General features: G+C 42.0%; 2 protein-coding genes, 1 non-coding gene and 1 pseudogene across 4 annotated transcripts; 1 reads left to right on the top strand and 3 right to left on the bottom strand.

Moving 5' to 3' along the window:
• Positions 1-128,955: 128,955 nt before the first annotated feature.
• On the bottom strand, positions 128,956-301,885 carry LOC126191437 (CDK5 and ABL1 enzyme substrate 2). Of its 2 annotated transcripts, XM_049932312.1 has the most exons (9): positions 301,183-301,885; positions 275,009-275,154; positions 248,464-248,665; positions 215,316-215,436; positions 198,918-199,048; positions 194,592-194,627; positions 154,903-155,113; positions 148,996-149,307; positions 128,956-130,018 (listed from the first exon to the last, which is right to left on the bottom strand). In XM_049932312.1, the coding sequence occupies exons 1-9, from the start codon at positions 301,575-301,577 to the stop codon at positions 129,878-129,880; spliced, it is 1,695 nt and encodes a 564-aa protein (XP_049788269.1). In that variant the 5' UTR covers positions 301,578-301,885; the 3' UTR covers positions 128,956-129,877. The 2 variants fall into 2 exon arrangements, with proteins under 2 accessions (XP_049788269.1, XP_049788270.1); XM_049932313.1 differs by lacking the exon at positions 194,592-194,627 and having other exon boundaries at positions 301,183-301,884.
• Positions 301,886-301,969: 84 nt separating this feature from the next.
• Positions 301,970-914,336, top strand: LOC126191485 (E3 ubiquitin-protein ligase mib1). Its single transcript, XM_049932370.1, has 12 exons — positions 301,970-302,160; positions 302,237-302,378; positions 305,467-305,638; positions 319,361-319,595; positions 327,719-327,838; positions 332,446-332,600; positions 356,644-356,818; positions 366,826-366,973; positions 368,088-368,329; positions 368,442-368,639; positions 714,100-714,251; positions 914,300-914,336. The coding sequence occupies exons 1-12, from the start codon at positions 302,059-302,061 to the stop codon at positions 914,319-914,321; spliced, it is 1,863 nt and encodes a 620-aa protein (XP_049788327.1). The 5' UTR covers positions 301,970-302,058; the 3' UTR covers positions 914,322-914,336.
• Positions 469,653-469,770, bottom strand: LOC126089622 (5S ribosomal RNA; annotated as a pseudogene).
• Trnat-ugu (transfer RNA threonine (anticodon UGU)) lies at positions 686,482-686,555 on the bottom strand. The gene has a single exon. It is a non-coding gene; the product is annotated as a tRNA-Thr (tRNA).
• Positions 914,337-1,081,059: the final 166,723 nt, after the last annotated feature.

Below are 1,081,059 nucleotides of genomic sequence, written 5' to 3'. Positions count from 1 at the left end.
ATAGGTGGGAGTAATTATTTTCTTATGTTTATTGATGATTACTCACGATATACTCATGTTTATTTTCTTAGTTCTAAAGACCAAGTGAGAGATATCTTTGAGGAATATTGCAATATGGTTGAAAGGTGGACGGGAAAGAAGATCAAGATCATCAGGTCTGATAATGGGAGAGAATATATTAACCAGAAATTGAAGAAACTTCTGACAGAAAAGGGAATCAGGCATCAAACTACCATAAGGTACAGCCCATCTCAAAATGGGGTTGCTGAGAGAGCTAATAGGACAGTTGTTGAGAAAGTAAGGAGCATGATGACTGACGCTGAATTATCCAAAGATTTTTGGGCAGAGGCAGTGTCAACAGCTGTATATTTGAACAATAGATCACCTACAAAAGCATTAAAGAATAGAACCCCTTATGAGATATGGATAGGAAAGAAACCTGATCTAAGCAATATAAGGGTTTTTGGGTGTGATGCAATGGCACATATTCCAAAACAGCTAAGAGGAAAATGGGATCCGAAAGCTAAAAAGTATATTTTTGTAGGCTATTGTGAAAATTCAAAGGGCTACCGATTAATGGATCCATTGACTAAAAAGATTGTCACAAGTAGAGATGTAATATTCTTTGAAAATAGAAAGGACTCAAAAGAGAGCAAAACTGCACCTAGTTCAGAAGGTGAAACCTTGTGTGAGGAAATAGAAAGTGTGAAGAGGAAGACGACAGCCAAGGACAAATGGATACAATTTATGATGAGAATGAGTTAGAGGATGAAAAAAATGAAGAAAAGAATGTAAGGCATTCTTCTCGTGTACCAAAACCGAAGGAATATCCGGATTCTGTGATGTATACAGCACAGTCTTTTAATGATGAGCCGTAGGGAGTCTGTTATATTTGTCTCAAATGTCATGACCTGACATTGCTTTTGCCGCCAATGCAGTGAGCAGATATTGCAGAGACCCAAAGGAAAAGCACTGGAAAGCTGTAAAGAGGATATTCCGATACCTAAGAGGAACCTCAAACTATGAGTTAAAATACCATAGAGATGGTAACGCAAAACTAGAGGGATATAGCAATGCGGACTGGGGAAGTGAATTGGGAGACAGATACTCCACCACTGGCTGCTGTTTTAATTTAATGGGAGGCCTCACGTCATGGTCCTGTCAAAAGCAAAAAACTGTTGCATTGAGCACCGTAGAGGCCGAGTATATGGCACTATCTTACACCACACAGGAAGCATTATGGCTATGAACATTAATAAGTGAAATAGAACCCAATTTAATTGAGGAACCTACAACCATCTTCTGTGACAATAAGGGAGCCATAAACCTTGCTGAAAATGATGTTACTAGTGCTAGGACAAAGCATATTGATATACGGCACCATTTCATTCGGGACCACATAGAGTGACAGAACATTGCCGTGGACTATCTGCGCACAGAAGACATGTTAGCTGACCTTTTGACCAAACCCCTGGAAAGGGAGAAGTTTGAGAAGATTGTGGGACTATTTGGTTTATCTTGTGGAAGCAACACACAAAATATAAGTTAAAGGAGGTGCGTTGGAATTGTGTGATCCATATATTTCGTGTGTGATGGCGCAAAGTGCACTGTGTAAAATATTATATATATATATATATATATATATATATATATATATATATATATATATATATAAAGAGAAAGATGATGAGACTTACCAAACAAAAGCGCTGGCAGGTCGATAGACACACAAACAAACACACAAAATTCTAGCTTTCGCAACCAACGGTTGCCTCGTCAGGAAAGAGGGAAAGACGAAAGGATTTGGGTTTTAAGGGAGAGGGTAAGGAGTCATTCCAATCCCGGGAGCGGAAAGACTTACCTTAGGGGGAAAAAAGGACAGGTATACACTCACACACACACACATATCCATCCACGCATATACAGGCACAAGCAGACATTTGTAAAGGCAAAGAGTATGGGCTGGGATGTCAGTCGAGGCGGAAGTACAGAGGCAAAGATGTTGTTGAAAGACAGGTGAGGTATGAGCGGCGGCAAATTGAAATTGGAAATTAGTGGAGATTGAGGCCTGGCGGATAGCGAGAAGAGAGGATATGCTGAAGGGCAAGTTCCCATCTCCGGAGTTCTGACAGGTTGGTGTTAGTGGGAAGTGTCCAGATAACCCGGACGGTGTAACACTGTGCCAAGATGTGCTGGCCGTGCCCCAAGGCATGTTTAGCCACAGGGTGATCCTCATTACCAACAAACACTGTCTGCCTGTGTCCACTCATGCGAATGGACAGTTTGTTGCTGGTCATTCCCACATAGAGGCTTCACAGTGTAGGCAGGTCAGTTGGTAAATCACGTGCGTGCTTTCACACGTGGCTCTGCCTTTGATCGTGTACACCTTCCAGGTTACAGGACTGGAGTAGGTGGTGGTGGGAGGGTGCATGGGACAGGTTTTACACCGGGGGCTGTTACAAGGGCAGGAGCCAGAGGGTAGGGAAGGTGGTTTGGGGATTTCATAGGGATGAACTAAGAGGTTACGAAGGTTAGGTGGACGGCGGAAAGACACTCTAGTTGGAGTGGGGAGGATTTCATGAAGGATGGATCTCATTTAAGGGCACGATTTGAGGAAGTCGTATCCCTGCTGGAGAGCCACATTCAGAATCTGATCCAGTCCCGGAAAGTATCCTGTCACAAGTGGGGCACTTTTGGGGTTCTTCTGTGGGAGATTCTGGGTTTGAGAGGATGAGGAAGTGGCTCTGGTTATTTGCTTCTGTACCAGGTCAGGAGGGTAGTTACGGGATGCGAAAGCTGTTTTCACGTTGTTGGTGTAATGGTTCAAGGATTCCAGACTGGAGCAGATTCGATACCACGAAGACCTAGGCTGTAGGGAAGGGACCGTTTGATGTGGAATGGGTGGCAGCTGTCATAATGGAGGTACTGTTGCTTGTTGGTGGGTTTGATGTGGACGGACGTGTGAAGCTGGCCATTGGACAGGTGGAGGTCAACGTCAAGGAAAGTGGCATGGGATTTAGAGTAGGACCAGGTGAATCTGATGGAACCAAAGGAGTTGAGGTTCGAGAGGAAATTCTGGAGTTCTTCTTCACTGTGAGTCCAGATCATGAAAATGTCATCAATAAATCTGTACCAAACTTTGGGTTGGCAGGCCTGGGTAACCAAGAAGGCTTCCTCTAAGCGACCCATGAATAGGTTGGCGTACGAGGGGGCCATCCTGGTACCCATGGCTGTTCCCTTTAATTGTTGGTATGTCTGGCCTTCGAAAGTGAAGAAGTTGTGGGTCAGGATGAAGCTGGCTAAGGTAATAAGGAAAGAGGTTTTAGGTAGAGTGGCAGGTGATCGGCGTGAAAGGAAGTGCTCCATCGCAGCGAGGCCCTGGACATGCGGAATATTTGTGTATAAGGAAGTGGCATCAATGGTTACAAGGATGGTTTCCGGGGGTAACAGACTGGGTAGGGATTCCAGGCGTTTGAGAAAGTGGTTGGTGTCTTTGATGAAGGATGGGAGACTGCATGTAATGGGTTGAAGGTGTTGATCTACAGGCTTGGTAACCAGCTACAATGGGACGGCCGGGATGATTGGGTTTGTGAATTTTAGGAAGAAGGTAGAAGGTAGGGGTGCGGGGTGTTGGTGGGGTCAGGAGGTTGATGGAGTCAGGTGAAAGGTTTTGTAGGGGGCCTAAGGTTCTGAGGATTCCTTGAAGCTCCGCCTGGACATCAGGAATGGGATTACCTTGGCAAACTTTGTAAGTAGTGTTGTCTGAAAGCTGACGCAGTCCCTCAGCCACATACTCCCGACGATCAAGTACCACAGTCGTGGAACCCTTGTCCGCCGAAAGAATGACGATGGATCGGTCAGCCTTCAGATCACAGATAGCCTTATATAGGTACGATGTAACACCCAATGTTGTGCCTTATTAGGTACAATGGTACATTTGTATCATGTATTTGTAATCTCATATGTATATATGACTGTACTAAACTTGTAAAAAATGCTATGACGTTTGCAAAAGACACCAGTCGGTGTTCTTTACGGCAATAAAAAGCAAGTTACCGTTAACAATGAGTGCAGCACAAATTCGAATATATTGGAATTTGCGCAGCTGAATAAGTATTAAGGAGAAAAAAAGGACATTTTACTAATAACTATATTTGCACATTCAACAACAACAAAAATTTACAGCGAACACAACATAATAATTAGCGCACACAAAGAGTGTTAGACAATGCCAAAGAGGTCTATTTTACACACACACACACACACACACACACACACACACACACACACACACACACACACACACACACACACACACACACATATATATATATATATATATATATATATAGTTGTGTAAAATCTGAATATTTGTAATAGGTACGATGTAACACCCAATGTCGTGCCTTATTAGGTAGAATGGTACATTTGTATCATGTATATGTAATCATATTTATATATGACGGTACTAAACATGTAAAAAATGCTATGACGTTTGCAAAAGACACCAGTTGGTGTCTCCATGCAAAAAAATACAACAAATAAATAAATAAAATAAATAAACAAAGAAAACTACTGCTTGGTTACAGTTAAACTTTCTATAGTTAACATGTTATAGCATGGAAACTAATAACCGTACAAGAACACAACTTGGTAGCATTAATGTCAAGGACATGGGAAAGAGAAATAATGCATAATCAATTCAATTGAAACACTTTTAATGTGCTGCTACACTACACTATAACATTACATACCAGTACCATTACTGGTGACGGTGATGGAGGCTGTTATGAAAAGCTTGCAATTTTATTCAAATCTGATGTGATAAGTTAACAGAACTTTTTATCCATGTGAGTAAAATTATTTTGTAAAATCGATAGCTCAGCTTCTTATAGAAGTCTCTTCAGGGCCCTTCGGAGTCTTTCACTTATATGTCAACATATTTACTCCCAAATAGTATTTGTTGTTCATAATAGGGGTAATTTTACTCTGTTCAGTGAAATGAACTTGCAAAATACTGAAAGTAAAAACAATGTCCATGTAGACTATGCGTCCCTGCCTACGAATCAGAATGGAATTTCACATTCTGATCGGAAGTCTTTAACAGGTTGCTGCTAGACATCAGGCAGAAAACTGAAAATCCTAAGGTATTAAAAAAATACGAAGTAAAAAAATTATTTTATTAGCCTCTCCTTCCATAATTATAATTAAACATAATGTTTTGACTTGCGGATGCACATACTAGTTAACACGAAGGTTCAAATTAACAGGATTTTAATGTTACCATTATATGTACGGCTGACAGTACTCATTGTAAAATTATGAAATGCTTTGTATGAAGTATGAGCGAAAAACAGCACTTGAATTTAAAAAAACCATTTCTAGCTTTCAGGGTCATTACTTCCTTCCTCTGGGAAGATGAATATGTTTTGTGACTGGAAATGAGGGGAAGATCACTTACACCACCCATATAGAACACTTGCGTGACACATTCATGAGTACTGGTCCAATATTTGAGATCCAGGTCAGATTGAAGAAATACATTGAAGAACTCAGAAGCTGGATGCTATATAGATTTCAAACTACGTGGGAGTATAATGAAGATGCTTGGCAAACTCGTGTGAGATTCCCTGAACGGAAAACAACGTTGTTTTTGTATAACACTATGGAGAAAATTTAGAAGGCATGAGAAATCAGGGCTCGGATGGTAGGCAGCCTTTCTTCCCTATCTCTATTTGCGAGTGGAACAGGAAAGAAAAGGATTTGTAGTGGTACAAGGTATCCTCCACCAGGTACCATTTGGTTGCTTGTGTAGTATGTATATTCATCAAAATATGGAAGAAAATTGTGACTGCCTACTACATTAAGAAGTAATAGTTGAACTAATCTAAAGCTTCGGGATTTACTTCAAATGTTTTGTCCACCTGATACACACTGACAATCAGTGACTTGCATCTATAGCAGTCTTACAATTTGGAGATGTCAGTATTGCTTAGATCTATCAATATTCCCTCATTGAGCTCTTTTTATCTTAAGATCACATAAACTGGATTTTTGAGAAACTACATACAGGAAGATGTGATTGGCATATAGCTCTTTGTTTACAGAAAAACAACGATCAAAATTTAAGCATACCGGTAACACACACCGGGCAAGAGCACACATCTGGTCTAGAACAATATACTGGATTTCGCCCCCTCCGCCTCTTTTCCCTTGGCTGGAGTAATAACTTTATTTGTAGCATAGTCTGAGGTCTATATTAGGTTGAAAACCGATAATTTCGTTGACAGTTGTGGAACACAGGGAATGAGAGATAAAGGTTATGGTAACAGACAGACGTGTGGCTTTGCCTAATATTTGTTTGCGGCGTATTTAAATGCGCTTCACCACATTTAACGCATTTCTCATAATAAAAGATAAAACTACTAGGTCATCCCCAAAAAAACATAATTAGAAAATGAACAATCATCCGACGTGTTTTGATGCATATTACGTACAGATATCGTACACAAACTGAAAAAATGCAATGAGGGTTCCACTACGTATCATTTACTATATTTGCTTCGTTTTTCTGCATTTGCTACTGACTGCTGGTATGGGTTCAAAGACAAATTCATGTTGCAAACGTCTCAGTGGTAGTTAGCCTACATTAGTAAGCTGCAGTTAATGCGTTAAAAACATTTAAACACAGTGTTCTCAATGTGTAATATGTGTTATGCTATAAATCACTCTGCCTTTCGACCAATAATTTGCAATCAGTTGGCTTCAATAAATCATGTAAGACTCTTATTGGAATTGTGTGAACAATATATTTCGTGTGTGACGGCCCAAAGTGCACTGTGTAAAATAGACCTCTTTGGCATTGTCTAACACTCTTTGTGTGCGCTAATTATTCTGTTGTGTTCGCTGTAAATTTTTTTTGTTCTTGAATGTGCAAATATAGTTATTTGAATAATTCTGATCTGTGGATTTCATTGTCCCATCTACCACGTCCCATAGGTTGTCTAAACGTAAATACGCTTCTACTGCGAACTTCCAGGTTGCATAGTTTTTGTGACCTATAAGTCTTTCAATCGGTGGAATTTGTGCTGCACTCATTCTTAACGGTAACTTGCTTTTTATTGACGTAAAGAACACCGAAAAATAATTCGGAAAAAAATTACAATCGTCTTGTAGGGATAACTCGCGCTTCACGTAAATTGGAACTTTTCCAATACTTTCTCCCTACTATTTTATTGATATACTTATTCCAAATGCAGCCTGGGATTATGGGCCCAGACTGCATTTGGAATAAGTATATCAATAAAATAGTAGGGAGAAAGTATTGGAAAAGTTCCAATTTACGTGAAGTGCGAGTTATCCAGTTGAATAAGTATTAAGGAGAAAAAAGGACATCTTACTAATAACTATATTTGCACATTCAAGAACAAACAAAATTACAGCGAACACAACAGAATAATTAGAGCACACAAAGAGTGATAGACAATGTCAAAGATGTCTATTTTACACAGTGCACTTTGCGCCGTCACACACGAAATATATTGTTCACACAATTCCATCAAGACGACCTATGGGACGTGGTAGATGGGACAATGAAATCCACAGATCAGAATTATTCAAATAAGGATAGGAAAGCAAAATCAAAATTGATATTACTGATTGATTCAGTGAATTATGTTCACGTTGAAAAAGCTGCTACAGCGAAAGAAATCTGGGACAATTTACGAAGTGCATTCGAGGATGGTGGTCTTACGAGAAAAGTAGGATTATTACGCGAGTTAATTACCACTCGTCTGGACAAATGTAAGAGTGTAGACGAATTCGTTAACAAAATAATAACCACGTCGAACCGACTGAGAAACATTAGATTCGATATTGCTGACAAATGGATAGGAACATTGCTGTTGGCAGGACTGCCCGAAAGGTATGCACCTGGAGGTAAGAATAAGGGGAGATGGCGCTACGTATCCCAGCCGTACTACGTTTTGAAGCAAACATTGCCAGTGTGCTATAGCGCTGCGTGTATTACAGTCGCTAATTGCACCATATACGCATGTAACGTCATCAGATTGGTTGTTTCAAAGTTTTTGTTTAAAATAAAATCTCATAAAGGCGAAATTCCCCGTTTCTTCTGATTAAAAATAGTTTTTAATGTAATATTACGAATAGCTAGTCTTCATTGTAAACGATACAATTTTGTTAATTCAGTAATAAACGTGTATCACGAACTAAATAATAGAAACTGAAAACTAAGTTAGCTATACCCTCCTTCCAAAGCCCCATAAATACATCTTGTTTGTAATACGTACTGGGACATTTCAGTTACGTTACACTACTGGGAAACACTGTTCATTACCACCAATATTTACCGAAATACGGTACACAGATTGGCAAATCTACACAGTGTCCTGTTTAGGCCTATACTTTACGCTAGTTAATGTAGTGTTAGCTTTTAATCTGGTACATGATGAAGACAAAGTGAGTTACTCAACACTTCGATTATCGACGATACGTACGTATTATACTGAAACGTGAACTTGAAAACTAAGAATTTAATTTGTTGAATTAACATACCTTTTGCAAATGTTTTGGGTGTGCAGGGAAAACTGATGGTACAGCATTTTCTCGGAGCCTTACTGTTGAAAGGGAAGTTCGATCTATGTCCTCTTCTCAGAAATGCTGAGAACATATAGTGCTCCATTTAGACGCACGCCAATTCTTCCTCCTCACGGCATTCTCCCACAGAGCTTTCCGACTTTCATTTTTAGGAAATCTAAAATCAAACAGGAGAAAAACACGCTATAGTACAAGTACCCATGTAGCACACGTTCATTCACAATGAAGTTGTAAAATCACACTTAACGAGACAACTTACACATGAAATGTTATTCCCTTCGATTTCGCATCACAATCAGAACGATTCGTACATCCGAACACCACACAAGTCACCATAATAGCGCAAAATCCTTCCAAAAGCGAGCGACAAGCCTATGCACACAAGCTTACAGCAGCAATGTTTTGGTCGGATTGAGATGGCTACCCTTGGCTTCACATAGCTTCACAGCTGTGACGTCAAGGCGTCTCCCTCTATTCTTACCTCCATGATATGCACCTATGATTATGGGACTTGAAAGCTGGGGTATACCAATCACAGGCGACAATGTTAAGGTGAAAATCCTGCAAGACATAAAGAGTGTTCCAAGCTGTTGTACATTGGAGAAGGAAGGTGCGTCTGCTCTCTACTCAAAAAACAAAAAGAAGAAATCGGTGAGGTGCTATAAATGTCAGAAGATGGGACATATTGCGTCTCAGTGCAAAGAAAACGCAAGCCCAAGATCAGACACTCAGCAAAAGAGGTATGTTACTGATAGCCCAAAGAGAAGCACCAATAACAACGGTAAGGCACTCTCATGTTTTTATTCTTTTGGTGGGATGAGTAATCGTGATATGGAATGGATTTTAGACTCAGGTGCATCTGTGCATATTGTTAAAGATAAATCACTTCTTCATGACATCAAAGATAAGACTCATATGGGAATATTTACTGTTGAAGGCAACAAGCTCCAGTGTCACCTGGGAAACTAGGAGGAGGATATTCGTGTTTAACGTCCCGTCGACAACGAGGTCATTAGAGATGGAGCTCAAGCTCAGGTTAGGGAAGGATGGGGAAGGAAGTCGGCCGTGCCATTTCAAAGGAACCATCCCGGTATTTGCCTGGAGTGATCTAGGGAAATCACGGAAAACCTAAATCAGGATGGCCGGACGCAGGATTGAACCGTCGTCCTCCCGAATGCGAGTCCAGAGTATTAGCCACTGCGCCACCTCGCTAGGTCTGGTTGGGAAACTAGATCTACATGTAAGTGTAAATAGTGAATCAGATATGGTTACAGCACACAATGTTCATTATGTGAAAAATGTGGCAACTAACCTGCTGTCTGTAGGGGAAATTGTAAAGAAAGGGAATACAGTCACTTTTGACATGCAGGGTGCAAGAGTAATCACTGAAAGTGGAGAAGTTATAGCTACAGCAAGTAACGAAAAGGGTATTTTTAAGTTGGATACCATTGACAGTAAACATAAAAACGTTAGTGATTCAGTATATTCAGCAGAAGGTTTTTTATGGCACCAGAGGCTTGGACATCTAAATAGAAAGAGTATGTCTATAATAAAGGATATGGTAAAGGGAATACAGAATTTTAGTGTGTCCAAGGATCCTTGTGAGACATGTATAAAGGGAAAACAAGCAAGGTTACCCTTCAAGACTAGTAAGAGTAAATCCACCGAAGTCTTACAGTTAATCCACACAGATGTATGTGGCCCGATGGAGTGTGAATCCATAGGTGGGAGTAATTATTTTCTTACGTTTATTGATGATTGCTCACGATATACTCATGTTTATTTTCTTAGTTCTAAAGACCAAGTGAGAGATATCTTTGAGGAATATTGGAATATGGTTGAAAGGTGGACGGGAAAGAAGATCAAGATCATCAGGTCTGATAATGTGAGAATATACTAACCAGAAATTGAAGAAACTTCTGACAGAATCGGCAATCAGGCATCAAACTACCATAAGGTACAGTCCATCTCAAAATGGGGTTGCTGAGAGAGCTAATAGGACAGTTGTTGAGAAAGCAAGGAGCATGATGACTGACTCTGAATTATCCCAAGATTTTTGGGCAGAGGCAGTGTCAATAGCTGTATATTTGAACAATAGATCACCTACAAAAGCATTAAAGGCTGCATTTGGAATAAGTATATCAATAAAATACTAGGGAGAAAGTATTGGAAAAGTTCCAATTTACGTGAAGTGCTGTTATCCTTACAAGACGATCGCAATTTTTTTTCCGCATAATTTTTCAGTGTTCTTTATGGCAATAAAAAGCAAGTTACCGTTAACAATGAGTGTGGCACAAATTCCAATATATTGGAATTTGCGCAGCTGAATAAGTATTAAGGAGAAAAAAGGACATTTTACTAATACCTATATTTGCACATTCAAGAACAAAAAAAAAAATTTACAGCGAACACAACAGCATAATTAGCGCACACAAAGAGTGTTAGACAATGCCAAAGAGGTCTATTTTACATACATACATACATACATACATACATATATATATATATATATATATATATATATATATATATATATATATATATATATATATATATATATATATATAGTGTTGTGTAAAATCTGAATATTTGTAATAGGTATGATGTAACACCCAATGTCGTGCCTTATTAGGTACAATGGTACATTTGTATCATGTATATGTAATCACATATGTATATATGACTGTACTAAACTTGCAAAAAATGCTATGACGTTTGCAAAACACACCAGTTGGTGTCTGTAGCAAACGAATCTGCTCCAGTCCGGAATCCCTGAACCATTACACCAACAACCGGAAAACAGCTTTCGCATCCCGCAACTACCCTCCCGATCTGGTACAGAAGCAAATAACCAGAGCCACTTCCTCAACCTCTCAAACCCAGAACCTCCCACAGAAGAACCACAAAAGTGCCTCACTTGTGACAGGATACTTTCCAGGACTGGATCAGACTCTGAATTTGGCTCTCCAGCAGGGATACGACTTCCTCAAATCCTGCCCCAAAATGAGATCCATCCATCATTAAATCCTCCCCACTCCACCAAGAGTGTCCTTCCGCCGTCCACCTAACCTTCGTAACCTCTTAGTTCATCCCTATGAAATCCCCAAACCACCTTCCCTACCCTCTGGCTCCTACCCTTGTAACCGCCCCCAGTGTAAAACCTGTTCCATGCACCCTCCCACCACCACCTACTCCAGTCCTGTAACCTGGAAGGTGTACACGATCAAAGGCAGAGCCACGTGTGAAAGCACCCACGTGATCTACCAACTGACCTGCCTACTCTGTGACGCATTCTATGTGGGAATGACCAGCAACAAACTGTCCATTCGCATGAATGGACACAGGCAGACAGTGTTTGTTGGTAATGAGGATCACCCTGTGGCTAAACATGCCTTGGTGCACGGCCAGCACATCTTGGCACAGTGTTACACCGTCCGGGTTATCTGGATACTTCCCACTAACACCAACCTATCCAAACTCCGGAGATGGGAACTTGCTCTTCAATATATCCTCTCTTCCCGTTATCCACCAGGCCTCAATCTCCGCTAATTTCAAGTTGCCGCCACTCATACCTCACCTGTCATTCAACAACATCTTTGCCTCTGCACTTCCGCCTCGAGTGACATCTCTGCCCAAACTCTTTGCCTCTGTATATGTCTGCTTGTGTCTGTATATGTGTGGATGGATATGTGTGTGTGTGCGAGTGTATAGCCGTCCTTTTTTCCCCCTAAGGTAAGTCTTTCCGCTCCCGGGATTGGAATGACTCCTTACCCTCTCCCTAAAACCCAAATCCTTTCATCTTTCGTCTTTCCCTCTCCTTCCCTCTTTCCTGACGAAGCAGCCATTGGTTGCGAAAGCTAGAATTTTGTGTGTATGTTTGTGTTTGTTTGTGTGTCTACCGACGTGCCAGCGCTTTCGTTTGGTAAGTCACATCATCTTTGAAAGAAACATTCCACATGGGAAAAATATATTAGAAACAAAGATTCCATGACTTACCAAACGGGAAAGCGCTGGTAGACAGACACAATAAAAAACACACAAATACACACACAGAATTTCAAGCTTTTGCAACCAACGGTTGCTTTGTCAGGAAAGAGGGAAGGAGAGGGAAAGACGAAAGACGAAAGGATTTGGGTTTTAGGGAGAGGGTAAGGAGTCATTCCAATCCCGGGAGCGGAAACACTTACCTTATGGGGAAAAAAGGACGGGTATACACTCGCACACACACACATATCCATCCACACATATACAGACATGTGGGAGGTTCTGGGTTTGAGGGGATGAGGAAGTGGCTCTGGTTATTCGCTTCTGTACCAGGTCGGGAGGGTAGTTGCGGGATGCGAAAGCTGTTTTCAGGTTGTTGGTGTAATGGTTCAGGGATTCCGGACTGGAGCAGAATCGTTTGCCCACAGAAGAACCCCAAAAGTGCCCCACTTGTGACAGGATACTTTCCGGGACTGGATCAGACTCAGAATGTGGCTCTTCAGCAGGGATACGACTTCCTCAAATCCTGCCCTGAAATGAGATCCATCCTTCATGAAATCCTCCCCACTCCACCAAGAGTGTCTTTCCACCATCCACCTAACCTTCGTAACCTCTTAGTGCATCCCTATGAAATCCCCAAACCACCTTCCCTACCCTCTGGCTCCGACCCTTGTAACTGCCCCTGGTGTAAAACCTGTACCATGCACCCTCCCAGCACCACCTACTCCAGTCCTGTAACCCGGAAGGTGTACACGATCAAAGGCAGAGCCATGTGTGAAAGCACCCACGTGATTTTCCAACACGGTTGGATATGGGTGTGTGTGTGAGTGTATATCTGTCCTTTTTTCCCCCTAAGGTAAGTCTTTCCGCTCCCGGGATTGGAATGACTCCTTACCCTCTCCCTTAAAACCCACATCCTTTCGTCTTTCCCTCCCCTTCCCTCTTTCCTGATGAAGCAACCGTTGGTTGCGAAAGCTTGAATTTTGTGTGTATGTTTGTGTTTGTTTGTGTATCTATCAACCTGCCAGCGCTTTCGTTTGGTAAGTCACATCATCTTTGTTTTTAGATATATTTTCCCACGTGGAATGTTTCCCTCTAGGAAAAATGCCTTCAGCTGATTCCAAAATCACAGAACAGACTAGTATGACAAAGACCATCATCCTACACCTAATGACTGCCAATATCAATCATTATAAGATGATATCCAAATTTACCTATTAGTGTTGACATTGATAGCCATCAAAACATAGAGAGTATTTTCTGGAGTGTAGTTCCACAATCAAACAAAGATATTCCTCTCTTCTGCTGTTATTTTGTACACCTCCATGCCCCAACCCTCCTTCCACTGACCCTTTAATCCGTGTTCTGCTTACATCTTTCCTTGATCATGAATGCTCATTTTACCATGTGCAGTCCACTCCCCCCATCCCAATGATCTGCCTCAATGTTGACCCTTTGCCTCAAGTGATGCAATGTATTACCGACTGCCACTCACCCTATGGTCAGGGCAGACCCACCACATCAGATACACTAGAAGGTGCCTCAACAGCAGAGCCTATGGTGAAACAAATAATACCTGAGCTGTTCCAAGCAATGCACCAGTATCTCTGCCACCATTACACCTGAATGCAGCAGCCTGAAGACAGCTGACCATAGGTAAAAGCACCTTCAGCCAATCATAAACTGCAGCCAGCTCCTATTGTGTCCAACACACACCCTATCCATCCTACCATTTCTAACTTAAGAATTAAACTATGAAAACAAACAAAAAAAGCTAAATATGTGACTTACTACTGTTTGACAGAGGCATATGGCTTCTCCCCACTCGAATAACATTATATTGAATATATCGTGTGTTCTTATCTAAGTGCTGGAATAATTTAAAAACCTGTTAATGCACTTTAAAGAACTTTCACCTTGAACTTATTATGTGTATGCCCAATACCTAATAGACTTAACAGTAAGCCTCTATTCCCTATTTTAAGTTTATTACTACCAGAGATTGCTGGTTTTCATTTACATAAGCTGAGATTAATTTGGAAGCCTCTCACCACATCCCCCTTGTCCCTTCCCTTCCCTCCGTAAGGGATGAACTCTCTCGGTCCAACCATTAACCTGCGGGTGTAACACGCTCGTTCTCAGTTTCTTTACATGCAACAACTTGCATAACTGTTTCATCAAATCGGACATAAAGTTTGTCCCTTGATCTGTAATTATAGTTTCAGGTGTTCCGAATTCCAATATCCATTGATATACTGTGGTGTGAGCCACTGTTTCGGCTCGCTGGTCCGGAATAGCTGTCATATAAGACACATAGCGCGAAAAATGATCTATTATTGTTAAAACATAGCGATTACCTGCTGGTGTTTCCACAAACTGTCCCAAGATGTCTAAGCCAAGTAATTGGAAAGGTCTATCCGCTTCCGGTAGTCGTTGCAACACAATTTTCTGATGACTCAATTCCGCCTGTCGAGCACACAGAAGCAATTCTCTACGTACTGATCGACATCTTGCCTAGCGTTGACCACCAGTAACTCTGTGCTACCCTCCTTTCCGTTGCTCTTCGACCCGAATGACCAGAAAACATTGAATCATGTGCCTGCCTTAAAATTTCGCTTAGGAATTTTTCTGATACGACCATGCGTGGACCGTTCCTATTTTTATTGTACAATATCCCGTCTTCCACGATGAACTATCGCTGTGAGGTAAACCGTTGACAATCTGTGTTGGCGGTTTGTGCCTCCTCCCATTCGTTCTCATTTATTCCTGTGCATTCCATGGCGCATACTTTATGACTCAGACCATCCGTGTTTCTGTGCGATTTACCTGGTCGATGAATCACTTCCAAATCGTACTCACTAAGACACAAAGCCCACTTAGTTAATCTACTCATTGGGGCTTTAAGCCCTAACAACCACTTAAGTGCTGCATGGTCAGTAATCACCTTGAAACGTCGTCCATACAAATAACACCGGAAATAGGTTATTCCGAAAATTAATGCCAATAACTCCTTCTCGGTTGTTGAGTAATTTTTTTCTGCATTGTTTAGCTGTCTGGAAGCATATGCTATCGGGTGTTCCTGCCCATCTATTTCCTGAGATAATACAATACCCAAAGCAAAATTGCTAGAGTCACAAGATAATATAAGCTGTTTATTAAAATCTGGAAAAGCCAAAACTGGACTAAATGTTAACAAATTTTTTAACTTTTGAAAAGCTTCTTTGCATTCTGCTGACCAGTAAAATGTTGCTCCCTTCTTCAACAACTGTGTGAGGGGCCTTGCAATTTCCGCAAATTTTGGGATATACCTCCTGTAAAAATTGGCAAGACCTAAATAAGACTGCAACTCTTTTACTTTTGTAGGTGTCGGAAAATTCATTACTGCCTCTACAAGTTTTGGATCCATGCGGACACCCTCCTGTCCTATAATATGACCTAAATAACGGACTTCTTGCAACAAAAAATGACATTTTTCCATATGAAGAGTTAACCACGCTGCTCTCAGACGATCGAAAACTTCGCGCAAATGGCGTACATGTTCTTGCTCGGCCTTTGAGAAAACAATTATGTCGTCCAAATATACCATACACTGATTAGGTTTTAGCCCTCGTAACACGCCATATAATAACCGTTGGAAGGTTGCCGGAGCATTTTTGAGTCCGAAAGGCATTCGCCGATACTGAAAATGACCTGTAGGTCTTCCGGGGCGACCTCCAACTAGTGGTAACCACTTCGAAGATCCAAGGTCGTGAAGTACCGACACTGACCCAAATTATCCAGAGTTTCAGTGATATGCATCTGATACAGATTTTTGATTCAGGAAAAGATAATCACAACAAAAACGTTATGCCTTGCCCCCATCAGGTGATTTTTTACCCACTATTGCGACAGGAGCGGACCAGGGAGTACTACTGGTTCTATTATCCCATCCCTAAGCTGTTTTTTTAATAAATTCTTCCATGACAGGCTGTAAACTTTTTGGAACACGATATGGACCTTTATACACCGGGGCTTATTCCCAGTGGGGATGTAATGCTGAACTAATGGCGTGGCAGGCACTAGACCATGAGAATTAAATAACTCTTTATATTCCGTCAAAAAGTTCTCCATGACTTCTCTGTCTTGCCCTTCTAAATGTGCTACTTTACCCCTCAGTGCGGACATGCTGACAGATTCTCCTGGCTTTGTGTAATCTGCTGCGATATCCTTATCCAGTTCATCTTCCCCTATATCTCCAGATTCGCTATTATGGTACCCCGTGCTAACTGCACCTCTTCAAGGCCAAAATTATCAATACTGACAGGCACAACCTTTTCTCCTTCTATCTCCCGCATGTAGAACACGCTACGGCGCGTAAAACACTTCATTTTATCCAGCAGCTCATTCTCAAAGGTTCAACGACACATAACGAATTTACCGGCACACTAGCTCCAACATCTGCCCGGATTATTTTTCCTGTACCCTTCAGTATAGTATCCCGTGAGTTAACCCTAAGGGACCCTGTATGCAGTTTAGGTGACCCACCCGACGTCTGGGCGGATCCTTGCGACAGTAATGGTTTTTCGGCCACAGAACCTAGGCGAAATTGTATTTTGCGTGATGTGCAACCATAAAATCCAGTCCGAGTATGACATCATAGCTGCTGTCAACAACTGGAAGAACTTCTACCTTCACCTGGAAGTTCCTCATTTCCACTCGGAAGTTTAACACCTCTGATCCGAGTGACTTCACCTGTCCCCAACTCACGCCACTTAAGGCCCAGCGTGATGGTTTTAATTCTACTTTAGCGAGTACATTTCTACTCGCCACGGATACCTGAGACCCGGTATCCAATAAAAATTTGCACGGTCTGCCCCTACCAAGCCGGTCAGAAAAAAGTCTGCCACTGATTCTGCACTAGCATTAATCCTTACAGACGGTGTTGCACAGTGGACACACCACCCCCTGCCCCGTTTTACTGAGGGGGGTGAGGCCCACCTTGCGGTTTGGTTCAAATGGTTCAAATGGCTCTGAGCACTATGGGACTTAACTTCTAAGGTCAAAAGTCCCCTAGAACTTAGAACTACTTAAACTTAACTAACCTAAGGAGACCACACACGTCCATGCCCGAGGCAGGATTCGAACCTGCGACCGTAGCGGTCGCGCGGTTCCAGACTGCAGCGCCTAGAACCGCTCGGCCACTCTGGCCGGCCCTTGCGGTTTCCTATCATGTTTCTGGCAGGACCCATTGCAATTACACTCCCAATGACCTCAACGTCTGCATTTCCTGCACTGCACTTCCTTGAAATCGCGTCTAATGTGTCCCAACCGACATCCGACATCTGAAACATTTTATTTCTGCATTAAACACTGCTTTCCTGGCATGTGTCTTTGTTACTGCTTCAACTTCCTCTAACGCCACAGCGATTCCGACTGAGTCTTAGGGAATTCCATCCTAACCTTGCGGGAGGTTTCGGGTTGTATTCCCCGCAAAAATGCGTCTAGTGCACTCTGCTCAGCCTCCTGCAGAATGGCTTCATTAACCCTATTGGAATTCGTTAGTTCATAGGTATTAACATTAATTTTTCGAATTCGATCTACAAAAGCTTCTATTGATTCCCTATTCCTTTGATACACTATTCAATTGTTCCTGATAATATCTAGACGTATTTTTCCTCTGATACCTTTCCAGCAATCCTTTTTTGAATACTTCAAATGTCCGAGGATCCCTTAATTCTTCGTGGCATGTAATGTACGCTCTGGCATCTCCAGTTACTTTCAACTTAGCCACATGCAAAAGTGTTTCTGCAACCCAATTTCCCAATTTAGAGGCCATGCTAAGGTTCTAAAAAAATCATAACATCCTCCGCAGGTTTTTCCGAGAAAGAGGTGACCAAAGACGCAGCGTTAGTGTCAAGAATTACTGCATTAACAGGAAACCGTTCCTTGCTCGCTTCTTTAGACCAAGCAAGCTCTATCTCTAATTCCGACACTCGCTCAAGTGGCTGACACAGACTCCTCCATCACTACCAGCTATCAAATCAAGACTACAGTAAGCCCAGAAAGATGAACAGGAAGGGAAGACAGACTATGCTACAGGTTCAGACAAACCACCAATCGAAAAATTGGCACTTACTTGTCATGTTGTAGGAGTTGTTGATCCATTGTTGCCCTTCTCAGGTGCCACATATCCTCATTGATTACCAGCCACAATTTCCTTCAAATCCAGGGAGAATACCACTACTGTCACCAATTGCAACAGGAGTGTGTGATGTGCAGGTTGCCCGACTGACACCACTTGTAATAGGATGACTGGAGCGGGTGATGTGGTCGGGGTTGTAGGGTGTGGCTGGGTAGAGCAATCTTCCTCTTTATTGTTGGTTCTTCCAATACATTTTCCGGCAGCACAGCCCCACCGCTCGTGTGTTGGTGGAGACATGCTGATGCGTGCAGCCCAGGGAACGCGACGCCATGCTCAGTCAGTGGCTGCGCGGGTGGTAAGAGGTTAGCAGCACGAGGCCCGGCCTACATCCCCTCCTGCAGACGCTGCGGCTCGTGACGACACCAGGAATCGCCAGTGCAGCAGTAGGCAACGCCCTCCGCTGGCCAGTACTTGGGGACAGCATCACTGATGACAATGACGTAACAGCAACCAAACGCCTAACCGGTCGAACCGATGCCGACACCCACCTCTGATGCCCTTAAGTAGTGCAGACCACTGCTGAATCCGCCGGTTACGCTGCGCCGTGTTCTTAGAATGTTCTCGATGAGTTGGGTAATGCAACCGCGCCTCACGCGGTCCGCGTCTGCGTAATTCTGCTAATGCTGTGTTCTGGCTGTTGATGGCTGCCGCGCACATACACACATACCGACGCTCGTTGCAAAAATGTGTCACCTGCATAGCACGCTGGCCAGCCTTCATCCCCGTCTGCTGTGAGGCTGGCGCGTCATGCACTCACAGATAAAAAATGTCTTTCATTATCTGGTTTTATAGTCTTGGGCCTAGCAAACTGAAATGTACTTTATTACATTTGAAATCTAGTTTTCCATAGCAAAAATGATTTCAATGATTGCTTTCTACAGCGACCAGTGATGTTAGGACGAATATTGGTTGATTATTGAACACTGCATTATCACTTAACATAATGTTCGCTACTTTAAAATATCAAGAAAAGCAATATCAGGTATTATCACTTCAACACTATTCACTGTCCATATACTTCATCTGTTAATAATTTCAGTCTCTTTAACTATCTCAGAAAAGAAGCTTTTCTATTTCTTTAACTGATTTATCGTACATGGGAAAAACTCTTGATCTTTGGAATCAGTGACAACCATAATGCTAATCCACTTTTTAGAATCAATCGTGTAAAAACCAATTTTAATAATATTGATAAATTGTTTGAACTTTCAATTCGCGATTACATATCACTTTGAAGCGATTAGTGTAAACAGACAAGGTTCTTACAGAACAGATTTGAACGTAGTAAGAATGAGACAGTATTTTCTCTATTACTTATAGATTAATACAAACAAATGAATTCTAATGTAGAGCATTCTTACTCCTTTACTATCTTAGCATTGTATTGTATTCCTCTTTTATAACCTATACATAATTATTTCAATTAAACTAATTAATGTTTTTAATTAAATTATGGCTGTAGGTCATCAAAGCATAGCTATAACTGGTTAATTGATAGTAAAACAGCTCTTAAGCGACTCAAAATAAGTTAGTATACTGCGAAGTTACTACAACTACATCCCACAATGATTACATGCAAAAGCAGAAGACAGGAAGACAGACAAGTGCAAACAACCAGGCTTCTTCTAGCTGCTATCGAAAAATTTGAAGGCTGTGTTTAATTTTACTACAGAAGTAATAAAAATATAAACATTGCCTCTTTGATCAGAAAATGTTTAGATAAATTTTTACATAAAATATAGGTTTTTCAAAACGGATATTAAAATGCCATCAAATGACTACAATACAATTCATTGCTTCATTGTGAGTAGCCATTCAATCTTTACACATCAGAAAGAAAAGTTAATATGTACATTTCTTTTTGTTGTTCAACAAAAACATTTTCATAAAATGTTCAGTTTAATCATAGTGAAGTCATTGGTGCAGTCTTCTCCTTTGTCAACATGACACATGAGTGACACGAAGTTCTGGGGGTCAGCAAACACTTGTCAGCTGGTGCACACGGTGCTATGCTGGCTATTAGTCTCACAACAGTCGAGAATGGTGACGTTAGATGAAGGCTACAGCATCAGATGCAGTTGCGTGACACCCATAGGCAGTGCCAGGCTGGCTATAGTGAAATCCCTATTTTACATTTTCGTGGGGTCTAGACCAAAAATTACGCAAAATTGAGGAATATGCAAAATCGAGGAAAATGTTAAAACCCCCCAATATATATATATACACTCCTGGAAATTGAAATAAGAACACCGTGAATTCATTGTCCCAGGAAGGGGAAACTTTATTGACACAATCCTGGGGTCAGATACATCACATGATCACACTGACAGAACCACAGGCACATAGACACAGGCAACAGAGCATGCACAATGTCGGCACTAGTACAGTGTATATCCACCTTTCGCAGCAATGCAGGCTGCTATTCTCCCATGGAGACGATCGTAGAGATGCTGGATGTAGTCCTGTGGAACGGCTTGCCATGCCATTTCCACCTGGCGCCTCAGTTGGACCAGCGTTCGTGCTGGACGTGCAGACCGCGTGAGACGACGCTTCATCCAGTCCCAAACATGCTCAATGGGGGACAGATCCGGAGATCTTGCTGGCCAGGGTAGTTGACTTACACCTTCTAGAGCACGTTGGGTGGCACGGGATACCTGCGGACGTGCATTGTCCTGTTGGAACAGCAAGTTCCCTTGCCGGTCTAGGAATGGTAGAACGATGGATTCGATGACGGTTTGGATGTACCGTGCACTATTCAGTGTCCCCTCGACGATCACCAGTGGTGTACGGCCAGTGTAGGAGATTGCTCCCCACACCATGATGCCGGGTGTTGGCCCTGTGTGCCTCGGTCGTATGCAGTCCTGATTGTGGCGCTCACCTGCACGGCGCCGAACACGCATACGACCATCATTGGCACCAAGGCAGAAGCGACTCTCATCGCTGAAGACGACACGTCTCCATTCGTCCCTCCATTCACGCCTGTCGCGACACCACTGGAGGCGGGCTGCACGATGTTGGGGCGTGAGCGGAAGACAGCCTAACGGTGTGCGGGACCGTAGCCCAGCTTCATGGAGACGGTTGCGAATGGTCCTCGCCGATACCCCAGGAGCAACAGTGTCCCTAATTTGCTGGGAAGTGGCGGTGCGGTCCCCTACGGCACTGCGTAGGATCCTACGGTCTTGGCGTGCATCCGTGCGTCGCTGCGGTCCGGTCCCAGGTCGACGGGCACGTGCACCTTCGCCGACCACTGGCGACAACATCGATGTACTGTGGAGACCTCACGCCCCACGTGTTGAGCAATTCGGCGGTACGTCCACCCGGCCTCCCGCATGCGCACCATACGCCCTCGCTCAAAGTCCGTCAACTGCACATACGGTTCACGTCCACGCTGTCGCGGCATGCTACCAGTGTTAAAGACTGCGATGGAGCTCCGTATGCCACGGCAAACTGGCTGACACTGACGGCGGCGGTGCACAAATGCTGCGCAGCTAGCGCCATTCGACGGCCAACACCGCGGTTCCTGGTGTGTCCGCTGTGCCGTGCGTGTGATCATTGCTTGTACAGCCCTCTCGCAGTGTCCGGAGCAAGTATGGTGGGTCTGACACACCGGTGTCAATGTGTTCTTTTTTCCATTTCCAGGAGTATATGTATATATGTGTGTGCAATTAGCGTATATGATTAAAAATTGCAGTCCTCTTCAACACATTGCATAAAATCTGTCTAAGTGAAGAAAATTAAATGTACAATACAATGTTTGTACAATAATTTGTGGTAATGAATTTCATCAGTTCTTAAAAAATCACAGATGTATAACAGCAAGTAAAAACTCCTCACAAAATTGAAATTGGTATCTCTGTATAAGGCAACTGAGCTGTTTTCCGAGATGCTACAACCACAAATTATACATTCAAAACACATCCTTTGTGCTCACCCAGAAAGGAACAATAATTGATGAACATGTTCAATTAAATCAAAAACATCACAGCAGCTAAGTGGTAAGTCATGAGCATAAATGCGGACATCTACTTAATGACATTGCTGTTATTGTTTAGTGCCACGCTTTACATGGTCACCACCGTTAAAAGTTTTATTTTAGGCAAGATGAGAGAAACAGAGACGTGAAAAAATTAGTTTACTTCCCCAACTGACGTTACAAGCTTATTAGAAATCGGCTCAGTGAATTTCTGTGGACTTTGTAAAATGTAAATTTGGAAGGAAGCTCAGATACTACAGTTTCGCTTCATGCCCTCTGTCACTGCTGCCAGCCTTTACGATCTACGGTGTAAGGTGGGTGCAGGACAAAGTATATACATGAGTAGTGTATGTAGTTGTTGCAACTGTATCATGTGAGATCTGAACATGAAAGTCTTTAAAATGTGCTATAGCAAAACCCTTGTTCCATTTCCATGTGAAATCTCTGTCATAGCACATCATCTGCATGAAAAGTATATTTTCAGCGCTTCACAAAATGCTTTCACCCCTACCAGCACTCTTGTCGCTGAAAAGCCATTTCCCTCTCCGTACATCCAGTAGGCGAGCACATTTTACGTTCGTGTGGTGTTCTGACTGTTGTTTGACTTAACAAGTCGCCAGCCAATCAGAGTTCACTAGCCTGAAATGGACAACGTTTCCTGGATTATGGCCGAGCATATTCTTCGAGGCTTTGTGTCTGAATTTGAAAGGTTGACGAGTTATATTGTTGCTGAATACAGTACATCTGAAAGACATGTAAAAAGATGAGATTCAGTGACACAAGAAAATGTGGTGGCTGCGCCCCTTCGTTGCATTACATATTGTCTCGGTCCAGAACACTTTGCATTGAATGTCTTGTTTTTCCATTACTACTGCAACCTAGCAGTAGCGGTATCATAATTATGCAGTGGAGCTAAATATTGCAAGTTGTGCTGGCAATACCTGTTGTGGATTACACCAGCATTTCCTCTCTCACATCTCCCCTCTCCACAGCGCCCTAAAATATTCACTTAACTCCACCACCTCCCATGGTGTGCACCATCTGTCTTTCATGCCACTTATAACTCATTCAGTCACATCAAATGTCAGTAGGAAGAAAACGCGACAAATTCAAGTGACATGTCGAGTAAGAACTTAGAATCTAGGTAAAGCTAACTAGGAAGAAATGTAAAATTAGGGAATTTTTAACATTGATCTTACAGGTTTTTCAAAGGGGCTACGAATTTATGGTGTAGAATCGCGAAAAACGTAAAATCGGAGAATGTAAAATCTAAGTTCCAATGTAGCATGATTTCTTTGAGAAGCCTGTAGAGCATGCACACATTGTTTGTTGTCTTCCTGTTCTTATCCTAGTGTCCGCTCACATACATGTAGCAGTGCCGAGGTTCAGTAATTCATGAAACATTTGTACACTTGCACTTCTATGGTGCCTACAGAATTACAATACATACAGAAATAAATTTTCAATAGATAAATAGCTCAACTTCATTTCTGTACATCAGGCAATAACATTGGATTATAATACACAACTATTCTTCTTTCATCATATTTTGTCAACGCGAAGGGCTTGGACATTCCTCGTGACATAGCAATGACACAATTTTATACAAATTGAGACAAAGCTGAAAGTTTGTGACGTTTCTTTGGAGAATAAATTGCTCATCTGCAAGAGTAAAACGTTGTTGAGTTCACTCGAATATCAAGAGTCCTTAAGTTTTTTGGTACGCGTATTAATGTGTACATTTTATATAGTCAATAATATGGACTGCATAGAAGTCTGGCAACAATTACATTTTGCTGCTGGCATGCTGTGGCTTAGTACAGTTGCGACATACCATGTTTATGTATCATGGAATGTTTTTAGTGAGGATTGGTGTTAGAGATGCATTTTGGGTTACTGTGTATGAGAGTCGACCCATTTCCTCTGGTAGCACACCCTCTAGAACTAAACAGTTTCAGTTCTTTCCCAAGATAAGTGTACACTTTATATCTGGCAGGAATGCTGTTTACTTGATCTAATGCTCATTTAAAACCCATGAGAGATTGGGATTACACATGAAGCATTCATTCTCTATTCCAACACACAGCTGGTCACTTTTTATCAGCCATACACCATTAGTTTGTTTTTCACCATAAGAAAACTCTAGATATCTCAGTATTTAATTTCTTTTTTACTGTGGTTTTTCATGTTTACAGTTTTTCTGACCAAGTCATTTTATCTGCTGATATTATTTTAACTACCCAGTTACATATTTTTGCAAAGTTGTAACACATTTTCAGCCTTCAAAGGACGCTTTGGAATCTGGGTTTAGTAGTCACACATCGCGAAATTGGAATTTCAAGCTATTATACGAGGGCCGTTCAGAAAGTAACCTCCGGTTGATTTAAAAAAATACACGAAGTTAAATAAAAATATTTTAATATATACATCTTACAACTACATCTTTGCACTATTTTTCTACATAGTCTCCATAGCGATTGAGGCACTTATCGTATCTCTTCACAAGCTCTGAAATTCCTTCTGCATAAAAACACCCGCTTGTGCCTGGAGCCAGCCTGTGACCGCATCTTTGAGCTCTTCGTCGTCATCAAACCGCTGTGACCCGAGCCATTTCTTCAAATGCATGAAGAGGTGATAATCACTTGGCGCCAGGTCTGGGCTGTAAGGTGGATGGTTGATAACGTCCCACTTGAAGGACTCAAGAAGGGCCATTGTTCTGCGAGCAGAGTGAGGACGGGCGTTATCGTGCAAAAAAACGATACCGGAAGTCAGCATACCACGGCGTTTGTTCTGTATAGCCCGTCGTAACTTTTTTATTGTTTCACAGTACACGTCTTGATTAATGGTCGTACCACGTTCCATGAATTCAACCAACAACACCCCTTTGGCATCCCAAAACACCGTTGCCATCAGTTTTCTGGCAGAAAAATCTTGCGAGGCTTTTCTTGGTTTGGTAGGCGAATTTGAATGTGCCCACATCTTTGATTGTTCTTTTGTCTCAGGGTTCACGTACTTAATCCAGGTTTCGTCACCGGTCACGATTCTGTTTAACAATGGTTCTCCTTCGTCACCATAACGTGACAGAAAGTCTAATGCAGAGGCCATTCTTTGAGTTTTGGGGTGGTCGGTAAGAATTTTGGGCACCCATCGTGCACAGAACTTACGGTAACCCAATCTTGCTGTCATTATCTCGTACAAGAGAGTCTTAGAAATCTGTGGAAAACCAGTAGACAACTCCGACATTGAGAAACGTCGATTTTCACGAACTTTTGCATCAACTGTCTGAACGAGTTCGTCAGTCACCAATGATGGTCTACCACTCCTCTCTTCATCATGAACGTTTTCTCGTCCACTTTTAAATAAACGTACCCATTCACGGACAACTCCTTCACTCATAACTCTTGGTCCGTACACGGCACAAAGCTCACGATGAATAGCTGCTGCAGAATATCCTTTGGCTGTAAAAAACCTTATGACAGCACGCACTTCACATTTGGCGGGGTTTTCTATTGCAGCACACATTTCAAACTGCCATAAAAACTAAACTAGCGCAGGTACGACGTTCACTCGACCACGGCTTGATGCCGACTGACCTGTTGAGTGCGTGAACGCACAGATCGCGTCGCTACTCCCCCCACAACCCGCACTGTGACCGATCGGAGGTTACTTTCTGAACCGCCCTCGTATGTAATAAATAGTCGTCACGGATTTGCCGCCAGATCACGTTGCGCAAATTCCACAATATTTTCTGGGAGAAACTGTCCGACATCTTCAGGTGGTTCAACCTTGCTCGTGGGTAGGTACGACTGACGGTATACGCACACCAACGCCCCATTTATAGAACACGTACGCGAAGAATGCGGAGCCGCGGAAATCGCGGAAGCGCAGTGATTTACCACATTCAAACTTCCTCTGCCGAAAATCGCAGAGCGGCTCTTCCGTGCGTGCGCTGTACGCTGCGTTTGTCAAGTGCGGCCAAACGTTACTCACCAACGGCCGTACTAGGCCAGTGTTATGACGGGCCTGTTAGCGAAGAATCTCTATTTTCGCGTCGTGCTTTAATAGCAGCCAATGCAGGGTTCCAGGCTGTGCTCAGTTGAAATCCGGTATCCTTGTTGATGAGATTATCGGCTGTAAGGATATATATTGCTTCCTTATTGACGCAGTCCCAGAAGGATGATGCCGGGGATAAAACTTCCATCTTTTCATAAATCATACGATGTCCTGTAATCAGGCAGTGTTCCGCAATTGCCGACTTCCCCGGTTGACGAAGGCGTGCATGACGCTGATGTTCATCGCAGCGTTCTTGTACTGTACGGAGGAATCTTGTACGCACCACATTTCCTCAGTCCAACGTCATCCTTAACCGAACCCAACCGGTTTCTCAGTTTTTCAAGATGGTTGAAAAACCCACTTAATTCCGTATCTCCCGAGGGCTCTTGCGACTCGTGACGACATGGCACCAATATACGGCAAAATTCCAAAGTGGTGGGTGTCTTCGTATCTTCATTCTGCTCCATAGATTGAACTCGCCTGGGCCTGAATGCATTACGTATCTGCCTCTCAGAATAACCGTTTTATCGGGCCACTGTCTTCAAATGTTGTAATTCACTCGACAGTCCCTCAGGATCAGATACCACATGTGCTCTATTAACTAACGTACGTAATGCACTACCGCATTGTGCAGCTTGTGGCCTGCAGATATAGATCTGTATGCGTAGACTTGCGGTAGACGCTGTGTCCCAATGTTCCATCTGGTTTCCTTCGTACCAAGACACCAAGAAAAGATGACGTACCATCTTTTTTCCACGTCCATTGTGAAGTTTATATTCGGATGGGGCTAATTCAGATGATGAAGAAACGTAGGTAGAGTATCAAGTCCATGTGGCCACACCACAAAGGTGTCATCCGCATACTGCAGAAAACAAGAGGGCTTGAGAGTGGCTGACTGTAGTGCTTTTTCTTCAAAAGTCCTCATAAAATAATTGGCCACCACAGAAGACACAGGGCTTTTCATGGCTACACCGTCCACATGTCCAAAATATTGGTCTTGAAATAAGAAGTATGTTGAAGTATGGATTATATGTACATAAAAGTCAAGTTACAGAAGCGTAAAAATAGCAACGTAACTACTCTGTAAAACGATTCAATTTCAAGACAAGTAAATGCTCATAAAAAAGAGCTGAGGAAAGAACGTCTAATTACAAGTTTCGCGCCATGCGGAGAAAATCTGCAGTACAGATATTCAGTTGTCTCTACGCGCTGCAACGTCAAGCTGCCCCTAGATGCGGAGTATTAGAAAAGGTTTGCGTCCTAACTTCTGTAAGCACTTGCTGAGGTGTGTACATTAGAACAAAAACTTATTCAAGTTTACTTCTTCAAGTCACTGGGACAAGTTAACTTCTTCAAGTTACTGGGACAAGTTTACTTCAGGAACTCGCCGCAAGTACTTTTCACAGAAGTGCAGTTATTCTTAAAAGCCAGAGCAGTCGCCACTGTTGTTGCATTACTCTGTGCACAATGCGCCATACCACAGTAGAAAGTTCGAAAGATTGCCTAATGAACATGATTTCAGGAGTGGTTGCAAGATGGTCAAAGAAATTGCAACGGCTCAATGAGTAAAGCTGAAATGTTATCTGCAATGAAAAAAAAATCATGAAAGTGTACATTATGGATAAAATCCATGGGAGCAGGAGCCACAAAGTAGTGCGTTTACCGTCCTACAACTGCGATCGAAATGCGATAGAATTGGCATAGGGCAAAATAAAACACAATTTCAGGGAGATCAGAGCCAAGACTGCAGATTCTTCTTAATGCTGCGTTTCTTTCAGTTGCTGCACAGGAGCCTGACACGGTTACTGCAGGGATGTGCAGCAGCTGGAGCTGGAGTACTGGACGCGAGATGGAATAATGGAAATGGCCATCGACGAAGTTATCATCCATACCACGCCCTCAAGCGATGACAATGATGATGATGACGATGACGACGATATCTTGAAACAAACACAAATGACAGTGACCTTAAGTGATCATCATTTTGACAGCTATTTGAGGCACAGTTAATAACACTTTATAGACATTATTGCTGTCTGCGTTTAATAAATGCAATGTGCAAAGAGATTCCAAAAATAAGTTTTTTTTTTACTTTGGATTGATAAAGTAAGTCGTACTTTCATCTACATTCATTTTCCATTGCTTTCGATGTACAAATAATACATAAGTTATAGGTAAAACTCTACAGCTTGAATATGTCAACAGATTAGGCGGTTTCTCATCCCACAGAAATGTCACTTTCGCGAGTACCGCCTGAGATTTTGTAGTAAGCGCAAAATACGAGTAGAGGTGCCAGCGCTGTTGCAAGAAGTGGACACTGCCTACCCCTAACCACTCCCCTCCCTTCGGCAGACGTAACGCGGAAGCACGGCCATCCCTGACCTGCACTGTACCAACCGTCAATTTATCGTAAACAAAGAGTACACTACCATCCACGTTGCTTAACTGCATTTTGTGTAAGTGTACAACTGATATTTGCTTTGTATATAGCCCACTGTATTACATATATGTGTGTGATCATATTGTGTTTAGATGATACGTATTACACAGTACAGTGTTTCTGTATAAACGCTTTCATTTATTGACAGGATGTCATTCTATGCCTTTTACTATTTGTGTAGCTTTTTATTAGTTCATGAACATCCTTTACTTCATTCACAAATTATCCATCATAACATTTACATGCGCTAAGATATGAAGCATTCAACAATGTGTCAATTTGAGCTGCACTCCCGTTCACACAGAGAAAAATCTGATACCTGTATGGGTGAAAACTACTTGACATTATAACGAATATAGAAAAAATCATAGATTTAAGTGACTTGCTAATACTGCACATCTTCTGAAATCAATACGAGTGAACGAATACAAACAGGAAAATAAAATACTGGGCTTGTGTAGATCGTGTATCACTGATACATAAGTGTGTTGCAAATTTAATACTTGTTCTAAAACAAAGTGAGGATCCATGACATCTGATGCTTTTTGCTTTATTCGGGTCTCAGTATGACAAATATCCTAGACATTAGTTCTCACATTTCGTATTGTTTATTTACTGGTTTTTTATACACTGAAACTTCCTGAAATATTTGTGTAGGTACAAACATTGAATCTTATTACTTCTAGGATCAGTGAGCAAATAACAAGCTGAGTGTGGAACGCGTGTGAGGACATAAAGTCCTTCTTGAAACAGCACCCACTTGCTGTTTTTTCACTTGAGTATTCTTTACACACAGTCAACAAGTGTGTAATTTTATGAAATTCTGGTGTGTCTATTCATGTTTCACATGCTGAGATACCATTGAGAGTTCAGTATGTGTGACCTCTCTTCACGTTCATTTCTTGAGGCAAGTTTCAGCAATAGTTTTTAGTACTGTGGCGAAAAAAGCGCTGAATCATTTGAGAGATACAGAGGTGAGAGTGTGTGTGCCGGGACTTACCCCAGTTCACTGCTAGTAGCGCCGCGTCACCATAACGCGTCTGTGCCTAGCACTAGCACACAAGTATTGCACCATAATTTAATAATGAAATTAAAAGTTAAAGTTGCTTTTCCTAATTTTGTCAGCATGTGCTTTCGTATATCAATGTTTAAACTGTCAAATCTCAAATTGATCAGATTAATATCTTTCCCTAGATACATGGTTTTAAGAAAAAAATAAATGGCGCTAAATAATAAAGATAGGAAGCCAAAAATTGTTCATATGTCCAGATGTATGTCAAAATTAACTAGTACAAGTCTCAAAAAAAATTGAAGGCGCTAAATATTAGACTTAGAAATATGAAAATTTGTATGATGCTTCAGTTCAACATAAAAATAGTAACTACGTGACCCCATTGAGCTACCTCTGATAGTTTTCGAGTTATTTACTGAAAACTAAATTTGGAAAAAAACGTCCTTATTTGTAGTATATTAAGTATCTGTTATATTAATGCTAGAAGGTTCTGATTACAGCACATGATGAAACCTGTTAAATAATAGAACTACAACAAGTTTCAAGGCCTGGATGTAAATAATAATAAAAAAAGGTCTCTTAAAGTTGTAGTTCAGAGGTCATGTTCTACTGTCTGTTCCGTTCTAAAAATAATGGACAACAAAGTTTAAATGCAGGCAAGCTAAATCTTTTCTGTGATTTTAACCAACATAACTACATATATACAAAAATTACATAGATTCTAAATTGATTCATTACATTGTTATAAAATATTGCACATCAGAGGAGGCAGCCGTTTAGAGGCTACTACCTTGGGCATAGAGCGGATAAAAGCAGATGCCCCCTTGGCCATCCACTGCGCCTGTACATAAATACGGCCTGAGAGGCAAGACTTCACTTCACATCCAGCTTCCATATGGTCTGCGTCAGTCAAACGCCAGAGTAAGCTCTGCCTGAGATGACAACATAAACAGGCTGTTACTAAACACATATTTTCGATAATAATGGAATGTGAACTCACGAGAACTGTACATCGTCCTAGATCACTTAGATTTCGCGGAAGTAACTGTTAGTGTGCCACCTGTAATGTTAACAAATCTGCATAGCATGTGATGATATTTATTTTACACTTCTGTGGCGAGCAATTATTTTGATTATCAGAAGTCAGGGAAAAAGATCATTTAATGATAACTGCTCATAGTGCTGTTTAGGGTAGAGACAGTTACTAGTAGTATAATTTTCAGGAATATTAATATGTTGTGTGTGTGAAAATTTATCAAATATATCTATCAATGAGAAATGAAGATCTTCATTTATATTCATAGTTCCTGATCCCACTGAGTAAATTGAGGATAGAATTATTTTTTCAGTGAGCTGCACAAGAATGTGGACTTGCAGACTGGAAACTATGGTCAGTAAGTTCTCCATCTCTTCCTGGCTGACCACAGAAATAGTTTCCAGGCTCTTGTAAAAGACAGCGGACAATATTCTAATATTTCCTATTACTTATGATTTATTATTATTAACCCACCGCCCCACCTTACGTGATAGTCACTGAAAGATTTCTTAGTCAATCTTAGTATAAGTGCTCATGGCTACAGTATTACTACCTCCATTATGATGGCACTTCGATTAATCGTTCTTTGTCATCGTTTGTGTAAACTTTGGGATGGAATGTGTCTCTTCATACAGTACACCACTGGAGGAATTAACTCTCACATAAAGTGTATTCTGGAATGACATTATTTTTTTTGCTTATGGAATACGTGCTAGTATAGCATTAGCTTGTGTTATTGCTTCCCCTAAGGTTTTTGACCAGCCGCAGTAGCCGAGCGGTTCTAGGCATTTCAGTCCGGAACCGTGCAACTGCTACGGTCGCAGGTTCGAATCCTGCCTCGGGCATGGATGTGTGTGATGTTCTTAGGTTAGTTAGGTTTAAGTAGTTCTGAGTTCTAGGAGACTGATGACCTCAGATGTTAAGTCCCATAGTGCTCAGAGCCATTTGAACCATTTTTTGAACTGATAGCAGAAGAAATGAGTGTAGTATTTAAATTCAGTTTCCATAGGTCAAGTTCAATGTTGTACGGAGATGAGCAATGATTGTATGAGCTTCACTTACAGGTGTTAATCATATACTTATGTTTTGTGTCAGCTTCTACCTTATTGTCTTGCTACCCGTGTTAGATATATTATAATCTCCTCACTATCGGCATCCAAGTAACATTTTCTTCTGAGGAGAAGTCGTCTGTTGCACCCTACCCTGGATTTGTACATCTGAAGAGTGGAATGCATGGTTATTTTATGCTTTCAATTCTGTCACTTTGTGGCCTGGCTTACTGCTATGCCCACGCACTAAGTCCAAGCTGTAGGCATGGGAGACTGTAATTAAATACATGTGGTTATGCAACAATATTTATCCTATTCGACCTTCCTGGCTAAAGTCTAATTTCTGTTTTAAAAATATTAATGTTTGTATGTAACTCAAAAAATATTATAGATCATTTTATAACTGCTTTTAAATCACCAATGTCATATGAGCTATGAGGTATTTCTATAATTTTGCCACTGCCTAGATAGAGTTTATTATTCACGTCAGTGATATCAGAAATGCTATTGTATGTTTCCAAACCAATCTATGATCTATTGGTGGAAAGTAAATCGCACTTAATACTGATGACCATTATTTTAGCATTAGAATGTACATCACACACAAAACCTCAACTGAAGCCTTGATGTGCATGCAGCTTGTTTTTATGCAGTTGTTAGGAGAAACATTAGGCAGAATTGTTCACACTGATTTGAATCTAAATATTGCTTGTGACGAAAATTGTATTAGATTAGATTAATACAAGTTCCATGGATCATGAATACGATATTTCGTAATGATGTGGAACGTGTCAAATTTTCGAATACATGACATAATTAAGTTAATTTAACAACATACTTAAGTTAATATAACAACTTTTTCATTTTTTGTGTTTTTTATTTTTATTTTTTTATTTTTATTTTTTTTATTATTTTTTTTTAAATTTATATCTAAAAATTCCTCTATGGAGTAGAAGGAGTTGTCATTCAGAAATTCTTTTAATTCCTTCTTAAATACTTGTTGGTTATCTGTCAGACTTTTGATACTATTTGGTAAGTGACCAAAGACTTTAGTGCCAGTATAATTCACCCCTTTCTGTGCTAAAGTTAGATTTAATCTTGAATATTGAAGATCATCCTTTCCCCTAGTATTGTAGTTATGCACACTGCTATTACTTTTGAATTGGGTTTGGTTGTTAATAACAAATTTCATAAGAGAGTATATATACTGAGAAGCTACTGTGAATATCCCTAGATCCTTAAATAAATGTCTGCAGGATGATCTTGGGTGGACTCCAGCTATTATTCTGATTACACGCTTTTGTGCAATAAATACTTTATTCCTCAGTGATGAATTACCCCAAAATATGATGCCATATGAAAGCAACGAGTGAAAATAGGCGTAGTAAGCTAATTTACTAAGATGTTTATCACCAAAATTTGCAATGACCCTTATTGCATAAGTAGCTGAACTCAAACGTTTCAGCAGATCATCAATGTGTTTTTTCCAATTTAATCTCTCACCAATGGCCACACCTAAAAATTTGGAATATTCTACCTTAGCTATATGCTTCTGATTAAGGTCTATATTTATTAATGGCATCATACCATTCACTGTACGGAACTGAATATACTGTGTCTTATCAAAATTCAGTGAGAGTCCGTTTACAAGGAACCACTTAGTAATTTTCTGAAAGACAGTATTGACAATTTCATCAGTTAATTCTTGTTTGTCAGGTGTGATTACTATACTTGTATCATCAGCAAAGAGAACTAACTTTGCCTCTTCATGAATATAGAATGGCAAGTCATTAATATATATTAAGAACAACAAAGGACCCAAGACTGACCCTTGTGGAACCCCATTCTTGATAGTTCCCCAATTTGAGGAATGTGCTGATCTTTGCATATTATGAGAACTACTTATTTCAACTTTCTGCGCTCTTCCAGTTAGGTACGAATTAAACCATTTGTGCACTGTCCCACTCATGCCACAATACTTGAGCTTGTCTAGCAGAATTTCATGATTTACACAATCAAAAGCCTTTGAGAGATCACAAAAAATCCCAATGGGTGGTGTTCGGTTATTCAGATCATTCCAAATTTGATTGGTGAAAGCATATATGGCATTTTCTGTTGAAAAACCTGTCTGGAAACCAAACTGACATTTTGTTAGTACTTCATTGATACAGATATGTAAAGCTACTCTTGAATACATTACTTTCTCAAAAATTTTGGATAAAGCTGTTAGAAGGGAGATTGGACGGTAATTGTTGACATCTGATCTATCCCCCTTTTTATGCAAAGGTATAACAATAGCATATTTCAGTCTATCAGGGAAAATGCCCTGTTCCAGAGAGCTATTACACAGGTGGCTGAGAATCTTACTTATCTGTTGAGAACAAGTTTTTAGTATTTTGCTGGAAATGCCATCAATTCCATGTGAGTTTTTGCTTTTAAGCAAGTTTATTATTTTCCTAATTTCAGAGGGAGAAGTGGGCGAGATTTCAATTGTATCAAATTGCATAGGTATGGCCTCTTCCATTAACAGCCTAGCATCTTCTAAAGAACACCTGGATCCTACTATATCCACAACATTTAGAAAATGATTATTAAAAATATTTTCAACTTCTGACTTTTTGTTCGTAAAGTTTTCATTCAATTTGATGGTAATACTGTGTTCCTGTGCTCTTGGTTGACCTGTTTCTCTTTTAATAATATTCCAAATTGTTTTAATTTTATTATCAGAGTTGCTGATTTCAGACATGATACACATACTTCTGGATTTTTTAATAACTTTTCTTAATATAACACAATAGTTTTTATAATGTTTGATAGTTTCTGGGTCACTACTCTTTCCTGCTGTCAGATACATTTCCTTTTTCCGGTTACAAGATATTTTTATACCCTTAGTAAGCCATGGTTTGTTACAAGATTTCTTACAAGTACATTTAACTATTTTCTTGGGGAAGCAGTTTTCAAATGCATTTACAAAAAGTCATGAAATAAATTATATTTTAAATTGGCATCAGGTTCACGATACACCTCATCCCAGTCTAACTGCTGTAGGCTTTCCCTGAAATTTGGAATTGTTAAATCGTTGACTGAACGTACTACTTTGGAGGACTGTTTAGTATTGCCGAATGGAGCTATGTCATATATTGTAACTAGTAACACTCAGTTGTTGGCAAAGTAACAGTGCAGTTCATTAGCCAGGTGTAAATCTCTTTTAGAGTCAAAGTAGAACACAGTATTCTAGTTTTAACAGCCTACAGCTTTTTTCTTGCGTTTCTTTAGTGTATAACGAATTGTGTTCATAGCTTGTTCGAAATTTATCCCAGTATCCAATTTAAGTTTGGCATACGTTGCATTATCAACTGCAAGTGCTAAGATATGTTGCTCTGTGTCCTTTCTTTGACATATTTGCTTGGCATTATCAGCTAAAATTCTGCAGTAGCATGAGATTCTGCCAAACCTTCATTTGCAGCATATGCTAAATGACATTCCTGGCAGGCCTCGTTTAATAGATTAATCCCCTTATCACCAAGAGCTAGTCAGTTCGTCAGTCTTGTTCCAGGTCCACAGTAGTTGTATCCAGGGATCTGCAATTCAACTGGTAACTTATTATGAATACTACCACCTTCTCGGATGCGCTTACTAGCATTTGTGTTATGTTACCACACTATCTGAGATTTGTGCATACTATTATAGACGCCAAATCATTAGTGTTCTCCCAGCTGTTGTGTGATGTTGGAAAACTGAACCATTTAACTATAACTTTGTTTCCTTGACATCTTAGAACATGCTATATGAGAAATATGTTGAGTTCAGAGCTTTATTTTAATTCCTCTATGTAAAAATTCCCAGCAGTTTCTGCACCTGTGCTGTCCTTTAAGATGTAAGTTCTCGGATTTGTCCTTTCATCTTTGGTAAGTTAATTATTTCCATTGACCAGTTTGGAAGGTGAGATTTCTCAACCACAGCTTTTTATTTGGAACTTTGCACTAAATCATCTACATTGAATTTCTATTTGTGTCGATCCACCATTTTAATACAATTGTACACAGTATTCAGAAGTTCATATTCACGAATATCAATAGGTGTCATTGTAATTGTAGGATGTTAATTTCAGTTATAATTTGTGGGAGAATATCTGGCCATTTCTGTCAACCATAAAGATTAAATCACATCCAGATAAGGTTTTTTGTTGTTATATTCAAACATCCACAATATTTGCTTTCACGGTGGAGAATGACACGTATTGATTTATTCTGTATTGATCTATTATCAACATAAAATATCTATTGTAAAATTCGACGCCATAATCGGTTTGTAGACTGCCAGGACACTAATTCATCCCAGTCTGTAGCAAGTGTTCAGAATCTGTGGAACTTCCTCCCCTCTCTTTGCTTTCACACATAGGCCCCAGGCGAATTTGTAATACAGACCTATGACAATTTAAATATACTTGAAACCTTTCTTCGCTCATGAATATTGCCTTATATCTGTGAAATCAGCCTGCTATAAATCATCCAAACCATGTATTATGATGCATCTGTACAGGAATGTTTTGTGCAGTGGCTTGCGCTGTTCTTGCACCACCAACTCCATGCAATAATACTATTTTTAATAATTATTATTATTATAATGCATCTTTCTTGAAGCTCTGAAGTAATTGCATTTACATGAGCTGTATTCCCTATGGCAGCTGACACGGTACACTGTGCAGACTGCTCCTCCCTCCCCTCCATCCTTCTCTTTTGTTCTTTCTTTTTCTGAAATATTTTTTCATCTTTCCATCATGTCCCTTTTTCTATTTCTTCAGACAACTTCACACGTGTTCTCATACTATTTCTGCCCTGGAATCCCTCTAAATTTAATTTCTGCTAATAATGCCTTCTTCTGCTCCTTCTTTTATATTTTGTGTATTTCTGATTTTTTTAACTTCCCAGTTACAGTTTGTTGTTGACCCATTGTCCCAGAGATACATGAAGATTTGTTTTGTCAGCCTAATGTATAAATATCTAAAAAAATATTATTCTTGTTTCCATGACTGTTTCTGTAGTTTTTTTCCATATTTAAAAATATTTCAACGTCGTTACTTAGTTTTCAGGCTTCTTTACTTCTTATTGGTCCAAAATGTTCTTCACAATTTTTCTAATATTTATCGTTTGTCTAATTGACAGTTCAGTGCTAATCATTCATTTGCCTCGAGGCATTTTGGTTTCACTACTATGTTTTAATGCAATATTTCTGCATTTATTGACATACACTTTTTAACTGTAAATATTTTTTGTTATTGCATATGCCTTTTTCAGTTTGTGTGTTCTATCAATTTTCTTGAATTGTCTCTCCTGGGTACTCTTACTTTTTTAACATTTTCTATTTGACCAACATCTGACTGTAAACATTTTGGTGCGCCTTATGTTATTAATAACTCTGGTTTACTGTGCACATATTCTTAAGTCTGCCCTCTGCTCTGCTGACTTAAGACTTAATTTATATTACTTTTTTCCAGAGATTATGGCCATTATGAACAGATAGGCTGATCATAAAAGCTGGCATCAGTTTTACCATACCTTCTGCTGGAGGTGACCATCTTTGATTTACAGCCAAAAGAAACATTCAGCTACAAAGATCACTGGCAGAATGTTTTCTATTTAGTTACTATGAACTACAACTATATTAACAATAGTTTATTCCATTTGAAAGAAAGTATTTGTATCTTTCTTGAATAGGTCTAGCATACTTACATCCCTGTTTTAGGTTAATTTCTATTGTAACCCTATACAGTGAGTGCACATAATTAAACCGAGTGTCAGCCTAAAGAATCTGTCTCACATCGGCACAGATGGTGCAGCAAGCGTTGTGTCATGTGCAAAACACCCTTACATATGCCAGTGCACTGGGTAATCACCCACTCTAATGTTTATGTGACAAATGTATACATCACTGTTAGCTGTTGCCTTACTGTACTCCTTCGTTATGTGAGTGTGTACTGATTATTACGTCATTCGGTGCCTTAGTGTATTCCTTCATGTGGAAACAGAATAAAACTTGTTTGGTGGGAATTCTGGTATTGTGTTTGTGCAACGTTTGGCGATGAGAGCGGTATTCTACTTCGTGTGTTTCGTTGTGAAGTTCACTATAGCCAATATGTCACTGGAAGAAGTTCTTCAGTCTCTTTTTGAACAGCAGCGAGCTCTCACCAACCAGCAACAGGCTCTCTCTGTGGCACTAAACAATTTGGCAGCCTGGTTGACTCACCAGATTCGCTGCCGTTGACATATCCCCCACTGTTTCCTCCATATGACGATTCTGTGGAAGACTGTGATGCATATGAGAAATGCCTTCACAACATCTCCAAGCTTTTGCTGTCATTAACCCCAAAGTGTGTAAGGTTTTCTTTCTGTGAAGAATTCCTGCTTGTGTTTACCACCTTTAGTGTTAGGTACCACCTCTCCAGGAACCTGCCAATATTTTTTTATGAAATGCGTCAGTTGCTCTCAATTTATCACTGCAAATGTACTCATGCTATTGCTACTAGCGTTGTGTTTCACCGTTGTCAAATCGACCGCAAGAGCCGTACAGAGCTTAGGCAGTGGAACTTCACGGGCTTAGTCATCACTGCCAGTTTGTTACTGAAGCTCACCAGGCCTCAAAAGCTAATTTGATGGTTCATGATGCTGTAATATGCTTGGCACCTGATACAAAAGTTTGTGAACGCACTTTACAATGTGAAATCCCTCTCTCACAGAGATTTTGAACATTGCCCAGTCTTTTGAAGTATCTTGGAAAGCAGGAAATCAGATATGAACTTGGTGTGAAGTAGCCGCCATTGCTTGTCCTCGTCAGCTGCCCTAAGTTAGCTTATCTGGGGAAGATCACATCACGGGCGTGCGGGAAGCACCGTACTAAACAGCAACAGCAGTCAGTATCACAACAGCAGCTGCGCGCTCCTCTCCTGGCATGCCCTTATTGTTTTGTTCCTCATGAGCAGGTCGCAAGAACAAACCATTGCGCGATGTGCAGCTACTGCAATTCTCAACCTACTTCATCAGACATTAATGTGGATGTGAACAGTTTTCCCAAGTGATAGCAGCCTCAGACAAACTTTATACTGAAGACATATTATGAAAAGTGTGCCAAAAATAGAAGTATAAATTGGTATGACAGTGGCTTGGTTAAATTCTCAAACATATGTTGATCTTGGATCACCAGAGTCCTCTGTCCCATCTCGCCATTTGATGAAGTACAACAAACAACATTACCCATCACAGGACAGTTTTTTGCTCCTGAAGTGTAAAAAGGACCTGTTCAGCCTTTGACCTTTGTAATGATGGATGATACAAACATTGAAAATTTATTTGGGTTAAATGTCTTCAAAATTTTTGGATTGTGTATTTTTGACAATGTGCATCTGGTATTGTATCAAGTTCCATATCAGCAATTGGATGCACTCTATTTGGAATATTCCTCACTTTTTTGGAAGGTTTAGGGTGTGGTGCCGATTTCAAGGTTCATATCACAATGTAACCGACAGCGCACCACCCTTCTTTTCGTGCCTGCCCCACCCAAACAGCTTTAAGGGTGTAAGTCAAATCGGAAATCGATCTATTTGTGTCTTTGGATGTTGTGACATACCTGCTCCATTGGTCATTGTTGCAAATCTTAACGACAACCTTTAGCCCTGTGGTGGTTTTTGAAATTTTGTAAATTCACAATGTCGATCCCTTACCCCCACCAGGACGAACTCTGAAGACAACTTTCTCAGACCAGTATTTTTCCAAAATAGACTTTTTAGAAGCCTTCTTGCAATTCCCTCTAAATTATGATTCCAGATGTATCCTCATACTGAATACTCATTCAGGTTATAACGATACCAGCGCCTGGCATTCAGAATAGCTAGTTCCCCTGCTATTTTCCAAAGATTTCTGGAGCAACTCATGACCGTCGTTTGGGGTGCATTAACTACTTGGATGATACTGTGGTCTCTAGTTCCTAAACAGATGAATGCTTTCAGAACCTTCAAGCCTTGAACATGGTGCTGCAGGCTATTCACAATTTTTTCAGCCACCTATTATCTCTCTTGTGTTTGAAGTCTCACGTCCTGGTGTCAAGAGTTACCACCAGCATGTCGACAGCATTGCCATATTCCACCAGTGTCTAAGAGTTGCAAGCCTTTCTTGGAAAGACAGCATGCCACCATAAATTTCTTCCTGATGCACTCACAGTGGCTCAGCCCCTTCATACTCTATTATGTAAAAATGTTCCTTTTCAATGGTCGCCTATCTACAAGCATGCTTTTACACTGTTGCAGTCAAACCTTTTAACATGTCAACATCTTGTTTTTGTCACAGACGCCTTCCAGTATGCCTCTGGGGCCGATTTTGTAGACAAATATGTGGATAGCTTGGAACACCCTTTTGCATGTGCATCCAAACCCCTGAATCAGGCACTGAACAGTGCTACTCACTTATGGAAAACGAAGCCCTTGCCACTGGATATGCACTAAAAATTTCATGTTTTCTTATATGGTTCTAAATTACACTTGATTATGGATCATAAACCTCTGGTTGCACTTTTCCGTCGTTTGGAATCTCTACCAGACAAAGCAGCTCAGACAAAGCAGCCTGCAATGCTGGGCTCTGTTTCTGTCATTCTATAACTATGGGAGTCATTTCCAACTCACAACACAATATGTTAATGTGGAAGCTCTTTCTTAGCTGCTAATTGGCCCTGATCCATGATTTGATCATGATGATCTGTTGTGTTTCCATTTAGAATCAAAGGCCAAAACACTGTGGATGGGTTTCCAATTAACAGTTCTCAGATTTTGGCAGCTGTCAAGGCCAATCCTGTCTTATGTCAGGTTGTTCAAATTGTCCAGTACAGCTGGCTGGATAAACCACCAGGCTGGGTGTCATATCCCTTGTGTAATTTTTGCTTTCTGCCACTGCCTCTCTGTTGTTGATGGTGTGTTAATGCTGGTTTCTGAGGAGTTGGCACCCAGGCTTGTGATCCTGTCTGCAGTGTGACGGGATGTCATGCACCTGCTCCTCCTAGACCATTGGGGTGCTTCTTGTACAAAATTGCTGGCCCACTGCCATGAGTTTTGGCTATGTATCAACAATGAGATCAGTGAGCCTGAACACAGTGTGACACCCATCACACAGCACCGTGAGCCTCTCCTCGGCCATGACGCATCCCACAGAGGCCCTGGGAGTGTATTCATGCTCATTTTAGGGACTCCTTCCTCAACTTCTTTTGGCTTGTAGTAGCTGACGCTTTCTCAAAATTTCCTTATGTGATTCATTGCCTGTTCTCATCCAAGGCAGCTAGAGTCACTGACCTAGGATTTTTTTCCCTGGAAGGCTTGCTGTATATGCTCATAATGGACTATGGTCCACAATTTGTGTCTCAGTATTTTGAAGATTATTGCACAACGATTGGCATCAGGCATGTTACTGTGGGGCGGCGAGTATTACTTGTGATAATTAAAAATTGCTGTATTAATGTTTGAATGTTGAATCAGTTTCAGGCTTTTAGAATGTTGTTAATGCTGTCTTTCGCCGTTCTCAACACTGGCTCTCTATTTACTTTTTAGCCCCCAGAAAGTGATTTCACAAAACGTGAAGCCTGTAATTAGAGTTCCTAGTGCCCACTTCATCTGAGAATACCATTATAGCTGCAGCTTATAGCTCTGAGGAATTAGGAGATTGTCCGGGATTTCTAATCAAAAACGATTTTCCAAAATAGTTGAGTATATTCTGAAATTCACTGATAACAAACACAAGTATCCCTACAACCTACCTAACAGAGCAGTTCAGAGTCTAATGCGCTGATGCAACTATAAATGTCCGAATTAAATGTTAAAAAGAATGCTCGCCAAAATTTGATGAGAATATTTCATCAAACGCCACGCTAAATAATTGGTAGAATGTCTGTCCCGCGACGGCACGTGAAAATACGACAATACGCAAACTGAAGCTAGATAATGAAAATCATCCCAGAATTAACCCTTCACTTGAAATGATTTCATGGTTCCGCGTATCTCTAGTAACTTAATATGGCACCCGAGGCTGTTTGTAGCAGTGATACCGAAGCGACGCGACTCCCGACACAGCTGACGTGCTATTCAGCGTCTGGAGAGAACTGGGGCCTTCCTTCCTCGCGCAGCGCTCTTTTATATATAGCCGCGGTGCGGACGGCTAAGGGAACGCCTGATCAAATCGGCTCTCCCGACTAGCCGCTGGGCTAGTAACGCACCACTTCAAGTTACATAATAATTTATAGCTTCTTTTGCTGATGGCCGATGAAGCTCTTAATATAAACGCGCATTCAGCACGCAGGTAAGTATTGATAATAAAATTTTGACGTGGCTAAGTTAAATATTTTAGGCGAGAGAATTAATTAAATTACACTGCACGCAGCAGATGAGCTCTGAACTGGCCCTTTTGAGATCCGCTATCGCTATAATTTTATAGGTATTCAAAAGGAACTTTTCACATCTTCATAGTCATAGCGGACCTCCAACCTATTTAAATCTAAACATCCTAGCCTTATTTATTAGCCTACTTAATCTATCTTGCTTCCTTCAGTTTTGAGATGAAAACCAGAAAATCATGAATTTCCACTAAAGTCTCAATTTGTGAAATCCAAAGTATTGTTTTTATTAAATCATTATGAAAGATGAATCTAAATATAAATTTTGAAGTCTCTAGCTCTTTTCTGTTGCGCCAATGATTTTTTTAGAAAAAGTCCAAATTTCGAAAATGGCTGAAGTTATCGAACTGATATTTAACACACATTAATTTAGTATTATTCCTGACATGCTAGAAAAGTTTTAGGTCATTTGCTTGATTTTTAAGGTATTGCGCAATATTTATGACGTCAGAGCTAGTTACAGCAGACTGGCTAGCACACAATGGAAACTGATGTGAATTTACTACAGCGTGAGTACGCTGCTTCCCTACATCACCCTCTACTTAAATTTTTTGTTTATGAATGTTAATGAATGAAAAAAAATTTAATTACAATAAGGGAAGCAAGAGTACAGTTTAACTCCCTATAAAAAATCAAAATTGAAATATAAACATGTAGAAACATTAAAGGAAACTAATTACCTACATTAATTATTTAAATTGAGGGCATGTTCACTGCCTTTTAAACAATGTCAATACTCAAAATTTTACGCAAAGTCAATGAAATATTTTGGCATACATATTGCCTTAGACAAACAAACACATACGAATTGAAAAATTATGAAAATCTTAGATCCATTAAATACATTTTTACTTACACAAATTCAAAAAAAATAACATGATACATAAACAGATGATTATCTCTTAGCAGTCTTTTCTAAACCTGAAAGAAAAGTTCACAAATTATTTTTACACACGTGGTTGTAGCCGCTTTGGCTGGCGTCCTACACTTCCATTCACAATGGTAGAGGAGGGGAAGTTGCTATGGTGTGCGTCCTTCACGTTCTCTCTAACTAATATGGGGGAAAGGGGAGGGGTCACTGTGAGTTGTGTCCAAGTCACTCCACACTTTCACGCAGCTACCAGGCTGCCATTACCTGATTTGTCCTGTAGAACAAACAAAAAGAGTGCCTCAGACTCTGTTCACTTAACATCTAAGGGTGGGTCACAATGAAATGGGGTTATATACATTTTATCCTTCAATATATTACTGGAACAAAGTTAACAGAACTTTTTCAATTTTACTCTCGTGGTTACTTAATTGTCATAAAATCGGTAAACAAATTGCTCAGAACGCCGTTAGTCACTTACTAGAGAACATTTATGCTCAAGGCATACAATCATGAATCCTATTTAATTTCAATTTATTATTTCTGGGCCGGAACACTGAACCAATGCTCGGTACATTCCTGACAAATCTGCATTTTATTTACTTAACTGACTCATCTTTGATTACCTTATGCTTAGAGATATTATGAGTATATTTGATTAGTGGTTGTTTTCTCAGCTTCTTTGTACATGTGAGTAACTTTTGGTAATAGTACAGTTCTGAGTGTTCAAAACACACTACGTTTAGTTGACTACAAAATCCACTTATTGGTCCTCTGCTGTTGTGTTAGTTCCACATCCGCAATTAGGTACTTACTTACTTTGAAGTGTATTTACGCTGCGCTAAAATTAATGTTTCACGTCTGCCATTATGTTACTTATTTATTTTGCTAGTGTATGTACTTATTTAACACTCACTCTATTAATATTTAAAGCATAGGATAGCACATTTACTTCATATCCATAGTGTATTGCAGCTGATAAGTTTGCTCACAAGGCAATCCATTTCCACTCGATCGGACGCTGAAACCACAGGTAGTCTCTCTCGACCTACCACTTAAGTGCATCAAGTAATTATGGACGAGCGTAATGCTAAATTCCTTAAACCTATAGGACACCATGAGCTGCTCTGTCTCATCTAAACATAAGGGTACCTATGGTCGCATTCACGCCTCCAACTCATAACCTCAATACGTGTAGGTGTGTCCTGTCACACACTACACCAAGTAACGGCCAGCTCCAACATTATAAATACATCAGTGACGTGTCCTTCACGTCTCAACCACAAGCACTGTTCAATTCTATTACACTGCTATTCCTTGCTACACAAGGTGAGTTCATTCTTACCACTTATCTGCATATTTTTCATAACACTAAGCAATATCTTTTACTGTTAATTAGTTAGCTCTGATGCATACAATAGTTTTCATTGCCACTTCAGATCCTGCTTGTATATGAATTCATATATCTTTTTAAATTACTGTTGGTGGACCATTTCCAATAAAACAACACTTTGTACTTACCATAGTACCAGGGTTCTATACATACTTGTTACTCAAATACATTGTATCTTAATTACATCATACTTCTCTATTGTTTGTCACTATTAGGTTTGTCACATTAGGTAATTTTCTTCACTAATCGGTGGATAGAATGGTTACAGAACTCATGGCTTGATAGCCATGACAGAAAAGTTTCATGTCTGGAAAGAAGAGGTCGAAATTTTTTTTTGTGGATAGGAAAGATGAAGAATGAGTGAGACCTGAAATGGAAAGAAGATCTCACACAGCTGGGACTGCACAGCTGCCACACTGTGTAGAGGTTACAGAACAACCTCCTCCCTACAGCATTCATTGGCTACCTATGACCACGCCACGTCGATCTGAAAATACCTTATGATGCCTTTTTAGAACCTGTCTCAGTTCCTCCTTTTGATTGTCTGAAATCTTATCGATTTCCTGCAATTTAGTCTCTATTTTGTCTAAAATAATTGCTTCTTCTTCTTCTTCTGTGTTCAGCTTAATGTTACTAAGATTAACACCTTCGTCCCAATACCTCCTATTTTTCAGAACTCGTATAGGCAGCTCCCAAGTTTCATGATCAGTTACTACATGTTTATCACTAAAAGGTACTATAATTACTCCGGTTATTGGCAAGACCATTTTTAACTGGCTTCTTTCAAAGTCAACAACACTCTGATATTTTGACAAGAAATCTATGCCAATTAAAACCTCAATACTGAGATTGTTTACAATTAAACATGGATGATCAATTAAATTACCATTAATGTTAAAGGGTAGTAAAGCTTCTTGCTTTACCGTTTTTGAAACCTTGCCAGTAGCACCAATTATTCTTAGTCCTGATACCCTCATTACTGTAAGCTTGTCTTTACCAGGTAATGCATGAAAGAAGGACTGAGATATTGCACTCACCTCACTTCCACTGTCTAAGAGACAACGTACATTGATACCCAACATATTCACTATTATTATAGGGTGGCTTATTCTAGGTTGTACAGGTGGTTCCTCAAATTCATCTAGTAGTTCCTTTTGGATTTGTCTCCAACTAAAGTGATCGACATCTGTCTTCATTACATTTAGGTCACAGTGTGTAGGGGTTTCCTGAATTACATTTTCAGCTGCCTTTTCCAGTCGGTCTATTAATTTTAAATCGAAACACCGCACGACTTCATTACATTTAGTTTGCTGAACATAACCCAAATTACTATAGTCTGAGCGATTCTGCGCCTCCAGACCGGGCATAACACTAGTCACAGCTAAACCACTTTTACCATTATCGTCGGTTTCCTTCTCAAGTGACAACTGGTCACAGCTACTGGGTTCATCGACCCTCAACAGCCTACCCTCTACATTCTCACTTATCTCCTGTCCTAAATCTATTAGTACATTATCAACATCCTGCACAGGCACTTTAGATAAGAGCACATCATCCTCATCGTAAATATAAGCATGAATTTCTTCTGCTTCTTCACCTGTCAATTCAGTATTTTGTAGCCCCTCCCTATCGTTATACTGCTGCGCCTTCTCTTTCTCTTCCCACTTAGAAAGCGTCTCTAACACGGTATCTATCAAATACTGTGAGTGATCTAATATTTCTGTTGTATCCTTAGTTGCTACCGACACTTCATCCACATGTTCAGTCTGAGTATTCTGATCTGTCTTACCAATTCCCGTAACTACTGGCTTAGGAAAAGTAACCGCCTGGTGAGCGCCAGTGTCCTCATAGACGGGAACTAGTTTTCCTGCCTCGACCTACTACTGTTTCCTTTATTTTCATTATAGTTAACTGGCACAGCATTACTTTCCGTACTGTTGTTTACATGCATATTTCTGTTTGGAACAAAATTATTATCCCTTGGACGCCATTGTTGGTTCTGATAATTATTTCCCCAATTCCTACCTCTCTTAGGATGGCGAACACCTACTGTTCTGATGTTTACATTGCCATTTTGCTCGTTCCTAATATTACTACTATTATTATAAGAGTTTCTGTTATTACGTGATTGCTCCTCATTGGCCGCAACACGTTCTACACGTTCCAGATACTCAATGAAACGATCCAGATTGTCTCTAGGGGCAGATATAATTCTAGTTTGCCAATACCATGGCAGTTTGGCTTCAAGACCTAGTATAATCATTTCTGGCTTTAACTTTTCCGCCAAATGAGACAAACGTGAAATCCATGACCTAGCAAACTCTTTAATTGATTCCTTGCCTGCATTGAAGCGTTTTCCACTCCAAAATTCTCTCAACACTTCATTTTGCTTATTGCTAGACCAATACTCATTAATGAAAGCTGTTTTAAACTCCGCTAATGTTTTACACTTCAACATAACATCAGCTGACCAACGCATGGCGTCACCTGCTAAATGGCTTCTAATAAATGAGATTTTCTCTCGTTCAGACCAAGTTGGTGGAATCACATCTTCAAAATCGTTCCAGAAATCTAGCGGGTGGATATTTTTATCTGGATCGAACCGCAAGAACTGCCGACACCCGATAAAAGCGGCGTTTGCAGCTACAACTTGTTATATATTACCATTACCAGAAGTTACTGAAGCTACTTTACTCTCAATGTTAGCAATGTTAGTACTGATATTTTCTACTCTCAATTCAACATTATCTACTCTTTGTACAATATGAGTAGTATCAGTTTTAATTGCATCTACGTCTGCTTGACATATGTTTACTTTAATATTAACATCTTTAAATCTATCTGAGCACAGTTCAGATTCCGCCTCGATCTTTTCTGTTAACTTGTGCTCCAGCTTCGCATCTTCCATTTGGAAGTCTTTGCGAACCTCAGCAACTTCGGATTTAACTGTTTTATACATTTCAGAAAATTGTTGAGCAACCTTTTTCTTAATATCCTCATGGTTGTAGTCAATTTTATAATTCAAACTGTCTAGATCCTCTTTCAACTTATTGCAACCAGCCTTGAAGGTATCGTCCATTACCTCCAATCGTTTATTAAAATTTGTTTGGCTGGCCACAATCTCAGACTTTAATTCAGCATTACTGTTTTTGACCTGTTCACTTATTTCAGACTTTAATTCAGCATTACTGGCAGCTATTTTTGCATTACTGGCAGCTATTGCTTGTAATATAACATTTAAATCAACAGCCCCAGCATCTTTGGGTTGCTCACGAGCTGGCTTTTTATCACACTCAGGTGACGAAAAACTAGCTCCAACACCAGAATCATCAAAACTAAATGAAACTTCTGATTGATTAGTCATATCTAACATCTCCTTCTTAAACTCTACCATCTCTGATGACTGTTTCATTTTTAATTCATCAGAGAAACTATCATCCAATAAATCAACAATTTCTAATTTCTGCTTTACTACAGGGGTCTCTATTATTGAATCATTGCCCCTTGGCACACTACTGTCAGGAGACAATACTTCATATTTCACTTTAACATTACTATTTTCATGCATATTTACACTTGAATCGTTGTCTGGATTTACAGTTCCCTCAACAGACATAGGTTCTAATTTAAGTTTAAACTCAGTTTCTTTTGGCGGTTCCATCGCAGACAGACTTTTAGTGCAGGTTAGTAAAATTTTTAACAGCTTTTCACTTAACTTAGTTCCTTCTGCACGACGTATGGCGTTGCCGGCGCGGCGTACCAGGATTCCTGATGCGACGTGGCACGTTGAACTGCAGACGGCTCTCCGACGGCTGTTGTGTGTTTGCGTGGCTCGCAATTGCAGGCGCCGCGCCGGCTGCTCCAGCGGACGACTGCGGTGCGGCAAAACTGGCTTCTCGCGATGCCGGCAGCACCGCTAGACTCAGTGCTAGCTCCGTCAATCCAGATGCGTTGTTAATCCAATTGTGTCGTCCACATGCACACGTAACACTTTCACTGTTCTACTCTCAGTTGCGTGTCGCATTTCACTCGCGAATCCGAATAGTTAAAATCACTTTCCCTTAGTTAATTTCCCGGCCGATGCACCATATGTGGGGTGGCGAGTATTACTTGTGATAATTAAAAATTGCTGTATAAATGTTTGAATGTTGAATCAGTTTCAGGCTTTTAGAATGTTGTTAATGCTGTCTTTCGCCGTTCTCAACACTGGCTCTCTATTTACTTTTTAGCCCCCAGAAAGTGATTTCACAAAACGTGAAGCCTGTAATTAGAGTTCCTAGTGCCCACTTCATCTGAGAATACCATTATAGCTGCAGCTTATAGCTCTGAGGAATTAGGAGATTGTCCGGGATTTCTAATCAAAAACGATTTTCCAAAATAGTTGAGTATATTCTGAAATTCACTGATAACAAACACAAGTATCCCTACAACCTACCTAACAGAGCAGTTCAGAGTCTAATGCGCTGATGCAACTATAAATGTCCGAATTAAATGTTAAAAAGAATGCTCGCCAAAATTTGATGAGAATATTTCATCAAACGCCACGCTAAATAATTGGTAGAATGTCTGTCCCGCGACGGCACGTGAAAATACGACAATACGCAAACTGAAGCTAGATAATGAAAATCATCCCAGAATTAACCCTTCACTTGAAATGATTTCATGGTTCCGCGTATCTCTAGTAACTTAATACGGCACCCGAGGCTGTTTGTAGCAGTGATACCGAAGCGACGCGACTCCCGACACAGCTGACGTGCTATTCAGCGTCTGGAGAGAACTGGGGCCTTCCTTCCTCGCGCAGCGCTCTTATATATATAGCCGCGGTGCGGACGGCTAAGGGAACGCCTGATCAAATTGGCTCTCCCGACTAGCCGCTGGGCTAGTAACGCACCACTTCAAGTTACATAATAATTTATAGCTTCTTTTGCTGATGGCCGATGAAGCTCTTAATATAAACGTGCATTCAGCACGCAGGTAAGTATTGATAATAAAATTTTGACGTGGCTAAGTTAAATATTTTAGGCGAGAGAATTAATTAAATTACACTGCACGCAGCAGATGAGCTCTGAACTGGCCCTTTTGAGATCCGCTATCGCTATAATTTTATAGGTATTCAAAAGAAACTTTTCACATCTTCATAGTCATAGCGGACCTCCAACCTATTTAAATCTAAACATCCTAGCCTTATTTATTAGCCTACTTAATCTATCTTGCTTCCTTCAGTTTTGAGATGAAAACCAGAAAATCATGAATTTCCACTAAAGTCTCAATTTGTGAAATCCAAAGTACTGTTTTTATTAAATCATTATGAAAGATGAATCTAAATATAAATTTTGAAGTCTCTAGCTCTTTTCTGTTGCGCCAATGATTTTTTTAGAAAAAGTCCAAATTTCGAAAATGGCTGAAGTTATCGAACTGATATTTAACACACATTAATTTAGTATTATTCCTGACATGCTAGAAAAGTTTTAGGTCATTTGCTTGATTTTTAAGGTATTGCGCAATATTTATGACGTCAGAGCTAGTTACAGCAGACTGGCTAGCACACAATGGAAACTGATGTGAATTTACTACAGCGTGAGTAGGCTGCTTCCCTACATTACAGCCCCTCCATTTCGTCCTCAGTCCAGTGGTGAGATACAGAGTGGCTAGTCTGTACTTTCAAAACTCAGATGAAAAAAAGTATCTCACACAATCTTCTCCTGAGGAAGCCCTCAAGGGTTCTTAAGCTCATACAGGTTCACACAAGTTGGTGACTGTAGTCTAGCAGAGCTACTTCATGGCTGCCAAACCTGTGCACCGCTTCCTCTGCTCCAGCCAATGCCTGGCCACTCACTGGCACCTGCCTCATGGCAGCTCCATCCACACTCCATCACCTGGGCCCGTGAGTTTGGCCAGTGCCCTAAGCGAATACCAGCTGTCATCCGTTACTGCCAGGGCCACTGCATCCTTGCGGGCATTTCCAATGGCTTGGCGTCATGACACTACAACCAGATCTGCCTATACATGACCAACCGTGTATAGGAGATCCGGCGCCCCTGTGGCTGCCTCCACTGTGCAATGCATAATCCACAATTAAGAATTACTTAGAGGGCTCAGAGGAGTGGTTATTAATGAAAGGGGACAACTACAACAACCTCTCACATTACACACATGAGTGCAACATATTCCTTCTACAAGAAAATTGTGTGTCAAGATGTATAGTGCATGATAGTAATGTCTTGTCATTCTCTCGAACTCAACATCTCACTCATGATGGGGTGGATGCTAACTTTTTCAGGTGGACTGAAGGGCGGACATAAAGACACGCATGGGGCATACAGTAAAGCCCCAACTTTACGTTTTCGTGGGGTCCAGACTTAAAACCGTAAAATTGAGAAAAATGCAGAATCGAAGAAAATGTTAAAAGCCCCCAAAATACGAGAAAAAACATATGTAATTGGCATATAAGATTAAATATCGTAATCCTCACCAACTGTATAAAATCTGTATAAGTGAAGGAAAGTAAATTTACGTTACAATGTTTATACAATAGTCTGTGGTAATGGATTTCATCAGTTCTTAAAAAAGTCAGGTGGACTGAAGGGAGGACATAAAGACACGCATGGGGCATACAGTAAAGCCCCAACTTTACGTTTTCGTGGGGTCCAGACTTAAAAACCGTAAAATTGAGAAAAATGCAGAATCGAAGAAAATGTTAAAAAATTGAAATTGCTTTCTGGGAACAAGGTAATCGAGCTATTTTCCGACAGTCTGCGACTCCAGAATTATATGTCAAAACACTCGTTTTTGAGTTATCTTTCCTTCGTGTTGATCCAGAAAAAAACAAAAATTGATGATTATGGTGAATTAAATCAAAAACTGTCGATGAAAGGCATCGGAATTTAACATGTGGGGGTGGGGTGTTTTCCTTCTGTAGCCACTGGCAGTTTAACTGGCTCCCACGTGCACACTAAGCTTGAAATCTGCCTCGATAGCTGAGTGGTCAGTGTGAAGGAAGGCGATGCAAAGATGCTTGAGTTCGATTTCCATCTGGGTTGGAGATTTTCTCCGCTCATGGATTGGGTGTTGTGTTGTCTTCGTCATCATTTCATCCCCATCGACACACAAGTCGCCGAAGTGGAGTCAACTAAAAAGACTTGCACCAGGCAACCGGTCTACCCGACACTAGGTCCTAGCCACACGACATTTCATTTCACTAAGCTTGAAACTTGTTTTCTAAACACGTTTCCAGCCACTTGATGGACGCCGTTTGGAAACATCTTTCGAAACATGGAAACATCTATCCATAGCAGTGTTGGTACAGATCAAAGGAAACAATGGTTCAGGCTAGCTACAGCATATCGCCACTGCACGATGCAAGTGTATATTTATATGTCACACTGTATCGTCCGTTGTATGGAGTTGTTAGGTATTTTGTTTTCTCTTGCTGTATTAAAATCCAGTGAAACGAGGCAGCAGACTGTCGAGTTGTTATCGTTGTATCAGGCTGACGGCTGTTTGTGGAATATATGAAGCAAGCAGTACTACAACAGCAATAAAACAATACTCTCTGCAGAAAACTGCGGCTACATTTGATAGAATACTGGGAAAGATTGCGTAGAAAACAAAATGAGGTCGTTTTCGTAGCTTCCTTTACTCATATGATTTTATCAATCATTACCAACTACTATACAAACTCTCCATCAAAGAATATCGTAGTTTTAAAACCAACTACGAAACTCTGATAAATGCAACCCTATTCTGTAAAACCATCTAACACTGGCAGATGCTTGTGGCCTTCAGGTCACAAGTCACATTAATAAAGAAAAAAGATTGAACGACGACGACGACGACGTCTTTCATCGTGTTTGCGTGAACCTATGGGTATTAATAATGCAGCAGCACATGCTACAGTTTCCTCGTCTTTAGACATGACGTGGTGGACGACATGAAAACAATGCAACAAATAGCGATGCAGACGATGCGAACGAATACACTGAGAAATGTTTACTCTCAGTGTGAACAGAAACAGAGACAAGAAACAAAGTCGTAAACAGATGCGACACACTGCAGGAAATGAGTGAGTTCAGTAGTAAACTGGAGGGACTACTCAAACCCATCTTCGCCTACAAAACAGTGAAGCTCCTTGGTGGAGTCGCTATATTGTAACGGTGCAGTAGTACTTCTTGTTCTTCTACTCGTGACTTTAAAGTGGTTCTGTTTCTTTTTATAACAAACATGGTTTTTTTACAAACATAGTCAAGAATAGTGTTGCACACATATGTAGTAACCGATGGCCAACCGGAAGTGGATTCAGTTCACCTCAAGTTCCATATGCTTTACTATACAGTAAAGCAAAGAGCGCTTGAGAAATTCAAATACTGCAAAAAAATATCCAAAATCTTTTCAGTTCTCCTCACTCGCGTCCAAATCTTTTAAAGAAGTTGGTACATGCAGTACGAAAGGAATGCTGGACCCCATCGAAACATAGCGTCATTGTGGGTGATAGGCTATAGTATGGAGTTTTGCTACACAGCACAGCTCGCACAGTTGAGCAAAAAGCGTGGACTCAAATTTTCGTCCCTGATCAGTAGTGAGTGAAACAGGGCAGCCAAATCTCGTGACTCACGTGGGTGAGAAAGCCAGGCTATGGTCTCTGCTGTTATGTCGACAAGAGTGACCGCCTAAGCCAAACGGGTTACGAGGTCGATCATAGATAAAATGTATTTGTACCCATTGGAAGGGGGCAGAGGACCGACCACATCAATGTGGACATGCCGAAGCCGACACCTTGGGATGTCGAACTGGCCTAAAGGAGACTGTGCGTTTCTACCTAGTTTACTACATTGGCAAGGGACACGCATGCGGGTCCAGGTGCGGCAATCACGACACATGCCGGGCCAGATGAAACATTCAGTGACTAGTCTCGTCATTGCCCGCATTCTGGGGTGGGCCAACTTGTGTAAAACATCGAAGATCCCGCGCCGAAGAACAGCACCAACGGGTGGCGGGCGCCTGTAAAAACGTCGCAAAGGACCAGGGTCGTCGATCCATGCAGGACAAGAACTTGGATAGTGAGCGAAGACTCATTGTCTGTGTATCAACGTCTTCCCTCTGGAATCAGGCGAGGTCATCTAAGTTCAAGGGTGTGGTAAGCACTGAAATACAAGACAGATAGTTAGCTACAACATTTTCTGCACGACGGGTGTAACAAGCATCCGGGGAATGTTGGCAAATATATTCCATGTGCCGGATGTGTTGCGGCGGAAGTTCCTTCGCCGGGTAGCATATCGCATCTACGAGAGGTTTGTGGTCTACGTAGATAGTGAAAGGGCGCCATCCACATAGCTACGGAAGTGTTTGATTTCCTCATAAACCGCCTGAAGCTCGTGGTCGAAGGCCGACAACTTGCTTTGACTCCTGGATAGTTTTTTTTTTTTTCAAAGCAAGCGGAGCGGCTGGGTGGAGTCGGCGGTGTGCTGTTGTAAAACAGCGGCCCACAGCTGACTCCCTTGCATCAGTTGTAATAGAAACACGAGCCTCAGGATTGGGCTGGGCGAGAGCCACGGCTTTTGCGATGGCAGTTTTCAGATTATCAAATGCATTGCGCATGTGTTTAGTCCAGTCCAACTTTCGTTTCCTTGTGGTATTTTTACTGGAGAGGTCGTCGGTAAGCACCGATTGGACGGAGGCAGCCCGAGGGATATGGCGTCGATAAAACGATGGAGTTGAGCATAATCTTCAGGAAGAGGCAGTGCGAGAATGGTTTCGACACGAGAATCCGTTGGTTGGAGGTCGTCGGCCGAGACAGTATGACCTAAGAATGCAACTGATGTAGAACAGAGTTGAGATTTATCGTGATTGGTCACGACACCGTTGGCCGTGACAGCCAAATGGACTGCATCAAGGTGAGACTGTTGGTCCTTGGCAGACGAGGAAAAAATTATGATGTCATCCAAATACGCAAAAGTGAAAGGCAGATGTAGCAAAAGGTAATCAATGAACCGTTGCCACGTCTGCACAGCAATTTAAATCCGTAAGGCATGTAACAGTATTTAAATAGGCTGGAGGGTGTGATGATGGCCGTCTTCGGAATATCCGGCGGGTGTGTGGGAATTTGGTAATATGCCTTCGAACACTCTAACACAGAGAAGAACTATAGCAAAAATTGCGTGAAATAGCTATCGATAATTGTCCGAGCATTCAGGGACCTGTAGTCCTCGCACATGTGTAAGGAGCCATCCTTCTTATGAACAAGATGGATAGGTGAAGACCAGTTGCTGTCTGATAGACTGAGCATGCCAGATGAAAATAAGTCCAGAATGATTTATTTTGTGTGCAGAAGTTTGGAAGCATTAAGGGCTGTCCATGGTGTGGATTCTAACGCAAGTGCATTGCTGATAGCCAATACCCATGAAGGGAGGCTGTCGGGAGAGGGGGGTGGGGCGAATGGTGTGCCAGGTGCGACGACAGTTCAGTGACCTTGCCGAGCCAGAACAGAGTGGGCGGAGCATCGGCAGCAGAGGACGACAGAGAGCATGGCACGGCAGCCACATGATGCAAGGGATCCCAGGAAGCAAGAACATGAGTGTCCTGTAGATTCACCTGCAATGGCCGGACACAGCAGCAGGCGGAGGGAAACTCGACAGAGGAGCTATGTAGTGCAAAGGTGCAGTAAATGTGGGTGATGGGTCCGTGCATTGTGACTCTGCAGACAGGCTGCGAATCATACTCCTTGCTTGTGATAATGTGGCTGCGTAGTGCCTTGTCATGTGTGTGGAGCTCGTCGATTTGTGTACACACATCTGATAAATCAGAGAGTCGTGCAGTACTAAACTCGAGCAGAGAAGCACATGTGGAAAGTGAAGTCTAGGAGGCAGAGAGTGGAGTTGTAGCTGAACTGGTTCGAGCGCGGAGTGGTAGAACCAGATGCGTGGGGGAGCGTGGCGGCCTGCAGGTCTGGCCATAGTTTTTGATGGTGTAGGAAGTCCAATGCAATCACAGGTTCATTCACGTCGGTGAAGTGGAAAGTCCAAGGGAAGGTAGCAACTGGTGATAGGCAAAGCGGCATCATGATGGAGCCAAGGACTGTGATAGGAGAGCGATTTGCAGCGATCAAAGCGAGGTTATCAGGAGAAAGCATGTTGCCCCTGTGCTTGGCCGGGATAACGCTGACATTGGCGCTGGTGTTGATGAGAAAGCGACAAGTCCGCGACGTAGAGGCGTCGCGGCGCTGGATCAAGTGGTGCGGCGTTGGGCTGTAGGTGCCATGGACAATTGTGGCAGAATGTGAAGCCTAAATGTGCCCGCCAGAATCGTTTGGATATGCACAAGGTGCGCGGCATTGGCGGGCGGTGTCCCCATAGTGCCAGGGTACCAGCACAGCGGGTAAACTTGCAGGCGAGGCGGAGTGGAGTGGAGGGGACACAACTGACTGTGTCATTGTCTAGGACCACTTGGGCTGCTGCTCGGGTGGGGTCGGCTACTGTCGGGAGGCCGCAGGCTGTACCTCCTGTAGGCCACAAGGTGGCAGCTCCTGACAGGCCGCTGAGGTGTTGAGGTGAGTGCGCTGGCCTCTGCCAGCAGAGCATGGAACTGAAGGTGTAGGCGTGCCAACTTATGGCGACGGGGATGTCATCCTTGACAGACGGTGTCAGTGACGAATTATTGCGTAGGCCTGATCGGCCATGCAGAGGCGAAGCTCTAGAGGGTCAGTGACGTGAGATAGCATGTGAAGGTGTAGTTCCGACGGAAGTTTGACCATCCACAAAGGCCAAAGTGCTGCGTCTGGTAGAGCTTGATCATCAATTAATGCATGAAGGCGCCGCCAAACCAGCGCAGGTGCGCGGTCGTCAAGGTGCTCGTCATGGATGATGTGATGAATAGCCTCCGCTGGTGGGCGAGAAAGGCGTTCAGTGAGCAATGTTACTGCTGTTAAATACTTGACAAGACAGGTGGTGAGACGAGCAGATCACTGATGAGATCTGGGGAGCATGGAGGTGGTTCGCCACGCAGACGAAACATGCGTCGTCGTCCAAAATCCCATGGATATCCAATAGGTGATCCACCAATGTGAACCAAGTCTTAGGGTTTCCTTTTGTAATGCAGGCAGCTTAGGAAACCTCCCAGTTAACACATGTTGATGCAGCACTGGGAGGTGAAGATCTGTATCAGCAGGGTAGGAAGCCCCTGACACCAGGAGTACAGTAGTTGTGGACAGTGCGTCGCCCGAGGTCTGCGTGGGGGAGCGGTCCATGTCATGATGTGTCCCAACTGCAGGCCTGATGGTGAACGCGGCGCATATGTAACAGCCAGTGCCTTGCAATAGCAGGTGGTCACGGTGCAGCCATGGGGGGACTGATCCGGTAAATGGCGCGGGTGGAACGGCCGGTGCCGTTGCAAAAGCAGGTGGAAGGCGATCGTGGTGTGACCACGGAGCGATGGTCATAGAAACCGACGCGGCCGAGGCGACCGGCGTCGCCAAGACGGTGTGCAGGTGAGGTGTTATGACGTCAGGCATATAAGAATGTGCAACCCCGTGCACTTGAACGTTCGAATTACAGTTCTCGAACTTCGTCGGCACATCAAACCAAACCAAAGGAGACTGCGTAGCTGAGGGTTGAACCACAATGTCCTTCACTCTATTATCAATCACAGTGTCACTAAGTGGCGTGCACCGTCCGTGTAGCAGCCGTTACCACGTAGTTTCACTCGACGGTAGTCATGTTGTGCTTGTTACGGTTAAGTGGCCGCCGGCATGACTGGGCGTGGGTAATTGTTCACTTTTAATCAAACCTACATTAGGTACACTTGTAAGTACACAAGCACAGTTAATAGGATGTGAGCACAGAAAGACACTGGTAGATCCATTGTTCTGAAGACAATGGGCCAGCATACGAGGTCCGTTACTGATGAAAAGAAGCACAAAATAATTCACAAAGTTGGGTTTACCACAGTGGATATTACGTATCGCAGAGCAGTAATAACACACTTTAGGTGTAGAATATACATTTATTTAAACACATAAGAAAGCGAATACAACATGGCTGTCCAAACATAGCGCGCCAAAGGAGAGCAAAGACAAAGATAAGTCAAAGATGATCGAGTCCAAAGATATGGCGCTTTATGCCAGAGGCGCCACAGGTGGAAACAATGGTAGAATTGATTACAATGCTAAAAAAAAGAAACCATGTAAAATGGCAACGTGGAAAATGTTGAGGAACATTTTAGAGGTTTTCCTTTAGAATTTTACCCAAATGAAAAACAGCTGTCCAGATGATACAGCGAACTAACCAAACAATTTGCCCTCATGTGGCATTTCTCTTCGCCTATGGCATGTACATTTGTACACTCTATGTTTCTTTGCCCCACCACCGTATTCTTTGTGGTTGGGTGTTATCAGTAAATTTTGAACTTGGCTATCTAAAAGAGGTTTTCAACTATAGGAAACGTGGATAAATTCTAGTGTCCGATTCCATTTGTGGGCTTTGAGCAATGATGTCACATTTATTGCAGAGATGCTACATACAGGCAATCTATGAAAGGAACCGATCATACTCGTAAACAAACGAATGTAGCACACGACAAAATTACACTCACGTTCACGCCAGTATTTACTTAGCCATGATTTATATAAAAACGAACTGAAGATAATGAAACTAATTAAGAGCAGGAATTAAAAACAAATTTTCATGTCTGTTAAGAAGTATTCTTGTTATTTATACGCCTAGAAAAGCACAAGAACCTTTAAATTGCATTTTAGTAAAGCGAATGGTGAAGTCATACTGTTATAACATAGCGTTAATTTTACTATAATTATTGAATTTAATGGGAGAAACGCAGTAAAGTTGGGGTTTTGGGCAGAGAGAAACCAAAATGTATCAGGAAATCAAGGAAATCAAATGAATGGCAACAAACACGAAACAGTAGCATAAAATGTGGAGAAACTGACACACTAAATTCTGAAAGAAAAGCCAGTGCCAGACTAACAAATATCTACAAAAAATAAAGAATACTGGAATCGATAACTAGAATTAACCTATATCGGCAAATTCCAGTTACAGTTTCCAACCACTCCATGATTCGTGTGTAAATTACTTTTCCAGTTGCATGCACTGAAACGTAAAAGCATTTCTATATTTGTGATTGCTCTCTAAAACTACTGCAGTGTATAGCGAAAATTGGAGTCGGTAACTAGAACAGACCTTCTACACTCCTGTAAATTGAAATAAGAACACCATGAATTCATTGTCCCAGGAAGGGGAAACTTTATTGACACATTCCTGGGGTCAGATACATCACATAATCACACTGACAGAACCACAGGCACATAGACACAGGCAACAGAGCATGCACAATGTCGGCACTAGTACAGTGTATATCCACCTTTCGCAGCAATGCAGGCTGCTATTCTCCCATGGAGACGATCGTAGAGATGCTGGATGTAGTTCTGTGGAACGGCTTGCCATGCCATTTCCACCTGGCGCCTCAGTTGGACCAGCGTTCGTGCTGGACGTGCAGACCGCGTGAGACGACGCTTCATCCAGTCCCAAACATGCTCAATGGGGGACAGATCCGGAGATCTTGCTGGCCAGGGTAGTTGACTTACACCTTCTAGAGCACGTTGGGTGGCACGGGATACATGCGGACGTGCATTGTCCTGTTGGAACAGCAGGTTCCCTTGCCGGTCTAGGAGTGGTAGAACGATGGGTTCGATGACGGTTTGGATGTACCGTGCACTATTCAGTGTCCCCTCGACGATCACCAGTGGTGTACGGCCAGTGTAGGAGATCGCTCCCCACACCATGATGCCGGGTGTTGGCCCTGTGTGCCTCGGTCGTATGCAGTCCTGATTGTGGCGCTCACCTGCACGGCGCCAAACACGCATAAGATCCTTAATTGGCACCAAGGCAGAAGCGACTCTCATCGCTGAAGACGACACGTCTCCATTCGTCCCTCCATTCACGCCTGTCGCGACACCACTGGAGGCGGGCTGCACGATGTTGGGGCGTGAGCGGAAGACGGCCTAACGGTGTGCGGGACCGTAGCCCAGCTTCATGGAGACGGTTGCGAATGGTCCTCGCCGATACCCCAGGAGCAACAGTGTCCCTAATTTGCTGGGAAGTGGCGGTGCGGTCCCCTACGGTACTGCGTAGGATCCTACGGTCTTGGCGTGCATCCGTGCGTCGCTGCGGTCCGGTCCCAGGTCGACGGGCACGTGCACCTTCCGCCGACCACTGGCGACAACATCGATGTACTGTGGAGACCTCACGCCCCACGTGTTGAGCAATTCGGCGGTACGTCCACCCGGCCTCCCGCATGCCCACTATACGCCCTCGCTCAAAGTCCGTCAACTGCACATACGGTTCACGTCCACGCTGTCGCGGCATGCTACCAGTGTTAAAGACTGTGATGGAGCTCCGTATGCCACGGCAAACTGGCTGACACTGACGGCGGCGGTGCACAAATGCTGCGCAGCTAGCGCCATTCGACGGCCAACACTGCGGTTCCTGGTGTGTCCGCTGTGCCGTGCGTGTCATCATTGCTTGTACAGCCCTCTCGCAGTGTCCGGAGCAAGTATGGTGGGTCTGACACACCGGTGTCAATGTGTTCTTTTTTCCATTTCCAGGAGTGTATATAGCTCAATTCTAGTTACCGATTCGAATATTAGCAACATTTTTGCAGTAATTCAGAGAGCAATTACAAGTGCAGAAATCATATTAGCCAACATTCCAGTGCACACACGTGCTGAAAAAACGATCTAACTAAAGAATCATCTAATGGCTGAAATCGGTAACTAGAATTTATCCCTATTGGTCATTGACCTAAGGGGGTCAGTTCTAGTTACCGACTGCAACTATTCGATGGTTCATAATTTTTCACATTTTTGCAATAAAACTGCAGTAAATTTTTGCTGTAAATCTGTGAACTATGTTTTTGTAGGATTTCTAGATTTCTTATCGATCTCAGAACTTCTATGAAAAACTAATAAATGTTGTAGGTTGTAATGGTCGCCTGGTCGTAGATATTGCTAATTGCTATAATCGCACTATTTCACTCCCATTTACGGAGCTTGTTAGCACTTGATGTTAGGTTGGCGCCATTACAATGCATTGTAGTAATCACTGCTGCTTGATGGATCGCTGCTGTGTCTCGGTGTTGATGCTGGCTCTAAATCTGGTTGTCTAGGGTTAAAAACATGAGGTCCCATGTTTTTTATGTGCTTTTGACGATAAAGAATGAACGAAACCAAGAAATATGTAAACTACAAATATTTATTTCTCTGGTGGCCATCTTAATTCCACTGCCCACCAAAGACTATGACACAACACAACTTCCTTTACATGTTCTTTGGATTGTTTATCCACCTCAAACAATAACACACAAACACACTGTACCAAAGTGACATTCCGACTGCCTCTTGACCCTTCTTGCTGCTCGTATTTATAACATTGTCAAAGAACTACTAAAAAGAGATATAGTTTACAAGTCACATGTACATCTGTTATCATAATTTGTGCAGAAAAGTTATTAATTTGCATCGAGTGACATAATTTAACATGTTATTAAAATGACAGACAGGTTTGTTGACTTGACAGAATAATTCTTTGTTACAAAAAGTCCGTTTTTTAGAAGTTTGTCAATTGACTTCTCTAATTTGCATAAATAAGTAATTAACATGAATTATTAAGAAATACATTGGTTTTCGTCTAAAACAGGATTGATTTCGTGAATACTAAGTGAAACCGCTCCTAGTGAACAAATAGGTTTCACTGGGTGATTTTTATTTAAGGAGATCCAAAATACCTAAGTTGTACACTATTTTTCGTACTTCATATTAATTATTTAAGATGAACTCAGTGTTTTTACATGATGACATTTGCTGTATCAGTGATCAAGTGATATTAACTTTTGTGTGGGTTAGTTATTCAGTATAATTTCATGGGTTGACTGTTTATGGAGACATGTTACGCAATCATTGTTAACATACACAATAACTTTTCTATAATCATAAATACTCGTTAAACTGGTTGAATTTGGAGGGTATCGCATACTTCGGTACAGTAAAGCCTTTAATATTTTCCGTTACAATACCCCCCTCGGGTAATATCATTTACAGAATGTTAATGATATTAGCCGACTAGGACAAATGTGTCAAATTGCTAAATTTGGAAAAGTACTACTTTAATAATTTTTTTGTTTTACTATGCATAATGTGTATGTATGCAATGACCGTTATACCGTTTCAAAATGATTTTTTCCTGCAAATATTTTAGTGGTGTTGTTTCAAATGCACTTTGTGTTATGTCATTCAGTATGACAGCATAATAAAAATAATTAGTAATATATGAAAGTAAAAAAAAATGTTAATCTTTGCTCCCAGTGAGCCACATGGAAAATGATTAAAAACAGACACAAATATATCACATGCGATTTTAAGATATATCAAAAATATATATAAATTATTTCAAAGTCAGTTCTCATTGAGTCACAGATTAATCAAGATAATGGAAGGAACATAAATATATTACATAGATGGACAGGTCATATGTCCATAAGAAAATATTGCAACTGTCTGCTCTTTTTGAGCCACATAAAAGAAAGGAAAACAAGGAACATAAATATAAGCATGGACATGATATATAAACACAAACACTAGAGAAGTCACATGTATGAATATAATATGCACTTGCAAAAAAAGGAAATATTTAAAAAACTTGTCTCCCATTGAGACGCATAGTCAAGACAGTTCAAGAACATATTAATACTAAAATTGGACACTTAAATTGGTCACAACATAACACAAACATCAAACTTGGTGAACATCTGATTAACTGTAGAAAATTGTACACAAATCTTATGCCTAAGAACACAATAGTCACAAAATGATGGGTCTTGCACAAAAATTTTTTCATTGTCTTTTATTTGGTGCAAGTATGTCCCATATTCAACAATACAAAAGGAAAGTAATAAATGTTTGTCACCTTCTTGCCCGTTGCAAGTAAAGAAGATGTCTCAAAATTTAATATTCAATAGTGACAATATAAATATAAAAACATTCTCTCAGAGATCTGGAACTTCTCCAGGGTCTGTAGGATGAGTGGTAGTTGCTATTAGACACGCCCAGTAAAAAACTTTGCTGATAACATGCTTTATGGAAAATGGGTAAGTAACTGTATTCAAACAGCGAAATGTGCTTAACCATGTTTATATGGTTTCAATTCAGTGATGTTTCTTAATCCAAATAACCTTCTTGATCTGGGAAAGGTAAGTCTATACGAATTAGGAAGTGGGCTTTCTTTTATTTCAAATGGACAAATGTCAATGTTTACTTTAACATATGGACAACCTAGCTCAACATCTTTGTCTATTTCAGTATTTTCAAACAATAGATCATTTTCAATTTCTTTAGTTCGTAAGTCTAATGTCTCTTTCCTACACTTAGACACATCCCTCTCTGTTTGCAAAGCATTGACATTTAAACTTAAACCTTTGTTTTCATCTGTTCCTTGTAACACTGTGTTGTTACTTAACCAACTACTGTTTTCACCCCCTTTTTTATAAAATCCACTACGGATTCTTGTCCACCATATAGGATACAAGGTTGCACTTACCTTTGCTAATTCTTTCCAAAAGGCATCTTTGTTTGTACGGTTTCCATAGTTGTTCCACAAAACTTCTAAAAACTTTTCCCCTTTCTCTTGAAAACACACATTTACATTCCATCCCTTTATATTTTCTTTGATATTATTATTATTATTACCATTCTCATGGATTAGTGTTTCATAGTTCCCAATAGGCAATAGCTTGTCCTCAGATGCACATTCCCTAGTCTGCATTTCACTTACATAAACCTCATTATTACCCATGTTTGTCACATCACTTACCTTTCCCTCATCATCACTTTTCAATTCTACAAATACTTTTATTTCTTCCTCCACACTCTCATCAACAACCTCACTTGATTTAGGATCATTATTTAAATGTCCCTCTATTACTTCTTCCTCCTCCTCCGCAACAACCCCATCTTCAGTTTCCCCCCTATGTATCTGAATCTCAGCAATTGAGTCTTTGCCTCCATTAAACACTTCGTCATCCCCCTTCTTATCAAATAAACCCCCCAAAATAGATTCTATTTGTGGTGTGTCTGACTTGATATTAACACCAGTATCTTTTTCAGCCCAACTATGGAACTCTGCAATACCTTCAACTTCTGCACTTTCACTAACTACCTGTGCTTGAACACTGTTTTTATTAACTGTATCACTTTTACTCATAGTATCCCAAAACCTTTTATTAAATTCTAATTTATTCATTCTAACAACATCAGAATTTTCATGGTACTTACTCTTTACATTGTATCCTCTCCTTTTCCAGTTTCGGTTATGTGTTGTCCTATCATAATATTCTCTAGCCCCAAAACTACGAACATCTAGTGGGACTGTCCACCGTTTCCCGGCTGGTTCCCTCGGTCTGTCCGTTTGTAGTTGTCGTTTTGTTCACTAGTTTCAGCAAACCCCCTTCTATCTTGTTCTCTTCCCCAATACCTACTTCTATCATTCCTGTTATCTCTCCTCCATCCTCCCTCCTGTGTATTGTTTCTGAAATCATTTTCATATCTCCTATCTCCCCTATTTGGAGCATTATTTCCAGAATTTTCAAAGTCTCTCCTCCCATAATAATCTCTATTTACATTCCTGTTCCACCCCCCATACTGGTTGTTGCCAGAGCCAAAACTTTGGTTATTTTCTCTTTCCAAGGCCCTATCTAATCTATCTACAAATTTCAGGAACTCTTCCATTGAATCGTCTGGTCCATGGACCAATTCCCACTGCAGTCTCTCTGGTAACCTTCTTTTTAAAACATCAATTTATGTCAACTTCAAATATTTATTTCTCTGGTGGCCATCTTAATTCCACTGCCCACCAAAGACTATGACACAACACAACTTCCTTTACATGTTCTTTGGATTGTTTATCCACCTCAAACAATAACACACAAACACACTGTACCAAAGTGACATTCCGACTGCCTCTCGACCCTTCTTGCTGCTCGTATTTATAGCATTGTCAAAGAACTACTAAAAAGAGATATAGTTTACAAGTCACATGTACATCTGTTATCATAATTTGTGCAGAAAAGTTATTAATTTGCATCGAGTGACATAATTTAACATGTTATTAAAATGACAGACAGATTTGTTGACTTGACAGAATAATTCTTTGTTACAAAAAGTCCGTTTTTTAGAAGTTTGTCAATTGACTTCTCTAATTTGCATAAATAAGTAATTAACATGAATTATTAAGAAATACATTGGTTTTCGTCTAAAACAGGATTGATTTCGTGAATACTAAGTGAAACCGCTCCTAGTGAACAAATAGGTTTCACTGGGTGATTTTTATTTAAGGAGATCCAAAATACCTAAGTTGTACACTATTTTTTGTACTTCATATTAATTATTTAAGATGAACTCAGTGTTTTTACATGATGACATTTGCTGTATCAGTGATCAAGTGATATTAACTTTTGTGTGGGTTAGTTATTCAGTATAATTTCATGGGTTGACTGTTTATGGAGACATGTTACGCAATCATTGTTAACATACACAATAACTTTTCTATAATCATAAATACTCGTTAAACTGGTTGAATTTGGAGGGTATCGCATACTTCGGTACAGTAAAGCCTTTAATATGTTCCGTTACAAGGTACAGCTTCCAAATTTTTATCTTTTTTATAGCAATGAAAAGAGTAATACCATATGTAGAAATCGTGTAACACTTTAGTGCACACGCTTGTTGTTAAAACGAACCATAGAATTAACCTATATAGGTCAGTTCCAGTTACTGATTCCAATACTTGTTAGACCCTATTTTTTGTCAGTTTTTGTTACTTGTTTAATCGTCCTGTTAAATTTAACAATTAGTATTAAAAGTTAATGCTGATTCATAATATTATGACTTCATATGCGCTATACTGTACTCGATTTAAAGGTTCTCTGTGCTTTCCTTAATCGAAAAAATTACGATAATAATTTATTTCAGACGTGTGTGTATTCTTCTCTTTTTCTGTTCTTATTTATTTTACTTACCTTTAATTCTTGTCGGTAGAATTTGTAGCTAAGTAATTAATCACGTGAACTCTGTTTGTAATTTGGTCGTGTGCTACATTTGTTTGTTTGCTTTCTAAGATTGTCTCTAAGTAGCGGCTCTGCCTTAGGCATGGCGTCATCGCTCAAAGCCGACGAGTGGAATCTGACACTAGAATTGATTCGGAAACGTAATACTAAAGTCCACGTCATGTAGCAAGGCAGCCCAATTTTCAGCCGTTCTGTGCATCCCCCTCCACTAGCCACTGATAGCCAATAATATTCATTCTCTTTCCCAGCGGCTGGCAGCTGGTTACGGCTAGACAGCGAGAATCCTACATGCTGCACTGTTGCTGCTCGCTGAGTAGCAGTCGAGGGTTGAGCATCGCTCCTCTCACTCGCATACTGTCAGCCATAGGCCCCCGCTTGCACGGGAGTAAAAACAGAAGTGTTCTCCGGCTCTGTTTTTATTAAAACATTGACGGGCACTTGCGCCTAGGTCTTAGCACGGACGACACTGGGAAAAACATTTGCATGGCGTCGTCTGGCAGAGTTGTCGTGTCTTCTCGTCGTTGTGGTATGCCGAGCTTGGGTGGCGCCTTGGGGTCGCGGCGGTCTATTTCCGCCGACGACGCAAGGTGTGCTTTCTTGTTGCCACGGGCCGCGCGGCCGGCCGTCTCTAGTACCTCAGCTGCCGCAGAGTCAGTCTCTGCCCCCCCCCCCCTCTCAAGTACAGGGAAAAAGTAGGCCAGGACCAGGAAGCGGGCCGCGGAACCACAGAAATGTTTCCCGCCGCCCCCGTTCAGAATTCCGCGTCTGCCATCGTTATAGTAGGGTCAGCAATGCCACCGGAAAACCCAACGGTGACAACAAAAGTGGCAACTGACGATAACCTGGCAGCAAGTCCCCTTTCCGCTACCGACATGGCAAAACTACACAAAACGCAGACAGACAAATACATCGTCAGGATTTGCGATCCCACCCCTCCCTCCCCTCTCCTCAGCCCTCTCCTGCTTGCCCACGGCTGTAACCGCCTTGCCGACCACATCCGCAGCCTGAATGGCAAGCAGAAGCCCAGTCAACCGACTAAAATCCTACCCAAACCCGCAACTGCCACCCAACCCCCTACCCGATCCCAGTTCCTCAAATCCCCCCCACTCAAGTCCACCACATCAAAGCAACGGCGTGTAAGGAAAGACAAAAAGGAGAAGCTCTCCAAGGGGAAAAAGCACTCCACCACCCCCACCCCAACCACTTCCACACCCTCTGAGGAGCCAGCGCCCCCGACAGCACCTGTCATCGCACTGGGAGGGGACCAGGAAACACCGGCACTGGAAGGGAACCGCGTAACCGGGCAGGACTCGGATGGTTTCGTGCTGGCGAGGAAAACCTTTCGCCAGCCGAGGCCCCCGCCGGCCCGGGGAGTGGAACCCACCCCGAACAGGTTCCAGGCGGTGGCCGATGAGCCAGAGGCACCTCAAGACACAACAACACAAACACAAAACCAGGTCACCCACCACCTCCCTCCGATCGTCGCTGAGTTCACTCAGAACTACGAGGAACTGTTCGAAATGTTAAAAACAGAAATCGGGGGAGGAAATTTCAAGGCAAAACCTGCTGGTGGTGACAAAATAAAAATAACATTACTGACACTCGAGCACTACACCACAATAAAAACACTTCTCAGCAACAAAAACATACCCCACTACACTTTCCCCACAACAAAAACACGTAATAAAAATATAGTTATCAGAGACCTACCAAGACGAGTGGCCCACCAGGCGATCAAAACAGACCTGACTGCCCAGGGGTACATCGTCAAGGCGGTCCAACAAATGGGACACATAGGGAGCAAATGGCCCTTGTATCAGGTCACACTACCGGACGTCCCACAAAATAAAAGGGACATTAAGATGATCCTGGCGGTCCCTGTGACCACTGAACCACTGCGCCGCAAAAACAAGACGGTGCAGTGCTTCAGATGCCAGGGCCTCAACCACACTGCGGCACACTGCTCCATGGCAGTGAGGTGCAGGAAATGCCCATGACACACGGACCCGCAAATAAGGTGCGCGCTGTGTGGGAAAAACCACACAGCGGGTTACCAAGGTTGTGAGGTCCATAAAAGACACTCACAGCAGGCAAAGGGCGCAAAGGCCGCCCCCCACACACGAAAAGTAAACACCAAGAACCCATTCAGACACACAAGAAACCAAAACATGACAACACACACAGACAAGGCCTGGGTAAAACCAAGGCCAGATACACCAAGGGCAACATATGCGGAAGTGGTTTCTCCCCAGAGGAATCATGAAAGCATTGCCCAACCACCACAACGCCAGACACTATCACAAGAACAACACCGGGAAATACACAGCAACAACGACCAGGTCCACCATGGCAGAGAAAGCCCTAGGGAACCCCACACACACTCCTCCCCCATGGATCAGTTGTCAGGCATAATGGTGCAGACCATGAACCTCGTCATGGAAATGATGAAGGAATTCAGGGAAGCCCAGAAGCAGAACACACAGATCCTCGCTGCCCTTCAGGCAACAGTCCAGCAGTCGCTCCCCTCTGCGACTTCCTCAGTAGTATCAAACCACCATCATGAATAGAAGACCAAACATCCAAAGCCTGACAATGTGCGTCTTTAACGCAGACGGCATTGTTAATCAAGAGGCCGAGTTCAGAGAACTCATGAAGGAGTTCTCCATCGACATATGCATGATGGGGGAAACCCACCTAAAACCGGGAATAAAAGCGACAGTCCCCAACTATGTTAGCTACCGCAAAGACAGGCCAACCCAAGGCGGAGGAGTGGCCATATACATAAAAAGAGGGATCCCCACCACCAGGGATTCCTACCAGCTACCAATAAAATCGAAGCAGTGGCAGTGGAGGTAACCACTGCCACTGGACCCCTAACAATTGTTGCAGTCTACCGACCCCCACATGACCAGATAGATGAGGGAGACATAGCTGCTCTAGGGCAAATTGAAGGCAAACTCGTAATAGGGGGAGACTTCAATGCCAAACACCCTGACTGGAATTCTAGAGTAACCTCCAGAGCAGGCGCCAAACTGCAACAACTAGCGCGCACCCACCACTTCGAAACATGGGGTCCAGTCGAGCCCACACATTTTCCGAAAAACGGAAGCAGGCCCGATGTGTTAGATATAGCTCTCACTAGGAGAATCGCAGGATTTGTGACCGCAAGGACAATCAACAGAATGTCCTCCGACCACAACCCAGTGATTCTAGAAGTCGATGTGGGAGAATGGGTAGCACTCCCACGGTACCAGGCGTCTTACAAACGCACAGACTGGGAGCGGTACCAAGAAACTGTCGCCTCAGATATCGCTCGCGCTACGCCACCTACTGCCGAAACAGTAGAACAAGCGCTACAAGACTTGACAGGCACCATCTTGCAGGCAGCGGAAGAGACCACCCCACCACAAAGGGATGGCCCTCCACTGCAAATACAGCTCCCGGAACACTTGCTAGCACAAATCCGACACAAGAACAGAGTGGCAAAAGAGTGGAAGATCACCAGAAATCAGGCCTCCAGGAAGCTGCTCAATCGTCTACAAAGAGAACTGAAGGTAGCGCTCAATGAGCACAGAAACCAGCAATGGCAAAACCGCCTCACAGCTCTCAAAGTAGATGATCACACACTATGGCAAGCGACCAAACAGTTTACAAAAAGACGCGCTAGGATGCCACCACTGCACGGCGAGCAAGGGTTGGTCTACAGCCATGCTCGAAAGGCCAACGCCCTCGCCGACTCCTTCGAGAAGCAGTTCCAAGCGGCAGAACCCGAGGATGACGAGCATGAAAGAGTGGTCCGTCGTCAGCTGGCTGTCTTCCTCAATGCCGAGGAGGACCCAGAGGACGAACCCATACATTTTGCCCCCGAGGACGTGGCAAGAGTAATCAGGTCCCTCCCTACAAAAAAGGCACCAGGGCACGATAGTGTCACCAATCAGTTAGTCAAAAAACTCCCACCCACAGCAATCACACACCTCGCGAACGTCCTCAACGAGATTACTCGATCCCGTGTTTTCCCAGCTTGCTGGAAACATGCGGCAGTGGTCGCGATACACAAACCAGGGAAAGACCCTCTATTCCCGCAGCACTACAGGCCGATTAGCCTCTTGCCAACTCTCAGCAAGATCTATGAGCGCCTCCTGCTAAGACCCATACAAGAACATATTACCAGAGAGCAAATTCTGCCGGATTTCCAATTTGGATTCCGGCAGAACCACTCTGCCCCACAGCAGGTCATGAGAATGGTTGAAGCAGCCACAGAGGGCTTCAACCACAGAGGCTACTGCGGGATAGTGCTACTAGACGTAGCCAAAGCCTTCGATTCAGTATGGCATAGAGGGCTACTCTACAAGTTGTACACACAAGGGTTTCCCGGGAGAATAGTTCAGCTAATCAAGAGCTACCTCTCGAATAGGACTTTCTCCGTCAAAGTAGAAACTGCCACCTCCACCAGAAGGCGTATTCGTGCCGGGGTGCCGCAGGGATCGGTCCTGGGGCTCGTATTGTACAGTTTGTACACTGCGGACACTCCAATGGCCCCCCTGGTGGACACCGCGCAGTACGCGGACGACACAGCCTTCTACACAAGAAATGCGAACAAGGACCTGGTCATTCGTAGGCTACAAAGGGTTTTAGACGACACAGAAACCTGGGCCCGTCGCTGGCGCATCACCATCAATTCTGAAAAGACGCAGGCAATGCTGATTACCCGAAGGCTCGGAAGGCGCGAACCTCCTCAACGTCCCCCCCTCCACCTCCACCTAAATGGAACCCGACTCCCCTGGCGCAGAACCGCCAAGTACCTTGGCGTAACCTTGGACTCTCGTCTTACGTGGAAACCCCACATAGACGAGGTCCACACGAAGGTCTGCGCCAGAATGTCCACCCTATACCCTATCCTGAACACAACCAGCTCCCTTCCCTGCCCAGTAGCAGTAAATGTATACCTGGCCCTGATCCGGCCGGTAATGGAGTATGCGTGCCCTGTCTGGGGATACGCGGCAAAGCAGCACCTGGACAAACTCCAGAGGCTGCAGAACCGCGCCCTCAGAAGGGCACTACATCTACCACTTGGATTCCCCACAGACGACCTGCACGCCGCAGCCGAAATCCCACTCCTGAGAGAGCGTTTCCAGGATCTGGCAAGGGCCTTCTATGAAGGTTCCTCCAGATCCGGAAATGCACTCATCCACTCCCTAGGTCGGTATGACATGTCCCGCAATAAGCACAAGCGCCCTATGACGATCTTCGACGATTAAGTCGAAGAGAAAATCCCAACACCCAATCCCTAATCCAGTTCCTTCCCATATAACACCAATCATCTCGCCTACCCCAGGCAAGCACCAGACACATTCACAACAATTCATCACATATCACAGCAGACATGCTGCACTGTTGCTGTACTTCGCGACAACCGAATTATTCATCCAGCTATCAGGTTTTTTTCCGTTTTCTTTTTTTTTCTTGTAGCAGTATAGCAGTGAATGTGTCTCTTCAGATTTTTAAGTGCGATTAAGAACAGTCAGGTGATGGCAATATACGTGAAGTGCTTCATAAGAATGCGAGAGTGATTAGTTGCCGCACGTAAAACTTTTTCAGACGTGAATTTGAAAGCAGGTCTCCTACTGTTGACATTTGAAGACACAAGAACGAACTCGAGAACCATGAGGTGTCACCAAGAGAACTGTAAAGAGAATTGTAAACGAAAGTGTCAGAGCTGTAGCCTGTAGGAACCGTAGAAAAATTTGGTTTCTTAGCGCCTGGAAAGCATCGAAATCGCAAGGCACTTGTAACACTAATGAATGGACTTAACAATGATGTTTTAAAGATCTCCATGTGAATGATGAATTCCCGACAAAACAAAACCGTGTTACAGTTCCGCAGGAGAAAATTCGCTTCGATGGTAAGCACTTCGTCAGCGTAAAGAATATTAAAAGACGGTGTTCCAGACATGTCAAGGCCAGAGTTTTTAGTTCAAAGAAGTGACATAGGTGCAGCAGAACTGTATCTCATATAAAGATTCACGATACAAGAGAAGTAGGTAGATCAACAGTCTATTAGCTTGATAAAACATAGGTCAATTACAATCATTCCAGAATGATATGCTGGAAAATGAGTGGTGGTACTGGCGGTTTTAAAGTTCTCATAGGAATAGGTTCTCGGATAATTATTCTGCATGCTGACTCTTCTTCTGCTTTTGTTTCTGAGAATAAACTTGGATTTACGTGTAAGGAAAACAGCAGTGACTACCATTCGGTAAATAACGCTGTCAGTTTCGTGTCGTGATGCACAATTCTTGTCATATGTTGCATTGAAGTCGGCCATTGACAGTTATAATTCTACTGTTGCAGAGAAAATACAACGCCTCGGTTTGAAAACAAAAATATTAAGCAGAGTGTAAACCAGACTCGAGCCGATTTCCTGCAGCCCGTTAATTTATACCAGTCACGCGACGATTTACAAACTTGACTTCCTTGCACGTGAATGGCGTCACACTGTTTTACGTTTACTCATGTGTCACTGGCAGTGTAGCCCCATAGAATTAATTTGGGTAAAGGGTGAAGGCTATGTGGAAGACACAAACAAAACATTCAAGATAACAATTTTTCAATGAATCGCTTGTGTATGAGGCAATAGACAATATCCCACACGTAGCTTGGGCACAGTCTTTGCGGTTTGCTGAAAAGCTTCAAAAGAAGAGTTTGACAGGGAAGCGATGATGGATATAAGCCTTGAACCTATCATCGTAAATTCACAATCAGATTGTTTGGAAACAGACCCAAATAGATGTGACGATAGTGTTACGATGTAAACTTAGGAACAATTGACAATATTTCGTAGTTTTAAAGACATATGATTTAAAAAAATGTGTTTGTCAACATATCAGTTGCATGTTGAAACGTCCCCTTAGAACAATTTATACAAGACTGTGCTCAAACTGACACACAATATTTTTAGCGCAACGCAATCTGACTATCAAAGATCCCTGCAAAAGAATGGCCCTGAGTAACGTTAAACTATACCTTTCAGAAATCACTTACCTCACAAAAATCTTCATTACTCGAACTACTGCAATACAGCGAGCGCCACTACTGCCAGCTAAATAAAAGATTCAAACTACGGAAGGCACTAACTACTGATAGGGATAGTTAGCAAATGAAAGATATTAATAGAGAACAAACAATGTATTTACCTTAATAGTCATAATATATATAGCAGTTCATGACAAATTACAAAACTCCGCCATCTCTCTCCCCACATCCACCACTGCTGGCGGCTCACCTCCAACTGCGCAACGCTACGCGCTGTTCACATCCAGCTGCTGCTGCCTAACACTACAATGGCAGACAACAATGCAAACTAGCCACAGGCTGCACACAGCACAGCCAGTGATTTTCATACAGAGCGCTACGTAACGTTGCCAATAAGAAAATATAAACAGCCTACTTACATAGCCCCCATGCTCCCCCAAAAAACTTTTACAATTTTTTTTTTTTTTGGCAGTGGCTAATACAGATTTGAAAATTTTTTTCATAATTACAGTAAGAAAGATATCAAATGCACACACTTATTAATACAATGTTGGTCAAAAGCTAAAATTTTCTCACAGTCCATAAAGACAGTCCAGGTTGTTCATCACAGTAAAATTTCAGTGGTTTTTTTTCAAAGTCTGAGCAGTAAAAGACAATGCACACGGAAGTAGTGGATTTCCATGCAGTCTTGAAGAAGTAGTGTTGTCCTTCCAACTGAAAGACAGTGCTGACTCTTGACATGCTGACAGGTAATGGGCCACAACAGAGCAAACCCACAGCAGAGTCATTCGACGTTTTGAAGAAGATTGGTAGGTAGGTCATCACAGAGCAGACCCACTGGAGTCCTGGTAGCGATTGTGGTATTGGTGGGCCATCAGAGATGCAGACCCACTGTAGTCTTTGTAGAAATAATGGTACTGGTGGGTCATCAAAGGTGTAGACCCACTGTAGTCCTTGTAGAGATGGCTAGCAACCATCCGTTGCGACTGTGCAGGTGCACAATCACCATTGAAGAGTTTTGTGGATAATAGAGCAAGTCCATAACCACCACTTGTGCACTCACAAAGTTTTTGGAATTGTCCTTAGAACCAGCAATGCTGTTATCCAGTCCCTTGCTGAATTATTAACACCCGTGCAAACACTAACAGTCCCTACTTCTCACATTTTGTGCATTACTGTGACCAACAGAAATGTGTGCAGTGAAATGAATGCTTACAAGTTACTTAATTTGATTAACTGGTGTCAATTACAATATTATAACATGAGAATACAATGACAAAGGTACAAAATACATAATTAAAAACATAACAATACAGATAACATTTGTAGTAATACAGGCTTTACAAAAGAATAGAAATAAACATGTACATCAGTGTTACAAAAATAATGACATAAGTAAATACATAAAAGATCAGAATAACTTTTGAAACATCAACATCACACATGAGCATTAAAACAAAACAGAATACATAATGTCTAAACATCTTTACAAAGAAAATAACATATTATCAATGCCAATTATATTTGAGGAGAACAGTATTCCTCATCATAGTGAATGTAGCTTAATATTAGAAGAAAAAATTCTATGAAACTACATAGAGACAGGAAGAAAACAAATACACAAGGGTACACAAACACATAGTGGGATAACACAAAAGGAAAGGACAGGGTTTGTTTTACTGCAGTATTTTGCATGGAGATCTCCCTTCGTTCATCATTATTCCCAAAAGTCCTATCTAAGCCTGCCTTCTGTATTCTGTTCACATCCTCTGTCAAAAATAGTTTTTCTCCACTGTACAGTGTCCTTTTTTTTTTTTGCCCAAACCATTTTCATATAGCTTCTCAATACATTTCTTCCAAGTCATCATAGTTAGTTTCTTATATAGTCTACCCCTCTTAAGCTAACTTAAATCTACTGAGCTCAGATATATATACCAAGGGACGAGGCAATGCAGCATCACATAAAACAATTAATATAAACAGCAATGAAAAAAACGCAGATTTGCGAAGCAAGCAGCATTAAGAAATTAGCAAAGCAATTGTAATATTACAACTAATATGAGCCAATGTGCAGCAACAAGAAAAAATAAATCAGTAGTAAAACTAGCTTAACAGAGTAATACAAACTGAAATTTAGTAGCACTATGCCTGGCAAACAGCAGCAACTTATACCTAAACATGACATAGCTCAAGCATAAAAAATATTACAGTAAAAACAACAATGCAGATAAGGGAAATGTCTATTCCCATCTTAATATCTATGTAATTAAAGTGGTGCACCACAACAACTTATTGTAAAAAAATATTACCATGTACCTGAAAAGAAAATTATGTGTCCAGTTACTGTTACTAGTCCCTTCTTATTGTTCTTTCCTTTCCAAGTGCTCCTTTTTTAAAGGATGTGGATTACAAAATTATTATTTAATAGATCTGTTGACAGAAAGTGTTCACATTAGCAAATGCATTTTATTTTATTTTATAAAACCAATGCTGCAACATAGCTGGAAACTAGATATCAAATGAAATAAGCAACTATAAAAGGCAAAGCATAAAAATATCATTCTGTAGTCATGAGGCATTTCATAAGTTAGTAGAAAAATCTCTCAACTAGAGAGACAGTAGTGATAATCAGGTGTATAGACATAAAAATATTTCTCATCATTTCATTAGGCATTTCAGTAAATATCATAAATTACGAGCTCCACAGTATGCTTTCAACAAGGAAATGTCAATAGCGAGGAGAATGGCCTCCCTTTTTTTGTACCTGTGCTTCCGAAAGGCACTAATGGCTTTTTTCCAGGCGACACACAGCTGGCCGCTCAAGACGCATTACGTCAAGGTCATTTGGCTTTCTTACCGAAATATTTACGACACCAGTTTGCTACAGTGACAGTCTCACATAAAAATATTTCACAGGTCAAGAATTTGGGTTACAAATCTGTAGAAACAAAATCCTATTGATATGACAGTGCCCAAAAAATTTTCGTCGGCATTGTAATACATTCACGCATTTACATACATTTCATAACTCTTAAAGTACGATTCTTGGTTTCCAACATCCTTATTCACAAATCAGCGTCCCTAACCACTACTCATTATTCCTTACCTTATTCGTCGACACTTCTTCAATATTTCATCATAACATACGTAGCATAATCAAATAACTCATATAGCATCAGCCTATTAATCATAAACATACCTCAGCAGCATAATACACATCATCGTCGTAATAATAACATCATAACACCTTAGTCAAATCTCACAATCGTCGTAGCTTCCTCCAATAATTAAAAAAATTCTCTGCTCATGTCAAAAGTGTCATCTGCCTGAAACGTACTTTAAAAATTGTGATCCCATACCAAATATATCATTCCAAGCTCTCATAATATCACAATGGGTCTGAAAAAATATGAACAGTTCACAAAGTACAGACAAAATACAATTTCGTAAGTGTGAAGTTATCCAACGGTGTAATTGCATAAACATGTGTCACTGATGTAGTAAAAAAGTTTGTCTCTCTCAGTTAAATGATCAGATAGCTGTGTAATTTATGTGTTAGAGAAATATGGTACCGATGTGTAAAGTGGTATAAGCAAATACCATATTAGCTAGGGCTCCTTGTGCTTGCCAAACACATGATACACAAAGTAAGCGTGTACCCTCCTGAGGTTTATTGTAATTATATCCTCAGGTGTTACAGATTACAGCAATGGAATGAAATGTATCACAGAAAACTTTCTTTGTAATTCAAAAATCTTTAAAAATAAATGTTTTAAGTACAAAATTAATCACTCAAATACGTGTCCTGTAGCGCTAAATGTGCGTCTTGCTGTAAGATCATCTCTGTGGGAGTGTCGTAGTTATCGTCCTCCGAAAGCTAAGTTCAGCAGAAGCCAATGTACTTACCTCATGATAAACAAAAGTGAAATGCTTTGCGTATAGATTTCTTAGTTATTACGCTTATTGTTGTGATGAAGAAATTACTGTGCTGTAACGTATTGTTGTGCTACAGAAAAGGCTGTCTCCTTGTAGCTATACCACAAAAGTTACTATTAAACATGTTTTACTTTCCAGAAGAATTCAGAAAAACCGTGCAGATATGAAACAGAAACACCGCAAAAGCAATAATATAAATTGTGTCACTCATTAGTAGCATCGTGGTATAATCGTGTAGCTGTCAAAGAAACCAAATACTAAGTCATCTTTAATCTCACAGAAAGTACTTCAAATAAAGAATGTCTTTTCAAGTAAACCAAAATGTTGCATTAAAATCTCATTAGCAGTACCAGATATGTTCTAAGTATGTGAGCCTTATAGTCGTTACGTAATCGTGCAACTAACAAGCAAGAATGTACACACACAATAACACTGTGTCGTCTGTTCGCAATAACAATGCATTCGTAATTTCTGTTTGAATAAGTTCTCTTGGTTCTTGACTGGATATTTAACTTTAAACATTGTTGCGTGGTAACAGTTTCTAAAGCATACTAGTAACGTGAAGTGAAACGTTTTATGGCAAAGACAAAGTTAAAAAGCAGATTATCTTTCAATAAACGGTTTTACATGTGAAATGTGGTGTAAACCTTTTGCTCTTCTCAGTACGCAGAGTTTCAACTTGAATGCAATTATCATGCGGTATTCGTCCGTCAAGAATACGGGAATGTTGCTCAAGGTTAGCGTCAATGTTATTTTTCCCTGAGCCAGCCGGCGCACTTGGCAGCCTGCGGTGCGAGTCATTGTCTGTTCCTTTGTTGGCGCGCATCGTTATTGGGATTTGGAGACCTAATTTCTACAAATTCACCGTGACGAGAATCCCGCCAGTTCTGATGCAGTTGAGGTCTGTCGTTACGATCATATCGTCTGTCGTCATGTCGGTAGATTCCATAGTTTCTTTCTTGTCGGTCACGTGGTGGAGAATTTCTCCCTGAGTCGTAACTGCGCGCTGGACCGTTGCGTCTGACGTTATTCTGTCTCCCGTGATAATAATAGTTCTGGTTGCCAAATTCTCTGTTTCTATGATTGTCTCTGTCATATTCATTACTATGGAAATGCGATCTTTCTCTGTAACTATTACTCTGCCAGTGGTTGTCATACGGGTGGTGTCTGTTTTGGTCACGATTTACGTTGTAAGAATAGGCTTGTCGTGGCCATTTATTGTTTCTGTCGTCACGGAATTGTGACGGATGTGACCTGTAGTGATTGTTTTCCTGTTTTCGCATCCCGCGACTGTCTGTGTCAATTTCTAGTTCTTGTAACAGTCCCTGAAAAGCTTCAATGTCGTCTTTGCAACGTCCTGCTAAAATAATATATCGTAAATGTTCAGGCAGTTTGATTAAGCAAATGCGGATGAGTTCTGAGGGGCTGTATGGGTTTGACAGGTACTGATTCTTGTGCAACATGTCTTCAAAATATTTCACAAGACTGGAAAATTCAGATTGTTCGAAATGTTTCATCATTATGATGCCATGTTTTACTCAGTCTTGTGTGGCTTGAGACCAATATGCTGAGAGGAAGGCATGGTAAAATTTTCCTTCACTGTGGCAATCGTGAATGACCGATCGCATTCTTACAGCTGGTTCATTCTCTAAGTAGCCACACACAAATTCTAACCTGTGCTCCAATGACCAGTTAGGAGCGGAACAATGAGAGAATTGATGGAGCCACGCTTGTGGATGAATGTCGTTGGCAGAATTCTTAAACGTTTTGAATTTACGTGTAGTAATGAACAGCTTATAGTCAAAATCATCGTGTCGGTGAGTAGCTTGTCGGTCATTGTTACGTCGTGTCGGCGGCTCGATCTCAAAATTCGGTGCACATTGCCAATTTCTTTCATAACTTCCGAAATGCCCTGTGTTATTATTTTGTGGCTTTTCCGTATTTCTAAATTCCTCTTCCCATATTGGGGCACGAGTGTCCTCTGAAATACGTAATTCTTGTCTTACCTGTGTCAGCTGATCTTGTACTTCCCGGATTTCTCTTTTGTACTGTGTATTGATTTGATTTTGATTTTGTTTGAATTTTCTTATTTGTTCATACTCTTCTGTGTCAGTGAAGGCTACGGGTCTTGTGTCATTCAGATCATCATCTACCTTTGTAGATAAGTTAGTGACCTGATCCGAAAGTTCGGCTACTTTCTCCGATAGTGTACTTATTTCCTCCATGTGTCTTTCTGAACCAATTTTCAGGATATCTACTGTGTCCTTTAAGTTTTCCTGAGTTTTTGCAAGTTGCGTAACCATATCGGTAGATGCAACTGAGTCCATTTTAGCTTGCAAGGTCTCATGATTTTCATGAACAATAGTTTGCAGTTCTTTTATGGCTGCTTCGTGATTCTGTAATGCATTTTCATGCCGCGAAAAAATAGGTTGAAAATGCTGACAAATTTGTGTTTTTACGTCATTATAGACTTTTTGACATTTCGAATCAATGTTATGTAACTCAGTAGTTAAATCTTCACGTGTTTGTTCAAGTGTGGTGTCTAAATTTTGAAGATTTTGTTCCATTGTGTCTAACTTTTGAAGATTTTGTTCCATTGTGTCTAACTTTTGAAGCTTTTGCTGTGTTTGTCTCTGATTTTGTTCCATTGTGTCTAACTTTTGAAGATTTTGTCCCATTTGTTGCATTAATTGTAATAACAATGCATTAGTGTCTGGAATCTGTTCCTCTACGCTTTTCGGCAGTGCATTTGCACCAGCAACATTCACATTTTGACAAGCAGAAAATGTGTCTTGACTTATTTGAGAAAACGGTGAGGACCCAAAACCTAAGTCTACAGTATTTGCAATATTGTGTTCTGTTATTTCGGATTCCTGAGGCGAGCTGTTGCCGACCGATCGATCGATAATGCTTCCCTGTTCACTAATTGTTTCACTGCCTACGCCATTGTTTGCAGCCCGCTCCATTTCCCTATGTACAGTTACCAAATTACTACTTTCAACATTAGTTAATTCATTACTCGGTGGCGCTAACACACTGCTTTCGTCTTCACTGTCATTTCTCAGTTTACTTTAGAGCCTAGTATTACGTTTTTCACACGCCATTATTGTCACAATATTTCACACGACAACACAAAAAAACACAATTTGAAGAGCAAAAATAAGAGAACACATTAACATAGAACTGAAAATAATATCTAGTTAATTGCAAGCGCAGCTGCGAAATACTTGGTGCAAATCTACATGCATGCCACAACTGTTTTACTGTGCAACAATGAAAAACCACAACTACAAAGGAAATTCTCTCTATAATTACGCGCTAGCAATAAACAAAAGCTACACTAATTACACAAACTACAAGAAAAAATCAGAAGATTCCAGTGAGGTATCCTAGGCTAAGGGTCGACATATGAAACGTCCCCTTAGAACAATTTATACAAGACTGTGCTTAAACTGACACACAATATTTTTAGCGCAACGCAATCTGACTATCAAAGATCCCTGCAAAAGAATGGCCCTGAGTAACATTAAACTATACCTTTCAGAAATCACTTACCTCACAAAAATCTTCATTACTCGAACTACTGCAATACAGCGAGCGCCACTACTGCCAGCTAAATAAAAGATTCAAACTACGGAAGGCACTAACTACTGATAGGGATAGTTAGCAAATGAAAGATATTAATAGAGAACAAACAATGTATTTACCTTAATAGTCATAATATATATAGCAGTTCATGACAAATTACAAAACTCCGCCATCTCTCTCCCCACATCCACCACTGCTGGCGGCTCACCTCCAACTGCGCAATGCTACGCGCTGTTCACATCCAGCTGCCACTGCCAAACACTACAATGGCAGACAACAATGCAAACTAGCCACAGGCTGCACACAGCACAGCCAGTGATTTTCATACAGAGCGCTACGTAACGTTGCCAATAAGAAAATATAAACAGCCTACTTACAATGTGTAATAGTGAGAACTTCCTAGCCTTTTTAATTAGGACTTTGTATCCTTTGAATTATGCAGATTATAATGTTCAACCTATTGCCCAAGGAGAAGTTAAGCTTTTCCCACCATATTGTATGCTCTAATAACACGCGAGAATACAGCTGGATGAATTCGTCGAAGTCCAATATTTCCACATGTAAACCCCTGTCATTTCCAAGGCATGAACTGGGTAAGGCCCTAAAATGACAGTAACTGTTACTTGTCGAGAAATCGGTGGTTTTCGATGTTATCGGTCAGCATTCCCTGGGGTTATCTGCGGATGTTAATTGTTTGCTTGTTAAATGGATTATAAATGCTGTCTCTCACTGTAATGTCGAACGTGTTAGTTTACTCTCATAATACCCATTAACAGCGAGAAATATGACAACTTACTGACGATTTTTACGATATTCTTTTACATTAGTCTTTTCTACCACTAATTCTTTTTTACGCTCAGTGATTATACTTAACTATAGTCAAACACATCCACACACACACACACACACACACACACACACACAAACATATGATTTTGGTTTTGCTTGAAGTTAATTTTGTTGTAAATTTGTACTTATAACACAGTTCAAATCGCAATAAATGATAATTATTGCAAGCAGTTAGACAACTGTCATTTTGAGAAGAATTGTACTTCACGTCTACACGAAGTTGTGTCAGCTGTTCTTGTCACCCGATGTCACGCATAGTAAATCTGTGGAGCAGTGGACGTAACGTCGTCAAGACGTGAATTAGTATTTCTCTCATGACAGTTGATCGAAATTGGTTTTAATATGTGCTATTCCCCTCATAGATTTGAACATATAATACGATGCACCAGAGGCAAATGAACCTGACTGTTGTTCGCAGTAACGCTGTTCGGCAACGTGGACTTTGTTTGTCCGCTCTCTGCTTCCGCTCATGTGCTGTTGTCATCCCTCCACGCTGTCTTACGGCTCCGCCTCTATGAGCGGAAATGCCGTCCTATGCGACGCGAACTATAGTGACAAACGATATTTCGAAGAGTATGCACTTATTTTTGATAGTATGTCAATTAAGAGTTAGCTTATATGGAACAACAACAAGAAAGTGTATTTAGATATGTTGATTTCGGCAACATTGTGAATGTAGATGCAGAAGAACGGGTTACTGAAGCTTTAGTTCCCCAGTTAGTGTCATTTACTGAAAAATTTAAATGTCCAATTGCATATTTCCTTGTGAATAAAATGTCGTCAGATGTAATGACTGAAATTGTGAGAGTTTGGATACAGAAACTGTTTTCTGTAGGTGTTCTTGTGAGGTCAGTGGTACTGCTGTCAACATTTAAACACTGAAGAATCTGGGGTGCTAGCTGAACCTGAAAAATTTTGCCCCTTACTTCAAGCATCCTACCAATGACAGTAATGTTCATGCAATTCTTGGGTCAACTAAAGAATGGGTCAGCTTTGGCCAATAATGTCATAGTTTACTCATAGACATTAATGTCTTTATTTTCGAGACACAGGTAATAAATCGTTTATCTGAGGTGGATAAGCGCCATCATTGTAAGTTGAAATGTTTTTAAAAGACAGGACTACACAATGTGTGAGATTTTTTTCGTTTGCATTGTCTTAAATAATTGGTTCTTTCGAGTTCATTCATACTAAATTTTATTCTTAGTGAGTCAAACAATTTGGAAAAATAGTTTTTCATTTAGAAGAATTTTTACTTTATGATTTTCGTTTGTAGGCATGGATTTATCTATTCCCATGAATATGGAATACTTAAAGCAGGCTTCGGGTGTAGAAATGATGGCAACCATTCGATTTTTGCAAATGTGTGGTCTTCTTGTTGATTACGTTCGATACTGTGAGTGCAACGAGCATATGCGCCTGATAAGTATGTCTACTCGTCGTACTCACGATTGATCCATATGGAGGTGTAGCGAGGATCGACTATGATGCTCAATTAGACCAGGAACATGGTTTGACAAATCGAAGATGGCCTTGAGGAATATAATAAAAATTATATACTGTTGGTGTTTGAGGTATCCTGTGTGGTTGTGTGTGCACGGATTTTGTATGAGTGGGCATACAGTTTACGCTAGTATTCGTTTTGTAGGGACGTTTGTGGGGAATATATAAAGTATAGGGGGCCTTTGGGAGGGGGAGGGAAGGTCTTATACTTGAAATCGATGAGTCTCATTACGGAAAAATCAAGTACAACAGGAGGGAACCTGTGGTGGTGTTATGGGTTTGGGGGCTGTAATTTCAGGTCCAGAATGTGATGATGTAGTTTTTAAAGTACTTCCTAATAGAATGATGAAACTGTTGGTGAAATTAATTGAAGATCTTGTGACAAAGGATTCTGTAGTTATTTCCGATGGTTTTTCTTCATGTAGGGGTTTGGAGAATAGAGGTTTTCAGCATCTTGTCGTCAATCATAATACTGAATTCGGATCTTCATCACCTGGGGCTTGTACCAGTAGTATAGAAGGTTACTGGTCAGCCATAAAATCTGTTGTAGGGAGGGGGAAACGATGCAATCGACACTACAGAGCTGTTTAGGTGAATATTCATGGAGGCATAGTGTACCTGATACATATTTCCTTTTTAAGTGTTTCCTTAAATGTGTAGGGCAAATGTATCCTTCAAAATTCGTTAGATAACTTCAGGTTGGGATGGGGCTGGGGGGTAAATGATAATTAAGGAAAAGGGTGGGTTTTATCTGTATGGTTAAAATATTGATTCGGATTTTTTGGGGTTGATCCATCATTCTTCATTTTCTTATGTTAGGTAATTTTCTTCTGTGGATATTTTTTTCATTATTTTAGTTCATTTCGTTGATGTGTACTTCTGAGTTTATATGTTTGTATGTATATGTATTTTTTGTGATGCTGTGTTTCTTGTGTATAAGGGTATGTGATCTTTCCTGACATGTTTCAAGGCAAACTTTGGTTTTTTGCGGAGGAGTTCACATATGGCAAGTTAAGTTTTGTTTATTTTTATGCTGTACTAAATCTGTCTATGTATTTTTGTCTTTTGATATTGTTCTGCGATAAGTATGTGTTCTTCAGCTGCAGTATGGTATACAAATTTTACAATTGCTCTTTTCCCCTTTCCGAGTACTGGTATCTCTATGATTTTTTCGAGTCTATAGTAGTACTACTGAAGGTGAAAAGACAGATGTACATAACATTTGTATCTGGTACTTCAGTTGACATATATAGGTCAAGTGAAGTTCGGGATACTGGTGCTAGCCAGACGAAAAAAAGCGACATTTCTAACATTGGTATCATCAACCTATATGAAGAACAGGATACAAATGTTACATAATTCGGTATTTTTCGCCTTCGCTACCACTAGTATCTTATTCTTCAGTTGACCTATACAGCTCAACTGAAGAATGGGATGCAAATTTTACTGTTGTCAGTTTTTTGTTGTCGCTAGAAAGGCTAAGACAATTTCCAGTCGATGTATTGGTGTCTGAGACGTAACAGTCCATTGAAACCGATTTAATAAAATATTTTCGGCTATAAACAGAAAAAATCTGACATAATTACTACCGGGGTGTAGATAAATATGTACTTGGGGATAGTTACTAATAAGATAATTAGTATAATGAAATTGAGTTGAAGAGTGTAGGTCCTGTAATTGGTAGGAATGTTCACTTCAGTATGAATCTTCTGTAATTAATAAAAACATCCAAAGTATTGTTAATATTTCATATTTGAGTATTTTCATATTTGTAAAATATTAAATGCTTGAAGTACAGAAAGCATGTAGCTTGTTGAGTAAGATTCATTTCATTATTGTAAGTATGTTACTAATATTTGAGTTTTGTAAAGATGCTTCGATTTATTTTTTGAGATCGCAATAAATATTTTGCTGAAACATTATACTTGACTAAATATTCATTTAACTTTATAGTTAAATTTTACAGTAGCTGTCTAAGAATCCAGGACTAAGCTTGGGCTGCGACAGATCGTCTGCAATGATGAGAAGCTGCAGGACCTTAAGTCAAAAACTAATTTATAGAAACGTTATATGTGGTGAATGGAGCTGGGATGCAGTGTAACTGTGTAAGCTAATCTTATATTTTGTTTCACAATTTATTTGTTAATGTAATGCAGAAATTCCTTTTGTGATGACTGGACAACAAAGAAAATGAACACTACAAAAAAGAACTTAATGATGCTTATTTAAAATGCAATGTGGAAAAAGAACTGTGAGTACGAAACTTATTTGAATTTTTACTTTTGGAAATTGTTTTTCATGTGCATTGTCAATATGGAGGACAATAGGGAGGTTAACGATAATAGGGAGGTTAACGACGACATTCATAATAATGTAAATGGTACTGATAATAATACAACTATTTGCTCATCAAGCCAGAAAAGTGATCACAGTAGTGTATGTTTACCCTTTCGTGGATTTGAATCAATGTATCTCTTGTGGATATGTTAATACAACTGATGGAAGAACAGAAAAAGTCATTTGAAAAATCGTTTGATGAACATAAAACTTTTTTTGATCAAAAGTTTGATTCTATCGATAAAAAATTAGACAAACATGGAAATTAAATTCGTGAGACAAAAGAGAGTTTAGAAAGATGCTGGGAAAAAGAAGACGGGAATACCAGAAATGTGTCGACAATAGACGGGGAAACGGTTACCTTAAAACAGGAACACCAATAATTTGAAAAGAGGTTAGATTCTGTGGATAGTTTCGAAAAAGTTGCCACTGCAGAAGTGCAACAATAAAAAGTATTTAGTAAAGAGGTCATAAAGAAATTTTCAGAAACCGAGAATAGTATACAAACTTTCACAAAAATCGCAAATGACAATTTTCCACAATTAAAAGAAGATGTAGGTACTTGTTAAGGCCAAATTTCAAACTTCAAATCAAAATTCCAAGAAATCAAAGATTCTGTTCTTATGAAAACAAGGTCAATGTTAAAACATTTTCAGGGGAAGGGAATATTCATCCAGTTAATTTCATATACTAGATAAAAGATAACTTGACTGATAAAATGAGCATAGATGAACTGCTAAATAAATTTGAAAATGTGAAATATATGACTACCCTTGACTTAACTTCTGGATTTCATCAGATCGAATTAGAAAGAGATTCTAGAAAGTACACTGCATTCTTGTTTAATGGGAAATGTTTTAAATATTGTGTTGTACCATCCGGTTTAAATGTATCTGTGGCAGAATTTATTAGGGGATTGGACTTTGTCTTGGGTAAAGAACTCTTAGAAAAGTTAATTATTTATATGGATGACATTTTGGTATCAAGTAAGACTTGGGAAGAACATATTCGAATTTTAAAGGGAACTGGAGAGAAAATGAGTATGGGAGTATGATTTTGAAATTAGAAAAATGTAAATTTGCAATGAATCAATTAAAATTTCTTGGCCATTGCCTAAGTGAAAAAGAGATTTTGCCTGATGGAGAAAACATTGAGGACATCACAAAATTCCCAAAACCTAGAAATAAAAAAGATTTAAAGTCTTATTTTGGATTAGTAAACTTCTATCAAAAATATGTGAAAACACAGGCACTTATTGCACCATGTTTAAACGACCTGTTAAGAAAAAATGCAGTGTGTGATTGGTCTTATGAATGCCAATTAGCTTTTGATGAAATTAAGAAAGAGTTGGTAGAAAGTGAAATCCTTTATAGACCTGATTTATCATTATGATTTTGTTTGATGACAGACAGTTGTGATTATGGGCTGGGGATAAATTTGTTCCATGAAAAGGAAGTTTATTGGGGAAATGGAACATCATTCTATAGCAGTTGCAAGTAGAACCTTACAAAATCATGGGAGAAATTATATGATAACTGAAAAGGAAATTTTGTCAATTGTTTGAGATTGAAAAATTTTAAAAATTATTTGTTTAGGCATGAAGTCAAAGTTTATACAGATCATAAAGCATTAACTTACTTACAAGAATGCAAATTATATCATGGGAGAATTACCAGGTGGTCAATGTTCTTACAGCAGTTCAAATATAAATTCATTTTATAAAGGGAAAGGAAAATGTGATTGCTGATGCCCTGTCAACAATGCCAGTGGGAAATGAAAATGATAGTGAAAACAATGGTCAAGGGAAAAAATTTAAAATACTGTATTTTAAAGATGTCAAAGAGGAAAGCGAAATTAGGAAAATCTGCAATCAATTGAGAAGATATCAAAATGGTGACGATCATTAGGAACTTGTTAAGGGTTATCTAGGGGAGAAAGGTCATAAGAAAGTAAAAATGTACTACCAGGTCTTCAAAGGTATTCTATTTTATAGACACATCCCAGACAGCGATGCTTGGAAAGTTTGCTGGCCAGATTCTCACATAAATATTTTGATAAAATACACACATGAAAGCTTCGGCCACTGTGGTGGCTTGAAATGTATTCAAAAGATACAAGAAAGTATATATTTTGATAACATGTCTAGGAGAGTTATGACCTTACTTTACTGCTGTGAGAGATGTCAAAGAACAAAAGTTAGCAACAAAACCAACAAGGGACTTTTACAAAGAGTAGTACCACATAAACAGCTGGATTTGGTAGGGATAGATTTGTATGGTCAACTTCCAAGAGCTAAAGGGTGATTTCAGTATATTTTTGTCATTGTGCACTTATTTTCTAAATATGTAAAATTTTATCCTTTAAAGAAAGCAACTAGCAAGAAAATAGCTACTATATTTGTAAAAGATTACTTTATTAAAATAAGTATACCAAAAGAAATTTTATCTAATAATGGGAGTCAATTTACTTCAAAATTTTGGAAGGAATTTGTAGAAGAATATGACATCAGATATATCTTAACATCATCCTATTCACCTAAATGTGTCCCACCTGAACGGTATATGAGGGAAATTGGTAGAATACGTAGAACTTACTGTCAGAAAGATCACACAAATAGGTTAAGTTATATTACTGAATTTGAAGACATTATGAATATTTGAAAGATTTCTGTATGCCGGGAAACCCTCAGATCACACACTTTATGAATAGCCTACATCATGGCACCACAGGATACTCTCCTTATGAGATCATGTTTGATCAAAATCCACCTTACCTAATCAAAGAACTTATAGTTCCCAGCTTGTAAAAGGATAACAACAGTGGAAAGATTATTATGAAACAAGAAAAAAATGGTATGACAAATAAATAAAAAACACAGAATTCAATGTTGGAGACCTAGTTTTGACAAAAATTTGCACCACATCTAAAGCACTAAACAGAGAAATAAAGATTTTTTTATATTTGTATAGGACCATTTGAAATTGTTGAAAACCCACACCCAAATGCATACAGAATTATATATCCTAAGTCCAAAAGATTATTTGGACTCAGGAATGTTACACAGCTGAAATTATACAGCTGAAATTATACAGACAACCTTGATCACTCACATAACATCACAAGAATAGTCGTTCCCCTGGAGATTGCAAGCTCTTTTTGCAAATTGGGGATGGTGATCCCAATGCTCCCAGCTGTTGTGACTCTTTCCTTTTCAAATCACATCCTCTCTTACTTTTCTGTCCAAACTGATCGTCCTTCTGCTATCCATATCCTCCAATAGTTAGTAAGTCAAGGATTATGTTGTTTAAATAAATGCAGGTGATAATGCAACATACATGATTTTTGAGGAGAGTTGATATGATATTTACTTATGATGTCTGTGCAGTTATAATGAAGTTCTGTTACTTTTCATTTTGGATAGGATGCTCTCATTGTGCTGATGATTTTGTGAAAAGTTGAGAAAACGTTTAGAGTTGGCGTAAAGTTTACTTTTGATGTTTGTGCAATTATAGTGCAATTCTATCACCTTACATCTTTGATGTGACTGCAATTAGGTTAGACTGTTTATAGTCTCCTATATATGTTCTGATTTAAACATTAAGACTGAATAGACATGCTAGATTGTCTGGCTATTCATTAGAACTACTCTGTACATGGCAAAGGATCAGTTTACAGAAAGAAATTTATTATGTTTGTATTACTTGAATGGCTGCATCTGTGGAGCATGAAGAAAATGGAAATTTATGTTCGAGATATTTATTGAAATAGAAGTGTTCTGATTACCAGGTATTGAGATTCATACAGTTTTTCTCTTCGTATTATTTCTACTGCCTCAATGAGCATTGTGGTCAACCATTGGTAGTCCTATTTAATAATCCTTTTGCCCTTTTAGTACTATAAGATAGGGATGATGTTTGCTACATGTCTGGTATCTGTATATATTATGCTATCTGTTTGTTATAGATATAAAGTGTTCTTTCTCATTACGTCTGCTCAAATCGGCAAACTGATCAGCTATAAATCTTATGTAATGCAGGATGTTTGAAATGAAAATTTGTAATGGTGAAGAAAGTAAATTAGGTGCTGTTCAACGTTGCTGTATGTTACAGCAAGCCAATGCTTTTCAATAATGTGATGTACTTAATGAAAACCAGTTCAATTTTGTTATTATATCATTTGTATTCTGATGGTCATAAACAATTGCTAAAATAATGTTTCAAAGATTAGATATTTGTCTGAAGCCCATGAGGATTTGTATCCATGGTAAAGCTGTAGTCTGTGCAGACATCTACTTTCAATTGGAGTCTAGATGATTCATTATTCCTTACCTGATAAGGAAAAGTATAGATCACACTTTTAGAATGGCTGAACTAACCATTTTTTTATAACGTTTAACCTGTTTAAATGCAACCTGTGATACTTCACCCTTTACCTTAACTTATCTTGGAATTTACCTTTATCTGTGCCAGTTTTATTTGCTGTCTAATCTGATGTTGTTACATCAGGTCTAATGTGGTGACAATCAATGAGAAGTCTGTCAACTGGTTATTGAGCAGTATACAGGGTGGTCCATTGTTCGTGACAGGGCCAAATATCTCACGAAATAAGCGTCAAACGAAAAAAGTACAAAAGAACGAAACTTGCCTAGCTTGAAAGGGGAAACCAGATGGCACTATGGTTGGCTCCCTAGATGGCGCTGCCATAGGTCAAACGGATATCAACTGCGTTTTTTTAAATAGGAACCCCCATTTTTTATTACATATTCGTGTAGTACGTAAAGAAATATGAATGTTTTAGCTGGACCACTTTTTTCACTTTGTGATAGATGGCGTTGTAATAGTCACAAACATATGGCTCGCAATTTTAGACGGTCAGTTGGTAACAGGTAGGTTTTTTAAATTAAAATACAAAAGATAGGTACGTTTGAACATTTTATTTCGGTTGTTCCAATGTGATACATGTACCTTTGTGAACTTATCATTTCTGAGAACGCATGCTGTTATCGCCTGATTACCTGTAAATACCACATTAATGAGATAAATGCTCAAAATGATGTCCGTCAACCTCAATGCGTTTGGCAATACGTGTAACGACATTCTCTCAACAGTGGGTAGTTCGCCTTCTGTAATGTTCGCAGATGCACTGACAATGCGCTGACGCATGTTGTCAGGCGTTGTCGGTGGATCACGATAGCAAATATCCGTCAACTTTCCCCATAGAAAGACATCCAGAGGCGTCAGATCCGGTGAACATGCGGGCCATGGTATGGTGCTTCGGCGACCAATCCACCTGTCATGAGATATGCTATTCAATACCGCTTCAACCGCACGCGAGCTACATGCCGGACATCCCTTATGTTGGAAGTATATCGTCATTCTGTCATCCATTGAAACATCTTGTAGTAACATCGGTAGAACATTACATAGGAAATCAGCATATATTGCACCATTTAGATTGCCATCGATAAAATGGGAGACAATTATCCTTCCTCCCATAATGCCACACCATACATTAACCCGCCAAGGTCGCTGATGTTCCACTTGTCGCAGCCATCGTGGATTTTCCGTTGCCCAATAGTGCATATTATGCCAGTTTACGTTACCGCTGTTGGTGAATGACGCTTCGTCGCTAAATAGAACGCGTGCAAAATATCTGTCATCGTCCCGTAATTTCTCTTGTGGCCAATGGCAGAACTCTACCCGACGTTCAAAGTCGTCGTCATGCAATTCCTGGCGCATAGAAATGTGGTACGTGTGCAATCGATGTTGTTGTAGCATTCTCGCGCAATTTGTCTGCTAGTGATGTACGGATTAGCCGCGACAGCAGCTAAAACACCTACTCGGGCCTCATAATTTGTTGCAGGTCGTGGTTGACGTTTCACATGTGGCTGAACACTTCCTGTTTCCTTAAATAAAATAACTAACAGGCGAACGGTCCGGACACTTGGATGATGTCGTCCAGGACACCGAGCAGCATACACAGCACACGCCCATTGGGCATTTTGATCACAATAGCCATATATCAACACGATATCGACCTTTTCCGCAATTGGTAAAAGGTTCATTTTAATACGGATAATGTATCACGAAGCAAATACCGTCCGCACTGGCGTAATGTTACGTGATACCACGTACTTGTACGTTTGTGACTATTACAGCGCCATCTATCACAAAGCGAAAAAACTGGTCCAACTAAAACATTCATATTTCTTTACATACTACACGAGTATGTAATGAAAAATGGGGGTTCCTATGTAATAAAACGCAGTTGATATCCGTTTGACCTATGGCAGCGCCATCTAGCGGGCCAACCATAGCGCCATCTGGTTTCCCCCTTCAAGCTAGACAAGTTTCGTTCTTTGTAGTTTTTTCGTTTGACGCTTATTTCGTGAGATATTTGGCCCAGTCACCATCAGTGGACCACCCTGTATATTCTGGAAGTACCATGCTGGTACTTAATTTTTCCAATGTAAATCTGATTCTATGGTGCCATGTGGCCATGGTGGCTCTCAGTCTTTACAAGAAGATGAAAAATTTGGGATGACGACATTTATACTACGAAAACAAGGTTGCCTTTGACAGTTATCGTGGGCAAATCCATCTATCCATCCTTTTGGTTTCCTGACCTGAAATGTTCAGGTCAGTTTACTTACTTTAAAGTTTGAGTTTGACTTGTAAAGAAATAAGAACGTTTGGTCCTACAAGCAGTACAGTTATTATGTCTTGTTGCATTTCAACAGTTGAAAACTGACATAATTTTTCCATGAAAATAGATGTCTGAAAGGCTAACAATTACTGTTTCTTGTAAGTTGCTTGACAACTACCTTTACATGATACGATGCACACCATCGTCATCTGTTTAATCTGGTCTATCTAGATTTAATACAATGATATACTGTTACATGCAAAATAATTCTTTATAACACCCATTGTCAATGTATTCTCAAACTTATGAGTGTTTCATTCATACGTGCTGCTGCTTGAAATTCTTCTACCTCCACTTAACACAATGATATACTGTCATGTGCAACATGGTTCTCAGTAACCACTCATTATCAGTGCTCTTTTCCCTTCAAAGGAAATTATTACTTTCATTAGATCTACAAGTTATGGGTACAAAGTTAGAACTAGCGATGTATTAGCATATATTATGTTGTTGTTGTTGCTGTCTTCAGTCCTGAGACTGGTTTGATGCAGCTGACCATGCTACACTATCCTGTGCAAGCTCCTTCATCTCCCAGTAGCTACTGCAACCTACATCCTTCTGAATCTGCTTAGTGTATTCATCTCTTGGTCTCCCTCTACTATTTTTAACCTCCACACTGCCCTCCAATGCTAAATTTGTCATCCCTTGACGCCTCAGAACATGTCCTACCAACCGATGCCTTCTTCTAGTCAAGTTGTGCCACAAACTTCTCTTCTCCCCAATCCTATTCAATACCGCCTCATTAGTTACGTGATCTACCCATCTAATCTTCGGCATTCTTCTGTAGCACCGCATTTCCAAAGCTTCTATTCTCTTCTTGTCCAAACTATTTATCGTCCACGTTCCACTTCCATACATGGCTACACTCCATACAAATACTTTCAGAAACGACTTCCTGACACTTAAATCTATACTCGATCTTAACAAATTTCTCTTCTTCAGAAACGCTTTCCTTGCCATTGCCAGCCTACATTTTATATCCTCTCTACTTCGACCATCATCAGTTATTTTGCTCCCCAAATAGCAAAACTCCTTTACTACTTTAAATGTCTCATTTCCTAATCTAATTCCTTCAGCATCACCTGACTTAATTCGAGTACATTCCATTATCCTCGTTTTGCTTTTGTTGATGTACATCTTATATCCATCTTTCAAGACACAGTCCATTCTGTTCAACTGCTCTTCCAAGTATTTTGCTGTCTCTGACAGAATTACAATGTCATCGGCGAACCTCAAAGTTTTTATTTCTTCTTGCTTGATTTTAATGCCTGCTCCGTACTTTTCTTTTGTTTCCTTTACTGCTTGCTCAATAAACAGATTGAATAACATAGGGGAGAGGCTACAAACCTGTCTCACTCCCTTCCCCACCACTGCTTCCCTTTCATGTCCCTCGACTCTTATAACCGCCATCTGGTTTCTGTACAAATTGTAAATAGCCTTTCGCTCCCTGTATTTTACCCCTGCCACCATCAGAATTTGAAAGAGAGTATTCCAGTCAACATTGTCAAAAGCTTTCTCTAAGTCTACAAATGCTAGAAACGTAGGTTTCCCTTTCCTTAATCTTTCTTCTAAGATAAGTCGTAGGGTCAGTATTGCCTCATGTGTTCCAACATTTCTACAGAATACAAACTGATCGGCTTCTGCCAGTTTTTCCATTCGTCTGTAAAGAATTCACGTTAGTATTTTGCAGCTGTGACTGATAGTACGGTAATTTTCACATCTGTTAACACTTGCTTTCTTTGGGATTGGAATTATTATATTCTTCCTGAAATCTGAGGGTATTTGACCTGTTTCATACAACTTTCTCACCAGATGGTAGAGTTTTGTCAGGATTGTCTCACCCAAGGCTTTCAGTAGTTCTAATGGAATGTTGTCTACTCCCGGGGTCTTGTTTCGACTTAGGTCTTTCAGTGCCCTGTCAAACTCTTCACGCAGTATCATATCTCCCATTTCATCTTCATCTACATCCTCTTCCATTTCCATAGTATTGTCCTCAAGTACATCGCCCTGGTATAGACCCTCTATGTACTCCTTCCACCTTTTTGCTTTCCCTTCTTTGCTTAGAACTGGGTTTCCACCTGAGCTCTTCATATTCATACAAGTGGCTCTCTTTTCTCCAAAGGTCTCTTTAATTTTCCTGTAGGCACTATCTATCTTACCCCTAGTGAGGTAAGCCTCTACATCCTTACATTTGTCCTTTAGCCATCCCTGCTTAGACATTTTGCACTTCCTGTCAATCTCATTTTTGAGACGTTTGTATTCCTTTTTGCATGCTTCATTTACTGCATTTTTGTATTTTCTCTTTTCATCAATCAAATTCAATATTTCTTCAGTTACCCAAGGATTTCTACTAGCCCTCGTCTTTTTACCTACTTGGTCCTCTGTTGCCTTCACTACTTCATCCCTCAGAGCTACCCATTCTTCTTCTACTTTATTTCTTTCCCCCATCCCTGTTAATTGTTCCCTTATGCTCTCCTGAAACTCTGTACTACCTCTGGTTCTTCCAATTTATCCAGGTCCCATCTCCTTAAATTCCCACCTTTTTGCAGTTTCTTCAGTTTTAACCTACAGTTCATAACCAATAGATTGTGGTCAGAGTCCACATCTGCCCCTGGAAATGTCTTACAATTTAAAACCTGGTTCCTAAATCTCTGTCGTACCATTATATAATCTATCTGATACCTTTTAGTATTTCCAGGATTCTTCCATGTATACAACCTTCTTTTATGATTCTTCAACCAAGTGTTAGCTATGATTAAGTTATGCTCTGTGCAAAATTCTACCAGGTGACCTCCTCTTTCAGTTCTTAGCCCCAATTCATATTCACCTACTATGTTTCCTTCTCTCCCTTTTCGTACTCTCGAATTCCAATCACCCATGACTATTAAATTTTCGTCTCCCTTCACTACCTGAATAATTTATTTTATCTCATCATACATTTCTTCAGTTTCTTCGTCATCTGCAGAACTAGTTGGCATATAAACTTGTACTAATGTAGTAGGCATGGGCTTCGTGTCTATCTTGGCCACAATAATACGTTCACTGTGCTGTTTGTAGTAGCTTACCCACACTCCTATTTTTTATTCATTATTAAACCTATTCCTGCATTACCCCTATTTTATTTTGTATTTATAGCCCTCTATTCACCTGACCAGACGTCTTGTTCCTCCTGCCACCAAACTTCACTAATTCCCACTATATCTAACTTTCACCTATCCATTTCCCTTTTTAAATTTTTTAACCTACCTGCCTGATTAAGGGATCTGACGTTCCACGCTCTGATCCGTAGAATGCCAGTTTTCTTTCTCCTGATATTATTGTTGTTGTTGTTGTGGTCTTCAGTCCTGAGACTGGTTTGATGCAGCTCTCCATGCTACTCTATCCTGTGCAAGCTTCTTCATCACCCAGTACCTACTGCAACCTACATCCTTCTGAATCTGCTTAGTGTATTCATCTCTTGGTCTCCCCCTACGATTTTTACCCTCCACACTGCCCTCCAATACTAAATTGGTGATCCCTTCATGCCTCAGGACATGTCCTACCAACCGATCCCTTCTTCTGGTCAAGTTGTGCCACAAACTTCTCTTCTCCCCAATCCTATTCAATACTTCCTCATTAGTTATGTGATCTACCCATCTAATCTTCAGCATTTTTCTGTAGCACCACATTTCGAAAGCTTCTATTTTCTTCTTGTCCAAACTGTTTACCGTCCATGTTTCACTTCCATACATGGCTACACTCCATACAAATACTTTCAGAAACGACTTCCTGACACTTAAATCTATACTCGATCTTAACAAATTTCTCTTCTTCAGAAACGCTTTCCTTGCCATTGCCAGTCTACATTTTATATCCTCTCTACTTCGACCGTCATCAGTTATTTTGCTCCCCAAATAGCAAAACTCCTTTACTACTTTAAATGTCTCATTTCCTAATCTAATTCCTTCAGCATCACCTGACTTAATTCGAGTACATTCCATTATCCTCGTTTTGCTTTTGTTGATGTACATCTTATATCCATCTTTCAAGACACAGTCCATTCTGTTCAACTGCTCTTCCAAGTATTTTGCTGTCTCTGACAGAATTACAATGTCATCGGCGAACCTCAAAGTTTTTATTTCTTCTTGCTTGATTTTAATGCCTGCTCCGTACTTTTCTTTTGTTTCCTTTACTGCTTGCTCAATAAACAGATTGAATAACATAGGGGAGAGGCTACAAACCTGTCTCACTCCCTTCCCCACCACTGCTTCCCTTTCATGTCCCTCGACTCTTATAACCGCCATCTGGTTTCTGTACAAATTGTAAATAGCCTTTCGCTCCCTGTATTTTACCCCTGCCACCATCAGAATTTGAAAGAGAGTATTCCAGTCAACATTGTCAAAAGCTTTCTCTAAGTCTACAAATGCTAGAAACGTAGGTTTCCCTTTCCTTAATCTTTCTTCTAAGATAAGTCGTAGGGTCAGTATTGCCTCATGTGTTCCAACATTTCTACAGAATACAAACTGATCGGCTTCTGCCAGTTTTTCCATTCGTCTGTAAAGAATTCACGTTAGTATTTTGCAGCTGTGACTGATAGTACGGTAATTTTCACATCTGTTAACACTTGCTTTCTTTGGGATTGGAATTATTATATTCTTCCTGAAATCTGAGGGTATTTGACCTGTTTCATACAACTTTCTCACCAGATGGTAGAGTTTTGTCAGGATTGTCTCACCCAAGGCTTTCAGTAGTTCTAATGGAATGTTGTCTACTCCCGGGGTCTTGTTTCGACTTAGGTCTTTCAGTGCCCTGTCAAACTCTTCACGCAGTATCATATCTCCCATTTCATCTTCATCTACATCCTCTTCCATTTCCATAGTATTGTCCTCAAGTACATCGCCCTGGTATAGACCCTCTATGTACTCCTTCCACCTTTTTGCTTTCCCTTCTTTGCTTAGAACTGGGTTTCCACCTGAGCTCTTCATATTCATACAAGTGGCTCTCTTTTCTCCAAAGGTCTCTTTAATTTTCCTGTAGGCACTATCTATCTTACCCCTAGTGAGGTAAGCCTCTACATCCTTACATTTGTCCTTTAGCCATCCCTGCTTAGACATTTTGCACTTCCTGTCAATCTCATTTTTGAGACGTTTGTATTCCTTTTTGCATGCTTCATTTACTGCATTTTTGTATTTTCTCTTTTCATCAATCAAATTCAATATTTCTTCAGTTACCCAAGGATTTCTACTAGCCCTCGTCTTTTTACCTACTTGGTCCTCTGTTGCCTTCACTACTTCATCCCTCAGAGCTACCCATTCTTCTTCTACTTTATTTCTTTCCCCCATCCCTGTTAATTGTTCCCTTATGCTCTCCTGAAACTCTGTACTACCTCTGGTTCTTCCAATTTATCCAGGTCCCATCTCCTTAAATTCCCACCTTTTTGCAGTTTCTTCAGTTTTAACCTACAGTTCATAACCAATAGATTGTGGTCAGAGTCCACATCTGCCCCTGGAAATGTCTTACAATTTAAAACCTGGTTCCTAAATCTCTGTCGTACCATTATATAATCTATCTGATACCTTTTAGTATTTCCAGGATTCTTCCATGTATACAACCTTCTTTTATGATTCTTCAACCAAGTGTTAGCTATGATTAAGTTATGCTCTGTGCAAAATTCTACCAGGTGACCTCCTCTTTCAGTTCTTAGCCCCAATTCATATTCACCTACTATGTTTCCTTCTCTCCCTTTTCGTACTCTCGAATTCCAATCACCCATGACTATTAAATTTTCGTCTCCCTTCACTACCTGAATAATTTATTTTATCTCATCATACATTTCTTCAGTTTCTTCGTCATCTGCAGAACTAGTTGGCATATAAACTTGTACTAATGTAGTAGGCATGGGCTTCGTGTCTATCTTGGCCACAATAATACGTTCACTGTGCTGTTTGTAGTAGCTTACCCACACTCCTATTTTTTATTCATTATTAAACCTATTCCTGCATTACCCCTATTTTATTTTGTATTTATAGCCCTCTATTCACCTGACCAGACGTCTTGTTCCTCCTGCCACCAAACTTCACTAATTCCCACTATATCTAACTTTCACCTATCCATTTCCCTTTTTAAATTTTTTAACCTACCTGCCTGATTAAGGGATCTGACGTTCCACGCTCTGATCCGTAGAATGCCAGTTTTCTTTCTCCTGATATTATTGTTGTTGTTGTTGTGGTCTTCAGTCCTGAGACTGGTTTGATGCAGCTCTCCATGCTACTCTATCCTGTGCAAGCTTCTTCATCACCCAGTACCTACTGCAACCTACATCCTTCTGAATCTGCTTAGTGTATTCATCTCTTGGTCTCCCCCTACGATTTTTACCCTCCACACTGCCCTCCAATACTAAATTGGTGATCCCTTCATGCCTCAGGACATGTCCTACCAACCGATCCCTTCTTCTGGTCAAGTTGTGCCACAAACTTCTCTTCTCCCCAATCCTATTCAATACTTCCTCATTAGTTATGTGATCTACCCATCTAATCTTCAGCATTTTTCTGTAGCACCACATTTCGAAAGCTTCTATTTTCTTCTTGTCCAAACTGTTTACCGTCCATGTTTCACTTCCATACATGGCTACACTCCATACAAATACTTTCAGAAATGACTTCCTGACACTTAAATCTATACTCGATGTTAACAAATTTCTCTTCTTCAGAAACGCTTTCCTTGCCATTGCCAGTCTACATTTTATATCCTCTCTACTTCGACCGTCATCAGTTATTTTGCTCCCCAAATAGCAAAACTCCTTTACTACTTTAAGTGTCTCATTTCCTAAACTAATACCCTCAGCATCACCCGACTTAATTCGACTACATTCCATTATTCTCGTTTTGTTTTTGTTGATGTTCATCTTATATCCTCCCTTCAAGACACCATCCATTCCGTTCAACTGCTCTTCCAAGTCCTTTGCTCTCTCTGACAGAATTACAATGTCTTCGGCGAACCTCAAAGTTTTTATTTCTTCTCCATGGATTTTAATACCTACCCCGAATTTTTCTTTTGTTTCCTTTACTGCTTGCCCAATATATAGATTGAATAACATCGGGGAGAGGCTACAACCCTGTCTTACAACCTTCCCAACCACTGCTTCCCTTTCATGTCCCTCGACTCTTATAACTGCCATCTGGTTTCTGTACAAATTGTAAATAGCCTTTCGCTCCCTGTATTTTACCCCTGCCACCTTTAGAATTTGAAAGAGAGTATTCCAGTCAACATTGTCAAAAGCTTTCTCCAAGTCTACAAATGCTAGAAACGTAGGTTTCCCTTTCCTTAATCTTTCTTCTAAGATAAGTCGTAAGGTCAGTATTGCCTCACGTGTTCCAGTATTTGTACGGAATCCAAACTGGTCTTCCCCGAGGTCGGCTTCTACTAGTTTTTCCATTCGTCTGTAAAGAATTCGCGTTAGTATTTTGCAGCTGTGGCTTATTAAACTGATTGTTCGGTAATTTTCACATCTGTCAACACCTGCTTTCTTTGGGACTGGAATTATTATATTCTTCTTGAAGTCTGAGGGTATTTCGCCTGTTTCATACATCTTGCTCACCAGATGGTAGAGTTTTGTCAGGACTGGCTCTCCCAAGACCGTCAGTAGTTCCAATGGAATGTTGTCTACTCCGGGGGCCTTGTTTCGACTCAGGGCTTTCAGTGCTCTGTCAAACTCTTCACGCAGTATCGTATCTCCCATTTCATCTTCATCTACATCTTCTTCCATTTCCATAATATTGTCCTCAAGTGCATCGCCCTTGTATAGACCCTCTATATACTCCTTCCACCTTTCTGCTTTCCCTTATTTGCTTAGAACTGGGTTTCCATCTGAGCTCTTGATGTTCATACAAGTGTTTCTCTTATCTCCAAAAGTCTCTTTAATTTTCCTGTATGCAGTATCTATCTTACCCCTAGTGAGGTAAGCCTCTACATCCTTACACTTGTCCTCTAGCCCTCCCTGCTTAGCCATTTTGCACTTCCTGTCGATCTCATTTTTGAGACGTTTGTATTCCTTTTTGCCTACTTCATTTACTGCATTTTTATAATTTCTCCTTTCATCAATTAAATTCAATATTTCTTCTGTTACCCAAGGATTTCTACTAGCCCTCGTCTATTTATCTACTTGATGCTCTGCTGCCTTCACTACTTCATCCCTCAAAGCTACCCATTCTTCTTCTACTGTATTTCTTTCCCCCATTTCTGTCAATTGTTCCCTTATGCTCTCCCTGAAACTCTGTACAACCTCTGGTTCCTTCAGTTTATCCAGGTCCCATCTCCTTAAGTTCCCACCTTTTTGCAGTTTCTTCAGTTTTAATCTACAGGTCATAACCAATAGATTGTGGTCAGAGTCCACATTTGCCCCTGGAAATGTCTTACAATTTAAAACCTGGTTCCTAAATCTCTGTCTTACCATTATATAATCTATCTGATACCTTTTAGTGTCTCCAGGGTTCTTCCATGTATACAACCTTCTATTATGATTCTTAAACCAAGTGTTAGCTATGATTATAGCTGATATTATACCATGATATAATGTCACATGCAACCTAATTCTCTGTAATCTTTCCTTGTCAAGGTAATCTCAAACTTACTTTTGTTTGTTTATATGAGCTGCTACTTGAAATAATTTTGTTACTTGCTCTACATGAAATAGTCCTTGGACTTTCACATGCCTTGTCATTTGAGAAGATAACATATATGATGTTTGAATGAGAATCCAGATGATCAAATCTTATATCTCAGACTTGCCTTCTGCTTAATTTTGAAAATGTGACTTAATTTTTTTTTTTATTATCACACTTGACTTTATGATGTTTAGCAAGTATACTGGTCCATGAGAAAGTATTTCTAATGTGAACATTATGATAGTTGGATGATCCGCCCAAAGAGGTATCTCACTTTGTTTATTTATCGACATGGGATATGCAGTAATTCAATATGATATTTGTGTACCTTATTTCTATATTTTCATGTTTATGTACTAATTTACGTTTGAGCTGCAACAGATATCAGAGGAACACAGTAATGCTGTACCTCGCTTTAGTTTTTCCATGTTTATGTATCAGATATGTCACAGGTTTCAATATTTTCATGTTAATGTAATTAACAATATTACTTGAAAATACAGCTCTTCGGTTGCACAGGTAAAAAATTTTCCAACTTTACCTAGGTTTCAACTGCTCTAAGGCAGCCTTCATCAGAAGTAAAAAATTTTTACATTACCTATAACAGAGTTTGGAATAATATAAAAATTATTAAATTAAACATATGTAATAAAATTACATCATAGCTACCTGTTACAGTACAGTAGACAAAGAAAGCATAGTTACATAGAGTAAATAGTTATGAAATGGTTTAGAGTAACAATGCTCACGTTAAAGATAAAAATATATTTGTACATTATAAAATTTTCCTAGGAATGCACAACTTGATTAAGACGCGCCGCTAAGGGTCGCGTGTGCGGCCGGCACTGTAAGCAGCATCAGACTGACAGGCGCACGCGCCGTCGATGTTAGCAAGTCGGCACCTTGTCTCACGCCATCTAGTATTGAATGCTTGTAATTTACAGTGACAACAGCTGTGAGAAGCGTTGGAACAGGAGTGCACGTAATGTGCTGATTACATTATGTCAGATAGTATGTAACAGATCGAAAGTTGAACAAAATATTATACTGTAAAACAGGGAGAGAGAGAACAATATTTAAGGCTACAGCACGGGAAGCATAATAGCAATATTCTGCGTTAAGTGATTTTAAGCAAGGGCTTCACATCATCAAACAAATTTTTATCACGTAATTGTAATTGCTCATTGAGGATTAAATGGTCGTTACGGGAAAAATGTTTGAAAATTTCCAACTGTTCAAGAATATCAAGTCTGAAGCCTTTCTTTTCCGTATGTAAGATACTAATATCATGAACATCTTTAGGTTTGTGTCCTGTGATAAGAAGGTGGTCAGCGAATGACGAATTATGTACGTTCGTACCTCCTTTCCCTAATAGATGCTCTTTGTATCTAATCGAAAAAGCTCGTCCAGTCTGTCCTATATAATAAGCTGAGCAAGTGTCACCGGTGATTTTATAAACGCCTGAGTTTTGCAGAGGCGACCGTCTTGGTTTTAAATTATGGATAAGATTATTTTTGAGAGAGCTGTTGGTAGAGAAAGCTATGTTGCAGTCATATTTATTTTTAAGGAGACGTTGCAATCTGTAGGTTATTGGCCCTACATACGGTAAAGAGAAATATTTCTTCAAATCGCTAGGCTCGTCAATAGTGGTCCCAAGTGTGGTAATTCTGTTATTGGTTTTCTGTCTGAAGACATCTTCTACTATATTTGGTTCGAAACCATTATTAACTGCAATGGTTTTAATTAGATTCAATTCGGTTTTTAAATTTTCAGAGGACAAAGAGGTAGAGATTGCTCTATGAACAGCAGTGTGTGCCGACTTGCTAACATCGACGGCGCGCGCGCCTGCTAGTCTGATACTGCTTACAGTGCCGGCCGTACACGCTACCCTTTGCGGCGCTTCTTAATCAAGTTGTGCATTCCTAGGAAAATTTTATAATGTTCAACTATATTTTTATCTTTAACATGAGCACTGTTGCTCTAAACCATTTCATAACTATTTACTCTATGTAAGTATGCTTTCTTTGTCTACTGTACCATAGCAGTTAGCTATGATGTAATTACATATTAAATATGTTTGATTTAATAATTTTTATATTATTCAAAACTGTTATAGGTAATGTAAATGTTTTTTACTTCTGATGAAGGTTGCCTTAGAGCAGTTGAAACCTAGGTAAAGTTGAAAAATTTTTTACCTGTGCAACCGAAGAGCTGTATTTTCAAGTAATATTATAAATTTCGTCTGCATATTATAAATTTCGTTTGCTGCATTATCGGCCATGTTCAAAATTGTAATTAATGTAATTAATTATGTCAAATCAAACCCAGATATTAGACGGACTGCTTGTATGTCAGCTGGTTATATCTAGCATTTGTTACTTGAATTAACCTACCCAGGGTTATATATATCATTTACTCTGTCCTGCAGAATGCTAATTGTTTGCCCTCTGATGATCAGTCAAAAGGGAGTGTTGGGGTTAATTTTTGGGGACTGGGAAGGTAAAGCTGTGGCAAGTCTGTTCTGTGGGGAATGCTGAACACACTTCTCCCTCCAGTGCCAGAGTGAAGTACTGGAACAGTAGGGGTCCTTTGGAGTGGAGTAGGAGGGTTTCCTGTCTTTGGGGTCTGTAATCTTTTCTTCTTCGACTCCAATACTCCGAATCTTCTGTTTCATTTCTTACTTCTCATCAGAGTACGAAGCTATCATTCCCTCTCTCCACATGCAAATGTCTTTATTGCTGAGATCCTTCTAATTTACCGTGTCAACACTTGTTGTTGTTAAATAAAGCCTATTATATAGGAAGATCCGGGAAACAAGCTAGTATTTCTGCACTATTGAAGATACTGAATTTACTTAAATATGTTGTATATATAATGCTCAAACCAACTTACCAATGTATAAAGCCTATTCATATTTTTATCGTGATGTACCAGTCACTTATGATTCATTTATTGTGTATTCACACCCAAGCCGTGAACACTTAACTTCGTATAAGGTCCAGCCACATAATTGTTGTGATGTTTCAATCACTTATAAAACACAAGCAATATGATATACTAGTCACTTATTAAATTTATTGTATATAGTCACTCAGAGTAAAATGTAATGGGAGTCTTACATATCATTCCATTATATACTAGCACTTACTGTGAAGGGAAGGGCAACAACTGCATTGCACATATATTCTTGAAGAAAAAATACATTAATTAATGATTGAATGATTGTAAAGGTGGGAAGGAGGCGTTGGAAGTGTCTGAACAAATGAAAAATAGTAAGACTGGTCGTTGGTCACACATTTCATTCAACAAAGCAGTCTGGGTACTGCAAACTTCAAGACTCTCTATAAAGCAAGCTGCGTACTGCAAACATCAAGACTACCTACCAACCAGTCAGTGTATTGAATTCTGAATATTTTATGTAAAGTACAGAGATCAGTGGATTTACACTTAGGAATTTTGTACTAGGTTTGAGACTCAAAGCTACTCATACAGCTAAGAAATAAGTTGTTCTTTCCTTGTACTATTGAGTAATAATTTTTACATAAAGCTTTATATTTAATTTACATATTTAATCAAATGCTGGATTTCTCTCATACCACAAGTAAAATGCTTGTTCTTCCAATTTATTGTAAAAATGTGTACTGCTACGTAGATCTGTCAGAAAAGGTTTTGTTCAACTTTTAGTTGCACAAATCCTTCTGGGGGTTGTTCAGATGTAACAGTCCATCAAAACCGATTTTTTAAAAAATATTTTCGACCATAAATAGAAAATATCTGACATAATTACTATTGGGGTGTAGATAAACATGTACTTGTGGTATAGCTACTAATATTGAAGAGTGTAGGAATGTTCACTTCAGTATGAATCTTCTGTAATTAATCAAAACATCCAAAGTATTGTTAATATTTTTTCACTCTGCATCAGAGTGTGCACTGATATGAAACTTTAATCTCATTCTCGAAACATCCCCCAGGCTGTGGCTAAGCCATGTCTCCGCAATATCCTTTCTTTCTGGAGTGCTAGTTCTGCAAGGTTCGCAGGAGAGCTTCTGTAAAGGTTGGAAGGTAGGAGACGAGGTACTGGCAGAAGTAAAGCTGTGAGTACCGGGCGTGAGTCGTGCTTCGGTAGCTCAGATGGTAGAGCACTTGCCCATGAAAGGCAAAGGTCCCGAGTTCGAGTCTCGGTCAGGCACACAGTTTTAATCTGCCAGGAAGTTTCATATCAGCGCACACTCCGCTCCAGAGTGAAAATCTCATTCTGGAATACTGAGGATTGTTGGGTTTTATATATAAAGGGGCAGCTGTATTGGCGAGTCAGTCAGTACTTTGTGTGTATTTGGACAGAAAGCATGTTGCTTGTTGAGTAAGATTCATTTCATTATTGTAAGTATGTTACTAATTATTTGAGTTTTGTAAAGATGCTTTGATTTATTTTTTGAGATCGTAATAAATATTTTGCTAATATTATACTTGATTAAATATTCATTTAACTATATAGTTAAATTTTGCAGTAGTTGTCTAAGAATCCAGGACTATGGCTGGGCTGCGACAGGTCGTCTGCAGTGATGAGTACACGACCTTAAGTCAAAAACTAAGTCATAGAAACGTTATATGTCGAAGGCAAACAAATTGTATCCCATACCACAGTTTTCCTACATAGCTCAATTGAAATATGGGCTACGAATTCTATGGGTGTCGCTTTTGTTTCACCATCGCTTAGTTCAACTGAGGTACAGGATGTCCATGTTCCATACATCGATTTCTTTGTTTCCGTTAGCACTAGTATCCTATTTTTCAGTTGATGTATATAGGTCAACTTAAGTACGGGATACAAAAATTATGTATGTAGGTCTTTCCACCTTCGCTAGTAATACCATCTACGTAAGAACGAAATGGTAGTAGTAGCGAGGAAAGAAGCGAAACCTGTAAAATTTGTATCTTGTACTTCAGCTGACATATACAGGGTGTTACAAAAAGGTACAGCCAGACTTTCAGGAAACATTCCTCACACACAAATAAAGAAAAGGTGTTATGTGGAAATGTGACCGGGAACGCTTGATTTCCATGTTAGAGCTCATTTTAGTTTCGTCAGTATGTACTGTACTTCCTCGATTCACCCCTATGATTTCATACAGGATACTCTACCTGTGCTGCTAGAACATGTGCCTTTACAAGTACGACACAACATGTGGTTCATGCACGATGGAGCTCCTGCACATTTCACTCAAAGTGTTCGTACGCTTCTCAACAACAGATTCGGTGACCGATGGATTGGTAGAGGCGGACCAATTCCATGGCCTCCACGCTCTCCTGACCTCAACCCTCTCGACTTTCATTTATGGGGGCATTTGAAAGCTCTTGTCTACGCAACCCCATTACCAAATGTAGCGACTCTACGTGGTCATATTGTGGACGGCTGTGATACAATACACCATTCTCCAGGGATGCATCAGCGCATCAGGGATTCCATGCGACGGAGGGTGGATGCATGTATCCTCGCTAACGGAGGACATTTTGAACATTTCCTGTAACAAAGTGATTGAAGTCACGCTGGTACGTTCTGTTGCTGTGTGTTTCCATTCCATTATTAATGTGATTTGAAGATAAGTAATAAAATGAGCTCTAACATGGAAAGTAAGCGTTTCCGGACACATCTCCACATAACATATTTTCTTTCTTTGTGTGTGAGGAATGTTTCCTGAAAGTTTGGCCATACCTTTTTGTAACACCCTGTAAAAGTCAACTGAAGAATAGGGTACTAATGCTAACGAAAAGGAAGAAATGGATATAAATTAATGTTGAGCATTTTTAATAAACTCGTGGAAGCTTTCCGAAACAACGTTTTATTAGTTAATCAGTTCGTGCATAACAACTACTATACATCCCAGAACACATAATAATCACAGAGTAATTATAACACAACGTAGTAAACAAAAATCTGTCGATATCAGTTTACATATCTTAACATGTCCCCTTAAATTGACATCGACACACAGTACGAAATCTAAATGTACAGTCTCTTCTTCACTTATTTCACAAGGCCACAGTTTCTTACAAATGTTTCATGTCTGTAATTGCTAAGTGGTTTTGTGTAAACATCGGCTAACATTTCTTCAGAAAGCAGATGTTTAACATTAATAACATATGACTCGATATGCATTCTTATAAAATGATACTTTATATCTATATGCTTTGATCTAGATTTTGTCACTAGATTTTTGGCTAACTGAATGGCTCATTTTTTTTTATCAAAGTACACTGTAAATGGCTTTATGACACTGCTTGGATCTACCTCAGATTCAAGTTGTTTTAACCACAGTAAATCTTGAACAGTCGATGCCAAGGCCATATATTCAGCTTCACAATTAAAAACTGCAATAGTTTTTTTGTTTTCTGCTAGACCAGGAAATTAAAGAGTTTTGCAATTTTATGCATGAACCAGTTACAGGGTGTCTGTTATTGATTTTGCTTCGCCAATTTGCATCACAGAAGACTATTACTTTTCTGTTACCACTTCTAGAAAATTCTAGCTTGTAGTCCATGGTTTCCTTTAAATATCTAAACACTCTTTTTACCAAAAACCAGTGAATCTTTTTAAAATAGTGATTATATCCGCTAAGGAGATTTACAGTGAAACACAGATCAGGTCTGGAGATTTGGGATGGATATAGACTTCGTATTGCTTCATGATATGGTACCTTGATATCACCTGATTCAACTGCTTCCAAGTCCAAAACAAGTTCAAGTGATGTTGACACCAGCTTGGCTTCACTCCTTCCAAATTTCTCCACACCTTTTTTTGCATAGGATTTCTGGGCGATCCAGATTTTTCCTTTGTCATACCTAGGCATTGATGTATCTGTCCTAAATCTTCTATCTCAAAAAATCTCTTCAAAGAACTTTTGAAATGATCAAAAACACTCTGTAGCGTCTCTGGTGTGGAGAGCCCTATCTTTGACTCTGGCCTCTTTGAACTGTTGTGTTCTATGTCTTCTCTCGGCTCTCGACTTGTGTACTGTCATGTTTGTTCTTCTTGCCTTGGTGTCTAATAAATGCATTTATGATATCTAAAGTGTGTTATTACCAACCAGCCTTACTTGATAACCACAATCGTGACCATGACATTGTCGTCTTGTAATCGCGAGTTATTTTGTGCTTGTTTTCGTGATCAACGAAATTCGTGTGGCAGCCCACATTGTTTTCGCCACAGTGGATCTACCAGTGTCTTTCAGTGCAAGTGTAACATACCTAATTAACTTTGCTTGCGATCATTTGTGTACCTACTTCGAACTTGGTTAAAAGTGAACAGTTATTTACACCCGGCTACACCAATGGCCACCTAACCAGTTCAACATGGCACCTGCCTAGCGTGGCAGCACAACAACAGCCACAACACGGACAATGCACGCCGCCTAACGACAATGTAGACGACCTTCCAGTTAAGGACTTTGTTGTTTAGCCTTCATGTAATTCATTAACTTTGGGACAGTTCCAGAACTGCGATCGAACGTTTCTATGCATGGAGTGGCACATTCTAATTTACATAGTGTTGCAGCACCCCCCTCCCCCCGCATGCTGTTTCAGCTGTGCTGGTCGCCTTGACCATGCTGTTTTCCGCGACCCGGGCCAGCCCCTCTGTGACTGTGCTGCGACTGCCTTCACCTGCTGTTGCAGTGGCACCAGCCATTACACATACGCCATGGTCCTTGTCCGTGGACACATTGTGCCGACTTTTGCACCCGCACACTCCACACTGAATGCTGCATGCGGCCGCCCTCCTTCCCCACGCAAACCTCAGGTGACTCACCGTTCACGACTACTGCACTCCAGGTGACGTAGGCGTCCTGCCCTGCTCGTACGGATCTTTGGCTGCTGGTGCTGCGTCAATGTGTGTTACACAGCAAATATCCTAAGTTACCTGCTTTGCAAAAAGATAGCCCAAAGGATTTCTGACGATAGCGTTCATTTTTTCTGCCTGATGAGCCATCTCCATGCACATACGGACCTCATCAGTGACTTGTTCCTCTCACTGCCTGCCTCACACAATTATTCGATGGCCAAATCACTGCTTATGTAGCGCCTTTCCCACTCTCCAGCAGAGGGTATTCATCAAATTATTCACAAGGAGCATCTCGATGACCACACCCCTTCTCAACTTTGGAGGCGCCTCCGTGCATTAATTGATGATCAAGCATTACCTGACACTGTGCTTTGGACATTGTGGATGGTCAAAATTCCTTCGGATCTACAACTCCACCTGCTGTCCCATGCTGCTGACCTACCTGAGGTTTGCTTACACACAGTTGATCGAGCTTACGCAATCATTCGTCACTGAGACTGCCTGTCAGGGTCGACTCCTCCATCACTGTGAGTTGACATGCCTGCACCTTCAATCCCACACCTTGGCACCTCAGCTGACAGTCGGGAGCTGCCACCTAGCTGCCTACAGGAGGTACTGCCTGCAGCCTCCCAACAGCAGCCGACCTCACCCAAGCAGCAACCCAAGTGGCTCCCAGCACCGACACAGCCATCGGCGGCCCCCTCCTTCTCCACATCGCCTCGCCTCCCAGCATACCCATTGTGCTTGTACCATTTAACTTACAGGGACGCTGCACACAACTGTCGCACACCTTGCGCCTACCCAAACGATTCTGGAAGGCACGTTTAGGCGCCACGTCCCACCATGTTCCTTCATGGCGCCTACTGTCTGACACCGCACCACTCGCTTCAGCTGCGCGACGCCACTGACTTGTCATCAAGCACTCACTTTCTCGTCGACACCAGCGCCAACGTCAGCGTTACGCCAGCCAAGCATGCAGGCACCATACTTTCACCTGCTAACCTCGCTCTGATCGCTGCAAATCATTCTCCTATTGTGGCCCTTGGCTCCACCAAGATATCGCTTCGCCTATTGCCAGTCCACACCTTCCCTTGGTCTTTCCACGTTGTTGACGTGGATGAACCTGTCATCGGGTGGGACTTTCTACACCATTACGAACTTTCACTGGACCTGCAGGCTGCCACACCTCTGGTTCTACTCTTTTGTGCTCAAACGAGTTCAGCACGACTCCACTCTCTGCTTACTTGGCTACACTCTCTACTTACTTGGCTACACTTTCCAATGTATTACTAAACGGCTCTCTGATTTGTCGGACGTGCACACACATATCGACAAACTCCATTCCCAGAATGATGCGTTTTGGGCTCACTTTGCCTGTGCCTCTGCTGGACTGTCAGACGCACAGCATACGATACATTGCCTATCTGAAGAACTTCAACAAGGTGACTCAACACACCCTCTACTGCGTGTTCTCCCGAATCCGTTCATGTGTCGAGCATTCCACCTCCTGCTGCCGTTTTCGCCTCGCCACGGACGAATCTCCAGAATGAACCTGCTTGCATTACTCCGGATTCCTCGCACCACGTAGCTGCTGCACCATGTCTTCCTTTGTCGACTACAGCCGATGTCCCACCTACAGTGCTCCAATCCGGCGTGTTCAGTGAACCGACATTCCTTCTGGACCCTCTCTCGACCTCCCTAGCCGGCCTCCTTTCAGGAGTATCAGCCATGAGTAATGACACTTGTCATAGGATTCACACCACAAACAGCCCACCTGTACATTATATAGCCAGGCACCTTAACGTTTCTAAACTTCTGAGTGCAAAAGACATCGTTCAAGATTTGTTGGCTTCGGGCATGCTCTGCCCCTCTGATAGCAACTGGTCTTCACCTATCCACCTTGTTCCTAAAACTGATGGCTCCTTACGCATGTGCAGGGACTACAGGTCTCTTAATGCTCGCAAAATTATCGATAACTACCCCATTCCCCAAATCCAGGATTTCACACAATTGCTACTTTGTTCTAAGTTTTTCTCTGTTTTAGATTGTCGAAGGGGTACCATCAAATTCCTATTCATCCTCAAGATATTCCGAAGATGGCCATCATGACATCCTTCAGCCTATTTGAATACTGTTACATGCCTTATGGACTGAAAAATGCTGCGCAGACATGGCAGCGGTTCATTGATTCCATTTTGCTACCTTCGCCATTTGCTCACGCTTACTCTGCTGAGGAGCATCAAGTTCACCTCGATACAGTCCGTTTGGCCCTTGCTGATAACAGTGTGGTGATCAACCATGATAAATCTCAACTCTGTTCGACATCTGTTATGTTCCTAGGCCATACTGTCTCTGCCGATGGCCTCCAACCAACGAGTTCTCATGTCGAAACTATACTTGATCTCCTTCCGGAAGATTACATTTAGCTCCGTCGTTTTCTGCGTGTGGCAGACTTTTACCACCGCCACATTCCTCAGGCTGCTTCTGTCCAATTGGCCCTCACCGATGCCCTCTCCAGCAAAAACATGATGAGGAAACGAAAGTTGGAGTGGACCAAACCCATGCTTGATGCATTTGGTAGCCTTAAAACTGACCTCGCCAAAGCTGTTACACTCGCCCACCCTGAACTTGAGGCACGTGTTTCGATCACGACTAATGCTAGTGACTCAGCTGTGGGTGCTGTTTTACAACAGCACACTGCCGACTCAAACTGACTGCTCCACTTCTTTTCCAAGAAACTGACTAAGAGCCAGTATAAGTGGTCGGTTTTCGATCGTGAGCTTCTTGCTGTGTACCAGGCAATTAAACACTTCCATAGTGCCCTTGAGGGACGACTATCACGCTCTACTCAGATCACAAGCCTCTCGTGGACGTTATTCGTAACCTGGCTAGAGACCTTCCGCCAACGGGTTTTCGCCATGTGGACTACATCTGTCAGCACTCTTCCGACGCATGCTATATCCGAGGCTCAGAGAATGTTGTGGCAGACTACTTGTACCACATCTGTGCAATAAGTGCACTGTTTAACTTGGGAGAGCTCGCCCGACTTCAGGCTGAAGACGACGATATACGCGATTAATTTCGGACAACTGCTATCTGTCCAACCCCACATCCTACAAGGGTCGACGACCCCGGCCTTTGCGACATCTCTATGGGAACTCCCTCCACCCTGGTCCCTATCACTCTTCAACATGGGGTCTTTACTGCTTTACTTGGTTGCCCACATGGGAATGTGGGCCACAATGAGGCTGGCTACTGAGCACTTCGTCTGGCCCTGTGTAAAGCATGACTGCTGCACTTGGACTCGACATCTGTCATTGTAGCAAGGTCGGGAGGCATGCTCAGCCTCCATTATACAAGTTTGACATTCCAAGAGGACGCCTTCAGCATGTCCACGTCGACATCATTGGCCCCCTTCCAAGGGATACACATACATCTTATCAATCGTCGACTGCGTAACCTTGTCGACATCACAGCTGCGACCATATCTCATTCTCTCGTATCCACATGAGTCTGCGATTTGGTTGTCCTCTTTACCCTCACAATTGACCAGATACAATAGTTCAAGTCTGTCTTCTTTGCACAGCTGCACAACCTCTGTGGTGTTGCTAAATTCCACACCATGGCCTACCACCCACAGGCGAACAGCCTGGTCAGATGGTGGCACCGAACCCTCAAGGCTGTGCTTATGCGCCACGGTGGCTTATGGTCCGAGGCCCTCCCTTAGGTCCTGCTGGGCATCCCCTTGGCACATAAAGAAAACTTGAACACATCGCTTGCTGACATTCTATACGGTGAGCTCCTCCTCCTTCCAGCAGAGTTCATGGAGGACTCACCATCAGCTGATACTATGGACCTTCTGGCTCAGGTTGAATGGGTTCATGTATGCATTGCATGTCTCCGTACCCCTGCCTCGCCCACATTCCACTCCACCTGTGTTCATCCATAAGGACCTTGCATTTTGTGAATCTGTGATGCTGCATGACGACTCTGTGTGAGCGGCCTTGCAACCACTTTATTTGGGGCCTCACTGAGTGTTACGTCAAGGTGTGAAGACGTTTGTAGATCATCTACTTGGACGACCACAGGCCTTGTCTGGTAATCGCCTGAAACCGGCGTGGTCACTCTACGACCTGTCTTCAGACGCTTCCGATCTGCCTTCTGTCACTATCACCCACCTCCTGATGCCGTCGACCTGCTGTGGACCTACGCCTCTCCACATATTCAGCAGTTGGCCACATGGGACTCTTGCAGAGCAGTTTCTGGCATGCCTACTTCTCTCGCCAGCCTCTGCCTACAACTGCTGCACTGCCATGAGGATTACAATTTCGAATGATGAAGCTTCCCTCCGCCGTGCTCTGCACTGCTTGAGGAGGGAGGGGGAGGGAGGGGAGTCCGTGGCGTCTCTGGCACAGAGTCCCCTATCTTTGACTCTGACCTCTTTGAACTGCTTTATTCTATGTCTTTTCTCGCCACGTAACATGTGTACTGCCACGTTTGTTCCTCTTGCCATGGTGTCTAATAAATGCATTTATGATATTTGAAGTGTTTTATTACCGACCAGCCTTACGTGATAACCACAACTCCTTTCACTTGAGAATAATATCATATCATCGACATATAAAGCTATGATGACTGGTTTGATGCTATCCCTGTGAAAATAGATTCATGGATCTGTGTTTGATCTCTTCACTTTCAGTTTTCTTAACACTCATCAATCTTTTGATTCCAATTCCTAGCAGCAAGTTTGAGTCCATAAACAGCTTTCTTCAGTTTTCATTCCTTTCCAGGTGTTGGCAAATTTTCTGGTGGAATGACATAAATTTCTTCATTTAAGTCTCCATAGAGATAAGTAGTAGCGATGCCGACATGGTCGATCTGTAGGGAAGCAGCCTACTCACGCTGTATAAAATTCACATCAGTCTTTCCATTGTGTGCCAGCCTAGTCCGCTGTAACTAGCTCTGACGTCATAAATGTTGTGCAATACTTTAAAAATCAAGTAAATAACCTGAAACGTTTCTAGCATGTCAGGAGTAATACTAAATCAATATGTGTTGAATATCAGTTCAATAACTTTAACCATTTTCGAAATTTAGACGTTTTTCTGTAAAAATCATTGGCGCAACAGAAAAGAGCTAGAAACTTAAAAATTTATATTTAGATTCCTTTCTCATAATAATTTAGTAGAAACAGTATTCTGGATCTCACAAATTAAAATTTTAGTTGAAATTCATGATTTTCTGGTTTTTGTCTTAAAAATTAAAGAAGCAAGATAGATTAAGTAGGCGAATAAATAAGTCTAGGATGTTTAAATTTAAGTAGAAGGGAGATCCATTATAATCATAAAGATGTGAGAAGTGTCAATTGAATAACTATAAAACTATAGCAATAGCGTATCTCCGAAGGGCAAGTTCAGAGCTCGTCTACTGCGTGTAGTGTAATTAAATTAATTCTCTCGCCCAAAACATTTGACTTAACCACGTCAGACTTTTATTATGATTACTTACCTGTGTGCTGAATGCACATTTAAATTGAGAGCTTCATCGGCCATCAGCAAAGGAAGTGATGATTTATTTAATAACTTAAAGTGGTGCATTACTAGCCCAGCGGCTAGTCGGGAGTGCAATTTTGATCAGGCGTTCCCTTAGCCGACCGCACCGCGGCTTTATATATAAGAACGCTGCGCGAGAGAAGGAAGGGCCCAGTTCTCTCCAGACGCTGATTAGCACACCACCTGTGCCGGGAGTCGCGTCGCGTTGGTATCATTGCTATAAACAGCCTTGGATGCCGTAATAAGTTACTTGGGATACGCGTAACCATGAAATCGTTTTCGAGTGAAGTGTTAATTCTGGGATGACTTTAATGATCTATCTTCAGTTTGCGTATGTCGTATTTTCATGTGCCGCCGCGGGACAGACATTCTACCATTATTTAGCGTGGCGTTTGATGAACATTATCATCAAATTCTGGCGAGCATTCACTTAAATATTTAATTTGAACAGTCTGACGACTCTGAACTGCTCTGTTAGTTGGATTGTGTGGATTCTTTTCGGTCTGTGACTTTCAGAATATAGTGAACATTTTTAGAGAATTGTTTTTGATTATGAATCCCAGACAATCTCCTAATTCCTCAGAGCTATAAGTTGTAGCTATAAGTGTATTTCTCAGATGAAGTGGGCACTAGGAATTCTAATTACAGGCTTCACGTTTTGGTAATTACTTTCTGGTTGCCAATACTGTAGTTAGAGAGCCAGTGTTGAGAACGGCAAAAGACTGCATAAATAATAGAAACATTTTTATAACAACAATAATTCCACCCGCCGCCTCACATATGGTTAATCGGCCGGGAAATGCATCTTTTCTACATTACATTTTACATTTATATAACAAATAATGCCACCCGCCACCCCACATATGGTTAATCGGCCGGGAAATGCATCTTTTCTACTTTACATTCTACATTTATAAACCAAACAATTCCACCCGCCACCCCACAGATCTCCAGGTTCTCTCGAGCTGCTACAGACAAGAAATATATAATGGATGCATGCTTGATCACTGGTAAAAAGGATCTCTAATAATCAACACGTTGAACTTGAGTGCATTCTTTTACCACTAGGTATGATTTAAACCTTTCTGGTGGACTGCTGGTCCCAGGTTTTTTTTATAATACCAACTTAGTCTTGAGTGCTTTGTGCCTTCTGGGTAGCTCTACTTCTTCAAATGTGTTATTACAAACTAGAGATGAGAATACTTTCTTCATTGCTTTTTTTCGTTCTTCATTACTGGTCCCTTCCAAAGCTTCCTTGTCATCAATATCTCCACTTGGAAGTCCTTCTTTCAAATAGTAAGTAACATGGTCAGGCCATGTTTTGAGTTTTGCTTCTCTGTTTCATCTTCGAGGTGTGACCTCTTGAACTATGTTTCGATCCTCATGACTCTCATCTTGAGCTTCAGTTTCTTTTGAATCACTGTCAAAGCCAAAAAAGGGTTCATTATCACTGTCTTCTGATTTAACTTTTTCTTTAGTTTGTGAAATACTGATGTCCTGAAGAACTGCTTCTTGTTCCAATCCTAAGGCATTTGGGGTCTTAGGTTTCTCTGTCTTTGAATTTGAAAAATTCCCATCTTCCAGGAATTTTATATCCCTGCTGACAATTATCTGGCCAGTCTCTCTATTGATGAATTGATAGCCTTTGGTTGCCTGGCAGTAGCCTACAAATGTCAAGTTCTGTGACTTCTTATCCCACTTCTTGTGATGTGGTTTTGAATGTGAACCATTGCACTGCAGCCAAAAATATTCAGGTGTGATAAACAAGGTTTTGTCCTATCCCAAAGTTCATATGGTGTCTAATCTCCAAGTGTGGTGGATGGTGAACGATTTGATAGGTACGAAGCTGTAGACACAGCTTCAGCCTGTACTCCTTTGGTAGGTTAGCATCAATCTTCATGGTACAACCCTTTTCACCCAGTGTTCTGTTTGCTCTCTCGGTAACACCATTTTGCTGTGTACAGTAATGTGCTGTAAGCTGATGGATGATACCCTCAGAAGCCAGAAATCCTTTTAGTTCATCGTTGATGTACTCCTTCCCATTGTCAGAATGCAACTTTTTGATGTTTCTGCCTATCTGCTTTTCCACCACGGCTTTGAATTTTTTAAAATATGTATGTTACTTCAGACTTTTTCTTCAAGAAATAGACAAACTTAAATCTTGAGAAATCATCCATAAATGTGAAAAAATAATAATTTCCTCCAATAGATTCTGTCTCCATTTTCCCACACAAATCAGAATGTACCAAGTCTAAGATGTGTTTAAAATACCTTTTACTCGGTTTAAATGAAAGACGTGACTGTTTTCCCATGATGCACAACTCACAAAGATCCTAACCACAATATCTTTAGTCCAGTCGAAACCTCAACATATTTTGTGATTCATATGTCCTAGCCTGCGATGCCATAAGATGTCAAAACCTTTTGTATAGCAGCACTGTTTCGTTTCACTTGTATTTAAACAGTAGATGCCATTCTTAATCAATGCTTTGGCAATTAGCTCCCTTTTGCATTGTAGATGAGTACACCTTTTTTTGTTAAAAGTCACTTCATGCCATTTGCTTACAATTTTACTGAGAGCAAATTTACAGCTGATTTTGAGATATGAATGATGTCAGATGCTTCTACTCTAATGTTTTCTTCCCAGTACAGAAGGTCAGATCAAGACCTCCAGTAGTCTCTGCTACTAAGCCATCACCTCCCACGATGGTCACCGAACTATTACATGGCTTGACATTATGAAGCTTCTTTCCATGATTAGTAATGTGAGTCGAGGCACAGGAATCTAAATACCACATATCCTTTACATGAGACTGTTTAACATCAGCAGCAAGAAAAGCTTTCTTTTGTTGTGTCTGTTTCCTAAACACATATCCATCATCGTTATTTTTTGACGAGCTGCTCTTTTCCGTCCTTGCTATAACAATATTTAGCAATATGATTCGGTTTACTGCACTTGTAGCATTTAATAATACGTTTTGTAGGCCTGTTGTTATTTGTATATAGAGCAGATTCTTCATTTCCATTTGCGTCTTCCAGTTTGACGTCTTGTAGCAGTTTTACTTTAATAGAATCTCTCGTGATACATATGCCATTGTTTTCAAGTGCCATGATCATAGGCTGATAATGATCAGGTAATCCAGCCAGGAGCAAAGTTCTTATCCACTCTTCACTTCACCGCAAACTTCATTTCGTTTAACTTAATTACGTACCTTATTATACGAAAGCAGCAGTCGTCTAACGACTTGAATTTATCTGATTTGATAGTGATTAATGATCTAACCAAACGCACTCTACGTATGAGTCCTTAGTCTTCAAATGCCTTTTCCAAGGCTGTCCATGTTTCTGTTGCCGTCTTTGTGTGCACTGCCCGCTTTTACATCTACAGGTCACAGAGGTCATGGATCACACTTTATTAATAAATATAGTACAGAGTAATGTCTCCAGTTGCAGTTACATTTTCTGCAAGTACACCAAGTCCTTTCATCCATACATATATTTTTTCATTATTGCTGATTTTTCTACATGATCGTGTATACAAAGTAAATGGCATATTACTATACAATACCTAGGTCTACTTTGGGTCTTCACGGCAATACCACAATGCCAGGTTTTGTAGGCGATAACATCTCGATCGGCGAAGGATTCCAGTCCAGGTAGAGATGCATTTTCACAACGAACGATAGCTAAAGTGCGCGTCATTTATGACGGCGGCCGACTTTAGGTTCGTTCTGCGCATCTGACGTCACAAAACACAGTCAGCCAATGAACAGAGAACGAAGTTGCCATAAATCGACTGCAGTGCAGAGCACGGACGAGTGTCTTCAGTTTTAGAAACATTCAGTCATAAATAAAGTAATTAACAAAAGCAATATCTTGATAGCAGACTCTTTTATAGAAAGTTTGGAAAAAGCATTCTTTATAGCAATTGCTTCATAATCTGTTAATTAATTAAACCAAACAAGCAATAAGCCTCCTAATTCAGGCGATAGCAAGGAAAGGTGTTTGTATCATTCTCACTAACCGCTTTTTCGCAATAAAGAACAGCGGTAATTGTTCATTTCCTATTGTACTTCGACGAAACGTGAGTAATTCCTAATCATACCAACAATGTTTGTCCGTATTTTGGTGATATGTGCGGGAGATATATTGAACCACGAGCTGCGTTAGCATAATGGTTAAAGTGTATGGCTACTAAGTGAAAGGTTCCGAGTTCAATCCTTGCTTGGTGCTTAATATTTTCGTTATTTAAAAACAATATCGAAGTGTCTTACTTCATGAATTTTATTTGCTTGAATGTAATTTTTTGAAATTTCTAGTGGCAACTAAAATTGACCATACGCTATGGACTTTTACCTCTGCAAACTCTTCAAAATTTCGTGCAATGGTTTACTACATCTAATGCTGCAAAATAACTGCGTTGAACATTGAAACAAAATTAAGTCATTTATGGGGGGAAGGTATCAGTCAAGAAGGTGTGTAAAAATCAAATTTTTGGGCCGAATAGTTTTTGTGAAATCGAATGATAAAGTGTGTCAAAGCAATCGAAACACCATGTGTCTGCACAGGCGAGCAGTGCAATGATGACAAAATCGTGCTCATCGTGGAATGCAGGGAGCACGTCTCTGTAGCAGCGAAAGGGTTAATGCGGCCGTGGTGGCTTTTCTTCATAAACTGCGCGCTCCCCCCTAAACGTAAGTTTGCGAACTATACTATGGCGCTGCTTCTCTTGGCGCGTACAACTGGCAACGCAGCAATCTCCCACGTCTGGGCGGGCTTGCGCGAACTGCTGAGATAAAAGAATTGAACTATAGTGTGAACCAACCATTACCAGATTTCCCATGGCGGCGTCTAGGGTGAAATTTACCCTACAGCCCCGGAAAAAAATTGGCCCATTCAATACGACACTTTGAGCTGTGCCATTTCCTCTCTTCTTCCAAGAATCGTCCCGTTTCGTGGGATATGAAGGAGCGTTTTCAACAACAACCCACAGTTCGTCATGGACCAAATAAGCCTTAATGGCGAATTTCCACATCGAGTAATTTTCACGCCCAGTCAACTTTTGGAAGTCCCTGTTGAGGCTGTACCACTTATTTTTAGCTTTGAGTAAGAGTGAAAAATATCGGCAGTCTGCACGCAAAAATGATCACTGGGCAAAATATGGGTGATCGACACATGCGTAACTTCCGAGCTGGCTCTGGATTTCCGCGCACAAGTTCGATTTTAACATTTATAAAACCTTACTTTCACGCCTGTGCCTGGGTCCGTACTGCAGTTAAACTATACAGATCGACTGAAGTTTGGGATACACGTAATGTATACGTTTACAGAAGTACTAGGACACAAGCAAGAGATATACTTAACATATGTTCGAAATATTAATGGTCGTGATACAAGTGTACCATCTGTTCTTTCTCTCCTGCATTTCTTTGTTTCTGAACACTCGTCTTTGTTGTTAAATCCATGGAGGTAACTATTCTTACCTCCATGGTTAAATCTGTGAAATAAATCATCTCTGGCAAATTCTGACATCATTGGACAAAGCCTAGTCAAAGCCCATGGGTTGCATCCCACTCTTCAGCAGTCCTTAATTCTTGATTTATGCCATATGGTGAAATTAGTTCTGTGAAGTTGCACTTTATTTTGAAGTTAAATTATCTGCAAGAGTGTGAATCTTTAAAATTTGCCAATTCACTCTCTGGTTCACATATGAATTTCTATAATAAGTAAATGAATGTCTCTTTAGCAGTCCAGTCAATGAGCTCTAGTGTTGCTGTTATCGTTGAATTTCTAGGGAGTTCCCAGCACCTGCCACTACAGAATTCATCAGAATTACTGGTAAACTGTTTGATGTGTGCAACTCTAGGAATGTTCATAATAAGGGCTTCAAATGACCATTGAGAACTAAAAATGTAAATTATTGGACTGAATTTCTTTTTAGTGTAGTACATCCACGAAAAATATTTGTGCTGGGATTTTTGACTTGAATAAATTATATTAGAAGCCTCTCACAGGAGTTTCTGTTTCAGGATACAGAACCTCTGAAGTATTATTTTGACATACAAACCCTCACAAGATCATTTGGAACACTTTTTTTCTTACATCAGCTCTAGGTTTGGTAGTAACAATAATCCCATCGTATTAGTTCCAGTCTGTCGTGAGAACATGTTAATGCAAGTGACAAGAGTAATGTAGATGACGATGAGAATGTGAGCTCTTCCAGTGTTGATGAATTCATGTGCCATAAAAAGCAAAGTGATAAGTTCACTGATGATAGTGAAAATACTAGTTCACTTTAAGGTTCTTGATTCAAACACTACTCAGTGGTTACCAGATTATTATTTATTGCACAAAAGAATATGGTGTGAGAAGAGTTGTGCAAATGTTAAGATATGTTGAGTGCACAGAATGTTTTGCTGTTCCCTACATGTGCCCAGATGATCACACTTACTGTAAGACTCTTGTGGCAAATCCAGCTGCATTTACTATGAACGTTAAAAGAGGTGACTTGCTTCGTCCATCTGTAGCAGTGTTAAAATAGTGCAACAAACAGAAAAATGCTTTCGTTTTGCTCTAGTGATATTTACTTTAAACTCAGACTTACTTTAAACTCAGACTTATGAACTCTGCTTATTGTTTACTTAGTGTATAAGTTGATGTATTTGACAAAAGTGCATATGATAGTCTCTGCCATTGACTGTAAAGATATGCATGAGTCACAGTTAATAAAAACATCGATATAATGAATTTCGTGGGACCATGAAAACTAAATTGTTGTAACAGGATTATTGTTATAATGAGGTTGTGTTATTGTGACTCAGAGCAAGGAGATATGTTTTCGTGGCTGAGAAGTACATTACTGTCTTACTTTTCTGATGAAAAATAACATTGAAAAACAAATAATAAAACACATTTTGTTCACTTTATTTATTAATGCTGTACTTGTAGAATATCTTACTTTTGTGTTCAGAAAAATTGACTTATTTTCGTTTGTTTCTTTTTTCTTAAAGACTCTCTTGTGAATATAGTCGTTATCTCCTGCAACACAATCATTTGCTGTGCTGAAACACTGGGGATTGATGATGCTACTTGCTGAATGGTTTCAAACTGACCTATTAGCTCCATCAGAGGAGGGGAAATCGCACTTATCACATCACTGTCATCGTCAGAATCTTTTTCGTCAGTATATGCTTCAAACACCAACACCTTATTATCCACTGACAAGTATTCCACTGCTGAAACATCTATGGTTTTACCAGTAACTGCTCAATAAATCTCCATATCACTTTGAATATCATCCTGTGTTATTTAATCCATCACAACATTTGCACCAACATCTTGACTTTCGGAAATTCTTGCATTTTTCCAGCAGTTCACAATCACATTCGGCTGTACACTGTTCCAGAGACTAGCAATCATGTGACAAGCCTGCTTCACATCGAAACTGTAGTGATTGCTCAGCTTTCTTTCAATGTTTACGATCACATGTTGAACTAAACGTGAACGGTATATTGTCTTAAAGTTCTTAATTATCCTCATACCTTGTGGCAAACAGTTTTTTTTTTGGGGGGGGGGAGTAGCATAGTTCAACTTCTTCAATGCTGGCATGTTGTTATGCGCACTACAGTTATCCACCAGCAATGCAGTTTTCTTATTCTTTATCTAGCGAACGCAGCCACTCACTAAAAAGAGTAGATGTCATCCATGCTTTTCGATTTGGCTTGTAATTGACTGCAATAAAAGAAATCACGTTTACAATACGACTGTAACAAAACATTACAGCTGAAGCTATACTGAATTAACTTATAAATTAAAGGAACGTAAAACAAAATGTATGTACCCCCTTACCTGGTAAGCTGCTTACATTTTTGAAACACCGTAGGTTTTGCTGATCGTCCGATCATCAGTGGTGTCAATTTGAGTGTCCCTGACGCATTGCTGCAGAGAACAGTTATGCATACTTTAGACTCCTTCCCTCCTTTACACTTTTCTCCTCTAAAGGCCATCGTCTTCTCTGGCATCAGTTGATAAAATAATCTCTTCTCATCTACGTTGTACAAGTTTTCAGGACTGTATTTTTCTAGCCGTTTACAGATGGTGTTTCCTCGAAAACTCTGCATCACCTAAAGGTGCTCATTTTTCTTCTCCTGAAATCACTTTCAAAATGATCCGCTAAATCTTTTCAGTCATCCGTTACTTGCCTTAAAATTAGAATCGCCAAGCAACATTGCAAAATCTAAAGCTTTTTGAAATATCAATGGACCATTAATTGGTACATCTGCGCATGCATCTCATTAAACCACCGCAGTGAAGCACCGTCTACATCGGCAGCAGCAGCCGTCTTCATTTTTTCCTTGAAGGGTAAATTGGCCACCTACAAAACTTTCTTCAATTTATTTTCGTCTTTTAAGGAATGTAGCTAACGTAGATTGTGCAAGTCCATACTTCCCCACCACGTCTACTTGTTTCATTCCGTTATCAATGTCTTTGAAAACCTAAAGTTTTGTCTCCAACCTTATTTGCTTCCGAGTTCCAGCCATTGTCCAAATCTTGGCGAAGTTAAAAGCGTTTACATCAAATAAACATTCACAGATTCCAAAAATCACAGAGATAAGCTGCGTATGAGCCCAACTAAACACTTCTGCGTGCTACTGAAGCTCAACAATGGACACACTAAACACTCGTTCAAACAAAGGAGCTCTTTGACGTTTGCCGCTCAGCACAACTCGCCCGCGGCTGTAAGCTATTCTCTCTACCGCTAGAATAAATACAATACTGTAGTATGTAGCGAAGCTCCTGGAAATAAAGCGCCCAAAGTCTAGTAGCTAAATAAAGAATACTAAATAAACAATACATTTGCTGTGCTGAAACACTGGGGATTGATGATGCTACTTGCTGAATGGTTTCAAACTGACCTATTAGCTCCATCAGAGGAGGGGAAATCGCACTTATCACATCACTGTCATCGTCAGAATCTTTTTCGTCAGTATATGCTTCAAACACCAACACCTTATTATCCACTGACAAGTATTCCACTGCTGAAACATCTATGGTTTTACCAGTAACTGCTCAATAAATCTCCAGATCACTTTGAATATCATTCTGTGTTATTTCATCCATCACAACATTTGCACCAACATCTTGACTTTCGGAAATTCTTGCATTTTTCCAGCAGTTCACAATCACATTCGGCTGTACACTGTTCCAGAGACTAGCAATCATGTGACAAGCCTGCTTCACATCGAAACTGTAGTGATTGCTCAGCTTTCTTTCAATGTTTACGATCACATGTTGAACTAAACGTGAACGGTATATTGTCTTAAAGTTCTTAATTATCCTCATACCTTGTGGCAAACAGTTTTTTTTTTTGGGGGGGGGGGGGGAGTAGCATAGTTCAACTTCTTCAATGCTGGCATGTTGTTATGCGCACTACAGTTATCCACCAGCAATGCAGTTTTCTTATTCTTTATCTAGCGAACGCAGCCACTCACTAAAAAGAGTAGATGTCATCCATGCTTTTCGATTTGGCTTGTAATTGACTGCAATAAAAGAAATCACGTTTACAATACGACTGTAACAAAACATTACAGCTGACGCTATACTGAATTAACTTATAAATTAAAGGAACGTAAAACAAAATGTATGTACCCTCTTACCTGGTAAGCTGCTTACATTTTTGAAACACCGTAGGTTTTGCTGATCGTCCGATCATCAGTGGTGTCAATTTGAGTGTCCCTGACGCACTACTGCAGAGAACAGTTATGCATACTTTAGACTCCTTCCCTCCTTTACACTTTTCTCCTCTAAAGGCCATCGTCTTCTCTGGCATCAGTTGATAAAATAATCTCTTCTCATCTACGTTGTACAAGTTTTCAGGACTGTATTTTTCTAGCCGTTTACAGATGGTGTTTCCTCGAAAACTCTGCATCACCTAAAGGTGCTCATTTTTCTTCTCCTGAAATCACTTTCAAAATGATCCGTTAAATCTTTTCAGTCCTCCGTTACTTGCCTTAAAATTAGAATCGCCAAGCAACATTGCAAAATCTAAAGCTTTTTGAAATATCAATGGACCATTAATTGGTACATCTGCGCATGCATCTCATTAAACCACCGCAGTGAAGCACCGTCTACATCGGCAGCAGCAGCCGTCTTCATTTTTTCCTTGAAGGGTAAATTGGCCACCTACAAAACTTTCTTCAATTTATTTTCGTCTTTTAAGGAATGTAGCTAACGTAGATTGTGCAAGTCCATACTTCCCCACCACGTCTACTTGTTTCATTCCGTTATCAATGTCTTTGAAAACCTAAAGTTTTGTCTCCAACCTTATTTGCTTCCGAGTTCCAGCCATTGTCCAAATCTTGGCGAAGTTAAAAGCGTTTACATCAAATAAACATTCACAGATTCTAAAAATCACAGAGATAAGCTGCGTATGAGCCCAACTAAACACTTCTGCGTGCTACTGAAGCTCAACAATGGACACACTAAACACTCGTTCAAACAAAGGAGCTCTTTGACGTTTGCCGCTCAGCACAACTCGCCCGCAGCTGTAAGCTATTCTCTCTACCGCTAGAATAAATACAATACTGTAGTATGTAGCGAAGCTCCTGGAAATAAAGCGCCCAAAGTCTAGTAGCTAAATAAAGAATACTAAATAAACAATACCTACCGCTATGGTGAGCTTCTTAAAAGTTGGAAATAATAAATTCCTCGAAATTTTTGTCTTCGTTATAACAGGGTGTTGCTAAATTTACTTCATCGTTGTAATGGAGTAATTAACACAGTACATATAGTAAATTAGCCAGAGCCGTAAAAAATTATCGCTGTACTCGGGTTTATCGTTTTATTGGTAATCGTTATACGGGGGTTTGACTATATAACGTATTGTTACCGTCTACCTTCAGTTTAAAGACAAACACCAAAAAAAGCAACAGGTGCTGCACAGGGTTAAGTGTTGTTGGCATGAGGCAGAGGTTGGGGAAGCTAATAACATTTGCAAATGTATGACGTGTGAATATATATTGAATGAAAAACAATAAATAAAAATTAAAATTTTATGTTTACATGTTACTAATTTGACCTTTTCCAAATAACGTAAAAACCTATAGTGATTCATATTAACATTAAAATATTTTTTCCCTTGTTAGCAGCTGAAATTAGCAAGAAGATAATTGTTTAGTAGTTTTGTTGCCTAATGGTGTGTACAGAACTTTTATCGTTAGGTGTAATGACAACATGCACGTTCCATTAAATGTGTTTGTGTGTGAAATTTCGGCACATAAATGAAGCTGTAATTGTAATGAGAAATTTTTCGTGTCAATGTTTTGGTCATTGTGTATCACTATATACTTTCATCATTCAGGAAATAAAATGCGAAAAGTGAAGGCAAAAAATCTGTTGCACAGAGGTAATGTTTTTGAGAAGCATAGTTTGGCCTTAGCGACAGTACGGAAATTACGTATGTAAACATAGCAGAATAATTGCAAAACTGACATTGCAGGAAAAGGTTAGAAGGTAAAACGCAACAGCTAACAGTAAACTATAAACACACACACATAGCTTCATATAGTGTACATAAATGCTAAGCGTATTTGTTCTATGTAGAAGAACAATTTTACACCTTGTCCTGGTTTAACATGGCAACTGTGACGTCATGCCCAACGGCTTTGTTTCGTGTAGTAGTCTCTCCACTTTACTATTGAGCTCACTGCAGGAAATTAAGAGGCTCTCGCGTTCAGAAATATTGTGAAACTATCAATAAATTGACCGTCTAAGGGCGCGTATTGACGTATTGTCAATACTAGAAATACTGACGAGCAGTACTGATGGACCTCAAAATATTTTCAGTATTGTCAATACATACTGAACGTGTGGGGTCAAGTAATGACGGTTTGACGATATTCTCCGTTCAGATGTTGACAGAGCTTCAGTAACCAGCCAAACGGCGTTAGTGTGCACCGTTTAATCTTTAAAACGCAATCCTGTGTATCATACCTCAGATGTAATTTTTAAAGAATCTTTTACACTAAAATAATTTTGATAGGTCTATGCATGGATAATCATTGTATATAGCACTTAAGGATGTTTAACGGAGGATGCCCTATGAGAGTGCATCCTTCATTAATATGAAAATAGAATACAGATTGGAGCATTACATAGCAGTTCGGAAAAATGCTCCGATTTCGAAAAATGTGACCTATATCTTCAACTACTAGTAAGAGACGAGCGAAATGCAAGCCAATTTCACCAAATTATCACAAACCGTAAAAAATAATCTGTTTAATATTAATTGCATGAACAGGTCCTTGCCAGGCAGATATAATTTCTTCCGTTTTCCATATACGATGCAGATCCTTCGGAAGATAATTTATGAAATCTTTTGGGTCCATGGTTCTGATCTCAGTCAGTAAATGAACACATGACAAGCTGCTCCTTTTTTTCAACTATTCTCGGGCCCATTTCGTCTTTTTCTGTTGCTAATACAGCGTCTACATTAAGTCCGGTAATACTTTCAATTATTTATTGCAGAAGAACTAAACACTGTAAATATGTCATACATATTGTATTTTGAGGAGAAACTCTAAGTTTTTTTTTTTTCGATGTGCGGAATATGAGTGACCCGGCATACATCAATACTGTAATCGAATTCTTGCAACGTGTGCAGGCCCCTTAATGTTTAGAATGGCAGTGTCGACGCAACTTCGCACTACTATTTGCAGTTGTGACGTCACAAGTGGGCTTTCAATGATCGAGTTTTGCGGGCCCTTGTGAACGACCCTTACGTGAACTGTGTGCATTTCGATTATTTATTTCCTTCGTAGTGTGACGTGTTAATTTTATAACTAATGCACAATATAAACATCAGACGAGTAACCTGTAACATAATGAATAACGTCACGGTTTACAGACTCAGATGTTATAAGTTCACAACTTGCTGCATGCCAGTTTTTTTTTCCCCCATACTTAGCGTCATCATCACGTTCTTTATGATCGTAATACGATATATTCTGCAATATATAATGATGTTAAAAGTTTTTGTCTGATTAGAGAACGAAGTTCGAGATAAATATTTGCCCGTTTTTCTCCGAATGTGTGATGATTCCCGAGTGTGTGGTGCACAAAAACGTAAGAAGACATCTTACATTCCTGCGAGTGAAACGAGCAGCTATAAAATTCATATAGTTCCTTGCCACAAATATTTCGCTGTTCATTTCCGAATATGTGGGGATTACCGAGTGTGTGGTTAGACAGGAACCTAAGAGAGGCACTTAAAGTGCTACAAATGAAACGATGAGCAGTAACATTCATATTCTTCCATGTCAAAAAATATTTGACATATTGCGCAACCACAAACATATTTCCCAAAAGAGTTGTTGCTTCAATTGAGATTCTCCAAACACATCCATAAACATCAACTTGACACTATGGCTTTCGACAAATCGATAGCCTCATTCCTGTTCGCCTTCACAATGCCACCACGTTGTGATCACGTAAGTTCCTGGAAAAACTAGTGTGAAACATACTAGACCCGTTACCATTGTGCGGTGAAGCTAAATGTTGCAAGTTATGTTGGCAACGACGATAGTGAATTACGTCAGCATTTCCTCACTCACATCTCCCCTCTCCGCAATGGCCAAAATATTCCCTTAACTCTGGCGTCACCCGTGGTGAGAACCGTCTGTCTTCTGTGAGACATAACTCATTTAGTCATATCAAATGTCAATAGGAAGAAAATGGGACAAAGTCAAGCAAGACATCAAATAAGAACGTAGAATCGAGTAAATCTTACTAGGAAGAAACGTAAAAAACGGAATTTGTAGCACTGACGTTGAGGGTTTTCACAGGGGCTGCGAATTTTTGGGGCAGAATCAAGAAAGACGAAAAATATCAAGAAAGACGAAAAATCGGGGAATGTAAAATAGAAGTTCCACTTCCGCCTCCACCATGTAATGCATAATCCACAATTAAGAATTACTCAGAGTTGTTATTAATGAAAGGGGACAACTACAGCAACCTCCCACATTACAACACATTATCACAACATAATCCTTCTACAAGGTGTATAGTGATAGTAATGTCCTGTCATTCTCCTGAATTCAACATCTCACTAATGATGGGGGGGGATGCTGACTATTTCAGGTGGACTGAAGACATGCATGGGGCATATTCGTATGTTTATAGTGCTGGAGTGTTTTCTGAACATACTGGAAGGAATACAAAGAGGCATAACAGCATGTTCATGGTTCAGGAGGGGCCAGTGGGTGTCCTTAGTGTGTGCAGTGCAAGCTATATTTTATATGATAAATGCTGTGATGCGCATTGTGTAGAATTAAAGAAAACTTTACAATGGGGACCAACCAAATGAGGCAAAGCAGTTGCTAAGACAATCATGTCATATTTAAGAAGATGTAGATTGCTCTGTTCAGCCATCTTGATTTTGGTTTTCCAGAATAATTCCAGATAAATACTGGAATAGTTTATCATGACCATCTGTCCTAAACTCATAAAAACATACTTTAAAAAAAATCATAACTGTAAAGCTTTAATTTTTTCTGTGATGGGGGTGAATTAAAAATTTAATTTTAATTGAATTGCAGGTGGCCACAATGAAAAGAATGACTGACACACACACACACACACACACACACAACTACCTCAGCAGCCAGAGACTGTGGACTTGTGAGCTGTGTTTGCACCACTATATGGTAAGCGGCAATCTATCCTTTTCATAATACATCATTACTCCATCCTGGATTTTCCATTGTTTAATTTTAATTGATGTATTATATATTTATTCAGTAGATTAATCAACAGAAACAAGTATGTGAAGGGACAAATAATAATCTTTCAATCATTTTTAATAGTTATTACACCATACCAGGTACAATTAATATAACATACTTAAAACTACTGACTAGAACCTCTCTTCTCTATTCATGAAATCACTTTTATAGAAAAGGTCACTCAAACAAAATGAATGCACCACTATGGGATATCTTAACTAAAAAAAACTTCTTAAAATATAATACTATACCATTATTTCCCTTTGATCCTACCAATTCCATACTTAAAACACAGGAACCAAAGATTAAATAATACGTCAAGATGAGTGATAAGAGTACAATGGACATATAAAAAACAAATGCAAAACTGACTGGTACTTAAGTGAACTAAAAATAAAAAAAAGTAAAAAATGAACATTACAAATACATAAAACATTAGGATATCACTCACTTATTACTCAATGGATCTGAAACAACTCAAGCAAGGCTAAGAGGTTGGCACAAGAAAACACAATATTTCTTTTGGAACTGCCAACTTTGTCACCTTTTCTTGTTTGTCTGCTAGCCCTGTGTAATTATACAGTTGTGATAAGTAGATATCATCCTTCTGTCTTATATTGTGAATGATTCAATTACTCTTAACAAAACATGTATTTAATTGCAGATAATTTAAAGGAAAAACAAAATATATATCGATATACCAAATATATGTAGTTATCACTTCCTAAAAGGAAAACTTTTGTTCTTACAGAGTTCTGGTAAAATGAAATTTTCCATTTCCTTTGTGTATATTATTCAGCATGAATGTATTTGGTGCTCTTTTTTGTCACACTAATATAGTCTAAGTATTCAAACATCCCTGCACTTTCATCCTGTTGAAAAATGACTGCCACTAAACAACTCCTCTGTAGCACAGATTTTCTTGAATTGCTGAAGTTGTAGGTACTGAAGATTCCAGCAACTGTCAGGATTCATAAACAAGGCGTTGGTAATGTGGGAAGACTTCCCATGTTGGCAGGTGCAGAGCAAATTCCAGTGCAACTAGAACAGCAAATTCTGACGCCAACAAATCCTTGCGATTCAGTCGGAACACGCTTTCTGTTTTCTGAAACGTAATAAATTACACAGGTCAAATAGCATAATATTCCAGCAAAACCATTAACAGGGAAAACCAATAATTAAAGATTTAAAGAGGAAACATTCATAGCCATTGTGTATCTATGATGAGAGTATCAAATCATGGAAGATTACATCAAATGTTAGTGTGAATTGGTATCTTGCCTACAAGCAAATATATCACATACATAAAAGAAAGGAAACTTACAAAACTGATCAAAAATAAACACTGAGAATATCAAAAGAATGAAGAAGAAAAGTGAATCACCATATGGGCCATAGTACCAACAATCTTTTCTCACAAAATTTTCACTTAGGAATTCAAAGTTATACTATAGATGCTCTGAGAATCTCTCTAGTCTCAAAGAATGTATGTTTCATTCATAACCTGGGTAACCCAAGTTCTATTTCTCAAGAATAATTCCACAAATGTCTAAGGCAGTGAATTAAAAAATTATGATGCAAATCAAATAATTATCATCAGAAGTGTTATTTACAATTGATGAGAGCAGCAGCACATTAAGAAAGGAATATGGTTCAAGTTCAGAGAAAATGGGTAGAATGGATGAAATGCTGACTGTATGAACTATGAACACACTTCTCTCTCTCTCTCTCTCTCTCTCTCTCTCTCTCTCTCTCTCTCTGTGTGTGTGTGTGTGTGTGTGTGTGTGTGTGTGTGTGTGTGTGTGTGTGTGTGTGCGCGCGCGCGTGTAAACAGACAGAAAATTTGAAGACGTTTCCTTTCATGTTTTTCTGTTATTGTGTCTATCCCTTGCCCGTCAGGTATAAGAAGAGTGATATTCTTTACTTGTTCCACTATTTGTATTCCAACCAGGATTATCCATTAATATTACTATTTAAAAGATTGGTTGGTAGTGATTAACAGCTGGGGGGGGAAAAAAAATCTGAAGCTGTACAATGTGTGTTCTCAAACGTGAGGACACCAAATGAAGGAAACTGTTGTATCTCCATTCTACTGTGGGTGCGTAAAAAGGTATCTACAAATAGCAGATCTACAAAGTTTAAAAGAATCATATTTCATTCCTAAGTGGAACTGTTCAAGCAATATATTCTTTTGTATACATGAATTATGCTTGCACTCTTCCCACCAACAATTATTCATTGTTCACATTTTCTCCCTCTTTAATTAAAAAATATTCTGGCTAGAACAGAAGTTTTTGGCTAAAAATGTTTATAAATAACCTTTTTGTTGTGCCTGCCTGCTGCTCGGTGTGTGAGTAGCAATCTATCCATTTCACAGTACAGTTATTCCCTCATGAAGTTAGTTGTAAATAATCCACTGCATTTCATTTCAACAAGAACATGTTGCAGATAATTACAATACCAGAAGAAAGAAGTGACACTCATTACACCACAGTAAGACTGCCTGTAGCTCAAACAAGGGTTCACAATGCTACAACCAAAAGTTTTGATCATTTACCCAGTGATATAAAATGCATGAAACGCAGCAAAAGTAAAATATGAAACTGAACTGAAAACATTTCACACCGATAACTCCTCCTGCTTTGCAGGAGACTGTCTACAAACATCAAAAAAAAGTTTTGCATCACATCGGTTCCAAGAGTTCCAGAACCTGTACAGAAGAGAATTGGAATGAGATCAACATAATCATCATTTCCGCCCTTTTTATTGTTCATGAAAACCACACATTGCACGTTGTACCACCATACAGCGAGACCTTCAGATGTGGTGGTCCAGATTGCTGTACACACCGGTGTCTCTAATACCCTGTAGCACATCCTCTTGCTTCATGCACACCTGTATTCGTCATGGCATACTATCCGCAAATTCATCAAGGCAATGTTGGTAAAGATTGTCCCACTCCTCAACAGTGATTGGGCATAGATCCCTCAGGGTGGTTGGTGGGTCACGATGTCCATAGGCAGTCCTTCTCAATCTACCCCAGACATGTTTGATAGGGTTCATGTCTGGAGAACATGCTGGCCACTCTGGTCGAGTGATGCCGTTACCCTGAAGAAAGTCATTCACAAGACGTGCACGATGGGGGTGCGAACTGTCGTCCATGAAAATGAATGCCACGCCAATATGCTGCCGATATGGTTGCACTATTGGTCGAAGGATGGCATTCACGTATCGTACAGCCATTACAGCACCTTCCATGACCACCAGTGGCGTACGTCGGCGCCACATAATGCCATTCCAAAACAACAGGGAACCTCCACCTTGCTGCACTCGCTGGACAGTGTGTCTAAGGTGTTCAGCCTGACTGGGTTGCCTCCAAAAACGTCTCCGACGATTGTCTGGTCAAAAGCATATGCGACACTCATTGGCGAAGAGAACATGATGCCAATCCTGAGCGGTCCATTCGGCATGTTGTTGGGCCAATCTGTACAGCGTTGCATGGTGTCATGGTTGCAAAGATGGACCTCGCCATGGATGTCAGGAGTGAATCATGCAACCTATTGCGCACAGTTTGAGCCATAACACGAAGTCCTGTGGCTGCATGAAAAGCATTATGCAACATGGTGGTGTTGCTGTCAGGATTCCTCCGAGCCATGACCTGTAGGTAGCTGTCATCCACTGCTCAAGTAGCCCTTGGGTGGCCTGAATGAGGCATGTAATCGATGGTTCCTGTCGCTCTGTATCTCCTTCATGTCCAAACAACATCGCTTTGGTTCACTCTGAGACACCTGGACAATTCCCTTGTTGAGAACCCTGCCTGGCACAAAGTAACAATGCGGACGCGATCGAACTGCGGTATTGACCGTCTAGGTGTGGTTGAACTACAGACAACACGAGCTGTGTACCTCCTTCCTGGTGGAATGACTGGAACTGATCAGCTGTCGGACCCCCTGTCTAATAGGCACTGCTCATGCATGGTTATTTATTTCTTTTGGCGGGTTTAGTGACATCTCTGAACAGTCAAAGGGATTAAGGGATTGTGTCTGTGATACAATATCCACAGTCAACGTCTATCTTCAAGAGTTCTGGGTACTGGGGTGATCCAAAACTTATTTTGATGTGTGTATTGTTGTAATGTGTAAATGGTGATGGGTAGAAATTACTGATTAACATGTTTGTCTTTAATCAACAAACAAAAAGCTAATAAATTATCAGCTTGGAGGCATGTTTTTTTTTAAAGGAAGGACGCTAATATCAAATGACTCATTCTACATAATTACAATTCATCATGAAAATGATACATGGAACATGAAACTAACTATGTATTTGTATATGAAAAAGCATGGTACAGGCTTACACACTTTGAAAACCTCAAAATGAAATTCAAACATAAAATGATGCTGATGATCAAAAGTAGACATACATTTCAACTGTGAATGTCACATATTGTGCCCCTGTGGGTGAGGTTTATTGTATGTGGGCACAATAAACTAGGACTCATGAACTTTGACAGTGAACTAGAGTGATTTACAGTGATTTAAGTGGAGGAGATGCTACAGCCAATCAACGTTGGGGTTTCATGGCCACAGTATGAAAGCAGCCAATCATCAGCGAGTGGGTTCTATGGAAGTAGCCATTGAGTACAGGAACAGCCAATTTGTGGACACATCCAAACAAGACACCTCACCGAGAGAATTACAACTTGTAGCAGACGTGCAGATGACGCATCGAGATGACAGCCGAAGCAGCAGTAGCAGCAGCAGCAGCAGCAGCAGCAGGAGCAGCAGGAAAAGAAGAAGAAGAAGAAGAAGAAGAAGAGTGAATAAAGATAAGGTAATTTCACAGCAAAAGCTATTTCATATTAAGTGATACATAATGAGTGGCCTTAATGAACAAGACTGTGTGAATGGACAACAGGGGACTGGTTCTGTAGACGATAGTGTTTATAAATTAGACATGAGTGTAACTTTGAATGATGGAGACAAAAGTTCTATAGTTGATGAAATGATAAAGCATCATCTGCAATGTATGGTGAGGGGAGCAAAATGGTCAAAAACAGTACTGAAGTGGATGAAGCCATTAAGGTTAAGTGGGAGGAACCTAGTAGCAAAAGTCAGCAAGGGCAAAAGTTTATGGCAGATGAAAAATTGAAAGCGATGTCAAGGCAAATTACGAGTAGTCTGAGTAGTATGAAGGAAGACATTAGTAGGGTGGAAAATAGTATGAAAGAAGACATAAGTAGTAAAAAAAACGTACATGACTAGCTTAAAGGATGAACTGAAGAAAGAAATTAAGGTAGTCAGCTCAAGAAGTTCAGCAAGCGACTCATCATAGAAAAAGTTACACCAGAAGCTTCAAAGAAAAAAGAGAAAGAAAATACAAACCAATTCCAGACTCTACTGAAACCTCTGTTAACACATATCATTGTTTTAAGTAGCTTACTGTAAATACAAACCATGCTTATGTTGTAACAAAGTGTTTCATTAATTTCCCTGTTTACCGTATAGCATAGGATTTTTATACTATACAGTATAAAAAAAAGCATATTGCTCAAAAACTATGGGTGATACAAGTGAACTAAGGCTAGTTTGGATTCAGCTCAAAAATCTATAAAGATCAGCTATCAAAGCAAAAAAGTTTTTCAAAAAAAAAAAATTTGCTTGGCCTGTGAATCATTTTGGTAAGCAAGATAATAGTTTTTCCACGGAAATGATTAATGAGGATCTGTTGTCTGGAGAAGATCACATGGTAAGTAAAAAGGAAGTGTGACACACTGTAATAACAGCAAGAGTACATGGTAAACATGTTAAGCGTTTACTGGACAGTGGTAGTGATTTGAATGGCATTTCACAAGCATTTTTTGAATCTATTAAGAATACAGACAGTATAGCAGTGATGCATGTTTCTGGAATAAAAATTAATGGCACTACTGGTAAGCTATCAAATAGTGTGAAACAAGAGGTACTATTAACTGTGGAATTGGCAGGACAGCTGTTGGAGTGCAATTTATTGGTGATTCAAAATCTCGGCACTGATGTAATATTTGAGTCTAATTTCTTGTGCAATTAGCAAGTAGGGGGTTCAACATTCTGTGTTGGATTAATTATGTAGCGATAATGCTTACCCCAGCTGTCAGTCTCATTTTTCATGTTTCCTGAGGCAGTCAAACTCTTCTCCTATCCTATCTGTAGTTTATAAGTGAGTCAGAAACATTACTTCTTTGACTGTCGTGATTTGGTGCAGCAGCATACTTTAGTAAAGGAATATTTTAGAAAAGGTTTCTCCAGTATTATTTATGTATATATTATATTAGGTTATAATAGAGGGAAACATTCCACGTGGGAAAAATATATCTAAAAACAAAGATGATGAGACTTACCAAACAAAAGTGCTGGCAGGTCGATATACACACAAACATACACACAAAATTCGAGCTTTCGCAACCCCCGGTTGCTTCGTCAGGAAAGAGGGAAGGAGAGGGAAAGACGAAAGGATGTGGGTTTTAAGGGAGAGGGTAAGGAGTCATTCCAATCCCGGGAGCGGAAAGACTTACCTTAGGGGGGAAAAAAGGACAGGTATACACTCGCGCGCACACACACACATATCCATCCGCACATACACAGACACAAGCAGACATTTGTAAAGGCAAAGAGTTTGGGCAGAGATGTCAGTCGAGCAGAATTAAAGAGGCAAAGATGTTGTTGAAAGACAGGTGGTATGAGTGGCGGCAACTTGAAATTAGCGGAGGTTGAGGCCTGGCGGATAACGAGAAGAGAGGATATACAGAAGGGCAAGTTCCCATCTCCGGAGTTCTGACAGGTTGGTGTAACACTGTGCCAAGATGTGCTGGCCGTGCACCAAGGCATGTTTAGCCACAGGGTGATCCTCATTACCAACAAACACTGTCTGCCTGTGTCCATTCATGCCAATGGACAGTTTGTTGCTGGTCATTACCACATAGAAAGCTTCACAGTGTAGGCAGGTCAGTTGGTAAATCACGTGGGTGCTTTCACACGTGGCTCTGCCTTTGATCGTGTACACCTTCCGGGTTACAGGACTGGAGTAGGTGGTGGTGGGAGGGTGCATGGGACAGATTTTACACCGGGGGCAGTTACAAGGGTAGGAGCCAGAGGGTAGGGAAGGTGGTTTGGGGATTTCATAGGGATGAACTAAGAGGTCACGAAGGTTAGGTGGACGGCGGAAAGACACTCTTGGTGGAGTGGGGAGGATTTCATGAAGGATGGATCTCATTTCAGGGCAGGATTTGAGGAAGTCGTATCTTTGCTGGAGAGCCACATTCAGAGTCTGATCCAGTCCCGGAAAGTATCCTGTCACAAGTGGGGCACTTTTGGGGTTCTTCTGCGGGAGGTTCTGGGTTTGAAGGGATGAGGAAGTGGCTCTGGTTATTTGCTTCTGTACCAGGTCGGGAGGGTAGTTGCGGGATGCGAAAGCCGTTTTCAGGTTGTTGGTGTAATGGTTCAGGGATTCCGGACTGGAGCAGATTCGTTTGCCATGAAGACCTAGGCTGTAGGAAAGGGACCGTTTGATGTGGAATGGGTTATCTGGATACTTCCCACTAACACCAACCTGTCAGAACTCCTGAGATGGGAACTTGCCCTTCAGTACATCCTCTCTTCTCGTTATCCGCCAGGCCTCAACCTCCGCTAATTTCAAGTTGCCGCCACTCATACCACCTATCTTTCAACAACATCTTTGCCTCTTTACTTCCGCCTCGACTGACATCTCTGCCCAAACTCTTTGCCTTTACAAATGTCTGCTTGTGTCTGTGTATGTGCGGATGGATATGTGTGTGTGTGCGTGCGAGTGTATACCTGTCCTTTTTTCCCCCTAAGGTAAGTCTTTCCGCTCCCGGGATTGGAATGACCCCTTACCCTCTCCCTTAAAACCCACATCCTTTCGTCTTTCCCTCTCCTTCCCTCTTTCCTGACGAAGCAACCGGGGGTTGCGAAAGCTCGAATTTTGTGTGTCTATCGACCTGCCAGCGCTTTTGTTTTTAGTTATATTAGGTTATGTTAGTTATAAGTAATAGAATCATAAGAGGATGGAAGAAAGTAAATTGGTACCATGATTAAAGAATTTATGTCAAACAATGAGGTAAGGTAAACAGAAAATGAAAGGTGTCAGCATATATGGAGCAGAAGGTGCAGAGTACCTGAAAACTATAATTAACATCTGAAGTAATCAGCTCATGGGTGTAGCATCAAAGGCAATGTGCTGCAAATATCATCTTGAATACCAGATCTTAATATTAATTGTGGTACAATAGGAGTGTTTGTATTCACTGCCATCAGTATATGGAGATAGCTATCTACGTACAGAAGTGTGTCATGGTACAGCCTCTTCTAACATTAAGGAAATAGAACTTTATAGTTTCCTGAGGTAATGTGTGGAAAGAGTAAGCAAGATTTGTATGTATATCAGGCTAGGATATTAAGAAATTTGATGGAATACAGTGAAATAATAAATTTTCTAAGTGATAATTTTGTCTGATCGGTAACGAGGGTTAAGTTTGCCTTAGCATAAGGACCTGTTACTGTGGAGTGATTTTCAGAAGAATCAATTTTGCATTGGATAAGCAGAGCAGGTGTTCATTTATTTGATAATGAAGCAATAAGGAAATAATAAAATAATGAATAATGTTAGGGTCTTAATGGCTAGGGAGCCTGTCTCTGCAGTAGGGATATTTTTTGAGAACGCACTCCACTAGCTAACAAGGTAAGAAATGTAAGTAAAATAATGGAGCTGACAGACATGATTAATGAAAAAGATGAATGTATACAGACAAATGTGGTTTAACTATCTCGGTGATATATGCAGCTGGGAAAGAGAGCTTAAGAGAAAGACCAATATTTTAGTGAGGTACAAGTCATATAACACTGCATTATCAGATCTGTAGGTTATCTGAAAACTTCTATTAGTGTTCTGAGGAATTATGAGCTTAAAGTGATAATACTGGGATGAAGAAAAGTAGTTTTGCCGATTAAATGATAACTGTGATACTAGACTGATGCTAATATTCTGACAGGTCAACTACTTGGTAACATTTAGTGATTTTTGTGAGGCGAATGAGAGTAGTACTCAGAGTTGAGTGGAGAAGTAGGGCAATAATTTGGTACAACTTCCATTCCCATAATTTTCATTTGAGTAGTAATTAAGCTATGTGATGGTGAATATTCTTTTTCATAAAGTAATGATTAGTAAATCTATGCTACTGCACATCTTGAGTTTTTGCTGTTTTGAAAAAGGGGAAAGAGATTGAAATCTTTCAAGTTTAACCAGTTTCAGACAGTCATGACTTAGAGCAATGCTTTGTAGTGTAATGTGGACTTGATTTAAAATTTTTACTAGTCCAAACCTTTCGTACTATAGTCAGCTTTAGTGTTAATTATTGTTATGTTATGAGAACTATATAATGTATCTATTTATGAAGTAATGACTATCAGCCAGTGTGAAACATTTTTTTCTTTGTACATAAGTTAGAAGAAGAAGTAAATGTACTAAATTAGGATATTTTGTCTAATTTTTTCATGTACTGTGGTGGAGGAGAACACCTCCAAGTGAACTGATAGCAGTGCATTTCCTTACTAACTGCCATTTGGGCCTGTTGCAGGTGTGGACAACTTATAACACTTATATCAATTAGTACCACGTTTATATTAAGTAACTGTGTATCTACGATTATGGAGTGTGTGTTCTTTGTTAGTTAAGGTCAATGATTGGTGACAGGAAATTTAAAGTTTGTGATGTTTGTATCGAAAAAGATAAATGATTGTCAAAAATAATGAAATTTTATAATATATGTATATCTATAAGAGAAACAATATGTATCGGAAGCTAGTTCTTGCTTAGGGCACTTGTATTGTAAAATGTAAAAGATGTAGAGATGTCCCTCCACAATAGAAGTGGCATGGCGCAATGTAATAGGTGGTTTTGGTGGTCGAACTGGGCGGATCCTTGGTGTGAACAGTACACAGCCAGTGTCTAGCTATCGCATGGAACACATCAATGATGCCAAGGGAGCAATTGGAAGCTGCTTTGCAAGGAATTGTGCCTCGGATGTGGATTTGGCTGTTGCTTGGTACTCTGGGCAATAACGACTGGCTCTAACACATTAAAAATCCATTGCCCAGAAGAAATTTTATAGAGCATTCAAACATCAAGAGCCGTGAGTACAGTTAATCACCATGTTGCTTGCCACCACAACTTCACCACTGCTCCACTAACTTCATGCATACAGATATGTATCAGAGCATGTTGTTGTTGTTGGGGTCTTCAGTCCTGAGACTCGTTTGATGCAGCTCTCCATGCTACCCTATACTGTGCAAGCTTCTTCATCTCCCAGTACCTACTGCAGCCTACATCCTTCTGAATCTGCTTAGTGTATTCATCTCTTGTTCTCCCTCTACGATTTTTACCCTCCACGCTGCCCTCCAGTACTAAATTGCTAATCCCTTGAAGCCTCAGATCATGTCCTACCAATTGATCCCTTCTTCTAGTCAAGTTGAGCCACAAACTCCTCCCAAATTCTATTCAATACCTCCTCATTAGTTATGTGATCTATCCAGCTAATGATCAGCATTCTTCTGTAGCACCACATTTTGAAAGCTTCTATTCTCTTCTTGTCTAAACTATTTATCATCCATGTTTCACTTCCATACATGGCTACACTCCATACAAATACTTTCAGAAACGACTTCATGACACTTAAATCTATACTCGATGTTAACAAATTTCTCTTCCTCAGAAATGCTTTCCTTGCAATTGCCAGTCTACATTTTATATCCTCTCTACTTCGACCATCATCAGTTATTTTGCTCCCCAAATAGCAAAACTCCTTTACTATTTTAAGTGTCTCATTTCCTAATCTAATTCCATCAGCATCACCCGACTTAATTCTACTACATTCCATTATCCTCATTTTGCTTTTGTTGATGTTCATCTTATACCCTCCTTTCAAGACAGAGTCCATTCCGCTCAACTGCTCTTGCAAGTCATCTGCTGTCTGACAGAATTACAATGCCATCGGCGAACCTCAAAGTTTTTATTTCTTCTCCATGGATTTTAATGCCTACTATGAACTTTTCTTTTGTTTCCTTTACTGCTTGCTCAATATACAGGTTGAATAGCATCGGGGAGAGGCTACAACCCTATCACACTCCCTTCCCAACCGCTTCTTCCCTTTCATGTCCCTCGACTCTTGTAACTGCCATCTGGCTTCTGTACAAATTGTAAATAGCCTTTCGCTCCCTGTATTTTACACTGCCACCTTCAGAATTTGAAAGAGAGTATTCCAGTCAACATTGTCAAAAGCTTTCTCTAAGTCTACAAATGCTAGAAACGTATGTTTGCCTTTCCTTAATCTTTCTTCTAAGATAAGTCGTAAGGTCAGTATTGCCTCACGTGTTCCAACATTTCTACGGAATCCAAACCGATCTTCCCTGAGGTCGGCTCCTACCAGGCTTTCCATTCGTCTGTAAAGAATTCACGTTAGTATTTTGCAGCTGTGACTTATTAAACTGATAGTTCGGTAATTTTCACATCTGTCAACACTTGCTTTCTTTGGGATTCGAATTATTATATTCTTCTTGAAATCTGAGGGTATTTGACCTGTTTCATACAACTTCCTCACCAGATGGTAGAGTTTTGTCAGGACTGGCTCACCCAAGGCTTTCAGTAGTTCTAATGGAATGTTGTCTACTCCCGGGGCCTTGTTTCGACTTAGGTCTTTCAGTGCCCTGTCAAACTCTTCACGCAGTATCATATCTCCCATTTCATCTTCATCTACATCTTCTTCCATTTCCATAATATTGTCCTCAAGAACTTCGTCCCTGTATAGACCCTCTATATACTACTTCCATCTTTCTGCTTTCCCTTCTTTGCTTAGAACTGGGTTTCCACCTGAGCTCTTTATATTCATGCAAGTGGTTCTCCTTTCTCCAAAGGTCTCTCTAATTTTCCTGTAGGCAGTATCTATCTTACCCCTCGTGAGATAAGCCTCTACATCCTTACATTTGTCCTCTAGCCATCCCTGCTTAGCCATTTTGCACTTCCTGTCAATCTCATTTTTGAGGCGTTTGTATTCCTTTTTGCCTGCTTTATTTACTGCATTTTTGTAATTTCTCCTTTCATCAATTAAATTCAGTATCTCTTCTGTTACCCAAGGATTTCTACTAGCCCTTGTCTTTTTACCTACTTGATCCTGTGCTGCCTTCACTACTTCATCTCTCAAAGCTACCCATTCTTCTTCTACTGTATTTCTTTCCCTCATTCCTGTAAATTGTTCCATTGTGCTCTCCCTGAAACTCTGTACAACCTCTGGTTTAGTCAGTTTATCCAGGTGCCATCTCCTTAAATTCCCACCCTTTTGCAGTTTCTTCAGTTTTAATCTCCAGTTCATAACCAATTGTGGTCGCAGTCCACATCTCCCCCTGGAAATGTCTTACAATTTAAAATCTGGTTCCTAAATCTCTGTCTTACCATTATATAATCTATTTGAAACCTTCTAGCATCTCCAGGGTTCTTCCATGTATACAACCTTCTTTCATGATTCTTGAACCAAGTGTTAGCTATGATTAAGTTATGCTCTGTGCAAAATTCTACCAGGTGGCTTCCTCTTGCATTTCTTAGCCCCAATCCATATTCCGTTTCCTTCTCTTCCTTTTCCTACTGTCGAATTCGTCATCCATGACTATTAAATTTTCATCTCCCTTCACTACCTGAATAATTTATTTTATCTCATCATACATTTCATCACTTTCTTCATCATTTTGCAGAGCTAGTTGGCATATCAACTTGTACTGCTGTGGTAGGCGTGGGCTTCGTGTCTATCTTGGCCACAATAATGCATTCACTATGCTGTTTGTAGTAGCTTACCCACACTCCTATTTTTTTTATTCATTATTAAACCTACTCCTGCATTACCCCTATTTGATTTTGTATTTATAACTCTATATTCACCTGACCAAAAATCTTGTTCCTCCTGCCACCGAACTCCACTAATTCCCACTATACCTAACTTTAACCTATCCATTTCCCTTTTTAAATTTTCTAACCTACCTGCCCACTTAAGGGATCTGAAATTCCACGCTCCGATGCATAGAACGCCAGTTTTCTTTCTCCTGATAACGACGTCCTCTTGAGTAGTCCCCGCCCGGAGATCCGAATGGGGGACTATTTTACCTCCGGAATATTTTATCCAAGAGGATGCCATCGTCATTTAACCATACAGTAAAGCTGCATGCCCTCGGGAAAAATTACGGCTGTAGTTTCCCCTTGCTTTCAGCCGTTCGCAGTACCACAACAGCAAGGCAGTTTTGGTTAGTGTTACAAGGCCAGATCAGTCAATCATCCAGACTGTTGCCCCTGCAACTACTGGAAAGTCTGTTGCCCCTCTTCAGGAACCGCACGTTTGTCTGGCCTCTCAACAGATACCCCTCCGTTGTGGTTGCACCTACGGTACGGCTATCTATATCGTTGAGGCACGCAAGCCTCCCCACCAACGGCAAGGTCTATGGTCATGGGGGGAGGTATCAGAGCATGGACCAGTTAATTTGTGCGAGTGATTTTAATAATAATCCAAATGCTATAAATCTGTGTTTCGAACCGTAACTTCTATCTTGATCATGAACATATGCAGGGTTTTCTCCTAAGTGTGTATAAAACTGAGTATCCTGTTTCAAATGAACTAGTGATTTATTTATGTTGGTCAAATGTGCAAAGATTAGCAAAAGTTGAAGTTAAAACCACAAAAGTGAAGTTAGTTAGAAATTTGCTAAAGTACTCTCAGTTTAGTGTAAACTATCATTTTTGCAAAAATATAGTGCTAGATAGTGTGAATGTTACTGTGTAAAATACCTGCTTCACAGGCGATAAAAAAGGTAAATAAGTTAAACTAATTTGAAACATAATTTAGCCTCGATTACTAACATGAATGATTTTTTTTAAGTTAATTGAGCTCAGTGTTGATCAATATAAACTATTCCAATTGAAGCTCTGAATTAACTTTGGTTGAATTAATTTTTGCTACTGAAATAATCAGAGTTTGACTAGTGATACTATACCAGTTTATGGGCCCCACCATATTATTCTCATATTAGAAAGGTAATTGGAATATTATTGGTACTAAGGAAATCTGACATATTTCTTTAAATGGGAGTATAAACAGTGTAATTGTGGTATTTTTTAAAATTAGATGTTGTTACATATCAGTTATGTTAGAAGCTCTCCATGTACAACTTTAGTTCTGTACTTCCTGCAGTAACATCTCAGTACTGAGTCAAATAATGATCTTGATTGTAGCTGTTATTAGTATAAGTTTGGTACACTTTTGCTTTCTATGATTATTGGTTTGTGCATTATTGGTAACTACTGTAACCCACAGCTCAGAGTGCCCTGTGTCCGTTTGTATCCTGTGTGCTATTCAAAGGGAATACTAATGAAAATAACTTCAATAACTGATATTCAATTTTCTTAAACTTATATTTCCAAACTAATGTGCCTAATTAGGCTGGCGACCATTTGTTTTTTTCATTCACATAAGATTTTACTACTCTCACTAAATCCAAAGGTTAAAGCCTGTTTAGTTTTCCTGTTAATTGCAATACAGTATAACCCCGCTTTTACATTCCCGGAATTAACATTTTCCCGCCGTTTACGACATTTTTTTTTATTGGTCCCGTTAAATTTCCTATGCCCACAATTTTAATTTGCACCTGATTCTGCATCAACATATTTATAATTTTCCTGCAATTTGCGCATTACGAAAAAATGTTTGTGGGGAAAATGTGATGCTGGCAGTCCAGTACGGTTTACAAATATTATGTGGTTAATTTTCTTGACACCAGGATGCATTCCGTGGATTTGAATGGGTAAATGAGTAAAAGTTGCAACAATTTGCGCTGTATCTCCCGCCGATGCCAAGCTCTACTTGGCTTGGGTGGCTAATGGGAGTAACTTGGTTCGTTCAAATGAAGATATCATGACCAATCAAACCATTTCCAAACTGTCTCTACTGAGCAAATGCAGTTCCATCATTGTCGTTATCATTGTGACGCCTTTGTCAAACCATATTTAGAACATTTCACCGTATGGCCATGGGGAGCGCTAGTTGACACCGTCATTCACTTTGCGTTGCTCAAATGTGTTTAGTGCAAACACAGCGTTGGTTATGTATTGTATTCATGCTGAGCAAAACGTGTTTCGAGAATTTATTCTCGTTGTCAAGTGCAGTATTTACGTATGTATTTTTGTGATGTTAAACAAACAAACAATGTGAGTGATAGTTTGCCCGTGTGTGTGGTTTTCTACATAACTGATGAGGCACAGTACCTGATAACCTCAAAGAAGATCAATAAATTGCAAGAGACGCAGAATAACACACATCCAAACACCATACAAAATACTTATTTACATATTTGCACTTGACAATGAGAAAAATTTCTCGAAATGCGTCATGCTCAGCATGAAAAAATACATAACTAGCACAGTATTTCATTATTTAAATAATGAATGACAGCTGCAGGCTTTCCAAAAACATCGACTATGACATTTGAAATTAAGTCAAATGTTTTCACTTCCCAGACAGTTATCAATCCCAGTTACATTGTCGGTTTTTATTAGATAATAAACCTTTATTAGAGAATAACAAATTCCCTGACAAGTCTTTTGATGCCTGTTATGTACATATATCATATATAAAGTGCAAGGGGGTATCCTATATGTAGCTTTCACAGCTTAAAACACTATTTCCCACATTTTACATTTTACCGCGTTTTACACAATTTTTTTGAAGTCCCTTGAAAAGTGTAAAAGTGGGGTTTCACTGTATATATTCAAAATTACAGTCTGATACTTTTATCTGTTTGACATACATGCACGGTCAAAACTATAAATCCTCTCAGAGGGTAACATTAGCTTGTGTCACAGCAGGTTAGTGATAAACTTGGCGAAAAAATGTGTAACAGCTCATTGAAAAATAGTGAAAGTGCTTGTGAAACATAATAAACACTGAGCAAGTGAAGTTTTCTGTCTAAAAATGTGAAGTGCAATGCGCAGTGTAATTTAACTTTTTGCAACCAATGAGGATTTATTGTTTTTTCACAAGACAGGACTTGTACAAAGTAATATGTATCTTAAAATGTAATCCTTGTTTATCCAAGAAGGACATCACTTATGATGAAGATGCCTAATTTTTATTAGAAGTATAACTTGTGGATATTTTGTGCAAATGTACAATACACTGTATGTAAATATTTTGTATGGGGATTTTCATATGGCCACTTCATGTAAGTATAAATTTGAAAAAAAAAAAAAAATATATATATATGTACTGTGGTTTCTGATAAGATTTCTTATTTAATATTTTTTTGTGTAGATTGTTAAGCCCAATTTCTGGGGTCAGCTGTGGTCACTGAATCACCCAGTTAGCTATTTGCAATATCTATCTGGTCAATCCAATGAGGGGGTGATGTGATGAAGCAAGCTGGTATATTTTTACCTCCCCTCTTGTGTTTTGCCATCTGCCTCATTAAAATTCATTTTTGACTAATTACCATTAACATACGTGAGTATAATCTGCATTTTCATAAAAGAGAAAGGTTGGTCCTCAGTTTTAAACAATGTAACACTAGATCTAATTTTATGCTTAGTTTTATGTATGTAACTGATTTCCTAATTTATTTCAGCTATTATTAGTTAGTACCTTTTGTTATATAGTGAAATCAGTAACTGTTTTGTAACTTAAATTCTATTGTTGACTTATAAACAATTATCAATTATGTACTAATTATAAACATTTGGAGGAACAACTAATAGCATTCTTGAAGTATTCATTTGGCTCTATTCAAAAACATGTTAGCAAAGCCAGCTCTTAATTAACTCCACAGTAATTTCCAGTTTTGTCAAAAATATTGTTTGCATAACTGTATCTGTTAATTTCATGATTTAAACAAATAATACAGCTTGACCCTTGTAGTAGAAGAAACTGTTAAAAAGACGCAATTTTTCAATGCATTTAGTTAATTTAATGAGTTAAGTTTTAATTGTGATTTATGTAAATTAAACATCAAACAATGTGTAGTTTCAGTGCCTATTGCTGTCATAATGTATAAGGGCCCGATTTTTGGTCCCGACAAAGTCAGTCCATGGCCGAGTTTCAGACAAGAAACCTGTGTTGGTTAGATCAACAACAATGCATCAACTTAACTGTGAAATAAGTGTTACACCAATAGGCCGTGTGCTGAAGCAATGACAGTGTCTGTTCAATTTATTTGAAAGACTGTGAAATGTGTGGTTAGGTTTCTACTGCTCATAGGTGTACTACCGTAAACTATTGTAGCAGTATGTGGCTGTTTGCCTGCAACCTATTAATGAGGCTTATCAAAAGTTCAACTATAGTTAACTGGCCATATTAAATTTGTATACTGGGAGGCTGGTTTGTGAACAGTGAAAGTAAAGAACTGTGAAATGCAAATGTGCTCCTGTCAGCTACATCTTCTACAGCAGTCAGTGTTGAACTTCCACCCCCACTTTTGAGCCAGTATAGCAACACAGTATGTTGACACCGAGGACAATCCATGGGGAAATAAAGCAGGCGAACGTCACAATGGTAATGCATGAGGCCACCTCATTCAATGTGCAAGTGTTACTACAGTTTGTGCCTGCTATAAATACCGAAAGATATTTGAGTCAACTAACAAGCCTCTGTGAAAATTCATTTACAGATTCATTTAAACGTTCGGTATTCCTCAAAACTAACTGTGCTTTATTCATTCCTTAAACTATGGTTCATCCACATCTTCCCATTTGGTTCATACACACCTTTCACCAGCATTGGGCAAGAGTTCAAATCGAGCACATGGGTGATATAAGGGGCAATCAAAAAGTTTCCATTTGGAAGACACACTAGGCCTTTCTCTACATCTTGGTGCTATATACCAGCATCGAAGTCACACTGGCTTGCGTACAGGGTGATCAGACATCTGGATTATTGGCACAGCCTTCGTGATAAACACGCACGAAGGCACTGTTAGTAGGTGGCACCAGGATTGAGAATATTTTATCTAATTACCACACAGTGGATTGATGAGAGGAATAGATTAAACCTTGAATCAGTGAAAGGTCTGTTGATGGTCCAATATAATTTAAAAGAATTTTCGTGTGTGTCATTTTACAATAATCTGTAAAGTAAGCCTAAACTTCTGCAAAAAATTGTTTCCTCCGAGAAGTATCAATAATTGTTAAGGAATGTATGTATGTTATGTCCATAAATAATAAACTCATTTATTAAAATTGAATGTATGTTTGATGGACAATACTACAAATGAGGATACAACCAGTCAGCTTTGGACAAGCCACATGAAAGTAGCCAATCAGGAGTGGCGTTTAGGCTGCCGTCTTTGTTAAATCTTAAAACTACACGTAAATATAAAAACAATTGATGCTACACTGTCACAACAATCAATATTTTTAATTTAAAATAAAAAAATATTGCTCTGGGAATCACCACCTGACCATCAGTAACAATTAACTACTAGTTTTACCGGTAATTCCCGGCAGTCACGTGACTTGTCCAAAGCTGACGGGTGGTATCCTCATCTGCAGTTGACCCGTTTGAAGTGTCCTCTTTTTTCTTCCTTTGTCCTCCTTTTTGAAGCTGTTTGTCCTCCTTTTTAAACAATTGCATCTGGTCACCCTACTTGCGTATATGCTTCGCATCATCCTCAAATGGAAATTTTTTGATTGTTCCTTACAGAAGATGTAAATGGCAGTCTTACTGGTGACCAGAAAGAAGCAACAGTTAGATGGTAACAACACTTATTACAAAGGAAATAACACTGAGAAATAGTGAACATTTGTGTGGAATCAGAAACAGAACCTGACATTCTATTCAGTGAAACAGAGAATGCCATGATGGGAGAGAAGCACACGTGTGCTATGAGTGTAATATGTTAAAACTTTTTCAGCTGTTGGGCTGTAACGTTAGTACCACATGCTAGCAAAGTTCTCCTGTACATAATGAATCAAGCAGAATTTGTGACAGGTACAGGTACTCGAGAGGCTATCACGAATTTGAGATAGATTAATGAAAAAGTTACGAGTTCTGATTCCTCGCCTTAATTGTTTCAGAGATTATAAAAAGGCTTTCGATTGTGTCCCATTGGACAATTTGTGGCATGTCCTCAATCAGTTTAGGGTTCTAAAAAACCTAGTATCATTACTAAAATGTCTTTATAACCATCATATTGCGACCATAACAGTGGATGATAAATAACTGGTGTCAAATGGGGTAAGACAAGGTTGTATACTGTCACCTCAGCTCTATAACATCTATGCAGAATATGTCATGAGCGGCACACTGAATGACTTGGATGGTGGAATTTCAATTGTTGTCACGAAAATCAACAATCACTGCTTTGGTGATGATACTACCGTCACTGTAGGAAATGAGGAAGAACTTAATGATCTGTTCTCCAGGGTGAAGACTATTAGTTTAAATTTTGGGCTAAAGATAAACATGAAGAAGACCAAACTAATGGTTAACTAATCAACACAATTTAGATCAAATTCCACTTATAAGTTAGATCAAATTCCACTTATAGGCTAAAGGATCTGGAGGTAGTGAATGACTGTATGTCTAGAATATCTCTGATCAATGACACAGGAAATTGTGATATAGGAAGAAAACAACTAATTTTCCTTGGTTGAGCTGTGATGGTTAAACTTTCTACTATCTGGTAGAATTAATGTGGAATTAATTCTTTTGTTATCTTAAAACTCTTCATATTTCATACATTCTATTTTAGTTACACTTCAATCTACTTTTCAAGTCAATTAAAAAGGAGGACATATGAAATAAAATCAGATAAGATAGGTAGCAAGTCTTTATGAGCTCATATTCAATGGTGAATTTCTTTCATTTCTGCCAAAGTTTTCATAAATTTAATTGAAAGAATGAAATGTGTCCCCAGAAATAATGATACAGTTGTAAGTATATTTTAGCTATGTTATACAAAATATGTGTGAACAGAGAAAGACAAACATCAATTATCTGAAATATCTCACCTCAATCAACATCTTCAGAACATCTCCTTTCACATCATTTAGTTTTGCTGAGAGGAGGAGACATGCTCCTGCACATAGTTTACGATTTTCTTTATTTATAACATTTCGTAAGATCAATTTTTCAAAGTAAACATATGCCTGTGCAACAGTTAGTAAGTCAATGCCACATTCCTGTTTTGCAATCTTCCTAATTTCCCTTTTCAGACTTCTGAGTTTACTTAATGTTAATTTTATGTGAGGAAATTTTTCCTTAAATTTATCATTTAATTCCTTCTTGAGATCAGATGGGCGCACATAGTCAATCACTGATGTCTGAAACATATTAAATTTTTCTTCAGTTAACTATTGCACACATAACATAAATTTAATATTAATGCTAATAATAATTATGATTAACTTTTCTTTTCTATAAGCTTGTTTCTTAATAGTACTGCAATATTAACACAAAACTTAGACCAGTCTTCTGCGATCTTGCTGAAAAATCACGTACATCATCACCGTACCTGCTACAACAATAACAAAATTAGCATGATCAAAAACAGACAAAATACATTTCAAAACTGCTTGAAAGTAGTATACTCATTTTAAACAAAACTTGCCATCAATCTTTCTGACTAATGGGTACTGTCCTTTTACAAATGATGTTTACAAAATGAGATCAATTAGTAATTTGTTGAGAAAAATCAACCAAGGGAAGAGAAATCTGTCATTAGTCTTTCGTTGCTAATTTCTCCCTGTTCTAATATCTCTCTCTCTCTTAAAACCTGTCCTCTATGTAACTTTTTGTCACAGATGCAGTAAACTAGAGATGCTGTTAAAAGCAAGTTAGGAATTAGGTAACCATTTATTGATGCAGATTTATAAATAGTATGGCAGTATGACTCGAGTTTTTTTATAAAATTCGGAGTATAAACAAACCCTGTTCTATATTTTATAAGAATAGTGACAGTTTCTCATTTCAACTTGACACTGTTTACCGAGTACCTATCACCAAAATTCCACACAGATGGAATTATAATCCTGTAAAACAATTCTGCCTTATTGTAACTATCTCTTTCTTCTTTTGTTATGGGCACTGTGTGAAAACAGGCAAGCTCTTCATGGTCTGGACTTCCCCAGGACCTCTTTATCCTTTTTCCTCCATCTCGTCCTCTTCTGAATTCTTGTATTTTCATCTTGCCTGTTCCATTGGTGACCTTTTAGTCAGTCATAGATCATTACTTGTTTTTATCATTTAGTTATCCTTGTTCTTCCCTTTTACCATTATTACTCTCTCAGACCATTCATTCCTAAGTACAATTAGTTCCTATCCTTTGCTTTGATCCAACACACTGTTTCCCATACTCAACTATTAATTCTACCAAGGTCTCTCTTGATTACATTCCCAGCAAATATTGCCCACATGAGTCCAGTTCCTTGTGACACTGTGCTCACATTTTGGTACATTCCTTCTCTTAATCCTCCGCCCATCTTTCACCACCGCTTTTTAGGCATAGCATCTTCCCAAGAATTTTGGTATCTTCTTTTTCTAAACCATTTCTTCCTTATATTATCATCCCCGCCATTAGTAATGCCATGTTACCCACTGTTATGTCATAGTGTCTGATGTGTGTTTCTACTGGTGTATTATTTCTATTTAAAACTTCTCTTTCCATATGGTAAACTACTCTCAATATTGTTCACTGTCCATTCCGCCCCTCACTACACTTAATTCTTCTAGTTCTATATTTCCAAGCTAATTGAACTTGTCAATATTTTCATTGGTGCCTTCTGGTGTTTCCCTGTTTTTGGTAGTATTAAGTGTCTTTGTCCTTCTGTCTTTAGGCTATTGTTAATGTTGCCCCTCTTACTACTTTGCTCGATCTGCTACATCATTTCTTATCATTTCCTTTTATCTCAACATCTGCATAAGCAAAGCAATCAAACTGTGCATTTTTATCCTTCTCGTCCGCATGTGTGTCTTATATACCCCAATTTCACTGTTTGTTACTCTTCAATGATTGTTCCACCCAGTGCTACATTCAACAACATTGGTGGCAGTCCATCTCCCTGTTTCACTCTCATAATGATTTATATTAAAGTGTGATCTGCAGGAATTGCATTTCTAGATCACTACAGTCAAAAAATGGTTCAAATGGCTATAAGCACTATGGGACTTAACATCTGAGGTCATCAGCCCCTCGACTTAGAACTACTTAAACCTAATGACAGCTCACAAATCCATGCCCAAGGCAGGATTCAAATCTGCGATCGTAGCAGCAGCGTGGTTCCAGACTGAAGCGCCTAGAACCACTTGACCACAGCGGCTGGCTCACTACAGGCAACTCTATTTTCCATTAACCTAATATTTTTAAGAAATATAGTCACAAGAACTAGTTACCTACTAATGAGGAATTCTTGTCTTATTTCTTTCTCTTTAACATTACGAAATACGTTGTATTAACATTACTCAGTGTCAAATAGGAAAACTGTTGTGTCTGCTACAGCTACCTGCCAAAACTAACCCAGCACTAAAGATTATGTTACAAACCATGGTTTGTTACAATTCACACATAAGGTAATTACATTCAGAATCTTCAATGCGAGAACTAAAGGTGAGTTAGCTCATTTTTCAGCTTCATAGAAGAAAATGTAACTATACAAGTATCAAATAGTGCCCTAAAGTACACAGTACAGGACTACCTTGCCAACACAAACAGATGTGTATTTAATTTTCCTTTATAATAGGCACTGTTCTGTTTTTTTTGGACATATTATAACCAAAATTTATAATTCTGAGAATAAACTTGAAACATGTCACTGATATCCAAAAAGGAAACAGCAGCATGAAATAGATCATTCTAAAAATTATTTCTTTAAGTGAGGAAATTGGTGCAATGAACTCAAACGAAAAATCATTTAGTTATACCTGGGCGGCAGTATCAATCTAACTACTTCACAACATTTATGAGACTAATTAATTCTCTGAAAACAAACTCTCTCATGGATATTAACAATGTAGGAAAAGAAAGATGCTACTTACCTGTAAAGAAGACATGTTAAGTTGCAGACAGGTGCAATTAAAAGACACTTACATAAAGCTTTATGCCACAGCCTTAATCAGCAAAACGGAAACACACATCATTCATACACATAAGCAAGCACACCTCATGCACACATGACTGCAAACTCTCAGGCTGGAAAGCAGCTATCACATGGGATGAAAGCAACAACCTGGAGGGGGCAGGAAATGGGAAGGGGTGTAGTGTATGGGTGGGGCGAGAGACAAACAATGTCTGGCAGAGTGTGCAAGGATTAGAATGCCAACAGGTGCAGTGTCATGAGGTTGTGGGGCAGTGCCTGCATTCTGACTGCTATCATCCCTTTCACACCGAAAAATCCCTCCCCACAGCTTGGCCACCCAGGATCGAAGGTGTTGAGGTTGTGAAGGAACAAAGAAGACAGGATGTCTTGGCCCTGAGTCCAGATCATGAAGATATTGTTAATGAACCTGATCCCGACTAGGGGTTTGGTGTTTTGGAAGTCTAGGAAGGTCTCCTCTAGACAGCCCATAAAAAGTTTGGCACAGGAGGGTGCCATGTGTTGCGCCCATAGCTGTGCCGCAGATTTATTTATATATCTCTGCTTCAAATGAGAAGTAATAATTGTGGGTTAGAATAAAGTTAGTAAGGCGTATGAGGAATAAGGTAGTGAGTTTGGAGTCTGAAGGCCGTTGGGAAAGGTAGCGTTCAATAGTTGTAAGACCATGGGCATAAGGGATATTGGTGTATAAGGAGGTAGCGTCAACAGTGATGAGTAGGGATCCAGGAGGATCCTTCTGACAGAAGGCCTCCACCAATTATCTGACTCCAATCCCTACTTAAAGCCTTATTAGGCCTTTCCCAGAACATCTTCCCTGAATCCATTTCCCTCTTTACCCCAATAACATCATGCACACCCACCTTCTATTTTCCCCACACAATCTACAAACCCAACAGTCCTGGGCACCCCATTGTGGCTGGTTACTGTGTGCCTACTAAGAGAATTTCGGCCCTCACTGATCAACAGCTCCAACCAACTGTCTGTTATCTAGCCTCCAATGTCAAAGACACCAACCACTTCTTTTGCAGACATTCCACCATCTCTACCCCTTTATCTCCCACATCCCTACCCATTATTGTTGACACCAACTCCCTGTACACCAACATCCCTCATGCCCATGGTCTTATGACTACTGAATACTTTCTTCCCCAACATCCTTCAGACTCCAAACTCACCCCTCATTCCTCATACACCATACTAACTTTATCCTAACCCACAGCTACTTCTCATTTGAAGGGAAGATATATAAAGAAATTCGCGGCACAGCCATGGGCAACCGCATGGCACCTTCTTTTGCCAACCTTTTTATGGGCCATCTAGAGGAGACCTCCTTGCCTCCCAAAACACCAAACATCTAGCCTGGTTCAGGTACATTGATGATATCTTCATGATCTGGACTCAGGGCCAAGGTACCCTACTTTGTTCCTTTACAACCTCAACACCACTTCTCCCATCCACTCCACGTGGTCGTCCTCAACCCAGCGTGCCACTTCCCTAGAAGTTGACCACCTCCTCTATGATGGCTCCATCCACAACTCTGTCCACATTAAACCCACCAACCATCAACCCTTTCACACCAAAAACCTCCTCTCACACAGCCTGGCCACCTGGGGTAGGCATCTCTCCAATGCTGAGGGTCTCACCAAGGCCTTCAAAGACAGGCACTATTCTCCAGACCTAGTCTGCAAACAAATATCCTGTGTCATTTCCTGCAGCACCCCCAAATCCCCCCCACCACCTAGCCACAATGGAGTGCACTGTCATCGAACAGTACCACCCTGGAGTGGAACAACTGAACCACATACTTCACCAGGGCTTTGATTACCTATCATCATGTCCTGAAATGAGGGACATCCTACCTGAGTACCTCCCACCCCTCCAATAGTGGTGATCTGTCACCCACCCAACCACCACATTCTAGTCCATCCCTATGCCACTCCCAATCCCTTGCTACAAGGATCATATCCCTGTGGAAGACCCATGTGCAAAACCTGCAGTCCTGTTACAGGTTCATCCTACCCCATCACGGGCCAGGCCACTGGTGAAAGCAGCTGTATCATTTACCAGCTCTGCTGCAATCACTGAACATCTTTTTATATTGGTATGACTACCAACCAGCTGTCCACCAGGATGAGCGGCCACTGCCAAACTCTGACCCAAGTGCAAAGTAGGCCACCGTGTGGCATAACAAGCAGCTGAACATAACTCACTTTATTTCAATGGCTGCTTCACTACCTGAGCTATCTGGATCCTTCCCTCCACCACCAGCTTTTCTGATGGGAGTTATCCTTACAAAATATTCTCTGCTCCTGTAATCATCCCAGCCTTAACCTAGGATAACATACTGTCCCTACACACTCCACCCAACTGTTTCTGCCCCGTCCATCCTATCATCTACTCATCATTCTCATCTCTCACTCTATTTGCAGACCTCTGCCACTGTATCCTCCTGCCTTTCCCTGCTCCTCTCCTTTTTTGTTCCTTTTTTCCCCCATCTCCCTGCCCCACAACTTCCTGAAACTGCACCTCTTGGCAGGCTAGATTCTGCGCACTCCACTAGACAGCGTTCATCTCTCTCCCCACCCATACACTACTATCCCTTACCCACCCCTTCCAGACAGCTGCTTGCACCCCGGTGGTGTGTGTGTGTGTGTTTTTTTCCCAATGATATATTAGTTAAATTAAATACTAATATCATAATGTTATATATACTGGGCAAAAATACAAGTCTCAGATCAGCCATTCATGTAGTAACGGAAATAAAATCTTTTCTTGTATGTTTTCCTTGAAACTGTGCTTATATAAAATTCCATATGTATGACATACCATATAAGAGGTGAATGTGAGAAGTGTTCGATGTTTGCCTGCAATTAGTTCTGGATCATCCAATACATTTGGCGAATAATGAACCAAAGACGAGTGCACTTGATGAGTCTCATCCCAGTCAAATGTTTTATTGTCAGCAAAGAGCAAAGGTGGTGAACCAGGAGCTGTATGATATGATGGTCTGTGCCCACTGGCATCATATGAAAAGTACCTGCACATAAAACATTTAGAGATAATGAAGGCACTGTAGTAGTAGTAGTAGTAGTAGTAGTAGTAATTTTAAACATATGGCTGCTTACTGCCACTAGAAATATAAATTTCAACACAGTGTAACTTCAAAATTATAAAAAGTGAAATTTTCAAATTAAAACTGCTACACAGATCTTTATCAAATTGTATTAACTGTTCATAGAATGATATATATGAATCTGCACCATTGTCATCACAGTATTCAAGATAAGAACTGTATTCCAGAAATTAAACACACTTCCTGCCCCATACAACATATACCTTCACAACATATAACTTCATCTGTACTTTAAACCATTATTTTTCTTCCTTGCAGCTATATCTACACAAGTTTCTAGTTAATTCATGTATAGCTGAGGTAAAAGAAAAAACAGTTCTACTAATTTTAGAACCACACAGACAAAAAACTGAGGACACATGGGTAGGTTACAATCTAACACCACAGCAGCCAGGTGATTGGAATAAGGACCATAGAAGGATTAGACCATAAATTCATTTAAGGAACTATACTAATGTACATTTATACCTTCTATAGAAACTACTCATAGAAGGATTAGACCATAAATTCATTTAAGGAACTATACTAATGTACATTTATACCTTCTATAGAAACTACTGAAAATCTTATTCAGGATGACCACATAAGAATTGAAACATCATTCCTGAATATGAGTTCAGTACCAAACATTGTGCCAGAACATACAATAGAAAGGCAGACAGTCTAATAATGAGTTATTACATACCAGTATACTCTTTTCTTATTACTACCATTATTATTTTACAAAATTAGTGTATGATAACAACAAACCCACTTTTCCAATAACTGTTTCAGGACTACTAAACACAGTTCTCAAAGTATCTTTTCTACAATAGTGTCATCATATTTGATCTCACTAATGAAGTTAGGCACAGATAAAGAAGAAAAATTAAACAGTGAGCATTTTCTGTGATCTAAACAAACACCTCCATAAAGAGGTTGCTTGTGGCTTGGTACTTCCTGATTCCTAGCAATACCACCAGTATCACCAATGCAATGATTAAAAATGGCCTACTGACAAACAGAAATTGAAGGGCAGTTAGATGCTGAAGTTCCAGAAATCCAAACAAATGGAAGTATAATTGAAACCACTACAGCAGTACCGTGTTTACAGGGACTAATTCAGACAAGAATATGGTATAAAATGAAAAATAAATTTCCCATTTTTCTTAGAAAAGAAAGAAAACCAGGATTTTATGCAATAATATTAATGATAATCTTCATGCATCATAAAATTCAAATGGGCTCTTCTGATGTACAAAATGATGCTCATAACATTGTGGGACAGAAAGGGAATTTTGCTTTTTGGTTTTTAATGCAGAGATGACACAGCAAATTTTGGCTCTTATACTAAAACTCTGTTCAAACTGTAAAACCAATCACAAGGAAGGATGAAGGATCCATCCAGCAGAAACTTTACTGACTGATAAGAATAATAGTACACTTAAGACTTTGTGCACAACATGTTCCCTACACAAGTTATACTGGCCAATATTTCACTATACATACTATAGTCCAGGTCCTACCAGTATTGTTTACCATCATTCCTCTTATCTGAGGCCATTACAATTGAACCAATATTTTCACAGAAAAGTCAGTCCTTCCAAGCAGACTTCTGTTACCCATGAACACTGAAGTTGATCCAATGATATTAAAAACATATTTTGAGGCTAATATGTTAAAAAGAATTCGCCTTCATAGCCAAGTGGTCAGCAAGTCTGACTTCCATGTGGATGGCCTGGGTTCAATTCCTGGTACTGCCAGGGATTTTCTTGGTGGTAGAACTGGAACAGAGTTCACTTAGAATGGGACGTCAATAGAAGAGCTACTTGAATGAGAATTTGTGGCTCCAAGACATGACAAGGTGAAAATGGCTGGGAGAGATGTGTGCTGACCCTGTGCCCCTTCATACTGTATTCAAATGATGCCACATGACAGAGGATGACTCAGCAGTTGGTCATCAAGGCCTGATTGTGGAGGGATCTCTCTCTCTCTCTCTCTCTCTCTCTCTCTCTCTCTCTCGCCCCTCCTCCCCCCTTTTCTCTCTCACACATATGTTGAAAAGTAGTGAACAGTTGCTGTATCTTTTTCAATAATTGTTTACCAGTAACAACAACTTCATTTTGTTTCCAGCCCTGAGGAAACTTAACTTTCCTGTTAGGTTTTGTATCATTTGGATGTGAAATATTCACGTGTGTCAAAGTTTTTGAATGGAATTTGGTACTTGAATGCAAATTTCTTTATACAGCCGCTCACAAACAGTAAAATGAGAAATCATGAAAAATTAAGACATGCCATTTCTTTTCTTTTTCGTCTTTATTTATTTATTTATTTATTTATTTTTTTGCATTGTTTGAAAATTCAAAACTTGGAACCACAGAATCCTCTCAGCAGAGAAGGAAATAATGATCTCAGTAAAGTAAATTATACGATTTTTTTCTGAATCAGGACGAAGATATACAAATACGAAATGGCTGATGAATGTCAATCCAATAGTATTAATAGGAAAACAGCAGCCTATTACTCAAGCTAAGTATTGCTGATATTTTAAGAATAAACAGAGTAAATAAAATTTCCATCCTTAATATCTACTATTGATCTATTAGTAACAACAGTAACTGGTGCAACATATAAAGTCATTTGCTGAAGGTTCTGATTTATTCCCAATCCCTAATGGATTTGCTTCAAACTGTGATGAATGATTGAAAGGGAATTTTCAAACAGATGAAAGGATATTTCCCTGTATATAGATAAAATGTTTTTTTCGTATACACTTTTTAACAAAAAAGAAAATTTATGAATTTAAGAAATGCCATTGAGGAACTGATGTTTACCGAAGAAAATATATAAAGAAGTAAAAAATTTAGTTTGGGCCAGGGCCAGAGATTTTCTCTTGAAAATGTTGAGATAAAATCTTAGCATGTGTTTGATATTAATATGTTATTTAATTATAAACCTCTTTAATACAAAGTACTGCTTATACAATAGAGAAATCACAAGTTTATCACATGTAGTATTGATCTGTGTGCTCAAAGTTGAACAAGTGCATTGAGGGAATTTTAACAATGAGGTCAGCATAATCAGCAGTGGCATCTTTTTACACAACTGCCTGAAGTAGATCACAGGCATACATGACATGAGCTCTGGTGGGCACGATGTAATACAGTGTAGTGATATGCCTCGTGGGCCAGTTACGTAATAATTTTGTGTCATTTCTGTTTTCCTTTTCGATGCTGCTGTAGCTCTCGCATTAACTTGGCAGTGAACTTCTCAGGCTTCTTTGACTCCTTTCGAGACAACCTTCCCTCTAATTTGGTTTTCTATAATTTTGAGCATGTTTATAAGTCACAAAGTGACCTCTTATATCATTTTGTTATTTTTTAATTTGCTTTTTGACATTGCCGTAGCTTTTGCATTCACACAACACTAGCCTTTTGGACACCTTTTAACATGAACTGTCCTGTGATTTGTGTTCTCTACACTTTTGGCATATTTACGAGTCACATGAAATGACATTTTTTGCATTATTCTGGGATTTTAAATTGAATCCAATTTTCCTTGTATTTTGGATATAATTTTTATTGGTCACTTTGAGTCCTCATAGTAATTTGCAAGCTCTATACAATGACATCTGAATCAACGTTCTAAGCTAAATCTGTTTCTATGCTGCGCCAATTTATAACTTTACACAGAGCTAATTTGTAGTAATCATGTGCAAGTGGCTCCACTGTTACGATGATGTAACAGGCAAAACAAATAATGTGCAACAAACACAGTCATGATCTATCTTTTCTGGGCTCAACCACTGTTTACCCATTATCAGTCTTGCAGTTATTAGGGCTTCAAATCTAAAAGTATTTTGTACTACAATAAACTTCACTGATGAGAAAATGACTTTTCATGTCACTAACGGGCGAGGGGGGAATCAAGCTGTAGCAGACTCTTCTTCATAATACCACACCTATACACAAACTGGGTGCATCTACATCCACACACTGCAAATCACTGTGAAGTGAACAGAAGAAAATAGTTTCCATTAATTTCTAAACCAGGTTTTTTTCCTGTTACAGTCACATATGGAGAACAAGAAGAATGACTGCTTAAATGCCAGTGTGCATGATATATTTAGTCTAATTTTGTATTTGCTATCTTCACAGGGGTGGTATGTGAGGGCCTGTTCTTGAAACTTTGTAAGTAGGCCACAGCACATTTTTCCCTATTTTCATGAAGCTCTCCATTAAGCCAAACAAATTTACACACCTTTCTTGCTACCCTTCTTTGTGTATGTTCAGTGGCCCCGCTCCACTAGTTATTTGATATAGCTCCCACATTCTTCAGTAATTATCTAAGATGAGCCACACAAGTGCTTCATAAGCAATCTCCTTTGTAGAATGAGAACATTTTCTTGGTACTGCACCAATGAACCAAGGCCTGCCAACTGAGCCTATGTAATTATTTCTTTTCATACTTCCACAAACTGCCACACCCAGGTATTAATAAGAGTTGACCGATTTCAGTTGTGATTCACTGACATTGTGAACATAAGATATTGTATTATAGCATTTTGTAAAGTAACAATTGTACATTTCTTGACATTTAAAGAAAGTTTCATGTCTTTGTGCAACATTGAAAACACACAAAGACTTGACCCGATGTGTGTGTGTGTAGTCATTTTTCAGGTTGCACTTCATTAAAGATAACTGCAGTCCACAGATCACGGTCTTGTGGTAGTGTTCTCGCTTCCCGAGTCTGGAGTCCCGGGTTTGATTCCTGGCAGGGTTAGGGATTTTCACCTGCCCCAAGATGACGGGGGTTGATTGTTTCATTTTCATCATCATCATTCATCCCCATTATGGTTGGAGGCATCGTTCCCCTACGCGCTGTCAAGAAGCATGGGACTTCACTTCCATTCTCCAAAGATAACTGCATCACCTGCAATGAGTCAGATATCTATTAATAATGCCAACCAGGTCAATAATATACGACACACCTCCCTGGGACAAGTCTGGAGTTACTTGTATATCTATCAGTGTCGGTTGGCATGGAGGAGGTAATTCTGTTTGAGATACCACATTATGTTTGAGATCAGAATATTTTCTATGATTCCACAAGAGATTGATTTCAATGGTGCTAGATGGTAGTTTCGTGAATCACCCCTGCTGTCTTTCTTATAGGTAGGTGCTTCTTGTAGTTGTCTTTTCTTCCAGCCACTAGGTCCAGTTTTTTTTATTTGAGAGATCTACCGTATATTATTATTGTGAGGTGGCTGATTCGGCAGCAAATTCTGTAGTGATATAACAGTAATTCAATTGGGCTATGGAGCATTTTAGTGATTTTGGCTGTTTCCTATCGCCACAGACATAAATATCTCTATCAGTCATCTCTGCAATGCTAGAGTTAAAACTGTGGCAGTATTCATGGATCTACCTTTGTAAAGGAAGGTCACTTACTTTGGTGTCATTAACACCTTAACATATAACCATAGGTCTTTAAGCCATTATGACAGAAAACATGTTTAGCACGTCAATATCTATACTCCTATGCTTTGTTTTCTAATGTTGTATAGTAGTCACTGTTTCTTAAAAAGTTTCTTTACAGTGACTGTATACCATGGAGGATCCCTCCCATCATGAAATATTCTACTGGGTATGAGTTGTCTAGGAATTGAGAGTATTCAATTGAAAAATTGGACAAGCATTATACTTATGAAAAATGTACAAATACACAGATGTACATCGAGCACTATTTTCTGACAGTCAGCTTCATTCTCAGTACACTTTCTGACCTGAGAGATTAGCTTCCCAATATCATCATCGGAAAAGTCTCCTGCTGCCTCTTTGGCCTAGTGTTAAGTGGCACTCTGGACCCCATCATAGGTACGAAACCTTTTTTCAATCATGAACAACTTCAAAGAGGTGAAAAGATGAAAATCTGATGTTCCAGATCAGGTCTATTAGTGGGGTGGTTGTTAATATCCCAACTGAATGAATCCAAGAGTTGCTTTGTGGTGACACACACTGTCATGCAACAAGCACAGTCACTTTAACATTCCCCTTCTTTTGTTCTGTATCACACTACAACACTTTTTTAAGCTTTCACAGTACCACACAGTGTGGTAAAAATTCAATCCTGTTACAGTCCCAAAAGACAGAATCCATGATTTCCCAGGCTTTGAAATTTTTGGCTGATGGTCTGGAGGAATGTCACCAATGCACTGACTCTCCTTTTGCCTCAAGGGTGCGATGGGCAACCCACACATTTTGTCACCAGTCACAACAGAGTTATGGAATTGTTAATCTTCCAGTTTGAAGTGCTCAAGTAATTCCTGGGAAGTTTTGATTCTGTCAACTTTGTGTTGATCTGTGAGCTATTCTGCTACCCCACTCGCTCATAATTTTTGAAAACTAAGGGTTTCAGTAATGATTTCATGTGGAATATATCAGGATATTTCTGGAAACAGTGTGTTCAACTGGGCCAAAGTTAATAAAAGGTCACAATGAATCATTTTTTTCAATCTCATTCAACATCCCATCAGTCATTATTGAGGGACAAAGATTCACTTATTCACCACAAACATCCATTCTGCCAATCCCCATAAACAATTCTGATTTCGTTAAAAATCTGGAACAGCTCATTTCCCTTTGCAAGAAGAAACCAGATTAGGTTCCCCACCTCACCACTGGTGGAATTTGGAACATACACACTCATTTCGACACAGCACAACAAGCAAGAGGTTTCAGCCAATTGAGACAAATAAGTATGTTTTCTGCTACCAACACCATGTCCTTCAGTGCAATGCTGCCAACTGTGTAAAAAAAAAACCCTTTGAATGTCAGAGGCTCAGTGCTCTTATTTTCTGGTCATACCTGGCACACATCCATCCAAAGCTTGGTCAACCATTCTTTTCAACATCAGCTACAGTTACTCTGCATGCTCATGCCCAGAGATAAACGGTTCTAGTTTCTTCTTGAGATATGATACTAATGTCTTTTTTGTTTTACAAGACATGCAAAACTTTTTATTTATTTCAGTTTCCCTCCGTATTTTGGCAATTATCGCTGATTCAACTGCTTCATTATCACTGTTTCACAGGATATCATGTCAACTGACCATTTACAGAACTGTAATTATTTTTATAATTGTTATATGGTTTAAGTCTCATCCAATGGTGATAGTTTGGGGAACACTGTACCAATGAGTTGAGGTTTCCTCTGTAAGATTTTCTGTTACACCTGGGGATGAGTCTGGTGTTCAATAGAAGGCCCCAAATACATGTTTTTGCCTGCTCTTGATACTGCCTCATGCCCAAATAATCTAGCTTGGAGCTTCAATTTCTTTTTCAGTGTATTTAAGTTTCTTGTGTACTTCAACAAGTGGGGCCTATCCTTTTTTATATGTACTTAGATTCAAAAATCTCACCACTGCCAATTTTGGGTTTTAAATAGCTTACTGTACACAGTATTATGGGGGGCACCCTTTTTTTTTTTTAGATTTATTTCATACTCTGGCAAGTTGCTATGAATGCTTCAACAGTTCTGCACTAAGATTTTAACTCGTCATCTGGAAGGGGATGACATGTCTTGTGGTCTTGTATGAATGCTGTGGGGTAATCTACAGCTATCATTATCTGACTTATATGCCTCTTGTGTTGCACATGAGTAATATAGGCAAACAATACAGTTCTCAATCTCTTGACACAAATATAGGAAGTCACAGCCTAGTCTGTCACAGAGCTTTCTATGCTCTTAATTCAAACCTTCCACTCGCTCAGAACCACAGGCTTATTCTCAGTTCTCAGTAAAGTACTGCAGGTTGCGTACTGCACTGAAATTCCATGAGACACATTGGTCTTTTGCATCTTCTTTGGCAGTTGCTGGAATGATTGATGTATGATCTCAGAGCCCACATAACAAACTTAATTTGTTCCGATTTTGCCACACCATGGTTGCACCATGTTTCCTCATTGGCCGACGGAACAGCCTCTTCAACATGTTGAACGAGATCCATACTGAATGATAAAACTGAGACACAGACATCACATATACTTAAATATCTCATGAAAATGCCTTCTCTGAGTTGTTGGTAGTTCCCATGATGAGCCAGAAACTGCTACATCATTCGCAACAGATAAACTTATTGACAGTACAACACAACAGCAACTGTGATCTATGTACCAGCTACCACATTGCTGTAATTCCCAAACAGTATTATTATTATTATTATTATTATTATTATTATTATTATTATTAGTAGTAGTAGTAGTAGTAGTAGTAGTAGTAGTAGTAATGGTAGTAGTGGTGGCCAGACACAAAGTACTGGTAAGCTGAAATCTTCCAATTTCTTGCACTGAAATAGTAAGGAGTCCAGCAATCAGGTGATTTAGAAACAGTAAGTATAGAGGAAAGGGTGAAGTATGTGTCACTAGGGAGAGGAGTGCTGCAGAGGAAGTATATTTTGTAACAAGCATCTTACCACAATCTGATTTTTTTTTTTTGAATTGTAGGTAGCACCTGTGATGCAATGAAAACTGCTTCATCAATCTACAAAAAAAGGGTTGTTAGAAATAAGCATTACCAATTGTCTCACTGTAATATCTGATTGCACTCAGGGGTAATGGCCTCAGAAAGGTTGGGAACCACTACCAAAGAAGTAGCACTATTCACGGTATTTTTAATCTACCCCAATCAACAGAAACTATTCCTTTTGCACTTGCTTTCCACTGACAAGAGTAGAGCAAGCATTCCACCAGGTGACATGTGTTACACTGGTTCAATTTCAGTTCCTGTGGGTGACACCATGCCAAATTAGTTGGCAAGGTGCATGAGTGTAGAAGCCTAAGTTCTGCCTGATTTCTGTGCCCTCTGTGCAAAGTCCCTAGTTTAAACATTAACATGCCAGACACAGTCAAGTTGACAAGTAGTGACAGGATTTGTATTCTCCGGAAGGAAATCTTATCATGTGAGAAGAAAGTAACTGAGGTACCTTCCAAATCTCAGGTTGTTAACTCGCAGTAGTTTGACCAACACACTATTCACAGTGGATTCTAATCACTTGACAGTAGTCAGTGCAATTTTCTCCTCTGTCTGTGTAAATGAGAAGGAATGCCAAAACTTGACATTTTGTTTTACTGATTGTAGCTTGGTATCTATCACTTTCAATCATTCTTTCTCATGCCACAATTCAATCATTCTTTCTCATGCCACACAACCTTATGACTTAACAGAGACATAACATCTCTCACAGGACTGCACATTTCACTACAGTATGTACAAAGTTGGTTTTCGTGGCTGTTGTCTTTGCCTGGGTTTCAATGTGCCCCAGTGTTGAGCAGAATGTTACAATCATCTCCTGTGTTTCTAGCAGCTGAAGTCAGTAGAACAACATCAGCATAATTTTCTATGTTGCATATATCTATATGATTGCTTGGAGGGCACTTAGAGAATCAGGGGAGACAAGAAACTCCTCCCTCAGTCATGCCTCTTCTGCTTCAGTCCCCTAAGGTTCTGTATTATTAAATCGCTAAAACGGTTATGCAATACCAGTTGGAGGTTGCCTATTTAATGCCTTCCAGATGCAACAAAGATTTGATTTTCAGTATTTTATAAAAATATTGACTAACTTTAAAATGATGTTATAACCTACTTATTCAGCACTATAATCTTACATTTAAGGTTTAACATAATATGACAAGTATTAAGATTAGTAACTGTACTTGTATTAAGACAGTGTAGAACATGATGTGCAAATTACCCACATTATTTAAATCCAGTATTTGAGAATGTAAACACTTAGCGACTTCCTACAAACTGCACAAATAATTTTAAACCATTAAAAACCTTTATCTCAAAGACACCCCTCACATAAAAATGAAAGGAAAAAAGTTTATCGTTTACCACATTTTCGCTATTGATGCTCCCAAACTTCAGCATCAGGATTGACTTTTTAATTTATTACTTCTTAGCCACTAGCTTTATTCACAACACATTTTGTAGACAGCATTGTCATTTATCACTGAATGTACATGCAAAATTATTTCATTGTACAATGCACAGTTCAGGAGATATTATGTCATAAACATTGAGATACATGTAAAACTTGCTTTTCTTAAAACAGATTGCAAAACTGTGCAAATTACCAAGTTTCGGTTCTGACTTTTTCTTTAGTCCATGGGCGAAAAATCAAAAATTAATAAAATGAACATTACTAGAGCTTTCAACCACAAAGGTTTTACATACTTAACATCAAATATTTAACACATTACCTCATTTATAAAATAATGACACATTTGAAGCTGTTTTATACATGGGACTTCAATTCTTTAAAGAATTAGTGGTGGTGGTGGTGGCGGCAGCAGATGCATATAATTCTGCACTGCAGACCATAAGTGCACCACCAGAAATTGTCACCTAATGGACTGTAGCAGGTTATAAGTGTTTGCATAAATACTAGGAATGGAGGTGATCATAGAAGCCCCAGTACGCAGTGTAACTCTTATATGGTTGACTGTATTGAGAGTGTTCACGTTAGATGGCTGAAAAAACCAAACATTGTGCAACAATAACTGAGTGGGGACATTATGAAGGATTTATAAAGCTAAAGCAGCTGGTTTTGGTTGCTCCACATGTCTTGTGATCAAAGCACTGTATAATGTTCAACTGTCTGAGGGACCATGCTTTCAAGATTCCTCGGCTATAGCAACTAGGAAAACTCATTATTGATAACGGTGCCCAAAAATCACTATGATCCATTAAAATTTAGTATCAAGTCCTTCATTTAATTTACAAAAAATTGAAAACATGATCTTAACAGTTTTAAAAATAATACATACAAATTTATCAGCAGAGGGTTAAATTTCAGTATTTTGTGCCTGTAACTTCAACCTGAAAGAAGACTGCAAGGTTCTCTGCAATCGGTTGTCAATTGAACCTATCCAGGGCCATGTACCTATCTTTTACACCAGAGATGAGATCCTCATGCTACCAAGGTACACGTGTTCCATGTACTTACCCTGTAAACTTCAGAATTAATACATGGGTGATGTGATGGATTCCGTTTATGATGCAGTTCACCCACTGCTGGATCTGGTCTCAACATTTAAGGGGATGTAGAATGCCCTATAGTGGTGGCAATATTAAATTTTGTGACTTGGGTTCCCTGTATTTCTGAAAACACTTGACACAAGACTTTTATAGGACATTATGCACTTTGGGCACTGAACTAAAATAATTTTATTTCAGCCAGTGGATGAGAAATACAATTTTTTATCTATACATTTCAAATTTTGTTGAGACAAATGGAAAAAAAAAAATTGCCAGGTGCAAGTAGCACTCTGAAGGTTTCATACAAACTTAATTACTTATACAGGGTGGTCCATTGATCGTGATCGGGCCAAATATCTCACAAAATAAGCGTTAAACAAAAAAACTACAAAAGATGAAACTTGTATAGCTTGAAAAGGGAGAGGAGATGGCGCTATGGTTGGCCCCTAAACATAGACAAATGTAATGTATTGTGAATACATAGAAAAAAGGATCCTTTATTGTATGATTATATGATAGCGGAACAAACACTGGTAGCAGTTTCTTCTGTAAAATACCTGGGAGTGTGCATGCAGAACGATTTGAAGTGGAATGATCATATAAAATTAATTGTTGGTAAGGCGGCTGCCAGGTTGAGATTAATTGGGAGAGTCCTTAGAAAATGTAGTCCACCACCAAAGGAGATGGCTTACAAAACACTCGTTTGACCTATACTTGAGTATTGCTCATCAGTGTGGGATCTATACCAGGTCGGGTTGACAGAAGAGATAGAGAAGATCCAGAGAAGAGCGGTGCATTTCGTCACAGGGCTGTTTGGTGAGCGTGATAGCATTACAGAGACGTTTAGCAAACTCAAGTGGCAGACTCTGCAAGAGAGACGCTCTGCATCGCGGTGTAGCTTGCTGTCCAGGTTTCGAGAGGTGTGTTTCTGGATGAGGTATCGATTATATTGCTTCCTCCTACTTATACCTCCCGAGGAGATCACGATGTAAAATTAAAGCGATTCGAGCGTGCACAGAGGCTTTCCGGCAGTCGTTCCTCCCGCGAACCATACGCGACTGGAACAGGAAAGGGAGGTAATGACAGTGGCCCGTAAAGTGCCCTCCACCACACACCATAGGTCAAACGGATATCAATTGCATTATTTAAAATAGGAACCCCCATTTTTTATTACATATTCGTGTAGTAGTAGTAGTAGTAGTAGTAGTAGTAGTAGTTGTTGTTGTTGTTGTCTTCAGTCCCGAGACTGGTTTGATGCAGCTCTCCAAGCTACTCTATCCTGTGCAAGCTTCTTCATCTCCCAGTACCTACTGCAACCTACATCCTTCTGAATCTGCTTAGTGTATTCATCTCTTGGTCTCCCCCTACGATTTTTACCCTTCACGCTGCCCTCCAATACTAAATTGGTGATCCCTTGATGCCTCAGAACATATCCTACCAACCGATCCCTTCTTCTGGTCAAGTTGTGCCACAAACTTCTCTTCTCCCCAATCCTATTCAATACTTCCTCATTAGTTATGTGATCTACCCATCTAATCTTCAGCATTCTTCTGTAGCACCACATTTCGAAAGCTTCTATTCTCTTCTTGTCCAAAGTATTTACCGTCCATGTTTCACTTCCATACATGACTACACTCCATACAAATACTTTCAGAAATGACTTCCTGACACTTAAATCTATACTCGATGTTAACAAATTTCTCTTCTTCAGAAACGCTTTCCTTGCCATTGCCAGTCTACATTTTATATCCTCTCTACTTCGACCATCATCAGTTATTTTGCCCCCCAAATAGCAAAAAAACTTTACTACTTTAAGTGTCTCATTTCCTAAACTAATACCCTCAACATCACCCGACTTAATTCGACTACATTCCATTATCCTCGTATTGCTTTTGTTGATGTTCATCTTCTATCCTCCTTTCAAGACGCTATCCATTCCATTCAACTGCTCTTCCAAGTCCTTTGCTGTCTCTGACAGAATTACAATGTCATCGGCGAACCTCAAAGTTATTATTTTTTCTCCATGGATTTTAATACCTACTACGAATTTTTCTTTTGTTTCCTTCACTGCTTGCTCAATATACAGATTGAATAACATCGGGGAGAGGCTACAACCCTGTCTTACTCCCTTCCCAACCACTGCTTCCCTTTCATATCCCTCGACTCTTATAACTGCCATCTGGTTTCTGTACAAATTGTAAATAGCCTTTCGCTCCCTGTATTTTACCCCTGCCACCTTTAGTAGTGTAGTACGTAAAGAAATATGAATGTTTTAGTTAGACCTCTTTTTACGCTTTGTGATAGATGGCGCTGTAATAGTCACAAACATATGGCTCACAATTTTAGATGAACAGTAGGTAACAGGTAGGTTTTTTAAATTAAAATACAGAACATAGGTACGTTTGAACATTTTATTTTGGTTGTTCCAATGTGACACATGTACCTTACTGAACTTATCAATTCTGAGAACGCAAGCAATAAATGCTCAAAATTATGTCTATCAACCTCAATGCACTTGGCAATATTTGTAAAGACCTTCTTCTCAACAGCGAGTAGTTCGCCTTCCGTAATGTTCGCACATGCTGATGCATGTTGTCAGGCATTGTCGGTGGATCACGATAGCAAATATCCTTCAAGTTTCCCCATAGAAAGAAATCCAGGGACGTCAGATCCGGTGAACGTGCGGGCCATGGTATGGTGCTTTGACGACCAATCCACCTGTCATGAAAGATGCTATTCAACCGCACGCAAGCTATGCGCCGGACATCCATCATGTTGGAAGTACATCGCCATTCTGTCATGCAGTGAAACATCTTGTAGTAACATCGGTAGAACATTAAGTATGAAATCAGCACACATTGTACCATTTAGATTGGCATTGATAAAATGGGGGCCAATTATCCTTTCTCCCACAATGCCGCACCATTCATTAACCTGCCAAGGTCTCTGATGTTCCACTTGCCGCAGCCATCGTGGATTTTCCGTTGCCCAACAGTGCATATTATGCCAGTTTTCGTTACCGCTGTTGGTGAATGACGCTTCATCGCTAAATAGAATGCGTGCAAAAAATCTGTCATCGTCCCATAATTTCTCTTGTGCCCAGTGGCAGAACTGTACACGAGGTTAAAAGTTTGCACCATGCAATTCCTGGTGCATAGAAATATGGTACGGATGCAATCGATGTTGATGTAGCATTCTCAACACCGACATTTTTGAGATTCCCGATTCTCGTGCAATTTGTCTGCTACTGATGTGCAGATTAGCCACGACAGCAGTTAAAACACCTACTTGGGCATCATAATTTGTTGCAGGTCACGGTTGACGCTTCACGTGGCAGAACACTTCCCGCTTCCTTAAATAACTTAATTATCTGGCGAACGGTCCGGACACTTAGATGATGTCATCCAGGATACCGAGCAGCATACATAGCACATGCCCATTGAGCATTTTGATCACAATAGCCATATATCAACATGATATCTACCTTTTCCGCAATTGGTAAATGGTCTATTTTAACATGGGTAATGTATCACTAAGCAAATAACGTCCGCATTAGCAGAATGTTACATGATACCACGTACTTATATGTTTGTGACTATTACAGTGCCATCTATCACAAAGCAAAAAAAAGTGGTCCAACTAAAACATTCCTATTTCTTTACGTACTACACAAATATGTAATAAAAACTGGGGGTTCCTATTTTAAAAAATGTAGTCGATGTCCGTTTGACCTATGGCAGCGCCATCAAGCAGGCCAACCATAGCGCCATCTGGTTTTCTTTCCCCTTCAAGCTAGGCAAGTTTCGTTCTTTGTAGTTTTTTCGTTTGATGCTTATTTCGTGAGATATTTGGCCCACTCATGATCAATGGACCACCCTGTATAGTCAGTTCATCCATCGTGGGAATCGAGAACCTCTCTCTCTCTCTCTCTCTCTCTCTCTCTCTCACACACACACACACACACACACACACACACACACACACGACCAACATCTCTAGCAGCTCTCAGACTGGAATACCATTCCAATATGAGTTGCCGGAGATGGTGGTCGTGTGTGCAAGAGTTGTGCTTGCTTATGTGAATGAATATCTGTGTGTGTGTGTGTGTTGCGTGTTTCTTTTTTGAAGAAGACTTTGGCCAAAAGTTAAATGTGTGAAGGTATTTTTGTTCTGCCTGTCTGCAACTCAGCATGTTCCTTATATTGATGATATGTCAACCTGGAATTTTCATTGTTTCAAGTGAGAAAAGAAATATTTTTCTGTGAGATGAAATTCCAAATTAACAATTTTTAGATTTTTTTTTTTTACCTTTTATTATGCTATGAAACTACACTTCTTCCAAATTTCATGATTCTAGGGTAATGGGAAATACCCTGTAAGCCTTAATGAATGAGTTTGCGAGTGTCAAAATATGTGACATAAATGGCCATATCTTTGGATTATAACAATATTATGAAAAGGAAAGTTGCTACTCACCATGCAGTGAGATGCTGAGTCGCAGATAGGCACAACAAAAAGATTGTCACAAATAAAGCTTACGGCCTGTAAGGCCTTCGTCAGACAAACAACAAAGTGGGGGTTTCATTTTTACTGACTGAGGTGCGGAACCCTAAAAGGTAAGTAAACTGTTTATTATTTCAAAAGTAACCACTACAACTATTAATACCTGTACCCTGCTGTGAGGCAAGAGGGTCCATGCCTTTACAGAAAAATGTCTGCGATTGTCTACTGAACCACGATTGTACCAAGGTGGGCACCTCTTCATCCGAAAAAAATTGAAAAGCCACAAACATCTTTCTTCAGGGCTCCAAAAATATGGAAATTGCATGGGTGGAGATCGGGATGGTGTGGAGGATTTCTATGTACTTCCCAGAAAAGCTTCTTCAGCATAGTCAAACCAAGCATGGCAACATGTGGGACAGTTGATTTGCTTCGGATGTAAATGTGCTCGCCTGAGAACAATCGTGGTTCAACAGTCAATCACAAACATTTTTCAACGACGGCATTGACCATCATCTTGTCTCACAGTGGGTTAAATGTATTTATGGCAATTATTTTTGCAACTGCTTGAAAATTTCAATACCCCACTCCACTTGGTTTCTGAGATTTGAGCAATAATTTAAGCGAAAATATGAATTTTGCAGAACAGTTTTTAAAGCTATAAATGACTAATACTTACTTAATGTATGCTTTATTTTTTTTTCACTCAAAGCATTAAACATGCTGTGTATCATCCTCTAGAACATTTTTCATAGATATCATTCTTCTCTTCCTTTGGACTTCTTACTGCTCATTTCTGCTGCATACTGTGCTTTATCAATGTGAACCTTGTCCATCCAGGAAAAATTTTCATATGCTGTAGCACTTTCGCCCTACCAATATTGCCATCATTAAAAGCAATACCAACTTCACAGACCCTCTATTTTAGTGTCTTCCTCCCAACAAAAACATTTCTTGGTGAGCAAACCCATGTAAGATTGTTGAAATAACTCATTTGGATTCTGTGTCTTCCCATATAAACACTCATTCAACAAGTCAGGTAGTGCCAGGTCTCTGTAAATTGACATTATGACTTCCATAATGTTGCTGGGATGGAATGTTTTTGGCTGTATTAGTGTTCAAATATTGGACATTGATTTACTTGCACCACAAATCTGGTCCAGAAGGTCAAAGTTGATGTACTGGTTTGTTGACATCTGTTGACAGTTTGTAGGAGGAGGTGGCCCATACTGCCTGCTGCATTCTGAACAAATCATCAATGTTATTCTTAATGGCCGTCCCATGGCATCAATAGTTTTGTCTGCCAGTCTAACCCTTACAGTTTTACCACCAGAAAGTTTCTTGTTTCTCAAACTTAGTTTCGACTTCCTCAGTTTGGTGCCCATCATCTTCTGGACATGCTCCTCACAGTCCAGTTTTGTGATAATCTTACTTCCACAGACTGAGCAGCTACTACACTTCTACACTCCTGGAAATGGAAAAAAGAACACATTGACACCGGTGTGTCAGACCCACCATACTTGCTCCGGACACTGCGAGAGGGCTGTACAAGCAATGATCACACGCACGGCACAGCGGACACACCAGGAACCGCGGTGTTGGCAGTCGAATGGCGCTAGCTGCGCAGCATTTGTGCACCGCCGCTGTCAGTGTCAGCCAGTTTGCCATGGCATACGGAGCTCCATCGCAGTCTTTAACACTGGTAGCATGCCACGACAGCGTGGATGTGAACCGTATGTGCAGTTGACGGACTTTGAGCGAGGGCGTATAGTGGGCATGCGGGAGGCCGGGTGGACGTACCGCCGAATTGCTCAACACGTGGGGCGTGAGGTCTCCACAGTACATCGATGTTGTCGCCAGTGGTTGGCGGAAGGTGCACGTGCCCGTCGACCTGCGACCGGACCGCAGCGACGCACGGATGCACGCCAAGACCGTAGGATCCTACGCAGTGCCGTAGGGGACCGCACCGCCACTTCCCAGCAAATTAGGGACACTGTTGCTCCTGGGGTATCGGCGAGGACCATTCGCAACCGTCTCCATGAAGCTGGGCTACGGTCCCGCACACCGTTAGGCCGTCTTCCGCTCACGCCCCAACATCGTGCAGCCCGCCTCCAGTGGTGTCGCGACAGGCGTGAATAGAGGGACGAATGGAGACGTGTCGTCTTCAGCGATGAGAGTCGCTTCTGCCTTGGTGCCAATGATGGTCGTATGCGTGTTTGGCGCCGTGCAGGTGAGCGCCACAATCAGGACTGCATACGACCGTGGCACACAGGGCCAACACCCGGCATCATGGTGTGAGGAGCGATCTCCTACACTGGCCGTACACCACTGGTGATCGTCGAGGGGACACTGAATAGTGCACGGTACATCCAAACCGTCATCGAACCCATCGTTCTACCATTCCTAGACCAGCAAGGGAACTTGCTGTTCCAACAGGACAATGCACGTCCGCATGTATCCCGTGCCACCCAACGTGCTCTAGAAGGTGTAAGTCAACTACCCTGGCCAGCAAGATCTCCGGATTTGTCCCCCATTGAGCATGTTTGGGACTGGATGAAGCGTCGTCTCACGCGGTCTGCACGTCCAGCACGAACGCTGGTCCAACTGAGGCGCCAGGTGGAAATGGCATGGCAAGCCGTTCCACAGGACTACATCCAGCATCTCTACGATCGTCTCCATGGGAGAATAGCAGCCTGCATTGCTGCGAAAGGTGGATATACACTGTACTAGTGCCGACATTGTGCATGCTCTGTTGCCTGTGTCTATGTGCCTGTGGTGCTGTCAGTGTGATCATGTGATGTATCTGACCCCAGGAATGTGTCAATAAAGTTTCCCCTTCCTGGGACAATGAATTCACGGTGTTCTTATTTCAATTTCCAGGAGTGTATATGTTTTTGAGTCCTCATCACCTAATAAGTTAGAATAACAAATACCCATTTCATTTATGGGTTGACTAAATATTTCAATAGCTGAATAGACCTCCATTTCACCACTTGTTCCCTCATAGTTCCTATCAAAATATGTGCTGCTTGGTTCACTGATTTGTGTTTATAACAATGTTTTGTCAGGACCAGGAAGTCTATTACCTTTCCAGTATCCATACTGGTCACCACGCCAACAGAGAACTTTTACATACTACATGAGTTTATATTAGGAAAAGCTACTACAGTAAAGATTGCTCAAATCGGCACAGGTATTAATTCGGAAATTTGCCCAAACCCTACAAGTATTTCAGTCCCAGCGCATTCTGTGCACTTTTATATGCCGATTTTTTGTATAAAGCAAAATGTGCCTAACGTGGAAATGGAAAGCGAATCTTAGAACATACTTAATAAGTCATTGTATAATGTGGAAAAGAGCCTATACAATACTACTGTATTACAGTTCATTAATTATTCAAGACTCTATAAGGATGATACTTTTAACACTTCCGTTAAGCAGCGCAGAACCAGGGAAAGAGATCCAGCGCAGTGCGCCACTGCTGGTGTGGACCTAAAACTTCACTGCTCTGTGCAACGACAAGTAAGTTACGCTCAGTGTCAGTACAGTACATCAAAGGAAATGGTTCATTCGTCAACGCTCTGTTTGTGGGCTTTCTCATACACACTGGTGCATACAGGAACATTGCTGGGCATCCACCAACGCTCTGTTGCAACGTGCTCAGTGAAAGAGGTGAGTATTGTTGTGTTAAATGGTGGTTTTACCCAGCAAAGTCATTATTTTCTGCCAGTTTCAGTTGACTAGTAGCAATTTAAGAGATACAGTAACATGATGTCCAACAAACAGTAAGTGTCACTGACACTTAACAAAAAGATTAATGTAATTGAGGTGAGTGAGAAAGACAAATTCTCTGTGCATGACATTATGTTGCGTTTGAAGTGCGGTAAAACACAAATTTATGAGACTTTAAGATAAAAGGAAAAGATTTGGGACGAATGGATGAAAGCGAACAATCAGATGAGAAGAAAGGCGAAGAAGACCAGAAATGAAGAAATTAAAGAAATAGTGAGGGAATGGTTCGTAAGTGTGCGGGCAAAATCTTATCTTTATCTGGACCCATGTCGCAGAGTGAGGCTCTGAAAGTCACTGAAGAGCTTAGAATTACGAAGTTTAAGGCATCCACAGGATGGCTGGACAGTTTCAAAGCTAGGCATAACATTGTGTGGAATGACGTGTGTGGGGAAGCTAAGGATGTGCAGGAAAGTGTAGTAACAGAATGAAAGTACTATCCACCTTGATTGTGAATTGTGGTGAGAACACAACTGTTTATTCACAAAAAGCCCCATTCATTGGAAAACCTCATTATCCAAGTAATTATCCACAACTAAATTTTTGCACATCCAGATATATTTTCTTTACTTGAGCCCGTAAGCTTATTTGCTTCCCTGGTATGAAGCTATACTTTTGTTACCATAATTTTTCTGAATTGGGTAATGCATTTGTTTATTCAAATAAGTCACCAATTAAAATTTTCATAACAATAATGCTTTTTTAACTGTCTGATAACACAGTTAAACAAGATAACTGTTGAGCTATATATTTTGACAGCACTGCTACATAAACCTGACATTACATTACTATACTCTGAAATATAGTTACAGAATTCTCAAAATATTCACATGCACATCTTAATATGCAACCCACAGAAAGGTCCAGCAGTCCATGAGCAGCATCCGATATGAGCACATCATATAGAAATGTGTATGAATGTCCACGAGTGAATACCATCACAATAACATGAACTGTGATCTATGGAAGACTAACGTATCTGTAGACAAGAATGCTGAGTGTGTTACAGAACTGTTTACGAAATATGCTGCCACTGATATGACTACAAAGTGTATGTGTTAGCCCAGTAATTGTGAAAAATAAACAGAAGAGTAAGAAGAAGATGAGAGATGGCAAAATCTCACCATGCGTAGAATGGCTTTTTGTCACCCTCCTAATCTCTGCAATATCCTTGTCAGACCCTATGCTCCTTCTGCGCCAATTTCCCTATCCTATGGCTCCTACCCCTATGACCACACCCACTGCAAGACTTGCCCCATGCACCCTCCTACCACCACCTATTCCAGCCCTGTAATTGGAAAAACAATACTATCGCAGGAAGAGCCACCTGTGAAACGACACATCATATACCAGGTGCTATGCAAACACTGTTCAGCCTTTTACATCGGCATGACTACCACACAGTTATCAGTCAAGATGAATGGGCGTAGGCAGATGGTGCGTACAGGCAATAAACAATATCCTGTTGCACAGCGTGCTGTACAACATGACACTCATTACTTCCATGCCTGTTTCACCACACGCACCATCTGGATTCTCCCTCCACACATCAGTTTCTCAGAACTCTGCAGGTGGGAACTAGCACTATAACATGGCCTTGGTTCTTGCCACCCACCTGGCTTTAATTTATGTTACTTCCTTCCGTCTCAGCATTTATTCACACTAACTACTCCTTTCTTCATTTCATTTGCTGACTTGTCTATTTTTCATCATCCCCCTTCCCATCTCTGTTACATACAATGCACTTAGCTTTTCACTCTTATTAACTTGTGCACAACGTTTTAGTAGTAATCTCTGTCTTGCATTTCACCCTGTCTCCCATTTTTAAGCTCTCAGGTTTTCAAATCTCATCTGTCCAACAGTCAGTCTTTCCTTCTCATACCGTCCGGTAAGTCTCCTCTGACCTTGTGCAAACTCTTTGCCTTTACAAATGTCTGCTTGTGTCTGTGTATATGCGGATGGATGTGTGTGTGTGTGTGTGCGCGCGAGTGTATACCCGTCCTTTTTTCCCCCTAAGGTAAGTCTTTCCGCTCCCGGGACTGGAATGACTCCTTACCCTCTCCCTTAAAACCCACATCCTTTCGTCTTTCCCTCTCCTTCCCTCTTTCCTGATGAGGCAACAGTTTGTTGCGAAAGCTTGAATTTTGTGTGTATGTTTGTGTTCGTTTGTGTGTCTGTCAACCTGCCAGCACCTTCATTTGGTAAGTCACATCATCTTTGTTTTTAGGTATATTTTCCTATGTGGAATGTTTCCTTCTATTATAACCATATATATATATATATATATATATATATATATATGCGCTTGTGTCTGTGTATATGCAGATGGATGTGTGGATGTGTGTGTGTGTGTGTGTGTGTGTGTGTGTGTGTGTGTGTGTGTGTGCGCACGCGAGTGTATACCTGTCCTTTTTTCCCCCCTAAGGTAAGTCTTTCCACTCCCGGGATTGGAATGACTCCTTACCCTCTCCCTTAAAACCCAAATCCTTTTGTCTTTCCCTCTCCTTCCCTCTCTCCTGATGAGGCAACCGTTGGTTGCGAAAGCTAGAATTTTGTGTGTTTGTTTGTATGTCTATCGACCTGCCAGCGCTTTTGTTTGGTAAGTCTCATCATCTTTCTTTTTAAATATATTTTTTCCACGTGGAATGTTTCCCTCTATTATATATATATATATATATATATATATATATATATTTAAAAAGAAAGATGATGAGACTTACCAAACAAAAGCGCTGGCAGGTCGATAGACACACAAACACAAACATACACACAAAATTCTAGCTTTCGCAACCAACGGTTGCCTCGTCAGGAAAGAGGGAAGGAGAAGGAAAGACAAAAGGATATGGGTTTTAAGGGAGAGGGTAAGGAGTCATTCCAATCCCAGGAGCGGAAAGACTTACCTTAGGGGGAAAAAAGGACAGGTATACACTTGCGCACACACACACATATCCATCCACACATACACAGACACAAGCAGACATTTGTAAAGGCAAAGAGTTTGGGCAGAGATCTATATATATATATATATATATAAAAATTTTTTTGGGGGGTGGGGGGGTGGGGGTGCTATTCAGAGCCAAGAGAATCTTCTACTATGAGTCATCAGTGTAGATTTATGTAGAAGTGGTGTTCACTTGAAAACCTAGGAAAAGTTAGTCTGAAATAGTGTACTGAAGTATGGTTTCTACTGTATTTCATTAGGTCCAAAATTACTACTCGGTATCTAAAAATCACCTAATGTAGAAAATAACTCAATCTTTCTGTAGCTACATTAATTAGATTCAAACCAAGCCTTACTAAAGCCTGTCTCATAAACCATAAGTGTTCATATACAACTTATTAAATTCTGTCTCATTTATGGAGAGCAAAGAAATGATTATGCTAATTATTTTCGGAAAAACCACAGCGCTGCCATGGCTAAAGTACATTGTGCATGGCGAAATGGCCGAATCCAAACAGGCGCCGTGGCAATCGTGGCGTACTACAAGCCGTAGGCCATAATTGACAGGGGTGAATGACGGTTTTGCAGATGAATACATGTATACTGACCAACCAGATGAACCAAAGGGCTACCAACAATGCCTCCACAATGACCAATCAGCGAACACTGCTGCATATGGGCCTCCACAAACAGCGCCTCGTTCACGCACCCCTGCTCACTGTTGTCATCGACGACGAAAGCTGGAATTTGCATGTCAATACTGCAACTGCAGTCCACTAAGTGGAGACAGACATACTTTTCAGATGAATCATGTTTTATGCTCCACTGGACAGTGTTGGAGGATATGGCCTGAAATGTCAAAAATCAAGCGCCCTACAACGTTTGCTGGAAGGGTTCAGGCCAGAGGACATTCCCTGAGTGATCCTGTCATTCTGGAAGGAAAAATTGGTCAACACAAGTATGCATCTACCCTTTGGGACCATGTCCACCCCTACATGCAGTTTGTTTTTCCACAGCACAATGGCATCTACTGGCAAAACAATGCAACATGTCACACAGTTCACAATGTATGCACATGGTTTAAGAGCTGACTGTACACCTTTGGCCACCAAGCTTCCCAGATTTAAATCCAACTGAGAATCCATGGGACCATCTTGATTGACTGTATTATGTGCCATGGATCATCAACTGAGAAATCTAGCAGAGCTGGCCATGGCAATTTAGTTAGCATGCTTCCACGTTCCTGTCAGTACCTTCCGGAAGCTCACTGACATTCTTCCGGCATGTCTCACAGCAGTCCACATTGTAAAATGTGGTTATTCAGGCTTTTGACAGGTGGGCAAGCACATTAATGTGACAGGACACTAGTCTCCTCATGGCAAAAAATATCATCATCCTGAGGTATGACTGCCTTGGTGATCCGTACATTGTGCATCTACAACCAAAGCATGATCTAACAAAGATTTTATACATAATAAACAGATGTTCACTGTTACCTGAGACTGAAGTATTTTAAGATGTTTAACATTTGAGACCTTGTTTCCACCATATAGGAAACCAGAATTCAATGAAAAGTTATAGTTATTTTCATTTCATGAAAGTTATAACACAAAAAACATTTTCTAACTTAACGCATATGAGTACCTTCAGTCAAAAGGCTTATGGAATGATAAATATACTGAATATACTGTCACCCTAAGATATATAAGGAACATGTACTGTCACAAAAATTACCTCTAAATTGATGGTGGGAGCAAGAGTGTGGAGTACCCCACTAAAAATTAATGTCATCCTACAGCCTCTTATCACAAGGGAGCCAAACGGCTAAAATTTGTGTACAAAAACAAATACTTCTGCAAACCAATACAGAAAAGTTCAATTACCTGTCAACTCAAAAAGCTGATTCACATGTGTTCTGAAACTGCTTATGTTTCACTTGAGTACGGGATCCATTTCAAAGCTGACAATTTTCTGATTCCCTTGCTTCCACTATTCCTGAAGAACTGGACAAATTGTTTCTTATGGCTCTGAGCACTATGGGACTCAACTGCTGTGGTCATAAGTCCCCTAGACCTTAGAACTACTTAAACCGAACTAACCTAAGGACATCACACACATCCATGCCCGAGGCAGGATTCGAACCTGCGACCGTAGCGGTCGTGCGGTTCCAGACTGTAGCGCCTTTAACCGCTCGGCCACTCCGGCCGGCAATTGTTTCTTACAAATAGATCTCAGGATTCAAAGTTTTTCATCATTGTCAGATGAAACAAATGTTCTGTTGCTTGGATGGTTCATGTGTGGTGCAGGTGCAAATGTTTATGCAACACTAGTTTGAGCATCACATACTCTATGTACACAGAGGGGTCATCCAATTCAGAAGCCACTTTCTTCAGAGACGCACAAAAAGATGTGGAAAAGTTGGGAGACAGTATGAATTTCTAAATTTCTTGGATGCAGTACAATTTGTGTTCTATCACTATAAATTCAGAAAGTACTTTTCTTCCTGAAAAACTAGGAATGTACTACTCAATACAGGAGAGCTTCCAAAAAAGAAAAAGGTGTGATGTACTGAGATACAACATAAGAAGAGTTTGTGACAATTGGCACCAAAAGTACAGTGGACGTCTGTCCACAGCAGGAACATCGCTGCGTGCAAACCAATCATACTGCCCACGAGAATCACGCCCCCAGGAGTGGCAGCATCACCAAGTAGAGAGACCCACACCTAAGTAACCATGCACCAGCAGAAGTTGTGAATTGCAAGTTGTAAGCTGGTCCGAGTCTTACTACGAAGTTCCTGCAGAATATTCGTCGTGTCAGCAAAAAAAGTCATCAAGAGAGATTGAAATAGTGCTGATAGACAGACATTGGTTAGTCTTCAGTAGAAATTATGAATTGAATTATTGCATATGGACAGAGACTGCATGCCTACAGATTTAACTGAAAACAATATTTTTTAAAAGCTACTTATTTTTCAAGCTGTTTACAAAACAACCCTATCCCCTTCAAAATACGCTCCGTTACAATAAATATATTTGTCCCACCGATGCTTCCACTGTTTGAAACATTTTTTGTAGTCATCTTTAGAAATGGTTGACAGTTTCCCCCCTCGTTTTTTATTCACTTCTTCAATGTTGTCAAATCGGTGTCCTTTCATGCCCCTTTTCAAGTGTGGGAATAAGAAAAAATTGCATGGAGACAGGTCGGGCAAGTAAAGTGTGTGGGGCAGCAGAACCATGCCATTTTTAGCCAAAATATGTAACAGAGATGGCTGTGTGTGCAGGTGTGATGTCATGGTGGAAGAACCAGTCTCCTGTCGGCCACAATTTGGGTTTTCTTTGACAAACACTATTGTGCAATCTTCTTAAAACTATCAAATAAAAGGTTTGATTGACGGATCTGAACTGAGGAACAAACACTAAATCGACTACGCCCTTGGCATCAAAAAAGTAAATCATCATTTTACATTTGATTTGACTTGATGGCATTTTTGGACAGGGTGATGATGTCTTCTATTGGCTAGACTGTTGCTTCGTCATTGGATTGTAACCACAGCACCATTACTCATCAACCAGTCATGACATCTGACACAAAATCTGGATCAGTTTCCGGCTGTTGTTGCAAGGCATGACATGTTTCAACTCAATGTTCCTTTTGATTGTCAGTCAGAACCTGAGGAACAAACTTGACAGAAATGCTTTTCATTCCCAAAACTTTTGTTAAAATTCATTGAACCAAGCTCCAAGATAACCCACTAATCTCTGATAGTTGATCAATTGTCTATCGATAGTCTGTGAGCACAAGCTCTTAAATTTTTTCAATATGCAAAGGGTGTTCAAAAAGTTTTGCACAGTCATCTCTAATTTTTTTTATTTTTTGTAGGAGGAACGTGAAATTTTTTGTAAACATACTTTGAACATTTAGCTATACATTGAGCCTACCCAATGTAGCCTCCATCAGCTGTGATGCATCTGGCCCAACGTTCTTTCCATGATGTAGATGCACTTTGGTAAAATTCCAGGGATTGACTTTTACAGCATTGCTTGACACAGGATGGGAGGTCTTTCAAATGTTTTACTGCCCAGGTGGGCCTTCAGACAACCAAAGAGATAAAAATCAGATGGAGCCAAGTCTGGACCGGAACAATTTTCCAACCCATTTTCCTGATTTTCTCCTGCGTCATAAGGGTTGTATGTGGTTTGGCATTGTCATGGTATAGCCGGATGAGCTGACCCTGAACCTGTGGTCTGATGGCACGTTGCAGCTTGTTCAATGACAAACAGTTACAGTCCCAGTTAATTGTGGAGCTAGGTTCCAAACAGTCAATGAAAATGACACTCCACTGATCCCAGAAGAAGGAGGCCATCACCTTTCAGTCTGTTGTTCGTGAAAGTCTCGGTTTCTTCTTCCTAGGGGTACCTGAATGACGCCACTCTGTGGATTGGGTTTTGATCTCAGTTCGGACAAAAACAACCACGTTTCATCCTGGGTAATGACACCATTAAAACACTGTCTGCACTCTTTTGTAAAGGTCTTCATGAGACTCTTTGCACACATTCTTCTTCATCGTCTTCATTTCTCTTGTCAATAATCTACGCACCCAACATGCACAGATTTTGCTGTACCCAGGTGAGTGTGCCAGTGATACCACACTACCCAATGACAATTAAGTCATTTCAGCAAGCTGTCATGTTATCACACATCTGTCATTTTGGATGATTTGATCAATGGTCTCCTTATTTACATCACTCACTGCCATCGATGGTCTACTGCATCGTGGATTGTCCAGTAGAGAGAAATAAACTTCTTTAAACCCCTGCAATCGCCACTGGATACTGCTGCGATCCACTGTGTCCTCCTCATAAACAGGGAGCTACTTCCTGAGAATCGATGTGGCAGAATCATCGTCGGTCTTAAAGAGGAACTCCATCACCAACCGTTGTCGCAAACTGACATCTACTTCATGGTCCATTATGGCTCACATGTAAATAAATGAAAATACTTTTATATGCCAACTTATAGCTAAATGTTCCAAGTATGTTAACATAATATTTCATTCTCCTCCTGCAAAAAATATTAAAATTAGAGATGACTGTCCATAACTTTTTGAATGACCTTTGTATTTGTTTATTTAGGCAGCTGGTGGATGTCCAGAATAAGGTCTGTCATTAAATGACATGTTGCCATTTTTACATTGAGCCAACCACTTGAACTTTAGTTTTTCCCATAGCAGCATTTTGGTAAGCTGTTTCAATGTTAAAACAGCTTCAACAGGATTTTTACCAAGCAGAAAACGAAATTTCACAGCTGCATGCTGTTCACTTAAACTTGCAATCATAAAAACACTAACAAACCAGTGCTAGCATAAACAATCACTGGAGACGAACAGAACATGCCAGGTCAACAACACAGACTGCACTGAACTGTCAATGAGTTGCTCTATACACGTCTACCAGCAGGAAGGCGTACTACATAAGCTCTGCTCACAGCAATGTCTATTCGAGCTGCCTTTTTTTTTTTTTTTTTTTTTTTTTTTTTTTTTTTTTTTTTTTGGGTGGGGGTGGGGGTGGTAATGCCACCATACTGTTAGTTTGGAACTGTTCTTCAAACAGTATCAAGACAAAAGATTTATTTTCTTCTGACTTTAGTTCCAAGAACATTATTTAGTTTGGGTTCATGAAACAGTAGTTAATGCAGGACAGATAGGCTAAACTTGCATTCTAAAACTGCTGTAACCAATGTTACCAAAGTTCAGTGATATTTTTTACTATTCACTATTCTGTGTTACTTTTATTGTGTGTGTACCGTCCTAGAACCCATGCATACATCCTACCATGACACCTTTACTAGTCTTTCTCAGTGTCAGCGAGATTTTCATCAAAGTGGATGCCGCCAGACCACAACAAAAGGAAATGAAGGTTTAACAACCTTCTGTAAGTGACTAGATTCAGCTCAGATTGGGAAAAACTTTTTGGGTAGGAAACTGGTCATGACCCCCCCCCCCCCCCCACTACTTTTTCAGAAAAAAAAAAGAAATTAAAAAGACAATATGGCATTTGCTTTAAACAGTTTAGGGATACCTTGGAAAACTGAAATCTGTGAACTGTCCATTAGAATGCTCCACCCTGCTCGGTGGGATGATCTCCATAATTATTAATGTAGATTTATACAGTTGAGCACAATCTGTTTTGATCGCATAAAACAATACTTTACATTCCGCATGTTTGCTTACCCTTTATTAAAATGTGTGGTGTAGTTTAAATTCGCAGCAAATGTGAATTCCTTCAGTTTCCCATTTTTCATGTGGTTATTACACAAATGCTAGTGGAAGTTTGGAGAAAGAGGGTCCTACAACAAAGCCAATTGAACTGAATACTACACCTTCCCATCTTTCTTTTCACTACAATAAATACATCCTGACATTCCAATGTCTTACCACTGCACACATCACTAGATGCAGTGAAATCCGATTTTTTCACTTTTCAATGGAGTTAAAAAAATGGTGTAAACTGTGGGAAAATGTAAAAGGTGAGAAATCACATCATAGTTTATACATGATATACCCTGTCAGTCCAAGAAGTTTCAAGGCTACATTTAAAAAGAGAGAGAGAGAGAGAGAGAGAGGAAATGGTGTTTTTAAGGCTTCAGGTATTCTATGCCCCCCCCACTAGAGTACAACAAACAAAAATTCATACAATCATGTGAAATTGTCAGGATAGCCTTCCTTGGGATATTGTTCAACTTGTGCATTGCATTGGCTTGAATTTCGCTTATGTCATCAAAGTGTTGACTCTTCATGTGAGTTTCTGCAGTATGTCATTTTGTAATAGGTTCATATTGACAATACCTAATCTTGTTACCCAGTATGGTTTTTGCCAGAAAAGAAGTGTCTGTATTTTGTAGTTCACTTACATCATGGCAGGTGTCCTAATGTTTTAACTTTTGTTTGTGAGTCAAGGTGTGTCGGACAAACTTTGCACATTTTCTATTCTTCTTCTTCAAAACATGCTGGCAAATGTCTTTAACACTTGATTTAGAGGCCCCACTCCACTGCTATTTGTGACAACCATGTTGACACACTACAGACACATATCCACTACTTAAATACTGCCTGCTCAGAGCTGACTGCTCGAATGCACATCCGTTGTTTACAGTTGTTAGTTCAAGCTGTCACGTAGCTACTGTGCTGATGTCACTTATATACTAGGAATAAAATCAGTCTCGATACTTTCTGGACAGATGATGTATGTACATAATATGCATCAAAATACTGTTGGAGAGTTGTTTATTACCTAACAGACGTTTTCTAAATTTGGTCCCACGTTTAGTTTCCAATGAAATATTCAACAACACTTTAGCACAAGAAATCCCACTACAAATGATGTGTTCTGGAGAGAGACAGATAGTAACAAACTGAGCCACGTTCATATTAATTGTTTGTGAAGCTAAGGCACTGTATTTGACAGTGTTCTAATTTATACTTGCATACAATGAAAATATGCAGTTTAAGTGTTACACTGCATTACAGATCTCTCCAAAATGTGTGATCTTTAGCACAATTTGTTGTTCTAATGTGTTGGGAAAAGTGACATCGGCAGGTAGACAAAGTACCCAAACTTATTTGGCCATTTTAGATTTTATAATGAATAATGTGCAAATAACTGCAAAATGCTTTAAATATGGTGTGTGAACAGGTCAAGCTGTCACCACAGCCTTTATTACACATTTGTATTTGTTGGCTTCACAGGCTTGTAACCAAATTGTCACCTTCCCTTGACATAGACCTTGGACTACGCTACAATTCAGTCTGTCACTACAACAAGGATTTCACAGTGGGAGGGTTTCACACTTTAGTCTTTCAAGCTCACACGTTATGAAACATTAATAAGCCATTTTATTTATAATAAATAAATTTAATTTGGATGGTGCTGCATAAACGTGACTTAATGAACAAATAGATACATCTGTTCATACTTCTTAACAAAAATATCCAAAATAGTAGGTTGTTTTAATTTTTTGGTGAATTTTTTTCAATATGGGTTTCCAGTTCATAAACACAATAAAAAGATTTGACAGCTATATCTGCAGTAGGAATATAATTTTTATTGTCTTCATTGCTGCATTTACATCTGCAATATAAGGAACTAAGTCACAGTCATTATCACTTCTTGCACTGTCATTGTTTTCCTGTGTATGAATGTCAATTAGACCTTCAACATATATGTTTTCAACAGAGACAGCATGTCGTCAACGTGTAGGAAACCTTTTAGTGGATGCTCCAATTGCATCTTCTCCCACGATGAAGCAAGAAGGCTTTCAGTGTAATCATTGTTGCTGATCTAGTATGTTGGATGCATTTCCTTTTTCTGAATAAATCCCACTTTTAGAAAGCAGTGGAGATGGTAGACTCCTTAATCTATGTCCATGTGTTGGTAAAATAGTAGAAATCACCTAAAACTGACACTTTAAAGCAGGCTGGGTCTCTTATAGCTTCCATCAAACTTGAGGCCTTCTGCACAATGGCTTTCCTGTAATAAGTTTTGAAGGCCAACATAATGCCTTATTCCAAGGGCTGCAATTTGCTCGTGCAATCTTGAGGCAGGAACGCTTAACTGCACATTGCAAAAATTTCTATTTTTTGGATGTGCAGGGCAACATTCCACTAACAGGAGAATTTTCTGTTATTCATTACCATTCTTGCATCAAGACTACAGCATTGCTTCTCAAGTAGTTCCAATGTCATCTACAGTTTTTTATTGGAACTGTAGTTCGTGGGTAATGTTTTCACAATTTTAAAGCTCTGTGGCGTTTTTTATTTGGCAAACACAAAGAGTTTAATTTTTCCAAGTCATCACCGCTCCTGCCTAGCATTACTGCAAGCCTGCAAGGTGAACTTTACAGTGTTTCCCACCATGGTAATTTTTGGCTTTGGAGGAAAGTGTTTTGTTTGAATGGATGCTGAAAGGGAGAACAGTTTCACCTATGTTGAAGATGTCTTTCAGTTTATACTAAGTTCTTGTAATCTACCAGTCTGCCATTCACTAACAGTTGTTATGTTTACACTGTTTCCTTCACCACACACAGTTTTGTTTAAAACCTTATACTGCTTCTTGCACCTAATGATCCAACTGTTAGTTGTGAAAAGTCCTCGACTCCAAGCATAATGGCCACATTCAGCACATTTTCGTGCAATGCTACACCTTTCATGAGGATGTTGGAAGCACATACTGTCTGAAAGTAGTTCTTTGTACGAGGGTCACGCCAAAAGAAATGCACACTATTTTTTTTTAAATCCGTCTTTTATTCTACATGTTTGAAAGTTTCACAGTGTGTAGATACATCCTTTAGGAACAATATTTTCATTTATCCACATAATTTCCATCCTTCTCAACTGCCTTAACCATCTTGGAACCAGCACCTGTAAACCCGCACACTAAAATTCTGGAGCAACCTGTTGGAGCCACTGTTTGGCAGCATGCACAAGCGAGTCATCATCTTCAAACCTTGTTCCAAGAAAAGTGTCTTTCAGTTTCCCAAAGAGATGATAGTCACATGGAGCCAGGTCAGGACTGTAAGGCGGGTGTTTCAGTGTTGTCGATCAGAGTTTTGTGATCGCTTCCATAGTTTTTTGGCTGACATGTGGCCATGCATTGTCGTGCAACAGCAAAACATCCTGCTTTTGCGATGTGGTTGAACATTACTCAGTTGAATTTGAAGTTTCTTCAGTGTTGTCACATATACCTCAGAATTTATGGTGGTTCCACTTGGCATGATGTCCACAAGCAAGAGTCCTTCGGAATCGGAAAACACCGCAGCCATAACTTTTCCAGCAGAACGTGTGGTTTTGAATTTTTTTTTCTTGGATGAATTTGCATGATGCCACACCATTCATTGCCTCTTTGTCTCTGGTGAAAAATGATGGAGCCATGTTTCATCACCTGTCACAATTCTTCCAAGAAATGCATCTCCACCATTCTCGTACTGTTCCAAAAGTTCACTGCACACCATGTTTCTTGTTTCTTTGTGAGCCACTGTCAACATCCTGGGAACCCATCTGGCACAAACCTTTTTTACCGCCAACACTTTCAGTATTCTGCAAAAACTTCCTTCCCCTATCCCAACATAGCGTGACAATTCGTTCACTGTGATGAGTCTGTCAGCAGTCACCAATTCGTGAACTCCCTGCACATTGTCTGGGGTGTGTGCAGTACGAGGCCTGCTGCTGCGAGGACATTCCTCAATATAGCCGTGCCTGCTTTCATCATGTAACCTCCTTGCCCACCGACTAACTGTACTGCGATTGACAGCAGCAACTCCATAAACCTTTTTCAACCTCTTGTGGATGTTTCCCACTGTCTCGTTTTCACAGCACAGGAATTCTATGACAGCACGTTGCTTCTGACGAATGTCAGGTGTAGCAGCCATCTTGAAGACATGCTGTGATGGCGCCACTCATGGGAACAGGTTGAACTAAGTCTGAAAACATGTGGGAAGGATGTATCTACACACTGTAAAACTTTCACACATGCAGAACGAAAACTGTATTTTTACAAAAATAGTGCGCATTTTTTTTTTTGAGTGACCCTCATATTTCTTCCAGGTCCACATATTTAGAGTAACTGGCATATTTCAAATTTTTTTTCTAACCAGGTTCACTGTTAATGATGCTCAGCATAGATACAGGTATCCCTAAACATTGTGCAAATGCAACACGTGTTCTGTGTTAAACTACATCTCTTTTGGGGATTTATGATTTCTATTGCATCATCTCTTTCTTTTAGTAATACAAAGGGCATTCAAAAACTTTTGCACAATAGTCTCTAATTTTTTTTTAATTTTTTGCAAGAGGAGAATGAATTTTTTTGTGAACATACTTCAAACATTTAGCTATAAGTTGTCATATAAAAGTATTTTCTTTTATTTACAGGTGAGCCACAATGGACCATGAAATAGCTGTCAAGTTGTGACAATGGTCGGTGATGGAGTTCCTCTTCAAGACCAGTGATGATTCTGCCACATTGATTCACATGAAGCAGTTCCCTGTTTATGAGGACACAGTGGATAGCAGCAGTATCCAGTGGTTGTTGCAGAGGTTTAAAGAAGGTGATTTCTCTCTACTGGACAATCCATGATGCAGTAGACTATCGATGGCAGTGAGTTATGTAAATAAGGAGACCATTGATAAAATCATCCAAAATGACAGATGTGTGATGATACAACAGCTTGCTGAAATAACTCATTTGTCATTCAGTAGTGTGGTATCACTGGAATAGTCACTAGGGTACAGAAAAATCTGTGCACGTTGGGTGCCTAGATTACTGATAAGAGAAATGAAGACAATGAAGAATGTGTGCAAGGGTCTCATAAAGACCTTTACTGAAGAGTGGAAACAGTGTTTCGATGGTGTCATTACCCAGGATGAAAAACGGTTGTTTTTGTCCGAACCTGAGAGCAAAATCAAGTCCACGGAGTGGTGTCATCCGGTTTCCCCTCGGAACAAGAAACCGAGACTTTCACGAACAGCAGGTCAAAAGTTGATGACATCCTCCTTCTGGGATAAGTGTGGTGTCATTTTCATTGACTGTTTGTAACCTGGCTCCACAATTAAATGGGACCATTACTGTTTGTCACTGGACAAGCTACAGCATGCCATCAAGAACCACAGACCATAGCTTCAGGGTCAGTTCAGTTCATCAGACTACAGCATGACAATTCCAAAACCCATACAGCACTTATGATGCAGGAGAAAATCAGGAAAATAGGTTGGAAAATTGTTCCTCATCCTCCATACAGTCCAGACTTGGCTCCATCTGATTTTTACCTCTTTGGTCATCCAAAGGCCCACCTGCACGGTAAAACATTTGATAGTGAGAAAGACCGTATTTCCTGTGTCAAGTGATGCTGTAAAAGTCAATCCCCAGAATTTTACCAAATTGCATTTACATCATGGAAAGAACGTTGGGCCAGAGGTGTCACAGCTGATGGAGGCTACATTGAGTAGGCTCAATGTATAGCTAAATGTTCAAAGTACGTTTACAAAAAATTTCATTCTCCTCCTGCAAAAAATAAAAACATTAGAGAGACTATGCAAAACTTTTTGAACGCCCTCTGTGTTTTACATCCCAAAATTGAGGCCAAAAACACTAAACTTATAACTGAAATAAATGGCTAACAACAAAGCACAATTAATGCTTTGGCATGGTGGTTGATTGGAGTAGCTGTGTTGACTGATATCCACTGATCTTGATCTGCAGTGACCTCTTTGTCGGCACAGCCAATGTAATCAACCTTAGCTACCAGATGATATGAGTTCAATACATATATAAACCATAAATGAAACTATACTATTATATTTAAAAAGAAAGATGATGAGACTTACCAAACAAAAGCGCTGGCAGGTCGATAGACACACAAACAAACACAAACATACACACAAAAATCTAGCTTTTGCAACCAACGGTTGCCTCGTCAGGAAAGAGGGAAGGAGAAGGAAAGACAAAAGGATATGGGTTTTAAGGGAGAGGGTAAGGAGTCATTCCAATCCCGGGAGCGGAAAGACTTACCTTAGGGGGAAAAAAGGACAGGTATACACTCGCACACACACACACACACACACACACACACACACACACACACACACACACACACACATATCCATCCGCATATACACAGACACAAGCAGACATTATGTCTGCTTGTCTGTGTATATGCGGATGGATATGTGTGTGTGTGCGAGTGTATACCTGTCCTTTTTTCCCCCTAAGGTAAGTCTTTCCGCTCCCGGGATTGGAATGACTCCTTACCCTCTCCCTTAAAACCCATATCCTTTTGTCTTTCCTTCTCCTTCCCTCTTTCCTGACGAGGCAACCGTTGGTTGCAAAAGCTAGATTTTTGTGTGTATGTTTGTGTTTGTTTGTGTGTCTATCGACCTGCCAGCGGTTTTGTTTGGTAAGTCTCATCATCTTTCTTTTTAAATATATTTTTCCCACGTGGAATGTTTCCCTCTATTATAAACTATACTATTAGTTACAGATATTGGGAAGTGGATGTCCTCTGCATACAATTATAGCAACAGAGCAAAGGTAACACCGAAACAATATGGCTACAATAATTTTAGCATATAATTTCTTGTATATTGTACAGTACTGAAAGCTAAGGCTGGCAGTAACAACAAACAAGTTAATGTAGGCCTGAAGTCACACTATCTTCTGACTTCTACTGAAACAGTTACTCCCATCAACACCAAGCTGAGCAGAGTTTGGCACCACCAAGAGAAAATCACTAATTCCGCAAATTGTTTTGACTTTTACTGATCCAGATTTAGAGTGCCCACACTCAAGAAAATTAACAATGTGTCACCTGTAAACACTGTTTTAAGGCAAATGTCATGTCAGCTTCATTTTATATGAATTATATCAGTTTTTTTCGCCACAAACAATTATCCATAAAATGCAAATTGTTTGAAAATTATAAGTACATTAATGGAAAAATTGGTGCAAATTAACATTGTGAACATTAAAGCTAGGTTAAACTATAAGTAATAAGAGGTTAGACTACACACTACAGAAGCAGGACTCAAATCAACAGAATATAGGATTTCTGAGCAAGGGTGTAACAGGTGCCCCAGATGTTGTCCCCAGCTCATAGTGAGTTTGAGTTTTTTCTGCCATCATTTTGATGTGCGCAGTTAAATTTGAGTCACACTATCTTCCATCATCATATCTCATGAACATTGTTAAAGCTCACACGGAGCATATGGTAACAGAGGACAGAGTCCACTGACCTGTTTCCGGTTTAGAAACACTGGGTTTTGCCAAACAAAACAAAGCCACTACTAACTCAGTTCTCTGAGTAATACTCAATTTTATAATCCAGAGGGTTATGAGTTATGTAATGCTACAGGTTTAAGCATTCATATTCTGCTAGCAGTAAGTAACAAAGAGTAATAACATCACTCACAGTGAAGTAGATAGAACTTTAGTTGAAAGCTGCACTCTTGTTTCTGACCAATGTTTCCTTATCTTTAAACAATCTGACAGTACAGAAAAACATTTTAAGTATACCAGAACAAGAATGAAATATAGACAATGTTTCAAGATTTACTGGTGTTGGGCCTAAATATCAGCACTTAGTGCTGCAAGTATCAGAAAAAGGTTTGGAAAATATATGAACTACATCTAGTTAATGTGTAAACATTGCCACTACATCCACTTCCAAAATCTGCAATCATATGGTATTTACTTAACTTATACATCTATTTAATATACACTGTCCAACAAAAAAGTTACGAAATTGATTTTATTCTTGGCGTGTAAGCAACATCAATGCAGTAACTATGGCGTTGGTTCCAATTAACGACTGTAAACAACAGATGTGCATGCAGCCAATCAGTTGTGAGCAGGTGATGTTAAGTAGTGGACGTGTGGCTGTAGTGAGTCAAAGTAGTTGTGTCACACATCACAATTGAGCACTCCATCTCTAAATCAACTGTTCAAGACATTCTCTAGAATGTTTGGAAAAAGAGAAAAATTGTGTTCAAAGTTTGACCTGCACATTTTGAATCCAGAACAAAAGCAATGTGTAGTCATTTGCTGTGACTTGATTTAAATGCAAAAGACTGATAATTATTTTGTGGAAAGAATCATTACAGGTAAAAGTACTTGGTGTTATCAATGCAAACCTACCACAAAATAACAAAGTGCAGAAGTACACACAATGGGTCAATTCTCTGACAATATAACCAACATTCAAGCCAATGTGATATGCAAACTGAACAGCATCTCAAAGAATGATTTTTCTGATAGTTCCACATCACTGTATGAATGTTACCGGCACTTTACTTACACGGGGAAAGATTGTGTACAGCATCTCAGGCATTAAAATCACCATCTTCACTTTTCTCTATTATTTATTAATAGAGTCTTGAAAGTTTTTGGGCCTGGTAAGTTTGTATTGTCCGAGTTTTTCACAGCTGCAAACTGAACCTGTTTTATCGTACAAATGTACACATACTATATTTCACATCTATATAACTGCGTTCAAATTCTGCAAATGTCAGCTCTTTCTCTATATGTCACTAGAATTACTGCAGATTTTCCAATAAATATTGTTATGCATCTTCAGCATTAGCAGACTGAACCAACTATCTTACATCATGCGTCCCACTTTTTTTGCATAGCAACAAAAAACAAATAACATTAATACACTACCTGATAAAAAAAGTGAAGTGCCCAGAAGACACAGGCAGACGTCATTGTAACTTTGTACTGCACACACCGTTGGTGGGTATGTAGGTTATTAGAGTCAAAATTAAAATTCTCTATGGCAGGCAGAATGGCCACCAAAGAGCACGAATGTTTTCCACGTTTAGTGTTGTTAGCAGGTCTAGTAGGGTCTATGAGGGATGCAAGCAGCATCAGATACAGAGTGATCACTCTGAAAGACATGTAGATGCCATATACTTGTGTGGGACGAAGTTATCAGCACCTAACAGTACGAAAGGGGCCTCACTGTGGGTCTCGATCTGGCCGGGTGGTCAGATTGTACAATATAAAAGTTTGTGGCGCATTTAGATGTGACAGTAGCCAAACTTTGGACAGCACAGGAACTTGAAGGCAGGCGTACTTGTCATCAAGGTTCTAGTCAAGCACTTCTAACTACTGTAAGGGAGATTCACCGTAATGTGCATCTAGCACTTTGTAACACCTTCACATCAGTGCCTGCCATCTGAGAACAAGTAGACTCCCTGCAACATTCTGTGTCACCCTGCCCATTGGTTGGAGATTAAAAGCAGATGGACTGAAGAACTACCATCTCATGCATAGGCTGCCACTGACCACCACAGCACAAATGGCTGTGTTTCCATTGGTGTTGTGGCCAGATAGCATGGATTGCCGACGAGTGGTGACTGACTGCCTTTAGTGATGAGAATTGCATTTCTGCACTGCCCTGGGCAATCACTGTCGTCGAGTACAGCGGCAACCTGGGGAGAGGTCCAAATCTTCTGGTGATTTGGAGAGAAATAGCAGTGTCACTCCTGGTGTCACGGTGCCTCAGAAGGATATACAATAGTTTTATGACATCCTGCCCAGCCAAATCAATGTATGCATTCAGGTCAGAGGGAGTGCAGTGTCATAGTGTCACACTCTTTTCAAATTTGACCCAGTTATGTAATCTCTGAAATTACATCACATACCCTCTTCAAACCGGAAATTTTCACTATTTCCTCCTCTCCATCTGGGTGCTTCACTTTTTTTTTTGTCAGGGAGTGTATTTTACCAGTACTATGCGTACTAGGGTACGGCAACCACATTGCTGAGAGCATGATCACAAAGGTTGTAAGCATGTACACCCAGTTTTGTGTGCATGCAACATACATTTTCTCCCAGACACACACTTCTATCTGGATGTGTGCTACAAAATAAAATAACCACAAAATAATAATTTTCTGCACACCATGCACCAACAGTACAATACTTCGCTACTTTTCTTTTCACTGGATCATGAATGGTGATGAACTATTAAGGAACAACAATACAATACTTTATATGACACGCATTGTGCTTATTTTACTTGACAATATTAAACATATGCTGACAATCTGAAACACCTACAGTAATCTAATGAAATTATTATTCAAAATAACACTGAAGTACTTCTTTCAAGCTTGCAATTCGAGCAGTATGCCAACAATACTATTGTTGTATGGTCGGTATGGAAGATATCATTTCAATTATTTGTTGTGTGTGATGAGCTTTTTTCATCTCTGGCAAAATACTGTTCACCATACAGAAGAGCATTTGAAGCAAGCAACTGAAAGAGAGGGCTGCATCAAAACTTATTCAAGACAGGGTTAGTCAAGAGAGATTCTTTTAAGAAAGCAAGCACTGAATCTGTGGTGATCAACAGCTATATAAATACTTTAATATGTTTAGATAAATGAAGGTCAAAGTTCCAGAATATCCATGTATTAGTGTTATGTGCATTGACTTTCCTTCACCATAAAGTACAGATAGTGAAACCCCAGAACATTCACTGGACAGCATTTTTCTACAAATAAAACTACATAATCAACTACTACAACAGCAAGATTTTCTACAAAATACAGAAGTTATTATACATATGCATTTTTTACCATTTGTGATCCATATGCCACGTTAAGACTTTTGTCCTGCAATAAAAATGTAAAACAATTGAAAAAATAAAAATAGGGGTTCAAATTATTTCATTAAAAAAATTTGGTACAAGTTCAGACCATGTTCTATGTATTTACCATGCATGCGCGCACTGTGTTTAGCTCAGATAATGTACTGATAGTGATACTTTTCAGGCCTGTTGAATGTAACGGTACATGAGCATCAGAGCGATGTTACCACAAGGCAAAATGTTCAAAATCAAATATGGAGGAACCAATAAGGGTAACACAGATGAAAAATCTGCTTTGACATATACTGCATCATTGTTGTGTTTCTCATTTCTTACTTTCTTTTTTCATCATTTGTTTAGAATGAAGTATTCTATTATTAGAGGTGACTGTATTATTATAGTTTACAACTAACAATAAAGTAGCCAACTCTTATTAGAAGTTAATAATGCACAAATTTTTTGAATAGAAGGTTGTGTACTATTAATATCTGCCACGAAACAGAAGTGCAACTGAATGAGAGGTAATTCATCCAATATACTGAAGGTTATTGGTGCATTTTTAAAACATGTAGATGTTCCGAGGCCGTAGACAGTTTAATGTAGGGACAAAAACTCCCGACAGCATAATGTATGGCCTACAATAGTAAAAAGTACTGAGAATACATACTACCGTGTTCATTAATTAGGTGGTTTATAGCTGACAGAATCAGAATAAACAGATTTAATTTTGCTGTAACACAAAAAGAAAACTAGCACATTATAAAGCCAGCAAAATACCCTGCTCTTCCATAAACATAATACAAGAATGGTTTTCATGTTACTAGGCTTTTAGAGTGTTATAAACATTGCCCTGAAACATTTCACTGCAACAAATAAACCATAAGATGTTTTTGTTGCTTTGAGGAATTTTTCAAATGCAAATAATTCCATAAAATTGGTTTTCTCCAGTATCCCAATAAATTGCAATTGTATTTGTTGTAGAATCACAGTATCAAAAGAATTTTGAAATGACTTCAGTTCAACCACCGACGGCTTTATCAAAATAGCAAATGAATGGTAACTTCGCAATAAAATTGTTTTAAACAGCTGTAACACCAAAGCCAAATCTAATGCCAAACATAATGGCATAGTGCATGATAAATACTTGGTCAATGATCTGAACCTTTACCAAATAATTTGATTAAAATTTATAAAAGCTTTCCAAAAAGAGAAGCACAAAATTTCATCAAACAACAAGAGAAATGGTACACATTAATTATTAAGAAAACTACAGGAAATCACCCTATAACTTATGCTTTGGTAATGTTAAACCAAATCCTCAGGTATTTGAAACACACCATTTCTTGTTTCCATGTCCTTCCCAACCACATTAACTTCCAAAAGGAAGAACCAATTCTTCTTCCATGGATCATTAAAATTCCTTTACATGCGGAAGGGGGTAATATACTCTAGACATCATTGATGCAGTTGTTACTACTTCTGTGGAATCACCAAGAGTGATTACCAATACAAAGAAATTACTTCTGGTGTTTCACCTGCAAGTTGGAAAATATTGACAAACAACTATTGGCTCCTCTTTCTATGATGATACAACACGAAGCGACTTCCCCTGACAGGATATATTACAGACAAACAGGGAAGAGGAGGAAACAGAGGGGTACTTATGACGGTGGTGGGAATGGAGGAAAAATTTAAAGTGATTTATGTTTCCACTTCCATCAGCATCCATTTACTACCACAGTTGCCCCACTATATATTATTACAAAAATTTGTAGGTTTTTCACCTTAAAAAACTACCCCTTCCTTCTTGTTCTCATTTTGTCTAGCATTGTATGTTGTGCTTATAATTTCTAATTAGAATTTTTTGTGATTCATTTTCTTCACACATCCAGCTGATACCATTTTAATGTGTTTGTTTGTGTAGCCGTAACCTATAATAACAGATGATACCATTTTTATTTGTCTTACTGTCTCATTTTGACCACATATTAGAAACAACCATTAGTAGCTTTCCTCTCCATTTCAAATGTTCTCATAATTACCACTATTTTTGTAAAATTCTATTAAACTGAGTTTCATTTTCTGCTCTCATTTTCATTCTAAGAGGATGGTTGTTTCAGAATGAAGGTAATATTTAACCCTCTTTTTACAGTTTAGAATTTCCTCTTCAATAATCTTTGGTGTGTGCTTGTAATACTTTAATGATTTCACTACGTGTTCTTGGGTTTTCTTGTCTATACTTACTTACATTTTGTTGCTTATCTTACACCTTTGATCAGTCACCAATATGAAAGCATATTTATGATTTCCGACATCATCATCCAAAGGGCTCCATAAATTCAGGAGTAACAGTAAGTCTTCCCTTAAGACAATTTTTGATTTGCCGTTTGACCACAGCAGGAAGACCAATCATGCTGCTACTGACAGTAATGGAGAATGTGATGCCAGTCGATTTCCACTTATTTCTATTTATGTCAACGTTAACCAGCAAAAACACTGTGTGCATTATAACTGAAACAATCATTAATTGTATACTGTGCACTGTTTTATCTTTTCTCTTCAAGGTTTCTTCATCATCAGGTTTTAACATGAGTGGAGGCACCATTTATTCTTGACTCACCATAAGGTTTATCCACCTCGCCAACTCCAAAATGGAGGATACCTGTAATCTGCATTGGTGACGAAGAAAATGATGCAGAATGTATTGGATTTCTGCAATGGAGAGAGAGAAAGAGAGAGAGAGAGAGAGAGAGAGAATGAATACGCTACTACTTACGCAGTGAGACATGGCCTGAAGTGGCAATTTCACATGTTCATGACCTGTACATGTACACAGATGGGATTAGTGATCTTGAATGAAGTGATTATTTCTTGAAAGTTTTATTTCATTTTTTCTACTGTATGTTTCAATAAATAAATAAATAAAAGAACAGTCATTGGCCTTTGATTCATGGTGTTACAAGCTTCACCTGTCCCCCAGCCCTCCCCTCCCCCCTCCTCTCTCTAAATAATACACAATTTGTAGCTGTATCTTCATTCAACATATTAATTAATAAGTTGATTTCAGTCACGACCAGTGGAAACATTTAGAAAGTGACTGTTGCTTCCATGTGTCACTTGTGTTTTCAGAAAAGTACATAACAAAGAATATGATGCCAGTATTACATGACGAAATCATTGTTACTACCCTACACACTGCTAACCTCCCCACAGCAGTCTATTTGCAGGATGAGGTATGCTTGTTTCTTGTGGTGGGAGCCATCATGCAGAGAGTATTACATCTTGTACACATTGTACTTAATGCCTGCGAATTGCGACTCTTTTTGCACTGGTTGACCAATTACATTAATTTCCTTCATCCTGTGATCACAATGGTTTCCACGACTGCTTCCTCTGTTATTATTCATCACCCCAATTCACACAATCTACATCTTGTGATACTGAAGTCATCTTTTGATTTGTTTATCAACACTGCAGAGAATGTGCGTTTCATTGGGCAGTGTAATATAGTGAGCTGTGAATGTATGCAATGAATAAACTTTTTTCATGCAAGTAATTAAACTGTGCGATGCAACTATGACAAATACATCAGTCTACAATTTTCATTGTAACTTCAACATCAGGTTAGTACATTCATATTTTCCGAGGAGTCACGCACAATGACTATGAGTCAAGTAATAAGTGGACTGCATGGCACGAATGATTAGGAGTCGCAAATACAAAGAAGTTGTCAATCACACAGTAGAAACAATCCCTCGACAGTTTCATTTGTGATTACAGATGGATTTACGTCTTAAAACAACCCATGTGAGTAAATGTGGATAAGAATGTTATAATAGAATTCATCGAGAACCAGAACGTTACATATTGTTAGGAGAAGCAATGAATTATTCGACAAGAAAACCATCACACAATTAATAGTAACTCACTTTAGTGCACAGCCTTCTTGGGAAATATCTCAACCGTTACCAAACACAACACACTCAGCTGCCATGCCAGCATAGATTACAACCTCTTTGATTCATAGACTCCAGATCAACTTTGCACTGCAGTCCAATCACTGCTAGACATTTAGCAAAAGTGGAGAGATGATAAAAATTGTCTCTACTATCCAAGTTTTGTTAGTTTTAGCCAAACAATACAGAACAGTGATGAAACACACTTAACACATCAACAACACAGGCCAGTGTGTCTCTGAACATCCAATAAGAATATGATCTAAATACATATATATGGCTGTGTAATATTGTCCACTTCCATAATTCTCTTTTGAAGAATTTAATTTTTATGCTTCCATATAATGTGGTATTCATACCGTGCAATAACATGTCTGGAACTTCCATGAGGACCATGAGTCAAATCTGCCATCTCACCATCCATCCCCAAATGTTTACGGTCACGAAAGGAGTGTCTAGATGGAACCAGCAAAGCACCGTATGATATTTCCTATAAACAGTACATATAAAACGTCTCAGTCATCATACACAAAATATGAAACAGCAACAAGAAAACTCTTTTACTAACAAGAAACTGAAACTAACATTTTTGAAGAAATATAGGTGGCATTTCATATAAAAAACATTATTACAAATTAATTTACATCTACATTTACACACATACTCTGCAAGGAACCATATGGTTTGTGCGTAATGTACCTTGTACTACTGTCAGTCATTCTCTTTCCTGTTCCAGGTGAAAAGAAGCAAGGGAAAAACAACTGTCTATAGCCATATGAGCCCCAGTTTCAGTTACCTTGTTTTTGCTGCCCTTACACGAGACATGTGCTGGCTGCAGTACGATCATTCTGCAGTATACTGGAAATGGAGGTTGTCTAAACTTTCTTAATAGCATTTTATGAAAAGAATATCTTCGCCCTGCAGGGACTTCCAACTAAGTTAACCCACAATTTTTGTAATATGCACTTTGGCTGAACTTCCTGGTAACAAATCAAGCAGCACGCTTCTGAATCACTTCAATGTCGTACTTTAATTTGATCTGGTGGGAATCTCATACACTCGAGATGCATCCAGGAACGGAGCTCATAAACATTCTTTGCACTACACTTTCCTAGAATTCTCTCAATAAACCAAAATCGACCATTCACCTTCCCTACAACTGACCTGACATGTTCGTTCGCTTCAAGTCACTTTGCAGCATTATGCCCAGATACTTAACCTACAAGACTGAATTGAGAAGTACTATATCCAAACATTTTTTTCTACTAACCTACATCAGTATACATTTTTCCACATTTCGTGGCAGCTTCCATTGATCACACCAAAAAGAAATTCTGCCCAAGTCTTTCTGTATCCTCTCCAAAACTCACTGAATGGTGACTCTTTCCCATACTCCATAGTGTGTTCAGCAAACAGTCACAGATTGCTGCTCGTGGTGTCCAACAGATAGTTTATGTATACAGAGAATAAGACCAGTCCTATAATTCTTCCCTGAGATACTCCTACAGATACATTTTTCTCTGATGAGCACGTGCCAAGCAGGACAAATACTGGGTTCTGGCAAAGCGTCAAAGGCTTTCCAGAAATATAAGAATATGGGATCTGCCTGTCGACGCTCACTCACGGTATCCAGGGTACTGTGTGAGAAAGTGGCAAACTGAATTTTGCAAGAGCAATGATTTCTAAATCTGTGTTGTTTTGTGAACAGTAGCTTCTCTCTCTCAAGTAAATTTATTATAGTGGAACTAAGAATATGCTCAAACCTTCTGCTGCATACTGTTATTGAGGATACTGGTCTGTAATTTTGTAGGCCTGTTCTTTTTCCTTTCTTTTATACATGAGTCACCCGCACTTTTTTCTTGTCTGTTGGGACTTTTCGCTGGATGAGATACTTGCAACAGATAAATGCAAGCTAAGTATGGGACCAAAGTCAAAGAGTATTCTCTGTATAATCGCATGAGGACTCCATTTGAAACTGGCAACTTATTTGTTTTCATCTCTTTCATTATTTTTCAGTCTCAGGAATATCTGATTCTATGTCCTCCATATGGGAGTGTATGTAGCAGTCATATGGTGGCATGTCTGTACGACCCTTCCGTGCAAGTAAATTTTTCAATGTGAATCCATAGCAGAATTGCTTACAAGTGAATTGAACAGAAGCCTTCAACCCTTTTAGCGATTGTACATAGGACCAGAATTTTCTGAGGCAAGATATTTAGATAATGAATGGAGGAGGAACTTGTAAGCTCTGTGCATCCAACCTTTGTGTCAGCATCTCTGTGTTCTATTTTAAACCAAGTGTGCAACAATCTCTGTTTTCACAGTATTTTCACAATGTTGTTATAAAAATAGTGGGTTGTTCCTGCCCTTAATTCACTTGCTTGGCACATATTTCTCCAGTGTGACTTTACAATCAGTTTAAACTCTGCCCATAATTTCTCAAAGTCCTTTCATTGACTAAGTAGGATTATAACTGCTTTTCTGCTCTTTCCAACATAAAGAAACTCTTAGCCTTCTTGAAAGTTTTAATGACTTTAGTAACCATCGGGCAAGATAACATTGTGATCACTAATCATTGTTTCTATACAGATACTGTCGATAAGGTCAGGCCTGTCTGTAGTTATGAGGTCTAAAATGTTTCCATTACATGTGGGAGACAGTTTTTGGAGAAATCTTACAGACCTTTCTTGTAAGACTGTCTTGTCCATACAACCAGCAACAAATTAACAGGCGTCCCAATCTTTAGTACGTTGGTTTAAAATTGCCTATGATACAATTTTCATGATAAAGATACATCCACACTACTAAGCATATATTTTTTTTGAACAATTCCACAACTGTTAAAGTGGAATCAGGTAGGTGGTAAAAACATGTGATGATTAATTTGAGTTCACCGAGACTGGTTATTTTCATCCAGATAAAGTAAAACCCCTCGTAGCCAAACTTGGTTTTACAAACTCCCAGGTTATCCAAAATGCTTCCAAAAGTTGCAGATCCAAACATAACACTGTACTCCACAGAAGTAATTCGAGGGTGAGAGTGAGTTGGGCTATTGTTAGCAAAGAGACACGAATGGCTGACATACTTGTTTCCCCAGCAACCAACTCACCAGTCCAAATATAGCTACATTGCCAACAACAGAGCATTCAAGCAGTTGATTCCTCCCGTGTGTGTATTTTAATGCTATTGCAATTGAACTGTGCGGAAGTGTACTTTTGCTAATATATTAACTGTTGTCAAAGAAGTTGAAAAATAAATAAATAAATAAATAAATAAAGAAGAAGATGTAGTTTTCAATAACCTATTGTACCTAATTACAGAGGTGGTATTTCTACATTTCAGAATGAGTTGAGACTAAATCTAAATTTGAAAAGGCCTCATAGATATTGCTGAAAACATCCAACTTTGATAAAGTAGGGGAAGCTCTTTCGTTCATCCATCAATGAGAAGAAGGCACGCCTTTAACCTGACCGATACTGTCAGAAAAAACTAAAATGTTAACTGACTAGCTAGGTGAGGAAGGAAAGGGTGTTTCTTTTCCATGGAGAAAAGTTATTTGTAGACCAAGACAGCGTTTAAGTTCACACTCAAAGCTATACTAATGGCTGAACTTCCTAATCAAATTAAACTGGTATTAATTTCATAATATTACCTACAAAACCTTTAGCTTCCTCATAAAAAAAAAAAAAAAAAAAAAAAAAAAAACTGTCCCAGGACACAAAATGAAAAAAAGAAAAGATAACTGTTAGTTTGGCATCAGGAGCTCCTTGAACACACAGAATAGAGGGCTCCAACATGTATTACGAAGTTGAAAAAAATCTTGAGCCTTTGAGGATGTTGCCAAAATGTGCTACCAGTTTTTTATGGATCCCCAAAAAGTTCTTGGAGTCTAGGGAACTGTCACCTAAATTAAGAATTTGTTATCTTTCAGAGATCTACTGGGTACAGAATAACACAGATATTAGATCACATGTGTTGTTAGTTTACGTCACCCTAAGATCTGTTGAACAATGCAGTGAGTCAATGCTCGCTGGTATCCTTCTAATGAAAAAGATTGGGAGGGGGAACATTAGTGCTTGAAAACATTTGAAGGGACACAAGAACAAACAAAAATTACTAAGTTTTTTGAATGAGTGATTCATATGCAACAAACTACTAAGTACAGTATTGTATTTATACTATGTGTTGAGATACTGCAATACTAAAAATGAAATTTTTACTTTAATACAGATCTTAAGTGTACCCTCCAGAGGTTTCTGAATTTGTTAGACCTTCAAAAGCTTTCAAAAGTACACTACTGGCCATTACAATTGCTACACCAAGAAGATGACATGCTACAGACACGAAATTTAACCGACAGGAAGAAAATGCTGTGGTATGCAAATGATTAGCTTTTCAGAGCATTCACACAACGTTGGCGCCAGTGGTGACACCTACAACATGCTGACATGAGGAAAGTTTCCAACCGATTTCTCATACACAAACAGCAGTTGACCGGCGTTGCCTGGTGAAATGTTGTTGTGATGCCTCGTGTAAGGAGGAGAAATGCGTACCATCATGTTTCTGACTTTGATAAAGGTCGGATCGTAGCCTATTGCGATTGCGATTTATCGTATCGCGACATTGCTGCTCGCATTGGTCGAGATCCAATGACTGTTCGCATAATATGGAATCGGTGGGGTAATACGGAATGCCGTGCTGGAACCCAACGGCCTCGTATCACTAGCAGTTGAGATGACAGGCATCTTATCCGCATGACTGTAACGGATCGTGCAGCCACATCTCGATCCCTGAGTCAACAGATGGGGATGTTTGCAAACAACCACCATCTGCATGAACAATTCGATGATGTTTGCAGCAACATGGACTATCAGCTCGGAGACCATGGCAGCGGTTACCCTTGACGCTGCATCACAGACAGGAGCATCTGTGATGGTGTACCCAAAGATGAACCTGGGTGCACGAATGGCAAAATGTCATTTTTTCGGATGAATCCAGATTCTGTTTACAGCATCATGACGGTTTGCATTCGTGTTTGCCGACATCGTGGTAAACGCATATTGGAAGCGTGTATTCGTCATCGCCATACTGGTGTATCACCCGTTGTGATGGTATGGGGTGTCATTGGTTAAACGTCTCGGTCACCTCTTGTTCACATTGACGGCAATTTGAACAGTGGACGTTACATTTCAGATGTGTTATGACCCGTGGCTCTATCCTTCATTCGATCCCTGCGAAACCGTTCGTTTCAGCAGGATAATGCACGGCCGCATGTTGCAGGTCCTGTACGGGCCTTTCTGGATACAGAAAATGTTCGACTGCTGCCCAGGCCAGCACATTCTCCGGATCTCTCACCAATTGAAAACATCTGGTCAATGGTGGCTGAGCAACTGGCTCGTCACAATACACCAGTCACTACTCTTGATGAACTGTGGTATCGTGTTGAAGCTGCATGGGCAGCTGTACCTGTACATGCCATCCAAGCTCTGTTTGACTCAATGCCCAGGCGTATCAAGGCCGTTATTACGGCCAGAGGTGGTGGTTTTGGGTACTGATTTCTCAGGATCTATGCACCCAAATTGCGTGAAAATGTAATCACATGTCAGTTCTAGTATAATATAATTGTCCAATGAATACTCGTTTATCATCTGCATTTCTTCTTGGTGTAGCAATTTTAATGGCCAGTAGTGTACGTACTGTAACTGCAATACAAAATTCTGTAGTGCACATTAGTGGGTCATGGGTTAACCAACAAATTTGTTATTCAAAACTGGTTCCCATCCTTCGCTCTGCTAACTGAGGTTGGACTGTAACTTCACAGTCATCTTCACAGGCAATGGGATTGGTAAAAGTGTAGACTAACAGAAACCAGCCATTCAAACAAATTTGTATCTACGATTACTGGCCATTATAACAACAGTAACCAAAGTACAAAGGAGAACAAAAACCAAAATGTAATGTGAAATGTCTAATAAAAAATATTATATGGTACAACAGGTTTCATTTAACTGCTATGGAAATGTATTCCAGATCTGCAGCATACCTGACAAAATATTGTATACAGCATTGTAAATAACTGATACAAAATTTTAAACCAGTGTTTAATTGTTGTTTTAATGACAAAATGACCCAATATACAGCTGTTTTACATCCACACCTATATTGTGAGAGCCAGCAGTTATCCTGTCAAATCACACTGTTATGAGTATATGCGATAATTCAGAGAAACCTTCATTTCGAACACACAAATAAGATAGGTAAGCTGTAAGTGCATTGACAGGTCACCAAGCACCACTGTGGTTATTCTCATTCACCTTGGAAATCAAAGCACTTGGGGAATCACAATTTAAAGGTACCATTAGTCCACTTAAGACTTTTGACCATAAAGGCAAACACACAGTTTTCCATTTCAGAAATATTGCTTTTCTTGGATCAAAATATGATCACTGGAAGCTTTATGATCTAGATAAACCTTTCAAATCACCCATGAAAGTGAATGGAATGGGTGTAGTGCAAATCAATGGCATACATAATTAACTATAGTGGTTTGTGATGTTGTTCACTTACAAAAACACCAAGAGAAGCAACTATGTGCAAGCTGAGTATTGCAAACAGTGGTGAGATACAGTATCTTAAAGTTGGAAGACATCATGTAAAACTCCTTGCGTGGAGTCGTCTGAGGATATTATGTCTCCTAGTGGTATTGTGAACCTTCAAGGAGAAACCAGGGTAGTACAATTTATACGATCCCTATACAGCAGGGTCATTTGCCCTTAGAGGGACGCAGAATAACTTCTGACGAATGCTTTTCTACGACAAATATTTCTGACGTTGGGAAAACAGTTTATTTTATTCAACATCCAACACTGCAAACAGAATGTTAATGCCAAGTTTAACAGCTGATGTGTGTGTTGCCGAATCCTTCTTCTCAAATGTTATTTAGGTAACTGAATTGAATGAAGACATGCAAATGAGTGGGTTTTCACTATCTTCTTCATGTTTTGTTTTTAACATCTTTCACACCATTTTTTTTTTACACTATTCCTTTATTTCCTCTACATCAATATTTATCAAGTTTGTGCATGATATAACACCAATGGCAGTGTTAAGGATGTTGTGCAGTTCCACCATGGATGGGTAGTTACCACAAATTTCCACTATTTTAACTCTTTTAGTGACACTGGTACATATAAATATATAGTAGACATAAAATGTATAATTTTTTATACATTTGTATGAAATACACAATAAATTGAGCAGTTTTATTCCAAAGAGTGCATGCTGGTGTGTATTCCATTCTTATGCTGGAAAAAATTTTGTCACTTAAAGAGTTAATCTGCTCATCAGCCTGCCTCAACTTTGGTTCTTCAAGTGGCTGATAAATTTAAGCATATGCTACGCATGACAAGCTTTTATAAATATAAAATGGTGCCTACTTTCCAAGCAATCCCTAAGGACTTTTAAGTAAAAAAATCTGTCACATGTTCTGCACCTGTTACTAAAACATGTTCTTTTTGAGATGATTATCTTGACATATGCAAAGCCCTGTTCTGTTAAATTGGTGTTGTTGCTCCTACGTGGTATACCTGTGCCATGGAAGTATTCTTATGGTAATTTTCATGTTATCATTACGCACTCAAGCTTCCTTCTTAAAATTGAATATACGCATACAGTAAAACAAAGTCCTTCTTCACACTCATTCTTACTGTGATATGTTACATGGACACAGGTTAACAGCTTTTTAGATAAATTCTGGCACTGTCAACATTAAGTCTACTCCTCCAGACCAGACCTGCAGGGACAGTCAACTTGATCAGTTTCTGGGGAGAGAAAACTTGCATTCGGTAATTGTTGGATCTCTTAGTCTGAATTGATCTGGAATTATCCGTAGATTTTTTCAAACATGGACTCTTCTTCTTCTTCTTCTTCTTCTTCTTCTTGTCACTGTCTTCAATCTGGAGACTGGTTTGATGCAGCTCTCCATGTTACTCTATCCCGAGCAAGCCTCTTCACCTTTGATAACCATGGTGACCTGCATCCTTTTGTATTCCCTCATGGTCTCCCTCTACGATTTTCAGCACCCCCCTCACAATTACACACACTTCCCTCCAATACCAAAGTGATGGTCCTTTGGTGTCTCCTGTCAATCAATCCCCTCTTTTAGTCAAGTTGGCCACAAATTTCTTCTCTCTTCATTTCCATTCAGTATCTTCTCATTAGTTACTTGAGCTACCCACCTAACCTTAAGTATTCTACTGTAGCACCATATTTCAAAAGCCTCTATTCTCTTCTTGTCTGAACTGTTTATCATCAATGTTTCACTCGCACACAAGACTAATAACATCTTTAGAAAAGATTTCCTGACACTTAAGCCTACATTCAATATTAACAACTCTCTCTTCTTCAGAAACATTTTTCTTGCCATTGCCAGTTTATATCTTATATCCTCTGTACTTTAACCATCATCAGTTGTTTCACTGTCCAAACAGCAAAACTAATCTACTACTTTTAGTGTCTCATTTCCTAATCTATTTCCTTGCCCAATTTAATTTGCCTACATTTCATTACCCTCGTTCTCCTCCTGTTGATGTTCATCTTATATCCTTCTTTCAAGACACTTTCCATTCATTCAACTGCTTCCCTTTCATGGTAGAGACAAATGCCTTCTGGTTTTTGTACAAGTTGTAAATAGCCTTTTGCTCCCTGTATTTTACACCTGCTACCTTCAGAATTTCAAAGAGTATTCCAGTCAACAGTGTCGAAAGCTTTCTGTTTAAGTCCACAGATACTGTAAACATGGTTTGCCTTCCTGTAACCTATCTTCTACGAATATGAGAAGTTCTAGGGTCAATGTAGCCCTGCATGTTCCTACATTTCTCTGGAATCCAATCTGATCCTCCCCAAGGTTGGCTTTTGCCACATTTTCCATTCTCCTGTAAGAATTTCTGTTAGTATTCTGCAACCACGACTCATTAAACTGATAGTTCTGTAATTTTCGCACCTGTCACCAACTGCTTTCTTCAGAATTGGAATTTCTTCCTGCAGTCAGAGTATTTCACATGTCTCATACATCTTTTATGCCAGAGTTTTGTCATGGCTGCCTTTCCAAAGGCTATCAGTAGTTCTGACAGAATGTTATCTACTCCAGGGGCCAGGTTTCCACTTAGGTCTTGCAGTGTTCTGTCATATTCTTCTTGCAGTATCATATCTCCCATCACACCTTCATCAATGTCCTCTTCCCTTTCTATAACACTGCCTTCAAGTTCATCTTCCTTGTATAGTCCCTCTATATACTCCTTCTACCTTTCACCTTTAGGACCGGTTTTTGATTTGAGCTCTTGATATTCACAAAGCTCTTTCTCTTTTTTCCAAAAGTCTCTCTAATTTTCCTGTAAGCAGAATATATCTTTTCCCTAGAAATACTCTTCTAAATCCTTACATTTATCCTCTACCCATTCTTGCTTAGCCATTTTGCACTTCCTCTCAATCTCATTTTTTAGACATTTGTATTCCCTTTTGCCTGCTTCATTTGCAGCATTTTATGTTTTCTCCTTTCATCAATTAAATTCAATATATCCTGTGTCATCTAAGGATTTCTACTAGGCCCTGTCTTTTTACCTTTTTGAACCTCTGCTGCTTCACTGTATGATCTCTTAAAACTACATATTCACTAATGCACCCTCAAACAATCTCAATTACCTGCCATTCTTTGAAGTTATCCAAGACCCATCTCCTTAACTACTTACCTTTATGCAATTTATTAAGTTTTAATCTACAGTTTATGACCAGTACATTGCGGTCAGAATCCATATCTGCCACTGGAAATGTCTTAAAATTTAAAATATGATTCTGAAATCTCTCTCTTAACATTATACACTCCTGGAAATTGAAATAAGAACACCGTGAATTCATTGTCCCAGGAATGGGAAACTTTATTGACACATTCCTGGGGTCAGATACATCACATGATCACACTGACAGAACCACAGGCACATAGACACAGGCAACAGAGCATGCACAATGTCGGCACTAGTACAGTGTATATCCACCTTTCGCACCAATGCAGGCTGCTATTCTCCCATGGAGACGATCATAGAGATGCTGGATGTAGTCCTGTGGAACGGCTTGCCATGCCATTTCCACCTGGCGCCTCAGTTGGACCAGCGTTCGTGCTGGACGTGCAGACCGCGTGAGACGACGCTTCATCCAGTCCCAAACATGCTCAATGGGGGACAGATCCGGAGATCTTGCTGGCCAGGGTAGTTGACTTACACCTTCTAGAGCACGTTGGGTGGCACGGGATACATGCGGACGTGCATTGTCCTGTTGGAACAGCAAGTTCCCTTGCCGGTCTAGGAATGGTAGATCGATGGGTTCGATGATGGTTTGGATGTCCCCTCGACGATCACCAGTGGTGTACGGCCAGTGTAGGAGATCACTCCCCACACCATGATGCCGGGTGTTGGCCCTGTGTGCCTCGGTCGTATGCAGTCCTGATTGTGGCGCTCACCTGCACGGCGCCAAACACGCATACGACCATCATTGGCACCAAGGCAGAAGCGACTCTCATCGCTGAAGACGACACGTCTCCATTCGTCCCTCCATTCACGCCTGTCGCGACACCACTGGAGGCGGGCTGCACGATGTTGGGGCGTGAGCGGAAGACGGCCTAACGGTGTGCGGGACCGTAGCCCAGCTTCATGGAGACGGTTGCGAATGGTCCTCGCCGATACCCCAGGAGCAACAGTGTCCCTAATTTGCTGGGAAGTGGCGGTGTGGTCCCCTACGGCACTGCGTAGGATCCTACGGTCTTGGCGTGCATCCGTGCGTCGCTGCGGTCCGGTCCCAGGTCGACGGGCACGTGCACCTTCCACCGACCACTGGCGACAACATCGATGTACTGTGGAGACCTCACGCCCCACGTGTTGAGCAATTCGGCGGTACGGCCACCCGGCCTCCCGCATGCCCACTATACGCCCTCGCTCAAAGTCCGTCAACTGCACATACGGTTCACGTCCATGCTGTCGCGGCATGCTACCAGTGTTAAAGACTGCGATGGAGCTCCGTATGCCACGGCAAACTGGCTGACACTGACGGCGGCGGTGCACAAATGCTGCGCAGCTAGCGCCATTCAACGGCCAACACCGCGGTTCCTGGTGTGTCCGCTGTGCCGTGCGTGTGATCATTGCTTGTACAGCCCTCTCGCAGTGTCCGGAGCAAGTATGGTGGGTCTGACACACCGGTGTCAATGTGTTCTTTTTTCCATTTCCAGGAGTGTATAATCAATCAGAAACCTTCGTGTCCCCAAGTCTCTTCCGTATATATAAATTTCCTTCATTACTCTTAAACCAAGTGTTAATGATGATTAAATTCTGCCCAGTGCAAAATTCTAACTAACAGCTTCCCCTTTCACTGCCTTCCCCCAGTCCTTATACACTTAAGACTTATTATTACATGTTGCATAACATTTGAATCCAAATGTAGTTTGCTGAAATCTCTGATGGTACGGTCAAACCTTAGGATAAAAGTTTTAGTTTTAGTCAACTATAACATTATAATGCAACAGGTCAGTGACACTTATCTCTAGTACACAATTTGAGAAATTCAATGAAGTCCCCATCCAATCCAATAACATTTTTCACACACCACAAAATTTTGATTTTCGTGTATGTTTAAACAAATGGTAAAGTATCATTTGTTCATATTAAAATTTAAAGCCATGTAATGAAAATTCATCTCGGACTGAGGATGTATTGTTATTTTAAGTTGCTCTAATACCTGTTTAACCATGTACTGTGTCAATGCTGGCTGACGCCTTCGTAATGAAAAGATGGGGAGCGACGACGACAACAGTATAAAAACAACCAGGTCAAGCCAAACTCAATGAGAAACAGAAGTATTTTACATCTGAGGAATAGGGATGCAAAGAGATGTTCTAAATCTTTTCTGGGATGGAACAACACTAGAATACAACGTAGCTCGATAATAAAGAACACCAAGATGAAAGTGGCTGCCAGCAATAATATCGTGCACAAACTGATGGGAACAACTTGGGGAGAACAACAAAAAACTATGAGAACTTCTGCACTTTTTTTCTGTCACTCTATAGCTATGTTTGTATGCCCTGTGTGGTACAGATCACATCATATAAAAGCATTGAATGTACGAGGGTCATTCAATAATTAGAGAGACAAATTGGTCTGGAGAAAAAAAGCATTTATTTTTACCAAACAATACTTTTTCTAGAATGAGATTTTCACTCTGCAGCGGAGTGTGCGCTGATATGAAACTTCCTGGCAGATTAAAACTGTGTGCCCGACCGAGACTCGAACTCGGAACCTTTGCCTTTCGCGGGCAAGTGCTCTACCATCTGAGGTAGGAGACGAGATACTGGCAGAAGTAAAGCTGTGAGGACCGGGCGTGAGTCGTGCTTCGGTAGCTCAGATGGTAGAGCACTTGCCCGCGAAAGGCAAAGGTCCCGAGTTCGAGTCTCGGTCGGGCACACAGTTTTAATCTGCCAGGAAGTTTCAATACTTTTTCCACTTTTCAACATAATCCTCTTGAACATTTATGCACTTGTTCCAATGGGCTACAACCTTTTTTATTCCAGCTGCAAAGAACTCTTTATCTTGATGTTGGAATCAATTCCCGACAAACTTTTTCAAGTCCTTGTTGTCCTGGAACCTCTTCTCACATTATGCCTCATTCAGTGCACCAAACAAATGGAAATCACTAGGTGCTAAATAAGGACTGTGAGGGGGATGAAGAGGTAGTTCCCAGCCCACTTTGTTGATGGTTTCATGGATTAGTTGAGCAATATGAGGAGTGCGTTGTCTTCCTGTAGAGTTACACCTCCCTCTGAAATTCACGATGTCTATCTCTCATGGCTGGCTTCACCTTGTTTAAAAGCAAATCCAAGAAGTATTCGCTGTTCACTATATGCTGTTCTTAGAGATAATTACAAAAACCTGGAACTTCAGCATCCCAAAACACCACTAACATGACTTTTCCTGCTGATGCTTGGGTTTTAATTTTTTTCTTGACAGGTGAGCTGGTGTGCTTCCACTCCATGCTTTGTCTTTATGATTCTGGCTCTTAATGGTGAACCCAAGTTTCATCACAAGTTAAAATTTGTTGAGGAAGTGCTCACTTTCTCTTTCACATATTTTGCGGTACTTCAGCTTGTTACAGATAATGTTGTGAACTGTACCAGTACTAATTTGAACCTTATCAACTATCATTTCCACAGTCACATGGCAGTCGGCATGAATAATGTCATCAATTCGACTTTCAAGTGAGGGAATTTAAACTGCAACTGGTTGGCCAGAACGGTGTTCGTCAGTCACTGAGTCGCTACAATTTTTGAACTGCTCTATCCACTTGTAAAAATCTGCACGATTCATACCACCTTCACCATAAACTTTAGACATTCAACAGTACATATTCACTGGTTTCTTGCCTTCAGCAATTAAAAAACAAATAACAGAACAATGTTCAACTAATGTGGATGTTTCAAGCAGACTTGCCATCTTGAAATGTATTTTTGAGGTTATAAATAAAAAGATGTTGATACATCAGCTGATCAGAGCTCATCCCAATGATGTGAAATTAAAACCACAGAAGTACCAAACTTGCCCTGCTGAACAGTTTTTTCCCCAGACCAATTTGTCTCTTTAATTACTTAATGACCCTCATAGTTATCAAAGCCAATTGCTGCATTGTTACAGTCTGTCTTCTGTCTTGCTGCACTTCTTGCTCCTCGACATTTGATGAGAAATAACAAAGGAAGGAAGGAGGAAGATTATGATTTAGTGTCCCATCGGTGATGAGAGAAGTAATACAAGAAAAGAAAAGACCAAATTAATAACATCAGTCTATTTATTTACCAGAAAGCACATTCTCAAGTAAAGTTGAGAAAGAGTTTCCTTAAAACAACTCAGTCATTCACCACAACAAACTAGACTACAAACACAGTGTGAAAATGAAATGACACCTGGACAACAGCAGGAACACACAGTATTTAAGAGTTGACCACCTGGAAGTCACTCAACTGAATCCAAGCTGGTGTTAAACGGATAAAACTAATATCCAAAGATGGGGTTCCAATGTGGAGTTGTCATTTTTGAATGCAAGGCTAAGCACCCTCAGCTTTTTTCTGGCAGTATTTCCTATGGCCATTATTAGATTTCTGATAATGCCATCCATGAAGTTGCATTTTTGTTGTGTGTTACGAAGAAGAAACATAGGAATTTAGAACAATGTTATGCCACCAAGTTTTATACTATGCTTGGAGAATCCGAGATGTCCTTGAAAGGCTCAGGGGAAGGGTGAATCAAGTGAGACTGGAAACTGCAGACAAGTGGATGCTCCAATAATGACAACACTCCATGTGACATGACCATTCCAATAACTGAATTTTTTTTTTTACCTCAAAAGGCACTCCTGTTGTTCCACAGCACCCCTATTCACCTGATCTGAGTCCTTGTGACCTTTTTTTCCCAAAATTGAAATATGTTCTAAAAGGTCGTCATTTTGGGACTCTGGAGAACATTTAAATGAATGTGACTGCTGTATTAAAAACCCTACCAGTTGAAGGCTTTCAGAGCTGCTACCACGTCTAGGAATGACTCAGCCGGTTTATAACTGCTGAAGGTAACTACTTTGAAGTCAACAATACTGTTGTTTGAAGAAAATAAAAACTTTGGTAGATAAACAGTCTCATTACTTTTCTCACACACCTCGTATTTAGATTCTAGTTAAGATGTGTATATTTGTGTTTCATACAGGAGCACACAACAAATAAATAAAGTTTCTAGTGAAAATTCAGTACAAAGAGCGTAATGAAAGCTGTTGCTATCAGATGTGGTGCCTCATGTTAATGCGCAAGCTTAAATGAAAGTGGCAACAGCAGCTTTTTAGGAGAAGTTTGAGTGTGAAAACATAGATCAACTTCCACGCAGCTTGACCTCACGTCCACTGACTTCCACGTGTTACCATGTTTAAAGTGGGAGCTGCCGAACTATTGCCACTGCAGCACTGTTTCCACTTTAGTATAGGTACATCATCAAGTTATACGAGGAGGGGGGTGGGGGTGGGAGGGGGGGGGGGTGGGGAACTGTATTAAGAGGTACTGTGTTTCAATGTTCATGCGAACAGTCAAAAGCAGAAGAGCTTCTATTGTAAATGTATTTTCATTTCCTGGAACGGGAGGTTCATATTTATCTTCCAAACTATTTGTAAATGATAGAAGGATAGAGGTTATGTGTAACAGCCTACAGGAGCACACTACACATGAAAACTGGCGAAGAAAAGTACACTTTGGGGGGTTTTGCTATTTAAGAGGCAAACATTTCCAATTCGACCAAAGCAGTTCGTAGGGAACACTGCTCTGGAAAAAAGGAAATGTTTTTAAGTATTCTTTTTGAGATCAAAATTACTTATACTTTACAAGTACATAATTAGAGAAAGGCACAAATTTCATGGTAAAATTTCTAAAGACTTTGGCACCGAAAGAAGTGTAGGACAATTACTTATTTGATATGACAGCAGTTAAAATTTTTCCTGTAGATTGATGATGACACTGTCAGCATGAAAAAACGAAGACTGAGGAAACACAGGACCACACCAAATCAGTTTATTGAGGTAAGCATCCTCCTCAATGATTATCTTAATGGAGTGATGGATACAGCATTCTGGCAAATGTAGCAAATATTAATATATATGAAATATTTAGTAGTGGCTCTGCATTGATAGTCCTAACTCTAGTAGTTCCCGAGTCAAAACTAGACTTGCAAAGGAAAGGATAGAATCATCAAGGTTTGAGTTGTATGTCTATGCCTAGGATGACACCTACTGATAGTAGGGGAGGGGATTAACTTATGTCTTCTCTATTCTCTCAAGAGGGATGTTATCTTTTACTCTCAGCATCATTTTATACAGTTTGGTCTTTCTTCTGCACCAGAATGGTATATAATGTTTTTGTTCTTAAATACCTTTCAGCTTTCTTGTACATTTAATTTTAAAGTTTCTTTAGCTTCTACAAAATAAGCTAATAACATGCCAAGTTAATCTGCCAACCTGAAACCTGGGGCAGTCCTCACCTTCTTCCCTGTCGCAATCATGTCAAGTTGACACTTCGGAATATCTTTCTATAATATGTAATGGTATCAAACAAAAGACATGGGATGGACTTCAATGAAAGAGGAAGGTAAGCATTTCTGACAAGTGTCAGAAGTTGCATGTGGAATAAAGATGTTCCACAGAAGACCAAAAGAATAATGTAGCAATCATATTCTGTTCCTATCCTGACCTATTCTTAAGAAATATGAACAATAAAGAAAGGGATTTAAGCAAGATATGTGCACATGAAATGAAATTTCACAGAAACAGAGTGGAAGTTACAAGGATGGACAGAATAAGCAATGAAGAGATCAGGGAGATGACAAAGGAAATGCCTTTACAGGATAGAATCATCAAGATTTCAGTTGTATGGGCTTGTAAAGAGAATGACAAGTGATAGAATACTGTCAAAGATAGAAAAACTGAGGCTCCTAGGCACATACCAAGAGGGAGATGAAGGGCTATTTGACTGAAAAGTTCAGCTAAAAATACAGCAAAAAATTCCTCACATTTTAATCACTAACCACTGCACAGTTTTTAAAAGAATATTATCTAAATTAATGGTGAAAGGTACAACCATTCCAATTTTAAACAGTAACTTGTGCATGTAGTACTGTTGGATAGAAATCGTAACCTACTTGCCCATCTTGACCTTTTTCCAGGCCTAGAAGATCAAATGGATCTCTGCCGTCATTGATTGATGATAATGGCCTTGTGCCTGATGCATGACGTCTCCGTCCTCCTTCTCTTCTTTCATTTCTGGAACAAGAATTCACAAAGTCACATACTGAGTACACAATTCAAAAATATGTGTAAGTATAGTATGGTACTCCAATTAATACAGATGACTTTTGAAAATGAACAATTTGGTCAAAAGCCGCAACACTTCACTATCAAAACATGTTACACAGCTGAGATGTTAAACTCAATGGGAGGAGATTTAGGAAAGGCTATCAGGAAGTGATAAGGTGGAAGACGACCAGTCACAGATGACACAAAACTGCTTGATCCAAAGTGCTTTTGGCTACATGTTGTACAGCAGATTGGGTGTTGACTAAATGCTCACACTCAGGGGAAAAGGAAATGAGGTTCCTATGCTAGCCCATGGTCTAACCTGATTTTGGGGTTAGGTTTTCTGAAGAAGGTTGATGAAAGTGTTGAGTCTGGAGAGGGTGTTTTCCAGGATGAAGGATTGTTGTGGGAGGCAGAGTATGTAAGCAAGGTAGTGTGTCTAGAGGCTGTAAGGGGTTGGGGGGGGGGGGGGGATAGATGTAAATGATAGCTTCCCTGTAGGGTAAACGTACTCCCAGATGAGACAGCTCTCAGATGCTGTTTGAATTGTCATTTTTAGATGTAAGACAACAACAACCTCAAACCTCAGTAACATGATGCAGGAAATTACTGTCACAGAGCAAAAAGATTTTGTGAAATGAGCACAAACAGTTAATTGTAGTCTATGCACTGTTGTGCTGTAGAGTAATTTTATTGCATGTTTGAATTCTGTAAAACGTTCCACCATATGAGCTAAGAACAGAGGCAGTTAACACTGGGCCAGTGTGTCAATCAGAATGTCAACGGGGCATACCACCAATGTAACAGGTGTAAGGGCATGAGACAAGCATTGCCACACAACCTCAGAGCATGGCAGACAGAAACACAAACAAATGGTTCAAATGACCCTGAGCACTATGGGACTTAACATCCGAGGTAATCAGTCCCCTAGAACTTAGAACTACTTAAACCTAACTAACCTAAGGACATCACACACATCCATGCCTGAGGCAGGATTTGAACCCGCGACTGCAGTAGTCGCGCGGTTTCAGACTGAAGTGCCTAGAACCGCTCGGCCACACTGGCTGGCGAACACAAACACTATTGCTTTACATAACAAGGCACTTTGAAGTAAGGCAATGTAACTTCATAGTCCAAGTGCCACTGTAAAATCAAACATAGGCAGAACTGATGTCAGTGACCTGGAATAGTTAATGAATTACAACACTGAGCCAAGGAATGCTGACGGCACTCCGTACTTAGCAATCATATACAGCAGCTCGCTAGTTGAAAGATCCACCCTTAAAGACTGGAAAATTGCACAGGTCACACCATGACTCACAAAAGGAAATAGGAATAATCCGATCAATTACAGACTCACGTCAATTTGCAATAGGATTTTGGAACATATACTGTGTTCTCCAATGTCAATTTGCGGTAGGATTTTGGAACATATACTGTATTCAGACATTATGAATTAACTAGAAGTAAACAACTTATTGACAAACAGCCAACACAAATTCAGAAAATATTGTTCTAGTGAAACACAGCTAGCTCTTTATTCTCATGAAGTATCAAGTACTATCGACAGGGAACGTCAAATTGATTCCATATTTTTAGAATTCCAGATGGCTTTTGACACCGTTCCTCAGAAGCCACTTCAAATCAAATTGCATGCCTATGAGTATCATCTCATGTGTGTTACTAGATCCATAATTTCCTGTCAAAAAGGTAATAGTTCATAATAACTGACAGAAAGTCATCAAGTTAAACTGAAGTAATATCTGTCATTTTCCAAATGTGTGTGTTATAGCCCCTCTGCTGTTCCTGATTCACATAAAGGATTTAGGAGACCTGAGCATACCTCTTTGATTGTTTGCAGATGATGCTGTCACTTACTGTCTTGTTAAGCCATCAGATGATCAAAACCAACTGCAAAATGATTTAGACAAGATATGTATATAGTGTGAAAAGTGGCAAGTCACTCTCAGTAATGAAAAGTGTGAAGTTATTAACATGAGTACTAAAAGGAATCCGCTATATTTCGGTTACACCATTAATCACACCTATCTAAAGGCTGTGAATTCAAATGAATATCTAAGGAGTACAATTACAAATAATTTAAATTGTAATGATTACACAGATAATATTGTGAGGAAAGTGAACCAAAGACAGCATTTTATTGGCAGAACACTTGGAAAATACAACAAGTCTGCTAAAGAGACTGCCTAAATTACACTTTCCTCCTCTTCTGGAGTACTGCTGTGTGGTTTGGGATCCACATCAGATAGGACTGATGTGGGACATTGAAAAAGTACAAAGAAGGGCAGCTTGTCCTGTATTATTGCGAAATGGGAGAGAGAGTGCCATGGATATGATATGTGAATTTGGATGGCAATATCATTAAAACAAGGTGTCTTTCGTTTGCCTCCTCATGAAATTTCAATCACCAACTTTCTCCTTCAAATACAAAAATATTTTGCTGGCGTCTAAAAACAAGGGAGAAATGATCATTGTAATAAAATAAGAGAAACCAGAGCTCAACGGAGAGTTTTAAGTGCTCATTTTTCCTGTGCGCTGTTCAAGAGTGGAATGGTAAAGAACCAGCTTGAAGGTGGTTAAGTGAACTCTCTGTCAAGAAAATAATTGTGAACTGTAGAGTAAACATGTAGATGTATGTGTAGATAAACGAGTACAAAAGTGCTCACACACCCAGAGCAACTGCTTCATAGATAGGGGGTCGACCATTTATGCTTCCATTCTGAGCATGTCGCTAGAATCAGAGAGAGCGACAATCTTTTGAGTTTCAGAGAAATCATAACGAGCTTATCAATCATGGGCAACCTGCTACTTGCTTGCTCACTTCAACATCAAGATGCAGCCATTTTGAGGCTCACCACAGTGGTGCCCTGTGTTACAGCCTACTGTGTTATCATGGATGGGAGGACTGGTGTGTGGCTAGCCCTCCTACACTACAGGTCATTGGGAATTATTTGCAAGTTGCCATCTCCACACCAAACAGGCAAGGAATATCTGCAAAGCCACTTGGTCAAATCATGAGCATGTGCTATTGTCTTGGTCAATCCACAGTGGCTGATAAGGGCATAGACTTCATGGCAACTGGCATCCTACACAACAGTCAGCAGTCTCCACTGGAGTGTGCGACAAGATGACTACAAGAGTGCTGAGGTGAAGCTGCACTTGGTTGAGGAACATCTGGGCAGGTGACACTTTTCTTGTACCTTTTCAACCACCACCACCACAGCATGTGGCCATAGCACTGACCTGCAGAAGCAGTGTCACAACTTGCTGACAAACTATCAGCACTTCTTCACAGCATGTGCATTCCAGCTCGGCTGCCAATGCCACTCTGAAGACACTTATAACTCTGTACATTTTGCACAATAAACAAATGTCATTGCAGATACCACTGCTTCACTGGTGCCTCTGTGCATGAACTGAGCCATTCATCCACACTCCATGTTCTATCTTCTGTTTGCAATGCAATCATAGCTCCCTGGATCACAACAGTACTAACAATATATTAAAAGTTAAAGAAATCCACCAGTGGGGATACCAAGTGCCAACAAGTTTTCAGGAAGATTACATGGGACTTTATTCTTGACAGGAGTAAGGCAATTTTCTTTATTGGCAGAGTGTTGGATTAGCACGACATTAGGTGCAGTGGAAGAGGAGCTGAAAAATAAGCTATAATAATAATAATAATAATAATAATAATAATAACAATAACAATAATAACAATATAATGAAAAGGGTAGATTGCTACTCAGCATAAAGACGACCTGTTCAGCAGCAGACAGGCACAAAGAAAAGACTGTTACACATTTTATACCTTTTGGTCAACGCCTTCTTCAGCAAAGAAAACACACAGATTCACACAAGCAAGCACACCTCATGCACACATGACCATAAACACCAGCAGCTCTGACTGGAGGAACACTTTGGCTGAAAGCTATTCCGTGTTAACAGTCGTTTCATGGTGCCCGTCTGCAACTCAACATGTCATCTTTACGGTGAGTGTCAATCTATCCTTTTCCTAATATTGTTGATATTCCCAACTGGAGTTTCCACTGTTTAATAATAATAATAATAACTTAAAGCAGTGTTTGTGGTAGTAAAAGGTAGAAAACAAATTTTAATGGTTACATGACAGAAAAAGTGGCAATGTACAAGTTTCAAAGAAGGAACTCAAGACCATGTTCAAAAATACATTCTCATGAAGCTGCAAATGTGAGCACAGTTCTGAAATGCCAACAGTAATTTTAACCAAACTTTGTGCACATATATGATACTGCCAGAAGAAAATACCATCACAAAGTAGAGAAGGAAGTGATGACAAGGAAAAACAAGCATCCAGGTATCACTGGAACAATGTCAGTGAAACTTAGTACATAGAAGACATATCATACAGTGAAAAAAATACTGTAAAGGTAGGAAGCCTCTAGTATGCCAATGAGTAGGCAGTGGGTGGGAATGGAGTCACATGTAAAAATAGTCAGACTAGCTGTCATAGGATTAAGTAAATCATCCCTTCATTTTGTTTCCATTACCGTAAAGTTAGAGGTTCTCTTATTTATTTATTTATTTTAGCTGTGGAAAACTAAAGTGTATTCCAGCCAAATATTTGAAAATGGCTTTACGGCTTTAAATATAACATGGAGCAAGAGCTTCACTTCCTCCGATATCACTCCTAACATTACTATTCGTCCCCCCCCCCCCCCCCCCCTTTTATCTATTCCACACACAGTATTTAACTGAAAACTCTAATTTCTGTTGTGAGAGGTATTTTTTAATCTTTATTATTTAAAGTTTACTGTAGACTTGACTGACTGTATGATGTAAGCTATAGATTATTTTTAAGGAAATATTCAAAATTTAGGATTCAGTAAAACCACGGGCACTCAAAATTCCAACCCCACTTGTGACAGTATGAAACCCAGCCTCCACTTAAATATAACAACATATGTGGTCAGACATATATTTTACAATGAATTCATGCAGTGGACACTCTCTCTATAACTGTCAGATGTGAAATCAGACGAGTGAGAGAGAAGGGGCCAAGAGCCAAGAGCAGGCACTCTGTTGCTGCCAGCCATGGAGAATGGCCAATGTCTTTAATATGTCTAACCTGCATATATACTTTGCAGGTCACTGTATGGTGCATGGTGGTGTAACATGTCACTTTGGTGAAGTGATATGTTGCATTATGTCTATATTATTGCTGAATGATGACCACCATCCTGAAAATATTGTTTAGTTTTAATAGTAAGTTGAGATCTATACATTGTTTGGGAATTTTATCTCATTTGTGCATGAAATCCGATGTGGATGGATACAGCATTTCTGCAAGGCAGGATGACAGTAGCTCCTTTACCTCAATTCACATTCCCACTTATTTGGACAGTTTCTTCCGTGCAGTCTCATCCCTGCTTGGAGATGTGCCACAGGGCATAGAGCAATGAGTATCATGACAATCGGCATGCTGTCATGGAAACAAAAGAAGAAGCTGAGCCACCATTAAGGTCTGAGAGATCTGTCATTCACATCATGTCGTACAGAGTATATTTTATAACAATGAAAATAATCAATTTTTGACAATATAATGTGATTGGATAGACAAAATCTACTCACTAAGTGGCAGTAGGAGAACACACTTATGGAAGGTACTATGTGAGCAAGCTTTCGGAGCCAGTGGGTCCTTCTTCTGGTAGAAGAGTTGAAGTGGAAAGAAGAGGGTTGAAGGAAAAGGGCTGGAGAGGTTTACAAATAGGGGTAGAGTTTGGAAAAGTCACCCAGAACCTCGAGTCAGGAGAGGTTTACTGGATAGGACTTACCTGTCCGGTAAGTCTCCCCTGCCCTGAGGTTCTAGATGGCTTTTCTGAACTCCACCCCTTTCCCTAAACCTCTCTAGTCCTTTTCCTTCACCCCTCTTCCTCCTACTTCAACCCTTCTACCAGAAGAAGCCACTGACTCTAAAAGCCAGCATACATAAAATCCTTTTTTTTATATATATTTGTTCTCCTGCGGCCACTTGTTGAGTAGATTTTTTATCTATACAATTACAGAGTACATGTTACGCTAGCACGCACTCTTACGAAGTGCTTCCTGCTTTTAAGCAAAAGTTAGTATTTGACTGTTTTTGGAAAAAGGGTTTAGATAATTTAGTAGAGCTCTAGAATTGAGAAAATATTTCAGCTATCTGACAGAAGAAGATGCAGAAATAAAGTAGTCTGCAACTATGGTGAAATACACATTATTGTCCAGATCATTGAAGCAAAAAGTTGAAGGTTAGAAGTAATAACTAATGGCAGTCGCAAAATTTTATCCAAGTAAGAAAACGTTTCATTTGACAGAAAACTTCATTATGGAGACCATGACAGGACTTGAAAATGTAAGCTTATCATATTGCCAGAGGTGTGAGATGCAAGTAATCTCTGGATGTAGTTAACACATGATGGAAATAAGGTTAATACTCATTTGACATTATACTAGTCAAAGAAGTGTCTAATACTCATCCTGAAGAATGGAAGTATTGATGATTAAAATAGTGATGTGTGTGTTTTATCAGCCTTACTTGCCGTTAGTCTACGCATACAAAGAAATGGAGATACGTAAACCTGGTTTATGATCAGAATTTGTCATGAATATAAGTTACTTTGAGAATCCATGTTAACTGAATGATTACTCTGTAGAGATGTGCATGTAATCTTGAACTAATTTATGCTATGTAATGTGTATGTTGATGATTACTGGTTAAGGATTTTGTGAGAAATCCATGTGTAATAAATATGGAATGGTATAAGGATTTCTTGATTAGAGCTTAGTGATTACTAGTTATCTGGAGTTAATCCACGTATGACAACTAGTCTATACTATGATTACTTCACTCTTTAAAGAGCTTAGATGGAATCATTTCTGCATTTGGAGTAGACAAATCTGGTATAGGGAATGATTGCAATTCCTTTCAATATATGTTTAGCCTTAGCATTATCAGCCGTGTGTGTACATTTCATAACAATCTTCACATCATTTGTCTAAGGGGATGGAACCTGTGGTGTGTAACATGCCACTTTGATGAAGTGATGTGTATGTGAATGTACTCTGCAGTGGGACTGATGTAGTGTATCTCCAATTTGAAATGATGATAGCACTCTTACAACGCTTTGCTGTAACTGCTAATTGGCTGGTTTATTCCATGTCGTCGGACCCTGTCCTGGAGGTATCGTATGCGCCATGGCAGAACAACTGCTGTGACAAACAGAATGACGTCATAACAGCAGTGGAAACGTTTTGGTTGTCATTCAGTTAGCTGCCACTCAGGAGAGAATGAACATCAATTACTATCAAATGAAAGTTTACCGAGTACATATATTGATACAGTTTGTCTGTCAAAGTACAAAGAGGTGTTTGATTATTATAATAAATCAGGCAATATATTGATATTAAAGAAGAAGGCCTCTACTTATTTGTTGGAAAGTTGAGATTTGTGAGAGAACTCTTTAATTTCCAGAACAGAAGTAGTGCAGGGGGAGATGAAGTCTACGTTAACGAAGACACACACTGTTAGTCAGACTCCGTACTTCAAACGGTAAATGATCAGAATTATTAATTAAATTTACTCACAAGAATAGCACATCACATACTGTACTAAATATCTCATCTTGGTGACCAACAGCACAATAAACATTTCTGTGTTGAAAATCAAACAAGAATTCGATGAGAAGCATAATTTAACAGATTTCATCAGAAGAATCCTCATTAAACAGGATGGCTGTCCTTAGCAATGAAGGTCAACAGCCAACATTATGCCGTAGTGCAAAAGCAATTGCCAGCACTACAGCTTAAGAATTTTCAGAAGATCTGACTAGTCGACAAACAATCAATATATCTGTTGACTATGTTTATACTGAAGAAGAAATTAATTGGTCCATGAGCTGGAAGTTCTTTGTCCACAGGAGGACTTCAGTTATGTTATAAGGTCCACAACAACTTCACAGTAGCAGTCACAGATCACATTCAAGGCTCATCCATCAACAGCATGTAATGGATCTGGGAGATGTAATTTTTTTACCGTATTTGTCGATACCGAATTGTAAATGTTTTCTTATATTTTTGTCAGGATTTATTATAATTTGTCTTATTATATGTTAATTTACTTCTGTTTTTGAGAGTAAAAGCATATTGATTACTATTAGAAAATGTATCGAAGAATAGCAAAGAGACTGATTACAACTGGAAGATTGTGTGTGGTGTAAAACATCTTTGACGCTAGAGTCGTCTTTGACTGTACTAAGTAGGCAGCTAACTCTTGGTGTGTGTTGACATGGTGTTGACGGAAGAACAATGTGAAGGTCACCGTCATATATAATTTTGAAGTATGTTACTATTATTTTTGTATTAACTAAAAAAGAAGAAACTACATTTGAAGAAACTGTATTTGAAACACCAAAATGAGAGAAACACGTTGAACCACGTCAATTCTGCAACCAACAAAGATGCATTGTGGAATCATACTTAGACAACTGAAGCCAAGACTATATCGCCGTGTAATCGTCTAATGGAAAAGGTACTGTCACGAAATATGGCAAATTTAAGCAAATAAAAAATAGTGAGCATATTTTCAACTTGTGTCTCGTCCGGGATAACATTTGCCGCATTTCAAGCATCAGCTTCAGCTGTGTCCCAGCATCCAGCCCTGAAGTACATTGCATCACCACCGTTTTCTATCAGAACCACAACCAGGCAAGCACGGCAAGAAATTCTTTAAGCTGTGTTCAGCACTCACTGAAGCGTCTTTGTGGTTGACTGGAGTGGTAGTGGTAGAGCTGTGCTGTTAACTACAAGTGGCCACAGTAAAGATGGTGGCCAGAACTGCTACCTTGGTAAGCTAAGTGTAATTGTAAAGGTAATGTTGGAGTTATAAACACTAATGTTACGAGAGCCTTGGAGGTGACTATGCTGGATTGCTTTAAACATTTTTATGCACACTTAAGTACTGATATGATGGAGCTAGGTGCTAGATTAGACAAGGGTAAAATAGAAAATGTGAATGATCCAAGGACAAGAAATGCACATACCTCAATAAGTGATGGCCTTGTGGTTAAGGGGTCATGGTGTTAGAATTCCAAGCGGGCAAGCCATATTCAAAACCTCCCCCATGTCAATTTTCTTCTTCTTCTTCTTCTTCTTCTTCTTCTTCACCACTGTTCACTGTATTCAAATTTGTGTCTGTTTCATGGTGTAACATCCATTTCTTTCGTGTAGACTGTGTAGTGAAAGCGCATTCTATGGTTTCAAATGATTTAAATGTGCTTCCTCACTGTGTACTATTTGGACATAGTAAAGTATAAAGTCTGTATCATATTGTCTTATGTATGTTTCGCACCATACCCTCATCATATGGATCTACACTGGTGATCTGCGTTGACTGCGAACTATGGCAAATATGGAGTGAACTGGATGTTAAACATCAACAACACAGCCATAGTGTAACCACTATCTATCGCAATTTGCAGATTACGCATATGAGTGAAGTGCCACAACATACAATGCTCTGCAACTGACTCTTCCAAGAAATTTATTTGTTAAAAGTAACAGTGGCACTAGCCAGTGCAGTGCATCAACAACTGTGGATCATGTTAAACAATGGTGTCCTATGACTGACTCACTGTGCTTTGTCACCAAAACTCCTGTTTGGCAAGTGACCCATTCTCAACTGCTACTACCTGACTGATCATACCCATGATCACCTGCTGTGAATGATGTCTCTTCAATACCACAAGAACTAATTTGTGACCTGGTGCTGACCCATCCAAACATACAGATGAACAGTCTGCCCATGCTATCAACCGCACCATGTACGGATTTGGCACCTTCACCTATTTTACTCTCACCAACACTTCCACGGCAAACGGCATGATCACACGCAGAGGTTGTTTCCAACTGGTTGAGTGCTCACCCCAAGATACCACCATTTCAATCCAATCAGCCCTCCATATGGTTCTCCATAGTGGACAGCATTCTAGCTGCTCATGTTATTGGTGACGCTGCAAAATTCATCACACTCTGCCATTCGGTGAAAATGCACATCCTTCCACCAATGGTGGGCAACAAATATTCTACAATGAATCAGCACTTCTGCAACGCCTTTCCAGGACTCCTTACGAGCAACTGCAGCAAGTGATCTACCACAAACAGATAACACAACAGTTACAAACATTAATCAACTATCAGTTGATGCTCTATCATAAGCTGTGGACATCTACCATCTCAACTGCAGCTTGCCATGCTCGCCAATCAGTGAGAACCATTGGACTACAGAATTTTTGCTGTTACTCAGTACCAGCAATGTATCAGTTCAGTTGACAACTACATCATAATGCACAGACAGCAGCACCAGCCTGTGTGCACTGCTCCCTGTGACAGCCAAGCCAGCTTAACCACATCTTACTGTCACTGACTGTCATGTCTCAGCTCCCACCAGGGACAATGACCTCCACGCAGTTGTGTCAACAAAATAAACTAATGGGAACTGCACCTCAGGCCACCACCTCATGTCTCTGCTGGTATCATGCACAGTTCGATGATGCCATGCACAACTGCCATCCGCCCTGCGTACTCAAAAGAGTCATGCAGCTGGCAACAAGTGCACCAGACGGATTATCAATAAAGCCAGCTCATCTCATGTAGCAATGGACCACCTCACATTTCAGCAACACAGGACAATGGTAGCCTCTTCATCTTGGATTATCTCTGACAGCAATACTATTTAGTTGATTCTAGCTCCAACATCAGTTCCGCAACTCTGACCTCGCCCGCCACAGCAAACGACAAGGCAGCCAGTTCTGTGCAACTATCAGTTCAGTTATCACCATTCATGACTCCAAACACTACACCTGGAGTTAGGAACAATGGTCACATGGAACTTTTTAATCACAAATGTCAGAAAATTAGTACTCAGTGCCTATTTTCTCTCCCATTCCCAGCTGCTACGGGATCTGTTCACAGCACACTGATTCCCTGCAACATTAGTTGTCAGTCACCGGGCTCTCTGGTCATGTCCTCCCCTTATTACATCTCCTCCAACTGACAAGCAGCAGAGCACTCTGATGGATGGTCATCATTGTCATCTACTCAACTGTGTCAACGTGCTTGCAAGAACTTAACAAAACCAGTTTCTTTGCTTCAAAACTTACCTGTAATCTCTACGCATCTAACAGTAGAACAAAAATATAAGACTGGCAACACAAAAAACAACTGATGAGCTGAAGACAGCATGATGTCACCTACAGAACTTTTGACCGACATCAACCGTCAACTACAATCTCACAGTACGAGCAAAATACTCTTCTGATGTACGTACAACTACCTCAGAGGAAGTGCCACTATCTACGCAGCCTTTATGTACCAATGAGGTTAATAATGCACCTCCTGCCTAAGTGCTTCCTGCTCCTAATCTGCACTCCCAGCCACTCACGAATTCTTCACGATTGTTATTCACCCAGTGCGCCTTCACAAATGGAATGGTGCAGAGAACAGGATCCCCATTATGACGGGCTTCCCGTTCAGACAGGCTACGTCAGCTCCTGCCAGATGAACTTAGTGTGGCCAAGGCAGCAGTTGAACTTTTAAAATCAGGAACAGTCAGACAGTTCATGGGCTTTACCCATTTAACCAGCAGCAAAGAAAAACAGTGCCTGACATTTATGTGGTGACTACAGAACTCTTAATGCACCAACTGTAATCAACAGTTACTTGATACCAAACACACTGAAATTTACTAATTATATCATGGGTAATTCTGTCTTAAGCATCCTGAATTGCAAATGAACTTATCACCAAATACCGACGAATGAGGAAGATTTGCAAAAGACAGCAGTCCTTACACCTTTTAGCCTTTTTGTGCTTACAGCCTCAAAAATGCAGCCCAATGTGGCAACATTTCTGGACGTATCCTATTTAAGGTACCTTTCTGCTTTGCTAACCTTGATGTCAACCTCATTTTTTCCCCAGATAATGACATGCTCGAGTCCCACCTTAAACAAGTTTATGATTTAGTTATGGCAAATGGCATCATTATTAATGATGGAAGAAAGCCAAATTCGACAACGTGACATTATCTTTCTCAGTCACATTGTCAATGCTATAGGCACCCACCCTGCACCACAATGAATGGAACTCATCTATCAACTACCATCTTCACAAGACTACCAGGAACTATGTCGACTTCTAGCGATGACCTGTTTCTACTGGTGCCACCTTTCATGGGCAGCCACCACTCAGGCCCCAATCACAGAAGTTCTAAGAGGAAAAAACACTAATGGTAAACGGGAGCTGAAGTGAACCAACCACCGCGATGCCTTCGGCAAGCTCAAAGGCTGTTTAACAATAATCGCCGATGTAAATGATTTTGCAATTGATACAGTTCTCCAACAGAAAACTGACTCCTTGCCAAACCAAATGCCCCATCTACGAACACAAACTCCTCGTAGTCTATGAGGCAATTCATCAGTTCAAAGGCGACATGGAAGGCAGACCGCTTGCCATCTATACTGATCACCATCTGCTAGTGGACTCTCTCTGGAACCCATTGTAAGTCTTGTGCCCCAGGCACTTCCGCCAACTGGATTACATCACAATTCACAATTGATGTGTGCCACCTGAAGGGCGCAATGTCTTTGCCGAGTACCTTTCATAGATCAATTCCATCTCCGCACAAAACAATAACTAAATATTTGTGGAAGCACAACAGTGGACTAAACAGCTCCAAGAGCTTCTCAAAGATGCGAAGCACAACAGTGGACTAAACAGCTCCAAGACCTTCTCAAAGATGCAACTACGAATCTCAAGACTGAACATTCCCTGATACTAGGCACCACAAGACAGATCTTGTGTGACCTCTCATCAAATAGAACTCGTCCCTTAGTACCTCAACTTGTTGCATCCTGGTATCTGACCAATGACACAATTTGTTACAGACCATTTTGTTTGGTCAAACATTAAAGAAGACTGCAGGAGTGGGCATGCATGTGCGTACCTTGTCAGTTAAGCAAAGTGGGATGCTATCACAACCACATCACTCAGACAGTTTACAATACCAAAGGACGTTTGCAACACACGCACCTTGATTTAGTGGGACTACTCTCTGAATATTAGGGTTTTAAATATACACTCTCAACAGTCAACTGTATAATGCAGTAGGGAGACGCCACGTCTCTATGAGGCATTCCAGCAGAATCAACAGCCACAATGTTCACACCTGATATTCCTGATATGGGTACCCAGTGTCCATAACCACTGACCAAGGCTGACAATTTGAAACCATCCCATTCAGTGAATTACGTAACCTCTGTGGTACCCACTGTTACTGAACTACTGCTGACCACCTGGCAAAACAATGGCCTTGTAGAGTGGTGGTATCACACATTAAAATCTGCTGTTCTGTGCCTCGGCACACACCAACAAAAGCTCTGCCATGGGTACTTTTAGGCATACACACTGTCCACACAACACTTCCCATGCTGAAGTCTTGTATGGTGATCCATTTACCCTTCCGCCAACTTCGTGCTCAGGCGCTGTCCCTGGAAACCACCAAAATTCCAATCCTTGTTACACAGGTGAAACAACACATTGCATGTTTTTAAATACTGTCTCCACAACCTCACAGAATTCCTAAAGTTTTCATCCGTATGGCACTCATGGACTGCACCCATACCATTCTTCATAACGATTCAATTTGATCCACCTTACAACCTCCTTATACAGCACCATACATTTCTCTAAAACATGATACACGTAAGTTCGATATAATCCTGAACATAAGACCCAGCACAGTATCCATAAACCTGTGTGGATATTCCATCCACTGATGACGCAACAACCTCTGCTACCCACCACTACGACGTGACCAGACACACTGTGACTGACATTGATTTTGTGGTAAAGCTTTATACCAAAGACTTTTGACCTCGTGACTTGAGCACCAAGCTGTTTGACGAGTTCCTGGTCACTGAAGGTCAGCATCCTGAATGTGAGGTTGGGAATGATTTCATCAGCCAGTACTTCACGTTCTTACGAACTGTTCATTGACGACATAGCAGTCGTCACATGGCGGCTATCTTCCAACAGTTTTCTCACCACCGTCATTCCTCAAACATCATACCCATCTACTGCCACAACAAAGGAACACCAAAACTATCCACCACAAGCCGTCCTAAATGCAGCATCCTCACCAACTGTTATTTCACAACAATCCTGCTACAGTCGCACTCTGTACCCTCCCGCATTCCTGCAAGATTACCATCTGAAAGCTGTCTAAGAAGAGGCACACTATCTTCCCTGTGGTCCACACTATAGGGTGGGTGAGAAGAAGGTTTGGGGGCAGATCTGGGGGTACCACACTGCGTAATCCCACTGGCAATCGATCTTGCATCATAGTGGATGATCTTTAGTGTAGACTGAGAGTGACCGTTCGTCCTATGGCTTCAAATGATTTATACGTGATTTCTCACTGTTTACCGTTTGAACAAAATAAAGTCTAAAGTCCACACCACATTGTGTTGTATATTTTCTGCACCATTCCTTCACTTTACTACTCTGCAACCACCCTCTATATTTTCATACACACACTGAAAGCCACTGTATGGTTTATGAGAGAGGGTACCCTGTACCACTACTAGTTATCTCCTTTCCTGTTCCACTCACAAACTGAAGGAAGAATGAATCTCTCTAATCTCTTCTTCACGGTCCTTACGCAAAATGTATGTTGACGGCAGTAGTATCATTCTGCAGTCAGCTCAAATGCTGGTTCTCTAAATTTTCTACATAGTGCTCCTCGGAAAGAACGCCGTCTTCCTTCCAATGACTCCCATTTGATTTCCCAAAACACTGCATGTTGTTCAAACCTATCAACAATAAATGTAGCAGCCTGCCTCTGAATTGCTTCTCAATGTATTCCTTTAATCCTACCTGGAGAGGATACCAAACACTTGAACACCAGATGCTGGCCGTTAATGAAGTCACATGGTATGGGGAATTAAAAGAACAGTACCCATACATGTAAAGTAATTGACATTCTAACACCCAACTTAAATCCTGATGAAATCTAAGTAAGGATATTTGAAGCTATAGCAGCATAGTACATCAGTAATAAATTTGGATGTTGATTTGCGGTCACATAAAGAGGCGTACACACAAGACTGTGGCTGGAGAAGCTCAGGAATCAGGAGTAAGTTACCTTAAAATACACGAGGAAAGGAGAGAGTAGAGCAGTAAATGATGATTATACAGGATACTGTACTCTTATGTACGAACTGTGTAATACATGGAGTACATGAACCAAAGGGAAAAGGATGACCTCTGTCTTGATGGAGAGATGTCTCAGGAGGAATGATCAATATTCTGGGACATGACAGGAATGATCATTCAAAGCAGAAGAGTCCAGTAAACACGAGTTCTAAATGCACACCTTAAGAGCTATGATCTCTACTTCATCTTCAATACTACGGAAAAAATCTCTTCTACTGCAAGCTATCTGCTTTCCATATTTTGGAAGGAGGTACTATGGACCAAAACAAGAAAAAATTGTCTTCCAAACATGGGTCCTAAAATGTTCACCTTAAGTGCTATGGGCACTTGTTCAGTAGAAGAGAAGTGTTTCACAGTAGTGAAGAGGAACAAGTGTCCACAGCTCCTCAGGTACTCATTTCAGAGCCCATGCTCACTAGACTTTTACTTCTAATGGCCACTCATGTTATGTCCCTGAATACTGACCATTCCTCCTGGGACATCCTGTACAAGAACACTATCACTGCGTAAACTGATAGTTTTTTCTAGGGAGTATCCTCCTGCAGATGGTGGTGTTCTTGAAGGTTCCTTTAGAAACAGAATACTATTGGAGGGTAGCGTGGTGGGTAAAAATCATAGAGGGAGACCAAGAGATGAATACACTAAGCAGATTCAGAAGGATGTAGGTTGCAGTAAGTACTGGGAGATGAAGAAGCTTGCACAGGATAGAGTAGCATGGAGAGCTGCATCAAACCAGTCTCAGGACTGAAGACAACAACAACAAACATTGGTTTTGAAGCTTACTTCAAGATTGCAAAGTAGGCGAGGGTTGGTTGGTTGGTTATTGGAATTAGAGGGACCAAAATGCGAGAACATCAGTCCTTTCGTCCTATATGTATCAAACCAGGAATAATCCCCAGAAGAAGAATAAAAAAGGCACGATACAACAAGACTAACAAAATGAAGAAGAAGCAGGAGGGAGTGATAGGGATTAAGGTGGGTGAGCCATTCTGCCCAAAACGTAATTGGAGATTCCCTAAGCACAGTATGCGGTGGGAGAGACACCCTCCGCTTCTCACCAGCACCACCTCACTGCCCCCTACTCCAAGAAAACAAGCAGTACAGACAAGACAACAAAATTTTAGAAAAGATAAAACCTTAAGAACAGCAAACACAAAGGAATAAGGAGAATAAAAAGGTGGGAAGGGTAGGGGTCAGGCCATGCCAGACCATCAAGCTAGTGCTGCTGTTGGTTCCCTGGTTGGAATCTTATAAACTAACAGGAAACAAAGGGTGTCACTGTGAAATACCTGTGCAGTAAATAGTCAATCTTCATCTGATAGGGAATTAATTACTTGTGGTGTTCCTCTAGGTTCCATCTTGAGTCCATTGCTTTTTCTTGTGTACACTAATGACCTCTCATCTGTTACATTGCCAGATGCTAAGTTTGTTTTGTTTTAAGGTGATACAAACATTGCAATCAGCAGCAAGTCAAGCACACATTTAGAAACAGCTGCCAATCAAACTTTCACTGACAATAATAAATGGTTTAAAGCTAATTCACTGTCAATAAACTTTGGAAAGATCCACTATATGCAGTTCAGAACCTGTAAGAGATTTCCTTCCAGCATGTATATAACATATGAAGATATGCACATCGAAGAGGTAGACAGTGTTAAATTTCTGGCAGTACAACTCGATAATAAATTCAGTTGGGAAGGACACGTCACAGAATTGCTTAAGCGCCTAAACAAATCTGTATTAGGGGTGAGAATGATGTCAGATGTAGGATATATAAATATAAAAAAACTTGCATACTTCGCTTACTTTCATTCTATTTGTCATGGAGGATCAAATTCTGGAGTAATTCATCAAACCGAGCATAAGGTTTAGCGTGCAAAAGCAAGTAATAAGAATCATTTTTAGTATAATTCAAGATCATGTAGAAACCTGTTCATGGAACTTTGTATTCTAACCACTGCTTCTCAGTATATTTATTCCTTAAAGAAATTTGTTGCAAGTAATATGTCTATTTCCAACAATTGTCTCAATACATAGTGTCAATACTAGGAATAAGAAAAATCTACATAAAGATCTAAAATCTTTTACCTTGGTCCAAAAAGGGGTCCAATATTCAGGAACACACATTTTCAATAAATTGCCAGCAACCATTAAAAACTTGGTTCAGACAAAGCACAGTTTAAAGAGAGTTTGAAAGACTTTCTGATTGGCAACTCCTCCTACTCTATAGATGACTACCTTAACAGAGACTGTCAGGCCAGCTTAAGTAAAAATGTCTGTTAGATTTCAGTTTTGACAGCACTTGGTCACATAAGTCAAGATTAGGTTTTTTGTGTATGATCAATTTATTAACAGTGCATAACAGTATTTCATTCTTACAGTGTATTAATTCTGTAAATATTAGCTGCTCCAGTTTATTGTATTGTATTCACCTATTTTGACAATCTCCTGTTTTTTTATGTTACACTTTCTGACTTATTCCACAACCACAAGAATCATCTCATTTTTTGGGTTTATGGAATGAAAACAGAATCTAATCAAATTTAATCTGGGCCAGAGCTGGCGAGGGTTGCCCTCCATTCCCTCAGGCAGTGAATGAGGGCAAAGTGCCCTAACCCACGAAGACGAGTAGATGGTTGGTTGGTTGGTTTGGGGAAGGAGACCAGACAGCGCGGTCATCGGTCTCATCATATTAGGGAAGGATTGGGAAGGAAGTCGGCCGTGCCCTTTCAGAGGAACCATCCCGGCATTTGCCTGGAGTGATTTAGGGAAATCACGGAAAACCTAAATCAGGATGGCCGGACGCGGGATTGAACCGTCGTCCTCCCGAATGCGAGTCCAGTGTCTAACCACTGCGCCACCCCGCTCGGTAGACGAGTAGAAACCACCTCTACGGCATCTACCACTAGCACCAGAGGCAGCATGTCAGGAAGGTTAAGATATTGCTGTAAAACAGCCAAATTTGCATAGTCTAGCAGAATGTGGGCCAACACCAGGCAGGCACCACATCGGCAGTAAAGTGGATCCTCACATCGGAGAATGTGATCGTGGGTTAGCCAACGCGGAGCCAACAAAGGACAGTGCATTCCATGCAAGAAGTGCAAAGCGAAGACTGTGTGTTGTCTCCTTTATTGCCCTTAGTTTTTTCGCTGAGTCCGGAATGGGCCATTCCAAGTTCCAGACTTCTAATAACTGATGGCGTAGAGTCTATCCAAGATCCAGTTCTGAGACCCTTATTTCCAAAAAGGGCATCCTGGCAGCCAACTTTGCCAAGCGGTCAGCATGTTCATTTCCCAAGATCCCTGTATGCCCAGGGGCCCAAACAAAGATGGCTGGCCATCCAGTTTGATGAAGATCAGAAAGAAGATCTTGGATAGTCATGACAAGGGTAGCACTGGTCTATAGCCTGAAGGCTACTCAGGGAGATACTGCACGTTAGACGCATCTTGCTTTTGCACACATGAGCCTGGTTAAGGGCTCATTTGATGGCCACCAATTCAACAGTGAAGACACAGCATACATTTGACAGGAAACAGTTTACTGCACCTTACATGTACGCATGCAAACCCAAATTCTCCATTGACCATTGCGCCATCAGTGTACACCACTTCCAAACCCAGAAATACATCAAGGTCAGTCAGGAACAGGTGGCAAAACACCATGCAATCAACTGAATCTTTCGGTTCAAAAGATAAATCAAGACAGATCTGAGAATAGGTTACACACAAGGGGCATACGCGATTTCTCCCCGACAAGAAGCGACAGTGAGAAAGTCAGGGTTCAGTGCAGAGACACTGTAGTCGAACTGTAATTCGACCACAGTTCTCAGTCTCTGCTGTGAAAGGTGGATCTCCCTATTACAGAAAAGAACATGGTAGTTTGGATGCTTTGGGGAGCTGCAAACATGTGCAGCATAACTGAGTAGCTGTTGTTGGTGCCTGATCCTTAGTGCAGGGATACCAGCCTCCACGAGTAGGTAGTTCATGGCTAGTTCAAATGGCTCCTGTTGCAGTGGTGTATCGGGTCCAGTGACCACAATTCCGAAGGCGATGATGAACCATACGCCAGACTCTCATAATCAAGACAGGACAAGAACAGGGCTTTACAGCTGCAGAAGGGTAGTGCAGTCTGCATCCCTGCTGGTGTTACTGAAGCAATGAAATGTATTATGGTGTAGCCAGCACCTTTTCTTATATTGGTGAACATGGGGAAGCAACATCAGTTTGATATCAAGGACCAGTCCCAAAATGTGATGCCTGCGAAACATTGAGTAACTGGTCATCAATATAAAGTTCTGGTTGTGGATGAACAGTACAATTGTGACAGAAGAGCATGACATGAGTCTTGGCAGCTGAAAACTGAAAGCTGTGGGTAAGAGCCCATGATTGTGCCTTTCAAATGGTGCCCTGCAACCAGTGTTCAGCAACACTAACCCTAGAGGAGCAATAATAAAAGAAAAAAATTATTGCCATACAGGGAGATATACTTTTAGCAGGGCACCGCATGACCCCATTCTCTTGGATGTCGGGGTACTGTGGGAAGTACGAACTCAAACCCAGATTGTATGGTGCAACACGAAGTTCTGGACAAAAATCAGAAGTGGGCCCCAGAGACCCCACATGCGTAAGGGTAGCGAGGCTGTCGTGTTGCCATGTGATGTCATCAGCCTTTTGAAGGTCAAAGATGACTGCAATTACGTGTTGATATTCGTCAAAAGCTGTCCAGATGGCACACTCCAGAAAAACCAAATTATCAGCAGTGGAACAGCTTTGGAAAAAACTGTCTTGAAACAGAGCCACAAAGCTCTGAGACTCCAGGAGCAAACACAGCCTTTGGCACACCATGCATGCAAGCAGCTTATAGAGAACATTGGTGAGACTAATTGGGCTATAGTTGTCCACCTCTAGGGGATGCTTACCAGGTTTCAGTACTGGGATGATGGTGCTTTCCCGCCACTGACATGGGAACTCATCTTCACTCCAGATAAGGTTGAAGATGGAAGGAGATGATGCTGACAATCCACTGATAGGTGTTTGCCCATTTGGATATGGATGCAGTCTGGCCCTGGCACTGAAGAATTCCCACTCACTGGATGGAGCATTATAGAGCTCCAGGTAGTGTTTAGTTAAAGATATGTGCAATTTCTCCATCTGCTCTTTAACAACATGAAAGGCAGTCTCATAGTTTTCAGATGCAGAGGCTCCAGCATAATGCAAAGCAAAATGTTCAGTTATGGTGTCTGGGCCAGTGAAAACAAGCTGTTTAAAGGCAATAAGGTGCTTTATTGATGGATGCTGCTTATGGTGTTGGAGAGCTTGCCTGCAATCTCTAATGGCTTCTGTGACTTCCAAGGTCTACCAAGGCACTATCTTCCCATGGGGGGAATTCCAAAGAATAAAGGATTGCTAAGTCGGTTGCTCATATAATGGCTCTGTTCACTCTGGACGGCCACGTCACTGCTTCCATGTTGTGGGTAGCTCAGAATAATAGTGAAAGCAAAAGCATCCCAGTTGGAATTGTGAAGAGCCCATCATGGCAGAGCCCAGAAGAGTGATGCTGATGGAGTGACAGAAAGACTGGGAAGTGGTCACTGCCACACAAGTTATTGTGAATCCTTCAGTCGATGGATGGGAGAACACCAGGGCTGCAAACAGAAAGATCAATGGCTGAGTAAGTTCCATATGCCACACTGAAGTGTGTGGAGGCACCAGCATTTAAAAGATAGAGGTGAATATCTACTGGTAAGTCTTTGATGTTTTCACCAAGGCAACTGATCGCGGTTCCACTCCATAAAGGGTTATGGGCATTGTAGTTGCCCAAGATGAGGAAAGGTTGGGGTTGTGAGAAACCAATGCAGACAATATTTCTGAGTCAATCCACCATCAGGAGGGAGATTATCAGTGTAGATTGTAAAGCACTCTAACGCCCTTATCCTAACAACCACATACTCCAAAGTCGTATCAAGAGGCACAAGTCTGCTATATATAGAGTCCAGAATACATGTGAAAACTTCATCTTACACCCTGTCATAATCAGCACAATTCTTAAAATATCCCCATCAAACACAAAAGGCAGAGGTCTGCACTGCTGGAAAGTTTCCTGAAGGGCAATGCAGAAAGCATTGGAGGAGCTTAAGAGATGTCACAGCTCAGTTAGGTGGTGGAAAAAGCCACTACAGTTCCATTAGAGGATCGTGCTGTCGGTATACTATTAGGCATGAAGGGAACAAGGAAGTAGCTTATATTTCAGGGTCACCTGCTGCCACTGGTTGAGAGGTGATGTTATCAGCACACATAGGATCTAAGAAATGTTGTGTGGTGCGATCTGGAGCCTCAGGGGCCACTGGAATCACTGCCACGATCACAAAGCAGAATATGTGAGACCCTGTGGCGTGGGGGCCACCAGAATTTCCTTCATCTAGGAAGACTACTTCTTGTCGCTCTTCTTTTTAGTGGGTTTACACGACTTCCCTGAATGAGATTCAGGAATTTAAGAAGAAAGTGAAGCTGTATGACCAGCAGCCTGTAGCTCCTTCAGCCACTGGCAGGTATGTGGTTGCAGACCGGCAGAAACCTTGGACGGGAGGGTCTCAAGGGTCCCCTTCCTGGCATGAGAAACCAGATGAGTGTGAAGCATCACCGGCTGGGGGATGGGCATTGGCAATCCTGGTCAGCAGGGAGCCACTGCTCCCAAAGTGGGTGTGGGGGAAGCAGCAGCAGTAGCAGCAGTCAAGCTCCCAACCATCAGCGGAGACAGGCACAGTCGAGCAGCCCTGAGGGCTCGCTGTAGGATGCGTGATGGGGAAAGAGTACCATTGGCAGAGAGGACAACATCATCATAGCTATATCACATGACATTGTCACGTGTGCAGGATGTAGACACACTTACTTTTTCTTGCCTCTTGGTATGTCAGTCTGTCCAGTCTTAAATTCCTGTATTTTTTTTTTCCTCTCTGATATATGGTGCAGTCTGTTGAGCAGGGAGAATGGTGCTCTCCCAAGTTGACACACACACAGAGTGGAAGAACACAAGGAATGTTCATGTGCATCAGTTGTCCACAACCCCTGCAGACTGGTCTGGTGTTGCAATGTGAAGACATGTGACTGAATTTCACACATTTGAAGCAGCGCATGTAGGGATTGGCGGGGGGGGGGGTGGGGGGGGGGGGTGTTATGGTTTCACATCACATCAGTATACTGTCACCTTGACCTTTCCAGCCAACAAATTCCATCAAAGATCAAGATGAAAGCTCCAGTAGCAACACTGTCCTTTGGTCCCCACAATGGACACAATGGACAAGTGGCGCTCTTCATTTTGGAGATGGCTGCAACTTCCTCAGACTTGTTCTCTATAGGCTCTACAAAGAATAAAGGCTTTGTGGCCAAAAAAGAATCCCCATTTTCTTTTGTACTAACTAGGTACTGGGGTGTGGGGAGTATTTCTTTGCTTGTCATTTAGCCCTATGTTCCTCTAATTGCGTAGCCAGGACTGGAAAAATTTTGATGTAGCATCCCTCTGGGTTAAATTAATTCTTTCCATTTGAAAAGACTGCTGGGGCTGTATCACCACCTGCAGGAGAAAACGTTATCCGCATCAAAGACAAGTCATTCGCCGTGATCCACCCACTCTGAATGGAGGCTCTCCCCATGAGTGCCACCCAGCCTCAGCAACAGCTACTTGTCCAGTAATCTGTTGCTCTGAGTCCCTGTGCCCCAGTCACAATGGGCACATACTCCTTGGCATACATTGGGAGGTTTCAGCTCATGTACCAACAGTGTGATCACTGCATGGTCCAGGGGCTACCACCATGCAGGCAGTTGATAACAACCCCGCATCCCCCCCTCCCTCCCCCACCCCCACGGATGGCTACCGTGCTGGGTTTTGGGTGCACTACCCTGCTGGAAAGAAAGAGTGTTAAGGTGTGACCTGCCCTGCATGATCTGCACTTCTAAAAATTTTCACAATGTTGTGGTAGATCAAACCCAACAATTTGCTTTGTTTTAGGGTGCAAAAACAACTAAGGTCACATACGCCCTTGTCAGAACTATAGAACACCAAGACGAAAAAGGAGTTAAAAGTGACTACCCATTAAGCCCAATTGACGGAAACAAAGACAGCTAAAAACAGGGACTCTCTCTTGGAGAGAGGTCCATAAAATATGCCATAGAGACAACGGAGGTCCTGAAACAAAGATTAAATGTCCTTCACCATATTGCTATGATGGATAAAAAGTAAAACATGGTTGACAGCCTGCACGTCATTCTCTAAATTGGCCAATGACTCAGATGTCAAACATAAATTAGAACATAAGCAGTTAAAAAAAAGAGAATCCAGTCAGAAAATGGTGAACTGTCAAAGGTTGATGACAATGAGTACAAAGTGGTGGAGCACCACTTAACAAATGGCGATACCTAAAACGACAGTGCTCAATATGCAACCTAGCTAAAATGATCTTCTCGTACCGAGAGGATGGAGATAAGGTCAGCCAAGCTGCTGAGACAGGTTTAATTCCCTGGAGCTTGCTCCCATAAAGGGAAGACCAGTGGTGATGCCAAAGTAACACCATCTGCTGACAGGTGGCAACACAGAGATCATCGGAGGGAACGGAAGAACTATGGGCCGATGTATGAGGATTGCAGCCTTGGCAGAGCATCAGCAGCTTCGTTTCCTGTCAGATCAATGTAACCAGTGACCCACATAAACATCACAGTGGCTCCATCAAGAGTGAGCAAGTGAAAGTTTCCCTGGACCCTTTGCAATATGAGACGGATGGTGTACAGCACACAAAGGCTCTGAAGGGCACTGAGAGAGTTAGAGCAAATGGCACAATGGAAAGGACTGTATCACCAGATATACTGTGTGGACTGATACAAGGTGAAGAGCTCCGCTGTAAATACTGAGCAATGTTCTGGAAGCTGATAATGAAAATCGTCAATGCCAATGATGAAGGCACACCCGACACCATGGTGAGTCCAAGAGCCATTAGTGTACACAAAGGTACTATCGTGAAGTTCTGTGTGAAAGTTGTGAAACTTATGGCAATAGAGCGAGTCTGAAGAAGTGTCCTTAGGAAGCTAATGAAGACCAAGGTGAACACAGGCCGCTACACAAAGCCATGGTGATGAAGGTTTCACACCCATTCGGAAAGTGGCAAGTGGCAGGTAGCATGAATTTAAGCTGTCAGAGCAATAGTCAAAAGCAAACTCTAGAAGGATACAGAGAAGAGGGACATGCCCCATACTGGCAGTCAAAGAAGTCATTGAAGAAGGAGGCACAAGATGGGTGGCCAGTGTAATGTAACGGACTACTGAAACTATCGATACCATTGGCTGGCGAGATATGCGGTGCTGTGAATCGACATAAAAGAACAATTATATTAATATAAAATTACAGTGAACTTAAACTGAAATATTATCATTTTATTATAAAAACACATAATTTGCAGGACAATCGTATTATGTATTGTTGCAGAACTATTTGAGAACTCTATTCAATTTTCGTACTGTTTTCATTTTAAGTGGATGCGTGTGATGTATAAAATATCTATGCTCAATTTATGTTGGCAGACCTGTTTACTTTGTAAGGTCTTTGATTGTTAATGCAGAAACAGTTTTGCCGAGTGAGGCTAAGGGACAGTCATGTTTTGGTGAGTCTAAGAGACAGTGAGTCTTGAGAAGTCATGAGAAATGGTCGATTTTGAGAAAGGTCATGTTGATGAACATTTTGAGACAACAACTTATATTGTAAAAGCTTATATTGGTGAAATACTGATTGTTATGAAGATGATATTACAAAAATATATAATATGGAAAGCTTTAAACAGTATCATTTCTTACGTAGCATATTACAAACCCAAGGACCCATTGTACTAACAATTACAGCAAATCCAGAAGTTACTCCTAGACAACGAGCAAGCAACGAGTATTCAAGGTAAGGTAATTAAATTATTTCGTATTCTTACTGTGAAGTTACCTTCTCTTGTGAAATATTTAAGTCTCTTATGCTCTGTTAATAGAGTAAACAGACTGACGGGGACGTGTGGCCCACTATTGAAACCAGGAAGACCACACAGGTTTTTAAACACGTGTCATAATTTGATATTAAATAATTGATGATATTTCATATTTGTTCCCTGGACGAGAGAGGTAACATTACACCAGGCACGGCAGACAAGCAGCATCCATATCCGTTGAGTAGAATATCACATCTGTATGACAATGGTAGTTAGGCAGCTTCTGCATACAGTCTCTCAACCGTGCTAGTGTCAAAGGCGCCAGTGGCCGAACGGGTGCCACAAAGGTGGATTGTATTGAGACAGCTTAAGATGGAAGGACATGCAGATGCATAAACGAAATACCTGTAGTCTAGTTTCGAATGGACAAGGGATCGGCACAAATGGAGGAGGGTAGAGGGTAGTCCGATCTGCTCCCCACGACGTACCACTGAGGACACTTAGGGCACTGAGGGACTGCATACAGTGGGCGACCAAGTAAGACTTTTGGGAGAACCAAGAAAGCTTCCTATCAAGCACGAGCCCCAGGAATTTTGTAGTTTCAAAAAACAAACATGTGGACACTGTATTTGTTAATGAAAAGCTGTAGAGAGTGCTGGAAAAGTGAGGTCCAAAATTATGTATCACATCCAAGCAGGGACTGCACCAGGAAGACCATCCAATAGAAAAGCAGAGGAGGAAAGGGATAATCCAACTACAGGGATACAGCACAGAAAGGCAAGTAGGAGGAAAGGGATAATCCAACTACAGGGATACAGCACAGAAAGGCAAGTAGCACAGCAAAGGCTGGGGCCCCGTGCTAGCCAAGCATGTACTCTCAAAAGAGTTGTGAGCCACCTGGCGGCAGCGGTGGCAGGGGTGGGAGGGTGGGGAGTAGATGAACCTATCCGAGTTCTGTATTATACTGCTTACACAAATTTAATAAATGATTGGTAAGGATGCAAGTGTCTGAGTTTTGAGGGCTGTTCTTAATACAGCTAATAAAAAGCAGATGAATATAATACAGTATGCAAGTAAAATTTTACCTGGGAATGAGGGCACTTCAGTTGGCTTACTGTGAGTTTTGTTCATGATATTTCAAGGGAACATGCTGAAGCACTGTTCTGAAATCATTCACAGTGCGAGGGTTTTCCTTAGTCACCAATGTACTTGTTGACATACCGTATTTACTCGAATCTAAGCCGCACTCGAATCTAAGCCGCACCTGAAAAATGAGACTCGAAATTCAAGGGGAGAGAAAAGTTTTAGGCTGCACCTCCAGATCGAAACAAAGTTGGTCCATTGTAATATGAGACACAATTTAGGTCGAATGAATGACGACACAGCTGCAGTAGTTTGGTTCGAGTCGTAAGCTTAGCAGTTAAGCTTTACCAGGTAGCCATTGCTATGCGTCAGGCGCTCCGTCCGTATTTATACGGGTGCCCTTCCTTTTTCACGTGCTTCGGCTGGTTTGATTTGATTGCTTATTTTTCTTTGATCTGATAAGTGCCGTTCTCTATGTTATAGGTGTTTACGTCACTCTAGGCTGAAAATGCATTACTGTACTGTGTCATGCATTGTTTGTCGCATTCTGATAATGAGTGTTTACGGCCTGCCGCCGCTCGCGGTATGGCTTGCTTTTGTGGGCGCTACCGCCGCTTACAATAAAAAAAGACAGGAATTGTCTCAGTAACGAGACAATGATAAGAGACTGCTATTTGTTGTTATTTACACTGCTGCTTTCTTTGATAATGCTCAACAAGAACCAAATAATAGACTGCGTATGATACAAGATGTTCTGAACGAGAGTTTTTCTCTGTTTGAAAATCTTTGCAGACGCCTTTTTAGTACATTACATTCTGCACAGAAATTAGTCATCTTTGATTTAAAAATCTAGTCAATTGCCGTGCTTCATTTCTGACTGTATCACTATTAGGCATAAGAATAATATGAATATAAACATGACATTATATGCATATTCTTCCGTGTTTGCGGTTGTCTCACTCTAGTTTCGTAGTTTATTAGGCAGATGGGATTTAAATGAGATAGCAGCAAACATGAAACAATACATGGCAAAATGTGTATATTTGTATTATTCTTATGGCGAAGAGAATACTGCATGTGATTGACAATTCATAAAAGTTCCTATTAGCAACCATCTCTTCTCACAGGTAGGAAAAAATTCAGAACGTAGAGTTGGCCATATTGACAAACATCCCGAATAGTCTTGCCAGTCGGATTTTCGAAGTAAATTGAAATGCTGCTACACTCGAAGATGAACAATACGGAATTTGTATTTACTTCGTTGGATAATGTATGAAAATGCAGTGGTCGAAACTTGAGGTGGAGAAAAAAGCTCGTCTTCCACCTTTTTTTAAAATTTATTTACTGACGCAGAGGTTTTGATGCCTATGTAGCGCTACATATATTTGACGGCAGAAGTTAGTTGTGGCGGCACCTACCAACATTTTTCAGAACTTCTGCTTACTTTGCACTCGATTCTAAGCCGCAGGTGGTTTTTTGGATTACAAAAACCGGAAAAAAAGTGCGGCTTAGATTCGAGTAACTACGGTAATGTCACCGTGTGTTTCCAATAATGGCCATGTGAGGCCAAGTGCAATAACATTGTGGACAGGTAGTATATCTTCCTGAATTTCGACATACATTTCTATTGATTAGTAGAAATCTGGTTGGTTAAGACATTTGTACAAGGGATATTTACACCTTTTTTGTGATTGGTTACATTTTATTGTTGAGTGTATATGGAATCTACTAGGAGATGTTAAGTTAGAGTAAGTACTAAATTTATATTCTGAACATGCGATAACTCTCACTCACTTTATGAATTTCAGTTCATGTTAAAAATGCAACTACTTTATACTTATGCTTAGAGAACTTTGAGTACAGTGATTCTAGGTTAGAAACATGATGAAACTTACACAATGAAATTATATGTAATAACGATTAATGTAAAAGCAATATGCTTTTTTTCTTTTTAGTTTCTAAAGTTCAAAAAGATGATTTTATGACATCACTTTGGTGAAGTGATGCATTGCACAATGTCTATAATACATACGAATGATGAGCAACACCTCAAAAATGGTTTTTAGTTTGAATAGTGATTTTAGACTTTTATGCTGTTGGTTTCTTTTAATTAATGCATGAAATCTGGTGGAGATGGATGCAGTATTCCTGCAAGGTGGGGCAACAACAGCCACTTTATACACTTCATGGTACCCGCTGATTCGGATGGTTTATTCCATGCTGCTTTGTCCCAGGTTGCACATGCTCCACATGCCATTGAGCAATGAGTACCATGACAATCAACATGACATGACAGGAATGAAAGAAGAAGCTGAACTATCATTAAGATTTGAGAGATCCATCATTAAGATTTGAGAGCTCCGTCATTCATGTCACGTCATACAGAGTTAGCACAAATTGTTACAAAGTGTTTCCTGGGTGTACAAAAAAGTCATTATATAAGTGTCCAGGAAGACAGTTTAAGATCATTTAGCAGAGCTCTAGAATTGGGAAAACATTAGCTACCCACACAGAAGAAGATGCAGAGGTAAGGGAGTCTGCAATGACAAAGAAATGCACCTGGTTATTCTGATCATTGGGCCAAAAATTTTTAAGGTCAGAAGTAATAATTAACAGAATAATGATATTTTATCCAAATACATACATATTTCATACAAAGAAATACCTCCATAGCCTGTGCCACTACTGGTGATTTCCGTTTTGTTCCACTTGCAAATAGAGTGAGGGAGAAATGACTGTCTATATGCCTCTGTACAAGCCGTAATTTCTCTTATCTTTGTGGTCCTTATGAGAAATGAATACAGGTGATTGTATGATTGCAGTGAAGTCAAGTTCAAAAGCACGTTCTCTAAACTTCTGCAATAGTGTTCCACAGAAAGAACATCATCTTGCCACCAGGGATTTCCGTTTCAGTTCAGGAAGTATCTCCGTAATACTTGCATGCTGACTGAACCTACCACTAACAAATCTAGTAGCCTTCTTCTGAACTGCTTCAATGTTTTCCTTTAATCTGATTTGGTGGGGATTCCAAACACTCAATAGTACTCGGAATGGGTCATGTGTACTTAAATGATTTAGGAAGTTGCATCATAGAACACTGGAAGCCATGGAGCACTTGGTGAGGATCAACTGCCAGCATAATCATTTGATGCTACAAAGCAGCAGCAGCAGTAGTAGTCCATGCCAGGAAGTGTGAAACATAATGAGTGGCAGCCGTTTGCACCGGAAGCGGGAACTGCAGCAAGTGGCAGCACTGGTCACAATGTGGCAGCAACAGCAGTGGCAGAGCAGAGGAATGGCTTCAAACATCTCGTGGGAAGTAGCAAAATTTAATATTGCAAGCTTTAGAGAAAATGAACAGCCAATTAGATGAAATTAAACAGAGTATAAAAGACCAAGAACCTGAAGTGAGGAAAAGCATCTGGGGCTAATGGCAAGTATTTTGTGTAAAAGAGAAAATGACATCTAAAACAGTCTGAAGATGGAGACAGAAAGTAGCTGAAGTGAATGTATAAGATTGAATGGAAGCTGAATATTTGTGGCAATCAAATAATATCAATGAATGTGAGAAAGTGAATGCAGCAGAGAGTAATGTGCCTATTGCTGTAGATCAAATTCTATGGTTTCATAAGTAAGAAATGTTTCTTGTATGTGGGATGCTGACTTTTGTGTCGATATTGCTGCTGACTACATTTCTGATAATGATGATGTAGATGCAATGAATGCATTATTGGTGAAGTTAATTTTTTTTAATTCCGATTTTGGCCGTCTAGGGACCGCGTTAAACAACTACAACTATTTTTCAATGTACATTTCTCCTATTGCGCTCCTCCTCTTTTCTCTTCTGCCAATATGTCTTCATCCTCTCTCTGTGCTGCTCCCTTCGGTCTTCTGTCCACACTCTTCCTCCAGTTCTTCTCTTCTTCACTTCAAATCCTTCAAAATGTTGAATTTTGTCTCTCATTAAGTCTCTGTTGGTTATATCATCCTCTCCTATACCCATCTCCTCTAAGTCTGCTTTGACTTCTTTGAACCAGGTGATATGGGTTCTGGGGTTCTTGTCAAAAAACATGAATATTTTCTTTGTCAGCCTTTCATCATTCATTCTTTTCAAATGGGCGTAAAAGCTTACTCTTCTCTTCCTCATAGTATCTCCCACTTTCTCAATTTTGTCATACACTTCTCTATTACTTCTAAGCTTCCAAGTCCCATTCTCAAACCTCGGCCCAAGTACTCTTCTAATGATTTTTCGCTCCTTTTTTGCTATAGCTTCCATTTCCTTGTTAGTGTTCATTGCTAAACATTCAGATGCATACAGACACTCTGGCTTAATCACAGTGTTGTAGTGCCTTATTTTTGCGTTAATTGATACTGACTTCTTGTTGTACACATTCTTTGTTAGCTGGAATGCCATTTCCATTTTTCTTGTTCTTGTTTTATTTCCTTCTTTATCTGAAGCATTGGGCTGGATGATTTCCCCTAAATATTTGAAATTAGAAACCTTCTTTATCTGGCCATACTTTGTAATCATATTGTTCGGTGCCTCTTTTACATTGGTTAGGTACTCTGTCTTTTCAAAGGAGATTTTCAGTCCTGCTTTTTCTGCTGTTTCATTCAGAATATTGATCTGTTTGACTGCTTCTTCCAAACTTCCTGCCAGAATCGCTAAGTCATCAGCAAAAGCGAGGCAATCTGCTTCTAATCTATCCTTTATTCTACCTAATCTGATTTTTTGTATTCCTTCTTCAGTCGTTTTCTTCCTCCACTCTCTAATAACTTTTTCTAACACACAGTTGAATAGGGTAGGTGACAACCCATCTCCTTGTCTTAATCCTGTTCTGATTTTGAATGGTCTGGATACCTCACCACGGAACTTTACTTTTGCATAGGTATCCGTAAGTGTCTCTTTGACGATTGCGACTGTTTTCTTGTCTGCTCCAAACTCCCTAAGGATGTTAACCAAGGTTGTTCTGTCAACGGAGTCGTACGTCTTCTTGAAGTCAACAAACGTGATAAAGATGTCTTTTCCTCTTAATCATCTATATTTAATAATTAACTTCAGGTTTAAAATTTGCTCCACACAAGATCTTCCCTTCCTAAAGCCTGCTTGGTATTCACCAATTTCTTGATCAAGTTGTTTCTCCAATCTGTTTTGTAGGGCCTTAGATAGAATTTTATACGTTACCGGAAGTAAAGATATCCCTCTGTAGTTATTTGCATCGGTTTTATCCCCTTTCTTGAAGATGGGGTGGATTAATGCAGTTTTCCATTCTTCCGGTATACGTTCCGTTCTCCAAATCTCATTGATTATTCCCAGTAGTTTTTCTTGAGTTGTATTATCCATACTTTTCCACATTTCTGCAATTATCATGTCTTCCCCTGGTGCTTTATTGTTCTTAAGGTTTTTAATGATTTCTCTGATTTCTATGAGGCATGGGGGTTCAGAATTATTGTTTACTGTGTTTAGGGTGTTGGCTGGTAATTTTTCTATAGGTTCCTGACAGTTGAGGAGTTGTTCAAAATATTTTGCTAGTATTTCACAAGTGAAGTTAATATTGATTCAGATAAAGATGTAGCTGATTTTTCTGGTAATGTAGAAAATGTTTACAAGGGAGAAGTTTTTCTTGTGATGAAATCGGATGCAACAGAATGAAAAAAGAATCTGATACTTACAAACTTAAGACAGTAGGATGAGTGCACTAATGGAGACTGTTACACAATGTAAAGTAGCTAAGGCTGCTGATGCTAATGAAGTGATGCAAGTGGGCAATTTATTTGAAGTTATTACGATGCTGCAGGATGCACATGATACCAAAGTAGGGGATTTACAAAGACTGCAATCAGAGGGACTGGAATGAATTTTTCTTTCTGTGCAAGCAAGTCTTACAAGTTGAAACTGAACAGTAATAATGAAAACAAAATAAAAGGATGTACTACTTCATCTAATAATTACCAGTGTGGTAAAATGTCATTTAGATTACTTGTAGTGGCTGCGATCATGGTAGCAAAATTAATAAATACAGTTCCCCGTTGAGTTTATTGTCTTTGTTATGATCGGTAACAGTCCACATCCTGTCAAAGAGATCAAACTGAACTCTGTGCAACCTGCTAGAAATAAATAACTACTTGCTGTGATACATCATTCATCATTCTAAAACCGAAGATACAAATACCAGTAATTACAAACGGCAATTGGAGAGACTGGAAGTTCTTGGCAGGAGGGGCTGTGCAACCCGTGCCATGGCGCCTCAAACCGCGCGGCCACTCCGTGCAGCAAAGAATGGTGGTCATATACTAAGACTAAAATTTTGTGTGTAGCAACACATGTAGAATATGGTTAACTTGACCACAGTTTTTTTAAAATAATTGTATTAAATACGGTTGTAAAAACATTTGCTATGAAAATACTGAAGTGTGTATTTATACAATACCGTGCCTAATTTGTAGCATTTATTCAATCTTCTTTCTTAAGGCAAATGAGACATTAAAACAAAATGCAAAAATTATACATATTAAAATGAAAGAAACTGATATTTTTAGTATATTAATTATTCATTTTCACAACTGCAGCGGTGTGCACAGGAATTAAAAAATGAAAAATGACTTAAAAAGATCTAGTTGACAATTGTAAATTACACAATGTTTTAACCAACCTTCCTGAACGAAGTCCCCTGTTGTAAGGAATTGAAGAAAATATCAGAAATGGGACTCTCTTTGATGACACCAACACCAGTCTGTTATCTTCTCTAAAAATAAGTTCCTTTCCAGGCCTTGTGAATCTAACCTCTTTACATGGCAATGGCTGTATAACCTCTGGAATTGTATTGCTTGGGTATTTCTGCCTTATTCCAGCTCCTTGAAATGCAATGAAGAATAGTTAATAAAGTAATATATCGCCAAGCTGCAATTTGTTTAAAATCCACTACTATATCAGCAACAAATAAGATGTTTTAAAACTAAGAAGTCAACACAGCTACTAAATGATCTTCATGTTAACTTACTGCATTGTTGAGATTGTGATATGTCTAGCATCTACACAAAAACAATCATAAAGCAACAATGGTTTTACACTCAACCAGTCTTAAGTTGATAAGTACAATGTAATACTTAACATTGAGACTATGAAAAGAGTGAATTCTCTTACTTTCATCTATTCTGCAAGAAAATATAAATTAAGTAAATCAATTTGGCATTAACAGAGCAAAGAGACCATCAAAGGTCTCAATATTCTGAAGCCATAGGTAATAATACAGCTCTGAAAGAGAAATCTACTTACAGATAAATTACATTTCTAATTACTCTTTTCCAAAATCAGGAAAGACATTAAAAAGAGGAAAAAAAACTACATAGGGGGTACACAATGACATAGTGAGGAAGACAAGGAAAAAAGAGCACTGCAATAAAGAGCAGTCACAGACAAAATGTAAATGAGTACACAATGTATGTGATCTGGTACTTAGTTCATATGAATAACAGTATTTTGCTGATATTACAACTATCACACCTCTAAATGTTCAAGAAAGGCTACCCATTATGTTCTTATACAATGACACCAGAGTTTATTACAGTTCTCCCTGGAGAATAGTAAACAGCTATTGCTGGGTTTTACGGTGAATTGATTTGGCATATGACTGACGTGTTAATATATCCTTGAGATATTTCATGAACTTGCAGATGTGGCTTTGAGTAAGCCAGTCCAGTAAATCTATCGTGGTTTGGTGGGAATGTACAATCTGATGCACGGAAAGGTTTAATTAAAAACTGCTGTCATTGCATGAGAAGTATGACATTATCTAATTTTTTTCTCAATACATGATCACTTCACTATCAAACAAAGCCAAGGCCCCCACATTAAAAAAAATCCACATATCACACTACCATGTCACATTATCACCTGCTATTTCCCTATTCTCACAGCACACTCAGGTAAATATTATCCTCCAACCCTAAATTTGTCTCTCTGAGTGCCATATTATGAATCACAATTTATTAACCTTGAAAATTCTTCCCACTGGTACAGACACTAATGGCTGGATTGTTGCATCACTCTGAATGTCACACAAGTTTTCTGATCAGTGACTACTAAGCACCTACACAACTATGAAAAGTGAATCCTATCACCTCTTGACAGATAGTTCTGTCACTGGCTGCTGTACTAGAGTGCAAGAGAAGTCCATTGAAACAGTTTGCAAAGACATCTGATAATTGACTCAAAATATTCTTTGGAATTCTGGGATTGCTACACATTAATTTCTTAGCTCAACAGATCAATGACCTGGTTTAGAGCTTCTCTGATGTTTTAACTACAAAATAATTTTGCTTACAGTGGAAATTTCTCTGATGGAATGCTTGAACTGAGAGCTATATACAATAATACATGGATGAATTCACTTAGATCTCTCTACTGAGTCATTCTAAGAGGAAACGTAAATGATTATATTCATGAGGTTGTTCATGACCGATGCTGCCATACAGAGGGAAGCCACAGTGATAGACTAACTGTAGTGAAAAGCAGGAAAACCCACAAAGGACTGATTCCTGGCCCAGGGACTGGCAGCTGACTTTCAACATAAAGAAACATAGTGTACTGTGCATATACACATAAGCCTATTATTGTTTGATTACATGGATGGTGACCAATCAACTGAAACATTCACAACCGTAACATTTCTTAGAGTATATTTCTAGCCTATCCCCAATGTTATTCAATCTGTTCATTGAGCATGTTGTAAAAGTAAGCAAAGAGAAATTTGGAAAGACGCTTGGCCATTTCAGTCCACATAATTTGCTGTCAAATGTACAGTTTGGTCCAAGAAGAGGCTTAACAACTGAAAGTGCTGTATTCTCTTTTCTTGCTGAGGCACTGAAAGAATTAAACAAAAAGTTGCAAACAATAGACGTCTTCTTTGATTTAACTAAGGCATTTCATAGTGTGGATCACAAAATATTACTGCAGATGTTTGATCATTATGGAATAAGAAAAACAGTTCACAATTAGTTCCTCTCATACTTCAAGAAAACACAGCAAAATATCACTCTCCACAGTAATGGAAACGGCTGTGAGATGGTGTCCGATTGGACCACAATTAAGTGGTGGTGGTGGTGGTGGTCGGGAAGGGACACCATGTGGTAAAGGATGCAACACACGCAATGTGTCAAATACTACAATTCAAGGCATAACATCATGGTTTGTAGAAAATAAAAATGGTGCTTAATCACAGTAAGACTCACTTTTTTATTGTTTACATACAATTCACCTAAAACTGACATTTTGATTACACAGAATGAGCATATGGTGAGTGAGTCTGAACAGTTCAAATTTCTAGGTGTTAAGATAGATGGTAAACTGTCATGAATGCTCATGTTTAGGATCTATATCAAAAACTGAATGCTGCTATATTTACCCCTAGAAAAGTATCTTCAATAAGTGAGTCCAAAACTTTGCTTATTTTCATTTGCTTCTGACATGCAACATTATATCTGAGGTAGCTCTTCCGATATTGGCCCCTCAATATTTATTTCCTTTATGTCATTTGTTGTTAGCAATTTGAGCTTATTCCCAAGAACTAGCAGCTTTCAACCAATTAATACTAGGCAGAAATACAATCTGCATTTGGATCGCACCTCCTTGATGCTTGTATAGAAAGGTGTGTAGTATTCTGCTGCTGCATTTTCAATGAGCTTAGAGTAATCCTTGCACATATAAGCCCAAACTGATGAATTGCCTCGTAGTTCACTTCTCCTATTCTGTAAGGGGGCTCCTGGAACAATTACGCTAATCCTGTGTTATATTTTGGATACATATATTGCCATACTTGCAGCTTGTCATTTGCTTAGGATTTGCCATATTTTATCTTATTTCATGTATGGACTTGTTCCATGAACATGGACATTCGGCCCTCAATGTGGTCCTATGAAACATACGTAAGATAAAATAAATAAATAAATAAAAATTAATTAAATTTTAAAAACTTCAGGAATAAAAAATAAGAGGTTGAAGTCTCCTGATGACATTGTAATCTTGTTCTAGACAGCAAGGGATTTGAAATGTCAGCTGCACAGATCGAGTAATATCCTGAAGAAAGATTTGTAAGATGAAAAATGTAAAAAAGGAAAATGAGGTTAATCAGATGATGCAAATGGGATTATATTAGCCTGACACATTAAAAGTAGTTGATGAGTTTTACTGTTTGGCCAGTAAAATAAGAGATGATAGCCAAAGTAGAGAAGATATACAAGTTGTCCATAAAATCCCTTTACAACTTCAAAATTTTATTACAACGGCAGTTGTTAAAATATTTTAACAACATTTTTTTATAGTAATCAGTGTTTATAAAAGTTTATTGACAGTATTTAACGGACCTCTACATGGGTGCCTTTAGTTGCACGAAGCACATCAAGACGGTACTCGATTTCTTGCCATATTTCCTGTAGCATAGTATCAGCAATGGTGGCAATGGCATTACGAATCCTTTGCTTCAAGTCAGCAATGTCCAGTATCTGTGTTTGATATGTGATATCTTTTACATACCGCCATAAAAAAAAAAGTCCAAGGGAGTGATATCTGGCAAACGCGGTGGCCAAGGAATTGGCCCATCCCTCCCAATCCACCTGCCTGGAAATGTTTTATTGAGGAACTGATGAACATCAGTCCCTAATGTGTTGGTGCATCATTTTGCTGGAAAATGATGGTTGGTTTTAAGTCAATCAATTGTGGTGCTACATATTCAGACAGAAGGTCAAGGTAAAAATCTGCAGTAATTATTGACTCGTTGAAGAAAAATGGACCTATTATTTGGTTGCACATGATTCCACACTACACATTCACTTTTGGACTATCCTGGTGAAGCTCCCTAGTCACATGGGGGTGTTCAGATCCCCAGATTCTCACACTGTGTCTGATTAATGTCCCAGAAACATGAAAAGTTGCCTCATCACTGAAATAAACTCGCTTGAGGAATGCTTCATTCTACAAAAGGCATTCCAGCATGTTGAGTGCAAACTCTGTCAGTTTTGGCTTAAGTGTCTGCAACAGTTCCACTTTGTAAGCGAACAACTGTAAAGTCTTGTGGAGGACCTTATGGACAGTTGAACATGGTAGTTGCAACTGTCTTGGAAGCAGTGCAGATGGACTTCGTAGGTGAATGAGTGCAGACGTTTAAAACGCGATTGATGTTTTTCTTGGATGTTCTTGGTCGCCCGCTCCTCCCTTTATCCAACACTGTCCCTGTCTCAAGAAGAGAGTAGAAGCTCTTAAAATGTAATGCACCAGGAGAGTGATGAAGACTGGATGGGCAGGATGAATAATTAAGCAAAGAGGTACTGAGTCAAATTGGGGAGAAAGAAAAACACAACTTGCGTTACAGAACAGGTCAGCTGATAGGGCACCAGCAGAGGCATCAAGAAAATGGGTAAGGGAGGAATGTGTGGAGGGTAAAAATTGTAGCAGGAGACCAATGTTTGACTACAGTAAGCAGATTTAAATGGAGGTAGGTAGCAATAGTTATGCAGAGATGAACAGACTTACACAGGATGGAACAGCATGAAGAGCTGTATCAAACCAGTCTTTGGATTGGACAAGTATGTCTGCCCTCACATTCCCATGTCATGCAACACTGGGCCAGTGTCACATCTGAATGGTCCACGAATCTGAATACAGTACGATTCGATCAGCCAGACAAATGAATACCCACAATGAGGCATCTTTCAAACTCTATCAGGTGTTGATACCATTGTCTAACATGGGTATGTGATATCTAAGTGTCCTTCACAGTGATCACTCAACATCTGATGCTACTAAGCCACAATGCTAAACATGAAAAACACCAAAGTCCTCCATTGGCCATTCTGCCTGTCAATGAAAATTTTAACTCTCCTCATTTACATATCCACCAATGGAGGGTACATATACAAAGTCATATTGACATTTGGCCATGACTTCTGGTTGCTTCGCCTTTTTGTGAGGCAGCGTAGATGCTCAAACAGTGGAAAACACTTCAAAAGAGCCATTGTGTGTAACAATGAAGTTAACTATTAAAATTCTGAAAACTCACATACCAAGAATTAACCAACATATTTCTTCCGACCACAAGCATGAAATTGGAGAAATTTGAGCCCATATGGTGACTGATCAACGGTGATTCTTCCTGTGCACCATTTGCAAATGGAATATGAAAGGGAGAAAGTCATAATGGTACCCAAAGTACTCTCTGCCATACACTGTAAGGTGATTTGTGGAGTATAGATGTACATGTAACTCAAAATTATATACTTGCATTGTAGAGCCAGACACCTGAAACTGCATTCAGTGAGATGTCTAGAAATTTTGGCCATATAATATATATCTTTACTCAATGTTTATGCAATTTGTAAAGCGAAAAGCAATGACAGGAGGAGATGGCACAAAATGGAGGAAAAATACACAAGAGGCCACAGAGAAGAGTGACAAAATAACTGGTGTGGAAAGGCTCAGAAAGTCATATACTGAATGTAGAAGGGCCAGGATCTGGCAGAAGATGGTAGCATAACTGATACTGTTACCAGGAAATCAAAGAATGCACTCTTTTTACCATTAGTCTTTTCATCTTAATTTCAATTAAAAGTTCAATAATGATGTTACTTAAGATGAAAAATGTGATAACATGTGGAAAACGTTGAGAAAGAATAACACTGGAAGGATTAACATAGTTATTTGTGCACTGTTGTTCTGCTCAACACCTTCTATTCCAGCTCTGCCACTGATATTTTCTACTTCATCACAGACACAACAACCAGTAATAGCAGCAACATCACCTTCAACTATTCTTCAACCACTATGCAGCATTATACATGAATGCACACCAACCCAACAATCCATCCAGCTGACATGCAAATGCTACACTCTGCACTATAATGTTGTCTACATCTGATTGCGTGCATGGATGGTTACAGCTGGACAAAACAAAGTTGACTTTCTTTTGCCAGTCTTACAGTAAGAAATGCTCACATAACACTACATTATTAATCTGACAAATAGATACTTTGATGACAGTACATGGAAAGCTCTAAGTAAAATGCTAGACAAAAAACTTTACTGATTTCAGCATTCATAAGAGCTAGAGGTGAGCCTGTCAACCACTTTACCAGTACTGAGCAGACCAACTATGAGAAACTTGTTGGGATATAGCAAAATCTTGATTACAATGTCTATCTCTTTGGCAGGGTGGACCACACTACAAAAAACCATGATAGTAATAAATTATCCTGCCAACTCATGCAGGCAATGTATGTGTTCTGTTGTGATGTGAGGCCTACAATGCAAAATTGTACAGCATGTTGTTTGATTTTACACAAGTTACTCAAGGAGCCCATCAACCCTGTCAGCCACAAGACAGCTGGGTTCCTGAAATCTTGCTCACTCCCTCAACAGATGTTTAGGTGTTTGAAGATTCAGGGCACAGTTCTCCTGTACCCAATATTCCCTCTCTCATACATTGCTCAACATGTAGTCTTAGTTTTATCACCACTTTCAGACAAATGTGTTCACTATATTTGCAACACAAACAAATTTGTAAACAGACTACAAACTCTTAAGCTTAACAATTCTAGCTCAATCTTCTCTTCTGATATAGTATTGTTTCTTACTGAAGTTCTCGCTGCAGAATTATCTTTCAATGATTCATTGTGTTCCACTGATGCTGTCAAGGAGGAAAATCTTAAGAGGATATGGAACAAATCAAGACATACATTAATAAAAGACAAGTAAATCGTAGAAAATCGATCTGTAAACTTTGTTAACAGTAAACTATCATTACATTGCTCGATGACAGCTAATTTTAATCAAGTAAATGAGGCAGAAGGTGCTACTCTGAATGCTCATATTGATAGCCAAACCTTTTTATACAAACATTGGAGCATGGTTTCAGCATATGATCATCTTCATCAATTTGTATTTAATAACGAATTTTATGAGCAAATTGAAAGCATCACTGATAGTTCACAGATGATCCTGGCTTCATGCACATCAATATTCTTTTTTTTTATGTCTTACTATTAGAGTCGACACAGTTGAATAAATAATAGTGAAAAAAAGACATTTAGTGCCAGTAACTATATTTGCACTTACAGGTAAAATACATCGAACACAACAAGCAAGGAAGACTATATTACACACATAAAACTTAGGGCGTATAATAGCACCAGAGAGGTCTATTAGATTTCACAGGTGAAACATATTGTTCACACAATTCCAACATCCTCCTCTTTGTACATTATTTCATGGTTTGCCTTCACAAGATAAACCAAATAGTCCTCACAATCTGTTGAAACTTCCGTTTGTCCAAGCGTTTTGTCAGAAGATCAGCCAATATGTCTTGTGTGTGCAGGTAGTCCACGGCGATGTTCTGTCACTCTGTGGTCCCAAATAAAATGGTGCCTTATATCAATATGTTTTGTCTTAGCACTGGTGACATCAATTTTGGCTAGGTTAATGGCTCCTTTATTGTCATAGAAGATCATTATAGGCTCCACGATTAAATTGGGTTCTGCTTCACATATTAATGTTCTTAGCCACAATACTTCCTGTGTGGTGTTAGATGCAACAGTTTTTTTGCTTTTGACAGTACCATGAAATGAGGTCCTCCATTAATTTAAAGCAGCAACCAGTAGTGGAATGCCTATCTCCCAATTCATTCCCCCAGTCCAAATCACTGTAGACTTCTAGTTTTGCATTACCTTCTCTATGGTATTTTAATTTGTGGTTTGAAGTTACTCTTAGATATCAGAATAAACTTTTCACAGCTTTCCAGTGATATTCCATTGGGTCTGTGCAATATCTGCTGACTGTGTTGGTGACAAAAGCAATGTCAGGTCATGACATTTGAGACAAATATAACAGACTCCCTACTGCTTCTAAATACAGAACATTCTTATCACATTCAATATCTGTCTCATTTATATTTGACTTCACTCCTACTTTCATTGGAGTAGTTATGGCTTTACAATCACTCGTGCCAAATTTCTTAACGATTGTTTTGGATATGATGATTGATTTTATGCTCAAGTCTTGTCTCTCTTCATCCTTAGTGATCTGCACCCATAAAAAAACATTTAACTTCTCCCAAATCACGCCCCTTAAACTTGGTATGCAGTTGTTTCTTAAAATTTCTCATTTGGCTTTCGTTTTCAGTCAGGATAAAGAAGACGTCCACCCACATTGACATTATTATTATTATTATTATTATTATTATTATTATTATTATTATTATTATTATTATTATTATTCCTACTCTTCCCCTTTTATAGTATATACTCAGATCTGCCTTAGATTGCTTCATATTCACATTTATTAGAGTTTTATGTAGACATCGATTCCTAATGTCCACTCTGTTTAAGCCCACAAATACTTTTTTGCGAACACCATATCTCTTCCCTTTCTGATCTGGTTTTCATGACTGCTCTTGGTGGAATGACATACATCGCCTCCTCCAACTTCCCATTTAAATATGCTGTTTTTACATCCACAAGATGAATTGTTAAATTTCACTGTGCTGCCAAGGCTAAAAGACTCAATGAGGCATACTTGACTACAGGTGAAAAAGTTTCATTGTAATGTACCCCTCATTTTTACGAATATCCTTTTATTACAAGTTGTGCTTTATATCTTGGTGTTGAATTTTCGGGGCTCTTCAAAGTGAATGCCCATCTTGCCTGTAATGATTTCTTATGTGCTGGTGTTTTTACTCATTCAAAGGTTTCATATTGAGATAAAGATTCCAATTCTCTCTCCATCACTTCTAACCATTCTTGAGATTTCGGGCTGCTCTTTGCTTCTTCTGCTGCTGCTGGCCCATCATTAAAAGACTGGCTTCCATCCATCTCAAAATCCTTTGACCTTGGAATAACTAAAACCGATAAAACCTCACACTATAAGAGGGAATTACAGTGGCCATAAAATTATAAACAACTGACAGAGAAGGAAGGAAAAAGGCAGAATAAGAGAGGAGGGAAAGAAAGCAAGGAATGACAGGAGCAGGAAGGAAGAAGCACAGGTAGACAAGACAGACACTCAAGATAAAACAGACCCCATAAGGAAAGGAGTGGGAAGGCAGAGGGCGGGGGTGAATAACCAAGCCCAATCCAAGCCAGTCCAATCAGGGTGAATGGGGGCGCAAGACGGCCTGCCAACCCCTCCACCCACCGATAAGGTTGAAGGACCCACCCTTATATAAAGTGATAAAAACCTCCATCACAAAGAAACCATTAAACGATATCAGCCGCTGAGGCATTGTCAGCTAATGCCAGGCATTGCGTGTCAGGAAAGCTACACATCCATTGCAGGGTGGTTAAGTTGGGACAGTCCAGTAAGAGGTGAACCACGGTCAACATTGATCCTCAACGACAGAGAGAGGGTCCTCACAATGGAGGAGATAACCGTGAGTCAGCCAAATATGGCCGATGCGAAGCCAGCAAAGAACGACAGAGGCCTTACAAGAGGCCTGTAAGGAGGACTGCCACATAGTTGTAGAATCCTTTATCACCCTGAGCTTGTTCGGCGAAGAAAGAGAGTGCCATTCTGCATTACAAAGTCCCAAAACCTGATGACATAATGCCGAGCGAAGGTCTATTTCTAGAATGCCAATAGCAAGAGATGGCCTGTTAGTAGCCAATTTAGCCAGTTGATCGGCAAGTTCATTTCCAGGGATCCCAACATGGCCTGGGGTCCAAATGATAACCACTGAGCATCCACGTTGATCAAGGAGAGAAAGGGAGACCCAGATAGCTATGACTAATGACTGGTGAGGGAAGCACTGGCCGATAGCTTGCAAACTGCTCAAGGAGTCACCACAGATAGTGAGGGACAGTCCTGAGCAGAAGCGGACATGGTCTCGTGCGCACAAGGCAGCTACCAATTCTGCAGTAAGAACACTACAGCCATCTGGCAATGAACGAATTTCCACACGTATCGCATACGTGTAAGCATAACCAGTGTAACCAGCAATCATGGAGCTATCAGTATAAATCACTTCTGAACCCTGGAATGAACTGAGGAGACAGTAGAATTGGTGGTGAAGGGCCTTCAGAGGGGCAGAATCCTTCAAATTGATGGAGAGATCGAGACAAAGCTGTGGCCGAGAGATGCATCTTGGAGGGGTACACGCGCGAGCAGAGAAAACAGGCGGTAAAGGGAAGTGCTGGAGCTCAGAAAAGAGCGACTGAATGCGGGCAGCCATGGTAAGCCCACATCGTGGCCACTGCACGGAAGGTTGATCTCCATGTCTGGATAAAGGAGATCACAATTAGGGTGCTTTGGGGTGCAGCGAATGCACAGCGTGTAATATATCAGTTGTTGTTGGCACAAAACTCACAGCAGTGGAAGGCTAATCATGAAGCTAGTCTGAAAGGCACCAGTCACAAGTAGTACCCCACAATGGTGGATGGGGTCTAATGTTTGCAATGTTGAAGGTGACGCAGAACCATAGACAGGACTCCCGTAGTCTAAATGAGACTGAACCAGCACTTTGTACAATCACAGTGGGATAGAGCGGTCTTCACCCCAGGTTATATTGTACAGACATCTAAGAACATTGAGATGTAACCAGCATGTCCTCTTCAGCTGGCATAGATGAGGGAGCCATGTCAACCAGGCATCGAAGACCAGACCCAAGAAGCGATGGGTGTCCACCATCTCAAGGGATTGGCCATCGAGGAACAGGTCCGGGTGGGGATAGACTGTACAGTGATGACAGAAATGCATAATACACGACTTGGCCACCGAAAACTGAAAACCATGGAAGAGAGCCCAAGATTGCGCCCGGTAGATTGCCCCCTGTAGATGGCATTCTGCAGCGTCCATGATGAAGGAAGCAATGTAGATACAGAAGTCAGCAGCATACAAAGAGGGAGACACTATCGGACCAGCAGCCTCCATAAGTCCATTAATGGCTATGAGAAAGAGAGGGATGCTCAGCACAGAACCCTGTGTAACCTCATTTTCTTGCCGATGGAAAATGCTGTAGGAGGAACCAACTTGCCCCAGAAAGAGTGACAAGAAAGAAAGTTAGGGATAAAAAGAGGCAGAGCGCCATGAAGGCCCCATTTGAGAAGGGTGGTGAGGATGTGGTGGTGCCAGGTGGTGTCGTAGGCTTTATGCAGGTCAAAGAAGACTGCAATGAAGTGCTGCCAATGGGCAAAAGCCAACCGGATAACAGACTCCAGGTGGACCTAGTTACTCACCATACAGCGGCCACAGCAAAAACCACCTTGAGTCGATGACAAAATGTCGCGGGATTCAAGGACCCTAAACAGCCGCCGACTCACCAGGCATTCAAGGAGCTTACAGAGTGTGTTGGCAAGGCTAATTGGACGGTAGCTATGTAACTGAAGAGGTGGCTTCCCAGGCTTCAAAACCGGAATAACAATGCTTTCCTGCCACTGGGTAGGAAATACCCCCTCACTCCACAGATGGTTGAAAATTGTCAGTATACGATGGTGGCCAGCCACCGATAAGAGTTGGAGCATTTGGTTGTGTATCCAATCCATGTCAGGACAAAGGGTGAGGGCTCTGGCAAATTCCCACTCGCTAAATGGGGCATTATAAGGCTCCAAGCAGCGAGAAACGAAAGACAAAGGCAGTCATACCGAGTGCTCTTTCAGGAGAAGGAACATGGGCAGATACTGAGTCGATGTAGAGGCTTGGGCAAAGTGTTGAGCGAAATGCTGTGCGATAAAGTCCGGATGGGTAAGGACAACATCACGCACAGAAATTCCTACTACGCCGGTGGGAGGATGATGGCCAAAAATCCGCCCGAGTTTAACCCAGACTTGTGAAGAGAGGCTGTACAATTGTATGGCAGCCACATATAATTCCAAGTAAATCCGATTCTGAAATTTGATTAGGTAATGGGCCCAGGTGCAAAATCATTTAAAGACCAAATGGAGAGCAGTAGAAGGGTGCCACCTGAAGTGTTGAAGAGCACAGTGGTGATCTTTAAGGGCCGCAGCAATTTCCAGAGTCCACCAAGGGACCATATTCCGCCGGGGGGGGGGGGGGGGGGGGGGGGGGGGGGGGGTACCCGACAAAGAAGGTATGGCTGAAACAGCTGTGGAAAGAATGACAGCAGTCATAGTCTGTGTAGATTCATTAATACTGCTGTGTTGTAGTACAGGGGGGATGGTAGCAGAGGAGATGGCACCCCAATCAGCTTTACAGAAGGTCCACCTGGGAGGGTGACTGAGCGAAATACACTGAAGGAAGGTCAAAACAATCGGCTAATGACCACTGTCACATAAGTCATCGTGGATACCCCACTGAATGGGGGGAAGAAGGACGGGACTGCAGATGGGGGAGGTCAATGGCAGAGATAGTGCCATGTGCACTCTAAAGTGTGTGGGAGTGCCGGTGTTTAGTAGACAGTGGTCAAGCCCTGCCCGAACAGCTTCAACTGTCCTGCCCAGGGCAGTAGTCGTGTGACTACTCCATAGAGGGTTGTGGGCATTAAAGTCCCCTAGAAGCAGGAAAGGAGAAGGGAGTTGTTGAAGAAGGGTGGTTAGGGCAAGGGATGTGGGTGGCCTGTCAGGCGGGAGGTAGAGATCACAGATTGTGATTGGAGTGGTCAGATGGACCCTGACAGCAATTGCTTCCAGAGTGGTATGGAGGGGAACCCATTTACTAACAATGTCCTTGTGGACCAAGGTGCAATCACCAACAGAAGCCCACAAGGGTTGAAGCACAAGTAGAAGTCATAGGCAGGGGATGGAGCTGATCATACTTACGACAAACCTTGGTGTAGGTAATAGATCTAAGGTCTTGTACTCTTTCACATACACCAGGCATGCTGGCGAGCATGGAGGATGCTGCGCATTACAATTTATGCACACTGGCGGGCTTTTGCCCATCGGCAGCACCTCACTGCAGTCTTCTTTGTCCAGAATAAAGCCTACGACACCACCTGGCACCACCACATCCTCACCATTCATGAATGGGGCCTTCATGGCACTCTGCCCCCTCATGGAGGGGGTGCCACAGTCACTGCAGAGGGGATCATGGGTGTAGCAGTAAGACGTGTCCAAACCGTAAGTATTTACAGCATCTCATTGGTGGTGGAATGTAAGGTTTTACATCACACTGATACACTATCACCTTGACCTCCTCTGGGAGGGTATCCCCCTCAAAGGCCAGGATAAAGGTGCCTGTATCACTGCAATTGTTTTTTAGGGCCTCGTCGTACAAGGCAGGTAAATCAAACTCCTTGCCGCTCGAGGTTTGCATGGAGCTCCTCGTCAGTTTGGAGAAGAGGATCCCAGTGGAAAATGATGCCCTGTACTGAGTTCAAAGATTAGTGGGGTGCAACGGAGATAGGGATGTCACCAAGATGGTCACAATCACCCAGGGCTTCAGATTGGGCATCAGAAGATGCCTTTATGAGCAAAGAACCGGTTCACATTTTACTCAAGGATTCCACTTCACCATACTTCTCTTCAATCGTCTCCATGAAAAACTAAGGCTTGATCGTGGCAATACTTTAGCCATCTGTCCAGGTACAAACCAGGTACTGAGGAAAGGTTTCAACCCAATCTAGTGAGCTTGACTCTCTTCCCAGGGGGTGGCCAGGGAGGGGAAAACTGAAGGATCAGGAGGAGGATTGTCATGTCTTCTATCACTCTTAGAGACAGCCACAGAATGGTCAGGATGTTGACGCTCCTGTCACTTCATGTGCAAGGTGTCTGCCCTAGTACAACTTACTCCAACCAGGGGCTCGCCCCTTGGGCGCCAACCAGCCACAGCAAGGGCCGTCTGGCATGGTGGCCATTTCCGGGAGTTCAGATGCACCACAGTGATGAGCAACATACACGAGGCATAACAGCTCAGGTAGTAGCCGTGTGATCCCTGTGTTGTCAGGGGGCTAAGCCAAGTGGGTACTGACTTGGTACTGAACAGCCCCACCACACGGACTGGCTACCATGCTGGTGACCTAGCAGGAAGCGGGCCACGGTGCAAGGGAGGGGAGGGGGAGAGGAGCCTGTACCATGGAAACTTGGTTGGGAGTTCATCCCCAAATGGCTCACACTGAACTGAAAACGTTGGAAATGGAGGTCAAACCCCAAGGGGACCAAAAACACCAAAAAGGAGATGGAAACACAAACTAAACAATAGTACATACCAAAAACAAAGCCGGGAGGATAGCCAGGTCGATATAAAGAAGTACACCATGAGGGAAGGGAGAGGGCAGGGAGAAAGGAGCAAGGACAGAGAAGGAGAGGAACAGGGATGGTAATGCAGTCTGGAAAAGGGAAGGAGACTGCAATAGCTTGGGAACCTGTCCACGCCACACACGTACCTACAACAGGGACCTCTGGGGGGATGTTCTTTCAGTTTTGGAATGCGAGGAGAATGCCTAACATTGTTTGGTTCATTTTGTTTGTCCTCAAACTCTTGTCATCATAAATAGTATCTGTTTGTCTTTAATAGTCCTCTTTCTGTTCTTCCTTACTCTTTCTTCACATAAGGTTTCACTCTTGGAACTAGGTGCAGTTAACTATTAAGTCTTGCGCTCTTCAGAGTCCTTTTTGTTTTCAACATCTCTGCTTGTAACTATCACTTTATCCAATGGATCCATTAATCGGTAGCCCTTTGAATTCCCACAATAGGCTATAAAAAAAAATACTTTTTAGTTTTTGGGTCCCGTTTTTCTTCCAGCTGTTTTGGAATGTGCTTACGTCAGGTTTCCTTCCTACCCATATCTCATAGGAACTTATATTCCCTGATGCTTTTGTAGGTGATCCATTGTTCAAATACATGGCTGTTGATACTGCCTCTGTCCAAAAATCTTTTGATAATCCTATTAGTCCACTCAGCAACCCCATTTTAAGATGGGCTGTACCTTATAGTAGTTTGATGCCCGATTCCGATTTTTGCCAGAAGTGTCTTCAATTTCTGGTTAAAATATTCTCTCCCGTTACCAGACCTGATAATCTTCTTTCCTGTCTACCTTTCGACCCTATTACGATATTCCTTAAAAGTGTCATTCACTTGGTCTTTGGATCTAAGAAAATAAATATGAGTATACTGTGAATAATCATCAATAAACATAAGAAAATAATAGTGCCCACCTATGGATTCACACTCCATCAGGCCGCATACACTATGTGATCAAAAGTATCTGGACACCCCTAAACACATGTTTTTCATATTAGGTGTACTGTGTTGCCACCTACAGCCAGGTACTCCATATTAGCGATCTCGTAAGCCATTAGACATTGCGAGAGAGCAGAATGGGGCACTCCAAAGAACTCACAGACTCCGAACGTGGTTAGGTGATTAGGTGTCACTTTGTCAGAACCGAATTGGCCCCTTGTGGGCTTCTGGTGGCGTCTGTAGCTTGGTCCGCAAGGACATTGTTAGTAAATGGGTTCCCCTCCATACCACTCTGGAAGCAATTGCTGTCAGGGTCCATATGACCACTCCAATCACAATCTGTAATCTCTACCTCCCGCCTGACAGGCCGTCCACATCCCTTGCCCTAACCACCCTTCTTCAACAACTCCATTCTCCCTTCCTGCTACTAGGGGACTTTAATGCCCACAACACTCTTTGGGGTAGTGACACGTCTACTGCCCTGGGCAGGACAGTTGAAGCTGTTCTGGCAGGGCCTGACCTCTGTCTACTAAACACCGGCATTCCCACACACTTTAGTGTGGCACACGGCACTTTATCTGCCATTGACCTCCCCCATCTGCAGTCCGGTCCTTCTTCCCCCCCCATTCAGTGGGGTATCCACGATGACTTATGTGACAGCGATCATTACGTGATTGTTTTGACCTTCCTTCAGAGTATTTCACTCTGCCACCCTCCCAGGCGGGCCTTCAGAAAAGATGACTGGGGTGCCATCTCCTCTGCTACCATCCCCCCTGTACTACAACACAGCAGTATTGATGAATGTACACAGACTTTGACTGCTGTCATTCTTTCCGCAGATGTTTCAGCCATACCTTCTTCCTCGGGTTTCCCCCATCAGAATATGGTCCCTTGGTGGACTCCATAAATTACTGCAGCCATTAAAGATCACCGCTGTGCTCTTGCACACTTCAAGCGGCACCCTTCTACTGCTCTCCTTCTAGTCTTTAAACGATTCCATTCCTGGGCCCGTTACCAAATCAAATTTCAGAAACGGATTTACTTGGAATGATACGTGGCTGCCATATGACCGCACACCCCCTCTTCACAAGTCTGGGTGAAACTCAGGCAAATTTTTGGTCATCATCCTCCCACCGGCGTAGCAGGAATTTCTGTGTGTGGCCTCTACTCCTCCTGAAAGAGCGCTCGAACGACTGCCTTTGTCTTTCATTTCTCACTGCTTTGAGCCCTATAATACCCCATTTAGCGAGTGGGAATTCGCCAGCACCCTTGCCCTTTGTCCTGACACGGATTGGATACACAACCAAATGCTCCAACACTTATCGGTGGTTGGGCACCATCGTATACTGACCCTTTTCAACTATCTGTGGAGTGAGGGGGGTATTTACTACCCAGTGGCAGGAAAGCATTGTTATTCTGGTTCTGAAGCCTGGGAAGCCACCTCTTCAGTTGGATATCTACCGTCCAATTAGCCTTACCAACACACTCTGTAAGCTCCTTGAATGCCTGGCGAGTCGGCAACTGTTTAGGATCCTTGAATCCCGCGACGTTTTGTCATCGATTCAAGGTGGTTTTTGCTGTAGCCGCTCTATGGTGAGTAACTAGGTCCACCTGGAGTCTGTTACCCGGATGGCTTTTGCCCATCGGCAGCACTTCATTGCAGTCTTCTTTGACCTGCATAAAGCCTACGACACCGCCTGGCACCACCACATCCTCACCACCCTTCATGAATGGGGCCTTCATGGTGCTCTGCCTCTTTTTATCTGTAACTATTTTCCTTGTCACTCTTTCTGGGTCAAGTTGGTTCCTCCCACAGCATTTCCCATCGGCAAGAAAATGAGGTTCCACAGGGTTCCGTGCAGAGCATACCTCTCTTTCTCATAGCCATTAATGGACTGGTGGCGACTGCTGGTCCGACAGTGTCCCCCTCTTTGTATGCTGAAGACTTTTGTATCTACATCGTTTCCTCCATCATGGGCACTGCAGAACACCATCTACAGGTGGCAATCTATCTGCGCAATCTTGGGCTCTCTTCCATGGTTTTCAGTTTTCGGTGGCTAAGTCGTGTGTCATGCATTTCTGTCATCACCGTACAGTCCATCCCCATCCGGACCTGTTCCTCGATGGCCAGTCCCTTGAGATGGTGGACACCCATCGCTTCTTGGGTCTGGTCTTCGATGCCTGGTTGACATGGCTCCCTCGTCTTTGCCAGCTGAAGAGGACATGCTGGTTACATCTCAATGTTCTTAGATGTCTGTACAATACCACCTGGGGTGAAGACCGCTCTATTCTACTGCGATTGTACAAAGTGCTGGTCCAGTCTCAATTAGACTACGGGAGTCCTGTCTATGGTTCTGCGTCACCTTCAACATTGCTAATATTAGACCCCATCCACCATTGTGGGGTACTACTTGTGACTGGTGCCTTCCGGACTAGCCCAGTGATTAGCCTTCTCGCAGAGGCGGGGATTCCACCGCTGCGAGTTTTGCGCCAACAAAAACTGGAATCTTACACGCTCTGCATTCGTTGCACCCCAAAGTACCCTAATTATGATCTCCTTTATCCAGACACGGAGATCAACCTTCAATGGCAGTGGCCACGATGTGGGCTTACCATGGTTGTCTGCATTCAGTCACTTTTTTCTGAGCTCCAGCACTTCCCTTTACCACGTCTTTTCTCTACTCACACATGTACCCCTCCATGGTGCGTCTCTCGGCCACAGCTCTGTCCTGATCTCTTCATCAATTCAAAGGATTCTGCCCCTCCAAAGGCCCTTCACCACCAATTCTACTGTCTCCTCAGTTCATTCCAAGGTTCAGAAGTGATGTATACTGATAGCTCCATGATTGCTGGTTACACTGGTTATGCTTACAGATACACGATACATATGGAAATTCGTTCCTTGCCAGATGGCTGTCCGCTTCTGCTCAGGACTGTCCTTCACTATCTGTGGTGACTCCTTGAGCAGTTTGCAAGCTATCGGCCAGTGATTCCCTCACGACCCGCTATTCATAGCTATCCAGGTCTCCCTTTCTCTCTTTGATCAATGTGGATGCTCAGTGGTTATCATTTGGACCCCAAGCCATGTTGGGATCCCTGGCAATGAACTTATCGGTCAACTGGCTAAAATGGCTACTAACAGACCATCTCTTGCTATTGGCATTCCAGAAATACCTACTGGACTGTCCCAACTTAATTGCCCTGTAATGGACTCTTAGCTTTCCTGGCATGCTACCCCTGCATTAGCTGACAATGCCTCAGCGGCTGATATCGTTTTATGGTTTCTTCTTGATAGGGGTTTTTATTGCTTTATATAAGAGTGGGTACTTCAAACTTATTAGTGGGTGGAGGGGTTGGCAGGCCGTCTTCTGCCCCCCTTCACCCTGATTGGACTGGCTTCCACTGGGCTTGGTGGTTCACCCCCACCCTCTGCCTTCCCACTCCTTTCCTTATGGGGTCTGTTTTATCTTGAGTGTCTGTCTTGTCTACCTGTACTTCTTCCTTCCTGCTCCTGTCATTCCTCGCTTTCTTTCTCTCCTCTCTTCTTCTGCATTCTTCCTTCCTTCTCTGTCAATTGTTTATAATTTTATGGCCACTGTAATTCCCTCTTATAGTGTGAGGTTTTATCGGGTTTAGTTATTTCAAGGTCGGAAGGACTGATGACTGCATAGTTGGGTCCCTTCTCCAATCCAACCACCAACGAACTGAAGGAACATCCGGATTTTGAGATGGATGGAAGCCAGTCTTTTAATGATGGGCCAGCAGCAGCAGAAGAAGCAAAGAGCAGCCCGAAATCTCAAGAATAGAAAGAAGTGATGGAGAGAGAATTGGAATCTTTATCTCAATATGAAACCTTTGAATGAGTAAAAACACCAGCACATAAGAAATCATTACAGGCAAGATGGGCATTCACTTTGAAGAGCCCCGAAAATTCAACACCAAGATATAAAGCACAACTTGTAATAAAAGGATATTCGTAAAAATGAGGGGTACATTACAATGAAACTTTTTCACCTGTAGTCAAGTATGCCTCATTGAGTCTTTTGGCCTTGGCAGCACAGCGAAATTTAACAATTCATCATATGGATGTTAAAACAGCATATTTAAATGGGAAATTGGAGGAGGCGATATATGTCATTTCTCCAAGAGAAGTCATGAAAAGCAGATCAGAAAGGGAAGAGATCTGGCGTTTGCGAAAAAGTATTTGTGGGCTTAAACAGAGTGGACATGAGGAATCGATGTCTACATAAAACTCTAATAAATGTGAATATGAAGCAATCTAAGGCAGATCTGAGTATATACTATAAAAGGGGAAGAGAAGGAATAGTAATAGTAATAATAATAATAATAATAATAATGTCAATATGGGTGAACATCTCTTTATCCTGACTGAAGACGAAAGCCAAATGAGAAATTTTAAGAAACAACTGCATACCAAGTTTAAGGGGCATGATTTGGAAGAAGTTAAATGTTTTTTTAGGGGTGCAGATCACTAAGGATGAAGAGAGACAAGACTTGAGCATAAAATCAATCATCATATCCAAAACAATCGTTAAGAAATTTGGCACGAGTGATTGTAAAACCATAACTACTCCAATGAAAGGAGGAGTGAAGTCAAATATAAATGAGACAGATACTGAATGTGATAAGAATGTTCCGTATTTAGAAGCAGTAGGGAGTCTGTTATATTTGTCTCAAATGTCATGACCTGACATTGCTGACTGTGTTGGTGACAAAAGCAGATATTGCACAGACCCAATGGAATATCACTGGAAAGCTGTGAAAAGTTTATTCCGATATCTAAGAGTAACTTCAAACCACAAATTAAAATACCATAGAGAAGGTAATGCATAACTAGAAGACTACAGTGATTTGGACTGGGGGAATGAATTGGGAGATAGGCATTCCACTACTGGTTGCTGCTTTAAATTAATGGAGGACCTCATTTCATGGTACTGTCAAAAGCAAAAAACTGTTGCATCTAACACCACACAGGAAGTATTGTGGCTAAGAACATTAATGTGTGAAGCAGAACCCAATTTAATCGTGGAGCCTATAATGATCTTCTATGACAATAAAGGAGCCATTAACCTAGCCAAAATTGATGTCACCAGTGCTAAGACAAAACATATTGATATAAGGCACCATTTTATTTGGGACCACAGAGTGACAGAACATCGCCGTGGACTACCTGCACACACAAGACATATTGGTTGATCTTCTGACAAAACGCTTGGACAAAGAGAAGTTTCAACAGGTTGTAGGACTATTTGGTTTATCTTGTGAAGGCAAACCACGAAATATATGTTCAAAGAGGGGGGTGTTAGAATTGTGTGAACAATATGTTTCTTGCTTCAAACTGTTGAAGAGAAATTTGGGGATGGTGATTGCATCTTTCAACATGATGATCACCTTTTCATAATGCATGGCCTGTGGCGGAGTGGTTGCGCAACAATAACATCCCTGTAATGGACTGGCCTGCACAGAGTTCTGACCTGAATCCTACAGAACACCTTTGGGATCTTTTGGAACGCTGACTTCGTGTCAGGTCTCACTGACTGACATCAACATCTCTCCTCAGTGCAGTACTCTGTGAAGAACAGGCTGCCATTCCCCAAGTAATGTTCCAACACCTGACTGAACGCATGCCTGCGAGAGTGGAAGCTGCCATCGAGGCTAAGGGTGGGCCAACACCATATTGTTTTCAGCTTCACCAATGGAGGGCACCATGAACTTGTAAGTCATTTTCAGCCAGGTGTCTGGATACTTTTGATCACATAGTTTACAGCTGTATGGATTAACCATAAGACCTCTGCAGATTTACTTTTACTAGTCTTAAAAGGTAGCCCCACTTGTTTTGCTTTTATGTATATCTCACAAGGGTCCTTGGATACACTATAATTTTGTATTCCCTTTACCATATCCCTTATTAAAGACACGCTCTTTCTATTTAGGTGTCCAAGTTTTCAGTGCCATAAAAAACCTTGCACTGACTATACTGAATGGCTAATATTTCTAAGTTTATTGTCAATGGTATCCAACTTAAAAATACCCCTTTCGTTACTTGCTGTAGTTATTATAACTTCACCATTTTCGTTGATTGCTCTTGCTCCGTGCATGTCAAAAGTGACAATTTCCCCTACAGACAGGAGGTTAGTCGCGACTGTTTTTACATAATGAACATCATGTGCCGTAACCGTTTCGGGTTCACCATTTACACTTACATGTAGGTCTAGCTTCCCAGCCAAATGACACTGGAGCTTGCTGCCATCAGCAGTAGATATTCCCATATGAGTCTTGTCTTTTATCATCATAAAGAAGAAATTTGCCTTTAACAATATGCACAGATGCAACCGAGTCTAAAATCCATTCCAGTTAACAATTACCCACATCTTCAAAAGAATACAAACACGAGTGTGCCTATTGGTCCCTCTCTCCGGGCTATCAGCAATATACCTCTTTTGCTGCATGTCTGACCTTGGGTTTACTTTTTCTCTGCACTGGGATGCAATATGCCCCTTCTTCTGACAGCTGTAGCACCCCACTGATTTCTTCCTTTTGTTTTCTGAATAAAGAGCAGATGCAGTTTCCTTCTCCAGTACATGACAGCTTGGAGTACTCTTTACATCCTGTAGAATTTTCACTAACAGTGTCGCCCGTGATCGCTATAACTGAGGTTTCCAGCTCCATGATCATAGGTGCATACCTTTCGCTCAGCCCTGTCAACAGCGGTGTCCCTATCCATTCGATAGCAAACCCAATGCTTCACATTCAGTTTGATGTGGCTATTATTTTTGTTGACGTATTCATCTACACTCTTGCATTTGTCCAGCTGAGTGGTAATGAACTCATGTGATAATCTTACTTTCCTTGTAAGACCTCCATCCTCAAATGCACTTTGTAATTTGTCCCAGACTTGTTTTGCTTTTTCAACGTGAACATAATTCACCGAGTCAACCAGTAATATCAACTTTGATTTTGCTTTCCTATTCTTACTTGAATAATTCTGTTCTGTGGATTTAATTTTCCCATCCACCACATCCCACGTATCTCCAAACGTAAATACACTTCTACTGCAAATTTCCACATTGGCTAGTTTTTGCAACTTGTAAGTCTTTCAATCTGCAGAATTTGTGCCATGCTCATTTTAACAGTAACTTTGATCTTTCTTAACGTAAAGAATAATATCGAAGAATAATACAAAATAGTTGCGTTCGTCTTGTAAGGATAACTCTTACTTCACACAAGTGCACTACTTGGAACTTTTCCCATACTTTCTCACTACTATATTATGGATATACTTATTCCAAATGCATTGCTGGACCTATAACCTATTAGGATCAAAACAGTTGAATAAGTAATAGTGAGGAAAAGACACTTAGTGCCATTAATTATATTTCCACATACAGGTAAAATACATCTAACACAACAACCAAGGAACATTATATTACACACATAAAACTCAGAGTGTACAACAGCACCAGAGAGGTGCATTTCACATGATGCACTTTGCCGCCGTCTCACACAAAATATATTGTTCATGCTATTCCAACAGTTACTTCACAGATAAAGTTGTCAGCTTCCTGGGACATGCTGTTTACCACTAGGTTGCACACATGTATTTGTACATGTAAGTGGGCAGTTATCGTACTTCACAGACAGACGGTGCCCTCGAAGACAATTACACACGTCACCCATTTTGTTTGTAAGGACCATCTGAAGAGAATGTTTGACCATCTAGCACATTAAATTTGTTTGTAAAGTGTTGAAATACAAATCAAAGGTGAAAATCCTAGTTCAAGAGGCTGATCAAAGGTTTCAATTAAGGATGTTTCTCCATTATGGTGGGGTGCTAATTTGTTGGATGCTAAGAAAAAAAAAAGCAAAAGTGATGTTTTGCCTGCCACAAACACACACAGCTGCTCTATTCAGTTTTATGAAGGATGATTTGATGCTTCACAAAGCAGATGCTGCAGCGTAGCAAATTACTACAAACTGTCATCTTGCATTGGAAACAGCCTGCTGTGGAGCCTGAAGGAGAGCAGATTTTGATTCTCATGCTGGCACAGCTGACACTGACTACGGGCCGGGTGTGCCAAGTACTTGACTAATGCTGCGTGCGGTATATTACACATACTCCCTATGAATCTGAAGAAGAACTACCAAATATTAATCGATATTTTTCATATTTAATATACAAATTCCATGGATAACACAATCATAATGTTAGAATTTCAAATCAACAACTTCAACACTTTCATAAATATAAATTTTTACCTAAAACAAATAATAACTGTGCTTGCATTCTGAAACTCCGTTAGGGACTGTAATGTATTCATCTATAGTATCAATTAAAACTATAACCAAGACAACAGGTCCATATAATCGATTTTTTTGGAATTGTCTTTAGTTTCATTACCACAGATTTCTGGAACAATTAAAAGTAATTTGGCAAATTATTGTTTCATTGTGTTTTGGTCGTGTCAGTGTCTTGGAGAGACAGATTGAATGGAGGGCATACATAAAGGGAGAATGTGATATTTTATTAGAACTATGAAAATGTATGCATGATAAAATTATTGTGCAATACAGGAATTTGTGACGTATGTCCAAGTGAACTTGATTCTGTTAAAGGCAACCAGAAGGGGTGTTGAGCATTACATTTATTTTTGTGAAAATATATCTAACTTTCTTTTCCTTAAATTTTATTTAGTTTTGGAATTATGAAATTTCTGGTCTACATTTCTTTCTGTAATCTGATTGCCTGACATCAGAAATGCCTCGAGTACAGAAGTGCTCAAGATGATCTGATTGGCTGCTTAACAAGCTAGCCTTAGGAATTCAGCATTTCCTGCATGTCTAAGTGGGTCTTTGTGCCTCAGATCTACAAGTCAATGCAGTCGCTTGGGAGCCATCTTCTGGTAAACATCTACGTTAAATCACACTAATCAAATTTGGATTAAAATGAAGTAATTAAAGTGTTTTACCAGTTCTTGTGTCGTTGATGGAAAGCGACAACAATACTGAGTATTTTGTGAAAGTTTGAGCTTGGTGCCTGGTGCATTTCAAGAGATACTCGTGTGTGAACCTTTCATGTTGTACATAAAATCTGCGAGGCGTGTTTCATGCAGATAACGAGGTTTTATGGTGAGAACTTCTTTACAAGAAGCCAACTGAATGACTGAATGTTTAACTTGCAAATAATTATGGGTCAATGATCATTCAGAATGTTCACAATATAGGTCGAACTTTTAACACAGGTAAACTTTTAACACTGTCAGTAACATTGTATAATTGATGCTGGGATATCAAATACAGACCAGATAGCCATTTTCCATCTTTTAAAGACAATAAACCAACTTAAGGAGAACTTTAGACATTTGTTTCTAATCAGTCGTGCAAGAATCCCAAATGCTTGACAGTTTAACTAACTTTCAGCTATCGCCCATGGACTGCAGTTATGTGGACTTTGTTTCGTCAATGGTGTTTTTGTCAGGTAAACCAGTATCTAACATCACAGAGTGAAGGATCAGACAACCTGAATCCCATCCAGGTAGGCAGATTGATTGTTTAATGGATAGTTAGGGACCAACCTGTCCTGCCGCAATGCGTGTAAGGTCCCACATTGTACAGCTTGCATACACCAGAAAATTATTTAAACAATACAAGAACTATGACTGGCAGGGTACCCCGTCACTGGACTGAGACTGTTCACCCTATGAACTATGACAACGTACAAATTCTGGTATCTACATCATTCTTCTTGGATTCAATCATCAAGAATGCTATGGGAATTTACCTGATGAAAGACATAATCACAATAATGTTTTCAGTTTGGATGCTGTGTGAAATCTGGTGTTTATGTTGATTAACTCTTGTAGACAAGAACAGTTTGTCCTTGTTACTATGGCCCAAAGTTTATGATCACAGTTTATAACTAACAATGCTCATAGTGAGGGATATGCAGCCAAGACATGTCTTTGCCACCCGAACAGCTTTTCTTCAGCTGATACTGTGACTAAATGTGAGTTGGTGTGACCCAAAGGGTCTATAAGGCAAACAGGAATCCTATACCATTATTACTAGGCCTCACACAGAAAGTTGCTAGATGTTTTGCAGCTGAAATATCACGCGAGTAGAACTAGTTACAGGTGCTGTCTCAGAACTTCTTGGTTATCAGGCTTCTCTGCATGCTAGTCACCTGTGCTGTGCCTAAACTACGTGGTGAGTGGTTACTTTTACTCATTACATTATTTTATTCCAGCCAGGACTTTCCAGTATCATTTCAATATTGCCACCCTTTTCTTCCTCTGATCTCTTCTTTTCACTCAAAATGCTTCACCTTCCACCTGCAGTGGAGGGAGCCACATGCTCCACACAATCAGTCTTATTAACAATCTCTATTGTTGATCTTCTCTTTCCCCTCTCCACACCCTTTTCACATAACCACCACCATCAGATAATTGCTCGCCCCAACTTGACTGTGGAGCATGCTCAAACTTTTCTACGTAGCTGTCTGTTACTCAAGACACGTTTGGCGATTAATGACCTATTACCAGACAGTCAGTCTTGCAATTTTCTTTCATTTTTGGAAAACTTTTATTTAAATTATTCAACATGTGTTAATATAAAGAAGGGTGTAAGGAAGGAGGGAAGGAATGGTGATGGAGGGGGGCAAGAGAGATTTTTAGAAACTTTTTCCACCGAACAATGTGTGCTTACACATTATGAACTTTACTATCTAAATATACTTACTTTTTAAGGGTAGAGCAGAACTTATGGAAAAAAAAAAAAAAAAAAAAAAAAAAAAAAAAAAAAAAAAAAAAAAAAAAAAAAAAACACACAACACAAAGAACATAACTGAAGGGTTTTAAAACAAACCAACTTCATACAGCAATTTAAGGATATTTAACAACTGTCCTGTAGTTGAATCATACTCAGCCTTTATAAAGTAAGAGATATAGTAGGAAACTGGCCTGTCCTTCAGATCTATTCAGTGATTTTATATCCAATAGTTTAGCACCCCAACTGTTTTAGTACAATGCTGAGACTACTAGAAGCAGATAGACAGATAAGAGTCACACCTAAATTGGAACCAAGGCTCTCACTGCTACTGAAATTATGTCGATATCTTTCATCACCGAGTGAAGTTTGATGGACAAGTCGCCTTCTGTAGTTAATAGATCCAAATTTTCTTTCAATTCCACAGTCACTGCCAGTGGTATTTGTCCTAAAAACAAGAACAAATAATAACGCTAATATTATGCTACAGAAAGCAAAAACAGAAAATATTGGGACACAAAAAATTATTAACACAATTTCTATTTAATGCACACAGTACAAAATGCAAGAATTCGTATTCAATCCACAGTTATAAAACTACATTCGTTATTACTATCCTATTATGTAGCACATGTAGTCCATTGTACTGTGTGTACACTGTGGTGAATAGTGAAAGAATTATATAGCATATAAAATGGAAAGATTACTATTTCTCCTATTACTCATGAAAGATTACGGAGTTCAAGTTTCTCACATTCATTCATAAACCATATCATTCATTTCTAATCAAATAAGTATATGGAATAATGTTCAAATAACTTAAATCACTGATGAACCTAAAAAATTTATCCTTTGAAAAAAATTTCCAATTTCCAGGCACTTATTTTAGGCACAGAGGGGAGCTGTCTACTTACCTGCAAAAAAAAAAAAAAAAAAGGTAGGGCTAAGGACAAACACTACATAAATTTAACAACTGCTAAATTACCAAGGGACATATTTTTTTGCCAGTGCTTACTTTTAGGAGTTGAAATTCCAAGTACTGCAAACAGGAACATTCAAAAATAGAAAAAAGTTATTTCTAGCTTAGACTTTTTATGTTCCCTCCTCAAACAAGAGAAAACAAGGATGAAGAGAAAGATGTCAAAGAGAGGCGGTGCGGCCTATGTGATGTACCAGGCTTCATGCCTCTTGAGGTGTTCTACAGAGCATGCTCAGTAACTGGGTATTTGGATGTTCATGAAAGGACATTTCTTCTAGATCCATTTCTGTGCTCGGTTTGTTTAATACTGGTCATTCTATATGAACTATCTGTGAAGTGGACACGTTTAATTTGTAAACAAAATGCATGGTTTCACATGTTGCTGTGCTTTTGATGTTGTTGGATTAACTGGAGTAAATAGCAATGGGTGGTTGCATGGAACAGTTTTTTCAGCAGTAATGATTGTACGGGTGGGTACAATGGAGTAGTGATGGTCATAATGTCTGGCAATGACATTACAAAGGTTAGGAAGGTGATGGCTCCAATGCCCCAACCAAACACATCTCAATTCTGGTAGACCAGCACCTCCAACCCACTACATGGAACCTCCCAATCTACATTAAAGATTTGAACCATTTCCTGGAATACCATTTCCTTCATCCTATATGGGACCTTGCTTGTCATCATTAATGTTATTTCATTATGCACAAATTTTCCACATACAAATGGCCACTCAGCTTTAGCATAATATAAACATTCACAAGGATCACCTATCATTTAAATAATGTGACCAACTACCAGGTCACAAGAAAAGCAAGTCTGGCCCTCATAAGGTAAAGCACCCAGTACACATATTGGTGACTGGACACAACATCTAAGGAATTGCTTGTACTCCACTTACAACAGGCTGTTTTCCTCTTGCCTGATTTTTGGGAGTGGATACATGTTGCCTATTGAACTCAAGCAGACCAATCTCAGTGCAGTACTACAACCAAACAATCCTCCCAAGTTTGAACATCTAGCAGCGAGAGAACAACAACCACAAGAAGAAAAACAATGAACCATACACAATTTCATGGTGAAAGAAATTGACACAATCAGTAAAATGTTCTGGGCTATTATGTGGTGGTCAAACAGATTCCACATTAAATCCCAACATTTTGTCCCCTTCTGTGGAGGGCATTTTCAAGAGAGATTGTAGCTTCTTTGAATGTCCTCCGATTCATACCCCAGTTCACTACTGACTGCAGCAAAATTCCATTTTTGCATGCTTCAGCGCATGGCGTGACATCACGTTTTGAATACCCAAGCACAACTGGCCATTGTTGACTGCTATCGTCCGCTGATGCTGTTCGAACCCCAGCGTGAGTTTTCAGTGAACCATCTTCTTTCTTGAAAACTTACGCACACAGACCGTTACCTAAACTAGGATTTGAACCAGCACCCACACCAAAAACGAAGCATCGTAAAAGCATTGGCAGATAGAACAAGGAACATCTGTGAACCATATTTGCTTGACACAGAATTCAAACATTTCACCAACACATTGCTCAAAAATGGTTGTTTGTTCACTGAGGTAAAAAGAGATTTAAGACCACCGTGTAGAAATCATAGCGATGCCCAAGTGCCGGTTACATCTAAAGTTTTCCTTCCTTTAATTACGGACATTAGTGGTTGCATAGGAAACATCTCAAAAAACTGGATCACCATTGTAATCCACAAACCCACCTGGAAGATACAAGATCACAATTTGGTCACAGTCTCACAGGTTATCGTGGATCCTTCAGTGGATAGATGGTAGAAGACCAGGACTGCAAAAGGAGAGATCAACAGCTGAATAAGATCTGTGTGCCATGATAAAGTTTGTGGGGGCACCAGAGTTCAAGAGGCAAAGATCAAGCTGTGCTAGTAACATTTTGGTGTTTTTACCACAGTCAGTAATCATTTTTCCACCTGACAAAGGTTTATGGGCATTGAAATCAGCCAAGACTAGGAGAGGTTGGAGGGGAGCTGAGGGAGTAATGTAGACACTACATCCTGGGACATGACGTCATCGGGAGGGAGATAAACATTACAGATGGTAAAATCCTGATGTAACCATATCCGAACAGCCACAGCCTCCAGTGATGCATCAAGAGGCACAAGGTCACTTTAACAGAGTCTGCCACATATGAACAGAAGCCACCCCATACCCTCTCATAGTCGGTATGATTCTTAAATAACCTTGGTAGCCATGAAGGGCAGGAGTCTGAGTTGCTGGAAACCATGTTTCCTGGATGGCAATACAGAATGCAAGGTATATGCTTAAAAGCTGCCATAGCTCAGCCAGGTGGTGGAAAAATCCGTTAGAATTCCACTGGAGGATGAGACTGTCTGAATACTGTGAGGGCATGAAGCAACCCAGGGGGTTGGAAGCGGTGGATGCGGTGGAAGCACCAGAAGGGGCCCCAACTGCCTGGCGGCAGGTATCAGCAGGTAGCTCTGATGGCCCACTGTAAGAGTCGCAACAAAGGAAGGCACCATCGACAGAGAAGATGATGACATTGCAGATGTAGCACATTGTGTCATTTGCCTTGGATTAAGAGGCTCCTAATTTTTTCAGGCTTCTTGATGTGAGCTTGTCCAGAGTCTTATTCTCCTGGATTTTCTTCTCATGTTTAAAAATGGTGCAATCTGGTGAGGAGGAGGAGGAGTGGAGCTCACAACAATTTACACAGATGAGGGAGGGCACAAGGAACGTTTGCCTGCAGCAGATGTTCACAATCCCTGCAGACAGGGGTAGCTTCCTACTACTGAAGCATTTCATAAGAAGAGTAACATAAGGTTTCACTTCACACCAACAGACAACCACCTTGACCTTTTCAGGCAATGTATCACCCTCAAAAGCCACGATGAAGGCCCCGATAGCAACTCTTCTCCCTTCGTCCTCTATGGTCATGACAGATGAAGTGCATTCCTGTACCCAGGTTATGATGGGCACATACTCCATGGAATACATGATGAGTGTACAGTGCAGGCACCAACAGTGTGATCACTGCATAGTCAGGAGACCACCATTGTGCAGGTACTTGACACCCCCCCCCCCCCCCCCACTCCCACCCCCGTCCCCCTAACAGGATGGTTACCATGCTGGGTTTTGGGCATACTACAACAGGAAGAAAGGGTGCCAGGTTGGAAAGGCACAGAGGCTGAGCATACACCTCAGTGGATAACCTTCCCTGCAGACACACATTTCTGTAAAATTTGGAAAATGTGGCACATCAGACCCAATAATGGGGAACATATAATAGTTAATGGAAGGTGAAGACAGCACAGCGAGTGAAACTAGAAATAAATACCAAAATTGTGAATCAAGTCCAAACAGGGTCTGCACCAAATGGACCATCCAACAGGAAGTCAGAGGAGGTAGGAGAGAGTAGCCGACCGAGACAGAAGCAGCAACAGGGAAGTAACTGCTTTTGTGACATTTATGAGTTCCTAACCAGGAGCGAATTTTATTACATCATCTGTGTGCTATAATAGTTTAGTTTCTTGAGTTTGTGTGAGTAAATTTAAGATCTAATAGCTACAGTTGTCGCGTTTTTGTTTCCAGTGGAAAGTAAACTGATTTTGTGACATATTACAAGTTTCTAATCCAGGGGAAAATTATTTAGTTTCACCTGAGTGCATCGGTAGTTAGGTTTCTGAATATCTGCGTATTATTAGATACATTTCATGCATTTTCCTCAGGGTCTACAGTAGAGCTTATCTGTATAGTTTAGTTTTCCACGGTCTTTAGTATGGACAGGGACTGCAATTATTGTGTGCGGATGCGAGCTGAGTTGGTGACACTATGCTCTCAGATTCAGGCTGTGATGGCTTTGGTTACACAGCTTGAGGCTGCAGTGGATGGGCACCACTGTTGTGGGCTGGCCGTGGGGATCCAACAGACGTCCAGCACGTCCGAGTCCTCTGATCAGTCCTCACCGATGGCCAGCCCAGTTATTGCTCACACTGAGGCTGACCCCTCACCTGTGGTCGAGTGGGAGGTCGCCAAGGGCAAAGCAGATGGCGAAAGACTTCCCAGGCAGCCGCTTGTAAGGCCTCCCCGGTTTGTCTGACAAATAAGTTCCAGGTGCTGTCTGTGGCTGACACTGTCGCTGAGCCAGATGCTGTCCTGTTTCAGAGGAAACCACTAAGCCTGCCAGATCCGGGCAATCACAGAGGGTGGGATTATTGGAAGTTGGGAGTTCCAATGGTAGGCATGTAACAGGGCCACTTAGGGATTTGGCTGACAAGAAGGGGAAGAAAACCAATGTGCACTCTGTGTGTATACCGAGTGGAGTCATTCCAAATGTGGAAAGGGGCCTCCCGGATACCATGAAGAGCACGGGGTGCAGCCAACTGCAGGTGGTTGCTCATGTCAGTACCAATGATGTGTATCACTTTGGATCGGAAGAGGTTCCCTCTGGTTTGAAGTGGCTAACAGAAGTGGTAAAGGCTGCCAGTCTTGCTTGCAAGATGAAAGCAGAACTGACCATTTGCAGCATAGTCAACAGGACTGATTGCGGACCTCTGGTACAGAGCTGAGTGGAGTGTCTGAATCAGAGGCTCAGATGGTTCTGCGACTGTGTAGGCTGCAGATTCCTCAACTTGCGCCATAGGGTGGTTGGGTTTCAGGTTTCGCTGAATAGGTCAGGTGTCCACTATACGCAGGAGGCGGCTACATGGGTAGCAGGGGCTGTTTGGCATGGACTGGGTGGTTTTTTAGGTTAGAGGATCTCGGGAAAAATGCAAGAAGGGCTTCAGTCACAAAGGGTGCAGACTGAACACAGAAAGAACGTAGATACAGGAACCATTGGTATAACAGTTCAAAATTGTCATAGCTGTGTTGGGAAAGTACCAGAGCACCAAGAGCTAATAGAAAGCACTGATGCTCAAATCGTTATAGGCACTGAAAGTTGGCTAAAGCCGATATAAGCTCAGCCGAAATTTTTGCGAAGAACCTAACGGTGTACCGAAAGGACAGGCTAAACACGGTTGGTGGTGGCATGTTTGTTGCTGTCAAAAGTAGTTTACACTGTTACAAAATTGAAGCAAATAATTCCTGTGAGTTAGTATGGGCAGAGGTCATTGTTGGCAACCGGAATAAAATAATAATTGGATCCTTTTACCGACCTCCCAATTCAGATGATACAGTTGCTGAAAGGTTCAAAGAACTTGAGTTTGATTTAAAACACGTACCCGACTCATACGATAATAGTTGGTGGTATCTTTAATTTACCCTCGATATGTTGGCGAAAATACATGTTTAATTCCGGAGGTTTGCATAAAACATCATCCAAAATTGTGCTGCATGCATTCTCTGAAAATTATTTTGAGCAGTTAGTTTGTGAGCCCACGCGAATAGTAAATGGTTGTGAACACACACTTGACCTCTTAGCAACAAATAATCCTGAGTTAATAACGAGCATCAAAACCGATTCAGGGATTAGTGAACACAGGGTTGCCATAACGAGACTGAATACTGTAATCCCCAAATCCTTGAAAAATAAGCCGAAAATATACCTATTCAAAAAAGCAGATAAAAATTCACTTGGCACCTTCCTGAGAGACAATCTCCACTCATTCCAAATTAATAATATAAGTGTAGACCAGATGTGGCTTAAATCCAAAGAAATAATATTGGCAGCAATTGAGAGATTTGTACCAAATAACATGCCAAATTTAAACAGACGCAAAATCCCCAAGATTGGTGATCTTTTACAGAAGCTCGAAATTTAGCACGGACTTCAATACAAGATACTTATAACAGTTTTCCTGACTTTGTCTCAAAATCTGGCAGAAAATCCAAAGAGATTCTGGTCGTATGTGAAATATGTTAGCGGCAAGAAATAATCAATGCCTTCTCTGTGCGATAACAATGGAGATACTATCGAAGACAGTGCTGCCAAACCAGAGTTACTAAACACAGCCTTCCGAATTGTCTTCACAAAAGAAGACGAAGTGAATATTCCAGAATTCAAATCGAGAACAGCTGCCAACATGAGTAACTTAGACGTAAATATCATCGGAGTAGTGATGCAACTTAAATCACTTAATAAAAGCAAGTCCTCTGGTCCAGAATGTATACCAATTAGGTTCCTTTTGGAGTATGCTGATGCATTAGCTCCATATAAACAATTTGCTCGAGAAAAGATCCATACCCAAAGACTGGAAAGTTGCACAGGTCACACCAATATTCAAGAAAGGTAGTAGGAGTAATCCACTAAGTTACCGGTCCATATCGTTAACGTCGATATGCAGCAGGATTTCAGAACATATATTGTGTTCGAATATTATGAATTACCTCGAAGAAAACTGTTTATTGACACACAGTCAACATGGGTTTAGAAAAAATCATTCCTGTGAAACACGATTAGCTCTTTATTCACATGAAGTGTTGAGTGCTATTGACAAGGGATTTCTGATCGATTCCGTATTTCTGGATTTCCGGAAGGCTTTTGACAGTGCACCACACAAGCCGCTCGCAGTGAAATTGCATGCTTATGGAATATCATCTCAGTTATGTAACTGGAGTTGTGGTTTCCTGTCAGAGGGGTCACAGTTCGTAGTAATTGATGGACAGTCATCGAGTAAAAAAGAAGCGATTTCTGGCATTCCCCAAGGTAGCGTTATAGGCCCTTTGCTGTTCCTTATCTATATAAACAATTTGGGAGACAATCTGAGCAGCCGTCTTGGTTTGTTTGCAGATGACGCTGTTGTTTATCGGCTAATAAAGTCATCAGAAGATCAAAACAAACTGCAAAACTATTTAGGAAAAAATGTCTGAATAGTGAGAAAAGTGGTAGTTGACCCTAAATAACGAAAAGTGAGGGTCATCCACATGAGTGCTAAAATGAACTCGTTAAACTTCACTTACACGATAAATCAGTCTAAACTAAAATCCGTAAATTCAACTAAATACCTAGGTATTATAATTACGAACAACTTAAATTGGCAGGAGACTTAGAAAATGTAACAGACCTACCAAGGAGACTGCCTACACTACGCCTATCCATCCTCTTTTAGAACACCGCTGCGCGGTGTGGGATCCTTACCATATAGGACTGACTGGGTGCATCGAAAAAGTTCAAAGAAAGGCACCACGTTTTGTATTATCGCGAAATATAGGAGAGAGAGTCACAGAAATGATACACGATTTGGGCTGGAAATCATTAAAAGAAAGGCGTTTTTCGTTGCGACGGAATCTTCTCATGAAATTCCAATCACCAACTTTCTCCTCCGAATGCGAAAATATTTTGTTGACACCGACCTACATAGGGAGGAACGATCACCACTATAAAATAATGGGAATCAGAGCTCGTACGGAAAGATATAGGTGTTCATTCTTTTCGCGCACTATACGAGATTGGAATAATAGAGAATTGTGAAGGTGGTTCGATGAACCCTCTGCTAGGCACTTAAATGTCATTTGCAGAGTATCCATGTAGATGTAGAAAGTGTATGTTTGCAGCACACAAAGATGAAGCACTGCTGCAAAGGCTGGGGCCCCATGATAGTCAAGCATGTACTCACCAAAGAATGGTAAGGCCCCTGGGTGGGGGACTTCAAAATCTGGAAGTGGATCTGATTGTCTCAGTGAATTATGAGGATACACTATAAATGGCACAGATAACTAATACTGCCTTGGAGAAATCCAGGGTCCACTGGAAATGGTCAGCCAAGTCCAATGAAATTTACTACTTGAAGGGCAAAAAGAGTCCAGCTGATTGATCCTGCCAAAGAATTTAGATGTTGGGACATTTACATAGTGACCAAATTAGGAGCTTATAATAAAATGTTGAGTTTTTAAAGCTATACAAGTTTGTGGTATTAACCTAATTATTACTAAAATGATCAAATAACTGTTCTAATACAGGGTGTATACACGGACAAGGAAAAGAAATTCCCGGATCTGTCAGTTAAAAATTCATTTTCTCCCAGGTGAAAATACACTTTTTCTGTGTTAAATGGCAGTATACTTTCCCTCGGAACTGAATGGATATTGTTTTATACAGCAGTGTAGAATTTCCCGGCACTTTAGAAATCGAAACTCAGGGCGAAAAACACGCTTTGGAAAGACCTTTGATGTGCAGCAACATGTACGTTGGCTGCATGTTTTCGTATTACGAAAGTATAAATTAAAATTCCACCAACAGGAAAATTTAATGGTTTAAATTAATATACATAGCATTGCTACAAGAAAAGAAAAGCTTTTGCATATAATATTTGTCTTGACTATTAATAAGCTACAAGAGAAGCTAAGCTTTCACATGTAATGTTGATTTGTTTAGAACATGTTACACTTTAAGATACATTACAAGAATACGTCAGTAAAATTTTTATTACCGTTATAAATTTCTGATCTTCTGGGCTAGAAATTCTTCTAAATGGCTTGTCATCAAAGAGTTGATTTTTAAAAGATATTTAGGAAATTCATCGTAAATTCTCTCACGTATTTCATCTTGCATAAAAGGAAATTTACTTTGAAAATATCGCTTTTCAAACAATTCGCAATATTTTCCTGTGACATGTTAGAAATAGATTCATTTCAGCAGTTGCCAGACAGCGCCAGACAGAGGCGTCACCGTGCTTGCGCAGCTATAGTGACGTAGGAAGCCTGTATGTTCATACGAGTAAAACATTAGAAGATCTTACATCTTGTCATAAAAGAAACAAGACATCAGAGGATACTCCAAGAGTGTCAGAATTTCGTGAACCATACTAAAATGCGTAGTTCGCCTTACAGGCCACATTCGTATGTCCAGATTCCCAATGACAAAGGCCTCGGCCTGATGATGAAACCATTCAGTGTGGTTTTTGGGACATAAATTTTCTTCGTGTACCAGTACTGTATTATCTCATGTTTGGTTCTTTGTTATGGCATAATGCCATACGTGCTAGAAGATGAAAACGTGCACTTGAAATGCAGTGAACAGTTGAAACCAGCCAATAGTGTGGAATAAAACACGTTGTTTCAAATAAATTCACTGCCTCCGCAGGAAACCCTAATAAAAGCCAAATTTCTTTAGCAAACCGACAAAAATAACTTTATTGTTCTGCAAGGCAATTAATGCTTGACTGTCAGAAAAAAATCTGAAACTACTAACATAACATACTTCAGCCTTCTGTAGTTATGTGAATATATTTTAATTCACTTGATAGCTCCCAGCCACAGAAATCCGTCTTGTTGGAGGAAACGGAAAAAATCACTAACTGTAAACACAAGTCACTTGGAGACTACCATCCCCCCCTCCCCCACTATAACTCAGACTTTTCAAAAATAAGTTCATTTTGTAGCACACATCTTTCTGAAGAGTCCAATACATAAAACATATATCTTCGAGGAAATGTAAGACATGTCATTCGGTGCCACGCCTCTTCGAACAACATTCTTATAGCACACATTACTGTATTTTGCTCTGTGGAACTCAAAGGTGTGGTGGTGGTGGTTAGTGTTTAACATCCCATCGACAACGAGGTCATTAGAGACGGAGCTCATGCTCGGGTTAGGGAAGGATTGGGAAGGAAATCGGCCGTACCCTTTCAAAGGAACCATCCCGGCATTTGCCTGAAGCGATTTAGGGAAATCACGGAAAACCTAAATCAGGATGGCTGGAGATGGGATTGAACCGTCGTCCTCCCGAATGCAAGTCCAGTAACTCAAAGGTGTATATTTTGTAATCGATGCCATCAAACTATAACAGGACAGTGGAAATTAATATGTCCTATAATGCCTATCCTGCTCCCAGTAGGCCGGTTTGACATTCTGCCCAACCCCTCACAATTAATACTGGATAGGATTGTTTGTAACCAGGAGAACAAGTATTCTTCAGAAAATGTGGACTCTTTATTGCCTACTAGCTAATAACTTGCTCTTCTGTGTAACATAAAATTAAATATAGGATACCTAAAACCAGTAAAGACAGGATACAGGTAAGACAGTACACATTTCTTCAATCCCTAGGTCCTAGCAATTTTTCTCTCTAATCTTGCTACACCTTTACATGGCGTTCTTACCTTTCTGTGAAAGAACTATTACCTTATCAAAGTTTGTCAAACGTTTTGCTAGGTGAAAAATGGAAATGTCATTGTCTAATACTGAAAAAGCTGTTAATACAATTAGTACCCAAGACTGGTGTGGTTTCTCGATCTGATTACGTTTATTTTGTCACTGTGTGCCGGATAAAACAAAAGAGGCCTTTCTAATATTGCAGCAATTGTAACACACATCATATAAGCAACACTGTTTTGGCAATAATGATCATTTTTATAATACGACAAAATAATTCACAAAGTACCAATATGAAATACCTATTTGGCCTACTACAAGCAAAAACCTTTACGTTAGGAAATAGTTTCACATTTCATTCATGTGCTCCTGTTTCTCATGCACAAGAGCGAAAAACAGAACGAAATATTTGTATAAATTTGGAATCGTCATTTTCTTCCATAATCTACATCTACATCTACATCTACATCCATACTCCGCAAGCCACCCGACGGTGTGTGGCGGAGGGTACCTTCGGTACCTCTATCGGTTCTCCCTTCTATTCCAGTCTCGTATTGTTCGTGGAAAGAAGGGTTGTCGGTATGCCTCTGTGTGGGCTCTAATCTCTCTGATTTTATACTCATGGTCTCTTCGCGAGATATACGTAGGAGGGAGCAATATACTGCTTGACTCTTCGGTGAAGGTATGTTCTCGAAACTTTGACAAAAGCCCGTACCGAGCTACTGAGCGTCTCTCCTGCAGAGTCTTCCACTGGAGTTTATCTATCATCTCCGTAACGCTTTCACGATTACTAAATGATCCTGTAACGAAGCGCGCTGCTCTCCATTGGATCTTCTCTATATCTTCTATCAACCCTATCTGGTACGGATCCCACACTGCTGAGCAGTATTCAAGCAGTGGGCGAACAAGCGTACTGTAACCTACTTCCTTTGTTTTCGGATTGCATTTCCTTAGGATTCTTCCAATGAATCTCAGTCTGGCATCTGCTTTACCGACAATCAACATTATATGATCATTCCATTTTAAATCACTCCTAATGCGTACTCCCAGATAATTTATGGTATTAACTGCTTCCAGTTGCTGACCTGCTATTTTGTAGCTAAATGATAAAGGATCTATCTTTCTGTGTATTCGCAGCACATTACACTTGTCTACATTGAGATTCAATTGCCATTCCCTGCACCATGCGTCAATTCGCTGCAGATCCTCCTGCATTTCAGTACAATTTTCCATTGTTACAACTTCTCGATACACCACAGCATCATCTGCAAAAAGCCTCAGTGAACTTCCAATGTCATCCACCAGGTCATTTATGTATATTGTGAATAGCAACGGTCCTATGACACTCCCCTGCGGCACACCTGAAATCACTCTTACTTCGGAAGACTTCTCTCCATTGAGAATAACATGCTGCGTCCTGTTATCTAGGAACTCTTCAATCCAATCACACAATTGGTCTGATAGTCCCCGTTTCTTCTCCTTCCACGTTCTAACAAACAGTCTTATCATCACTAATTCTGTAACTATTCCTATCACTGTCAAAACTCATTCTCCGGTTAACTTTACTACCCCTGTCACAATCACCGGTTTAGCTACCCAGAGATTATTTTCTGGTTAGCCGTCATTATGAGTTCGTAGAATGCATTTCCCGTGCTACTTCCAGAATCGAAGTTAAATGGTTGCTAGCTGGGGACTGCAACTGGCCCTGTCTAGTGTAGCGATAAGGCCAAAAATTTTCTGTCAAATTTCACTTTCTTGGATACACCGAGAAGATAATACGTAATCTTTCTTACCTGCTACTCCTGTTAGTTGTTTATTTCCACTCTGATAGTCTGAATCTATGGATTTTGCTAGTAATTGTAACAATGCTGAACATTCACAAACCCTCCCTCCCAAAATTGCCACCTGGTTCAGATACCCCGGTTTGTTCACACCCCCCCCCCCTCCCTCCCCCCTCCTTAGGTCCGGGCCTGCTGTGCACATGTGATCTGGCAGCTTGGGCGCGCCAGTAAAATTTTTCCGGGTACCATGTGGCTGGTTGATGCTACTGCTGTTTAAACAGCCAACAGCCACATTTCTGTAGCCAGAAGCGGGGAAAGGTACTAAAAAGCCTTTGACACATTCTGCTTCTAGCAGATGCTTGTACGAGCATTTTGTTATTTTATATGGCGCACTTCATTTGCAATTTAAGTTTTATTTTCTCGTTCATGTTTTAACGTTGCAGTATTACTCTGATCCTTTAGTTAGAGTATTGGTTTTTACCACTCAAAATTACAAAAAATTAACTGAAAACCTAATCAACGAAAAATTCCCAGGTTATTCCCGGTTTTCTTCCGGATGAAAAAATTCCCGGGTTATTCCCAGATCTCCTGGGTCGTAGACACCCTGTAATATTTCTGTACAGATTTTAAGATGATTAAGCACATAAAATTACAAGCAACCCAGCTTCCCCACTTAATCAGGTGACATTCAGACACCAACAGGCAGCACTTAATACAAAGTCATTGTCTGTAATATAAAACCATGCCCATATTTGGAAAAAGAAAGTCAATTTTGTGTACACTGGAAATCTCAGCAAAACGATTTGATGAGTATCGACAGAAGGAGTAAAAAGTTACCTGAAAAAATCTCCCAGAGGTTCTCTCTTTTACAAAACTCTTAACTGTGTCCTATTTTCTGCTATTATAAACAATTTAATATATCGCTCAATGTGCTTAACTTAGTAGACATCTATATGTCTGGCCCAAATATGTTTTGTACATAAATCGGAATCAGAAAACTAAAACCAGTAGTAGTAATTTGGTCCATCTGAAAGGTTGAGCCATGTACAAAAGAGAAAAAAATATATAATTTTAATTTCAATATCATTGTTTCACAACAATGAGCTCAATTCTACTTCCTTCTCAGAACAAAGCATGAAATAAAAATGTTCACGCCTCTTCGCATGTGTGTATAACAACAAAATACTTAACAATGTCTTCTGCAGCATTTCATGCAAACACCTGATAACATCAAGTTTTCCGAAACCAAACTAGAGAATACAGTAGTTCACAAACCAAATTAAATATAGGCCTAATCAAAAAATCAGTTTGAGACTTAAAATGACAACCGTACAACACCACAGAGTAAATGAGTGAGAGGCTTTACGAAAAAGATTGCTGAAGTAGGATTAATATGGAATGATTTTCTAACTTACTGAAAAATCGCTTTAGCCAATTACTGAAACGTTGGTGGACAATATAAGAGCCAACTGAACATACCTAACTGATAACAAAAGAAGTCAAAATGTGTAATGTGGAACATAAATTTATTTGATTTGGCAGCAGAGGCAAAACAGTCTGTCATAATCAGACCTAACAAAGTCACCAACTTTGGACACATCTCAAGAGTGCAAAAACTATTGATACACTTACGCCAACTTCAGGCTGTGGTCATGGCACTGAACAGAACTATTCTACTCAGCCACCCCACTCATTTATCATGAAGACCGTCCCAGGCAAATGAATTAGCAACTGTAACAGTTAACAAATCTCTCTAAAAGTTTGATAAACATGCTAAAATTTATAACAAACATTATAACTGCAAATAGGGGGTTGCCATTAAACTTTCATCATTGATTACTTTAGGGAAGGTGGGAGGGAGAGAGGGAGGGAGAGTTTTACCCACTACACATAAAACTAAAAATTCTGAGTAATATTTGAAGTTGTTAATGGCACAAAAAAGTAGTTATTTGCTTCCTGGTGAGCATTGCAAATCAAAATAATAAGAGTGCAATGTAGGAAACTATTTCAGAATCAATACTGTGGATTCTTTATGCATTAAAGACACATACACATCTCACAAAGTTTGTAATAGTTAAATATACTGTTACCCATGGACTTTTATTTTAATAGTGCATATGATTATAAGCGTATGTAGGGGGTTGAGGGGGAAAGAGGGGAGAGGCTAGGTCTGTCTTGGAAATTATTTACTTTATGTCCTGATGGTCAGTTTCGTCAGTGGCTAGTGAACAGCAGCAGCTATTGGCCTAGCTGTATTAGAATACTGACAATCAATATTGTGTTGATGATTACATTGGTTGCTAGATGAGTATTTCACTTTAGATGAAATAAGCTCTGTGGTGAAACTTGCCAATAGATCACTATTTTGTGCAGGATGATGAACTCCAGACCTTTCTCTATCTTTGTTAGATACTCCATTTAATGAACTAAACAGGGAAACAGCTTAACTTCTGTAAAAAATCTTTCTTGCTTCAAAAACTTTACAGCTCTCTTCCATACACAGCTAGGCTAGGACTGCTGGAAGAACTAGTGGAGAAATGACTGTCACGGTGCACAGAGAAAAACTGTTGCCATCCCTGTTCAAAATAATTTGTGATACCAAAGGTTGACATGGTTTCTGCTACGAGATTGTCCTGAAAACTCCACGTACGTGAATCACCTTTGCTGTCACTTTTTAACATAATATCTGTCGCGCTTGCTTACGTAACCTTTAACGTAACTATTGATTTCAGCAAAAACTTACACATTACTGAAACACATGGTATCAGCAGTTTTTAATGTATTTTTGGCTTTGTCAAAATTGCTTTGTATATTCCTTCCCACAGCATCATCTGTACTTAGAATGGTAGTGTTTACACAGCACTGCTTCTTAATGTAGGCCTGTATGTTTTTGTACACACATTTTGTGACATAGATATGACACCATCAGACATCAATTGCCTTTTAATTAATAACAGAATTCATTTTTATAGACTGTTTTCAAAGTATTTTTGTAAAATTTTGTCAAGTATTCCAGCAATAAATGGAACAAAAGTCTTTCTTTCAGCACCTCACTGCTCTGGATGTAGCCTAAACAGTCAAGAGTGGTTTGAGAACACAGCTTAGGTGTTCAAGATTTCAAATTCACACACATTCAGCATGAGTTATGAGACTGCCAATAATACTTCTTTTCTGGTACAGGTTGTTACCTAAATCTTACTCTGCAAACCACTTCCTCCTGTTCCATTCACGTATGGAACACAGGAAGAATGATTGTTTGAATTCCTCTATGCAGTAATTATTCTAATCTTATCCTCATGATTCATGTGTGAGCGATATATAGGGGACTGTAGTATACCCCTAAAGTAATCATTTAAAGCCGATTCTTGAAAGTCTGTTAATAGACTTTCTCAGGGTAGTTTACATCTGTCTCCAAGTTCAGTTCCTTCAGTATCTTTGTGATACTCTCCCACAGATTAAGCAAACCTGTGACCATTCATGCTGCGCTCCTCTGTATACATTCGATACCCTCTGTTAGTCTTATCTGGTACAGGTCCCACACACTTGAGGCATAATCCATATCACTTTAGGCAGGGTCGTTACCTTCATGGTATCGGATGTTATTGAATTTAGCATGTTGAAATTCATGAGCAGGTAAGAAACACGCGTTTTTTGTTTTCTCCAAAAAAACTCCTGCCCTGAGATACAGGCCTCCAAAGATGACACTGCGAACACCATTTTGAAGATGCGAATTTCGGAATTTTTTTTAAAACACTATCTCTGTAACAGTTCTTGATATTTTGTTAGTTTTTTTTTATTTCAAAGATAATTGCTTTATGATTACAATGGTGTCCTCGGTTTGGACATATCTGTCAAAGTTCTTTCACTGTTGCCTTTTGAATTTTTTTTATAATTTACAGATTTTTTTTTCTTTTTTTCGAAAATGCCAAATCATAAAAATTAGATATATTTTCTGTTGATTAGCACCTGTAGTACTATATTCTCTTGAAAGGAGGGCTTCCATTTTTACGTTAGACAGATTTTATTTAAAAAAAAAATTTTTTTCCCCAAGGGTAATGTATGTCTTCACTGAAGTTGTTTATCTTTGTTATAATGTTTATTTCTCTTGTCTTTCTTGCAGTTATTTCTTATCACATTCTTTGTTGCAGATATTTCTTACACTTTAATGTAGTTTCTTTGTCGTGGTTGATCATTGCAGTTTTCTGTATTGTAGTTGTTAAGTGGTCATTTGCTTACTAAAAAGGCTTCTAAGAATTTTTTTTTTTTTTTTTTTTTTGTTTTAGGGCGCAAAACTGCTATGGTCATTAGCGCTCGGTCCGTGACTTAGGAAACAGTAAAAAACCAAAAATGGAGACCAGCAGCAATGGGAACGAAAGTCATAAAATTGGAGAAACTAAAAGCAGAAGGAAGGCTTAAAAATCCACTACAGAAAGGGGTTGGTTGTCCCCAAAAAAAGCTTCAAATGACTGACGTCATTTCACTGGCACTAATAAACTTGAGAATGCGATCAGCTGAGCGTGTGTCATCTGCTAAAATCGACGATATATCAGGCGACAGCTGTAGACGGGAGCGTAACAGATTAAAATAGGGGCACTCAATTAAAAGGTGTCTTACCGTCCACAGCTGAGAGCAGTGGGGACAGAGTGGGGGAGGATCGCCACTTAAAAGATGTCGATGGCTAAAAAGACAGTGCCCTATCCGGAGTCTAGTTAAAATTACCTCCTCCCGACGACGCGTTCGGGAGGAAGAGGTCCAAGCACAAGGAAGAACTTTCACGTCCCGCAATTTATTATGGGGAAGTGTCAACCAATGTGCGTGCCATAAAAAAACAACACGACGACATAAAACGCTCCATAGATCGGCGAAGGGAATCGATTGAATAGCTGGCCGAAGAAGAGAGACTGCAGCCTTGGCTGCTATATCGGCCACCTCATTTCCACAGATACCAACATGTCCCGGGAGCCAGAGGAATGCCACCGAGACGCCCCCCAGCTGGAGCAAGCGCAGACAGTCCTGAATCCGGGGGACCAGAGGGTGCACAGGGTAAAGAGCTTGGAAACTGAGGAGAGAGCTGAGAGAATCTGAGCAGATAACGTACTGTATCCGCTGATGGCGGCGGATGTAGTGGACAGCCTGGAGAACAGCGTAAAGCTCCGCAGTATAAACCGAACACTGGTCGGGAAGCCGAAAGTGATTTCGGGTGTCGCCAACAATATAGGCACTCCCTACACCTAACGATGTTTTCGAGCCATCGGTGTAAATAAATGTGGCTTCCGTCATTTGTGCACATAGAGCAGCAAATGCCCGACGATAAACAAGTGAAGGGGTACCATCCTTGGGAAATAGACAAAGGTCACAGAGCAGGCAGATCCGGGGACGGAGCCAAGGCGGTGCTGTACCCCAAGTTGTCAAGAAGGTTTTAGGAAAGCGGAAGGAAAGAGAATGGAGCAGTTGACTGAAGCGGACTCCCAGTGGTAGTAGGGAGGAGGGGCGGCCTGCATACCCTACATCAAAGGAGCCGTCGAAAAAAATGTCATGGGCTGGATTAGCAGGCATGGAAGACAGAAGGACTGCTCGCCGATTGGACAGCGGAGGTTCGGCAGTCTCAGCATAAAGGCTTTCCACAGGGCTGGTGTAAAAAGCTCCAGACACTAAACGTAATCCACGGTGGTGGATAGAGTCAAGACGCCGAAGAATAGACGGCCGAGCAGAGGAGTAGACTATGCTTCCATAGTCCAATTTTGAGCGCACTAAGGCGCGATAGAGGCGGAGAAGGACCACTCGGTCCGCTCCCCAGGAGGTACCATTCAGGACACAGAGGGTGTTGAGGGATCGCAGACAGCGAGCCGAAAGATAGGAAACATGGGAGGACCAGCACAGTTTTCTGTCAAACATAAGACCCAAGAATTTAGCGACATCTGAAAACGGAAGGTTGACAGGTCCTAGATGTAAGGAGGGTGGAAGAAACTCCTTACGTCGCCAAAAATTAACAAAAATGGTCTTACTGGGAGAAAAACTGAAGCCGGTTTCAATGCTCCAAGAGTGGAGGCGATCGAGACATCCTTGAAGACGTCGTTCAAGAAGGCTGGTCTGTTGAGAGCTGTAGTAGATCGCAACCATCCACAAAGAGGGAGCCCGAGACATCAGGAAGGAGACAATCCATAATTGGATTTATGGCAATGGCAAACAGCACAACACTCAGCACGGAGCCCTGGGGTACCCCGTTTTCTTGGGAGAAAGTACAGGAGAGAGTAGTGTTCACCCGCACCCTAAATGTGCGCTCTGCCATAAATTCGCGAAGAAAAAGGGGCAGCTGACCTCCGAAAGCCCCAAGAGAACAGTGTGCTGCATTGGGCAGGTGTTAAAAGACTGCGGGATTCCAGCCACCAAGCTAAACGGTAATTCACCATACGCTCCAAAACCTTACAGACACTACTCGTGAGAGAAATGGGGCGATAGCTAGAGGGGAGATGTTTGTCCTTTCCAGGTTTCGGAACAGGAACGACGATAGCTTCCCGGCATCGTCTGGGAAAAGTACTGTCGGTCCAAATTCGATTATAAAGGCGAAGGAGGTAACGCAGACTATGGGTTGATAAATGCAGCAACATTTGGACGTGGATACCATCCGGTCCTGGGGCGGAGGAGCGAGAAGAAGAGAGTTCATGTTGGAGTTCCCGCATGGAGAAAACAGTATTGTAGCTTTCGCAATTTTGAGAGCAGAAAGCAAGATGTCGCACTTCCGCTGCACGTTTCTTTGGGAGAAACGCTGGCGGGAAATTTGAAGAGCTCGAAATCTCAGCAAAGTGCTGACCCAATGAGTTAGAAATTGCGACGGGGTCCACTAATGTATCATGCGCGACAGTGAGCCCAGAGACCGGGGAGAAACTAGGCGCGCCTGAGAACCGTCGAAGCCAACACTGAACTTCCGAGGAGGGGGTGAAGGTGTTAAATGAGCTAACAAAGAATTTCCAGCTTGCCTTCTTGCTAGCGCGGATGACACGACGGCATCGCGCACGGAACTGCTTATAGCGGATACAGTTGGCCAAAGTAGGATGGTGGCGGAAAACGCGAAGAGCACGTCGCCACTCACGTATTGCGTCACGGCATGCCTCGTTCCACCAAGGAACTGGGGGGCGCCGGGGCAATTCGGAGGTGCATGGTATTGAACGTTCCGCAGCTGTAAGAATAATGTCTGTAATATGTGTGACCTCATTGTCGAGGCTGGGAAAGTGACGGTCATCGAATGTCGCTAGAGATGAAAAAAGGGTCCAATCGGCTTGGGCAAACTTCCAGCATCGCGGGCGCATATATGGCAGGTGAGGCTGCAGTCTAACGACACATGGAAAGTGGTCACTCAAGTGTGTATCATCAAGGGCGAACCATTCGAAGCGCTGAGCTAGCGGAACAGTACTGACCGCAAGGTCCAAATGAGATAAATTTGTCGTGGAGCCAGACAAAAATGTAGGGACCCCAGTGTTGAAGCAAACTAGATCCGCTTGGTGGAAGACGTCTAGCAATAGTGAGCCACGTGGACAAGGATGTGGAGATCCCCAAAGCGGATGGTGGGCATTGAAGTCCCCAACCAGCAAATAGGGGGGTGGAAGCTGACCAAGAAGATGAAGGAGATCAGCTCATGCCATTGGTGTGGACGATGGAATGTATACAGTAGAAAGAAAAAAGGTATATCTAGAAAGGGAAAGACGGACAGCAACAGCTTGGAAGGAAGTGTTTAAGTGGATTGGGTGATAATGGAGAGTATCATGGAGAAGAATCATGAGGCCTCCATGGGCTGGAGTGCCTTCAACAGAGGGGAGATCATATCGGAGGGACTGAAAATGAGGGAGAACAAAGCGGTCATGGGGACGCAGCTTTGTTTCCTGAAGACAGAAGATGACCGGCGAGTAGGATCATAAGAGGATCGACAATTCATCCCGATTGGCGCAAATGCCGCGGATATTCCAGTGGACAATGGACATAGGGTGAACAGAAAATGGAGGAATGTGACCAAGGTTGCCGTCAACTCAACGACTGCTCAGAGCTTTCGACCGACAGCATGGAATGGCATTCAGCCGAAGGCAGAAGATCCTGATCCATAGGTTGTTCAGGAGCAGCTCCTGCCAACAGCGATCGGCCGGTTGATCGGCCACCAGCAGTGCGCCTCGGCGACATAGAAGACGGCCGAGGGCGATTTCCGCCAGGTGGTGCTGTAGATGGGACACGCCTTGGCGGAGAAGGAGATGAACTGGGTTTCTTTGTAGCCTTCTTGGAAATATGATGTTTAGAAGAAGGAGGAACCGATGGTTGTGAAGTTGGGGTACGTAAAAAATCTTCACGAGTATGCTCTTTTTTCGAAGTCTTGGTGTCTGACTTTTGGGCTCGAGATTTAGCAGAACCCGATGAACAGTGAGCCACAGAGTGGGCAGGCGAAAGTGGTGAGGTTGAACGGGCGATCTTTGCGCTGGCCGATCTGACGACCGTGGCACTAAAGGTGAGGTCGCAAGTCTGCGTGGCCGCCTCCTTTGTTGGCCAAGGAGAAGCAAGGACAGTGCTGTATTTTCCTGTCTGAGGCACGGTGGGCTGTCGACTGGCGAATAATTTTCGAACAGCAAAGGTCGACACATTTTCCTTCACTCTGATTTCCTGGATGAGCTTTTCGTCCTTACAAACGGGGCAATCTCGAGAGGAAGCAGCGTGGTCACCCATACAGTTGATGCAGCGAGGGGATGGAGGTGGACAAGCACCCTCATGGGCATCCTTGCCACACGTAACACATTTGACCGGATTGGAGCAGGACTGGCTGGTGTGATTGAACCGCTGACACCGATAGCAACGCGTAGGGTTTGGGACGTAAGGGCGAACGGAAATTATCTCATAGCCTGCTTTGATTTTCGATGGGAGTTGAACTTTGTCAAATGTCAAGAAGACAATGCGGGTTGGAATGATGTTCATGTCAACCCTTTTCATAACCCTATGAACAGCCGTTACACCCTGGTCAGACAGGTAGTGCTGAATTTCTTCGTCAGACAATCCATCGAGGGAGTGTGTATAAACGACTCCAAGCGAGGAATTTAAAGTTCGGTGCACTTCAACCCGGACAGGGAATGTGTAGAGCAGTGAAGTACGCAGCAATTTTTGTGCCTGGAGGGCACTGACTGTTTCTAACAACAAGGTGCCATTCCGTAATCTGGAACAAGACTTTACAGGACCTGCAACTGCGGCGACACCTTTCTGAATAATGAAAGGGTTGACCGTGGAGAAGTCGTGGCCTTCGTCAGACCGAGAAACAACAAGGAACTGTGGCAACGATGGAAGAACTGTCTGTGGCTGAGACTCAGTGAACTTACGCTTGTGAGCAGACATAGTGGAAGGTGAGGAAACCATTGCGGAAGAATCCCCCATGATTACCGGCGTCTCCGATGGCGCGCTCCTCCCTTGTGGGGGCCCTCTCTGAGGGCACTCCCGCCTTAGGTGATTGTTCACACCTCAGGTCACACCTCCCGACAAACGGACGGAGGGACCAATCGGCACTTTTGGAAGGTATCAGCTCGGGTAATCACCCCTCCCTGGGCCTGGCCGTTACCAGGGGGTACGTACGTGTCCTACCTGTCTACCCGGCGTGGGGAATTACGCGTTACACCGTCACCGGCTTCGCACAAAAATGCATGGGTCAGCCTTCAGACATGCACAGGGAGGAAGAAAGAGAAAGGGAAAAACAAAGAAAGAGAAAGGAAAGAGGAGAGGTCTCAAATGCCGCAGCAGAGAAAAGGGTAAAGAGAAGAGGTAAGGAAAAGAGAAGGACAAAGGAAGGATGAAGACAGACAAGCAGAGAAGGCGAAGAATGCGGTACATTTACGAGTGTCCGTCTCCAGACGTAGGCACAAACCATACTCCCAGAGGGAGAGAAAGGGAAGGAAAGAGCCAGAGGTGAGGGGAGGAGGGGCGAAGATGGGGGAGAGAGAAGGATGCGGAAAGGGAAGGTATGCAGCCCGGAAAGCAAGGAGGGCCACATTAGCTCGGGGTCCCGTGCTCGCTACGCACGTATCCACAAAAGAGTTGTGGACCCCCTGGGGGGTCTAAGAAATATGAGACCATCCAGCGAGTTCTGCGTTTTTGTGAGGCATTTGCCAGTTGACACAGTCGCAGTGTGTTTTGTGAAAAGGACTGTTTGAAATGTCTTCTGACTGGGGCCACAGGAGGATGAAGTGTGCTGACTACTTGCATAGCCATAAAAGAGCGATATATAAGACAAACATAAAAACATATTTTGTTCAGACTGCTGCTTGCATCCCACATGACAGTTGCATTCCGGCCCAAGAAGTTGGAGGTTGAGTGTGTGTGAGGTGTGCTTGCTCGTGTGTGTGAATGGTGTGTGTGTGTGTGTGTGTGTGTGTGTGTGTGTGTGTGTGTGTGTGTGTGTGTGTGTGTGTCTTTTACTGATGAAGCCTGTGGCCAAAAGTTCTGTGTAAGTATCTTTTAATTGTGCGTGTCTTTAACTTGACATGTCTTCTTTACAGTAAACAGCATTAATTAATTCACGACTTAATAATTTTATGTAATTTATATAATATGCAATATGGTCCTCAAGTTAACAAGGGGATCCACATTGTCTAAGAACTAGCATCCATGTATTTTTCTAACCAGTAACATTTTCTATAAACTAAAATGATGTTAATTCTGCTAGTTCATCGAAAACAATAAAATATGGCCTAGCCATTTTTAACGCATGATGTAGGTTACAAAATAACAGTTTATTCTTATGCTCATTTTTAAGTAGTCAGACATTAGCCTATCCAAAATTGGCAGTTCGTGACTCGAAAGCCCACAAGCAAGACGTGCACTTTCAGTGTTGGTTTATATCTCAGTTGTTCACATTTCAACTGTGAAAACCATGAGCAACATTAACATTAATGTTTAAAGACTTTTGGGTGATTACTGTACTGTATCTCAACTGTGTCATGATTAATAGGTAATGGGAATGTTTTTGTCACTGAAACAAACAATTGTAGGACACAGGGATGCTCATTATGGAGTGAATTAAATGAATTACTGAACTACTATCACAAATTACTACAGGATTGTGTCAAGTGTTAACTGTGACTTTTCAGTAAACGTAAAACGTGTCTTGTGCCACAACAGAACAATTAATGTTTCCACTATAATTGTAGGTGGTGATCTCAGTCAGTGCATTACTAAATTTATCTAGTTGACAAACTGGTCACCACTATTAATAATCAAACTCTGCAAGGAATGAATGTGTGTGTTAGTACAATCTAAATGGGGGTGTCATCTATATCTTTGAACAAGCACCACCCCATGTTCGTGCAGATTCTCAGCTTTGAACTGATCAAGGAGAGACTATGAGAATCAGGTCAGTATTGCTACCTTTGGTGCTGCAGATTGAGGATCATGCCGTAGAGGCACTATGAAAAAGTTAACTTACGAATTATTAAGGTGACATTGAACTACTCATTTGCAGTGGTGAAGTGACTGTTGTACAGTCAACCATATTTTCTTGTGGAACAAAGGAACTAAAACTCTGTTTAGACTGTAAACAAGACAGTGTGTAGACAGTGATCAGGACAGTGAGAATTATATTGCATTAAGTACGGTAAGAAGTGCACACCACTACGGGACGGACTTTGACCAGTGGGAGAAAGAGTTAAACTAACATTGACAACACCATTTTGAGTTGCAGACTATCAGAGCAGAGCCCAGCTGTTAACAAACCATCGTGGCACGGAACTACAAACTAGCTGGCACTGGTTTATAAGAATGAGCATTAACTACAAATGGCAACAACATTCAACATCTCAACAGCTCAAGGTAAAAGTATCTGTTATTTATTGTTTAGACAATACTGATGAAGTGAGCGACAAAAATAAAAAATTGTTTGTGGGTAGAATACAAGGAAGTTCCGTAAGTGCAAACCTTAAGCTGCTGTTGAAACTGGCCATCAAACCAGACAAACCTTACAGTGAATTGCATATAGAACTGGACAAATTCCATAGTGAGATTGAAAGTATTTGCAAAGAAACTTTTAAAGTTTAAAAGAAAGTTTTAATAACTTAAATTCAATAACAGAGCAGGCTAAAAGTAGCCTCACTGCAAAATCAGCTGCACAGAATATAAAAAAGAAATTAGATACTTGGTTTGTTGGTTAGTTTAAAGGAAGGGGGGAAGGGATCAAACTGTGAAGTCATCGATCCCTTGTGCCCAGTAAAATAATTACACAATGGAAAGAGGAAAAGAAAGGAGATGTACAGCACAATAACAGGAGAATGGAAGAACCAGAAGAACACTACTATGGATAAAACTGGAAAAGAAGACCACAGAGAAAAGCAAGAAACAGGCAGAAGGGATAAAAACAAGAGAGCACATGACCATGGCTGGCCGACAATGAGAACAAATAAGGAACAGCCAATAACTCTGTGACACGTTAAAACATCAGCCTAAAAGCATTAGAGTGAAGAACACAATGGGACAAAGGACATGCGCGAAAACTTATATAGAATGATAAAACTCACCATCACACATAAAATTAAATAAGCCGATGAGGCGTTGTCAGCTAAAATTAATGGCAATGAGTCTGGTAACTGAAGAGTCCACTGCAGGTCAGCCAAAGAAGGACAGCTCACCAAAATATGAGCCACTGTCAGCTGGGTGCCGCACCGTAGCTAAGGTGGGACATCACGGCGCAAGAGGTAACTGTGTGTCACACAAGTGTGGCCAATGCGGAGCTGACAGAACCACAGAGTCCCTGCGAGAGGCCCGCATGGAGGTCTTCCACACATTTGTAGTCTCCTTAAGGGTATGTACTGAGGTGATGCCATTCCGTCTCCCAATGCCGCAAAATCTTGCAACGTAGTACTGAACACAGGTCAGGGGCAGAAAAGACAATCTCCATAAGTGGTTACCGTGTAGCCTGTTTGGCCAGCCTGTCGGCAAGTTCACTGCCTGAGATTCCGACATGACCTGGGGTCCAGACAAACACCACTGAATGACTGGACCATTCCAGGGCATAGATGGACTCCTGGATGGTCGCTACCAAAGGATGACAGGGGTAGCACTGGTTGATAGCTTGTATACTGCTCAAGGAGTCAATAGACATAAGAAGCAACTCCCCAGGGCATGAATGGATGTGATCAAGAGCATGAGATATAGACACCAGCTCAGCAGTGAAAACACTGCAGCCAGTGGGCAAGGAATGCTGTTTAATATGTCCTACATGGACATACACAAAGCTGGCATGATCATCAGCCATCAAGCCATTGGTGTAAACCACTTCATGGCCTCAGTACATATCAAGAATCGAGATGAAGTGGCAGTAGAGAGCCGCGGAGTTAACTGAGTCCTTAAGGCCATGTGACAGGTCCAGGTTCTTCAGGAAAAGACTACTATTTTTTCTGCTGAACAACACATCTAAAATCGCTTTAAATTATGAGGGGCCCGGTAGTGCAACTTTGTAAATCAATAATTTAACTGTTATCCAATAAGCTATATACCTCTATCTGAAAGATTTTGCTTCATTATTAAGTACCTACACTTATTCCACAGATGTACTAAAAAGTTTTTGCATGTTTGAAACTAATTACAAAAAGACGTTTAGCTGCCAACACTTCTTGTACAAAGATGAAATCAGTGTTATGACATTATTTTGATTACATTGCATTAAGTTCGTCTCACCTGTCCCTGAAAGGGGTAGATGACTCATTTCTTGACAAAAGTTGACATTCATTATCTGTGCACTTGGAAGAAGTTAGTACATCACTTAGACTCGAATCCGGGCTTCCTGAGAGCTGCTCCTGTGATCTTCCGTGGTGGCCTGGAGGTTGATACACCTTCGTTTTCCTCTGCTCGCGTAGAGAATCGTACACATTATGTTTGTTCACATTTTGTAAATTAATCTCATCATCGTACTCGTTACCCTCCCTATCCAAACCGCATTTTTTTGTTTGATCATTTTTTGCGAACAGCCCTAAGTTTGTGTCTCTGTGTGTACCATCAAGAGAGATATTTGAGAGGAACGTCAATGCGGCTATCCTCCTACGCGACCTATTTCTTTTTAAAGAAGCCGCCATATCATCCTCATTCCACCACGTATTTTCGTCGAAATTTTGTCATTTTGTACCAAGTTTTATCACTACGCATCGCTAACACAAAAAAGAAACAGAAAACTATTGACACAAGAACTGTAATCTACGAAACACTCGTGGGACTGTTATGACACAAACGGTACATAGTAAAGTTACTACAGTTTATCGCGATTTCGCTGCAGTGTTGCATATTTATCTTCTCCATACGAAACTCCATTTTCGAATACACTAAACATCCACTCCATCAGCTCTTCTCCCACTACCCGCTTACATAGTACTTAGCTACTTACTCCAACGTTGACCAGTGATATTTTTGTTTTAGCACAGAAGTCAGAGATATGAGTAGCGGCAGATTGTTACTCCACAACGAATATCTCTGAGTGCGTTTTGTGTTTATGGTAGCCGAGAGTCGAGTGTGCGTTGGAAGAGTGGAGTAGTGTTTGGTGTGCCCACATGACATAAAAAAATGGATGCTGGTGCCGGGGCTGGGAGTCGAACAACAAGGTTTATGATGGAAGGCGTGGGTGCTAGAGTTATCAGAGGACCAGACTGGAAATGGGGAAAACAGGTCGGAATCACTACGTGTGAAATGTGTAAGTGGACGCTTGACTGTGTTAATATTATTTTTACATTTACTTTTGCAGGACGGTGGGGAAGGACACGTAGGAACTGTTAGAAACTTTGAATCACCAGAAGAAGTAGTTGTCGTGTGGGACAATGGAACAGCAGCGAATTACCGATGTTCAGGAGCGTATGATTTACGGATTCTGGATAGCGCCCCTACAGGTAAGTCTTAACCGACCCCTCTTTTTTACAGTACTAGCACGGCAAAATGTATCATTTCAGAAACCGACCATGCCAAGGTAACATCCAGTACCCCTGCATTTGCAAGAATTGTAGTAGCTTGGTATGAGATCCATGTTACTGAAGATTCTTTAGCCATGAAGTGATAGGCCCTAATACATTTATTTTGTTTACTTTCTTGTAGGTAGGTAGTATCACTCTAGTTGCACACGACCTACACATGACTTATTGTACTAAACATGTTGATTTCCCGTTCGGATTCATATTTTGTTGATTTTGGTGCATTGTGTTTATTGTGATATTTTCTGCTGATGTGTCATGTACACTCTTAACATAGTTTTTACATTTAACAGCATTTATCAGAAGTTCATTGCCATGCAGAGGGTGTAATACATAGTCATAACTGTAAGAAATGTAATTTGGTTTCCTATGTCCTTGCATCAGTCCCATTTATTGTGAATGAAAGGTTTCTAAGTACCTGATAAATGACATCAAAATTGCTAAAGCATTTAATGTAGCATGGATATCATTTACATGTATAATGCTGGGATGATGATTATGTTTGGTTTGTAGGGCGTTCAACTGGGCGGTCATCAGGGCACATACAAAGTCCAAATTTTTATGCGGTCCAATCTAGCCACTTGTCACAAATGATGATGATAATGAAATGATGAGGACAACACAAACACCCAGTCCCCACCTTGTAGGGAAAGTTAGTTATCAAAGTTAATTATTTACTTGTTACATGAATCATATCTCCTATCTCTTGTTACATTGTGGAATATATCAGTTAGATTACAAATGCAGTACATTGTCTAAGTGAAAAATATGGCAGTATTATGACCATTTACATGATTGATTGTCTTTTACATTAATATTTTATATTTTCTATATGATGATTTACAGGCCCACTTAAGGAATTGTCAAGCAGCCGTAATTTCTCTGTAGGTTTCAGGTTAATGTGTTCTCCACCTAATTGGCTAAATGGTTGGGGGTTTTCTGGTGTAATACTAAATGAAAAGAAATAAAAAATACTAACAGCTGTTTTGTGTTCTTTACTTTTTGTTACTTTAAAATTTTGGACAAAATGCTTGACGTCAGAGACAGTTGAATACATAAAGAAATTTATTAAAATTCTGCATCAGGCCAACATTAAAAATCTGTCGGAAACACTTATTGTTGTACTGGCCCGACTCTCAACTCTCAACCAACACTTCACAGTAGCTCTCCTGCAAACTTTGCAAGTTGTGTTTCCATTTATTTTTTTCTTTATTGCTCACTGTTTGCCCAGTGACTGTAAACAAGTACATAAGTGATCTTTCTACTGCACATTATATTTTCTTTCTGCATTAATAAATTTATTATTTTATTGTTATCAACTATAAATGTTGAATTCTCTCTCTCTCTCTCCCTCCCTCCCTCCCTCCCTCTCCCCCCCCCCCCCCCGCCCTCCTCTCTCTCTCTCTCTCTCTCTCTCTCTCTCTCTCTCTCTCTCTCTCCCTTTCTTACCTAGTTTATATTCTATTGATCCAATTTTCCTCCAGTCTACTGTTCTTCACTTATGAAGTGGTTTTATACAGGTGTTTATTTTTGACATTGTCGGATTTTTACTTCTAGGAGTTGTTTTTTTTTTCCTATTCTGTGCTGCACATTCTTTCTTATAACCAGATGTACATTTACCTTCCGTTTCTTGATCTGTTGCAACAATTCACTGGATCCTATACTCTCCCCCCCCCCCCCTTCCCCCAAAAGGAAATGAGGGAACTTAATACCTACTACTTGATATTGTCATTTGCTTTATTCAGTATAAAATCATGCTATGAACATATATTTTTTGCAACTATAACATAACTTCACTAAATGGCTCTCTTAATCAGAGATTTGTCATTTTAATTAGTGTTCAGGGCATTAGGGAAGCATCTGATTCAACCTGTATGCTTTGACTTTTGATGTCTTCAGTAGAGTGGAAACACCTACTTCCAGCATATACAAAATGGTGATGATGTCATCACTACATAAACATACAACAAACATGAACAAAAGTAAAATGACACAAGGACATCTCACTCCAACAATAAAATGAAACTAATGGGACAACTGCGGGACATAGGGGGTTTAGAGTGGGGACAAGCTAAATATGTAACAATACAAAACACCACATCATCCCAAAACAAATATTATTAAATAAAAAATTCTCAACTTCGACGTAACGCTACAGCCACAAAACCAGTAGGAATCGTATACTTCACTCTACCTGTATAGCTCAAAAAGGCCCCCGATCCCAAAAAACCAACATCTGCAATTCTGAAGAGTGGACTTCGACATTTTTCTTGACCTGCATAGCTCAAATGAAGCCCTTGGTAACAAAAAGCCAATGCCTACAACTCTGAAAAGTGGAATTGGACATTTCACATGACTTAAAAAGCTCAAACGCAGCCCTTGGTATCTTCTGGTAAATCACAAATAAAAAAAGCACAATCACAAACTTTACACACATACATAACTTGCTAGATCAATTAAAACACAACTTAAACACACAAAACGTCACAATTACTGTATAATAAAACCAAGACAAAAGTTATTTACTGACAAAAGCCTCTAGCGAAAATCATCTATGTTGATCAAAAATTAACACACACATGCACACACGATGACAAACACCAAATTATTCACACCTAACAAATATGCCAAACACATAAAGAGAACAGAAAATATCTTGTGACAACTCACTGAAAACAAAGCAAACACTTCCAAATCTATGTTTCAGGCACAAATAAACCCATGCTACCACAATGATAACCAAGATTCAAATGAACTCAATACCACACTTTAAACTTAACATGTCATCATCCACCACCAAAGGGTGCCATCAGATTCAACAGCACAACATATACAAATGTGAACCAACTCAAAAACAGTGTATCCTAGTGACATCACACATTGCAACACCATTACTTCATAGATCAAAGCAGATGGGTGGAATCGAGTGCTTCCAGTGACCCATCTTCAGGTAGATCTCATTGAGTAATTACTGATAACATCTTTTAATAAAAATACTATTCATTTAAAGGTGTAAAACATGATGGTACCATGTGTGATACTTGCCGCCAACAGCCAATTTTTGGAATTCGTTGGAAATGTGCGGAGTGTGGTAACTATGATTTGTGCTCGATATGTTATCATGGGGATAAACACCACCTACGCCATCGCTTTAATCGGATAACAACTCCAGGAAGTGAGAGGTAAGTATATTGTAGCTGTTGTTATCCACTTCGAAAAACTGTTATAATAAATTAACTTTGATGTTAAAATTATTTGTCTGTTTATTACTTACACATTAACTGCAGTCTGTATGTATGGTTACTTTCTGTTTTCCCCTTGAAATTGAAATATTCAGTGAAAAACACTTTAGATGAAATAAATAATTGCAAAACTGTGGATTTAATGCTCCAACTTTATAACTTTATATCAGTGCTTCTTCACCAAAGAGCTCAGTAACATCAAATATTTCTGCAATTAGCAATCATTGCATATGACTGCCATGTTGAAGAACCAGGTTAAATTTCCAATACTGTTAGGAATTTTTCCTTGATGGGAGGACCTGGACGGAGGCGCTCAGTCTCTTGAGGTGAATTGAGGAGCTAGTTGAAAGTAAGGTAATAGATATGAGAGCTGGAAAGCTGATAGCGTTTTACTGAACCTATGCCTTTCCATACAACATCTGAGTGGTACCATATGGTAGAGGGTGACACAGCAGTCAGCCAGCATGGTGTTGGTCTTTGGGCCTGATTGTAGAGCTATAATTTCTGTCAAAAGCCAGGGTGGCTTTTTCGAATGACCGAGGCCCATTTATCTCCCATTATTGTCCACCTGACTGCTTAACGAACTAGTTAATTCCTCTTTCAAATCTATTTTAAAATTCTCTACTGTAGTAGCTGCGTCAAATTCCGTCTTCAAATTTCCCATCCCTTCACATAAATTACTGAAGTCTTTACTTTGTGCATATACCTTTGCACTTAACAATCCTAAAATTTTATTCTGTACATCCAATTTATTACTTAATTGAGTATTAACTGTGTCTATTTCTTTACTTAAATTAGCACTCTGTGCATCCAGTTTTCCACTTAAAGTTGCATGTATTTCATTTCTCAAAGAAGCACCCTGGTCATCTATTTTATCATTTAATTGAGTATTTACTGAGTCTAATTTAAGACTTTGAGCATTTATAGTTGTATTTAGTTCTTTTCTTAAAGAAATATTTTGAGCAGTTAGTTCCTTTCTTAAAGCTACTGAATCTACCCTTTGGTCATCTATTTTATCACTTAAAGTTTTGATCAAATTCACTAATTCAGACCATTCTGGCATTTCTTTACTCACTGTCATAGCCATGGCTGGTTCTGAAGTTTCCCCACTTTTCTGAGTATTATCCAAAAAAATTCTACACTGAGTATAATAACTATACTAACTGTCTGTTATTCAACAGTTTCTTTAACTTTACACTGAAACAATTATTGTTTTGCGCTCACCTGGCGTAGAGTTCTAGCTGTGTTGGTGAGCGGATGTGTAAGCAGCACCGGTGGACAGCACTGGCGGAGCAACGTCGAATGTTGGTTTCAGCGTCAGTGAGCATATGTGGAATCAGCAGCGGTGATCAGTGACTGGTGCCGGTGTCGTCGGACTTAGGCTGGTGTCCACGTCTATGTCCCCACGATGTGTGTGACAGCTGCTTACTCCCCACACCCGGATCTTCTTTGATGAATTATTCTGGTCATAGTTCTTCTTAGTCTAATACGTCAGAAATCTTCTCTCTTTTCTTTTAACGTTATATCTTTCTTACGTCTTCTCTTTTATTGCATTTATTAATTTTCACCATTTGAACTTTTAGGCTGAATCCAATTCCATGAAACAGTTCTCTTGTCTTGTTATGCCTGGTTGCTATGGCAACACATTATATCTTCTACTTCGATTTCCTCTCAAAATTCCCATGTTTTTGAATCCTTTTCACTGGTCACCACGTTCTAACGATGTGTCACGATAAGACGTGTGGAGTAAAATACAAACTTTATGTTTTCACCAATTAACGATGTTTTGGACTATGCAGAATAACATTCTCGCATTCCACATGTAAATATCTCCGTTTTCTCATATTTCACTCATATTTCGAGCTTTAGAAACATGTTTAATTAACATTCATAAGTGAGTTGGTTTAAGAACTGCTCGTAATTTATTAACATGAACTATGTCTTGCTTCGTTCGGGGCTAAGGCATGAAGTATAGTTAACAATGTTTCAACTGTTTTTCTTTTTTCTCATTACAATAGACAACAATATAAAACACCATAAGATACATAAACACTTCTTGTTCTTCTGATACGGCTTCCGTGGCACAAGCGGCAAACACTTGTTGACGCCGTTCGATGTCTTGTCTACCTTGTGCTCATGACTCCTTTCCAGCCTGCGCACACAAACATGTGTTATGCAGTATGTATGTTCTCTCACACTTATTCTTAAATATCATGTGTTCGAGACAGTAGAAGGATGAGTGGTTCAGGAATTTCAGCAGAAATTCTTGAAGCACTACAACTCATCGGAACGTTAGAACGTAATGTTCCGATGACTTAAAGTGTGAGTGTGGTTCTGGGTTATAATGGCTTATTCCCCCAAACCACCTTCCACTTCTTTACGAGGTGACTCTTCTTTACTGAATAGCTGGCTGCTAGAAATCCTCTTGACTTCTTCTCCGTTGAATAACACTAGGTACAGGAATTTATAGACTCTTTCTACTTATGAAATAGGTAGACATACAAACTTTATTTTTCGTCAACTAACGATGTATTTGACCTCCATGTATTTGACATCTCTCGTATAGTCGGACGTTAGAAACAAATTGAGTTACAGTTACAAGAAAGTTGACTTAGACACCATGACCTTTCCTAACATGAATCATAAAATGAGTTTTGCCTCTAACAAGGTTGTGTCAAGAGTCTGCAAGAGTACTTTTTCAATGGTTCTTGTTTTAATAACAACAGTCACTGACACTATAAGCACAGAGCCTGCATATAAACTCCATGGTTCTTCCTTACACACTCACTAAAACGTCTATGGATTGCATGACAGGTACTTGTCGGTGCCGTCTGATTGCCTCGTCTACTTTCTTCCTGTGACTGATTTTAAACTTGCACATACAAATACGTGATGTGCAGTAGGTAGGGCTCTACCATCTCGCACTCATATCCAGAATATCATGTGTTCGAGTCAGTAGAAGGCTGATTGCTTCTAGAATTTACACAGAAATTTTCGAATCACTACATATCTCCACCCCCCCCCCCCCCCCCCCCCCCCCCCCTCAGATTGAGCACACGATATTTTATAAATAATCATTATGCAAATAATATCGCTCATAATAACATTTCATATCTTAACAGTATACATTTCTTACATATGTTTATATACGTATCTTTCCTTTCCATAACAATTCTCTGTCCTCTCTTGAATAATTTTTTGCTTACTATTTCTCTGCTGTTTTTTTTTATTTTACTTTTACTTAAGACATAAGCATTTTCTCGTGGTGTTTTAGTCAGCATTACTAATATTTAGGAATTGTGAGGACTCTTTCTCTTTTCTTTATTTCCTTTTTTTTTCGTTATTTGTCGGTGCCATCCAACTGCCATATCTACTTTCTTCCCGCGACTGATTTTAAACCTGCACACACAAACTTGTGACGCGCAGTAGGTAGGATTCTACCATCCCACACTCATATCCAGAATGTTGTGTGTTTGAGGCAGTAGAAGGTTGAGTGGTTCTAGAATTTACACAGAAATTATTGAATCACTACAATACTAGCATTAATAATTTGTTTGGTGTGGATTCTTTCAGTGCTTTTGGGTTTTTCCATTTCGGATACAATGCACTTCGTTTCAAATCAGGTTCCTACCTGTACTTAGATTTCCTATGTTCTGAGTTCTCATCGCTTTTGTTTTGGATGGGATAGGTTGTGCCACTATTTTCTGTGACCCAGATTACGTTGAAACTTGCGGCATGGCTGCTTGAGCTCAGAGATGTTCTTATGAGAGGTAAACAGCGTAGTATCATCTGTGTAACATATGACAGGATGTGGTATGTTGTAAGGCAGGTCATTGGTTGCAACAATGAAAAAGAAGGGTCCTAGGATATATCCTTGGGGAACACCTTTGTCTATCTTAAGCAAAGAAGAATGCATATTCCTAACTGAAACGAATTGTTTCCTGTTGTTCAAGTAAGAAGTGATGATGGCTAAAGTGTGCTCTTGCAAACCCATTGTATTCCAATTTCTTTAGTAGGATGTCAACAGGAATGCAATCAAATGTCTTGCTTAAGTCACATAATACAAGTGATACTTTTTTTTTTTTTTTTTTTCAATATCAGATAATGTTCAATCAATGATTTCTAAAACAGCAGCAGTTGTGTTTTTTTCCCTTGCGAAATCCAAACTGAAAGTTACAAAGTAAGCCATTCTCTTGAAAGAAGGTATTTAGCTGGTTGTGCATAAGTGCCTCATATCTTTTCCCCTATTTATGAACTGGGATGACTTTAGAAAACTTGAGTGTTTTAGGAAAAACTCCAAATTCTAAGCATTTATTGAAAATACTGGCTAATGGTGAGCATATTAAGTGTTATATATGAGTTATAAATTCTCTCTCTCTGCTCAGTCCTGTGAATACAGATGTGCTTGTAAATCTGGTGTATTGTGTGCAAGTTTTCCCTAATTTCAGAAAGTTCCTCGGTAAACCAGTTAAGCATTTTATTTTTAGGTTTCCTTGTAGCTCTAGCTTTTGTTAATGGAGAACAAGAATTCCATAGTTCTATAAATTTCTCAAAAAAAGTTATCAAAGGCTATTTCTGTTCCCAATTTCCCTGGTTGACATTTGTATACCTGATCCCACTTTTCCTTCCTTAACTTATCAATAAACAGTGTTATGTACTCCTCTTTTTGTCCTCTCACCAATACAGAGTTAGGTTCGGTAGTTTTAATTGGCTGTCTCTTATAAAATGTAAGGAGCAAAGGATCATGATCTGCAAAGTTTCCTCCTACAATTGTGACTCTAAAATATTCCTCAATGAAATTAACTATAATGTTGTCCAAGCATGCATCCATACGAGTAGAACACTTATTTGTACAGTATAAGTTTAATGATCTTAGTATTTTCAAAAATATTTTTGTGACTTGTTAGTCTGTGTTAGCCATTTCAATGTTGAAATCTCCACAGACAGCAATTCTTGTCTTAAATTTCAATTTTTTTTTTTTTTAAATTGATAATTCCAATTTCAAAATAAAGAGGGTAACATCACCATCTGGGGATCTATATAGGCTAACTACTATTATGTTTTCATCCAGCAGCTTAACACAACTGATCTCTGCATGTAATTCTGAGCTATAAGTTGTTACATCAATTTTAGAAAATTTCACTCCTTCTCTTACAAAAATACCTGCACCACCATTCTTTCTCTGCTTTCTACATATGATATCGGCCACAACATACCCCTGAGGGACAAATACGTCTACTTGCTCAATTGTTAGCTCGTGTTCAGATATACATATACCATCTACAACCAAATCATTAAAAAGATGTTCTAATTCTAAAATCTTATTTCTAATGCAACAGATATTGATTTGTAAAAAAGTTCATATTTTGTCTTTATCTGTATTTATTTGGGGACTCTTTGTCCTCACAAGTTGCTTGGAGTATTAAGCCTGGTCACTGTCTTTAATCCACTGATACCGCCTCCTTTGTTGTTTGTTTGTATCTCAGTCCTTCGACAGTTTCTGTGGCCGTCAATGCATATGCTATGTGACCACTCCTCTTTTCCACCCACAGTGTAATGATGCGGCAGAACATATCATTGGCATGGTCAAGGCTCAAATGATGAAGTATGTTGCGGACTGCTCCGGACACTATGCCTTGACATGCTTCTTGAGTTCTTGCAGGTTTATGCCAGCAAGCAGCGAGGGATTGGAGTCCAGCCGAGACGCTCCTTCGTCACTAGCTACGCATCCTCCTACATCTGTTCATGCTGCCCCACCAGCAGCCATCGGTGCAGCCCTCATCACAGTTCGCTCCTGGCTGTACAGTCTAGGCTTTGGGGTTTGGCTGCTGACTAAAAAAGATTCCATCCACGATCCACAGTTGCTGTCACTTCTGTATGGTGTGCACCAATGAGGGGATGGTGGTGTGCCATGGCGATCAGCTGCGTCTTTGTGGCATGCTGAGAGCCACGGATTCATCGCTGCTGCCCTCCCTCAGCACCTGTCCAGGTCTCACAGGGCATCCCCCCCCCCCCCCCCCCTTGTGTAGGTCGCTGCCTCTGGCCTCTCCTCTGTGGTCCATTGCCTCCCACATGCTGTGGGCTATTCTCGTAACACCTTGCTGCCACCAGCATTTCTTTTGCTGGCTTCCCAGATGCCATCGGGTCCTTCACCACCAGGTCCCTGGCACATCCGTGCGAGCTGCCGGCACCTTCACCATTGGTGCTGTTCCTCCAAGTCGATGTCCTGGACTTAAAGGATCAAGTTTTCAGACGTCAAGATGCTACCAGCAGCCTCTTCAACATATGTCCAGGGATGCGCCACTTCATCCCTTCTCACCCTTTTTGGCCCAGAACCTCTTTCTACCGCCACTATCATGGCCACAAATTTTGTTAATTGTGGCCCCTCTATTATTTGTGTCTTGCATTACAGCAATTCAAATCTGTAAAAGACAAGATGCATCATAATTTCATAAGGTCACTGCATATTTCAAATAGAGATTACTATTGCACATAGATACAATGTAGACTTATGTAGCAAGTGTGTGGCGTCCTCCAGACACTGTTGATTGACATGTAATATGTTTATGAGTATTTGATATACCTGTTAACTACGAAGTCACTGTAAATATAGTATATTAGAAGATCTAACAAGAGCTACGAAAGAAATCTCCAGAAACACAACAAAGGGATCAATTTGGCATCTGCCTGACATGTTTTAGGGAAACTATGGACAAGCTCTGTGATGCTGTGTGTTGTTCAGACCAGTTTTCAAACCTGTGTGGTATGCTTGATTTAATTTTTTGTGCACTTCACTTTGGGTGCAAGCAACATTCAGTGTTGAACTTAATTCCTCTAGCTCTTGTTGGCTTTTAGATTCACAGGTATATAGTGACCATTGTGGGATCATCATGGAGGGGCTTGCTGCTATTCATGAACCACTGTTGACCACCTTCATACTGTCAAGCTAGACTTGCACAGAGTGGTTACCAATGGTGGCTGCAAGTTGTGCCAGATCTAAAACTGTTTTTCAGGGTTGGTTGCAGGTGTTAGATGGCCAAAAGCCAGAGCCAAAGTTTCTGACAAATAAATTTGAGGCACTGCCTCCTGTGATAATGAGGTGAAACAAGTTGTCGCGTCCCAAGCGTGGGTATTGCGAGGGATTGAGCGACACAGTTCGTGGATGGGATTTTAGCCGGTTGACCGTAGTGAGAGGGAGACTTTGATCTGGCTAAGATGTAGAAATCCCTGGTTGTCACAAGGCTAGGAAGGCGGTGGAAATTAAAGTCGTGATAACTTTAACAATTTGCAGTTTATTCTATTTGAGTACAGCTCGCCCTAACTGCGCGGTGATTGCATTCACAGGAAGGCCAAGTCTAACACAGAGACGGTGACTAACTCCACCATTCCGACTGCCTACTAGAAGTTCTGCAACATTTCCCAACACCCTACGTTAGAGTCCCGCGGCTACACCCTGACGCACTCCAGCGACTATCTCCGGCTGCCTGCCTACAGCCCGTTCCCCAGCCCAAGTCGGCTGCTGCTATCACTCTCTAACTCTCCAGACAAGACCCGACACGACAAGACTTAGCTTAGCTGCTCAGAGCGGCGTGCTCTCGGGTTTTGTTAACGTTTCCCCTCCGACCCCGCCAGCGCTTCGCATGACGTAGCGTCGAAGGCAACTTGCCCTTATTTGGTCTCATTAAAACATTGTTGTTGCTATTGTTCTTCAGAGTCTGAGTGGAGGGGCAGAGACGCCTCTCCCTATATGGTCACACACTGCGTCCTGAGCCCTTCATTGGCTCCTCATGACATAGTGCTGTCCCCACCAAGGGCCCTCTTTCTTTCTCTCTCCACTCCCAGACCTCTCTCTCTAGCCAGGAGTGTTTACTGTTGCTCTTCTTAATTGATTGCTTATCATGAGTCCCTACACAGACCTTCGTTTGTATCTGCTGGCTGTTTGCTTTCTTATCGAGCACCCAGTTGCCCAGCGGTTTGAGTGCCGCCTCGGCTGGCCCTTCGGCCACGCCTGGCGTCCCACGCTACAACTTTTAACTTCTTCCTACGTGCTATTCTCAAAGTACTGCAATTAGACTTGGCTTGTTCCTGTGGTTACAACAAAGTAGGCCTTGCCTCTTCCGCTTTGTCGAGATCTAGGCATGTACAGAGATGAAAGAAGTGGCTGTTGATTGTAGGTAGTTCCAACATTAGGCACATAATGGGACTTCTTGAGAAAATAGTGTCATGTAAGAGAAACAAGTGAATTGTGCAGTCAGTGTGTGTTCTGGGACAAATCATCCACTTAGTGCAAGAGACTATTCCAGTATTAATTGAGAACACAGGTTGCAGTCAACTGCAGACACTGCTGATGTCAAAAGAAACAAAGTCTGTTACCTGAGATCCAAAACTATTATCTGCTCTTTCCAGAGACCTGTAGATGTGGTAGACAGTTAGCATCATTTTTGGGATCTCAGCATAGCTGTTGATTTGCAACATGATTCCTCATTACAAGCACAGATTGCAGCCCTCTGATCTGGAACCGAGTGGAGGGTATCATCCAGAGACATCTTTGGGCTTAAAATGAGCTTGGCTGCAGATTCCTTGATGTGTGCAGTACAGGGTGAAGATTTGGAAAGTTGCCCTGGAAAGACCAGGTATGCACAGTGCACTGGCAACAGTAACTCTGGTGCCAGAGCATGTGCACATAATTTTTCTTTCTTTCTTTCTTTCTTCCCAACATCAGATCAAGTACTACAACATGTAGAGAGCAAAAATTTAAAATGTTAGTTGTTGACTGCCAGAGCATGTGCAATAAAGTGCCGAACTTGCGTCTTATTAGAAAGCAGGAGCCCTCATGTCATATTAGGATCTGAGACTTGATGAAATCCAAACTAGAGCATAGGGAAGTTTTGACATCAGAAATAACACATTTTGGAACAATAACTGAGACTTCTTCAGAGGAAGTATGTATAGCAACAAGTGGGAACATTAGGTGTAGTGAGGTCCAAAGCGAATCCAACTGAGAACTAGTGAGAACAATAGTCACCTTAGTTGGTGTACTTAGATGCATGTCTATTGGTCACCTGATGGTCACAAAATCATAAAAAAAGCTTAAACTTAATAACATGGGAATACCCTGAGCGTATGATAGTAATAGATGGTGATTTTACAAGGGTTGGAACTTTAGAAGTGATAACTATTTATTTACAGCTCGTACAAAATAGATAAATGTTTCAAAGTTTTACTGACCTTCAAAGTAGTCGCCAGCAATATGGAAGTTGTAGGATGCTCTTAGCAGTGCCAGTTGTGTTGACAGTTTGAGCAGCACGGTCTATTGCCTGACGAATTTGTAGCAGTTCTGAAGCGAATGCCGTGAAGTGTTTCCTTCAGTTTAGAAATCGAGTTGAACTCACGAGGGCTTAAGTCAGGGGAGTGTAGTAGGTGGTATAGCGCTTAGCAGCCCCATCAGTCAAGCAAATCAGTAACAGCTTTCACTGTATGTGCTTGAGCATTGTCCTGCAAAATGATGGCCAGGTCCTGCAGAAAGTGTCATCACTTCTGTCTCTATGCTGTTCATTTTTGGAACACAACCTATGACCAGCAGACACACTGTTTGAAATAATTTTCGGGGAATGATCTCGAAAACCTGCTGGAAAATTAGAAATACGAAATCAATTTGAGATTCCCTGTTGATAGCACTCATTACTTCATGTGAACAAAGAGCTAGTTGTGATTCACAAGAATATTTTCTCAATTCGTGATGACTACTTGTGACTAAATTGTTTTGTTTGAGATAGTTCATAATGTTCAGTTACGGTATGTGTTCCAAATTCCTGTTGAAAATTGATGTCAGTGATATGGGTCTGTAATTCAGTGGATTACTCCTATTTCCTTTCTTAAGTTTTGGTGTGGTCTATGCAACTTTCCAGTCTTTATGTACGGATCTTTTGTCAAGCTAGAGGTTACATGTGATTGCTAAGTATGGAACTATTGTATCAGCATACTATCTGGACTGGAGGACTTGCATTATTAAGTGATTTAAGCTGCTGCACTACACTAAGGGTATCTATTTATGCAAGGATAGGCTGAAAAGTAATGCACACATGCTTGTAGAGTGCAACCTAAATGACCTTGAGAAACACTCCAAGTGGCATGTAAAAGATAATTTCCCCTTCCATACACAAGCACAGTTTGAGCATGTTGCATTCATACTACATATTTTGAATAGTGGAAGGATGGAGATGTGTTGTAGTGCTGTTCAACGAGAGATAACAGCATGCTGTTATTGAGTTTTTAACAGCTGAAAAAGTGCCTCTTAGTGAGGTTCATCATCATTTAGAGGCTGTTCATGATGACAATGCTGTTGATCGAATTGATGGGTAATAAAATTTCATGATTGTGAGCCTGAAAAAGCCATAATTGTTGATGAAGCACACAGCACACGTCCGATCACTGCCACAGACAATAAACATTGAAAAACATCAACGGTTTGATTTAAAGTGATGGAATGAAAAATCTTATTACGTATTGGGAAAAATGTGTTAGTCTTAACAATGACTATGTTGAAAAAAATGATTTTGAAGCTTAAGAATTTAACTTTAATTAACAATTTGCCCAATTTTACTAATTGATTTGATTCATGTTCCACAAGCCTGTGTGCATTACTTCTCAGCCACCTTCATAAGTTACTCATGCTGTCAGCTGTTCTTGAATCAAATACTGGAATATTTACTTTGTCTTCTTGGGTGAAGGAATTACTGAAAACTGTGTATGATAACTCTGCATTAGTGGCACTATTGTTGATAACATCACCATCACTATCACACTGTGAAGCTATTATTGAGTCTGGCCACTGATGTACTTTACACATGACCAGAATCTCTTTGGATTTCCTGCCAGATTTTGAGCTTCTTTAAAACTGTACCAATCTCATGAATTTTGTGTTCTTTTAAATTTGGCATGCTTATTTCATTGCTCCTGCAACAATTTTCTGATCTGTTTTGTGTACCGTGGGGGATCAGTACTGTCTCGTACTAACGTACTTGGTATATTTCTCACAATTGCCGTAGAAATTATTTCTCTGAATTTGAGCTACATATAGTCTTTGCCTACATCTTTAGTTTGGAAGGGGTGGAGGCTGTCTCTTAGGAATGTATGAAGCAAATTTTTGTGTGCTTTTGTAACTAGATATATTTTGCATTTATTTTTTTGTAGTTTTGGATGTTTTGGTATCCAGTCTCACTACAACAATCCTGTGATCACTAATCCCTTTACCCCTTGTGATGCTCCCTATTGTTTCAGGATTATTTGCTGCTAAGAGGTCAAGTATGTTTTTGCATTTGTTTACACTTTGAGTGGGCTCCTGAACTGATCGGCAAAAATAATTTTTGGAGAAAACATTCAGTGCAATTTCAGGTGATGTTTTATGCCTACCACCAACTTTAAATATGTATGTTTGGCATCATATTGAAGCTAGAATGAAGTCACCACTAACTATAATTGTATGATTGGGTTACCTATTCGAAGTGAGACTCAAATTTTCTTTTAAAAGTGTTCAGCAACTGTATCATTTGAGTCAAGTGTTCAGTAAAAGTAGACTTACTTACTTTACGCGATCAGACCCAATGGACTGCACACTGCTTTGAGAGATTGCCTCCACTTCAGCCTGTCTTCAGCTCCTTTCTGCCATCCTTCCAGCAGTCCCACTCTCTGAAGGTCTTTGGATACACACTCACTCAATCAAGTTCTAGGTCTTCCTATGGGCCTTCTGGTGGTTGGCTTGGTGTTGAGTACAGTTTTCGGCCATCAGTTGTCCTGCATTCCAAGCAACGTGGCCTGCCCATTGGAGTTGTCGTGGCATTATAGCCACAATGTTTGGCTCTTTAAATATCATGCAGCTATTTATTGTGACGAATCCTCCATTCTTCACTCTCGTTATCGTAAACTGGCCCAAAAATCTTCTGAAGGATTTTCCTTTCAAATATTATCAGTCTCTTCAGATCTTGCTTGGTTGTACTCCAGATGGCACATCCATATAGCACTCCTGGCTGTAGGAGTGTTTTGATGATGTTTATTTTGAAATGTCTTGACAATGGGTTTATAGGTTCTCCTCAGATAGTTGCCCTTTCCGTACATATTCTTGATCCTCCATCCCTGGAAGTATTCTTCTGCTTCTGTAATAATCCCACTCATGAAAAGTATACTATTATTAATTTATTCTGGTTGTCAAGTGTAAATTCTACCCATACTAACTCACACGCACTGTTTACTTCAATTTGATGCAAGTTTAACTACTTCAAACAGCAATAAACACTCCACCAATAACTGCATTTAATTTGTTCTTTCTCAACCTCGTTAATCCTTTATAAAAATTTCAGATGAACTTATCTCGAGCTTTAGACACCTTTCAGTACCTATAATGATTTGAGCTTTAGTGTTTTCTATAAGCTTGGGGCTGTGGTTCTTTCCCAGTACAGATACAAAAATTTAAAACTACAATACCGATTGTTGCTAAGTGTTATACATTAACAGACAGAAGCAGCCACTGCAAGGGTACGTCAGTAAAGTATACTACAAACAATTGTGACTCATGGTATTCTAGCCAGCTGATGTGGCCGAGCGGTTCTAGGCGCTTCAGTCCGGAAACGCATGACTGCTACGGTCGCAGGTTCGAATCCTGCCTCGGGCATGGATGTGTGTGATATCCTTAAATCAGTTAGGTTTAAGTACTTCTAAGTTTTAGGGGACTGATGACCTCAGATGTTAAGTCCCATAGTCCTCAGAACCATTTGAACCATTTTTGGTATTCTACCTACACTGTTAATAATATGACTAGAAAAGAAATGACATTGAAAAAGAGCCACTGCTTTTCCTCTTACACCAATCATCTGCTGTTCCTACCTATTAATTCATACAAAGCGTATGTGTTATTTTGCTGATTTCAGAGAAGGATATTTGCTGTGTAGGTGCTGGGCAGGTTAAAACCTGTACAATATGAATGTTAGTCTTAACTGAAATTTTCAGTCTTGAGTCTAAATATTCTGACATATTATAGGAGGAGTAGTTATTCTCACAGACATTCCCAGTGGTAGTGTGTCTTGATTTGTTGATTCTGTTTTCATATCTGAGAGTGTGGACGTAGCCTGTTCATTTCTCTAACCATTTTGAAATCCAAATCATTTTGCTCTGTAGAATGTTTTGCTTCTGATATGTATCATTAAATGTTCTTGAAATTGATTTGAAAATTTTTGCTACGTCTGGCACCTGTTAATTGGTTTAGTAGTTCTTTGCTGTTTTAAATCCATTTTACGAAGTGGCTTAACAATAATATACTTAAGTCTGTTTGAGGAACTACCACTGTAAAAAGGTTCATTGCATATTTAATTTAATATATTGGGTTTTATTTGAAGGACAAAGATTTGCTAGTCAGATTGAGGAAACCCTTTCAACTTTTAAAATCTAAAACATGAATTGTAACTCCATTGATCCCATGCAGCATTGAACTCCATGGTTATTTCAGCTTTATTCTTCATGACCTTGACCACTAGCCCCAATCACTTGAATATTGCAAGATTTTTATTGTTTGCATTTTCTTTTGTGTTTATGAAAAGCCTCTCCTGCTTTCCCTGAAGTAAAAGTTTGCATTACATAAGAAATCAAGAATCTACTGCTAATGTTTTCTAGGGTGTTGCTGGAACCAAGACGTAAAAGCAAGAAGGTTGGAATTCGTGGAATATTTCCAGGAGCACGAGTTGTACGTGGCGTAGACTGGCAATGGGAAGATCAGGATGGAGGCAATGGCAGACGAGGAAAAGTAAATGAAATACAAGATTGGTCAGCAGCCAGTCCTCGCTCTGCAGCCTATGTTATTTGGGACAATGGTGCAAAAAATTTGTACCGTGTCGGATTTGAGGGAATGGTAAACATAGATTTAATATGAATGAAAACTAATAATTATATGTAGTTGGTACATCTCTTCACAGTTGAGCTGTAGTTTTCAGACATAGTAATAAACTGTATTAAAATCTTTGTGAATAATTTAATATTTTGTTAGTATTCATTTTGCATCTTGATAACTTTTGACCACATTGTATGTTGTAAGGTCCCTCCTAATTATTTTTGTTACTTAGTCTCCCTTTTTCAAAAGAGTGACCAGCAGTCTATTAAGGAATGTCGGATGATCCTGTTAGTTCCTATACTGTTGGAGGCGGGGTGCACATTTGTACATCCTTGCCTTACAGCTTTTACAGTTAAAAATGCGAGAAGTTTCACAAGTGATAATGTGCTTGAAACAATAAGTAAAGCAGGTTTGCAGATTTACAGATTTATATAACAAATGAAACCAGGTTGCCAACACCAAAAATGTTTTAATACAATAAATGAAATTTTTATTTTCCATTCACACTGAAGAAACTTTTGAATAACAGGCTTACAATGGAACAAATAGCAGATATAAATAGAGAACTAATTAAACATGTGAAATATAACCATTACAATAAATGCTTGCATATATGGAACTCAGCAGATTTCAGTAAGCCCTTATTTATGTAACTAGTGTGTAAATCCAAAGTCTTGCAGCACCTTAACTTCACTAAAGTGTCTACAAAATACATTTTAATCTCTCACAGCACAGTCCTACAATCCACATGAGATGTTAAAGTCTTTAAATCTCTCCTGAGTCTGTCACCAAAAGCAGTACAAATAATCATAAGTTCCAACAGTCTCAGAATCTTAACACTGACATAAATATTTAAGTACCAGCTCATAGCCAAAGTACTACTTTTGTCACAAAAGTTCCAGGACAGGTTTTTAAAAAAATAGAAAATTGCATTTGCCAAGTAATGATCCTAGTGCCTATCGAAGTAGTCTCCTTGGCTGTCTATACACAGTTGCCAAGATCTTGGCAAGCAAGCTGGAAAATTTTGCCTTTTCACTTACGGAAATAAGAAAAAAATCTCAGGGTGAGAGGTTGCTTGAATATGGCGGATGTGGGGTGGAAATAACAGAATGTCTGGCCAGATATTCAATAAGAGATAAAGCAGTATGGGGGTCTCACATTCTCATGCATTAAAAACAGGTCCTGAGAGTGCCACAAATTAGGGCGGCGACGTTGAATTGGTTATCACAAACATAATGTTACCAGACTTTCCCATTACGTCCAATGGTGGGGTGCTGTTCCAATGCTGGAGAGCCCTGGCAGTAGTGACAATGTAAGGGAAAATAAGCAGAGGATATGAATTGGAGTTTATGTTGGGCAGGGGATTCAACTTGGGTAGTTCGTGCAGTAATGTGAACCATCGTGCTGTAGTGATATAACGGTTAGCATTTCTGCCTAGCAAGCAAGAAGACCCAGGTTTGAGTCCTGGCCACAGCACAAATTTTAATCCATTTCTTGTGCTTCAATCATTATCGCATTTAATTAAAATAATTAAAGGAAGTCATATTTAAGAACTACTAAAAGCTGCTGATGAAATGAACCTTTATTCATTACCAGTTTTGATGAGCCAGTTGCTATCAGGAGGCATAAAATTATTTTCATTAGACTGTGTTGTATAGTTTCTAACAGATGTGTTAAAAACACCATGCCTGTGTCACTGAAACTGCAATCAACAGTGAAATGTAGTAATACAGTTAAATAATCTTAGTTCACTGTCTGTATTCAAGTTCAGTGTTGACGTATGGGGTGCACTCTACATACTTAATTTCAGTGATACAGGAGTGTTTTTTATTTTATTTTTAAATGCCATAAAAGGAATGATACATTACTGGCAAAAATAATTTAATATTACCCAGTGAACAGTTGATCAAAGGTAGTATTGAATAAAATATACATAATTTCGTCAGCAGCTCTTAGTGGTTCTTAAATATAACTCCCTTCATATATTTACAATCTGTGGCTCAAGACCTGTACAAAATACAGTGTCAAACAATGCAAAATCCAGGATGAATATTGTTGCAAAATACAGTGTGATTAAAGTAAGCTATAATATTGATTGTACTTGAAATCTTGATACAAAATGATCAGTGGTGACACTGTTGGTTAACATCTGACATGGTGTTTTGTGAGTGTGTTTATATACATCAGCAAACTATTAATTTATATGTGTATCTGTTTTAAGACTAACAAGATGTTAACCTTATGTATATGGATGTATCTCAGCAGGAGAACACATTCGGTTGTTAAGCTATCTTACCTAATAGATTCTTTGAAGTTTGCTTCCTGGAATAGTTAACAAATTATGATTTTGAGGCACACATAGTTACGGAGACACTGGAGCATATAAGATGCCATCATAATAGGAAGCTTTTCATCTGGCCTGCAAATGGTATCACAAAACAATGTAAGTAGTACAAAAGATAATTCAGACAGTCTAAGATGGCTTACAGCACACTTACAATGAAGACAAAGGGGGGTGTTCTGCTGGGTACTGAGACATGTCAGGGTATGGAATACTATGTGGCTGGTGTTTTTTTTTTTAATTTTGTGTGCCATATGGTTGCATGCTATCATTGTGCTGTCAGACAGAAGGGTCATGTGACAGTGGGAAGATGAGTGGTTGGATGTGGTTAATAACAAATTGTAGCCAGTCAAATTGATCACATATGTGTGACGAACTTTGTCAGCCCAGGAATGAAATTATGCTTACCAGGTTACATAGAGGGCATTGTCTATTGACACACAGTTTCTTCCTTGGGCGAAATCACTCATCAGTATGTGACGCATGTGGAGTATCACTTTCAGTACAACATATTTGAACTATACAACATATTTGAACTATACAACATATTTGAACTACATGTGTTTCATATGCTATCATAAAGGCCACCTTCAGCTGGACATGAGACCTACCCACCAACAGTAACAGTGTAACACACAGTTTGAGATTCTGTTAAGTGTCGGGTCTCCTATCGGAAGTGTTAGGAAGGGAAAGTCACTAATCTCTGGAGTAGATAGCTTGACCTCTGTGCTATTATTAAGTGGTCAACCATTCACATACAGCAGGCAGCGTGTCAAAAGGACATTTTTTCCAAACAACTATTGGATTTAAATAGATGGAAATGTAACTGATAAATTGATTTTGTCAGTGATGATCCACATAGCAGAGGGAACATCCCACTGTACCATTTTTTTTTGGTCTTCTTCCCATTGCTATAATGCATGTAGTGCAAGAAGAATGGTTCCTTAAATGCCACTGTGCACGCTATAGCTATTCTAATCTTGTTTTCACAATTCCTGTGGGAATGATATGTAGGTGAAATTATTTAAAAACGGTCTTGAATGCAGCCGATGTTAACTTTTGACTGGTTTCGGCCTTTTAATTACGGGCAATCATCTGAGTTTGCGCCATCTGGATGATGGCGACGGTGGTGCAAACTCTGATGATGGCCCGTAATTAGAAGGCCAAAACCAGTCAGAAGTTAACATCGGCTGCAATCAAGACTGCTTTTAAATAATTTTATCACAATAAGATTGTTGTTCTCCGACAATGTTACATAAAATTATGAAACGTAGGTGATTGTATTATTGCCAGCTTCTTCACTTAAAGTTGATTCATCATACTTTGTGAACAGGTTTCTTGGGATGACTTGGTTCTATTTCACTTGTCTGCCAGTTCAGTTTAGACACTATATATCTGTTGCTCTCCCATGTGTCAAACAAACCTGTGACCATTCATGCAACCCTTCATTGTATATGGTCATTGTCCATAGTCAATCATATTTTGTATGGGTCCCACACACTTGAGCAATATTCTGTGATGAGTTGCTCGAATATTTTGCAAGTAATCATACAGTCAGCTATCTGTATAACAGCCTCTGATGTATACTGCACACTTGACCGGGGGGGCCCCTACAGTTCTCAACCCAGTGGCGCAACTCTAGGATTGTCACCTAGATTGTCACTGAATCCTTGAAGTCTCTTGTACAGCCATTCACTCGAATCTTAACCAGGGTACTGCAATCATTTCTGGGGACAATACTGCATATTGAGACTTTTGTTGAAATCCCTTGAACGAGGCAGAACTTCTCAAATTTCTCTGCCAGTTGCTGGAATAACCCATGTCCCAGCATTCCAGATGACAGTCATTGTTTCTTCCAGTGTGCATCATGGTCTGCAGTTGGTTGCACCCTGTTTTCTCAGTGATTGTCAGAACAGCCTCTGCAGCATGTATAATGAGGCCTCCAGTCATACACACTGAGTGCACAAGGTGATCTTTTCCATTCCTTTCTACCATTTCCCTAAGGGGTACCAGTATTTGCCATACATCTGAACTGCCAATGATTGATGAACCCCACACTTCTCTGTCTGCCTCCTCTTCACACGGGACACAGCAGGTTTCCCAGTAGTTGAAGTTAGTCTCACTGGTCTAGTTTCAGTTTTAGTGGAAGACAGTATATTGAATTTCTCGATTATAGAATTGGATAATATACCCTGAGTTCTTTGTGCTCTCTGCCTTCTCTCTACAGTACCTCTAGATGTAAAACTGATAAACCGCTCATAGTCAAGTGAACCAATTGGTATAGATCCTGTACTTCTTATAGAGGAGACAGTTACCCCAGGAGAAGATAGTAACTGTTGTATCCCTGATACATGTCATTCAGCAGTGCTCCAACACATCCATACAGAGTAGTGTGAGTTTGTCGCAATATTTTGGGGTGATTTCCAGCTGTTTATAAACAGCAGTTATAAGGAGCATTCAATAAGCAATGCAATGCCTTGTGTTTCTGAAATCAGGTTGATTTTTTTCAGGATTCCAATACACCATATTATTCCAACTCATTTAGCTAAAAAATCCTATTTTTAAACATAATCTCCGTTCAATGCGAAGGCCTGACACCACCATACTGGGAGGGCGTATTTGCTCGATTGGTACCACTCTACTGGTCAACATCAGAGCCAACGTCTTGCTGCATCAACATCCCCTTCATCCACACACTGGTTCCCATGGAGTGCATCCTCCATTGGGCCAAACAAATGGAAGTCAGAAGGTACAAGATCTGGGCTGTAGAGTGGATGAAGAAGAGCAATCTAATGAAGTTTTGTGAGCTCCTCTCAGGTACACAGAGTTCTGTGAGGCCTTGCATTCTCATGGAGAATGAGAAATTCGTTTGTATTTTTGTGGTGACGAACATGCTGAAGTCGTTTCTTCAGTTTCCTAAGTGCCACACAATACACTTCAGAGTTGATTGTTGCACCATGAGGAGGATGTCAAACGGAATAACCGCGTCAGTGTCCCAGAAGACCATTGCCGTGACTTTGCCAGGTGAGGGTGTGGCTTTGAACTTTTATCTTTGGATAAGAGGTGGTATGGCACCACTCCATGGATTGTTGTTTTGTTTCTGGTTTGAAGTGAGGAACCCATGTTCCATCGCCTGTGACAGTGTTTGATAAAAAAATTGTCACAATCAGCCTTGTAACAAGCAACTCTGCACAGATGGTCCTTTGTTGCTTTTTATGGTCTTCCATTGGGTGGCAAAGAACCCAGTGAGCACACACCTTTGAGTAGCCCAAATGGTGGAAGAGTGTGTCAGCACTACCAACAGGAGATGTCCAGTTGTGAAGTGAGGTGTTTCATTGTGATCTATTGATCACCTTGAATGAGAGTGTCTGCATGTTCCAACATTTCAGAAGTCACAGCTGTGAAAGGCCAGCTGGTACACAGGAGATTGGACATGTTTGCGCAACCTTGTTGCAGTGATGATGGATGCCTCACCAAATAACTCACCATGCCTTTGTTCACTGCCAAGTCTCTGTAGACACCTGCAAGTGCAGTGGGATTGCTTTGTGCTTGTGCAGTTGTTTACAGAACAATAAAAGAAAGAATTTTAAACTAAATTTATTATCTTTTAATTTCTGGATATGTTGAACAACGAGTTGTACCAGTTCCCTTTAACAAAGGGATCACTTAGTGCCAAATGAAGAGATGTCATAATATGATAGTTATTATATACAGTACAATAACTATAACCTACAAACAACTGTTTGCTACAGAAAATCTAATGCACAGCGGTAGTGAGTTCCATGGCTAGTGACTTTCAAAACTTCTCAAAAATATATGTCTGTTAATATAAATAACTCAGGAGAAAAGTTGACAACTCAACAGATAGTAGAAGCATTGAGTCGTCAACTGGTAGACAAAGAAGAATTGTAACTTTAATAACTTTTGTAAACCTGTAATGAGCTGGAATGCACATACATATGCTTGCACATGCGCGCGCATGCTCATACACACACACACACACACACACACACACACACACTTTTGCAACTACATTGTCATGGCTGAATGCACAATTCTGGGACTGCATTCCAAGTATGAAACACAGATATAGATTACAACTGATGCTGTAGCATGAAATTATTTTTTGTAGCACTCAGCATTCAAAAATCAATGATATATCACTACACATACTCAAGTTTTGACACAGTTCACATTAAAGACATGTTTAATTTTTGTGTGCAGTTTTAGTACCTAAGGTTTTGGACAAATCTGACACATGATTTAACTCAGACACTAGGGAAATACCAGAAATCGCTTATCTATGCAAACAAAAGTGCAGAAGACACAGATTGTGCACACCACTGGTTTGATGAAACCTCTTACAGTAGCATGCGAAAGATGAACACTGTAGCATCAATACATTCCCTTAAAACAACAATTGTATAAATTTATAAAAAGGCTGGCACTATACATGAAAATCAGCGCCTCTGGTGCTGGAGGGGAAATGGTACATCATTTCTAATTATTAAGGATAGTAAATGCCCTAAATTCGGGTTTTAGATACATAGTAATTAGCCCTCATATAAGCTGTGAAGAATTCTTTGTTTTTGTTATGTATTTCCACCTTCTGTTGCTAGCATAAAGATACTTCTTACACCATTTGTAGGCAACTCCTTGGATACCATAACATTATAATGTCATAAGAAATCGATTACTTTAGTGTGTGTCATTATGCAAGTCAAGCTTGAAAAATTAACAATTTTTCTATAATAGGATTTTGTTGCACAGTGCATAATCACAGTTGTGTATTAAAATCTACCACAGTGTTTAATGAACAGGTAGAATTTCTTGATAAGATGTTTTACAGTATTTTTTAAAATCTTTTATGGCCCTTAGCTGCTTCTCTTCAGTTAGTCCATTGCACATAGTTCATGCTCCATTTTGTAATGAATTGTGACTTTGCAATGTATAGTTCTCAAACTTTCACTTGAGCACTAGCAGAGGAAGGTATCAGGGGCAGAGGAAGAGATTTCCAACTAGCACAAGTTCATGCAGTGAGGACAGTTGTATAGAGGACGTAAGACACTCACTATATCTGCGACTTGTGCTTTATGCTGAGCCCATTGGATAGTGAGCCATATCTATGGCTCAGATAATATGTCATCATTCTTTCCAGGTCAAACAATGAAAACAAAAAGTGAAATAAAAGCTCAGTATTCATTAACTGCTAATACAGTGCTGTTGTGCACAGTAGTTGGTTGAAAGTGGCTGGACACAAATCACTAGCAGACAGATGTGTTCAGGCTTATACTTTAAGAACTGGGGAGCCAGGTTCTCAGGGAAGAGTTTGCAGATTTTATGTAGTTTTCTTCATGAACTGTGTTGTGCTTGTGAACTGTGCTTGTGGACTATGGTCAATAAGATGGTAGTTTTGAATGTCACTGAATGGAAATGACAAAGAGCTACATCAGACTGGTGTGGCAAAGTGCATAAACATGGGAGAATTTGTAATTGGTAGAACCAAGTGCAATTTGAGCATTCTACAAGAAAATATGGTTTCATCATATTTTACTTCTTGGGATGTATTGGTAATTGAATACAATTACAACAAAACTATTTCAGATCACAGAACATATGTCAAACTTGTGCCTGGAACATTTTATTTTTCATATACTTCTTATTGGTAGTTTTTCTTACTTACATCATAGTTTGTAGTTTTTAAGTAACATTAATTAAAGTAACCATTACTTGCAGTCAATGATTTCTCACATTGTTGGTTATCTGCTGAAACGGAACTGAATTTAAACAATTCTTATTTCAGGCTGACCTTAAAGTTGTAAATGATGCCAAAGGGCAAACAGTGTACAGAGACCATTTGCCACTGCTGGGAGAACAAGGTCCAGGACGTACTGGACCACATGGTCTGCAAATTGGTGATCAGGTATGCTTCTTTGGCACTTTACATCCCTTACAAATATACTTTGGCCTTTGTGGAAGCACACTCCGACACCACAAACATAGTATTTTTGATAACCTCTATTTTTAATTGTCTCTTGAGAAGTCTTATGCAGTTTCATAGCTGTAGTCTAATTCATTTCTATTCATTTTAGAAAGATAATCAGAAAGAATGTGTTACCTTGTTATAGCAGTTCATGTTTTTATAATAAGAGCTGTTTCCCGTCAAAGGTACTTCAAAAAAAGTCATATTTCATTGAAGCTAGACATATTGTACATCATTTGGGCTTCAATTCATACTTCAGTTCTTCATTGGTATTTCTAATAAGCTGTTGGTGTTTTGTTATGTGTTTCAGAAACCCATTTACTGTTTGTTTGATTAATTTGATTTCCTAATATAACAGCTTTTCACTACAAATATTTTGGGAAATGGTCAGTTAGCAACTTCCCTTTAGTTCTAAAATTGGTTAAATTTCTTCATCTTTGTGGTGGAACAGTGTGGGAAATACATTTTACACTTTTGTCACTGTCTTATTTGCTAGAACATCACTAGTTACGGAATGTAGGTGAACATAGCTATTCAAAAAATATTTTCCATCTAAAGTAAAGAAGTCCTCATCCCAAAGGTTGCTTTGAGTATCCCAGTGCTTTATTAGGCCTTGTCCTGTTAGAGGTAATATGATATACCCCTGCCTTCCTCTGCTGTTTGATCTGATTAACCCAGCCAGTTGCAGTTTGTCTTATAATTTAATGTGGATTCCAATCCACAATGTAACTTGGTGTTTTCCACACACAGTAATCATCTCAAGAGGTGAATGAAATTGCAGTGTTTTTAATTGATTTGTTGGTTTGGTGGTAATCTTTGTTATGACTGTGATGTAAAATTAAGTCACATTATTTTCCTGATAGATAAATATTATCATTTTTCAAAGAAATTGTTTATTTTCTGGAACAATCGCATACAATTTCAACAAGATCTTACCGGTTTTGGCCATAATCAGCCATCTTAAGATCTAAAAGATAAACAGTAATGATGATAAGTTAAAAGTGAAACTATACAGCTTTTGTCAAAATTAAAATGTACGAGTTGCAGTGATGTCATACCATAAGAAGAAAACAGTAGCTCACACCCGAGAACTTTGAGAAAACCACATTGTCAATAGATATGAGTGTCAAGTGTCATGCGTATAAAGGCTAATACTGTTGTGCACATGTAACTAACTATTCATATGCTGTTTCACATACGCTGACATATTGAAACAAAATTTAAAAATGCAGACATTAGTATTTGTAATTGAGATGCTATGCATCTGTGATAAGATAGTTTACAAAATTTGAATTTTAATACCATTTAAAATTTTGTGCACAACAAAAAAAAAATTATGTGACTAATATATCTACAGATGTGAAGAAGTATCGACAGTACCATATTGTACCAGAAGTCTGTAGTGTATGGCATTTCGTTTTTATTGTTTAATGTGTATAAATGTTACTATTAAAAGCATTGAACAAATTCAGTGACAGCTGAAACTGATAGTTTAATGCTGAAATTGTGTATATTTGTGCTGGAAAAATAGCCATTAGAGAGAGAGAGAGGGAGAGAGAGAGAGAGAGAGAGAGAGAGAGAGAGAGAGAGACTGACTGACACACACTTCAGTACTGAGTGGTATCCATCATGACCAAAATTTTTCTTTTCCGGAACAAAAATATTAACAAAAGCTACAGCTATGAAGCACAGGCTCACCATCATAAGATCTTTGACCAGAGTGACAGGCATAATAGTGGCCAGTTGACTGGTAGTAGATAGACTTCATTGACCACAGGGAAAAATAAAATAAATTAAAGACACCAAATCAGTATTTGTGTGAAAATAAATGTGTTAAAATTGTAGTGCATTAAAGTACAAAATGTATTAACTTCAGAACATACTGAGTTCAAAACACAACAAAATTTGACATTAGCTGTGATTGTACTAGCAGTAGGAGTATGATTGTCAGTGTCTATAATTTTGTGACACTATATGCCCCTCCCACCAGCTTCGCAACACAGGTAATGAAATCTGTTTAATATTTAAATGCAAACTGACAGTATATTCACTCTCTGATAACATGTTTATGTATTTATACAGTTACTTTTGATACATTCACATTACTTTTAAGAATCTACTTGCTGACATTTATTCTTTTTTTCTGGTTGATAGCATGCCAAAAGCCCAATATTTACTTATAAATATTTAATTTATTAACCTCAGTCTACATAATTTGTATTCACAGGTAAGGCTGTAATGCACAGTACTACAAAATTGTTCCTACGTAATGAAACCTTGTTACCCACTTTTATAGTAACATAGATCACAGAAACTGCTCATATTTCATGTGTGAGTGCTGTTCAGAAACAAGATTGTTCCTATGGAATGATTAGTGACATGACATGCAAACAGAGATACTTTACCATAGAAAATGCAACACATGAAATTTATTAAGCTGAGAGGGGAAATACTTTCGATTCAGGCAAGCTAATCACTTCAACCTTGTCAAGAAATCAGTTAGAGGTGTATGTGTTCCATTGGGGAACATAACTACATTACTGAAACAATTGCCAGACAAACATTCTTGCTGTAATTGGCACAATTGACTATGCCTGTGCAGGTATAAAACCAAATACATGGACCGAGCGAGGTGGCGCAGTGGTTAGCACACTGGACTCGCATTCGGGAGGACGATGGTTCAATCCCGTCTCCGGCCATCCTGATTTAGGTTTTCCGTGATTTCCCTAAATCGCTTCAGGCAAATGCCGGGATGGTTCCTTTGAAAGGGCACGGCCGATTTCCTTCCCCATCCTTCCCTCACCCGAGCTTGCGCTCCGTCTCTAATGACCTCGTTGTCGACAGGACGTTAAACGCTAATATCCTCCTCCTCCTCCAAATACATGGAGATGATTAGTGTATGTGAAAAACCAATACAAGATGTAACATCATTCAGTTTTCAACAGTATAAACCATATTTTTCCCAATAAAGTGTTTGTTTTAGATTTGAACACTTGGGCTTGCACAATAATGAAAAGTCCTAATGCTATATCCTTTAAATATTGTTAATTATATTTTGTACAAACTATTCAGAGTGTTATTTATGGGAATCAGTTCTGAAACTTTGAAGATTCAGTCCCTTCTTGTCATTTTGAGTAACAGCACTTTAGCTGCCTCTACTGCTAGATGTCCCAATAAAATTAAATTTCACGTTCAATAGGGAATCTTAAATAAGAAACAAGATGTACCAAAGGAAAATATGTTAAAGAGGAAATGAACTGCACCAAATAATGTCTTCACTAATGACTAACTGTTTAACCATCCTATTGGAAAAGTGAGAGTGATGATGCATTTCCCAAAAAAATTCATAAATCTGTATAGCCTTAAGTGGTCTCTCCCCCCCCCCCCCCCCCCCCCCCTTCAAAATAGCCATTATGTAGGCATCCCGTAGAATGTACATGGAAAAAATGAAACTGATTTGTGCTTGAGGTATCAGATGTTATGGAGAAATGTTTTAATAAAAATATAACATCTACTTGTTCTCAAAATATCACTACATTTGAATAAACTATTTACAGACTATTTGACTATTTGAATAAGCTATTTACAGACTTCTTTTTTCAGGTCAGATACTGCTGTCTGTATAACATATGACTTGTGAGAAAGTATTTTTGGTTAAACCTTTTACTGTTGGATGTTGGTATGAAACTTCCTGCTACATATGCAAGGCAGACACCTGAAAATTAGAAAAAGTGAAGCCATTCATATTACCAACAAAAGCTGCTTTCAGTGAATTCTTCATTGATGACTGGTTTCTATGATAAGTAACATTTTCAAGTACACTTAAAAATATATTATAATAAAATCTCTAGGCGGGATAAGTGAACACATAAAATGTCAAATCCATGTTGACAGTTGTCTTTGTCAAGAAAATTTACATTTCTTGTCTGTGCTGCTGTCATGTGTGTTCCATATCACATCTCAATAAAATTCTGTCACAGTTGTATGCCATACATAACTAAGATTGATTTACGTCATACAACTTTGACAGATATTTTCATGTGTGAAGTGCAGAAAATATGACAGCAGTACAGAAGATTTTTATGTAAATTTTCTTGACAAAGACAACTGTTAACATGAATTTGACATTTTATGTGTTGTGTGTCTTAACCTGTCCTGTCAAGATGTACTTTTTATAATGTATTTTATGTCAATATGAATATAGTACTTCCTACTGGAACTAGTCATTAATAAAGCATTCAGTAAAAACAGCTTAAGATGGTAATATGATTTTCTTCAAATATGTTAAAGCTGTGGAGCAAGTGTTAGAAAAAAAAATGACTTTGTTTACTTGTGTGATTTGTATTACATACTTGTTGAATGTATTGATGTTTTTAAGAACTCCATTATCTTCCATACATTTGTCATACTGGTATGTTTTCATTTGATGAAACTAACAGTTATAGGAAACCGTCAGTTTTTGATTATGTAATCTGCTGTGTTCATACAAATTCATTTTGTCATATTGATCATTGTGTAGGAACTAAACATAAGTTATGAATTTATAGGTAAATGTTGACTTGGAGTTGGAAATTGTCCAGTCATTGCAGCATGGGCATGGAGGCTGGACGGATGGAATGTTTGAGTGTCTCGGCACAACTGGAACAGTTGTTGGTATAGATGAAGATCATGATATTGTAGTATCCTATCCAAGTGGCAACAGGTATGTAAATATGAGAAAAATTGAATATAGTTGTAACAAATCAAAGTTGTAATTGTATGTGCCCACACACTCCCACTACATGAACTGGAAGCAAAATGCCAGATCATGATGGGTCTCCACAAGTATGTGAGCTATATTATTTGCTGTACTTACCCCACATTTTTAAATGTTGGTGGATGAGGTTTTAGACATCCCACACAACAATTAATCTGGTTCCACAAGTATTCAGATGAATTAAGATTTGAGAAAGTGGGGTACTAAGATGGACCTTCACGTCCTTATCGAGCATCTTCATCCTTGTACAGACACTTGTAGCTCTGTGGCGAGGTACCATACTCAGCTGTAATGAAATATATTATCCCGTCAGGGAAGGCAATCAACATGTATCTACAAATGTGACATCTGAGAGGTCATCCAAAACGAGTCCTGTCAATAATTCTTTCCACGTGGATTAATGGTCCTTTAAAAAGCCAGAAAAACATTTCCTGGAAAATAATGCAGCTCCCACTTCCCTATTTTCGCCCAGCATTGTTTGCCGACTGTTTATTCTTAAACAGCTATTGCCAGGTATTCCTAAATCCAACTGTCCTTTCAAATAAAAATGTGACTCATCAGATAAGACTACTGCCACTAATTAAGAGCTGCCTGGTTTCGATGATATCAAGCAAATTCTAATCTCTCTCTTTTGTGTACTGTTATTGCTATGGATGTGCGCATCATTTCTGTGTTTCAGAGCTACATACACAGCAGGATTCTTGGACCTGCTGTAATAGGTATTAGTTTTGTTGCCCCCAAATGGTTTAAACACTGAGCTGTTTGACTGTAGTATGTGGTTGCCTTCCATGCACTGTCACTACCTGTTCACCTCAAACATTTCTGACAGCTTGAGCTGCTCAGTTTCCGTGACTGTCATTCATACCCATGATATTGGTCCATTCATGATGCTCCCTTACCACACTAGCACACATATAGTTTACAATCTTTGCTATTTCTCAAATACTACCATCTCCTATCCCTTGGTTTAAAAATCGATGCTCATTCATTTCTGTGTAAGTATGACAACAAAGAGTAAAATGTGTGCAAATAACATTTCTGTTTCCTTGTATACCTTCCTTCTCATCCCATACAGTAAGTCTCCCCTGACCCGCAGTCCTGGGTGGCTTTCCTGAAATTCAACCCACTTCCTAGACCTCTCCAGTCCTTTTCCTTCAGCTTCCTTTGTTCCCTTTCAACCCTTCTATCTGAAGAAGGAGCCATTGGCTCCGAAAGCTTGCCAGTTACAACAGTCTTTTATGTGTGTGTTCTGCCACTGCTTGGTGAGTAGACCTTTTATCTATCCAATTAAATAATTTTGTCAATAATATGAAAGTTCATATCGTGTAATACAAATCGGGGTCTACCTACTAGAGAGGTCACACCTTGGATGGATCATGTATATTGTGGTAGAAAGTGGAAAAGAATGAAGGATGTTCTCAAAGTAAGTAAGTTTCATCAATGTTTTTCACTTGGAAACTTTATTGTCAAAAACAAATACACCATGGCATCATTAACTAAAAGTCTTGCACTATTTTTTGACAAAGTTGCCACCAATATTGAGATATTTGTCATAGCATGTAATCAGTTTGAAGAAAGCTCTCTGGTAAAACTCCATGTCCTGCAATTCAAGGAATTGTTGCACAGCCTGCTCCACATCAGCTTTGGCATTGCTTTGGAAGTGCTGTCCCGAGAGTGGATGTGGAGGGATGCCCACGCTTTATCTTCCTTCTCTGAACATGCAACACCAGCGACCAACCATTTGACGAGACATGTCGTGTGTAGCATCTTGTAAAGCAAGGGAGAGGATGTTGTTACAGGTGACCCAGTATCCTCTTTCTACAACACAAATGCACACATGGATTAACATGGTTCTTCATTTACATGAACTGAAAACTTTATTTAACTGAGTAGAATCCATGTGTTGTGGCACAAGCTCATCAGCAATAGTCCTGCTGCAGACTGATGTAAAGTACAGTTGTGGTTGAGGTAAACTAGTCCCACTATAGTCACTAATCTGGTTGCTATGTACTGTCATAGCCTCTGACGAACTACACCCGCTCTGTGAGTAAACTGATAGACACCAAACTGGATGATTGAGTGAGTGAGTGAGTGAGTGAGTGAGTGAGGCCCTCCAGTCAGTGGCAGTGGCCTAAATACATGTTGTCGAGAGAGCATTGACGGTGTGTTGCTTGTGAGTGTGCCTCTGGCCCCTCTCATGTTAGGCGCGCTTGATCCAGCACAGCACCTACTAATCGATCTTTGTGTTTCATCTTTGCCGACTGGTGTGCTAGTGACAGCTCACGCCAGCAACTTCCTCCCCCTCCCCCCAAACTGTCACACTATTGGCATGTAAAGAGGATGCAAACAACAGCGGGAGGGAGGGCGGGGGGGGGGGGGGGTAGGAATGTATGAGGCAGGAAACTGTACGTAGAGAAAAGCCAGGAGCCATGACAGTGGAGAACGGCATACTCCTGACTTATCCTGCCATCTAGCTTGTGAGGCAACAGGAGCATCCTCCAGAAAACTGCTGCCTGGGCACACGTCCAGTCCTGGGGGTATGTCCTGGGGCAATGACAGCGATGGTGACGACGACAATGAGTCGAAGTCCATTGGGGCGGCAAGCCGAGACGGCAGGGGAGAGTGCCAGTGCGCATCGCCCATCTGCTCCTCCTCAGGTGCCCTGGTGGCACCAGTGGGCAGATGTGAAGGCCATGTGGTCCAATGAGGAAGAAAAGCAACATAATCACGGTGCGAATGATATGCGTGAATTTGGTTCTGGTGGCAGTGCTGCAAACCATCGGGACATACAATCAGAGCAGTGTCATAAGTGAATGTCCTTCTTGGGTTAAAAAAGGATTATATTCAAAGATACATATCACTTTGGGCAAGTCCTGTCTTGCTAAACAAAATAAATCCTCATGGGTTGCAAAAAAACTAAATTACACTGCACATTACACTTAATTTTCAGGCAGAAGATTTCACTTCCTCAATGTTTAGTATTTTTTCATAAGCACTTTCACACTTTTTAAACAGCTTTAACAGGCCCAAGTGAGGAAATGCACTGCTATCAGCTCCCTTGGAGGTGGTTTTCCTCCACCACAGTACATTAAAAAAATTAGAAAAAATGTGGTACTTTAGTACACTTAATTTTTCTTCTGGCTTAAGTCAAAGAAAACAAAATGTTTAACACTAATGGCAAATGGTAGTCATTACATCGTAAATAAATACATTACATAGTTCTCGTAACATTACAGTAATTAGCACTAAAATTGACTATAGTACAAAAGGTGTGGCCTAGTAAAAATTTTAAATCAAGTCCACATTACACTACAAAGCATTGCTCTAAGTCATGACTGTCTGAAACTGGTTAAACTTGAAAGATTTGGGTCTCTTTCCCCTTTTTCAAAATAGCAAAAGCTCAAGATGTGCAGTAGCATAGATTTACTAAACATTACATAATGAATAAAGAATAGAGTCACCATCACATAACTTAATTACCAGTCAAATCAAAATCAAGGGGATGGAAGTTGTACCAAATCATTGCCATATTTCTTCACTCAATTCTGAGTGCTACTCTCATTCAACCAGAAAATTAAATCCTCACAAAAATCACTAAATGTTACCAAATTGTTGACCTGTCAGAATATTAACATCACTCTAGTACCACAGTTATCATTTAATCAGCAAAATTACTTTTCTTCATCCCAGTCTTACCACGTTAAGCTCATAATTCCTCAGAACGCAAGTAGAAGTTTTCAGATAACCTACAGATCTGATAATGCAGCATTGTATGACTTGTACGTCACCAAAATATTGATCTTTCCATTAAGCTTTCATTCCCAGCTGCAGTGTCATGAATTGCACAATACAAACAGTACCCAATGTTGCCTAGTTCAAAAAAATATATATCATCAAGATAGTTAAACCACAATTGTCTGTATACATTTATCTTTTTCATTAATCATGTCTGTCAGCTCCATTATTTTACTTACATTTCTTGCCTTGTTAGCTAGTTGAGTGCATTCTCAAAAAATAACCCTACTGCAGAGACAGGCTCACTAACTTTAAAGACCCTAACATTATTCATTGTTTTATTATTCCATTATTGTTTCATTATCTAATAAATGAACACCTGCTCTGCTTATGTAATGCAAAATTTATTCTACAGAAATACACTCCACAGTAACAGATCCTTATGCTAAGACTAACTTGACTCTCATTACCGATCAGACAAATTTATCACTTGGAAAAACCATTATTTCACTGTATTCCATCAAATTGTTGAAGGGCAATATACATACAAATCTTGCTTATTCTTTCCACATACATTATCCAGGCAACTATGTTTACTGTTGTAATTCCTTAATGTTCTTTGGGATTGGAATTATATTCTTCTTGAAGTCTGAGGGTATTTCGCCTGCCTCATACATCTTGCTCACCAGATGGTAGAGTTTTGTCAGGACTGGCTCTCCCAAGGCTGTCAGTAGTTCTAATGGAATGTTGTCTACTCCCAGGGCCTTGTTTTGACTTAGGTCTATCAGTGCTATGTCAAACTCTTCACGCAGTATCATATCTCCAATTTCATCTTCATTTACATCCTCTTCCATTTCCATAATATTGTCCTCAAGTACATCGCCCTTGTATAGACCCTCTATATACTCCTTCCACCTTTCTGGTTTCCCTCCTTTGCTTAGAACTGGTTTTCCATCTGAGCTTTTGATATTCATGCAAGTGGTTCTCTTTTCTCCAAAGGTCTCTTTGATTTTCCTGTAGGCAGTATCTATCTTACACTAGTGAGATATACCTCTACATCCTTACACTTGTCCTGGTTAGCCACTTTGCACTTCCTATCGATCTCATTTTTGAGACGTTTGTAATTTTTTTTTTTTTTTTTTTTTTTGCCTGCTTCATTTACTTCATTTTTATATTTTCTCCTTTCATCAATTAAATTCAACATTTCTTCAGTTACCCAAGGATTTCTACTAGCCCTTGTCTTTTTACCTACTTGATCCTGTGCTGCCTTCACTACTTCATCTCTCAAAGCTACCCATTCTTCTTCTACTGTATTTCTTTCCACGATTCTTGTCAATAGTTCCCTTATGCTCTCCCTGAAACTTTGTACAACCTCTGGTTCTTTCAGTTTATCCAGGTCCCATCTCCTTAAATTCCCACCTTTTTGCAGTTTCTTCAGTTTTAATCTACAGTTCATAACCAATAGATTGTGGTCGGAGTCCACATCTTCCCCTGGAAATGTTTTACAATTTAAAAGCTGGTTCCTAAATCTCTACACTGGACTCGCATTCAGGAGGATGACGGTTCAATCCTGCGTCCGGCCATCCTGATTTAGGTTTTCTGTGATTTCCCTAAATCACTCCAGGCAAATGCCAGGATGTTTCCTTTGAAAGGGCATGGCCGACTTCCTTCCCTATCCTTCCCTAATCCGATGAGACCGATGACCTTGCTGTCTGGTCTCCTTCCCCAAACAACCCAACCCTCCTCAATCTCTGTCTTACCATTACATAATCTATCTGATACCTTCTAGTATCTCCATGCTTCTCCTATGTATACAACCTTCTTTCATGATTCTTGAACCAAGTGTTAGCTATGATTAAGTTATGCTCTGTGCAAAATTCTACCAGGTGACTTCCTCTTTCATTTCTTACCCCCCCCCCCCCCTCCCCCCCCAATCCACATTCACCTACTACGTTTCCTTCTCTTCCTTTTCATACTATTGAATTCCAGTCACCCACGACTATTAAATTTTCGTCTCCCTTCACTATCTGAATAATTTCTTTTATCTCATCATACATTTCATCAATTTCTTCATCTGCAGAGCTAGTTGGCATATAAACTTGTACTACTGTAGTAGGCGTGGGCTTCGTGTCTATCTTGGCCACAATAATGCGTTCACTATGCTGTTGGTAGTAGCTTACCCGCACTCCTATTTTTTATTCATTATTAAACCTACTCCTGCATTACCCCTATTTGATTTTGTATTTATAATCCTGTATTCACCTGACCAAAAGTATTGTTCCTCCTGCCACCGAACTTCACTAATTCCCACTATATCTAACTTTAACCTATCCATTTCACTTTTTAAATTTTCTAAGCTACTTGCCTGATTAAGGGATGTGACATTCCATGCTCCGATCCATAGAACGCCAGTTTTCTTTCTCCTGATAACAACGTCCTCTTGAGTAGTCCCTGCCCGGAGATCCGAATGGGGGACTATTTTACCTCCGGAATATTTTACCCAAGAGGACGCCATCATCATTTAACCATTGAGCAAAGCTGGATGCCCTCAGAAAAAATTACAGCTGTAGTTTCCCTTTGCTTTCAGCCGTTCGCAGTACCAGCACAGCAAGGACGTTTTGGTTAGTGTTAAAAGGCCAGATCAATCATCCACACTGTTGCCCCTGCAACTAATGAAAAGGCTGCTGCCCCTCTTCAGGAACCACACGTTTGTCTAGCCTCTCAACAGATACCCTTCCGTTGTGGTTGCACCTACAGTACGGTTTCTGTATCGCTGAGGCATGCAAGCCTCCCCACCAATGGCAAGGTCCATGGTTCATTGGCGGTGGGGGTGGGGGGAGGGGGGGGGTTAGGGTAGATACCAATCTAAAATTATAAATAAGAATATAGACTATATTCTCCCCAGGGGACATAGGAGTTCCTGTGTGCCACACATGGGTCCCTAAGCTACTGTAGCCCATTTTTCCTTCGCAGGCTGCTTTTCCTTCCTGTACCTCGGTCCTCCTTTGGTGTTTGACCTCCATGTCAAAATTTTCTCTCGTTGTGTGAGCCATTTGTGGAAGAAGTCTCCCCTTCTTCCTTCCCCTCTTCCTTTCCCACTGTAGCCCCTCTCTACCCTGCCAGTCTGTGTAGCCAGTCTGTGTGGTGGGGCTGTTATGTACCCAACTGGCTGAGCTCCCTGGCAACACAGGGATCACGCTTCTGATAGCTGAGTTGTTACCTCCCCCTGTATGCCTAGGAACAGTTGCATGTCGTTCTGGAGCATCAGAACCAATGGCTGCCATGCCAGATGGCCCTTGTGGTGGCTGGGTGGTTCCCATGGGGAGAGCCCCTGATCAGAGTGGGTGGTATCAGGGCAGGTGCTTTGTGTATGAAACATATAAAGTTCCAAAAAACTGGCCATTCTTCTATGGCCATCTCTTCAGTTGGTCACGGCTCACTGAAAGCCGCTTCCTTTGACTGTGCAGCCTTCCCTTCCCTGGCTACACCATGGGTAGAGGGCCAGGCTCATTGACTTGGAATGAAACACTTTCTCCGCTCCCTGGTCTGCACTAGGATGGACAAGGACATTCACTGCCACAAAACCATTATTTTTTTGGAAAATGTTGAAGAAAAGTATGGTAAAGTGGAGTCTCTTGGTAAGATGCAGTTGGGTTCACTGTTCGTCAAAACCTCTTCTGTTGCCCAATCTGCAGCCCTTTGTGCTTGTGCTCATGTTGGCGACTGCCTGGTGTCCTCACCAGTCTTTGAATATGGTTCAGGGAATCATTTTTCATAGGGAACTCATCCTTCAAACTGATGAGGAACTCCAGGCCAGTCTGGAATGATGGGGCTTTCGTTTTGTTCGACGTGTGCAGATGGGTTGTAAGGACAATCACACTGATACTTGCATCTTTATTCTGGCTTTTGAGGCGGATACCCTCTTGCAGAAGGTCAAGCTCGTGTGTTATCCGTCCGATGTGAAACTATTCGTACCGCTACCCATGAGGGGCTTTCAGTGCTTGCATTTTGGACAAACGTCATCTCGATGTACAGCGGACCATCTATGTGGTGAATGCAGACACCCACTCCATGATGGGAGCCCCTGTTTTCCACCACTTGTGTATGTTAATTGTCATGAGTGTCACTCCTCATGCTCAGCTTATAAGAAAGAAAGGAAGATACGGGAGTGGAAGTCCCTTGATCGTTTATCTTACACTGAGGCTCATCAGAAATATGACTGTGTCAATGACTTCTATTTTTGCCTCTGTTATGTCCTTTCCCCACCTTCCCTCTTCCTTACTCCAGTTCCATCCCCATCTCCTCTTCCCCGCCGCTGCAGTTCTCATGTCCTGCCCTCCAGGTGCCACCCTTCCCCCCTGCTACCCAGCACCTGCTGATGATGGGGCTCCCTCCCAGGAGCCTTGCCTGCGGCATCTCTTAGGCGAGAGGCTTGTTACCACAACTCGGCTATGGTACACACAGTCACATACCCCAAGATTGCCCGCTCTGTTTCTTTTTCGGATCTTGTAAAAACCTGCTCTCCCTCCGTACCGCCTCTCCTCAACGTATGGAAGAGAAAAAGAAGAAACTTAAGTCTCAGGACAAGGTGCCCACAGAGATGCATCTCTCCCCTCACAACCTGAGTCTGACCTCATATTTTTGGATGTTGATCTAGAGGCTCTAGTCCATTCGCTTTCCATTTGGATATCCACTCTGTGCTTATTCAATGGAACTGTAATGGATATTACCTTCATCTCCCTGAGTTGCAATCCCATATTGCCTTTTGCTTGGCAGCTTGTGTCGTTCCCCAGGAATCTTATTTTACTAACACTCACTCACTGGTGCTTCGTGGGTTCCATGCTTTGTCAGAACCAGATCGACCCTTTGAGGTCTTCCGGTGATGGTTATGCATTGGTCTGTGTTGATATTATTAGTATGTGGATCTAATTTTGTACCACATTGGAAGCAGTTGCCATCTGGGTCCTCTTGGAATCAGCAGTCACAATTTGCCTGACAGAATATCTACATCTGCTGCCCTAATTGCCCTCCTTTAGTGTCTCCTCCCTCTCTTCCCTCCTCCTTGGGGATTTTAATGTCCATCACCCTTTGTGGGTCAGTGCTTTTATGTGTAGTTGGGGGCTCCTTGTTGACCAATTTCTTGTGGACCACAACCTGTGCCTTCTTAATGATGACTTCCCTATTCGTTTTAATGCCGCATATGGCACTTTCTCTGCCATTGATATTTTGCTCTCTTCCCTTCTCCTTCTTTCTTACACTGGTCACCTCATGATGACCTCTGTGATAGTGACCACTTCCTGTTGATTCTCTTTCCCTTCATGCCTTCCAATGACCATGTTACCCTGCTGGGCTTTCCAGCATGCTGTGATTGGCCTCTGTATACATTCCATGTCTTGTTCATGACTTCTTTGTCAGAGTGTAGTGATTAAGTTGTCTGTGGTCTGTCTATAGTATACTCTGCGCTGTGAGGCTTGCTGTTTCCTGCTTGACAGTCCCTGTTCACCATCTGCCAGTTCCGTGGTGGAGCACAGCCATTGCCACCACTATCCATGATCATCATTGTGCCTTGCCACATCTTAAGCAGCTTTTATCCTTTGCCGGTCTTATTACCTTTAAATATCTGCATGTCAATGAGATAGAACAAGTGGGTGTGTTGGGAACACTTTGTTTCCTCTCTAGGTTCTTCTGTCCCTTTGTCATTGGTGTGGACTACACTCCACACCCTTTAAGGTTGTCAGCGGCAGTCTTCCATTCTAGGCCTTGCCCTTCCAGGTGGCCATTGTCCAGACCTATCAATTCTCGTGAAACATTTGCAACCCATTTTGTGACACCATTAGCATCAACCTCCTATACAGCCGCCTTCCAGCTCTGGAAACAGCAGGCTGAAGCTTCAGAATTACCTTTACCTCTTGTCAGGCACAATCCTACAGTGAACCTTTTAGTGAATGGGAGCTTCTTCTGGCCCTCTTTTCTTCCCATTATTCCATCTTCCCGTTATTCCATCCATAACCAATTGCTTCAACACCTCAACCTCCATGATGACAATATCTCCTCCAGGTGTTACCCATATTTGGCTCAAAGACATTTTCCCCTCTCAATGGAGAGACAGTATTGTGGTTCCTGTTTGTAAGCCTGACAAGGATCTGTTGTCCCTTGATAGTTACTGGCCAATCAGCGTGACCAGTGTTCCATGCAAGTTAATAGAATGGATGGTGACTCTTCAGCTCAGTTGGGTCCTTGAATCTTGAGACCTTTTATCTCCTTACCTGTGTGGCCTTCAAGACGGCCGGTTTGTGATCGATCATCGACTTCGATTAGAAACCACAGTTCAACAGGCCTTTTTTTCAGCATTGCCATCTTATTGTATCTTTCTTCAATCTTTGTAAAGCCTATGACACAGCTTGGCACCATCACATCCTCCTTACCCTCGATGTCCCACAGGTCATTCAGAGTCTGGGTTGTCACTGTTTTGAGCTGTCGATGGATCAGGAGAATGGCATTCCACAGGCCTCTGTGTAAAGTGTCCTCCTTTTTCTCAATGCTGTTAATGTACTTGTGGCCTCTGTGGACTGTTGGATAACCTCTTTTCTGTAATAGTGAATGATTCCTGTATTCGGGCTAGCTCCCATTTGCTGGTCTCTGCTGAACAACAGCTCCAAGGTGCCATCCAGTGTGCTTCCGTGTGGACACAGTCAAACGGTTTTTGGTTCCCTCCCCTTAAGTCAAGGGTAGTGCATTTCTGTCACTATACTGCAATCTATCCTGATTCAGAGCTCTACCTTGATGCCCAACATCTGACTCTGGTCTCTCAGATCCATTTCTTGGGTCTTCTTCCTTACAACAAGCTTACTTGGTTGGCCCATATCCATTATCTGGAGGTTGGCTGTTCGTAAACACAAAGTCCTTTACTTCCTTGCCTGCACCTCTTGGAGAGCAGATTGTTCAACCTTTCCCAGTTCACCATTTTAGTTTCCATTTAGCCATTGGTGCCTTTCGTACTAGTCCAATCAGTAATAATGGAATCCCTCCCCTTTTTATTTGGCAGTCCCAGTTCCTAGTTTCCTATCCCATCACTATCCACTTTTCTCCTGGTCACCCACCTATTCTGTTCTTTTCATGGCTTTGGGCCATTGCATCACCTATCCGCTGCCCCCCCTCAAGTGGGTTTACCAGTTGGGCTCTGCCACCCTTCTCTCCAGCATGACTTCCATCTCCCCTCCTTGTCCCTTTCCCCACCTTCTCTCTTGCCCCCCCCCCCCCCCCCCCCTGTCCCCGGGATGGTGTTCCATTGTTTGTTTTAAATGCTCTTACTGGAGTTTCAGGATGCCGCTGTTTCTTTACGCCAATGGCCCTAAATCTGCTGATCATATGCCTTCACTTTCTCTGTTGGCATGGAACACCATCTCTTGCCTGCCACATGAGGGGTGTTTACTGTGGAATTGATGGCCATCTGCGGGGCCCTCTGCTTCGTTAAACTCACCTTAGTTTTGTTATGCATGGACTCAATGACTGGCCTTCATGCTATCGCTTGGAGTTTTTCCCACCACCCCTTGGTCTCTACAATCCACAACCTTCTCACTGATTTGGTGATGCTGCTTGTTCAGTTAATTTCCTTTGCGTTTCTGGCCACATAGGTATCCCGGTTTATGAATTTGCTGATTGTCTGGCTGGGGGAGCCGCCACCTACTCGCCGTTCTCTGTGACATCTCTGGGTATGGATTTCTTGCTTTACATAAAATCCCTTTCTGCTCAGTGGGCCAGCTCTTGGGAGGCTACACCCCCCACTCCCCCTCCCCACCCCCTCCCCCTGTCTAATAAACTTTGTGCAATCAATGAGGCTCTCACCCTGTGGCATTCTTCCCTCTGCCTCTCCTGGCAGCATTCTCTGTTCTCTTCGTATTGGTGATATTAGGTTGACCCATGGTTTTCTACTCTGTAGTGAGCTGCACCTCCTCCCCCGTCCTTTGTAGTTGTGGGGCTCTCATCACAGTGATCCATATTTTGCTGTATTGCCCCCCACCTTTTGGCCTTTTGCACTAAATATGCCCTCCCACCTTCCTAGTCTCGGGTGTTAGTGGACACATGGTTACATGTGTTCTTGGTTTTCTTCATGAAAATGGCTTTTCCTCTCAGGTTTAAGTCCCTGAATTTTTCTCTGGAATATGAGTCACTCAGTTAGCTTAGGCATTGGTTATGAGGCTTTGACATGGCGTCCACACCAGCCAGACCTTTCCTGCACTTTTTCCCTACATTTTTTCTGGTCTGTTGTGGAGTGCTATTTCCATTTTTCTTGTGTCTTCTTACCCTGGTGTTGTCCCCATTGTATCGTGATAATGGTATGGTGTAGGTGTCGGGACAGGTCAGTGGCAGTGCAAGTGCCCCACCGTGTAGCATTTCTGGGGCACCCGTACTACATTTACATCTACATCTACATTTATACTCCGCAAGCCACCCAACGGTGTGTGGCGGAGGGCACTTTACGTGCCACTGTCATTACCTCCCTTTCCTGTTCCAGTCGCGTATGGTTCGTGGGAAGAACGACTGTCTGAAAGCCTCTGTGCGCGCTCTAATCTCTCTAATTTTACATTCATGATCTCCTCGGGAGGTATAAGTAGGGGGAAGCAATATATTCGATACCTCATCCAGAAACGCACCCTCTCGAAACCTGGCGAGCAAGCTACACCGCGATGCAGAGCGCCTCTCTTGCAGAGTCTGCCACTTGAGTTTGTTAAACATCTCCATAACACTATCACGGTTTCCAAATAACCCTGTGACGAAACGCGCCGCTCTTCTTTGGATCTTCTCTATCTCCTCCGTCAACCCGATCTGGTGCGGATCCCACACTGATGAGCAATACTCAAGTATAGGTCAAATGAGTGTTTTGTAAGCCACCTCCTTTGTTGATGGACTACATTTTCTAAGGACTCTCCCAATGAATCTCAACCTGGTACCCGCCTTACCAACAATTAATTTTATATGATCATTCCACTTCAAATCGTTCCGCGCGCATACTCCCAGATATTTTACAGAAGTAACTGCTACCAGTGTTTGTTCCGCTATCATATAATCATACAATAAAGGATCCTTCTTTCTATGTATTCTCAATACATTACATTTGTCTATGTTAAGGGTCAGTTGCCACTCCCTGCACCAAGTGCCTATCCGCTGCAGATCTTCCTGCATTTCGCTACAATTTTCTAATGCTGCAACTTCTCTGTATAGTACAGCATCATCCGCGAAAAGCTGCATGGAACTTCCGACACTATCTACTAGGTCATTTATATATATTGTGAAAAGCAATGGTCCCATAACACTCCCCTGTGGCACGCCAGAGGTTACTTTAACGTCTGTAGACGTCTCTCCATTGATAACAACATGCTGTGTTCTGTTTGCTAAAAACTCTTCAATCCAGCCACACAGCTGGTCTGATATTCCGTAGGCTCTTACTTTGTTTATCAGGCGACAGTGCGGAACTGTATCGAATGCCTTCCAGAAGTCAAGAAAAATAGCATCTACCTGGGAGCCTGTATCTAATATTTTCTGGGTCTCATGAACAAATAGAGCGAGTTGGGTCTCACACGATCGCTGTTTCCAGAATCCATGTTGATTCCTACATAGTAGATTCTGAGTTTCCAAAAACGACATGATACTCGAGCAAAAAACATGTTCTAAAATTCTACAACAGATCGACGTCAGAGATATAGGTCTATAGTTTTGCGCATCTGCTCGACGACCCTTCTTGAAGACTGGGACTACCTGTGCTCTTTTCCAATCATTTGGAACCTTCCGTTCCTCTAGAGACTTGCGGTACACGGCTGTTAGAAGGGGGGCAAGTTCTTTCGCGTACTCTGTGTAGAATCGAATTGGTATCCCGTCAGGTCCAGTGGACTTTCCTCTGTTGAGTGATTCCAGTTGCTTTTCTATTCCTTGGACACTTATTTCGATGTCAGCCATTTTTCCGTTTGTGCGAGGATTTAGAGAAGGAACTGCAGTGCGGTCTTCCTCTGTGAAACAGCTTTGGAAAAAGTTGTTTAGTATTTCAGCTTTATGCTTGTCATCCTCTGTTTCAATGCCATCATCATCCCGGAGTGTCTGGACATGCTGTTTCGAGCCACTTACTGATTTAACGTAAGACCAGAACTTCCTAGGATTTTCTGTCAAGTCGGTACCTAGTATTTTACTTTCGAATTCACTAAACGCTTCACGCATAGCCCTCCTTACGCTAACTTTGACATCGTTTAGCTTCTGTTTGTCTGAGAGATTTTGGCTGCGTTTAAATTTGGAGTGAAGCTCTCTTTGCTTTCGCAGTAATTTCCTAACTTTGTTGTTGTACCACGGTGGGTTTTTCCCATCCCTCACAGTTTTACTCAGCACGTACCTGTCTAAAACGCATTTTACGATTGCCTTGAACTTTTTCCATAAACACTCAACATTGTCAGTGTCGGAACAGAAATTTTCGTTTTGATCTGTTAGGTAGCCTGAAATCTGCCTTCTATTACTCTTGCTAAACAGATAAACCTTCCTCCCTTTTTTATATTCCTATTAACTTCCATATTCAGGGATGCTGCAACGGCCTTATGATCACTGATTCCCTGTTCTGCGCTTACAGAGTCGAAAATTTCGGGTCTGTTTGTTATCAGTAGGTCCAAGATGTTATCTCCACGAGTCGGTTCTCTGTTTAATTGCTCGAGGTAATTTTCGGATAGTGCACTCAGTATAATGTCGCTCGATGCTCTGTCCCTACCACCCGTCCTAAACATCTGAGTGTCCCAGTCTATATCTGGTAAATTGAAATCTCCACCTAAGACTATAACATGCTGAGAAAATTTATGTGAAATGTATTCCAAATTTTCTCTCAGCTGTTCTGCCACTAATGCTGCTGAGTCGGGGGGTCGGTAAAAGGAGCCAATTATTAACCTAGCTCGGTTGTTGAGTGTAACCTCCACCCATAATAATTCACAGGAACTATCCACTTCTACTTCACTACAGGATAAACTACTACTAACAGCAACGAACACTCCACCACCGGTTGCATGCAATCTATCCTTTCTAAACACCGTCTGTACGTTTGTAAAAATTTCGGCAGAATTTATCTCTGGCTTCAGCCAGCTTTCTGTACCTATAACGATTTCAGCTTCTGTGCTTTCTATCAGCGCTTGAAGTTCCGGTACTTTACCAACGCAGCTTCGACAGTTTACAATTACAATACCGATTGCTGCTTGGTCCCCGCATGTCCTGACTTTGCCCCGCACCCGTTGAGGCTGTTGCCCTTTCTGTACTTGCCCGAGGCCATCTAACCTAAAAAACCGCCCAGCCCACGCCACACAACCCCTGCTACCCGTGTAGCTGCTTGTTGTGTGTAGTGGACTCCTGACCTATCCAGCGGAACCCGAAACCCCACCACCCTATGGCGCAAGTCGAGGAATCTGCAGCCCACACAGTCGCAGAACCGTCTCAGCCTCTGATTCAGACCCTCCACTCGGCTCTGTACCAAAGGTCCGCAGTCAGTCCTGTCGACGATGCTGCAGATGGTGAGCTCCGCTTTCATCCTGCTAGTGAGACTGGCAGTCTTCACCAAATCAGATAGCCGCTGGAAGCCAGAGAGGATTTCCTCCGATCCATAGCGACACACATCATTGGTGCCGACATGAGCGACCACCTGCAGATGGGTGCACCCTGTACCCTTCATGGCATCCGGAAGGACCCTTTGCACATCTGGAATGACTCCCCCCGGTATGCACACGGAGTGCACTTTGGTTTTCTTCCCCTCCCTTGCTGCCATATCCCTAAGGGGCCCCATTACGCGCCTGACGTTGGAGCTCCCAACTACCAGTAAGCCCACCATCTGCAACTGCCCGGATCTTGCAGACTGAGGGGCAACCTCTGGAACAGGACAAGCAGCCATGTCAGGCCGAAGATCAGTATCAGCCTGAGACAGAGCCTGAAACCGGTTTGTCAGACAAACTGGAGAGGCCTTCCACTCAGCCCTCCGGAATGTCTTTCGCCCCTTGCCACACCTTGAGACGACCTCCCACTCTACCACAGGTGAGGGATCAGCTTCAATGCGGGCAGTATCCCGGGCAACCACTGTCGTAGTCCGATCGGGGGATGCATGGGACGAGCTGGCTGTTCCCGACAAACCCCCATCCGGACCCCCACAGTGATGACCATTGGCAACAGCCCGAACACAGCAGTTGCAGTCCCTATCCATGCTAAAAACTGATGTGCAAAGAACGTCTGAACTAATCTACAGAGAGCGCAAACAAATCGACACAAAATTTAAACGGTTATTAAAATACAAGATTGCCTAGTAAATGCAGTAATGCTGCCACTTGTGCACTGCTGACACACTGCTCGGCAGCTGAAGGAGACTACGCGATTTTACACTATTCAGGTACTAAAACGCGATGCTACAACTCTCAAATACTATAATACGCCCGAAATTTATGAATTAAACAATGCAAGTACCAAAAACACGCAAAGAAAGTAAGAATTAAACTATGTAACAAATGAGTGAGCTAGGAGTATACGACTTGCTGCTGCAGCTGCTTATCCAACGGCGGCAGGGAGCACACTGACTGTGACCAACCGACACTGGCCGTTCAAAACAAAAACAGAAGACAGACGACTACGCGAATTTACACTATTCAGGTAGTAAAACGCGATGCTACAACTCTCAAATACTATAATACACCCGAAATTTATGATTTAAACAATGCAAGTACCAAAAACACGCAAAGAAATTAAGAATTAAACTATGTAACAAATGAGTGAGCTAGGAGTATACGACTTGCTGCTGCAGCTGCTTATCCAGCGGCGGCAGGGAGCACACTGACTGTGACCAACCGACACTGGCCGTTCAAAACAAAAACAGAAGACAGACGACTACGCGAATTTACACTATTCAGGTACTAAAACGCGATGCTACAACTCTCAAATACTATAATACACCCGAAATTTATGATTTAAACAATGCAAGTACCAAATACACGCAAAGAAATTAAGAATTAAACTATGTAACAAATGAGTGAGCTAGGAGTATACGACTTGCTGCTGCAGCTGCTTATCCAGCGGCGGCAGGGAGCACACTGACTGTGACCAACCGACACTGGCCGTTCAAAACAAAAACAGAAGACAGACGACTACGCGAATTTACACTATTCAGGTACTAAAACGCGATGCTACAACTCAAATACTATAATACGCCCAAAATTTATGATTTCAACAATGCAAGTACCAAAAACACGCAAAGAAATTAAGAATTAAACTATGTAACAAATGAGTGAGCTAGGAGTATACGACTTGCTGCTGCAGCTGCTTATCCAACGGCGGCAGGGAGCACACTGACTGTGACCAACCGACACTGGCCGTTCAAAACAAAAACAGAAGACAGACGACTACGCGAATTTACACTATTCAGGTACTAAAACACGATGCTACAACTCAAATACTATAATACACCCGAAATTTATGATTTAAACAATGCAAGTACCAGAAACACGCAAAGAAATTAAGAATTAAACTATGTAACAAATGAGTGAGCTAGGAGTATACGACTTGCTGCTGCAGCTGCTTATCCAACGGCGGCAGGGAGCACACTCGTGTACTAACGTGCACAGTGCACGACCTCATCCAAGATGGTGGCCATGATGTCAGTTGATAATGCAAGCGCCACTCTTCATATTTCTGCCAAACGTCCTCCTGTTCTTTTCCCTTCCCGCTGCCCTGATGTCCCTTTTCCCTCTTTGTTTGCCCATTATCGCTTCCCCTTGACTGTGCTGTTTGTGTTGTTCCTTCCTTGACTTCTGCCGTCCTAAATCATGTGACCGATGACCTTGCTGTTTGGCCCTCTCCACCCAATCAACCAATCAACCAGTAAACTTTTTTCTGAACCAGGCAAATTTTAAATATATTAAAGAAACAGAAGGTCAAAAAAACTAACCAATGGAAGTGTCCCTTGGAGGGAGAAGGCTTCAAGGAAGTGATGCTTCTGTCATTGATAATGATAGAATTGTTGAGGAGACGCAGGTTGTGGAGTGGTGGTGGTGCCGTCTTTTATAAGAGCCCGAAAACTATATTTGTGATGGAGAAAATACTGACCATAGTTTCCAGTCTGCAAGTCTACAATTTTTTTTTTTTTTTTTCCCCTGAAAGAACTGTTTCTGCTCTTTGTTTGCTCAGTGGGATCAGGAACTATGGTTATAAATGAAAGTTTTAAGCTCTAACTGAGAGAGATATTTGATAAACTTTCCACATGTGCAACATAGTAATATTCCTGATGATAATACTAATAATAAATCTGATGTCTCTATCATAATCAACAGTATGAGCTCTGAACTCAGAGGGGACCTCCATGGTTAAGTTCCCAATAACTGGTCTTTCGCTCTGACTTCCAATAATCTAACAATAAGTTAATTGCTTGCTACAAAAGTGGAAAATAATCTCACCACTTACCACCCGGTTTTGGTATCATTACCGGCGGCACACAAACAGTTCCTTCTGCAAAATCTAAGCAATTCAGGATGGTGTACAATCCTTGTGAGTTCACTTCCTATTTGTGCCTAAAACATGTGTCTAGTAACAGCATAGCTGTGACGTCACCTGAGGCATAGTGGACTTTATGGTAGCTGAATGCGAAATGAAGTGACACTGTTGCCTCTCAGGCTGTCTTTGTATACAGGCACAGTGCATGGCCAAGGTAGCACCTACTGTCATCCACTCTATGTCCTGGTAGTAGCCTCTAAATGGACACTTTCTCAGACACACAATATTTTATAACACTGTTGTGTATTAATTTAGAATCTTTGTAGTTTTTGTATGAATGTAATTAAGTTGGCTATAATCACAGAAAAAGATTTAGTTCGCCTACATATAAAATTTGCTGTGTAGAATTTTTAGAGCCGAACCAACAGTAGAAAATGACCTTGGAGCTATATCTTTAAGAGACCTTGTATTGTTTGGTATTTGCAGCAAGTTCTGGAGACTTGTTATAGCTCTGTTATTCAATGGGTTTCACCAGGTGCTGTAATCAAAACTTTCTATCATTAATATAAATGATACTTAATCTATTACAAATAAGGACTTTTTTCTCCAAGTTAAGTTTTCAGTAAATTACTCAAAAACTATTAGAGATAGCTTAAAGGGGTCACATACTTCAGGTTTTTATATCAAACTGAGGCTTCATACAAATTTTTGGCTCTTTAGTGTTATTATTTAGCACCACTTCTTTTTCGTAAAAATTTGGATTTTGACAAAGCTTCTGTTCTGATCAATTTGAAACTCATAACAGTTCTGATCTCCTGGCTAATTGTACATTGTATATCACAGATATCATATGGTGTGGCTACGCATGTGCGATCATCAATTGGAGATGTCCACTTGTGCTGGGCAACAGTGCATGGTGACAACATGAAGTTGTTGACAAGATAGGAGATCCATCAGTGAGCAATGTGTTCAAACCACCAACCATTCCCTGGCCTCGAGATGTCCTGCCATACCTGCCACACCCAGCAATACACGTGGGGAATTTTAATAGCCACCACCCTCTGTGGAAATACAGAACAGCTGATGGAAATGGCGAGGCTCTTGCTATCTGGGCAGAGAGTAACCACCTGTTCTTAGTTTCTGACCCAAAGGACCAAGGAAACATTTAGGTCAGCAGCTTGGAGAAAGGAATATAATCCAGATTTATGCTTTGTGACGACTGGCAATAACCATACACCACTAAGAACTACTAGACGTGTATTAACAGACTTCCCTCATAGCCAACACCGCCCAGTCTTGATTGAAATTGGAATCAATATCCCACCAATAACAACCATACAAAGGCCAAGGTGGAATTTCAGAAAAGCAAAGTGGTATATCTATGTGGAAAAATTGGATAAGTGCTTGGGATGGATTCACCCAACAGTGAGTAATTGTGACAGACTCATAGGTGCAGTTAAAAGTGCAGCAAAAGCTGCTGTTCCAAGGGGGTTCCATAAACAATATGTACCAGGATGGGACAAAGAGTGCGAAAATAAGTATCAGAGATTCCTTGAGACTGGAGACCCTGAGACTGCAGACGACCTGCTGCACAGCCTAGACAACGCATGGCAAGAGAAGTGGATTGAAACCGTTGAGTCGCTTGATTTCAAGACATCTGGTAGACAGGCCTCTGAAAACTAGGTGGAGCTAACAAACTACATCATAACTCATCAGATATTTCTTCAAATAGGATTTCAGCTCACATACAGGCAACATCTAGAGTGCCAAAGGAAAAGAAACATACAAGAATAATACACCGTGAACTTAGTGTTCTTAAGAAAAACAGCACACATTTGGACCAGTATTCCTTGAAATTTACTACCAGTGAAGTCAGAGAAGCGCTGAAGAGTGTCAAGGTGCGGAAGGCACATGGATTGGATGGAATACATCCAGAATTCCTTCTTCACTGTGGGGAATATTCCAAAAAATGGCTTGCAGAGCTTTACTCAAATATAATGGCAACAGGGAACATACTACAGAAAACGAAGAACTCAAAGATCTTTGCACTGCTTAAACCAGGAAAACCGTGTGATCAGCCAAAGAGTTATAGGCCAATCACATTGCTAAGTGTCATATACAAGCTGCTCGAGAGACTCCTATATAACAGACTGAGCCCAAAAATACTAGAATCAGTTCCAGATTAACAATCAGGATTTCGACGTAATAGAACCTGCACTGATCAAGTACTTTCCCTGACAGCACATATAGAGGCAGGCCACCAGAGAAAGCAAAAAAAAATCAGTTGCATTCATAGACCTGAATGCACCCTGTCTGGAGACAAGGCCTGATATACAGTCTAATACAAATAATCCCATGCAGCAATATCATCAGACTTGTCGATATCATGGTTGCCGGGAGAGCTTTTCAAATGATTACTGGAGAACAAATGAGCTCTACCAAAATTCTCAACAACAGGCTCAGTCCTTTCTCCATTGTTCTCCAATCTTTATACTTCTGACATCCCTAACACACAATCTAGGAAGTTTGGCTAGGCAGACAATTGGGCTATAGCCACGCAACATGAATCATTCGAGGCTACTGAACACACCTTGTGCTCCAGGTTTGAAGCTGCTGAGTGGTTATTTTTGCAAATAGAGACTGCAGCCGTATCCGACTAAGACCGAAGTATCATGCTTCCACCTTTGCACCTCAGCAAGAAGAGAGCTTAATTTCATCTTTGAAGGGAAACACCTTAGCCATAACAACTACCCCAAATACGTAGGAGTCATATTGGACAGGATGCTCTCTTACAAGGAGCATCCGACAAAGACTGTAGATAATACATCATCATCTATAAACTGTGCGGCACTACCTGGGACTCCACAGCAAGCACACTCGGCACATCAGCAGTTGGGCTTGTCTACTTGGTAGCAGAATACTGCACTCCTGTGTGGATTAACAGCCCACATACAAGCAGGATTGATGTGATAATAAATGACACCATGCACACTATCAGTGGCACAATAAAATCTATGCCCACTGTATGGCTGTCAACCCTGCGTCACATACCGCCCCCCAGATATGTGACGAAAAAATGCTCTTCGCAGTGAGTTCAGCAAGATAACTAATAACCCACAGCTGCTCATACACAGTGACATAGCTGACTTGGAGCGCAGAAGACTTAAATCAAGAAGACCAGCATTACTCTCTGCCAGAGAGATGACAAACTCCAACTCTGATGTCGACAATCTGTGGAAACAACACTGCCCACCAAAATGCCAAAGTTTCATTCTGGTTGAGAAACTGCCTGGCTTCAACTAGCCACGCAAAGTGTGGACAACTCATACGTACTAGCCACGGACGATGTCCTGAAGACATCTACAAATGGGGAACGATACCAACACCAAATTGCAACTGCGGCCCTGAAAAACAAACAGTCCAACACATAATGGAAGAAAGCTTGGTTGGAGCCTACAAGGGAACCTTCAACGATTTCCTTACTGCAACAGAAGAGGCAATAGATTATATTAAATGTCTTGATGTCAGTCATTAATTAACATATGTGCAAAATGTATAAAGATTGTGATGTACACCATACGATAAATAACAGTTGACTTTGTCATACATTTGCACATTCTGACCAGTTTTTGGCTTTCTAGCTTTATTATTTAACGCCACTTATTTTTTCCTCAAAGCGATGTATTTAGGAAAAGATATTCATCTGATTACTATAAGATTTGACAATTTGAACATTAATAAACTGAAGCATATGTTGACAAAGTTAGGAAAAGCTTCTTTAATTTTTATTTTCATCCCTAGATTACAGTGCAATACTTGTATGCTATGCACAGACATGTTATGGTGACGTGGCACTAGTAGCAGTGAACTGGGGTAAGTCCTGGCTCACGCGCTTGCCTCTCAAATGATACAGCGTTTGTTTCGCCACAAGGTGGAGTGTTGACAGTGCTAGCTGTCCATTGTGAGATGTGCGACCTAGGTCATAACAGACCCTTCATACAGTGGCCACCTTTTATTTTGGCCACCAGCAATGCAGTCCATCATGCAATCATCAGCCACCAGTATCGGTGGAACTTCAGCTGTCAGATGTGGGGACTCCTATCAGGAACATGAGAGAAATCTCCTTACAGCATACAGGCTGTACAGGGTAGTGGCCTTTCCATAAAGCTGTCAGCAATTTATTGCAATATATTTCTGAGGCATGAGAGGAGGAGTGGTAACTTCAGATATTTAAACATCAACTAGTAGCAGTCAGTAACAATGTAACACATTAGTTCAGAACTATTTTGTTAATGGGGAATGCAGCATACAGAATTGGTTTCATAAAATGCTGACTTTTATTTCATCAAAGCCGAATTCTTTCTTGTGTAACTGTCCTAGGGGAACAAGATAGAAGCAGGTAGGAAACAGCCCAAGATTGTCGCAGTGAGAGCTACATACTCAAACCTATGGAGAGTAAGTGGTCATTAACATTACCTATAACTATAACCATACCATTTCAGTGGGACCATTATGTTTTGAATGTGACTTGTTGCTAGAGGTTTTTTTTCTCTCTCTTTTCTTTTCTTTTTCTTCTTCCTCTTTTTTTCCCCCAGGGTTGATAGTCATGTAAAATCCAGTAGAATCTATGAGTAGTTTTGATTCTTAGCATATAATTCAAGCTTGAATTCTTCTGTGGAGTCAAGATTGTTATTCAAGCATTGGTATTCTGCCAGTTTCCCATGGTGATATTGTTGAGAATGAGAAGATAATGTTTTGTACGTAAGAACTTGTGTGTCAAAAGTTACCAGTGAGAAGACTGAAATATTTTGATGCAGTGAAAGAAACAGTGATCTCGCCAGGCATAAGTGGGCTTGCCGCGGGGTTGTGGTCCCTTTTTTTGCCTGTGTGCCTTATGGCCCAGAGCAAATAGGCAAGATATGCAACCAGACTGTATCGTCGGAGGCAGCAGCTGAGAATCATGATATATGTGGCGATCACACCAGGGGAGGAAAGTGAAAGTAGGTTTAAGTGTGTCTTAATATTTGGATTAAAGAACCAGGTCAGTAGGGGAAGCTGACAGGATCTGGTTGGTATGCCACTAAAGCCTCAACATGGGTCAAACATACAAAGTTTTGGTGGATAGAGTGATGGAACACTAACTACCAGAATAATGAAGTCAAATTGCAGTGATAGGAAACCTGGGAACCTATTGCAAACCCACTTCATAACCTTTCCTTATGTACAGAACATAGATGGCATTACTCATCTTTAATTTGTGTGGTTGTGCTGAAATGCTAATTACTTGCATCTAAAGGCAAGTAGTTCACTTTTTGGCAATTTTGTGTGTGCTGTATGCTACCCTCATGTCGTTGCAATTTTAATGGCAAGTAGTATATTGTCTTAAATGGGAAACAGGACATACTTTCTGGTGATAATGGGAAGTTCGTACAGAAACTGATCTGCATATTTTCAGAACTCCTTGTGACATTTAAATTCAAATGTGTTGCAAAGAAGTTAGTTCATTATAGATTTTACTCATTGTATTAGCCGAAGGTGTGTGTGTGTGTGTGTGTGTGTGTGTGTGTGTGTGTATTTCAGCTTGGATGTTGATATGACTCACTATTGAGTGAGATGAGATACCAATCAATCAACTCCTCTTGTAATGTTATAACACCTTACCTTAAGAAAAGTGAAATTCTTTGTTGCATTCAGTTCCACCTAATGTGTCCTAGTTTCTGATAACTAATGTTTTGTTGTAATACTTATGTAGTGCTGTTTTTTATTCCAGATGGACATTTAATCCAGCAGTTCTTACTAAAGTGTCTACATCAGTTCCAAGTTTAGGAACAAATGAAACCCATCAACAGTTCACTGTAGGTGATCTTGTTCAGATTTGCAGTGACCTTGAAAGAATCAAGATATTGCAACGTGGCCATGGAGAATGGGCAGAGGCAATGGCTCCGGTGAGTATCTGTTGTATACTGTATGTGGGATTTGGAGGGGGAATTTAAAGGTTTTCCTACTGACAAGGCAAGTGACACAGCAAGCTAAGGAAGATATTGCAGAGTACTTTTCGTGTCTTCATGGAAAACAGTTGCACTGTGCTGTTCATTTTTTTGTTTTGTTTTGTTGTGTTCATCATTAGAATGTGCAGTTGTTGTGATAATGAACAGTTTATGTGAGAATCTGAAACTTTTTCGTAGAAATTGTGGGGGCTCTGCTGTAATCAGCTGTACCAGTGATGACACAGTTTTGTCTGTCTGTCTATAATATTTATGCCAAATTTTTCTAACCAGTAATGTATTTATGATGATGTGGCAATGCGTGATTGTGTAGATTAGCAGTAGAATGGTCTAAGGAGGAATTTTAAATTTTATGACACAAGGAGAAATATCAAATGAACCAAAAATTTTTTGTCCATATCAATTTATAATCCTGTATGCCAAGATGGTAGTTGCAATGACAAATTTAACTGGTTATTAATACTGAGACAAAAGTCAAAAAAGAAAATGAAAATATTATCTGTGCTTTGGTTAAATCCTTTAACTCTTTCCATAAGTTAATTTTCAAAACAGTCCCCAATAATAGAAAAAAACTGAAATCTTGAGAGAATATTTTGGCATTGCTTTTCAACCAGCAGTTGACAAAATTGAAGCTAAGAAGGCATTTGTTGAACTGTCATTTTTAGAAGAGGAATGAGGTGTAGTCTGTAATATGCTGTGTATAGAATGGGGAAATAACTACTGTAATTTGTTATTATTTATCCGACACTGACCAACTTGCATTAAAGATTAACCACGACACAGACTGTGAAAAGAATAGTCTTGATGCTTATGATGATGATGATGATGATGATGATGAGGATGAAATTCAGACGGGTAGCAACAGAAGATAGAGTTCAGTGTACAAGAAGACAAAGAGAATCCGATTCAATGACAGGCAATAAAAGGCAAACACGTTTACACCACATTCATGGGATCAGTGTATATTTTTTATCACTTTGTAATGTTGAATGTATTCTAGTCATTTAGTGGCAGTGATGGATGTCCAGTTAAAAAAAATTGTTATTAGACTTGGAACCAATTGCTTACTCCTGTTTTTTAAATCTTTTGGAGGTTTGGATAAGCTTTTCACTTTGAGAAAGGAACTTGATATGAAGACAAGTACTGCAAAGCTGCTGTCTCAACAAAAGAAGAAACGGGAAAAGTCTCTTCAAGAATAGTTTCACATAAGGAAAGAGATTGCCAGCCGTGCTGACATTGATAGCAACTTTTTATTTCAGTCTATGATTAATGAGATAGAAGACAACTGTGGCACAAAAAGTCTATTTTATAGTGCTGGAAGTACAAAGTGAGGCATTATTGAAGAGTTATGAAGTCATTGGCAAAAATAAATAGCACAGGTTACAGCAGTGAAAATTTTAGAAACTCAGTATCATAGATAAAGAGACTCAAGTAACAGAAACACTGAAACTGTAGTTTCAGATCCAAACCATAATTGTTTTGCTGTGACAGAGATGCCTCTGTTGCAGTGAGTTTGTCCATGTCTCATCTGAGTGCATGAAGAAGAATAATAATTAAAAGATGATAAGGAATGCAAATACTGTTACGGGGAGTATTAACAATTGTTAAGCTAAAAATGTCCAACAAGTAACCAAGAGGTAAGGGTGCTAATTGACAGTGGCAGTCAATTTATTAACTACAAGAGAGAATGGATGTTTTAAGATTGCGGAATATACCTGCAGATGTAGTTCAAACAGGGTTTGGAAAAAACTTCATCTCTCCACAAGGGTATCTTACAGTTGCTGCTGAGATTGATTATTTGAAAACTGAAACTGTCGGGGTTTACAGTTACTAACACTTTTTGTTCCATATTCACTGGATAGACACATGGTGAATAAGTACAGAACTACACAGTCGAAGAGTAGTCTGGGTCCGAGATGGTAATTGTCATCACAAGGCAGCGGGCATACTTTGTAGATCATATGGAACACCATCGAGAACTCTTATTGTCAGCAGAGCACCTGCTTATGTGAGGCAGGTCAGCGATGAGATCCTGACAGGCAATGTGGCAATTGCTTTGAGGGCATGGCTTCTTTCCAGTGTTTGTTTTATGGTGGCAACTGTGGATCTCTTCAGGATAGTTGTGATAACTCCATCTTGCTGTCCGAGTTGTTTACATCAGAAACAGGTATTTATATGGTTTGTAGGGACACTTTGCATTTAAAAAAATTGAAATTTTAATAAACAAGAACAAAGATACTATTATCAAGACAGAAGGAGGAGTTCATATTGAGAACACTGCAAGTGATGGAACAAGGGAACAAATTGAAGGTTTAGTGACAAAGTACATTCCAACAAAAATGAAAACTGTTGATATCAGAATGAAGATTGTTGTGAAAGTACAACAAACAAAATATAGCATACCCAGAAGTTTAGCATCAGGAGAGAAAGATGATGTCAGCAACCAAGTCCAGTATCACTTGGTCAAGGAATTTTAGAATCAAGTTCATCAAAATATAGCTTTGAAATTAATGTAGCAAAATGCCATGTCTTGAAGGGAATGGTCAAGTTTCTTGGATGTTTTGCACAGTGTTGGCAAATTCAACCTTCTCCCAAAAAGGTGAAAGACTAAAAACTTTCAAAAATCAAAATTTGTTTCTGTGATACAGAGTTTCATAGGAGTTACAGGATGCTTTAGAAATTTGATATCACAGCCCTCTACAATTGAAAAACCTGTGGGTGATTTAATGAGGAGCAATCAGGAATACAAGTTCGAAGCAGAGTACTAGTGAACGTTCAAGAAGTTCAAAGGTATCCATTCATTGGATTTTTTAAAAAAAAATCTTCAATGAAAAATACACATAAGCAAACAAAAAAGATTCTGAAGTTGTGTTACTTCAAAATGTTCCTGATAATCTGTTACACACGGTGTCTTGTATGAATGAAGAAATAACCCCTCAAGAAGACCACCTTGCTAGCATCAAATGGTGTTCTAGCAAAGCTTTCCAGTACAAAGATGGTGGTCTTGTGGCAATAAAGCAAACATAAATTGGACCAAAATTAAGCTGTCTTTACTGAGTTTGAAAGTTAAAACTAATGATACATATGATGTTTACTGAAAAGGTGATAACCATAAGGGTCCCAGGACTACACAACAAGCACCAAATCTATGCTGTCCTGATCAAGTAACTACTCATCATCTGAGTCAGACGACTGTCAGGATGGCCAAATGTTGATTTCGGATGCATGTGCTCTCTGACATGCACACCTGCGGACCAGTTGGTGTTATCAAAGTGACCAAAGGTCAAATGAACACTATGTGATGTTGCCACAGATTGAGCACATAAAACAAACTGTTACATGCTCTATCTCCCCCCATGAACCATGGACCTTGCCATTGGTGCAGAGGCTTGCGTGCCTCAGCGATACAGAAAGCCGTACCGTAGGTGCAACTACAATCGAATCTGTTGAGAGGCCAGACTAATGTGTGGTTACTGAAGAGGGGCCGCAGCCTTTTCAATACTTGTCTGGATGATTGACTGATCTGGCCTTGTAACATTAACCAAAACGGCCTTGCTGTGCTGGTACTGCAAATGACTGAAAGCAAGGGGAAATTACAGCCGTAATTATTCCCAACGGTGTGCAACTTTACTGATGGTCAAATGATGATGGCATCCTCTTAGGTAAAATATTCTGGAGGTAAAATAGTCTCCCATTCAGATCTCCAGGTCGGGACTACTCAAGAGGATGTTGTTATCAGGAGAAAGAAAACTGGTGTTCTACGGATTGGAATGTGGAATGTCAGATCCCTTAATGGGGCACGTAGCTTAGAAAATTTAAAAAGTGAAATGGATAGGTTAAAGTTAGATATGGTGGGATTTAGTGAAGTTAGTGGCAGGAGGAACAAGACTTCTGGTCAGGTGAATACAGGATTACAATTTAAAAAATCAAATAGGGGTAATGCAGGAGTAGGTTTAGTAATGAATAAAAAAATAGGAGTGCAGGTAAGCTCCTGTGAACAGCACAGTGAACACATTATTGTGGCCAAGATAGACACGAAGCCTACGCCTACCACAGCAGTGCAAGTTTATATGCCAACTAGCTCCGCAGATGAGGAAGAGATTGAAGAAATCTATGATGAAATAAAAGAAATTATTCAGACATGGAAGAACCCTGGAGATACTAAAAGGTATCAGATAGATTATATAATGGTAAGACAGAGATTTAGGAACCAGGTTTTAAATTGTAAGACATTTCCAGGGGCAGATGTGGACTCTGACCACAATCTATTGGTAGATTAAAACTGAAGAAACTGCAAAAAGGTGGGAATTTAAGGAGATGGGACCTGGATAAACTGAAAGAACCAGAGGTTGTACAGAGTTTTAGGGAGAGCATAAGGGAACAATTGACAGGAATTGGGGAAACAAATACAGTAGAAGAAGAATGGGTAGCTTTGAGGGATGAAGTAGTAAAGGCAGCAGAGGATCAAGTAGGTAAAAAGACCAGGGCTCTTAGAAATCCTTGGGTAACAGAAGAAATATTGAATTTAATTGATGAAAGGAGAAAATATAAAAATGCAGTTCATGAAGCAGCCAAAAAGGAATACAAACGTCTCAAAAATGAGATCGACAGGAAGTGCAAAATGGCTAAGCAGGGATGGCTAGAGGACAAATGTAAGGATGTAGAGGCTTATCTCACTAGGGGTAAGATAGATACTGCCTACAGGAAAATTAAAGAGACCTTTGGAGATAAGAGAACCACTTGTATGAACATCAAGAGCTCAGATGGATACCCAGTTCTAAGCAAAGAAGGGAAAGTAGAAAGGTGGAAGGAGTATATAGAGGGTCTATACAAGGGCGATGTACTTGAGGACAATATTATGGAAATGGAAGATGATGTAGATGAAGATGAAATGGGAGATACGATACTGCGTAAAGAGTTTGACAGAGCACTGAAAGACCTGAGTCGAAACAAGGCCCCCGGAGTAGACAACATTCCATTGGAACTACTGACGGCCTTGGGAGAGCCAGTCCTGACAAAACTCTACCATCTGGTGAGCAAGATGTATGAAACAGGCGAAATACCCTCAGACTTCAAGAAGAATATAATAATTCCAGTCCCAAAGAAAGCAGGTGTTGACAGATGTGAAAATTACCGAACAATCAGTTTAATAAGTCACAGCTGCAAAATACTAACGCGAATTCTTTACAGACGAATGGAGAAACTAGTAGAAGCCGACCTTGGGGAAGATCAGTTTGGATTCCGTAGAAATGTTGGAACACGTGAGGCAATACTGACCTTACGACTTATCTTAGAAGAAAGATTAAGGAAAGGCAAACCTACGTTTCTAGCATTTGTAGACTTAGAGAAAGCTTTTGACAATGTTGACTGGAATACTCTCTTTCAAATTCTAAAGGTGGCAGGGGTAAAATACAGGGAGCGAAATGCTATTTACAATTTGTACAGAAACCAGATGGCAGTTATAAGAGTCGAGGGACATGAAAGGGAAGCAGTGGTTGGGAAGGGAGTGAGACAGGGTTGTAGCCTCTCCCCGATGTTATTCAATCTGTATATTGAGCAAGCAGTAAAGGAAACAAAAGAAAAATTCGGAGTAGGTATTAAAATCCATGGAGAAGAAATAAAAACCTTGAGGTTTGCCGATGACATTGTAATTATGTCAGAGACAGCAAAGGACCTGGAAGAGCAGTTGAACGGAATGGACAGTGTCTTGAAAGGAGGATATAAGATGAACATCAACAAAAGCAAAACGAGGATAATGGAATGTAGTTGAATTAAGTCGGGTGATGTTGAGGATATTAGATTAGGAAATGAGACACTTAAAGTAGTAAAGGAGTTTTGCTATTTGGGGAGCAAAATAACTGATGATGGTCGAAGTAGAGAGGATATAAAATGTAGACTGACAATGGCAAGGAAAGCGTTTCTGAAGAAGAGAAATTTGTTAACATCGAGTATAGATTTAAGTGTCAGGAAGTCATTTCTGAAAGTATTTGTATGGAGTGTAGCCATGTATGGAAGTGAAACATGGACAATAAATAGTTTGGACAAGAAGATAATAGAAGCTTTCGAAATGTGGTGCTACAGAAGAATGCTGAAGATTAGATGGGTAGATCACATAACTAATGAGGAAGTATTGAATAGGATTGGGGAGAAAAGAAGTTTGTGGCACAACTTGACCAGAAGAAGGGATAGGTTGGTAGGACATGTTCTGAGGCATCAAGGGATCACCAATTTAATATTGGAGGGCAGCGTGGAGGGTAAAAATCGTAGGGGGAGACCAAGAGATGAATACACTAAGCAGATTCAGAAGGATGTAGGTTGCAGTAGGTACTGGGAGATGAAGAAGCTTGCACAGGATAGAGTAGCATGGAGAGCTGCATCAAACCAGTCTCAGGACTGAAGACCACAACAACAACAACAACAACATGAAGGGAGACGAAAATTTAATAGTCATGGGGGACTGGAATTTGATAGTGGGTAAAGGAAGACTAGGAAAAGTAGTAGGTGAATTTGGAATGGGGATAAGAAATGAAAGAGGAAGCTGCCTGGTAGAATTTTCCACAGAGCATAACTTAATCATAGCCAACACTTGGTTTAAGGATCATGAAAGAAGGTTGTATACATGGAAGAGGCCTGGAGTCACTGGAAGGTTTCAGATAGATTATATAATGGTAGGAGACAGATGTCAACTCCGACCACAATCTATTTGTTATGAACTGTAGATTAAAACTGAAGAAACTGCAAAAAGGTGGGAATTTAAGGAGATGGGATGTGGATAAACTGAAAGGGCCAGAGGTTGTAGAGAGTTTCCGAGAGAGCATTTGGGACTGATTGACAAGAATGGGGGAAAGAAGTACAGTAGAAGAAGGAATGGGTAGCTTTGAGTAGTGAAGGCAGCAGAGGATCATGTAAGTAAAAAGATAAGGGCAAATAGAAGAGATATAAAAATGCAGAAAATGAAGCATGCAAAAGGAATACAAACGCCTCAAAAACGAGATCGACAGAAAATGCAAAATGGCTAAGCAGGGATGGCTAGAGGACAAATGTAAGGATGTAGAGGCATATATCACTTGGGGTAAGATAGATACTGTGTACAGGAACATTAAAGAGACCTTTGGAGAAAAGAGAACCACTTGTATGAATATCAAGAGCTCAGATGGAAAACCAGTTCTAAGTAAAGAAGTGAAAGCAGAAAGGTGGAAGAAGTATATAGAGGCTCTACACAAGGGCAATGTACTTGACGACAATATTATGGAAATGCAATAGGGTGTGGATGAAGATGAATTGGGGGATATGATACTGTGTAAAGAGTTTGACAGAGCCCTGAAAGACCCCAGAGTACACAACATTCCAAGTACTACTGACAACCTTGGGAGAGCCAGCCCTGACAAAACTCTACCATCTAGTGAGCAAGATGTATGAGACAGGTGAAATACCCTCAGTCTTCAAGAAGAATATAATAATTCCAATCCCAAAGAAAACAGATGTTGACAAATGTGAAAATTACTGAACTATCAGATTAATAAGTCACTGCTGCAAAATATTAACAAGAATTCCTTATAGACAAATGGAAAACCTGGTAGAAGCCAACCTCTGGGAAGATCAGTTTGGATTCCATAGAATTGTTGGAAGACGTGAGGCAATACTGACTCTACGACTTATCTTAGAAGATAGTTTACGGAAAGTCAAACCTATGTTTCTAGCATTTGTAGACTTAGAGAAAGCTTGTGACAGTGTTGAATAGAATACTCTCTTTCAATTCTGAAGGTGAAAGGAGTCAAATACAGGGAGTGTAAGGCTATTTACAATTTGTGCAGAAGCCAGATGGCAGTTATTAGAGTGGAGGGGCCATGAAAGGGAAGCAGTGTTGGGAAGGGAGTGAGGCAGGGTTGTAGCCTATCACCGATGTTATTCAATCTATGCATTGAGCAAGCAATAAAGGAAACAAAAGAAAAAATGGAGTTGGAATTAAAATCCATGGAGAAGAAGTAAAAACTTTGAGGTTTTCCAGTGACATTGTAATTCTGTCAAGGACGGCTGAGGATGTGGAAGAGCAGCTGAATGGAATGGCCAATGTCTTGAAAGGAGGAGGATATAAGATGAACATCAACAAAAGCAAAATGAGGATAATGGAACGTAGTGAAATTAAATCCAGTGATGCTGAGGGAATTAGATTTGGAAATGAGACATTTAAAGTAGTAGATGAGTTTTGATATTTGGGGAGCAAAATAATTGATGATGGTCGAAGTAGAGAGGATGTAAAATGTACACTGGCAATTGCGAGGAAAGTATTTCTGAAGAAGAGAAATTTGTTAATATCAAGTATAGATTTAAGTGTCAGGAAGTCTTTTCTGAAAGTATTTGTATGGAGTGTAGCCATGTATGGAAGTGCAACATGGCTGATAAATGGTTGAGACAATAAGAGAACTGAAGCTTTCGCAAAGTGGTGTTACAGAAGAATGCTGAAGATTAGATTGGTAGATCACGAAACTAATGAGGAGGTACTGAAGAAAAGAATTGTGGAGAAGAGGAATTTGTGGCACAACTTGACTAGTAGAAGGAATCGGTTGGTAGGACATGTTCTGAGACATCGAGGGATTACCAGTTTAGTATTGGAGGGAAACGTGGAGGATAAAACTTGTAGAGGGAGCCAAAGAGATGAATACACTAAGCAGATTCAGAAGGATGTAGGTTGCACTAGTTACTCGGAGATGAAGAGCCTTTCACAGGATATAGTAGCATGGAGAGTTGCATCAAACCAGTCGCTGGTCTGAAGACGACAACAACTACAACAACATACTCTATGGCAAATGCCCCATATAGCTTATGCCACATAAATGAGCTGATGCTACTGATTAGCAACTGGGGTGTTTCAGGATGCATCACTACCCATGGCACAATTAGAGACTTTTTATACACTTTATTTAATAACATCTGTACATTATATATTGGTATACAAAGTCATGTTACCTTCAAAATGGAACTTCATATTAGTGCTACATTATCTTCTAAACACAGGAGCAGTGTCTTCTTTAGACAATTTACACATGCAGCAAGTAAATTTGTGTGTGCAACTTCAGAGTGTGTTACCTTAAATGTGGTGTTCAAACCTCTCTTCAGGTCCATGAGAGATTACCTTTTTTAGTCTGTTTTGGATGCAGGATTTTTCATTATGTAACAGAGGGAATGATCAAAATTATCTATAAGACGTATTGGAAAATTTGTATCTACACAATAAAAAAGTTTCATGAATAATGCAATCCCCCACAGCAGGAATATAACATTTTGCCTTTTTTAACATGTTCTTTATATGCTCAGTTAATAATGTCAATATTTTTTTAAGGTTGCATAGAGATGCAAATGTGAATCTATGCATTTTGTCACCTTGTAAGTTAATTCCCATTTACTGGTGTTTAGCCCTCTAGATCACACTGATTTCAGGTTGCTGCATTTTATCGGCACAATCAATTTCTTGGTGATCAAAATCTTTATTTTAATTTCAATTTCCTGCACCTCATTGCTTGATGATTTCATCATTGGAAATGTCGTGTGGCTAGGGCCTCCCGTCGGGTAGACCGTTCGCCTGGTGCAGGTCTTTCGATTTGACGCCACTTCGGCGACCTGCGCGTCAATGGGAATGAAATGATGATGATTAGGACAACACAACACCCAGTCCCTGAGCGGAGAAAATTTCCGACCCAGCCGGGAATCGAACCCGGGCCCTTAGGATTGACAGTCTGTCACGCTGACCACTCAGCTACCGGGGCGGACATTTCATCATTGATTACTTATATTCACTGCTGATCTATAAATTTGACTCTTCAGCAAGACCATATGTGTTGTTATTGTAGGAGAATATGATAATTTCTTTCTGTGTTAACTCTTGAAGATTTTTCTAATTTTTTTTAGCAGCTGTTGTGCTCCAATAAGAGTTTGTGAATATGTTTCAGACTCTGGGAAAAATTGGTAGAGTGCAGCAGATATATCATGACAATGATCTGAAAGTTGAAGTTTGTGGCACCTCATGGACATATAATCCAGTTGCTGTCACAAAAGTGGCATCTTCAGATGGCAGTATTCCAGGAACATCTAGTGGAGGTATGGTAATAAAGTTATTATCTTTTATTCTGCATTTCTCCTAAGAGTCATTTTCTCTATTTGGCAGATATTTGCAATTTTTTTTCTGTGTGTTGTTGAAGCCAGTCTAAACAAATATGTTTAAATGGGGACAGCAAAACAACAGAATTGCAATTTCTCCAGCAGTGACTGAATAGCACTGCTGTACAGGAGTGGCAGACAGACATCATAGCATTGGCTGGCACATGAGATGGGACTAATCATATCAAGAAGATGTGATGAATGTTTGTGGATACTAGATTACTTTTTTTTCTTTTTTTAACCCCAAAACATAGTAAAATACAGTTGTTATCATAATGTCAGTGGCATGGAAAATGAAACACTAAGGCTATTCTGTAAAGTGGTAATGTCCAGGGGGTATTAGTTCTGTGACTTGATTAGTCTCTAATACACTCATTAAGAACAGTGGATGTGAAAATATCTTTAAACATTTGTTTACCACATCGTACTTGTCTCACTTGTTCCTTCTTGTGCTGGCTAGCCGTGTGCTGTCTCTCTGCTGCTGTCATGTAATGGTGTTACTTAGGTGTTGTTGGTCTACTAGGTACTTCCCATGTTTAACAGTCCATGCTAATACAGTTTGTTAAACAGAATATCACACTACATCATTCTATCAAATGGACACACAAAATTCTCCTTTAAAAATTGTTTGGAACAAAATACAAACTAACATTTTCTGTTGACTTGGTGACACGGGAAACACATGATGAACGGTATTTGTTTACATGGACTCTGTCTGCATGTTGCGGGAGGGGGAGGGAGGGGGGGGGGGAGTAGCAGAACACCAGAGATAATGTGCTTGGTGACTCCTTGGCAATACACCAGGTAAACTGACAAGAGTTGTTGTGTGGATCAATACATTAAATTTATGGCCTTCCAAAGCAGGGAAGCAAAGGAAGTATTTTTCTGAAGTTTATCAAATATCTTAAAATTATTTCGGTTGGCTTTGGTCAATTTGATACCAAAGCATTCTCTTTCATATCTGTGTCCTGTACAAGATGGGCATTTGAATTATTCTCTAGGAAGCATAATTTCTTGCTGCAACATTTGGGTTAAATGACCTTTTATGTTCCAGAGAGGCTGAGTGCACTGCTTAAAAAGTTATTTGAAACACATGTTTCTGGAGATGTGACAGAAGAGCTTGTCAAAACAGCAGCAAATGGAGACGCACAGAAGTGTGAAGATTCCCTTAAGAGACCTGATGCAGATGTAAATGGTGTATTTGGAGGTCATACAGCTCTGCAGGCTGCAAGCCAGAATGGCCATTTAGAAGTAATCAAAATCTTGCTACGACATAAGGCTGATGTGGAAATAGAGGTTAGTATATATTACGTGTGTCAAATTGAATGCTTACTGGTGCTCAGTGTTTAGTTAACAACTCACAGTCTGCTGGAAACATATTTACGTAGACTTTGATGTTGCTTTATAGGATAAAGATGGTGACAGAGCAGTACATCATGCAGCTTTTGGCGACGAACCAGGTGTAATGGAACTCCTTGCTCATGCTGGTGCAGATTTGAATGCTCGAAATAAGAGACGCCAGACTGCTCTACATATTGCTGTGAACAAAGGTCATGTTGGAGTAGTAAAAACACTTCTAGAGCTCGGATGTCATCCCAGCTTACAGGTATTTCTGAATATTCTGCTTCTGCTAATGATTGTTGAAAATAGTTGACCGTATTTATCTGACTATGGAAAGATTTTGTTCAAATCCATAATTCAAAAAATACAGGGTGGTTTTACATTTACAGATAAAGCTTTGGTAGTTGAGGTCACACGCAGATTTAATTTGACGTTTTCAAAAGGTTGGGAGGGGTACTAGCTTTGCCAAGCACTAGGATGAATGTTGCGAGGGAAGTGGTGGATGGCCAGCAAATTTCGTTGTATTACCTACAGTGCAAATGCATCCTCCACACCCTGCTTTTTGTGAACATTTACTGCGCTTAAACTGTAGCTTGCTAGAAGCTAATTATAATCGAAATTGAACTGGCTTTACAACAGAAAAATACTCAACAATAGTACACATTTCTACAGGAGACAAATTAATGCTATCATAAACATGTTCAGACAGAATACACAAGATGCTAGACGAAAAATGAAATACAAGGTACAACAACAGCACTATGGCTGCCATTGCTCAACAGTGATGTCGATTGTCAAGTTTGGAAAAAATAAGGACACACACTGTTAGCGAGAAGTGTTCGAATTTTTGCCGATTCAGCACAAGGGAACTGAAAAGACAACACATTGTTGATAAATGCGGATATATGTAGGTTGGAACTTAAATAGTGGCAACTATTTATTCACAACCAATACAAAAGAGTTCCATGTTTGCACCTGTTACTGTCCTTCAAAGTAGTCACCAGCGTTGTGTAGAACCCATTAACAGCTGTGTGGAAGGCGTAGTATACCGTTAGCAGAGCCTGTTCTGTTGATGGTGCGAATAGAGCAGTCTACTGGCTGTGGAATCTCTGGAACAGTTCTGAAGCGAATGCCATGAAGGGTTCCTTCATCTTTGGAATCAAATCAAAGTCACAAGGACTTAAGTCCATGGAGTATGGTGGATGGTACAGTACTTCCCAGTCCCATCGACCGAACAGAGCAGCCACAGCTTGCGCTGTTTGTGCCCATACATATTCGTGCAAAATAATGGGTGGGCTGCGTGGAAAGTGTCGCCACTTCTTTTGCAAAGCTGGTCACTGGTGATGCTCCATAAACGACCAGAACTGTTCCAGTGATTCGACTGGCAGTAGACCGCTCCATTCGCACCATCAACAGAACAGGCTCTGCTAATGGTATACTACGTCTTCCACATCACTGGCAACGGCTCTACACTACACTTGTGACTACTTTGAAGGACAGTAACAGGTGCAAACATGTAACTCCTTTGTATCGGTTGTGAATAAATAGTTGTCCTATTTAAGTTCCAACCCTCATACAAGTTCATGGTTGGTTCACGCAAACAGTACAACAATTATATTAAGTTATTGGTAATTCATGAAGCAGAAGGCACATACAACTGCAGAGTAAGAAGAAAATTTGAAGTCACAGAAGTGAATGTTCTTAGGGGGGCATCATATGAAGAATATATGAAGGAACACCTGTTCCACATGACAGACATCCAGGGGACTAAAGCAGGAAGTGTTTCATGAATTGTGGCAGCAGATTGTTTAGTTCACGTGAGAGAAGCATGATGAAAGCTTACATTAGTCATTCAAGAAACTACAGGCTGAGATAAGCTTCATTTCTTGCTCACAATATGCCGGAAAAGGCTATAGAATGCAACTCACTTGCAGCAAGCCTTGTAGCTGCAACAAGGTGCAGTCATCATACAGAAGGTAGCATCAGTGCTTTCACCCGCATGGTAGGCATCTCATCAACACATGACATCACACATTCATTCATTCATTCATTCATTCATTCATTCATTCATTCATTCATTCATTGTGTTCTGTGGAGCCTACCATGAAGGAGAAACTTCAAGGATGTAGAACAAGTCAATGTATACATTACCACTAGACAAAAACATCATAAAAACCTAATGTGTATACTACACCAACAATAAACTATTAATGTAATGCTTAGTGTTAGTCATGTTTGTTGTTGTTGTGGTCTTCAGTCCAGAGACTGGTTTGATGCAGCTATCCATGCTTCTCTATCCTGCGCAAGCTTCTTCATCTCCCAGTACCTACTGCAACCTACATCCTTCTGAATCTGCTTACTGTATTCATCTCTTGGTCTCCCTCTACGATTTTTACCATCAGTGCTGCCCTCCAGTGCTAATTTGGTGATCCCTTGATGCCTCAGAACATGTCCTACCAATCGATCCCTTCTTCTAGTCAAGTTGTGCCACAAGCTCCTCTTCTCCCCAATTCTGTTCAATACCTCCTCATTAGTTATGTGGTCTACCCATCTAGTCTTCAGCATTCTTTTGTAACACCACATTTCGAAGGCTTCTATTCTCTTCTTGTCCAACTGTTTATCGTCCATGTTTCACTTCCACTGGCTACACTCTGCAGAAATACTTTCAGAAAAGACTTCCTGACATTTAAATTTATACTCGATGTTAACAAATTTCTCTTTTTCAGAAATGCTTTCCTTGCCATTGCCAGTCTACATTTTATATCATCTCTACTTCGACCACCATCAGTTAGTTTGCTTCCCAAATAGCAAAATTCATTTCCTAATCAAATTACCTCAGCATCACCTGATTTGATTCGAGTACATTCCATTATTCTCGTTTTGCTTTTGTTGATATTCATCTTATATCCTCCTTTCAAGACACTGTCCATTCCATTCACATGCTCTTCCAGTTCCTTTGCTGTTTCTGACAGAATTACAATGCCATTGGCAAACCTCAAAGTTTTTATCTTCTCCATGGATTTTTACTCCTAATCTGAATTATTCTTTTGTTTCCTTTACTGCTTGCTCAATATACAGATTGAATAACATTGGGGATAGGCTACAACCCTGTCACACTCCCTTCCCAACCACTGCTTCCCTTTCATGCCCCTCGACTCTTATAACTGCCATCAGGATCCTGTACAAATTGTAAATAGCCTTTCGCTCTCTGTATTTTACCCCTGCCACCTTCAGAATTTGAAACAGAGTATTCCAGTCAACATTGTCAAAAGCTTTCTCTAAGTCTACAAATGCTAGAAACGTAGGTTTGCCTTTTCTTAATCTATCTTCAAAGGTAAGTATTGCCTCACGTGTTCCAACATTTCTACAGAATCCAGACTGATCTTCCCCAGCGTCAGCTTCTACCAGTTTTTCCATTCACCTGTAAAGAATTCATGTTAGTATTTTGCAACCGTGACTTATTAAACTGATAGTTCGGTAATTTTCACAACTGTCAACACCTGCTTTTTTGGGATTGCTATATTATATTCTTCTTGAAGTCTGTGGGTATTTTGCCTGTGTCATACATCTTGCTAACCATATGGTAGAGTTTTGTCAGGGCTGGCTCTCCTAAGGCTATCAGTAGTTCTAATGGAATGTTTGTCATACCTCCCATTTCATCATCATATACATGCTCTTCCATTTCCATAATATTGTCCTCAAGTACACTGCACTTGTATAGACCCTCTATATACTCCTTCCACCTTTCTGCTTTCCCTTCTTTGCTTAGAAGTGGGTTTCCATCTGAGCTCTTGATATTCATACAGGTGGTTCTCATTTCTCCAAAAGTTTCTTTAATTTTTCTGTAGGTATTATCTATCTTACGCCAAGTGATGTATGCCTCTACACCCTTACATTTGTCCTCTAGCCATCCCTGCTTAGCCATTTTGCACTTCCTGTCGATCTCATTTTTGAGACGTTTGTATTCCTTTTTGCCTGCTTAATTTACTGCATTTTTATATTTTCTCCTTTCATCAATTAAATTCAATATTTCTTCAGTTACCCAAGGATTTCTACTAGCCCTTGTCTTTTTACCTACTTGATCCTCTGCTGCATTCACTATTTCATCTCTCGAAGCTACCCATTCTTAATCTGCTGTATTTCTTTCCCCGATTCTTGTCAATCGTTCTCTTATGCTCTCCCTGAAACTCTGTACAACCTCTGGTTTAGTCAGTTTATCCAGGTGCCATCTCCTTAAATTCCCACCCTTTTGCAGTTTCTTCAGTTTTAATCTCCAGTTCATAACCAATTGTGGTCGCAGTCCACATCTTCCCCTGGAAATGTCTTACAATTTAAAACCTGGTTCCTAAATCTCTGTCTTACCATTATATAATCTATCTGAATTCTTCCAGTATCTCCAGGCCTCTTCCACTTCTGCCACTTAAATTTACTGAAAGCTACTGCTGTGAAAGAAAGCTGCTGTCTCCTCAGTTTTGTTACACAGCTGCTGTTTGTCTGCTGTTAGTAGCTTAAGAGTTATTTGATTTCAATGGTATTTTTCAAAGAAAACATTTTTACATTTATATGTATTGAATCCTATTTATAATTCATTATAACTTGCTGCACAGCATACAACAAATGCTTGTATTTGCTATGGAGCTAACAGAACTGTTCAGTCCCTGATTCTAAATATTCAGATAATTTTTTTGACTGCCTGTCTATTGATCTTATAATATAACATTAATATATATTCAGATCATTTGTAGAAACAGTGGATAGTGAGAAAGGCTTTTAAGTTCTATTGGAATTGGTAGATATTCTTAATTTCTTACTTTACATTAGATGGGTGCTTCTTGATTGTCATACCACCAGAGCACATAACTCCACTCTGATGCCTTTACAAGGAGGCAAAGTCTGCATGAAAATTATGTTTGTGTCCTGTGTTGTGACTTGTACATCACAGCTCAGTTGAAACTGATTTTTATTGTTGGCAACAGAGACTATTAATGACTCAGTGTATTGGGAAGCAAGTGTAAGAATTTCTAGATCCTTAAAAATGCTCATGCAGGGTGTACAATTATATATTTTAGACAATATTCTAATTGCTTTCTTCTCCTGAACAAACATCTCATTTATTTTGCGTGCTGCCCCAGAAGACAACAGGGAATGAAAACATGCATAATAAGGCAACACTTTTGCCTTCAGAGCAACACAGTGAGAGACACTTCTAAGGGCATAAGATGCTGCAGTGAGCTTCTTGACAAGGTTATCCATGTGTTAACTACATTTTAACTTGTTATCCGTGAGTTCTACACCCTGTGCTTCATTCTGTTAAATATCTACTTTTTTTAATGATTGAACATTGTTGACTGAGGAACTCACTGAATGGAGCAATATGTTTGTTCTCTGATGGATGATGATTTGGAATCAAGCTTCAGAGTAGTCAAGTTTCCATGTGGAGAGTGAGTGGAATGCAAAATATCTTGTTTTGCATGAAGTCGTCAAGTAACTTGGTAACTGATTATGTGAGCAGAATCAATGATGATAGACATAAGGTCTTCCATATCATCCAAAAATTTGACAGCTTGAAAATATACTGGAGGTCTTATCTGACCTTTTGTTCTACCAGGTGATGATTTGTTTTTCTATGTGTGCACTGCAGTTTGTGAAAATCACAAGAGAAACAATGGTAAATGTGGCTGAATGAGTTTTGTAACACAGTATCTAAACATAAGATTGTATAACTGATCTTGCTCTCTGCCTTTAAAAATTCTTTATTTTTATTATTTTGAGCTTTTCCTCATTACAGAGGCGTATCTCCAACATAATAATTTACTTGAAAATTACAATACAAACAATAAACTTTCTTAATCTATACTCTCAAAATATTTCTCCAGGTGTTTTGATCTTGTGTGTCCTCTTCCTCTGCGCCCATTCTCCTCATTGTGTGCTGTACATTTTGGAGCCAGGTTGTCATAGGTCGTCCTCTTCTTCTTCTCCCCTCCGGTTCCCACTCCAGTATCAATTTTGGTATTCTGGTTTTCTCCATTCGTCGTACATGCCCGTACCACTGTAATTTCTTCCTATCCATTACGTCATATATTCTTTCTTTTATTTCCATTCTCCTTATTACTTTGGTGTTCCTTATCTTTTCTTTCCTGGAGATTCTTGCCGATCTTCTCCAAAAGTCCATCTCTAGAGCTTGTAATTTTTTAATGTGCTTCATGTTAATTGTCCAGGTCTCCGTTCCATACAGAACCACACTCTCTAATATGGATTTGTATATTAGTTTTTTAGTTCTGCTCATTACATTCCTGCTCCATAAGACTGAGTTAAGCATCCCAATGACCCTCCGTCCGCTACTAATTCTTTTATTGATTTCTGACTCTGATTTTCCCTCGATTTCTAAAATGGATCCTAAATAACAGAAAGTGTTTATCTTTTTGATTTTCTTTCCTTCAATGTATAGCTCATCTGAATCATTAGTCAAGTATTCTGTTTTTTGGTAATTAATCTTCAAACCCCAAGTTTTGTATGCTACTGCTAGTTGATTGCACATATAGTTAGCATCCTCCTCATCTTGTGCTACAACTACTTGATCATCAGCAAATAATAAATGATGTAGGTAAACTCCATCTCTTATTTCTAATCCCATACTATTACATTTACGAGACCATGTTCTAAGGCTAATATCTATATAGATTTTAAATAATGACGGTGACATGAGACAGCCTTGTAAAAGGCCTTTGCTTGTTCTAAATTTCTGTGAAAGTTTATTACCAACTTTCACTTGGCAAATGTTATCTTTATACATCTGTTGTATTATTTTAATCAAGGGAGGGTTTATATTTACCATATGTAGTGCTCTCCAAAGTAATTTTCTTGGAACAGTATCATATGCTTTTTCTAGATCTATGAAAATTAATCCTATATTTTTTGATTTTTCGCTATGTTTCTCCAAAATCTGTCGTAATGTGAAAATATGGTCTACACATGATCTCCCAGCCGTGAATCCACATTGTTCTTCTTGGGTTCTAAAATTTTTTTCCAGTTTGTTTTTAATTACTTTCGCAAAAATTCTCGTTAATGTGTTTGTAACACAAATTCCTCGATAGTTTGAACAAATTTTGCGATCCCCTTTCTTAAATATTGTATTAATGTAACCTAGCTTCATCTCATTGGGTATTGAATCTCCATGTATCATTTTGTTGAAGAGCTGTGTTATCAGTTTCACAATTTTGTCACCACCATGTTTCAGACACTCCAGATTGATATTGCCAGGTCCCGGTGATTTACCATTCTTTCCTGTTCTCAACGCCTGAAGTACTTCACTTTCTAAAATCTGGATCTCATCATCTTCATGTCCTTTATCTTCCCCTGTTCCTTCTTCTAGATATTCTTCTCTGTCCTCATTTAATAATTTTTGGAAATACTCTTCCCATTCCTTTTGTGTTATCAGTTGGAGATTAGTTTTGCTGTTTGTATCCTGTCGAAGCCCTTTCAATACTGACCATGCTTCTTTTGCTCTCCCAAATCCTAATTTGCTATTCACCTTGGCACGTGTTCTTTCCCATGCTTCATTTTTTGCCATCCTTATTTTTTTCATCACTTCATTCTTCTTTTCCTTGTATATTGATCTTGTTTCTTCTGATTTATCATTCAACTACTGAAGGAACACATTTCGTTTTTCTCTAACGAGGACCTCTAGTTCCTCTGACCGCCACTCTGCTGCACGGTTGTGGTTGCTATCTTTTTTTACCCAACACCTCCATTGCTATGATTTTCACATTAGCTTTTATATAGTCATATATTTCCTCTGTACTTCCTTCAAATGATTCAACCAGTTTCCTTTCCATCCTGGCCGTAAAGAGTGTTCTGATACTTTCGTCTTGTAGGCTGTCAATATTAAAAGGTAAATTTTCATCTTTCTCAATCTGGTTTGTTTTATTTATGTTACTTGTATCACTCCTTGCATTCTTCCATGGCCAGAAAGACTTCATTTTAACTAGATAGTGGTCTGATCCACACTGGGCTCCCCTATAAGATCTGACGTCTACTGCTTTGAAACTACTTGTTTGCCTAATGATAATATAATCTATTATAGAACGAAGTTCTTTGGTGTTCTGTTGCCAAGTATATTTATGAATGTCCTTATGTTTGAAAAATGTGTTGGTAATTTTTAGATCAAATTGTTCACAAATTGCAATCAATCGTTCCCCATTGTCATTATATTCGTCCTCTCCATGTTTTCCTACTATTTTACAAGATTCTCTAGTTCCTACCCTTCCATTCAGATCTCCCATGATAATCAGTTCCTTTCTTCTCGGGATTTTTTCAATAGTTTCCCTGAGGGTGTCCCAAAATGTATCTTTCTCCTTATCTTTTGTGTCGTTCGTGGGTGCATATACGCCAATAATCACAACTTCCCTAGCAAATAATGTCATTTCAACAGTTATAATACGTTGATTGATGAATGTCCAATTTGTAATTCTTTCTTTCCATGATTTCTTTATCATAATGGAGACTCCTGCTTTGGCTCTTACTGCGTTTGATACCCCACTCCAGATATGCACATAATTATCCAGTTCTTCTTCTCCTTGGCCTTTCTTGTTTGTTTCAGAGAGTACGACAACATCCATGTTGAACATGTCAAGTTCTGCAGGTAGTAAATTTATTTTAGTGGAAACACCTTGCACATTCCAGCATCCAAACATAATTTTCCGTTTCTCATCACCAGTTCGTCGTCCAAAGTTCCAATTTTTCCGAGGCATATTATTAGGTTTTTTAGCATTTTTATGTTTTTATGTGAGTGAGGAGCTGGCCCACTGCACAACCCCCAACCCGGAGGACCAGGTAATTTTTACTCAAGATTTTCTTCCTTTAGCCTTTGATAAGCCAATATCATACTACAAGGCAGCAGTTGCTAGTTTTGGTCCACCCCAGGTATTTTATTTCCCCGGTACCCACCATATCTGGTGAGCATTCCCCTATCCGCCACCTGGGGAGGCGCCCGATGGGAGACCAGCAAACTCCACACGGGTTAAAAATTCTTTACCGTGTGAAATCCTAAGGTGCTACAATTAGAGCCTCTGTTTATCATGACCTTATGAAATTGGGCTGTAGAGGATGGAAAGCATGAATGTTGAATTATGTTGATTGACGTAGAATTTTTGAAGAAGTCGTGGCTCACAGTGAACTGTAGAGCTCAAGGAGAAGGAGAAGAAGAAGAAGTGTATTGGCACAGAATTGTAGAGGTCATTGATATGTCCATAGGAATCTTCTGCTAATGGTTTGTATGTAAGTTCACAAAGCATCAACAGTGGTTACCAAAGGACAGTGATGAATGAACTGCCAACCAGCCCTCTCTGAAACATGTTTTGTGGGTAGCATGATGGGCAGGAGACAGAATAGGTGAGCAGGGCTATCCCAAATTCTCTGAAAAAGGCTTGCATATTCCATACCCGAGAAGAATGAGCATTATCTTGCTGGAATATGACTTGGAGTTGGCTGAAGGAGGATTGATAATGTCAGTAAACTTTGAGTATGACGTAGGTTGCAAATAATAATAATAATAATAATAATAATAATAATAATAATATTGTACCATGAAAGGAGATTGGTAAATTGGTATCATTAGGAGAGAGTTGTGTACTCTGAATATGGCCAATTTCCATGTTTAGGAAATTGTACGTAGCATTAAAGCAAAGATCGTGTTCACAGCAATGGTTTTCTGTAGCTTAATATAGCATCATTTGTGTGCAATACAGTTTTCCTTGCGCCACAGGTTGAAGAGAATATATGTGTTTGAATGTTGATGCAATGCCAACTGAGGAAAACCTCACAGGAATATGAGCTGTTTCCTGCTCAGCACCACACAGTCATTAGCAGAGCACAATAAATATTTCAGCTGTTATTTCAGAGGTATACACTCAGTTACATGGATCAGACCCTTGAAATAAGCTTTTATCTGCATTCTCATTGTAAAAATGCAAGACTCAAATTTTGTAACAGTAGCATTGAAATCGATGTCTAGCCACAAAATTTACATTTTCTGTAACTGTCCTAAATCAGTCAAGGCAAATGCTGGGAAGATAACTGTGAAAAGTACACAGACAATGTATTTCCACAACTCTGTCCAGCTTCAGCTTGTGCTTAGTCACTAATGACGTCATAGCTGATTGTTTGCGAAACACTAATCATCCTTACTGTTTTATTTTTGTATGTGAGCTAAATGATATCCAATTACAGTATCATAAAATGTGTGAAAATTGGGAACCAAAATGTCTTACAAATGTGAGGAAACCTCACTGAATTGGACTAAGTTTGCTACATCTGATTCTCTGTGGACAGGGTTACAGAGGATGAAACATTGTGCAAGCACTATGAAGTACTGGTTTGTATTAAATATAACATGCATTGCCACATCCTCCAATGTATACTATAGTAATTATTGTTTTAAGCAATGTGATACTGACTCAGGGGGCCCATTATTATGCCACTTCATGAGAACCTATTTGCTCAGTTCATTACTCTGATACCTTTATACTGACTTGAGCCGTGCCATTAAGAAAAAGTAACCTTGACATTTTCATGAATACGTCAAATTGTTGCCAGAGAATGCACATTCAACTTGAAGGTTTGCATGCAAGAAATGGTCATATTCATGACTTGGTTGTGTAAGCTGCCACATTATTGTCCACAATCCTGATATATGGCTTTGTGGTATCTAGATTTTTGACAGATGGAAAAATTGTTGGAGAGAACACTAGTTTGAAATAGGTAGAGGAGTAATTCTGTCAGTGATTCAGTCTACAGACTAACCAAAATATTTTGAAGAACAAGGTGTGAGAATTGTTGTTCAACTGATTCCATATGAAGTGGACAACCAGCATCAGCAGTGTTTCTGCTCCAGAAATTTCAGACTGAACAAATAATGTTGTCGAATCAAGTCAAAGAGGAGACTGTGTGTGCAACTTTAGGTGTTGTGCTCTTTGGAGATGGAATATTACCTACAATAAATGTAGGAAACTTCGTACCTACCAAAACTGAAATTTCTCTTTGTATGTAGAGGCAAACTTTGCCAGTAGAAATGTTAGTTGAATTAGTGTATTAAGAAATGATTAGATTTTTTTCTGTCTTGAGGCCACATAATTACAGAATTTTGCATAAATGAAGTGTTTCAACTCGGATAGAAGCAGTTAAGGGCTACCTAATAAGAAATGGTTACTGTATGCTTCAGATTTAATTTAAATTAATTGTGAAGATTGTGGTAGGGCTGTTTGCTATTTTCAGTGAAATCCCTGATACAATAATTTTTTGTGGGAACCTTTTGGACTGGACTTTTTAATTCTCTCCTCTCTCCCTCTCTCTCTCTCTCTCTCTCTCTCTCTCTCTCTCTCTCTTATGGGAAACGTATTATGATATTTTGTAGTAATAAATATATCATGCTTTGTGAGGAAATTGACACACAGAAAAGCCGATAGTATGAACTATTCTCAAGAGAAAACATCATTTAAATATATCCTCTATTCTTCTTGTTTTGCAAGTCACAGCTGTTTGAAGTATTAGGAATGAAAAAAAAGGGGTGTTATTGTTGTGTATTATGTTAAGTTCTTGGTCTGAAATGCCACTGCCACCTTATATCCGTTTTATACTTCATGTACAATGCACTGGGTGAACAAGGTGGTCCAGTGGTTAAAGCACTAGAATGGCATTTGGAAATAGGTGCTCAGACTCTGCCTCTACTGATTACTGTCAGTGGGACATTAAGCCATAATCCTTCCTTCCTTCCTTCCTTCCTGATTCCAATGTATTAAAGTTGGGAGTGGCATTTTAAAACATGAATTGTAAAGGGAAATAGAGGATAGAAAAAGAGAACCAGAATAATTTACCATTACATGCACCATCCCCATTCTTGAGTCAGTTTTAGTTAGTTTCATGTTCCATGGATCATATGCTTGACAAAATGTGATGATGTGATATGGCTCATTTTACCATTCACATTGCAAATTAATTTGTAATTTTTTAAAAGGTATATACAGATATGAATTAGTAATACCTTCACACCATCTTTTACACATTACAGTAATAGAAATTCTTCTACAGAATAAGAGGAGTTGTCGAGAAGAAACTCTTTCAGATTGTTTTCAGATATTACTTTGCTGTCTGTCAGACACTTTATAATCACTGGGTAAGTGATCAAAAGTTGCAGTTGCAGCAATGTGCACCCCTTATTATGCTAAAGATAATCTTAAAGTTGAGTAATAAATGTTGTTTTTCGTTCTGGTATTGTATGTACGTCACTGTTCCTTTTGAACTGTAATGAGTTATATACAATAGATTTTATGAAGGAATAAGTATACTGTGAAGCAGTAGTCAGAATACCCACCTCCTTAAGCAGATGTCTACAAGATGATCCCGAGTGAGCACTGCATATTATTCAAACAGCGTGTCTTTTAGCAATGAAGGCTTACCCCAGAACATTATTCCGCAGTGTATTATTGAATGAAAATGTGCAGAATGTATCAACTTACTGATTTGTGTGTCCCCAAGCTTTGCAATGAGTCTAATGCAAATGCGGCTGAACTACGTTGTTTTAGAAGTTCAGAAATATGCTTTTTCCAGTTCAAATTCTCGGCAATACGGACACCTAAGAATTTTGAAACTTCCACCATATTTATTATTTTCTTGCTTGTGTTACACTAGTGGTGTAGTATGCTAGTTTGGAGAACTGAATATGGTGTGTCTTTTTAAAATTGAGAGTGAGGCCATTGTGTGCTGGATCCGAGTTCGAGTCTTGGTCTGGCACATGGTTTTAATCTTCCAGGAAGTTTCATATCAGTGCACACTCCGCTACTGAGTGAAAATCTCACTCTGGAAACATCCCCCAGGCTGTGGCTAAGCCATGTCTCTGCAATATCCTTTCTTCCAGGGTGTGCTAGTTGTGCAAGGTTCGCAGAAGAGCTTCTGTGTTGTTTGGAAGGTAGGAGATGAGGTACTGGCAGAATTGAAGCTATGAGGACGGGTTATGAGTCATGTTTGGATAGCTCAGTTGGTAGAGCACTTGCCCACGAAAGACATAGTTCTCGAGTTCGAGTCTCAGTCCAGCATACAATTTTAATTTGACAGGAAGTTTCATGTCAGCGCACACTGTGCTGCAGAGTGAAAATTCTCTCTCTGTAATCAACAACATTGGACTGTAATCACCATTGTTGGTTCACCTAAAAGGATGAGGTTATTGTACAACTGGCACTATTCGTGAGAACTGTCTGCCTAAAGAATGTCAACTTATAACCTCTAAGCCAATGTGCAAAAGGAATAAGAGAGGAGATTTTGATTATAAGAGAAGCAAAAAAAGTGGAATGATTATTACTAGATGGCTAGTTAATTCTGCAGTAACAATTGCTTCGACCAGCCATGTGATCAGTCCAGTAAACTCTGTGAGCCGATATTTAAGACAAGAGACAAAAAGAATACTTGTAACTTGGCAACATGTTATTGGAGAATACAGCAAAAATATTGGGGGGAACTGACCTAATGGACAAAGATACAGCAATGTATAGAGTGAACATCAGAGGAAAGAAATGGTAGTGGCCAATTTTTAGATGGGCACTGGATGTGTCTGTATGTAATGTGTGGCATCTCTGCAGGAAGACAGGTATGAATATATCACATCTGCAGTTTCAGCACCACATTGTGAAATGTTACCTAGCTTCCATTGCAACAATCCCTATAGGTCCTGGTCACCCTGCCAGTAATCGATATCAAGATAGAGTGCTGCATGACATCAAATACGATGAAAAAAAGTCATCTGGTAGGTATGGTACCACAGAAAAAAAGAAAATGGTGCAAAGGAACTCCAAGAATGTGATGTTGGTTTGTGCATAGAGTGTTTTGTACCATATCATAGAGAATGGATGCTCTTGCCCAAATATAATGTAACTCACATACACTGCTTTATTTTATTTGCTGTCATTTACTTTACTTGAAATGATGATCTGCCTAGTGTGACATATATGTTACACCATCTCTTTCTTAAATTTTTAATTACTTTCTTGTTTAGCTTGTTGTAGTATGTTTCTTTAATGACAATGAACAAATAAATATCTGATTTGTAAAAAAGAAGTGAAAATTAATTCAGGCTGAAATGGGTTAATACTTGTTTCATAGATATTGAATATGACACTTTGTTGTGATGTGGAACATGACAATTTAACAGAAGGTGTATTTATAAGACATTATTCAGTTTTTAAAAAAATTGTAAAGTACTGTTTTACATCTAAAAATTCGTCTATTGAGTAGACAGTGTTATCATTCAGAAATCCTTTTAATTTGTTTTTAAACTCTGGTTAGATGTCTGTAAGATGTTTGGTGCTATTCAGTAAGTCACCAAAGACTTTTGTGGCAACATAATTCACGTACTTCTGTGCCAAAGTTAGATTTAACTGAAAATTGTGAAGATCAAAATTTCTCCTAGTGTTCTAGCTTTGCACATTGCTCTTGATTTTGAATTGGAATGGGTTGTTCATAACAAATTTCATAAGTGAATATATATGTTGTGAAGATACAGCGAATATCCTTGGTTTCTTAAATAAATGTCTGCAAGATGTTCTTGGGCAGGCTCCAATTATTATTCTGATTACACACTTTTTACCTTAATAATCAATTACAGCAAAATATGATGCCAAACAAAAGCAGTGAAAGAATATAGGCAAAGCAAGCTAATTTAGTGGTACATTCATTACCGAAATATGCAGTTATCCTAATAGTAACTGAGCTCAGACATTTAGGCACATCATTAATTTGTTTCTTCCAGTTCGGTCTCTTATCAGTGCATGCACCTAAATTTTTGAGTATTCTTCCTTAGTTACAGACTTCTGTTCAAAGTCCACATTTATCAATGGTGTTATGTCATTTACTGTACAAAACTGTGTATACTGTGTTCTATCAAAATTTAATGGGAGTCCACAACATTATTTACAATTTCCTCATCTAATTCTCATATGCTGGGTGTGCTTGCTACTCTTGTATCGTCAGCAAAAAGAATTAGCTTTGCTTTTTCATGGATACAGAGTGGTAAGTCATTAATATATTGGGTGATTTGTTCTAACTTGAGACGACTAGATTTCCCAGAAATGATGCATTGTATGAATAAAAAAGTGTTCTAGGTGAAAAGTTAATATTAGCAAGGGAGATATCTGTCTGTGCCACAACTGGTCACCTCCTAACCACCATTGCTGCCTGGGTGGGGTCAGCTTTGTATTTTCAAATGTGAACCCCCCATTTTTATTGCATATTCAGATACTACACCAAAAAGCTGTTGTTTTTGTATTTGTGGTAGATGGTGCTGTCATTGACAGATACCAAGTGTGTGTGTTTTTGCAATTAGGAACCAAGCATTTGATTGTACATTTCATTTATGATGTAAATGTAAACCATTGTGTTCATCATTTGCTTTAGTGTTGCTGATTTGATTGTGCAGTACAATATGGTTAGCTATTTCAATGTCTGTGTAATGTAATTGGATAGATAAAAAATCTACTCACCAATTGGGGCAGGACAACATACACACAAAAAAAAGTTTTACTTACGCAAGCTCCTTCTGGCAGAAGGGTTGAAAGGGAAGGAAGAGAGGTTTACTTACGCAAGCTCCTTCTGGCAGAAGGGTTGAAAGGGGAGGAAGAGAGGTGAAGGGGAAAGAAACTGGAGAGATTTAGGAAAAGGGATAGAGTTTGGAAAAGTCACCCAGAACCCTGGGTTGGGGGAGACCTACCAGACGGGATGAGGAGGAAGGACTGATTGTTGTGGGCTACACAGGATGAGATTTGAAAACCTGAGAACTTGAAGGTAGAATACAGGGCAACATGCAACACAGAGAATTAACAAGGGTGAAGAGATAAGTAGCTTGTATGTAACAGAGAAGGGAGGGAGATGGTGAAAAATAGACAGATCAGAAAATAAAATATGTAGAAATGTAAAATAAAACTAAAATGGAGTGAAGAACAGAGTAGTTATTGTGTAGAAATGCTGAGACAATATCCTGCAACAGGATACTGTGTGTTGCCAATATATACCCTCTGCCTATGCCCATTGAAGCTAACTGATAACTTGGTGGTAATCATGCTGACGCAAAAGGCTAAACATTATTTACATAACAGCTGATGTATGACGTGTTGTTTCGCAGGTGGCTCTGTCTTTGATAGTATACGTTTTGCCAGTTGCATGGATGGCAAGAGAGTGCATAGGGCAAGTCTTGCAGCAGGGACGATCACAGGGGTAGGAACCACAGGGTAGGGAGATGGGTGCAAAAGAAGCATAGGGTCTGACAAGGATATTGCAGAGATTGGGAGGGCATTGAAACACTATTCTAGGTGCAGTTGGCAAAATCTCAGGCTGAATGGATCTCATTTCACTGCATGATTTTAGGAAATCATTGCCTTGTCAAAGTAGCTAATTAATACCTTCAAGACCAGGATAATACTGAGTGACTAGTGTGCTCCTATGTTGGTTTTTGGAAGGATCAGCAATACCAGGATTGGATGCGATAGCTCTGTGACCATCCCTGCTGCAAGACTTGCACTGTGCACTCATCTACCACCACTTATACCAGCGCCGTAAGTGGCAAAACATATACTATCAAAGTGAGAGCCACCTGTGAAACCTAACATCATAAACTAGCTGTTATGTAAGCACTGTTCAGCCTTTTACAGTGGCATGACTACCACAGAGTTATCAGTTTGTATGAATGAGAATAGGCAGAGGGTGTGTACCAGCAAGACACAATGTACTGTTGCAGAGCATGCTCTACAACATGACAGTCATGACCTCGGTGTCTGTTTCACCACACATGCCATCTGGATTCTTTCTCGAGACACCAGTTTCTCAGAAATCCACAAATGAGAACTAGCACTACAACATGTCCTTAATTTATGTTAGTTTCTTCTGTCTGAGCAGTTCTTCACCGTAACTACTCCTTTCTTCATTCCATTTTAATTTTCTACATCTTTCATTTTCTGACCTGTCCATTTTTTGCCATCCCCTACCCACCTCTGTTACGTACAATACAATTAGCTTTTCACTCTTTTTAACTCATGCATGATGTTTTAGCAGTAATCTCTGTCTTACATATTACCCTGTCTTTTACCTTTAAGCTCTCAGGTTTTCAAATCTATCATTAGTTCCTTCTCATCGTGTCCAGTAAGTAATCACTGACAAGGGTTGCTGGGTGACTTTCCCAAACTCTACCCCCTTTTCCTAAACCTCCCCAGTTCCTTTCCCTTCACCCCTGTTCCTTCCACTTCAGCCCTTCTGCCGGAAGAAGGAGCCAGTGGCTCTGAAAGCTTGCGTAAGTAAAACCGTTTTTTTTATAGGTGTGTTGTCCTGCTGCCGGTGTGATACATGAACGACGACATGGATGTGAATTTTTTGTTCCCAGCGTGATGCTTGCTAACAGTTAGTCCCCTTGCCTCTCACTACTGGGGTGTTCGATTTTGATGAATCCCCTTTCCTCTCACTACTGGGGTGTTTGATTTTGATGAATCCCCTTGCCTATTACCATTGGGGTGCTTGATTTCAGTGAATCTTGTTGCCTCTCACAGTAATTGTAATTCGTAATAAAAGCTCAAACTGATGACCTTCCATTTTGATTCATTTATTAATTTGTGCATGGAATATATGAACACAACTTGAAAGCGTGTGTGATGGAATGTTTCCCCAAGCACTTCTGAAACTTTCTATTATTTTCTATTGAGTAGTTGGTACTTCTGCATACATTTTGTTCTTCATATAACCCCACCAGAAAAACTCTGGTGATGCAAGGTGGCAGGTGACCTGGCAGGTCATGCTACCGGACCACCTCTACTGATCCAGTGACCATTGAAATTGCGTTTCAGTTGTTCTTTGGCTCTTGTAGAGTAATGTGTTCTACAACAGTCATATTGCAACCAAGTGCTATGTTTCTCTATGAAGGTACATATTCCAACAGAATGGGTAGCTCTTCTTGCAGTAACTCACAACGTTTTTCCCTGTCCAGTGTGTCTTTCACAACAAAGAGGCCAATTAATTTGTTGCCTATGATGCTTCACCAAACATTAACAGACCATGGATGTTGACAAGCAACCTAATATACCCTGTGCGGGTGATCCACATTCCAATAATAAGTTATACCGATTAATTTTGCCATTGATCTTAAATGTTGACGTGTAAGAGAACATTACCTGAAAAAATAATTGTGGGCCGTTCTGTATTTCCACGAGTGCCCAATTACAAAACCACATCAAGTTCTGAAAATCATTCCCATGAAGTTCTCGGTACATCGAGATTTGGTAGAGATGGTATTTCTGATGGTGTAAGATCTCCCAGATACTTGAGTGAACTAATCCAGACTGCCACAATATGTCTCGGATACTTCCATGTCGATTACAAGCCACTGCAGCTAGTACTGTAATTTCATTATTGATGTTTCTCTTTACAATTGCTCTACAAGTTTGCTTTTTAAGCATCACATGTCCTTCAGTAGTAAATTGTACAGCACGATTAATAGTTACACAGTATTGTGGCCTGTCAGCAAAATTTTCAGTACAGAGAGCAACAGCAGCATCGAATTGCTTGCAGCCTCACTGTAAAGTAAAATTATTGTAATCTACTCTGTGACAGCTACAAGATCCAGTATGCCAGCTGTGCCAGAAGAGGCTCCAGAGAGGAGTGGTGGCGAAACATTCAATGTTCATGCCTGTAAAGGCACTGTTGCTGCAGTGGGGCGCACTGCATGATGGGGTGCTGAGCGATGGTTGGTGTGTGTGTGTGTGTGTGTGTGTGTGTGTGTGTGTGTGTGTGTGTGTGTGTGTGCATGCGCTCGCATATGAATTTAAATGGTGCCAATGTTGGGCCATATTATGTGCACTATACAATCACATTTGCAATGCTCAAGTTCTGTTTGAATATCAGTATCAACTGTTAGGACACAGAGGTTTACATTTACTTTGTAAATGAAATGTAGTCTCAGATGCATTCGATCTTAATTGCAAAAATGGCCACACGTGATGTTTTTCCTTATTATAGTACCTTGATTGGGAAACAATGGCATGAGAAAACCCTAAATATTTTTTGGCATAGAATCTGAATATGCAGTAAAAATGGGGGAAGGTTCCCATTTGAAAATACATAGTTGACCCCGCACATGTAGGAGGGATGGTTAGGAGGTGGCCAGTTGTAACACAGACGAATGTCACCTTACTAATATTAACTTTTCACCTAAAACGTGTGTTTTTCCTTTTTTTTATTGCAATGCATCATTTTTTATATATTTAGTTGTCTTAAGTTAAAACAAACACCCTCTATACTAAGAACAATAAGGGGCTCAAGACTGAACCCTGTGAGACACCCATTCCTCATACCTCCCTAGATTAAGAAGTCTAACAGTTTGGCACAGTATGTGAACTGTTTACTTCAGCCTTCTGCACTTTTCCAGTTGAATATGAACTAAACCATTTGTGCACTGTCCCTCTCATTCTAGAATACTTAAACTTATCTAGAAAAATTACATGATTCATGCAGTCAAAAAATATCATTGAGTGATGTTCAATTATTCAAAGCATTTAATATTTGACCAATGAAAATGTTTTGTTGAAAAGCCTTTCTGAAAACCAAATTGACATTTTGTTAGTTATTACTTTTTTAACAGATATGTGAAGCTTCTCTTGAATATGTAACTTTTTCAACAGAGCTGTCAGGAGAGAGACTGGGTGGTAATTTTTGGCATGTGACGTATCCCCCTTTTCATGCAGTGGTTTAACAATATGTAGCATGTTTGCTGTCAGTGATCTATTACATATGCGGTTGAGAATCGTACTTATTTGGTGGGAACAAGCTTTTAGTACTCTGTTAAAATGCCATCAAGTCCATGTGGGCTTTTACTTTTGAGTGAGTTTATCATTTTCATAATTTCAGGAGGAGAGGTGGTTAGAATTTTAATTTTATCAAATTACACAAGTATTGCATTATCCATATATAGCCTTTATTTTCTAATACAGATCTTGAGCCTGTTTCCTCCATGACATTTAATGGTTATTTAAAATGTGAATGCATTATTGTGGCCAAGATAAATGTGAAGCCCATGCCTACCATGGTAGTACAATTTTATATGCCAATTAGCTCTGCAGATAATGAAGAGATTGATGAAATATATGATGAGATAAAAGAAATTATTCAGATAGCGAAGGGAGACGAAAATTTAATAGTCACAGGTGAATGGAATTTGATAGTAGGAAAAGGAAGAGAAGGATAAGTAGTAGGTGAATATGGAATGGAGGTAAGAAATGAAAGAGGAAGCTGCCTGATAGAATTTTGCACAGTGTGTACTTAATCATAGCTAACACTTGGTTCAAGAATCGTGAAAGAAGGTTGTATACATGGAAGAGACCTGGAGATACTGGAATTTTTCAGATAGATTATATAATGGTAAGAGAGAGATTTAGGAACCAGGTTTTAAATTGTAAGACGTTACCAGGGGGAGGTGTGGACTCTGACCACAATCTGTTGGTTATGAACTGTAGATTAAAACTGAAGAAACTGCAAAAAGGTGGGAATTTAAGGAGATGGCACCTGGATAAACTGACTAAACCAGAGGTTGTATAGAGTTTCAGGGAGAGCATAAGGGAATGATTGACAGGAATGGGGGAAAGAAATACAGTAGAAGAAGAATGGGTAGCTTTGAGAGATGAAGTAGTGAAGGCAGCAGAGGATCAAGTAGGTAAAAAGACAAGGGCTAGTAGAAATCCTTGGGTAACTGAAGAAATATTGAATTTAATTGATGAAAGGAGAAAATATAAAAATGCAGTAAAAGAAGCATGCAAAAAGGAATACAAATGTCTCAAAAATGAGATCGAAAGAAAGTGCAAAATGGCTAAGCGGGGATAGCTAAAGGACAAATATAAGGATGTAGAGGCATATCTCACTAGGGGTAAGATATATACTGCTTACAGGAAAATTAGAGAGACCTTTGGAGAAAAGAGAATCACTTGTATGAATATCAAGAGCTCAGATGGAAACCCAGTTCTAAGCAAAGAAGGGAAAGCAGAGAGGTGGAAGGAGTATATAGAGGCTGTATACAAGGGTGATGTACTTGAGGATAATATTATGGAAATGGAAGAGAATGAAGATGAGATGGGAGATATGATACTGTGTAAAGAGTTTGACAGAGCACTGATAGACCTAAGTCGAAACAAGGCCCCGGGAGTAGACAACATTCCATTAGAACTACTGACAGCCTTTGGAGAACCAGTCCTGACAAAACTCTACCATCTGGTGAGCAGGATGTATGAGACAGGTGAAATACCCTCAGACTTCAAGAAGAATATAATAATTCCAATCCCAAAGAAAGCAGGTGTTGACAAAAGAGAAAATTACCGAAATGTCAGCTTTATAAGTCGCGACTGCAAAATACAAACGCGAATTCTTTACAGACCAATGCAAAAACTGGTAGAGGCCGACGTCGGGAAAGATCAGTTTGGATTCCGTAGAAATATTGGAACACGGTGAGGCAATACTGACCCAACGACTTATCTTTGAAGATAGATTAAGGAAAGGCAAACCTACATTTCTAGCATTTGTAGACTTAGAGAAAGTTTTTGACAATGTTGACTGGAATACTCTCCTTCAAATTCTGAAGGTGGCAGGGGTAAAATACAGCGAGCGAAAGGCTATTTACAATTTGTACAGGAACCTGATGGCAGTTACAAGAGAAGAGGGGCATGAAAGGGAAGCAGTGGTTGGGAAGGGAGTGAGACAGGGTTGTAGCCTATCCCCGATGTTATTCACTCTGTATATTGAGCAAGCAGTAAAAGAAACAAAAGAATAATTCAGAGTAGGAATAAAAATCCATGGAGAAGATATAATAACTTTGAGGTTTGCCAATGAGATTGTAATTCTGTCAGAGATAGCTATGGACCTGGAAGAGCCTTTGGGAATGAACAGTGTCTTGGAAGGAGGATATAAGATGAACATCAACAAAAGCAAAATGAGGATAATTGAATGTAGTGAAATTAAGTCAGGTGATGCTGGGGGAATTAGATTAGGAAGTGACACACTTAAAGTAGTAAATGAGATTTGCTATTTGGGGAGCAAACTAACTGATGATGGTCGAAGTAGAGAGGATGTAAAATGTAGACTAGCAATTGCAAGGAAAGTGAAGTTTGTTAACATTGAGTATAGATTTAAGTGTCAGGAAGTTGTTTCTGAAAGTATTTGTATGGAGTGTAACCATGTATGTAAGTGATGAGGAGGTATTGAATAGAATTGGGGAGAAGAGGAGCTTGTGGTACAACTTGACTAGAAGAAGGGATCGGTTGGTAGGACATGTTCTGAGGCATCAAGGGATCACCAAATTAGTACTGGAGGGCAGCGTGAAGGGTAAAAATTGTAGAGGGAGACCAAGAGATGAATACACTAAGCAGATTCAGAAGGATGTAGGCTGCAGGAGGTACTGGGAGATGAAGAAGCTTGCGCAGGGTAGAGTAGCATGGAGAGCTGCATCAAACCAGTCTCAGGACTGAAGACCATAACAACAACAACAACAATATAATACAATAGTTTTTATAATATTTGACTGTTTCTGGGTTATTACAGTTTCTTGCTGTTAGATACATTTCTCTTTTCCATTTATAAGTTATTTTTATTTCTTTAGTAAGCCTTGGTTTCTTACAAGGTTTCTTACAAATACATTTCACTGTTTCCAAACAAACTGATAGTAAAGTCTGATTATGAGTAAACAGATAAGACAGATATTGGAAAAGGTTTTAGACTATTTTTCAATAGCTGTGCTGTGAACTGTACAGATGAAGCATTAGAAAAATGCATGCAGCATAATTGTAGAAGGAGGAGGCAGCAGGATAAAGACTATTATTTATGAAAATGATTAAGCAGTAATTACGCATTGTTGGCTAAATCAGGGGAAGAATTATAATTTATGTTGGATGAGATTGTGAAAATTGGGAAAGAGCATGACTTCTGGATAAATAAAGGAAAGATCAAGAATTGGCAAGTCTGCAGGTGCCGCCAACATGTCATTGGAAAGAAAGAAAAACCTTGGAACAAGTAAAATCTTTTAGGTACTTATGAAAATGGAAGCTGTGCCTAGGAAATAGAAATAGAATATATATGAGTAAAAAAACCTTTGAAATGGTGTAGGGCTTATTAACAATAAAATGAAGTCCAATAGAACTAAAAAGAGATTTTTTTTTATCTGGAGTGTAGGATTATAGTGGCAGTTGGTCATGGACAGTCAAAAAGACAAAGTTTCAAAATGTGGTTCTGTGGAAAAATGCTAAATATGTAATGAAATTTCTAAAACAGGAGAGGAAATAAAACTAGTGAAAATGATGAAAATGAGGAAAACTGCTTGGCTGGGACATCCAATATACTGAAAAGAGACTGTCTGCATTGATGACTCATCGAAGAAAAGAATTTCTCTGCCTTTTGATGACTGGGTGTTGTGTGATGTCCTTATGTTAGTTAGGTTTAAGTAGTTCTAAGTTCTAGCTGTTAAGTCCCATAGTGCTCAGAGCCATTTGAACCATTTTTGAAGAAAATAAGAAGAAGAAGAAGAAGAAGAAGAAGAAGATGATGATGATGATGATGATGATGATGATGATGATGATGATGACGACGACGACGACGACGACTTGGAATGCTACGTGACACTAAAAAAAGGATTAAGTTAGCAGCTGGTTAAGGAAGAAGCATAGTAAAAGTGATGGCATCCAGCCGATGCCTGTGTTAAAAAAGAAAGAAGTATGCGTTGTTCGTCACTGATGTGAAATATGCCTTACACGTGTAGTGAGCGCTTTTGTTGTGTTTCCACTTTGAATGATACTCTAGAGATGTGATGACCATGGAGTTGGTGTACGTTGTAGATATGAAAAGTTCGTGGAAGCAGTGAAATGTCCCAAGAGTGTGAACGGGAAAAGTTGCCTCCTCATAGCGCAGGAGATGCATCATTTTTCCTCACACGCTGTTGCTTGCTGTGCAAATCTTCTCGTGGTGTGCGTACCGTCGTAAAATAACATCGGACATTTAATTTATCCCGGTATCTCCCGCGCGACGTTCGCAGCGCAGAACACTAGGAGCACGCTGGTCGCGTCTCCAGCGACCTTTGTTTCCTGTGGATTTTGTGGTGTCAGTTACGCTGCTAACAGCGGCGCCAGCGCATCACTACCGCCGTTGTGATGTAACAGTCCGTTGGCTGTGTTTTGTCTGCCCCTTTTGTGAGCAGCGCGTCGTGTGAATAGTCCCTCTCGTTGCTTGCACACACACACACGCGCGCCGTGGCGTCTCGGCAGCTCGTTTGCGCACCTGGTAAATCTGCATTACTTCTTGCGCTGTCATTAAGCCGCGACATTGGAGCCAGTTATCTTTTCGGCTCTTTGTCAGGGCTGCTCTCCCTTCTCATCCGTTGTTATCACGGCCCGGCCGCCTTCGCTGTTTGCCGCGTCGCGCTCTGTGCCATTCATCTCTGACTCCTTTTGTGTGCGCGCTCGTGTTTAGTTAGCGTTTCTGCTCGGCAACCGGATTTGCAGCAGGCGCCGCCGGCTCTAAGGTCCTCGTATAAATCAAACGTGTGCTTCCGGGCAGGTGGGAGAGAAGCGAGAGGTAGTCAGCGCTGCAGCTCGAGGACGTTCTCGCGCGGCTTCGCAAGCCGCCGTCTCCTTTTGCAAGTGTAGCACCGCCGACCCTTGGCAATACTTCTCGTTGGTGAAACTTTTTGTTTTGACATCTACATATATATATTCTGCAAGCCCAGTGTACTGTGCATTGCTGAGACTACACTGTACTAATATTGTCGCTTTTCTCTCCCATTACATTCGCCTATTGAGCCAGGCAAAAATGACTGTTATTGTGCCCTGGTTCCTCCCAGCTTATTCTCACGATCCGCACGCCAGGTTACAATGGTTGCAGAAAAATTGTCACAGTCTTCTTCGAATACAGCTTCTCTAAATTTGCACAATGATGTTTCGCGAGAACTAAGACATGTTTCTTCCCAGGGTTCCCATTTAAGTTTACCGAGTGTTTCTGTTACAATTTGATATGGGGTATACCGACATGTCGTCATCCTAGCAGCGCTTGTCCTAATTCATTCAATTTCTATTGTCCTGTCTACCCAATAGTGTCTCTAAACATCTTAAGAACACACTAGAATTTGTCGCGCTATAATGTTGTATGCTATTTTCTTTACAGGTGCATTAAACATTCCCAGGACCTTTAAACTAAAGTCTTACATTCGTCACTTGTATTAAGCATTTTGTATAGTTTCGTAAAATTACCCGTAAATACTTGCATGATTTGATGTACTCGAGATATTCATCACTACGCTTGACACCAGATATTAATGGGCTTTTTGTATTTGGCATGGGTATTATATTTTTCTAGATTTTAAAGAGGACGCACCAAATGGAAATTTTGCCTCAGTCTTTCTGTAATTCCTTCTGATCATCCACCGACAGTACTTTGCTGTAAGCAACAGTCTTTCTGACCCTTCTGATAAATCATTTATGTACCTTGAAAGCATTGTAGGCCTTGTTACGTTTTCTTGTGACAAAGTCAACGTTATTGTCCTTTGTGTGCAACATTCTCCCTCCAGTATAACATATTGGATTTGTCTAGTGTTAAGCCTTCTTTCAAAAATTACACCCAGTGGGGATATATTCTTACAGTGGGGTAGGATGGATGGGGCTAGGTGATGCAGTAATGAATCAAAGTTGATGTTCCTGGTCTAGTATATAGAACAGCGATATTAATTTTCAATATAAAATATTTTATTTGTGTAGATTGCAGTTTTATACAATGGTTTGTCCGGTTTCGATTGTGCGTGGTAACTTATTGTTATCATGTGTAATTCGTTACATGTTGCACAATCAAGTACTGACATTGTGAGTCATTGAAACTCGGAACTAAATTGGACAATGTGTGATGACTTACACACGCTAACAATAGTTTTATGATGTGAAGATGATTACTAGCACAATCAAAACCGGTCTTATCTCTGTATATAGTAATTGGAAGTTCCAAATTCCCTGCTTACTTCTGTCTGTATGTACACACTAATCTTAGAAATCTCTTTAGGGATTTTGATTTGGTTTTGAGCAGTAGATAGGATTCACGAGGAAGCTTAGTGTATAATATTTACAAGCTTATCATGGAGACTGTCTGAGCTACGACGAGTTACAGTCTCCCACCCTGGGAAAACGGTGACATTACCATCTAGTGGTGAAGCCGCCGCACTCCAGAATCTAAGTCTGGCCTCGTGCTGTAGCGTGTGCTTAAAAACTGATAGGTCACGGAATAGAATCCCTGTAGCACCACGTATTTTCCACTGTCTTTTATGATAACATTCACATCTCAGTGATTGCAGATTTTCCAGAAGCGAAACGTGATTCAGATCCAAAGACGGTAGTTCAATCGTTTTCCATCAAGATATTCCTTACTGGTCTCCGTAGTGTAGGTATTTGAAGCCCTCGTGTAGGCTGTTTGATGCTATACTATTTCCTTGCCCGATTCTTCTTTCAATTCTTAATTTCGCTCCACCATGAATGACTCGACTGGAAGCTGTAATGTTGACATGTATATTCTTCATGGTATTAACATGGATTGAATCAATGCTCCAAGGGATGTTAGTAGAAATTGTATTAAGATTGAATCAAAAGCCTTGAATTACAAGCAATTTCACTCCGGCATTGCCTGTTTGTTTCGTTCACGACATGCAAGTGATCATTGCTGTACATATATATTTCTAAAGTGAAGTTTTTCGTTTTCTTCACTAAATTCGGATATTTCTTGTGCTGTTGGTATAATTGTAATGAATATCTTGTGCCTTAGAAACATCAGGATTATAGATTTGTGGTTCTTTACGTCTTGTCTGTCTCCTTTCTCGTGAAGTAGAGTAAGTGCAGAATTTTTCAAGCTTTTGCAAACTTTCTTTCTTTGCAAATATTCTTTAAATCAATTTGCAAGGCTTCTGCGACACTTCTCATCTAGCTTTAATCATGTCAATTGAAACACTGCCATCTCCCGGCTTCTTTCCTTCTTCGTACCTCGAATGGGTTTATGCACATCTGGCATTACGTCTGGAACACACCGTGACACACGTTTTCTTAGCCGCGCGAAGAGTCTCCGTTTTTTTTTTTTTTTTAATTTATTTATCACACTGATCTCTTCTAAAATCCGCCAGGCGCCGTTTCTGCGGTCTTTCAAAAGAAGTTTTCAGTTTTGTTTTTGTGATTTTTAGGTGGAGTTAGCCGATGCAAAAACTGTTCATTTCTCTTCTCATGCGTTGTTCAGTATCAGCGGGAAACGGCGTTTTGTATCTCTTACGTATAAAATCTTATCGAATTTGTAATCTTATGTGCCCAGTCGATAGAGACAGCTAAAATTACACTTGCGCAATATTCAGTACAATACTTGTTGGCGGTGATGGCAGAACCAGAACAATCAGTATTTCCAGCAGTAACTGAGGAAGGATTTTGTTCCGCCTCGCACTGAGTTCATAGTCTCGTCACAGAACTGTGTTTTTCTTTTTTCTTTAATGAAATACAAAATTCCGTTTTTGCTGGTTCTGTGCCGCGTGGCAGTGCATATTTTGACTGATTCCTCCCATTTATCACGCAAACAAAATTTATAAGTCTATTCAGAAACAGCAAGGATGAGGCATCTGACGATTATTTGTATATAATTACACCCATCCTCGCTATACATGAAAGTTATGCCCGCCATCATTAAATCACTTGTTCCTTTCTTGCGTTGAGCTGCTTAATTTTAAAATTGTATGTTAATGTCATTTAGTAAAAGTATGAAATGCTGGATTTAGTTTAGAACTCAGGGTACATTACACCGGAACTTATAATGTTAGCCAGTTTTATAGGACTGATAAAATATTTCAGAACTAATTAAGTTTGATGAAACTTAGTTCTGTTACTCATTGTACGAAAATTCTAACAATTTTATTAAAGTTTTAGTTGTGTACACGAACATTTTCAAGACATACAGCTGTATTGCGCTAATACACTACCAGTTACGTGAATGGATTCAAAATTCATTGAACTAAGAAAGAAAATTAGCTATAGAACAACATTGTCTTCTACTTTGGAGTTCTGATTTTTTTAAATTACAAGAAATTCGTGTTACGACCATAAGTTGCTTTTAGTGTATAATGCTTTTTCAGTGACTAGTTTTGGTAGGAAGCGTCATTTCAAGTAGATCCAGTTAACAGAAGGAATACCACAAAATAAGAAAGAAGTATATAATTATATTGTTGTAAATGACAGGCATAACAGTAATATACAGAAAATTGTGTGCATGTACTCACTTAGAAATACATTTTAATGAAAACATCTTGGTAGGATAGTTTAACACGTAAATCGTCATATAAAAGTTAACAGCTGGTTTAGGTAAGAAAATGTAACATCAAAACCTGAAAGAGTGCATCATGTGGAGGTCTACATGTGTACGCACAGCACCAGATTTTAGAGAAATATGGGTTGATTTTCCGTACATACGCCGACATCTGTACGCTACATTCTTTCAGGTTTTCGTGTTAAATCTTTTTTGGACTTTCCTGTTCTTCAGTTCCCGTGCCTGACGAGTGCACATGTATAAACTGGAAATGAGTTTTAAAATAATCATCAGCTAACGCAAATTATGTTTGGACTTAACATGTTCGTCCACCGAAATCCTCGGCTAAAATTCTGTTCACTGTCAATTCCGTAACTGTCTGGCCTGTGGAAAATTGTGAGATAGATTTGTTTGCGTGATCTGTCTGCTGCCTCCGCTCGCCCCCTTCTCCCCCCTCCCCGTCACTCTTCCTCGCGCCTTCGTGTTTTGTGTGGAAAACTGCTACCGTGCAACAATAGACATTTCTTTTCTTCGTTGGAACTAACACGCAATTGCAATTCACCAAAGTTGAACCTTCACGAATTCCGCGGTGCTGGTATTACTTCCTCATCGGCGGACACAGATGACAACAGCCCGCCGCAAGCGGTGACGTCACGTCGTGCTGGCAAGAAACCACACTCGTCCGCAGTGACCGCCCCTGCGCCCAGCGCCGCAGCAAATGTGCCGCACATCTTCCTTCGCTGCCGCGACCTTCTCTCTGCGGTAGTTTACTTTTCTGCTGAGCCGCTGCCTGTATTCATTCCAAATTGCGTGCAATATATTTACCCGCTACTGTTTCTCGGTATTGTGATTTGTGTTTGTATTGAACTGGGGACCTAGAAACGACGGAGAGGCTTCGTCCCCGCCGCAGCCCTCAGTGGTTCACGTCCCCACAGCAGGCTACAGCAGTCCACTAACCCCACCGCGGGCTACACCGAATCCAGGGTTATTGTGCGGTTCGGCCCCCCAGTGGACCTGCCCCGGAACGTCTTATACCAGACGAGTGTAACCCCAAATGTTTGCGTGGTAGAGTAAGTATGGTGTACGCGCACGTGGAGACAGTGTTTGCGCAGCAATCGCCGACATAGTGTAACTGAGGCGGAATAAGGGGAATCAGCGGGCATTCTCCGAGGTAGATTGAAAATTGCCTTAAAAACTTTCCACAGGCTGGCCAGCACACCGGACCCCGACACTAGTCCGCCGGGTGGATTCGTGCCGGGGACTGGCGCGCCTTCCCGCTCGGGAAGCCGAGCGTTACACCGCGCGGCTAGCCGGGGCGGGCTATTGTGTATTTACTGACAACTGGGCGAAAACTTAGTTTGACTGATGGTTTCGCTTATATTTTCTGTCTTCATAGGCAACACCTGAGTTGCCATGGACATTTGGTTCACTGCTGAAAACACTGTTGGGCCTTCTGAAACTTTTTTCCTGACATTACTGCAATGTGCCTTGGATATCATCGTCAATTTCACTACTATTAATTGTTCGTTGTCCTAACATCTTTTAATTCTGGGAATCTGTAAAACACAGAAGCATATTTTTCCTTCAATTAAACATGCTGAAATGAATGAATGGAGTCAGTGTGGATTAAATCAGTTAACTTGCAGAGATACGAAATTATATAGGCGAAACAATTCCAAAATGCTAAACCATTGTTATCCGTATATGGGGCTAAATTAAAAACTACTCCATGTCAGATCTGTTTCATCGGGACCAGTCCTCTTAACCATTAGTCTCTCTAAGGAGACCTCTAGACCTGATTCGGACTTCCATTGTTCACTGGTATTTCCTGTTATTACTAGCGAAAAAACGGAGGAGCTCGTGAAAAGCAGAAAATCCAGGTTCGATTTCAGATCTGGCACGGATATTCGTTTGTCACAACATACTCATTACTTCGCAAATTCAGCATTTTTTGAACAGTTGTCATTCATATCATTTCACTTAATTGTATCTTCATTAATTTTACGCTTTGACTCACTTAATTTCATTTCAACTCATTTAATTCCGGGAATAAGTATCTTTTATGACAAAATAAGCTGCACTCCTCTACCAGATTCGTTCCCTCAGTAGTCCTATTTCCACATACTTCGTTGCATTATCTTTGTTTACAATGTTCGGAAATAATAGGAGGAAACATTAGCGACAGTGAAAGTTTAAATCAGCCTTGATGGCGAGCTCAGACGGCCTAATGGCTAAGCCTACAGCTTATGAAAACCTGATGGTCTTAAGTTCAGTCCAGTCTGTCACAAATTTTCATTTGCCACAGTATATGTATTTCATGTTATTAGAGACATTTAGCAGACTGAATGGGAAGTGATACAATATTAAAGTTTCGCGGTTAAAGTGGAAAACCTGTAGTGTAATTCCCATATAAATTTTTTCCAGGATTAGCCAAGAAATATACAGATTCTTCGTACACATGTACGCCCTAAGGATCACAGCTGTGCTCTTATTAAATTAAATCATATTGTGGCCGTCTGCTGGCAGTTGCATTACGCTGTGGTCTGAGAGCAAGTGATACTGGTACTAGATCATAGCACACCACATTTCGGCTTTAGGACGGCAGGCGTTAAATGTCCCGAAACGTCATAAGACAGCTCGAATTGCCCGGAAAACGACAGGTACATGCCTAAGGACGCCAAGACAGCTTCCAAATCACACACATTAAATGCAGGAACGATACATTTATGTGTAAAACAATTCCTTTGCCATTACTGGACTCTGAGACGCAATCGCATGAATACGCCAGCTCTGGCGTAGTTGGAGCTCTTTCAAACCGATATGTCGGTGTCAAAAACCTGTAATTTCGATGTAATAACAAGTTATCGCCCGAGGGACATAACACATAACGCGTCACCCAAGATTCTGTCTTTCTGTGGTATATTGGAATACACGTATTCAATTCTTTTTAATATATATATATATATATATATATATATATATATATATGTCCGTAGCACATGAGAAAAATGGAATATTGCTAGATACTGCTCTACGTCTTGTGCAATGTGTGAATGACGAAATATCCAACTTTACCACTTGAGAATGAAGAAGCCTACGTTTGTGGTGTGCTGCTATTGTTAATCACTATTTCTTCCTGAAAAAGCGACGAAACATAGAGTGTTGAGAAGCAGTGCTACTTGTTGAATGGAAATAATACCTCAATAGCTTAGCAGCGTAGATAGGTAAACAGAAATTGGGTTTTACAGACTCATGGTATTGCGAAACCTCACATGGGTAGAACAATATTGACAAACCTATACAGTTTTCGTTAAGCAACTCCTCCGCATTCTCTCCTACCCCAACTATAATTTTAACCTGTAGAAACACTGTTCGGTAGAGAAAATATCCAACAGCGAAAAAGCTCAAAAACAATGGGGAAGAATTACCTCCATGATTTTTTAAAAAGAAAAACTTGTCATCAGTATTGTAATTCAGATAAAAGTTGTTATAAATTCTATCCACAAATAGCTTTATTTGGAGTCACGTTCACTGACCTTTCGTGGTCTGTATGTAAGGTTCGCATATACAGGGTTATTACAAATGATTGAAGCGATTTCACAGTTCTACAATAACTTTATTATTTGAGATATTTTCACAATGCTTTGCACACACATACAAAAACTAAAAAAGTTTTTTAGGCATTCACAAACGTTCGATATGTGCCCCTTTAGTGATTCTGCAGACATCAAGCCGATAATAAAGTTCCTCCCACACTCGGCGCACCATGTCCCCATCAATGAGTTCGAAAGCATCGTTGATGCGAGCTCGCAGTTCTGGCACGTTTCTTGGTAGAGGAGGTTTAAACACTGAATCTTTCACATAACCCCACAGAAAGAAATCGCATGGGGTTAAGTCAGGAGAGCGTGGAGGCCATGACATGAATTGCTGATCATGATCTCCACCACGACCGATCCATCGGTTTTCCAATCTCCTGTTTAAGAAATGCCGAACATCATGATGGAAGTGCGGTGGACCACCATCCTGTTGAAAGATGAAGTCGGCGCTGTCGGTCTCCAGTTCTGGCATGAGCCAATTTTCCGCGGGCTACGCATAAAACTTGCCCGCACGCGTGCAACCGTTCCTTCGCTCACTGCAGGCCGACCCGTTGATTTCCCCTTACAGAGGCATCCAGAAGCTTTAAACTGCGCATACCATCGCCGAATGGAGTTAGCAGTTGGTGGATCTTTGTTGAACTTCGTCTTGAAGTGTCGTTGCACTGTTATGACTGACTGATGTGAGTGCATTTCAAGCACGACATACGCTTTCTCGGCCCCTGTCGCCATTCTGTCTCACTGCACTCTCGAGCGCTCTGACAGCAGAAACCTGAAGTGCGGCTTCAGCCGAACAAAACTTTATGAGTTTTCCTACGTATCTGTAGTGTGTCGTGACCATATGTCAATGAATGGAGCTACAGTGAGTTTATGAAATCGCTTCAATCATTTGTAATAGCCCTGTAGTCTCCATACTGTGTTCTGCTTCAGCAGGTTAATGTCATAAAATCTAGTACAACACCTCGTGAGACTTTGTTAGCAGTGGCGCTTAATTCAAAGTTGCTGAACACCGTAAAAATAGCAATAGACTCAACCATAGTTTTGATGGTATGTTTCGGGATTTCTAGCCGAGTTGTCGATTCCATTTTGTACATTGAATTCCAAAGAATGGACTTACTTGTCTTCATAATGCAGTCCGAGCAGTGGTCTCGTGTTTGCTTGCTGCCTGGACTCAAGAACTAGGCGATGAGTCGCTGTTGGAGCCGGGCCCACCAAGGGAGGTGGCGCACTACTAAGGCACTGGACTCGCATTCGAGAGAATGGCGTTTCCGGTCCCTGGCCGGCCATCCAGCTTATGATTTCTTTGAAGAGGACAGGGCCTACTCACGACACCCTTGTTTCGATCGACTTTTCAACGACGCTGGTGGAAATACTTGGAAACTCCACCCCGTTAGTGGTCCTATATTTTATTTCGTGTTTTTAATCCTCCCATTGCTCGACGACAGTTAATTTGCGTAGCTGTTTTCGTCAGGTTTGTCTTTGATATTTCTTGGAGCATTTATGGTCTCATACGACATGCCACATTCGCGCTTAATGGTGTATACACTGAGTTTTCGCTGTTTTTGGCAAAAAAAAAACGTTTTAAATAACTCGCAGAACTATAATTCTATTTGTGAACGAAGGCGAAGTAATGTACATATTCCAGGCCACTGATGAAGCCTTGCAGAAAATAAAGGCGAAATACGCATGGCACTAAAATTGTGTTTTATTCAGTTGCTGTCAGACGGTCCATAAGTAAAAATTATCAATATAGCGAAGTAATGTGTTCATTACTTTAATTTGGGAGTTTCTTCGGTTCATCATCATCGAAATTGCCGCCGCCGCCGCCGCCGCCGCCGTCAAATAGTCTAAAGGCTAAGGCATATAATAGATACCTCTTTCTCCAGAGATCTGGTTCGCATTTCTTGCTTGTTAGCCTTTTGTTCTGGTCGTCGTAAAACGGTGTTTGAGGCTGCCTCGGTTCCTTTTATTCCGTATTTTGCCCTCAAAATGTTAGTTGTCTATTTTTTGTGCTTTAGTGTATGTCAATTTTTGGCCCTGTCGTTCTTTTCTAACTAATAATTACCTTCGTTTATTTCTGTAACTCTCTTCTTTTGTGTTGATTCGCCTCCAGTACACATTTCGATCGTTTGTACCTGTTCTCTTCCTTCGCCCGTTAATGATTTCTGTAGAGTTACGCATCACAGACAAAATATTCATGAAAGGCTCTGCTTGACTTGGTGTATATAGACCTTTGCTTAAGAGACTTGGCTTGTCCTTGAATTCACGATTAGCAAGGGCTACGCGCTTTGTATTTCCGGAATACATTTTTCGTTTTTGGAATTGATGCTTTTTAAGTAAAAAAACTGTTTTACCTGTTCAGTTTTTGACCTCACGAGTGTTACGTTTGGGGTTGTGTGCTGACGAATATTGACTTGAACTGACAGCTTCGTTTATCAGCTTTGATCTTCAGTGTACACTCTGTGAATGCGGACCATAGCATTTTGTTCGGTAAAGTCAGAAGTTTATGAATGTGAGTCCATCGCGCAGGGATAGAAATGTCGAATGAAGCAATTTTGGGTAAGAAAAAGTTCTACGCTCATGTGGTGTGTTTCACTATCGATGGATCTTTGAGATAAACGGAGAACGGAGGACGACAGTAAGACGCACCACGTTGCTTCTGTGTTGAGAATGCCGTAAAAATCTCATAAAGAAGTTTTTCAGTTAGCTCCGAATGTTGCCGAAAGGTGATTGCAGGCGATGTTGTCGCCACGAAAATTGTTGCTGTTTATTTAGCGTTAAACGAGGATGCACAAACGACGAACGGCATCCGAGTTCAATATGTAACCATACTGCCTAATACCCGTAGACACTTATTGTTGCCAGGGCATACGTGATCACAATTTATCTGGTGTTGGCTGCCCGCTGTTCATAAAATGAGCTCTGTTTTCACTAGGACACTTTTCGTGAACAGATAAAAAAAAACAGTTTTTTTGAGTAACAGGAGCCCGCATTTTTTAAAGCAGAATGGTTTTTTTTTTGCTGCAGTATGTACGTATAAAAACACGTCTGTGATCGGTTTGTTAAGCGAAGAACAATTACTATTGTCGCACCACTACAAGCTTGGAGGGGAAAAATAAAAAGGTTCAAATGTCTCTGATTTCTATGGGACGTAACATCTGAGGTCATCAGTCCCATAGAACTTAGAACTACTTAAACCTAACTAACCTAAGGACATCACACACATCCATGCCCGAGGCAGGATTCGAACCTGCGACCATAGCGGTCGCGCGGTTCCAGACTGAAGCGCCTAGAACCGCTCGGCCACACTGGCCGGCTTGGAGAACATACCAGGTAAGACGTGGTTCGCGCAAGATTGTGCCTGGCTACACACTACCAAAACAGTTTTTGCCTTTCTTAGCGATTTGGTTTGAAGTAGTCCGCATTTACTGGTACACGCATGGCCTGGTTTCCACACTTGGTCGATCTTTTCCAGTGCGACTAGTTTAGTGAAGCGCGTTGAAGGGGCCCCATATTCTGTGATGATCCCGCGATAGTAGGCCAGCCAGGCATGTGCGAACATCTCCGTATCACTTCAGCCGGTGATAGCCAGTTTCGTTTTGCTGTCCAGGATCTCAGTGCTGTGATAGTGTGCATGTCAGCATGCGCGGTACATGCGCAAGCACTTCCCCTTTTTATGAGTACTTACGACGACGACAGTACATTTCGTTACCTCTCGACATCATTTCAAACTACTCGTAACTGTGAGTCTTGTGTTTACAATTGTCACTGTATTTGGAACAAAGAGAGAACTTGTTTCAGCCTGCTGTCTTTCGGTATTACCGAGTTACCTCTTTTCAAAGTCTGAGTGTTTGATCGCTGAAACGGAAGTTAAGAATGTAAATAAGGTCGGAAACTCTATGTGGCTCTTCTCGCAGCACTAGAAAATTGCAGTGAAATATAGCAAGGCCCTCATATAATCTACGCTTGGTTCACGATTTGCAGTTAGCCCTCAGCGCAAACACGTGTATTGCGTATAAACACCCGTTACTATTTGATTACGCGATAGGTGAACAGTTACTGAAAACTATCACCTTTGTTAAATGTATGGGAGTATGCGTCCGGAGCGAGTTGAGGAGGAACGGCAACATAAACCAATTACTGAGAAAGCCAGATGCCAGCCCCTGGTTGATTCGAAATATCCACAGGAAGTGTAATCCACCTACGAAGGCGGTACGCTCACAAAACCATCATTAGACCGATACTAGGGCACTGCTCTTCAGTCTGGGAGAAAAGCAACAGAGAGCATGGCGAGAAAAGCGGTGCGTTTCCTCTGCGTGAAAATTTCGTGGAGACGATCATCCAACTCCAGGGGCAGACGTTACGCGAGACGAGTTGTGCATAACGGCGTGGTTTATAGCTACAATTGCGAGAAAGTACATTCCTAGAAGAGTCAGGCAATATATTAGTTCCACCGAGATACATCTCCCAAATAGAGCATGGATATAAAATTCCAGAGACGTGAGATCATATCGACGCATACCGACAGTAGTTCTTCGCACGCACCGTTGCCGCCTGCAACAGGAGAAAGGGGGCTAGGGGCGTAGCAGTGTCACACGAAGTATCTTTCGCCACAAAGCGGCTTGCAGAGTTTAGATGTGGATCTAACAGACTTGGTTGTAGCAATCACCCGCAACAAAATGTACTGTGCCTACAAGCCTGTGACTACAGATATCATCGTCCACTGATAGATACACCTACGATGGACTCATAGTGGCACTAGCGACTTGTGAAGGTGCTGCTTACTAGCGCAATATAACGGGAGCAAAATGGAAAGTGTCGCATGGCTAGGACATCGGTGTGTGTGTGTGGGGGGGGGGGGGGGGGCGGTTTCAGCCTCCTGATTGGAAAAGGGTTTTCTTCCACGACACACAAAGACCCATTTTCACACAATGTCGGAGAATTATGTCCAAGTTATATCTGTTGACTATTGTGACTGTAATGAGTATGTGCGTGTAGTTTGGTCTGTGTTTATGTTGGTGAGAGAAGTGAGAGAACAAAGCCTGCTCCCCTCGAATACCGCCAAGGGGGCCGCCGGGCTTAACGTCCCCTCGAACGGATCATCATCAAGTATCACATGTCCTCATTCCGTGAGACGGCGCGGGTGTTTGGATAGTTAATCCAGGACATTTGCGTCAAGTCTGGTGATCAGGGACTTGCCGCCACCAGATCTCGTCCCCTTGCCTGCCAGATACGGAAGGTGAAAATGTCATCCACAGACACGGTTCGAACTGGCTACCTCCGGGTGAAGCGCCGCCGGCTACGGAGGCTGGTCGGGTCGAGTAATATAACGTCTCCGCAGGGCTGCGCTCGCAGAGCGAGCCGGGCTGCGCCCGCAGCGCCCTCCGCTGTGCAATTAAAACAGTTTCCAGTCCTTGCGCAGGCAGTAAATTCGGGAATCCCATTCTCCGGCGCGAATTTATCTGGGCGCGCCGTAGCGTCCGACCGAGACCACGTCCTGCGCACAAACCCCGCCGCCTGTAATTCCGGCGCGTGCGCTCACGTCTCGATGGCTGCGCCGTTCGTCTGCAGCGCACCATCGCGTTTGGGGGCTTCGTGCCATCGCTCCTATGCCGCCTCCTGTACGTATTTCCCTAATTGCTACGAGCTCCGCTGCTAGCTATTACACTAACATGTCTCCAACAAGTCTTTTGGCTATTCGGAGCTCGTGTATATCGATAGATCGAGAATAAGTACTTGTAACCTTCCTGTTCATAGCTTTTGTACGTTTGAGAAGCAATTGGCAGTGTTGACCAGCATACACAATTTGAAATTTTCGAAATTAGCAGGGATAAAATACAGAGAGCGAAAGTTTGTGTACAACTTGTGCAGGAATCAGACTGCAGTTGTAAGAACTGAAGAACATGAAGAGAATCGATAGTTGACAAGGGGGTGAGACAGGATTGTAGCTTATTCCTAAAGTTATTGAAACTATATACCAAGCAAGATGTGAAGGAAACCAATCAGACATGGCAAAGGACTAGAAAGAGAAGCTAAACTGCATGGATAGTGTCTTAAAAAGAGGTTATATGATGAACACCAGGAAATTAAAACCAGGTTAATGGAACGTTGTCGAACTAAATCGGGCGATGTTGACCATATTACATTAGGAAAATGCATCAAAAATTAATAGATCAGATTTCTTATTTCAGCAGCAAAATAATTGATGATCGAAGCAAAGAGGATACAAAATTCAGCAAGGAAAGCGATTCTCAAAAAGAGAAATTTGTTAACATCGAATAAAAATGCGGTAGGAAGTCCTTACTGAAAGGTATTGGTCCGACGTGTTGCCTTGTATAGAAGTGAAGTGTGGACGATAAATAGTTCAGACAAGAAGCTTTTGAAATACTGTGATAGAAAATAATGTTGGAGATTAGAAGCGTGCATCGGGTAACTAGTGAGAAGATACAGAATACAATTGGAGAGATAAAAAATAGGTAGCACGACTTGATTAAAAGAAGAGATTGGTTGATGGGACATTTTCTGAGATGTCAAGGAATCGTCAATTTAGTACTGGAGGGAAGTGTGGGAGGTAAGAGTTGTAGACGGAGACGAAAGCTTAACTACGGTAAACAAGTTAAAATGCCTGGAGCTTACAGTAGTCATGCAAAAATGAAGAGACTTATGCAGGATAGACTAGCGTGGAGAGCTGCAACAAACCTGTCTACGGATTGAAGACAGCAGTAACTGCTACAACTCCACCCCCTTCCGCCTCGCGTGTAAAGCTATTAGTTTGTCAGATTTTGGCGTTGGAGGATTAACTGATAGAGGGGCTGATATTCATTGGTCGTATTTAACTCCAACGAAATCCCGTGACCCTAAGCAAGTACGATCACGTTTAAAAATCCCAGAACAAGTACTGTAATAAATCAATAGGAATTTTAAAAAATGGAAAACGTTGTAGAATTGTTTTTATTATTTTGAGTTCGTTCTTTGTAGCACAGCTTAATACTTCCAACGGGTTGGACTCTCACACGCTCGATTTGGAAATCATGGTTCTATCTTTCACACAAATTAGCACCTTACTTGGTATATTTAAATTTAGCTTTTCGTTGGGATTGATTGATAATAAGTTACAGTCTGCATATAATTTCGTCGGAGTCGCTAAATTTGATTGAAGATGTTCAAGCTATGTTCAACGATCAAGCGTGTTTTTGCGTACCCATGCCTCAGCCAACCCTTAGGTAATTCTTATAAATCTGCCTCTCCACAATAAACTGCGATACTTCGCCTTTCTGAAGAACGGTTCCCGTTAGTGGAAAACAAAAATTCACCAAATACAGTTTTCTACATAATATGTGGCTCTAACATTAAGCAAATGTATATTACGCCCACCGTAGAATTCTATCACAAATCACTGAGTAACCCTCCCAGCGCACACAGGCGCCAAATTTTCAGAAACCTCACTATCGTACCGCGAAACGACAAATCGCAACGCTCACACTGGGCGTGCAGCAGCACAAAGAGGACTACCGGCGAGAGAAAAAGAATCCACGGTACGCTTACACACTGAAGACGTTGAAATAACTAGTCGACAAACTGGATAATAGTTGTCTGATAATGACTTAAGATTACATTTCTCATTATCATGTTGAATGTGCTTTTACAAACAAAAAAAAAAAAACCTTCAAACCGATAATACAGAGCTTTGTAAAGCATGATGATGGCAGATTTCTGCGCTCACGCTTCATGCCTTTTAGAAACGGAACGCGTTCCTCATCCCCTGCAACAAAGCGATAATCTCCGTGGCATCCAGCGTGCGTTAAGAATTCATCAGTCATGCGAAACTCTACTTGCATTCTTCAGTCATGATATTCTGCGAGTTGGATAACCGAGCAAGTTAAGTTGGTGTCCATCCACAGACACGGAAGTAAATCAGGTGTGTCTCAGGGCAGTGAGATAGCGCCAGTACTCCTCGTTTTGTATATTACTTACTTAACGGGCCGTATTAGATATGTCCGACTTTCCGGAAACAGAGCGATTATCAACGAGGAAGTGTTATCTGGTATAAATTGTAGTAGTATTCACTCATAAAGCCGGTGAAAGACAAGAAACCAACTATCAGTGTAAAGAGCCGTTAAGTTGTGCGCTTAACCAAACTTATATATAGAAAATTTCACTATAGATTATCGAGTAACAATTGTGCAAATTATGTTCAGCGTATGGGGGACGTGAAGCAGAAGGATTACACAGGATCTACTGTAGGTAAAACAAATTGTAAGGCTTTAGAACATTAAAAAACCGCAGCATGTCTGCGGAAGAGCTTACGTGCAAAATACTTCTGAGGCAAATAGTAGAATGCTGCTAATGTATGTGGCATTCACTTAAGGTCGGACTACATGGAACATCAAGCACCTTGTAGAAAGTTCTCTGTGAATAGTCACAGGCCTGTATGCATAGTGGGAGAGTGTAACACAATGCTGAATATTTGAACTAGCTTACACAGAAAGTAATACGCTTTGTATCACCCAGAAATCTCATCAGAAAATTCCAAGACCCAACTGTCATCATTTACGAGGGGGTACCCGAAAAACCCGGAATTATTTTTAAAAAAGCTATATATTTTCAAATCGTTCACAAAACAACTTTATTCCCTTCAAAATATTATCCATTACAACTAACACTTTTGTCCCACCGATGCTGCCACTATTCGAAACTTTTTTGCAGTCATCTTTAGAAGTGGTTGACAGCTCCTACCTCAATTTCTTTCTTGGCCTCTTCAATGTTGTCAATCTGTGTTCTTTCATGCCCCTTTTAATATGTAGAAGTAAGAAAAAGTCGCACGGAGCCAGGTCAGGCGGGTAAGGTGCATGAGGCAGCGGAACCATGCCATTTTTAGCCAAAAACTGTCTAATAGAGATGGCTGCGTGTGCAGGTGCCATAAATCAGGTCTTTTTTGACGAACAGTGTTGCACAATCTTCTTAAAACTTCCAAATAAAAGGTCTGATTGACGGTCTGAGTTGGGGGAACAAACTGTGAATGAACTACGCCCTTGGCATCACAAAAGCAAATCAGCATTGTTTTGGTGTTTGATTTGACTTTTGACGACATTTATTTGGACGGGGTGACGATGACGTCTTCCATTAGCTTGACTATTTCTGGTTCGTAACCATAGCACCGTGACTCATAACCAGTAATGGTCTTTGACAGAAAATCTGAATCAGTTTCAAGCTGTTGCTTCAAAGCACGACATGTTTCAATTCGACGTTCCTTTTGATTGTCAGTCAGAACCCGTGTAACAAAGCAGCAACCCTTTTCATCCCCAAATCTTCCGTTAAAGTTCGCTGAACCGAGCTCCGAAATAAGCCCACCAATCTCCGACAGTTGAGCAGTGGTCTGTCGATGGTCTGTGAGCACGAGCTCTCGAATTTATTCGTCGATTCGGGCAGCTGATGCATGTCCAGAACGAGGTTTGTCGTCAGTCGTCATGTCGCCATTTTTAAACAGAGCGAAACACTCGTACACTTTTTCCCATAGCGCCGTCTTGGTAAGCTGTTTTCAATGTTAAAACTGTTTCAGCAGCATTTTTACCGAGTAGAAAACAAAATTTCACAGCTGCACATCGTTCACTTAAATCTGCCCTCATAAAAAGTGAAACAAGAAGAAAACCGCGCTAGCAAAAACAATCACTGCAGATGAACAGAACAAGCCAAGTCGACAACACAGTCAGCACCGAACTGGCAGTGAGTTGGGCTTGCACGCCCAGCTACAGAAATGCTTATTATACAAGCTCCGCCCACGGCAGTGTTTTTCCATTGCTTTCTTACCCCCCTCGTATCGGGCTATGATCGTACAATCGAAAGATTAAATGCAAAACTTCTCAAACAGAGCATCTAGGCAATCATTCTTTAGTTATGTTCCATTCATGAATTTCGGGGAGAAACCTCGACATACAAATCATGCAATAAAAAAATATCTCGGACATGCACTTTGTAGTGATTTGTAGAGTATTGCTGCAGAGTTCTCCACTTCCACCAACGTTGCTACGCAGTTGTTGACATTACATTAAGTCTTCATGCACCGTTTTTACCAAACAGTTGCAACGGTATCAGGAGATCATCTGGAAATAATCATTATCGTATGTACTAATGGAAATAAGGTATTTCAGGTCCGGGCTAACACAACTATGGCAATACACGCATAAGCTCAGTCCAAACAAACTTATGCTGAATAAACTAATCACAAAAAAATACATTAAAATTAGCTGTCCTTCGTTCTTTGAGCTACGTAGGCTGTTTTGCCAACATTTCTCTTCCACTATCAGACGACGTGCTCAGCAGTGGCTTTGATACATGCTTCAATATCGCCTATAAAGTTATCATTGCATCGTTGTCAGTTGAGGTGGTTAGAAAGTCTCGCCATAATAATTCAGTGCTATACGGAAGACAAGGTCTTATTAATGCCTTTCTTAACCACAAACGTTGTAACAGTTGTCCGAATGTGAGTCAGCCTTTGTGAAGCTTCCATTTGCGTACATCTGTGTCCATACTCTGTATACTATCATGAGGGGCATGGCAATGGATACTTCCTATTGTACAAGTTATTAACTCTTCTTTCCGAACCATCCATATACGGACCGCGGGAAGGAGGACAATTTAAACGGCTCTGCGCGCTCTGGAATTAATTCAGTCTTGTTCCCGCGATGCCCGCGGCAGTGATACAAAGGTGGTTGCAGTAAGCTTAGGTACATCTTCAAGTGCGTGCCAGTTCGGTTTGTTCAGTATCTCTGTGACCTCCTCCAACAGTCAGACAAACCTACGACCTACCCTGTATACGTTCAAAGTCCCCTGTTAGTACTATTCGGTACGGATCCCACATACCTGAGTAAAATCCTAGGATAGGCCGCACCAGTGTTTTATAAGCAATAGCCTTTGCAAGTTGACTACATTTACAGAGTATTCCACCAATGAACCGAAGCCTGCCACCTGCTTATTTACGACTGAGCCGATGTGATCATTCCATTTCATATCCCTACAAATTGTTACACCCATATATTTGTATGAGTTGACCGATTTATGTTGTGACTTGTTGATACTGTAGTCATATAGTATTGGGTTTATTATTAGGTTTTTTCTTTTTTTCCGTTTTGTGATGTGCACAATTGTACCTTTCTAGACATTTAAAGCAGCTTGTCAGTCTATGCAACACTTTGAAATCTTGTCAAGAAATGAATATTTGTGCCCTTTTTTTCAGGCAGTACGTCAGTGTTGTATAGATAACCGCTTTACTTGCGAAATGCCCGAGGTTACTATCAATATAGTCTGCAAGGTCATTAATACACAACATGAACAGCGAAGGTCCTAGCACACTTCCCTGGGACGCACCTGAAGTTATTTCGATGACTTTCCATTCACGATAACTGGCTGCGCCCATCCTACGAAAATAAATCCTAAACTTTGTAGCAAATTTCACTTGACACCCTATACGATCGTGCTTTTCATAATAAGCGTAGGTTCAAATGTAAATATGATGGCCCATACAAGATGGCAGGTATTTCCCATCCTAAAGCTGTATTTCTTGTGAATCCCTCCACAGGCCAAAACAAAAAAAAAAGGTTTGTGTAACATAAAATTGATAAAGATACACATTGCCTAAAAACAGATGACTAGGAGAGCGTATTGAGTGTATATAGAATGTGAATCCTTTTTGAATGTAACCCACTTGTAAAAACAGATGTGGTAAAAGTAATAGTAAAAATAGTATACTGACAATACTTCTTCAACCATGGTTACAAGAGCTAGCTGTTAGAATAAGAGGGAGGGGTGAATAGGGTAGATATTCACTTTGGGAATTAAGCGACGAGCTAACATCTAAGTATGCATATTAGCACAGTACGGGATAACGTACGAGTGTGAGTCTCTAACGCGCACTCTGGGAAGAGGAGAGCATGTGATTCAAATGTTTCAAATGTTTTTGTGCAAACAAGGAATGCTGTGTTTACCTGACTGCCTTGATCCATGGCTTTCAGAATATCGTGTGGGAAAAGTGCAAATTGAGTTTTCATAAGACCGGTGTTTTTCGAATCCGTGCTGGTTGGCGTATAGGATGTCGTTCTATTCGAGATACCTCATTAAGTTTAAACTCAGAATATGTTCTAAGATTCTACACCGAGTGGATGCCAAGAACATTGTACAGTAGTTTTGTGGATCACTTCTGCTGCCCTGCTTGCAGACTGGACTGATGTGTGCTTTCTTACAATTTCCAGACGTTGGTTTATTTCGAGGGATCTTCGGTAGATTATGGTTAAAAGAGCAGCTAACTCAGCCACAAATTAGGTATAGAAACTGATAGAGACTCCATTTGGAGCTGGAGTTTTGTTCAGTTAATGCGATTTCTGTTGGTTCTCAACACCACGGACACTAAACTGTATATCACTCGTTCTTGCAGTGGCGCGAGAGTCAAATTCTGGCAGTACTCCAGAATTTTTCATTCCTAGAGGAACATTTGAAAATGGAGCTCAACATTTCTGCGTTTGCTTTGCTAACCTCAATTTCAGTTCCTGCATCGTCCATGAGTGTGTGGACAGTAACTTTGGTATCACTAAACACCTGTACATATGATCAACATTTCTTTGGATTTTGTGAAAGACCCGTCAGTAATATTCTGCTAAGGTTGGTTGCCCACTTAAGAGCCAAACATGTTTCAGTCAGCATCTCACTATCTAAAGCCCTACGGTTTATTTTTGCACTACTTATGCAGAAATCGGTGTTTCTTTGTTTTTTTTTTTCTCACTGACTGTAGTCAGTGGAAGGTTCCTCCCATCATGAACTGTTCCACTAGATACGTATCTAGGGGACTGATGACCTCAGCTGTTAAGTCCCATGGTGCTTAGAGCCATTTGAGCCATTTGATACGTATCTGTGCAGTGCATGGTCAAGTCTTCTTTCAAACACTAGCCCCAATTCTGCACGCTCCTTACCAGTGTTAAATGTTCCTCATTTAGATATTACTCTGCTGCATCTGCAGGTATAAATCTTACTGCTTGTTTTAGTTGTCGTTTGTACATTGGTAGTCATGGTTGCTACTACTACTTCATTGACCGAGCGAGGTGGCGCAGTGGCTAGCACACTGGACTAACATTCGGGAGGACGACGATTCAATCCCGCGTCGGGCCATCCTGATTTAAGTTTTTCGTGATTTCCCTAAATCGCTGCTGGAAAATGCCGGGATGATTCCTTTGAAAGGGCACGGCCGACTCCCTTCCCCCTTCTTCCCTAATCCGATGAGACCGATGACTGCACTGTTCGGTCTTCTCCCCCAAACAACCCACCCCAACCCAACTACTTGATTAGCACTGATACTAATGCCTATCTGGACATCTTCAAAGAGGTCTGGTATACGTGTTGCTGTTAGATCTTATATACACTCCTGGAAATTGAAATAAGAACACCGTGAATTCATTGTCCCAGGAAGGGGAAACTTTATTGACACATTCCTGGGGTCAGATACATCACATGATCACACTGACAGAACCACAGGCACATAGACACAGGCAACAGAGCATGCACAATGTCGGCACTAGTACAGTGTATATCCACCTTTCGCAGCAATGCAGGCTGCTATTCTCCCATGGAGACGGTCGTAGAGATGCTGGATGTAGTCCTGTGGAACGGCTTGCCATGCCATTTCCACCTGGCGCCTCAGTTGGACCAGCGTTCGTGCTGGACGTGCAGACCGCGTGAGACGACGCTTCATCCAGTCCCAAACATGCTCAATGGGGGACAGATCCGGAGATCTTGCTGGCCAGGGTAGTTGACTTACACCTTCTAGAGCACGTTGGGTGGCACGGGATACATGCGGACGTGCATTGTCCTGTTGGAACAGCAAGTTCCCTTGCCGGTCTAGGAATGGTAGAACGATGGGTTCGATGACGGTTTGGATGTACCGTGCACTATTCAGTGTCCCCTCGACGATCACCAGTGGTGTACGGCCAGTGTAGGAGATCGCTCCCCACACCATGATGCCGGGTGTTGGCCCTGTGTGCCTCGGTCGTATGCAGTCCTGATTGTGGCGCTCACCTGCACGGCGCCAAACACGCATACGACCATCATTGGCACCAAGGCAGAAGCGACTCTCATCGCTGAAGACGACACGTCTCCATTCGTCCCTCCATTCACGCCTGTCGCGACACCACTGGAGGCGGGCTGCACGATGTTGGGGCGTGAGCGGAAGACGGCCTAACGGTGTGCGGGACCGTAGCCCAGCTTCATGGAGACGGTTGCGAATGGTCCTCGCCGATACCCCAGGAGCAACAGTGTCCCTAATTTGCTGGGAAGTGGCGGTGCGGTCCCCTACGGCACTGCGTAGGATCCTACGGTCTTGGCGTGCATCCGTGCGTCGCTGCGGTCCGGTCCCACGTCGACGGGCACGTGCACCTTCCGCCGACCACTGGCGACAACATCGATGTACTGTGGAGACCTCACGCCCCACGTGTTGAGCAATTCGGCGGTACGTCCACCCGGCCTCCCGCATGCCCACTATACGCCCTCGCTCAAAGTCCGTCAACTGCACATACGGTTCACGTCCACGCTGTCGCGGCATGCTACCAGTGTTAAAGACTGCGATGGAGATCTGTATGCCACGGCAAACTGGCTGACACTGACGGCGGCGGTGCACAAATGCTGCGCAGCTAGCGCCATTCGACGGCCAACACCGCGGTTCCTGGTGTGTCCGCTGTGCCGTGCGTGTGATCATTGCTTGTACAGCCCTCTCGCAGTGTCCGGAGCAAGTATGGTGGGTCTGACACACCGGTGTCAATGTGTTCTTTTTTCCATTTCCAGGAGTGTATTTCCACCATGAGTGGGCTTCCGAACAATCTGTTCTAGATTGTTGTCAGAAAAGACATTTAGTAATGTTTTGCCAGACGTCTTGACTCTCACCACTTACAAAAATTCATTTTCCCAACTGATGTTTGGACAATTGAAGTTTCCTCCAATGATGACAGTACATTTGGGTAATTTCTTACTAGAGAACTTAGGTATTACCAGTCCATTGCTTCCTTTTTGTTTTGGGGCTATTATCTTCCGCGGGCTTGTTGTAATTTGCTGAGGTGTGTGCACTGTGTCGCGATAACAAAATAGCTGTGAATTCTGCCAAACTATCGTTTTCAGGTATCCAGACACGTGCGTTCATCTACTGAGTGTTGTCCTTTTGAGTCAACACTACACTCTCTGTTTTCAGGTCGGAGGACGTGATAGCATGTCCATGTGTTGTCGGGGGCGACGATTTCCCACCAATGCCCCTGTTCATACTGGTCGTGATGCTTTCATTAATGCCGTACAAACTATTCTGTTGCATTACTATTATTTTGTTTATTTTAACTGGAGTCATCATCCTGTAAATCCAGTGAACACTGACCCGCAAATATGTTACAGGTATCCTTTGAAGTGCTGTGACCACTTGTTACTGTGGTGCAGCAGTATTCCTCGCGCATGTTTTTAACTGCACACCCTCTAGTTGACAGTGATCTCGGTAAGGACAGTGGTGCCCCCCCCCCCCCCCCCCCCCCGCCCCTCCCCTGCTTGCCGTTCTTTTTTGTCTGTAAAGCATTTATGGCCGCTGGAACATACATCACGAAACATATAGACTCGTGGCAAACTTTACACAGATATTTAGGCACTTTTGAAGCCATCTTCTTCAGTAGAACCTCAAATTGGACAGAATGAAGTTGCTTTCTCGTTACCACAACCATAAACAGTGGAGGCATTTTAAGCTGTAACTATATACAGCAGGACACTCATAGATCACTTCCTCTCAGACGCGTGTTTTTACATCAGGCAAGCCGAACGGAAAACCAATACTGTTTTGGAAGGAGACTGGAACTTTTCGTCCTACAACTTATGAGACGTAGCACTTGCTGTTGACATTTCTCGGGGAGCCGACATTTCGGATGACATGTATGATATACCAAATCACAATGTTTGCCAAAACATCATTCTTTACACGGGAGTTAAGTCACAAAATGCTTACATGAAGATAAGAAGCTTCTACGACAACTCGATTATTGAAGGGTCAGTGTGAGTGAAACTATGAAAATGTCAGTTGTAGACCAGCTGTAAAGTGGCGAAACTAGACCATATTTTTAAAATCGTTCCATGCTATCTAAAGTGCTTTGAGAATGATATTGTTTGTTATAAAGACGATCATAAATATTGTTTGCTCGACTCTCAGAGCACATTTTGATCAGCATATTCTGTGGTAAGAGTCAAGGGGCACGAAAGGGAAGCAGCAGTTGAGAAGGGAGTGAGACAGGGGTGTAGTCTATCTCCGATGTTATTCAATTTGTATATTGAGCAGGCAGTAAAGGAAACAAAGGAAAAATTTGGAGTAGGAATTTAAATCCAGGGAGAAAAAATAAAAACCTTGAGGTTTGCCGATGACATTGTGATTCTGTCAGACTTGGAAGAAAAGTTGAACGCAATTGACAGTGTGTAGTGGCAGCTTCTGCCACTGAATGTAGCAGAAACACCAGATGTAGTGAGAAGAGATAGAAGGCACCGTATTAAAACTCGCCCGAGATTTCCAAGCCTCGGGATGCCTCCGGCGTGTGTTGGAAGCCTGGACGACTGCCCGCGGTAGCGAGCCATGGAGTGGCCCACCGCTGGCTGGCTACAGATCCCGCGTCGGCCTCATAGGGTCGAACCAGCAACCCACCGTGGACTGGAACGCTGGCGCCCCATCTGCTGTAGCATGTAGCTGGTGGTGTGACACGCCAAGCCGTCCAGGAGAGCTGCCACACTTGAATGAATCTCATTAGAAACCCGCACCTATTTATAAACAGTTGCGCGCCTCTGTTTTGCCATACGCACCGCTTCGCGTCACGTACTCTTAACACGCTACGTTGGCCAGTGGTCCCCTTGTGCTGTGATTTACGACATACAAAACCGCTGCGTATACTCTTTCAGCAATTTGACGGCCCTGTGATCTCTATTCTACTTCTCAGCTGTTGGTATGTGTAACTCTCTGCAATCCTGCCCGCACCTGGCTGTAACTTGCGCTCAGAATATTGCACAAAACTAACTTTCCCTATCCTAAACTGTGGTGCCGCTACAAGTGGCTTGAAAGGAGGATATAAGATGAACATCAACAAAAGCTAAATGAGGATAATGGAACATAGTGGAATTAAATCCAGTGACACTGAGGGAATTCGATTAGGAAATGAGACACTTGAAGTAGTACATGAATTCTGCTATTTGGGGAGCAAAATAACTGATTATGCTCGAAATAGAGAGAGGTAAAATGTAGACTGGCGATGGCAAGGAAAGCTTTTTCTAGAGTAGAGAAATTTGTTAACATCCAGTACAGATTTAAGTGTGTGGATGTGAAACTTGGACGATAAACGGTTTAGACACGAAGAGAATATAAGCTTTTGAAATGTGGTGCTACAGAAGAATGCTGAAGATGAGATGGGTAGTTCACGTAACTAATGATGAGGTACTCAATAGAACTGGGGATAAGTGAAATTTGTGGCAAAACTTGACTACAAGAAGGGACTGGTTGGTAGGACACGTTCTGAGGCATCAAGGGATCACCAATTTAGTATTGGAGGGAAGCGAGGAGGGCAAAAATCTTAGAGGGAGGCCAGGAGATGAATACACTAAGCAGATTCAGAAGGATGCAGGTTGCAGTAGTTACCCGGAGATGAACAACACATTCTGTGATTCCAGTCTTCTTTTTCTTTCCAGGTACATTTATACTTTAGAACAATGGTGCGATGCCTAGCTTGTATTTGAAAAGTGTGCTGTAGTGTGGTCTTGCTAACAGCAATTACACAGGACATACAGCAATAGCGTAGGTTTTTATTTTGACTGCCGCATTGCTACGCGAAAGACGGCTGACAGCGAGATGTAGACAGTTCACGCAGCAGCAGTTGCGAACACAGAATTAATTGCTGTTCCTTTTGGTAATAAAGCAACACGTCACACGAAATAAAACGCACAGTTGTAAATAACTAATGCTTTATTTAACTTCCTCAGCTCTGCTTAAGAGAATTGGGGCAGGTACAACCTCACTGCCTATGCTGCGGACAAAGAAGTGGTCACTTTCAAAGGTTACTATCCGGGTAAGTAAATAGGTTTTTGCCACATAAAAGCGTTGTTGATATGAGTTAGTGGAAACGCTCCAGAACTCGTTGTATGTAGACATATCCTTCCAAAGTGGCCACCCTGGTTTGCTTTCCGTGTTGTATACTGCCGTCAGTTTCCATTTCATACAGACGAACTGTGTTATAAAAGACAAAGCTACCTTTAGAAACGCCATCTTTTCCGAAACAATACTTTTACGAACCGTTGGACTATTACTTGCGTTACAGAACTAGCGGATGTAATTACTAATAAAAGACTAAGCGAAGCCTGTGTGTCCGTTCAATGTCAAATCTGGAATCGTGCACCTTTTTTCTAATAATCTCGCAATATAGAAGCCATTTAACGTTTGAACAGAAGGAAACAAATTAGAACATGTGTAAACTTGTAGCATAACAAAATATTAAATAAATATATTCTACAGACGAATGCGTTGTCAGTGAAATGACTACACAATGAAACATTTGCGATGATGTCAGTATAAATCACGGCGATATGAATTTATGCATAAACTCAGTATGGAGTTATTGAAGGATAAGTGCTAGCCAAAAACAGCTGTACTATCTGTTGATTATGTTAACCCTTTACCTTTGCCATTCCCAATATTGTTAGCAGAGTGGTTATAAGCGTTAAGTCTGTGTCTGATTTAACACCCAACTTTACTGGAAGGACGCAGAGTGTTGAACTATCTGTAATATTTCTATTGAAAAAGTGCTCTTGTAAATGAACAAAAAAATGTTGACAGTGTCGGTAAAATGAAGCTATTAATGTAAACACGAAGTGCTGCAAGAAAATAATACTGTTCATGTTGTGTTTCTGGGATATGATTGGTGGGATAAAAACTGTTTCTTTGACTTCTCATCAAAAATAAATCGAGAACAATCTCACCCACTACATAGTACGAAAGCACTCAACCTGGAATGGAGCGAGACGATTAATTTACGTATATACTGGCAACATAATCACGCAGACGAGTGGCAGTTACAGTGTGACACAAGAAAACTGATCTCTATGCCACTCCAAGCGCATAGACAAGAATCAGCCGTCACTTTCAAAGAATTGTAGTATAATGAGCGAACGTATACTTCCTCAACCGTTGTCGTTCTCAGTAAAATTTTCGGGGATGTGTGACCGCATTGTCACGTTGTTATATAGATCAACATTTTGCTGGTGTTGCAAGTGGCCTCCATCTGGTAAGCGTGTTTTCTGCTTAATGTTGTATAAAAGCAAACTGTACGCGTAAATAACACTTATTGAAAATTCGCAGACGTGGGGTGGCGCACGCTTGGGGGCGTGAAACGATGGTGTAGATACCCATTGTTAATTTCTCAATGCTGAGAATGTCAAAATTTCAAGTGGAAATGAATAACAATAAAATGCACTCACAGACGCTAGCTAATCTGCTGCAGCACATATCATCCATCTCGCTCACATTGGTGATGACCTGTTACGCTTACTCGTGCCGGGTTAGAATAGAGGATTTCGTACTCTGGCGACAAAGCTAACATGTACGCGGTTACTTGTTTCAGCATAACTCGTTATGGCGGAAGTGCTGACGACAAGAGGTCTGTCCCTTACTTGGCTAGGAACATATCCCCTTGTTGCTGATAATGATCAGCTGTATTAAGCTTATGTGTGATATTTGAACTTCGCTGCATGTAATTATGGAAGGGATTCAAGGAAGTTGTCAGAGTTGATACCTGTTCCATTTTGAGAGTTACACATCACGCACGTTAACAAGACATACGGTCTGATATCTTCGTCCAGTTGTCGTAGTGTCTTACGCTGTGCACTAAGAAAATACACACTGCTTCAAGGCTTTTTCGCTTGCTTGTAGTAGTATACACTAGTGTTAGTTGAATATCCGTAACGAGTACTTTACTTAAGGTAAAGCCTATGCAACCTCATGATGATAAAGCTTTCGAATAAGAAAGCTGTTCTTTTTTCTGTATGTTAACCTATACCACTGGTGAAAATTGTAAATATGACCAATAGTTGTATATAAAGGGCGCAGTTTACTAATTATGTGGTACTAACTGATAATTTCTTGATGTTGTATACTTCCAATTGTAAGACAACACTCAGTACACTATTTTCACTCTCTCTGATAATTTTAGTTTGTGGAATCACACTATAAACCTTTCAGATTAATCTTCATTGCTGTAACTAGCACCTTTCTGTTCCATTCACGAGTGGTGCTACACTATACTCGCCTAATCAATTTTCGCTTGCTGCTATGGCTCTTGGGCACATATGCGTTGGGGATAGGATCATCGTCTTATATGAAATAAATAATGGTTCTTCAAATATGCCGCGGAGCATCTTGCGAAAGCAAAAGGTCACTCAGCTGCCTTCGATCTGTAGTTGGAAGATCCAGTTGTACCCTCCAGAAATGACACTTCTCTCTTAATGCCACCAACTGTGATACGGAGGAGAACACACCGTGGAACACCTACTGGCCTGTCGAGTGTGTTCTGCGTCTTGAATACAGGAAGATGACTGCTCGCCATTCTTGAGCGCACTTGATGTTGCAAGATTTTGGGCAACAGTGGTGTAGCTTAATCATTGTTTCTCTCTTTTCTTTTTATTGTTAATCATCATGAATTGTATTTGGTTCTGACTCGAATAAATACCTAGTATCAGCTGAGTACAAGGGTTTGTTTCTGAAGCCAGTACTAAGTAATTCTTCGTGATTTTCCGACTTTTTATATGCCTGCTCTTCCATTTCCTTGTGCTTGTGACGAGTTACCATTCACGGTCTGAAGTGTTTATTGGTGTCTGATGACTGCTGTATTGAGCTAGTGTGGTGATGTTTTGAGTGCTTGAGCAACGTCTGCTCGAGACCTGTTACTCCATGCAGGTACACGTAATACCGGCGCCTTAACACTCTTTTATTTGATTGGTCTAGATAATCAGAATTGCAACTCTATTGCTTTATCCCGGGGTCCAGCTATGCTGTGCCCTGTTCTTCCTCGGCATCGAACTTCTTTCTTCCGTGCAGATATCTATAAGCGAAGTGGCTATGAAACAAAATACTGCTTCTCTACTTAAATAAAGTGTAGACAGGGCCCAATTCTGTATATTGTCACAAACTTGCACAAACGTTTACACGTTACGTGGGAAACAACTAATATTATTCTTTCAAAAACTTCTTGTTAACATTTTGTGAATAGTATATAACAACATTCGCTTATATGCATCATATCCGTCTTCCTTGGTGCCGGAAATCATCCACGGTACCAGAGCTTCATCATTCCTCCTTGCCCCACGGAGATTACAAGTGCTCTCCAGCAGGTAGACCTCGCATCTGTTGAGTAATACTTTCCCACAGTATGTGGCCCGATGTTTCCAAACTAATTACGATCACGCACATCTTTACTCTGAGCTCTATCTGTGACGTTCGTGATAACAGGCCCTTCCATGAATGGCATGGATCACTACACGTTCTGCACACAAGTTATAAAATTAATGTTGTATGTATATATTTTTTATAATTGGTTTTAATAATTTCGGCTGCCTTGTGTTCATAGAACTACGGATCTCCTCACCCCCCCCCCCTCCACCTCCATCTTCCTCGCACCCTCCAAAGAACGTTTTGCTAAAAGCCTTTTATATTATTATGTATATAAATTTCCAAGTTTCTTAGATCATTTTCGGGGAGAGGAGTAGCATAAAAGAGTCTGAAGTGGTAAGTAATAATTTTAGAAAATTACAAGCTATGTTGAACACAGGACCTTTTCAGTTGCTCACATGAGGGCTAACCCACGTGGCTGGAAAGAGCATTCCAGCCAGGTAAGTTCGTAAATTCACAGGCCGATCGCATCTGCTGCCAACAACAAATCTCACACGGCTCGTAAGTTCTCAGGTACAACCGGCACAACACCGGAAGTCGAGAAAGGCGAGACAGAAAGGGGAAGACATTCTAGTAAGGGTGAAAAGGAAACAATTTCCTGACCGTTGGCAGAAGCGACTAAAACAAACAGCATTCCTCTCATTAATATGCTCGCATAGCCTCAGGCTTCACACCATTATTCGCAATTGTAGTGCTAAATAAAATACTGATAATAGTGGGTTCGCACTTCCATCTATGATGTGTTAATTATTATTCTTGTGAGTTCAGATAAAGCGATGTACTGCGCATTAATATAAGCAAGTTATTATTGTTGTTATTATTATTATTATTATTATTATTATTATTATTATTATTACTACCAGTATTATTTTAAAATTCCTTATATATTGTTATTATTAATTTTTAGGTACGCTAAAAGAGAAAGTGACAGCAGATTATACACTGATGGAAAAAAATCGCAATACGAAAATATAAATAATGTAGAGGTACCATACTTTAAATATTTAGGAGAGGTAATTTCTGAAAAATACTCACAACAAGAAAGAATATTAAAAGCTCGTAGGGGTCTAGGGCTGGTCCAAAACATTTACAATAAAAAATGTCTATCTATAAATACAAAAATTAAACATTATAAGTCGGTAATTAAACCAATAATGCTATATGCCAGCGAAACCTTGACACTTAAAAGAAAAACAGATATGGAAAACCTGAAGAAAGAGGAAAGGAAAATCATTAGGAAAATTCTGGGACCAAGATGGACCAAAGAGGGGTATAGATTACAGAAAAATTCTAAAATTGAAGAATATTCTAACATAGAGAGAGACATGAGGAAGAGGCGTCTAAAATTCTATGGCCACATAATGAGACTTCCCGATCACAGACTTACAAAAAGAATAGTAAGATACGTAGCATCCCTTGTTAATGGAGGAGAATGGATCAAAAATGTAAAGAAAGATCTGGAATTAGCCAACATTACTACTGAAGACATGAACAAAAGAAACAATTTCAAACTTAAAGTTGACAAATGGGAGGTCAAACCAGAGACAAAAGCGCCGAGAACTGGAACAAAATGGAGCGAAGAAAGAAAAGCTGAATTCTCGCAAAGAATGAAGACCTGGTGGGCAAACAAGAAGAATAAGAAGCCCCAGAAGTGAACCATCTTTACTTAGCGTCTTCCATGTTGGGAGCTTAACGACTAATAATAATAATAATAATAATAATAATGTAGAGTAGTGAAATTTCGGGAATTCATTTGTCTAGGTAACATCTAAGTGAATAGCATTGGAAGATCAAGGGTTAATGTAAGCGCGAGATAAGTCATTGCAAATGTGAAATGCTAGTACATTAACAAGCTCTGTAACCGCCTGAATGTAAACACAACCATGCAGGCGAGCGTACATTGTGTTGTACAAGTGCCGGATGTCGATGACGGAGTTCCATGCCTGTTGAAATTTGTCGGTCAATACAGGGACAGTTAATGCTGTTTGTGGATGACATTGGAGTTGTCGTGCGATGATATTCCATACGTGCTCGATTGGAGACAGATCTGGTGATCGAGCAGTCCAAGGCAACATGTCTACACTGTGTAGAACATGTTGGGTTACAACAGCGGTATGTGGACGAGCGTTATCCTGTTGGAGAGCCCCCTGGAATGCTATTCATAAATGGCGGCACAGCAGGACGAATCACCGGATTGAGTACAATTTTGCAGTCAGAGTGCTTGGGTTAAGAAATCGCACCCCAAACCATAATTCCTGGTAGAGGTACAGTGTGTCTAACACGCAGACAGGTTGGTTGCAGACTCTTAACTGGCCTCATCCTAACCAACACACTACCATCACTGACACACAGGGAGAACTAGCTTTCATAAAAAAAAAAACACAACATACTTCCACCCTGTCCTCCAGTGAGCTCTCGCCTGACACTACTAAAGTCGCAAACGGAATGCACGCTTCAGGGCGTCTGGCTGCTCGGAGCTGTCCATGAAGTCACTGTAGTGCCAACTGCTGCTCATATTGCTGCTGCAGATGCGGTACGATGCACCGCAACCATACGCCGAACAAGACGGTTTTCCCTCTCGGTAGTGCCACGTGGCCGTCCAGAGTCCGGTGTCTCGCGACCGTACATTCTCGTGACCACCGCTGCCGGCAGTCATGTACAGTGCTTACATTCCTGCCAAGCCATTTTGCAGTATCGCAGAAGGAACGTCCAGCTTCTCATAGCCCTATTACACGAACCCTTCAAACTCAGTGAGGTGGTTGGTGGTGATGGCGTTTTTATCACCTTAAAGGCATTCTTGACTAACATCAACTCACCACTTCCAGTCTCAAAGGTAACTAACGCTCACGACCGTTACAGCATGTATTTAAAGCAAACCTGATTTACATCCTCATAGTGGCGCCACTAAGGCCACTCTTATGCGACTGGTGCGAAATCTGCATAGATATCATCTTTCAGACGTACAAACATGTCTACCAACTTTCGTTTGTGTCGCATAACTCCTCTGTGACGCGATTTTTTTCCGTCATTGTCTTTGGGAGGAAGGAGGAGAAAGTCAGAAACTGTGTCCTCCCCCAAGAGCTCAAACTTTGATTCGTATCAGTGTGCATATCGAGCGAGCTTGTGCGTTAATTACGGCACTAGGTTTGTATCGAGGTCATATTGAATGTATTGCGTGAATCCCGGCATATTTCCTTCAGTGACACTACAGCCTGTACCCTGTTTCCATAATTGGCCGATTAAACGTACCTTTCGTCTGCAATAAATTTGACGTTGATTGAACATCATCTTTGATCATTCCTTTATTGTTGCTCCTAATACTTCAGTTTCGACGCCATTATAGCGCACTAAAACCGAGCGAATCGACGTGGAATGTTCGCAGCCTCTGCAGCAGCACAGGCTAGCGCTAGGAGAGTGGAGACGGAAACTACAGGCGTGTGGGGCTCACGAGCTCATCCAGCGGGTAATGCCGCCGTGGCGGGCGGGGCCGAGCCGCGTGATTGTATCCGCGCCGCAGCCATAACACCATTACTGCTGCTGTGGGGTGTAATTCCGCCGTTATGAATGAGGTGCGCTGCGGCGGCACGCTGCGATAATTTGTGATTTGCGGAATTGACCAATCTGCGCGCGCGGCCTGCCCTGGCCACCCGAGCGCTTCGTTCCCTTCTGCTGCTCCCTCCTCCCTCCTCGTCGTTCCAGTCCTCCCCGCCAACTCCGTTCCCCCACTCCGGGACGCCCATACTCGCAGGATCGTAAGCAGGCTGGTGTGTGCGTGTGTGTTTCGATTTAACGGCGCGCTTAATTGAACACGTGAGCTACGCACTGACCCAGCGGGCGACCTAGTAGAACTGGGGAAGGGGGGGGGGGAGGGGGGGAAAGAGTGTAATGCATGCCGACTCGCAGTGTCCAGTTTTATTTCCCAAGTCCCTACTGGTACTCTCGCGTAATGTACTGTACTGCCGATGCGGTGTAATAGAGAGACAGTGAGAGCCGTTATAAAAATTGCAGTTATGAGCAGGTGTCGTCAGTGTTAGACATCCACTTTCTGCCCGTAGGAAAATGGCCGTGGGAGGCGGGGAGTGGAGGGAGTTAGTAGTTCATCACGTCTCGTTGTGTACCAACACGATAACGCGTAGCCGTATAAGCGAGCGGTTAGGACATATGTTGCGGTGATCAGCGGGGTATTTGTGTTAATTTCCAGGTTATTGTCTCGTGGATCCGCTTGCCGAGTATGTTTAAATAAGGTACTGAGACAAAATTAGCTAATGCCCGTTGTTGTGTATAGTGCAACGATGATGCTGTTCGGTCGTTGATTTTGACGTTACCTGATCCTCTTTATGTTTTGTATAACACATTTTGTCAGCGGTTTGTACTAATTGGCCGTAATTCTCTCGACTGTGTATGTTTCGAATTTTTAGAATATTTCCGACATGATCCCCAGCTTCGGTTTGTAACGATATGCTAGTTAACGAGGCGTCTCTCTCATTTTGTTTTTTTGCTACACTGGTGGCAATAAAGAAAAATGGAACAACCCTTTTATCTGGGAATTTTTTTCAGAGGGTCCAGTAGATACTCCGAAGAGGCGAAAACTGTGTCGAGGTTTGCGTAACTGCCGGACTCTGTGGCGTTGCTAGATGAGCACTCCAGTTCTCTCGATCGTTTTCATTTCCTATTCCGATGAAGAAATAATTGTGGGGTGCTCTTGGAGAAAAGAAGAAGGAAGCAAGACTAGAATTTAACGCCCCATCGCTAGCGACGTCATTAGCCTTGGGTATTATGAGAACAAGCGGATCATTGGTACATGTATCTGGTATTCCTGGTGTTAACGGCATAAACGAGGAAACGCTCGGATAGAGTCGTAGCCACACATTCGGGAGGAGCTGGGAGCAAATTCCCGTCCTCCTTCCTGTATCAGACGTTTTTAATCGTTCAATGCAATTCAGTGATAATTGTTTCAATCTCAATCCTTCTCCTTGGTCAGACTGAGATGGCGGTGTTGTTACCTTCGTGTTGGAGGGATTCGTGGGTTCAGCACTGAGTAGAATAGTCCCAGGGTGACCTCTGTGGTGTATCTGTAACAGGTATAATGGTTCCCCTACTATAAATTGTAGACTTCACGTAGAAATATTGGAACTCTCAGGGTCGTTACCTTAGCTTGTAGAAAGAATCTCAGATTTTGCCGCTCACTTCCCCATTTTGACTATCCTTCTACCATTCATTCTCCGTCCCGTCATCTTCATTTCTGTTTTACGTGACGTGGCTGTTATTCCATGTGATTGCCTCGGTGATTCGTTACCAAAGAGATGGTTGATTTCTGTCTGTAAGCTTGTCTGATTTTAGGTTGTGCTGACCGCGCGGCCAACAGACGTACCATAATCTTGCTTACGTCTTCTGTTTGTCGAAAGCAGTAATCAAATTTGTAGGATTTTCCTAAAGATATTCGTCGGATATCATTTGTCAAGCGAGGTATCCAATTTCACAAGCAGTGATCGCTTGGAATGGAGCGAAAGTGTGTATAAAATATTTACTAGTTGCGATGCCAAAATGAGGAGCCAGTTGATAGAAAAAAGCGGAGCATCATGGATCTTTTACGGCATTTGCTTATAATGGCTTAAAAGAACCGACACGCTTTTTACTTTTCCTCAAAGCAGATGTCATCTAACGAAAAGTCGGGCTTACAGTATGTGATTAATGTACTGCAGCTTACCAGTGTCTAGCTCCTTGTGTAAACACTACATCTGACGATTTTCCTCGTGATTTCGCGCTTAAATATTAACTCCTAGAATTCCTCATCCTTAGGCACACGTAGAACTTGCTTATCTTCTTCTCAATGATTCAGTTCAAGCACATCTTTTGATAAGGGTTATTTTCGAAGTATCATATAATCTGCGTTGATTTTTGAGTGAATCTCACTAACACTATGCAGATTCAGTGCTGGTTCTTAAACCATCTTAAGAACGTTCTTCGTGTTTACCCACTCCGTAGCAGATAGCAGATGTCACTAACACAAGCTGTTGCAGTGCCGCTCGAGTTGCAGGTAGCCGCTTCTAACCCTGATACAAAAATATTCATTGGCGGTATATGGCAGTAAGGGGGGGGGGGGGCGAGGTGGTGTCCTAAAGCTCCTGATCGTCAGAATTTACGCCAGAGTCCTAGATTAAATTTCAAACCCCTCCGTCGTATGACCCTGTTGATGGGGTACTGTCCGTCTGCTGCTATTCGTTAGGAGTAGGCTATACGGCAGTATCGGATTTTAGCTTCTCCCTTCTGTACCACCACCACAAACAATAACAACATTATACTACACTGTGTATGCAGTCATCATATTGACACAGGAGAGGTACAGTTAAAGACGCCTAAGTGGCCTCAACGAAAGCATACACCACGGCGGGTTAAATATAATCCAGCGATGCTTCTGAAAATTATTTTTCATGTATTTATGTGTATAATCTGATTCTACCGTCTTTGTAGACGCTGCCGGACACTTTTCTCTTTAACTTTGTGAGGTGCAGGTACGCGCTCTGCGCCAGTCTACGTGATCAAAGACGGTAAACAATCTTGATTCGATGATCAAATACAGCAAACAACCTTGATTCTATGGTACATGTTGTGAGCGAGACAGCGCAGTGGTTAAGACACTGGAGAGGCTTGAGATCCTCTGCCCAACCAAGTTGTCCGTAATTTCCCTAAATCACATTAGGTGAATGTCTGGTTGGGATTGTGGACCTTGCTCTGTCTATAGTGACACTGACGTCGACATGACGTTGAACTCTATTTCGGAAACGCTCATTCCAGAATTAACAGATAAAATTCCAGAAGTTAAAAGAAATTTGTAACGTTTGTTTCAGCTGTATAACTACGAATAGCTCCCAGTATGCGACTCTCTGAGGCATTCTTTCTCAGAACCAACTATTCTTCGTTATCAATTCATGAGTCGCTGAAGTTCTTCTGAATCTTGAAATACCTGTTGTATCAGAGCAACGTAAAATGTTCTGAAGCGGTCAACGGAGAACGATCCGCTTCTGCACTTTCGCAAGGAATTTATTTGTACAGGGAAGTGGCTATGCAGACACTTCAACAGCGGAATGTCAATAATGATGATACCAACGTAAGGACACAACACCCAGTCCACGAGCGGAGAAAATCTCCGACCCAGCCGGGAAACTAACCCTTGCCCTGTATGTTAGCATTCTGCCGAGCTGACTGTGCAGCTACCGAGGCGGACAAACCAGCAAACTTCGAATCAATGTCTAGAAACAAAATCACACTGCCGTCGCTTGTACGCAAAGGCGAAGCTGTGGTGGAAGCTCATCTTTTGCTGACTCAACAACTGTGCATTTCAAGTGCAAGCTAACACTCCTCTTGAGAATCGATGTAACGAAGGATATAGTGAGAATGGAGAAGATACCTTACCAGTAGTTACATTAAAGAGATCTGCTTTAACACTTTTCCTCGTCTGAATCTGTCTGTGAAATTTCGTTCATGTAGCAACCATTCACAATCACATTAGCAATTAATGCCTTTCGTCGGAAGGTAGGAACTAAATGTCTCCTTGTGTCAGGGCTCTTTAGTATGGCATGCTGCGTTTAACTGGCAGACTCACGACTGTGGTGCCTGAGGCAGAATTTAGATACGAGTTTTCCCATGAAAGCCGCGGACCCGCATGCGGCGGCGACGTCCAGACGATATACGACGACATCAGCGAAGAAGTACGAGCCATTAAGTGCGGCGCTCCGCTGGCGAACGGCCACGAAGAATTTGTCTTAATCGAAAACAGTGTCTCCGGCGCTTTTCAACGCGCACTCGAATGGCGAGCTCTTGGAATTGTAAAGGATCTCACCAATGCTCTACTTCGATCTCAAGAAATTTGCTTTTTCCTAAGGTAGTTCCTAAACTTTACTGTCTTTCCCTGGGAGTGAGGCAGAGTGTATTCTTACAGATTAGTGAGTAATTAGACCATCTTAATCTTAATAGACCTGTTTCCTAAATATCACTACATATTGTAAATTGACGTCCTTCGCTGCGTTTTTGTCTCTGTACCTGGAGGCTAATTCTAGGAAGTATGTGGGGATTGTGCTACGGTTTCCACTAATAGAAATAGAATGATACACGAGGAAGCTTTGTGAATATAAATTTATCAACGCTGCGCCAGGCAAGTTGTGCGGCCGCAGGTAGTTGGTACGCCCGCGCGAAGCCGGCGCGGGACGGCCCTATACCGGTAGACAATAAGTTGAAAAGCTGTAGCGTTTAGCGGAAGTGCATTTTCTGATAGTTTTTTTTTTTTTGTAACGGGTAACAGAAGTGTCATATTGCAATATTCTTAAGATACAGATCGAACCTCTGCGAGGATTAGTCAAGGTAAGTACTGTAAGACGGCTATGGAGCTTATGCACCAAAACCAGAAAAAGCCACAGCGTGTTTAAACAAATACTACTCCGATGCCACCGGCAACGTACGTTGTTGGTCACAGCGAAAGTGGTCTGTCTCTCGGAGTGAATTTTGAACAGTGTTCCTAATGAGTTTCAGGTATTCGTCACTATTGACGCCATCTTGAAAGAGCATAGAATCAGTGGCGCCAGTTTGTCAGACCATCACGCACATTTTTTTTTATCATCGTACTCAGCCATCAAATATAGATTAAACATCCCGGCAGTAAACGCAGTTGCGACTGTTTACACCTGAAATTTGGACTTATCTATCAACAGAGCACTTTGTTACAACTGCGGTGAGAGCTTCTCTGAGAGCTGTTCTCCAATAATCAGCCAGAGCTGTTCTCCAATAATCAGCACGGATTCAGAAAAAAAATACTCGTGTGAAATACAGATTGCGTTATTTATACACGACATCTTGCCAGCAATACATGCAGGTGAAAAGGTAAGACTCCGTCTCCCTAGATTTCCCAAAAGTAGTCTACGCTGCACCACATTGGTGACTACTAACCAACATACAAGGAATATCGACGCAAATGTGTTACTGTCTCGAGGAATATTGGACTATTGGAACTTAGTACATTATACTGGAAGAGGAATGTTCCACAGAAAGGAAAATAATATCTGACGTTTTCCAGGTAAGCGTGATAGGACCTCTAATGTTCTCAACGTACATAAGGGAATTATTAGACAGGATCAGCGGCGCTGTAAGATTGGTGTTGTATACAGAAAACTATCGTCGTTGGACGATAGAAAGAAACTGCAGAAAGACTGGACAACATTTCCATTTGGTTTAATGAATGGCAGCTCTATTAAAATGTGGATAAATATAATTCCCATAACAAAGAGAAAGAACCCAATAGCATCCGATCACGAGATCAGTGGTGAGCGCCTTGAGCACGTCACGCCATGAAACTATTTCGGGAGAATACTAAGAAGCAATGTAAATTAAGACAATCATGTAAACTCAGTTTTAGGAAAGACGAATGAATATTTCGATTTGTTGAAAGGGTTGTCGGAAAGTGTACTGTATCTGTAAAAGTAATACATATGTCACGCTAGTGCGCCCAGTTCTAGTGTTGTTGCAGTGGTGGCACGCACGACAACGGCAGTCGAACGAATTCAGAGACAATCTGCTGGGGTCGAACAGCCCTGTACAGCCGTTACCAAAGTGTAACAGTAACGCTCGGGAAACTTAAATTGGAGAAAGATAGCGTGGCTCTCATGAGAAACTGTTGGGTAAATTAGGAGAACCTGTTTTGCAGAAAGACTGTGCACCATCGTGTGTCTCGCCTAGGGATCATGAGAGTAACATAAGAGAATTGAACGCGTACAGAGGCATGTGGACAATTATTTTTATTGCAAATTTAAAGATATCTTACCTGATATTTTAAAGCAGGTCATACATATTACAGCTTTCGTTTGTCATCTTTTTCGTAGTTTTTTGTTGGTTTTTATCTGCAACATTTTACACATAATAAATACTTTTTTAAAATAACATAATTTGATGTTGAATTATAAATAAAATTTTCTTTTTTGTAAGAAGAATGTAAAAAGATAAAATACAGGAGAGATTTGTTAATGTCACCACCGATAGTGGCTGGCGGTGAATACCCCGGAATGGTTTCGTTGAGCTGTTGGCCGCCGTTCATAACAAAATAGTTCATAGTTAGTAGCAGAGAAATGTTATTCCTAATCCTATGCATTAACATGTGGTGTTCATCCACGTACAACACTACGTGCTTTCTTGGCTAGATTGACAGCACTTTACACTTTACTGTAGTAGTCGCTATCCTTAACAATTATTTGGCTGATATGTACAATTTATCAGTGCATTTGGCATGTTATATCTAATACACAATAGAGTGTTTTATTTACTGTTACATCTCTTCTTCCTCCACCTCCTCATCCTTTTCTCTGTCACTGTGAATGTTGCTGTCCACCCTCTGGAGATTGTTGTTACATTCCATATGGGCATGTCCGTTATGTCGTGTCCGCAGGTACTCTTGATGTGTTGTGCTTGTAATACTGCCTGTTAATGTAGTTAATTGTGCCTGTTGTTCTTGGTCTCTTATTGTTATGTTTATATGTATTTCTGTTTCTTTGTAGTCTGTCTTGTGTATGTTCTTTGCGTATTTCCCGCAGAAGAAGGCAGTGTGTTGTGAGGAACCTCCTTCCTCGCATGTGAATAGAGCTTTGTGTCTTAGACTCACACGGTTTAAGTGCGTGGGATACGGTCTGTGTTCAATTAAGAAATGTACCATAACATGGCTGGGATAGATATCTTTCCCAACCGCTTCCGTATGTCAGGGAGGAAGTCGTACTCTCTGCGTCCCTTATCACTTAAATCCCATTGACCTTATGTATCCAAACGCTAACTTTTAAGGTGACGTGTCGTCTGTATCGGTTCACCAGTTATTGTGTGTGCCGTATCTAGTCTCCCCATCTTTAACTAGTACCTTTCAGCTCTGTATTTGATCGTGGTACCTGTCGACATATTCCGAGCACCACGCAGTGCATCCACTCAGGTGGTGCCGAAGGCTCCTAATAACCTAAGTAGGACATTTCTCTGTTGTAGTTTGACTGATACTTTATCTGTGTGCCCACGTGCTAGCTGCGAAGCTGATAAGAAGAGCGCACAGTCTGCATGACTGGTTGAGGCAGTCTGTACTGTTTTGAATTGAGTCTCAACAGTTTATTTAGCATTTTTTCTTCTCTGTCTGTTAGACTTACACTATGTGATCAAAAGTATCCGGACACCTGGCTGAAAATGACTTACAAGTTCGTGGAGCCGTCCATCGGTAATGCTGGAATTCAAAATGGTGGTGGCTCACCCTTAGCCTTGATGACAGCTTCCACTCTCGCTGGCATACCTTCAATCAGGTGCTGGAAGGTTTGTTGGGGAATGGCAGCCCATTCTTCGCGGAGTACTGCTTTGAGGAGAGGTATCGCTGTCGGTCGGTGAGGCCTGGTACGAAGTTGGCGGTCAAAAACATCCCAAAGGTGTTTTGTAGGATTCAGGTCAGGAATCTGTGCAGGCCAGTCCATTACGGGAATGTAATTGTCGTATAGCCACTCCGCCACAGGCCGTGCAGTGTGAACAGGTGCTCGATCGTTTTGAAAGATGCAGTCGCCATCCCCAAATTGCTCTTCAACAGTGGGAAGAAGAAGGTGCTTAAAACATCAATGTAGGCCTCTGTGGTGATAGTTCCACGCAAAACAACAATGGGTGCAAGGCCCCTCCATGAAAAACACGACCGCACCTTAACACCACCGCCTCCGAATTTTACTGTTGGAACTACACACGCTGGCAGATGACGTTCACCGGGCATTCGCCATAGCCACACCCCGCCATCTGATCGCACATTGTGTGCTGTTATTCGCCGCTCCGCACAACGTTTTTCCACTGGTCAATCGTCCAATGTTTGCGTTCCTTACACCAAGCGAGGTGTCGTTTGGCATTTACCTGCGTGATGTGTGACTGTTGAGTAGCTGCTCGAACATGAAATCCAAATTTTCTCACCTCCTGCCTAACTGCCATGGTACTTGCAGTTGACCCTGATGCAGTTTAGAATTTCTGTGTGATGGTCTGGATAGATGTCTGCCTATTGCGCATTACGACCCCCTTCAATTGTCGGCGGTCTCTGTCAGTCAACAAACGAGCTCAGCTTGTACGCTTTTGTGCTTTACGTATCCCTTCATGTTTGGACTTCACTATCATATCGGAAATAGTGGACCTAGGGATATTTAGGAGTGTGGAAATCTCGCTTGCAGACGTATGACACAAGTGACACCGAGTCATCTGACTACGTTCGAAGTCCGTGAGTTCCGCGGAGCGCCCCATTCTTCTCTCTCACGATGTATAATGACTAATGAGGTCGCTGATATGGAGTACCTGGCAGTAGGTGGCAGCACATTGCACCTAATATGAAAAATGTATGTTTTTGGGGATGTCCGGATACTTTCGATCACATAGTGTATGCGTTCATAAAAATTCAATTTCTCATCTATGTGAACCCCAAGGTAGCGTGTTACGCATGCTCCTTTGATGTTCGTGTTCCTTATTTTAACTGAGTAATTCATTAGTGGTTATCTTCTCAGTCATCTGTATTTTATTTTGTTTTCAGCTTCTTTTGAGTTTGTTGTGGTGACACCATTTTGTAACTGTTTGTAGTATTCCACTGGCTTCACTTCAAACTGAACTCTGTTGTTTTTTGCAGTGACTACAACTAATAGATCATCTGCGTAGGCAAAAATTCCATCTGACCTGTCATCCTTATCTAGAAGTTTTAGGAAGGGTTCAGTTGTTAAGACCCGGAAATAGGGCCGCAATTCGACCGTTGAGGACAGTCTGTGGTAATTGTTGTAACTATTTTTCCGGCCATCCATCTGCCATTCGCTACACGGTCTTTACAAAAGTCTAGAATACTGTTGTACAGTGATTGCTGTACCCCCAGATGTCTTAAACTTTGAAACACTGAGGATCACCAGAAGTTAACGAATTCCCCTGCAGTGTCAGTCATTATTGCCATAGAGTTCTTCTCTGTTATGTAGGGCCTGATTGGTGTGCATCATCTGTGGATTTGTCGCTTCTGAAGGCGAATAGGTGTTAGCTCATGCCCCTGAGAGCTCTGTGGGTTTGCAAACGCTTGCACAATAGCTTCTCCGGAATCTTTGCTAGGAAATTTATTAGTTATATAGGTCTGTAGGTCTTTGAATCTGAAGGATCCCTGCTTGCTGATTTATTAATAAAGACTGATTTGGAGGTTTACGGTATTGTAGGCACCCTGACCAACCGTAAGGCATCGTTCAGTGACGTTGTTGGGAACGGTCTGATGTATGGTGCTAGTTGTCTTCAGTCCAGTTGCTTGTTTTGTTTTTTGACCTCTGGGATTACTAGCGCAACCTCTTCTTGCGCAACAGGACAGGTGACAGTGGCAGTGTTGTAAGATGTGTGATTTTTTTTCGTAGTGTTTTGTGATGATGTATGTCTGTATCGAAGACATCGTCAGGGAGCGGTTTATACAACAGAAACTCCGCTGTATTCCTCCATCACCTCGTCATCGCCCTGTCATCCTGTCTTGGCGCTCCCAGAACTAGTGGGATTTTTATCTTCTCTGTTAGTGTTTTGTATGGTTCCCCCCATATATTTTACTCTGTGTTCCAGATTATTCCCATTTTTGTTCATGTGTGCTGTATAGGGTCTGTCTGTGTAAGTTTTGTGCGTGCCTACATGCCTCACGTTTTAAGCGTATATCTCTGTTGGCCTGTAATATACTTTTTGTTTGTGTCCAGCTTCTTGTGGGTACATTAGTCCACGTTATTGGTGAGCGTTTTGTGTCCTTTGCTGTCGGTGCTGATGTGCTTTATCTAAGTTACATCGCCTGTTTTGATTCGTGTTTTCTGTAATCCATCCCTCCATTTATGTTTTCTACATCATGTTGTATAATTTTTGTTAATTTGTTCTAGTTTGTTTTGTAGAACAAAAAGTGTCTGGTGTGTGTTTTGGTAGTTGCATTCTGAGATTGAGATAGTATGTTGTAACATAATGCTCAGGACTGGTTATGCTGTCGTGTATGGTCCAGTTTGTTATGTATGTCATTTTTGCATCATTTGCTAGCATAAAGTCGATATCACGGCTACTGCTCGTAACATCGAATGCTGTGTAGGTTGGTTTAGGTTCCTATTTGTTCATTACATGTAACTGTGACTTTTATTAGGTCGGTAATTTTGCATCTTATGTCATCTGTTCTGTCTTGAGGTTCAGAGGATAGATCTTGAATTAATGTCAGCGCTTCTCACTGTCTTCTTTTGTCTGTGGCATACATTGCTTGGCCTTTGATGTGGTCTGCTTTTTTGTTTGATGGCTGTGTTCGGCGTACATGAAAGCAATCACCCGTGTAACGTTCCCATTGGTAATCTCTATGGTAACTAAACATTGATTGCATAACTGTGTTATCTTAATTACGTTATAAGTTCTATTTACTATAGCAGCCATACGGTTATTGCTGCCTGTTATTATGGTAGCATATGTGGAGTAGACATATTAGTTTAAGCGCATGACGTCTGCCAGCAGTTCATTTGCAATTTTCGGAATTTACGCACTCACTGCAGTACTTTTTTTTGTATTATGTTGTAATAGATTCATTTTGTGTCTGTGCGTTTTGGGTGTTTTACTTGTACAAAGCGTTTACTGCCTGTGTGTAATCGAAATATGTTCGCCCATGTGCTCCTGCGTGATCTCTATACATTTTGTCCAAGTCGAATGGTCCCCCTTATTGGAAACCAGACAGAATCGTCGTTTGGATGGTGCAATCTCAGTAGCATCTGCTGCACTGTGTGCAATATATTTGTTTTCTTTAGTACACTTAGACGTAAGCTAAATTCCAAATTATCGTAAATAGTTGTAGCTGCTTCTTGTTGGTGCTGGTGTCTGTTGCAGTTTCTGCGATGGTGCTAGATGGAGTGTGGTTTAGTAATGGCCACTGATTTGCCTTCACACGTCTTTCACTGTTGTTAGTGGTGCTTGCTGGTATGGTGTTCACGATGTTGGTGATTTGTGGTTACTGGCTCTGTGTGTTGTGGTGTCCTTGTTGATGTCTGAAGTGCTGATTGTTTCTAGATACACGTTGACATCATTACAAATGTCTCATGTATCTTCCTAAAGTTCGTCGATTTCCAGTTTGTCTGCTGTTATAAACCTGGGTTCGGTAGTTCCGGGTTTCGTATTGGTTTGTAGTCTGATTGTTCCGGCGTCTATTGATTCAAGCTCTGTCTATGTGCCTGTTCCCTCTTTCTTTTGCCTGGGGTGGAGAGTGCTTCCCGAGACAGATTTTACTGGTTTGATGTCTTGTTCATGTTTACGTGTGTCGTAGGTTTTTCCATGTGGTCGTGGTGTTGGTTTGTGTGCGTCTTGTGTATGGGTGATGTGATGTACTTCGGTTGGCTGAAATTCTGTATGTGTGTGTCGGTTTCGTTTGTACATTTTCTTGTATGCAATACAAGTAAGCTCATCTTCCAACTCATCTATCTCTGCGTTAATGTTATTTGGAAGTCCATCCAGTGGTGTAGTTGTCTTTTGATTTGCTTTTCCACCTCGTAGTGGATGGAGCCACCGATTATCATGTCAGCTATATATTTTATCGTATTAATATCCCATAACGTTGTTGAGGATGTTAGGGGTGGAAGAGTTCGTTGTCGCCATAATTATCTGGCAGAAGACTAATTTGCCTTCTCCAGGAAATTGTTGTTTCTCTGTATTGTAGTTCCCCTGTATTGTTGATGATGATTTGTATCTGTGTTTTGGGTGATTGGCCTTGGATGTTCATGTCTGCTGCGTGTTGATTTTAACTGCCATAGTCTATCCTGTCCAAGAACCGGGGGTGCAGTTGTTTGTGGGTTTGACTGTGACCTCCTTTTATTTTTTTGCAGATTCAGCCTCTGTATTTGCAGGGGATGCAGACGAAAGTCTTGGTGGACGTGCACTCAGTGCGCTTGTGTTCTTGGTTGCCACACTTGGCACACGTAACATCGGTTCTTCTGCAGGTTTTAGTCGTATGACCAATGTCACGACACTTAAAACACAGATTTACTGCCGTATAGTCTTTTACAGATAGTGATTCAGATTTATGTATACTCTGTCTTTGTGTTAGGACTCTGTATAGGTGGTGGTGGTGGTGGTGGTGGTGGTGGTGGTGGTGGTGGTGGTGGTTGTGGTGGGAGGGGGGGAGGGTGACCTCCGTACCTGATGGTTGAAGCACTTTCCCTTAGGCCCTATTTTAAATATTCTTTTGAATTCTCTGTCGAAGTCTTCTTTCGTGGTCTCACCACCCAGATTCTGATCATAGAAGCTTTCTAGAAATTCCTCGTCGGTGAGTGTTTCCGCTTTCCGCTGCCATGAGTGGCTTGCGTTTTCGCGGACCTTCACAGATAATGGAGTGCAGGTCTTTTGTTTTTTCTGTTACTTTTCGACAGTCCTGTGATCCCGTTTCTACTATAACTGCTGTCTAAGAGGTTGTGGTTGACTTGATATTTAGGTTCTTTTTCCTGGGGTTCCGTTCTTGATAAATGGAAATGCCGTGTGGCTAGGGCCTCCCGTCGGGCAGACCGTTCGCCTGGTGCAAGTCTTTCGAGTTGACGCCACTTCGGAGACTTGCGTGTCGATGGGGATGAGATGATGATGAACACCCAGTCCCTCAGCGGAGAAAATCTCCGACCCAGCCGGGAATCGAACCCGGGCCATTAGGTATGACATTCTGTCGCGCTGACAACTCAGCTACCAGGGGCGGACTCTGTTCTTGGTAATAGTCAGTCGCACAGCTTTGGCGATTTGACTTACCATCGATTTTGTGTGTAGTGTTCTGGCCTGTTTTGTTTTAACCTGTTCTGTTCTCCGCGCCTCTTTGGTTTTGAGCTCTTTTTGTAAGGCGGGAGCATATGTCATTGTCCGTGCTTGTGTTTGGGCTTGTTCTGCGGATTTATCAGTTAATTTTCTTAATTTGTTTTTGCAAGTCTTGGTTGACTACACCAAGTTCCCTATTTTCGTCCTCTAATTTTTCTGCCTTTTCTTGTAGGTTTGTATTTGTATTTTTTGATTATCCGCTGTCGTCTGTTTTCATCATTTAGGCAGGCCAGTTCAGCTTCAAGGGTAGTTATTTGGAAAGCTAAGAGAAACACTCTTGTCTTTAATGACGGTTAGGAGGGTAGATGAAGCGCGCTTTACTTTCAGTTACGCTCCTGTTTCGCCCAGTATTTTGTTTATGGCTGCGATCTTTTGACTGGGAGATATGGGCACGAGTTCTTTCTCCACGTGTTCCATTCCGGGTGTGACATTGATGGCTTGAGGTAACGTCTTTTTCCGTCGGCCTGTAGTGTGATTGAGTCGCTGCTTGGTCTGCTTAGATCCAGGGCCGAATGCAGGGAGGCTGTTGTTTATCGACAGCAGAGAACACAGCTGGTGGCCGCTGCTACTGGCGTGCAGCAGCTGGAGGCGGCTGGCGGTGCAAGAACCGACACAGCTGACTCGTTCCACATCACTGTGCGACCGACTCGGAAGCCATGTTGGCACTCAAATCATTGTGTGTTTGTCCTGAAAAATCCAAATCTTGGACATTGCCGTGCGGAAAGAGTCACCACAACCTCATATAAGCACCCCTCCACCGAGAACAAACTGGAGGCAGCTGAAGGCAGCTGGTTAACGAAGCCTATTTGATTACCAGTTACCTTTCCTTTCAGTGCGACAATACATCCTACGAAAACTGCCATATAGTTCTAGGAGACCATTTCAAAGCCTCCATCAAACACCACAGTTAGATTCGGACAGCACTTCTCTGCAGTTCCCGTGTGGTAAACACTTCCTGCAAAAACATTCATAATAAAAGAAAAGGCATCAGATCACATTGTATAATCACTTCCGTTTCTAATCGTTGCTCATGCGAAACATCCGCTTGGCATTTGTCGAGTGGATTGACACTTGGTTGAGTCACTCACATTCGGCAGGATCAGGAGTCAAGATTCGATTTCGCCGATTCATATCTAGTTTTTGCGATTTTCCCGAAATCCCATCAGGGAGACGCTGGGTCGATTTCTTTGAAGAAGCCGCAGCCGATTTGCTTCCCCAGTACAACTAGTTCTCCGTCTCAAGTTAACTCATCGTCGAATGGCCGTTCAATTCTAAGGTCAACTTCGGGTGATAAAAAGCGAAATTTGTTGTGGGAAATCGTGGAATACTCCTCCTTCAACCGCTAGTTTCATGAAGTTCAGATAGGTGGCGCCAGCGCTCTAGGTAGCACTCAACATGGCGTCTATAACAGAGATGCGTTCCAAGCAGAGAGCTGTCATTGAGTTTCATTTGGCGGAAAACTAGCGTATCGAATATATTCATAGACGCTTGCAGAATGTCTACAGAGATCTCTGGCAGGAGTGAGGCGTCCGTCACAATCGTAACAAGTCGCGCAAAACTTTTCAATCAGCCTCTTGCCCGCCGGCCACACAAAGCTCTGAGTCCTACAACTATGATCGACGAATCGCAAACAAACACGTCGCTGAGCAACTGGACGTCTCTGTTGGTAGTACTGGCAAGACGCTGGCTCCGACGTCGCCCAGTAGAGTGGTCATGCGGGTGTACAGGCCTTCCCAGTAAGTTAGCGTAAGGTGTCGCATTGAACGGGGATTATGTAGAAAAACTGGGGCTTGTAGCCAAAAGAGTGGGGAGTACTATGATGTATTGGAATCCTGAATAAAACCAACCTGCTTTCAGAAAATAAAAGTATTGCGTTGCATATCGAACGCCTCTCATATTTTTTGCGGTTCTGTTTTCGTTTATACTGTTCTTAATAAGAAAGGTAACAACGTTTTGTTAGATCCACCTGTATCTAGTTTTATTTTTCGTTGTTGTTGTTTTTGTTGTTGTGGTCTTCAGTCCTGAGGCTGGTTTGATGCAGCTCTCCATGCTACTCTATCCTGTGTAAGCTTCTTCATCTCCCAGTACCTACTGTAACCTACATCCTTCTGAATCTGTTTAGTGTATTCATGTCTCGGTCTCCCTCTACGATTTATACCCTCCACTCTGCCCTCCAATACTAAATTGGTGAGCCCTTGATGCCTTAGAACATGTTCTATCAACCGATCCCTTCTTCTAGTCAAGTTGTGCCACAAACTCCTCTTCTCCCCAATTCTATTCAATACCTCCTCATTAGTTATGTGATCTACCCATCTAATCTTAAGCATTCTTCTGTAGCACCACATTTCGAAAGCTTCTATTCTCTTCTTGTCCAAAATATTTATCGTCTATGTTTGATTTCCATACATGGCCACACTCCATACAAATACTTTCAGAAACGACTTCCTGACACTTAAATCCATACTCGATGTTAACAAATTTCTCTTTTCCAGAAATGCTTTCCTTGCCATTGCCAATCTGCATTTTATATCCTCTCTTCTTCGACCATCATCAGTTATTTTGCTCCCCAAATAGCAAAACTCCTTTACTACTTTAAGTGTCTCATTTCCTTATCTAATTCCCTCAGCATCACCCGACTTAATTCGACTACATTCCATTATCCTCGTTTTGCTTTTGTTCACGTTCATCTTATATCCTCCTTTCAAGACACTGTCCATTCCGTTCAACTGTTCTTCCAAGTCCTTTGCTGTCTCTGACAGAATTACAATGTCATCGGCAATCCTCAAAGTTTTTATTTCTTCTCCGTGGATTTTAATACCTACTCCGAATTTTTCTTTTGTGTCCTTTACTGCACGCTCAATATACAGATTGAATAACATCGGGGAGAGGCTACACTCCTATCTCACTCCCTTCCCAACCACTGCTTCCCTTTCATGCCCCTCGGCTGTTATAACTGCCATCTGGTTTCTGTACAAATTGTAAATAGCCTTTCGCTCCCTGTGTTTTACCCCTGCCACCTTCAGAATTTGAGAGAGAGTATTCCAATCAACATTGTCAAAAGCTTTCTCTAAGTCTACAAATACTAGAAACGTAGGTTTGCCTTTCCTTAATCTGTCTTCTAAGATAAGTCGTAGGGTCAGTATTGCCTCACGTGTTCCAGTATTTCTACGGAATTCAAACTGATCTTCTCCGAGGTCGGCTTCTACCAGTGTTTCCATTCGTCTGTAAAGAATTCGCGTTAGTATTTTGCAGCTGTGACTTATTAAACTGATAGTTCGGTAATTTTCACATCTGTCAACACCTGTTTTCTTTGGGATTGTAATTATTATATTCTTCTTGAAGTCTGAGGGTATTTCGCCTGTCTCATACATCTTGCTCACCAGATGGTAGAGTTTTGTCAGGTCTGGCTCTCTCAAGGCTGTCAGTAGTTCTAATGGAATGTTGTCTACTCCCGGGGCCTTGTTTCGACTCAGGTCTTTCAGTGCTCTGTCAAACTCTTCACGCAGTATCATATCTCCCATTTCATCTTCATCTCAATCCTCTTCCATTTCCCCTTGTATAGACCCTCTATATACTCCTTCCACCTTTCTGCTTTCCCTTCTTTGCTTAGAACTGGGTTTCCATCTAAGCTCTTGATATTCATGGAAGTGGTTCTTTTTTCTCCAAAGGTCTCTTTAATTTTCCTGTAGGCAGTATCTATCTTGCCCCTACTGAGATAAGCCTCTACATCCTTACATTTGCCCTCTAGGCATTCCTGCTTAGCCATTTTGCACCTTCTGTCGATCTCATTTGTGAGACATTTGTATTCCTTTTGTGCCTGCTTCATTTACTGCATTTTTATATTTTCTCGTTTCATCAATTAAATTCAATATTTCTTCTGTTACCCAAGGATTTCTACTAGCCCTCGTCTTTTTACCTACTTGATCCTCTGCCGCCTTCACTACTTCATCCCTCAGAGCTACCCATTCTTCTTCTACTGTATTTCTTTCCCCCTTTCCTGTCAATTGTTCCCTTATGCTCCCCCTGAAACTTTGTACAACCTCTGGTTTAGTCAGTTTATCCAGGTCCCATCTCGTTAAATTCCCACCTTTTTGCAGTTTTTCAGTTTTAATCTACAGTTCATAACCAATAGATTGTGGTCAGAGTCCACATCTGCCCCTGGAAATGTCTTACAATTTAAAACCTGGTTCCTAAATCTCTGTCTTACCATTATATAATCTATGTGAAAGATTCCAGTATCTCCAGGCTTCTTCCATGTATACAGCCTTTTTCCATGATTCTTGAACCAAGTGGTAGCTATGATTAAGTTATGCTCTGTGCAAAATTCTTCCAGGCGGCTTCAACTTTAATTTCTTATCTCCAATCCATATTCACCTATTTCCTTCTCTCCCTTTTCCTACTATCGAATTCCAGTCACCCATGACTATTAAATTTTCGTCTCCCTTCGCTATCTGAATCATTTCTTTTATCTCATCATACATTTCATCAGTTTCTTCGTCATCTGCAGAGCTAGTTGGCATATAAACTTGTACTACTGCGGTAGGTTTTGGCTTCGTGTCTATCTTGGCTACAATAATGCGTTCACTATGCTGTTAATAGTAGCTTACCCGTGTTTCTATTTTTTTACTCATTATTAAACCTACTCCTGCATTACCCCTATTTGATTTTGTATTTATAAACCTGTATTCACCTGACCAAAAGTCTTGTTTCTCCTGCCACCGAACTTCACTAATTCCCACTATATCTAACTGTAACCTATCAATTTCCGTTTTTCAATTTTCTAACCTACCTGCCCGCTTAGGGATCTGAAATTCCACGCTCCGATCCGTAGAACGCCAGTTTTCTTTCTCCTGATAACGACGTCCTCTTGAGGAGTCCCCGCCCGGAGATCCGAATGGGGGACTATTTTACCTCCGGAATATTTTACCCAAGAGGACGCCATTATTGTTTAATCATGCAGTAAAGCTGCATGCCCTCGGGAAAAATTACGGCCTTAGTTTCCCATTGGTTTCAGCCGTTTGCAGTACCAGCACAGAAAGGCCGTTTTGGTTAGTGTTACAAGGCCAGATCAATCACCCAGACTGTTGCCCCTACAATTGCTGAAAAGGCTGCTGCTCCTCTTCAGGAACCACACGTTTGTCTGGCCTCTCAACAGATACCACTCAGTTGTGGTTGCACCTACGGTACGGCTATCTGTATCGCTGAGGCACGCAAACCTCCCCACCAACGGCAAAGTCCATGGTTTATGGAAGGGGGTTATTTTTCATACACCACTGTATTTAGAAGCCAATTTATCCCATGAATCCTATACTTTGCGGTGGCATTATATGTGGTGGCTTGAAAGTAGAAGTTACGAAGAAAGGCGGGGGGGGGGGGGGGGGGGAGAGGGTTACGTAGCAATGGGACGGTTTTCTGAGACAGAACAGAAACTCAGACGAGGAAGGAAATCCTCTGTATCCTTTCGAAAGGGACCATCCCCACATTAGACCTGAATTCCAGCCTCTGTGATTTAAACCGCCGCCCTCTCGGATACGAGTCCCCTGTCTTAGCAGATTTCCTAGTAGCTGCGGTTATTATGACGAAAGTACCAACTAAGCAGACAGCGACCATCTAATTAGTAGTGAAGTGTAAAATTCCACTATGATAGTTCCTGTGAGCACTACAACATGAGAATTCCTGTAAAACGTTGATGTGATTTTCGTATAGGCGGAGCTTTTGCCTTTCAGCCAATGTTTCGATTAATACATAGACTCTCGCATTTAACGAGGATTTCCCTTTCGATGTAATGTCACCACACTTGGGAGAAATCCGTTTAATTGCCTTTAGAGAAGGCTAAACACACGCGAAAATTTTTAGCTTCGTGTAAAATGTAGTGCACGACATATCAAGATCTTTAGGATATAACGATTTCGCGTATCTTCTTTCGGCAATAATTGTGCATTGTTGCCGCGATTTCTTTAGCTATATAGAATGCTGTACACCCGGAGTGCTCATCATCTTCAGTGGATGCACAATCAAACTTGAACTCATCAGTGCACTCCTTAACCATCGAAGTAGAATGGAAAAAATATGTCATTTAGCTCTTCTTTTATTTTCATTGATACTATAACTTTTAAAACTAAGTACTTGAACTGTCTTACAGGTATGCACCAAAGTTCTCAGATGGTTCAATAATGTCATCTTTGAACTGCCGAAAGCCACTTTATCAATAAATCTTTATTTAGTACTAACTTCAATGATAGATAATCATCATGATGTTGATCTAATAACGAAGTATGCGAAACCACACGACATATTTTATCGTATCTTCCTTCGCCGTCGGTGTTGTCGTTGTTACCGTGAGACACAGTTATACCAAGAGGAAAGGCGCGTCAATCTTATTAAAGCATGAGATATGATGACCTTAAGCCATTGACAACACACAACGGTCACGGTAGCACCTGATTCCAGAATAGCTGCAGTAGTTAGGATCTACGAACTATCCCCTCTTGACCAGGTCCCCAAAACTTAACTCGTAACGAGATCCCTTCAAAGCAAATTGTCATAACGATCGTCTATAAAGGCTTTGTACAACGAGAAGAAATGTTACAGTTTATGGAATAATAACAGATACGACCAAACTGTCTTGTCTCTTCTGCTTTATTTAACATAACTTCGTTCACAGTTTCATTTCGCATTCACCACTCATTCACCGAAACCCTTTGATGAACAGTTTTGGTTGCTTGACACCAACAGTCAATGATAATGATACAGCTTTTCTCCTTTTTATAAATTGAAGCCCGCTCTCCGCGATATAATAATAATAAAAAAAACGGTCTCAATACCCCGTCCCTCGTGAGATGCGAATAGACATATCCCGGAATTGACCGCATTGTAGGTGTATTCAGTTTAATGACCACACTTCGCTATCCGCGATTTCATGTAACTAAATGTCCATTTGTTAGTCTGATAATACACCTTAGCTATTTAAAATTCGCCCCTATATTTTTCACAGCGCACAATTAGGACTTCTTTACTTGTTTATCGTCGTCTTCGCTCCAGACTCCAAGCGTCCAGTATCAGTACCTTCTTTGGTTTCGGCTCTTGATGAAGAATAGGCTGCCATTTCTCCACAGATATTCAGAGACGATGCTGGAAGTGTCCCTAGCTGACTTCCAGCTGCCGTAAAGGCGAAGGGTCGACACATCCCAATTTAATGTTCAGAGGAACGAAGATGAGGTACTGCTACCACATGTTCGCTTTTCAGTGCTTTAGACTTCCTCTTTATGGACGATAACGAGTCAAGATAGCTGTAACGGAACTTGAATAGCGTAAAGTTATCGTTAGAAACGCACGCCGCGCGATTTGTTACGATTTGGTCGGTCATAATAGTAGTAACATTCTTTTGAATACAATTAAAATATAACGGGGATACCTGTTTAGTGTTATTGGAAATTAATGAGTAAGGTAGCTGATCTTATAAGAAGAGGTAAATTGGGCATATTAAGGTGTTTTGCTTTATATCGACTAAGCCGATGATACGGCGTCTTTTTTTCCGTTTACTCTTAGAAATAAACAAGTAAAGAAGTCCTAATTGTGCGCTGTGAAAAATATAGGGGCGAATTTTAAATAGCTACGGTGTATTATCAGACTAACAAATGGACATTTAGTTACATGAAATCGCGGATAGCGAAGTGTGGTCATTAAACTGAATACACCTACAATGCGGTCAATTCCGGGATATGTCTATTCGCATCTCACGAGGGACGCGGTATTGAGACCGTTTTTTTTATTATTATTATATCGCGGAGAGCGGGCTTCAATTTATAAAAAGGAGAAAAGCTGTATAATTATCATTGACTGTTGGTGTCAAGCAACCAAAACTGTTCATCGGTGAATGAGTGGTGAATGCGAAATGAAACTGTGAACGAAGTTATGTTAAATAAAGCAGAAGAGACAAGACAGTTTGGTCGTATCTGTTATTATTCCATAAACTGTAACATTTCTTCTCGTTGTACAAAGCCTTTATAGACGATTCCAGAATAGCTGCAGTAGTTAGGATCTACGAACTATCCCCTCTTGACCAGGTCCCCAAAACTTAACTCGTAACGAGATCCCTTCAAAGCAAATTGTCATAACGATCGTCTTATTCCACGATATTCCTGGGGTCGTATCAGCTACCAGGTTCTCTCCAGAGTAATGTGTGATGAGAATCATTTTGCAAACTGAAGCGAGATTCATCTATGAAAAGCACATTTCTTCATTCATTTATTCATGGTCCAATTTTGATGTTGCCGACTCCACAGTGTACGGGCCTGTCTCTGTGCTGGAAAGCAGAATGCACAGGTTATTGAAAATACCAACTCCAGAGGTAATTGCAAGTTCCACAGCCAGTTGTCTTGCACATTTACTCCGAATTCGTTGGCCAGTAGCGGCCAGATATCGGTCCTGCTGTAAGGTGGTAATTCTTTGTTGACCTTTGTAGTGACTTGCGACGAGCATCGTTTGCGTCACGATATCAGCGCCAAAGCCTCGAAATGACAATTTGTGGCACATCCAAGGATACCGAGACTTCGGTCTGTGTTTGATCTGCTTCCTGCCAGCTGGATATTCTGTCCTGTAAAACAGGGCCCAAATAGCGTCTATCTAACATTACATCGCAAACTTCACCAAGAGATTACCCTCTGCTCACTGTGAATGGAAAAGCAAGACTGAGACATGAGTGGCCTCGTGCACTGTTTGTGTTTACTTTCAAGCTATGCCGATATTCACAGCACGGTTTATCCTGAGTAGGATAGTAGTTGCCATTCTGGGCGAGATAGCGATTTTATCAGGTCCAGTATCGGGTTACCCGCTAGGGCTCCTTGGTGGCCCCACTCCCTCATCCTGGAAAAAACTCGGAGTTGACCAGGGCCACCAAGGGAAACCACCCAGGTAATTGTGCTGGTTGTGTGCAAGATCATGACATAACTCAATAATGGTCACGTGCTCCTACCCACACATCTAATGCAAATGGTCTCGATACTGGTTAGATGATATAAAATTTGCAGGAAATCCCTCTCAGCTAGTGAGAGCACAATAAAATGGGGGGATACATCTACCCTCCCCCCTAAACCAGGGGGGTTCAAGACCCTTTCTCCTTCTCTCCATCTTCACCTTTTATAAATGAGAAACTAGTGTCGATGTAATTCATTCAGCAGCTGGAAAGCATCAGGAGAGGACCAGGCTGTGTTTGTTAATTACGTTAAGTCACATAATTCGAGGTCTGTTTGTTAATAACAATTTAATATTACGCCATTTGAGGTACCAGCAGAGACCACACCCAGGCAGATATGTAAGTTGTCTCTTTCTTCCACAATTTTAGATATTTATCCATGTGTTCCATATTGTTTTGTATTTTCCCAGTTTTACGTATTTTTCATCCATATTCGCATTTTCCTGGTTTTCCACAATTGTACATATTTTTCCACATGTCTCGTATTTTATCCAATTTCGCAAAATCCTCCCCACTGTTCCTATCATCATGTCGATGTCGTAATGCTCTTAGGCAATCACAGTGCCGTATATCCACGACTTACTTATCACAGCTACTGAAGCACCTTTCTAGACCACCACCTTTTATCCACCTTTTATCAGCAGGACACATGAATGGGTACCACAGGAAGTGGCTGTGAGCTGTCAGTTTGTTAATAACAAATCGTCACTGAAGACCTGTTTTTAATAACAAATTAACATTTCATCATTCGATGCACCAGTGTCACGTTACGGTGTTGCGTCATCGTGTCATACGTCACACAAACGACACATCGCATTGAGTCGATGTCATGTACATCACATTGAGTCTTGTTGGGTTGACATCATGGTACTCTCAGCCAGCCACAGTGCAGGTTGGACACCGATTTATTTATCATTGCTAAGCCACCGCTCCAATACTAGTGTGTGTGTGTGTGTGTGTGTGTGTGTGTGTGTGTGTGTGTGTGTGTGTGTGTCTTAGAATTAGAAAAGAAACACATTGGTAAAAATAATGATGTCACACCATATAAATGATGCCATAGCAAACTCTATCAGTACTACCAATGTCTAACCAAAGATATTGTGTACATAAAAAATATCACACTGTGGCAGATAAAAACTCCTGCCAAACCACCACTAATGACAATATTGTGTCACATCATACTAAAATTCTGATGCTTCCAACTAAAGATAATGTATGTGTATCACTGGCGTACAGAATACACACCTAGAAATAGTCGACCACTAACTGTAACAACCCTCTGTGAAAAGCATGTCGCATGCAGATCTGTGGGTTGTAGCTGTGTACTCTGCACTAACAGTGGCTGAGAGAAAATGGATAATTATCGGGGTAATCAACACAGGTGTGGTGGCAGACATTGCTGCTATATCGATTCTGCCCGAGGAATCTCTCACCCGGAGTAATAATGACAAACAGAACACAACATACCAGTGGAAATATCAAAAAGTGATAGGTTGTGAATGTGAGAGCTCCATATCTCTGTCCAACGCTGTGCCGGACGTGGTAGACATGATGGAGAACATGTCATGTACGAAAGACAGTCATTCACGGAGAGGGCATACCACCTATGCATACCATTCGTAACTGCAGACACTTACATGCTCACCAGAGGAAATCAGTGAGTTCCTTTGCGTATAAATGTTGCTGACACTTTAATCCACAAGCACTTTTCTCCCCTTCACCCTTTCTGTCTGGACCAATCAGAGACATGTATCCCCTCATCCTCCAGCCATCATGCTTTTAAAACTAGTGTTGGCGACTCCATTTTCATCCAGACTACACTCTTAGGTTGAATGAAGACACACAATTATAATCATGATATGTAAACCAATTAAACGCTTCAGTGTTATTAGTGTACGTGACATCATTGTTAGTGTCTTATGTTAACTACAGGAAAATCCGAATATAGCCATCGCTATTAAAGTAATTTTGACTGATCCATAGAATTCCGAAGACACAGGCTGGACAGCTAGCACATTGCTGTATGTGACGATGGTGGAAGATACGTAAATACGATGGTCCAAGAATGCTGACTGTGGACAAGATCCGCCAGAGCTCTCAGGAAGAATATGAAGCTCTCTAACTCTCACAATATTAGTACTGTACAACTTCATTACAAGACTCTTACATAGATGCGGAAATAATGGGAAGTATTTACATCCTCGCCACACGCAAATGAGACAGAGCAGTATCCACAATGCAGCAAAAACAAACTCTTCATACAAACAAAGTCAGTGAATCACGGACGTCACAATACTTATCACACTACAGAGTAAAAAAGGCGACGTTATAGATCACCAGCATGATTCAAATTGCAGACAACACACTGCTGGAAAAACAGGCTACACATACCCGATAACAGTACAGTCACAACATATTTATGACGAGATAATGTGCGTCTCCATCGACGCTACTGACCCAGGGCCTGAGGAAGACAGAGCTGGAATGTAGGTTGACAGTGATGTTCACCACCCCTCTTGACAGTCCCGGAAGAAGAGCCATCTCATTGGCTCCAAGTAACGGCGTGAAGATCATCCAATACAAACTAATATGGAGGCGGGAATCACGGACTGTTAAGAAGCAGTATCTGAGCAATGCCCTCAACACACTAGCGATAATGTCTGGAATCGCCAGTGGCTATTTTGATAAGGCTACCATCGTATCACCTATCGAAATGCTAAGCAGCCAGAGGAACGTATATGAACAGAAACGTTCTAATATTATTTTTATTACATGTCTGTAAGCTTATGGATTTACGTGTAAAGTGTTATTAAGAAAAAATGTATTGTTTAGTAGGAAAAACACACACTACTGGTACCCAGTTACAATAATATTAACTAAGACGTATATTTTGATAAAACAATACACATAATCTAGACTTACGTCCTCAGTCCAGTGCTTATGCACTCTCCGTAATAGTTGCAAACGGCTCAGAATATATATATATATTCTTTTATACAGGCACATACTAACAACTTGAGTTTCCGTAATCGATTTCCCTGCTAAATAATTAAAATTGTAGATAGATAATATTTCGCAGTACACCCCTACAGGTCAAACAGGTATGATTTATATATAACATCTAGATAAATGCTCAGGATGACTGCACTTTCGGTTATATCTTCTAAGTGTTTATGTACGTAAATTTGGTTATTTTGCGTGTGTGGTGGTGCAAAGTGAATACCCAAAGCCAAGGGGTAGGGTGGTTCAAATGGCTCTAAGCACTATGGGACTTAACATCTGAGGTCATCAGTCCCCTAGGCTTAGAACTAGTTAAACCTAACTAACCTAAAGACATCACACGCATCCTTGTCCGAGGCAGGATTCAAACCTGTGACCGTAGCAGCCGCGTGGTTCCGGACTCAAGCGTCTAGAACCGCACGGCCACAGCGGCCGGCGGGGTAGGGTGGATGTGATTTCTTCCTGTACGCATGACGTTACTCAAAAGCCTACCAATGAAGGGAATTCACTTTGTAGACACCCAGAACACGTTCTAGCAAGAGAGTAATTGCTTATATTTTTGAATTATAATGACATATTATGGTAAAAAGTTAAACAGAGGATGGACACAGAAGATCGCAAACAGGCAGATATATAGCTATCTAGTTGCCCCTGACGATTCAGCAGAGAGTAACCTAGCACATAGTACCATAACGTGGAGATACAAAGCAGTATCTGCACTGATGACGTCTTACACAATCAATTGCCAATGTGTATTCACCTTCCGCCAGAACAGTCAATGTTTTGTGTGTTGAAATCAGTAAATTTCCCACAACTGACGCTGTCGGAGAGAACAATTGAAAAAAAAAAGTTTAAGGTACAGGATGAAGAGTGTTGAAAATTAGACAATTGCAACCAGTAGTACCAGGAGCTAATCTAAGTCATGTAGACAAAAATTATGCTATCCATGTCGCCCACAGAGTCCCGTTTTATCACCTATCAGCAACGTTATCGTGATTTCGTCTACAGTAATGTCAATATGTAATCAGTGTGTTTCGCTTCTGAAATCATACCGCTTTACGTAGCATCCAAATATCTTTTTACGATTCCAAATACATATGAATTGCAACTGTAATCCGTACCTCATAAGAATAAACCTGATGTAAACATTGCAGTATGTATTCTTCTTCCGCGTTTGCTGGAACCTCATTGGATTTCAGTTTCACGTGGGACTGCAGCCAAGCTGCCGCGAGTACTGCCAAGTACGATAATAAGGGTACGTTTTGAGCTATACGTTACGCACACATAGACTTAGCAGCGATAATACGGGACAGCAGCTTTACCGGTGCATTTAACTTAGCTCTGGCCGGTCAGCTGATGCAGCTAGCCTGCAGTGACGTCGCCAGTTGCAGTTGACACGTAAAACGAGACGAGCAGAGAGAAATACAGCTCCGAATGTTATTTAATTTTTAAGCATCATGAAATAATACACTGCAGATCTCCCACAATACGCTCCGTAGACGACTAGACGAAAACCGCAACAAGTCATCGTTTTTAGCTAACGTACTATTGTAAATAAAAACAAGAATGATGAAAATTCCTGACTTAACTACAGGGTAATTTTTCTGCATAAGCTGTGTGTAACGTAAGAGAATATTCAAGGATTTCGCCGTATAGTTAAATATTGAAGCCACTGAAGCTGTTACTTACAGTCAGTCGTCTGGTAAATTCTTAGTTCTTTTCTTGTCCGAATTCAAGAAATACATTTCAATTCTGGAAATCCGCGAAGCCAACCAGGCGCAGCATTTTCTCTTTTTCTTTTATGACGAGCCGTTCTGTATCCCGCCAGCATTAGGCAATGACGTATGAAAAAGCTGCGTGCGTTAGTTCCAGTACGTCTGACAGCTTAACAGTCTTGTTACTTCTCGCTCCAAATCCGGCAGCTTGGCTCCAGATCAGTTCTGTTGGGTTCATATTGTAATGGGACAGTCACCACCACCACCACCACCATCATCATGATCATCATCAGCCAGTTCTATCACTTAATGATGTGGCCTCTTTGAGTCGGCGTGTAACAAAGCATCCCAGTAAGATCTTCCATTTCATCCGATCCTGAACTAACCGCTGCCAATTGAATCCCACTGCAGCAAATGTAAAAATGCAGCATTTGTATGATGTGCTCGATGCTGTGAAAATTATGTTTTGTTCATATTTCTACGATACTTATCTACCTCTGTGTTATAAAACGATGGACGTAGTCCAAATAAAGAGGATTTGCCTTTTCAATTTTGCCTTAAAAATTAAATTATGTTTTCTTAATTTAAACAACTTCATAAAACATCGATAATTAAGAATTTGTATTTGAAATGGAAAAAGGAATTTCGCATCCATTATGGAATTAGAAATAAGACGACGTGCATTATTCATAAAAAATGATGATGAGTTTCATAATTACGAGATGTAGGTATTTCAAATTGAACGAGAAGAAAAAAAAATGACACTGGGGAAATTTGAACAAACGCACGAATAACCGCATTTGCTTTACATTCCATTGCGCTACCGACTGCGCTGTAGTTCAAATGGTTCAAATGGCTCTGAGCACTAATGGACTTAACTTCTGAGGTCATCAGTCCCCTAGAAGTTTGAACTCCTTAAACCTAACTAACCTAAGGACATCACACGCATCCATGCCCGAGGCAGGATTCGAACCTGCGACCGTAGCGGTCGCGCAGCTCCAGACTGTAGCGCCTAGAACCGCTTGGCCACTCCGGCAGGCGCGCTGTAGTTCAATGTGAGTTTGTTTATCAACTGCATTATATGCAACGCTGGGAAAGCTTCAAAGCCGATTATCTCCGTGTAAATTTATGAAAAACATTAAGAACAGCCTATTTCTTGGAACTTTTGAACCGTGTTCCACCTGCATGTTTCACTACGGAACAGAAAGCAGCCTCAGCCAATTTCATACTGCGCATTAACAGCGCGACAATCATAGCACAACGCTGCAGAGGTTGTGACTGCACACGATTTTTGAAATAAAACTACGTGGGTAAAGCGTGATTAAGGTAAACGTTGATGGCTGTTAATACATTTGAATATCTTAAAGTTTTGTTTAACATAATGTAGTAATAAGATATCTAATACATAAGTAGGACGTACTTCCAAGAGCGTAACAACACCAGTGTACGTTTTCTACGGCGTCTGGCCAATCATCGTGTTTGTGTTTGTTTACATCAGGTTTATTCTTATGATGAACGGATTGTAGCAGCATTCAGATTAAAATAACACATTCATTCCCTCACTCACACATAACAAGTTGGAGTATAACAATTTCGTCTTGTCTCTCAAGAATGCACCATTGTTCCACTATTACGGCATATATGATGTCTCTCCCTCTCCTATATCTGTTCATTACAGCTGCTCCTGACTGATTACCATCTGTCATCTGTATAATGATTTTGTTTTTTCTAAGTATGTCTCTTGTATCATGTCTCTGTTCCCTCGTCTGTATAAATAACTCTGTATTCCAAGGTGTCTCTCTCTCTCTCTCTCTCTCTCTCTCTCTCTCTCTCTCTCTCTCTCTCTCCCTCCCCCTCTCTCTCTCCCTCCCCCTTCCCACACACACACAATTCCATCAATTTGGAGCCACATAGTGTTATGATTCTAATAGATCACTCATCCGTATATTGTAGCTTTCTAGGAAAGTATCCAAGAAACACTTTGGTCTTGTTCTCAGATTTTTTACCGGATTTTTGACATTTTTCGATATTTGTCTATTTTTTCCATATTCCACATGTTAATGTACAAATATATACGTGCACATATTGCTTACATATCCAGGTGTAGCTTGCTATTTTTTGTATACCATCCAACTTTGATACAGAGTCCCAACCAAGCCAGAGTGTCTACTTATTGCTCCAAATGCTAACACTAAGTGCCAATACCAACTGTAAAACACACAAATGCATGTAGATAGGTTGCTGTAGGAGTAGTGTTGACGTTATTCTGTTGTAAACACATATACACTATTTCATGTGTTGACTTCCACTAAGGGTCCAACTTCCTCCCTCCGTCGACACCGGAGGTGATAGGTGATCCACACCGAACATTATCCCATTTTTTTGCATGGATGGATCCACCCCAAACATTACTCCGGGCTTTGTGCAGGTGGATCAGCCCCAAACAATGTCCCTGGATGCACTGCATGCTGGATCCAGCCCAACAATACTCCTCAATGTACTGCATGTAGGATCCAACCTGAACAGTATTACTGTATGTAGTGCTGGTTAATCTGCCTTTTGGGTGATACCTCATCTCATACAGGGGTGCAACCATTCAGAACTTTATCCAGGAATTTTTTGCACAACCATTATCCTGGCTTTTGCGCAGGTGGATCCTCTCAAACAATATTCCCAGGCTTAGTGCACGCTGGATGCAGACCTAATGTGCTGTGCTGTAGATCCACTATTAGCAACATCCTCGATCTAATGTAGGTGGATCCACCTTTCAAGTGCGACTCTGAACCTATCCATGGACGCTGCTGCCGCCTCCCTTATCGCTTCGCTATTCAGCAGGGCTCAATTCGAAGGAGACTCGTCGCTAAAGACAATTCTGCTCCAGTCAAAGAAATTCCAGGGTGAAAACGTCTCTGGAGACGCTCTGGACACGCCCTACCTCTCACCACAGGCAATGTAGTGGCCAGCGGATTCACTTAGCGACCGGTAGCAGCGGCGTTTGCGTAGGGCTATCAGTGCTAACAGACGAGCAACACTACCTAAAATCACCGCAAAAATTAATATGGGACGTAGGACGGACACAGTCATTAAGACAGTGCGGCGAAATTTCGCGTTAATGGGCTATTGCAGCAGACGGCCGACGCAAGTGCCTTTGCTAACAGCACTACATCGCCTATAGCGCCTTTCCTGGACTGGTGGCTACATCTGTTGGACTCTAGGCGACTGGAAAACCTTGACCTGGTCATATGAGTCCCGATTTCAGTTGGTAAGAGCTCATGGTAGGGTTGGAGTGGGCGCAGACTCCCACGAACCTATGGACCTAAGTTGTCAACGAGGCGCAACGCAAGCTGGTGGTGGCTCCATAATGATGTGGACTGTATTTACATGCAATGGACTGGGTCCTCTGTCTAACTGAACCAATTATTGACTGAAAATTGTTACGTTCTGCTACTTGGAAACCATTTGCAGCAATTCATGTACTGTACTTCCTGTTTCCAAACAACAATGGAATTTTTATGGATGACATTGAGCCATGCGGGTTTGGAGAACATTCCGGACAATTCGAGCGAATGACTTGATCACGCAGATGCGCGACATGAATCCCATCGAAAATTTGTGGGAGATGGTCGAGAGGTCAGTTCGTGCACAAAATCCTGCACTGGACGATTGTGGAGGTAGCATGGCTCAGTATTTCTGCAGGTAACTTCCAACGACTTGTTGAGTCCATGTCACATCGAGTTGCTGGAAGCGAGATAGCATTGATTAACCACCCAGATTACTTGACTTGGGACTGTAGCGCTGCCGGGTTGATGAGAAAAAGGAAGGAAGGCTGAGAGTGAGAGTGGAACATTTACAAAGAGAGAACGAGGTAGATATGGTCCGAACATACGAAGTATTGCCTTCTATTGCAGCAATGTTGACGGCAATGCTACTGCGGCCACACGTTGCCGTAAAATACGGCCCGTGTAAACGCATTCGGCGCGGAGTCGTACAGCCAGACGGTGTACGCCTGGGCAGTTCTCCGGGCTGCAGGCTGAAGTGGCGGTAAGCGGGGATCGCCCTCGGCTCTCGCCGCTGCGAGCAATTAGCCGCGCGGCAGCCTACTTTAATTGGTTGCGGGCGGCGCGGCGACGCTATCTCTGCGCCGACACTCCTGCCGAGGCTCGACGCTCGCGCGGATTACCGCCCCCCCCCCCCCCCCCCCGGACAAGCTCTGATTGTTTTTCACGTCCCGACGTTCCCAGCCTCTTTCCTTCTTTTACCTGCTGCTTCATTTCGGGAACGACGTTGACGGAACGCAGACGGTTTGAAATAACTGCATTCACATTAGGTTTGTAACGGAGCGTCTTCTCCGTCTCCGAGAGTTGCAGCGTTCGATGGAAATTGCACTTCCCATTCCGATACTTTGTAAATGGAGGTTTTACCTGAGGCGAAGCTTCAGCTATTGAACACCAAACTTCGAAAATCAAAACTTCAAATAGGAGCAGCAGTAGTGTTGCTAACAGAATACCTCACGCAGCCGAGGGATGTTGCTGTCTCCCGAGCTGACTCAGTGCACCCTAAAGAATTGCCGCTATTTGCAGATAGGCTCAGGAAGAGATCGCGCAGAATACCGTGTCACGCGCGCATAAACGCCTTCTCGTCTTGAGCGCTGGGCTTTTCCGTCCCACTGTTACGAAGCGGTGGTCCCTCGTTTTTTATAGCTCTCTTTTCACTACATAGCACGTTTCAGTAGTCATCGCGCACCATAGCTGCAGCGGAAGTTCTTCGTAATCAAACACGTCTGATTATATTTACTGCCATTAAATTCCAGTTAAAAGACGAAGCAAAAGGTTGCAGCAACTGCTGGCTATTCGAATAGCATGATGAACAGAATAAAGGAGGAGGAAGAAAATGTAGCTCCAAGTACTTCCTAAAACTTCACTTTATTGCAGAGACTTGATAAAAGAAGAAAGTAATTTTATTTTTGGTTGATATTGGCGAACATGTTGCCAGCGGACTGACACGCAGTCGATAGTCCGTGGTCGGCCGCGTTTTACTTTGGTCTGTCCTTTGTTCATGCGACTAATTTGTTTTTCGGTACTCTAGTGAGAAACTATTCACTTTGAACCTGTACATTTGTCGAATTATTGGTCCTACTGACATAACCTGTTAACAGTATCGTTAGCAGACGCGATAGCTGTACCTTACAAGTTACGCTAGATGTGCGTTTGTCCATAGCTTTCGACTGTCGAATTGCACCTCCACCCTACCCCTCCATCTGCACAGGTACGTCTCAAGTTATTTTGTGCGCACTCCGTGTCCACTGTGGGGAGCATTAGTAAAATTTCGTAAGTAGTTTCCGTAATAGAGCAGAGTATCTTTCAAGTGGAGAGTGAAAACAATACACAAGAGGCTTTCAGGTGATGAGGTCTGAACACTGTCTGGAGTCAGTCTAAATGTAGCCTTCTGTGTGTTCTTCAGTTACCCCTTTGTTTGAGACAATTTAGATTAACCCCCACTCCTGACCCTGAAGGATTAATCATAATGAAGGTAAAGAGAAATGAGAGTTGGAATTATTTCAGTGAAATACGCTGATATTGCGAAAAGTAAAATGAAGAGTTTATTGCAAATCAGTCACAGCTGCAGTACATACTGTATATTTTGGCGACAGGTTTCGAACCGACAAGCTCATTCTCAACCCTGTGGCTGCACTGAAAGTGCCTGATCGTAATGACAGCCATCTGAAATTGGCAATGCATGCATCACACAGTAAAGATAGACAAATCTTATAATATGCATATGATCAATATGCAAGTCAGAATCAAACTCTTCATGAAATAAAAAGGTTGCCGATCCTACGTCAACAAAATGTTGAAACTTCAGAAACGTAAAAAATGTCCGAGAAAAAGAGGTTCAGCTACTTATTTAAAACCACATACATAATATGAAGAATGCAGGGAATTCGAAAGAAGTACTATTTCGGTATCCTGCACTTTCTCTGCAAGAAAGCAAGAAATAGGTGACACCCTCACACTGTAACACGACATCCTCCGTACTTCACTCTTGGCATTACACGTGATGGCAGATAATGTCCTCCAGGCATTCGCCAAACCCAAACCCCTCCGTTGGTTTGCCACAGGGTATAGCGTGCTTCATCACTTCAAATAACTCGTTTCCAGTCATCCACTGTTCAGTGGCGTCCCCCTTTACTCAACTTCAAGCGGCTCCTTAGTACTGACTACAGAAATGTGTGGCTTATGAAGAGCTGCTATGCTCGATCATTGTAATCCATTGTTTCTCACTCCCTACACGCGGCCACTCTGCTAACTGGACTGCTCATAGCACTCTGGTAGCCACCTGTGATTCCTTGCACTGATTTCGTGCTATTTTTACAACCACCCTCCGCAAAACCCGACGGTCACCGTCAGTTGGTACACGAGGTCTGCCAGGTCTTGGTTTAGCGGCGGCTGTTCCTTCGCGTTTCAGCTTCACAGTCCCGTCACCAACAGTCGACTTGGGCAGCTTTAGAAGAGTTGAAATGTCCCTGGTGGGTTTGTTACTCATGGTACATCCAATGACTAACCACGTTCGAAGTCGCCGAGATCTCCATATCGACCATTTCTGTTAGGCCTACTGCTTCTTTACGGACAACGCAGCACTATTCGCCTCCTTTTATGCTGGCGGGTCCGCTCTCGTAACATCTAGTGGTCAGTTCCGCAATATACAGGGCTGTCTGGATGTTTTTGGTCAGATACAGTATACCTGAAGACATGTGAATAAGGCTATTGTCAGCTTGGAAGATGGATTTGTGAGTAGCACACTGATCGTGCAAAAGCAGAAGAAAGGGCAAAACTTAGTCACTTAGAATGTTGAAATAAATATCCTTGTTCACGTTGAAAATAATTAGAATGAGTGGCCGAAGTCACGGCATGAAAAACACTTTCGAAGTATTTCAGAAACAGATATGGCCTCAACAAACCCTCCACACACCGCAGGTTAAACACCTCATCAGGCTTTCGGTGCTCTCGACTTCTTGCATCATGTGAATACGGGCAAAATCGTGACTCGTACCACACTACATGTCTTCAGTTAGCAACTTTAGTTTCTGTGTTGCTTGGTCCATTGAATACTTCTATTTTTTTGTGCTGCTGCTGTGAGCAATGATGTTTTACGGAGTATCTGTCTCCTAATGTCAACTGCGTGCAGTTCCCTTCGCCGTCTTCATTCGTATATTGCTTGTGATGGATAAAATAGATGAAAGCCGCCATTCGTATCGGATTTGAAACAGATTGTCATTGGCAACGCTTGACAGTCGTGTCCAGTGGCCGTCGCTCAATATCTTTTTACGATCACTTTTTACATGTATTAGCTGGCACTGACTGACCAGCCCTGCCTCGTAGGCACATTGGAGAGGCCGCACTGTTGCCCCACCAAACTGAGCAACTTCATTGCCGATGTGGTCGTGGGAACCCCGCAACACGATATCTCTATTTTGGCACCCTGTCACGCCTTTACGTGTATGCATACTGCTGCGATGATGCCATACGAACGACTGGAACATACAAATCAATTCTCTGCAATTACTTGAGCGATGAAATGTCACACGGCCTGGTGGTACCAGTTCTATACTTTCACCATTCCAAAGTGACCAGTGAGCTCCGAATGCGGATTCCATACTTTTCACAGATCTTCTGGCAGCACCCTGGTGACGGTGGACGAAGTGTCTGAGCTGTAATACACGATGTCCTGATGAAGTCATTGTACACGGATAGGATAATATTCCCGTTCAGCAACGGTAGGGCATGCTTAAATGGCTCCTAGTCTTATTTCTTCGAATGCCTAACAGCAAATAATTGTCATTGGTGCGCTTCGAAACTTTTAACCGTCTTTTTCTAAACCTTGCGTTTACTGAACGTGCAGTTATATTAACAAAGGGAGGATGCCACATTTAGCCATCTGCTTACTTCGTATGAGTTTCACCTGAATCCATCGTTTTTCGTCCAATAAATAGTAGTTCGACGCAACTCGACGAAGTGGGACATTTCTGCCCTTTACTAGTTCTGCTACTCGCCAACATTCGTTCTACCCTCAACATGCAGTTGTCAGTTGTACATATATCATAAAAGTGAGTCATGTTATAGCGTACTTCGCGACGGTTTGGCACGTCTTTACCCTTATCGGTTATATTTTCCAGTCTTATTTCTGGATTTCTATTTTTCGCCAGGTTTATAAGAACCATTTTGTGTTGAATCTTGTACTACTACACGACATATAAAAGATATCGGCCTCTGAAGATATTGGAGGAGATACGGCACAACGACAAAAAACACTAAGGATATGACCTAGAAAATCGTCGCTCGACCAAACCTTGCGTATTGCTCCTCTGACTGGAACACATATTTGGTATGACTGATACAGAAAGTGTAGAAGATCGTGAGAAGAGCAGCACATATCGCAACGATTTCATTTGGTAAACCTGGAACCTTTCCAGAAATCCTAATGCATCTCACATTACAGATGGTAGAAGAGAGGGGCTGTAGCCATTGTGTGGTTTACTATTCAAATTCCGAAGTGTTCTCAGAAGAGTCAACGAACGTGTTGCTCTCTTCCTACATGTATCTTGTGATAAAACCAAGCACGTAAAATCCGCGAGTTTTCATCTGAAATATATGGTTACTAACAGTCGTTCTTCCTGGCCACAGTTCGTCGTTGGAACCGGAAGACGAGTGACAGTGAGTAGCACATGATTGCCAGGCATCCGGTGGGCTCTCCCTCTTGGCCGTTAGATATTCACGGCATCCTATGGATGTAGTCCTTGTCCGGTGTGGAGCAGGTGGGTTGGCTCTTCCACTAATCCGTATGAGTGGGTTTTAGTCGTGGTATAGTTAACAGGATTGAGCGCTAGTAAGTTTACTTTGAAGACAGGTGGAAGTAATGCAGTATTGCGTAAAGTTCTGGTAGAAAACATCACTTTCCAGAGGAGCATTATTAGCGGAAAAATACATCGAGTGGGAATGCTTGCTTGCATTCTACTTCTAGGAGAAGCATGGATATGAGAACAGTGTCGTGAACCGGCTCTGGTAGCTAGCGAAATCCGGGACCTGATCAGCACCTCGCCTGGCTGCTGGAGTCGTGGGATCTCTCCAGCTAGGCAGGTGTGTGTTTAGAGTGTGCGCACGTCGTTGGCGGGAAGACGCCGATATGAGGTCGTGTTGTCATTAGCTAGCTCAAGAAGAGACTTGATTGAAGAGAAAGACTTGGCGAGCTCTAATGTAGATCGTAAATTACATTTGTTTTGTCGTGTTCACAGAATCTTCCTTCGGTTCTTCGCAGAACAACATTATAATAAATGAAAAGCACCAGTTTGCTTTTGTTCTACAAATACAACTGTAGAACAAAAGAAAACTGATGCTATTCATTTATTACATTTTTTTGTGGGAACTTAAAGTGTGACGTTTTGTGTAGCTTCTCACCTCCACTTTGAGCCGTCATTATTGTTTTGTTCTTCGTGATTATAGTTGGGAGGTGCTGGGAGACAGTTGGGCCGCTGTATGAACTGCTAGCGGTGTACATTTTCAAGCCCAGTGGTCAAACCTCGGAATCTTCTTGAATGCACTCAAAAGGCATTGGTATGAATCATCGGCTTTGGGGGCAGTGCCAAGTTTAACTCTGTCTCGTGGGTCGAAGTGAGGCTGCCGATCCTTATGGAGACTCTTTTCTGAGATGTTGCTCTACTGAGAACTAATTCGGATCCTGATTAATCAACGACGCGGTCAGTCGCGTAATTTGTCTTGCGCGCCAAAGAGCGCTCGGGCTCCGGCCGCGGCGACGAGTGAAACTTTGTGCGACACCACTGTCATCACGAGGACGAGACGATGGAACGTTCCAAGCGGTAACCAACGACCCTCCGTCACACACCATAAGATGTAGATGTGAAAGATTGAAGAACTTACAGGAGACTGCCGATGAGGTTTTCCTAGAAATACTCTACAGTACACAATTATTTAGAGCTGTACAGGGCAACGAGAATGCCGTAGGCTTATTCTGGATTTGAAAAGCCCACAAACAAACGTGAACTTCAGAAAATGAGAGCGCGCCTTAACTGAGCAATTGCAACTCTGCTAGTTGGAAGATTTCTTTCGCGCGACTTTTTCGGCAGAGAAGAGTTGCAGCGTACGCGATATAAATGGCCAAGAATGGTCCGTCCTGTTTCGCGAAGGGCGATGCCTCAGCCAGCGAGGTGATGTTCACTTAGGAGAGACGTAAAGGCGGAGCGGCTTTGAGCGAGCCCTTAAATCTGTCAGGGGACGCAGGGAGTGGTGTGGGACGGTGCGGCTGTACGAGGGAGATGCATTTCCTGGCTGCCGGCGGCGGCGGAGTTATTCCTTCCGGCGCAGCCGAGGCTGCCGGGCTGGCTGGTCCGCCGAGGAAGCGGACGCGCTATTGTCTGCAGGCGCCCCCCCCCCCCCCCATCCTCCTCCCACCCTGGAGCCCGCTCCCTGTCCGGCTCTGGCGGCGCGCTACTCCTCCGGCCGCGCATCACGTTACACATACTCGTGCAGCAAGAAGCGAAGCGCTTCTGTACTCCCAGCCAGGTACCCGCTGTTAAAAGTAACCGTGGCCGCGTGCATTGATTTACTTATCTTGGTAAGGTACCGGTGTCATTCTAAAAGTAAAGAACACTTTGATCCGATGAGTCGCTGTGGCGTAGACCTTCCTAATCGTTGGCGCCAGTATGATGCTACAAGCGAGCCGTGACGGTCGTTTGCTATTTATTTGCTCGATTTTTAAATCTTTCACAGAATTGACGATCCCGCGAAGTGTAACGTTTGTAATGTAATATGTTTACTAAATGCAAAAGAAGTCCGTCCTATGGAAGTTTAGAAATAAATTGAAACAAGTTCATGGGAATTTGACGAATGAAACTCCAAGACAGCGCATCCTGTTTAATGGCGGTCAAATGAATATTCGCGATAAAGAACAATTAGATGAGACTGACTTATTGAAGAAAAAATTCAAAATGCTAGACGTTTGACTATTGATGGATTGAGCTCGTGCTTTCTGAAATTTCGCGTTCAGTGCTTTATCAAAATGTTATTGGTGAATTGGGCCATTGTGCTTCTTCAAGATAACGCTCGCTCGCAGTGACCCAGCATTTGCCTCGGCACTCGGAAATTTTTGAACATCCGCCGTATAGCCCGGACTTTGCCTCGTGCGATTATCATCGTTTTCCCATTTTGAATGATTATTTTGGGGAGAGCACTATGGAAATAACAACGAACTGAAAAACGAGCTTGTGGAGCGATACAATAAAGGTTTAAATTTGAACGGCGATATGATATCAAAATATGTTTTAAAATAAGTTTTCTTTAATTGTTTTCTATAAAAATGTCCAGAGAAACAAATTATCTTTACTTTTAGAATTACACGTTGTTATACATGAGACAACCCTTGACGCTTGTAAACGCAAATTTATTACAAAATGTGATATTTCAGAAATGTTGCCACTCTCACTAGCATCTGAGACAACGAATACTTATAAATCTATCACATAAATCATTCTGTAACCCCTAGACAAAACTTATTCTTTTTTCTGCATAAGAGATTTTGCAACAATATCTGGACATACAAAGTTCTATGGTAATTCGAAGTATTATCGTCTGTTACAGTTTCCCAACCACATATTAACCGTCGTTCGCTTTGTAATGATTTTACAATATCTATTGAATGAAATGACTTGTTAGAAACCGCTGTTAATAGCGCCAGACACCGTGGAAACGTCTACATTAACAACGTCTCACTAGTAATTTCAATGTACTGCGGTTCGAAGGTCTATGTGCATGTTTCGACTTTCAAGTACATGCTCATCTGTTTGTTTTGGATATTGATTCAAACTCAGCATCTATAGCCAATGCTCCAATTTGGAATTACACTACTAAAATATTAGTAATGCACTAGGACTCCAATCCAGCAACTACTATCGCCGTTCACTAACCATAAAAGATGTTAATTATGGTTTCAGTCTTAAGTAACAAAGTCCGCGTATGTTTAAACTTGAAATGAAGTCACAAAAAGTTTTGTATTGGACGGGGATTCGAACCTAACACGTAATCGGATTGGTAATTTAGCATACTCAGATGTCAGATACCGAATTTTTTTCACCGATGGCGATATGTTTGAAGCTGCACTGACGAGACGATTTTTTAAATTTTTTTATTTACTGTACCAGGGTTCGAAACCGGCACCTATCGCCGTTATTTTCTAACCACGAACAGATGACAGATATAGATTTATTTCACTAGTAGCGAGATGTACGCGTGTTTGAACTAGAAATAACATGACGAAAAGCTGACTGAGAGGCAAACTCCACATATATCGTCGTCAATGATTACACGCAAAGAGATGTTAGCTATCCAAGTCTTTGTCACCAGTAGCAAGGACTGATATGTTTGAACTGATAAGAAGTGATGAAAATTTCCTCGTTCTGCTAGAAATCGATACTGGCTTTTATATATATATATAACACGCGAGAAGACTTAAAAGTCAGAATTATATTTCATTAATATTGTGGTGTGTGCATGCTAGAGCTTGAAATGACATGATGAAAATGTTTGTGCCACACCAGGAACCAAACACAAAGACGAGACTTTTGTGGAGACTTCCAGGGGTGTGCAATCTTGGAGAAGCAACGAACTGGTGAAACTGTATCGTCCCGAAGGGGACAAATCCCGTGAAAGGGGAGATGCGAGTCCGAATTAAAGTTCAGCACTAACATTTTCAACATCTGAAGTTGAAATAAAATAAGTGCCCAGTGAGCTTCATGACGATTGACTCATTAAATGTTTAGTATAAGAAAGGTTGCAATCACCAGGCTTTCTACTTGGTGCTATTTTCGCCTCTTTCATGGCCCAACTTAAACTGACTCACCTCCAGCTAGTAGGGAAGGGATATTATGTTTAAAGGGACATTATGTTTAACGTGGATTTTTGACCATTGCGCAACCCTACGTTTTTGACTTGGCTGTACCAGAATGAAGAGGGGTCTGTTCGACCTGTAAAGATAGTCGCCTGGAATGGGAATCGAAACCAGATTGTAGGCATACCAGGCTTCCATCAATCCAACACACCACAGAACTCTACATTTGACCAGATTATGTTTTTCTCGTAACGGAGGATGCGCTGCACTGGGTGAGAATTCTAACTTCCTGGAGGTGGAATGCAGCTGTTCAATACATTCACCAGGAGTCTCGACTTCCTATTGCCTATTTGACTTCATTCTGTAATCACTGGAATAAAATCATATGAAGGCTATCTGCTCGAACTAGCAACACTGTTGGATGTGATAGTTTCTGCTGGAAGTGTTGCTTTCCGCTTGAGCTGTCACGGTGACGTATTGTTGGTGGTCCAGTGGTAAACATCGTGCAATTCAAACGAACAGCCGAGACATGGAGAGCACTGCTTCCTTAATTTTTTAAATGTATTTTCATCTGATGTAATTACGCAGGCATCAACGTTGTGACCATTGCTCGCACAGCATATGGCTTGATGAATGTAGTCCACTGTTGCGTGCTAAACTAACCTAAAATAAGTGGGTTGATGCAGAAGTTTGTGAGTATATTGTTTGGCTTGTTGTCACGCAGACTGCTATAAGTATATTTGCCTTTTGTCATTTTTACTTGAAGTTTTAGTATTGTTCTTGCAGTGACGTATTGAAAGTTACATTTTTGAAGGTGATGAGGAGCGTTGTTCAAGCGTTGGAAAAAGCAGCGTAAAACGAAAAATGTTTTAACATTTGTGACATTTCGCTCTCTTCGTATGTAATGGAGGGGCGAAGGAAGCAGAGGCAGCTTGAAAGATTTGTGCAGTCTGTGTGGTGAGTGCCATCGACGAAATAATCTCAGAAAATAGTTTTCTCATTTTAGGTAGGATCGTTTTGACGTGAATTATTCACCTCATTCACGAAAAAAGATGAGCTTTGTTGAGAACGATTTTACACCTCACCTCTACTGTGCACAACAGTATACACAATTTAAACTTTCTGTGAATCTTGGCAATGTAGATGATAAGGGAAATAAAGGGCGATAGGGGGTGAACTAATGTTCAATCGAGAACGAGATCATTAGAGATGAGGCAGCAGCTCGGACTGGCTAGGTTGGATAAGAATTGTTCACTGTGTGGCGTATGGCGATTTTGAGAAAAGCGTATAACTTTTTCTGAATAAGCTTTAAAGTTTGCAGTACGCTGAAGACAGAAAACCAAAAATAGTTACGGGAGCTGCAGAAAAGGAGGGGTCTCCAAATGATCCTCCATGCCCTCTATTTCTGGTGTTCAGGTTATAGTCAGTACATCAGGATATTATTTGTAACTATGTTTTACACCCAAATATTGATTACAGAAATGGGAATAAAGTTCACTGGTCTATACTGTAGGTACTTCAGTCAAGATTCAGTGTGTCAGCAACTGCAGGCGACTGGCGCCACCGTGTCTTTGAAGAGCGACCTTCCCAAGTGGGAGTCATCCTAAAAAAGTATCAGCTGTTGAAGCGTATTCTTCCTGCCGCTGTTACGACCGAGTGATCGCAGCACTGTAGATACATTTGGCAGTTAAATGATCATCTATCTACTTCATAGATTGACACAGAATTATTATTCTAAATGCAGTGGATATTTTATTGTTATTTCCATTAAATAATCGTAATGAGTCGGACTTAAGATATAACAGTGGGTTACCAGATTTATGATTTACATTGTAGGAAGCTCATTTCATGCAGAACATACTGTCGCATCGCATATTTTATGTTGTGAATTTTGTTGTGTTGGCAATCACTGTGGCAATGAGAGTGGAGAAAGTGCAGCAGTGGCTTGCGAGCTAAGCGTTAACTTGCTTGCTTTATGTTGTTGAGCTGCCGTTGCTGTCGGTTGCAATCTTCCTGGAGATCTGGATAGTTCGTCAGGTTTTTACCTCTTCCGTTATCGATCTACAAGCTGCCAGACCGCAAAACGGGAAATTTTAACTACTTCATCGTAAGTTTTCTTACAACCTCGACTTAGTAACCGCAGTTATAAAGCTGCAAAAATTAAGAAATTGCGATATTGCACCCTTACTGAAACTTGCAGTTGCCTTCTTACACTAACGTAAGTTTTCTTTTATATGATGCAAAATTTGATTGATTTATATGTAGCGTGGAATAATTTGTTGATTGGATTTCTTTATGTGTCTACTCCCACTGCCATATTCCCATACTTACATAGTAGTTCCTTAATATTACAATAATGCTTCAATATGCGAAAGGACGGAAGAGACCATTTTGAGATAAAAAATGTGTCATGTCAACTAATTCGTGACGATGTGAACACTGTCGAGTTACAGATAACTTTTCTTTTTTATTAAGATAGTCTTTCATCATATGTTGTAATTTATTTGTATTAGTGTAGTTCATATTTTGTATCGTTCTTTCGGTCGTTACAAAGCAGATAAAAAACAAGAGAGAAATTAACATACATATTACAGGCTCACATTTGCTTTTGCTTAAGAATTATTTTAATTACAGTTAAACTATTATTTTTTTATGAAATTACATACGGAGGTTCATTCCCGTCTGGCCATCTTGATTTAGATTTTCCATGATCGTCTTAAATCGATTAAGGAGAATACTAGGATCTTTCGTTTGAAAGGCATAGCCAGTTTCTTTATCCATCCTACGCAATCTGAGCTCTTACTTCGTCTCTAATGACCACGTCCTCGATGGGGCGTTTAACCGTGATCGACCTTCCTTTCTCTTTCCCCCATCGTTACCCACTTAGTGCAAGAGTCGCACGAAGTTGAAATGCTCACGGTTCCTTGCCTTTGCCAATTAAGTATACACTGTCGCGGACCATAGTGGTGTGGTGTAAAAAATGCCCTCAACAGAGCCCGTTCGTCATCTTGAATGTGAGGAATAATTCACGTTGAAATGCTCCTACGTGAAACGAGGAAACTGTTTTCTGGTGTAATTTCTTCGATGGCACTCACTCCATACACGACTTTTTGTTGACGAGAACTGGACGTCAAGGCTACCAAAGAAATTCTGGTAAAAACTGCTCTGTCAGTACTACCTAGTTTTAAAAGGTATCACGATAAACGAGTAGTCATCATGTGCGAACGAGACGAGATGCTTTCAATAAATAAGTAATACATTAGAAAATATGGAGCAGCAGAATTAAAACGGGTAATGGTTTATTCATACACACTACACTGTGGATAAATTTCGTCGCATTGAAAGTGTTGGAGGCGAGGAGATTTCTCAAACAAAAGTGCTTTTGAGTGTTTAATTGTTGCGTTATGCTGGGCGAAGGCGTATAGATGTGTAGCATGTGCTAGCTCTCCACATGGAAGGCAGCGCTGAGAGAGGCTTCGACAACGCTTGTCAGATGACAGTGTCAGAGGTCATCTGATAACATCGGCCGACAGCTTGATCACAGACTCCGATCTCCTTCGTCAGGTTTTGGCGGAATGGATGCCAAGACGCTTCTGTGTGTAGAGACGAGTCCTGCTTTGAGACTTTTGCTATTAAACGACGTGGGGAGCATGTGAATAAGCTACATCTGACTCGAGAAGAACGTGGCGAATACTACACTCTCTTTCCTCAATTATCGAAACAACCAGACAGTTTTACGAATATACGAGTACGAAAATGAAGAGAGGTGCTTTCTATTACATAAGCGAGATAATGTATGGTGATCCTGAAAGGGAGTCAGTCATATTTCAAAAAATGCCTTTGAGTGGGGGAGAGTCTACTCTTAGCGAACGTTTTGTTCTCTTTAATACTTTCATCAGAAAATTGTGGTTGCTCTACATCTGTTACTAGCGAATTCGACAGTGCTACGCAGCTGCTAAACATGTATGGTCGTAGATGGTGACTTAATTGTGTCGGAAAAAAGACTGAGAGAAATCCCTCTTTTTCTGAAATCGTGTGGGAGAAAAAGTTTGTCTAATTGTTGAAATGCCCTACTATCGGAGTAAAAACCGCGTCCGAGGAAGAAAACGAAACCATCATATTTTTACTGTAAATTGAGTACGTCCGAATGTTTATTTGAGTATCGTGTGAAAAACGGAAGCAAATCGGTCAAGAACTTTTCGAGATGTTTGCTGACAATGTTTTCGCTTTGTAGATTAGTATAGCTCTCCGTCCGAATAGACCTTGGAAGGCCCAACAGTACCGACCGGCCGCCGTGTTATCCTCAGCCCATAGGCGTCACCGGATGCATGTGGTCAGCACACCGCTCTTCCGGCCGTATGTCAGTTTACGAAGCCGGAACCACTACGTCTCAATCAAGTGGCTCCTTAGTTTGCCTCACAGGGGTTGAGGGCACCCCGCTTGCCAACAGCGCTCGGCAGACCGGATGGTCACCCATCCAAGTGCTAGCCCAGCCCAACAGCGCTTAACTTCGATGATCTGACGGGAACCGGTGTTAGCACAGCGGCAAGACTGTTGGCTATATATTGGCATTGATTAACTCCAATTCTACTAGTGTACAAGACAGCATTTTTAAGTTTTATGTATATGGTTATGATATTTGTCATCCTCTGGACGCTACAGATTACTTCGTTCTTGTACTAAATTTACAAGTTTCTCACAAGTAATGTTTTTCGTCTGTGAGCGTCGTTCGATTCGAAGAAAAAGCGACAAATCGATTTGAATTCCGCCCACCGTCATGCAAAGTCTATACTTTCGGGCGTTGAGATAGGTTGCGCTCAGATCAAGCAAGTACGAGTATACTGATTTGAAAAGACTGGCCGTCGGCGGCGAAATTTCCTCACGTAGATTTTACTGTGACTGCAGCCCAAGAGTATTGGAGTTATGGTACTAATTGCTTATCCTGTCCTCGAACCAGAAACGTGAAGTTAGTGGCACCCTGCCCAAGTCTTCGGCAGTGATTTAAAGTTTGCAAAAATAAAACAAACACACACACACACACACACACACACACACACACACACACACACACACCAGCCCATCGTTACTGTACATCAGGTACTGAGTATGTTGGCTTCCTGTTTAGATTAGAAATAAAAGAGAAGAGTGTACCTGTCCGAGTATAAAACGGTGCCCATAAGGAGGTATAATTAGAGTGCGCGCTTCTGAAATCTGCTTTTGCCCCAAGCATTTGATTGTCCGCGTCTTCAGCAGCCACGGAAGTTTGCTGATGCGTGAAACCAGTGCCCGTCAGCAGGTACCGCGGGCCCGCTGTTTGGGTGGATATATTCACATCTGGCGCACTAAAGGGGCACTAAAGATTCAGAGCCGCTTCCGCGGAGGCAGGAGGCGCGCCGGGCGAGCGCCAACTGTCGACTGGCTCCCCGCGCCGCCACATCAGTATTCGGCACGCCCTGGAGCGCCGCGTGCTTCTGGTCAAGGCAAACCAATTCCGCGCCGGGCCCGCCAGTAGTCACCAGGAATATGAAATAACGCGGCCAGCGCCCGCATGCATATTTCATCCGGCCCTTCCACCAACGGAGAGCACACTTGGCGCCTGTCTATTGTGGCCACCTGCCCTATCCTCGAGGAACGGCCAGATATTCTCAGGTTCCGGTCCTGCGTGTGCCATCTGCAGGATCGCACTGCCCCTACCTCGGAAGTCGAGTGCTTACTGAGAGAGATTTTTACGTTGCCCTCGTCCCATACCTTCAAATGGCTCATCTGTACTAACAGGTGAATCACTGATATGCACATATACAGATGGTGGTAGTATCGCGTACATACGGTATAAAAAGGCAGTGCTTTGGCGGAACAGTCATTTGTACTGATGATGTGATTCATGTGAAAAGGTTTCCGACGTGGCTATGGCCGCACGACGGGAATTAACAGACTTTCAACGCGGAATGGTCGTTGGAGCTAGAGGCTTTCCATTCCATTTTGGAAATCGTTAGAGAATTCAGTATTCCGAGATCCACTGTCTCAAGAGCGTGTAGAGAATACGAAATTTCAGGCATGAACTCTCACCACGGACAACGCAGATTCCGACGGCCTTCACCTAACGACCGAGAGCAGTGGCATTTACGTAAACTTGTCAGGTCAGTGCTAACGAACAAGCAACACTGCGTGAAATGAGCGCAGAAATCTATGTGGGGCGTACGACGAACGGATCTGTTTGCAACAAAATTTCGCCTAAATGGGCTGTGGCAGCAGACGGCCGACGCGAGTGCCTTTGCTAACAGTACAACATCCATTACAGCGCATTTCCTGGACACGTAACCACATTAATTGGACCATAGACGACTGAAAAACCGTGGCCTTGTCAGATGAGTCCCGATTTTAGGTGGTAAAAATGGTTCAAATGGGTCTGAGTACTATGGGACTTAACTGCTGAGGTCATCAGTCCCCTGGAACTTAGAACTACTTAAACCTAACTAACCTAAGGACATCACACACATCTTTGCCCGAGGCAGGATTCGAACCTGCGTCCGTAGCGGTCGCCAGGTTGCAGGCTGTAGCGCCTAGAACCGCTCGGTCATAGCGGCCGGCTTAAATGGTAAGAACTAATCGTAGCGTTCGAGTGTGGCGCAGACCCCCGAGCCATGAACCCAAGTTGGCAACAAGGCATTGTGCGAGCTGGTGATGGCTCCATAATGGCGTAGGCTGTGTTTATATGGTATAGATTGGGTCGTCTGGTCCAACTGAACCGATCATTGAGTGTAGATGGTCATGTTCGCTTACTTGGAGACCAATTGCATTCATGGACTTCATGTTCCCAAACACTGAAGTCACCGGCCGCAGTTGTTCGCGATTCGTTTGAGGAAAGTTTTGGACAGTTCAAGAGAGTATTTGGCCACACAGATTGCCTAACGTGACTCCCATTTGAAGTGCACTACATGAATCTCATCGAACATTTGTGGGACATGAGGGAATTAGATTAGGAAATGAGACACTTAAAGTAGTAAAGGAGTTTTGCTATTTTGGGAGCAAAATAACTGATGATGGTCGAAGTAGAGAGGATATAAAATGTAGACTGGCAATGGCAAGGAAAGCATTTCTGAAGAAAAGAAATTTGTTAACATCGAGTATAGATTTAAGTGTCTGGAAGTCGTTTCTGATAGTATTTGTATGGAGTGTAGCCATGTATGGAAGTGAAACATGGACGATAAATAGTTTTGACAAGAAGAGAATAGAAGCTTTCGAAATGTGGTGCTACAGAAAAATGCTGAAGATTGGATGGGTAGATCACATAACTAATGAGGAAGTACTGAATAGGATTGGGAAGAAGAGAAGTTTGTGGCACAACTTGACTAGAAGAAGGGATCGGTTGGTAGGACATGTTCTGAGGCATCGAGGGATCACCAATTTGCTATTGGAGGGCAGCGTGGAGGGTAAAAATCGTAGAGGGAGACCAAGAGATGAATACACTAAGCAGATTCAGAAGGATGTAGGTTGCAGTAGGTACTTGGAGATGAAGAAGCTTGCACAGGATAGAGTAGCATGGAGAGCTGCATCAAACCAGTCTCTGGACTGAAGACCACAACAACAACAATCGAGAGGTCCATTCGTGCACAACATCCTGAACCGGAAACACTTTCGCAGTTATGGACGGTTATAGAGGCATCAGGGCTCAGTATTTCTGCAGGGGACTTCCAACGACGTGGTGAGCCTATGCCACGTCGAGTTGCTGCACTACGCCGGGCTAAAGTAGATCCGACACGGTATTAGGGGGTATCCCATGACTCTTGTCACCTCAGTATATAACAGCGAAGAATATAGTACACGAGTTTTGACACTGGGGAATAATTGACGGTGGAAAATTTTGCAGTAATTATACGGTGAAGAAGAGACTTGTCTAGGATAGACTAGCTTGAACAGCTGCACCAAACCCTTCCGACTGAAGACCACAACAGCAATATGGAAAAGGCTTTTTATACGCGTGTAATCGCTGATCACTTCGTAATATACTGCGCAACTCCTTGATATTCGCTTCTGTGGTTTGGGACGTTCTTAATGTGGAAGATGTTGAACATAAAGGATCGGAATCGTTAGAAAGCTTCAAGTTTGAATGAATTTGTGCTAACAATAGACCGTAGAGCATTTTTATAACGGCTAGGTAGAGGAATATATCCGTTTGAAAGGAGCTCACGCTACAAGACTGTTGTTGAACATAATTCAGAGAGCAGTATTCCGCAAATGAAATTGATACTTGACTAAGGTTATCACCTAAGAAGTGTCCGAGTGGTGAGGGACCACACTATAACATGCGAAAATTTTGGTAACCAGAACAGTAGACGTTTATGTAATGTAGGAACAAACGGAAACTATTCTGCGTATTCGTTACGAGTGCAAAACTAGTAACAAAACGAAACTTCTTTAGTGTGTGACTCGGTGTCGGAATACTGCCCGTCACCGTATGATGGAAAGTCCTTGGAATAGTTGCAGTTGGTGTATTGCGAGATTGGCAGCTTGAGGGCGAAGTCGGTGGGCACGTCCCACTACGTAGTAAAGGGAGGCACTCGGCGAGGGCCAGCGGCTTGGACGAGCTGAGCGATGTGCTGCTTTGGCTGTGGACGTCAGTCAGGCGAGTCTGTTGTGCTCAGCGATGGGAACTCCATTCTGAGGAACGACGGCGAAATAGCTACGGCGTGGCTCCCGAGGAGTTACTGCTGCGCTCGGTCAGGAGAGCTCCGTACTGAAGAATCTCGAACGGTAAGCGCATGGCCACGGAGCTGCTCCGGTGTGCAAATGCCATAGACGGGCCGAGTGGTTACGTTTGCAGCTGGATCGCTGAAGGTACCAGCGCTTGGAGGCATGTGGCTGGCGGCGGTGATACAGTGGCAGCACTGGCAGCGACACACGCGGCCAAGGCTTGAGCGCCCATGCCGCCTGGCGACTGCTGGGGACTCGAAGGGAAACAGTCCTGCCTGTTTTTATATACGTCGGGCTGTTTTCCAATGCTCATCAGAGTCCATGAAGCAAGCAGGCAAAGAGGGCGGCGACGCGCTGTACATGGTTGTGTGAAGGGCAGTAGGAGTGTAGGCGATAAGCGTACGATACCAGAGTATAATATCTTGTTTCTTGGTCGCGCCCACGTATATCTGTGGCTATTGCCGAGCGAGGCTCGGGAGCCTTATTTTTACTGATTGATAGTGTAGCAGAGTAGAGACTAATAGATGACCGCGAATATATGTTTCCGATTGTACCCGCGGTGCAGCGCAAGTGTGCGTTTATTCCGCCCGTAGCTGCTGGTGTTGCGGGGCGACGCAGCGGGAGCTCCTGGTCGCGGTAGAAAGGAGCGTTTCACAAATAACAAATACAAAATTTCAATATCACCGCCAGTCTATCTGTTAAGCCGTGATTTTTTTTACTTTCATCTCGTTTGTTCGTGTGATGGATGGTTGTGTAACGGAAAGCAAATATAATAAAGAGGAAAAATATTGCGTACGTTTTTATACCAGCAAAACCGAAGTATTTAGAGGATGGAATGTAGGCGCTTAAACTTGATCGTCAGGTCCGTGTTTCCTTTACCGGACATTGTGCCATAGTGCCTGGGCTGTGTGTGTCGTTTTTCGTCGAGCACTTGTGAGCGCGGCCAATCATACACGTGGGCAGCTCTGCGTCTCTCTCTCTCTCTCTCTCTCTCTCTCTCTCCCTCTCCCTCTCCTCTCCCCCCTCCACCCCCCCCCCCCCCCCCCCCCGGGCAGTGCCAGCTGGGTTTTCCCAGCAGCCGATCGCTGCCGAGCGCTCTGGCTGCTCTACTCTACTCCACTGTGCCGCCAATGCGGCCAGCGAAGCTCCTTTCCGCTAATAGCTTCCCAATCCCTTTACCGCCAGGCGGCGTTAAGGCTTAGAAAACGGGGCGAGCCTTGTACCCGCATCCATGCCTGAGACGGTCGCCCTGTTCAGAAAGTGGGCTCCCTCTACTCCATGTTGCAGCCAGAAGGCAATTTTAAGTACTCGTGTTAAATCACTGGATGGTTGGTGCGACTGAATGCGGTAAAAGTAATAACATATCTTGTGCTATCAGGCTGAGCCTTAAGTACAGCGCACCCGAAATACATTTCTTTTGTTCGAAGCCACAGCAAGAATGTTGTACATTTCTATGTTATGTAGACTTTGTGATCGCCTTACCTACGAATACAGAATCAAAGATGCACCACCTCGTCTTCAGAATCCAAAAGCCATCTCGTTTCGTTGAAGGGTTCATTCTTGTGTTGAGTTGGAGCTATGATTAGCGTGTGCAGAAACTACATCTCTTACTAGATGATGATGCAACGTGTCAGTGATTCTGAGGCACTTGACTGTTATCCTGGTGACCTGAAATAGCAGTAGCGTTCATCAGATATCAGCTCGCTACAAAACTTTGAATAAAAGATAAAGGTAAATATTCGGACGACTCCTTAGGTGGCTGCTTTGAACATGTTTCTACATCCTCATCATCATTAAGTATTAGATATGATGGCCTATTGTCGCTCATCGTCATTTTTTGTTTACATTGGAGTTCTAATGACAAATTGCTCCAATTATTTTATTACGTGTGTTACTTACGTACTAATTTATGTCAGCCGTCGTACTTTTAGCTCCTCTCTGATATCAACTTTTATTGTACTCTTAAGACTGAGCATTCGCCTAAGTATAGCAGAACCCCTGTGCCAGACTATGATAATACGTGTGGCTAGACCAGAGCCGCACATGCAGGTAGCCTGGCCGCCTGGTGCAAGTCTCTTTAGTTGACGCCACTTCGGCGATTTGCGTGTCGTTGGGGGTGAAATGATGTTCAGGACAATACAACAGACACAACGGACACGGCCAGGAATCGAACCCGGGCCGCTCGCACGGCATTCTGCCGCGCTGAAGACTTAGCTACGGAGGCGGACATGCCAGTCTATGATTGCATTAGTTGCTTTCTACATCGCTTTGTGACAAAGAGTATGACGGCTCTGTAAAGGTTAACTGGAGTCTCCTATCCAAAACTAATATTTCAGTATATGTTTTATCACTAAAACAGAACAACTGTTGTACATGAATTCAATTTTCTGTGAACTTACACGTATCTCAGAGCGAAGGATCCATCTTCAGGTTCTGCGCATCTAAAAGAGATACTTCATCGTGACCTGGTATTGTGTCGAAGGAAAATTACGTATTTACTTATCTGGTCCTGTGGGACCATACGAGCCAAAGAATCATGGGAGGAATCTGTACATAGTTTATAAAATGCTCATTAGAAAATTTATAAACGAAAGAATTAAGGGGACTTGTATGTCCCATGCCGCCAATGTTAAATTATCGAATTTTGAGACCAATTATCCAGGAAACTCTTTCAGACACCAACTTACTATTTTCCATAATTATTGTATGCACCTTTCTAGATGCACTGCACTAGAATTATTACTAAAATTGTATTGTGGGGCATGCTATCTTTTTTTCACTCAATTTTTTGACAGAATTTTGTAAATACATGAACATAAAATCAAAACAACTCAGGATATTTTGATTAATCTAGTTCCATATGTGTTGAATCTCACAGTTGGCATGCTGTGAAAATTTCATGTCTCTACCATTAGTACTTTTTTAGAAAACGGGTCATTAACTGCAAAAAGTGTAGTTCAGAGATATTGAGGTTTGAAACTTCTTGTATTCCAAATTCTTAAACAGACTTACGTTTCTGCGTCTTTTATGCACTAGACTTGCCATGGTCCATAGTCTGTGTCTTCTTCAGTGTCACAACAGCCCAGTTCTTGCCCCTTCTCTTCTTTCTTGCATATTTTGTCATTTGCTGAGCAGCTAACTCTGCTTACGTACACGAAGATCATCCAGTTCCTGCAGTCCTTTAGCTGTGTTCTGACCAAATCTTACCCCTAACTTCCGGACGGAGTGGCCGAGCGGTTCTAGGCGCTACAGTCTGGAACAGCGCGACCGCTACGGTCGCAGGTTCGAATCCTGCCTTGGGCATGGATGTGTGTGATGGCCTTAGGTTAGTTAGGTTTAAGTAGTTCTGAGTTCTAGGGGACTGATGACCTCAGAAGTTAAGTCCCATAGTGCTCAGAGCCATCTGAACCATTTTTTACCCCTGACTACTCCAGAACCTTAAGTCGTTCATAGTTCCTACCATTAAAAGTTATTACAGCATCAGACACTGCTAACTTAAGGCCAACAAATTCAATTTTAGGCACACGGCACCACACAACATTATTGAAGGACTCATTCACATTCCGGGTCTTCCCCTGTACACACTTCTTTAGTAGCTCAGGATTTGCCAAATCTCTGTAAATAGGTTTGATTGCCTCCATTACTGCCAAGGGAAGAGAATGTTTATGTGTAAACTCATGCAGGGTGCCAGAAAATTCAGCTTGCCTATATTTACACCAAGTGTTTGGTGGAGGTGGACACACAGCATGAGATGGCGTTTCATCGGTTAATATTCTATGAAGGAGAGTGCTCCACACAGCTCTTTTCATCTTCTCTAAATTGTCACAATTATCTGTAATGGCCTTCCCATAATATTCCTGTAATTCATCAATTTCTTTGTCTGTCAGTCTTCCAGCACATTTATTGTCTTGCCATCAGGCTGTTACGTGTTCCCATCCTTTTCTTGACATGTCCTACACATTCAAGTTTTTGTATGGGAACATCATATGGTTTACTGTTTTGTATTGCAATGAACGCCTTGCTGTCTCCAACACCTAAGTAATTCACATATCTGACACCTCTCTCCTGCGAATGTTGAAAAATGTTAACTGCTCCTTTTACCTCCATTTCTCCACTTGTGCCATCATAATTTTTGTACACTGCTGCTTATGAAGTAAATTGTTCTTCTGGTTCACTGTACAACCTTGGCAGTACTTACTGATAACTTCAAAATCCATACTTTTCCACTGTCAGTACTTATTGGAGATGTAAAATCATTTTTGGAACTAAACTCACGCTTTTGCCAGGATCCATTGACAGCAATGCTAATGTCTGTGTCACCCTTATTTTGTTCAACAGCTTCTGATGTAGCAGAACCATTGAATCTTCAGCCACATAATTTACAGAGTCCTCAATTGCTGTTACATATTTCGTATACCTAGAAGGTGGTTTGGCAGGTTCAACACAGTGCAGAGAGCATTACCAGCCCCTGCACTTTTACCAACGCATTTAGGGCCGTAGAACAATCTCACATTAGTTTCATACAATTCATTACCTCAACACTTTGATGAAGTATGAAATGCTTTTTCATTTTTGCACTTCTGACATTTAATTATTAATTTAGACACAACACCTATTCTAGCTCCAATATCCTCATAAAGGTTAACTTCACCACCACAAAGACACCAAGAGACAGTTTCAGAAAGAACTTGTGCAAGGATTTGCAGATCAATAATGACGTTGTCCATAATTTCATTACTTTTACCGCTGTGACACGTTTCTAAAGTTACTGTCCATTTCGATGCACTAGGGGACGCGGTCACTTGAGAAACATTATTGTGGTTTGCTTCACTGCTAGCACACGTGTTTTGTTTTCAAGTACTTCAGACGACAATGCAGATCTCACACATCTGTTACCCGCAAATTTACGTTTCTTGAAGTTAGTTTTAAGCTTAGTCATTTTATTTACGTATGAAAAGCAATAGAAGTTAGCTTACTACAAAAATAGCTGATAATCATACTACTTTCAACGAAAACTAGTATCAGAAACAAAGGACTGATTTGTTTATTCGTAATGCCAACTTCTGACACGTAGCAGTAGGCACAAAACAAAGCAATTCACAGCCTTCTAGACTGTGTAGTTTCCAAGATATGACTGTTCAACTGTGGCAGTATAATGTGACAGTCACACATCAACAATCAAAATATTATTTGAAGGTCTCACAATTATCTGATTTTAATGTATTATATACCAAAATGTTCAGGAAAGTCCAAAGTACATTATGGAGTAGAAAGCAGAAAATGTCAAATTTCAGCGAATTTCATGTACAGTGTCCCCTAAATAAAAACAATTAGAATTGTTGGAGAGTACACAAATAAACGTTACACAGAGACGTGCTCAACTACAGCGAGGAACTCCTGTAGAGAATAGGAGTGTTGTGCCACAAAGGAACCTTTCAATTTAGATTGGAAAACTGTGGAGGGGGTTATCACACTTTTTTTCCAATTCTGCTGGAGATGCGTAAGGAAACGTTACCCAAGTGCTAATCATTTTTCCTTATAGCGTTCACTGAAAGAAAGTAGCCCTTCTCCATTTTGGACGTCGTGCAAGTACGACTATATATCTATTTAATACGTCAGTTTGAGTGAAATATAGGTTGGTGGAATCACCAGCCATTATCACAATCGGTTCGCCGTCCGCTAATTTCGATTATACGTGCGGCTACATGGGGCTTAGTGTAACAAAAAACTCGCAAATTCAGTGGTGGAAACCGAAAATTGATCTGATACGACACCTCGTAAAACCTACAAATGACAAGTGGATGTCGTGGTATAACGATGAACAGCCTGCGGACATTTGAATTAATGATTGTCCTCTGAGCTTACAGCCCAACCACTGCGCCCGCCATCCAAGTTAGGCGCAATCTGAAGATCACCGATGTGCTTAGTCTGTGTTTTAGTTTGACAGTTGTTTTATTACGCTGCTGGTTATTAATACTTGTGAAATAATGGAATCATAGCACGCCTCTGAGAGGTGATTTAATTTGAAATTCAAGTAAATACGCTGTTTAGTTTGTCTAATATTTATAACAGAAGATGACCATTTTGGCGCGCAGCTTCCGAACGCAGCAGCCAATCGCGGGGAAGGACGACAATTTAGGCGGTCTTTCTCACGATACCCTTACCTAAGAGACCATCTGTCATGGGTACCTCACACCGCATTACATCATCTTTCAACTACTGCCGTCTCAGCTGCTGTAAGAAGAGCTTCTTGTACCTCAGTATGATGGCTGCAAAGCCATAAATATTACAATTGCGTCGTGGGATCGTTTACTCCACGCGACAACGTTACGGCGATGCTTAACTAACTGCAGTGGCAGACACTACGAGAGAGCCATAGCGCATCACGCAGAGGGTTACTGTTGGAATTTCAAGAACCTTAAGTTCCGAGAAGAGTCGGCCACTATATTTATTCCTCTCGCGTACGTCTCGCAAACTGACCTAAAGGAGAAAAATCAGGAAAATTAGGTGATACAGAACTTTACCGACTTCATTCTTCCCACGCGCCATTCGTCAATGGAAGAGGAAAGAGGGGACAGACATTGGTATCAGAAGTACCCTCGCCACACGCCGGAAGGTGACTCGCGGAATGTAGATGTAGATATACAGTGGATAGATGTGAGCGACGTGGATCCAGTTCCGTACAACATTGTGAATACAGCCAACCAATGTGATTGCGTAGTAAAGCTGAGGCTGCAATTCCTTCACCACTTTCGGCATGTTCTTCAGTTGTAAATGTGCCAGAGGAACAATGTCGTAAACGAATGGTAATGATTTTGTTACTTATAATATGCGAATACAATATTCCAGTCTAGAGAAAATTTTGCGTGACTTTTATAATTGACGTTGAGGAACTTGAGATTACTTACAGCGGTACATATACAAGGAATTGTGGAAAGGAAGAAGTATGCACAGTTTTTGACAAGAAATTACGCTGGAAGCGTTCATTTCGTCGCTTTGTCTCCGGACATGTAAACTACTGAATTTCACTTTCTCGTGTCTGTCTGGTCTAAGTGTCAGTTGCTATTGTAAATGTTACGTTTGTAACGAACATACTAATAAACTAACAGTGCCCAAGGAGCAGACTAACGAACGACGAAGGGAAACGTTATAGAGCGACGCACCCTGGTATCCTGTCAATGCATTGATATATGAAGCACACGGTGTCGAGAGGTCATTATGCAACCGTTGCACGAATGAAATTCAATCATAGTCATTGTAAAAAAAATTGCATCACCTGAGTCTTGTCGACAACTTTCCTTGTACTTGTGGAGAAGGAAGAAGAAGAGGAAGACACGTATCATATAACATTAGGATCTCCTGAAAAGACAGACAGGATAGATGAGACGCCATATCAGCTGAGTGCTATGAGGTATAAAGGCTCCCACTGCGTTACCATTCTTTTGTAAACAATAGACGTTAGGATATACACAGGTCTCAAGGAATTAGGAGTGTCCATATGATCAACCACGTCAAAGTCTAGATCCTGTGAGTACAGCGAGGTGGAGACCGGCAACATGATACCATTCGTGAGAGCGGCCGGTCTGAGGGGTCAGAGCAGAAACGGAGAATTGCATTGCCTGGACTGTAATCGCCCATTTGTCTATTAGCAGTGGACATTAGGCCCACTTTATTGAGTTTGCTGTAGATGTACACATGTTTAGTCACAGAAAATTGGACCGCTGTTTCACTTAGCGGAAGCGATACAGTGTAATATAATATTTTTCATGTTTATTCCTGCAGCGGAGTTACTAAACACGACTTTTCGTGCAGTAAATATTACAGAGTTCTAAGCAAGAACAGCTGCCAACATGAGTAATTTGGAAGTAGCTGGTCACGACGTAGTGAAGCAACATGGGTCATTTATGCCGTCCGGTCCAGATTATATACTAAAAAGTTCATTTAAGAAGATGCTAATAAAATACCACCAGTTTTGGCAATTATACACAACCGATGGCTCGATAAAAGATCCGTACCTTAACAAATGGAAAACTGCGCAGGTTACGTCAGCACACAAGAAGGAAACAGATGTAATCTGTTGAATTATATACCCTTATCGTTGACATCGATTTATGGTAGGATTTTGTAACATGTGCTGTGTTCCAACGTTATGAATCACTTTGAAGAAAACGATCTGTTGACACATACACTGATCAGCTAGAACATTATGACCACCGACCTACTATCGATATAAACCCGTCCAGGATATAGCAGCGTCACCTGGCAAGAAATGACTGCTGGTCAGGCACACGCACTGTGCCTTTAGTACCAGTGCGTGCGCTGTCCGTGTATAAAATGGGGAAGGCACGCGATCTGTCTGTGTTTGGCCGAAGATAGATTGTGATGACCAGGAGGCTCGGCACGAGCATTTCGGAGACTGCACGACTTTTCGAGTATTTGAGGAGTGCTGTGGTGTCGTCAGTACGTGGCAAAACCAAGGTGAAACCACGTCCAGACGTCGTGGGTATGGGCGGCCATCTCTCATCGCAGGTGTCGGGACGCCGTAGACTGGGCAGACTGATAAAACAAGACAGGTGGCGAACTGTGGCGGAACTAGCATCAGACTTTTAATACTGGACAGAGTTAAAGTATGTCTGAACACACAGGGCACCGAACAATCTTAACGATGACCCTCTGCAGCCGACTACTCATTCATGTGCCAATGTGTTAACACCACGACATCGGCAACACCGACTCAAATGGGCACATGACCATCGACACTGGACGTTGGCGCAGTAGCAGAGCGTTGCATTGTCTGATGAATACCTATACCGTCTTCATCGTCTATATCTGGAGGACGCGAATCCGTCGTCTTCCAGGGGAACAGCTCTTTGACAGCTGTACTGCGGGACGGAGAAAAGCTGGCGGCGGCTTCATTACTCTTTGCGTAACATTAACATGGGCGTCCATGGGTCCCGTGGAACTCGTGCAAGGCACCGTGAATATCAAGAAGTATTGTACACTGGTTGCAGACCACGTACATCCCTTCACGACGATCATGTTTGTCGAAGGCAATGGCATATTTCAACAAAATAATGTTCCATGTCCACAAGGCCAGGTGTGTGGTGGAGAGGTTCGAGAAAAACAATGTCGAGTTCCAATAGACGTGCTGGCCACCCAACTCGCCAGATCTGAACCCAGTCGAAGACACCTGGCACGTGATTGGACGTGCGTTAGAGCTCATCGCTCCTCTCCCCGGAATTTACGGGAATTAGGTGACTTGTATGTGCAGATGTGCCAACTCCCTCCAGTGCCCCACCAAGGCCTCACTGTTTCCATGTCACGACGTGTCGCCGCTGTTATTCGTGCCAAAGGTGGACATATAGGCTGTTTAGCAGGTGCTCGTAATGTTCTGGCTGATCAGTGTAGTCAGCACGGATAATATCGTTCTGAACTCGCTCTTTATTCGCACAAAGGAATGCCTGCTATTGATGGACGATCACTTGTTGAACCCATATTTTTAAGTTTCCGGAAGGCTTTTGACACCATTTCAAGCGGCTTCTAACCATATTGCATGACTCTGGAGTATCGTCTCAGCTTTGCGACAGAATTCTGAGATTTACTGCCAGAAAGGACACACTTCGTAGTAATTGATGAAAAGTCGTCGAGTGAAACAAAAATGATATCTGGCGTTTCCCTATGAAATGTTACAGGCCCACAGCTGTTCCTGATCTATATAAGTGACTTAGGCTGCAATCTGAGCCGCTTTATTAGTTTGTTTGCAGATGATGCTGTCGTTTACCATCTAGTAAAGTCATCGGAAAATCAACACGAATTACGGAATGATTTAGACAACACATCAGCATGGTGCGAAAAGTGGCAGTGGACCCCGAACAAAAGAACTGAGAGTACCAAACAAATTCTGTTAAATTTTGGCGATACGATAAATAACAAAAATCTAAAGGTTCTTGATTCCTGTAAATAACTGGGGATTACAGTTAGAGACAACCTAAATTGGATCCATCACATCGCTGATGTGAGGAAGGGGAAACAAAGAATGCATTTTTTTTTTGGCAGAACGCTTAGAACGTACAACAGATTTACTACACATACTGCATACACTACAATTGTCCTTTCGTATGGCGACAGAAAAACAAAGGAAGAGGAGTTTAAATTGCTATTTATTTCAATAAGTATTGAACTTGAAGTGTTAAAATTGGAGTGAATATTACTTGAATGTCAAGCTAAATGTTAATGTGTACCTCAAAGAAGTTTTTCTCCGTAATTAAGAATGCCTTTAAATTGATCTGAGCTTTCAGGACTGTTCAACTACGCCTATGTTTAATTAGTTTACGTGTATGACGTAGTTTCGACAGTCGCCGTAATAATCAGATGGAAGCGATTCGAAGCTGTAAGTTTATTTCTCACGTTAGACATGCATGACCACTACAGTCCATCGTAAAACACAGTCAAAACAGCTGATCCATCTCAAAATTAGCACATTCCTCATCTCTTGAGTCGATTTGTGTCTTAACAGTCCGCTCTCTGCTGAGCTATTGCTGCGCGGTGGCTACCAAATACACTCCTGGAAATTGAAATAAGAACACCGTGAATTCATTGTCCCAGGAAGGGGAAACTTTATTGACACATTCCTGGGGTCAGATACATCACATGATCACACTGACAGAACCACAGGCACATAGACACAGGCAACAGAGCATGCACAATGTCGGCACTAGTACAGTGTATATCCACCTTTCGCAGCAATGCAGGCTGCTATTCTCCCATGGAGACGATCGTAGAGATGCTGGATGTAGTCCTGTGGAACGGTTTGCCATGCCATTTCCACCTGGCGCCTCAGTTGGACCAGCGTTCGTGCTGGACGTGCAGACCGCGTGAGACGACGCTTCATCCAGTCCCAAACATGCTCAATGGGGGACAGATCCGGAGATCTTGCTGGCCAGGGTAGTTGACTTACACCTTCTAGAGCACGTTGGGTGGCACGGGATACATGCGGACGTGCATTGTCCTGTTGGAACAGCAAGTTCCCTTGCCGGTCTAGGAATGGTAGAACGATGGGTTCGATGACGGTTTGGATGTACCGTGCACTATTCAGTGTCCCCTCGACGATCACCAGTGGTGTACGGCCAGTGTAGGAGATCGCTCCCCACACCATGATGCCGGGTGTTGGCCCTGTGTGCCTCGGTCGTATGCAGTCCTGATTGTGGCGCTCACCTGCACGGCGCCAAACACGCATACGACCATCATTGGCACCAAGGCAGAAGCGACTCTCATCGCTGAAGACGACACGTCTCCATTCGTCCCTCCATTCACGCCTGTCGCGACACCACTGGAGGCGGGCTGCACGATGTTGGGGCGTGAGCGGAAGACGGCCTAACGGTTTGCGGGACCGTAGCCCAGCTTCATGGAGACGGTTGCGAATGGTCCTCGCCGATACCCCAGGAGCAACAGTGTCCCTAATTTGCTGGGAAGTGGCGGTGCGGTCCCCTACGGCACTTCGTAGGATCCTACGGTCTTGGCGTGCATCCGTGCGTCGCTGCGGTCCGGTCCCAGGTCGACGGGCACGTGCACCTTCCGCCGACCACTGGCGACAACATCGATGTACTGTGGAGACCTCACGCCCCACGTGTTGAGCAATTCGGCGGTACGTCCACCCGGCCTCCCGCATGCCCACTATACGCCCTCGCTCAAAGTCCGTCAACTGCACATACGGTTCACGTCCACGCTGTCGCGGCATGCTACCAGTGTTAAAGACTGCGATGGAGCTCCGTATGCCACGGCAAACTGGCTGACACTGACGGCGGCGGTGCACAAATGCTGCGCAGCTAGCGCCATTCGACGGCCAACACCGCGGTTCCTGGTGTGTCCGCTGTGCCGTGCGTGTGATCATTGCTTGTACAGCCCTCTCGCAGTGTCCGGAGCAAGTATGGTGGGTCTGACACACCGGTGTCAATGTGTTCTTTTTTCCATTTCCAGGAGTGTAAGTTTGTAGGAGGACATCGAAGAAGTTCAAAGGAGAAATGTTTATTTTGTATTATTGCAAAGTGAAGTTAATTGCAGGGTAATCATATAAATTTTGTAGATATATGTCCCTCAACATGTGTTGCTACATAGCAACTCGGCACTCACTACTGGCTATTAAAGGGGGAATTTGTAATGGTATGCATGTCGAACCGAAAATTGTGTATATAGTATGGAAGTGCACCACCTACCACAGTACAGTGTAGAAGAACCACGAACAAACAGGTCATCGATTGATAACTGAAGTGAATATAATGCTGTGCTGCATTCCCCCGAATAACAAGTTCAGAAATCTGACTTATGAACTACTTTTAAAGTTAGGTGCTGCTATATTCCATAGTGTTATCAGTGTCGTACTCTTAATACGTAAAGCTATAATTAGGCGCCAGCTGTCTAATAATACCAGATTTATTTTCTATTTCGCAAGCAGTATAGTGGCGTACGATTAGATCGAAATAGCTCTATGCTTGAAGTTTCAGCGAGTCGAGTGGTTCGAATTAGCTATCAGCCAGTCGCAGTGCCTAGCTGTACGCAGGCAACATCGCCATCCGCCATTGAAATATGTCAATCGGAAAGTTATTTTATTCGGAGTAGAGAAAATGGTACCATTGTATCAGGAACAGTATTGCATGGAGGTAGCAACTGCGTCAACTACAGCTCTGAAATGCACAGAGCCTCTCTCTGCAACATCTGCGGTACGTTTAACAGTCGTCGGCGCTCACATTCCGTCCGAGAGCTGTTAATTCAAATGAAGTGGTCCGTAAAGAGACGATAGGGCCAGAGTCGGTGGGGATTGTCATTTCCTCGGAAAGATAATTAACATTATTACTATGAAGCGAAACTGAGGTTAACTTGTCGGTTTATGGTGGTTATTACTCTGGGTGGAATTTGGTTACATTAGAGCAGGGAGATAAGAGGTCCTCGCGTTCGAAGAAGTACTACCATTTCAGTAAAGTCAAATGCTACAACCGTGCTTTTAGTGAAACGTAATAACCGACAGTTGAGTTTAACTTACTTTCATAGCGAAGAAATTTGCTTTGACCCATTTAATTGGCATATCAAGATTAATAATTAAATGTTTGTGATTTTGTTGGCGAGATACATATGTGTCAAGGCTTGTTAAATATTATGGACGTGAGCCCGCGTTAACACACACATACAAACACACGAGTGAAAGTTTGAAAGTAGCGCTCTACGAAATTACAACGTGAACATTCGTAAACATAAAAGAAGTAACTGAAAGTATTTAAAATACAGTGCTGATGTTAACTGTCAGATTTAGAGACAAAGAAGCGCTAAATGAACATTTATCAGAATGTTAAAGAAATACACCTTGTCAGGTACCCATACCAGAAAAAGGATTTTGTTTAATGCATCGAAAGAGGATGGGGTGCAAGAAAATTGTGTATTTTTGTTTGTCTAATTCGGATAAAGAACCGAGCAATATAGCCACGGGCGAGTTACTCCCTCCAGTGTTTCAGATGTTGACAAGGCAGTAACTTCAAACGTACCCACGGATTTACTGCCAATGAAAAGTATAAACCTATGTCGCCATAACCTAAGCTGCAGTCACTTAAAAAAAAATCTGCCGTATAAAGTTTATCAAAAAGAAGGTGATGCATGGAGGTGGTATACACAGCATAGACATAGCTCCTGTAAACAGAACGGGTTTCTGTATCCATCACTTGCCGAAATCATATTTTGGAATTTGTCAGAAATGCCAAATATTTAGGGGTCATCATCTAAATCTTCTTAAGACGTAACGACTTCTTAATTATTTGTGAGGAAGGTAGAAGCCACATTGAGACTCCTAGTTTTTCTTCAGTTAAAGTGAAATTAGTTGATGAGGGATGTTACGAAGTTCTTCGAGTTTTTGTGTGGCTGGTTAGTCGCTTGGTGAATACAAAGGCTAATATTCAGGGGGAGGTATCTACGCCAACTGCACGTGGGCATTGAAATAACTGAGTGACAACAGTAAAAATTAGTGCCCGACCTGGACTGGAACCCGGATTTCCTCCTTTATGCGACGGGTCGCCTTAACTGCCAACCGGACAACCCAAATTCTCAGCTGTTCACAGACCACGAAGTAGCGTAACGACCATTTATCTCATTTGCTCCCCTGTCCTATCAACTGATTTTCTCGCAGCCTTTCGTGTATTCCCGTAAGAGGTCCGACGGAACAGAAACTCCATATAAGTGGTACAGATCTCACTTGCGATACCGAGGAAAATATTCTGTTAACAGTTACAAATAAAACGGTTTAAACATAATCGACGTGGTAAGTTTTTCCTCCGTCCCGTTTCTGTTTTCCTCCTTTTCTCGCTGGGATGGGTGACACGTTTATCAAAAAAATGGTTCAAATGGCTCTGAGCGCTATGGGACTTAACAGCTGAGGTCATCAGTCCCCTAGAACTTAGAACTACTTAAACCTAACTAACCTAAGGACATCACACACATCCATGCCCGAAGCAGGATTCGAACCTGTGACCGTAGCGGTCGCGCGGTTCCAGACTGAAGCGCCTAGAACCGCTCGGCCACAACGGCCGGCGACACGTTTATCAAATCAGTTGCTAGCCCCACTCCGATTAACTTCCTACATCCGGACCTGCCAATAGTAAAATTACATCTTACTGCTTTGATGCTCTCATTGTTACCTTTTCCAGCTGGGGAGGCAGAGCGTGAACCCCTTCAGGTGCTTTCGTAAGGTGGAATGGTTGTTTCAGGCAGACGTTTCTAATTTTCGGACTAGGGAGATATTAACTAGGCAGTTATCTTAAATCTGAGAATAAAGTAGTCGCGCGTATGCTTATTCGCTGTGAGAAAGGCGCGGACCTTGATTAGTTGGAGCTCGCCGCTTAAATCACGGCGACAGTGAGCGACTCTGGCTACATCTTTTTAAGACCGTGTCGGGCCCGCCTCGCTGATTTCACTTTTAAATATCGCGTTAATCCCCGTCGTGCGCCGCGCAGCCGACCCTGCCGAGGCACTCACGGCGCGCCGGCGGGAAAGGACCCGCTGAGTGGAGACATTAATTTTGCTCTCCGGTTTCTGTGCGCCGTTTAAATTTTAAATGTAATATCGCTTAGGCGCTTTACACAGAAATGTTGTTAATGCCAGAGTCGTTGTTTTCGAGGATTTTGCGCCCGCTGGCAATTTCCTTTCGGAACTGCGGCTTCTATTAATACTGAGAGTTTTGAATATTGAAAAAAAAAAACTCTTTTGAAGGGGAGATGTTGAAAGCGTGCTCCATCAGCTAAAATGTAACACACCGTTGTTTTCATGCGATTACTGAAGCAGACACCCACTTGACTTTCCATACTCATTCTACCGTCACCATGATAGCCTCGACTTTTTTTCTTTCTAATGCTAGCAAGGTATTATTCATAATTAAAGCATTAATAGTATAGACTTCTTCATTATTGTCGTCGCATTTTGATATACATTCTCAGTGAAAGTTTGGAAAATCGATGGACATAACGAATTCCATTCAGTAACAGTTAATTATGTAGGTCATAAATTATAGAGCGCAGCAATCAGTCGTCCTTTTTTAGATTTTATTACGCAAATCCAGATTTCGGCTAGTGGCTAGCCATTATCAGTGCACTATTTTCTGTTCTCGATGCAAGTAAGTCCCTGTTGTTCGGGCGTCAGTCACATTTCTTTGAATACTACTGTTGTTTCCGAACACAGATTTATTGCATTTGGATTATTATTGAAACCAATCACACACATTAACTGGTCCGTCCCCATATACATATCTGGATGTATGAAGCTAGCGAAGCAGTGGCGAAGGTTTGGTGGCAAGCGACACGGCGGCTAACTGTACTCACTGCTCTTGATGTTCGAATGCTCTACATACTTAATGCATCACGTAAAAAAAAAGTATGTAATGTAGTAGTCTGACTAATATATAAAGAGCCTGTAAGTGAGAGAAGAGTCTTCTCAGAATCCAAATCACAAGTGAACGTAATGGTGATCGCTGGGATGAGCTTCCAGGCACTGCGTTGTTGTTTTTCTTCTTATGCGCGTTTAAACTTGTTCACTAGAAAAAAATGAGTGTCTAAAAATTTAGAACAGAACGCTGCAGCGCTTAAGTTTCAAGTTTCGGTCTCGATTAGAACCATGCAGCGGGGGTGGGGGGGAGGTGGAGGGGATGAGACATGTAACTAACGGTTACTATTCTTTGGTACAGGACCCAATGCATCTATTTAACTGTCCCAGTTATGCATCGGTCCTAGTAATTTGTTATTAAGGCCATATCAAAATACAATTCTTCAATTGCAAATAATGCATCGCAAAGATAATGGTAGTTTATTTGTCTGTCCATCGCGGACCATTGCTTTAGTGCTCACTGCGAACGAGAAAACTGCTGTTCAAATTATCCCGGGCTGTCGTTTCCTGCCTGTCGACAAGAGGGCGTTAAAGTAAATTACTCGTATATTCGTAATTTGTGTACTGGGTTAGGCAGCCGTTTCCTGAATTGTTAGGTATGCTATTTCAAAGATACAGAACTTCATTTTTTATAACATCGAAGTAGTGTACTCCAGTAAAAAGTTGTATAACATCATGAGAGAATTATTACTGAGTTTTATATGCAAAAGTAAAAAATACATTACCTCCGTCGTCCCGGTAGGTGCTTCTGATAGTGACTCCAGCGCTAGGATTTAGTTCATCATCAACATCATCATCATTATTTAAGACTGATTATGCCTTTCAGCGTTCAGTCTGGAGCATAGTCCCCCGTATAAAATTCCTCCATGATCCCCTATTCAGTGTTAACATTGATGCCTCTTCTGATGTTATGCCTATTACTTCAATCATTCTTAAGTAACCGAATCCAGGTACCTTCTCCTTGGTCTACCCCGACTCCTCCTACCCTCTACTGCTGAACCCATGAGTCTCTTGGGTAACCTTGCTTCTCCCATACGTGTAACATGCCCCCACCATTAGGATTTAGTTACTGACAGGAAATCGAATCGAGGTCCGCAGCTGACCTTCCGTGTACCACTATGTGGCGAGTTTAACATACGCTCCACGTTACAGTAAACAATCAGTGTGTGTCTAATCTTTCGTATTTGCAGTTCGTAGAGTTTAAACGGAATCCATTAGATGAAACAACTTAATAATTGTAGATTTAGGATATATTATTCCATTTACTGTTCGCTTTACATTTCTAAATTCGTTGGCGCTGCTTATAAGCTACGTTAAATAAGTTAGGTGATTTTTATCGACAGCTTGTGTTAATCTGGGATTCTTTGCAAATTTTAAAATATCATAAAATTCTTATTACAAAGCTTAGCTGATCCGTGCTTTGTGACGTTGAAAGAAGTAGGATTTGCGAAACCCCACGTTTTTAACAACACACACACACACACACACACACACACACACACACACACAGCAATTTTTTGGTCATACAAAGACATCTATAAAGTCTTAACTTCAGCAATATTAAGACTACAAACTTACCTGACTTCTGTAGTAATTGTTCCGAAACTTGTAAAACAGGCCAGGATACAAGGTTCGGGTCCAAATGGGTGAAGAGCGGGCAGCTGGTTATTCAGTGTATTCCCCCCTCCCCCTAAAAAAAGGATTTCTCATCACCCCCATATTTAACATATTACAGATACCTAGAGATTTAATAATAAAAATACTAACAATAAAATTATATAATATCTAAATGTAATCATAACACCCGCCCTTGAATCCACGCATGTTTTAAGAAGAGTTAGTGTAATTTCCGATGCAAACAAACGCATGCCGCTGCATGAGCGCATCAATGAATCTGGCAGTATTAGCACTACACATATAAAGGCGAAAAAAAAAGAGCTCCAAGCCACTGAACAAAATGAAGTGTACCTAACTATTAATTAAACGCAGATATACTACTCGGAAAAGGTGGTAGCTAAACGTATTGTTATTTTGCAAAGGCTAGCTACTGCTTTCAAACTGCATTCTGTAAAAACTTTATACTGATAAGGATATAAATATACACCGAGGTGACAAAAGTCGTGAGATACCTCCTGATATCGTGTCGGACTTTCTTTCGCCTGGTCTAGTGCACCAGCTCCACGTGGTATGGAATCAAGATCCTTTCAAAAATATTGAGCCATTATAGCCGTCCATAATTGCCGGTGCAGGAGTTTATGACGTGCTGATCTCTCGATTATGTGCCATAAATGGTCGAGGGACTTCGTTTCGGTGATTTGGGTGACCATATCACAGGCTCGAATGGTCCAGAATGGTCTTCAAACCCGCATGGCGCAATGTCATCTACAAAAATTCCATCGTTGTTTGGGAACATGAATTGCTGTAACTAGTCTTCAGGTAGCCGAGCATAACCATTTCCAGTCAGTGATCGGCTGCCAGTCCATTGTATATAAACACAGCCCACACCATATGGAGCCATCGTCGGCTTGCACAATACCTTGCTGACAACTTGGGTCCATGGCTTCGTGGGTCTGCGCCACACTCGAATCCTAACATCAGCTGTTACCAACAATAATTGGGATTCATCTGACCAGGTCACGGGTTTCCAGTCGTCAAGGGTCCAACCAACATGCTCACGAGCCCACAGGAGGCGCTGCAGGCGATGTGGTGCCGCTAGCCGAGCCATTCGCATCGGTCGTCTGCTGCCATAGCCCATTAACGCGAAATTTCGCCGCACTGTCCTGACGGGAGCGACATTGACTTCTGCGGTTATTTCACGCAATGCTGCTTGTGTGTTAGCAATGACAACTCTACCCAAAAGCCGATGCTATCGGTCGTTAAGTGAAGGCCGTCGGCCACTGTGTTGTCTGTAGTGAGCGTTAATGGCCAAAATTTGTTATTCTTGGCACACTCTTGGCGCTCTGGATCTCGGAGTAATGAATTTCCTAACAACTTCCTAATAGAAACTACCATACTGCGTCGAAAGTCTGTTAATTCCCGTCGTGCGCTCATAATCGCGTCGGGAACCTTGCACGTGTATCACCTGAGTACAGATGACAGTTCCGCTAATGCACCGCCTTTTCATTTCTTGTGTACCCTGTACTACCGCCACTTGTATGTGGGAATATCGCCGTCCCACGACTTTTGTCACCTCAGTGTATTGCGCCAATTAAAGATGAGCGACAACCCGAAATGCTTCTTGGCATAAAAGAGTCATATAAAAGTGGTTAGTTGATGTGTTTATTAAGGTTATAATACAGGGTGGTCCATTGATAGTGACCGGGCCAAATATCTAACGAAATAAGCATCAAACGAAAAAACTACAAAGAACGAAACTCGCCTAGCTTGAAGGGGGAAACCAGATGGCGCTATGGTTGGCCCGCTAGATGGCGCTACCATAGGTCAAACGGATATCAACTGCGTTTTTTTTAAAGTAGGAACCCCCATTTTTTATTACATATTCGTGTAGTACGAAATACGAATGTTTTAGTTGGACCACTTTTTTCGCTTTGTGATAGATGGCGCTGTAATAGTCACAAATGTATCAGTACGTGGTATCACGCAACATTCCGCCAGTGCGGTCGGTATTTGCTTTGTGATACATTACCCGTGTTAAAATGGACCGTTTACCAATTGCGGAAAAGGTCGATATCGTGTTGATGTATGGCCATTGTGATCAAAATGCCCAGTGGGCGTGTGCTATGTATGCTGCTGGGTGTCCGGACCGTTCGCCGGATAGTTACATTATTTAAGGAAACAGGAAGTGTTCAGCCACATGTGAAACGCCAACCACGACCTGCAACAAAAAATGGTTCAAATGGTTCTGAGCACTATGGGACTTAACTGCTGTGGTCATCAGTCCCCTAGAACTTAGAACTACTTAAACCTAACTAACCTAAGGACATCACACACATCCATGTCCGAGGCAGGATTCGAACCTGCTACCGTAGCAGTCGCGCAGTTCCGGACTGCGCGCCTAGAACCGCTAGACCACCGTGGCCGGCCGACCTGCAACAAATGATGATGACCATGTAGGTGTTTTAGCTGCTGTCGCGGCTAATCCGCACATCAGTAGCAGAGAAATTGAGCGAGAACCGGGAATCTCAAAAACGTCGGTGTTGAGAATGCTACATCAACATCAATTGCACCCATACCATATTTCTATTCACCAGGAATTGCAAGCCGACGACTTTGAACGTCGTGTACAGATCTGCCACTGAGCACAAGAGAAATTACGGGACGATGACAGATTTTTTGCACGCGTTCTAGTTAGCGACGAAGCGTCATTCACCAACAGCAGTAACGTAAACCGGCATAATATGCACTATTGGGCAGCGGAAAATCCACGATGGCTGCGACAAGTCGAACATCAGCGACCTTGGCGGGTTAATGCATAGTGCGGCATTATGGGAGGAAGGATAATTGGCCTCCATTTTATCGATGGCAATCTAAATTGTGCAGTGTATGCTGATTTCCTACGTAATGTTCCACCGATGTTACTACAAGATGTTTCCCTGCATGACAGAATGGCGATGTACTTCCAACATAATGGATGTTCGGCACTTAGCTCGTGTGCGGTTGAAGCGGTATTGAATAGCATCTTTCATGACAAGTGGATTGGTCGTCGAAGCACCATACCATGGCCCGCACGTTCACCGGATCTGACGTCCCCAGATTTCTTTCTGTGGGGAAAGTTGAAGGATATTTGCTATCGTGATCCACCGACAACACCTGACAACATGCGTCAGCGCATTGTCATTGCATGTGCGAACGTTACGGAAGGCGAACTACTCGCTGTTGAGAGGAATGTCGTTACACGTATTGCCAAATGCATTGAGGTTGACGGACATCATTTTGAGCATTTATTGCATTAATATGGTATTTACAGGTAATCACGCTGTAACAGCATGCGTTCTCAGAAATGATAAGTTTACAAAGGTATATGTATCACATTGGAACAACCGAAATAAAATGTTCAAACGTACCTACGTTCTGTATTTTCATTCAGAAATGTACCTTTACCAACTGTTCGTCTAAAATTGTGAGCCATGTGTTTGTGACTATTACAGCGCCATCTATCACAAAGCGAAAAAAGTGGTCCAACTAAAACATTCATATTTCTTTACGTACTACACGAATATGTAATAAAAAATGGGGGTTCCTATTTTAAAAAAACGCAGTTGATATCCGTTTGACATACGGCAGCGCCATCTAGCGGGCCAACCATAGCGCCATCTAGTTTCCCCCCTTAAAGCTAGACAAGTTTCGTTCTTTGTAGTTTTTTCGTTTGACGCTTATTTCGTGAGATATTTGGCCCGGTCACGATCAGTGGACCACCCTGTGTACATAGCCACAGAGCTCAGTCTCCATTAACATGGGAAAATTAATTAAAAACTTGGAAATGTGGCAATGTTTTATAAGTGATGAGGTGCCTGAGTGCGGTGCCGAGTCGTGGTTTACGTCAGTAGCGACATAGTTTTTTGAAAGAGGATGTAAGGAAAGTATGCAGCCGCTAAATGAGAACTGCCTTAATATCGCAGAAAACTGTATTGAGAACTAGCTTAAAGTTGTAGATTAAATATGCAAACATTAAAAAGCCGTTTTTGAAATCCGTACCAAGAAGGATTAAAGGAAGACATCGAAGCAATTCTGAGCGGGCTGCAAGATTTGTTTCCAGTAGGTTAGAACGGAACGCAGGTATTACAGCGATGCTTCGCGAACTCCCTCCTTGGAGGGAAGGCGACGTTCTTTTCGAGGAGCACTATTGAGGAAATTTAGAGCACTGGCATTTGAGGCTGACCGTTGAACGGTTCGACGGCGACCAACGTACCTTTCCCTTAAGGACCAGAAGATAAGATTAGATATGTCAACGCTCGTATGGAGGCACGTAGATAATCGCTTTTCCCTCGCTCTATTTACCAGTGGAACAGAAAGGGAAGTGACTAGTAGCGGTACAGGAACCCTCCGCCACGCAACCTACGGTGGCTTGCGATGTTGACTGTAGATGTAAAATAGATGTGGATGCTCTCGCACAGCTGCTGGGGGGTAGCCGTAACCTACTGGATATAGAGCCTGCGACATCTAGCAAGTGGCCTGCTTGACGACAGGTCGAGTCCCACGTTAAACCCCTTTGTAGTTTTGGGAAATCCCTTAATTTACTGGCGAGCCCTAATCACTTAGGCTACGGTCGACGGTTCGTACTTTCAGAAAATGTTAAACGTTTGTGTGAGGACCATCGATATTCAGTGAGCAGCATAGAGTTTATTGACATTATTATTGCACGGTGGAAGATTTTGAAGATTCTCTACGCGATCCTTTGCAAGAACGAATATAAAGTGTCGATAATGCCAGTACTGATTACTTGAGAAATTCTTTCAAGTCTGTCATGCACTGGAAAAGTCTAGAAGTAACTGTATCTTCATCTAAACTAAAACTTCTGCTTGCCACACTTGCATAAAACCCCCACCATCACTCATTTCATTAAAATAAATGTGTTTTTAGTACTTTTATAGGCTGCAAATATTAGTTATTGGGCAAGTTTCAGACAGATCATTTATAGAATACGATTGGTACTATAAATGACTAACTAATGCATGTTACCATGTGCTGGTTTCACAGGTCTTAGACGCTGAAAATAATCTTTGTATTTAAAATAATGTCTGCGTTCATTGGGCACTTCTGTGTGACAGACTTGACACTGATTTCTTTAGTAACGCCCGGTGAACGGGTATCTATTACGGACGTCGAGCACGTTCATGGTTCATCATGTTCAACAAAAAATGAGCTGCTCGCCAGGCCTTGTAGGTACATCTACATCTACATCTACATCTATACTCCGCAAGCCACCCAACGGTGTGTGGCGGAGGGCACTTTACGTGCCACTGTCATTATCTCCCTTTCCTGTTCCAGTCGCGTATGGTTCGCGGGAAGAACGACTGTCTGAAAGCCTCTGTGCGCGCTCTAATCTCTCTAATTTTACATTCGTGATCTCCTCGGGAGGTATAAGTAGGGGGAAGCAATATATTCGATACCTCATCCAGAAACGCACCCTCTCGAAACCTGGCGAGCAAGCTACACCGCGATGCAGAGCGCCTCTCTTGCAGGGTCTGCCACTTGAGTTTGTTAAACATCTCCGTAACGCTATCACGGTTACCAAATAACCCTGTGACGAAACGCGCTGCTCTTCTTTGGATCTTCTCTATCTCCTCCGTCAACCCGATCTGGTACGGATCTCACACTGATGAGCAATACTCAAGTATAGGTCGAACGAGTGTTTTGTAAGCCAACTCCTTTGTTGATGGACTACATTTTCTAAGGACTCTCCCAATGAATCTCAACCTGGTACCCGCCTTACCAACAATTAATTTTATATGATCATTCCACTTCAAATCGTTCCGCACGCATACTCCCAGATATTTTACAGAAGTAACTGCTACCAGTGTTTGTTCCGCTATCATATAATCATACAATAAAGGATCCTTCTTTCTATGTATTCGCAATACATTACATTTGTCTATGTTAAGGGTCAGTTGCCACTCCCTGCACCAAGTGCCTATCCGCTGCAGATCTTCCTGCATTTCGCTACAATTTTCTAATGCTGCAACTTCTCTGTATACTACAGCATCATCCGCGAAAAGCCGCATGGAACTTCCGACACTATCTACTAGGTCATTTATATATATTGTGAAAAGCAATGGTCCCATAACACTCCCCTGTGGCACGCCAGAGGTTACTTTAACGTCTGTAGATGTCTCTCCATTGAGAACAACATGCTGCGTTCTGTTTGCTAAAAACTCTTCAATCCAGCCACACAGCTGGTCTGATATTCCGTAGGCTCTTACTTTGTTTATCAGGCGACAGTGCGGAACTGTATCGAACGCCTTCCGGAAGTCAAGGAAAATGGCATCTACCTGGGAGCCTGTATCTAATATTTTCTGGGTCTCATGAACAAATAAAGCGAGTTGGGTTTCACACGATCGCTGTTTCCGGAATCCATGTTGATTCCTACATAGTAGATTCTGAGTTTCCAAAAACGACATGATACTCGAGCATAAGACATGTTCTAAAATTCTACAACAGATCGACGTCAGAGAGGTAGGTCTATAGTTTTGCGCATCTGCTCGACGACCCTTCTTGAAGACTGGGACTACCTGTGCTCTTTTCCAATCATTTGGAACCTTCTGTTCCTCTAGAGACTTGCGGTACACGGCTGTTAGAAGGGGGGCAAGTTCTTTCGCGTACTCTGTGTAGAATCGAATTGGTATCCCGTCAGGTACAAGGGATGTTGGCTGGCCACCGTGTCATCCACTGCCTGCGGCATCGTGCGGATGCGGTATGGAGGGGCACGTGGTCAGCACACCGCTCTCCCGGCTCTCAAGTAGCTCCTCAGTCGGGACGCGTATTAGTCCTCACGCCAAGGAAAAATCCTTGGCAGTGCCAGGAATCGATCCGGTTGCTCCACATGGCAGGTATCTACACCGCTCAGTTACGGGGCGGACATTACAACAAAAACCTCTGAGGATAACTTCAGGCCGGCCATGGTGGCCGAGCGGTTCTAGGCGCTACAGTCTGGAACCGCGCGACCGCTACGGTCGCAGGTTCGAATCCTGCCTCGGGCATGGATGTGTGTGATGTCCTTAGGTTAGTTAGGTTTAAGTAGTTCTAAGTTCTACGGGACTGATGACCTCAGAAGTTGAGTCCCATTGTGCTCAGAGCCATTTGAACCATTTTGATAACTTCAGTGTACTGTTTTACATACGAGGTTATGTATGGAATTATTAAGCGTCATAACTGGGCGCAATAAATGTAAAGCACTTGTCGAGCTCGCTACACGTGTAATAAACAGTGGCATTTTCTCATGTTTACTCAACGTGTGCAGAGGCGCGTTAAAGCATCCAGCTGATTTGATATTTCAGATCGTGTTTAAAGATATCAGTTATTGTCGGCACGTACTACTGATGACATTGGAATTTCGTTCCTAAGCAGCGCAAATCATAGGGAAGTGGGCAGCTTCTAGAAATGACGTTTGCCTGTGTTCGCTTTTCTGAGAAATGTACTTGTGTTAGACAAAGAAATCACTTCAAAAACGCAATACTTTTTGGAAAATTATTTTCAGAAACTATTATTCCGCCATGTAAATGTGAATTATTCACCTTCCCAAAAAAAAAAAAAAAAAAAAAAAAAAAAAAAAAAAAAAAAAAAAAAAAAAAAAAAAAAAAAAGAGAGAGAGAGAGAGAGAGAGAGAAAATGCAGGTTTCTATGTAGCGAGCTTGTCTTTTCTTTACTATTTTCAGTCCCAAATGTATGTTTGTCTGTGCTACTTGATATATTGGACATTACATCAAGCTCCAAGGCCGCACATTCCACCAAAGTTCTAAAATGAAGGATGTAATAGGCTTGAAAGTTCGTTGTGTTTAAAGAAATGTTGCTGAATAGTGTAAACAGTTTCATTTATTCGTTTTATTTAGTCCAGATTATCAGGTACTCAACAGCGTAATGTAATTTGCATGAAATGAAGAACATGTATAATAGTTTACTCTTCATAACGGAAGTCACTCCGTCACCGCTAGCGCCGTCATACCTGTGCTTATGCATAGCAGTTGGGTTCTGACGTCAGTAGAGGCATTGCAGGCCTCGTTTCACGTAGTCCTCAATCCATTGCGTTCTCTTGTCCCAGACGAGAGAGCAGTTTTTCGCCGCGCGGGAAGCGGAGTCGGCAGGCGCTGGACCCGCTGCAGCGGCGGCCCCGGCGCGCAGACCCGCCCGGGCGGGCCACAATAAATCGCGCCGGCTCCTTGCCGTCCCGGCCGCCTTATCGTAGCGCAGCCTCTTGTCGACCGGCGGGCTCTGAATGTTATCAGTTAACGTGCCGGCGGTGATTAATGGCCGGGCCGCGGCCTTCGCCCGGCAGCCGCCGCCCCCGCCCATCCCCCCCAGACGCTGTTCTGCCCCCGCAGCTTCGCTTAGCGGGCCCGCCAACTTGCCGCCACCTGTAACGAGCCAGTCGCCTCCGAGCAACTTCCGCACCCGCTTAATGGGCAAGACACACAGATGCGATGTGGCGCGGGGCATTAGCTTCTCTTTGAGCTTACAGTCCTACATGCGTCCACAGTGAATCTTCCCCTAACGATATTTCCTGGTAGTTTCAAGCAGTGTACCAAAGCAGCATGCCTGTGTACTAACATATACACTACTGGCCATTAAAATTGCTACACCACGAAGATGACGTGCTACGGACGCGAAATTTAACCGACAGGAAGGAGATGCTGTGATATGCAAATGATTAGCTTTTCAGAGCATTTCCACAAGGTTGGCGCCGGTGGCGACACCTACAACGTGCTCACACGAGGAAAGTTTCCAACCTATTTCTCATACACAAACAGCAGTCGACCGGCGTTGCCTGGTGAAACGTTGTTGTGATGCCTTGTGTAAGGAGGAGAGATGCGAACCGTCATGTTTCTGACTAGGATTGTAGCCTATCGCGATTGCTGGTTATCGTATCGCGACACTGCTGCTCGCGTTGACCGAGATCCAATGACTGTTAGCAGAATATGGAATCGGTGGGTTCGGGACGGTAATACGGAACGCCGTGCTGGATCCCAACGCCCTCGTATCTCTAGCATTCGAGATGACAGGCATCTTATCCGCATGGCTGTAACGGATCGTGTAGTCACGTCTCGATCCCTGAGTCAACAGATGGGGACGTTTCCAGGACAACAACCATCTGCACGAACGTTTGCAGCAGCATGGACTATCAGCATGGACTATCAGCTCGGAGACCATGGCTGCGGTTACCGATGACGCTGCATCACAGACAGGAGCGCCTGCGATGGTGTACTCAACGACGAACCTGGGTGCACGAGTGGCAAAACGTCATTTTTTCGGATGAATCCAGGTTCTGTTTACAGCATCATGATGGTCGCATCCGTGTTTGGCGACATCGCGGTGAACGCACATTGGAAGCGTGTATTCGTCATCGCTATACTGGCGTATCACCCGGCGTGATGGTATGCGGTGCCATTGGTTACACGTCTCGGTCACCTCTTGCTCGAATTGACGGCACTTTGAACAGTGGACGTTACATTTCAGATGTGTTACGACCCGTGGCTCTACCCTTCATTCGATCCCTGCAAAACCGTACATTTCACCAGGATAGTGCAAGACCGCATATTACAGGTCCTGCACAGGCCTTTCTGGATACAGAAAATGTTCGACTGCTGCCCTGGCCAGCACATTCTCCTGATCTCTCGCCAATTGAAAACGTCTGGTCAGTGGTGGCCGAGCAACTGGCTCGTCACAATACACCACTCACTACTCCTGATGAACTGTGGTACCGTGTTGAAGCTGCATGGGCAGCTGTACCTGTACATGCCACCCAAGCTCTGTTTGACTCAATGCCAGCCAGAGGTGGTTGTTCTGGGTACTGATTTCTCAGGATCTATGCACCCAAATTGAGCGAAAATGTAATCACATGTCAGTTCTAGTGTAATATATTTGTCCAATGAATATCCGTTTATCATCTGCATTTCTTCTTGGTGTAGCAGTTTTAATGGCCAGTAGTGTATGAAGAGCCTCTGTGAAGTTCTCATAGAATTGTGTTGGTACATAAGATCGTAGCGGTTTTGTTTTGCATGTTGGTATTCCGGTTGCTATGAGTTTATTTATCGATTGTCATTTTTTATCTGTAGTTCACTGTGACTTTTTCAGTTTACGTATTGTCAGTTTGTAATTTGGAGGTGAGTGAGTGGAGCTGTGGACTCTAAAATATGGAGTGCCAAGTGCAGAAATTCTTCTGTTTGAATTTTTTGTAGAATGGTGACAGCAGCAGAGGGAGCCAGAAACATTTGCGCCATGGATGGCGATAATGGTATTGGACAGAGCACGGCAAGAAAATAGTTTTCTCTTTTTAAGGAGGATCGTTTTGACATTAGTGACTCAGATTTCGGAATTTGATGAAGATCATTCAAACGCATTAATTCACAAAGATTCACGCCAGTGTGTTCAAGAACCGGCAGATGTAATCAAGTGTGATCATTCCACCATCGTGCGACATTTGTATGCAGTGGGGAAGGTTCAAAAGTCGATTGTATGGGTACCGCGTGCACTAAAGCCAAAATCACAAAAATCATTGGGTGGCCAAGGTGCAGCTTTGCTTGCTCGTCATGAATTGGCTCGTGAACAACCTACCATTCTAATCCTGTATCATTAGTGGTGACGATAAATGGTGTCTTTATGCTAGGATGAAGAAAAGAAAAGAATGGTTGAGCCTCAACAAAGTGACAAGACCTGCGCGCATCCATGAAAGATAATGTTAAGCATTTAGCAAAACAGTGGCGGTGTGGTGTACTACGAATTGCTTCCCCGAATTGTGACGATCACTAAAACGTCTTCCAGACACAATCCAAGAACAACGACCGCCCGCATTCTGTTAGACTGATAGAAAACACTATACATGATTTGGCTTGGGAAGTAATTCCGCACCCACCTTATTCACCTGGTCTTGCGCCCTCAGATTTTCACCTTTTCCGCTCTCTATCGAACAACGTTCAAACAATTTCCTTTCCGGATGAATATGTCTTCCGGACGTGGATGGACGAATTCTTCGCCTAAAAACCACATTTGTACAGTCGTGGAATCGAAAAGTTACCCCAACATTGGCACACTGTTATAAATACTGAACGAGAAAATGTTATTGATGAGTAAAGTCTCTGTTATGTGTATCTGTTGTGTTTTTTATTAAACTTGTGGAAAAACGCTGCGAACGTGTGCTACCAGTACAAGACTGAAGAAAAACTTAGAGTATCTTGGCCTGACCTAACGTGGATGATTATGCAAAACATGACCCCGTCATAGGCTAAAACTCATCGTACGTGGCCTTTCAATTGAAACTGGTATTCGCACATTCACTGAGGACATGGAAAATATTACACCGTGAAGCACCAGACTGATGTTTATAAAAGTTCGTTGTGGTTTCCACTACATAAAGAGTAGTAAATCATAAAACTTTCATTCCATTCAGAATTGATGACCATCGTCAACAACCGGATGCGATGTGATCACAGCGGGCATGAATACACCCTTGTACGAGTACTAGTCGTAGCACGGAAGCAAGCAGCCTCCAAGTGTCAACTTGAGGAATTTCTTGCCATGTCTAATTCTGCAGCTTGAAACAAATATTGTGCCACTTCATGAAGAATGCTGCCTAGATGTTGGTGCGAAAGTTTATGTCCATTCATCACAGCTCAGATATAGTCTACAGATGACAATTCAGGGGACGAGACAGGCCAATCAATTATACGCACATTCCTCAAAGCGTTTTTTATGTGAACTCCAGTCTGTGTGTTGGAATATACTGCTGGGATATGCCATTTGATACAGAGCTCACGAAGCGTAAGACAACACGTTTTACCAGTCTAGCCACATACTAGCGACCATTCACTCTCCCTTCAACAATTTCCAAAACACTCCAGGTGTCACATCCACTGATTCCAGGACTTGGAGAGATATGAGTCTCCAGAATCGTTGCTTCCTGAGGTATTCCACCAGGTCGTCCACGGACACACTGGAGTCTATAAGACCGACGCGAAAAGAAGTAGGATTCTTCACTGAACCCCACTTGCTGCTACTCAATATCCCAGTTGATTTGTTACACTACACCATGTAAGCCTCTGCTGTCGTACTACGGCGACAGCGCTAAACGACGCGTGACATCTCGACATCACAACCTAACTTTCAGTAACCTGTTGCCGAGGGTTTCTGGTGGCACACTGCGTGTGGACTCTGCCCAAGTTTCAAATGTTGTCATCCATGAGAGGTAAGTCAATCCATCCTACGATGACTACATGTCGAAGAGTACTTACAGGTCCTCCTTGCCACACTATTGTCTTGAGTCCACCTCATCACGACTTCCTCAGTCATCGCAGTGCTGCCAATGTCGATCAGTATGATGCTCACTTGTCCCTCATATCGCTCATTCGATATTTCTTAAGTCCGAAAGAGGCGATAAAATGCATATGCACGTCCTCTGGGCATGCTGTGTTGCGATATGACGTGTAAAATTCCCGTAATGTTACACACACCCAATACCCATCATGAAATAACATTTTCCATTTTCTTAAAACCGTACTTACTTTTACTCTTAGTTTAAAATAGCAAACTTGAACAAAGCAGAGGAGAGATACTGGCAAACCGAAGACAGGATCGTGAAGTTTGCCTGTATGGTGCAGCTGGTAAGAGCATTTCTCCCGACAGGTACGAGTGTATGTTCGGATTACGGTCAGGCTGGAAGTTTTAATCTGACAGGAAATTTCACTCGTCCGTGTTTCAAATGTCGCGCAGAAGCAGTCGTGACTGATAAATGTGACTCTGTGTAGCACTGTTATTTACATGAAAATAGGACGACCACCTTTGTGTGAAGCTTTCCCTGCGAAAATGGAAGTGGAGTTTCGTCAGCAAGACTTCTTTTGCTTCAGAAATTGTCTGCAAGAGCGCCAACTATTGGCTACCTGGCTATGAAAATACCAAAAAGCAAATTAAATAAAAACGTCTTCCTTTACGAAGGCGAACGAAAACCAACGACAGACAGTGAATTTCCTATTATAGAACAGACGAAGACGAGTGAAAGATGACCATAAACAATAGTTAATACCATATTTGTGGCGATCCCTCTGTGTTTTAAAGGTGTTGCGCTTCTGTAAACCATAGTAAAGTGCTAGGCACTCCATCAAGTATATGCTCGATCTCTATCGTGCTGATCCCCAAATTGCACAATTACGTAACTTAAAGTAGTGCATTGACATAGAGGAGAGCATGACTTATCCTCTTTAAGTCCTGACGTGAGGCGTAAAGGTAGGCCACTCTGACTCTCCCTGTTGTTCAAGTAATTAAAATACTGAAGAAATCCAACAATGAATGCGATATTTTTTCAGGCGAATAGTGGAATTTTGAATGAAAAAACTCATGATATCTACATTACTTGGTTGTAGAAACTTTCAAAAAGTATCCAAGGGCAAGCATGGATAATGTGACTAATTGATCCTACAGGGACGATAAATTTTTATTTACTCAAAAGGGGTGCCTTCTCACAGTTCTCAGTCCAAAATTACATTCCTCTTACATTACAAAAGCACAGGATGATTTACTATAGATCAGACTGATTCCATATACACTATGTGATCAAAAGTATCCAGACACCTGGCTGAATATGACTTTCAAGTTCGTGGCGACCTGCATCTGTAATGCTGGAATTCAATATAGTTGGCCCACCCTTAGCCTTGATGACAGCCTCCATTCTCCCAGGAATACGTTCAATCAGGTGCTGGAAGGTTTCTTGGGGAATGGCAGCCCATTCTTCACGGAGTGCTGCACTGAGGAGAGGTATCGATGTCGGTCGGTGAGGCCTGGCACGAAGTCAGCATTCCGAAACATCCCAAAGGTGTTCTATAGGATTCAGGTCAGGACTCTATGCAGGTCAGTCCATTACAGGGGTGTTATTGTTGTTAACCACTCAGCCACAGGCCGTGCATTATGAAGAAGTGCTGGATCGTGTTGAAAGATGCAATCGCCATCCGCGAATTGCTCTTCAACAGTGGGAAGCAAGAAGGTGCTTGAACCATTTACATCTACATCTACATTTATACTCCGCAAGCCACCCAACGGTGTGTGGCGGAAAGCACTTTACGTGCCACTGTCATTATCTCCCTTTCCTATTCCAGTCGCGTATGGTTCGCGGGAAGAACGACTGTCTGAAAGCCTCCGTGCGCGCTCTAATCTCTCTAATTTTACATTCGTGATCTCCTCGGGAGGTATAAGTAGGGGGAAGCAATATATTCGATACCTCATCTAGAAACGCACCCTCTCGAAACCTGGCGAGCAAGCTACACCGCGATGCAGAGCGCCTCTCTTGCAGAGTCTGCCACTTGAGTTTGTTAAACATCTCCGTAACGCTATCACGGTTACCAAATAACCCTGTGACGAAACGCGCCGCTCTTCTTTGGATCTTCTCTATCTCCTCCGTCAACCCGGTCTGGTACGGATCCCACACTGATGAGCAATACTCAAGTATAGGTCGAACGAGTGTTTTGTAAGCCACCTCCTTTGTTGATGGACTACATTTTCTAAGGACTCTCCCAATGAATCTCAACCTGGCACCAGCCTTACCAACAATTAATTTTATATGATCATTCCACTTCAAATCGTTCCGCACGCATACTCCCAGATATTTTACAGAAGTAACTGCTACCAGTGTTTGTTCCGCTATCATATAATCATACAATAAAGGATCCTTCTTTCTATGTATTCGCAATACATTACATTTGTCTATGTTAAGGGTCAGTTGCCACTCCCTGCACCAAGTGCCTATCCGCTGCAGATCTTCCTGCATTTCGCTACAATTTTCTAATGCTGCAACTTCCCTGTATACTACAGCATCATCCGCGAAAAGCCGCATGGAACTTCCGACACTATCTACTAGGTCATTTACATATATTGTGAAAAGCAATGGTCCCATAACACTCCCCTGTGGCACGCCAGAGGTTACTTTAATGTCTGTAGACGTCTCTCCGTTGATAACAACATGCTGTGTTCTGTTTGCTAAAAACTCTTCAATCCAGCCACACAGCTGGTCTGATATTCCGTAGGCTCTTACTTTGTTTATCAGGCGACAGTGCGGAACTGTATCGAACGCCTTCCGGAAGTCAAGAAAAATAGCATCTACCTGGGAGCCTGTATCTAATATTTTCTGGGTCTCATGAACAAATAAAGCGAGTTGGGTTTCACACGATCGCTGTTTCCGGAATCCATGTTGATTCCTACATAGTAGATTCTGAGTTTCCAAAAACGACATGATACTCGAGCAAAAAACATGTTCTAAAATTCTACAACAGATCGACGTCGGAGATATAGGTCTATAGTTTTGCGCATCTGCTCGACGACCCTTCTTGAAGACTGGGACTACCAGTGCTCTTTTCCAATCATTTGGAAACTTCTGTTCCTCTAGAGACTTGCGGTACACGGCTGTTAGAAGGGGGGCAAGTTCTTTCGCGTACTCTGTGTAGAATCGAATTGGTATCCCGTCAGGTCCAGTGGACTTTCCTCTGTTAAGTGATTCCAGTTGCTTTTCTATTTCTTGGACACTTATTTCGATGTCAGCCATTTTTTCGTTTGTGCGAGGATTTAGAGAAGGAACTGCAGTGCGGTCTTCCTCTGTGAAACAGCTTTGGAAAAAGGTGTTTAGTATTTCAGCTTTACGCTTGTCATCCTCTGTTTCAATGCCATCATCATCCCGGAGTGTCTGGACATGATGTTTCGAGCCACTTACTGATTTAACGTAAGACCAGAACTTCCTAGGATTTTCTGTCAAGTCGGTACCTAGTATTTTACTTTCGAATTCACTGAACGCTTCACGCATAGCCCTCCTTACGCTAACTTTGACATCGTTTAGCTTCTGTTTGTCTGGGAGGTTTTGGCTGCGTTTAAACTTGGAGTGAAGCTCTCTTTGCTTTCGCAGTAGTTTCCTAACTTTGTTGTTGTACCACGGTGGGTTTTTCCCGTCCCTCACAGTTTTACTCGGCACGTACCTGTCTAAAACGCATTTTACGATTGCCTTGAACTTTTTCCATAAACACTCAACATTGTCAGTGTCGCAACAGAAATTTTCGTTTTGATCTGTTAGGTAGTCTGAAATCTGCCTTCTATTACTCTTGCTAAACAGATAAACCTTCCTCCCTTTTTTTATATTCCTATTAACTTCCATATTCAGGGATGCTGCAACGGCCTTATGATCACTGATTCCCTGTTCTGCACTTACAGAGTCGAAAAGTTCGGGTCTGTTTGTTATCAGTAGGTCCAAGATGTTATCTCCACGAGTCGGTTCTCTGTTTAATTGCTCGAGGTAATTTTCGGATAGTGCACTCAGTATAATGTCACTCGATGCTCTGTCCCTACCACCCGTCCTAAACATCTGAGTGTCCCAGTCTATATCTGGTAAATTGAAATCTCCACCTAAGACCATAACGTGCTGAGAAAATTTATGTGAAATGTATTCCAAATTTTCTCTCAGTTGTTCTGCCACTAATGCTGCTGAGTCGGGGGGTCGGTAAAAGGAGCCAATTATTAACCTAGCTCGGTTGTTGAGTGTAACCTCCACCCATAATAATTCACAGCAATGTAGGACTGCGCTATGATAGTGGCACGCAAAACAACAAGGGGAGTAAGTCCCCTCCATGAAAAACACGACCGCACCATAACACCACCGCCTCCGAATTTTACTCTTAACACTACACACGCTGGCAGATGACGTTCACCGAGCATTCGCCATACGCACACCCTGTCATCGGATCGCCACATTGTGTACCGTGATTCGCCACTCCCCACAACGTTTTTCACTGTTCAATCGTCCAATTTTTACGTTCTTTATTCCAAGCGAGGCGTCGTTTGGCATTTACCTGCGTGATGTGTGACTGTTGAGTAGCTGCTCGAACATGAAATGCAAGTTTTCTCACCTCCCGCCTAACAGTCATGGTACTTGCAATTGATCCTGATGCAGTTTGGAATTTCTGTGTGATGGTCTGGATAGATGTCTGCCTATTGCGCATTACGACCCCCTTCAATTGTCGGCGGTCTCTGTCAGTCAACAAACGAGGTCGGCTTGTAGGCTTTTCTGCTTTACGTATACCTTCATGTTTCCACTTCACTATCATATCGGAAATAGTGGACCTAGGGATATTTAGGAGTGTGTAAATCTCGCGTTCAGGCATATGACACAAGTGACAACCAATCGCCTGACCACGTTCGAAGTCTGTGAGCTCCGCGGAGCGCCCCATTCTGCTCTCTCACGATGTCTAATGACTACTGAGGTCGCTGATATAGAGTACCAGGCAGTAGGTGGCAGCACAATGCACCTAATATGAAAAACGTATGGTTTTGGGAGTGTCCGGACACTTTTGATCACATAGTGTACATGTCAAATCGAAGGGTCTAATCCATTCCTAATCATTATGTGGAAATTATGGTGATTTTGTGCAGTACATTGTTTTTTCTGTAGTAAATGGTAAATGTAATATTCATCCATAGAGAACTCTCAGCAAAGTACATGATTCAACAAAGAGTGTTATTGCTTGTCGATTTGAAGCGCAGTTCGTATTATAATCATGTCTGGAAGAACTCTTGCTTAAAAGTAGATTTTTTTTTAAAATCGTAATAGCTATCTAATCGAGTTGATGAAATTCTGGATAAATTTTTGTTTAATAAACACTTATAGATTATTAAAAAGAGCAGAGGAGTTCTTTTACTAAGTGGAAACTGTGGACAGATTCAATGTTACTTGTTTCTTCAATTGTCTCGGTGTCTGTAGATGGTTGGATAGAGCAAATTAAATTAAATTTCTGCCTGTGATAAGACACTATCTCGTAATTTGGGCGGCCTGCATCAAATCCCTCGCAATCCCCATCGAGAGCTGGCCGTTGTGGTCGAGCGGTTCTAGACGCTTCAGTCCGGAACCGCGCTACTGCTACGGTTTAGGTTCGAATCCTGCCTGGGGCATGGGTGTGTGTGATGTCCTTAGGTTAGTTAGATTTAAGTAGTTCTAGGGGACTGATGACCTCAAATGTTAAGTCCCATAGTGCTCAGAGCCCCCTCCCCATCGAGACTTGGCTTTTATTTGGGTGCTTGTCACACCAGGTGAACTGTAAGGTGAATCTTAGAGCAGGCCAACGGTTGATGCTTGCTTCAGTGCTTTTGCAGTTGTTACGTTGGTGCTTAGTGTTTCGTGTCTCTGCCGCCGGCGAACGCTTCATACCCAAGTAAAAGGAAACCGAGCGAGGTGGCGCAGTGGTTAGCACACTGGACTCGCATTCGGGAGGACGACGGTTCAATCCCGTCTCCAGCCATCCTGATTTAAGTTTTCCGTGATTTCCCTAAATCGTTTCAGGCAAATGCCGGGATGGTTCCTTTGAAAGGGCACGGCCGATTTCCTTCCCAATCCTTCCCTAACCCGAGCTTGCGCTCCGTCTCTAATGACCTCGTTGTCGACGGGACGTTAAACACTAACCACCACCACCACCACCAAGTAAAAGGAAAGTGTTTCCGTCGTCGTATCACAGATAAATGTTATACGTGATACAAGAGGGGGGCAGATAAAGTACAGTTTCCACTGTCTGCAGTTACAGGGTACAAACCTCTCTTCTTATTCCAAAAAACGAGCTACCCGAAACTACTCATTTTCGACTGATCCTCTCATGTTTAGGTAGTAATATAGATTGCTTCTTCATCAATCTTTTTGCAAAATAAGGACTCTTAAAAATCTCAACGAAAGATTATAATAATTCTATTTGATAAATTAATAAAAAAGTCGCTCTTTTGTGGATAAACGCTCAACCTAAGTTTTATGTCTGAAACTTGGTACATTAGCGTCGCAGTATCCTGATTATCACTGAAAGCTGTCGAACAACAGAGTTGCTGGAAATGTTGGTTGGTGTCACAGAGACTCGACAGGCGCATTTGTGCCATTTGTTTAATGTTTCTCGTATTTCAGTTTAAAACTGTCATAATGTGTTAGGGTAGAGCTCACTGCGTACCTCAGACAATGCACAGCTCTTTAGCACTATGATAGCAATACAGCTGACGTACGAAGATCAGTTGAATATTAAAAATACGCTTTTAGATTTGAGATGAACAAAGTTATTTCAACTGTTGGAAAATCCTGAGGCCTTTAATCTGCCAGTTAAAAAAAATAGTTTTATGTTAGTATTCACTGCCCACTCACTGAAAACTGTCTCCTTTAACAGCATATGGGCTCGATAACTGTAGAAAGAAGAAGCAATTTCTTCAGACAAGATGTACACAAAATATTACTTTCCCTGGAGTATTTGTATTTTACAAAAGGTGGAAACAGAGGGGTTTTCCATAAATTCAGAGACGAGGGCTCGCTGCCAGAATTCACAATATCCTGTACGTTGTTTTCTTCCTCATTCCTGGAGGCACTTGCCTAGGTTGTAGAGATCGATAGGGGGCGTTCCCCCATAAGAATGCAATTTAAGGCGGTCCGATTTTTTATTCCGCAGGAGCGCAAGATTGGCGCCGCGCATGAACGGGGATCTGGAACGAAGCCTGAGATACGAAAAATATATCGGTCGACATTCGTTACTGCCTGCGCCGTATCTCGCAATACCGTGCCGCTGTGTTGTAAAGTTCCGTGCGACGGAAGAGGATTGCCGTTGATGCATAGCCGGTGCGTCGAGGCGGCGTAGGAGGATCCGCAGCCGGAGAGAGCCGGAGGCGGCATTAATCCGGAGTCTGCGCTCGCCTGCCCTCGTGGAGACGCATGGCGGCCTCCGTCGCATCTTGCACGTCCCTGCGTGCCCTCTGCTTTTCTGCAATAAACCATTGCAGTTGCGTCGTGGGACGCGTCCTGGCGTCAGGAGCAAGTTCTGGTTACGTGCGCTAGAACACAGGAAACACGACGGAGCAAGCCCCTCAATCATAGGCAATTACTCTGGCATGGCTCGTGAATTCTGCAGCGTGAAGCCGAACAGTATACGGAAGTTATTTATATTTAACGAGTGTTTTGGTCTCCGACGGTTTGTTACAGAATAACTGCATATGGTTTACATCTAAATGTTCATACACTGAAGCGCCAAAGAAACTGTTATAGGCGTGCGTATTCATATACAGAGATATGTAAAGAAGCAGAATACGGCGTTACGGTCGGCAACGCCTATATACAACAATTATGTGGCGCAGTTGTTAGTTCGCTTACTGCTGTTACAGTGGCAGGTTATCAAGATTTAAGTTAGTGTTATAATCGGCGCTCGAGCGATGGGACACAACATCTCCTGCCGCGCGGGATTAGCCGAGCGGTCTCAGGCGCTGCAGTCATGAACTGTGTGGCTGATCCCGGTGGAGGTTCGAGTCCTCCCTCGGGCATGGGTGTGTTTTGTCCTTAGGATAATTCAGGTTAAGTAGTGTGTAAGCTTAGGGAGTGATGACCTTAGCAGTTAAGTCCCATAAGATTTCACACACACACACACACACACACACACACACACAACATCTCCGAGGTAGCGATGAAGTGGTGATTTTCCCGTACGCCCATTTCACGAGTGTACCGTGAATATTAGGAATCCGGTAAAACATCAATTCCAGACATCGCTGCGGCCAGAAAAAGATCCTGCAAGAACGAACCAACGACGGCTGAAGAGAATCGTTCAGAGTGACAGAAGTGCAACTCTTCCGCAAATTGCTGCACATTTCAATTCTGGGCCATCAACAAGTATCAGCGTGCGAACCATTCAACGAAACTTCATCAATATGGGCTTTCGGAGCCGAAGGCCCATTCGTGTATCCATGATCACTGCATGACACAAAGCTTTACGCCTCGCCTGAGCCCGTCAACATCGACATTGGACTGTTGTTGACTTTAAACATGTTGCCTGGTCGGACAAGTATCTTTCAAACTGTATCGAGCGGATTGACGTGTACGGGTATAGAGACAAGCTCATGAATCCATGGATACTGCATTTCGGGCGAGAACTGTGCAAGTTGGTGGAGGCTCTGTAATGGGGTGGGGCGTGTGCAGTTGAAGTGATATGGGACCCCTGATACGTCTAAATATGACTCTGAAAGGTGACACGTACGTAAGCATCGTGTCTGATGACCTGCATCCATTTATGCCCATTGTGCATTTCGACGGAGTTGCGACACCCCATACTTCCAGAATTGCTACAGAGTTGCTCCAGGAACGCACTTCTGAGTTTAAACACTTCCGCTGGCCACCAAATTCCCCAGACATGAACATTATTGAGCATATCTGGGATGCCTTTCAAAGTGTTGTTCAGAAGAGCCCTCCGCCCCCTCGTACTCTTACCCCTGCAGGATTCATGAAAGTCAGTTCTCTCCAGCACTACTTCAGACATTAGTCAAGTCCACGCCACGTCGTGTTGCGTGACTTCTGCGTGCTCGCGGGGGCCCTTCACGATATTAGGCAGGTGTACCAGTTGTCTTTCGTTCTTGAGTGTATATACTCCCTAAGTGATTCTACAGTGCATGGCGGAGCGTGTATTGTCCCAATATTATCGATTTCGTTTCCTATTCCATTCGCGCATTGAGCGAGGAAAAAGTGTCTGTCTCTATGCTGCTGTACGCGTCCTAATATCTCATAACTTATTCTTGATCACTACGGGAAATAATGTGTTGGTGCCAGTGTATGATCGCACAGTTTTCTTCGAATATAGGTACTCTAAATTTGCACAACAAAGTTCGCGAGAACTAGGTCGTCTTTAATTCGAAGATTTCCATTTTAGATCCCCAAGCATTTCTGTTACACTGCTGTATGGGCTAAACCGACCTTTTACTATTTTGGCAGCGCGTGTCTGAATTCATTCGGTGTTTGTCGTCATGCCTCCTTGATAACTTGTCCAAACACTGGAACAACACTCAAGAATTGTTCGCACTGACATCCTGTATGCGATTTCGTTTGCAGATACGTTCCATTTTCCCAGAAACCTTTTACATATTGCGCAGTTTGTCTTTGTACCCACCTTGCGCTGAAATTTTTGTTTATGGGAGCAAACATCGAGGGTATACTCTATGGGTCTTGTTTGGAAACAAACTTGTTGCACTCGCTCACGGTACTTGTTAATGACATCAGTAATAACCACTTTACTCCGTAATGGCTCGGTTCTGTCTCTAGTTTGTATTTTCGGCGGTGATAGTTGTACGTTAACAATGATACACAGAAGTATGAATAGATTTAGTTGGCCGATGTGCACTTCGTGTGTGGGTTCACGGAATGCAATCGGAAAGCACCATTACAATGCTACGCTTAATTGTCCGTACGGCTACGACACCCACACCCAGTACTTCTGCATCTGTACACAGACGCCCATTTTATATTTTGTATTGTACGTTTTGGTGATTGCTTAATACAGAACTATTAATTGTTGTGGAAGTATTTTTACAGAAACGAAGGTAATGCAGCTTGATGTTTTTGTTGTGGACACCACTCCGAAACTAGTTGGATGCAGCTCGCCGCGATAGTCTATCCTGTACATGCCTCTTCGTCTGTGCACCACTACTGTAGCCCACATCCATTTGAATCAGCGTACTACATCCGAGCTTTGGTCTCCCTCAACATTTTTCACTACTCATACTTACGACCACTAGTAAATTGTCTGTTGTATCATGCGTCAGGATTTGTCTTGTCAACGTGTGCCTTCTTTTGGTCAAGTTGTTCTCTAAATTACTTTTCTTCCCAACTCAGTACCTACTCATTAGTTATTCGATCTACTCATGTAATATCCAGCATTCGTTTGTGGCAACACGTTTCAAAAGCTTCGTAAATCTTCTTGTATAAACTGTTTATCAATCACGTTTAACTTGTGTACAACACTACTTCCTATAGAAATATCCTCAGAAAAGAGTTCGTAGTTGTATAATAGTGCGGGTTCTGGCCCGAAAACGATCTTATCTCAAAGTCATGCCAATGATTCTGGGCAATCCCCCTTCTGTCACCACCTGTCATTGCATTATTAGAGTCTGACGTTAATACAACGTTACCGTAGAGGAGAATAACACTGTAGGATTAGACTTATAAATAACGACGGAAAAAACCGGTATGTACACGTATTGCTTAACTTACAACTTACGCATTAAACGACTTTCCCAATCCGTCACAGGCGTAGGATATGAATGGTAGAGAAATGCACTACACTCATATTTAAAACAAACTAAAGAAAAACGCGAGGAGTAGTACCGCACACCTGTTCAGACGACCGGCTCAGCGCCAACAGCTACCACTGCTGCCTCAAGTACACCATATGGCAGGGGGAACAGCCGCCCGTCCTCGGCCGAAACGGTATGTCCTTACTTTTCCACTAGCAACAGGCGGAAGCATCCCCCACACAACAGAGAGAGAGAGAATTTCCTCTGTTTTTATCGCACACGGCACACCTGTCTGATACGGGCAACAGTCCTAGCATCCCACGCACAAATTGGAGAGAGGGCGACTGAGAAGGGGAGTGTCCTTTGTCATACAGCGCACCGACCGTCAAAAAATTCACCCACATACGGTAGGCCAGCGGGAAGTAGCTGGCAGAACCACACTGACCACAAGGCTCGGCCCGCGCTGGAGAATGGGGGCCCAGTCTCGATAAGCTGTTCCTCACCAGTATGCATTTCTTCTCTAGTACTTTATTATTACAAGTCTCTCTAAATACCGAGAATATTCCAGTAATGAGTCGTTATTAAAATCACCTCACCGCAAGTGGGCAGTCCTCCAGCAGTGTACTACTCCTTCTTTATTTTCTAAATCTCATTTCACAATTACAAAACGGCCTATGGATTCTGCATGACAGTGAAGAAAAGAATGTCCTGAACCCCGTGAGATCAATAACCCAAGTATTATGACGAAGAAGCGGATGCAAGGCCCAAACTTTTTAACGAATTCACACTTTTGTGCCTATCATTATTCGGGAGGTTGTTCAAGAACGCAATTGGGTTGTTCCTTCTGGCGGAGAGGGAGAACTAGTTTGTAGTTCAAATGGTTCAAATGGCTCTGAGCACTATGGGACTCAACATCTGAGGTCATCAGTCCCCTAGAACTTAGAACTACTTAAACCTGACTAACCGTGATGACTGGGTGTTGTGTGACGTCCTTAGGTTAGTTAGGTTTAAGTAGTTCTAAGTTCTAGGGGACTGATGACCATAGATGTTAAGTCCCATAGTGCTCAGAGCCAGCCAAACCTGACTAACCTAAGGATATCACACACGTCCATGCCCGAGGCAGGGTTCGAACCTGCGACCGTAGCGGTCGCGCGGTTCCGGACTGAAGCGCCTAGAACCGCTCAACCACACGGGCCGGCAACTAGTTTGTAGTAACCTGCTCAGATTTGTCTGGGCTTCCTAAGCTTTCAAGTGATGTGCTTGTTTCAACGCACCATGCAGCAACTTCGCGATCATAATCGGACCGTTGGTCGGCAGTAAATGGCAACAGGGACAGCAAGAGCTACTTGTAACTAACCCTACGGCTCAAAGTCTTAGCATTGCAGCTTTGTAGTAGAAATCTATCTGCTCAGAGACTTTATCTGGCGAACATTTCTCCATTACCTCGTAGAGAAAACAAAACGTAAGCAAAGAGTAGTTGTCACCGAGAGGACTGCATAAACGACACACGACGTCTTAAAAAGACACTACGTATTACTTAGGAACTATTTGTCGTAGTTGCGTATTTGTGACCACATTTCTGAGTTGAAATGTGTCCGTTCACCGAAAGAAGTATTAAAAGCAGATCAGCTCAATGGCAGAAAAGGAGCAGTTTACTGCAGATGTCTTCTTGCGCTGCGCCATATGGCAGAAATGGAGAAGTTCCCTCACATCTGTCTTGTTAATGACATAAAGGAAAGTTTATAACACTTTATAGACGTATATGGGTTCGCATGAGCCCAACTCCGAAGGCCACCAACCTTAATTGATCGTATTTGGTAGCTCAGAATTCTTGCATCAACAGCTTGCTTCTGTTGCGTCAGACTCGATACTTGACAGTTGTCGGCAGATGGTAAGGATACACCGTTGATTAACGCCTTCTCCACTGAAATTTGTCACAGTAGGAACACTCGCAAGCCAGTACATTGCGGCAGATAGCTCTGACCAGGTATACATCCGTACTTCTCCATTGTGACTGACAGCAGAGACTGGCCGCCGATTGTGTAGTCGAGCGGTATTGGCGTTTCTAGCTATTTACGCACAGCCTTTCTAATAAGAACTGATGATCATCAAGTCATCCCATGTTTCGTAACTATTTTCTGACCGTGGTCCGTATACAAATATCTTATCATCCGTTAATATTCACCGATAGCTGTGAATCTTATTTGCTAGGACATTATATATCGTGAACAATGACTGTCCTATCACACATTATTCATCTTGGCTGGACTGTACTTTAGGTTCTGCCGATGTATCCCCATTGACAACGAACGTTCTCTGTTTACTATGCAGATATCAATCCACCGTCATTATACTGGGGCTGTAGTGAAGAAGGCTTACACTAGTCAATAGGCTCAGCGTACACTGCAGATGCGAATGTGAGACTTCGCAGAATGCGCATCAACTACTTCGTTTCACTTTAACTTAGGTCGAATTTCTGTTTTATTCTGTCTGTAACCGAACACTATTTTCGAAAGGATATAAAATGGCTTTGACTCATAAGTCACGTATGTAGAATCTAACTGCACAAAATAGAAAATAATAAATGTTCCACGTGACTCATTGTGGTATTACGAAAGATAGTTTCTACTGTTGTCTTAGTGGCTAGTTATTACATTTGGCGGTCAGTTCTCTGAATTGTATTATGCGCTGTTAAATCTGTCCCCAGCTCTCTTCTAAAACGTTTCTTGGAGAACCTTATGCTTTACTCCTATTTTTCGAATTGCTGTAGAATTTGGGGAATAGTTACAACTAACTAGTATAATGGTCACTCTGTGTACAATATTCGCAGACATAAAGATCGCTCGTGATTGCGCTTTATCTACTGCAGTGTTATTTCTATATAATTTGTTATTTATAATCTTGTAATTCACCCAAGACATGGAACTTACAGCAGATCATATTTCTCGTTAGTAGCCTGATATCGACAATGATTGATTGTACGTCTCGAGGGCAAGCAAAGTGTCAGAGCAATTTTCTGGTTCACTGTTTATTCGCGCGCGCTCTGTCAAAATTTCAGCTACGTTAGAACTACAGATTGAATCGGTGCGTGATTTGTATCTACGCCTAGTACGCTGAAAGTGATCGGAGGGCACTAGAAGCCGCCCGATGTTTGCAATTTTTGTCTGTGCGGGTCGTTGGAATGGAGAACGCAGGCCGACGAATCGCTGTTAGTCAAAGTATACTGTAGGCGGGACTATGAACGTAGTGAAACACAGGCTAGCAGCTGCTCGATTGTTCACTACACGATGTTCTCCGTAGGAACCCAACTTCAGCGAGAATTGCAAAAGCAGGTTAGGGCAATTGCTGTTTAAACGCCTTGCTTGATTCTCATGACTAGAGCTCGGAACAGGAATGCAGCCCTCTCTGAAATGAAAGAAATAAATGTTTTTTTTTATTCTGTTCTGTTTGTCGGAAGAGCTTTTTAAACCAAAAGGAATATATTAATGTGGCGTCATAGCTGTTCCCTATTCCATCTGTAGTCTCGACTCTCTCTCTCTCTCTCTCTCTCTCTCTCTCTCTCTCTCTCTCTCTCTCTCTCTCCCCCCTTCCCTCTCTGTCCCTCTCCCCCTCCCCCCTATCTACAGAATGACACACAAAAATGGGAACATTTCCGCCATCCAATAAAACTAGAAGTGATAAAAGAAAGAAATTGCATTCATAGTAATTGAAACCTTGCAACTTTGACATTTACGAAACATTGATCGTATTTATCATTTTCTAAAAATTAAGTTCTTTAGTTGGGGCCCTCCTGTGCGAATATATTCGTGCAATCTGCTGTTGAGATTCCTCATTGACCGCTGCAACATCTCTGCTGGGTACTGTGAATTGCATCCCGAATTCTCTGTTTTAACTCATCCAGGGTTTTTGGTCGAGTCGTGTAGACTTTGCTCTCGAGGTAGCCCCACAAGAAAAAATCACAAACGGATAAATCTGGTGATCTGGGGGGCCAGGGAAAGTTACCGAATTGTGAGATCACATGGTTGCCTAAAAATTCTCTCACATATGCCATTGATTGCCGTGCAGTGTGTGATGTCGCTTCGTCCTGTTGGAAACCAGGCCTCTTGGACATTTGGAAAGTTGTTCAGTGCACGTGTAACGAAAGCTCGTAAGATCTCCACGTAACGATCGGCACTGACTGTTATTGTGTTTCCCTGTTCATTTGCGAAGAAATACGGTCCGAGAATCCCATGTGATGAAACACCACACCATACTGCCACTTGACTAGCGTGTAAAGGGCGCTCATGAACGTCATTTGGATTTGTGTTTGCCGAGTAACGGTAGTTCTGTTTATTCACATAACCTGTGAGATGAAAATGTGCCGTATCTGACACTCACAACTCGTTTATAAATTCCTCGTCACTGTTTATTTTTGTTATCATTTTTTGACAGAATCCTAATCGTAACCGGTAATCGTTGTCCTTCACGTGTTGCACCATCTGCAGTTTGTACCGATGAAATTTTAAATCAAGATGAAGATTTCTGCGAACACTCTCCCGGGCCATACCAACAACTATTGCTTGCTTACGAATTGCACTCCGTGGGCTCCGTACGACAGACTCGCGTACAACATCGATGTTCACTGGACAACGCACATTTCTTGGTCGTCCTGTTGGTTTCTTATTGAGGGCTGATCCAGTCTCTTCAAAGTTATTAATCCAACATTTTATCGCGTGTTTCCACGGAAAGGCATCATGACGTCCTAAATTATAAAAACGTCGAAACTCTCTCTGTGCCGCTTATGGCTAACGCACGCTGTTGTCCGTTCCACTGATCTATGATTACTAAAATGGCGGACTGTTTACTCGCTAACTGTCACGAATCCGCAGTGCTGCCACCTGCCCATGGCTGCCACTACTCATTTCAAACATTTCCGTTATTCTGTGTCACCCTGTATTTTAATAAGGTATATAATGAACCATCCTGAAGGGGAAACCAGCGTTGAAACATATGTTTCATTGTCCTTTGTTTCCGGTATGCAACTCTTTGAAATTCTCATACAAAGGTGCGCGTGATAGGAAATAGATAAACTATTTCTTGCATACTGTTGGCAATTCATGTTTACAACTTGCCTTCCAAGATTCCCCATCCTGCTTCACAGTTTGCAGTTCGTTTAGGCACAATGTTTTAATCGGGACTGGGTTTAAGTTTTTCCAAATGTACGCACTAGCATTTAAAGTGCGGACGAGCAATTGCTCCATGTTTTCACTTTTTGCCTGTATTTCTCAGTACTTAACCGATTTTAAAAACAATCGTCGACAAGTGCGGGAATGAATGTCGATGTGAATGTTTAAGTGACCGGCACAGTAGTCACCAATTCAAATAGCAGTGTTCTGAAATGGTTCATACTATAATACCTTAATTTATGTACCTTTGTTCTTGAAACTCTCTGCCTGTATACCCATCAACGATTGTATGGCAGAGGGAAAAGTCAGTCCACAGACTTATTAGCCTGTCCTACTTTTGCGTCCTTGAATTGTGCAAAGGGTTACATTTTCCTAAATTCTTCCATTCTACCTCTACCTAGTACTTGGTTTCCAGGTATGTAGATTTATGTAGTGTGGTATATGAGTGAGTGCAGATTGTGCCTTCTAGATACTTCACAGTTTAACGTATTCAAATGATCTCCTCCTCCTCCTCCTTACGGTTGTAGGCCTAGCTTTTTAAAGTAATCATAGTATTCAGGATTTGTTCACATTTTTCAGTTCTTATACGTTCTTGTTTTGAAAGGTAACCGTCACTGCATTTATGCGTAGTGTACTCACTTAATTTTAAAAAATATTATTGAGTATTGTTTTTTCATTTTATATGTTCATGTTTGATATCAGAGTTGTCATGCCTTAGCTACAACCTTTTACTCTTCTAAGAAATCCTGCTATCGGATATTGAATTGTGCGTGCCTCAGACACACAACTCGCAGAGAGATTTGGACACGGCACATGTGAGGCTAAAGTGTCGATGTTGTTACTCGAATGGCATCTGACCCCAGGAAACAATGCTACATCCTGGGTACCAAGTAGACTACCGCTAGGTAACAGTGTGTCAGTGCTCAGAATCAGGTAATTTGCTTGGGTCCATTGATTATCCGTACGTAGCCCACTTCTGACAGACAGACAGACAGACAGACACACACACACACACACACACACACACACACACACACACACAGCGACGAGGTTACAAGCGTCCATACGAAATTAATAGACACGAGTGTGCTTAAAACGGGGAAAATGCGAGAAGAGAGATTAAAAGAAAGAGGTAAAAATCACATTCACTCTGACACATGTCACCCGCACAATCACGCTATCTCATATCATGGAAGATAGCGTTAAAATTGTTCAGATGTTGTAAAACTGTTAAGAAAATCTTAAGTAACTAAGGGAGAAACTAAAAAAGATTCACAGGAATAGTCGGTGGCTGATCACTTAGAAAAAACACCGATGAACTCCCACACTCATAATACATTTAAAAAGTCACCTTGGAAATTGTAGGGAATTAGTCGGAGACTGCACAAAACTTAGAGACGTACCACATTCGCGTTACTGTCATTTAAAACTGATGGTAAATCGGTTGACGTAAGAACTGCTATCCTCATTTATGGGTACAAAACACAATCTATTAAAATTTGATGTACCATAATCTACACATCACAAGCACCATACATGGGAGAGTCATCTCGCCAGAGCAAGAAGCCGTGCGTCATAGGGCTGTGGCCTATGCGAAGACAAGGACGACCTCACCCCGCTTGTGTGGCTGGAAGGAAGTACGCCACGGCCGCATTGTGGACCGTGCTAGACGCAGCTAATTGTCTGACACTTCCATCCACTTTTCTGCCCATCGAGGCATGGCTCTGTACCTCAACGGCGAGGCGATAGCAGATAAGGGGATGTTGCACTGAAGTACCTGAGGATCACGGCACGCCCCCTTGGCTGCTACATTCGGCCTTTCGTTCCCCTAACACCCATATGCCCTTGCACGCAACGAAAAGACACCTTCTTCCCCACTCTTTGTAGGTGGAGGAGGGCGTCCTGGATATTCTGGACTTATTTAGCTACTGAATACAAGAGTTGTATAGAGTGAAGGAGTCGGAACGGACGAGGAATTCTGCACTCACAACACATCTCAGGTGCTCTGTTTCCCGTAAGATCGCGTACAATTCCGCATCGAAGACAGTAAAGTCATGAGGCCATCGGATCTTTATGACAATAACTGGGAAATGAACAGAGCAACCAACGAAATCCCCCTGTTTAGATCGCCTGTAAACACAACTGCACAAGTGTTGTATTCAGTTAAAATGGTATAAAATAGTGTATTAAAACATATACGGGAGTGCAGCCTCTCTTATATTGCAGTAAATCTAAAATTACTCGGGGCATTTTCGGTATCCAGGGTGGCAGTCGGTTAAAACCTTGATATGAGTTGGTACTTGATCCATAACAAGTGACTCCATCACAAGCTGAATACGGATCCTAAGTGGATTTGTTGCTCAGTATCAGTGTGATATGCGGATGAAATGAAATGGTAGCAGCCAGGAACATACATGCCTTGCGCACCGTGAGGAGTTGCCACCGGATGATGAGTGGCAGTTCCCCAGCCTCAGTACAGAGACTGGGTATGAGGGTAGTCCAGTAAGCTCCCGTGGCCAGCTTAAACCTCTCATGGTGGGTAGCGTTAATGATCTCCAGAAAGAAGACCTCGTTGATACAATGGACTGTTCGCCCATGCCTAGCCGCGAAAGCAGGAAAGCCCTTCAAAACTGGAGCAGACGCGCCCTGTCCGCTCCGCAAGACCTCTGGCTGAGGCACTTGAAGATGTTGAGCGCCTTCTGCGTCCTGGCTTTCAGATCTCTGGTATATGGTAACCGCATCAGTTTGGAGCAAAAAATGAGGTCCAGCAACTGCACCGAGTCTTTAAATAAATAGTAGAACGGTGTCCCTCATATGCAAGTCAGGTAAACTAAAAATACGACGAGGACGATTAAAATGAACGCATATACACTTAATTGCAGGAAACTGAAAACCGATCTTTGCAGCCCACTCCTCTAACCTCTGCCCTGTAAGTTGTAACTGACGATTATCTGTTGCAATACTGGAGGAGTAACAGGAAAATGCAAAATCGTCCACAAATAAGGAGCAGTGTACAGGACTCTGTATCGTAGACGTAGTACTGTTTGTGACTGTAGCAAAGAGGATAACACGTAAAACATTGCCCTGAGGAACACCATTCTCTGGCTGTAAAGGGCTCTGCTTCTAGTTTTAGGTATTTTCAGAAGCAGCAGTGAAAAGGTGCTGTCTTTATGTGAATCCATCCTGTCCAGAATTACAACTAGAAGACGCGAATTTGTCAGGTCGTGACCAATAAATTTACTCATAGTGTAAGCCTTGGATTAACTGACATGTGAAAATTGCTGACATGTATGTTGAACAAATGCTTTTTTAAACTGGTAGTTAACAAATATAATTTCTTTTCCAGGTGAGCCGAGAAAGATGTTCGACGACGTGTAAGTATTGTCTATCTGTAATGCTCGTAAGGCTGAATTACTGCGCAGCTTCATAGTCAGACGTGGTTGCCGCGTTGAAGTCCAGGAGTCTTCCGGGCTTCGGTGGTGCTTATGCAGCGACGTGCACAGTTGATGGGCACCCCTATAAGGAAGACAGGAACATAGCCTCGACTGGTTTATGAACACGATTTTTCCTGTTTTTCGGGCCTCGCCGATAATGCGGTACTTACGAGATGACGTCGGCAGTGAAAATAGGTAGCCGTGACGAATGCGTCGGTTGCCGGCGCTCGGTATGGCAATCATAAATAGCGTCGACGTCGGCGTCGGCAGCGCCGGCTGTGGAGTCACGCGCCGCCTCGTAATATACGGTTTCCAGTGCGGCTGACGCGAATGGCGCGAAACGGGGCGAGTTATGGCGCAGATAACTGCGGCGGCGGCCAGCCGGCGGCCCGCAGCCTGCGGCGCGCCCCGCCCCACCATGCCCACCTTCCTTCCTTTCGGGCCGCTATTGAGTTATACTTCCAGCCAGCTTGTTTGTGAGGAGTTCCTCTGCCCGTACATCTCTCTCCTCAAGTGTGGCGGTAAATCCCGCATTATAAGGACCTTCGCTTTCCTCGCTCGTCGCCGGCGTGCTCCATGGGGTGGGTGCTTGTCTCGTGCCCTGCAGGATAATCAGAGGCAGCTACAAGCTCGTCCGCATTAGTTAGCTCGTTATTCCGATAACGAGGCAGATGGTCGTGGCCATCCCATGCACATAACGCTCTTTGTCACCCAGCAGTTCTTTTCTGGGCAAGATAGAGAATTTCACGGTACACTAGCCGTAAAAACTGAAACTCGTGTTCAAGCAAAGTGCACCTAACGACGAGAAGAGCACTGTAAAGTATTGTGTTGCAAAGCACCTAACCCATTTTCAAGAACTACACAGGCTGGAACAATGTAATGCCGGTGATCGTCAATGTAGTGCTTGAAGATAGTTCTCGCCATTAAAACTGCAGCGCCTTAAAATGAGGCGGCATGCAACAAACGTCAAATTGGCATAATCCTTGAACAAGCAAATAATTAGCGTTTTAGCAATTGATAGGAGTAACTCCATATTCATGCCGTATATAAGGAAAGATTACAGAGCGGATTTTCTTATAAGGTCATCTCATCTCATTTCGCTTGTGAGAAGTTTGTGTAAGAACAGGAAACCTCTACCAACCAGTACGTGTCGCAAACAACAGCATCAGGGTCGTGGTCTCTCGAGTCTGCGATTTATTGTTCCGTGATATTGCTTCTCGCGTTGCTCCAGACCCCACCACTGACATGAAAATATGGAATCTATGGATTCAGGTGGGCCATAGTCAACACCAGGAAAAATCTCGACAGCCTCACGTGAATAGCACACGAGAGGTCAGACTTTTGTTCGGTCGACCGCGCAGGACCGTACAGTGAAGAGAGGTACCGTGAGTCAGGAAACGGGTTTATTTGCAGCGAGATACGTATCCACAGGGAAAGTGCGACGACGTGTGGAGCACCATAGCTGGTGAGCTTCCCTCGGCACGCCAGCGGAGAGCGGCAGACTGTGGTGCGCCCAATAACGCTGCACACACGTCTGGCACTACTTCACCTTTTCCGACGAGTCCCTGTTCCACAAACAGCATCACGGAGGACACTTAGCACTGATTGGAACTGGCTAGCGACACTAACCGCCACGCCACACTGCACGCAGCACAGATCGAGTCACTGTTGTCTTGGCCAGCACGTTCTCCGTACTGTTTCGGAGACCTACTGAAGCGAGCATGTAAGCGTGGGCATTGCTGAAGCCAAGACGGCAAAACTGACAACAACGAGAATATTGCCCTTGCTGTTCTGACCCACCTCGATTCATAGGCTGGTCTGCAGGTTCTTCAGATTTCTTACCAGCTGAAAACATCTGGATTCGAGTTTCCCGAGAGACGCACTCGCCATCATTCGCCAACCACTACGACTGATGGGCTCTGCCATAGAGGTGAAGCAGCGTGGAATTACATACTCGCATCTCTCATCCAATAACAGATCGACAAGATGCACAGGTGGGTTAGAACAATTGTTGCTGCCAGAAAAAAATGTTCAAATGTGTGTGAATTCGTATGGGACCAAACTACAAAGGTCATCGGTCCCTAAACTTACACACTACTTTAAACTAACTTAAACTAACGTATGCTAAGAACAGCAGACACATCCATGCCCGAGGGAGGACTCGAACCGGCGGGAGGGTCCGCGCAGTCCGTGACAAGCTGCCTTAAACCGCGCGGTTGTTGCTGCCAGAGGTGGCACCCCAGAGTACTAAACTTCGCCTCTTGTATACCCCTAGGAGCTCTTACAAATTTTATTAACATGTTTTTCCTGCTATACCGTATGTGCACATTATGTAAAATTTGGTTATTTGCCATTCTTTTTGGAGTTAACAGTTTTAATGGCTATCATGACTGGGGCGACGTGTTACTAGTGAAAATAATCTTTACGCCTTTCTCTCTGGACGACAGATGGCATCTGAAGTCAGATTGCATCGCTGATACTTCAGGATTGCTGAAAATAGAACTTGTTTGTAACTATCTTTCATGTACCAACTAAATTCACGATTTCCGTCAGTTACTCAAAGAGTATTCTGGGATGATTACTTAATATGACCATAGCCATTTTCTTCTCTATCCTGTTTAACTCTACCCGCCGGGAGGCCCTCTCCACAAGCCATTTTATTTCAACTGAACTAGTGCGCTTCAGTCTGGAACCGCGCGACCGCTATGGTCGCAGGTTCGAATCCAGCCTCGGGCATGGATGTGTGTGGTGTCCGTAGTTTCGTTAGGTTTAAGTAGTTCTGAGTTCTAGGGGACTGATGACCTCAGCTGTTAAGTCCCATAGCGCTCAGAGACATTTGAACCATTTGAACTAGTGCGCCATCTGTAGTAACTCCATGGTGAATAAGACGGTAAAACCTCCCTCCCTTCCTTAGTTGGATTTCTACTGTATTCTGATAATCTGTACTGTAAATTTTTCAAACATTTTTGCGTTAATGAAGTATTTTGCGTCATATTTAGCTACCTATAAAATTCCAGAATGACCCATGTTAGGCTTCATTAACTGTGTCAGTGAATACTTAATTGTGAACGCAGCTTGCTTTCAGTGTTCTGTGGTGATATGATGCAGAAATGATGTGATTGGAGCGTAACATCATCTCGTGGAAAGCTTGACAAATTCTGTTATGGCAATAAAGTGTGATTTTTGTTGTTGTCAGTTTTGATGTCTTTGTGTGAGCAATGTGCATCTTCAGATGCTCGCTACATTAGGTGTCTGTAACAGTACTGAAATAAAAGTCTGAAGAAATGTAGTGCGTAGAACAGGACGCGCGACTTTTTAACTGGGTAACGCTGTGTACCGGACTGGGACTCGGATTCGTAGGCTTGAGTACTCTGCACATTAGAACTACACTGTTGATGACAAATTGCTGGAAACAGTAACTAACGTAACATATTTAGCAGTGTCTGTCTGGAGAAACGTTACGAGGTATGACACCATGAAACAAACTGTAGGAATAGCAGATTCCAGACTGGGAGTCATAGGAAGAATCTTAACGTAATACATCCTCTAAAGAAGTAGCTAAGAAGGCGCTTGTTTGACCGATTCTTGAATATTGTTAATCAACTTTGTACCCTTACCAGGTAGGGCAGAGAGAGAGAGAGAGGGGGGGGGGGGTTCCAGTGAAGAGTAGCATGTTTCGTCACAGGATCGTTTAGTCGGTGCGAAAGTGGTATGGACATATTCAGCAGCCTTCAGTAGCAGCAGACACTACAGGACAGGCGTTGTGCACTGCGGAGAGATTTACTGTCGAAGTTTAGAGAGAGTACTTTCTGGGAAGAGTCGCACAACAGATCAACTTTCTCCCACATACATGTCGCGAAACGGGCATGTCGAGAAATTAGAGCTAGTACAGAGTCTTACAGACAGTCGCATCTTTCGCGAATGGAACAAGGAAGAGGGGGATCAGTTAGTGGTGCTAGAAGTACCCTCTATCAAGTACCATCAGGTGGCTTGCAGAGTACTGTCGGAGCGCCCCCACACGGGTCGTCTCTGTGCTTCAGTTTATGGGTAAGTTAAGGAGGCCCTGAAATAGGAGAGAAGTGCTGGCAAATTGAAGCATTGGATCGGAGCGTGATGGGCGGTTGGATAGCTCTGTCGATAAAGTCGACTCTCCAACCGTGTCGCAGATTTTGTATGGCGGAAAGTTTCTGTTGTTTTATTCTGAATGCCGATAACCTTAGGAGATAAAAGTACCGAAGGTTTTTTTTCGGTTACGGGCGTAGGTGCTGTAATGAAAGTCAATGGCGCTAAGCAATGTAATATGTCATTTAATAATAATGTTGTAATCACGCCTATGATTACCAGCTAAGTTCATTAATTAGTTATGTCACATGACTTATACTCGGAAGAAATGTGGTACCAATGCTCACTGTGACTGAAAATGGCTCTGAGCACTATGGGACTTAACACCTGTGGTCATCAGTCCCCCAGAACTTAGAAGTACCTAAACCTAACTAACCTAAGGACATCACACACATCCATGCCCGAGGCAGGATTCGAACCTGCGATCGTAGCAGTCGACTGTGACTGAAGTTTCCATATTTTCTTTAGATCATGTCTGTCGAGTAAAAGCAAGCTCTTTCGAGCAAGGCGAAAGGACTTTCCCCATTCGTCCTTCTACACAGTACAGAGTTTGTTGTGGACTTGATTTTAATTGTCGAAAGACACTAACTATCTCTTCCTTCCTCTATGAAATTAAACGTCAAAACTTTGTTATTTTAGATCAGGGGCTGCCAAGATTTAGGCTTGCGAGCCGTGCCGGGGCCCGTGCGACAAAGCGCTCAGCCTGGCCGGCGCGTTCCCCCAACGTCAGGAGGAGACCGCTGGGGGGTGGGGGGGGGGGGGAATATGCGAACGCGCCGCATTTAAATTGAAGTGCAGTCGCACTGCATACGACTTTGTTGTATATTTAACATTTGTCAACAACGTAAATCACAAACAAACAAATTTCCAGTGTGATTTAATTATTTTTGACGCGCTGAAAACATATTTTTTTTATTTGCTGCAAACTGTCGGCATACGAACAGACGCAGAAAATTTCACAGAGTTTCGCACTCAAGTTACCACATGTTCGTTACGTATTTAGACCCGTGATCAAAAACGATATTTCACACATATATTTGGATCAAAATATTGTAGGACTTATACAACCTCATTATGGAGACATAAAAAGATCAAATGGTTCAAATGGCTTTGAGCACTATGGGACTTAACTTCCAAGGTCATCAGTCCCCTAGAACTTAGAACTACTTAAACCTAACTAACCTAAGAACATCACACACATCCATGCCCGAGGCAGGATTCGAACCTGCAACCGTAGCGGTCGCGCGGTTCCAGACTGTAGCGCCCAGAACCGCTCGGCCAGATATAAAGGATTTGTTATTAAAACTAGAATTACCTTGCGGGTCAATCAGTTACATTTGCACGTGCACAGGGACGCTTTCAATTGAAATGGGAAACGGTCTCGGGAACAGCTTCGAACAGATGCTAATTTGAAAGTGTCCTTAAAACCTTTATAAAACTATCCTTGTAATTCTTTCAGAGGTACAATGAATTTGTGGATCCTCGCGTTTTCTGTCACACCAGTGAGCTTAGGGGACTGGGCTGTCTTTGTCAGACTGTGACACTTTAACAACGCGATTTTCTTTTTAAATGCGTTCTTGTCAAATCCGAAAGAAGTTACCTTGCATTGTCTTACTGTGGGCAGTGTTTTGTGAAATTCCACTTAGAATGAGAAGTCTCCAATCGATTATGTTCTAATTTTCGTTCCTGCTTTCATTTTTCCTCTTAAATTGAACAATTGATAGTTATAAATCGAAAAATCGTTCCAGGCATGCCCCTTGACTTAACCAACGTTCTCTGCAACGATGACACCACGATTCTGTCGAGCTCAGAGTTCTGCCGTCTTGAACATACCGCAACGCAATGCTGGATGAAATGTGCCGCTGTTTCGGGTACTTCCGAGAACGATCGGGCAAAGTCGCGAAACAGGCTGGGCCTTGGCCGGCACACATTGCACGTGTGAAATTTGGCACGCCGTAGTCGATCCTCCCTTAGATAATAGACCAGATTTATAACCTGTCTCATAACATAAACAGTGATGAGCATAGTTCATTAAATGCTATGTCTGGTGGAGAGTTACTAGTCCTTCATAATATGCGTCCCCCTGTCACAAGTTCTTTTGTACCTTTTACTGTTTGATTGTCGAGTGTTGTTTCCACTCGCAGGTTGGTGGTGGCTATCGAGTTATAAATTTTGAGTGAGTCATTTCAGAACCTAAGTTGCCTATCTTTTATTATTAGTTTTGTGAATCTCATAACTCCCTCGACATGGAAACACGTTACGAAGTACATACTGCCTGTCCAGATTGCAGTGTGGCTATGCATGTGTCATCAAAAGGCTAGAATTATGGCAAAGAAATAGTTCGATTTTTAGCCTACCGCTACCATCTACTGATAATGTGCAATGACGCTAAACACGAAATGTAGAATGTACAACTGACCAGAATCAAGAAGGTTAATCAGGCAAATATATGACGTAGTTTTAGGATTTTGCCGTGCGTAAGCTATTTCCACTAATTGATACCGATCTCTCTATACTCTGTTGGATTCGTCACCGAGTGACGTAAAGTGTTTAACGCATTATCTTCTTGTAATTCGACCCGGAGCGTTAGTTGAAAAAAGGGCGTGGTTTCGCCTTTTGCAAGTTTACAGGTGCAGAATTTTTTGTTTAGAACAGCCGGTATATGTAGCAGATTATAGCCAGTATCCGAGGCACAACGCGCCGTCACGCCTACTATATGTCCGCTATGGCGGGCCGTAATATATGCAGAATCGCAGCAGACAGGTACTGCATATTCAGCTGGCATTTGAACTCAAGATAAGCTAGACCTTCCAACAACTGTACCTGTTGCCAATCTGAAGGCCATTGACGATATCAGTGCGTGCATTTTGCAGCAAGGAATCCGCACTCCTGTGTCATGTTATAGCGTGAGACACGGGGAATAGTAAAAAGCTAAATGCAGATACGAGTGTTGGGGCTACCACCCTGTATCATGACTGCTGATAAGTCGTGCAACGAATGTCCTAGAGAGGCTGCAAACACGAAAGTGCTATCCTTTATTGAATGCTCTACATCAGTGGTTATTAGATGTGCTGGGTGGGTTCTGGCGTACTTAGGTCAGCAAAGACCTCATCGACGTCGTCATCGATGAGTTATGGGATTCCCCCACCTCTCCGGCCGCCTCTCCTATCTAACAAAGGCCTATTCCCTATGTACAAAATGACGGGAAATTGAAAAAGATTGGGCCAATTGCACTAGTGTGTTTCCCTCACGCTTGTGGAAGTAGGCCAGTTGTCTTCACCATACATTGGCGAGAAACTCAAAAGTCCAAGATGATGCATTGTCATACTGGTGGAAGTATGTCACTTTTGCCATGTACAGAATACAAAATGGCTGACCAGGTCATACTGGCACAGGTCCGTGACTCCAGAATCTAGGAAGCGAGTACAAAGGGAAGTAACTTGCTTGGAGAGACCAGCAGAGCTATTTTTATAACAACCAGACCACTTGTAAAATTCCTACATACTGCTTCTCCGTAGTCATGTTTGGATATCTTCACTTGCATCTCATTCAAACAAACACTGTGGGAGGAAAAGAGCTCTCCACCCCGCACCGTCATCCTCGCCAATCCCTGAGCTCCCAGTTCCATGGTAACCGTGCTAACACTCGCTGCGTGGAGTGAGACCTCTGCAGTGTAGGCAAAACGTTGTGTTGTGGCCCTGCAGCCTGGCTGGTGGTGTGCCACAAGATATAGGCATCAGACGTGAAGTGTGCATGCTAAGTGGAGTATAGAACTCCGATTCCTAATGTTAGTATTCTATTGTGGTGACACTGCAACCATAGCCTACATGAGCTGAGTAAAATTGATGGAAAAGTAGAAAAATGCAGGAAGCACAGTCATATATTAATGGAGATGACAGAGAGTCAAAATTCATCTAAGCTGAAAGTGTCCCATAACCCATACGTACATTCGGTACGGAAACTGAAAAATCACGAGATGTATATTCATCCTCACGATAGTGGACACTGCTGTGGTGGATCTGAAGTGAAAAATAAGATAGGATCAAGTACTATGCTAGTAAAAATTTCACCACAGAAATTTGTGTGTCTGAAATGGACGGTGACTATTTCGCCACCTGTACATAGCCAATAACAAAGAGCCGGCGAACATGCAAACTTACACGTAACAGGCTTGAACCAACAACATTTGAGACTGAAACTCCCTATATTTATTTACAAGTCGAATCAAAGCTATCAAAAACGCCTCAAATACATATGATGGGAAAGTACGATAATTTCTACGAGAGTAGTGTTCAATACCGTACTCGTGTACCACATTACAAGGTTTAGAACAGCCATTACTAGCAGAGCCACTTGCCACCCACTGGCCGTAAGATGTGGTCTGGAGCCTCCTGCACACTGCCCCAGTACGGACAAACTGGTGTGCTTCCATAAGTGCAATACATTGATCCGATTCACACGAGTCGCTGCGACCTGCAAGCTCTGGCGGCTCACAGCTGCCGAGAGCCGGCTTATCATGCGACTGCGCCGGCCAGCACTGGTAAACGGAGCGCCTGAACTCCTAAAGGCTTGTTGTTTTTCTAAGGCTTGCAGCTTAGCAGAAGCAACCTGAAAGCCTGTAGTTGGGATAACACGATAATTTCATATGTTCCTTAGACACACTGATTCTCAATGTAGATATGACTTTGGTATGATGGAAATTTGATTTCGATGTAGAGAAACGTAATGCCAACCAGGGTCGTCAAAAAACACGAGTTCGTTTCACAACTATTAAGAACAACATACTATTTCCTAGCAACTCATTCATTCAATCATAAGTCTCACTTAAATATTCCGCATTTTGCTCATGATGTGAAAACTCAAAACTGTGTTTAATTCCGATCAGAAGTCGGGAACACTAACCTTGTTTTCCAACACATGCTGACAACGTTATCATAGAACGATTGAAGGTATTTCCACAATTTCCGTTTCTGCCACAGATCCAAAACAACAACAACAACAACAACTAGAAAACAGGCTCCCGCAACTCTTTTTTTTTTAACGAATACTGGTGCTATGGATATACAGTAATGACTTTTTAATGTTTCCAAGAAATCTAAGTCTTCCATCCACTTCTCCTGTACTTTACGAATCAGAAGAATACTCAACTCTGTGCTGATGATAATCGTAACGGCTTGATGTCTTACTCGCAGTTTCACATGTATAGTGTCAAGTACATTGCGTTTACGAATTTAGCTATTGACACCCCTTTCAGTTCTCTGGAAGTATCTATATTTTACTTACGAAGTCAAAAATTCGTCGAAAGTAGTCAAAACATGTGTAGTCGAAAAAATAGTAGCCCTCTTTTACCGACCGAGGTGGCACACTGGACTCGCATTCAGGAGAACGACAGTTCAAACCGGCATCCAGCCATCCCGATTTAGGTTTTCCGTGATTTCTCTACATCTCTTCAGGCAAAGTACGGGATGATTCCTTTGAAAGGGCACGGCCGATTCCTTCCTCCATCCTTCCCTAATCCGATAGGACCGATGACCTCGCTGTTTGGTCTCTTCTCCCCGAATCAACAAACCAACCAACCCTCATTTCAAACGTATTTGAATCAGGCTGATGTTGAAAAAAAAAAAAGAATGACAATGTTTTTTAACGATGGTGATTTATTTCCCACAGTTCACAAAGTACAAAATATATACTGATAATGTATACACGATTTATAAAAGTATATAACCATGAATAATATTTTTACAATGTGTAATACGTTTTATTCCATCATAAATATGTATCATGAGGTTTAACGGTGGGGGAGAGGCTTTACGTTGAGTTGGTGCTGTGTCAATGTAGGTTTCGACTACTTTCCACCCAAGAGGTAATGTTACGCATTTGTCGTAAAAAGGTCAGAGTCTGGAAACAATTTTGTGTCCTGTTTCGATTTATCGGGCACTGCATCAGAGAGCCTATCTGCATCCTTACCAGATTTGCCGTGGGCCTACAGTTCGAATCTATTCAATCTACTACTACTTCTAAAACCGCTAGTTTGGTACTATACAAACTGATCCAATGCGAACCACAAGTTTGTATAGAATATTATAGTATATTTACCTGTACAGGCACCCTTACAATTCATCAGGAATGAGGTGTGCGATGTGCTGATTTTGTTGTTGTTGTGTGTGTGTGTGTGTGTGTGTGTGTGTGTGTGTGTGTGTGTGCGTGCGTGCGTGCGTGTGTGGTGTTAAAGACCTTAGAAGTACAGCTATGTATGCTCTACGAGCCTGCATATAGTACATTATGGAGAAAACCTTTATCACTGCGAGAACGAATATGTGTGTCTGTCAAGTAACTGTAATCGTTAACCTGCCTTGTACGCTGCAATATGGATTGCTATGGAGTAACTCATGTTAAACACAGGGTACACTGTGATCTGACATATGACACTGGTGGCTGTTTATCATGTTGAAATGTGAATAAGAAGGGAACAGATTATTGATGTCGTAAGACGTCACTCTCTCGTCACATACATTTACCGTAACTGATGATTATTTTATAAGAACGATGTGCGCTTACCATTAGTTCTTACGGTAATCGGATGTGAATTTCGTAAACGGTTGATGTTATATACCTCTGGAAACCGATAATTGTCTTGACATACAGAATCTATTTTGTATTTAATATACAAATTAGTAATTTCACCCTCTCAATATTTGCAACTACTTGCGTGGTGAATGTATGTTTGTGCACTGTTGGATGGCGTTAAATAATCACCAGCACGTTCGCTTTGTGTGTGTTCTGCACTTTCGTCTTGTGTACTCACGTCTCATTCAGTAGGAAGTCTTTCCATCTGAACACATTTCATTCAAGAAAGACGGGAAAATGGTCTACTGATTCACAATTGCACTGCTCGTCAGAAATGTGTATGGAACGTTCAGCTTTCAAGTTGTGGTCGTTTCGAGTCTGTGGTAGAAATGCAGATACTTTAACATGATAATTCAGTGAACAGTACGACCATAAATGAGAACTACACCTGTTCTGCAAGTACGAAATTATAGTATAAATTTAAAATGTACTGTGTAAACTAGTATCGAGTTCATGCACGTAACCAAAGGTCTGTATCACTAGTGTTGGTTGGCTGTTCAGTTTTGGACTGACGCTCTCGCTGAAACCGAATAACAACATATATTCCTTAAACATTGATTGTATGGCAATCGGCTCGCTCTCTTCGCCCACAAGACCCAGATGGTGGTAGGTACAACAATGCAGTACTGCTCTATTGATTTTACTTCAGCATATGGTCCTAAGGACTGTCTGATGGTGTCAGGTCATCATCAGCACGTTTGCATCCAGAAGTAATCTACCGGGTATGTAGGATGTCCTGTATACAAAGTAAAACACTTACAGTTCTGGTGAGATTTTGACAGTTCTAAGCATACATATCCCTTGAGAGAGATAGAGAGAGAGAGAGAGAGAGAGAAATTGTGTAGATCTAGTGTTCTGTTCACGATGTTAGTGCAGCATGCTGTTTTAGTTCGGACATAAAACATCGAGACTCGCAGAGAATTGAAAGGTTTATCAACAGCTAAATGTGTTAACATCTTGTACTTGAGAGATGTAGTACCACTTCACGTTTGAAGTTGCGTGAAGCATATTAAACTGCTACGGTTATGATTATCACAGAGTTGAGTCGTTGTTTCGCTTCATAAAGTAGAGGAGAATCAATGGAAGACTTAGCTTTGTGGTGTAGGACACCAGCACACTGTCCCAGTACGGAGAATATCACTAGCACCAATATTCGTGAAAAACATGTGTAGAACTCTGTTTCCTAGTTGTTGTTGTTGTATTTTCACCCAGATTCTGGTCGGTGCTAAACATAGTTCTCAGCTGTCACAACATGAGCGAAACAGAATATTTATGTGGCATTTATGACTGAATTGATGAGTTCCTAGGAAATAGCATGTTGTCCTTAACGGTGGCTAAACTAACTCTATTCGTTCATGCCCCTGGATGTCCGCCCCTGGTAGCTGAATGGTCAGCGAGACGGGTTGCCAATCCTCTGGGCCTGGGTTCGATTCCCGGCTGGATCGGGGATTTTCTCCGCCCAGGGACTGGGTGTTGTGCTGTCCTCATCATCGTCCTATCATCCTCATCGATTGCAGGTCGCCGAAGTGGCGTCAAATAGAAAGACCGGCACCCGCCGAACGGTCTGCCCGACGGGGGGCCCTAGCTATACGATTAAATAAATGCCTCTGGATGACTTAACTTTTTGTCTACGTCGATAACAAATTCCCCCTCACACCAAGGCAAATCAACTATGAAAATCTGTGTACCTAAGGAACATGTGGAATTACCGTGTTATTCCAAGCTACTGACTTTCACACTGCCTCTGCTAAGCTACGAGTCTTAGAAAAGCGACTATGTACACTTTGGAAGCCTTTATGCATTCCTGATGCTGGCTGGCTGGCTGACTGAGTTGCAGAAGGCACCGCTGCCGGCAGCTACGGACTGTCAGCGCGAATTGTGTGGTTGGTGTGGTTTTTACAGAAGCGCACAGCTTTCTCCGTACTGGGACAGTGTGCTGGTGTCTCTGCACTACATCTTACTGGTGGGTCCTCTGGTGATGGTAGTTCAGTGTTTCACCTTGAAATGTGGTGTATAAGTACCACTACTCTGGTAGAAGTTGTCACACCTTCCTATCATATGTATTTGCCGCGTTTCTGATGGCTACGACTGGGATAGTAAATAAGCATAGGCATGTTTCTTTCACAGATGATGATGTTACATGTCTGGGTCGTATAAGTTTGCATGTTTGACGGCTCTTTGGTGATTGGCTATGTTATTTTCAGGTGAATTAGCCACCGTCGATTCCACACACACTATTTTGCGGTAAATTTTTACAAACATAGTACCTGATTTTTTTTTTTTCCTTCTTCCAGAACCAGTACAGAAGTGTCCACCATCAGGACGACCAATATGCATCTCTTGGTTTTCCGGTTTTCACGCAAAATTTATGTGCATTTCGACTCCCTATCATGTGGGTTAAAGTACAATTGTACTTCCTTCATTTTTCTAGTTTTTCCTCATTTAACTCAGGTCATGCAGGCTGTGGTTGCAGTGCTGTCACAACAGCATACTAGCTTTGGGAATCGGAGCTTCTAGACTCCTCTTTGCGTGTGCACTTCACGTGTGATGCCTGTCGCTTGCGGTACACCACCAGCCGTGGTGCAGGTTATACCGCATCGTTTTGCCTACACTGTAGTGGTCTCTTTCCACACGGATCAGTGCGGTGCACTGCAGTGGCTGCTCACTACCTGACGCAGCCCTTGTGCGGGGACTGATGCACGCAGGCTGCTGCCAGGGGCGGTGGGGAGTCCGAGGGGCCTTTCCCTCCCAAACTTTTGGTTTTAAGGACATAAAATGGGAATTTACAAAACCCAGAGTTAAGAGTAGTATGTAGTAATTCTGTAAGTGGTATGACTATTACAAAAATAACCCTGCAGGTCTCTACAGGGTAGTTACTTCCCTTTGTCGTAGCGTCCCAGATTCTGATGTCATAGGTATGCGCCAGTATGGCCTGGTCAGCGCTCTTGCATTCTCCAGTTAGCACAAGTGACCTACTTCCACCAACGTGGCAATGCGTCATCTTGAAGTTCTGAATTTCCCGCCTGTTTATACTCAGTACAACAGCTCTACTTCCACAGGAGTGGAGGACTCACACTATTGCTACTGGGGTATTTCTCGCCAATTTTGAACATAGGGAAAGTCACAAACTATTACATTTTGTTCAAGTACTAATATTAACGTGTGACACCATATGGTGAAGGTTACCACTTGTGAAATGAACGTATCAACATTATTTTCCTCACATAATCCACGCACTTCGCAAATATTTTGTGTTTTATCCATGTATTTGTGATAGCAAAGTTAAGACGTATACATCACATATGCTCAAATACACTCCTGGAAATTGAAATAAGAACACCGTGAATTCATTGTCCGAGGAAGGGGAAACTTTATTGACACATTCCTGGGGTCACATACATCACATGATCACACTGACAGAACCACAGGCACATAGACACAGGCAACAGAGCATGCACAATGTCGGCACTAGTACAGTGTATATCCACCTTTCGCAGCAATGCAGGCTGCTATTCTCCCATGGAGACGATCGTAGAGATGCTGGATGTAGTCCTGTGGAACGGCTTGCCATGCCATTTCCACCTGGCGCCTCAGTTGAACCAGCGTTCGTGCTGGACGTGCAGACCGCGTGAGACGACGCTTCATCCAGTCCCAAACATGCTCAATGGGGGACAGATCCGGAGATCTTGATGGCCAGGGTAGTTGACTTACACCTTCTAGAGCACGTTGGGTGGCACGGGATACATGCGGACGTGCATTGTCCTGTTGGAACAGCAAGTTCCCTTGCCGGTCTAGGAATGGTAGAACGATGGGTTCGATGACGGTTTGGATGTAACGTGCACTATTCAGTGTCCGCTCGACGATCACCAGTGGTGTACGGCCAGTGTAGGAGATCGCTCCCCACACCATGATGCCGGGTGTTGGCCCTGTGTGCCTCGGTCGTATGCAGTCCTGATTGTGGCGCTCACCTGCACGGCGCCAAACACGCATACGACCATCATTGGCACCAAGGCAGAAGCGACTCTCATCGTTGAAGACGACACGTCTCCATTCGTCCCTCCATTCACGCCTGTCGCGACACCACTGGAGGTGGGCTGCACGATGTTGGGGCGTGAGCGGAAGACGGCCTAACGGTGTGCGGGACCGTAGCCCAGCTTCATGGAGACGGTTGCGAATGGTCCTCGCCGATACCCCAGGAGCAACAGTGTCCCTAATTTGCTGGGAAGTGGCGGTGCGGTCCCCTACGGCACTGCGTAGGATCCTACGGTCTTGGCGTGCATCTGTGCGTCGCTGCGGTCCGGTCCCAGGTCGACGGGCACGTGCACCTTCCGCCGACCACTGGCGACAACATCGATGTACTGTGGAGACCTCAGGCCCCACGTGTTGAGCAATTCGGCGGTACGTCCACCCGGCCTCCCGCATGCCCACTATACGCCCTCGCTCAAAGTCCGTCAACTGCACATACGGTTCACGTCCACGCTGTCGCGGCATGCTACCAGTGTTAAAGACTGCGATGGAGCTCCGTATGCCACGGCAAACTGGCTGACACTGACGGCGGCGGTGCACAAATGCTGCGCAGCTAGCGCCATTCGACGGCCAACACCGCGGTTCCTGGTGTGTCCGCTGTGCCGTGCGTGTGATCATTGCTTGTACAGCCCTCTCGCAGTGTCCGGAGCAAGTATGGCGGGTCTGACACACCGGTGTCAATGTGTTCTTTTTTCCATTTCCAGGAGTGTATCTCATGAAAATGCCCTCTCTGAGTTGTAGGTAGTTTCCTGCAATAAACAGGAAATTGCTCCATGATTCACTTAGCAACAATGAATGAGAGTTCAACCCCGCCATTAACTAAGTAATGGCTACTACACCGCTGCAGGGCTTACACGGTATTCCTCCTCCTCCTCTTCATCCTCCTCCTCCTCCTCTTCTTCTTCTTCTTCTTATTATTATTATTAGTGGCGGTGCTCAGACTCAAAGCTTTGACATCCTGTATTCTTCCTGTTTCAATCATTTCAGAAGTAAGGAGTTTAGCAATCAAGTTATTCGCAGACAATAAGTATTATGTACATATTTTAACCTAGTTGATTTTAAATGGGAATGCAGAAGAGGGCAGGCCGCTGTGGCCGAGTGGTTCTAGGCGCTTCTGTCCAGAAACGTGCGACCGTTACGGTCGCAGGTTCGAATCCTGCCTCGGGCGTGGCTGTGTGTGCCGTCCTTAGGTTAGTTGGGTTTAAGTAGTTCTAAGTTCTAGGGGACTGATGATCTCAGATGTTAAGTCCCATAGTGCTCAGACCCATTTGAACCATTTTTGCAGGAGAGGGTGATGCGAGTGTCGCTATTGAGAGGAGTGGCGCAGAGGAAACACGTTTTTCAACAAGTGTCTACCTGCTATGCGCATAGGTAGCTTTCTTCCCTGAGGAGGACTTGTGGGTTGGCACTTATAATTGCTTCGTCATTCTAGAAAAAAAGGTTGTTACAAATAAATAGTGCCAGTTGTGTCATTCACTCATTAGTGAGTAGTTTCATAAAACGTCTATAAAAAAACTAAATTCATTCATTCATTCATTTCGTATGGGCCGTCTTCTGAGCACGTTATTTCAGCTGTCTTGCTTTACGAGTTCTGATGTTTGCCCAGTGCTCCCGCATTCGTTCTCGGTGTTGCTCCTTCCTCTCCTGGGTCCAAGCTTTTCCTGTTTTTAGTTTTGGCTTTTCTTGGAAACCCTGCCACTCCGTAAGTTCCTCCTTGAGTGGGACACGCTCTAAGATATCGGCCGGCCGTTCTGGCCGTGCGGTTCTAGGCACTTCAGTCTGGATCCGCGTGACCGCTACGGTCGCAGGTTCGAATCCTGCCTCGGGCATGGATGTGTGTGATGTCCTTAGGTTAGTTGGGTTTAAGTACTACGTTCTAGGGGACTGATGACCACAGATGTTAAGTCCCATAGTGCTCAGAGCCATTTGAACCATTTTTTTCTAAGATACCATGGGTGTTCCCCACTTATTTAAGATCTTTCTCCACCTCTGTGAACGAGGCCCATTTTGTTTTCTTCTCCTGAAAGAAGGTGATCATACGATTGGGAAGTCTTCCAGGGCTCATTCGGGTCATATGTCCATAAAACTAGTCCTCCTTTTCCGGATGGTATCGGTTACCATCTCTATGTGGGAATACAGTTCATGATTATGACATCTTCTATATTCCCCATTCTCTTTGATGGAACCTAAAATCTGTCTCAAAATCTTCCTTTCCTTGGCCTCCAGTTTTTCGATTAGGCATTTTGTGTTCATTACTAGGCATTCAGAAGCGTACAAGACCTCCGGACAGATAAAACTTCAGTAATGCCTTAACTTGGCACTGAAAGATGCTGATCTTTTGTTGTAGATGATTTTGGTTAAATGGAATGCCATTTCCATTTTGTTCATGCTTGATATGAAGGCTTCTTTCTCTGATAAGGTGGCTGTTATCCATTCTCTGAGATATTTAAACTTTTCAAAATGGTTCAAATGGCTCTCAGCGTATGGGACTTAATTTCTGAGGTCATCAGTCCCGTAGAACTTAGAACTACTTAAACCTAACTAACCTAAGGACATCACACACGTTCATGCCCGAGGCAGGATTCGAACCTGCGACCGTAGCGGTCTCGCGGTTCCAGACTGTAGTGCGTAGAACCGCACGGCCAAACTTTTCAACACGCTTAATTTTGCGTTGACACACTACAAGTTCCCTTGATGGTGAATTAATGCTCGCTATAAACTCGGTTATCTCAAATGAAATGTGGAGGCCAGTCTTCTGTGCTCATTAATCTGCCTCTCAGAAAAAATTTCAAGATCACCTGCTAAAGTGAAACAATCGATTTCAAGATTTTGTTTCTTGTAACCCAGCCTGACACCATTCTTAATTCCTTGGTTTTCCAGTTCCGCGACCGCTACGGTCGCAGGTTCGAATCCTGCCTCGGACATGGATGTGTGTGATGTCCTTAGGTTAGTTAGGTTTAAGTAGTTCTAGGGGACTGATGACCTCAGATGTTAAGTTCCATAGTGCTCAGAGCCATTTGAACCATTTTTTTCCAGTTCTTTGCGCCTCTCACGAATCACTTTCTCGAGGGCATAGTTGAAGAGCAGAGGTGAGAGCCCATCTGCGTGCTTCACTCCAGACTTTATTTCAAAAGCTTCTCATGTTTCTCCTCTAAATTTCACTTTTGAGATTGTGTTGGTTAGTGTTTGCTGGATTATCGCTTTGGTCATCTTGTCTAGGCCAAGTTCTTCTAGAATTCTGGTCAGGGTTCTACGATCAATCGAGTCGTATGCCTTTTTGAATCCACAAAGGTCACAACACAATTTTTATTCCTGAGCTTCAGGCTACCCCCATGAACCATGGACCTTGCCGTTGGTGGGGAGGCTTGCGTGCCTCAGCGATACAGATGGCCGTACCGTAGGTGCAACAACAACGGAGGGGTATCTGTTGAGAGGCCAGACAAACGTGTGGCCACACAAACGTGTGGTTCCTGAAGAGGGGCAGCAGCCTTTTCAGTAGTTGCAGGGGCAACAGTCTGGATGATTGACTGATCTGGCCTTGCAACACTGACCAAAACGCCCTTGCTGTGATGGTACTGCGAACGGATGAAAGCAAGGGGAAACTACAGCCGTAATTTTTCCCGAGGGCATGCAGCTTTACTGTATGGTTAAATGATGATGGCGTCCTCTTGGGTAAAATATTCCGGAGGTAAAATAGTCCCCCATTCGGATCTCTGGGCGGGGACTACTCAAGAGGATGTCGTTATCAGGAGAAAGAAAACTGGCGTTCTACGGATCGGAGCGTGGAATGTCAGATCCCTTAATCTGGCAGGTAGGTTAGAAAATTTAAAAAGGGAAAGGATAGGTTGAAGTTAGATATAGTGGGAATTAGTGAAGCTCGGTGGCAGGAGGAACAAGACTTTTGGTCAGGTAAATACAGGGTTATAAATACAAAATCAAATAGGGGTAATGCAGGAGTAGGTTTAATAATGAATAAAAAATAGGAGAGAGGGTAAGCTACTACAAACAACATAGTGAACGCATTATTGTTGCCAAGATAGACACGAAGCCCACGCCTACTACAGTAGTACAAGTTTATATGCCAACTAACTCTGCAGATGACGAAGAAATTGAAGAAATGTATTACGAAATAAAATAAATTATTCAGGTAGTGAAGGGATACGAAAATTTAATAGCCATGGGTGACTGGAATTCGAGAGTAGGAAAAGGGAGAGAAGGAAATATAGTGGGTGAATATGGATTGGGGGAGAGAAATGGAAGAGGAAGCCGTCTGGTAGAGTTTTGCACAGAGCATAACTTAATCATAGCTAACACTTGGTTCAAGAATCATAAAAGAAGGTTGTATACATGGAAGAATCCTGGAGATACTAGAAGGTATCAGATAGATTATATAATGCTAAGACAGAGATTTAGGAACCAGGTTTTGAATTGTAAGACATTTCCAGGCGCAGATGTGGACTCCGACCACAATCTATTGGTTATGACCTGTAGATTAAAACTGAAGAAACTGCAAAAAGGTGGGAATTTAAGGAGATGGGACCTGGATAAACTGAAAGAACCAGAGGTTGTACAGAGTTTCAGGGAGAGCATAAGGGAACAATTGACAGGAATGGGGGAAAGAAATACAGTAGAAGAGGAATGGGTAGCTCTGAGGCATGAAGTAGTGAAGGCAGCAGAGGATCAAGTAGGTAAAAAGACGAGGGCTAGTAGAAATCCTTGGGTAAAAGAAGAAATATTGAATTTAATTGATGAAAGGAGAAAATATAAAAACGCAGTAAATGAAGCAGGCAACAGGGAATACACACGTCTCAAAAATGAGATCGACAGGAAGTGCAGAATGGCTAAGCAGGGATGGCTAAAGGACAAATGTAAGGATGTAGAGGCTTATCTTACTAGGGGTAAGATAGATACTGCCTACAGGAAAACTAAAGAGACCTTTGGAGAAAAGAGAACAACTTGTATGAATATCAAGAGCTCAGATGGAAAACCAGTCCTAAGCAAAGAAGGGAAAGCAGAAAGGTGGAAGGAGTATGTAGAGGGTCTATGCAAGGGCGATGTACTTGAGGACAATGTTATGGAAATGGAAGAGGATGTAGATGAAGATGAAATGGGAGATACGATACTGCGTGAAGAGTTTGACAGAGCACTGAAAGACCTGAGTCGAAACAAGGCCCCTGGAGTAGACAACATTCCATTGGAACTACTGACGGCCTTGGGAGAGCCAGTCCTGACAAAACTCTACCATCTGGTGAGCAAGATGTATGAGACAGGCGAAATACCCTCAGACTTCAAGAAGAATATAATAATTCCAATCCCAAAGAAATCAGGTGTTGACAGATGTGAAAATTACCGAACTATCAGTTTAATAAATCACAGCTGCAAAATACTAACGCGAATTCTTTAGAGACGAATGGAAAAACTGGTAGAAGCCGACCTCGGCGAAGATCAGTTTGGATTCCGCAGAAATGTTGGGACACGTGAGGCAATACTGACCCTACGACTTATCTTAGAAAATAGATTAAGGAAAGGCAAACCTACATTTCTAGCATTTGTGAACTTAGAGAAAGCTTTTGACAATGTTGACTGGAATATTCTCTTTCAAATTCTAAAGGTGGCAGGGGTAAAATACAGGGAGGAAAGGCTATTTACAATTTGTACAGAAACCAGATGGCAGTTGTAAGAGTCGAGGGGCATGAAAGGGAAGCAGCGGTTGGCAACGGAGTGAGACAGGGTTGTAGCCTGTCCCCGATGTTATTCAATCTGGTTGGTTGGTTGGTTGGTTTGGGGAAGGAGACCAGACAGCGTGGTCATCGGTCTCATCGGAGTAGAGAAGTATGGGGAAGGAAGTCGGCCGTGCCCTTTCGGAGGAACCATCCCGTCATTTGCCTGGAGTGATTTAGGGAAATCACGGAAAACCTAAATCAGGATGGCCGGACGCGGGATTGAACCGTCGTCCTTCCGAATGCGAGTCCAGTGTCTAACCACTGCGCCACCTCGCTCGGTTATTCAATCTGGATATTGAGCAAGCAGTAAAGGAAACTAAAGAAAAATTCGGAGTAGGTATTAAAGTCCATGGAGAAGAAATAAAAACTTTGAAGTTCGGCGATGACATTACATCTGTTATGTCGCCTTTCTTATGAAGAGGATGAAATAGAGCCGAGTTCCAGCCATTTGGGAGTCTTTCAGTCTCCCAAATCTGGCTGATAATTTCTGATAGTTTATCTACTGCCTTATTCTCTGTATACTTCCAAAGCTCAGCAATTGTAGAATGTTCCCCTGGCGCTTTGTTGTTTTTAAGCGAGTGAATAATTAGCTTGATTTCTTCTTTCGTGGGTGGTGATGATTTTGGGTATACTTCTACATAGTCGGTAAAGGGAAATGTGGAGTTTGGAGTTTCACAGTTCAGAAGAGCTGCAAAATAATTCGCTAATATCTGGCAGTTGGCTTTATCATTGTGAGCTAGCTTTCCATTTGGAGCTTTGAAGTTTAGACTTGGAGAATTGCACTTGGTAAGATTGGCCTTAAAAGTTCTATAGAAGTTTCGTGTATTTGTCTTCTGGAAGTCTTATTCAGTGTGTGCCAACTGCATTTTCTCAAATGTATGCTTCACTCCCCGTATGACCTTTGCAATGTTTTGTAGCATCAGGAAGATAGTTTCGTTAGCTTCATTTATCTTGGCATTCCGTTTCTGCCACGCATGCTTTTTTTCTTCACTGCTGCCTCACAATCATTGTTCCACCAAGCACGCTTCTTCGGTTTCAGAAGTGGAACAGTTTCCTTTTCTGTTCTGACCAGGGCTTGTTGCAATTCTTCCCAGCACTCTGGATCTAAGGATTCAAGTTTACGAGTGATATCTCGATTGGACGTCAGCTTTTCCCTGTCAAATCTATCTTCTTTGCCTGTGTTTTTCTGGAATTTCTCGGAATTAGCTTAATTTTAATCTTTGAAATATAGTGATCTGAATCCAGATTGACATTCCTCAGAACTTTAAAATTCTGGATCTCTCGTTGTGCTTTTCGGGTGATGGCAACGTGATCAATTTGATATTCTCCAAGATTCGGGTTTGGGCGTGACCAAGTTTTCTGTTTTCTTGACAGGTGTTTGAATGCTGTTGATTTCATGACTAGGTTTAAAGCTTTACACAATTCCACGAGTCTCTGGCCATTGTGGTTGGTTCTTTTATGTGCTGGGTAATTTCCAACAATGTCTTGGAATTTTGTCTCTTTGCCAAGTTGTGCAATAAAATCTCCGATCAGGATGATCCTGTGTTTGTCTGGGATCTTCCCAAAATTCATCTGTTCCTTTCGGATCTCTCTTATTTGCCTTGTTGGTAGATGCATGACTATTCACAATGCTGTAAATTTTGTTTGTGCTTCGGAAAGAAATAGTAGGTACTCGGCTATTTGGTGAGCTAAAATCTATGATGGAATCTGGAATTTTCTTGTTGACTATAAATCCTGTGCCATGATGAGGAATAGTTTTTACAACGCATTTGCCAGTTTTACCTTTGAATATTCTGTAGCCCTCTGACTCAAAGATATGTTCATCTGTGAATGTTTTTTCTTGAATCGCTGCAATTATTATCTCATGTTGCTGCGGGTATCTGTAAGTTGTTTTAGTTTATCAGCCTTCAGAAGTGAGTTGGCATTAAAGGAGGCATAGTAATTTGGGTGTTTGTGCTTAATCTTTGCAGGTGTCTCTTGATACCTCCAAGCACGTTCGTGCAGGCTCCCCAGACTTCGAAAGCGTGCATGCGTCGACCGAGACTACGGTGGATTTGGTACCACCTGGAGTAGTAGCATTTACTGGGATTTCCTCCATGCTTTTGTCAGCTGAAAAACTGGTTTTTGGGATCGACGATGTTTCGCACCGACCAAGATCCTGCCAAGGCTGTGAGCCTTGGAGGCCCCAGCACTGATCGGCTCGCTGACCCGGCTTCTCGCTGGGGGTTGGTTACCCAACCTTCCACTGGGTTGCTCGGCGTAACAGGGGTACCTCTTGTAGATTACGTGCTGGAGTTGGAGTGAAAGAGGCTAGTTGGATACTCTTGCTGAATCCAATATACTATGGTTGCAGGTGACAGGCAAAGACGCGTTTCACTCCCATTGGCCCAGAGTCACAAGGACTCCTCCCAGGTTGATTCCTGGGATCAAAAAAACTAAATATTAATTAACTTTCATCATGTTAGACGTGAAAATGTTAAAAGACAATTCTTTGGTTTAATTAAATGCTAACGTTGTTGTTGACAGTGATGGAACTGAGGGGGGGGGGGGGGTATTAGCTACTATTTGATTGCACTCGGGGGTAATGGCCTCAGAAAGGTTGGGGACCACTGTCTACACCGACTGACTTACAAAAGGGAGGCACAACCACACAGTGATCAGATCTTATAGGTGTTTTCCGCTGCAGACACAGAGCTCTTCTTCCTTGAACTCTTCATTTGTAAGAAGTGTCTTCCGGCTATGTAGGTTTCGAATACTCGTCAACTGGCGTCTCACCATCGCAGATGGAAGTGCGAATGAATGTTACTTTTATGAAACCACCCTGATGAGAGTACTTCACAGACACTCGAAACGCAACTTTAATTTGATGATATAGCCAGTAGATCCTCCTTCAGCTCATACTTGCTTCGCAGAAATATCGATTTTATAGTTTTGGGTAAAAGCGTTAGTAGTTTATTTCTATCACATAGATAAAATGAAGTGATCGTATGGCATTGTTGACCGGGAGGTCCCATTCGAGTTCGGCCGTCAAGTGCAAGTCTTATTTCATTCGGCGCCACACTGGGCGTCTTGCGGCCGATGATGAGGATTAAATGATGATGCGGACAACACAACACCCAGTCCACGAGCTGAGAAAATCTTCAACCCGGCCGGGAATCGAATTCGGGCCCATTGCATGGGAGGCAAGCACGTTACCACCTAGCTAAGCAGGTGGAATATCACATAGATCAGGCCTGGCTTTGGTTTCCGTATTGTCCTGCTGAATTCTCCGTAGTTCTTTGCGTGGGTGTTTCTTCCGTCCAAAACTGAATGATTACCACCTTAGTCCACAAAACAGGAAACTTGCTTCGACGTCGTTGTTGTGAGACTAATTGAGGTGCATCTTTTTAAAAGTTTATCAGCTAAGAAACGGTAAGTTTTGCACGTCTGAAATAATGTCCGCGCCGCAAACCCCAAGTTCCGACTAGTAACTATACTGTAGGTTTTATGAATATGTTCGGTGGAAGGGAAGTCTTGATGAGAGAAAAGTCCCCAGTGATTGAGATGGTATGAGACAATAACACTGCCCGTCTTACGCTGTTGGACACTCATTTGTGTCATTTTCTCCATATTGGGTCAGCAGAACTCTCTCGCTGTTTTTGGGCTTCATAAAATAATAACAACGAATTGTTCCCTATTTTAGTTTCTTGGAGCCATATCATTTTCGGGCACATTGACCAGAGTCAGTTTCTCAAATTGCAGTTGATTTCATATACGAGTAGTAGCACGAAACGCAGAGAGGAAATGTGTAATGATATCTCGTTATTTCCGTGATCATAATAAATCATGACACTTCAAATGTACGAGGGTCGTTCAATAAGTAATGCCCCACATTTTTTTTCTCAGAACATATTTATTGTTTAGAGTCAGAATTTGGTGACAATATACATCAGCATGTCTTGTCCATTTCCTATTTTTCTACGTAGTCTCCATCACGTTGTATGGCCATACGCTAACGTTGTGAAAGACCATGTATTCGGTGCTGGTAAAAGCTCTTATCCTGTAGGCGTAGCCATGTTTTCACTGCGTGACTGACACTCTCGTCATCTTCAAAGTGTGTTCCCCTTAGAGAATCTTTAAGCACGAATAATGGCATCCGCACGATTCAGCAAGTCTGGAGAAGTGGCTGTGGCAGGACGTCCCGAACGTCGCTGATCATGGAGCTTTGTTTCTGCATTTCCTGAGGCTGTAACTTTCTTTACCCGTCACCCAACTGTACTCCTATCAACTGCAGCATCGCCATATACTGCACACAAATGTTTATGGATGTTCACCACGGTTTCTTTTTCTGCACTCAAGAATTCAATAACAGCACGCTGCTTGTAAAGTGAGTCTTATGTATGCGCCATTTTGACACTGTATTACTGCTCTGCCCTCTGCCAGAACGGTTCGAAACTTCAGCGACGCACAGAAAAAGCATCAGATGTGAAGCACCAACAAGGACGTTTGTCTATGTATATTAATGACCCTTTTTTTTAATGTGGGGCATTATTTACTGAACGAGCCTCGTACTACGCTTGCAACTCCGTGTTTTGATCTCGAAGGCCATCATCATTATGAGGAAATGTGTTCAGGGTTGAGTTATCGTTCACGTAGCCATAAAATGGATCTTCTCTTCGGTGCTAAAGCTCTCCATTAATGTCCTTTTCATGTTACTAATGACAATCAGATTGTTTTCGCGAGGAGTATTGTAATTGTACGTCCGTGTACTTTGACAGTTCTTTTACGACATATGTACATCAATATCTGCGCAACGGAACTATAATTTCAATGCCGAAAAGCCCATTACGCTCGTAGATAATAAAGAAGAACTACAGAAAATAAAACTGAATGTCGTTTGATTAGCTTCGAAGAAAAAAAGTTCTGTGTCTTCGTAATGAATTATTGACGAATACGAACAATTGATACGGAAACTGTTCTGTACGTATCTGCAAAAACTGCTATAGTCAGGCATGTGAATCTGCCCCATTTGTATTATCACATTAACAACTACAATCAGCCAAGTCGTAATATCGGCATCCGAGTTAATTTCTTGGTACACTCCACATCTTAGCAATCTGCAAACTCATTTAATGCGATTTAAACAACAGCTTTGCCTTGCTGTTGAAATATGTAATACATGGTACTGTCCCATCATAACACGCGTTAGTGATGTACAGTTGAGATATTTAAGTGATAATTTGCCTGTATACCCGGAGATAACACCCCCCCCTCTCTCTCCCCCTCTCCCCCCTCCCCTCCCCTCCCCTCCCCCCCCTCACCACCACCACCAGCACCACCACCACCCACCCTATCGCGTAGAAGGAGGAATATCTGTTTCCAAAGATTATTCGTTAAAGTGCAAACTTCGGCCTACATTTATACAGCATACGATAATTCTATTTGAGAGCGACATTGTGGAGCGAACACTTTAATTGAGTTATGGTGTCTTGGCATTAATCACATCTATGGCATTCGTGAGGAAGAGGAAAGAGTCTTAAGCCATCTGTCCTATCTGATAATTTGATTTACAACTTTGCGAAGTTAGCAGAAAGCTGCATAGGGGCGTAACTCCCTTTGTGTCTTTTCATTTTTATTCGTTTCATACAGCTGGTAATAACGTTATTCCGATTCTCTTCTTCCCTCGTTTGTCACTAGTGTAATTGCTCTGTTTTCTCCTCTACCCTAGGCTTATCTGTATAAGCTTTAGTTTTCTCCTTCGAAAACCCTCGTGCTCTTGCAGTATATAAGAGGGACCACACTCCTAGCTGTTTTTTTATAATTGTGCTTAACTGTTGTAGGTCTCTCTTTACTTTGCTGGTCTAAGCTTCCTACGTTTTCTGATCCATCAGGTCAGTAACAGTCACTATTTTTCTTCAGTAAAATTTTCCTGCTATGGATCAGATCACTGAACTAAACGTTGGTCTTTTAAAACTAAACAACATAACGACGCGGTCACATAATCAGAAAATTGTAAATAAGTGATCCTTTTAATTTCGTATTCGTCAGAGGCTGCTCTGTGGTAGTATTTTATTTCATCTGACTAGTTTCTCGGGTTGTCCATTATCAGCGGTATCTGTATTGCACAAAAGACACATGTTTCTTATAATTTATTTGCAGTGTATAATGTAGCGTTTTATGTATCTGTGATTATTCAGTTCATTGAAATTCGACTTGCTTATGTGTAATGTTCTCTGTCGTGTCCCAGTGGCAGTATTTCGAAATGTTTATGTAATAATACGATTACATGATTTATATATTCATAAACGTAATAAGGATAAGGATTTTTTTTTACGAAATATATGTAGTTGTTATTGGCAATTACTGTACACGCAAAGATTATTTTTGGTATACATCATAGAATATAGATAATGTTATTTCTAATTTGTATTAACTGTATTAGCAGAACAAAGAATATGTCTTCATTAAAGTATATTAACGAAATTTTCGATGTTTTTTTTTTTTAGATCAATCTGTTCTTTTATAATAATGTCAGGATGTTTCATTATGTATGTGAAAATTTCTATTTCTTCCAAAATATTTAATAAACTACCTTTTTCGGCAATATGTATGACTGATAGGCACTGTCATGTTACTATGTTTGTGGTTTTGTTCTTATAAGAGTGTGCTAAGTGAAGACAGGTTCCTGCAGTTTGGTTCAGATATTCTTTGAACCTTGTTTTGAAATTTCGTCTCGTTAATCCTACGTTAATTTTCTCACAGTTACCGCATTTTAATTTATAAACACCCCCAACGTGTAAATTTACAAGACTGTTCTATGTTAACAGAAATTTGTCGCAATGTGTTCTACGTTCTGAAGCCTTTAGATTGCTTCTCTGGAGTGTAGCTGTGATTTTATGTGAAATGTTTCCTCAATATGGTATGACAGTGAATTGTGTATGCTTGCTATAATTTGCCCTTGTTAAGATAATACTGTCTTTTATTTTCTTTTCATTTGTGTGTAGTTTCCTGGTATAATTTATGTCGACATGGAGGGGTCTTAATCGTAATTTTCGTTATTCTTCTTAGTGTATTTTAATTGAAATGTTATGGTTTCTTTAGTCAGTAGATACTTCGTTTCTCTATAGAGGTTTGAAAATACGCTTCTTTGTACAAGACATAACCAGAAAAGTTTTATTGTAGATGACAACGGTCACATAAGTGTATGCTCGCACAGTAATTCGGATATTTAATCTTTCTGGATTCATTCCAGCCATGTGTCCGCAAGAGGATATTTTTGCCGTACTTCGCATCATTTATATTTTCCATGTAGATTATGATTGTGATGCATTCTTTGTTCGTCATTGTGCTAGACTGGCGCAAGGCCTTTCTTAAAATCTTTCTTTCTTTCGTATCCAGTTTCTCATTGATGCCTTTTGTGTTGCTTACGAGACACGCTGGGAACTGTGCGATTATTTTATATTAGGAGGAAAAACATTGTCGCATTTATCCCATTTCTTGCATTTTGACCCTTGTGTTTCTAGCTCATGTGATACTCTGCGTTCTTTGTTATTGTTGTTGTCTTGATTGGTCTTAATCCGAAGAATGGTTTTATGCCTTTCTCCATGCTAGTATATCCTGTGTAAGGGTCATCATCTCCGCATAACTACGGAAACCTCTGTCCTTTTGAACCTCTTTCTATCAAGCCTTGATCTTGCTCTGACTCTTATACCCCAGACATTCGTCCATTACCAGTTAAAATATTACTTGTGCGTCAGGATATGTCCTATCAACCGTTTTCTTCTTGTATTCAACATGTCCCATAAATACCTTTCTCCCTAATTCGATTCAGTACCTGGTGATTAGTTACCCGAACTAGGTACCTACTTAGCATTTTCTGTAGCACCACATTTGAAAATACAGGAAATATAGTCGCAGTTGCAAATATAGAAAACCATCAGCTGTATAAGGGAATGAAGACAATGAAAATTTGTGCCGGACCGGGACTCCAACCCGAATTTCCCGCTTATTGCTACCGATCGCCTTACCGTCTGGCTATCCGAGCACGACTTACGGCCAGACCCGAACCATGTGTCTACAATCCGTTCTCGCACATCCATTATGTGTATTCCCGTACAGGCGAGGCATTTTACTGGAAAGTCATTTGCCTGGTGTCGGTGAATAAGTACGATACTGCAGTGTTTGTGCTATTCCGAATTACGATGCAATGCCCTTTCGGACATGCAAGCATATCCGAAGAAACGTTGCATCGTAATTCGGAATAACACAGGCTTTGCAGTGCTGTACGTTTGAAAATCGTCTGTCCTCTTCTCATCGGACTGTTCTCCTAGTACATGAATTTATATTTAGTGTTAGCATATTTCTGTCTGTCAGAAACGCTTCTGATGCTGTTGCCAATTTGTATTTTGTATGCTGTCTACACCTTTAATCTTCTTTTTTTCTGACAAATAACAAAACTCGTCTACTTCTAGTGTATCGTTTCGTAATCTAATTCCCTCGTTATCTCCTGATTTAATTCAAGTACTGCCCATTACCCTTGTTTTACTTCTACTGACGTCCATTTTATAACCTGCGTTCGAGATACTGTCCATTTCGTTCAGCTGCTCTTCCAAGTTCTTTGTTGTCTCAGACCGAATTAGAGTGTCATCGCAAGCCTCGAGCAATTCATTGTGTGTGAACTTTGATTCCCTTTTCGAAATTACTCTTTGGTTTCCTTTACCGCGTAACTTGTTACGAAGGTTCACATTTTTCGTTAATAGTTTAAATTCTTTCTATCGGATCTGTACAGAACACCAGGAAACATTGCGAGATAGTCCCATAGTTCGTAAGTGCCAGTAACAGACCACTTTCGGAAGAATGTGGTTGAAGCAGTGGCGCTAGAGTTCCTGCCAAATGATTTTTCTTTCCATTTCTTCGAATTTTATCCATCCCCAAATTTTGAATCTTTCAGATTATTGCAGAATCATTTGGTGTGTTTTTATAACTATCGAATCACGTAGTCGCAGTATTATAAGTTCCAGGAAGCATCATTTAAAATCAGAATGATTTTAGAATTTTAAATTTGCTCTATGTTTGCTCCAGTGGTTCTTCTACCGCACTGTTGTATAGTAAACGTGTCGCTCCCAATGTTATAAGTAACGCAGAGAAGTTAAAGTTATTAGGCACGTGTTAAGACAGCACGTGCCTATGATGCGGCCCTGAGCACGCTTCTACAATTCTAGGAGTGACGCTCGTGATACGTTCGGTACAAATGGATGATTCCTCTTCCTGTTCTTCTTCTTCTTCTTAGACCCGTTTGCGGGGTCGGCATTGTCCTTGTCAATGTTAGTGACAGTCAGTGGCTGGATGCCGATTCCGACGCCAACCCTCCTCTCCTCCATCTCCCCCCCCCCCCTCTCCCTCCTCTTCCCCAATCCCTGTGACGGATTCTGTGTACCCCATTTGTCTGCGTCTAGAGTAAATCTCATGTTCCTCTGGGGTCGTATTCTAAATGTTTGGTAGTATCTCCCTATGGGAGACCCGTGGTCTAGGGGTAGCGTCTTTGATTCATAATCAAAACGTCTTCGGTCCCGGGTTCGATCCCCGTCACTGCCTAAATTTTGATAAATAATCAGCATTGGCGGCCGAAGACTTCCGGCATAAGAAGTCAGCCTCATTCTGCCAACGGCCTTTTCAAAGAGGGTGGAGGAGCGGATAGAGGTTCAGGGCACTCTCTTGTCCTAGGGGTGGGAAATTGCCCCTAAAGACGGAAGAATCAGCAATGATCAACGACATGAGGATGCAGAAGGCAATGGAAACCACTGCATTAAAGACACGTAACGTGTATCCACAGGACATGTGGCCTGTATTTGAAGAAGTGTCATGATGACCTCTCCATTGGCAAAAGATTCCGGAATAGTCCCCCATTCGGATCTCCGGTAGGGGTCTGCCAGGGGGGGGGGGGGGGTTACCATGAGAAAAAGATTGAATAATCAACGAAAGGATAACGTTCTACGAGTCGGGGCGTGGAATGTCAGAAGCTTGAACGTGGTAGGGAAACTAGAAAATCTGAAAAGGGAAATGCAAAGGCTCAATCTAGATATAGTAGGGGTCAGTGAAGTGAAGTGGAAGGGAGACAAGGATTTCTGGTCAGATGAGTATCGGGTAATATCAACAGCAGCAGAAAATGGTATAACAAGTGTAGGATTCGTTATGAATAGGAAGGTAGGGTAGAGGGTGCGTTATTGTGAACAGTTCAGTGACCGGGTTGTTCTAATCAGAATCGACAGCAGACCAACACCGACAACGATAGTTCAGGTATACATGCCGACGTCGCAAGCTGAAGATGAACAGATAGAGAAAGTGTATGAGGATACTGAAAGGGTAATGCAGTATGTAAAGGGGGACGAAAATCTAATAGTCATGGGCGACTGGAATGCAGTTGTAGGGGAAGGAATAGAAGAAAAGGTTACAGGAGAATATGGGCTTGGGACAAGGAATGAAAGAGGAGAAATACTAATTGAGTTCTTTAACAAGTTTCAGCTAGTAATAGCGAATACCCTGTTCAAGAATCACAAGAGGAGGAGGTATACTTGGAAAAGGCCGGGAGATACGGGAAGATTTCAATTAGATTACATCATGGTCAGACAGAGATTCCGAAATCAGATACTGGATTGTAAGGCGTACCCAGGAGCAGATATAGACTCAGATCACAATATAGTAGTGATGAAGAGTAGGCTGAAGTTCAAGACATTAGTCAGGAAGAATCAATACGCAAAGAAGTGGGATACGGAAGTACTAAGGAACGACGAGATACGTTTGAAGTTCTCTAACGCTATAGATACAGCAATAAGGAATAGCGCAGTAGGCAGTACAGTTGAAGAGGAATGGACATCTCTAAAAAGGTCCATCACAGAAGTTGGGAAGGAAAACATAGGTACAAAGAAGGTAGCTGCGAAGAAACCATGGGTAACAGAAGAAATACTTCAGTTGATTGATGAAAGGAGGAAGTACAAACATGTTCCGGGAAAATCAGGAATACAGAAATGCAAGTCGCTGAGGAATGAAATAAATAGGAAGTGCAGGGAAGCTAAGACGAAAGGGCTGCAGGAAAAATGTGAAGACATCGAAAAAGATATGATTGTCGGAAGGACAGACTCAGCATACAGGAAAGTCAAAACAACCTCTGGTGACATTAAAAGCAACGGTGGTAACATTACGAGTGCAACGGGAATTCCACTGTTAAATGCAGAGGAGAGAGCAGATAGGTGGAAAGAATACATTGAAAGCCTCTATGAGGGTGAAGATTTGTCTGATGTGATAGAAGAAGAAACAGGAGTTGATTTAGAAGAGATAGGGGATCCAGTATTAGTATCGGAATTTAAAAGAGCTTTGGAGGACTTACGGTCAAATAAGGCAGAAGGGATAGATAACATTCCATCAGAATTTCTAAAATCATTGGGGGAAGTGGCAACAAAACGACTATTCACGTTGGTGTGTAGAATATATGAGTCTGGCGATATACCATCTGACTTTCGGAAAAGCATCATCCACACAATTCCGAAGACGGCAAGAGCTGACAAGTGCGAGAATTATCGCACAATCAGCTTAACAGCTCATGCATCGAAGCTGCTTACAAGAATAATATACAGAAGAATGGAAAAGAAAATTGAGAATGCGCTAGGTGACGATCAGTTTGGCTTTAGGAAAAGTAAAGGGAAGAGAGAGGCAATTCTGACGTTACGGCTAATAATGGAAGCAAGGCTAAAGAAAAATCAAGACACTTTCATAGGATTTGTCGACCTGGAAAAAGCTTTCGACAATATAAAATGGTGCAAGCTGTTCGAGATTCTGGAAAAAGTAGGGGCAAGCTATAGGGAGAGACGGGTCATATACAATATGTACAACAACCAAGAGGGAATAATAAGAGTGGACGATCAAGAGCGATGTGCTCGTATTAAGAAGGGTGTAAGACAAGGCTGTAGCCTTTTGCCCCTACTCTTCAATCTGTACATCGAGGAAGCAATGATGGACATAAAAGAAAGGTTCAGGAGTGGAATTAAAATACAAGGTGAAAGGATATCAATGATACGATTCGCTGATGACATTGCTATCCTGAGTGAAAGTGAAGAAGAATTAAATGATCTGCTGAACGGAATGAACAGTCTAATGAGTACACAGTATGGTTTGAGAGTAAATCGGAGAAAGACGAAGGTAATGAGAAGTAGTAGAAATGAGAACAGCGAGAAACTTAACATCAGGATTGATGGTCACGAAGTCAATGAAGTTAAGGAATTCTGCTACCTAGGCAGTAAAATAACCAATGACGGACGGAGCAAGGAGGACATCAAAAGCAGACTCGCTATGGCAAAAAAGGCATTTCTGGCCAAGAGAAGTCTACTAATATCAAATACCGGCCTTAATTTGAGGAAGAAATTTCTGTGGATGTACGTCTGGAGTACAGCATTGTATAGTAGTGAAACATGTACTGTGGGAAAACCGGAACAGAAGAGAATCGAAGCATTTGAGATGTGGTGCTATAGACGAATGTTGAAAATTAGGTGGACTGATAAGGTAAGGAATGAGGAGGTTCTACGCAGAATCGGAGAGGAAAGGAATATGTGGAAAACACTGATAAGGAGAAGGGACAGGATGATAGGACATCTGCTAAGACATGAGGGAATGACTTCCATGGTACTAGAGGGAGCTGTAGAGGGCAAAAACTGTAGAGGAAGACAGAGATTGGAATACGTCAAGCAAATAATTGAGGACGTAGGTTGCAAGTGCTACTCTGAGATGAAGAGGTTAGCACAGGAAAGTAATTCGTGGCGGGCCGCATCAAACCAGTCAGTAGACTGATGACCAAAAAAAAAAAATATCCCCCTGTGGCGGGAGGTGGGTACCACCTAGTTGTATGTGGGAAACCCTCTAAAAATCGCATCCGGGCTGGACGGGTCAGCAGCCGTCGTCGTTAATCCCCGAGGTGGATTCGATCCGGGTGTGACTCGCCTCTCCGAAACCCGGAAGATATGAGAAACGCGTCCGGCTGTTCAAGCGGATAAAATAAATGCATAATTAACACTATATACTACCTTGCGCAGCCGGATTTTTCTTCATTCCATCAGATCGCTTTTCGATCGGCCCTCTGACTTCAGTAATAGGTAGATACGGTTGTCTGACAAACCAAACAGCCCTCGTGCCGTCTTATAAAATGAACGTTGGCGTTTGCAGGCGGTGGGCTTCACATTCGCCGGGAGCTGACTTTTAGTGTCGGCTGCCGCTTCTGAAACCTGTTCACGGGTGTCCGGAAATGGAGGTTCGGGGCGGCGGTGACGACTGGCGCCGGAGCAATTCAATCTCGAGCGATGGCAGGCGCCGCTGGTCGTGGCTCGCCCCGGCCCTGGCTGCTCTGGCTTTCGTTCTGCACAGTACCTGGCGCACGGCACTCACTTCGAGACGCAGTGCTTTTCTAGAGCCTTTCCCGACGTCATGCGTATCGTGCTTTCTCAAGGACATGCTTCGCTCCTCCACTGCCAGACATCTTAACAAGGACTAGTTTTTCAGTTTTCCACAGCGAGACCTGAAGTATCCCCAAGTACTGTGATTTAGAAACAAATCAAAAAGTCGTAATTATTTGACAATAACTAATGAAATAAAAAACGGGTGAAAATTCAGACTGTGACTGATATGATGCAACATCAAAAATATTAACTCTCAAAATTTATCGTACACACATCAAAAAACGTTTTGCATCACCCCGGTTCCCAGAACTCCTGAAGATAGACGTTGACTGTGGATAATGTATCAGAGACACCGTCCCTTGGACTGTTCAGAGATGTCACTAAACCCACCCAAAGATGTAAACAACCTTGCATGAGCAGCGCCTATTAGACGGAGGGGGTCCGACGGCCGATCAGTTCCAGTCATTCCACCAGGAAGGAGGTACACGGCTCGTGTTGTCTGTAGTTCAACCATGCCTAAGCGGTCAATACCGCGGTTCGATCGCGACCGCATTGTTACTTTGTGCCAGGAAGGGCTCTCAACAAGGGAAGTGTCCAGGCGTCTCGGAGTGAACCAAAGCGATGTTGTTCGGACATGGAGGAGATATAGAGAGACAGGAACTCTCGATGACATGCCATCCTCCGACCGATAGTGCAACCATATTCGCAGCATATTGGCGAGGCATTCGTCTTCATGGACGACAATTCTCGCCCCCATCGTGCAGATCTTTCGAATGATTTCCTTCAGGATCACGACATCGCCCGACTAGAGTGGCCACCTTGTTCTCCAGACAAGAACCCTATCGAACATGCCTGTGCTGTGTATGAACGACGTGACCAACCAACCGCTCTGAGGCATCTACGCCGAATCGCCGTTGAGAAGTGGGACAATCTGGACCAACAGTGCCTCGATGAACTTGTGGATAGTGTGCCACGACGAATACAGATATGCATCAATGCAAGAGGACGTGCTACTGGGTATTAGAGGTACCGGTGTGTACAGCAATCTGGACCACCACCTCAGAAGGTCTCGCTGTATGGTGGTACAAAATGTAATGAGTGGTTTTCATGAGCAATAAAAAGGGCGGAAATGATGTTTATGTTGATTTCTATTCCAATTTTCTGTACTTCACCGGTTTCGCAAATTAATTTATCATCTTCAGATGCCTACAAAATTAGGGATGTTATGAATCTTCAGACCTTGGCTATACATTTACGTGTAGCATAAAAAGGTATAATATCCCTAATTTTGTAAGCTTCTGTGGATGACAAATTAATTTGTCGAAGTCGGTGAAGCATAATAAAAATTTATCTTCTTTAACCAAATTTTATCCTGAAAAAAAAATATTACAATTACTAAAAATTGCAGCCGTTAATAAAATCTTAACCATGTCTTTCGATTCTACGTAATGCAAGGTCCATGACATTGACAGTGTGTCTACTACTATCCTTTAAAATCTTAATTTCAAATGGTTTGTCGTAAATATACATTACATACCTTCAATTAATTATAATTGGCAGTAAAATAATAAAATACACACATTTATGCTCCGCAAATAATATCGAGATTGCAGAAATAATGTGACAGTTATGAGGTACTGTGTTGTAGTGTTAGAATTCATCCAGCTGGAAGATGCCATCACTGTCGGAGAAGACGTCAGGCCTAAAAGGATGCAATATTGTCTTCGCAGTCCCCATACGTCATGCTGCCTTCGATTACTACCAAAGGTCCCACGGAGCACAGACAAAAGTCCCCAACAGCAAAAGTCTTTCCCTATCGTCCTGTGTTCGTGGTGTAGCGCATGAATCGAGTGTCGCAGAATGGTTAACCCTCCGATCTCCACGCTCTGTGACGAGGCGTGGACGTCCAATACCTTTTCGCATACTCCTGGTTTCAGCGTCCTTCTGCCACTATCTGTAGATGCTCACGAGAATAGCACGTGAACCATAGACCAGCGTCGCCGTTTTAACATGCCTGTTGCCAGAGCCGGGCCGTAACAATCAGACCGCTGTCAGCGTCGCCCATTTCAGTGGATTTCCCCATTTGCGACCTGGTATCGCCGCTAGAACGATTACCCGTTCGTCTCTTCTCCGCTTACATACTTTCATTTTCACCACCAGCCGACATTCAGTCCGGCGTTGGGAAGTGGTCATAATGTTTTGGCAGTGTGTACGTCGTTCGGTTCACATTTGTTTGTCATCTGGATATGTAGGCCTACAAGCGTTTCCGCATCATGATAGATCGCTGCTTGTACCTATTTGTAAAATTTTCAGAACAGATAAAATAGAGTTTTGCGTGATGTGCACTAGGTCATTAATAACTGCTACGATTTTCTTGAGACAGAGTAAAACCTGTGTCGAATTGCGCTATACATGAAGCCAGTCTCTCGCAGTTCGCTTACTTCGGTGTCATTTCAGTCAGATTTCCTGTTGCTACCTACCGGAAATTTAAATGTAGACAATGAATGCGATACAGGCCTTCTTTAGTGTTTTCCGTTACTATAAATCTCTGAGAGGTGATTGTATTCATCGTTTAGTGAACACGCTGTGCATTGCTTTCGGTCGTTACGTAGCTTCCATAAGTACTTAAAGCTGTAACTAATTTCCCCAGTACAGCATATGCTCCCAATTTGTGAACGTGTATGCAGCGTTTTAATTAAATTCGCTGTGACCTATGAAGCAGACTAAATAAACTTCACCTCTGCGGGAATGAAAAAAAAAAGTTCAGTACTTATGTTGACTCTTCTAATGTAGCTCCGTTAACAAACTTGAGGAAAATTAAATAATCGTTTGTGGACCATTTTTTTCCGGCATTAAATTTTCATATTACTTTAATTAAAATTTTGCGACCTCTTGGTTTTTATCGGCTGATTTAGAGATTTTAATTTAGAATTGTGTTCCTTTAAATTTGGGCTATACTTTTCATTGCCTATACACTTTAAAGTTGTAAGTCGTTTTATTTGTATTTTCATCATTTGCACTGCAGCACAGTTAATACATATTGTGGGTTGGTTTTCTTCTGCCATGACTTCTCTTTTTGCGATGGATGTACAAAACGTCGGTCCTGTTCCTTCGCTGTTTGCATTAATCTATTGAGAAACAACTTACCGTATCCAATATTCCATGTTTCACCACTCCCTCTCTTCTTTTTCTTTTTATCGCGGAAATAGTTTCGTTTTCAATACAAACATTAGATACGTTGGAGGCTAGTCGAAATTTGGACATATGAGTGCACCTTGGAAGATAATTGAAAACATCCGCCATTATTGGAGTATTTTCCCAAAGCAACGTATGTTTATACTGTCAGAATAGTCAGTGTTCAGAATGGATAAGTTAATGGTAAGAAGCTTATTCCGCTGACCAGTATAGAACAACCTATAGAATGTTTCAAAACTTGAAGAAACAGAGTAGCTTTCTGTCTTGACGATTAGTATTTTACGCACTGCTATCATGTTGGGTTTCAGCAATAGTATCGCTTTAACGGCCATGAATACGACTAAACAAGAAATTAAACGAAGATCACATGGCGCAGGATCATTAAATAAAAGCAGCACTTGCGAGGACAGTTAATACGCCCAGCCCAAGAAGAAATCAACCTGATGCATCCAGCAAACGGTTTTAGAATGTAATATTGAGTTTGACAGCTGTCTTGAAGAAGTCTGTACATGCTGTTCAATTTATCAGGTACTATGTAACGTGTTCAAATCATGTGATTATTACTTGGTATAAAAAAAAATACAAGACCGTCACTGCTTTTCCCTGAGACAGTATACCTATGCCTGTATCTATACGTTCAATTCAGAGCAACGGAATTAAAAATGCGCGATACCATATCATCAAGAGAAGTTGAGCACGAGTAACAGGGTAATCGTAGAAGTGTGTGCTACTCAAACATAAACCTTGCCTGAAAGCAGCCCGTTTCAGAGGTTAGTTAAAATCAAGTAAGCGACAGTGGTAATTAAATTTAGCACAACATCGAGGAAGGAAGTAATAAATAAGCACACTAGTCTAACGTAGACAATACGTCATACCAAATAGTTATTCTCACTTTCTGGAAGGACACAAATTTTCTTCGACGCATTTCCACAATTCATCATAACTTTTCGGGAACAGGTACAGTCTGTTCAAAGTGAACTTTTTCATTAATAAGTGGATGAAGAACTTAAAATATCGCTGAATGCAATTTATAATCGTGAGTTATTCAATAGGTTTTCTTACCGGCGCTATTTCGCTTAGATGCTAGTAGCGTTGAAGAGTTTGGAATGCATTTGGAATTTGAGGTGACTTCCCGAAATTCAAGATCGACGAACTTTAAAACATTATCGTACATATCGCCACCTTGTTATAGGTAACTATCTTTCCGTTAAGTTACCTCTATAGCATTATGTCCCCGTTTAAGTGGCGGTAATGTAATGTGCTTTTTATACAGCTGAACATTAGATAATGCTCTAAAAAACCGAAATTCGTTCTGTAACGAAGAAAGGTATCGGTAAACGCTCCCCAAATGGAAAAATAAATTCGTGGCTGTGGCACCCACTATGAAAATTATGATGGGACAGTCACGGCTCAAGTTCAAAGTTAAGTTACCATACAGGTATCATTGTAAGGGGCTGCTACGTAACAAGCAGTAGCAGCAGTATAACGGCTGTAGCCAGGATACCGATCCAAAACAAAAACGTGCATTTGAAGTAAAGACGAGTTTGCTGTTAGTAATGTAGTGATAGTGAAGTTAAGACCCGTGTTTACTAGAAATAGACTTAAAAATTTGTAGTGGCTTTAGGGTGTAAGAAGTGCAGGCTGCAGATTGCAGAAAAAATATGTATTCATATTTTTTAAAAATATATCATTGCATTTTCTGTCACACTGGGAGGCCTGAATTACTACAGATATACCACCACTCGCACAGTATCAATCACAATAACCACATCTCGTGATATCGTTTTATTTTTTATTTTTTGCTTATATTTGAAGATCAGACCTCGAGCTGCGTAGCTCTCTAAAAGGAAAGTCGTATTTGGCGACACGGAAGTGCAATATGGCGGCCCATTTAAAGAATTAATTCTTACAGCAAGAGCAAACTCCAGAAATTATTTTCTGCGTCGAGACTGCAACTGATTATAAGATCTTTAGAAAAAGGCAGCAGGCTCCAAGCTGGATAATGAAAAATAGATTTGTTGCCAATAACGTACACTGTATTCCAGTGTCAAACAGATTACAATATCTTTTTCGTTTTACATCATCAAAAATTCTTTTGTACATCCTACCTGCAGTCCGAATATCGCATGTGTTCTGTATAAATCAGCCTAGCAAAATGTGGGCCTTTTTGTAAGGGCAATATCGTGTTGTGTTTTGCTTGAGGAAAAGACTTCGACTTATTCGTGTTCTCAGAGCGGTATTATCCAATTCTGGGCACGAATATAACGATGTACTCATCTTTCTACAAGTAGACTTCATTTAGTTCCGTAATACACCGTGAAAATACTTTTATGAGTCGGAGTATACATAATTTTTCATGCAGACTTTTCTGTTTTCTCATACATAGGAAATATTCATCTGTGACTTGTGGTAACCCCATTCCGTTGTGGTGAGAGCTTAAGTAAGTCACGTTAAATTGTGTATTAATGCTTGAGGCAACTATAAGCGATTGCTTGACGACGGTAGTCAAGTATTTAAAATTGCAGATCGAACTAATATATCCCTTGTTTTGTATTAGCTGTGTTGTGAGACGAATAAAGCGAGTAATTTGTTGGTCCGGTCAAATTGTGGTTTGAAATATAGTGCCATTACGTTTAGGAGAGCACATGACTAAACGTATATCACTTGCAGAGGGGTAAAGTGGCGCATATCGTGTGTGATCTTTTGGGTGGGGGGGGGGAAGGATTTTCGGTGTGCGGCTGTGTATGTTGGGGGGGGGGGGGGGGGGGGACGCGATGTCGTGTGACGCAAAACTATGACAGGCATGAGTTCCAGCTGTCACGGCGATTCCAGTGAATGTGCCCGCCGCTAGCGCTGCCGGTCATTTGGGCAATTCGAGAGAGGTTTGCGCCTGCCGGCACTTGTTTCACCAACAGACCACGAAATCCCCGCTGGCGGAAGGGCTTAAGCCCTGCGGAAAGGCTGTCCGATATATTCCTCTGGTTAAACGGCCGCTCGGCGCTATTATCGCGACGGCAAATCATGGCTTATGTGCGACCAGATTAGCGAGGCCGTCAACCGAGGTTAGGACGGGGCTCAACAGCTGCGGGAACAAGCGAGAGCGCCCGCCGCCGCCACCGCCTTGTCTCTGCCCGGAAAGCGCGCCGTCGGACTAGCTAGGCCTACAGCTGCTGCACGCTGCTCCCCGCCCCACGGCAACCGCGAGCGCTGTATGAATGCCAGAAACGCGAATATTGTACAATAATTACTAGTGTTTTGCTAAATCAGAAACAGAAATCAATGAGTCATCTGTGGGTCACAGAAGTGATCTTGGAAACAAATGCTGTTTGGAGTTTCCCAGGATTCAGTCTTGGGGCCATTACTTTTCTGTGTGTACTTCAGTGATACTTCATGTGTGATACGTTTCTGTAGCTACCACTTACATTTTCACAACATCCAGTGGTGTTTAAATGCCAGCTCTAGCAACATCCCTGTTGCCGTACCAGATTTTTATGACGACATTTGCACAGAATTTCTCCCCCCCCCCTCTCTCTCTCTCTCTCTCTCTCTCTCTGTCTCTCTCTCTCTCTCTGTAGGTTGGTCGGCAGCGACTCTGTTCTCCAATTTCCCCTATCTTCCGCAAGTAACTTAATTTCACAGTATGTTTTCAATTTCAGATCGTGTTCCGTCTGTTTGATGTACTGAACTCTTTATCTTCCTTGTACATTCTTTCCAAGTAGTTTTCTTTCTATTAAATGCACAAGGAAGGGGCAATGTTTGTATTGGGACCCAACCCAACGATCCCTCCATTCCTTGATAATCGTCCATAGCGCTTTTTCACTCCTATGTTTTCGACAATTTCTTCGTCGATCATACTGTCTGGCCATCAGATCCTTAAGACTCTTCTCTACGCGTTTAGCCTGTAGTCTTTACCATTCCAGGCCCCTTACAGGCCACTTCTCCGAGCCACATAGGGCAACGCACCAAACAAAACGTATTTACATACTGTTTATTAGTGCTTAAGCTAATATTTTTGGATGGTGGTAGCTTTTTATACTATTACTTGTTCTTGAATGCTGGCTTATGTTGCGCAGCTCTGCACTTAATCTCCTGGTACGATATGCCATCCTCTTGTTATTCCAATACCCAGGTCAAGCTGGTGACTTCCTCCAGGCTCTCACAACTCAGACGTAGTTTTTTTGCGGCTGTTGGATCTTTACTACATACAAGGATTTCGTTTTTCTCGCTATTTTTATGTTACAAATTTCTGAAAATACGTAGTTCATGCCTTTTATGGCCACTTAGAGTCTTGTTTTTAGATTGGGGTAAGACTGCTACGTCGTCTGCATATCTAAGAATTTTTATTAGGAGTATTCCTTCGGTATATGTATCTTTGCATTCTTTTGTTACATTCTCAATGAATATGTTGAAGAGTAACAGGGAAAGACTGCATCCCTGCCGAACACCATTGTTTACTCTTTCTAGTTTTGCGTCATTATCTTTGATTTTGACTCTGCTGTCTGTTTTCTATAAAACTACAAGTTTATATTCCTGTTTTGGTGATCCAACACAATGGGGATTAAAATTATTCTCATTTTAGACTAGTCTACGTTCTTGAGAGCCTTCGCTATATCAGTGGAGCCTACTTACAAAAAGCCTTTTATTAACAAGTTTGTTTGCCTGGCCATCCTCCACGGCGAGCACAGAAATATTTGTTTTGTAAACAAAAACCGCCTTTTCTTGCTGTTCTCTTATTTATTTGTCCCAGACGCGTTTCGCATTTTTTTTGCACTCTAAGGTAACTTCAGTGGAATCAGACGCGTTTCGCATTTTTTTTTTCACTCTAAGGTAACTTCAGTGGAATCTAGAACGATTCGGTTTTGTTTTGATAGATTTTATTTGTAGATTATTAAACAGTTCACGTTCCGTTTTTTAGTAAATAAGTAATTACTTACAGTTAGCTGGCATCTGCGTTTCCTCTTATCTGGTCTGGAGGTCGCAATTCCAATTCATTTCCGAAACATAAACACATTTTTAGACTCCGAACTTTTTCCTTCAGACTGTTCACCATATTTACCCCTCTTTTGTGGTGCACTGTTGCTCTTTTGTTACTGGTTGTAGATATTTGTTCGAAAACTGTGCTTTTAATGACGAAAATGTTGTGACTTCACCAACATTTTCAAAAGACAGGGGATAAACAGGGCAAACACAACAGACAATTCTATGCACAAATACACCCAACAACTACAAAAAACAGAGACACATACTAGAAAGCAGGTATATATCTACTACTGTGTAACACTTGTGATGCAATATACATAGGACAAATAGGCAGAACATTTGATGTCAGGTACAAAGAACACATGAGAGCCTCGAAGTATAGGACAAACCACTCCACATTTGCAGAAGACCTAAGAGAACATTATCACAAACCAACCACTAGAGAAAAGACATGGAAAATAATTTGAATCTACAATAAAAAAACGCCTTCCAACCTTGCAAGAAAATTACCACATACAGAAAATAAAGTAGAAAAGAAAACCCTGTTAAATGATCAAGTACACATGCCAAACAATTCATTGTTTACGCTAATAGATAAACTAATAGAATAACACTCCAGAAAAGGATAATAATGATAATAATAATTATTATTATTATTATACCACCCAACACCTTTTCACTCACTTGTCCATGAATCCCTCCACAGAACGTTTGAACCAAAACTCAAATCAGCTGACCACCAAAGCTTTCAAACACACACACACACACACACACACACACACATACACACACACACACACACACACACACACAGAGAGAGAGAGAGAGAGAGAGAGAGAGAGAGAGAGAGAGAGAGAGAGATGTTAGTTTTCGACATATACTTCGTTAGGTTGGCAACATGTAGTTAAACAAACCAAACAAGAGGAAACACACAGTGAAGTCACAATATTTACGTCTTTAAAAGGACAGGTTTCGAACACGTATCTATAACTGTTGGCAAAAGAGTAACAGTGCACCACAAAAAGAAGGGTAAACATAATGAACAGTGTGAAGGAAAAAGTTCGGAGTATAAAAATGTGCTTATGTATGAAGTGGTAGTGCGACCTTGCCTACATGCAGTCCTAAAATTTAGAAATTTATTTCCGTCTCAGATTAAATAAAAATTGGTCCAGTTTTCCCTCCTGCCAAATCTTTACCACTATGATGTAGTGCAACTCGGCACAAATAATAAAAACTCAGACGACTCGAGCTAACCGTGAAGCCTTTCGTAAGATACATATGTAACTTGTTAGTACTGAGTGGTCACGTCAGTCATTGCTGAGCTCACTTAAAGTGCATGTGAGCTAATTCATCACGTGATTTGCGCACACACACACACACACACACACACACACGCACACACGCACACACACGCACACACACGCACACACACACACACACACACACACACACACACACACACACACACACACACTATTTTTATCCATTGGTTTATTAATCGCTGTTGTCCTCAATATCGCTCCGCTTGTATCAGAATTGCTCACCGTTATTGAAATTGGTAAGTAATGGACCCATTGCGTCGCAGACCACTCGCAGTGACCCGCATACCATGTATATGTTGAAAAATCTATGTTGGAGTCACGGGATGATCGACCAGTAACAGAATCATCGAAAATAAATGGTAAGGCAGGGTGGGACTGCCAGGTGGCGAAATCTGCCGTGGTGGAGCACGTGCTGTGTGAGAGCGACCACAAAAAATAAATTCACCGATAAGGAGGTTCTCGCTGTGGAGAAGAGCTATCTCCCCCGTTTGTTGGGGTTAGCTATTGAAATTCATGAGCATAGTAATTGTTTTAACAAGGGAGAAGAAAACGTGAAGGTAGACGGATGGCGGGACCCGTGCTGGAGCGAACGACTCTTGCTGGTCACATGGCGAGAAACACTGTGGTAATGACCAGGAAAAGCCTTCAGACGTTGTCGCGTCAAGAACATATAACTTCTGGTCGCGAGTTCGATTCCACTCTGCCACCATCTATGTAGGGTGAGTCTTTGTCAGTACCACTCATGCTGTCAAAACGTCTGAAAACTCATTGAACAAACGCCGGACGTAGGTCGCGGGGATGAAAGCGAGCAGATAATACGTCACCAAGTGGTCACAAAAGCCTCAACAATTTTGTGAGTCAAGATATTTTCGGCATCTCAGCGTCCGGCCATATTGATTTAGGTTTTCTGTGATTTCACTAAATCGCTGAAGGCTAATGCCGGGATGATTCTTTTGAAAGGGAATGGCCAATTTCCTTCCACATCCTTCATTAAACCGAGCTTGTACAACGTCTCTAATAACCTCGTCGTCGACGGGATGTTAAACCGTCATCTTCCTTTCCTTTTTTTTTCTCCACCTCTCGCTGTATTTCTGGCAGATGATTCAGGAACAAACTGCCCAGTGACATGCGTCTTATCCAAAACCACTTTGCTTCCAAGCCGAGATAGAAGCCATGTTTGTTATCGTCGGCGTAGCTTCCCTCTCTAAATACCCCAGCTATTTCCTTCTTTGCAGCCGAAAGTTAATAGTACTGTCAACACTGTCTATACTTTCTGAAACTTGGTGGTAGTCAAGGGAAGGCAGGATTCGCTTACGATTGTGGACGGGGCCGTGATCAGTTACTGTTGGTTGGCTTTTACAATTACACACAATTTATTTTCAACCAGTAATTCGAGACTCAAGAATAAATAAAAAATACCACACGTTATTGATGAATGAATAAACAACAGTGTAAATAATAGTGTTTTCAGTGAGTTACAATTTAGCAAATCACCATTAAATACAGATAAAACAGATAATGTTTTAAAAACAAGCCACTGTGATCTGGGCAGAAGGCCTTACACTCCAATGGTAATAAATTAAGAATTGTTTAAAACTCGCTGCATCTTACAAATTACAGGTATTGAAATATTAAAGGCAAGTCGCCACAAACACAGCAGAAGGCATCAGACCCCAGGAATGGCAATAAATAAGTTTTTAAGGCTTACTGCTAAACCAAATTAGAATTTTAAGGTGAATGACCACAATCACGGCTGAAGGCCTTACACGCCAGGAACGGCAAAAATATAAAAAAATTTTGAAACCTGCTGTAAAACAGCAAATACAATAGCAAAAGTTAATTTTAAAAAACAAGCAACTGATCCAGACGATGTTCCAGGAATCGACCTCTGAGAAGGTCCGGCAACAAACACTTTCGCGAGCGATGAGATAGGCAGCCAAAAGTTGCATTCACTTCACAATATGGTAACTCAGACTAGTGGCCGTCTAAAGAATGACTAATGATAATCTTGCTGAAGCTACCTGACGTCCGATAAACCAAATGCAACGATGGAACAATACGCCAAAGCCGGAACCGACAGTCTGTACTATGTCCAGAATACTGTGTTCAGAGCCCCCGAAACGAGAAAGGAATCATTTCTGTTGTGGGTTGGCAGGAGAGCCAACACCGTGATTATTAGAGGAAGCCGAAAGGCACGCGTTTTAGTTCACGCAAGCTGGCGTGAGGCTGGAACAGGACAAGGAAATTAGAATTTAGAAAAACGGACGTAGCTGGTGGAATACTTAACTATAATCCATTAATGATGAGCGTCGCTCGTGACTGTACATGATTCAGTATCAATAGTAACTGGTAATGGCGCCTTGCTAGGTCGTAGCAAATGACGTAGCTGAAGGCTATGCTAACTATCGTCTCGGCAAATGAGAGCGTATTTTGTCAGTGAACCATCGCTAGCAAAGTCGGTTGTACCACTGGGGCGAGTGCTAGGGAAGTCTCTCTAGACCTGCCGTGTGGCGGCTCTCGGTCTGCAATCACTGATAGTGGCGACACGCGGGTCCGACGTATACTAACGGACCGCGGCCGATTTAAAGGCTACCACCTAGCAAGTGTGGTGTCTGGCGGTGACACCACAATTTCCACCAGAGTAGAGGAATTACCAACCGGCCTACAATCAAGAAAGCTGTTAAAAACTACACGCCTTACCGGACAGCAGTGGCAAGCCGAGGAAATGTACACTGCCGATACATACACTAACCGCCAGGGAAGGGAACGGGGGCGTTAGCGGCCACCAGGCAAGAAACATTACCGCTGGTTGAACTTAACAAAAGGTAACAAGTTGAACGCAGTAAATAGTAATAAGAAGTCGAGAAAAAGCTAATCAGACCCGCGTTCCCTCAAGCACTCCACTCGCTGCTCTTCGCTTCGGCGACACTACGAGCAGCAACACGAACCCAAGTCACTGGGGAATCGCGGAATATCACAATGGTGGTTTCTTATTTGGATTGAAATGCACTCATCTTAAAGCTTGCTGGATCCGGTTTACGACGATGTCGTGCACCCTGGTGACCACAGCCCTTCCATCCGGCAGTCCATGCGTGCCACCAGCGGCCCCGGCGTGTTCGCGCACTGCGCGGACCTGGCTCTTCCTCAGTCCCCAACCGAACTCGCCGCTCACACGACCCGGTAAAACAACGACGTCGCCCCAACGATAGGGCAACTGTTACTATATATTGATAACCGCCGCTGCTGCCACTAGCGGACAGGCAATGCTTGCGAAACCGAGTGGCGCCAGTCGACACGAGAAGAAGACAAACAACCGCAATCATGCCAATTAAACGATACCATCTGCCCTCCAACAGAGGGCGGAAACCTACAAACAGCAACAACGCGAGCCGCAGCACGGCTCACTTTCCTCATCGCTGGCTTGTGTGTTTTGTTCTTTCAGTTTCATCTGCCAACTTTGCCCTGTTATTTCTCGTTGTTCCACTGACCAGTTGTGGGTGACCCTAACTGGCATGCAAATTAGGACCAGAGTGAAGCTCTGATACATACCACACTCATGATGTTGCACATTAGCTACGCGCAAGGAAAGATGCTGAATTAATTTTCCTAATGCAACATTTCATGAGGCGCTAAACTTCACATAAATTTAATTAAGAGATTGATTATTATTTCCCTTCCAAAACAATGACTGGTAGGAATGCAGGGGAATTTCTGTAGTTCCACAGAAAAAGTTCTGAACTAGAGTGTTACAATGAGTTTTATTGACTCAAACATGGGCATGAAATTCTAATGTGAGCTGCATGAGACTTATAAGCGCCGTGAATTATTGACAGTTTTTACCGACAAAAATCGATAGAGGCACTGGGAAAATCCAGTGGGGGACCTATCTGAACAAAGTGATGAGACCGACCTCTATGCGACTGAGGTCGGAATTAGATGTAAATTAATTGTAATCGCAGGTAAGGTGTCAGTGATCGAACACTTTGCCGCACTATTGCTACCGAAAGGAAAGTGGTACTAAGTGCATCCGCTGTGAAGAAAAGGGTGCTAGGTTGGGACGTAAAACCGATTGACGGATTCCTGTTAGCCAGAGCAGCGTGTGTTACCGCAAACAGCAAAGTTTTGCGTGTAGACGACTGGGGTGCGAGTCATGGCCTGGTGCGCTGCGCTGAGGCTGATGACATCCGAGGTAGATGGCTCCAAACACGACCACGAAAGTCTATTTGTCCGGGTGACCGGACAGCTAAGATTAACAAACTACTCTTCGATGAAGTGCGGAAGAGTAACTAACGTCCGACTCCTGCGACGATCAGGACGACTCTGTTGTGTTTTCCTCGCCACGGCTCCGCCAGAGCTTCTGCTCCGTTGTGGTAGTGAGAAGCCAGTCACGGCTAACAACTGTTTTTTCGGCAATAGTGGCTATTAAACAAAAACCGTAGCCACCAATGACAGCTTTTCCCGCCAATCTCTATGGCGGGCGTATTCATGAACTGACATAAGGGTCAGCCTTCCACTCGCAGCCTCCGCGGGAAGATTTCGGGTGTGGCAAATCAACGAATTCTCATAATTACATATTCTACATGAGGCGCCGCCGTGGCGCACAGCCCGTCGAGATGGACGGCCGCTCCCGCGAGGCCCCAGCAGACAATGCCATAGGCTGCAGCGTCTGTCCACCATTCTCTCTTTCAAATCAGGCCTCTTTGGACAACAACGTTCACCCTCGTAACACAGTGTCTGGGGCGTCCACTAGCCGCCTATTTCCAACATCAGAGGGCGAGCCGTGGACGTCGTCTTAAGCTGCCTGTCCTGCGGCCGGTAACCTCGCCCGTCCCCAGTCCAATCATCGCTGGGTCAGAGCGGCTATTGTATAAGCTGGCCGCATTTCTGGCAGCTGAAACCTCCACAGTGGTCTCAAGGTGGAAGGGGAAACGATTAAAAAAAATTACATTCGTCACTCATGCTAATTATTTCCCGTACATGTTGTTACAGAACATCCGATCACTGATTGGCATAACAAAGTATGTCCGTGGCATATTAAAGGCAATTTGCATATATGCAGAATCAAACCTAATAATGGAAGATGGACTGTGGTGTGTGTGGGAGGGCTAGAAGGCCTTCCATCTTACAAAGTCGATGTCTTCTCCACACTTAATTCCTTCTGTACTGTTGTTATGTGTTCCTGTTCGATGTCAGTACTCACTTTCGACAAGAACGTAATGGAACTGTTTAACACGATGATAATAAATCTTATCAGTATTATATACTGCTCATGAATTTTATGAACTCACTAAAGATGTTTGGCTGAAGCATGATCTTGCCAGACGAAAGAAATTCATGAGGAGATGAATTGAATACTCTAATAGTGTTACCATTTCTTTGAATGGACGATTTTATTTAGGAGTAATTAGTTTCTGCGCGAAATTAATCTCGAGGCAGTGGTATTAATTTTTTGTTCCGAGAAAGTATTCTTTTTCTGAATTAACGCGCTGTACAAACTAATGTATATCGCCATCTGAACGTCATGTAAGTTGTTCATTCTAGCGAATTGTACGACGTAATGCCCTCTTTTTTTATGAGTGCTTGTAACTGGTTGTAGTGTTTTGCCATCGTTGTAATCCTGAACGGTTTAAGTCTCTAGGTCAACAGGTTGGCTCCACGGCGGTCACAGCAGAGCATCACCCCCACCCCTCTCACCACTCCGGACGCCCAGGCCACGCGGTCAAACATCCATCACTGTGTGTGCAGCATTCGACGTGTTGGGGAATGAATAAAACAGTACTGCCGCCATTCTTCACTAACATGTTAATTACGACAGATCATTCAAATCTGACGACCCGACATTTTCGCAATAACTTCTATTAGGAGTCTGATTGTAACTGTATGCGTTTTACACTGCGGGTGCGAATTTTTAATTTAGTTCAAGGACATGTTGAGAGAGTAAAAACGCTCGCTCAGATATCACTTTTTCTCTGCAGTAAAACACGTCGAATATAGGGGATCTCAGAAAGTTTTTGTTTTGTTATTAGTACTTTGCCACTGACTATGTGGAACATTCTGTTGACTTTTCTGTATGTCCGTGGAGAAAGTAGAAGAGAAGCGAGTAAATGCTCATTTTTGTAAACTGCGCATGTGGATATTGTGGAAGGATAAGCGTGCGTCTAATGTATAACAATAGCTTCGGCGAAAGAAGCTACGTAGCAGTGGCTGTGGCCTTGGAGCAGCTGCTTCGCCCTTCTAACTCAACCAGCCACGTAACGCGATTTTGTACGCGTCTGTACACTGATCAGCCAGGACCTAATGACCACAGACCTACTATCATTATAAATCCGTCCAGGCGATAGCAGCGTTACCTGGCGAGGGATGACTGCTAATCTAGACAACGCACGGTGCACGTAGTATCAGTGAGCGAGCTGTCCGTGTTGTTTAGAATGGGGAAAGCGCGCAATCTATCTGAGTCGGACAGGCGGCGAACTGTGGCGGAACTAAAATAAGACTTTAATTCTGGGGTGTAAGTGTGTCTGAACACACAGTGCACCGAACACTCGTAATGATAGGCCTCCTTAACCGACAACCCAAAACACCACGACGTCGGCAACTACGACTGAAATGGGCACGTGACCATAGGTATTGGACGCCTGCGCAGTCTGCACGGTCTGATGAAACCCGATACCTTCATCATCAGGCCGATGGGAGGTCGCGAATTTGTCGTCTTCCTGGGGAACAGTTTCTTGACACCTGTACTGCGGGACGGAGACAAGCTGGCGGCGGCTCCGTTATGTTCTGGGAAGGATTCACGTGGACATCCATGGTCCATTAGAGCTCGTGCAAGGCACCATAATGACCATGGAGTACTGTACTTTGATTGTTGGTCACGTACACCCCTTCATGACAGTCATGTTTCCCGGCGGCATTTGCATTTTTCAACAAGATACTGCGCCAGGTCACGAGGCCAAGAGAGTGATGGAGTGGTTCGAGGAACACCGTGGCCAGTTCCAATTGATGTTCTGGCTCTCCAACTCACATGATCGAAAACATCTGGCTCATCTCCCCCCCCTCCCACCCCCGTCCCATCCTCTCCACCCTCTCCGGAATTTACGGGAATTTGAAGACTTGTGTATGTAGATGTGGTACCAGTTCCCTCCAGCGATCTACCAAGGGCTCATTGAATGCATGCTGTGACGTGTCACCGATGTTATCCGATCCAAATGTGGACATACGGGCTATTAGGTAGGCGGTCAATATGTTGTGGCTGATCTCGGACTGTCAGTGTCTTGGTGTCATGTCAGCTCTCTGGAGAGCTGACAACCGTCTTCGCGTGCAGCCATTTGCGCTGGCAACAGCACTGGCAGCTCTGAGAACCTTCTTTCGCTGACTGTGTTTTAAGGGATCAGATCAATGAAAATTGCTGCGATGCCATTTGTTGCAACATTGCGGTTAATTTTAATTTGATAGCCTGTTTTCGACGAGTTACGGAGGTTATTGCTAAACTGAATTTTTTGCTGCTCAGATGGAAACTGCATCATTTACCGAAATTGTGAAAATCAGAACATCCTTCGAAACGAAAGAGAAGTTAGCTCGGAACGAAAGAGAAGCTAGTAGTCATCGATAACAGTGAATCGAGCATGATAACCAATTGAATGAGACATTTTGTTTGCATTCGAGAGCAGCAGGTCCCAAAACCAAGCCTGACGATCCAGATTAAGTTTTCCACGGGGTTTCCTAATGTACATTTCAGAAAGAACGTGATTGATCCTTAGAAAGACCACGATCTATTTCCTGCCTTATATTTGCCAAATCCGACCTTGTACTTCGTCGTCGACTCGATATTAAACCCTTATCATTCCCCACTACTTTTCACTAGCGACGGTTGGAATAAATACTCTTAATTTAGAGATGATAATGCTCGGAGATTCTATGTGTCTTTGCTGAGAGTCTGTAAATGATTGGAAAAATAATACATAGCGCCTCGCTATCTTGTGACAGTGCAGAATAATGTGCATCGATAACAAATTCGTCTAGAATTCCCATAAATCCCCAAACAGAAATGAAAAGTTTCGTATTTTTATTCCATTGCAGATACATGTGTTTGGCTTTTAGACATCCATATACTTCCTTCAAGAATCACGTAATAGATTTAGTTCCCTTTTCTGTTCTTATCAGTTTTACTCCAACTTTCGAGTACCATAGAATTCAGTCAACTTCTTTAGTTGCTTAACGATCTATAGCACATAAAAACGGTTCGATTTAGAAAAATGGTTTGTAAATTTTCAGTGATTACGAAGTTTTCTAGAGGCGGATATTAGTTGAAACACCATGTGTAAAAGTATTTCTTGAAAACGATAGACCTGCTTGTCCTGTCGATTTTAGTTGCTTATTTCGGTTGGTATTTGATTCGAAGGATGCGTCAGATTTTAAAAAGCCGAAGGTGTCTGATTTCGGGTGGGTTATAGTGTTCGAATGTCACTTTCAGTTTGGACAATGATTTTTATATGTGAAAAAGACAAGATCCGTTGCCGTTGTGAATGCACGTTATGCCTGGTCCCTCTATAAATGACGGCGTGAGTCATTTAGCAGATGAAAGGAAAGCGCACAGGCACCACCTCTGATGAACCGTTCCTAGTAAAGGAACGTGGTGTTCCAAGCAGCCCCGTGGTGACGACAGCTTTCTGCTAATTATTTATACGATTTAAGTCATGGGGATAGCAGCGCAGTTTTTTATCTTTCGTATTTTATTAACTATATAGTGATAGGATGGTTAATATGGTTAGAATAAAGGTACCCGACTGGTAATATGTTTCTTAAAAGAAGATCTATTTCTACGTCTATATCCATACTCCGCAAGCCACCTGACGGTGTGTGGCGGAGGTTACCTTGAGTACCTCTATCTGTTCTCCCTTCTATTCCAATCTCGTATTGTTCGTGGAAAGAAAGATTGTCGGTATGCCTTTGTGTGGGATCTAATGTCTCTGATTTTATCCCCATGGTCTCTTCGCGAGATATACCTAGGAGGGAGCAATATACTGCTTGACTCCTCGGTGAAGGTACGTTCTCGAAACTTGAACAAAAGCCCGTACCGAGCTACTGATCGTCTCTCCTGCAGAGTCTTCCACTGGAGTTTTATCTATCATCTCCGTAACGCTTTCGCGATTACTAAATGATCCTGTAACGAAGCGCGCTTCTCTCCGTTGGATCTTCTCTATCAGCCCTATCTGGTACGGATCCCACACCGGTGAGCAGTATTCAAGCAGTGGGCGAACAAGTGTACTGTTGTTTTGGGACTACCTTTCCTTAGGATTCTTCCGATGAATCTCAGTCTGGCATCTGCTTTACCGACGATTAATTTTATATGGTCATTCCATTTTAAATCACTCCTAATGCCTACTCCCAGATAATTTAGGGAATTAACTGCTTTCAGTTGCTGACCTGCTATATTGTAGCTAAATGATGAAGGATCTTTCTTTCTGTGTATTCGCAGCACATTACACTTGTCTACATTGAGATTCAATTGCCATTCCCTGCACCATGCGTCAATTCGTTGCAGATCTTCCTGCATTTCAGTACAGTTTTCCATTGATACAACTTCTCGATATACTACAGCATCTTCCGCAAAAAGCATCAGTGAACTTCCGATGTTATCCACAAGGTCATTTATGTACATTGTGAATAGCAACGGTCCTACGACACTCTCCTGCAGCACACCTGAAATGACTCTTACTTCGGAAGACTTCTCTCCATTGAGAAATACATGCTGCGTTCTGTTATCTAGGAACTCTTCAATCCAATCACACAATTGGTCTGATAGTCCATATGCTCTTACTTTGTTCATTAAACGACTGTGGGGAACTGTATCAAACGCCTTGCGGAAGTCAAGAAACACGGTGTCTACCTGGGAATCCGTGTCCATGGCCCTCTGGGTCTCGTGGACGAACAGCGCGAGCTGGGTTTCATACGATCATCTTTTTCGATACTCATGCTTATTCCTACAGAGTAGATTTCTAGTCTCCAGAAAAGTCAATATACTCGAACATAATACGTGTTCCAAAATTCTACAACTGATCAACGTTAGAGATATAGTTCTATAGTTCTGCACATCTGTTCGACGTCTCTTCTTGAAAACGGGGATGACCTGTGCCCTTTCCCAATCTTGTTGGAACGCTACGCTCTTCTAGAGACCTACGGTACACCGCTGCAAGAAGGGGGGCAAGTTCCTTCGCGTACTCTGTGTAAAATCGAACTGGTATCCCATCAGGTCCAGCGGCCTTTCCTCTTTTGAGCGATTTTAATTGTTTCTCCATCCCTCTGTCGTCTATTTCGATATCTACCATTTTGTCATATGTGCGACAATCTAGAGAAGGAACTACAATGCAGTCTTCCTCTGTGAAACAGCTTTGGAAAAAGACATTTAGTATTTCGGCCTTTAGTCTGTCATCCTCTGTTTCAGTACCATGTTGGTCACAGAGTGTCTGGACATTTTGTTTTGATCCACCTACCGCTTTGACATAAGACCAAGATTTCTTAGGATTTTCTGCCAAGTCCGTACATAGAACTTTACTTTCGAATTCGTTGAACGCCTCTCTCATAGCCCTCCTCACACTACATTTCGCTTCGTGTAATTTTTGTTTGTCTGCAAGGCTTTGACTATGTTTATGTTTGTTGTGAAGTTCTCTTTGCTTCCGTAGCAGTTTTCTAACTCGGTTGTTGTGCCACGATGACTCTTTTCCATCTCTTACGATCTTGCTTACGATCTTGCTTGGCACACACTCATCTAATGCATATTGTACGATGGTTTTGAACTTTGTCCACTGATCCTCAACACTATCTGTACTTGAGATAAAACTTTTGTGTTGAGCAGTCAGGTACTCTGAAATCTGCTTTTTGTCACTTTTGCTAAACAGAAAAATCTTCCTACCTTTTTTAATATTTCTATTTACGGCTGAAATCACCGATGCTGTAACCGCTTTATGATCGCTGATTCCCTCTTCTGCGTTAACTGTTTCAAATAGTTCGGGTCTGTTTGTCTAATATGTTATCGCCGCGAGTAGGTTCTCTGTTTAACTGATCAAGGTAGTTTTCAGACAATGCACTCAAAAACTTTCACTGGATTCTTTGTCCCTGCCACCCGTTATAAACGTTTGAGTCTCCCAGTCTGTATCTGGTAAATTAAAATCTCCACCCAAAACTATAACATGGTCGATCTACTCGAAATATTTTCGAAATTTTCCTTCACGTGTTCTGCCACAACAGCTGCTGAGCCAGAGGGCCTATAGAGACATCCAGTTACCATGTTTGAGCCTGCTTTAATCGTGACCTTCACCCAAATTGTTTCAGATTTCGGATCTCCGTCAATTTCCTTCGATAGTACTGCACTTTTTATCGCTATAAACACGCCTACCCCTTCACTGTCCAGCTTGTCTCTGCGGTATACATTCCAATCTGAATTTAGAATTTAATTACTGTTTACATCTGGTTTCTGCCAACTTCCCGTCCCTAGTACTACGTGGGCAGTGTAACCGTTTATTAATGAGAGCAGTTCTGGGACCTTCCTATAGACGCTCCTGCAGTTTACTATTACCACATTAACATTGTCATTCGCTGCTGCGTTTTGCCTACTGCTACCTTGTCTTGTCTCAGAAGGCGTCTTGTGGGGCCTAGGGAGGGAATTCTCTAACCTAAGAAACCCCCATGTGCACTCCACACCTACTCCACTACCCTTGTAGCCGCTTCCGGCGTGTAGTGCACGCCTGACCTATTCAGGGGGACCCTACATTTCTCCACCCGATAGCGGAGGTCGAGAAATTTGTACCCCAGATCTCCGCAGAATCGTCTGAGCATCTGGTTTAAGCCTTCCACTCGGCTCCAAACCAGAGGACCGCGATCGGTTCTGGGAACGACACTACAAATAGTTAGCTGAGATTCCACCCCGCGAGCGAGGCTTTCCGCCTTCACTAACTCCGCCAACCGTCTGTTTGAACTGAGGATGACCTCTGAACCCAGACGGCAGGAGTCATTGGTGCCGACATGAGCTACTATTTGCAGTCGGGTGCACCCATTGCTCTGTATCGCCGCCGGCAGGGCCTCCTCCACATCTCGGATGAGCCCCTCCCCCCCCCCCTCCCCCGCAAGCAGACAGAGTGAACACTGGCCTTCTTCCCCGTCCTTTCCACTATTTACCTAAGGGGCTCCATCACCCGCCTAACACTAGAGCTCCCAATTACTAATAAACCCCTCCCCCCGTGTGCCTGCTCGGACCTTGCTGAAGAAGCAGCCACATGTCCACTCACAGGCAGAGCGGGCGATGCCACACGGCCAGCCTCCACATTGACCCTCCGCCTCGTGCGCCGCGAACGCCGTTGAACCCGCCACTCCCCTTGGGGAGAGGATGGCCCAACCGCGCCCGGTACCCGCGAAGATGTCTCGACAGCAGGGACTGTGGGTGAAGCATGTAACACCTGGGGTGTACCATGCGACGCACCAGATTCCCCTCTGCCGCTACACTCCGAGGCAGCAGCTTGAAGATGGCTGACCGTGGCCATCATCACGTTCAGCTGTTCGCGAACAGTGGCCAGCTCCTCCTGCGTCCGTACGCAGCAGTCACACATCCTATCCATCCTAAGAAATCAACAATTTACTGTAGAGAGTTAAGTAATCAACTTTTAACTAGACTGCTAATTCACTAAAGGCGGCTGATGGCTGACTAAACTATGGTTACTAGACACTTCATGTTGGAAACAATGAAAATAAACACTTATTGTCTCTGGACTGTATTCAAAACAAACACGAAATCTATGGAACACTATTACTAGTACTCGAAAATTAAAGCTTCCTAAAAGCAAAAACACACGGAAAAAGGAGTGACAAGTAAGAAAAACATAGTTAATACTTAAATTTACGTAGCTTGCTGCACAGGAGATGTGAAGCAGACGGCAGATACGACGATACTAGTTTTTTGTGTAAGTGGATTGTTTTCTCAGATTGTAACTGTAACCTGTTCGTGCAGAGTGAAGCATTCAGGGTTGTTCGCATGTGCGAGCTCAGTGAATCTGATTTAATGGTTACTATCAGTAACAATTCCACTGCTCCATTGGAGCCTCCCTTTCACTGAAAATGTACAGTTAACCTCCTTTAAATAACAAGGCTAAAAAGAAAACATGTACGGAGAGTACCATCCAAATCCTTGAGCTCGTATTTCCATGTTGTTCTAAAGCGAACTGCATCAGGCAAGAAAACTGTCAGCGCTGCCTGATTCAGAGTGTGACGGATCTGTTAAGCAGGGAACCATCTCGCTGCCGCCACGGCTTCATATTGTCAGAAAGCGGCGTGGCTGGTGCAGGCAGCGCGGCCGAGCCCCGCCGGACTGCACTGCGGCGGGGCACGCGTGCTCGCAAATCCCCGAAACGTCCTCTTTGCGCCACCGTCTGAATTTGCCGAATAAATTACGGCGCTGCAAAGTATAACATTCGTCGTTGGAAATTATATATCCAGCGCACCGAACCAGCCGCTTTGATTAAATTTCCGTGGGTAAATACGCCTCTCCACCGTGCGAGCTGAGTCCGTGTTTTCCTTTTTCCGCTTTCGGAATAACATTGAATAATGTGGCACTGGTAGGCTGGACGTGCGAGTCATTGAAATCTCTGCAATGTAAAGGGACGCTCAGACGCGTGCTTAGCAGTTATCTTCCCAGATTTAATTTATCCTCCTATGAAATGCGAATACGAATTAAAATTAACAGAGGAAGCAAATAAAATGTTTAAATAAACACCTCATAGTGCTATAAATGTCCATTGATAATGCAGTGCTTTGTCCTAACAAAATACTGAAGTTAGTCAAAATTTAGGAGAGACTGTCTCTTACAAGAAGTAATTTTTCCATTCGATGATATGTTTTCAGCGCATGATTTCCCGAAAGCAGTTGTTTGTGGACATTCCTCTTTGTTATTTGCTGTCAGACGCTTTAGAAATTTTATGTGACAGTGCCAAATATTGATACCTGATGGTGCAATAGAAGCCGCCAGATGACATGTATCAACCAAGCGCTATTATAAACTACCGAGAAACAAATCAGTAAACTAATGATCATATGCGTTTGGTCTTTATCCATACTATAGATTTCCTGTAGTGCAATATGCCACTGGTATTACACAAAAAACTCTTCGTGTAGACGGGATAGTGTTTCTACTCCATCTGTGTTGGAAAACGGTGTGCCTCAGGGTTATGTCCTAAGCGTCGTCCTTTTTGCTATCGCTATTAACCCTGTAATGGCCTGTCTCACACCAGGCATCTCCGGCTCCCTTTTTGTTGATGATTGTGATATCTGTTGCAACTCACCACGGACCTCTCTCATTGAGCGATGCCTCGATCGTCTTTACTCATGGAGCATCACCAATGGCTTTCGTTTTTCCACTCACAAAACGGTTTGTGTGAATTTCTGGCGGCGCAAATGGTTTCTCGCACCATCTTTACATCTTGGGCCTGTTGCCCTTTCGTTCGTTGAAACTACGAAATTCGTGGGGCTCATGCTCTATAGGAAACTCTCTTGGTCCTCCCATGTGTCTTATCTGGCAGTACGCTGTACACGGTCCCTCAATGCCCTACGTGTCATCAATGGTACTTCCTGTGGTGCAGCCGACCAGTGTGGCCGAGCGGTTCTAGGCGCTTCAGTTTGGAACCGCGCGGCCGCTACGGTCGCAGGTTCGAATCCTCCCTCGGGCATGGATGTGTGTGATGTCCTTAGGTTAGTTAGGTTTAAGTAGTTCTAAGTTATAGGGGACTGATGCCACAGCAGTTAAGTCCCATAGTGCTCAGAGCCATTTGAACCAGTCTCCTTGGCATGCAGTCAGCGACAAAGTGAAAACCGAGGCGACATTGAGCAGATGCACTCGACAGAGTTCAGGGATAAGACTACATCGGAACGACACTACCGTAACGCGCTTCCGGCTTGGTTACCCTTGACATCTTTGCAGGATGAAAGTTCGGACTATCCAACTGAAATTGCAGGCCTCAAGAATGTGAGATTGGGATGTTCGCGCTATGACAGACAACGCCGCAAGTTTCGTAATGCCATGCTCAGAGCAGGACATCCTCACCCTACATCTATGATGGATCTGTTCCACAGTTGACCACAATGGACTATGTCGGTGATGCCCAGTTTCCGCAAGAAGCGGATATCCAGTTATGAGCCATACTCAAAGTTCCAGCGTAAGAAATTGTGATATATGGACTGTGTCGAGTGCTTGAATGCACAGACTGTATCATGAAGTTTACCTGGAATTAATGTAATTTCTAATATGTATGTTGTATGAATGATATTGTGTACCAAATCTGTAATTACTCACTTCTCTGGCTAAATGGTTAACGCCAAAAGCCAATAAATTATATGAAAAGAACATCGGAACGATAGTAGGCGTAAAACGGCTCTGTAAATTTTCTGGAGCGGTATTTAATTCCTCGTTTTGGGTTTTAAGTGGTTTCCGTAGAACACGATTAGCGCGCATCGCAAGATGAGTTTTTCAACACCAAGGCATGTTTTCTTCCTTACACGTTGGGCAGTAAGTACTCATGCTCAGCCTCAGTTAACCTCAACGTCGATCGTACGTTGATCGCTAAGCTTCCATCGTAAAGCTTCCGAAAATCCTTGGGCCACATTGGTCGCCAGTGTAATCTATCTCCATGCATCATTCAGTACCTGTGGAAAGCTCAACAATTGTGACTTCTGATACCCGTAGATGGCGGTAATTGCTGAAACTCTCGATTTTCGGTTTTTTGTGCCAAATTAACCTGACTCATAAAATCACTCAAGACACCCGGTTTCTGAAATAATATGTTTTCGGTATTTTGTACCTATGATGTCCTGTAGTAAACGAAGAAATGGAAAAGAGATTGAAAAATTTTGACTCCCTCACTTTCGAGATAGAATCAAAACATTAAATTAAATAAGCAAAGAAAAGATAACGAAGTCTGTCCAACATTCGCTGCTGGTCTCGAAAAGTGATAAGTGGTTCAATACTACAAAAACATCACCAATGTAATGCATCTGATTCTAACTTTTTGAAACCCTGCTCAAAAATCATTTCGTAATCGAGGATCATCTCTGTATTTGGAATTTACGAATAGTCATTGCTAAAGGGTGAAGAACTATGTTTTTCGTGTTATTTTGTCCGTTTCTAAGGGCTAGAAGCAGATGAAGGCGTGTTATGTAGAACAGGCAGCAGATTAGGTATTTTTTATTTTTGCTGTAAACCGTGATTGAATTGTTAAGTTTTAAGTTTTCTCCTTATATGATGTCGCACGTTTGCTGTAGCTCCTCCTGTATTTAATCTTTTAAAGCAAATGGAAAGTTGTACTTCATTGATACCAGGTTTCAGACTAGGGATTCCGCCATTCTGTTATACAACTCATGTCCAATGGCGACAGCGAGAAATTCCCGTATGAACAAACAGGGCAAGTCTTGCACTGATCGCTTTTGCTATTTTCTACACTAACGCAATATTTCACAGCAACGTAAATTTTAAGAAAGGTTTATTTGAAAACCAAAAATTTACCACTGCCGCTACGCCTAACTGATATTTGGTTGGTTATTAGCAGAAATAAATAAAAAATAAAATAAAAAACACCTGTTCTTACTGAGTTCGATCAAATATATAAAAAAAACGGTTGTTCAGAACTAGAATGCCGGTGTCGGTTTTAACAGGTCGTTTTTTTCCATCACACGCAGAAATCTCATCGCCCGATGAGTCATTGACATCTTGTCCTGCTGACGATGATATAAAAATGTGACTCCCGAGAGATGTGTAAGCTGTGGCTACCGTTACAGCAACCATAGGAAATGGCATTAGACGTGAGTCGAAGCGCAGACAGCGGCGGGTTGGAGCGCAGCCCGTTGCGTACAGGCAGCCACCGTATGGCGCCGTTTGGAGGGCGCGAAACGTTTCGGTTGCCGTCCAGTGCGGGCGGAGCCGTTGTCGGGCGCCAAACGGCCACGGGCTGGGAGGCCGCAGGTGATTGAGCGCGGAGCGGCGTGGCGCGGCGCGGTGGCGCACCGCTAGTGTTATTGGCAGCCGGCGGCGCCGCAGTATTTTTAGCGGCGAAGGCGGGGCTGCCGCAGCGCCGGCCGCCGCGCCCACTGCGCCCTCTGCCTCTTCGCGGGCTCGCCTCGACCAGCGCCTTCCGTGCCTGTAGCAGCTCCCGACGAGAAGGTGCCATGGAGCCCGTACTTGCTGTTGTCATCCAACCGAACCATTTCACTTGTAATGTTACACCCCTGAAGCTCTCCGCTATACAGTTTACTCACCGTTACGATCAATTATCTGATAAACTCATCGGAAGAAATATTTGCCACTACTTTTAAAGGCTTAGGAGCACTGTAAATGTTGTAGAGGAGGTACCAGGTAGTCCTGTGCCCCATGACCGATAACGAAAGTCGTGGCAGAAAATTGGTGTGTACAGTGAGGTGAAAAACGTCACGTTATAGCGATATGCACATATACAGGTGGCGATAGTATCGCGCGCACGAGGCATAGAAGGGCAGTGAATCGGCGGAGCTGTACATTTGTTCACGCGATTTATGTGAAAAGGTTTCTGACGTCATTATGGTCCCACGACGGGAACAAGCAAACTTTGTTCGCGAAATGGTAATTGAAGCTAGACACATGGAACATTCCATTTCGGAAATCGTGAGGGAATTCAACATCCTGAGCTCCACAGTGTCAAGAGTGTGCACAGGATATTACTCGTAAATTTCAGACATTACCTATCATCCCGGATAACGCAGTGGCCGACGGCCTTCACGTAACGACCGAGAGCATTGGCATTTGCGTAGAGTTTCCAGTGCTAACAGAAGATCAGCACTCAGCGAAATAACGGCAGTAATCAATGTGGGACGTACGACGAACGTATCCGTAGCGTAGTGCGGCGAAATTTGGCGCTAATTGGCTGTGGCAACAGACGACCGACGCGAGTGTCTTTACTAACAACACGACATAATCTGCAGCGCCTCTCCTGGACTCGTGACCATATCGGTTGGAATCCAGACGACTGGAAAACCTTGGCGTGGTCAGATGAATTCCCACTTCAGTTGCTAAGAGCTGATGGAAGGCCTCTAGTGTGGCGTAGACCCCACGAAACCGTGGACCCAAGTTGTCAACAAGACAATGAGCAAACTGCTGGTGGCTCCGTAATGGAGTGGGATGTGTTTACGTGGCATAGACTGGGTCCTGTGGGCCAGCTCAACGGATCATTGGCTGGAAATACACACATTAAAAAAAGTTTTGCATCACCTCCGTTCCGATAGTTCCGGAACCTGTTCAGAAAGTTAGAACAGAGATCAAGAAAACCACACATTGCATGTTGTACCACCATACAGCGGGACCTTCAGAGGTGGTGATCCAGATTGCTGTACACACCGGTACCTCTAATACCCAGTAGCACGGCCTCCTGCATTAATGCAGCTCATCGAGGAACTGTTGGTACAGATTGTCCCACGCCTCAACGGCGTTTCGGCGTTGATGACTTAGAGTGGTTGGTGGGTCACGTCGTCCATAAACAGCCCTTTTCAATCTATCCCAGGCATTTTCGATAGGGCTTATGTCTGGAGAACATGTTGGCCACTCTAGTCGAGCGATGCCGTTATCCTGAAGGAAGTCATTCGTAAGATGTGCACGATGGGAGCGCGAATTGTCATCCATGAAGACGAATGCCTCGCAGATCGGCACCTTCCATGAACACCGGCCGCCGGCCGTCGGCCCAACATAATGCCACTCCAAAACAGCAGGGAACCTCCATCTTGCTGCGCTGGCTGGACAGTGTGACTATGGTGTTCAGCCTGATCGGGTTGTCTCCAAACACGTCTCCGACGATTGTCAGGTTGAAGGCATATGCGACACTCATCGGTTAAGAGATCATCATGCCAATCCTGAGCGGTCCATTTGCCATTTTGCTGAGCCCATCTGTACCCTGCTGCACGTTGTCGTGGTTGCAAAGATGGACCTCGCTATGGACGTCGGGAGTGAACCTGCGCATCATGCAGCCTACTGCGCACAATTTGAGTCGTAACATGTCCTGTGGTTGCACGAAAAGCATTATTCGACATGGTGGCATTGCTGTCAGGGTTCCTCCGAGCCATAATCCTTAGTTAGCGGTCATCCACTGCTGTATTAGACCTTGGGCGGCCCGAACGAGGCATATCATCGACAATTCCTGTCTCTCTGTATCTACTCCATGTCCGAACAACTTCGCTTTGGTTCACTCCGAGACGCCTGGACATTTCCCTTGTTGCGAGCCCTTCCTGGCACAAAGTAACAATGCGGACGCGATCGATCCGCGGTAATGACCGTCTAGACATGGTAGAACTACAGTCAACACGAGTCGTGTACCTCCATCCTGGTGGAATGACTGGAACTGATCGGATGTCGTACCTCCTCCGGCTAATAGGCGCTGCTCACGAATGCTTGTTTACATCTTAGGGCGGATTTAGTGATATCTCTGAACAGTCAAAGGGACTGTGTCTGTGATACAATGTCCACAGTCAACGTCTATCTTCAGGAGTTCTGGAAACCGGGGCGATACAAAACTTTTTTGATGTGTGTAGTTATGTTCGGCTACTTGGAAACCATTTGCGGCCACTCATGGACTTCGTCTTCCCTAACAACGTTGAAGATATTGGAAGGGTCAGTTCGTGCACAAAATCATGCAGCAACAACGCTTTCGCAATTATTATGGACGACTACAGAGGCAGCATATGCCAGTATTTCTGCAGGGGACTTCCATCGATTTGTTGATTCCATGCCACGTCGATTTGCTGCTCTATGCTGGGAAAAAGGAGGTTCGACACGATATTAGAAGGTATCCCATGATTTCTGTCACCTCAGTGTGTACACGAGTTGGTTGTTCTGAATTAGGGGAATAAGATGGTTCGACATAAAGACATGACAGAATGGCAGAGATCAGTATGTTTGGAAGTACCCTGAATAAAGTCGTATGATTTGTTCTGGAATCAACGGCGACAGTCCGATGCGGCTACAAGAAATGGCGTGCCGCCATTCATAGCCATTTAAAAGGGCGTGAGAACAGTGATGCTCCAAAGATCTTAACCGCCAGGGACCGGAGACGAGTGTCATGCGTTGTCAGTGACAGGCGGTTTCAGACCCGACTGGAAGTCTTTTGTTAGTCAATACAGATGAGTCACAAACAATATAACAGCGCACGCTGCGACGGGGATAACCTATAATGAACATTTGGAGTCGGGTACGTTGCAGAAGTCCATTGCTCACAGTGTTATGTAAATTGGCACCCCTACAGGGGGCAAAACTACGCAGAACAGTAGCTGACTGCTAGCGTGTAGAGTGTTTCGACGAATCGTTTTTGCCTCGTTTCAAGTGACTGAAGTCTTCGAGACTACCAACAGTCCAGTGAAACGTTTATCCTCATTATGTTAAAGATGTAGTACAGTGGGTGTTTTCCGTGCCATATAATTCGGATGTTCATCCGCTTCGTGCAAGTCGCTGCTGGCCTATCCCAGTTAATCCTACCTAGCAAAGGAGACCTAGCCGGCCGCGGTGGTCTAGCGGTTCTGGCGCTGCAGTCCGGAACCGCGGGACTGCTACGGTCGCAGGTTCGAATCCTGCCTCGGGCATGGATGTGTGTGATGTCCTTAGGTTAGTTAGGTTTAAGTAGTTCTAAGTTCTAGGGGACTGATGACCTCAGATGTTAAGTCCCATAGTGCTCAGAGCCATTTGAACCATTTTTTTGTTATCTACACTGAATAATTGCAAGGCCTGGCCGGGATTCGAACTTCAGAGTATACGGTTTCCAGGCGTACTCTTTACAATTAATCTTGATCATTCTGTGTCTTTACAGATGAATATGTAAATGATAACAAAAACCACAACAACTGTATTTCAGATACGCTTTTTGCGCCGCCGACAGGCTTCGTAACTAATTCGTGCAAAACATATATATCGGAGCTGTGATGTAAATATGTCTAGTCGCCATACATAATGCTAAGAGACACGTTATGGAGCATTACGAGCTCATTGAAGCAGTTCGTCGGCCGTCTGGCACAAGTTGAGCCCGCAGCACAAACAGGGAACATAACAACTTGCAGCAATGTGCCGGACTGTTGGTCTCTACTGCTTCTGTTGCTAAACAAACTGACGATGAGATTTTCTTTCCTTCAGGATGTGGTGTTGTTTTTCCTCGCTGTTGGCAAAATGGATGTGAGATCGCTAATTGGAAAATTTTTTCTTTTTTTTCGCAAAATATGACAGTTATACGTTACAGTGTGTCTGTTGAGCGTAGTAATTGTAATTAGTGCGTGTGTAGTGCGATGTCACATTGTTATGTGAGCAGGGAGAGGGTGGAACTCAGTGACTGCACATAGGATGTTCCTCTCGAATAGTACCAATGGGGCCGGCGATCTTAATGTTCCCACCCGAGGGATGAATCACCATCAACAGTGTGACATGCCCTCAGTTCATGAGACACTGCGGAGAGGCTTGAAATTTAATCCAGGATACAGATGTGTGGTCAGGAACTTTACGCCTCCACCTCTCCTCCCCCTACCGGCCAAATACTGGCGCTGAAAATTACTTCTATCACCAGGATTCGAACCGACTTACCTCCGAGTCGAGCACCACCGCACAGGCGTGCAATAGCGATCTCAGTTACTGAGGCGGTTTTTTTTAACATGATCATGTCATGTAATTAACAAACTAGCATGTGAAATTTTTGGAAAAAAGACAAAAGAGAAAGGAAAAACCTAACTGAGATTATTGTGCATCCCCTAGAAAATGACGACATCTGAAAAAGGTTTTATTGCAATTAGCTAAGAATTTAGACGGATTTGTGTAATTACGCGAGGTGTCAACCGGCATCGTCAGAAAGAAAATCTAAGATACCCCCTAAATAAAATTTTTCGTTTCTCATGTATTAAATTTGTGTTAACATATGCATTTTAAAACGAAGGCTATTCGGAAAGTAAGTTCCGATCGGCCGTGAAATGGAAACCACTGTAAAAATAAAAAATAAATGTTTTATTTGCAAGTTAGATACAACTCCCAGCTCCGAATCAAACTTTTGTCGTTGCGTTATGCCAACTTTCCAATACCGTCGACGTAGGACAGCCGCCAGTGGTTTTCGCCACTTCTCTACGCTGTTCTATATCTCGTTGTGTATGCCAGAATGTTGTCTTCATATTCAGCAGTTCATGTGAGCAGAGATGAAACTCGGAGGGAGCAAATAACGAGCTATATTGTAGGTAATCAAACACTTCCCATCGAAAACGCTCCAGGAGCATCCTCATTGCCCTTGCAGAGTGTGGCCGAGAATCGTCAATGAGGAGGAAACGCATGACAGTTATGGTATGTCAGGCGGAGTCTCTCACCAGTCCGTCGTACTTGGCGGGAGAATCTATTTTCCAGGAATCTTTACGTGCTCACTGTGCGCTCAGAACTGAAAAAAAAGTGACGTGACAAAAGAGTGACTTGACGCGATCGACGGGCGCACTGGAGACACTGCTCAATACAGCTGTGCAAAGCGTCATCGGATTTTCACAGTGGTTTCCATTTCGCGACCAGTCAGGACTTGCTTTTCGAGTAGCCCTCGTAATTTAAGAAGTAGTTCAAATGGTTCAAATGGCTCTGAGCACTATGGGACTTAACTTCTGAGGTCATCAGTCCCCTAGAACTTAGAAGTACTGAAACCTAACTAACCTAAAGACATCACACACATCCATGCCCGAGGCAGGATTCGAACTTGCGACCGTAGCGGTCGCGCGGTTCAAGACTGTAGCGCCTAGAACCGCTCGGCCACTCTGGCCGACTAAGTAGTAGTACTATGTAAATCGTAAACTGGTCAATATTTATGTTTTTATACTTCTCGGCTAAAATTTATTTTATATCTAATTTTTACTCCAGAAAACATTATACAAATTACTAGTATCGGCTATTTTATGGACTATTCCATGCCCTTGTGTATCGAGAGGAAAATGACTGCCAATATTTCCCCTCATCTTGCTTCCATAGTCCTTATACAGGATGTACGACTGAGACAACAAAACAGTATTCCTCGAATACCGGCCCTCTGCATTTATTCATCATAGTCGTCTTTCTTCCATAGATATTCATTTCCGCGCTGCTGCTACGGTCGCAGGTTCGAATCCTGCCTCGGGCATGGATTTGTGTGATGTCCTTAGGTTAGTTAGGTTTAAGTAGTTCTAAGTCTAGGGGCCTGATGACATCAGATGTTAAGTCCCATAGTGCGTAGAGCCATTTGAACCATTTTTATATTCATTTAAGTTATTTAAGCTGCTTCGTTGTACTGCCGTTTGAGGTGTGCTGACCTGTTATGTTCCTAGCAACACGGTTCTGGATTCATGCTGTTCTTGTTGTTAGATCTGCTTCATAACAACGCCAAACGCAGGAGCAGTACTCTACAATTGCTCGAGCTAGCGTCTTCGAGAACCCTTCCAACGAATCCAGCTCTTAGGCTGGGCTTTCGCATCATTGATTTTACTTGAGCGTCCCATATCATTTCACTTCGTAGTATTACATGCTTAAATTCTTTGTTAAACTTGTAAGTGAATATTGCTAGACTCCCTGTGTGTCTCGTTATACTTAGCTTGCTTTTACTAATATTTGAAGAGAACTGTGAGTGCATAAAGTATTAGGACGTTGAGAAAAGTTGTGTGACACACAGAATATATTTTTAGTTTGAATTCCAACGCTTTTTCCAGTACATTTTACCATCAGTGATCAGTGTTTTAGAATGAAGGATGTAGATCTTTCGTTATGGACTCGTTGCGGTTTAGTGACAAAAATTAGGATACCGGACTCGCATTTGGTTGACCTGGGTTCTAATCCCACTCCAGCAATCCAGATTTAGGTTCTCCATGGTTTTTCTGATTCAAAGGCAAATGTCACAATGGTTCCTTTGAAAAGAATTCCGTCGATTCCCTAGCCTTGCTCCCAGCAATTCTTTCTCCTGCTCAGTTTATGATGGCCGCCTGAAACCCCAGTCGTGTTTTCTTTCCTTTTCTCTTTCTTTACTGCCACAGAATTGTCCGTTTTTTAAATTGTTTTAGAAGTGCTGTCAGTTTTAGTGTAGAACACACATTGCAAAACGAACATAATATCGTAGGGAACAAAAATTCATGTAGTGTCATCATACCACGGGAATCCGACAGAGATTTAATTCCAATAAGACACTGTAGATTCAGTTATGGAAGCAAATCTTCTTCGTTGGCGGTGCGCTGGTATTACATAAGGAATAAGTTATAATCAGGAGGAAAAACTGAGAATATTGTTCATTATGGAAGGTGGAAACGTAATTTTGCTTATGTACTCACAAAGCTGCTTGGGGAGCGGTATTAGCATTACATCTGTCACAGGAAGAATAACTAGCTTTCTGTCACCCACGCGAGCAATGCTGATGACGTTCTGTGCCCTCCTTCGCTGATGTTAGATGTAATGGATCTGATGGCGAAATGAATAGATCGCCCTAACCACAAAACTAAGGTACGTGTTACTGTATATTACGTGGTTTGTGTTAGTAGTGGGGGTTTAGAAACTGAACACTTAGATCCAACGACATTGTCCGCAACAACTTCTCGGTTAGTTGATTTGCCAGTTAGCTAGAGTTCAAGATCGGCATTCGACCGCAACTGGTGGCTTAGCACATAGATACACTCTGTGATCAAAAGTCTCCAGTGTCCAGGGACTACGATAAATAGGCGGCGTTGGTTAAGGTGGTACAGACAACTCCGTCAGTGGCCTGCGGAATAGTAGTTTGGGCGCTCGACGGGATTATGAGTCATTATACGTAGTGTGAGCTTTTGATGGACGTAGGTGTGGTTGGTGCATGTCTACTGGAGTTTGTTCCAAAAATTTTACCCAATGCCAAAAGAAATGCAAATATTTAGACAATAGCGCGCCTGCAGCAGTGTGGCTATAGAACGTCTTGAGACGTCCTCCGATAACGTGCGATAATACAAGCACCCACGAAGCAAAGGCCTTTCTGTCATAGGTTGAAGAAAATCACGTGGTTTTTTTAATAGGCTTCAAGCTAAGCACAATCAGACATTATGTGATGGATTAATCGTATTATGTGTTTGATGGATAAAACACGGCAACAAAGATGTACCATTCTCCTCTGAAGATTAAATGCTGTAATAGTAGCAGCTGAAGGTTCTGCATCCTCTAGGCCTTGTTACATTGGCCGGAGTTCTTGGAACGAATAGCTGTAGGAAGCGTCTAGAGACTTGCGGCAGTGTAGAGCCGATTTTACTGATACTTTTATTCTGTACTTCCCTTCCTTACTCCTACATCAGTCAAAAGCAATAATAACAGTTAACCTTGCTGGATCTTCCCACTAGTGTGCAGTATTAAACAGCGCATGTTTCGTTGTCCCAAGAACAGCTGCAGCTTTAGAAGGGCGGTAGAGGCAACGTCATGAATCCACATTTCGTGACACTTTAATTCTTCTCTTAATTTTGCAGCATGTAGTCGTTTACCGATCGTATCTTAGATAACAATTTGGGTTGATACATTTAATCTGCATCTTTTGAATTAATTCATCGGGCTGGAAGTACAATCGATATGTCGTCGTAATAAGAGTTCTTAGAAACATAAGTTATTTTTGTGGCCGTTTTTTCTGTTTTTTTTTCCTCTCTGTTAACAGCAAATTTAAGACTGGGTTGTGATTGCAGCAGAGGTATTCATGGAGTAGCTCGATGCAGTGGCACGAAAGGTCAAAGGTTACTGTGACTACTAAGAGATAGGTTGCTTTCATTGGTACGCTTCTAGGTGGGGAACGTTTTTTACGCCGTTTTTAGAAAACCACGAGTCCAAAATAAGATTTAGAAGAAAAGGATTCATTTATCAGACGCTTTCTTTATCCCTATAAAACATTTGCTTTTTTGTGTCGCTTGGCTGTAATTGTACATACGACTATGCAAATAATTCCCTACTTACGGTTTTACGGAAGTTCAAGACAAAACAGAACGTTATGTTTACCTACTAGGTTTCCTGTACGTAAGACATAGAAAGTATCTGCAAGTAATAATAGTTTCATAAATAGGCCAAATTCCTAGTAATTATCTTTAAAGAAATATCGTAAGTGCTTCCGGATCGTTGATTAGTAAAGATTTTGATGGATTTTAATCATACATTTGGCTTACTAGTGGAGATGCGACGTGCTGAATACACTTTTACTTATCATGTTACCCTATGTTTTTTTCAAGAGTGGAACATTTGAATATTACCTGTTGTAAAAGCTTTTTGCAATATCTGAATTAACATCAGTTAGGAGTTGACGCGACTGCAGTGTTTAAGACACTACGTTCCTGTTCGGTACTTTTCCCTTTTCAGTCAGCCACCCTGATTTATATTTCCCTTCGTTTCCGTAAATAACTTTAATCGAATACAGCACCTGTTCCTTACGATTAGGTAAAGAAGTTATCTACATTGACCTAACAATCATTCGCATAATTTCCTCCTCCGGTATATTTAGCTTATATTAGCGATTAAAACGACTCTATGCCCTCTTATCTATCCATATACGAGGTGCGACAATAACGTAATAAGACTGATGTGAAAAAGAAATGTTGCTTACCGTTTTAGTCAAGTTTAGTGTTGTCTCCTTCAAAGTAGTTCCCTTCTGACTGCACACACTTTTTCCAGCGCTTCTGCCATTGATGGTAACATTTCTGGAACTCATCTTCTGTAATATCCTCCAAGACCCTCGTCACAGCTTTTTTTGACATCTTGTGTTGTTTGAAAATGGTGTCCCTTGACCGCCGTTTTGATTCTTGGAAATATAAAAAAGTCGCATGGAGCGATATCTGGTGAATAAGGTGGCCGCGGTAGTACTGAAATTTGTTTTGAGGTTAAAAATTGCTGTACTGACAGAGCAGTATGGGATGGTGCATTATCGTGATGCAGAATGCAACTATCAGCAATGTTAGCAAGGACACGAAGAACTCTTTTACGAAGTCTTTCTAAAATTTATTTGTGGTAATATTGGTTAACTGTTTGTCCAGGAGGCACCTACTCTTTATGAACAATTCCCTTGGAATCAAAGAAGCACACAAGCATACATTTCGCTTTTGACTTTGACATGCGAGCTTTTTTTGGTCTGGGTGATCCCTTTCAGCACCATTGCGAACTTTGGCGTTTTGTTTCTGGATCGTACTGAAAAAACCAACTTTCATCACCAGTGATAAAACGGCTCAACAGTTCTGGATTGATTTCCGTTTGTTCTAACAGATCGGCTGCCACATTTTTCCATGTTTCTCGCTGTTGTGGTGTGAGATTTTTGGGGACCAATTCTGCACAAATCTTTCTCATACCAAGATCTTAAGTTATTATTAGACGAACCGTTTCTCTATTGATGTTCAGTTCTTCTGCAATAATTTTCACGGATAATCTTCGATCAGATCGTACGAGTTGACGCACCCTGGCCAAATTGACATCCGTCCGTGAGGTTGATGTTCGTCCACTGCGGCCTTCATCTTCAAAGTTCGTTCTGCCTTCACTAAACATTTTATGCCAACGAAAAACATGAGCTCTTGACATAACCTCTTCTCCAAAAGCCTTCTGAAGCTTACCGTAAGTTGTCGTCGCGTTTTCATCCAATTTAACGCAAAAAGAAATGGCATACCATTGCACAATACTATGCGGTTCCATTTCCGTGACGAGAGACACAAACACGTGTTAACTTATTACAGCACAACTCACGACTGAGCAGTTGCATCGATGATCAGCTTGGACTAGTAGCAGCTTATAGACCAAGGTCAAAGATATTGTGCCTACGCAAGCCTGCAGGGTTGCCACATCTTGCAAAGAAAATCAGTCTCATTACTTTGTCGCACCTCGTATAATCTCGAATCGTCTTCTATTACGAGTGGCTGGTCATCCCTGTTAAGATGCATGACCGTGCTACGATTTTGCCTTCCATAGCGTTTAAGTTTGGACTTGCAAATAAAAACAATAAAAAAAACATCTTTGGCACTGCTTTAAAGTACACTGAACTCTCTGGCTAAAATTAACCGCGTGTGTACCTTGCGAAGTATTGATCTGTGTACCGCACTTCATTCGGAGTGTTAGTGGGCAGACTAGCGAGTCGTCGTATACAGAAACAAAATATTCAGTTTACTGTCGCCTGCAACTACCGTTTTTATAATTTTTTCCCACCAAAGCACAGTGACAGCATTTACCACTGGCCAGCAGCCAATACCGACTCACCCTGAGAGTTTTCCTCCTGAAAATAATTCTATTTGTTAGCACCTGTCGCTCGGCCGTCCTAATTTATTTAGCAGAATTTTATTCTTTTACTAATAATAAATTATAACATACTGAGGAAGAGCTGAGACTGTACAAAGTTATTTCTTTCACATTTATAATTATAAAACTATAAAGTAAATGAGCAGTTCCTAATCCAGCCATACTTTTACAGAGACTGGTTCACATCTCTCGCCATGCAGTCATCATTAGATAGTCATTAATGGGTGAAGTCAGATCTCGACAACACAGAACGTAAATGTAAAGGAACGTTGTTCCGTTCCACTGTGTGCTCGTTGTGTCGTGGACCTTCTGTATGGTCAGTGTATTCGGAGAAAGCGTTACTGTTAAAACCAGGCAGTAGGTGATGGTTCTTGCCAGACGCAGAACAATGTCGGAACTGCTTCGTCACAGATCATAGAAATACCTTTGTTCACATACCGGTATGTTTTTGTTAGGATGTAGAATACTTTGTTATATGCCATACGTAGATTAATCCATGACGGATTGTTTTACAGGAGTGCGAATACGGTATATCACCTCTCTTCCCTGTGTTAATTTTTATTTTCAGTTTCAAGTCGTGACCAATGGCCAGTCGGACTTATTGCGAAGAGGGGCTTAACAGAGATTACACAGGGCATAATTAAACTGACCTTGGTAGCGAACGCAAATGTGCCTGACATAATTTTCAACTTTTGCTATAAGTGAGGTAAGGACTTCACGAATAAAACAATTCATTGAGGTAAACCTTTGCTAGTTTACTAATATAAAGCAGACAGTACAAGTTTACCTGCTTTTGTACTTCTGTTTTCGGCCTGTCTGAAATTAATCGCCGGCCGAAGTGGCCGCGCGGTTCTGGCGCTGCAGTCTGGAACCGCGAGACCGCTACGGTCGCAGGTTGGAATCCTGCCTCGGGCATGGATGTGTGTGATGTCCTTAGGTTAGTTAGGTTTAACTAGTTCTAAGTTCTAGGGGACTAATGACCTCAGCAGTTGAGTCCCATAGTGCTCAGAGCCATTTGAACCATTTTGAAATTAATCATGTCTGCATTCTACACTGGAGTTCTCCCTTAATCCACTTTCCTAACAGTTCCAATTAAACAAACGATATTACAAATTCAAGGTCGCCATAATATTAAATGTATTATACGTAACCACTACAATGATACCCAGCACCGCTTCGTCCTATTGTTTTCTCACTGACTTCTAAGTGTGGTAATGTACTTGCCATGACACGTGTGATTATATTACTTTTACCCAAGTGGTCGGCGAATTGTCTTTCTGCGAATCAGTTTGGTAACTAAATATCGCAGTTCTCAGACACACGTCCATATGTGATCGCACACAGACGGCGGCGGCACTGAAACTTGAACCCCGCCAGCTAAGGGAATGTCGTCAGCAGCGCGACACCGACATATTCTTAAAATCCTGTGTCCAACAAGTGAAAATTAACATAAGCATTGTGGACAGTTTCTGATACCTCTTAGAGTACCTAAACATCTACGGAACAGCTATAATTTGAGGGAAGGACATCTTCTGTTTATGTTGTGATGTTTTGTGAGAGTGTAATGTGACAATTTTCTGTAAAGATCACATGTACGTTGACAGGTTATGTATAGTACAGCTGTGCTAAATAAAGCTTCGCCTAAAAACAAAGTGAAAACTGAGGCGACTTAAAAACGGTATAAAAATGTGCAACAAAACGAGGACAGATGCTTGACCATCGCAACAGCCAGAGTACGTAAATGCAGTAAGTCACCACTAAAATACCTCCAAAAAATATTTATGTATCATTACATTATTTAGGCAATAAATGTACTGTATGTATTTCCCATTTCTATCTAAGAATACACGCGATGTGAAAGTGATGAAGACCCTCGAAAATGGAAAACAAACGAGTAATAATTTAATTAATATCAGTCGTAATAGCGTAAGTAAGATATCGGGACAAAATATTATTCAATCCCTTCAAAGAGCACAGTGGTCGCCTTGGAGCGCAGCAGGTGGTGTAGAACGGCAACCAGGCGCTCATGTGACCTGCCGGCTCTAACGTAAATCATGGCAGTGAATTGGCGTGTATTTACCAGTATGTCGGATGGAATCAGCGCAGTAAGATTTGTCGACGTGAAGACACGACAAAATCGGGGAACGGAGCTGTCGTGTTTCGACGTGCCCATGACCACACCGTGGACGAAGTTGCCAGGCTTGGTAGTTATCAACGCGGACTGTTTAAAGTGTCTACAAAGAATGTGTCATTCGCAACCATGTAACACGACGTAACGATAGTACTCTTAAAAAGGACCCCAGTTGACATGAACTAGTTTCGAGTGTCCGCCCAGTCAGTGATGGTATCAAACCCGATAAAAATTGCTGCTGTTAATAGATGCAACCACTGCTAACAAACAGTGCGAAGGGAACTGCATACAGAGAGCATTTGGGAGTCTGATACTTACAAGGGAACCTCCCCCTCAGATTTAGTTATAAGTTGGCACAGTGGATAGGCCTTGAAAAACTGAACACAGATCAATCGAGAAAACAGGAAGAAGTTGTGTGGAACCATGAAAAAAATAAGCAAAATATACAAACTGAGTAGTCCATGCGCAATATAGGCAACATCATGGATTGGATAGCTCAGGAGCGCCGTGGTCCCGTGGTTAGCGTGAGCAGCTGCGAAACGTGAAGTCCTTGGTTCAAGTCTTCCCTCGAGTCAAAATTTTCATTTTTTATTTTTAGACAATTATCATCTGTCCGTCCGTCCGTCCGATGCGAGGTAACTGCGCGGTAGTGAATTGCAGTGCGTCAGGAAAAATGGAGAAAAGACTGGTGAAAGACTTTAATGAACGTGTGATTGCTCCTTATGCGGACAAAGATTTTGCCTTACTCCTTGACAGCTATACAGGGCAGAAGGATCAGGCATTGTACAATTTTAGTGTGGGAGTAGACGTGATTGCCATTCCTCCAGGTAGTACACCTCTTGTGCAACCGTTAGATATGCTTGGTTTTTGGCAAGTGAAATACTTTGTGAAAAGATTCTATGATTTTGCGAAGCAGCACAGGTACACAGAGCAGTATTGTTTACGTGATCGCGTTTCACACATAATCAACTTCGCTCTCCAAAATTCCAGGACAAGTTAAGATTTGCTTGGAAATATGCAGGATTCCCCCCCCTCCCCCCATGAACCATGGACCTTGCCGTTGGTGGGGAGGCTTGCGTGCCTGAGCGATACAGATAGCTGTACCGTAGGTACAACCACAACGGAGGGGTATCTGTTGAGAGGCCAGACAAACGTGTGGTTCCTGAAGGGGGGAAGCAGCCTTTTCAGTAGTTGCAAGGGCAACAGTCTGGATGATTGACTGATCTGGACTTGTAACAATAACCAAAACGGCCCTGCTGTGCTGGTACTGCGAACGGCTGAAAGCAAGGGGAAACTACGGCCGTAATTTTTCCCGAGGGCATGCAGCTTTACTGTATGATTAAATGATGATGGCATCCTCTTGGGTAAAATATTCCGGAGGTAATATAGTCCCCCATTCGGTTCTCCGGGCGGGGACTACTCAAGAGGATGTCATTATCAGGAGAAAGAAAACTGGCGTTCTACGGATCGGAGCGTGGAATGTCAGATCCCTTAATCGGGCAGGTAGGTTAGAAAATTTGAAAAGGGAAATGGATAGGTTAAAGTTAGATATAGTGGGAATTAGTGAAGTTCGGTGGCAGGAGGAACAAGACTTCTGGTCAGGTGACTACAGGGTTATAAACACAAAGTCAAATAGGGGTAATGCAGGAGTAAGTTTAATAATGAATAGGAAAATAGGAACGCGGGTAAGCTACTATAAACAGCATAGTGAACGCATTATTGTGGCCAAGATAGATACGAAGCCCACACCTGCTACAGTAGTACAAGTTTATATGCCAACTAGCTCTGCAGATGACGAAGAAATTGAAGAAATGTATGATGAAATAAAAGAAATTATTCAGATAGTGAAGGGAGACGAAAATCTGATAGTCATGGGTGACTGGAATTCGAGTGTAGGAAAAGGGAGAGAAGGAAACGTAGTAGGTGAATATGGATTGGGACTAAGAAATGAAAGAGGAAGCCGCCTGGTAGTCTTTTGCACAGAGCACAACTTAATCATAGCTAACACTTGGTTTAAGAATCATGATAGAAGGTTGTATACATGGAAGAACCCTGGAGATACTAAAAGGTATCAGTTAGATTATATAATGGTAAGACAGAGATTTAGGAACCAGGTTTTAAATTGTAAGACATTTCCAGGGGCAGATGTGGACTCTGACCACAATCTATTGGTTATGACCTGTAGATTAAAACTGAAGAAACTGCAAAAAGGTGGGAATTTAAGGAGATGGGACCTGGATAAACTGAAAGAACCAGAGGTTGTACAGAGTTTCAGGGAGAGCATAAGGGAACAATTGACAGGAATGGGGGAAAAAAATACAGTAGAAGAAGAGTGGGTAGCTTTGAGGGATGAAGTAGTGAAGGCAGCAGAGGATCAAGTAGGTAAAAAGACGAGGGCTAGTAGAAATCCTTGGGTAACAGAAGAAATATTGAATTTAATTGATGAAAGGAGAAAATATAAAAAATGCAGTAAATGAAGCAGGCAAAAAGGAATACAAACGTCTCAAAAATGAGATCGACAGGAAGTGCAAAATGGCTAAGCAGGAATGGATAGAGGACAAATGTAAGGATGTAGAGGCTTATCTCACTAGGGGTAAGATAGATACTGCCTACAGGAAAATTAAAGAGACCTTTGGAGATAAGAGAACCACTTGTATGAACATCAAGAGCTCAGATGGAAACCCAGTTCTAAGCAAAGAAGGGAAAGCAGAAAGGTGGAAGGAGTATATAGAGGGTCTATACAAGGGCGATGTTCTTGAGGACAATATTATGGAAATGGAAGAGGATGTAGATGAAGATGAAATGGGAGGTACGATACTGCGTGAAGAGTTTGACAGAGCACTGAAAGACCTGAGTCGAAACAAGGCCCCCGGAGTAGACAACATTCCATTGGAACTACTGACGGCCTTGGGAGAGCCAGTCCTGACAAAACTCTACCATCTGGTGAGCAAGATGTATGAAACAGGCGAAATACCCTCAGACTTCAAGAAGAATATAATAATTCCAATCCCAAAGAAAGCAGTTGTTGACAGATGTGAGAATTACCGAACAATCAGCTTAATAAGCCACAGCTGCAAAATACTAACACGAATTCTCTACAGACGAATGGAAAAACTGGTAGAAGCCGACCTCGGGGAAGATCAGTTTGGATTCCGTAGAAATACTGGAACACGTGAGGCAATACTGACCTTACGACTTATCTTAGAAGAAAGAATAAGAAAGGCAAACCTACGTTTCTAGCATTTGTAGACTTAGAGAAAGCTTTTGACAATGTTGACTGGAATACTCTCTTTCAAATTCTAAAGGTGGCAGGGGTAAAATACAGGGAGCGAAATGCTATTTACAATTTGTACAGAAACCAGATGGCAGTTATAAGAGTCGAGGGACATGAATGGGAACCAGTGGTTGGGAAGGGAGTGAGACAGGGTTGTAGCCTCTCCCCGATGTTATTCAATCTGTATATTGAGCAAGCAGTAAAGGAAACAAAAGAAAAATTCGGAGTAGGTATTAAAATCCATGGAGAAGAAATAAAAACGTTGAGGTTCGCCGATGACATTGTAATTCTGTCAGAGACAGCAAAGGACTTGGAAGAGCAGTTGAACGGAATGGATGGTGTCTTGAAGGGAGGATATAAGATGAACATCAACAAAAGCAAAACGAGGATAATGGAATGTAGTCGAATTAAGTCGGGTGATGTTGAGGGTATTAGATTAGGAAATGAGACACTTAAAGTAGTAAAGGAGTTTTGCTATTTGGGGAGCAAAATAACTGATGATGGTCGAAGTAGAGAGGATATAAAATGTAGACTGGCAATGGCAAGGAAAGCGTTTCTGAAGAAGAGAAATTTGTTAACATCGAGTATAGATTTAAGTGTCAGGAAGTCATTTCTGAAAGTATTTGTATGGAGTGTAGCCATGTATGGAAGTGAAACATGGACGATAAATAGTTTGGACAAGAAGAGAATAGAAGCTTTAGAAATGTGGTGCTACAGAAGAATGCTGAAGATTAGATGGGTAGATCGCATAACTAATGAGGAGGTACTGAATAGGATTGGGGAGAAGAGGAGTTTGTGGCACAACTTGACCAGAAGAAGGGATCGTTTGGTAGGACATGTTCTGAGGCATCAAGGGATCACCAATTTAGTATTGGAGGGCAGCGTGGAGGGTAAAAATCGTAGGGGGAGACCAAGAGATGAATACACTAAGCAGATTCAGAAGGATGTAGATTGCAGTAGGTACTGGGAGATGAAAAAGCTTGCACACGATAGAGTAGCATGGAGAGCTGCATCAAACCAGTCTCAGGACTGAAGACCACAACAACAACAACATGCAGGATTTGACGGTCTCACACGGAAAAATTTGAAAACGTTAAAAACATATGTTTTGACAGAGCACAGGGAAAACTGTGCGACTGTGAAACTGTTGCATTCATTTGTTGCAGTTTATGTGACAAACTCTTATGTTTTCATCACTTTCTTGGGAGTGATTATCACATCCTCAAGAAAACCTAAATCGGGCAAAGTAGAAGAATCTTTTCCCCCATTCGCCAAGTGCACAAGTTAGGTGCGTCGACAACATGTTCCTGTCATGTGACTCACATGCCGTCACCAGTGTCGTATAGAATATATCAGACGTGTTTTTCTGTGGAGGAATCGGTTGACCTATGACCTTGCGATCAAATGTTTTCGGTCCCCATTGGAGAGGCACGTCCTTTCGTCTACTAATCGCACGGTTTTGCGGTACGGTCGCAAAAGACAGACACTAAACTCCGAAAATAACACACAACTTTGCGAAAATAACGAAAGTAAAATTTTCGGTCAAGGACCTCTCGTTCCGCAGCTGCTCACGCTAACCACGTGACCACGGCGCTCCTGAGCTATACAATCCATGATGTTGCGTATCTTGCACATGCACTACTGAGTTTGTATATTTTGCTTATTTTTTTCACAGTTCGACACAACTTCTTCCTGTTTTCTCGATTGATCTGTGTTCAGTTTTTCAAGGCCTATCCACTTTGCCAACTTATAACTAAATCCGAGGGGGGTGCGATGGGGAGGTTCCCTTGTTAGCAAAAGCTATTTGCTTACAGCGGCACATAAACCAACACGTCTTCAGTGAATCAATCAACACAGCTATAGGGCTGTAACTGACTGGAAGCGTGTAGTATGGTCCGACAAATCGCAATTTTGCCTCTTCTCAAGGATGCAAGACGTAGAGTCCAGTAACGGCCAGTTGAAGCGTTTAACCCGCAGTTTGTGGAGAGAGTACTGCAGGTTCCAAGTGGTTATGTGACGTTTTGAAGGTGTTTCTCATACCTTGACCTGGGCCCACTCATTTCGGTTACCATGAACATGAGCAACGATGTTTATTTCAACATTGTAGGTGACCTAGTATTGCTCTTCTTTCTACAATTTCACGATGTGTGTGCTGTGGAGTCTCCCCTCTTCCAAGATGATAGCTTCCGTGCCCAAGGGGAGTCATTGCTAGTACTTGGAGCGGCAGGTGAAACGCAGTAACCAACATCCCCGTAATTTGCTTCTCTACGGGCTCTGACCATCAGTGGGTGGCTTCAGCTGAATACACCGTAACAGGAGAAACTAGAAAACTCCATTCCTCGTCGAATTCAGAATGCTGTCATTCCTAGAGGTATTGTACCATTGTACTGTATGATACCTCTTTGCGATGACTAATTCTTGGCGCCCTCTGCTTGCCCTTTATGTGTTTTGTTTGCCGTGTTGCATGGGGATGAGCACCAGTGGCCTTAAACAAATCGTAAGTAAATTTAAGTTATACACACAAATAACAGAGGCCATGGGATACCTTCTAATATCTTGTCGGGCCTCCTTTTCCCGGCGCAGTACAACAAGTCAGCGTGGCATGGAATCAACATGTCGGTGGAAATCCCTTTGCCGGCCGGTGTGGCCGTGCGGTTCTAGGCGCTTCAGTCTGGATCCGCGTGACCGCTACGGTCGCAGGTTCGTATCCTGCCTCGGGCATGGATGTGTGTGATGTCCTTAGGTTAGTTAGGTTTAATTAGTTCTGAGTTCTAGGTGACTGATGTCCTCAGAAGTTAAGTCGCATAGTGCTCAGAGCCGTTAGAACCATTTGGAAATCCCTTTCAGAAATATTGAGCCGTGCTGCCTCTTGAGCCGTCCATATTTGCGAAAATGTTGCCGGTGCAGGATTTTGTGCACGAACTGCTCTGTCGATTATGTTCCATAAGTACTCGATGGGTTTCATGTCGGGAGATCTGGGTGACCAAATCATTCGCTCGGATTGTTCAGAATGTTCTTCAAACCAGTCGCGAACAATTGTGGCGGTGACGTAGTCATCCATAAAAATTCCATCGTTGTTTGGAAACATGAAGTCCATGAATGGCTGCATATCGCCTCCAAGTAGCCGAACAGAACCAATTGCAGTCAGTGATCGGTTCAATTGGGCCAGAGGAGCGGTCTATTCCTCGTAAACACAGCACACACCATTATGGAGCCTCTACCAGCTTGCACAGTGCCTTGTTGACAACTTAGGTCCATAACTTCGTTTCTGCGCCACACTCGAACCCTACCATCACCTTTAACCAATTGAAACCGAGACCCGTCTGACGAGTCCACGGTTTTCCTGTTGTCTAGGGTCCAACCTATATGTTCACGAGCCCAGGAGAGGTGCTGTGTGCGATATCGTGCTGTTAGCAAAGGTACTTGCGTCGGTTGTTTTCTTCATAGCACCTTAACGCCGGATATCGCCACACTGTCCTAACAGATGAGTTCGTCGTACGTCCCACATTGATTTCTGCAGTTATTTCTCGCAGTGTTGCTTGTCTGTTACCACTGACAACGCTATGCAAACGCCACTTCTCTCGGTCGTTAATTGAAGGCCGTCGACCACTGCGTTATCCGTGGTGAGAGGTACATCCTGAAATTTGATATTCTCGGCACACTCTTGACGCTATGGATCTCGGAATATTTGCTGACGATTTCCGAAATGGAATGTCCCATCTGTTCAGCTCCACTACCATTCCGCTTTAAAAGTCTGTTGATTCCAGTCGTGCGGCCACAATCACGTTGGAAACCTTTTCACACGAATCACTTGAGTACAAATGACAATTCCGCCCGTGCACTGCCTTTTAAACGTTTAGTTCATGAACATGTCAACTAGTTGCAGCATCTTCGGTATAACGTCCTTATTCTAGCACCCGACATACGCGCAACAATGTTTGGTGCAACGCGGATGCGACAGCGCAAGCTGTTGCCCACTGCGCCCTCCTAGTCATATCCCCTCACCAAGGAGTGGCTCAGAAGCTGTGCTACGTTTACCTTTGTAATCTGTACCTTCACCCAACATGTTACCTTCCCGTGTGTGGTGGACAGTACTTGCGGTGCCATAACCGCTCTCCCCCTCCCTCCCCAAAATCCCCCATTCACGAATAGCACATGGGAAGAATACATTGGTTTCGCTTCACATAAATTGGGATTTTCGTAACCCCAGAATCGCCAGTTCTGCGTATTTACGACTCGATTCAGATAGAAGTATGCTTTATCTGTGAACCAGGTGCAGCCAACATCAAATCCTTCATTATCAATCGTTTTGAGAATCTGGTTCGCAAAGGTATGACCTTCGTACAGGTATGACCTTGTTGTCTTTGGATTATGAATGGAAACGCGTGTAGGCTGTGTGTCAGCATATTCTGCGTGCAGGAACACTTCAAACCAGCCAGCCTTCCTGCCTGTCTGGTGGAACTGGACGAAGAACTTGAGAAGAGTTTTCGCATCGGGTCCTTTTGGAACACTATATCGTGTTTGAAAACTGCGTCTTGTCCTCGTAGGACTGTGTTATAACCTGTGGTATTCCAGTAACAGAAAAACTTGTTTCTGAATGGAATACATGATTTCAACCTCTTTCTTCGGCACGCTAAGCTGCACTCACTTTCAAGATCATTCTGAGCTGCGAGACATCATTTATAGGCAGCACATATCGTGATTACAGCACCACTTCATTTCATGTACTGCACATTGAAAGACCTGCTGCCTTTTTTAAAAAAATGGCTCTGAGCACTATGGGGCTTAACTTCTAAGGTCATCAGTGCCCTAGAACTTAGAACTACTTAAACTTAACTAACCTAAGGACATCACATACATCCATGCCCGAGGCAGGATTCGATTCCGCGACCGTAGCGGTCGCGTGGTTCCAGACTGTAGCGCCTAGAACCGCTCGGCCACTACGGCCGGCTTATTTATTTATTTTTTTTTTAAAGCAGGTTGCACATTTTACAATTCTGCATATTAAAATACATTGTTCCATATTTCTAATATCTCTTTCTCTTTGTGAATAACAATGAGGAGTTGGTACTGGAAAAGAAAACAGAAACAGTTTAATAATTTAAGAATCTAATATATGATTGGAGAGGTTTTTAATGGAAGAAAGCGTCCCACTACCTGGCTTTCCAGGTGGGAGGGCATCGGAACAACTTCGAGCCAGTCCCAGATGGAACAGTAATTTGCGTAGATCTAAGTACAAATGATATTAATAAATTTTTTTATTAAATATAATAAATTAGTATATATTTCTGTTATTAATTTTACTATTGATTACTGGCAATGTCATGGCTTTTCCTGTGGGAGGGGAACCTCGGAAGTTGTTAGAGCCCCGCCTACCAAGAAGTTTCAGCTCAGTGTATTTCTGTAATGTACGCCGTTATGATGTTAAACTTAGCAATTATTTACATCAGGTTGCCCTCCATGGGGTGGGGTGCACGCAACGACTGTGGTTATATTGGGTTAGATAGAGCAGCAATCAGTCGTAGAATTAATTTGCTTTAATATGACATTTATAGTCTATGTAAACTGCGAGGCATCATTTATAGGCAGCACATATCGCGATTACAGCGCCGCTTCATTTCATTTACTGCACATTAAAAGACCTGTTGCCTTTTTTTTTTTTTTTAAAAAAAATGGCTCTGAGCACTATAGGACTTAATTTCTGAGGTCATCAGTCTCCTAGAACTTAGAACGACTTATAGTCTATATAAGACTACAGTCTATATAAGACTATAGTCTATATAGTCTACTATATAGTCTATATAGACTATAAATGTCATATTAAAACAACTTAATTCTACGACTGATTGCTGCTCTATCTAACCCAATTATTTGCATGTTACTTACCTATATAGTTCCAATCAATTATACACTTCTATACATTTTTATACATCTTCTATCGTTGGATAATGTTCAATATATGCTTTTTTCATTATTATTCTTATTTTGTATATTATTCTGTGATTCCATATTGCCTTATTCTTAGTTTGTTGAGGCATCCGAGTCAGTGGTTGTGTTGTTGTCGGAATCGTTCCATACGTTGTTGTCCTGTTGGGTGATTCCCTATTCTCCGTCTCATGTATGTTCGTTCCTGTCTATATGCTTTTCGATTTCTCCACATGTGCATATGTCTGAGTCACTTAGTCCAACACGAAGGAGGTGGTGTGTGTACGGTCCGTGTTCCGTAATAAAGTGGTACATACCACGTGTCGGATCTATATATTTCATGCACATTCGTTCTTGGATGTTCGGTATCAATGTGTGTACTCCGCGTCCTTATACTGTTACGTCCCATTCAGTCTGCCAAGTATCATTTCGTCATTGGTGAAGTTGTTTATTGTCAGTTAGATATTTTCCTGTAATTTCCTGTACTTTATCCTGTTGTCCATTTTTCACCCAGTATGTTGCAGCTCTGAAACGTGCTGTATTGTCTATTTCGTACACAACCAGGACGACGCATAATGCCTCTATATATGTTGGCCCAAAAGCTCCTGACATTCTTAAAAGTATGCTTCTCTGTCCGCGTCGTACAACGGTCTTGTGTGATGTGAGGCAGAGACGATGGGCCCATGTGCTGGCTGCAGAGTTCAGAATGGGCTCAAGACAAGTCGATATGGTAGGTTCGTATTATCTGCAGTGGTTGTCCAACCCGTGCAGTGTTGACTCTGGCTGGTTTATGCATCTGCTTCGTCGCTTTGTCAGTCGCGAGTTTTGCGTGGTCTTTCAGTGAAAGTTTTCCGTCAGCATATACTTCGAGGTGTCTAGTCGTAAGTTTTCGTTGTATGATGGTGTTGTAAAGTCCGATTGTCGAGTTTATTTGTAATGCAACGTTTAGCAGTAGGTAGACAGTTTTGTTGGCTGCTATTTGAATTTTGTTCGTGTTTCACCAGTTATTTACTTTTTGCAGTACCTTTGTTGCCTTTAGTTGTAGATTTGCTCCTGAGGTGGCCGATGTAATTACCATTTCGTCATCTGTATACATAATTACACATTTTACCCTGTTGTCCTCATCAAGAGTGTTTAAAAGATGTTCTATAGCGGTGTCCCAGAATATGGGACCGCATATAGACCCCTGTGGGCAGCCTTTTGTAATTCTTTTGACGAACTTTTGATCGCCTGCACGTCATTCTGCAACTCTATTGTTGCAGTAGTCTAGGAGACTGTAATATAACGGTTTGGGTATCCGCATTTCCTAAATCTTGCAAATAGTGCAGGCTACCAGAGGTTATCAAAGGGGCCGTCTATACTGATTAGGATCGCAACTACATATTTGTCTTGTGACCTTTGTTTTGTTTGCAATGCATTGTTAATGGCGTCATCTATAGGTTTTTGTGGTCTGAACCTGAACAGCTGGAGACTAAAGCCGAAGAGGTGCATGTGCGACTGGAGTCTGTCGCACAGCAGTCTCTCCTGGAACTTAACCAACGTGTTCATCAATAAAACTGATCTGTATGTCTTCGAATCCTCAGTCTTCTTGATGATTACTGCATCTACAGATTTCCAAGTTGTGAGTATTTGTATTGTTGTAAGACGCCATTCAGTAGTTAAGTAAGAAACTCTTTGGTCTGCGGTGCTGCATTCCTGACAGTTTCTGGATGAATTCCGTCGGGCCGTAGGGTTTTTTTTTTGGTTTGAGTTTGTTAATTACCGGGGCAACTTGCTCATGAGCGAAAGGGATGACTACTTGCTCAGTAGTGTAGTCGGCGGAGATTGATGTGGTGTTATTGGTCCTCAGTTTGGTCATCGTCCAGGAGAAACTTTTGAAGAATGTGTTCTGCAGAGCTTCTCCAGCGTCGCGTAGTGGAGCCGTCTGGACGTCTCTGTGTCGACAGTACGAGTGGTGTTTCGATTTTGTCAGACAGCAGTTCTCCCCACATACTGTTTTCCAGCGGAGTCCGCGCAAAGCCGCCCCAGTGGCCTTGTCTTGTCTTGTAAGTTCGGTTTTATACCTGTCTTTAGCGTCGCGCTACATTTGGTGTCTGATTTCCCCTTCTCGTGCCGTTTTTGACCTTCTATAGTGTCGTCTTTGGTCTCTTGAGTCTATCCGGAGTCTGGTCAGCCTTGTGGACCATCGTATTTCCGGTTTGCGTCCTTCGTTTGCTACTGATATGGCAGCCGATTGGGCTTTTCGTAATATATGTGTCAGTGTGTAAACTCTGAAATCAATGCTACCGTGTATGGAATAGAGGCATGAGTTATTGATCTCCTATCTCAGAGTTTGCCAGTTTGCTTTGTGTAGCAGCAATCGTGGGTGCTGTGTTGTATGTGTGTTTGTGTCAGTAGTGGTTGCCGTGTGTGTGACTATGCATTTCTCATGCAGTTTAGTTGGATAAGTAAGTTTCAGGTTGTTGGTGTGTGTTTTAGACATAGCTTTTTTGCCCTGTCTCTTCAGGGTCAAAGTGAACACGACCATGTGCCTCTACAAAACCCTTGTAAATTCGTTTCCAGTCTATTCCTTCACCCGTTATTGAGCATGCCTGTCCCAGGATACGTATTGCCATTCTTAGTGCTTTTTGGAAAATATCTTTATTTTGTAGTCTACTGAAAGATAGGTTACCTTCAAATTCTTTATACGAGGGCTATCCACAAAGTACATTACTTTTTGGAATTAAAAATAAATAAAGTATTGGAATTTTTTTATTATATACAGATGGAAGTCACACTTAGATACTACTTTTCTGCGTAGTTGCCATTTAAATTAAGGCACTTATCGTAGCGATAGACGAGCTTGGAAATTCCTTCGTCGTAAAATTCGGCCGCCTGCGCCTTCAACCTCGTGGTTACCTCTTCTTGAAGCTGTGCGTCGTCATCAAAACGCTGCATAGTCAACCACTTCTTCATTGCTGGGAATAAGTGGAAGTCGCTCGGTGCCAGGTCGGGACTGTACGGCGGATGAGGAAACATCTCCCACTTAAAAGATTCGAGAACTTCACGAGTAGCATTTGCCGTGTGGGCCCGGGCGTTGTCGCGAATCAGCAAGATCTTTGAGCCCAACTTTCCCCTGCGCTTGTTTTGTATTGCTCTTCTGAGGTTGTGCAGAGTTTGGCAATACCTTTGAGAGTTTATTGTAGTGCCTCTTTCCAGGAAATCCACAAAAATCACACCTTTTCTGTCCCAAAAGACAGTCGCCATCACCTTCCTTGCCGTTTTTGGTTTTTTGGGGGAATTTGTGTGCCCCCCACTGCATTGACTGCAATTTTGTCTCGCAGTTCACATTCTTAACCCATGTTTCGTCACCAGTAACGATGCGATCGAGTAATGAGTCGCCATCTTTCTCGTAAGCGTCCAAAAACGTTAACGCTGCAGCCATTCGCTGATTTTTGTGAATCTCTGTCAAGATTTTTGGTATCCATCTTGCACAAAACTTGTGGTAACCAAGCTTTTCGGTAATGATTTCGTGCAGCAAACTTCGTGAAATTTGTGGAAAACTCATAGAGAGTTCCGTTATTGCGAAATTACGGTTTTCACGGACCGCGGCATCGACTTTTTCGACAAGTTCGGCAGTCACTATGCTGGGTCTTCCACTTCGCTCTTCGTCATGAACGTTAGTTCGGCCATTTTTAAATTTTATGACCCATTGACGCACTCCACCTTCAGTGATTATGTTGTCCCCATACACTTCACAAAGCTGCCGATAGATTTCTATCGGTGTACAGTTTTTTGCAGTCAGAAACCTTATTACAGCACGCACTTCACACTTCGCGGCATTTTCAATTAACGCTGACATTTCAAACTGTCACAGTAACTCAACGGAGTACAGCACGAACCTCTCACTAGCACGGCAGGATGCCGACTGAGCGGCGGAATGCCATGACACCAAGATGGCCGCGCTAGCCCCGCTCCTAACGATCACAAACGAAAATGTAATGTACTTTGTGGATAGCCCTCGTATATTAACTCGCTGTTGTCTGTTGTACTTTGTTTATCGTCTTTATTAAGTGATGCATCGTTTCTTGTTGCGTTTCCGTCTCTTGTATGTGTGTCTTCATCTAGTTTCGTGTAAGTCGGGTATTTCTCCCTGCATTTGTGTGTATTTGATGTGGGTGATATGCTATCTGCTTGTATTTCTACAGTCCCTGTGTTTACCTTTCGTTCTTGTGTCAGGTTTGTTTTGCTGTTTGGTATTTTTGAGATCTTGTCGTCATTGATAGCATTTGTGTTTACTTTGAGTGTTGATGTATCTTGTGTGATGTTTATGTCGTTTTTGTTTTCTGTCTCTAGTGTAATTGGGCTGTGTATGCTGCCTCCTATATAAGTTGCTCGCGGGGCAGTTCCTTCTATTGCCAGAGAGTGCAAGACAAACAAACAAAAACAAAAAACAAAAGCTACCATCCGATCAGGCCTTGAAGGTCCAACGGTACCGGCAAGCCGCCATGTCATTGTCAGGATGCGGATAAGGAGGGGCATGAGGTCAGCTCACCCCTCTCCCGGACGTTGTCAGTTTTAGTGATCGGTGCTGCTGCTTCTCAGTCAGGTAGCTCCTCAGTTGGCCTCACAAGGACTGAGTGCCCTCGTCTTGCCAGTAGCACTGGGAATCGGTGTTACCATTGCGGCAAGGCCGGCCCAGAAGTGTAGCATAAAAAGGTTACATGTAATGATTACGGGTTTCAGATTTTCAAGTGGCTCTTACAAGCTGTGATTCTGGTCTTTAACGATGTGGTGCCCTAAGGTAAAAAATTTTTTGTTTAAAATCCAGTAAACATGGAAGAGGTTTTTAATTTGTGGAATCCTAAGGGAGAGGGTCTTGTAGTTGATTAATAATTTGGCGAAAACAGGAGTAGTGTATGTTCGTAAGCGCGGCATTCCACGAATATTTCTATTGTGGCTTCAGTAGTGTTATTCGTGCACTATGTACTGTACGTTTCATTATTTAAGCATTATTCTAAATTTTAGCGCACCGCACATGATGATCAACATTCCAAAGATGCTTATATAGCGAAAACATTAAATTACAGATCCTGTGTAAAGTACATTTGTGTAATAAAATATGTGTGTGGTAAACTGATGAAACTGATTTTAAATGATCAGGTAAGGAGTTGTATTACTCAGAATAAATAGTAAAATAACATTAGTTAGATTTTTTAAGACATCATAATTTATCTCTGAAATAATTCTTGGCTGTTTAACAGACAATTTTTATTAAATTTCAAACAAATATTGTTTTAGCTTATAGTGGCAACCAGTTAATGACCACAAAGCGAGGCCACCGCATGAAAGCTTGTAAGAGCTTTAAAAATCCTAAACTAGTATGTTTAAATGTAAATAAACTTTTTAAATTTACTTGTAGATGGTTTCTTTTTTAAACTTGTAAACCTGATGGTTTCTGTACGCCACATTTTGGAGGAATGCGCCATGTTTGCTCAGGAGGGGGCAGTGGAGGGCTTGTTTGTGGACTCCGTTATACTTTAGGTCATGGCTTTAAAAATGTTAAAAGCGTCATATACCATTTTGAGATACACATTGGCATCGATGAAACAGGGTTTTTTATTATTAATTTAAAAGTCTCTTAACACATACAAAAGAGCTTTCACAGACGTATTTACATCCCTGGTGGCAGTGGTTTTCTGGGCAATTAGGTCGCATTCGAAGGCCTGTTTCTGTATCCATCGTTTCGGTTCCGTCTGTGGAAAATGCCTGTCATCAGGAATCGAAACATTAGGGACAAAAGTTATGTTTTCCACCACAGCTTAATTACAGAAAACCGATGTCATCAGTCTCTGAATACACTTTTGCTTACGTTCGTAGTTTTTTCCAGTTTTTTTGTTGCTATAATTCATTGGCAAGATTGTTACTTTGTGAATACACTTTTGCTTACGTTCGTAGTTTTTTCCAGTTTTTTTGTTGCTCTAATTCATTGGCAAGATTGTTACTTTGGATTAAAATATTTTACTGTTGAGATGTCTGTGGAGTACTTTACATTTATTTAGAATTTGGGCTCTGACCTTCACGCTGCCGTGTGCCCTAACCCAAATAATAACAACAACAACAAAAAGTGAATTCGGAGCCCTTGTTGTCGTCGCTTACATATGTGAAAGCTTAAGAGGATGCTAGGGAGCAAGTCAGTGGGTGCCACTAGAGTCTGTTGAGAATTACTTTAGGATAGACAACTACGAGGGAAGTAGTGGGGTCAGGCTCAGGAGAAGGCACGAAACGTAGTCAGCCATTTCAACGAGAGATTACTCGCAGGAGCCACTCGCGATTAACACCACCCCCACCCACATACCTGCAACACTTACCCCCGCCTGGACTGTGAGCAGTTTCACCTGGCTCGTTGTCCTGGAGGACCGTTGACAGCCTTCTGAGATTTTGTTTGTTTTTCATTTTTTAGAGTTATGAGATTTTTATGTTATTACTGTTGTTTGTTTTGTGTTGAGTTGTTGTCATGCAGAGTCGGATTCAGGTGAATACGTAGCAAAATTGTATTTTCGTCTGTAGGTGAGGACCAGATATCAGCAGAGATGCTAAAAGAAGGTAGAAATAAACTACGCATAGAAATTTATAACCTTATCGCAATGATCTGGAAAAGTGAAACACTACCTGAAGATACAAGAACTGGAACAAAATGGAATGTGGAAATTACTAGGAATCAGTGTGCTGAACATAATATACAAAGTTCTGCCAATGATCATTGTCGACGAAATTAAGGCCTACACCGAAAACATTATTCGAGAGTACCAGGCTAGATTTCGACCAAAAAATGATAATCTGTTTATTCTGCGGCAGGTCTTTGGGAAGTACTGGGAATACAACAAAAACATTCTCTGTCTGTTCATTGATTTCCAGCGAGCCTATGACAACGTCTACAGAAGTAGCCTCTACTATACACTAAGAGAATTTAGGATACCGAGTAAAATAATTTGGATTATAGAACTGTGCTCGGATGGCTCACTGGCAGCAGTGAAGTTCAGAGGATCCATATCCCCCAACTTTCCTATCAAAACAGGCTTACGAGAAGGAGATGCTCTTTCATGTGTTCTCTTCAGTCTTGCACTAGAGAAAGTTGTTCGAGAGAGTAATTTACAGGTGTACAATTGTCTCCTATTCGAACACAGTGAAGTAAAACTCCTGACATACGCAGCTGATGTAGTGTTACTCACTGAAACAGAAGAAGAGCTGAAGGACATCTCTCAGGCACAGCGCCCCCAAAATGGTACTTTTGATAAACCAAGAGGAAACAGAATATATGGAAATAGGTCGAGTCATAAACCTAAACCCACACTTTGAAATTGACCACAAGTCTAGATTCAGAACATTTCATCGGTTTAAATACCGTGGATTGCGCTTCAGCAGTAAAAATATTGTAATACTGGATATTAATGAGAGAATAGCCTCAGGATCAAGATGTCTGTACGCTCTAAGCAGCCCACTCAAAGGTAAAGCTTTGTCAGTCACCACTAAAATGAACATATATATAACGCCATCATCTGCGCAGTAATACTATATGGTTCGGGAAGCTAGACGCTTACCAAGAAAGAAAGAGAAAAACTGAATATTTTCGAAAGGAAAGTGAGGAGAAAAATCTGGGGACCTGTGTAGGAGACTGGCATATGGAGAGTTCAAAAAAACTCTGAAATTTATCAGTTAATGAAGCAACCCACTGTGGTCCAGAAATTAAAAAGTGAAAGACAGCAATGGGCTGGCATGTGGCTAGGATGGAAACCAATAGAATTCCTAAGAAGGCACTTGTGGGCACTCTCCGAGCAACGAGACCATTGGGCCGTCCTCGCACACGGTGGAAAGATGACGGAGAGGAGGGCGTCGCAGCATTAGAAATCCGCGCATGGTGGAGAGAGGCAGCGAGAGATGGAAGATGATGGAAACAGATCGTTGGTGCAGCGCATGGTTTACTGGGCATGTGATCGCTGAAAAGAAGTAGTTTTTACTATTAATAATAAGGCTGTTTTAAAGCACAAAAAATGTTAATGGTTGCAATACTGAGTTAGTGTAATTTCCTCACCTTCCGTAACATCCATAATTTTGTTTGTTATTTTACTGATAAGTAGGGAATTTTATGAATGCATAATAACAGGTTAGTTATAGATCTGGCGCTCTGTTTCTCGCAGTGAAGCCGAACGGGCCTCCGCTGAGGTTTCTCTGCGCGAGTGTAGCATCATACGTCGCATTTAACCAAGATTATCTCGTGTTAAAGATCTCCGGCAGTTCCGGTTCGGCGAAAATGAAAATATTGCATATGTATGGTTGGAACATCTCTGCAAGTTTCGGTCCGTAAATCGCGCTGTGGCGGTATGGCAGGCGTGTCAGACATGTGGATAAATCATCCACTCCGTATTGTCGCCTTCTCGGGCGGTGGCGGTAGCAGCAGCAGCAGAAACTACTTCAGTGAACTGGATGTGTCTATTTTCTGCATTTCTTATAGTTTTCACGCAGCCGTCTTTTGAAAGGCTAGCAGTACTTGTAAATAACCCTCTACTCGTAGTTGGTTACCAAAATATTATTGACGTTTGTTACGCTAATGACTTCAGAAGGTTTCTCATTCGAAATCGGTAGATGTGACGTACAGATAAACAAGCGATTCCAGTTTCAGAAAAACTGGATGATTTATTCCAGAGAAAGAGCTTCACAAATTGAGCAACTCAGTGACACCTTGCTCCGTCTCTGGTCCTTGTGCTAGCATTTATTCGGCTTGGCACCGATTGATAGTGTTGCCGGATGTCTTCCTGGCGGATTCGTACCAAATTCTGTCCAACTGACGCGCTAGATCGTCAATATCCACAGCTGGTATGAGGGCCCTGCGCACAGTGCTCCACACGTTTTCAACTGTGGAGAGACCCGGCGAACTTGTTGGCCATGGTAGTGTTCGGCAAACACGACGACAAGTAGTAGGATCTCTCGGCGTGAGCAGGCGGGCATTATCTTGCTGAAATGTAAGGCCAGGATAGCTTGTGACTAAGGGCAACAAGTCGGCGCGTATCATTGACATACTTCTATGCTGCAAGGGTGTTCCGGATGACAACGGAAGGGTTCTGATATGAAATAAAATAGCACCCCAGACCATCACTCCTGGTTGTCGAGCCGTATGCGGGATACAGTCGGGTTCGCATCCCGCCTGTGTCCGGGACATCTCCAGACGCGCCCTCTGCCTTGAATCTCATATACTGGTGTATAATTGTCTTCAGTGATGAATCCTGCTTCGAACAGAGCCCCGATGACCTGCGGAGACGTGTCTGAAGACGCCCCGGACAGCGGTGAGATTCGAACCTGACAATCGCCCGCCATACGGCCCGACAACCAGGTGTCGTGGTCTGGTGTGCCATTTATTTTCATAGCGAGACCCCTTTGTTATCTGCGGCACCCTCACAGATCGGAGGTACGTCGACGATATTCTATGCCCCATTTTGTTGCCCTTCGTGACAAGCCATGTTGGGCTTGTATTTCAGCAAGATAATGCCCCTCCCCCGGACACGGTGAGATTTCTGCTGGTTGTCTTCGTGCTTCTCAAACCGTTCCTTGACCACCAAGGTCACCGAATCTCTCCAATTGAGAACGTTTGGAGCATTATGGACAGAACCCTCCAAAAAGCTCGGTATCTTGGCGATCTAACGCGCCAATTTGACAGAATTTGGGAAGATATTCTTGAGGAGGACATAAAACACCTGCAACAATCAGTGCCAAGCCGAATAACTGCCTGGATATCGGTCAGAGGTGGACCAACGCGTTATTGACTTGCTTAATTTGCAAAACCTCTTGAATAAATCACCTGGTTTTTCTGAAATTCCCGGCCTGTGTGGCCGTGCGGTTCTAGGCGCTTCAGTCCTGCCTCGGGCATGGATGTGTGTGATGTCCTTAGGTTAGTTAGGTTTAAGTAGTTCTAAGTTCTAGGGGACTGATGACCACAGACGTTAAGTCCCATAGTGCTCAGAGCCATTTTGTGAAAACTCTTACAGTTTTTTTGAATAAAAAAACGTTATTAACATTCTACATCTTTATTCTTCATGTCTACATATTTGCAACCTGAATTGTAGCGTGTAACAAGGTGGTGTATAACGTAGCTAAGTCTAAGCGTGATAAACGGCGTACTGTAACTGAGCTTCGAATTGGAAGAGCTCGTCCACACGTGGAGGAGCGTCTCCTGCAGCATCGCAATGCCAGACCACACACGAGCTCTGTGGCATCTGCAGCAATCCGATCCCGTGGGTTCACTGCCATCGATCATCGTCCCATACAGTGCCGATTTGGTCTCATTCAACGCTCTACCTTCGAGGACTTGTCTTTTGTAGTGATAAAGCGATGGAAGCAAAGGTGATGATGTGGCTCTGTCTACAAAGTCAAACATTCTGCTGTGACTGTATCAACGAACTGGTCTCTCGTTGGCACAAATGTCTTCGCGGCCAGGTTGACTACGTTGAGAATTAAATTGTGGACATGAAGAATATAAGCGTAGAATGTTAATAACGTTTGTTTTATTTTTAAAAAAACTGTAAGAGTTGTCATATAAAAAAATTCGGAGGCATTACTTTCCAGGCACACTCTCGTAAATGCGTACTTTTATAAACTTATGAATTATGAGCTTTTTGAAGCATCCTGGCAGATTAAAACTGTATGCCGGGCCGAGACTCGAACGCGGGACCTTTGCCTTTCTCGGGCAAGTGCTCTACCAACTGAGCTACCCAAGCACGACTCAGGCCCCGTCGTCGCAGCTTCAATTCTGCCAGTATCTCTTCTCCTACTTTCCAAATTTCACAGAAGTTCTTCGCAGGAGGAAGATGTGACGACGGGGCGTGAGTCGTGCTTGGGTTGCTCAGTTGGTAGAGCACTTGCCCGAGAAAGGCAAAGGTCCCGAGTTCGAGTCTCGGACCGGCACACAGTTTTAATCTGCCAGGATGTTTCATATCAGCGCACACTCCGCTGCAGAGTGAAAATTTCATTATGTAAATTTTGTTGTCAAAACGTGTAAATGGGGTATTAATAATTAAACTTTTTCAGGATGGTGACAAGTCACAGTCAGTATGTTTTATGAATGTCGACAGTTGCTGTTTCCCCTGCAGGTAATACCTGCTCTTGTTATGTTCATAATTTATTGTGCAAGTAAAAAGGGGGACAATGTTCCTAAAGTAAAGATACCTGATACATTTATTGGTCAGGAAGACTTGCTACCTATTGCAGTTGGCAAAATGTAATGATATGAATGGAATGTGTGCTAAGACCGTTTGTTGTTGTTCCTCAGTAGGTCTCTAGTGTAATATTAACTGCTTCTTCCATTATATGCGAGCATAGTACGTTGTTTGAAATGGACAAAACAAACTGGCTTAACAGTTATTTATTTTTTCACAGTGAAAGATGGTGATAAAGAATTTGTGTTGCGTATAAAGGTGAATTAATACAATGACAAAGTAGCTGATTTACTAGTATTGTTCAGAGTGGTCGTATATTTACGGACAGATGTTTGGCTGTTATATTAAATTTACTATGTTGCTAATAACAGTAAAGAATGATTCAGCAAGTTTTGTGTGGTGAGGAATTTTTATCATTGTAAAGCTCTGTGAAGAGCAAAATGTTTCGAAATGTAAGGTTGCTTGTTTAGGATCAGCTGTGCAGTAATGCTCTACCGTCAATCAAAAATCTTTCGAGATTGAATGAATAAAAAATATAGAGAACAGTTAAGATGGTGGTTTCAGTGTTTCAGGTATTCTGGATACTGGTGGATCGATACCTAAAAGGGTGAAGAGTATATTTTGAAGGATATACAGAGGAGGACGGGACGATTGATGACAGATTTGTTTGACCCCTAGGAAAGCGGCACAAAAATGCCGAAAAATCTGTACTAACGGACACTTGAAGATGACACCTACATTCCTGCTAAAAGCCTACTCAAGAAGAACCCGTTCACAGTGAAATGTACTGCAGCCTCTTACGTATCGATCTCATAGTGACCGTCAAGACAAGATTAGACTAATTACTGTGCGACATGAGGCATTCAAGCAGTCTTCTACTCGCGCTCCATACGCGACTGGAACACGAAGTAGTCCGCACAGGTAGTACAGTGGGAAGTACTTTCAGCCACGCACTTCCTTGGGTGTGCAGCGTACTGATGTAGATGTTTTTCAGTCTCACATGCTGAGGAAAAAAGCTAAGCTTAAATGTTTTATGTTTAGTGTCGAATTCAGTAGAATTTCATGAGCAGTATATCTGAACTCCTTACGGAGACGAGATACTTCCTCAAGCGGACGGGAGAAGTGCTTTTATGTTGCGTTTGTTAATACTTCCGGCCCGCGAAAATAAATGGTTTATTCCTCAGGCGAAGAGTGCAGCGACTGAAGAATATAGTTGTAATGCCCTTCTTGTTGGCTGAGCGGCTATAGGAAGAGAGCGCGGAACCCATTGGCGGCGTGCTTTTTGTACCGCCGCAGTATTCATTGATCGCCGCCGCCTCACCCCCGCGCCTTCCGCCCCCAACCCCACTCCGCCGCCTCAAAGGGCGCCCGGAGCGCGAAAACAATGAGAGACATTCCTGCAGCGGCGGATGCGGGGCCGTGCCAAACACATTGTCTTCCCTTGGCGCTCGCACGGCTCCCCGATCTGCCGCAGTCGCAGTCGCGATCCGCCGCTCTGCACTGCCATTTGGCAGCGCTTCCCAGTCCTGACGTATTCCCGACAATAGCGGAAACGCTACGCGAATGCTCGCCGTGCAGTAGTTATCGCCTAGTCACTGCCTTGTCGCCTGTTGAAGAACGCGGGTATAGGGTTATACACCGCACAGTTTTACATATTAAACGAATGAATGACCAGATCCGTGGGCATGGTATCGGTGAAGATAGAATGATAGCAAATGGTATCCAGGAAACCGATCAGATATTCTGGACTAGGAAGTGTAATGAATATATCTTGGAAATTGATAGTGTGTGTCACACCAGCATAGGAACTTGGATTTCGTGAGCAATAGCCTTAACCATTAATCTGTCTGAGCACTCATCCCGATCTGACTCGTTCTGTTACTGCCAAACGAACATAAATGCTTCTGAACTAGTTAATTTTTGACGCAATCATTTTTTATGGTACAATCATAACTCACATCGGCCCCCAGCGTCCATCTTCAGATCTTAGAATGGGGAGTAAGTAAAAATTCTCTATTAAGATCTTTTTCCCATTTTAACGTCTGAGGTAGCTATTTTGAGTCGACCAACGATCTCATTAAACGGAATGTCGAATCTTGCAATAAATCGTCCTCTCTTCGGGAATAGTACCATTAGAGGAAGGGATTCTGGACGACCGTCGCTTACACTTGAGTAGGTAATATTTGTGAAATGAATCAAATACATTAAAATGAACTGAATGGCTCAATGGCTGTGTAATCAATTATTACATCTCATGTTCAGACTGTCTCAACGGATTTCACTGACACTATACCACGTTATTGCACGTTCTCTGGTTTAATCTCCATCGATCCATTCATTTCATTTCAATGAATTTAATTCATATCATATGAACTGTGGTTGCGTCAGCCACAGTTCTTTATGGTTTTGTCCTCTTGGTGTTATTACCCCATATCCCCACGAAAACATTTTGTAGTAGTGTTCGGAAATCATAAATGGAAACTTCAATGACACCACGTGTCAGTCGGGCCTCTAGGCCATCTCATATTAACTAATGGTTAAGAGGACTGGTCACTAGAACCAGGCAATCTGAATTCACTTCCCTGTTTGGCAGAGATTTATCAAACAGTAGGAATTCTTCATCTATACGTGTACTTATCTCCTAGCGCGTCGTCGTCCTATCTAGAACCAGGCAATCTGAATTCACTTCCCTGTTTGGCAGAGATTTATCAAACAGTAGGAATTCTTCATCTATACGTGTACTTATCTCCTAGCGCGTCGTCGTCCTATCTGTAAGGCTGTGCAGAATCCACCTCATGCCCAAAACTCTGGGTTTGGCACAGGTTGGCGGTGCGGTGACTGAACCGTACGGCACCAATTTCCTGATATACAGCCTTGCAGTCTGAACCGTCTGCGAGTCGTTTCATTTGTAACGTAGAGCAGGTCGTCCGCCAGTGCAAAGCACGTTTCCTGGCGACTACCTTTTGCAGTCAGAGCGAGTTAATGGTCTTGTGTTGCGTGGGTCATAGGGGACGGCCTCCTTACTGAAACCACTGTCTGTGGAGCATCTCGAAAGCTTTCTCGCGTACAGCCCACGACACGTTTATGGACTCTGAACTCACCATTACTTATGCGTGGTTTTTCACATTTCTGACAGCAGCCAATGTCACAGAGATCCTGTACACGATTCATGCCTGGGATTTTTCTCACTTAAGTGACGCTCTACTGCTTCTGAAGTCAGACGAAACTACGACATTGTGAAAAGTTCGAGTGCACGTGCAACGATACACTTACTTTCCGATGTTATTCCATTTTAGGTCAAGCCGGCCGCGGTGGTCTCGCGGTTCTAGGCGCGCAGTCCGGAGCCGCGAGACTGCTACGGTCGCAGGTTCGAATCCTGCCTCGGGCATGGATGTGTGTGATGTCCTTAGGTTAGTTAGGTTTAAGTAGTCCTAAGTTCTAGGGGACTGATGACCACAGATGTTAAGTCCCATAGTGCTCAGAGCCATTTTGAACCATTTTAGGTCAGTGCACTCTGTCGAATCTTTACAGAATGTGAGCATATTCTACTGTTTTAACTGCAATTTTGTAAGGTATGCAGAAATCGCATTAGCATCTATCATAACCTCTTCGTTACTCTTAATTCTTTTTCCAGCCACAAATTTCTTTACCTATGGGAATACATAGTCGCAGAAGGTGCCAGATATGGTGAAAATTGTTTCACCAATTCATAATCTCCTTTTCTCCTTTGTCAGAATTCTTGTCGGCAGGTACATAATTCCTATGATTCTTTTTTTTTTCTTTGTTTCCCAACTGAGAGCCTCTACCTCTTCTCGTGTTTTTTTTTTTTTTTTTTGTATCCCGTTGGTACAGAGGAGTTCCATAATATTTGCCCGTTATTGTTTCACCCATTGCAAGTCAATAATACGAAGAATACTGTATATGCCCATGAAAAGATCTTTCCGTGGATTTTGTGGCGCAGAGCCAGTGGAATCCACACACTGCTTTGTATCTTGCGATTAGTAGTGCGCCCGCGTCTTATCAACATTGACAAACCGCCCCACGTAAGCGGCTGGAATCTTTTTGTAAAAGTTCGAACTTTGCGCAGAAAATTTGTTTGGAATTTGATTCTTGTCATCATTCTCCAACTACGGCACAACTTGGGCATTTGAAATGCATGACGCTCTTTATTCTAATATGCCTACGGCGTAAGCTTTTTCATGTACCCGTTACAGCCATTTGCCCAATGGAAAATTGTATCCTATCTTGATGTTTTCATCTGTGGCTGCTGTTTTAGGATGTCCTTACGCGGATAATCTCCGGAAAATATTTGCCCACGTTTGTATTCAATAAACAATTTCTTAACTGTTGGAAATGACAGGCCGAACGCCTTTTAAAATCGCACTGACTATGAATGAACATTTGTTGGTGATAAATCGTCCAAACCAAAACATCTTATTGTGGCACAGTATTGCAGTTTATCATTTTCAACTAAATACACACAAGTCGACCTTCAGGAATTCACAGTTACATTTAACTTACGTTGTTGCCCTTTACGTGCAATCATAACAAAAACAAAATCTCACTACTGTTGCCAAGCCGACTCCTCAGCTTCGCGTTTGTCAGTTGCACCGCACCCCACATGTGATACTATCGATGATAAGAATACCGCCCGCGCATTTTACAGGATACGGTCACTGTGTTTGTTCGTTTGTCTGCATGTCCGAATGTGTGTAGTGGACGCCAGTCCTCCTTTCGCCAAAGTTAAACATGCTTGCTTAAGCCCACGTTTCGAAAATAGTGTCAGTAAGTGAATGGAAAAGTACACTCCTGGAAATGGAAAAAAGAACACATTGACACCGGTGTGTCAGACCCACCATACCTGCTCCGGACACTGCGAGAGGGCTGTACAAGCAATGATCACACGCACGGCACAGCGGACACACCAGGAACCGCGGTGTTGGCCGTCGAATGGCGCTAGCTGCGCAGCATTTGTGCACCGCCGCCGTCAGTGTCAGCCAGTTTGCCGTGGCATACGGAGCTCCATCGCAGTCTTTAACATGGTAGCATGCCGCGACAGCGTGGACGTGAACCGTATGTGCAGTTGACGGACTTTGAGCGAGGGCGTATAGTGAGCATGCGGGAGGCCGGGTGGACGTACCGCCGAATTGCTCAACACGTGGGGCGTGAGGTCTCCACAGTACATCGATGTTGTCGCCAGTGGTCGGCGGAAGGTGCACGTGCCCGTCGACCTGGGACCGGACCGCAGCGACGCACGGATGCACGCCAAGACCGTAGGATCCTACGCAGTGCCGTAGGGGACCGCACCGCCACTTCCCAGCAAATTAGGGACACTGTTGCTCCTGGGGTATCGGCGAGGACCATTCGCAACCGTCTCCATGAAGCTGGGCTACGGTGCCGCACACCGTTAGGCCGTCTTCCGCTCACGCCCCAACATCGTGCAGCCCGCCTCCAGTGGTGTCGCGACAGGCGTGAATGGAGGGACGAATGGAGACGTGTCGTCTTCAGCGATGAGAGTCGCTTCTGCCTTGGTGCCAATGATGGTCGTATGCGTGTTTGGCGCCGTGCAGGTGAGCGCCACAATCAGGACTGTATACGACCGAGGCACACAGGGCCAACACCCGGCATCATTGTGTGGGGAGCGATCTCCTACACTGGCCGTACACCACTGGTGATCGTCGAGGGGACACTGAATAGTGCACGGTACATCCAAACCGTCGTCGAACCCATCGTTCTACCATTCCTAGACCGGCAAGGGAACTTGCTGTTCCAACAGGACAATGCACGTCCGCATGTATCCCGTGCCACCCAACGTGCTCTAGAAGGTGTAAGTCAACTACCCTGGCCAGCAAGATCTCCGGATCTGTCCCCCATTGAGCATGTTTGGGACTGGATGAAGCGTCGTCTCACGCGGTCTGCACGTCCAGCACGAACGCTGGTCCAACTGAGGCGCCAGGTGGAAATGGCATGGCAAGCCGTTCCACAGGACTACATCCAGCATCTCTACGATCGTCTCCATGGGAGAATAGCAGCCTGCATTGCTGCGAAAGGTGGATATACACTGTACTAGTGCCGACATTGTGCATGCTCTGTTGCCTGTGTCTATGTGCCTGTGGTTCTGTCAGTGTGATCATGTGATGTATCTGACCCCAGGAATGTGTCAATAAAGTTTCCCCTTCCTGGGACAATGAATTCACGGTGTTCTTATTTCAATTTCCAGGAGTGTATTTTAATTAAAAGATACATCCACCAAAAAACTTGTTTCAATCTTTATGCAACTGCAGACCATACCCAATTTCTAACCAAAAGTAGGCGGGTATTAAAGACTTAATTATTGAAGCCTTAATTTAATGTTGCAGCAGAGAATCGCTTGAACGTCGCTGTCTTTCTTATAATGAGACGCCCATCCGCTCAAAGACTTTCGTGTGTGCTTTGTTAACGATGGTGCGCAATCCATTTAAATCAAGTATAAGTGTCACAGAGGGCTTCGCGATATTTAAGAGATTCACAACATGTGCGTCAGCTAAGCGTTATGAAGTAATGATGTACATTCATTAGATTTTTACAATGATTTCCTTTTAACAGTCTGGTGAGATGAAAGAATTAGTTTCTACAACTGTCCTTATGTTACGTCAGCTTATAAGACAGTTCCCCAGTTCGGCTGATGCCGCAGATCCAGCCTTTGGCCACTAAATGTACGACGGTTATTTACCGCCAGCTTGAAGCTGACAGCTAAATATAAATTCCTGTGGACGTTGGACACGGTGCAGAGCGAGCTATAATTCAGATCCTGGCCATTGCAGCTGAAAGACCGATGTGCGGAGATCACTCCCAGGCTTGATTTATTCTGGTCTGAATAAGAGCTTATTTTAAATATTACGGAGCGTCGTTTAGCGTTACAGATGAGACGTCAGTCTTTGGCACGTAGGTAATTCTTCATAGGGGACAGCTTGGAACTGTCAGCCGTAACTGCCGTCCTGATTATTGCCCGAACACTATTTCGTCCCTCATACTAGTGAAGGTATATTATACAATCCCAAAGAAAATAAAAAGTCGGCATAGCGTTCTGTATGGAAACAGTTGCGTATCTATTGAACAGATGTCATTTTGTGAAAATATGCGTCTGTATTTTTGTTGTTGTATTTTTCTGTTATTCTAAACAAACATTTTCATTGGGCGTTAACGAGATTTTGGTAGTGAGCTAGCAACGTTCACAGAAAGTAAGTTTATTTCAAATAGCTGGATCTTATTTCGATGCTGCATGCTTCACTGCAATGAATATTCTTACAATGGACTACGTTGTCGTCGAAGTGTGTCGTTACTGGCATGTCATGATTGGTCACTGCCCCTGCGGCTAGTTAATACTTTTACTTGATAACATACATGTTACAAAGAGAACAACGGTTGCCAATTTTGGAATCGCAGAAGCAGATGTCAATACCGTAGTCTGATTGTAGCTGATAAGATATGACGAAAATAGTAAATAAAAGGTAAGGCGTGAAGACGGCGTTAGACAGAATAGAGTGCTACAGGAGGAAGCCACTTAACCCAATGATACTATCGGCTGTTGTTTTAGTTTGCCATTTAGACAGTAATTTAGTGCAAACCTGACAGTCGTATTCTTGCTGTATTTTGGTATGTTGAGTTGAATGTCCAACCTGGTTAACGATTCTGTTTGTCTGGACATTATTTCGGAATCTGAAATAATTTTGTCAGGTGCGTAAACGTACTGGATTGCAGCCCCGATGACGGGCAGATGTGGTGGGCAACCAAAGCCCTCCGTAAACATCGGAAAACATATGCTTATACGCACAGTAAAAAGCTGGCTGGTGACTAGAATTGAACTTCGATATAGAGGTTTGTAACATTTAGACCCAAACGCAATATACTGCTGTACATGCCGAGAAAATTAACTTTGCACAATTTGACCTATACTTACATACGTTAGGTCCACGAACTTTTGTTTGGGACAGTAATCAATTTAGATAAAATCCCCCATTTCCGAATAAGATTTGTCGGACTGTTTCCCTAGGTTGTAAGACAAATTCCAAAACCGGAAATCTGTCAGATGTTTCCACTTGTGCAGTGGGCTCAGGGAAAAAGGCGGTCGCTTTTTCATATTGTGGGGCCGTGGCAGTGTTTCGCGCATAACCATCGCCCGCAGCACCTAGTGGACACGACGAGACGACTCACCGAAATAGTGTTCAGCAAAATGGAATCTTCGATGGATACGAGGACTTATGTCTTTGAGCCGTTTTCTTTCTGTTTCTCTCTCTCTCTCTCTAAGCTCATTTATTAAAATGCTTTGTAATGAAAAATACAATGACAATTCAAGAATGCGGTGATTACGGTAATTGCAGTTAAAAAAGTTTTGAGATACTACGTAACCCCAAGAAGAGAGCCAGAGGCACGAAGACATTGGATTGGGAGGGCCGCGTTTCAAATCTCTATCAGGCCAGGAAACAAAAGAAAAGTTCCGAGTAGGTATTAAAATCCATGGAGAAGAGGTAAAAAGTTTGTGTTTCGCCGATGACATTGTAATTCTGTCAGGGCCAGCAAAGGACCTGGAAGAGCAGCTGAACGGAATGGACAGTGTCTTGAAAGGAGGATATAAGATGAACATCAACATAAGCAAAACGATGATAATGGAATGTAGTCGAATTAAGTCGGGTGATGCTAAGGGAATTAGATTAGGAAATGAGACACTTAAAGTAGTAAATGAGTTTTGCTATTTGGGGAGCAAAATAACTGATGATGGTCGAAGTAGAGAGGATATAAAATGTAGACTGGCAATGGCAAGGAAAGCGTTTCTGAAGAAGAGAAATTTGTTAACATCGAGTATAGATTTAAGTGTCAGGAAGTCGTTTCTGAAAGTATTTGTATGGAGTGTAGTCATGTATGGAAGTGAAACATGGACGATCAATAGTTTGGACAAGAAGAGAATAGAAGCTTTGGAAATGTGGTGCTACAGAAGAATGCTGAAGATTAGATGGGTAGATCACATAAGTAATTAGGAGGTATTGAATAGAATTGGGGAGAAGAGGAGTTTGTGGCACAACTTGACAACAAGAAGGGACCGGTTGGTAGGACATGTTCTGAGGCATCAAGGGATCACAAATTTAGCTTTGGAGGGCAGTGTGGAGGGTAAAAATCGTAGAGGGAGACCAAGAGATGAATACACTAAGCAGATTCAGAAGGATGTAGGTTGCAGTAAGTACTGTGAGATGATGAGGCTTGCACAGGGTGGAGTGGCATGGATAGCTGCATCAAACCAGTCTCTGGACTGAAGACCACAACAACAACATCGGGCCATCCGAATTTCCGCTTTCCATGTTTGCCCTAAACTGCTTTAGGTGAATATCGGATATTTCCTCAGAAAAGAACACGGACGATTTCCTTCCCCATCCTTGTCGTACCCTAGTTTGTGATCCCTTTGTAATGACAGGTTGCCAAACCGTAATGTTTCTTCCCTCCAAAGGAAAGTTGCGGTATCTAAGTGAAGTAGTGGGAACGGAGAAAAGTGAACGCAAAATAACATTATATTTCTGCAGTATAATGTAATTTTAAATGATATATACATGCTCAGCGAATACGTTTGTAATTTTTCGCCGGTTGTAGCTTCTATTAGGAACTGAAAGACAAAATATGTGTCAGTGTTTTACTGAGTCGTACTTAACATAATATCGTCTGCTTTGAAAATAAGACGTGAAAGGCTCACGGCTTAGCGAGACAACTCTTGTATTGTGCCGTGGCGCCGGTGCACTTGATTCGTCCCTGAAATTTCATCGTTCGACCTTCTTCGGTCGCTTTGTAGCACATTTCCAGCTCGCGTTCTGTAGCATGTTTCTTCCAAGGAATTTTTCCTGTTGTCATTTATCGCTTTTTCACCTCTGGAAATGATTTGTGTGTGTTGTTCAGAGTGCACGTTAAGATGTGACCTCTGTGGCTGCCCAAGCGTGTCAGTTCGAAGATCCTAGAATGGAAGGGCGATGCCACTTCCAATAGTACCATGCCTAGTAAGTCACAGCGGTCTTCCTATCACCAATCGTGGTGATGACAACTTTACTTTTGTGTACAAATGTATTCGTAGCGGACAAGCTAACGTGCAAACGGTTAACAAGGCATTGTATCCAAGTTGGATGTGAACGTGTCCATTAATTAGATTTTAAGAACGGCATTAGCAGCCCTTTAACGAAAATTCATTCTGTGTATCACCACAAGCAGACTATGCACTCGTAGAGTAGTCTCAAAGCTCTTTCACCCTGTCATGTCCGTAACTTAACAGACACAATAAATACTCCCAAAAAAATAAATAAAAGGGTAACAGTCAACTGATATGCTTCTGTTTGAATCTCTTCCGTGGCGCAAAAATGAACAGTAAGTAGCTGGTTGACTTGCTAGGTAGTGAACTACACCGGATGGGACAACGTTGAGACATTATGTACTTCTGTATGGATCAACAATTGAACGTACGAGGTGTGATCAAAAAGTAATGGGCATTTTTGATTTCTTAAAGAATCTGTATTCATTCATCATGAACTTTGTCCCGTTCAATGTAATCCCCCTCAGATGCAATGCACTTGTGCCAGCGCGTTTCCCAATCATGGAAGCACTTCTGAAACTCAATTTTCGTTGTTGTGTTCAGGTTCTTCAGCGATTCTGTTTTCATCTCATCAATGGTGGCAAGCCGACGTCTTTTCATGGTTCTCTTCAGCCTTGTGGTACAGAAAGAAGTCGCAGGGGGCCATGTCCGGCGAATACAGTGGCTGAGGCAATATAACGGTTTTGTTTCTTTGCCAAAAATATCACGAACAAGCATTGAGGTTTGAGCGGGAGCATTACCGTGATGCAATGTCCACGAGCGGTTTTTCCACAATTCTGGTCTTTTCTTGGGATTGCGTCACGCAAACGGCGCATAACTTCCAGGTAGTATTCTTTATTGACCTTACGACCATGATGCACTACCATTGTAATCGAAGAAAACAGTGAGAAGAATCTTCACATGTGATCGAACGTGTCAATTTTTTTTCGATCTTGGCTCTTCAGCCAGTTTCCATTGGGACGATTGGGCCTAGGTTTCGACGTCGTACCCGTGTATACCCATATTTTGTCACCTGTTATAACATTCTTCAGAAGTTTTGGATCGTTGTCGACTTTATTCGGCAATTCCTGAGCGATGCCTACACGACGTCGTTTTTGGTCGAAATAACAATTTCTGAACAAACTTTGCTGCTACATGTTTCATGCCCAAAACATCCGAAAAAGTTGGTTGGCACGAGCCAAAGGATATACCGACGTCATCAGCAATCTCTCTGATGACGATTCGGCGATTTTCCAGAACCATTTTCTTTACTTCTTCCACATTGTCGTCATAAAATTGATGTGCTAGGGCATCCAGGGCTGTCGTCCTCTTCAACCTCGTCTCGACGTTTATACCTCTCGTAAATTCGTGTCTTACTCATAGTAGATTCGCCAAAAGCCACAATCAACATTTCGAATGTGGTGCTGGACTTTACTCCATTTTTAAAGCAAAATTTAATGCAGATCATTGATCCATGTTTTTCGAAAGTAGAGATTCGCTGAGTTGTTGAAAACACACAAACCCTTTTCAACTGTCAACAATACACTTGATATTCAAAACAGCTGAAAATGTTAACAAAAATCAGCAGCTTGTGTACCAAAAAGATAAAAAATTTGAAAATCGTATGCATAAATCCTGCTAAGACTCGTAGACTTCCTTGTTGCTACAGGCACTATGAGCTGTTTCAGTCAGTCGTTGGCAGCGTTAGCAGAAATTAGAGTGAAGAAGAAAGTAAAAAATTATTTCAGTCCTAAAAGTCGTACATGATTAAAGCGAGTCACGGAAGTTTATGGGGCATCATGCGTGTATTAGTATCGACTTATAATATTCTTTTATTTAATCTTTCAGTAGTCCCAGTAAATGTGTACACAATAGCCTCAGAGAAATAAAGACCCACATGCCCACACGTGACTAACAAATACAATAGTTGTAATATGAAAAAGGTAGACATGAAGGCTGGAGAACGTACGAGGGTGGTTTGAAAAGTTCTCGGAATCACCACGAGAGGTCAGCGCTATCCCAACGAGTTGTTCACGCGATATTTATTGGACTGTTGCCTGTAAACACGTGCCACGTCAGTGCTCTTGGAAGAGGGCTCTGGCGGTGACATGGTTCTGTTGTTGTTCCCACGTAGTGATTTGCGAAGATGAAAAAAATCGAGATTCGAGCAGTGATTAAGTACTTCGTAAAGAAAGGTATTTCCAGAATACACTAGGGGACTCGGCTCCTTCATATTCAACTGTTGCCAAGTGGACAAATGAATTTAAATTTGGTCGGCAGAGCTTAGATGATGATCCACGCAGTGGTCAGCCAAGATATCACTCCAGAAATCATTGCAAAAGTGCACAAAATGGTCATAGAGGATCGTCGACTGAAAATGCGTGAAATTGCCCATGCTTGCCAGAGGTAATCTGAAAAGGTATATCAAATTTTAACCGAAGAATTAGAAATGAAAAAATTATCTACAAGATGGGTGCCGCGATTGTTGACGCCGGATCAAAAACACATGCCATCGCCACGGCAAAATGACACAAACTAAGGTATGAATTGTTACCACGTCCACCTTATTCACCTGCTATGGCTCCGTCAGACTTCCATCTCTTCTCAAAACTGAAAATTTTTCTCGGTGGACGATTGATAGCCGGAGCTGACAACTATTTTGCAGCCCTGAAGGAAACTCATTTTCCAGATGGGACCAAGTGCATTAATCTAGAAGGAGACTACATTGAAAAATAAAAAAGGTTCAGTGATGTAAATACATTTTTTCTATTCCGTTCCGAGAACTTTTCAAACCACCCTCGTACTTCCTCACCGATAGGTTGGAGGACGAGAATACATGACTGAATCGTATTACTCCATGTGCGATTTGTATGTATAGAAGTATTTTTGCATCTTCCATAATGATGCTAAACATGCAAGTGTGATTGCGTCCTCGCATTCTTCAAAACTGACGGCAGACTTCATGTCTTTACGATCTGTGATTTGACTTATATCACAAATTTGAGAATAGATAAGTATACGCCACAAGCATGATCCCGAGAGATAAAAATGTCAAAAATGTTTACTTTGCGTCACGTATGTACGCGCACTGATAAACTATGTTTAGAGTTACAGGGGTTCGACATAAATACGGGAACACCGCGAGAAATGCATTCTTGAATAGAAACGCAGACGCTAGTCAAGCTTGCAGGTTGCGTTGTTATGTTTGACGTTGAACGGTACCTGTGCAGTGCTTCCGCACAATAATTTCGATGTACTTACCTAAATTTTTTTATGTTTTACCCGGCGAGCTCAGAGCCAGGAGGCCAGTTAGTGGCCGATGCGCCAATCGGAATGTCAACACCAGCGTCCCGCCGATGTAGCTGAAGACAGGGAACCAGGCGAGCATGGCCACACAGCTAGGGAACCAGCAGCGCAAACTCCGCAATTCCACATAACAAGGCCGTATGAAGTAACACACGGGAACTTCGAACGTCAGAGCGACACTGAAGTAGTCAAACGTTACTCGGCGACTCAGAATAGTTACAGAGCCACCACAGCGAAGCAAGGGGCACTGACGAGGCCAATAAACAAGAGCCACACCATCGTAGGCGCAGTCTCGGCTGTGGAAATAACGAGACGTTTGGTGCCCAAAGACAGATCCAGTCGTGACGCCATTCTGTCTGTGTCACTAGAACCGGAGAGAAACTGCGACAAGCTGATCGATAATGGTCGACCTGCTACCCAATTGCTTACTACATTGAGAGCGAATCGTAGATCACCTGCAAGCTGTCATCCTCACACCATCCAGACGCGTCGCGTTCGCACAGCCGCCTGACTGACTCGTGAACATCTGCTGCAGTCGTGGTCAATCGTAGTCGGATGACAGTGCCCAGTCTTCAAGACAACCGAAAACATGGACCACACTGCACCGCAGAAACGTTCAGGGCGAGTGCCGCCTGCCCGTCTCCACAACACATGGCCGCCGCACACTGATCTGTGGCTTCGACGCCACGTTTCGTTGACGGGCCACGTCAGCACTTCCTCGTCACTTGGACTGATGCCCGGCCACTGTCCTACGCATAGAAACACTTTATAGCTCTGTAAACTCAGCCTGGCAAATTGTTATTACATATACCGCTGTGCCCTAACGCCTCGGGACGTACTCTGGACTACTATTCCCCCACACCCCGTACTGGGCCTCCTGCACAGAGAGCGACTCCATCTGCAGGGTCGCAGCAACACGTTGCGTCAGTCGTGGTCAGAACAGTGTTATGTGTATTGTGAGTGCAGCATGTTGGATCTATGAGACTTACAGCATGGGTAAATTATTATTGGTCGTACACTGGGTTCTTGCGTAACCAAGGAAATCAAACTGTTTGGTGTTTCAAGAGACACACTATCGAAGCTTTATATTGCTTACAGCGAATGCGGAAAAACATGGTCCGCTAATTTACAAGGCGGACGAATGTACTTCTTGAGTGATCGTGACGGTCACTGTCATACAACACCTACAAAAGTCACTGCAGAACCGAGTGTCGCCCTGCCGAACCTTGGCAGCATCAAAACAACACGAAGGTAATTCCATAAGCAGACAATTGCAGGGCGATTTGGAATTCCAAAACCACGCATCGGTGATGCAAATGCCGGTAAAGGGAAAACATGGACCCGAAGCCTTAAAACTTGGGGCCGAAAAGTCATAAAACCTGGGCTATGGAGCAATGGAAGAAAGTTATTTGGTCGGATGAATCTTGTTTCATACTGTTTCCAACTTCTGGTCGAGTTTACGTCCCGAGAATGAAACTTGCCGGGGGTTGGGTGGTGATTGTGGCAGCTGTAATGTGGTATTTCGTAGGCCCATGGTTAATCTGCTAGGTCGTATTTCTGGCATGGATTATGTGACCATTTTTGCTGATCAGGTCAATTCCATGGTACAATGTTTCTTCCCCAGTGGTGATGCTGTGTTCCTGTTCACGCAGCTCGCGTTGTCCAGGATTAGGTTCGTAAGCACAGGGATGAACTGTCGCATCTTTCCTGGCCATCACAGTCACCTGATATCAATATTATTGAGCCTTCGTCGTCTACTTTGGAGAGAAGGGTACGCGATCGCTATCCACATTCATCGTTACTCGAACTTGCAACCATTTTGCACGAAGAATGGGATAAGATTCCCTTGAAAACCATACAGGACCTGTATTTATCGATTTCGACAGGATGCTGTTTTGGATGCCAACGGGCTTCCCACTGTGTTAGGCATGGTAATGTGTTGTGTTTTTGGTTTTTCTCTATTTTTGTCCAACGCAATGATGCGCTGTAAGATAACCTGCGGTATGGTCTTTGTGGCATGGTCACAGACGGCCCAAGTGATTCAGATATCTAACCGGTTTCTAGTTTTTTTATCGTTTCCATTCTTTTTACTCCAAACGTCTTACAGTCTCTACTTGACATTTGAATATTCAGAACTTAATGGGCAAGCCTTAATTCTTTTATACAAACAGGCTACAATTACCTCCAATAATTTCAACGTTAGATTATTGCTGCATGGCGAACACTTTAACGAGTAACGTTGGTAGGAAGTGGCGTCACATGTCGCACCGCCTATTGCAGGGTGACGTACTCTGTCTTACCCACCTGGGCAGATTCTGCTCCGTGCCGGCACTCCTTGAGTAGCACATGCCTTACGATTCAAGAGCCGTTGTTCCTATAAAGAACCACTTACGGAAGTTGATGCACATACATTAGAATGTCTAATGCTCCCTCCACGTTTCCTTATCGTATGCATCTCAGTGTTATGAAGAAAATAGAAAACTAGTTAATTTTTTTGAGGTGGTTTATTGAAACTACTATCTATGATGCATTGCTAATCTTTCATTTTTTAGTCTTACGTTCGCCATTTGCAGTATCCTGTTGCTGTTCATACCTTCACACACATTTTTCGATATTCGTGAGTGCCATAGTTTAATCCATTTCGACGCAGCCCTGCTTTCTACCTATTATTTTCTTTTAACCAAGTGTGACACCTCTTAATGCACTTTCCATCTGCTACTATTTTTTGTGTAGGTAAGGCGATAAATAAAATGTGCCGCGGAAGTGTTGTCTATATTTTTCTTATGTTCGTAGTCCTTAGCTTCGTTTGTTCTTCAGTTTTTAGCAGGTGCATCGAACCTGAAGTAATCTTAAAGTTTTAGTTTTAAGTACTCACCATCTCTTCTCGAGAAATACTGTGACAGTATTAGAACCATTTTCATTTCTTTGCGTAAATTTAAAGAATCTGTGGCGCGTTTTCATATTATTTATTATTTTTTTCACGGATTATTCCCGAGTTCGTTTCTGAACTGCCTGAGAAATGTTTTCCCCCTTGTTTGCCCTTAAAAGTGTCTCTACCATACAAGCCTAACAAACTATTGTTGTTCAAGGATGTATTTGATGCTAAATTTGTCTTAGTGATGCACATTTTTGCCAGGCTGTGAAACAGCAAGAAATCAGTTTGTGATTTTCGTCTTACATCGAAGTTTTAACTTACTAGGATAGGTAACATTATACTTGTTTCTTTTTCTGTTGTTTTCTAGGACACAAACAATATTTATATTTTCTCGGTTTCTTTAACTCTGGCGTTCGTTCCATTCTAACCCCTTCACAGTCATCCAGAAATGGATCTTTCGCTTGAGCATTGAAGACGTCGTTGCTCCCGCCATGCGTGTTTTGTAGTTTAGAAGAGTACAGAATCCGTGTACACCAGGTGTAGAAGTGATCTACATAGAAATTTGTTGTGGATCAGTTATGGCCAATTTTAAATGCTGACTTACTATGTGCTTCGCATCAGTCAAATGAAAGAGATGATAGAACATATTTTGCTCTCGAGAACTTAGGTAATACAGGAGAACAGCATTGGTAGTTTAAAGTAAATAAGTGAAGTAGGTAGAAAGCAATTAAACACTTTTTGGAATGCCATATTTATTGTAAAATGACTTTTTTGTATCATCAGGATACAGGATCAGGTTTTTACGTCAATGAAAGTAAAGAATGGTGCTTTGTCACTGAAATTCCTTAAAACGATCGTGTATTTTGTTAAAACGGTCCAACTCGATACTTCTCACGCATCGTCGAATTTTGTTCTCCCTATATTGATCAGTAACTAATAAGTTATTTGCATGGCCTCCTGTTTGAGGTGCTTCGAAATGTTTGGTACTTTCAGCCAGTCATTTAACATCAGTTACCTTACATCATCGAAAGCAGGCAACAGGCCATTTGTAATTCCTAGTTCAGTCCTTATGAATGCATACTGTGGAGATATTATTTCTGTTTCTGGGAACTACACAGTTACGCCAGTGCAGTATTGCTGGTTTCGTACCGCAAGATGTAAGAGCACCTTTATGATAGTTGCTGTATAATTACCTAAAGTAATGAAACTGCAATAGTTTCATGCAAAGAATAAAATAGCCTACAGTCGAGTAGAATTTATCGTTAATTTTATGAAAGATGGTTCAAAAAATTTTGATGTGGAGGTAATTATAGAGTCTTCATTAATTCGTTCAGTAGGAGATAACATGAAGAACGAAGTTGTAAGGGTTTTGTGTAGGCTTACGGACAATAAAACAGGACGGTTAGAGAGAAGAGATCGAATAATGTTGGCTACGGTTGCATTTCGCCATGCACTAGACGTCTGATATGGAATAAAACTGTAAGTATAAAACGACAGCATTTAATTTGAGTGGTGATTTTCTCGGGAACAGATACTATCGACGAAGGGCAATATATAAAAACTGAAACATCTATTTTGAAGATGTTAATATTTTTAGAGTTGAAATTTAAAAAAAAATTTCATTCTGGATGTAACAAACGATTATATACCACGAGTTTACAGCTGGATGAAAATGGAAGCATTTTACGTTCCGTCGCTTTTCAACGGAGACAAAAATGGACATATGAAAATAACAAGTGCACAGTCGTCTGTAATTGAAAGAGGCTGTTGTAAGAGCTGCCTTCGAGAAAGTAGATTTGTTTCAGAGGAGATAAACGGCTTAGAAAGAAGTTTTGACGGGGCGAGAAAGAAATGGCCGATAAAATTAAGAAGGCGAAAGTAGGGGAACTTAACGTAATACGTTTCTGTGAAAAGTCTCAATAACATGTGAAGGAACGAATACTCTCTGTGGCATACTCAATTATTACTGCCGCGTTATTTTTGCAGTAGCCCTGCGATAAAATATACACACCCTATCGTGACGTAAGGAATGCTGTCCAAGGTTTCTGTAACGGGGTCGACAGGCAGAGAAAAATGATGGAGAAGTTGGTAACGTAACCTAAGACGATTATCTACACAGGGTGGTGATAAAATCGCTAACCCCTGTAGATGCGTGGAAGTTACATTTCTTTGAAGTTGTCGAACATGTAGGTGATGTGATTATGTATAATTCCTCAGCTTTAGAAAACAAGATTTTTTAAAAAAGGAATAAAAGAAAAAAAGCTCTTGCTAACTGTGTCACTTTTGAGAATGTCTGCAATAGTGAACTTGGACGTCCACATAAAACGTTGTTATAGTTTCTGATTTTATTGGAAATAAACAATTTTTGTAACATTGCACACACATGATTTCTCGGACTGTCATTTCCTCAGCAAGTAATCGGTAAAAAGTAACAAGGTTTCATTCAAAAACTATCAAGATACCGTTATCTTAAATATATGTTGGGCAACAAAGTCATTCAAGATGCTTTTAAATTAAAACTTATCGTGCCTAGAATAAGATCAATTACTACATCGTAGCAAGGAAAAAGTTGCGTTGTTTATATGATAACAGCTTATGAATATTCACATTTTTAACACCAGGTAATGTGCTCCTGCTGAATAGCTAAAAGACCAAGTGATTGTTGCTCTTCGCACGCAACGAGAACGCGTCTACTCCTGACTTCTACGAGTTTCTTAGCAATCTATTCTAATGCGAAAAAGGGTTCTTGTTGTATCCGGCTGAATCTCCAATGTTAGTGCATGGGAACTCTATAAAATAAGGCGATCTTACTCAAAATGAAATTCTGACGATGTTTATGGGCTGTAAATCGCGAAGTGGCTATAAGAAAGAGCCTGTTACGTTGCAGGGAACAACGGTGCTTCCGGAAGATTTAAAAGTGTAGAAGTAGGTAACAGAGCTAACGACACGGTCATTTCGACCCATCACAAGTTTTGCAGCTCTTGATGCTCTCCGGCTGATTTCTTGGAGTGTTTTGGGCTGGTACTTGATGGTGTCACGAACATTTTTTACATTGATTCAGGAAACACTATTTTACAGAAAAGGCACATTTTCGATGACCAGTATTTTGTATTTACAAATTACTCAACAAAAATTTAGTTGGACGTACTAAGAGCAGAAACTACAAAATTTCGAATAATACAAAGGAGTATCTTTTATTGTTTTACCCAAAGTGTCATAGGGTTGTTTAAAATTTTATATCTAGTGTTAACAGAAAGAATAGATTACGTAATTATGCGCGATTTAAGGGTTTTAAACAGCTACGCTACGAATGTGATAGGTCGGCTAAAATTTCTCAACTTATTCTTAAAACACAGAATTTTTAAAGTAAAAAATGCACTTTTTCCAGTGTTATTTCAGTGATCAGATTTGTGATCGTCAGAGGATGGGAGTGTACCAGTGGATGTTTGCTATAACATCTTCAATGAACTCCATACTTTTTCCAGTCTCTAATTTCTTGGACGTGCTAATAGCAGACAGTGCGAAATTTGTTAAGTGTCTAGATTTTCTAACCAGTACTTTAAATCCTTGAGAACTCTCATTTTCATAACAGCTTCATCGTAAGTGCGTTGACCAGATTAAAGATCCTCTTTAACTGTTTAAAACGAGACAGCAGGCTGTTTATAAGCCTTCACCAAATTTGAATGCACTTTCGTCAGCAGCAGACGATTCGAAGTAAGCAACCTTGAGAATGCGATGGTCTGCTTTATTCGTTTTAACGAATCACATGCAATACGATATTGAAAGAATACATAAAGAAAATTGTTTTGCAAACTACGTTAGCATGTAAGTTCTTGGAAAGCACGTACCAACACAACAAATAGAAAATTTTATTGCTAACAAAACCATCTGTCTCTCCAAGCAGACAACTTTTACCTTACTCTTGTGAAGATACGCAATACAAACAGTGGAACAATGCAAAAATCACGAAAAGGCATGAAATGATCATCTCACTCTCCACAACTGAAGTTTTTCATGGGTACTAGAGGCACGGTGGCGAAAGTTAATGAGTGGTAAATTTTGTCAGTGAAGAAAAGTTCTTAGAGCCCAGGGAACAAAAGGGGAAACAAGAAATACGGTAGCATTAATGACAAGAGTAATACCAAGAGGTATGAGCGCACTCGATGGATTCGACTTACCGACCTCTGCATTTTTTTAAGCGTGTCACGTTTTGTTTCTCGTTCTTGCCGATGTTACAGCGACTCACTCGGAGCTTTAGTGTTTAGTTTCGAAGGCTGTGAAGAGAACTCTCATCACCAGTAATTATCTTGTCAGAAAAGTTGACATCACTGTCAGGTATTGATAACAAGTCTCTATCGTTCATTTGCTTTCGTGTCGGAGGTTGTGGGACGAACTGTACACGTAGCTTCCGCTTTCCAAATCTATAGGCGAAAGCCACAAAAATACTGTTTTGCTGATATTTCACTTCTCACTTATCGTCTGACACATCATTTTCCAATCTTTTTTAATCAGTTCAGCGATAGCTGCGACGCACTCGTTGGTCCTACCCGTTGCTGCCAATCACTGCATTCGTCGATCTTTACCATTGCCAGGCCTCAGGCAAAATTTGCACCACTGAAAAACAGTTGATCGACCCAGTGCTGTTCCCTGTAAACCTTCTGAATCAATTCAGATATCTTTTTTGCAAAATCCAGCTTTGCAACAACGTAAAATTACTACTCGCTGCCCCACCTGCCCGCCCGCCTTCAGACTCTGACGACGTCGACGTCAACGTCAACTCACACCACCACCACCTAAAGGAAGGCCAGGGCACAGAGTATGAAGTATAAGGGGCGCTCAGAAAGAAACCAGCCGGAGACGTAATTACAGAAACCAGTACCTGTATGTTAGAGGTATTGACCCTGGCTGTTGAGACACTTGTCCCACTGTGACACAAGGCGGTGAATGGCTGTCTCATAAAATTCCCGGGGCTGCTGATGTTAACCAGTTCCGCACGTACAGCTGGACGACGTCGTCCGCGGTGAATCGTTTGCCCCTCAGAGCCTTTTTAAGGGGACCAAAAATGGCGTAATCACAGCGAGAGAGGTCCGGACTATATGGAGGGTGGCCGAGAATCTCTCATTTGAATTTCTGCAGGAGTACCGCGACTGTGTTGACCGGACGAGGCTTTGCATTGTCGTGGAGCAGAATGACCACACGGGTGAGAGTGCCTGGTCATTTTGATTTGATCGCTTGGCGAAGGGTGGTCAAGGTTTGCGAGTAACGCTGGGTATTCACTGTTGTCCCGTGCTGCAGGGAGTGAATCAGAAAGGGGCCGTCTTGGTCAAAGAAGAACACCAGCGTAACCTTCATCATGGCCGACGACATCCAGCTGCACGTGCGTAACTGATTAACATCGCAGACCTGGGAATTTTATGAGACAGCGCTTCACAGCCTCGTGTCACGTGGGATAAATGTCTCAACAGCCAGGGTCAATACCTCTAACATACAGGTACTGCTTTCTGTAATTATGCCTCCGGCTCGTTTCCTTTTGCACGCCCCCTTATAGATCATGCAGTCCCAGCAGTGGGCCGCCATGGTTGTGGTGGTGGTGGTGGTGGTGGTGGTGGTGGTGGTGGTGGTAAGTAGGGGTGATCTGACACACCACGTTGTATAAGACTTCCACACACTTCAACAATAAATTACCTCCTCTCAGCACGCCTGTTCGACAGGGTCCAAACTGTATTTTTTAGCAGTCACTTCGTTGTTCCCCAAGTTTATTATGAGCATAATTACCTAAATAACTATTATGTAAATCAAAGAGATAAAAGATACCAAAATTTATGAATCCGATGCAGAGGTAAGACGCACTTACACAAACTGATTTTGTGATATTTGTGAGTTCCAGCGTTTAAAAATTAGAAATTATGTTCTAGGATAGAAGGAAAATGACTTTTCGCTAGTTAATACTTCGAAATTCGGAAATTACTGTTTCCATTACTCCACGGTTAAGCTGTTTTGAATCTATGCCTGCAGTAGACTTGTTGCGACCTTTGGGAAAGAAGTGAAATTTGAAATTTTCTTGTCTAGGCCATTTGAACAAGCGTGATATAATAGCAAGTGACTATACGATTTGATTTTCTCGCCATTTTAACCTATTTTTATTTTGCCCCAAAATTAGAATTTTGTGACATCTTTAATGAACCCGTTTTGCTATTTTCAGATTAATTTTCTGTGGCCACTTTCTTAAAGCCATGTCTCATTGGAAGTTGACGTCCTTGTACGCTATCAGTATAACCGGATGAGACTTCTTCGATGCCGCCAAAACAGTGACATAACCTGACAGGACACACACAGACACACACACACACACACACTCCAACGATAGCACGCACCCTCTCTCTGGGTCAAACAGTTGCTGTTGACCGTATGAAGGGTGGAGAAGATTGGAAAGACAGGTGTTTTGTTGATTGCTGAACTTGAATTCCTGATGACTTTTGTGTCTTTGACCCTCAAATAAGAAATAATTGTTGGTCAGAAAGCCGTTGAGCTGGTTTCAATGAATTCTCTTGTTCATTTCACTTAGTGAAATCCGTTTTTCACCTGCAGCAGGTAGTTACACATTTTGGCGCCTCGTTATATTTTTGTGTGTTCTGTAGAAGTGTCTTTCATATTATACAGATCGCCATAGTAGGTTGTTTTACGACCTGTTATGCAATTAAGTGCATCCTTCTTACCCGAAGACGGTCGTCGTTGCTTTTGTTGGAATGTTTTGTGCCCTCCTTTACACTACGAGTACCCTGTGTTGTTACGGTCTAAGTGACATTTCTGCTTCGTCATTTTGATGCGATTAACGAGTATTGAGCGTATTGTTCGTCAGTTAGCTAGTCTTAAGAGATGGCTATAGATCTTTGTACAGTTACGACCATCTTTACGAAATTTTATCAAAATCCGGAACTCGCAATTTCCGGCAGCTACCTTTGTAAGTTAAATCTTGTGCAGCTACGTTAATCTCTTGATTACTATTGCGGCTGTTTAGATACACTCCTGAATGGGTGACTCACTCTCTTTGTGAACTGCCCCTGTGTCCTCGCAGAATATCTAGTAGAGAAGCTCGGTAGTAGATCGTTAGCTTTCATTATTGGCTGTTCGATAACGAACACGTATCACTGCTATCCCATTTCATGGCAATTTACACGGCGCTCGTTTTAAAAGCGAGTTAACCGTTGTCAAACAGTGACATTGTTTAGTATGATTATTTGAACGTGAGAGATTTATTTTGGATGTCAGGCAAAAAGTTCTGACGACACTGCTGATTGCAATTTGAAAAGAGTCGTTATTAATTTTCTATCTAATTATTAATGTTTGAATGCTGGCTAAACGTGACGTGCTAATGTGCTAACGATGCAAACAGTTGTTTGTGTACAGTTAATTTATCACGAGTGTGCCTTTTTTTCGCGTAGATTTAAACTTCGACTGTCCGCTGTATATTTCAGGCTTCTGAGGCAAAAGTGAATAATACGTGTCATGTGATTGTCTGTATCTTGTTGCTCATGTAGTACCCCTATGACTACAACCTTTGATTCAAGACACATGGTGAAATATTTACTGTTACCCTTCGTACTTTTATGTACTGAGAAAGACTAACATTTTATAGCTTTGTTACTAATTGTGTACTTGAAGCTGTAGTGGTTTTCTTCTTCTACTTTTTAGTAGCATATTCACCTAAATACAGCGATGTGACTTAATTTTTAGTCACTCCGACAAGGTGGCGCCTCAGAGATCATAACACCTGATACTTCCTTTTCTCCCTAAAGAAAAAAGCGGACTGATGTTGGACTTATGACTTATAAACACAGCTTCATGATTTTTGTCATCGAGTGATATCACAAAAGAGTTGTCTCACAATATGTTTTCATATCTCTCTCAACCATTCGCTGTGCATTAGGAATGAGAAAATAGAAAGATAAGAGTACTAAAAATTCAACTATTTGACGCATTCACTGTTCAGCCACACTTGGTAACTGGAAAAATGTTTCTGGCACTAGTTTGTATTTCGATGCGCATTAATGATGTCCTGTGACCCCTGGATTAGCTGTTTGAGTCAATTACGGTGTAAACTGGGTTAGATGTACTTTTCTTTCCAATTCATCTGTAATGAGGAGATCCTCTGGGATGTGTAATATATCAGAAAACAAGAATACACAATAAATATGTACAAAATAGGAGCAGATATGGTAATGTACCTTGCACAGATCCCAAATGAAATTGTCCTTGTGGATGTGGAATCGGTAAAAAAAAATTATTAACCATATTTACATTTAAAAGGCTTAAAACTTGTCACCAAATATTAAATGTTCAGTACACTTAGGTGCACTTGGGCTGTTACAGCAACGCATCATCAAATTAAAAAATTAAAAAAAGTTATTGTACCTATTACTGTGGTCGCATTACTGCACAAAATTTGTATGGAAGTCAGATTGTACACATTCTTATGCGATATTATTATTAATAATATACGTTTATCATTCGGTTCCGCTAAGAAATTCATTAGTGTAGTAGGACTTGACCCTCAGTAAATTCTTCAGACCCTTCTAAAACTGACCTTTATTGTTAGCTAAACTTTTTATGGGTGCTAGCATGTTATTGAAAATGTGTATTGCTGAATTGTGGACACCTTTCTAAACCAAAGTAAGCAACTTTAAATATTCGTGAAAGTTATTCTTATTTTAATATTGATTCCATGAACTGAGCTGTTGGTTTGAAAAAAAATATGTTTCTATTGAAGAAGTTTGTTAAGGAATAAATTCTATAAAGGAAATAAATTGGGAGCAGTGTTTAGTATACCGAGTTCTGTAAACCGCACTCTGCAGGATGTTCTTGAGTTCACACCACAAATAATTCGTACTGCACTTTTTTGGGCTCTGAGAACCTTAGCTTGCCTTGATGAGATACCCCAGAAAATAATCCCATATGACATTACAGAATGAAAGTAAGCATAGTACGCTAGATTTTTATTTTTATATGACCTATGGCTAACATTATTCCCAGAGCAAATAGAGATTTGTTTAGGCACTTCAGCAGCTTTGTGGTATGCTCCTTCCAGTTAAATTTGTCATCGAACTGTAATCCCAAGAATTAAGACTGTCAACTTCTTATATCTGCATATCGTCATATTTTAGGCATATACTGGCAGGAAACGTTTTACAATTCTGAACTGCATATGCTATGTTTTTTCAAGATAAAGAGCAGAAGATAAATGGATTAATTAATTTGTTGTTGCTGTTGTTGTTGTAGTCTTCAGTCTGAAGACTGATTTCATGCAGCTCTCCACGCCTGCCCATCCTGTGGATAACTACCAAAACCTAGACACATTTGAACCTGCTCACTGTGTTCAAGTCTGGTCGCTCTCTACAATTTTATCTCTCACACTTCTATTCAGTACTAAATTGGTGACCCGTCATGTCTCATGATCTGTCCTATCAACCGATGCCTTTTTTAGGCAAGTTGCGTCATAATTATATTTTTTCCCCATTTGATTTCAGAACCTCCTCATTACTTATTTGATCTACCAATCGAATCTTCAGCATTTTTCTGTAGAATCACCTTTAAAACGCTTGTATTCTCTTTTGTCTGAACCGCTGATATTCGACATTTAACTTCCATTCAAGGCTACACTCCAAACAAATACCTTTAGTAAACATTTCCTAACACTTACATTTATATTAGAGGTTAACAAGTTCCTCTTTTTCAGAAGTACTTTTCTTGCTGTTGCCTGTCTGCATTTTACGTCTCGTCTACTTGGGCCATCATCAGTTACTTGGCTGCCCAAATAGCAAAACTCATATGCTACTTTTGGTGTCTCGTTTCCTAATCTAATTCCCACAGCATCACATGTTTTAATTCGACTACATTCTATTACCTTTGTTTTGCTTTTGTTGATGTTGATCTTATCTCCTCCTTTCAATACACTGTCCATTCCAAGTCCTTTCCCGTATCTGACAGAATTACAGTGTCATAGGCAAACGTCAAGATTTTTATTTCTTGTATCTGAACTTAATTCTCTTTCCAAATTCCTCCTCCTTTTCATTTTCCCTCAATGCACGAACTGAATTACTTGGGAGATAGGTTTCAACCCTGTCTCACTCCTTTCTCAACTATTGCCTCCCATCTGCGTCCTTCGACTGTTGTAAGTACGGTATAATTTCTGTACATGTAGGAAGTAGCCTTCGCTCCCTGTATATTATCCCCCCTACATTCAAAGAGTGTACTCTAATCAACATTTCCAAAAGCGTTCTCAAAATCTGCAAGTGCTATAAACGTAGATTTGCCTTCCATTACACTATCTTCTAAGACAAGACTTAGCACTGCTTCACGTGTTCGTACATTTCTCCACAGCCCGTACTGATCTCCCTGAGGTCAGGTTGTACCAGAATTTCCGTTGCTCTGTAAAGCATTAGAGTTAGTATTTTGCAGACATGACTTATTAAACTGATGGTTCAATGATATACACACTTGTCAGCACCTTCCGTATTTGGAATAGGAATTGTTACAGTCCTGTTGAAGTCTCAAGGTATATCCACTGTCTCATATATCATGCACACCAGACAGCTAGTACGTTGGCGTCCTATGTTTTGGAGAGGCACAGCGATGTTGCTACCGGTTTCATGGTGTGTGGTGTCATCAGGTATGACATCAGGTCACTGCTGGTAGTGATTGAGGGAACTCGGAAGGCATAACGGTACATCGCGGACATTGTGCGTCCTCGTGTGTTACCTCTCGTGCGACAGCATCGTGGTGCCATTTTTCAACAGGACGAAGCTCGTCAATACATGGCACTTGTTTTTATGAATTGTCTGGGTGATGTTCCTCAGATATGTCCCCGATAGAAAGTGTACGACGAGCTCAGACGTCAACTCCGTACGAGTGCCAGTGACGTTAAAGACCAGTTACAATAGTTGTCGGATACCTTGCCACAAGAGAGGATAGAACGGCATTATGACACCCTTCCAATCCGAATCAGTCCACGCATCGAGGCTAGAGGGGATGCAACGTCTTACTGGTAAGTGGGCTCATACCGCCAAGTTATTTAAAAACTCGACTCGATTTTGTAATCACTGCAATAACCTCACATACCCTCTTAACCCGTGAAGCGTCATCTCATTTCCTCCTCGCCTTCTGGATGCTTCACTTTTTTCGTGCCAAAATTAACAGCTTTGTAGATCGAGCTTTGCTCTCTATGTTAGGTCTTCGTTGTCTCTGCTACTGCTGTCGCGCCTAGCAAAGTATTCCTTTTCGCAGTGCTCTGCAACTCGAGTCGCGCCAGTGAACCACGCAATACTGCTGCCGTCTTGGAGAAACTGTAGCACCCACCTACTCCCAAAAAACTGTAAAAATAAATTTAAACCTCTCCGAAACATTTTACCGCTTTCACTTTCGACAAAAAATGTAAAGGGAAGTGGTTTGTCGCTTATTAGATTTCAGATGTTGAGTTAATAGAAGTTCCGCTTCAAATGTGAGATTTTAATTTATTACTTTACTGTTACTGACTCTAATCGCTAGAAAGGTTGCACACGTTATCGACGTATACTACTGAAGACAACTATAAAATTATGTTACTGTAAGATACATAATTTCGAAAATATGTAATGATAAATATTGTGTTGCGCGAAAAATCAACTTCTCTTAAAAGCGTAAATATTTCTCTCTTTCAGTAAAACAAATTTTTTATTGATTTAAAAAAAGGCGTCAGAAGGAATCTCTCGTATCACTGTCATGTACGGTTGTCAAATTATATAAAACACCTCTTTCTTTATTACGTTCTGGTACGCACCGCCCCGCGCCTAGGAAAATGCCCGCATCGGACAACGGAAGACACATGCATATTCCACAGCACGCTGCGATAAATAGACCTATCCGCACCTAGGGAGACGTAGCTTTAACGTTTATAGATATTCTGTGACATTTCGAATCCAATGTTGGCTCAAAATGGTTCAAATGGCTCTGAGCACTATGGGACTTAACATCTCAGGTCATCAGTCCCCTAGACTTAGAACTACTTAAACCTGACTAACCTAAGGACATCACATACATCCATGCCCGAGGTAGGATTCGAACCTGCGACCGTAGCAGCAGCGCGGTTCCGGAATTAAGCGCTCGGAACCGCTCGGTCATCACGGCCGGCTCCAATCTTGGTATCCGCGCAGTTTATGATATTGAGTTCATACACCACCTGACGTGGTCGGGGAGTTTTGTGGAGACACAACAATAAATTCTCACAGTAAGCCCGAGAACTATGTTTAAAACTATTAAGATATGCCTCGAAAACGTAACTATGGTCTATGTCAAAGTAGAAGAGTGAACGATTGCCTTACATATAATTAATTCAAGCTGAGTTGAGATCAGGGAATTATATTCATCTTAGACATGCTGTGGCAGATGATGCTAAATCTGCCCTCTTCATTTCTGAATAATCCATTATACGTGGATGAATATACTCAAAGACGCATTCGCTTATGTGCGCATTTATGGTCGTCCTGATTTGTTCGTAACCTTCACATGTAACATACCACGGCAGGGAGTAGTCGATGAACTACACTAATGGCCATTAAAATTGCTACACACGAAGATGACTTGCTACAGACGCGAAATTTAACCGACAGGAAGATGATGCTGTGATATGCAAATGATAAGCTTTTCAGAGCATTCACACAAGGTTGGCGCCGGTGGCGACACCCACAACGTGCTGACATGAGGAAAATTTCCAACCGATTTCTCATACATAAACTGCAGTAGACCGGCGTTGCCTGGTGAAACGTTGTTGTGATGCCTCGTGTAAGGAGGAGAAATGCGTACCATCACGTTTCCGACTTTGATAAAGGTCAGATTGTAGACTATCGCGATTGCGGTTTATCGTATCGCGACACTGCTGCTCGCGTTGTGCAAGATCCAATGACTGTTAGCAGAATATGGAATCGGTCGGATCAGGAGGGTAATACAGAACGCCGTGCTGGATCCCAACGGCCTCGTATCACTAGTAGTCGAGATGACAGGCATCTTATCCGCATGGCTGTAACGGATCGTGCAACCACGTCTCGATCCCTGAGTCAACAGAAGGGGACGTTTGCAAGACATCAACCATCTGCACGAATAGTTCGACGACGTTTGCAGCAGCATGGAGACCATGGCTGCGGTTACCCTTGACGCTGCATCACAGACAGGAGCTGCGATGGTGTACTCAACAACGAACCTGGGTGCTCGAATGCCAAAACTTCATTTCTGATTAAAGCATCATGAAAGTCGCATCCGTGTTTGGCGACATCGCGGTGAACGCACATAGGAAGCGTGTATTCGTCACCGCCATACTGGCGTATCATCTGGAGTGATGGTATAGGGTGCCATTGGTTACACGTCTCTGTCACCTCTTGTTCGCCGGCCGGTGTGACCGAGCAGTTCTAGGCGCTTCAGTCTGGAGCCGCGCGACTGCTACGGTCGCAGGTTCGAATCATGCCTCGGGCATGTATGTGTGTGATGTCCTTAGGTTAGTTAGGTTTAAGTAGTTCTAAGTTCTGGAGGACTGATGACCTCAGAAGTAAAGTCCCATAGTGCTCAGAGCCATTTGAACCATTTGAACCTCTTGTTCGCATTGACGGCGCTTTAAACAGTGGACGTTACATTTCAGATGTGTTACGACCCGTGGCTCTATCCTTCATTCGATCCCTGCGAAACATTTCAGCAGGATAATGCACGACCGCAAGTTGCAGGTCCTGTACGGGCCTTTCTGGACACAGAAAGTGTTCGACTGCTGCCCTGGCCAGCACATTCTCCAGATCTCTCAACAATTGAAAACGTCTGGTCAGTGGTGGCCGACCAACTGGCTCGTCACAATACGCCAGTCACTACTCTTGATGAACTGTAGTACAGTGTTGAAGCTGCATGGGCACCTGTACCTGTACACGCCATCCAAGCTCTCTTTGACTCAATGCCCAGGCGTATCAAGGCCTTTATTACGGCCAGAGGTGGTTGTTCTGGGTATTGATTTCTCAGGATCTATGCACCCAAATTGCGTGAAAATGTAATCACATGTCAGTTCTTGTATAATATATTTGTCCAATGAATACCTGTTTATCATCTGCATTTTTTCTTGGTGTAGCAATTTTAATTGCCAGTAGTGTATTACCAGGTCAGGCTGCTTTTTATAGACATGATGTATTTGCAAGAAAGGAGGCTAATGTTAATTATAACTAAGGGGAAATATAGGGAGAAATCCTATGTTTTGTGTATTCCATTGATTGGCAAAAGCGCGGCTTCTCTTTTACTTAAGTTAAAAGACGAATGGACAACATCATCAGCGCAGAAATACATGATTCAACCGTTAGCAAGGCACTACACAAAATCATTGTAAAGAAAAACTTATGATCCACGGTCCGTGTACCTCTGACAATGCTCAATCACCTTGCGTGAAATATGGATAACATAAGAAAAAGTTCCCACGTAGGCTTCACAAGGAGGCCGTACACAGTGAAAACGGATATCCTTCGTACCTACGAAGAGTCAGGAGGAAGAGGGGGTCGGATGTCAATGATAAAGCTTCGAAACGCCAGTTACGTTAATGTCGATAATAGTTGTATGGTCTCCTGTTGCCCAATTTTGCTTATATTGTGTAATGCAAATATCTGTCTGGAGGCTTGCAGTTCCGTGCGTGCTATAAAATGTATCTGTGAATACATTAACGGAGGCACTAACCAAACTATTTTCTTCTTCAGAAACAAAGACCTCCTAAATCCTGTAAATGAAGTATCACATGTATCAATCCGGCCGTACGTTAGCAGCAACGAAGCTATATGGCGGCTTTTATGTTGTCTGCTACACAAAAGACATCCCATTGTAACACACCTCAATGTCCAATTAGAGAATGTCTAAATGTTGTATTTTCATGTAAATAATTTTCGTGAGCGAAACAGAAAATACAACACTATCCGCATTTTTTGTTCTCTGTGCAAGAGACGATTTCGCAAAAAATTCTGTACGTTGTGGTGCCGAGATCTTATACCTGGATTACATCAGGAGAAGAACGGAGACGTCGAGTTCAGGAAATTCCTATTCACAGTTGGCCAGATGTTGAATCCGGAGATGTTTTAGGTTAGGTCTGTACGGTGCACATCAGCAACATGGAATGCTTATGCGTGAGAGTGATGCTATCCATGCATGAGGGCCAGCCTGTTTCGAAAGTCTTAGGAAACACAATGGTCAGGATTTATTAACATTGAGATAGGCGGGTGAGACAAAATGATTATTAGGAAATGGTAATCATTGGGATCTAGCACTGGAGAAGGCCACACATTAAAAATTAGCGAACGAAGCGAGAGGACTTTTTGGAATGTTAACACCGTCCTGTGGGCGTTCAGACCCACAACAGATGTGGGAAAAATACAAAAATGACGTGGCGGAGGATATATTGCACAGATTGAAATCCCTTACTGCTTCGTACAATGGTTTTATCTTCAACGAAGCTCTCATGTTGGTTAAATACCACCTAATAACAATAACTGTAAAAGATTTCTCTGACTTCGGATTCAGTAAACCAATTAGAACTGAGGAAGTTAGTAGTTACGAGAAATTATCTCTGACACTGTTTCATTGCAACAGCAACGCAATTGAATCCAGAACAGACAACATTTTCCAACAATGTTACGCAACAAACTGAGAGTAGAGGTGGTGGTTTGCTGTTGTTAGAGGGACTAATAAATCTTTACTTTTAAATTTTCTCTTAGCCCAAATTCGGAAAAATAAAATAGTTGCTGTTGCAGTAGCCTCCTCTGGAGTACCGCAGGCGTATTAGTGGTGGCCGAACGGCGCGTTCGATACCTAAGCTTCCAATTAACTTAGCTCACGGATGAATATTCACTTGTAACATCAATAAAAATAGCAGCAACGTAAGCTGTTGATTTGGGGCGAATGTACAATGTCCCACAGATGAGGAACTGAAGCACCAAATCGTAACATGCAAGATATTAAAAATTTGGAAATTTGTGGTAAGGTCTTATGGGACCAAACTGCTGAGGTCATCGGTCCCTAAGCGCACACACACACACACACACACGCCCGATGGAGGACTCGAACCTCCGACGGGAGGAAATGCGCGAACCGTACGAGGCACCCGAGACCGCTCTGCTACCCCGCGCAGCATATATTAAAAGCAACCAGACTGTCGCAGGAGGGATCGTCGTGTTATTAGCTGGCGATTTTAGCCACACTCTGCCCATAATATCTAAAGGCACATCAACAGATAAAGTAAATGCATGTTTACATGTGTCAAACTTGAGGTAACAAGTTAGAAAATTTAGTTTAACAATACATACGCGCCTGGAACTTCACAGTGACAATTAATTTCAAGAGTATTCTGGTGCTCTTGTCAAAATCACCGAGATCATATTGCTACAGGAGCCTAGGGCATTATTACATTAAACCATTAATTCTGTAATGTTGTTCACAGTACAGAAGAGTTGATGAGCAAAACTTATCCTGAACTCCAAGAAAATATGGGAAATATAGAATGGTTGTGCGAAAGCCGACTAATGGATTTGTAAGACAGACAAGTGAAAAAATTATATCACAATTAGAAGGAAATGTCATAGTCTCTGTCGATAATATTACAAACACTGAACACGTCTTCTCTTATCCTATTGAGTTTCTTAACTCTTTGGAACTTTTAAAAGTGCCCTTTCATAAAGTGAAGTTAAAGGGTGGCGTTCCAGTCCTATTAATGAGAAATCTTGATGAAACCACAATGTATAACGATAACGCTTACAAATTACACACGTGTGCCACGATACGAGTATTGTTAGGGCTATTATAATTAGTGGCTCAGCTAAAAGAGAAAGTATTTTGATTCCACGGGTCTCAGTTATCCCGACGAATTTACCCTTTCAGTTGAAAAGATTGCAGTTCCCGCTGAAATTGCTTTTGGAATGACGTAAAAAAAAGCCCAAGAGCACACACTCAAAGTTGCCGTGTGCTTTTAGAAAAAATGTGTTTTTCTCATGCTCAGTTCTGTGGCGTGCTCATCTTTATCCAGCCCACAAAATCTGTACGTCCTTAAAAAAAAAAAAGGCAAGACAAAAGCCATTGTTTATACAATTGTGTTACGGTCTTGCAATAAATAATGGATATACCACAACTACATTCATTTATTCATACACGCATACGTATCTGCACAAACATATACCCAGACATTAATAAATTACTAGCGTAGTTCCCCACCACCACTCATCGTAACAAAACTACTGACAAGTGAGCGCAGCCCGGGTGACAGCTAGTATTTTGTACAGGGTGTAACAAAAAGGACTTTACAACTTTAAAAATTCATATAAATTTATTGAAAGAAGATACAGAGCTGGATTTAGTGTTATTTTGTAGGCACACACATAATTTTTCACCTTAAGCTAAAGCTCTTGTACGTGACTTCTGTTGGTTATCCTGCACGCATCCCATCGGAAGTTAATTTCTTCCCAAACTCGCTGTAGCATTACAGGTGTAACTTGCTCAGTAAATTGCGGTGTAAATTCTTGCTCTAAGTTCAGGTAGAGAAGCCGGCAGAGGAGGTACAAACACGATATCCTTGCTGAATTCCCATAAAAAAAAATCGAGTGGTATCAGGTCTGGGGAATATGGGGGCCATGCAGTTGGCGCATCACGGCCAATTCATTGACCTGGAAAGCGGTCACTGTGAAAATCCGGGACGTCGGCCAGGTAGTGGGGTGGTGCGCCATCTTGCATGACGTAAACTATTCGTCTTTGCTCATTCTCACCGATATGTGATATCAAAAATTGTTGTAACATATCCTTTGATGGTTATCTCACGGAAAAAAGTGGCCGTACACTTTGTTTTTGCTCAGTGCACAAAAAACGTTAAGTTTAGGGCTATCACGAACATGTTGCAATGTGTGATGTGGATTTTCACTGCCCCAAATCCTACAGTTATGCGCGTTAACCTTGCACTTATGTGAAAAGTCGACTCGTCAGAAAAGATGATTTTGTCCAAGAAATGTTCGTCCTCATGTAGTCGATTTAACATATCCGCACATAAGTTCTTGTGAGCAATTTTATCAGCGTCTTTTATTGCTTGTACGATCGTGAGTCTACGGTTTCATATGCAAACTGTTTCTCAACACACGCCAAACAGTCGTATGTGGGATTTGCAGTTCGCGAGGTGCACGACGGGTCGATTTCGTAGGGCTGTTGACAAAACGTAGTCTCACTCGCTCAACGACGTCGTCTGATGTATGTGGACGACGTCATGATTTCCCATGCCTCACAGAGCACGCAGTTTCTACAAGACATTTATGCCACTTATAAATTGTAGGCCTACTAGGAGGACCTGTAGCGTACTTGGTACGGGAATGACGCTGAACTGTTGTCGCCGACTTCGATTTTTCAAACCGAAACGCACAGCTAGCACGCTCGGGTCCAGTGAAGGCAGCCATCTTTAACGGAACATCCGCTAGCGCTCCTTACGTGCGATTCGGCACTAGCGAACTACACGAGACAGAACTTGGCTGTATTTCCGTACCAAGTGACACTACAATCACCTCTGTAGGTACTATGAATTAATTTATATGAATTTTCGAAGTTCTGAAGTCCTTTTTGAAACACCCTGTATATTCCAGAACGAAGGAAGTTGGAGTACCTACTGCAGGATGCCTGCCCACACACAGTTAGTTTGTAATGCTACGTAGATAAATTGTCTATTGAGTGTCGGCTCTGTATGCCACAAATATCAGGTCGTGTGAAAGTGTTGTAATCGGGCACCTACTCATGATCATTTTTGTCTTCGATTATAGACTAAGTGATCAAAGGTATCCGGGTACCTAGTCATTGACATTAATGTGATGTGTGTCTACCCTTACCTTTTTCACAGCTGGAAATATGCTGGGACAGTTTTAATTAGGTCGAAATCGGGGAGGCCAGTCCGTTTTATGAATGTCAGTGTCTGCAGACCATTGTCTCACACATGCTGCTTTACGACTAGGTGCATTGTGTGCTTGATACAAAGTACATGAGGCCTGCCTGGTTTTGCTTTAGCAAAGCTGCGGTTATTTCTTCGCCTTTCCACTTCAGTCACATCACTAATCGCCTTGAGCAGCTTTAGAAGGTTTGAAATGACTGTTGGATTTGTTTCTCACACCTAAACCTCTAGAAGTGAGACACTCAGATCGGCACCAGACGTTGTATGTCGACAGAATATCATCGAAAACACCGATTTAGTTCGCGCTATGTGATGTCGTTCAGTACAACATGCGTAAACGATAGTTAAAAATAACACCAGAACGACGGAGGACAGGAAAAGCGTATTTTATTTACACGTCAATTTCCAAAAATGGTTCAAATGGCTCTGAGCACTATGGGACTCAACTGCTGAGGTCATTAGTCCCCTAGAACTTAGAACTACTTAAACCTAACTAACCTAAGGACATCACAAACATCCATGCCCGAGGCAGGATTCGAACCTGCGACCGTAGCGGTCTTGCGGTTCCAGACTGCAGCGCCTTTAACCGCACGGCCACTTCGGCCGGCCGTCAAGTTCCGTAGAACCAAATTGAGGAGTAAATATCCAAGGTCATGGAACGTGTCAGTACATGAAATTACAACATAAAAGTAATAACAAATAAAATTAAAATGTTTATGAGCCCGAAAAAAGTCAATCCATAAGTTTAAGTAAAGGCAATCAACAATACAACAAGAATCAGCTCTCTTTTCCAAGGAACTCCTCGACAGAATAGAAGGAGTGACCCATGAGGAAACTCATCAGTTTCGATTTTAAAGCGCGTGGATTACTGCAAAGATTTTTGAATTCGAGTGGTAGCTTATTGAAACTGGATGCAGCATTATACTGCACATCTTTCTGCATACGAGTTAAAGAAGCCCGATGCAAATGCAGGTTTTCTGCCGAGTATTAACTGAGTGAAAGATGCTTATTCTTGGGAATAAGCTAATATTGTTAACAAGAAATGACAGTAGGTAATATATGTATTGAGAGGCCAGTGTCAAAATATCCAGACTCGTGAACAGGGGTTTCTGAGCCAAAAATATCCTTTTAGAGTGGGAAAAGTTACCCCAAAATATACGACATAAGCGAATGAAAATAAGCAAAGTAGACTAATTTTCGTGTCGAACGATCATTCACTTCAGATACCGTTCGAATAGTAAAAATGGCAGCATTAAGTCTTTGAACAAGATACTGAACGTGGGCTTTCCACGACAGTTTACTATCTACCTGAACACCTAGATATTTGAACTGTTCAGTTTCACTAATCATATGCCCATTCTGTGAAATTAAAGCGTCAGCTTTTGTTGAATTGTGTGTTAGAAATCGTAAAACTGAGTCTTACTGTGATTTAGCGTTACTTTATTTTCTACAAGCCATGAACTTAGGTCATGTACTGTACTAATTGAAATCGAGCGAATGTTGCACACAAAATCCTTTACTACCAAGCTAGTGTCATCAGCAAACAGAAATATTTTAGAGTTACCCATAATTCTAGAGGGCATATCATTTATATAAATAAGGAATAGGAGTGGCCCCAACACTGATCCCTCGGGCACCCCCACTTGACAGTATCCCACTCAGACCCCACATCACAGGCATTCTCAACATTGAGAATAATGACCTCTTGCTGCCTGTTGCTAAAGTAAGAGGTGAACCAGCTGTGAGCTGCTCCCCGTATTCCGTAATGGTCCAACTTCTTGAGCAATATTTTGCGACCAACACAATCAAATGCCTTAGTTAAATCAAAAAATATGCCAAGCGTTCGAAAGCTTTTGTGTATAGCCCATCCAGTACCTCAGAGAGACCATTCCTAAAGGAAAAATTACAATATGGCTAAGTACATGGTTAACATGTGCAGCGAAGTACTTTAATATTCTGCTAGGCACTCTATCATAACCATGAGAGTCCTTAGTTCTCTGTGACTTAATTATTGACTTAATCTACCCCTTGTCTGTATCACAGAAGAGTATTTCGGAGATCAATCTCGGAAAGGCATTTGCGAAGAAAGTTATGTGATTCCTTGCAGAAACTAAAATTTTATTTAATTCACCAGCAGTGCTCAGAAAATGATTGTTAAATACTGTACATATATCTGATTTATCATTGGCAGAAATATTTTTACTGCTTACTGACTTTATATCTTCGACCTTGTGCTGATGACCAGACACTTCCTTCACAACTGACCATATCGTTTTAATTTTATCCTGTGAATTAGCTATTCTATTTGCATACCACATACTCTTTGCCTTACTAATAGCATTTTTAAGCACCTTACAATACTGTTTGTAATGGGTTACTGCAGCTTGACTGTGATTACTTCTAACATTTTGTTATAACTCACGCTTTGTTCTACATGATATCATTATCCCACTAGTCAGCCGTCCCGGCTGCCTATTACTGCTAGTACCCCGTTTAGAACGTTCTAATGGAAAGCAACTCTGTGAATCATTGCGTTGGAGCAGTCGCGTGGGTAAATTCGTTGGGCGTGATATAGTCGTACCAAAGCTACTGCGCTCAAACACCACTAATACCAATTTTTTTTTAACTGTTCACGCGTGAAACTGTTATATGGGAGAACATTTTCCTGACATGTAAACGGACTTTTCGGAGTATGTAGAAATGGTTTTTTTTTTGGCAGCCTGCTTTCGCCTCGTTAGTTGAAAGTAGCAAATGTATTGAGTACATTTGCATAGGTAGGAGTGATGTTCTGTTGGACATGTGCGACAGAATAGAAACCACTCGTGATGAAGCAGCTAGTGCATTTATAGCGTCACAGAATAAACATAAACCATCGGAACAGTAGAATAAAGGAACAATTACATCACACGTGCGGAAGTATTATTAGTCTCATATAACACTTTCATTCATAGTACAGTAAAATAGAAATTGTCATCATTGGTGTTTGAACCTAGCACCCCTCGTACAAGGAATTGACACTCTACCAAGCTATGAGGATTACCTACTCACAGTTAACGCTTCTCCTGTGCTCCGTAGTTCTGGTGTTACTTTTAATTAAAGTTTAAGCCCGTTCTGCTGGACGACATCGCGTAGTACGAACTGAATCCGAGCTTCGGTTGATACTCCGTCGATATACAATGTTTGGCACCGATCTGAGTCTCTTGACACCTGGAGGTTTCAGTGTCAGTTAACATCAAACGACTAGTCCACGTTCGAAGTCAGTGAGCGGTCCTGACCGACACACCCTGCTGTTACTGCTGGTTTACTGACTACACAATTCTCTCGCGTCGTATTATATTTGTGCCAGTGTCGTCTACAGAGTAATGGGATTTACCACTGAAAAACTTATTCAGAAGGGTAATAAACAACTAGATTTTTTCTTGCGTTTAACAAAACCAATAGAATGTTATTTTTTAAGCATTGGGTATGTTGAGTAACCAAAAAATATGAGACAATTCAGTTCATCCCTTGTGTTTAAAGCTAGAACAGTGTTTTGAAATGTCTAACGGGAAAATTACCTAAGAGAAAATGAACAGTTCGGCATCATCATCGTCTTCCTCGACAGGAAATTCAACACCAGAGACAATTGTAGTAGCGGATGAAGTACATTTAGGAGCCTCATATGCCTTTTTGCTTCAGCACTTCTCTTCGCAGTACATATTTGTGACAACATTGTTTCTTCCTTCTCATTCCTGCTCGAATCGGCAAAAGCGAATTCATCATTTCGGATTCCATCGTATTTCTCGCTTTTTAATTAATGTTCATCTGGCTAAAAAGTCTTTCGACTTCCGCATTCTACCTTAGTAACACTACTCACGACAATGCAAACGTTGCCAATTCGTGAAATGGATTGATGTCACTTGCATCTCTATATTTAAACGCTTCACAGCAGAAATAAATAATGGTTTTGGTTTCGGACCTTTCGAGAAGAGAGACATTTTGCCATTTAAAATCAGTTTTTGTTATTGTGCGAGGGTCACTATTGCTTGATTCAAGGACAGGAATCGGTGGCTGTTTACGAGCCGAAGAGTTTTGGACATTGAAAGTAAAGAAATTCTTCTCAAAACTTCAGTGTTCTGAGGAAAACTTTCCAAAACTGCATTATTGACAACAAACTGGATACATGTCTGAAGTAGGACGTGCTCTGCGTGTAACTGAGATTTCTTCAATTCATTAGTCTTTTTTCGCATTCACATCCTATATATGGGTTGGGATCGAAGTGCTTTTCAAAGTCTTATTTAATTATTTTTGCACAGCATATGTGGGGACAACAACTTTTTTCATTAATGCCTTTATTAGCACTATGAAGTCATTTAATAGGTTGCGCGGATCCTCTTCGTTGAATTCAATCGTCTGCAAATCTGAAAGAATCGGCTTTAAAAATATTAAATACGCCCAATTGCATTCATCAGAAAACATTGTATAAATCATTTCCGCAGTGTTAACACTTGTTTTTATTGGCATTCGGGAGGACGACGATTCAAACCCGCGTCCGGAGATCCTAATTAAGTTTTTCGTGATGTCTCTAAATCGTTCAGGCAAGTGCCGTGATGGTTCCTTTGAAAGGACACGATCGATTTCCTACTAGATCCTTTCTTAATCCGAAATTTTGCCCCGTAATTTTGCTCCGTGTCTGGTTGTGAACGGGACGCTAGACACTAATCTCCTCCTCCTCCTCCTCTTTGATTCGCGTTATTTCATAGGGCATTCTAATCTTTAATGACTTTTATTTCTTGTTACCGCAGGCTCTGTTGGTAACCGTCCTGTATCCTCTGCTTATGGAATTTTGAGGGTTTCGCTCCTTCATTGATTGTCTGACAAATATCACGATACATCTGTTGGCGAGTTGAAGATTGCAAAAACCAGTTACCTATTTCTCTAACTTGCAAGCGTTTCACTCGCAGTAGGAATAGCAAGTGCAACATTATAACAACAATATGGTCATGCTAATGTCTATTAATTTATCAATTAGAATGCTGTACATGCTGTCATTGATAACTTGCCGCAAATTTTCCACTAAATAGCACCTTGGTACATGTTATATAACTACACTAAACTTTTTTCTATGTATTTGAAGTTTTCGGGCATCATTACTGCCTGTGAATTTATTTTAGCACAGATAACTTTGAAGATTCTTTCACGATTTAGAAAGGTATTTTTGTTTGTATTGCGCTAGAAAATGGTGCTGCAGTTATTTCGTGTTTGTTTTTTATGTTACTGTGACTTAATATGTCAGTATAACGCGCTATCGGAGTACTACAACATAGTTGGCAATATGGTCTTGTGTCATCGGCTTGAATTCTTTCTAGCGAGTGTGCAAATTTGCTATCGCGTAGCCATTCAGCACGAAATTTCTGGGTATACTGTACCTTTACTTTACCCACGTTAAACATAGAAACTATGTCGAGTGATGTAAAAAAACGCCACACTAACACCGGCATTACAGGTATGAGCTGTGCATGCAGTTACGGATCTATTAACACTACGAGATGTGTGAGAAACGTAATGAGATTGATTTTTTATCTACCAAAGTTTTTATTTTTTCAAACGACAATATTGTCCCATTCAGAGTTGTTCCTTTCAGCAGCTACACACCGGCGGACCCTTAGCAGGAGCGCTGAACGGCTTCAATTGGTAGTGCCTTTAAAATGTCGGTCACATTCTTTTGAATGTTCTCCAGAGCCCCCAAATGACGACCTTTTAATATCTTTCTCAATTTCGAGAAAATAAAAAAGTCACGAGGACGTACATCAGGTGATAAGGGGAGTTATGGAGCAACAGGAATACCTTTTGAGGTCAAAAATTCCGTGATGGAAGTGGCAGTGTGACATGGAGCGTTGTCATGATGCAACATCCACTTGTTTGCAAAGTCCGGTCTCTCGATTCACTCTTTTGCTGAGCCTTTCAAGGACATCTTCGTAAAACACGGGATTGACAGTTTGTCCTGGCGGGACTTCTGCACAGACCCCTACTGTATAAAAAAAGAAACAAATCTGAATTGTTTTGATCTTTGATCTGCTCATTCGAACTTTTTTCGGTCGAGAAGTCTCAGAGTGCCACTCCTTAGTTTCCCACGTTGTTTCAGGATCGTACTAAAAATCCAGAATTGATCACATGCGATCACGTGACTGAACCATTCGTGGTCATTGGCAGTCCTCTCAAGATAAGATGATCTACGTAAACGTTTCTTCGTTTGTCTTTCTCCCCACTTGCGAGGTTTTTCGGCACCATTTTGGCAGAGACCCTTCGCATGAGCAAATATTCGGTCAAAATTTGATGTACAGTGACAGTGTTTACCAGGTCCCCCATCATCATCATTATTTTGAACGTTGGTTTGATCTCCCAAAGCCGGCCGGGGTGGCCGAGCGGTTCTAGGCGCTACAGTCTGGAACCGCGCGACCGCTACGGTCGCAGGTTCGAATCCTGCCTCGGGCATGGATGTGTATGATGTCGTTAAGTTAGTTAGGTTTAAGTATTTCTAAGTTCTAGGGGACTGATGACCTCAGAAGTTAAATCCCATAGTGCTCAGAGCCATTTAACCATTTTTTGATCTCCAAAGAGCACGCACAAGTTCGACATTTTCGTCAGTTTTTTGAAGTTGAAAGTCGCTCTGAGCGAGGTTACCTTCAACGTGTTCTCGGTCTTTCAGCAATGATTTATGCCAGCAAAAAATTGTGATGTTGGTAAAGAATGTTACCCATAGTCCTGTTTCAACTTTTCAGAGGTCACGCTCGTGGATTCCCAAGTTAGACACAAAACTTGATGGTATAACGTTGCTGTAAATTCCGCTGTTCCATTGTCGTAACACACAACAAAAACACTACCTCACTGATGGCGCTCTCAAAAATCACGTGTTGGCTGTAGCGAGATGAAACTCGCACTGACCATCTGGCAAGAATGAACACATCGGTATACACAATTAGAAGAAAATGGCATTACAAGGTCGCTCGCCGTGTTGTCAGTCTCATTACTTTTCTCGCACACTTCGTAGAGCTCATAAAAATATGGGAAACACCTTGTATCATAAATACTTAGGTAATATAAACTTAAGAGCTACTAGACGGTAGCAAATTAGATAGTACTGTTTGCTGTATGATGAATGGATCAAGTGATTTTTAAAATCCACCGTAATTCCCTTTATACACTAGATGCCAAATTTGCACACTAGGCAGGTACGCAAAACCACCAAATCTGGTGGGAAAATCACTAACTTGGCAGCACTGAATTGTGGGTCCGCTTGTCATGACTTCTAGTGCTCAGTTCCGTTTCGAGTAGGGGTAGATAGTGTACCTTACGGCGTCGTGTAGAGAAACACCTAGGACATGGTTTGCAAACTGTGATGTAGAGTAGCGCATGTCTTAGTACAAGAGTGCAGGCGGACGGCGGCGGTTTAAGGTGCCGGGTGGAGGTTTTAGTGGGGTGGACCGACTTGACGGACGCCGCCTCCCATTACGCCGTGCCGAGGTGTGCCACGCCCCACTCGCCATTGTTTGCCCGCTGGTTAGCATAATAATCCACCCGCGGTCCAGCGCCACCCGGCAGCACATACTTTTTTTGTTGCTTCTACAAGCCCGTGCACAGTATAATACAGCCGTTGTAACTACCGGCTTATATATGTCTGTCACAAAAAGACGCTTCCCTGTTGCGGGTGGCGCGGTAAATTGCGCGCAGTTTATTTCTCACTGTGTTGTGCCCGCGGACGCTACGTTCTATAAGAGCTGCCTGGCCCCTCACCCACTGGTAGCGGTAAACTTCTGCCTTAATATCTTTGTAAATTACCTCAAAACGCGCATGCTGTAAACGTATTCTACAGTATAGTAGCGATAGATGTGCCTCTCATGTCTTTATTCGTTTCCGGCCAAAGAAGGTGCAATTAATTTCTTTAAAAAGCTACTTGAAACAGCCGTCTGATATTTAATAGCATTTTTGTGTGTCAGAAATTCATCTACTATTTAGACGAAGTGACTGCGAACAATTTCGCGTCGATGTCCTCACGGTATCATTAAGTTCCAAGGAATACTGCGGTGACTTAACCGATTACTAAGTAACCGATATCTTTTCGATAGTAAAAATGCGAACGATGTGCAAAATACAGCTCGCAAATGCTCTCAAACTATTCGCGAACTTATTGCCATATATTTTTTTAAAGAATCTGAAATGTGCTGTAAATTACTTGTAATAATAGTAATCCAGTGTCAGACGTAAAGATTTTTCCGTCTGTTCGTACGTCTACAAAGTTACGTCTGAGAGTCTCTTGGTTAAACAGGCTGTAAAGCGGGTCTCTGAAATGCATTAATTTAGTCAAATCTTAATTTTAGTTATTTTATAAATTAATACCTCCAAACACGAATGCAGTGCAACATCCTTCGTGGCTTCCGTGTCTCAGGAATCATAGCTTGATCACGATAATCGAATTAAATTGAAACCCTTGGATGCAGACGGCCTGGAAGTAATTGGCTCTCTTCTTGCTGCTGTTGTATCAGATACGCCGAAGATAAACACTTCGTGTACGTGTACGTAAATCAAAGCAGCGGACTGACAGCCGGATTACTTCAGAGTGACTTTCGCGGTGATAAACGCTTCCATTGCTGTTTCCAGTATGTATCCTTCCATCAGTAGCTGCAAATTGTTTGTCTGGATCTGTTTCCCAGCCCTTACGCCAGTGTCAATCATTTCGATGAAACAGAGGGTGTTAATCGTGATAGTAGGCCATTCTTTACAAACAAACAGAGCTGTTGTTCCGGTTCTTCCTTGCGGATACGGGTCTTTACCGCCAGTGTACCTTCGGGAACCTAGAATGAATGGTTGCGTTGGAGGCTGTACACAGTAGTGTTCGCTGATCCTTCATTTTATACACAGTGTTCTGAGTCTGTGGTTCTTTCTGACTGAGCTGCTTAACTGAAGAATTGCGATAGATCCTCGCATACTTTCGTTCCTAAATTCAGTTTTGACATCAACAGTGCGGTGGTCCAGAATTGCCAATTCGTTTATTACTTTAATGATATTGATTCATCCACAGCACTCTTTGAAAAAACGAAAATGCTATAAGCTATCAAGCTACACTGTCTGAAATTAACACTGCGGATATCGAAGGTACAAAGTGGCGGATAATTTAAAGCGATTGTGCAAGTTGTGAAGAGGAAATAGAAAGTATGATAACTCATGTAGCTGGGCCTTTCACGTAAACAAGGTTTTTAATTTTTTTAATGGTCAGGAAAGAGCATTGTTAGAAATTCATCTAGTAGCCTTTCCTTAGAAACAGTGTCATGCTTAACTTCGCTGCCGATCGTTTTGGCCGAGCGGTTCTAGGCGCTTCAGTCTGGAATCGCGCGACCGCTACGGTCGCAGGTTAGAATCCTGCCTCGGGCATGGGTGTGTGTGTTGTCCTTAGGTTAGTTAGGTTTAAGTAGTTCTAAGTTCTAGGGGACTGATGACCTCAGATGTTAAGTCCCATAGTGCTCAGAGCCATTTGAACCATTTTTGAACCTAACTTCTCTCGATAGTACTGCCTGGACGGGGGAGCGATTCAGACGAAGGTGGCGTCACGTGGACGGCCGCACATGAAGTATCGCCTCCAGACGTCCGCCGCTCGTGGTCTCGCGGTAGCGTTCTCGCTTCCCGAGCACGGGGTCCCGGGTTCGATTCCCGGCGGGGTCAGGGATTTTCACATGCCTCGAGATGACTGGGTGTTTGTGTTGTCCTCATCATTTCATCATCATCCAGGAAAGTGGCGGAATTGGACTGAGCAAAAGGTTGGGAAATTGTACGGGCGCTGATAACCACGCAGTTGAGCGCCCCACAAACCAAACATCATCATCGCCTCCAGAGGCTGCCTCTTGCGGTCTCGGCCTGGCCAATGAGCGCGTTCCTGTCGCGGGAATTTCTCTGGAGGCTGGAGGTTTCCTGGTGTTCACCTCACTGCCCTCCCGAGTTAATTTGTCTTCTGGTTGCGAGCACTCCTTTTCAAAACTATGCCAAAGGCACATTCGTACCATACTTATGTATATCGTGATATTTTATCCTGAAATATTCGTTTTTTCCCATATAATTTAGAGGAAACAAGTGTGTTTCTACTGTTTCTTCGCAAACTGGACGAACCACTCATTCTCTCGTAGTAACACGCGTTTTGTGAATTACTTTTATATCATAGTAATTTCAGGTAATTTACCTATCACCTGCTTAAATTATTCTACCACATGGAATAGGAACGCGAAAGGAATAACGAAATGAGATTAATGTTGTGCGCAGTATTGTTGACCCGAAGTTCAGAATTATTTCGAAAAGTGGAAGTCAGACCAATGATAAGGACATGCTTCACAAAACAATAAATGTCCAGGTGTCACTTAAAGTGACTTCAACCCAGTAAAATACATATAACGAAGTCTTTGTATGTGTGCAATAATTAAATAGAAAGAAGTTTTCATATTTGTCATTAGTATCCATTTCAAATGTGTGAACTACACTTCCTGACAAAAAAAGTGAGGCGCCCGGAAGGAGAAGACAAAACCTTCAGAGGGTCAGAGAATGTGTGCATGACGTTGTTTCAGTGATAACAAAATCGAGAGAAATTTACAAAAGTGGTTCAAATGGCTCTAAGCACTATGGGATTTAATATCTGAGGTCATCCCCTCAGTCCCCTAGAGTTAGAACTACTTAAACCCAACTAACCTAAGGACATCACACACATCCATGCCCGAGGCAAGATTCGAACCTGCGACCGTAGCAGCAGCGTGACTCCGGACTGAGGCACCTAGAACTGCTCGGCCACAGCGGCCGGCAGAAATTTACAAAATACATTACGAGCGCACATACCAGTATGAGACTGCACCACCTCTGGGCTGGACGCATGCACTGATTGGGTTGGGAAGGACGTCAGAGAGCCGTTGTATCCTCACATGAAGCAAGATGGCCCATTGTTGTTGTAACTGGTCTTTGACATCCTGGGTACCGACACTGGGACAGCGTGACGTCCGAGCTGGTCCCGCGTGTTATGTCGGAGATAAATCTGGTGATCTTGCGGGCCACGAGGGAATCTCAACATTCATAGAAATAAGTGGCATTTGTGACGAGCACTGTCCTGTTGAAAAATGGCCCCACGGTTCTGTCGCATGAGCGGTAACACTTCAGGACGCAAAATGTCTTTGATATACCATTGTGCCATACGAGTCTCTCAGTCACTACCAGCTGTGGCGTGAAATCATACCCGATAGCTTCAAATGGTTCAAATGGCTCTGAGCACTATGGGACTCAACATCTTAGGTCATAAGTCCCCTAGAACTTAGAACTACTTAAACCTAACTAACCTAAGGACATCACACACATCCATGCCCGAGGCAGGATTCGAACCTGCGATCGTAGCAGTCGTGCGGTTCCGGACTGCAGCGCCAATACCCGATAGCTCCCCACACCGTGACACCAGTAGTAACAGTGGTGTGCCTCTCCAAAACATAGGAAGAACAGAACATTTCCCAGGTCGCCTGCATATATTCCGACAATGGTCATCTGGGGTTGTGCAGCGCCGAAATGCATCGCCGAATACAAAGCGACGTCATTCATCAGCAGTCCATGGTTCCCGGTCACGTCACCACTCCAGACGCAGCCATTTGTGTTTTTGTGTTAGCGGCAGGCCACCCATGGTACGGTAATTCCCTTGTCTGACTGCTACTTGTCTCCGAACAGTAGTGTGGGATGACTCGAGATATTGTAGGGAGTCTATTACTTGTTCACGATGGCAGACGCAGATGTGGAAGGACTACAGTGTGATTGGTGCAGAACGCGGCGATCCTCGTTTGTGGTGATCAGACGTAGTCCAATGAAATCTTGACGAGTATGCCTCTCCTCGTTCCACTGTCACATCCGAATGCCCCACAAATCTGTATATTGCACGATTCGACTAGCCGGGCAAATACAGACTCATAGTGAGACCCCTTTCAAACTACCGGGTGGCTATAATTAAACTTCCCCTATTTAACGCGTTACAACAGGGAAAGTAATTACTGTACGAGTACCTTGGTAGCATTAATGTCCAGAGTATGAGGTGCATGATTTGTATGAGTCACAGCGCCACCGTCCAGTTCCAACTATGGCCAGCAGGTGCCGTGACTAGTCATCGTGATTCATATAGTCTCTCACACCTGACCAGCCGCGGTGCACTTGTTGACGTGTGAACATGAGCTTGGACAAAAGGATCAGGGCAAAATTGGTGAAGCTCTATTATCAAAACAACAGTAATGCTGCAGCTACAGTTCGATAATATAGCCGGGTGAAACTATATCGGAAGGGTTCTCTTTCTCCACCTGCTGTGCGGAGCATGATGAAGGTCGAATCAACTGGAGAACACGGCGTCGCTCTGGGAAGAGGCCGATACCCGGTTACAGCACAGATGGTCGATGAAATCGCTGTTGCAATGGCAGACAACGCTGGCCCAATTCCCGATCGTCAGGCTGTGCGCGTGCTGTGTCATGACAGTTGGATATCGCATGGTCCACTGTACGGAAGGCGCTATGTACCATTCTCAAATGGTATCCGTACAAGATCCATAACCGTACAGCTGCTTGCACCCAGGACGCAAAACGACGTGTTGACTTCGCTCTCCACTTCATCGCAAGGATTGAAGTTGACAAGGGCTGGCCCTGGACCATCCTATGGACAAACGAAGCTCATTTTTCTCTGAGGGGTCAGGTGAACACACAGAATTGCCGAGAGTGGGGATCTTCACCTCCAGCCAATGTGTATGAAGTTCCTCTGTATGGTGAACGTGTCACCGAACGGTGTGGCTTCACGGCTACGTTCATCATTGCCCCATTCTTTTTTGAACAGGTTGGCTCTCGAGGACCAAAGACGTGCAATCCAGCATACCTGTGATATGCTTTGCCAGCATGTCGTACCCGCCCGACAGGAGAGAGAGGCATTGAACTCAACAGTTTTCATGCAAGATGGGGCCCCACGGCACATCGCTTGTGACTTTCACTTGCTTCTCCGAAAATCATTTGGAACCGATCGCATTGTCGGTCGATCGTTTCCAAATCCTTGGCCGGCACGATCACCTGATCTCACTCCCTGTGATTTCTGGTTGTGGGGCTACCTGAAGGACAGGGTTTTTATCAGGGGAACGTTCACACATGTGCTGATCTGAAGCGCTGCTTATCATACCTACGAATGTGCTTAATTCTGCTCTCCGGGACACTGATGGGCTTCTTTTGTAGCAGTACTGATACTGGTATGTAATGCTGTGATGTACAGTAGCAGCACATTGAAAGTGTTTCAGTTGAATTGATTCTGCATTATTTCTCTTCCCCATGCCCTTGACATTGATGCTACGAAGTTGATACTCCCCCAGTAAATAGTTTCTGTGTTGTAGCGTTTCAAATAGGGAAAGTTTAACTATAATCACCGGGTTTATCAGGTGCTGATAACGCTGTCTCATACGAGTGCGCGACATCTCCATGTCCTCCACAGTGATAACTCAACATATGACTCTTTTCACGTCCCCCCCGTATATAACCTAGCACGCCTCGTAACAACACTAAGCACGAGGAACTGTGATGCCCTCTGGTGGCCACTGTAGCTGTAACATAGAATTTCCACTCGAATCGTGAACAGACCAGCCGTTAGTATGGTGTGCAAAAATTTACATTGACGTCCGATCATGTCTTCTGGGTGCTTCACTTTCTTTGTCGGGTAGTTAATTCAGTTTTACTTTCATTACGATTTTTTTCTCCCTTGATGCTTAATGTTTTATAATAAAGTTTAATGCTTTATTATAAAGTTATTGCAGCAAAATTCTTGTCGTACAAAGCATTTCCGTTTTTCTTGTTATTACGTTTGCTGATATTGTATTTTCCCAGGGACACATGATTGCATTAGATACTGTTGACTGCCTGGTTTCTTCGTTGCACGGTCAGTTCCAGTAAGCTGAATTATCAGCTTGGTCGCAGCACGCTGAGTCTTTTCGACGCGATGGCATCCAAAGATTACTTAATTTAAAGTGCTTAACGCTGACATTATGAGTCCGAGTTGTATGTCCAGTGTCTGGCAGCCACACAAAACTGCGATGTGGCAACATTTTCTTGTTAGACAAGTGGATGTTAAAATAACGGAGATTAAAATACAGGCTAATACCTCAAGGAGAAATAATTGATCACTAAGAAAGACGTCTGCTTCGAGCTCAGATAATGTAAATTACACACACATTACATGACTAAATCCATTTTAATTTCCTAACCCTTTCTGTACATTTTTACCATGCTGAATATTAGAAACGTTGTTCATTCCATTCGATGAAAGAAAAATCGAATATATAAATGCTACTGTGAGCTTTTGCGGAATGTGTTTCTCATGCGACAGCAAAAAGGACTTTGAAATTTACAAGAAAAAATATTTTTTTAAGAACATCAAATTTGAAAAAATTGCCGATTCATTCTCGGGAAATGTTTTTTTGTTAAATATTCTTATTTCTGCGATTAGTTGTTCGACGGGTTTGCGTCATGTTTAAGCCGTTCATGTAGAGCAGTAGTTACCAGCGTTTCTGTATGCTAGGAGATATTAGATGGTACGCTCCCCCAGCATCAACATTACAGCATATGTACACTTTAGAATGAAAAAGAATCTTTGTAAACGATTATTTTTAAAATAAAAGGTAAAGGTGAAGTTCTGCGCTCTGGCCCTAGACGGACTAATCGGGCCCGACCGACCGCCGTGTAATCCTCTGCCAGTGGCGTCATCGGATGCGATATTGACCGCTCTCCTAGTCACACCTTAATCTTTATGACATCACAGCTCCTCAACTGTGTATCTTATAATGATATAACGTATCATGTACATTCATTGATGTATGTAAATATTGCTTGCGAAGTGTGTTGCGAATAGAGGTAATAGTAAAGAAATGGTAAACTTAAACTTCATGCCTGCTGGTGACGTTTAACTGCATGAACAGCGGAAGTGTGTAGTAAACAATTACTTCTTTCTTTCCTTTCATCATCTTGTGTGGGCTGTCAGCGAGAAAAGGTTTCGCGAAGGTTTTAAATTATGTATAAAGTTTGTTGAAGGACGCTAACTGCTCACATTCTCAAATGCTGGATGAACAAAGTCCGGGTATATGGGCGCCGTCAGTTGCGCTGCGTCAAGACAAATACACTATTTCTAACTGTAATATTTGACTTACCGTGTTAAGTTTTTAGCGTAAGATTACACTTCTTAATGAGCAGATTACGGCAACTCTTAAAAATTTTAAATTCGGTCAATAAGTACACGGAATATTGAAATTCAAATTTTTGTTGCCCCGGAAGTCGTTACATAGGCAAACTGCAAATGTTTTAGGATTCCCGGGACAGCCGCTCATTAATATTGATTACCGACACATCTCTGGCTACCTTTGTAGTTACGAGAAGGTGAATATTAAGTTTAAACTTCGACTGTTTTCCCTGCTGTTCTCTATTTATTTTTTCGTAGCTGGTCAAACACTCCGATTTTAATGATCACGTTATTAATAGCACAATTAACTGCCCAAAAGAGACAGAAAATCAGAAATACTCAAGTTTTTCTCAGTACCTGAGGACTACTGCTTAACGTCGATGGAAATTAGACGAACATATAATAAATTCGTCTAGTTCAGTATCTGTGTTTACTCAACTTCTGCGTTTACCCAAATTCTGTGTTTAATACTTGTCACCAAACTGCATAGGTCGTATGTCATTTGCTGTTGGTCAGATACTTCCTTCAGCACTTAACTTGACAATGTGACACGTGATTATGCTGTCGTTCTTTAATTAAGCAGCATCTGGTTGAGGGTAACAACTCTTCGCAGACCTCACTATGAGTGAAAACCGCCTCGCCGTCTGTGTAGGAACACGCATCTCTAAAAAGACACGATAACCTGTCACTGACATCATCTGAGCCGCAGTTGCTTTTAAATTTCAGTATTCAGTTTTGCTGTCATATATAAGGTATTCGGTAAGTCATTTGTTTCTGTTGAAGACTGTCAGCAGATAAGCCAGAATGATCTGTTCGAGTAGTTTCAAAGTAAGCTTTAGTGTTATTCACTGTAAAAAGAAGAGCTTAAATGTACACACACCATTGATAAGCAAAGCTCTGTTATGTATTTTTAGATATGTGAAGTCATGACAAAAAACAGACGAGAGAGGAGGAGGTACGTAGGTAGGTAGGTAGGTAGGGAGAATCATATCCCTCTTTAAACGGCAGGATCGTTCGTAACATTTTACATAATGCCACCATTAATCACCTCTATTTGGGAATGACATTCACTTGTGACGGCAGCAATATTTGCTGCTGTAGGGAATATAAATGCAAATTCCTCCCTCCCGCGCTAATTTATCTGCTCACGGTATGGCACAGTCGGATCTGTTGTTTCACAAATAAAAATTCTCAATTCCTGATCGATGCAGTACATGTTCCTTAAAATTAAATGCGGAAAACTGAATAAAATACTCAGTCATATATCATTATTTTTCTTTAGTTAAAACTGGTGTTGGTAACAGCAAAGTAAATATTAGAAACTTTTACCGGCTCGTATTATCGCTAATAGGTGCATTTTCGAGAAAATTGTGCGTTTGTGATGGCAGAAATTACGAATGATTACTATGGGAAGCATCATATCAAAAATCAAGAAATTAGTGAGACAGTGCTAACTGAAATAAAGTTTACAAAATTAACAGAAAAAGTGTTCTCAGTGATCGAGTTTTAATGGTGCAGTGGAACCAAAGACGTATATAGAGACAAAAATTTAAATTGATCACACTCGTATAAAGCAGCAGCATATGTGGTACTGAAAATGCAATTAATTAGTTATTTTGATTTTCCATGGCTCATACGGAAGATATCTTTCTCTGTTACGTAGAGTGCCAACTGATGTACTCTTTAAATTAAAAAGAAACTAGTTTAACAAGTCGGTTTATGCGTTCCAAAAAGTCGGTTATTGAGATGTTACCAGTTTGTCATTATTACCAGAGAAGACACCCAGAACAAATCTAGCCGAAAATTATTTACAGTACTTTAATTTCTTCCTGCCTTTCCAAATAACTGCATAGTTCCTTCAAAAAGTTTAAGTGTTTCAAAGTAGGACATGGAAAAGGAGTAAAGATCAGATCTGAGACAGCAGTACGTAATGGATTTTAATTTGTATTTTATCTTAAAGAAGTGAGAAAGGATTTCTTATAATACTCAGCTGAGAGTGATATGCAGTCGGTGTATGAACAACGCTTGATGAAGCTCTGGCGCTGCTACGAACAAAGGTTACTAACAGTCCTTATTTTGTCATATAAATCTCGCCGCCTGTTTTCCTGTGCTGCTACTCAAAGTGAACTATGGGAACGTTATAATCAGACAGAATTTATTGCTATTCATTGCTCTTACTATTCTTCTTTGCCTTGAACTGGTTGCCCGTTGTTAGACACAATATTCCTTCATTAAGGTTACTTGTTCCACTCATCGGTGGCGCCATTATCTCGTCATAGTGTACCATTGATTTTATGTTGCGTAATCGGTTTGTGTAGACCATTTATTTTTGTAGAGCAGCTGTAAGCAAGGAATGAGTGACTGAGCATCATTTATGAATAAATGAGCTATAATTTGGAGCTCGGTTAATGCTGCTATAGATGTTGCGTGATGCCTTTGTTAATGCTGTTATACTTTTTAGAAGTCTCCGGGCTTTTACTTTTATTTTCTTTTTTTTTCGTTAATTGATGTTATGTTTGAGGCCCGTTAACTGAATAACTTTCATTTATTTTAATGTAACTTTCATTTATTTTAAATTGTTCTCACATGTTATCAGCTGAAATAGTTGCCCCGCGCCTGTTTAGTATAGCGCCATTCTTCCCTGCTCGATATACGTTAACCATGGCGGCTCGCGAACAGTTTATAAGCTTAGCCGTTTCGGAAATGATTCCAACGATGACGCGAAAGTCAATGATCATGCCCTTTTTGGACGTCAGATAAATCGCTCCGTTTCCGCATTACGACAACGAAATTGTGTAGTGCGTATGTCAGAAGGAATTGTACGCGTTAAATATAAGTGAATGTGTTAAGCATACCGTATACCGACATATGATACTCTTTAGTTCGAGTGGATGGTACACGCACATTATTGCTGCAGGAGTTTCTACGGGGTGTTGGGTGCCGTTTTCCAAGCATTGTCTTGTGTGCTTCGTCAGCGGTGATTTGGACGTTCGTTCTAACTGTAACGTACTCTGTAACCTACCTCCCATAAAAATTCCTGTTGTATTGCTGAAAACCAAACAAATATCTTTGCGCAGAGGGGATAAGGCCCGAAAGTATAAAACACCACCAAAAAATTTTGCGATTGCCGAAGCAGGCAACATAACAGTCACAGTTTACAAATTTGTGTCGCTCTTGAATACTGGAGAGTATTCCGGGAATCATAAATAAGTTGTATCGTTTAGTTCGTAGTTAGTGATAATCCAAAATTCACTTGTGGATTAATGGTGTGCTTCCGTATGTTCTGCCGAGTTGCTGTTACCAGTTTGTGTACAAAATGGAAAGAAGAATTCAGCAGAACGCTTGAAAGCACCAAGTTGATCAGTCACTTCGAGAAAACCTCAGAGATCATGTCCGTGGATTGTATATCTTAACTAAAATATTGGTACTGATGGTGACGTGCATTACGAGAAACAGTTTTCTTATTTTTATCATCACCGCTCGTCAGATAAATTTATAAGTAAATATAGGAAAGTAATGTTTTACTCAGATTGTGATGAGAATGATCACAGAATTTGATGACTGTCTCTCTCACATATTAAGCCTCATAGTAACCCCCCCCCCCTTCCCCCACTTTTATTGTTGTTCTAAATTGTTGTAAGATAATTCAATGCAGAGGTATAGGTTTTGACTCTTTGACAGATAGAGAATTTCTGAAGTATAATTACGGAAACAACGTCGTGTTGTCAGCAGCGCTCGTTTCCTTTGCCCGTAGAGGAGCAAATGGGGTGTACGAGATGAACAGCAGCAGCCTGTTTGCGTCAAGCGAAGTAATCGTGACTGCCGCACTGAACAAAACGTGGAATCTGCGCTTCCAAGAGAGTCTGTGAATTGTCGACAGTTACTGACTTGGCGATCGTTACGGATAGTGTGTCAGGATGCAAGAAGGACGCTGCCGTGACCTGTGTGAGAAGTCATTTTTCGACAGCGATTTAGGAAACCACATATAATTATAAGCAGGATGTCCCGACAAGAACTTGAGCGTCGCTGTTTCTCGATATTATCCCAGTGTCTTCAGTATTTCATCACCTTGTTCGGTGAAACTATCGAGTCTTCATTAGTTCCAGGTACTTCTTATTGTAATCAGTTATGAAGAAATTTTGCTGCACGTGGCCGTAGAAAACGGCTCCGGCATGGTCTGTCGTTGAATTTTGTAGCTACGGAATTTATTAAAGTTGTTATTCCTCTGTATTTGTTGTCAGTAAGCGAGGGACAAGTAGGTTCAAATGGCTCTGAGCACTATGGGACTTAACATCTGAGGTCATTAGTCCCCTAGAACTTAGAACTACTTAAACCTAACTAACCTAAGGACATCACACACATCCATGCCCGAGGCAGGATTCGAACCTGCGACCGTAGCAGTCACGCGGTTCCGGACTGTAGCGCCTAGAACCGCTCGGCCACTCCGGCCGGCGACAAGTAGAAACTTGTAATTAAGCAACAATCGGTGAGACAGGTGTACAAGCCTGTTTGAAGTGTGATGCCGGTGCTTCGCGCATCACGTTGGTATCTCGTCATTGCAAATGAAGCGTTTAATGCACAGGGGTATAGTCCAAGCTGTATGTAGTTTGTGACCGAGCCCCCACGATTTTACGTAAACTCAATCTGTTCTTTTAAGTGACGACAAACTACGTAAAATCACTTCAAGTTCTTTATTTAATAGTTATTATAAACTGCTATTTTTTGACTAGTTGGTCTTATAATTGTTTGCTGCATAAGTTAATATCGTTTAAATGCACCAACTATGGTGAAAAATTTTATACTAAGTAACGAAAGCATCCACGTCATCGGCCACTGCGCGCGTAATCGGCTGGCGTAGCAATTTTGCGCATAAAATGTTGCATTGCTGTGATATTTATCTGCCAAAAGGCTTCCTTCGAATCAAGCACCAAATTTTATACATTTCGAGAGAAAAAAAATTATATCCGGAAAAAGCATCTGCTTCAATACTTGAAAATAAAAGCAGTTTAAAAAAAAATCAAATGCTTTGTGAAATTATTTGTCTAAAAGTAAGAAATAAAATATATTAGAGTAACATTCGACGCACCATTGAATTATACTCGAATTCACGTATAGCAGATGAGGAGCCGATAGAGAATTTAAATCTCAATGTTTACCTTAGAATCTGAGAAGTTTCATGACTGTGCTGTCTACTGTTGTGTGGTCTTCACATATTTCTATCACCTATGCCTCAAGGTGGTGTTTTCTGTCTCAAAAATTTTTCCGTAGAGTATATTTCAAATATCAGGAAAAAGAATGCACACTCTCAATGCACACCGTATTTGCCTTGCGTCATTCAAAGGCATATCAAATGAATCTATAATCTATTTTATTTTATCACACTGGCAGTTAGTCACAAATTTTCATGCTTTATGGAATACACGATGCATTTAGGACCCTGTTGGTCCATCATCAGGTGCAGCTTGCCTTCATACATGATTTATTTTTTCTCTTTTTTGTTTATTACTTTTTGACGAATTATTTCACAAAGCACAACATTTTTTATCACATGTACAGAGTGGTCCACTGATCATGACCGGGCCAAATATCTCACGAAATAAGCGTCAAACGAAAAAACTACAAAGAACGTAACTTGTCTAGCTTGAAAGGGGAAACCAGATGGCGCTGTGGTTAGCAAGCTAGATGACGCTGCCATAGGTCAAACGGATATTAACTGCATTTTTTAAAAATAGGAACCCCCATTTTTATTACATATTCTTGTAGTACATAAAGAAATATCAATGTTTTAGTTGGACCACATTTTTGGCTTTGTGATAGACGGCGCTGTAATAGTCACAAACGTATAAGTAGGTGGTATCACGTAGCATTCTGCCAGTGCAGACGGTATTTGCTTCGTGATACATTACCCGTGTTAAAATGGACCGTTTACCAATTGCTGAAAGGGTCGATATCGTATTGATGTATGGCTGTTGTGATCAAAATGCCCAACGGGCGTGTGCTATGTATGCTGATCGGTATCCTGGACGATATCATCCAGGTGTCCGGACGGTTCGCAGGATAGTTACGTTATTTAAGGAAACAGGAAGTGTTCAGCCACATGTGAAACGTCAACCACGACCTGCAACAAATGATGATGCCCAAGTAGGTGTTTTAGCTGCTGCCGCGACTAATCCGCACATCAGTAGCAGACAAATTGCGCGAGAATCGGGAATCTCAAAAGGGTCGGTGTTGAAAATGCTACATCAACATCGATTGCCCCGTACCATATTTCTATGCACCAGGAATTGCATGGCGACGACTTTGAAGGTAGTACAGTTCTGCCACTGTGCACAAGAGAAGTTACGGGACGATGTCAGATTTTTTGCAGGCGTTCTATTTAGCAACGAAGCGCTATTCACCAACAGCGGTAACGTAAACTGGCATAATATACACTATTGGGCAACGGAAAATCCACGATGGCTGCGACAAGTGGAACATTAGCGACCTTGGCGGGTTAATGTATGTTGCGGCATTATGGGAGGAAGGATAATTTGCCCCCATTTTATCGATAGCAATCTAAATGGCGCAATGTATGCTGATTTCCTACGTAATGTTCTACCGATGTTACGACAAGATGTTTCACTGCATAACAGAATGGCAATGTATTTCCAACATGCTGGATGTCGGGCACATACAGGTAGCTCGTGTGCGGTTGAAGCGGTATTGAATAGCATATTTCATGACAGGTGGATTGGTCGTCGAAGCACCATACCATGGCCCGCACGTTCACCGGATCTGACGTCCCCAGATTTCTTTCTGTGGGGAAAGTTGAAGGATATTTGCTATCGTGATCCACCGACAACGCCTGACAACATGCGTCAGCGCATTGTCGATGCATGTGCGAACATTACGGAAGGCGAACTACTCGCTGTTGGGAGGAATGTCGTTACACGTATTGCCAAATGCATTGAGGTTGACGGACATAATTTTGAGCATTTATTGCATTAATGTGGTATTTACAGGTAATCACGCAGTAACAGAATGCGTCCTCAGAAACGATAAGTTCACAAAGGCATATGTATCACATTGGAACAACTGAAATAAAATGTTCAAACGTACCTACGTTCTGTATTCTAATTTGAAAAACCTACCTGTTACCAACTGTTCGTCTAAAATTGTTAGCCATGTGTTTGTGACTATTACAACGCCATCTATCACAAAGCGAAAAAAGTGGTCCAACTAAAACATTTATATTTCTTTACGTACTACACGAATATGTAATAAAAATGGTGGATTCTACTTAAAAAAACGCAGTGGATATCCTTTTGACCTATGGCAGCGCCATCTAGCTGGCCAACCATAGCGCCATCTGGTTTCCCACTTCAAGCTAGACAAATTTCATTCTTTGTAGTTTTTTTGTTTGACGCTTATTTCGTGAGATATTTGGCCCGGTCACGATCAATGGACCACCCTGTATATTAATTAATCCAACCTTAACGTTCAGTTAAGCTTAACTGTCTGATGACAACGAAGAAAACGTTTATTTTACTGAAATGAACTATGTTTGAATGCGAAGCGTCTAGCACTTGCCTTTTTTCTCAGATTGTCGGGTTTTTGTGAGTCGGGAAACTCTTAGCGCAATCAGAACTCAGAATTGTCTATCCTCAGCAGAGAGATCTGCACCCGTTGTAGTAATGTGGTACTAATTTAATTTAAGAATGTAACTGCTTCAAGTAGTTGCATTTGTCAAAATGTGTAGTAAATGAATCATAATGAGAAAAATAAAATAAACTAAATGGGAATATAATATTGCCTGCTATACCAGGGCGTGCTGGAAACCAATGCATCCGAAATTTTTATGTGAAAACTCTTAAAGCTTCTTAAATAATACAAACGTTATTAAGATTCTCCATATTTATTCTTCATGTCTACATATGTATTTCTCTACATAGCCACCCTGACGATGAACACATTTCTCCCAACGAGAGACCAGTTTGTTGATACCGTCACTGCAGAATCATTGACTTCGTTGACGGAACCACAGCTTCACTTCTACTTGCGCGACTTCATCACTACCAAAGTGAAGTCCTCGAAGGTGTTCTGTAAGGTTTGGAAACAGATGAAACTCTAATGGCGCAATTCGTAGCTGTATGGAAGATAATCGATGACGGTGAACCCAAGGCGTCGGACTGTTGCAGATTTCATAGCTCTCGCGAGTGGCCTGCCATTTTCATGCTGAAGGAGAGGATACTTCATGTATGGACGGAGATTTCTGCGATTATAAACTCGATTGCAGCTCTCTGATTTTCGGGCACCTTCATAGTTTAGTTACACATCGCCATGTTACACGGTACAATTCGGAGAACTCTAGAAGCAGAGGCTTGCAACATGGGTCAGCGAAAGGGGGGGGGGGGGGAAGTCGACAGAGTAATAGTCATGGCATGTAATACTATAACCGATACTGAGAACAGAATAAAATATTCGATGCCCTAACTTTCCAGCATACCCCCGTATTTAGGTTTGGTAATTGAGCGCTGTATGCAGAATGGCTAAACTCTCGGAAAATTGAGAGACTCTAATCTTGTAATAAATTATATATGGTCCTCTCACATTAATGTAACGACCCCCTATGCTCGACATCAACGTGCAATAACCACTCACAGACGCAAGTACACTACGTGATCAAAAATATCCAGACACCCCCAAAAACATACGTTTTTCATATTAGCGGCATTGTGCTGCCGCCTGCTGTCAGTTACTTCATAGTAGCGACCTCAGTAGTCATTACACATCGTGAGAGAGCAGAATGGGGCGCTCCGCGGAACTCACGGACTTCGAACGTGGTCAGGTGATTGGGTGCACTTGTGTCATACGTCTGTACACGAGATTTCCACACTTCTAAACATCCCTAGGTCCACTGTTTCCGATGTGATAGTGAAGTGGAAACGTGAAGGGACACGTACAGCACAAAAGCGTACAGGTCGACCTAGTCTGTTAACTGATAGAAACCGCCGACAGTTGAAGGTCGTAATGTGTAAACGGCAGGCATCTATCCAGACCATCACACAGGAATTCCGAACTGCATCAGGATCCACTGTAAATATTATGACAGTTAGGCGAGAGGTGAGAAAACTTGGATTTCATGGTCGCTCGGCTGCTCATAAGTCACACATCACGCCGGTAAATGCCAAACGACGCCTCTCTTGGTGTAAGGAGCGTAAACATTGGTCGATTTAACAGTGAAAAAACGTTGTGTGGAGAGACGAATCACGGTACGGAGACTGGCGATCCTATGATAGGGTGTGGGTATAGCAAATGCCCGGTGAACGTCATCTGTCAGCGTGTGTAGTGCCAACAGTAAAATTCGGAGGCGGTGCTGTTATGGAGTGATCGTGTTTTTCATGGAGGGGGCTTGCACCTCTTGTTGTTTTGCTTAGCACTATCACAGGACAGGCCTACATTGATGTTTTAAGCACCTTCTTGCTTCCCCCTGTTGAAGAGCAATTCGGGGATGGCGACTGCATCTTTCAACACGATCGAGCAGCTGTTGCTAATGCACGGGATGTGACGTAGTGGTTACACCACAATAACATCCCTGTAATGGACTGGCCTGCACAGAGTCCCGACCTGAATCCTGAACGCCGACTTCGTACCAGGCCTCACCGACTGATTTCGATACCTCTCCTCAGTGCAGCACTCTGTGAAGAATGGGTTGCCATTCCCCAAGAAACTTTCGAGCACCTGATTGAACGTATGCCTGCGAGAGTGGACGCTCTCATCAAGGCTAACGGTGGGCCAACGCCATATTGAATTCCAGAGTTACCGATGGAGGCCGCCACGATCTTGTAAGTCATTTTCAGCCAGGTGTCCAGATACTTTTGATCACATAGTGTAGAAGCACTAGCGGTGGAGAGTATAAAAGCTTGTTCAGGGGACGCAGAAAACAGATCAGTCGTTGTCGTAATGCGAAAACGAAGCGATTTATCTGACGTCCAAAAGGGCATGATTATTGGTTTTCGGGCCAAGGGTGGAAGAAACTCCGAAACGGCTAAGTTTGTAAACTGTTCGTGTTCCGCCTTGATAAAAGCATACCCTGCATGGCAAAAAGGGGCTATCCAAAACCGGCTCCGAGGCAACTGTGGTGCATCACGGGTGATATGTGACAGGGGGAACGTGACTGAGAAGATGTGTGCAAGCGAATAGAAGTACAAGTGTTAAACAACTGACCGCCCAGGTCGACCGAGGGGCCTTCAACAGTCTCCTCAACGACCGTTCAGCAAACGTTGTTACTTGTGGGCCTCCGCAATAGGCGCTTGGCTTACGCAACCATGATGACTGCGTTCATCAGCGAGGAAGGTTTGGAATCTGACGCCGATATCGCAACTGGACGTTCACTGTGGGGCAGCAGGTGGGCTTTTCAGATGAATCGCGTTTTATGTGCCATCGTACGCCATGTTGTGTACGGCCCTGCAACAGTTGACGGGAGGGTCCAGGCACGAGGAGGGAGCATTAGTGTCTGGGCAACGTTTTCGTGGCATTCCGTGGCTGATTTCTTCATTCTGAAAGGCACACTGGGTCAGCACAGGTATTTGTGTATCCTCGGAGACCGTGTCCACCTTTACATGCAGGTCTTTTTCGTCGGCACGATGGCGTCTGCCATCTGGACACTGTAACATGTCACATAGCTCGCAGTGTACTTACATTGTTCGAAGAGCACCAGCAAGAGTTTACTGTACTGCCCCGGCCAGCAGGCTTCCCGGATTTAAACCCCATCGAGAATCTGTGGGACCGCGTCGGTCGGGCTCTTTGTGCCACGGATCGTCAACCAAGAAGCCTAGCGCAGCTGGCCACGGCACTGGAGTCGGCGTGGCTCCACATCGCTGCCGGTACCTCCCAGAACCTCACTGACACTCTTTCTGCGCGTTATTCAGGCTTTTGACAGGTGGCCACTTTAATGGGACTCGACACTGTATATCATATTACCTCATACCTAAACTAAACCATACATAGAAACGAGATCTTAATTACTTTTTGCAACTTTTTTCTATTAAGAATAGCCGGCCGCGGTGGTCTAGCGGTTCTAGGCGCGCAGTCCGGAACCGCGCGACTGCTACGGTCGCAGGTTCGAATCCTGCCTCGGGCATGGATGTGTGTGATGTCCTTAGGTTAGTTAGGTTTAAGTAGTTCTAAGTTCTAGGGGACTGATGACCACAGATGTTAAGTCCCATAGTGCTCAGAGCCATTTGAACCATCTATTAAGAATAAACAATATTGCCGAAGTAGCGGATACTTGTACCAAACTGATACAGCATGACAGAATCCTCACGAAATATTAAAATGACTTTAAAGTAATTAATTGTGAGGTTAAATAGTGTTCGGACTCCAGATACGAGCATAATTACGATTCTGAGCATTTTCTAACTTTTTTTTAATGTAACAGACTCGAAATATTCGTAGATTTGTGGTCTGGTCTAAAAGCATTAAAATCAAAGCTATGTTGATCAACTATATTTACATGTAAAGCCAATAACAACAGATTGCACAAAACCCATAGTCGTAATCATCCTACCAGTATAGAGATTAAAATGTAATAATAACTGCACCATTGTCTCACAAAATGACTACGAGCACAGTGCGCATTACCTCTTAAGAAGCAGGTGAAATCAAATGTTGTAAAATTAAGCTTCCTCCTCTACGTATAAAATAATTCTTTTTGTTGTTCACGGTGATATAATCCGCATTACCAAAAATACATGGCAGAAACGTTATTTTCATTTTTATTTCATTCTTGTGCTTCCCTCTCCGCGCAACTCTTACGGAGATGATACAACCTGGCAGCTGTTATCCGTGTCTCGCGTCGCACACAAAGTCGACAGCAGAGAAAGGCGTATTTTTCGTAATGAGTAATTATGGATCATAGTACTGAGAAAGGAGAAAACGAAATGTTAGTATTTTTTCTTGTCAGCTAAGGTACACATCTCTTCCGAGAAAAGTGTCAGTCAGCACGCCATCGACCGTGTTCACTTCCCCATTGCATTCTTACGCGTTTATTATTTTTTGACAGTGGAAACAAATGTAACGGTGTGTATACCAACAGTCCAGTACGCAGTAGACGGCGTAGAACTTGAGACCAGATCCGTTGCAGAGCTCCAGCTTAGAGCCAGAGCAATACGTATGGGCGTGCAGACAAGACGGAGGTTGTTTCAGTGTCGCGACCACACTGCCCAGCATTGTCGCATCGCTCCATACGACGCTGTTGTATCCAAATATTTCGCTCAGGCATGACTGTCTTTGCAAGGTGAATCGCATTTTCGCTGCGTGCCAGACCTATTTCCCGAAAACCGATCATTTTGCCCCGTTCGAAGCTGCACACATGCATATTTTGGTTCCTCGGTCGCCGTGGAGATGTGCCGGCTGTTTCTTTGTCAGTGGCAGTACATGTGGTGGCTCGCCTGTTATTCTGCTTTTCCCATCACTCTTGTTGCGAATCGCTAAGAACAGTGGGGGGGTGCCCGGACTACGAGTACTTTACCTCTCTACAATTTCTTAATGTTGGTACATTGTGTACACACCCACCGGGTTTTGGATTCGTTTAGTACATTCGCTCCACAGGTCGAAATTTTCACAACCGTTAATATAATTATTTCTATTTCCGTCTATGATCACAAATTTGTTACGTCCTCGGACTACGCCGGCCGGAGTGGCCGAGCGGTTAAAGGCGCTACAGTCTGGAACCGCACGACCGCTACGGTCGCAGGTTCGAATCCTGCCTCGGGCATGGATGTGTGTGCTGTCCTTAGGTTAGTTAGGTTTAAGTAGTTCTAAGTTCTAGGGGACTTATGACCACAGCAGTTGAGTCCCATAGTGCTCAGAGCCATTTGAACCATTTTTTTCCTCGGACTACCGGTTTCGATCAGCAATGACCGTCTTCAGATCTGCAGCAAAATGTGGGAAAAACAAATACAACTAGTGGGTTGTCTACAGCCTAAAACAATAAAATATACCGTAATGAAAAGTGTTACTGACGCACATGCGAAAGTTACATGGTTTAAATATGAGGAAGCATACGTGTTTTAAAAATATGTCTTTATATAACGGAGCCGTTGCCGCATCGTTAATAGATAAACACAAAATCAATTTAACATCGTCGTACATATATAAAATATGGCATATATTAGAGTCAACTTGTTAACAGTGCTACTGTTCGTACCAAACTGCCGTAGGCTCTTCAGTAGTCACAAAATGCTTATGTCGTGAGCTCGTTAGATGTCGCTACTATAGGCGTACACAAATTCTTGTTCATATAACTGTACGATATGGAATAAAAAGAAGAATACAATCGGTAAAGTCTGTAGTGGGCTTACAGGGAGTATAAGTCATTACAGTAATAAAACGCGATAAATTGAAATCCGACCAACATTAGATTGTTAAAAAGCAAATAGTTGAAGAGACAATAATTTTGATACGCTCAAGTGACAATAATTCTGATGCGTTCTTGTGGCGAATTTTAGATAAAAATATAATGACATACATAAGAACAAGCTAGAGGAGTTCATAGAATAATATAAAATTGATAAAATAAATAGGGAAAGAAGCCAAATTAATGAAAACAGTTTGTAGTAAGTAACCAGCGCCCTCTGTTTGCATTTCCGCCACCGTGTCGCATACGCCAGAAGTGATCAGAGGAATCTAACCACCAGAGGGTCCCTCGTACGCAGCGACACGCACATGTGACGCAGCATGTGGTGTGGGTTGCTGTGTGTGGACGGGTTACTCCTGTAACCGAAATTGCAGATCTGAAGATTGTTCGAGAGGAACCGAAACCGGTCATGTGAATAAACAAGTTTGCAATCAAGACGGGTTATAACTAACATTGTATAACTAGTGATTGCGGTATCCCATCAGACATTATGTCTGTTTTTGCAAAGGCTAGGCAGTACACTTGAGCGCTGTTGTCCTTGTTGTCCCCCACATGGGTCTTTGGTATTCCCATTTCCTCGTTTATTGCTCTCCACTTCGTCCGATGCTACGTTGAACAACAGTGGTGACAATCCATCTCCCTGTTTAACACCAGTCTTGATTTCAAATTCTTCTGACAGTGCTCCTCTGAATCTCATCCTTGCTTTTGTGTCTGTCAGAACTTCTTTTAGCAGTTCTTGCGTAGTTCCATCAAGTCCTCTGTTCTTCAGCATCCTAACAAGAGTCTGTCTGTCGATAGAGTCATATGCCTTTGTGAAGTCCACAAAGGTTATTACTGGCTTTTTGTTTTTTAAGGCCCTATGTTCTATCAGTTTCTTCAAAATAAATATCTGTTCTATACATCCTCTTCCCTTCCTGAATCCCGCTTGGTAGTCGCCAACTGTACTGTCTACCTGTTCTTCTACTCTCTTGAGCAATAATTTTGACAGCACCTTGTATCCGACCTCTAGTAGCGACATTCCTCTGTAGTTGTTTGCATCTCTCTTGTCCCCCTTCTTATGTATTGGTACTACAATTGCTTTCTTCCCTCCTTCTGGCAACTTCTTTGTTATCCAGATTTGGTGGATTATATTGGTCATATTGTCTATTGCTTTGCTGCCTCCCCACTTTATCATCTCGGCTGCTATACCATCTTCTCTAGTTGTCTTATTGTTCTTTAGATCGCTTATGGCATGTGCGACTTCATCCCTGGTTGGAGGGCGTGGCTCTCTCTCATTTGTGTCAGTCCCCAGTTCCAGCTCGTCTTCAGGTGGTTCACAGTCCAGCAGGTCGTGAAGGTACTCTGCAAAAATGCTACAGTTCTCCTTCGCACTAACAGCCAGCTCCCCTTTCTTATCTCTTATAAACAGTTATCTAGCCTTGTATTCAATCAGACTCTTTTTGAATTTCTCGAAAAAGTGTCTGCTGTTGTTTTTCCTGAAGTTGGTCTCAATCTCATCCAGTTCCTGCTTAATCTTCTGCCTTCTGGCCCATTTTATTGTTGGGGCCGCTTCTTTTCTTGTTCCTAAGAAAACTTCCCATTTTTCCGGGGCCTTCTTGCTGCTCCAGGCTCTCCTGCGAGTCTCTACCGCTTGCTCACATTCCTTGCTCCACCACCAGTGCTTCCGTTTCTTTTCTTCCTTTCGCCATAGTACAGCTTGTTTTGCCATATTTCGCTTCATGTCCCCCCATTCATTGAATGATTAAATTCCTTCCTCATATCTGGATCGATTGTGTCTTAATTTGTCTCTGTCTGCATTTATGTTTTCGGTTCTTCTATTCGTCTATGGCAGTCTGTCCCTGTTTGGAATCCAAAGCCACGTAACTTCTGTAAGGTAATGATCCAATTCTATTCTTGTGTTCTTCCTGACCTTTGTGTTCATGATCTCTTTAGTATTTGTCCAGCTGATTGCTATGTAGTCAGTTTGGAATTCCCCAATGCGGGCGCATGTGTTTGTCCATGTCTTTTTCTTATTCGGTTTGGCCCTGAAGTTTGTTGTCATTAGTCTCATTTTGTGTTCTCGACATAGTTCAGTTAGCCTTTTTCCATTTTATTTTGTCCGCTGGTGTGCAGAGAGTACTCGCTCACTACTCCTTTATGTTGCTTCTCTCTTCCAGTCTGTGCATTATAATCTCCTACGAGTATCTTTACATGTCTATATGGTATGTTTTTCAGTGTATCGTCTAGCTCCTCCCAGAAGCTGTCTGCAACTTTCTTATCTTTCCTGTTCTTGTCATTTGTGGGTGCATCTCCATTTATTATTGTATACTTTTTGTTTCCTGCTTGAAATTTCAATGTTGATATCCTTTCTGACCTGCTCTTCATTTCAGTTATGCCATCCTCGCATCTCTTGTCTACTATGAACCCCGTACCAAAGCACCTAGGTGCATGTCTTTCCTTTCCCACTCTAACTCCTGGTTTCTCCTTCAGTATTACGAAGCCTTCTGACTCCATTGTATCTTCGTCATTGTTTCTTATCTTCTTCAAATACAAGATAGATATGGGAGAGACGTTCAGTGATTAAAGGAGAACATTGTCAGACAAAGCAAAGTAGCCATTGGGTACAAAATCACGCTACCCACTGAGCACGTTTGCTAGCTCTGGATAAGCTCTTCTAACAAGATCTGAAGACTGTCATTGCTGGCCGAAACCGGTAGTCGGAGGACCTAACAAATTTATGATCGTAGACAAAATTAAAGACTTTATTCTACACTTTCTGGATCACTTTTCTATTCGCGACCACGTCGCAGCTTGTTAATACTGTATAATTGCTGTCCAAATTGGCCCTAAAGAGCGACTTTTCACCTCTCCTGGTCGCTTAATACTGACTTCGGAAATCGCTGCAGAGGGACAGACTCTCTGCGTCTGCTAGTCTTGTGCTCCCTAATCGCTGCTGGTGACTGGAGTTTCTAGCTGACGTTGTATCCGTTGAAGGAAGGGAGCTGGTAGTCGTGATGGAGAGGTGTAGGACAGGACAGGAGGAGCGTGTCGCCCGGCCCCGCGGCCGCGCCGCCCACGACGTGACTGATTGCGTGGCAGGCGGCCCCGACGCCGCCGCCGGTTCGGCCCGGCTGAGCCCGCGTGGTCCAGCCGCCAATTACCAACTTGGCGGCAGGGAGGCGGCCGATTACCCCCGTGACGACCGGCGGCCGCGACTGACGGCGCTGCGGTCGCACTGCTCCCGATACGCACCAGGCAGCCGTTTCGTCGCGCAGCGTGCATACCGCCGAGGGGCGTGCGCAACCACATGGCCCGAACTCACCGCTAGCCTCAAGCCCCCATAGTTTTGTTTTCTGCAGTTTCCAACACTTTTCTTTCTTTGATGTACGCCTTAGTGTGACTAAGCACACCGAACAAAAAATCAGTCACCATAGGAGACAGCCTTTGGCCTCGGCAGTGGCCTCACCTCGGCCACAAAGAGAGTGCACAAGTCTCCAACTTAAGCCACTCGTAAATGATTAGATCCCTGACGTTACGTTGCTCGCTACTTGACACTTGCTCTTCCAAATAGTGCTTGACATTTTCTGTTGGCAAAAACATTGGGCGATTTACGGTCCAAGTCCAGATGCAATACGGTGCTTGAGTGCTCGTCAAGCCAGAAACGTATCTGTGTAGCCCCGTGAACCCGGCACCTGTCACCTTGGAGGACGCGAGCGTCCACAGCATTTTTACCATGAAGATGTAGAACAAACGGCGACACTTGAAATCACCGAGAATGTTGAAATAACCATCTTCGTTCACAATAACCTCAATAGTTGAGCTCAAGTCGTGGTACAAAAACAACCGCAAAACATGACAGAACCACCACCTCCAGCCAGAACTACTACCTTACACTTTTCGCTAGTTAATAGCCTCATTTAACCAATTAAAAGTTTAAGTAAAATTAAGGGGAAAAAACCTACGTAAAGTTTATGAGGACAGAATAGTAAACTGGACGACCGCTGAAGATGGACATGTAACCTTATACCGGCCAGGCCGAAATAAAAAAAATCAGTAAAACAATCATCCTTTTCTGTGTACGAATATATAAGTACATCATCATTCATCATCTTAAAGATTAGATGATTGGTAACAGATCCGTGCTTGGTCGCGAAGCTCTTTAACAACCATTTTATACCAATAATTTATTAGGTGTCATGCTTAATGGATCCTGTCCGAGAATACCTTTGAGCAGCCTTTGCTAATGACATCACCAACACGAGCATGACTCTCGGTACCATATGTAACATTAATCCATTCTAATGCTTGTGATAAAATATCAACAGATGTAATTAAAGACTGTGCTTCTGAGTTTCGCAATATCTTAAATTATTTGCGTAACCAATCATTTGTCTGTGGAACTTATTTTCACAGGCTGAAATATGCTTTTGTTTAGCCACTTCATATGGTGGGAATGTTCTTCATTGATTTGACAACAAATTGCAGGCTATACCGTTGTATTCTGTGATCTGTCAGAGGCATTTCACTGTACAAATTAGAATATTGTGATGTCGCAGGAAATTCTGCGAAATCGATCGTGTATTATCTATCGAATAGAAATCAGAGGTCTTCAGTAAGCACGAATGGTGTATTAATTTTTCACTCTTTATCGGAATGTTAACTAATTATATAAAGTGTCCCACAAGATTCCATCTTGGAACCCTACTTTTGGTCTGTATTAATGATCTGTCAACAATAATGTTACCGGAGACTGTGCTTATACAAACATTGTAGTAAATAGAAGACCAAATGTACTATTAGAAATTACATTTTAGTGTACATTAATAGTGTGCTGTAGCCAATTTACTGTCGTTAAACTGTGAAAAAACTCACTGTATGCGCAGGAAAACCTGGAAGAGACTTACACAGTGTATGTAAATGGAGACATGGAGACAGATAGTCTTGAAGTTCAGTAATAAATTTGGTTGGGAAGAGTATAGAGTAAAAATTCTGAAGCGCCTAATCAAATCATGGTTTTCAAAGCGAATATTGTAAGATAACGGTGATGTAAAAATAATAGATCCGGGACACTTTGGTTATTTTCATTCCATAATGTTAGCTGGTACCATATTTTGGGGTAATTCATCAAGCTAAGCTAAAGTTTTCTGGATCTAGAACTATGTAATACAAATTATTTGTGGTGTAAATTAGAGAAATTTTTGCACAAGGCTATTTGACTAACTTCGTGTACGAACTACCAGTTCTCAACACATTTTATTCGTTAACGAAATTTGTCGCATCAAATATTACAATGAAATAAACACCCTTAGCTGCTTACAGGCGTTGACATACGTCAACGGGGACAGATGAAAAGGTGTGCCCCGACCGGGACTCGAACCCGGGATCTCCTGCTTACATGGCAGACGCTCTATCCATCTGAACCACCGAGGACACAGAGGATAGCGCGACTGCAGGGATTTATCTCTGGCACACCTCCCGCGAAACCCACATTCTCAACGTATTGTCCCGCATACATTCGTAGTGCCCCCGCCCATTATACTCATTACTCGCGGCGCGTTGTCGACTCCCGTAAGAGTTCGGGCACTGTTTGTGCATTCGCACAGAAGAAGAAGAAGATGGTTAAGTGGACGCTGAGCCTTAACTATATATATAGTAAGATGGTATCTGTTCTTTCGGACATGTCCGAAAGAACATATGTCATCTTAGTATATAAATATATGTTTCCTACAAATCAAGAACTCAGTTAATACGATGGTAGGTGTAAGTGAAACGTTCATAAAATCTTAAAATGACTCAGTTTGGTCGAGAAAGATATCCATTATTCAGGAAGAAGCATTTCTAGTAGCTTTCCAGCAAGGTGTAGCTACTAAAAGAGCACTGTGTAAGAGGAGAGTAAAGGATTAACTGTGGCCAACTACTTCTATTCCCATGAATAAATTTATTGAAGAACCAATAGACATAATTAACTGCATCATGTAACTTAAATTTATCTAGCAACTGACGTAGGTTTAGCTTCACTGCAGTACTGCTACGTATGGAAATAACCCTTGAGAACGGTTCTTATTTTTGATGACGCTTTGTTACAGTTGCCTTGGAGTTACCTTGCGACCTTTAGTAAGATGCATTTAAACGTTTGTGGTAAGCTTTTTACCCGATATGTAAATGAGAAAGAGAATAAAATTTTGACTCTTTACACCTCAGTGTAGACCATTTTGTATAGAACCTACGGAGGAACATAGAACTGTCATTTCCTTTGCAAATATCTCTTACCTTTTTGTGACATGTCCTACATCCTCGGGGTGCTATTATATCTACGTAATGAACATTCTGTAATATAGTCCTAGACGAATGTGGAAAAAAGCAATTATTCAAATGATTGCGCCCATTTACGGAAATATTGTTGTTTCGTCTGCTCGTTATACCGTTCAAAATACAGGGTATATCAAAAAGAATCATCTGATTTGGCACGTCTATACTTCTGAAACTAATGAAGACATGCAACGAATTTTGTTTTTTGATGAACGGGAAACTCAAAAAGGTTATTCTTTTCCTCACCTTTTCGTAAATGTTCAGTACGCCCTTCAGATGCACGGCATATGTCAATGCGGTATTCAAATTATTCCCGCACTGCAGCGAGCATGTCTTGAGTTACAGCTTCCACAGCCGCTGTTATGCGATGTCTCAGTTCATTCATTGTTGTTGGTTACGTACGCACATAAACAAAGTGTTCCTTAAACCCCCCACAAGAAATAATCACATACATTCAGGTCCGATGACCTTGGAGGCCAGTAATGTGAGGTTGAATCATTTGGTCCAGTGCGCTGATCCGTCATTCTGTAATCCTTTGATTTAAAAATCCCCGCACTTCCAGATGCCAGTGTAGCGGTGCCGCATCCTGTTGGTAAATGAAGTCGTTCCAGTCAGTCTCCAACTGTGGGAAAAGAAAGTTTTCAAGCATATCGAGATATGCGGTTCCTGTAACAGTGTTCTCGGCAAAGAAAAATAGACCATACACCTTTTCCCATGATACTGCACAAAACGCATTAAATTTCGGAGAGTTCCTCTCATGTTGAACAACCATGTAAAACTCTAGAGTTTGCTCGTTCCAACAGTGCGTTGTTCACGCACATATCTCAAGTAACATAATAGTTATAATTTTTTTTTAAATCGGGTGATTCTTTTTGATAGACCCTGTATAGCTGTCACTCCATATTGTACACGGTGTGTAAGCTTGGATGCTTGCGGAGAATGGCGTATTTGCTGAAGGGAAACTTGGGTTTTAAATGCTCATTATTTTTCTTTCTGCCCTTTTTCTGCGAGCGTGTGGGTTGTCGTGTTATTGAGATCTCATTCCCTAGAAGGTAGATACGTTTTCCAATTATAGCCATTTTTGTTGTTAATGTGGAACTGCGAGAGCACTTTGTATATCCCATATTGTGACGGCACGCTATTTTCCACTCGACTGATGTATTTCCATTGCAGAAGGCAGTGAGGCGGGAAATAGAGGGGGGTTGGGCGGGTAACTGGAGATTGTACCAGGTGCCTTTTCCTGAACCGCTCTGTAGGTTACGGATTTATTGGTCGAACAGCCGCGCGAGGGAAAAAACGAGGTCCTCAGTAACGTAATTTGCCAGAATCAGTAGACTTATTCGCTGTACGATCCGAGCGAGATGTCGTGGTGATTAAGTAAATGGAGTCGTAGTTGGTAAGATGGTTGTTCTAGCCCTCACCTGGGCATCCTGAGTTTGGTAATCCATCGTTTCTCCAAATGGATTTGGCTGAATCCTGGGATGATTCGTTAAGTAAGATCGCGGACAACTTTTTTCCGATTCTTCTTCATTAGACCTAATGGTCCTTCTCTAATGCTGTCGATATCGGCTACACGTTAAACTTTGCTTTTTCTTTTGTGCTGCTACTGAAATCGAATCGATAATAAGTCACTATTCGTAAGAGCACTGCACCGCAAAATATATTTTGAGTGAGATGTTTAGGTAACCAGCTTTCGCTCCCAAATATGATCACCAGCTCTGGTGGGCAGTAAATCAGGTGCTTAACGTGTGCGTTGTTATTCGCAGAGGACTGTATGGCCTTAAGTATATTTTAGTTTCCCATTTGCTTTCTAGTGCGAAATAGTAATGACATCTTGATAGTGCGTAGATTCAAGAAGAAATATACCTCGTTACCGGAAGAACTGCTAAGCGACTCTTCAGCTGAAGAAAGAGTACTGAAATACTACGTTGTGATCACGCGTTTAATCAGATTTGTTGTTGATAAGGATATTACGGTGTATGTCGACGCAAATATTATTCTGCGTTACTGCTCTCTCTGATACATTAGCGAAGATAAAAGGTTGGTAGAATGGAACAAATCTCCGGGTCTTACGTCCCGTCGGCGTCGTTGTCATTAGAGGCAGAGCAAAAGTTCAAATTGGAGAAGAATAGTAATTAAAATTGCTTTTTCCTTTTCATGGGAACCATTCTTGCGTCCACCCTAAATAGTTTATCGAAACTTTATATATACATGCCTAAACAATAATTTTTGCACTTCTTACTCTCAAATGTGAATCCTGTGTTTTAATCACTCGGCCACCAAAGGGGAGGAGCAAGAGGAAGCGGAGGAGCAAGATGAAACTGCACACGCATTCAGCGTATGTGGATGACGCGACGTTTGTCCGTTAACATAATTAGTTTGACCGCATCGTCAAGAAGATAATCGCATTAAGGCAGTATAGCGTCCAAATGCTACTTTTGTCACTATTATTCCATATTCATCAGTTTAACGTCAGAGCTACGAAGTGCTATTTGCAGCTTAATTATTTAAACTCTTACCTCATGTGTTCACGGTTGCGTTTCAACAGCTAAATTTCTAGTAATCTATGTCATCTTGCAGCTTACATTTTAACAACCTTTTCTCGCGTTTCTCTTTGGCGCTTCTCCCTCACTCATTGCAATAATGACATGTAAGGTGGAGGAAGAACCAATTGTTTTCATCACACAGCGCTTAGAAACATCAAAGTAAATTGTGAAACAGTTTGTAAATGGGCGTCATGTAGAAATCGAAGCTCATTCCTTCGTAATGTTGCAGATTACAATACCTGTGTTGATGGGAAATTGCAGGAGAGAGAGAAAACCCCGGTCTGCTGGATTGTGGGGCCTCAAACTACAGATACGGGTACGCTCCACGAGGTGGCGCAGCGCCAGAATACTGGATTTGTGGTAGGAGAGAGTTCCACTCAGTTCCTGATCTGGCCGTCGTGATTTATTCTATTCATAGGTTTCCTATATCGCTTCAGGTGATTGTAAGTACTGTCGTTTCAACAAAGGCACGCCAAATTCTTCTCCGCCTCTCCGGTAAAATAGACCCAATTGATACAAGTGTTACCGGCACCCATAAATGGCCCGCGGAGCGAATTGTGTGCTTTCGCAACTTTACGTATATCTTCCAGTGACGTGAAACGACAGTAGACGTAATAGCCTGGGCATCATCTCAAAAGCTACAGTTTGGCGTGTACGAGCAAAATACATTAGAAGTGCACTGTTCATGCGACTGTTGATGTTGGTTACCATCTGTATATAAAACTGCGAAAGAAGTGTCGAGTGCTGAAGCCGATGTCATTGTATTTGCATTACAGTCCAACGACTGTTATTAAGAATTTCTTCTGTCGTTATATGTACAAAATCTCAGAGGAATCATTCAGCGTTCTAAACTGATGAGACAAGAATCGAGCCTTGTGAATGCGTTATGAGACTCCTGACAAATATTTGTCTATTTACTTTCGAACCTTATGCCTTCAAACAAATAACCGCTGTTTGTTACACTTCGAGCCAGAAAATAACGACAAACCACGAAAGAGTTATCCGACTGGGGTGAAATCGGTAGATGTGATGAACATGTACATACGAACAAATCACCACAGTTTCAGAAAAGTGGATGATTTATTTAAGAAAAAGAGCTTTACGAATTGAGCAACTCTGTGACACGTTGGTCCACCTCTAATCCTTATGCAAGTTGTTATTCGGCTTGGCATTAATTAATAGAGTTGTTGGTTGTCTTCCTGAGGGACTCTATGCCAAATTCAGTCCAACTGGCGCGTTAGGTCTTCAAAATCCCGAGATGTTTGGAGAGCCATACCCATAATGCTTCAAACGTTCTCAGTTTGGGAAAGATCCGGCGACCTTGCTGGCAAAGACAGGTTTGGCAATCATGAAGACAAGCAGTAGAAACTCTCGCCGAGTGCGGGCGGGCATTATCTCTCTGAAATATAAGTTTGGCTTGCCATGAAGGGCAACAAATTTGGGCGTAGAATTTCGTTGACTTATCGCTGTGTTGTAAGAGTGCCGCGGATGACAAACAAAGGGGTCCCGTTATGAAATGAAATAGTACCTAGACCATCACTCCTGGTTATCGGGTTTTATGGCAGACGCCACTCAGGTTACTACCCATCCCTGGCTGGGGCGTCGCCAGACATGTCTTTGCCGGTCATCGGAGCTCAGTTCGAAGCGGGACTCATCACTGAAAACAGTTCTATCCCACCCAACGAGACTCCAGGCCGAATGTGCCCAACAACACTGACACTGCAAATGGACTTGTTGGTGTACAGAGGTCAATGGTAGTCGGCGCAAGGAGCGCCACGAGTTGAGTCCCCTTTCTCTGAGCCGCATATTAATGGTCCTTGTTCTCACTGAAGCACCAGTTGCACGTCGTATAACTATAATGACGAATCCGGCGCTCTGAGTACCCTTCTGACGGTTGCTCGGTTCTCACGTTCTCTCGTCTCTCCAGGTTGACTACTTCCTTCTTGGCGGTGTGTGCGGCCATGGTTGACTCGTTCCTGTCAACAGCGCCGAAGAGTGGCATCGCTCCTATTCAAATGACAAGCTATTCGCCGATCACTCCAACCGGCGTCTTTGAGCCCAACTACACGTCCTTCCTCAAATGTTGACGTGTGCCTGTCTGCGAGGCTTAGTTACCACCCAACTGAGCACACGGGATGAAATTCACAAGGGTTTTATGCCCTGGTATTGACATGTTCCCTATTTGTTACCCTTGCCACATGCGCAATGAAATTGTGCTGCGGCGTCACACATTCATCTATCGGCCACCAAAGTGTACCATTCTGCATTTTCCGTCGATACCTTTATGAATATCAATTTGTAGACAATTTGCATAACTCATTTGCGTCGGAATGTACATTAGTAAATGTTAGTTTCTCCTGCTGTAGTCGACATTTCTTCTATTCCATGCTTTGTGAAAGTTACGAAGTTTCTTTCATATTCATTGAAGTTGGTGCACTGTGATAGAGGGAATAACAAAATTACGACTTTATATAAAATATGTGGAAGGCCGCAGGATCAGTTATTACGAACTTTTCGATTGTCTTACTTAGCTGCATTATATCGGAGAATTGAGCTGATCAGCGTGTTTCGCATTCATACTTTCTTGGAACTGGTTATTCTGAGGAAACCACGAAGAAATATAAAATTATAATACCTCAGTAACAAATTAGCTGTGAAATTTAAAAAAAGATCAATTTTGCGTAATGAGAGAACTGAAAGTCAGTTCTTCAATCGCATCTAAATAATTAAGTAATTGTTCTGGATGTCGTGAATTTGTAAGACGTCCGGTTTTCGTCTCTATTCGCTGCTCCCCTCCCAGCCCCTAACCCCACCTCCTAATTGAATGCTTCTGCGCACAAAGAAAGAAGACTAAGGCAGCGCCAGTAATTCAGGGGTTACGGGCGAATGGTTTTATTCATTCGGAAATGCGATGGCCGCCAGCGCTGTGCGGCTAATAGAATTGTCCCTCGCTGTAATCTCGGACACGAGCGGCGCGGGCATCGCATTCTTTACTTCATATTGGCTCGCTATATATTACACTGAGCGGAGGAATTTCTATCCCCTGGCCACCTTATTGCCTCTTACATGCTCGCTTTCAAACGCTCGTATAAAGGAAAATTAAACTAGCGAAACCTGCAGCCAGAAAACTCGTTTCCTTTTTTAAGAGGTGTAATGGCTATTAGATACCTTCGTTACCTTGCTTCTTACGATATCCGAGGGATGAACTCGTAATAAAATAATGCTTAGGAGATTTCCTTCGACAGGATTAAAAATCATTTTATTGCACACATCTGCTGAACGACATCGTTTCCACGATTTCACTGCCGGAACTGACCATTTTAATTTATTTTTATAGAGAAAAACGTGAAGTATATTTCAGCAAATTATTGTTGTCTCCTCTTTGCAGTACCAAACAGTGAAAAGATACGCTCACTCGTCATGTTATACTTACGGAGACATTAAAGACCTAGATATGAATGTGACCCTAAATCGATTCAGCCAAAAATCGAAATGGCTCCTTTGAAAGGGCACGGCCGTTTTCATTCCTCATCCTTTCCTAATCCGATGGTGTCGATGGCATCGCTGTTTGGTCTCCTCCCCCAGATCAACCAAACAATCAGTCGGACAATGAGTTCAACCGCAGGTACTCAAATACGAGTCTGGTATGTTGTGAAAGTGCATGAAGAATATCTCCGTTGGCAGTCGTGAGCATCCTTCATTCCCGTCATATTTACGTGGAGGCTGCATTAGCGAAAATCATTTCATCCGCTGTGTTCTATGTTTACAGTGGATTTATTGCCCAAAAGCATTATATACACGGTGCTAGGAAAAGTTCTTTGTTTGGACCTGTGGACCCTCAATAAAGAAAAAAGTAAAGTTATTCCCCTGAGTACTGAAAGAAATTCTCTAAATTCCGACTAAGCGAAAAGTCACACAAATCTGAAAGCTGTAAATTCAACTAAATATTCAGGGATTACAATTACAAATACCCTAAATTGGAACGATCACATAGATAATGTTGTGGGTAGAGCCAACCAAAGACTACGATTCATTGGCAGAACACTTAGAAGGTGCTACTGATCTACTAAAGAGACTGCTTACACCACGCTTGTCCACCCTATTCTGGAGTATTGCTGGAGTATTGCTGTGCGTTGTGGGATCCGCATCAGGTGGGACTGACAGATGACATCGAAAAAGTACAAAGAAGGGCAGCTCGTTTTGTATTATCGCGAAATAGGGGAGATAATGTCACAGACATGATACGTGAATTAGAGTGGCAATCATTAAAACAAAGGCATTTTTCGTTGCGACTGGATCTTCTCATGAAATTTCAATGACCAGTTTTCTCCTCAGATCGCGAAAACATTCTGTTGGTACCCACACACATAGGGAGAAATGATCATCACGATAAAATAAGAGAAATCAGGGCTCGCACAGAAAAATGTAAATGCTCGGTTTTTTTTCCGCGTGCCGGCCGAGAGTGGAACGGTAGGGAGACAGCTTGAAGGTCGTTCATTGAACCCTCTGCCAGGCACTTTATTGTGAATAGGCGAGTAATCACGTAGATGTAGATGTACTTATGTTCACGTGTGCGTCGTCGAGTACAGCACTAGTCGCGCATTATCAATGTTCCTGTAAATGTTGATCAGTCAGTTGTATCAAGAGGAAGAGAGAGGCGATTAATTTTTCGGTAAAGTTTTTCTCGGCGACTGACAGTGGCTGGAGAAGGGTGTCCGCATTGCTTTGCCACATTGTTTTTGCCATTTCGTAGGTAGAGTGTCGGCTGGGTAACTTCTTCCTCGAGGACTCCACTGCCAGTTCGACTGTGATAGCACAGTGTTAAGAAGGTTGCTGCAGTAGAGGAGAGGTGAGGAATTTGTCATTCCACCAAACAAAAGAAACATCGGATCTATCAACAACAACAATTCACATCGTTCTAATACAATGTATTGAACTGTGACCATATGTTCTTTATGAGAGCTATACGACCGACGGAGCATCTTTGCTAAGTTTTAACTGAAGAGAAATTAAAACGCACTCTCACTATGCACCTTCATCGTATAACTTCGGTAGTTACTGTGTCGCATTGTTAATGGGCCACACTCCAAGGAGTACATGTAACCCTTTCGTTGCCAGTGGGACATACACTGCCGGAAAAAAAAAATTAGTACACCCTTATAGAAGTTTCCAATGCATTCAAGATATAATGTTGCAACAGTGCACGTGGAGTACATCAAATGATTACATTTACATATCAATAGCACAAACGGTGCTGAGGTACCACGTATCGACCCATGCTGAAACACCCATAGTAGTTCATAGTGTAGCCTCCAAGGGCGGCAGTGCAGGCACTGATTCTGGCATCACGTCGATCGTACATATGGCGAATACTGTGGTCGTACAATTCATGCCACGCCTGCTAGACGTCTTCACATAGTTCTGTAAGAGTTGTTGGTCGACGAGTCGCGCAAGTCACTTATCGTTCCATCATATCCCACACGTGCTCGATTGGAGACAAGCCCGAACATCGTGCTGCGCAGGGAGTTAGCTGCACGTCTTGTAAAGGTTATTGAGCTTCACGGGCAGTGTATGGGCAAGCATTATTCTTCCTGTTGTGAAAACGGCAAATGAACGGCTCTAACAACATTCTGAGCATACCGAGCGCTAGCTAGCGCCCCCTTCAGAAACACTAAAGGTGAAAGAGGGTTGTAGTTTTTCGCACCCCAGACCATAAGGCTTGGGATGGGGCCAGCGTGTCTCGGACGAATGCACTCTACGAGACAGCGCTCACCAGGTCTCCGTCGTCCACGCGGACGACCATCACTTGCGTGCACGCAGAAACTGCTTTCTTCGCTGAAGACAACGGCGCGCCATTCCTTCTTCCGAGTGATCCTCTGACGGCAGCAGTCGAGCCGCGCACGTCGATTCTGTGGCTTGAGTGGAACATGGGTTAGAGGTGTGCGTGCTTAAAGTCCCGCTGCTAATAAACGGTTCGCAACATTTCGTATTGTCGCGTCTGGGCCCACAGGCCCTCTTATCTGTGTTGTGGTAACTTTACTATCTGCCACTGCTTCCCTTACAATACGACGATCCTGACGGGCGTCTGTGCTGTGTTGATGTCTAGAACCTCGTTTACGGGTGTGAGAATGTTCACGTGAACACTGATACCAGTATCGTTGACCACCTGACGCAGCACGTCCAACTTGGGTGACAGTTTCCCGAAAGAACAATCCCGCCGCTCGGAGACCGCAATTTGACCCCTTTCAAACTTGCTCAGTTGGCTGTAGGAAGCACGAGTGAGTCTTCGCGGCATGGTTGCCTGCTCGCTTCACACGTTTGCAGCACAATGAGCGTTTTGGCTGTAAGCATTTCCCTCTAAAGGCTAGAGACAGATGGCACTCTTGTAGCTACGCCACTACGCTATCTGTTGGCAGGCGATGTTGCAACCATTGTCACTACATCTACTATCCCCCAGGTGGCGTATGCCGTCATCAGACAAAAATCGACGTCGTCTTTTCAAGGTACTAATTTTTTTCCGGCAGTGTGTATGTCCCACGAATGTATTTCCCTGAGATCACAGGAATATGGAAGTCCATCATCTGTGTGGTGCTGCGATCTAGCGTTGAATGTATCGAACTGTTGGGAGCTACCAGACTCACTGTTTGACACATGATGCGCGTCGTATCGTTTAACTGTTTCAGTTGAGCATTGTGTTTTGGCGTTTCTATGTATTTTTTTCCTGTCTGTGCTAGATGAGTTTAGTAAAAGTATTTATTGTCTTTTTTTTACATTGTTTGTTAGAAATGTACATATTTATTGATAAAATGCTTTTATATTCGTTTAGTGGTTTTGCCTTATGCCCCGTATTTACGGATAATTTCTATTTAACCTTTTATTCAGATTTGTATCTATTTTTTTTACATTGTTGTATGTGATTCGGTGCTATAATCTTCTTTTATTTCTCTTGATTTGTTATGAAGCCGACAACTCCACAAACCCCTGGTTTGTTTTTGTAACGAATGCTGGCTTTCCTCTTCTCTTTATATTTGTCCCAGTCGAATGCTGACTTGGAAAATATTTTCCAGCAAGGAACACGAGGAGTTGATTCAAACAGTGCAGTACGCGGAAGCAAGAGATAAGGGCTAATTTCATATGTAGCTACTGCTAAGTACCACTAGATGTTCAGCCACGTTTGGAAAAATTTCATGAAAGTATTAACCTGTGAATAAATTTTGTTTGACGTAATAATGATACTTACTTGCTTACTTCTTTTTACAGATCCTAATCCCTAGTAAAAAGATTATTTTAAATGGGACGTATATGTCCCGCTGGACTCGAGGAGGAATAAATTTGGTGAAGGATTTATTCCTCCGCAAGTCCATTGGGACATGTACGTCCCATTTAAAATAATTAAAAAATTATAAACAACAATTGAAATTTAGAAACAAGACCGAGATAGGTGGCGCGGTGGCTAGCACACTGGACTTGCATTCGGGAGGACGACGGTTCAATCCCGCGTCCGGCCATCCTGATTTTGGTTTTCCGTGATTTCCCTAAATCGCTTCAGGCAAATGCTGGGATGGTTCCTTTGAAAGGGCACGGCCGACTTCCTTCCCCGTCCTTTCCTAATCCGATGTGACCGATGGCCTCGCTGTCTGGTCTCTTTCCCCAAACAACCCAACCCTAATCTAATTCCCTTAACCTCATCCGATTTAATTCGAATTTAGAAACAAGGCCTGACCCAGTGTCCATTCTAAACGAAGGCAATTTCTACAGCTCTATGCGAAATTTTAATTAGTTCGGTCACGAAAAGATCCAGGATACACGCTATACGTAAACGACTGAGCGTAGTTTGGTCTAAAAATGTGCGTCCATTTGTCGACTGAAAATCACTATAGTTGGATTTTTCGTTCAAACTCCGTAGCTTTCAACTATTGTGGTCCCAGTGACCTTAATATAACAGAATTTTTCCGTAGCTCCCTAATTCAAAACATTAGTCCGTCTCAGTTGAAGTGCGGAGTTGGTGCGGAAAGATTAATAAGTGAAACATATCTTTAAAATTCACTAACAACTTGTGAGTATTTATAGAGTTGTTAGAACAGTACCTTTTAACTTAATCACAACAGTGTTACACTGCGGACCATCGAATGGAGTGGCTACGAGGGAAACGCCAGTCTCTGTGCCGTCAGTGTTCCCTTCGTCTATAACCGTCGGTGAAAAGCTCCACCCTCGGCTCGAGACTGAAAGCACTCGCTGTCGTTTGAGCACCACTTCCGCTTCGGCCGCCGTACAAGTAGCATCGCAACTAAACAACGATTGCCAAACAAACGCCTATCCCTGGCTGGACTGGTTCACGTGGCTGGCAACACTGCGTTTCAGCTACGCAGCTGTCACCGTCACAGCTCGCTCACGTTCTTCAGCGGAGCCGCGGCTGCGTCGTCACTGATGGATCGCAAAGCCTGGGGGTCGCCTCTGTGTCCGCTAATGTTGCGGGAATACCGAACGTTGGAATACGTTCGCGCCGCTGCTGTAGCACTAGGCCCGAGACACCCATTCAAACGAGGTTTGGAAGGACGATGGGCGAGTGGAATGGCCATTTATCTCTTACTCTTGTACCGAACAAGATATCATAGCACGTCCTAGTTGTTCTGATCAGTGAAAAAGTAGATTTATGTTGCAATTGAAGATACATGCTGAAGGATGAAATATTAGGATGTGACGGTGATTGTCACCTGTGCTGAGAAAACGCACAACTCCTCCTGTAGGTAAATTTTTGGAGAATTAATAGACCTTTACAACTTGGAAAGCCCTTCCGTAGCTCTGACTTTTCGATGAAATATCTGTTTCAAAATAATTATTACGAATACATCAAGCTCCTGTGATCATTAGTGCTCTCTTGTTAAAGAGCAAGGTCAATATGATGTCATTGACAGGTGAAATAATGGTCATGGAAAGCTGCAAGCACAAATAATATGAAAGTTTTCTGCTAAAATATTATGTACTGTGCATCAAAAAATCTGTTATTCAGTTCATGGCAACTTTCAGAGAAACTCTGCACTTCGTTTTTAGACACAATTAGTATTGGAACTGTACATTAATTTTAAGATTCTTACTTTAAAATATTTAGTTGTTTTCGTTAATATTAACTTGTGACGAATAGCTGTGCTAACATGAATGAGGATTGAATGAGTACTTGGCTATTTTGTTTGTGGCATTTACGGCCAGCATTGTACTGTGTGGTTGCGATTTGATCGGTTTCGATTAACACCTCCATGCTTCTATTGACGATTGCATAACAGTATTCAGTGGGTTTAGTTTTCACTTATAAAGTTAAATAATTTTAGCTGGGTTGATGCGAACTAGTTCAACATTCCACTCTCTAGAGTGCTACATAATGACGTGATTTTTCAGAAGTACTAAATCTAAAAGAGGAAATTTGTTAGTAGAAAATTGAGTAAGGTTATTTTCATGTAGTATCTAATGCTCCATAGTGTTAATCGATATATACTGTTTTATCGGGGGTGGTTCATGTAGGTTATAATTATGTAGGTGAACAGACGCCGTTGATAACGTTTCGAGAATGCCGTTGTATAGACGAAATCATCCGAAATATTACGGTTTCTCACATTGTACTTAAGAACCAGTTATTTACTTTTCCCCTTACAAGGTCAGCAGTCGAAAGTTCTGCAAAGTGTGAAATTATTCCGCAATAGGCTTCATTGTTTGTAGTTCAACACGATAAACGTCTAAATGATGTCCGGAAAATTCGATAAGATGTGTAGAGATTGCACCCAACATGTAAATGGTATCAACCATATCTAAACATGTAACGCATGATGTTATGTGTAGTTTACATGGGAAAACTCTATAGACGGGAAATAACAACGCGTTAATATGTTGGGAGTTTAAAGTAGGCAAGTAGACTCCATACTAATGAAAAGTCGTTATGTTTTTGTGTGCAGTACTTTTTCGCCATTACGCATGATACAGCGCTAGGTTCATTATGATTCATGAAAACTATTGATGGAACGTTGAAAGATTAGCGAGTCTCATTTGGTGAAATAGAAACAAATAAATGCGTTTATTAGGTGCATTTTTCTTCATCTAGCTATATTTATAAATTGTGGCTTCGAATTGGGCCTCACTAACCAAGAGATTGGGTTTTTTGTAGTCATCCCTTCTTTCATTTCCAGAAGTCTCATGGATGTGTTTTGACTCCAAGCTCCTGTTCATTTTATTTGTACTAACATCGGTCAGAAACGCGTAGTTCTTTTCCAACAGCAATGCAACGTGCGTAATGCCGTCTGTTACGAGATTATTCTCGCGGCCATATTTCCGCCATACTTCCCACCTTGTGGAAGCTTTGGAATGAGCCTGTAACGCCGATTAGGAAACGCTGTTTGTCGTGGAACACCAGTTGCTTGCTCTTACTACGTTAGCTATTTCTTCCTTAAGCAAAACTTGACGCCTTTCGGCAGAAGCAGCTGTTGCAGAGGCAGCAGTCCAAACAACAGCGGCAGCCAAGTTTTGTGACGCTTCGCGGAAACTAAGATCGTAACAGAGAGCAAACAATCGGAGCGATGAGAGTCGGCCTACCCGCTAGAGCTGTTCTTCGTGCGATGGGTGCTTGTACGTTCTTCCCATCCCGCGACTGTTCACTGATTTGGCTCTCTGAAGTCTGCCAAAAGCACGCCCTGATAAAGAAAAGGGAGAGGGACGTGCGAGGTGATGCGAATTTGGAAAAGGAAAATAAAATACAAGTAAATGAATTAGGGCGCTCTATAGGACTTACCATCCCATTACCTAAACATCTCTGTGCGTGTACTGGTTTCCAAAGGTATTGCATCATTAACACAATAAAATTTAATTTCTTGCGTAAACCTGTTACAGCACCGAGCGTTGATGGGTGTGTAGCTGTTCGTAGTAGCGTAAAGCACTGATTATTCTTCGTACTTTATGGTCAAAGTCAATAATAATACCTTACATAACACCAGATTAATTTGAGGCTACTCTCTAAAAGGACACATAAATTACTATTCAGACAACATTTCTTTGTAATGGGAACAAAACCTTTGTTTTCTGTTCACGTTGGATCGCGTGTGAACCCCACCACTTTTATTTTGACAGACCCAAATTACACAATCCGAAAATAAAATTGAAAACACCATTAGACACACGAGAAAAATTATACCTGACGACTTTTTTGAAGTTTCTGTATCGGACAAAGTGTTGGGTTTGCTACAGGTCACTAATACGTATAAGAAATTAAAAAGAAAAAGAAATTTTCCTATCCACGATTACGTTACTCTAGTAAAATAAGTATGTTGTGACAGTACCCAAAGCATAATAAAACAATGACACAAAATCAGAAAAGTAGTTTTTGTGTTTCTCTGGTACTACGAGGCAGCTTTGGTAGTGGGAAAATTGACAGATCATAAGTACGAATTGGAAGACGATTTTTGGGTCTCTGGCTATCACGTTTTCTGACGATATCTTCGTGGATGTAAAATTTTTCTTGTCCAAAGAAAAGTATATTGTAGTTATAAATGGCCACTTTGCAGTTGATGATGTCTCGAATGCTGTGGTGTAAATACACAAATTCTGGTTGATCTTCAGCTCCTACATCCTGAGGAAACCTGCTGGAGCACCATCGGACACGCGTCTGATAAGTACTGAAACCAGTTCTCATTCTTTGATCGCGAGGAGGGAGTATACGTTAGGTTAGTTTGGAGAATGTGTAATCTTTCTCTCCCACACATCACCATTAAAGTTCTCATTCTTTGCAGAAATTTTGAAAACTTCGAGAGGAATAAGAACATTTTTACTTATCTTGATTATCTCGTTGTAGTTGTTGTTGTTGCTCCTGCTGGCTCAAAATCTTGTTGTGTCTAAGAGTACATTCTTGCTGCTGAAAATTTTGATTTAACGTCGCGGGTTCTTGAAGACGAAATAACTGATGAAGAGTTGCATGTTGCTATGAATATCTTTTTATTTTATCCCATTCTTCTAAATCACACCGACTTTATGATTTCCACATTCAAAAACTAGATAATTATATTGTTCATTGACAAACTTATAAAAAAGTCCATTTCCATCTGAGGCATGGCCACTACTACCTACATTATGTGGTACTCACGATTTCCAAAGAGTTTACAAAGCAAAAGTGTTTACAAACTTTCTCGACCGGAGAAGAATCCTTACCAAATTATATCGTTATTCCATAAATAAAACCAGAAACAAATTTAATAATTAGCGTTTGATTGCGCAATTAATAATATGAGTTTTAAGTATGCCAGAAATTTTGTAATTTCAATTATTTTTAAAAGAAGAGTAATTTTAACTGTTAGTATATATCGATTGTAGAACATTAAATTCTTTTTTTATTCATTTTAGCCTGAAATATAATCACATCACATACAAAATCATATGAATTCCTTTAGTGAAACGCTGAGATAATTTTAACCTGTGCAAGAATCGGTAGTATACGTGGTATCGGCTATTTCTACAAAAAATGAAGGTAATGTTAGAGGTGGATGATTTATTATAAAAGCCTCCTAAGCAGCGGTGTCCATAGTTAAGAGGTAAAAATGGAAGCAGTGGAGCACTGCGCTGTCTGTGGTGTGTGGATATGCTCCGAATCGATGACTCTACGCAATTTCACTTGCGGGTCTTTGGTGCGAGAGGATAAACTGTCCTCCCCTTATTTCCACTCCAGTGACAAGGTAGAACACAACTTGTACTTTCATTGACGTAAGGTTTCGCAAAGGCTGCTCGCTAAAGCTCTTGGATGTCTGAGAACGCGTCCGTTCGCTGCGGGGACCTTACGCTCCCTCATACTAACAGAAGGAAAACTGCAAATCATTCGTCTCACTGCGGCGCTTCCTGGCTAAGATGCAGATGTACTCGCTGCAGTGTCTCCATAGTAACTACCTGCAAGTCATTAACCAATGGAACGGTTGCTCCAGGTAGGCGCACTCAACACAGTTACAATGTTCCCAACGTCGAGCAGACGATATTGCAGAAGCTGACGTCTTCAGTTTGCAAGGTACCATTAGATGGCACTAGAAGTGGCTAAGTGAGTTACAGAATTCAACACTGGTAACAGTGTGGATAGAGTAAGATCGATCACCCGCCATACTTTGGATCCAGAAGATCATCTCTGTAAGGCCCTCACTATTCGTTGCGGGTCGGACGCAACTGCTTAGTTATAACCCTGAAAAAGTAAAGTTTCGTTTTTGATGTTTTGTTTGTTTGCTGTTATGTGTCTGCAGTCCTTGTACACACTGAAGTCCCCACACCACAGCACAACTAGCGGAGCCAAAAGAGAATGGCACAATTTGATTGAAATTTCTCGTTTTAAGAAGATAGAAGGAGCGATTTACTTGCTAAAAATATTCTAAAGCCAAGCTCACATAAATAGCGCTTTATCTAAAACAACCGGTTTCGGCTGACTTGGCTGTCATCTTCAGATCTTAAAAAATCTTTTGTTATGAAACGTGTTCATTTTAAGTTGGCCCTCAGCGCCAGGTTGTCATGTGGATAAAAAGACAGCACATTATAAAACGTTTATCATAACTAAAATATTTATTCCCTGTTTTTTAAATATTTTAATTATGACGAACATTTTATGATGTGCTGTCATTATCCACGAGACAACTTGGCGTGAAGTCCAACTTAAAATGAATACGTTTCGTAGAAAAAATATTTTTTAAGACCTGAAGATGACAACAAAATCTCTCGAAACTGGATGTTTCAAGTATAGAAATAAGTATTTGATCTTGGATTTAGAATGTTTTTTAGGAAATGGTACAGCCTGTCTTAACTTTACCAAGGGCTGCGACGTTTAGTTTTGCCTCCTCTAGTGGCGTGCTCCGTTGGTATGGCGCGGGGACTTCATTATGTACCAGGACTGGAGACACTTAATAGCAAAGAAACGGAAGATCAATAACGTAACTTTATTTTTTCGGTATGATAATTACGTTTTTATCACTACACTCGAAGTACGCCTCCGCAGAATATAAACAAACTGCGGACCCAGACGCATGCTTTAGCAAATGGTTTTTACGAAGGCCTCAGAGTTTTTTAGTCTGTTCTCAAGATCGGTTGAGGTATAACATGTCACGCATGTTACTCAGTCAACTTCCCCGCATCGCTGACGCAAGTTGCAGCCCTCTGCCGCTAGAGGGTTCCGAATTGTGGCGTGTAACATGGCAGTGTGTAACGTAACTATGGTGGTGCATGAAAAACCCTCAGAAAACTGAAAGCGCGAATCCGAAGGGTTCGTCCACGTATGGAACAACCTGTCCTTCAGTACGGCAATGCCACACCACACACGAGGGCTGCGACATTTGGAACAATCCGACGCCTTGTTTTCACCGTCATCGATCATCCTCCATACAGTCCCGACTTCTCTCCATCCGGTTTTCATCTGTTTCAAAAACTTGAAGAGCCTCTTCGAGAACTTCAGTTTGATAGTGATGAAGTGGTGCAGCAGAGGTGAGGTTGTGTCCCCGTCAACAAAGTCTGTCATTCTACAGTAACGGTATCAACAAAATGGTCCCTCGTTGGGAGAATTGTGTTCGTCGCCAGGCTGACTTGATTGAAAAGTAAATATGTAGACATGAAGAACAAAGATGCAGAATGTTAATAGTGTTTCTTTTATTTAAAAAAAACAACTTCAAGAGCTTTCACGTATAAATCCGGAGACATTACTTTTTAGCACGCCCACGTAGAACTGAAAGTCGCACTACACGTGAATTTTCCTGGCTTTGGTGTTTTGCTCTCATATATGCCATAGTTTCATTGAGCGATAGTGCACCGTTCGCGCGAACGGAAATGTATAGGAAATCGCTTAGAGGGAGGAGGAAAGAAGCAGTTGGCAGATAGTAGCAAGGCCACTGCAGAAACGCGTATAAATCGCGCATTTAGTAGAGCTCGTGGCCCCGGAGCTGAGCCGCTTCCACAATGGAGATAAATGCCGCGGCGCGGGCATAATTAGACAAACTACGCCGGGGCCCGGCCACTCGGCCCCATCGCGGCCTCCGCCAGGGATACGCCCGGGGTTACTGTGCCACTTCAAAACTTGCCGCCGCGCGCTAATGGCGCCAGCTCCTACAAGACGCCCCGCACTCCGAGGCCCATTAATCTGTGCGGAAACTGTGATAACTGGCTGCGGCCGCGGGAGGCAGTTATTCTGCGGGAATGGCCGTTGTTGCGCGCAGGGTGGCGCTCCGCGCCGTTACAACGGCGGCGGCGGCGGCGGCGGCGTGGGGTTGCGCCAGCGGCGGCGGCTCGGGTGCCGCAGGTCCTCCAGGTGTCCCACTCTTCACTGCCTTAACGCTGTGTAGTATCTGGAAAAGATTAGCTAGCATTGTGCACTTTGCCCGCGGAATCGGCAAAGGACTGATGCGAATCATATTCGCCTCTTTACGTAGTCTGACGGTATTGCTTGCGGTAACGATACGAGTAATGGAAACTTAAAAAATCATCTGTAGGGGATAGTGCGACCGTTACGAATTGATTTACAAATAAATTGCCCCAGGTCCCGTCGTATGTGCTTTATTACTATTTGCAGTCTACACACTAGAGCATCTTCGGATATTCATTGCCCTGGTGGCTAAACTTTAGAAAAGATTACGTCTGCCGATCAAGCTCCAGGGTCGATGCTTTCCGCGTGTTAGCCGCACTTGATGCAGTCTTCTCGGACCTCTTTAAGAAACGCGACCGTACTGCACCTATGTTTTAGATAATTGCTGAGGCCCATGAGCTTCTGCTGTCTTAGGACCAGTAAACCATTGTGAAAGCTTCATGTTTCTTTGGGTATTAAGCAGTAAGAAATACATCGTGATGCAATGACAGCTATTCTTCCTCTGGATTGCCGCACTCTGTGCCGTTTACTGAATCGACGAAGGGTAATTGTAAATTTGTGGGAAGCTGTCGAAGGAATACTCTTGGTCTCTGACAACGCCTCAACTTTTTCTTCATAGAACACTGTCACTTTGTTTTTTAAACAATAGTATTGTGCCCTTCAAAGTAGTACCCTTCGGCAGCTATACACCATCGGGTTCTTCTCAGTTTTGGTAGTAGCGCTGAAAGGCTTTAACTGGAAGGACCTTGAACATGTCGATCACATTCTTTTGAACGTTTTCCAGAGTACCACAATAAAGCCTTTCCAAGAAATTTTTCAATTTCGAGAAAGGAAAAATGTCACAAGGGCTCAGACCAGACCAGATGAATAGGGGACTGTGGAGCAACAAGAATACCTTTTGAGGTCAAAAAGTCCGTGATGGAAATGACTCTGTGACATGGGCCATTGCGTGATGTAGCATTCAATTGTATGCAATGACCGGTCTCACTTCATTAACCATTTTCCTGAGCCTTTCAAGGGCATCTTTGTAAAATATTTCGTTGACAGTTTGTCCAGGGGGAACAAAATCTTTATGCACGATACCCCTGCTGTAAGCCGGCCGAAGTGGCCGTGCGGTTAAAGGCGCTGCAGTCTGGAACCGCAAGACCGCTAGGGTCGCAGGTTCGAATCCTGCCTCGGGCTTGGATGTTTGTGATGTCCTTAGGTTAGTTAGGTTTAACTAGTTCTAAGTTCTAGGGGACTAATGACCTCAGAAGTTGAGTCCCATAGTGCTCAGAGCCATTTGAACCATTTGAACCCTGCTGTAAGAAAAACAAAGCAGCGTTGTTTTGATCTTTGATTTACTCATTTGAGCTTTTTTCGTTCGAGGAGATGCCTCAGTGTGCCACTTCTCACTTTGCTGCTTTGACTCAGGAGCGTATTAAAAATCCAGAATTGATCATATACGATCACGTGACTGAACCATTCGTGGTCATTGGCAATTCTCTCAACATGATCGCCGCGCGGGATTAGCCGAGTGGTCTGAGGCGCTGCAGTCATGGACTGTACGGCTGGTCCCGGCGGAGGTTCGAGTCCTCCCTCGGGCATGGTTGTGTGTGTTTGTCCTTAGGATAATTTAGGTTAAGTAGTGTGTAGGCTTAGGGATTGATGACCATAGCAGTTCAGTCCCATCAGATTTCACACACATTTGAACATTTTTTGAACTCAACATGATCAACGCACACATTTCTTCGACTTTCCTTCTTGTGCTCAGGTGTGTATTTTCGACGCCATTTTGGCATAAACCTTTCGCATGTGCAAAACTTCTGTCAAAGTTTGATGTATCGTGGAAGTGTTTAACATGTAACCCATCATCCTCATTGTTAAACGTCATTCTGATCTCGCAAGATCACGCACACATTCGACGTTTTCGTCGGTTTTTGAAGTTGAAGGCCCTGTCAAGTTTCATCTTCAGCGTGTTCTCGGCCTTCCAAAAATGATTTGTACCAGCGAAAAGTTTGCACTCTTGATAAGAAATGTTCCCCAGAGTCCTGTTTCAACTTTTCAAGGCCCACACTCGTGAATTTCCCAAGTTTTAACACAAAACGTGATGGTATAAGTTGCTCTAAAGTCCTCTGGTCCATTAAAAAAAATAATAGGAAGAAGAAGAAACTTTACCGATGGCGCTCTCAAAAATCACGTATTGGCTGTGCGGGGCTGAAACTCGTACTGAACACCTGGAAACGATGAACACACCGGTCTGCACAAGAACAACCACACAGCTTTGTCAGATCGTTCGCAGTATTGTCAGTCTCATTATTTTTCTCACGCACCTCGTACATGTATCTTGTGGACACCTACAGCGTACAGATACGGTGTGTCCACAGAGGAGAGTTGGTGGACGAGTTAATGTTTATAACCTTACTTCCTTCTCGACGGGGAACTAACTCCTACTTTTTCTCTAAATTTCAGGACGTCCATTCCTAATTACTGCAAACTCTCTTTGTTGTAATTGCGTTTGAAGTGCCTGGACGAAACTAACAACCCGAGCGCGACGTCCTCGCCGTTAATAAGCGTTAAAGTGTCCCTGGCAAGCATCGTAAAGGTAATTTGGAGGAAGCTCATGTATCATTGTTACTGTTATGCGAGGCGCCTTGTAAGTGGAACAGGCTTCTGTTTTCAGCGCATTAGCCAGGTTAATTAAATTTGTGGTGCATAAATTACACGGGCCTCTCTTTGCAATTTGGAGAGTGGATCGAAGGCGCCTGGCGCGTCTCAGTGGATTACCGGGAGGTGCAAAGTTATTTTGAGAGAATGAGCCGATAACGGGATCGAGTTATTGGCGCGTGTCGACAAAAATTTTATTTATTATTATTATTGGTATGAAACCGTATTTAAATTTCCGTTTGGCGTTGAAGCGCTTTGAAGCGATAGAGTTGAGTGTGCAACTTCCTTTACTTTTTCTTTATATATGGTTATTTTAAATTCTCATAGTTTTCGTGGTCCGTTTGCAATTTGGATACAGAACTTCTCTGTAGTTGTGTAAATGAAACGCCTGAAGTACGTCGACACACTTCGTCGCAAGTGTATATAAGCAGTAAATGCAAAAGTAACACCGTACGTGCCGTGTTGACTGTCAGTTTACTGTAATTTATTGGCTGCTACCTACGTAACTACTAATCGGCAGCTCAGTGCATTATCAAAGAACACAGGCGTGACGGTCTGCATGAATGTACAAAATAGGAGATAATTAACATTCATCTTGGTGGTGCCCTTTTAGTAATACCTAGGCTTTCTGTGCCAGTTCTCCTTGTAAAATCTTACAATACGTTCTAGTTCGTTTAAAGACCTCTCGGACTGTAGTACCAGAATGCTGAGGTTCAATAGTCACACTAAATTCAGTCAGTTTCTGCTTTTTCCACTCTATATCCACACAGACATGTTTTTTGATGATACATAGGCTTCAGTAGCGGGAAATGATTCTTAAATAGCGAAACAGTGCTAAGAATTAGGTACAACTATCATTCATTTGCTGCTGTAACTACCTCAAATATCTGTTTTCAGCAGTTTTGTAAACTAAAATACGCAGCCTTGTTGCAGGTTTTGTAGGTGTCTCACTAATAGTAATCATTGCAGCTCAACAACCTACAAATACTTCTTGACATTCTTATTATCTCAGCGTAATTGTTGAAGCTACGAGCAAAGAATTTTGTTTTCAGGACTAAATCTGCTATAATTTTCAAACACGTGAAAATTGTAGGAACCATGAAGATAAAATAATCAGAGGCGTATAAGGAGCCAAGGTTTTCTCTCTCCATTTGCGAATGAGAGGGGAGAAAACGTTAATCCATTGCACAATAAAAAGTACTATTCCATAGATTGATATTTGCTTGTGAATTACGTAGGAAAATAATTAGTCGTGATCTTACAACAGTTCCTAAACTCAAATCTGCTCGAACAACTGGGCACCTGTTTCTTGCCTCGAAAATGCGAATTGTGCAGTAGAGTCTAGCTCAAGAACCACATAGTAGCTATTTTTTTTTTATTTTACTCATGTCCCATCTTCCTAGATCAGGATTTCCAAAACTGTGTTCCGCGGAATACTGGTGTGCCGCGGGAAGTGAGTAAGTGCCACGCGAAAAACTATTAATAACTCGGCGTTTTTTTTTTCCGCCATTTTGACGATAATATTTTTAAAGTTTTTGTTATGATTCTTTGTTATTAGCTATTGATTTAAAAGTGAAGTAATCATTGAATGAAACAGATTTTACTCATTTTATAAAAAAATTATTAAACTTCAAAATAAACAAAGTGTTCCATCAAAGTACCGGGATTGTCAAAGTGTTCCGTCAAAGAAAAAGTTAGGGAACCCCTGTCCTAGACACATGCTTCCAGGAATCATGGTAAATTAGAAATTCTTGCCGCATGTGTCTGGGTAATAGCGTAATCGTTGTCTTTTACATTTCAGGTACAAGACATTCCTATCATGCTTTGCTCGCAGTCTGAAACACGGCTTCTTGTGGTATTGATGAGCTGGCGTTTTGCGTTATTATAGCAGGACTGTACTTCTGCCCTTCGCGACCTCATTTCTGGCTCGTCTTTTCCCTTGCGATTTTCCCGGAAATAGCTTTTAAATGGACTTGCTTCGTAGTGTGTTTCTGCGAGGACAAGGCTGCATATTGTACATTATGAGTGAAGTTCGAGTCCGTAATTGGGCCTCGTAAACGGCCGTTGGCTGCAGGAAGGCGGATCCCAGAGAGCTTGTTGACATCGACCGACCTGCTCTGCTCCGGCTGTGTGTGTGTGTGCGTGTGTGTGTGTGTGTGTGTGCGCGCTCTCCATCCCGCTCTCATGCTCTCCTCCGTACATGTAATTTCTCTTGCTTTCGTCTTACCTACGTTGCGCAGGCTTCGCTAACGGATTATTTTGATTTCTTGCACGCGGCACTGTCCCCTGCCGGCAACGAAAACTATGTCTGTCTGAAGCACAAGTGACTGCAATTTTCCACTCTGCCTCTACGGTGGAACCTGACGTGATTGTTCTTCGCTTTCACCTTCCGCTCTACTTTTTAAGCCAGAACTGTCTGTGCCAAATGTACATGGATACAAGCTGATAGTGTCTGTCTTTTAGTCCGAGGACTCCACAGTCTGCAGACGGCTACCACAGCGCTATGCGTTCCACGGAGATAGAAAATTGCTTTAGCGTCTGTCTCATACAAAAACCTGTAATTTACTTATAGTATCCATCTCTGTTAGTGTGTCTAATCATGTCAGATATCTGTTATTAACTTTCATGAAACGGGCCAAATTATCGCGCCTTGAAAAGTATCCTACTTGAGAACTGCAAAAATCAGCTTACACCTTTCTCGCGTGACGTCATGCGAACTATATATGGAGAGCAACAGGCGGATTCCATATTTCTAGATTTTCGGAAAGCATTTGACACGGTGCCCCGCTGCTGTCTGCTAACGAAGGTACGAGCATATGGAATAGGTTTCCAGATAAATGAATGGCTCGAAGATTTGGTAAGTAGTAGCGCCCAATATGTTGTCCTCGAAGGCAACTATTCATCATAGGCAAGGGTGTCGTCAGGAGTGCCCCAGGAAGTGTGAAAGGACTGCTATTATTATCTATATACATAAATGATTTGTCGGACAGGCTGGCCAGCAATGTGTGGTTGTTTGCTGATGATGCTGTTGTGTACGGTAAGGTGTCGAAGTTGAGTAACTGTAGGAGGATGCAAGATGACTTAGACAAATTTTCTAATTGATGAACGGCAGCTAGGTCTAAATGAAGAAAAATGTAAGTTAATGGAGATGAGTAGGAAAAACAAACCAGTAATATTCGGGTACAGCATTAGCTGTGCCCTGCTTGACACAGTTATGTCGTTTAAATATCTAGGTGTGACGTTGCAAAGCGATATGAAATCGAACGAGCACGTGAGGATTGTAGTAGGGAAGGCGAATAGTCGACTTCGGTTTATTGGGAGAATTTTTTGGTTCATCTGTAAAGGACACGGCATATAGGACCCCAGTGAGACCTATTCTTGAAGTCTGCTCGAGTGTTTGGGGTCCGCACCAGGTCGGATTAAAGGAAGGCATCGGAGCAATTCACAGGCGAGATGCTAGATGTTTTAGCGGTCAGTGCGAACAACGCGCAAGTATTACGGAAGTGTTTCGTGAACTCAAATGGGTATCCACTATTGAGAAAATGTAGAGAACCGGCATTTGAAGCTGACTGCAGAAAGATTATACTGCTATCGGTGTAGCTATATCTTGCGTAAAGGTCACGAAGCATAAGATACGAGAAATTAAGGCTTGTAAGAAGGTATGTAAAGTCGTTTTTTTTCCTCGCTCTATTTGCGAGGGAAACAGGAAAGAAAATGAGTAGTGGTAGTATAGGGTACCGTCCGCCACGCAACATACGGCGGCTTTCGGAGTATGTATGTAGATATAGATGTAGACGTATATGTAGAAATGCAAAGAGATGAACTGGAGCCTTGAACAAGTACATTGTTTCAGCCTATCAGTGAAATAAAAAAAGAGAACTGAAGCAAAAAATTGCATGCTGAGTACTTCTCGGTTCGGTAAAGTTGCCCTAGACGGGTACAAACCTAGTTTACTGTGAAATATTTCGTCATATCCGCAGAGCACTCCACGCAGCGCTTACTGTCGGTCGTACGGTGTCTAGTTGTAAGCAAATCTACATATATTCTCCAAAAGCAGTCGTTTAGTGCATAACAAATAATATCTTTTGCCAATATTTACGACTTCTCGTCCCGTTCCATTCGTTTATGGAAAAGCGGAAAAATTGCTTTGTGTATACTAGCTTTGTGCTCGCCAATACTTCTCCCGTGTTGTTGTCTTCATCCCTATGCGAGATATGCAGTGTGTTTCAAAAGTGCGGTAGCGTTCTCGCTTCCCACGCCCGGGTTCCCGGGTTCGATTCCCGGCGGGGTCAGGGATTTTCTCTGCCTCGTGATGGCTGGGTGTTGTGTGCTGTCCTTAGGTTAGTTAGGTTTAAGTAGTTCTAAGTTCTAGGGGACTGATGACCATAGATGTTAAGTCCCATAGTGCTCAGAGCCATTTGAACCATTTTTTGATTCAAAAAGATTCATTCGATTTCACAGTACTATATGATGAAGACGAGAACTTGGGCATAATTTTAACTTCGGAATAGGAATACAACGGTTTTATTTTCGGAAGAAGCGAAGTTTTCATTTACCTTTGAGATGTTCAATATGCCCTCCACCGAATCCACGAGAAACATCAAAATGTCTACAAACTTTTCGCTGGCATGTCTGCAGCTATTACGTTCACTGCTGTTGCTATGCAGTGCCACAGTTGACCCAAAGCTGTTGGAAGGGATGGCCTGTAACTGTAGCCTTTTACAACCACGCCCCGCCCCCTCCCTCCCCCCAGCCAAACCTAAAAATAAAATCACGTATTGTGGATTAGGTCGATCCATCGTTGAAGCACCTGATTGTTAAGGGCTGCTCTGACATTCAGGTGGTGCTGCATTGTGCTGAATAATTAAATAGTAGAAAAAGCCGGATCTCGAGCGTATCCAGTTTCTGGATGCCTACTGAATGTGCTAGCGAGCGTGCTAGCTGCATCAGAGGGGGCCCCTAACAGTAACCACAGGAACCGACGACTTACAGCTGGCGGCAAGGTAAACTTTTGGCCTGGCTGCCTGAGTTAAGATTTACCCAAAGTGTCTATATTCATTCTTTTTCTGCTTTGTGCCGCATCGGTGCAGGGTCGGCATGGTTAAATAACGATTTGACGTGCGTAATCTAAGAGATGGCCGGATGCCCTTTCTTTCGCCACCCCGTTACCAAATGGCTCTGAGCACTATGGGACTTAATATCTGAGGTCATCAGTCCCCTAGAACTTAGAACTACTTAAACCTAACTAACCTAAGGACATCACACACATCCATGCCCGAGGCAGGATTAGAACATGCGACCGTAGCAATCGCGCGGTTCCAGAGTGAAGCGCCTAGAACCTTTCTTTTACTTTGGTCATTGCTTTTTAGGTGTATAGATTGAACATTAGGGGCGAACGACTACATCCCTGTCGTACAATCTTTTTAATCCGAACACTTCTTGGTTTTCCAGCTGTGCTATTCCCTCTTGGTCCTTGTACATTCTGTGTATTACTCGTCTTTCCCTATAGCTTACTCCTATTTTTGTAAGAATTTCGGGCATCTTACGCTATTTGACATTGTCGAACACTTTTTCCAGGCCGACGAATCCAATGAATGTGACATGATTTTTCCTCAGTCCTGCTTCCATTGTCAACCGCAACTTAGAACTGCCTCTGTGGTTGCTGTACCGTTCCTAAAGACAAACTCATAGTGATCTAACAGATTATCTATTTCCTTCTCCACGCCATACGGCATTATTATAGACGCGCAAGTCGCCGAAGTGGCGACGACTCCAGTCGGCTCTCCTGGCCCGTAATACCATACGATCATTTCATTTCATTCGAAGAGAAAATGTAACTAATTATCTTCAGATATATATTACTGCTAGTAGAGTCCAATACGCATTGGAGACATGACACGCAGTCCAGGTAAGTGAGCATGTAGTCCGTAATTCAGTGCGTGAGTGTGACTTCTGGACAGGGAACAAACATTACATTTAAATACTGTAATTAAGATGTTCGGCAATTATTGATACTAACTGGTGAGGCACACCATTCGTAATTTTGTGCGAAGCAAGTACTCTCTTGGCTCGATTTGCGCTCCTGATTAAATCAGCTCATGGTAGGTTTTTCGGTATGTTTAAGGACTCGGAAGGCGATACGCCCCTACACGACGCAATATCGAAGAAGCGCGACGACATGCTGACGCTGCTGCTGGACCACAACGCCGACATCATGCTCACCAACAACAACGGCTTCAACGCCCTGCACCACGCTGCTCTCCGCGGGAATCCAAGGTATGCTTAAATATTCGTGTAGATGCTGAAAATATAGGAGTTAAGTGACTAACTATTAAGGCGAGCAACATTCGTAAAGGATACTGTTTTGCTGACGCCTACCTACGACCATCATAGTAAATTAAGGGAAATCAGAGCTCGCACGAAAGGATGTGTGTTCGTTTCTTACCGCACGTTGTTCGAGAGTGGAGTAATAGAGAATTATTGTGAAGGTGGTTCGATGAACCATCTGCCAGCCACTTAAAAGTGATTTACAGAGTATCCATGTAATTGTAGATGAAGATGAGTACTGCAAGAACTCGCTAAAATGCATCCGTAACTACTGCAAATGAAATTGCTATCAGCAATGAGTGGGAAGTACGAAATCGTAATCAAGCAAACATAGTCATCCAATTTGGAGCCTGATCGTAAACATTGCCCATTGCCAATTAATTATCGCCAGTCTTACTGATATTGCCTTATGTCATTTATTTATTTATTCATTCATAATAATCCAATTTCTCCCAAAGAATAACAGAACTGAACACATCAACTTTTAAATTGTGTAACATATTAATATTACATTTGCAATTTTATTTTTTTCTGCGCTAAATCTTAATTTAAAATTATTGTCCATACTCAGTGTGCTATATTTATGTACTTCTATGACTACCATTTTAACATTATATTAGCAACGTACACTCAAATCCCTGTACAGTTTCTATAGAATCAAATCCTGTTCCCGGTCAGGCATCCTTTTCCAATCGCATAGAATGTTCTATCGGTTCTTACTTGTTTTTAATTTGGCTATGATAAAAAGAATGTGGAATGCAGCTTCTTAGTCTACTGACACTGAAATTACTCGTATCTGACCCAGCTACTAAACCCTAAACCACCGTCGTGAATACATCAGTAGCTACTACTAACAGTAATATGATGCTGCTACTACAACCACTTTTATCTTATTAATGTTTATTGTAGATTTACACTGCTAGTACAATGAAATAATGTATTGCCTTACCTCCCTGCACTAATTTTCTGTTCACTTCAATGTATTTCACTTTAATGTATTTGCCATATGAGCAGTGTAGATAGACTCAGCTACATTTTTCTGTCTCCAGATCGCATGGCGACGAACCAGAAACTATTACTTCATTTTTCACGGCGTACCACCCATTTATTTTAGCCCTCTTGTACTAGTTCCTCTTCGCTGTTCCGTTGTTGGGCCAATTGATTGAATAGCTAATGGGTTTCTTCATAATTTCCTTGTTTCCTGTGCACTGTCTTTCAGGCTATGATCTACTGTGAGTATTTTGCCACAGTCACTGCTGGTTGTTGCCCTCCCGCCAGTTACGTTCAGATATGGTCCACGTCCGGACACAAAAGAGGGATTTACCTTTTGGGAACAGTCCTTTTGTCTGTGACTGTCATTTCTCCGCAATATACTTTCTTCCAGGAATGCTACTACTGTGGGGAAGTTAGTAGATGCGTACTAGCGGAAGTAAAACTGTGAACGCGAGTCATGACACGTACCCGTATAGCTCAGTCATTAAGAGCATTACCTGCTGAAGACAAGGTTCCGGGTTCGAGTCTTGAACCTATATGCAGTTTTAGTATGCCAGGTAATTTCATTAATTCATTATTTCTGTTGGTTTCATTAATGGAATATTCGATAAACTTACTGTGCTAGTTTTTGCTTCCTTAAATCAATAGAAAGCAGCCTATTTTTTATCATTTAGTCCGGGAAAGAAGGTTCCTTAATGTAGTCAAGATGTCGTGCTGAAAACCCCACAACAGCATAGTGTGTGCCCCATTGTCATCTGCGTGGCGTAGCAGTGTATTTGACTAGCGGTAACGAGTGTGCCCAAACACAGGCTGCAAACCCCGCAAGCAGCCATTACTAAGATCGTATTTAAATGTCAAAGAGTATTCTTCCTTATCAATCAGGTGGTCGATATATTTCCTCCAGATAGGATCCAGTACGTTCTTCCAGCGTATATCTTTGAGTATGTATACTAAATTTCCGATACTGAACGCAGCCTCTGGTATATCTTTCTCAAGCATTTATTTTCCTACTCAAGTTACATTTTTGTACGACGGTCTGCCTAGGGTGAGATGTGACTGAGGAAAATTTCTGGTGATCTTCGCCGCTCCAGAATTTCAGAAAATACGTCATTATTTGGAACACGGTCGTAAATCTGGAATTTCATCGATAAAAATTCCGTGGCCAGTAAACTGTATGCGTTGGAGAGCATCTTCGAAAATTTAAAACCAGTTTGAGCAAATAAGAGTATGATTTAATATTCAGTGTAAAAGTAATGCGAAGCTTACGATGGCTTACACACACACGGAAGCTGTCTCATTACAAAAAAGAGAAGTTTTTGTTTTCATTACTGACATCTGGGGTCATAAAAGGCCGAGAAATGACTGATACTGGAGATCGATAGTATATATCGCATCTCTATAGTAAACTTGTCAAAAAACTAGCGAATATGCCATGCTGAATCGTAGAAGAGTGTACACGCGAAGTGTCCTTTTATAGTTTATTTTATCGTTCAGTTGTTCGTTCGTGTAACGCGCGTTTTAAACAGAGACAAGCAGAAACTACATGCCAGCATCACGTAGGTCTGCGGGCATGTTAATCTCATCCTTTTTCCTCCCGAAAATCTCTCGTCCGAACACTATGATTGTTCATATTGTATACAAGCTTCTGACTGGAGTTTCTAATGTCATACATGGCCTCCAGACTAGTACTGCAATTTAACAGGCATAGACTAGGTGCCTCATTCAAATATATAGCGCTACACATTTCTTTGTAACTTGTTTGACGCTCTTCTTGCCCTTTTGAAACTTTCGTCCTCCCTTCCTCTTCATTATACTCTACCACTCTTGTCCGAAAGGTAGTAACAAATACATTTACAAAGGCGAACAACAGAAACTTGAAGTTGTAGTCCAATCCTTCTGCTCATGCATATATTTTATTTCTACTGCGCCTGTATAGATATTTGCTTGTTATTGAACTGCCGAAATGTTAGTAGCTCCTCGGAAAGCATAAACTCTGGGTCAGGACAACTGTAGCATATTCCGATTTGAAACAATGGCAACTGTTTCAGCGTTCGTGTTTTCTGCTTGTGAAGAGCAGAGCGTAACGAATCCGTAATCCGTGGTTTCTAATAGGAGATGCTAGTGTCTACATGGCTGTTCTAGTTCCTTGTTGTTTATTGCTAGTCAGTGACAATGGCAATATTCCCATACAAGCGAAAACCGAGCGAGGTGGCGCAGTGGTTAGACACTAGACTCGCATTCGGGAGGACGACGGTTCAATCCCGCGTCCGGCCATCCTGATTTAGGTTTTCCGTAATTTCCCTAAATCACTCCAGGCAAATGCCGGGATGGTTCCTCTGAAAGGGCACGGCCGACTTCCTTCCCTAATCCGATGAGACCGATGACCACGCTGTCTGGTCTCCTTCCCCAAACCAACCAACCAACCATACAAGCGAGGCGCTTTTGGAAGTATTTGGCCAGGAATTGATTGTAACACAACATCTCAGTTCTCAGACCCCCTCCAAAAGTTACAAATTTGGTTCTAAAACGAAAACTCTTAAAACCCTAGTGTAATTTTTGTACAAAAATGTGTTTAAGCTAAAACAGTAACGTGGAAAAGTTCAGAAACAGTTCATTTCATTACTCATCTAATACATATGCGTAAAAAGAAACAAAATGTGTATTATAGGTCGCTGAAGATGATTTGTAAATAAAGTAAGCAAAAAGCGTCTAACAACGGAGCAAATTGCCTTTTATGTAGTCACAGAAACAATATGTATATGCTAATGCCCGTTCCGCAGATCCAAAGTCAAATGGTCCCCAAGGATGTGGACTATGTTTAACATCTAAAACATATGTTTATTTAAAATGTTATATCAGGCTTAAACACAGAGATGTCCGTTGCGTATGCTCTGAAGTGAATAAGATAATTCTTCAGCTATTATAGTCACGTATCACCAAATAGAAAGCACTTTACAACTCTTGATTAAGGGGATCACATCACTGCATTGGAGATGAGCGGAAGTTAGTATTTACGTAAAACTCACGTTATTTGTCAAGTGTTTCAATGCATACAGAAGTTTGTGATATATGATCTGCGCTTGTTGAAAACTTGGAACACTTAATGTAGTACCAATGCTCGTAATCAATTAGAGGTTTGCGCTTTACATGTAACTTAACGTTTATTATCTTGTTTCTTGTGTCAGTTCGCTAAGTATAAGAGCATATACTCTTGACGAAATTTCCGAAGAATATCACTGTATTTCTTGTACCGATTCAGTCTTTATTTAATTGTAATTATAACTTTTCAGTCTTTTTATGCCATTGTCTGTTACGCTAAATTTAATACAAAGATATTTAGGTTAGTCCAAAACAGAATATTTGTTGCCATCGGTCTGACGGAGGCATTCTGGAGAGAAATGATTTTCGGTCACTATTTGTCGCCGTTCGGGAGCGAGAAATAACCTTGCTCGCACAGAAAAGTTCCCAAACCTGTTACAGTGTAATCAAAAACTTTTGCCGTTTTCCTGCCCAAGTATAGATCGGCGTCAAAGTTGGCGCGAATTTTGTTACATTTCTGTAGTCCCATAAGCATACTTCAAAACTTTTCACGTCCCTGTGCCATCATAAACTTGATAACGTCAAATTGATGATTGTGTTTACGGCAGAGTTAAAATTTAACACGAAAATCGAAGTGAATTTAAGATTCCGGATATCGGTTCACGTTCTGCCTTAGGAAGTAAACCACTTATAGTGTGCTCTTCTTGATTATGAACAGTGGCGCCTCGCTGTTACTTTTTGGCGAGTAAACTTCTGTAGGCCGCAGAGTCGTTTCTGATTAACGTTGCTTGAAATATAAGCAATGCTTACTCTCTCCTGTACTGTACTGTTAGTGTGCGAATGTGCTAAAAACTGTAGACTAAAGCTCAACGAAAGCTACACAAAGAACGTTTTTACTTCCTGGCTACATTATGTCTCTAATCGACCATTTCGTCTTTCTGTAGTAGTGCTTTCCGTCCCTGCTACTTCAGATGCAGATAAAACATTATTCCTGCTGCATGCTGTTTTCATTTTCAAGAATATACGATTACTTTCAAATCACGTTAGTTGTACTCCCGATAACGGGTATTTTGCAGGAGCGACATTCTTTCGGTAAGTCCCTATCAGGTGGGCAGAATATCCGGCTGCTACTGACACACATTTCTTTTCCCATAGTGTAATAATACTGCCTTGAAGCTTGTCTTATCTGAATAGGTTAACAGTCACCATACTTAAACTCCGATACTTGACGTAATACCTTGCAAGACACCATTTGACATCAACTAAAGAGGAAAATATTTCCGTGTGTGGAAGGGATGGTTTCATTCTCGCCCTGGCCAGATAGAGCAAACTGTTTTTAAAATTTTAATGAAAATGAAAAATGCGTTACGAGACATAAAAATCTTATCAGTTTGTTTATCAGTGTAGTGATAATATGTACTTAACGACATATGGAAAGGCTGAGTGGGTTTTCTTCTTTTTTTCTGCACCGTGCTATATGTTGCGACCGTTCCTCCCTCCCCACTCTCTACAACCTGGACTAAATAAAACTTTGTTTGATGTTCAGGAGCCTTTTACGTGTCTACGGGGTAGCCATACATCTATTGCATTGCCCAAAATACTGTATTAGTGCCGCTAAAATCAACTAAGTTACGGGCAGGAATATAAGGATGACGGGAAACAAGTGTCCTAACAAAGTACCTTTACAGTATTATAAATAAATCTGTGTAAGGTCTAGTGATGTGACGACAGATCTACTGACCTGTCTGGTTGTAAACAGTTCGATGCTCAAATTCAAGTTGCATTACTGTGTAAAATACGGTTCTGACCAAGCGTCGTTCACCGTGAAGTAATCGCAGGCAATTTTAGTCAGCTTAACGTCCTGCGGAAAATATTCACAGTGCGAAAACACGTGTGAAAGTAGGTCCTGATCGCATGTAACATTACACGAAATTTTTACAAGTACCAAGTAGCAACTGCAGTTCAGAACTAGAATCCGCGGCCGGCCGGAGTGGCCGAGCAGTTCTAGGCGCGTCAGTCTGGTTACGTTTAATTAGTTCTAAGTTTTAGGGGACTGATGACCTCAGATGTTAAGTCCCATAGTGCTCAGAGCCAACTAGAATCCGCGAAAATCTATTCGACAAGTATTACTAAATCCCCAAATTTAACATCGACCAAAAATTTCAGGGCACTTTGAGAAAGCAAATGCTAGGCTGCAGAGATGCAGAGTATTGCTGGCTGTCGTATTGTCCTTGTCGCTGATCAAAATACATATGTCATTACAACAGACGTTCCGCGCTTAAATGGTGACTCTTTGTAGTGTTAAAACATACCATTTTCATTGAGATTATTGACGAATGTTTGATTCAAAATCTCGTTCTTCACGCTCGGTCTTTCTAATGAGCAGATTTGTAATTAATAGGACTACGAATTACCACCGTGAACAAATATTCAATTTTGACGATTTATTTTGTGTAAGCTTTTGCATTCGTTGTGTAAGCTTTTGCATTCGTTTTAGCGACTCAAGCACGCAATAGTTTAAGCGTGAACAATATGACTAATATAGCCACAACGTCCTGCACACGGTCATTGAAAATTCTTCATATGAAGTGTAGTTTAAAGAACTACAGAGGTACAATAAATTTAAAACAACTTATACTTCTTTCATGAAAAGGTTATCATTATTATTGTAACACGCAGAAAACCTGAGAAACTGAAGGCACACGTTTACATACGTTGAGTAATGTAAAGCTGAAAAATACAACATGTTTGTATGTACTATATATCAGTATAATTATTATGTTGATTGAAACATTAGTCGCATTAATTGTAACATCTTTCTTACCTCCATAATAAAAAACGTGCCACCAGTCTGTCCAGCCATTTCATTCTAGAATCTTGCAGTTCCTCAGTTGAGGAATGTATCGGTTGCAACAATGGATACGGCTGCTTATCAGAGGACATTCCGATGGACGCGCCGATCCATTAAAAAAAAAGAGGTATGTTGTCGCCAGAGGCGCCTTCTCTTCGTCAGTGGCCGGCCGCGCATAATTGCATCAACCCAACTGCTACAACCATTCAAGTAGGATCTGGCACCAAGTGGCTTTGCGCCGCTTCCAGGATCGAAGAAATGATTAGCCAAACAACTTTTCTGTTGCAGTGAGGAACAACATGCCACCATGACAATATACTCGACAGTCAGACTGCAGTCGCTTTGCAGAAAGGATAACAAAGCTGGTATTTGATTACAACGTTTTAATCGACACGCTGATAATGTTCATAAGTAGTTAATTAATATATGTAATGTATCGGTGAATATCATGCTTTCACATATGAAATGTTAATTGTTAAGCACTTACAATCCAATTGAAAAAATTAAAAGATCGATGCATTCTGCACGTATCGATTACTGCTCTCTATCACCTCCTAGCGGGCTAAACCGTGGAATGTCTCGGTGGACCTCACTGAGTAAGTTGGGATGGTTTCTTTAAAAAGGTCACGTCTCAGACCCTTTTGCTGCCTTGTCAGATGCGAGCATGACTCCAGCTATAATGATTAATGTGAGGACGACCAATTCATTGCTTCAGTGCAAATGAACACGATGCTCCAATACTTACGGGAATTGGCGAAATGCCACGAGTGATAATGGGCAAGGATCACTACATTCGTAGTGTGTGGATAAGTTAAGAATTTTAAGTCTCACGGGAGGCGTGCTACGGTAGTCCGTGCAGTTGCGGTGACCACTGTGTCCGGATAACACAGGGTCAGCGCATCTGCCTGGTAAGCAGCAGACCTGGGTTCGATACACGGTCCAGCACAAATTTTCAACTTTCCCCATTGATTTAAATCAATGCTCCCTCGCAAACCGGGGTTCGATACACGGTCCAGCACAATTTTCAACTTTCCCCATTGATTTAAATCAATGCTTACTCGCAGCCAATGTCTGTAATTCCTTTTTGTTATGATGAGCTTGTTGAAGACACGTTAGAAAAAAGTTATCTTCTTTTTAGTATGGAGGTATATCTGTGGTTGTTCAACATAGTGAAAAGCGCACAGAATTAATGGAAGCAGTGTGTTTATAGCGTAGCCCAAAACTTCTGTATTGGCGTGATGGGAGTAACCCGACTATATAGTAGAACTTAAAATGGAACATTTGAAGAAAATAAAGTAGCACCAGAACACTAGATTGGTTGATACCCTCTTTTAAATAGTTAGATGTAATTTTTCTGTGTGTCAGGTTGAGTCTCAATGAGGAAAATATAAGTTTTGAAAAACTGGAAAAGTCTACCTTGAACCACCTACAGCGTCCGTTGAGATCGTCTTCATTATTATTTAACTATACTAATTCATAAAATGAACTGAATAAGAAATGAAACTTGTGTGCTATGTGTATTAACAACATTGTCTTCGTGTTTTCTATGTCTGTTAAACATTCTTGACGTGGGTGATCTATCTCACATCTAGTGACGGTAACCAGAATCGTTATTATATTACTTGTCGTCATTGAATTTCTTGTGACAGCGTTGGCTGTAGGGTTGAAATATCTAGGCCAGATAATGGTCACATGATCTAGGTTATTTTTACAATAGTCAAAATGTTTTTTATCCATAATGCATCTTTCGGAACTGCATGGTGGCGCTTTTGAAGTTCATTCATGCTGTAAAGCACTGCCTGCTTTAAAATTTAGTAAAAACTTCTAGTATCCAAAGTGGATATTGAGTCTTAAATGTCAAAATCTGAATTCCAAATTGATCTACGTAGAATTCACACGACAAGCTGAGAACCAAGGTTATTGCTGAATCCTCGTGGTGTAGTTTCATTATTCTGTTTAACCAAAGGTCAAGCGATTAATATTAAAATTATACTATTGATAAGACATTAAACAGTTCATGTACTGCAGTGCTGTAAGTAAAGATATCGACATCCCTTACTCTCGTTGCGTTTACCAGGGGTTTTCGATTTAAAATGCGTAGTCTTCTGCGGAGATGTTGTGTATGTTCTTGAATCGTATTATGGTAACGATAGGACGGTGAAAATAATTTTAAAAAAGGCGAGTTCTGTGGGTTTACAGGCACGTAGTGCTATGTTCGCAAACTACGGACAGAAAAATTTCCAAGCCGCTTGTAAGGATTTTGTTACCTCTAAACCGTTAACACAATGTCCCTCCTGACGTACAAAGCAACTGATCTACTGGCTGATTTTGAGTCCCACAATAAGGAATGAAAAACACCAGTGTCCCCGTTATACAACAAAATAGGATCTGTAGAGGTAAGTTCGTCATTGCTGGGAAAGTAAAACAACGCACAGTTACTCGGGTGCTTCTTGGATGAGCGGCGTCGAGAACCATGTAACCTTAATGGATGGCCGCGGACGTAAGCTGTTCCTGGGTCGGTCGACATCTCAGAGATGTGCTCACGGTGGACTGCCCCGTGGCTGCTACGGTGCCACCGGAATGACCACCTGACCGACGGTGAGCAGAAGCTCGCGGCTCCTGGCCCAGGCGGCTCACTCGGTGCGAACCCTTCTGAGCCTCGGCGCGGGGCTGCAGAGGACGACCGCTCCAGGGTACATCTCGATCTGTTTCCAGTCACGTGGCGTGTAGAAGAAATTAGGTCCGTGTACGAGGGGCGTTTGGAAAGTCCGTGCAAAGTCCGAGAGATGGCACCACCGGCGCGTATCGAGGTCATGTTTAATTAGTAGAATCTTTGGAAAGAACGGACACAAAGTTTCAGCCATATTGGTGTAATTCTTTGTGTTTGGAATTCATGTGAATCAAGGAAGTCGAGTGATTGCCAAAAAATGGACGAAAAAGAATTTCATGTTGTGATTAAACATTACTTTATGAAAGGCAAAACGACTCAGGAGACTAAAGAGAGGCTTGATAAACATTATGGTGACTCTGCACCTTCGATTAGAACAGTTTATAAGTGGTTTCAAATTTTTCGGAGTTGCCGTATGGGCACCAGTGATGCTGAGCGTTCTGGACGCCCTGTGGAGGTTACGACTACAGAAATCATTGATAAAATCGATGATATGGTGGTGGATGACAGAAGAGTTAACGTGCGTGAGATTGCTAGTGTTGTGGGCATCTTGAATGAATGGGTACATAATATTTTGCTAAACATTTGGACATGAGAAAGCTATCCGCAAGATGGATTCCGAGATTGCTCACGCTTGACCAAAAACGGAATCGTGTGAAGTGTTGCAAAGATGGTTTGCAGCTGTTTAGGAAGAATGCGCAGGACTTTAACCGTCATTTCGTCACTGTGGATTAAACCTCGTACTCCTGAGACCAAACAACAGCCTGAACAATGGGTTACCAGGGAGAATCAGCACCAAAAAAGGCGAAGACCATTCCTTCAGCCGGCCGCTGTGGCCGAGTGGTTCTAGGCGCTTCAGTCTGGAACCGCGCGACTGCTACGGTTGCAGGTTCGAATCCTGCCTCGGGCATGGATGTGTGTGATGTCCTTAGGTTAGTTAGGTTTAAGTAGTTCTAAGTTCTAGGGGACTGATGACCTCGGACGTTAAGTCCCATAGCGCTCAGAGCCATTTGAACCATTCCTTCGGCCGGAAAGGTTATTGCGACGGTCTTTTGGGATTCGCAAGGGATAATCCTCATCGACTATCTGAAAAAATGTAGAACTATTGCAGGTACATATTATTCATCGTTATTGGACCGTTTGAAAACCGAGCTGCAAGAAAAACGCCGGCAATTGGACCGCAAAAAAGTCCTTTTCCATCACAATGCACCAGCACACACCTCAGCAGTTGTGGTCGCAAACTTAATGGAAATACGATTCCAACTCGTTTCACATCCCCCCTGTTTTCCAGACTTGGCTCCCTCGGACTACTATTTGTTCCCCAATTTGAAGAAATGGCTGGCGGGACGAAGATTTTATTCAAACGAGGAGATGATTGCAGCAACTAATAGCTATTTTGCAGACTTGGACAATTCCTGTTATTCGGAATGGATCAACAAATTTCAACGGCGTTGGACTAAGTGTATAAGCTATGTCGAAAAATAAAAAAAGGTTTACCCCAAACAGGTAAGTAGTTTTTATTTTTGCACGGGCTTTTCAAACGCCCGTCGTACACCGCGACCCGGTGTTGCGCAGTTGAGGCGGTCTGATGGCCGACGAGAGTCCGCGTGTACAGTAAGACCGGCAAAGCTGACACCTGCTCGGCCCGGGGCCCCCTTGACAAGTCATTTTAACGGGTGGCCGGTGTCGCAGGCGCTCGGCCCAGTTGTATGTATTACGTAGCACCAATTAGTACAGTTCACAGTGGGCTAAATGGTTCAAATGGCTCTGAGCACTATGGGACTTAACTTCTAAGGTCATCAGTCCCCTAGAACTTAGAACTAGTTAAACCTAACTAACCTAAGGACATCACACACATCCATGCCCGAGGCAGGATTCGAATCTGCGACCGTAGCGGTTCCAGACTGCAGCGCCTAGAACCGCCCGGCCAGTCTGGCCGGCACAGTTCACGGTGTCTTAGACAGTTACGTTTGATAATGCAAACTTGACTCTGAAACCTATTACCGTACTTTGCTTAGAGCGTTGAAGTCGTATTCAGGAGGACAGTGGTTAACATCCGCATCTGGCTCTTCAAAGTTAAGGAATTTTTTTCATTTTTTATTTTTTTGAATTTTTTTTGCTGCCACAGGCTTCATTATACTAGTATTGTACAACAGATTTTTTAAAAATTAATATGATAAATTCTACGAAGCTCATTACGAATATTGAAAATGTTGAAATGAATTATGTGTCTGTTTGACTACTATGTTACATGCATTATCGCGTGGTTCGGTGAAGAAAAGACCATTTATGCAAAAGGGTATAAGATTATAAAATTTATAGTTTTGATGTAATTGATTCCAAGAGTTTGAAAATATGTAGTGTTAGAGGAATTACACAGAACGTGCGGTATTTTAAACGATGGATAGTTAATCACTCAGTGATTTTAATACCTGAACGGTAAGCATATTTCATTAGGGTGTGCCTAGTACATCTTTCTGTATCATAAGTATAAATACTACAATTTTGATTCAGCGATCTACAATTATATCCTTCTCATGATTAAGTCCAGTGTATTTATCGAGTTGTTCAAAAGAAATGTAGTTACTTATAAACCAGGAAACTTCGGTTGCTACTGACAATTAAAACTCTGAAACAGTAAACAAAACCATAACGATTTAGAAAATCCTGTTGAATAGAAACAAAAAATAATCAGGCAGAAATGCCAAATTAATACTTATCAGCGGCAGGGAACAGAAATTAACTGTAAAACACCACAGTATTCCTCACTAGCCATTGCTAAATCTTCGATTTAGTGGATTGGTAAACATTCAGAGCTAGAAATGCGAGAGGATTTTGTAATAAAGTCTACAAGCCCAGATCAGATTCCAGGGGGGGGGGGCAAATGCGGTACCTTCGCCTCCCCTCCCCCCCCCCCCTCCAGCTCTCGGCCCCCTTGCGCACACATATAGTCGCGAAAAGTAAGTTGTTCGGCATTAACAACGATATGTATTAACGTGACTTATCTCTAGAGCCGAGCAGGCATTTGTTGTAGTACTGAGTTACAGATCCTCAGTTACTTCGGCCCCTGAGTAAGCTGCATACAGTGCGCACATGCCCTTCTTGACATGAAGAGACATTGGATTGAGTTCAGTTTTGTAAGTGGATTGTTCACTGTGGTGACGCGACACAGCTCGCCGTTTTCTTTTAGCTGCGCGAAGGTGGAGTGCTCTTCTATTGTCTGTATGCCACTTTTCTGCGAGTATCTTCCGCGGGACGCCAAGTCTCCTAATCGTGCCTCATTTCGTTTAATGGTTCGTGCAGTTTTCATCGCAAGTTTGCGGGCCCGACTACGACAGAACCGTAGCCGGCCGGCGATTCCTGTTCAGGCGGTACGTATATCTCCGATGGAAAGACTCGAGAGTGCCTGGGGAAACTTTGCCGGGCGCCCGTTGTGGCTGCGGCAGAGAACGTGTGCTGGCGGTCTGCTCGTTTCCTCTCGCCATTTTTTCTCCGCTCGATTTGGCTGCGAAGCGCAGGGCCATACGTTTCGGGGCGCGCGGCGCGGCCGGGTCGTCGCGCATATCTCAGGCGCGGGCCGCGTTATGGTACATTTCACTTGCACAGGCTCACTCCACAAAACAGTTTGTTAGGCGGGAGGTGAGGTAAGGCCTTCCCGCGCCCGGAACTGCCGCTCCCCGTAAGCGTAAGGAGCGGAATGCTGCCGCCTCCTCCCTGAAATATTCCTGCTCCGTCGGCGCCGGCGGGCGTCGTCCCAACCCTCAGGGCCACGCCCCTGTTTATCGACGCACCGCCCAAAGGGACTATTTCCGTACAGCGAGAAAAAACTTGTTGGGGGAACGAGGGTATCAGAAGAATTAAGGTTAGTTGGCGTTTGCTCAGTGTCGAAGGTCATTTGCGAAATGAATAGAAACTAACGGGTATGGTATCAAAAGCTGTTGCTTCATCATCATCGATCTTTCGACTGGTTGGTAGCTGTCCACCTGGATCTATTTCTGCATAATCGAAGACTCCCGCATTGTGTACAGCTTGTTTTAAAAATGCCGGCGCGCGTGTTCTTCGGGCTATCTTCCTTTGTAGTATTGGCTCTGGGAACTGGTTGTGTCATATTACGTGACCGATTCTCTTGTGTCTTCTCTGTCTACTGTTCTTCTAAACGACCTCCCTTTCCGAACTCTTAGCAGAACTTCCTGGTTGGTGCTTTTATCTGTCTACTTTAACAAGCGTCTTCAGCAACATTTCGCAATTTCGCATAGAGATTCCATTTCATTTTTGCTTATGGTTCATGTTTCAAAACCGTACAGTACTATTTCCGAAAATTGTAATGTTTAAATGTAAATAAACTTTTATACCGTACTTGTGCCTGGTAGCTCTGTTACAGCCACGTCCTCCTAAAATGTTTTTGACAAGACAACTTGAAGAAAAAAAAAAAACTCCCCGACCACTTGTACAGCAAGTACTCGAAAGTGCTTGGTGTGATTATTAATCTTTCTCTTTTTTGTTCCATTTAAGCATGGTTCCCAGGGAAAGTACATTCTGAGGCGCGTATCTATTTTCTCACACCGTTTGTAAGCTATGCTTTTGTGTTGTAATATCGAGAGACTGTTGGAATTGTTACATTTAGCTAACAACGGATAATGGGAAGTACCCTCTGCCAAGCACTTCCCCGTGGTATGCAGAGTCCAGATGTACACAGATAATTTGCAGCTACATCTGGACGCGCCGATAGCACTGGCGCGTCTGAATACAGTCGTAAAGAGGCTCTGTAGAGAGCGTGCTTTCCCTGTAAATCACGATGACATCGGGAGTTTTTTTAACTAAATTGAGTAATATGTCATTGTGGCGTTTGTTTCTTCGTTATCACGTGAGACACACTCTTCAAACCAAGTGAGGTGGCGCTGTGGTAAGGCACTGGACTCCGATTTGGGAGGACAGCAGTTCATATTTGCTTCCTACGGTATAGACTTAGGTTTTCTGTGATTTCCGTAAGTCGCTTTCCGTAAGTCGCTTTAGGCAAATGTCTGAGTGGTTGCTTGAATGGACCGGCTGATCTCCCTATCCACTCTTCGCCATGGCGAGCTTGTGCTCCGTCTGTAATGACTAATGATCTCACCATCGATGGGACGTTAAACTCTAATCTTGCTTCGTTTCTTCCTCTATACTCGTAATGTTAAGGGGGAGACCGATGAGAAAACACACGGGTACATTTAAGCTTATGTAACTTTTACTGTTGGAAATATAATTGAACCAAATTTTGCACATGTTGTCATTATGTAATTGGCCATAATCGGGATTTACTTTCAACATTTTGTCAAATAATTTGAACAGGGCGTTGCTGGGTAGTTTTAGAACCCCTACTATCACGTGAGGAACATTTGCTCATAGATTAGTTTACTTATCACTTTCAAAATGTAGTAGGTTATTCTTAGTAATTATGTAAACAAATTTGTGTACCACGTTTTAAAAATCAGTCTTAGAAACTAGCAACATTTTTTTTAAATTTATGTATATAATAAACGGCAGTTTTAATTTCACAAAAATTTAAATAAATTTGACACTAATGCACATTGAACTATTTTGCACCACGTAAAGTTCTGTTATAGTATGTACAAGGTCTGTAGCGAATTTAACTTTTTTATCAGTAATGGCGCAGCATAAATGTTTCGTGTATACTGAAAAATGTAAGTTGCGGAAAATACAGAAAATGTATTTTATTGTTCCTTAATGTTGGTCATGACCATACATTTGGCCTTTTTGATCGTGATGTAGCTCTTTTCTTCTACTCTGGTCCTTCTGACGTGTCCCTTGGCAATAACCTTCACAACTAGCAATACGCACATCACAAGGCGTTTTCAGTAGGTTTTTCAGTGTGGTGTTATCGTCATCATCATCGACACGCAAGTCACCGAAGTGATGTCGAATGAAAGAACTTAAACTACGCCACACTAAAGCCACGCGATTACTCCAGTTCATTGAGGCAGCTTGCATCAAATTCTAGCCCCATGAGGATTCTGATTCTTCCAGTATTACTATCACTGAACACTAGACAAGCATCGTATGAAGAAATATTAACAGTAGCAGACGAGCAAAATGCTGTATTTGGGCGTCTCTTCTAAATGAGGCTATTAAAGCTCTCATTCGAGTTTCATTTTCCACAATGCCTCTATTTCTTTAATTGATCGTAATTATTCGCTTCGTAAATGACCTCTTAGCCTTCTTTACCCTACAGAAGTCTTCTGTTGTGGCAGGAAATAGTAAATTATCGCAAACAAGGACAGAGGCGTGCAGGAAAGGGGGCGTGACACCGCGTATTTGTTGATGGTTCAAATAGCTCTGAGCCCTATGGGACTTAACATCGAAGGCCTTCAGTCCTCTAGAACTTAGAACTATTTAAACCTAACTAACTAAGGACATCACACACATCTACTATGCCCGAGGCAGGATTCGAACCTGCGACCTTAGCGATCGCGCGGTTCCAGACTTAAGCGCTTAGAACCGCTCGGCCACAGCGGCCGGCCGCAGTGGTTCAAACAAGGTGGGTTTTACATCATTTGTAGAGCGAATTAAACTGTGAAAACTGCAGGCAATATTTCTAACATGCTACAAAACTACCTGGTGGCAAAAGAAATTTCAACTTTTTTTCTGATTTTACATACGTCTCCCCTTAAGACTGTCTCCTCGATAACAGCTTGGTCCTTCGATGGCGAGATAACTATTAAATTTGCTTCATAAAGTTGGCATTAGCAGTAGTACTGTCGGGCGTGGTGGTATAGGGGTAAAGAGCGTGCCTTCAACTGAGGCGTCGCGGTATCGAATTCCGGTCGGACCACAGATTATTTCAGTCTGCATTTTGACCTAGCACTCACCTCTCAATTACGTGGAGACTCTGATCCGTCAGTAACGACACACGGTTCGGATTCCACGTTAAACTGTAGGCCCCTTTTCCCCAGAAGGATAACTGGATTAGGTTAGGGACACACAAGTGGTCAGAATGGTGGCAAATTGAAATAATTGCACCAGGACAGTGAGCCCCACGAAATTATTATTATTATTATTATTATTATTATTATTATTATTATTATTGGTACACTAATTTTGTTTGCCAACTTCGGCCATCTTCCATGATGTAACTGCCATAAACTGTTTTGCACCAATCATCATCATGCATTAATATCAATTTGATTGAATTATTTGCATGCGTACTTTACAGATACTGCTGTCTGAAACAATTTATTGTTTCAAGCAATAAATGTCTATAGATTTCCACCTTTTTTTTTGCACATTATCTGCACGCCTTTCGTCGTCTGAAATGAACGAGAAGCGGTGGCAATGGACTGCCTTTAGTACTAAAGGGTACGCTAGGATTATGATTGTCTTTAATGCCAGGTATTCTGCTCCACGTTACACATTTGCAGCCGCTTGTTAGACAATCACACTGTTGCATTGAGTCGTCATTGCTGTAACTTTGATTCATGCTATAGCAGTCAGAACAGTAACTATATAATAATAAACAAAAATAATAGTAATAATAATGTTACTAAATTATATGTCAAAAATAGCCCTCTAAACTCTTTAATTCGCGAGGAAAAAACTTAACCTTTCTGCAATGATGCCACGACTGTAAAAGGCTTCATACTTTTTCTACACTCGCTAGTAGTAACGATACCAGTGACTCGATCAGTACTCACAAACAGGTCTCTAAAGATTCATTTATACTATGATGATGATGATTCCCATACTCCTTGACACAGCGTAGAGAACGATGCGCGAGACCCGCACCGCCGTACTAGGCAAGGTCCTAGCGGAGGTGGTTTGCCATTGCCTTCCACCGACCGTAATGGGGATGAATGATGATGATGAGGACGACACAACAACACCCAGTCATCTTGAGGCAGGCGAAAATCCCTGATCCCGCCGGGAATCGAACCCGGGACCCCATGCTCGGGAAGGGAGAATGCTACCGCGAGACCAAGAGCTGCGAACCATTTATACTATAGACTACATATACTCTGAATTCTCCCATTGAACGTTAGTTTTGCGCTCACGCACATTCCAAATGAATTTTGTTTGTTCGTTCCTATTTACATATCTTCTGAAACATTAAACTGATGTGGCTGAGTTCAGGAGCGATCCCTCTATGCCTTGGTTTCCGCAGAGGTGTTATGCATCTGCAGCTGCGCTGTAAAGTGTTTCGGGCAATGATGCTGTAGCAAAACCACAGTTCCAGGCAGAATTAATCTGTGTGGCCGTCGTAGACGATGAAAGAACTACTTCACGTAGCGTGTATTACGTGACTTTCCTGCAGGCGTAGTATTGTTGCAGAGCTTCTTGTGTTTGCAAGTTGCGGAGGAATATGTCTACCCACCACTTCGAATACAGCTATTTGATATTTCTGGCACCAATAAAACCGGTGATAGAACCGTATCGGAAGGATTTCAATATTATTTCCTGCGGTGAGGAGCTGGATATTACACGACTCTCGGTGAGAAAAGGGGGAAGGAGATGTGGCGAAGACAGAGAGGCATGATCCGAGGGAGAAGAACGCCGAGGAGTTTCAGTGGTGAGAATTGATTGAAATTCCTGCGAGGCAGATTCATGGATAAACGATGTTGAGAAGTAACGAATTTTCGAGAGGAGCGCGAAGGAGGGAAGATGTAACGGGAAAACGAACATAAATCAAACTTGTCTGTTTCATTTCTGAGCTCTTATAACTTCCACTCGACTTAACGACCGCCAGAGCCAGACGCTTGCGTCGATACAGGGAGCCGAGGCCACTCCGTCAGGCGTCTGCGGAAGGAAAGCTTGTAACTGCGGAAACTTGTCTCCAGCTGCAGACGGCGAATGGGTCCTTCTGAGGATATCTCCCCATCTCCAGAAGGTGGCCGGCTGCGCAATAATTTATTCTTCGAGCAACACTTGTTGCTAACCATATGTATGGAAGGAGATTCCTGTTCATTTTTTATTGCTGAAATAGCCTTACAATCTACGTACCGTATCATAGAAATTATTATTCAGTTATTAGTCACGTTTCCTGTCAAATGGATTCTGGTCTTACGATCTCAGATAATCAGTTTATGAGTGAATTTCTATCTTCACATTAATTTTACGGTTATGCTTCTTAAGGTTCGGTGAAGACTAAGGGTGACTGAGGAGAAGTCAGAAACCAAAGGACTGAAAACAATCTATTCAACAATCAACGCACCATTGATATAGCACGTAATACTACATAGAACACAGTAATGCTACAGCGTGTACACGTATCACATACATGGTAGACTTAATTTTGATAGTAAATTTACAGTTATGTGTTTCAGTGGCAGTGAGAGAGAAGTGTTGATAAAAACCACCACAGCTGGTTTCAGGTATGTTTATTACGACACAGCCGGTTTATGTGGCTTGAATGTCATTCGGAGAGTTGTCGTGCTGATGTACATGGATTTCTTGCTCTTCCGCGCCAGCCTCGACTGATTCTTCATTCAGTTCCTGTTGGATTTTAGCTGACGTCGGTTCAGTCAGCTCAGCTTCTGCACGCCCAGGCGATGTGTGCGGTCACGGCGGGTTGCCGGCCGGCAGGCGGCTTCCGTGCCCGGCGAAAGGTTCTGGTCTCGCGCCGGCGGTTGGAGTGTCCTCGGTCCCAATCCGAATTCTGCGATGATCCTTGATGACCCGTCAGCGATGTACCTGGTGTCGTTAGGCGTGTGGTCAGTAGAGATATGGATCCTAAGAGGCCCTACTGCTGGCTTCCGCACTGAAATTCACTGCTGACAGCACTCTGCGATATGCTGTTGTCGTAAGACAGTCAGTTTCTTCATCAGCAGATGATCGGCGGCGAGCAGTGTGAAGTTCAGTGGGTGAAGACCGTCATCTCGAGTACGTCTTCAGATGGTTCATAGACTGTGCTAGAGCATTTAGGACATAGATTCATTACAGTATCATAATCATAGAATCAAATGCTATTATGCAGTGGATGCCATCGACCCCAGTGATTAGCTACGGAGAGCTGGAGGGTGGAGTATTTAAAGGGAGCTAGCACGAGGCTATGACAGGAATCTCTGTTCGTAATGACTGCATGCGTCCTTATTCTGCCATATTCACTTAACAGCTCTATCATGCCCTCCCCATGTATTCTTGTGTAAGAGAGAGAGTTTTTTGCACCTTGTCTTACGAACTAACAGATAGTCTTGTCTCTCTTCCCTTGGTTTTCTGTCGCAGTCTTCTTTCTGCTAAATGTGTAGTTCTGACTCGGTGGACCAAGTTGTAATGTGTCGAAGGCCTTACCCACGTAGGACATACCGGCACGCTTCCTGCTTCACCCTCTGTCTCTGGCTTAACTTCGTATCGCCTGTGGCAGTGCGAATGAGTTTTTACAGAAACTCTTAATTTCTTGCCCCTCACTACTCTGTACTGCAACACTTCTGATTCACAGACATCACAGCAATGTTAATTTTTACTGTTACTCCTACATTTCTAACAGATATTTCCTAGTTCTTCCGTTATAAAAAGTGTTCGCTATTTGTTCAGGGCACGACTTCGCCCCAGATGCGCTTTATACATACACTGCTGTTCAAAGTGCGTCGGAAATTGGTGGAGAAAGTGCAGACATTTTATTACAGGTCTTAAAAGTAAAGCAGTCATCAAGGGAAAATTTAATTTGAAGACCATAATACGCGGATCGAGATGGCGCTATCCAGGGACACTATACTGCCATTCAAATCTTCGTCAGACCATTCATATTTAGGTTTTTATTTGGTGTCAATAAATCGCTTGAGGCAAATGTCGGGATGTTTCTTTGAACAGGACGCAACCGATTTCGTTCCATGATCCGAACGTATCCCCGTCTCTGATAATGTCGTCGTCGACCGCACGTTAAACCTTCATGATCCTTCCTTGCAAGACCATAATACCTTTATAACTATTTTCCTGTTGTTTTTGCATTTCCCCAGTGGGAGAACCAGGTCACTCCGTGTTTCTGGAGAAGACTACCAGCTTAATAGTGATCGCAATTAATGTGCATCAAGTACTGACAGAGACGTAAGTCATTAAATGTAAGGAGAACTTCCTGAGAATCAACGCGAAGCAAACATTCCGATCTTTTTAATTATTAATTTGTCTCCTAATCAAGTGATGTTTGTAAATATTACACAGTTTTCCGTGGAAGTACTGCGCAAAGCTGTTTAGTTAGTTGTCATGTCATAATTACGACCCCTCGTTATGGATTGTACTACAACGTATGGCAAAATGGCGGCAAATTACATAATTGCCTTAGGCTACATGTTTTTGCATACAGTTATTTATACTTACTTATGTTCAAAATACCTCTCAAAATAAAGTAATACATTATTACAAAGTCGGTATGTTGCCCTCAACGGCGAGTGTTCATCAGAGACAGGGGTAACGTCAGGAGTGTCCCAAGGAAGTGTGATAGGATCGCTATTATTCTCTGCATACATAAAAGATTTGGCACACCGGGTGGGCAGCAATTTGCGGTTGTTTGCTGATGATGCTGTTGCGTACAATAAGGTGCTGAAGTTGAGTGACCGTAGGAGGATACAAGATGACCTAGACAAAATTTCTAGTTCGTGTGATGAGTGGGAGCTAGCTATAAATTTAGAGAAATGTAAGTTAATGCGGGTGAGAAGGAGAAACGAACCCATATGTTCGGATACAACATTAGTAGTGTCCTGCTTGACATAGTCAAGTCGTTTAAATATCTGGGCGTAACGATGCGAAGTGATATGAAATGGAACAAGTATGTGAGGACTGTGATAGGGAAGGCCAATAGTCGAATTTGGTTTATTGCGAGAATTCTAGGAAAGTGTGGTTCATCTATAAAGGAGACCGCATATAGGACGCTTTTGCTACCTGTTCTTCAGTACTGCTCGAGTGTTAGGGATCCGTACCAGGTCGGATTAAAGGAAGACATCGAAGCAATTCAGATGCGGACTGCTAGATTTCTTACTGGTAGGTTTGAACAACGCTCAAGTATTACGGGCATGCTTCAGGAACTCAAATGGGAATCCCAGGGGGGGGGGGGGGGAGCGACATATTTTTCGAGGAATTGTATTGAGAAAATTTAGAAAACTAGCATTTGAAGCTGACTGCACAATGATTGTACAGCATTGCGCTTAAGGACCATGAAGATAAGACACGAGAAATTAGGGCAGATATGGAGGCGTGTTGACAGTCGTTTCTACCTCGCTCTATTTGCGAGTGGAACAGGGAAGGAAATGACTAATTGTGGCACGGGATACCCTCCGCCACGCGCCGTATGGTGGATTGCAGAATATCTTTGTAGATGTAGGTTCTTCTGTAGAGAGTAGGGAACTGTCAAACAGATATGATTATTTTGTGTCACACTAAACTGAGTGATGAATATAGTATGTCATTTCTCCTTCTAGTATTATGTATGCGAATTTTTTTATGTTTGTGGTAGTTTTGGACCACATTTTTACGTATGTAAGATATGGTGGCTGTATGTGACTGAAAGTGATTTGTTCTCACCGTCTTGAAAATAGTAATCATAAGACTGAAATTAATTACGTATTGTAAAATATTGTGACCTTTAACTAGAATAAAGAAATAAATGCATTCCTAGATCACTGTGAATTTTAAGAGATGTCGACAGGAGGCTCTGGAGCAGTGGCCGTCAAACAGCGGCCCGAATTAGGTGTTCTTGCGGCCCGCGGTTCTCAGCCGTATTTTATAATAAAATGTTTCTAGCGACTAACAGCCCAATCGAAAACATCAATTAACGTTAAGAGCTTCTTAATAGTGTATTTTTCTTGCTCAGTAACAAACAAAAATAATTATAAACACTGTAATATTTTAAGATGTATTTAGTTTTAATTGATGCTGGTAGTTCTGCCGTGAGCTGAGGGTAAGCTACCTTTGCCGCTTACATCACGAGCAGAGGGTTAACGTAGCGCGGCCACTGCGGGGTTAACAGGGACACGGGGCGTACTTCATTGTGTTTGTCTTCCAGTGGTAACAACTCATGAGCGCGCGCAACTCGCACCGATCAGCTGCTGTGGTATAAAATGTCAGACGGAAGTAACATAGATTCGTGACTGCGTATTCTACAGACGTTCATCTCCAAATGTGGCAAGCAGTAGCAAGTAATATGGAATCAAATTAAGTCTGCTGTACTGCAATGCAGTGATTAAAAAAACAGTAACATTCAGAACATTTAGTCATCGTGTGTTATATGCCAATAACAGTTATTTATTAATATAACGTACTAACTTATTTGGTTATCAATTAGATGTTTAATGGCTAGGGGAAAGTGTGATAATGTGGTCAGGACGGTAAAAGGGGACTTTTCATGTTCTTTTTTTCCCCCTGAGCAGCGCTGCTGCCTGCCGAAAAGTGGCCAGAGTAGTTCTAATAAACATCGCCATCCTTGTGAGACTAACAGAGGGAGCGCGTTCCTTCATTTTCTAGTAAAAACTTTTTGTTTTGTTTTGATGTTAGATAAGTCATTTATATTAATCGTGTTCCCTCATTTGTACTGAGAGCAATAATTTTTTACAATATCAATATTTAAACAAGTTCTTTTGGCTTACAAATGTAGTTCCTTGTTATGTAGTTCAGTTTGATAGTTTCTTTTGTACACCGCTAATGGCGACATGGTGTCCGATCGGGATAAGTAGCCAACGTGTTCGCCGCAATAGGAGTTAGTTATTTCCAAAAAACGCATATGATACAACTGATGAAACTGACTGTTACATCCTTTTATATACAAAGCTATCATGCACCATTCTATCCCTTTCTGTCAATTTCAAATTAATTTAGTTACAATATTTACAGCTGTGTCTGTTCTATTTGTCCCAGATAAAAAGTCGTATCGAAAAGGGCTGCAGCCGCTTGGTATTCGTTCAGATACTAGGGCGTGACGATTCATAGAAAATGCGCCCGGAAAAAAACAAACGTGAGATCCTGTTTTGTGGTAGTGGCCACAGTACCCGCTTAAATACGGAAAAATTTTTCACTGTGTAAGCCTTCAGAAAAATGGATGTAGTTCCAGTATATTATTTTCTTTTTCCTTAAAAATATTTGATTTTATACCATAGAATATCCTCTTATAGTACGTAGATTCAAAAGTAGCAATGGTAAGCGTCTATCACTAACCATGGTTTGGTGAAAACTGAATTTCTCTCTGAGTGGCCACATTACACCCGTGCCACCCACCCCACCCCCATTCCACCCCACCCCAACCCCCTCTTCCTCTGCGGTGGCGCTAGGTGTCGCCCTATAATATTAGTATTGGCTCTTCAGCATAAAAGATTCACGACCACTGCTCTAGAGTAGACACTACATATTGTCCTATGACACACTTCGGTGCAACAGACAAACATTTCGTTAATGAGGAGTTATCGTAGATTATGATGCCATAAGACATTTCTGTATGAAGTCAGGAAAAGTAAATGGTTCAAATGGCTCTAAGCAATATGGGACATCGGAGGTCATCAGTCCCCTAGACTTAGAACTACTTAAACCTAACTAACCTAAGGACATCACACACATCCATGCCCGAGGCAGGATTCGAACCTGCGACCGTAGCAACAGCGCGGTTCCGGACTGAAGCGCCTAAAACCGCTCTTCCACAGCGGCCGGCGAAAAGTAAATCAACTTTTTGACTTTTCCATCTGCAAACTGAAACACATGTTACAAAAGTAGACTACGTATTCACTAATCTGGAAACGTTTTGATACGGATGTCACAGCTGAGACGGTAACATCTGCGGGACAAAGAGAGGAGAGGCAGTAGTAGGAGGACGTATGAAAGAGCCCGGGCCGCCACCTGCTTGGGCCGGGGCAGCCCCCAGCTGTGAGGCCATCAGCCGGACGCGGCGTCTGAATCAAGATGGCGGGCCAGGCGGCGTGGCGTGGCGCGGCGCGGCGCGCGATAGAGGAAATTGCCTGCTGTCAGAGCCGAATGGTCAGGATTTCCTCGGCGTAGTTGATGGCGCGCGCAGCCCGGGGCCACCCGGCCTCGATCGACTGCCTGCTGCGGGACCGCTCCTCTCGCTCTGCTGACGCCGCTATTGTCATTCCGTCGCGCTGCTACTGTCGGCATTCCGCGTGGAGGATCGAGTGTTAACACTTTTAGTGTGATTACTTTTTTTTTTGTTATTTTCAGCTACCTGACTGCAGTCTTGGTACACAATGAAACCCACGTGCCGTAATTGCGTAGCACGCCGCTAGAGGAGCCAAAGCGAAATAGTGCAGCCGATAAAGAGGAGCATCGTGCGGGGATTCGTTTTCTGTTTATGGGGAGAAATAACGCTGCAACAACCCAAGCTGAGTTGGAAATGTACGGTAGAAATGCATCATCATTCAGTGAAGGGCCACTTGGTGCGGACGGTTCCAGTGGGATGAAACGAGTCGGAATGAGGAACAACGAAGCGGCCGACCACTGTCTGTGGACAACCGAGACAAGCGGAGGCTCCGATGCTCGAAGACCGACGTACCTCAAACGAAGCGATAGTGAAAAAAGTGTAAAATCAGCCGTGGATTAGTTTTCATCTTGAGCGACATTTTGAACATGACTGAGGTCGCCACCCCATTCAAAACATCTTACCGAACAGAGGTAATAGCGGAAATGTTGCATCTATATCCGGTCAATCCACGTGAATTCTTTAGCCACCTAATCAACTTGTTGCGTTTATCATTACGACCCCCAGACGAAACGGCGGAAACATATCGACTCACCACCGCCGTAAAAAGGCGAAGATCCACTCGTCAATGACTAAGGTGATGCTGTGAGTTTCTGGGACTGCCATGGTATGGTATTAACAGATTATGGTTGTAGCTGGCAATCCGTCGCAGGAGCATACTACGAAATCTCCTGACGAGGTTGTGGGAGGTTGTCTCGGGAACCTGTACGAGGAAATGTTTCTGTTCCACAACAATGGCCCAGGTCATTCTGCACGAGTCACAGTCACGCATGCTGCTTGTTTGGCGAATCAAATCTCGCCTCATTCACCATATTCTCCATCATTCACCATATTCTCCAAACTTGGCACCCACTGACTTCTTCCCGTCTCCTCGGATGAATAAATCATTGCATGGCAGGCATTTACTCATTGAAGAGGTGATTTTCGACGGTGAACTTTTCCTGAACAGACAAAATGCAGACTTTTACAATCAAGGCCTTCCCCATTTTGTCCATCGTTGGGTAAAATGTATCGCGTTGGAAGGTGAATATGTAAAAATGATCAACATGATGGCCATATTTTATGTCGACGTTGTAATTAAAACTTTATGACTACGTCTAGTAGTTACTGCAATGATTATGATCGATCATTTCTGATTCCGGTTCAGTTAAATCGGATTTTTAGCATACAATGTACATTAAAGTCTCCTTAATAATAGTATTTCGACTTTTTTATTCAACTTTGAATTCAGCAGAACTTAATTTTTAGTTGATAATTAAAACTTTCAAGACTGTGCTTCGTATGGAGGTACAAATCTGCTCACTTACCGAATTCAATTGCGTCAGTTTCCCCTTGTCCAAAAATTACGAATTCCCTTGTGTGCAGTGGGATCGTAAATTCCGTTGCTGGTGCAGGAAGCGGCAAAATGTGTTTTTCCATTTATCCCGCTGCACCCACCGCACGGTAGTGGCCTTAAACATGCTAGCCTGTTTTGTTGACTGCTCGGAGGATAAACGAGAGGTGTCAATAGAAGATGCGATATACACTTTTATGTCACTAGGGCAGTTGATACGGCAATGATAACATCAGAGCCTGAAGTACGGCCGTTTATCGAGGGAACAGTTCCGGGAATATGTGGCGCGGGACATCCAAGGTTTCTTCTGATGACTACGAGTACCGTTGCCTCCTTGGTCTGCACATTCGGAAACATTTCGGTCTTCAAACATCTCTGGCATGTTATTGGTTGACGGCTTGTTCGTCATTGGCCTCCAGCAACCACTCTAGGTGACTTTTGGACTCTTTATGTTCATGGCGGTATTCCCAGTAATGGCCTTTTTGATTCCTTGTCACTGCCTTCGCATAGTTCAAAAAATGGCTCTGAGCACTATGGGACTTAACTTCTGAGGTCATCAGTCCCCTAGAACTTAGAACTACTTAAACCTAACTAACCTAAGGACATCACACACATCCATACCCGAGACAAGATTCGAAACTGCGACCGTAGCGCTCGCGCGGTTCCAGAGTGTAGCGCCTGGAACCGCTCGGCCACCCCGGCCGGCCTTCGCATAGTAATATGTGGGGCTGAAGGGTATCTGTCAGTGAAAGATCTGTTTGGGGATCGGTGCTCGTAATGAAGGTGTCCATAATAATGAGGTATCTCTTAACATGGAAGGTGGGAAGACCGTATTTGGATGTACATGAAAGAAAAACCTTCGATGTTTAGCTGAATTAAGTTGCTAGATCAGCACGTTTGCGGTAGTTGAATAAATATTAAATAATTAACTTGGCCATATTTATCTGTTGCACAACGGATAGCAGTAAGACGTAAAATGTAAGTTCGCAAGGGAATACGTAAGCGTGTCCTCTGCAAAAAATCTCACCTTTATTCAAGAGCAGCTGAACAAACCAGTAGGGTAAACAACTGATATATTGGTGGTGGTTTCTGTTCTTCATAACACTCTTGGCTGAGTTACAGAGTGTCCGTAGCTCGTGGTCGTGCGGTAGCGTTCTCGCTTCCCGCGCCCAGGTGCCCGGGTTCTATTCCCGGCGGGGTCAGGAATTTTCTCTGCCTCGTGATGACTGGGTGTTGTGTGATGTCCTTAGGTTAGTTAGGTTTAAGTAGTTCTAAGTTGTAGGGGACTGATGACCATAGATGTTAAGTCCCATAGTGCTCAGAGCCATTTGAACCATTTGTGAGTTACAGAATAACATTTACAACTGCGTCTTGGGGAGCCCAGCGCGATTATCATTAATTGTTAATTATGGAAGGGTCAGACGAATCTTTCAGTGGCGACATTCACGCTATTATACACATATAATTGATATTCAGGACAAACATAAGAATAGGGAAAACTTCACCAGTATTCACGTGGTCGGTAAACGGTCGTTCCCTTGGGTTGAATGCACGAAGCAAGTAAACAAGCATTCATCAATTAGAATAAACTGCAAATATTTGCATCATAGAAGAATTTCTGGAACTAATTTGGAAGTTTTACCTCGAGAATCAGTAACTGTCACATGTAACGATTCCCACAATCCGCGAAGACGTGGTCGTAAGAAACAAAAGTTCTGCATAAAATGAGTGGTAAAACTCAGAATAGCTGACCAAATTGGACAGAATTCATGACTATGAGTCACGATCTGCGAACATAAGTCTCTCAGATCCTACTTAACACGTGCTAAGACAACAAAGACATGTGGAAACTAGATTCTGATCTGAAATCGAAACTAGCGACGTTTTAGAAATCTATTCAATTATACTAAACTCGTGAGATCACCAACGAACTAAATCAGACTGAACTGAGAAGATACATCAAGAGTCCACATGTTTGAACAGAGGTAGAACAGAACAATGGCTTGCATGCGTGGCCAAGTGAGCATGTTATAGTGTTCTTAAATTAACCAGAAAAATTTCGTATACCACTCAACTCATGCGTCCCGTTCCTATCGTGTGTTGCCAACATGTGCAAGAGATTCGTCCAAGGCGAATAGAAACCTCTTTGCTACCTGGTACGTGCTTTATAGGGTTGGCTATTCTGCCATAGTAGAAGACTACTACTACTACTACTACTACTACTACTACTACTACTATTACTCCCACAGATGTAGATATGAAATTTACTTTATACACACTCATTCATTTTTTTCATTCGTCATGTGAGAGGAGGACAGGAAGTATATACTGACGTACTGTACACATATGTATTGAATATGCGTGTGGGGCTCCGATAATTACCAAAAATCTTAGTAAAATGTGAGGTGAAATATAGGTAATATAACTTGTGGCCATTATAATAGACACACTCAGCTACTCAGTATTTTTTAAATGTAGTTTACAGTTTGCGCCTGGAATTGAGGTGCCAGAGGTGGATACATTACGTTAAATGTTAAACAAAATGATGACGAGGCTCATTTGGAGACCCTTCAGGGTGGTCTGAAAAGTTTTCTCCTTAGCCCATAGATCATAGCATTAGGTGTGTGATTATTTCTGAGAGACTGGTACAATTTTCAGCATGTTCTATGTGAAGCTGCAATTCATTCTGTACAGTAGTTGACTATAGGCAGCTATCTGAACGACTTACAGTGCGTGAATTATGGAAAAATGAAGGAGGTCGAGTGTCGAGCAGTGATAAATTTATTCGTAAAGTAGTGTTTTAGACTAACAGGAGTTCTGTCGTGGTTTATGTATGAGTATAGTGAATCTTTCCTTCAGCTATCCCCGTGAAGAAATAGCCTCCTGAATTTAAACTAGGCTATGGATCGAAGATGATCCACGTGGAGGTCGCTCGAAAAATCCAACCGCTCCAGGAGTCGTCGAAAAAGTGCATGATATGATCTTGAAACCTAAAACTTCCTGGCAGATTAAAACTGTGTGCCCGACCGAGACTCGAACTCGGGACCTTTGCCTTTCGCGGGCAAGTGCTCTACCATCTGAGCTACCGAAGCACGACTCACGTCCGGTGCTCACAGCTTTACTTCTGCCAGTACCTCGTCTCCTACCTTCCAAACTTTACAGAAGCTCTCCTGCGAACCTTGCAGAACTAGCACTCCTGAAAGAAAGGATACTGCGGAGACATGGCTTAGCCACAGCCTGGGGGATGTTTCCAGAATGAGATTTTCACTCTGCAGCGGAGTGTGCGCTGATATGAAACTTCCTGGCAGATTAAAACTGTGTGCCCGACCCAGACTCGAACTCGGGACCTTTGCCTTTCCCGGGCAAGTGCTCTACCATCTGAGCTACCGAAGCACGATTCACGTCCGGTGCTCACAGCTTTACTTCTGCCAGTACCTCGTCTCCTACCTTCCAAACTTTACAGAAGCTCTACTTAAACCTAACTAACCTAAGGACATCACACACATCCATGCCCAAAGCAGCATTCTAACTTGCGACCGTATCAGCAGCGTGGTTCCGGACTGAAACGCCTAAGACCGCTCGGCCACAGCGGCCGGCTCTTTGGGCGGGTTTAGTTACATCTCTGAGCAGTCAAAGGGACTGTGTCTGTGATACAGTATCCATAACCAACGTATGTCTTCGAGATTTCTGGGAACCGGGGTGATGCAACACTTTGTTTTTGATGTGTGTATTATCGATCGATATAGCCGGCCCCGCTCCGAAACACCAGCTCGAAACGATTGCGCGTTTATGGGAGGCATTCGATATAAAATGCTGAACATATCGTTCAGAAAGTTATTACCAGCTTTTAGAATCCATTTCCTATCTAGTAATGCATTTCAACGGCTACTGGAGGGTCTGCATTAGGCTATGTGCGTATTTTCTGAGTTGTAGCACTTAGCTGTATGCTCTCTGGAATGAGATGGAGTGACTGATTTCTGCATTACTGTTACGGCGTGGTAGAGTTTAGACCTTCAATAGAGAACGGACCAAACCAACCAATTATAGAAGGGTCTGCAGTTTTCGTCATGTGTGATAGTCACTTGCCCGGAAAAAAAAATAAAAAAAATCCTACGGCTAATGGTAGGTAATGCCTCAGGTGCGTGACTTTGCAGCCTGGCAACCTAGTCTCAGCTGTCTTCAGGAAACCCTAGAGAAAACACATAACAAAGGACGGATCTGTTCAGAACTGTACGCCTCTTTGCACCACGCTTTACAAATCGCTCTGCACTGACCATAGCAGCTTTACGTCGCGCTTAGCTGCTTACTAAGCATAATTACTATTTTAATAAATACTAATGTGTTTTTGTGTAGGATATTGTCAGAAGTTAAATGTACGCATTACGTAATATTCCATAGCTTTTCTGTTTGTAAACATGCGTCAAATGCGCAACCTAGTCATTGACAGCCTGGTCATCGGCAGCAGTTCGATCAGTTGTCTGTCTTTTTTTTTCGGTGACGTACTTCATATTCATATATCGCTTTACAGACACATAAAGCTGACGCCCGGTTTTTCTCCCCAATTGGTCTGGTTAGGCGGCAAAGGGGCTGTGACGCTTGACTCATTCCTCTTTTTCTTCTTATTCTTATTCTCCAAATCACTGCAGTAAATACCGGGGTTGGAAAGTCATTTACATTTCCTCTCCGTTTGTTAGTGTTCCACTTCTAATTACTAGATGTCACTGGATCATTGCTTCCTTCCTGCAAACACAGAGGCCGTTTCCTAGTTGGCGTCGTGGCGTTCTTAAATGTTTCAAATGGCTCTGAGCGCAATGGGACTTAACATCTGAGGTCATCAGTCCCCTAGAACTTAGAATGCCTTAAACCTAACTAACCTAAGGACAACACACACATCCATGCCCGAGGCAGGATTCGAACCTGCGACCGTAGCGGTCGCGCGGTTCTAGACTGAAGCGCCTAGAACCGTTCGGCCACAGCGGCCGGCGTGGCGTTCTTACTAACGCACGGTAACTTAGTCGGGGGATACGTTGTAAATAAAGAATTGCGTCTACTTTGGTGGCACAATGGTCCACAGGTCATTGGATTCCGGTTGCCGTCCACTTCTGTTAAGTGAGGACTTCTGGAGCAGTGTTTTCAACGGTAGTGTGCCTATTTCTCTCTTAACAAAAGATTCGTGTAGTGTTACTTCACTGTACAACTAACTAATGAAAGCTGTAATCACACTCACAAAATGCTCCAATGAACCCACATACTATTCGAGGCGGGGTTGTCATACATACGGGTACTATGTTCCCACTCATCATTTGCGTCGTACATTTTTGACATTTTGAAGAGTCAAATGTTTGGCAGGAACGTCTTCCGATACACATAGGTGACGTCAGACAGTACTGAATAGCATTAAGACAGATTACGTTTTTTTGTGAAACTTTAATACTTTCCGAATTCGGCATGAAGCGATGCAGTGCATAAACAGCTGACACAAAAGTCACTGAAAACAGCTGCCGTGAATTGTGCACAAAATCGTGTCCACACGCAGAGATTATGTTATAGTCATCGCGACTGCAGGTTACATGAGAGATAATCTTCCTTGAAAGGCACTTATCTCTTCTACCAGAATGTGTGTCTGGATAACTGCGAATCATTGCTGATCAGTGCGTTCACTGCTCTGCTATGTACGCGTGGTAATTCTAATTGAGAAAGAAAATGACGGCATTTCTTTTATTTGTACACTTCCATAGGGTCGTTTGAAGATTTAACAGTCTGATAAACTTTGTGAATGTCAAAAATCAAATGTCTGTGAAATCTTATGGGACTTAATTGCTACGGTCATCAGTTCCTAATCTTACACACTACTTAACCTAAATTATCCTAAGGACGAACACACACACTCATGCCCGAGGGAGGACTCGAACCTCCGCCGGGACCAGCCGATGTAAATGTCAGATGCTAAGAGATTGCTTGTGTAATTGTATGAGAAAATACGGCGTCTTACTATAATTTCTTCGTAGACACATATGAAAATTGAAACTTCCCAAAAGATAAAAATTGTGCAGCGGAAGATAACGGAAACTCGGATCCTTGTGTTCCCGTAGAAACTCTCCTAAAGACTGAGCTGTCACAACAGCTCCTCAAACCTCCCACAGGAGAAGACACAGCTGTTGAACCCCGAGCTGTTGCCAGAGCGGCCCACGAGAGGTGAGCGCCTGGTGGCGGCCGCCTGGCTGGCTGGCTTGCAGCACGAAGTCGCATTTGTCAGCAAGTTTAGTTGCAGCACGCAGTCCACTGGTGTGCCAAAGAGTTAGTCTCATTACGCATTTTAATTCTGTGTTTCTTGTTTCAGGTAAGCACCTGACCACCTTGTTACAGATAGACGAAGAACAGTTGGTAAGTGTTCATACGTATGTCAGAAATATTTGCTCCTATATTCGTTAATAGCTTACGTGTGTTCCTGTTGCACACACGTTTCGCAACACCTCATGAGATAAATTATAAAATTAACTAAATGATAAACAATACTAGATAATATCGCCGGCCGAGGTGGCCGAGCGGTTCTAGGCGCTACAGTCTGGAGCCGCGCGACCGCTACAGTCTGACTGATGACCTTAGAAGTTAAGTCCCATAGTGCTCAGAGCCATTTGAACCATTTTTAGATAATATCACTAGAGCGCAGAACCGATGTAAAAATCTCTCTGCTCAGTCCAAAGAATAACATACACATTCGTCGATAAAGTTTGGAAAACGGTTCCGAACAGGCAAGCACTTGAAGGTAAGTTAAAGCTAGGCGCTCTTGGTTTTGAGATATAGGGCCAAAAATGTGCTGATGCAAAGATGTTTGTTTATGAACTATAACGTTTTGACGTAGCGATCATCACTTATGGTGCTAGTAATTCCCAGTTACCGAACAACATTGGTCGCAGAAGGCAGCTGACACTTCTTCGTCTGGCACATTAAAATGTAGTAGTTTCTCTAGACGGTTTGTGATTATTTTTGGTGAATATTTTTGCATTACAGGCAGGACAAGTCTGTAGTTTTCTTTTTGGTCAGTCCTCTTTGTTCCGAAGTAGAATAGTTATAGCACTGTTCTGAGATTGAGAAATTGACTCCTTCTGCAAACATTCTGTCAATAATTTTCGAAGTTACTTACGCAGTACCTTGATTTCAGCGTTAATAATTTCGTTGAAAAAGCCCTGTTTACTGTCGTCTTCTTCCTTGTACCTCATCTGCAAACCTGTCATATTGTTACTCGCGCTTCTACTGACTAACCAACTGCAGATTTGGTTTTAGCTGTACCGCCGCTGCCATACGTTTCGTTTAGATGTCACATTTGAGAAGAAAATGGTTTTACACACCTTATCTGGCACTATTCTGAAATGTCATTATTAACTATGTTTCTGGTTCATCTCTTGAACTGTACAAAGTATTTAAAGAAATCTGTGAACTCGTGTACAGTTTCCCCACTGGTGTTCGTTACTGTACCCTGTGAGAAATTCCGCAGATTTTTTCATATTTCTGTTTAGTTTACTGAATCTTTCGGATTCTAGTTAAAGGTTGGCTTGTTCCAAATGAGATTTTCTTTTATTTTGCATTTTTCGTACTTGGAACGTCATTTTATATCTGCATGATTAGCTTTGTAAAATAATTGACCCTTTCGTTATTGTGTGCTTATTCTTCATTTCGTAAGGCACTGAACTTGATACTTCAATTTATGCGACTTGCCTTTACTGAGGGTATCACTTTCATCCAATGCCCTAAATTATTTGTTGGATATATTCCAATTACCGTCGTCCACTACAGTTTCTACTCTCCACAGCTCCATGTAGTATCTCGAAAGTTATTCCCTGAAGTCGTAACATATCCTACAATGTGTCCCTTTTCCTTGTAATGTTCTCCATATTTTCCTTTCTTCGCCGATTCTGTAAGGAGCCTCTTCCTTTCTTCATCCTTCTGTAGCGCCATATTCATCTGAAGCACCACATTTCACATCTCAAACGCGGTGTTCTCAGAGCCCATGACTCACTACCATACAATGCTACGCTTCAAACTTACATCCTCACAAATTTCTTCCTCATAAAGTGAGATGTTTGACATTAGTAAATTTATTTTGGTCGGGAACGCCCTCTTTGCGTGTGCTGGTCTACTTTGTATGCCCCCGTTGCTTCCTTCGTCACGTGTTATTTCGCTTTGAACGTAGCAGGACTCCTTCACTTCATCTACTTACTGGTTATCAATTTTGATTTTCAGGTTATCGCTGATCTCATTTCTGCAGCTTCTCACTACTTTCGTCTTTCTTCGGTTTAACCTCAATCCGTATTCCATATTCATTAGACCGTCGATTTCATTCAATATGACTTGTTATTCCTCTTCACTTTCACTGAGGGTAGCAATGTCATCTGTGAATGTATTATTTATATCCTTTCACCCTGAATTGTAATACCACTGTCATACGTTTATTGTATTGCCGTAATTGCTTCTTGGATGTGTAGATTGATCAGTAGGGTGAAAGACTACATCCCTGTCTTGTTATTGTACCCTTTTGGCATTTGTACATATTTTATATTACCGGTCTTCCCCTACAGCTTAGATCTACTATTTTGAGAATTCCGAACATTTTGCACCATTTTATGTTGTCGAAGGCTTCGTCTAGGTCGACAGATCGTATGAACGTAACTTGGTTTTTCTCCAGCCGTGCTTCAACGTCAGAACTGCTTCTCTCTCACCTCTCCCAAAGCCAAACTGATCCTCATCAAACAGATCACAGTTGTCGTTTCCATTCTTCTGTGTATTATTCTTGTCAGCAAGTTTGATACATTAGTTGGTAAAGTGATTGTAAGATACTTTTCGCAATTATCTGCCCTTGGTGTCTTCGTAATTGTGTGAATGATTTTTTTCCGAAAGTCTGATACTGTATTTCCAGTTTTCTAGACTGTACGAACCAACTTGAATAGTCATTTGGTTGCCACCTCCCCTAATGATTTTATAAATTCCGAACGAATGTTGTCTGTGTCTTCCACCTCATATGATGTCTAGTGCCCCAAAGCTCTGCTAAACTCTGATTTTAATGCTGAAGCTGCTACATCTTGTCTATCGACTGCCCTTTCTTCTTTTTCTATCACTTCATTAGACGGTTTTTTCCCCTCGTAGAGGCTTTCAAATGTACTCTCTCGTCTGTAGTTAATAGTGGAATTCCCGTTGCACACTTAACGCTTTTTATTTCACCGAAGGTTACTTTGACTTCTCTCTGGGCTGAATCTGTCCTTCCGACGACCATCTCTTTTTCGATTTCTTCACACTTTTCCTGCAGCCTGCCACTTTAGCTTTTCTCCACTTCATATTTATTTCATTCCTAAATGGCTTACATTTCTATGTACCCGAATTTCCGTGAACATTTTGCTCTTCCTTTTTACGCCAACAACTGAAGAACTTCTTCTGTAGCTCAAGATTTATTCGCTGCTGTACCTTCCTTACAGCTACATTTGTCTGTGCAACTCCCGTGACTGCCCGTCTTAGAGATGCACTAATAGCATACCAACAGCCGTTATATTAATAACGTTTTCGACTTTCCAGTCACGACACCTTCAGGACTGTCGCATGAATGACACCAAGTACCACTCTTGCATCTATAAGACAAGGCACCAATAGTAGTATCTGGTTCTGTAGATGTCCGAACTTCATGAGCAAGTGTGCTCTTCACAGATGTAAGGGCAACTGTCAAACGAACAACAATCCCTGTTGGCACTGCTGAGCGTCCTGTTGCGTGACCTTTATTTCGATCGTATCGCATATCGTAAGGCCTCAGTACGAACTGCGCCAGGTGTGGCCTTTTCTACTATGCTTTCCCGAAGAAAATGCTGCGGATGCTCCCGTTTTCAAAGATCAATAGAAACGTATTCACAGTGTTGCACGCATTCGTTTCTTATATGTAGAAAACACAGATATCTCATCGCACCTTGACTGGCCTACTGGATAACTCGATATTACACTACTGGCCATTAAAATTCCTACACCACGAAGATGACGTGTTACAGACGCGAAATTTACCCGACAGGAAGAAAATGCTGTGATATGCAAATGATTAGCTTTTCAGAGCATTTACACAAGGTTGGCGCCGGTGGCGACACCTACAACGTACTGACATGAGGAAGGTTTCCAACCGATTTCTCATACACAAACAGCAGTTGACCGACGTTGCCTGGTGAAACGTTGTTATGATGCCTCGTGTAAGGAGGAGAAATGCGTAACATGACGTTGCCGACTTTGATAAAGGTCGAATTATAGTCTATCTCGATTGCGGTTTATCGTATCGCGACATTGCTGCTCGCTTTGGTTCGAGATCCAATGACTGTTAGCAGAATATGGAATCGGTGAGTTCAGGAGGGTAATACGGAACGCCGTGCTGGATCCCAACGGCCTCGTATCACTAGCAGTCGAGATGACAGGCATCTTATCCGCATGGCTGTAACAGATCGTGCAGCCACGTCTCGATCCCTGAGTCAACAGATGGGGAGCTTTGCAAGACAACAACCATCTGCACGAACAGTTCGACGACGTTTGCAGCAGCATGGACTATGAGCTCGGAGACCATGGCTGCGGTTACCCTTGACGCTGTATCACAGACAGGAGCGCGTGCGATGGTGTACTCTACGACGAACCTGGGTGCACGAATGGCAAAACATCATTTTTTCGGATGAATCCAGGTTCTGTTTACAGCATCATCATGGTCGCATCCATGTTTGGCGACGTCGCGGTGAATGCACATTGGAAGCGTGTATTCGTCGTCACCATACTGGCGTATCACCCGGCGGGATGGTATGGGATACCACTGGTTACACGTCTCGGTCACCTCTTGTTCACATTTACGGCATTTTGAGCAGTGGACGTTACATTTCACATGTGTAACGACCCGTGGCTCTACCCTTCATTCGAGCCCTGCGAAAACCTACATTTCAGCAGGATAATGCACGACCGCATGTTGCAGGTCCTATGCGGGCCTTTCTGGATAGAGAAAATGTTCGACTGCTGCCCTGGCCAGCACATTCTCCAGATCTCTCACCAATTGAAAACGTCTGGCCAATGGTGGCCGAGCAACTGGCTCGTCACAAAACGCCAGTCACTACTCTTGATGAACTGTGGTATCATGTTGAAGCTGCATGGGCAGCTGTACCTGTACACGCCATCCAAGCTCTGTTTGACTCAATGCCCAGGCGTCTCAAGGCCTTTATTACGGCCAGAGGTGGTTGTTCTGGATACTGATTTCTCAGGATTTATGCACCCAAATTGCGTGAAAATGTAATCACATGTCTGTTCAAGTATAATATATTTGTCCAATGAATACCCGTTTATCATCTGGATTTCTTCCTGGTGTAGCAATTTTAATGGCCAGTATTGTAATCCCATAGTAACGACTGGGACTAAACAGAGCAGCGCTTGAAACGTAGCAATCAACGTCGTTGCAGATCGGTACCTCTACAAGATCTCGGCATTAATGAGTCCCTTCAGCTGAATGCGTCATACATCAGAAAAACTTGGATTCGCTTTGTCACCGAATTGAGGGCATTATCAAGGCAAGAGGCCGTGTCACACCGGGGTGTCTCCCGGGGGTGACTTTTTACCGAAGTGCTTATTGTAACTCAAAAGGTGGTTAACAAGTATGTTTTGCTCTCTGTAGTACTATTTACAGAAGCCGACTTTTCTGGATAGTTTGAAAACGTACGCAGGTTTCGCAAGCTTCCATTGGACGTCAGGGGAACAGTGGCCTTAGCTGCTGGTCACCGCCACAGAAGTATGACGGCTCCAAATTACTCGGCCGGGCTGGTGACGTGGGCGGCAGCCGGCCGGTCCGGCGCCGCCGCTGTGACTGACGGACTGAGTCAGCGGCCCGGCGCGTCCTGTCCCTCTGTCCGCCCGTCGCGTGGCGCAGGGCGACGGCCGGGCGCAGAATTTGCCCAATTTGTCCACTTAGTCCGTTCGGCATCTCTCTCTCTCTCTCTCTCTCTCTCTCTCTCTCTCTCTCTCTCTCTCGCTGTCCGTTAACACGCTTCCGCCTCTCTGTACGGCACTTTGACTTTTATGCGGAAAATGACATTTTGGTAGCCCCCTTTTGTGCTCATCATCCGACGAAAGTACACGTTCCCATAGCAGAACATTAATCTCATTTTTCACGGTATTAACCAACAGTAAATGCTTCAGAGTGAATTTATTGCCTTGTCGCAGTTTCTGGGTGACAGCGGGACCTTATGGACCGGTGCTCATTTGATTTCGTTCATACTTATTTTGTGAATAACACCGTCTAGATCGCTATTAAAACTTTATTTATTACGCTTTTTCGCTTGCTGCCATCGTCAGATATCTGCAATTATGATCAGAGGAACCTAAAGAGCAAAAGGCGTTGTTATACAACAAGATACAAAAAATGAAAAATTGAACAATTACAGAAGTTAAAAAAAAATGCTTTTAGAAGTACACTCAACAAGAAGCTTGTACATTGCAGAACAATGTTCAGTGCCATTATTAAAACGTATGCCGAATCGCGCGTAAACTAACAATCGGTCCAAAAATCTGTACAAAAATGTGAGCTCTAGCCCGTAGGTAGCGCTATTGTGGGGGACCTTGCTTTCGAATTCTGTTTTGTTATATGTATATTAGTTCTTTTGTGAAAAGACATACAGTCTTGTAAGTACAAACATCCAAAGTCAAATTATGAAACATTATTTAAACGAGTATAGCTGCATACTATCAAATTACCTTTTAGATGGCGGCAGTTAGCCGATGTAGAGTTCACTGAGCTACCAACAGGTAACCATTGAGTCTACTGCACAGTAACGTCTATATAACAGCTGCGTAAATTAGAGTGTTAAACAAATTTTGCGTTCACAAGATGATGTGATAATAAAGATAGAGCTTGCTGTTATAATTATGCGTATCTGATAAATAAAATCTGTGTCCTACGAACTAAAACATAGCCAAACATTACCTTAAAATAAGTTTGGGTGTAAAAACGTTTAAACAATAAAACAGTTACATTATTAAAATATTTTGGAAGGCAGCTCCATCTTGCGGAAACAGCATCAGCAAGACCTTTCATTTCCAGCCTGATAACTTTTTAACCCAAGAGTCTCCAAGCATCATTGTGGCAGGAAGAAAACAAGAGAATTCAAAAGAGGAAAAGAGGATAAACCATTACAATCACAACAAATTGTGTAAATCAAGTAATCTTTAGCATACAGCGGTCACATTTTACTACCTCATAATCATTCAGACTTTACCGAAATCACCTGAACGAACAGTTGAGCGAGAAGGCAAATTGCTTGCTCGATCCATAACCACTAGAAAATTATTAAAAATTTGCTCCTCACAGTCAATAGATGTTCTTTTACGTTCCCAAATCGCCCTATACCATCACACTAGCTGTTTCTTACTCGAATTTTGTCGCATGGTAACTGGTGTTTTGTATCAAAAGAGTTGTGGGTTACCAAGCAGTAACTGCTGAAATATTTAATGACATTTTATCACAAAATATTCACGACATATTGAAAACTGAAAATGCATAGTCACAGCAATACAGATTTTTCAGTGAAGGGAAACTGACGTCACTATTGTAGAATGTCAAAAGTGGAAACGAAACTACGGTGGAGAGTCAGTAACGCAATTTTATGTTGTTTAAAATCATCCAGTCTTACTATGTAAGTGTGGACCAGGCGTGGTTTAAATTCGAGGAAATAATATTGACGGCAGTTGAGAAATACATACCAAATAATGATCCCCGATGGTACACAAAACAGCTAAGGACGCTGTTTCAGAAGCAACGAAACAAGTATGCCAAATTTAAAAGAACGCAAAATCCACAAGATTGACGGAATTTTACAGAAGTTCGAAATTTAACGTTAACCTCGATGCGGTATCCTTTTAATAGTTTACACTATGAAACTCTCTGTAAGTCTGGCACAAAACCCAAAGAGATTCAGGTCATAAGTAAGGTACACTAGCGGCAAGACGAAATCATTAGCGCGATAGCAGTGGTGGTTTTGTTGATGACAGTGCCACGAAAACATAGTTACTGAACATGACTTTCCGAAATTCTTTCTCAAAAGGAGAAGAAGTAAATATTTCAGAATTCGAATCAAAAACGATTGTCAACATAAGTAATTTACAGGTAACAAAACACCTAATAAAGGCAAGGCTCCGGTCCAGACTCTATACCACATAAGTTCCTTTCATTGTATGCTGATCCAATAGCTCCATCATACTTAGCAATCGTATATAGCCGAACGCTATTAAGATCCCTAGGCTGGAAAGCTACACGAGTCACATTAATATCCAAGAAAGGAAATACGAGTGATCCGCTGAATTACGTACCCATACCACAAACGTCGATTTGAAGTAGGATTTTGGAGCATATACTGTGTTCGAACATTATGAATCACCTCGAAGAAAACAATTTATTGACAAATAGCCAACACGAATTTAAAAAATATCGTTATTGTGAAACAGATAGCTCTTTATTCTCATGAAGTAATGAGTGTTATCCCCAGGGGGCGTAAGATTAATTCCATGTGTTTAAATTTTCAGAAAGCCTCTGATACCGGTTCCTCATAAGCAATTCTAATCAAATTACATTCCTATGCAGTATCGTATCAGTTGTGTGATTGAATTTCTGATTTCCTGTCAGAAAGGTCACGCTTTTTAATAACTGGCGGAAAGTGTTCGAGCAATACAGAAGTAATTCTGGCGTTTCCCAACGAAGTCTTACAATCCCTCAGCTGTTCCTGATCTACATAAACGATTTAGGAGACAATCTGAGCAGCCCTCTTACATTGTATTCGGATGATGCTGTCATCTACCGTCTTGTAAAGTCGTCAGATGATCTAAAACAAATGCGTAATGACACAGACAAGCTATCTGTATGGTGCAAAAATTGGCAAGTTCTTCAAAATAATGAAAAGTGTGTAGTCATTCACTTGAATACTAAAAGAAATCCGCGAAATTTCGATTACACGATAAATCACACAAATCTAAAGGCTGTAAACTCAAATAAATACTTAGAGATCACAATTACGAATAACTCAGTTCGGAACTATCACATAGATGATGTTGTGGCGAAAGCAAACAGAGAACGCGGTTTATTGGCAGAACACAGAAAGAATGCAACAGCTCTACTAAAGGAACTGCTTACACTAAGATTGTCTGCCCCCTTATGAATTATTGCAGTGCGGTGTGGGATACGCATCAGATAGGATTGACGGAGGACGTCGAAAAAGTTCAAAGAAGGGCGGCTCGTTTTATATTATCGCGAAATAGGGGAGAGTGCCACGGATATGATACACTAATTGTGTGAATTGTGTGACATTCATTAAAACGAAAGCGTTTTTCGCTGCGGCAGAACTTTCTCATGAAATTTCTATCATCAATTGCAGAGTAATCGTGGAAATGTAGAGAATGCTATTTTCTGGTAGAAAAAATGCTGTCAGTTCATAATTAAAAGAATTTAGAAATTTGTCGAATTAAGGAAAACATGTAAGTTTTGATTCTCACATTACAGTACCATACCCAGCTATTACAATTTCTATTCCCTCTATTATTCAAATTAACATTACGTTGTACTCTCTGAATGTTACGAGTGCTTGAATGCAACTTTCAGGCTGCAGCAAAGTCCGTGTAGGCATTAATTACAGAGTCTGCTGTTATTGAATGGCCGTATCGAATGGCTCTGAGCACTATGAGACTTAACATCTGAGGTCATCAGTCCCTTAGAACTTAGAACTACTTAAACCTAAGGTCATCACACACATCCATGCCCGAGACAGGATTCGAACCTGCGACCGTAGCGGAAGTGCGATTCCAGACTGGAGCCCCTAGAACCGCTCCGCCACACCGACCGGCTGGCCGTATCGTGTAGGAAGTATAAAATATTAGAATTTGTCGCGACTTACATGTCTGCATAATCCTTCGCCCTCGGCAGTGTCCATGCTCTGCAATATGAAGGAAAATGCCTTTACATTATCAGAAAGGTGAACAATGGTTGCTGAAGAATCTGTGTCTCTGCTGAAACTGGTTGACCAACAAAAAGTAATGTTTCCTTGCTATTTTGTTTTCGACAGGAGTGTATCGGCGGTTTCTCCCCTACTGCCATTTATCAGTCTATGCTGGGAGGTTGCTCACTAAACAGTCAAAGGAAGGACTGGTTCACTCTCCGCCAGTAATTTAGGCCAGTGGCAGGTCTAAGTGTTTGCGACGAAAAATATTTAGTCGAGGTATTTGGTATAATTATTTAGCGGATTGGATTCAGTAGAATGTGGATTAGCTTACAGTATACACCGAACTCGCTTGCCAGTGGCGCGCAACTGAACAAGTATGCACACGAATGTTTAGTAGATCTTTCGTCTCCGTCTCGCAATGTCCTCTCTTCTTCTGTTTTTATTGACGATCGGCACCATGGCATACTGGACAGTCGACTATGTTCTGCTTACGCTATACAGAAGCGCTTGCGAAGTATACAGTGTCCTCCGTACACTTGAGTTGCGTAATCAAGAGACGCTTCAGGGTCCTTAACTCCACTGCCAATATAAAGGAAGTACAACACTTCCACCAAATTGTTTTTTCTTGCAGGCATACTGTCTAGTGGATTCAAGTGTGTACTTTCTTTAATAGAGGCTTGAAACATTGTTTTAACAGTCTTAGTGTGCAAAAGCACTTCTTTAGATGTTCAGCTCCAATTTATTTCTCTAAGAAGCACTTCGGAAGCTCCATGCGTACCTATTTGACCAATCGTCTTCCTACCATTATTCCCTTGTATTCATTTTAATGTCTTTACCATCTGTTTCAGGGTAAACATGGCATCAAGATTCAATTCTTAATTAACTCTCGCTTTGCGCTTCATACTTCATTGAACACTCGATGTCAGTCGTCCACTTTAACATGAACTGAACCATGCCTGAAGGCACACTCATTTAGCGAAGAAAATCACAAGCCTCTGAGCTAAATTAGTGGCTTAGTGCGAACGAAGTCTTGAATTTAAGTAGAAGTATTGTTTGTTACCGAGACAGACCACCACTTCACTATCACTTTGAAACCGCGTTATCCCCGTTGGCTAGAGAAGTGATCCTTCTTGATATTCCGATCGTTGTTCGTTCTTACAGAATCTGGAGCATGGTTTCCCGAACTGTGTTGCCAGTTTTTTAAAACTTGTATTATTTTTATTTTGTGTTATTAGTTATGATGTAAAATTGAAGTAATCTCTAAATAAAACAAATTTTTATCATTTTTAAAACAAATTTAATAACCTTCAAAATAAACAGAATGGCGATCAGATTACCAGGATTCTCAAGGTGTTCCGTCGAGGAAAAGTTTGGGAATCCCTGATCTAGATGATGAGCGCCCGAAGAAATTTGTCGAAGAGGGGATCAAGAGCCTAAACTGATTTTTGTACAGCTGGTTTGGTGAGAGATAAGGCGTTTTGTGACCCAAGATCAAATTTTGATAGAAAGGACACAAAACTATTTCTGTCTCTGAAGACTGATAAATATCCGTTCAACATTTATGAAGGTGTATTACTTTGAAGATTAAAAGGTAAACGTGATTTTGGATTATATTTGTTGGTATGGATGTCGACTTTTACGAGGTAATGTTCTGTAATTACATCCTCTGTCAGTAAATCTTGTTAGGTATCGACAAAAATAATTAGCAAATGTTGTTGTTGTTGTCTTCAGTCCTGAGACTGGTTTGACGCAGCTCTCCATGCTACTCTATCCTGTGCAAGCTTCTTCATCTCCCAGTACCTACTGCAACCTACATCCTTCTGAATCTGCGTAGTGTATTCATCTCTTGGTCTCCCCCTACGATTTTTACCCTCCACGCTACCTTCCAATACTAAATTGGTGATCCCTTGATGCCTCAGAACATGTCCTACCAACCGATCCCTTCTTCTGGTCAAGTTGTGCCACAAACTTCTCTTCTCCCCAATCCTATTCAATACTTCCTCATTAGTTAAGTGATCTACCCATCTAATCTTCAAAAAACAAAAAAAAAAACAGGAAACAAACTTTGAATATTGGTTATTCAATTTCGATGCCATTTGTAAAACTTTGCTTACGAAGCATCACACACAAACACTGTAATGAATGTTCTGTAGTATTTTCATGTCTTCTATATTTTTTTGTTCAGTGCATAATTAAAGTTGAATAAAATGCTGTATAAAACTTCATTTTTTGGGTTGTTTGTGTAAATTCTAACCAAGATCCAGTATTCGCCTCGATGGGCGTGGAAAAAAGGCCTGAGAAAAGGCGATACTCATCGCCCACTCTTGAGACGTTATGTGCAGAATGGCTACTGGACGGCGTATTTTGTAACGCTGTAATTGTACGTTGTGATGCGTTGCAACACGTAGAGATGGGGCGTAACGAGCTGTACGAGGAAGCTACAGAGAAAAATTTGGGGTCTCTCTCTCCGCAATGTTCTGTAAACGTTGCCATCCGCCTTGATAGCAAGACATCGCCTAAGACGTCATAGCGGGGGAGGCCGTTTGCTGCAGTCACAGTATTTCCCATCGCAGAATTGCTAAGTCTGCTAGTCTGCTGTTTAGTAGAATAGAAACACGTAATAAATTATAGCCTGTACAGAAAATTCCACGAGAAGTCAAGTGAACTTTCACGCAACTCCTACCGTAGCGGACGTCTATGGACGAAAGACTGACAAATATATTTCACGTGGACTTGCAGATAACTTTGAAATGTGAGACCCGTTTCTTGCTTTAGTTGTAGAAATGACACTTGTTCAAATGCAAGGACAAACAGTTTTCGTGTGCATCATCTACATGTACATGACTACTGTGCAGTGCATACTTCAATGCTAGACAGAGTGGTTATAGAATTCGTTTCAGATTATTCTCTCGTCCGTTTGAGTCTCGAATATCGACGGAAGAAATAAACACCTAAATGATTTGGTATGAGCTCAGATTTGTCTTGTGTTAATACGATAATCATTTCTCCTTATGTAGGTGGGAGTCATCAAACTATTTTCCCGTTCGAAGGAGAAAATTGGTGATTGAAATTTCGTGATAGATCTCGCCGCAACCAATGAGCCTTCATTACAATGACTGACAGACAAACTCGAGTATCATATCCGTGGCATTCTGTCCCCTACTTCGCGATAGTACAAAACAGTCTGCCCCTTTCTTTGAACTTTCGCCATGTCCTCCGTCAATCCTGTCTGGCAAGTATTCCATACCGCGCAGGAATACCGCAGAAACAGACGGACAAGTATACTGTAGGCAGTCTCTTTAGTATACTTGTTGCACTTTCTACGTGTTTTGCTAATAAAACACAGTCTTTGTTCGCCTTCGTACGTGAGGGTTCCAATTTAAGTTCTTCGTAGGTAACTGTAGTCCGCGGGTTTTCGATTGAACTGACAACCTTTAAATTTGTGATATCCACACTGTAGCTGAAAATTAAAGGATTTTCTATAGTACTCACGTTGTCGGCGTTAAACTTTTCATTGCTTAGGGCCAAATGCGGCTTTTCTCACACTACAGACATAGTGTCTAAATCACTTTGCAATTCGTTTTATTCTTCTCGCGTCTTCACTAGACGGTAAATGACATCATCATATGCAAACAATCTAAAAGAGATGCACAGGTTGTCTCCTAAGTCGTGGATATACACTGATGGAAAAAAGAAAAAAAAAAAAAAAACAGAAACGCCAAGGAGAGGAGTTGGCGATATAAACGAAAGTTGGTAAGGGCATTTCTACATCTGAAAGATGATGTCTATTCAAATTTCGCGCCAGTCGCATTGAAGTAGCGGTGGTAGCCCCGCTGTGAGGATGCAAATTAGGTTTGCTTTAAATACGCGCTGTAACGGTCGTGAGCGTTATTTACCTGTGAGATTCGACGTGGTGAGCTGATGTTAGTGAAGGCGACAAAAACGTCATTTCCAACACCTCACTGAGTTTGAACGAGTTCATCTAATTGGACTACGAGAAGCTATATGTTCCTTCTGTGGCACTGCAGAAAGACTTACCAGGAATTAGGCATTGTTCACGATCGTTGGCAGCGGTGGTCACGAGAATGTCCGGTCGCAAAAAGACTGCGCTCCAGACGGCCACTTGGTACTACCGAGAGGGAAGACCATCGTGTTCGGCGTGTGGCTCTGGCTTATCGTCCTGCATCTGCAGCAGCAATTTGAGCAGCAGTCGGCACCACATTGACACAAAGAACTGTTACAGATCGGTTACTTCAAGGGCAGCTCCGAGCCACATGTCCTGTAGCGCGCATTCCAGTGACCCAAACCAGCGCCATTTGCGACTTCAGTGGTGTCAAGCGAGTGCTCATTGGAAGGCAGGATGGAAGTCTGTTGTGTTTTCTGATGAAAGCTGCTTCTGACTCGCTGCCAGTGATGGCCGTGTGTAGCTTAGGAGGAGGCCAATTGAGAACCTGCCAACCTGTATGCATGCTAGACACACTGGACTTACACCTGGAATCTTGGTCTGGGGTGCGATTTCGTATGGCAGCAGGAGTACTCACGTAGATATACCACGCACCCTAACTGCAAATCTGCACATCTGCCATTCATGAACAGCATTCAAAATGTTCAAATGTGTGTGAATTCCTGAGGGACCAAACTGCTGAGGTCATCGGTCCCTAGACTTACACACTACTTTAAACTAACGTATGCTAAGAACAACACACACACCCGTGCCCGAGGGAGGACTCGAACCTCCGGTGTGAGAGGCCGCGCAACCCTTGACATGGTGCCTCTAACCGCGCGGCCACTCCGCCCGGCGAACAGCATTCCAGGGGTTGTTTTCCAACAGGATAACGCTCGCCCACGCACCGCTGTTGTAACCCAGCATGCTCTACCGAGTATCGACATGTTGCCTTGGCCTGTTCCATCACCAGATCTGCCTACCATCGAGCACATCTGGGACATCATTGGACGACAGCTCCAGCATGTTCCACAACTAGCGTTGACCGTCCCTGCATTGACTGACCAAGCGCAATAGGCACGGAACTACATCCCACAAACTGACGTCTGGAACTTGCATAATACCATACATGCACTTTACATGCTTGCATTCAACATTCTGGTCGTTACTCTGGTTATTGGTGCCTCAGTATTTCAAATTTGGAATGGCTTACCTCACACTTACGATAACTTATGATCTTGCAGTGTTAATCACTGAAATATCTACACAAATGTATTTCCGAAATTGCGTTACTCTCCGTTAATTATTTTTTAGTCTTGCAATTTTTTCCGTCAGTGTAGAGTAGGAACAGAAGGGTTGTGTAACAATAACACATATCAGAAGTGGAAGTCGTAAATGACCAATTGGAGGAAATTTTAATGAGTTTGGTTTAGGCCTAGGTTAGTAAGAAGTGCTTTGCGCGCGGTTTTCGAGTTGTGGAGTGCCCTTGTGACAGCCACGCAGGCGCCGGCAATTGATGCAACGGGGCGAACAGCCGCAGCCGCAGCGACAGCGACAGTGCAGGGGACGAGCCGTGCCGCAGCGCTGTCCGCCCGTGCCTCCTAATTAATTATCGGCGGTGGGCGATGCTCATTTGGCGACCGGCGGACGGGCATCAGCTCGTGAAGGGCGCGGGTAATTGGCCCCGGCCGGTAATAACCGGACGCAGTCGCCGACTGGTGGCTCGTGGCGCGTCCGCTGCCACGTCCCACGCATCCAACCGCCCCCCCCCCCCCCCCCCCAATGGATGGCGGGCGCCGACGCCACGCAAATCTTTGCTTATCTGCCGCCGCGCGCCGCGCATTGTATTGCCGTTCAGTGTGTAATTTCATGTGCTGCTGTTCATAAATCGAGATCGGCCGCGATATCGTGAAACACTGCGGCCGCGATACGCGCTGTGCGTGCTCATGGGCTCCTGGCCGCTGCCGCCGCGAGCGGCTTCGCTGTCGTCTCGTGCGAACGTGGCCTAAAATTTCGCCACCACTCAATCCAGTGTCCCACAAAGTAGGTTGCAACGCAACTACTATTAAAATTTGTGTTTTAATTACTCATTCAGATGTGTTTAGCAAACCAGGATAGATCACTTCACATATACATAAGTCGTATTAAAAAAGATTTACCAACGCCCCTGATGTAGATTCGAAGTGAAATGGTCCTCAAGCGCGTGAAATATGTCAAAAAATCTTAAACGTATTTTCATTTAAGAGGTACTAACGAACTTTTCACAAAAATTAAAAATGTACAACATACAGAGGTGAGGTGCATATGAACAATAGGCTGTCGCAGTCACACACCATCAAACAGAAAATCAGCTTAACACGCTGATTTACATTGATCAAATTACTTCACTGAAGATGTGCGTAAGTCAGATTTTAATTAAGCCTCGCGCGATTTGATGTTATTAAAAACATACACTTGACTTGATAGGTGCATTTTCTCCGGTGCTTCGGTAAATATTTGCAATTTTGTTTTCGCAATGCTTATCTCGAGTCAGCCCAGACACATACTGCTAATAACATCTTTCATACGACGTCCGGCGTCGAGGGAAAGAGTCTGTTTGCTTCCTTGTACAAACAAAATGATTTTATTAGTGTAATGCGATATTCGTTTTACCAATATCTGTTAACACGGACGGTAAAACATGAGCAGTAACGTGTTCTCCAGCAGTGACGGCACCTCCCTGGCCAGCGCTGACTGCTTTCGTCATGCAGAAGCGCTGCTCAGTCGCTGATGGCGTACTGGGTATTCATAGTGTTTTACTGCTCCTGTTAATACTATTGATAAATAGAAGATCGCACTAGAGTAGTCTGGGAGCGCTCTATCAAATGAGCACTTGAAATTCTGATTTAAAAATAATTTCGCTTGTAAATGGAAACAAACCGACGCTTTCCCTCGACGCTGGGCGCCGTATGAAAGAGCAGGATTTGTTTGGGCTGATACCACCTACACACTGCGAAACAGAAATTGTAAATATCTGCCGAAAAACGAAAGAAAGTGCGCCTGACGACCTGAAGCAGATACCCCCGTTATACATATCAATCGATTCTACTAAAAAATGGAGTTAAAGGAATCAAAGAAGTTGGGCAGCAATGAATCGTTTAGGCTCCTCTTAAGTTAAAGTTTTTTGGTAGTTATACCTGCTGGCAAGTTTTCCGAAATCTGTGTTCTTTAATAAGACACAACTTGCTGGACCAAAGAGAGTTTAAACTTGCATTAAGTTTATTCGTGTTTCTAGTGTTATTTATATCCATGAAGGAATAAATATGTTGGGAAGCAGTAATTGCATCCACATTACTCTCTCTGATCTGCATTGCCGCGTTGTCTGTAATGTTTTACGCATGTCACTCCGGGTGACTAACGGTCGCATATGTCCTGCTGTTGTTACTGATGTAAATAAGGGAAGGAAAGCAGATGCTGGAGGACAGCGCCGATATAATGTTCATTTCTGTCTAAGTACAGTGAGGAAGTGAGTATAATACTAAACTCCGTCCGAACAAGCCTCGGAATGCCCAACGATACCGTCTGCCGTCTCATCCTTAGGCGATATGCGTCACTGGATGCGAATATGGGGAAGGATGTGCTCAGTACGCCGCTCTCCGGCCGTCGCCAGTTTTAATCACCAGAGCCGCTACTTGTCAATCGAGTAGCTCCTCAGTTGGCCCCACAAGAGGGTCACCGACCCAAGTGTCAGCCGAGTCGGACAGCACTTCACTTCGGTGATGTGACGGCAACCGGTGTCACCATGCGGCAAAGCCGTTGCCTATTGAACTTCATGCGATCATCTAAAATGTCGTGATGCAGATATCGGAGCATAGTCCCGCAGTAATAAGGTGCTGTCATTGGATCTGTACTGCAAGCGCTGGCTACTTAACATTGACAATCATTTTCGATAGTCTCAAATGCCTATTTATTTTCCTCAGCCACAAAAACGACACTGGGCATATAGTGACATACTGCATGACCCTCAGAAGTTCGGAACATTGATGCTGTCGATGGCCTTCTGAATGATTGTTTCCTGCTCAGAAATGGTTTTGGACATACTGCTCTACACCTAGTCTTTAATATAGACACCGCAAAAAAGGAGTCGCATGTGTTCAGATCCGGAGAATATAGCGGCCAATCGAATCCCTGGCCTCTTGGTACCCCAGAGCCAGAATGCGGCCCCGAAAGTGCTCCCCCAGGACATTAAACACTCTCCTGCTTCGATGGGGTCGAGCTCAGTTATGCACCTTCATGTTCCGTTCGGAAGTCACTGTGCCATCAAGGAATATTGCACCGATTATTCCTTGACTGGACATTGCAGGCCACACAGTCACGGGCTCAGGGTTAAGAGACTTCTCGATAACGAAATGCGTATTCTCAGTCCCCCAAATGCGCCAATTTTGATTATTGACGAATCAATCCAAATGAAAGTGGCCTTCGTCGCTAAACCAAACTATACTGCGGCCGCATGCTCATACTACTTCCCATCATGCCCCGCGGCCAACCGTGTAGTTTGAACGTAGTAACGCAAACCGTTCAGAAGGTACGACGATTTTATTTCATATAGTTCAATACTTGTCACCCGGTTTTTGCAGTAACAAACTTTATAAAATTGGTATATTGTGTTTGCAACAAACACAAATAGAAATAATTATTTTCAGTTCCAATAATACTACAAACAAATTTAGTATATCAAATAAAAACGGCAAAAATTTATATGCCTTGGGTGTAGATGTTATTGTGTTGTATGTGTTGCGACTGTTTATATCCACTTTCTGTCTGCACTAAATTACATCCTAAAAATGAAATAAAGCCGCTTTGACCTTTGGAAGAGACGGATGGTATCAAAAAAGATTTAGAATTCACTATCTTTGTCACATTTCATTCTGTTTTAACTGATAACCTGTTTCGACTTTACAGACATCACGTGATCGTACGAGGCAGCGACACAGGGGATGTAAAGTCGTTAACAACTAGATTATGATGCCTGTAGAGCTGAAACCGGTTATCGGTTCAAACAAAATGGAATATGGTTAATACTGTGAAATCTTAAGATTTGGTTATGTACCCTGAAGTCCCTGGTGTGTGTGTGTGTGTGTGTGCGCGCGCACTTTGAACAAAGTGACTTAATATTACTCGATCGTCTATTTACCATATTTACTGGTAACCTTTTTAATTTGTAAAGAAAATGTTAGTCTTTAGCTGAAGGCTAAAATAAATTGCAAAGTGAATTCCCTTCAAGTTCCTGCGGCCAAAGAAATTTCCGAGAAACGGTTAGAAACTAGTACTGATATCGACACTTTTATTCGGATTCGTTTTGATCTTCCAGATTTTGCATCAGTTGATGACAGCGCATAGATGTCTCAGGAGTTTCCTGGGCTGACGTAGACAATAGTGCTGTATGAAATTGTATTAAGCAGCATCAAGACATTACAATTTTAAATATATATATATATATATATATATATATATATATATATATATATATATATACCCGAGAGGTAAATATAGTCTGATGTACTGCCTCACGCATTCCTATACAGCCCCATTATGTGAATCCAGCCATAAATTGACCTGTGCGCGTGACGCAGTCTTCTCTTCTCGAAATAGCACGACCGAGCTAGTTGGCGCAGTGGTAGGACAGGGTTCAGATCCCAATCTCGTCACCTAGTTTTACGCTTTCCAAGGTTTCTCTTAATCGCTTACGGTATAAACGGGGACTGTTGGTTTGATTCCTTCAACATTGTCGACTACTCCGAATTCTTTCTGGTACCACCAGATAATGTACGTATCTGGTGAACATATCACCCTGAAAAGTCTCACACGATCTGACTCCATAAGAAGGAGACTGTTACGCGGTCGGATGGAAGAAACTTTAGGCTGTTCTCTAGTATCATCTTGGCAGCGAAAGGCGATTATGAATACTTCTCTCGCTATCAGAATTTGAATTGGCTCCATCCGAATTTTGCAGTGTAAATTAGCGACCATAGCTACGAAAGTGGGTATAGAAATCCGTCAAATCTGTCGTTCCCAAACTGGAGAGGGGGGCATCTTCCCTCAACAGGGGGCGGCAGCAGATGGCGCAGAAGAAAGCAGAAGCGTGCGGCCCTACCAGTCAAAAATTATTGTTGGTACAACGCATTCTTCTGTCTGCGCTCTGCAGTCTTAACTATTACGCCTGTTGTGTTCTGTAGAAGTTATTGGTATTTTTTATTGATTTTGTACGTAGAGTGAAAATTTCTGCTAAAATAAGATTGTATAATGAAGAATATATTATGGATTCACGTTTGTTGTAAAGGACAGTGTCCAACTGTCACAGTGTGTTGTGTGTTATGTTGTCCCCAGTAACGATTGACTGCAGCCTGTGCGTCTGCCTGGAAAGTTATTGAAGCAGCATAGGAAATTACTTTCTTAACAGCAAAAACCAAAAAATCCTCATAGTATCGGTGAGACGTGAATCAAACCTTCCATTCTTAAAGAAAGCAGATTTCTGTATGGAGAAGATAGCGAAAGATGGACAAGATACCTTTTTCAAACAACTATGTGCAACGTAGGATCGAAGAAATGGCCCTGAATGTGAATGAACAGGTAGCGAGGGGACTTAAAAATATCCATTTTTTGCCTTGCCGTGTGTCGATTCCACTGATGTAGCTCAACATTGTCTCTTAATATCATACTGCCGATTTGTGGGTGAGAAGAAAATAACGGTAGAACGGTTGTTTTCTAACAACTTGGGAACGACAGAAAAAGGTTCTGGTGTATTTTCTATCGTTAGTGAGTATTTGGTTGAAAATGGTTTGTCTTGGGACAGAGTTCTGTGACGGAGCACCAGCTATGTTATGTTCACACTCGGGCTTTCTAAATACTGCCAAAGAAAAACTCCTAATCTTATTGGTTGCCAATGTTTGACCCACAGACGTACCTCAGCTTCTCTTACTTTACCGGAGAAACTGAACACTGCACTGAAAGTGGTTATCAGTGTAGTTACAGAAATAGAGTTAAGTGGTGTGAATACTCTTTTTTTTTCGAGTCCTATGTAACGATCTCAGTGGTGAACACTAATCTTTAGTCTTACATACGTAGGCCGGCCGGGGTGGCCGAGAGGCTCTAAGCGCTACAGTCTGGAGCCGCGCGACCGATAGGTCGCAGGTTCGAATCCTGCCTCGGGCGTGGATGTGTGTGATGTCCTTAAGTTAGTTAGGTTTAAGTAGTTCTAAGTTCTAGGGGACTGATGACCTTAGAAGTTAAGTCCCATAGCGCTCAGAGCCATTTGAACCATTTTGAATCTTACATACGTAGCCCGGTAACTTTCCAAGGGCAATATGCTTCGGAGACTGTATGATTGAAATCAGAGGTTGAAATCAGAGGTAGAACTGTTTTTGCTGAGTCAGGGCAAACCTGAGCTTTATCAGTCATTCACTGATGACAGCTTTATATTTTCCCTAGCATACCTTACAGACTTCCTACAGATCCTGCATAATCTGAATTTGAAACTGCAAGGTAGAAACACGAAAACAATGGATGCCACCAATGCCATAAGGACCTTCTTGGAAAGGACACAAACTATGGAAGCGTCGCCAGGATGCTCACATCACTTGCTTTTGATTATTCACTCGAGTCAGTGAACTTCTAGATAAACCACAGTGCGATGTTAACACGTGGAGAGTTATCAGTGAATACCTGGAATGGCTCGAAGAAGCGTTGAAACTTTGTTATCCTCATTTGTCTTGAGCAGGCTCTCAGTGCACGTTAACAAGATTGCCGTTCACAATTGATGTGCGTGCACTTCCTGATGAAACACAAAAGGATGCATTGAATTTAAATGTGATCCAAGTGCTAAAGAACAGTTTCAACAAATGGAGTTGGAAGAATATGGGGCCAGTCTCCTTGCTATTGATTCAGGAGTGATGAAGGAAGCCTTAAAAGTCTTCGTGCAGTTGTCATATACATACCTACGTGAGACCGGATTTTCGACGCCAGCCACCACGAAAACAAAACACCGCAGTGTTCTGAATGTGAGGAGTGCACGTAGATGCGCTTTAACTAGTTTGAAATCAGACTGTCAGGAGCTGCTTAAAGAAAACGAATTTTAACTGTCTCATTGATATTCTGAATTTTTCTTAGACCTCGTCACAAAAAGATTTTAGATTTCAGAAGTGTTATTCATGTGACGAGAGTGAATTGAAATAAGACATTTCTCTTTCGGCTACGAAGTCCTTCGAATCGTTATAGTTTTGTATTACTCAACCTTTACTATACGTCTTTTACTAAAGTGTGGATTTCAGATTATTGTCAAATAAAGTTTTTGGAAAGAAGCAAAAAATACTTAAATAAGGGAAATAAGTAAACATAGATGGGCGTGAGATAATATTGGGTGGCAAAGGGCGGCACCAGGTAGAAATAGATGGGAAGCACAGCGTTAGAATCTGCGCGGACGTAAACTTCATGTTTTCCATTCGAAAGTTTAGATGTCCAGAAGTTTGTAGCGGAGAACATGAGGCCCATTGGGTAATGCGAATTCATCTCTTAACGATGTCCTTGTCACAAGACAAGGACTGTGGTTCGTTCTCGAAGGAGCACCACCCCATTTTGGGAAACCATCCCATTTTGTATGGATTGTGTGACCGAATCCAATTGAAAAGTTTCATGGGCGATGGACTGATCGACGTTGTCATGTAGAATAGCTTCCCCGTTCACGGGACCTGAATCCGTAGCATTTATGGCTGTGGGGACATTCAAAGGCATTGGTGTATGTCTAACGCACGATAAGTGCAGATGTTACGGGATCGTGCGACCAAGACATGTGATGGAATCCGAGTGGAACCAGGTGAATGTGAGATTGCGTGTTTCACTGTGAAGGAGGACTGAATGATGTATCAGAATGCAAGGTAACAGCCGGCCGGTGTGGCCGAGCGGTTCTAGGCGCTACAGTCTGGAACCGTGCGACCGCTACGGACGCAGGTTCGAATCCTGCCGCGGGCATTTGAACCATTTTTTGCAAGGTAACAACATGAAACACAGCCTACAGTGTCTGCATAACAGACAGAAGGGAATGATAGGACGGAAATAAACGATTTAGGAGAAAATCTGAGCGGCCGTTTTAGGTTGTTTGCGGATGGAGCTATCGTTTATCGTTTAATGGTCCTAAGCAGATCAAAACAAATTGCAAACCGATTTAGAACATATCTGTCTGATGCTAAAATCGGCAGTTGACCCTAAATAATGAAAAGTTTGTGGTCATCCACTTGAATGCTAAAAGAAATCCGTTAAACTTCGGTTACACGATAAATCAGTCAAATCTAAAAGCAGTAAATTCAACTAAATGTCTAGGAATTACAACTACGAACAACTTAAATTGGAAAGGACACATAGAAAATGTTATGGGGAAGGCGAACCAAAGACTGCGATTCATTGGCAGAACACTTAGAAGCTGGAACAGATCTATTAAAAAGATTGCCGGCCGGTGTGGCCGTGCGGTTAAAGGAGCTTCAGTGTGGAACCGCGTGACCGCTACGGTCGCAGGTTCGAATCCTGCCTCGGGCATGGATGTGTGTGATGTCCTTAGGTTAGTTAGTTTTAAGTAGTTCTAAGTTCTAGGGGACTGATGACCACATATGTTAAGTCCCATAGTGCTCAGAGCCATTTATTAAAAAGATTGCCTACACTACGCTTGTCCGTCCTCTTAGGGAGTACTGCTGCGCGGTGTGGGATCCTTACCAAATAGCATTCGAGGACCAAATCGTGAAAGTTCAAAGAAGGACAGCACGTTTCGTGTTATCCCGAAATGGGGGAGAGAGTGTCACTGATATGATACAGGATTTGGGTGGACTTCACTAAAACAAAGATGTAGCTCATACGTCAACAGGTATTACTCCGGACATATTATTGTAGGAACTTTTCTCCTTGATTTGACCCGTACTACCACCTGTCGGAATATGTGATACTTTTTTTAAACACACTTTATGTATGTCACATACATTAAATCCCACTATTTCATGCAGACTTGTATTCATATGTATTATATTAAAGAACCACTAATTCTAACAGCACATAATACGTAATATGTATTCAAGCACAATAAGAAAAAGACTAAAACACACATTCCGCATATTCATTGCAAACATCAGTGCCACCTTGGTTAAACAGCAAACAGTACATCATTTATGTTTAACTAATATCATACTAACACACCTCAAATATGTTTGCTTAGTTTCTGCTGCTCATTGTGTCATATTTTTGCTCTAGCCGACTTCACATCGATTCTATTGTCATCTCTTTCGACCTGTAACCGCCACATAATGTAAATAATTCATTTCTTTACTTTGTGTTGCCTCTGTGTGCCATCAGTGCATGTTAAAACACGTGGTGCTGATGTGAAATCTAGCTGTTCGTTGTCAAAGCGCTAATGGTGATCCACTGTCCCGATATAATCGTGAATGTACTGATAAAAACACACAGTCTAGCGGTAAGCGAATCGGTGACTGGACGTGTTTCACACCTAGTACACGAAATATACAATGATTCTACTGTTGCGAGAGGAGTTATCCCACATTTTCATTTCCATTTCGACTATTTGCAAGCCGAAAATTTTTTTTACTGCAGAGCTTCGCGAAATTGTAAACACTAGAGAACTGCTTAATAGTTCGTCATTTAGGTAGCCGTCTGATGACGAACGAAATTTCGAAACTGGTAAAGGCAAGCATCAATAAAAATATTTTGGTTTAGGGGTTTTTTCGTTCCATGGATCCACATTGAGGAGATGCTCAATGATAAAGAACGCGTAAGAAAGTAAGAATAAAAATCAAGAAAGATACGCTAATGTACGTTCCACAGATCCCAAGTGAAACTGTCCTGGTGGACGTTGAGTATTTGTACAGAAGTCGACAGCCCGTAATATGTGCATTGTTTTATATTAATAATATTTTTAAGCGGTTCTCGTAATAAATTCGTCAATCGAATGAAAGGGGCTGGCCACCGGTAAATCCTTTAGACCCCTCTTTAGTTTACTGGTAGTTTTTATGCCGGATGGCAGGTTATTGCAAATTTGATTTGCTGAATAGTGGACACCTTTTTGGACCACAGTAAGCAACTTTCTTATATTATTCTTATTTCTAGTTTTAACTCCACGAACTGAGATGTTGGTTTCAAAAATAGATATACTAAATATGACAAATTTCTTAAGGAATAAATAAATTGCAAAGTAGTGTTTAGTACCCCTAGTTCCTTGAACAGAGTTCTACAGGACATTCTTGAGTTCACAAGAGAAATAACTTGTGTTAAACCATTTTGGACTCGGGAAATTTTAGCTTTGCTGGTGTTACCGCAAAAAATGATAACTTATGACATTATGCAATGAATGTAAGCGAGATACGCTGACTTTTTTTATTTTAATGCAGGTAAGCGAAGTATGCTGGTTTACTTTATTTTTCTACCAGCTATGTCTGACATCATGTGCATATGAGTCAATAAGTTAGTGGTTGGTAGTTGTTGTAAGACATGTCTAGCGTAACTTTTTTTATATGGTAATCACTGGGAATTTTTTTTCACTCAACATGAAATGACACAATGCTGTGCCTGATTTTTAAATGCCAGCTTGGTTTCACTACTGGCTGAATTTTGCAACCTTTATTTCTTGTAATGCAAATACGGCTGTTAAGGCATTTTCCAACGCTTAAACTGACGTAAGTTCAGTCGACACACAGATCTCAGTAAATTACACAGCATCCAATGTTTTTACCAAGATTTTAGGGAGATGGTCTTAATTTGTTCATAGGGTGACCGGCTCGCCCATTTTTTACGTAAGTGGCCATTTCTCGTGGCATCCTTGACGCGCCTTTCTCGTTTTCCTTACGTTTTATTTTCTTATACAGCATTTTTCATCCTTCCCCGCTTTCGTTGCGTGTATGCTTCCATTTTACTAAGTTTGTCCACATTCGTTTCTGTTAATGTGTGTCAGGGCGCTGATGACCTCGGCGTTGAGCGCCCGTAAGCCCAAACACACACACACACACACACACACACACACACACACACACAACACACAGTCCAAAAAGAAGAGTGTGCTTTCGCACAAATCTATGTGTTGACAGAACGTCCTTCAGTTCCAGTGTTTGAAAATGCTCTAACAGCCATATATGCATGCATACAAATTGAGGCAGTTGTGGAACCATGCTGTCGTTTAGAAAATTCACTGTCGTGGCTAAAGACTCACAAGCAAGTACGGCAAATTAAAATGGTTCAAATGGCTCTGAGCACTATGGGACTTAACATCTATGGTCATCAGTCCCCTAGAACTTAGAACTACTTAAACCTAACTAACCTAAGGACATCACACAACACCCAGTCATCACGAGGTAGTACGGCAACTGAATGGCTCTGGTTGTGTTGCACATCAGCGATGGAAAGCCACCACAAACTTAAACCCTTCTAGTACACTGGATGCAACACTGTAGTAACATGAGGGCAGCCTCCGCGCCTGTAAAACAAAATTGTCGTTACTTTAAGCATGGAGTAGCCATGCAAACGTAAGGTGGTGTAATTTCTAGCCTCTGTAAACAGGAACGAGCCTCTCTCTTACTTTTATACGTGGAGAGGGGCGCAGCAGGGCGATAGAAGGCGCTGGGCGAGGCCGCACTTGGCCGGATTAGCGGCTGCCGCTCCCGGCTCCCCTTTGGCCGGCTGGCCTGATTACCCTCGTGATACACTTCGGCTGCTAGCGGGCCTCTGCACGACTCACCGTGATAGCCTGCTATGTGAGCGGCTCATCCCTCCGACAGAGTAATTTCATTTCCTCGATAAAGAAAGTAGGAGCCGTTTTCACAAGCCTCGCAAGAGGCCTCCCAAAATCTTTCCGCGTCCGCGAAATTGCCTAACGAGATGCTGCCGCATACGCCCTGTGGCAACGACTAAATTACGATCAAAAAACTGCAAATGTACATTTTCAGCTTTGCCGTCTCGAATGGAACAGCTCTGAAGATGCCTAATAGTAATAGCCTATCCAAATCACCAGGATTTACAGTCATTGGTGCTTGAATTTCGTTCAATTATTAGCGATCTTAAAACCGACATACACCACTGGCCATTAAAATTGTTACACCAAGAAGAAATGCAGATGATAAAGGGTATTCATTGGACACATATATTATACTAGAACTGACATGTGATTACATTTTCACGTAATTTGTGTGCATAGATCCTGAGAAATCAGTACCCAGAATAACCACCTCTGGCTGTAATAACGGCCTTGATACGCCTGGGCATTGAGTCAAACAGAGCTTGGATGGCGTGTACAGGTACAGCTGCCCATGCAGCTTCAACACGATACCACAGTTCATCAAGAGTAGTGACTGGCGTATTGTGACGAGCCAGTTGCTCGGCCACCACTGACCAGACGTTTCAGTTGGTGAGAGATCTGGAACAAATGCTGACCAGGGCAGGAGTCGAACATTTTCTGTATCCAGAAAGGCCCGTACAGGACCTGCAACATGCGGTCGTACATTATCCTGCTGAAATGTAGGGTTTCGCAGGGATCGAATGAAGGGTAGACCCACGGGTCTTAACAAATCTGAAATGTAACGTCCACTGTTCAAAATGCCGTCAATGCGAACAAGAGGAGACCGAGACGTGTAACCAATGGCGCCCCATACAATCACGCCAGGTGATACGCCAGTATGGCGATGACGAATACACGCTTCCAATGAGCGTTCCCCGCGATGTCGCCAAACACGGATGCGACCATCATGATGCTGTAAACATAACCTGGATTCATCCGGAAAAAATGACGCTTTGCCGTTCGTGGAACCAGGTTCGTCGTTGAGTACACCATCGCACGCGCTCCTGTCTGTGATCCAGCGTCAAGGGTAACCGCAGCCATGGTCTCCGAGCTGATAGTCCATGCTGCTGCAAACGTCGTCGAACTGTTCGTGCAGATGGTTGTTGTCTTGCAAAGATCCCCATCTGTTGACTCAGGGATCAAGACGTGGCTGCACGATCCGTTACAGCCATGCGGATAAGATGCCAGTCATCTCGACTGCTAGTGATACGAGGCCGTTGGGATCCAGCACGGCGTTCCGTATTACCCTCCTGAACTCACCGATTCCATATTCTGCTAACAGTCATTGGATATCGAACCAAAGCGAGCAGCAATGTCGCGATACGATAAACCGCAATCGAGATAGACTATAATCCGACCTTTATCAAAGTCGGCAACGTCATGTTACACATTTCTCCTCCTTACACGAGGCATCATAACAACGTTTCAGCAGGCAACGCCGGTCAACTGCTGTTTGTGTATAAGAAATCGGTTGGAAACTTTCCTCATGTCAGCACGTTGTAGGTGTTGCCACCGGCGCCAACCTTGTGTAAATGCTCTGAAAAGCTAATCATTTACATATCACAGCATCTTCTTCCTGTCGTTTAAATTTCGAGTCTGTAGCACGTCATCTTCGTGGTGTAGCAATTTTAATGGCCAGTCGTGTATTTCCGTCACATCAAGAAATAAGTCCAAAATATGATTTAGAATTTCTTGAACGCCAGAAAACTTCGACATAGTAGCGACGAAGTTGTAAGGAAAAAACAGATAAAATGAGATACAAGGTTCACCTCCTCACAAAGTAGTCGCCCGAGAGGAAAACCATGAGTAACTTATGCCGATTTGGAGAGCACATCATGTAAAATTTCATCTCCGGCAACTGTTGTTCACTCCAACGACGCAGAAATATATTTAACAAAAGCGACACAGAGATTCTGCGTACTCTTCACAATACCTTTCTGCCGTAATATACAACTAAATACGTGGGAAGTGAAATCAGTACAATTTTTTTTATTTAATTTCACTGCCAGTTAAAAACAAGAATATCACTTCTCTCACAGACAAGAAAAATTTACTACAGGAATATGGACAGCAACAGATCTTCCGGAGACAATAAAGAAATTGAACGTCTTCAGACGGTACATCCCGGAAACGGCTATGAAAAACTTTAATAACAGACTCGGCCGTGCGCGCGCGTCCTGCTCTGACGTCAGCAGCCTGATCGCCGGGAGTTGTGACAGCCCCGTCAATACGTTTGAGGCGCGATCACTGGCAGAGTTTAAACTATGAGAAATCTTGAGTGCAGCGCAGTCAGCTGGTGGCTCTGATCACGCGGTGCGAAAAACCCGGCAGTTTAGGTGGACTTCCAAGCGTATCCACCATGGCTGACTTGACTCATTAAATACCAAATAAGGAAAACTCTGTTAAAAACTAAACCCAACCAGTGACAGAGAACTCAGTAACACAGTTTCAAAGACAAAAATTTGACGTGCACGTAACGTGAGTGATGGTGAGCTAAGATGCACCATCACTACGAGAGTTACGTAACATCAAATGTTTCTGATATAAAATCATATTTAAACATTGTTAACGCAATAACGTCGTAAACGATTCATACAAACATAGCGTCTATGGACAGGTCCTGGTCAGCAACATCGAACTGTTGTGATAGATTTTTTGTGAATATTACGTAGCGCTGGTAATTCACCGCGCAGAAATCGGTTAGACGAAGCACCTGTTAATCTGTTTGCTAGAGTATATGGCACTATGAGCTTGTCACAGACAATTACTACCCATACGTCGAATCTGAACACCATTGTTGTAAAGTTGAGCGTCCATATGGTAAATAGTTTACTGTCTGTACTGGCTCTAGTAGCGGGAGTTTAGTTATAACCATTCTGCATTTATTGAAACTAATTACCACACTGTTTGTGCTTGAGGACTGTAGTATCGATTTCTGTGCGACATAAAGGGTATCTTTTTGTAATTTTTTTAGCATTATTCGCCAGCTCCGTCTGTTCGTTGAGAATATTGTGTGATGGTGTGCTTGTATTTGTAATTATTCCTGTTTCTTCAGAGTTTTGCATAGTCTGTCACTCTTCAACAACGCGAGTGGAAATGGTGAACCCGCTTAAAGTGCTTAAACGAAGTAAACCGAGGTGCTCTTTAATTCTCATCTCAAAGTTTCTATCCGTTCGACATATTTCATGTTTGAGTGAGGATTCGCACTTAAGCTTGTATATTCCAGATTTCTTTTGCGAATGGGTGGAGTGACTATGTCATGAATGGCTATATTATTAATCTGCACCTCAACTCCGCAACCTATATACATTATAGTGTGTGATGGTAATACGAGGGGGTAGGCAAAAAGAAATGACGCAGTTCATCTCTACTTTATCAAGTTCTTCTCTATCTTATCGGTGGGCTACGACATATTTGTTTTGATTCTTCTAGCGGTGGCTTAGATACTGTGACGTAAGGGTTGCAATGTGTACCCAGAACTGAAGAATTGTAACTGCAAACAAACAAAAAACGAATGGATGGAGTGACTATGTCATGAATGGCTATATTATTAATCTGCACCTCAACTCCGCAACCTACACTCCTGGAAATGGAAAAAAGAACACATTGACACCGGTGTGTCAGACCCACCATACTTGCTCCGGACACTGCGAGAGGGCTGTACAAGCAATGATCACACGCACGGCACAGCGGACACACCAGGAACCGCGGTGTTGGCCGTCGAATGGCGCTAGCTGCGCAGCATTTGTGCATCGCCGCCGTCAGTGTCAGCCAGTTTGCCGTGGCATACGGAGCTCCATCGCAGTCTTTAACACTGGTAGCATGCCGCGACAGCGTGGACGTGAACCGTATGTGCAGTTGACGGACTTTGAGCGAGGGCGTATAGTGGCCATGCGGGAGGCCGGGTGGACGTACCGCCGAATTGCTCAACACGTGGGGCGTGAGGTCTCCACAGTACATCGATGTTGTCGCCAGTGGTCGGCGGAAGGTGCACGTGCCCGTCGACCTTGGACCGGACCGCAGCGACGCACGGATGCACGCCAAGACCGTAGGATCCTACGCAGTGCCGTAGGGGACCGCACCGCCACTTCCCAGCAAATTAGGGACACTGTTGCTCCTGGGGTATCGGCGAGGACCATTCGCAACCGTCTCCATGAAGCTGGGCTACGGTCCCGCACACCGTTAGGCCGTCTTCCGCTCACGCCCCAACATCGTGCAGCCCGCCTCCAGTGGTGTCGCGACAGGCGTGAATGGAGGGACGAATGGAGACGTGTCGTCTTCAGCGATGAGAGTCGCTTCTGCCTTGGTGCCAATGATGGTCGTATGCGTGTTTGGCGCCGTGCAGGTGAGCGCCACAATCAGGACTGCATACGACCGAGGCACACAGGGCCAACACCCGGCATCATGGTGTGGGGAGCGATCTCCTACACTGGCCGTACACCACTGGTGATCGTCGAGGGGACACTGAATAGTGCACGGTACATCCAAACCGTCATCGAACCCATCGTTCTACCATTCCTAGACCGGCAAGGGAACTTGCTGTTCCAACAGGACAATGCACGTCCGCATGTATCCCGTGCCACCCAACGTGCTCTAGAAGGTGTAAGTCAACTACCCTGGCCAGCAAGATCTCCGGATCTGTCCCCCATTGAGCATGTTTGGGACTGGATGAAGCGTCGTCTCACGCGGTCTGCACGTCCAGCACGAACGCTGGTCCAACTGAGGCGCCAGGTGGAAATGGCATGGCAAGCCGTTCCACAGGACTACATCCAGCATCTCTACGATCGTCTCCATGGGAGAATAGCAGCCTGCATTGCTGCGAAAGGTGGATATACACTGTACTAGTGCCGACATTGTGCATGCTCTGTTGCCTGTGTCTATGTGCCTGTGGTTCTGTCAGTGTGATCATGTGATGTATCTGACCCCAGGAATGTGTCAATAAAGTTTCCGCTTCCTGGGACAATGAATTCACGGTGTTCTTATTTCAATTTCCAGGAGTGTATATACATTATAGTGTGTGATGGTAATACGAGGGGTAGGCAAAAAGAAATGACGCAGTTCATCTCTACTTTATCAAGTTCTTCTCTATCTTACCGAGCAAGGTGGCGCAGTGGTTACACACTGGACTTGCATTCGGGAGGACGACGGTTCAATCCCGTCTCCAGCCATCCTGATTTAGGTTTTCCGTGATTTCCCTAAATCGTTTCAGGCAAATGCCGGGATGGTTCCTTTCAAAGGGCACGGCCGATTTCCTTCCCCATCCTTCCCTAACCCGAGCTAGCGCTCCGTCTCTAATGACCTCGTTGTCGACGGGACGTTAAACAACACTAACCTAACCTTCTCTATCTTATCGGTGGGCTACGACATATGTGTTTTGATTCTTCTAGCGGTGGCTTAGATACTGTGACGTAAGGGTCGCAATGTGTACCCAGAACTGAAGAATTGTAACTACAAACAAACAAAAAATTAATTACTAGTGACAATTGCTTTCGTTCCTGACCTGCGTGCTCGGGCCCTGAGCACATTCGTAATGGCGGAGCTCCCGACTGTATACGCTTGTCCGCGCCTTGAGGGAGAATGTCCCCCAGTCTCACTAGAAGGGACGTCCTGTTCTACGATCATTTTCTTTTGTTAAGAAATGGGGCGGACATGAAACAGGCTTTAAAGGTGTAAGTGGATGAAGTGGTGTTTATGGTTTCTTGTAATGATAATAATATCGAGGAAATGAGTGCTTTTGTTAGTTCCGAGGAGAATGTAATATTTTGATGTCAGCTACTTAGTTGATTTGCAAGAGTGTCAGTTTGATCACTGCGTTGTTGAAGAAAATGATTGTGCAATGCGCATATTTCTTATAATAGATAACGTTGGTATAAAGTTGATAATTTGTTGAGAAAAACGCTACTCTTAAGTTTTTGTAAATACCGGTCAAGAGTCCAGCTATGCTGCTGACCATTGCTAAGCCATTACGCTGTTTACAAAATTTATTATTAAAGCTGAATTCTAACAATACTATCAGTCTCTAAATTTCTGCCTAACTCAGTTTTTTATTTAATTTATGAATTTGGTCATCTTTGGCCTGCATACAATTTAAGACTTATGGTGATACTTTTTCTTCCGTTCTTCCCAGTACTTCTTCATTTTCTCGCCAACTGCTCGTCACTGCTCATCTGTCCACACTCTCTTGGGTCGAGGTTTTGTCTCGTCTTCTTCATAGTTTGCGTTTTCTATCAGTAGCCTTAAGTGATTCCTGTCACGTATTATTTCTTCTGCAACACCTATTTTGTTGGCGTCCTTCTTTACCGCTTCTGTCGATCCCACAGTTTTTTTCAGCTTACTAGCGTAATTAAATATTTTCTTTGTAATCCGTGTTTCTCCCATTCATTTTAAATGTACATAAAATTTTAGCCGTCTCTTCCTCATTGTACCTGTAATCTTTTCTGTATTTTTGTATAAGTCTTCATTTCTCCTTTTAATCCATCTATTTTCCTTGTTTTTCTCAGGACCTAAAGTTTTTCTTAGTATTTTTCTCTTTTTTTTCGAATTCTCTTAATTCGCCTTTCTTATTCAGTGTTAGGCACTCTGATCCATACGTTGCTTGTGTCCTAATTATTGAATTATTCTGTAAAGTTTGGAAGGTAGGAGACGTTATACTGGCAGAAGTGAAGCTGTGAGTACCGGGCGTGAGTCGTGCTTCGGTAGCTCAGGTGGTAGAGCACTTGCCCGCGAAAGGCAAAGGTCCCGAGTTCGAGTCTCGGTCGGGCACACAGTTTTAATCTGCCGGGAAGTTTTATAATTAAATATTTTTTTTTATTGCAACAGTTTTTGGAATCAGGAAGTTTCTGTATAGATTAACTATGTCAAAGGAGACAAATTTTGCGGTTGGCAGTGTGTAAATACTTTCATGTTTTATATAAGTTTGTTTTCTGTTTTTTATTATTTACTTTCAAAAATGCATTTGGCTGCTAGTAGATATTCCAGTTTTCTGACAATTTTGTAAACAAGATGCCTTCGCAGTTCACATATGACCTTATGTGGTACTGTGTAAGAGAATCCTTCAACCGGCTAATAATGGTTTAAGCGAAAGGCTTAGAAGACGAAATAAAAACGATGTGACGGACGAAGGATTATGTTTATGTCAACGCCTATGACTTTTGTTGCCCTGTGGTGTAAAGGAAGTAAGGGTACAGTTTTATCTTCCGTGGAAGACGAAGTCACTGTAGACGAACCAGTAGCTCCTGTTGAACAAATAGTGGAGAAGGAATCAGCTTAACCGCACTGGCATTCCCCTACGATGATTCAGGAAAACCACAGCAGTGTACTTATCAAATTGTTTGCAAGAGGGATGCAAGCGTGAAGAAGTACGACACAGCCCTTCGTCGAATTTTAGTGTTGTGCACCATTTGTAGTACCTATTATTACCAAGAATTCTTCCCCAAAATTTCTGTCGGTTTTTTCCTCACACCACCTCATTTCTCTGCACTTGCGGTAACTTAACACTTTTGAGTGTTTGAGCTAGCGACAGCTGTGGAGCGGTCCTCCGAATAGACTTGGGTTGTAATCAGAGCGTGCGGGACTCTCTTGTGTTGGGTTGCATCGCTGATAGCTAGCTGGAGAAAACTTCGACCGACACCTGCACAAGACTTTGTTTGTTTAAAGCAAATAGACAGTACTGTTTCTCAGGAAGCAAACATCGTTGTACTCGATCTTCTGGGCCGGTGGTCAAATCTTAAATTTCTCTGAGAGAATTCAGATAACAGGTCTGAAGTAATTAATGCAGGAGCTCGAGGGTCAAAGCGTGGCTGGCGATCCTCGTTAAAACCTTTAAGCATATCAGAAGTAAATGACGAAGATCAGGGTACCACGTGAAATAAAGAAACAGTGTTCATTGATCGCATCGTAATTGCGAGCGTCGCACGTCACCTTAACCATGCAGGCGGAGGCAATCGACGTGCTTCTTCGACACACGACGTATAGAGAACGTTCCATTGCTTTCAGTGTGTACCATCGAGAAATTTTAATCTAACTTCGTGTTCACAAGGAAGGTATAAAATGTTCTTTCTCAAAATTTAAATGATATTTTGTAAATGGTACTTGATCTGCTAACAACGCTAACAGGACCACAGGTATTTATATACTTTCTGCCCCGATATTTATTTGGAAGGTCCAGATATGGTATAGCTTCTGTAGCAGTATTTTTCAGTGATACAGAGTGCGTGTAACGTACAAACTTGTTAAGTAATTTTAATGTTCCCAGTGTCGAGAAAGGCCCTAACGGATGTCCTAGTAGGAGGTGGGTAGACGACGCAGCGGCACGCGCAGTTTATTTTTGCACATTGGTTTCGCAAATCCGCTACCTGGCCAGGGACGACGAAGAATGTAACTCATTCAAGACCAGTTGTAAAAAAAAATTGATTCTATTAGATGTGTCCGTACACTGTTCTTTGTTGCCTGCTTTTTCCCTTTTTTTCCTTTTTTTCCCACTGCAGTTCTAGATTCATTATGAAAATGAAATAAGCTCTTTGAAAGTTAACTGCTTTATATTTTCGTATCAAAAATTATCAAATACTGCCACTAAGTCCATACTAGATAGTAACTACACGTTCCTAATGCACATTTCTAGGTATAAATGTTAATTTTCATCTTCCCTTTAGCATTCGCTTCACTCAAACCACACACTTTCATTAACAATCAGAATCAATATCGAACCAACACTCTTCTAGTTCGACTGAAATCAGACTCCTGACAGTCAAATGTTCACAAGCTGTTCTCTGATTAGATTTTCATTTTAGCTCTCGAAACAGAAAAATAATCCAAACAAGATATTAATGATAGTGTCCGGTTTATAATGTCCTCTTTAACATATTGTTGCTCACCTAAATACATGATTCAACACTTAAGTCTTTTAGACTACAAAATTATGGTCACCAGAAGCCGGACAAAATGTACACTCTTTGACATAAAACTCGACCGGCGGCCGGCCGCTGCAGAGGCAAAGTCCGCGCCGATCGCGACATGGGACAAATAAACTGGCCAACTCGCTAATTCTCTAAGTCCGGCTATCTGCACAATCTGGCAACACTGCAGACTGCGGCACTTCCTGGAGGAAGGCTTGTGCCATGTTAGAGAAAAGGTAGACCATATACGCCCGTGGTCTAGGGGTAGCATCCGTTGTGTCTGTCTACAATGTTTGTGGATCGAGAGCAGATGGCGCAAAAAAATTTTATAGCCTCTTCTCTCTGAATGCTGAAGACGTGAATGTAATGGTAGCGCAGATTCTATTTCACTTTCTGACACACGGATAACAAAATTTGATCCAGTAACAATTTTGCAGCATATTTCTTGCAGACTGTCGTCCTCTGGTCGCCGTATGCGGCAAAGCTCCGGGATCCATTTGCTGGCTACCGGCAGCGGCCATGGCGACAGCACTAGGAACCACTAGTTTATAAGTAGGAATGTGTTGATTTACCATAATTCTTTTTAGTAATGGTCAATTTAAATTCATGATTTTGGTTAGTTTGTTTCAAAATCTGATGTGGAAGTGTAGGAAAATACTATCTCGTGGCTTTAACTGATCGAGCTGCTAACAGAAATTCATGGTAGAAAGTAATGCTCTTAATTTTGATCTGAAAGAATTAGTTTTCATAGAAGTCATTTGTAGCTTGCGTGTGTTTCAGCTTGTAATTTGACGAGTTTCTGAAATTCATGGATAAAGGCAAGGTTGCTAATTTAATATGAAAGATTAAGGAGTCACCTTCTGTGAAATGAGTCAGTAGAAATTTACGTGTCAAGCTGATTCTTAGAACAACGGGATTTGAAAGATACGTGGGAATCAGTGAGATCGCTTTCCTGAATTGAATAAAGTGGAAACAGCATAATAATAATTCGTGTAGCCATACTACGCACGCTATAGAAGAACTGTAAGTATTGTGAAATCGCCGGCCGGAGTGGCCGTGCGGTTCTGGGCGCTACAGTCTGGAACCGAGCGACTGCTACGGTCGCAGGTTCGAATCCTGCCTCGGGCATGGATGTGTGTGATGTCCTTAGGTTAGTTAGGTTTAATTAGTTCTAAGTTCTAGGCGACTGATGACCTCAGAAGTTAAGTCGCATAGTGCTCAGAGCCATTTGAACCATTTAGCCATATTGTGAAATGTTCTGTTTGTGTATTTAAGTATCTTTTGGACTGGAGGTTCTGGATGGTATATTATTTAATGGTGCAGAGGTATAATTAGGAAATCAGTTTAGGTAACTTGTGGAGGTTTTTTTTTTCAGGTAACGTAAATTTCGGAACGCGACCGCGCGAACTTTCCAACCACGCGAGAGTTAGTTAACGTCGAGGCACGTCAATAAATGAGAGGTGTTTTTGGGATCAGACAGTGATTGAAGAAGTTATAGAATTTTTCTAGTACTGGTCCTCTTGGAAATACCATCATTGCTTTGCCCAGTGGTAATAAGAGTTTGTGGGATATCCTTCATTCCTTCCCGTGGGTGAGGTTATCTTCGTAAGAGACCATACGAAGTAGAAATATATTTGTGTGCTGTTAAAAGATCAGCTGTTAGGCAATTTTATCCTGTATGTTACTGGTAATACCGTTAGTATGTTTTGAGAGATGAAAGTAATACAGAATGAAAAGAAAAGAAAAGAAATAGCTTACAGAATGGAGTAGGAGTTATTATGCAGGCCCAGTTACAATTCCGGCTACTTACGCATTTTCTTTAAACACAGTCGGGTGATTAGCAGTGTACGAAATTTGGGGTTAACATTTCAATATAAAACATTTATCCGTTGCGCATACATTTGTTTGTTTCTTTGAATAAAGAATTTAATTATTAGTTACTATGTGTAACAAACACGCAGTGACACATTTAATAAGAATACACAGGGACCATTTAGCTTTAGTAGGTTTCCGGAGCATTTTAGGACCTCACAACTGGTTTGGCCTTTATTTTTCTTTCTGTACCTTACCCATCCTCCCTCGTTTTCTATAATTGCTCGAAGGCGTCGGGGAAGTGATAAGGCTCAATTCCTCGAGAGATTGTGATGATCGTTTATCTCCCACCATGTATTCTCTATATTTTCCCACAGAGTTTCTGAATTCCTTGACCCAGGTGGTAACGACCCCGTAACCGCCGCCCACACATTTTCAATGGGGTTGAGGTCCGGAGATTTTGGCACGGAAGGAAGAAGTTTTATTCTCTGCTGACCTTGGAACCAGTTCTGGACGGCTCTGCTATTATAAATCGGGCTGTGGTCCTGTAAATAAATGATCATCCATTAACGCAGGAATTAAATACTTCCGACTAATACTATGAATACATAATTTCCATACAGTGAAAATATGGCTCTGTAGTCTAAGCTACAGATTTATAAATTATTCGGAGAATTCCACATTCCAAAATACTTTGCTAACAGCTGTTGACAAAAGCCTACATTGACAAGGGAAGGGTGCTGGGACAGAGATCAGAATACAGAGTGAATGGTAATATAGTTAAAGGTGCCAGTTATAACACGCAGGTAGGCCTTTCAGAATATGCCGTCCTCCTATGCTTTGGTAATGATGAAGTGGGGTGTAAGTTGTTCAATACAGTGCAGAAGTCTGTTGAACCGTTAGACTCTGTTGCATGGTTGTAAAGCTAATCTGCTTCGCTTATTCAAAACGATTGCTAGCCTTCACTATACAATTATTTTTTCTATCTTTCCACTGACAAAGATATATAGAAGAAACAAATCTGTTTTGTAGCGAGATATTCTCTATGGACTTCACACGTGCTCGTTCGCTCAATGTGTTGCATTTACCGAAGGCGACCGTGGCCGCCGACGTCGCCTGTTCATACCTCGTGTCAACGCGGCCCTGCGCTCGGAGTAAACGCCTACAATCGAGATAAATAGCTGATTTCAGGAATTTCAATGAAATAAGTCTTCCCTTCGTATTAGTGAGAACTAAATACCACTACGAGAACGTATCTTCATGTAATGCTCATTGATCAAGAACAATTCGTGTATGCAACGTTGCTGTTATGACTAAGATCATAAAATCTGTAAATCTTAACCAAATTCATATATTTGCATGCGCCTACGGAACATTAAACATGAAAACAATTTGTTTCTTTGTCATATAATTTTTAATCAAGGCAATGCAGGCAGTTGTCAGATGATATCAAAATTGAATGTAAAGGAGGAATAGAGAAAAAGATATACGAGAAACAAATCTCGAACCCATGAACAATTGTGTACTATCCTGGAAACGTGCTGATGCGGCTATCTCACAATTTCAAAGGATGAGAAAATCATCCTGTCCACTTTCCTAGGACGATATTTCCTGACAGAAACAACACCAGGGTGAACGGCTTTAGGTTGAGACACCAGGAACTTCAAAGTACGTCACCAGTGCGTTCATTCTCTGATTCCTAGCCCCGTCATCGCGCACTTCCCATGTCAAAGTAACTGGCAGAAACGAGCGCGAACGACCTGCGATTAGGTGATACAGACCTACATCCATTTAATATTTTCTTGTCATCTCGATCACATATTGAGAGTAATCACCACAGGAGGAGTGGTTTTGAGTTAGGAAACGTATTCCAGTTCAAAATGGTCGCTTCATGCAAAAAGTGGCCATACTCTCATGTTTCACATTGCGAGCTCTGTACGTCAGCTACGATTATGGTAAGGGCAGTATTTACTCCTGTGCGAACAAGGCACTGCTGCAGTAAAGTGCTCAATTTATATAACTATAGATGTTTTTTTCATTAGTTCCAGTTTTTCTGCAAAAGCTTTATCTTATCAATTCCTTCCGCTACTGCTCTTTTTAAGTTCTAATGCCTAAGGGACCAAACTGCTGCGGTCATCAGTTCCTAGACGTAGAAACTACTTACACTCACTTAAACTAACTTATTCTAAGGAAAACACACACATTCATGCCCGGGGGAGGACTAGAACCGGCGGAAGGAGCCGTGGAATCTGTGACACGGTGCCCCAGACCGCCCGTCCACCCCACGCGGCAACTGCTATTCTAAAGAACACGACTAAGAGACCATTCATACACCCTCCGTATCATATGTTTTCTGGAAACCTCTCAGGGTTTGTGGTTTCGCGAATACCAATTTACATCAACAACAAAACAAAACTAAGTTCTCGAAGAGACTAGAATTAACTGTCATCGACACGAATTTGTGTTGTTTACATCATCTAGGTGTCAAACAAGACGGTAACAATTACTGAAGCAATAAACGAGGCTATTATTGATGTATTAACTATGACAGCTATGAAGATAAAAACGTATGAAAATGCACATCAGCGCATTTTCCCATTGTTCCCTTCCTTCATCAGTAGTCTCACATTACATTCTCCTTTGTGACTCCACCATATGAGTTCCTTGTGTTGGACTATTATCCATAATAACACCTGATATTCTAGTCATGTATAACAAATTTCACTGAAGCTGATCAGTACAAGTACACGATTCATTCGTAGATTTCAGTAGTGTAATGTGCTATCGGGTTGGCGTCTGCCAGCGCAGCTCCACTAGAGCGGACACAAACAGGCTGTGGATAGCAGTGAGGCCTTTCTGATCTGTCCAATGCTCTCTTCATATTGCTACTGTTTTTGGTACTTGTCAGGCGTTTTGAAAATGTTTGGCATACCTGTGGTCATTCACTCTCTTTCAGTATTGGTGCCGAGGTACCATGCTCAATTACCATAACATTATCTTTTTACATTGACGAGTAATCTGGATAGTCGTCACGTTCATGTGCCATCTACATCGCAAATTTAATATTTCGGTCCTAGGAACTACCCTGCAATACGTTTTGTGTTTCATAATCGGAACTACCTGCATTAACGGTCATCAGAACAATGTCAGGGAACAGAATGCAGCAGTGCCTTGGTAGCTACTTGGGGACCTCCTTGAGTCGTGATCTAAGGAAATGGTAGTTACTGGTTCACATTATATTACACTAGCGAGAAGTACCGAATTTTCCTTTTTCTCTGCAAACTTCCAGAACTAAATTCAGTAGCAAAATGCTAAGAAGATATTTGCATTGTGCCAACTCAACGATCAATCTATTTTCATAGCCATTCTCGTTCTGCATGGCAATAAACTTCATTCAGTATTTGCTTGTTCTCGTTACGATTATAATTGTCATTCTCTCACTCACCAAGAGTTTTCACATCCGTATTTGGTATCAATGCACATGAAGAGTGCCTATGAAAGAAGGGAATACTGAATGTTACGTCATGCAGCATACACTCATTTACTTCGGCACCTCGTGATCAACGCTACAGGAGAAGTGAGATACATAAAGTTGACAATGGGAGGACAGATATGGTGGCACAACTCTGCAACTACTCCTGTTGATTTAACACAGTGTTACCAGATAAACTGGTGCTGCGGAATCGAAAATGTAGTACGGACTTCGCCACAGTAGCAGAGAGCTGCTAATTTCGGACCATGACAGCGGATTACCCTTGGGTCAGCTGCTGGTTAAAGTGTTGCAACTGTAAATGCAAGGCTTTGTTTGATAGTCTTGTGCTGATGCTGACTGAATAAATTACGCCAGTGGTTAAAAAACGGTTTAGTTTTGAGACCTAACCCTCGAAGGGGGGGGGGGGGGGGAGGAGGCACAGCGGTCTGCTTCGTGAATTCCAAGCAAAAATAACCACAAAAAACAACGCAGGAAGGGTTCGAACAACTACTTTCATGCAGAGACATGAAATTTGGAATCTGTTCATCGTTTAAGGGGCCAAACAAGAGGGTAACATTACGGTAACAATGATCAGGCTACTTAGTATATAATAGAGCATAGAGATTCCAAGGAGGAAACGTATGAAGACGCAGACTTCTTCATTATCCATATGTGCGGAATATCTTTCGTGTTAACGAAAGTAATATCCCGCTTTACCTCTTCTTAAATCTCAAATGAAATGAATGCCATAAGGAATCGAATATTTGTTGATTGCATCTCTTCTTGCTTCCATCCCTACCAACATATTTCTTCATTCTCGTGGTAATCATGACATTCTATATGTATGCTGCAAAAGATTGCACGTGGACACATTCAGCATCGATGTGGAAAGCGTTTGATATCTTACATTATATTCAATTCGAATAAGCTTTAGATGTATTTTTACTTCCTTTGTATTTTGAGATGATTATGAACATTACGGAAAATTATCTCATGTGCTTTATGCTGAATGAGAAACACTGAATCATCCGTTTTGCTTTCCCTACCTTGAAATGATATAATGTCGGCGTCACAGCCTTCTTCCACGCCAGAAGCTGAAACTTGGATCATTCTGTATTAATGATAATTGAATGCCTCAGATGTATACATAGCCGACAAGGCGACGTCAGAAACTATCAAGGGAGAACGCCGCAAAGAAATCAAACTTGCGTGCGCGTCTCCCCTCTGAAGAACCGTATCGGACAATCACGACAAGCATTTCGCTAAAGAGCTGCCTCGTAAGAAAGCTGAGAATTGGCAGCGTCGTAAGAAGTATTTGTCAACACAGTGGTAGTGCATTTACTTCCGGGTGTATCCCGGCTTGCCTCGTTAAATTTATTTGGCATTAGTTTTTCACATCAAAGACTCATACGATATAATTCACTGTAAGATGAGACACTTAGAAAATATATTTAATTTCTGGACTCTAAGAACGGCTTTCTTCACATAAGTAACACCTATTTGCGTGTTTAATGTTGCGTTTTGAGGCTCAGGCAATACCGCAGTGACCATAGTCCACCTATTGCCGCCAGTGTGTCGTTAACTCAGTGGTTCTCTTATGAGTTGCGGTGTTAGTGCTATATCAGATGGCAGTTCCAACCTCTGTGAAAGCTGCTGAACATAACCTTTTATTTTCCATTTTAATTAATGGAGTTGCAAACTGCTAGTAAAAATTCCTTATAAGAAATCTCAAGAATGACTTTACACATAAATCTTCGTGCAATTTCGAATTATTTTAATATCATGGATGTCTGCTTTATAAATGCCAAGGCGCTTCACTGTAAAATAGTTTCTGAAAAGATTCAAACCTACTGTCAACGATACGAATTTGAGCTTTGTTCGTCATATCAGGAGGTTGTTTATTAAGTGACATGTTGAGTAATATAGTTCATCTCTTCTAAATTTTTGCAATAGCATTTAACTGTAGACGTTTTATGACACCGGCGTTAGCAATTCCTTTCCGTTCTGTGAAACCTCAAAAACGATAAATTTTTCTGGTTTAAATATGATGACCTTAACTGTCACTTCTGATCAACGTTAAATACCTTTTGAATCCATACATGGAACTCCAAAGGTTCAGTGTTCCTGCATTGCTACAGAGCATTCATTGCAAGTTATTCACACAGTTTATCGCATGGACTTACCATAAGGAATGAAACAAAAACTGTAATACACTTTACACCACAGACTCTCACTCTGGCTTGACGAAAGCATCCGAATATTGGCCAAAAGTTGCACAAATAGTTGACTTTGAAAGGAAAAGAAGCGAGGTAGGAAGCATTTATAAATTCATTGAATGTAGTGAGGTGGTTTGATTTTGTCCCAGTCTGTAAAATTAGTTTCGGGCTATACTCAGCTTGTGCCGGATAATGTAATATAGTACCCACCTACTAATCAGGGCGTCTGTCTCCGTTGCTTTCGAGCGAGAATGGAAATCGTAGAAATTTTCTGTGGAGCAGCATTTAATAATAAAGCGTTGTAAATTATCAAAAGCTGCGAGCGGTAGCAGGCGCTTTCGATACAGAACGGGGGAGCGCAGCGCCGGTGCTGTCGCCACGGGCGCTGCCGGTAGCCAGCAATTGGATGCCGAAGCTTTGCCGCGTACAGCAACCAGAGGACGACAGTCTGCAAGAAATATGCTGCAAAATTGTTACTGGATAAAATTTTGTTATCCGTGTGTCAGAAAGTGAAATAGATTGAATCTGCGCTACCATTACATTCACGTCTTCAGCATTCAGAGAGAAGAGGCTATAAAAAAATTTTGCCCCAGCTGGTCTCGATTCATAGACATTGTAGACAGACACAACGTATGCTACCGCTGTTTTTTTTTTTAACTCTATGTTGATCTCATTTTGCTCTATTTTGTTCGTTGTATATGTTCGGCGTCTCATGACATCCGTTCAGGTAGTTTGTTGATCCGTTCACTCAGTTTTTTTTATTACAGAGGGTAACTAACCCTCTGACCGAACATGCTGAGCTACCGTGCCGGCAGCGCTAGACTACGGGCGTATATAGTCTACCTTTTCTCTAACATGGGACAAGACTTCGTCCAGGAAGTGCCGCAGTCTACAGTGTTGCCAGATTGTGCAGATAGCCGGACTTAGAGAATTAGGGAGTTGGCCAGTTTATTTGTCCCATGTCGCAATCGGCGCGGACTTTGCCTCTGCAGCGGCCGGCCGCCGGTCGAGTTTTATGTCAAAGAGTGTACATAACAGTGTTATTGAGCGTCCGTAGAAATGCAATAAGATACTACCGGCACTTCCTTGATATAAATAGTGGCTTTTTTTACAAAATGCTTGTAATACAGTGTACGTGATTTACTACATGATTGCACCACTTTACGCACACGATCATACATACTTCACCCTGCGGTGCGTGAATTTCACTGCAGTGGACGTTTTATAATGGTCAATTTTCTGGCGTTTTCAATCAGTCATGAGGCTGCAAATGCATGCAGGACACAACATCAGTAGGGAGTGCCGACTGCAGTGAACTGTGTACATTTGCAGCCTCAGGACTGATTGAAAATTCCAAAGAAGCAACCATTAACAGCTGTCCACTGTAGTGGACGCTATGCACACTCTTCAATCATTCCATCGCACATCCTGACAGCTTAACAATTGCAAATTATTAGCCAAACAGAACTTGAAATGGAAAAGAACGTTCCGGGATATTTGGGTTGCGCACCCTTCACTTTTGTGGTTAAAAGCACTTTTATGACTGCTTGACAAGAATGTGTTTAGCTGTGTCACTTCTGTGATAATTATCCAATGTCATACTAATGCATCAGAAAGTTTTTCCTATAACAAGACTGAACATTACGAGTTTTAAGTAAATTTCTAGATCTCAGCGGACATTACGTTATCAGATTGAGACTTGAATGGTGATCCACTTTTACTATTTGTAATGCTGGACAAAGTTTGTAGTGTAGTCGATGTACTGGAACCAACAAAATTGGCTCAAATGGCTCTGAGCACTATGGGACTTAACATCTATGGTCATCATTCCCCTAGGACATAGAACTACTTAAACCTAACTAACCTAAGGACAGCACACAACACCCAGCCATCACGAGGCAGAGAAAATCCCTGACCCCAACAAAATTGATTCACACGTTGGTATATCACTTACCGACTCGGTAAAGCGTCGCTTAGCGATACGTCGTACCGCTCACACTTAGTTTGGGAATAATTTCACTCGGGCTACATCTCAGGTCAGAGTACTGAAAGCCGATAACTAATGGCTCTTCATAGTGATTAGATATCGATGCGCTACAGCTGTAATATAAAACAAGCACTTGTACGGGAAAGTCCATATGTAGGAGTATGGAATATGATTTTACCCAGAAGACAGTCAGTCGAATGATAGGTTTCCTTACTGCAGCATCGTATCAGAGTACACTGTTTTCGTCTGTGAGTTGACACAGCTTCTCATAAGAAGCAGTTGCATGAGGGACAGTTGCACCAATGCTTATTATTCACAACACTGTAATAACTGCTATACTACTGCAAACAATGACCTGTTGATGCTTCTTGTAAGTTTTTACTTTATTTCCATAGTCCTGCGAGATTACAGTCTACAACCTGGCTTGCTCACGGTGATGTTTTTAAACTACATACTGTCACTGACTTCGGCATGCATGTCATTGGCTGACCACAGCTAATGATGCTCTCCAGTGCATATTCTGCGCTTGTTTACGTTTTGAACGATCTGAATGTGGTTATAGTTAGTAACAGAAACTACTAGTAGGGAAAATGCGGTGTAGGAATTAAAGATTTTTTTTACTTTAAAAATGTTTATGTAATAAATCACATTAGGATCGCCATCTCCTTCACTATTATGAATTACCTTCACTATTATGAATTACCTCGAAGAAAGCGATTTATTGACAAACAGCCAATGCAGATTCAGAAAATATCGTTCTTGTGAAACACAGTTAGCTCTTTATTCTCATGACGTAATGGGTGCAATCGACAGGTGATGTCACATTGATTCCATATTTTTAGACTTCCAAAAGGTAAACACCGTTCTTCATAAGCGACTTCTAATCAAATTGCGTGCTTATGGATTACCGGCTCAATTGTGCTACTTGATTCGTCATTTAATGTCAGAGAGGTCACACTTGGAGTAGTAACTGACGGTGAATAATCAGTAAAACAAAAATAATATCTGGCTTTCCGCAAATAAGTGTTATAAGCCCTCTGCTCTTCCAGATCTACGTGAACGATTCAGGGGACAATCTGAGCAGCCCCCTTAGACTATTCACAGATGATATTGTTCAAATGGCTCTGAGCACTTTGGGACTCAACTTCTGAGGTCATCAGTCCCCTAGAACTTAGAACTACTTAAACCTAACTAACCTAAGGACATCACACACATCCATGCCCGGGGCAGGATTCGAAGTGTGGGATCCGCATCACATGGGATTGACGGAGGACATCGAAAAAGTTCAACGAAGGGCAGCTTGTTATGTACTATCGCGAAATAGGAGGGTGCCACGGATATGATACGCGAATTGGGGTGGCAGTCATTGAAACAAAAGCAGGACCTTTTCGTGACGTTTCAGTCAACAACTTTCTCCTCAAAGTGTGAGAATATTTTGTCGGTGCTCGTCTAGATAGAGAGAGATGATCATCATTTTAATAAAACAAGAGAAATCAGAGCTCGCAGGAAAAGATGTAAGTGTTCGTTTTTCCTGCGCAATCTTCGAGAGTGGAAGGTACAGAAATAGCTTGAAGATGGTTCGATGGGCCCTCTGCCAGACACGTAATTGTGAATTGCAGACATCACGTAGATGCAGATGTAGAAGTGACAGTAAAGTTCCAAGTCGTATTGCTGATGCTAGGATAATCCATAAAATACTGTAGGTGAACTTGAAAAATGTAAATTGACTAAGAGTACTCTCACAGACTTTAAGAAAAACAGCAATGTTGAGTTTTGTATCTTCTTGATGAAAAACTGTCGGGTTTCCAATGGGACGTTGCAGTGCTGACATTTCGTCGCGCTTCATACCCGTCATCCTCTGTCGAAGTGTATTATTGTTGCTGTGAAGTTCGACCTGGCGTGTCTATAGGAGGGAAGTATTTTAATAAATACTTACCTCCTATAGACACGCCAGGTCGAACTTCACAGCAACAATAATACACTTGCTTTCTATGTGTGCGGGCTGTATCTCGGAATCATTGTACGGCAATATACCTAAAATCAAAAGAATGTTTGAAACCGAAGAAAATAGCGTGGTGCTAAATTCCCTGTTTGCCCTGCAGTCTCCATGTAAAATAAATAACTGTTTACCCTAATCTTTCACAAGATTTAGAGCGTGCCGCCGACTGCGAAGACAGGAGACGTTATGGATGGAGCACTATGTGCGACCGCATTTGAATACTCGCTGCAATCCGGCAGGAACTAATTAGAACTGCGTGCGAGTCCGCCCTCCCGCCGGTGGCGGTGGCGGCAAAGTTTTACCTGGCGCCGAGTTCTCGCGCCCGTACATCAAATGGCGGTCGCGGGTAATCCCCGCCTTGCGTTCGCTAACCTGCTCGTCCCCTCCCCTTTTCCTCCCCCTCCACCAGCTGTGTCGCCGCAGATGAAGTACCCGGCGACGACTGCACTCCAGCCGACACTCTGCTCCTAGATCGTCTCAGATCTACAAGGCAAACGATGTAAAAAATTGCAACTCTTAACAAAATTAAGTGGAGTTTGTACTTGCCCCGACGAATACAGTGCTCTGATGACTTGCGGGAACACAGCCGAGTAAATTCATCAAAACTGCCCATATTTCGAAATGAAACTAACTCTCTCTCTCTCTCTCTCTCTCTCTCTCTCTCTCTCTCTCTTCTTCCCCTCTGTCGTATGCAAGGCGTGAACTGCAGGCTAATCTGCTGGTTCTTCACAATATAACCACGCTTGGGTGGGCGGGGCGTTGTGAGGACCGAGCCACTGGTATCACCTTTTAGAACGTTCTTGCTTTTTTTTAATTACGTGAAAGATGGGTTGTCTACATATACATGATTACTCTACAGTTCACAGTTAAGTGACTGGCAGAGGGTTCATCGAGCCACCTTTACGCTACTTCTCTACCATTCCGCTGTCGAACAGCGCGCGGGAAAAACGAACACTTAAATTCTTCTGTGCGAACTCTGATTATTCCTGTTGTATTACGACGGTCATGGGCGCCAGCAAAATATTTTCACACTCTGAGGAGAAATTTCATGAGAAGGTCCTGCCGCGGCGGAAAACGCCTTTGTTTTAATGATAGCCACCCCAATTCACGTACCGTATCCGTGGCGCTCTCCCCCCTATTTCGCGATAATACAAAACGAACTGCCTTCTTTGAACTTTATCGATGTCCTCCGTGAATCCTATCTGCTGGGATTCTCACACTACACAGAAATATTCTAGAAGAGAGCTGACAAGCGTAGTGTAAAGAGTCTCTGTAGTACACCCGATGCATTTTTAAGTCTTCTCTCATTAAATCGCAGTCTTTGTTTACTTTCTCCACAACGTTGTCTGTGTGATCGTTCCAAATGAAGATATTTGTAATTGTAAACCTTAAGTACTTAGTTAAATTTACAGTGTTTAGATTTGTCTGTTGTATCCTGTAATCGAAGTTGCGCGGATTCCCTTCAGTACTCAAGTGGATGACTTCACACTTAAATATTTAGAGTCAATTGGCACTTTTTACACCATACAGATATCTTCTCTAAATCATTATGCAATTGGTTTTGATCATATGATGACTTTACAAGACGGTAAATGACAGTATCATCGGGAAACAATTCAGAGGGTTGCTCAGATAGACTCCTAAATCGTTTACGTAGAACAGGAACATCTGAGGGTCTATAAAGCTTCTTTGGCGAACGCCAGAATTTCTTCTGTATTATTCCATGACTTTCCGCCAGTTATTAAGAAATGTGACCTTTCTGACAGGAAATCATGAATCCAGTCACACAACTGAGACGATACTCTATAGGATCGCAATTCGATTAGAATCGCTTATGGAGGACCCGTGTCAGAGGCCTTCTGGAAATCTAAACATACGGAATCAATTTGACATCCCCCGGCGATAACATGCTTAACTGCATGAGAATAAAGAGCTAGTGTATCACAAGAGCGATATTTTCTTAATCCGTGATGGCGATTTGTCAATAAATTCTTCTCCTCGAGGTGATTCATCATGTTCACTAGATTTCGGAATACTTTAATTCCAACCGCTAAGCACACTCCGTGTGTGTGTGGGGGGAGGGGGGGGAGCAGGACTCCTACTCGACACCTTGCCTGTTGTAAATAATGCCATTGATGTATGACTTGTGATCTGTCCTCACAGTTTTACTTATGTAAGTACCACTCCCCAATTTTCCAGACTTCCGAGTGTGACGCACATCTTCAAACTACCAGGAAGATTATAAAAACAGTACACAATCTTCAGTACAGCGCAAGATTCCTTCTGTATTGATTTGTACCTTCATTCTGACAGCTACCACCATGTGGCTCAGAGTGAACGGTAGGTCGCTGGCTTCGCATGAGAGTTAACTAGTCGCCGTTTGTATATTACGGATTTGAGTCCTGCTGTTTCACTCAAAACGCCAAATCTGCAACTCATCGAGGTGACGCATTGGTTGAGAGTTTAGACTCGCATTCTCCGTCTTGCAGTCCAGATATAAATAGTCTCTGATTTCCGTAAATCGAGCCAGGCAAATACTGGGGTTGTTCGAGTCCGGCAGATTTCTAGTCCCGGCCAGTGCTCCTGTAACGTCTCTAACGGGCCTCGTCGTCGATGGTTCGTTAAACCGTAACTTCTCTCCTTCAGATAACAATGGGACCGGCCACTGTGTGAAGTAAAATTGCTTTACTCTCTGGGACGAAGAGAATCATGTTAGTAATTGAAAAGATCTCAGTTCAGAAACTTTACTTTCGATAGAAGTAGCACAGATCATTCACATTCGCCAAACTCCTATAATTTCCTGTTAACTATACGAGCTAACATACAGCTGCTGCCGAAAAGTCACCTATTCAGACTAAAACTGAATCATATCTCTCCAGTGGCTGCTCGTAAGGGAATCACAACCGTGAGTTCCTGCTCTACGCACTTCAGTTGTTAGGACACCCTGTCAACCGTTGTCACTGGGCCACAAAAAGCAGAACTGCTAAAAAACTGTCTTGTTAGTTCCGTGTCGCGCTGTACGTCAGCAGCTAGAACCGTCGACTCCCTCGCTCCTTCGACTCCAGACGAGCTCCTAACAGTTATTTGACATTTAGCCGTACAGATAAACCTTTCTGAATATACAGAGTGACTGATATTTCTCTCAGAAACGAACACTGTTAATAGTATTGCCACTCTTATTGGAATTATACATACGTATTTGCAGTTACATGCTTCTGGAATCTTTTGTCGTGTAACATCCAGGAATGTTTTCAGTGGCGTCACGGGGCAACATCTTAGCTGTTGACCAGCCCATACGTTTCTGCAAAAGCATTCTCCGTGCTGAGAAACCTTGCGTAAAGGTAAACAAGACACTACTCAACAAAAGTCTGGTCTCGAATAAATAGCTGTGTGAAAAGGAAGTATGTGGGGTCCTGCCCACACGTCTCATATAGGGTGCCTAAATGATGCTGCGTTCTCGGAATGCTATACAACAATTCAAGAAAATAACATTAGTAGTTTTATTTCAATAAAGCAGACTGACAATACTTAACTCTGAAATAACAATGGTGTCGCAAGCGATGGGCGACATGCAACATAAATCCGAGTCCTTCGCTATATACACTGTTGATGCAAGTTTGACACACTGTTTGTGGATCACCAATAACTTCTATAGTAGCATTCTCTCCTAGGCCGTGCTAATACTCTGCGAATACTGTCCACTAATGTCCGGCCGAGGCTGGCAGGAACGGCGCTTATATTCACTTCGGCTAGATGCCGCTCCTATCGTGGTGACGTCCTAATCAGCGCGCTATTGGCTGACGTCGCCTCACCGCCTTCTATGGTCTTGCGTTCTTCCTCTTCGTTCCGGCGCATGTGGTTACGCCAGAACAAAGTACGTGTTTCCTTGGGAACTCACGCAGCATATGTAACGGTGAATCCATTTTGCGTAGGTTGAAACACTAGACTCATTCAGGAGGACGGTTGTTCTATCCCGTGTGGCCATTCAGATTTAGATTGTCCTTGCTTGTTGCGCAACAAAATAAATCTCATAATGTGAGTAACTCTCGCCACAATCAGTGCTTACATGTTTTGTTTATACATCTTGCCACAGCTACGCAACTCCTATCCTGCTGCAAACAATTAATGAATATGTACATACATACATCATTAATCCTTGTTCCATAGATCATGAATACGACATTCGATAATGATGTGGAATGTGTCACTTTAACATAAGTTTTCTTTACCCTAATTAATTAATTAATTAATTAATTTTTTACAGTTACTACTTCATATCTAAGAATTCATCTATTGAGTAGAAGGAGTTGTCATTCATAAATTCTTTTAATTTGCTTTTAAATGTTGGTTAGCTATCTGTCAGACTTTTAATACTATTTGGCAAATGACCAAAGATTTTTGTGGCAGCATAATTCACCCCTTTCTGTGCCAATGTGAGATTTAATCCAGAATAGTGAATATCATCCTTTCTTCTAGTGTTGTAGCTAGCACTTCGCTGTTATTTTTGAATTGGGACAGGTTATTAATGACAAATTTCATAAGTGAATATATGTATTGCGAAGGAACTGTGAATATCCCGAGTTCCTTAAATAAATGTCTGCAAGATGATGTTGGGTGGGCTCCAGCTATTATTCTGATTACACGCTTTTGTGCAATGAATACTTTCTCTCTTAGTGACGAATTGCCCCAAAATATGATGCTATATGAAAGCAGTGAATGAAAATAGGCATAGTAGGCTAATTTACTTATATATTTATCACCAAAATTTGCAAAAACCCTAATAGCATAAGTAGCTGAACCTAACCGTTTGAGCAGATCATCGATGTGTTTCTTCCAATTCAATTTCTCATCAATGCACACACCCAGAAATTTATAGTATTCTACCTTAGCTACAGAATTCCGTTCAATAGTCTATATTTATCAATGGTGTTATGCCATTTACTGTACAGAATTGTATAAACTGTGTTTTCTCAAAATTTAGTGAGAGTATATTTGCAGAGAACCATTTAATAATTTTCAGAAAGACATTATTTGCAATTTCCTCAGCTGATTCTTGCTTCTTGGGTGTAATTACAATACTTGTATCATCAGCAAAAACAACTAATTTTGGATCTTCATGAATATAGAGTGGCAAGTCATAAATATATATTAAGAACAATAAGGGACCCAAGACTGAACCCTGTGGGACAGCATTCTTGATACCTCCCCAGTTAGAGGATTTTGCTGGTTTTTGTAGACTATCTGTACTGTTAATTTCAACCTTCTGCATTCTTCCAGTTAAGTATGAATTAAACCATTTGTGCACTGTCCCACTTATACCACAATACTTAAACTTATCTAGAAGAATTTAATGATTCACACAATCAAAAGCCTTTGAGAGATCACAAAATATCCCAATGGGTCATGTTCGGTTATTCATTGCATTTAATGTCTGATCAGTGAAAGCATATATAGCATTTTCTGTTTAAAAGCTTTTCTGAAAACCAAATTGACATTTTGTTAGTACTTCATTTTTACAAATATGTGATGCTACTCTTGAGTAGATTACTTGTTCAAGAATTTTGGATAAAGCTGCCAGAAGTGAGATTGGGCGGTAGTTGTTAGCATCAGATCTATCCCCTTTTTTATGCAATGGTTTAACAATAACATATTTCAGTTTATCTGGAAAAATTCCCTGTTTCAGTGAGCTACTACATATGTGGCTGAGAATCCTACTTATTTGTTGGAAATGCCATCAGTTCCATGTGAGCTTTTACTTTTGAATGAATTTATTATTTTCCTAATTTCAGTGGGAGAGGTGGATTGAATTTCAATTTTATCAAATTGCGTAGGTACTGCCTCTTCCATATACTTCCTTGCATTTTCTAATGAATGGCTGGAACCTATTTTCTCTACAACACTTAAAAAGTGATTATTGAAAATGTTTTCTAATTCTGACTTCTTGTTAACAAACTTTTCATTGTGTTTGATAGAAATACAGTCTTCCTGTGCTCTCGGTTACCCTGTTTCCCTTTTCACAATATTCCAAATTGTTTTAATTTTATCATCCTATGTGCTAATCTCAGACATAGTGCACATACATCTGGACTCTTTAATAACTTTTCTTAATACAGTGCAGTAATTTTTATAATGTTTCATTGCTTCGGGGCCGGCCGCGGTGGTCTAGCGGTTCTGGCGCTGCAGTCCGGAACCGCGGGACTGCTACGGTCGCAGGTTCGAATCCTGCCTCGGGCATGGGTGTGTGTGATGTCCTTAGGTTAGTTAGGTTTAAGTAGTTCTAAGTTCTAGGGGACTTATGACCTAAGATGTTGAGTCCCATAGTGCTCAGAGCCATTTGAACCATTGCTTCGGGATCATTACTCCTCCTAGCTATAAGATACATTTCCCTTTTCCGTTTACCATGTGATGATGAATCGCTAGGCGGTTCGAAACCGGTAATGGGATAATAAAAATTGAAGATCGAAACAAAAGGCTAGTGGTTGAAGTAATTTCAAGGAACCTTTGTCAAAGTCTTTTATCTCAATGGATTTGCCCATTTTCAGCCTGTTTCTTTGCTAGGGTGATACCCCATCCGTTCAGTGTCTGCTGCGCTTACATACTTTTGTTACCGCGTCACGAGCCCGCCACACCACCAGACGCCATCCAGCGTCGCGATGGGGTGTTGTCTTAATGTTTTGACTTAGTCAGTGTACATACACGGTACGGCGCGTGGCGGAGGGTATCCTTTACCACTACTAGTCGTTGTTGTTGGTTGTTGGTTGGTTTGGGGAAGGAGACCAGACAGCGTGGTCATCGGTCTCATCGGATTAGGGAAGGAAGTCGGCCGTGCCCTTTCAGAGGAACCATCCCGGCATTTGCCTGGAGTGATTTAGGGAAATCACGGAAAACCTAAATCAGGATGGCCGGACGCGGGATTGAACCGTCGTCCTCCCGAATGCGAGTCCAGTGTCTAACGACTGCGCCACCCCGCTCGGTACCACTACTAGTCGTTTCCTTTGCTGTTCGCTTACAGATAGAGCGAGGGAGAAACGTCTGTCTGCGTGCCTCCGTTTGAGCCCCAGTTTCTCGTATCTTATGTTCGCGGTCCTTACGCGAAATGAATGTAGGCGACAATAGGATAGTTCTGCAGTCAGCTTCAAATACCGGTTCTCTAATTTTCTCAATGGTGCTCCTTGAAAAGAACGTCGCCTCCCCTCCAGGGACTCCCATTTGAGTTTCCGAAATGTCTTCGTAACACTTGGACTTTGTTCGAACCTACAGCGGTTAGGATCGGAGACAGCCTTACTTATTTTAAAATAGATCAGAGTTATTTACGGCAAGGAAAAACAAGTTAATCTATCATGACATTCTATACTTCTACCAACAAATTGATGTAATAAGTGTAGAACGCTTCTAGAGATTAGAATTTTTATTAACACCATTATAATAGAATAGTTCTTTAGTTATGTTTATTGCTGACGCGGTTAGCTAAACATTGTGGAAGTAGCGGACAGTGGTTCCGCAGTTAGTAGACCGCCCACCTACTGTCGCACTGACGATTACTCTTCATTCTAGTGGCAAAGTGGCAGGATTTGTAGGGTATCATTGTAAAAATTATAATTAAATGTAAACTACGACTGTAATATTCAAGCAACTATGGTTTAGTGAGAAAGAGGCTCTTTTTCATCTGTAGACAAAATGTCTTTCTTATTGTACAAATAAATGTAAAAGTCTCAATAATTTAACTGCACCACTGGCAGGTCATCTAAACAGAAAGGTATGAATTCGCTCAAGGTGGAATGTTTTGCTGTTACCGATGAGAAAGTCCTTGTTCACATGACGCGGTATACAAGGGCACAGCTTATGTAAGGGACAACACCAGAACTACAGTTCTTGTGTGTGGCCACGGAAGCTGCTCACACTGCTTCACATCTTAACTACAAGGATTCAGCGATGTCGCAGACGAGTTATGGGGGTAACCCCGACATTCATACAAAAAGGCAAACTCCAACTCAGGAAAGCTCTATATGCAATTTTTCAAGGTCGACTTCGTTTGTCGAGCATATCCTATACGTTCTAAACGGAGTTTTAGCGTAACGAACAAGTTAACCATCAATATTTGGAGCGAGCATCGCCGTTTTAAAAAAGCAACCAAATCTTTTGATACCAATCATGTCACAGTGCACTGTCGATATTCTCGCCTCTGCTTAGCACCCGTTTTAAAAAACTGTTATAGACTATCTGGATGTTTGCATGTACACCGATACTTCTGGATAAATTTTACCAATACAGAAAAGAACGATCGTTTTGCATGTGTGGTAAGGACTGGGGCAACTTAATTATTGTGAAAGAAAGATGTAGTGATTTTTGTTTTCCGACTACGGCGCTACAACGCTGTTGAGTTGCGACCTCAGATTGTCTACCATGTCTGGTATGAGCTCTTTGATTATCGTTGGGTTCAAGTCACTTGAAAATTTCCAGTAGTTCGTCTGTTACTGGTTCCTTCTCAGTTCTCCTACGATGCAGCAGCTACATTTCAGCGTAACCAGCACTACCGCGTAGTCGATAATAACGAACTATTCAGACAGCTGGGATATGCCGCCACATCAACATTCAACTGATAAATCTTGAAGTATACTTTCAGTTTTAAATCATGGAAAAACCGGTGAATAACGCTTTCCAGTAATAAACTTGATGGGAATGTGTCTTCTTAATTTGTTAATTCGACTTAAATTTGTTATTCTGTGTGTAGATACACTTAGTGGGCTGAGTATGGACTGCGCAAAAATTTTACCGTAGTGTAACTTAATATGCCTTATATTCGTAAATACTCTAATGACTTCTGTACATACCATATATTTAGTGCTTCCCTGGTACCTGCATTTTTAACAGTTGTTGAAGAGTTAGAAACTAATAACCTGATCCTTTGTTGCCTACGGCAAATCCTATAACATTAGTTCCTGTTTTGCTTCTATGAAAATGGTGGTAGTTTGACAGATGCCATGATATTTTTCACCTTAACACAAATCAAAAATATGAAAAGACAGAAAGTAAAAGTTATACAATTATGTAGATATCTTCACAATGTGTGGAGAAATGTAGGAGAAACACTTATGTAGCTGTGGATGTCAAATGGCTGCTGGTGATGATTATTTGTGAGGCTCCGCGATTAGATAAATTAACTCTAAACCTACACTCGACATCATGGTTGACAGAAACCTACGAACTGATACAGAGGTCAGGTTCCTCGATTAGGACCCGTCGGAAGCGTGGTTCACAAACCCGGCCTGCCGTTCACTTTTAGTTCCCCTAAATTCAGCAGGTGACTGTTGGGATGAATCGTGCCTCGCCCACCCTCCTGAAACGGATCTAATGATCCATTTGTGTTGGTTAAAGACACATTGAAAAATTCTTCCTCCGACGACAGACAAATATAGTAATAGTAGTTGCCTTAGTATTACTATTCTAAGCAATAAGTAGACATTTGTGCATATTTTTCCGTCTTCTTCTTCATAACCCAAACAAGATTGGATAAAAAGAGACGATTCAGTTGTCTCTTATTCCTTAGTGTTTACAAAAGTAAGATCTGTAAAAAATTGTTCAAATGGCTCTGAGCACTATGGAACTTAACTTCTAAGGTCATCAGTCCCCTAGAACGTAGAACTACTTACACCTAACTAACCTAAGGACATCACACACATCCATGCCCGGTCATGGAACTTAACTTCTAAGGTCATCAGTCCCCTAGAACGTAGAACTACTTACACCTAACTAACCTAAGGACATCACACACATCCATGCCCGGTCACCCGGGCCGGCGATCTTCTGTAACATTCTATGTTAATATATATATATGTGGGTGTATCCTATCCAGTTTTCTCCCAGATACGACATACGTAGGTGAAAACTGCACAGATCGACCTGTGCTACAAGAATATTGTGATAAGAGCTGTGATAGTCATATAGGAACACTGGACAGACTTGAGTTTGTATTTTATTTTGCAGATTTTTCCGGATTTCGTACCGTTTGTAGATATGAAACGTTCATTTCCTCACGATTCTGTAATTCCCGGTTTGAGAGACCGTTTCGTTCTTTTTGTATCAGTGGATTGTTAGAATCTGCCGTTCTTTGTGCAGTATAATGATCTCACAGCATTGTTCTGGAACTATTTACAGGCATTTCTGTTGCTTCCGAGAGAAGGGAGTTACTGAGGGAGGAAAACATAGCTCCGAGGTAAATGCGCAGGCTTTTGTACTGCAGTCTGTCCAACAGTGCCAGATAATTTTATGCAGCGTTGTGGTAGGTCATGCATCTGTAATATTTACGGGAACGTATGAACGCGCGGTATAAAGTAAGCTGAGTGTTGGGGTGAGCTCTCCACCATACTCTCGTCTCCAATCTGATAAGGTTCAGTGCTCTTTTTTTGCCACCTGTACTGACTAATGAAATGAGGGAGTTCTAGCCTTAACGTACCAGTCAGCGGCTGGCAGAAAGCGACGGACTGGACTGGCTCTGGAGGCGCGCTGCTTGATGGGCGCCGTGGGACGCTGGGTGCGAAGCCCGCAGCGTTCCCACTGGAGCGCGAGTCGCCGAAGCGCGAACCGCTGTCAGCGCCGCAGCGCCAGCCCCGCGTGCGTGGGCGCGATGCGCTCGCTTCCGTTACTGCCATCGCGAAACAGTTCCCCGAGCGGAGTCACCGCCCTATCCGGAGATTTGGAAACCTCATTAATAGCTCACGAAACATTGGCTGTATTAACGCTTTAGTTCCGCTACATTAATTTCAGTTCAGAGCGTTCACGCGAATGCAGCAATTCGCAGCACTCGTGGCCTTGTTTCCTTCACTGCGGTTTGACAGCGCTGCTGTCGGTGCGAAAGTTATTTTGTTGACGTGTGGTCGTATCGTGCAGAGTGCATGCCGACAGAGGTGTTACGCTGGTGTCAGTTGCTGTACTGTTGTTAGAGTTGCGTTTTTCTCTGTCAGTTCCTTTCCTCCGGTAACACAGGTTTTAAGTGCAATCAGCCGCATGCTATCCTAACTGGACTATACTCTGATGTGTAATCACGAAAGCTCATTTCTCGAACAAGAATTACGCCAGTTCATGCTGACTGGGAGGATAAATAAATTCCTTTGTATCACAGTCATCAATTTTCGAATACATGCTGTCGTTCTAGATCACTTTGTCCTATCTCACCGTATACAAAACAACAGCTGCTTCGCTGTTATTGATTTCACTACTGATGGCACTTCGTTATTATTATTATTATTATTATTATTATTATTATTAAGTTGTTGTCTAATGACAAGTGAAAATATAGTAATACTCATGTTCCGTTGTAACTGATGAAGGCTGGGGGAATCTGGATAAAGTATGAGATACGAGAGTTGGAAATTTAATAGTGGCAACTATTTATTTACAGCTCGTACTAATAGATACGTCTTTCAAAGTTTTACTGACCTTCAAAGTAGTCACCAACATTGTGTATAACCCGTTGCCAGCGATGTGCAAGTCGTAGGATACTCTTAGCGGTGCCAGTTGTTTTGACAGTTCGAGCGGCGCGGTCTATTGCCCGAAGAATTTGTAGCAGCTCCGAAGCCAAAGCCGTGAAGTGTTTCCTTCAGTTTAGAAATCGAGTTGACTCACGAGGGCTTAATTCAGGGGAGTGCAGTAGGTGGTATAGCACTTAGCAGCCCCATCAGTCAAACAAATCAGTAACAGCTTGAACTGCACGTGCTTGAGTACTGTCCTGCAAAATGGTGGGCAGGTCCTGCAGAAAGTGTCATCACTTCTGTCTCTAAGCTTGTCGTAGGTTGTGTTCCAAAAACGACAGCATAGAGAAAAGGCATACGACTCGATTGATCGTAAAACCCTGATCAGAATTCTAGAAGAACTTGCCCTAGACAAGAAGTCCAAAGCGATAATCCAGCAAACACTAACCAACACAACCTCAAAAGTGAAATTTAGAGGAGAAACATCACAAACTTTTGAAATAAAGACTGGAGTGAGGCAAGGAGATGGGCCCTCGCCTCTGCTCTACAACTGTGACCTCGAGAAGGTGATTCGTGAGTGGCGCAATGAACTGGAAAACCAAGAAATTAAAAATGGTATCAGGCTGGGTTACAAGAAACAAAATCTTGAAATTGATTGTCTCGCTTTTGCAGATGATCTTGCAGTTTTTCTGATTCCATGCAAACAACTGAGAGACAGGTTAATGATCTTAACACATTTGAGGAAACCGAGAACAAGGGAGCTTGTAGTGGGTCATGGCAAAGTTAAGCGAGTTGAAATGTTTAAATATCTCGGAGAATGAATAACAGCCACATTATTAGAGAAAGAAGAATTCATATCACACATGAACAAAATGGGAAAGGCATTCCATTTAACCAAAAACATCTACACCAAAAGATCAGTATCGTTCAGTGCAAAGTTAAAGCATTGCTGCAGTGTTACGCGCCCGGAGGTCTTCTACGCCTCTGAATGCCTAATAATGAACTAAAAAGACCTAATCGAAAAACTGGAGGCCAGGGAAAGGGAGATTTTGAGAAAATTCTGAGGTCCCATCAAATAGAATGGGGACTACAGAAGACGTCACAATCATGAACTGCATTCCCACATAGAGAAGATAACCGATACCATCAGGAAAAAAAGGATTATGTTTTATGGACATGTGACCCGAATGAGCCCTGGAAGACTCACCAATCGTATCATCACCTAGTTTCAGGAGAAGAAAACAAAATGGGCCTGTTTCACAGAAGTGGAGAAAGATCTTAAAGAATTAGGGGTCACCCATGATAGCATCTTGGAGCGGGTCCCACTCACGGAGAAACTTATATCGTGGCAGGATTTCCAAGAAAAGCCAAAACTAAAAACAGGAAAGGCTTGGACCCAGGAGAGGAAGGAGCAACACCGAGAAAGAATGCGGGAGCACTGGGAAAGCATTAGAACACATAAAGCAAGACCGTTGAAATAACGTGGTCCAAAGATAGCCTACACGAAATGAATGAATAAATCAGAAAAATATTTTTTTATGATTCCTTTAGTTTTCTAGTTTTACTTTGATTTTACGTTATAATTTTGACAACACGATAGTAAGATACAGTATGTGATCGATGGTGTCAGCACACCTGGCTGAAAATGACTTACGTGTTCGTGGCGCCCTCCATCGGTAATGCTCGAATTCAGTATAGTGTTGGCCAATCCTTAGCCTTGATAACAGCTTCCACTCTCTCAGGCATACATTCAGTCAGGTGCTGGAAGGTTCCTTGGGGAATGGCAACCCATTCTTCACGGAGGAGAGATATCAATGTCGGTCGGTGAGGCCTGGCTCGAAGTCGGCGTTCCAAAACTTCCCAAAGGTGTTGTATAGGATTCAGGTCAGGACACTGTGCAGGCCAGTCCAAAACAGGAATGTTATTGTCGTGTAACCACTCCGGAAAAGACCGTGCATTATGAAGAGGTGATCGATCGTGTTGAAAGATGCAATCGCCATCCCCGAATTGTTCTTCAACAGTGGGAAGCATGAAGGTGCTTAACACATGAATGTAGGCCTGTCCTGTGATAGTGCCACGCAAAACAACAAGAGGTGCAAGCCCTGAAAAACACAACCACACCATAACACTACCGCCTCCGAATTTTACTGTTGGCACTACATATGCTGGCAGATGACGTTCACCGGGCATTCGCCATGCCATACCCCCACCCTGCCATCGGATCGCCAAATTGTGTACCATGAGTCGTCACTCCATACAACGCTTTGTCACTTCAATCGTCCAATGTTCACGTTCCTTACACCAAGCGAAGCGTCGTTTGGCATTTACCGGCGGGATGTGTGGCTTATGAGCAGCTGAGCGACCATGTATTCAAGAGTAGCTTCACATATCTGTATAAATGAAGTACTAACAAAATGTCAGTTTGGTTTCCAGAAAGGTTTTTCAACAGAAAATGCCATATATGCTTTCACCAATCAAATTTTGAATGATCTGAATAACCGAACACCACCCATTGGGATTTTTTGTGATCTCTCAAAGGCTTTTGATTGTGTAAATCATGAAATTCTGCTAGACAAGCTCAAGTATTGTGTCATGAGTGGGACAGTGCACAAATGGTTTAATTCGTACCTAACTGGAAGAGTGCAGAAAGTTGAAATAAGTAGTTCTCATAATATGCAAAGATCAGCGCATTGCTCAAACTGGGGAACTATCAAGAATGGGGTTCCACAAGGGTCAGTCTTGAGCCTTTTGTTGTTCTTAATATATATTAATGACTTGCCATTCTATATTCATGAAGAGGCAAAGTTAGTTCTCTTTGCTGATGATACAAGTATAGTAATCACACCTGACAAACAAGAATTAACTGATCAAACTGTCAATAATGTCATTCAGAAAATTACTAAGTGGTTCCTTGTGAACGGACTCTCACTGAATTTTGATAAGACACAGTACATACAGTTCCGTACAGTAAATGGGATGACGCCATTAATAAATATAGACCTTAATCAGAAGCATATAGCTAAAGTAGAATATTCAAAATTTTTAGGTGTGTCCATTGATGAGACATTAAATTGGAAGAAACACATTGATGATCTGCTGAAACGTTTGAGTTCAGCTACTTATGCAATAAGGGTCATTGCAAATTTTGGTGATAAACATGTTAGTAAATTGGCTTACTACGCCTATTTTCACTCACTGCTTGCATATGGCATCATATTTTGGGGTAATTCATCACTGAGGAATAAAGTATTTATTGCCCAAAAGCGTGTAATCAGAATAATAGTTGGAGTCCACCCAAGATCATACTGCAGACATTTATTTAAGGATCTAGGGATATTCACAGTAGCTTCTCAGTATATATACTCTCTTATGAAATTTGTTATTAACAACCAAACTCAATTCAAAAGTAATAACAGTGTGCATAACTACAATACTAGGAGAAAGGATGATCTTCACTATTCGAGATTAAATCTAACTTTGGCACAGAAAGGGGTGAATTATACTGCCACTAAAGTCTTTGGTCACTTACCAAATAGTATCAAAAGTCTGACAGATAACCAACAAGTATTTAAGAAGAAATTAAAAGAATTTCTGAATGAAAACTCCTTCTACTCTATAGAGGAATTTTTTGATATAAATTAAGAAAGAAAGAAAAAACCAAACAAAAAATTATTAAAAAATTAAAAAAAAAAATAAAGTTGTTATATTAACTTAATTATGTTGTTAAATTAACTTAATTATGTCATGTATTGGAAAATTTGACTCGTTCCACGTCATTACGAAATATCGTATTCATGATCCATGGAACTAGTATTAATCTAATCTAATCTAATCATGAAATCCAAGTTTTCTTACCTCCCGCCTTCCTGTAATAGTACTTGCAGTGGATCCTGATGTAGTTTGTGATGGTCTGGATAGATGTCTGCGTCTTACACATTACGACCCTCTTCAACTGTCAGCGGTCTCTGTCAGTCATAAATGGTTCAAATGGCTCTGAGCCCAGTCACGTGACCACGTTCGAAGTCCGTGAGTTCCGCGGAGCGCCCCACTCTGCTCTCTCGCTATGTCTAATGAGTACTGAGGTCGCTGATATGGAGTAACTGGAAGTAAGTGGCAGCAGAATGCACCTAATATGAAAAACGTATGTTTTTGGGGGTGTCCGGATACATTTGCTCACAGAGTGTAGCTCGTACCCCTCGAGCAGTTCACGTCAACGTCAGTTCAAACAAATTTAGGCTCTATATTACTCTATTTTCATTTCCTTTTTAGCAGAAAAGTAAAGTAATTATAGCATAAAAACATGCTTTTCTCTTCTGACATACACAGCCAAAACCAGAAGCAACATTATATTTATTTTTTATTGGGTGTTCGACTTTTCTGCATTAAATATATTTTTAAAATAAAATTCGTTTGTTAAGTGCCCACGTTATCTCACATATTATCGCACTTCAGTCGGACGACTTGTGTGAATCTTCCCTTCAAATTGACTTCCATTGTTTTGTGTCTACATAGAGCTTAGTGGTATCTAGATATCTGCTCAAATATTGAACATACAGCAGGGTTCCAGATCCAGGAAATGATAAACATGCACCGGAAAAACATTTTTTTTCTTAAATCATTATTCAATGTTTTTCGGTATCTAGTTTTGCATGTAATTGAGTCAGTTTTTTAGTTCGATTTTAGTACGATGATGCACAAGTTAACGCTGACATAATTTTCTGCTCTTTGATACCGCGTTGTTAGTAAATGAAGTGCAGAAACAAACCGTGAATTATTTGCTAGTAACAGAAATACTGGTATCGTATAGCCGAAAACATCGTTTCCCCAAATGATCGGAACTTCTTGTGAAACTGCATTCAACATCCAGGCATTGTGCTGTATGTCCTATAACATCGCTATTGGTATTTTTCCAGCATTAGCCATGAATGCCAAGCTGGAGTTATTAGCAGCAGCTGGAGAAGAACGTTTCGCTGAAGCAGTGAATCTTAATCTTTACGTCATCACCGACAATGTACGCAACGTTTTCCAAGCGCTTTCGTGTGCCATAATGTCGAAAGTTTTCGAAGACCTGAGCCGGCAACGCTGGCCGTGAATGCTCCATCTGCTTTCTCCTAAATAACGAGCAAAGTGCCCGCCTTCAGGCGGATAAATTTGTCTCAGCTGATAGTTTCAAAAAAGTTTTACGCTCCATAACATAAAGTAGTTGGCTCAGTTAATTATGCTATTTTAAGAGATATTTTAAATGTTACGTATGTTCTATTTCAGTGACTATTGTCTTAAAATTAGTACAGACATGTTTTTCAATTAGTGGTTGAAAATCATACATTCGGAAATTCTGTTGAATTACAGAATTTATTGAAGTCTTTTAGAGGAGTTTCTACCTTACGCCAGTACACTTTTCAGTAGCATGTTTCCCTGCCTGCCCAAGTTCCTACATTGGAGCAGCGAGTAGTACACTGTTTGATTGCTTACAGTGCATGAAAGTTTTCAAAAATGGTTCAAATGGCTCTGAGCACTATGGGATTTAACATCTGTGGTCATCAGTCCCCTAGAACTTAGAACTATTTAAACCTAACTAACCTAAGGACATCACACACATCCATACCCGAGGCAGGATTCGAACCTGCGACCGCAGCAGTCGCGCGGTTCCAGACTGAAGCGCCTAGAACCGGCTTTGAATTCGGGAGTGGTCGGTAAGTTAGTCGACAGTGTTGGTGCATCGTTGGAGTGTGTCAGTAGATTGTAAAACGTTTTACGGACAGTATGAAATTTCGAAAAAATTCTTCCTCCATCATTTACGTGTAGCATTTGTCAGAGTTGTGCAGGAAGACGACTGAAAATCTTTCTAGATGTTACAGTACGTCAGTAAACTATCGCTTATTATTGTTGTACATGTGTATCTAGTGTGTACAAACCATTTTGAAGTGCATGGCAGAGGGAACCTTCCAATGTACCGCTTATTAAGGCTTCTTCCCGTTCCTTTGGCGTGTGGAGAAAGAGAAGAATGATTAGTTCAGTGCTTCTGCGCGCGTTGTAATGTGTATAATCCTGCCATTGTGGTTCCTACAAGAGTGGTACGTGGAGGGTTGTAGTGTGTTCCTAAATCCCTCATTCAGTGCTGGTTCTTCAAACTTTGAAAGTATGATTTTCGCGAGATGGTTGGAGTCCATCTTCAGGCGTTGGTGACTTCAAGTTTTTCAGCATTTCCCTGATGCTCTCTCCTGGGTCAAACAAACATTAACCATTCGTACTGCCCTTTGAACTGTCAGCGATATGTTAAGATTCAAAGTTCACCGATTCTACTGCAGGGTGATAGACGGTCTGCTTCTACAGTGAAGATTTTTGGTATTCTGTAAGCACCTGGGGGTAGAATATCAAAATGGTTCAAATGGCTCTGAGCACTATGGGACTTAACATCTGTGGTCATCAGTCCCCTAGAACTTAGAACTGCTTAAACCTAACTAACCTAAGGACATCACACACATCCATGCCCGAGGCAGGATTCGAACCTGCGACCGTAGCAGTCGCGCGGTTCCGGACTGGTAGAATATCATTAGCAAGGTATGCATACATGATAGACAAGGAATGAATGAGACTTTCAGATAGTATTAAAGTCAGTGAAGCGTGATGCGATTCCAGTGTTTACTGTCGCCAGTATGAAAGCTGTCTTGGAGATACGCGTGCTTATTGTTCTTCTTTCTCCCCACTCCACGGAGTGAAAAGGGCTGTTTTGGATCCGACCTATTACGGGGTCGCGGCTATTTTCAGCCAATGGCACCAAGCTGGTAGTGGAACAGAGTGGGTTTCTAGTTGGAGAAAAATGGGCAAAATTTACAAGTTCAGATATTTGTCTCACGACCAGGGAAAATGTCGCGGAAACGTTGGTTAGAACTGGGCGGATTGTGGGGGATTGGAACTGTTGTTGTTGCTGTGGTCTTCAGTCCGAAGATTGGTTTGATGTAGCTCTCCATGCTACTCTATCCTGAGCGAATAAATACTGCAACCTACATCCTTCTGAATCTCCTTACTGTATTCATTTCTTAGTCTCCCTCTACGACCTCCCCCCCCCCCCCCAGTTCCCGTTAATCCCTTGAGAATGTCTCAAAATGTTTCCTATCAACCGATCCCTTTATTTTGACCACAACGTAATTTAAGGCCTTTGCCTACTGAGTGTCTGCACATTCGCTAAATGGTGTTTGTTTTTCCCGCGCGCTGTTCGTGAGTGGGATGGCAGAGAAATAGCTTGAAGGTGGTTCGATGATCCCTCTGCCAGGCACTTAATTGTAAATTGTACAGTAATCATGTAGAAGTATGGCAATATTCGGCTGGAAAACGAGACTGATTAAATCCGAAATGCGCGACCACGCTAGGGAACACAATTCTGGACTCTTCTCAGTTTCCCGAACTGCAAGATATAAGTCGGTTGCTGGCGAGGGATGACCTTTTCCCGACTTCCGAAATGCACTACGAAAACACCAGCTCCGTCGCAGGGCACACGACTTCTACATTGGACGAGTGCTACTCGTCGAATCCTCGTTTTCAGCACCTCCAGACCGCACTAGGAATTTTCTTTGCGTTCGCGTCTTTTGGCCAGGCAGACTCGGAAGCCGCATGTAGGCTACATCACTGGGCCTTTCGCGCTCGCGCTAATCATTCGAGGGTAAAATACTGCCTGCCGTCAGGGATTTCTAATCGTTGACCGACCGGAAAAATCACACACACACACACACACACACACACACACACACACACACACACACACACACACACACACTTTCTTTTCTTGGGACAATGGACACAATCGGCCTAGAAATACATTAAGAAGAAGTGCAGTCCCCGGTTCCGATCTAGGTTTTCGAAAAGTTTACCTTGATCAACGGGCAAACTCCGGAACTGGAAAATCTGTTCCCAATTATTCGGAATTGGGCACCCCTCAGCCCTACTCCTAGACTACTGTGAAATTTAGCGGCAAGGAGCAAAGTTTGACAAAAGCCAGCCTGTGTAGGCCTATATTGTAAAATTTCTTCCCAGGGGTTGACGGTTAACGTACTGCGCGGTAGGTGCTCACCGCCGCGTTCTCTGATGGAGGTTTTGACCTGCTGGCGGCGTTATCAGAGTAGCACAACCTCCTGGACGAGGAGGCAGCGGCGATGGTCGCGGCGGTGGCTCCTTCCCCTCTCGGGACTCCCCGTCCCGCCGCGCCGCCTCCACGTAATTGCAGCTCCAACAGTCCGATTATGACCACAGCTGACGTTAGGGCGCCATCGCCGCCGCCACCTCCTCCCCCTTCCCCCTCCTCCTCCTCCGCCACCACCCCTCCCCCCAGTGGCCGGCATCCCGGCAAATCCATTCGCGACGCAGCCGGATCCTCCGGCCTCAATGTTTACTTTCACTCAAGCCGCTCTCTGGATCCCGCCGCTGCCCACGGGACGCCGTCGGCTTTACTCGCCGAGGCAAATCCAATTTTGAGACTCCTTGTGGATACCGTGCACGGCAAATGCAAATTCTGTTACATTTCCCGAAGAAAATATGAAAACAAACCACACTGCCATGACGAAATAGCTTTTCGCTGCTATTGTCAACGAAGTGTGTGCCATTACTTAACATGAAATAATTTATTTTTACAGTTTGTTTCGGGTTCTACTCTTCTTAGAAATTTACCCGCCTTACTTTTGTATTTTTGATCCCCAGACTCAGTATATCAGCACGAACGTTGGAGTTTGGACTTTAGGTACCTGGTTTTAGTTCCCACAATGTCAACATTTGTCGTGCCAACATTATCCCTGGCGTTGGAGGAAAGATAGCGGTGTACCGCATCTTACCATTAACCCCTTAATGCCGAATGTCTTGAATTCACATCGTAACAGTGCTGTGCTAATAACTGGAAGGTTAACTGTTTTAGAGCGCCAGCGCTGGTAGGTGGTGATTTTCCATGAAGCTATCAACGCTTCTGCTAAATCGAAAATCACTTGATAATTAAATCAAATTACTGCGAAAAGAACATTTAGTTTAACGAAACTTACATATAATACAAAGAAAAAGCGAATAAACAAGCAAGAATAAAACTTTTCGAAACAAAAATAAGAAATTTGAAAATTTATAAAATTAAGAAAAAATAAAAGATTCAAATATTTAAAGAAAAAAAAAGAAAAAAATCACAAACATTGACAAAAAAAAAGAAACGCGGCCACGTGTTTCGAGTATTCGTAACGCGCCACGATTTATCTACGATTTTTTATTTTTGTTTTTCTTCTAGAAATTTATTTAGTATTAAGAAGTTAAACAGTGCGGCAGCACTGTGACTTACATTCCAAAGTTTTCCGATTTTTCTCTTTGCTGCGGGAACATATAACATTACAATGATTTATCCATCAGATTGTGTTGCTCATACCAGAAGTCGTCACAGCGCTTCTAAGAGCGGAGTGGATACTGTGTTTCGCATTTTCCATTCGTTCTGCATCCATCGAAAGCAACCCACGACAGCCCTTCGTTCCTCAAACACTTTGGTCACTGACACCAAACTGTTAGTCACCACTGGAAGGTGCGACTAAAGCAGTGCGGAAGCCTGCGCCTAGGCTCTTGCCGTGTCGTCAGTGGACGATAGCATGTATAGGCTCACCAAGGGCATAACACTGAACTCACTACGTGTCGTTTTCATTAACTGTCTCTTGGTTTCCCTGCTAGTAATCATGCTGCGCCCATCATTAGTATGAGTTAAATTGTTATGTGGAATGGTAATTATTATTATTAATATTATTATTTTGCTTTTCACATTTCACCTGTCAATGTTTTAACGTTTCTGACTGCAAAAACATGTACGTGTAATGATGTATCCTTTCCTCATGTAACTAATTTTCACACATAGATCCATCTAAATTGAAATAAATAAAAATTTGAACTTTTACATGTCGTGCAGTAACTGCGACGCTTTTGTAAAAATATTCTTTTTTAAAAATTATTATTAGCTCCATACCTTTTTTAGATTGTTAAGTATTTATTTTCATATTTGAACGCAAGTGGGTGTTTGTAACTAACAATGCTTGTGGTCTTGTTTTTTAATTAAATCGCATTCACCTGTCTCAGAGAGTGCACGTTTGTTAGTTCGTCTTATCATAATTTTTTATCAATCGTCGTTGCCCCCTGGCGACGCGACATAATTCCATTCCGGGTGCACGCAATAAATATCAGTGTCATTAGCGTCATAGGCACCACATTGCCGTTTATAAACCGCGACAATATTGTACAAATGACTTAATGAAGACAAGAGCGAATTTATTTGTCAGAAATCACACATGCGGTAAATGTCACAATCGGGTAACACAAATAACCTCACAGGATACAGTTATCGGAACAGTTGTCTACTTCGATGTTTTGAACACGTCTTTTGTAGATTGTCCATGTGGTGTCACCGCCAGACACCACACTTGCTAGGTGGTAGCCTTTAAATCGGCCGCGGTCCGTTAGTATACGTCGGACCCGCGTGTCGCCACTACCAGTGATTGCAGACCGAGCGCCGCCACACGGCAGGTCTAGAGACACTTCCTAGCACTCGCCCAGTTGTACAGCCGACTTTGCTAGCGATGGTTCACTGACAAATTACGCTCTCATTTGCCGAGACGATAGTTAGCATAGCCTTCAGCTACGTCATTTGCTACGACCTAGCAAGGCGCCATTACCAGTTACTATTGATGCTGTAAAACATGTACCGTCAAGAGCGATGTTCACCAATTATGAATTAAAGTTAAGTATTCCAGTAGTTACGTACGTTCTTTGCTACTATAAATTCCTTGTCCTGTTCCAGACCTCACGCCAGCCTGCGTGAGCTTAAACGCGTGCCTTTCGGCTTCCTGTCATAGTGGATTGGCTGTCTTGCCAGTCCACAACATATCGCAATACATTTAAAAAAAGACATATGTGTTAATTATTTTAGGGGCTATTTCCCCATTCCATAAGTACCATATTTTTAAAAGAGGGTGGAATTTTCAACTTTTATTCTATCAATTTTTTAATTGAGTTGAAATTTTTGGATTCTCTGTATTCTGTTGGCTAGGAAAATAAAGGTAACTGTTTTTTTGCGAGCTCTTAATTGCCTCATTATTGGCGAAGACAGCATTATCTTGGCTAATAGCCTATTACTTGAAAGTTACATTTTCTGTAAAATTATATTCTCTATGTGTTTGTAGACAGGCTTCGGAAAGCTCAGAGTTCGTGCGTCACAATTATAGAATTTCTCAGAAGAATAATTAATACATAAAAAAGGAAGGTTGCTGTATCTAGACTGAATGTCCGGACTTCTTCCGTACACCATTTCAGAATATAAAATTTGTACAAACTGAAAAAAAGAACAGTCATCTCGGCTCAAGAAGCAGTAGTGAAATGAATGTGTTTCTGGAGTAAATGCTTGGAAGATTTAGCTTTGGGACGTGATGTGACTCAACATTAAGTGAAACAATTTTTGCTTGTTTGTTTTGGAGTGACGCACTCAGGTCTTAGGACCTTATCAAGAACCGGGACACAGTGACCCACAACCGCACATGGGAGCCGAGAGAAATTTGGGAAACGATGTAGATGGCCGTGTGTCGCGCGCGGGATGTGCAGTATCGCTTTTCTTGATTTATAGACGCTGTTCAGTATGCATTGCAGAAGCGCTCTAGAATGTGCTGCATGACATAGTACCTGCGGGTGCACATTCGCGAAAGAATTAGATGTTAAGTTTTCCTCAAAGTAAAATAAGTAGTTCGATAAATAAAAAAATTATTAATTCAGATGGCATTGTTTTTTTAATTTTAATCGTAGTTACCTGTTTCGGTTATATGACAGTCATTATCAGACCAATTTCAAATCCATTTGAGGAGCCATTGCGTGGAACTATTGTGTGATTACCAAAATATATCCGTCACTGCCTGTAACCGAAACTGGTAACTACGAGTAAAATTATAATTACTCTAATACGATTTGGAGTTGCAGTTCTTTACATTAAGAACGATCGCTGACGTTCCAGCATGACGGTAAAAAGTTTAAAAACTTTCATAATGTTTTATTTGAGTAGAGCTTGTATGATTTACTTGCTGTAGTTCACATCAGACATTGTCAGTCCCATGACGAAATTTAAACCATCGCGATGAATGATGGAATGTTGTTTAGAAAACGAAATCTAATAAAAAAATTCGTATGAAGCTGCACACTTAGTCTACGGCAGTGATTTTCAAACTTTTTGGGTCCACATCTCCCTTGACCTCAACATGAAAACGCGCGGTCGCTTTCGCACATGACATGCGCCTCGATGTATGACGTCGATAAACTTAAATTTCTAAAAAAATGAATAAGAGTTGTTATTCATGTATTAACTGTTTACTTAACGCAATTTAATCAACTTTTAATGTAATTACACTGTGCAACAAAATTGAAGGATCGCTTTTCCAAAACCCCGTAATCGTCTTCCCATTTCAGTGCATGAGTTTGAAATTTGTTGTGTAATGTCGCAAAAAAAAACGGCGCCCTGCGACGTCGTCCTCGGGTTCGACGACGCTTCTAAGAGCTGGGTGTCGGCGAAGACAAAGGCAGGGCCCAGGAGTCCACGTGACTCGTGAGGTGGCTTAATGGTGTCACACTGACACCAAATTTCACCACAATTCTGCCCATCGCCATCGTGGATGTACCACAGGATGCGAACGTCTGTCACGCCGTGAAAATCATTTCAGGCACACAACCACTTTGAATCGACACGAAAGGCTTGGGGGGGGGGGGGGCATAATAATAGGCATAATTGAAATCACCCTTCCTTTGGGACTTCGACTCCGACACGTTTCACACTCGAAAACGAGTTTACAGTGCGATGAGCAACAGGAAGACGTAATTGACAATGTTTGATATTGCTGACGTCTCCTTGAAGCTTCGACACTTCTCTAGCAACCCCGTGAACGTGATCTAACCCCTTTGGAGTGCAGTGCGACCGCAGTTTTTAATCTGGTGTACGGGGTGGAATCTCTAGCGACCTTTGAAAACCATTTGACGAAATTTGAACGTTATCCAAAGCAGCAAAGGATCTTTATGGTTTTTCAGGGCTCCTTTTTCACGCCCTTCTGTGGCGTGATCACGGGGGGATGAGCCATTTCCACGTGCGTGAATAAAACAGCAAAGTGTCTCTCTAAGGCGCCCACATTTGCAAAACCCACGGTGACGACCACCTACCCACATTATTAAGAATTTTAAAAATGTGCCTTAGTGAGAGAACCTGCGAAGTAGCTCGCCCTCAGGTGGGCAACCACTTGACACATTGCCGAGGTCAGTGGCCCGCCTGCCCTTAATTATGTTGCGCTTTGTCTCGGCATAATTGCGACTAGCGTCTATTCCTCCAAATTCATTCGCGATCTGTATTTCATGTCGTTGACTGCCAATGCTGAAAAACCTACACCATATAAGTAAGATCTTGCAAAAGTGTCAAAGCTCGTGGGGCCTAGTTACTTACTTACTGACACTCTCGTTTCATTAAAATCAATGAAATTGCACTTGTTCTTCAGTGGCAAGTGTTGATGGAAGTTCTGCACTGAAAGGATCTTTGAGACTCAGTTGTGTTGATCAACTTGTTCTGGAAAGTACTTCAGAAAGTGATCACTCAGTCCAGTTAAATGATCCACAAACTCGGACCTCAGTTCATTACTCGGCTGAAAGAAATTGTCTTCTAAAACCGCGTGTAGAGCAGGAAAAACGTTCTGTGTGTCTTTGTCATCCAACTTTTCTTCCACAGTAGTAGTTCTTTGATGGCTGAAATTTTGTTTGACATTAAGAGGGTGCTGGTCTCATTGCCTTGAAGAGTTATATTCCATGAAGTGAGTTTTTTAAAGATGTCAAAAAGATATGTTAGCTTCCAAACAAAATTACTGTCTACTAACTTTCCGGATCTCAGATATTGCTCTAGAACAGCGTAATAGGAAAGTTCATTCTCGCGTGTATACATACTTTTCAAGACATTCTCACTTGAAAGCCAGCGGGAGTTACTGAAACAAATTAGGGAAATATGCTCAGCTTTCGTATGAACGCACATTTACTGAAAATATCTCGAGTTAGTGGCGACTTCTAATGAAGTTGAACACATTGATCACTGAACGAAGCGGCTCATGAAGTACAAGGCTAACGCTTTTTGAGGCCAGTGCCTGTTGTTGAATGAAACAGTTTGTTCAAATTGCATGAGCAGCCTGTTTACGATCAGAGCTTGCAGTGCGGCATAACAACCAGCCATATGCACGATTACACAGGTTTCCCAATTAATGTTATCAGTCATCCACTGTCTAGTGCCGTCGCTCTAGACACCGCCTCAAGCGTCGCTTAGCACTGATTACAGAAATTTTTATCTTATGAGTAACTACCCGACCATTGTATTCCATTCTTTCCAATTCCGTACGCACATTGTGCTAGCTGGACTACTTCTAGCACTTTCGAACGCATGAGTGATTCCTTCCTCTGATTTCATGTCACTTTTTACAGCCATAGTCCAAAGTGTTCGACGTTTCCTTTCCGTCAGTACGTATGGTCCGTCAGTACGTATGGTCGTGGTTTAGCTCTGGTTGTTCCTTCACGTTTCCATTTGAAAGTCACACCTACAACAGGCGATTTGGGAAATCTTAGAAGGGTTGAAACATCCCTGATGGATTTGTTACTCAGGTGACATCCACACTGCAAGTCACTGAGCTCTCCTGACCCACACATTCTCCTGTTACTGCATCTCTACTGACAGCACAACACAACTTATGAGTTGGCCTCTCATGACTGTAACGGTCACTTCAGTATTACACACGGGTATCTGCATGGAAACAACGTGTTGGAAATCCTATATGAATTATAATGAGTCAACACCCCTGAGAGACGCATGTAAATCCACTAAATATTCGATTACTTCGTAGTTCTTACCTTTATGAAACCAGATATTTCGCACTTACATTGTTCGAATTGTTCTCCCGGAGTGCGCACTGAGAGATGTAGCGCCATGGTAAAACATGGTACCTCATTCAGGAGGACGTTTCAAATTCCCGACCTCCATTCGATTTGTGGTTTCTCGTGATTTCCCAAAATCGGCGATAGGTTGTCTGGCTAGAACACGATCGATTTCCTTCCTAGTACTACTGCAGTCTGAGCTTCTGTTCTGCCTCTACTGAACTCCCCTGCCGGATTACGCAAACAGAAGAGTCAGCTGTCAACAAACTGCAAATCATGAATAATATCTGTGGCGTTTCTCCTGTTTGGGATGCCGGGATAAGTTTGATCTGTCTGTGTGTTCACTCACTCTCGATCACGAACGCAAAAAGAGTAACTCAACGCCGGCTCAGTTGAAGCTGACCACAACAGAGGTGTATTTTCAAGTCTCCGGAAAATTAATTTCTTCCTACACGAAATCTATAATATTCCAGCCGTCATAAATTCTATTACTTCTAGGGAAAGACGGTAACTTTCAGTTATTGTAACTAATTTTCAGATAAATTCAAAACTGCACTGATTACCAACAATCATTCAATTGTCACAGATCCTTACTGTCATACACATATCTTTCTACTACGAATAAAGATCAAGAAACGCTTAAACACATACTAAATCTATTCTCGTACAAATATTACACACGGTTTGACCTATCTTCTCCCTATCTATCCTCTTGACTTGAAGTATTCACTCAGTTTTAACATTAAGTTCGATAAAAGATTTGGTAATTCGCAACACAAGGGTGTTACGTGAGTCAGAAATTTAGACAAAACGACGACTGATCAATTTTTACAGTTTTGTAACTTCTTCAAGACAACAGTAGCGTCCCGACGCTTCTTGGTGGCCGGTGCACTGTAGCGCTGACATCGCGTGGTACTTCTGTTGCAAGCGCTACATACCACTGCATGGCGACGTAATAATTGTTTCTAGAACGTTTTCGGAACTAATTACTTTTCGATTTATTGCCTACTTGTGACTTAATCTTATCGCTCATCAAATTTTCTCTTTAATTTCTCCTACACTACGTGATAAAAAGTATCCGGACACCCCGAAAAACATACGTCCTCCTTATTAGATGCATTTTGCTGCCACTTTCTGCCAGGCACTCTATATCTGCGACCTCAATAGTTATTAGAGATCGTTAGAGAGCCGGATGAGACGCTCCGCGGAACTCACGCACTTCGAACTTGTTTATTTGATTGGATGATGATGATGATGATGATGATGATGATCTTTGGTTTGTGGATGTGTGTGATGTCCTTAGGTTAGTTAGGTTTAATTAGTATCCTATGTCTGTTAATATGTCTTTTATAGTGTTGTCCTTTTTAGTTGCTGTTTTAACCTTGTGCCTCGCAGTGCATTCCTAACTTAGTCTGGGCGCTAATGACCATTGTAGTTGTGCACCCTAAAACCACAAAAAAAAGGTTTAATTAGTTCTAAGTTCTAGGTGACTGATGACCTCAGAAGTTAAGTCGCATAGTGCTCAGAGCCATTTGAACCATTTTGTGGCGCGCTCAACTGCGCGGTCATCAGCGCCCGTACAAAGTCCCAATTTTTACACAGTCCAACTTCTTTACACAGTCTAACTAGCCGCTGTCACGAATGATGATGGTGATGATGATGATGAAATGATGAGTACAACACAAACACCCAGTACCCGAGCAGAGAAAATCCCCAACCCGGCCGGGAATCGAACCCGCGACCCCGTGATCCAGAGGCAGCAACGCTAGCCACTAGACGACGAGCTGCGGACAATTGGTGTCACTTGTGTGATATGTCTGTACGCGAGATTTCCACACTCCTGAACATGCCTAGGTTCACTGTTTCCGATGTGATGGTGAAGTGGAAACGTGAAGGGACACGTACAGCACAAAGCGTACAGGCCGACCTCGTGTCTTGATTGACGGAGACCGCCGACAGTTGAAGAGGATCGTAATGTGTAATAGGCAGACATCTATCCAGACCATCAGACAGGAATTACAAACTGCATCGGGATCCACTGCAAGTTATGACAGCTAAGCGGGAGGTGAGAAAACTTGGATTTCATGGTCGAGCGGCTGCTCATAAGCCACACATAACGCCGATAAATGCCAAACGACGCCTCGCTTGGTATAAGGAGCGTAAACATTGGATGACTGAAGAGTGGAAAAACGTTGTGTGGAGTGACGAATCACGGTACACAATGTGGCCATCCGATGGCAGGGTGTGGGTATGGCGAATGCCCGGTGAACGTCATCTGCCAGCGTGTGTAGTGCCAACAGTAAAATTCGGAGGCGGTGCTGTTATGGTGTGGTCGTGTTTTTGATGGAAGGGGCTTGCTTCCCTTGTTGTTTTCGTGGCACTATCACAGCACAGGCCTACATTGATGTTTCAAGCACCTTCTTGCTTCCCACTGTTGAAGACCAATTGAGGGATGGCGATTGCGTGTTTCAAGATGATGGAGCATCTGCTCATAATGCACGGCCTGTGGCAGAGTGGTTACACTACAATAACATCCCTGTAATGGACGGGTCTACTGATTGCACGTACTGCCTCGTGATGACTGGGTGTTGTGTGATGTTCTTAGGTTAGTTAGGTTTCAGTAGTTCTAAGTTCTAGGGGACTGATGACCATAGATGTTTAGTCCCATAGTGCTCAGAGCCATTTTTTGATTGAACGTATGCCTGCAATAGTAGAAGCTGTCATCAGTGCTAAGGATGGGCCACCACCATATTGAATTGCAGCATTACCGATGAACGGCGCCCCGAAATTGTAAGTCATTTTCAGCCACGTGTGCGGATACTTTTGATCACACAGTGTCACTTTATTGATTATATGAAGGAGTAAAGCAGGTATATGAACGGTCGACATACGTGAACCGTTACATTGCCTTGCCAAGTTGAAGAGGTACGGTTTTGTAGCGCATTATCAAGATTTCGATTGAGTTGAGAAGTAATACGTAAATAATTTTCATGAAATTATGATATGCGCACATGGGAAAACATACGTAGTGTTTGGAAATGGTTCAAATTCATTCACGTGCAGAACAGGTTGATAGCTAACGTCCTTCAGAGAATTCTTGCACGCATTCCGTGGTAATATCCCTTAGTAATAGATTTCTTTGTGAGCGTTTCAGTCACATAAATTGAAAAATATATCCGTTACTCCATCCGATCGTAGCGTTTTCTTTTATCCTCGTTTTGTCGTCATTTGTATTGACAGTTTATGCAGCTAAATGACAGTCGATATGTCTCCCTTGTTCGCGGTTTCGCTTATAACAAATGCTGTTCATTTTTGCATTTATGCCTGACAGATATTCGTGTGGTGCATTTATTGACAGTTCCGTTAATAGGGGAGCTTCGTCCGCTTCCAAAATTATATTTCATTTAAAGTTTATTCTGCTCTGCGGTAATAAAAAGCTGCCCTTCGTTTCGGTAAAGGGCGTTTTTTTCCCGCGCTCTGCGCCGATGATAAAACAACACTCTGGGCGCGGTGGCTTTCGAATCGGCGTTGTCGGCCCGAGGTCGGCGGGCGGCCGCAGGTTTTTCGAACAGCGCGCCGCTCTCCCTTTACGCGCGCTTTTTTGCCGCGGCCGGTGATTCAGATGCAAATTGCCGGTGATTTGGCGCAGCGATGCCTCGGCGCGCTCCTCTCGGCTTTAATAACTCCCGCTGTTACTCCACGGGGGCACAGCGTTCCGTGCCGTGCCTTGCCGCTCGCGAGCGGGCCTCGCTATTGCGGAAAGACGTCCCAGCGCCGACATTCCGGCAGCAGAAACTGGCGCCATTACGGCAGCGCGCGTGCCCTGGACGTCGCGACGCGCGCTCATTCCGCCTTCGCTCTGCGCGTCCTCCGCACGAGTTCGCCTTGTAGTTAACAGCATCAATTGGGATATTGCAGTTTCGCAAAAGCTACAGTTATCCGGTCGCGCTGCGAGTGGGGGGATGAAAATGAGAAGTACAAAACATGAGTCTTTCAGGCCGCTTGTTCGTGTTGCAGTCGACAACTAATTAGTACAGAAGTCATTCAAATGAAAACCTTAAGAGGGATGAAAATGAGATGTACAAACAAGCCTCTCGGAGGCTGCTTGTTAATATTTCAGTTAAAAACAAATTAATACGAGGGCGATTTTAAAGAAAAATTTTAAGTTCCATAAAATTTGGAAAAGTTGTGTGATTGAGTGGGTAGGTGACGATAGTGTTCCTAGAGATTCAGAATGTGTCCAACAGGTGGCAGAGTCATGCTACAACGCAGGAAAACGCAGCAGCGTCCACAACACGATGGCCGCCCCGCTGTCAACAATCACTACAACTGAGCAAGGATCTGTGATACGTTTTTTGTGTAGTAAAGTTGTCAAACCAATGAAACTTCATCACAGAATGACAGCACAGTATGGTGATTTGTGTTCGTCGTTGCAGCAAGTGTACGAGTGCTGTAGGAAGTTTAAAAGCGGTGTAACTTTGGTCGAGGATTCCCCAAGAGCGGGGCACGCTCTCCGCGTTGTGGCGGACGAGAACACTGCGTTGGTGGAGGAGCTTCTAAAGGAGAACAGACAGGTAACTCTGAATGAAATAGTCTCAAGTCTGACTGAAGATTAGTACTGGTTCATCGCAGAATATTATTCACAATGTACTGCACTTCAACAAGATGTCTGGAACTTGGTGCCACGTCAGTTGACTTCCGAATTGAAAGACCGTCGCGTCGAAGCCTGTGAATAACTTTTGCATCGGTTCCACGTCGAAGGTGATAAATTTCTGGGTAAATTGTTATAGGCGATGAGACTTGGGTTCACTATCACCGACCAGAAACGAAAAGACCAAGAAAGGAATGGCGCCCAGCTCATCGCCGGAAAAAAATCCCCACTTAACGGTCTGCTGGAAAAATCGTGCTCATTCTCTTCTGGGATGCAAATGGACTAATACTGGAGCATTACACGGGTAAGGGAGTGACGGCAATCAGTACTTCTTATTCAGATATGCTCAAAAATCACCTTTGCTCTGCAATCAGGATTAAACGAGAAGGACTTCTGACTTCAGGAGAATTGTTACAGCATGACAGCAGCCGACCGCATGCAGCCCGTAAGACAATTGTGACGATTCAGGAAATGAAATTTGAATGTCTGGTACATATTCCTTATTCACCAGACCTCGCTCCTACTGACCTTCAACTGTTACGTGCCCTCAAAGACGCAATGGGAGGCAGACATTTCAGAAGCGACGAAGAGGTGAAAACCGCGGTGGAAAACTGGCTACACATACGACCTGAAGAATTCTTTCATCGTGGTATCTATGCACTTTCGAAGTGGTCGAATACGTGCATTCAGCGTCAGAGAGACTACGTCGAAAAGTAGCCTGTAAGATGTCTGTCTGTTGTTGCAGTTAAAAATATTATAGCACTTTTAAGTTTTTCATTTGAATCACCCTCTTAAATCAACAACAGTAAAGCAAGGGTAGTGAAATGTAGTCGAACTAATTCGAGTGCTGCTGAGGAGATTAGCTCAGTAAATTTGGCACTGAAAGTAGTTGGCGGGTTCCGCTATTTAGGCTGCAAAGTAACTGATGATGGCCGAAGCAGAGAGGACATAAAGTGTACACTAGTTATAAAAAGAAACGTATTTCTGAAAACGAAGAATTTAGCACCACCTAATATAAATTTAAGAGTTAGAACGACTTTTTATGAAGCTGTTTCACCGGAGTACAACCTTTTACGGAAATTAAAGTGGACGATAATCATTTCAGACAAGAAGAGAACGGACTTTTGAAATGTGGTGCTACAGAATAATGCTAAAGATTAGATGGATAACTCAAAGAACTAATGACAAGGTAGTCAATCTAGTTAGGGGAAAAATGAAATTTACGGCAAAGGTTGGCTAAAAGAAGGTATGAGTTGGTACGGACCATCCAGAGGCATCAGGTACTGTCAGTTTAGTTATGGAGGGGAACGTTAGGGGCAAAAACTGTGAACTTCACTTCAGTCAATCAGTTCAAATAGATTTAAGTTGCAGTAGTTATGCAGAGATGAAGAATCGTGTGCACGGGATAGACCAGCGTGCAGAGCTGCATCAGGCCAGTCTTCTGACTTTCAGAACACAGGAAGAGATGTGCTAAATCTGGAAGGTGTATTTGCACGTCTGAAAGATGACGCCCTTTTAAATCAAGAGTAGCGCCACTATGATGTGGCAGACCAAGTTTGCTAAAAATACTCGATCTACACAGTTGTTTGTTAGTTATCGTCTGAATTTGACGTTGTGAGGTCGGTACAAATCAAACTTACACTTAAAGAGACAAAGAAAGCCGAATCATTAGATTATGGAGTTTAAAGGAGGCCGTGTAATAGAGCTACATGAGCGTGGATCTTCTGTCGATAGTGTTGGAGGACGACCAGAGGGAGATGTATCCACGGCTAGTGGACCAAAGCCATTTCTAGACGAATGGGCCCAATGTTCTCCTTATGTAAACAATGACACCACATCGTCTTGACCCTTGTGTAAACAAACCTCACACAAGTGGCTCGCAAGTTATGTTTATACAAATGTAATTTATGTCCCTAATGTAAATAGACTATGCACTAATGAAATTACTTCTTTAAGTGCAGTTGATATGTTTTACCTGCGAAAAAGAAAACTGGAAATAGAAGAGGTCAAACTCAATAAACCAAAACTCGAGTATATGGCGAAAACAACTGCCATGAAGGAAGAAACTGCTACTGTAAAAAAAAAAAGAGGCCGTTGCCGATGTGCACTGCAAGATGTATCACCATCACTAGCGGCCGTTTGTGGCCAAACTGAGAGGGACACCAGGAGAGCGAAAACTGACATAAGAGCGAAAGGGGTGGGTGGGGGGAGGAGGGGGGGGGGAGGGAGAGCGCCGCCAAACGAAAAGTCGCGTGCATGAAAAAATGTTCTCGAACGGGCCCCGAATATACTTCTCGATATCTCCCATCATCCCAACTCCATGCAGGTTTTATGTATACTTCTGTTTACATACTATTTATCTACATTACATATAATATTTTATCATGTATATGCTTGGGACTACTGTACGTTCTTTCAAAATGCCGAGTCATAAAAACTCAGTGGAGACATGACATCATGTTATAAGTTACCTACATATTTATGGTAAATTAAACGACGTTTGGATAAAAAGTGCTCGGCTAACTTTCCGGGTCAAATTTGGATAAAATACCAAGGTTTCGACGATAGCCCATGATGGCGATGACGGAGGCGAACTCCATGTAATCCCTGACGACTGTGATGGAGGCAGTAATTTAAATCTTGCTTGTGGTTATTTCCAGATTTTACCCGGCAAGTTAACAGAGAACTTTTATACCAAGATCTTCGTTGCATGTGTTGTCGTAACCATATACGTCAGCTGTTTGCTGCTGTTGTTAACATTTCATTGTTTTGGCGTTAATTTGTATTCAATTCAGAAGCGACGTAGATCCGAAGCATCTGACATCTTCGTGTGGGCGCCTGAATGCTTAGGGAGTATGCTTTCGCTGTGCTATGTGCCTTGGGAAGCGGAGCGTATCAGGCGCTTCCGCTGCAACCCGTCAACCCGGCAGGCAGCGGTATTGTCTGGAACTAGGGGCAGCGGAGTCTTTCTGACACAGGTCCCCCGTGGCCAACTTTTGCGCCTCGCCCTCCTGGCAACTGTTTGGGAAACTCGCCGCCGCCGTCGCCGGCCCGTTTCTTGCCTTTACTTTATTGTTGTCAGCGGGCGAAATGCTGCGTCCTTCAGACGGACTTCGGGCAGCCACCTCCTTCAGGCCCACAAACTAGTGTGCTAGGCTGTTTGGTCCTTATTCTTCCTCCCGAGCACTTCCACTCCTCCCTGCCTGAGCGTCGTTTCCAGTGTTTTCAACTGTTTGGTGCCGCTATGCTGGTGCTCCTATCTGCCCTTCGTGTACGACTCGTCGCAAACGGTATTCTTGGCCCTCTCACATTTCTGGTACACAAAGAGGTTACAGCAATTGTGCATGGACTGCAGTTTGGGGTTACATGAATGCTACAATATAAATTGTAACGCCGAACTAATAAACTTAGGCAGTTAATATTTTGTCTGTTTTCGTAGGTTCATTTCTACAGTCGTTGTACAGACTGAAATCCCTCCCCACAGGGAGACAGAACGAAATGGCGCATGCCATTGATAAAATAGTGGTGGCTGTGCCATTTCGTTTTGGTGCCTCTAACGGAGTGCGACGGCACTGTGACGTAGGGATTTCAGTATGTACCAGGACTGTAGAAGTGAACCTACGAAGACAAACAAAATATTAACTGCGCAACTTTAATTTTTCGAGATGATGATTACGAGTAATGACAACCCCTCGTACAATTATTACGCAGGAAATTAACTTTCTACATTGGCACACATGTCTTTTTACCAAATGAATTCACTCGTAACTGTACTCTCATTATCTGTTGTCAAGTTATTAATTTAACCTATGAGCATTTTCTTCTTAATATACTACCGTTATAAAATTCTTGTCCTGTAATACATATCATCTTCATGTGTTACAAAAATTTAGTTTTGTGATATGCATTTAAAAGAGAAAAGTGTATGATTGTATGCCGGTTTATGTGCTAATTGATACGAAACCATATGTTAACTGGGTTCGTATTGTACGTTTTGTCACTTATTGCATGACTTACGTAATTGTTTCTAGCTCCTTTCGAATCTGTCATCGCAGTGCTGCTGTATATGCTCCTAGCTTTAAAAAATATAAATTGTTGCATGGAACGTGGTAGTAAGAATTTCTTACAAGCATCTGTTTTGGAACCTACACAGTTCACAGCTTTCGTCACTGATCAGTACACTGCCACACACGACTGTAGACAAAACTCTTAATCCGACTACAGCTCCACAAAACGCTTCCGTGAAAATAAAAGATTTAACCATAACTGTCACGTTGTAGAGCCTACAGATGGACTGTTTAATTCAATCTTGAACTGTAGTTTCATTCTGTTTTTAAGCATGGTATTCTATAGCTTTCCGAAACTAAGATTTTTTGTCCTTCAGAGCATCATATAAAATATGGGTCTTTTATGTTGAAATATCGCTACAAATATTTTGTTGATTATGGTTTGGATTTTTAATGGTTCATTTGATAAATGACCGATACTTCTACATCTACATCTACATCTACATTTATACTCCGCAAGCCACCCAACGGTGTGTGGCGGAGGGCACTTTACGTGCCATGTCATTACCTCCCTTTTCTGTTCCAGTCGCGTATGGTTCGCGGGAAGAACGACTGTCTGAAAGCCTCCGTGCGCGCTCGAATCTCTCTAATTTTACATTCGTGATCTCCTCGGAAGGTATAAGTAGGGGGAAGCAATATATTCGATACCACATCCAGAAACGCACCCTCTCGAAACCTGGACAGCAAGCTACACCGCGATGCAGAGCGCCTCTCTTGCAGAGTCTGCCACTTGAGTTTGCTAAACATCTCCGTAACGCTATCACGCTTACCAAATAACCCTGCGACGAAACGCGCCGCTCTTTTTTGGATCTTCTCTATCTTCTCTATCTCCTCTGTCAGCCCGACCTGGTATTGATCCCCCACACTGATGAGCAATACTCAGGTATAGGTCGAACGTGTGTTTTGTAAGCCATCCCCTTTGTTGATGGACTACATTTTCTAAGGACTCTCCCAATGAATCTCAACCTGGCACCAGCCTTACCAACAATTAATTTTATATGATCATTCCACTTCAAATCGTTCCGTACACATACTCCCAGATATTTTACAGAAGTAACTGCTACCAGTGTTTGTTCCGCTATCATATAATCATACAATAAAGGATCCTTCTTTCTATATATTCGCAATACATTACATTTGTTTGTGTTAAGGGTCAGTTGCCACTCCCTGCACCAAGTGCCTATCCGCTGCAGGTCTTCCTGCATTTCGCTGCAATTTTCTAATGCTGCAACTTCTCTCTATACTACAGCATCATCCGCGAAAAGCCGCATGGAACTTCCGACACTATCTACTAGGTCATTTATATATATTGTGAAAAGCAATGGTCCCATAACACTCCCCTGTGGCACGCCTTACCTTAACGTCTGTAGACGTCTCTCCATTGATAACAAAATGCTGTGTTCTGTTTGCTAAAAACTCTTCAATCCAGCCACATAGCTGGTCTGATATTCCGTAGGCTCTTACTTTGTTTATCAGGCGACAGTGCGGAACTGTATCGAATGCCTTCCGGAAGTCAAGTAAAATAGCATCTACGTGGGAGCCTGTATCTAATATTTTCTGGGTCTCATGAACAAATAAAGCGAGTTGGGTCTCACACGATCGCTGTTTCCGGAATCCATGTTGATTCCTACAGAGTAGATTCTGGGTTTCCAAAAACGACATGATACGCGAGCAAAAAACGTGTTCTAAAATTCTACAACAGATCGACGTCAGAGATATAGGTCTATAGTTTTGCGCATCTGTTCGACGACCCTTCTTGAAGACTGGGACTACCTGTGCTCTTTTCCAATCATTTGGAACCTTCCTTTCCTCTAGAGACTTGCGGTACACGGCTGTTAGAAGGGGGGCAAGTTCTTTTGCGTACTCTGTGTAGAATCGAATTGGTATCCCGTCAGATCCAGTGGACTTTCCTCTGTTGAGTGATTCCAGTTGCTTTTCTATTCCATTTCTTCGTTTGTGCGAGGATTTAGAGAAGGAACTGCCGTGCGGTCTTCCTCTGTGAAACAGCTTTGGAAAAAGGTGTTTAGTATTTCAGCTTTACGCGTGTCATCCTCTGTTTCAATGCCATCATCATCCCGGAGTGTCTGGATATGCTGTTTCGAGCCACTTACTGATTTAACGTAAGACCAGAACTTCCTAGGATTTTCTGTCAAGTCGGTACATAGAATTTTACTTTCGAATTCACTGAACGCTTCACGCATAGCCCTCCTTACGCTAACTTTGACATCGTTTAGCTTCTGTTTGTCTGAGAGGTTTTGGCTGCGTTTAAACTTGGAGTGAAGCTCTCTCTGCTTTCGCAGTAGTTTCCTAACTTTGTTGTTGAACCAAGGTGGGTTTTTGCCGTCCCTCACAGTTTTACTTGGCACGTACCTGTCACTTAAACACATACCGAAATGGTTAATCCGGAATATGCGCCGGCTGGTGTGGCCGTGCGGTTCTAGGCGCTTCAGTCTGGAACCGAGTGACCGCTACGGTCGCAGGTTCGAATCCTGCCTCGGGCATGGGTGTGTGATGTCCTTAGGTTGGTTAGGTTTAAGTAGCTCTAAGTTCTAGCGGACTGATGACCTCAGATGTTAAGTCCCATAGTGCTTAGAGCCATTTGAACCATTTTTGAACCGGAATATGCGATTTAAATGTCAGTGTTTTTTCACTTTTCAACTCATCTTTCGCTTTGAAGAAATGTGCAAATTTTATGCCTGATATTACATGTATCTTTAACAGATTTTGGAGTCGTTTGACCTCTCAGAAATTATATTATTGTGTCTTGCAATTCCAAACGACGTTCTTTACGTAAATTGAGAACTTTTCAAGTTAGGAAGTTGAAAATAACGTTAGTATTTTCCAGTTTTCATTAGATTTACTATTCTTCCATTATTCGTAGAATGATGTCGGAGTTCGCGATTAATCCTGGAGTACATGCGTCTGCAATGTTTCTTCCCAGTTTCCTAAGTTACGACTTGGTGTAACGGAATGGCTTATTACTTTATGTAACTAGTGACGCGATCTTCTCATTGCCGCAATATTTTCAACTTATTATGAACAGTCTTATTCACTTAGTGTGCCTATTTTCTAAAATTGGATGCAGAGACACGCTAAGTACTGATCCTACCTCGATGATAAGTCTAACCCTAAGATGATGATGCAACATCAACAAGATTCAGAAAGTGGAGATCCGTAGTAGCTCAATAGAAATACATTTCAAACAGTGAGATCCGATCTCCGATTAATTTTTCGCTACCACTTTCACAACAACAGTATAATAGTAATTATTGCACACAGATAAAAAAGAAACAATCGTTTGATGCAGTATTCAAAATATGGGAATGACACCGCAGCTTAATTACAGACATGGAAACTGTAGTGAAAGACCATATTATTTCATATATTCATATCATCATACGTATTCTAGCAGTTATACTATGGCGATACGGTTAATCACGATATCACTTCACAGAAATACTACTTAATTAGCCACGTTCTTGTAATGTGGCAGCGTTAAATAAATTAAACTTTTAGTTGAGCTGCACAATTAAAATTAAAACATGCTGTCTTCGTAAAAACTAGTACCGCGCATTAATGAACAAAACTGAAAGCATAGTCATTAGCGGTTGCTGTAGTTAAATAACCGATGTTATGATGTAGCACAGAGGAACAGACACTAATTTGAAACAGTAGCGAGCTGTACACGTACAGTTGTAATTCAGCTAGATAAATTTTGACATTCAGATGTGAATCTAACTGGGTGTTTCATGTTCACTCAATTTTATTATGGCTTTATCTTCAACAAAGATAATGTGGTATTAGAAACTGGGATTTTGTAGCGATGTTCGTAGCCTTCGTGACGTGAATGTGCATACTTATCGGCCGTTTCCAGGGGATTCTTGGCCTCCTTTTATGCGACTGTGTCTAGAGAGCGTAAACAATGCTTTCCTTGTAGTTACCAGCAACAGCTGTCCGACCGTTCTTAATGAAAGATTAATGGATTTCTTTGCGTAGAGACTGTACATATTTCGTGTTGCGAAGTGGTTAAATTATGTTTGAACAACTTGCTTAGTCAAAGAAAAACTAATATTTAATACTGAACGTTACTTAGCTTTATGCATGTTGAGGTTAAAAACAGCTGACCTCACGTACTTAGTGTATAGGCGCCGTATCGTGGTGAATTTCGGCCTACTTGCAGCTATGGGGTAAGCGTAAAAAAAAAGATAAAGAAGCTTTGCGTTGTCACAGTGTACACTATTTCCTTTTGGAAGAGTATGCAATTAAGTTTTATTAACACCGTTTTACCGAGCTCTTACATCCCCAGTAATTATGAGGCGTTGTCCCGCAGCGCAGGGTGGGGATGTTTAAAAAACGCACACAAATGAGTCTATTTACTGGACGTACGCTTGTCGTGAAGGTTAAGGGGCTGTAGGATTTCTTCTAGCTGCTTGCGGCGATAATTTGACCTGTTGTTGTATGACTTGTCAAGCAAGAACAAGTAATTGTGACAATATCTGTCGTCTCTGTGTCGGTATGGATGAACAGGCACTATTGCGAATAACGAACGCGAAATGTACCTCAGTGTCGACTAATATTTCGTCGTTCGTCAGCAGCTCTAAAATCAAGTATCTACTGATGTGTTTGAAGAGTGATCATTGATACAATGACCAGAATAAAGATGATTGTTCGGAATGTATATTTGATGATATTTTTCTTAGTCTTAGGCCGTTCAGTTTCCAGCTGGTATAGTGTTCGTTTCAGCAGCTGGAGTCTTTTTCATGTCCAGTGTACGAATTCGCCATCATCCTTGTCGTAATCATTTTCGTTTTCTTCATGTTAGGTTACAGGCATATTCCTAAATTAGATGTCGTGTTAATGTAACATAAATTTTTAAACAATAGAAGTGATACTTCCTGAACTAGCTAAGCAAAACATTATGCTGCAATTCAAGTAACAACAGGGGAAAGTATGATAAATTTATAACATACTTTTCTTCCTATGCGACTGTTATCAAGGTTTGCAATTGCCACCATAAGCGAAGTCTTTGATGTCGTGGCAAATAAATAATATGCATCGGTTTAATGGTTTTCCAAACTCTACGTAGGTATCTACTTTCGTTTATAAGGCTGTGTAAATTTTCCTTCTTCTTTAGGAAAATTGATAATTTTTCTGCTGTTTCTTACGTCCTGGAAGTTAGATTCTTTTTAAAAATGTTGCTTGAATGACATTATCCGCGCATCTGTTAACAATAACTAATAAACTGTCACCATCTTCTTTCTGGAACTGATGGTAATGGCTCATAAACTATCAATGGTACGAAGTAACAAGGATTGGTTATCGAAGACAAAGATAATAATGAGGACTCTCTTTAGGTACTGAAAATTTTTAAATGTGATTTAGTGATTGATTGTGGGTAATGCAGGTTGGTCGCACAGCAACAACGAACTTCGGTTGGAGTACTGTGTGCGTGGGAGACATTTATATAGTTTGTATTTCAGCACTGAAGAATAATCCAAGTGTATTTTGTAAATTATTTATATTACTCATATAATCAGCAGGAATGTGAGCTTCTTGTTGTGCAAAATGATGTTACTCCCACGTAACCCACAAATAAGAAGCTCTGTTAGTCACATAGGAAATTCTTAAATTTCGGATGTTTAATCGTTTCGAGAGATTTGTTTCATAAGTAACACTGTAGCTTCCTATCTTATAAACTGCACCTAATTACCCAGTAGCCTTGTGCATTACGATAATTTTATGCGTGTTCTGTATTGTGCAGTCAAAGTTACTAATACTTCAAGGTACATGAGTCACACCTCAGCCGCTGTTATGAAATACTCCGACGTGCACTAACGGGTACATACCCTGACCGTCTTCGTGTGACCTGGTTTATAACGCCACAGAACCGTACGTTAGTAAAAGCAGCTATCGTTACAGGATAAGAACATTTAATCCTGCTGTTTTCTTCTGGTCAACGTGACCCGGAAAACAATTTGTTCTACCACGCTGTTCATATATTTTAAACTTGACGCTCCAAAATTGATGACTTCGAGGCTGAAGGCTAAAAAAAAAAAAAATTAGGTTTTTTCTCCCTTTTTGTAGCGCAATTTGTTACACTTGTGTCCCTTGGGTCCATGCGACCCTGGTGTTTAAATGCTCACAACATGTACTGAAATCGGTACCAAATGACAAATTAGAACGTGTAACGACGACATCGTCAATTATGATTGCAGTGACGCGGGACCATCGGGATTCGACCGTCGATCAATAGAAACGTGTCCGCTCTTCGGGTGAATCACATTTTTGCCACACTAGGTCGGTGGTCGTCTACACAAACGTCGTCATCGAGGTGAACGGCGGCCCGAAACGTGCAGCGCGCCACGGACGCAGGCTGGTAGAGACAGTATTATGCTATGAGAGACAGTCTCCTGCGCTTGCATGAGCCCTGTGGTAGTTATCGAAGACAAGCTGACAGCTTCGAACCAGCATCCCTCCATACTTGATGTCTTCCCCATAGCGATGTCGTCTTTTAGCAATATAATTGTCCGTGTCTTGGAGCCTGAACCGTACTACCGTCCTTTGAGGAGCATTATAGTGAACTCACGTTGACCTGTGCTTAGACATTTAATGCCACATACCTCCATAAAACTATCAACAAACTGTCGGATCCCTGGTACGCAGAATCAGTGACATATTTCGTTCCAAAGACGGACAAACAAGCTGTTAAGCAGGTGGTCATAACGTTTTGGCTCATCAATGTATCCTGAGTGAGCCTTGAAAATTGGTATAAAAATACGGATAGTGTGCCATAGTGCTCCTTCTTATGTTTCCAAAACACGAATCTACACGGGAAACTGACCTGACCAAAAACCTGGACACGTGATAGTACAGGACAAAATGTCACGTATGACAATTTTTTGAGATATTAGGCATTAGGTCATCGATTTTTTCATGGAATGGGTATAATCCTAGTCACTTCTTACTGCGAAGCTAGAAAAAATCAGCTACGAAATGAACAATCAGCGGCCATTGTTAGAAGAATATGAATTGGAAATTCTTCAACAAGAAGCTCTACTGCCGGACATAAAAATTCCAAACGTGCGAAATGCAAATTCTGTCCACCATGATGTGACAACAAAGCCCTATGAACTGCTTAAGTTGTAACAATTTTTTTTTGTAAAACTCACGTTAGGTACCACTGCCCAGATTTTGGAATGTAGTAAATAGTAAGTTGTCTGCACTGATGTTCAGCTGAGGCAGCCAAGAACTGTGATATTACAGATACTGCATTTTCCTTTCTATGAACAATTTCTGTTGTGTACAATTTCAAAATCGGGTGCAAGAAATATATCTTTTACGTGACAGATGTGATTGTTAGCTTCTAATACCGTAATACTTATTTTTTGCGTAATAATACCCGAATCAGTTTCAGTCTTGGCAAATTACTATTATTCTAATTCTCAATGTAAGTTAGTTGACAATTTTATTTGTTTTCCCTTCAGAAAATAAGAAGTCAATTACGTAACATCGCGTTGAAACCTAGGGCACTCCGGTTAAATTCATGACTTTTTTTGTGTCATGATGGTTCTAATACTGAAAATTTATGCATGAGGGGCGTTGAATCAGTAATGTAACATATTTTTTCTGGAAGCAAGTTAGATTTAGTCAGGATTCCAATATGTCATATTATTACCACTTTTGGCTATAATAACCTATTTCTCAACAAAAAAATAAAAAACCTCTTTTTTCCAGCATAATCTCCGTTCAATGCGACGGCCTTACGCCAAGTTACTGGGAGGCTCTGTATGCCCGCATGGTAGCACTCTACTGGTCGATGGCGGAGTCAATGTCTTGCTGCATCAATAACCTTCCAAACATCCACGTACTGCTTCCGTGGAGTGGATCCTTCGTTGCTCTTTAAAAGCTTTTGGTAGGCGGTGAGGAACATATTGGGCACTTCCCTTTGAGTACCCCAACTGGCGGACGAGTGTGTCTGCACTACGATGAGAGACGTCCAGCTGTGCCACTAGATGATCGTGATCTGTCGATCACCTCGAATGAGAGGTGCATTGCAGGAGTCGCAGCTGTGTGTGGCCAGTCGGCACGCGGGAGGTTGGACAGGTCTACACTGTTACGATGATGACAGACGCCTCGCTCAACGACTGGTCGTGCTTTTGTCTACTGCCACGTCTGCGTGGACATTCTGCAAGCGCTTGCGAATATCTTCGACGCTCCGGTTTTCCATCAAAAGAAACTAGGAAACAACTCCCTGCTTCGTACGCACCCTCGTTACAGACGCCGTTTTGAAGGCTACGTGTAGCAATTCCATGTATCGGAATATCATAAAACTATAGGATCTGAAGCGAGAATAATCCACGACGTCCCACAACAAATGCCGCATCTTTTTCAACCGAAATTGGCCGAGAAAAATGTATGCGATGCATCACTTGAACGCCCCTCATAGTTTGTTGCAAATGGAAACTAAAAATTACTTTTAAGAATTTCTTATTATGCCCTTCAATACGAACCGGGTCATTATGATCCGAAAGGGCACATCTATAAAGCTTTATTAGGTAAAGGAACAGGATTAATAAATAGTCACTTTAGAACACTCATTAGTATTTAGGACCTTGCCTTAAATTGGTATGTAGTTTCGTGGTAATCGTCATGATAGAATACTCACCAGTTCAATTGCCTTTGTAGCATAATAAAGATGTGCCAAACCAAATTGAGTCAGCTATACACATAGTACTTGTCCACAATCTGAACCGACGGTGCAATCAGCAGGAGTTGCAAACGACGACGTGCACACGCTTTATTCAATATGTAAACGTCACTAAAGATATTCGGATTTAGGTTATGACATGTTCGATATGCCTGCCATTATTAACGATGATGTGGAGCAGACGAATAGCGAAATCTGCACGATCTGCTAAAGTAACGGAACATCGATTCTGTCGATGACCTCTTGAATGGCTATTTTCAGTCCACCAACGGTTTTGGGTATATTGCTGAACACCTTGTCTTTAATATAGCTCCATAAAAAGGAGTCGCGTGTGTTCAGATTCCGCGAACATGGCAGCCAATCGAAGCCCATGCCAGCGGCCTCTCTGTACCCAAGAGCCAAAATGCGGTCCCCAAAGTGCTCCTACAGGACATTTGACACTCTCCTACTTCGATAGGGCCGAGGTCCGTCATGCATGAATCACATCTTGTCGAAATCAGGTTCACTTTGGATAATGGGGATGAAATAATCTTCCAATACCTCCACTTACCTCCTATGGTCACCGTGCTGTCGAGGAATATCGCACCGATTATTCCTTGACTGGACATTGCACACCACAGCTACCTGTTGAGGGTGAAGAGACTTCTCTATCGCGAAATGCGGATTCTCAGTCCCCCAAATGCGCCAATTTTGCTTATTGATGAATCGATCCACGTGAAAGCGGGCTTCATCGCTAAACCAAACCATATTCTCATACTAATTCCTATCATGCCCCGCGACCAATCGTGCAGTTTGAACATCCTAACGCAAACCGTTCAGAAGTTGTGACAATAACGCAAACCGTTCAGAAGTTGTGACAATTTTATTTCATATAGTCCAATACTTGTCACTCCGTAGAACGTAAAGGTAGGAATTGACACAGGTCTTATTACCGACTCAAAATACAGGGTGTAACCCCCCCCCCCCCAAAGAAAGAAAAGAAACCACGACAAACTTCAGCGCAAGGTACTTTATACGGAAATAAGTAAAAAGTGTCCAGTAAACATGAGCCTTAAGAGGCATAGGCACATGTTCATTTTCGATACTTTACAACAGATCTCCACTTCTGCAGGGATTTTGCGTTTCATGTTTTTGGAGGATGAAGTGTTGACCAAAAGGGAGGAAGTATTGACCAAAAGCAGAAAAAAATGTGTGGTAAACATGGGGACTAAAATGCATACTTTAAGAGCTATAAGCACTTGTTAGAAGAAGTGCTGGTAGCTCTTAAGCTATGCATTTTAGAGCCGTGTTTACTATACATTCTTTTCTTGTTTTGGTCCATACTACCTCCTCTCAAAACATGGAAACCAAAGAACTTGCAGTAGAAGAGACATGTTTCATAGTACCGTAGATGAACAAATACTGATGTCTGTTAAGGTACGCACTTTAGAGCCCTTGTTTACGAGACATATTTTCTTTTTTGGTTGTAAGGAACGTTTCCCTAAAGCATGTCTATACTTTTTTAAGGACACCCTGTACATAGATTTGCGAATAATTGTAACATACGATAGATAGCACACGGTAGTAGACGCTGCTTGCGATCTGCGTCGTACGGTGAGCAGGAAACGAGAAGAGCCGGCGTGGGCGCGGCTGGGCCGGGAAGTGCTCGGCTCGCTCCTGGCCCGCTCTCCGCGAGGCGGTCGCGACACTAATTATCAGTTGGTGGCGCTCGCGTGCGCCCTGTTTGTCGCACTGCCGGAGCCGGGAATTAATGGCCGAGGTGCCGCTGAACTCGCGCCTGTGTGCGCGTGACGCGGCTCCGGCGCCCGAGTCACGGTTTCAGAAAGTGCCAAGTAATTAAAGCGGCGCTGCAAGTGTTAGCCCGGCTTCGCCCCAGGTCGCCGGCTGTCGGGGACAAGATTAAAACTTGCGGAGGCGGCCTAATCCGGGGTCGTGCCGTGCCGTGCCGCGCCGGGCCAACTTCATCCCGGCCCGTAATCCCGGCCCGCACCAACTCGCTCGCTGGCGCGCGCGCAGACATTGTTGATATTTAGCTCAGATTACGACTGTGCAGCCTTCCTCCTGCGACTGCGGCAGCGCCTCCCTTCGAAAACGACAGCGGCACGCCGCTGCGGCTGTCGCGCCGTTATCTGCTGCCCGGCTACGAGGGCGCACTGGAACTGCTGCCTCCAGCGGCTTCTCCAGGTATAGCGGCAGTCGTATTAAAGGATGTCATTCAGTGTGTTTGAAATCTCCAGGAACATAGCTACACGCCATAGGGAAAGACAGAAGACGGGATGTCAATTTATCTTGAAGTACTGTAAACGGGAGTTACGTTGAATACTGCTGAAACACTGAACATTATTTCAGAAAATGATATTTAATACTAACTGTCGCTTCAGCGTTGATGAAGGTAGATGTCCTCTGGAAATGTGTATTCTGTGCTAGCTCATACTATGTTGGTTCTTTTGATACACAGTGTGTTGAGAAATTCCCGTTACAAAGTCTACAACTTCTAGGGGGAGTGAGTACATAATATTTTGAGTAGGAATCCATGTCCGGAAACGTACCGTTTTCGTTCTACGACGGTTTCAGTTCAGATGTTAACTCATCCACTTCTACCTGAAGAACTGAATTAGGCGCTACGCAGAACAGTTATTAGGTAACAATTCGAAAGGAAACATAAATGGATGTTTCGTTATCACTTAATTACATTTCTTTGTCTTAACACTTACACGTTACGTGTTTACATTATTCCAGAACAAAGAAAGAACCCAGCGTACTGTATGTACAGAACGTAATGTGTGTTAGCAGAGATAAACATGCTTAAGTGATTAAGGGGTCTTTAGTTTTGTTATTTTCGAATTGTTACCTAATAATTGTACTGCGTCACATCAATTCAATTCCAGAAGCAGAAGTCGATGGGTTAAACATCAAAATTGAAACCGTCGGAGAACGGAAACGGTACGTTTCCGGACATAGGTTCCGATTCAGAATATCATGTAGTCACTCCTCCCTACAAGTCCTAGAAGTTTGTAACGAGAATTTCCGAAATCGTGTATAAATTTACTCATTATATGCTCTCGTACTGCTTTTCAAAAGACAGCATCATTTTATTGAAGTTAACAGCCAAGACGACATTAGTGTTACAAAGGGCGGGATTTGAACCTTAACTGCTATTGCTGTTTTACATTTTCATAAGTTTCTATCATACACTGCATAAAAAAACATGGAACACCCTCAATAACTGTTTCCAACGGCACCAGGATAAAATATGTGCGTACTGAGGGTTGTAGCGCTCAGAAGGCCTATCTGTTGTGACCCTGCAGGCAGTAACTCTGCTGGGTTTAGAGGTGAACAGTGTCTGCAGCATTCATTACAGGCCACAATCATTCCGCACCAACTAGTACGTACTCCTGTTGAACAGCTTCGGCCAACTAAATGGGTTCTCATTGTGGGCGTGGTCCAGCCGTATGGACGGACTGCCGGGCATTTGGACACAGTGTATCGATGGCGTGTCGCTGCTTTCAACAGTGGTTCGAGGAACATTCCCAGATATGTAGACCACATTCTGGACACTCGCGTATGCTTACACACGCCAACATCGATGCACCGTGCGAGCAGCGGTGACCGACTGAACATCGTCTGAAGACGAAATCCGGCCACATGTTGCACCTACCGTGTTATCAGGGACCATTCGGAACCGCCTGCTTGCAGAAAGATTAAGATCACGCGTGCCTCTGGGCAGCCTATTATTGGCACCACGACGCCACCAAACATGGCTAGTCTGTTGTAGTTAAGTGTTGAATGGAGTGGCGCTCTGTTGTCTTCAGTGATGAGAGCGGGTTCTGTACGCACGTTAGTTATGAACGCAAACGTGTATGGCGTAGTCGTGGTCAGCTGCGTATCCCAGAGCACATTCGCCCACGACACAAGGTCCTATCCCACACTGCGTTCTGTAAGGTTCTACCAGTTACAACCCGCAGTCACATTTTGTGTTTGTGCAGCATAAAGTAACGAGTGCCCACTTTATTCCAATTGTTTCCATTTCATGTAACTGCTGGTTCTGTGATAGGTAGGTAACGTGGTTTTTCAGCAGAAATATGCATATGTGCCTTACGACTGCTGAGAGCCAGAATGTATTGCACGTGGTGTACGACTCCTCTGACAATTGAACTCTCGTCAAGTAGCCACGTATGGAATGTGATGTAGTCGGAAGTTACTCGTTCTCCAGAGCCTGCAAGAACTATCAGAATTGCAGCAAAAGGCGCAAGATGCTTGGGATAATCCATCGTAGGATGCCATTCGGCACCTTTATGATGATTTGTGAAGTGTTGTGGGCTCGGAATACTCCCACAAGAAAACATAAGAATAAAGTTCTGTCTTCATTTGTTTTCCACCACACAGGTGGTCTCAGTTGACCGGTACTGAAGTTCAACATAAAAAATGGCACTGAGCAATATGGGACTTAACATCTGAGGTCAACAGTCGCCTAGAACTTAGAACTACTTAAACCTAAGGACATCACACACATCCATGCCCAAGGCAGGATTCGAACCTGCGATCATAGCAGTCGCGCGGTTCCGGACTGAAGCGCCTAGAACCGCTCGGCCACAGCGGCCGGCGAAGCTCAACATAGATAAAGTAAAAAAATGTCAGTAGTCTAGTAGAAAATCTTAGACTAAAAGGGAAGTTCACTGAATACTTGATAACACAATCCCTGTTACTGAAATACCCAAAGATATTCTCTATGGTATGATACAGTGTCCTCACTTGATTAAACACTTTGAAAACTCATAAATCCAGGTTCCTCCTGGGAGGCAGAAGTCTGAATAGAATTGAAGTTAGTTTCGCAGTCCTTTCAATCTCGCCGAACGAGTCTGACAGTAATTACTTAGCGCTGTCCACTGGAGGCGAAGGCGGCGTGCGGTCGGCGGCGGTGCTGGTTGCGTGGCATCTGGCATTAAGTGGCTGGCTACGAGACAAACTGCCTGGATCGGGGTCTTAAGTAATCGCATGCATTCGACTGGCCACATGGATGCAGCGAAAGGTCCGCAGCGGAAGCGTCCCCTGTCACGTTTGTGTGCGCCCCCTGTTCTTCGTGTCTGGTGTACACGAAGGCGCTCGGCGGGCCGGACTGCAAATTTCTTGGCTCACTGGACTGTGCAATCGTTGAGTTGCAGGGGCTGTCGTAGCTGCAGCCCGCGTGGCACAGGTGTGCTGCAGGGTGACATCGGTGCCTGATGACTATCGCGACACGACAGTTTGCATGCGCGAATACACGCCTGTGTTGTCGCCAGAGGGGGGGGGGGGGGGGGGGAAGGGGGGGTACGCTGAGGTTTGATTCGACTGTTGCGGCTCTCTTCACTGTGACATCTGTTTTTGTTATCTGATGTTGTTATCATATACCACTAAGTACAATGATGAAACTAGTCGTCAAATAACGTATTACTAAAATGACCTTGTCCCGGAGGGGGCTGCATTTTTTTTTTTTCTCCTGGAGTGCATTTAGATCAAGAACGCTGCACTTTTTTCCATAATTCTCGGTTATATAATATTTTTATGAATGCCAGATTTTCTAGCCTAAAATGGGCTAATTTTGAGCACAGCTGATCGTCCCACAGTCCGTCACAATCAGTACCGAGATTTTGAGTTGCTGACTGCATTTAACAATTGAGGATTTTTTTCTCTGTTTCAAGCAAAGAAATCTTTAACACATTATGGTAGCGAAATTCTAAAAGCGACCTAAGTAGTTGAAGGTTGACTAACATATGACATCACTGCTAAGAGATAGTCAAAGAATTACTTTAAAATTTTTCGGACCTAATGTGGCTGACGAAGGAACTCTTAGTAGGCAAGATATTGTGAGGTCATTGAGTGCTACGGGATTTGATTGGAGAGGATTTCTAATATTCACCGCTAAGGAGCTTGAACTGTATCAGAAGACACTACTGTAGAAACAAAATTGTGATTACCAAAAGTTTTGTAGACTCTGGTTTCTGCAGGCTCAAGTCAATCTACCGTAGAAATATTTGTTGTAAATTTCCGAACGATTTAAATTATCTCTCATTTGTGTAATTATGTATTTGATGTATCTTTAATTGTTACCGAGTGATGTGGCGCAGTCGTTAGCTCATTGGACTCGCATTCGGGAGGACGACGGTTCAAACCTGCGTCGGACCATCCTGATTTCAGATGCCGAAATGGTTCCTTTGAAAGGAGACGGCCGATTTCCTTCCCCATCCTTCCCTAATCTGATGGGACCGTGACCTCGCTGGTTGGTTCGCACCTCCCCCCCCCCCCCCCGCCTCCTCCCCAACTTTGAATTGTTTTTAAAACATCGTTGATGTTTATAGTTATCCATTTCCAGTATAACTTTGAAAATCAATAAAAATTAATGTGTGTTCAAAGTTACCCTATGTCGCGGATCGATTGAACACTTCGTTTCCAATTTTTTTTATAAATTGACAATTGCTACATAAGAAATATTGAAGAGTATTATCATTTCACCTCCATAGCCCTCCTTTTTTGGTGAAAGAGGAGAAATGAATGCATTTATATGAGCGTGGAATTCTTGCTCGAAGTCTAAAAGTGTTCAAAGGGACCTGTGTATAAGGTAGCCTATTTCTTTAAAAAAATAGCACCGTACATTTTTATTCGCTAATCTACTATCTGTTCTGAAGACCTGTTGTAAACGTATCACATTATACCATTCACGTAAAGATGAAGCTATTGAAAACGCGACACAGACGTGAGTTTGACTGTCGTGTACTAGCACACAGTGCAGGCAACCGGGGGAACTTACCTCGCCCACGTGCTAGGGTTGACAGTACACAAGTCTAAGCACGAGCGAGATGAGCACTGTTCATTCAGTCAACTGGCTTTAGTTGAACTTTCGTGAGACTCCAATGAATACCGACAAAGGGAAGGTAAACATACAACTCAGAACTGACGCTTTACTCAATCAGCAGTGCGCATTTTTCTTGTTTTACCATTTGTTTACCGTCAGCTCCAGCAAATGGGTACGTAAGTGCAGTAAAAAAGTGAACTATGGAACAAAAATGAAAGGTACTATTTTTTTATTTTAGGAACGAACAAATTTAAAACAAAGGTAGTCATCCTGGTTAATGGCCCCCTAGTAGCTTAAGAACATTTGCTTGATAAGTTTTTATTCTGCTTCTGGATGAACAATTACTTCCGGTGCTTAAGAGAGAGAACAATAAGAGTGGAGGACAAAGAGAGAAGTGCTCGGATTGAAAAAGGCGTTAAGACAGGTATGCCATTTTTTCCTCGTTCTGTTCAATCGGTACATGGAAGATGCAATGAAGGTAATAAAAGAGATATTCAGGCGTGGCATTAAAATTCAAGATGAAAGCATATCTTTGATATATTTCGCTGACGACATTGCTATCCCCAGTAAAAGTGAGCAATAATTTATAGTGTATCGTTTAAGTTATGACTTTTGCTGTACGCTGATGTTTAAAACTATGGAATGCGCCATAACGAACACTGAAAGATACGTCAAATAAGAAGGACACCCAAGTAAAAACATTTTAACGTTTACTTTTATAAAATACAGTATTTGCTGTAAGTGCCTGTAGCATAAACGTTCCGTGTCAAGGGATAATTATTGTGAGACCGTATATTACATTACGTTGTAGACTGTTGCGCATTAAAAACGTGTTATTACATGGCGTCTTATGAACTGTATATTGCGTTATTTGAACTTTTTTTTGTGAGCACTTGTCAAGTTGCTACACCGAAAATTAATTCTGAATAACAAACAAAAGTTATTTTATCACGGAGCTGATAAATACGTCAACTGTAAAGTATCGCAGCTGAACATGTAGCAAAAATACAGTTGCAAATGAAGGAAAATTAGGTTTGGTCCTTCTGATCAAGCAGTATTGAGAAGAAAAGTTCATTATTTTAAAACGGAGGCGACACGGTCAAGAAAGAAGAGGTACAACGTCGTGGCTATAAAAAGACGTCGGAAGAATCTTCCTCGTGTGCGAAAGTAAAGTCACCGCGGAAGAACATGGTAAGAAAATACATGAAACTGTACAGATCCTTGAATGAAATACGCAGATTCCAGAATTGGCTTAGGGACCAATTTAACGATTTTTGTAACACTTTTGATGTCAGTTGCACTACTGTATCATTACCTGTACTGATAGTACAGTATAAATTACAGGACCTGTTGAACAAGATAAACAGTCTAATGAGGACGGGGTATGGACTGAGAGCAAACTAAAGAAAGACGAAAGTACTGAGGAACAGCAAAAAAAAAAAAAAAAATGATAGTAGTGGAAACTTCAGCATCTAAATTGCGGCCACATAGTACAAAAGGCGAAGGAATTCTGCTACCTTGGAAGCAAAGTAACGCAGGTGAACGGGGCAAGGATGATACAAGAAGTACAACACCACGGGAAAATAGCAATAACGTTTTGGCTGCTGCCAAAAACGAAGTTTCGTACTATACTCAACTTTTCCGGTGGGGTCCGGTGCTCGGTTTCGACGCGCTTGCGGTGCGCTATTCTACTGTGGCGCAGGGATTTCTGTGCATACCGGCAAAAAACAAATAATTATTTACGTAACGCTATTTTTTCGCGGTGATGATTAAAAACTTTATGATGCTTCTCATAATAATCTTTATTTGACGTATTATTTCTCCTCCTGTAGGATACAACATTGTAATTCAACTGTCCCAGCCTGTAACCAGCGTCAGAGGACGAAAAGATAATAAACACTGCATCAGTTTCTTTATGGAGACAGAGATAAGAGTGGTATCACATACACTTTCGTTTTTCCGTGCTGGTACACGTCAGGGGGGGGGGGGGCGCAACAGATAATTTTAGTAGCCATTTCGTTTGCAATTCCATTTATTTTAGGTTCAGAAAGAACTGTTTCAAAGCCCTAAAACAGTGACCAATTCAAAACTGTGATATTATGAGGCTGTTTCATGGCAAATCTCAAATTATTTTCACAAACTCACAGAGTCTCTGGTATAGTTAAGAAAAGATTTAAGAACGAACTTACACGACTGAGTTTTATGTCAGGTTGTTCAACTTCCGCTGTCATGCAAGGCTCGCATTTCCATAGATTTTCGAGCGATCTTCAGTCTTGCTTGCAAGACTCCCGGTTTCCGGCCAGAGATATGTCTCAGTACCTCAACTTTAGTCTTTTAGTCCATTATTGGATCAATCTGTGATCGTAACTCTTGCACGCAGTCAATAACGCCATTCCGAACAAGAGAATGGTGCTTCTTTCGGGAAGTATCGGAATGTCTTATGGCCGATGTTTGCAAGTGAGTCACCGCGCATGGAGCGCGGAAACGCTGGCTGGCGTTTCACGTACTCGGTCTCTTTGCAGTGTTAAAAAGAAAAGAAAGAAGGAAAGAAGCAAAGAAGCCCTAGTTGCGCCGAGATTTATGTATAAAAAGTTAACTAACAATAGTATAATATCTGATTAATAACTTTTTAGGTTTGCAGCGCTCCTGTCATTTTGTCTTATATGATAATTTGAAAACGTACTTAGTTGTCTACATGAAACCCTAAAGTTAATAAACCATCAGTTTTACCGAGGAAGCCTGTAGAATTGCGATTAGTTTCTGTTCCTTGTACAACCGTGTCAGTGATATATGCAATGTGTATACAGTGTGTTTCACAGTTCACGTTAGACGCTTCTAGAGAGCGTAAAAGGGACTTAGTAGCTCAAGTTTTACATAGGAACCCACGTCCGGAACCAGTTCATTTCCATGCTACGAGGAAAGCTAGATGTACATATTTCACTCCTATTTACTGTGATATTACAACAGCTGTTCGATATGAGGACCATCAAGTTCGGTTTACAAAGTGTATGTGCGTAATAAGTTCGCATAAACTCTGTCCAACATGCGTGGTGTATGGTTAATCATTTGTGCCGCACCAATGATCCGTGCAACCAGATCTTCCTCCAACTGGACAGGGGTCTCATAAACAAGACTCTTCATGTGGTTCCACAAGATAAAGTCCAATGGGCTTAAATATGAGGATCTTATTAGCCAAGCATGTGGTCCGCCGCGACCGATCCACCTGTCCCCTGTAGACTACGTTCAGATGTTTTCGGACGCGAACTGAAAAATGTACTGAGACGCCATCATGTTGGACTCACAATTCCAAAAACGCCGCCAGCGCTTGTTGCAGGGATATCAAATAAGTGGCACTCGTTAAGCGGGGAGGAAGGCTGTACGGCCCAATCACACGGCCGTCGCAGATACCTACCCAGACGTTGATGCTGAAGCTGTGCTGAAATCTTCGTGTACACACGGCTTTGGGATTTTCTGTCTTCCCTGCTGAAATGCGCTTCGTCGTGAACAAAATCGCCTTGGAAAAAGAGAAAATGTGTAACGGTGTAAAAACCAAATACAGAAATTGACACGCGGCACAGAATTCCCCGGGAGCATGTTGTGCACCTTCTGAGGGTAAGGATGATGTGGTTGGAGCTGCAGTTCGTGCAGAACACGGCAGACACACGAATGATACACATACAAGTCACGTGCAATGGCTCGAGTACTCGTCAGTGGGGTCTCCTCAATTCGATGAAGCACGTGAAAGCCCCAGTTTCAGTCCTAGTCCTGAAAGCGTGAAAGACTGTACGAGGAGAACGAACCTGAATGAGTTATGTCGGTGCTGGTTGAAGCCTTCAAACCAACCCTAGGAGATCCCGTGCAGCCAGTTCGACTGAGATCCGTATTCGAATTGCAGTCTGACACATATTTAATGAGTCAGAGAGGTTCATCTTGTTGACGCTCATGTAGAAAGGGGAGAAAATGGAGCCGTATTACGTTGGGTGATGGGTTACAGTTGCCTAATTGGAAATAATTTATTCTTTCGTACTCATTGACACACATCCTTCGCGACGTCTGAATGTTATGCATTGAGTGTGTCTGCAGTAAGGGGCACAAAACAAGGTAAACGTGAAGCTCGCGATTGGAATTTCTTCCAAGAGAAGAAAGCGAGGAGACAAAATGAAATGAAAAAATTGCTCAGATTTATTATTAATTCTTTTCATTATGAAGTTTTGCCAGTTTAGTACAACTCAGAAAGGCAGCAGTTGAAGGTATTCTCTCAACGAAATTGTAGTAAATACTAAGCACTTCTCTGTCTAGCCGATCCTGTTCCGGCTGACACTAGCGCAACTTCATAACATTTTGGCGGCGTGGTTATTTCCTTATTCGAATGATCTATTAGAAAGTTCTTTTAGCTGCACCTGCAGATGTAGACATTATTCTGATATCTTTTTCGATCGGAACGGAGCCGGTAACGATCACGTGACAGGCTTATTTAGTTAACTAACTGCACGCTTTGTAATGTAGTGCGTAGTAAGCAGGAGATCCGGGTTCCCCGTTGACTTAAGTCAATGCCTACTGGCAGCTAATGTCATTAATTCCTTTGTGTCTTGATGTACCGCGTTTCCGTCTTCGTGGTGGTTAATTTGCTGAACAGTCGCATAGTTACATCGGGTTGATATTGGGTGCTGCGATAGTTCTTTTGGTTTTGTTGTAAACTTCTCCACGGAAACATCTCATGATAACAACAGGTTACTGGAGTCTGTCTGTAGACTCAATTTTTCTTTGTTAATTAAGTAAATCTGTTGAAGATAGCGGGACGGTCACTGTACCGCTATGACTTTTGAGCTGTCGTACGTGGTAAAATCACACTGTCACAGAAATTGTTAATCCGCTGGGCCAAATATTAGACTCTGAAAATAATAAAGACAACTATGAAAGTCTGTACCAGGAGTCGAATATAGAAGCGGCCTTTACACTGTGTGTTTTTGGCAATGAAGTCACATACATATGTATGACTGGAGAACTGCGTTGTGTAATACGGCATTAGGGTGATACCCGGCGCTGCCGCAGCGGGCCGGGGTCGGCGATAGTGTACCGCTGTCTTGATTTATGGGACCGGCGAGGTTTGGTTAGGGGCCGGCTGAGGGGCAGGTGCAACCGCACCCGCTGCCATGGCTGAGCTCGAGATACGAGCCTCTACAATCTCTCTCTCTCTCTCTCTCTCTCTCTCTCTCCCTCTCTCTCTCTCACACACACACACACACGGTGTAATTCACTGTTACAATAACTCCGTGGTACCAGATCTTTTACATTCCGCCTTGTGAATTAAGAGGAACAGCAGGCTTATTTTCAGTACGCAAGCTATGTATTGAATAGCTATCCACAACAGAGATACGGTACTTGAAGATGTCAGTAGTGGATTCACTTTGCAATCACTTGTAACAAGCACAGCCGTACCAGGGTGATCTTGCTCCACTGGCAGTAATGTCATGCTGCCCTCCTCTCCGGAGAACTCTCTTTCTCAATTTTTTTTCTGTGCAGGTTTAGCAGGTTTTATAAGTTTGTAAGTGGTTTAACAAAAATCAAGAATTATTGAAAAGTATTATTTAAAAGAACTGTATTGATGAAAAATATCGCACGATACAAATTATATCTATAATCGTTGTAAATAATTTGCATTATGTATAAAGTTTTTAAACTGACTTCATAAGATATTGAGGTCACTGGAATTGTCATAAATATTCTCAGGTTCTTTTTGTTGCTTCGATCAGTGTTACTTAACCCATACAGTGGGGAAAAACCTCAAAATATGCAAATAGGAATCCGTATCAATGCTCTTCATCACCCCTTTCAGATGTAACTTGAAAGCAGCTATTTCAATAGTTATCAGTGCTGTGTTAATATCACTGTTATACTTCGCACAAAAATCATCGGCGCATTTTTCAAGATAAATTGCAAGGCTTTCATTTTAGTAATAGGAAATTATAGTCAGATCAGATGGTGTGATATATGCGACATCTGTTCTTCATTTCACACACGAGTGTTATTCTATCAAATATTTGTAGCTCTCTATCTTAAACATTGCCGCCCTGGTCCTTAGCCAGCTGAAAGCGGAAAAAAAAATTAAAAAAGTGTTTGCTTCAGCAGGTATTCACCGACCTTTGAGGTCTCACAATACTGTACTGAGGCAGCAACAATAGCATTGTTTAATATTAGGAACGTGTGTATACGCCAGGTATCCTAAAACAACGCGCTATTCGATAGTAACTGTTTCTTAATGATTCTGATTGGTCGAAATGACACTGGAGGAAAAATACTGTTAGAACAGTGTACGTACACACTGGTGGGTCAAGGGAAAGGCTTCTCGTACACATACACACTGGTAAGTCGAGGGAGAGGCTTCTCGTACGCATAAGGTAGTATCTATCCCGGTTAATTCTTAAACCAACTTAATTCATTTTTTTAATCAGTTTTTTCGTAGCCTCTCTGTACTTACACCCTTGGCGGTATGCTCCTAGTTATGATCTTGTGGGGTCCGTGTTGAGAATGGTGAAATGTTGGTGAAATGTACATACAGCTCATGGGATGGATGGTTGGTTGATTCGGTGGAAGAGACCAAACAGCTAGGTCATCGGTCTCATCGGGTTAGGGAAGGATGGGGAAGGAAGTCGGTCGTGCCCTGTCAAAGGAGCCATCGCGGCATTTGTCTAAAGCGATTTAGGGAAATCACGGAAAACCTAAATAATGATGGCCGGACGTAACCCACGAGACTGCACAATTAAAATACATAAACACAGTTCCAGACGGAAAAAGTATCTTAGAACTGAATACATGTTTGAAATGTATAAAACTTGCGTCGTTATGGACTTTGATTAATCCGGGCAGCAATACAGTACATACATCAACGTTTACTGCTCCACTGAAAGTGAATACAATCCTTCTTGCGAAGCCCGGTGCAAGAAGAGTGCAAACACCAACACGCCCCTCTGAACATCTCATACATGTTCTGTGGAATGGTCTGCTCTGACCAAACGCTGATGATGTTGGTTTCCACGTTTTTACAGAACCGCTAAAGAATAATTCCGAGACGTTTCCTTTGGAGATGACACGACCCATTTTCTTCCCCATCCTATCCCAGTTAGCGCTGCTACTCGGTTCCTGCTGATGTCGTCCTCGTCGGGGCGTCAAAATCTAGCGTACCTACCGCACGGGCGCTACCTATTTTCCGTTGACGTAATCCTTTTACGAATTCCCCATGCGTCAGTAGTACAATGGAGTCTCGATAGTCGAGGTGAATAGAACCGGGACCACCTCGAACTACTGAAAACTCGGACTTTCGAAATTTATTTGGGAAAAAGAAATAAAATGATGCTGAGAAGAATAAACCACATCACCACCACCTCACTTGTTTTTCCAAATAACGACTTTTTAATAGTTTTTCGGTTACGAGACCCTTCATAGCATTTCTGTCAAGGAAAATGTTCCAATTTAAGTCGGTTTCTTCGGCAGTCACCAATGGCAACTTCGTCGATACTGTACTCGAGGGCAACTTTTTTTTTTTAATTGCCTTTTCCTTCTGAAGTCTTTCAGTGCTCCATACTTAATATTAAAGTCACCGATTTCCTTTTCTTTGTTACAGCACTCATTTATAGGTATACAAACGAAAACAGTCAACAGAGAAACGAAACAACACTCTTCTGTATCGACAAGAAAAAACCGAAAACACCACTTCCAACAAAGCTTTGCTTGTGTACGCTATTAAGAACTCTGGGAGAAGCGCATGCGTGGGGCCATTGCCATCAACACAGCTAAGAGGATTGAGTTGTTCGACAAGAGTTGTTGTTTGAGCAGGTGGGGGAACGGATCTTGTACAGTAGCTTTTTTTAATTTTTTTACGAAGTTCGGATTTGTAGGAATCTCGTAATTCCGAGATTCGAAATATCAAGGCTCTGCTGTATTGTCCTTTTATCCCTACAGTGCTCGCGCTCTAATAGAAAAGTAAGTGGTTCTGTGGATTAAGGGATATTCCATTTTCTCACCTAAAAACAGAAGCCATTGAATTCTGAAAAAAGAGTTTTTTATGTGTTGCCCATAGTAATGTTTGTTAAGAAATATCAACTAAAAGTAAACACATTTACCCATATTTCAAAAAAAAAGAAAAAAAGAAAAAAAAGCAAAATTCTAATAAGAAAACATAATTTTAACTGAAACGACATATTGGTTTTGATTGAGTTAAAAGAAAAAAAAGAAAAAAATACATATTCTGATAAACGCTTCTCTCTTCATGGTTTCCAGAGTAAGAAACATGATCGAGGCAAATGAATTTATGACACGCTTTAGACACTTTTCGAGTACTTCTATTTCGTTTTCTTCCGCAGTCATAGCAGCGACCCACGGAACACCTCTGTATCATTCCTGATGTCGGCTGATTTTGCACCAGAGGAATGTCGGAATGCTGTTCCAGAACATGATCTTCATCGCTAGAACTCAGTCTCTTCCAGTCACACTAGAATTTGATCTTCTTGTCTGTGATGCACTGATACTGCTCACATTTAATGAAATTACACGATTACTTCACGTGTTTATACTTTCCAAAACAATAATTATCCAATATAACAAAATTATTTTAACAATCAAAGTGAAAGAAAGCACTAAGGAAAAAAGTTTGTTCCAAAAATACTTACGTAATTGTTCGCGCGGATTAGAGTGGTAGATCCGCGAAACTCCTGGGACCTAACCACACGTAAGCGGCACTCACGCAAAACTGAGAGTGTCCGCTAACAATTCATCTTAAAGTACGTAGAGGACGAAGCATCGTCGCTACCCCACCTTTAGATTTTTTTAAAAAAAAATTGGACAAATGGATTACGTATGTAATCCACGGGACCACTGCAGGATTAAACATAATCACCACCTGCTGCAAAGGCACCAGAATGTAAATAAGCTTCAAGAACTGCATAAAGTTACCTATTGGTTTCGAAAAAGACGATCGTGTGAAACCCAGTTCGCGCTATTCGCCCACGAGACTCGGAGGGCCATAGACAAGGGTTCCCAGGTAGATGCCTTGTTTCTTGACTTCCGCAAGGCGTTGGATACAGTTCCCCACAGTCGTTTAATGTACAAAGTGAGAGCATACGGGCTATCAGACCAATTGTGTGATTGGATTGAAGAGTTCCTAGATAACAGAAGGCAGCATGTCATTCTCAATGGAGAGAAGTCTTCCGAAGTAACAGTGATTTCAGGTGTGCCACAGGGGAGTGTCGTAGGACCGTTGCTATTCACAATATTCATAAATGACCTTGTGGATAACATCAGAAGTTCTCCGAGGCTTTTTGCGGATGATGCTGTGGTATATCGAGACGTTGTAACAATGGAAAATTGTACTGAAATGCAGGAGGATCTGCAGCGAATTGACGCATGGTGCAGGGAATGGCAATTGAATCTCAATGTAGACAAGTGTAATGTGCTGCGATTACATAGAAAGAAAGATCATTTAACTACAATATAGCAAGTCAGCAACTGGAAGCAGTTAATTCCATAAATTATGTGGGAGTACGCATTAGGAGTGATTTAAAATGGAATGATCATACAAAGTTGATCGTCGGTAAAGCAGATGCCAGACTGAAATTAATTGGAAGAATCCTAAGGAAATGCAATCCGAAAATAAAGGAAGTAGGTTACAGTGCACTTGTTCGCCCACTGCTTGAATACTGCTCACTGGTGTGGGATCCGTACCAGATAGGGTTGATAGAGAAGATCCAACGGAGAGAAGCGCGCTTCGTTACAGGATCATTTAGTAATCGCGAAAGCGTTACGGACATGATAGATAAACTCCAGTGGAAGACTCTGCAAGAGAGACGTTCAGTAGCTCGGAACGGGCTTTTGTTGAAGTTTCGAGAACATACCTTCACCGAGGAGTCAAGCAGTATATTGCTCCCTCCTATGTATATCTCGCGAAGAGACCATGAGGATAAAATCAGAGAGATTAGAGTCCACACAGAGGCATACCGACAATCTTTCTTTCCACGAACAATAAGAGACTGGAATAGAAGGGAGAACCGATTGGGGTACTCAAGGTACCCTCCGGAACACACCGTCAGGTGGCTTGCGGAGTATGGATGTAGATGTAGATATGTAAACTCGCACGTTCACAGTACTACATTCGGCCGTATCAATGGCTTCTCGACAGTAGCGTCATTCATTGATCTGCTGTACTATGTGCACATGCTTGTACGCTTTCTCCTGTGATAAACATACAGTGATGCACCCATAGATGATCATCTCGTACGTACATTGCCTTTTTCAGCTATCGAATGATACAGGATGTGGATGTGCCCAGCTACTCCTTGTCCAGTAATGAGAGCTTCGTTTCCATTTCGATAAAGTCTGAAACTCATTCTGACCTCTCCAAATCACACTGCTCCAACTCCCGTCCTACTTCAGAGTTGTTTCTTGCGGTTTTATTATTGATTTTTTTCCCCATTCGAGTTGTTTTGTGTAGGCCGATGTCGGTAGGGGATTGGATAACCACTAGCTGGCATGTGATAGCTTTGTACACATGAGACTTTTTCCTCTAGCAACGCCATTGTATAATTTGAAATTAGATCAATCATATTGTCTCACACTTTATTTTCGGTGTTAATGAGTCGTTTAAAAGTGAATACGTATCTCTCAAATTCCATGGCTGTAGTTCATGTTGTCCAGGGGATCAAGTATGTAATTTATGTACACCTGGATATCTAATACAGTATTTCAGGAAGTTATTGTTTGTAATCAAATGGCACGTTAGGTGTCACTCGATCTTTTGTTGATAACCTTTCACTGCACTATATGTTGTCAGCTGAACACATCCATTCCTGAGTTCTGAAATGTTGCTAGGTTAACATCGAATACTTGAGTCGCAATTATCATACAGTCTGTTCCCAGTCACAACTGACTCCCTCCACAAGTGGCTGTTCTTTGAGAGAGGAGAGAGAGATTTTGATAGCTCCTGGCTCCAGGAGCCAACCACTGACATTTCAGCATCGCGCAAAGTTTGTTTATATGAAGAATCAAGAATATGAACTTATATTTCGTTTATCGAGTTTGAGTACATAGTGATTTAAGTTTCTAAAAGGTATTTGTTTAGTTCTGAAGTTTGGCATATCCATACGACAAACTGCCTTGTAGAAGCTTTTCTCCTCAACTCTTATCATACTGTGCTTTATGAGTGCTTTATGCTGCCGGAATATGTGCTGTTACTTCTGAAGAAAATCTGGTAACTGGTATCAGCTGGTGAAAATCATAACGCATGCTACCGAAACTATTTGATACAATGAAACTATTTGCACGTAATGGTGTGTAAAAACGACCTGTGAGCCGTGTGGAAAGCTAGTGTATGTTAATCAGTGAGACAGAGCTGTGGCAGTTAGGTTGTCGGAACGCGATAGAAGCTGGAAACAGGGAAGACTGAGTCAACTTCAGCGGAACATCTTGTAACAGAAAAGCGTCCATACCATGTAGAGTGATGTTTGCCACGCCGTTAAGAAAATCATAAAGATGACACTACCGGAAGTGCCTGAAATTAATAAACGTTAGATACATACCCCGGCTTTGCACGCGTAAGCACCAAGTATCTACGGCCGGGTGAGTTGACTGGCTTAGTGGTAATTTTCCTGATGGGCCGCTGCATATAATCATGATTAAAAATCAAAGAACGACCTTAGCTAACTGAAAAATCTTCACTTTCATATAAATTAAGTGATAGGAAAGCAGATGCCACTTATGGGTGCACTGCAGCCCATAAAGATGTGAGCCGACTGCTCGACCGCAAACCGGCTAACTGTGCGAGGCGTGCATGAGGCGCCGCACAGTCGCTCGTTTGTTGCCTGGGAGGTCGCGCCAGTTCGCCACGAGTATGAAAATCCCTACAGCATGTCGTGAGAGTAGTCTGCACATGCAGACAGAAAAGCCGCGGCGGGGGGCTTTAATTATCATAGTTCAGCCATCTGAACCAAATATTTATAAATTACGTACACGAATCTTCCTCGTAAACCAGTGGTCGAGGGGCTTTCAATAAGTAATGCCACACGGTTTTTTTTTCTCAAAGCAGGTAGGTTTCATTCAGGATTCCAATCCACCACATTATTCCTCAGTCTTTTGGCTGCATTCTACTGGACCAAGTTGGAGCCTACGTCTTGCTGCATCAGTAACCTCCCATCGTCCGTGTACTGCTTCCCACGGAGTACATCCTTCCTTGGACCAAACAGATGGAAGTCGGAAGGTGCGAGATCCGGGATGTAGGGTGGATGAGGGAGAATAGTCCAATGAAGTTTTGTGAGCTCCTCTCGGGTGCGCAGAGTTGTATGAGGCACTGCGTTGTTATGGAGAAGAAATTCGTTTGCAGTTTTGTGGCGACGAACACGCTAAAGTCGTTTCTTCTGACGTTAGGACAATGCACTTCGGAGTTGATCGTTGCATTAAAAGAGGGGACGTGAAATAGAATAATCCCTTCAGAGTCCCAGAAGACCGTCGTCATGACTTTTCAGGCTGACAGTGCGGCTATGGACTTTTTCCTGGGAGGAGAGGTAGTGTGGGGCCACTCCATGGTTTGTCGATTTGTTTCCGGTTCGAAGTGATGATCTCATGTTTCATTGCCGGTGACGATGTTCGACAAAAGATTGTCATGATCAGCCCCGTAACGCGCAAGTAACTCGGCACAGGTGGTCCTTCGTTGCTCTTTACAGTCTTCTGCTAGGCGGCGAGAAACCCATCGAGCAGACACTTTTGAGTACTGCAACAGGTGGACGAGTGTGTCAGCGCTACCAACAGAGATGTCCAGTTGTGCAGCGAGGTGTTTGACTGTGATCCGTCAATCACATCGACTGAAAGCGTCCGCATGTTCCAACATTGTAGGGGTCACAGTTGTGTGCTGCAGCCGCCCGATACGCGGGAGATCGATCAGGTTTGCGCGACGTTGTCGCAGTGACGACAGACGCCTCGCCCAGCGACTCACCGTGCTAGTTTTCACTGTCAGTTCTCCGTAGGCATTCTCGAAGCGCCTATGAATATCTGTGACGCTCCGATTTTCCGCCAGAAGAAACTCAATCACACCTCTGTGCTTGGAACCTTCGTTACAGATCCCATTTGGAAGGCTACATACAGTGCTGCCATCAATCAGGACTTCATGAAAGTATAGGGGCTGAGTGTGAATATCCCACGATGTCCCACAATAAATTCCACATTTTTTCAACCGAGAAAAATGTGTTGCATTGCGTACTGAACGCCGCCTTGTATTAGTGAAAATGTCACCAAAAATCTCACAGTAGTTCCTGAGATGAGCCTTCACTTACACGCAGAAAAAAAGCATCGGGGCCTTTAATTTATAACACATACAGAAGGAGAATGTATTAATTATGTATAGATTCTAGCAATAACGATTTCGTGTGGCTCAGTGTTCTGATGGGAGTCATTAAATAGGACGTCACTTCGGCTGCTTGCGTCCCTCTAAACAGTTATTCAACAGGTAAAAGGCGACCTACACTTTAACATGGTATCGCTCAAGGGGCTGTCTGAAGTTACAGTGGGTGTACCGTTAAACGGCAATGGCACCTTTCCACATCGGTGACGGACTTTTATTCATCATAGTTCAGCCAGTATCCATGAAATATTTGTAAATTACATAAACAAACCTTCCTCGTGTAGCAGTCCATCTATTAGTCAAAACCAGATCAAAATCCCTGCTGTAATTCCCGAAATTACCGGTAAATACAGAGAGAAGCAAGCAGGAAGCTTCTGTTTATATATACAGTGATTCAGTTGTGTTTCATGCAGTTCACAAAGCTGTCACATACCACGTGCAAGATTTTCATTTTCTCGCTCGCTACGTGCAAACTATTAGTCTTACAGAAAGAATGATTTGGACCGTTTTGTAGGAAATTTAATGTAGTTAAATTTTGCACTGGGATACGTTTTCACGAGAGGCCCTAGTTTTCGAATTATTCAAGAAAAACGCACGAAAGTGAACTTTAAACGCGTTTTTCATGAATAACGCGGAAAACGTGGCCTCCAGGGAAAACCGATCGCCACTACAGAATTTAACTACATTAAATTTCCCACAAAAATGTACTACTCATTTTTTCTGTGAGTTTAATAGTGTGCTCGAAGCAAGCAAGAGAATATGAAAATCTCACGCTTGGTTTTTGAAGCTGTTGTGGACTGCATAAAACACATCAATAGGGGCAGCTGAATAAAGAAGAAGAGGAATGGCACAGACTGCAAGTTTAGTTTTACAGGATTAAAAACCATTTCCTCTTTTCTACACCTTTTAAATTAAGTTTTATTTAATCAAATGTTAGATTACAATGAATTTTATTCGCTTCTGTGGTAAGTGTAACGCTTTCCATATAACATAAAAAGATGTATCACTCTGTAGTCGTACGTCATTTTATCCATGGCTACGACAATCAGTTGGTACTGAGAATCCCAAAAGCTATTTGTGCTCAAATAAATAACAGTATAAAAAATCAGGAAAGTGTTTCACGGTGTTATATTCCATTTAATGTACCTTAATAGGGAAGCATTGTCTTACGATATTCTTGGACTGCTCTTAAAAATGACTAGAAACCTAGACGACACGAATACGAAGACTTCATTAGATAGGAGAGCAAGAGGTGTCTTGGGGAGTGCAATGGTAATTTCTGTGATTGTGTAGAATGTAGTTTTAGGTTTGTGTTTGTGCTTTTGATGCAGGGAGTGGACGAAAGCTGGGCCCAGCACATAACCTGCTACTCTCGGACTACCGATTTTCGCTTCTGTACCAGAAGGACGCACCATGATGATCAACCGTGTCATATGCTCACACTCTGAGGTGCTATGGGAGTTGAAAGGTATGTTCCAGGATATTCTGGAACGGGCTGGTGATTAAAAACTGTCCATTGCTGTTCCTTGTCCCTTACCATTAAAATTCAGACAGTGCATATTCCTTCCGTCCGTGAAATTGGAAAAGACTGTTTCGGAGCGAAGCGCCACCTCACTGAGCTGTATTATCCGAATTGGATACAGAAATGCCTGCAGAAAATCTCTAAAGAGTGCCTACAACAACATTTTTAGACAATAGGGGCATAGCGACTCTGAAATCTCTCTTAGGACAGCTTGTCTCTGGAACCATTTTGTGCCTTCGGGAATCTCAAAATACCACGATTTTTGAGAATTTTCAATTATATTGTTTCCTTTGCTGGCGGGTTTCGTAACTAGAAGCTTTCTTTCATTACTAGTAGACGCCATCGCGAGACAGTAGTATTCCCGGGATTTCATGTTAACTGCAGGTACACGGTTATCTTTCCGTGCTGCAAGGAAGCACGAAACAGCAGTAGCGGTCGTTGAAGCGATGTAGGACGTTTCAGTTGACCGCGTGCAGACTCGCACAATGGGGTTGGATGAGATGGGGTGGAGGCTGCCGCGGGCGGCGGCCACCGCATCACGGCCGGTTTGTCCTCGGAAACTTGCGCGAATCGAGTTAGAGTGCTGGTGCGGACCGCCCTGGCGCACCCCCCCCCCCCCCCCCCCCCCGCCCTCCCCGCGCCGGATGTAGGAAGCAAAACTCGCCGCCGACTGTTGGTGGCCAGCGACTCGTGTAAAGCGAATTAGGCGCTCGCCACAGCGCAACCACCGCCGCATCTGCACTCAGCTCCGTCGTTCCGCTCTAACCGGCTGCGAAACGCCGCCAGTTTCTTTCCTACGGATCTCTGGTTCGTGGGCGCTGAGGTAGCGCGTTGCGTATTACTATCTGCACATTTCTTCCCCGCTTGTTGACCAACTAGTCGTGCAACGTCAGAACTCGGCGGACTTGTGGTATTTTGTCTGCCAACTGCTCCAGAAAGCTGTACCAATGTCAGCGCCGCCGATTTTGACTCCCGGTTGGGCTCCCATCATGTCCACCTCCATGGAGAAGCAATTTTTACCATCGTTTAACCATTTGTAACCGTTTCTTCTTCGGCGCTTTCGAGTTCTGTAAGTCCAATGTCAACCCAATTTCCAAAGTTCTTCCCGTAGCTGTTGTAATGCTTACTCTCCTCGTCTCCATTCTCATTGAGAATCTCGTCTTCCACATTGCTGGCTCCAGCCCTGTGGTGCATCGCTGTTCTCTGTCGGTGACCGCAGGATACTTTATCCTCTAGGTCTTCATCTCTTCCATGCAGATTCTCTGCTCGTTCCAGACCTTTTCGAATTGAATAACACAATTGGTCACTTTTTTTACTTTCGAATTGGCCGTTGGTTACCACCCATCTCTGGCCGCCCTATATCCATTTATATTACATGAAACGTAAATATTACTATTTTTTGTTGTTTAATGTGATACTCTGGTACGCTTATGTCACAGCCTCGTGTAAGCCATTCCCCTGCGTGGACTTTAGAATATACTGTCTGTTCTTTCTGTCCAATGAGACATTGCGTTTATTGTATACCTTTCTGGTCATATACTGGAGCTATCCGTATGTTCTTCATTCTCTCGTTTGTTTTCTTATTAATACTTCTATTTCATCCTGTGACAGACATTCTCCCCTTTTATTTGTGACGTCTGCTAAGGTACTCGATATTGGTGGACTCCCCGATTTCGAGAGCTCCTACTGTACGCATCGTGCGTCCTCGCTGTGAAATTTGCTTCCTCCGCTTCCAGCGAACAATATGGCGTTGTTTCCAAGGCATAGTACTCACGTCCAGTCAGGCAGTAATAACGGACCCAGACAGACGCAGCAACAGGGAAGTAACCGCTTTTGTGACATTTACGAGTTCCTAACCAGGAGCGAATTTTATAATATCATCTGTGTGCTTTAATAGTTTAGTTTCTTGAGTTTCTGAGTGTAAATTTAATATCTAAGAACCACAGTTCTCGTTTTTTCGTTTGCCTCGGAAAGTAAACCGATTTTGTGACGTACTACAAGTTCCTAATCACGGGCGAATTATTTAGTTTCACCTGAGTGCGTCGGTAGTTAGGTTTTTGAATATCTGCGTATTACTAGACACAGTTCGTGCGTTTTCGTCAGGGTCTACAGTAGAGTTGCGCAGCACGTGCCGATAGTTAGTTTATCTGCTTAGTTTAGTTTTCCACAGTATTTAGTATGGACAGGGACTGCTGTTGTTGTGTGCGGATGCGAGCCGAGTTGGCGGCACTTCGCTCTCAGCTTCAGGCTGTGATGGCTTCGGTTACGCAGCTTGAGGCAGCATTGGATGGGCACCACTGTTATGGGCCGGCCGTGGGGATCCAGTGGACGTCCAGCACGTCAGAGTCCTCCGATCGGTCTTCACCGGTGGCCAACCCAGTTACTGCTCGCACTGAGGATGACCCCTCGCCTGTGGTCGAGTGGGAGGTCACCCCGGGGCGAAGCAGGCGGCGAAAGACTTCCTAGGCGGCCGCACGTAAGGCCTCCTCGGTTTGTCTGACAAACAGGTTCCAGGCGCTGTCTGTGGCTGCCACTGTCGCTGAGCCAGATGCTGTCGCCTGTTCTGTTTCAGAGCAAACCACTCAGCCTGCAAGATCCGGGCAATCACAGAGGATGGGATTATTGGTAGTTGGGAGCTCCAACTTTAGGCGCGTTATGGGGCCCCTTAGGGACTTGGGTACTATACAGAGGTACTAAGGAATGACGAGATATGGTTGAAATTCTCTAAGGCTATAGATAAGATACAGCAATAAGGAATAGCTCAGTAGGCAGTGTAGTTGAAGAGGAATGGACATCTCTAAAAAGGGCCATCACAGAAATTGGGAAGGAAAACATAGGTACAAAGGAGGTAACAGAGAGGAAACCATGGGTAACAGAAGAAATACTTCAAATATCAATGAAAGGTGGAAGTACAAAAATGTTCCGGTAAACGCAGGAATACAGAAATAAAAGTCGCTGAGGAATGAAATAAATAGGAAGTGCAGGGAAGCTTAGACGAAATGGCTGCAGCAAAAATGTGAAGAAATCCAAAAAGAAATAATTGTCGGAAGAACAGACTGAATATACAGGAAAGTCAAAACAGCCTTCGGTGACATTAAAAGCAAGGGTGGTAACATTAAGAGTGCAACGGGAATACCACTGTTAAATGCAAAGGACAGAGCGGATAGGTGGTAAGATTACATTGAAAGCCTCTATGAAGGGGAAGATTTGTCCGATGTGATAGAAGAAGAAACAGGAGTCGATTTAGAAGAGACAGGGGATCCTGTATTAGAATCAGTATTTAAAAGAGCTTTGGAGGACTTAAGATCAAATAACGCAGAAGGCATAGATAACATTCCATCAGAATTTCTAAAATCATTGGGGGAAATGGCAACAAAACGACCATTCACGTTGGTGTGTAGAATGTATGAGTCTGACGACATACCATCTTACTTTCGGAGAAGCATCATCCACACAATTCCGAAGACGGCAAGAGCTGACAAGTGCGAGAATTATCGCACAATCAGCTTAACAGCTCATGCATCCAAGTTGCTTACAAGACTATATACAGAAGAATGGAAAAGAAAGTTGAGGATGCGCTAGATGACGATCAGTTTGGCTTTAAGAAAGGTAAAGGCACGAGAGAGGCAATTCTGACGTTGTGGTTAATAATGGAAGCAAGACTAAAGAAAAATCAAGACACATTCATAGGTTTTGTCAACCTGGAAAAAGCGTTCGACAGTGTAAAATGGTGCAAGAGGTTCGAAATTCTGAGAAAAGTAGGGATAAGCTATAGGGAGAGACGAGTCTACAACATCCAAGAGGGAATAATAAGAGTGGGCGACCAAGAACGAAATGCTCGTATTAAAAAGTGTGTAAGACAAGGATGTAAATGTAACCTTTCGCCCCTACTGTTCAATCTATACATCGAGGAAGCAATGATGGAAATAAAAGAAAGGTTCAGGAGTGGAATTAAAATTCAAAGTGAAAGGATATCAATTATACGATTCGCTGATGACATTGCTATCTTGAGTGAAAGTGAAGAAGAATTGCATGATGTGCTGAACGGAATGAACAGTCTAACGAGAACAGAGTATGGATTGAAAGTAAATCGAAGAAAGACGAAGGTAATGAGAAGTAATAGAAATGGGAACAACGAGAAGCTTAACATCAGGACTGATGGTCACGTAGTAGATGAAGTTAAGGAATTCTCCTACCTAGGCAGTAAAATAACCAATGACGGACGGAGCAGACTAGCAATGGCAAAAGGACATTCCTGACCAAGAGAAGTCTACTAATATTAAATATCAGCCTTAAATTGAGGAGGAAATTTCTGAGAATGTACGTCTGCAGTACAGCATTGTATGGTAGTGAAACATGGACTGTGGGAAAACCGGAACAGAAGAGAATCGAAGGATTTGAGATGCGGTGCTACAGACGAATGTTGAAAATTAGGTGGACTGATAAGGTAAGGAATGAGGTTCTGCGCAGCATCGGAGAGGAAAGGAATATGTGGAAATCACCGATAAGTAGGAGGGACAGGATGCTAGGACATCTATTAAGACATGAGGGAATGACTTCCATGGTACTAGAGGGAGCTGTAGAGGGCAAAAACCGTAGAGGAATACATCCAGCAGATAATTGAGGACGTACGATGCAAGTGCTACTTTGAGATGAAGAGGTTGGCACACGAGAGGAAAGGAAATCATGGCGGGTCGTATCAAACCAGTCAGAAGAATGATGGCGGAAAAAAAAGTACATCGGTATTATAGTGTCAGTATACGACGTAATAGATGCATTTACCTGATATATCGTACTTTTATAATTCTGTTTTGTACATTCCTACGCTGGGTATTGGGCGTAAGTGATCACTATTTTCATGCATTTTGTCCAATAAACTAAATTAATCTTCGTTTTATTAAGTGTTTCTAGTGTCATGCTGATATGTCACACCTTAACTTTTCAGTATGATGAGTACTAAATTTTTTTAAGTGAACAAATTTTACCTGCTCAGCATTGAAAATAATTTTTCATGTATCACGCGTATTCATGTCTCTCATAACGATATAAAACATTGAACTACTAGCTTAATTCTGATATGTTTGAAACTGACCATTTGGTGAATCCCACAAACCATCAAGTAATTTCCTTCCTTGCTTGAAGCCAGAAATGCATCTTCATGTGTTAGGTCGGATCTTCAATCACGACCGTGTAGTGTAGCGTGTGTGAATTGTAGGTTTGCAGTTGCTGAAGTGACATATTTCATCTTTTAGTGATTTGGTACGGAGTGTGAGGCTGGTCATTAACATAGAGTAGAAAGGCGTAGTTAATAAAAAAAAATGAACAACTGATGCTATGTGTAACATAGTAATGGGAACTGAGGCTTCAGAGATAGGGTCACCCGTTACAAGCACCGGGCTCACTCATGAAAATGGGAGCGCGTTTGTCCTGTGTTGCCAAGCCTTGCCCCAGCTGAAGTATTTCTCTACTTTTTAACACATGCAGCTGTCAATCACATTTATAGATGTGTGAAAATTCGTAAGAATTGAAGCCTGACTGAATGGTTTAGTAAGACAAGTACCTGATTCTTGTTATGATTTTTGTCCCATTTGGAACGCTATTTCCGAAAGCTGACAACACGATCACCAAGAAACAAATTAAGACTATGTGGCATGCTTTATCAGATCTCCATTTTGTGAATGGACGTAATCAAAAACACCCTTTTACAATGGTTAGACCGTAAGAAATTCATAGTTTTTAAAGTTACTGTTGTATTCTTTTTGGTAGCTCTTAGTTTTTTTATTAGGACGAAGGTCATTCGGAAAGTAAAGAACGTTTACTTCTACTGAAATTTTTAATTGATATAATTAAATTAAAGCGTATTTTACTTGCAGTTTGATACCCAAACAACTTTTCTACATAGTCGTCGTTTTACCAGCTTTTCTATGCTTTCTGCATGATCAGTTGCCGGCAACGTGTTGAACCACTGATTAACGGTTTCTTTAAGTTCATCATCACTTCCATAGCGCTGTCCACTCAAAGCATCTTTCAGTGGGGGGAATAAGTGATAATCACTTGGGTCTAAGCCCGGACTGTACGGCGGTTGTTGAAAGATTTCCCACTGAAACAGCTGTAGCAAGTCCTGTCTCACTTCCGCTGGATGCGAACGTGCATTATCGTGTAGGAGGATGACTCCACTGGTTAGGATTCAGCACCTCTTGTCTTCAATGGCGCGGCGAAGTCGCTGAAGCGTCTGACAGTAGATCGCTGCATTTATGGTCTCACCTCCAGGCGAGTAGTCGATGAGAGGACACTCTTCCGATCACAAAACACCGTAGTCATAATCTTTCTGGTGCTCAAAATGTGGTTTGCTTTTTTCGGTTACATTGGGCATTATGAATGATGCCATTCCATTTATTGGCACTTTGTTACAGGTGTGAAATGTGATGTCCAAGTCTCATCACCAGTGACACTGTGATTCAAAAATTTAACATCATCTGTTTCAATGTGACTTAGAAATGTCATTACAGCTGCCATTGATTTTGGTTTGTGTTCGCCCGATAAAACTCGAGGAAGCAACTTTTTTATAGCACAGATCTGCACTAACAATCTCGTGCAACAGAGTCCTTGAAATGACTTGGACGAATGAACGCAGTCCACTAATGTGAAACGCCTGTCTTCTTTGTTTTTTGTTTCAATCCTTGCTTTGTGTCCGTCAGTCAGCACTGACGGCCTGCCCGAGCGATCTTCGTCGTGAACATTCTTCCGTCCACCATTAAACATGATGCATCTCTCCCGGATTGACGCTTTATTCATCACGTTGCACTAAACATCATTTATCTGTCTATAAATTTCGATGGGTCGAACTTTTTGCGCGTTTAAAAAGCGGATAACACTGCGCACCTCACACTTGGCGGGATTGTCGATTTTGTGCACGTTTGCAAGTCGCACCGTGAAGTAGTAAGCAACCGTATTGTATCGTGGGCGGATGAGTGCCAAGGTTTGTGGCTGGTATGCGGTGGTGGTGGGGGGAAGCGGTAATGTGGCAAAACAAAACATTCTTTACCTTCCGAATGACCCTCGTAGATAAGTTCACACCGCTTTTGAATGGCAGTCCTCTGAGCCATGCCTAACTAAGATAATAAACAGAATTTTAAACATATTAATTTTTCCGATTTCCAAATAGTATTTTAAGTTTAGAGGAACTGCTTACTATCTGATATTTTGTTGATATAGTTTTAGTGTTTATCAGCCCTAGGAATTTAATCTAAAAGCAGCGAAACTGTTCGAAGGTTCCATAATAATTTGAAAAAAGTGTGTTTTATGATAATTAAAGAAAATCTGTTGACTTCTATTGTACTCGTATATAAGTTAACGACAAATCTCTCATGAAAGAAATTTAAATTACGAGTTACCTATTTCAAATCTTTTTTTTATTTCTAAAGAATGTATAATTTACATCCAATATATCGCCTGCATCGATTTCACTGACGCAATTTATCCAAAAGTCGATAGAAATATTTCGGTATTTAAGAACATTTTGGCATCTCTATGTCTTATATTTACCGTAGCTATTGGAAAGTAATTTGTTCGCGTTTCAGCTTCGAAAATTTGTTGCATGTTTGCAAAAGAGACGAACGCCAAAAGGGATAAATCACACTTTTTTCTAAATGCACTTGAAGTTAAAGTCTTTCGTGCTTCTTGGGTTTTATTGATTGAACAGCGAGCACATTTTGAGTATTCTATAGACTGTACCTACTTAGATTTTGCGCGAACGTGTAATTCATTAAATTTTCTGACCAGAAAAATGCTGAAGAGCAGAATTAGTTTCCTTTAAATTCGCACACGGAAGGAGGTAATAAGTTTTTCCATGATGCCCAGTTTTTTCGACAAGTTTACGTGTAGTAAGTCAGTTCGTATTATAACATGAAACCCCTCTGACATCAACCCATCGATGATAGGAAATCCAACTATCCCGACCGACGGGTAGAATCGTAACGTTGACGTACAGGAAGGTCGTAACATGACATGTTCGTCTCGTCTTGGTGAGTGACAATTTTGTAAGAGATGTATTTTTAATTTCTCTGAATTACTGCAGCTAGTTTTTCAATGGTATTCGTATCGTTAGGTGAATCCGGTGTCAATCCAGACCGCTGTAGACCATGAATAACCAGAGTTACGCTAGATAGTTGACCCATAGTCCTCTGCATTAGAGGAAAGAAAGGGAGACTAGCGTCTGTCGCCTCAATGTCTGCAGTGGAATTCAGTTACTGCAATTGTATCCTATGAATGGTTACATCCGTGACGAAAACGCAATACTTGGTAATTGACGAAGAGATCTATACCGCTTTTTTTGCTCAGATTAAATTAGTGTAGCGAATAAGGTTTTATGACACTGTTCAGAAAACTCAGGCTGACATTTCTGCCTAGGGCAGTGAATCTTTGTAAGTCTGCGACACGCTTGATATGCTAGAGACAGATGATCCATAAGGTATAACTGCCCATATCAAACATTGAAAATATGAAAAAAAAGTGTTTCGAGAAATTCAGAGTGTGCGAATGATAGACTGCGAGAGTCTTGATTGCGCTGGCTCTTGCGCGAGCCTAGGGCTGCCCGCAGCCCAGGTGCATGAGAAAGTGCTGGAGATAAGAGCACTAACCGGTGAGTGTCCCGTTCCCTTCCAGGCCGATACAGCTTATCTGTTCAGGAACAGTGGGCGGCGCGGCGCTGCAACGGCGTGAAATAGTGACCCGCTGAGGAGCACGGTCGCTGTGGGACGCATAAACGTCCCCACCTGGGGACCATCGCGCTGCAGGCGCCGCTGTCGGCAATCGCTGGCACCGTGAGGGCGACTCCGCTGCTTAAACAGCCCTCCTCGAGCCATCTTACCGGCCCTGAGTGCGCTGTTTACACTCGCTGGAATGGCTGCTCCTCGAGGCAATGATGTCATGTACGTTCAGGTTAACGTAGCTTTTTCCCTCTTACTCTTATACCTCTCTCTCTTTCAAAAATGAAATACCGCCAAGAGAGATGTCACATTATGTCGAAAATTTTCCCACTGCTGTGCGCTCCAAGTGGCTTTCAGCGCCCAGCGGGGATTTGCGCTACTACAGCGGGGTCCCGGAATAGAGTCTTATCGTATTTTAACTGCCTGTGTATCATATTTTCCATTGTGAATAGAATCTCAAGGACGTGGAATATCTAAAAACAAATTGTACAGAGTGGTCAGAAATAGTATGAAAAGCTTTTAAGGGTGTTTCACAGTAGGTTGCGCTGAAAAATAATTACTAAGGAAAACATTCGGTACGTTGCACGGTTTGCCGGCCGGTGTGGCCGTGCGTTTCCAGGCGCTTCAGTCTGGAACCACGTGACCGCTACGATCGCAGGTTCGAATCCTGCCTCGGGCATGGATGTGTGTGATGTCCTTAGGTTAGTTAGGTTTAAGTAGTTCTAACTTCTCGGGGACTGATGACCTCAGATGTCAAGTCCCATAGTGCTCAGAGCCATTTTTTGAACCGTTGCACGGTTTACGAGTTAATTAGACCTGAAGTTAGCCAATCAGCCCGCCAGGTTCGCAGATTCAAGCGGCGCCCCAGACTGCAATTAGCATCAGTTGTTTTCATGACGTAGATGATAGCGCATAAGACTGCTCTGCCTTCGGTTCGGGTTCGAACCCTACTACCGTCCCATGTCCAATTTTTGTATTGCTGTCTTGTTCGGTTCTAGGGAACCAAAAGAAGAAAAAGTTCGATGACACCGTCTCTGTTTGATCGTAGGAATTTGCTCGCGCAACGATCTGATTGCCTAACTTCGATGCTAATTAACACGGGATCGGCGCAACATATCGAATTTTTCCCTAATAGTTATTTCAAACCGCAACCTATCCTACCACACCCTAACAAACTTTTATGACTGTTTCTGACCATCCTGTATACTCGCGTAATGTGTATTTACAAAAGAACTGATATGATTATATCCCTTCCACAGATTCTAATCGCTGGCCGTTGTGGCAGAACGGTTCTAGGCGTTTCAATGCGGAACCGCGCTGCTGCTACGGTCACAGGTTAGAATCCTGCTCGGGCATGGATGTGTGTGGTGTCCTTAGGTTAGTTAGGTTTAAGCAGTTCTAAGTCTAGGGGACTGATGACCTCAGATGTTAAGTCCCATAGGGGTTAGAGCCATTTGAATTTTTGAACAGATTCTAATTGAGGCAGTCTTCAGGGATAAAGTTATTATATATATATAAAACATTTCCACGTTCATGTTATTGGAAAGGTTTATCATTTCAGTGTATAAATAACTAAGTTCTTAAGATAATTCCAAGGAAGTTACAGCCAAGCACTGTTAAAAGCAAAATCAGTCATCAATCTGCAAGGCCGCACTACTTTGCGAAATCCCCTTGCTGTATTAAACCGATATAAAAGTTTCTCAGTTGAGCTGCTACTCCATAGGAAATAGGTAATGTACAGTATAACTGATCATGCCTTCCCAGCCGAGAATGCACTACTTAAACTAAACTTTTCGTGGATGATCGTGATGAATCAGCGGGTAGGATTTCTTCCAACGTGTTTCTGTGAATCTCTCGTAGATGTCTCTTGTAGCACACTAGATTCTTCAGAAGATGCAAGAAGGCTACCTGTGCTTATTTGTGGGCATGCGAATAGCTGATTTGCTTGAAATAAGTCCCCAGATGCCACTCCGATTTGTTTATTAGGAAACACCGTAAAATTGTAACAACTTAATAGCCTGAAATGATTCAACTCAAAAAATTAATGAATTTCGGAAGCATGGTAAAGTCGTCCATCACATAAGAACAGGCCTGAGTGCATCTTATGGCCGACCGGCAAGATTGGCGCGCGGCCGAAATTACTTGTTCATATCGTGAAACTTCTTAGCTCTTGGTGCATCTTCAGTAATTCAACCATATTAATTTGTCTACTGAAGTAACTGGTTTACTACATAACGATATTATCGTATTAAAGCCCTGACGACCCGTAGGCTGCTCCTAATATTGGCTAGGTCAAAAGTGGATTTTAATAACTTATATTTAATACTGAGTTGCACGCCAGAATACTTGCGGCCCCTTTAGGCATTGACTGTCTAGTAAGATTCGCTCTCAAGGCTCGCGTACTTCTCCCCATATTAATTAACTACCGTGCCTTATGGTCCATTCATCTCTACCTTCGCGGGAACTAGCTTCCTACTTGCAGTGCTGTTTAAGAGAACGAATTACTTCTGCTATCTGCCGAGTTCTAGTAAACGTCAAATTTGGAAAATGAAATATATTCCAAAACAGGAGGGAGCATCACAACTTGTAACACTGTAACACAGTTGAGATATGTTTTCGACATTTTCCATGAACATCACGTAATTTTGTACTATCATAACTTCGAAACTTCACTTTTGGGCGAAATTGGATGTGCATTTTGTAGAACGATTTTTAACAATCATTGTAAATTTATGAAAATTACTGTTATACTGTGTTACTGTCAGTAGTAGGGAAATGTTAAGTAAAGTTAAGTGTTTTTATACTTTTCACAGAGTAAAGTGTGACGGTAGCAACACTTGCTTTTTTTACGCTAGAGTGGCCGCGTTTGGCACTCTGGTACCCGCCGCGACGTATAGATGTGTGTATCTTGTGCTAGAAGAGAAGTTGGTCCATTTGAAGCTAAGTCGTATTTTACGAGACACAGTGGGCAGGTGATATAAGCTCCGAATCAAACAAAGAAACAGCCCCAAAATCGCTCACAATTAAACCAGAGAATGCATGTATTGACTGGAGCTAATAGAGCATTGTCGCAAGCATCGACACCGTCGTCTCACCAGCATCGACTTCCTCTCAGATTGTACACATCATATTAGCTTAGCAGCATGTTAAGGCATACCTCGTGAATTTAGTTAAGAAAACTACGTAAATTCCTACCTCCACCAATCTTGTCATTAACCTTAATAATTGTTACCTGAATTAGATCCTGCCCTTTCCTATTTTAATAGAACCGAGTATTGTTAATCTGTCAAAGAAACCATGTGTTTCAAAATAAATGCATGTTTTGTTTTGTTGAAAATGATCTAAATTGTTCAGAAGTAAGGCCAATCATTCAGTTACTTTGTTCAATATGACAATCAGTCATTGAGAACCAATGTAATTTGAATAAAAACGATATTATCCTATCAGTAAAATGAGTTGTACACATTAAGACTGGCAAACCAAAACTCCATTTTTTATTTTTTTTATTTTTTATTTTTATTTATTTATTTATTTATTTATTTTTACTTTCTATATCATGACTATTCGTGAAAGTATTCTCTGTTACTTGTTTGGTGGTGATTTATATTTAGGTGTTGCAACTGCGTTGAATGTTGATTACTTTTATTTCACACAATGATTATCAAATTATTTAAAATAAATAAATTCTGTAATTTTTGTTTCCAAAGTTAACCAATGTGTACCTGTAAGCCCGCCCGGCTAGCCACGCGGTCTAACGCGCTGCTTCCTGAGCGGGAAGGCGTGCCGGTCCCCGGCACGAATCCGTCCGGCGGATTAGTGTCGAGGTCCGGTGTGCTGGCCAGCCTGTGGATGGTTTTTAAGGCGATTTTCCACCTACCTCGGCGAATGCTGGCTGGTTCCCCTTATTCCGCCTCAGTTACACTATGTGGGCGATTGCTTCGCAAACACTGTCTCCATGTACGCGTACACCATAATTACACTACCACACAAACATTCGGGGTACACTCGTGTCTGCCGGCCGCGGTGGTCTCGCGGTTCTAGGCGCTCAGTCCGGAACCGCGTAACTGCTACGGTCGCAGGTTCGAATCCTGCCTCGGGCATGGATGTGTGTGATGTCCTTAGGTTAGTTAGGTTTAAGTAGTTCTAAGTTCTAGGGGGCTGATGACCACAGATGTTAAGTCCCATAGTGCTCAGAGCCATTTTGAACACTCGTGTCTGGAATGGGTCGTTCCTGAGGGGGGAGGGGGGGGGGGGTCCACTGGTGGGAACCGAACCGCGCAATAAACCTGGTTTCGGTGTGGGGCGGCGGTGGGGTGGGTGGCCTGTTGTGGGGTTGTGAACGACAGAGGGCCGAGGCTACGGCGGGACGAAGCCTCTCCGTCGTTTCTAGGTCCCCAGTTTAATACACAGTACACACACAGTGTGTACCTCTACAGACAAACGTTACTGGGACGTAACGCAGTTCTGACTATATTGGAGAACGCTTACCATTTAACTATTTCTTTAACTATAAGTAGTATTTGCATCTCTTTTCCAAATGATTGGATTTAATTTGCTTCAGTAATTTAAAAATCATAGCTAACATATGTCTTTGCTAATGTTTTCTGTTGATTTCGACGCTCGAGGGCATTGCTGTAGCGTATATGCAACGTAGCGCCTCTCGTATTTGCACCGACATGTAGGCAGGGGATTACTGTATCATCCGTGTCTTTCCAACGCGCATGCTGTAAATGCCGAAACGGGAACTATGGCTATGTAATTACCAAATGCGTCCAATCAGGACCAACGTGCTGTTATTCTTTTCTTGGCTGCTGAAGATCAAACGCCCGGTAGACATCCATCGGAGAATGAAGAATATGTATGGGGCAGCATATTTGTCGAAAGCCACTGTCGTAGAATGGTGCGCCAAGTTCCGTGCTGCTTCATGATAACGCACGTCCCCATACCGCAAATCCCGTGACGCAAAAGTTACACCTACTGAAACGGGAGACACTCAAGCACCTTCACTTTCCCAATAATCTTCATCTCTCTCTGTCTATGCGATTGTCACCTATATCGGTCTGTTAGAAAAGATCTTGGAGAATACACTAATCCCCTCGGATGGGGATGTGCCGCAGGCAGTTACGGTCTACTTCTCTCAGCGGGACAGTGTGAAAGGTTTCCCCCACTACCTCAGTTTAACACTACGCGCAACGGATTTATTTGCGGGACCTTTGCATAAATGCCCTAACCTGAAAGCTATGTCAATTCTGCCTGGCCCAATGATTGACATTCAAACATGTAGTAAAATCATTAAATAAAATTTCTTTTTTCAACAGATAATAAAATAATATAATGAAAGGTTTGTCTACTCTTATAGAAAGCATGTTCCGACTCAAATTTGAATTTTATATACAAATGGTTTATTCATTAAACATTTCAGGTAATTATAAGAACAAAAAAATCACTTCTTTAAACAAATCTTAACGCATCTGATCTTTACACAGCATGAAATTTGCATTAGATACCACAATGTTAATTAAACGCATCTGACTTTCTTATTAACAGTGTGAGATTTAACGCATCTGACTTTGTATCTTTATTTATCGTTAACGCATCTGACTTTTTTACTGAAACTATTTTCTCCTACAGAATGGTATCTCTTATTACCACCAATGTCCACTTTTGGATCGGAAGAAATGGATATTCCATAACTGTATCCATTAATCAACATGTACACACAATTAATGCACCAACATATGCACAGAAGAAACGTAAGGGTCGAGCCGTTAGCGGTTCCGATATTCACCATTCAGTAACTATCTCTACTAAAAATTATCCCACCCAAAACCAAAATTATCACATATAAATTCCGCGCCTGTTTGATCATTCATTTTAATAGCCGCTATTGCGCTGCTGCCTACTCCCGACATAAATTCACCCATTGAAATATGAAAAAACTTCGAGAATTACACATACAAAAGTTGAACTACTTACTTCGTTGCAGCCAAAGTTCATGGCTACGTTATCAGTTTACTAATTTCTTTCCCCACTCTGCAATATTAATTATTTAGAAAATTTCCCCATGTGACTCTACATTCCAATAAACATGAATAAGCAAGCATTATTTTCACTTGGTTTGCTAAAACTCGACACACGCTTTCACACGAGATACCACGTGTCCTTAACAAAGGATCGACGTTACTAAATCTTTAAAGATTGCAGATACGTAAGAAAATTGAAAAATTATAACAGTACTTAATTCCACACGCATATTTCATGTAATAGCGTACTTCCTACTTACATGCTGTAGTCCCTAGCACTCGTGCCTCCACTAGTTATAAGATTCTTAATCAGCCCCACGTGGTGAGAGCCAGCTGTAAAACTAAGTAAATTGCCGCACGCATTTAAATATTTCATTTTTCCTAATGAACTTGCTTGCTCAACAAATTAAGATTAAATTATTCACCGCTAAATTGTTATAAAACCCCAAAATTGCGAATTACTATCACAAAGCAAAGCAACATTTCTACATCACCTACTATTGCACATTACCTACCTAAATAAATTTCGTTCCCTTTAAATATTAATATTACTTTACGTCTAGCTGCAAAAAGAGGGTTGTTCACCTATTGTGAAGCCATTAATCATAAATATAGCACCTTTCCCACACTCAAATCGAGCATCACTCGACCCATATCAGAAAAGCGTCCTCTCTCGTCTAAGTCTGCAGCAGCAGTTCCGCGACTCGGACCCACGCTATTGTTCTGCTCGCCTGGCCGCTCATGGTGGGGACGGCTCCCAACCAATCATCAGCTCAGAATTTCCCCGGTTTAGAGTTGCCGGTCAAACCTCCCTTCTACACAATGGGAAAGATCCCGCACTTTGCCTCCCAAAGACTGAAACGTAAGTTTTGCTGACTATCCAACCTTCCTATACCTCGCTACGGCCAAAGGCTGAAGTTTACGAGCTTCCATAATCGCTGCCTATCGACTAGTTGTTCCCTATCGTACGCCCACAATCGGTAAAAGTCGTTCGAGCCTTATTCTCTCCCCAAACATTCTTCCTACAATTATTTTGATACATTCATTTCTTTCACCCTCCTGCTGTGGACTCAATAGGGTAAGGAAATATAGGCGACAGTGGGCATTCTTAACTTATTCAATGAATAACAACAGTTCGATTCCTCTGGTCATTCTTTTATAACTTGGTGTTGGTTTGCAGACACCTACAGTAAGTCTGTGCCAAGTAAATTAAATGGTATTATTGCGATCAAAAAATGATATTATTACGATCAAACTCGTGTTCTCAGAAGAACGCGACGATCAATTGCATTAAATATTATTACATTATTAGGAATACAAGTAAGAGTTGCCATTGCCGAAGGCAATGGCCACCTGTCAAGGGTGCTTTACCAAACGGGTATTTTCAACCTGGTGCGTCGGTAGGATGCTCACGGCCATTTTGCCTGATTGGTACACTGATTCTGGACTTTACGGCCTTCGAACGGAAACTTTTTGATCCCCCCTTATAATTACTTTTCTAGTAACTGACTGGTTAATGAACGGAGTTTGTCCAGTTGGACTGGTGACCTAATTTAGAAAAAACTTCGTTGATTTACTGTGGGCCGCTCAAAATTTCATAGTGCTTTTAGTTATCTTCGCTGTCCGTGATTCGGACTACTTTATAGCGATCATTCAAAATTTGTATGAGGAGGAGGGGTGCAACAATTTGTAAAAGTAATTTCTTGTACACTTTCTGCGCTAATCATTTATTATTTCCGACCTGATTGCTTGAAGTTATTGATTTGATCAAGTTCACATGATCATAGCTATTTGTATACCAGATTGGAATGGGAGGAAGGTTACTTAATGTGAAGCTGTGCCGTTGATCGGCAAGGTAGAAGTTGTCCATCAGTAAATACAGGGTTATTACAAATGATTGAAGCGATTTCACAGCTCTACAATAACTTTATTATTTGAGATATTTTCACAATGCTTTGTATACACATACAAAAACTCAAAAAGTTTTTTTAGGCATTCACAAATGTTCGATATGTGCCCCTTTAGTGATTCGGCAGACATCAAGCCGATAATCAAGTTCCTCCCACACTCGGCGCAGCATGTCCCCATCAATGAGTTCGAAAGCATCGTTGATGCGAGCTCGCAGTTCTGGCACGTTTCTTGGTAGAGGAGGTTTAAACACTGAATCTTTCACATAACCCCACAGAAAGAAATCGCATGGGGTTAAGTCGGGAGAGCGTGGAGGCCATGACATGAATTGCTGATCATGATCTCCACCACGACCGATCCATCAATTTTCCAATCTCCTGTTTAAGAAATGTCGAACATTATGATGGAAGTGCGGTGGAGCACCATCCTGTTGAAAGATGAAGTCGGCGCTGTCGGTCTCCAGTTGTGGCATGAGCCAGTTTTCCAGCATGTCCAGATACACGTGTTCTGTAACGTTTTTTTCGCAGAAGAAAAAGGGGCCGTAAACTTTAAACCGTGAGATTGCACAAAACACGTTAACTTTTGGTGAATTGCGAATTTGCTGCACGAATGCGTGAGGATTCTCTACCGCCCAGATCCGCACATTGTGTCTGTTCACTTCACCATTAAGAAAAAAATGTTGCTTCATCACTGAAAACAAGTTTCGCACTGAACGCATCCTCTTCCATGAGCTGTTGCAACCGCGCCGAAAATTCAAAGCGTTTGACTTTGTCATCGGGTGTCAGGGCTTGTAGCAATTGTAAACGGTAAGGCTTCTGCTTTAGCCTTTTCCGTAAGATTTTCCAAACCGTCGGCTGTGGTACGTTTAGCTTCCTGCTTGCTTTATTCGTCGACTTCCGCGGGCTACGCGTGAAACTTGCCCGCACGCGTTCAACCGTTTCTTCGCTCACTGCAGGCCGACCCGTTGATTTCCCCTTACAGAGGCATCCAGAAGCTTTAAACTGCGCATGCCATCGCCGAATGGAGTTAGCAGTTGGTGGATCTTTGTTGAACTTTGTCCTGAAGTGTCGTTGCACTGTTATGACTGACTGATGTGAGTGCATTTCAAGCACGACATACGCTTTCTCGGCTCCTGTCGCCGTTTTGTCTCACTGCGCTCTCGAGCGCTCTGGCGGCAGAAACCTGACGTGCGGCTTCAACCGAACAAAACTTTATGAGTTTTTCTACGTATCTGTAGTGTGTCGTGACCATATATCAATGAATGGAGCTACAGTGAATTTATGAAATCGCTTCAATCATTTGTAATAGCCCTGTACTTTAGGCTATTCTTAAATCTAATTTATCAGTAGCTAAACATTTATGGCTGTTAATAAGCTGTTGCCTCTCAAGCGATCTGGAGTGTGACGGTTTGCAGATGCTCATTCTGTCTACTGACCCACTTCATTCAGCTCTGTTATTTGGACGCAGTTACTGATATTCAGCCGGCCGCGGTGGTCTAGCGGTTCTGGCGCTGCAGTCCGGAACCGCGGGACTGCTACGGTCGCAGGTTCGAATCCTGCCTCGGGCATGGGTGTGTGTGATGTCCTTAGGTTAGTTAGGTTTAAGTAGTTCTAAGTTCTAGGGGACTTATGACCTAAGATGTTGAGTCCCATAGTGCTCAGAGCCATTTTGAACTGATATTCACGAAGTGCTAAACGATGCCTTTGTTCCTAAACACCTCTGGAGTGCCCGCTTGCAATTTACGTTTCTACAGTCGTTGCTTTCTTTTTTTGTAAAACAATCACGTAAGTTTTAGAGATCATATCGTATTAGCAAGAATATAAACAATTTAAGAATCCATACTAATGTTATAAATGCGAAAGTGTTTGTCTGTTACGTTTACACGACTAAAACGCTGAACCGATTTCGATGAAATGTGTTATGGAGTTAACTTGGATCCTGAGGAAGGAAAATAAATAAGTAAAATAAAAGAACAGTCGAGCTCTAAGAAGATAAAGTAAGAGAATGGAACATCTTTCCGTACATCTGTGAATAAAAATCATGTTAAAATGCCATTACATTTTTTACATAATGTGCATGTTTCATAATGCGTAATTACTTCGACAGGACGACACTTATCTGAATAGGCAGACACATGAGGGCAGCTGACGTTATTGCATGTGCAATAGCTTACTTACTCACCATAACAAAACTACTGGTATGTGAGTGCAGCCACGGGTAAAAGCTAATATAGAATATATCGAATATACTGTACAGGTATATAAAAATGTAGCCGCGCGGGATTAGCCGAGCGGTATGAGGGACTGCAGTCCTGGACTGTGCGGTTGGTCCCGGCGGAGGTTCGAGTCCTCCCTCGGGCATGGGTGTGTGTGTTTGTCCTTGGATAATTTAGGTTAAGTAGTGTGTAAGGGACTGATGACCTTAGCAGTTAAGTCCCATAAGATTTCACACATTTGAACATTTTTTTAAATAAAAATGTAGAATATTCTAAGTCAATAAATTTAATTCTTTTACCACACTTATTTAGGTCACATCTGTTTCTAGTAACTGTAAAGATAAATGAAAATTATATTACAAAACATAATAATCTCCAGTTATCTCGTTAATTCTTGGTGACAACGAGGATCAAGCTGAACGTTTATATTTGACTAAAATACGCCCAAAACACGATACTATTGCATTCGTCCAATCTGCTCAAGTAATAGCTCCATATTTATATACAGCTCCTCCATCGCCGAAAAGACTGGAAAGTTGCACAGGTCCTACCAATACACACAAAAGAAAATACTAGCAATGCGGTGAATTATAGACCAATATCACGGACGCCGATTTGCAGTGGTATTCAGAAACATATACTGCTTTCAAACATTAAGTATTACCTCGAAGAAAACGATCAGCTGACACACAGCCTGGATTCAGATTATTCACACGAATCAATGGGAGATTTCCCGTCGGAGTTTGCAGTAATTGACGGGAAGTCATCGTTGAAACGGAAGTGATATCTGGCGTCCTCGAATGAAGTATCACAGGTCCTCTGCTGTTCCTAATCTATATAAACGATTTACGGTACCTTTTGAGCAGCTCTCTTAGATTTATTGCAAATGTTGTCATCATTTGTCGTCTAGTAAAGTCATCAGAATAGCAAAACCAGTCGCACAATAATTTAGATAAGATATCTGTTTGGTGCGGAAAGTGCCACTTGACAGGAATCTGATTTCGGTTGCACGATAAAACACACGAATTTTAAAAGTTGTCGATTCATGTAAACAACTAGGGATTATAGTTACGAACAGCTTGAAGTGTTAAGGGGAAGGCAAACCAAAGACTGAATTATATTGGCAGAACACATAGAAGATCCACTAAAGCCACTAAAAATGTGCCTTGTCCGTGTTCTTGTGGAGTATTGTTGCGCGGAGTCAGACCCTTACCGGATATAACCGACGAAGGAAATCAAAAAAGTGTAAAGAAAAGCAACTCGTTTTGTATTATCGCGAAAAAGTGGAGTGAGTGCGTCACGGATGTGATACGCGGGTTGGAGTGGCAGTCGTTAAAACAAAGCCGATTTTCGTTGCGGCGAGATCCTTTCACGTAATATCAATTACCTTATGTTCCAAATGCGAAAATATTTTGTTGATTCTTACCTAGGCTGGGAAAAATGACTGTAGTAATTAAATGAGGGAAATCGAGACTCGCATGCAAAGATTACACTTTTAGTTTTTGCCCATGCAATTCGAGAGTGGAACTGTAGAGAAATAGTCTGAAAGCGGTTCGATGAACTTACTGCCAGGCTCTCAAATGTGAATTGCAAGGTAGTTATGTAGATGTAGAAGACTACATTTAAATTTGTGTTGTCCAAAGTCAGTTGAAATCCGCCATTTTCAGTCAGAGTTTATCAGGTAGATGTGCACTGAAAAATGTAAAAATAAATGAAATTTTAGGACCTGTGCTTTCATATTGAATTTTTCTATCTTCTTACGGGTTTTTACAATTCCGGGTTACGTACCTGTTTACAATGAAATGCCAAAGTTTACGAAATTATCAGTTTCATTTTCTAGGAATAAGAAACAGTAGATATTTTGGCCACAATGCCGAAGACGTATAATTTTTAGGAAGGAATTTTTCCGTAAACACAGCAGTGTATGTTGCCAATTGCTCATCGGAAAGGATTTGGAATAGTAGGTCGTATCAGTGTAACACTAGTTGTTCCCTAATGGTATGCTGAAAAGTGTGTGTGCACGGGCGCGCGCGCACGCGAGCGAGAGTCCGTATTTGATGAATAATTAGATGGTATTTGTCTTATACGATTAGAAAGGACAGAGAGCGAAATTATCTTAACGACGGGAGTTTCGGTAAAATCGACACAAACGATGATCCCTGGTTCGTTACTAATAGAGTGACGCATGAAAGTGGAAAGAAATATAAGTATTTCAACGCCAGTGTTTGCGTAGGGTAGCAGTACTTCTTTAGAAAGGACCAGAGTTCGTAAAATGAATGTTGAGTAAACGCAGGTTATTTGATTGATCATCCAGTATGCATTTAAGGCAGCAGCAATGATGGCAAATGAGTATCATCACTCTATTAATAACACCCAACTTCTTTAGGCGCTCACCGGTGTAAGGCCGTGAGAACATACAAAACAAAGTTAAGATGAGAAATATTAGTAATACAGCTTGTTTGTGTATTGTGTATTAAACCGGGGACCTATAAACGACGGAGAGGCTTCGTCCCGCCGTAGCCCTCAGCGGTTCACAGCCACACAACAGGCCACAGCAGTCCATCCACCCCTCCGCCGCCTCACACCGAACCCAGGGTTATTGTGTCGTTCGGCTCCCAGTGAACACCTCGTACCAGACGAGTGTGTAATCCCAAATGTTTGCTTGGTAAATTATGTCGTACGGGTACGTGGAGACAGTGTTTGCGCAGCAATCGTCGACATAGTGTAACTGAGGCAGAAGCAGGGGAACCAGCCCGCATTCGCCGAGGTAGATGGAAAACCGCCTTAAAAACCATCCACAGGCTGGCCGGCACACCTGACCTCTACACGAATCCGCCGGGCGATTGCAGAGAGACATTGACTTCTACGTCATCTCAGATCTTGGGAGCCTGTGGATCTTTTGTCAAAACATTCTATCGCAAAAGTACGTTTATTACGGATATTATGACCTACGACACGTTGCAGAACAAGAAACATTATGTTTTGTTAAGTCGTTAAAGAGTTGGATACCCGTAACAGATTAATTAATAATATGTGTCGGACGGGTCAGAAAGTTAGATGCCTGCCGTACTCGGACATTGGCTTTACAGTTAAAGAACTAGGGAACATTTGTGGACCGACTCACAGCCTCTACTTGAAACAGCTGCACTGACACCCTCCGAACTCTTCCCCCCACCCCCCCCCCCACCCTCATCTGCCCCCCTCACGTTCAATACTTGTACTAAAATTTTTAGGGATGCTCATATTCTGATTACGGCATATTCCATCCTCGTACTTTCTCCAGCAGGATCATTTGTATGTGTGCGAGCCGCTCCTCCTACGTCTGTATGGTTTCGAACAGCAACTTTAAATCTGATACACCAAATGTAAAATGCGATATCGAAGACAGACAATTAACTCTACGCGGGTTGTATCATGCCACGAGCTTATCTTTGATATATTATCTAAGGTAGCTAATTACAGCACAGATCTCAATTTGGAAGACATTTTACTTGCAACTTCCGAACCAGAACCAGAACTGGACTGGAACTGGACAAGTTGTCGTGTTCACCGATCTCTCTTGTAGTGATCCTGTGTATTATGATTTATGAAATTCCAAGAAACTGGGTAGCTAAATTACGAATATCTGCTAATTTAATATCACAGTCTCGTACTGCGAAAAAAAAGACTCTTGTCTTTGCCCCCTTGCACGTAGACCATCGATTTGTTAGTGTTATTATTTTTTTTTTTTAAGAAGCCAGTTTGGCAGTCACCGGTACTAACCTAGGGATATTCAAAGACAGCGCCAGCTATAGTAGAGTGTTGGAGAGCAGTGTCATAATTCCAGAGACTTTTACGTGTCCGTTTCTTGCGGAGTTTATCCCGCAAATCACGGCTCGGAATTGAATTATTAGCGGCGTGCGGTGCAAAATAAAAAGAAAGGAATGGAATGGAAAGGAAAGAGGAGGAGAGGAACGGCGCGTCGCAGAGAGGCCATTACGCGCGAGGAGAGAGAGAGAGAGAGAGAGACACGGGATTCTTCGCGCTTGGCGGGGCGGGGCGGGACTCTGCAGACCCAGCGGCCTGCCTGCCGGCCGGCCGGAGCACTTTGGGGAAATATACGAGCGCCCGCGAGCGAGTTCAAAAAAAGTTCTCTCTTTTGTGAGTGGAAAAAAGTTTAGTGTCGTGGACAGTTTTACAAACGACTTCTGGCTCCTTGCGCCTACGTTTGCCCTCCGGTAGGAATTAACTTAGGGCGCCACGTCCCGGCCGTTTGCGCCACCGGCTCTGCCCGCCTCCGCTGGCGATAGCCGGAAGCGTCGTCTTGCGCGTGCACCCTCCGGCGCCAGCCGAAAGCGCTTATTGCCGCCCTAGACCAGCGTGCTCAGCCTGGTTTAAGGAACTTACTGATTTAAATCGCATCTTAAGGGCTCGTTACATGAAACTGTCGGAGTTGCGTACCTACCGGCTCGAGATAAAAATCACTTGGAGTACGTTACGTGTGAAAATAGTGCGGGACAGTCTATCGGAGCGCCGCAAATAGCGCCAGCGAAACTGAGGTATTTAATAACCGGTACCACGAGATCGTTGCGGCGATCTAAAAGCGACCACAGTCGCGAGTGAAAGTAATGGTTGGGGAATGAGGAAGGAAAATGTAATATAAATAGGAAATTCGTTGAAGCAGTGCAAAAACACTTGCTGCTGTATAGTAAGAAGCCAACAATTAACCCCTAGCTGAGAAAGCGTAGTGTAAACTGTCAGATGTAGTTAAAATTTGATTGAGTGCCTACATGTACATCTTTACTCCACAAGTCACCTTGGTGTGTGGCGGAGGGCACTTTGCGTTACGCTGTCGCTTCCCCCTTTCCTGTTCCATCCGCGCATGGTCCGCAGTATGAGCGATTGTTGGTAAGACTCCACGGGAACTCGACTCTCTCTAATATTACTGTACTGATATTTTCGTGAGATACATCTGCAAGGAACCAATGGATTGGTCGACTCTTCTAGGAACGTACGCTGCGGGAATTTTAACACTAAACTAATACAGAAACCCTCTCCTGTAATGTATGCCACCGGTGTTGGCTCAGCGTCTCCGTGATGCTTTCGCGCTTACTGAATGAACAATCGAAGCAGTGGTCGAACGAGGGTTTTGTAAGTCACGTCCTTTGTTGATAGACTACATTTCCTGATTAGTCTTCCAATCAATCTCCGTCTACCAGACCTGTGAGTAGTTTTAGTTTTATGTTGTCGGTCCACTTAAATCGCTCCGTATGCGTATTCTCAGATATTAAATGAATGTGAATGCTTCCAATGTCTCTTTTACAATCGTCTCATTGTATAATACTGGGTCGTTCTGCCTGTTTATGCGCAGTACAATACGTTTCTTTATGATGGAAGTCAGCTCCCAATCCCTGCACCAAGCGTTTTTTTCACTACAGGTCTCCTTACATTTCACTACAATTTTTTAATATACCGACTTCTCTGTATACACCAGCATCACCCACGGACGACGTCCGACGTTATCCAGTAGGTCACTTACACATTTTGTGAGAAGTAATGGATCTTTAACATTCTTTTGGGGAGCGACAGAAGTTATTTTTATGTGTGAAAATTTTTCTGTGTTAAAAATGACGTGCTGTGTTCTGTTTTAGAAGAACTCTTCAGTCAGTCACACATCTGAGAGAAACTGTAAATGTGAGACTTCTTATTTACTTATTTTAGCACAGAAATTATCGCGATGAACGTGCAAGACGCACCCTTTCACTATTTCAAATGCTACAGAAATCCAAATAGCTACGTCTCTTCCTATATCAAGGTAAATTTGATATCTAATGTATCAATTTGAATAGCACGATTCTTTATCATATTTTCATGAATATTTTTTTCACAAAACATTAAAATCAGCAATAACGTAAAATATGACGTTATAAATTCCAAAAATTTCAGATATTTAATGTACTCCTTTCACGTTATTGCTTGCTCCATTTCTAATTTAAAATAGACGTGATCTTTCTACATTTTGCAACTAGTCCGATTTACAAATGTTGCACTGTTGTGTGCTGTTGTTCGTAAATTCACTTTTGCTGGTTTGCATTATTACATCACGAAGAAGCTGGAGACAATTCTTTACGTTTTCCAAGAGTGCTGTGGAAGATATTACTTTTGAAAAGGTCAGTACAATCCTGAGCAGGGTCAATCGATCAACGGCTTTCGAATTTTCGATATTGAATTACCTAGATTTGTTTCAAAAATTCTTCGTCTACAATGTCAGTAAATGATTCGTTAGCGTATTTAGCTAATAGTAATGGGTCACTAAAATATCACATGCCAATATTGTTCAAATTGCAGAAATTACCGTAAGAGAACTCAGAGTGATAAAGACATCGCCCAAACTCATTCCTTGAATGTGAACAGGTCTCTCCTCACTATGTTAACTTTTGATACTTGACCTTTTGACTTTTTTTTTTGTTCTAATATGCCACTTCATTGTTGTCTGTGTTCAGAGAGCATCTTTTGTGATGTTTCCAATTTTGCCAATTCTGTGGAATGTTTGTAATTGTTATAGGGAAATGACAGAGTATGCGTCACTCTCTGTTCTCTTTTTGTGGTAATTATATGATAGTCGCACTACACGTCTAACATTATTTTCTTCTTCTTCTTCTTCTTCTTCTGCAGTCATTTAACAGAAATATAATGCAAAAAGTTAACGAAATAACTAACTTGGAGTTTTTGGAAGACGAATTTATTTCTCAAAAAATCTTTTCTTAGCTTGTAACTTCGGTTTTTCACCTTAAAGGGGTGAGTCATCAGAACCTTCATGCTGTAGGGACACCCGTACTTATAGCTTTATGGTGTCCCTACAGCCCGAACCGTACATAACTTAATTGATTTGGGGGTAGAATTTCTTTTTTAATCTGAAGGAACAGTGGGTATATACTATGTCGTATCCTGTTCACGTAGTGGTAAATAAACTTCCGTGATGGTTCAAATGGCTCTGAGCACTATGGGACTTAACTTCTGAGGTCATCAGTCCCCTAGAACTTAGAACTACTTAAACCTAACTAACCTAAGGCCATCACACACATCCATGCCCGAGACAGGATTCGAACCTGCGACCGTAGTGGTGGCGCGGTTCCAGACTGTAGCACCTAGAACCGCTCGGCCACTTCGGCCGGCAAACTTCCCTGATCATGAAGGTATTCCTTTAAGGTGAAAAACAGAAGTTACAAGCTAAGAAAAGATTTTTTGAGAAATAAATTCGCCTTCCAGAAACTCCAAGTTAGTTATTTCATTAAATTTTTGCATTATATTTCTGTTAAATGACTGCAGAAGAAGAAGAAGAAGAAGAAGAAGAAGGAGGAGGAGGAGAATAAAAGAATGTTAGGCGTGTAGTTCGACTATCATATAATTACCACAAATTCGGAAAAATAGAGACAGCCTCAGACTGCAAATAAATACTCCTTTATTTCATTATACCATGATTTCGTCGCTTCTGGTCTGATCATCAGATGTACATATCGGGGAAAGTGTCCTATTATTGGGAAGCGTTTTTAAATTTAAGATTACCAGTGAATTAGCGGTCTTTAAATCGTGGAAAATTACTAGGAAATATTTAAGTGGTACACTTGCAAAAAGTCTTTCAAATATTTTCTCATTCTGTAATAACGGAACAAAGAATTAAAACGTGCAATTTTTACCTCCGGTAAATATGGTTCCTAATTCTCTGAAGTTGTAAACAAACTCTAAAATTTAATTAATCAGTAACGTAGCCTTTATTCGCACCAAATGTTTCTTTCAGAATTAAAGAGTGACAAAAAAAATGTTCAGTCTTGGAGCTTTCTGATACAGATGTCACATTTACAAATTTTCCAACAACAAACTCTTAACACCAGGGAAACCAACCTTAACCCAAGTCTCTTTAGAAATATCAGTTGGTCGCAGTAAATGCATTCCTCTTCAAATTCAGATGACGAGTCTTTCAACGTATGTTCATCAACGCTTCGCTCGGAGCCTTCCTTACCATGCTTCTCCTACGTAGTGACTCCCTGATTCTTTCTTAACGAAGAGCTTTCTTTTCGTAGTCCCACAGGTTGAAGGTCCATCATATGAATCATATGAAGCTCCTGGAGTAAGTTTTGTTGAATTTGGTGTCTTTCCTGTAGCCTTGGTACCTTCTTTCTTTTTTTCCTTTAGCTAGGGTCTGCTCCAAAGCCTTTTTAAAAGGAGATTGCGTCAAAACTGCTGCTTTAAGTGGTGTTTGATGATGGAAGAGGAGGAGGTGAATTGTTTCGAAAAGTAGAAACCGATGTTTCTTCCTTTCCAGTAACTACAGTCGCCAGTGGCCCTGCTGTAGCTTAAGAGGTTTTACCAGCATATGCTGCAGATTACTGAGGAGGAAAATCCGTAAGTGAAAAAAGAACGGGTTCACAAGGGCAGATCCACATCTTTTGAACCCATTTGCAGCCACTTCTGTTGTTGCGCTTCTGCAATATGCCCATCCGTCAGTAGCCCAACGTCTTTGTCTCTCAAACACAGGGAAGGTGGCAGAGATTGAAGTTCAGAGTATCGTTTTGTATCAACTCGTCCCGAATTTCGGGTACCCGAAATAGTGTATCCTTTTACTATCCTATATTAGGGGCCATCCCTTACTTCTATTTTGGCACAATGCAACCTTTAAGTGAGCGGTGGACGTCACTTTTATCGATTAGGTAAGAAAGAGCCTGCTTCAAACTGGCGCCTCATATGAAACACTCTGAAAGTGCGTCTTCGCTGGCTTGAGGAACAAGTACCAACTGAACTCTGTAGAAAATATTTATCTTGACCACAATGCAAAAACAACTGTGGAGAAACGAACCATTAACTGCTCAGGCACCAGACTCACATTGGCGTATCAGAATGACCTTCGCAACTGGTTGTCGGAGCGAACTAGAAGTGCAGCACCAAGAAAGGGAGAAATACATCTACCTGGAATTAGGAACCCATCCGAAATATGGCCACTTTCCCCGACATATACGTCGAAGTGATGTACGGTATCGGGATGGCGATTCGTCTGGAAAACCTGGAATTCTCAGGGAATTGCATTATACACGGAAAAATCAGGAAAATCTCACGTAATTTCAGGAATTTCATAAAAACTTATGGAATTCTGCGTTTTTAACCTAGTATTGAAATTTGATCTTAGTGAATTTTATAAATCATAAATTTGAAAATACTTAATATTTGAAAGTGTGTTAATTATTTGAATATTATTACACATAAGTTATCGATGTTTTAAAAACTGCTGCTAAACTGCTGCTTATGGTTAGTATAGCTCAGCTGACAGGAAAGAAAAGTCGTTATTGCTGTATGTCCCCCCAGTCCCCCCACCCCGCGATCATCGTTAATTTATCAAGAGCTTCTAACTACACCATTTTCGTTCCCATGTCTGGAATACTCAGGGACTTTTCTTAGTTTGTGGAGCCACTCTGGATATGTTCAGGTTGGAACCATGTTTCACTGACGTCAGTTGTCGTTCATAAAATGTACTGTCAAACCAAGGGTCCCCAGTGCGATTCATAAATTGGCAGCCTCAGTAGACAGTTGCAGAATACTCATTCTGAAACTGGTACCCCACCGGCCGGTGACATTTTACGAGTGGCACGGTGAGTAGCTGGTTTGGTGGTGCACGTTGTTGAAGGAGAACTGATGTCCATAAGACACGGTCCTAAGACGATCACACTGCATGACCGTTCGATGTGTATGAATCAAGTACATCTGATGAGGAGTCCAGAAACCTCGAAATAGATCATGATGTAATAAAATGAAGAGCCTTAATTGCAGTCTGAGGCAGTCCCTTTTCTTCCCCTAATTAATCATACGACCGCATTACCCACGGCGCCATCAACGATGGAAAATTTAAATATGTACGCTACTTTTACTTCCTGGCAATCAGCGTATGTAGTCGATTCGCGTGTTTGAATTGTTGTCCTGTCAGTTAATAGTAAATGTATAAACCGCAAAAGATGTTTCGAAGAGTCATTTACGCGCTAGCGTAACTCGAACGCCGTAACAAGCAGCGCTGGCAAGGAACGATTTCCCTCGCGAACGCTGGTGTTTTATGAGAAGGCGGGCATTGAGTCTGCTGATAAGACGCGCCATTTATCTTCGTCAGTATTCGAGCCTCGCGGGAGATGCAGGGGCGTATTGTTAGCTCGTTAGCCCCATTCTGACTGTATTGCTTTTCAGCCCGTCTCTGCCTCGCTTCTTAGCGCGCGCTGGAGCTGCCGCCGGCCCGGCTTTACACTTCTCAAACCAATGTCGCCGCTACGGTTTCATTTTGCGGAAGCCGCTCTTCCTCCATTTCTCGGCGGCCGTTTTTCAGTTCCTACCGCGGCGTCCGTCCTAGCGCGCCACCGCGGCGACGCCGCCGCCGCCCGTCCACCTCTCTAGCCGTCCTCCACCTACTCCCCTCTCTAGTCCTCCCTCCCTCCGACCCTCCCTCACCCACCCCCCCCTCCACAACCCCACCGGCCGCGCCGCACCCTGCGCAAAGTTGGCTCTTTCACGACGGTGAGCCACCCGCTACCTCATTCTCTGAACTTTTCCCGCGAGGCGACGGGAAAAAAGGGGAAAGCCCGTAAGGAAACACGGGAGGAAGAGAGGAGGCGGAGAGCGGAGAGGCGGCGCGGCGGTGTCGCCTCGCCGTAATGCCTGCCGTACACCGGGGCTCAGTTTTTCCGCGCCGCGCGACGCGCCAAAGTTTATGAGTCGTCGCTAATAAGAAAAGTGGAATGCAGTAATTGCGCTGCTCGACCGCTGTCACCGGCCCGGATGTTTGCCTCGTTAAGGCGCCTTTCTCCCTGCCACCCTGCCCGCCGCCATTCTTTCTTCCTGTGGCACGAGGCGGTGCCGCGTCTGATTAATAGTCATTCGTTGCTAATTTTTACGCGTTACATTAATCACGCATAGGAATTCTTTTGTCAGTGCCCTTTCCGTAGACGCAACTCGTGCGAGGCGAACTATTACTTATCAACGCTCCATCGCGTCCTTTGCTAGCAAAAATGCACTATTGTCTCACACGTTAGAAAAAGGTTATTCTACGTTTTAACTGTATTTATTCTAGTCTTTCGTTAGTATGTGTTTCACACTAACGTTTGGACCTCAGACGCATGGAATATCTAATTTAAAAAAATACGCGTGCACGTTACTGTTATGATTTACCAATTATTTTCTTACCATTCTGTAACACATGCAAGTTGTACCGGTATGCTACCGAGAGTACAAGGTGAGTCAAAAAGATCTTTACAACATTGGAACGCTAAAGAAATTTATTGAGATAGCTCATACAATCGGTAGATCTGTCATTTCGTTGCGAATAACGTCAAGTTTCACATAAAAGTGTTAAGTGCTATTTTGGTCGGAAGTGACTATCGATGTGGTGGGACAAGCCCACCGGTAATCAATTTCTTCCCACACTCATTGCAGCAAATCAGACGGAGCTTTGGCAACAGCAGTGTAGATTCGATTTTTCAGGTGGGCGTAATTGTTTGGTAGCGGTTCTTTGACGTATTCGGTGTGAAATTACCGCCGATTAGTTGTTACAGACTTCGTTTCATGAAACCAAAACACAGCGAGCACTCTCTACACCACTGAAAGCAGTCTGTTTAACTGTCCACTACACTGGCGCTCCTGGTGGCGAAACGGTGTACTGATGCACTACGTGTATCAAACTTGAGGTTGTTTGCTACACCCGCCTACCGATTCTGGTAGTTATCTCAAAAAGTTTCTATATCATTCCAAAGTTGTTAAGTCCTTTTTGACTCACCTTGTGTGTCAACTGTTTAAGTAACGACATACATAAAACACGTTTTTCATTTTGCATATCTGCTGTTGGTTACTTAATACTGCCTGTCATACACGTTCCGGTTGTTTTTGTTTCTGAAGGCACTGCAGATGTCTGAAAAATAGTGATACGTGTTACAACTACGAAAAACACTGCAATAAATTCCATACATTTTAAACATCACTGACAGACTATAGTAATTCCGAGTATCAACCAAAATGAACAAGATCGATTTAAAGGTCAGAAAAAAATCCCCAGGACAAAGTATTGACATAGATTTATCACGGGAAATGGTGAGATTGAATTACTCCATCTGGAAAATTTATCTTAAAAGTAAAAAGATACGTAGATTACTTGGATAATCATCATCACCACCACCATCGTCATCTGTCTCCCCCCCACCCCCCAGACAAGTCTACACATGTAGCTCTCCAAGCGGTTCTGTCATTTGCTACCCTCTTTGTTTTCTCATAACTATTTCCTGTGCTTATGCTATTCACCATGTGATATCTTCTGCATCATCATCTTCTTCTTCTTTTCCTTCTCAGCCTCCTCCCGTTCACCATCCTTCCGTAGCATCCATCTGTAAACAATCTATTCTTATGCAATGTCCAAGCCAATTGTGTTTCGTTTTCCTGATTACCTTTAAAACTTCTCTCTCTTCCCCCCGCTCTTCTCAACATCTCCTGATTTCTCACTTTGTCTACTCATTTTATCCCTTCCAACCTCCTCCAAATTCATATCTCAAATACTTCTATTCTCCTTTCTTCCTCTTTCCTCAGTGATTCAAAAAATGGCTCTGAGCACAATGGAACTTAACATCTGAGGTCATCAGTCCCCTAGAACGTAGAACTACTTAAACCTAACTAACCTAAGGACATCACACATATCCATGCTCGAGGCAGGATTCGACCCTGCGACCGTGGCGGTCGCACGGTTCCAGACTGAAGCGCCTAGAACCGCTCTGTCACAGGGGGCTGCTCTGTGTCCATGACTCAACTGCGTATAGTGCCACGCTCCTTATGAAGCATTTCGCCAGTCTTCCTCAGGTCCCTGTCGATGCCTCCACATGCATAGAAGCCTCGTCTTTTCATTAAATGCCTCCTTGTCAATTACTGTATGTGTTTTCACCTCCTTTTTACATCTCATGTCGTGCGTAATGATGCTTCTCAGATGTTTTAAGGCACTAACTTGTTTTACATCTTCTCGTCCTAACTTTATAGTTGTTCTTACTTTTCTTGTATTTGTCACCATAATTGTGTCTCTTTCTTATTAATTCTCATTCGGAATTCCTCACAAGTCTTATTTGATTCTTTTCATCTGCAAGTCGAACACAGTTTGTACTCCTACCACCAATTCGCACTCCTCGTTTTATTTTAAACATTTCTGAGTGATACACTCCAGATATACATTAAACAACATTGGGGAGAGACAGCAGCCTTCCCTCACTCCGCTTCCAATTGTGCTTTCTTCCGTCACCTCATTCCCAATCCGACTCGAATTTCGTGCTGTAGGTACAGGTTTCTAATCGGCCTTCTATCCATCCAGTCGACACCAGAAATGAATGATAAGCATAATTAAACCCCTGGAAGAAATCAGAGACAGCTGATTAGAACTATATCATCTAAAATAAATAAAATCGAATTCCAAAGTCGCTCTTCTGTTTTATTCTTTTTTGAAAGGGGTCTACATATGTCCTAGGAAATGCTGGCAGTGCAGATACGGAAAATTGTCAATGAAGTCGATAGGAAAGTAGGTTGTACAAAAAGTCAACTATAAAAGGAAAAATTAAACGCTGGTAATAAAACAATTCTAGAAATGTTGATACGGGAACAAAATTTCCACCCTAGTTTTACACTACAGTGTGTGATTGTGCGTAGTGTTCAGAGCAGCATTTTGCGTCTTGTCCATATTTACTCCTAAATTTGTGATTCTATAATGTAATGAACTTGTTTATGTGTAAATTATTATTAACCGCCCTTGCAGTAGTCACTCGTAAGTGTAAATCACCTTTTGAGAAAAATTTCACTGGTACTATAAAGGTTATTAAGACAGGGCGTCTTCCGACATAGGCCTTAAATGTAGTTGAGCTTGTTTAATTTTTCCTTCGGTCAGCAGTTACTGACGAGTTACAAAAACGAGTTATTACACATTTTCATCCACGACAATTTCTGTTTTTGTTCTTTCATTCTATTGGTTGCGTTGCACATATGGTGTCATGATAGTAATTTGATTATCTTTTTTAATAGGGAGAGTAAGGACGAGATTATCAGAGTATTAAGTTCCTTCTGCATATTGTTATTAATGCGCTTAAATAAAATGTCAAAAATAACTTAGTAATTTTGGAGGAACAATTAAAAATACTTACTTTAATTCTAACCGCACTAATATTGTAGTTTTAATTATAATGACTACGGTTCACGTGTTCGGTCGTTCATAAGAGTGTCCGCCATCTTGTAATAAGCGGTTAGAGATGCGTCACGCGTACTATCACTTCTGTGATGTCGCACTAAAAGAAATATCAGACTGTAATGCTCCTTCATTTCATTTCATTACATACCCTTTCGTAAATAACCCGTAATTGCCGCGCATTATATTCTGTGCATTCGCACGTATCAGTGTCCTTATTGAGAGCGTGCTTCAGTTTTTTGGAGAAAGTACATGATGGTCACTTTTATGGCAAAAAATTAAGCCGTAGGCATAAGAGAGAGGGAAGACACAGGCAGGCGCGCTGCGTTCAGTGGCGCCAGTTACACAAACAATTACTTTCACGACCGCTGGAGGGTCGTTAGGACGGCAGATCACGCCTCCCGAATGGTCCCGGCAGGCGGTGAAGTGCTATCACGCGCGGGGAATTTGTCATCAGTCGACTTTTATGCGGGCGTCGCAGGCACCGTGTCACCGCCACTTGTCACCGGCACGGCCGCCTAATGTGGCGCCATTACTGCCCGGGCCTCTCCCAGGAACGCCGCGATCCTGCGCTCTCCACTGACAAATCGGATTTCGATCGCGTCAGAATCACGTTTCCAGGACATTATCCTGCCCGCCCGTATCGTCGCAGTAGGATTATGCAGTGGCGCTGCAGATATCTTCGCGGACCTTGCGAGAAAACTGCAAGAGTAATTTCCCGAATACTAGGCTTTTTTACTACTCGGATACTTGAGTGGGAGAGATTTACTCTGTAGCTGAACAGCTTAGGAAGAGCGTCACACTCAGTCTACTTGTTTAAAAACAAATTATGTTAAGTCGCACCAGTTGAATTCTGTTTGTTAGTACCAATTTAGTATTACATCATTTGAGGTTGGGTGGTTGGACCTAACTTAGGAACTTCAAGCTTTCACGTGTGGGTGGATCCATACATCTACATCTACATCATACTCGGCAAGCCACCTAATGATGTTTGGCGGAAGGTACTTTCGGTACCACTATCTGATCCCTCCAACCCTGTTCCACTCGCGAATAGCGCGTGGGAAGTATGATTGTCGGTGAGCCACTGCATTGGCTCTAGTTTCTCCAGTTTTCTCCTCGTGGTCAATACGCGAGATGTATGTGGGGGAAAGTAATATATTGTCTGACTCCTCCTGAAAAGTGCTGTCCCGAAATTTCAGTAGTAAATCTCACCGTGATGCACAACGCCTCTCTTGTAACGTCTGCTAGTGGAGTTTGTTTAGAATCTACATAACGCTCTCTCGCCAGCTAAACCATCCCGTGACGAAACACGCCGCTCTTCGAAGGTTCTTCTCTATCTCCTCTGTCATTCCTACCTGATAGGGGTTCCAGATAGCTGAACAACACTCAGAAATCGGGCGAACAAGCGTCTTATAAGCCACTTCTTTCGTGGATTAGTTACATTTCCTTAAGATTCTTCCGATGAATCTGAGTCTTGTGTCTGCTTTTCCCACTATTTATTTTATATGGTCATGCCACTTAAGATCGTTCTGGATAGTTACACCTAGATATTTTACGGCAGACGCTGTCTCCAGCTGTTTGTCATCAATAGTGTAGCTGTACAGTAGTGGATATCTTTTCCTATGAATGCACAATATGTTACATTTATTTACGTTCAGGGTCAACTGCCAGAGTCTGCACCATTCATCAATTCTCTGCAGGTCGTTCTGCAAATTCTTACTATCTTCTAACGTTTCTACTTTGATATAAACAACTGCATCATCTGCGAATAGCCTTAAAGAGCATCCGACGCTGTCTACTAGATCATTTATTTATATTGTGAACAGCAACGGTGGTACTCCGGATATCACCTTTGCGTCTGTCGATTTAGTTTCCTTAAGAGCGACGTGTTGAGTCCTATATGCAAGAAAGTCTTAAATACAATCACAGGTCTGCTCCAATACTCAGTAAGCTCGTATTTTTTTCGTTGAAGGGCAGGGCGGGACGGTGTCGAATGCCTTACTGAAATCAAGGAACACGGCATCAGCCCGAGCGCCTTTGTCCACTGCGCTGTGGATCTCATGGAGGAACAGAGCGAGCTGAGTCCACAGGATCTCTGTTTGCGGAATCCATGTTGGTTTTTATAGATGAGCTGTTCATTTTCCAAGAACGTCATAATTCTCGAGCATAAAACATGTTACATAATTCTACAACAGATTGACGTCAACGATATAGGTCTACAATTGAGCGGATCTGTCTTACGGCCTTTCTTAAAAACTGGAATGACCTGCGCTTTTTTCCAGTTGTTAGATACCTTACGTTACTCAAGCGATCTACGATAAATTACTGCTAGAAGAGGAGCAAGTTCTTTCGCATAATCTTTATAGAATCTTATAGGTATCTCATCTGATCCTGAAGCCTTTCCACTACTAAGTGACTGTAGCTGCTTTTCAATTCCTCGATCGGTTATCTCAATATCTGCCATTTCGACGTTCGCACGACGATTGAAAGGAAGGACAGTGTTACAATTTTCCGCGGTGAAACAGCTTCGGAAGACCGAATTCAGTATTTCGGCTTTCTCTCTGTTATCTTCCGTTTCGGTGCTGGTGTGGTCGCTAAGAGAGTGAATAGATGATTTTGACCTACTTACTGATTTTACATACGACAAAAATCTCTTAGGGTTTTTACTCAGGTCGGTTGACAACGTCTTACTTTCAAAATCACTGAACGCTTCTCTCATTGCTCTCTTTACGCTCATTTTCCCTTCGTTCCGATTTCACCCTTGCTGAAAATTATCTCAGAATATTTTTGCGTAGGTGCATCCCCTCCAAGAATTACCCTAGGCTTTATGCAGGGTTCGGCCAGAGCTGATATAGCAGTACTATCAGCCACCAGGATGGAGAGAACTAGTCTGCAACTTTCTCGGCCATTGGTTTTTTGTGCGTGTGTGTGTGTGTGTGTGTGTGTGTGTGTGTGTGTGTGTGTGTGTGCGCAGATATACCCTACACATTGGATTCACAAGCTGCGCCATGGTCGCGAATACAACAGTGACCCGAATGTAGAATAAATTTCTTTTATTTTACCTCTATTGTCACAAATTTTTTGCCATCAGGCTACCGGTTTCGGTCTATAATGACCATTTTCGGATCCATTTTATAAAACATGTCCTAATGTATTGCAGCCATTTGACGATGCCACTATGGCTGCAGTATTTCAGAACTTGTTTTATGAAACAGATCTGATGATGGTCATTATGGACCGAAACGGTGATCTAATGACAAAAAAAATTTGTGATCATAGACGTAAAGTAAAGGAAATTTATACTACACATTGCATCCCAAGGGGTGGGTGATACTGCAGGCGACATGTTTTTCGTCGAGGGTGGTTGTAGTTACTAGTCGACTCTCTCTCTCTCAGTGCGCATTTTGTTGCACTGTGCTACACATCCAATAGCTTTGGTTGGAAGCATGAGACTATGACGTCACACAGTCTAGTAACGTAGTAGTGGTTTGTCAGAGGTTTATCTATCGCTATCTAGTGTTTGTTACACATATAACCTCTTTTGTTGGGAGTTGGTAGTGCTCATAGAATTTGTTGTGACATCATTTACATGATGTGACGTCTTTATTTGTACCGATCCGTTAGTTTCTAACACACAGACTGTGACCCTCCACCCCCACACTAGTGATGGAGTGGTGACGTAGCAATGATAAATAAAGCTGCATTGTGATCAGCTGAGAGCATCATGTCGTTGTTGTGATGCGATGCAATGTTGATCTGACACGACATCACCATGAGCATTCTAACATATCTGCCTGTGTATGGTATCTGCTGGTGTCTCGAATGCCGAAATGTTGAATTGTTATTGACAAAGTGACACACCCTACAACCTCTCCCTACGTTGCCAAGATTCAGAGTGTCGCAGTTATAATAATGTGGTTCGGAAGGTGTGCTTCAGTATCAATGATAACTAATTCGGACTTGATGCGATGTTGGGAACAGTGAGCTGGATCTTTCATTTTTGGGCTAAATACGTATATTTGTGGAAGAACCCTGTAAAAATACTCTAAATGGACGAAAACACTCAAAATTAGGGAAAATATGAAAAATGGAAAAACATGTGAAATTGTGGAAGACTGTGAGTACTTACTTATCTTCCTGGGTGTGCTTTCTGTTGGTGTCTCGAATGATGTAATAATTGGTATTAACAAACAGAACTCAAGTGATATGACTTAACGGAATTTATTATTGTGTCCATTATAATTATCCGGGCTGTTATGCCGTGGTCGGTTGATGAATTCTGTGGTGAATTTATTATTAAACAAATAGATTCAGTGTGATCCTATCTCTATGCTGTTGAGCTGCAGAGTGAATACCCCGCACTCAGGTATCCGAGTTTTATAAATGATGATGGTTGGGGAGAGGAAGGAAGGGGTGTTTGATCATCGTTGGTCTATAGGGGTGGGGAGGGGAGGGGGAGAGGGGAAGGAGATGCTGAATCCTCACTGGTCCCATTGGGGCTGAGAGAGGTTTCCCGCCAATTTTATATCACGTGCATATGGTGTGTGGGTAGGACTACGTGATCAGTATCGAGTAACATCATGACATTGAATATAGCTGTCACTATTCCCTGGGGGAAGGAGGTAGCCCTGGGTGACGTTGATCAATTCATGGTTGTTCTCCGGGGGAGCCCAAGTGGGTAACGTGACGCCACCAGATGTCCTTTTCAGTGTAAACTCTTACACGAGGTCAAGGGCAGCACATTTCCACAGAAATAACTTTCTGGTACCCACTCGAAAGTAATACTCATGAAAGTGTTTAAGGTCTCTACACTCTTGTTTTCGAACGAAATAGAGGCCAATGATGTTGACGCAGTATCTGTTTCAGACCATATTGTATTGTTGAAACACATGTAAATAAGGAAATTCCATTTATGCATATCAGGCCCGCAATCTAATGCTCTCCAAGAAAGTGAAGAATTAATAGTTTCTAATCGTTGCTGATATAATCAAGGAGAAAATCCTTTGCTTGCTGCTGAGGTTATGAAATGACCAAGTATTGTAAGATCTGGGGTCAAGCCATAGTCAACTTCCGAGTGCACGAGTCTGAACGGCGCTTCAGCTAAATTTCGTTACTCTTTGTGAAGATGAAGAAACATCAAATGAAACAATTAGTTTATTGTCATCCGTCACTGTTTATTTATACCGCAATGTGTTTCCAAGGCTTAAATCTCCATCATCGGTTGGATTTATGTGGGTTAGTATGAGATGTATGTGCTGTGGTGTGGCTTTGGCGTAACCTGTGGCTCTGTGTAGCAGAGGAAAACAAACCACTGTTTCAGAATTCGGTTCACAGTTTTATGGTTGTGGCTAAAGCTTTGATTGCTGTGGAAAGGACGTGACCAATTTCGTTCTCTGCCTTCTCTAATCCGAGATTGTGCTCCGTACCTAATCACCTCTCGTCAACTGGACGTTAAAACACTAATCTTCCTTTTCCCTTCAAGCAACGGACAGTACTCCAAAAAGATTAGGACAAGGACGTCCACGAACAATTACTGCTTGAGTAGATAATTACGTCTAGCTCGCTCCCTCTGTCGACAACGTGGCGGAACTCAAGTTAGCTACAACGACCTCTGAAGTAGCAAACAGGATAACATCTCATTCTGCGTATAGTCGTTGTCGCGAAAGAGGCCTCTAAGCACAAAGGCGAGTGTTTTTTGCTGATGACAGTGAGGAATCTTCCAAATTCACGATGTAACGTCGTGGATCGGACGTACTGGGCAGAATCGTTATTTGTTATTTGATGACCCGCTATTTAATTTAAAAAAGATGCGACATGTTTACACCTGAAAAAAGAACAGACTAGAACAATACTGATATTCATGGAGAAATATCCCATTATCGTTATGCAGAGCCGATAGTTCACTCTGATATCATACTTAACTGGATAAACTTTCAGATACAACGGAGTCCCTTGCGTAGGAATGCTCTAAAATACACATCTTTTTGGTTTAGTAAATACAACGATATCGGTAACGTAATTCTGAAGTAGGCGAAGAGCGTGTGGTTTCCACAAACATAGCTACGCTTCTGCTTAGCAGGGATATCATGAGGACACTGATGAGCTCCTGAAGGGAGCAGCTTTCAGCTGTGTACCATTGTGTTTTTATTATCTATTACGATTGCTTCGCAGAATACTCCAAACTCCACAATTTGATCTGATAATCCTAATTCGGTTTTATAGCAGTCCGTTCTGTGGGCATTGTATTGGCGTTCACAACCTTATTGGAAACTGAGTAAGCCCCTTGAGCGGATCGCCAAAGAGACGGTTTGTTGTGTCGTTGCGGCAACTGCTGAAGTCTTTACTCAATACAAAGTCCGTAAAATGGGCGCCCTCTGGCAACAGAATCGGCGAAACTGCCGCAATAAAAATGGTTTTCCGGGGACTTTAGCGACCATAAAAAGCCGATCGTTCTTAGCCTTTTACAGCGGGTCCGTGGTGTGGGTAGCACGGCACGACAGTGGGAAGGTAGCCTTGTGGGTGGGACGGAGAATTTCCTGTGTTAAACAAGCAGCTACTCAGATGTTTCTACAGTAGAGATGCTGACGAATGCCAAATCGTATCGAGCACTCCATGTCTTATAAAGTTGTAGAAATGAAGATACTACTACAATGCGCCCACCGTTTTGTAAAGATAATTATGCCGGGATACTTCTAACGGAATTCGAATCTTTAATAATGCTAATATTTTCCTGTTACCTGTATTTAATCCTCTTCTCAGCCCTAATAACGTGGTGTCCCTTAAAGGTAATCTTCTCGCTCGGTTCTTTAGACGTAAGCAATTTAATCAATACCTTCCATAAACATCTTATACTCCAGCGACATTGCGCTTATCTGAACTTTCCTGAGCTATTAAAACTGTATTTCGGGCTGGGTCGCGAATCAGGATTTTTGCTTCCCATGGGCAACGTTCATAATCATTGGCTCTTGAGGGGCCACAGCGCTTTAAGGGCCACGAGTCACAGCTCGGACCAGAGATTCAGTCTGACAACATTTCTTCCCTACCAGTAGAAGAAAGAAGTAGATGGGTCCGTGTAGAGACTTATCTTTTCCGCTGAAGCGATATTCGGCGTCTATGAGAAGATGAACAAATTATTGTCCCTGATTGGAGAAACGACCAACCACTTGCGATAGCGATTGTGCTTCACCAGAAGACAAGATTAAAAGTTTTCTTCCTTCAGAATCTTTTTCTTAGATTTACACTGTGAGCGGAGCGGAGGAACGTCTGCTACTGTACCACATTTTAACAGAGAGAGTTTTATGTTGTAATGAGAGGACGTAAACAAATTTAAATTAGATATGCCCTCTGTTTCATTGATAACTGGTTGAGCGTAATAAAATTTCCGCCGGCAGCTGTGGCCGAGCGGTTCTAGGCACTTCAGTGCGGATCCGCGCTGCTGCTGCGGTCGCAGGTTCGAATCCTGCCTCGGGCATGGATGTGTGTGATGCCCTTGGGTTAGTTAGGTTTAAGTAGTTCTAAGTCTAGGGGACTGATGACCTCAGATGTTAAGTCCCATAGTGCTTAGAGCCATGTGAACCAATTCAATAAAATTTCCGAAACGTTTGCCATCTCTGGAGCCCATTGTGAGCTCTTAAACTGGTGGTTGAAGTGTTTTACGGAGTGGCTGTTCCATCGCCCACCTGCTCGTAGCTTTTTAGGGTATTTTACACCTAGTATGCATTGTCTACAATTAATTGACTGGATACATATGCAAGCTGACATTCTGCGCTGCATATGAAAAGACTCTAGTGACAGTTGTTTGCAGCGTGGCACGCACAAGAGACACATTAGGCTTCTACGACGGTTGACTACTACTCGAGGGTTGACTGAAAAGTAATGCCTCCACCTTCATAACTCTTCGGCAGTCTGCAACATTGGTATGCGGCAGCTACTGGCTTGTTCCGTAGCTTCTTCTCTACAGCTCCAATTGTCGGGAAGCCTTGCATAGAACGGTTGTGTTGTTACAGTGTAAAGTATGGAACCCTGCGCAGACGGTCGGTTAATGCGATTTAAGCAACGTGCAGTCATTGAATTCTTGACAGCAGAAGGGGTCAACGCAAAGGAGATTCATCAGAGAATGAAAGCAGTTTATGGTGATTGTGTTGATGTGAGTACAGCTGAATGGAGAAAGGCGTCACCTTCATTCACGAAACGCGAGAGGAGTTCATGGCAAATTTCAAGTCTGTGCGCTTTCATTTCAGGAGTAAGCATCCGGGGTAGCCATCGTGCGCAGATCTTCCGATAACCAAGTAAAATAAATAATGTGACCCATAAGTTTTTGTGAAGTGCCGATTGTGCTTGCATTTTCTCTCTGAGTGATACGACGATCGTTCTGAATGAATCTGCGTACATGTTGCTTGTGAAACTCGGTGGTTGATGTCACAGGACGTCCAACTCTTTGTTTGTCACACAGGTCAGATGTTCCCGCCTCAACATCTTTAAACTTACTCGCCCAACGACGCACAGTACTCACATCAACACAATCACCATTAACTGCTTTCATTCTCTGATGGATCTCCTTTAGGGTGACACCTTCTGCTGTCAAGAATTCAATGACTGCACGTTGCTTAAATCGCATTGACCGACCGTCTGCGCAGGTTTCCATACTTTGTAACAACACAACCGTTCAATGCTAAGGCTTACCGCCAACTGGAGCTGTAGAGAAGAGGCTACGGAACAAGGCACTACCTGCCGCATACCAGTGCTGCCAACTGTTGAAGAGTTACGAAGGTGGAAGCATTACTTTTCAGTCAACCCTCGTACTTTTACAACTCTCAATCTGAAACCGGGACTAATAACGCTGTAGTTACCATATGGTTTAAACTATTAAATGGTAAATAAAGTTTTTATTAACTTTTGCAGTCATGCTTTTATCTTCTCTGCTAAGGACAACTTAAGATGCAAAATAAGCAGCTATCGATGATTATTGTGCTCATGTGTCGTGCAATAGTCCAGTTACATACGATTTTTTTTAATTTCACACATAAAAGAGGAAAAATACATTCTAAATTGTTGTTGAGTGATGAGAGAAACGGTGGGCGTCAAATGAGGGAAAACTCTTTTTTTTATACATTTGTGGGAAAATCTGTTTCATAGCGTCGTCAAAGAGCTTTCGAGCCGCCACCCAGCTTCGAGTTGTGTGGAATGCAGTGCCCGGAAGGGTTGTGAACATGAGATGGGGGAACGGTACATGGAGCCCGACAACGCGGAGACCACAAATTGCTGTTGCCGTGCTGAAACGTGAAAAATGTTGAAAATATATTCGCCAGTAGATTTGCATCCAGCCTGGACTGACGAATTTGCGCTTGCGCCAGGCGGGGGCTCACTGCCTGTATTTTTATTCAAAGAATACGCGATTTTTTTTGGTCCTCAGCATTTGTTATACAGACTCCAAGTCATTTTTAGCGTTCATATTGCGTGAAAATAGTTGTAAACCTATCTTTTTTTAAGTCCGAAACTGTCCAAAACATGGTACACGATTTGTTTATGAAGCACATCATGAAAACAGACTGTATTCGTATCAAGCTGTAGGATTTTGTAAACGCGCGATTTGTGTATGTAACGAAGTAGTTTCCAACTGCATCAAATGACTAAAGTTATACGAATATCCAGTCTGTAAGCTTTTGAATTTCAAAACGGCTTGAATCATCGAAGAGGTGGGTGCAGGTCTATCATGAACTGAGGTCGGTGAGGTTTTCTAAATATTGTTCTCTGTAATAATGGAGCAATGCAGACAGCCATTAGTTTAAAAAAAAATTCAAATCTGGTGATGGAGAAGGCTAAGGAAGACTTTCACTTTCATCCTCATCAAACTAACTTCGGCCATTGACAGAGGTGTGCGTGATGACAGTATCATGTTTGAAGACATGTACTCGTGTAGAGATCAATGTGTAAGCCGCTGAATGAGGAAGGGCATCTACATAATTTCATAGGCCTTATCACTAACCTTTCCTTTTAACATTTGTCGTCAAAAAAAACTATACAACCGCCAAATAATTACAAAATCACCACAGTTCAGCACAACTGAAGAAGTCAGTGTGCACTGAAGGTTTCTCCATGAGGTGACCACACGTAAACACATCCCTTGTAGTGAACAGAGAAAAAAGTGGACTCGTTAAATCGCAGTATACGTTTCTGTTGATCTGAAGTTCACGATCGTCAGCCTTCTTCGCAGAACTCTTTACATTCACGTGATTTATAAAAGATTTGGTAAAAAGCAGCTTTACCATGAATTTCATGGAGACGGAATTGACTGTGTACCTTACGTCTCACTGTTGTCGTTGACAGCGTCTTCAGTTCTTTTTCTTCTTCTTCTTTTGCTGATACGTGTTAAGATCAGCAGCCACTTCCGTGACACTGCTCGTCTCATTAGAGGGCTCAGTCCTATTTAGTACCCCTCGGTGGCTCACTGGGTAAATGCCAGACTACGAAACCATGGTCCAGTGTTTGATCACTAGTCAGTCCAATGATTTTTCTGTCTTTTATCACCTCTGGCATTGACGTGTTAATTGAAAAACCCCACGTCGCACCGTTGTTCGGAGTGTACGATAAATTGCAGATGCACCATTAACCGGCTAAGTCAGTTCAAAGGTCGATTATGACCAAGTCTACTGCAGCATTAAGATTTCAAACTAGCCGTCGGGTTGATGGCAGCTTCATCTTTACACCAGTTTTATTTAATACTTTTCTGTCTATAGCCGTTGGCTTAGTTTTGCTTCAAGTATTATACACTCCTGGAAATGGAAAAAAGAACACATTGACACCGGTGTGTCAGACCCACCATACTTGCTCCGGACACTGCGAGAGGGCTGTACAAGCAATGATCACACGCACGGCACAGCGGACACACCAGGAACCGCGGTGTCGGCCGTCGAATGGCGCTAGCTGCGCAGCATTTGTGCACCGCCGCCGTCAGTGTCAGCCAGTTTGCCGTGGCATACGGAGCTCCATCGCAGTCTTTAACACTGGTAGCATGCCGCGACAGCGTGGACGTGAACCGTATGTGCAGTTGACGGACTTTGAGCGAGGGCGTATAGTGGGCATGCGGGAGGCCGGGTGGACGTACCGCCGAATTGCTCAACACGTGGGGCGTGAGGTCTCCACAGTACATCGATGTTGTCGCCAGTGGTCGGCGGAAGGTGCACGTGCCCGTCGACCTGGGACCGGACCGCAGCGACGCACGGATGCACGCCAAGACCGTAGGATCCTACGCAGTGCCGTAGGGGACCGCACCGCCACTTCCCAGCAAATTAGGGACACTGTTGCTCCTGGGGTATCGGCGAGGACCATTCGCAACCGTCTCCATGAAGCTGGGCTACGGTCCCGCACACCGTTAGGCCGTCTTCCGCTCACGCCCCAACATCGTGCAGCCCGCCTCCAGTGGTGTCGCGACAGGCGTGAATGGAGGGACGAATGGAGACGTGTCGTCTTCAGCGATGAGAGTCGCTTCTGCCTTGGTGCCAATGATGGTCGTATGCGTGTTTGGCGCCATGCAGGTGAGCGCCACAATCAGGACTGCATACGACCGAGGCACACAGGGCCAACACCCGACATCTTGGTGTGGGGAGCGATCTCCTACACTGGCCGTACACCACTGGTGATCGTCGAGGGGACACTGAATAGTGCACGGTACATCCAAACCGTCATCGAACCCATCGTTCTACCATTCATAGACCGGCAAGGGAACTTGCTGTTCCAACAGGACAATGCACGTCCGCATGTATCCCGTGCCACCCAACGTGCTCTAGAAGGTGTAAGTCAACTACCCTGGCCAGCAAGATCTCCGGATCTGTCCCCCATTGAGCATGTTTGGGACTGGATGAAGCGTCGTCTCACGCGGTCTGCACGCCCAGCACGAACGCTGGTCCAACTGAGGCGCCAGGTGGAAATGGCATGGCAAGCCGTTCCACAGGACTACATCCAGCATCTGTACGATCGTCTCCATGGGAGAATAGCAGCCTGCATTGCTGCGAAAAGTGGATATACACTGTACTAGTGCCGACATTGTGCATGCTCTGTTGCCTGTGTCTATGTGCCTGTGGTTCTGTCAGTGTGATCATGTGATGTATCTGACCCCAGGAATGTGTCAATAAAGTTTCCCCTTCCTGGGACAATGAATTCACAGTGTTCTTATTTCAATTTCCAGGAGTGTATTTAGCAGAGATTTCTTTCCGTTAGATTGTGTGTGTTGATATGATAACACGCGCAGCAGTTCCAATTAGCTGTTATAGATTTGGGACGGTAGTAGCACATGCACCAAAAGTGCGCGAGCGTTGAAAATTTGCCTTTAATGCATGCCTTCAAGCTCCATCATGACGGTAGGTTGAAGGAATTGATGATGTTCGTAACAAGCTGGCGGGTCAGAAGTCTTTCAGATACCTGCAACTGGACAATAGTACAACCCCAGTGTGTTACAGGTATCAGAAAACAGACCCGAGAAATTAGACATCTCTACCAATCAGTTACCAGTATTCTGTCCTAACTCTGTAGTTCGACGAACGATTACTGCAGAACTCAAACTTTGGCGATAATAAATCATTGAAGTACGAGGAGGACTCTAGTAAAAGGGAGAGAAAGTCATGCCTACAATTTAACATCAGCATAGATATTCCGAGGTATATTCCGAAAGTAAGGTTCGATGACCAATATTTAACAGATGGTGGGCCTGAATGAAGTTTTAAACTTTAAGTGCTGTCTACTGACTGTTGAGGAAACTACTGCAGTGTTAGTCTGATTTATTAGTTGTTCGTCGGTGTGAGCAGACCGCAATGGCCGAGACAATCATAGATCCCGCCAGTTGTGAAATGCGCGGTGTGATTAGATTTTTGCTGACAAAAGGACCTTCAGCTGCTGAAATCTGTCGTGAGTTACGCCTAGTGTATGGACCTCAAGTAATGAGTGACAAGCAAGTTAGAAAATGGTGTCGATAATTTCAAAGTGGCTACGCACATGTTCACGATGAAAAGCGGAGAGGCAGGTCCAGTATTCGAACCGACGACAGCGTTGACCAAGTGAACCAGAAACTTCGAAGAGATCAGCAACTGACGATTAGTTGCGTGGCTATTGAAGTCCAGTTTACAGGACTGTCTCTGAACAGCTCGGATACCACAAATTTTGTGCGAGGTGGGTTCCAAAAAATCTCACTGATCAGCACAAAGAGCAAAGACTGCGCGATATACGATACTGTAGACGGATATGGATTCCGTACATCAACGCAGAATCGAAACAGCAGCAAATGCAGTGGCGCTATTCAAGTTCACCCAAACCAAAAATGTTTAAGGAAACTCCGTTCTCGATCTGAAAAATGATGGGTACCTATTTTGGGACGAAAAGGGCGTCCTTGTGACTGATTTCATGCACCGTAGTTCAACAGTTTTCTTTTTCTACATCAGTCTACTGACTGGTTTGGTGCGGCCCGCCACGAATTCCTTTCCTGTGCTAACCTCTTCATCTCAGAATAGCACTTGCAACCTACGTCCTCAATTATTTGCTTGACGTATTCCAATCTGTCTTCCTCTACAGTTTTTGCCCTCTACAGCTCCCTCTAGTACCATGGAAGGCATTCCCTCATGTCTTAGCAGATGTCCTATCATCCTGTCCCTTCTCCTTATCAGTGTTTTCCACATATTCCTTTCCTCTCCGATTCTGCGTAGAACCTCCTCATTCCTTACCTTATCAGTCCACCTAATTTTCAACATTCGTCTATAGCACCACATCTCAAATGCTTCGATTCTCTTCTGTTCCGGTTTTCCCACAGTCCATGTTTCACTACCGTACAATGCTGTACTCCAGACGTACATCCTCAGAAATTTCTTCCTCAAATTAAGGCCGGTATTTGATATTAGTAGACTTCTCTTGGCCAGAAATGCCTTTTTTGCCATAGCGAGTCTGCTTTTGATGTCCTCCTTGCTCCGTTCGTCCTTGGTTATTTTACTGCCTAGGTAGCAGAATTTCTTAACTTCATTGACTTCGTGACCATCAATCCTGATGTTAAGTTGCTCGCTGTTCTCATTTCTACTACTTCTCATTACCTTCGTCTTTCTCCGATTTACTCGCAAACCATACTGTGTACTCATTAGACTGTTCATTCCGTTCAGCAGATCATTTAATTCTTCTTCACTTTCACTCAGGATAGCAATGTCATCAGCGAATCGTATCATTGATATCCTTTTACCTTGTGTTTTAATTCCATTCCTGAACCTTTCTTTTATTTCCGTCATTGCTTCCTCGATGTACAGATTGAAGACTAGGGGCGAAAGGCTACAGCCTTGTCTTACACCCTTCTTAATACGAGCACTTCGTTCTTGATCGTCCACTCTTATTATTCCCTCTTGGTTGTTGTACATATTGTATATGACCCGTCTCTCCCTATAGCTTACCCCTACTTTTTTCAAGTTCAACAGTTACAGCTGACGTTTCACAGTATATATACAGCTTACGTATACTGTGAAACGCTAACCAAACTGAGGCGTGCGATCCATAATGGACGCCACGGGAAGGTGTTCTCTGGCGTAATCCTCCTTCAGGACAACGCACACCCTCACACCGCTGCCAAAACCAAGGAGAAAAATCAAAATTTTCGCGAGGGAACTTGTTGAGAACCCTCTGTACAGTCCCGACCTTGCACCAAGCGACTATTTCCTCTTTTGCATTTTAAAATACGACTGGATGACAACGATTTCAAAACGACGACGAACCCAAGACTGGCGTTATCAACTGGGTCTATCCGTGCCGGCAGACTTCTTTGCAGAGAGGTTTAAGAAGCTTGTGCAGCGTTACAGAAAGTGTGCAGGTATGAACGGCGATTATGTGTAAAAGTAGACATGTAGTAAAATATTACTGTCAATAAAACTTTTTCTCGTGAGCCTATTTTTTTTTTTATGAAGAAACAGACCTTAGTTTTGCAATACGCCTCGTAGTTTGAAATGCTGATGACGTACCTTACGGATCAGCCCAACCTCGAATAAACTTCGCTCTCCCGAGTGCAATTCTTATTTGGCTCAAAGGTAAACGATATTTTCGTATCGCGGCAGAGCGTACGACGTCTCTTGTGCGTTACAGCACGCCATAAACGTCGTTATACTCTCCATACGCTAAATAATTGCAAGGAACTGAAAGGAGTAATGGTGTACAGTCAGTCTGATGCATAAAATTACAGCGTTTCTGCTTGTAGATATTAGCAATGAAATTAATCAGAAACGCTGATCAACAATAATTGTAACTCATCCATCTCTCTATTGCACTTAGAAAAAGTTGGTTTACGTTCCGTCACTATAAATATATAGATAATTTTTTGCGTAATGTAAATTAGTAGCGAAGGATGGGATCGCAAAATTTCTTTCAGCAGTAAATGGAAGAATTTTTATCGTTTTAGTAAGTAAGTTACTCTTAAACTTATTTACATGCAGCTTTTGAATGTTGTTTGTTTTCTGCAAAAACCTGATGTAACTTAGAACATATGTTAACATCACATTCCGCTCGTTGTTCGCACGGATATTTTTTAATTTTTTTTCGATTGAGTAATATTGTAGTCTTCTAACGAGCTGTTTCCGAATAATCCTTTTAGACAGAAATGGTGTGCAACAATTAGCGAAATTCTTTTGAATCGCTGAGCAGCGGGTTAAATGTGAAATGTGTACAGTTGACACACTTACTGCTGCGTGAATGTGATTTCATTGTATACAGACGCAAAGAATGCACAGCGTATTGGTCCGTGATTCTCGCTCATCTCTGTTTCCTGTAGCGTATACGTAGCAAATGTTTGTTATTAGATATCCTGTTTATTCAATTCTCAGTCTTGTGTTTTCCGTGCCCTATTCCGTAAAATACGTAACAACCTACCTTTAAGTATGTTGTTAAGTACTGTGATACTGGTTGTGGTTCCATAACTTAGGAACAATTATTGGAGCACATTCAGCATCCATTGAATCGGAATGAAACAGAACAACCTTATAAAATCGTATATCCAATTCGTGACCAGATCTGGTTTCCTGTGAAATCTCCTATCTCTGTGTAAAAGTCTCTGTTAGTACATTATTGCACGATTTACGCTATCGTATTGGAGGAAGGCTAAATATCTGAGCGAGAACACTAATGGTATAGCAGATAATACTTTGGATGAAATCAGTACCGAGGGAGCGAGAAATTTGATGAGTAGTTGGTGCAGGGGTAAAGGACAGAATGGAAATAAGAGTTCAGCGTTTTGTCGACATCGAGTTCATTAGACACGGTGTAGTGTCTCAGTTGAGAGAAGAATATACATTGAATTCGGCCACTTCTTTTTAAGGGATCGTTGCGGTATTCCCATGTTACGGCTTTAACGGTAACGGAATCATAAAATACACTGTCAGATATGATATGACTGGCTGTAAATGCGAATCATTGTTAGTTTATTCGAACCTAATTATATGTTTACATTTCATGAAGTGCATAACTTTACGCTTCGCTACATAAAAGTCTGGTGTCTGACCCAGTCCCTGTGCTGAAGTTTTTTTAAAACCTCAACGGATACTACAGGAAAACAGATATCAGGGCGTTGTCGGGGCATCGTATAATTCGTCGTTGAAACGTGTGCTCTCTGGATTGCCATAGCGTCTAGTTTTTGATCCATTGCGTTTCGTGGTACATATTAATGATATTTCATCTGTGCTTCATTTTGTGACTACCACTTGGACGCCAAGTCATCTACCTTTATCTATGGGACAGTCTTAGAAAATTTGCGCTGCTGTTCCACGGTTGATAAACGACCTCTGTCAAGTATCACGATTAACACATAAAATTGGTCTCGAAATAGAGACTAAGAAGTCACAGGTCAGCCTATATCAGACCGAAAATAGATCAGCGGACATTGTTGTGAAACATTTCCTGCGGTACTGTTTGTTAATATTCAATTACCCTTTTTTTGGTAGAAAAACCGCTGTAAAAGACCTCGGCATAATCTTGACTGAGCTTCTAAGGGGGAAGAACAAACTGTCACAGCATGCAGGAAATTTCACTCTTGTTTGCATGCTATCCAAAAATTTAGAAAAAAATTCCCACGTTGTATAAAACAAATATTAGTCCAGTATCTTTAGTTGTGTCATATCTTTACTACTGTGATGTAGTTTGTATTTAACATTTGACGATGCCACTTCGGCACGCTGTTTTTATAAAACACAGATCTGAAGATGGTCATTATAGACCGAAACCGGTAATCTGTGAACAAAACGTTTGTGACCATAGACGCAAATTAAACGAAATTTATCTAATTACTAATAACTGTTTCAGATGTCCTGTGTCCAAAGAAACATGTTGGACAGATTAACAATTACTCCCTGTATTTCGCGTCAACTACCTTTGTGGTAGGGATACAGAGATCCGGCAAGTGCTCTAAAAGTACAGGTGACGGTGCGAGATAGACCACCGGCTGGATGAAACACACAGCATGTGCAGAGGCTAAATTTCTTTATTTCCGCATGTGATCACAAACTTGTTAGGTTCCGAGACTATCGGTTTCTGTCAGTAATGATCATCTTGGGATCTGCAGCAAAACATGGGAAAACACAACTAATGGATTGTCTACAGCTTAAAACAATAAAATAGGCTATAACGAAAAGTAGTACTGACATACATGTGAAAATTATGCGCTTTGAATATGACGACGCGTATCCGTTTTAAAAACATATCCTAATACAATGGAGGCATGGTGGTATCATCATAAGATAAATACAAAATTAGCTCAGCATCTTCGCACATACATAAAAATATGATATACAGTAGATTCATCTTGTTAACATCTCTACTGTTCAAAACGATTGACGTACAGTAGCCACAAAATGTTTGCCTCCCAAGTTCGCCATATGTCGCTACTGTAGGCGGACACATACTCTTCAATCTACGATATGGAATAGAAAGAGGAATGCAATCGATAAAGTCTGTAGTGGACTAACAAGGTGTGTAAGTCATTAAAGTAATAAATGCAATAAATTAAAAACACGACCAAAATTAGATTGTTAAGAAGGAAATAGTTAGATGACGATAATTCTGATACGCTCTTGTGGCGTATTTTAGGTGAAAATATAATGACATACACAAGGACAAGCTTACGGAGTTCACAGAATAATATAAAAATGATAAAGTACTGCATTTTATTACTGTGATGGCTTAAACAGCAGGTAACCCCACTACAGACTTCACAGATTGTATTCTTCTTTTTAATCCATATCGTACAATTATATGACTGAAGACTGTGTGTACCCCTACAGTAGTGACATCTGGCGAGCTTGCGACACAAACATTTTGTGGCTACTGTACGGCAGTTTGTTTTTAACAGTAGCGCTGTTGTCTAGATGACTCTAATATATACAAAAATTTTTTATACGCCGTGATTCAAAAGCAGCTGTAGGCCTACACCATTCGTGTGTGTCATATATGCATCAAAAAACTGTAAAATGTTAAATAAAACGTTGTCTGAAATTGCTTTATTCTCGAATTATGATATATTATGTCACTTGTGATAGGCATTACATTATGGACCAGTACAGGCTTTTAGCGTGCTGTGTTCGCCAGCATATCAACTGATGGTGCTTTGTACACGCCTCTACACTGCTCGGTTGGTTCTGGTACGAAATGCCGTTGTTTACTTGACTTCGGTGTAGTCTGTTGTACTCTATGGCGCTGTGGGGCTCGGCGAACGTATGAGAAACGTCGCGTAACCACAGTACGGGGATATCAACATCGTTGTGCAGTGAACATTTAGTTTATTATAGCGGACAATCGGTTACTCGGACCGCATGTTATTCCAGAGCTCCTGAGTGATAGAGTGTATCGACAGTTTTTGGAACATGAGTTGGGTGGTCTGCTTCATGATGTCATACTCTCTTCACGAACCAACTTACGGTTTATGCACATTTCAGTCTAGAGGCAAGAGAGTATCTCAGCGTTGCTTATACCGATAAGCAGCCGACCGAAACTCGTAGTGTGAGGACTTGTGATCAAAGACGGAAATAAAGAAATCTATTCTACACATTCTGGATCACTGTTCTATCCGCGACCATGTCGCAGCTTGCGAAATGTGCAGAGGCCTATTTCTGGAGACCACCTATTAGGAGTTAGGTTTAATAGCGACGCGTGGAGGGGAGGCAGCGTTTAGTGCGGAAGACGGCGGCAAGAAGCGGCGACACCCGCGGCGCCGTTAATACAGCGCCGCCACGCGCAGCCGGCTGCCCGTCGCTCCGACAGCCGCTGGAGAGAGCGTCCGCCGTCCGCTAGCGTAGCGGCAGGCGCGCAAGAAGCGCCATTACTGCCGGCGGCGGCGCCTGCAAATGAGGCCGAGGCCGACCCGCAGCGCACAGCGCGCCGGAAAAACGGATCGCCGCTAATGGCACCAAGTTCGCTAATTAAAATTAATAATTACGCAATTAAGCGCACTTAAATTTCCCTTCGTCTTTATTCCCGCCACCATCTTCAGTTTTTGGAATCGCGGGAAACTGTCACAGCTGTGTGCAGTTTCGGTGATCTGTAGTCACTGAACTTCCTTCTTCGAGAGTCCTAGATAGAGAACTGTCCTAGACTGGACTTTGTATCGGCACCTCATTTATTTGTTGTTAGTCGGCAAGGTTTCGTCTGTGAATAATTTGCCTACTCCGAATGAGATGTGGTGGCCGCCGTTTGTACATCCGTTCTGATCCCTCTTCGACCATTGAGTAAAACGTTGCTGCCGACTCTAGCGGCCGGAATGACGATGGTCAGGAACTTCAGTTTTGATCGGTGCCTGGAAAAAAAATTTTGCCACTCTACAAAACTGTTGACCAATTTTCGTAGTTTTGCAAGTGTGTATATTTTAACATACGAATCGTCTTCTGTGAAATGCTGTTGAAAATGAGCTTGTGACTCACTACGGATAATAAATTTAAATTGAATACTATGCAGCCTTTTTCAACATTTTTGCTATCAAACATGAAGCTCCTGAGGTCCGTACGAGCTGTAGAGCATCGAGGCAGAAAACAATGGTGATGTTGTAATTAGACCAATAGTGACTTCGCCAGTTATGGTCCATAGATATAAAGCAGCTCCGTTTCACTTGCTCAGTCACATACTCCAAATGATTTATTTCTGTGATTTTAAATGAATCTCTATGCTTTGCTTGGTTCCCAGTAATGGTTCTCTCTGTGTTTACATTCTTACGAGAAGAACACGACAAGCGCCATAACCTGATTTCCCAGAAACTTCACTCAGCGATAGAGTGCTCAAAATAAGCGAAGATCTATATCGGTTTATGTGTAGATACTCGACCATTTCTGACAAAACTACGGTCCAAGTTTTTGGCGTAATTTATGCGCCTTTTGGCGCACGATAGTTTCAGCTGAAATCGTGGCACACTAGCTAGCGTCACGGTCTCCCACTACTGCGCGCTGAGTTCGAAACCAAATTATTGCTTTTATTTCATCATCTATTTCATTTATGTACCCATGACCCTAGAAGGTTACCCCACACGAATATTTCTTAACAAGCTGGTGGCTGCAATGGCATTGTATTAATGCTAACATTAAAACAAGGTTTCACTATAAGTGTCACACATTTATTACGTAATGTATGTGTGTATGGTGTTTTCAGGGGCTACAATCTTTTTTAGATTTCCATTCTTATATTAATTTCTTATAATAATTTTTATATTAATTCTTATATTTTATTCTTAGGATAATTCTTCAGGAAGATTTGATGCACTCCCTTTCATGATACCGATCGTAGGAACATTCTAAACATCAAATTCGGAACACCTCGAGAATCGCGCGAAGACATGTTTGCCACAGTGGCATTTCTTCGTGTGAATGTCACCCGGGAAAGAAAAGTCATTAACGTTGCTGAAGATTTCACACGTTCGCGACAATTTTGTGGCAAACCACGCATAACGGATAACTCTACGGAAAAGTGGTGCTTGCAATTGATTATGAATCAAAGTACATTAAAGGAAATGCGCTGAACACAATTTCAAATAACGTTCTCGCACTTTTTCTTTTTTTAAGTTCATTCACCAGACATACATTTACTCGACGAATAAGGACAACGTTATTTCAGTATACATTGGAAAGCATCCGTGCAGTATTCTTCTACGGAAAAATGAAAAACAGAAATAAAAATAATAATCGGGTTTCGAACGCGGGGTGCAAAACTGTTCAGCCGCGATGCTAGCCACCCCGCCACCGCTTCGGTTAAACTATTTACTCGCAAAAAGTTACATAAAGTACGTCGAAAACTTGGACCGTAATTTCTTCAGAAACGCTCGTGTATCTACGTATAAGCCGAGAATCTGTTCACTTATTTTGAGCGCTCTTCCACTGAGAGAAGTTTCTAATAAATCGAATTATGGCACTTGCCGTGTTCTTCTCGTTGGTACATATACATGTCGCCGTAGCTATCTATGTTGGTCAAATATATAAAAAAATGTATGAAATCAATTAAATGCACCTAAATTAAATGAACTGATTCACGGGTATAATAAATGGAGATGCAGTGTCACGAAGATATTACTGCAAACCGTTCAAATATCGTGAACCTGCAATGTGATGAACTGGGTTAAGCCAGGTTAGTCCAGCGACTCTGTTCCCGTAATGGTGAGGTATTTCGGAGAACTGGGGGAGACATCAGGGCAGTGACAAGGACAGTGTCAGTTTCAGTCGGGCCTGGAGGCGTGCTCAGGTAGCGCGGTGGGTAAGGAGGCCGCTCACGATAAGCGGGAGATCGGGTTCGAGTGCAGGTGTGGCACAAGTCTTCAGTACTATCTACGAACAAGTACAGTGTGACAACACGTTACTAAATCAGCTTTAAGGTAATGGTAAAAATTTTTTTATTAGTAGATTCTGCTTCCGAGCTGACATTGTTTTAATTCTCACAGCAACTTTCGGCCAAAGTGTTTATGGTAGTTACATGTGGGTTTTCAAGAGAAATGGTAAATATTTGAGGAGGTGGTAATACCTATATTGACTTATCCGACTGGAACATTACATGTGGAGAATAGAAAGTTATTGGCATTTTGTTTCTAGCTTATCGTTGTAAAGCAGCGAAACAAGAATATTCTCTCTTTCATGAATACTTTTGTGACATTTAAGGCGGAAGAATGTGGATAATATTTGTAACGATCTTGTGTTTTGTTGCAGGTACGTTTTCAACGAAAGATGATGCTTCAGCGGAGAAGGTAAATATTTATGTTTTCATACATCAGGAGAAGAAAAGCTGTATTGCGGAAGGGCATTGTCACCCCAGCGGATACTGAAACGGGCGCTCATTTTGAATTCTCTTATCTGCAGATCTTTAGGAAGAACTCTGTGTTTAGTGACGTCCGGGAATAACGCATGGCACATGAAGTGCGTTTGTAGCTCTAGCAGCACTTTCAGATCTGTAATACTCCCTTACCTGTGGCGATGTATGCACAAACGGGTTTTTATAATTTTATACAGTTGCCGTTTGTAAGAGTTATATTACCACCTAATAAAAAGTGAATTAACGGAAAGTAGTAAATTATAGCAAACATAATTCTCTTAAATTGGTAATTTGTGAGTAAGAATTTATTCGCAACTGTTGACTATATGATAATTGAATAAATGCTGTAGACAGAAAATCATTCCACTCTCGTGTAAGTTCCTCAATCTGGCTAATAACTGTATCCGCGTTTCACTTGCCTTTTAGCCCATTCACTCCGATATCAGACGAGTTTTTTTTTTTTTTTAACATACGGGTTTTTAATATCAGAATTTTAAACTAACAGTCGACCGTTATGTTTCCTACAGCTACAAAGGCGTGTTAGACAGTACGCTAAGACCATTCAATGATTACTTCTACACGTGAAAGAGTTTAATACCTGACCTCTATCTGGAGCCACCACAACGAAAATAAGTTCAGAAACTTAGCCGCTGTATACATATGCTTTAAAAATCAATGGTCTGTTACTACTTGAAAAAACTAGCAAGATAAGTTTTAAGTTCTGTTGAGAACTACCTGTGTTGTAATTTGTGAAATGGAGTTAAAATTTTATAGCGTTTGGTTGTAATTGGAGGAAGCTGACTTGCTGTTTCATTTAAATGTAAATCCAGTTTCTCGTATGTGAGTACTTGCTATCGAGGGTCCATTCCAAAGCCTCCATTGGATTGCGAGTTTGTTATTCTCATAGTTTTCATTTAATTTCTCTTGTCAATTAAGCTGTGGGTCGTATCAGAAAAATCCGTTTGTTAGTCTTGCGCGTAGCTGGTAACAACTTGACCGCCTCGCATTTTGCCGGCGAAAGAGGAATTGTACATTTAATAATTGGTCCCCTCGTCAATTTGCTCATGTGTTCCTAGCTCCAGTCGATTGCTAGCGCTACATTTAGCGCTAGCGTATTCCTCTGTTTAGTAGTGCAGCAAATGGTTCAAATGGCTCTGAGCAAAAATGGTTCAACTGGCTCTGAGCACTATGGGACTTAACATCTGTGGTCATCAGTCCCCTAGAACTTAGAACTACTTAAACCTAACTAACCTAAGGGTATCACACACATCCATGCCTGAGGTCGGATTCGAACCTGCGACCGTAGCAGTCGCGCGGTTCCGGAGTGAAGCGCCTAGAACCGCTCGGCCACCGTGACCGGCAGCAGTACAACAGTTTTGATAAACATTTGTAGTTGGTAACGAAACTTTTTTTTTATCTATTGAGCCTGGTGATGAGAATCCGTGTTTTTGACCTAATACACGGTCCAGTTACATTAATGTCACCACTGCCTAAGTTCGACGTCAACGTACAATAACCACTCACAAGCGGCGGGTGGCAGCATTAGGAGTTGAGAGTACACGAAGCGTGTCCTGGGAACGCGGAAAACAATGCAGTCGTTGACATAATGCAGAAACTAAGCGTTTTATTGCCGTCCAAAACTGCACGATCATTGGTTTTCGGGCCAAGGGTGGCAGCATTTCCGAAACGGCTAAGTTTGTGAACTGTCCGCGTGCCGCTGTGGTTAAAGTATACCATGCATGGTATAACGGCGGTATCCAAAACAGGCGTGAAGGCAACTATGGTGCACCACGGGCCTAGGTGACAGGGGTAAAAGACAATTGTGGAGATGTGTACGAGCGAATAGACGTCCGACTGTTGGATAAACCAAGGGCCTATCAACAGTGTCTCCTCAACGACCGTTCAGCGACCGTGTGGGCTGCAGATTCCTCGACTTGCGCCATAGGGTGGTGGGGTTTCGGGTTCGGCTGGATAGATCAGGAGTCCACTACACACAGCAGGCGGCTACACGGGTAGCAGGGCTTGTGTGGCGTGGACTGGCCGGTTTTTTAGGTTAGATGGCCTCGGGCAAGTACAGAAAGGGCAACAGCCTCAAAGGGTGCGGGGCAAAGTCAGGACATGCGGGGACCAAGCAGCAATCGGTATTGTAATAGTAAACTGTCGAAGCTGCGTTGGTAAACTACCGGAACTTCAAGCGCTGGTAGAAAGCACCGAAACTGAAATCGTTATAGGAGCGGAAAGCTGGCTGAAGCCAGAGATAAATTCTGCCGAAGTTTTTACAAAGGCACAGACGGTGTTTAGAAAGGATAGAGTGCATGCAACCGGTGGTGGCGTGTTTGTCGCTGTTAGTAGTAGTTTATCCTGTAGTGAAGTAGAAGTGGATAGTTACTGTGAATTATTATGGGTGGAGGTAACACTCAACAACCGAGCTAGGTTAAGAATTGGCTCCTTTTACCGACCTCCCGACTCAGCAGCACTAGTGGCAGAACAACTGAGAAAAAATCTGGAATACATTTCACATAAATTTCCTCAGCATGTTATAGTCTTAGGTGGAGATTTCAATTTACCAGATATAGACTGGGACACTCAGATGTTTAGGACGGCAGGTAGGGAAAGAGCATCGAGTGACATTACACTGAGTGCATTATCCGAAAATTACCTCGAGTAATTAAACAGAGAACCGACTCGTGGAGATAACATCTTGGACCTACTGATAACAAACAGACCCGAACTTTTCGACTCTGTAAGCGCAGAACAGGGAATCAGTGATCATAAGGCCGTTGCAGCATCCCTAAATTGGAAGTAAATAGGAATATAAAAAAAGGGAGGAAGGTTTATCTGTTTAGCAAGAGTAATAGAAGGAAGATTTCAGACTACCTAACAGATCAAAACGAAAATTTCTGTTCCGACACTGACAATGTTGAGTGTTTATGGAAAAAGTTCAAGGCAATCATAAAATGCGTTTTAGACCGGTACGTGTCGAGTAAAACTGTGAGGGACGGTAAAAATCCACCGTGGTTCAACAACAAATGTAGATGTACATGTTGCTGTGTATGGACCTCCACTACAATTAATGCGCCCATGATAACTGCTGTTCCTCGGCGATGAGGGCTGGAATTTGCACGCCTGTACGGCAACTGGGTGTCCTCTGAGAGGCGACTGGCATCCCTTTTAAGGTGCTCCATCGGATAGATGTCCGTTGGCTTCAACAGCCCTGCAACATCCCTGGAAGCATCTAGACTGGAGGAGGGAGCGTTACAGTCCGGGAAATGTTTCGTGTAATCCCCTGGGTGATCTCGTTATTCTGGACAAAGGGTCAAGACAAATTTGCATCTGTCTTTGTGGGACCGTGTCTACTCCTACAAGTATTTTATTTTTTCCTTCTCACGATGGCATCTATCAGCAGGACAATGCAACGCAGCTCGCAGTGTACGTGCGTGGTTCGAAGAACACCCGGATGAGTTTAGCGTACTCCCCTGACCACCAAACAAGGCGGATTTAAACTCAAGAGAATCTGGGTGATCATGTCAAACGGGCCGTTCGCGCCATGGATCCTCAGCCGAGGAACATAGTGCAGATGGCCATGGAACTGGAATCGTCATGGCTACACATCCTTGCCAGTACCTTAGAGAAATTATCAATATACCGTAATATTAGAGAACCCCATTTACTCTCTTCGTGCACGTCTCGCAGCGGTCCACGCTTGGGTAAGTGGTTATTCAGGGTTTTGGTTGGTGATGACATTAATGTGAGTGGGCTAGGATAAGTCAAATTCATAGTATGCTATGTACATTAATATTATTTTGAAAATGTGTATTAGTGAAACAGAAGAAAATTTTCTTTGCTCAAGGCAGCATCCAGTTCCAAAACACAATCATGTGAAAGCAAACGCGGACAAAAAATAACCTTCAAAATCACGATGATCATAACGTAAGCATTTTATCAAATGTTTTGCTAATTGTACACCGCACATGACTATTAGATTACTTCCACCAGTATCCGTAGCGAGATTACGTGCATAATGCTTGCGTAGAATAAAATTACTAGCTGAATTTTTTTTTATAAAATAGGCAGTAAGACATTTTTGAACTTAGTTTCGACTGTGTCGTGTTTCCACTTTTCCCACCTTTGGCTGTCTTCCGTGCTGGAGTGAATAGCTTAATTTCCAGTAGTAAATTAGATCGAAATTGCAGAGCAAGTTCCCGAAATGACGCTCGGGCATGGGTGTGTGGTCCTTAGCGTAAATTAGTATAAGTTAGATTAAGTAGTGTGTAAGCTTAGGGACCGATGACCATAGCAGTTTGGTCCCATAAAACCTTACCACAAATTTCCCAAAATGACCCGAATGGATCACGTTGACTGTTGACGTGTTATGTAATAGCAGAGCCGGCCGCGGTGGCTAGCGGTTCTAGGCGCTGCAGTCCGGAACCGCGCTGCTGCTACGGTCGCAGGTTCGAATCCTGCCTCGGGCATGGATGCGGGTGATGTCCTTAGGTTTAAGTAGTTCTAAGTCTAGGGGGACTGATGACCTAAGATGGTGAGTCCCATAGTGCTCAGAGCCATTTTGTAGTAACAGAGTGTCATAACAGCTAAATGAAAACGTCCTTTCGAATGCCGTCGCCCAGTTCATGAGCCGAATCTGCTACGCCGCCGTCTTGGGCGTGATATTCGGTCTCTTCCTCATGTCCATCGAGAGACATTCTGAACTGACTGCCACTTGGATACAGTCACAAGTAAGCCAAATGTATAGAATAGGGTAAATGAACCGAACAAAGGTCACAGGATATGCTGACAGAGGCAGTGCAAGTGCGGATTGTACTTTACTGTGGACGGTCTGCGACTAGCGCCGGAGACGGGGCGAGGCGACAGTAAACAGTGGACAGTTGGAATAGTAGGTAAAGCAGCGAGCAACGGAGGCAGTCGAAAGAGGACACGGCCAGAAAGGAGGAGAAGTGGGGCGAGCGCGGCTGCGGCGCAGCAGAGGAGTAGAGGAGTATGCGCGCCCGGTCCCGCACTTGTTAACAAAGGAGGCGGCGCGGGCGGCGCTCGTTAGTGGGGCGGCCGGCTCGGGCTACGTGTGGCCGCTGCTAATTCCAGCCGGGGCAAGGTGCGAGCCAGCGCGGTGGCGGCGGGCCGGCGCTGCGGCCGTAATTTCATTAGGGATGTTTTACATTAGCGTCACGGGGGCCGGCACCGGCCATATATCACACAGCGGCCTGCTGCCGCTTCTGTGGGCGCCCGCCGTTGCTTCGCCCTGCCAAACTGGCAAACAATTGCGTTTGTACCAGTCCTCTGCGTCGTTCTTTCCTGTACGGAATTACGCTGACGCACCCAAAAAAGAATCACCGTTATGATACCGGTCTCGGGTAAATGTAGAACAGAACACCATCAAGTGATACTGTTTACAGAGAGATGACACACGCTGTCCTGGCTCAGCACGGCTGCCCTTTGGGTCACTTTAGGCTGTGGAGAACCGCCGGACTACATGCAGTCGTGAGGCACCGAGAACCAAATGAGGAAGGCCAGAGTCAGAGGGATGGTTTTGTGCTGTTCAAATTCCTTTATTACAGCTCTCTGCCATCTACATGTACGTGTACATCTATATGGCTGCTCTGCAGATCACATTAAATGCCTGGCACAGGGTTCATCGAACCATCTCTACAATAATTCTCTATTATCTCTCTCTCACAGCGCGCGGAAGAAACGAACACCTATATCTTTTTGTGCGTGCTCTGATTTTCCTTATTTTATTGTGATGTTGGTTTCTCCGTATGTAGGCAGGGGCCAACAAAATATTTTCGAATTCGGATGAGGAAGTTCGTTATTGAAATTTAGTGGGAAGATCTCGCCGCAGCGAGAGAGCCTTTGTTCTAATGATGTCCACCACAAATCCTATATCATGTCCGTGACACTCTCTCACCCATTTCACGATAGTACAAAAAGTACTGCCCACCTTTGAACATTCACGATGTACTCCGTTAATCCCATCTCGTAAGGATCGCACACTGCACAGCAGTACCCAAAAGAGGACGGACAAGTATAGTGGAGGCAATCTCTTTAGTAGATCTGTTGCGTCTTCTAAAGTTTTTTCTGTTTGTTCTTCCCAATTTAAGTTTCTTCATTTCTATCAGCAGCAGTGTGGCTGAGGCATCCATTTGATTAATTATGTACACAAAAACATTAAATCATATAGGAAATTTTTTGGTCGAACAACTTGCTGTAAAGCACACAATAAAAAACGAGAACATTTGTCCACGAACCTATTAACAATTGACATCAATTAAACAACATGAGCCGTCACTAATTAAAAATGATCAAGTAAGTTTCACACAGCATTTGTAACATCTGTGTCAACATAAAATTTATAGCTCTCGTAAACTAAACATCAAGAGTAGTTATTACTCAAAAGTGATCCAAAAATTATTTTTCACGCAGCATTTACATTATCAGTACCTACGTAAGAAACATTTCAATTAATATTTACATTTTTTGCACCATACTGTTCAAATATGTACTGCCTACTCATAAGCATTTCTTGTATAAACCTCCTTTTCCTGCAAAGTAGAAACAGATTACTGGTGCACCGCCTCATGCACGCCCTCATCAGCTTTCATTTTTGTGTGGGAGCCTGCATGTATTCCACGTCCGTAGGCACCTCCTTCGTGTTATGTTATATAGACGGAATGACGCCTTGTGGAGTGATTTGGAAGTGGTACAAGCCCTGTCATGGGAAGGAAGTGTAATGAAATCGAAGCGATGTGATCATTAGTGTATATGGAATGGAAGGCTTTCCATTCGAAGAACTTTGGCGATGTAGGAACATTTGCAGCGTGAACATTTACCTACGCCAACTCAGATAATTTGGAAGAAAATTGCTGTTCGTTACTGGGTTCTATGGTAACTCAGACGGAAAGCACATCAGAGTTAAAGCTCCTTCGAAAACTGGATCGGCATTTTATAGTTACAGAGTTTCCCTTTCCGTAGGGTTATTACCTTTTTCAGAAGTAGATGTATTATTTGTATCAACTGACGTTGGGGAATAAAGCAACAACAGTGACGGGAGAACATCAAGAGAGAGTTCTCTCAGTAGCGCATTGTTTGGAAGGGAGCTCCCGCTTTCGAAATCTACAACAGGAAACTGTAAATTTCATTTTTATAAGCTTTTCCTTTTCACAAAACACAAAGAGAAATCGTATCATCGCAGACACGCAACTAATGAAAAGACCACCCTATTTAAGTATTAATTATCTAGATAAAGGTGGTCTGTGAAACGTCTTTTTGGTATGTTAGCGGCGAAGTTTCGGGTGTTGAATACCTCAAGAAAATGTAACGTGAGCAAAATCGATGTGATAGTTCAAGATATTTGTGTGTTACGTAAGTTGATACAGGTTCAAGTTGTGTATATTCTAACTTCAGCACAGTGTAGACTACTCTACTCAGAACTTACATTAAAACCCAGGAGACCAACAGCGGCGTACAAACAACACCGCGGAGGCAAGAAATCGGCACAGTAGTGATTCTTAGCCCAAATAGTGCAATGACTTGGCAGAACAAAGCGTGTACTACATACCGCTAGGATCTGGTATTAGATTACCTCCAACGAATCAGTAAAAAGATTTGCAAATATGTTATGTAATTAATCACATTACCTGTTTCTATCTAGTTCTTTCATGTCCATAAATAAATTACATGGATTTCGGTATCTCTGATATTTCACTTGTAATCCTTTCCATCTCTTTTTATCTTGACTTTTAGTGTTAATATATTTAGCACTGCTGTGATCACAAATGTACGGATATATCTTCCCACGACCCTCGAAATATATAATGAGTTCTGGATCGTCCCAAATTTTCCTGGATGAAGAGGCAGTCACTCAACCAAAGAAGACATGGTGCGCGGCAAAATCAGAGCACGCTGCATCCATCTGGGTGTGGCGTGGCGTGCCACATGTGGCACACTTACGTCGCATCAGTCAGGTAGGCGCTGCTCCGTTAGACTTGCTGTACCATCTCAAGTTGCACTCCAGATGCAAGCCTTGGACCACGCCACGCGCCACGTCACTTGCCACTTCACTGCGGTGGACGTCCTGCATTCCATGTTCCCGTGCTGAGGTAACGTACAGTTGCCGTACACACGGGATGATTAGATTGGGCAGTGGTTCAGTGCAAACGTGTCGCTTGATCGGACGAGTCCAGAAATTACAAATTTTCCTTCCAGCCCGTCTCCCCCGATCTTCGCCGCGACCATTTCAGCAGCTCTACGAGCCGCAACGAAGACACAAGAGTACATGTGCACTGTAGCACAGTGGTTGAAGCAGCTCAACTTCGGTTTCCGCAAGCCTAGCAAGCTCCACGGGACCCGGGCAGCCTGCCGCACCTGGCAACAGGTTGCGCTATCAGTTCAACGTCACTACAGACTAGCCAGGTATATGTCTGCCTAGATAGTTTCACCGCAGCTCATTTTTTATCTTAACGATCGGAGCAAGAAACTGAACGAACCAGACGTACAGGAGACTGAGGACAAATAAAGAATTGGGGACTGTGTACATCTCACTAAGCAGAGCCCAAGTCAAGCAGGAGAAAAGTTGTCGTGTGTATGTGACACAGCTTCTGATAAATCGTTAGGTGTCTCGGAATGCAAACTTTATAAAAAGTTACTAAACACTCATTCGGGAACCTCGAGTGTTTTGTGACATGTTTGTAAATTTGACCAGCAGATTCTTCACTTCGTAAATATTTTGAAAGAAGACAAAGACTTATTGGCTGGCGAGTATGTGGAAGTGTTTGCTAAGAACTTGAGGCCGTTTAGCACTATATAGGCTTTCTAAATTTACGATAAACATTGAGTGAAACAGGAAAAAAATATGGCTAACTCGATATTAAATTCCACATTCTGGTGGTTTACAACCTAGTGCGAGGAAAGCTTAGTATGATAGAAAAGGTTTTTCTTTCAGACATATACTTCTTATATTAACGTAATATATAAAACGAACTTCGTGTTTACTGAATCGCATTTTCTGAATTTAGAATGAACTGAATTTAGAATGAATTCATAGAACCCGAAAAAAGTGATTGAAACTAGTATAATGTACGTCATATTCGGCTAGAACACACTAAGGTTACAGAAACTGCTGCTAACGTGCGGCAGCTTGCCTGCCGGACCAACTGGCAAGCGTGGGCGGGTTAAAAGCGTGATGTGTACACCTCTGGGTGAATCACGTTTCTTGTTAAGCCAGGTCGATGCTCGTGTCTGGATTGGATACGCTGTCACACAGGCGAACGGCTTCACGAAACATTCAGCGCACCACAGTCGTAGGCCGGTAAGGACAGTATTATGCTATGGGAGACATGCGTCTGTGCTTCTATAGGACCTTTGTTAGCAATTGAAGGAACCGTGAGAGCTGTCGACTCCGCGCATATTATTGCGGACCACCAGGATCCCTTCAGTTGTGATGTCTTCTCCAGCGCGGAGACATCTTCCAGAATCTTAGCTGCCCGCGGCACAAGGCCAGAATCGTACTAGAGGGGTCTGAGGAACATGATAGTGAACTCACGTTGACCATTAAATTAACCTGATCTGAACATGATGGAACATATCTGGGAAATTATCAGCCACCAGTTACTCGTCCACAAACGACCGCGTTGTAATTTACGAGTTGTGTGACCTATCATATCTGCGTGACTCTTGTTAATGACGGTGTGGTCAAAATTGGCCGATAGTCATGTCTAATACTCGTATATTTTACTCAGGTAACACACTTCCTCAATGGAACCGTAACTTCTTGTAATTGATATTTGATGGCTAAAACTTAGTGGTAGAGGGTGATCGGATGTCCTTCCTGTCACCATCCTCTCCTGCCCGCAACCCCGGGACAGAATACATGTACCACAAATGTTTGAGTTAAGTGTATTCCGCACGAAAGTATGAGAACGGTTTCGAAATGTTTGCGAACAAGTAACGTGGGCGGGATGTGGATAAGATCACAGTATTCACATACATTATGTGGTCAAAATTATTCGGACACCCCCAAAATCATACTTTTTTTTCATATTAGGTGCTTTGTGCTGCCACCTACTGCCAAGTACTCCATGCCAGCGACCTCAGTATTCATTAGACATCGTGAGATAGCTGAATGGGGCGCTCCGCGGAACTCACGGACTTCGAACGTGATCAGCTGATTGGGTGTCACTTGTGTCATACGTCTGTACGCGAGATTTCCACACTCCTAAACGTCCCTAGGTCCACTTTTTGCGATGTGATGGTGAAGTGGAACGTGAAGAGACACGTACAGCACAAAAACGTACAGGCCGACCTCGTCTGTTAACTGGCAGAGACCGCCGACAGTTGCGCCGGCCAGAGTGGCCGAGCGGCTCTAGGTGCTACAGTCTGGAACCGCGCGACCGCTACGGTCGCAGGTTCGAATCCTGCCTCGGGCATGGATGTGTGTGATGTCCTTAGGTTAGTTAGGTTTAAGTAGTTCTAAGTTCTAGGGGACTGATGACTTCAGAAGTTAAGTCCCATAGTGCTCAGAGCTATTTGAACCATTTTTGAACCGCCGACAGTTGAAGAGGGTCGTACTGTGTAATAGGCAGGCGACTATCCAGACCATCACACAGGAATTCCAAACTGCGTCAAGTTCCACTGCAAATGCTATGACAGTTAGGCGAGTGGTGAGAAAACTTGGATTTCACGGTCGCTCGGCTGCTCGTAAGCCACACATCACGCCGGTAAATGTCAAACGACGCTTCGCTTGGTGTAAGGAGCGTAAACATTGGATGACTGAACAGTGGAAAAACGTTGTATGGAGTGACGAATCACGGTACACAATGTGGCGATCCGATGGCAGGGTGTGGGTATGGGGAATGCCCGGTGAACGTCATCTGCCAGCGTGTGCAGTGCCAACAGTAAAATTCGTACGAAGTGGTGTTATGGTGTGGTCGTGTTTTTCATGGAGGGGGCTTGCACCATTTTTTGTTTTGCGTGGCACTATCACAGCACAGGCCTACCTTGTTGTATCCCACTGTTGAAGAGTAATTCGGGGATGGCGATTGCATCTTTCAACACGATTGAGCACCTCTTCATAATGCACGGCCTGTAGCGGAGTGGTTACACTAAAATAACATCCCTGAAATGGACTGACCTGCACAGAGTCCTGACCTGAATCCTAAAGAACACCTTTGGGATGTTTTGGAACGCCTACTTCATGCCAGGTTCGCCGACCGACATCTATAGCTCTGACGGAATTACGAACGTACATGCTGGAAACTAAGTAAGAATGTCGTGACAAGAGATAAATGTAAAAGAAACCCTTATTAATGGACAAATTAAATTTCTGAGAGCAGCTTAGTAACGATTTTTCTGTCTTAATGATGGCAACCGTCGGACGTGAAATGGAACCACAGTACAACAGTAAGAATATTTTGCAACATTTTAAGGTGTGGTTAGTTAGCCCACTCGATTCGTTTGGAAGCTAAATTGAATTAAACACTTCATTCTCTGGATGAGATTATCACCACAAGAACACTGGATGAAATAAGGCGGGCTAAAGCAATTCATGACCTCTACATCTATATTTATACTCTAAAAGCCACCACATAGTGCATCCAGAGCGGAATTTTTACCAATATTTGCCAGTTTTTGTCCTGACGAAGTCGTTTGTACTCACAATATTTCTTTTTAGTTTTCCGTGCATTTCAGACTTAACTTTTTTGTTCCGGAGGATTCTAACGCTGAATTTTTAAACTAAGTTTCCACCTCTTCATTCCTTGGATGTTTAGTGCCTGTACCACGGTAAAAAGTCTCCATGGGCCCAAACATTTTCGTCATTTGACTTGAAATCACCTGGTGGAAAGTCCGAACAGGAAGTTTGTTGATATGGTAGAGTAAATGTATTCTTACCGTTCTAAGTGTTGGGGAACTTCTGTAAATACGCATTCATGTGCACTGCTCTCGGTGCTGTTTTCTGGGAGCTCCAGGGGAAACTTTCGTGCAGTTTCCCAACTTATGTTTAATTCTGTTGATATTAAACCCTTATGAAGTCGTCAGATAATTTGGAAATACTTCGTATTACATATTATTGTTTATACATAATTTAAATTGGACCCAGCTCTGGAGGTCTTGTGCTCAGTCCCGCACAGCAGCGGAGACGTTTCCTCTTTCCAGTCCTTCCAGGACGGCCCCAGGCCCATTGAGCCTCCTATTAAATTGAGTACCAGAGATCTTTCCCAGGGTGCAAGGCGTCCGGGGAGATGTGCCCGCCAACCTGCCCTCCTAGTGCCACGGCGAAGCAAGGCTGCACTGTACCTCGCGCAACAAGACTTTGCCATTACTGAATCTCAAGTAACGCATTCCAATCTGTGTAACGTAGCGCCCTGGGCAGAGTCGCGTGTTGACCGTCTCCAGATAGGCCTACTGGTCTGATGGTATACAATCCTATATATTCCAAACCTGTCACCTCCTTGTGATATTGAGACTTCTTCTTCTTTCTGCTTAATCGTCGCCTTGTCTCACGTCACGAAGGGTCGGCGTTGCTCTTCTGGGTCCATCTCCTCCATAGTACTCTATCCATTGCCTCTTCCTTCTTCCATCTTTTCTCCCTTAGGTCCCCGGATGTCTTGTCCTTCCACCTCATCTTCGGTCTTCCTCTACTTCACGCTCCTTCAATCTTTATATCTTCAACTCTGTTTCCGATATACTCTTCCCCTTTTCTCTGTAAGTGTCCGTACCACGTTAGTCTGCTCTCTTGTATCTTTTTCCCCATGGGTCCCACTTTCACAGCTCCTCTATCAAATTCATTTCTAATCCTGTCCTTCCTTGTTACCCCACACATCCACCTCAGCATCCTCATTTCCGCCACTTCCATCTTCCTTTCCCGGGCTACTGTGATTGGCCATGTCTCTGCCCCATATATCATAGCAGGCCTTACCACCGACTTGTACAATTTCCCTTTCAACCCAATGCTCACCTTCTTGTCACACAACACTCCACTCATTTTCCTCCAGTTGTTCCAACCGCAATTTATTCGGTGTTGTATCTCGCTTTCCAGTCCTCCATTCCTCTGTATGTATGACCCCCAGGTATTTAAATTTGCAGACCGATTTCAGTTCATCATCCTGGATCTTGCAAGACCTCAACTGCACGTCCCTTAGTGCTAAATATTCTGACTTTGTCCTGCTAATTTTCATCCCTCTTTCTTCTAGTGCCTTCCTCCAATCCTCCAGCTTTTCCTTAGGTCTGTCGATGCTCTGTTCACAAAGAACCACATCATCCGGAAACATCATATTCCACGGCGCTTCCTTCTTCACATCTTTCACCAGCACATCCATAATCAGGTCAAAGAGGCAGGGACTAAGCGCAGACCCTCGATGTAACCCTACTTTTACTGTCATGCCTACACTGCTTCTCACCTGTGTCATTGCTCCTCTGTACATTTCCTTCACTAACCTCACATACTTCTCTGGCACGCACTGCTCTCTCATGCTTCTCCATATTTCGTCCCTTGGGACTCTGTCATATGCTTTCTCCAAATCAATGAAAGCCATATGTAGATCGGCTTGTAGCTCCCCGTGTCTCTCCACTATCCGCCTTGTATTGCATCAGTCGTTCGTCTTCCAGGCATGAACCCAAACTGTTCTTCACACACCACAGTCTCCTTGCGTAATCTTGCTTCTATAACTCTTTCCCAAATTTTCATTGTGTGTGCCATCAGTTTAATACCTCTATAGTTACTGCAGTCCTGCACATCACCTTTCGCCTTAAATATTTGGATCACTGCACTAGTTCTCCACTCGTATGGCATCTCCTCCTGTCGCCAAATCTTCTTCATTAAATCCCAAAGGAGCTCAATTTCCTTTTTACCGAGACACTTCCATACCTCAACGGGGATCTGGTCTGGGCCAACTGCCTTCCCATTTTTCATCTTTTCAACTGCCCTTTCGACTTCATCTCATATCCATCGTTAATCCTTCGTTTGTCCCTCCTTCCTCAGTTTTCACTCTTACATTTTATTAATTCAGAAATTTCTCAAAATAATTCAACCATCTTTGGATTATTTTTCCATGGTCATGCAGAATTATTCCTGTTTCATCTTTCATTTGTTTTATGGCTGTTAGATCCTTAGAAACTTTATCTCTTGATTTGCCTATCCGTATCAGTTGTCTCATATCCTGATTTTTCTGTAGTTGTTCTTATGCCTCCCTTACTGATTCAGCTTTAGCTTTAGCCACGGCTCGTTTTGCTCCCTTCTTTGCACTTTTGTATGCTTACCCATCCTCAGCACTTCCGGTCATATCCCACTTCCTCATAGCCTCTTTCTTTTCCTTCACAACCTTCTGCACCTCTTCATTCCACCACCATGCTTCCTTATCTTTTGGCACCCCTCTCCCAGATGTTAACCCAAACACTTCCTCCCCGGTCTTCCTTATAACAGCACTTTATTTTCCACCACTCCTACACACTCTCTGCCAATTTTTATCCTTTAATCTCCACCACTTAATTTTCCTTTCACATTGATTTATGTGCCTCTGTGTTTTACGTACTTTCATCTCACAATCTGCTACAATCAACTTGTGTTGTGTTGCTATTCCTTCGCCGTATATGACCTTAGTATTTCGCACCTCCCCACTATTTTTCCTTCTACATAATATGTAATCAATTTGGCTTTTATTTTAACCACTCCTGTATGTTATTAGTTTTTCTCTTTTTATTTGGAAGTAGGTATTCGTAATCACCAGATCAAAAGCCACTGCAAACTCCACTATCTTTTTTCCTTCCTCATTTCTCTCGCCATACCTCCATCCTCCATGCCACCTCTCCTCGCCACCTTTCCTTCCGCCCACATGACCATTTAGATCCCCTCCGACTATCACTCTTTTATTCTCTGGTATTCCGATCATTACTCCATCCAAATCTCTCAAAAATTTTTCCTTCTCGTCCTCCGAACATCCCGCTTTGGGGTGCATAGGCTGATATTGAGACCTATACTACGGATAAATGTCTGTTCCGCTACTATTATTTGACTTTTGTACGAGCGCCGTTCAATAGATAATGCAACATTTTTTTTCTGAAAGCAGGTTAGTTTTATTCAGGATTTCAATGCACCATGTTATCCCAGCTCTTTTAACCACGAAACCCTGTTTTCCAACGTAATCTCCGTTCAGCTAGAGGCCTTGCGACATGTTATGGGGAGGGTCTCTACGCCCACAATTTCCACTCTGCTGGTCGACGTCGAAGTCAACCTTCTGCTGCTTCCCACAGAGTGCATCCTTCGTTGGGCCAAAAAAATGGAAGTCGGAAGGTGCGAGATCCGGGCTGTACGGTGAATGAGGAAGAACAGTCCCGTAAAGTTTCGTGAGCTCCTCGGACTTTGTGAGGCCTTGCGTTGTCGTGGAGGGGGAGGAGTTCGTTTACATCCGTCAAACACCTCTAATCAAAGTGTCCGCACGTTCCAACATTGCAGGAGTCACAGGTTTGTGCGGCAGGCCGGCATGCTGCTTTGCGCGATTTTGTTGTGATGCTGACAGACTCCTCGCCCGTGTACTCACCGCGCTTTTGTTCACTGCCAGGTCTCCGTAGACATTCTGCAAGCGGCTGTAAATATCTGCGATGCTCTGATTTTCCTCCAAAAGAAACAGCTCTCCGCTTGAAAGACATCTCCGTTCCAGATGCCATTTTGAAAGCTACATTTAGCGGCTCAATCTATCGGAACTAATTAAAGAGGCTGAAGCGGGGAAATTCTATGTCCACACAGCAAAGTTTGAATTTTTTCAACCGAAATTGACCGTGAAAGCAAAGTGTTGCATTCCTTTTTTAACATCCCAGGTATTATCTCATTGCATGGAAAACGGTCTTAACTTTTCTTAATTCACTATCAGAAATATCGATAATGATGGATCCTCGAGCTTCATCTCATGATTTCATTTACAGCAGACAGCGATGTCTGACAGGTTTACCCGTTTTACGAGAAGTGGATTACGTGCGGCCCGGCTCACTCGTCTGGTTGTCGCGGGCTTATAAAACAACTGATTATGCAAAGAGCGGCGGCAGCCTGTCGCAAGTCTATTTAATAAGGGAAGTCGCGGGACGGGAGATGACGCTTCTTGCCGGCGTATCCGTCCTGCAGTATGCGCCGTGCACTGCTTGATTAACTGCGCGAAAAACGGCCAAAGTGCGCCGCCTGGCGCAAAAACCCTGTCGTCGCCGCCGCCACTGTTCTCGGCAGCCTCGCTCCGTCTGAGCACACGCGTCTGCGTGCCCTGCAGTAGCCGGCAGCGCGCCACACACTGCAACTCACTTGGGGGTCAGAATCAGTTTTCGCAATTATGTCGCTTTGAAAATTACTCCTTGTAGAAGATGCCTTTCTGTTGAAAAAGTAACGGCAGTTGCAAAATTTCATGTGGTGTAGTCAGTCCTATTCGCGCGATTTTTTAGCTGTCGTGTTGGTAAGCATGTATCGAAAGTATCTGTTCGGTGTTGTTGTTGGCCATTTCGGATATTTAGTCTGTTGTCAGCTACCAAATGAATTACATATGTTTTGGTAGTATCTGTAGTTACTTATTTAATATAAATGTATCAAAGTATTTGTCTTGAATATTGCTATGAGAACAGAATAGCGCTCAGCAAACTCTTAGAAATTTTAAATATCGCCTTGGTGAGTCTGCTACGGGTTAAACAAGGTTTTACGAAAAGGGTCATATTGATGTTGAAGGTGATTAGCGCCCTGGACGCTCCAGAAATCATCAGCCTTGAAATCGTGGAAAAAGTGAAGCAAATGAATGGGGTCGATCACCGAATCATAATCACAGAAGTCCCTGATGGCGTTTCAGTTGACTCATACCATGAATTTTCTTCGGTTAAACGTTCATCAACCAGAACATCATGACCGCCGTCCAGCGGTTAGCAGCGTTACCTGACGAGGAGTTACTGCTAGTGAGACACACGCACGGTGATGTATCAGAGAGCGTGCTGTTCGTGTGTAGAATGAGTAGGCGCGCGATCTGTCTGAGTTTGATCGAGGGCAGGTTGCTGCGATGGCCCGTAGGCACGGCACAAGCATTTCGGAAACTGCGTGACTTGTTGGGTGTTCGAGGAGTGCTATGGTCAGTGTCTCCAACACGTGGCAAAACCAAGGTAAAACCACGTCCAGACGTCGTGGGGATGGGCGGCCACCCCTCATTACAACTGTCGGACGTTGTAGGCTGGGCAGACCGGTAAAGCAGGACAGGCCGTGAACTGTGCTGAAACTAACATCAGACTTTAATGCTGGGTAGAGTGCAAGTGTGTCTGAACACGCAGTGCACCGAACACTCCTAACGAGGGACCTCCGCAGCAGACGACCCATGTATGTGCCAATGTTGACACTACGACATCGGCAATTACGATGAAATTGGCACTTGACCATCGGCACTAGACATTGGCGCATTGACAGAGCGTTACATGGTCTGATGAATCCCGATACCTTCTTCATCATGCCGATGGGAGGGCGCGAATCCGTCAACTTCCAGGGGAACGGCTCCTTGACACCTGTACTGCGGGAAGAAGACAAACTGGTGGCGGCTCCATTGAGGGAACATTCACGACGGCTTCAGTGGGTCCAGTGGAGCTCGTGGAGGGTACCATGACGCCCAAGGAGTTGCAGATCCCCTATTAACGACCATGCTCCCTCCAGCAATCTACCAAGGGCTCATTCCTTCTATGCCACGGCGCGTTGCTGCTGTTATTCGTACTAAAGCTGCACATACCGACTATTAGGTAGGTTGTCATAATTTCTGGCTGATCGTTGTATTTGGAAATGAAATTTGTGACGGCAACATTTGATCCACAATTGTTCGATTTCGAGCGAAAACTACGGCGAATGCAAATTGCTCAGTAGTCGATAGATGCCAACAATGCTGCAGATGTACTGACACTGTTAGGCCCTATAACAGATGATGAAACATGGATTTATGGGTACCAAGTAGAAATTAAGGCTCCATCGTCCTAATGACAGCATTATCGATCGTCAAGACCGAAAAAAGCTCGACTGGTACGGTGAAATGTAAAGGTTATGCTCATTTGTGTTCTTCGATTATAAAAACATATTGCACCAGGGATTCTTGCCACAAGGTCGAATGATCAAGAAGTAGGATTTTGTACAATTTTAACACGATTTCGGAAAAAAATCAGCCGGATTTTTGCTGAAACGATTGATGACTTATAAAAACATAAGATTTTTCATAGCGTACAAAATATTCAGACAACTTAGGGACTGCAACCGCATAACTTCTTCGACAACCGCTAGTATTTCGACATGTGACAGGGTGTTCAGCTGTTGACATATCGGCAATTTTCGAAGACATCACTCGGCTGAATTCCCGTATGTTGTTTGAAGAACCCATGGCTTTTGGACCTCGGTAATGCACCTGCTCACATTTTGTTTGCTTTTTCGTAATTTTTGGCCAAAACCATATTGTAATGTTGCCCTATCCTCCATTTTCGCTAGATATGGCCCCGTCTGAGGTTCTTCTGTTCCCAAAAATAAAGAAAACCTTAAAGGATCGGTGTAGTAGAACCGTAAATTAAACTAAACGCGCGTCACTGAGAGACCTGAAAACTATCCCAAAGATTGCGTTCCAGAAGTGTGTCTGACGTTGGGGAAAGAGCCTGCGAAAGTGAATAATATCTGATCTGATGGAGACTGGGTGCCTAAAGGATGCTGCCTTCTCAGAATTCTGTACAACAATTCAAGCAAATGACATTAATAGTTTTTATTGCAAATAAGAAGATTGGCAATACTTAACTTTTAATTTGCAACGGTGTCGCAAGCAGTCCAAGTCCTTTACTGTTTAGAAGGTCCATGTAAGCAATTGGTATGGATCACACGTCATTGCTATTGTAGTGCTGTGCGAATACTATCGAGCCGAGGCTGGCAGGAGCGGCGCTTATGTTGCCTTCGGTTAGAGGGCGCTCCTGACTTGGTGCGGTCCTGATCAGCGCACTATTGGCCGACGCCGTCTCATCGCCTTCTCTGCTCTCGCGTTCTTCATCTTTGCTCCGGCGCTTATGGTTACGCCAGAACAAGATGATAGCATTGATGTAGACGAATAAACAAAATTATTTCCGAAAAAATGAATTCCCGTAATTTTTTGTAATAGACTTCATATGAGTGTGTTCAAAGGCTGATTGAAGTTTGCCATTGCTTGTTGTAGCATTTTAACAAGGACAACTCAGATATCGTCTTGAATTAGTTATTGATCTCTCGTCTGTGGCCGAGTGGTGTTAACGTGACTCTTACAGTAGCTGCACGAAAATATCGAAAAATTCCCGAAATGTCATTGAAACTTAAGGTTACACTGTCACCAAACTATCTCCATGCTGCTGCCATTGATTGCGTACTAATGTGAGGTGTCGTACCAACTTCCTGAAATGTTGACGGTTAACGATCCACGTATTCTAATATATCTGTTATACTGATCTTCCGTTAAGAAAAGCGTAATTCAACAAAAGTTTTACTTTGATTATTCTCATTAGAGCATGAACCTGTCACCACTTCGCTAAATTTGACGCCCTAGTGTTTAATGCATCTTTACTCCCAGGAACATCCACAACAACCCTGTCTATCTCTCAGTCCTTGACTGCTGCTGTAAACCACAATGCCACAGTTACCTCGTCAGTGTTGTAGTTAATTTCGGCAGGACTGTCGTTGACGATTGTCATATACCGCCAACGACGCACACTGCGTTTGGTGCAGTTACAATTCACGGATTCTGTATTGTTTTTCAACAAATAGGAACAGCAGCTGTAAATTCAAAAAACGGACCCTCAGACTCGGTACCAGTTCCACGCCCAGGCTAACTGTACGCGACGTAATTCGACTTGGAACAATATCGCCCACTTAGCTCACTGGAGCGAACCCAGCGCTTATGACTGCTTCCACTGGTTAATAATGTAAGTAAACCAGTGTTGTCCTTCCATCATTCAGTAGCGGGAGAGTGGGACACATTCATTTACATGTGAGTACCTCTGTTCCGAATACGATTTTGTATGCAAAAATGCACTTAACCGGTCCCTTCAACAATCCTTCAGAATGTGTAATGGGAATTTCTGGAAACTCTGTACGTATTATGCAGTATCTTTCGAAATACCAATAAGTTTTTGATAAAGTTATTCTCTAATGTAGTGTAAATATCTTAATTAGAGAATTTTTTCTTAAAACATTTGTTACCTTCGCAATGTGAAACTGAAATTACTTTTCTATACATCACTTAAAATCAGAAATTAATATGCTTCAGTGTACTTTATAAAATATTGTAGTCTGAAAATACTAAAATATGATTCATCAGATACTCCTCTTTTGTGTAGATGCGACAGTTCTCCAGATATGTGTACGTCTCAACATGGATCTGTGTTGATAAAAATCGTTTTAAAAACGTTTTTATACATTTATTTACGTTACACTGTAGGGTGTTCCTAGTATTCTTCAATACGCTATACTTGGGTGGGTATGTCTGCAGTTGAAGAGGTCGAAGAGAGAACACGATACTACACGAGAGCATAATTTTGAGTTCTTGTGTGACTTATACTGATAAAATTCAGGGACAAGAACTTAAATACAATAAGGAAAAACAGTTCAAATAATAGACAATACTTGCAAGCGGTACAGATGGAACTACGAGTATTTATTGCTAACGCTTGTTTCCGCTGATGATGCAGTTATATGTTTTTATTCGTTGTTACTTAAATAATAACGACACTACAGTTAAAAAATGCAGTCAGAATAATTTTTAGTATTGCTAATACCACCATCACCCTATGGAATATAGTTACTTCGTCTGTGTAGCGCTACCTCTGTCATTGTAGTACTATGGTGACGTGTAACAGTAGAGCACTGTGTGTCTATTTAACAGACTTTCAGGCACATATCGAATGCGAAGGAGCAATAAGGAGCAGTTTTTAAGGTACGGACACTGTAATCCCCCAAGAGCTGAATTAAAATCCCCGTGCAGCTATCATTGTTCAGGATTTTCATCATTTCTGTAAATCGCTTAAGGCAACTGTTGGGATACTTCCTTAGCAATAACGCAGACAGTTCCATTCCGCTAGCTCGTCCAGTCCGTGATGTGACCAAATTTACAATATAAAAGTGAAATTACTTTTCTCTCTGTCACTTAAAATTGGTATGACGTCGTCAGGATTGAACTGTAAAGATCCTTTCCCCGTCAGATGTTGAGTTATAATGTTGTCGATTATGGGTTAAAAAATCTGATTTTCATTCCAGTTCTTTGATCGTCTAGTGCACTGAGTTATCCGCTGTGAGTTTGCTCGTGTACACAGCACACAGCTGCGGGAGACACAGGAAGAACCTATCCAGAGAACTAGAAATCTGGCGAGATGTAACTCTTGTTCGATTTGTCATGGCTGTAATTCACACGAACATTTCGAAACGTGGCCGTTGCTCGGTGTGCATCTGAAATGTTGTTTCCTGTCTCAAAATTTTATGGAAATGTTCCAAGGGATATAGCAGTGCGCCAGCTGAAACCGGCTTAGCAAAAAAGGAAAAGCTATTATTCTCCCAAAAATAAATATCCGTTTGTTTATGGGACGCCGTAAAGTGAAAAGTACAAAAGCGAGTGGTGACAAAACTCTGCCGTATAGCGGCGGCGCTCGCACGTAAGCCCGCAGCAGACAATGGGCTCTGCAGCGGCCAGCAGGCGGGGAAGCCGCTTCGCCGACCGGGACAACTTTATAGCTGGCACGGCGTGTCCCCCGCCGCCGGTACCGCTGCCCAGCTACACGCGTCCCCGTGTCATTAACGCCGTCCCTGTGCCAGCTCGTAAATCTGAGGCGGCACTTTTCCAATATCTTAATAGACGTCCGAACGGCGTGCCCTCAGCTCCTGCTCGTCACCGTCTTTCCGTACCTCATCCATCCCGTTTACTACAGTCGTTTGGCTTGCATATTCCACACTCCAGTTTCGTTACCAGAACAAAACATATTGCTTGTACTTTTCTCAGTGTCATGGGCAACTGAATGTAGTCGTCGGGTAATTCTTTCGAGTATTATGATAAAATCATATGCAAGTTAAGCCTAGCAACGAACTGTTGCAGCAATTAGCAAATGAATTAGACTGGTGCATAAGTTCGTAGGGTTTTTGTTTTGGTTGTTAGTATTGCGCATGCTAAGGGTTTGTGTATCGATTGCCATTTTTTGTTTGTAGTTCACTGTTGCTATTTGAGTTTACATATTGTTATTTTGTCATTTGGGGAGAGTGAGTAGCTGTGAACGTTAGAAAATGGGGTCTCGTGAGGAGAAATCTGAACATTTCCGCCATATTCTTCTGTTTGAGTTCGCTAGGGAAAGGGGGGGGGGGGTGACAGCAGCGGAAACAGCCAGAATCATTTGCATCAAGGAAACGGCTTTCTAGTTTTAAGGAGGATCGTTCTGACATTCGTGACTCTTCACGTTCAGGAAGACCTTCGGGGTTTGCTGAAGACTGTTTAAACGGTTTAATCTACAGTGATCCACATCATTATAGTCGAGAAATGGTCAGTGATCCACATCACTATAGTCGAGAAATGGTCAGTGTGATAAATTGCTATCATTCAACCGTCGTGCGACATTTTCATGCAGTGGGGAAGGTTCAAAAATCGGGTGTATTCGTACCGCATGCTCCAAGCCAAGTTCACAAAAATCAGCTGTGGCCGTATGTACGTCTCTGCTTACTCGTCATCAGTTGGCTCGTGAATGACCATTCCTATCCTGCATCGCTGCTGGTGACAAGAAATGCTGACATTTATTGTCAACAACTGAGGTGTCTTCCAGACTCAATCCAAGAACAACGACCAGGAAGACTGAGTGCAGTAATGCAGCTTCACGATAGCTTCCGTCCGCATTCTGCTAGACTGTCAGAAAACATTATACAAGAGTTAGACTGGGAAGTCTTTCCGCAACCACCCTTTTCATCTGATGTTGCGCCCTCAGATTTTCACTTTTTCCACTTTCTATCGGACAATTGTTCAAGGGATGCAAATGCGCTCCTAATGTGGCTTGACGAGTTCTTAGGCTCCAAAGCACGTCGCAGAATCGAAAAGTCTCCCCAGCATAGGCAGACTGTTATAAAAAGTGAAGGAGAATATGTTACTGATTACTAAAGTCTCTGTTATATTTAGCTGTTGAGTTTATTAAGCTTATGGAAAACCGCTACGAACTTATGCATGCACCAGCCTATTAATATATGGGAGAGTCGCAAAGTTTTTAACTATTACCTCTGAAAAAAAAAACAATCATGCTACGACAATGATAGCTGGTGATGGCGTTAGTCCTTTGCTTATTCATTCTTCAGTGCAACACATTTATTTCACAACGACGGATGACTTAGTGGAGACCAAGCTTGCGGAAGTATTCATTTAGGCTGCTACGCCATGATTTCTTGATCCGAAGAACGAGGAATAAGACAGTGGACGCCGCAGCGGGAATATACGAGATCTGAGTCAAAATTTGATACCGCACGGAAACAGCACGTACGACTGTTACTTGTGCGGAATGAGCTGACGCTTTGTCGTGGAGCAAAAACACTTCGGGAGACAGTCTCCCGCAACGCTTCGTCTTGACAGCCATGCATAGAGTCGTCAGCATATGTCGACAGCATGTTCCAATGACGGTTTGCCCGTACGAGCATCATCTGTTAGCATCACACCGTCGCAGTCATTAAAAGACACTCTAATGTCACACTACTACTTCCTTCGTCGTCATTCTGTCTAGTCTTACCACACTGGAAGCGTCTGCGTCAGCTGACGAGTATGTCCTGAGGGTGCATCTTTGCCGTATTCTCATACCAACTCAGCATAGATTTTTCCAGCGTTCTTCGCCTTAAAATGCAGAAAACTAGCTACCTCACGATACTCCATTTCATCAGTCGGCTCCGCCATTCTATTTCAGTTCCTCTAGCGGCATACTACGGTACTGTGTCACGGGGATATCACTGTAGACAAGGACTGTAAGATATGCGGCTACAAACAAACAAACTATTAAGTAATTAACTTCAATTTTGGAGTGGTAATTAAAACTAACCCTCGTACTGTGCATAAATAGGTGAATGTATCCTACATTGTTAGTTCACATCATCGTCGAGAAATCACTGGAATCTGCCACTACCGTGAAATATCAGAGGGTATCTATTCGTTGCGATTTATTGTAGAACGTCCATGTGAATAACTGTGGAGAACTTGTAGATGCCAAAAAAAGATATATTGGTAAAATCCTGTGGAACTGCAATTCATCCACAAACGAAGGCCTAAATATAATTATTGACTGGTCAAAATTATGCTAGAGAGAGAGGGAGGGGGGGAGGGGGGGGGGAGAGAATGAATTCAGAGATGATCTGCGCCAAGTAACTATATATACGAATCGGTTAGTTAAAGCTCAAGTTCTGCGTTCTGGCCAATCGGACCCGACCGACCTCCCTGTAACCCTCTGCCAGTGGTGTCATTAGATGCGGTATGGAGGGACACGTGCTGAGCACTCCGCTCTCCGGGTCGCTGTCTTTGGAGCCGCTACTAATCGACCGAGTAGCTCCTCCAGTTGCCCTCACGAGGCTGTGCGCGCCCCGTACCAGTCAGTCCTCCCACCGAGGGAAAAGCCCTGGCAGTACTGAGTATCGAAGCCGGGTCCTCTGCATGGCGCCAGCCGAGCTCACCACTCAGCTGCGGATGCGGACTCCAATCGTCTAAGCACATCAAAATTAAACTGATAATTACTGCGGAAACATTTGTGTCCACGACCGTGGAGCAGTATCTAGTCAGAACGTCCCATTTACCAAGAAAGGAAAGGGATAAGGAAGTGCAATAAATGTATCGGGGATGATAAAGAAATTATTAAAACAAACTTATTTAGAAAATAAAATAATAATAGGAATAATAAGAACAATAATAATTTCATACAACACTTGTGAGGCAAAATGTTTTTTTTTTTTTTTTACTCTAAAACTTTAGTGCCAAACCAGTGCATTGCATAGTACTAACACCTTATCATCCTTATGAGGTCAACATCGCACTCGCAATAGAGGGATGGTGACTCAGTTTTCCAGGTTAGTAAGTGGAAGTTGCGGAACCCATGACGAAAACCAATCGTCGCCGTTACGGTCCTGACGGTAGCTGGTAGTGAGTGTAGTGCAATGTTATTATGAAACAGTGTCAGTTTAGCGATCGATAGTGACAAATGATTGAACAGACTAGCACTAGCTTTTACATTATTAAATAAGACCTTCGCAATCCAGTATTGTGCACGAGCGGTAAACCGAATGAGGTTGCGCTGTTTCAAACAGATTGGCCTTGTATCTGGAAGGACGGGGGCTTCAATCTCAACTAGGCCATTCTGATTTTAGGGTTTCCATGGTTTCCCCAAATTATGTCAATGATTCCTACGATAAGGCCACGGCTAACTACCATCCCAAATTTTTTTTACTTATTCTTAAATTGTAATACCATGACGTGTCAAATTTCGTTGTAAAAGTGATCCATAGACGAATAAAACTACTACTATTACTACTACTACTACTACTACTACTACTACTATAGTATTTGAAAATACGCCCTTAATAAGATTTCCATTTCTGTGGTAGGTACGTTACTGATTAGGAAGTTACTGTCGCACTCTTTGCCGTAAACTTCACTATCAAAATTGAAGGAGCTGTCAAAGTACAGCGTCAGTTGCGTGCAGTGCATATATTAGTGAACAAATATGTTTTCGTGACTGTGCTGAACGTTAGTAGTAGGTGAAGGTAGGTTCTCGAACAAAGTGGCCATTGTTCTCTTAGTATGTAAAAAAACGTGCCATTTGCCCTGGCTCCTCATATGTAAACAAACTGCTCACTTGTGCTCGTGTTTATTTTTTACTGTGTAGTTTAATTGGCAATGTGCGGCGTGATAATCATCAGTAATGGCCAGTAACTGTCATGATAATTGCCGTAATTTATAGGCAAGATGACCGCCGGGTAGGGCACTTCCATTAATGTTTAGCCAGGTGTTAGTGGTTAAATGCGTTCAGCGTTAATTGATAGCTGTCATTTTAATGATAAAAATCTGTGAGCCAAAGAATGGCTTCTCCCCTCCACCACCGGTGGAGTGTGCCCCTTCCCACACAAAGCTCCTATTTCCGCTTGCACCCCTACTACCGACCTCAGTACCCCATAGTGTCCCCAATACCCTGAACGTCATTCATAGCACGGACCTACATCTACATCTACATCTATACTCCGCGAGCCACCTTACGGTGTGTGGCGGAGGGTACTTATTGTACCACTATCTGATCCCCCCTTCCCTGTTCCATTCACGAATTGTGCGTGGGAAGAACGACTGCTTGTAAGTCTCCGTATTTGCTCTAATTTCTCGGATCTTTTCGTTGTGATCATTACGCGAGATATATGTGGGCGGTAGTAATATGTTGCCCATCTCTTCCCGGAATGTGCTCTCTCGTAATTTCGATAATAAACCTCTCCGTATTGCGTAACGCCTTTCTTGAAGTGTCCGCCACTGGAGCTTGTTCAGCATCTCCGTAACGCTCTCGCGCTGACTAAATGTCCCCATGACGAATCGCGCTGCTTTTCGCTGGATCATGTCTATCTCTTCTATTAATCCAACCTGGTAAGGGTCCCATACTGATGAGCAATACTCAAGAATCGGACGAACAAGCGTTTTGTAAGCTACTTCTTTCGTCGATGAGTCACATTTTCTTAGAATTCTTCCTATGAATCTCAACCTGGCGCCTGCTTTTCCCACTATTTGTTTTATGTGATCATTCCACTTCAGATCGCTCCGGATAGTAACTCCTAAGTATTTTACGGTCGTTACCGCTTCCAATGATTTACCACCTATGGCATAATCGTACTGGAATGGATTTCTGCCCCTATGTATGCGCATTATATTACATTTATCTACGTTTAGGGAAAGCTGCCAGCTGTCGCACCATGCATTAATCCTCTGCAGGTCTTCCTGGAGTACGTACGAGTCTTCTGATGTTGCTACTTTCTTGTAGACAACCGTGTCATCTGCAAATAGCCTCACGGAGCTACCGATGTTGTCAACTAAGTCATTTATGTATATTGTAAACAATAAAGGTCCTATCACGCTTCCTTGCGGTACTCCCGAAATTACCTCTACATCTGCAGATTTTGAACCGTTAAGAATGACATGTTGTGTTCTTTCTTCTAGGAAATCCTGAATCCAATCACAAACCTGGTCCGATATTCCGTAAGCTCGTATTTTTTTCACTAAACGTAAGTGCGGAACCGTATCAAATGCCTTCCTGAAGTCCAGGAATACGGCATCAATCTGCTCGCCAGTGTCTACGGCACTGTGAATTTCTTGGGCAAATAGGGCGAGCTGAGTTTCACATGATCTCTGTTTGCGGAATCCATGTTGGTTATGATGAAGGAGATTTGTATTATCTAAGAACGTCATAATACGAGAACACAAAACATGTTCCATTATTCTACAACAGATTGACGTAAGCGAAATAGGCCTATAATTATTCGCATCTGATTTATGACCCTTCTTGAAAATGGGAACGACCTGCGCTTTCTTCCAGTCGCTAGGTACTTTACGTTCTTCCAGCGATCTACGATAAATTGCTGATAGAAAGGGGGCAAGTTCTTTAGCATAATCACTGTAGAATCTTAAGGGTATCTCGTCTGGTCCGGATGCTTTTCCGCTACTAAGTGATAGCAGTTGTTTTTCAATTCCGATATCGTTTATTTCAATATTTTCCATTTTGGCGTCCGTGCGACGGCTGAAGTCAGGGACCGTGTTACGATTTTCCGCAGTGAAACAGTTTCGGAACACTGAATTCAGTATTTCTGCCTTTCTTCGGTCGTCCTCTGTTTCGGTGCCATCGTGGTCAACGAGTGACTGAATAGGGGATTTAGATCCGCTTACCGATTTTACATATGACCAAAACTTTTTAGGGTTCTTGTTTAGATTGTTTGCCAATGTTTTATGTTCGAATTCGTTGAATGCTTCTCTCATTGCTCTCTTTACGCTCTTTTTCGCTTCGTTCAGCTTTTCCTTATCAGCTATGATTCGACTACTCTTAAACCTATGATGAAGCTTTCTTTGTTTCCGTAGTACCTTTCGTACATGATTGTTATACCACGGTGGATCTTTCCCCTCGCTTTGGACCTTAGTCGGTACGAACTTATCTAAGGCGTACTGGACGATGTTTCTGAATTTTTTCCATTTTTGTTCCACATCCTCTTCCTCAGAAATGAACGTTTGATGGTGGTCACTCAGATATTCTGCGATTTGTGCCCTATCACTCTTGTTAAGCAAATATATTTTCCTTCCTTTCTTGGCATTTCTTATTACACTTGTAGTCATTGATGCAACTACTGACTTATGATCACTGATACCCTCTTCTACATTCACGGAGTCGAAAAGTTCCGGTCTATTTGTTGCTATGAGGTCTAAAACGTTAGCTTCACGAGTTGGTTCTCTAACTATCTGCTCGAAGTAATTCTCGGACAAGGCAGTCAGGATAATGTCACAAGAGTCTCTGTCCCTGGCTCCAGTTCTGATTGTGTGACTATCCCATTCTATACCTGGTAGATTGAAGTCTCCCCCTATTACAATAGTATGATCACGAAACTTCTTCACGACGTTCTGCAGGTTCTCTCTGAGGCGCTCAACTACTACGGTTGCTGATGCAGGTGGTCTTGCTCAAGCAGCAGCAGCACAAGAGCATCACGTGTTATTGCAGATTTTCAGCATAGTATAGCACCCAGCGGTATTGGCCCACTTTTCTCGTATGTTGAACAGGTATTATACGCAACGCTATTTTGTGCAACGAACGACATTATTTATGGTTTTGTGGTTAATTTCCCGGTTTTTTAGGAAGACATACTTTTCATTGTTATTTCATGGATTTCTCCACTTTTTAAGATGATTCGTGTAAATATGGGTATAGTGTATTTGAATTAAAAACAGTTTTGACTGTAACTTCGTCTTTTATTAACAGCGCGTTTCGCCTTCATATGGTATCTTCAGACTATCTTAAAACTTTCCTTTTACAGCATATTAAAAACAATAAAACGAGTCTGTGCTAGACTGAAGCTTGCGTCGATCAGATGGATTCGCTGAGTTCTTTTCATTTTCCAACATTTTAAAAGCTAAAAAACGGATCTATGCTAGGTTGAAGCATGCGTTTAATCAGATGTACCTGCCGAGACCTTTTCCTTGTTCAACATTTTAAAAACCATGGAACAGGTGTGTGCTGGATTGAGATACGCGCCGAATCAGATGAAAGCGCAGAGCGTTTTATGGTTTTTTAAAACGGTGGAAAAGGAAAGTTTAAGATAATCTGAAAATGCCCCATAGCCCCAAAGTGAAACGCATTGTTAATAAAAGATCAGTTTGCAACCAAGACTGTTTTTAATTCAAATATCCCAAATACGGCGTCTGGACCGGACGATGTAATTAATGGATTGGAAGAAATTTTATGAGTTTAGTTGCCGCCCCGACTTTTTAAGAAGATACACATAAATACTGGTTTCATGGCTTATTTCACCGATTTTTTTCGAAAATACTCACGTAAATACTTTGCTATAAAGGTTAAAAATTTCCGCAACGTACCTTCTGTAAGCACTGTGCTACTATGCACGGCTCTACCGATTTTAGCCTACTACTACACAACTTGCCACTTTTTTTTCAGGAAGACACGTAAAGAAATGATTACACAACACCACTAGGCCTAAGTTTTGTTTAAACGAACTCATCCACTGAAATTTTAAAGCACGACAAAACTACCAGGTCCCCCTAACATTACATGATTACACAGGACCTACAGAAAAATGGCTACGAAGACGCTTATACAGAGAAAGAAAGGCATACACTCCACACGCAAAGCCTTCACTAGGCTAGGGGAAGACACACGTGTGTCTGCAAGTACCTAGTGTACGGAAGTCACTCCCTGTTCGCAACTGCCGCCGTCAGTGCTTCGCATTTTAGTATCGCCGTGAGATAATTAGTAGGATAGCATGCAGTTAATTACCAAGCCAGTATTTAAACAAACACCCGACAGTGCAGTGACCCATTAAAAACTTGCAAAACATTAGCTTCTGTACTTCACACAGTGATTCCTATCACACTGCAGAACACTCTGTGTTCACCGCACCAAAGCACTTTTGATTATGAGAGATTGTCTGCGCCGAGGGCTGCCTCGTGTAAAATAACGTCAGCTGCCCCGGGCTGCAGTAGGTGCTGCGACCGGTAGGCGCCAGCTGCCCACAGAGCTCCCCCCTGCCTCGTGCGAGAGACAGCGCACCAAATTTCTGACACCCTTCCGCACGTATCACGATTAATAAAGGGTAATGACATTTCACCAAATTCCCCTCCCGTAGCCTTATATATTCCAGCAGACTGCATGTGTGAATTTATGTCCCACCTGGTACCTTTTGGTGCATTTTGTATTACCCTGGAATGTCGTTGGACAAATAAAACGATTTCAAAAACGTTGTTTAACTCAAAGGTTTCACTGTATTGCACTCGAAATATCTACATACAGCGCAAAATGTCGATTGTATATTAGTATGTCTTCACTGGAATTAAACATTTTCGATTCACTTATGATACTTCCTGTGTACTACAATTACGTACACTTCACTCTTCACCCGCAAGCCTCGTTATACATGCTGGTTGAGACCTTCTCTCACTGATTGAACATATTTTCATTTGCTCTGCCTAAGTGTCGATGGAGTTATTTTTATAAATAATTGCATTTATCGACAATTTATGTCTCTAACAAAGTCCTCCCTCTCATGTATGTTTTAGCGCAATCGTATTCTTTGTTACACATTATTTAATCGCTTGACCCGATGCTTTTTTATGTAGATATGATTCCCCCTCAGTATGACAACTGCTTTTCCTGTATTTGCTATATGTTGGCATAGCTATTTAGAACGTCGTATGTGCTTATTTCCAGACCTTTTTGCGTCTGTCAAGTACATAATAGAATAGCAGCGGGCCCCTTAATCTGCCGGATGTCACTGGCTGCATGATTTGCACCTCTTTTAAAGTGCTTAAAGAAGTGCAGCTGGTTCAGCACTGTCAGTATGGTAGTCGCAAACAGAGAAACGGGAGTGAGTCCCCATTACCATCTGGTTGTGGTAGACATACACTTTGTGATCAAAAGTATCCCGACACCCCGAAAAACATACTACTTTCATATTAGGTGCATTGTGTTGCCACCTAGTGCCAGGTACTCCATATCAGTGACTTCAGTAGTCATTAGACATCGTGAGAGAGCAGAATAGGGCGCTCCACGGAACGTGGTCAGGTGATTGGGTTTCACTTGTGTCATACGTCTGTACTCGAAATTTCCACACTCCTATCCATCCCTTGGTCCACTGTTTCCGATGTGATAGTGAAGTGTAAACGTGAAGGGACACCTACTGCATAAAAGTGTACAGGTCAATCTCATCCGTTGACTGACAGAGACCGCCGACAGTTGAAGGGGGTCGTAGTGTGTAATAGGCAGACATCTATCCAGACCATCACACAGAAATTCCAAACTGCATCAGGATCCACTGCAAGTACTATGACAGTTAGGCGGGAGATGAGAAAACTTGGATTTCATGGTCGCTCGGCTGCTCATAAGCCACACATCACGACGGTAAATGTCAAACGACGCCTCTCTTGGTGCAAGGAGCGTAAACATTGGACGATTGAACAGTGAAAAAATGTTGTGTGGAGAGACGAATCCTGGTACACAATGTGGCGATCCGATGGCATTGTGTGGGTATGGCGAATGCCCGGTGAAGGTCATTTGCCAGCGTGTGCAATGCCAACAGTAAAATTCGGAGGCGGTGGTGTTATGGTGTGGTCTTGTATTTCATGGAGGAGGCTTGCACCCGTTGTTGTTTTGCGTGGCACAGCACAGGCCTAAATTGATGTTGTAAGCACCGTCTTGCTCTCCACTGTTGAAGAGTAATTCGGTGATGCCGATTGCATCTTTCAACACGATCAAGCACCTGTTCATAATTCACGGTCTGTGGCGGAGTGGTTACGTTACAATAACATCCCTGTAATGTACTGGTCTGCACAGAGTCCTGGCCTGAATCCTATAGAACACCTTTGGGATGTTTTGAAACGCCAACTTCGTGCCACGCCTCGCCGACCGACATCAATACCTCTCCTCAGTGCAGCACTCCGTGAAGAATGGGCTGCTACTCCCCAAGAAACGTTCCAGCACCTGCGAGAGTGGTAGCTGTCATCAAGGCCAACGGTGGGCCAACACCATATTGCATTCCAGCATTACCGATGGTCGCCACGAACTTGTAAGTCATTTTCAGCCATAGTGTATGTAGGTGGAATTAATGTTTCCTCACAACACACAGAAGAAGCGGTAAAGACATCGCCTCTCAGCCGCCTTCCCATTTTGTCAGACTATTGCTTAACTCCCCCCCCCCCCCCTCCCTCTTCCTCTCCTCATATACTCACCATTCACAAATCGTAATGTTCGATGCATAGAATTTGCACTAACCTCATTTTGACGAGTAAGGTTCAGTCGAGGTGTCCCCAGCCAAGTCACAGAGCCCTGGTAACTTTCTCGAAATCTCATAATCTGGCGACAGCACTGTTCCACGAGCTAGGAGGCTTTATAGACATCTACCTGTCACTAGATATTTATAGAGCTATCACAGTGAGAAAAAATAGCGCATTAACGTACAGGAATAAATTCACCACAATGTGTATGCTTACATCCTGGTACTATCTGTTGGGTTTGTAGTCATTGGCTCGACAGAGCGGCAGCTATTTAGATTCTAAAGTTAGCGTTACTTACATACAACTCCAACTCTCACCGACCGTCAATACTCTCCAAATAACGTACCTCTACTGGCTGCAACAAACGTTCAATAATTGATGTTACGTCCATATTGTTCTGAAAGACGTGTTGTTTCGTAGCAGATGCAGGCGCGATCTTTGTAGACGTCCAGTAGAGGACGAAATGCAGCGGAAAAAGATCATTCGTTAGTGAAGGAGAAGATTGTCGGCTTTTAAGTCAGCAGCGCCGTGTCCACTGCAGGAGAGATAGTGCGGCGAGTCGGGGCTCCGCCGTCCCGCTAAATGAAACCGGTCGCTATCGGCTGCCGGCGGGGCACGTTCTCAGGCGAGAGATGCAATTTAGATCGCGGCCCGGGTCCGCCTCGGATTCATTGTCCGCGTCACGTGTGCCGAAGCGGACCGGGGCGCCGGTCATCCACACACACACACACACACACACACACACACACACACACACCAGAAAGTTAAAGCTCTGCTGCCATAGGTCGTGCGAACGAAAGCAGACAGGTGCATTCGGCTGCCTTTTGACACACCCATTGCTGTTGATCTCGCTTTTAAGGTGCAGGAAGCCTTAACGTATTAGGAATTTAGATCTCTTATGGGGCCACGGTATGTGGGAGATTTGGGACCGAAATAAGGCTGTCCTTCCTTGGTGTTGGTGGGAGGTCAGTGTCGGAGATGAGGTGCCGGGTGAAAATCTTTATGGGTTACAAGATTTGAATAAAGAAGAGTTTTAATAGAATCAATTTTCAAGTGTATCTGAGAGATGGCATTGCAGGAGTACTACATTATTTACCTAGTCCTTTGTTCTGTGCAACTGACCAGGCCACAATGATCCCCCTCTGCGTTTTCCGAACGTTAACCGCTGCAGAGTGAAGAGGCAAAATGGTGGAAAGGAATAGTAGCAAGGAGCGCTAAACTTTGCAACTGTGTCAGGCCAATTCAGACAGCTAAAGAAGTCATCTGCTGCCGCAAAACCAATTACCGCACGATAGCTCACTTTATGAATGTTCTGCTCTATGTTGTCTTGGTCCCTTTAGTGGCATTGTACTTTAATGCGGTTCGGGTAATTCATTGTGTACCAAGATTGTACATATGTACCTCAAAGAAAAATAATTTCCTATCTTTATTTATTCGAGGTGACAAAACTTTGTGACCACCTATCTTACAGATGACGTTTGTAAAAATCTATAAAATTTACTCGCGTTTCTCGTAAATAATTTGATTTTGGCCGCTAATTTTGCCGGGATCCACACTCCGGAATGTGTAAAGGGACCGACACACGAGCGACGAATCGCAGCTATCCGTCGCATGGGCGGCCGACCGCTTCACACATCGCATGCGTGTGGTCAGATCGCAGCGATCGGTCTCCGATCACTCGTCGCATGGAAATCTCAGGCAGTCTGATGGATCGCATTCGATTCGTGCATGGAATATGGCCGCCTGGCTGCTTAGCAGCGGTGTGTGGCAATATGACTCCGATGATGATGGTGATGGTAATGTTTGGTTTGTGGGGCACTGAACTGCGCGGTTATCAGCGCCCGTGCAAATTCTCAACCTTTGCTCAGTCCAATCTCTCCACTTTCAGGAGTGACGATGAAATGATGTGGACAACAAAAACACCCAGTTATCTCGAGGCAGGTGAAAATCCCTGACTCCGCCGGGAATCTAACCCGGGACCCGGTGCTCGTGAAGCGAGTACGCGATAGCGAGACCACGACTCCGACTCGCCTGTGTTTACTAAGCGTGGTTGTGCTATTTAGTTTCGCTTTGCCCACGTTGAGAGAGGAATTCACGTTAGAACTGGTAGTTATCCATGGACTATGAACTCCCCTGAGAAGAGAAATGGAAGGTGGAGTTGTCATTTATATGAAGAAGTCCTAGAGAATACACCCTCCAATTTTGTAGAGATTAGCATTTGGAAGCCTGTGCTATAGAAGTTAAATTTATGGAAAGTTCACATTAATAATCGTGATATAATGTGCAGCCTCTTACGATTTTGAGTTATTTATGAAATAATTATAATATTATTAAAGATTTCAACTTCTGAACAGAATGGCGTACATAGCTACTGAAGTGTTAAGAGGACATTCTGAATTAAATTTTCAGGGCACATCTCTTATACTTCTACAAACAAGTCCCTTGTCATTTCATCCACATTTCACACAATTAATGGCAACAGTTACGGTAATTAGTAGTGCTGCTGTTAACAATGTCTCTACTGACACATCGAGGAAATAGTGTAAATATGTGCATTTTAATTATAAAACCAGCCCGCATCTCGTGGTCGTGCGGTAGCGTTCTCGCTTCCCACGCGCGGGTTCCCGGGTTCGATTCCCGGCGGGGTCAGGGATTTTCTCTGCCTCGTGATGGCTGGGTGTTGTGTGCTGTCCTTAGGTTAGTTAGGTTTAAGTAGTTCTAAGTTCTAGGGGACTGATGACCATAGATGTTAAGTCCCATAGTGCTCAGAGCCATTTGAACCATTTTTGAATTATAAAACTAATGAATACGAATGAATTGAGGACTAATAAACGTAAAACAAATTGTATTGGCACACTGGAATGATAAACACACTCCATTTGACGTCAGCGAAAAATGTAATTGTATATTTAAAGTGACCTACATTTTCCAAGAAATGGCTAGCACATGTGTCTAGTAAACAGAAGACCCAGGGTCAAGCCCCGGCCGTGGCACAAATTTTAATTCATTTCTTCAGCTTGTTTAATTGTCGAAGATTAAGTTGCCTAATATACATGCAGGATTTCCCTATTACTGACAAAGCTGGGGAGCTATTCCAATACCGGATAACCTCGGCAATACTGACGATTTAAGAAGGGTAAAATAGACTGTAAGAGTAAATTGAAGTTTGTGCGCAAGAAAAGCGTTTCAAAATAGGTTTAATAAATTATAATTCTCGCTTATTTTACATTTCTTTTGCAAGTATTCGTGGAGATACGCAAATCAGCTGCGACTGCTGCTAAACATAAGTTCATTATCCATAACACAACTTCTCAATACAGTGATCAATAATACTGGTTGATATTGCTTGACAAATTGTTCGTGTGCGGGATGTCGAGGCGAGCGGCAGATTGCTGCGACCCGTCGCCCGTGTTTGGGCCCTTAAGACGCTGAGAGTGTTCCTGCCATGTTCGCGCTGTGGTTAAGTAGGTGGCGAGGGCACTGCAGACGAAGCTGCAGCTCAGTTGAACAACAAATCTCCCTTGACGTTGTTCTAAACGGCAGAAACTGGAGGACAGACAGGAGGTACGGGACGGAGCTGTGCCCGTGGGGCGTCTTGCAGCAGTACGTGCCGTTAATTACTGTGCGAAAGGCGAGTCAGTTATTAATTTGGGAAGACGCACCTCGTCGCGGGCGCCTCATATGAGGGCTGGCGGCTCGCGTGCCTCGTTACCGGCTGCTGGGCGCGCCCGCCGGGGTTTAATCAAGCGTAACTAGACAAATTTGTGTGATCTGTAGCGGCGCTGCCACCGCCGCCTCCGCCAGCACCCGAGCCGTCTGGGGGCGAGGCGCGCGGCCGCCTTGTTAGCGCCTCGCCGCTGCGTGGCTGGCTGCCTACCTTCCTGATGAGCTGCCGGCTGCGCCCTGCTCCTGCAGAGCGTACGGCACCGGTTGTGACAGGCGCGGGCGCCACGTCCCCGCAAGTAGCACAGCAGGCGGTTTGACCTCCCGATAAACACCACGTAGACTTTTGGAGTCGTCGCCTCTGCAGTTGAAAGGATTGGCCTCCAGGAAGTGTTCAGTCATTTCTGCCGTTGTCCGGGGTACGCTTTCGGGGAGGCACGGGACAATTAGCCGACTTAACCGATAATCCTCCCGCACTCTTCGGTACGTTTAATGACACGTCTGACCTAATGTTCTGCGTAACACTCTTTTCACATGACGTCAGTTTGACGCCACGCGCAATATCGATGACCGCAGGAACCGCTATCGACTTTGCGACAAGGAAGAATATGGATGTTGCTTTAATTCGCAGCAATTTAAGCTGTCCACTTAGGTTTCGGAAATCGCCACATATTCGGAAGTATAGAACCAAACATTTGTAAAAATTAAGAATATGAATTTAATAGGTGCTCGTTTCAGTCGCAGAAATTAAAGCTGCCCAACCACACACTCGGAAATCGCAAAATATTTCCTTCATTTTTCGTTCTCTAATCGAAAGGAAATGTAAACAACATCGAATATTGCAGAACATACTTGTACTAAGTTCATGAGAGAGTTGAAGAACGTGTCAAAAATGGTAACATGAAAAAAAATTTGCGTATGTCGAAATACAAACCTATGTCTTACGATTCCAGAAATCATTACGTTATCCACTACACTGGCACTTTGGTATGTGAAATCGTCTCTTGATTATCATAGTATTTCTTAAATGCTTATATGGTTAATGCATTATTAACTGACGTTTAATTATAATGGTGATGTGCTGGTGATAAATTTTCAGTGTTCCGTTACCTTGAAACGGCGTACTGCAAATTATATTAGAAGCGTGTTTCATGCTTAATTTGTAAATTATTGACGATAACAACTCACTCCTGAGAGAGTTCTCTTATACGAAGGCATTAATCGTCGATAAACCATTATCTGAAGTTTAGTTATACCAATAATTATAATAAATAATTCAGGGAATTATGTGTTTTATAAATATCCGGTATGCATACATGAAGTCTTCTGAGAGGCCTTTACTGATCGCTAACGAAATTCGATAGCAGTTCCTGCTGTCATTCTATATTGCGCTTGGCGTCAAAATGACGTCATGTATGCGGAAAATGTTGTGAATAGAGTGTTGCCCAAATGTTCTGTGCTTCACAGAAAAGACATAGATTCCAAAGAATAAACTTCGGCAGAAAGACTGCCAACAAGATTGTCATTGGTCGTTATCGAACAATTGAGTATACTGTACAACAACGATCGGAAATAAACTTTGTAATCAAATTAATTAATTAATTCGTTGTAGTTAGCTGAAGTTATTACGTTAGTGACATTTACTGAAATATTAAATACTGAATCGTACCATCAGTAGCCAGCTAACGCTGGACAAATAGTTAGCAGTTTGTATCGTTTGGTTGGAATACGTAGCAGTTACTGATTTGTGTTTAGGTGGTGATGGTAAATGAACACGAGAAAGCTCAAATAAAATGCCGTTTGCTGAAACCTGTGACAATCCCTTTAAAAAAAATGGCTCTAAGCACTATGGGACTCAACATCTTAGGTCATAAGTCCCCTAGAACTTAGAACTACTTAAACCTAACTAACCTAAGGACATCACACACACCCATGCCCGAGGCAGGATTCGAACCTGCGACCGTAGCAGTTCCGCGGTTCCGGACTGCAGCGCCGGAACCGCTAAACCATCGCGGCCGGCAATCCATTTAAAAGCAGATGCCTTAACACAATGAAGGCACGTAGAATAACACGAATGAAAGCTAACTTTAGAAACACGGGCCGGCCGTGGTGGCCGAGCGGTTCTAAGCGCTACAGTCTGGAACCGCGCGATCGCTACGGTCGCAGGTTCGAATCCTGCCTCGGGCATGGATGTGTGTGCTGTCCTTGGGTTAGTTATGTTTAAGTAAGTAGTTTTAAGTTCTAGGGGACTGATGACCTCAGGAGTTAAGTTCCATAATGCTCAGAGCCATTTGAACCATTTAGAAACACGGGAAAACAGTCCTGATTAGCTTCTAGCACCACGGAACGTAGTATAGACCCAGCAACGTCACACTCTATTAATGTTGACTGTCAGTAGGTTTTGTGAAACAATACGTACGATTAATCAATATTCCGTACCATATTTTACAGCAGTTACGTTGAACATAATTTTACAAGTAGCAGCAATCACTATACACAACACCGAAATTACGAGAGCCAAGATACATATCACGTATACAGAAAACGGAAAATATAATCCCTTTTGTTGAAATATAGAAATTCACTACGCTTTTCCAGTTATTGTTAATATGCACTAAATATTTTTCAAATAATTACGAAATGCAGTTAACATACTACAATGAAATATGAAGTTCAGTTAATTATTACCGCTTCCAGTTTCAGAAGTAATCAGTTTAAGTTTTAGTGTCGAGTGCATTCAAGACCTTTCAAGTCATATAATATGTCTTTTAATAATATTTCACTTGGTAGTATTGATGACAGGAAAGGATCGTACTAATGGTTGATGACCTGGTAAAATACTTAACACTCAGTGCTATTTGCATTTTACCACAAAAGCACTACAATTGCAAATACTGAATCTGTTCACTAGCGCGTCTGTTACAGTCCCACAGTCTTACTTTGTGATGAATGGCAGATGGTGCGACGTAATGCATTATGTGTTAAGAGTAATTGGCTGTAGGATCATCCTTCAGTTGCAAGCAGTTTGTATTAACTTTGGCTATACAGTTCACGTCTTCCGATAATCTACTTTGCCAACGCACCTTGATTAAACGTAGTACTGTGAACCAGAAATACGTTCGCTCGTTGAACATTTACAGCGCCTTGCCGCACTTCGGGTATTTTTATTTATTTATTTATTGCCAAATTATAGACCTGTTACCTGACGTTTAAAACAGGTCGTACATCTTACAATTTTCGTTTTTCATCTTTTTACAGTTTTCTTTCCTTTTGTTTTATACACAACATTTACAAAGAATGATACTTTTCAAAATAAAAATAATTTAAGGTTGAAATATAAATAAAATTTTGTTGTTTTTTAAGAAGAATATAAAAAGAAGATAGGATAGATGAGAGATTTGTTAGTATCATCACCGAGTGTGACCGACGGTAAATACCTCGGAATGGTTTCTTCGAGCCGTTAACCGCCAGTCACACACACACACACACACACACACACACACACACACACACACAAAAATGGTTATTAGTAGAGAAATAATGTTGCTTATCCTATTTGTTACTAATCCTATGTATGAACTACTTTAGGTGCGCATCCATGTACAGCATTTGGTGTTTTCTTGGCTAGATTGCCAGCAATTTGCTTATTTACTTTCACATCTCAGCTTCCTCCTCCTGTTCCTCCTCATTGTCACTATTTTCGTTGTCACTGTGGGTATCGCTGTCCATCCTCTGAAGGCTTCTGTTACGCTGCACATAGGCATGTCTGTGATGTCATGTCCGCATATACTCTTCATGTGTTGTTTTTGAAATACTGTTTGTCAGTGCGTTTAATTGTGCCCATTGTTCTTCGTCTCTTATTGCTGTGTATATATCTATGTCTGTATCTGTGCAATCTAAGTGTAGTGTATGTCTATTGTTCGCGTATTGCCCACAGAAAAAGACAGTGTGTTCTGGGGAAGCTTCTTCCCCGCATGTGCATGTAGGTGTCTGCCTCAGACTCACGCGGTTTAAGTGCGTGGGATAAGGTCCGTGCCCGGTTAAGAAATGTACCATACCGCGGCTGGGATCGATATGTCTCATTCTCAACCGCTCCCTTATGTCAGGGAGGAAGTCGTGCAGTCTACGTCCCTTATCACTTACATCCCACTCACCTTGCCATGTATCCAAACGCCAACTTTTAAGGTGACGTATCGTCTCTATGGGCACACCGGTTATTGTGTGTACCTTATCTAGTCTCCCCACCTTTAACCAGTACCTTGCAGCTCTGTATGTGATCGTGATATCTATGGGGCATATTCCGAGCACCACACACAGTGCATCCGCAGATGTGGTACCGAAGGCTCCAGATAGCCTAAGTAGGACACTTCTCTGCCCTCGTCTGACGGATGCTTTGTTGGTGACCACGTTCAGTCAATGTGCCCACGTGCTAGCTGCAAAGCTGAGTACTGATTCGAAGAGCGCACAGTGGTATGTACGTATGACTGGTAGAGGTAGTCTGTACTGTTTTGAATTTAGCCTCACCAGTTTGTGGAGTATTTTTTCTGCTTTGTCTGTTGTTAGCCTTATGTGTTCGTGGAAATTCAATTTTTCATCTATGTGTACCCCAAGATAGCGCGTAATGCGTGCTCGTTTGATGTTTGTGTCCTCAATTTTAACCGAAGGATTCCTTTGGAGTGATCCTTTCAGTAAAGTGTGTGTTGTTTCCACTGAGTAATTGTTTGTAGTAATCCACTGGCTTTCTCTTCTAACTGGGCTCTGTTGTTTGCAGTGACTACAACTAATAGGTCATCTGCGTAGGCGACAATTCCGTCTGACCTGTCATCCCCATCCAGAAGCTGTTGGAGGGGTTCGATTGTTATGTCCCAGAAGATGGGGCCGCAGATCGACCCTTGAGGACAGCCTTTGGTAATTCTTTTAATTACTTTCCGGCTATCCATCTGCCATTCGACTACTCGGTCTTTACAGTAGTCTAGAAAACTGTTGTACAGTGATTGCGGTACCTCCAGATGTCTTAGCCTCTGAAACAGTGCTGGCCACCAAAGATTATCAAATGCTCCAGCAATGTCAATTATTATTGCCATGGCGTATTTCTGTTTTGTGGTGTTAACTATGTGCAGGGCCTGGTTGATGGCATCATCTATTGATCTGCCAGATTTGAAGCCGAACTGGTGTTGGCTCATACCCCTGAGAGCTCTGTGTGTTTGCAGGCGCTTACACAGTAGCTTCTCCCGAATCTTTGCTAGGGGGTTTATTAGGCATATTGACCTGTAAGTCTTTAGCTCTGAAGGATCCCTGTCCGCTGATTTGTTAATAATGACTGCTTTGGAGGTTTTCCATCCTGTAGGTACCCTGCCCAGCCGTAAGGCATCGTTCAGTAACGTTGTTAGGAACGGGGTGATCTGCGGTGCTAGTTTTTTCAGTGTTTCCGAGTGGATACCATCTGGTCCAGGTACTTTTTTGTTTTTGAGCTCTGAGATTGCTAGCGCAACCTCTTCTTGCGCAAAAGGACAGGTGACGGTCGCAGTGTTGTATGGTGTGTGTAGGTTTTCTCTTAGTGTTGCATGATATTGTGTGTCTGTATCGATAACGTCGTCAGGGAGCAGTTTATACAGCAGAAACTCCGCTGTATTCCTCCATCCCCTCGTCATCGTGCCGTCATCCTGCCTTAGCGTTCCTAGAACTAGTGGGGTTTTTATCTTCTCTGTCAGTATTTTGTAAGGTTCCCCCCATATATTTTGCTCTGTTTGTGTTGTTACAAATAGCTACCATTGTTGTCTGCGCGTGTTGTATAGGGTCTGTCTATATAAGTCTTGTGCATGCCTATATGCTTCAAGTCTTATTCATCTGTCCCTATCTGCTATCGCCCTTTGATATAATTTTCGTTTGCGTCTTGCGTCTTGTTTGAGTCTCGTTAAGTTCGTTGGTCCATGGTACTGGTGAGCAATTTGTGTTCTTTGCTGTCGTTATTGAAGTGTTTTGTGCATGTTTTATCACCTGTGTTAACTTGTGTGCTCTATAATCGATACTTCCATTGATGTTTTCTAGATCGTGTCGTTGGATAATTTCCGTTAATTTGTTCCAGTCTGCCTTGTGCAACAGCAAGTGTCTGGTGTGTGATTTGGTCATTGTGTTCTGAGTGTGAGTTAGTGTGTATGTTATGACATTGTGATCACTACTGGTTATGTTGTCGTGTACAGTCCAGTTTGTTACGTATGCCATTGCTGCATTATTTGCTAGCGTGAAGTCGATATTACTGCTCGTACCATCAAACCCTGCATATGTTGGTATAGGTCCTTCCGTATTCATTACATGTAATTGTGTATCTTGTATTAGATCGGTGATTATGCGTCCTCTGTCATCTGTTCTGTCTGAGTTCCGGAGGGTCGATCTGGAAGTAATGTTAGCACTTATCACTAATATTTTGCTTCTGGCATACATTACTAGGTCTCTGATGTAGTGTGCATACGGCTGTATTTGATGGCTGTATTGGGCGTACATGGATGCAATAACCCATGTGACGTTCCCGTTAGTTATCTCTATGGTAACCAAGTGTTGATTACATGACTGTGTTACCTTAATTATGTTATAAGTTCTATTTAGAATTACTATTGCAGTCTTACAGTAATTTCTGCCTGTTATTATGGTAGCATGTTTTGGTAGACATATCAGTTGCCCGTTTCTATAATAAGGTTCTTGTAAGCACATGATGTCTGCCTGCAGGTCTTGTGCTATTTTAGGGATTTCCGCGCTGACTGTCGTACTGTTTTTTGTATTACGTTGTAAGATATTCATTTTTTGTCTGTGTGTTCTGGGTGTTTTACGTGTACAAAACATTTACTGCCAGTCTGTGAGTAATCAAAATATGTTCGTCCGTGTGCTCTTACATGATCTATATATATTTTGTCCAAGTCGAAAGATTCTGACCTGTGCAGGCAGACCTGGAGCATGAGATCGAGCAGCGGCTCTGCTGATGTAGGAATATTTTCTGTCTATAGGATGATTCTGTCTGTTTGCTCAGTTACTGGAAAACAGAGAGAATCTCCCTTTGGATGGCACAATCTAAGTAGCATCCGCTGCGCTGTCTGCAGTATCTCTTTTTTCTGTAGCCTACTTAAAAGTAAGTTAAGTTCTAAATTATGATAATTAGGTGCAGCTGGCTTGCTGTTGGTACTGGTTTCTGTTGCGGTCTCTGAGGTGGTACTAGACGGATTGTGGCTTGGTGTTGGCTGCTGACTGGGGGACATTTTAAGTCCTCTTTGGGATGTCACACGGTTACTTTTCGTTTTGTCACACGCCTCTTCAATGCTGTTTGCCTTCACACGTTTTTCACTGATGTTGGTGGTGCTTGCTGGCATGGTGTCAGCGATGGTGGTGATTTGTATGGGACTGACTGTATGTGTTATGTTGTCTTTGTTTGTGTTTGGAGTGGAGGTTGTTGCTAGACGCACGTTGACATCGTTGCAAATGTCACATGTCTCTGCCTCAGATTTGTCCTCATCTAATTGGTCTACTTTTATAAGTCTGGGTCCGGTAGTTTTGAGTTTTGTGTTGGTCTGTGGCCTGAGTGTTTCGATGTGTTTTGATTCAGGGACTGCGTGCCTGTCTGTTCCTTGTTCCTTTTTCCCGGTGTGAAGAGTGCCTCCCGAGACAAATTTGACTGGTTTGATGTACTGTTCACATTTACGTGTGTCATAGGGTTTTCCATGTGATGATGATTCTGCTTTGTGTTCATCTTGTGTATGTGTGGTGTGATGTACTTCGACTGGGAGAAATTGTGAGGGAGTATGTCGGTTTTGTTTGTACATTTTCTTGTGCACAATATATGTATACTCATCTTCCAACTCATCTATCCTGTGCATTAATGTTATTTGAAAGTTTATCCAGTGGTGTAATTGTCTTTTAATTTGCTTTGCCACCTCGTAGTGGATGGAGCCACAGATTGTCATGTCATCTATATATTCTATCGTATTAATGCAGCTATCCTGTAACGTCGTTGAGTGTGTTAGGGGCGGGATGGGTTCATTATCGACGTAATTCTCCGGCAGAAGATTCATTTGTCTTCTCCAGGAAATTGCTCTTTGGTAGCTTCTCTGTAATGTTGACGGTGATTTGTATTTATGTGTTTTGGGTGATTGGCTTTGGGCGTTCGCGTTTCTTGTGTGTGTGCTGATTTTAGCTGCCATAGTCTATACTGTCCAGGAGCCGGTCATGCAGCTGTTTATAGGTCTGACAATCACCTCCTTTTGTTTTATTGCAGACACGGCCTCTGTATTTGCAGCGGATACAGACGCAAAGCGCGGACCTGCACTCACTGCGCTTGTGTCCTTGGTTGCCGCACTTGGCACACGTGACGTCGGCTTTTCTGCAGGTTTTAGTCGTATGTCCTAGGTCGCAACACTTAAAACACTTGTTTACTACTGTATAGTCTTTCACAGAAAGTGATTCGAAGTCTATGTAGACTCTCTGTCTTCTTGTAAGGACTCTGTACAGGTGTGGGCTGACCTCCAGTATCTGGTGACTGAAACCCCTTCCCTAAGGCCCTGTTTTGAATCTTATTTTGACCTCTCTGTCGAAGTCTTCTTTCGTGGTGTCACCGCTTAGATTCTGCTCGTAAAGGCTTTCTAGAAACACTTCGTCGCTAAGTGTATCTGGCACGTGATATACTGCCACGAGTGTCTTGCGTTTTCGCGGTCCTTCACAGACAATGGTGTGCAGGTCTTTAGTCTTTTCTATTATTTTTCGACAGTCCTCCTGTGTTTCCGTTTCTACTATAACTGCAGTCTGTGTGGTTCTGATTGATTTTATATGTATATTCTCTTTCCTGGGATTTATATTCTTGGTGATGGTCTGTCGAACAGCTTTGGGGTCTTGATTTTCTGTCGATTTGATATAGAGGGTTGTGGCCTGTTTTGTTTTAGCCTGTTCTATTCTTCGAGCCTCTTTGGTTTTGGGCTCTATTGTTAAGGCGGCAGCATATGTCAGTGTCTGTGGTTGTTGTGTGACTTTATTAGTTAGTTCTCTTATTTGTTGCTGCAAGTCTTGGTTCGCTACACACAATTCCCTATTTTCGTTCTCTAATTTCTCAGCCTTCTCTTGCAAAGTTTGTATTTGTAAGTCTTTGACTGGATTCGAGGCTCTCTGTAGTTCTAGTCTTAGTCGCCTATTTTCATCGTTTAGGCAGGACAGTTTAGCTTCAAGGCTAGTTATTTCGAAAGCCAAGGGAAACACTTTGTCTCTAATGACGGTTAACAGGGCAGATGAAACATGCTTAGCTTTTAACTCTGCTCCTATTTCACTCAATATTTTGTCTATGGCTGCTATCGTTTGACTGGGGGACATGGGCACAAGTTGTTCCTCCGTGTGTTCCATACCGGGTGTGACGTTGGTTGCTCGAGCTAGCGTCTTACCCCATGCTTTCCTTCTTCTTCCGACGGGCTCTGGTGTGATGGTGTCGCTGCTTCATCGGCTGGAATCCAGGGCCGAAGGTAGGCAGGCTGTTGTTTACCAACAGCAGGGAGCACAGCTGGTGGCCGCTACTGCTGACGTCGACGGCCGGGCGCGGGCAGCCGGTGGCCGCTGCCGACGCGTCGGAATCCGCTGCGGCTGGTGAGGAGTCGCAGCGCGCGGCACGGAGTGCTGACACGCGAGAACCGACGCGGCTGACTGGCGAAACCGACACGCGCTCGGCCAAGCGGGAGGGCGACGGCCTCTCCGTTGACGCGTTGCACACGACGAACGCACTAGAAGCACTTTAATCACTCTCTGTTTTATTTACAGTATTTAAAGAGAACGGACTGTGTAAGATAACACTCCCGGTACACGATAACTAAAAATCAGTGTCCACAATCAAATTTTTACCGACAAAATCTGCATCTGAATGCGGGGCCACATCACACTGCAACCTACTCGGCCGCCATCTTGCCACTTCGGGTACCACGTCGACAATGCACTTAATTACGCCCGCTAGCACAGCAACTTCGCGTCCATTCTCTGGCACACTGTATGCTTGCAACTCTCTGCCTGTCCTTGCGCGCTCGCGCATCAACCGTGTTACTGCCATACTCTTAACAATGTCTTTGGATTCTACACATTACACGGTCCCTGTCTTTGCCAGTGTTTCTACTACAGTATTTTACAATACTAATTCTGAGCAATTTGTCACAAATGTACATCTACACCTTAGTCCGCAAGCCACCTAATGGTGCGTGGCGGAGGGTACTTTTTGTACCACTAACTAAGCGCTCCAATGCTTTTCACTTGCGAACAACGCGTGGGGAGATTGTGATCATTGCCAATAAAATAATAAAATACGTACATTTATTTTCGAAAAATAATGTCAGGATTGCAAAGTATATGAAGTGATAACTATGAGGCACTATGTTGTGGCCGGCCGCGGTGGCCGAGCGGTTCTAGGCGCTTCAGTCCGGAACCGCGCAGCTACTACGGTCGCGGGTTCGAATTCTGCCTCGGGAATGGATGTGTGTGGTGTCCTTAGGTTAGTTAGGTTTAAGTAGTTCGAAGTCTTCCCATAGTGCTTAGCACCATTTGGACCATATTTCCGGCTGTACATAATTTTTGAAGTGACTTAGCTGGTACCAGCCAGGTAACTTCTACACATATACTAAAATATTTGTTACAAAACTTCAATAACTGTTCAGCTTATGTGCGCAATTGTGTATAGATTTATGTTGAAACGCGAAAAGAGAATAGGAGACTCCATAGGGTTATTGATATTTTCTACAGGAACATAAAATGTACATAAAAATAAATTAATATTGACACTTCCAGTCAGGACACAGCGCCATTACATCTCATTTACATAAATAATTAAAAAAATATAACATTTTAGTTTCCCTACAAACACAGCAAGCAAGGGAACGTGAATTGTTTTTTTGGAACATAACTGATGTTACAGATTTATGTGTTTGAGTTAAATTTATCCATATTGTGTGGAATTTGTTGAGGTCAGCGACTTTATCACAAATTTTGTCAAATAATGTTTCTTCTTCAGTCACTTTTTACTAATATTTATTGTCGCTAATAAATATTTGTAAAAAGTGACTGAAGCAGAATAAAATTATTTTGTAAATAACAGATGTTTTGTGAAAGGTCTCTCTTTTCCTGACATTTCTCGTTAACAAGCAGTTTCTATAGTTGATTTGTCATTAAGTCGAATGTTGCGGACATCACATAGTGTCATATCCAGGTGCTTGCAGTTTTACGTTGTCAGGGCTATGACGATGATCACATGCTGAGAAACTGTGAACATGACTTGACCCATCACGGTTTTCACTACGACAGGATAACTTAAGTCGTTTCTGCTGGTCATTGTGCTCTCTAATACTGTATGCAAATGCTAAACATTCAAGAGACACCAATTTTCTGGGGGGAATATTTTAAAGCTTTTACATTGCCGTACATTTTAGACAATATCAGTAGTTTTGCAACAGTGGTCAAATTCGTTTAACGTTTTCCAACTGTGTAATAACCTAACACCGAAATACACAGATGGATGACGAGGACGTATATTACCGTGTGTCGCACGGCTGTACAGCGGTGTATTTTTCGCTCGATGCCACGTCGTTACGTTGATTGCTTTGTTAGGCGGCTCAAAATTGCAGCGCATCAGTCACACGTGGATGCCATCATTTGTTTTAACAGCTTTCCGCCATCGTGTCACACACATTTCTGTACTGGTTTGTCGGGACCCATCAGCGGAAGGCGCTTCCGAGCAGACCACACTCTGGCGCCGGTTTTACAGATTGGCTGCGTGTTTCACACGCTGATTCGATATAAAGATTACTCTGGTGTTCGAAGTAAGCCAAATTTCTCTTCAGGACACAGAGGCGAGTGGCAAAATTAGCGCAGTATGTGACAAAACTGTTCTTTATTCTGAACAACACGATATTTACTTCTCGTCGTGGAACTACGCCTCTTTGTCATTTTTCCTATTGTTTTATATCCGTATGTACGTTTATAATACGCAAAATTCTGCGTACGTTGTACTTGTCTTTTTATAAGCGGCGTTCAAAAAGAAACGAGCCGAAGGCGTAATTACAGAAACTGGTACCTGTGTGTTAGAAGTATTGACCCTGACTTGAGACACTTGTCCCACTGTGTATGATTGTCTCATAAAATTCCCGGGTCTGCGATGTTAACCAGTTGCGTATGTGCAGCTTGACGTCGTCGTCCGAGGTGAAGGTTATGCTGGCATTCTTCTTTGACCAAGACGGCCCCTTTCTGATTCACTCCCTGCAGCACGGGACAACAGTGACTGCCCAGCGTTACCCGCAAACCCTCCATACAGTCCAGAACTCTCTCTCTCTCTGTGATTAACGCCATTTTTGGTTCCCTTAAAAAATCTCTGAGGGCAAACGGTCCACCTCGGACGACGACGTCCAACTGGTTAACATCGCAACTCCGGGAATTTTATGAGACAGCCATTCACCGCCATGTGTTACAGTGGGACAAGTGTCTCAACAGCCAGGGTCAATACTTCTAACATACAGGTACTGGTTTCTGTGGTTACGCCTCCGGCTCGTTTCTTTTTTAATGCCTCTTATAATATTTCTTTTTTATTCACTTAGCCAATATGTATAGGAAAAAAGAGACGTTAAAAATTTTACATCCCCTCCTAGTTCCACAAACTTTGCAGTTAAGTTTCTTTGCGGTAAGATTTGTTTCAAAAAGCAGAACCAGTCTTAAATCGCGAACAGTGGAGTAGTAATCAAGAACGGGATGCTTGACAGTTTCATTTCATGCATATATTTCTTAGACTGTGTCACAAATCTTCGTAAGAAACAGAGAATTCTACACCCGCACCTACACACATATTCCGCAAGTCAGTGCTAAGTGCATGGCAGGCAATACTTCTTACATGACTGTGCATTGTTTTCGCGGTCCCTTTGGGAGCGGAATGCAGGGGATTCAAGTATATCTGTAGAATTTTCACTGGTTATTGAGACTATATTCAAACGTCTGCCAGTTCAGGTTCTTCAGCACTTCTATGATGTTTTCCCAGGGCCAAACAAACCTCTGACCATTCGTGCTGCCATTCTTTGTATACCTTCAGTATCCTCTGTTAGTTCCAGCCAGTTCTCTCCTCTGCAGACTGACGTATTTTCCCACTCTGTTCATCTTGCCAGTGAACCATAGTCTGTCACCTGGATTATCTACTACTGAGCCCTTGCGAACATTCCATTTCATATCCACACAGCCGGCCGCTGTGGCCGAGCGGTTCTAGGCGCTTCAGTCCGGAACCGTGGTGCTACTACGGTCGCAGGTTCGAATCCTGCCTCGGGGATGGATGTGTGTGATGTCCTTAGGTTAGTTAGGTTTAAGTAGGTCTAACGCTAGGGGACTAATGACCTCAGATGGTAAGTGAAATAGGTCCAGAGGTAAATTGTTACACCTAAATGTTTGTATGAACTGACTGATTCCTTCGGTTTTCCCGAAAGTTAGCTCTTGGTTTTCCATTTCCTGTTACTAAGAGGGGTATAGACGACGTTCGGATCACGAATTTACCTCAAACTTTGTACACTTTTAATAGTTGATTATTAACATGATGTGGAAGTAGTAAGGCATACTACTTAGGCGGTTTCGAGAAAACGCAACAGAAGTTCCCCGCGTCAGTGATGTTTCGGTGCGTTGGGACCCTGAGCACGAGCTGGCAGCGGCCATGTGGTTAGCGTTCAAGCTCCGTAATCAGGGAGTCGCTGGATCGCGTCCCGCCCACCTTTTTTTTAATTTACGCGTTTTTCAACACTAGTTATGTCTGAACGGTAATATGATGAAAAGACACGTGTATTTGCGTGAACTTATATTGAATTTCCAATGTTAATTGGCTGTTTACTAATTTTTGTAATTGCAACAAATATTAGCCCACTTTTATTTCTACACGCATTTCTACTTTATCAAGCGCCTTCATACTTGTTTATATTTGATTAACAACGAACGAGAAATTGCTTCTGTAGAAGATGATGTACATTCTATCGTACATCGTCAACTTTCAGCACTATATTTACGAAAATATTGCGTTACGCATGGTTGGCATTCAAACTATCGGAAGAAAGAGAATTTTTTTCAATATGTCAAAGAGCTTTTTTTTCGTAGAAATTCTGAAGATTCTTTTACATTCTGAAAAACTAAATTCATTCGATGTAGTAGCTGCCGTTTGAATTTATGTCTGTAATTATCGTCCTGCAAATTGTAATATCGAAACAGCTTCCAGCAGATAATCGTGCCCTCATATTCTGACATATTGTAACAAGTTGTATTGTCGAATATAGTTATTTACACCTTTATTTATTGATATATGACGTGGGCTTTCCAAACCTGCCCTCGTACTTGAAACCTGTGCCTGCAGATCGAAGCGTGCAGGTGCAAAGTAGTTCTCGGTACCTTAAACAATCGCAGGTGTAAGGAATTTCGGAAATGACGACAAGCACACATTTTCAGGAAAACTTTGTGAATTTGGTCGTCTACTTGACGTTGATTATAAATATAATATTTGTTCTGATAATAAAAATTAGCGAACAACCAAATAACAATGGAAATTCAAGAAAAGTTCTTGCGAATACACACGTCTTTTCATCATATTCCTTTTCGAAGTTAATATGCATGAAATAATGTGACTAATGTTTGAAAAATATAAATTAAAAACAAAACATGAATGGGACTCGATCCAGCGATTCACTAATTACGGTACTCTAACGGTAACCACATGACCGCCGCCATCTCGTGCTCAACGTCACTACTCACCGGTACATCACTGACGCGTAAAACTTTTCTTGCCATTTTATCGAAATCGCCTAATTAGAGCGCCTTACTGGTTGACCATCATTCTGTCCTGATGGGCTAATATAAAAGTGTACAAAGTTTCAAGTAAATCCGTGGTCCGAACGTCGTGGACACCCTCAGTAGTATCTTAACGTCAAGTACCGCTGTGACAGTTCTCACAAAAATTTGCCCGTGCTGCAGCCGACAGCAGTTGGAGTCTGATTATGAATCATCGCCTGCGTTATCTACATTAAGGCCGTGATTTCTGTCTCTTAAAGAAATTCAGTCTTTTTTATTTTCTTTGCAGTTATTTATGCGGCAAGGCATCTTTGTGAAGTAAATCAGCAGTATATCATCTGGAAAACAATTAAAGCGATTTCTGAAATAAGGAGTGTGTTATGCTCGCTTAGAGACATAGGTAATGTGAAGTATAATCATCTGTAAGTGTACGTGCTTGGTAGTTTTCATTGAGAAATACTACGCCTGACAAAAAAAAGTGTAGCACTCAGACGGCGAAGAGGAAGTGATAGGAAACTTAACGAGTTCAGAGGGTGTATCTCAGCGACTGCAAAATCGAGTCACTTGTACAAAGAGCTAGTCACTAGGAGCTGGACGAGCATTGTCCTGTTGAAAAATGGCACCGCGATACTATTGAATGAGGGGTGACACATAAGGACATAGGACGATTCCCTCAGTCGCTACCAGCCGTGACCAGAAGTTACTCCTTATGGTTCCCCACACCGTGGCGCATGGAATAACGTAACACTCCTGTGCCTGTCTAAAACATTGGAAGAATGGTACTTCTCTCCAGGTCGCGGACATATTCGATGACGATGATCATCTGGGACAATGCAGAGGTGCTGCTCATCGCTGAACACAGTGTAACGTCATCCATCAGCAGTCCATGTTTCCTTGTAACGGCACCAGTCCAGCACTTTGTGTGGTGCTGCTAACGGCAGCGTACACATGGGACGGTAATTCACCTACATCTCCATAAATCTCGGCATTTTGAAAATCTAGTGATATGGAATCTACCTGTCGCCCTTCATCCGCGGTTCACAGTATATCGTGTAAGAAAAGGAGCAAGCTCTTTCACACGAACGATGCTTTATTAATTCGTGTTAATTTGTGGACAGAAGATTTTTTTGTCACAAGAATTTTTTTTAAATTTAGAACTCAGAATATGTTCAAGAATTCTGCAGCAAAGTGACGTTAAGGATACCGGTCTGTTATTTTGCAGGTCCATTCTTTTACCCTTCTTATATACTGGAGTCACTTGCGCTTTTTCTTTTTCAGTCGCTTGGGACATTGCGCTGGGCGAGAGATTCGTGAGAAGTGCAAGCTGAGTAAGGTACAGGTGCAGTAGAGAACACTGTGAAACCGAATTGGGATTCCATCGGCACCTTTGTTTGTTTTTAACTCTTTTCAGTTGCTTCTCTACGCCAGGGATCCCTGTAACTATCTCCTCCATATGGAACTTGTGCGACGGTCAAACGACGCTATGTTTGTACGATCCTCTCGCGTGGATGATCTCGTATACGCGAAATTTAATACTTCAGCTTTCTATTGCCACATCAGACTGATCGATGAGTGAGCGGATAGAAGCCTTCCACCCGTTAAGCGATATTTCGTAGGACTAGAATTTTCTCGGGTTATCTTCCTCCAAGATACGATTGTGGACGTTGTATGCTTCGTGCATGAATATTTTCTACTAACTTTTGCTTGTCGAATTTTTCTTTTTTTCCGTGGAAAGGGCAACAATTTCTGCTTCCTCAGCAGTTTCCGAATTTCATTAATACCTCGCGGTGGGTCTTTTCTGCCCCTAATCCATGCATTCGGCACATCCTTGTTGTCCAGTCAGGCTGCTGCTAGTCCCTGAACAGTGCTGCGGATGATAAAGAGTGTTTCGGAGAGTCTGTTAGTAGTTCTCAGTTAACAGGCGCAGATCTGAAGGGGTTACGATGTGCTTAGTGCCCAGTATGGCGATCGCCCATTCTAGAGCTCAGACGTGGTCGACCGGAACTTCGAACGCAAATACCTGTCCTCACAGTGCCATTCAGTGCAACATCGGGCCACTGTCACATCAAAATACCCTAAAAATGTGCATATTGCATGATTCGACCAATCAGCCAAATGGAGACCCGCAATGATGTCCCTTTCAAACTCTGTCAGATGCTGATAACGCTGCCTAACATGAGTACGTGGCGTTTACGTGTCCTTCACAGTGATCACTCAACATCAGATGCTAAACACACATGTCAGATGCCCTACCAACACTGGTGACAACATTGAACATGAAGATTAATGCGCTCTGGTGACCGCTCTAGTCACAGAGAATTGTAACTCTACACATCCGCCGATAGTGTATACGTGTACGAAGTTACGTTGACATCCGACCACATCTTCTGCATGTTTCCCTTTTTCTTATCAGGTAGTGCATTTGGTCCAGTCTCATATTTTTTATATTATTTATTTTATTTTACACGTTTAGTTCCCAAGGACCAAATTGAAAATCCAGTCTCTGTGGTCATGGAATGAGTGAGTACATGTAATTGCATGTTTATGTTGTCGTCTTCAGTCCACAGACTGGCTTGATGCAGCTCTCCATGGTACTTATCCTGTACAAGCTTCTTCATCTCCTAGTAACTACAGCAACCTTCTCGTACATCCTTCTTAATCTGCTTAGTGTATTCATCTTTTGGTCTACCTCTAAGATCTTTACCCTCCACAATTCCCTCGAGTACTAAATGGGTGATCCCTTGATGTCTCAGTGCGTGTCCTGCTAACCGGTCCCTTCTTTTAGTCAGATTGTGCCACAATTTCTTCTTCTTCTTCTACCCAGTTCTATTCATTACCTCCTCATTAGTTACGTGATCTACCCATTTACTCTTCAGCATTCTTCTGTAGCACCACATTTCGAAAGCTTCTATTCTCTTCTCGTCTAAACTATTTAGAGTCCCTGTTTCACTTCCATATGCCGGCCGGTGTGGCCGAGCTGTTCTAGGCGCTTCAGTCTGGAACCGCGCGACCGCAACGGTCGCAGGTTCGAATTCTGCCTTTGGCATGGATGTGTGTGATGTCCTTAGGTTAGTTAGGTTTAAGTAGTTCTAAGTTCTAGGGGACTGATGACCTCAGATGTTAAGTCCCATAGTGCTCAGAGCCATTTGAACCATCACTTCAATACATGGCTACACTCCATACAAATACTTTCAGAAAAGACTTCCTGATCTGCACTCGATGTTAACAATTTATCATCTTCAGAAATGATTTTCTTGCCATCGCCAGTCTACATTTTATATCCTCTAGTTCGATCATCATCAGTTATTTAGCTCCCCAAATAGCAAAACTCATCAACTACTTTAAGTTTCTTATTTCCTAATGTAATTCCCTCAGCATCACCGGATTTAATTCGAGTACGTTCCATTATCCTCATTTTGCATTTGTTGATGTTCATCTTATATCCTCCTTTCAAGACATTGTCCATTCCATTCAGCTGCTCTCCCATGTCCTCTGTCGTCTCTGACAGAATTACAATATCATCGGCAAACCACAAAGTTTTTCTTTCTTCTCCATGGATTTTAATTCCTACTCTAAATTTTTCTTTTGTTTCCTTTACTGCTTGCTCATTATACAGATTGAATAACATCGGGGATGACCTACAACCCTGTCTCACTCCCTTCTCATCCACTGCTTCCCTGTCATGCCTCTCGACCATCTGGTTTCTGCACAAATTGTAAATAGATTTTCGTTCCCTGTATTTTGCTCCTGCCACCTTCAGAATTTGAAAGAAAATATTCCAGTCAACATTGTCAAAAGCTTTCTATAAGCCTACAAATGCTAGAAACGTAGGTTTGCCTTTCCTTAATCTAAGATAAGTCGTAGGGTCAGTATTGCCTGGCGTGGCCCAACATTCCTACGGAATCTAAACTGATCTTCTCAAAGTTCGGCTTCTACCAGTTTTTATATTCATCTGTCCGCCTCCGTAGCGCACCGACAACGTTACCGCCTACGACGCAAGAGGCCTGGGTTCGATTCCCGGCAGGGGACTGGATGTCGTGTGTCCTTCAGCGTCATTTTCATCATCATTGATACTCATGTCGCTGAAGTGGCGGCAACTAAAAAGACATGCAATACGGTGGCCGAACCCCGAAGGGGATATTCCGGGCAGTAAATGCCATACGATCATTTCATTTCCATTCATCTGTAAAGAATTCGTGTTAGTATTTTACAGCCAAGACTTATGAAACTGATAGTTGGTAATTTTCATACTTGTCGACACCTTCTTTCTTTGGGATTGGAATTATATCCATTTCCATAATACTGCCCTCGAGTACATAGACCTTGTATAGACCCTCTATATACTCCTTCCAGCTTTCTGCTTTGCCGCGCGGTCTGGGGCGCCTTGTCACAGTCCGCGTGGCTCCGCCGTCGGAGGTTCGAGGCCCCCCTCGGGAGGACATACCCTGTGTCACTTCTTAGCTGCAAGAGTGTTTCCCCACACTTTAAGTAGTTTTACTGCAGTATAGCACACACGTACTGAGACTGAGTACCTACCGTTAGAATTTCCACCTGTTATACCGTATTATTTATACACTAATTGAAAACTTGGAATTTCGAAAAGTAGCCGTTTTTCAATAGAAACGACTTTTGCTTCTAAGAAATATCTGTTACGTTGATATTTTACGAGCAGAAGCACTGCAGATGACGTGTTATAAGACTTCGCAAGGATTGATTCTACTCAGTGAGATAATTTACTCTGTAAAAGCAAACCTCCAGAAAAACTTTAAGAATAATCATAGCAGAAGAGCCTCAGCATGTTTAAATCTTTGTAGCGGTATTGAATGAAGTGGCTTAAGACCATTCATTCTTCAGTGCTTTGAAGCAGCAGTTTATAACCTTAAAACTGTATATTTTTACGAACAAATACTTTTTTCACTTCCATTTAATAGCGCATGAAATTATATTGAGAAAATTATGGATATGGACAATCTTGGGTTCATTGAGAGTCAGATGATACATTTGACGCAATATTCCAGTGTTTCAGTTCACACCTCTAAATTGCTGCTTCCCCTGTTGTAAATTCAACTGAATAAATGAAGCGATGTTGTACGTTATTGTGGTGGAAGTAGAACAAATTCTAGGTGTACTGCGCAACACTGAATCGTGCAGGCACCACTCCATCTGGTTATCGATGCATGAGGCGATTCTGCCAGAATCCCATACTTACAGGCACCCATCCCTCCATCCCAGGCGAAAGTAAGTTGTATTACGAAGGATTAGAACCAGTTTCAATCGCTTGAACAATGCAGCTCCCCTCGCACACAACAGCTTAATCAGGGTGTCCCAAGCCTAGCACCGCCTGTTAGGGGCTGATTTCAAAGCGTGCGCATGCCTTAGCGCGACTTCTAAACGCGGTGTTTTCCCAATTTAGTTGTACATTACTAAGTTAAAAAATTTATTACTGGGTTGCCTCTTCTGGGCGCTGTCACAAATCTTATAATTATACTATCTTTGTTATACATATTTTTGACTTTTTACTCTTTGAAATTTAGCACACAGTGGCACAATTGCCACAAAAATTTCTCGGGTTCGCTCAAATAGTACGTATTATAGTGGTAACTACTTAAATGACAGTTGTAGGAATAAATATAAATCTTGTATTTGACACTATATTTGTATTTTTAGTTTTCTTACACACAGCGGTAAATCTATATCTAGAAACGTGAACAACTTGTAGTTTTTAGTAACATAATAAACATTCTAACTCGTTTTTGCCACACTACTCGAGAAAATCCGCCGTTGTTTCTGAACAGGTGTAGGACTGTTGATAAAAGTCAAGATTTTAAACCAGTCGTCAAATTCTTCCCTACTTCTGCTTCTTGTTGTCACGTCATTCCTCTAATTTCGCGTCTACATTAACGCAAATTCTTGCCAGTTGCGCCAAGAATATGCGTACGTCGGATTACGTGTACTTTCTCGCAGAATGTTGCATTTTCTTCGGACATACAATTTTCCTGCCTTTTAGGTATTATGTGAACAATTGTTTATTCTATTTGTTTTGATATCATTTTTCCTCTGTTTCGATGTAGAAAATTGCGAAATAGATTGAATAGATGTGGTTTCTGAGCTTTTCGCAAGTTGCTTTTTGTAAAATATGTATTTTCTGGTATCCCTGTGAACTGTTGGCTGACTAATGGAATAGGATATCACGTAGAATAAAGTAGGACTTAAATCAAAACATTAAGGATAGCAACAATCGAACGGCAACTGTCCTTTACAGACGGTACTATAAGGTCTTAAAAGTGTTATTAGGAAAGCAAAAAGCATGTGGTATGCGGATGGAATAGCTCATACTCAGGATAAAATTAAAGCCATATGGTGAGCCATGAAGGACATGTCTGACCTACAGCATAAGGTCGATAACACGAAACCAGAACGTAGTAAATATGTTTTTGCTACCTTTAAGTCAGATATATGTACAGTATTTGTCACTTCTGAATTTAACTGGTGAATTAAACAAACACTTAGTTTCTGCAGGGAACCGTATAACACTCTTAGAAAATGGTTTTCCAAGGCTGCCGTCTGAAATGCACCTCCGTGATAGTGTGACAAGGGAGATACAGGGTCACTGATTAAATCGCTGAAAACTGAGGACTCTTGTGGGTATGATGGGATTTCTAGTAGGATACTAAAGCAGTCTTCTGCATGCGTTACTCTTGTATTTAGTTACACTTCTTTCGGAATGGTCGCCTTCCAGAACGACTGAAATACTCAATAGTGAAACCTCTTAGGAAAAAAATAAAATAAAAAAAGGAGAACAGGAAAATATAGACATTTTCGACCGATTTCTACGCCATCGCCGGCCGCGGTGGCCAAGCGGTTCTAGGCGCGTCATCCGGAACTGCGCGACTGCTACGGTCGCAGGTTCGAATCCTGCCTCGGGTATGGATGTGTGTGATGTCCTTAGGTTGGTTAGGTTTAAGTAGTTCTAAGTTCTAGGGGACTGATGACCTCCGATGTTAAGTCCCATAGTGCTCAGAGCCATTTGAACAATTTTTTTTTTTCTACGCCATCGGTGTTTGCAAATGGCTCTGTGAGCACTATGGGACTTAACTTCTGAGGTCATCAGACCCCTAGAACTTAGAACTACTTAAACCTAACTAACCTAAGGACATCACACACATCCATGCCAAAGGCAGGATTCGAACCTGCGACCGGAGCGGTCACGCGGTTCCAGACTGAAGCGCCTAGAACCGCTCGGCCACTCCGGCCGGCTGTTTGCAAAAGTTATTGAAAAGCGTCTATATTATTCAAGCGTAACTGCTCATGTCAGTTGATGTAATTTGCTGTTATGTGTACAGTTTACTTTTAGAAGTGGTTTAACAACTCAAAATTCTATAGTCCCTTTTTTCTGTGAGGCACTGGATGTATTAAACAAAAAGACATTAGGCGTCTCCTCTGATTTAACTAAGGTGTCTGTTGTGTTGATCACTAAATGTTACTGCAGATGGTGAACTATTAAGCAATACGAGGAGGACACAGTATTTCGAAAATTAATCGAACCGTCTTGGTCAGGAGTGGTTGGGATTCAGGTAGTGAGTGCACCGTCACACCAACACAACTAGATGATTCGTCGTAGTGGTATCGTTAACTCGACTGAATGCTCCAAGATAAACGATCTACAACTGAAAAAAATAGAGACGGTAACGCATCAATCCAAACGTTCCGCTCATTGATGGCGTACTGTTCCACTGGCGGTAGCAAAAGATAATTGGTTAGCGATTTGAACTATGCTAGATGCATGTTTCCACGTAAAGGGTTCCGCTCCAGGGACCGGGTACATGGGCGCGATTTAACGGGAGCTGAAGATATTGGTTTGACAGGCCCCTCGCGCTCTCCGCGGTCGCGGCGCTCGCTTTTAATTTTAACGTCGCTGCCTGGCCGCGGATTGGGCAGCGCCGCATCGCGACGTAATGCGCCGCGCCCGCAGCCGCTTTAAGATGATTAAGGTCGTAAAGGCTGCTGCTGCCGCTGCCGAGGTAACGGCCGTCCGCCGCAGGACCACGCGCCGTCGGTATACGTGGCTCTATTCGTCGCTGGCTATCGGGCCTTCTTAGTTTCCGCAGCGGCATTCGTGTTGTGTTTACGCTGCCTCAGGTAAGGTTCACCCGCTCACGACGACTCTTTCAGTGTGGCAAACTCCGCATTATACACAGTGTGTCCCAGTTCAGTTAGGATTGTGGCCATGAAAAATAAAAGTCATAGCTTATGTTCACGACATTGGAACTGCATGTAGTACTGCAATACAATTTTCTTGGATATCGTGAATTATATCGTAATTCTGTCTTTTCATTGTCAACAACCAGAAGTCGACTGGGGCCAAATTTGGCGAATACGCCAGGTGATCCTTCACTGTGATCCCTTTGCCTGCCAAAAATTCCCACATAGTCTTCACTTTGGGTGACACATTGTCTTGGAGGAGTGACCATGGAGCCCACCTCCTTGTAATCGTGTAGTATTCGATGTATTCTAGCAGCTTAATGTTGCCTCCCTGCTCCACCGCCATTTTCCGACAAGTGTCAGACACATACTGTTACATTCATGGCCGGGACACCTGCTACAGCCGGCCGGTGTGGCCGTGCGGTCTAGGCGCTTCAGTCTGGAACCGCGTGACCGCTCCGGTCGCAGGTTCGAATCCTGCCTCGGGCATGGATATGTGTGACGTCCTTAGGTTAGTTAGGTTTAAGTAGTTCTAGGGGACTGATGACCACAGATGTTAAGTCCCATAATGCTCAGAGCGATTTGAACCATTTTTGACACCTGCTACAGTCAAGCTACACTTTGACCTTCTACACGGCTCTTGTTGAAACTTCAGTGATCGTAACGCCACAACTCGCCACGAGTAGCATACAGTTTCGAATTTCACACAAGCAGTTATAAAGGAACAGGGACACACTGTGTAATCAGACAGGATAAAAAATTAGTCACCCGGAGGAGCAGTCGCGCTAACAGCGTTTAAAACTGCCTGTAGCTTGGAATGGGTGCATTTCGGCCTGGTACACAGTCGAGAAGATTTTTTCGGTACGCCATAAAACTCTCGCAAATAGTCTTAACCATTTTCGATGCGATTATGATGAATGATTAGCTCGATAGTCGAGGTGTCATACGATACCTGATTGTTCGTCAAACCAGCAGCCCATGTGCGCCGTCCTGTGAATACGGTTCTTGTCGTCATGGGAGTCGAGAAGTCCTAATGAAGATGGGTCACCTATCGTTTCTAAATAAGTATCTTCCTTCATGTTCAGAGAAAATTGTGCGTTAGCCGGGAACGTCACAGGTCACATCCGACTTGAACTACACCCTGCACACACTAAAATAATGTTTCACGGGCCGTCATTGCACTGGACGCCTTCGATCATTTGAAAAGCGGCAAAACACGCCTGCAGACAGCTACCGTCCAGTTTCTGTGTTGTTTGGCCTATTGAAAACGTGAAGGTTCATGTACCCGTGTGCAAAGTACTCGCCTGCAAACGTCCACTGCATGATGCTCCCATCGCAGTGTTCATTCGAAAAATAATTGAGATGGATTTGTATTTGTTGAAAGCAGCAATTTAAAATCAGTTGTCATTGACAAAGTGTGACACTGTTCTCTGCTTCCCGTCAGCTGAGATCTTTCTGCGAATACCGTTCTTATATCTTGTTACAAGCGTGCGAGTCGTACACCATTTCTTTTGCACACTTTCGACAGTTATCGTTGATAGACGAAAAAATTTGGCAACTTAATTCACTGTGTGGTCGTGGGTGCGTGCAAACACCACTGCTCCTTGCTGTCACGTCCTTAAGTCGACACCTTTCTCTGCGCTGAGTCCATACAACCGACTAGCACGTACACACTGTGTCACTGCTGTCCGTATGGTACTGCCGCTCACCTGCAGATCTCTAATCCTTCAGCTGAACACAGTGCTCTGAATGACCGATGCGCATTTTACATGCTTTTCCATTTGTTCACTGTCAACTACAGCTGGTGGACGAATTACGTAACCCACGGTGACCTGCACTGTGTGTGAGTAGAGAAGAATGAAAGTCCGTTTTTTGTTACGTTTTCAGCAACGTCATGTTTACGTGACTCGGACACTCTCGTACATATTTGAACAGGTCGTGAAGAGAGGAACTGGGTTACCGAATAAAAATATGGGTTGCTATTTAAAAAAAAACACATACTGCATGCTGTTTAAATGTTGGATGGGAGTCATGTCGGCGATGTGGGTGGCCAAATCCTTCGCTCGAATTGTCCAGAATGTAGTTCAAACCAATCGCGACCAACTGTGGCCCTGTGATGTGTCGCACTAATAAAAGTTCCATCGTTGTCTGGGACCATGAAGCCCATGAATGGTTGCAACTGCTCTCCAAATAGCCGAAAATAACGATTTCCAGTCAGTGATCTGTTCATATGGACCACACGATCCAGCCCATTCCATGTAAACATAGACCACACGGTTATGGAGTCACCACTAGCCTGCACATTGCCTTGCTGACAACTTGTGTCATGGCTTCGTGGGTTCTGCTCCACACTCGAACCCTACCATCACCTCTTACTAGTTAAAATAGGGACGCATATGACCAGGGCACGGTTTTCCAGTCGTCGAGGTCGCAATCGATATGTCACAAGACTGGGAGAGCCACTGCGGGCGATAGCATCCTGTTAGCAAAAGCAGTCGCGTCGGTCGTCTCCTGGCACAACCCATTAACACCGAATTTCGCCGCACTGTCCTCCGGATACGTTCGTCGTACGTCTCACAATGATTTCCGCGGTTATTTCACGCAGTACTGATCGTCTGTTAGCACTGACAACTTATACGCAAACGCCGCTGGTCTGGGTCCATCGTTAAGTGAAAGCCGTCGGTCACTGGGTTGTCCGTGTGTAACACCATAGCTCTAATACTCTACTGATTTATTTTGCTTTCGTTTTATTTAATATTACATCGTTGAGCTTCTGTAAATGTGTTTGTTTGAATCGGTAACATAAAATTGTATACTCCTTTCTTTGTAAGAACTTTGATGTCTTGCTTTGATTCAATGCAATGTAGTATATCTGTCATTTAAATTCTTGGTCCCATTTGGAGGGAACAAAACTTCTATAGATAATTGTAATTTATGAATGAATAATTTTTTGTAGAAATGTCAATATGTGCAAATGTTCTGTCTTATTTAATGTATTTGGTAGTTGTTATGTAAACTGCTGATCCTCTCTTAGGGTTCTTAGTTATTGTGTATGTAAGTGGAGTAGTGGTTCCCCTCGGGGACGGAACTGTGTAGCGCGCGCAAATTGTGGTTGGCCTAGGTAGAAAAGGTGGAACAAGAGTCAGTCGGGGACGAGCTACGAGTCGGGGACGAGCTACAAGTCTGTGCACTGCCATGTAAAAGATGCATATTGTGCTGGTTCCGAGAGAGGCTTTTTCTGCTACTTTCCAATGCCTCGGATGGATGGATAAATAGCTGGAACTATTCTGGAATTATCTATCATCGCCACCAAGAACTGACAGAGTCCAGCAATTCTACCTGCAATTCCACCTACCAACATGCAGTTGCCACCACATTGCGCAATCATTGCATCGTAAAGCTACATTGATGTACAGTGAAGGATCAGCTTAATGGATGTGTTGGTGTGCTCAAATATAAGGTAATTTATATCTGAATTTAAGCACCTACCTTGATTTTTTCCTTATCATAACACCTCTCAGGTTCCTCTCCGTTTGAACTAAAGTGATTACCGAGTGTCCCTACTGAAAGAACATTAAAGACCAGTTTTTTTTAATTAATGCCTCTTGAACATAGTAAAGAGAAAGTTAATGTGGCAAGAGAGTGAGTTAAAGTTAATGATGCTTGCTCAAAATAATTTTCCTAGTAAAACTGCTTATTAATGTGTTGTTGCCAACTTCAAATTAAAAGTTCTTAAGACTGAGGCTTATACAGTTTTGCTTAGTAAATGATCACATTACTGCCTGTTGTAAATCTCAGGAGGTGAGTCAGTATCTTACATATATGTTAATTTTGTGTCTCACTGTAGTAAAAGTGGAAAACTGCAGTTGTGAAACGTTATATACTCGTGTTTGCTAAGTTTTTGTCTCTCTTGTGTATTAGAAGTGCATATTAATAGCATAAAAGGATCCACAGTTTGTCTACTGTGTTAATGCTCGGTAACAAGTAACGGAAAGACCACTAATTACAAAAACCATAATTTCTTTAAGCCCTGAAAGTAATAATGTGTTTCGGTATCTCTTATAATTTTGCAAATAGTTTCTGCTGCTCTAACTGTTAGTTTCAATCTTACCGTAAACATATGTTTGTGTCAGAGTTCACTGCACTCGCGTGTGACAAAGTATAGGTTGTGTTTATCCATTAATGTTACTAATAAGTATTTTCTTGAACGAGAATGTTAATCATTCTCTTGCCTAGTTAGGCTGGCGACCGTTTTCTTTATCCAGTGAACAGTGCAGATAGGCAACATTTTGTTTGTTACTGTTCGAATACTTACGTAATTCTGACTTTCATTTCCGATAAGCCATTCCCGTTAGGTACAACACGGTCAACCTAGTAAAATTCCTCTCAGAGGGTAACACTGTTCTGTTGCTTTATACCATTATTACTCTAACATAATAATTCTGTTTGCAAACTGCCTCCAGTTTCGAGGTTATGGTATAGCAGTAGCAGACAGGAGTGTTATACGTGGTGAGTGCTAATGCCTGAAATATGGTATTCTCACGGCACTCTCGGCACAATCTTGACACTGTGGATCTCAGCATATGGAGTTCCCTAACGATTCTGAAACGGAATGTCCCATGAGTCTAGTTCCAACTACCATTCCGTGTTCATAATCTGTTAATTCCCGTCAGGCGGCCATAATCACGTCGATACCGTTTCACATGAGTCACATAAGTACAAATGACGGCACCACCAACGCTTTGCATTTTTATACGTTGTGTACGCGATACTACCGCCGTCTGTATCTGTGCGTGTCGCTATCCGATGATTTTGAAGCCTGAGTTTATTTGCTCTCTCGGGACGGCGGCGGACTGGCGCCGGGGCGCGCGCCTACCACGCCATGCCACACGGCAGCTGCGTGTGCCGGCGATGACGCCGCACGGCGCGTAAACGAAGGCGTCCAGGCGCGCTCTGGGAGTGCTCGGGCCGAGAGCAACGAGCCAGCCACTTGTAGCCGGCGTTTCGGGGGCAGCTGAGCACGTAACGACCTCCCCGCCGCCCTCTACGTAATATTTTTTCCGTTTTTTCCCTCTAATGTTTTCCCTTCCTCGTTCGCCGCCGCGGCTTTAAAGTTCGCTAATTTGATTTACTGTCAGTAGGTCTACGTAAAGCATGCATTATGTTGTATGACGCTGCCAGAGCTGCCGCAGCGAGATTCATAATTATCACCGTAGTATACATCTCTTATTAAACGTAATTCCGACTCGGGTGCCGACGGCGGTAAAACTAAGAAATGTATTTTCAGTCAGATTTACAGTCCCTTTTAATTACAGTGCGGAATATCTGGAAATTAAGTTGTTCCCCCGTTCTCAGAGAATGCCCGGCCACGTTTGTTGACAATTAAATGGTGGCTGCAGAGAAACTTCTTCAAACTGCGGAAGATTAAGTACTACGAGGAAACGGGCCGGAAACTCTTGAACTCGGGCAGAAAGGAAAACGAGAAGAAATTAGCCAGATAAGAAGTTGCAGTAAGAAGGTGCGGAATCGGGACGCCATCTCGAGGAGAGGAAAAAATATTACCTTGAGGGCTGTCTTCTCAGGGTGACTACTATCTGCAACCAAAGGTTACCGGGGTTACATTTCTCTGAGTAGGCCCCTGAAATTAAACGGCACCGTACGACGGTAATGTGACAGCCTATTCTGTGAGGCCTGAGTTTCTCCAGGCGTACACAGTGTTCAAATAACTTATGGGGATGCAGCCGGGTGAGAACTGCCGATATTTCGACAGGAGCACACTCCACCGTTTTCACGCCATAACTGCAGCAATTAAACGTGGTGTAAGGGAATTTAAAACCTCGGTTTTCAGAAAAACTTCGAAAAGATAACAATCACACACACTGTAAACACTATCTCCATCACAGACCGTAGACGACCGGCGTCAGCAGTTATCGATGGTGAAATTAATAATCAACGCTTGAGGTAGCATTAACTCTCTACCTCTGTTTTATGACAAAAAAATGGCTCTGAGCACTATGGGACTTAACTTCTCAGGTCATCAGTCCCCTAGAACTTAGAACTACTTAAACCTAACTAACCTAAGGACATCACACACATCCATGCCCGAGGCAGGATTCGAACCTGCGACCGTAGCGGTCGCGCGGTTCCAGACTGTAGCGCCTAGAACCGCTCGGCCACCCCGGCCGGCTGTTTTATTACAAGTGAGTAGCAGGATTCCATGCGGAATTTAGACAAGCACCACAATTTCTATTTATAATTAAATTAGTAATTAATCTTATAAATGAAAATGGTGGTTTTTCTTTAAACTCTGCATGGATTCCTGCTCTGTCATTTGTTAAGAAAACAGAGTGAGTTAATGCTATCTCACCCGTAAATGTCACCATCGATAGCTTCTCACGTCGGTCATCTGTGGTTTTTGATGGCGATAGTGGTTACAGTGTGTGTGAGTGGTACCTTTCCGGAGCTTCTCTGAAAACGGAGGTTTCAAATTCTCTTGCACAGTTATGCTTTGAAAATGGCAGGGTGTGCTCCCGTTGAAATATCGGCGGTTGTCGACTGCGTCACCTGTCTGCATTCTCGTAAGATATTTGAGCCTATTCGGCATTTGACGATTTAGTGAGTGAGCGCTTTCCTGACCAACTGGTAGTTGCAGTGCGTTCTCTGAGTGTATGGCGGCGTTATAGTTTAAAATGTCATCCAGATGAACGACACTGGCGATAATGGTCGAAAAGTAGGTACAGTTTGCACCTAGCTCTACTCATACGCGCTCAGAAGTTTCATTAAAATTAATCGAATTTATTTGTAATCTGTTTTAATTAATCTGTTCAGTAACGCAACAACAGGCCTGTTTTGTTATTTATTGAATAAGTGTACTTTCAGTTAGTAATTTCGCAGCAGATTTGGCGTCCAGTTTACTCGGGTGGTAACTGTACTGATTTCGCTGCCTTGTGATTTCTGATGGTAATACGGACTAAAAGATGATACGCCTGGTGCCTTGGCTCTAAATTAAAAGGCTGTTCTCTTTCTTTATCAGCCGCGTACTGTGGAACGTACTAGCGAGCAAGATACCTCAAATCCAATTCGAAACTGCGTTCCTTTTTTTAATGCAATTTTAATAGTAAGGAGCAATTCTTAGGACATCTGGTTAGGCGCATAGATTAACATTTATCGTTAATTCAAGAAGCAATCAGTAAGGCTTTAAGGAAACATTGAGGTCTTTCTTTTAGAATCACGTAAATCAGGTATCCAGTAATGTTTCAGACGGTGTCCTTTTCTAAATAAATTACCTTTCGTACATTTCACTTGTTACGAAGCTACTGACCACTGCATCCGTAATTGATAGCAACAACTTTTCTCTGGTATTCAATTCATAAGAAGCGAAACAGTACCAGCTTGGGAAGAGCTCATGATACAAATTGCCTTGGGAGTACGTACTCATACTCATCACACGAAAGGATTTCGGAAAGCGAACATATTGAAGCGCTCTTACGTAGCTCATCACATGAGAAGATTTCGGAAAGAGAACGTCTTGGAGAGGCGCTGACGCTAAAGTGTGTGTGTGTGTGTGTGTGTGTGTGTGTGTGTGTGTGTGTGTGTGTGTGTCGTGACAGCGAGAGAGAGAGAGAGAGAGAGAGAGAGAGAGAGAGAACAGCAAACTCCCAGCGGACGGGTCCCGTTGAGCTGACGTAGCCGCGCCGGCGGGACGGATTCCGGGCTCGGTAGTTCAGCCTTTGATCCCGACATCTTGCTGGTCTGTGTTCTGGCCAAACCTGGCCCTAATCTTTGCTATCGATTTAATTCAGCCGTCCATTGGGCGGGGATTAGATGGGAACTTATGGAACGCCTGTCCCGGTATCAGAGTAAACGGGCGGGCGGCGGCGGCGGTCGGCGAGCGCCGGAGATAGAAGCGGACGTAACAGCCCAGCAGCCGTTGGCCGTAAGCCGGGCTATCTGTCCCCTCCCGCCGTGGCCGTAGCCGTAGCAGGGGCCGTAGCCGGGATTGAAACGCCGCGCACACCAAGTCAGGGGGCGCGCTTCTTCCCAGGTGCCCCTTACTGCCAGTAGACAGACACCTCTCACAACTGCGTGTCATTTTATACCAGATGTACAGCGAAACGATTCATCATATTGGATCAGCAGCACTATAACGTTGTTTGCTGACGGTGTCTTTGTCAACAGGATCGTATCGTCTTTCGATGATCCTGAGGACCTAGCAGAAAACCTTGGACGAAATTTCCATTTGAAGGGGTCGGAGAGATATAGTCATAAGCCACATCGAACTAGTTTTGAGATACAGCGAGTTTAAAGTTCCATAGAGGTCTGAAAATGTTTAATACAAAATAGAAGCCTTATTTCTATTGCAAACACTTGCTTAATACTTGCGAAGCATGTTGTTAAATAGTCAACTCTCTGCATGCTGTAAGATATTAATTTTAGAATGATTCTAATTAAGAATTAGTCAACGGTGGCTTATGACTATATCTCCCAAAAAATTGTTTAAAACATAATGTATGAATTTGTAAGGATTTATTTTAACTACTCTTACACAGCAAGCAGAATATATAATTTTTACACATTAATATATAAATATCAGGTATCTGAGATGTATAAATTACTTTTTCATGTATACAGTTACATCAAGGAAGTTCCTCTACCTCATTATTGTACACGTTATTTCCAGTACATGACCGAAAGAAATCTTGATTTGCTGCAGGTATGTATGGCGTACGAGACAGTACATTCATCAGTTTTTTTCTGGTTAATTGGTAGTGGCTTTCTGTACTTTATTGGCAGCTGATATGCATTTGGTTCAACTAGCCTTCCTTTCTTTTTGACACGAATATCCACTGACATGAAAGCTCCTATGTCTGAATAAGAGTGAAGGGATCTTCAGACTCAAACTTAAATTGAGTAGCTTCACTTAAATGTTGGGGATTTCTAGACGTGGATTCTGTACGTTTTGAGGTCAATGTCTTCAGGCTTTTCAAACTTCTGAAGTCTTCTCTTTCCATTTTAGTTACAATGAAATGTTTTGGACTCGCAGATTTTATTACTTCTGCCCATTATCTGGAGTGTACACTATTGGACGTCTTTTTCTTGCATACTGTTCAATGCAACCAAAATCACGATCGCAAGGTAGCATGGTGTGACCTACCACAGGGAAGTAATGCTGGACAGAATCAAATCTTTTGGTAGCAACAAGGGACCTTTCCAAAGCAATAATAGTCCAATTCTTTGTCTGATCCTTGCAGTTGTCTATGATTATGTGGAGATGTTTTGTCTGGGGATTAGTTATCTCCAAGTACTTCAGTAAGCAGCTCCCAACCTCATCTGAACCCCGTTCTCCATCTTCCTCGCTCCACAGAAACATATAATCCTTATTTGATCCACAGTCGTGGATACCATAGTTGTATGCCCGTATTTTCCTCTTGTAAAATGCTGGACGTACTGTTAGTTTATGTGTGGGGAATGTTTGCTGCATGTCCATTGCTATCACATGATGCTCTTTCGAATTTTCTTTAGCCAGAGCAGTTAAAGAAGCAATCATATTTTGTCCTCTGTCAGCCTTTTTGAGATGCAGTTCATATTGTTGTTTCTTTTCTGTGACTTCTTCTGCACATAATTCTGGGTTATTTATTGCAATTAGAAATCCATCACATTTTGAACAGGTGTCACTTTTTGGTAGTTTGAAGTCTACGTTAAATTCAGATACGAAAATTTCTCTGAATTTACTTTCAGATACTGCAGTAACCTGCTTTTCTTTGCGGTATTGTGAGTATTTAAGGAAGCAATTGTGAGATCACAATACAAATACACTTTATTGGGGTTCTGTTTCCTACTGTAATGACTGTTATAGTTCGGTATGGCGTTGAGAAGTTCTCTAACACTTTGTTCAGCTTCGTCTTGAAATTTATATGGGTAGTTTCCATGTTCTCGTGAAAGAAAAAAAGATAAGCTTATATCCTCTTCCTAATAGAAATATTTGTATAGTACTCAGTTTGAGTACATTCCTAACTTATAGCACAGAGTAACATACAAACCTCTCCCATCTTCTTTTGGCACTGCAAATCCCTGCTTCATTTGATGTTGCAAATTCCTCACTTTTCGTGCATGTAAGCCATGAACCCTTAGGAAAGCTTCCTTGCAGATCATGACTTCTATTCCGCATACCCCCACATTATAAGAAAATGTAACATCCCTGGATGATATTTTCTTGGAAGTCTTTTTTTGGATAGCTTGGAAAGAAATTATGACAAATATAACAAAATGAAATAAATGTACAAAATATTAAACCATTTGTATTCAAATAGTGAACAAACCTCCGCTTTTTCGGTTCCATTTTCATACAGCTCATCAGGTAAGTATTCGGGGCATTAAAGTTTCTTTTGTCCTAAAATGAATGAAAAATGTTTTCTTCCTCTGCAAGCAGTTTTGTGAAGCATTTATTTGAACAAGTACAGGGACTTCCTATAGTAGCAGCCTGAACAGTCTTGTGGGTTTTTAAAGACTTTTACTGCTGACCAGCATTTCGTCGACGTTCTGCATTATTTTTCTTCCACTGATCAATATTTCGCTTTCTTTTCCGTGAAGGCTTTGATTCTTCGGGTGATTCTTCATTTATTCTACTTATATCAAGGTATAATATGAAGAGCAAAATGGTCTAAGAATTTGCGTGAGATATAGTCATAAGACACACAAAACATTAAATTTCGCTAAAATCACATTAATGAGAAAATATTTTTTACGCATCTTTTGCATTTGAAACTACATTATTGCACCATTAAGCAGTAATATAAATGTGCCCATCAAGTTTCATCATTAATACACGAGATGGCTGTCAAATGCGTTGCCAATGTTGAGAGAAACAAAGTCACAAGCCACAGGAAATTAATCACCAGAAATTAACCGTTTTATTTCCTTACCGAAACATCATCTGAGCTGGAACTGCTGGTAAATGGATGCCAAGATTCATCACTGTCAGGAACCAGAGGGTAAAGCTCTTCACTTCCACTACTGTCTGTGTCAAATATTCGTTGAAGACCCGAAGACGCTTCAGACGTTCCTGACCCACCTGCCATTTTGCCGCGCCTTGTGATTATGTATCTTCTGAAACTACCACCAAATGGCACAGCATAGAACTGCACTCCGTCATAGTCTGCCATCTGTTGCAGTAACACGGAACTTTTTCAACTCATTGTGAAGAAGACATTGTTAAGAATGCCGCAACATGAAAAACTCAATTTCGTGAAAGTTGTGGCTTATGACTATATCTCTCCGAGCCCTTCATTTGTTTAATGAATGATAGCCGCCTTTAAATGAACATAAACGTAAGACGATACCTAGAAGGAAAGTGAAAGAACCAGATAGTATATGGTTACAAGATTAGTGGTGAGCATCTTGAGCGCACGACATTGTATAACTATTTAGGGGTATTATTATGAACCGATACTAAATTGGACTATCGCATAAAATCAGCATTAGGGAATGCGAAAGGAAGACTTGCATTTGTGGGAAGGGTTGTGGAAAAATGCATCCATCTGTAATGGAAATCGCCGGCCGCAGTGGCCATGCGGTTCTAGGCGCGTCAGTCTGGAACCGCGCGACCGCTACGGTCGCAGGTTCGAATCCTGCCTCGGGCATGGTTGTGTGTGATGTCCTTAGGTTAGTTAGGTTTAAGTAGTTCTAAGTTCTAGGGGACTGATTACCTCAGATGTTAAGTCCCATAGTGCTCAGAGCCATTTTGTAATGGAAATCGTGTAGCAGACGCTAGTGTGACTAATTTTAGATTATTCTTCCATTGTTTTGAGTGCTCAGCAAGTGCATGTGACAGTACACATCGAACCAATTGAGACGCAGGCCCCTAAGATCCTAACAGGTCGTTATAAATCATAGGAGTATACAACAGACCATTCGAATGCCTCAGCCGTGTATCTCAAGTAGGGGTCGTGAGGATAAGATCAAAGAGGTTAGGGTACGTAAGTAGGCGACCTAGTCAGCCGTCCCGAATTGGAACGAGGTAAGGTGAATTCGTTTGCGAAGCTGTGCGGCCCCAGAGTCAGACAGCACGACGCCGCCGCGCGGGCAGCCACAGGGCCTCCGGGCGAGCCAGGATGGGGGAAAATCCCTAAGCTGGGAATTTGCCCAGCTGTTACTCGCATGACTTTTGTACAGCAGATGCTCCAAGAAATGGCGGAGTGTCACTAATTTACAGCTCTTTGGGCTTCGACAGTGACTCACATCAAATATTCATGCAAATCTGAAAATTTGCTATCTCAGAAAATTGAAACACATCCAGTGACACAACAGTATTTCAATACCTTTAAAGCTACAGAAGTCAGTATCTCACACTGATTATACATTGTCACAATGAACCTCTGAATTAAAAGCTTCCAATCACTTCAAGCGATTTCAACGTAACGATATTTTAGATGATAGCATTGTACTATAGCTATAATCCGTGAAAGCTACGTATTTTTATCTATTTTATTTATTGATTTACGACGTCTCTTATATAGCTTTCATTCTGCAAATGTTTATCAGAACATCGTATTCTCCACATTTACACAGCAAATGAATACAGCATCAATACCTCATATTTTGTTATACTTGTACATTTATTTACTGAACAGTTTAGTATTTTGCCTATTGCTTTATTTAAATGTTGAGCGAAAGTGCTACTTAAAAAAAATATGCTAATTTAAAACTGGTCAATCACAGGTATTAGCGGACATCATAATTGAAAAGAGTACCAAAAGTTCCTTATGTAAAAAAACGCATAAATAATTGTTTAAATAATATTTAGAGATAATCTGTAGTCATTTAATGTGAGCGCACTGGCATAAAAATACTGGCATATTTACCTATGGACAAACCTTTCTTTGTAATTATTGTAAATTGTCTGAGTGTGAGAGAATTTTTATAAAATTTCTTTACTTAAAGATTGTTGTACTATGTTAGTTCAGCCGGGAAGTGATCATGTTAAATCAAAGCATGTCTCTATAGATTAAGGACGGTGAATTTTTGATAGGAACAGCACATAGTAGCGGAACACTATGGGAGTCAAGTGGAGACTGGGACTTTTCGAGGGATCGATTCTAAACACTATGTCGAGTGCTGGAAGAAGGCAGACCTGCCTGTGCTAACGAGCGTGATTCGATCGTGGAGGTGTTTGATTTTGAGCGGTGAACGGCCACTATCGTGCTTCTGAGGGGGCTTCACATTTCTAAAGGTCTGAATGTGCTCCAGAATAGGACTATGTTTTCGCTGGCAGTACGGAATTGCGCGTAGACAGAGCATGAGTTACTATTTTTTGTATAGCGATGTGTTAATTTGTCAATAATCGTGTTGAACTCTGAACTATTTTGAACTGGCGGATGTTTCGTATATTCTGATCGCGGAATAGGTTTAATTTTCGCAATCTTTGATGACTAGTTTCGGGGGTTTGCTACCATTCTCGTAATTCTTTGAACGTAACTTCACTGCATTTTATAAGGGTATTTTCTGTCTGTATTTCAGCTGAATATCGTAGGACCACTTCCCGTTTATTTGAGATGTCCGTTCTTGAATAAACAATATTCAACATAATTCTCTGTCGGCTACATCAGTTACGGACGTTAGAGTGGAACACTGGTTATTAAATTACTCGTTTAACTTTTACTTTATATTTCTGTGTATTTTGTTAACTTGCAACTGTACTGAATGCATAGACTATTTAACTGCAGGATGACAACTTCAGGTTACTGTTTACATTGGATTAGCTGTAGGTAGGTACTGTCAGAAGGCGTATACACAGTCGTTTTTCTCATTCAGTGCGCCGCTGAAGTGGGAAAGAAAATTAATAATACGGCTGCAATGTAGCCTCCGCCATACACTGCACAGTTCCATGCGGAGTGTACGTACGGTAGCTGTATAACGGTTCGCTGTGCTGATTTACTGTATTATAATGTTGTCTTTGTGTGCACAGATTTGTAACTTCTGCTGCGAATGGTAAGCTGGACAATCAGATCGATAGCTTTAAGAAATTTCCAATGAGAGCTAATAGATCGTGCACGTTTAGCTGTAGCACTTGTTATAAATGCAGTTACGGTGCTACGGAAGCCTCCACCATTTTAAGTAAATGTTGCCGATAAGTGTGCAGCAAACTCCTTTCGAAATGGCAGATCATTTGGTCCTGGATTACACAACCTATAGTGACAACGATTATCATTATACACATGTCCCAAAACACTGCTGTTAACACCTTCAACGACATTAATAGCGGAGCCGCTACTCGAGCGGCTACTATCGAATACTTGCAATATATGTACCCCCGAAACTTTATGAAGCTCCACGCTCCCATGCGGTCTACCATCGGGCCACTTCCACTTCTGGGTATTACACGATTCGCGCAGCCGGCTACAAGGAGCCTCGGTGAGGCTCCTCCGACACTCGTCAGGTGCTCATAACGCTGTCTCAAACGAGTACGTGGCGTTTTCGTGTCGTCACTGTGATCACTCAACATCTGACGTGGTAGCGCCCCTTTACACACCCTACTAGGCCTGGTAACAACACTAATGCACTCTGGGCCGTTCTACCTGTCTACCTGTCACAGATATTCCAACTCGAATCATTCACTTACATGCCGGTGATGTGTGGATGTACGATTCTGTATTGGCATCCGACTATGTGCTCTGGGTGCTCCATGGCTGTTTTTTTTTTTTTTTTTTTCAACCAGTGTATTTCTGGATGCCTTAGCGAATATTTCTATATAAACCTATCATATCAACACAACTATTTCATTGAAGGGAGCTTTCTTCGCCTGCATCGGTTTACTTCATTGCTTCCTGTATAAATTTGCCTCGCTACTGTTTCATTCCCAATACTGATCTTAAGCAAGTCGTTATCGTGCTTTCTAATACTCTTCATAACCAGTACCTTTGCCCTGTTTATAGTTAAGCTATGCAGTATTACATTTTTAGTGTGTTCTCCATTCCTTTGAACACATCTTTTAAGCTGCCCTTAGATCCGACCAGAAGAGCTATGTTGTATGAAAACCTTAGCATTGGGATCTTTCCATACGTAACCTTAAACTTCCTCTCTGTTCTTATCGGTGATCGAGCAATTGACATTGGACTGTTAATGATTTGTGAACAGTTTCGACTTCCAGACCTTTCAAAGATCTGCACTACAGTAAATTTATCGTAACTTACTCGACAAAAGAAGCTTGATTAAATTTATAACATCACTGCACCGGTATTTCATTTTTATCTTAAGTACAGTGCAACTAAATAGTTCTGATTACTGACACACTTTTGGAACATTCAAATATATGTTGTTGACAGTGTCAAGTGACTAATGCTATAAATGATGAACAACAGAAGTATTAACATAAATGCCGGGTGGCAAGTGGACGGGAAACACTCGGTTCAGGAGTCGTGGAACTCGGCGTCGGCTCGCGGCCGTGAGGTGAGGTGAGACGTGACGAGACGAGATGAGGCGCGGCTCGCTGACGCGGCGCGGCGTGGCGCAGGCCGGCTGTAGTTCTGTCATTGGGCGCGTCCGGCCGGCTTCCGCTCCGGCGTCTGCCACCGTGCGGTTTATGGCGGGCGACGGCAGCTGCCGACAATCGATGCGGCGCCACAAGAGGCGTTCTTCTTCCCTCCCGTCTCTCTCCCCACTTAACACGGAGGACCGCCGCGCCGCGCCGCAGGCACATCTGCTGTCGCCCGGAAGCTCCGGCCGCCACTCTCTTCTGCCGCACTTCCAGCGGGGAAGCCAGTGCGTCTGCTGCGGAATGGAAGACAGTCCTTCCAACGCCCGAGTGAAGTGGAAATATTCCTGCGCGTCATAGCTCATCGTTATTTCCTACCAGGGAGCCAAAAATTCGTGGAATTCAGAAGAGTCTTTGATCGGAGAATCTTTCCTTTATGTTAAGACGAGTTTCGATCCGTGAGATCGTCTGATGATGGTATGATAGATGGAAGTAGTAGTATTGCTATCAAATATGGTTCTGAAAACCACAATTATGTCACACGCCATTATCTTCTTTTTGGCTCATTTCACATCCCATCTCTTGACACATGTAAGACCCACTTAGAACTTGACAGTGGCATTCGATAAGCGACACCTACAAGTATGAGCCGTTTTAAATGACGATTACCTTGAGGGAACACGGCCAGTCCTGGCTGTACACTGGAGGAAATAGTTTTTTTAACTGGTATCTAAATATAACTGGTGTGTATTCTGTAGGACAGAATACACGAACAGAACACGGCAACTGCCATAACCTGATTTCCCAGAAACTTCGCGTTGTGGAACAGGGATCTAAATAATCGAACACGTGTCTCGGCTTATCCGTAGATGCACGACCGTTTCTGAAACACCGACGGTCAAAGTTTTCGAGGTAATTTGTAGGTACTTTAAGTGCCTTTTACAAGGGGATATCCTCAGACGAAATGGTGGCACAGTGGTTAGCGTCGCGGCTTCTTAATTTTGCACCCCGTGCTCGAGACACGAGTTTTACTTTTATTTTTGTTTTTCATTTATATACCCATGCACGAATGTTTTCCAGCGTGTGTCGATATAACGTTATTCTTATTCGTCTACTAATTGTACGTCAGATGAATGAGTTAAAACAAAAAGGAATGAGAAAATTATTTGAAATTGTTTTCGGTGAAATTTCAGCTGTGTATCTTGATTCATAAACAATTGCAAGCGCCAGTTTTCGAAAAAGTGATCCGTTATGCGTTGTTTACCGCGAAGTTACTGCCAACGCGCGAAATCTTCACAAATGTTAACGACGTTTCTTTCCTGACTGAGATTCGTACGGAGAAATGTCTCTGTGGCAAACGTGCCTTCGCGCGATACTCGTGCTGTTCGGACCATCGGTTTTCGAATATTTCTATGGTCGGTACCATCCAAAGGAATCAACCAAATCTTTCTGAAGAATAAACATATGAATAAAATTTAAAAATTAATATGAAAATCAAATATCGGAATATGATACAGACTGTATTCTTTCAAGCCAAAGTGCAGTAGCACAACTACAGACAACAACAAAAAAAAATGGTTCAAATGGCTCTGAGCACTATGGAACTTAACATGTGAGGTCATCAGTCCCCTAGAACTTAGAACTATTAAACCTATCCGATCTAAGGACATCATCACATACATGCCCGAGGCAGGATTCGAGTCTGCGACCGTAGCAGTCGCGCAGTTCCGGACTGAAGTGCCTAGAACCGCTCGGCCACCGCGGCCGGCTAATATGACGGTTTGAAAAGACTGTAACCCTCCAGATATCATACATACATACATATATATTGTAATAAATGTGTGGCATTTATTTTTGAATCCAGTTGTAATTTTACAATTAATATATCACCTTTGTGACCCCTAAATTGATAAAAAGAATTCGTGTAGTAACTTACGGATATGGGTAGATAAATGAAAACACTAAAAATAAAATAAAAGAAAAATTAAAAATCCACGATGCTAACCACTGAGCCACCACTTCGCCAGGATATTCTCTTCTAAAAGCCACATCAAGTCTCTCGAAAATACCTGGAAGACTTTGACCGTCGTTTTTTCAGAAACGAACGAGTATCTAAGGATAACCCGAGACACGTTTTCCATTATTTCGACTCCTCTACCGCTTAGCGAAGTTTCTGGGAAATCGGGTGATGGACTTTCCATGTTTTCCTCGTCTCTTCCCTTCGTTGACACATTTATGACAGTCGCAGGAGCATTCCGCTGGCACGTATATGTACCCTGCCTATAGAGTGCGTTCACTGTCGCGTTGGGAGACTTCGGTTATGTAGTGTTTACCAACTGCAATCGCGACAGCTTTTAAAGTCACTATAATGTTGCTGTTGTCAGATAAACTGACTGCTTCGCGGGAGTAGTCTTCGTATTTTAACGTCAATCCCCACTGCAGTTGCCTACCATACACAGTTCAGTCACATTAATATGACCACAGCCTAACCAATCACGGACGGCAGGTGGCGCCACTAGCAGTGGAGGATATATAAAGCGTCTCGAGAGAGGGGGGGGGGGGGGGGGGCGAGTGACGCGGAGAACAATGCAGTCCTTGTCGTAATGTGGAATCGGGGCGAATTATCTGATTTCCAAAAGGGCATGATCATTGGTTTAGGGGCAAGGGTGGAAGCGTTTCCGAAACGGCTAAGTTTGTAAACTGTTCGCGTGCTGGTTAAAGTATATCGTACAATTTACTCAGCAAAATGGCGATATCGAAAACCGGCGCCGAGGAAACAGTGGTGCACTATGGTCCATAGATGACAGAGGTGAACGATGGCTGGGGAGAAACGCATGACCGAGTAGACGTGCAACTGTTGAGCAACTGACCATCCAGATGAACCACAGGGCTACCAACAGTATCTCCTCACGAAAGTTTGCCGAATGTCGCAGTGTATAGGCCTCCGCAGCAGGCGCCTGGCTCATGCTCCCATGCTGGCTGCTGTTCATCGAGGGCGAAGGCTGGAATTTGCACTTCAGTACCGCGACTGGACGTCCACTGACAAGGAAACATTCCCAAGTGTAAATATACGATCGTGATGATACACGGCGGTTGTCTGGAGGTGGAAAAATAATGCAATACTTTTTTTGTGTGCCCAGTTCCATTTTTAATGAATAAAACACACTGTGACAGGTACGAGGGTGATTCAAAAAGTAACAGCGAACTGTTTTTGCGAAGCATGTATTTAACTTTCAGATGCAAATAACATGTATTTTTTCAACGTAACTGCCCTTCTTTTCGATACACTTCTCATACCGTTGCACCAACTTTTCTATTCCATTCGAATAAAAGGTTTTCGGTTGCACCCGCAACCAAGAGTACACCGCTTCGTTAACCTCGTCATCACTTTCAAATCGTCGTCCGCTGAGAGAGTCATTGACCGTTCCAAACACTTGGTAATCCAATCGAGCGAGATTAGGACTGTATGGAGGATGCAACCTCAATCTCTGAATGTCGGAAGGAGTTTTCAGCTGGTGTGGAGATGCGAGTTGTCCTGAAGGAGAAGAACTCCCCAGACAGAAGTCCTCTGCGATGGCTCCCTATTGCTAGCTTTAGCTCGTTCTCCAGCATGACGCTGTGCCGGGCACTGTTCACTGTTTCATTCCTTTGCTGGTGGTGTTCCAAAATAGGCCCATTCATATCCCAGAAGAGAGTGAAAAGGATCTTTCAGGCAGAAGGCTGAGATATTAACTTCTTTTTGGGTGGAGAAGTTGTGTGTCGCCATTCTGAAGGTTGTCTTGTGCTTTCTGGTTCATAGTGGTGCTCCCAGGTTTCGTCTCCTGTGAGACGATACGTGTCAGAAAGTTGTGTCCTTCAGCGTTTATATCGTGCCAGAAATGATGTGGCAACCTGAACACGCATCATCTTGTTTCAACAGCGAGCATCCTAGGCATCTACCGTGCTTACAAAAAATGGTACTTGAGTACCTCACTAATAATGGTATGAGCGACTACTCCGTTCCTTGGTTAAAACTTCTACAGAAATACGTCGGTTCTCACGAATCAAGGCGTCAACGCGTCCCATATTCTCGTCAGTAAAGACCGTGCTGGGATGACTAGAATCTTGATCATCTGTAAATGCCGTACGTCCTCTTTCCATGGCATCTGCCCACTCGTACACTCTTCTCTCACTAATACAGCTATCTCCATACTTTTCCAATATCCATCTATGGATTTGTAGAGGTTTTATGCCCTGCGACCACAAAAACTGTGTTACTGCTCGCTTTTCTTCTACGGTGCGCACAGCTGGGGACGCGGTCTTTATGTTTCAACTGCCTTTCCTATTCAGCTTGTCATGCCATTTGTCGGCGTGTGCCGGAACGTTCTCAAAGCATTCTTCTTCACTTCTGCAATTTCAAATGCCTGATGTGTGAATTGCATTTAATACTCATAGTTTACTGTTACTGTTTTAACTGCATTCTTTAATTTGGCATATAAGGTTTAGAGGGAATAGCTTCGAAACCACGATTCACAAAAAATGTTTCTCGCACAAAACATAAATTAAAGAAGCTTTCGGGACACACAAATCCATGTGTAATAAAACTGGTTTCTGAAATACCATTTTTGGAAAATGATCTGGACAAACTGTGTTCCGGAATATTTTCAACATATTTAATTAAAATATCTAAACCTTCATTATCCTCCTAATTACTTATTTTACTTACTTCTGTTTTACGTTTTACGTTCGTATTTTTATTTGTTTTTAACTTTACCGTTCCACACGCAAGTATGTTATTATTTGAAAATAGTAACTAACTCACTATTATGATTCAAAATCATTACAGTAATGATAATATGTGAAGAAATGCGTAAAACATAAAATGAACGAAATTTCTTCACAGAATACACAGATGGAGAGCACAGTCTAAAACCAAATTCAGCAGGATTTCAAGCTATCGTGGGTGATCCTCCAAATATCGTCATTTCTATCAGGCATGTATCAGCACATTGGTAAGCCTTGGCGAACAGAATTGATTACGTACTGCAGCTTGATTATATTGTTTCTAAAGTGGAGACTGACATCATAATTATTCAATAGAACTAGATCTGAAAATCTTGTCACAACGCACTTCTGGCTTCGAAAACCGTATACGTCCTATACAGCTATATCTGTGCCGTCGAGCCCTTTGGCTGAGTGTTTAGGTGTATGAAATAGGTTTGTTGAAAACACTCCGACTGCACATTCAATATAGCTTATTTTCCAAAATTGGTATTTGAGAAACCAGCTTTATTACACGTGGATGTATAGGGCTTGAAAGCTTCCTTAATTTATGTTGTAACTAAAGTTTTCATTTTTCAAAATTAATTGATGCTGGTGAGGCATAGTGAAAAATTTCTAATTACTACAGAAGTTGATCATGCAGTTTTCAAGAACGCTAATTACGTATCGACTTTTACGTGAAAAACATCTGAATTTGTCATTATTTGGTAGATATTCCCTCTAAACATAATACGCCAGTTTACGTTTCGGGATGCGTTTTACCCTTTAAAAGTGAAACTGGCCACAAGCAAAATAAATACGTATTACACAATTTTGCCCCCTCTACTCACCCGCCAAGCTTCATCAGGATTGGTTACTTATACTCAGGAATGTTCCCTTGTGAGTGGCGATATGTGGCCTTTTGAGATGAATCACTTTTTATGCTTCGTTGGACAGATGGCCGTTGGCGTGTAGGGCGTGAGACGTCTGAAAGCAAACATCCTGCAGTCAGGAGAGAGCGTTATGGTCTGGGGAATGTTTACGTGGCATTCCCTGCGTGACCTCGTCATTTTGGAAGGCACAGTGGATCAGTACTCTTCTATCCTTGGGGGCCATGCCCACCCCTACATGCAGTTTGTTTTTCCCCGGCACAGTGGCATTTGCCAGCAGAACAATGCAACGTGTAACACGGCTCATACTGTACGTCCGAGGTTCGAAGAGCACCAAGGTGAGTTTACTGTACTGGCCACAAAACTCCCCGTATTCAAACCGAATCGAGAATCTGTCGGACCACCGTGATCAGGCTGTTCGCGCCATGGACCCTCAACCGAGAAACCTAGCGCAGCTGGCCACGACACTGGAGTTAGTTACTCATCCCCGTCGGTACCTTCCGGATCCTCACTGACGTTCTTCCTGCACGTCTCGAGCTGCAAAATATCGTTATTCAGGCTTTTGGCAGATGGTCTCATTAATGTGAGTGGACAGTGTATAAACCCTAATGTTCATAAGTTAAGCATAGTAAGTAAGTGATACCGTATTTTCTGAACAGGATGTGGGAAGGGTCACAGAGAAAGGCAAATTTTGATCCAAAGACTTTTTTACACAACAGTGTCCAAAAATTATAATTGGAAAAGTTCCGATTTGGAAGATACTTATCCAACAAGTAACAAAATCGGAATATCTCGTCCACATCAACAGAACAGTTACTATGGGTTAGTGTTAGACCTATTTGCTACAAATGCTTGGAAACGACGTGGCGTGTTCTCCATGAAGTGGTCCTGTAGCAGTCGCTCCCATTAACGAGAGAGGGCTGTGTTCATCGGTGGTAGCCTATCGAATTTACTTCTGAGATTCAGATCCAGGGTAAATTCTTGCAATGGCCATCTTCAATTGCGAGGAATTCATACACCAGAGCAGTTCGTTACGGAAGGGCACTATCGCTCTGGATGAGAAAATCTGGGCCGTTTACACCTCTGAAGAGCCCCTACGAGCTTTTGCAGCACGCGTCGCTATTCCGTTGGTAGTTACAGATTTCCTCCAACCGAGAACGAATATGTGAAAGTCAGTTCCTGTAGCATCTGACCTGCTTCAAGGTGTCCGAGAATGCTGTCCTGAAAATCCGAACCCAAATGTCATCTTCCTGATTTAACATCGTACATTTGTTGAAAAATTTACATAACCCTCACAAGAGTAGTGCAAACTTGGCTTACATAGTACCGGCTGTAATAAAACGTTTTTCTTTATTTTTGAAATTAATACCTCTTAGAACCAGCGAACTTCGCAAACATCGCTATATTATGGTTATTGACAGTGACTGGTCACTATTTTTCTCTCAATTTAGTCTCTTTGTAATTAAAGTTATCTTTTGTGGATTAGTTTAGTTGATGACACAGTTGAAGTGCTCCCTGTACGGAACTATTGAACTCCACTTCTCTGTATTGTCAGTCGAAAGATGCGTTTTTTTTATAGTTGTACGAAGTATAAAGCGTGTCAGAACATCTGTAATATTTCGGTGATCGTCAGTCTTTAAAAATCTTCCGAAAATTCTATTAGGAAAATATGAATGTAGTTCCCGATTTATTCCGTTCGTTTGACTTTTGCTGCTTCGTACAAAAAAATTAACTAATCGTTTGGTATCTTTTTGCGTTGTATATGCGATCGTGTTGTACAGTAACAGAACACACCATCGTAACACTCAGAATCGACTTACCGTACAGGAATATCGATGTTTGTGGGATGTAGCATAACGAGAAGACGGACGGAAACAGTGCAGTCACGCCTTCTGGAAGGCAGGCTGCAGTACTTTAGATAATTTCATTTACTTCTCATCTTAGAAATAGTATGCCAACCGCGTCGATAAATGGTAATAATAATAATTGTACTGAATTATTATTCGAAAAAACAGGGATGATTTCATGTTTTGTATGTTAATGGCTCGAAGCACTATGGGACTTAACATCTGAGGTCATCAGTCCCCTAGACTTAGAACTACTTAAACCTAACTGACCTAAGGACATCACACACATCCATGCCTGAGGCAGGATTTGAACCTGCGACCGTAGCAGCAGCGCGGTTCTGGACTGAAGCGCCTAGAACCGCTCGGTCACAGCGGCCGGCTGTATGTTAATGGATGAGTTTGAAAGTTTCAGTTATTTGCTGCGTATCCGGTTAATTTCGAAGTTACTTATTCCGATTTATGTTGATTATGAATGAAGAACGCACCGTAATTACAGCCAAAGATCGAAGGTAACGTATGTAAAAAAGGCGTTGTGTATAGCTCATATTGACAATGTAATTTTACGGCTCTTATAAATTCATTTAATATTATCATATAAAATCAGTGCATAACAAGTGGAAATTGCCGAAACAATCTCTCTCTCTCTCTCTCTCTCTCTCTCTCTCTCTCTCTCTCTCTCTCTCTCCCCTCGTCCTCCTCCTCCCCCTCTCTTTCCTCATTCCCCTCACCACTTGTCGTGTCCACACGAATTATTTTTGCACGCGGTAGTGATATCAGTAATGTCTGCTGGTTCAATCTGTTTCACTTTAGGTACAGCATTTCATATTGTTTCCTCGTTTTCCAGGGTTTCATTTGCTTGGAAAAAAATCACAAAAACATTGGCGCTAATGAGAAACGTGTGGCGCGACCACGAGTCTTAAGAATAATTATCACCTTTATTATTATTATTATTATTATTATTATTACATTCAAATAAGGGCAGAATGTAAGGCATTGCAACCATCTGATAAATTTCGTGCTTTTTGGTAGCAGGACTCTTGTAACGTAGGAAATACGGCAAGAGAGTGTCTGTAACTACGGTTAATACCGCTAGTAAATTTATTGCTGCAACCGCAACGTTCCGTACCTTTTAGCGAAAGGATATCTCACGAGACTTGTGTGCCTATATATTATAATGCTTGTAGTCCACTCGACATCGATACCGATATAGAGGCGTACATGCACACTCAGCATCTGCCGCACGGCGTGTGAAGGATACTCAATAATACAAACGTGTCGCCTCCCTCCTTGCCCATTCGTTTCGCGTGTGATACGCAGAATGTACTACTGTTGGCGTCAGTCAGTATAAAGTCGAATGTCTCTAGTATTATAGGAAACTGTGCTTCGTTTGTAAAGGAAACCACACATAGGACACTACTGCGACCCATTCTAGTTTTATAGTCATCGTGATGGTTAAGTCCCAGGAAGTGAAGTTTGATGACAGATTTTGGAACTTTCACACTTGTAATTTTAAGAGTAAATCTCTCCATGATGGGAAACAAGTGTACGAACTTTCTTCTCGGAAGGAACGGTAGTCATTAACATTGACCTGACTTATTAGTAATAAGACAATCGCAAATACAAGTAGTTCCTCCAGTAAAGTTTTGACAAATGGTCGTAGAACATGGGGTACGTAATTGACCAGACGACAGAAACAAATCTATTGAGTCGATCTGGCTGCCAGCACCTTTGCCAGTGCGGGTATGTTTGCTGGCGCCATACGTGATCTTGCACCTCACGTTGTAGATGTCTGAGTGAAATTCGGATGCTGTCGTGATGACGTCCTCGGTTGTTTGAGAAGCGTCTCTAAACCCGTACGGTGTTATCCGAATCTGTTTCGAATACTAAAAATTGTTATATAGTGGCTTTGTCTCTTTTCGTGTGACGCTCTCTCCCTATGGGCTGGAGAGATGACGAACCACAGTTGTTTTCTCTCTTACTCTTTTCTCGTTGTACAGTGAATTGAATTTAGTAAGGACGGTAGGTCGACAAAGAATCGGTCAGCCCTCAGTTTTACGAGGAACCAATAGGTAGGTCACCATGGCGGTACACATTTCAATACATTATTCCACCGTCCACGGCTTTGGCGCGATACGTTTCCGCTCACGAATGTATTCTACCGACAATGAATGGTTCTGAAGTACAAACACGGACACAAGAAAACTGTCACATTAACCAATCATTGACCGACATTACAGTAGAATCGTCGGCCTCCTCGTGTGGACGATTTTGTGCTTCCAGAATGAGATTTTCACTGTGCAGTGCAGTGTGCGCTGATGTGAAACTTCGTGGCAGATTAAAACTGTGCGCCGGACCCAGAGTCGAACTCGGGTCCTTTGCCTTTCGTGGGTAAGTGCTGCACCATCTGAGCTACCCAAGCACGACTCACGACTCACCCTCACAACTTCAATTCCGCTAGTGCCTCGTCTCCTACCTTCCAGACTTCACAGAAACTCTTCTGCGAACCTAGCAGAACTAGCACTGGAGTGCTAGGAGGAAGTGCCAGGAGAAAGAAAGGTTATTGCGGAGACATGGCTTATCTCCTGTGGACGACAGAAAGAGCGATGAATAGGATTGCTGCCCTGAGGTAGGATATTAAGCCAGACGATGTGCTATAAACTCAAGTGGGTAGAAGATTTGACTGATAAGCGATATAAATAACAACCACGGTAATATCATAGGTGTGGAAGGATATCATGGAAGCGTAGGGGAGACAACAGTTTCGAGCGAGCGCGGCTGGATGTAGCCCCTACTTACCTCCATCCTATCCACGTAACCTTAGCGGATTCCCATAAATTATGCAGTCCTGTCTAGAGTACGCGATATCCGAAGCTTATCTTTTCATACTACCCACCCTCGGTGTCTGTCAGTATACGCTATGTGAGTATCGGAACGTATATCTCATGCCGGAGAACGATGCGCAAGTCTTCCTTTGTTACGAACCTGTGCCGAACCTTTATCAAAGAATGTTACTATGCACACAACACTCAACGTGCAGTGCGTCTATGTTCGTACTCCTACTTAATATATCGCCAGGCGGAACATTTAGATGCTCGGAAACACGCGTTTGGGAGCAGCCTATTAATTTATGATAAGCAGCATTAGCTAGAGTAGATATGTTTTGCATTCGTGACACAGACACTTTTGTGGAGATTTTTTTATGCCACGGCGTTTAGTAAATAACAAAACTACGTAAACAATTAAATTCTGTCAGAGATAAACTACGAATTCTGCTCCTGAAAGCTGAGTCCGAGGTCGGATAACGTTTCTTATTTGACATGTTTACATCGTCTGGGAAACAAGTACTGTGTTCACGACTGTTCTTCTCCTCTGTTCTGCTGATGATGGTAAATTCTAGGAGCTAAAAAATATTGGTTCTTGTTAATAACTATAGTTTACATATGGAGAAGTATATTAAACACGCTCTTCTTTGTGCTGCTTTCCTGTACGTCGTTAAATGGCAAGAAAACGAAAAACCAATGTAATAGACTGGTTGGTGAATTCTCGGCGTACTGAATTCTTGAAAACAAGTTAACTTACACCGTCGTTGACTTATATTCTTAATTTTTTCTATGGTAATATCACTGCACGCAGCACACCTATGCGAAGTGTGCCTGTGGAAAGATAAACTTATACTTGGGGTGTGCTTGCAAGTGGTACTCATAAAATTTTAATTAACACCTAGAAAAAGTTACATTGTTGATCTTTTGTCTGTTTGGAGGTACACGTCTGTAGTCCTGGAATGCGTTAATATGCCTGTCCCAAAGCACAGAACACGCTGCTGGAGGAGACAAAAAAAAAATTACACTCGTGAGGCTATTATTTGTCTGTGAAGGGGAACAACGTTGCAACAATCAGTGCACAGTAGATGGTAGTGTCCAGCAACAATGAACCATGGAATATGACTCAGTGGTTACGTTGCGCTGTGGCCAAATAAGACTGAATGACGAGAAACCGAGTGGCAGGCCATTTCTCCTTGAAAAACCGGAATCACCCGAGTCAGTGTCTGGTGTGTCATTCAAGGCGCTAGTAGAAAATTGAAAATCAGTCGTGGGGCAGTTTCCACATCTTTCACGATGTTTTGAATTTGAGAAAGGGCACTATCTGCTGGGTTCCGCGACTTCTAGCACCCACTCAAAATATCCACCGCATCGAGGCAGGAGCGGAATAGTTGCTACTGTGTGAGGCCAATGCAGGTGACTTCATTAGCGCCCTTATCAGCATGGAGGAGTGCTTCGTTTATCATTGTGGTTCCTAGACAAAGGAGGAACGCAAGCAGTGGAAACATGTGGATTGAAAGCTGAAAAAGAAAGCGAAAACCGAATCATTATCAGCCAACGTGGTGTTGACTTTTGTGGGAGGGACTTCCGTGGCGTGGTGCTTGCCGAGACGAAGCGTTGCAGGAAGCTGTCCATGGGGGGGGGGGGGGGGGGGGGGGGGGGAGCTTTTTTTTCTCCACGACAGCGCGTCTTATCTCATTCTGTACTGTACACAGTCACTCATGCTCCTTCGCCTCCCATTCTGTGTGCACCCAGTGACTCCTTTCTCTGTTGTCGGACGACGAAACTATTGCGTGGCAGATATTGCGAGAATGACGACCAGGTGATTTTGGGGATGCAGTGTTTCCTCAACTGCTAGAATGTAGACTTCTACATCCAAGATCTCCGTCAAGTCACGTATTTTTTGGAAAAATTGAAGGGTGAATATGTAGAGATGGACTAACACCAGGCCGGCCGGAGTGGCCGCGCGGTTAAAGGCGCTACAGTCTGGAACCGCACGACCGCTACGGTCGCAGGTTCGAATCCTGCCTCGGGCATGGATGTGTGTGATGTCCTTAGGTTAGTTAGGTTTAAGTAGTTCTAAGTTCTAGGGGACTTATGACCTAAGATGTTGAGTCCCATAATGCTCAGAGCCATTTGAACCATTTGACTAACGCCAGCAACAAATTTCATGCTCGCAGCTTGATCTTTTCGAAGTTGTACTTAAAACTTTGACTTCCCTTCGAAAGGCAAAATATCATGACGAGCTTTTTATCTTATCTGTCTTTATTCCTTATTAATAATGGAAAATAAAGATCTCTAAGAGGCTGCGCTTAGTGTTTCATGTTTCACCTGCCCTACCAACCACCAGCCTGCATTACGCCAACTCAGTGCTGCGCGTCCACTTCGGTTGTCAGGCTGTGCACGTGCTGGGTGGCGCAGTGGCTGGCACACTGGATTCGCATTAGGGGCGATACAAGTTCAAACCGTCGTGATAGAGGTTTTCCTTGATTCCTCTAAATCGATTACGGTGGCTGCAGAGAAAGGACGCAGGCGATTTACACCGACGGCCTTCCCTGTTCGATCTGTGCTCCTTCTCTAATTGCATCGTTGTCGTCGAGACTTTACAATCTGTTATTCCTCTTGAACTGATGTATTCAATGGTTTGGTGCTATTATTTGATGAGATATCACAGAAAGCTGATACTAAAACAGTTGTAAAATATATTGGATCTAGCGAGAAATTCGCAGATGACTGGAAATCAGCCGATAACTGAACAATGCGGCATAAAGGAAGCAAAACCGATCTCAGTAACTACAGAGGAATATCGTTCCTTGCAGTCACATAAAAAATCTCTTCCAGGATTCTCGAACGACGCGTAACAAGAGAGCTGGAAAATGATTTAGCAAAAGGTATTAGAGTATCGATATCTCTTTTGAACAAATACATAACCTCAAGACCATCTTCCAATACAGCAAGAAACAGGACAGACAGTGGGTTGCTATCTTCGTAAACTTACAAAAGACGTACGAGTCCGTAGATGGAACCACTCTCTTTGGAATATTAAGAGACTAGGACTCAACGAAAACCTCAGTAGGTTGGTGCATGCCACCCTGTACAACGCAATATAAAGGGGTGAGGCAAGTATTTATTTTTCATGTATATTATTTAGCTGTGTCCTAGAAAAAGTCGTCAGGGAATGGATCAGAGCTCTACCAGCGAACACCGAATTAAGGATGGGGATGACAGCAGACAACGTAAGCATCCCATGCCGGATTTCTGCTGGTGACCTGACTTTATTGGCAAACCACATTTAAGAGGCTTCTATACCGACCTGGTACTGATCCCAAACACTCGAGAAATACTCAAGAATAGGTCCCTCCAGCGTCCTACGTGCTGTCTCCTTTACAAGTGAATCACTCTTTCCTAAAATTCTCCCAGTAAAGCGAAGTCGACCATTCACCTTCCCTATCAGAGGTCTCACATACTCGTTCCATCTCATATCGCTTTGCAACGTTACGTCCAGATACGTAAACGACTTGACTGTGTCAAGCAGGACACTATTAATACTGTATCTGAACATTACAGGTTTGATCTTCCTACTCATCCGCATTAACTTATATTTTTTCACATTTAAGGCTAGCTGCCATTCATCACATCAACTGGAAATTTTGTCTAAGTCGTCTTGTATCTTCCTACAGTCACTCACTTTCGACCCCTTACCGTAGACCACGGCATCATCAGCAAAAAACCTCAGATTGCTGCCAACCCTGTCCGCCAAACCATTTATGTATATGGAGAACAACAGCGGTCCTATCTCACTATCATGGAGCACTCCTAACGGTACCCTTCTGTCTGATGGACACTCGCCGCCGAGGACAACTTACTGGGTTCTAGTTCTATTACTTAAGAAGCTTTCGAGCCACTCATATATCTGTGAAACAATTCCATATGCTCGTACCATCGTTAACAGGCTGCAATGGGGCAAATGCTTTCCGGAAATTCAAGTCCGCCTCCATAGCGCAGCGGTAGCGTTACCGCCTACCACGCAAGGGGGACCGGGCTCGATTCACGGCGGTGGACTGGGTGTTGTGTGTCCTTCATCACCATTTTCATCGTCATTGACACGCAAGCTGCCGAAATGGCGTCAACTAAAAAGACTTGCAATACGGCGGCCGATCCCCGAAGGTGATATCCCGGCCAATAAATGCCATACGATCATTTCGTTTCATTTCCGGAAACCCAGAAAAATACAATCTGCCTGTTGCCCTTCATCCATAGTTCGCAGTATATCATGTGAGAAAATTTAGTGCTCTCTCTCTCTCTCTCTCTCTCTCTCTCTCTCTCTCTCTCTCTCTCGTGTGTGTGTGTGTGTGTGTGTGTGTGTGTGTGTGTGTAAGTAGTAAAGTTGTATGTGGTGTTACATACCTCTTTTGACTAATATTAAGAAACTGTGAGCAACCTGTCCCACACATTTAACTTACAAATTTACATTCTTTCCCATCAGCTGTCGACAGTCTGGATTCTTGGCGGCTTTGGATTGAAAACGCCTTCCTCACCAGCGGTCGGTGGTGTCGAGAAGAGAGCGCGTGGCTGTCTGGGTAGTTAATAAACAGTAATTCACCGGTTTAAGATGCCATTAAGGAAGTTTCTTCCGTACAGTGGCACTTCGGCGTAGTAATCTCATTACGAGCCAGCCAGTTAGCTGTAAAACGGAATGACAGCATTCTTTCTGGCGCCGGCGCGTCGCGGCCCGCCGCTTTGCATATGATTCCTCCGTTCCTGCACCAGCTGGCGCCTCATTACGCGGACGTGAGGTCTGTTAGGAGTTCGTGGACGCAGATGGGGTCCGTTCAATTTCTAAAATCATAGTTCCTTTCATGCTTTGGTATCTAATGCTTTTGCAGAGCTTACATCCAACATACTCTTCGTATACACAAGGAAAATGTGATTCAACATCAGATTTAAAAATGCATTAAGAATAGGCAGCGTGTTGGAGTGGGAAAAGTTCTATAGAAATAAAAGAAAATGTTTTTACTCCTAACTCGGATGATTTAAAGTACTTACGTGACATCGCCGTAAAAAGTATATCTAACTCCAGATACACACATGTACCTTAAACTCGTACGCAGTGTCTTCAGAAAATCGAGCATTGTGTTGCACCATTACTGTCTTGGTTGCGGACTGTACTTAGTATAGCGTCATCCGAACAGTGGCCGTGATGACTCAGCAGGGTTCGCTAGTTCATGATGTTCTTGGTTCTGGGTAATGTTCGTGTGTATACTCCAGCTGGGCATTCGTAGGTGATTTTATCGATCTGCTTGTCGTTATTAATCGGTTTGATACAATGTTAACTTTATATTTACCTCTTCAAACTCGTTCTCTACCGCGCTGCAATAATTATACATCTTCATTTAATTTTCTTCCAGTAAAACTTTACCTGTAAGTACTCGTGAGATGCCGGCTGCGGTGGTCTAGCGGTTCTAGGCGCTCAGTCCGGAACCGCGGGACTGCTACGGTCGCAGGTTCGAATCCTGCCTCGGGCATGGATGTGTGTGATGTCCTTAGGTTAGTTAGGTTTAAGTAGTTCTAAGTTCTAGGGGACTGATGACCACAGATGTTAAGTCCTATAGTGCTCAGAGCCATTTGAACCATTACTCGTGAGATGATGCTTTTCATTACTTAGATAGTAATTCCGTTACCTAGACCCATAATTTCGTACCTCATTATAAAAAAAGTTGGAAAAATAGTCGCGTTATCTTCGAATACACAGCATTAGTAGTGTGCTGCATGACACAGTCACATCGATTAAACATCTGGGCGTAACGCTGCAAAGTGATACGGAATAGAAGGAGCACAGTAGGAGGACAGGCGAATCGTCGACTTTGGTTTATTGGGGTAATTTTAGGAAAAGTGCGACAGATACTGGGCTGCTGGATTTGTTACCGGTAAGCTCGATCAACACGCGAGAATTCCAGGGATGTTCCTGAAAAGAAATGAGAACCCTGCAGGGAAGATTATGTTCTTTTCACGAGGTCTGTTGAGAAGATTAAGAGAACCGTCATTTGAAGTTGACTGGAACGAACCTACTGCCGGCATCGCTAGTTTCACGTAAGAATCCCGAAGATCAGAAGAGAAATTAGACCTCGTACTGTGACACACAGACAGTCATTTTCCCCTCGCTCTATTTGCGTGGGGGACAGGAACGGAAGTGACTAATAGTGGTACAAGGTACCGCCCGCCATTCACCACACTGTGACTTGCGGACTATGTACGTAGATGAAGATAACGTTAAATCATAACAAAAAAAAAAAAAAACACTGGCAAGGAACAGAGAATAAACAGAATGGTTGAAAAGCTGGTCCATAAATGGTTGCTTGGCATGAAAGTTATGAACTAATGCTTTTGTGTTAAGCGACGCTGTTTGTATTTCTATTTATGTATTAACAATTTTTTGAACGTGAGTATGACGCGAAGTTTACTTGTATTGTTGATTTGAAAACCTCTCCCTTTTACAACACGTATATAGCCGTCAATGTCTTACAGTTGCCGTGGTTATTGTTTTTGATGCTTGCTCCGTAAGAAAGTGTTAGCTGTGTCCGACAAACATTAAATAATGATTCCAATAAAAGAAATGGGAAAACGTAATCGATATGTAATATGTATTGTCTCGTGCCTATAATGTATATTCACAGAGGAAGTACCTTTTGTTTCTCATCCATTAAATTTCGGGTATGCAACTGAATAAACCTTACTTAATCTGATAAGAAGTGGGGCTTGTGCGGTTGGACGATCGAAATTTAATGCTTCAGTCATTGCGCCGGGAAACATGAAGATGGTCACCTTTGATTCTGTTTGTTTCACCTACAAAATTGGCAATTTGTAAAGTTTCCGTGAATATATGTGAAGTAAATCCTTTGCTCCTCGTGGCACTTAGTTTTCCGTAGCCTGCTGTTACGAAACAGTTGCACTAATCTTGTTTTGACTTAAGAGAGAAGTAGTGTCACGCCCTAATCGTGTTGCGCCTCCCTTCCTACTACCCTCAGCAACCCCTCATCTTTTCCCCCATCCCCTTATCTCTCTCTCTCTCTCTCTCTCTCTCTCTCTCTCTCTCTCTCGTCTCCACACACACACACACACACACACACACACACACACACACACACACACACACACATCACATCACACACCGTTATTGTCCAGTCTATTATCCGTATTCATTATTAACGTTTGTCATTCAGACTGTCAATCATTTGACTTCGTACTATTAATTTCTGCCGCTTAAACTCATATTTGGTGTGTTGGTCCCTGCATATCTTGTTTTGGCATATCTCAAAATTGTATCTTACTCAAAGTAACAGGTGGCACGTAAACTGTGGACAGTTTTTGATTCGTGAGTTATGTATCATGTTCCAACATTTCGTATGTTACATTACAGTTGTCATACTTGTATCACATTGCACCACGAGGAGAGAGAAGAGGTTAACGTACCGTCTATATTGGGGTCATCATAAACAGGGCATTTATCCAAATGGCGAAGGGCTTTGGAAGGAATCCGTCGTCTTGATTAAAAAGCGGCCGCACCAGAATGAACGAGAATGGGAAAGGAAATTGACTGCTTTCTTTGAAGGGAACCATCCTGGTGTTTGCCTTAAGCAATTTAGGGTAGCCAAAGGAAAGTTAAAACCTGAATACGCAGAAACAGGATATGGACCCTAGCACAGGTTCAGTGTGCTAACCACAACGCCACCTCGCTGAATTGGAAGTGATACGCAAACATTTTAAATTTTTCTAGGGGATTGGTCTGCGTTTTTAGTAGAAGCGCAAGACGGAGGTGTGATGCGAGGCGGAATGTAAAGAAAGGGAGAGTGAGAGACTGAGCGGGAGGCGGCTTGTCTGCGCCGTCCAGCGACCGCAGCAGCGGCGGAGCGTCGTCTGTATTAGCGGAGACGGGTGCCAGGCACGGCCCACGGTCAGCCGAACGCTGCCTCCTCCTTGTCCCTTGACCGCCGGCAGCTCACGGAGGCGGCTGCGGCAGAGGACTCCAGCAGGGGGAAACGTGACCAGGCGCAAACCGTAAACGCACTCTGCCGAGTACCAGTAATCCCGCGTGTCGGATGCACAGCCGGCATACCCTCCAGAAGGTGACAAAGTGCTTTTGATAGTCCACATGTTGTATAGTTACGGAATACAAGTATACCTGCGGTGACTGTATGAAATACTGTGGACAGTCTGGTATAAACAGGCCAGTTGCGAAACAGGGATGTCGTCTTTCGTCTCCCACTCGTATTATAACACCCTGGAAGTTTTCAAAGCACCCAGTTTTAAAAAATAGTTGAGTCACATAATTTCATCAGTTGTTACGTAAGCTTGATAATCATCATTTGGCTACACTGAGACGACATAATACAAACGATTTCAAGAAAACAGCTGAGAAATATCGCATCTCCCAGACTGTTAGTACACCTTTTATCTCACTCTGCATACATGTATACAGGGTGAGTCACTAACTGTTGCCACCAAGAATAACTCCGAAAGTACGATAGGAGCTGAAAAATTTGTGGGACAAACGTTGCATGGGACAACGGGGCCATGTCATGACGTTGGTTTTTTGTTGCTAGGTGGGGTCGCTTCAGAGATATGAGATTACCTTTGTTCTTTTAAATGGTATGCTGTATGGAATGGACGTTCATACCATCTTTTCGACCTTCATTGACCTTCAAAAGCCTTACTATTACACATCATTGGATTCGCCACGATAGGCGCTCTCATAAAATGAGTACCAAATTACAGCATCCATTTAAAAAACAAAGTTGACCTTCACATCTCTGAAGCGACCCCACCTAGCAACAAATAACCAACGTCATATATGGTCCCCGTTGTCCCATGCAACTTTTGTCCCACGAACTTTTCAGCTTCTGTCATACTTTCGGAGCTATTCTAGGTGGCAATAGCTAGTGATTCACCCTGTATACTCCGCTAGTCACTATGGAGGGCAAGGCGGAGGATACTTCGTACCAATACTACCGATTTTTCGTCCTGTTTCATTCGCCGTTGAGCAAATGGAAAATGTTTCTCTCTCTGCGCATCCTAACATCTCTTATTTGCTTCTCAAGAATCTATATGAGATATACGTTCATGGAAATCTAATGGTCGCACATTCTTCTTCATATACTGGGTCTCTAGATTCACCCTTTGGGGTTCCGCGAGAACCACGTCGTCTTTCTTCCAAAGATTCCCATTTCCAGAGGAGTTTCTATTCCGCTTTGCTACTGGCTGCAACAATCTGTTACGATCCTAGCAGCATCTTGATGTCTGATTTCGTGCCTACTTGGTGAGCATTCCAAACAGGAACAATACTCTAGAATTGCGTGAACGTGATTTTGTCTACAAATGTACTGCACTATCCCAAATCCCTTTCAACAAATCTGATACCCATTTTACGAGGTCGCTCTATTTCATACAGATACACAGTATTACGCCCAAATTCTTATACGTTTTTCTTCACCTTGTCTGTATCTTTTGCAGTCCTCCCCCAGATATCCAATTGGAGAACTATTTTGCCTCCGGCAAATGTTACAGAAGGTATTGCTGATGATTGGGATATCCGTTAAAGTGGCGGTTTTTCTTTGACTTCCACATCCTGCGCCGTTGACCATCAGTTGATTCATCCGCCTTCAGAAATGGCTTCTCATTTCCACGACAAGCGGGTACCCTGCCCAGGACGCCATACATGCAGCAGATTATGAATGATGAGTGATGCACTACACATGCGGAAATGAAGAGGAAGGCAGACAGAAGAGGGAAATGGCGTACTGCTGCAAACCAGCCTCACGGCTGAGCACTCGTGCGTTGTCACGTGTTCAAGATAATCACGTCTCACCTTGTCAGCCGACACTGTTGACTTCGTTCTCTTTGTTATAGGCGTTATGTTGCACTTATGCACATTTAAAGAGAACTGCATCAGGTAAAAATTTAGGCCAAATGTTTTTCTGTTTTTTTCACGATCGTCGAACGGCTATACTTCCCTACAGACGACAGCACCGTCAGTGAACAGACTCATAGTGCTGCTGATCCTTTCTGATGAATCGTTTATCTACTGTATTGAGGACATTAAAACCCCCTACTACGCTTCCTTGCGGCGCTCCTTACAGTATTTTCGTTTCTGTAAAACATTTGGCGTGCAGTGTAACGTACTGGATTCTGTTAGCTAAGTACTCATCGAGGCAATCGCATGTTTGCGAAAAGTCTTCGTATGGTCATATCTTGGTTTCTCAAAACAAATTAGTCATCTCGAGATTTTGCTGTGCTGTGTTAATTTCATTCTGTTGCAGCGTAGAATGTTCTGTCTAGTGAAAATGTTCCTTTGGCATCACATGGCGCTTCATGTGTACCAGAAGAACAGTGCTGCTCTTCATTGCTAAATTTCTCTTCCGCGAAAGCTTATAGATATGCGACAGTTTTTTAAACGGAATTTCATGGTAAAACTTACCTGATATTTTGCTTTTATTTGGAACTTACGATTTTGCTATTCTTCAGTCCGCAGCGTGTGTTCCTAATGGCTGGTCGTGAAGTCAGTAGGGTAAATGTACCGAGTGCACAGTGCCAAAGAGAGTGCAGCTTGTGTTCCTGGCAGTCGACTAAACTCGTCAGCTCGCCACTGTCGTACTTGTGTTCAGAGTGGTATCAGAAACACCTTGCAGAAGTTGTGTGAAGAAATGGTGTGTTTCCATAGTGAAACAGGTAAGAATCACTTTTCAGCTTTCTTGATGTATTTCTGGTACTCTGCTGCATTATTTACACACAGAATGCACGAGCATTAGCCTTTAATTCCTGATTGCATTTTGAAAGGCTGCCTTATACTCTACGATTCTGCATCCACATATTTTGCAAATGCGACGTGTGCTGCAATCTGTTGACTTCACTTGGAACCGTTGTTTCTGTTCGAAAGAGCGTGCATATAACGTCCCAAAAGGGTGTGTGCGTTGTCTTTAGGGCCCAGCTGCAAATGTGTACCTCTTGAGTGTGTTGTTGAGTCCGAAGGAAAGGTTATGTTTCTGAGTGACTTCAAATTAGTTTGCCGGTGCTCCTGGTACGAAAGAGTCTGCTTTAAGGAAAAGGCTGAAAACTGTGAGTAGAGAACATAGATTTTTGTCGTTTCCAGAGGACTGGATCCAGTGCATTGAGTGTGGGAGATGGTGGCACGAACGGCGCTCTTCACTTGAGGATGATATTGCGTTTATTTGTGACATTTGCTAAATGCGTACTCTTTGTACATAATTTGCCTACTGTTAAGCGCAGGTGAACGAAAGAGTGCGCCTTTCATGTTTTTCTTTTTTTGGAAAAGTTCAACAACAGTATTACCTCTCGGCTGCAGTGGTTTTCTAAACATGTATATTTTGTATTAGTACATATAAACCTAAAATTATTTTGTTTCCCTGTTGATAATAACCCAGATATTTAAGGTTATTCCCTGACTGCGCATTTTTAGGTATGGTTCCCCTATTTAGGGTTTCAGTTATCGAGATTAAATGTATAGATGTACTCTGTTCGTTTTACTAAATCGTTCCTGGAAGGCACTGTTACCGACTGTTTGTACTGGATATAAGAAACCTAGCATTTCACTTCAATAGAATGCTCTGCTTAACATGACGCAGGCCGTAACCACAAACCCTACCGAGATAAAAGACGAAATTGGAAGGGTTTCACGAAATTGCTTAACTCTGTTCGGTAACTATACAAACAATTTTTCACTCTCAAGAATTTCTACAGTGCTCCGTTAGGAAAAGTCATTTCTAACCAAGCTATTACTTTCCCCGTGCAACATCAACAATATATAGAGAACCATCACCGAGAAGGAGCAACATTTATTGTATACCGTAAGCGTCTTGCGCCAACGGCCTTGCCGCAGTGGTAACACCGGTTCCCGTCGGGCTGGGATAGCACTTGGATGGGTGACCATCCGGTCTGCCGAGCGCTGTTGGCAAGCGGGGTGCATTCAGCCATTGTAAGGCAAACTGAGGAGCTACTTGATTGAGAAGTAGCGACTCCGGTCTCGGAAACTGACATACGGCCGGGAGAGCGGTGTGCTGACCACGTGCCCCTCCGTATCCGCATCCAGTGACGCCTGTGGGCTGAGGATGACACGGCGGCCAGTCGTTACCTTTGGGCCTTCATGGCTTGTGCGGGAAGAGGAGTACGCGTCTTGGCTACAAGAAAGCTAACGCAATTTTCAAACAGTGAGATCCGTTCCCAAGTCTGTTCTTGGGTTTATTAAGAAGAAATGGACTGGTTTCAAAGCACCAGCTTTAACGGTATACAGGCATTGTTCTGCTGTATCTGTGGCTGTATCAGTAGAAATCTGCAAGTATTTTATTTTCTAATTCCGTTCAAACAAATATTACGATGTAATTTTTCTGCGATATGCTACTGTACTCAATCCTTTTATTTCGTGTTTTTCGATAAACACTCAAGACTGTGTATATCTTACTTTCAACGAGAAATGTCTGCAACCGCAAACGGTAAAGATTAGTTTTCGTAAGATGTATCGCTTGAAATAAATAATGTCGGCACTGTTGTACTTAGTTACTGCTTTAAATAAAATTTGCTCGTTATCTATGTCTGCGTTCCATTGATATGCTAAATTCTATTTTTTTTCTGATTCTCAGAAACAATTCTTTTTTCTATACATTATCCGAAATAGCACTTAGCCGACCTCACTAAAATACGACTTTTCACATTTCCGTCAGTACTCGTGAAACATAGTCTTAGGGCAGTATTTGTGAATGAAATTTATGACGTTCAGTATAGCGTGGTTTACATCCAGTACACGATGGGGCAAAATTACCGCATTGTTCGTTCGGCAGCTAATTTCAAGCTTCTCTCTTAGTGTCAGCTACGAAAAATTATTTCGTATGTAGGTGCCTCGCTCGTCCACATGTGTACTCCGTGACTGCCTTCATAAACATTCAACTGAAGTTACATCTTAATGTGAGATAGGAAGTGAGACGCAGCACTATCGCAACTGTGAAAGTATTTAATGGGTGCTATAAATACTGAAAATTTCACAATATTTTGCTGTGTAATTTAATAGTGAAAGCAGATCGAAATCGATGATTCCTAATGCATAACCTTTAGAAACCACGAAACGCTACTGCTATCATTTTGTTTCAGAGTCATTTTATACGAACTATATTGCTTAATTTCGTGTAGATCTGAATTCTCATCTTGGGATTCGCCTGCACAAGTGCGGCGGTAGTTCTGCACTTGGAAACGGGTCTCTCTGTGGCCACGTTCCAAGTCGTCTTTCTTCTCCGACAGTCAATTTATCCCGGGGAAAACAAAGTTCTGGGGGAAAAACAGTGATTGTTCGGAGTCACTGGTTTGCAGGTCACAAACATCGCAGGCCACTCTTCTGGATATCACCAGTCGGAAGTGTCATAAGATAAAGGAGCTGTTTGTGTGACGTCTCTCTCGTTTCAGCAACTTCGTACCAAAAATATATCATTTTTGGAAAGTGACGACGAATTGTTTTACACTTGCTACAACGCTGTTGTCTCTTCTCTGTTGATATCTTTACGATTCGAAAATTCGCCAGTCTTGATCCAGTCTGTTGAAAAATCCTACTGTGGAAGGCATTTTCCGCACACGTTTAAGGAGGAGATAATATTTTTAATGAAGTACTTCCTTCGAGCGAAAAAAAATTCTAGTTTTACTTGAGAGGCAATTTATGTACCTCGAATTGTTCCCAAAGTTCTCTTTTAAAGTCTGAGTAAAATATATGAACACACATCTCCCAACGTTCGGCCGATGATAAGGCTCCTTTGATGGCAACTGCATTAATATTCGACAAGTTTTTATTGCTTCGTTTTATTGCTTCTGTTTTGGTATGTCTGATTTGCGCCTACAGTGAATAATACCTAATTTTGCTTGGGTATTACCTTTCTTCACGGTACCAGTTCACTTAGCAATTCACGTACCATTCTGATGTAGGCGAAAAAAATCGCTTCTCCTCAAACTGGGACAAGTAGTCCCCACTACCTTAAGTTTTCAGCATGCAGCAACGTTCAAAAGCAAAAACACGCCCAGTGATCCCTTGCCTAACAGGAATTCACCGCAGCGTAACCTGCTTTCGTCACTGATTGAACAATACAACAATAGCACTTTTTTTTTCTTTTTTCGCTGCTGAGAACTAATCGACCTTCGGCTGCGTAGATGTGGTACCGGGAGTTGCTATTGAGAACGTTTTGCAGTCGAAAAGTTTGCCGTACGTTTCCGATCAGCCCCCTCGCCATGTAGTTTCAGAAGCGTTCCGTCAGGCAAGTCCCCCCCCCCCCCCCTTTGCACTCGTAGTTTTCGCTTTGAAGCCGCCGTCTCCGCATCGTACCCAACACAGCCAGTCGTTCAAATAAAAATACTGATGTAATTAGTGATGATGCCTCACTACATAGATGGCTTTTAGATATAGTAGTTGTATTTAATACCAACATATTTCCAAAAACCGTTCCAATGTACCGAAGTACAGAGCTCCTTCTCAGTATCCGGAAATCGAAATATTTAAAAATTTTGGAAAGCGAAAGCAGTACCGTCGACTATGTCAACATTTAATTAGTTCTTTAAAGCCTAAACATAGCACCATCCTCGCTCTGCCTGTTCGGTAGCTTCTTTCCGTACTTATTTTCTGCGATTGAGACTGCCAGTCGCACATGGGAGGAGCAGGAAAGACAAGACATAAAAAGAAGGCAAATTTCGCTAGTCATTTTGAACGCTGCGTTTATGGCTATTTTAACTACTATGACTGAAAGTCCAAAAAATAATAAGGAAAGAAGAATTGGGGCTGTGAACCGTTGAAAAGAAGGACGACATGTTTCATGTTAATTTATTCACTAAAATCCGATATCCTTTACGGCCAAAAATTCATTAATAATGTGTTGCTGAACAACATTCAGAGAAAGAATATGTTTTAACTAAATAGTAAAGTACAGTTTAGAAAAAAAATAGACGTGACTTTAATTTCTGGTGACAGAGTGGTACTTGATGTTGGCTGCGTTAAGCCATATCCCACTGCTTATTGCTCAAACGCTAGTCAACTTAGCTGCAACCAGATATTTTCTTCATTAAGCTATTTAGGGATACTGTTGTGAGGCGTGAAACACAGTTCAGTTTTTATATGATTCCATCATATGGTCATTTACCATTTTGGCGTATATAAAACAAACTTAAGTAGTCTTCATCATTTTTATGCAAGGACTACTGTACACTTAATTTAAAACCTAATATTAACGCCGATAGAGCTCCTTCAATATACTTAATGATTTTAAGTAAATAATCTGCGAGGACTCTGTGGTTTTCATAGCTTTTCAATATATTACTTTTTAACATAATTTAGTCCAGTTTGTAAATATGGGCAATGGCTTTTAAGCAGGACCAAAATTTGCCAGTCTTTTCATAATTTTTTTGGTGCTTTTTATTTGTCGTCCACCTTCAAGTATTCCGTCTTCCTCTTCGTCTCTTCAACATTCATCTTCAACCTCATGTACATGCAGTCTGTAAGCTTGGCTTCTTTCTTCGAACACTCCACCAAATAGGTGATTCTAGGGTAAGGGTTTCCAATAATATTTTTTATTTTGTTGCACCACCGTTCAACAGCATTTGTAGTTCGGTTCTTTTTCCGTAGCACGGGGATAACCTCATTTTGTAGCCAGTTGTCCACGAAGTAGTCAAAAAATTGAGAGAGCCTTTCGCTGCCAGAAACCTGTGCATGAATCTCAACCCATCCGTTACTTACGTCCTCTGATTTTGCAAATGCCAGCGCTGCACACATGCTGACGCGTCTTGACTCTTCGTTCTGGCGATAATCCTCAGTTAGGCCGAGATCGTCAAGTCTTCTCCATAAACTCTTTTTCATGTGGAAATAACATCCATTTATTTCACTTCTGGGGGGGCCTTAACGAAGGGCCGATATCGTTGCTGCCTCAAAATCGACGTTCACTTTTGAACTGCTTGTTTGATCAGACGAAACAGGTGAACATGTGTGTCTTTATTCTTACCAGGGAACGGTGCAATACAAACGGAAAAATATTTATATCGTCAATCGGGCCTCCTATGTCTGTGTGTATGGTATAGAGTTGTGCAAATTGCTTGCTGCAGCTCTTAAATTAGCCATCCATAGAAAAATTGTGAACATTCTTTTAAGCTTTCTTTGATTTGTTTCCACTGAAAGTGATTATCCTCTCCTCTAATCTATCATCTTCTTAAAGAAAGCTCCTGCCATCTCCCATTTTTAGAGATCTTCGTGAAGATCAATTTCATAAGAGTTTTTGGGCTCTTGAGGCCTCCCCTGCACTTGATTCGCTGACGACTCAAAATCTTCATAGATTCTGAGTTAGGCATCATGGTAACAAAGTTCTAATCTTTATTAGAAGATTTCCCATTTAATCCACGTATATCTTGGATAACTTAGTAGTTTCTTCTCGAGCCCTCGTCTTCGCCCTCTCCACTTGCTTCTTCACTTCCAGAGCTGCATCGTCAGGTTGTCCAGATAGATGTTCTGATACATTAAGCATTTGTCCGTTCGTCGAATGCATCCTTCCCTTGCGACGATCCGTTATTTGACGTAAGCGCACTCACGTAACAATTCCTTCTTTAGATTTCTTCACTTTACGATAGGCTAACCACTGTAATGAGGGGAAGCCCTGCCTTTAGTCCTTGTAATAACTTTCATGCTGATGGTCACGCTAGGAACTGTACAGTCGTAGGAGAAAGCATTCAACTGCCTTTATTGGTTTCTTACGAATATGATCGTTTGAAGAATGTTTGTATCGCAGAATCTTTAGCGGGAACTGTAGCTCATAGGTCTCGTAGCTGCACTCAACGGTTCTGCGAACTTATTTACGAGAGCTCTGTTTGCAAATAAAGAAAAACAGAAGCACCGCCGAGGTAGAACCTCGTGCGTTGGTATGTGAACAGAACGATTCCACTGCTGCCTTTTATCAGGACAGTAACGTTCTACTGAAGTGAACCCCCCCCCCCCCCCCAAAAAAAAATATATATATTTGGAGTATTGTTTTAAGTGGTTCGAATTGCACCAGTTCCACCAGAAATTACATAGGAGCTCTGTTCCAAGACGAAAAGCAATCAATTCAATTTTATATAAGTTTATTCGAAATCGTGAGAGTAGTCTCTCAGGCACAACAAGGAAATTGCTTCCCCGATGGCTCGTTAAAGTAGTGTCATCACGCTGTACATTACTTGAGTTGTTCCCGCCATGTCATATAAATCTAAATTCAAATTTTGAGCAAGTATGTGTGTTAATCCCTGCAAAACGCTGTTTCAACGCCTAGAGACCGACGAACAATTCCACCGAGAAACAGCTATTGTACCGCGCTGCCTGTCGACTTCGTGGACTAACGTGTATCCCAACCGTGGGCTCGACTCCCCTCTGGTCCGGGATTAATACCGCCGGACCCCAGCGAGCGACGAAACCGGAACGGGGCGAGCAAAAAAGGAAACAGAGACTCCGGCGCAATAAAATACCTGTGCCGACGCCGTAAATACACTTCGCTCCGAGCCAATCTGGGGGACTTTTTAATTGCTTTCTCGGAGCTCCCGTAAGCCAGCGTAATATACACCGTTCCATTTTAATTGGTGAAATATGGCGACGATAGCTGTCTCTTTATCTCCTCGATTTACCTTTGAGCCACATTTATTTTAGCTTGAACTGTGCGAATCGGTTCTCTTTTTTGCTGCTTATTAGAAATGTTGTTATGGACGTTTTTATTTTTTCTGTACATCATATATGGTTTCACGCACTTTGTTAGTATGCTGGAATTCCTGTGATTGTTGTTTTCCCTTCGGAGCTTTTCCGAGTGTTTTGAGCGTCTTGCTGTTGTTATTACAGGGTATGATAGAGTAAAATTGGGATGGATGGCCTGATATACTTTTCAAATGCCAATATCAAATTCTAATACACAAAAAATTGGGAAATTTACGTATATTGATTTACATATTCATAAAAAATGACTTGGTTCACGAAGTTCGACCAAATTTAAAGTTAACGACGAATTTTTTTTTTTTTTTTAAATTGTGTAACACTTGGCCGTCTCCCTCGTGTATCAGGGTTAGATGGCCAGACAAGCAAGGGATTGGAAAACACTTCAAAACCAAAAAGTAAATCTCATTAAAAGAGTATCTAATAGTCTTAAGATATTTTTATTGAACTACTTGTTACAGGCAAGTTTTGTAGAGAAAATTATAGGAAATCAAACAAGTCGTTCCTCAATGGCTCAACCCAAACAGGAACCTGGATCCATAGGAGTTTTTGAATTGCAACTTGTTTTTTATTTTTCTCTTTAGAATTTTCCTTGGAATATTAAAGTCTGACTGAATAGCTAGCATTTTTTTTTACTTGATTAATAGCTATTTGAAGTCTTCTTCTCTCAATCTGGCTTTTGTAGAACCAATCTTGGGAATGTACTTAGTTGGCACCTGAAAAAAATACTGTCAGAACTAGAAAATAAAGTTTCACGCGGTGGCTAACTATCCCACGGCCATCTCCCCATCGGCAAGGAGAAATGGCCATAGCGCGTCATCAAACATGGTGGACAAGAACGAAAAGAGAAATAACACAATGGTATGCAGCTAAATTTATTCAGCCCTGAAATGTAGGTTTCCATAAGTACTCACAGTCTAATTTACGGAAAAGTGGAGAAGTATTGACGTACTATACAATATTAACGTGTATTAAAATCTAGAATGATGAAAAATACTTACGTTTCGTTGATATAAAGAGTCAGTAGAATCAAAGACTCACTATCAACCACGGGTAGTGCTGTATATCTCCCCCGTATGACTGTCTATCACTGGTTTACCCTAACGTAATAATAAAAGATATCAAATTTAAAAGAATTACATTTTGACCTAAACTACAAGATTATTAAGAATTTGCAAACGCTGCACGTTTCATTAATTTCAACTTCTTTAAGAAGTAATGCGTAGTTGATGCGAACACTATCATAAACTTTGCGCATGCAAACTGTAGATAAAAAATAATCTACCGTAATGCTGCTACGTCAATATTTACTGTACTGTGAATATGAACGAAGAATAGCTATAAATAGACTATATTGGACTGTGTGGTCGCCAGGGTACCAGTAGTCAATAGGCTTGCATTGTATTATCCAAGGTGAAGTGTAAATGACCACCTGAAACGATCAGTGAAGTCGAGAGCTTAAATGATCCGCTTTCCACGAAAAATCCGAGGAAAAAATACATCATTTCTGTAGTGGCTCAAAACAGGAGCAATCCTCTCTACATAAGCTTCAAAAATACATTCAAGTTTAAATGTAATTGCACTTCCAACATCACACAATAACGTAGGAGACAACCACTTGCACAGATATACGGAAAAGAATCCGGATATCTGTTTTAACAAAAACCAACCGCCTCTACCCTGCCACAACATAAGTTATATTTCCGGTGAAATTTCGTGAAGTCCTATCTACGCTCCTGTCTGAAAGAAATTTATTACATTCAGTTTTACATCAAACACAATATCCGATCCTCATTTCTCATCTTCAGGCAGTATTATCATTAAAAATATTAATGAAATCTTTCAAAGTAGCAGGCTCTAATGTGGTAAACAAACAGATGCTTTCAACAGTATGCATTATATTGCAGAATAGAACAAATTACAATACCCATCGAATCTTAAAATCTCGAACACTTTTTTTACAGCGAAATATTAAAAAAAGCAGATAAAAATTCACTTGACGCGTTCCTGTGAGGTAATCTCCACTCCTTCCAAATTAACAATATAGGTGTAGACCAGATGTGGCTTTTAATTCAACGAAATAGTATCGGCAGCAATTGAGAGATTTATACGAACTTAATTAACAAACGACGGGGCTGACCCTCATAGGCACACAAAACGGGCCAGAACACTGTTGCAGAAACAACGAAACAAGCATGCCAAATTTAAACAGAAGCAAAATCCCCAAGATTAGCGATCTTTTACGGAAGCTCGAAATTCAGCACGGAATTCAATGCGAGATACTCATAATAGTTCCCACAGTGAAACTTCGTCTCGACACCTGGAAGAAAATCCAAAGATATTCTCATAGTATGTAAAATATGTCAGCGGAATTCAAAATCAATGCTCTCTCTGCGTTAGCCATGGAAATATTATCGATGACAATGCTGATAAAGCAACGTTTCAAAACACAGCCTTTCGAAATTCCTTCACGAAAAAAGGCAAAGTAAATATTCCAGAATTCGAATCAAGAGCAGCTACCAACATGAGTAACTTACAAGAGATATCCTCGGAGTAGTGAAGCAACTTAAATCGCGTAATAAAAGCAAGTCTTCCGGCCCAGACTGCATCATACAACAGTTTCATATTTAACAATCATATACTACAGCTCGCTCGACGAAACATCCGTACCCGAAGACTGGAAAATTGCACAGATCACACCAATATTCAAGAAAGGCAGTAGGAGTTACGCACTAAATTACAGGCCCATATCATTAACATCGATATGTAGCAGGATTTTTGGAACATATACTGTGTTCGAACATTATGAATTACCTCAAAGAGAACAGTCTGTTGACACACAGTCAACATGGGTTTAGAAAACATCATTCTTCTGAAACACAACTAGGTCTTAACTCGCGCGAAGTATTGACTGTTATTGACAACGAATTTCAAATTGATTCCGTAATTCCTGATTTCTAGAAGGCTTTTGACACCGTACCTCGCAAGCGGGTTGTTGTCTAATTGCATGCTTATGTAATATCATCTCAGTAACGTGACTGGATTCATGATTTCCTGTCAGAGAGGTCACATTTAGTAGTAATTGACGGAAAGTCATCGAGTAAAACGGAAGTCATTTCTGGCGTTCCTCAACGTAGTGTTATAGACACTCTGCTGTTTCTTACCTATATAAACGATCTAGGAGACAATCTGAGCAGCCGTCTTAGGTTGTTTCCAGATGACGCTGTCGTTTACCGACTAATAAAGTCATCTGAAGATCAAAACAAATTGCAAAACGCTTTAGAAAAGATCGGAATGGTGCGAAAATTGGCAGTTGACCCTAAATAACGAAAAGTGTGAGGTCATCCACATGAGTGCTGAAAGAAATTCGTTGAACTTCGGTTACACGAAAAATCAGTCAAATGTAAAGGCCGTAAATTCAACTGAATGCCTAGGAATTACAATTACGAACAACTTAAATTGGGATGGAACACACAGAAAAGGTTGTGGGGAAGGCTAACCAAAGACTGCGTTTTATTGGCAAAACATTTAGAAGATGCAACAGATCTTAAAGAGACTGCCTACACTGCCTACACTGCCTTTGCCCGTCGTCATTTGGAGGACTGTTGCGCGTTGTCGGATCCTTACCAGGTAGGATTAGTGGAGTATGTCGAGAAATTTCAAAGGAGAGCATCAGGTTTTGTATTGTCGAGGAATAGAGGAGAGAGTGTCACTCATATGATACAGGATTTGGGGTGGTCATCATTAAAAGAAAGGCGTTTTACGTTGCGACGAAATTTTCAAAAAAATTGTTCTGAGCACTATGGGACTTAACATCTGAGGTCATCAGTCCCCTAGAACTTAGAACTACTTAAACCTAACCAACCTAAGGACATCACACACATCCATGCCCGAGGCAGGATTCGAACCTGCGACCGTAGCGGTCGCGCGGTTCCAGACTGTAGCGCCTAGAACCGCTCGGCCACCCCGGTCGGCACGAAATTTTCACACGAAATTTCAGTCACCAAGTTTCTTCTCCGAATGCGAAAGTATTTTGCGACGCCGATCTCCATAGCGAGAAACGATCCTCATAGTCAAATAAGGAAAATCAGAGCTCGCACGGAAAGATGTAGGTATTCGTTTTTTCCTCACGCTGTTCGAGAGTGGAATAATAGAGAATTATTGTGAAGGTAGATCGGTGAGCTCCCTGCCAGGCATTTAAGTGTGATTTGCAGAGTATCTGTGTAGATGTAGAAATTCTATACCATTGTTACACATCTAAAACAGAGTCTAAAATAGCGTCGTCGATGCCGAATAATTAAACTGTCGCAGATTTTCTTCTCTGACTTCTTTAAAGGTTCCATCGGTCACGGCCATATTGCACGAGCGTTGTCTTCACGCATCGCCTTTTTCTCAGTAGTGTGCACAAGTAACTTTTTTTCTAGCGGCATATAATTCCCAGTCGCTAGAAATTTATGACGTATGATATTTTAGTATTAGGCGTGTTACTCGTATACAGAGGACATGTTTCAAACAAAAAGAAACTATAAAATACGAATGAAGAGCGCAGGAGAAAAATGGGAGTGAGTGTTCTAGTGGTGAACAGGTCATTCTTCCGATTTTCGGAGTTGGACTCAAATCCATCTGCCGTTTTGAAATTCTTTTTTCGTGTAAACTACATTGTAAGTACCGTTATAAACATTGTAAATAGCTTTAAATTCGATAAGTAGGAGATCGTCAGTATTATAAAATTTTGCATTTTTAAAAAATTAGTTGTTCTTATTTGTCTTGTTTTGTTACTAAATATCATAATATATCTTAATTTATCACAGCAAAACTAAACTGCATTATCACACCAAGAAAATTGCGCGGTGGGCAGAATACTGTACTCCCACTCGGGTAGACGACGGTTCGAATCTCTGTCTGGTTATACAGAATTAAGCTTTTCGTGATTTCCCTAAATCGGTTACGGCGAATGCTGGGAAGGTTGAAGGACCATAGCCGATTTCCGTCCCTAAATCGAGCTTGTGCTCTATCCCTTATGACCTCGTCGTCCTACGGCACGTTATAAACTCTTCCTTTTTTACGTTTTTCCATAACATTAACTTAATCTCAGCTTAGGGGCTTGTATGTGAGATTTGAAAGGAACTTGTGGTACATGCAGTAGAAATATCAAGGCTTTGCTTCATCATGTGTAACATACGAATAATTCGCCTCGGCAGTTCTCCAAAAACGACGAATTGGTCATCCGAATGTTGAAGCAGACATTTTTATTTCAGTGGCGATCGTTTCTGCGAGTATCCAGATCAGTAAGCCAGATTTGGCAGCCTCGCCATGTAGGAGTACCTTGACCAAACGCGCGGATCTCGACTGCAAATACAAAGATCCAGGGTTCTATCGCGGTTGGTCCTGGTGAGAATTGCTAAGATGCTTCCTGTTTCGGACCCCCAGTTAAAGAAAAGGTTTCCTCCCCTGTAACTGGCCGAGTGATCCGATTCTCAGTTCCGAGGAAAACGAAGGCTAGCTAACTTCAGTTGTGCCATGCCTAACACTGCGGGTCGGTGTTCAAAACCGATTAATTATTTGAGGACAACTTAATTGATGTAATATCTTGTTTTCTCTTTGATACCGAACCCATTTGGACTATTACATTTCCACAAAAAAATATCTCTGAGCACTATGGGACTTAACTGCTGAGGTCATCAGTCCCCTAGAACTTAGAACTACTTAAACCTAACTAACCTAAGGACATCACACACATCCATGCCCGAGGCAGGATTCGAACCTGCGACCGTAGCGGTCGCGCGGTTCCAGGCTGTAGCGCCTAGAACCGCTCGGCCACAGCGGCCGGCCGGCTTTACATTTCCACAATATTGCGTCACTGTCTGAAGGATTTCTCGTTTCGATCGCGCTTTTCTAGTTATTTCGTGCTTCTTTAGACGCCTGTGGAGTCCATTCGCAAGTTCTCTCGGTGACTTTCACATCTTTGGAAGGGAGAGGGCCTCGTAATTGATAATCCACCCGCAGAGGACAATTTCTGCCGTATGTCTCAGATACTTTCCACGCTAGAAGAATTAAGCTTGCAACATTTTTACTCCTTCGAAGGAGCCTTCTTCGCCTACTCCAGATGTAGTCTTCATTCCCATTCCATTTCACCGTTACGTCCCCGTGCTTCTCGTTAGGTCGTACATTAATGTTGTAGAATTCAGCATTCTGCCGTTTTCTCACCAAACGTCAGCCATCATTATTAAAAAGACTGGATTTATTGTCATAAATTTAACAGTGTTCCAATCAAGGAAAGTAGATCATAATTCAACGTCGCGCCGACGATGAAGTCATTAGAAGAGATCCCATCCAAGTGGTCCTCCGCATTCTGTAGTCCTTGTTCGTTGTACTCATAAAATACCACCATACTCAAGGGAGCCAGTGTAGAAGGAAGAAGAAGAAGAAGAAAAAGAAGAAAACAGGGTGCCGTATAGATTAATAGCGCGGACGAATCAATAGCAGAATCTCTTGAGCTTTGAAATGGTATGTAAAGTCACAGAGTACCAAGTTAGCCTGTCATTCGTGGAAATGCATTATTCAGAAAAAGTTACAACATAATAAGATATGGTCGCTCAAGAGGCAATCCTTTACCGAGATAATATTGATTACACTTGCTGTTGCGGCTTGTTGACGGGGCAGAATGATTTAAGATGATCAGGCTGCCAAATACTACTATTTTTGGGCCCAGTTAAACATCGAACATAACGTTCTAACAAAATTCGGCGTGTGTGACTAATTAGCAGTCCAGCGTAATTGCTTCAGTCGTTGGAGCGTGTAATTGCGGCCGATTCCTTTCACTGCCCAGTTGCCTTTCATTCGAAGTGCCCACATCCGTTCACGTACAGTGTTTGCTAACATTCTGTTTTAACTGGGACGAGATAGCATTCGTATTAGCGCTTTTAATACGTTTAGTCGAATTAACAGTTGTTTAATTAGACGGTAGCTCGTAATTCGGACCACAAGAATAGGCAGTATGTGCGTGATTTATAACGTCGGGAGCCAGCAAGTAATGGCGCGGACGCTTGAATGTCTGCCGTGCTGACTCTATAGGAAACTATAGCTCCCAAGGGCAGCTCGTACACGATTTCCAATATAATTGCCCCTGCATTGGCGAAATTAATCTTGCTAATCTGAGGGATTTAGCAGCGGCCAGCACCTAATTTGCGCCAACAAGAGAGAGTTTGTCACTATTACTGTGCCACATCCACACGAAGGCACCGTTACAGAAGGTAGCATTTCATTACGACCCATCTTTTAGGTTCTGATGCTTCTCGATTCCAGTTAGCAATGTTGAGAAAGATGGTGCAGTAACAACTTCTGTACGAGATTTTTATTTCGTTTTTGGTAGCGTATACTTAACTGAAATATAACGTCAGTATCACAGCAAAAGTGTTTTTTGTATGGATATTGCTATTTCACAACCGACACAATACGTCCGATTTTTTTATTATTATTATTCAGCGAAGAAAATGTAAATCAGGGCTCATAACACCTGAGTCCTATAGGACAATTAAGGTATTTCGTGTCCGTGGCTATTCTATTGTATGTAGGATTGCAGCGTAATTGATCGGTGAGACTATAATTGATGTAACGAAGAGATCAGCGGGTGTAGATTAAAATTAGAACAAGAGAAACGGAACCGAAATTTGCAAACCTTTTCGGACGGCACATGTCGTAAAGACTTAGTTGAGCGCTCGTTTACTTGAGAATGAATTAGACATCGACATAATGGAAGGTAAAATAGGATATTACTGATGTAAAATTTAAGTGTTACTGTCAAATATAGGTCTTCAGGAGAGCACTACAACACATGTATATCACATTCAACCGCACGAGATGTCTGACGAAACATCGATGGCCCAGAACCAGATGTTGCCACTATACTGCGATATGTTTTAAACAAATATACAACGAAAATATGCCCTCGTCTTCTGACATTCTCAATATGAAGCGTCTATACGTCTTTGATCCCTAAAAGGAGACAAACCTTAAAAACAATAAATTCTAAAATTTCAGTAAGCATAAAAAGTTAATTAAGGATTCTACAGAATTTTTCATCAGTTGCACGTTACAGGTATTCTCTCCAGTGACAGTATTCTAGGAAAAACTTGGAAATTTCGTTTTCCAATTTTGTAATGGTACGTTAACACGATCAGAAAAATATTGAGGACGATATGAGCGTTTTGTGTTTTACTGCGCAGGTGTGTGTAGTGGCAGAGCCAATATCACAAGTAGCTGCAAAGCAACGACAGCGTTTTGTTCGAACTGATTTCTGATGTGTTTTAAAAGAAAATGTTTCAATTTCTGTGAACAGGAAACATGTTTGTTTGTGTGTTTGTTTATAAACTTTTCAGTTGTGGTATATGGAAACTACTATTAAAGAAAACACATTAATACGTTTCTATTTTTTCACATGTACTGCCTACTGTAAATTCTGTAAGTGATGCAATGATGTATGAATTGCTGCAAAAGACCGCTACAGGGAAACCTAAAGGCAGCAGAATAATGCAGAAACTCAGACAACGTAAACTTCACGCATGAATGCCACAATACACGAAAAAACGCAGTTAAGAATGGAAATCATTTTCCGAAACGCGTTGTGAATAGAGTAAATGAAAGAAAATCAAAATTGACAGCAGAAAAAAGTTATTTTTAACAAATAAAACCATTGTTTTTACAGTTGTGTACTTTGACCAAACACTTCTAACGGATAAAGTAAAAACCACATTTCAATAATCTCTTTGTCTCGAGATAGTTGCGTAAAAAATTACTGACTTGGCCAACAACTTAAGTATTCATACAGTTCCAAAACTTTTACCATTGCCTATGAAGAAAATACGAATATTGGGTGCGTACCTCGATTAGCTGTTTCTTCATGCTAGTGCTTTTCGATTAGTTATTTATTCATGCTTGGACACTTAAATATTTTTGAGGAATAGTTGTATAAATTTATATGTGCTTTTGGATATCTGAAAAGATCAGTATGGCTATTTAAAAATTAATCTTTTTCGGCATAAACGGACCTCGTTGTATAATCGAAAAAACAGTGGTTTTGTGTCATTACTAAAAGAAACAAAGCGAAATGATGGAGCCTAGATTCATCGTACGCATTGCACTACAAGCCATGGGATATAATGCAACGGAGATTTGTTTTAAGCCTCAGAACAGAATTTGAAACTGAGTGTGGCAAATTTTCGAAATATTAAAAATACGTTTCTTTGTTTTCTTCAATTTTTTTCAATAAATATTTAAATAGATTTCATAAATATTTATTGCCCAGATCATAAAATACCAGGAAATTCTCGTATGAAACTGTATGTATGTCTGGGATGTCTTAATGCTGAGAGAAATTATTTACAGTCATAAAGGGAAATAAATGTGTCAGATTAAGAATTATTTACATTCATCCTGGATCAATACTAAAAGTAATAATTGCAAACAAAGTTTCTCTCGATGTAGAAAAGATAAAATCAGAGAATACGCGTGAAGTGTCAGGAAGAAAAAACAGATTTTTGTCTACGTTGGTGTTTTTTTTTTTCCTCTCTCTCTCTCTCTCTCTCTCTCTCACCATTCAAAATAAACCTGAACTACTGCAGAAATATGAGGGTAGTAAGGATTGTTTCTTTTTGTGGCATGGACAAAACATTAATTTTACCGGTATTCTTGAACATATGTGTCTTGCACATTCAAAATAAACCTCCATTTTCATTTCTATGAAAATTCAGTTTTTCTCACCAGAATGCACACTTCGTTTATTTTACCGGAGTTTGGTTTTGAGTCTGACATACTTGCATTCCTGTGTAAGCTGCGTAGCCTTAGAAACATTAAATTTGTTTGTGTAGGTCGTTGTTAAATGCTAGGGAAAATCAGTTTTCTTGTTTTCCTAGTATGTTGCCCTTTTGTTGTTATAGATGTTTGTATCAGTAATTTGCAAAGGTTTGAGCAATATGCGGGAAATATAGCCTACTTTTCTGTGGCAGACTGGCACCTCCTCTGTTACGAACATTTCGAAATTTCCATTTCGGAAAGAAATTCTTCGACTGGAGTTGCATTTTCATATTTTTTTTTAACGTCTTGTCGTATATTCGTCACAGTCAAGACGCAAACGTTTCATTTGTAACTGTTTCCGTGATTTTTCTCCCATGGTAAATGGAAACCAGTGAACATTGCATGACCTCTCTTTAACATTGGATATTACGTGCTAATGAAGAATGTGCTATTTTATGATCAGTGGCGAATGGCGTGTAAGCATATTTGCAATAAAAATTTTCTGGAAAAGAAGGTTTACGTCAGTGTATGACGAATGTGACGGTAAAGATATTAGTTAAGCTGGGTTGACGCACTAGTATCTATCAAATGACAGCAAGCTTAAGCCCCGCACGCGGTATTGTATCTTTTTCTTCGCAGAAGTTTTCGTCCTGTGCGTCTCCAACAGATTGACAACTCGTATGTTTCAGTCCTAATTTATTTTCTAAGCCCCAACGGTTCACTGTATTCTACTAAAATTAATTAGCATAGCTATGTACAGAGACACTTAACAGATAAACTCTCTCTGGCACATTAATGATAGGGAGCCGAGTACCATGTTTACCGATTAAATGGCTTTATTATTCGCTAATTATCCACTCAACTGCATGCTAAGATTATTCATGTATCTTACTGGCTTGAAATTAGCTCACATGTTGACTTGCTTTATGATCATCGGATTTTTTTGTAATTATTTTCTTTCTGTTCCCTTTTTTTCGTAAGCCTAAAATAAAATCGTATCAGTCTATTAACTCAAATATAAAGGTGTATCGATTTCTCCCTATCATGTAGTGTACTTACAGCGGCATTATTATCAAAGCGTTAGATGTTACGAAAACGGAGCATTATCTCATAATCATCATCTTCGACCGCATTTAAAGATTATGTTACATAGCTTATTCTGCAAACCACAACAAGATATTAAACGCTTCGGCGGTCTCTTAGCTCGTAATTTTAAGTTAATTTTTCTAGTCTGTACTGCCAAGTAATTAAATAACTTTATTTTTTTAAAAAATCGCGTTCTCTCTCTGTCTGTTAGTCTACAACCCATTACAACCCTCTGAAAGGTAATTTGAGTTGAGACTGTTTCTGTATCGTGTAGTAGTCCACTGCACTCGATTCCGAGTATGCACAGCTTCTTCCTGCATAGAATGAGCATTCCAACTCAACTTATGGATGTGTTTCTGGTGGCTGAACAGACCAGTGCCGGCATAAAACGTACGTCCACATACATCGCACTGAATGGTTGGAGAAGGGCAGGATTGTAACTGAAGGAGCTTCCTTGCTCGTTGCTTGGCGTCTTCGTGCCTGCGGCGCTCACCCTGAAAAAAGTTGGCAGTGTTGGATTTAGTGTTCCTCCAGAGTAAGCGGTCGACAGCATATTCTTCTAATGTTTGTATGTTTATGCCAGTTGTCTTCATGGTGCGCTTTATCTGGTCCTTGAAGCACCTGAGAGGGCTCCATAAGGTCTACTGCTGAGCAGAGTTCACAATAAAGGATTTTGCGGGGAAGCCGTGTATCAGTCATGCGATGAACATGGCCTAACCATCTCAGTTGATGAGCGATGATGGTTGCCTCAGTGTTGCTTGGATGCGCTTTTTTGAGAACTGCAGTGTGGGTCACATGTTCCTCCCACATAATGTTCAAGATGTATCTGATTTTTTGTTGGTGGAAACGCTCAAGTTTCGTGATATCATGACGATAGAGTGTCCCAAGTTTCACAGCCATACAAGAACGAAGAAATGACAACAGTTCTAAACACCATTAATTTGGTGTGCAGCTTTAGGTTTTTATTCATGAAGACTCTGTGTATTAACCGTCCAAATGCTGCATGAACAGCCGCAATTCTTATATCAACATCTTGTTCCTAGGTACACCATTTAAGCAGGATGCTCCCAAGATATGAAAAGCGCTCAACCTACACCAGGACTCTGTCTAGGATAGAGGTACTGAACTCAGGAGGGTTAAACCTGGGACAAGTTGTGCGAGTACCTTAGTTTTACCCGCCTTGATGGAAAGAGCAAAGTGGTCATATGCATTTTTAAAGTGGTTGACTGGCTGTTGTAACTCTGCCGGTGTTAAAGCAGGAGATGCAGTTTCATCTGTACACTGTAGTTCTGTCACTCGGGTAACGTTGGTATGTCTTTGCGAACGAAGTCTTGCGAGATCGAAGAGGCCTCCATCAAAACGAAATTTAATCTCCATGCCTTGGTTGTTTGCAGACCATTCAAAGAGCATGACAGCCATTTACAGAGCACGGAGGGTTGGAGGAAGCCTACAGCCTCGTTTCAAACCCTGAGTGATTGGAAACGAACCCAGTGCAGAGTTACCACGAAGAAGCAGCCGAGACAGGCCATCATGTAGGGCTTGAACCAAATCCACATAGTGCTCAGGACATCCAAAGTGTCTTAGTAAGGCTTTCTCCATGTCATAGAAAACTAAAGATATTGGCATCTATTGCTTTCTGCGTTTTTCCTGGAGTTGTCTAGCAAAAAATATCATATCCGTTGTGCCCCTGAAGGTTCGGAAACCGCATTGAGATTTGCGCAAAATCTTCTCTGAAATAATCTGGAGCCAATTTAAAAGAATTCTTGCGAAATTTTACCCGCAGCTGACAATAGCGACTTACCATGGTAGTTCCCACATACACATGGTCACCTTTCCTGAAGATAGTGATGATGGTAGTAGCATTCTTCAAGTCACCAGGTATTTCTCGAGTTTTCCAAATTAAGAGGATCAGTGTAAAAAGTCTATTCTTCAAGGGTGTACCTCCATTTTGTATCAATTTCAGAAGGATGTTATCAGGACTAGAAGCCTTTTTGGTATTCGTTGACTGAGTGCTTTGATGAAGTCTCTGTGTGTGAGCGGAAGTGGTTGTTGGGGTTGCTAAAGGACATTACAAAGAGAGTCCGCAGCAACGTTGGACGCACTGTTTAGAAGCACAGAAAAAATGGTCCTTCCAGCGCTCTACGACTTTTTCATCCTTAGTTAAACTGATGGAATTGTCAGCAGTCCTCAGTGTTCCTGATGAAGATCGAAGTTGACTGTATATCCCCATTATGCCTTAATAGAAGTTTTGCACATCACAGGCATCAGATAATCTTTGCGGTTCTTCAGCATTCTGTAGCCACCAGTTGTTCTGGATGTCCCTAATTTTTGCCGGACGTTTCCCCTAAAGTTCCATTAAATGTTATTTCTTCGCACTGGAAGACGGATCTTGAAGAAAAGATGAATTGGCACGTCTTTTCTCATTGATCAAATGGACAATTTCTTCATTATTTTCATCAAACCAGTCTTGTCTTTTTTTGCTTCACAACACCGGTTATTTTTTTTTTTTTTTTTTTTTTTTGGTGACTCTGTAATGACCTTCTGAAGTGTGGCCCACTCCTGATTTGCACTATCAGTGCCAACTAAAAGCGTGGCCACCTTGTTTGAGTTTGGGATTCTGTAATCTGTAGCAATGGATTTAATTTGAAGTTTAGAATTGTCGAATTTCCATCTGGGCAGGTTATTAATGGATGTTTTTGGTTTGTGACCAATTGAGATCTTCAACCAGCAGAAAAAAAGCTTATTATCTGTCCGACAGTCATCAATATTTCTTGCAGCCTGGTGACAAGGACATCCTTTTTATCATATTTCCTGGTGATGATGTAGTCAAGGGCGTGCCAGAGCTTCGAGCGAGGATGCAGCCAAGTAGACTTGTAGCGATTAGGCATGCGGAATTGAGTGTTGGTAATAAACAGTTCATGTTGAACACACAAACCGAGGAGCAGTAGATCATCAGCGTTGCGGTCGCCTATTTCTGCCTTTTTACATGCATCGCATGCTAAGCGGTTGCATCATTCTCCAGATTTTGAAAATTCAGCATTGAATCCATCCATTTCAGTTCACTTAATATTTTCACAGCTTTGTTTGCTTGTATACCCTGTCCAAACGTCTCCTTTCATTTATAGACTTCACTAGTACAGCCCTCTACTCCTGAAGATCTGTTTGCATACCTTACAGATCCACAGTGCGATGAACAAGCCACCTCGTCAATCTCATTCAAGATATTTGTGTAACTTCTGCATCTTCGTTCTTATAGATGAACCTGTCCAAGAAATCTTCGATGTCTCGTAATTTATAAATTCTTTACTTTATTCCTTTTAATATTCTGTAACCTCATTTCGCCTGTTGTTCGGCTATGTAGTTTTCTTATGTTCTATTCTTTGCATTGATGATTTTGTATTCAAATTCCCCATTTAAAATCTTATTCTTCGCCAGTATTTCGTCGTAAAGGCTTCTACAGTTAATTCATACATAATTCTGAAAACTTGTCTACTTTTTGTCTATACTATCCGCCTTTCCATTATTAGTTGCAGTTTTATGCTCTCTTGTGTAACATACTTACTTCATACATTCCCTGTTATTTATATTGATTACTATCCTACTGTTGCCTAATAGCATTTTTACTTAGTATAGTACTCATGTCAAATTTCTGGATAAGTCTTTAAAATTAATCACCTTAAGTCCTTTCAGCATACCATGGTTACAGTATTGGGTGTATCAATAAGCCACATTGGTGCCTGGGTCTTTTTGGTTAACACACTTGGGCTCATGCCGAATGTGGAAAATAGGAAATAATTTTTCAACATGTCGACCGTCGGCATAATTATAGTGTTCTCTACAGTGATGTGTATATTTCTTCGTGTTTAAAGTAAAGAATACGAACTTGTGGTTTGTTATGAATTTTAATTTGCTTTTTGAACGCAAATACCGTATTGCAGGATAAAAATGACGTTGTGGAACATTGGGGAAGTTTTCGTAGGGTGTTATTTAGTCGGGAGTGTGCGTTTTGAGGCAGCGCTGGGCGGTACTTTGCTCCTACCAAGTTAGACGCCGCCCAATGAGCGCTGGCTCGCACTGCTTTAGGGAGCCGTTAAAAGGCTCCTCGGAGAGCGGATCTAATTTGTTATTCTGGAAGAGGCGAATTTCTTGCGGTCGGACTTGTACTCATTAATGCGGAGGCGTCCCGCGGGCCACCACGGCGCCAACTCTGGCGGAGCTCCGCGCCCAACGACGCTGTCTTCCCAGGTGCCCACTCGCCTCGTGTGTTCAAACTATTTTCTATAGAGTAATGGAGTCACGTGCACGTACTAGCACAACGGTCGCTTTTCGTATTTCCCATCCTCGTTTATCCTGACGCGTAAACATTCGTCTCTCTCTTCCCTCGCTATGTTCGTCTTCCAACCCGGCATTCTCAATTCCGTGAACAGAGGCAGGTGACTGTCGCTACAACACTGGACTGGCCTTCAGGAAGACTGGAATTCATCTCTGCAGCCATCTACCGAGTTTCCCTGAATCATTTAAAATGCGAGCCGTGCTGTGGCCAATTTTCAGCCTCGTCTTTATCGAATCCAGTGGCGCGCTTCATTTCTGTCTACCTGATCGTTGACGGAACGTTGAACGCTGAACATTATTTCTTACTCATTATCGTTCCTAGTAACAGTTAGTCTTCGAGGTTGTTACGCTGTCTTGCTTGTTGTGCCATTGCTGCCCAGACAACAGCTTTGAAAACGTTTGCTTTTATTGTGACTCATTTTTGACGGTATTTAAAATCTATTGAATTAGTAGTGCATAGATACTAGTGGTGGACTCATATAGAAATGGTATTTTTGTAATGTTTGTGACTGGCAAAAGAAATAGAAAGCTGTAAAGCTAACTAACACGTGTTCGGTTAACGAAATTTTCCATTGCAACTGAGCCCGACCGAAACGAGAGGAAAAGATTTACGAATTGTAAGTGGTACCTTAAAATAAGTGGCAAGACTCAAAACTCTTGATACTCCGTTCATAGCACAGGTCAGCCATCGCAGTACAGATAACTGATCTGATCAGGGATCGCAAGTTTCTTATTGCCAGTACGTCGCAAGTTGAGCTTCCAGTCCAAACCTTGTTCATTAAAAACTACGCATTACCTCATGCATGAATACTGCCCAAAGAAACGTTTCGGATGAAGTGTGGAAATCGTTGTTGCAGCGAAAAGGAATACCAGTGGCTAAAATTGCAGTAAAATAATCACACTGACCAAAGAAACTAATTGACCCCATTGTCATGTTGTTAGTTCGCGGTCGCTGTCCATTTCCATGAAATTTCGTCAGAGTTGTAGGCAGTGGCACGTTTTACAGACAGGCACCTTTACGGCCACTGTTGCAAGTGGTCTTCATAGCCGTAGGAGCGCTAAGCCTTCAAGGGGTCAAGGCCCGCTTGAGTTATGACAAATGCCTATTCATACTGGATGTCTACAAGAACACTGTCTTTCGGTTCCCTTAGGGCCTGAGAAACTTTTTACCATGTCTACAAATTTTGACCGTCAAATCCAGCGCATTGTCCCTGCTACTAGATACTGTGTGTACTACGCCTACCAATATAACAAGACTGCTCAGACTTCGTACCAACATGACATATAGTAGTACGTGTATTTCTGCTCCACGCCAGTGAAATTGCAGCAGTGCTCCCCCTCCCCTCCATCTCCTCCCACAGTTTTAAGCTACAAGGCTTATTCACATTTCGTCGTATTGGCAACAAGCATTCTATCGCCCCTCGCCGGCCGTTGTGACCGAGCGGTTCTAGACGCTTCAGTCCGGAACCGCGCGGCCGGTACGGTCGCAGGTTCGAATCCTGCCTCAGGCATGGATGTGTGTGATGTCCTTAGTTAGGTTTAAGTAGTTCTAAGTTCAAGGGGACTGATGACCTCAGATGTTAAGTCCCATAGTGCTCAGAGCCATTTTGAACCATTTTGTCGCCCCCTCCATAGAACAGAGTACAGCTAATTTTTACTGCATTTTTTTCCTGTGTCTCGCCCCTTCCTGACTGTGGATTTTGAAGATGTAAGGGGTCGCCTTTGAAGAAGCGCAGACAGCATGAGATGTTAGATGTATTTAAGGGTCCGTGTTCTGCGCAGCTCACGTTTAACTTATTCATTAGTTCATTTCGAACGCAGTGTTCATTGTGTCAATACTTCTCTTGTTTATTTGAAAATTCGAGCTGACCAGACGAGGATCTCTTATTTTTTCTTCTTTCACTCTTTCAAATGATTTCAGTCCAAGTCCCACAGTATTTATCTTCAGTTTTCATCTTAGTTTATCAGAGTTTTGAAAATTAACATCGCAGTAAGATTTCATTTTGGTGATTTTAAAAACTAAATATAAGTTTTCGTAATTGTTAGCTTGATTTATATTTGTGAACCCAATTTCGTACTGTTTGTTCCAGCGTTAGGTAGCCCTTATTTAATAAATACAACCAAGTGTACTTTAAGAAGATGCTTCAGTGTGATGGTGTTTTCATTGTGTGCTGTGACGAAATAATAAATGGAACGGTAAATAAAATGCAAATGTTTTAAATGTGGTGAAGACTGGCTAGTACTCGCACGTATTATGAGACAGTAAAATTCAGTTACTAATCCTAAATTAGTTTCAAATTTTATGGAAACTCATTACACCATTTAAAAGCATTAACAAGGAGTTCCTCTTGTGTGCTTTGTTGCAAGGCATTTTTCTTACCAGGTAACGATGACTTCACAAATGTCTCCATCGCTACACTGAATTATGTTTGTTACTGTAGTAGACGATTGAGTTAAATGTGTAATCGTCTCAGAATGTGCTAATCGTCTCAGAATGTGCTAAATGTGTATCGTCTCTGAAATTCTATTTGAGGGCTCCCGTTATGGATAAAGACACATGATTTCTCAAAAGATCATGTAGGATACTATACTCTTTCCCGAAGGATGTTAACACATTAATGGCGTGCTATCTGCAGTTCAGTCGAGCTTTTGATCCCATTTCTATGCATAATATTTCTATGACAGATCCAGTCTGTTACGCGTACTCGCCGCCTGGACTCCAAGCCAGCTTGTGAATTGTTGTTGGAGTCGCACCCCTAGTCATAGCCGAGTTCCACTCGCGATGCCCCCTGTTCACATGGACGCTTGTTTGTTTTTTACATCCCTCATTGCTATTCCGTGAAAGCTACATTCTTTCAGCGTTTGCCAGCTCTGGTCGATGAGTTGGCGTGGATCACTCTAACTACGCAACTTTTACCTGCTGAACACCTACACTCAGTAGGCTCCTCAAGACTGCCCTTACAGCCAGTAACGAACCGGCAGCCGACCTGTGATTTTGTCTTGGCCACTCCCCTCAGCATGCCATGTAGGCATATTAGAGGAGTGTAGCAACGTCAAGCAACAGAAGGATGACGAAAGAGTGTTTAAAGGGAAGAAAGTGTGTTGTAACGACCGTCAGTTGCGACTATCGCACTTCTATTCAGAAGACATTTTTTAAGCTAACGTTAAGATTTAAGCTATGTAGGAAACAGAGTTTAATTCACGAAAGCTTTCCGTTTTGCCATATTGCCATTGCTGAGTTTCGTTCTGGTTGTTCACCTGTCTTTCTTGCTTTTCTTGTCAGTTTTTGGTTTGGAACCAGAGCTGACACTTTTTAACCGAATCTAAGACAATGTTCGTAGTCTCCCAAGTTGCTCTCAAAAATGTAAATCTTAGAGAGAATGAAAACTCTCAAACGTATCTCCCGTTCTCCAAATAGCAAAAGCCTCGCTTGCGAGGATGAGTGTGCGTGCTTTTGACCTTGAAGGGCAAATTGAGACATTCCGGTAGGGGATTGACGGATCCATCCTCGACCTTTCCTGCATTTCAGAATGCGTGAACGCAGAGTTGGCCGGAGGCATCTTAATAAACTGAGTACACATAACAACACTGCTCGCAGTAACTCTAGAAAACGACTGGCCTCTAGAAAACGACTGGGGCGGTGGTCGACACGTCCATGAAAATTGAAGCAACAACTCGGCTCACCAACGGAAAGCACAGCGTGAATGTATAATGCGTGAGGAAACACGTTTTAGCATATAACTGTATTAACGATGCTTTGATAGCACCATTCTTGTTACTAGCAATGTGCGACTGTTTGCCGATGACGCTGTGGTCTGAGGCAGTGTTTTGTCGTTTGCGCAGGTTCGAATCCTGCCTCGGTCATGGATGTGTGTGATGTCCTTAGGTTAGTTACGTTGAAGTAGTTCTAAGTTCAAGGGGACTGATGACCTCAGATGTTAAGTCCCATAGTCCTCAGAGGCATTTGGACCATTTTGTGATGAACAACGCCCGGGTTCCCGGGTTCGATTCCCGGCGGGGTCAGAGATTTTCTCTCCCTCGTGATGACTGGGTGTTGTGTGCTGTCCTTAGGTTAGTTAGGTTTAAGTAGTTCTAAGTTCTAGGGGACTGATGACCATAGATGTTAAGTCCCGTAGTGCTCAGAGCCATTTGAACCATTTTTGTGATGAACAGCGGTTTTCTCTAAATGTAGAAAAATGTAAGTTATTCGGATAAGTACAAGATACCATCCCGTAATGTTCGAATACGGTGTTAGTAGTGCGCTGCTTCACGCAGCCATATCGATTAAATATTTGGGCGTAAAATTGTAAAGCGACATAAAATGGAACGAGCACTTATGGTCGGTTGTAGGAAACTTGAATGGTCGATTTCGGTTTATTGGGCGAATTCCAGGAAGCTGTTGCGTATCTGTTCAGGGCACCGTGTACAGAGTAGCTGAGAGACCTATCTTTTAGTAGTGCTCAATTGTTTGTGGGATCCCCACCAGGTCGGATTAAAAAAAAGGTTCTAATGGCTCTGAGCACTATGGGACTTAACATCTGAGGTCATCAGTCCCCTAGAACTACTTAAACCTAACTAACCTAAGGACATCACACACATCCACGTCCGAGGCAGGATTCGAACCTGCCACGGCAACGGTCGCGCGGCTCAGACTGAAGCGCCTAGAACCGCTCGGCCACTCCGGCCGGCGTCGGATTAAAGGAAGACATCGAAACAATTCAGAGGCGTGCCGCTAGATTTGTTGTCGGTGGGTTCTATCAACACTCGAGTTTTAGATATATTGTCCTTATTGCGGGAATGGGCCGAGAGCTGAAATGAGAATCCCTCCAGGGTTTCATGTAACACTATTGTTAAAGTTCAGAGAACCGACGTTTCCGAGAGAATGCAGGACAATCCTACTGCAGCAACGAATATTTTGTGTAAGAACAGTGAGGACAAGATAGTCTACAAGAAATTAAGGCTCGTACTGAGGCATATAGAAAGTGGATTTTCTCTCGTTCCATTTACGTGGAGAGTAGGAAAGAGAATGACTAGCAGTGGTGAAGGTCTCCTCCGCCATGCTCCGTATGATGCCGAGTGGAGTATGGATGTAGGTGGTGTTCCCATTAACGTGAACACAAGCCTTAAGATGCAGGATTTCCATCGTCCCTGTCAACGCCAGCCTGACAGTTCTCTGTGCAAACGTCTCTCGATCGCTTCTATAATCTTGGCAGAGTCTCGTGTAAACCATTAGTGCGCGGACGAGACTCGCTGCCGGAAATCTGCAGGCTGCGCCGCGCCCCTCGCACAGTGTTTACTCAGAGCCGCGTCCTGCGGCGGGCGGGGCGCTCTGCTTAATGCGGCCGCTCCTCGCAGGCTCCGCGCCGACTAGCCAAGTAGAGGGCTCCTCGCGCCCTGAATAATTCACAAGTCATTGAAACCCGGCGATAATCGAGTTATGGCGAAAACTGCTCCAAATTTGAATAGCTTCTGCCGCAACCATTTGAATATGTAAATGTAATACAACGCTCAAACTTTAAAATTGGTTCCACTTAAATCTACAGTTGCTCTTACTAATCCACTGTCACGGAAACCAAAGCACGTGTCTGTTGGCGCGACTTCTTCCCTTGTCGTATACTGCAGTTACCGGAATCTCGATTGATGCCATAGTCGTTGAATACGTTCGAACATGGGTAACTTTTTAGTCCACAGAGATAGACATTAGTGTCGACATGTCAATTTGCTGTGTTGTATTAAGCACCTCCCTCGGTTCCGGCAGCTTCTCGATTTTGTTGTTGTAATCATTAGTCTGAAGACTCGTTTCGTACAGCACATCGCTTTATTCTGTCTTGAGGAGCTTGTTTTCATATGTACATGACTTTTACACCCCACTACCGAGTGAAATGGCGCAGTGGTTACCACATTGGACTCCCACCCATTCAGGATGACGAGGGATCAAATACACGTCCGGTGATCCAGATTTAGGTTTTCCATGACTTCCCTAAATCGCTCAAGGCAAAAGCCAGTATGGTTCCTGTTAAAGGTCGCAGCTGATTTTCTTCCACATTCTTACCCTCCTGCTCCGTCTGTAATGACCTCACTGTTCAAAATGGTTCAAATGGCTCTGAGCACTATGGGACTTAACTGCTGAGGTCATCAGTCCCCTAGAACTTAGTACTAGTTAAACCTAATTAACCTAAGGACAGCACAAACATCCTTGCCCGAGGCAGGATTCAAACTTGCGACCGTAGCGGTCGCGCGGTCCCACACTTTAGCAACCTAGAACCGCTCGGCTGACCTCACTGTTGATCGAACTTTAAGCCTTAATCTTCTTTCTTTCTTTTTATTGTAGCCTACATACATTCGAACCCATTTTCTGTATTCAAACCTTGGTCTCCCTCTACAATTTTTGATTTTTTCTGTTCATTCCTGTACCAAATTAAGTATTCATTCAGTCCCCGTGGTGTGGGCATCAACCTATCCCTTTTAGTCTACTTTTTGTAGGATGCGAGTTGAATGGTAGGGTCAAAGCCCCAGAGGAAACGTTGTTGACAATTTATAATGACTTTTATTTTCTTCAGTAAATGGCGTAGTGAGGTTGTAACTTCTCCCTCACTTATCGACCTTAATTACAGTGAAAAATTAAACCGCGTGTACCTAATGGAAATTTGGGAAAAACAATCGTCACCGAAGTTAATCTGTCGGTAAAGAGGGAGGAAAGGGTTACATCTAAATGAAAGGAAAAATGCTAATGAAACAGGTGGAAATTAATTTTGAAAAGGGGTAAAGTTAATAAAGAAAGTAAATGTGCGGCCGTTACGTTAACAATTAACTAGCGCTAATTAGATATTTGAGATTTGGGGGAAATTACGGTCGCCAGTCCTATGGACAATTACTATAGTAACTGAAAAATAAAGGTTATTATACATATAATTAGCGCTAGAAGCGTGGCAACTGAAGGTTGACACGTGTAGTGTGAAAACTGAAAGATTGTCAGAAGTAATAAATTTCGCTACACTCTGACTTAATTTAGCAAAAGAATTAATAAAACAAGAAAATTGAAAGTTAATTTAGTGACTGAAATTAATAGTGAGCTTTGTTTCTGAAGCACATCGAAATTCAGTAAAATACGGTTAGTCTTGGGCTACCTCAACAATCATTTCAAAAGCTACTTGAATCTATGCAATTTAGAAATAAGAGATTTAATTTTGAACTTGAATTAAATGATTCTGAACAATTAACAATAGTAAAATTTAGTACGTACCAAGCTGAGCTGCAGTCACAGGTAAGCTAAAATATGGTAACAAAACTCGCACTCTTAATTTGTGCTTGAGTAATCTAAATATTGTAGCCAGCTATGAATACTTTAACTGTACTTTGAAATTAAAGCAGTGAAATGGAATGATATTACTTTAATGCTGGCGTCTGAATTTCAACGACACTCGGGTTCATTTCGGAAAAGGCAGGGACCCTGTTTGGTAATGCAATTGGGACAATGAGCAACAAAGGTCCGTGCTAAGTTGCTGTAATTTTGTGATGCAACAATTTTAAAAACTGAGGTCTGCCATACAGTTCTAAAACTTTACGTTCTTCCAGTCTTCCTTGTTGGTTGATTGAAGGTTCGAAGCCGTCCATCGAGGAGGTGGCGACAGTCACTCATTGTCGGCCGTCGCTGTTGCAGAAGCTGGATGTTGGCGCGGCTTCTTCTCGACACGGTCACCAGGCGAAACGGGCTCTAGATGTGCACCAGCTAATTCTTCCCGTCCGCGACACCGTGTCAAAAACTATCATAGCAAGTCGAGCGCAATTACATGCTGCCAAACCCCGAAAGCGCGGCAACTCGCGGGAGCGTCACACAACACACCTGCTCCCCTGCACCACCCCAGCCAGACTCTCCCTCTGCTCTCGCGCTCCATGCGGCAAAGTTGACACTACCAAAGATCTTAAACACTTTGGTTCACCACACGACCTATCGATGTAATCGTTCGATAGCATAGTTTTCCCTAGGCCAGACCCAGCGTAAAAATACAAATAATCTTTACAAAACAAACCAATTATTCATCGACATAAATGCATATATACAAATAGTAAAACAATTACAATATACAAAGACACAGAAACGTCATATCTTCAGGTAACAAAATAAGGAAAAAAAATTTATAGTACTATAGATGTAAATAGGAAGATATGCATTTCCGGCGTTACAAGGTGATCCCCTGGCTGGTGGCGATGAGCGAGCGGCAGCTTCCGCCCTGACAGCTGAGCGGCGCTCTGCTATGCTGACGGAAGGCGGCCCGCGGTCAGCCGACAGCCTTCAGAGGCCACGGCCGTTGACATCAGTGGCGCGCTACTTTCCCCGGCGTCGTGGAGGCCCGGCGGCCCCTCGTTCCGCTCGCGTCACTGCAACGGCACGCGAAGATTGCTGTGCGCGGGGTGCGACTCGCCACCCTCTGGCACGAGTCGCCGAGTTCCACTAGGAACTCGCCGCTGGTGGCGGCAGGCCCCGACGCCAGGTCGTCGTGACTGTGGTACCAGGCACCGTGAAGGACTTAGTGCTGGAAGCAGGTGCAGCCGGGTCTCGAATCCGTGGCTGCTGCTGGCGGTGCCGAGTTGTCTGGCGGTTCGGCGTAGCTGTGACGTCGCTGGTTTCCGGCGAAGAGTAGTGATCCCTTGACTCGAAATTCAGACTTGTTTATGCGCCTCTAGCGCATTTGTTTCACTAGAAACTGGTATGTAGTCACGTCGCCCATAACAAGAGACTTGCCCTCGTGTGGTGGCATCGCCCCGCTGGCTGCACGGTTATTGTGCGGTACGGTTTCCTGCTACACGTGCCTATCCTGGCTTCGCAGTACGCTCGCGTGTCTATTATTGTGTCCCAAATGTCACCACACTGGCGTATACCGAATCGCGGGTGTTAACGCAATGCTCCACAGAGGCTTCCACACTACATCTCATTCTTTTACTGCAGACTTATAATTTTTACTCAGAGACAGAGTAGCAGCATTGCGCTGTTTTGTTAGTTACTCTATCTTCCCATCTGATCTTCAACATTATTCTGTAGCATTGCATTCCGAAAGCTTTCATGTTCCTCTTTCTATATTCTTAATTGTCCACATTTCATTCCTATATAAGTCTAGACTCCTTTAAAATTTTACTTCTGTAAAATGATTCGTGACTCTTTTTGCTAAACTAAATTATATTGTTGTTATTCAGAAAAACTTAGTCGCTGTCGCCAATGTGCATATTATATTGTGGCTGTTGTGGCCATCGTCTGTTATTGTGCTACCCAAATAGCAAAACTCATTCACTACTCTTACTGTCTCATTTCTTTTTAATTCCTTCAGCGTCACATGATGTAGTTGGACTACACTTTTACAAAATTACGATCTATTGCATATTCTCACGATTCTTTTTTCTCCTTCTTGAGCCTTAATTCCGTTTAAAACTTCCTCCTTGTTTTCGTGTACTCTTGATCAGTGTACAGGCTGAGTAGTATGGGGGATAGGCTACAGCCCTGCCTCACTTCCTTCTCTTTTATTACCTCCCTTTCGTGTCCTTTGTCTCTGAACTATAATCTGTGTTATCTACAATTCGCAGATAACTTGTCGCTCCCTGTCTTTTACCTTTGTTTACTTCAAAAAATCCACAGCTCTAGCCGGTAAATGAACTTCGTCTACAAATTCTAGAAGCGTAGGTTTGCCTTTCCTTAATCTATTTTCTAAGATAAGTCGTAGCGTCAGTATTGCCTCACGTGTTCCAACATTTCTACGGAATCCAGACTGATCTTCCTCGAGGTCGGCTTCTACCAGTTTTTCCATGTAAAGGTTCTTACGGGAGCGATCAATGTCCACTATGGGTTACTCATATACTGATAAGACGATTGTTGAATGTAGTAAGATGAACATAACCGGGTGAGAGATACCTATCAGATGGAAAGGGACCACTCCTGTGCCCGCGGCGAATATAGTAATTCCGCGTGACTGCTACGGTCGCAGGTTCGAATCCTGCCTCGGGCATGGATGTGTGTGATGTCCTTAGGTTAATTGGGTTTAAGTAGTTCTAAGTTCTAGGGGACTGATGACCACAGATGTTAAGTCCTATAGTGCTCAGAGCCATTTGAACCATTTTTTGAGTATAGTAATTGGTCGTTGGCGTCACAGTCTAGAGCGGGTTTTGCAGATAATCTTAAAATATTATTTTGTACAAAAGCGAAAATGGTGAAAACATGACATAATAATATTAATACCTAATAGTGGCGGAATAGCTTCATAATTTGGTCAGACATTGTTTACAATGAAATTACACACTTTTTTGCAAGAAATGCTAATATAAACCCCGGTGGGGCGTTGTAATTACAATGATATCGTGACAGAGAGGGAGGTTGTGGCAAATTCTAGTTTCAGGCGGTATTGCCGTAGCAAAAACACTCGCTTATTTCTTAGCAATTTTGTGCACACAACAGATTGTGCTTAATTTCACCTTTCGTTGAGTTTATGCAGTTGGGCTGATGCCAATGCGGTGAAGGTGCACCAGAAAATACCTCATGTGATGAACAGTTAACTTGGCTATCTAGGTTGTCACACATCGTGAAACGAAGTCTGCGTGGGACAACTAGCTGAATCCATGCATAAGAGATGCAGCTGCGGCTGCCGTAGAGGCGTGTCAGAACTATTAAACCATTTTGTGTGTTCAAAACAGACTGCGCAAAGAGCGAAAGTTGTGCCTTCACCATTTGAGACTTAAACCAATAAATTATTTCGCCTGACCTAGGATTTCAGAATTTCAAACTGGATGCTTTGCCAAATAAGATTGCTTGTCGTGGAATTTCACCTACTCTGCTTCATAGCGTTCAAAACTGATATAAGATCTGATGAAATAAAGATCTTAAAAAGACTGGGGAGATATTACGCGTTTTTAGGTCTATATTATGTCTACCGCGTTAGTAGACAAAAAAACTTTCGGCCGTTGCAATATTTTAGACGTTTGGAGAGAGAGAGCAGCGCATTCAAAAGTTTGATTTAGTCACTACTTTGCGCTACACATTTTAATTTATGAGAAACATTGCTGTCAGAACGGAGAGCCGTTCCATTGTGTAAACGCCTGGCTATTGACACGGGGAGCCCCATCTGCTGAGGCGAGGCGGATTGGCGGTGTCGGAGCGAGCGGTGGCCGTTACGTCGTGCTCGGCCCCGAGTAACTTTTCCGTTATTCAGAACTCGGCTCGAGGCCTTGTCCGGGAGGCCCATACATAAATGCAGAAGCTGCGCGCGAGAAAGTGCCCGGAATATCCTGCGGACGTCCGCACTCGCAGCATCTTTGTACGCCTCTTCGGAGAACAAAATAATGAAAAACGTCTCTCGTAAGACAGGTCGCGCGTGGCGCAGGTTAGAATTTTTTGGATGATGCTGCTCACAGAAATATATGGGCTACTTATTAAGCGTATATTAAGTCGTGACACACAGTATTCTAACTTTAATGATTGTGAAGAATGTGTTCATCAGCTGACTCCTATATGCTATTCGGAATATTATTACGAGGGTACAATTTGTTTGAACCACCACTTTGCGCTTACAGTGGCACGCAGTTTGAACGAGTCTTCAGTTTGAAGTGTTTTGCTTACAAAATTTAGGTATGCTTGTTATACAACTTGATTCATAAATAAGGAAAAATATTTCTGGCATCATACTTCGAACTGCAAATATAATATTGTTTTTCCCTTGTTCTTGTGTCAAAAACCCCGAGTGCATCTGTTTCATAAACGGCTTCATAAAGCTGAGAAAGGTGAAGGCAGTTTTTGAGTGTTGTAGTGCGCCTGCATAAGCCAGGAAAAGAGAACGACAAGTGAGCCCAATTTGCGCGCTTTTTAGTAGTCTCCTCCTTGTCACTGTCGCCAACATGTGGTCCATACGTTCTTTTACTATTGCTACTACCGTTCAATTAGATCATTTTTTTCCTGCTCTTCTCAGCGCTGACTGCTACAACTCAGAACTTGGGTGCTTCACATAATGCGTTTCTGGTAGAGTAATATGTCCATACCTTGCGGTATATGGTTAAGCGTTTTGTTGCTTTGGAAGCAATAAGTGCGGAAGAGAGAAAACCAAGCCTATGTGTTCTTGACTTTCTATTCATAGTAGCGTGCCGGCTTCGGAATATTTTTCTTCGTCCATGACTCACTCCCTATATACGATTTGCCGTCAGTTATTCTAGAACCAGAAACAGTTCCACTGACAATGAGGTGGCCAGAGATGGAGCAAAAATTCAGACTGGACGGGCATGGTCTTGAATAAGGAATCATTTTGAGATTACCCTCAAGTAGTTTAAGGAAATCACGGAAAGCCTAAAACGAGACATCTTCATGGGGATTTTAAGCTTGGTTCTTCTGAGCGTTTTTAAATCAGTGTGCAAGAATTATTGTCTGGTATATAAGTGATACTTCAGCACCAGAAAAGCTAAGCGAAACTTTCTGCAGCTTCGTTTGATGCTTCTCAGCAAATGGTTGCCACTTAACTAGAAGGAAAAATTAACTTCTGCAACGCGGATGACTCATGTACGCTTCATCTGTTAGACATGTGGGAAGACGGAAAAGTAACATCGAATGTACAACATTTTTGAAGGTGGTGATTAAAAAGAACTGGAGAAATAAAAGAAATACCAAAGACCTTCTTTAGAGCAGAAAGTATTCATAGCTATGAAATGTGTAATAAGGGTAAAATGCGGATCTGTTTTAGGTATTGCCTTAGATTAACTGGGCTTTTTGATCCTTGTCCCTCAGTGTATTTCTTTCATTACTGTATTTGTACTCAACAATAAGTCACGGCTCATAAACAACGTTTACATTGGCATTTTATGTTAGTATACTACGAAACCAGTCGCTTTTTGAATGTGACACGATATATAGTACCATTGCCTAATTTTGCAGCCACTGCAAGCTCATCACCACATGGAAGATATTACAGGAGCATCATTTTCTGGACCATGTGCATTTGGGCGCTAGGGTCTAGCCACAAAGATCTCTGAGAATTCACCCGCTTTTCTGTAAGCCGTAAGGAGAAGTACAAATAATTTAAAATATAAACTAAACTAGTGTTTGTTTGACTGCTCCTCTTACTTCATACAAGAGTTTCTTATTCATCAGACATAATCACTGGATGCGTGGTCGCTACGATCCTCAGTCCCTTGACATTAACTGCTGTTTAAAGGTTGCTCTAGGCTTTTCCGTGCATCACGATCTCCAGCGATACGCAACCATGCGCTGCAGCTGCAGCTGTTTTACAGTGAAAGAATTTCAAATCGAAACACCTCAGTCGTCCAAATTTCCAGTTTTATTTTATTTTTCCTACCACTTTCAGCATTACACTGCGCCGTCGTCAGGCCCCTGACCGACGTGTGGGAAGAACCCCACCTCTTGCAGAATCAAACTAGGAGCCTACACGTAGTCACATGCGCGCACTTCTTGTTAACAAAGCGATCCTTGCGATCATTCTCTGCCGGCACCAGTCGGATACCAGTGACTGCATGCTGTTTCCTATTTTGATTGTTCAAGAAGTGGGATTCTTCCTACTTGTCGACCAGGGGGACGTAGGATGGCGTAGTGTAGCGCTGAAACTGGTAACAAAAATAAAATAAAGCTGGGAATTTAGACGGTTGAAAGTGTTTCGATCTGAAATTTTTGTTTGTAAAGCCGAGATCCCGCAAGCATCCAGTGTAAAGCTGGAGTTACAGAGAGGTTTCCCGGTGACGTTTACGCGATCACAATTGGACAGTCGTCTCGGTCTTTCCTTGTCTTGGACTCTATAATTTGACTTGATGAATCTTCCGTTTATTCTCCTGTCTCTATGCCCCGGCTGGTCCCATTTCATTTTCGTTCCAATAATAATAACACCGTCGTCCTCTAAACTCTTGTTCCCCGTGTTTGTATTCCTGTTTCTTCTAGGCGCTCTATATGTGTAGCAGGTCATTGACTTTAGTTGGTATGCACGTCAACATAACACATTCACGTACACTAGGCTACATACTTTCTGTCTGGGACATATCCCAAACTGGATTCACCCTGCCCCACTACCAGGTATCTTGGTATTCCTGACTCTTCAGCCCGCTCTACTGATAGGTGAAGAGAATGGAAAAGTAAAAGGAAATAATAGAAGCACTGACCTTAGCAACATGTCCCACGGTAAGAATTTTACTGAAGAATAACGCGAACAACGAAGAAATATGCAGTGTAAATTCAACAGTGGGCTTTTAAGAACTAATAGAATCGTCGTACATGTCATGTCTGAAGAGTTGAATATCTGCGAAGCCATATGAGTTTACAACAGGGTAGAAGACTAACACACAAAGTACTGTTTTCTGTGGTCGCTATGTTGCTAAATTTATTTGGAAGCAGGTGAACAAATTGCTGAGAGCTGGCACAAGGAAATAACCTCCCTTCCGCTCAACTCCTAGTGCTTTGTAACAATAAACCGAGTCGTGTTGCAGGCCCTTGTGGCCGTGAGGTTCTAGGCGCTTCAGTCTGGAACTGCGTGACCGCTACGGTCGCAGGTTCGAATCCTGCCTCGGGCACGGATGTGTGTGATGTTCTTAGGTTAGTTACGTTTCAGTAGTTCCAAGTTCTAGGGGACTGATGACCACAGATGTTCAGTCCCATAGTGCTCAGAGTCATTTGAACCATTTTGAACAGAGTCGTGTTGACACACAATTTGTCTCCCTAGTTGTGCATAATCAGTAAACTTCTTGGCGATTGGATATCTAAGACTATGTAATGTACAAAGCTACGTATTTTCTGATCACTTGACAACCAAACAATAATAGTTAAGTGTATTACCATGTCTACGTTGAGGTCATTAAAGACGGAACACTACCTCTGTTTGACAAGTACGACTTAAGAGACTGTCAACCGCGGCACCATAAAGGGAATCATTACATTATTTGTCTGAAATAATAGAGGAAAACCACACAATCTCTGAACTAGAAAGACAGAATGGTGATCTAAACTTCTCTCTTAAAAACTCGTTTGCAGTGGTTTAACTTCTTTCAGTCGGTAACTCTAAGAGAGGGTAACTAGTGGTGATAGTCACAAAGTGTACGAATAAGAAACAAACCGTTTCCATCTACAAGAAATAGTGCCAAAAAAGTCCTTTTAACACCTATCTTTTTATGCCTTTCATCTCTTATTTATTTTTTGTGCTCCAGTACCACAGTGAAGAATTGGTTCGATGTATACCTTATCGCTCCCAGAATTTAACGACAGGAAGAATAGACTGGACTGTAAGTAACATAGTGTCGTTCATATCCTCTGCTCAGAGGTGTTAGGTTTACGTGGTTTGCGGAGGTGTCCTCTGTGAAATTTGAAGCTCTGTGATGGCTCGTGCGGTTGCCCTCACGGTGTGTGCAACATTGGCGCCAAAAAGAGAAGGGGATTTCGAATGCAAGAGCTCCCATATGATAATTGTTAGGGGACGGGGGTTATGAATTATTTTTACTTGTTTGGAAGACGAAAGCCAACTTGCAAGTACCCATTATAAAATTCCGGTTCCAGCTCTGTTAAAAACCTGCACAATACCGCCTTTTAATTCACTTTTTTGAAAGAAAAAGAGCTGACTATAGTATATTCTTTCTTTTCCCTGAATTTATTGGGAAGGGGGTGAAGGGTAGAGTTCTCAGCCCCTCCTTGCTCCCGGGTATGGTATGGGCGCCGATGTTTGAATGTCATCCATACACGTACTTTCGTCTGTGGTAACAGATTATTCAGTTGCATTTATAGTGTTAAGCTTCATACATACCAAAGTGTTGCGGTTATTTTCGAGCTTACAGGGGCAGTAGTTTGGTCAAATAAGTACTTGTCGAACCAAATTATGTTTCTGACGCGCTACAGAGACGTTGCCAGCAGAAAACGAAAGTAGCAGAATACTTCGAGAATAGGAGCAGTGTTAAGGAAGAGGGAATAAGCTACTACAGTTAAACCTTCCAATGACGACGACGACACTGTGAGAGCGAAATCAATGTGAGTTTGCTATAGGGTGGGGAAGGAATAATGCCACATTCGTTTTAAAGGAATCATCTCAGTATGCGCCGTAACCGGGTTGGGGTAAATCGTGAAGAACCTAAGTCAGGGTGAACGGATGGGTATTTGAACTTCGCTCTTCCCGAAATGGAATGCGGCGTCTTAACCACTCCACTGTGTTCCAAAATAAAGACTCACTATAAGATGTAGCCCGGCGATGTTATTTGGACAATGCGTGATACCAGTTACATTGCACTCTGGCGGGAGATACGCAGCGAGGACAAGTACCGGCTCCACTCGCACCTTCTCCACGGAGACGACATTGAGTCGTCGAAATGTTCTGCGCGAAAGTCGAATCGTCAGCTCGACTGGAAAGGCGAAACGTACCGTCAGTCATCTAGTCGGAGGAAAGTTAGAGAATCACATCGCTGTTTTCCTTTCATTCGTGAAAGTGTGAGTTTAACGTTTAGCTTTTGAGAGAAACTTTAGTCTCTTTGAACTCGACAGTTGCTGTTGCAGCCCATTGGCAATGTACTGTTTTACAGGCGGAAAACAACGACCGAGTGAGATGGTGCAGTGGTTAGCACACTGGACTCGCATTCGGGAGGACGACGGTTCAAAGCCGCGTCCGCCCATCCAGATGTACGTTTTCCGTGATTTCCCTAAATCGCTTCAGGCGAATGCCGTGATGGTTCCTTTGGAAGGGCACAGCCGACTTCCTTCGCCATCCACCCTAACACGATGGGACCGATGACCTCGCTGGTTGGTCCCCTTCCCAAATCAACCAATCACCCCGAAACCAACGGAGAGTGGCCCTCTCGAGAGCCACGCGGCGACCACGGGGCCTGGCCGCGCCTGGGACGAGACGGTGCGGCGTGTCGCTGCGGCTCGCCTGGCCGCGCCGCGTCCGCACGTGCTGGCAGAGGCAGAGGCTGCGGCTGCTGCTGCTGCAGCCCGGACTACGCCGGCACGGCGGGCGCGGCGCCGGGGATCAATACGATTGCGCATCGTTCGATTGCCGGCACTCGGCCTACCAGCTACCAGCTCTGGCCCCGCTCCGCTCATCTTCCGGGTCCCGCCGCCCTCCTCACCTCGGGGCCCCCCTTCGCCCCACATCACCCCGTGCGTCGTGCGTGCGGGAGCAGGCGTCGCTTCTAGTGGCACACGCTGAAGGAACGGCGCCCGAAGCAGCGATGAGATCGCGAAAGAGAATCAAAATAGGTAAAGCTGCAGTGGATAAAGTTAGCTTTACAAGGGCGGTTTAATAAACCCGCTAAAAAAGCAAGAAAAAATGTTTGTTTCGTAAACAACTCATCTTACCTCCCGACATAGTCTCCCTTGAGAGGTATGCCCTCGGTGCAGGGATCTTCCAGCTTTTTCATCCCATTGGAAAAATAAGTTACGTCAAACTCTGCAAAATAAGTGTTAACAGCAACTATCACTTCCTCATTTGATGAAAATTTCTTCCCAGAAAGCCAAAGGTTCCAGTTACGGAACAGGAAAAAGTCACTTGGCGCCAAGTCTGCTGAACAGGGTGAGTTGTTGTTGTTGTTGTGGTCTTCAGTCCTGAGACTGGTTTGATGCAGCTCTCCATGCTACTCTATCCTGTGCAAACTTCTTCATCTCCCAGTACCTATTGCAGCCTACATCCATCTGAATCTGCTTGGTGTATTCATCTCTTGGTCTCCCTCTACGATTTTTACCCTCCACTCTGCCCTCCAATACTAAATTGGTGATCCCTTGATGCCTCAGAACATGTCCTACCAACCGATCCCTTCTTCTAGTGCCACAAGCTCCTCTTCTTCCCAATTCTATTCAATACCTCCTCATTAGTTATGTGATCTACCCATCTAATCTTCAGCATTTTTCTGTAGCACCACATTTCGAAAGCTTCTATTCCCTTCTTGTCTAAACTATTTATCGTCCTTGTTTCACTTCCATACATGGCTACACTCCATACAAATACTTCCATAAACGACTTCCTGACACTTAAATCTATACTCGATGTTAACAAATTTCTTCAGAAACTCTTTTCTTGCCATTGCCAGTCTACATTTTATATCCTCTCTACTTCGACCATCATCAGTTATTTTGCTCCCCAAATAGCAAAACTCCTTTACTACTTTAAGTGTGAACAGGGTGAATGAGGAAGCAATTCGAAGCCCCAGGTGGGATGGTGCATTACGCTGGTGAAAGAGCACTGTTATGCGTGCCAACCTTTTTTTCAGCTAACGCAAGCTTCGAACGATCCAGCAATGGGGCATAGTAGGGTACAGTTATGGTCCTGCCTTTGTCGAAGTAGTCTATTAGGGCTATTCCCTGGTAATCCCAAAAAGCAGTGGCTATCACTGTTTTGGCTACCGTTGTGTGTAATGATGGATCCAGGATTCATCAACAGTCACAAATCGGCGCAAAAAATCTTGCAGATTGAGATTAAACATCGTCGGACATTGTGTTCAAATGTTGTGCCGGATGTGCTTTTAGTCGACTGTAAGAAAACGCGGTATCCACATCGCACACAGCTTCTTCATAGCGAATTCTCAGTGCAGGATGTTATGCACTCGCACACTTTTCATGGCTACAATCTCAGAAGTTGTACGAATTTTTATTCGGCGGTCTTGCAGAACCATGTCATGTATTTTGCAGTGGCTTCTCTTGTGGTGCCTTCATTTCGACGATCGGAGCGCGCTTCGTCTTTGGTGTTTGTCCGACGCCCTTTAATTTCATCAATCCACTGGTAAATGGTCTGCAGTGATAGTGCAGAGTCCGTTTGAACTTCATCCAGTTACGTTTTTATTGTGCGGCAGTCCAAGCCTTCGAATGACAATGTGTAATAACAACCTGAAAGCCTGTTGTCTCCATTTTCTACCGCAGTTGACACACTGACCAATTCAGACGGCTGTCAGCAATGAAATGTACGCTGTAGATTGTGGAAATTGTTTATACGATCCTTGGAATATTCAAGCTTACCAACCATGAGGGCGCAACAAAAAATTTCCGTTCCTTCATAGATATTTACCAGGCTTGTCAAATCACCCTCGTATTCGCAGTTTTTAATCGTACCGACAAAAAATTAGTCAATCCCGGGATATCTCACGATAATACCGCCTCTAGCCGTGGTAATAGCCTCATTTAGGCGAGTAAGAGAGTCCACGAGTTTCCTCACGTGTGCCACACCGGCTGGAGCCATTGAAGGATCCCGTAGGGATACCAAATTATCGGCATGTTTATTGCTGCATTTCAGCCGCTGTTCCAAACAGTCCCACACAGCTAATTTGGGAGTACAATCAGTTTATTTAGCTGGCCACTCTAGGTGCGACAGGTTCGTCAAATCAACAACATCACTGTGCAGCAGTGGGAAGACGGGAGCGTCGTCACGAATACGTACAGGGTGACACAGAAAAACGGGAACATTTCCACAATGTAATAAAACTAGAAGTAATGAAGAAAAGAAATTGCATTCATAGTAATTGAAACCTTACAACTTTTGCCATTTAGAAACATTTATGGCATTTATGATTTTTTTTTTAAATTACGCCCGTTAGATGGCGTCGTCCTGTACAAATACATTCGTGAAATCTGCCGTTGAGATTTCTCATTGACCGCTGGGATACTGTGAATTGCATCCCTAATTTTCTGTTTTATCTCATCCAGGGTTCTTGGTCGAGCCGCGTAGACTTCGCTCTTGAGGTAGCCCCACAAGACAAAAAATCACAGACGGATAAATCTGGCGATCTGGGGGTCCAAGCATTGTTACCGAATCGTGAGATCACACGGTTGCCACACAGTTCTCGCACATATGCCATTGATTGCCGTGCAGTACGTGATGTCGCATCGTCTTGTTGAAATCAGGCTTCTTGAACGTTTGGAAAGTTGTTCAGTGAAGGTGTAACGAAAGTTTGTAACATCTCCACGTAACGATTGGCATTGTCAGTTATTGAGTTATTGTGTTTCCGTGTTCATTTGCGAAAAACTACGGTCCGATAATGCCATGTCATGAAACACCACACCATATCGTCACTTTACTAACGTGTAAAGGGCGCTCATGAAAGTCATTAGGATTTGTGTTTGCCCAGTAACAGTAGGTTAGTTTATTCACATAACCTGTGAGATGAAAATGTGCCTCATCTGACATCCACAACGGACCGCAGTGGCCGAGCAGTCCTAGGCACTTCAGTCTGAAACCGCGCAACGGCTACGGTCGCAGGTTCGAATCCTGCCTCGGGCATGGATGTGTGTGATGTCCTTAGGTTAGTTAGGTTTAAGTAGTTCTAAGTCTAGGGGACTGATGACCTCAGATGTTAAGTCCCATAGTGCTCAGAGCCATTTGAACCATTTGACATCCACAACTTGTTTAGAAATTCATCGCCATTGTTTATTTTTGTTATCATTTGTTGACAGAATCCTAATCGTAACCGCTAATCGTTGTCCTTCTATTGTTGCAGCATCTGTAGTTTGTGCGTATGAAATTTTAAATCAAGATGAAGAATAAAGCGAACACTTTCCTGGGACATTCCAACCACTGCTGCTTGCTTACGAATTGAACGCCGTGGGCTCCGGAGAAACAGACTCGCGTACATCATTGTTCACTGGAGAACGCACACTTCTTGGTCGTCTTGTTGGTTTCTTCTCGAAGGCAGACCGAATCTCTTCAAAGTTATTAATCCAGTATTTTATCGCGTGTTTCGACGGAACGGCATAATGACGTCCTAAATTACAAAAACGTCGAAACTCCGTCTGCGCCGCTACCAAACTATCATTGTTTTTATAAAATGGCTAACACACGCAGTTGTCCGTTCCACTGATCCATGATTACTGAAATGGTGGACTGTTTACTCGCTGTCACTAACTCACAGTGCTGCCAGCTGCCCATGGTTGCCACTACTTATTTCATACATTCCCGTTATTCTGTGTCACCCTGTAGAAGGAAGGGCAACGCTAGATGACATAGAACGTTGAAATAAACATCATAGTTCACGATCACGTAACCATAGTGGGTGACCCCATTCATGATATGAAAAACACTCACAAACTTCACAGGACCACCTTCAGCAGGAACTACACTCTCCACACACAGACAGCGAGTTAATCGTTTCATTGGGCCATCGGTGCACCCTACGCGTTTCATCGTTTGAAAGGCTGCAAAATCGCCACTCGTCGGATACTACTGTCCAGTTTCTCTGCTGTTTGCCCTATGGAAGACGTGCAACTTTATGTACCGCTGTGATCTACAGCCTTTTGCAGCGCACTCGACTGCAAATGGCCGTTTCACGCACCACCTTTCTCAGTATTAGCTCCGAAAGTGCTCGAAGTGTACCTGCATTCACTACCAGCTGCAGTTCCTGACGAGTATGAAACCGACTGTCACTGGCAAAGCGCAGCCGTCACGTAATTACCTCTTCAAGGAGTTAAACATTTTATCTGCACCTTCACTGTATGTATATATTCGCTAGTGAAATTCGTCATAAATAAAAATCCATCACAATTTGAGAAGAACAGTTATGTGGATACCTACAAGACTAGCGAAACAAATTACCTATTTTACCCATAATTAAAGGAGTCAGTGGCTCGGACAGGAGTTCAGTACGTAGCAACTAAATTTTTTGATCATTTGCTGAATAATCTAAAATGTCAACCGGTAGAAAAGCAAGTTTTAAATCAAACCTAAAGTTTTTTCCTCTAAATAACTCCTACTCCATCGACGAAATTTAATGTAAAAACTAGTAGCCGAAAAAAAAAAGAAAACCTTGTTTTCAACTGTTGTTGGTGAATAGGACTAAAAACTAATGTGTTCATTAATGTCAACACTAATCATGTATACATATGCTTAAACTGACTCGTTCGACATCATTTCGGTAAAAGAATCGTTCAAATGTCACGTGACTAACTAACAAAGAAATAGAGCAACTTCATTCGCGTTCTAACACGATAGTTTCCTTCTGCCGTGCCTCGCGGGGTAGCCGCGTGGTTTGAGGCGCCTTACCACTGTTCGCGCGGCTCTTCCCGTTAGAGGTGCGAGTCCTCCCTCGGGCATGAATGTATGTGTGTTGTCCTTCGCCTAAGTTAGTGTAAGTTAGATTAAGTAGTGTGTAAGCCTAGGGACCGATGAACTCAGCAGTTTGGTCCCATAGGAACATTCCACAAATTTCCCTTCTGCCGTTGTGTGACGTCGCCGCGCCGACCCATCTTCCTGCAGTGTTTCATACCGACGAATGGCACATACGCACCAGAGATCAGAAACGGACAAGACACTAATGTGGCGATTGCGGGTTGAATATTTTCTGAATAAGGCGCCACTGTTAGGTAAGGGTTGTGACGCCTTCCTTCGTTCCCGCTTTTCGCGAATATGACAACGACGGTACTGCTGTCGTTTCGTACTCTTCGACTCGTTCTCCCTCACTAAAACGTACTGGAGTGACGCTGGTCGTGACTTTGTACGGAAGTTTAGTGCTCGATGTTTTTGTTGTAAAATATCACTGACAAGGCGAAATGACTGATTGTCAGCATCAGACGGCCTTTAACAAAGCTGTGTTTTGTGAGACTGTCCAAGGCATAAGACGAAAATTAAGTGGTGCAGTTAAGAGTTGTCTGGAATAAGTTCCATGTAACTGTCCACATCAAGTTCGTCCAATCCAAACAAAGCAGTTTCATTCTTTTTTATTCCACCTTCATCATGAAACAAAAAGTGGGTATAAAGCAATACCACTGTTATGCCCTTGCGACCAAAAAGCGCTGTGTTTCTGTACTTTTTTGGTCATGGCAAGTTGTATTTGTGTGTTAACAGCGAGTTGTCGAACTTGTCATTCATTTCTGTTACTTATTCGAAGACTGCTGTATTTTTTCTTTTTACTTTTTCCTTTTTTTATTGTCGTCACATACTCGGTAACGCCTCCGAAGTGTGTGTATGTCAACGCAGTTCTTAGACATTCTCTGAATATATTTTGACTATTTAAACTATTTAAATAAATTTTCAGCAGTCTTCGATGTATGTAGATACCACTTCTACACCATCAATAGCACCCCAAAGCGACTAATGCACTAGGAAATGACTAATATTTGTCTGGTGGTGATAATAATAATAATAATAATAATAATAATAATAATTGAATTTTTTCGTCGGTGCTTGGGAGCACACTTTCTTACGTTTTGCAAAATTATATTTCTTTGGTCACTAACTGACTTTGGGCTTCGTAGATCATCTTAGGGTGGCAACTGAACGTCGCAAACGCAGACATAGTGACGTGCGGATCGCGCAGATATTATTTACAAATAAGATACAAAAGATACAAAAATGAAGATATGTAGAGTGTTCATATAGGAAAGTATTACATTTTTTCTCACGCAGAAATAACTACATTAAATGAAAAAGGAACAACATTTTTTATGGAAGTACATTTAACAACAGGTGAAAAATAATTTTGAATTTACAGTTTCAGTCTATTACTTTCAAATTAATTTACAAGAGAGGGAAAAAGAAATTGAGTTCGATCGTTTAGTATTAATTTCAAAGGAGAGGCCTACTCTAACCGCAATCTGACATCAAAAGAAATCGATGGTGAAAAGTTAAAAATTTGTGCCGGATCGGGACTCGAACCCCGACTTCCCGCTTAATACATGGAAATTGTGTCAGTATATGGGATGCTGCAACAGTTTCTGTAACGACTGACTCGGTCCTTTTGCCCTGCGTACACAAGTGCTGTGATTTTATGGTATACTATAAACTAGGGAAGAGCAGTAGCCATTATTTAAAACGATGTATTTGATGGTCTGTAGTTCTTTTTGAAACGTACATTCGGATAATGGAACACTGATGCATCATCCCATATACTGGCAGTATTTCAGTAACCTCGGAAAAAATTGAAATCTCACATTACTACATTTAGTAATACTAATAGCATATCAAAACTTGTATTCGATAGTAAAGACATACTGCAACTCTTGGCATTAGGTAGGGACGGGGGAGGAGGATTTGGTGGACATATACAGGGTGTTTCAAAAGTAATGTCCCCTAGGACAAAATGTACATTGGTGGTTTAATGGCATTCAGGGATATGACAGGAACGATCATTCGAAACCAAAAAAGACGAATAAACATTGGCCATAATGTGTATACCTCAAGAGCTGGGAACACTTCTTCAGTGAAAGAGACATGTTTCACAATAGCGAATATGAACAAGTATTCATAGCTCTTAAGGTATGCACTTTAGAGCCCTTGTTTACTGGACATCATTTTTTGTTTTGGTCCGTACTACGGCTTCTCAGAATATTAAAAAGAGCTTGTCGTAGAAGAGATTTGTTTCACACTATCGGAGATGAGGTAGTGCTCACCGCTCTTAAGGTACGCATTTTAAAGCCCATGTTTACTGGTGTTTTTGCTTCAAATGATCATTCTTGTCATGCCCTGAATACTACTTTGTCTATCACCAATACATACTTTGTCGTAGGGGACATGACTTTTTTTGAATCATCCTGTATATTGCTGAGTAAGGCAGAGCTATAGCAATTAGGTTTTTCTGAACATGACAGAAGGTGGACATTAAGAGATATGATTCAGCTTTTACCGATCATCTTTTACCATAAAACCATTCATATGATGTAGAATGCGAAGTTTAACATTCTGCAAACAAGAGTAGACAAACATACGATACAGAACAACAAATTAGTATTAAATGATCAAAATCAATTTCCTTTTTCTCCTCTTTTAAATTAAAATTTAGTTACAAATAAGAGAAACTCTAAATTCAAAATTATTTTTCATCGCTTGTTAAATTACCTCCGCAAATAACATTATTTCCTTTTTTATTTGATGTAATAACATCTGTGTGGCAAAAAATACAGGTATGCCTAATACTCTCCTATTTAAAACTCTACATGTCATCATTTTTTCATCTTATGTGTAATTATATCTGTGAAAGTCGTACGTAATTGTGTCTATGTTGGTGCCATCCAGATGTCACCAGAAGATGCCCTAAGAAGGCGAAAGGTGGCTCGTGACCAAAGAAATATAATTTCCCAGATCAGGAAACGTTTCTATTTATATTAATAACAGTAATAATAATAATAGTAATAATAATAATAATAATAATAATGTAGTGCATAAAGTGAACATGTTCGTCCGTCGGTCAAGTAAAATTGCGTTACATATAGTGGCCAACAGTGAAACCCCGCGCATAGGGTGTCTCGAACCAAATGACCTTCATCAAGCCAACCAACATGGATTCCGAAAACATCAGTCATACGAAACCCAGTTAACGCTCTTCTCACATGACGACCTGGAAATGGTGTACAGAAATTCTTGACTTAGTGTCACACCAACGTTTTTTTGACAAAAGTACGAACACATGGTTTTGCAACATACCAGGCTACAACTGATTAATGCGAGACGAGACCGACTAATTGCAATGCACTGGGGTAGTTTATGGTAACATAGTTTTGAAGTAAAATAAGTCATCTGATGAAACTTATTTGTTACGTTCCAACCATCACGTGTGGGCGTGTAATCATATAGGCTACTAATTTAATTGCTCGACTACTATTACGAGTATGGTTGTGCAATGTTGCGCTGTGCCTTAATGAAATCTTTTGAATCATAAAAGCCCAGCCTAAGAAACAGTCAGTGAATAAATTGCAAAACATACACAAATGTGAAATATTAAATAACATGATATAGAAACAGTCTTTCAGGCGTAGGATGTACTCTTACAACCACCTCAGTTTTATTTAGCTCAAGAAAAAAGCTATACTGAATGGTGGCCTTAACAATGGCTAACGTTTACGTGAAAAAAATACGATATAAAATCGCAGTGCAGTCAAAGCCAGCAGAGCCAATAGCGTTGTCCAGTACACCAGAACGTCAACTGAACAAATTCTCCACATTTAGTACGCTATCCGAATAGCAAGTGGTCAACAGTAACATTCAGTATCAAAAGTCTATGTTAACTCACAATGAACGCACATTATCAAGTTGCAGACTGTTGCACTGAAATGACCATGTCTGATCTAGGTGCACCTTACGCCAACAATTTTACATACGCGCTACTCGTAGGCCGTTCAAGCATTTATCACCTTGCCCAACCGAGAACAGCAACCAAAAGACCGCGATACTAACTCTGCCTGCTCCTACTTCAACTATCTCACGTGCGTAACATCCTCAGTTAGCGCTTACTGCATGCCTGACCACCATTCCAGAATATAAGTCTACACACGTTTGCAAATATTTCAGATGTGTGTAATATATCTGTGTGAACAGAAGTAATTGAATATCTTTTTTTGGTTACAAATGTTAAATTACTACAATAAAATTACATTTTTATTCTCTCTTTTCAGTTTCGCATTTATTTGTTTAAATATCTTCCTTATAAATGTTAAACCAGCTATAGTGTAGTGAGTGTTGGCTACTGGAGTGTATTAAATGAATTTTACCTTAGCTAAATCATATTTAAACGGTTTCTTGTTCCCAGAGAAATTAACAGTAGAAAGTGTTTTCTTTTAACCTTTCCAGAAGGTTAATACGTTTTTAATTTAGTCTGAAAAAGCGGGAAACGGTTGTAAAAATAATTCCACTTTCTATAGCTGCAACCGAACGACATCTTTTACAGTTCAAAAAGGCGTGATTTATGTTTTTCTCTATTTCATGAAGTTAAGACACTTTGGAATTAAGTTCCTTAATAAAGGTTCAGATATAGCTTTAATGATAACAGATGGAGGAAAATTGGTGCAGATCTTGAAATAACGTAGTCACTTATGTATTTTAGTTAACTGTGGATCATAATTGTCATTTGTGTTCAATTTGACACAGTAAGAAGTTGATGAGATGTGTACACAGGATTGAAGACTTATGCAAAGCATTATACTTCATAATCGCCAATAACGAAGCTAGACGGGAAGAGCTGTATCCCCGTTGCGACTTTACAAAGGATAGAAAGTATATGATAGGGTATATTGCGGCGCGGACGTAAATATTTTCAGTTCGAGAAGAATGGAGGAGGATTTTGAACGTAAAGGCCTGTCGTCTTATCATCCTTAAATGATTTATCACAACCCTGAAAACATATTTGGCACACCGAAGGAGGAGTCCGACTAGTATACAGGGGGAATGGACTAAGCCGCTGCTTGGCCTGGTAATCAGGGTTGAGTGGCAGATGAAAATGACAGATTATGCAAAAGACGGGGGTATGCAGGCGGTAGATAGACCTGAGACGAAGAAGCTTTGGAAAGAAACGAGTGCACCATCAAACAAAACCATTCAAAATATGTTTCTGATATTCTTCTGGCAGCTGGTTATCCTGACGAAGAACACAGAAAAATGAGAAAAATTAGAACTATGAGTTCTGGAAGCATAATATCTGCAAAACCGCCATATACTTCGCAGACTTCATGGTGCATAATGGCTTTACTGTAATATTCTCGTTGTCAGGGGAGTTTTTTCTGCACATGAAGATCTTACAAGATGCTCTAAAACCCTCGTGGGTACAGAAAAGCGCTCTCGGGTAGGTGCACAAAGATTTTCGATGTTGGGTAACTTTACTTCTAATGCTGTTAAGAATAGTTCAGAGAGACTGCATCACGTATCTAGTCTCTGAATGCAAAGAAATTTTGCTGAGACTATACTATTCGGTTGTTGCCTATTGTACGCACAAGCTCTTAAGTACAGAATTATAATTCTTCCACATTCTTCTTACTTCTGTTTTTTTTTTACCAGACTGGACTACGACACACCGACACCAAATTACATGTTTGAGACCTAATAACACATCCTGCTAGTAACAATCACGAAATAAACTAATGCTGTCATAATTAAATAATTACGCAGATAGGTGCTAAATATAAAAATTAGGAGGTTTGTGTGTGTGTGTGTGTGTGTGTGTGTGTGGCGGGGGGGGGGGGGGGGGGGGGGGAAGTCTCGTCATGATAGAACACTACTACTACAGATCGTGCTTGTGCGTCGAATGAAGACAATAATCAACACAGGAATAGACGTCTTGGTGACATAAAAGAAATGAGAGTACATTAATAAGAAAATTTATTATTTCTCTTATGAGGACATGCATTAACACCCTTAATGACACTATTGAGAGTAAGCAAACGAGCAGCTATTCGTGTGTCTCATTTAACAATTAAGAAAGTTTTCAGATATTGCATACGCCATGTACATAATCGTTCACTGCTGCTTTTCTTGTCACAATTCGGGCCGACGTGCAACTCTGCAATAATTTTGCTGTGCTTTCGAGTGTCTTTTGAAAGTAAGTTTTCCTCTTTGGACTTAGTTACCAGAATGCCATTGTTCAAGTCAGCAAGCACAGCAGAAGGAAGTTTGCTGTTGTTTGAAGATTAATACCGTAATTGTGATTTCTTAGACATTTGTTTCCGCTGTCACAACGATAGCTTCACGTTTTAGAAAGCTTCCCCGTTAATAACTATGACGTCGGCAGTAACATCGTTGTGCTTCTGCAAATCGTTGATTGGAAGAATGGGACCTCTCCCACCCTCACCGACGACGGCCATCTGGGGCAGCGCAGAAGAGCGATTCGTCGCTGGACGCCATCCGGCAGCAGCCCGTGCTCACCGGTCACGGCACTGCTCCAGAGACAGCCGTTCGTGTCGCGGCATTAACGGCGGCCTGTGCGTGGGGCGGTAAAGGCTGCTGGTAGCCCCGACAAAGGGTGCGGGATAACACTGTGCTGCATGGAGTCCGTTACTGTTTCTCGGCTGACTGGCGCAGATGTGAAGGGCTTACGATATTCTCGGTACACTGTACGGCGGTCCCGTCTTGCGGCGGTTACACGTTGTCGATCGGAATGTTGACGAGACGAGTATTCCTGTCCTCACGTTCCCAGGCAATCCAACATCCGGCCGCTGTCATATTCAAAAACCCTAAAAATGTGGATATTGCAAGATTTGGCCTTTAAAACGCTGTCAGGAGCTGATAACGCGGTCTTAGACGAGTGCACGGCATCTTCGTGTTGTGATTGCTCAACGTCTGGCGCTGTTCACTCTCCTCACGTATCCTACGTCGTCTGGTAGCGATACTAAACACAAACAACACTAATGCAGTTTGCTGGCTGTTCTACCTGGCACAGAGAATTGCAACTCTAGTCATTGACGTGTGTGTTCATGTACGAAGTTATATTGACGTCCGACCATGTCTTCTAGGTGCTGTACTTTTTTTCTCAAGCAGTGTAGTTCATACCAAAAACACATCATCAGATTCATTTCGTACTGTATTATCGAAGAATGACTTACTATCACAGACATGAAATTCATACGTAAAATAGAAAATATTGCAACGCTTATGCGGACTTTGTCACTGTGCCAGCACACACAGTATTTCAAAATACGTTACCGTAACTACAGAGGTGAAAACACACATGGCATGGTCAGCGTTCTAAAATGTATACGTGTCAGCAGCTAAGCGGCTCGGCCCTATCGCCAGAGACTTAGACTCCTATCCAGAAACAAACACAGACTTTGACAAGATATTATTACATTCAATCTATAGAAAATGTCGTAAGTACAAAAATAATGTATCAAAGGCGTTGAAGCCTTAAAAAGTATGAGAGAATGCACAACTGTTTAATTGTGTTTGTTGGAAGTAAATAGGCGACAAAATTACGAGAAAGACTAAGTATAGTAGCATACTAGAGCAGGTCTTGGTCACAATTAATCGATATAATTATGTTTTGTTTACGAGACTTTCTGTAAATTGGATGTGGACCCACACATTATGAGACTATTAACTTAAAACGTCAATGCGTTTTCTTTTAATATCAAGTTTTTATTTTTATAGAGAGTATCATACCTATACAAAACACGCTGTAACTTTTCTCTAGTTTTATTGGTTCGAAATGGTTCAAATGGCTCTGAGCACTATGGGACTTATCTTCTGAGGTCATCAGTCCCCTAGAACTTAGAACTACTTAAACCTAACTAACCTAAGGACATCACACACATCCATGCCCGAGGCAGGATTCGATGCAGACTGTAGCGCTTAGAACCGCTCGGCCACAACGGCCGGCTCTAGTTTTATTGCTGTGAGCTTCTACTGCACCAGCCAAACGAGGACTGTTGAAGCATGCTGCGTAGCTAACTCTTAGAGATAATGCCAGAACTCAAATCTACACACAGTAGCAAATGAAATATTATTAATCATAAATTGTACTAAAAATTGAGTACTCACTTAATAGAGAAAAGGGCTCATTGGACCTGACGGAATCTTATTATTTTGTATCAAAAAACCAGAATCTTGCATTAGTACTTTCACCATTATGCAAATGAAAATATTTACTTGAATAACATAACTCTTAGCGTGTCACTCTCATATTACGTAGGTTAAACATATTGGAATGAGTACCACTAAAGCATTTACTTCTCTCAATACAAATTACTATACATATTTTGGGTTAATTATTTACGCTGCATTGAGAATTGATTAAACTATTGCCAGTGGACGATTAAAACACATACAAGGATTGTTCTCTCGCAAAACAGTATCGTTGGCACTCATGATATTAAGTCACAACCTCCTCCATATATTATTACATATTTGTCAAATAAATGTACTTCGTGTATTACATATGAACAAGAATATGCGAGGCTGTTTCATAAACGAGACCACTTAGGGGATAAGCCAGTTGCAAAAGAGACTGGTGTCGACTGAAGGACATTATGTTAATAATTGTTACCCGGTATAACTTACAAAAAATTGTCATTGTATGAGTAGACGAGAAACCAGCAGTTTACACAGACTGCACTATGCTCCTGGCTTAACCTACAGTACAGTCTTCCAACTCGGTGCGCTAGAATTTTCTGGGCCACTTATTTTTTACTGTGCTCTTAGAGTGGATGTGAAAGAAATAGGCGAAATTTCCTGTCGTCATAATATTTTGGCACTTGTTGTTAGGCAAGTCCGAGAATCTCAGTCTGTACCTGCTCTTTCTCGCATGTACTGCAGAGCCTATTTGCTACACTCTAGTGTTTAATGCTAGGCAGATGCGTTTGATACACCAGCCTTCCCTTGAATGAGAATTCTTTTTATCTCACGGTCAACAAACGTACGCACACTAGTACTGTTTTTTGTTTGTCCTCCTTTGTATTGACTGTATAGCTCGCGGCTACTCCCACCGTCAGCAAAGAATAGAACTGCGTTTGGTACTGGTTCTCTGCGAATAGACAACGGCAGAATCAACTAGGCCAATATGAGATGAGATCTGTATTATATTTAGACTATCTGCTCACTTTCTTGAGCTTTTTACTAAAGTTTGAGTCAAATCTTCAGTCTGATGATGAAATTTTGAAGCGCGTAACGCTTAATAAAGAACTTTGCGATCAAAATGTTCCTATATTTCAAAGTTGTGCCAAATCTGTGTAGTCACCTCTACCGTGGATGTATTTCTTCATCAGGTGATGGTAAAGATAGAATCCTGTAATATTTATCTGTTGACAGATTGAGTAAACGCTCACACAATGAGATCAAGCGTTATCTGGTAAAATCCAAATACATAGAGTTAATAAAACGCCTTAATTTTGAGCTGCACTGTTCGCAGCTAATATTTTCAAATGATCGATGTACTCATTTACTGGCACTTCAGCCACGTAGTGAGCAGAAATGTACTGAAATCCATTGTCGAACCGCTCATTACTCGGTTTAGATGCTTGGAGCATAAACACAAGAAATCCGCTGTTCCAGCAGGTTTTTATAAGTTTAGACGGTGCCAGAGTTCTTCAGTTTATATTAATCCGTTTAGTGGCACTACCATTTACGAGGGCAGTTCAATAAGTAATGCAACACATTTTTTTTCTGAAACAGGGGTTGTTTTATTCAGCATTCAGCCACCTTGAAATGAGGGCCTGTATGCCTGCACGGTACCATTCCACTGGTCGATGTCGGAGCCAACGTCGTACTGCATCAATAACTTCTTCATCATCCGCGTAGTGCCTCCCACGGATTGCGTCCTTCATTGGGCCAAACATATGGAAATCCGACGGTGCGAGATCGGGGCTGTAGGGTGCATGAGGAAGAACAGTCCACTGAAGTTTTGTGAGCTCCTCTCGGGTGCGAAGACTTGTGTGAGGTCTTGCGTTGTCATGAAGAAGGAGAAGTTCGTTCAGATTTTTGTGCCTACGAACACGCTGAAGTCGTTTCTTCAATTTCTGAAGAGTAGCACAATACACTTCAGAGTTGATCGTTTGACCATGGGGAAGGACATCGAACAGAATAACCCCTTCAGCGTCCCAGAAGAGTGTAACCATGACTTTACCGGCTGAGGGTATGGCTTTAAATTTTTTCTTGGTAGGGGAGTGGGTGTGGCGCCACTCCATTGATTGCCGTTTTGTTTCAGGTTCGAAGTGATGAACCCATGTTTCATCGCCTGTAACAATCTTTGACAAGAAATTGTCACCCTCAGCCACATGGCAAGCAATTCCGCACAAATGGTTCTTCTTTGCTCTTTATGGTGTTCGGTTAGACAACGAGGGACCCAGCGGGAACAAACCTTTGAATATCCCAACTTGTGAACAATTGTGACAGCACTACCAATAGAGATGTCAAGTTAAGCACTGAGTTGTTTGATGGTGATCCGTCGATCATCTCGAACGAGTGTGTTCGCACGCTCCGCCATTGCAGGAGTCACAGCTGTGCACGGCGGGCCCGCACGCGGGAGATCAGACAGTCTTGCTTGACCTTGCGGCGATGATGACACACGCTTTGCCCAACGACTCACCGTACTTTTGTCCACTGCCAGATCACCGTAGACATTCTGCAAGCGCCTATGAATGTCTGAGATGCCCTGGTTTTCCGCCAAAAGAAACTCGATCACTGCCCGTTGTTTGCAACGCACATCCGTTACAGACGCCATTTTAACAGCTCCGTACAGCGCTGCCACCTGTCGGAAGTCAATGAAACTATACAAGACGAAGCGGGAATGTTTGAAAATATTCCACAAGAAATTTCCGGTTTTTTCAACCAAAATTGGACGAGGAAAAAAAAGTGTTGCGTTACTTATTGAACTGCCCTCGTATTTTCACGAGCGTACGCGTGACTATCGCTACGCGGCTGTTTGATGATTCAGCGGTACAATATCCGGTGCCCGTAGTATTTAGTCGGATTGATTATATGCCTCTCTGTCACTGAGAATGTTCACTGAGATTTAATTTAATGTAATCGACGTTACTTGTACTGTAACCGTCGTGACACGGTTTATTGTTTATCTCGCGACACGACACACGATTTGCCGGCCGTGGTGGCCGTGCGGTTTTAGGCACTTCAGTCCGGAACCGCGTGACTGCTACGGTCGCAGGTTCGAATCCTGCCTCGGGCATGGATGTGTGTGATGTCCTTAGGTTAGTTAGGTATAAGTAGTTCTAAGTTCTAGGGGACTGATGACCTAAGCTGTTGAGTACCATAGTGCTCAGAGCCATTTGAACCATTTGACACACGATTTCGGATTTTTCACTTGTTAAATAAATCAGCAATACTGAGCCTTGAACAGTGGTATAAAATAAACAACTTCCGTGGTAAGAATTTTAATTACTTTGAGAATTACCGTGATTCACATTCTGCAGCAACAGCCTCAACACTGCACGATACGTGCAACGCGGAATGTAAGCCACGACTCTAGAACCACGCTCTGCGCTCACCAGTGAGGCAAGTGTTGAGGGCACACAGAACGGGCGGCGATACTTCAGTGTGCTTACAACTATCGTTCTGCCATTGGTTAATATATTTCTTCGTCGAATTGGCCCCGTGCTGACTCGTGAAGTATTTTTTGCTGTAAAAAGTGTTACTATACAACTTAAAAGAAACATCCACCATTGCTTTTTTAAATTAATAAATAGGACCATGTGTTTCGTTTAATATTCGCGGAAACCCCTAACGTTCAAAATGCCCTCCTCATTGCCGCAATCATTCAGCAACAGGTACATGTCTTGACTAGAGCCAAGATGATCAACTGACTCTGACTGTGGCCTCTCAGGGTCTGGTCTGCTCTCGTAGGTTTTCTTCGTAGTTGCAGGATTTCAAGACCAGTGCGCGGAGTTTGGTAAGGCAGTACGGCGCACCTCTAGAACTCGAAAAAAACTGAATTTGCAAATTGGATTTCCGAGATCTGCAAAGGGGACTTTTTGAGAATTCGTAATTTTTAATTTTTTGTTTTATTGTCCGTTACGAAAAAAGTCGAAGAGTGGCAGGCCGTAAGTGATGAGAGGGTGTTTCCGAGAAAGAAGTGAGAGCCACTTCCTTTCCATATATCGGATAGCGTCGCGTGATCCATCTTCAGTTCCATGGTCAGTGAAACCATGCTTTCATGTTCTGCAGGAAGAACGGTACAGCCTGGCGCAGAGCACCATGTCGAATGTATTTCCCTGGGTATCGTGAGATGTTACCCAGGGCTGCTTGACTAGTGAACGGCATTTCCGAACGGATCTGACATTTAAATTCATTCGCTTGTACAGCGGCTAAATACTATAGGTATTTAAAATGAAGTGAGGGCCAGCTGAATGACGAATGCAGTTCTTTAGACAGTCCTCCGGTAAGTCGGTTTCGCGTTTTCGGAAGAATTGGTCTAAGGAAATTCGAAGCAGTACAACGCCTCGTACAAGGAAATTGTAACCATTCGTGGACCGTTAAAATAGTGGCGAAAAGTTACTATTATTGGTATCTCGTCAGATTGACCAAGTGGGCCGGCACTTAATAATGTTGGTCACGGAGCACGAGAAAACCACTAACATGAGTTCTGCACGTCTGAGTTTGGTAATACGTTTAGTTAACAAGCTTCTCGAGCGGGTCGTTCGACACGATGACGGCGCAGTTTACGAGGCGGTATCGCGAACTCTGCTTGTTACTACACGGAAGAGTTTAATGAGGACCTTTCGAAGACGTCACGTAGCGAGGCGGCGCGGACCAGCGAAATTGAACGAGGTAAGAATGGGAGCGGAGTAAGGAGATTAGACGCGGTCCCCGCGATCTGCCCCCGGGGAGCCGTTATGCAAACGCCGGCTGCCTGCGGGCCAAGACTTACGGCACGCGCCGAGCCGCACTTTGCAATTCAAAGGCGGCCGGTGGCGGGCAGGTAGCGGCGGCCGCGAGCGCCGCGCGGGTCCCGCTCCTTCTGCGCGTTTCGTAAAACGCTCGCGGGCGGCGCTCAGCCGCCTGCCTCCTCGATACTCCTCTCAATAGGCCGTAGTCGGCAAGCGGCCCCTAAACGTAATGTCCGCCGTGCTGCTTGACTCTCATTCAGTCTACACGACTCTTTTGTTACGGGGTGAGGTTCGCTGGTCGTGTATGGTGTGGGATTTACTGCAGAGTATTGCTTGCTATTATAGGGTGAGATTTTGTGCACATCTGTATCTATCGTTTTTCTTGTGGAGCACTTATTCATCTTCAGCCAATTTGTCCTTTTGTGAGCTGTACTACCATCTATCCTTTCGCTAGTAATCTCCTTTTTCGTTTCGATGTTTTTACGATGAATGTTCGTGGCATGATCACGGAATCGATCGACGGCATCCTCGTGAACGCAGTTGGCTGGTAAGTTCAGAGAGACACGATATAGACTACTGGCCATTAAAATTGCTGCACCACAAAGATGACGTGCTACAGACCCGAAATTTAACCGACAGGAAGAAGGTGCTCTGATATGTAAATGATTAGCTTTTCAGACCATTCACACAAGACTGGCGCCGGTGGCGACACCTACAACATGCTGACATGAGGAAAGTTTCCAACCGATTTCTCATACACAAACAGCAGCTGACCGGCGTTGCCTGGTGAAACGTTGTTATGATGCCACGTGTAAGGGGGAGAAATGCGTACCATCACGTTTCCGACTTTGATAAAGGTCGGATTGTAGCCTATCGCGAATGCGGTTTATCGTATCGCGACATTGCTGCTCGCGTTGGTCGAGATCCAATGACTGTTAGCAGAATATGGAATCGGTGGGTTCAGGAGGGTAATACGGAACGCCGTGCTGGATCCCAACGGCCTCGTATCACTAGCAGTCGAGATGACAGGCATCTTATCCGCATGGCTGTAACGGATCGTGCAGACACGTCTCGATCCCTGAGTCAACAGATGGGGACGTTTGCAAGACAACTATCTGCACGAACAGTTCGACGACGTTTGCATGGACTATCAGCTCAGAGACCATGGCTGCGGTTACCCTTGACGCTGCATCACAGACAGGAGCATCTATGATGGCTTACTCAACGACGAACCTGGGTGCACGAATGGCAAAACGTCATTTTTTCGGATGAACCCAGGCTCTGTTTACAGCATCATGATGGTCGCATCCGTGTTTGGCGACATCGTGGTGAACTCACATTGGAAGCGTGTATTCGTCATAGCCATAATGGCGTATCACCCGGCGTGACGGTATGGCGTGCCATTGGTTACACGTCTCGGTCACCTCTTGTTCACATTGACGGCACTTTGAACAGTGGACGTTACATTTCAGATGTGTTACGACCCGAGGCTCTACCCTTCATTTTAACCCTGCGAAACGCTACATTTCAGCGGGATAATGCACGACCGCATGTTGCAGGTCCTGTACGGGCCTTTCTGGATACAGAAAATGTTCGACTGCTGCCCTGGCCAGCACATTCTTCAGATCTCTCACCAACTGAAAACGTCTGGTCAATGGTGGCCGAGCAACTAGCTCGTCAGAATACGCCAGTCACTACTCTCGATGAACTGTGGTATCGTGTTGAAGCTGCATGGGCAGCCGTACCTGTACACCCCATCAAGCTCTGTTCGACTCAATGCCCAGGCGTATCAAGGCCGTTATTACGGCCGGAGGTGGTTGTTCTGGGTACTGATTTCTCAGGATCTATGCACCCAAATTGCGTGAAATGTAATCCATGTCGGTTCTAGTATAATATATTTGTCCAATGAATACCCGTTTATCATCTGCATTTCTTCTTGTTGTAGCAATTTTAATGGCCAGTAGTGTATTCTTCAGAGATCGACGTACTCTTGCTTCTGGGACCTGCCTAAATAGATTTTGGCTGCCATATCTCATACTGGAGTTGCATAATCCATCAGTGGTCTTACGTGGCTTCTATAGATTCCAGATCTGCAATCTACGGAGATGGTTAAGTTTTGTTGAGCAGCAGGCAGACGGCGTCTACGCTCTGCAGCGGCTTCTTTCTGACTCTTCGCGATTTTCCTGCCAAGCTGTACTCCTATGCTCCACTCAACCACCCATTATTCCGGGTCGTTCCACGCGCCTTGTAATCTTCTCTGGACTGCTGCAGACCATCTGCTCCTAGTAATGAGCGCAGTGTCGTAAGAGTACACATTTCTACAGACTCGCGGCGATTTCGGGAAATCAGCTTTGTAGACATTGTAGGGCACCTTGCAACTTACGACCTTTGCGGTAACTTAGCAACTGTCTCTCGCTTGTCGGAGACACTGCTTCCTGAATGCACTGCGAAGGTTCGTGCCCCTAGATACTTGGCCAGAAATGTCGCCAAAGGACCTGCCATTCCGTGCATGCCTAACGTTCAGATACTGTCTGTCTGTCTTCTTCATACGGTGCGTGTACCGCGTGTACGTTGTCCTTCGAATTCATGGTCCGTGCGAGGACGAGTTAATGCTTCTGACCGGGACTTCCTTCCTCTTGGTGACATTTTGTTATATACAGAATTAGGCGCTTAAATTATTCACTTTAATTAAGTTCTTGTTAGTAAGTTGGTTTTGTGGAGCATGTACACAATTAATCGAAATGATGTGGCTCGAGTCATTTTATATTCATGTATAAATGTGGCCATATGCTGATTATTTACAAGTATTTTAAACACGTGCGACATGGATTAATAATTCTTACCCCCCTATCTTATACATAGTAAAATAATCTGTCAAGGAGAAACTATTTCACTTTGTCTTCAAATTTAACTGTGTTCTCTGTCACACTTTTATGCCGTTGGCTAAGGGACCAAAAATTTAGGTGGCAGCACTGTGCACCCTTTTTTGTACCAAAGACAACGTTGATGTTGGTATTATGCAATCAAACGATACGACCATTTATGTCACATATTTTGACAATCGCAAACTCACTCATGAAGACCTGTAGGGTTCTTCCCATTGACATAGAATAATGAAATTTGGCAAGGGGCATGGTTTCACAGTACAAGTAAAGAACAAAATCGGAAAATGGTTAATTTGTAATAATATGGCATAAAAATGTTTTGCCATTACGAACTTACATTGCATTCGCAGTCCGTCAACAATTGCGGGAACTGCTGTAGGAATTTTGGTCTGGTTTTCAGTAATAGGTAGAGTAATTGACGAAAAAAGGTTTGTGTATATAATATACTGACATGTTGGGCTAACTGGCTAACCTGCGATAAAGTCAAGTCCCATGCCATTGTGAAAACGATGCTTTTGCCATCTAGCATTGACAGGCGTAAGGCAGGTCTACTACCACGTCACGTCGCTGGCGCTGACACCAGAGGTAATTACGAACAGGTCACTACAAACATTCCCTGATAGTCTATGCCAACGACATGTACAGCATTTGTGATGTTTCAGAGCAAAATAATACCGGTAATGGATATAATGGATGCTGGATTGCTCTTCCATGGTGTGGAATGACGTTCCGGTATCCGATAAAATATCCGTTGAAGCATTTCACATAACAATTTGCCCTACGGCTGGGTGTACCGTTTTCTTTTGTGGAGACTTCCGTCAAATCTTACCAATAATCGCACCAGGGACGAGAGCAGATGAAGTCAGCGCGTATGCAATTGCCAGTTAGCATAGCATGTGTATATAACTTCAGAATTATTAAACTAAATGAATATTTACGATAAGGTATGCGAATTTACACAAAAAACTTAAACATAAAATTAAAACATCCTTGAAAGTCTTTTAATTCCTGGGACTCATATCGATATCAGAAAAAAATCGATGAGATTCTTATTTCCCGGGACAGATAAAATATCTATACAGGATTATTCAGCTGCCTCTACCGTTGGATTTGATATGCAACCTGCAAAAGCTTCAAATACCATATTTGACTACATTAAATTTCCTATAAAAATTTTGCTCATGGCAGATGTAGGGGCAGCTGAATCACCCTAGCTAAGGTTGTACGGAATCCTAGGCACAGTTGTTCAGTTTTTTTTTCTCCAGTTTAAATTTTCGGCAGTTGTTGTTGCAAAAATGTTTAAATGTGTGTGAAATGTTATGGGACTTAACTGCTAAGGTCATCAGTCCCTAAGCTTACACACTACTTAACCTAAATTATCCTAAGGACAAGCACACACACCCATGCCCGATGGTGGACTCGAACCTCCGCCGGGACCAGCCGCACAGTCCATGACTGCAGCGCCTTAGACCGCTCGACTAATCCCGCGCGACAGTTGTTGTTACCTCACCATGTATTACATATACCATAGGAGTAATACTCCTAGATGTGCAGAACTGATCGTGTTATGTCTCTTGCTGTTGAGAGTGAGACCGTTTAAAGAAAGAAAAAAAAAGAAAAAACAACCTCAACAATATTTTCAAGAGCATTATTTAACATTTCTTTTCTTACTGTACGTATGTACGTCTGATTACAATACTAATGTCATCTGCAAAAATAATTGAACTGCTTGTTGTATATTGGATGAAAGGTCGTTTGCGTATATGAGGAATAATAGTGGATATTTGTAACCTAGTTTTACATAGGCTGTGTTCTGAAAGTTTGACAAGAAATTATGGAATAAACACACACTGAATATGGGAATTTTTCCAGAGTGAAATTTTCACTCTGCAGCGGAGTGTGCGCTAATATGAAACTTCCTGTCCTTTCGCGTGCAAATGCAAAGCTATGTCTCCGCAATAGCCTTTCTTCCAGGTGTGCTAGTTCTGCAAGTTTCGCAGGAGAGCCTCTGTGAAGTTTTGAAGGTAGAAGACGAGGTACTGGCGGAAGTAAAGCTGTGAAGACGTGGCGTGAGTCGTGCTTGGGTAGCTCATATGATAGAGCACTTGCCCGCGAAAGACAAATGTCCCGAGTTCGAGTCTCTGTCCGGCACACAGTGTTAATCTGCCAGGAAGTTTCATGGGAATTTTTGTTGTTGAGGCTGTCTAGATGCTGGGCCGCCCCTACGTTTACTCCAGTCTCCCTCGAGAGTGGCGTCAACACGGCGCACCATTTGCCTCGGCGGCGCTTGTTTCTGTGGCAAGTGGCGTAAACTTATGGGCACCGCGCTATTCAAGATGACACGGCAGCAGCGCACAAATCCCCATACTCAACGTATTCTTACTCCGAAATTTCTTGTCAGACCTGCAAAATAGTTAGCCCAGACACTGCAGTATGTTATTCTGTCACCAAACAACCACAGTTACGTTTAACAAAAACGAAGTTAATGGTGTATCTCGGTGATCAATGAAGTTGCGAAAACGTGTCAATCTCTACATCATGAACGCTTGGTCAAGATTCGTCTACGATTCTAGATGGGAAGACATGATATTTATAATGAGTGACATGTTAGTCGCCTCGACCTATATTTCGAAACGGCGATTGACCTTTCGAAAAGGGTATTCTGCTGATGCGTTGAGACTCGTCAGAGTTCGATGTTGACCTCCACATCATCTTTCTGACGCTCAATTGTCAAAGAATCTGATTAAATATGGCAGGCGAGTGTTTCAGTTAATGGCGATAAAGGCGTACCTCTTCATAATACGAGTAGGCTCCCAAAGAACATTTGGTTTCTAAACTACACAGTGTCCTTACAAAACGTCGTGCTTCCAACGTTACTAGCACTCATTATTAACACGTATAAAACTAAACAAAAGCTGTCCTCAATCCAAAAGTTGGTTTGAAGGCAGCTGTTTATTACTACGCATGGTCCTGCTGAAGGTGGTATGTCTTTGTTTGACCGTACTCTACGTTCGTTCTACCTACCTTGTTCCGAATAGACTGATGTGTTCTTCATTACGTGCCGTCCGCATCTCGTGGCCTCGCTGTCGCGTTCTCGCTTCCGGAGCACGGAGTCCCGAGTTAGATTCCCGGCGGGGTCAGGGATTTTCACCTGCCTCGAGATAACTGGGTGTTTCTGTTGTCCTCATCATTTCATTCATGAAAGTGGCGAGTTTGGACTGTTCAAAGGTTGGGAATTTGTACGGGCGCTGATAACCGCGCAGTTGAGCGCCCCACAAACCACCCATCATCATTATGTGCCAGGCCAAGGGTAGGCAAAGGTAAAATTTATCGTGGATTCCGAACCACGGTACTGCTTGGCAGTTTCTCGTTAGCAAGAAATATCCAGAGGAAGAAGAAGAGAGACGAGACAGTTAACTCCCAGACCCGACTGGGTAACGAAATCCATACTTTTAGATTTGATGACATTGAGCCAACGAGCCACTAGTTTTAGGATATTATATTTACTAATACTAAAAGTCTCTAGTTAGTAAGTATTTGATTTCCGCAGCGTCAGATATGTTTCGATGTCAAGTTTATTGGAGGATTACAGTTCTGGTTTTCAGTTTTATGCCTCGGGCATGGATGTGTGTGATGTCCTTAGGTTAGTTAGGTTTAATTAGTTCTAAGTTCTAGGCGACTGATGACCTCAGAAGTTAAGTCGCATAGTGCTCAGAGCCATTTGAACCTTTTTTTTTTTCAGTTTTACATTTGCTCCAGGTTTTCATGTGACATTGAACCAAACTGAAGCACAGAGAAGGTGGTCGGGGGGAGGGGGGGGGGTGGACATTTATAATTCGATATTCCGTCGACGACGAGAACACTTAAAGACATACTTGTAGCTCAGTTTTGCAACTGTTCGAAAGGAAATTGGCCGCGATGTTTGCAAAGGAACCAAGCATTTGCTTTAAGCGATTTCAGATTAGTGCTGGAAGCTACTCGAACAAGATTACGAAACAAGAGTTTGCTTACATCCACTTGCTGGCCTGAAAGTTTTGGCGGTCTCCCTATCGAAATGTGATTTATTGAATGGAATTACGAAGTTGGACTAACTTCGCACTTTCCCGATCCTGGACGGCCAGAGGCTGTAAGTCAGGTCCAGACGCGATCACCGGCAATGGGGGCTTAAAATAAATCCCCAGGTCAGTTGAGATGTTTTCCCTGACTGATAAGTGTATCTGCTGCGTAAAAAGTTAAAATATTCATCCCTCGAAGCGATCTTTAAAATTTGCAAATATCTGTGAATAACTATTAATTCCAAGGAGTCACGTAAATATTTGTCACTTGAAATAAAGCGTTGAGCATGTTACCTTACATATCAGGATACACGCTGAAATACTTTCACATAATTAAAGTTCAACTACAAATCAGAAAAGTATGACTGCTCTATCGATATCCTTAAAATATTCATAAAACGCAATATACATTCAATGCGCCGTATTTCGCTAACTTTTCTGTAGTGAACTCAAGTAGTTCAAAATAATTTCAGTAATAATTTCAACACATCAGTCTATTCGGAACAAGGTAGGTAGAACGAATGTAGAGTACTAGATTTTTTTCTGTTTCTCGTTCGACGGCAGTGGCGCGCCGGCGTTGTGTGGCGGTTGCTGTTGCCGCGCAACATGGGACCTGCGACAATCACATCTCGCAGCAGAGCCGCTCACTGTAAAGCTCGTTGCAAGATACAGCTTCTGCAACACACTGTCGCAAATATTAGCACGCAATAAATCCCCCAGTTTGTAGTTCGCCTGGCCGTTCAGCAGTATTTATTAATAAAATCCCCTATCTTTGCGATGTACTTCTGGATTAAAATATAATACAGTCGGTCGTCCTGGGCAATCCATAACAAAGTTCACTTATTATACGATACCGAGGAAAGGAAATAAAACTTGTGATGGTTTTGTTTGTTATAAACGTTTGCTGTCACGGGTCACGATTTTCCTTTATCTATTTGGTGCACGATGCGTTTCGGGAAATAAATCCCATTATCAACTGCGTTTTTCGTATTTTTTGGCATGACGTTTGTGTTGTGCGAGCTGCTGCACTATTCTGGTGCCTTTACTACAATATAAAGACACTCTATGTCGTAATTACTGATTCATCTTTATGTACAGATATAAAGATGGCAAACCTCACGCTCAAAATATCCGTGATACATGAAACACGTACTTGGTAACGGGAATCATTCTCCGAAACACATCGTGCAAGAAATAAATAAAGGAAAATCGTGACTGACTGATACCAGAAATTATTATTGTATAAGAGAGAAAATCATTGTTTTTACTGTTGTAGGCTTTCTAACATATAAAATTAAATTGATACTTGTAAGATTGCAGGCGCAGAGCTTGTCTCGTAGGTACAGACATCCACAAACAAAATGCATGTTCTTAGCCTGCGCTGTTCTCATATTAGCGACAGTCTCTTCCGACTGATTCGTGTAAATCTTTTTTTCGAGTTTGATGATTCACTTTTGAGATTCTTCTGGTAAACGAGAACGACTTGGTGCAGGTGCGAAAAGCGCGTCCGCCGCTAAATGATTTAGGCGGGCCGTAAGCGTCGCCCTCAAAGCGCGCCGCCGGTGTTGCCGTTGAGAGGGCTTAATTCGCCTCGTCAGGGCAGCGTCCGTCGCCGTGCCGTTATTTGCATGGCCGGCCACCTATGCGCCGGGTAATGGGATCGCACGGCGTATCGTGGCGCAGCGCGCGTTACCCGAGTCGTTACCCCAGCCTTTAGAGAGGGCCTGCCGGCATTACCCAGTGTTTACCCGGCTTTGCACTGAGTCGAGCATTGCGGCTGCTGGAAATAACATGCTGCGTTAAATTCAATTAACCGCACACACTTACTCTGCTACAGAAGTCTCCGAATATTTCCTATAAAAATGTAATCATGATGATGCGATATAACTACTGAACTCGCCGCTGTTTTCATACATCGGGGATAGATTGATCTCTATTTATTTCGAATCGATTGCTTCAGTTGAAAACACTTTTAAAATTTGCAATCTAAAACTCTACGTAAAAAAACTCGGTTCTGATGCAACATAAGACATTTTCGACCACTTCATAAAATTTCTTGAAGTTCTCCGTCTCTTCCCGTATCGATCTTTTTAGTTGTATAATTTTCGTATTAGGTTCCTCTTTAAGAAATTATCCGAAGCTATATTAAGGTGTTTTGAAAGCCAGAAACATATCCTATTCGCAGTGATACAACAGGTTTTGCGGAAGATATCTTCCATTAACTGATTCTCCAAAGCCTAAGAACACGTCTCAATTTGTCAATTTTTAGAAAGATCAAATATTTTATTAAAAATTAATAGATTAAATGATCTAGTGGTGCAATTTCTGGATGAGTCGTAGGGTTAATTCAGAGTAACTCTAGCAGTAAACAGTAAATAGTTTGAATTTAATAAGGGAAGGGTACGCCCTTCATCAATATTTAGTCCACATTAAAATATTAGTTCCTTGGTTGGTGGGGCAAGCTGAGAGTATACGATTCACGGTTTAAATCTACTATTAATCAAACAGTCTATCTGTTCCTGGGTTGATTACTTCTTCAGATATATATGCGCAAGGGAAAACGCTGTAGTATGTATCCTATGGGACAAAGGTTGGGATGCGGGAGAAGACTTAGCAGCAGTAGCACTGAGATTCTTTTAACTAGCACTGGACATTCATATTACCATAAACAATTAGAAAAGCGCTACATACTTAAATAAAAACGTAATGGTTGCTGTACCTGTCCTCAGGCCGATGGCTCTTCAAATCAACGACGGACAATTGCGACTGAAAAAACAAAGGCACACCTACTAACTGATGGAAATTACTGAGTAAAGCTTAAACTAACTAAACAGAAGAATAACTAATATAAGAAACGAAGCACATGCACATTTACACCGAGATACACGAATATTAACAGAAACGAAGCATAACTAGCACATGACGCTTCCACAGTCCTAGCTTATGGTTGAACAAAGAAACTACTAGTAAAATTGAATAATTACGTCCTTCCTGTTCTGAATGAAATATCCTGAATGTTCACTAAAGTCTGAAGGTACAAAAGTAACGGTTTAAGACCTCACCTAGGCTAAAACTTACGCAAATTCAGTTACCCTGCTCACTAATGCAGACGAGCTCCCAAGTCCAACGTCTTTCACCAAAATCCCAGGGACGAGTATGCAGCACCCTAGCCAAAGCGGGGCCCCTCACAGGTAGCGGTAGCCGTCAGACAAAACTCGTCCACACCCAGCCACCTTCAACCTGAAGAAACGAAACCTGTTTGCCTCTCTCTAACCCTGCTCAGAAGTTGAGTAAACTGCCACAATAGCAGACAAGACGTGTACCCTCCACCAGACACAATGAGAACCCAATATCCAGACGCATTCACCCGTTCTGTCATTCAAAGAAGAGAGGAACGGGAAAGAAGGATAGCAGCACAACATTAGAACATCACAATCGAGCGTGGGGAAGGTGGAAGAAACATAAATACTTAGTAAATCGAGATATATGCAAGTAAAACAAATAGAAACATGAATTCGGGGAATGTCTGGATTCGTCGCTGATAGTCATACACTTATCTGCTGAATGTTTCTCCCAGCATGGTTTATTAAACGCACTAAAAGTTCGAGGTGCTAAAGACATGGAAAGTGAATTTAAGATATAGCAAAATATTATGGAAGAGGTTTTACAGAGACCTTTCACTGTTGTAGACGACGATTCACTTTTATTACACTCAGATCGAGTGGATCGTAAATCCACACTCACTCGAACTACAGGGCAAAATTTCAAGCATTACTGATTAAGCGCTAGTGAACCGAACTGCGACCAGTTAATTTCATCGTTAAACTGTTTAAGAAAGCTGTTCCGTAATCGGAAACAATATTTAATTGTTACAAATAATACAAGCTGATTCCCATCGCTACATGCAGAGGATTTGGACAGTCAAAATCATAATTATTTTCGATTTTGGAGTGTTTAAATTCATTCTAAACAGGCTTTATTATTTTTATGCTAGAACTGCAGTACATTTTAATTAATAATTTTAACCAAATAATCTGCGATGACTCAATGGCTCTTACGGCCTTTTAGTATATCACTGTAAATAGATCTTAGTCCGCTTTGTGAAAGTGGGTAATGGCTGTCAGACATAACCTGATTTTGCAGTCTATCCGTCACTTCAAGATTAATCTCCAACTTTTTGTACATGCAGTTTGTGAGCTCCGCTTCCTTTTTCAAAGGATTTTCAATTATATTTATTTTGTTGCGCCACTCTTTCCACACCATTTGTCGTTCAGTGGCTTTTTCCATAACTGTTCCATATTGCTGTGGGGATATCCTCATTCTGTAATCAGGTATCCACAAAACAGTCAAAAAATCGAGAGAATCTTTCGGTATCAGGAGCTTGCGCATGAATATCAACCCATCCATTACTTAAGTCCTCTGGTATTACAAATTCCAGCGCAGCACACATGCTGACATGAAGTCCTAAATAATCGTTCTGACAGTCTCGTAGTTAGACCAACATCTTGAACTTTGCCTCAGAAACTAATCTTTATACGGAACTTCCAGTTATTTCATTTGCTCATTAACTAATCTTCATATGGAACTTCCTCTTATTTCATTTGAGGCGAAAACTTGACGAATGGCTGATATCGCATACGCTTCAAATTGAACATTCATTTTTCTTGGACATCACTGAGGAACTGTTTGTTTAATCCGACGAAGCAGACGAACATAGGTGTCTTGCTTCTTATTAGGGAGCGTGGCAAATAAAACAAGAGGAATCTTCGTTTCTGTATTGAGCCTTGTCCTTGTTGGCTTAGATTTGCGCAAACTGCTTGCTGCACCTATTAAATGTTCCGTCCATTAAAAAAATGGGAACACGTTTTTAAGATTTCTTCTCATTTGCTTCCACGAACACTGATTATCCTTTCCTCTAATCTCGCATCTTCCAGAAGAAAACTACAGCCGCCATCAATTTTTAGAGACCTTCGTGAAACAGTTCTTGGGATCATGTAGGTTACCTCGTGCTTAACTCCGGTGATAATGCAAGGCCCTCTTCATATTGGCTGAGTAAGGCGATCCATAACGAAATTATGACCTTCATTAGGGCGATTTCCCATTTCATCCACACATATCTCGGATAAATTGGTACTTTCTTCTGGATCACTCTTCTTCGCCCCCCTTCATTAGCTTCTTTATTTCTACAGCTGCGTCGTCAGGTAGTTCACAGAGAATATTCGGACACGTGAAACACTTCTCCATTCTTCAGACGCATTTTCCCCTTGCAGTGATCCGATTTCTTGCGGAAGCACATGCACGTAACAACACCCTCTTTAGATCCCCCAAATGTAATATGGGCATAACTACTGTAACTAGCAGAAGGTCTGTCCTTGGTCGATGTAACAACTTCCACACTAATAAATCACACTAGGAACTTCGGAAAAATACGGACAGGGATTTGTGTTTGAGGGTCGGGACAGAGGCCAAAGTAGAGCGAGCGACTGAGGGACAGGCGCAGGGACAGGGAGCCATCTAGCGCTTGAGGATGGGGGAAGGGTGCAATTATTGTGTCCAAAAAGTTCCGGCATCCGCAAATCTCTGGACACTGTTGGAGATCCAGTCTGCCCTTGCTGTGACGTAGAGGCTTCTGCTTCTGCTGGCGCACTCCAACCGCTGCACGCTGTCCGAGGAGTACCTCAAACAAATAATACAGCACAAAAGAAATATTTGCACTAGTACATAATATTCTATATATTCTTGTGTATTATTGAAAAGGCGTGACCTTCAACATAAAATCGGCCACTGACACCCTTGCTCATTTATAGATGACGAGGATACTGAAACCTAAGCACCTGTTGAAGTTTATGAGAAAAATCTCGAATTTAATTCAGCAAAGAAAAATTCTGTGTCCTCATCATTTCAAGCGAAAGACTAGGTCAAAATTCCTTGGTTCGCATAACTATTCACAACGCAATTATAAAACGAAAAGGTGATGCTACATCGAATTTTCAAAAATATCTCGTCCTGAAAAGATACGTAAGATTTAATTGATGTAAATAATGTTTATTTTCAACAATTTTAACGCCATCCATTTAGTTCAATAATTTTTCCATCTTTATAACTCCATCAGCAAAATAAGCTTTTCCAGTGGTGCCATTTATGCCTCTTGTTAATATTTGCCATGTTACTGGGAAAGAACATCAATTAGAACATAATTTTTAGCTATAAAGTTTATACCAGTCAGTGCTCATATTAACTGACTAAGAATTATAAAATGCTGTGTGAAAAAGTTCAAATAGTGAAGTACCCATAAAGTAAACAAATACGCATGTAATAAGTTGAATAAATACCTAACCACATTACATAATATTTAAATTTGAAACGATTAACACTTCTTAGCCCTCGTCTTTACGTCAGAGTACGCTGGAAGTCAATTTTTCCCATTAGGGTCATACTTGAGTAGAGGATGAGTTGGAGCTAGCCACTGCAAGTCCTCATATAGCTAGACGAGGTTGTGGAAGCTATTACAGTTTGATTTCTATACTCGTTTTAAAGTTAAGTTAAGGTAAAATAATACGTACGAGTGTTTCACAATAATGTAAAGCTGCCAAGAGCTATTTGGTAGCAATTGAAATGTGTCTTACAAAAGTTTAATTGCGTTGCCACATATGTGGTGGTCCTAGAAATTGGAGAATACACTGTCTCAGCACTAACCTCCTCATTTGACGTGAAGCGCCGCCCCTCAGAAATTTCTTCGGATTTGGAACCGATAGGTAATCGCCGGAAGAAAGGTCAGATGTGGGAGCACTTCGAAGGTCACTCAGTTTTCCAACAACTACTCGAGGCGTGTGTGGCGAAAAAGCCTGAAGTAGCTTCTTTCCATCTGTTC

Source organism: Schistocerca cancellata, chromosome 6 (assembly GCF_023864275.1).
Source record: "Schistocerca cancellata isolate TAMUIC-IGC-003103 chromosome 6, iqSchCanc2.1, whole genome shotgun sequence".
In the NCBI taxonomy this organism is placed as follows: Eukaryota; Metazoa; Arthropoda; class Insecta; order Orthoptera; family Acrididae; genus Schistocerca; species Schistocerca cancellata.
This window is presented reverse-complemented; position numbering and strand designations above follow the sequence as displayed.

Coding starts and splice junctions, on each gene's coding strand:
- LOC126191437 (XM_049932312.1), bottom strand. CDS start 301,577: ATGGCGGCTTCTTTAAAAAGAAATAGGTCGCGTAGGAGGATAGCCGCA. Junction 215,437..248,463: donor AGGGGACTTCGTTCAGGAAG/GTTGGTTAAAAC, acceptor TTCTTGTTCCAG/AAATGAAAGAAGAGAAGGAG. Junction 199,049..215,315: donor AAAAAGGTCAAGATGGGCAA/GTAGGTTACGAT, acceptor TACTGTTTATAG/GAAATATCATACGGTGCTTT.
- LOC126191485 (XM_049932370.1), top strand. CDS start 302,059: ATGGATGCTGGTGCCGGGGCTGGGAGTCGAACAACAAGGTTTATGATG. Junction 319,596..327,718: donor GTGTCGGATTTGAGGGAATG/GTAAACATAGAT, acceptor TTCTTATTTCAG/GCTGACCTTAAAGTTGTAAA. Junction 366,974..368,087: donor TCCAGGAACATCTAGTGGAG/GTATGGTAATAA, acceptor TTTATGTTCCAG/AGAGGCTGAGTGCACTGCTT.